Below are 1,153,433 nucleotides of genomic sequence, written 5' to 3' on the forward strand. Positions count from 1 at the left end.
CTCGCCAGGGAGTTCTGGTCTGTAGGTTTTTGATAATTTCCAATCCCTTCACACTTCGCATTAAAATCGCCATTTATGATTGTGCTGTGATACGGGTTTTTTCCATAAGCCTCTCCCATCACGTTCTCGAGGACTGAGGTGAATTCATCACTTGTTGTCGACTCAGGGTTCCAGTAAACGTTTATCAAGAGGATTGTGCCCACTTTTGAAGCAGCGGAAAGTGTCTTACGTTTTAAGATTGTTGCTTGGATCCAGTATGGTGACGGGAGAGTTTCCACAACATCAACTCCGGAGGCCGCTCCGACCATGGTTAAGAGTCCTGCGTACGGGCGTCCTGCTGCCCCTTTCTTTGCAGCTGTATAGATGATTTCATATCCATCCAGCTGTGGTTTGGAGGTCAGCCATGTTTCTTGGAGACACATAATGTCGAAATGCCCTAGGTTCACATCAGTTGCTTTAGTTAAATGCCAAAAGCCCCTCGTGTTCCAACAGCCGAGTTTTAGAAGCTTCTTTGGTGGTGCGTTTCCATCAGTTAGTTCTTCCTGGATTGACGGATAGTAGGTCGCGTCAACCACTGATCGTGGCTACTGGTTACCTCGCAGGGTCCTCTTAGAGTTGGGCCAGGACCAGGGCGTTGATTGATTTGACCCTGTTACATCATGCTTGGTTGGTGCTTGTCCATTCCTTGGGAAACTGGGATGTCTTTCGTTTAGTGTTTGGTGCTGTTCCGTCCGTCCTTCGCCTTCTGGGGCGTTGTTATATTTTTTTCTTACCCCCTGGTTGGATTTTTGAGTTCTGTGCGTGTCCGTTTTTTGCTCCTTATAAACCGGACAGATATGTTCCATCCTGCTTATATAATGAACACGCGTGTCTTTTTTCGGTGGTTTAGAAGTGTTGGGGTTGGGTATTGCCCTACCCACTTCTAGTGAAGAGTCCGTTTGTTTATTCAAACATTTTATTTCCACTAGTTCATAGCCCAACCGCAGGAGGGTTTCAGTTTCCTTCAATAATTGAGATTCGATGCTCTTGGATTTGAGATGTATATAGGAATAATCGAGTCTTCCAGACGTGCTTGGCTCCACCATCCAGAGGTCCTGGTTTCGAATATGTCTTAAGCTTGGAATTTGCCTTAGGATTTTTAGGATGTTAGTTCTGTTCATGGTCACTCTGCCCAGATTTGGGTTTGTGCTTTTCAATCTTAGAATACAGTCGCTTACTATTTTCTTAGATTCCATTTTTGGGGGTCTTTCAGGTTCCGTTCTTCTAGTGCCTTTAGAATTCGATTCCACCCGAGGGGAGTGTTGCACATGTGCGGTTACGTTTCTGCGACCCATTTCCACCTTCCAGTTTGAAGTTTTTGTGTCAGTCGTCAACTCGTTTCGTTTACGATGTGCTGGCTCAGGTGAGGGTTGGGCGTTTCTCCAAATGTTCGGACTTGTTCTATGCACTGGTTCCGTTCTTTTTGTGCACGCTGAGTTCAACCTTGGTTTCGATACCTCTCCAAATCGCAGTTTTTGGCTTTTTTGAATTTTCTCTGAGTACTTCGGCGATGATGCCGGGTGGTCATGTATTTGGACTTTGATCAGAGGTTCCTTGTTAGGGGTATCTGCTTCCACTTCCCCCACTTTTCTCTTCGGGATTTTCCTGGTATTGTTTTCGTACCCAATCTCATCGATGGTTATCGTACTCCAGTCTGACTGGTCATCCACCGTGAGAACTGGGTGTGTTTTCTTTGCCTGACTGCCATCTACTTCAGTGGCCCGGATCCCGCATGCAGGGATACCCTCCTTTGGTTGAAACATAGGGGTTACTCTTCTTGCAGCTGTCTTTGTTCGCCGCCGCGGAGCTTGTGGGCCAGACACCACAGCTGGCGTGTTCTTGTCTTTCTTGGAAGTAAGATGGACAATCGACTTTTGCTGAGAGAATATACCATAGGAAAAAACCATAGGGTTATCCCGGAGGCCTTTGACAGGCCTGCTCATCCCTTCACCTGACTTTGTATAGGAGAAGTGATTTGGTGCGTGTTTGGTGAGTCCTTCTGTTACCTCGTTTGAGCAATCAGCCGGAGAGACTTCATCCTCTTCCTCTATTATTGCAATTATCTCATCTAGAGGATCCTTCTGTTGTACCATTGCTGATGCACTTTTTCTTGTTTTTTGTTGAGCAGCTGTTAAGTCTGTCTCAGAATTGGCAGTCGACATTAGTGTCGGATTTCTTTCATTGCAGTCTGGCCCTCCCTTGGCGTTTTCTCTGACCGGTGTGAACAGCTCCAGAGGGGGCTGCATTATTTTGGGATCATTCCTGATGGGCGGTCCAACTGCCCTGGGTATCGGGATGCCTCCTGTCCCGACAATGTACCCTTCCAGATAGTTTAATTTTGACTGCATAGAAGCCAGCATTGACATCTGATCGCGGAGGATATCATTTAGGCTCTCATATAGCTTACTGAAAGGTGCCATCGCAATTGTTACAGTAGACATAATGGTCATTATGTCAGCCTTTTGTTGAAAAGGGTCTTGTAACGATGGTTGTTGTGTTTCACTCAGTCTACGCATGCGTATAGGAGTGTATACCAGCGTTGGAGTTTTTGCTGACTTTGTAGCACTTGCCCGCACACACTCATCATGCTTAGGCTCAACTGATGGCATTATGTTTCCTGACCTCAAAGATGAACATAGTGCAGTTTGGGAGTCCGATCTCTGTAGGCTTGTGCTTGTCTCATTTCCTCGCTCAGAGGATGTCAGATGCTGGATTGGTGAAGTATTCGCAGGACTTTGGAGTAGCTGGAGAATTGTTTGTCTTTCGACTGAGCTTGTACTTTTGGCGCCAAGTTTCGCAGGGGATGGGCAGTCCCTCGCCTCCCCATTCAAACATTGTTCTTTTCTCACTGTTACAGTTTTGTTGGTATAGTGCCATCTCAGTGCCGGCAAGCTTTTTGTCAGCGTCTTTGTAGAAGCAGAGTCCAGAAATTTTAAAGGTGTAATCGCTTCTTCTGCGCAGCTTTTTAATGATGTCATTTCTGTTTCTGTTTGCGAGCAACTTTCCAAGATTTCACTGTCCGACAACTCCTGCTGCATATTCAGTCGAGTTTCTAATTTCTTTTTAAAGAAATCATTCATTGCTGCGACAGTAAAAGGCATGCCAGGTCCGTTCTTTGTGCCCATTTTTTTTCTTAAAAGTATTTTTGGTTTTAGGGTCGCTCTTCTTCTCATCCTGTTAGGATTATGTCGATATATTTTGGTTAGTGCGGGGGTAAGTTGTTTAGACACACCATCCGTTTGAGGTCCTTCTTTATCTTTTTTTTTCTTTACTTGAATTGCCGCCCCATCATGCTTTTTTAGCATCGTTTGGTCGGCCACTGCATGTGAACCAGATACACTGGAAGTGCCTGGCCCACAGCCGTGGTCAACTCCATCCCGAGGATTGCAAGAGACAGGAGCGTGCAAAGGATTGACATTCTTGAGGTTTTTCGACACTGGGATGATTCCAGTGAGTCTGTTGGTGATGTCTATTAGTTGGACGTCCTCTGCAGTGATCTGGGCTTCGGTTGGACTCTCCAGGACCTCGCTCGCTTGCACGTTGTGGACTATAGCAGTGCATAAAGTTTCAGTTGAAAAATGCGTAGCATTTGTCAGTCTGACTTTTTCACCTTTTTTGGGAATTGTTGGAGTCGTAGTTTGCTGCGTGCGGTACTCCAGGTTGCTGACCCCGCTCAGACTCATAGCAGTATAGATTTCAGTTACTTTGTTACTGGAGATGTTGTTTTCCAGACTAGATGTTTCGTTTGGGGTTTGTCTCTCCGGAGCTAATGAATTACTCGAAAGGCTCGACTCCTCCTCCACACGGGAGGTAGACAGGGCTTGCGAGTTTTGCTCAGCCTGGACTAAAGAAGCTGGTTTCGAGGACACGAGATCCGGCTGAATTTGATAAGTCACTCGAGGTGGCTGTGAGCCGGGTGGCGCCTCAGACGGGTTGGCCAGAAGAGACTCATCACATCTCGACAGATTCATCCTCGGTGTCTTCGCGGTCTTCACCGAAAAGTCTGGCGAGGAGTCAGGCGGGTCTGACGAGATTGTCCGCTTCGGTACCCGCTTCGGCACCGAAGACTTCTCGCCCCTCCTCTTCGAGTTCGGTTTCAGAGCACTGGCTTCCTTCGGTGCTTCCTTCGGTGGCCGCAAGACGCGGCGGGTGACCTCCATTTCAGGAGCGGGTGGCCCGGTAAGACTAGGAGCCACAGGGGCTGGCGGGGAGGCTAGCACAGGAAACGGGGGACCAGACAAGGGGGAGGCAGAGAAAGATTCCACCTCCAGGGGAGGGGAGGGTGCGGGGGGGGGCGTCATGCCTGCCCAATTCCTAATGCTGTATTTAGCGTAGTTTGCTAAGTCCTGGGCCCCTCGTCCCTAGTCCTTATAATAGAGGTTTGTTCAGAAATGATCACCGTCCGTCACGGCGGCCGAGGAAGGTCACAAATCTCACAGAAAAAGGACTCACCGCACAGACTGACAGGCAGGTTCCTCCACTCCTCCACTCCCTGCCAAAGTCTGCCAAAGTCTGCAGTCACTCAGCAGCTTGCTCCGCAGCCGCTCCACGGCAGAATGCTGTTTTTGAAGTCTTGGGTGAGCTGGGAAAATGAAGGCCACTGTAGAAAGACTCTGGGTCTGCCAAAGTCTGCAGTCACTCAGCAGCTCACTCCGCGGCCTCTCTGCGGCAGAATGCTATTTTTGAAGTCTTGGGTGAGCTGGGAAAACGAAGGCCACTGTAGAAAGACTCTGGGTCTGACAAAGTCTGCAGTCACTCAGCAGCTCACTCCACCGAAATTTTCAGCAATGCCACTTTCCAGGGCATACCTGTGCAGATCTTGCACAAAGGCATCACCCATGATAAACACTGTGCGTCTCTCCATCTCTGCCAGCCTCACTACACAAAACAATGAAAACAAGTATTACTACCCCCCTCCTGTGAAGCACACCCACAACACCTGATTGGATACTCCACACAGTCCCATTTCCATGCCCAGCATGCTCACAAGTACAGGCTGTGGCATGTGTACTTCCCCAACTACTGTGAGGACCGTACCCTATTAAAGCAGGGGCAGTGCTTCTTCCCTTTGCACTACTCTTTTTCCAGCACTCCCTCATTGGATACTGTTAAATTATCACACACACATCCACCAATGAGATCCAAGACCTCTGCAGCTAACAATATCATTTCTGTGCAACACTCCATATGTACAGTTAACCACTCATTGTACAACTCTTGTGTGATTGTAAAGCACCTCCAGTAGAAAGTTCTGTGAAACTATGCAAGATTTCTGCACCCAAATTCATCTACATCGGCATCCATCACCACAATGTACAGGTATCAATATATTTTAGCCAGTACTTTTGCAACTCTGTTATAAGTGCCTCTGAGCAGGGTACCTGCCACTAAACCTCCATAATGTACCAAAGAATCATTAAGTTCATTTCTCCCATCACCTACCATCAAATGCCACTTGCAATGGCATGGGGGTTTAAAAGTTTTCATTTAGCAATATCAGCCATTGCAATATCCAATAGTTACTCTCTTCTTTGCTTCTGACAATTGTAGAGCCTTTTCCCTGTACGCATCTCTTATAAAAGTTGTAAAAGTGTCACTATGAAGGAGCCCTGAATGCATCCTACCAACCTAAACCAAGTACATACATAGCATGCATGGGAACAGAGTGTCTGCCACTTACCTTGCACACTTCACAGAATGTAACATTACTTAGAAAAGCAAAACAATGTATCTGTGCATTGACAGCAGTACCAATCGCAAATGTGGATAAATAAAACCAACAAGTGAAATAAATGGTCTACTCGTGTAGGAAGTATATATATGCGCAGAAAAGGTAAGGAATTTCACACACAACATTTTCCTTTCCAAGCTGTACATCGTTCTGAACCTTTTTCTCACCCTTTTACAACTAGAACTAATCAATTTGCAAAGTGAATACTCCTACACCAATGCACACAATTGCTAAACTGCACATCGTACGGCACACTTACAAGTGAGCCACTTACACCCTTACCAAAAATGCTGATGCTCCCAAGTCCGCATTCATATACAAAGCCATACAATTACACACACTAAGTCTTCCTGCCAAGACATCCCCCTGCCCTTTTAAGTGATGTATACTCCAAATGCACTCAGTATGACATTAACACACATATTTTCTTATTATCTACTTTCACAGTTGCTGTAAGCACCTCTGTCCTGAAAGCCAGTGGTGTGTCAATTTCAAAATGTAACCCAGAGTAATCCAACTCTCGACACCCAACAAAGTAAGCGCTATGCTATTGTGGAGTTTCACCTCCTACTAAGACAGTGCACTGTTCTTGTATTTTCAGGTACACAATTGCATCAACCCACTGGTGTTTGCGTGATTGTTACTCATTGCACCTCAACAGTTCCTCACTTTGTTTTAGCATGCCGCTGCCATTATATTAACTCCTGCATAGCAATTTAGCATTCCCTCTTTACACTAACACACCATTACCCAATCACATACCTCTATCTATATTCCTAACCTCACTTTCATCCATGCATGCAAAGCTGCACATATATACATCACAAAATGTGCACATCCACACTTTCCTTTTTTCTGCAACAGCTGCTACAGAATGCCTAGCAAAAAGGAACTCTGTAGAAAACAACGCAGAAATAGACCAGCTGTACCTAAAGCATAGAAGTTGCCATCCACCTCTAACATATTTTGTACTGAAAGTTGAAAGGGAACAGCTAATGCAGTTACTAACGGAAAATAAAGTACCTACCAGTAAGGAGAATGTAATTCCTCTCTGAAAATGTAGACATAAAAGAAAGGTAGTAAAAAGAGTGCAACCGGCACTATTGGTAATAGAGCATGTACAAATACTAATGTCACCAGAATGAAGCATTTCAAAAAAGTAATTTTACAAGAAATGTTCCTCCACAAAGTCCTTTACCCTTATAAGTACAGGGGACAAATGACGCTTAGCCCTTAAACCTTACTCCCGGACAGTAAACCTGGAAGCTCTTGTAGACAGTGCAATGCTCTAGAAAAAACATGTTTCTATTAATAGTAAACAAAATGATACCATTGACAACATTATTTTCTTTTTAAACTACAAGCACTACTTCAAAACAGAAGCAATATCAGCATAGATAGCTTTGGCAACAACAGTACTGGTAGGTAGAGTCACACCACCAGCACATAGCCATACTTCAATGAAGAATCATAGAAAGAAGAGCAAAGGAACCAAATTGCCATACACAGCACTGTATGAGGGAATGAAAAGGGAGACAATAGCATAATGGGACAAAAAACATTGCTTTCACAAATATCCCCATCACACCTACATGCCACTGCTGATGGTACCGAACCAATATGGCCCATCTATAAATGGCCTTGCACATCAATGCGTAACGGTCGCCACACCTCTATCAAGTTGTTCCAGCAGTTCCTCGACCACCATGTGAAAGGCACCAAGAAAGGAAAAAGGAAAATAATACAAACTTTGACCTCCTGTCTAGTGCACAAATACACATGGGTACCAGGACATTTGTTAACCTGCATTTCTGGACCTGCTTGCAAAAGTACCTTCCACCATATGAAAATGTTAGCACCACACCATTGTAGTGTAAAAAATCTTGTTTACAAAGTGTACTAAGCAAAACATACTCAGACACAAAACTGCCTGTTCCTTTCAAATTGTCCAATACAAGTGGTGTAAATTACTGTTCAAATGTAGCAACCAATAATGTATTACAAATGCCACCAGTTGTTGAAAACATTTATGTAAATGCCTCACACCAGTTGTGTTTACAAATGATAGTCCTGCACACAAATGCTATGTGATCAATGATATTTGTTATGTCATCTTTGATGTCCTGGGTGTTAGTCTTAGCAATGCACGTAGATGCTGCGAGTTATGGTTGCTGAGTTTACCATAATGGGGGAATGTGCAGTGTTTTTTGGTTTCACTGTGAAGTATGACATCCCGTTAACAATGTTTTTTTTACTAAATGTACATATATATAGAGCATGGAACGAAAGCAAAGGGGCTAAACATATGATGTGGTCAGTGATGTCATCAGTTACATTTGAGATACATCTTTCATGTTCTGGGTGTGACTGTTAGCAGTGCACAGCGGTGATGGCAAGTATGGGGGCTCAGTCTGCCATAACTGGCGAATTTCAGGGGGTTTTCGGTTTTAATTTGAACCATAATGGGGAGGGTGAACATTTTTTTTTTTAAGTGAAGTGCACAGGTTTTTCATAGGGCAACTTAACCATAACGTCCCCTCAACAAAGTATTTTTTGTAGTGGATTGTACAGGTTTTTGGGAGGGCAACGTAACCATAATGTCCCTTTAACAAAGTTTTTTTAACTGAATGCCATAGGTTTGTAGTAGTGTAAATACATCATAACAGTATGTTAACAAAAATGTTGTACTACATTTATCAGGTTTCTAATAGTAACACATAAGCATACCACTGTAAAGGAGCATTTGAAGTAACTGCCCACCTTCCGAAGAATTCCACATTATCATATGCTGGCGCACAGTATGGGGGCGTGTTCGAAAAGTCATACGCACTTCACAATGACATTTGTAACTGGGTGATAGTGGGAAGTACATTGGATATTCTTGTACGAACTTGAAAATGGAAAATTTCCGTCACAGGACAACATAAGCAAGAGTGCATACCGACGTATCTGGATCATTAACCCCCATTCCTCCCCAAATAGTGGGGGATGAATGCCATAAGCAATCGAGATTTTACAGCAGTAACCCGTGCTACCAAGAAAGAGGATTTTTTGTCTTCAACGGGAACGCCTCCGCATTCCCGGCTGAAGAAAACAAATCCTTTTTCAAGATGGCCACCATAGAAAGGGAAGACGGGTGTTGGATAGAAACCCTTCTTCGCTTTCCATTGCAGGCTACAGAAAGCAAAAATGAAACTGTGTGACCGTAAAGGCAGCACCACATTTGTGTTCCTTGAGAAATGCATGGTTATTAGGAACACCTTTACCAGAAAGGCAGTTCCTGGTGGACATGGGGACCTCAATGCAATGTTTTGTCCCTTCCAGTAATGGCCAGTAGCCACATCCCCAACATTGTAGCCACTAACCATACATAGAGGCAACCCCTGACAGACGGAAGCTGTACCGTTGATTTGTTATGTACATCAGTACACTTGTTAAATATCAAAATACTATCACCTGCACAACATAAAACTTTTTGGGTGTTGTCAATGACCTTTACATCCATGTGTTGTACATGTAGTAATTCTTTTCTGTCAAAATGTGCTTAATAAACGCAAAGGAGTAGTCTATTTACATTTACATAAAATCTGAAACAAACTATGTGATGGGAAGTTAGAAATACTGGAAGGAACACCATTACCACTCACAGTTCAACACATAATTTCGTAAGTGGCACAGGTCGAAAGGTGTGCAGATATGTGTTTTAGGAGGGTGTAACCATGTTTTATTGTACAAACATTTCTGTGCACCAAACACTTTCAGTGCACCTGACCTAATTTTCCCGCTTTTAAGAAGATAGTAATCATTCTGAACTAATGTTGGTTAATATGGCATCTAGGTGACAGAAATTGGTCTGACGGCGACAGAAATTGGCCTGACGGCACTAAAGCATTTGAGATGGGCCTGACCCTCCCGTAGCCAAAGCAAGTGGTATGCAGTACCTTTCTCCATAACGTTCTTTGGCAGCTTAAACAAATGTGTCCATATTGACGTACGTGCCGTGATGTAGCACCTACAAAAGAACATATTACAACATGCAACGTAGCATGCCACATTGTGAAAGCAGAGAGTAAATTTGTAAAAAAAACACTGACATTTAAAAATTAGTACAGTAGTTTTATTTTACAATAAACTGAGCGAAATCCTTGCCCTAAGCAATTAGTAAAGTAGTGGTGTTTCACAATGAACTGTGCAAAGTGATTGCCCTATGCACATTTCCATACAAGTAGTACGTTTCTGTCTTTCGTCCCCAATGAAAATGGTAATGGGCACGATGGTTTCTTTCACACACAGAAAGTAACCGTAGCCGCCACAGTAGTCGTTTTACTCCCACTTTGATGTGCAAGACAACGTCAACGGCTGTCAGCTACACCACCAGAAAGGATGGAATGTTACTTCTTATTGCGACTGCTGCGTACGGACATAGAGGTCCAGCACGATCATCCCACTGAATTATGACGCACAGACATCCGGTAATGAACATTTGCATTTGACGGTTAAAAAAGTCGTCACTCGGCAGCTGTAATCCGTGACAATCACAATAGGGAAAGAAGTATCTGAGGAGAAAAATGTAAATAAAACGTATGTCAATATCTGACCTCTGCACAAAACAAAGTTGTAACATACTTTTACTACTAAACAATAAATTAATTTGGGGTAATGTACTGGCACCCTACAAACGGTGACAATGTGCAATGTCCATAATGGGGAAAAAAATCAACGGCACGTAAACCTTGTAATGCATTACGAAAAAGTAACTTCTTTTGCCCAAAGTACAAATTTAATGTCGATTCGGTATGTAGGCGGGAAAAATACACTTACTTTGTCAGTCTAGAAAAATGGATACCTCTCATATGTGACCGCAAACGTATTTTGATGGTCGTGAGCCAACCGTCTCATGCACGATATGACCGAATATAGGTTTCCGAGTTTGCCAATTAACTGCCATTTTGATGTAACAAGAATCGCCATTTTGTTTCCTAACCATTGCTCATTGCTTTCTGTTCTTATTGCTTCGCAGTACATTTTCTGCTTACACTGCTCGACTGTAAAACATTGTTGTCTGCACGTGAAAGGACAAGGCCGCAGGGCCGCGAGGATAACAAAAGTTTGTTGAAACACAACGTAGGCAGCGCCAGGAAGAATTCCCGGCTCCCTCCCGAATGTAGTCTTAAAGCAGTGCTGAAGGGCATTTAATCATTTCGCAGCTGCCAGCCAGTCTCGTTATATGGTAGAATATGTTAGAATAAAGCAGCTAAAGGCTTGAATTCTGCTCTTCTTACGGCCCCCCTTTGCTGAGCCCTGTTAGAGCATGTCGGCTCCCAGGACATGAATAGCACATCATAGATAGCAAGGTCTGGAATGCAACTCTTCCCCCGTATGTAGCTCGCTTCCAAGAACAGAAGCGCTGTGAAAGATGCCTCTGCACTCACAAATTGCAAATTGTTACTAGAATAGATATTTGAAGGTGTCATAGTTGTCCAAAGTGTCCATCATCACACCAAGTTCAAAGAAACTCAATAAAGGGGGGGTGTTAAACATGTCGTAGCTGATTGTTTAATATGCATTTTGTATATATGTAACTGATGTATGTAATTCACTCTCTTGCGTCCCTCGAGGTCTAGAGATACACGTCGCGGGGCGTGAGACCGAGTTGGCCAACTGAGACGTTTGCTTTGCAATAAACCCTAGCTTTGGGAATACAACCTTGTGTCTGGCGTATCATTCGTGTGTGGTGACTCGCCTTGTTTCCATAGACGTAAGGGACCCCTAGGGGCCCCTTTCAACATGATGTGGACTAGCTCCATTGCGTTAGCTGCCGTCAGACAGTAGTGTAACTAATATTTCATGGTTGGTGCAAACGTTTTTTAAACATAACCTTGTCAAATGATATGTTTTTCTAATTGATACTCCCTACATTCTTTCTGCTCTTTCCCTGCACCTCAAGGTTCAAAAACAACTGATCCTTACGCTGTCGACAAATATGCGGCCGTACTGAGCTCGTATTTCAAACAGAAAATGAAGTGGCCTTCACTGCGAATGCAAATACATTCTCAAATTGCAACGACATTTCAGCGGCTATTCATGAGAACCGCTACTCCAGTACACGCGCGGAAGTGCTGTGTCTACGAAATAGAGCAGGTGGCTGCCTCAGATTCCCGCCAGTCTGACCGCAGTAAAGTTGTTTATGTATTGTACAATGGACGCAGTAAGTTCATTTTGTACAATGAGTAGCAGGTTTCACTGTACCGTACGACAAAGCTAACAAGAATACTTCAATGTTTCACTTTCTATTACCAAGTCTCATTAATTCTCACCCTTTGAAACAGTGTTCCAGAAGTGTAACAAGTGCATTGGTGTCTTCTTCGTTTAGGAATATTAGCGGCAATGTCCGCGTTGAACAGAAAACGAAGTAAACATGGCGGATGTATCGAAATATTAAGATGCACTTCACGCTGTGCCACAAAAAACTGGTGAAAGCGCAACATGATTTCGGCCAGCACGCCACGGAATAGCCAATTGCAATCTTCGCCACGGAGCGAACAGGGAAGTGTGACCGTGGAGCGGACATAGATATCACTTGTTGAGATATACTTTTTGATCGTTTTTAAGAGAACTACTTGATGAATTGTCACAAAATTCACAAAAGCACGCTTTCGCGACCAAGCCCCTGCCACTGCCGCAAATTTGGTTGAAATCCGTCCAGCGGTTTGGCCTGTAGCCGTGCGCAAAGTTTTCCCCCATTCAGTCTATGGGAAGAACAGAAGTTTTGGGACCGCCCCCTATAACTTTGTCCCTCTGTACCGAACCTCAACAAACTTTACTAAAACAATCGGAGTGGCCCATATACTTTTTTTGCAAAGTTTGGTGAGGATTCGTCCAGGGGGAGCGAAGTTATAAGCCGCCCAAAAAGTGCTCTTCCTATGGAAACAGCAACTTAACCATAACTACACGGCCACTACTGTGGCCGTGTAATAAAAGTGAAAATGTGTGGGTTTGTGGCTTTGCGTATGTTCCCTATACAATTCCACACCGTTTAACCATTCGACAAACATTTTTGCACAGTCACCTCTTAGGACCTTCCGGACATTACTGGTACATGACATTTGGAAATCGCACCCCTTTCCCTGGATTACAGCAAAAGTGGAAATATGAATGTGGATTTGTGGCGTGCATATGTTCCCTAAACAATTCCACACTGTTTCAACAATCTGCACCAGATCTTTCACAGTCCCCTGTTAGGACCCTCTGAACATTATGGGCTACATGACATTTGGACACCCCATCCCTTTTCCTGGTTTTCAGTCTCTTTACTGAGGCGACTAGTGAAAGGCAGAGCCTCTATCCTGTGATTCTCTAATACACCTTAAAAACAGCAGACCTGTGTAGAGCATGGCACAGAGTGGGAAGATGAGTGGTCTACTGGTGTGGTGTCCCAGTCTCTTTACTGTGGTGACTGGTGAAAGATGTAACCTCTATCCTGTGATTCTCTGATACACCATAAAAACAGCAGTCCTGGGTGGAGCGTGGCGCGGATTGGGAAGATGAGGGTCTTCTGTGGTCATCGGTGGAGTCAGTTGGACCGGCACTCTGAAAAGAGCCCAACAGTAGCCCATCAGGAGGACCAGCCCAAGCCCAAAAGAGCCCATCAGGAGGACCAGTGACCCGCCAAAAATCTTGTCGGAAGATGTGAGTATCAACAACACCATGCTGAGTGGTGTTGATGAGGTGAGTGCAGCACCCCCTTCCAACTAAACCGAAAGCAATTGTCAAATCCCCCCCCCAGCACTGCAATCCTCTGGCATAGACAGTGACTGTTATATCAACAAATGTTTAGGCACCCCAAAGCTCGCCCCTACCATATCACACAAAACGTCCGTACTTTGCGCCCAGCTCCATGTCCCATGCCCGATATTAGTAGAGACACCAAACGGTGCAAACAATCTAGCTGAAAACACAGCACAAATGTGAGAGCAAGTAACAACAGACGATCATGACTGTCAGGCAATCGATCTGCCATGCGAGAATTCTAAAGACCCGCCTACAGCACTCCTCGACTCAGCACACAACGAATCAGTATGGATCAGGGTAAACAACAAACATATGGCAAATGCAGAAGGCAGTACAACACTCACTCAAACGTTGAACTCTGCAAATCATGCACAGTCAGATTACAACGCAACCCTGACTCATGTGATGCATGAACATGAATGTGAGAATGTAGAGAGTACGTCATTGGAACGTCTTTTCGCTGCCTCCAATTCACCAGAGTCACCAAACTCTAATTCAACCCATAGTGAAAATAGAAGCCCATGAGTGTTCCACCCCTTATCTCTAGACAATCTCAAACTTAAACATGCAGAAATAGCCAATAGGATGGCCCGTGACATTGACGTAATCAAAACTCCCCTAGCCTCACATAAAGAAAATGCAAACCAAACAAAGAACAGAACAGCTAATAGGACGAATGGCAGATCCACAGGACACCCTGACTACATTCAATGATCATCGCTCTCAGACAAGAGTTAATGGCTGCACCGACAAATAATCTTCTAATAGAAAAATGCCACAGCAAGGCAATCAAGTAAGAGGTGGCAAGCACAAAGACAAAAGCCTTTTAACACCAGTTACACTTTGTGGGCACACCCCTAACAAGAGCGAATAAAACTCAACAAATCCGCGACAAGTACTCCAATGACCAAGAGGAATCAAATACATTTTTTGGGAGAAGCCTAAATGAAGAAACGGAAGGTGAATACGAACAGGACTCAGTTTTCTTGCCTGATTGACCAAATCACCACCTAGAACTATCAGTTAAAGCCTCCACTCAACTACAAAACAACATCATGGCAGCCCTTGCAATCTCACAAGCCCTTTACCATATTATATGAAGCACTGAATGATACCACAAAGGATCAGGCAACCTGACTGGCCATGACACACACCAAATTGATTGGTTTAGACAATTTTCCGGCCAAATTGCACGACAGACTCGACTAAGATGCCGAAACATCACAAAGGTGACAAAACAAACTGTGTGATCTGGCGAGATGTGAGGAATGCGACAAAACCACGTTAATGTCCGCCCTAATAGAACACTGCAAATGAATGAGGGTGCAAACAAATGCTCCTAAAACAGAAAAATGTATAAGGAAAGAGTTTAAATCCACCTCGACACAAACAAGATGTTGACTGGAAAAAGTGGGTAGAAACAAGCATGACAGCAGAAATCACAACCCAATGGTAGAAATTATAGAAATGGCCATTCAGACTCCAATAAACTTCCAAAAAAGCAGAAGACAATGCCAATTTACAACTCGAGATTAATCTAATAAATAAATCTCCCCCATAGGCTCCAGGTGAAGTGTTCAAAACAGCACTTATGACTGCAAACCTGAGGAAGGAACCAATGATAATTTTGAGCTACCCCAATGAAGATAAGGCACAAACACAGAAACACCAATGTCCCAAAATAATTCTCAATCTTTAAAAACAGAATACTCAGGGCCATCATTCGAATGTCAAGCAGCTGCCACTCCTCATCCACAACCCAATAAAATAAAAAAATGAAGTGGAAGTCACTAAATCCAAATAAAAAGGCTCAAGATCTTCACAAGAAGGCTAAGAACTCCACCACAAGAACATCTCGAAGAAAAGATTTCAATGCAAATGTCAAACCCCATAATGCCCACAGCAGATAATAAAAAACCCACAAATCCTTCTCCCAAACACGACAAATTGCAAAAGATTGTTATCCTCTGCTTGTGCCTCCCTCTGGAACAGCATCCCTGCCTCTCTCTGTCTTGAGCCGTAGCACCTTAAGTTCCAGAAACTCCTCAAGACCTTCCTCTTCACCTCTTCCTTCTCTCTCGCTCTCCCCTGCTAACTTCTGTTCTCTTTCTCTCTACCCTCCTTCCTCCTTCTCCTCCGTAACTCTGTTCAGTTTTTGCTGATTGGTAACCTGGTTCACGTCCAGAACCTTAAATGTCCAAGGCTTCCCCGCCAGTCTTTTGCACTTGCCTCCGGGCACCTGCACTATGTTCAGCATTATTGCACTTTCCGTTTATGCTCAATAAGTGGGGCACTTAACACAGGGCCCTGCTGGACTGGATGCGTTTGTTCCCCCATCACCCTTCCACACACCTCCAGCTGTCCGCATGCATGACCTAAATACAATAGTACTAGTAAGTTAATCTGTCCTGCCCCTCCTTTTTTTGTTTATCCCCCCTCCATAGCTTGGTCGCAACTGTAACACTTCCTCCACTTGCACTAGGAGAAATGCTGTCAGTCCTATTATTCTAGTTTTTCTATTAGATCATTCAGAAACTGCAAGGCCTAAGAATGATTACTGTATTCCCTTGTTCCCTTCCTGCTTTGAAGCACTTTGAAGCACTCCACCTGTGTATAAGCTCTGTATAAATAAACAATTACAATTACAATTACAAAACAGAGCTCTGCACAAAGATGTATCCAATACAAGTGTTGATTCTGAATCATTACTAAATGAAACTATAGAGGATGCAGACATCAGAGCTCTGCTTGAAGAAGTGTCTTACTATGAGTAAGATGTCTCTTATTATGATGAAGATATATAACCAGACATCATGGCAAACATAAATGAGCCATCTGATCCATTAACCACAAGAATGCTAGCAAGTCCAGCGCCTACAATCATGAGAGAAAATACAAGACACAACCCAAAGCAAAGAGCTGATGAGAAAACACCTTATAGACTTCCAGCTTTCTCCTGCTAGGGTTTCAATTCACGGACCACAGCAATTCAGCACTAGAAGCCTCACCCACAGTTAGACTAGACATATGTCCATCAAGAAGAACAGATAGACACAAAACAACAAACAAAATGCAGCAATCAAAAAATGCTAAACAAAAAACGAAATCCCTCAAATTCCCATCACTGAGAATCTGAGTGCGCAATGAGAAGTTGACTACAGTTATGCCAGATAGACAAGTAGAGCTATCCCAAACAGAAACGAACAATGAAGACTGTTTGTGGAAGTCAAGAGTGCCATATAACATCCATCACCACTAGAGCCACATAAAGGCCACTCAATGGGCTCTAAGAATTGGTTCCTGGAACTCTTGTTGCTTCATACACTTATTTAACAACAAAGACTTAGGATTAGAAGAACATGACATCATGTGTCTCCAAGAAACATAGATTAGAAAGGGACCCTCTGCAAGGGTTATGATTGCTACCTCAACAGTGCGCACAAGGGATCAACTGGCCGACCATACTCCGGTCTCTTGTAAAGAGTGGTGGGGGACTATCTGTCATAGAAACCATCAACCTGAACCTCTTCATCCAAAAAGTGATCATTGAATATTACCCCAATGGTGGGCAGGAGAAAACAACAGAGATCATATTCAACTTATATTTCAACCCAGACAAGTGTACTCTTAAGAGATTCATGACAAGCATAACAGACAAACTTGATAAGAGTCTATTAACGTATAAAGATCCACACCTAAACATGAGATTCATAATCAAACAAGGAAACCCCCTCCCCAAGATTAACCTACAAACAGGACCTGCCAAATGGTTAAAAGAAATGTCAGAACATAATCTTCATATGTTAAATGCCCAAACTAGGGGAGACATCCCTGCTACCTGGACCTGGGCGAGAGGTAATACTACAGCAATCCTGGATTACATTTTTGTTTCCATCAATTGCCTACAAATAGTAGACTGATTCAAAGTGGTACAAATGCCAACAAGTGGTCACAAACTGTTGGAAGTAACATGCAATAAAACAATGACAAAACCTAGAAACCACTTGAACATACAGCTACAAGTCTCCCAGGGACGGCATAGATGGAGAATACATCCCTCTGATATCATCACAATGACTAAAACACTCAAACAAACATTTTAAAAAAAACAAGAACACTGTAGAGTATGCTTGGAGATTGCTGCAGTTCCAACAATCTAAGCAGATTGGGGGGAAATGGAAACAAAACAAAGACATACATATGACATGTAAATTGTAGAAGCAAAAAAAAAAAAAGCTAATAAAACACCTCAAGCATCCTGAAAGTTACATCCTCATGAATAAAAGGAAACACAAATTCAAAAATTGGCTAATTTCCACCAAAGCCTGCAGATTAACACGCCACACAAATGTTAAAAGCATACAGTACCCAGAACACGAGAAATATGTGGGAACTCATCAACAACGATGGAGTGAACCAACTAGCCTCACAAGCCTCCCAAGTTTCAGAACAGGCACTTCACCTCTTTATTTGCATGGGGACCAGGAACAACCAAACTGGACTTGCCACAGTCAACAAAAGAATGGGACATTCAGTGTGATAGAGAAGATATCAACATGCGCATTGGCAAAGTCAGCTCATCGAGAGCCCCTGGCCCTGATGGTCTAACCAACAGCATGCTAAAAGAAGCTCAGAGTACATGGGCTGAGTTCATCCACATTGCATTCAAACTAATTCTAATAAACAAATCGATACCAGACATGTGGAAATGGGCCACAATAATACCAATATTTAAAAAGAGTGACATAGAAGACCCGCATAACTACCGATCTATGGCTCTCCAGGACATGATGAGCAAACTTTTTGGCTCCATATTGCTCAGAGGCCTAAACAGATAGGCTGCCGGCAAGCAGACACATGGACCCTAGACGAAAGCTGTGGGAACCTCTTTGAATCTATTCCTCCTAAATCTGCTAAAACTTAGACCAATGAAATCTAAGGTAACTGATGTAAAGATGGAGGCAGGGTATGGTAAAGGTAAGTTCGGTATTAATAAGACAGACCCTGTGGCCGCACCGCCACTCAGCACTCTTCAAACTGTCAAGATGGGACCTGGAATGCTGACCGTGTAACAACGTGAGCCAGCATTCCAACGTTATGTTACGACACTTCTCCCCCCTTAGCAACATACCAAAAATGACCAATAATAAAGAAGAAGAAAATGTAACAACAGTTACAGATTAAAATAAAACACATCTGTGAGATACTGAATTGACTAGAAAAGATGCTCCCTGGTGACAGGAAGTGCCACTGAATTATGAACACTCTAAGGAATGTAACATATTGTGAGAACACCCACACAATGAGAACAACAAAGTGCATAGACAATATAGCATGCAATACCATAAGGACACACAGAAATGGTGTGCCCATGGGAACAACTGCAACAAATGAACTGCAACAATGAACTCACACACATGCACTACTCACATGCTCGCACTACTCACAACTACCTTCTCAGACATCATCTTTTGTTCTAGCAGGAGGTACCCAACCGCTCAATGGACGCACCCCTCACTACCACCTGATGCATGAATAACACACTCCTCAGATACCACACTTACACCATCCCCACGGCTGTCACCAGCAGGCACTTTTCCGCATCACAGTTCCAACTTCCCAGTGGACACACCCACATGCTGTTCCATGGAAAAACCACTTAAATGAGGTTCCAAAACGGAACAACCCCCAACTGATGGTGCTACAGTAGCACCCTTAAACACAACTACCATTCTCTTGATCCACCTTGTCCCATCATCCAGAACCACATATACTGTCCCCACCCTCACCACAACACGCGTGGATATGAATGCACTCTTCCCCTTTGGGAGAAACCTGGGGTTTTTCATGCAAACGAGATCCCCAATCTCGACTTCAATTGTTTTTTTTCATGCTCTGTTGTGCCCTCAGGCGATCCTGGTGTAGACACACCCTTTCCAACACCTCCAACATGTTCAACCTCTGTGATAACTCCCCCACCAAGGGAAGCTGTCCTCAATCTTGACCCAGCGTTCCTACCCCTCATGAGCTCAAATAGCGATTTGCCCATAAACATCGAGGGTGTCCGCCTATATGAAGTCAAAGCCTCTGAAACCACCTCCTGTCAAAACAAACCGTTGCCGATGGCCAACTGAATGGCCCCTTCACAAAACCATTCATACTTTCCACCAACCCAATTGCACACGGATTATATAAAGCTGTCCTATGATGCCTGATACCATTGTTTCTCAGGAACTCCTGCATCCGATGGGACACAAATTGCACCCCATTGTTGGTGACCATACTTGCGGGCACACCTTCCCAGTCAAATATCCTTTTGGGGAAACCAATCACCTTTTCCAAGGTTACTGTTTCAAAAGAAGCAGCCTTGACCCACCGTGAAGTATAATCGACCAACACCACCACAAATTTCAAACCACCCTCTAGACACTCCATGGGACCCATAATGTCTAACGCCATTCCTCATTAGGAACATCAACTGGGTATACTGGTTGCGGGCGCACCACTCTGCTCTTATCACTCATGGCATATGCCACACACTCCTACACCACCACCTCTACCTCATCATCCATACCCAGCCACCAATATGCCTCCCAAAACCTGCTTTTGGTTAGGGACCTACCCAAATGCCCCCATGCGCCAGCTCGACAAGCCTTGCTCTCAAACTCACTGGAGGCACCAGCCTATCTCCTCTTGTGACACCACATGGCCCCTCCACCAGTTCACTCAAAACATGCATATACACCCTTCCTTCCTCCCTACCATTGACCACCTGCCAGCCACTCCGCAGACCATCTCTGATCCACGTGGACTCTGCATCCTTGGATGATTCTTTCTCCCACTCGTTCTTATCCTCAGTGGAAAGCTACACACCACCTTGGTGCCCACATCAAACTCCCCCTGCACCTTTGGTACCTCCACCGGCAATCGCGATGAACAATCTGCCACCACATTCTTTATGCCTGGTAAGTACTCCATCTTGAAGTTGAATTCCTGCAAATCCACCATCCACCTCACAATCCTAGGGGACCCTTGGTGGTGAGTACGCATACAATTGGTTTGTGGTCTGTCCTGATGACATATGGAATTCCCCACAGAAATGTCCTAAAATGCCTTGAAGCCCAAGAAACGGCAAACACCTCCCTCTCAATAACTGCATACCGCTTCGCGGCTCTCTAAGTGCTCTGTACCCAAATGCAATCGGCTTGCACACTCCATCCTGCCATTGCTCCACAACTGCCCCTAAGCCAACCTCACTGGCATCCCCAATGAACACTGTTTTATTCCTTGGGTTAAAAGAACTTGAAGATGGCGCCCATCCACATCCTCTTTGAATTGTACAAATTGCGCCTGACACTCCTGAGACCATTCAAACCTAGCATTATTGTCAATAAGGCACGCAAGCACACAGTCCTTTTTGCATTCACAAAAATGACCTGAGTTGGTCCTTATTCAATGGGGTATGGGCCTCCCTCATTATGCTAACCAACTCTTTCCTAGGTTTTATGCCACTAGCATCAAGTGTGTGCCCTGGATACATCACACTGGGCACCTCACCTGACACTTCAATGATTTCTGCTGTAAAATTTGCATGACCCCATGTACCCTCTCGTCATGTTCTCTTATGTTCTTACTCCACAGTAAAATGTCATCCTGAAAGTAACTCACACCTAGCTCACCCACAAACAATTCCTGCATCAAACGCTGAAAGACTGCAGATGAAGATGCCAAACCGAGTGGCATACAACAAAACCTGTATGCACCAAAAGGTGTAACAAATGAAGTCAAAGGCAGTGACTCCTCATGCAAATTAATCTGGTGATACACCGATGAAAGATCAAAAGTGCAAAACTACTCTGCATGTCCCATTATCAACAATAATTCATTGATGTTGTGGAGAGGATGACGATCAACCCATATATTGGAGTTGAGCTCCCTAAGGTCCACACACATCCTTAATCCTCCATCCTGTTTCCGCGCTAACACCACAGGAGACAACCACTCAGTACTCTTAATTTCCTCTATGATCCCCAATCTATGATTCCAACTTCAATCCTTTACTGGACAACACAGGAACATCCCTGACCTTGTTTACCTTGGTTACCACCAAACTTTTTAAATAAATCTTGTGTGAGAAACCCTGCACCCTACCTGGTCACTCCGCAAACACTGTGAGATACTTGTTACATAAATATTGTGCAGACATGATGTCACCAGACACTTCCTCCACACTCATCACGGGCACACTCTTCACAGGACGTATCTCTATATCAAGAGCTGCTTGTTCATCCCACCTCAAAACGCTTGCACCTTTATGTGCCACTGTTAGGGGGCATTCTCATAAATGTGCTAATTCCCTTCACCTTAGAGACCCCCAACAACTTTACTGGATTTTGAGGATTTTTTTACCTGGAGAGAGTGTGACCCTTTTTCCCGTTCTCTCATGTGTTTTGAAATGTGTTTTACTCTTGTGTTTTCTTTGGTTTGGTTATGGAGTCTAACCAACTGCATTGGCATCATCTTTTCATTTGTGTCACACAGCACCCTCAGTGCAGTGGCACTGGGAAACCTTTTCAGGCTTTCCCAAGGTTTAAATATCTTCTCTGGGAAAAACTACTGTTTCCCGGAGTAAGTAAAGTGAAATTGACTTTACTACTCTTTTTAAATTCCTATACCAATAACTTACAATAGAGCGCTGGAGGGGTTACTTAGTATCCCCTGTGTCTATATACTAATGTAGCAGTCAAATGCTACCCTTTCCTCTCAGAATGGCTGGTGGCAGTGGTTTTACAATGAACTACCATGATTTTTCCCGACCGTGAGCGCTGGTAGCGTTAAATCTCGGGAGCCACGTTTTTCAAGATGTTGTCTGAACCTCCTTTGTTTAAACAGGTCCCAATCTTCTTTTTTGCCATTTTTTTGTCAACAGGTCCTTCTAGAGTGTTCTCTGCACACCAAACCAGGTTTGGTCTCTTTGTACATTCACCTTTGGCGGGCTCCAGGAGTGAAGACTGCCTCTGGCGCTTGAGGTCTGGGGTGGGCAGGAAGTGAGGGAGGTGCCCGAAACTCCCTGTGCTTAGTCTCTTATGAAACCCAAATGCACTCTGTGGTGATTGGCTGGCTGACTGTCCAGCAAGGACAGCCACCCTGCTGGGTGAGTGACAGCTAGCCTGGAATGAATGGGAGAGAACTGAATAAAAGGTGAGTCTTTGGCTTGGAAGGCAGAGTCGACCACCGGACCAAGGAACCGAAGAAGAGCTCGAAGAGGATGCCTGCTGCAACTCCTGGACTCTTGGTTTGCCTGATGAAGCCCTGCTGCAGTGCCTACTTGAAGTTCTCATAGACAGAGAAGCCCCTTCAAGGACGACTTCTCCCTTTGAGTTGGTGGGACCAATCAACTCATCAGTAAGCCACCTGGATACTCATCTCCGAGCTGGTTGAAATTTCCTCAGGTGCTGCAGGAAACCGAAGAACCAGGGAGAGAGACACCAGTTTGTGTGCTTGACATACAGCTACTGGAATTGAAGTTTGCCATGCTTTCTGACTGTCCCAGTGCAGTGCAGGAGACCCCCGATGTCCTCCCTCTTGTTCCCATGATTGAGGCTCAGGAATAGCGAGATCTGCCGGAACTGCCAGGAACAGAAGTCATCAGCTGTCTTTTTATCTTCATTTGTAAGGTACTATAAAACAAGGCTGAGAGTACTTACCTCTTGCGGTGTAAGTGCGTGAAACATTTGCAACTCACAGGCCTAATCAGCTTGTGATCCAACATATGATTCTTCTTTTTACAAACTACTTCTAAAAACTTTGGCAGAGACTTTTCCGTTTACTTACCAGCACTCCTTTATCCTATTCAGGACTTTAGTCCATTGACTTTGGCCAAGCCTATTGAATTGAAATGACTCTTCTGGTGGACTCAAACTATCTGCACTGTCTAAGAGTAATTGTAGTCTCTTTTTGCTCCTCCTTCAAAGTATTCTGAATGCCAAACAGTGATTGAATGCCTCAGAAACTTAGATTGTACAGTACTGAAGTATATTTGTGTATAATATTTGATTGCCTCCTTCTAAAGAATGTTTTATAACTGACTGTTGAATAAATTAATAAGTGTTTAACCAAGAAACCTTGAGTGTAAGAGTGTAAGAGTTCATTTGAACACCTGTGATTGTAGACCTCTGTGTAACATCACTACTGCACACATTGCCCTCTTAAGATAAGCCTAGCTGCTCAGCTCTGCTACCAAAAACTGTGTAATACAGACTTATACCAAAGGTTGGTTTGCTTACACCTGTAGTCTTAGTTGTTGTAGTGTTCCCAAAGGGTAACACATACAAACTCGACCTAAAAGCCACATACAATTTTCCTTCCGTGCTGCATCCTTTGAATTCAGTTGGCACCCATTCATACCCCAATACTTTTATGGGCACTTTCGCATTTGCACTGGGATTAATGTATGGAGCTTTAAGGGCAGACACTTCCTTCCCAAAGTTCTCTCTCTACACTTCTGGAGAGATCATAGTATAAGGGGAACCTGAGTCCACCAACATTTTAAGATGCACACCATTCACCGTCAACATGTCCCACTGCCTCTTCTTGACCACACCCCTCGACGTGCAGAATTTCCCCTTCCTTGATCACACTGCGGTCAAAGGTTCCAGCGCTCCCCGAAACACTGTCAGCTTCAATCATCCTGACATTCTGGCTATCTTGGACACTGCCATCCTTCCCATTCATCCTACACATCCTGGCGTAATTCCCTTTAGTCTTACAACACCTACAGTCCACCGCCCATGCCCGGCACTCCTTTGCCCCGGTGGGAGGACTCGACCAACTGCACTTCTTGCATGCCTTCCTCACACCACCCCCATAGTTCACTCTACACAGTCTGTTAGGCTGCCCCTCAAACTTATCTAACTTTTTCCTGTCATCACTGCTGCCCTTCTTGAATGTGGGAAACACCACCTGGATTGACTCCGTTTGGCCATTCCTGTCCATCTTTTCAGTGACAACCTGAACACTGGCATGTGACTCCTCTATGGCTCTCGCAATCTCTATTACTTTGTCCAAAGGTGGGTCTCTCTCTATCCATAACCTTTCCCTGACCTTGGAATTGCTCTTCTTCATCATGACCTGGTCTCTGATGTACTCTTCCTGCACCCCTGTAAATTTGCATGTGGCCATAAGAGGCCTCAGTGCCATAACCTAGGCATCAATACCTTCCCCGACTCCTTGTGCCCTGGAGAAAAAATGGTATTGCTCAAGTACCAGAATGAGTCAATTCCCAAATTGTCCGTCTAATTTCCTCAGAACTGTTTCATATGCACTCACTATTCTCTCCCCTTTTCTGCCACTTGGGCGTACCCCTCTTTACCCGGGAGATGCCTGAAGACGCTGAGTCCATCAGTTCCAAGACAATTCAATAATGGTGCCTCCTTTTCCTAATCGTGGTTCTTCACTCCTCCAGCCGCTCTCATGTATACTTTGAATGCGTCCACCCATAAATCCCATGGAACTGGGGGTTCACCCGGGACATTAAAAATGCTTGGGGAGGCCTGACATTGCTGTGTTGCATGATTGGTTGGGGTAGCTCCAGTTACTATGCGCATGCAACGTCTTGCTGCTCACTGGCTTTTATGCCCCTTCACTTCTTGAGCTCCCTTGCAGTAAAGCTTATAGGTTATTAAAATTATATTTTTCACTTATCACAGTACCTTCACTTACCAGTTCTGGCAAACTCTAACACTGGTCACTCAAGGATTTCAGTAACCATATCCTTTGCTTTCTCCTGCTGTGCTCATCAGCTGCATCACAGCTGCTTACTACTGCTGTGCAACTGTAGTAGAAATGCCACACAGAGCATTGCTAGTCAACCAAAGATGGCCGTTGGGTGTGCCGATGTTGCTAGGTTTTTCCTCTAGCTTTGTGGCATCGGTTTCCCAGCTCTGATAGTCGATCTTGATGTGGGCCAAATTTTGGGCGGCTGCCACCCATGGTTTCTCTCTTGGGGGCCGCAGTACCCACTCCCACTTCCCCCACCGCCCCCAAGGAAGCAGAGGGGCAGCAGCAATAATCCAGCTGTCTGGTGTGTTAATGCTTCACACACGTGGGTAACAGAGGGTCTGATACCTCGCCATCATAACCCTCATCACCAGTGATGTAAAGATGGAGGCAGGGTATGGTATAGTTAAGTCCTTTATTAATAAGACAGACCCTGTGGCCTTAGTGGCACTCAACCCCCTTCCAACTGTCAAGATGTGGCCTGGAATGCTGACCGCATAACAACGCGAGCCAGCATTCCATTGTTACATTACAACAGTAACCTACTATGTTGCATTCATCGATCCGAGCAGGCGTTTCACAGCCTCAACAGTGAGCAACTATGGTGAAAGTTACACACATGGAGATGTGCTACACACCTTCTAGAGGTGATCAAGGCTCTTAACTCAGGAACATCTCTAGAAGTCAGGCTGAACAGACAGTGAGAAGTTACTAAACAAACCAACACGCTCTGGGGTCTAAAACAAGGGTGCCCCTAGCATCATCACTGTTCAACCTATATATATCAGACTTACAAGAAGCTCAGAGCCAAACAGAAGGTTCCCCCCCACCAAGATCCAGAATTAACAAGTTGCATGGATCATCTACACAGATTGACCAAACCCAGGTTGGTCCACAGCGTAGTTTGAGCAACTTCATGTCACACACACACACACGATCTAAAGATAAACATCAAAAAGACATGTATCCTGGAATGTGCATTCTTGAGCTAAAGAAAACATAAAAGTCAAAGAACATTCTTATGAAAATTGGGTGACGATGCACTCCTACAAGTAGAGCCTATTGTATACTTAGGAGTCCTAGGTAACAGCACTGTAGATGAAAGCAAGTAGTACAAAGTGTTAAGAGAAAAAACAAGCACTTGGTGAGTCAAGCAATCCTAAACAAATAGGAAAAAATCACGATTTTACCACTGCTTTTATACAAACAGAAAGCACAACCAATCCTAACATACAGATCAAACACATTTATCAACCTACAACGGCAAACATGGGCGACATTAGCATGCCTATTTTGGAGACATGCTCTAATATTACAACAGGGACTTCCCATCTCATCCATCAGATATGAGCTGGGCCGACAATCCCTGGAATCCATAACTCTCTGGAAAATGCTCTAATTTTACAGGAAATATTTAATGACCGACCAGTTCCTGCTGTTTGACATCATTAGATCTTCACATGGTGAAAGCAGAGACCCCCTGATAAAAAACTGGAACAACACATGCGCAAGCTGGCTAGAGCAATTAGGAACCACAACTGAAACTCTGTTACAAAACACAGACATGGTAAAAAAATGGAAGGAACAAGACTGGATCAAAACACAACAAACCAGAGCAAAATTTGTCTTAACCATAATACTCATTCATGAAAGACGAGCCATAAACGGTATACCAAAGCATATGATTAAATTCCACTCCAAACACTACTGCAATTTATTCATATGATTTAGACTGAACGTTTGACCAAGTGGTGAAGTCCTCTACAAGCAAAGACAGTGAGGAAATCATGACCCTTGGTGCAACCTGTGTTGCAGAAAGGAAGTGGCACAATCACTATATCATATAATGGTGGAGTGTACTCACCTTAGGGATCTTAGAACTAGACACTTGAAAGATCTCACCACCCAGACTAAAACGTTAGCAGGACATGAATGGTGGAACTTGCTTGTAATAGGAGAAATCACACACATGACGATTGCAGCAATGGCATTTCTTGAAATAGTGCTACCCAATTTGTGGCCCAGAGTGAACAAAATGCAGAATTAGCAATCAGCACATGGGAACGAGATGGAATATGAACATAATAGAAATAAAGTAATTTAGGAGGACCAGTGAATGATACATTCAAAATTCTATTCTGTGTCATAAACCTTTGTATTTTATAAGGTTTTTAATAAACCATAACAAATAAGTGTTCTATTTAGAATATCAATACAGTTTTCTTAGATGTTTTTTTTTAAATAATATCTGTTTTTTTAATATTTCAATTATGACTGCAGGACACACTGATGTATTCTCCCCAAAACTAGGCATCGTACAATTATGACTGCAGGGATACACTGATGTATTCTCCCCAAAACTAGGCATCGTACAGGGAATGGTTAATCAGATACAGTGTATATACATAAACAATATCTTTCATTAGGTACACTGTGCATTAGTGTTTACACTGAGCTGGCCCACCTACTACCTGGTTTTAGACAGTGGTAGATTCCCTTGTTTGAGTAGGTGACCTGCTTCAGAGAGAGGAAATCAAGAGGTGGGGGGGGGGGGGGCTAATGATTGTAGATTATCTAAAAGGTATGAGAGACAGTGACAGGACAGTGAAGTAAAAGAGAAGAGATGGGTTGAATGGGAGAAGGTGAGTAGTAGAAAGGCAGAGAGAAGGAGGAGAGAACACAAGAGGGCAACACCAAATCAAGCAGGGTGTCTTCTATGCACAAATCCCACACCACTCTAGAAAACTGACAACTGTTTAGAGTAGAGAAAGTTAGGAAGTCCCTGTCAGTGGTTAGTGAGACTGAGGGTACAGCAATTGCGTTATACTAACGTGTGTATAAGGATGTGTGTGCTAGGGAGGAGTTGCAACGTCCATTGGGCCCATTCATATTCCCATTAAAATCCTTGAACCACCTCTGAGTTTTGGAGCCATTCTTGTGCCATTTGTGATATGGAGTGTCATTGTGGGATCCTCTAGACCCTGATACAGAGGTCCCCCATTGCCATCCAAGATTCTAAGAATTATGAAATCGCAAAGTATGGCCCGGCTTCCCATCTGAGTCACAGTCAGAGCAGCAGGGTGCAACCTATAAGTAGAATTCCCTCCCCAAGACAAAACTGTGTTTCGGATGGATTGAAAATGGAGATACCAGGAGGAACCTTTGGTAGAGCGTCCTCCAGAGGTTGATGCAGGGTCATCAAACAATATTATCGAGAAAGACTCCCTTACCAAACGAAGTATAGGGATTAACCACAACCACAGGACACCAAGAGTTAGCCAAATGGATCAAGGGATACACTGATGTATTCTCCCCAAAACTAGGCATCGTACAGGGAATGGTTAATCAGATACACACCTCACCTGGAAGGGCAATTCATCTAAAACCCTACAGATTACAGAAAGCCAGGAACAAATGTATGCACAAACTGACAAAGAACTGATTAAAATGCTCATTATAGGGGTAATTGAGAGATGTTACTGTGATGTACCTCCACGCTTCTGTCCTTTCCAACACCCGACACCTCAGGGTGTTTCTGTATTGATTTTTGATGACTCAATGAGATCTCCATATTTGACACCTTTCCAATGCTGATGATAGATGAGCTACTGAAGAGGATGTGCTCAGCAAGATTAATTTCCACCTTGGAACGGACAAAATATTAATGACGGGTGCCTGTGTATGAAGAGGTCAAATCCAAGCCTGCCTTTTCTACCTGGGGATCCTTTTCAGTTCACAGTCCTATCATTTTGGATACACAGAGCTCCTGCAACTTCCAAAAGTTGATGTACCACATCCTGGCTTCCTGCCACGTCATTGCTGGGGTCTACCTGGATGATATTATCTATGTTTTAACCTAGAAGGAACATTTATAACATATTACGAGCCTCTACATTCAACTGAGGAAGGCCCACATAAATACAACCGATCCAAATGATGTTTAGCCCAGTCCACTCTCAAATACCTGGGGGTTCAAGTGCAAACCATAAAAGTATTAACTCAGAAAGCCAAGAGACACACGCTCCAGCAAATTCCCCAACCCCTTAGAAAGAAGGAAATACAAACTTTTCTGGGCTTAGTCAGCTGTTAGCATTGATGCAATCAAAACGTTTCAGAAAATTTGGGACCAATTACTTACAAACTGAAGAAGAGTCATTCCAATATCATCCAGTGGGAAAACAAGGCCAAAACTGCCTTTGATCAACTCAAAAATAGCCTTGTGTAAGAGTCCCTTGAGAGACTTCTTTAAGGAGATCATCCTTCAGAAAGACACATCTACTGTTGGTCTTTGGGCAGTAGTGCCACAGAAAGAAGATAGGGAAGAGAAGGTGGTAATGTACATTAGCCATAAACTATACCCCAGAGAGAACCATTACCCCACTATTGAATTGGAAGCCTTAGCCATTAAGTGTGTTATGTATAGCTAGTGGTATTAAAGAATGTTGCCTTGACATTTTCTAGCATTTCCATATGCAGTCAATCAACTGCACATGTGTTCTTGTATTCCCACTGTTCAAATACAATACACAAATCTGTACGATTTACTGCTATACCCTGTTGAGGTAATGGTACTCCTGGGTTCGCATTTGAACCAAGGCACTCCAAATTAGGGACTAGCCGGTTAATTTCAAAGGATTCCCACAATCAGCTTGAGCAGACCACATCTGCTCTGGTGGATTAATATATTTTTTAGATGGAGTGAGAAAATAGCACAGACATTCGGAGACCTCCTGGGTTCCATTGCCTTTTACCAAGAAATCTGCCCTAATGTCATCCACCAAATGCATTCATGGCAGTCAGCAATACAGTGACTTGATATGGATTCTGCTTGCTTTTTATATTTGTAAAAAGCATGCAGAGATCAGTGGTCGAAGTTGGCGGGAGCGGTTGGGAGCGGTGCTCCTCTACTTTTATTTTTTACGTTTTACTGTTCCTATACTTTTATTTTAAAAAGAAACCGTTGCAGAATGGTTTACTTTTAAAGTAAAAGTAAAGGGAGAAGTTGAAACTTGAATACTCCCTTAAACAGCATGGCGATGGGATTTATGGGGACAGGTCAGCAGGGAACATAGCTCCACTACTTCTTTTCGTACACTTCGACCACTCGTGATGATCCATGTGGATTCAAGCCTCTTTGCTTGCCTCACAATTGAATATCACAGTAGAACGATTAGATTCCCTCACCTAGCGTGGGAATGCACATGGCACATTTCCCGCTCTGCACCTCTCTCTGTGAGGGAAATACAGAGTAAAAGGTGGCGTATGACAACAAAAAAATGGGGGGGTGGGGCTTTTTTATAACACCCCTCCCATTTAAAGTCTCCCTGAAAATGCAGCTTTGTTTATGGATGTTTAACTCTATTCTCTTTCCAAACATCTGCCCTACTACTTCACCAAATAGGGGATAGATGTGGATAATAAAAATAAATCGGTTTATAAAATGGCGTGTAACCCGCAATATAATTACATGCACGTTGCAGGTCATTGGCTTTGCATAGAACATCAATTTTGCCCTCACTGAATGATGTCCGCACATTCTGTTTTTGGGTGCATTAATGTGGTGTATCGCAGGCACCGTTCTTTTTTCTTGCTTTCCTTCCCATAATAATGAATGCATCACATGACAGTGCCTATGCCGCATTTCGGTGGAAATGCAGCTATTGTTTTCATGGAGAGCGCTCCCTCTTGTATTACAGCATTACCCAGGAGAGCAGAGAAAGTTGCACGGCGAGGACAAAGGCAGAGGAATCTAGGGCACTGCTCCCAGACTGCACCTCTTCTTCCTTGGCCCTGTAACAACGCGAAACATTACACATGTACTCATCTGCTTGCTATCAAAATTGCTTATCTTGTACTTTCCAAAATAACTCCTGCAGTTATAATGTAGCCTGCAATCTTTGCTAAGCAGAACAAAAACCCAAGAAAAAATGTCCCAACCTCAGCTTATGTTATCCACAGAGAAGATATCTCTAAACGATGCAAATGAATTAAAACAATGTTTGGAGCTAACTTTTAATTTAAGAGCAGGGGTCGGGTGCAATTTCATGGCACTGCTACATCCCCAAGAGTCATTTTCGCGGGGTATATGTATTTATTTTAAAATGGTTGTATTGTTGGTGTATGCTGCATGTCTGCTTGAACAGTATTATCAGTTTATAACAAAGCACTGTTTCCTTTTCTACTGCTAACACATGGAGTACCCAGAAGACACTCGCGAGCTGGCTGTACGAACAGTGTTAGAGGAAGAATAATGCGCGGACTGGGCAGAATTAGCAAAACGACAGACATGACACCTTAAGTGAAGACGATAATAATCTTCCATAGTTTGGATATGTTGCTCATGTCATCTATCAACAAAATACTTTCGACTGTGCTGCTTAGTTTGGGAAAGCGGATCCCTTGGAGGTGATGGTACAGCACACGGACCACCTATCCCTGGAAGCGCAGGAGTGCGCATGTGCCAGCTCGCTTCCCCTGACATTCGTCTTTGGTGACGAACCGAATTTAGCATGACGTGTTAGACCTGAGAGATATATGGGCGTCAAAAACTAGTAAGTGGGATGAACTTGCGTGACCTGGTACACGAAGACGCGACCCATCACCTCTCTCAGCATAACACGACTATTCATAGTTACTCATTCAGAGGATGGGTCTATAAGCTTCAGCAGTAGCGTGTCTCATTGACAACAAACTCTGATGAAAAAACGCAAGGCAATCGACATAAATAGCACATTACATCGGAGAATCCTTTTACAGGCGTAACATTACAAGACGAGAATGTAGGACGTGGAATCAAAAAGGTTCAACCTTCACAACGCGACAAAACGTAGTATTAATGGCAGAGGCGCACTATCCAAATGCCCAGCAACGTATCATAACATGTCCATTCATTTATAGTGTTCCAATGGCAACCTTCAATTGCTAAGGTATATGTTTTGTGACATATGCTTGATTATTGCTCCCTTAGTGACTTCCTGAAGAGAAAATATATACCAATTCACTTGTGGCTGTGCATATTAATGTTATTTCTCTCAAAACCTGTGGGTATATGCAATGCTTCGAATGGGATGCGAAATCGAGGGGGTCTCCGACAAGGGATAAGGCCTAATGGGGCTGCATGCTCCGTATACGAGTCCAGCTGTACCATATTTAACCGTTTATTTTGGTATGTGGAGCCAGGCGACCCACACATCTGAGTAACTGCCTGAGGAAAGAGAGGGTGGTCTGAAAGAGACTCACATCAGTGGTAGCTGGCCGCTATGGGTGGGGTGGTTCTGCCCCCTCGCCTGAGTGCCAGGCAGTACAGGCCACCCATGTGCTTCATTTGCACGGGGGCACTGTACTTGCAGCCTCTGAGACTCTGAGAAGGTGCACATCCCCAGTTGCACATATTTTTACAAGTAATATTGAGTGTGGACGGGGTATCGGAAGTCTGGCCCCACCGCCTCTCATTATTCCGCTAACAGAGTAGACATGCTCACTGACAAGAGAATAGATGCCAGTGTTCACATTGTCGGGGGGAAATTCTGCCGGGGTCGGCCGGGCCGTCCGTAGACCTCCGGGCAGGGAGGCCCCAACTCCTCCCGTATATCCCAAAAGAGATAGAGTATGAGACACACGCAAGAAGCAAGGTGACTCTGCTGTTTATTAGACAAAACGGCAGGGATGGGTCAAGGATCGTACGCGTCCGTCCTGACACACACACAATCGTGGGGCTCGCAGGCCCTTTTTACCTTAGTATGACGCGCTACTTGCGTCATCTTACAAAGTTTAGCAAAAAACCTATTTCCACTCTGGATTGGTTACTCGAGTGGTAGGGTTAGTATAGCATACATATAGAGAATGGTATTGGTGGTTGAGGGTTAGTCAGGTGATATACTTGGGCTGTTCCTTCAATTTGATACATGAAAATTGTTACATGAAGACCTCTGAGGATTGGTCAATGTTAATGGCGTCAATGATAAGAAACCCCATGTCCTGATTGGTCCACTCGCGAGCCTCCCAGTCTGGGACTATCGCTGTTCCCAGCTCGCAGTGCACCTGTCATTTGCAACAATGTTTTTACTATGGGTAGGTGTAAACAATGTGAGGATTTATTCATATGTTGGGAGGTCGACTACTCCCACTGCTGCAGATGTCCAATGAGTCTTTTAATTGTATCTGCCTGTGTCTTGAAATGTGGGATTCAGGCGTCTCCTTCCTCCTGGGCTTGGCATCCTGTCAGGTTTGGCTTTGTCACGTGAGGTGGGACCGTGTTTGAGGCAGAATTCAGCACAATTAATATTGTTTTTCCCACTGTGTGCCTGGTTTATCTTGCAGGTGCGACCTTGGCGTCGGCTTGCAGCGTGCGAGATTGCAACATCATGCCCTTGGCGGTGTGCTTTCGCCGGGCTCATTCTGCAGGGTCAGCAACCGAGCTCTCGCTCATTCAATGTTCATGGAAACTTTTGCTTGCGGCCTACTTGGGCCTGGTGCATAGGTGGAACCGTTTGATGCAGAGCTCTTTAGGTTACAGTATCATATTGCTCTATCCTCAGTATCGTGTCTCCGTTATATTCTTCATTATCGTACATAGTTCTTAGAAGAAGCGTGAGCAAGCCTTTTTAGATAAGTTCAGTATGCGTTTTGCATTTCTGCATTTTGAGAACCTACGTGAAAAATAATAAAGATGCACGTCCGTGGGTATGTCTGTCGCCTATGTCATAGCACTGAGTATGTTCTTCGTGTGGATTGGTGTGGGAGTGTCCGGTGTGTATGTGTGCACAGGTGTGCTGACCGTTGGCTAGGTCGTCATGGCATCTCTAACGACATGTAGGTTTAGTCGAGTTGATCCATGCCGCAGGTGTCAGCATGGGCAGGGCGGGCTGCTGGGCAGGTAGGTGGGCACATCCGTATGTTCCTGTACCAGGGTATTTGGTCGTCTGGTAGATAGGCAAACTCCTCTCGTGGTGGGTGCCTAGGCCGTGATCCTCTAGGCCAAGCGCGAGAGGGGAAGGGCGGGAGCCTGTTCTTCCATTCTCCCACTTCAGTCCCCCCTCTGGTCGACTTGTCGACCACAAACATATCCTTTTCCTTATCTCCGCTTACTCACCATATTTTAGTTATTCCTCCCAAATGTCCATAGTGGTTAACATGGTCTTCAAATGACCAATACATATATGCACAGGTTCCTCCAGGAGTGCAGTATACCCATTTCCCTATGTAGCTCCTTGGGTTTCTTGGGTTTTCGAGCTTCACAGATGGTGGGTCCAGGTGGTTGGTGATGATCTGGTTGCGCAACTTCTCTCTCTCTTTTATGATTGTGCCTGTGTGTTGGTCGTCATCTGTTGGCATCAAGAGGTGCATACCAACCATTTCGATCATCTCGTCTGTGGTGCCTGCCTTCCGGGCCTTCCAAAATCTTATTATGATCAGTGTAGCTCCAGCCAAAATAGTACATCCAACTATAATTTTCAGTCCATCTGACAGCCAAGATGGCATCCATGACCATAATATTGAAAACCAGCTCTCATCCTTTTTCACACCTTTACTTTCATCCATCATTTTTGAGTGCATCTGGGCCAATTGTAAAACTGCTTCTGTCAGTGTACCATTGTCAGCATCGTTGGCAGGGATGAATGTGCAGCATGATTGTCCTATCTTAGCGCAAACTCCTCCTTCCATTGCTGTGAGGAGGTCCAGTACATATCTGTTCTGAAGTGCTACCATCCTCACAGCTCGCAGTTCCTCTTTTATTGCGTTGAATCCATTTACCGTAGAATTAATAGTCATCATTAGTTCCCATCGAGTTATCTGGAGCCATTAAGCCTGTAGTCCTGGATGTATTATTGAGGAGAAGAACATTGCTGCTCTGCTGAATAGTCTGTGCTCTGGTGGAATTGAAGTGAGTGCTGTTTCCGACCTTCCCCATAGGTAATTTCCTGTCAGAGGTTCTCCTTGTCTTTTCTTTCTATTCAGGACAGTATTATTGCCGTCGGTTTTGCTCTCTGGCTCCTTCTGAGGTTGTACAGATCTCTTCTTCCTTTTGTTCCCTTCATCCATTTTGGGGAAGTTCGCCATATTGACATGTTTCTGGGGTACCACTAGTGATGGTACATTAACGTGCACTATTGTGCATATACCATTCCACAGAGGGGGCAGTGTGTGGTATGCTTTTTCTCCACAGGCCCAGTAATGGTCCATTACTACTGCTGTTCCTGCTCCCCCCTCAGGTAGCTCCATCATGCTTTCACAGTTGGTGTTGTATCCTACGTCCACCTCCCCTTTATGTTGGTAGCATACCTTAGGCGCAGTTAGCAGCAGTATTGTTATTGGGTCTTCATCCTTCTCCATCCACGTGAGCATGGGTACGTACTTGACCCAAGTCATCCAACATCTATGGTTGTGTCCATCAATAGTTGAAATATTTTCTCTTGTTACCATGTTGCTACCAACCACTCCTATGTCCCATTTGTTGTTCATGTACACCTTCCCTGTTATTATCACCAGTGGTCTTTCCCAACATCCGTTCTTACCAGGGACTTCAGTGGCGTACCAATCACATGGTAGGTACTGTAGTGTTACTTTCTTTGTTTCTCCTTTTTCAGGACCACTTGTTATGTATCTGAATCCTTCAGCATGTAAACTGCTCTTGTGGTAACTCAAATAAGTCTTGAGGAAGTTGTTTTCATATGGATATGTATCTCATGTTTTCCACACCAGTTGCACCACTGTCCCTTGAAATCTTCCTTTCGTCTGGAACAGTGCCAGGTATATTATACATTGTGCTATTTTTTCATCTATCTCCGTGGCAACAAATGTTCGAGAAGCGCTCATGGCATATGGGATTAATGAGCAAACGTAGCAGCTGTCTTCTGTTGTCTGCTTACCTATGTGGGTCATGTGTTGGTAGCATATGTTGTTAGAGATGTGTGCTGAATCTTGTATGTAATCATCAATACCTTTATTATCTGAGTATGTGCTGCGTTTAACTCTATTTTCCTTGTGTGGGATTTTACTAGTACCACCTGACGTAACACCTGTTGCAGGTGGGGGTGGGGGTGTATTAGGTTTGGGTACAGCAATAATATTGATAGCATAGCTGTACTGCCATAAAGAGGCAGCCAAGAATCCGGTGGTCATTAAAATCCCCATCAATTTTATTACAAATGCTAATTTCACCGGCATTTTGCTCTTACCTTGCTGCAGTCCGGCAGCTTATTCTTGCGACGTTACAGTTGCCCGTCTGAAAATTCTTAATATGCTCGTTATTAATGTTAGTTGTTGTTTTTAAGCTCTCCCTATCAAGTAGTCATTTAGTGCCCAGGCGAAGAGCTGTTCCCACGCCAATCTAAGCGATCTATCTTTTAGGGCAAGCAAGTATGGTTGGAGGTGGGGCATTGAATGTTCTATGGCCGAGAGGAATGCTGTGTAGTAGACACGTACCCTCCTTCTTTTCAGGTACGTTGGCCTTTTTATTTCATATACAAATTGGTGTGACAATTCTTCCAGGTAATTATCGTCTGAGGGTACCATCTACTCCTAGGCAGTGAATTGGTTAGTTATCTACTTTCTTAATAGTACAATAATACGCTGTACCTGCATGTGCGAGAAAAAAGAAAGAGAACATTCAGGTGTTTACATGTGTATATGTGCAAGACAATGTCCTTCAGTTCAGTTATTACTACAATGGGTAGGGGGTCAATGGGTAGACGGTTTGAGGCTCAACTGGCGGAAGTCTCTTTACTCTTTAATCGTGTAACCATGGGGTGGGCGATATGGGGATCACCCCTTTCTTTTCTAGTAGTTGTCTCTGGGGAATCTGAGGGGTGGCAGGGTATGGGGACACTTAGGCTGTTAGTTGTAGTAGAAGTCTCTTCCTCCGTTGGTGACGCTGTTGTTGTTCTTCCAGTGGCCCTGTCGGTGGCGCTGGGGCGGGTCTGGAGTTTGTAGATCTTTACGTCGTGTAGGTGGTTCCAGGCACGTTTGTCCTGTAGCTTTACTGCTCTCGTTGATACCTCCTCTACCAGATGGGGGCCAGTGAAGCGTGGGCTGTTCCACTTTCTGTTGAAATTGCGAAGTAGTACGTGGTCACCTTTAGCAACTTTGCACAGTCTTTCCTTTTCCAATTCTTTATCCGCATCTTTTTGTTGATCGCTGTTAGACCCGCCCCGTGTGCGCTCGAGCTGTTGAGACACAAACACTACACTAGTAATCAAAGAAGACACATATTGGTACATTTCATCACCAAGGACATTTGCAGTACTCTCGTGATCGGTAAATGCTCTTGATGTTGGCGTTAGGGGAAGGCGCATTTGACGTCCGGTAACCACCTCGTGAGGGGTGAGGTGGTGGTCGGAACCTGGTCTATTCCTTAGCTCAAATACGGCTAGTGGAAGGCAATACAACCAACTCTTCTTTGTTGTTTGCTGTATTTTTGCAATTGCCTCCTTTAACAGGCCATTCAGGCGTTCACATATACCGTTGGCCTGTGGGTGGTATGCACATGCAAATTTATGCTTGATGTTCAGTAAGGATGTGATGTGCTGGAACATTTCGTTTGTGAAATGTGGGCCATTATCTGACCGCAGTACCTCGCACACTCCCCACCTGGGGAAGACCTCCCTCACTAGGAATATAGCTGCTCTGAATGCATCTGGGTGTGATCAGGGCCCTGCTTCAATCCACCTCGAGAATGGGCATACTACTACAATCATATACCTATTTCCTTGACATACGTTGATCATATCAACATAGTCAATATGGAGATGTCGGAAGGGTCCCTCTGGCCGGGGTATAGTACCTCTTATCACCTTCAGAGTGTGACCGGCCGTAAACTGTTGACATGTGAGACAATTGCTGATAAAATTTGACACATGAGAATTTAACTCAGGGCAGAACCAGTCTTCCCTAATTCGTGCTGCAATTACTTCCTTGCCTGTGTGGGCTGGGTGGTGTAATTGGCTCAGGGCGGTGTTCAATAGTGCCAGTGGTATTACAATCTTTCCAGTGTCACCCTGGCGCCATAGTGCGTCAGTTGGTGAAATTGTGCATCCTCTTTTTACCCATAATTCTTTTTCTGCCATTGATGCAGCCGCTTGTAGCTCCTTTATCTGTGTGGCTGGGAGATGGGTGTACCCTTCTCTTATCCTCTCCTTAGCCATTCCCCTCCCTTTCCCTCTCTCTGACTCTGGGGGGTTCCATATCTCACCAAAATATGCAGCATACTTCGCATGTGCGTCTGCTGCTGCATTCCCTTTTGAAATGTAGTCTTCACCATTGGTGTGTGCGGTGCATTTGACCAAAGCTAATTCTTGGGAATAATTTATTGCTACAATTAGTTCAGCCAATAGGAGGGCATGTTGCACTGGAGTGCCATCAGCTCTCCTAAATCCTCTTCTTTTCCATTTCGACAGCCCTGAGTGGACAGTGGACGTAACATATGCGCTGTCGGAATATATGGTCACTCGTTTGTCAAAGCTTTCCTTCAACGCCAAGATTAGTGCAATTAGTTCCGCTGCTTGAGCGGAATAATGCTGTGGTAGTTGTACACATTTCATTGCCACACACACCAGTACCTCCATCATTTTTACCACTGCTGCCCCAGTCCTCCTTATACAATCCCTTTGATCGATAGTTGATGACCCATCAATGAACAGGAGCTCACCTCCCTCTAGTGCGTTCTCTTCAATCTTTCTAGTACATGAGTACATTTCAGTGATTTGCGTACAATCGTGTGCATAATCTCCTTCCTCAAGTACTTCTGCTAGGAACCTTGCAGGGTTGACCGTGCTACATCTAACAATTGATAGTTCAGCTCTGGATAAGATGATCTCATAACCTGATGCCCTTTGCGTGGTTAGGGTGGACTTAGGTTTATTCAATATTGCAAATAGTGCATGTTCAACAAACAGTGTAGTCGGGCACCCCATGGTGATTGCTGATGCTTTCTCTACCACAAAAGCAGCTGCGACGAGACCTTGTTCGCAAGGGAAATGACCTAACATCACAGGGTCTAAGTGGCCGCTGTAAAATGCTACTGGTTTGTAGCCCATGCTTGTTTTTTGAGCTAACACTGCTTTCATTACTGCTGAGTCGCAATGTGAAAATATAAAGAATTGTCGCTCATAGTCTGGGTTGCCAGTACCGGAGCAGTTGATATCACATCTTTCAGTTCATCAAAAGTCTCTTTCATTTCCATTGTCCACCCCAACTTTTTCTCCCCTTTATTAGCTTCCTTTAACGCCTCAAGCAGGGGTCCTATGTATGAGCTATAATCAAATACCCATGCTCTACAGTAGTTGCACAGACCCAGGAACTGCTGCAGTTCCCTCACTGTTTGTGGTACTGGCGTTTTTGAAATGGCCTGTGCCCTTTGTGGTGCAATCTTTCTTCCATGTTGGGATATGAGCTGACCAATGTAAAGTACCTGTTCTTGACAGTACTGTAACTTTTCCATGTCTACCTTGTAACCTTTTTCAGCCAGTATTGCCAGCATCTTTAATGAGTCCTCTCTGCATGTTCTTTCGTTTGTACTGCAAATTATTATGTCGTCTACATACTGCAACACTGTGCTTTCCACTTCAATGTTACCCAACTCCATCTGTATTACTCTGTTGAATATTGAGGGTGATTCGCAGTACCCTTGTGGCAATCTGGTGCGTTTCCACTTTGTGTTTCTGTAAGTAAAGCTTGTCAAATCTTGTGAGTCTGGGTGGAATGGTATTGAGAAAAAAGCATTTTTAAGGTCGATCACTATAAATCGTGATGCTCCTGCTGGAATGCCACACAATATTGTGGCCGGGTTTGCGGCTATAGGGTATTCTGCTTCTACTATGTTGTTCAAGGGCCTGAGATCCTGTATGAAGCGCCAAGACCCCCACTCTAGCCTTACGCACTGTGTATACAGCCGTGTTACATGGTGATTCTGAGGGGACCAATATGCCATTATTTATAAGGGCCATTATGGTTTCATATATGCCCTCATCTGCCTCTTTTGATAGTGGGTACTGTTTCACTCTGGGGAGTATTGCACCTTTCTTCAATTTTATCCTTACTCCCCCTATACTTTTTATGCACCCCACGTCATAGGGGCCGGTAGTCCATAATGATGTGGGTACTTTTGTCATATCCTCCTCAAAGAAGGGAACTGGGGTGGATGTGGGTGCCTCAAGTGCCATTGCAATTTTCTGTGCCACTTGTTTGTATGCCATTTTTAGCCATATTTCCACACTCATCATAAACACCATTTCACCTTCCTCCTTTTCTTCTGAGAACAGCTCCTCATCTGACACCTGGGTGAGTCTACATCCTTCTGCTAGTGCTATCACTGCCCTCCATGCTCTTCCTTCTCTGTCTTGGGCATGTACCGCTATGTAATCAGCTGTTGCTATAATGCTCTCAATGTCCACTGGAACCACCTTTCCTTCTGGTTAATTCACTGGTGTTTCTGGTCTGAACAAATAGGCGGCTGGCCTCCTCCAGATCTTTCCCTCTATCCCTGGCATCCATGCAAATGCCAGGTCTGTCCCGTACTGGAATAGTTCACCATCTACTGGCTCAGCCCTAATTGCTGTCTGTCCGCAGTATGCTTGCATAATCTGTCGTGCTGTGAGCATGTTAATTCCTGGAGTAGAGCAAATTATGCCGTCCTCCGTAAAGGAGATTGTCATATTCAACCTGTTCATGATGTCTCTCCCCAGTATATTTACTGGTGAGGCACTATAATATAAAAGTGGGACTGACATGTCATAATCTCGTATAGATAAAGGAATGTTATCAGTAAAGGGAACCAACCCTCTAGCCCCAGTGGGTGTTCATGGCTTCACCCGACATCTTAAATTTACCTTCCCTTATGCAAGACCGGGTCGCCCCAGTGTCAACAAGGAATGATAATTTTTTTGTCACCTATCGTTACCTCTATGCGTGGTTCCTCCGCACTATTAGGTGTTACTGACAGGATGGGACACACCAAGGCCGTCTGTGGGCTGTCCTATTGAGGGTACAACGATTGACCATTTCCTGTGTAAGGGTTGTGTCCCAGGACCGTCACCCTACCCAGTTGTGTTTGTTGTGCTTGGGGTTGTTGTGTTATCGCTACCTGTTGTTGTGGAAGTGCATATGTCTGTGGCTGTTGTTGTGTTATTAGTTGTTGCTGTTCATTTCCCCGTTGCAACGTCTGCTGTTGCTGTATGCCCTGCTGTTCCTGTGTGGGCCTTGGTTGTCCCTGTTCGCTCCATGATGGTGTTCCTGGTCTTACTCTACACGTGCGTGACATGTGCCCTACTAAACCACAACTCCAACACACCGGTGGTTCCCTACTCTGCCATGGAAAGCTTCCTGTGTTGTCCTGGTATACTGGTTGTCCGGTGGGGTAGGAATTTCTAAGTCCTCCCACCTGCTGTTGTGTGTTATATCCATATCCTCTCCCTCTCATAATTCCTCCTCTTCCCCTGTTGTAATTATAATACCCAGCTCCTGGCATTGAGTATCCTCCTCCCATGTTGGTTGTGTATGGTTGGAGTGGCGGCACCTGTTGTGGTATAGTCTGTGAAGGTGGTATTTGGGAGGGATCTTGTGCAGCCACTACTTGTGTGGGGCTTTGGGTTATTGTTGTAGGTGTAGTTATTAGTGCCCCTTCCATTGTGTATTTAGTAAGTTTTTTTCTGTACTAGTTTAGCCTCTTCCGTTTTCCTGTCCTCTTCCTTTTGTTTCATTTTTCCTTGCCATGTCCTGCAATGATGCACTATTGTCAGTTGTATTTCTGGCCATGCTTTTGCTTCCATTCCCACTACTTTCTTCAGTTGTTTCTGAACTCCTTCTGGGAGCCCGTGTACTAGTATATGATAAAATATTGCTGGTGTTTTGTCCCATTGTTCTCTAGTTTCCATGCGCCACTTCTCTTGGATTTCCTGGATATAATCAACAGGATCTTCGTTCTCACGCATCTTGCGTGAGGTAATTGCTCCTATGTCTGATGTGTCTGGGTACTGTACCCTCAATGCCTGCCATAGTGCATGTCTGCAGTTTGCGAATGGTGCCCCATCGTGCGATGTGTTTGCTATTGTTACCCCAGGGAATCCCGCGCTCTTCCAAATGTCATCCGCTGCATCCCCTAATATCGATATTAGAAGGCCCTTTGCATCTCCCACTGCCAGTTTCTGTCCTGCGGTGTGTTTTTCCATTTCATATATCCATTTACCCGCACCTCCACTTAATGATGGGAGCCCGCATTTTATATTTTCTTTGTCTGTATGCTTCCAAGGGAGGTACTGTGGTCTAACCCCTCCCCTCTCCAGAAGTGGCATTAAGTTGTGTCTCGTTTTATCCCTTGGGTTCCATAAAATCGAGTCCTCACACCCCTCCTCTTCTTCCCTCTCTCCTACATCGTCAATTTCGTCCGTATTTCCCCTACTCATAACTCTTTCTTCTCCATCTTTTCCCCTTCTTCCATCATTTCCTGTATTTAATGTGGGCGTGTGTATTCGTCCTTCCTGCCTGCGTCTAGGAAGGTCTCTAAGCCGACCTGCATAGGGTGTCAATTCGTTTGTGAAGGGCGCAAGTTTGATTGTACGTAATGAGCGTCAGGTGGTTGAGCATGTGGGGTGGGATGGGAGAGGGTGTGATGGTGACGGTGTGGCTTCATGTGTCTGTCTTTCCGCTATCCCTTGCTCTTCCTCCTCACTTCTCTCCAATTCATCCTTTCTCCTACAGATCCATGGTGAGTCTGTATTGGTCCGGGTGGTGTATAGTTTATCTAGACTTTCCCTTTCACTGTTTCTTCTTTCCTTCTCCATTCCTTCTTCTTCCTCACTACAAAAGTCATTCACAAACGGCAGCCCCCACTCTGTCTTTTTCCCCTTGATTGTTACTGTTTTTAAGTCTATTAGGTCCGGTTCTCCCTTTTCTCCTTTACCAACCGTTCCCCTTTGCGCTGATGTTGTTGCTACTTCTGCGTATCTATACACATACCCCCTTACTTCACTCTCCCTCCTCCTATCTTCTCTTTCCCCTTCATTTCTCTCCTCCATCTCTCTACCAATTTCCTCCCTTTTCCTTTTTAATTCCTCCATTACTTCGCTACTCACCTTTTCCAATATCCTTTCATCCTCTTTCTTCCTTTCCCATCTCACCCTCTCCCTTTCTAATATACTCTCTATCACCCTCCCTTCTTCGTATTTCTTAGTCGTTTCTGATAGTAATCTCTTCTTCCACATTGCCATTTCTTTTTCTTTCTCTTCTTCTTCTCTTTTCCTCTCTCGTAGCACTGCTCTTGATACCCTTTCTGCTGCTGCTTTTACCCTTTCAGCTTCTCTCCTTTGCTCCTCAGTTCGTTCCCTTATTTTTTCCAATTCGTTCTTACCTTCTTTCCTTCCCCTCGCTCTCTCTCTTTCCTCCCTCTCAAGCTGTTTGATCAGTTCATTCTGTTCATCCCTTAACTCTGCTAGTCGTTCCTCCAAAATCTCTTCCTTTTGTCGTAACAGCTCTTCCCCTCTCATTCCACTCTCCCTGGTATTATCCTCGTCTATTTTCCTTACTACCTCCTCCTCTTTTCCTGTTAATGAACCTCGTAATTTTAATAGTATCTGCGCAGCTACCCACTCATCATGTCCTATTTCCACAGTTTGCTCTTCTCCAGTCCTCCCCTCCCCTGCTGGCATTTTCCTATGAGCCACATATGGTGGCGGGCTGTAATGCCGGGTTCGAGTACCCCTCAGCCGCCCTTAACTGTCCTCTTTCTATTTCTCCTAATTCTCTTAAAGGGTACAACCCCCCTCCCTCTGTTTTCACTACCTTTGCTAGGGGTATATCGTTGCTCTGTTCCTTTTTTATTTCATTTTCTTTTGAGTTATTATTCTTTTCTCCTCCCTCTTGTCCGTTCCCCGTGTTCTTTGGGTCTTCACTCCCCTTTTTCCCATTCTCTCCTTCCTCCTTAATCTCTTTTTCTTCCGGTATTCCCCCCACAGTGAACATTCCATTTGGTCCTGGTCGGGTCCCTTGGAACATCCTCCATAAGTTAAACACCTCCACGTGGTTTGTCAACTTCTTCCCTTTGTATGTATTATGCAGATGGTTTAATAGTGAATGTTGGGTATATGGATCGAAGCTACCATTAGGCGGCCATGGTGTTATCATTTTGTTGTCCGTCCCCTGTGTCCATTCTATGCTATACTTGATCAGTTTCTCCCCATGGGGTGACAGTGTGGTACATATGTGTTGTAGTGGGGTAGTGAGGGTGTTCCCCCACCCTCCCGATCCTGTCCCGTGTGACATAGTAGCGCTCCACTTGTTATCCTTCCCCTATTTGGTAGCTATTATCTTGCTAACACTTACAATACACAGCCTTATACCTTTACCTGGCCCCGTAAATTTGGGGACTTGCGATAGTCCGCTAAGGAAAATTATTAAAATATAGTATTTACATTTGTATATTTTCTTCTTTCTTTCTTCCTTTACACAACACCCTTACGGCCCCCTGCGGCCGAGGCGCACGTAGCCCCCTGCGGCTGCGTACCCCTTGTGACGTTCTTATACAGTCGCCCTATTTTCATTTGCTCCTCCTCCTTCTTCTACACTCGCCGTGGCCGGCGTTCTCCGTGTGCAGCCACGTCCCCCGTTTCGCCTTTCCCGATCAACTCATTACCTTTTATCTCCGTTTCCACTCCCTTACCACAGTTCTCTTCCCCACCACTCTCAGAAAGAAAGATGCCTTGTGCTCGGGATATCCTATGAAAGCCCTACTGGTGACGTCACCCATCTCTTCGAGCTACTAATAAGTACTTAATACACTTGCACTCTACCCCCGTTAACCCCACAGCTGTCTTCCTGTCACGCCTGGAACAAGGTAATCAACAATATATAATCGGACTGCGCACGCTGCGTCGCCTCGCGTGTGATACGCCCCTCGACAGGAGGGCTTAACCAGCCAATTATCTTCCGTATTGGGCAACTAACTAGCTACCGCCTACAGGGAAACGTCATCTACCTATCGAGTTTCTTGCTCGAACAATAGGTATCCTCATCTACTCATTGATCAATAAATGCCAAATCGTAGGAAACCACACACACACCCTTACACGAAGTCGCGACCTAGGCCAATCAGTGTCTACGAGCAGCCGCACGTGATGTTTTCGTGCTCCACCCCCCTCTCTCGCGCAACGTAGCCGACTGCTCTCGCACTCGTTCGGCTACCATTCATTTCATTGCCAACACTAAATTGTCAAACCTTCGCCGCGCACCTTTGCAACACCTCCCACCTCCCGTTTTTAATTCCTCCCCCCTCCCTCATAATTTCACGTTGCTTGTTGTGCGTGGCATGCTCACCAAGTTCTCTTGATGCGGGGCCGCTCGACTGCGTGCACCCCTCCAAGCGGCTCGCCACCTCCCCTCGTCTGGACCACGTCCGGACACTCGCCAACCGCGGGCGGGATACTTCTCAACTGGCTCCCGAAGGCCAATATCCGGATTGCGCTGTCCGGTCTTCTCGCAGTTCCGCGATGGTCCTCTAGTCCTCAGAAGTGGGCAACGACAAAGGGGGTCGCAACGGGAGTACCTGGAAAAAAAAAATAAAAATAAAAAACAGATCTTAAACAGATCTCAGCAGTGCCTCCAACTTGTCGGGGGGAAATTCTGCCGGGGTCGGCCGGGCCGTCCGTAGACCTCCGGGCAGGGAGGCCCCAACTCCTCCCGTATATCCCAAAAGAGATAGAGTATGAGACACACGCAAGAAGCAAGGTGACTCTGCTGTTTATTAGACAAAACGGCAGGGATGGGTCAAGGATCGTACGCGTACGTCCTGACACACACACAATCGTGGGGCTCGCAGGCCCTTTTTACCTTAGTATGACGCGCTACTTGCGTCATCTTACAAAGTTTAGCAAAAAACCTATTTCCACTCTGGATTGGTTACTCGAGTGGTAGGGTTAGTATAGCATACATATAGAGAATGGTATTAGTGGTTGAGGGTTAGTCAGGTGATATACTTGGGCTGTCTCTTCAATTTGATACATGAAAATTGTTACATGAAGACCTCTGAGGATTGGTCAATGTTAATGGCGTCAATGATAATAGCCCCATGTCCTGATTGGTCCACTCGCGAGCCTCCCAGTCTGGGACTATCGCTGTTCCCAGCTCGCGGTGCACCTGTCATTTGCAAAAATGTTTTTACTATGGGTAGGTGTAATCAATGTGAGGATTTATTCATATGTTGGGAGGTCGACTACTCCCACTGCTGCAGATGTCCAATGAGTCTTTTAATTGTATCTGCCTGTGTCTTGAAACGTGGGAGTCAGGCGTCTCCTTCCTCCTGGGCTTGGCATCCTGTCAGGTTTGGCTTTGTCACGTGAGGTGGGACCATGTTTGAGGCAGAATTCAGCACAATTAATATTGTTTTTCCCACTGTGTGCCTGGTTTATCTTGCAGGTGCGACCTTGGCGTCGGCTTGCAGCGTGCCCTTGGCGGTGTGCTTTCGCCGGGCTCATTCTGCAGGGTCAGCAACCAAGCTCTCACTCATTGACTTTGCTAGTCCTTTTAAATTTTCAGTCCCAGCACACACTATCTTCCTATAGAGTGCGGGAGGGGTTGCCTAGCATCCCCTGAGTCAAAACACTCAGGCAACAGTCAAATGTTATTCTTCCCTACTTTAAATGGCTGGTGGCAGTTGTTTAGATCAAACTACCATGATTGTTCCCAACCGCTAACAACGGTAGCTAAAAATCGGGTCAGCCATGTTTTTCAATATGGCACCCAAGACCTATCTGTAAAACAGACTCCGGTGGACTTTTTTTGCCATTTCTTTTAGGAAAGGTCCTTCTTGTGTTTAACTCTGCACACCAAACCAGGTTTCATCCATTTGTTCATTGGCCTCTGGCAGGCTTCGGTGCTGAAGCCCTCCTCTGGCACCTGAGTGTTTGGGGTGGACAGGATGTGACAGGATGTGAGATAGGTGCCCGAAACACCCTGTGCTTAGTCTCCTAGGAGACCCAAATGCACTCTGGCATGATTGGCTGGCTGTTTAAGTAACAGCCAGGCTGGAATGAAAGGGGGAAAATTGTTTAAAAGCAGGTCTCTGGGACTTGGAAAGCAGAGTCGACCACTGGCACGAAAGAACCGAAGACGAGCTGAAGGAAGAAGACTGATGCAACTCCTGGTCCACCGGTGAAGCCCTGCTGCAGGTCCGAGTTGCCTGAAACTCCTTCAACAGAGAAGCCCTTCAAGGTTAACTTCTTCCCTTGAGTTTTGTGAGAACAACCAACTCGCAAGTCACCTGGACACCATCCCCATACTAGACGAATTTTCTTCAGAGTGCTGTTGAAAAACAGAAAGCCAGTGGGAAGGATACCAGTTTGTGGTCTTTAAGGCACTCGCGCCTTAAACCAAGTTTTTTGCTAAGATTGTGGCCTCTTCCCTGGGCAGTGTAGGAAACTCCCAACGTCCTCCTCCTTGTCCCCACGACTGAAGCTCAGGAACAGTGAGATCTGCAGGAACTGCCAGGAACAACTGCCTCAGCTACAGCTTTTCTTCACTTTAAAGGTACTGTGCAAGTGAGGTGTGGAACTTAGTTCGGCCGCTGTGAAAGTTTGCCAAACTTTCCCATCTCTGAAGGCTTGTCCTTTCCTAAACCAACATCTAACTTTTCATCTGACAAAATCCTTCTATGATCCGTGGCAAAGACTTAACCGTTTACTACCAGAACTGTGCTATCCTCTACAAGACTCTGATCCATTGACTTTGGCCCAGGCCTATTGAATTGAATTGCTGGTTGTAGTGAACTGAAACTATTTGCCCTACCACTACAAAGTATTTGTTCTATAATTCTTTTAACCTTGTCTTTTTACCCCTTTTAAAAGTAACTGAAGTGCCTCTTTGCTCCTACTTCAGTGGAGCTGAACTTGTTCAGAAACTTATTGGTTGTGTATTGTAGTATATTAGATTGCGATATTGAGCTGCTCTTACTAGTGGAATGTTTTCCACTGACTGTGTAAATAAATGTATATTCTTTTACCAAGAAACCCTGAGTAAGTGTTTGTTTGAATCACTGTGATTGCTAGTCCTTTGTGTAACCTGTTGCACTGCTCACTTTACTCTTGAGATAAGTCTGGCTGCTCAGCCACTGCTACCACAATACTGTGTAGTACAGGCTTGTACCACAGGTGACATTACACTTGTAGTCTTAATTTTGTGTAGTGTTCCCAAAGGGTACTGCATAGGATTCTGCCTAACACCCATAAAGGTCATGAAGTGAGCAATTCTTCTATTAATGTTCATGCTTCTTGTAACATTTTTCAAAACGTGTCTAATTAGGTAGCAGGCAGAGGTCCATTAATCTTAAGTGTCACAGAGAGACTGCAAAGCCTTCAGCTGGAGTGGCGGATGCATTTGCTACGTTCACGTTACTACGCCAGCATCTCCTGTATCCCCTTAATTGTGTCAATTACCATGCAAACATCCCTTTAAGCACAGCTCATCTCTCTCTTGCACTATCCCCCACTCCCCTCCACTACACAACAGTTGATACTGCTACAAGCCATGGCCTTTGTTTCTAAAGTCTGATGCTCTTGCGGATAAAGGAGAAATTTAATCGGGCAGTTATGATTTCTCCCATATTCATTAACGGCTTCGCGCAGTAGAAAACAATGGGCTAGGTTGTGGCAGCCTGATCGGCTCAGGCTACTACAGGACTTTTGGGGGCACCGACAGCACCCCATCCCAGAAGTACTTTTCAGAGAATGTGGAGACTCATCTTCCGTTAGTCCAGCCGACGTAAAGTCCTGGGTAAATGTCCAGTGTGTGGCAATATCTGTATTGTGTCAGTGTGTATGTGCATTGTGTGTGTCTATGAGGGTGCATATGCTGTGTGAGCATGACAAAGCAGTGTCTGGGCACATTTACTGTGTACTCTAATGTAATGTAAAGTGATCTTTTGGAGTGTGTGGCTTTACAAGAAAAGAGGATGGGTTAAGGGCGTAGATGACTAGTGTGGTTCGGGGCTGATGCAAATCCTCATGTGTTTAGTGCAGGCCAGAAGTCACCAAGTCCTAGGTGCCAGTTTTATTCCATGGGGGCTTCAGCAGTGACACTTGATCATAGGACTAATTTTCGAGTCCCCCAGGGTGTTACAAATGGTGCTAAACATAGTTGTAAATGTGTATTGCTTGTGTTAACAGCTTTCCTAACGCTCCCTAGGGCTTCATTTTAAGAAACCTGTCAATTGCATGGAGAGGTCCACTAATGTTTGTACTACTGTGCAGATGTGTCCTCTCTATGACATTTTCATTATTTCCAACATGAAGTGGAAATAAATGTGTTAAAACAGGACATATCTATATAGCACCTTTTATTATAACTAGGTTTTGTAAAAAGTGTAATTTCTTCCCTCATTTAATGATTGAGGCAGGGATTTACAATGGATTCTTATGGAATCCTCCTCTTTTGGCAGGTGCTCAGAACATGCATATTCATGCATTTGCCATAAGAATCCATTTGTTGTATGCCAGCTCGAATATGGCATTGTGGCATAAAACGTTTTTTCAGACCAAGGGGGAATAAAACACACACGCACACACACACTAAGGGCCTGATTCATAGAATTCAGCACAGAACAGCGCAAGCGCCACGCGCAGAGAAGGAGCGTGTGCCATGCATGTGCCAGCCACGACGCAAAGCAGCAATTGTGCACAACGTGTATTCATGGATTTACTGGGCCATAACTAGCCGTGGTGCAGTAAATATCCAACTGTGCCTGTAACGCCCCAACACCCCCCCTTGCGCAGGAAAAAGCCAGTGAAATGTCCAATACAGAGCAAACGGTGCAAGACCCCGTGCTATGCTTGGTCCTGCACACAGCCCCCATAATCGCGTGAAAAATCAGCACGTACCCTGCTTGTGCTAGTTAAATCGCGTGAAAGGGCCTTGCATACCCCCGTGAATTTGCGTACCCCACTCGCGCCAGTCAAATCGCATGAAAAGGTGCTTGTGTAGCCCCATGAAATTGTGTACCCTGCTCACGCCCCCTTGTGGTGCAGGCTGCATGCAGGGCATGGTCACGGGTGTTGGGCATGTCCCTTGTGGTGTGGGCTGCCTGCAGGGTATGGTCCCATGTGGGCTGCATGCATGGTATGGTCACGGGTGATGGGGGCTCCCTTGTGGTGTGGGCTGTCTGCAGGGTTTGGTCACAGGTGGTGGGGGGCTCCCTTGTGGTGTGGGCTGGCTGTGGGGTATGGTCTCATGTGGGCAGCCTGCGGGGTATGGGCATGCGTGATGGGGGCTCCCTTGTGGTGTGGGCTGCCTGCGGGGCATGGCCACTGATGTTGGGGGCTCCCTTCTGGTGTGGGGTACCTGCGGGGTATGGTCCCATGTGGGCTGCCTGCTGGACATGGTCACGGGTGTTGGGGGGTCCCTTGTGCTGTGAGCTGCCTGCAGGGGGTGTTCGCTACTGATGGCAGCACAAAAGGCCTTTTCACGTGAATTAGCTGGTGCAAGCTGGTGCAAGCAGAGTACGCAATTTCACGGGGGTACACAAGGGCCTTTTCAGGTGATTTGGCTTGCGCAAGCAGGGTACGCGATTTCATAGGGGTACGCGAGGGCCTTTTCACACGAGTTGGCTGGCGGGAGACGCAAGGGCCTTTTCACACGATTTGGCTTGCGCGAGTAGGGTATGCCATTTTGGAGGGCATGCAAGGGCATTTTCACGCAAGTTGGCTGGCGCGAGCGGGTTACACAATTTCCCAGGGGTACGCAAGGCCCTTTTCATGCAAGTTGGCTGACAAGAGAATGCAACAGCCTTTTCATGTGATTGGGCTTGTGAAAATGGGGTATGCAATTTCGCGAGGGTATGCAAGGGCTTTTTCACACGAGTTGGCTGGCACGAGCAGGGTACATGTTTTCGTGTGGGTATGCAAGGGCCCTTTCAAGCGAGTTGGCTGGCGGGAGCACACAAGGGCCTTTTCACGCAATTTGGCTTGTGCAAGTGGGGTACCGATTTCACGGGGGTACGCAAGGGCCTTTTCAGTTGAGTTGGCTGGCGCAAGCGGGTTACGTGATTTTGCGGGGTTACGTGAGGGCCATTTCACCCGAGTTGGCTGACACGAGCGGGTTACGCAATTCTGCGGGAGTATGCAACTGGGGGCTCTGCGCACAGCCATGGCTGCATAGGCACAGGACCACAGGGATGCCCATAGGGAAGATAACACCTCCCTCAGAGCTACTCTGGGTGCCCCTGAGATGGCCCAGGGTAGACGGGCAGAACAGCAGATGGAGCAGCTGACACACAACATCTCGGCTGCGCTTCAGGCAAGCCGTGAGGAGACCCATGTGTCACGTGAGGCCTTGCAGGTGGAAGTCTGTGCAAAACGTGAGGCCCTGCAGGTAGAACTCTGTGCTACACATGAGGTGCTGCATGGGGACCTCTGGACCATCATCCTGCAGAACCAAACCTTTCAGACCTACATGCTTGCTGCCATGAAGGAGCATGCCAGGGCTATGCATGGGCAGACTCCCGTACCACGCAAACCTTCTCATATTGCACCAGAGGGTGATGACAGCAATGACAGTACTCCCACTATAGGCTAGCCATGCGGGCCATGAGCCCATGGAGTTATTTTTTTAATTCTCAACATCCACACATGTGGGTGTTGAGGTGCACCCTGCACCTCCTCCCTCCTGGGTGGTCCCCCCCACTGGTCAACCATGGGCATTTTATATTTCTTTCTTTTCTCTTTTGTGCATTCATGTTACAGTATATTGCTTTGTGTGGCATCCAAAGGCATCCACTGTGTGTTCTGGCTGGGCCCATACAGGCTTGTCTCATGTTTGTGTTTGAGGCTTGGGGTCCAGACACATCTGCCACTCCTGCTTCCCCTTTCCATGGGTTTGCAAGGAGGGCACCGTGTGTCAGTAATTTACACACAGGCATTGGGCTTCCATCAGTTGTGTGGCCAGTCTGAAGTCCAAACTGTGTATACACCCCTAGTGGGTCTCCAGTGCCTGGTTGACATGCATTTACATTTGTATATTGATAATTTTGCATACTTACATGTTACATCTTCATGTCTTACTATGCCTGTCTCCATTGTTGATGCATTTCATGCTGTATGCGGTACCCTGCCACATTTAGTTAGCAGCAACTTACTCAGGATGGAGGGGTCCATGTGATGGCTTTGCCACACTGAGATACTTGTGCTACTATGATTGGTCATTGCGTGGCGTTGTCACTGTTGGGTCCTAGGTTCACAATATGTTATGGTGGTACATATATGTTCATGTGTACGGTTTGATTTTGATGTGTCAAAATGAATTGTCTCTGGCCTGTTTCCTTTTGTCAAGGTGCACTTTATGACAGTTGTGTCATGTGTTGTGCATTTATTTTGTTGTTTTCACATTGCATGCCATGGCATGGTGTGTCGGGCGGGTGACATGGGGTTTGGGAGGGTTTAGGTGACATACCAGTATTTGGATGTGCTATCGGAAGGGTGTAGTGGATTATGCACCTTGAATGTGTGCCTTTTGGTCACACGGGATTGGGGTTGTTTAAGTAGCTAGGGATGCACACAATGTGGCACTTTCAAGGACACATTTTCAGGGTAGTAAGGTTGTGCCAGTTGACTGTCTCTTTGTCATCATCGATTGTCACTTGGAATGTGCTAGGCCTGTGTGCACTCCGCAGGTGTGGGATTTTAGGTGAAAAATTGAGCCACAAGCTGGGTACGGGTTGCCTCCCCATGTGCCATTTCCCCTCCCCTGCGCAGTTGCTGTGAATGTGGTTGGGGATGTGTGGGTACCACCATGTACACCGGTATGTCCTGCCGTGTTGAAATGTTGTGCAGGACACATGCTGCCACAATGATACTGCACACTACTGGGAGTACATATCGGAGCTGTCCACCAGAGCGGTCAAGGGAGTGGAAAAGTGACTTGAGCACTCCGAATGTGTGCTCCACTATGGCCCTGGTTGCAATATGGGGTGTGTTGTAGCTTACCTGGGGTGGTGTAGTGGGGTTCCGTATTCGTGTCAACATGTAGATGCTCAGAGGGTAGGCACTGTCCCCCTGGGGAGGTGATAATGGTTGTCATTAGTTGGGTTTGTCTATTTGTCTGTGTGTGTCATGCATGCATGTGCACAGGCATTTGTACTCACCAATGAGCCATGTGTTGCCATGCCTCCCAGCTTCCAGGTCCCAGTTTAGGGATGAAACTGTCATGGGTGGACCCTGGATAGTTTGCATAGACAAAGGTGATGATTCCCTTGGCATCACATACAACCTGCACGTTGATGGAATGCCAGTGCTTGCGGTTGCGATAGATGTGCTAAGTGGCCCTAGTTGGACATAGGGCAGCATGGGTGCAATCAATGGCACCAGGCACTTTGTGGAAGTGTGCCACCCCGTAAAAGTCCTGGACCACAGCCTGCCTTTCTGCGGGTGTTCTGGGCATGTATATGTGCCTTCAGACTGAGGGGCATGCAGTCATGATTGCCAACACCTGGTGTAGGCAGTGTGACTGCGTGGGCTGTGAGATGCCCCCAACTATGGCAGCTGTCTGCTGAAATGACCCAGTGGACAAAAAATGCAGGACACTGAGCACCTTTTTCAAGGGGCTCAGTGCTTGGGAGCACAGGGTGGGTGATGTGAGGTCATCCTCCCACTAAGTGACCAGGTCTAGGATGATATGAGGTGGAAACCTATACCTGCCATAGACCTGGTCATCAGGCATCCCAAAAAGGCTGGTTCTGGGTAAAAAAATGTGGGGCCTGACTATCCTCTTCCTCCTCCTGCGTCGTTCGACGATCACTGCTGTGAGGCACGGTACATTCATTCTAACTGTATACGGACGTTTGTTGTTTGTGCACGCTTTTATGCATTGGCTTTGCTGCGCAGGGGTGCTTCCGCCTGTTTTTGGCTGGCGTACGTGTTTCTGGGTTTGCACGTCGTATCCCGCTCGCTGGTGAGCCTCATTCGATTCCATGAATGTGTTTTGTTAGCGCGTGTTGTGAATATTTTACTGCAGTGCTTCCCCTGTAACGCCCACATTGTCACATGTTGTTCCCCATTTCACATGTTCTGCCCCCTTTTAAGGTGTGTGCGCTGGACGGTGTGCGCCTTCGCTGGCTCTATCGCACAAGGCATTTGTGATGTCACAGTGACGTCTTGGACCAATGGGGATTCAGCACAGGTGTCAGGTTAGCCACGCGCAATTTGTTCCATGAATACGCATGCACGTGAAAAGGGTCTGATTTGTGAGAATTTTTTTTCTAACTGGAAAATCCCATTGAAACATCCTTTCTAAATCAGATCCACAGTCTTTCAATGCATTTATGCATCAAGGAAAGGGACTAGGAGTAGGGCAGTTTCATTTGAACCATAACCTTTACGAAACGAGTTAAAGCCTTGTGTAAGACTTGTACTGCTTCGATTAACGTCACAGCTAATTTTCAAACATTTGTATGTTGGAGAGGAGGGGTAGAATGCAACTTGCATTTCCTCGACCTTTCTTCCTCTCCTCCATAAAAAGTCTCAAGCATTTCCGCTGGCATGGATTTTAATGCATCATAAATGATGGCGATCCCTACGCACCAGCATAAAGCAGGCGGACCATGGAGGCAGCCATGTGCATGGCAGGCAGCGTGTACAATTAAAATTAAGCACTGCTCTGAATGCTCGCATGTCGGGCAGGGCTTAACTGTAATTGTGAACACTGCTTACCATGTGTATATGGTAAGCACTGTTCAGAATTGATATTAAACTCTGCCCAACATGTAAGCATGTTGGGCAGAGTTCAATTGCATTTGGGAGGGCTTCTTTCCATGTGAGCGTGGCAAACAGTGTTTACTCACTTTGCACAGCGGAGTGCAAAAGTGCAGGTCAAAAGGCAGAGTACATGTGCACTATGCTGTGAAAAGGATTAACCTTTTGAGAACAATGTGATTTTCATTTTGGATAAGTAGTTGTAACTTGATGCTAATGCCGAATATATGCTGTTTTGCTGTTTTGTTGTGAAACCAATAAAATAAAATTAAAAAAATATATATATTTGGCGGCGGGGACCTGGTTATACCTGAGTGTGAAACGTACAAGATCCCGGCCATTAAATTATTCACAGTTGCAACATGAGCTCCCATGTGTTTTGGCTTACTGCAATATTTGCCTCAATGCAAATAAGTCTTGCCCCAGACAATTTTCAGTAATATCACCCAAATGTGCAGCCCTGCCAAAACATCCTATTTTTCAAGAATCAACCGATCTTTGGTTTTAAACAGCATGAGTGGCCTGACGAATGAACTTCACAGATCTGGCACAGAAACGAGATAACTTGAGAAGGCAATTATTCTCAGGTGGAGATGGCAGGCAGTATTTTTCTTTTTTCTTCTCCAACACAGCGTGATATTTATAGACCAACAATTTTAGAGAATGGTATGAAAAATGCCAGCAGAACAAAAAATAGCTCCTATTTTTAGCAAAAAGAGTGCCTGTTCTACCGTTTCTTCAAAGTGAACGTGTGCAAGGGATCTGACCTTTCTATGCTTTCATAGTGGGAACATCTCTGCAAGAGGATCCCTTCGAGCATGCGCCGAGCACAGTTCAGATTACACAGCGCAGTTCACACAGACCCGCTCCTAATGATCAGCACCTGAACAGCAATGCAGAAGGACGCATCCCTGCCCACCGGAGCTAACACACTATGGGAAAAATATACACCCGGTCAATTTTCCAGCATACTGTGGAGCATGTGCTCAAGATGGAGTGAGTGCACCACTGGATGAGAAGATATTTGTCAGTCAAGTAACACCACACAATGTGACTGCTGCGGTCCTTGCTACTCCTGACAGGTCATGGATGGATTTTGCCATCTCCTAGTCATTACTGCTACTCTCAGAAAGAATTCTTTGTGTGACAGGCTGTCAGGGGACACATGGTACATCCATCTTTCGCATTGCATCATTATATCTACAGTATCTTATTTCTACAATTTTGCTGCCCCACTTTTGCTTCATGGGAAAATGTACATGTATTGTCACGGATATGAAAATACATTCAATACCATTCACGGAGAATGGTATTATAAATTAACTTTGTCCAATGTATGGAAGGATTACCGTTTTTCTTTACAGCTTTGAACAGCATCGACTCGTGTCAGATAATAATTATTTTTTTATAAATGTTATAGTTCAAAAGAAATGTTCACATATCTTTTCATACACAATTAAAAAACTATCTAATAACACAATAACATTATAAAATACAGCATAAAATGACAACTCATCCAATTAAAAATGAATACAATAAAACAGCGTACAATCATAACAATACAACTGTCCTTATCTTGATAGACAGTTCTCTCCTTTGGTCCCAAGCTCATAAAAAGTAAGAGTGGAAGTGAATTTAGTCAATCCACCTCCTTACTTCTGCAGGGGCAAACACATTCATCCACCTCTGCGTTCCAAAGGTCCCACGAGGGCACACGTACATTCAAAACCTATGATATAAATATAACTGGAGCCCCTTCTATTTGATTTCGAATAAGGCCTAGTGGACACTGAATCTCAATTGGCCCAAAGAGAAGTGGAAGACCTCCATGAAGGTTGGTTATTTATTGATTGTATAGCCAGTTAATTCCCATTAGCCCTTATGTAAAGTTTTTTCTTAAGGTGACGTGAACTCACATAATAAAATGTATCATGATATGCATGTACAAATGGGTGACACAATGGTCACTGCTCTGTGGCAGAATAAGAATTCGTAGTGACTAACCTGCTCATTATGTCCTCAAACTACTACAAAACACGAGTGATCCCAATCATAAAGGTGAAACAGGCACAATTAGGAGATATACCTCCTTTGCTTTTTGTAGTAATGTGGGCTGAGGGTAGGCTAAGCTCATATGAGGGGTGTGCATGTGATAAGAGTAGCAACCCAAACAGCAATGTACACAGACTCCAAAATAAAAACAAATATCCAATCCAGGCCCCATACAAATATATATAATTTAATCAACAAACACAATGGTCCTCATTACAACTCTGGCGGTAGCCGTGCCCTTATTAAGGGCACGGCTGTCGCCGGAGTTGCATTTTTTCCGGCACCCGCGAATGGGCAAGAACCGGGTCATGCCGAGCTCAGCGGACCCGGTAATTTCCCATTTGCGGGTGCCGGAATCAAGGCCCTCCCGATCCCCATTCTGCCCTATAGAGCTGAATGGGGATGGGGAGGTCGGATGCACCGGCACATACAGAGTTGTGCCGGTGCATCTGACGTGCTCTGCTCACGGGTGCCGTTTCACCCGCCAGGTTTTTCCTGTCCGGGAACTACGGTATCAGCATTCTTCCATAGTTCCTGGACCGCGATGCTTGTAATGAGGCCCAATATGTTCTTAACTATGCAACAAAGCACCAACATAAACCCACCCCTTAGATAGAATGTAGAACATGCAGACATATGTGTGATAGCACTCTAGGTACTGGAGCTGGGTTGAAGAGAGAGGGCATTTCCACAACGTCACTTAAAATGGGATGTGCCTTTGAAACAGGTGCAAAAGGTTGGCTTATCAGACATTACGGTACCAAAAATGGCCCAGGTGGTCTGGTCCTCTCAACTTTACCTTTTTCATTTCCTGGGTAGTTGGGCAGTGTCAAATTGTTCTTTTCAGCACAGCTGCTGTGGGTCGAACTGGGTTTGAGTGCAGTGAGTCATTTTGATCCAGTCAATGAAAACATTCTATCTTGCCAGAAGGAAACACATTATTCCTCGCTGTACAAATGCTTCCGACCACCATGTAAGAACACTCTTCTTTTTTACTTTCCCTTAACACCAGTAAAACATGCATTGCCACAACATGGAAACATATTTTCCTTGCTGAATGCACACATGCCTCTCCCCTATGAGAGAACATTCATGTTGATTTTGCCCTTAACGCCAGTAAAAAAGACCTTTCGCAGAAAGCATCAAATCTCAGCCTGCAGGACACATACCACCCTCCCACCCCCGACCCATGTAAGAACACTCACCATGTTGACTTTGCTCTTAATGCAAGTTAAAAATGTAATATATTAAGAAACATTTCTGGCTGGCTACACAAGTGTCCCTCTAATGAAAGAACACATATATTGTCATCATGTTGAACAGGTGTTCCCCTCAAAATAAGTAAATGCCATGCCATGATAACAAAATGAGCATGCTGCCTGCCCCACTGAAAGCACCCCACCAGTAAAACAGTACATGTCACTGCAATAAAATGTCATTGTATCAGTGCCCCCAGCGCCACAGCCTCACACATACGCATTCATACCCATTCAACCAACAATCACTCACCTATACAGCGCCTCTCAATCAGTTAGCATGTGAACCCAAAGTAATCAAACTGCATGTTCCAGATGTACACCTAGAACATTCACAGTGCATTCTCATTTACACACACACACACACACTCACACCCATATATACACACCATTCACTCTGAACTCTTACACATACATGCACTTAAACATACACACCATGGCTACATGCACACACTGGCCCTCATTAGGACCCTGGCGGAGTGGGTTCACGCCAGCGGTATTCGCGGCGGACCCGTCCGCCCTACTACGAGTTCCCGTAGCGCCATGGAGCCGTTTTCCGCCTGGTTTTTCCGGGCGGAGAAATCCATGGCGCTACGGGACCTTGTTGTTAATTACGCCACAGTATTTTACGGTGGCATAATTAACGCCTTCCCCACTCCCATTATACCCTATGGGGCAAAAATGGGAATGGGGAAGGGTAAAATGGGGAATGGGGATTTACCGCCCCGGCAAGGTCGGCATGGGGCGGTAAATCCGCCAACCCCCATGGCGGTATCGGCAGCTTTCCGCCGTGCTCCATGGTGCATATTGCACCACGATCTCCGCCAGGGTCGTAATGAGGGCCACTGTGGTGAAATTACTTCTGCCCTACAGGGGTACAATGGTGAGTAGTGGCTAACACTTCTATTCAGCCCTCAAACGTCTACAAAACAAGAGGTATCCCAATCATAAAGGTAAATCAGGTACAGTTAAAAGAAATGCCTCCTTCGCCTTTTGTGATCACATGGACCATGGGAGGGCTATACTCTAAAGAGGGGTGTGTATTTGATCCAGTAGCCACCCAAACAACACGAGTAAAGCAGTTAAAAATAGAGGGCATGTTCAACCAAGGTTCTAGAAAAGTATAAATATTTAATTTAAACACACCATTTGCAGAAATAACTAAATAGAAAAAACACTGCACAAAATGCACCCTAACACAGAATCAGAAAGATGCAGCACTCTGAGTAATGAATCAGTGGTGCATGGTAAGTAGGAAACCCCCATAGCTCTTTAAAAGTATATGTTCTTGTGTGCAAAAGAGAATAAATGTTACCCAAACATCTCTAGGGCACAAGGTGGACCAAGGGGGCATTTAGCAATCTGTGGTTCTTGGCAGTTCGACAGGTGATGAAGATTGGCAGCGAGTATGCTGGCAGTTCAAAAGGGTGTCTTGAAGTCATGTTTAGCAAAGTGTGGATCAGGAGGTCCACCAGGGTAAGGTCAATGGACAATTCAGTGGTGAAAATGCAGGTGATTGGAAGCGCAGTTTGAGACAGGTGGCTCCGGTGCAGCTCCGGTGCAGGTTTTCAAAGTTGCAAGCCAAAGGATCCTCCAGGGTCTGGTCGACTGTGAATGAAGATTGGCAAATAAGATGCTGACAGGTCCAAGAGACAATTTAAAGTTGGCATTTGCAGCAATGAGCTTCAAGTTTGAACCAAGGCAACAAGCTCAGTTTCAACGAGGGTCCTGTTGGGTCAACTGGGTCGTACAGGCTAAAATCATGATTCTAATTAGCTAGATGGCAAAATATATAGAAATCCTGGTAGCCTTGACTCTCAGGCTGCTGTGAATAGCAATCCAGAGAATTAAGGAAGAGATTAGTCCTTCTCCCAGGTTCCCAGACACAGGGGAGTTTGGCATACAACTGCAGGCATCCTTCAATATGTTGAGGTACCCAGCACCGTTGTGGCTGGCAGAGAGGCAGGTCTTGTCCCAGTTGCAGTTCATGCCCAATGTGCCCTGCTGATGGGTAGGAGACAGAGATTCCTTCTGCCTTGAACACTCAGCCTTCACTTCACTGGCAGAGGAATTTGGAAAGATTAAACTCTCCCAACAGAGGTCCAATGAAATCTCCCTAAAGTATTTGTACAAACATGAATCAATGAAGGAGTAGGAGACCCCGTCTTCTACTTCCCATGGAGTGGCTGTCTCTCTGGGGAGGGTATTACCTGTCCTCACAAAGGAACACAGATGGGCAACCCCCAGGGTTACAGACTTGCTGGTATCAGCAAGGACAGCATAGCTTGGGGAATATAGCTAATACTTTCAGAGCTGAGCTGGGCTCACTGGGATGACACATGTGAGATATTAAATTGATGTGGCTTGGAATATTATGCAAAATGCTAGCCACCATACTTTAAATTCAGGTATGGCTAATATTTAAAGTTTAACGTGCCACCAGATTAGCATTATCATATTTATGGAGTTTTTGTAACAGAGGGGGATTTCTTAAATTCAGCCCCTGTGCTGCAGTGACTGTACTGTCCGAGCAGATGTCTGTGCCACTGCAGAACAGGCACTGCTGATCATGATAGGTGTACACTGTGCTTTTGGCCTGGAACTTGTGAAAGGGGAATCTGATTAGCAAATTACCCTTCTTCAGATGGAATTATCAGCACCATTTTATAAATTTTAATCAAAATAAAAAAGGCAGGGTTTCTATAACATTGCCAGATGGCAAATCCTCACACATGCATCTGCCTCCCCCACACAAGGAGCGTACTGGTTCCTGACATGCACAATGGAGCTAGAGTGTCTCCATCTTGCACCACCAGTTGCCACAAGCCTGCCACTCTGCCCTAGCCCTAAGCCTGACTTTAGAAATATATTATTTATTTTTAAAGTCTTGAATGCTGAGGGCCCACACCACCTGGTACATTGGACAGTGGCTTCCTCCCACACTATAGGGCTGCAGGGACGCCTGCCATTACACTGCAAGAAGCAGTGGGAGACCCCTTCATTATTAAGGTAAAAAAGCATAGGGGATTGGACAGCAGCAAGTTTCTGCAAAATGTGCAATCCTTGTTGCTGTGACAAGTGACATTTGCCTTCTTTCATCATACTCAGAGTGCTTTTGTTCCACAAGAAGTGGAGAGGACACCCAAAGAAGAATGAAACATCCACACTTTCCCTCGGCCTGTTATGGCTGCGCTAATCCCACCCCTTTCCCAAGCCTGCAGCTTCAAAGGCCCTTTGATACACAACTCCCTGTTGTGAGGCTGACCTTTGTGATGGTATGCCTCTTTGAAGTATGGTACCCAGCAGATCTCCTGGTGAGAGCTCTTGGGCTTGAGGGAGATATTACCCTTTCTCCCAGAAATCTTTGTAGAACACAACCAATTACAAACTAGGACTTTTAGAAAACCAACTGCAGTCAATGCCATTCTGCACGCCAGGATCTGCCATCAAAAAGCAACTATTCTGATCATCCTGGGGGTGAATTTTATAGGGCACGACGAAATTGTTCCAAAACTGAGGACTATGAAGCGGAATGTATCAAACTGAGCAATCGCTTTAAACAAAGAGGCTATTAGCACATTACAGTACATAAAGCACTACATAAATACTCCAAAATTAACCGTACAGAACTTTTATCTCCCAAATCTGCCCAAAATACCTCAGTATCCACTGACAAGAGACCAATCTCAATCATTACGCAGTTTTCAAGAGATTTGTCCAGTTTATACAAATGTGCTTCAAAACATTGGTATTTACTTCATTTGGATAAAGATCTTGCCCCCATATCACAGAAAAGCCTAACTTTACATTTAACAAAGCTAGCACTCTTCGGAACCAACTCAGCCCTTCCTTTTTTGACCCTATTGACACTAAAATGTCCTCTCTATGGTTGAAACAGCCCGTTGGCTTCTACAAATGTGGTAATTGTATCCAATGCCAATATGCACATCACAATTGTCAAGAATTTGCTGATAGTAGTGGGGCACAAATTCAAATCAAAGACTTCCTCAACTGCAAATCAAAATCAGTTGTGTATGCGATCATATGTGTTTGTCACAAACTGTATATAGGCAGCACTATAAGACAATTGAGAATACGTATTAGAGAACATCTATCAAGTCTCAAGAAAATGGACACCAACTTGCCCCTGGCAACGCAATGGCAAACCGAACACCAAATGGACAACAAAGCAGACATTCGCTTTATAGGTTTGAGCAGAGTCAAAGTTGCTAAAGGAGGTGGCAAAACATGCCTTAAACTTAGACAATTGGAATCAAAGCTCATTTGTTATTTTCGCTGTACTGACATTGACCTCAATGCAGACCATGAAATGCATGTATTTTTATAGTTAATTCTGCATTTATTTCTTGTTATTAATAATGTCAGTTCTGTTCTTCTTCTATCTAGCATTATCTGATATAGTTCCAGATTTTTGTAATGAACTCAGTCAACTTGCAATCATGACAGCCTCTGCCTGCTATCCCTATACATGGGTATTTATACCAATAATTTTCTAAATTTGATTATTTGCACTATTGCAGCTGTTATTACTATTCCATTATCCTTTGTGAACTTATATTTACAATATGGGATCATCTCATTTGGCCACTACCACAAGACTTTTCTATCCACATTTCAATTATAGAATGTTAATTGCACATCATATCAAACTAATTGCTAATATCAAAGTAGCCAATTTTCGGAAACATGTCAATTACAACTTTGTGGACAACGATGTGCTTCATGTATATTTTTTTCCCAAAACCAACTCACAATACTTTTTCTTTGTTCCTTCTGATTCAGCTGCGACTGCGGTGGCGTGCATTACGTCACTGTCACTAACGTGAGTGTGACGTCATGTGCATCATTGACACGTGACGTCACACGCACTATCGGCGCCTGACGTCACAGCTATGCCCGGAGCTATGACTGAATGTCTGCCGTACATCAGCGGCTGCACGGAGATTACTCCGTGATTGGGATTTGGCCTCAGGACTTGTAGCACAGCATTTAACACTATATACAGGTATGACATTCAGACCTTTGTAGCATTTCTATGGACTGAACATGCTCGCGCATTTAATCACTTTTCCACCTATGACCACCCATTTCATTCTACTTTCAGACCCACACACTGAATGACCAGACCGCACTTTCTGCCATTACTATCCTGATTAATCACTATCAGGGTAAGTTACTATCCTTACCCGAACTGCACGCTTGGGATCTTTCACTGTTGTTAAATATTTAGTTTACTTGCCGCTTATTCTTTATAGGTTGTTAGCATTTTGCTCTGACCCTGCTAACATGCCACAAGTGGCTAATCCGCCCACAAGGATTTACGGTATGTGACATCTGTCTATAACAAGGTTTCTACTATATTCTCATGATTCAGCCACATTTTAGGTGGCATTTACACGTCCCATCCCTAACTTTATCATTATAATTTGATTTGTCCTAAGGTCTCAGTGGTGCTCTAAAGACACATGTGGTGTGGGAAAATACTTATTGGCTCTTTTCATGGTTTCTCATCTTTCTAACAGTACTTGTTACTTAATTTATGCCTGGTGCTTCCCTCAACTATACATTTTTTTGCACCTACTCCACTCCTGCAGTTCCATTATTTATTGGCCTCGCTACCTTGTCTATACATAGACACATCTTCACCCTGCCTTATGCCCATGCGATGTTCCCACATGTATGCTATTTTAAATGTTCTAAAATTAGGTACAATTTGTTCATTACATAATTTTTTCACCTCCCCTCCCATTCTTTCTATTTTAATGCTCCTTTGCGATGGTCACTACAATTGCTTGATATCATCCATCGCCCATCTGAACCATGGTATGGCTTTCAATACGTTTGTATGACAATCTTGTCTCTCTAATTTTCCATAATCACCTATCAATGGTTTGATGAATATATTTCTTAATCTATTTGTTTTATTTTCCATGTCATGAATAACTAATTTCTCAATATCTTATGCCACCATGATATGTCTAAACCTACTCTTGATCTTTTATTACTTACAATCTTTATGTTGCATTGCACCATGTTTTCTGTTTACTTACTCACCTATATATGTACAGCCTTGATAACGACACAGAGGGTAGAAACACGTGTCAGCTGGTGCACTACTAAAATCAGAATAAATATTTGACACAGCATAAAGACCCAATCTGAATGAACTTATTTCTATCAAGAACTTTTTTGAAACAATATTGATCTTAACACATGGGACTCGGGCGTTGAATTTACCTTCAATTTTTCTCTAGTCTTCACAATATGACAGTCGTGATGAACAGTATACCCTTTTTGATGATTGCCAGTTATATAATCTTCCTCTTGGGCTTTCCTTCTCCATAATTTCCTATTATCTGTCTCCTCCACATAAGTGTATGTCTTCTTGTTCAACTTTGTGTGACAGTGCTATCATTGATGTATGACTTTATAAAATGATCCTATGGGGTAAAGTGGGGGTAAAGTGCAATCTGTTACTCAGATTTCTTATCTATATGTCCCCATTTTTCACTCTAGACAGGATATATTAATTAAATCTTTCTTCTGCATAGTTCTGAACTATTACCTATATATAAAATCAAAGCTCTGTTTGTTTGTGGGTTTGTATATGGCGTTGATTTTTGGGACGAAGCTGTGAGGTCTGGCGTCATGAATCTTGCATGGAATACTCTTTATTTCATTGCCAAATTAATGTAGCTCGATAGGTCATCCTGTTTCCGAGATAATTAACTTGTTTTGGTTTTTCGGCACTACATTTTGTGGTGTTCCGCGTGCCATCTACAGGTCATTTGTAGAAAGTGCTCATCATCGTGCTGTCTGTGCTAAACTGGTCTTGCATTTTTTCTTTTTTTATTTATTTTAGGAGAGATTCTTTTCATTGATTTGTTTTGCAATAAACTTGATGTGTGTTAATTTAACTAATTAATTGAACACTGCATTTTTATTTACTTCTAATTTAAATTCTCACATGAATATCTTAGTTGTATGCTTAGTTTGATTATTTGCAGTGTGTGTTTAGCATCGAAAATGGCCACCACTGCTAACTACACTGCAAATATTCAGAGTAAGCACACAACTATGATATTCATTTGAGAATTTAAATCAGAGATAAATTAACATTTGGTGTTCAATGAATTAGTAAAGTTAACATGTATCATGTTTTTCCTTTGTGGCAAACAACAATATTTGATCATCTTTTTCTGTGAATTATGAAAACAAATCTGAGAATGGACAACCCGGGCGATGCCGGGTACTTAAGTTAGTCTTTTATATTCTTGACCAATTGCCATTGGAAAATATTTAGTTCTATTGTGCTACACTTTTATTGTGAATTTGATTAGAAATGTAAGAATTATTTTGAAGTAAAAACAAAACATATTTTATTGTGTTCTGTTAATTGACATTAATATAATTCACATTGGCCACTATTTTGGCCTAGTAAGTATCAATGAGCTACAGAAAAAGTTAAAACTTGGACTTACATTAATCAGCTAGTTATTCCCCCAAACAATCTACCTGTTTGAACTTCACTCCCCTACTAGTTGTTGTTATGATGCAATTATTACTAATTTCTTAAATTCTATTGTGGCCATATGTGCTCTTTTTTTCTGGTTGAACACCCTCTCAAAATATTTTGGTAAGAACCTGTCATTGTGAACTTTGCACTTGTGCTCAGTTCATTATCTGAGAGAGAATGTGTTGTTTTTAAGAATTAGCACACCATGGGTGGGACAGGCAGGAATCTGGAAGCTCTGAATGGGGGTTTTAGCTCATTGTAAAGCCTGCATTGTTTTTTTAAATTTATATATTTACAGGTCAATATAAACAGAATAACAATCAAATACAAATCATCAAATACAAAATATCATTTAATGAAGACAAAACAAATCTTCTTTAAAAAGAACATTAAATCTCCGCCAAATTTTATCATAAGGAGACAATTGGCATTTCAATTTATAAATACATTTTTCACTCCTCGAAAGCTTGTGCATTTCTTATATTCAATCATCGAAAGAGGGGGAAATCCTGCTTTTCCAGCACTGAAGTATCAAGCATTTGGCCACAATGGCACCCCTGAAAAGACATTTTTTGTGGGCCGAGTTGAGATCAGAGTCATCACCTAATATCATCGTCTTAAAGTCCAAATTGGGATCCCCACCTGAAATTTGAATACAAGCATCACAAACCTCAGACCAGAAGCCAGAAACTCGGACACAGTTCCACAACATATGTTCCAATGAACCAATTGCATGTATACACCCTAACACTCATCACTATCAATCATCCCCCTCATTTTTAGCTGTTCTGGACACCAATAATCACGATTTAGAGTTTTGAGTTGTCGTGTCCTTTCGCCCAGGTTCAAAGAACATAAGGAAACATTTCTATAAATATTTTGCCAACAATCAGGTGTGATCTCTGAGCCAATTCTCGTACTCCAAACATTCCGCAGTGCATCATTACCACGATAATTTACCCAAAAGCGCTAACAACTCACTCCAAGCAGTACGCAAAGATGTCATAACTAATGATCTGCTCCGTTGATCTTTAGTATTAGTAGTCAATAAAGTCTCCAGTCCCAGTGGAGCAAAGGCATTAGATTCCACCAGAGCTCATTTATCTGGTACTGCACTCAAAAAGGGAATGAATGTATGTGAAGAAAAGGCCAAGTGATAAGCTTTAAAATGTGGTACTCCTAGTCCACCCTCACGAACCGGAAGTTGCAGTTTACAAATGCTAAGTCTTGGGGGTTTCTTATCCCACAAAAATCCCTGAATGAGGCCGTCTAAATCTTTCCAGTATTGATTACTGACTTTCAATGGGAGCATACTCATTTCAAAATTAACTTTGGGGGCCAAATTCATTTAAGGGCGTTAACCTTACCCCATAAAGACAGATTAAGAAGTGACCACCTATCAAGATTCATTCTGCATTCCCGACTGATCGCACACATATTCTCATAAACAACATCCAGAATCGAGGGCGTTAACCAAATGCCTAAATACCGCATCCGCACATCACACCATTTATATCCCAGTCCAGTCACCAAAGATTTATCATAACGAAAAGAAAGAGGCAGAAACTCTGACTTTAACCAGTTCATCTTGTAACCAGAGCACGTGTAAAACTCCTTCAAAATGTGTATCAAACATGGGAGAGATTAATCCAAATTTCTAAGAACCAACAAAAGATCATCTGCATAAAACCATATTTTCTGTGTAGCACCACAACATCCCACTCTACCCAAACCAGGGTCATCCTTCAGAGAAATGGCCAATGGTTCGATTGCTAGAACAAACAAAAGAGGTGAAAACGGGCATCCCTGACGAGTGCCTCTTTTCAAAAGAAAACTTTCCGATTTGATTCTGTCTGCATTAACATCAGCCGACGGTTTGGAGTATAAAAGTTCAATCCATGAAATGAACTCCATCCCAAGATTAATTTCGTTCAAAACTGAAAACAAATAATCCCAATTAAGCCTGTCAAATGCTTTTTCAGCTCTGAGGGAGAAGGCAGCAGCATCACAATCTATCTCATTGGCTCTCTCCATAGTTTGGAACAATTGTCGAATATTACTGGATGTGCGTCTATTCCACATAAAACCAGATTGTTCCACACCAATTAATTTGGGGAGAAATGTTTCTAATCGCAAAGCCAAAATCTTAGCCAAAATGTTATTATCAGTATTGATGAGACTGATAGGGTGGTAGTTTGCCTGATAGTCGCTGTCTTTTCCCTTATTTAAAAACACAGAGATAGAGGCATGTCTGGTGCTGTCAGGTAACGCCCTAGCCGATTTACCAGCAATGAACATATCCCTCAAATGTTCGATAGCAGAATCAGGAAGAATATTACAGAATTCACAAGGAAGTCCGTCAGGACCAGGTGATTTACCAATATTCAATTTAGAAATTGCATTTTTCACTTCATTGACCGTGAGGTCCACAGCAAGAAGTTGACATTCATCATCCGTAATTTTGGGAAGCTCAAGGTTACCAAAAAAATCCTTCCCAACACCCGAAATCTCTACCTCATTGCGGTATATATCCAAATAGAAGTCACGAAAAACCAGATTTATTTTTTGTGGATCAAATGTAATCTTACCATCTGTATCCATGATGGAAGCAATAGCGGCCTCCGACATTCTCTTTTTCGGTCTGTATGCGAGCCACCCATCGCATTTCTCGCCCTTTTCAAAGTAAGTACATTGAGAATAAAATAAACTATGTTCCGCTCTCAACGATAAAATATCATTCATTTACTTTTTAAGTTTCTTCAAGAGTGTCAATTTATCTGAATCTGACGGGTCAAGCATCAAATCTCTGGATATTTCACTAATTTTCAGTTCAAGTGCCAATCTAGACCTCTCCTCTTTTTTCTTCTCACCATTTGATAACCCTAAGCAGATCCCACGCATACAACACTTGAAAGCCTCCCATGTGCTAGGTATGTAATCTTCTCCAAAATATCATCGTCTATCAGAATGGAAATATTCAGTTTCCAAGAAAATGATCTGCGAAAATTGTATTTGAATGTCAAGTGCATCATCACAGGGCCGTGATCACTCACTGAAATGTTCCCTATATCACAGGAAACAAAACTTTCCGTCACCGTCCCACTGGTCAATAGCATACCTAAACAAGAATGCACATTATGAGAACTTGAGAAATAACTGTATTCACGTCTATCTGGATGTACCAGGCACCAATTTTCTTTAAAATTGTGCTCATCCAACAATGACAACAGAGCTTGATGATGGAAATCACTCCGATTCACATTTCTGACATGACTCCTATCTATCAATGGGTCAATAATACTATTACAATCTCCTACAAGAAGGATGTTAGGAGAGTTTAAATCCAAGAATGTCTGGGCTACCATTCTAAAAAAAGAGCCATTGTCAACCGTGGGAGCGTATATATTTCATAGAGTCATCAGCTCCCCTAAATCTCAACCAATAAAGCGATCATTCTCCCCTCCTTGTCAGCACATTCTCTCAAGATTTTAATAGGGAACTTTTTGCGAATTAGAATGACTACTCCCCTAGATCTCGATGAGAAAGAAGAGCCAAAGGCTGAACCAACCCATTCCTTCTCAAGTTTTGAGAGTTCATCAGGTAAAGCCCGCATTCTGAGCCTTCTCAGATGTGGGATGCCACCATCTTCCTTACTGGGATGCAGGTAAGTGTTCCCCTGCAAAGCTTGACTCCACTCAACCCCCAATTTCCACCTCCCTTGACCCCTCCACCCACCACCTTCCCACCCTACTTACAGGCTATGATCGGAGGGAAAGTGCCTTCTGGTTGTTCGCAAGTTTATCAGGGCTGGGTAGCTCTTTTGAGGTCCTGGCTCCACAACAGTGGAACAACCTGCCAGAGGCCATAAGAACTGAAAACAACCACCTAGCATTTAGGAAAGGTCTTAAGACATTTCTTTTTAAATGAGTAAGGTAGTCCTATCCTCCAATGTTAGCACTGCAATAGAATCTAGTGAGGTCCTTCCCACTATATGTGTTTTGTCTCTGTCCAAGCGCCCTGATGCCTGCGGGCTACCGGCGCTATACAAGTATAAATACATACATACATACCTGCAGTTTCCTCGTAGCTCACCAGTGCCAGTTGGAACACCATCTGTTTGCGGTGCTTCCACAGTTGAGGCAATGGCCGCCTTGGAAAGGGAGAAAGGACTATGTGTAGTTCCCTTCTCCTGTGTCCACGGCAGCCATCTTATTTTGCAGTTTTTTAAAGTTGAGAAACGGCAACCACGCTGTTTCTCAACTTAAAAAAACCCAACTATTATCAACCTGGAAAATTATTCTGTGATTCTGATAGCAATAATAGCCTCCGGGAAGGGGTATTTCTGGATCTTGTATGCCCCAGGACTAACAATAAGGCCTTGGGGGCATTGGCTGAACATGTATTGCCACCATCGGGGTTTACTGTTTATTTAATGTTTTAATTTTTATTTTATTTTCATGTAGAATAGCCAAAAATATGACTTTTTACATATAATGCAAATAAAATAAATTACAAAATACAACAATTACAGTATTTTACAAGCCAATACTTGGTTCACGTGTCATTCTAAAGTTATCCAATGAAATCAACCCAAACTCATTCATGAACTTCAATAGTTCCATATTAAAAAGTCTTGTGAGCTGAGGATAGTTTGTGCCATAATATTTTGGTATTCAGCCATTACTTCTTATTTACAAAATGAACCAAGTGCCAGACCCTTAGTTCTTGGACCACTGGGCACTTAATCAGAATGTGACATAATGGCTGAGTCAACTTTTCATTACACATGGAGCACATAGAGCACTCCTCCTTTACTTTCTCGTATTTTGTTCTCATCACCAATGTTAGGCAGAATTAAATGCAGTACCACACACAATTAAGACTACAAGTGACAGTGCAAATTCACCTTTGGTACAAGCCTGTACTACACAGTAAAAGTGGTAGCGATGGCTGAGCAGCCAGACTTATCTCAAGAGCAAGTGAGCACTATCAAATAGCTGCACAAAGGACAGCAATTACTATGATTCAAACAAACACCAACTCAAGGTTTCTAAGTAAAATAATATACATTTATTTACACATCAGTTGTATAATATTTTACTAAAGTAAAGCAGTTGAAAAATCACATTACCAATACACCACACCACTACCAATAGATTCTGGACAAATTTAAACTCAAAACGAAGTGTGAGCAAAATGGCACTGCAGCAATTTAAAAAGGGAGGGAAAAACAAAATTAGGCTAAAATTGAGCAGCACCAACAGGTAAGTACGCAGGGCAATCTAGAAAGAGGAACTACACTGATGGAATCAAATCAAACAGGCATAGGGCCAAAGTCAATAGGACAAAAGTCTTTTGCTCAAGATCACACAGTTCAGGGTAGTTCACGGTTAAGGTCTTTGCCAAGAGTTCCGGACCAAGTTGGTTGGCATAAAAGTTAGTTTAAAGAGAAGAGAAGGACAAGCCCTCGAATTGGCAAAGGGTTTAACACACCTTCACCACGGCTGAACAAAATGCCCAACCGGATTTGCACAGTACCTTTAAATGGAGAAGAAGCTGTAGCTCAGGCGGACGTTCCTGGTAGTTCCTGCAGGCTCACGGTTCCTAAAGCAACTGTCGGACTGACACGAAGTAGGAATACTGGAGGTCCTGCACTACCCAGGGAAGAAACCAGCAGGAGAGCAAAGCAACAAATAAAAGGTGTGCTCCTTAAAACCCAAGTAGGGTCCGAACTTCCTGGCTATCCGGCCCACTGTAGCTCTGTACAGCGAATTCAACCAGAGGAGGGAGTCCTGGCTTGCATTTGGGCAAACTGGTTGGTCCCACCAGCTCAAGGGAAGAAGATTCCTAGAGGATCTTCTCGTTCGTTGGAGTTCGAGGATTCAGACTTGCAGCAGGGTTTCACTGGGCAGTTCAGTCATGGTAGGGGTCCTCTTCTGTCAGCTCCTCATCGGTACTTTCGTTCCAGTGGCGACTCTGCCTTTCCAGACCCAGAGACCTGCTTATTATGCAGTTTTCCCCCATTCGCACAGCCTGGCTGTCAATCACACAGCAGGGTGGCTTTCCCGCCGGGACAATCAGCACAACCATCATTTCAGAATGCGACATGGGTCTCCAAGGAGAACCTGTGCAGGGAGTCCTAAACCCCTCCCTCACATCCTGTCCCCCTCAGACATAGAGGTGCCTAAGAAGGGCTTCTGCATAGAAGCCTGCGAAAAGATGGTGAACAAGGGAATCCAACCTGGTTTGGCACGCTGAGTAAAACACGAGAAAGACTTTTACAAAAAGAAATGGTGAATAAACTCAGCGGGAACCGTAATAAAACATATATAGTCTAGCGGGTTTAAGTTTGAGGATACCAAGATAGCCTAAAGCAATGTGGGATGTATTAACCCACTTATACTCTGCCCTGCGGCATCACTGTGTCCTGGTGGTGCCAGAATCACCAAAATGGCCGCAAAACCCCTATGCACGCCAAAACCTATGAAAATTGCGCTCTACAAAGCACAAAAAGATGGTTGCCAAATCTACCATGCATGTTGTCAGTGGTGGAATGGTCATTGGGCTGCACAACCAGTAAAAAGGACCCTGTATGAAAATCAGTGCTTACTGAAAGAAATCCGGAATCTTGTTTTTAAATCTTTTCTTGGTTGCTGAAAATACAGAATGCCGGTCCAAAACACCATCAAACATCCAATATTCTTGCTGGGTGTTACAAGTCACTTCATTCAAGAAATCATTATGAACAGAAAATGTCCAGAAAAGCAGAATCTGTCATCAAAACAAGTACCTGTCTGTGAAATCTGACAAAATCTGGGCGCAGTAACAACGGCCACCTGTATAACAGCTGTCTTTAGCTTGCATCAGAAGAATTAAACTTGTGCAACTGAAATCTAATGTATGAAAACTAAGTGACCTGGTATTGAGAGTAACCTAGGTTGTAACTATTAAAATCTCATGGTTTAGAAGCTGGAATAAGTTTTCTACCTGCTGGTTTTGAAATTGCAAGTTTATTTTAAATCAAGAAAATATTTGCAACAGAAATAACATATACATTTAAGCCTGGCTGAGCTGCAAGAACTTGAAAGGCAGGTTTCTGCCCAGAAGGATGACACTTCCCCCAGCTGAAACTCACAGGGAGGTGCTAATTGCTGGGGAGCCAGAAGGAGACAATGGACTTCCTCCAGCTCAAAGGCCTGCCAAGTGTGAAGGGTCGTAAATGGCCTGGGCCTCTGGAGGAAGGGGGCGGAGATTGCTTCTAACTGCAGAGAGTCAGGAGGGGGAGGAGACAAACAGACCTTTGGGGCTGGACATTCATAAAGAAACATTTTTGTTAAAGACATATAACTTACCACTGAAAATTGTTTAAATTACAAAAATCACATATTTGTGTATCTCATTTTTGGCTGCACATTTTAAGAGGAGCCAGAACTCTCTGCTATGTTCTGGGAAGTAACTGTAGAAATTGTGGTTTTATACCAAATGTAATTATGTCAAAAGCATGAAACTTCACACGCTTATGCCCAGATACAAAGTGCACAGTTGTACACATTTTTGGATAAACTAGATATTGTGTTCCAGCACAGAAAGGCAGAATTCTGTCAAAAGCTGACACAAGATCCTACAATGACGGGGCTTGGAAGAGCATTTGCTCCACAAAATATGTGATCTAGATATGTTATTGTTTTAAAGTTTGCAAAATTGTAAATATGTATTATACTAAAAATAGATTTCATGTTCAAAAGCCAAGGGGAGGATTCTCTGACTCATACACCCACATCATCATGGTGACATCCTGTTTTATCCTCAAATCAAGGGAGAGGGGAGATTCTAACCTATAGCCACCCAAGGGGGCGCGCTTAGGATAATCCAGCATACACACCCCTTTTACAAATGCATAAAAAGAGACATCTGAGGACTTAGAAAGACACACAGATTCACCCACCAACCGATTCCTGGCGAAGCAACCTGAAGGAGATCCATCCATATCCCTTGCTCCAGACTCCAGAAACTTGGCAAAGCAGAAAGGCCCACTCTATAGCTGAACCATTCTCAGCTAGGCCTTAAACTCCTAGAACCAGAATCCCACAAACTTAAAGGGTAAACCAAAGAAGCAGCCGGGCTGTGCTGTAACTGCTTTCCTGCTAAATAATGACCTTCAGAACCGAGACGGGCAGATTAAACCCAATCCTGTGCCGTGCTGTGCCAATCCTGTCCAGTCTTGTTGTGCGGTGACCAGAGCACCACGTTGATTGCAGACCCAGTCCTGTTGTGCGGTGTGCCCAGCAGCCTGTCCCAGTCCGGTGTGCCCAGCAGAATCCCTAACCAGAATCCCTGACGGTTCCATTCAAACCTATCTAGTGAGTATCCATAGTATAGGACTGTCACTAGCCTATGTACAATCCATAGTCAATCCCTATCTCAAATCCATCCTCTCTTATATCCAGAACTGCATTGTTAGAATTATTTTAGAATTGCCTGAACTCTTTATCTTATCCCTATTACCTTCCTTCTGTAATAGTATTGTTAATCATATCTTTGCGCTGATATATTTCATCTGAAGAAGGCAAGCTCCTCGGCAGGCAAAAACTTGATCCAGAGGCATCCTGGTCTAGTGGCTGTGCTCCCGTGTAGTATTTGCTTCTTCATAGTCTGACCCTAGTGTAAAGAAATCCTTTTGTCTTTTAACAGCGCATCCCCGTTTCTCATTGTTGCACCTATTGAAAAACAACGACCTCCACGAAAACATCCATAACTTCTTCAAATTGTATGCTAGAAACAAAATTCAAACGTCTGCTTGTAGCTAACATCCACAGCTTTCCATAACACCATAACGCATCTCAAATCCTTATAGTTTTCCCGCAATCGCGATTACCGCGCACAGAAATGTTTGCCGCAAATTTTCATTTTGGCAAACTCTATAACGTGTAAAACAGCTTTTCATTGCACCCGACCTCAAATTTCAGTTTGCACATTCTTCTTAGTGTCAAATCATTGCTAGTGTTTGTCAACAACCATATAAAGCGGCTCCCATTAGAATTTAAAAAATTTCAGTGATTTAAGCCATATTTAGTGTTTTACCTATTCCATTCAAAGCCACCTTTAAAACCATTGGACAGTTTGCCAATCAGTTCTGTTTCTCTCTTGTGTTTGCTGGGGGGAATTGGGATTGATATTTGTTTGCATTCTGCATTCCTGAAACCTGTTCTCTCTCCTCCTATCTCTCTACATTGCATATTGGGGGGTTGAGGGCCATGCAAGGAGAAAGAGTAACCACATTGCTAGTTGATTTGAACACACCCCCACAAAAGTATTATTGCTGTGCTGCATTGTTTTTGCGTATTATTACTCCTTGTGATTAAAGAGATTGCTTAGTGTGGCATCACCCCATTGGTGATCATTGTATTCCAATTAAAAATATTGTGATTATATTGTGAACTACATAAATAAATATTTTAACTTTGCAAACCAGCCTCATTCCTAGTTCAGTGTGACCGGGGGGGAGGGGTTCCAAGAGAGGGGCGTGATATGTTGTACATCGTTCAGAATAAAAGAACTTTTAGACACAAATAACTAAATAAGGGTTTCAGTTGTGCATTACACGCTAGGTGTTGACTTTGGTGAAGTGGCGGATTGAAATCCCTTACAACAATACCAAGGTTATTTAAGATAACCGCGGTAGGAAAAATAGGGTAGTTACCACTGCCACCAGCCATGTCTTGATGAAAAGGGAGCGAAACAATGCTCCAAGAGAAACAGACAAAAAGGGATAAGTATTAGCCCTTTCCAGTACTCCATGTAAGATGGTTTGTACTGGATCTGTGGTTTTACAGAGGCTAATAAAGTTAATGGCAACTGTATGTGTTCTGGGAGACAGTAGTCAGTCCCAGAAAATGGAGTCTGAGTTGGGAAGTCTAAAAGACAACCCTGTGTCACTGCACTGAAGGTGCTGTGTAACACACAGCAAAACGATGATGCCTGTGGAGTAGGTGAGGCTCCACAGTCTATGAACACAAAAATGTTAAACACACACAGCAAAACATAACACATGTAAGAGTGGGAAAAAATGCTCACACTCTTTCCAGTTGAAATAAAGAAATCCTAGAAATCCAGCAAAGCTGCTGAAGAACTCAGTAGGTAAGGGAAATTAGCCATTCTTGAGAATTCTCCCTAACAGCCAAGATTCCCAAGTTGCTAGTAGACTTGGGCAAAACCTTAGTAATTTGTCTCTCCACCTCGCATCAGGGAAATTTGTAAGGTAAGCTTGAAATGCAGCTCCTCGGTTTGTCCAGTTAAGAGAATGTGTTAAGACTCTATAACTTTGCGCACATTCGATTGTGTGGGCCCAATCGTGTGTTAATATTGCACTTTCTCACTTCCTGGATTTCAAACTAGGTCCTCCATAGTTTTGTCACAGTTATCTAAACTGTGTCAACTAAACCCCTGTTCCCAGCTTGACATGGAAAACATTTCTAGCTTCTTGGTTCATGCATTTTACATCCTCAAACACTCGTGTGTGGCATGGATCTGTTGGAAAAGTTGGACCAATTTACAATCCAAACACATACCCAACAAACTCAGCCCTAGTTCGCACCTTAATGTCACCATTGGAAGTGACTGCAGAGATTTAGAACTTTCCTTCACAGTCTACATTCCAATAATGACCAATTCAAGTTCCAGCACTGTGATTTCACATCCATGCCATATAAAAGGGATTGGATAACTTTATCCTTGTAGAAATGTATCAAGGGGTGTGAAGACCTCATGAAGAGGAACACAGACAACAGAGTCCAGATTCAATACGAACAATTGTATTAACGTAAATGTCAGTATGGGAAGATACCATTCTTGCCCTATGCTAAGGTGGGATTTTCCTAACTAAAAAAAGGCTGAGTCAAAGAATTCAATTTAGGAATCTGTCTGAGCCCAAAACCTATGCTTGCCCTCAACACAAATCTATACAGTGTGTAGGGATGTCACCAGCCAAAAGAAAACAGTGTTTAACATAAAGTTCTGAGAGTCTTCCAGCTCACAGCTTCCTTTCAGCTCCTTTCCCCAAATATGAAACAGTTATACTAAATGAAGTCTCCAAGTTCCCTTTCTTAGATGTAGGATGCAATAGTCTTATTCAGGTCTCAGGGTTTCCTTCCCCCAAGTCAGGACATAGGATTTCCTTCCCCAAGTTCCAAGTCACACAGTTCAAACAACCTTGAAATGAAATGCTCCTTGTTAGCACTCAGGGGTAACTTCCCCAAGTTTAAAGTGACACAGTAAAAAAAGAAAAGAAAAAAAAAATCAAAATATCCTCTCTCCACAGTTCAATTGATGTTGTTTTAAATATTTGTTAAGATAATGTGCAGCTTGAATACAGGTTCAAAGTTCCACGGTTAATCAGGATCTCAGCATATTGTTGTTTGTTTTGAGTTATGGGCCTCATTACAAGTGAGGCAGTAAGGGGTTAACGGCGCCGGTAAAGGTGCCGGTGCCGCTAACCCCGTACCGCCTCATTATGAGATTCTCTCATGGGACCCGCTCTGGACGTCAATAACGGGCCCGTTGTTAGCATGCTCCCCATTCCCATTGAGCCCAATGGGGGCTCAAATGGGAATGGGGATGGTCCGGGTTCACTGAATGGGGAAATACCAGGCCCTCCAAAGTCGGAATGGCCTGGTATTTGCCCATTCAGGGACCACATACCCGAGTTTGGAGGCAGCCATGCCCTTTCTAAGGGCATGGCTGCCTCCAAACTCGTAATGAGGCCCATAGTCGTTTTTACACTTCAACATAAAACGCTTTGCTTGTAATAGTCCTTTAACACTTCAATAAATGATGGTTTGCTTTTAATAGTTCTTTTTACAGTTCAACATATAATAATTTGCTTGGCTTTATAGTTTTCTTCCACTTTACGGGTTCCAAAATGTTTAATTCTGTTTAGTAGCCAGGTTTTAAATTCAGTTTGTCAGTCAATAATTAGCCTCTAGCTTATAGTTCATTTTTACTTAATCTGTAGTTCAGTATTTGCTTGTTTCGCTTTAATTGCATGGTTCATTGTTTGGAGAACTTCAAAAACATGTTTCTTTTCACATGTGACCACTCCGCTACCATGGGCCTAATTTTAGGGGGGAGAGGGGTGTTTGCCCCCCCCCAACTTTCATGGCACACTATTTTGTCCCCATTCATTTGACTGGGGCACCTTTTCTTCAGATGTCATGTCCCCCCAACATTTTCAGCAAAGTTACTCCTCGGTACAAAGTATTGCCATCTGTTTGCTAATTGACAATGAAAGGGACTGGATAATTTCAAAAACGTGTTATTACAAAGCATGCAACCACACCGATACACAGTATTAAAGAAATAAAGAGTTCACACACCCGTGCACCAATATTGCCAATCCCCAGAAACTCACTGGTCACTTTTTGGAGTTTGTGCTGCAGCACGGATCACAAGGCCTTCTTCCAATAGCATTGTGGCTCTTGTTCATGCCCCTATGCACTCCTGGGGCAGTCCTCCACCACAGGCAAACAAGCATGTTGAGTAGAAAGGAAAGGAACAGCCTTCCTGCATGGCATCCTTCACATTTCCCAGTCTGCTCCAGGGAGTCACAACTCCCACACCACATTGTAGGTTCTTTTACTACATGCAGTGACCTCCTGGTTCTATTCCTGGCGTTCCCCTTTGCCATGGGTTCGGCTCCATTTACACCCCTGCAGCCCTTTGACAAGATGCAGGTGTGGATGACCAACCAGCCTTGCCTGACCACAATTAAAGGGACATGCCTGACCTTCACTGCTCTTAGCAGGCATCTTCCTCATCCCAGTACTATAGTGGTAAAAGAGCATAGTCTTCATTGCTCTTAGTTACCTCTTCTTTGTCTCAGTACTGTAAAGTATAAATTGTGGAGAAATTAGGGGAGCTGACTTACAATATTCCATAAAGGTGGAGAAGTGTTGGGTTGGTCGTTAGTAGGGAAAGGGGCATACCATGTATCCCCTGCGGGCACCCGACTCCCACTCCCCAAAGACCCTCCACCCAGGTGATCCTCCCGTGCTTCTCTGCCTCCAGGGTCGGGATCCACAAGCGATGGCCTTTCCCCATTCACCTGCAGAGACGATCCAATGGATCTAGGAGTGAGACTACCCTCAGGTTTCTCACATACTCTTCCCCAATGTGGGTTGGACCAGGGTGTTTCACAGGGAAGCCAAGATGGTACAGTTTACCAATCTTGCTCTCAATCCTTTTGGGGGTTCTACTGTGGAGAAACTAGATTGACAGTCCAATAAACCCTGCCTATTCCTTACATTAGATCCTCTTTATTGGGATATCAGGTCCATTTCCAACAAATTAACAATTTCCTCTTCACTAGCTCTTCATTTAAATTGGGGAGTTTTGTAAGTGATTTCAATCCGGCACTCCCACTAAGTCAACGCCTGGTATGGGATGCCTAATGGAAACCCTTATTTATATATTCTTATGTCAAAGTTATTTTAAATCTGGATGATGTACCCTTATATAGCGCCCCTCTCTTTGAATCCCCCCGGTCTCATTGAACCAAGAAATAGGTTTGTTTTGCAAATTAAAGGATTTATTTGAAGAATTGAACAATATATATATATCACACGTTTATGAATATGAATAATATCTGAATATCACACTTATGAATATGAACAATGATCAGCAATGGGTAATATTACAGTATCAACAATCTCTTTAATCAATTAGGGGTAGGAATAGGAAGAATAATCTGGCATAGAATACTTTGTATGGGTTCAAGGAAATGCAATGATAGGAAAGAATGCAAAACAGAAATAAACTTGATATGAATTCAACCAAAGACAATATAATCACTCTTTCCCCCTGTTGTTACTCACTCCCTCCACTATGCAATATGAAGAGATGGAATGGGGGAAAACAGGTATCAGGGATAACAATCAACAGTGATTTTAAAACAGGTCAATTGCTTTTAAATGTGGTTGAATGGAATGGGAAAAATGCTAAAAATTATTTTACTTCACTAAATGGGATTCAGAACTAGTGAGAGTTGCTTTGGATAAGTTCAGGGAAACACTAGCAATGATTGTTGAATGGTTAGCAGATGGAAAACGAAATTTGTTTCTAGGACGTACGGTTCAAAAGTTACAGAGGTTTTAATGAAGGTCAATTTTTCTCAAAAGGAGTCAAGATTTCAAATGAAATTGCACTTTGAATTGCAAACAGGTTGGCTTACACTAACAATTCTCACAGGATTAGATGGATGAGAAAGGATTCAGAATAGACAAAAGAGATTCTACAATGCAGTCTGGATATGTTGGAAGTGGTTGGATGGATTACTTTAAACTAAGAGATGACTATGGACAGCTCTATGCTAAATACTCACAACTCTGGTTTAAAATGGGCCCGTCAAAGATCTGGTCAAGGGTTTGGCCTTCACTCGCCACCGGACAGGCTTCAGGGCACCTGGACTCTGCTCTCAGCAAGACACTCTGGTCTGCACGGCCTCTGGACTGGGTCTGACGGGTTCTGGGTTACAGCTCTGCTGGACTGATATGGATCTTGGGTTCTAGCACGGTTCTTGGCCAGTAGCAGCAAACAGCTCAACCAGGCTGTTGGATCAGTTAGGTTAGGCCCTGTAGAAGTTTAGGGCTTAAATACGGTTTGCAAGATTTTTAAAGGCCTGCTGAAAAGGGTTCAGCTTTTTGGATTAGGCCTGGTTCTGGAGTCTGGATCTTGAGTCTGGATCTTCCTGCAGGGTGCTTCGTCAGTGGATCAGTTGATGAGTGAAACGTGTGTGTTTTGCCTGTCCCCAGCAGTCCCTATTCATCCATCTTCCAAAGGGGTGGGGAGGCTGATTCTACTATACCCAACCCTCTAAGGATCTGATAGGCCAGAGAATTCCCTGTCCCCTGATTTGAGAAAGGAACAGTGTGTCATGAGGTGTCATCATGTGTCAGAGTGATGCTGCCATTTACAATCTAGGGAAGAACCTCCCCTTTGCTTTTACCCAGAAAATCTATTTTTCAGAAAAAAAAATATTTTCAATATGCACAACTTGTTGATTGATTGATTGATTGTTTATTTGTATAGCGCCTATACACAATGTGTTTCAAAGCGCTTCCAGGAGGGAGGGAACATGAGAGAAACACATTACATTCTTACAAGTCCTTGAAACAATTCAGAATGTGAAAACAACTGTCGTACTAGGCCTGTCGACATTTCTGATAGTGCAAGTGCTAAAACATTTATGGAGGAGAGGGGGAGGGAAAGAACATGAGAACAAACAAGCAGTAACATTAATGCATGATGACAATTGATGTAGTGCAAGTGTTAAAGTGAAAAACAAGCGTAAGGGGAGGATGGACAGACAGGCTGCTATCAAAGGTCAAGGGACACATGATAGGAGTAAGTGCCAATGGAATGAGGGACAGAAAGAGGGGGGATGAGTGGAGAGGGGTGATAGAGGGGGGACAAGACATGTAGCCATCAAGCATGTCTAAGCAAGGATATGAGGTAGCAGAGTGCAGAGAGGGAGAGAGTCCACACCAAAGGAGAAACATGGGAGAGAGGGCAAGAGGGTTGTAAAGACAAATAACAGGGGAGGGGCATGGGATATGGGGGTGTAGGAGAAGAAAAGGGAGAATAGTACATATACACATCAGAAAATGTTAATAATACATATACACATCACAGATTGACTAAGGTACATTCTTTCAAAATCTTATCTTCCTACGAGTTCTGGTTCATAAATGACAATTTTTCATGCTTTTGGTTGGTTATACATTTTCAGATCTGTATGATTTCTTATACATACATGCATATACCCTCTGGGCATATTCCTGTCATTTTTCATGTTCCTAGCATAATCACAATAGATACAATATTATACATTTTGTGGTTCAGTCTCTGAATGTCCACAGATTCTAGATTAGTTTTAAACTGTGAGTGAATTTTTCATTTTAATAATCTCTAAGTTTCAGATTTTAGACACTTTGGTACAATATTTTATAAATATTTTCCTTAAACATATATTTAGTCCAATTTCAAATCCACAGTTTCAGTCTGTCCCGCCTCCAAAGCTTGGCTGAGTCAAAGAGTCACATGGCTTGTCTTCCTGCCAGGCCAGTTGATGTCAGTCACACCTGAATTAGCAATTCCATTCAGTTCAAGGACTCCATTGTCTCTTTCCCACAGCCACATGCCAGAGTGCCCCTCCCATTTCCTTTCACACCAGCCTGCCAGTTTCATACCAGAGAGCAGGGGGGAGATTCCTTTGTTGGGTAAAAGGGTGTGGAATGTCTTTGAAGCTCAGTGTGGGAAACTTTAACTTTTAAAAACAATGTCTGAAATTGTCTTGTCCTAAAATATAAATTACCTTTTTAACAAATACATCAACCAATTTCTTAATTCAAGCCCTTTTAAAATATAGTTTTGAATTGTCTCCACATCTTAGGCTTCTGATAGCAAGTCTTTATTTGGCATACTTTGAGTTCAAAGTCCAACTTTACATATGACAGGTTTTACAAATCGCCAGCTTCTGACAGAGACAAGTAATGGTATTGCACCCATTTTTGACAGATTACTTTCCAGCAACCATCTTCAAAAGTGGACTTTGTTCAGATAACATATACGTCTGCTGACATTATATTTAGGTGGATTCTTAAAGTAGAATGATGTTCAACTCCCAACAGGAGGTCGGATCTTTTGGGTGGTTTGTGAGCCATGATTTTTGCAAATTTGACAACCAAGAAAAAATTGATGTTCACACAGCTCTGTGTTTCTTTTGCAATCAGCCTTGCTCTGTGGGCAGCCAAGTGATGGGTTTTGGCAGTGGTCTCCTGTGTTACCACGGAGATAGGCAAAAGTGGATGGCAGCCTACTTTTCAGATTTTTACAGCGCACTTTTGGGTGATTTTTAGCGAGCAGCATGCTTTCCGGTATTCATTCTGATGTTCCTGAAGTAAGCAATGCACTGTAATGTTGCAGGGCCTGGACTAGTGGGTTGAAACATCCCACAAACCCCCGCTCTTGCGATCTGTCGTTGATCTTCCATCAATGGGAATTTGCAAGACTGGGATGTCAGTTTCATCTCTTCTGATTCCACAAATGACAAAGTGCATCGTCTTTTCCTCCGTCAAAGGTGGATCGATCGGTTCTTCTCGCCGGTTCTGATGTGAGTATTGAGCGATACTCCGGGCTCCTCGGATCTTTGCTCCCAGTCCCCGGGTAGTCCTCCTTGGTTTCCATCTCCATGGTTTATCAATCCTAGGATGACAAAGCAAAAACATATCCGTAGATATTTCCCCACCTTTATTAATGTCGTGGGGCGGACACATACATTTGATAAATCTGGACACATTTTTATTATTGTATTTTATAGACTATATATGGAATATTTTAAAGTTGGAATTTTATAGATCTAGAGTGGCCCCCTCTGGGGTTCCAGAAGACTCCTCCAGTTGCTGCACAGTGTGCCTCGGATGGCAACACTTTAGTTGATTAATATGGACCCACTTGTCTTCCCCTTCCGCCAAACTGCCTTTGGGTATTCGGATTTTGTATGTGACTGGTGAGATTTTGTCTACAATTTCAAAAGGACCCCTCCAGGTAGGCAAACATGTTTGCTGTTTGGCCTGGTTCCTTTGGAAATTGTATAAGTAGACCTGGTTTCATACATTGTATTCTTTTCTGGTAGTCTTTAAGTCATAGTGGGTCTTGTTGTCGGCTGATCTTTCTAGATTTCTCTGAGCATAGGCAAAAGCATGTTGAAGGTGTTTTCTTAGATTTTCAACATACTCATGAGTTGTGGAGGCATTGATCAATGTCTGCTCTTGGGTCCTCTAGAGCAGATGCTGTGGAAGCACCATCCTGCGTCCAGTCATCAGCTCAAATGGTGACATTTTAGTTGCAGATGAAGGGGTAGATCTGATGGCCATTAGGACAAGAGGTAATCGAATATCCAAACTTGGCCCAGAATCTGCCACAAACTTTTTTAATATGCTCACAATTGTTCGATTATATCTCTCTACTGCAGCACTAGAGACTGGCTGGTAAGGAATATGTAGCTTCCTTTTAACCCCAAGTATCTCCCACATCTTTGTCATTACTTCGCTGGTAAAATGGCCACCTCTGTCTGACTCGATCCTTTGGGGTAGACCAAAATGCGAAAATGGTTGATCATCAGGGCAGCTGCTGTTTCTGCCTTGCAGTTTGGGGTCGGGAGACATTCCACCCCTTTAGTAAACAAGCATGTCACGGTCAACATGTACTTGTTCCCCCTAAAGGAGCGAATAACAGGCCTGATAAAATATACTTGCACATCGGACCAGGGTAGTGTCATCCCCCTCTTTTGGAGAGACGCACGGTGTGTGAGGGATGTTGGCTGAAATTGTGCACACACAAGACACCCCTTCAAGTATTGGTTGAGGTCTTGCCCCATGTGTGACCAGTATGCAACCTCTCTTAAGATTTCAAGTGTTGTATGAAACCCCCTATGACCAGCTGGGTCCATATCATGGGCGTGACTTAACATCAGGCTTCGGAATGAGGTAGGAACCACCCACTGATCATGGCCAGCTAGGGATTTCCTTACCAACAAACCATCTTGGATTCCGAACATTTTTGGACATTTCATCAACACTCAGGTCCTCTTTCCCAATGTAATCGGTATCCGTCAGGGGAAAGTTCTCAGAGTCCTCAATGTGTTGATAAAACTTACCAATTATTGGATCCCCTTTCTGAGCCATAATCAAATCAGCATCTGGTGTCTCCTTACTCCATTGTGCAGTTCAGAGATCATTGTGAGCATTTGTCTAGGACCTAGTGATAGCAGTGACCTGGATTCCCCCCAACAGGGACTCGATCTGTATTAGATCCCCTTGGATGGCCCTGGTTTTGGCCAGCTGATCAGCTAAGTCATTTCCAGTTTTGTCTGGTCCCTCTACTTTGGAATGACCCTTGATCTTTTTCCAGTAGATGGTCATCCCATTCGAGGTGACCAGATCATCAATATTTTGAATTCATTTTCCATGTTTCAAGGGTTTGTTATTAGCATATAGCATGCCTCTTGTTTTCCAGTTAACCAGGTGCTCCATTAACCTGTTCCGTACATAATCTGAATCTGTGATTATGACCACTTCGGGGAGTTGATGTTGGACAGCAGTGAGGATGGCTTGATGCACAGCCATCAACTCTGCAACTTGACTACTTCGGGGACCAATCTTGTACCCAGCGAGGGTTCTGGGATCTCATTCACCCATGGATTCCCTATGCCGGCCACAAGTTCTTTTTCCCCATTGTTGTCAACATGGTAAGAGCATCCATCCACATAGACAGTGGGCATTCCCTCACACTTGTCTTCTTCAAAGACTTTGTCTGGGGAATTGAGGTATGCCTCCATGTTGTCCTTGATTTTTAGACTTTCGTCCTCAAGACAATTTTCTCTGGCACAATCATACAAGTCAGCCAGACCTTGAGCGAGGGGACTCTTCTTGTTTTGGCCATATCTGACCTCTACAGGAAAGCCTTGCATTGACAGAATCCAGGAAGTAATTCGGGAATTACTCACATTTCCGGCATGGATTCTGTCACTTTGGAGATATTTCAGAGGCTGGTGTGGAGTCTCCACTATGATGTATTCCCCCTGGAAGAATGGGCGGTAATTCTTCACTGCCCACACCGTTGCCAGGAGTGCCTTCTCACAATCATTGAATTTTACCTCCACAGACCATAAAGTTTTACTTGCATAGGACCCTGTCTCCAAGAAGAACTCCTTGTTTCTGACAGGGTAAGCTAGGCAAGGTGCTTGTGAGAGGCTTCTTTTGAGTTGTCTTACTGCCTTGGCTTGTTCTGGAGCCCATTACCACTTGACCCCCCTTCAAAAGATGAATCAGGGGTCTTGTGATCTCTGCGTAGCCCTCAATGAACCTTCTACTGTAATTAGTCAGTCCAAGGAGGCTCCTTAGTTCCCGCAGAGTTGTGGGGGCTTTCAACTTCTGGAGTGCTTCCACTTTCTTTTCCTGGGGACAGAGACCCTGAGGAGTAATCTCATGCCCCAAGAAATGAACACAGGTTCTACACCACTGTGCCTTTTGAAAGGAAAGTTTTGCTCCGGCAGCCCTCAACTGTGTCAGAACATAACGGATCTCCGCTATGTGTTCCTCCACAGTTCAGCTTTTGATGAGTCCATCATCTACATAGGCCAGGTTACCCCTTTCACCCGGGTCGGGCATGGCCTATGTAGACAAATGTTGAATTCATTTCTGGAGTTGAGGTATCCAAAAGGGAGTCTGGGTCCATGTGTACTGCTGCCCCCTAAAGGTAAAGGCCAGCTTGTATTGGTCCTCCCTACTGACAAGTACAGTCCAGTATCCATTGGTCAGGTCTATTGCAGTGAATACCTGTGACCCCTGGATCTGGCCAGCCCTTGGTCAATGTAGGGAAGAGGCCATCGGGAAGTATGGACCCATTTGTTGAGCTCCCTAAGGTCGGCGCAGAGTCTCCACTGGTCGGTTAGCTTCAATATCACCAGCACCGGATTATTGAAGATGCGGTGGACTGGACAGATTATCCCATGGGACTCAAGTTTCTTAATTATTTCAGTAAGGGACTCCATTGACGCGAGAGGCAAGCAATATTGCTTCATAAACACTGGAGTCATGCCAGGGTCCGTTGGAATTGTTGTTCTGTGGATGTCAGTGTGACCACAGTCATATGAGTCCACCGCAAAGAGATCTTGAAAATCCAAGAACATTTGTTTCAACTTTTGCTTCTGCTCCAGAGTCTCACAGGCATCAGCTAGGTTGACTCTCTCTTCAACCATCTGCCTGAAGCCTGTAAAGACTTCTGATTTCGCTATCTCAGTGGCCTCCTCCAGCTGGGTGGAGATGTCCCTGGTCAGAGTGCTGATTTGGACTGGTGGCTTCAGGTGGAAAAGGCAGCTCTCATGGACCTGGAAAATCACCTCATCCCTTCTGAAGTCACAGGTCACATCTTCCTTACAATAGGGGTAGGAAGTGTACACCAGGAAGTTCCCCCCATGCCAGGTAAAGATCCTGTCTGGTGTTGTATTGTCATCACTGTCACTGTCAAAACAGTCCTTGGGGATTGGTCCTAACAGTTCATTGCCTAAATCAATGGAAAAATGTTGGTCATCAACCACCATTCCAATAATGGTGCCTGCGGCTAGAGTGATACTCTTTAAGTCGCTGTTATCCACCGCTATTGAAATGGTGTCATGTTCTACATTGACTAGTGGTGTTGGGTTAACCCCCAACCCTTGCTGTTGGAGAGAAGCATTTAGATGAATATAAGCATCAGGGTTTTTCAATTTATGTCTTCTTTTAACTTTCACTTCCAGGGAGAATTGTCGAGTCCTTTCTGGGGTGGTGACTTCCTCTCCAATCTGAATTTCAACTGCATAAGGCAGCAGTTGAGCTGACCTAAATGCTTTCTCTGGATCATCAAAGCCAATGGGATTATCTGCTAATCGGGACCAAGCTTTGAAGTTTATTAGGTCCAAACTAATGGCAAAGCGATTGAGAATGTCACTGCATAAGTAAAAGGCGGCAGTGACGTCTCGCACTACCCAACAATTATGGACTATCTTCTTGTTGCCAATGGAGATTTTGAGCATACACCTGCTTGGGAGGAGATGTTTGGAGTTGGGTTTTTCCAGATCCATTTCCCATTTGTCTATCAGTCTAAATGTGGGAATGGCTGGATCTTTTGGGAGTTTGCGGAAGATGGCTTCGCAGATGAAGCTCTTACTGTTGTTCACACACACTCGGGCGAGAACAGAGTCCTTCCCTTCATTTAACTGAACAGGGATGAAGAACTGCTCTCCGATTTGCTAACATCAGCCAAGCTCTGAGCTGATTTCTCATCTTTCTGAACTATATGAGTGGGAATGTCTGATTGTGGATTGGTAAAGAATTTCAGAGTGTTTCCTTCCAGTGTGGAATACCACCTTAGACTGGAAGGAAGGTTGATTTTTAGAAATAGAGAGGACCCCTCATCACCAGTTTGTTGTCCTACTGCTATTACTGTCACGTCTGGAATTTGGTTGTTCTGCAAGTAAAATTCTACTTGGTCTGATTTTTGTTCAACCATGTGGCATGTGCCGTTTAAACTAACATGGTTGACACTCTGTTTTAATTTTATTGGTCGGCTAGTCTGGGTCCAGAGGACCTTGTTTACACAATCTATTAGGGGTGACAACCTTCTCAGGAGGTCATTCCCTAGTAAACAAGGGGTGCCCTCCTGAGTCACAACTATGACCGGGTGTTTCACCTTGTGTCGCCCAATTTTAATGTCCAAATCTGTAGTCCCCTCGACGGGAATTTCCTTCCCGTCAAAGTTCTGAAGTTGTCCAGGAAGAGAGGTTAGAGGAATTTGGTAATTCTCCCCCCTTCCTGAATTCAGTTCACCAAAGGCCTTTTTGGACAGATCCAGTGTCCACCAGTGCCAAAATTGTACCCTTCCCCTGTACTTGAACCGAGGAATAGTATCTTCCCTCCTTCTCCGCAAGGGGGCACAGATAATGTACATTTTTGGTCAACTGGTGGGTTAATTTTTTAGTTTTGGACACTGAAAGAGAAGAGATTTGGACAGAATTCTGTGGGGAGTCTTGGGAATCTGAAAGAAAAAGGTGGCAACTAGAGATGGGAGAAGTTTTGAGTTCCCCTGGTTCCGGTTCTGGGCCGCCCCCCCTTTTGGAAGCAGTCAACAGGATGGGTTTGAACCAGGGGATTTTCATGTTGTTGGTTCTGGGATTGGATGAGGGGCGGTGCTAGCTCAGTCCCCACATCTAGCCAGTCTGGATTTGAATCCTTTTGGACCCATTTTTCTTTGGGAGGAGTTCCTCCATCTCTGAAGGAGAAGATCATTTTCCCAGGATCCTCTGAGGACCCCTCTCCTTTAAATTGGAAGATCTGTACCTCCTCCGCAAAATGGGTCTGTTTGGATCCTTTGTTTCTCCTACCCCCCTCTGCTCCTTGGGTGGCAGGCTTTCACGGGCAGGAGATTTTTTTTCCGTTTCCTGGGTTTCCAGGCGCTTTCCACAATTGGAGAAGGAAGCTTCCTTCAAGGCTTTACACCCCCTTCCACTTGTGCCATTTCCCTGGGAACCGGTGGGTTGTTGGAGTGCTGCCCCCGTCATTGTTCTGGAGCACCAGGTCCAGAGTTGGAGGCATTCATTGACAGCATGCCTATCGAAGGGTTCTGTTGAGCTCTCAGCATGCGACCCAGATCCTGTGCCATGTTTTGGACCTGGCGCTCTAGCTGTGAAACCCGCTCAGGCAGATACAGGGTTCTGTTTTCTCACCCGGGCTGATCCCGGGAAGGGTAGCTATCCCTTCTCTGGTAATACACCGGGTTGGGAAGATTTGGGTATCCCTCCACCCTTGGCCTCCCCTCTCCTGGATTAGGTTGTCTGAGCTCAGGAAATTGGGGAAAGAAGGATGGATGATTTTGGGGTTGAAAGTTGTGTGGGTACCGGGGGAAGAAGTTCTGTCCAGGATTTGGGGAGTTTCTGCCCTCCTGGGGGAAGTTAAGAGGGAAGTTCCCTGGGTTAGGTACCTCGTTGGAACCCCCCCTTGGGCTGCAGGAGTCCACCAATAACCCAGGATGGGTCTGTTCCCCTTTGACGCAGGGACTTACATAGTCAGGGGAGTGAGGGATCCCATTTGTGGGACTACCTCCTTGGCTCCCTATCTGTGACTGGCTCGAGGGCCTTCTGGGCTTGGTATTATTCTGTTGTGCAGGCAAGTTTTTAGGCCCCCATCTCCGAATTTAAAATGGCGGCAACCTTTACCTCTGCCACCTTAGCAGTAGCAGGTGGGTTGGTTGTTTTGGGACTTTTTTGAGTATTCTCATTGTCTATGGGATTTTGCACCTCATAGATCCAGGTGGCATGTTCAATGACCCAGTCTAGTGATCCTTTCTCATGAAAATCTCTCACTAGCTGGGTCATGATGTACTTTGGTAGTGCGTGGAAAAAAGTATTAACAAATTCTCTGCTGTCCGTGCGCACCCTTCTGGTAGTCTGCTCAAATTCTTGTGGGGCCTGATCCTCCCCACATTGCAAGTTGTAGGCTGCCTTGCAAGCCTCTTGGGGATTTCTGTGTACAGAAAAATGCTTCAAGATGGCCACCCTATAGGTGGACCATCTAGAATGATTTTGGTCCGCCAGCCCCGCAAAGAAACTGGAGTATTCTGGTGAGAATGTCCATTTCACATACTGAATGCAGCCACTACTGTCTTTCAAATGGAAAGTTTCCATCATCTGCTCAAAGAGCTCTAAGTGCTCCCAAACAGAATACTTAGCGTTCTTAAGATAAGGTGTGATGGCGCTCCTTATTGCCTTGATTTGTTTTAAGGGGTCCTTAAGCAAGGCCCTTTTTTGCCTTATTGGCCTTCTTGGTTCGGGTAACCCTGGTCCATTCATCCTCTGACTCAGAGGCACTGCTCCCAGAGGTGCCCGTCTGATCTTCTAGGTTCTCCCGGATTCTGCGAGCCTAGGAATGGCTGGCAGAATGTGGGGACCTAGCCTCCTGTGTCCTGGGGCACTCAGAGGAGTCTTCTGATTCCTCCTTGCTCCCAGGATTTGATGGGTACCCCCCCACTGTCCTAGCTGGGCAGAGGTTTTCAAGATGCCCTTAGTGGGCCTAGTCTCATGGGGTTCCCCACTAAACGTCACAGTGCTTGGGTACCCATACCCAGATCCCCGACCATCCATTCATGGGAGGTGCTATGAGCCCCAAACTTCTGACTGAATAGTAATCTGCCATCCCCATGGCTCTGGGCTCATGTGCGCCAGTGGAAATGGGGGTGGCAGAGTCCAGGGACTGGGAGAGATGGAGGCCTCTGGTACTAGGGTTCCTGAGGTTATGCTCAGGTGTTTCCCTTTCCCAGCGAACCTCATCTCTATCAGCCCAAGCTCCCTCTTGCCATGCAAGAACCTGAGCTTTCTGTTTCTCAATCAAGGCCTTACTAGTCTCTATCAGTCTCTCTTGCATGGCTACCTGCCTGTGGAGCTTGTCATTATTCTCAGAGAGAGCCTCATTTTCTCTCTTTGCTTCCTGGGTTACCTCCTGAGTCCTGTCCATACTGGCCTGTTCCTTTCTCGCCAGAGCATCTTCCACCATCCTGGTGTGCTCTAACAATCTATCATGCTCTTTTTGGAGGTCACACAGTCCCTGGAGGGCCAAGAGATTGTCTTCCAGTTTCCCTTTTAATTGACAGACTTCCTGGCCTAAGGTGTCCCTTTCCTGCGCAAGAGCCTGCCTTTGTGCCGCCAGGTCATCCCCACCAGCTTTCTGGCGCTCTTCCTCAAACTTTGCCTGGGTATCCAAGCCTTTCAAATTCAATGTGTTGCTCTCTGCCTTCTCTCTATCTAGGTGTCTTTGCAGGGTGGCTTCCTGCTCTGTGCATACCTTGTTGAAGTCCAGTTATTGCTCCAGCTTTTTATGGCTCTGCAGTAGAGAGTCCAATCCTTCTTGGTACTCCTTCTGCAAGGCCAGAATTCTGGTATCCTGGTCTGCCGTTTCCTGTTGCAGGATACCCATATCCTCTTTGACTTTAATTATATGCTGCCTGCTTTCATTTTCTGACCCATGGCTCCTCTGCAGCCTCTGCTCAGAAGAGTCCAGATCAGATTGGGCCTTTTCTAATGCCATCAGTTGCCTACTTGCCAGATCTTGGCCTTCAGCATATTTGTTGTGTATGGCTCTCACAGATAAATATAATATGCTGCTATCTTGGCAATCTTATTTTGCTCATCCTTGGCCTTAGGGGCCATATATAGTTCACTCAGGGCCACATGCACGGGTCCCTGATCCCTCCAGATATCTCCCCCAGTTGCAGTGATCTGTTGTGTGATCACCTGCAACCACACATTCTGGTCCTGCTCAGTCCACTCACCTCTCACAAATAACTTATGTAAAAGGTGTCCTCTAGCAATCTTGATGTCTACCAATGTCGCCATTTTGGAAATATTGATTTCCTTCCTGTCTTATAGAAATGTTTTATTTTATTTTGCAAAACAGACCGTTTCCTTAGAGTGTCTGTTAGCCCCCTTACAGCGTGTTAGCCCAACAGGATTTATGTATCCTGTCAGTTAGCACACTGTATTAAGCTGCACAAGTGGAAGAACTAATCCAGAAATCCTGGCCACGAGCCCCCGATCTGTAAGTGATTTCAATCCGGCAATCCCACTAAATCAACGCCTTGTATGGGATGCCAATGGAATCCCTTATTTATATATTTTTATGTCAAAGTTCTTTTCATTCTGGATGATGTACCCTTATATAACACCCCTCTCTTTGAATCCCCCCGGTCTCACTGAACCAAGAAATAGGTTTGTTTTGCATATTAAAAGATTTATTTGAAGAATTGAACAATATATATATATATATATATATATATATATATATATATATATATATTCAGTGAAAAAACTTTGTTAAAGGGACGTTATGGTTAAGTTGCGCTACTAAAAACCTATGAAATTCAGTGAAAAAACTTTATTAAAGGGACGTTATGGTTCAAAGCAAAACCAAAAAACCCCTGAAATTCGGCAGTTATGGTAACATAAGCAACCATAACTCCCGCCACCGTGCACTGCTAACACTAACATCCAGGACATCAAAGATGACATCACAAATGTCATTGATGACATCATTGATGGTGAATGTAAATTTAAATAGTGTGCCCCATTTCCCCTTTGAAGTTAGCTCTGAAAATGGTTGACAGACACCTGTTATTTTGTATTTTTTTTCTTGTTTTTCTTTCTTACTTTACTCCTAAAATCTTCACATAACCTTCTCCAAAGCAACCCTTACATTCCAAAATAGAAAGGCATTTCCCGTAAAAGATAAAGAAATGCCATCTTCTTTAAAATTAACAGCATTACTGGCATCAATATTCTCATTGTTACAGAAGAACATACCAGCTCTAAGCATGAAGGCACACATGCCTCGGTTGATGACACACCTAGCAATGTTTTGCTGAGGACAAAAACTGAACTATTGTCCCATATTGCCTTATGTAGTAATCCAGAAAAAATTACTTTCGCATTTGGAAGGATCTTCATTACGGCTTGAACCAAGCGTTCCAAATCAACCAACAAAGTAGGGGCACTGACGTTGCCCAAATGGAAAGCACCATAGTGCAAAACTACCACATGTGGACTGTTTATCGTGGTCATATCTTCACAAACTTGTACAATTCCCTGTACATTGCAATCACAGTGCTCCACACCACCTCCACTCCTTTCACATCAAAGTTCTTTGCAACATGCCTGCATTCAGCGTACTGCTGTAAACCATGCACAAACATATCTCCGAGCACCAACACCCTGACTTTCTCCACTTCTGCCATCTTCACCACACACAGTCTCTTTCAACACAAATCCACAACCTCGACATCTGATTGGCTGATCCGTACAATCTTCTTTCCATGTTGGATTTCCTGGAAAAACCCGGATGTAGCACGCCCTGTCCACGAACAGCCGCGGTGTCCGCGGACGGCGTCCACTTTACTCTCTGTGCCATTCCCTCATTGCATACAGCTAAGCAATCACACAATATGAATAACGTCCTCAGAACACCCCCATTTTGTGAATTTTCTAACATTTCCGGACAATTATCATTTCATTATTCAACATATTAACATTACAAATATTATACTTTCATCTTGTACTCTGCACACAATGCTATGTTTCTCCATTAGTAGCTCAGTATACTAGATAGAATCACATAATACAATGCTATTTATATCAATGCATCGTTCAAAGCACTAATAACGGTATGATATTTATTGCAATATCCTTGACACTTTTTTCGCAACATTATAATAAAAATCCCTAGTACACAAATTCCATGAAAAGTACATACACATGTGATGTCATCAGTGATTTCATCAATGACATTTGCGATGTCATCTTTGATGTCCTTGGTGTTAGTTTTAGCAGTGCACGGTGGTGGCGCGAGTTATTTTTCATAGCTTACCATAACTTGCGATTTTCAGGGGTCTTTTGGCTGTACTTAGAACCATAACGTCCTTTAAACAAACTTTTTTTAATATCACGCAAACAATATACAAACATGGTGTGGAAAAACCAACTTCTACAGGTGGCTTTACACAGAATGTTGCAAAGTAAGAATTTATGCTCGTTCACAGTGAAGGTCAGCTGCTTCCATTTTTTTCTTGGGCCCCGGAGAGGCTCACAAAGTGGACTATAAGGTTGTATTGTGTTTTGACCTTGACAGACAGAGATTGTGATGAAAGACTTCTCTTGAAGGAGTGTTGCTAAAACGTAAGAGAAGATAATGATGACATTTCTGAAACAAAACCACTTTTATATATTATATCACTATGCGAAAGATCGTTGGCACACGCAGAGTCGTATTTTGGGACTGCACCACTCGTAGACAATGGAAATTGCAATTGTACTATAAGTAACCCTTTAGATTATTTTATACCAAATATAATTACAATAGCGTAGCATTAAAGACCGCTCAAGTTGAACTTGTTCGTTGAAAGTGGCATAATGTTTTCTACCGCGCACTATCACCGCCGTATTGATCCCCTGTCGTTTAGAGGGCTCTGAAAAAGGCAGACGACACAGGGTGGGTTAATAGAAATAATTTAACCGGTCTATAGGCGGTCAAGCGCTCTACTCGCTGTGCCACTTTACTGTAGCCTGTCAAGTGGCACAGCGAGTACAGCGCTCGCTTTGACATCCGTGCACAGCTTGCTAACGCAAGTTCGAATCCTGGCCAGGCTAAACTCAGCCTTTCATCCTTCCGTGGTCGATAAATGAGCACCACACACCGTGGTTAATAATAAGCACCGCTTAGATACCTCATGGTTCTTAGCACTATATGAATGGGAAAATATTATTATTTTATTATTAACATACTCCGTTGCACTATCTTCGATAGCAAATAGTTTCACGCCCTAATAAATAAAATGATGATTTTTAATGAAGATCGGCTGGTGAGACTAATTTATGTTTTTTAAAACAGGTATGTGGCCCCATTTTGCCTATGTCACGATTTACAGACTCCAGCGGATGGGGTCTTCAACTGCCAGGTGCAGGTCCAAATATGCAACTTCATGACCCTCACCATTTTATGGGACAATCGCCAAGGACCAATATACCCTTACGCAGTACTAGCGGCTACAAACGACATACCAACCAATAGGGTGGTCTAATGGCTCGTTGTTGGAGCATCCTTCCGATTATCAGAGCGACCATTTACTGCTTTTATCATAAACCAACAGCCTATCTACCGCAAAGGAACAACACGTGGCTCCAAATAAACTTTTGCTGATCGACAGCAGAGACAATAGCACATCGCTGAATATTCACTAAACATTTCATGTGAAATAAATGTACTTTACCAAATGTACAATCCTGCTGTTTACTTTTAAACCACAGTTTCATATTCCGAATTGTGGCGCACTGAGTTGTAAGCTGATCTAACACCCTCTGTACCGCAAAGGAACATCGCGTGCCTCAACATGAACTTTTGCGGATCGACAACAAAGACAAATGCAAATTGCTGAATATTCTCTAAACATTTGATGTCAAATAAATGTACTTTACAAAATGTAGAATCTTGCTGTTTGCTTTTAAATCACTGTTTCATATTCCGAATTGTGGCGCGCTGTGTTGTGACATAATATGTGTTGTCTTCCTGGTTCTGTGTAAAGTCACTTAGGACTGCAGTGAACTGGGCGTGTTTGATGACGCACCCTGTAACGTCACGGAGAGAGGCAGGGAATATGAATGCTTTGATAATATCAGGCTTAGGGGCGGGAGATATGATTTAGTGTCGCAAAAGCAAGTCAGCCAGGTCAATAGCGCCAGTCATAGGATTATCACATAATGTCGGCGCACACCAGCCGGATTTATCGTTTCTTTAGTGGACAAAAATTCAGTTGACGCCCATAGGAAATTGTACTATTAGCGGACAAAAGGAGTGGTCTTAAAACACTTTCATCCTGACAACGAACAATACAAACAACGTTCTCAGAACACCCCTATTTTGTGTAATTGCAACCATTTCGGGACACCGCGAGTGTTCTTAGAACGCATTCAACTAGACAGATTACAATACGGACAGCGTCCTCAGGACACCCCCAGTTTGTGTATTTACGAACAATTAAGTACACCGCGAGTGTTCATAGCTCATTTTTACCTTCATTGCGAACAAAAATGACACATACTCCGTCCTCTAAACACCCCACCATTTACTTTATTTACAAAATGTCAGAACAGCCGTGTTCTCCGCGGACAAATCGAACGCAACAAAAACATCTAGCACATAAAAAAACAAAACATTGAACCTATCTCATACTCCCCCACCCTCCCCAAACACTCTTACACACCAACACACGGCACTAAATACAATTTTTTATCCACATTTCACCGCACTGTACGCGGTCGACGGCGAATACAAGATGGCGGGTGCCACAGAAAATCTGACGCGCTCCACGCCCCTCGCCGTCCAATCAGCGAACATGTCGCATGTCCGTGGATATGACGCAAGGCCATGGGCCAATCGGGGTGCTGTCCGCGGAGCGAACAGGAAAGTCCGTCCGCGAAGCGAACACAGATATCACTAATTACTACCGTGGCCATGTAATATATATATATATATATATAGATATATTTATTACATGGCCACAGTAGTGGCCATGTAGTTATGGTTAAGTTGCTGTTTCCATAGGAAGAGCACTTTCTGGGTGGCTTATAACTTCGCTCTCCCTGGACGGATCCTCACCAAACTTTGCAAAAAAAGTATTTGGGTCACTCTGACTCTTTTTTGCAAAGTTTGGTGAGGATTCGTCCAGGGGGGGCAAAGTTATAGGGGGGTCCCAAAACTTTTTTTTTCCCATAGACTGAATGGGAAAAAATTTTTGCTCGCGCCTACAGCCCAAACCGCTGGACGGATTTCCACCAAATTTGGACCAGGAGCAGTGGCTTGGTCCCGAAAGCGTGCTTTTGCAAATTTGGTGACAATCAGTCCAGTAGTTTATTTTTTAAATGACCAAAAAGTAGGTAAAAAAAATTAGTGATATCTGTGTTCGGTTCGCGGACACACTTCCCTGTTCGCTCCGCGGAAAGTGTCCTGATTGGCCAATCGTCTTGCGTGATGTTCGCGGACATGCAACGTGTTCGCTGATTGGACGGCGTGGAGCGTGAAGTGCGTCAGATTTTTCAGCCATCTTGGATTCGCGGACGTCCGCGGACAGCGCGGTGAAACTTTTTTCAAAATGTGTATTTTGTAGAGTGTGTTGATGTGTAGGAGTGTTTGGGGAGGGTGGGAGTGTATGAGATAGGATGAAAGTTTTTTATGTGTTAGACGTTCTTTTTGTGTTTGATTTGTTTGCGGACATCACGGGTGTTCTGAAATGTTCTAAATAAACTGACTAGGGGGTGTTCTAAGGACTCAATATGTGTCCGTTTTGTTCGCAAGCCAAGTGAAACTGTTCTAAGAACACTCGCGGTGTCCGGGGAGTGTTCGTAGGGGGTGTCCTGAGGACGCTGTCCGTATTGTTCTCTGTCAAGTTGAATGTGTTCTAAGAACACCCGCAGTGTCCTGAAATGTTCGCAAATAAACAAGATGGTGGTGTTCTGAAGAAGCTTCTAAGACCACTCCCGGTGTCCTGGAATGTTCGTAGGGGGTGTCCTGAGGACGCTGTCCGTATTGTTCTTTGCCAAGTTGAATGTGTCCTAAGAACACTCGCGGTGTCCTGAAATGTTCGCAAATAAACAAGATGGTGGTGTTCTGAAGACGCTTCTAAGAACACTCGCGGTGTCCGGGGAGTGTTCGTAGGGGGTGTCCTGAGGACGCTGTCCGTATTGTTCTGTGTCAAGTTGAATGTGTTCTAAGAACACCCACGGTGTCCTGAAATGTTCGCAAATAAACAAAATGGGGGTGTTCTGAAGACGTTTTTGAGAACACTCCCGGTGTCCTGGAATGTTCGTAGGGGGTTTCCTTAGGACGCTGTCCGTATTGTTCGTTGTTAAGTTCAAAGTGTTCTAAGAACACTCACATTGTTCGCGGACATTAAAAGTTTCCCATAGATCATAGTTGAAATGTTTGACTCTATGGATGTGATATGCTGCGGTGGTTGTTGCCAGGGCATAGAGTCTTGGGTGCATGGCCATTTGGTCATGCACCCAAGATTGTATGCCCTGGCAACAACCACCGCAGCATATCACATTCATATTTGCTTATAACTTTGGGTGAAAAACAAATGTATAAGGAACAAAGCTATTAGATACTATGGATGTGATATGCTGCTATGGTTGTCCTTATTATTGTATACTTACTGTTTGGTCTAGTAATGGGAGTCCATGTTATTCTTCTTCATTTCTGTGATAAAAGAAAATAGCATGTTAGTATTAGAATTTTGTAATGACTTATTACATTGTATAAGCAATATACTTTTATTTTTTTTCGATCCCCATATTTAGTAGAGTACAAATCAGAGTACTGTGCAATTTGCTCAGTTTCTGTATTTGTTGCTAAAATCATTGGGTCTGTGGGAGAAAAAAAAATCCATGTTGGATTAAAAAAAAAACCTTTTTCTGTTATGCTACAGTTTATTTTTTTTTGTTTTCAGTGTTCACTTTTTGTTTCTGGCTAATGCTTTATACTTTGCTTTGTTATATTTTTTTTGGAGCAGTAACAGATTCTTCATTTGTTTTGATATTATAAAATTTTGGAGCAGTTAGATACCAATTGGCGTGTTCTAACTGTCTATTTATTTAATATATTTTAGTGGTTTTGATTTATCTATTTGGATATTGTTAAATTTTGGGACAGTTAGATACCAATTGGTGTATTCTAACTGTATTTTTTGGCCTAATTTAGTGGTATTCATTTATCTGATTAGTTGTTGTAGAATCTTTGAGCTGTTAGATAGATTTTGGAGTATTCTAACAGTTTATATTATTTTAACACACATTTATAATTTTGGGACAGTTAGATACCAATTGGCGTATTCTAACTGTGTATTTTTTGGTATAATTTAGTGGTATTCATTTATCTGATTAGTTGTTGTAGAATCTTTGAGCAGTTAGATAGCTTTTGGAGTATTCTAACAGTTTATATTTTTTTAACACAAATTTACTTAAAGGTTTAAATACAGTTTATTTATCAAATTTTGGTTTGTAAGATTTGCTGGTAATCTCTGCTTTAGAGTAATGGTACTATCATTACATTCAAACCATCCACATTTCTTTTTTATATATGCAGTGTAGTGCCCTGAATTGGTTGTGGCTCCTGCGTGGTAGATTATACCTATTGTTGGGAAGGTTTTCTTACCAAGTGATATTTGACCATGTGTGAATCCAGTCAGCTTGCAGTTGTTTTTGGTACCATCTGCATTGTAACGTAGAAGCATTAGTATTACGTATTTACTATGTGTTTGTATTACTAACGTGGAGCGATTATCTGACTTGCAGGTAGAGCATAATCTACCATGGTTTGCATTTTGTACAAGTTGCTGAAATGGAATGGATTCACAATTTGGTATTGATATATATATGAAGCGTTCATTGGGGATTTCTTCTTGTGTCACATTGTTGCAGAGAGTGCATGTATGTTTCCACATGTATGAAATCTGGAAGATTTCATTTATAGGTATGTTTTTGTTTTCCAGTAATTGTAGTAAGTACATTAGAAATTCTTGTGGATCTTCCTGTGAGTTTATAGTGAATTTCACCATTCCAGCACAGTAGTCCAATTGTCGTCTTATTCCAAAAACACTATATGTGTTGTCAGGATTGTTTGCTGCATTTCTGTGAAGTACTAACATTTTCAAACACAAAGGGTCTGTACTGTGTAAGTAAATGTTGTCAACAATTGGTGGTAATTGAAATAGAATATTCATTGCTACATTTGCATAGCAATTTACACCAACTATATTTGAGAATTTAAATGGTCCAGGTAGTTCTGTATCTAACTGATTTTTTTGGAGTTTGTCTTCCTTCTTTAAAGAAGTACCTGGTTTACTTTCTCTAATTGATTCTTTTTTGTTTGTGGTACTTGATGAAGTATTAGTTTCTTTTACTCTCTTTGGAGGATTTGCAGTGACGTCCTGTTGCATTTCTGTTTGATTTAGTTTTCTTTTACAACATTTTAGTTTTTGTGGAACAGAATATGTGTTTAGATGGGGAGTGTATAGTGAGCGACGTCTATTATATTCCAAAATGCAAGGAATATCAGTGTTTACTTTACTTACATCAAAGTAGATTAGAAATAGACCGTCAAGTGTACGTAAGCGTGATAGTGCTACGTAGCTCATGCCTTCTTTAAAGACTGTGTTACCAATATCTATCATTGCTTTGTCTAGGGTAAGACCTTGTGATTTATGAATCGTGATTGCGTATGCAAGAGTTAGAGAAAATTGTTCTCTGCGTACATACATATCTTTGAAGAGAAGGAATCTAGCTGTTGAGCGTCCCATCCGTTTTACTTCTGAAAGTTTGTCAAAGAGTATATTGAAAATCTGAATTTTGTTGTCACGTGGGTATGTTTGAAAGCCAACAACTGTACCCAGTGCTCCATTAACTAGTCCTTGGTCCATGTCAAGGTTACGTTTAAGCATTACTCTGCAATTTAAGGATAATTTTAACATCTTTTCTAAGCCTGCTGTGTTTGAGATTGATTTTTCTAAATTATTTAGTCTTGTTGTGGCTTTGTCACACATGGGTAGTGTCATACCACGTACATCTAGTTTGTCTGTGGCGCTAATTTCCATTATTGGTTGCATTTCTTTACTTAACATTATTTCATTGAATTTGAGACAGCTTGCAAGAGTTGGCATTAAGGCCATACAATTGACATTTTTTGGGCTAATTGTTCCATAACATCTGTAGCACATGCATTATCGCCATAAAGTGCATTAATGTGCCGGGTTTTCAATGTTGCTTCTGCTTCTTTAGAAAGTATACCAACTCTCAAACTTTTTAAAATGTTGGCATAAGCTAGATCTGCAGATTGGCGCATGTTTTCTGTTAATTCTCTGTATTGGAAATGTTGCCAAAGGTTGACATTTCCAATGCTGCCAACAGTTTTACGGCAGAGTTTGTGCCCTAATGTTTTTAAAATAGATTCACCTTTTACTGGTGTTAATTGAAGCAGATCTCCAAAAACAATAATGTGTTTTCCTGCAAAGAGCTCTTCATAGTCTGTTTTGAGTACTTCTTGTAATCTGAGGTGAATCAAAGCTAACATCAGGTTGGAGACCATGCTCACTTCATCTATTAGTAGCATTTTCATTTGTTTCAATACTCTGCATAATTCCATTGCAGCTTCTGCAGAAAGTTTGTAATAGTCTAATTTGTTCTGGTGTTCTACTGGTAATAGTAGTAATCGGTGTAATGTAACACCACCTATGTTGTAGGAAGCTAAACCTGTGGGGGCAGTGACAACAGCTGACAGTTTGTTGTTTGTCAATTGTTGAAGGAACTTACTAATGATTTTGATTAGGAATGTTTTGCCAGAACCAGCTTCACTACTGACGTACAGTAGCATAGGTTTATAATTATGGCAGGAACATTCTTTATTTTCATGTTTTACACCATGTGCAATTTGTTTTGTTACTTCTTGAAAAATGCTACTTTGCTCATTGTTTAGTTTTGATTGTAGTATAGTTAAGTCTTCCTTATCTTCATACTGACACATGGTGTTTTCTACTTCTATCATAGCTAATTCTGCTTCATTTGTTATTAGTGGTTTTCCCAGTGGTTCTTGGCTTCCTGTTATAGAAGGTTGACTACTGTCAGGAGTATCCTTATCTAGTTGGGCTTGGAGTTCTTCTTCATGTTGCTGTTCATTGTGCAACATTGTTTTGTACTGTGTAAAGTTTACATCAGTTATAGTGCTTTCATTTGCTTTGAAAGCATCCTCATATGAGTCATAGTTATCTAGTAATTGTTCTTCTTTTCTCCATGGTTTGAAGAGTTGTAGCAGGGACATGTAATATACTTCTTTATGTTGAGGAGTCTTCAATGACAATTTGATATGATTAATTACATTTGGTTTAGTGAGTTTAACTAAGCTGCCTTCACAGTCTGTCACTCTATATTTAACTTTTTTTTCATCATGTTTCATATTATTTTTGTATGTGTAGTTTTGGGCTTTTTGGTATAGACACATGTTTTCCAAAGTATTACTTCTGTTTGGGTAGTATGTGTCCAATAAATTGTTTTTTAAAATGTATTGGCTGTTGGGATCATGTTTGGCTATTGTTTCTATATCTTCATATGATTTTAGAACTCTTTTTCTAGATTTAGCTGGACAAAGACTTAGCCATACTATATTTTCAGATTTACCATACAATGAAGTACCAGTTAAACGATCAGCTGCTTCATAAGATCCACATTCTCTATGGGTGAGCATTTTTATGCCCAAGCTGTATAATTTCTCAGATACTGTTTTATCTGATGACAGGTCATTCCAGAGGTCTTGGAGCTCTGTCTTTTCTGCTTTAGTTAAGTATGCTGTGACATATCGTGCAACTGCAGTAGAATTGTCTGCAATGTACTGCACATCTATGTTTGCATTCCATAAGTGGGCAATGATTGCATTATAATCATTGATATATTTTTCTTCTTCTTTTCTTTTTATGTAATATGTATTTTTAGGTGACTTACCTTTAACACTATGTCTAACTGAAGACATGAGGTTGTTTACTTGACCTGTATTTGTAACTGGTCTAGGGAAACCAAATCGGCATTTGGTGTAGTATTTGCCTTTGTTTTTGTATTTGCGACGACAATATTTTCCACATTTGTGTCTTTGAAATTGTAAAATTTGTGCACGAAGATCACTATTTGTGGCTTCTGATGGAATTTCACAAGTGACATATTTTTCAATAAACTGTAAAACAGTGGCATCACTGTCTTGACCAAATTTAGGAGCATCTTTAATCCATAAAAGCATGTGGATATGTGGTGCTCCTCTGGCTTGGTATTCTTTTCTCCAAAAGAAGTGTTGCACTTCTCCAACGAGATGAACAGTTTTATTACAAATAAAATGTAGCATAGCAATGAAGCGATGGTGAAAATATCTTGAAACATTAACAGGATCCAAAGAACAAAGTTCTCCAGGTGTTAGAATATCTATGTTTGTTTTGTTTTTATTTGATATGCGTAGGAAATCATGTAAATCTTCCCATGCATATTCTGCACAACTTAATGTAGCAAACCAAGTGGGTGGGCCAAGGTTTCTGATCATACAACGTACATCTCCATGACGTCAAAACCAGTACTCTTTAGTACCACGCATATTTGCTAATAGATTTGTAATATTTGATTGTAAAACGTCATCCTTTTGTTGCACTTTCTCTAATAATTGTGTAGCTGTCATATTTTGAAAGTGTGATCCTGATTTTAATATGTGTGCAACTCCGTAACATAAAGTTTCTAGTTCACTTTCAAAGAGTAGGTGGAATATGTATTCCACATTTTGTCTAAATCTGGGATCTTCAGAATACATCCGTAATGAGCGGTATTCTGAAGCTGATATTTGAATAGGTCTATCATCATACCTTCCTCCTTTGCCAGTAGGAAAGAGTAGAGGAAAAGCACGTGCTTCTATACTTTTTTCCCATATACTGATTGGCGATCCTTTTGTTTGACGCATTTGGTAAGTTTCCAGTACATCTTGTACGGTGTCATTACAGTGCAAAGGATGAATTGTATAATGGTCTAATGTATTTGATATTGTAGCAGGATCTAGTAGCTCAAATTGACCAGCTTCTTGTGTTTCTTGAATTATTTCAGTTGTATCTTTCAGGTTTTCTTCAATATTAATTTCTTTGTAATATTCATTATTCTCTTTAAGATATTGGAAGGCTTGGCTAACTTCATATAAATCTACCGGCTTTTGCCATATTTTTTTGTCTTTTGTAGGTACTCCATTTACTAATATAATTAAAGATTGCTGCATTGGACGTTGCAATCCTAGAGTATGCACATTTTATTTTAGATTTAATGGTAAATAAATTACTTTTCCACGAATGCCTTTTACCAATTCAGAGGGAGGTAATTTTGCTGTTTTTGGTTGAAGGCGTATTATTGCTTGAAATGGGTGTACTGTTCGAATTATGAAGCTCTCATATAAATTAAGTTGTTATAGAGGTTTTGGTACTGGGTATAATTCCAAATTATTTGTGATAGAACGTGAAGGAGTTTGGTTGTTGTCAAGTTTTGTGGTGCAATAACTGCAAAGTATTAAGGGCTCAGTTATTTCATATTTGTTTTCTGCTACAAGGTAGAGAGCTAATTCAAACCATTTAGAATCTTCATTGTCTTCTTTTTTGTATGATAGGTCTACAGTTTTTGTGTTACTTTTATAAAAAATTCTACGGCAACATACACATACATCGTTTGGTACTTCAGCTGATGTACTTTTAAATTTTAGTATTTCTTTTTTGTGTGTGTTTAGCAAAAGGTTGCCATGTGTAGAATTGTTGCTTTATTGGTTTAAAGCTATTTCATTCTGTAAATGGCTTTCACTTCCAAAATATTTTTTCTGGATATAGTGAATTTCTTCAAGTAGGTCTTTTGCTGTACCATGTAGAAGGATGTTATTTAACTTTGCTAGTGCTAAAGCAGGACTTTATAGTACAGTTTATAGACTAGATTTCTTATAGTTGAATGATGTGTTGATATCCTTTTGATATCATGGAAAGTGGTTTTACAAGTAGGTCCTGTAATGCAGGCCAATGAATGTCCTTGTAGTCCTGTGTACTTGCGCACTGGACATGTATCTATATTTTGCAGTAATTTAATTTTGATTTTGTCTTTGCTTTTTACATATTTATTGAGGAATTGGCGTAAACATTTGAAACATTGTTTGGCAATGTTACACATTGAGGTGCATGGCCATTTGTACACTAGACGTTCTGATTCAGTTGAATGGAGGGGTAATTCTAAGTTTTCAGGGCATATTTTTGTAAGAAGTACTTCTTGTTCCATTATGCTATTATTCACTTTTTCATAACCTCAACCACTGCTATGTATGACAATTGTATTTGTTTGCTTTTGTTTGTACGCTTCTTCATTAAAATATGGTTCTGTGCTTGTAGTGTGATTCCATTCACCTCCGCTGATACTTAAGAAGTTCTTTCTGTTGATATTTCGCTTATTGAGAAGTCTTTTTTGTAATTTAGTTATTATTTTTGTTAGTGGTTTCATTTTGTTTAACAGTAAAATAAATACATTTCTTTTGAGAAAAATTGCACTGTCCATCAATGCTTCTAAGATTAATTTCCTACGATAGGTTTTAAGCTTTGAACCTGATTTCTCTCCTGTTTTTATAAGATTTTGAAGGACTTTGTGACGGTATATTTTGGCTAAAATACTTTTCTTGGTATGCTTACTTTGCACTATATTAAAATTTAAAGAAGTAGTTTTATCTGTACTGATAGCTGATTTTCTGTTAATTGTTTTTTGGTTTGTTTTACATTTTGATAGAGGAAGCGAAGTTGTTGTACTTGAAACTTCTTGTGTTTCACTAAATGATTGTATTAGCTGTTTTGTTTCAACTTTTTTTACAAATTCTGCTAGAGATGGATGCTTATGTTGGACACCTTTATTTTCATTTGCTCTACTTTTGTGTTGCTTTCTACGGACTTGACTTTTGGTAGGCATTCTTTAGGGTCTGTTGAAAAAAATAAAGAAGATATGGGTTGGGGTGTTCTGGAATGTATGTGTGCTGTGTGCATGAGTGTTTGAGTAAGATGATAAAGATGTATGTAATGGTGTGTGATTGTGCATTGGGAACTAAAACTAGTAGGGATAGGTATTCTTGAATTTATGTGTTACTAAACTGGGGTTCAGATGACAAAAAAAAGTAAGCTAGTGGTGTGGAAAAGTACAAACAGTAAATCTAATGTATACAATTAAAACAGTTGTTTGTGCTATAATATGAAAATTGTAGTGGTTCAGTTGGGTAATTTGTGTGTCCAAAAATAGAAATTTGTGGGCCATTCTGGCTGTAAATTGCTGTTTAAGACACGGACATTTTTGGACAAAATGGTACAAAATCTCTATTTTTAGAAACCGAAATAGCTCGTATTAATGTTATAGTATATTTGATTAATAATACAAATATTATGGTGATATTTTACTTACTTTTTTTTTTAAATTAACAGGTAATTTCTTAGTTTTTCTTTCTTCTTCGAATTCGGCTGCTTCTTTTCAGGAAACTGGTCTTCACTGCAATTGTAAAAGCTTCAAATTAGTAACTTTGTTTGTATATAGCACTGTTTTTAATTTAGATATTGATTTTTTTAATTGAAATCCTCAGTGCCTTCTGTAAAACCATTAAACTAATTTATTTACATAAGATACATTGCATCAGTTCAGTACATATGATATGTTCTTAATGAACAAATTGTATTGAATGACTAACTGTAGCAAAAAAAAATATCTTTACTATGTCTTGTGAAATTTATAATAGATTAGTGAATACCACTATTTCTGTAAGTAAACTGTTTTAGGTAATAGCGCCTCAATGTCATGTCTAATTTAAAGTAATTAAGTAAATAAATACATAAAAACAAAAAATATGAAATTGTATAAGTATTTTTATAAAGGTTTAAACATAGATTGTGTTTGCATGCAATTTTGTTTGAATATATGTAGTCTATATATTTAATTTAAAAAATGTTAGTTTAACATGATTTGAGTGTGTGTGTATAAAGAAAGTAAATAGTATAAAGGTTTATAAGTGATAGTTGATTTTAGGAAATTGAAAAAAGTACAGTAAATTCATTTTACAGATTTTACAAGGTAAAAGTCTGTTTGAAAATGTATTCATCTACTATACAGAAAATATGCATACCTTAAGTTTGTGTTCATGCATATGGATATGCATGGAGCTGCAAGTAGAAATCTTGAAGACTTGTACAGTATTTCTGGTAGATGCTGCTTGCCAATGATATGACACTTGTACTCAGAGAGATTCAGAATACATTTGCAGTGCTGATCTATGATGATAAAGTTAGATGTAGTGGTCTTGAATGTGATTGGTGCATGGTCATGTGATTTTTGTGGTACATCGAATGAGGGAATGGCAGAGAGAGTGTAGTGGAAATGATAGAAGGGCTGTTCATGTTACGATATGTCCGCGGACATGGCGGTAGTTCGCGGACATCGGGAGTTACATCCGGGGATTTTTGGGTTCTGAAGTTATGCAAATGAGAATAAGCACTGAAAGGGATTGGTCAGGAAATTTTGGTGGGTGTGTTGTGCCAGGAGAGATTTTCTCAGATACTCTTTTTGCTGAGAGAACAAAAGATAGCTATGTCTGTGTGTTTCAGAAAACAGATTGGATTTTAGGAGATTCGTGGATACATTGGTTGAAGGTGCATGCAGAAAGCTGTGGAGTAGCTGTAGATCTTGGATTCCCACATGTGGAAGTACACTGGCATGGAGTACGTGGAATGAAGTGGTTGGACTTGCTACCTCTCTGTGCTACTTTGGAGACAGAGCAACATGCAGACATAATTGTAATTCATTGTGGAGGGAACAGTTTAGGACATGTGACTGGAATTATTTTGCAATTTGCTATGAAAGTAGGACTTAGGAAGGTTATGGACATGTTTCCTAATTCTCAAGTGATATTTTCACGGATTGCGCAGAGACAAATGTGGCTTCGTTCTTCTTCATTTGGTCCACAAATGGAAAAAGCAAGGCGCAATGTTAATAAGGCTGTTTGTGGCTTTCTAAGAGATTTTGGCATGTCTTCTTTTCACAATGAAAATATTATGTTTTGTAGTACATACATTTTTCGCAGAGATGGAGTCCATCTTACTTATGCTGGCAATCAGATTTTTCTGAGAAATGTACAAAATGCATTGCGACCGTTTTTGGAATCACAACAACGATTTTGAAGTAGATGTTAAGCATTTCCAATTTTTAACTTACAAACACCACCCAAAGGCTATTTTCAGAGCCACCACTTCTTTCCAGAGAAAATTACAATGTTTGTGATGGAGTAGCAACCCAATTTTTTTAATGTTCTCAAACTGTCCATGGACTTCTAAAAAATACAAAGAGCCCTGCTTCATTTATTTTCACTTCTATTTTTTAACTGGGAAAGGTGGCTCTGAAAAGAGCCTTATTTCTTTTTGATTTTTGTAATTTTGTATTTTTTTTGGTTTTTCAGACATGACACACTAGGAGAGGAGGGTAAAGGAGGGTAAAGGGGGGGGGCACCAACCACAGGGATAAGAAAGGGCGAGCTAAGAGAGGAAGATGTAGAGTGGGTTTTATTTGGGTAGTGAGCAGGTCTTCTCGTGCTCTGAGACGATAGTCTCAAAAGCACTCCGAAGTCGCTCCCCCCTGCAGAGTACTGTGTCACAGTACATACATACAACTGTGACCCTCGAAAGGTAAGGGTCATCAGCATTCTGTATGGCCTGTGAGGCAGCTTGAGAAAGACGCTGTCCCACAGTGGTGGTCCTTGTGGTGACAGGATCAGAAACAGAGGATGAAGTAGAAGAAATCAACCTGCTACGTTCTTCGCAAGGTACAACCCTGCGAATAGCCCCAGAGTGAAATGACTTCAGGTGTCGCTTCATAGTAGTGGTCCCAAAGCGGTACGTACCGTGCTTCCCGCGACTGAGTATCATTTTGCACTCATTGCAGGTAACACGGTTCGCACGAGCCTTAGGACCATTCCCATGAATGGTAAATAACCGCCACACCCAAGTAGGGATTTCCTCTACCTCATTCTCATCATCCTCTTCTTCCTCCTATGCATCCTCACTCCTGTTCCCCTCTTCAGGCCCTTGGGGAGGTGGTGGTGGTGGAGGGGGTGGGGGTGGTGCTGAAGCAGGTGCAGCACCAAGTGGCAGTTCAGCAGCCAAGGATGCCATCTCGATGATGGTGTAGTCTGCAAGTGGCAGCAAAAATCACTGTGTTCTGAAGAATAGCCAGAAACACAATGGGAATAAGCTCTTGGGCGTGGTCTTTTATAGGGGTGCTTGTGCGCGGTCCGCGGACATGCGCACTGTCCGTGGACAGATCGAACACAAAAAAAGGATCGGAAAGTTTCAAAAGGTATATAGAAACTCAAGATTGCTATGTGGGACTTGTGCCATGGTGAGATTTTATTGAAAAATATTATGGATTAACTGAAAATGTACTTTTAAATTGTTCGGGGACACGAACAGTGTCCGCATTTCAGGACACACGATGAGCGTGGGCGCGGTCATATGATCTGTTTGGGAACTAGTCCGCGAAGGAAGCGCCTGTCCGCAGGACACCAAGTGCACGGAGATTGGTTAGCGCAAGCGCATTGATGTCCTACGGACACTGTTCGGGTTCTGAAGTAATTAAAAGTGCGTCACACGTGAAACGAACATTTCAGGACACCGCGTGTGTTCTTAGAACAGTTTAAACTTGGAAGCGAACAGTAAGGACAGATATAGTGTTCTTCAGGACACGTGTGATTTAGTTTACGTACGAACATTTCAGGACACCAATTGTGTTCTTAGAACAGTTTCAATTGGGTAGCAAACACTACGAACAGGTATAGTGTTCTTCAGGACACCTCCATTTTTGTTTACGTACGAACATTTCAGGACACCAATAGCGTTCTTAGAACAGTTTGAACTTGCTAGTGAACAGTACCGGACAGGTATAGTGTTCTTTAGAACACTTTAATTTTTGTTTGTTTACGAACAATTCAGGACACTGCGTGTGTTCTTAGTACAGTTTCATGTTGCTAGCGAACACTACGAACAGTTGTACTGTTGTTGTGGACACATCATTTTCGTTTATTTACGAACATTTCAGGACACCAATTGTGTTCTTAGGGCAGTTTTAAGTTGATAGAGAACATTACGGACAGATATAGTGTTCTTTAGAACACTTTAATTTTTGTTTCTTTACGAACATTTCAGGACACCACGTGTGTTCTTAGAACAGTTTCAACTTGCTAGCGAACAGTACAAACAGGTGTGGTGTTCTTCAGGACACCTCCATTTTCGTTTATGTACGAACATTTCAGAACACTTGCACTGTCCGCGGACACTTTTATTGTTTTAAAAAAAAAAAACGGAAACTATTCACAATACAATATAAAAATTAAACTTTATTTAACATATATTAATAATTTATGACAGAGAAGGTGAGGCAGAAACAGAAACAAAAACAGGAGAATTTGGGGTTTCAACATGATTGGTATTAGGTGAAGAAGGGATGGAAATCTCATCAAAACGTTTTGGATTATGGAGAGGGTTTGGGGATAATTGACTGGGATATGGTGAGGAGGGACAAGTACATGTGGGGCAATGGTACGAGGTTTTTGGTTTGAAATGATTTTCTGCAAAAGTTTTTAAATTATTAAAATTAGCCAACAATACATCCATTTTTTCTTCTATATTGTGAAGACTGTTATCCATAACAGGGTTTTCTGAAGTTTTTTCTATTCTGGTATGCTCTGTACAAAAAAATAATATATATGTTAAATGTATACAAAAAAATAATAAATAAATGGTTTATATTATAAAGTGTTTACCATTAGTTTCATTATCTTGTGACATTTCTTCATGCGGGAAATTGTCCTCTATCCATTCCAGAGTACTAGACATTTCTGCGAGAAAAAAAAAAAAAGATAATATATTTTTTAATCTAATACAGAAATTTTATAAATATATGAGTAAAATGAAGTACACTTACTATTTCTGGTAAGATAAGTCCTATGTATTCAGTGGGTCTGGTCTTGTTCTCAGTTCTGTTGTGTCTGTGAGGTAATTATGTTGGAAGCCAATTTATCTTCTTGTGGTATATTCCATTTCAGAACATATTGTATTTAAATGAATGGTTAGTGTGTTACATATATGGGTTACATTTCTTATGTATTACTATATATAATGTGTTTGTGTGCTGCTTTTTGAATTTGTTAAATGTTCCTATATTATGATATAACAATCAAACATACCCCCCCACCACCCCACAGTTTTTAGGTAGTGGTACTGTTCTCCTAACATGTCCGCGAACATTAAATAAGTTCGCGGACATCAAGTTCATAAGAAGAGATCTAGTCAGTTCCATATGACATGTATATAAAGTCAAAGTCATTATTGTTAAGTTGTGCTACTAAAAAACTATGAAATTCAGTGAAAAAACTTTGTTAAAGGGACGTTATGGTGAAGTTGCGCTACTAAAAACCTATGAAATTCAGTGAAAAAAACTTTGTTAAAGGGACATTATGGTTAAGTTGCGCTACTAAAAACCTATGAAATTCAGTGAAAAAACTTTGTTAAAGGGACGTTATGGTTCCAAGTAAAACCGAAAAACCCTTGAAATTCGCCAGTTATGGTAAGCTTAGCAACCGTAACTCGCGCCACCACCGTGCACTGCTAAGACTAACACCCAGGACATCAAAGATGACATCACAAATGTCATTGATGACTTCACTGATGACATCACATGTCTGGCTCACTATTTTTTCTTTTGCTGACATATCTAGGCCACATGGTTTTCTTCAGTAACAGTCAGAAACTAAGAATTTTATTTTATTTGTAGACATATCCTTCTAGTAGGTTCTTACAGTAATTCCCTTAGAGTACAGTCACATCATATGAAACATATACATATGGGAAAACACAAGCTTGAAAGACAACAATCCTTTTTGTGCATAAAGATAATCACTAGACTTATGAGCACTTTCTGATAGTTCTGTTGTTTTTTTTCATGGTTGTACTTTCCCTGTATATGGTCATATTTGCATACATTGTACTCACACTACTTTCCTCAGGGTCCAATCACATCAAGTGATACATATACATAGGGTAAATAGCAGCTTTGAAACAGAGCAATCATTTATTTGCATGAAACTAATCAGTTAAGTTATGAATTGTTTCTGCTACTACTTGTGCTTTTTTGCTAACTTCACTTTCCCTGTATATACCCATATTGGTATGTGTTCTTGTGTCTTTGTGTTTTGTCTATAGTAATGCAATTATGTAATACATGGGTGTTATTAGCTACTTATTACAGTAGCTAATAACACCCATATAACACCCAATAACACCAAAAGATTTTTTCACTGAATATATATATATATATATATATATATATATATATATATCGCACTTGTATGAACAATGATCAGCAATGGGTAATATTACAATATCAACAATCTCTTTAATCAATTAGGAGTAGGAATAGGAAGAATAATCTAGCATAGAATACTTTGTATGGGTTCAAGGAAATGCAATGATAGGAAAGAATGCAACATAGAAATAAACTTGATATGAATTCAAGCAAAGACAATATAATCACTCTTTCCCCCTGTTGTTACCCACTCCCCCCACTATGTAATATGAAGAGATGGAATGAGGGCACACAGGTATCAGGAATAGCAATCAACAATTGCAGTTTCAATCCCACTCCCCCTCATCAAGTTTAGAGAAAACAGTAATGATTTTAAAACAGGTCAATTGCTTTTAAATGTGGTTGAATTGAATGGGAAAAATACTGAAAATGATTTTAATTCGCTAAATGGGACTTGCTGATAGGAAGAATGGCCTTTGTGTTCAAAGCCCAAATAATGATGCCTACCTGATCATCCACCTGATTGGGAAAGTTGGGATTTTTCCAAGGACTCATACTATGTGGGGTTGACCCATAAACACATTTCTGTCCACCTCTGAGATTTGAGTCTGTTGCTGGAACAGGCAGATAGTATGGGAGTGTTACCTTTCTGGCAAGTCATACACGTCTGGATTATAGCATTAATGTTGATGTCCATTCCAAATGAGAAAAACCTTTCAGCAAATGTGATCGAGCTCTCTCCAAGACCATCTTTTTATGACTCTCTGGAATCACCAATTGTACTTTCACCTTACCCTCTGGAGAGATATTCCCCTATAGAGAAACCCTTGTTTCAGAAGGAAGAAAGATCCCCCTCTTTCACGTCCCTCCCCTTCTGAAACCCGTTGTGAAAAGGCCTTAGTTAGAAAGGGGTTATTTCTTTTGCCTATGGCTGAATCTTGAAGGGTAGTTGGTTCCTCCTGACCATCTTTTCCCGATTCAGAGTTGGAAAAGCCACCCAACGTCTCATCTACTTCCCCAAAACCCTGTATTCCTCCATCAGGGATTTCTTTCTCTGCTCCTCCATTGAATCTTGGAAGCATTACTCTCTCTCGATTACACCTTGAGCCATCTTTTGGCCTTGATAAACTTGAAAGGGTTCTTTTCCATGGTTTTGTAGCATGATATGATATGATATGTTATTTATAACGTGCTTAATACCCAGAGGTTTCTAAGCGCGAACACAGGGATCGAACCTGCGTTGCTCCGTGCTGTCTTGACCTGAGACCGTAAAACTTTGTCTGCTTTGAATATGGCATTCAATAATCCGTTAGGTCATGCCGCACACAATTTACATAAGTTTGTTATAAGCTCACTAATTGGGTCTCTGGAAACATTTCGTGACCATGGCACACTGTTGTAACCCTCTCCTTCCGCACTTTCTTGGTTACTATACAGATCTTTAAAGTGAGTCGACCAAGCCAATTCTGTAACACAAATACTTCGAGACCCTCTCTTCGTTTATAAGCTCCCACAAATTCAGAACATTTTTTGATGCCAGGGTCTCCAGCATTCATCCCCTCTCTATTCCAGTTCCTATAGTTTGGCATTAGCATCTTCTTACCTCAAATGAACTTGTGATTAGATATTGTTAGTTCTTTGAGAAATCTAATGTTTTTCCTGTGCCCCCTTTTTCGATTATAAGTTTCAAGGTCAGGATTTGAAGGCTTATCTTAATCACAGATTAATTCTAAGAAATTACACTTTCTCCTGTCATAACAGTCATTGTCTCACTCAAGTTTTATATTCAGCTTTCTACCCCCACCTTTGAACGTTACCAATCTATTTTCTCCCTGGTTCAGTGACAGACCATAACACGTGCTAGAGGCCGACATTGCTAACGCCAGGGAAAACTTGGAAGTTACCATGTTGTGATCACTCTGTTGTGATCACTCTTGTCTGTTGCCCTAATGACCGTAGAGGTACAGAAGGTGCACATATTACTCAATAAAATTAGGTAATGCATAATTGATGTAGACTGCCCGTCTTTCCATGTAGGGACTGGGGGCTGATCTCCTGATATCCTGCCATTACCCAATACCAAGTCCCAAACCTCCAAAAAGCCAACCATTTATCCAATGATGAAATGCATTTTTTGGAAATGAAACAACCAACTTTACCAACAGTATATTTTCTACCAAAAATACACAAGGAATATGAAAGGATTCCAGAAGGAAGACTGATCCTAAGCGGGATAGGTTGGGCCACCATGAACATGACACACTACATTGATAATATCTTAAGACCCTTGGCTATTCAAACCAAATCTTACTTAAGAGACACAACAACAGCAATAAACAAATTAGCCACCATTATATGGCAGGAAGATTATCTTTTGGCTACTTGGGATGTACGTGCCCTATACACATCGATTAGACATGACACTGCCATAGAAACTATGGACTATACTTTTTGGAAGGAAACAGCATCAAACTACCAATCAGTAAGTATGCCTAAGGAAATGTTATTACTGACACTACAAAACAACATATTTTTATTCAATGGTCAATTTTTCAAGCAAACTATGGGGATAAAATATACCCCAGCCCTTGCAAATCTGACAATGGCAATGTACGAAGACAAACATATCTACACAGATGAAGTTTATGAAACAAATGTGGTACTTTGGACGTGGCACATAGACGATGTTCTGCTTATTTGGAAAGGAGATGAATAAGGACTAGAGGAGTTCAAGCACAGAGCGAACCAAAATACAATGGGGATTGAGTTTATTGGAAATGCAAGTACAAAGGAGTTCAACTTTTTGGATTTAAAGATCTATGTGGAAGACAATCGTCTCAAAACCAAAACCTTCAGGAAAATTACTGAGGCAAACATTATTTTCCACAAGTTGTCATTTTAACTCTGTGATTAGGAATATACCAAAGGTGAATTCATCAGGGCCCGCATGAATTGCACCGAACAGAGGAGTTTTGAAGATGAATGTAAACTATTAACCAGTAGATTCAAAACCAGAGGCTATGGAAAGAAAATAATAGCGCAAGCACAGGAGAAATCATCAAAAATAAACAGGGAAAGTACCCTTATGACAACTAAACCCAAACCAGCGGAAAGAAAAGAAATCAGTCTCATTACCAACTATTGTGCTGATAACAAAGTGTTGAGAACATTTTTGAGGAAGAACAGGCATTTATTACAACTAGACCCAAAGGTGAAGAAATATAGGAGACTATCCAACACTAATCTATAGACGAGCTAAAACTATCAAAAACATTTTGAGCCCTTCTTTCCTTATGGATGTGAAAAAACAAATCCCCACAACATGGCTTCCACCACTGCCAACTGGCTTTCGGAAATGTGGCACATGCACGATGTGCAAACATGATTTAACCAACACAGTGACTTTCAGAGACAAATATGGTATAACCCAAAGAATTGTTGATCACATTAACTGCAAGACAAAGTTTGTGGTATATGCAATAATTTGCTACTGTGAGGAAATCTATATAGGCAGTACCATAAACGAACTTAGGACCAGAATAAGGGAACATCTATCAACCATTGGAAGTGAAGACATTAATTTACTCTTAGCCCAACACTGGCAAAAAAAAACATCAATGCATAGAGAAGAAAGAACTGAGATTCATTGGTCTTAAAAAAGTTACCTTAGGACCAAGAGGAGGAAATAATGAAGTGAAATTCTGGCATGAAGAAGCCAAATTAATGTGCAAATTTCGAGCCGTCGAAAGGGGCCTGAATTCGGACCACGAGATGGCCTCATTTCTTTAATGTTATATGAACAAGGAATCTGTCAGTGTTTAATAACATGCTGCAATATGATTCACCAAAAGGGAGACATAGGGCCTCATTACGACTCAGGCGGTAAGGGGTTTACGGCGGCGTAAACAGCGCCGACCCTTACCGCCTGATTCCGAGGTCCCTTAGCGCCATGGAGGTTTTAACACCTGCTTTTAGCAGGTGTTAAAATCCATGGCGCTAAGGGACCTTGATGTTAATTACGCCACCGTAATTTACGGTGGCGTAATTAACGCCTTCCCCACTCCCATTATGCCCTATGGGGCAAAAATGGGAATGGGGAAGGGTAAATGGGGATTGGGGACTTACCGCCCCGCCAACCTCGGAATGGGGCGGTAAGTCCGCCAACCACCATGGCGTAAACGTAGTTTACTCCATGGTGGTAAAGGTACGACTCAGGCGGTAACTTACGCCTGGGTCGTAATGAGGCCCATATTCTTTGTATTTTTTAGATGTTCCATTTAGAGTGATTTTAAGTAATTATAATGTAATGATTACACCAATGTGCTTTTCTTTTCACTAAAGTTCAGCTCTAACACAAACTCATATTAAAAAATAGTTCGAAACAAAATTGAACTCATCTTCAGTATTCAACGTTGGGAAGACAACGTAACCATCATGCTGAATAACCCCTTTTTTGCCCAAAATATGGCCACGAGAATGAAAATAGTAAAAGTACTATAAGGGACGCGTAAATAGTGATAGTGTTTCTCATAAAACCAACCCCCAAATTTTCATACTGTGTAGTTATATAGGACATAAAAGTAATTTAAGTTACAATTGAGACAAATACTGATTTTTGGAGTAACTGCATAAAAAGAACGTAATGCTCCGAGTTTCCATTAATTATTTCTAATAATGTCACCTGACTCCAAATATGTTTAATAAGTTAATGATACCATGTTATGCATAAGAAACGCTCTAAAACACAAAGTACGTGCTTATTCTGAATAGCAAACATGATCAATAAAGTAGAAAGAGTAGTAGGACAAAGCGATCGTGTAAACAATAATAACAGACACACGGCGCACTAGGACTTTTCAGCACAAGACGCGTTACACAAGGTAAGTGTACAAGTGGGGCTCCCTAGGGGGCTTTCTCAGCATGAATGGTTTCCACGTGGGTCCTCGTGATGACACAAGACCCAAAGACGATGCCGGCATATATATAAATATAGCGAAAGTAGTGCAGTGTGAAACCACACGTATATTTAAATAAGACTAAGATTAATAACAACAAAAACGCGGTTTATTCCCTTGGCACATTCTCATACAAATTGGAATCCACACCGGGATGTGATTAAACCAAGACATGAACATAATGTTAGCTAATTAAAAAGTCGCACACACCTGGGCGGCCATCATCCATTTTGTGTTTTTTTCTCTATTTCAGGGATTTAACCCATGACTTGTGATAAACTAAAAACTTAAAATGAACTTTGAATCAACAACATTAGGTAAGGAGCGTAATTAAACAATGTACTATACTTACAAACCTATTAGGAATTCTTGAATGAAGTAGAACGGTTTAGCAATCATTAATGTGATTTGTTTTTCTTTTCTTTTTTTATTTTCACTTTTTCATATTCATTTGTTTCTCTTCAATTTCTCTTCATTGTATTGTTTCTCAACCATCCCTAATACTCCTACCTTTTGACCCTCCTAAAATAGCCATCTGAATGAATACTTTTATGGAATGAACATGTGAATTTCATATGGTACTCTGACACTACTAAATCTGCTTGTTGTTTATTTATTTTGAAAATGGATTGAATATTATGCAAATGTATCATGATCAGCCCTGATTTGAGAAAGACTTTGAGAACGTCGAAACACGTGTTATCACAAAGGGCACCATAAGACACACTCAATATGTTTAAATAAAAGTTGAATTTTCACAGAATACGGAGAAGGGTCAATTGTCTGCTTTTTCTCACAGCACAAGGGCGCATGACTACAATTTGAAGTAACAAAAAGTTTTTTGTGCAACCATTTATCCCAGTTTGAACCGGCCGTTGGATTCTTACAAAGGAATGGCCTGGTTAATAGGCAATATAAGTTTAAGTGCCCAGCCATTACAATCTTTGTCGCTGGACCGAGGGAACAGTTCTCCAGTAGGAGGGCTGACAGATTTTCCAGGAATGTTGTCAGATTCTAACAGACACCGTTCCAGTATAAATGTATTATTGCAATATTACACTGGGTTTGTCTGGTCAAATATAGTAATTTTACTGCAAGAAATCCATGAAAGTTATTACAAAAGATTTTCAGAATTGAAGAATACCAAATTTCTTGTGGCTATCAGGAGTTCCCCCGAAAGGCGAACCCCGTTAAAGTGGGTAACCTTTTGTTCTTCTATTGAAAACTCATCTAAACCCAACTTTCATCTGGGTTTCTTGCAGCAAATTAAGGTTGCAGTCTCTAAATATTATTCCACTTCTTGATACATTAGCAAAACTTTTGTACCCCCTAGTATTCCAACTCAATAGATTCATCTCTTCATTCGCTACAGAGTCTCCTCCTTCTCCCCCAATTTCTGGAATACATCGGACAGAATTTCGAGCAGCCAAGACCACATTTTATATTTTGCATCAAACAGGCATAAGGTTCCATCTTCTTCACTTCTTTCCCCTCGACATCTTGATTTACTATTCATGCTGGTATTAGAAGCCTGGTCCTGAAATTCCAAACTCCTCCCGCTCTTGGAGCTGACCTCTTTTACCACCTTACTTTTTTCCTCTGGCCTACAATTCTAAATTATAAAGTCTATCATTTGGAAATCAGTATGTGCTGCCAGCAATGCATTCGCTCCCAATCTAGTTTTTAACCCAATTTCCACGATATTCATGCATTTATCGTATGGAACGTGTATGTGTTCAATTTTGTGTGTGACAGGAGACATAAATCAGGAATATCCTTTGTGATGTATTAAATCGTCTGTCTGCTCAGCACCATCTGTTGTTTAAGTTTTCAGTACCTGATAAAATAGCAACTTTTTGATTATTAATATAGCAGATAAAACCCACAGTGAAGTGGTGGATCGGCCGGTGCCATTACCAGCCGATAAAGCCCTCCCCTGCATGCAATATTGCTACTAGCACCTTGGGGCTGAGCCCTCAGGTGCTAATAGAATGTAATGTTTTGAAACCCACAGTGTTTGTGACAATTGCCATGGAGCAGGTCAAATAAATGAAAGAAAGAAAGATGCTGCACGGAGCTGAGGCTGGCAGAGGAGGTAAGTGCTGGTGAGGTGTAGGGTGATGACTTAGTAGGAAGTGGAGAAAGAAGGGCCAGGGGCAGTATTAAGGATTGAGTGGGTAGCAGCAGATTTACCCAGGGCACTGCAAAATTGGGACAGCAGTTGGCGGTCAGGGTAGAAGGTGCCAGACACAGTATATGGAACATGGGCTTGGATCATTAGCCTGTGTCCCTCAGCACTTGATTGGCTGGCACCTTCTTCCTGAGTGGTAATAATTCATATGTTGGGTTATGAACGCATGATCAGATTGATCAATTCATGTCCTTAGTTCTAACTTTGTTCCAGTGGCATTTAAGACAGTGCTCCCCAGCAACTTGTACACATAACTTCTGATGTCTCAGAGGCATTACAGCAAGAGATCATGTACTTATTCATCTTGTTTCAGGGATCTAATCAGCTGTTGTGTAAAATTATGTCCCAATGTAGCAATGTCATCAGATCAAGGTATTCAACATAGCAAACAAAGGGACTCTGCATGAGAGGAGGGAAGAGTAGCTAATGAGAGACCAGACATGATTGAATGCACTTCTCTGTTCAAACCTCTTATGTTAATGAGATGTCTTCACCCAATTAAATGTTTTTATAAAGTGAAGTGTATTACAGTATGTATTATATATACACTTACTAACCCCATGCACTTTAATGAATGGTTGAATAATTTCAACATCTAAAACTAATATAGGCTGTGAGGATTATCTTGACTACATCCACCCCCAATTTGCCATATCCATTTTCGTCAGGATTAGGCTTGGCACTTTACCTCTTGCTCATTTTCAGTAAAGCTGGAATTTAGCAGAATCCGTAGAGTATTTTAAGCTTCTTTGTCCAGCATAAAGTGATTTGAGATCCACTTACTTAAAGCCTCTGTTCATTAACCATGGTGCTTGAACAACAGCAGATGCATTGTCTCTTTTCAAGTCTACTTCTACCACTGTGATAACTTGGGGGCGAGGGTTGCCACATATTTGCATAGAGCTTGGCTTTGTAGGAATGTATTGGCCAGCAGCAATTGATGCTCATCGATATATGTCCCTCTTTTTTGTACTGTTTCTGTGCATGTATTAACTTGTTCACCTTCAAATTGTAACCTTGTAGGAATGCTTATATTCCTCTTTATTTAAAGCATACTGTTTGTATGTATTTTGTATTTTCTTCGTTGGGTTTTGTGACTCAAGTTGTATAAAGCACATTTTATAGAACTGAACATTTTCTGAAAGTAAAGAGGAATTTTCACTTTTGTAATGAATAAAGCTGTGTAGCTCTTTGACATCGTTGTGTTAAAATATATAGATATGATACACTGGAAAATATCCCCATATAAACAAACAGTGCTTTCTTGTAAAGGGTTAAGAAGGATCCAATAGATTAATGTAGATGATTGATGTATAACCATGTTGTGTTTGTGATATTGTTAGCAATACCAAAGAGACATTCCTGAACTGAAATCTCCTATTATGCTCAAGTAGTGAACTTCTTTGCTAAAGGGGTACACATTTCTAACCCTTTAAGTAAGGTTCTGATAAATTATATTCTCCGTTTTAGGACAAATACAACAAATCATTTGTAGTACAGTTGTAATTGATAACATACCTGACAATGTGAACTTTTAAGGTAAAGTCACCATTGATTTTCTTCTTAGATAAAAAAAATAAAGTTTTGGGACAGGCTTGCATTAAACAACTTTGTAAAGGAATATCTTAAGGCCACTACTATTCCCCCAGTATTACAGATTCAAACTGCTCCATTGTTATTTCTTGTATAAAACAGGGTTCAGTCAGAAATACACCAGGGATTTATTGTTACACATGGTAAACACTGCTGTTTTCCTATTAGTGAAGTTAAAAGAACAGTTAGGAAATTCACTGTTTTGGGGAAAATCATTTTATCACATACACTACAACAACATTAGAACTAATCAATGAAAAGTTAGATGAAGAGTTAAGATGAATGTAGAAAATATAATTTACAGAAGAAATTCAAAAAAATGAAAGAAGGATTTCAGCCTCTTTTGATTTGACAGGGTTTGCCCATATTTGTCTGTGGACCGCATGTCGAATATCAATGCTACAGGTCAATCACAGATCAGATGGGCAAACACGTTCCCTATAAAAAAGAAGTTGGTTACATTTTCAGATACAAGTAGCTCCTCAAATGATGAGGAACAAATTCACAATCAAGCCAACACCAAAAGCAGACCTTTTTTAGGCAGAAGCCAAACCAGATGTCAGGGACAATTTTGACAGATAAATCACCCTAACAGGGGAACTCACAGTAGCTGCTAAAAGGTGGGCCAAAACTAACAACACCAATCATCAATTTGTCATCTGTCAATTTGACTACACCTCAAACTCAAATGTTCACCATTTGTTCCAACACAGTTTTTTACACCATTAAATATAGAATTTTAGTTCAGAAAATGTTTCTGCAGGTTGAGACTTAAAGCATTTTACAGTGGCAAAGAAAATTGAAACATTGAAACCACCATCTACCTTGCCCCCTCAGATCAAGACACCCCAGTAGAAATTCACATATTTGGAAAAAACATTCTCAAAGACAATCCAAAAATCTTTAATGAACCTTTCATTAATAAGAGAAATATGTAGAGAGAAGAACAAAAGCATTACAACAAATACAAAAGAAATACATTACTGTCAAGCTGGCTGAAAGAGGGGTAGGAATAGAGGTAATGGACACAGACAAATATGTCAACATGGTATCTGCTCATCTTAACTAAATGAACAAAATGAAGCTATACACTTAAAACCCGGGCATACTAGAATTCCCTTTTTATGCCTTGCTTAAAATCCAGCAGATTGTGATTGACCCGCCAGTAAGACCCAGAGTCTCCCTATGTGGTTCAGTTGTACATCCTAGTGGTATTTAAATTGATCTGTCCCTATAGCAGAGAAAATATTGGCAACTTGTGACATAGCTTTCATTTCAACCAAGATGCCACAAATACCAAGATGCCACAAAAAGAAACATTTTATCTTGTCACGCACAAACTAAATGAAAGACTACTGATATGTGAAGTACCCACATAGTTAATCACAGAACTATTGGAGATTGACCTTTGTGAAAACCGTTTTACTCTTGGAAATGATTTACGTGGACAAATTAAAGGAACAGCTATGGGGCATCATTTGCTCCCATTTGGGCCAGTATATACATGTCAGATTTCGAAGACATAAACATTTTTAACACCAATCCATTCCCATACAGCATCAATCATTTAATGATATTCATTGATGATATTGTGATTCTCTGGAAAGGGAATACATCTATATTAGAGGAACCTACTTGCGCGTGTCATTGGGGCTCATTACAAGTATGGCGGTGTGGGAAATCTTGGCAGTACAAGAATTACTCCTAATTATCTTGCACCAACCATAATACGAGTGTGGCTCTGGAGGGGGGGATGTAGCTCCAGCATCACGCTGAAGGTATATCCTCCCACTTTCTGCTGAAAATAGGCAAAATCAGCAGAATTACCACAGCGGTAATTCTTCAAGCAGTAATTCCACCAAAAATGTCCCATAGAGTCCAAAGGACTTTCAAAAAATGGAGATTAACTGTGCCACCGCCACTTGTAATCTGGCAGTAATTCTGCTGGACCAAGTGCCAGTATCAGTAATTACATTGGACAGTATTCCGGTGGATTTACCACCACAATACTACCCTCTAATCTGGAATTTACTGTGAAATATGTGTCCGGATAGCTTTTTTCAATGTCATCATTATACAAAAGGGAAACAAACTGTACACTACTTTTTACTGAATAGGTACTAATCTCACTCAATGTTGCTTTACTCTAATAACCATCAAAAAGTACTCAGAGATTACGTATTATATAGTGGATTTCTGAAGATTAGTCATACATGTACTTTTAAAGAAGATTACACCATTCATGCCAATGCACTTATGAATAAGAGGTTCAAAGATTGAGGCAATGCACACATTTTTTTTAAAAGTTTGTTAGATAGAGTGATTCACACCTAGAATCACTATTGAGGCTGTATGCCCTCAGCTGGTGGGCCCACCATGTGGGTAACAGCCTGCCTCCCAAGTTAAGGGCCTGAGTGAAGCAAGTGGGAGCATCTCAAATACACCTGTCTTTGCTTTGCAAAGCAGCATCAACATCAAGGACATGCTAGTACTTGCCAAATTTAAAAAGAATTTGCAAAGTTAGAAAATAGGGACTTGTTGTAGTCTTGATACAAATCCAGTCCCCAGAAAATGTGCTTGCCCTTAGCCTAAAAAACAGAAATCATTTTCACACAATTAATTTAATTTAAAATAAAATATTTTATTATTTGATCAGCACAGTATGTACAGGTCCTAAAATATACATTGGCATAGCAACACTTTGCAAAGCTCAGGGACATCATTTGGGGGGCCCCTGAGGTTTCCCTTGCTACCTTGATACCCATGTGGTCTCCCCTGCTTCCCCCAAACATATATATGGCTGGCATTTTTGTTGAGGATCTTAAAAAAAAACAAAAAAAACAGGGGGTCCCACACGTGTAACACTTTGAACAGTGACCCTAAATAAGAAAGAATAGGAATAACTAATAATTTATCTGTCTGGAATTCTATACAATAATTGACACATTAAAGGGGTGAAAGGTTGTGTTCAATCGCTTCCCATGATACCACTTTGGGGTGGGGTCAAACTATATCACTTCCTGGGATGTCATCATAGGTCAAAGGTCCTGTGATGTCACTCCTGCTACCCCAGGCATTTTGGTGAAATGACATCCCTGCCAAGGCAACTAGAATCACAGAGTATTAATCATAAATTAGACATAAAACTATGTAAGCACCGTTGATCAAACATTTTCCCAAGCTTTACCTCATAGATAGTGTTATTGACTGGTTGGTGATAGCCATATGCAAACTGATAAGACCAACTTTTCTATATTTAATTATCTGTGCAAAGTTGATCAGATCCACAGACTATCCACACATTTTACCGGTTTTGAATGCATATGTTGACATTTTATAGCTTTACTACTTCTCAAACTGCCCTTAAATGCATCAGAACATTAACAACACTGAGGGTAATAGGGTTACAAAGATGACGGCTATTCAAACCACAGTAGAACACTGCAGACACATTCTAGTTGTCAGACTCGTGTTTATTTGTCATGCCATTTGAAACTACGAGCTCAACATCAGCCGAGATATGGAATTGCCAGTAAAGGATACAGCTTTAGCAGTTCCTTACGCCAATATAGAAATTATTGGTATGCTGCAAGAAGCCATGCTTATATGCACTTTTACTAGTGTACCTGCTTCAAACAGTCATGGTACAACTAATGTGCAACCACTTGATTGTATTCATAGGTTATGCTTCTAGGAAACATGAGTGAAGCTGATAAACCATTGACCTTTCCTGCTTCAGAGAAACATTAAATAGGTACAAATATAACACAGCATGATATTTGCAAATGCACATTGCACTTTAATTATGATTAATATTACAGTACACTGTACTTGTGCTGCAGCAGCTAACATGCTGGAAAGGAACTGCTGAGGGCCCTGAGTGTAGTTACCCGGTTTTGAGAAAACGAATACACCCACACAGGTGGGTTTCCTGAAATATATAAAAAAAATATATATTACATGGACGCGGTAGCGTCCATGTAGTTATGGTTAAGTTGGTGTTTCCATAGGAAGAGCATTTTTTGGGTGGCTTATAACTTCGCTCCCTCTGGACGAATCCTCACCAAACTTTGCAAAAAAAAGTATATGGCCCACTTTGAATGTTTTTGCAAGGTTTGGAGAGGTTTGGTCCAGGGGGGCAAAGTTATAGGGGGGATCCCAAAACTTTTGTTTTTTCCCATAGACATAATGGGAAAAAACATTGCGCATGCCTACAGCCTAAACCGCTGGACGGATTTACACCAAATTTACGGCAGGAGCGGGGGCTTGGTCCCAAAAGCGTGCTTTTGCAAATTTGGTGTAAATCCGTCCAGTAGTTTTTTTTAAAAATGACCAAAATGTAAGCCAAAAAAATTAGTGATATCTCCGTTCGCTTCGCGGACGGACTTCCCTGTTCGCTCTGCGGACAGTGCCCTGATTGGCCGAGCGGCTTGCGCGATGTCCGCGGACATCCGACGTGTTCGCTGATTGGACGGCGTTGGGCGTGGAGCGCGTCAGATTTTTGGTGGCGCGCGCCATCTTGCATTCGCGGACGACCGCGGACAGCGGGGTGAAACTTGGTTTCTAAATTGTATTTAGTGGAGTGTGTTGGTGTGTAAGACTGTTTTTATGTGCTAGACGCTTTTGTTGTGTTTGATTTGTCTGCGGACAACATGGCTTTTCTGAAATGTTCGTAAATAAACAGAATGGATTCGGTGTCAAGTTGAAAGTGTTCTAAGAAGACGCGTGGGGTCCTGGAATGTTCGCAGGGGGTGTCCTGAAGACGTTGTCTTTATTGTTCGTTGTCAAGCTGAAAGTGTTCTAAGAACACTCGCGGTGTCCTGAAATGTTCGTACATAAAGAAAATGGGGGTGTCCTGATGACGCTGTCCATATCGTCCTCTGGCAAGTTGAATGTGTTCTAGGAACTTCCTTGTGTCCGTGGACATTAAAATGGTTAAAATGCTTGAATCTATGGGTGTGATATGCTGCCGTGGATGTGGCCAGGGTATAGAATGTTGGGTGCATGGCCATTTGGCCATGCACCGAAGACTCTATGCCCTGGCCACAACCACCACAGCATATCACACTCATATGCCATGCACCCAAGAATCTATGCCCTGGCCACAAACACCGCAGCATATCACACTCATAGTGGCTTATAACTTTGGGTCAAAAACAAATTTATAAGGAACAATGTTATAAGCCAGTATGGGTGTGATATGCTGCAATGGTTTACTTTTTGGTTTAGTAACGGGAGTCCACGTTTTTCTTGTTCATTTCTGTGATAAAAGAAAATAGCATGTTAGTATTAGTATTTTATAAAGACTTATTACATTGTACAATCAACATTTTCTGCTTTTTTTTACCCTCATATTTAGTAGATGACAAACCAGAGTACTGTGCAATTTGCTCAGTTTCTGTGTTTGTTGATAAAATCATTGGGTCTGTAGGAGAAAAAAAATCCATGTTGGATTAAAAAAAATACTTTTTCTGTTATGCTACAGTTTATTTGTTTGTTTGTTTTCACTGTTTGCTTGTTTCTGGCTAATGCTTTATACATTGGATTGTTCCAGTTTTTGGGAGCAGTAAGATATTAGGTATTTGTTTGGATATTGTAAAATCTTGGAGCAGTTAGATACCAGTAGGCGTATTCTAACTGTTTTTTTTAAATATAATTTCGTGGTATTGCTTTATCTATTTGGATATTTCTAAATTTTGGGACAGTTAGATACCAATTGGCGTATTCTAACTGTCTATTTTTTGCTCTTATTTGGATATTTCTAAAGTTTGGGACAGTTACATACCAATTGGTGTATTCTAACTGTCTATGGTTTGCTCTATTTGAGTGGTATTAATTTATCTGATTAGTTGTTGTAGCATCTCTGGGCAGTTAGATAGCTTTTGGAATATTGTGACAGTTTATATTTTTTACTACAAGTGTACTTAAGTTTTAAGTACAGTTTAGTTATCAAATTTTGGTTTTAAGAACATTAAATAAGCATTTGTAAGATTTGCTGGTAATCTCTGCTTTACAGTAACGGTACTATCATTACATTCAAACCATCCACATTTCTTTTTCATACATGCAGTGTAGTGCCCTGAGTTGGTTGTGGCTCCTGCGTGGTTGATTATACCTATTGTTTTGAAGGTTTTCCTACCAAGTGATATTTGACCATGTGTGAATCCAGTCAGCTTGCAGTTCTTTTTGGTACCATCTGCATTTTAACGTAGAAGCATTAGTATTACGTATTTACTATGTGTTTGTATTACTAACTTGGAGCGATTATCTGAATTGCAGGTCGAACATAATCTACCGTGGTTTCCATTTTGTACAAGTTGCTGAAATGGAACGGATTCACAATTAGGTATTGATATATACACAAAGCGCTCATTGGGGATTTGTTCTTGTGTCACATTGTTGCAGAGAGTGCATGTATGTTTCCACATGTATGAAATCTGGAAGATTTCATTTATAGGTATGTTTTTGTTTGCCAGTACTAATAGTAAGTACATTAGAAATTCTTGTGGATCTTCCTGTGAGTTTATAGTGAATTTCACCATTCCAGCACAGTAGTCCAATTGTTGTCTTATTCCATAAACACTATACGTGTTGTCAGGATTGTTTGCTGCATTTCTGTGAAGTACTAACATTTGCAATCACAATGGGTCTGTACTGTGTAAGTAAATGTTCTCAACAATTGCTGGTAATTGAAATAGAATATTCATTGCTACATTTGCGTAGCAACTTACACCAACTATATTTGAGAATTTAAATGGTCCAGGTAGTTCTGTATCTAAATGCTTTTTTTGAAGTTTGTCTTCCTTCTTTAAAGAAGTACCTGGTTTACTTTCCCTAATTGATTCTTTTTTGCTTGTGGCACTTGATGAAGTATTGCTTTCTTTTACTCTCTTTGGAGGATTTGCAGTGACATCCTGTTGCTTTTCTGTTTGATTTATTTTTCTTTTATAATGTTTTACTTTTTGTGGAACAGAAAATGTGTTTAGATGGGGAGTGTATAGTGAACGAAGTCTATTGTATTCTAAAATGCAAGGAATATCAGCGTTTATTTTACTTGCATCAAAGTTGATTAGAAATAGACCGTCAAGTGTACGTAAGCGTGATAGTGCTAAGTAGCTCATGCGTTCTTTAAATACTGTGTTACCAATGTCTATCATTGCTTTGTCTGGGGTAAGACCTTGTGATTTATGAATGGTGACTGCGTATGCAAGAGTTAGAGAAAATTGTTCTCTGCGTACATACATGTCTTTGAAGAGAAGGAATCAAGCTGTTGAGCATCCTATTCTTTTTACTTCTGAAAGTTTGTCAAAGAGAATATTGACAAACTGAATTTTGTTGTCACATGGGTATGTTTGAAAGCCAACAACTGTACCCAGTGCTCCATTAACTAGTCCTTGGTCCACGTCAAGGTTACGTTTCAGCATTACTCTGCAATTTAAGGATAATTTTAATATCTTTTCCAAGCCTGCTTTGTTTGAGATTGATTTTTCTAAACTATTTAGTCTTGTTGTGGCTTGGTCATACATGGGTAGTGTCATTGCATGTACATCTAGTTTGTCTGTGGCGCTAATTTCCATTATTGGTTGCATTTCTTTACTTAACATTATTTCATTGAATTTAAAACAGCTTGCAAGAGTTTGCATTAAGGCCATACAATTGATATTTTTGTGGGCTAATTGTTCCATAACATCTGTAGCACATGCATTATCACCATAAAGTGCATGAATGTGCCGGGTTTTCAATATTGCTTCTGCTTCTTTAGAAAGTATACCAACTCTGATACTTTTTAAGATGTTGGCATAAGTGAGATCTTCAGATTGGCGCATGTTTTCTGTTAATTCTCTGTATTGGAAATGTTGCCAAAGGTTGACATTTCCAATGCTGCCAACAGTTTTATGGCAGAATTTGTGTCCTAATGTTTTAAAAATAAGCTCACCTTTTACTGGTGTCAATTGAAGAAGATCTCCGAAAACAATAATGTGTTTTCCTGCAAAGAGCTCTTCATAGTTTGTTTTGAGTACTTCTTGTAATCTGAGGTTAATCAAAGCCAACATTAGGTTGGACACCATGCTTACTTCATCTATTAGTAACATTTTCATTTGTTTCAATACTCTGTGTAGTTCCATTGCAGCTTCTGCAGAAAGTTTGTAATTATCTAATTTGTTTTGGTGTTCTACTGGCAGGAGTAGTAATCGGTGTAAAGTGACACCACCTATGTTGTAGGCAGCTAATCCTGTGGGGGCAGTGACAACAGCTGACAGTTTTTTGTTTGTCAATTGTTGAAGGAATTTACTGATGATTTTGATTAGGAATGTTTTGCCAGAACCAGCTTCACCACCGACATACAACAGTATAGGTTTGTAATTTTGACAGGTGCATTCTTTGTTTTCATGTTGTACACCATGTGCAATTTCTTTTGTTACTTCTTGAAAAATGCTACGTTGCTCATTGTTTAGCTTTGATTGTAGTATAGTTAAGTCTTCTTTTTCTTCATACTGACACATGGTGTTCTCAACTTCTATCATAGCTAATCCTGCCTCATTTGTTATTAGTGGGTCTCCCAGTGGTTCTTGGCTTCCTGTGACAGAAGGTAGACTACTGTCAGGAGTGTCCTTATCTAGTTGGGCCTGGAGTTCTTCTTCGTGTTGCTGTTCATTGTGCAACATTGTTTTGTACTGTGCAAAGTTTACATAAGTTATGCTGCTTTCATTTGCTTTGAACGCGTCTTCATATGAGTCATAGTTATCTAGTATGTCTTCTTCTTTTCTCCATGGTTTAAAGAGTTGCAGCAGGGACATGTAATATACTTCTTTATGTTGAGGAGTCTTTAATGACAATTTGATATGATTAATTAAATTTGGTTTGGTGAGTTTTACTAAGCTGCCTTCACAATTTGTCACTTTGTATTTACGGTTTTGTTCATCAGGTTTTATATTATTTTTGTATGTGTAGTTTTGGGCCATGTGGTATAGACTCATGGTTTCCAAAGTGGTACTCCTGTTTGGGTAGTATGTGTTCAATAAATTGTTTTTTAAAATGTCTTGGCTGTTGGGATCATGTTTGGCTATTGTTTCTATATCTTCGTATGATTTTAGAACTCTTTTTCTAGATTTAGCAGGACCAAGACTTAGCCATACTATATTTGCAGATTTACCATATAATGCAGTACCATTTAATCGATCAGCTGCTTCATAGGATCCACATTCTCTATGGGACAGCATTTTCATGCCCAAGCTGTATAATTTCTGAGACACTGTTTTATCTGATGACAATTCATTCCAGTGGTCTTGGAGCTCTGTCTTTTCTGATTTGGTTAAGTATGCTGTGACATATCGTGCAACTGCAGTAGAATTGTCTGCAATTTACTGCACGTCTATGTTTGCATTCCATAAGTGGGCAATGATTGCATTGTAATCATTGATATATTTTTCTTCTTCTTTTCTTTTTATGCAATATGTATTTTTAGGTGACTTATCTTTAACACCATGTCTAACTGAAGACATGAGGTTGTGCACTTGACCTGTATTTGTAACTGGTCTAGGGAAACCAAATCGGCATTTGGTGTAGTATTTCCCTTTGTTTTTGTATTTGCGACGACAATATTTGCCACATTTGTGTCTTTGGAATTGTAAAATGTTTGCATGAAGATCACTATTTGCGGATTCTGATGGAATTTCACAAGTAACATATTTTTCAATAAACTGTAAAACAGTGGCATCACTGTCTTGACCAAATGTAGGAGCATCTTTAATCCATAAAAGCACGTGGACATGTGGTGCTTCTCTGGCTTGGTATTCTTTTCTCCAAAAGAAGTGTTGCACTTCTCTAAGGGGAGGAACAGTTTTGGTACAAATAAAATGTAGCATAGCAATGAAGCGATGGTGAAAATATCTTGAAACATTAACAGGATCCTGTGAACAAAGTTCTCCAGGTGTTAGTATATCTATGTTTGTTTTGTTTTCGTTTGATATGCGTAGGAAAGCATGAAAATCTTCCCATGCATATTCTGCAAAACTTAATGTAACAAACCAAGTGGGTGGGCCAAGGTTTCTGATCATACAACATACATCTCCATGACGTCGAAACCAGTACTCTTTAGTACCACGCATTTTGCTAATAGATTTGTAAGATTTGCTTGTAAAACCTCATCTTTTTGTTGAACTTTTTGTAATAATTGTGTAGCTGTCATATTTTGAAAGTGCGATCCTGATTTTAATAAGTGTGCAACTCCGTAACATAAAGTTGCTAGTTCACTTTCAAAGTGTAGGTGGAATATGTATTCCACATTTTGTCGAAATCTGGGATCTTCAGAATACATTCGTAATGAGCGATATTCTGATGCTGATACTTGAATAGGTCTATCATCGTATCTTCCTCCTTTGCCAGTAGGAAAGAGTACAGCAAAAGCACGTGCTTCTATACTTTTTTCCCATATGCTGATTGGTGATCCTTTTGTTTGACGCATTTGGTACATTTCCAGTGCATCTTCTATGGTGTCATTAGAGTGCAATGGATGAATTGTATAATGGTCTAAAGTCTTTGATATTGTTGCAGGATCTAGGAGCTCAAATTGACCAGCTTCTTGTGTCTCTTGAATTAGTCCAGTTGTATCTTTCAAGTTTTCTTCAATATTAATTTCTTTGTAATATTAATTATTCTCTTTAAGATATTACAGGGCTTTTCTAACTTTATGTAAATCTAACAGTTGTTGCCAAATTTTTTTGTCTTTTGTAGGTACTCCATTTACCAAGATAATTAAAGATTGCTGCATTGGACGTTGCACTCCTAGAGTTTGCACATTTTCTTTTAGATCTAATGGTAAATACACTACTTTTCCACGAATACCTTTTACTAATTCAGAGGTAATTTTGCAGTTTTTGGTTGAAGGTGTATTATTGCTTGAAATGGGTGCACTGTTTGAATTATGATGCTCTCATATAAATTAAGTTGTTGAAGGGGTTTTGGTAGTGGATATAATTCCAAGTTATTTGTGATAGCACGTGAAGGAGTTTGGTTGTTGTCAAGGTTTGTAGTGCAGTAACTGCAAAGTATTATGGGGTCAGTTATTTTGTATTTGTTTTCTGCTTTAAGGTAGAGAGCTAATTCAAACCATTTAGAATCTTCATTGTCTTCTATTTTGTATGATACGTCTAGAGTTTTTGTGTTACTTTTATAAAAAGTTCTGCGGCAACATACACACACGTGGTTTGGTACTTCAGCTGAAGTGCTTTCAAATTCTAGTATTTCTTTTTTGTATGTGTGTAGTGAAAGGTTGCCACGTGCAGATTTGTTTCGAAGTTGGTTTACAGCTAATTCATCTTGTACGTGGGTTTCACTTCCAAAATATTTTATCTGGATATAGTCGATATCTTCTAGTAGGACTTTTGCTGTACCATGTAGAAGAATGTTACTTAAATTGGCTAGTGCTAAAGCAGGACTTTTAGCATAGTACAGTTTATGAACTAGATTTCTTATACTTGCATGATGTGTTGATATCCTTTTGATATCATAGAAGGGTGTTTTGCAAGTAGGTCCTGTAATGCAGGCCAATGAATGTCCTTGTATTCCTGTGTACTTGCGTACTGGACAAGCATCCATATTTTGCAGTAGTTTAATTTTGATTTTGTCTTTGCTTTTCACACATTGATTGAGGAATTGGCGTAAAGACTTGAACATTTTTTTTGGGAATGTTACACATTGACGTGCATGGCCATTTGTACACTAGATGTTCTGATTCAGTTGAATGGAGGGGTAAATCTACGTTTTTTCAGGGCATACTTTTTGTAAGGAGCACTTCTTGTTCCATTATGGTATTATTAACTTTTTCATAACCTCGACCACTGCTATGTATGGCAATTGCATTTGTTTGCTTTTGTTTGTAGGCTTCTTCATTAAAGTATGGTTCTGTGCTTGTAGTGTGACTCCATTCACCTCCACAGATATTTAAGAAGTTATTTCTGTTGACATTTTGTTTATTGAGAAGTCTTTTTTGTAATGTATTTATTAGTTTTGTTAGTGGTTTCATTCTGTTTAACACTAAAAGAAATAACTTTCTTTTGAGAAGAAGTGCACTGTCTATCAACGCTTCTAAGATTACTTTCCTACGATAGGTTTGAAGTGTTGAACCTGGTTTGTCTCCTATTTTTATAAGATTTTGAAGGACTTTGTGACGGAACATTTTGGCTAAAATACTTTTCTTGGTATGCTTACTTTCTACTATATCAAGATTTATAGAAGACGTTTTATTTGTAGTGATAGTTGATTTTCTGTTAATTGTTTTTTGGGTTGTTTTACTTTTTGATAGAGGAGGTAAAGTTTTTGTACTAGAAACCTCTTCTGTTTCACTACATGACTGTATTAGCTATTGTGTTTCAACTTTTTTTTACAAATTCTGCTATAGATGGATGTTTATGTTGGAGACTTTTCTTTTCATTTGCTCTACTTCTGCGTTCCTTTCTACGGAGTTGCTTTTTGGTAGGCATGTTTTGGGGTCTGTTGAAAAAAATACAGAAGGTATGGGTTGGGGTGTTCTGCAATGCATGTGCGTTGTGTGCATGAGTGTTTGAGTGAGATGACGAAGATGTATGTAATGGTGTGTGATTATGCATTGGGAAGTACAACTACTAGGGATGGGTATTCTTGAATTAATGTGTTAATAAACTGGGGTTCAGATGACAGAAAAAAGTAAGCCAGTGGTGTGGAGAAGTATAAATAGCATATCTAAAGCTATACAATTAAAACAGTTGTTTGTTCTACAACATCTAAATTCTAGTGGCTGAGTTGGGTAATTTGTGTGGCGAGAAATAGGAATTTGTGGGCCATTCTGCCAGTAAATCACTGTTTAAGACAGGAGGATTTTTGGTCAGAATGGTGCAGAATATCTATTTTTAGGCACAGAAGTAGCATGAATTAACATTAGAGTGTGTTTGAGTAATAATTCAAATATTATGGTAACAATCTACTTACTTTTTTTCTAAAATGAGCAGTTTGTTTCTTAGTTGTTCTTTGTAATTCAAATTCGGCTGCTTATTTTCAGGAGAATGGTCTTCACTGCACTTGTAAAAGAAAGAAATTAGTAATTTGGTTTGTATATAGCACTGTTTTTAATTTAGACATAGATTTTTTTTAAATTGAAATGCTCAGCACCTTCCTCAAAACCATTAAATCATCTTATGACTAACTGTAGGAAAGGAAATATCTTTACTATGGCTTGTCAAAATCATAATATACCACTGTATACCACTATTCCTGTAACTAAGCTTTTCCACGTAATAGTGAGTCCATGTGATAGCCTGCTTTTACACGTAAGAGGGAGTCAATGTCATAGCCTGCTTGTCCTATATAAATGTAAGTAATTATATAAACTAAAAAAATTAAAACCAAGTATGTGTTTATACAAATATTATTCTTTGAGATTTGATGATAGAGTGTGCATGTAATTTTGTTTGATCATATGTAGTCTATATATTTTATTTCAAAAATGTTAGTTAAACATTATTTTCGTGTGTGTGTGTACGAAGAAATTAAACGGTATAAAGGTTTGTAAGTCACAGTTCATTTTAGGAGAATGAAAAAATGATCGTAGATTCATTTTACAGATTATACAAGGTAACAGTCGGTTAGAAAATGTGTTCATGTACTGTATAGAAAATATACATAACTGTAATTTGTGTTCATGCATATGGATATGGACGAAGCTGCAAGTAGAAATCTTGGAGACTTGTCTAGTATTTCTTGTAGATCGTGCTTGCCAATGGTATGAGACTTGTAGTCCGAGAGATTCACCGTACATTTGCAGTGCTGATCTATGATGATGCAGTTACATGTAGAGGTCTTGGATTTGATTGGTGGATGGTCATGTGATTTCTTAGCTACATCCAATGAGGGAATGGCACAGAGAGTGAAGTGGAAATGGAAGAAGGGCTGTCCATGTTACGATATGTTCGCGGAAATGGCGGTAGTTCTAGGACACAGCGTATTACATCCGGGGAATTTGTGGTGGGGAAGCATGCAAATGAGATTGAATGTAGCAAGGGATTGGTCAGTAAAGTTTAGTGAGTGTGTTGTGCTGGGAGAGGTTTTCTCAGATATTATTTTTGCTGAGAGAAGAACAGATAGCTATGGCTGGGTGTTTTAAAAAACAGATTGTGTGGATTTTGGGAGACTTGTGGATACATTGGTTGAAGGTGCATGCAGAAAGCTGTGGAGTATCTATAGATCTTGGATTCCCACATGTGGAAGTGCAGTGGCATGGAGTGCGTGGAATGAAGTGGCTGGACTAGCTACCTCTCTGTGCAACTTTGAAGATAGAGGAACATCCAGACATAATTGTAATTCATTGTGGAGGGAACAGTTTAGGACATGTGTCTGGAATTTCTTTGCAATTTGCAATGAAAGAAGGACTTCAGAAGATCATGGACATGTTTCCAAACTCCAAAGTAATTTTTTCACGGATTGCGCAGAGACAAATGTGGCTTCGTTCTTTCTCATGTGGTCCACAAATGGAGAAAGCAAGGTGTACTGTCAATAAGGCTGTTTGTGCCTTCCTAAGAGATTTTGGCATGTCCTCTTTTCACAATGAACATATTATGTTTCATAGTACATACATTTTTCGCAGAGATGGAGTCCATTTTACCTATGCTGGCAATCAGATTTTTCTGAGGAATGTACAAAATGCATTGCAACCTTTTTTAGAAATGCAGCATGCATTTCGAAGTATGTGTTAAGTATTTATAATTTTTGACATGCAAACACCTCCCAAAGGCTCTTTTCAGAGCCACCACTTCCTCCCAGAGAAAAATGCAATGGTTACAATAGGGTAGCATCCCAATTTTTTTTATGTTCGGGAACTGTCTGCAGACTTTCAATAAATAGAAAGGGTCCTGCGTTATTTATCTTTACTTCTGTTTTTTAACTGTGAAAGGCAGCTCTGAAAAGAGCCTTATTTTTTTGGGGATTTTCGTTATTTTGTATTTTTTTTGGTTTTTTACACACAACACCCTAGGAGAGGAGGGGAAAGGATGGGAAAGGGGGGGACACCAACCACAGGGATAAGAAAGGGCGAGCTGAGAGAGGAAGACGTAGAGTTGGTTTTATTTGGGTAGTGAGCAGGTCTTCTCGTGCTCTGAGACGAGCTCTGAGACGATAGTCTCAAAAGCACTGCAAAGTCGCTCCCCCCTGCAGAGTACTGTGTCACAGTACATACAACTGTGACCCTCGAAAGGTAAGGGTCATCAGAATTCTGCATGGCCTGTGAGGCAGCTTGAGGAAGACGCTGTCCCAGAGAGGTGTTCCTTGTGGTGACAGGATCAGAAACGGAGGATGAAGTAGAGGCAATCAACCTGCTACGCTCTTCACAAGGTACAACCTTGCGAATGGCCCCAGTGTGGAATGAGTTCAGGTGTTGCTTCATGGTCGTAGTCCCAAAGCTACACGAACTATGCCTCCCGTGACTGAGTACTCATTGCAGGTGACACGGTTCGCAAGAGCCTTAGGACCATTCCCTTGAACGGTAAACAACCACCACACCCAAGAATCAAGCCGAGAGCGGGTAGTAGGGTTTTCCTCTAACTCATTCTCGTCATCCTCTTCTTCCTCCTCTGTATCGTCACTCCTGTTCCCCTCTTCAGGCCCTTGAGAAGGTGGTGGTGGTGAAGGGGGTGTGGGTGGTGCTGAGGCAGATACAGCACCAGGTGGCAGCAGTGGAGCCACAGAAGCCATCAGGTTGAAGATGGAAATCTGCAGTTTGCAGCAAAAATCTCTGTGCTCTGTAGAATAGCCAGAAACACAATGAGAATGAGCTCTAGGGCGTGGTCTTTTAAAGGGGTGCTTGTGCGCAGTTCGCGGACATGCGCGCCGTCCGCAAGACAGATCAAACACCAAAAAAGTTTCAAAAAGTCACAAAAACTATGTGGAAACTTAGTATTAGTATGTGGGATTTGTGGTATTTTGAGTTTTTAATGAGAAATATTGTGGATTACTTGTGGAAATGTACTTTTAAAGTGTTCGGGGACACGCAATCAGCGTGGGCGCTGTCACATGATTGTTTCATGAGCATGTTCGCTAAGGTAGCAGCCGTCCGCAGGAAACCCAATGTACGGACATTGTTTTGTGCATGCGTGTTGATGTTCTACGGACAGTGTTCGGGTCCTGAACTAATTAAAAGTGCGTAACACGTAAAACAAACAGTTACAGACAGCCGTTTGTTCTTAGCACAGTTTAATTTACTTGTGCACAATATGGACAGACATAGCACACCTCCATTTTCATTTATTTACGAAGAATTCATGTCACCACGAGTGTTCTTAGAACTCCATCAACTTGCTAGCGAACACTACGAACAGGCATAATGTTCTTAAGGACACCTCCATTTTCGTTTATTTACGAACATTTCAGGACACTACGAGTGTTCTTAGAACATTTTCAACTCGCATGAGAACAAATATGGACAGATATAGTGTCCTCAGGACACTTACATTTTCGTTTATTTACAAACATTTCCGAACAACCGCGCTGTCCGTGGACACCTAAATTGGTTTTACCACAAAGAACTGAAAGTAATTACAACACAATATAAAAAAGTAACTTTATTTAACATATATAAACAATTTATGACTGAGAAGGTGGGGCAGAAACGGAAACAAAAACAGGAGAATTAGGGTTTTAAATATAAGTGGGATCAGGTGAAGAAGGGATGGAAATCTCATGAAAACGTTTTGGTCCATGGAGAGAGTTTGGGGTTATATGAATGGGATATGGTGAGGGGGGACAAGTACAGGTGGGACAATGGTATGTTGTTGGTGGTTTTAGGTGATCTTCCGCAAAGTTCTTTAAATCCATAAAATTTGCCATAAATTGGTCCATTTTGTGGGTAATGTGTTCAAGAGTGTTTTCCACCGCTTCTTTTTCTTTTGAAGTTGCAATTTTTGTAGGCTCTGTAAAAATAAAATGTATATGTTGAATGTATACAAAATAATATTTATTAATTGGTTTCTATAGTAAAGTGTGTACCATTAGGTGGACTATCTTCTAACAATTCGTCTTGTGGCAAATGCTCCTCTAGCCAGTCCAGAGTACCACACATTTCTGTGAGAAAACAAAAAAGTAATATGTTTTTTTTTATAATATAGAAAGTTTAGAAATAGATGAGTAAAAGGAAGTGCACTTACTATTTCTGGTAAGATATGTAATCAGTAGTCTATACGTCTGGTCTTGCTGTTAGTTGTGGAGTGTCTGTGAGGTAATTATGTTGGAAGCCACTTTATCTTCTTTTGGTATATTCCATTTTAGAACATATTGTATTTAAATGAATGGTTAGTGTGTTACATATATGGGTTACATTTCTTACGTATTACTACATATACTTTGTATATGTGCTGCTTTGTGAATTTGTTAAATGTTCCTATGTTATGATATAAAAATTACACATACCCCCCGCCCAGAGTTTTTAGGTGCTGGTACTGTTGTCCGAACATGTCCGCGGACCGTCAAATTCAGTAGAAAGGGTTCAGTATGTTCCATATTACATGTACATAAAGTCAAAGTTATGGTTAAGTTGCGCTACTAAAAACCTATGAAATTCAGTAAAAAAACTTTGTTAAAGGGACATTATGGTTAAGTTGCGCTACTAAAAACCTATGAAATTCAGTGAAAAAACTTTGTTATAGGGACGTTATGGTTCCAAGTAAAACCAAAAAAAACCTGAAATTCATCAGTTATGGTAAGCTAAGCAACCATAACTCGCGCCAGCACCGTGCACTGCTAAGCCTAACACCCAGGACATCAAAGATGACATCACAAATGTCATTGATGACATCACTGATGACATCACATGTGCATTTACCTTTCATGAAAAGTCTGTACAAGGGATTCTTAGTGTAATGTTAATAAAAAAAGTGTCAAGGATTGTTTGAATAAATATCAAGTGCTAATCAGTGCATTAAGCTATGCATTGATATAAATAGCATTCTATTATTTACTTCAATCCAGTATACTAAAGTACTCATGTAGAAACATAGGCATTGTGTGCAGCATACATGATGGAGGTGCAATATTCATAAGCTTGCCATGTTGAATAGTGAAATGATAACTGTTTTCATAGTACAGTTTTGCGTACAGTGAAACTTGTGATAAGTAGGTAATAAAACCCACTTACTACATAATTGCATTATTATAGACAAATCACAAAGAGACAATACCAGATACAAATATGAATATATACAAGGGAATTGAAGTAAGAAAAAGAAACAGCAATAGTAGCAGAAAGTGTTCATAACCTAACTGATTACCTTTATGCAGAGAAATGATGGTTCTGTTTCAAAGCTGTTACTTACCCTATCTATATATATCACATGATGTGTCTGGTTCTTAAGGAAAATAGTGTGAGTACAACATATAAAAATATGAGCATATACAGGGAAAGTACAGTAATAAAAAAAACATCAAAACTATTAGAAAGTGCTGATAACTCTACTGATAATTTTAATGCACAAAAAAGGATTGCTGTCTTTCAAGATTGTGTCTTCCCCTATGTATATGTTTCATATGATATGAGTGGACCATAAGGAAATTATAGTAAGAACATACTTGAAGGATAAGTCTACAAACATAGTACATTTACAATTTTTAGTTCCTGACTGTTACTGAAGAAAATCATGTGGCCTAGATATGTCAGGAAAGGAAAAAAGGGGGCGTCAGACATGTGATGTCATCTTTGATGTCATCAATGACATTTGTGATGTCATCGTTGATGTCCTGGGTGTTAGGCTTAGCAGTGCACGGTGGTGGCGCGAGTTATGGTTGCTTAGCTTACCATAACTGGGGAATTTCAGGGGTTTTTCGGTCTTTCGGTTTAACTTGGAACCATAACGTCCCTTTAACAAAGTTTTTTCACTGAATTTCATAGGTTTTTAGTTGCGCAACTTAACCATAATGTTCCGTTAACAACGTTTATGACTGAATATATATATATATATATATATATATATATATATATACATATACACATTACATGGCCACGGTAGTGGCCATGTAGTTATGGTTAAGTTGCTGTTTCCATAGGAAGAACACTTTTTGGGTGGCTTATAACTTCGCTCTCCCTGGACGGATCCTCACCAAACTTTGCAAATAAAGTATTTGGGTCACTCTGAATTTTTTTGCAAAGTTTGGTGAGGATTCGTCCAGGGGGGGCAAAGTTATAGGGGGTCCCAAAACCTTTTTTTTCCCATAGACTGAATGGGAAAAAAATTTTGCTCGCACCTACAGCCCAAACCGCTGGACGGATTTCCACCAAATTTGGACCAGGAGCAGCGGCTTGGTCCCGAAAGCGTGCTTTTGCAAATTTGGTGAAAATCCGTCCAGTATTTTTTTTTTAAATGACCAAAAAGTAGGCAAAAAAAAATTAGTGATATCTGTGTTCGGTTCGCGGACACACTTCCCTGTTCGCTCCGCGGACAGTGTCCTGATTGGCCAATTGTCTTGCGTGATGTTCGCGGACATGCAACGTGTTCGCTGATTGGACGGCGTGGAGCGTGAAGCGCGTCAGATTTTTCGGTAGCGCCCGCCATCTTGGATTCGCGGACATCCGCGGACAGCGCTGTGAAACTTTGTTCAAAATGTGTATTTTGTAGAGTGTGTTGGTGTGTAGGAGTGTTTGGGGAGGGTGGGAGTGTATGAGATAGGATGAAAGTTGTGTTTTTTATGTGTTAGACGTTCTTTTTGTGTTCGATTTGTTTGCGGACATCACGGGTGTTCTGAAATGTTCTAAATAAACTGACTGGGGGTGTTCTAAGGACTCAATATGTGTCCATTTTGTTCGCAAGCAAAGTGAAACTGTTCTAAGAACACTCGCGGTGTTCGGGGAGTGTTCGTAGGGGGTGTCCTGAGGACGCTGTCCGTATTGTTCTCTGTCAAGTTGAATGTGTTCTAAGAACACCCGCGGTGTCCTGAAATGTTCGCAAATAAACAAAATGGGGGTGTTCTGAAGACGTTTTTGAGAACACTTCCTGTGTCCTGAAATGTTTGTAGGGGGTGTCCTGAGGACGCTGTCCGTATTGTTCTCTGTCAAGTTGAATGTGTTCTAAGAACACCCTCGGTGTCCTGAAATGTTCGCAAATAAACAAAATGGGGGTGTTCTGAAGACGTTTTTGAGAACACTCCCGGTGTCCTGAAATGTTCGTAGGGGGTGTCCTGTGGACGCTGTCCGTATTGTTCTCTGTCAAGTTGAATGTGTTCTAAGAACACCCGCGGTGTCCTGAAATGTTCGCAAATAAACAAAATGGGGGTGTTCTGAAGACGTTTTTGAGAACACTCCCGGTGTCCTGAAATGTTCGTAGGGGGTGTCCTGAGGACGCTGTCCGTATTGTTCTCTGTCAAGTTGAATGTGTTCTAAGAACACCCGCGGTGTCCTGAAATGTTCGTAGGGAGTGTCCTGAGGACGCTGTCCGTATTGTTCTCTGTCAAGTTGAATGTGTTCTAAGAACACCCGCGGTGTCCTGAAATGTTCGCAAATAAACAAAATGGGGGTGTTCTGAAGACGCTTCTAAGAACACTTGCGGTGTCCGGGGAGTGTTCGTAAGGGGTGTCCTGAGGACGCTGTCCGTATTGTTCTCTGTCAAGTTGAATGTGTCCTAAGAACACTCGCGGTGTCCTGAAATGTTCGCAAATAAACAAGATGGTGGTGTTCTGAAGACGCTTCTAAGAACACTCCCGGTGTCCTGGAATGTTCGTAGGGGGTGTCCTGAGGACGCTGTCCGTATTGTTCTCTGTCAAGTTGAATGTGTTCTAAGAACACCCGCGGTGTCCTGAAATGTTCGCAAATAAACAAAATGGGGGTGTTCTGAAGACGCTTCTAAGAACACTCGCGGTGTCCGGGGAGTGTTCGTAGGGGGTGTCCTGAGGACGCTGTCCGTATTGTTCTCTGTCAAGTTGAATGTGTCCTACGAACACTTGCGGTGTCCTGAAATGTTCGCAAATAAACAAGATGGTGGTGTTCTGAAGAAGCTTCTAAGAACACTCCCGGTGTCCTGGAATGTTCGTAGGGGGTGTCCTGAGGACGCTGTCCGTATTGTTCTCTGTCAAGTTGAATGTGTTCTAAGAACACCCGCGGTGTCCTGAAATGTTCGCAAATAAACAAAATGGGGGTGTTCTGAAGACGCTTCTAAGAACACTTGCGGTGTCTGGGGAGTGTTTGTAGGGGGTGTCCTGAGGACGCTGTTCGTATTGTTCTCTGTCAAGTTGAATGTGTCCTAAGAACACTCGCGGTGTCCTGAAATGTTCGCAAATAAACAAAATGGGGGTGTTCTGAAGACGCTTCTAAGAACACTCGCGGTGTCCGGGGAGTGTTCGTAGGGGGTTTCCTGAGGACACTGTCCGTATTGTTCTCTGTCAAGTTGAATGTGTCCTAAGAACACTTGCGGTGTCCTGAAATGTTCGCAAATAAACAAGATGGTGGTGTTCTGAAGAAGCTTCTAAGAACACTCCCGGTGTCCTGGAATGTTCGTAGGGGGTGTCCTGAGGACACTGTCCGTATTGTTCTCTGTCAAGTTGAATGTCTCCTAAGAACACTCGCGGTGTCCTGAAATGTTCGCAAATAAACAAGATGGTGGTGTTCTGAAGACGCTTCTAAGAACACTGGCGGTGTCCGGGGAGTGTTCGTAGGGGGTGTCCTGAGGACACTGTCCGTATTGTTCTCTGTCAAGTTGAATGTGTTCTAAGAACACCTGCGGTGTCCTGAAATGTTCGCAAATAAACAAAATGGGGGTGTTCTGAAGACGTTTTTGAGAACACTCCCAGTGTCCTGGAATGTTCGTAGGGGGTGTCCTTAGGACGCTGTCCGTATTGTTCGTTGTTAAGTTGAAAGTGTTCTAAGAACTATCGCGTTGTTCTGAAATGTTCGTAGGGGGTGTCCTGAAAACGGTGTCCGTATTGTTCGCTGGCAAGTCCAAAGTGTTCTAAGAACACTCACATTGTTCGCGGACATTAAAAGTTTCCCATAGATCATAGTTGATATGTTTGACTCTATGGATGTGATATGCTGCGGTGGTTGTTGCCAGGGCATAGAGTCTTGGGTGCATGGCCATTTGGCCATGCACCCAAGACTCTATGCCCTGGCAACAACCACCGCAGCATATCACATTCATATTTGCTTATAACTTTGGATGAAAAACAAATGTATAAGGAACAAAGGTATTAGATACTATGGATGTGGTATGCTGCTATGGTTGTCCTTATTATTGTATACTTACTGTTTGGTCTAGTAATGGGAGTCCATGTTTTTCTTCTTCTTCATTTCTGTGATAAAGAAAATAGCATGTTAGTATTAGTATTTTGTAATGACTTATTACATTGTATAGTCAATATACTTTTATTTTTTTTCGACCCTCATATTTAATAGAGTACAAATCAGAGTACTGTGCAATTTGCTCAGTTTCTGTATTTGTTGCTAAAATCATTGGGTCTGTGGGAGAAAAAAAAATCCATGTTGGATTAAAAAATAAACCTTTTTCTGTTATGCTACAGTTTATTTGTTTGTTTGTTTTCAATGTTCACTTTTTGTTTCTGGCTAATGCTTTATACTTTGCTTTGTTGTATTTTTTTGGAGCAGTAACAGATTCTTCATTTGTTTTGATATTATAAAATTTTGGGACAGTTAGATACCAATTGGCGTAGTCTAACTGTGTATTTTTTGGCCTAATTTAGTGGTATTCATTTATCTGATTAGTTGTTGTAGAATCTTTGAGCTGTTAGATAGCTTTTGGAGTATTCTAACAGTTTATATTATTTTAACACAAATTTATAATTACGGACAGTTAGATACCAATTGGCGTATTCTAACTGTGTATTTTTGGTCTAATTTAGTGGTATTCATTTATCTGATTAGTTGTTGTAGAATCTTTGAGCAGTTAGATAGCTTTTGGAGTATTCTAACAGTTTATATTTTTTTAACACAAATTTACTTAAAGGTTTAAATACAGTTTATTTATCAAATTTTGGTTTTAAGAACATCAAATAAGCGTTTGTAAGATTTGCTGGTAATCTCTGCTTTAGAGTAATGGTACTATCATTACATTCAAACCATCCACATTTCTTTTTTATATATGCCGTGTAGTGCCCTGAATTGGTTGTGGCTCCTGCGTGGTAGATTATACCTATTGTTGTGAAGGTTTTCTTACCAAGTGATATTTGACTATGTGTGAATCCAGTAAGCTTGCAGTTGTTTTTGGTACCATCTGCATTGTAACGTAGAAGCATTAGTATTACATATTTACTATGTGTTTGTATTACTAATGTGGAGCGATTATCTGAATTGCAGGTAGAGCATAATTTACTATGGTTTGCATTTTGTACAAGTTGTTGAAATGGAATGGATTCACAATTTGGTATTGATATATATATGAAGCGTTCATTGGGAATTTCTTCTTGTGTCACATTGTTGCACAGAGTGCATGTATGTTTCCACATGTATGAAATCTGGAAGATTTCATTTATAGGTATGTTTTTGTTTTCCAGTACTAATAGTAAGTACATTAGAAATTCTTGTGGATCTTCCTGTGAGTTTATAGTGAATTTCACCATTCCAGCACAGTAGTCCAATTGTCGTCTTATTCCAAAAACACTATATGTGTTGTCAGGATTGTTTGCTGCATTTCTGTGAAGTACTAACATTTTCAAACACAAAGGGTCTGTACTGTGTAAGTAAATGTAGTCAACAATTGGTGGTAATTGAAATAGAATATTCATTGCTACATTTGCATAGCAACTTACACCAACTATATTTGAGAATTTAAGTGGTCTAGGTAGTTCTGTATCTAACTGCTTTTTTTGGAGTTTGTCTTCCTTCTGTAAAGAAGTACCTGGTTTACTTTCTCTAATTGATTCTTTTTTGTTTGTGGTACTTGATGAAGTATTAGTTTCTTTTACTCTCTTTGGAGGATTTGCAGTGATGTCCTGTTGCATTTCTGTTTGATTTAGTTTTCTTTTACAACGTTTTAGTTTTTGTGGAACAGAATATGTGTTTAGATGGTGAGTGTATAGTGAGCGAAGACTATTATATTCTAAAATGCAAGGAATATCAGCGTTTACTTTACTTGCATCAAAGTTGATTAGAAATAGACCGTCAAGTGTACGTAAGCGTGATAGTGCTACGTAGCTCATGCCTTCTTTAAAGACTGTGTTACCAATATCTATCATTGCTTTGTCTAGGGTAAGACCTTGTGATTTATGAATCGTGACTGCGTATGCAAGAGTTAGAGAAAATTGTTCTCTGCGTAAATACATATCTTTGAAGAGAAGGAATCTAGCTGTTGAGCGTCCTATCCGTTTTACTTCTGAAAGTTTGTCAAAGAGTATATTGACAAACTGAATTTTGTTGTCACGTGGGTATGTTTGAAAGCCAACAACTGTACCCAGTGCTCCATTAACTAGTCCTTGGTCCACGTCAAGGTTACGTTTAAGCATTACTCTGCAATTTAAGGATCATTTTAACATCTTTTCTAAGCCTGCTGTGTTTGAGATTGATTTTTCTAAATTATTTAGTCTTCTTGTGGCTTGGTCACACATGGGTAGTGTCATACCATGTACATCTAGTTTGTCTGTGGCGCTAATTTCCATTATTGGTTGCATTTATTTACTTAACATTATTTCATTTGATTTGAGATAGCTTGCAAGAGTTGGCATTAAGGCCATACAATTGACATTTTGGTGGGCTAATTGTTCCATAACATCTGTAGCACATGCATTATCGCCATAAAGTGCATTAATGTGCCGGGTTTTCAATGTTGCTTCTGCTTCTTTAGAAAGTATACCAACTCTCAAACTTTTTAAAATGTTGGCATAAGCTAGATCTGCAGATTGGCGCATGTTTTCTGTTAATTCTCTGTATTGGAAATGTTGCCAAAGGTTGACATTTCCAATGATGCCAACAGTTTTACGGCAGAGTTTGTGCCCTAATGTTTTAAAAATAGGTTCACCTTTTACTGGTGTTAATTGAAGCAGATCTCCAAAAACAATAATGTGTTTTCCTGCAAAGAGCTCTTCATAGTCTGTTTTGAGTACTTCTTGTAATCTGAGGTGAATCAAAGCCAACATTAGGTTGGAGACCATGCTCACTTCATCTATTAGTAGCATTTTCATTTGTTTCAATACTCTGCATAATTCCATTGCAGCTTCTGCAGAAAGTTTGTAATAGTCTAATTTGTTCTGGTGTTCTACTGGTAATAGTAGTAATCGGTGTAATGTAACACCACCTATGTTGTAGGCAGCTAAACCTGTGGGGGCAGTGACAACAGCTGACAGTTTGTTGTTTGTCAATTGTTGAAGGAACTTACTAATGATTTTGATTAGGAATGTTTTGCCAGAACCAGCTTCACTACTGACGTACAGTAGCATAGGTTTATAATTATGGCAGGAACATTCTTTATTTTCATGTTTTACACCATGTGCAATTTGTTTTGTTACTTCTTGAAAAATGCTACTTTGCTCATTGTTTAGTTTTGATTGTAGTATAGTTAAGTCTTCCTTATCTTCGTACTGACACATGGTGTTTTCTACTTCTATCATAGCTAATTCTGCCTCATTTGTTATATGTGGTTCTCCCAGTGGTTCTTGGCTTCCTGTTACAGAAGGTTGACTACTGTCAGGAGTATCCTTATCTAGTTGGGCTTGGAGTTCTTCTTCATGTTGCTGTTCATTGTGCAACATTGTTTTGTACTGTGTAAAATTTACATCAGTTATAGTGCTTTCATTTGCTTTGAAAGCATCCTCATATGAGTCATAGTTATCTAGTAATTGTTCTTCTTTTCTCCATGGTTTGAAGAGTTGTAGCAGGGACATGTAATATACTTCTTTATGTTGAGGAGTCTTCAATGACAATTTGATATGATTAATTACATTTGGTTTAGTGAGTTTAACTAAGCTGCCTTCACAGTCTGTCACTCTATATTTACCTTTTTTTTCATCAAGTTTCATATTATTTTTGTATGTGTAGTTTTGGGCTATTTGGTATAGACACATGTTTTCCAAAGTATTAATTCTGTTTGGGTAGTATGTGTCCAATAAATTGTTTTTTTAAAATGTCTTGGCTGTTGGGATCATGTTTGGCTATTGTTTCTATATCTTCATATGATTTTAGAACTCTTTTTCTAGATTTAGCTGGACCAAGACTTAGCCATACTATATTTTCAGATTTACCATACAATGAAGTACCAGTTAAACGATCAGCTGCTTCATATGATCCACATTCTCTATGGGTGAGCATTTTTATGGCCAAGCTGTATAATTTCTGAGATACTGTTTTATCTGATGACAGGTCATTCCAGAGGTCTTGGAGCTCTGTCTTTTCTGCTTTAGTTAAGTATGCTGTGACATATCGTGCAACTGCAGTAGAATTGTCTGCAATGTACTGCACATCTATGTTTGCATTCCATAAGTGGGCAATGATTGCATTATAATCATTGATATATTTTTCTTCTTCTTTTAATAATAATAATAATAATAATTTGGCATTTATATAGCGCTACGAACCCTTAGGTATCTGAGCGCTGCTTATTACCCACGGTGTGTGGTGTTCATTTATCGACCTCGGAAGGATGAAGCGCTGAGTTTGGCGCTGCCGGGATTCGAACCTGCGTTTGCAGGCTCTGCACTGATGTGAAAGCGAGCGCTCTACTCGCTGTGCCACTTCACTGGCTATGTTGAAGGAACTTTTATGTAATATGTATTTTTAGGTGACTTACCTTTAACACTATGTCTAACTGAAGACATGAAGTTGTTTACTTGACCTGTTTTTGTAACCGGTCTAGCGAATCCAAAGCGGCATTTGGTGTAGTATTTCCCTTTGTTTTTGTATTTGTGACAACAATATTTACCACATTTGTGTCTTTGAAATTGTAAAATTTGTGCATCAAGATCACTATTTGTGGCTTCTGATGGAATTTCACAAGTGACATATTTTTCAATAAACTGTAAAACAGTGGCATCACTGTCTTGACCAAATTTCGGAACATCTTTAATCCATAAAAGCATGTGGATATGTGGTGCTCCTCTGGCTTGGTATTCTTTTTTCCAAAAGAAGTGTTGCACTTCTCCAAGGGGAGGAACAGTTTTATTACAAATAAAATGTAGCATAGCAATGAAGCGATGGTGAAAATATCTTGAAACATTAACAGGATCCAAAGAACAAAGTTCTCCAGGTGTTAGAATATCTATGTTTGTTTTGTTTTTATTTGATATGCGTAGGAAATCATGTAAATCTTCCCATGCATATTCTGCACAACTTAATGTAACAAACCAAGTGGGTGGGCCAAGGTTTCTGATCATACAACGTACATCTCCATGACGTCGAAAACAGTACTCTTTAGTACCATGCATATTTGCTAATAGATTTGTAATATTTGATTGTAAAACGTCATCCTTTTGTTGCACTTTCTCTAATAATTGTGTAGCTGTCATATTTTGAAAGTGTGATCCTGATTTTAATATGTGTGCAACTCCGTAACATAAAGTTGCTAGTTCACTTTCAAAGAGTAGGTGGAATATGCATTCCACATTTTGTCTAAATCTGGGATCTTCAGAATACATCCCTAACGAGCGGTATTCTGATGCTGTTATTTGAATAGGTCTATCATCGTATCTTCCTCCTTTGCCAGTAGGAAAGAGTAGAGGAAAAGCATGTGCTTCTATACTTTTTTCCCATATGCTGATTGGTGATCCTTTTGTTTGTCGCATTTGGTACGTTTCTAGTGCATCTTCTATGGTGTCATTAGAGTGCAATGGATAAATTGTATAATGGTCTAAAGTATCCGATACTGTTGCAGGATCTAGAAGCTCAAATTGACCAGATTCTGGTGACTCTTGAATTATTTCAGTGGTTTCTTTCAAGTATTCTTCAATATTAATTTCTTTGTAGTATTCATTATTGTCTTTTAGATATTACAAGGCTTGTCTAACTTTATGTAAATCTACCAGTTGTTGCCAATTTGTTTGTCTTTTGTAGGTACACCATTTACTAAGATAATTAAAGATTGCTCCATTGGACGTTGCACTCCCAGAGTGTGCACATTTTGTTTTAGATCTAATGGTAAATACACTACTTTTCCACTAATCCCTTTCACTTATTCAGAGGTAGTTAATTTTGCTGTTTTTGGTTGAAGGCGTATTATTGCTTGAAAGGGGTGCACTGTTTGAATTATGATGCTCTTATATAAATTGAGTTGTTGTAGGGGTTTTGGTAGTGGAAATAATTCCAAATTATTTGTGATAGCACGTGATGGAGTTTGGTTTTTGTCAAGTTTTGTAGTGCAGTAACTGCAAAGTATTAAGTGGTCAGTTATTTCGTATTTGTTTTCTGCTATAAGGTAGAGAGCTATTTCAAACCATTTAGAATCTTCATTGTCTTCTATTTTGCATGTTAGGTCTTCATTTTTTGTGTTACTTTTATAAAAAGTTCTGCAGCAACATACACACACATGGTTTGGTACTTCAGCAGATGTACTTTTAAATTTCAGTATTTCTTTTTTGTATGTGTGTAGTAGAAGGTTGCCATGCATAGAATTGTTGCTAATTTGTTTGAAAGCTATTTCATTCTGTAAGTGGCTTTCACTTCCAAAATATTTTTTCTGGATATAGTCGATTTCTTCAAGTAGGTCTTTTGCTGTACCATGTAGAAGAATGTTATTTAAATTGGCTAGTGCTAAAGCAGGACTTTTAGCATAGAACAGTTTATAGACTAGATTTCTTATAGTTGAATGATGTGTTGATATTATTTTGATATAATGGAAGGTGGTTTTGCAAGTAGTTCCTGAAATGCAGGCCAATGAATGTCCTTGTAGTCCTGTGTACTTGCGCACTGGACAGGTATCCATATTTTGCAGTAGTTTAATTTTGATTTTGTCTTTGCCTTTCACATATTGATTGAGGAATTGGCGTAAAGACTTGAAAGACTTTTTGGGAATGTTACACATTGACGTGCATGGCCATTTGTATACTAGACGTTCTGATTCAGTTGAATGGAGAGGTAATTCTAAGTTTTCTGGGGATATTTTTGTAAGCAGTATTTCCTGTTCCATTATGGTATTATTAACTTTTTCATAACCTCGTCCACTGCTATGTATGGCAATTGTATTTGTTTGCTTTTGTTTGTATAGTTCTTCATTAAAATATGGTTCTGTCCTTGTAGTGTGACTCCACTCACCTCCACAGATATTTAAGAAGTTATTTCTGTTGACATTTTGTTTATTGAGAAGTCTTTTTTGTAATTTAGTCATTAGTTTTGTTAGCGGTTTCATTTTGTTTAACACTAAAATAAATAACTTTCTTTTGAGAAGGATTGCACTGTCTATCAAAGCTTCTAAGATGAATTTCCTACGATAGGTTTTAAGGGTTGTGCCTGATTTCCCTCCAATTTTTATAAGATTTTGAAGGACTCTGTGACGGAACATTTTTGCTAAAATACTTTTTTTGGTATGCTTACTTGGCACTATATCAAGATTTATAGGCGCAGTTTTATCAGTAGTGGTAGCTGAATTTTTATTGATTTTTTTTGTTTCGTTTTACATTTTGATAGAGGAGACAAAGTTTCTGTACTTGAAGCTTGTTTTGTTTCGCTGCATGATTGTATTAGCTGTTTTGTTTGAACTTTTTTTTACAAATTCTGCCAGAGATGGATGCTTATTTTGGACACTTCTGTTTTCATTTGCTCTACTTCTGTGTTGCTTTCTACAGACTTGATTGTTGGTAGGCATTCTTTAGGGTCTGTTGAAAAAAATAAAGAAGGAATGGGTTGGGGTGTTCTGCGATGTATGTGTGCTGTGTGCATGAGTGTCTGAGTATGATGATAAAGATGTATGCGATGATGTGTGATTGTGCATTGGGCAACTACAACTAGTTCGGATAGGTATTCTTTAATTTATGTGCTACTAAACTTGGGTATGAGATGACAGTCGAAAGTAAGCTAGCGGTGTTGAGAAGTATGAATATTAAATCTAATGGTATACAATAAAAACAGTTGTTTGTTCTATAATATCAAAATTCTAGGGGCTGAGTTGGGTCATTTGTGCGCCAAAAAATGGGAATTTGTGTGCCATTCTGCCTGTAAATCTCTGTTTAAGAAATGGGGATTTGTGGACAGATTGGTGCACAATCTCTATTTGTAGGTGCAGAAATAGCATGAATCAAACTTACAGTGTGTTTGAGTAATGGTACACATATTATGGTGGTATTTAACTTACCTTTTTCTGGAATGAGCAGGTTTCTTCTTAGTTCTTCTTTGTATTTCAAATTCAGCTGCTTCTTTTCAGGAGAGTGGTCTTCACTGAAATTGTAAAGGAAACAAATTAGTAATTTTGTGTGTATATAGCACTGATTTTAATTTAAAAATTGATGTTTATGTTTTTGTACAAGTATTGTTGTTTGATATTTGAACATAGTGTGTGCATGCAATTTTGTTTGAGTATGTTAACTCTTTATATTGTACTTTAAATATGTTAGTTCAACATGCTTTGCAAATGTGTGTGTAAAAAGAAATTAAATAGCAGATAGGTTTGGAAGTGTCAGTTGATTATAGGAGATGGGAAAATGACAGTAAGTTCATTTTATAGGTTATACAAGCTGAAAGTCAGTTGTACATGTACTATACAGAAAATATGTATACCTGTAGTTTGTGTTCATGCATTTGGATATGCATGCAGCTGCAAGTAGAAATCTTGGAGACCTGTACAGTATTTCTTGTAGAAGGTGCTTTCCAATGATATGACACTTGTACTCAGAGAGATTAACAGTACATTTGAAGTGCAGATATATGATGATGCAGTTAGATGTAGAGGTCTTGGATGTGATTGGTGGATGGTCGTGTGATTGCTTAGCTATATCCAATGAGGGAATGGCACAGAAAGTGAAATGGAAATGGTAGAAGGATTGTCCACGTTACGATATGTCCGTAGACATGGCAGTAGTCTGCGGACATCGCGTGTTACATCCAGGGTTTTTGAGGTGGGGAGGCATGGAAATGAGAATGAGCAGAGCAAGCGATTGGTCAGTAAAGTTTAGTGGGTGTGTTGTGCCAGGAGAGAGTTTCTAAGATACTGTTTTTGCTGAGAGAAGAACAGATAGCTATGGCTGTGTGTTTCAGAAAACAGATTGTTTGGATTTTGGGAGACTCGTGGATACATTGGTTGAAGGTGCATGCAGAAAGCTGTGGAGTAGTTGTAGATCTTGGATTCCCACACGTGGAAGTGCACTGGCATGGAGTACGTGGAATGAAGTGGTCGGACTTGCTACCTCTCTGTGCTACTTTGGAGACAGAGCAACATCCAGACATAATTGTAATTCATTGTTGAGGGAACAGTTTAGGACATGTGTCTGGAATTTCTTTGCAATTTGCAATGAAAGAAGGACTTGGGAAGGTCATTGACATGTTTCCAAATTCTCAAGTCATTTTTTCACGGATTGCGCAGAGACAAATGTGGCTTCGTTCTTCTTCATTTGGTCCACAAATGGAGAAAGCAAGGCACAATGTCAATAAGGCTGTTTTTGCCTTTCTGAGATATTTTGGCATGTCCTCTTTTCACAATGAAAATATTATGTTTCGTAGCACATACATTTTTCGCAGAGATGGAGTCCATCTTACTTATGCTGGCAATCAGATTTTTCTGAGAAATGTACAAAATGCATTGCGACCTTTTTTGGAATTACAGCATCCATTTTGTAGCAGGTGTTGAGCATTTCAAATTTTTCAAACACAAATAAACACCACCAAAAGGCTCTTTTCAGAGCCACACTTCCTCCCAGACAAAACTGCAATGGTTATGATAGGTCAGCACCCCAACATTTTTAATGTTCGTGGACTGTCCGCGGACTTCTAAAAAATACACAGGGCCCTGCTTCATTTATTTTCACTTCTATTTTTAAACTGTGAAAGGCGGCTCTGAAAAGAGCCTTTTTTTATTTTTGTTTTATATTTTTTAGTTTTTTTATACACAACACACTAGGAGAGGAGGGAAAAGGAGGGTAAGGGCAGACACCAACCACGGGGATAAGAAAAGGCGGGTGGAGAGAGGAAGATGCAGAGTGGGTCTTACTTGGGTAGTGAGCAGATCTTCTCGTGCTCTGAGACCAGAGTGTCAAAAGCACTTCGAAGTCACTGCCCCCTGCAGAGTACTGCGTCGCAGTACATACACACAACTGTGACCCTCGAAAGGTAAGGGTCATCAGCATTGCGTATGTCATGTGAGGCAGCTTGAGGAATATGCTGTCTTACAGGAGTGTTCCTTGTGGTGACAGGATCGGAAACGGAGGATGTAGTAGAGGAAGTCAGCCTACTACGCTCCTCGCAAGGTACAACCTTGCGAATGGCCCCATTGTAGAATGACCTTAGGTGTCACTTCATAGTAGTTGTCCCAAAGCTGTATGAACCAAGCTTCCCATGACTGAGTACCATTTTGCACTCATTGCAGGTGACTTGGTTCACACGCGCCTTAGGTACATTACCACGAACGGTAATTAACCACCACACCCAAGTCTCACGCCGAGTGCTGGTAGTAGGGACTTCCACTACCTCATTCTTTTCATCCTCTTCATCCTCCTCCTGTTCCCCTCTTCAGGCCCTTGGGGAGGTGGTGGTGGTGGAGGGGGTGGGGGTGGTGCTGAAGCAGATGTAGCACCAGGTGGCAGCACTGCATCCATGGATGCCATCAGGTTTCAGATGAAAATCTGGAAAGTTGGCAGCAAAATCCACTGTTTCTGTAAGATAGCCAGAAACACAATGAGAATGAGCTCTAGGGTGTGGCCTTTTATAGGGGTGCTTGTGCACGGTTCGCGGATACACGCACTGTTCCGTGTTTTGTTTATTTACAAACATTTCAGGACACAGCGTGTGTTCTTAGGACAGTTTCAGTTTGCCTCCGAACAATATGGACAGGCATAGGGTCCTCAGGACACACCCATTTTGGTTATTTACGAACATTTCAGGACACTGCGTGTGTTCCTAGAACAGTTTCAACTCGCCTGCGAACAATACGGACAGGTATAGCGTCATCAGGACACCGCCATTTAGTTTATTTACGAATATTTCAGGACACCGTGTGTGTTCTTAGGACAGTTTCAGCTTGCCTCCGAACAATACGGACAGGTATAGCGTCCTCGGGACACCCCCATTTTGTTTATTTACAAACATTTCAGGACACAGCGTGTGTTCTTAGGACAGTTTCAACTTGCCTGTGAATAATACGGACAGGTCTAGCGTCCTCAGGACACCCCTTTTTGTTTATTTACGAACATTTTAGGACACCGCATGTGGTAGTTTGATTGCGGACATCCCGAACACAAGGTGTGTTCTTAGAACAGTTTCAACTTGCATGCGAACAGTACGGACAGATATAGTGTCCTTAGGACGCCCCCATTTTCGTTTCTTTACGGACATTCCGCGGACACCTGAACTGCTTTTTAAAAAAAGACAAGAAATGAATTAGGACACAATATAATAATTTTACTTTATTTTATATGGATGTTAAATTTATGACAGAGAAGGTGAGGCAGAAACTGAAACAAAAACAGGAGAATTGGGGGTTTCAAGAGGATTCAGATGAGGTGAAGAAGGGATGGAAGTTTCATCAAAATGTTTTTGTTCATGGAGAGAATTTGGGGATAATTGAGTGGGATATGGTGAGGGGGGGCAGGTACATGTGGGACAATGGTATCCAGTTTTTTCTTTCAAGTGATCTTCCACAAAGTTTTTTAAATTGTTGAAATTTTCCATGAGTATGTCCATTTTTTCTTCCATGTGCTGGAGAGTCTTATCTAATAATTCTTTTCGTTTACTAATTTCAATGTTTGTATGGTCTGTACAAAAATATGTATATGTTAAATATATATAAAATAATATTTATTAATTGGTTTGTACAGAAAAGTGTCTACCATTAGGTTCACTATCTTCAGACATTTCCTCACGAGGAAAATGCTCCTCTAGCCACTCCAGAGTACTAGACATTTCTGTAAGGTGTGTTCTTACTGGTCTGTACATCTGCTGTTGCTCTTAGTTGTGGAGTTTCTGTGAAGTAATCATGTTGGAAGGCTATTTTTCTTCTTTTGGTGTATTCCATTTTAGAACATGTTGTATTTAAATGAATGGTTGATGTGTTAGATATATAGGTTCCACTTCTTATTTATTAGTACATATAATGTGTTTGTGTGCTGTTTTTATGAATTGTTCATATGGCCTGATATAACAATTTAAGATACCCCCTGAGTTTTTGGGTTGTATTGCTGTTGTCCGCATCTGTCCACGGACACTCACACAGTCCGCGGACATCAAAATCACTAGCTGGGGTTCAGTATGTTCTATGTTACATGTGTATAAAGTCAGGGATATTATGGTTAAGTTGCGCTACTAAAAACCTATGAAATTCAGTAAAAAAAAACTTTGCTAGAGGGATGTTATGGTTCCAAGTAAAACCAAAAAAACCCTGAAATTTGCCAGTTATGGTAAGCTAAGCAACCATAACACGCGCCACCATTGTGCACTGCTAAGACTAACACCCAGGACATCAAAGATGACATCACAAATGTCATTGATGGCTGCCTCCAAAACCGGGTCCGGGTTCCCTGAATGGTGAATTACCGGGCCATTCCGAGTTTGGAGGGCCCGGTAATTTCTCCCTTACTGAACCCGGGCCCGGACATTCCCCATTCCCATTTGAGCCCCCATAGGGCTCAATGGGAATGGGTGCAGGGAGCTAACAACGGGCCGATTATGACCGGCCCGTTGTTAGCTCCCTGGTCCCCTCGCGGGACCCGGTAAGGACGCCTGGTTTTACCAGGCGTCCTTACCGGGTCCTGCGAGGGGACCTCGTAATCAGGTGGAATGTGTTTAACGGGTCCGCATCCATTAGCGGCACCCGTTAACCCATTCCGCCTGACTTGTAATGAGGCCCTAGGTTTCCCCTTTCTGAATTTCAATGGAAGAACACTGAGTTACCCCACAAACCCTAGACTGTCTACTGGGGAGCAGTGGGGAAGCAGCAGTGGAACTGGAACTGACAAGGGACTGCATATGAACTGGGAAACCAAGGAAAACACCCCAAACCCTGTTTGAACATTAACTCACCAAGGACAGGAGAGAACCAGAGAACACACAACCCCATTGACCACATGGACTGTGAGGAAATGCCATCTGGCAAGGTTCTAGAATCCATTTTTTTATTTTTGTATTCATTAATAACATGATACCGGTAATTCAATTGTAAAAAAAGTGGTTTGCTAACCAGATCCCCATTCATTAAGCTCAATACCAAAAGTATAGTGACACATATGCCCTGCTGAATCACACTCTTGATCTGCAGCCCCAGATCTCCATTTGCACAGAGCAGGTTCAAAGATTACAGATGCCTTTTGACGCAAAGTTTAGTGCAGTGTAAATGCTACAGTTAGAAACTCCACATCTGTTCCAAAGCTACATAATTATGAACAATTATCATCCTTGTGGAAGTTTAATCTTTAAACATAAACAGTATCTGAGTTTGGACTATGGTATCTTTTAGTTTGCATAAATATAAAAATCATCTATGAGACATATCAACACTGCAAGTCAATTTCAGCTGTGGAAGCGTTGTGTTTATTCTACTGGCAAAGTATATTTCCACCAGCAATCAGGAAAAGAGAATGAAAGAATATGAATCTCTTTGAGTCCTTTATTTGTCTGGGTAACATCTCCTGTTCAGTAGGACAGCCCCTCAGCAGCAGTTCTCATTGAAAAAAAAAATTCTAAGGGTACACGCTAAACAAAAGGAATAGCATTGCACCAAGGTGTAAAGGACTTCATTGTTATTGGTCTGAGATGGGAGCAAGGTTAGTGTAGCCAGAGGGAGCTCAGAAAAGTTGTGGAAGGATTCCAGCATCTTGTTTCTCTCTGTACCGATCCTCCCTTCTTGTCTCCTCCACTTCCTTTAGAACAAAGCACTTTTGGCACAATGCAGTAAGGAAAGGACCACTTAGGACCATATCGCATAAATGTACCTGTTTTATCTTCATAATTGGTATCACTATTGGGTTGTACAAGTGTGGGGAATGGGAAGTTGGTTTAGCCACTAGTCATCCTTATACTCCTTGAGAGCAGAAGTAATTTTGCCACAGGCTCTGCATGGTAAAAATGGCAGCTGAAAACCTGGCAAGGACCTTATAAACACTTCCAGGGTAAATATCCAGCCACAAGGTGATAGCTCAGACAATGATTGTCCCAGGGAAACAGCTGACTTGAGCAACCAATGGGAGCTGAGGGAAGCTTCTAGGCTGGTGTGGAGGGTTATAAAAGTTCAGCACGGTCAGCTGACATTGAGAGGGATTTGGGTGAGATTGTTGGAGCTGGAAGGGAACATAGAGACCAAAGAGGGAGGTGTGCATGTGTCAGGAAATTGGAGGAGACTTTAGGAGTATTTGGAGAGAGTGAAGATCAGGTTTTGGGACTGAGGGAGCGCTGTACACTTTAAGGTTTGTGTGTGAGTGAGGAAGTGCTTGAAGGTAGTTTTTGAGGGAGAGCAGGGGCTTTAGAATTGGAGTGTGAATGTGTTTGTGTGTGATAGAGAGATACAGAGAGAGAGAGAGAGAGAGAGAGAGACAAGACCCAGAGACAGAGTGTAGAGAAAGGAGAGATGAGGACGGAGCTGGAGGGAGGTGACAGGATGTGGGAGAAAGAGAGCGAGAGAGAGAAATAAGACCAGGGGTTGGAGTGTGCAGAGAGAAACACAGAGAGACAGAGAGGAGGGTGGTGAAGAGAAGAGGCAGGCAAGTGAGGAAACGTTTGAGAGACATTGACCTGCTGAAAAAGGATGCCAGGACAATCAGGCTACAAATCTAGGTCACCTAGGAAGTCCCTGAGGGAGTCAGACAGATAAGGCCACTGCCCTTAGGCCCTCCCTAGGACAGGGGTAGACCAGAGAGTAGTCTAACTCTAGTGATTTGGCACTGTAGTATGAGCTGTTGGAATAAGGAGACTGGGCTAGGAATGTGATCCTGCTCAAAGTTTGCGGTACATTTATCCCACCCACAGCAAGCTGGCAGAGAGAGTGAACAAATGCTGGTTTACCCAATTTTACCGAAATAAATGTTTGAGTGGGAGATTTGATCAAGGATTTGATCGGATACGAACAATATGATGAAATCTCCCATTTGAACAGCAATATAGTTAACAAGGGGAGCGAGAGCTGCAGGGGTGTCCCCCCTCCTCCTTGTTCACTATAATGTCAGCAGGTGTTGCGGGGAGTCCCACGCACCCGACCGCTTAAAGATTATTATTTTTTAAACAGAAAAGAACCTGCAGAGCCAGTTCCCGATCACGGAAGTGAAAGGTAACATGCATTGTAGGGACTCAGCGAGTCAGCAGCACACAGTGCAATGTGCCGCTGCAAGGTCAGTATGGAGGTGGGAGGGGATGCGGGTTATCTGAAATGGCTGTGACAGGGAAAACCAAAAGTTGTTTGCAAACAAATAACTTTCGGCTCTTCTGTCATTTAGGAATCAAACAAAAAAACTGTAATCCAGCAACTGCAACTTCTTGATAAAAAGAGCCCGGTCTACCAAAGAAAAAAAAAAACACAACATGGTTTCCTCCATCAAAAGCGATCTGGTTCATTCCATCCCCCCAATATCCTCGGCTGCATACTACTTCATCACACAGTTTATCTATTCCCTGTGTATCTAGTCCATTTTCCAAATAAAGTTCATTAGTGAGCAAGTAGGAGACTAAGGGGTCATTACAAGGTTACCGGTAAGCGGTTAACGGTGCCGGTAATGGTGCTGGAGCCGTCAACCTCTTACCGTCGCATTACGAGGTCTTTTGGCGGGTTTTTAGTGGGACCCGCTAAAGGACCAGTATGCTAACAACGGGCCCGTTATTAACAGGCTCGTTGTTAGCATGGTCACCATTCCCATTGAGCCCTATGGGTGCTCGAATGGGAATGGGGATGTGTTCCCTGAATGCTGAAATACCGGGTCCTCCAAGATTGGAATGGCCCGGTATTTCCCCATTCAGGGAACCCGGACCTGGTATGCGGTATGGTGGTAGCCATACCGCAAATAGCGGCATGGCTACCTCCAACCTTGTAATGACCCCCTCTGACTGCTCATACCCCTGCAGGAGAGCATATGTGAACATGAAGGAAGACTTGGTGTAATCATCTGATGGGGAGTACTCTCTCAGTCAGTGATTGTGAATGTTTGCAATGTCACACTTCCGCACTTGGTTAGAATTGATGAACACTGGCCTGCCCAGACCCATACTGGATAGTGAATGTTAGCAATCCCACACTTAGTTAGAATTGTGAGCGTTAGCCTGCGCCAGACCCGGACAGGATTGTGAATTTGGCAATGCCGCACTCAGTCAGAACTGTGAACTATGGCCTACCTCAGACCCTGGCGGGATTGTGAACTTGGCCTGAGTCGCTTCTAGATAGAACTGCAAATGTCGGCATGTCCCACACTTGGATGGAGCTGTGAACATTGGCTTGAGTCACATCTGAATAGAAATACAAATGTAAATGTTAACGTGCCCCACACATGTATCACTGTGTACCCTGCTTTTCTGTTCCCAATGCTGTTGCTATATATCTGTATCCCTCCCTCATGTTGCTGTAAGCCCAGCCCCATGTCTCTGTGTCCGTGTGTCGCCCTGTTCCCTGCCATCCTGTTCTCGTGCCTGGTCTCGGGCTCTTTAAAGATAACCATCATATCACATCAATACACCTACTCTCTACTATACACCATCATTCAGCTAGAACACAGCTATACCCCTGATTAATACGGCCTAGCTGTTCACATACAAATATGACCCCCATGAACACCTCATCACCCTAATAAAACGCAGCTAGCCGAGCGCCTTCGGTCCTTGTTGCTCACATATGCGTCCTTCAGGCCTAACGCAGCCAGAGCCAAGTGTGGGTGTCCACCCACCAGACTGCACACATCCAACTGATATCTTCAGCACCACACCTAATGCTAGGATGTAGCTACCATCGGGCAATTACATCAGCTGCACACATATCTGGTGCACCCACGCACCCTGCGACACTATCTCTTTCTACTGACCAGATCTACGGTTCCCGAGGGCATTCAACCTACCAGCGCTTTGAGGTCATACCAATGTTATATAGAACACTATATACATACCAAGTAACATAACATAACATAACAGTAATACTTTATTTCAGTCATCAACCAAAAAAAAGGTACAATAACATGAGCAATAAAGCTCCTGTGTTCCTGCAGTCTATATGTGCACTTCACTGACATTTGCAATATGTTAGCTGAGCCCTAAGTGAACATGACTAATCAATGCATGACTTCCCAGTGCTTATTTAAAATACCAATAGATAATTACAAATATCATTTTCAAACTAAAAGCAGATGGATTAACTAAGCTATTGTCTAAATAGTCTCTAGTCAATATTACATGGAACATTTTTATTGACATAGAAAACACTGTGGGTACTTCCCACTTTTTTGATAAGGGGGGCATATTTCATACGGGGAAGGAACAATATATCCGTAAAGCAATCAGGGCTACCAGCAGCTGACTTCTCTTAGTTTCCTTTCCTTTTCAATGTCCAACATAATATCTCCACCCACACTTTTGATTATATATGTCAGGTCTTGATCGATTAGGTAACTCGTACTTCATCTCGTGTTCTTTTTCCTGTACATAATCAATATTTTGGAATTATTGATGCATCTTATGGGTTCGTGAAGACCCTGGATTTAACATCAAATAAAAGGAAACCATCTCTTTATTAATGAAAAATGTATTGGAGATACAGGAAAGACATCACCGGTAGTGGAGTGCTCAGGTGGTAGGGCGCACTAGCTTTTACAGGTTTTCGCATTGTGGTAGCTGTTGTCACAATCACCTACTAACTCCACATTATGACTAAGTGTTTTTAAACATGTGGTAGGGATGTCATCGTTTTTGAGAATAGCAATGGTGTCCCTGGTCTTAACTGTAAGAATATTACATTGTTTTGTAACCTCTCTCTGTTTAATGTGTGCTGAATTATTTCAACCTTAGCACGAATCTAGTATGAGGCCACTGACACACGTGGATAAAGGTGGGGTAGCACATTTTCATAGGCTACATTTATCAGACCAAAAGCCGAATACACCATCAGATTCCAAGCAGGTAAGTGGTCTAAGCAGTTAACAATGTAGCTTGTATGAAGTATTCAAGTGCCCACCTACAGTGTTGTTGGGGGCGGGTCAGAGCCCCCACGCGATGCCGCAAGCCCCCGACACATGAAGGAACCACCAGACACCAGTCCTTCGTGTTCGGGCTTCCCGGTCGCTCTAATGCGGCCGGGAACGCCCCCTTTATTTATACTTAGCGCGGCGGCGTGAAACGTCACGCCGCCGCGTAGGCCCGTCATCGGGCAGCGCCACACTCCTCCTTTTCCGGGAGGAACACGAACATGGATTAACAGTAACTTTATTAACCAGGAAAACCACACATCTAACATAAACACTACTGCACACCCAAAACAAAAACCCCTTTAATGTCATCCACCCAGATCTTATTACCCCAGTTCGCGAATCAATCGTCCCACAACATATTCGCTGAGGTATGCAGGTTTCCCTCGCCCAGCCCTCTGGGGGTAACACCGGCCTACCTCCGGCACGTGATGTCCTTCCGCCGCGTCTCCCCGGACTGGGGATTCGGGTCCTTTGCCCCATAGACCTCAATCAGCAGTCATGTCTGGTGGATCAGGTTCGGGCGGGGTCTCAGTTCGTGAATCACCCAGTTTCTTGAAGAAACTCACGTTTCGGGTGACAGCCGACCGTCCATCCGAGGCCGTCACCATGGATCCTTTCACTGCCACTACATCCAAAGGCTCCGGTTCATAGGGGAGCGATAGCTTCCCGTGAGGGTGTCGATTCCGGATCAGGACCTCATCTCCCGGTTCAAGTCTTTGAGGTCGGAGACCCCTGCGCAGGTTCTCCTGTTCCATTCGGACTCGTCTTTCCGCCTCCACCCGCGGACTATCGATGACCCCTGGTTCTTTCTTCCCCACTTCCGGCAGCAGTCCCCTGGGGCACCTCTTGAATAATGCCTCGGCAGGTGCCACTCCCGTGGTGGCATGTGGGGTGGTGCGGTACACCCGCAGAAACTGATAGAGGGCGCGTTGTAAGGATTGCCCCTGCCCCTGAGCAATTCGGAACGTTTTATTCAGGGTCCTCATCAGTCTCTCGGCGTCCCCGTTTGCACGGGGCCACAGGGGGGAGATCTTCCTGTGTTGTATTCCGCAGCTCTCCATCAACTCGGAGAACCGCTCACTTTGGAAGGGCGATCCATTATCAGAGCATAGAGTGTGGGGGAAACCATGGGCCGCAAATATCTTCTCCATGGCCACCACCACATGCTCAAAAGCCACCGACTCGACGAACTCAACCTCCGGGTATCTTGAGTGTTCATCTACTATCACCAGGAAGTGAGTGTCCACTGATGTTGAACCAAAGTCAGCGTGGACGATCTCCCAGGGCCTCGTGCCACGGGGCATTGCCTCAATTGCAGGTTCTCGTTGCAGCGGAGAGGCCGCCTGACACCATACACAGGCCGCCACGAAATCGTCCACCCTTTTTTCCAACTCCGGAAACCAGACTTTCGAGCGGAGCCGCGCCTTGGTCTTAGCGGCGCCCTGATGTCCATGATGGGCGAGACGGATCACGTCGCTCACCTTCGACCGTGGGATGACGATCCGGTCACCCCGGAGTAACAGCCCTGAGTCGGAGAACGACAACTCCTCCTTCACCTTCCACAACTGCTCCAGCGCTGTTCTGGCTTCCTGGGTGCGCCCGGACACGGCTCCGAGGACGGACTTCCAGGACCCACTGTGCAATGTGTCCTTCAAGATCCGAAAACACTCGTCCTCAGCCGCAGCAGCCTCCAACTCCTCTAGGGACATCGCATTTGGCGTTGCCGCCTCCACCACCATTCGTACATAACTGTCCGCCTCTTCTCCGCAAGTGTCATGTCCATCTCCCCCACCTACTCCCGGATGACGAGACAGGTAGTCCGCGGCATTGTTGGCCCCCGGCCGATATACCAGGGTGACTGAATACTCGAGGAGGGCGAGCATCCACCTCTCAATTCTAGCTGGTGGCTTTGACGATGATCCCACTAGAATCGGAAGCAGCGGTTTGTGATCAGTCACCACCGTCACTGGACGTCCCAAGACATAGAGCCGGAAATGCTTGCAGCCCCACAGCACTGCCAGGGCCTCCCGCTCGATCTGGGAGTACCTCTGTTCCGTTTCGGTGAGCGCTTTGCTTGCATATGCCACAGGTCGAATAGCCCCGCTGCGGTCCACTTGAGTCAACACTGCCCCCAGCCCGAAAGGACTCGCATCCACCACAATCTCCGATTCCAAGGCGGGGTCGAAAAACGCCATAGTATCTCCCGCTGTGAGGGCACCCTTAATGTCCTCAAAGGCAGCCTGTTCGAGAGGGCCCCAATGCCATGGTGACTCCTTCTTGGTCAGCGCCTGGAGTGGTTCGGATCTTGAGGCTAAGTTCGGGATGAACCGCCCGCAATACGTTACCATCCCCAGGAAGCTCCTCACGTCCGTCACAGACTCGGGGGCCTTCGCCGCTTTGATGTCCTGCACCTTCTTCGGGTCTGGCGACACCCCCCCCTCCTTGAATATGAAGCCAAAAAATTCAATCGAGGGGCGCATGAACTCACACTTCTCCCTGTGCAGGGTGAGGCCCAACGATTGAAGTCGTCTTAGAGTGTCCTCGAGCCTCTTCATGTGATCCACTTCGGTTTTGGCAAACACCAGAATATCATCGCTGATGTTGAGGACGCCCTCTAGATCTGCTAGGGCGCCCCTGATGATGTTTTGGAACACTTCAGTGGCAGACGACACTCCAAAACTCAGCCGCTTGTACCGATATAGTCCCCGGTGGGTGGTAAACGTTGTTATGTACCGGGACTCTGGATGAAGGACGACCTGGTGATATCCGGCTCGGAGGTCCAGCTTCGAGAACACTCAAGCCCCTTGAACATCAGCAATGATATCATCGATCGTTGGAGTAAGATGGCGTTCCCTTTTGATCGCTTTGTTGGGGAGCCTCATGTCCACGCAAATGCGTACCGAGTCGGGTTGCTTGGGCTTTCTGGCCACCACGATCGGGGACACCCAGGGGGTCGGGCCCTCAACCTTTTCGATGATGTCCAAGCTCACCAAATTGTCCAGCTCCTTATCGACCTGCTCCTTTAAATGAAAAGGTACTCGTCGGTGTTTCAATGCGATGGGCTGTACTGACTCATCGATGTGTAATCGAACTGGTTCCCCGATCATCTTTCCGATCCCACTGAAGAGTGCAGCATATTTGTCGAGGAGATTGTTAATGTCCTCCAGGTGGACGGAGTATGCAAAGCTGACGATACCTAAGGCCTCCGCAGCTGCGCAACTGAGCAGGGTATTGTTGCTCACCGGGGTCACATAAAATCAGGCCCTGATTTGCGAGCCATCATGTTCCACGTCTGCCACGAAGGCACCGTCGAGCGGTAGCGGTTCCTGACCCCCAAACGCAAATATGCGGGCCTTCGGTGCGACCAGACCCGGGAGGGGTTTGAGGGAGTCATAGTGCCCTCTGGCCATCACATTGACAGAGGCGCCGGTGTCAACGAGCACTGGGACTGGGGAGTGATTGATCTCGACCATACATCTCGGCTGTCTCCGGCTTCTTCCTTTAAGCACTCCCACTCTTGAGACGAAAAAGATGTTTTCCTCGTCTTCCTCCTCGGCTCCTTCCGGATGGGACTCAAATTCCCCTTGTTCCACCTGGGCAATACTGGGCTGTTGGCTCTGGCGCGGAGCCCATGTCCGTGCCTGACCTCTCGGCACCATCACCGGCGTGGCTGCCCGACACACTCTCGAGAAATGATCGGCCAGTCCACACCTCCCACAGGTTTTTCCAGCCGCCGGGCATTCTGCCACATGAGGGAGGTCGTATCCGCATTTCTGGCACGACTCCCCGGCTCTCCCAGCCCTGTCTCGGGGTCCTCCACCCGGGCGTCTCACTCCTCGGCCACCCCGCCACACGACACACACCTCCTCCGACCTCACCGACCGAGACCCAGCTTCCATCTTGTTGGCTCACGCCTCTGCTACCTCGTGGCACCTGCCCAGCTCCAAAATACGGGGCAGCGTGAGGCCCGGCTCTCTCAGGACTTGCCTCCTGAGCTTGCCGGAGGAGCATGCCTGGATTAGCATGGTGCGAATCATGTCGTCTGCATCCCCCCATGCACAACCGAGGGAGAGGTGGCGTAAGCGACCATAAAAAGTGTCCAGCGTCTCCTCCTCCTTCTGCTTCGCCGAGAGCATGACGAACCTCTCATAGTCCACGTTCGCCAGGGGAAGGAAGTGTGCTAGGAGGGCCGCCTTGGCCGCATCATAAGAGTTGTTGACAGGAGCAAGCGATTCAAATATCTCCTGGACTGTCGGCCCTGCCGAATACAGCATGGTAGCAATTCTGCTGTCATCATCTGTCACCTGAGCAGCCCTGAAATACATGTCGAGGCGACTCACCCATCTTCTCCATCGGGGCCCCATGCTCGAGGGTGGGCCTGACGCATCGAATTCCGGAATCGGCTGCAAGGCGGCATGGGCCGCGGGTGCTCTTGCTTGGGCCATAATGGGAAAACCCGGTTGTCCAGGTGGCGGTCCTGCAAGGCCTTGGATCCCGGGAGGTAGGGCGGCCTGTTGTTGAGCCGCTACCTGGCCACGATCGCGGGGGAGGGACGCTGCTGCACCACCACTGTCCGAATCCTCAGAGTCGCCCATGGGCTTGAGCGCACAGGCACCCCCACCTACTGTCCTGAGGGCCGCAACTCAGACACCCACCGACACAGTGCACCTCACCCCTCCTTCCCGGGTACACAGCAGTCCCAACACGGGGAGGAATCCGGATAAAGCACCAGTGGATGTCCAAAAACACAGTTATCCAGAGCAGCCAGGCTTGATGATGAAGAGGACAAAGAAGCAAAACCCACGGCACTCTGATGATGAAGGGGACAAAGAATACCGTGGATCCACGTTGCCACTTTCCAAATGGACTTAGAAGTTCCAAAAATTGAGCCAAAGATGGTGGATTGGCCCTGTCACATCAGTCCTCTCCTGGCTTTCACACGACGTAAAAGACCCAAAAACAGGTTAAAATCCACAAATTAGACATGGGCGTGCAGGGTAGGCCTCCTGCTACTAAAGTGTCCAAAAATTAGGCCAGTTGTAACCCCACGCTCCAAACCGGAGCCTCGTGAAGTTTCACGGCCTCTGAACAAAATGGCCGCCGGCCGCGTGTGCGTCCCGCGACCCGGCATGAGATGAAACGAAAATCCGATCCGCTTCGTTTAGAAAAATTTATCTGCCAGATATTTCACCACCGGGCCCGGGTCTCCCTCACCGCTTCGTCGCCACTGTTGGGGGCGGGTCAGAGCCCCCACGCGATGCCGCAAGCCCCCGACACATGAAGGAACCACCAGACACCAGTCCTTCGTGTTCGGGCTTCCCGGTCGCTCTAATGCGGCCGGGAACGCCCCCTTTATGTATACTTAGCGCGGCGGCGTGAAACGTCACGCCGCCGCGTAGGCCCGTCATCGGGCAGCGCCACAAGTGTGCGGAAGAGGCCTATCTCTCTGTTGACCGAGTCTGTAAATAAAAAATAAAAAAACATTAATTTCCATTCTTTCCATCAAACAATTTAGAGCTGATTATTATTTTGGTTATTACACCAAATTTCCTGTGAGAAAAATACATTTTCGATTTCATATCAACAGCCTATGAGGAATGTGTATGCATAATTCTGAATTATCGTAACTGGTCCACCTTTTGAGAAATAAAAATATCCTGGCAGTACACTGCATACCATATACCCATCCAGTCCTCTTACTCAACTATCCTGTCTCACGTTCTCTTTCTCTGCTGCCTTTCCTTCTCTCTCACTATGTCTCCCTCTTTGCCCCTGTCTCTTTTTATGTGGGTGAGAGTTACATTGTCAGATGCCGGTTTACTAGAGCCACCTCAGACATAGCTGAGAGCTGCATGAGCAGAGGGGGAAAAACAGAATCTCGGGGGTGATGGATTCTGAGTTTTCTGCAAATGCAGCTATTAAAACACCGAAAAATAGAAATATATGTCATTGTACTAATGTAAAGTGACTTTTTTAAAAAGGTTAATTTCTAATGATCACTTCCAGTATATACTGTAGTCACAGTAAGAACATTAAACCTGCCTTACTGAGCAAAGCATATGATCAAAACCTATACATTATTTGCTGATAGAAGGCTAGCATTCCAAGGTGGACAGGTTGATACACTCCTAATTCACACTTTCGAAATACCCCTATGAGAAAGGAGAAGGTGACACATAGCACCACCAGTAAGAGTTTCAGAAGCATGTTCCTGAAATCCAAGAACATTTTGGGAACATGAGGATGACAGCAGATGTTTATATTTGATAATTATGTCTGTGGTAAAAGGGTAGCATGCTTCAATAAGTAAGTACATAATACCTGTTGCTCATTTACTTTGCCACAAACTCACCCTAACTTTAAAATGTTTAAAACATTGAACCTTGAACCATGGATACTGATTCAAACAGCCATTGGATTAGCATGTGAGGATAGAACAACTCTGAAACCATCCTTTCCCTTGAATCTTAGCGCCTTCCAAAGCAAATATGTTCTTTCCTCACGTTGAACTTAAAACAATTATGCATATAGAATTGTTGCAGAACTTTATGAAGCAATAATGTATCTCTTTAGCCATGTTTTATTCTTTCTTTTAGCCCAAATACCTTTTCACTAGCAAGTGCTTTTTGATAAAATCGATAACTGGTGGTGCATTCAAAGAAATCGGGTCCTGCATTGTGTTAGTTCAAAGTACATTAATTGTAGGTAATTAATCATTGCCCCTACCGTAAAATATTCTGTATTCGTGTGTGCAACTCTATTTCCAAGTAACAGCTATATTATGCGTAGGGCATTGGGCTAATATTCATTTGTCAAGTGGCTTAAAGGATAGTTCCGGGACTTTTTTTTTATTGTCCCTACGGGTCGGCCATGTGTTTGTAAGCATAAATCGGTAGATCGTAGGAAACTTTCCTATGGACCTTACCCGACTTTTCGCCCATTATCGCACTCGAAATCAGCCTCCATTTTGTGATAATCCTATCATTCCGCCGCATCGACCTGGCTCACCTGCCTTTGCGGCACTAAATCAAATCCCCCGCCCCTGAAACAGACTTTATCAAAACATTCATATTCCCCGCCTCTATCCGTGACGTGACTGAGCTGCGTAGGCAAACGCGCCCAGGCGTCTTCTACGCGACTCCACACAGACCCCGGAAATCAACACAGATCAGCTCACAATACAGCGCACCACAATTCGGAATATGAAACTGTACTTTGAAATCAAACCGCAAGATTGTAAATGTGGTAAAGTACATTTATTTGACATCAAATGTTTAGAGAATATTCAGCGATTTGCATTTTTATTTGCTCATGTTCCAAAAAGTTCGTATTGAGGAACGCGATGGTCCTTTGCTGTACACAGGGTCTTAGAGCATCTCACAATACAGCACCACAATTCGGAATGTGAAACCGTGGTTTAAAAGCAAACGGCAAGATTGTACATTTGGCAAAGTACGTTTATTGGACATCAAATGTTTAGAGAATATTCAGCGATTTGCATTTTTCTTTGCTCTCGATCCAAATTAGTTCGTCTTGAGGGAAGCGATGTTCGTGTGCAGTACACAGGGTGTTGGTTTACGATAAAAATAAGCTCTTCTGTCGCACTGATAATCGCATGGCTGTTCCAACAACGAGGCACTAGGCCACCACAACGGTAGGTATGTTGCATCTAACCGTTAGTACCGCGTAAGGGCATACTTGTACTTGGCGATCGTCCCATAAAATGGTCAGGGTGGTAACGTTGTTCACGCGGAGAAGCAACTGGCGGCTGTAGAAGCCGTCCGCCGGTGTCTGGTACTCGTGACACAGACAGTAGTGAATGATGTACCTAAAAACATAAAAAATGAAATTAGTCTCACCATCAGATCCTTATTAAAATTATTCATTTCATAGCGAGGACAGCGCTACTGGGTGTACACAAGTGTTTAAAGGCGTGGCGAGGCATGGAGGGGGGGGGGGAGTGGAGTACAAGGTAAGTAGCATAAAATAATAAATAAATAGGGCCAGCTGGTGGCAAGTGCAAGGTAAGTGCAGAACAAGTGCTGGGAAGGGGGGGCTGTAGGATACTGAGACAGTCCCCCAGTGCAGGGGTTGACAGGGAGGCAGTGCAGGTGGAGAGTGGAAGGGCCCAGGACCGAGGTCGCAGACAGTGGACCAGTTGTAGCAGGGGAGAGGGAGAGAGAAAGCAGAAGCAAAGAGGAAGGTTTTGAGGTGCTTCAGTAAAAGCAGATGTTTCTCCTCCAGATAGTGCGCGGTAGAAAACACTATGCCACATAGAACGAACAAGTACAACTGAACCCGTCTTTAAAGCCACTGTATAGTAATGAAATTGCGGTATAAACTCATCAAAAGTTACTTACATTATATTTGCATTTTCCATTGTGTCTCTGTGTAGGGCAGACCCGAAACACCACTCCTTCTTTGCCGACGTTACTTCTTCTAATGAACGTGGCTCATCGTTTCGTTTCTGAAATTTTATTCATTATCTTTTCTTAGTCTTTCAGGATGGTCCCGGCCTGTCAAGGTCAAATCACAATAGAACCTTATATTGGGTCGTGGGCCGTTCCGCCACCCGAGCAAAACATCAAAGCAGCTGACCTTCACTTTGAGCGAGCACACATTTCTAGTTAGCTCCAGTTAGTGTAAGGGCATCTTGTCTGCGTGCCTTTTTTTTTATTGTCCCTATGGGTCGGCCATGTGTTTGTAATACGGAAACATTCTATAATTTTTGTAAAAATGATTTATATTACTGTTTGGTTTAATTGCAATGGGCCTGCAACATGAGGAGACTCGAGAGAACAGACAATCGAATTACAATCATTTAAACCGTGATGTGTATTTCTCAATGAGCTCTGCTTTAGGTGGACATGGAACAGAGGCAATGTTGGGTGGCAATGCAGTTGTCCCCTGCATAGGTTCGTTCACCACTCCATGTATGTGCCTATCGAGGACATCTACGATAAGTCTCTCAATAAACTCATATTGCATATCCTCAAACACTGGTTTGATCACCCATTGTTTACTTCTTTTAGTGAAGGCCTTATTGTAGCGAAGCGTCCCTAAAGTTCCGGTCGTCCTACTTTGTTGACGGCCAACATTATGGTTATGTGCCAAGACCGCTAGAAGAGTCCGATTTATCATGCCTTCCATGCCAAAATGCAATCTTTTGGGCCTGTACTTTAGGCACATATTGTGGAACACCTCCAAATCTCCTGTGTGGCAGAATTCCGTGAGTCCCCTCAAATCTCTTGTTATAGTTTTATCAAATACAATCTTTTCAATGGCCTTGTGAGTGGGTGATGAAGGAATCAACCACTTCTTCTTCCGTGCCTCCTCTGTGGACAAATGGCCATGTTCACATTTGTGGAAATGCTCATTTGTCGACCATCGATGTACGTTGCTACAGTGCAACATTACTGACCGCCATTTTTCCAGTAGAATTTCCAACGACCCTTCACATGTTTTTGAGCTCCACCAAAGATGGTTGCTGATTGACTTGGACCACTGTGAAATACCTTGCATATCTTTTTTTTTTCCTGCAGCCGACAATTTTTTATTGATTGATTTTGCAAGATGCCAAACGTCAAATTGGTGATTTATATTTTTGTACTGTTCTCTCATTGTCTTGGCAATTGAAACGTGTCTGTCCGTGGCTATCAGGTCGATCACCATTCCCCGCGATTGTAGTTCTTGCAATGATGCTACAAAGCCAACTTTCTCCATGGCCACTGAGGATGTACTTTGTGACACCTGCACGACCACCGAACTCACAATTTTCTTACTTTCCATGTCCTGAAAGTGGTAGGTGCAGTACTTGGCTGAAAATCCTGGACTGTCGCATTGTCCATCACCGGCTAGCCTGAAGCGTTTGCCCGCGAATGTACTTTCCATTGACATTTTTTCCATTCTCCAAGCTTCGCTGATGGCTGGAAATAGATAATCGGTTTGGTATTTGTAGAACTGACTTTTCGCAATGAAATGGATTCCCACAAACTGAAAGAAATACTGTAACTTTTTAAAACTTGAACCACTAAAAAGTGCGGCCGCTGCACAAAGTAGATTGCCTGCTGGCAGTTGCCCCAGCATGGGTTGTGCAGACCATGCGAACGGATGATATTGTGTACAGGTGGCATGTATTTTAAGGTTAGTGCCTCGAATTGCACGAGTCACATTAATCAATGGCTCCCCACATACTTCCCCACCAACCCAATGCCCACATTTCATCATCATAATAATATCCATCAAACAGCTATCGAATACAATGAATTTGGCCTCTTTCCTTATACTGTCACTCTGCATCCCAGCTGGTTTGGCCTGTAACGTTGAGGACATGTCACTCGCATGAAAGGTACAATCTCTGATATCGTCTTCCGCTATGCTGAGTGATATTGATGGTGTTTCATTGTCGTCCACTTCATTCTCTTCCATTGCAACATCTGTTCCTTGTCCGGAGATGGGAGAAAAAAACAATGTCTTCAACTTTCGCGTGCTCTTATTTTTTGCGGGTGTGGATTCTGTGAATTGATCTACGACTGCATCCAAACTACCAGGAGGACATTCACTATCAATGGCTGGTGGTGGTATAGCTCCGTTGTCAATCACTTCATATTCTTCCCATTGGCACGATGCATCTCCAGTCTCAAGTCCCTGCCAAAAGGTTTGACAAGCAACATCTCTCGTTCGCTTCACTGTCTGTGTAGATCTAGTTCTTACACCCACTCGCAACTAGAGGACAGATTAGAAAAGGGATGTTCAGTTTAAACACAACTTACAGTATTGAACTATTGACAGTGAAAGACAACATAATATAGTGAACAGGACACTAACCTTCTTTTGCTTTCTTTTCTTTGAAACTTTCTTTCCTCGAACTTCAACATCTGGACGCTGTTGCTCCGACTCGTGTGTGCATGTCTCCACTTCCTCTCGCGCTGCAACGACTATACTTTCATGATAAGCACATCCATCACTCACTGAGGCTCCATCGACTCGCTGAAACATAGAACTTTCATTAGTATGTATAATAATATTGAAAACACAAAATGTACTTGGGGACCAATACCCATACGTACATCTCAATAGCAAAACACGAATGAACGCATTGTGTAGAACATTCAAACGACAATAGTTCACGCATTGTTGATCTAGTTAGATTGAACTGTCAAGATCCATACCTCGGGCTCCGCATAGACTTCCATTGATGATATTATTGAAGATGACGCTTCAGCAACTCCCTGAAACACAGTAATTGCATTAGTATGGTTTTCTATTTTGTTTAAAAGAACATAAACTTTCTGCAGGCGTCAACGGCTCATCTAAATAGACCTGCACAAATGATCAGTTGTCTAAAATAAATAATGGATATCCAAATATGATTCGATTTGCTCCATCGTTGGAAGTGTCACCACCCAGAGATCTGCATCAACTACTAGGGGTGATGTTCTTGTTGAAGAAGCTCCGTCAGCTCCCTGAAACATAGTACTTGCGTTAATAAAGAAGGAAGTATAGCGGATGTAATCACGTCATTTGATCTCGCATGATTGATCTGTCAGTATCCATACCTCGAAATGCATAAGAACATCAAGGGACGCTGTAACTGCGGTGCACACTTCTGCAAGCTGTTGCGCCGACCCGTAACTGCATGCTCCCCCTTCCTCTTGGACTAATGCTCCATCGACTCCCTGAAACATAGGACTTTCATTAGTAATGAACACAATATTGAAAAAAGAAGACACATAGGAGGGCGACGACAGAAGGACATACCAATGGCTAAAAACGAAAGAAACATTGTGTGTAACAATCACGCTACAAGAATGCAAGATCTGATGATCTCCATCGATGGAACTGTCCGGAAACGTACCTCGAGCAACTGAGTGACATCTACGGTTGTCGTCAATGCGTTGGACTCCTCAGCATCTCCCTGAAAGACAGTACTTGCATTATTTTGGATAACAATAATTATAACTGAAAACAAAGACTAGAGGACGAGTACTGTGGTGTACCATTAGGTAAAATAATTACACGATCAATTAAAACTATTGATTTACATGCCTAAAACAAGTCAGTGTCAGAATAGCTAAGTAAGATTACCCGATAGGCGCTTGAAGTGGCTGATGACTGCAATAACGACACGGATGGAGAATCTTCAGCCTTCATATTGAGTGGATACATAAATGGGGAAATTATTGTTAGCTAATGCTACACACTACCGCAATGCCGAGAGATAAATACGTAAACTTGACTCACCAGTGGAGGGATGTGGACGAATAGAGTGGGAATAGCGGTTGAGAGCAATTTTCGCCTCGCTCGCGGTGTTTTCGTCCTTATTAGCAATGATGTGGAGTACATGTCTGGGCTAAAGTGCCTGCTGCAGATGCGGTATCGATCACCCCTCTTGTCCGCAAAGACTTCTAGGACTCTACTTTCTATCTCAGAGGCTGGATATCCGCAATATCGGACCCATTCTCTTATCTGATCTATTGTCTTAGGGAAAACATGCATTATAGTACCTTCAGATTTGTTATGGGTCTTCGAAGGGCAACCGCCAATGGAACAGGCAGGCATTATGGAAAGTTCTGAAAAGTAAAGATCAACAAATCTCTATGAATACCAATGTGTTAAAACATTAAATGACACATAAAAGGTTCAATGCAAGGTCCGTTTTGGTTCTTGGAACTATACACGTTATTCACATGCGGATAAGTATTTCAATAACTTTCAAAAAATAGAAAAAGTAATTTGACTAAACTCAGAACATGTGACTAGTTCCTTGCATGTACTGTCGTGAACGAAAAGAAAACATGGATGCAATTTGATGACTACTAGCAAATAGATATAAATTAAAAAATTGGACGCAAAATGATTATGGTACATGGACTTACCTTGACGAACAAACAGTTAGATGCAGGGATCAGAGTAGTTTCTTGTCGTAGAACAGGGAGCAGTTCACAGGTTGCAAACTGACGAGTTTGCTCAAAGTGGTCACGGAAGTTCACAGAGACGAAGAGCAGATAACCAGCACCTTCACGGGTTGACTAGCAAAGCGCAAAGAAGTTCTCATTAGAAATATGAAGTGGGTTATAAAGAATTCGAAACAGGGGTGTGTTTGTGAATGAATGACGTGTATATGTCGTGGCATTATGCGGTCTGCAGGGGGCCGTCCAGCGTGAGGGGGGATGCTTGGCAGGAGACACGGGGTCTGTAGGTAGACATGGGAACAACAACCCATGCTCTATAGACCACTTTGAAGTGTACATGGTCTTTGGCACCTCTTGGCCTTTATCGCTCCCTGACAGCTCCACTTGCCAGCACAAGTACCCCGGTGCGAACTGCCTTTGATAGGGCGGGGGGTGGATCGGGGCGGTGGTCGTGCAGACAAGACACAGGAAGACTCGTGAATGGAGACACACTTATGTGGATTGCAGGGGGCCGTCCAGCGTGAGGGGGGATGCTTGGCAGGAGACACGGGGTCTGTAGGTAGACATGGGAACAACAACCCATGCTCTATAGACCACTTTGAAGTGTACATGGTCTTTGGCACCTCTTGGCCTTTATCGCTCCCTGACAGCTCCACTTGCCAGCACAAGTACCCCGGTGCGAACTGCCTTTGATAGGGCGGGGGGTGGATCGGGGCGGTGGTCGTGCAGACAAGACACAGGAAGACTCGTGAATGGAGACACACTTATGTGGATTGCAGGGGGGCCGTCCAGCGTGAGGGGGGATGCTTGGCAGGAGACACGGGGTCTGTAGGTAGACATGGGAACAACAACCCATGCTCTATAGACCACTTTGAAGTGTACATGGTCTTTGGCACCTCTTGGCCTTTATCGCTCCCTGACAGCTCCACTTGCCAGCACAAGTACCCCGGTGCGAACTGCCTTTGATAGGGCGGGGGGTGGATCGGGGCGGTGGTCGTGCAGACAAGACCAGTTTGCCGCAGGGCCTCACCAAGGAGAGGCCATCTAACTGAATGTAAGAGGATGGCTGCAGGATCTACTACATGGAATGCAGGGGGGTGAGTTTATAAATACCTCACCCTCCCAGGAGAATATACACTAGATTCATTTAAAAAATCAAAACAACCATTGTTAAAATATATGTTGGGCTTTATTTTAGATTTTAATTAAACATAAATAATAAACATTACACATTGTAAAGTTGAGGTTGCAGCACATCGAGGGAAAATCCGCGGTATTGTCCACTGTCACTGGGGAAATGTTGTCTAATGGCAAGTACCGCACAGGCAGGTATTACTCTCCGAACGCGGTGTCCGAGCCTCCCGTGAAGCCACCAAGTGAAGCAACGATAGGCCACCAGCCTGTACCACCTGTGAAAAAAAAAGATGCAAACTGTATTAAACTGACCAAACTTTCTTATCAATGTCGATTCAGGTAACACATGTCATTTTTCTTAGAAAAAAATTATATCTAGAAAATGCACTATATGGAACAAATTTACATGCGTTCGAATGATATGTAAATGTAATTTTATATGTGGGAGACGACCATGAAATAGTGGTGGCATCACTGACATCACAAACAGAGTATACTTACTCGTTACTCGGATTACGCGGACGAACAGTGCCGCGAAGTTCGTGCATAAGCACCATCATCATCCTCAACACGGTCCGTGAGAGGCAGGCTTCCCTGAACTCTGGCAGCTCGGTGATGCATTGCGGACTTTGCTCGCCTTCCTGCAGACTTTGCTCGCTTTCCGAAATGTAGGCCAAGCACCCGGAATTTTCACGGCAGCAGCAGTTCTCCTCCTCAGTTGGCATTAGCTCGCACCGATTGCACGTGCACCAGGTGGAGACGCCGTCCATGCGACATGGTCCAGGCTCTTCATCCGTTGACTGGTCCTCCCAACTGCCGTCCGAATCCCCATCGTTTTCGCGTGCTTGACTTTCCAGTAGTTCTTCCTCGGTGTACTCGGGCTCGTACATATACGGCATTATTGTGGCCATTGTGCGGTAAAGATAGTAAAATAATTTACAGAGATGGTACAGGTGTTCACACGGGCTACAAGCGGCGAAGGTAGCTGACCAGAGCACTGAAACGAGTCACAGAATACTCAAAGTAACACAGAGAGAGGAATGGAATCGAAAATCTGCTGCTGTGTGTTGTGAAACGGTCTGTTTATACTTATTGGGGAAAGAGGCGTCCTGCCATTTCCATGGCAACACGTCAATAGCTGAGGCGCAGCGATTGTTGACACGAGACGTGCTTGAAATGGGCAGTACGCGTCTGCTGATGTCAGGCTCAGGGGCGGGGGATTTGATTTAGTGCCGCAAAGGCAGGTGAGCCAGGTCGATGCGGCGGAATGATAGGATTATCACAAAATGGAGGCTGATTTCGAGTGCGATAATGGGCGAAAAGTCGGGTAAGGTCCATAGGAAAGTTTCCTACGATCTACCGATTTATGCTTACAAACACATGGCCGACCCGTAGGGACAATAAAAAAAAAGTCCCGGAACTATCCTTTAAATCCGTAGGCTAGCAAATAGTACCTAAATGAGAACGTACTTCGAAATCCTATTTTTCAAATGACCATCTTCACACCACGTTTAATTAATACATTTTCTCCAAGTGATTAGGCCATTACACACCCTGCTTTCTAGATAAGAGACCCCTTCCACAGACCACCTGGCTTTGCCAGTCTCATTATTGAGCAGTTGATAGATGTTGCTTGAGAACTGCCGCATATCCAATATGTACAGAAATCAGATCACGCTCACTCCCTTCCTTAAATATGTGTTGCTGGAGGTTGCTATGGGGTTCTTGGAATTTTAACATCCTTGAGAAATGTTTTGAAAACAGAGTTTTATCTAGAGATACTAAATTTAGCCGAGAGATACCTCACCAGTCTGAAAACATTAATCAAATTTGAAAGAATATTACTACCCGGGGAGAAGGCGCCCACCAATAAGGTTCTGAGGAATAATGGGGTGGATCTCATGATCCAAGCCTGCATTCCATCGTGTGGTCCCCTTCCTCCCAAGTGTCTGTTGCTGTACCATGTCTTGCTGTCCTGATGGCCGCCACCACCACTCGCTCACTCCTAAATTCTCACCCCACTCCCTTCTAAATCCTAATCCTGGCCTGTCCACTAGCACATTCCTTTGCTTCTCTCCTGAGCACTGATGCTTTGTTGGGCTCAACCTCTCGCTATCATAGAAATAGAAAGTGGCCTCAGCACAGAGTCAATCTTTATTTTCTAGACCGATCTCAACAGAGATCTCAGAGATCGCTACACGCACTATGGGTGACATTTGTTTAAAACGAAAATCACGTACTATTAGCACATCAGGGCTCAGAAATGGCTATAGTCAGCAGATTTGTCTGTGGGGAGGGCGGTAAAGGGAGCTTTGAGTAGGTTTATAGTTGAGTGCCTTATAGTGTATTTGTTTGTTATTCTGGTGTTATATGTCTGCATGCCGAGTTAGTTTGGGCCCAAGCAAAATGATGGACATTAACAAGAGTTAAGCATAGCAGGTGGTTGATATCTCGGCAAAGAAGGAGGTGACAATATCCATGAAGATATTTGTATAGTTGAAAAAACATTCAAAAATGGCCACCAGATAAACAGGTATTGAGAAAGCCAATAGGTTTTAGTTGTGTTATGTCAAGGGCATCCAGGGATGCCTCAAACATGGCATATGCCTTGCAAAGTCACTATATGCTAAAGAACAACCCATTTCTGCAGGTGTTCTCTTCATATGCCAAGTGAAATATAAAATGCCAAAATTACCTTTCAAATACCAAATGCCATTATATGCCTTGACTATTTATGTATTTATTTTATTTTTATGTATGTATTTATGTTTACTTCTATAAAGCATACTTAGCCCAAAGGCATTGATGAATGTACTATTACAGTTCAAGTTACACAGGCACGGTTACGGCATTGACAGAAAAATTGTTAGGGGTGTACAGCTCATGTGCTGCCCTCCGTGAAGAGCCAGGTTTTCAAAAGTGTATGGAAAGCACAGTTTAATTGTTGAGCTTCCAGGGCACAAGGGAGGGCGTTCCAAAGTTTCTCTGCCATAACTGGGAAACTGGCACTGCCATCCCTGGACAGCCTGAATTTGGTCAAGAGGAGATGGTGAGCATATGCTCTTCTGGTTGGTCTCTTGGTTTGGGCTTTGGTGATCTTCTGTGAGAAGTATGGCGGTGCAGATTTAGAGAGGCACCAATGGGTGTTCATTAGTGTTTTAAAGGTGATCCAATCTCTTATAGGGATCCAGTGGACGTTTCCTTTTGTGGCAGAGATATGAGCTTGCATGGGAATTCTAGGGCTGCCCAAAGTGCATTGTTCTGTTTGACTTGCATGTTTTGGATATTGTGTGTTGAGGTACCTGCAAAGAGTGCACTGTAGTTATCTAGTCTGCAGCCAATGATGGTGAAGGCAGTGGTGAGATAGCTGTCGGAGGAGAGGAATGGTCTGCATGCATTTATAAGTATAGTTGTGTGAGCTGCAGAGTAGGTAATGGTGTTGACTTGACGGGTGAGGCAATAAGGTACGCTCCAAGTGTTTTTACTGGTGGTGACACAGGGAGTGAGATGCCATTTATGGTAAAGGTGGCATAAAGCCGGTCCAGATTTTTAAGCACCACTGGCGATCCCACTAGGAGGATTTCAGTTTTTTACATCATTCAGACACAGACAATGTGTGGCCATGCAGGCCTGGATGAATTGGAAGACTGCCTTTAGGGTGGCAGAGTCAACAACGTGATTACCTGTGAGGGGAAGGAGGATTTGGGTGTCGTCATCATAGGTGGTATAGGGTATGCGGATTGAGTCTCGGAGAATGAAGAGAGGTTTGGTAAAAATGTTGTAAAGGGTGGGGAGACACAGGCAACTTGGGGAATGCCACAAGAAATTGCAGGGGGTGTGCTTGCATTATCAGCAAAGACTCTAATTTTCCTGCCCTCTAGGAAAGAAGCAATCCACCTTGATGCTTCCGATGAGAAGTAGGCTACCGATGTAAGGTGTTGGCAAAGTATCTTTTGGTCTAGAAAGGTCGAACGCAGTCGAGAGATCAAGGAATGATAGTAAGGCTGGCTTTCCATTATCCTTGATCTCGTCTAGCTGGTTGTTTATATCCAGCAAGGTGGAATCCGTGCCATTGTCGGGGCAGAATCCAGAATGCTGCACCCCCAGAATATGGTAGATTACAGGCATTGCTGGATTTGGAGATATGCATCTCTGTCTAGGATCTTGAGGAAGGGGACTGTAGTGATTGGGCGATAATAGGTGGGAGTAGAGGGATCCATGGTTGTTTTATTAGTAATGGTAGCACCCAGGCTTCCCTAAGAGTAGTGGGGACCAGACATGAGGAAAAGGAAGTGTAAATGCAAGTGGTGATGAAAGGGGACACAGCGTCTGAGCAGTCCTTACTGATTGTATCCGGACGTTTGAGAACTTTCAAGATGGAAGAGACTTCTGCTTGTGTGACAGGGTTGAAGTGAAAAGAGGGATAGTCTAGCATGAGGGAGGGGTATTGTGTGAGCGGGTAGGGTTGTGGATTGATGCTAAAGGTTGCTTGTTTGGCATCATTTTTTTTGTGAAGGGTGTCAAAAGAGGGCATTCTGTATTCTGTATCTTAGTGCACCAGGCCTCATCTTTGGTGAGTTTGAGAGGGTGGGAGGTGGTGGATTCCAATTCTCTGAGAATATTGAAGATCTTCCGTGTATTGGATTTGGCATTACGTATTCCCATGTTGTAAATAGTAGATTTTTCAAGAAGGATGGCTTGTTTGTACAATTTAGCAGATGTTGCAAACAGCTGTTTGTGGACGTCAGAAGGTGTTCTTCACCATTTGGATTCAGCTTTGTTTTTTGGAGTGGTGTGCTAAAAGGTCAGGAGTGAACCAAGAGTTAAGGTGTGTAAAAGGTTTGGTTTTGCAAGGTGCTAGGGGGCGGTGGAGACAACTGCTTGTAGCATTGTTTTTTGGAGTATAATTTTGCCAGAGGTCAGGATCTGGGTAAGGTATTGGCTCAGAGTTTAGCGTCGAGAAGAGGCAGAATTTGGGCTTTGGTGAGATTGAGCAAACTGCATGCAATCATAGCTGGCATGGCTGGGGCGATGTGCGTTGGTGGTTGGACAGATGCAATAGTAAAGAAGATGATGTTGTGGTCTGTCCAGGCACAAGGCTGGTTGGAGAGAACAGAGATATTTGGCAGTTAAGGTCAGCTATCTAATCGAAGGTGCAACCTTTGGAATAAGTAGGGGTCAGAATGCAGTGACTGAGTCTTAGGGTGCAGAGCGAGTTGGTTGCTGAGGCCATATTTGTGTCTTCAGGGTTGTTGAGGCCTAGGTTAAGATCTCCAAGGAGGAGGATTTTATATGTGGGCTTGATGTTAGAGCTGAGCGTGTGAAGGAGGTCCTCTTTGAATGATAGTAGGGGCACTGGTGGTCGGTAGACTACATGTAGTGTGATTGTGGTAGTGTAGGACAAGGGTAGTTTAGCAGTGCGTACACCACAATTAGGTGTCAGGGTGGTGTTGGACTGCCTGACGGGCACAGTGTCTCTCACCATCAGTGCCACTCCAACGCAACTGTGTTGAGTCTGTCGCTCCTGAGGATGATAAAGTCACAATAGGTGGGATGTAGACTAACAGGCAATACCAGTTCCTTTCAATGCACTATGAAATATATTCTCAAATAATGTTTTCATATGTCTAGTAAATCACCACATATAAGCTATAACTTTGTGAATGCTGTCAACATATACCACATGCAGTATCAAATGCGCAGCTCCTAAAGGAGAAACATGATGCCCGGAAAAGAAAAGCCTACAACACCAGGGCTTTAACCATCCCAGCATCATTGTAATTTTAGAATTGTTTATTTATGATATTGTGAATTCATGCCCATAGAAATAAAACATGTATTTCAAATGCAGGGCTTTTTGTGTGAAAGGACCTCTCTAGTGCTGTTTCACATAGTATGGCCTCATTACGAGTTTGGTGGTAATTCAGTTGTAAATCTGCCAAATTTCTGCCAAACTACTTCACAGCTACCACCACTCAGTCCTTTGGGTTTACCATCAGATTAAGTGTGGTGGAAGGGTGGTGCTAAACCCCATTTTTGAAATACAATTGGCGCATAAGGAGTTTGGAGTAATTACAGCTAGCTGTAATTATGCTATGGTAATTCTGCTGATTCTTTACCTTAAAGTGGAGGTAGTACCTCCAGCATGGTGTTGGACGTAAATCCTGCACTTCATGGGCAAACTCAGAATTTGCCATGGTTTTAACAATTGTACTAATTCTGGCACTTATTTACCACACCAACAAACTTGTATGTATGACAGAGGGTCAACAGAACAAAGACAGTCATAAATGTCAAGGTCAAAACATTTACTTACTTTGCCACAATGGGTGGGTTTAAACTCAACAAAGGTAAAGGTGCTCCTCAACAGACATAGGGCCTTATTACACGGTAGGTGGTAAGATACCGCCCTTACCGGCATGTCGCTATCAATGTGTCCGCCTAGGCAAGAGGCCGCTAATTGCAAGCCATTACGAGTACGCAAACACGAGCATAGCACCATGGCGGTAAAGACCCTACCGCCATGCCGTTAAAGACCCCGTGAAGACCCTTAGCACCGATGAAATCACTGATAGCACTTCCGACCACCTGCTACATGGCATCAGCGGTGATCGCTTTCAGCGGTGATCGCTATTAGCGGTCACCGTAAATAAGCGGAACCGGAAGTAGCGTCATCGCACAGGAATGGGAAAGAGCACGGCGGCCATCTTTAAAAACACAATCCATTGCCATCGTCTGCCCCCAGGACCTGCATCCGCACCAGTGCCATACAAAACCATCCAAGAACCCCTGACAATGCCCAAGGCAATCAAAAAAGGAGCGGATCGCCAGCGTAAGGAAAAATTCACAAATGAGGAGCTCATCATTCTCACGGAGACGCTTGCCGCCAATGCGGATGTGGTTTTCGCAACTGACATGCGGCGTGAGACCCTAACCAAAAAAAAGGCCATCTGGGCAGAGGTGGCCCAGAAAGTCAGTGCGGTGGGCACCACAACCCGCACTGTGAAACATTGCAGGAAGCGGTGGGACGATCTCCGCCTCCGTGTCCGCAGCATACCGTCCACCAATCGGAACCTGGCCATGGCCACAGGAGGTGGTGGAGATTCACCTATCAAACTGAGGGAGTGGGAGGAGACCTGCGCAAGCACCACAGGTGTGGAATCCATAGAGGGAGTCGGCGAGATGGAGCGTGGTGCGCCCACAACATCAGATGGAGGTGAGTGTCCACATTAAACACTGCACTGTGAAAGTTGAGGTACCCCTGCAAATGTGAGCCCTAAATCAGCTCATGGATGTGGCCACAAGCATACATGCACACAACCCTGCCCATGTGAGGGTCACATCCCAACACACACACATGCACGCATCACCACAGACAAGTGCCACCAAGACCCATGCATGAATGACCCACCCAACAGTCCTACGACCTGAATGCCCACACATGAAGTCCCAATGCATAGAACAGCATGATGAACAACATCTGCATGAAGCATGTTGACCCTTCACCAATGCCATCCTCCTCTTTGTCCCCCACAGGCTCACAGACTGACAGTGATGAGCAGGACACTGAAAAACAGGCTCCCCCTGCCAAGAAACAAGCCAGGGGAAAGGAGTCATGGAACATCGCCAGCACATCGAGGGGCACAGGGATAAGTACAAACCTGCAGAGGGCCAAACATAGCAAGCCACCCACGTCACCAAGACGTGAACCCACAGCAGAAACAATTGCTGAACCCACTCCAGTGATCCCCCCAACGCACAAACCACCCATGGAAGGGCCACTGTCTGCTGCCAACGGTTCCGTTGGCGAGGCAGCAGACACTGCACCAATGTCCAATGGGGAGGACACCTGTGACTTGGCCATGCAGGAGCACACCCCCAGCCCACACCAATCAAGAGAACTAAGCCCACGGCCAACATCACAATCCAGCAGCCATCACAATCCAGCAGCCATGCCCAGTCCAAAAGAAGATTACACCTCTCTGATTAAATCAGGGGAGGGGTACCTGGGACTGCAGGAAAACAGAACAATGAACTTCTCTTTGCTCCAAGCAATAGCTAAATCAGGGGGTCGTAAATGGCTTTCTCTTGGAAGGAAATGGGAGGGGCACTGCCTCTGTGAGACAGCTGAGCTTGGAGGAAGTGGACAAACCAAAAATTCCCCATGTGCTTTGGGAAACCACACCCCTCTGGGCCAGAGCATAATTTTAAAAAAGATGGATAATTCATAGTACATAATTGTAAAAATTATATCAATAATATCATTATTCCTGTGATTTTTCTGTGCACATTTTAAGAGGTGTTAGGACTCTGTGGTATGTTCTGGGGGATAGTAGCGGAAAATAGGGTATTACTCCAAATGTATGTATGTTAAAAATCTGACACTTCATCATCTGATGCCCATATTCCTTGCGCACATTTGTGTAAATTCTGGAAAAGTTTAGAGGTTGTGTTCTGTATGAAAAGGGCAGAATTCTGACAGAAGTGAACACAACATCTTACAAAAACAGGGATCGGATGGTTTGGCGCTACAGAAAATATGTTAACTGGACATGTAATATTAGAACAATTGTACATAGATAAATATGCATTGGAATCAAAAATAGACTTGTGTACAAAGTGACAAGGGGAGTGTTCTTTCTGTATGCCATAAAAATGTTGTCTCAAGAAACGGAATGACTCACAACTCAGTTCCCCAGTCAGGCGACAGAGAATCCTATAGCCTATCAGGATCCTCAGATGGTTGGGCATAGAAAGTTAGCCTTCCCACCCACTTTCAAAAGACATAAAAAGAGCCACTGAGGCCCAGGTAGGGACATTCACTTTCCACTTCAAACTGATTTCTTGCGAAGCGCTTTGCCAGAAGACTCCAGATTTCAGAACTTAAAGCAGAGAGGCCTGAACCACAAGCTGAATCCATTTTCAGCAGGCCTCAAAATCTTTTGCAACCTGACTCTCAACAGCCGGGCTGTGCTGTTCGCTTCTGGCTAGAACTGTATCCAGAACCAGACCCAGAAAGCAGAGCGGTATCCAGAACCAAACCCAGAAAGCAGTGCAGTGCCAAGAACTTTTGCCAGAACCAGAGATCCATACCAGCAGTGCAGAGCTGACCCAGATCTCTGTGACTTCAGAACCACCCGCCAGAAGTCCCGTCTAAACCTGTTGACCAGATCTTGACGGCCTATTTCAAATTTATAGTGTGAGTATCCTGCCAGAACTGTGTAGAGCCAATCTGTTAGTCTAAAATAATCTCATCTCATCCATTTCAACCTATTTAGTACTGCATAGAAATCGTGTGTCCATTCTGTGATTTCAAACCTGTGAAAGTGTCATTTGTCATTTTGAGCTTTACTTTAATTTGAGCAACTACCTCCACTAAATCGTCCGTATCTTTTGAACCATACATGCTAGGAACGAGATTTCATTTTAAAGCTAGGATCCTCAACTTTCCAACAAGACGTTCTATTCCTTATAGGTTTTCCGTAATAACGATCGGCGCACTCGGAAAAAGTGCCACAAATTGCAAACTAGCTCAATCTCACCACACGTTAAAAAATAGCTGTCTCTTGCTTGCATTGCTGAAATTCATTTTTAACCTGATAATCCCTCATGAATCATTGCTAGTGTTGACCTGAACTAATTCTAAGTAGCTGTCCCCTGCCCTGAATCTCCTATAGGGAATTAAAATAATTTTTATCATATTTTCACTTCTTTGCAAATCACATTTAAAAGTATTTTTGCCTGTGTTTTAAAATCATCCCTGTTGCTCTAAGCTTTCTAGGGGGGAACTGAATTGGTATTGCATTTGATTGTATTCCTGAAAATTGTGTGCTCCTCTGCCATCTCCTTATATTGCATAGGGAGGGAGTGAATTGTCAAAAGAAAATGTGATCATATTATCTCTTGTGGAAACCATCCCAGTTATTTCTGTGCTGCATTCTTTTCCATCATTGCATTTCCTTGAAACCATAGAAGCTTTCTCAGCTACCGTATCCTCTCTATACCAACTCCTAAGGAATTAGAAAACTGTGCTAGTGTAATATTATCCATTGTTGATCACTATCTTATTCATAAGTGTGCTATCAAATATTAATTTATTTATAAAAGTGTGATATATCTTGTTTAATTTTTCAATAAATCTTTTAATTTGCAAAACAAATCTACTTCTTGGCTCAGTGAGGTCAGGGGGATTCAAAGAGAGGGGAGTTATATAAGGGTTTATCATCCAGATTATTACTTGTCATAAAAAGATATAAATAAGGGCTTCCCTTGGACATCCCAGACCAGGCATGGACTTAGTTGGAGTGCTGAATTGAAGTCACTTTACAGAGTGGGGGCTCGAGCCGGGATGTCTGGATTAGATCTACCACTTGTGCAGCTTAATACAGTGTGCTAACTCACAGGATACATAAATCCTGTTGGATCACCACGCTGTGTTACACTGTAAAAGCACTCCTCAAAAGAAGGATGCTCTAAGGAGACGGTCTGTTTTGCAAAATAAAATACTAACTTCTGTAAGTCAGGAAGGAAATCAATTTCCAGAATGACGACCTTGGTAGTTATCAAAATAGCCAGAGAACACCTCTTACATAAGCTGTTTGTGAGAGGCGAATGGACGGAACAGGACCAGACGGTGTGGTTGCAGGCAATCGCACCCCAGATCACTGCGACAGGGTCAGACATATGGAGAGATCAGGGTCCATTAAATGTGGCCCTGAGTGAACTATATATGGCCCCTAAAGCCAAAGATGAGCACGAAAAGATTGTCAGGATAGCGGCATATTTATATTTATATATGGGAGCCATACAGGACAAATGTGCTGAAGGCCAAGATCTGGCGAATAGGCAACAGATGGCATTAGAGAAGGCCCAATCTGACCTGGTCTCTTCCGAGCAGAGGCTGCAGAGGAGCCAGGAGTCAGAAAATGATAGTAGGCAGTATATCATTAAAATAAAAGAGGATATGGGTATCCTGCAACAGGAAAAGTCTGACCAGGATACCAGATTTCTGGCCTTGCAGAAGGAGTACCAAGAAGGTCTGGACTCCCTACTGCAGAGCCAGAAAAAGCTGGAGCAACAACTAGACTTCAACAGGGCATGCACAGAGCAGGTAGCCACCCTGCAAATTCATCTAGATAGAGTGAAGGCAGAGAGCAAAAAACTGATTCTGAAAGACCTGGATACCCAGACAGAATTTGTTGAAGAGCGCCAGAAAGCTGGTGCCTTTCAAAGGCAGAGGGACGACCTGGCAGCACAGAAGCAGGCTCTTAGTCAGGAAAGGGACACCTAAGCCAGGAAGTCTGCCGATTAAAAGAAAAAATTGAAGAAAATCACTTGGCCCTCCAGGGACTGGGTGACCTCTAAAAAGAGCATCAGAACTTGTTAGAGCACACCAGGAGGGTGGAAGATGCTCTGGCAAGAAAGGAGCAGGCCAGTAGGGATGGGACTCAGGAGGTAACCCTCCTGCAGCAAAGACTGGCCCAGTACTCCAAGAATAACCACGAAGCACAGAGAGTGAATGAGGCTCTCTGCCAGCACAATGATAGGCTTCGCAACAGGTAGCCATGCAGGAGAGACTGATAGAGTCTAGTAAGGCCTTGACTGAGGAACTGAAAGCACAGGCTCTTGCATGGCAACAGGGAGCAGTGGCTGATAGAGATGAGGTTTGCTGGGGAAGGGAAACACCTGAGCATAACTTCAGGAGCCCTAGTACCAGAGGCCTTCATCTCTCCCAGTCCCTGGACTCTGCCACCCCCATGTCCCCTGGCACACATGAGCAAAGGGCCACAGGGATGGCAGATTACTATCCAGCCAAAAGTATGGGGCTCATAGGCCAGTAACACCCAGGAATGGATGGGCAGGCATCCGGGTATGGGCACCCAAGTACAGTGCAATTTAGTGGGGAATCCCAGGAGAGTAGGCCCACTAAGGGCATCCTGAAAACCTCTGCCCAATTAGGTCAGTGGGGAGGTACCCATCAAATCCTGGCAGCAAGGAGGGATCTGAAGACTCCCCTGAGCATCACACGACACAGGAGACCAGGTCCCCACATTTTGCCAGCCATTCCCAGGCTCGCAGAATCTGGGAAAACCTGGAAGATCAGACGGGCACCTCTGGGAGCAGTATTTCTGAGTCAGAGGATGAATGGACCAGGGTTACCCGAACCAAAAAGGCCAATAAGGCAAAAAAGGGCCTTGCTTAAGGACCCCCCAAAACAGATTAAGGCAATAAGGAGTGTCATCACCGTTTATCACAAGAACGCCAAGTATTCTGTTTGGGAACACATGGAGCTTTATGAGCAAATGATGGAGACTTTCCATTTGAAGGACAGCAGTAGCTGCATCCAGTATGTAAAATGGACATTCTCCCCAGAATACTCCAGTTTCTTTGCGGGGCTGGAGGACCAAAACCATTCAAGATGGTCCACATACAGGGCGGCCATCTTGAAACATTTTTTTTGTTCACTGGAATCCCCAAGAGGCTCGCAAGGCAGCCTACAATTTGCAATGTGGGGAGGATCAGGCCCCACAAGAATTTGTGCAGGAATTGAAGCGTACCTTTGCGCAGACTACCAGAAGGGTGCCCACGGACAGCAAAAGAATTTGTTAACACTTTTTTCCATGCCTTGCCCAAATACATCATGACCCATCTAGTGAGAGATTTTCATGAGAAAAGTTCACCAGACTGGGTCATTCAACAGGCTACCCGGATCTATGAGGTGCAGAAGCCGATAGAAAATAAAAATAATGTGCAGAAAAGCCCCAAATCAACCAGCACCCCTGCTGCTGCTAAGGTGGCAGAGGTAAAGGTTGCCCCCATTTTAGATTTGGAGATGGGGGGGGCCTAACAACTTGCCTGCGCAGAATAAATCTAAGCCCAGAAGGCCCTCGGGCCAGTCACAAACAGGGAGTCAAGGAGGTAGTCCCACAAATGGGATCCCTCATTCCCCTGATTATGTAAGTTCCCATTACAAGGGTAACCGACCCATCCTGGGTTATGTGTGGACTCCTCCGGCCCAAGGGGGGGGATCCAGCCAAGCACCTAACCCTGGGAACTCCCCTCCTAACTTCCCACAGGAGGGCAGAAATTCCCCAAATACTGGGCAGAACTTTTTTCCCAGGTATCCACCCAATTTCCAACCCCAAAATCATCCATCCTTCTTTCCCCAAATCCCTAAGCCAAGACCACTTAATCCAGGAGAGGGGAGGCCAAGGGTGGAGGGGTACCCAAATCTTCCCAACCCAGGGTACTACCAGAGAAGGGATAGCTACCCTTCCCGGGATCAGCCCAGGGGAGAAAACCGAACCCCGTATCAGCCTGAGCGGGTTTTCACAGTTAGAGCGCCAGGTCCAAAATATGGCACGGATCTGGGTCACATGCTGAGGGCTCAACGGAACCCTCAGATGAGCATGCCGGCGCAGAATGCCCCAAACTCTTTGCCTGGTGCTCCAGAACAATGATGGGGGCAGCACCCCGATAACCCACCGGTTCCCAGGGGAGAGGCACAAGGGGAAGGGGGGTGCAAAGCCTGGGAGGAAACACCCAGTCATAGTAGTGACTCCAGAGGACACCCCTTGTTTACTAGGGAATTGCCTCCTGAGAAGGTTGTCACCCCTAATAGATTGCGTAAACAAGGTCCTCTGGACCCAGACTAGCGGACCAATAAAATTAAAACAGAGTGTCAACCATGTTAGTTTAAACGGCACATGCCACATGGTTGAACTGAAATCTGACCAAGTAGAATTTCACTTCCAGAACAACCAAATTCCAGACGTGACAGTAACAGCAGTAGGACAACAGACTGGTGAAGGGGGGTCCTCTCTATTTCTGAAAATCAACCTTCCTTCCAGTTTAAGGTGGTATTCCACACTGGAAGGAAACACTCTGATGAAATTCTTTACTAATCCACAATCAGACATACCCACTTCAATAGTCCAGAAAGATGTGAAATCAGCTCAGAGCCTGGCTGATATTCAGCAAATTAGAGAGCAGTTGTTCATCTCTGTTCAGTTAAATGATGGGAAGGACTCTGTTCTCGCCCGAGTGTGTGTGAACAACGGTAAGAGCTTCATCAGCGAAGCCATGTTCCGCCAACTCCCAAAAGATCCAGCCATTCCCACATTCAAACTGATAGACAAATGGGAAATGGACCTGGAAGCACACAAGTCCAAACATGTCCTGCCAAGCAGGTGTCTGCTCAAAATCTCCGTTGGCAACAAGAGCATAGTCCATAATTGTTGGATCGTGCGAGACGTCACTGCCGCCTTTTACTTAGGAAGTGACATTCTCAATCGCTTTGCAATTAGTTTGGACCTAATAAACTTCAAAGCTTGGTCCCGATTAGCGAATAATCCCATGGGTTTTGATGATCCAGAAAAATCATTTAGGTCAGCTCAATTGCTACCTTATGCAGTTGAAATTCATATTAAAGAGGAAGTCACCATCCCAGAAAGGACCGACAATTCTCCCTGGAAGTGAAAGTTAAAAGAGGACAAAAATTTAAAAACCCTGATGCTTATATTCATCTAAATGCTTCTCTCCAACAGCAAGGGTTGGGGGTAAACCCAACACCATTAATCAACATAGAACATGACACCATTCCAATAGAGGTGGATAACAGCGACTTAAAGAGTATTACTCTAGCCGCAGGCACCATTATTGGAATGGCGGTTGATGACCGACATTTCTCCATTGATTTAGGAAATGAACTGTTAGGACCAATCCCCAAGGACTGTTTTGACAGTGACAGTGATGACAATACAACGCCGGACAGGATCTTTACCCGGCATGGGGGAAACTTCCTGCCATTATGGCAAGGAAGATGTGACTTGTGACTTCAGGAGGGATGAGGTGATTTTCCAGGTCCATGAGGGCTGCCTTTCCCACCTGAAGCCTCCAGTCCAAATCAGCACTCTGACCAGGCACTTCTCCACCCAGCTGGAGGAGGCCGCTGAGATAGCGAAACCAGAAGTCTTTCCAGGCTCCAGGCAGATGGTGGAAGAGAGAGTCAACCTAGCTGATGCCTGTGTGACTCTGGAGCAGAAGCAAAAGTTGAAACAAGTTTTCTTGGATTTCCAAGATCTCTTTGCGGTGGACTCATATGACTGTGGACACACCGACATCCACACAACAACAATTCCCACGGACCCTGGAATGACTCCAGTGTTTGTGAAGCAATATCGCTTGACTCTCTTATCCATGGAGTCCCTTACTGAAATAATTAAGAACCTTGAGTCCCGCGGGATAATCCGTCCAGTCCACAGCACCTTCAATAATCCGGTGCTGGGAATATTGAAGCCAAACGGCCAGTGGAGGCTCTGCGCCGACCTTAGGGAGCTCAACAAACGGGTCCATATTTCCCGATGGCCTCTTCCCTACATTGACCAAGGGCTGGCCCAGATCCAGGGGTCACAGGTATTCACTGCAATAGACCTGACCAATGGATACTGGACTATGCCTGTCAGTAGGGAGGACCAATACAAACTGGCTTTTACCTTTCGGGGCCAGCAGTACACATGGACCCGGACTCCCTTTGGATTCCTCAACTCCGGCAATGAATTCAACATTTTCCTACATGAGGCCATGCCTGACTTGGGTGCGAGGGGTAACATGGCTTATGTAGATGATGTCCTCATCAACAGTTCATCTATGGAGGAACATATTGCGGAGTTCCGTTATGTTCTGACACAGTTGAGGGCCGCCAGAGCAAAGCACAGTGGTGTAGAACCTGTGTTCATTTCTTGGGGCATGAGATTACTCCTCAGGGTCTCTGTCCCCAGGAAAAGAAAGTGGAAGCACTCCAGAAACTGAAAGACCCCACAACTCTGCGTGAACTAGGGAGCCTCCTTGGACTGACTAATTACAGCAGAAAGTTCATTGAGGGCTACACAGAGATCACCTGACCCCTGATTCATCTCTTGAAGGTGGGGGGGTCAAGTGGGAATGGGGTCCAGAACAATCTGAGGCAGTAAACAGCTCAAAAAAAGCCTCTCACAAGCACCTTGCCTAGCTTGCCCTGTCAGAAACAAGGAGTTTTTCTTGGAGACAGGGTTCTCTAATACATGCTTCACTGAAGTATTATATCAAAAGCATGACAAGGTCAATAAAGTAATCTCCTATGCGAGCAAAACTTTATCCTCTGTGGAGGAAAAATTCAACGATTGTGAGAAGGCACTCCTGGCAATGGTGTGGGCATTGAAGAATTACCGCCCGTTTATCCAGGGGGAACACATCATAGTGGAGACTCCACACCAGCCTCTGCAATATCTCAAAAGTGACAGAATCCGGGCCGGAAATGTGAGTAATTCCTGAATTACTTCCTGGATTATGTCAATGCAAAGCTTTCCTGTGGAGGTCAGATATGGCCAAAACAAGAAGAGTCCACACGCGCAAGGCCTGGCTGACTTGCATGATTGTGCCAGAGAAAACTATCTCGAGGACGAAAGTCTAAAAATCAAGGACAACATGGAGGCATACCTTAATTCCCCACACAAAGTATTTGAAGACGACAAGTGTGAGGGAATGCCCACCGTATATGTGGATGGATGCTCTTACCATGTTGACAACAACGGGGAAAAAGAACTGGTGGCCGGTGTAGGGAATGCATGGGTGAATGAGTCCCCAGAACCCTCCGCTGGGTCAAAAATTGGTCCCCAAAGTAGTCAGGTGGCAGAGTTGATGGCTGTGCATCAGGCCATCCTCACTGCTGTCCAACATCAACTCCACGAACTGGTCATAATCACAGATTCAGACTATGTACGGAACGGGGTTGTGGAGCACCTGGTTAATTGGAAAACCAGAGGCATGTTATGTGCTAATAACAAACCCCTGAAACATGGGAAGTTAATTCAAAACATTGACGATCTGGTCACTGTGAATGGGATGACAGTCTACTGGAAAAAGATCAAGGGTCATTCCAAAGTAGAGGGACCAGACAAAACTGGAAATGACTTAGCGCATCAGCTGGCCGAAACCGGGGCCATCCAAGGGAATCCAATAGAGATTGAGTCCCTGTTGGGGGAAATCCAGGTCACTGCTATCACTAGGTCCCAGACAAATGCTCACAATGATCTTTCAACTGCACAATGGAGTAAGGAGACCCCAGATGGTGATTTGATTATGGCTCAGAAGGGGGATCCAATAATTGGTAAGTTTTACCAACACATTGAGGACCCTGAGAACTTTCCCCTGACGGATACCGACTACATTGGGAAAGAGGACCTTAGAGTGTTGATGAAATGTCCAAAATTGTTCTGAATCCAAGACGGTTTGTTGGTAAGGAAATCCCAAGCTTGCCATGATCAGTGGGTGGTTCCTACCGCATTCCGAAGCCTGATGTTTAGTCACGCACATGATGCGGCCACCGCCGGTCATAGGGGGTTTCATACAACACTGGAGATCTTAAGAGAGGTTGCATACTGGCCACACATGGGGCAGGACCTCAACCAATACTTGAAGGGGTGTCTTGTGTGTGCACAATTTCAGCCAAAATCCCTCACACACTGTGCGCCTCTCCAAAAGAGGGGGATGACACTGCCATGGTCAGATTTGCAAGTTGACTAGATAGAGCGTGATTCACTCATCTATGGGGAATAAGTACATGTTGACGGTGACATGCTTATATACTAAATGGGTGGAATGTCTCCCGGCCCCAAACTGCAAGGCAGAAACAGCAGCTGCCCTGATGATCAACCACATCTTTTCCCATTTTGTTCTACCCCAAAGGATTGAGTCAGACAGAGGTAGCCATTTTACCAGCAAAGTAATGACTAAGATGTGGGAGATACTGGGGGTGAAAAGGAAGCTACACATTGCTTACCGGCCAGCCTCTTCTGGTGCAGTAGAACGTTACAACCAAACCATTGTGAGCATCTTAAAAATGTTTGTGGCAGATTCTGGACCAAGTTGGGATTTCCGATTACCTCTGGTCCTAATAGCCATCAGATCTACCCCTTCATCTGCAACTAAAATGTCACCGTTTAAGCTGATGACTGGACACAGGATGGTGCTTCCCCAGCATTTGCTTTACAGGACACAAGAGCAGACGTTGATCAATGCCTCCACAACTCATGAGTATGTTGAAAATTTAAGGAAACACCTCCAACATGCTTTTTGCCTATGCTCAGCGAAACCTAGAAAGATCAGCCAATAGCATGAAAACGCATTATGATTTGAAGACTACTAGGAAAGAATACAATGTGGGTGACCGAGTCTATCTATACAATTTCCAAAGTAACCAGGCCAAACAGCGGAAATTTCTGCCTACTTGGAAGGGACCTTTTGAAATTGTAGACAAGATCTCCCCAGTCACCTGCAAGATCTGCATCCCAAAAGGCAGTTTGGCGGAAGGGGAAGACAAGTGGGTCCATATAAATCAGCTAAAGTGTTGCACCAAGGCACATTCTGCAGCAACTGGAGGAGTCCTCTGCAATCTCAGAGGGGGCCGCTCCAGAGTAATACAAGTGAAACCCTAAAATATTCTACATATAGCCTATAAAATTCTATGATTCTTGAATGCAAATGTCTCCTGATGTATAAAATGTATATGTTCGCCCCACCATTGATAGTGGTGGGGAAATGTCTACGAATATGTTTCTGCTGCTTTGCGTTGTCATCCTAGGAGAGATAAACCATGGAGATTGACCAAGGAGGACGACCCTGGGACTGGGAGCAAAGATCCTAGGGGCCCGAGGTACCACCCAATACTCCCATCAGGACCGGCGAGGAGAACCGATCGATCCACCCTGATGGAGGAATAGATACTGACTGTGCCATTTGCGGAATCGGAAGAAGATGATGCGGACATCCCAGCGTGTGGATCAAAACATCCTTTGCACCCGACTCCCCCTCGACTTGAAATCAAAGCGCAGTCGGGCGGGGAGGCTTGTTAGGTGTATCGACCCACGTTCAAGTTATTATGCTGCAACATTTGGTGCTGTGGGCTTAGAAAATCCAAGATGGCCGAAAAGCCCACATTTGCGCCAGAATCCAGGAAAACTGTGCAGTTTATGCACACACCAAAATGGTCACCTGACCTGCCAACCACCAGTGCGAGCGTGATGGGCCAGAAGCGCCATGAGTGAAACGTGGTGCCTAAGGAAAAACAGCAGTGCCTGTTAGCACAAAACGCGCTTTGAAATCACCTTTGTTTCTCTGAATGCAAGCTCAAAATGCCTATTTCAAACATTGAAAGATATTCCAAAATCTTACTGAACACCAGCAGACATCTGGTAGAATGAAGTCTTGTGTGCATACCAAATCTGGAAAGATGAAGAGCCTAAAATAAGGATCATAACAAAAATGGCTGAGCTGTGGATGTCAGCAGCTTAAGTGAAATGGGATTAAAGCCACTAAAATCGAAATGTTTAAAATAAATGAGTGACCTACGTTTGAGTGTCACATAGGTTGCAACGGTTTAAATGTCATAGTTTTGAACTTAGAATCAGCGTTCTAGCTGCATATGTCAAAATTGTAAGTTTGATTTGAATGAAGAAAAGTGGGAACAAAAGTGACCTTTGGCTAAAGCCTGGCTTAAAGGGACTGAATTCTGCCCGGCAACTACCCCCGACAGGAGTTGAAACTTGCCCAGCAACTGCATTCACAAGCCTGGCCTGCCTTCTGCTGCCCCACCAAAAGGAGATTACACCTCTCTGATTGAATCAGGGGAGGGGTACCTGGGACTGCAGGAAAACAGAACAATGAACTTCCCTTTGCTCCAAGCAATTGCTAAATCAGGGGGTCGTAAATGGCTTCCTCTTGGAAGGAAATGGGAGGGGCACTGCCTCTGTGAGCCAGCTGAGCTTGGAGGAAGTGGACAAACCAGAAATTCCCCATGTGCTTTGGGAAACCACACCCCTCTGGGCCAGAGCATAATTTTAAAAAAGATGGATAATTCATAGTACATAATTGTCAAAATTATATCAATAATATCATTATTCCTGTCATTTTTCTGTGCACATTTTAAGAGGTGCTAGGACTCTGTGGTATGTTCTGGGGGCTAGTAGCGGAAAATAGGGTATTACTCCAAATGTATGTATGTTAAAAATCTGACACTTCATCATCTGATGCCCATATTACTTGCACACATTTGTGTAAATTCTGGAAAAGTTTAGAGGTTGTGTTCTGGATGAAAAGGGCAGAATACTGTCAGAAGTGAACACAACATCTTACAAAGACAGGGATCAGATGGTTTGGCGCTACAGAAAATATGTTAACTGGACATATAATATTGGAAAAATTGTACATAGACAAATATGCATTGGAATCAACAATAGATTTGTATGCAAAGTGACAAGGGGAGTGTTCTTTCTGTATGCCATAAAAATGATGTCTCATGACACGGGATGACTCACAACTCAGTTCCCCAGTCAGGTGACAGAGAATCCTATAGCCTATCAGGATTCTCAGATGGTTGGGCATAGAAATTCAGCCTTCCCACCCACTTTCAAAAGACATAAAAAGAGCCACTGAGACCCAGGTAGGGACATTCACTTTCCACTTCAAACTGATTTCTTGCGAAGCGCTTTGCCAGAAGACTCCAGATTTCAGAACTTAAAGCAGAGGGGCCTGAACCACAAGCTGAATCCATTTTCAGCAGGCCTCAAAATCTTTTGCAACCTGACTCTCAACAGCCGGGCTGTGCTGTTCGCTTCTGGCTAGAACTGTATCCAGAACCAGACCCAGAAAGTATAGTGGTATCCAGAACCAGACCCAGAAAGCAATGCAGTGCCAAGAACTTTTGCCAGAACCAGAGATCCAGACCAGCAGTGCAGAGCTGACCCAGATAGCTGTGACTTCAGAACCACCTGCCAGACGTCCCGTCTAAACCTGTTGACCAGATCTTGACGGCCTATTTCAAATTTATAGTGTGAGTATCCAGCCAGAACTGTGCAGAACCAATCTCTTAGTCTAAAATAATTGCATCCCATCCATTTCAACCTATTTAGAACTGCATAGAAATCGTGTGTCCATTCTGTGATTTCAAACCTGTGAAAGTGTCATTTGTCATTCTGAGCTTTACTTTAATTTGAGAAACTACCTCCACTAAATCGTCTGTATCTTTTGAACCATACGTATAGGTTTTCTGTAATCGCGATCGGCGCACTCGGAAAAAGTGCCACGAATTGCAAACTAGATCAATCTCACCACACGTTAAAAAATAGCTGTCTCTTGCTTGCATTGCTGAAATTTGTTTTCAACCTGATAATCCCTCATGAATCATTGCTAGTGTTGACCTGATCCAATTCAAGGTAGATGTCACCTACCCTGAATCTCCTATAGGGAATTAAAATATTTTTTAGCATATTTTCACTTCTTTGCAAATCACATTTAAAAGTATTTTTGCCTGTGTTTTAAAATCATCCCTGTTGCTGTAAGCTTGCTAGGGGGGAACTGAATTGGTATTGCATTTGATTGTATACCTGAAAATTGTGTGCTCCCCTTCCATCTCCTTATATTGCATAGGGGGGGAGTGAATAGTCAAAAGAAAAACTGATCATATTACCTCTTGTGGAAACCATCTCAGTTATTTCTGTGCTGCATTCTTTTCCATCATTGCATTTCCTTGAAACCATAAAAGCATTCTCAGCTACCTTATCCTCTCTATACCAACTCCTAAGTAATTAAAAAAGTGTGCTAGTGTAATATTATCCATTGTTGATCACTGTCATAGTCATAAGTGTGCTATCAAATATTAATTTATTTATAAAAGTGTGATATATCTTGTTTAATTTTTCAATAAATCTTTTAATTTGCAAAACAAACCTACTTCTTGGCTCAGTGAGGTCAGGGGGATTCAAAGAGAGGGGCGTTATATAAGGGTTTATCATCCAGATTATAACTTGTCATAAAGATATATAAATAAGGGCTTCCCTTGGACATCCCAGACCAGGCATTGACTTAGTTGGAGTGCTGAATTGAAGACACTTTACAGGATTCACCATATATAGAATGCAGATGGACAATCTCCAGGTCCTCAGTATCAGCAAATATTTGCAGTCTGAAGGAATTTAATAACAAATCAATTTTACGGGACTAAATCTCGTCATTCTGACACATTTCCTTGTTTAATACAAAAAGAGTTGTATGGGTCACTGGATTCTGTCTCCTCCCCTGTAACTATTAACACATCACGAGCAGAATCTATTTTTTTTACATATTATAGACCGTAGTAACAAAAGCATACTATGATGACTACAGGTTCCTTTAAGAGGCATAGAATACAGGATGCCGGTTAGAAATATAACTAATGGAGTCAATAAGCACTGAAAAGGGACTAAACACGCCATATGAGGAGCTGATAACTATAAAGAATAGGCCCTCCCAAGATGGCGGACGACACTGGAATACAGAGGAGTAAGGAAACGGATCAGCGTGGCGTGCTTGCAACGTTGTAGGTAAGAGAAATATGACAGGCGATGGGACTGCTGAGATCGAGACAAGGTGAATTCAGTGTATATATGTAAACCAGACTAATCAGTCTAAACTAAATAGAATGACGAGACGGCGGATGCCGAGTCGGTAGAACCTGCGGTAACAAGTATAGAACATCATTCGCGCAGTGTTTAAAGAACACAGCGCACTCATTAGATTATGCAAACATAAATGCCCTGCGGAAAGCACTAGGAGCACTGTTTAGTTATATGCACGTTTTAACAAACTCACGACACAGTGCAAACTATGAAAACAACATGGGCAATAACTCACGTAGAGCTTGAAGAGCACCGTATAGCCATACACATGTTTTTTGTCATAAATGCGATCATGAGATCCCCAGGATGGGTCAAAAGAATTAAAGAAAAACTGCCACTGACATATTTTTGGTAATGAAATGGCAGGTTACGGATATTGGTAGGCACTGTTGACATACTTACCTTTTACATTCTCTAGGCTCGACAGCCTCCACGGAGCATTACTTATGAACAGGAAATAAGACGAGAAAAGAGGATACATGAATACCCAGCATTTATAAAATCAAGTGGACAGAAAGGGTAAGTGCTGTAATACACCAGGCACTAAAAATAGAATAATATGAGAACAAGAGATGCAGGAAAAACCTGACCATAGATCACTTGTCTAACAGAGACCCGAGACTCCCGGAAGAAAGAGTACAGAGACTGAAAGGATGATCTATGACAGTAGGCTACGGATTTCGGTAAGAGGAACTAAGAGATATGTAAAATACATATAACAGTAGTCAGATGGTTTCTAGGTCCCTGATTTATGCATTTTCCCTTGCAGGGAGCAGATGCACTGATGAGATGTCCCATCTAGATGGAGGACACCCGCTCCAGAAAAAGCAATTGAAAGACAGCGAAATGATGCAACTGTCCTTTTTATGTATATATAGAGTGCCCCAGTAGGCAACATCTATAGTCCTGAAGGAAGCTGCAAACTCTTTTTTTCCCGCTGAAACCGGTTGACAGAGATTGGTTCAGGGTGATGACCTGATCCACCTGACTCATACTAATGAATATATGAGCTTGGCTATAAGACATCCTTTGTTGTTTTTATAATACACAGCGGAAATAAGACCAATGAATATTGGACCGCATGGTGTTGTGATTTTATGATGAGTCACACCAAGCGGCAGCAACACAAATAAAGATGATTGTTGACTCCCACACAGTGTGCACCATTTTAGAGTATTAGGAAAGTAGTGAGCCAGGATAGGGTGAGTTTTTGGCTGTCCCCTCCACCTATATAGGTGATACACCAGCGCTCAACTAGGGACAGCTATTTTCCGGTATAGCGAGACCACCTTGTATAGGGACATGTAAGTATCACTAAGGACTAAAGTTGTATACATGTCCTTGTTTGCTGGGGTGCCTCTTTCTCTGACAGTGTATGTGACATGCTCCTATCAGACACTCAACCATGAAGACAGATAGGTGTAAGCTAGTCGATAGGAGCCACACCACTATTGTCACATTGTAGGCAGGAAAGGACCGTTAGACAGAATGGGAGTGGTGGGGAATCAGGCTAACAGCCTTGGTGGACATTGGTGTGTGGACAATTCCAATCAAAATTACACCTCTATAATGGGAAATCTAGGGAGTTCACCAAGGAAGCTAATTGACTGAAGAGCAACCGGGATCCCACTATGGTTGCTGATCATAGTTAATTCCCAATGCATTGCATTGTCTGCTATAGACAATGTTCCAATTAAATATAACAGGATTATGGTTTGCCTTCCTGTACTCATAATGGTTATCCGTAGAAACGATCTTTTAGAGCACACATTTCATTAGATGCTTTTTGGGTGCACACCTTTTACGCTTACCTTTGATCATCAATCTATGTTTTCCAAACAAATGAACTGCTGCCCTCTTTTGCCCCCAAGATCTAATACAAAGAAGCAGCAATGAAATGCACTCTGTTTCAAGAAAAGGCAATGCACACACTGAACATCTCCATCATATGCGAGGCATTCTTCCAGACCCTGGACTTGGAAATATTTGTAAATGTCTTTTGTTGTAAAGGTTTATTATGTCTTGAGTATCTGCTTGAATCCCCTGCATTACTTTTTGTCCATCATTTATCTAAAATGTCATCTACCCCAGTAGGAGATCACACAAGCTGATTCTAAATGACAAATTACCAGAGCTGCTGCCACTCCTGGGACTGCTGCACAATCATGGAGGAAGCAACAGCGAACAGCCCGCGACCCATCAATGTCACCTATAACATTTCTATCGCATCCTTGGGAGGAAGTTCAATTGTTTTTTTCTTTCTTTTTTAATCAAATCAGATCAAGTTACTCAGGACTTTAAGCATTTCTTTGAGTCGGTACAATCGCAGACGTTCAATGTTGGCATGTCCTTACCTTATCTCAACATAAATAATCAAAAAGGATAAGGTAAACAAAATGTGTTCATGTGCTTTGAAATTTCAATATTGTTTCATCTGTACGCAGTTAATCGGGAACCAGTAAATCAGTCATGACAAAAAGAGAGTAAAAGGGAAACATTGAAAACAATTATTTCAGTGCGAATATGCACTTTTACGTACAATTCAAACCAATAATAATGATTTCTGAAATAGTAAGACTCATTACGAGTCATGAGGTAAATATAGCAGTACATTCCTCCATAGAGGTTTACTGTTACTGCCACAGTACTCAGCAGAATTACCACTATATTATGAGTCCTTGGCCATGTAACAATCATAACGGTGGTAATAGGAATTCCTCCTGGAAAACGTACCGAACAGTGATTCCTGCATAAATGGGCTGAATTAGTGCCAGGCGGAAATTGCATCATGAAGACAACGGGACGCCGGCTGCACAGTGTCCATCTTTAAAAACACAAGCCATTAGAACTCACCCATCCCAGGGTGAAAGTGGGTGCAAACATGTATAGGGAAACAAATAAAGTAAAGTGCTTGAAATGCGAATGTGGAAGCCAACGTTTATGGAGGCTGAGTTGACTGTATTGTCAGAGGAGGCTGTGGGCCATTCTAAGGAGCTCTTTGGGGCCCAGAGGGAAAAGAAATCACACACCAGAGGAAGGTGTCCATCTGGAATGAAGTGCCCACTTGGTGCTGGCAGTAGGAAAGGTGGCCTCTGACCCAATGAGGTAAACAAATTTAAAAAAAAGAGGTGGAATGGCCTCAAATCCAGGGTCCGTTCAGTGCTGGCACAGCACTACATAGAAACAGCAGTCACCGGAGGAGGCGCAGCAGAGCAGTCCCTGCTGATCGGATGGGAGGACACAGTCGGCTCCAACCTCAATATGGCTGGCATGGAGGGTGTAGGTGCAACCGAGGTTCGGGCAGGAATGCAAGCAGACTCTAGTGAGTGCTGAAGGAAGGCCAGACTCATACTTAGTAGAAAGGGTTCACTACATGCATAAAAGTAATGGTTCATATGATATTTCTTTTGACCCGAAGTGTCCCTGAGATCCCCAGTGCCTCCCCAGTAACCAAAGCTCAGCTCCCTCAACCACAAACTGATTATCCTGTCTAGCACATCTGGGTAGACAGCTCTATGCTGTGCATCTTACGTCATATCAAACTGCCAGCACATGTCTGTCAAACCGAATGATGTTACAAATGAGCAGCTGCTACAAGGGTAATGATGGATGAAACACAAAACAATTAGGCAATAGAACATGACAAATCCCAACAAACCCACATGTGGACTCCAGAGTGTCCACATACATTGTATAGCTAAAGACCATGACCCAGGCAAAACATTCCCTGGCCTACTTCCAACCCAGCGCCATTCCTTAGGAGCAGAGTAAACATCATTGCGGCCATACATCCCAGGATGTCAGTCACAGATAACCCATGCATATCTTGAATGCCTGTTACAAACATGATTGACACCCACCTACTAACAGTGAGCCTGGATAGACAGAATAGCAATTGCTAGAAGGTACATGTGAAGTGAGAGCATGCCACATCTCTTCCAATGGAGACTCAAGGCAGCCAAGCAGATGATAAGGTGCCAGACATGTCAACTGTAGGGTCTACTACCTTCACCCCATTGTGGATCTGCTAATCACTCAAACTTTATAAGCTAGTCTTGTACCGCCATTATCTTGCCAGCGCACACCACAGTTGTTTCTAAATAGCTTTTGGACACACTTAGGTACAGTACCATCCCCACCTCAGATATCGGGACACTTTTGCACGGCCCACCACAGTCAACACTGTGGCCCTGAAAGTGACAGTTGCAAAGACAGTTGCAAAGACCACGGCTACGCCTAAAGCCACTACAGTCTCAGGGCTTCCTGCACCTGTTTTCGCCAGAATGTCATGTACACCAATCATGATAAGCAGGGACATTAATCTGCCAGACTTCTCTCCCCTTCCTATACTTTCCCTTTTCCCTAACACTCCCGCACACTTATCCAGTGGTCATGCACTCCAATAACACCATCAGCAGGACTCTGGCTCTGCCACTGATGATGATGACATGGCACACAGGCATCAGGAAGGGAGCAGACCCACAACCACATCCCGGTATCCCAGAATACTCTTGACACAATATGGGATAGAATGAATATGATGGAGCAATGCTAGCAGTTCATGGAGAGGACAGTTGAGGCACAATTGGGCCATTAGCAGGCTATGAGGGATACTGTGCAGGGGGCATCAAGGTGGGTGGCCAGTGTCATAAAGAGGTAGAGCAGAAGGATTGCAGATTGCTGAAGTGGGACCACCTTGCTTGGGCAGATGGCGTAAGAGCTGACAGAGGCCATGTCAGCCTTCAAAGAAACAGTCCTGAAAGCTATTATGCTCACACTCCAGAATATCAGGGAGACCCCACAGTCAGATCTATCGCTGACATTCCCATGGTGGGATGCACCAGGTACTGTGTTGCCACCCACTGCCTCTGCCAGAACATGGCAAGCGCAGGCAAAAGTAGGGAGTGCCATGCCACAGGTACTGGTTCTGGGCACAGGGATAGTGGACAGGGTCTGGGTGTTGGGGTTGAGGGTGCTGGGTAGGCATAAGTAGGTCCCTGTTGAATATAATTGTTTGCATTCCATCAGATTAATCCATCATCTGTCATTTAGGACTATTTTTAAAAAAAAACAGATGATTTCACATTTCACTGTCTATGGAAACCATTTCAGCATTGCACTGACTATTGAAATCTTCCCCTCCTTCAGAGAGTTGTACACGAGTGCCCCACTGGTCAGATAGAGACACCGAAATCTTCCCTTAAGCAGTCCAAAATCACTCCACGCATGCCCTGGCCCCTATGTGTGCCTTGTTGTATGCCAACTCATTTGGCTTTACAGGGTTTCTGATGGGTGCCATCAACCGTGGCAGCAGGAAATAGCAAGAGTCACCTACAGTAATTAAGATGACTATTTCATAACAGGAGTGTTTGGTGTGTTAGAGGCCTGTCCATTTGATCAGGTACATCCTCGGTATACACAGAAGTTCTCACTACATAACATGGTGTGTCTTTGTCTTAAAATGGGTAATGTCTGTGGAGTACTGTTAATCCTGCTACCTGGTGGATTAGATGGCCACAATCCCAAATGCAAAATCACCTTTACTCAATTTCAAATTCCTGTCCTATATCTGCTAATCAATGGAACCCTTGCTCTGCATTGTTGGGTGGTATTGTCATTTGTATGTCTTTCTCTTGTTACAGTGAAGTAGTAGTTAGTGTCAGGGATAGTGCTACATCCTTCAGTGCATCCTGTGTACCTTACTATTATGCACACTAAAGTCACTCTGTGTCTGGAGGAGGGGCTGACATTGACAATGGCCTACTTACCCTGGAGGTTAGGCAGTTCTGCCCCATGTATGCATGCATTCTTTGACTTACATGCATTATCTACTGGCCACGTATGACCTTGTTGTGACAGTACTCCCGTGTCCACCGCCAGCATATCCCTTATCATTCTTTGCTCTACATATGCATTGCATTTTCAGTCTTTCTACTTATCCAATATCCATGCATAATATCCCCTGTTGGGGTCCATGTATCCTGGCAGGATGCTGTTCCACAGAACCATGGCATCCAGGCTGGAACCCGGGAAATGGGCACAGGAGTGGTTCACCCTTAGATAGGCATCATATTACAATTGTATATTCACTGAATAGTACTGCTTTCTGTAGCAGTAGATTTGCTCTTGTATCTGGAGTGGGACCAAAGCCCCAAGTACAGTTCAGTGCAGTTATTACATTAGGGAAGTGAGCTGTTGCATGGACATGTGCCTTTGTGGAGTATCCCTGGTTAGGGGTGCTGGGCATTGTAATGTGATTTAATGCATGTCACACTTGTATCAGAACTTTCAAGACTGTTGGCAGTTTTTTTAATGTAAAGCTCCTACATTGTTGCAACGGCCACCAGGCATGTGCAAAAATTATGTTCATATGTTGTAATCAGTCTGTCTATATTCATTTATTGTTCTATGTTGTACCTCTAATGCATAGCACTTGCCCATTCTGAATGGTCCAATGCCTATTATCAATGTACATTACCCCCCTCCATGTGTTGCAGTGCTTATTTGTGCCTGGCATACATGTTCCTAAGGAAGACATGATTGAAGCCCCCTTTACATGTGCTATACAGAAGGCTTTTTTGAAGGTCTGTGTTAACCGCCCCATTGTCTACATTAGCTATGGCAAATGTGGAGCGATGCACCAGTGATTGATGTTGTAGAACCTTACATAGTCCTCAAACTCTGGACTCTGAATCAGGGCCATTGTCTGACCACATTGATGTGATTATGTCTTGGGCTGCAAATAGTTCTCTGAGAAGTGGAATGATCACCTTGGCCATAGTGGATTGCACAAAACATACTATACAGTATCGGGAATACTCATCCAGGACATCTAGAAAAGGTTTGTTTTGATGTACAGTTCCAAGCACAATGTTAATGGCCTACCAAGGATCTGTGGCCAAGACAGAGTCTCAGTTGCAGACAATTTTGCCTGGTCCATTGCTGACTGAAACCATAGACAGCTACCTAAGATGTCCAGTGTCTTTCCTAGCTCCAAGAACCACACCTTCTGTCTGCGCCTGGCATTTTTTTCATGCCCTCTGTGTGTGCATGTTGCGCATGTTTTTGTATGAGCAACCTGAACATGTTTTTGTATCAGCAACCCTGTGATAACCATCTGGGTACCTCCCAGTATAATACCTTCATTTCATACTGGCAACTCCCTTCTTCATCTCCAGAGTCCAAAATACCTGTGTTTCAGAGGTATGATGGCTGTGGTATGCCCCAAATGATCACTACTTACTGTCCCCTAGTGGTTTGACAATTATTTACATACCACTGAGCTGAGTGGAAGCTTCTGCAAGGTCTCTCGGTGACATTGGGCCTCATTACGACCCTGGCGGAGTGGGTTTATGCCAGCGTTATTCGCGGCAGACCCGTCCGCCCTACTACGAGTTCCCGTAGCGCCATGGAGCGTTTTCCGCCTGGTTTTTCCGGGCGGAGAAATCCATGGCGCTACGGGACCTTGTTGTTAATTACGCCACCGTATTTTACGGTGGCGTAATTAACGCCTTCCCCACTCCCATTATACCCTATGGGGCAAAAATGGGAATGGGGAAGGGTAAAATGGGGGATGGGGATTTACCGCCCCGCCAAGGTCGGAATGGGGCGGAAAATCCGCCAACCCCCATGGCGCTATCGGCAGCTTTCCGCCGTGCTCCATGGTGCATTTTGCACCGCGATTTCCGCCAGGGTCGTAATGAGGGCCATTGACTTGGGAATGGCCATTATTATTTTCATGTTGACAAGTTCCTTTGTTGCCTCATAAGCACCATGTGTCCCCATAGTTTGATGCACTTTATGTCAGTGTAAATGATCTGAAGGTTTACCTGCTCTGACCCTAAAATGGAGAGTGACACTATAGTGTGGTGGCTGTCTTACTAGAGGTTCCAGAACATAACTCTGCATTCTGGGCAATAGAGCCTTGTGGCCAGTGTTGACTGATAAAATGGTTTGGAAATATTGAGATGGAAGTTATTTCATTCCAATGGGGTTTACATCCACAATGATATCAAATTGCTTGCCTGGATCAAATAATTGCCTAGTGGTGTCTTCTGCCAGTGACAATTTGATATCTTGTTGATAATGGTGTGAAAGGCTGCACAAACCCTCTGATGTTTTTGTACTGTTATCAGTGCCATGTCAGCAGGTCCACCCTTCTCATCCGTAAGGAAGAGAGAGAGAAGGATGGTTTGAGGGCTCTCTCTTACAAGCGTGGTGGCTAGATGGGCAAGGGCATGCATTGGAATGAAGATGCAGAATGTGCACCGAGGACATCCACTCCATTCCACATAAACTGAAAGTGTCCAGGGCACCTAAAAGCTCTCAGCCAACACCACGCTTAGTATTCATTTGTTGGGGTCCCTGGTGATCACGTAATTCTGCAAAGTCAGGTCACTGCAGCGGGATGGTGCTGAAAAAGAGTCACACTATGTGAAAGTGGTAAGTACCCGCTCCATGAGGGTGTGGTTACTTCTATAGATTTCTCACATCATTTCCAGTGATTGCCATTCGTGCAACCGCATGACCTCATAATATGTTATGTATTATTGAGAAATATATTGCAGCTAGGAAAATAAAACAGGTTTATCATTTAGCCAAATATTGAACAGCAATACAGTGGGGCTCAAGTTCTATGGGGCACAACAATAATGGAAGGAGTAACAGTCTTGTGTAGGGCTTTGACGCCTTCAGTTTACGTTCGCCCCCATTTTCATTCATTTGTATGGCAGAGAGAAGGGGCAGAAAGCAAATTGGGTTCCAGAGACTCCCTTCTTCTCTGCCATACAAATGCTCTGTCATTTGCACCAGCATGGATTTTAATGCCGGAGCAAATGCTGCCGAACCCTATGAGGACTACTGGCTTATTCACTAGGACACCATAGGGATCCATTGCAAATACTGTGTGCCATGCACTCATGGTAAGCAATGTAAATAATTGAAATGAATCAATGCAAGCATGTCGGGCAGGGTTTAATTGTAGTTGTGAGCACCCCATGCCATGCCACAATTAAAAGTAAAAGCTGCAAGTATGTCAGGCAGCATTTAATCATTTTGTACGGTGGAGTGCAAAAGTGCAGGGCAAAAGGCGGTGTACACATGTGTACGTTGCCTTTTGCCCTTCACTTTTGCACTGCGCCCTGCAAATGGCGAAGATTTGAAGGTCGGGAGCCGCCTACATGTATCTCAACACCTAATGGCTCTCTGCAGCCAAATAGCTAATTTCATTAAAATGAGCTCCAGTATGTTATGTATGTAGCTCTGGGGCTTAAAAGGATAGCCTCCAGAAACTCCATAATGCCCTTGCTAAATGTCTCTTTTTTCTTAACTTAGTTGCTCCGTTTAATAAAACGTTACCTCAGCTCTGCCAGCTATTTCCATCCAATACTGTGCTCAACTTTCATTCAGATACCTACTATCTAAATCTTCAAAATGTTCTTCCATCCAAAAAAGTATATCCACACATGGGTAGACTTAATTACTACTTTCTAAAGGAGGCTTTTAGTCTTTCATTTCACTAGTGGCAAGAAAAATGGAGTACTGTGTATTTGGTAAGGCAGTTGGCCACTGGTTGACTTTCCTAACTGGGCAGTTCTGTATGTCAGTGCACCCACTCACACATCAGCCAACTGTGTGTATTCTAGATCAAACAACATTTAAGTCTTAGCAACCGGAGGGGCGCGTTTCATGGCTATTAGGAGCTTAGTAGCCCTGTGCACCATTATGGAGGAGTGAGCAACTACCAGATGGGAACTCTTGGTTGCTAAGTGTGTGTGGGTGGGCATAGGTCCCCAAACACCAATGAAGGTTCTTTGAAAGCCGGTATGGTATTACTGGTGTTCTTTGTTTCTAAGGCAGCATTGCAGCATAGAGAGATGACATGGCGAAGGAAAGCTGCATGAAACAGCATTATCTGTAGTAATAAGTAACTCTCACTTGCTCAAGAGACACCAAATTGACAAGGAAAGGGACCTGTGCCACAACAGCATGGGCGGTGCCCCTCATGGACTAAGGGGTGTTGTGGGTGCAAACAGAATCCAGGCCAGTGATGGTGAGAAAAATGGCACCCCAAAGGCACACAGGTTACCACAGAGCAATACACATCACAGTCAACTAGCTGCAGAGCACTGGGCTTGGCTCAGCCAGGGAGAATTGAGGAATTCCAAATTCCTACAGCCATTAGTGCTTGGAATCCTTGATCCTGATCGGCTAAGCCAAACCCAATGTTCTAACCAGGTTGCCTAATTTGCTTTCCAGATGATGTGGATTATGACTCCCATGATCCCTCACCATTAACTATACTAAAATGACTTAGAGTTTTAAACATATGAGAGTCAAAGGTTTCAGTCTCTTGATTATCGTTAAGCTTGGAACTTGGGTAAATAATTCATCGATAACCTAGCGCATTTTGAAATATATTTGAAACCGAACCATACAATTTCACAGAATAATTCTCAGATGGGATTCCTGTAGAGGACATTGCAGTTCTGAGTATTTGGATCTCTTTCAAAGTATGCATGGCTAACAAATTCATGACCCTGATCTGTTTCCATGAGCTATACTGAAATTTGAAATAGAGGAACGGCACACCTACGGTCTGGTCCAAGAAAACAAAGTCAGTCTCATAGAAAATATGTGAAGATGGTGAAATAGTAAAAGTACTGGTTGCATCTAAAGCTAATAGTTGTGTGCATATGGAATTATTACATAGGGCCTCACTAAGAGTGCGGCGGTAAGGGGTTAACGGCACCAGTAAGGATGCCGGTGCCGTTAACCCCTTACCGCCGCATTACGAGGTCCTTTAGCGAGTCCCACTAAGGCCGGCTGGTTTTACCAGCTGCCCTTAGCGGGAGCCGCTAAGGGACCATGGAGCTAATAACGTGCCCGCTATTTGCGGGCCAGTTATTAGCTCCTTCCACATTCCCATTGAGCCCTATGGGGGCTCGAATGGAAATGGGGAATGGTTTTCAGAATGGGGACTTACCGGGTCCTCCAAGGATGGACTGAGCCGGTAAGTCCCCATATCGAGAACCCGGACCCGGTATGTGGTATGGGGGTAGCCATGGCGCTAATAGCACCATGGCTACCTGCATACTCGTAATGAGGCCCATAGAAAGCTGAAATAGGTCATGACAAGCAAAATAGCACATTTAACCGAATTTGACTGAGGCTATGGTCCAGACTCTGAAATAACAAGAAAAACAGGTCAAACTAAATGTAAGCTACTCAAGGTAGCAGAGTGGCGGTGCCACTTAAGCAACATGCAGCTATAAAGCATTATCTTAATTTAGCTCAATGTATTTGTACATTTTTGTATAACATACTTTGTCATATAAAAAGCATGACCCACTTTTCTAAAATATTAACCACTTGAAGTGACTGTACGAATCCTAATAAAATGAATTCCGCCTAAAGTTCACATCTTCAAGACAGAGTGCATCTTCTGACTTTGAAGGTGCAATACGGATTTGTGGTAATTCCATTATGGCCACTTTCTTTGGCAGTGATGGATTTACTGCCAATTTCAGCACACTGTCAAATTCTGAGGAGAACATTAAAGTTGAGGATTTACCTCCAGCCAGATCCTAGAGGAATGTCCTTCTTTTAATACTGACAATTGGAGAATTACCATGGTCAGAATTACAGCCCACAGTAAATCCTCTAAATCTTAGTTTGGATTAACACCACCATGCCGCCACGCATACTCTGCCACTGAATCTGACGGACTGGGTTGTAGTAATGGTAACCAACTTTGGCAGTATTTTCATGGACATCCAGTGGGAATATTGCCAAACTCTGAATGAAGACTACGGGCCTCATTACGACCCAGGCGCTAATGGGTTAACGGCTCCGTAAAAGGCTGCGGCGCCGTTAACCTATTAGCGCCTAATTACGAGGTCCCTTTGCGGGACCCGACCTTAACGGCTGGTGTAGACCAGCTATTAAAGTAGGGACCCTCAAAGGGACCTTGGTGCTAATTACGGATGCCGCAATTTGCGGCACCGTACTTAGCGCCTTCCCCATTCCCATTGAGCCCTTTTGGGCAAAAAAGGGAATGGGGAAGGGCCATGGAGGAAGGGGGAATTACTGCCCCGCCAACCTTGTAATGGGGTGGTAATTCCCCCTTTCTCCATGGAGGAGTCGGTAATTTACCGGCATGGACCATGGTGCTAATAGCACCATGGTCTTCCGCCAGGGTTGTAATGAGGCCCATTATAATGCCATATCTACATTGCTGATTGTATGGTTTCTTACAGCCTTTTGTTCAGGTGGTGTCACTAACAAAGAACTAGGTTACAGAGGTGCTTGAATGTATTTCCTGGCTCCCCTAGAAGTTTCAAAAGTTGAGTAGTCTGGGTACGGAGAGCAGGGAGGTTTCAAAATAAAGCATAATTCATTGAAACACTTAAAAATAGAAAAATAAAGGGCCTCATTACACAGTAGGCGGAGGACCAAGGTGCTATTAGCATCTTGGTCCATGCCGGTAAAATACCGGCACCGCCTTGGAGGAAAGGGGAATTACTGCCCTATTCCAAGGTTGGCGGGGCGGTAATTCCCCCTTCCCCCATTGCCCTTCCCCATTCCCACTTTTGCCCCATAGGGCTCTATGGGAATGGGGAAGGCGGTAATTACGGTGCCGCAAATTGCGGTACTGTAATTAGCACCCTGGTCCCTTTGCGGGTTGGGTTTTAATGCCTGCTAAACAGCAGGCGTTAAAGTACCAACCCACAAAGGGACCTCGTAGTAAGGTGGTAAGGGTTTACCGGTACCGGTGCCCTTACCGGTACCAGTAAACCCTTACCGCCGTCCGTGTAATGAGGCCCAAAGAGTCATTTTAATATATTAAAACCTTATCTTCTGTGAATGTACCTAACGGATATACAGTTTATAGGTAATTATGCTTTGTATAGAAAGGATTTTTTTCACATTTCACAGTGATATCTCTACCTATTAGAGTCACATATGTTGGCCAAAATCAAAAGGGCCCTTTGGGTCGCAAAATCAGCTGGAAGAAAGAATGACTATACCATCCATATGTGCGCAATGTGGATGTATTCTCTCATTGCAATTGATGGGAGAGATGGACTAGCTTCAGATTGGTGAGTTGGATTTTGGCCTGAATGTTTTGTTAGATGACCAACTGAGGCTAGAATAGTTATGTTAAGGGCAGACTCATCAGAGAATGCTGCATGAATTCATTCAACAAACTGAGAAACTAAAATGAGAAATTACTGAAATTATCTAAATAATGTCCCCTTTATAAATGTTTATTTATCTTCAACCATGATACATCTTAAGTGTTTATTTGCATACATATTTGTTCAGTAAACCAGAGAGTTGAACTTCCAAATCTATGGCAAAGAGGCTCCATAGAATGCATTTCAAATCTGTTCTTTATTACATATTACACAACAAATTGAGAGAAAAGCACACCCTGTATAAAATTAATGGTAGTCTTCTATCAAGTTGAGCTCCTAAGGCTCATCGGAGCTTAATAAATGTAAAGATTGCAGGGGAGAAAACAAATGACTCTGGTATCAAGAAAGACCTTTGAACTATATAAAGACTTTTGAAATAATTTTGCTCCTGAAGAAGAGAGATAACCTCTCGACACGCTTAGAGCTCTGTACTTATTTGTTTGATTTTTTCATCGAGTGTTATTATATTTTTTCTATATTTTTTCTGACTTTCTGTTGAACTTCATAAGATTGATTGACTTTGAAATTCTTTGAGATATGAATGCACATAATAAATGATGTAAATGAATCACAAAAATTGAGTTATTATGAGAGATGGCAATATCATGTCTGTATAAATCTTCTTTCCATGAAATTCTAGATCAGTAAATCACAAAACTGCTTAGGCGACCTTACAAAATTTGATTGGAAAAATTGCTTTTCCATTACTTTATAGGTGTGCAGGGGACGGGAGTTCCCATTACCGATGGGAATTCCACTGTGTTCTTTATTACATATTATTAAGAAAATACACAAACAACACTACCAATTCCATACTTTCCTCTGCCCAAACCACAAGGTTAATCTGCTAATCCTCTTCTTTAAGAGTCATATGAACAGATTGGTTCCAATAAATATTCCTCTTTACTTACTGCTACCACAGGATAAGTAATCTCCCTTCCTCCTTTATGTGTTTTACCTTCAGGTAGGTGGTATCATTCTAAGTGACATAATGTTGTGGTGGAAGCAGTCCCTGGGACTGTGTGAGGGTCAGTGCAACTTTGCTCATTGAAGTTGAGTATGTTTTATTTTTTAGCGTTCCGGTGTGTATTGCACAAGATAGGGTGTAGCTTCACTGTGCTTCGACAAGGCTAAAATCAAAGGATCTGTGCAAAGCAGCAATGTCCCTCAACAATGAGGAAGCCAGCTTGGAGACTACAGGGCCAGCTCTGTGAGTAATTGTTTTTCTATGAAATGTATTCATGGTTAAGGAATTTGTTTTTTTTCTACCATGCAAAGGCTTAGATGAGTTTGAGGCTATGTAGACCTTGCTCAGAACGGTCTTTGGGTAGCCTTCCCAAATCTCAAGTCTATGCTGAGGAGAAAGGCATTTGGACAGGAGGGTTTCTGGACATTTGAGGCAATCTCCACATTCGATGGGAAAGGCTATGGGCAGGGGCTCTTTGTTGCCTATCTAGAACTAGGAATGCAGCTGTTGAAATTATCTTAGATGTGGCTTGTTTGAACAATGTAGGGTTTGCACCTCTCCATAGTTTTCTAGAAAATAAGTGCAGAGGAGCGTGCTATGCTTTTCCTCATCCTGACACAAAGGTGCCTAAAGTGAAGATGAGTTCTGTACAGTGTCTACGTGATGTGCTACTGGTACTTTCAGGAATGTATGGCCAGGCAAAAGGCCAAAGCATAGCTCAAAAGCCAGGAGACAGAGACGCTTTTATTTTGCTTGTCAATGATTGAGAGAATCACCCCCAGCACTTGTCCCATGGGAGGATCCTGAGGATGAGAAAGTGATACTCACTGAAGAGCCTGAGGTTGAGGAATAGTCAGAGGTGGCATATTTAGATTTACCTGATTGATCTGGGTTGCAAGATAGTATGTCTCATCTAAAGGGGGTCACACCCTCTAAGAACTTTCATAGAGGGTTGCATTGTATGCAGACACTTTCCTCTGACATGACATATGTGGTCCTCTGCTACTAAAAGCAAATTTAAGGCAGTGTATCCTTGTCCCTTTAGTGTGAATAAGTCCACATGCTTCCCGGTGATAGAACCTAAAGTTAACATCTTTTTTATCTAAATATGGGTGGCATCTGTCCAAAGGGGCTGATAGGGCATAGACGACATGTCAAGATTGGATGTTGAAGAAGTTGTCTCACCTGGCCAAAATTCTAGATTTAGCAGCAGAGACCACATTTATAGAGAATACTGTGAATCCCTTGGTGATGATTTTTCTGGGAGATGCCATTGCTTTGATTTACACTGAATACAGAAAGGGTGTTCCCTATTATATTAGCCCCAAACCTAATGTGTTGTCAGAATCCAGTGATAATGACTTGGCATGTACTTCTTTGTTAGGATATTCTTTCATTAAAGATATGGACAAATATATTAATAACTTCATGTCTATAATCTTGGCCGAGTTGGTGCTCTGAAATAGCTTATGCTCATGGGTTTCTTCAAAGGCAAGCCATGGTAGATGCCACACAGCTTTCCGTTCATCACGCAATGGAGGCCTCTCTCGCAGGAATATCGCCATGTCATGATGCCTACCCCCGGGGACCCAGACCAAGTCCAGCAACCCCGGAAGCAGGCATCAAGTTATCCCAAGCAAGCCCAACAACCCCTGCTAGGGGCTATTTGGGTGCAGTCCTGGCATCTATGGCTCCAGGCTCATATGGGGAGTCAGTCCTTACCTCATAGGCGCCAGGCTCATAGATTAAAACTTACCTGATGCAGACCATGCTGCACACTTACCTGATGCAGACCATGCTGCAAGAGCTCCAAGCCAAAAGAGGCTTGGAAGGGACTACTTTACCTAGGGACTATTTTTTACTCGGGTGGGGCTGGGGAGGAATACTTACCTGGGACTACTTTGGAGGCTATTTAAACCACGCCTGAAGAGCAGCACCTGCTTTGCGTTATTCTGCATCCAGCAGCGTAACGCTCACCGTGCCTGCAAGTCTGCATCCAGTCTTCTGCCACGCCCGCCTCGAGTTTGCAGCTCCTAGAAAAAGGGAGAAAGAAGGAGAAAAGGTTAGAACAAGAGCAATACCTTTGATCCTTACCTGAATTCCCGATCCATCACGCCTTCAAGCTGGAAGAAAGAAGTTATTTTATGTGCATCGCCTCGCCTGCTGCAGCGCCGCGCTGAACTCACCGGCCTTCGCAGCATTTTCACTTTCCACCGCATCCTCCTGCATGTTCCCGCCGCACTGCTGCACCTAAGGGGAGGATAAGAACAGCAAGGTGAGCCAAGGGAATACACAGAGGCAATATTAGTTACCCCCCATAGACTTACCTGATTTACCACCGGGGGTACTATTCCTCTTCAGGGTCAGCGCAGCTTCCACTGCATCTTCGCCGAACCCCGGCCCCTAAGGGGAAACAAAAGGACAGCAAGGTGAAACAAAGGGACAAACAAGGGGAAACCTTCTCACCACAATAAACTTACCTGATTTTACCGCGGGAGGCATTATTCCCCGAGACTTCAGACTTTCTCTCAGCGCCTGAATAAGGGAGAAAGCAACAGGTTACATATTGACATTATTTTATCGAACTGTGTTGGATAATACAAATCCTTAACCTGAATATTACCGGTTGCCACAAGGAACTCTTCGCTAGGGTCAAGCTGCAACCCGCAAGGAATCAGACAAGATTGAAAGTCAGACATTTGAACTCTTACGAACTACATACTTACGGCATCTTGCCGGGAATCTCTGAGTCAATATTGTTCTGGAACTCACCAATTCCTTCGAGCCAGTGAAGCAACTGGTTATCTAGGCGCCCCTGCACTGTATGTAGGATGGAGAGCTCATCTTTCCAAACCATCAGGTGAGACTATAAGAGGGGACATCAAAGGTGATCAGTGGGGAGAACAGCGGTAGTGGGGGAGGGTTAACGCTCAACTCCACAGGTGGTTAATTCCCTTTCTCCATTTGCAGAAGAATATTCCTACGGGCCAAGCAAACGAAGCTAGGTTGTCCAGTCCGTCATCTCGGCATTACGCGTCACATTGGTGGAGGCCGCAGCTGTCAAGTTCAGATCGACGCCCCTGTGGGAGCCAGGTGAGCGTAACAGAACGCAAAGCCTACCCACAAATTCCCACTCAGGCGTTATGGATACCTCAGAAACTGACCAATTAGCCCAATTACTAGGGGAACTGAGGGCTGAAGTGCATTCCGCCCGTCAAGAAACCAATGCTCTTAGGAGAGAACTGATTTTGTCAACGGTGCGAACTGATGACCTTGCTAGGCAACTACTGCAAAGCCAGGCTGGACAAGCACCTCTACCAGGTTCTGGGGGAAATCCAGCTCCTGTGTTATCAAGTAACCCTGTGCAAATAAACCTACCAGGAAATATTCCATTAGCTCCGCCCGAACGCTTTGCCGGAGATCCCAAAAGGTTCGCCGTGTTTATGAACCAATGCCGCTTGCACTTTTTATGCAGACCTGGAGCCTTCCCAAACGATCAAGCCAAGGTAGCCTTTGAATTGTCATATCTCAGTGGCAGTGCAGCCGATTGGTCAATTCCACTAGTTACTCAGGATGACCCAATTCTTCGGGATTTTCAGGGCTTTCAAGTGAGCATGGAAAGAATATTTGCCTGGCACTCCCAAGGACAGGCCCTGGATAACAAACTTTTGTCCCTACGACAGGATAACCAGGACCTTCTATCCTACATCGCGACCTTTAATAGGTTTATAGTGGAAACTGGATAGCCTGAGGTAAAACAAATCACGTTATTTCATCGAGGGCTTCGAGGAGAACTCAAGGATGTCTTGGCTCAAGTCGTGAACCCACCTCAAGACTGCGCTGAATATATAGACTTAGTGGTCCAGTTAGATCACAGACTTCAGAACAGAAAGCCTGATCGAGCCAAGTTTGAGAATCGGGTGTTGGTCAAAACCCACGCTAACCCCAAAGGAGCAGATGCTTCAGAACCCATGCAAATCGGAGGGGTTAAAGGACCCTTAACCCAGAAGGAAAGAGAAAGGATACGGCAAATGCAATTGTGTCTATATTGTGGAACTTCTGGGCATTTTCTACGGGATTGCCCTGTAAAACCACCCAAGAAGGTGGTAGGAGCTGCTGAGAAAAGCCATATGGAGTCAGACTCCGGAAACAACCACGCCTGACAAGCGTAGAGGTCCGCTTGCCGAGCTTGAAGAAGGATACTCAGACCTCGCATTTCATCATACCAATGGTCCTCGTAGATCCAAGGCAGCATCGCGTATGGACGCAGTAAGGGCATACATTGATAGCGGGGCCATTGCCTCTGGGCCTGTAACTCATTCCACCGCAGAGATGACACTATTGGGTCAGGATGGGCATCGAGAGACTATTGTGTTTGATCTAATCAAAGCCCCACAGTTCCAAATAATACTGGGGATACCTTGGTTGGAAACACATAATCCTTGTATTGATTGGCGAGAGAAGAGAATAACCTTTCCGGATTGTGCACAAACCTGTTACCCAAAGAAAAATCGGAACGCAGGCCTGGCCACCGTAACCACAGCAGTCATGCATCTACCTCCAGAATACCAAGAATTCCAGGATGTCTTCCAAAAAAGAACAGGCAAACACCTTACCATCTCACAGATCATACGATTGCCAAATCAATCTCATACCCGTGCACAACCCCCTTGTAGCACAATCTATGCCCTTACGGAACCTGAGACCCTTCACCTATGACAATACTTAGAACAGTACCTTGCCAGTGGCTTCATTCGCCCATCCAAGTCCCCTGCATCATCAGCTTTGTTCTTCGCCCCAAAAAGGAAGGTGACCTCAGAACGTGCATAGAGTACCACACATTGAACCAGATAACTGTTAAGAACCGATACCCATTGCCTCTGATCCCTGAACTACTAGACCAAGTAAAGGACGCTTGCATATACACTAAGTTAGATCTCCGGGGGGCATACCATCTGGTACGTGTAAAAGAGGGCGACAAATGGAAGACTGCTTTTCGCACTAGTTATGGGTTATTGGAATACCAGGTGATGCCTTACGGGTTGTGCAATGCGCCAGCAGCCTTCCAATACTTCATGAACGATGTCCTTCGTGAACTCATTGACGTTTGTGTTGTCGTATATATCGATGATATTCTAGTGTACTCCTCTTCAGAATTTAACCATGTGAAGCACGTCCGAGCAGTCCTTGAGAAATTGCGCCAGCACAAACTATATGCAAAACTGGAAAAATTTGTTTTTCATTCCACAGAAGTTGAATTCCCTGGGATTGGTAACCCTAGGTCTCCTGGGGGCAACCAGACGTGGTCTCCCTCTCACTGTGCTTAGAGAGGCATCAGCTTCACCTCACTGATGATCCCCAACAAGGGTGAAACACGTGTATGGGGTTGCTGGTGGTACTCTCGTTCAGATTGGAATTGCCATTGTATTTCGGTGCTGGACTGCCCCTGGGCAGGACAAAGACTGATATGCAAATGGATATTTCCCATCTGTGAAAGGCACAGTGAGTAAAAGCAGTGGCTGCGAACTCTCAAGTGGTTAATAACCACTGAACAGGTTATCATGTCTGTTCTTGCGAGAGAGGGGCGCCCGCTACCTTTGTTAAACTATTTGTTAAGGAACCTGGGATTGGTAACCCTAGGTCTCCTGGGGGCAACCAGACGTGGTCTCCCTCTCACTGTGCTTAGAGAGGCATCAGCTTCACCTCACTGATGATCCCCAACAAGGGTGAAACACGTGTATGGGGTTGCTGGTGGTACTCTCGTTCAGATTGGAATTGCCATTGTATTTCGGTGCTGGACTGCCCCTGGGCAGGACAAAGACTGATATGCAAATGGATATTTCCCATCTGTGAAAGGCACAGTGAGTAAAAGCAGTGGCTGCGAACTCTCAAGTGGTTAATAACCACTGAACAGGTTATCATGTCTGTTCTTGCGAGAGAGGGGCGCCCGCTACCTTTGTTAAACTATTTGTTAAGGAACCTGGGATTGGTAACCCTAGGTCTCCTGGGGGCAACCAGACGTGGTCTCCCTCTCACTGTGCTTAGAGAGGCATCAGCTTCACCTCACTGATGATCCCCAACAAGGGTGAAACACGTGTATGGGGTTGCTGGTGGTACTCTCGTTCAGATTGGAATTGCCATTGTATTTCGGTGCTGGACTGCCCCTGGGCAGGACAAAGACTGATATGCAAATGGATATTTCCCATCTGTGAAAGGCACAGTGAGTAAAAGCAGTGGCTGCGAACTCTCAAGTGGTTAATAACCACTGAACAGGTTATCATGTCTGTTCTTGCGAGAGAGGGGCGCCCGCTACCTTTGTTAAACTATTTGTTAAGGAACCTGGGATTGGTAACCCTAGGTCTCCTGGGGGCAACCAGACGTGGTCTCCCTCTCACTGTGCTTAGAGAGGCATCAGCTTCACCTCACTGATGATCCCCAACAAGGGTGAAACACGTGTATGGGGTTGCTGGTGGTACTCTCGTTCAGATTGGAATTGCCATTGTATTTCGGTGCTGGACTGCCCCTGGGCAGGACAAAGACTGATATGCAAATGGATATTTCCCATCTGTGAAAGGCACAGTGAGTAAAAGCAGTGGCTGCGAACTCTCAAGTGGTTAATAACCACTGAACAGGTTATCATGTCTGTTCTTGCGAGAGAGGGGCGCCCGCTACCTTTGTTAAACTATTTGTTAAGGAACCTGGGATTGGTAACCCTAGGTCTCCTGGGGGCAACCAGACGTGGTCTCCCTCTCACTGTGCTTAGAGAGGCATCAGCTTCACCTCACTGATGATCCCCAACAAGGGTGAAACACGTGTATGGGGTTGCTGGTGGTACTCTCGTTCAGATTGGAATTGCCATTGTATTTCGGTGCTGGACTGCCCCTGGGCAGGACAAAGACTGATATGCAAATGGATATTTCCCATCTGTGAAAGGCACAGTGAGTAAAAGCAGTGGCTGCGAACTCTCAAGTGGTTAATAACCACTGAACAGGTTATCATGTCTGTTCTTGCGAGAGAGGGGCGCCCGCTACCTTTGTTAAACTATTTGTTAAGGAACCTGGGATTGGTAACCCTAGGTCTCCTGGGGGCAACCAGACGTGGTCTCCCTCTCACTGTGCTTAGAGAGGCATCAGCTTCACCTCACTGATGATCCCCAACAAGGGTGAAACACGTGTATGGGGTTGCTGGTGGTACTCTCGTTCAGATTGGAATTGCCATTGTATTTCGGTGCTGGACTGCCCCTGGGCAGGACAAAGACTGATATGCAAATGGATATTTCCCATCTGTGAAAGGCACAGTGAGTAAAAGCAGTGGCTGCGAACTCTCAAGTGGTTAATAACCACTGAACAGGTTATCATGTCTGTTCTTGCGAGAGAGGGGCGCCCGCTACCTTTGTTAAACTATTTGTTAAGGAACCTGGGATTGGTAACCCTAGGTCTCCTGGGGGCAACCAGACGTGGTCTCCCTCTCACTGTGCTTAGAGAGGCATCAGCTTCACCTCACTGATGATCCCCAACAAGGGTGAAACACGTGTATGGGGTTGCTGGTGGTACTCTCGTTCAGATTGGAATTGCCATTGTATTTCGGTGCTGGACTGCCCCTGGGCAGGACAAAGACTGATATGCAAATGGATATTTCCCATCTGTGAAAGGCACAGTGAGTAAAAGCAGTGGCTGCGAACTCTCAAGTGGTTAATAACCACTGAACAGGTTATCATGTCTGTTCTTGCGAGAGAGGGGCGCCCGCTACCTTTGTTAAACTATTTGTTAAGGAACCTGGGATTGGTAACCCTAGGTCTCCTGGGGGCAACCAGACGTGGTCTCCCTCTCACTGTGCTTAGAGAGGCATCAGCTTCACCTCACTGATGATCCCCAACAAGGGTGAAACACGTGTATGGGGTTGCTGGTGGTACTCTCGTTCAGATTGGAATTGCCATTGTATTTCGGTGCTGGACTGCCCCTGGGCAGGACAAAGACTGATATGCAAATGGATATTTCCCATCTGTGAAAGGCACAGTGAGTAAAAGCAGTGGCTGCGAACTCTCAAGTGGTTAATAACCACTGAACAGGTTATCATGTCTGTTCTTGCGAGAGAGGGGCGCCCGCTACCTTTGTTAAACTATTCCCTGGGTTTATCCTGACCGCAAGAGGAGTCCGAATGGACTCACAAAAGGTGGACGCAATCCTTAAGTGGCCATCACCAAGTTCAGTTAAAGGAGTACAAAGCATGCCCGGCTTTGCCAATTTCTACCGCAGATTCATCCCGGATTTTTCACATATTGTACATCCCATCACGGAACTCTTGCGAAAAAATAAACGCTTTATGTGGACTGAAGAAGCTGAAAATGACTTCTAAGAGCTGAAAGCGAAATTCCCGTCTGCACCTGTATTAAAGCAACTGCGCCCTGAACTTCCAAACATAGTGGAAACTGATGCATCCAGTCTAGCCATGGGAGCTGTCCTGTCTCAAAAGGACCCTGAAACTGGCCAGCTTCACCCAGTAGCCTTTTGGTCCAGAAAGTTCTCAGCACCCAAGTTAAACTATGCGGTTACCGCCAATGAGTTATTAGCCATTAAATCCGCCTTCAAGGCTTGGAGGCACTATCTTCTCGGTGCCAGGCATACCATTACTGTGATCACCGATCACCAGAACTTACAGTATTTAAAGACAGCCAAGGCCCAATCGTCACGCCAACTCCGATGGGCATTGTTCTTTGCCGAGTTTGATTTCGTGATAACCTATCGACCAGGTTGTAAGAATGGTAAAGCAGACACCTTATCCCGAATAGGGATGGGAGAGGCAGAAGTCAACCCAGAACCATTACCTATAATTTCAAAACAAAGGATTCTTGGCATGGCTACTCTACAGACACTAGAGGACATTCAGGTAAAGATCCAGCAACTCTTTGATCCTACAGCCCTGCAGGACAGGGAAAAAAAGGCCTGGACTACTCTGTCACCAATGATCTACCTTATTATCAAGGACGGCTATTTCTGCCACACAAGGAACTACAAGAGCTAGTCATTTCCCGTTATCATGATGCCCTAATGGAAGGGCACCCAGGTATCGCAAAAACTGAAGCTAAAATTAAAAGACAATTCTGGTGGCCCACCTGGCGAAAGGATATTAAATCATTTGTGATGTCTTGTGGCATTTGCGTCCTAAACAAACGTCAAAAGAAAAAAACAGCTGGACTCTTACAACCTTTAGACATTCCGCCTACACCATGGCATACCTTATCGTTAGACTTTATAATTGATCTACCCCCATGCAATGGATTTAACACCATTCTAGTTATTGTGGATCTTTTTTCCAAGATGGCCCACTTTATTCCTTTAAAGGGATTACCTTCAGCTTCAATCCTGGCCAAGGAGTTCCTCGAAAACATTGTTCGCATACACGGATTTCCGTCCCTATTGGTCTCTGACCGGGGCAGTCAATTCATTTCACATTTTTGGAAAAAATGCTGTCAATTGGCGCAAATCGATGTGAGACTATTGACCAGTCACCACCCCCAAACCGATGGTCAAACGGAGAGGACCAACCAGACTCTCAAACAATACCTGCGCTGTATGTTACATCAGACTGAGAGTAATTGGAAAGACATTCTTTGGATCGCCGAATATGCATACAATAATTCAGTACACTCTGGAACTGGACAAAGCCCCTTTCATACCTTATATGGGCACCATCCTCGAACTTCAGACCTCGACTCTCCCCAACACTTAGAAATGCCCGCAGTAGACCATCTGCACGCTACGATTAGACAAGCCTTTAAGGAAGCAACTGCACATTTAAAAAAGGCGAAAGAAAAATACAAGAAAGATGCTGATCGGCATAGAAGTGATACTCCACAATACCAGATAGGGGAGCAAGTATAGTTAGCCAGAAAACATATACCTCTAAAGGGAACACTGACCTTTAACCCCAGATATTTGGGACCTTACTCTAAAAAGGCCATTATCAACCCAGTGGCCGTCAAGTTGAACTTACCTGCTAATATGCGAATTCACCCCGTCTTTCATGTGTCACTTTTGAAGCCAGTGCAACCAGGGACAAGACTAACCAAGCCACCAGACCCCATCCTTGTAGACGGGGAACCCAAATTTGAAGTTAAGAACATCCTGGACTCCAAGCTGTTAAAGTCAAAACTTTTTTATTTAATCGACTGGAAAGGTTACGGACCACAGGAAAGGTCAGGGGAACCTAGTGACCATGTTCATGCACCCCGATTGGTGAACAAATTCCACCGAAATTTCCCAGATAAACCGAAACCACAGGAAAGAACAACTTTAGGAGGGGCCTTGGGGGGGAGTGCTGTCATGATGCCTACCCCCGGGGACCTAGACCAAGTCCAGCAACCCCAGAAGCAGGCATCAAGTTATCCCAAGCAAGCCCAACAATTTGGCTATTTGGGTGCAGTCCCGGTGTATATGGCGCCAGGCTCATATGGAGAGTCAGTCCTGGCGCCATAGGCGCCAGACGCATAGATTAAAACTTACCTGATGCAGACCATGCTGCAAACTTACCTGATGCAGACCATGCTGCAAGAGCTCCAATCCAAAAGAGCCTTGGAAGGGACTACTTTACCTAGGGACTATTTTTTACTCGGGTGGGGCTGGGGAGGAATACTTACCTGGGACTACTTTGGAGGCTATTTAAACCACACCCGAAGAGCAGCACACGCTTCGCGTTATTCTGCATCCAGCAGCGTAACGCTCACCGTGCCTGCAAGTCTGCATCCAGTCTTCTGCCACGCCCGCCTCGAGTCTGGAGCTCCTAGAAAAAGGGAGAAAGAAGGAGAAAAGGTTAGAACAAGAGCAATACCTTTGATCCTTACCTGAATTCCTGATCCATCGCGCCTTCGAGCTGGAAGAAAGAAGTTATTTTATGCGCGTCGCCTCTCCTGCTGCAGCGCCGCGCTGAACTCACCGGCCTTCGCAGCATGTTCACATTCCACCGTATCCTCCTGCATGTTCCCGCCGCACTCCGGCACCTAAGGGGAAGACAAGAACAGCAAGGTGAGCCAAGGGAATACACAGAGGCAATATTTGTTACCCCCCATAGACTTACCTGATTTACCACCGGGGGTACGATTCCTCTTCACGGGTCGGTGCAGCTTCCACTGCATCTTCGCCGAATCCCGGCCCTTAAGGTGAAACAAAAGGACAGCAAGGTGAAACAAAGGGACAAACAAGGGGAAACCTTCTCACCACAATAGACTTACCTGATTTTACCACCGGAGGCATTATTCCCTGAGACTTCATACTTTCTCTCAGCGCCTGAATAAGGGAGAAAGCAACAGGTTACATATTGATATTATTTTACCGAACTGTGTTGGATAATACAAATCCTTACCTGAATATTACCGGTTGCCACGAGGAACTCTTCGCTAGGTTCAAGCTGCAACCTGCAAGGAATCGGACAAGAGTGAAAGTCAGACATTTGAACTCTTACGAACTACATACTTACGGCGTCTTGCCGGGAATCTCGGAGTCAATATTGTTCTGGAACTCACCAATTCCTTCGAGCCAGTGAAGCAATTGATCATCTATGCGCCCCTGCGCTCTATGCAGGATGGAGAGCTCATCTTTCCAAACCATCACGTGAGACTATAAGACGGGACATCAAAGGTGATCAGTGGGGAGAACTGCGGGAGTGGGGGAGGGTTAACGCTCAACTCCACGGGTGGTTAATTCCCTTTCTCCATTTGCAGAAGAATATTTCTACGGGCCAAGCAAACGAAGCTAGGTGGGCCAGTCCAGTCCGTCATCTCGGCATTACGGGTCACATTGGCGGAGGCCACAGCTGTGCAGTTCAGATCGACGCCCCTGTGGGAGTCAGGTGAGCATAACACCCCATGAGTTTACCCAACAAAAACCCTATTTGTTTTTCCCTGAAAAGTTGTTCCTCCCAGTTAGTGGTTTCAGAGAACCCAGAGGCAGGAGAACCTCTAACTAAGTTAGATGTGAGTTCAATGCAGGAGCATCTCATTCCTTTGCAGGACAAAATTCATGCACAACTGGTTTCTTGTTTTTCAAGATCCTTGGGTTTTCCCAGCATTTTGGCGGTTTCACTTGGATTAAGTACAGCCTCCAGTATCAACAGTTTCAAGAAAGCCTCTCAATGTTTCCAGTCACAATAATGTTCTGATAGATAGGACGTTGGGGATTTCATCAGAAGGGGTCATGAAGAGGGTTCTGAGCTGCCATGAGAGTTTTATGAGAAATATATTGTGGCTTCGGAAGAACGGCAAGATGTTAAGATCAGTAATCAACCTCAGGGATCTCAACAGGTTAATTGTTTACAGATATGTCAAGATGGAAAAAAAATCTCTGATGAGAGATGTGTTAAAACCAGTAGATGGGCTTGTCAGTTTGGACCTAAAGCATGATAGCCTTACAGTTCCAAGCTATCTTCCTCATAGGGAATTCATTCATTTTTTTTAAAGGAAATGTGGTGTCAGTAACTTCTCATTCTGTTAGGGCTGGCCTCATCCCCTTGGTGTACTGCAGAACTCTTACATCCAGCTGTAGCATTCTTGAAAGCAAAGGAGTGCGATTGATTATTTAACTGGATGATATTCTCCACAAGGTGTCGGATTGTCAACTTCTTCTGAAACATTTGGACCTGACAATGATCTTGGAATCCCAGATATTTGACCAATAAATGTGCAATATGACCTTTAGTTGGGTTGGTGGCCAGGTGTCTGCCAACCCAACTTAATGCCATCCTGATCTTCCGGGGAAGTACCTGACCAGTCACTTAGAAGGATTTACAAGCCTTTCTGCTCTTAGTGAGATATTCTTACAATGTCATTCTGATTTTTCTCCTGAAACAGCAAGTACCCTGACTGCTAAAATGAAGAAGGGGTTTTCCAATATTGTCTAGTGGGGAGACAAGGCCCAGACCACCTTCAAGCAACTCATGCAATCTTTGTTTAGAAGCCTCATCTTGATTATGCCTGATTTCTTCAAATAATACATTCTGTAGATGGATTCCTCTTTTGTCAGGCTAACAGAGAATTGGGACTACGAGGAATAGCATGGAGGTCTCATTCTGTGTATTTGCAAATAAATTGCAACAATAGCAACATGCCTGACAGTTATACAATACAATGAGTGAAAGTTCTCTTCATTAGACCAAGTTGGTGATACAGGTGAGAAAGTATTGTAAGGAGTGGAAGTGAAGTGTATGCTATGAGGTGGAAGAAGAGTTATTGAGCATTAGGTGTAGGGAGGGGTCGTAGTATGGATAAGGGAGTAGTATCTGGATGAAGGATGAGTGGTTTTGTAGTAGTTGGACTGAGTATGAGTGTGGAAGAGGGAGTAGTAGAGTGTGAAGGGGGAAGTAGTGGTGTAGTTAGCGGTCATATGGTTGTGGAGGGGTAGTAGTTGGAGGGAGGTGGACATAGTAGTATTGTGAAGGTGGCTCTACTAATTGGAGGATAGAGGGATATTGAACATCAAAGCGTGGAGGCAAGCCTAGAAGGAGTGGGAGACAGCAGTGGGACAGACAATTGGATGGAGGAGGTAGAAGTGGATAGAGATGAGGATGAGGATGAGCAAGGGAGGAAGAGGAGAGATTGTGCATGATATAAAGGGGATGGAGTCCAATCATGTGTCTGTAAGGTACAATTCCCTAGTACAAGTTCATCACTAACAATTGAGTAGAATTTGAAAAATTAAGAAGTCTCTGGACAAGTTTAGCTAGAGAAGGCACACCTGCCTGTAGGTCACAATCTTTAGAAAAATACAGCAATTAGACATTACGAGCAATACATACCAAGCTGCATCAGGCATGACTAGATTAAGGAAGAGGTGCTAAATAAGATGAGAGATAAATGTATTGTTTAAAACCTTTGAACCACCTCTGCTAGTGGGAGCCATTCTTGTGCAATCTGTGACAATATATACATGGTTGTTCATTAAGGATATCAATTTAAGCCATAACTAAGAGTGTCTCTATATAATGCACATTTTCAATTAAAATGAATGTACAACCACATTTTGTGCCGTTATTAGATTATAATTGACATGTGCTGACATGTCTTTTAGTACCCCTACATTATTGCTCAAAATGTCTCTGAATTCCTTATCTGAACCATGACTGTCAAGCTAGTGAAATGTTTTTTTGGTGCCATCTTATCTCACTACTTACTGCCCACGTGAGCACTGACGTCTCTTTTGTGAAAATGTCATTTGGACAGGGACCTAATAGCAGCAATTGATCTGTATGTAAAGATATGACATTGTCAGCTTTGTTAGAAGAAGATTGCTATGAATTAATATAAGACTGTGCAGAGTGCATCTTGAAGAATCTGTGGAACTAATCGTTTCTCCTTACAATGAAATGCTAGTTCCTTTATGGGGTAACACCATTCTTTGTGTATGCAAATATAAATGTATAACAGAGGTCATATCATCATATCATATTTCCTGTACATATGCTGTATGCAATGCATTAATGGAAGTAATAAAACAAACCTCAGATAACATAGCACTCCACTTGTGTTTCTGGAAAGCAATCTAATTGCACTCCATTTCGCTGATAAATCCGAGCTAGAATCTGAGGGGATTGAGCTTCTTCTATGATTAGGCTGACTGTGTCACACTACCAGCTACATAGAGAGTAAACTAGATATTGATTCAAGATGGAACAATGACATTGGGGTGTATCCAGATGTACCTCTGGATGGTGGTCTCCATTTGCTTCAGTATTTAGTTATAACTAACGTGTATGCATCGTTATTTCGAAAATATACCCAGTGCTCTTTTGACCGTATCATTTTTGAAAAGTTACTCCTTTGTTGAATGAGGATGCATCTGTTACTCTAGTGAATGTTTTATATGATTATAATGGGCCAGGTACGAGTGCTAAGAGATATAAATCCTTATTCTGGCTTTTTTATACATGGATATTGTATAATGATCATGTTCCTTGTGTTCTACAGATTTTCTGTCGACATTATGTTTCGATTCTTTGACTAAGGTTGGTTCTATCCAGGGTAAAATCAGCTGATTCTCATACTTAGATGCCCCTTTCGGTGTCAAGGACAATGCGTATATGATTGTTAACGATTTGGTGTTCCCATCTGTATCTCCAGGAATTAAATAGGCATTTTGTTCTGCTTTTGGTACGGCCTAGGACAATGTTAGTTGATGTTTTGCTTATAACTTAACTATGTCAGTATGTGTATTTTTCATTTTAAAGGTGTCATTGGTCAGGTAATGGGTGGGCTCTGAGGCAGATGCTTGGGTCAGACACCCCACCTAGTTCATATAAATATATCTGTGCACACTGACAGGCCATTTAAAAAATGCTTAACAACTTTCATTTGATGGGATATTCAATTTGAGCGGTGACCTGCCGTTTTCCTGCTCTATTCACAGAGGTGTTTGCCAGATTACCAGTGATGCATTTACTTTTGCAGTAATTAATTAAATCTAATACCCCCTTCCATGACAATCCCACCCCACAATCTGAGACTAGAAGCAGGCTGTTTTTAATCTGAAAAATCATTTTTTTTGTATACTAAATTAAGAAATGAAAGGTGGTTCCCTGACTTTCGGTGCTGGGAGACTCACCCACAATATTCAACATGAAAATAGGCAGTTTGTCTGCAGGAATGAAAACACAACCTGCCTGATATTGTCTGGCTAATGTGTTCATTTCAATTCACGTAAACCTCTTTATGTAGAAAAACAAGTATGGATGATTATTCTAGGCAATGCAGTATAATACTCCACAATGTAGGAGATATTGACAATTCTTTTGTCGTGTTGACTTGGTTACTCATGTTTTAAAGGCTTGGACTGAGGAATTTGGTTTGTAAAGGAGGAGTCAAACACCCCTACCAGAAGCTCTGCCCCCATGTTGCCTATATATTGGGAACCGGAAATTGCAACACATGAAGTACCAACAAGGATGCCTGTACCACAAAGAATCCTTTAAACAAGGTATCCATTGAGAAAGCCTTATATGCCTGCTCAAAGAAAGGACATTCTCCTCGAAGAAGTCCCGGAAGCAGTATGAAAATGAGTAAGAAAGACTGTTGATGTCACACGAAGCAGAACTGACACAGTGAGAAGATACGTAAGACAAAAGAACATAAAATCTGAGGAGCAGGTGTCAACAGTAAGCAACATTTTGGCTCGAGATGATGATGCTCATGCATGAAACGCTGAAGAAAATGTAAAGTAATTTTACTCTTGTACAGATGTAGTAATGCAAGCAGACAAAGTTTTCTTAAGGCTGGCTATGTAGTGAATAGTTTTCAGTGATGCACCAATGTATATACAAAGGAATATATAGAACCTGGATGTTCCATGATGCATTTACCAAGGCTTGAAACCCTGTGATTGGAAAGGGTTTTTAGTGTGGCACAGTTAGAAAACAGCTAATGGCAAAAGAGAAATTCAAGAAAGGCTTGGCTGGTCCAGCACCAAGAATTGAGGCCACCATGAGCGTGTTTGTCCATCAAGTAGTTACAATGAACGTGAGAAAGAAACAGACTTCTGTTTGAGGTGAAATGGAAAAACACTGACGGTGTCAAAAGGTCATCATTTAATAGTATTATATGGAGCAAAGAGCTCTGAAATGTGGTCTCCAGTCACATGGTCTGATGAAAATTGACATTGGGCCGAGCAACACCGAAACTAGTAGATAGGACCATGCCATACTCCGTTTAATTCTCAGGCAAAGAGAACCTCTGCAAGGCCAAGTTCAAAGCCTTTTATGAATGGCAAACGGCAAGAGTGATGACAGATGTTGGGCTAATTGGGAGGGGAGGCATGACCACGCTGACCCTCCCTGCACCTGGTGTGGTAGCCTGCGTGCTGCTAGCGTGTGGAATATTCCAGAAGGGTACAAGCATGCCAACCAATTGTAGAAGGCCACATATCAAGAGAGCCCTATAGTTTGTGTGACCAATGAATTGTCATGTATTTTATGAGGATGAAGATGACTTGTACTAAAGGAGGGCTTAGTAGTCCACCTGATGTTAGAGACCCATTCAATACCCCCGTTAGTATGGAACGTACACTTAGATGTTCCCTGAAAACCTATCACATGTCCAAGTAGGTTTTTGTAGTTTGCCACGTAGTATGACATCAATGATGACACATTTTGTATATAAAAGTTATGCTTTTTATGAAATATATTGAGAGCCCGGGTGAATGTTGGATGATATCCATTGTAACCTCCTTGTTTTAGACAATTGCAAATAAAACAGAACACAGTTTTGACAACTTTCTGAGTCGGTTTTGATTATTGATGTTTGTGGAAATTCTGCATCCCTATCCATCTCTAAGTATTGCTATTTCATCTTAAAGGGACCAAGTCTATGGGTTCACGTCGTAGGAGAGGATGGTTCAAGATCCGTTGACCCAGTAAGCTTTGAAGGGTCTTGGAAATAGCAGATGTCCTCTTCCATTTAGCTAGAGGCCTGTGAGGCTTCCTGTGGATAGCGATCGAAACAAGTTCTTGCAAGACGCAACAAGACAGGTGGGACAGGTCCCTTTTTCGTGAAATTCCCCTCCTGGTTTCTACAGGAACCTCCCTGGGCTGAAGGCTAAGGTGGCTTGCTGAGGAGGAGACAATCCCGAGGGTCAGGAGCTGAAAAGCGAATGGTGAGTAGATTGAGAAAGGTGGTAAAATTAAATGTGTACTAAATGGGGAAAGTAATAATAGGAAGAATGGAACAGAGGGCTGGTTGGGTATTTGAGTTAATGACGAAGAGTGTCGGGTAAAGATATATGGATGAGGAGCGATCCATAAAATAAGCCCAGCATCCTACATCAAGGAGGTCTAGAATTAGTTGTTTCAAAATCCAAGTGGATATATAGGCTACAAACAGATAGATCTGTTTAAGGAAACAATTTACACTCCCTATTAGGAGGAGTCATTTTAGGGGCGAGAGCAGTCACGAGGAACATTGGCAGAGATATATGTGGGGCTGGCCAGTCTGTCTGTTTGTGTATTGTATATGTTATATGTATTGAGGAAATGATGAGATGTCAAAGAGTGAGAAATAATAGATTATGGTAAAAAGTATTTATTTAGTCATTGAGAGTATTGATTGAATAGGTAGATTGAAGTAAAGTAAGACATAGGTTTTACCAGTCACCCTTAGTGGGAGCCGCTAAAGGACCAGCATGCTAACAATGGGCCTGTTATTAACGGGCCCGTTGTTAGCATGGTCCCCATTCCCATTGAGCCCTATGGGGGCTCAAATGGGGATGGGTTCCCTGATGGGGAAATACCGGGTCCTCCAAGGTTGGAATGGCCCGGTAATTCCCCATTCAGGGAACCCGGACCCGGTATGCGGTAATGGGGTAGCCATGGCGCTAATAGCGGCATCGCTACCTCGAACCTTGTAATGACCCCATAGACTTTTGGAGTGGCGACAATTGGTGCACGCACATATTGTATTGTTTTTCTGAAAAGTATGTTTTGTGTAAAATAACAGTAAGTATTGACAGCCGATTTAGACTTATCAGGATGGAAGATGTGTCTCGGTTTATCCACCTGTGCAAGCAGCTTCCAAAAAACACACCCAAGCTTAAGCAATATAGTGCAGAATGGGTTAAGGGTACAGCAGATAAGATGTTCATGCCATGGCCACGAGGGGGATTGCTGTCAAAAGTAATTTTGCAACACATGACTAGGTATTTGCACGTTGCATACACTGAAAAGAAATTGGAAAAAAGGTTTGCTAGTTTAGAGCTTTGGAAGATGAACCAGGAGGAATGGGAAGACACGCCTCCTGAAGACTGGATGCTTAACCAGTGTAAAGCTGCGGCAGGATACTGTAATCCGACGCATGAGCCGCCTGCATATAGCAGTGACGAGAGTCCAGGGAAAAGTCCAGAAAGGGATCTGATCTCTAAAGTCTTATTGGACAAAGAGAGAAACTAACGGCCGAGTATGACTCTTAATATAGAACGAGAAATTAAGAGATGGAAGAGAGAAAAAGACAAACCTGACGAGATAGCGCTCATACAGAATGAATGGATGGGAGGTCAGATATTGCTCAAACTTGATGGGAAGAGCCTTGAGGAAGTACAGCAAGGGGAGGATCAAGACGAGCAAGATAAAAAAGACAGGGAACAAGACAATCGATTGAAAGAAGACAAGTATAATAGAAAGAGTAAACAAAGACGAGAGCAAATGTATCAGGAAGGACAGTTAAGAAAGGAAAAAAGAGCAGAAGATCAAAGAAAATATGACAATAGGCAGAGAGCTATCGAAGAACAAGACAGGCTAGAAAAGAAAATAGTAGAAGAGGAAGAACAAACATTAAGAGATAAAAGAATACAAAGGCTCAGAGAGGACAAGGTGTATAGGGCAAATGAAAGAAGAGAAGAGAAAAGACAGGAAAAGGAAAGGATTTGAGATGCGGACAAAAAGTGAAATGGGAAATAAAGGGAAAGATGATTGATTTGAAATTGCCCAGTCACGAGGCAAGGAGGGAAGCCTGCTTAGTCTCAAGCACAGAACGTTGTCTTTGGACAGGCTGACTTTAAACAGGGATGAGAAAGAGGATAGCAATACAAGTTGGGAACAGGAAATGTCAGACGAAGACAGGGAAACCTTCCGTGGGGATGAGGAAGCTAGTGCATACGGTCCCGAGGGATGCTTTCCGACATATAAGGAAGTGAGATGGTCAGATTTGGACCTGCCTAAAGAAAGGACACCAGAGTCTATGGCGCAGCCAGAGCGACCCAAAAGGCAACCTCTTAGTGAGAGGGGGTAATCGCCACCATATGTAAACAGACTGAGGTCATTACCAGAAAGAAGGTGACCAGGAACCAGTGTCCCTGCAATAGATAGGCAGACGATGAACGCTGATTGCGATTTTTGGATTTTGCAGATTCCCTTGTTAGAAAAAGGAGGGGCCAGACCACAGTATATCTCGTGGACCCAGATGGATAAGGATAATTTAAGGTGTAAGATCGTGAGTTTAACTTTAGGTGCTGGGAAATGGATTTATGAATTGGAATAAGTGACCGGAGGAAACACGTTAGCTATAGGGGACATTAAGGGTCTTCTAGCAGCTATCCTTGGGGAAAGGGCTGATGATATTTGGATGAGAGCAGGATACGCAAGTGTCACAGCACAGAACACAGACCATGATGGAGCGCTTTTCAATGATTGTAGAGCGGCAGTCTGTGAAGCGCTTTGAGTACAATATCCTGATACATCAGATATGGGCGCAAGTATGTCACGAAAGATGCAAGAAGGCGAAGATCTGCTTGCTTACTTTCAGAATGTTCAAGAATGTTCAAGAACAGTGGTCTTTGGAAACTCGAGAGCCTTGGGGGAAATCAATACCTGTATTTTATCATATTTTATGTCATATTTTATGTCAGGGGTTGCCAGAAAAGGTACAGAGACAGCTCAAGAAGCTGGTGGCTATGGAGGCAAAGCCATGGCCAGAAATACAGCTGACCATTTTGCACCATTGCAGATTGTTGCAAGAGAAAAATCGAAAGAGGGAAGATGCTAAGATGCTCGAGGAAGCTAAACTAGTGCAGATGAAGCTGTTGAAATATGCTATAGAAGGGGTGATGTTGACCAGTGGAGAAGGGCTAGAGCTCAGCAGACAGCAGGTATGCCACAGGTTAATAACCAACGGCAGTCGGATCAAGGAGGGAACAGATATATGCCAAGAGGCAGGGGAGGCTTACGTGGAAGAGGAGGCTTTCAGAATAATCAGGGAAACTTTCACAATCACCAAGGTGGCATTTAGAATATGCAAGATGGTAATCCAGGCATGCAGGCAGGGCAGGTGGAATGACAGGACATATTGCGCGAGCATGTGGGAGCCAAGGGTATGTGCAGAATGAGCATTTCTCAAAAGGGTGGGTCAGCTTATTCTCCAGCATATAGCCCACACAGTAGGCATGGGTTTGCCCAAGATCAGACAGTGTATCAACCACAAGCACCACAAACACAACAGGCTTTGTAACCACAGCAAGCACCATTGAATCCACCACAAGGCCAGTCACAACATGCACTCATGCAGATATAGCAGAGTGCAATCACAGGACAGTTATTGACTCCTAAATTTTGGGGTGTCACCATTGAGGGTGGGAATCCTTTTACAGGTACAGGAATAAGTATGTACCCACAATAGGACAGCTCACAGGGTGACTTGATGTGTTTAGTACTATCAGTGATGCCAAATCCTCAAGGAGAACAGAGGGCTTACATTATCATAGGAGGCAAATCCTTTTCTATTTTAGTAGACTGAGGCAACTCGCTCATGTATACGAGAGGGAACATTTAAATTATCGGGAAATGCCATGAATTCTCAAGAGTTCTCTGGAGCTACAAGTAGAGTTCCTTTTATTGAGAAATTGACAGTCTCTATAAGAGAATGCGATATGTCTGTCCCATTGTTGTATCCAAGGCAAACACCAGTTAATATACTAGGTCGAGATTTAATGACAAAGTTAAATATGACAATTTCCTTCACTGATGAAGGCATAGTGTATTCAACACCAGGAATACATTTTTTAAACATGGGCAAATTTGTTATGGCAATTACAGGGCAAATAGCCATGAAAGGAGTGCTGTTAGAGCCGGATGTTTTTCACTATGGGGTATGCATTTTGTTAACATGGCTATCCGGTTTAGTGGGCAAGATTATGAGAATACCTGATGAATTTATGTTCAGGCCACAGATACCTATGGACATAGAGGAGGGACAAAGCATTCCTCTAGAACTAGTTGCAGCTGTGGTGCGAGGAGATTTAGCCATGCTCCAAAGTGGGGATAAGGGCAGGTCATGGAGTACAGTGATTGCTATTGGGGAAGGATGTAGATTGACTGATGCCATTGACGAGGATATTTATAGAGATGACCTGTCTGATGACGAAGTAGTGTTCAAAATGGGCATTACATACTGGATCAGGACAGAAAGAAGAGAGGTTGCACAGAAAATGATGATAGTGCGGCAGTATCTCGTATTTTTTGATGAAGACATGGAGAATGTGCCAATTTCTTTATGCACTATGTGCCCCTATGACATAGGCCTGTTAAAAGGAGTGGGAGAAGTTAAGATTAAGCTGAGACCAGGAACAATTTTACCTCGAGCAAGACAGTATCCCATGTATCGAGAGGCAGACAAAAGTATTTTTAAGACCATATTGGCTATGATGCAACAAGGTATCTTAGTGACATCAGAGTCATCATGTAATACCGCAGTGTATCCTATCAAAAAATCAAAGCGTGGGTTGTGGCATTTAATTCCGGACATGAGGCCAATTAACCAGATTGTAGAAGCAGAGTGTCCTCTAGTTCAGAATCCTGAGATGATATTATGTAGTATCCCTTTTGAGGTGCAATATTTCACGGTGATTGACTTGAAAAATGTGTTTTTCTCAATCCTATTGCATACAGATTCCCAAGATCTTAACGTCATTTACATTTTGTCAGACTCAGCTGAAAAGTACACTCTGCCCCAGGGTTACTGTGAATCGCCATTGATTTTCAACAGGGTCCTGCAGATGGACATAAGCAATATTGATTTGCGAAGTGTTGTGCTGCAATACGTAGATGATGTTTTGGTCTACAGCACATCAGAAGAAGAGTGCAGACGAGACTCGGTTCAGCTAATGATTATTTTAGCAGACAAAGGATATAAAGTGGATAAAGAGAAATTGCAGTATTGTCAGGAAGAGGTGGTGTACATAGGACAATTAATCTTGCATGAAGGAAAGAAGGTTACACCGGAAAGAGCTGAGGCGATCTTGAAAACATCAAAACCGCACACGATAAAGAAAAGGCTACAGTTTTTAGGACTGTGTAATTATGTCAGAGAAAGGGTATTTGATTATAGTTCACACACAAGACCCTTGTTGCAGGCCCTGATGAAGGCACAGGTGAATCAGGAAAATATTCAATGGACTGAGGAAATGGAGGAGGGGTTTGATGACCTAAAAACGGCAATTTGCACAGCTCCAGGTCTAGGAATTCCCAATTATTCTGAGGAGTTCTTTTTATTTTCGCACACGAATGGAACAGTCATGACAGCAGTCCTGTTAAAAGGAGTGGGATAAGTTAAGATTAAGCTGAGACCAGGAACAATTTTACCTCGAGCAAGACAGTATCCCATGTATCGAAAGGCAGACAAAAGTATTTTTAAGACCATGTTGGCTATGATGGAACAAGGTATCTTAGTGACATCAGAGTCATCATGTAATACCGCAGTGTATCCTATCAAAAAAAATCAAAGGGTGGATTGTGGCATTTAATTAAGGACATGAGGCCAATGAACCAGATTGTAGAAGCAGAGTGTCCTCTAGTTCAGAATCCTGCAATGATATTATGTAGTATCCCTTTGAGGCACAATATTTCACAGTGATTGACTTGAAAAATGTGTTTTTCTCAATCCCATTGCATAAAGATTCCCAAGATCTTAACGTCATTTACATTTTGTCAGACTAAGCTGAAAAGTATACTCTGACTCTGCCCCAGGGTTACTGTGAATCGCCATTGATTTTCAACAGGGTCCTGCAGATGGACATAAGCAAGCAATATTGATTTGCCAAGTGTTGTGCTGCAATACGTAGATGATGTTTTGGTCTACAGCACATCAGAAGAAGAGTGCAGACGAGATTCGGTTCAGCTAATGATTATTTTAGCAGACAAAGAATATAAAGTGGATAAAGAGAAATTGCAGTATTGTCAGGAAGAGGTGTTGTACATTGGACAATTATTCTTGCATGAAGGAAAGAAGGTTACACCGGAAAGAGCTGAGGCAATCTTGAAAACATCAAAACCGCACACGATGAAACAAATGCAACAGTTTTTAGGACTGTGTAATTATGTCAGAGAATGGGTATTTGATTATAGTTCACACACAAGACCCTTGTTGCAGGCCCTGACAAAGGCACAGGTGAATCAGGAAAATATTTCATGGACTGAGGAAATGGAGGAGGGGTTTGATGACCTAAAAACGGCAATTTGCACAGCTCCAGGTCTAGGAATTCCCAATTATTCTGAGGAGCTCTTTTTATTTTCGCACACGAATGGAACAGTCATGACAGCAGTCCTGTTAAAAGGAGTGGGAGAAGTTAAGATTAAGCTGAGACCAGGAACAATTATACCTCGAGCAAGACAGTATCCCATGTATCGAGAGGCAGACAAAAGTATTTTTAAGACCATATTGGCTATGTTGGAACAAGGTATCTTAGTGACATCAGAGTCATCATGTAATACCGCAGTGTATCCTATCAAAAAAATCAAAGGGTGGATTGTGGCATTTAATTAAGGACATGAGGCCAATTAACCAGATTGTAGAAGGAGAGTGTCCTCTAGTTCATAATCCTGCGATGATATTATGTAGTATCCCTTTGAGGCGCAATATTTTACAGTGATTGACTTGACAAATGTGTTTTTCTCCATCCCATTGCATAAAGATTCCCAAGATCTTAACGTCATTTACATTGTGTCAGACTAAGCTGAAAAGTATACTCTGACTCTGCCCCAGGGTTACTGTGAATTGCCATTGATTTTCAACAGGGTCCTGCAGATGCACATAAGCAATATTGATTTGCCAAGTGTTGTGCTGCAATACGTAGATGATGTTTTGGTCTACAGCACAACAGAAGAAGAGTGCAGATGAGACTCGATTCAGCTAATGATTATTTTAGCAGACAAAGGATATAAAGTGGATAAAGAGAAATTGCAGTATTGTCAGGAAGAGGTGTTGTACATAGGACAATTAATCTTGCATGAAGGAAAGAAGGTTACACCGGAAAGAGCTGAGGCGATCTTGAAAACATCAAAACCACACACGATAAAGCAAATGCAACAGTTTTTAGGACTGTGTAATAATGCCAGAGCATGGGTATTTGATTATAGTTCACACAATACCCTTGTTGCAGGCCCTGACGAAGGCACAGATGAATCAGGAAAACATTTAATGGACTGAGGAAATGGAGGAGGGGTTTGATGACCTAAAAATGGCAATTTGCACAGCTCCAGGTCTAGGAATTCCCAATTATTCTGAGGAGTTCCTTTTATTTTCGCACACGAATGGAACAGTCATGACAGCAGTGCTCACACAGAGAACTACATTGGAGTACAAGCCCATAGCATATTACAGAGGGATTTTGGAACCAATAGTGAGGGTTCACTTCCCTTGCAAACAATCGCTGGAAACAGGCACGTTCGCTATTGAGAAATCTGCAAGCATAGTGATAGGGTGTTTCATGATTTTATTTGTTGAGCATGCTTTGTTTGCTGTTTTGGAGAGCCCTAAGGGTACACTGACGCCTCAAAGAGCTTCCGCTTATGAGGTGGTCATATCGAACACAGCGATCAAGGGAGTCAGGTGTAAAATGGTGGATCCTGCCACGTTTGTAGCCGAACCACTGGCAGAGGATGAGCAATTCCATGATTGCTCAAACTATGAGGAATTCTATGACGAGATCCTGAGAGTGAAGGAAAATGCTCTAGCATCTGGGGAGGTTCTCTTTAATGATGGTTCATCGAAGATCAATCACATTCATGGAGAAAGGCATTCAGGCTCAGCTGTGCTAAAACACAGAGCCAATGGGAAATTTAAAGTGGTAGCAAGTGTGAGACTGCTGTCTCATTTCTCAGCATAGGCTGCCGAATTGGTGGCGCTTATAGTCACTCTTTGGAATCCCGCAGACCAGGAAGTAACAGTGTACAGTGACTCTGCCTACGTGACGTCAACCGTGCATGCAGGATTAGCACTTTGGAAAAGGAAGGGCTACCTCAGTGCAGACGGCACTCCAGTGCAACACGCTTTGTTATTGGATAGGCTTATTAAAGCACTACAATTCCCAGTAGCCATCGCCATAGTTAAATGCACAGCACATACTAAGAGAACTGATTTTATTTCACGTGGAAACCAAGCCACAGACAAAGAGGCAAAAAGGGTTGCATATTCACATGATATAATGAATTTTGATACTCCTGATGTGAAAGAGAAAATGGTTGTGATAATACTTGTGAATGAAAGCTTTAATCACTTATCACGAACACAGTTAGTGGAAGTTCAAGGTGGAGCTCCACAGGAAGATAAAGAACTGTGGATGTGGAGAGGGTGTTCTTCATCCCCTTTCGATGCACTATGGCGACAAGACAGCACTGGTAAACTGGTGATGCCTGTAGCCTTATTAAATGTAGCGTTAGAACAGCTACACTACCCTGCACATGTCACTAGGGAGCGACTAGCAACAACCATTGCAGAGGACTGGTTCGTAAAGAACCTGTTAGAACACATTGCTTTTTATGTAGTAAATTGCATTGTATGTCAAACGTTTACTGCTGGGCACACTCTGCGAACAGTCAGAGGAGTAATTCCTCGACCAAATGGTGCTTTTCAGCATTTGCATATCGATTATGTTAATATGCTGCAGGTCTGTAATGGATATAGGGGTGTATGATAGTTGTAGAGTGCCCCTTCCAAGGTGGATTGAAGCTGGTCAGTGCACACACCTTGATACCACTTGTGCTGCAAAGTTTTTAGTCTGAGAAGTATTTCCTAGATGGGAGTATGTGAGGTTTTAAGATCAGATAATGGCACCCATTTTGAAAAATGAGGTATTTGAGCAGATTGGCATATTGTTTAGCATTAAACACAAGTTTTCTTCTGCTTATCACCTGCAAGCGAACAGAATATGAATGAAGAGAACTCCTCTGACACCTTCATCGAGCACTATAAGTGATGCTCAGACAACCGCAGAATTGTTAGGGGATGAGCTACGTGCGTACTTAACATGTCGGTCTCAGAACACAGATGAAGACCATACAGCAACCAGAGTTAAATAACTATGTTTACAAAAACGATTTGCTGGAGATAAGGTTTTAATTAGGAAGTTCACAAGAAAGTCACACAAGCTCCATTTCAGCGGCCCTTTCATTGTGGAGGATATTACCCTGTCAGAGGTCAAGGTCCATGGGAGACAAGCTTGGCTACACCAAGGAGATGTGAAAGTCTACACTGGAGATGCAGACATACCCCCAACCCATTCGGAAGCAAGCCAAAGAGAAGAAGTTCACCATATGCAGACTAGATCAATGATGAGGAAGAATGACGCGAAGACTGTCCAGTAGACAGATAAAAGTGTGCATTTGGACTATGGTGCCCCTGAAAGACCCTTTATAGCCTGTTATAGAAAAGAGTGAGAAAGTTACTGTTCTTGAGCCACAGGTGTTTTCTGACATTGGACTGTGAAGTGCGGAAGTAAACGAAACATGCCAGATTCAGACTTTTAAGTTTGATGACTGGAAGAGGTAGCAGTTCCCCGACTCGTTTCTCACTGAATTTCTCTTTGGAGGTGCCTATGGTGTTAACCGATGTTGACGTACACAGACTACTTCTGGCTGTCTTCATATGTATACTCTGAGCTTACCCTGCTCATGCTGGGAGGAACACTGATATATGTGCTTTTATCCATGATCCTAAGAATGGGCCGGAAATTAGATGACAATTAGATTGGCAGCAATTTTAGAGCAGATAAGACAATTACCTGAACATCTTTTCCAGTGCAACAATGGTCCTATCTAACGATGATGCCCACAAACAATTTGCTATGATCTTTTATTATTTGCTCCAAGTTCATCCTTATTTGATATGATATATGATATGATAGGATATGATAATGTATTTATATTGTGCTCATACATAAGTGTTTCAGAGCACAACCAGGCAAAGGAAGGGGAACACGCGAGAACAACAACAGCGATCTTACTAGGCCCAGTGACATTGAGAGACGTGAGTTCATGGGAAAGGGAAAAGGGGGAAAGTGCATGGAAGGGGGAGAAGTGGAAAGTGTGGAACAGAGGAGAGAGAGAGAGAACAGAATAAATATTGATAAGTAAAATAAATAAATAAATAAAGGTGATAAACAGTGGTAGTGCAGCCAGAAAGTGGCAAGTGCTAGGTTACTCATATGGGTTATATCTGATAAGTGCAGAAGACAGGTGGGTGGGGGCCTGTTTGGGTACAGATACAGATCCCCAGTGCAAGTGGTGGCCAAGAGGCAGTGCAGGAGGGTGGCAGGGTGAGCAGGTACCTGGGCCTGAGGGACAAAGCGTGGCCAGGTGCATGGTGCCGATAGAGAAAACAGATCACCAGGGGAGAAGAGGAGAAAAGACAGAGGCAAAGAGGAGGTCTTGAGGTGCTTCCGGAACCGCAGATGGTATTCCTCAAGTTTCAAGGTGGCAGGAAAGCTGTTCCACAGAGAGTCCCCAGCCGAAGGCTGAGATCTTCTCCCAGCACATTTTGTGAAAAACAACTGACCCTGAGGAAGTTAGAAGAAGAGGAATGAAGGGCTTGAGAGGGGAGGTTTTTACGGAGAGGGAGTTGAAGGTATATTGGACCCAGGCCCCAGAAAGCCTTGTTGACAATGCAGAGGGTTTTAAATGTAATCCTTGCATCCACTGGGAGCCAATGAAGGGATTTCAGAGCGGGAGAGATACAATCCCAGGTCTTGAGGCCAAGAACAAGTCTTGCAGTCCTGTGTTGAATTAGTTGTAAATGGCAGAGAGTGGAGGCAGGTAGATTTAGAACAGGGCTGTTACAGTTGTCCAAAATGGAGAGAACCAAAGCTTGGGAGACAGTGAGCTTCTGAGGGAAGGAGAGGAAAGGCAGAATACCTCTGAAGAGGTGCAGTAAGAAGTTTGACTTTTTATAGACATCAGAGATTTGTGAGGAGAAGGAAAGTGTAGAGTCAACGATGACCCTGAGGTTCTTAGCCTCACAGGTAGGGGTAGGAGGAGGGCCAAGGGAGGCTGGCCAGAGAGTAAGAGGAAAGGATGGTGAAGGTGTACCAATGAGGAGCATCTCTGGACTGTTGGCATTTAGACAAGGATCATTGGCGGTACACCGATTTTGAATGGTGATTAGGCAACCAGAAATGAGGGAAGGAGAGGAGGTGGCTGAAGGCAGCCTGAAAATGAGTTGGGTGACATCAGCATAGCACTGGAAATTTGAGCAGAACATGGAAATGCAGTAGGCGAGAGTTTCCAGGTATTGGTTGAAAAGCCAGGGTGAGAGGTTAGACGCCTGGGGAACACCACAGGTAGAGAGGGAAATAGAAGATAGGAAGGACACAAGTTGTACCTGGGAGGGTCGATCAGAGAGGAAAGAGGTCAGCCAGGCCAGAGCCTGATCAGTGATACATAGGTTGTCACAGAGACGGTTGACCAGAGTGGTATGGTTGAGCATGTCGAAAGCAGAGGAGAGATCCTTATCTTGTTTGGCGAGACACCAATACTTTTGCGTTTATGCAAGATCCTTTAAACTGTCCAGCAAATAGCCGATTACTTGTGGAGATTGTAGAAGAGATTTAACAGCAATTGGAGCATTTAATGATATAGCCTGAATAAAATGAGTTTTTCCTTCCTTAAAAGTCATTACAGGCAATCATGTGGTCCAATGAGCACACAGCAGTTCCAGAAAGTGAGCAAGGTCAACAACGTATGGAGAGACATCGATGGTGGAGCAAAATGTATTGGTGCATAATCTATGTCCGTTCCACATTTATCATTGTCTTTTTGATTCTGCTAATCCACACTGTGTATTTTATTGGCCCCGGAAAGGAAGGTGTTCCATTAATCCTTCCCACTTCAGTCACCGTGACAGAACCAGACATTGTCAGAAGGCAGAGGCCTTATGTGATTGTCCCTACTCCCGTAGCTCATGTGAAGTCAACTGTTTCGCTGATGCATGTCCCGATGATTCCTCCTGCAGGAAGGATGATGTCTGATATACTTCATGAGAATTTTGCATGTATTCTTTTGGAAAGAAATAGACCTAAGAGAAGTGCAAGGGAGGATGATTATAAATATTAAATGATTCTTTAGACAATGCAGCACATTTGGGGAACAACATGTGGTATCAGCACATTAAAGAGGTGGGAAAAAGTAACTCTGAGGAGGATTGCTATGTGTGTGCACTCCTGCATTTTTAACTTCAATGGTGGCAAGTCAACTCATTATGAGATTTTAAGGGCAAGACAATACTGTCAAAACAAATTTGGCAAAAAGTATGGGACATCAAAAAGGATAGATCTCTCATCTGCATTATGCACACACAAGCACAGAGAAAGGATTATGTGCACAATGCAGGCAATGTGCATGCTGACCAGTCTGCAAGACAGCGGACTGTACAAAAATTAGAAGTGCCATTAACACTCTCAGCCACATACATAGCTGAGGACATAGAAACATTGCTGGATGCAAACAATTCTACTGCACCAGGTTTCCCTACTATTATAACTATGAGGCAAAAGAGAATACATTGATTGTCACTATACCTAGGTCAAAAAGAGACCCTGGTGACAGGGTACTACTGCAAAAGCAGGATAGATTAAAATGAATCTCTGCTCCACATGCACGTGTAGCCACAACTTTGGGGTTTCAGCTACTACACAGCTCTTGCAGGATAGATTTTGGTAGTCAGAGCTTAGTAAAGAGGTACCTTATTACATAGCAAATTGCTTCATATTTTTACAGACAGCAGTGGACAATGTCCATAAACCACAAGTAAGCACACTGATTAGTGCAACAGAGCCATTTGAATGCATGTATATGGACCACATATGTCCATTGACACCCATCAACGAGTTTAAATATTTGTTGGTAGTGGAAGACTTTTGTGCAAGATTCACTTGGCTAATACTTCAGAAGAAAGCTGACTGTAAAGAGGTCTTAAAGGGTTTGCTGTCCTTAGTAGCTATGACAGCATCAAACTTACTCCAAGCTGGTAATGGGCCAACCTTTTCAGACAAAGACTTAAGAGAGGTCCAGTGAATCTGGGTTGTACTCTGTAGTTCTCTAATCCATTTTGCCCACACGCTAATGGCATTGTAGAGAGAGTCAATTGGATAGTAAAGCGAGCCTTGACTAAATGCATGCTGTCGTCTGGGGGTAATTGGGTGAATCATGTAGCTTAAGTGCAAAATAGCATAAATAACCTACCTCGTCTTTCTCAATGTGAGGGTAAAACACCATATGAGTTGCTGTTTGGCGCTTCTATGTATATGCCTGACTTATGCAATACTTGTAGTTCTCTCATCAGGCCAGACCAGCTGACTCTCATAAATCTCCTGACAGACTCCATCCATGGTGAATAAGCATTTCAACTGCAGCAAGACAAAGACAAGTCACAGAAAATCTTGAAGTTTGGGGCCTAGGTCCTAGAGAAGATCATGATAAAGAAGCACTTGGAATGTGCTTCAGACCACCTGTGAAGGTATTGAAAGGTACTGGCTTAAGAGTAGCAGTCTGTCAACCACCTTAAACCAGCTCCAAAATGGTTACGGCCGCATTCCCGAGGGAGGAGACTCTCTATCATGAACAAACTGACAAGCAGGCAAGAATAGAAGAACATGAGATGTTGACAATTTCTCCAGAAACCTTCAAATCCTATGAAGATATACCTACTTTTCTGGGACCAGATGAGCCAGAAATAAAGTCAAGCGCAAGGTCCATCATAAAGATGAGGATTTGTAACCTTCCATAGTGCACAAAAGCCTGCAAATTATCTGTTAGAGCAGACAACCTGTTCTACACTTTGCTGTGGATAGGTTGTCTCACCTTTTTTGGCTTATTGCCTTCAGGACATTTTTTTATCCCAATGGAAACCACAATGATCAGCAGACAGTTGAACATTTCACATTCAGACATAGCACACACACTACACCCATTACATAAGATGGAGGTGCAGGCTGCCGTTGTTGTAGGAGTCACAATACAGATAAGCATATACCCACTATAGTTAGGGCAATTCTGGACACGCCCATATAAAACCTATAGTGGACCTAGCATGCAACTCCAGGCATATACACTATCGATGATAGATGAATCTTGGCTGGTGAACCCTGGGATGTAAATAACAGACACCTATAGGGAAGTATTGAATACCAAGATTTAAGCTTTTGCTTACGGAGCACTGTTAGATCCTGAAGATGATCTAGATGTATGTTATGTGAAATATTTGGACACCTTTCTATAAGCGAATGCTAGTGCAGTGGTTAGACCTAAACGACTGGGAGCATTGTTCTGTTCCTTTCCTGAACTCGCCTACATAGTTTAAGTCACAATTACCTTAAGTACCAAAGCCCCAGGTGAAAGGAGAGTATATAGCACAAAATGGATATATATTCCCCCCACCTCCTACAGATGGCCAGTTTATGTGGTCTACACATTCTGTGTTGTATGATAAAACATTCTATGCCACAATTACAGAGAACACATAGCAAGATAAGTCCCTCTCAACACGTCATGGGGTGAATCTTGTCAAGCACATGGAATAGACACTCTAGATGTGGCATGTAGAAATCCACATTTGTTGCTGTTCCTCAATCACATTAATTGTGCGGTCATGTGTAGTTCAGACCCGGCGGCCATGGAGGGTGGCTTTTGGTGGACAACTAAACAGCTTAACAAAGCAATAAAGGAAGGTACATATGTAGATATTACAAATGCCTAAGGTATTCTAGTAGATTGGAATCGTAGCTGCAAATAATGTCATCAAAGGAACAGAGGTTTAAACATGGGAGCATACATAGCATGGGCTTCACAAAACATTTCACAAACATATGCCATTTTAATAGGCAAAGCATGCCATCTAATGGCAAAGTAAGCACTTTTAAATTAGGTGGTTAGCTAAATAGACACATGGGCAATGTCAGGTCATCATTCCTAGAGAGGAAAGGTCACCTAAAAAAGGGTAGGAACAAAAGGGAGGTGAAGGAAGCTGAACTAACCTGAAAGAAATATGTCTTGAAAATCCAAGAACTGGATAAACTGCCCATCGAGATTAATTATTTTGCAGTTGATGACAATTTCATTGCATTGCATCAGGGAACTACAAGCTGAGAAATGTGTTAGTGAATTTGGTGCACGTTAACCAAGAAGATGTGGAATTTTTACAGGATGAAAAACAAGAAGATGTCGAACATTTGAAGATCACAGACTTTCTGGACATGTCTACAGGTGTTCCAGACTGGTCTACCATCACATGGCCAAAGCAAATGCCAGAACTGAACCTATCGAGACAAGCTCAGAAACAGGCCATTTTAGAGTCCACCTACAGTTTGCTGAGTGTAATAAAGAAGATTTTCTATGGAATATTGGTGTGGGGATAAAGACTTTGTCATGGACACTGCATGGGATCCTGAACATTCCAGTGCGAGCAGAAACCTCTCTGTTGTGTGAAGAACTGCAGTCCTGGGGCACCATGTACCAAGTAGATACAAGCAATGTAAACAGCCCATCTCTGAGGTGTCCTATACTCATGTCTGTGTGACTCATGAGGACTCTACAGTACAACTGTATTCCATGAAGGACTGTGTGGGAATACCCCATGCAAGATGCCAGGACATTTCTAAGATCAGCCCATGTGAACAGAATGCAAACTCAACCAAATGTACGCTGATTGCAATTTGAATGGAAACCTTCATCAGCAAAGATCTACTATTACCTTATGTATCCTACATCGTGCCATTTAACACTTCATGCTGTGGAGTGCCTGCAGGGATTGCTAGCTAGATCACTGTCTCAAAGGTGGTAAAGTTTTGCAACATCATCCTTCACCCACCATTGCAGAATGATGTAGTGCTGTTGAATTGACCTGAGGTGAAGCTATCACCTCTTAAGTTCCAACTGTTGTCACTGACACTGGCATACCTCCTGGATATGAAGATACATATCAATAGTACCACAGAGACTTTCATGGAAACATCAAATACAGCACTGCAATTGGCCAAAGACCTATTGTAGGGAACACAAGAATGGCCAAAGGAAATTCAAGCCCTACTGGACAGCGTCCCTATAAACAAATGGGAGCTCCATCCTGTGATCCATGATGAACTGACTGACAAATACAGTTTTTTTTTATTCAATCCATTGAAAGGTATTCTGAACTTCTTTGGAAACATAGGCTCTCGGAGCACACCTATGTTCTACATCCTCGCAGTTGGGCTTATGCTGATCCTGATTATATTTTTATTTTGTTGTGACAAGTAACAAAGAACATGTTCAAGGCACCAAAGCTGTATCCTGACTAACAAATGAGAACTGTTTGAAACCTTTCCTATGAATAAAATGCACCCATCTCTGATTCATCAGCGACCATCAGCGGCTGAAAATTGTCTGCTGACCAGTACTTGCTGCAGCCAGATCCGCTCAAGCAGAGAAATGTTTATGTTTTGGTAACCAATGAAGATCCTGAGTGAAAACCTTTTAGTGAGTTTTACATGCTCTTTTGTCTCTTCACTCTTATTTCCATGATTTCTATGATGCCCCCATGGCCTATCCTATTACTAAGGGAGGGGTGACATGTAATTTCATGTCTAACCATGCATAAAGCAGTATATTTGAGCCATAGGCCCAAGCCTCAAAGCATATTCAGTTTCATATTTAGTAAACGCGAGAAATGCACATTACTTTCAGGTGAGGCTAAGCAAAAATGTGTTCATAATTGTGCATTGAACAGAAAATAGTGTTTTTATTTCAGAATCTGGGATGGGCACCAAGTGACCTTGGTATTAGAACACTGTCACTCGTAGTGTAAATAATCCGTATGACTGTTCTTCAGGTTCACTGGGAGGAGCGCCAAGTGTAAATGGTAAACAAAAATGAGAAAGATGATCCCTGATAATCAGCTTGTTTAGCCAACTTCAACCTGCTGCTCTACTTCAAGCTGCTGATAGATAGATATTTTAATAGGATTCATTGGTTTATAGTCATTCTATCGACAGCCAAAGCATCTAATGCCATACCATCTAAAAAAAGCATCTAAAAAAAGCATCTCATGCTTTTTTATTTTTTATTTTAATGGGGGGTCTCCCCCAACCCCTCTTTTTTTAACCTTTAAACCCCATTTTTATTAAACTGAACCCTTTACCATTTAAAAAAATGCATTAGATGCTTTTTTTAGATGTTTTTATTTTAGATGGTTTGGCTGTCGATGCTTTGGTTGTCGATGTGATGACTGGATACCGATTAACTCGCAGTGAAAGCCCATAGGATATAAAAAGGGCTGCATTTGAGTCCCACAGACAGATTTTGCTGTGCGCCGACTGGGAGCTGGTAAGAAGACAAGAGGAAGAAAGAAGGCATGAATATGAGAGAACAGCACTGGAGCAGAGTGGAAGGGTCAAGTCCCTCTTTTTCCCTGTATGGATTTTAAAGCCACTAAATAGTAGTTTGGGGTTTTCTGAGACCTTTCCAGACCCCAGAGTACTCTGTCTACTGACGTTTTGAGCAGAACCGTTTAATCTGATTGAGCTGTATGGGGAATATTTATTTTACTTTTTCACCCAAGGCAAGACAGATCACAACCTCAATCCGAATTGGCTGCATGCTGACACCATGGTCAATCCCAATTGACATTAGCTCTTTTTGGAGCTTTTTTCCTCAATTTGTATGCATTTTCATGAAAAGACCATGTGATTTTTATTGATGGTTTTTGATATTTTTTGGCATTTTTGGGCATTTTTCTTGGGCTGCGTAAATCACTTCAGGCTCCCCCAACTATAATCTACCTCCCTATTACAGATAGTGAGCCCTTCATTGATATCACATTGAGAATGATATAAAGCTATTGAGGTATTGAAAGGGGAGGTGCTTTTAGGTGTTCTCATATCTTGGAGAAGGTTAATCAGTTTTTAGTCTTGCATAGATGTAGAGGCAATGCAAATTATTGCTGCTTATTCATTAATGTAATTTTGCATTTTAAGTGTGTTGTGCATAGTCACCATTATGGTAGTGGTGTTTCTTTATTACTTATTTCTCATTATTAAAAGATGTATGTTATACACAAGCAAGTAAGACATATGCATTGAGTGTCCATTACTGAGTGTCTTATCAGAAACATTTGCAATTAACTTTAAGAGTGGCCATCTAAGTAAATGTATTGTGTATTGATGTCTTATATATGGTACATATCTTATAATACACTTATGGAGGCTTACTGGAATGTCTGAGCATTGGACTATCAATAAAATATAATGTGACATCAGTAAACCTTTCCTGTGCAGATGAATGAGTAGCAGCCACCCGCAGCAAGCGGGGGTTGATTGCTTGCTCTCTTTACTGATGTGCAATGACATGTATATGTTCTTCCCTAGCTCTATTCCTAGGAGGAAGGGCTCTGGAGATATGCGTGATAAGACTGACATAACTACCCAGAGTTCAAATTTAGTTATCAATCACAAAGCACATATGCCTTGCACATATCTTCCCATTCCTCTTGACACAGCTTGTAAACAGGGTCCCGCCAAAATACTTTTACTTGCTATCTTGGATTTAATTTATTCTTGGAATGTTTGTCAAAATTGTCTGGGATTATTACACTCGCTTTCTGTTTGTCTTACCAAAATCCAGGAGACATTGCGATATCAACAAGCCTGAGGAATCTGAGCCATATAGACTTTTCCATTAAGTTTATCCACCACTTCCAAAATCCCTCTCAGCTAATGTGGTTTTGTCTTGGGAAATATTTCTGTATTGAGCCCCATCTGGTAAAGGCCCTCCAGTAGAGAATCTCAATCAGCTACTTCCAGTTGAAGCCCCAAGCCATGTTTTTCCTGTCAAATTGGCCATCTTCCTTTGCTACTTTCCTGAGACTCTTCTGCCTTCCTATGTTTTTGAGTTCAAATACTCAGTCTATCCCACTCAATTAGCATCATTTAACACAGCAGTTTTAGATTGGACATGGCTGTGATTAGTTCCTTTCACTTAATCAAACCCACTAGTGTCCCTACCCTTGCTTCCATTGCCTCAACGTTTTCTCTGTATCATAAGGGGAAATACCAGCTATGAGGTAGCACTCCCCTCAGGAATGTGGAATTAAATTTGAACTGGAAGATTAATTTGTTTTACAATTCTTGCCATGGAATTGTGCAATTAATAAGAATTATACATTCAGATTAGCAAGAATATTCTGAATTCTGAGACATCCTTAATGTTTTGGTGACTGAACACATAACAGAGTTATTAAATGATGTGAATATGTGAACAAATAGTACTACATGTTAATATGTCCTTTTTAATCTGTGCACTTGATTCTCCTCGTTCTGCAGATTAGAGATATTTTTTACATTTTTCAAATAGGACAACAGTTTCAGACACAGCTGAAAACGTATTTCCCATGGTTACATTTCCCTTTTTAATCCGCCATTGTGTCATTGTATCTAAATTGATTTGCATTTCGGGGTGGGCCGGCCCCTTTTATCAACTGAATGATCTGTTGTCTTTAAACAAAGGGACATTTTAAGTGGCTGTTTTAAAGGAACAGGCATATCCTTAATAAAGCCTTCTGGCTCTGCCAAGGTCAGAGGTTAGGGTTTAAACAGACATCTGTTTATCTGAAGTTGCCATTAGTAACTGACACATTTACTGTGCACAGATATGTACATTAACTCAGATAAAAGTGACAGATATTGGATAAGTGCATTGCCGGTTTCTAGAAAGTTTCTAGAAAGTCGATAATTGCACAAACATACGATTTAGAGTTCAAACTAAATTGACAAAATCAATGCCTCAAGTAAATGAAACATGTTCTTTGTGCCATTTTGCTGGTAATAGCAATTTAATGAAGTGCATACCCATCAACACATTAATTGGATCTATAAGATGACTTTTAATATGTTTTATGTCCATCATTTCCTTGTGGAACACTCAAAGGAGTATAGCACAGGGGCAACACGCTGCTCTCCGAAGCAAGACCATGCAGAGCAACAGAAGTTTGGATTCCAGATCTCTGCTTAGAAACCGAACTCAGGTATTGTATTAGACACGTTAAATGTTATAAAAACAATTAAATAAATATAAATTGCACAGTTCAATATATTTTCCTTTCACATAGCAGCATAATTATAGAAGTTTTTATACATTAACTATTTTTTGGTTTCTGAAAAAGCTCTTGGTTTTTTCATGTTTACCTTATTGTACATTATATATCAGTGTAAAGCCATTCTGAGTTTATATTATTTAATGAACAGCATTACATTCAATAAGATAATACCCAACAAGATGATGCCTTGTACTCACGCCACTTCTATGTGACCTATTGGTGCTGAAGTTCATGCCTGTCCTGGGAGGACGATGTGAACTGGTACCAAACATTGCATGGTTGTTGAATGTGGGTGAGTGCCCATTTCAAATTGTGCCAGAAGAGTGTGTATCACCTGGGGAAATGCCGAAGTGGAGATGTGTGGGACCAGTGAGTGGACTGAACATGATGCAGCCTAAGAGGTGTACCACCTTATCTTTGGTGTGAATGGCAGGTTACTGATCCCCCTGGGCCTGATGCTGTGTAGTGACTCAGATGAGAATGAAGATTGCCCATGTTTACAGCACAGGGTAGTCGTGATTCTATTAAAGACACTCAGGTGAGCATTATGCTTAACTTCCTTTAATACTGCAACTCACAGCACTTCACATCTTTCAACTTTGAACTGAACATTTTCATTTTGATTTGCGTTACTCAATCAAATCAAATGAAAAAGTTTTAGTTCTGATAAAACTATCTTTCCCCACAAGCCTCAAGTTCAGTGTTGTTCTGAAGCTCTCTCTGTCCACCTATCAGTGTTTGGGTGGGATAGAATGCTCATCTCTGTGTCTTTAATAGAATCAACACTACCCTGCACTATAAGCATAGGCAATCTTCATTCTATGTCAAGACAGGAGGCAAACATTTTGCTTGTTCAAAGCTCTCTACCTCAACATTAGCCTTCTGAGAGACAGGTTTAAAGTAAAATGTTTTGAAGGTAGATTCTGTAGACCAATCGGCTGACTTAATAATGTCCTGTAGTGACACTGCTGCTGCAAACTCTCTAGATACCATTACCCCTCTCGCAAAATGTGTGCCAAATTTGTTTAGATCTATATCTACCCAATGCATAACTCTTGTTACCCATCTGGCTATTGTGGCCGTGGCTACCGCTTGTTATGGCTTTTCACGCCCTCTGAGAAGGTGGGACACTCCCCGTGGTCTAATATTGGCTGTAGCCGTTTCGTAATCCTTGATACATTGCGCTACACATAACTTTGTGTTCTCTGGAAAATAGGGGTAAGAAATTACTCTTGAATCACACTTTGTTCTCTTAGCAATACCTAAAGCTATGCCCTCTGTGTAGAAAATGTTCCTATCTACTTCTACAGCTTTAACGTCTCATACTCTCCTAGAGGCTACTAGGCAGAGCAGCATCACTAACTTCCCTGACAGTCGGGATAGTAATAGGCTCATGTTGTTGGGCCAGTTGAGAAACAGTAGAAAAACGTCTTTTACGTCCCACAGAACTGAGTATTTCGATTCGGGAGGTTTACGTAATCTAACTCCTTTAAGTATTTAAGCAGGCGTACTACTGCTTGATGTTCTAAAATGGGCTTTCCCTCCACTCTGTCACATCATGCTGATATTGCTGATCTGTAAACTCTGAGAGTTCTGTAAGCACACCTGTCATGAAATCAATCGGCCAGGTGTTATATAATTATGTGCAGGTGTAAAATCTGTTGGGCTAACTACAATGTGCACAATTGGGTAGCTTGCAAAGGAAGGGCAGAGGACTGGGTTTAGCAGCTAATAGGGGCATGCACTGAGTGTTTGCAGACCTGCAGCATAAAACCCTTATAGCACCTAGATGGCCAGTCTTGTATTACTATGACACTAACTAGCAGAGTGCAGGGCCTGTATTGCTTGCTCGCTAGGGGTTAATTGAAATGCATATGTTTCAGCTTCTCTTGAAAAAATGTTCTTTTGCAACAGTGGCTCTGGCATCCTTCGTTAACAGACACTCATTCGCATGAGAGAGAAAAACTGCTTGACCCGAGCACTTCTGATAAGACACATACCAAACATTTTGAAGCTGGGATCTGAGTTGGGAGGGGTAGGAGTGCCTTGTAATGATACTGAGTGGGTTTTTTCCACCGCACAAACATGTTTCGTACTGAAGGAAGGTTCTGGACGATTGACTCTGATTGACAGCTCTACTTTATAAGAATGCATACCCACATTAATCAGTATGACTCTCCTGTGGGCTTGCACCGAGCGTGTGCAGGTGCCCGAGCTTTCATCTGCCACTATGCAGCATTCCTTGTTTGCCACGTTCTCGCTTAAGGGTTGACCGGAGCAGGAGGGTGCAGGGAGTGAAGTGTCTGACCAGAGGGGTGTCATCCTGAGATGACAAGCCGGTCGTTAAGCTGAGCGGGGTCCTAAACGTTGGCTAAAAGGAACGTGAGATGAGACTGGGTTCTAAATATCTGTGATTTATAACTTGCATTGTATTCTTCCTATTTTACTAAAATTACTGTCTGTTTGTTTAGTCTACTTATTGTCAAATACATTTTAAGTTTTTATGCTTGACTTGTTATCTCTCTGGTATGAGTTCATGGCTTTAGCGCAAAGTGCGAACCTGGGAGAAGGAGAGTGGGGTGTTTTATGGTAAGTGGGTGGGCCCCAGAAGTGTTCTTACACCCTTACCAAGAAATTTGGCATAGTCGTTGTGATTTTTTGCAAAGCCATGCCATTCTGTAGAAATAATGAGTGTAAAGGAGAGCACAGTGCAGATGGGGGGTATTCTGTTGTCTTCACTGCAGCTCTGGGGCAACAATGGCAAGACTTTGGTATCATTTTTGTCGTGTGGATAGCTTGGGCAGTAAAGATTTCCCCTGAGGTAATCAGTAAATGTTTGACTGGCTTACTGCTTGGGAAGGAGGCCAGGCAGCAGAAGGCTGTGAGGAGCAGGGAATGGCTCAGGTTCATGAGAACTCCGAGGAATATGCGAAGAAGTATTTGTTGCACAGATTAAGAAAGTAGTTAATGTGGTTTCCCATCTAAAAGGTTAATATGTGGATGACAAAGTGAAACAAGTTTTAGCGCAATTTGGCATAGGGGCAGAAACAGTTGAAAAACATTTGAAATTAAATTTCTGAATGCTAATCCAAACACGTTATCTGGCCCAGGTTACCAGTGAATGAGTATGGGGGGGGGGCTGAAATGTTGACTGGCGATGGTTAGCCTGTTAATACTGCTGATGTTATAATTATTGATGTTCCCGAATACATCTTGGGAATGGTCGGGTTGCTAGGAAAAAGAGTAACATCTGCATGGGGAGAATGTGTTTTTGGCAACTGCAAAATCCATGTTAGAGTGGCGAATTCTGTTTTGGTTGGGCATGCTAAATGGTCTTCATCACATTTAGCTGTGGCTGTGCCAGATATGGTTACATTGGTTGAGAAACTCACTAAAGAAGTGAGTGAATGGCGTATGGTTATTGATTTATACATTGTCTTGGAAGCACAGGATCAGTTTGCAGTGATTTGGGGGGACAGACAATTTATATTTACTAAATTGCCCCCGGGGTATTTTAACAGTCACAACTTTATGTCATGGATATATGACATATATATATATATGATGCTGTGCCCCGGAGCACACCATCCCACAGTGTGCAGATAGGACCCGAATCTCAGACTGAACTAAACTACACCCCCAGTACAGCCGATTAAATCACCTCTGCCTGTCTGTCAAACTTAGATCAGCCTCTTCTAATGTGGTTCTGCCACCCCTTTATTTTTACCAATCACATTACAAGAATTTCCATTCATTTAACAGCTCCTTCCCTGCCAGAACAATGGAGACTTCATTTAAACAGGAAAACTGTTTCCATCTAGTTTGCTGCTGTGCATATTTATTTTTCTCCTCCATAGAAGAACACTAAGCCGAATGAATCTCAAACTGTGCTTACCAAACTGCATTATAATGTTAGAGGGACAATTATTAGATTACGGGACATATAAGTAAGGTTAGTTGATTATATATTTCCAATGCAGATCCACACAGATAAAAAAAAAGTGTAAATATGCACGTTTTATTTGCATTTTTAAATGACTGCACACTTTTCCTACATGTCTTTGAAACTAAACTCCATTTTGCTGGCTTGCTGCTAAACACGTTTTGCTAAATGCTTTTAAAAATAATACTCATTTTACTGGATTGTTGCTGAGAAAAGCTGTCCCCTTGCACCCATTCTGAAATGGCTGCTTTTAAACACTGCCAATGAACACCCATTTTGCTTACCTTGGAATCTCTACACATGTGCTGTTATTTACATGCATGAATATATCCCTACATACCACTCCTTTTTTCTGACAATTATGATCAAAAAATCCATAAGTGGAAGAAACACATCCATTTCTAAAATATATGTATGTATGTATCACAGGATATCTCCCATTTCCCATTATCGCTAGATGAATAACGGTTGAACCAATAACATCTTAATAAAATGAACATATAAGCATTTCACAATAAACAATTGTTTATCTGTAACATAAAAATGAAATAGAATGCAAATTGGGCATATCAGTCCTCACATGCATGTGCATGTGTGATCTAATTACAAGTGCATACCTCCGAGTGAAGCGCACACCTCCATGTGTATTTTTGAATCATAATGCCTCATTACGACTTTGGAGGTAGCCGTGCCCTTAATAAGGGCACGGCTGCCTCCAAAATCGTGTCCGGGTCCGTGTTCCCTGAATGGGGAAATACCGGACCATTCCGACTTTGGAGGGCCCGGTATTTCCTCCTTCAGGGAACCCGGACCCGGTCCTTCCCCATTTCAATTCGAGCCCTCATAGGGCTCAATGGGAATGGGGAGGGAGCTACCAACGGGCCTGTTAATAATGGGTCCATTGTTAGCTCCCTGGTCCCCTCGCGGGACCCGCTCTGGACGTCTAGTAAAACCAGACGTACAGAGCGGGTCCCGCTCTGGAACCTCATAATAGGGTGGAATGGGATTAACGGCGCCGGCACCATTACCGGTGCCATTAATCTCATTCCGCCAGCCTCGTAATGAGGCCCATGGTCTTTGTCTATGTGCTTTATGGAGTAAACAGTTCTCATCAATGTGTATGCACCACAATAAAAAATAAATAAATAACATAATTAACCCCTTAAGTGCCAAGGGTGAGGTATCTCGTCCTTGACATTACCTCCAGGTTGCCAAGGACGAGCTAGCTTGTCCTTTTTGGCACTTTGTTTTGAGTGATCCCTGCAAAACAGGGAATCGCTCAAAACAGTAATCCAACCCCCAGGCTCTGTGAGGGGGTGGTCCTGCCTCACTGCACGGGCACTGGATTACCTTCAGTTTCACGTTGCCTATTCTCCCCTTTCCAACGATACCTTGTGTGACAGCATTGCTGGTCACGAAATGGGCACAGAGCGCTCGATCCGTGGCCAGCAATGCCCACTAGACCACCAGGGATCTGTTTTAGAACCGGGGGAGGTGGGGGATGCTTACAGTAAGCAGCCCTCCCTCCCCCAGCCCCCAAAGCATGGAGACACATATGGATAAACCTGGGGGCAGATGGCTGATCATCTGCCCCCAGGGAAAGGGGCAAATTGAAAGGAACAAAAATAAAATATGAAATGCAACGGGGATGGGGGTAGGGGGCCACTAGACACCAGGGATCTTTTTGGCACACAAAAGGGTGGTGGCCCTCCCCCTCCCACACCAAGTGGAAAGGGGGCCCACCCCTTGTAGCCCTCCCTGGGGACAGATTTCTGCCCCCAGGCAGGAGTACATGAGGAGGCCCCCCATCCAATTGGAGGGTGGGCGGGCCACCAGAAATAAGTGTGCAGGCACCCCAAAGGATGGGGCCTGCCAGTTAGGGCCCCCCTGGGGGATATTTTGGAGAAATAAAATGAAGTAAACAAATAGAAAAGGGGTTTGGGGGTGGGTCTGGGACCCACTAGGCACCAGGGATTTTTTTTGTACATGAAAGGATGGTGGCCCTCTCCCTCCAGCCCCAAGTGGGGGGTGGGACACCCCTTGTAGCCCTTCCTGGGGGCAGATTTCTGCCCCCAGGCAGGATTACATAAGGTGGATCCCCATCGAATTGGAGGGGGGTGAGGGCCAACATGAAAGTGTGGAAAGGCCCCCCAAAGGATGGGGCCTGCAGTTTAGGGCCCCCCTGTGACAGATGGGTGCCCATCTGCCCCCATCTGCCCCTAGGGAATGGACCTTAGGAAAAGAAAATAAGGGAAAAAATTGATGGTGTTGGGGGGTGTGCCCCCCATTAGACCACAAGGGAATTGTTTTTATGGAAAGGGGGTGTCCCTTTCCCCCCACCCAAAATGTATTGGGGACCCTGGTATGCACGCCTCCCTGGGGGCAGTTATCTGCTCCTAGGAAGGGGCATCTGACCCCAGGGAGGGCTGCATGAGATGCCCCCCCTCATCCGCCCCTAGGGAGGGCTGATTGAGATGGCTCCCCTTTCATTTGGTGTGAGGGGGAGAGGGTCACGCCCCCCTTTACATTGGAAAATTCCCCAGAGGTTTTGGGTGCCCTTCAGCCCCCCCTTAAAGTGAAGTGTATCCTTTTCAATATTTGTATTTCTTTACCAAACTTCCCATGGTGTACATGGGCACATTAGTGTGCCAATCTGCCCCCAAGGTGCCCAAACTGTACTGCCCCACCCACTGGAGGTCTTGTGCCACATTTTTTGGTGGCCTTCTCTCCCCCAAATGGAGCGGCGTGTACCTCACACAACCGTTTGTTGGAGGTCTGCTTGAGGTGCCCCACCACCCATTTGGGGTGGAGGGGAGAGGGCCACCACAAAATGTTGGACAGGCCCTCCAGTGGGTGGAACAGTAGGTTTTGTGCACCCTGGGGGCGGAATGGCACACTATTTTGCCCATCTGCGCCAAGGGGAGTTGGGTAAACAAAGGAAAAAAGTGAAAATGGTAGAAAGCATTTTAGGGGGGGCTGTGGGGCACCATAAACCGATGGGGAATCTTCTAATGGGAAGGGGTGGTGGCCCCCATCCCCCCACCCACAATGGAGTGGGGGCCATGTCATGCAGCCCTCCCTGGGGGCACATATCTGCTCCTAGGAAGGAACACCTGACCCCAGGGAGGATTGCATGACAGCCCCCCTTATCTGCGCACAGGAAGGGCTACATGGGATGCGCCGCCCCTCCATTTGGGGGGGTGGAGAGGTGCACCCCCTTTCACATTACATAATTCCCCGGTGGTTTAGGGTGCCCCTCAGCCCCCCTAAAGGGCAGCCTACCATTTTCATTTTTTTTTGTGTGTACCAAACTTGCCTTGGCACCGATGGGCACATTGGTGTGCCAATCTGCCCCCAGGGTGCCCAAACCTTACTGCCCCACCCACTGAGGGGCCTGTCCCACATTTTTTTGGTGGCCCTCTCCCCCTCCCCAAATGGAGGGGGCTGTACCTCACGCAGCAGTTCGTAGGAGGCCCAGGGAGACCTGCATGTGGTGACCCCCCACCCATTTGGGGTGAGTGGGGAGAGGGCCACCACAAAATGTCAGACAAGTGCCCCAATTGGTGGGACAGTAGGTTTAGGGCACCCTGGGTCCAGAATGGGATGCAATTATGCCCATCTGCACCAAGGGGAGTTGGGTAAACAAAGCAAAAATGTGAAAATGGTAGACAAAATTTTAGGGGGGCTGTGGTGCACCCCAAAGCGCCAGGTATTTTTGTTATGGGAATGGGTGATGGCCCTCTGCCCCCCCACCCAAAATGAAGTTTACCAAACTTCCCTTGGTGCAGATGGGCACATTGGTGTGCCAATCTGCCCCCAGGGTGCCCATACTCTACTGCCCCATCCATTAGGAGGCCTGTCTGACATTTTGGGGTGAGATTCTCCCCCCACCCCAAATGGAGTGTGAGGGGACACCTCATGCATCCCTCCCTGGGGGCAGATTTCTGCCTGTAGGAAGGGGCAAATGTGTTTTCACTGGGGGGGGGGTGAGGTTCAGTAGACCGCCAGGGATGGCTTGCAAGGGGGCGCATGAGTGTAGATTTGTTTTTGATGGGGTGACCATAGGTAACACATGTTTTTTGTTTAGTTTATAGCTTTTTCTACGTCAGCAGCTGCAACGTTATGTCAGTACTGTTTTTTATTATTCTATGGTTATGGCCCACTGTCAGTTGGGTGGGTGAGACTGGGGCTGGATTGTTGGTGGTGTGGGTGGGAATGGGCCGTCTCGGTAGATATTTTGGTCGGCTGGGACACAATTGCAGGGGCAGGCCACAAATTGCCCCCCATGCCAGCAGAACATTGGTGTTACCCTGGGAGCGGATGTCTCCCATGTGGTTGTGCATCTGCAAACCCAGGCTGCACCTCTGGCTGTGCTACATTACAGATGACACCTCCGGGGAGGAATGGGGAACCTGCTGGGGCTCACTGGACCTGCTGCTGTGCTTAGGGATTGGTACACCCACATGGTACATGGATTTCCAATGCTGGGGACATCACCTCCAACCGTCCTGGAGTAACGGATGGGCTGCATTACAGCTTTTGCCTTTGGGGAGGTATTGGCACACTGCCGGGACTCCCTGGTGGGGAGAAGCTGTAACGCAGGCCAGCCAGAGCTCCAGCAAAGTCGGTGGTAATGTCCCTGGCCTTGGGTACCCTTCTCCCATGTGGGTCTTTGGTCGGGCTTGTGGGTAATAAAATCTGGGGAGATTTGCACAAGTCAGACATCTTTGGATTCCCACGGGTGTCTTCTTTTCAGAAATGCATGGGGTTCCCTGTTTTCCTGGGTGGCTTGAACACCCTAGGCCCATATCTGTATGGTGTGTGCTTCTCACAGAATGCTGAAATTCAGCTGTCAGAAAAGATTTGGCGTTAGCCGTGTTTTAGGCTTTCCCCTTAAAGCCCAGGTAAGTGCACCCACACATGTGAGGTATCGTTTTCATTGGGACACGTGTGGGGATGCAGTAAGGTAGGCCATGTGTTGTTGGCAGCATTTTTCGATGGGTTCTGGGTAATACATTCACTGCCATTTCGCACAAGTCAGACCTCTGTGCATTCCCACGGGTGTCCTCTTCTCAGAAATGCATGGGGTACTCAGTTTTCCTTGGTGGCTTGGACACCCTAGGCCCAAATCTGTATGGTGTGCACATGAGTCAATATCCTGCAATCCTGCTGTGTGAAAAGAGTTGGGGTTACACCTGTTTTCGGCTTTGCTATTTGCGCCCCGGTTGGTGCACCCATACATGTGAAGTACCTTTTTCATCGGGATACCTCTGGAAACGCGGGAAGGTAGGCCATGTGGCGTTGGCGGCATGTTTCGGTGGGTGAGCAGAGTGAAATGTCTGAAAATTGGGTTTTTTCAACAAAGTTTGGAATTTGCCATGGATTGTGGGTAATATATTCTGGTGCGATGCACACAAGGCAGACCTCTGTGGATTCCCAGGGGTATTCTCTTTTGTGAAATTCATGGGGTTCCCTGTTTTCCTTTCATGGCTTCGACACCCTTGGCCCAAATCTGTAATTTGCCCACATGAACAAAATGTGCTGTGCCGAAAGGCTTGGGGTTACTAGTGGGTTAGCCTTTCCCTTTTGTGCCCAGGTAGGTGCACCCACACATGTGAGGTACTGTTTTCATCGAGACACCGGTGGGAACGCGGGAAGGTATGACATCTGTTGTTGGCGACATGTTTCGGTGGGTGGACAGAAGTAAATATCTCTGAAATTGGCTGGAAATAAACACAATTCTCAGACATTTTGCATAATGTCACGACGAAATGACGCTCGCGGAATGTATTATTTACATCCAACATCATGCACAAGCATACGCATGATGTCACAACGTGCTAAGGCTTCACTATTCGTGGGCAACCACGGCAGAAAATATTAATTCCGACCGACAGGCAATCTTCACCGGCATTGGCCGCAGATGCTATTCAGAGGGATTGATCCCCTTTACAAGTTTTGTTAGAAGGTACTTATGTCTTTATTTACATCATGCACTTTATCTTTTAAGCTTTACCATGTGTTAAGGGGGGACTGTTCATCAATTGGACTGTACAATACTGTGATGTAAATCAAGTCTGTAGATACTAAATGATTCATCGGAGTGTTACGTACAACTAACACAACAATAGTGATTAGGATCTGGAATTGTTCCGGTATTGACACGGAAATCCAATGGAATTAGACAGTAGCTGGTCATGGAATTAGGCAATAACTAGTGGGATTCTCAAATTCTGTGCACTGGTGGGATCCCCAAACAATGTGTACTACTATTGATTATATTTCTATCCTTATTCCTTTTAGGTGAGCCATATTGTAGAAGCCTGAATCGAACTAACCAACAGGGCTATTTCTTTCTAATCAGTTTCCAAAACATATCACCACAAAACAACAGTGACGACCACTACAGGTGGTTTTTTTACTTTTGGCTGAGAACTTATAGCTCCTAGGGACTGCTATCATCTCAATGGCTAATAAGGGCATTAATGGTCTTTTTAGAGAATGGTATTTCTTACCATTCCCAACTAAACTAGTTTGTGACCAACTATACATTGTTTTGAATAATTATGCAGAATTTAATTTCCATTTGACCCAAAAAAACAGAATTAGTGGAAAACTCATGAGTACGCTTTTACATGTTATCCTGTTTTGTAATAGTGTGGCATGCCGAACAGCTACACTAAAAGGAGGTTTAGTTTCATTATTTGGGATGCTCCCAGTTAATATTACATTTGCTCATTTTGCATCACTGGAATCACTACTTATTAATAATAGAATGACGCACTCTGGGAGAACTAGTGATCCTTTAGGGATCTATCTGTTGACATTGTATTGGATTAGTCAAGACGGCTTCACTTTTTCTTGTCACATTATATTGCAAGAAGGAATTTTCTTCTGCACTGGTTTGGTGCACATAGAACATTGTGGGATGTTTTTATCCACGCATCCAAGCCCTACCTCAAAACTGTGCAGTACTGACATGGAAAACATCATGATGGCCAGAGCTTCCCAGAAAATGCACAGGGAAATGCATGAAGAATAGGCTGCCACTCATTTTTGCCGATGTTATGGGCACAGAAGGACACTGCCTAAAACCACCATTGGACTACCCACACAGTAGTCTGAAACCATTGGGAATGGCAATGCTGATTGCCAAAAGCAAACCCATAACTGTTGGGAATTCATTTTCTTAAATCCCAAAAAGGGGTGCAGTACCAGTACTCACCACTATCAAAAAGCCGGCGTTTTAAAACAACACCAGATTTTACTTTTTTGTAGAAAACTGAATAAATGAACCCAAGGCAAGCCAAAGAAAGACTTACTGAGAGGTGGATCCAATGTAAAGTTATATTCTGAAGTGACTTGAAGGTTTATAACAAGACTGGCTGAGCTGTGGATTTCAGCAGTAAATTTGGACTGAAAGACACTAAAAATCTAAATGTTTAAAAGAAATGAGTGACCTACTTTTGAGTGTCACATAGGTTGCAATTGTTTAAATGTCATAGTTTTAAACTTGGAATCAGCATCCTAGCTGCATATGTAAAACATTGTTAGTTATTTGAATGCAGAAAACTGGGGAACAGAAACGACATGTGGCTAAAAACTGGCTTAAAGAGATTCCAATTTTGCCTGGCAACTACCCCCATCAGGAGTGAAACTTGATTCACAAGTAACTTCCCAGGCCTGGCTGTTTCCTGCTGGCCACACTAAGGATATGCCATCTCTCTGATAATTGAATTAAGGGGAGCCCCCACAGAATACAGGAGCTCTGAACAATGCAACCCCCTTCACCCAGGCAGATGGTTTATTGCAGATGTCGTAAAACAGCTTCCTCTTGGCAGAAGCTGGGAGGGGCAGGGTCCCTGAGCTTGGCAGAAACTGGAAAGACTGGTTTCTGTACCATGTGACCTGAAAAGACACACCCCGTAGCCAGAATATGGTTTTAGAAAAAGATGGATCATTCATAGAGCGGACTTGTGAAAATTATTTAAATGATGCCATAATTCTTTTTTTTGGTGCACATTTGAAGACGTGTTAGGACCCGGTGGTATGTTCAGGGGGGTTTTAGCGGAAAAGAGGATATTACTCAAAATGTATGCATGTGAAAAATCTGACACTTCATCAACTAATGTCCATACTCCTTGCGCACATGTGTGTAAATTTGGGTTAATGTCCGATATTGCGAAACCAGTTAAAAAGTGCAAATGTCGCCATTTCTGAATGCAAGCTCCCAGGAAGAGCAGATTTGGACAGGGTATACCTCCTGTAATGTATGATGGGTGCATATGATTTTAAAACAATATGTACCTCTGCAAATATGTATTTGGTTCAAATCTAGATGTGTGTGCAAGTTGACAGGAGGAGTGGACTTTGTGCAGGCTGTAAAATGACATCACTCTGACACAACTTAGCTCCCCCAATCAGGGGAGAAATGAAAGCTTGGCCAATGACAAGGGGAGAGGGGTAGGGCCTAGGAAGCTAGCCTCTCCACCCATTTTCAAAACACATAAAAGCAGACAGACAGGACAGATAGGGACCTTCAAATCCATTTGCTGCGGGACGCTCTGCCGGGAAAATCCATACTTTACCTCCATCAATCTCTAGAGAAAGCTGTGCAGAGAGATCCAGACTTCAAATCCATCAATCTCCAGAATCCAGAAAGGCTAGAGAGAGAGCTGACCCAGATCACTGTGAAGTGCAGAGACCAGACCAGAGTCCAGTCTAAAACCTGACCAGATCCGTGGCGAGGCCCATTCTAATTCAAGAATATAGTGTGAGTACCTAGTAGAACTGTGCAGAACCAATCTCTTAGTTAAAATAATAGAATTCAATCCTATTTTAATCTAAGTAGAACTGTCTCCTAACTGTCACCTGTCATTTGTAAAGCTGTCACCTGTCATTTTCTAGTTGCAAGCTGCACTTGTCTTTTTTGAACTTTAAAATTTCAAATCTGAAAAACGACCTTTATTTAATCGCTCATATCTCCGTGACCGTTTGTCCTAGAGACTTGCAGTAACTTTCATCTGGAAGCTGAGATCCCAAAACGATAGTGCTAGTCCTTGTAGTTCATCTGTAATCGCGAAAAACGCACTCGCGAATTTGCCGCGATTTGCACATTTCTCAACGTGTGAAAACAGCAGTTTTCTTGCTTTCAGTTGCCAAAAATTCGTTTCACCTGCTAGTTACACCCTAGATCCTTGCTAAAGTAAGCCTGGACTAATATTAACTTGATTTCACTCACCCTGAACCTCCTAGAGGGAATTAAAAGCATTTTAGCATATTTTTCACTTCATTGCCAGCACATATAAAAAGCGTTTTGGGCCTGTGTTTCCAACCTCTGTAGTGTAAGCTTGCTGGGGTGAACTGAATTACAGTTGATTGCATTTCTGAGAACTGTGTGCTTTCCTTCCATTTCCTTGCATTGCATAAAGGGGGGGAGGGGATTGCCAGAGAAAAGTGATTACATTGTTTTGTTGAAATCATATTGAGTATTTTCTGTATTGCATTTTTCATTCAACATTACATCCATCTGAACTTATATAAAGTATTCTCTACCACCTTATTCTTCCGTTCCTATTCACAAGTGTGCTAGTGCCAGACTATCCATTATTGATTACTGATCAGATTAAGTGTGATATCCAATTATTAATTTATTATAAAGTGTGATATATATATATATATATTGTTTAAATTATCAAATAAACCTTTTAACTTGCAAAACAGAACTACTTCTTGGCTCAGTGGGGTCAGGGGGATTCCAAGGGAGGGGTGTTATATAGGGGTAGTCATCCAGAATGCATGAACTGGACATAAAGATATATCAATAAGGGTTTCCATTCAGTATCCCAGACTAGGCATTGACTTAGCTGTAGTGTTGAATTGAATCCTCTTACAACATTTAAGTTGAAAAACTTTAAACTACAATGACCGATTGACTGGCCAATAATCTAATTTGTGGCCACTTTATATATATTTCTTTTCCAACCTTCTCTCAACCAACTGATCTCCATCTGAAACCATCCCTCCATCTCTGACCCGACATGTGACATTTTTGGTATGTTTTTTTGAATATTACATAATTTGGTATAATTTTGTCATTTTTTATCCTGTGTGTATGTTTAATGGATCATGACTAATGTACAATATGTAATTTTGTTATATCCATGGATTATATAGTATCACTTTTGCTGTGTGAACGTATAACAGCCTTGAAAACGACCAGTGGTCGAAACACGTGTCAGCTGTCCAAAATCTGAGGAATAAAAACACCATTTGTTTTATCATCTGAGGCTTTTCAGTGACATAATAACTTATATCAGTAGACTCCTTTAACCTTTATATGTTTGAGTGCGAGACACCTTCCTGAACCCAAATCTTACTATATTTCTGACCTGTTGAAGGCCTTCCTGAACACAAGAACTACTGAATCATGCAATGCAGGTACAGCATTGCATGAAAAGGATGTCCAGTAGGGAATTTTCTATTGTAAATCAGCAAATGCCATCGCTCTCAGCACCCTTTGATTTCACTGTGCTGCTTGGCTTCTGGGGGTACACTGTGTAATATGTTTGCCTGACTCTGGTTCATGATGTCACTTCATATGTTCCAGCAATGATGTCCAGATTTTGCAGTTCCTTTCCAAAGGATGCAACTTAATAAAACGTTGTGCAGGCGGCAAGATGCTTCTCTTGACCCTCTATAAAGAAATCCCACACCATAGACATGTGCTGTGGACTCGCAGTTGGTGTCATTGGGTGTTGAGCAGAGATAGAAGAAGAGGGAACATGTCACTCTGCAAGGATCATAGGTGCAAGAGGGGATAGTAGTAGCTATGATATTCTGGTAGCTGCAGCCACTGGTTGATGTTCACCGCCACTGCCACCTTGGGATCTCTGAAGTGTTGCAAAGAGAGTGAAGACAATATGAGTGATATGTGGTGATATTCTACACTCTTGGTCCATGCTGCGGTTGTGGTGATAGTAGGTGCCTTTTCAGGCAGTATTTATACCTCCAAGCCTCCCTCAGAGCTACTGCTGGGTTTGCAATCGGTATCAATGCTTTTAGCTGTAATAACCTCTTTCAGACTTCTCATAAAAAGAAGAGGGGGTAAAGCACATCCTGATCATCATCATCAACATCATCACTTTCATCATCATCACCACCACCAACACCATCATGTAAATGATATGTCAAATGAATGATATGTCAAATGAGTGGAAGTGGTGGGAGATGCAGTGGGTGTGTTAGGCTGAGAAATATCCAGCTCCTCTAACCAGGGCAATTAAGCATGGCTCTGCTGCTCCTTAGTTACTACTGAGAGCTGCAAATCCAAACCCAGCTCAACAGCACCTGTTCCTTCTGCCACAGATGCAGTGTCAGTCACTTCAGCTAGCAACTCAACAGACCCCGGCTGAACATTAATGTATATGCTAATTCGTTGCAACAAGGGAGCATGGGATACATTTCCACTTCTGCCAGATTCTGATCTTATGTAAGTTGTGGTTCAGGTTGGCTGAACTGGCAGAAAGTGTTAAGCCAGAGATGGCATTGGAAGGACTAGTTGCCACCCCCTCAACCTGAGTATGAATGTTTGTAGAAGTAGTTGCAGAAGTGGGGGATGTCCATATTGTGGTTATTAACTGACATTCTATTACTGTACTTCCTAAAATTGGTGCTTCCCCAGCAATTGCAGCACCTATTTTTCAGCTGTAAACCATCGATCAGTTCTATCTCATCTTCATATCTGACTCCCACATTTGGCCTTATGGGCTTAAGATATCTTAACTGCTGTGTTTTGTTTTCCTCGAGCAACGCAGACAATGACAGCCCCTTTTTCAAAAGGATGAAGTGCTTCATGACCGCTGCCAGTGATCACCACTTCAACCCCCACTGCCTCCAAAAATGTCTGCAGCACACCCAAAGTGTCCTCTTCCCCAAAACAATTAAGTGCTTCAAAGGCAGTATAGACTCTACATCGGCTCCAAGAAAAGAGTTTTTATTCAAGCTCGCATCTCCGCGGCATCCAATAACACGGCTGAACTTTTCAAAGTCTGCAAGGAGCTAGCCAACCCTACCACAGTCTTCTCCACCATTGCACCCACCCAGGCACTTTGCTCGGCCATGGCTGAACATTTCACCTCGAAGACACAGGATATCATATCGTGTCTCTCTGCCTCACCACATCATGCACCATCATCTCTTGTTCCACCCTTGGCCACCTCCATCCCTCTCCTTCTCTCTTCTCTCTCCCCTGTCATACCTGAGGAGATCACTAGACAAGTCCGGTCTATGAAAGCCTCCTATTAACAGGTTGTCCCCTGTCCCTCCAAAATCATCAAGGACAACATTGACTCTCTCACCCCAGCCTTGGCCAACCTCTGCAACCTCTCCTTCGCCACTGGAGTTTTCCCCACTACTTGTAAGCACTCCCTTGTACACCCTCTCCTCAAAAAATGTTCTGCTGACCCTTCCATTCCTGCAAACTATCGCCTGTTCTCTATCACTCCTTTCCTGGGCAATCTCCTGGAGAAGTTGTATATTTCCCAGCTTACCCTCCCCACTGAATCTTTTGGCTGCTTTCATGACCACCAGTCTGGATTTAAAGCATCCAGAGGCATGGAAACTGCTCGTCGGAATGCCTGTGAAGATCTGCTCTCAAATCTTGATTCTAACTCTTCCTCTATCCTCATTAAACTCAACCTCTCCTCTGCTTACAATATGGTGAACCACAACACCCTGATTGCACGTCTCTGTGATACCCAGGGCATCACAGATCAGGCCATGGCATGTCTAACCTCCTTTCTCTCCGAGTGCCCATTCCATGAGGAACTGGCGTCTTTGCTCTCCCCTATCACTCTCTCTACTTGCGGTGTCCTCCGGGAATCTAACCTATCCCCATGGTTTTTCAATGGTAACATGACCCCCCTGGCCAGTATGATATCCACCTTCACCTCCAACTTTCAGTGTTTCACGGATAACACGCAGCTCTCCTTCAGGCTACCCTCAGCCTCTTCCTCACTCATACCTGACTGTCTGTCCACAATTCAGTCATGATGTACTACAAACAACCTCTGCCTCAATGCCAGCAAGACAGAGATTGTCCTCTTTGGGACAGCTGCTCCCGCGTTCACGCTTTCTCTCTGGCCGGCCTGCCTTGCCCCTGTGCCTCCACCTTTCAATGATGCAAAAAACTTGGGGGTAATCTTTGACTTCACTCTCTCCTTCTCGTCTCACATCACGGACATCTCTAAAAAGTCCCACTACCAACTGCATCTTCTCAGAGGTATTCTACCTTTTCTCACCTTCCCCCAGAGGCTCACCATCTCCAGAGCCCTGGTCCTCCCTAGGCTGGACTACTGCAACAGCTTCTTTCTCAATCTGCCTTCTTCTACCCTCTGTCCTTTTCAACTCATCCAGAATAGAACCACAAGTCTTATGCTTGGCCTCAAGCCCAGGGACCACATCTCTCTGGTGCTGAGATCACTTCACTGGCTCCCCATGGATGCAATGATTAAGTACAAGACCCTTTACACTGTCCACAAGCTTTCTGGGGCTTGGGCCCACTCTATCTGCAATGCTCTTTTCCTAAATACTTGCCTTCCCCAGTCCTCTGCTCGTCTTCCTCCAACTCTCTGCGAGTAAGCCGTTTCTCCAAGCAGAGTCTTGGAGGGAGCTCTTTATCCTCTGCAGGTGCCTCCCTCTGGAACAGCCTGCCTGCCTCTCTCTGTCTTGAGCCGGATCACCTTCAAATCTGAAAAAACTCCTCAAGACTTTCCTCTTCGTCTCCTCTTTCTCTCTCCCCCTCACCTGCTAACCACCTCTTTCTGCTTGCTTGCACTCTCTCCTCTTCTTCTGCTCAGTTTTGCTGACTGGCTGCCTGCTCTACCTACCTTCAGAGCCTCACAGGTCCCAAGCTTTCTTTGCCAGTCTCCTGTACTTGCCCCCAGGCCTTACACTTGTCACAGCACTACTGCACTTCGGTTATGACTCAAGAGAGTGGCATCTCTCTGTATTTAACCCATGTTCTGACAGGACTGGGCAAACTGTTCCCTATTGCCCCCCCCACACACACACTCCCTTTTGTGTTCACCTGCATAATCTGAATGTTCTGAATGTACCATGCCTATTAAGATCATTTGTCCTGTCTTCCCTATGTCTTCCCCGCCCATGCATGGTTTCACTTTGAAACCCTTGTGTATAATAAATAATCAATCAATCAATCAAACTGTTTTATTATGTGAGAGTGATATCGTTCAAACAAGTAGGCTCAGGACAAATAACTCTTCCAGCATACTATTCAGTGTGCTCAAGCAGATGGTGTTGTGTGTCATACTGCCATTAATTGCCTAACACCATCTTCAATTTTTTTTTAGCACCACCACATTCTTTTCTTTCTCCGAAACAATTCAACTGCTTTTATTTGTTTTTGGTTTTGTTTTTTTTACTGTTCTTGTTATTGCTTATTTACTTCCCTGCTTCCTCCCTACTTACCTTGTGGTGCTTGGAAACACTATTTGTTGTATAGGCGCCTTACAATACTCAATAAAGTATTCGGTACATGCTCAGTGCAGGTCCAGCAATAACAGCCAAAAAAACCCATCCGAAAAGGATGCCTGGGCGTGCTAAGAAAGAAACGCCCCCAAGGCGTCCTTTTCGGCACCCAGCCCCCTGTCCCTCAAGCAGACAATGGTGGTGTCCAACTTTGCAGATCCTACCCCAGTCTGTGCAAGAGATAGGCAGGGGGCGGGGAGCTGATCCACCCTCTGAGCATTGACCCTCCTTTATAGTCAGGACATGATACAGTGATGTCACTGTGTGCCCTCACCCACATGCAGGAACCTGAGAGAAACGAACCAAACAGAGCCTTGGGTGCTTCGTTTCGGTTTGTCTCAAGTTCCTGTATATGGGTGTGGCTCCAAAGTCACACACTTTGACCTTGAGAGAGTCTGCCTGGATAAGAGGAAGGAGGAGCAGGGCATGCCGGCGGCCGTCGCGATGAAGGCACTTTTTGTTCTTCTTCTGTATTGTCTCTCCTGAGTTCCGAGTCTGCAGAATCTGCACTGCAGAACTCAGGACTCAGTGTTGGCCACTCCTGCTTGCCTATGAGGGACCGAGCTAGCTTATATACAATTCTTTGTGCAAGTGTGATTGTCTGCTTTTGCATTTTCAATAGCAGAGACCTGCTATTCAAAATGCAAAAGCAGACAATCACACAGAAAACAGATGGTGCTGGCGCTCAGGGGCTGGAAATAAGGTCTGTGTGTGTATGAACCACAGGCCTTACTTCCAGCGCCACCAGCATCGTTTTTTTTAAGCTTGTTTACACACGTGCACATTCAATCAGTCACTCCTTTTCTCACTCTGTCATGGCACGTTCGCTCAATCACACACTTGGTAACTCACACACTCCCCACTGTCTCATTTACCTTGACAAATTAAATATTAGTAGCTTTGTTGCAGTTTGGGGGTAGATCTGTTTCCCGCTCCCAGGCTGCTTTTCTTTGCTTCACTTTGCTGCAAAACAGAGGTGCCTCGAGTGTATTTTTAGAGAGTAGCATATGTAATTAGGGGACACTGCTAAAGGGGTCACTTTTCTTCCACTTTTCTTGTGGTATTTCCCAGCAAATACCTTTAGTGCCTGTTTGTTTCTGAACTGTTCTTGGATTTTCCTTTGAACTCGTGGCAGCATAACTGATGATGTGCCCAGTAAATAATAGTCTCTTGTGTCCTGGCCCATTCTTCAGCAAGTGTACTCTGCAGTTGCTGAACTGTTGCAAACACCGAATGCTGGCTCTGTCTAATCAGACCGTTGTCATTTGTGGATGAGCAGGAGGCGGTGCAAAAGAGAACCTCTGCAAAATGGGTCAACTCTCATCTGGCTAAGGTAAGAGCGGTGGCAAGACAGGTTTCCATTTGTCCAGTCCTTGTTTTAAGTGCTGCAAAATGGGTCAACTCTCATCTGCCTAAGGTAAGAGCGGTGGCAAGACAGGTTTCCATTTGTCCAGTCCTTGTTTTAAGTGCTGCAAAATGGGTCAACTCTCATCTGCCCAAGGTAAGAGCGATGGCAAGACCGGTTTCCATTTGTCCAGTCCTTGTTTTTAGTGCTGCAAAATGGGTCAACTCTCATCTGCCCAAGGTAAGAGCGAAGGCAAGACCGGTTTCCATTTGTCCAGTCCTTGTTTTTAGTGCTGCAAAATGGGTCAACTCTCATCTGGCTAAGGTAAGAGCGGTGGCAAGACAGGTTTCCATTTGTCCAGTCCTTGTTTTTAGTGGGTGTCATCTGGCAGGTTCCCAAAAAAGGGGGCTTTTATATGTTTTAAAACAATTGCTTCACCAATTCCTAGCAAATCTTTCTCCATGGCTTCTCTACCCCACAAGCATTGTTCCTCACCCTTCCTCAAGTCCTGATGGGCAAGCTCGCCCATGAGGGTGCTGTAAGCAATCATTAAACAATTATGATGAAACTGAGCGTTATAAATCAGACATGAAATATCACTCATATAAATATGTGCTCATCACACTTTAGGAGCTAAATTAATAAACTATAGCATGATTAAAATATATTTCCAAATTTTAACATTCTTTATTAAAAAAATGGCAGTGAGTGTTAAAAGTACGTGTACGCAACAAAACAAACAAAAAAGAAATGCAAGACAATATCTAATCCAAAGAGGGGATTCAAATGCACACCATGTAATGTCCCCCCCACGTCCCTTTTCTGAGTTGGGCTCACTCGCTGTGCTCGCTCACGGTTCACTGGATAATATTTTTACGCCCCAACAATTAAAAAGTTCTCCAGCTGCCACTGGTTGCCACCATCTCTTTCAAGACTCCAGTCCTTTCTCCCATGAATGTTAGCACATCATGAAGTGCCTGCTGTTAGGTCTTCTGACTTTTCAAACTGTACCAACTTGTTTAAGGAACACCATTTCAAAAGATGTCTTGTATAACAATATGAACACGCTTATGTGTATGAGTGCTTGGTTGTGTGTGTGTGCCACCACTTGTGCAAATGAGGGTTTACACTGGCTCTTAACCTGACCGAAAGTATTATGTAACAGAGTAGATGTTGAAACTTCCTGTGGTTTACTGGGGTAAAATATATTGATTGATTAACAAGACGAAAAAACATAGATTTAAAATGTGAATTTCTTCAAAGTTTATATTGCAGGGCAAATATGCAGCGGTTTACTTCGCCAAAAAAGAACACTCATGTGACTGATAATCTATTTTTACTGAATCATTGTGGCATTTGAGGCTGTACGTGGCATAAGATGTCATCGGATGCGCCTGCTGGTTATACTAGTATAAGGTCGTTATTTCTCACGTGCTCATGTTATTGGGACATTCGAGGTTGTTCTAATGACAGTGAAAACCTATTGAATTTTCCAATGCGTTTTAAAAATTTGCTTTGGGGGACTGGCTAGGCCTCCGTATTACGTTGTATACATTACTAGCAACATCCACCTTTGTTATTTAATTGCAATATATTTAGGAAGGAACAAACAATATGCGTACACATATACATGGTCTTGCAATATGTCCTATTATCAGTGTATTGGTTTAGCGAAAGATATTGTTTGTGTTTACAAAATGATAGTTCGTTCATCACCCAACATAGTGCAACTGATAGTCTTATTTTTATGTGTTTCAATCTGCAATAGCTTCTTCGTCTCTATTGATAGATATTATAGCCTTTGGGCCTGCCTTTCTCTGGCAAACGTGACTTTTCCAGCTGGCTAAGCTCCTCATTCATTTCACATGCCAAGAAATACCCACAGGTAATTAATGCTAAATTTGTTTTGGGTGGGAAGGTGCTCACTTTTGCAGTTGAGCAAAAAGTGTTCAGTAATTATAGACAGGAGACTCTGGGCATTTTCGCCTGTTTTTTTTTCCTCGATAATTATAATCGTCACATTCCCATCTTACAATTGAAAATGATCCTTGGGAATTCATATCAGCTTCAACTGTGAAAATCAGAATATGCTTTGGGAAGACGTGCTTATCTCTAAAGCGCGTAATGACGAATTCCAAACGGTGTCAGGCCCGGGTTCTAATTCTGCCTTTACTTTTAAGAGTAAGGCATTCTGAAAGTCACAGCACCTTTGCGTCAGCACTTTTAAAAATCTTCTTATTATTTAATTTAAGTTATAGGTTTTAAAATGCATTCTGGTGGGCATAGCATGAAAAATACTGCATCGTGTGGCGCTCCTGTGAGATCCTGCATTACATGCTTCAAGGAAGCACTAGTATTGTTTTCCAAGGACAACAGTCAGTCAGTCAGTCCGTCTGTCTACCTCAATGAAGCTCTCCCTCCTCTTCTCTTCAGTCCATCTCTCTCTCTGACTGTGAGAAAATATGGTAAACAGTTCTGTTTTAGTGCCATGAGTTATTGCAAATCATATACATTATCACACAGCCAGCAGCTCGGAGCAATGAGAGAGCAAGGAGAGGCCTTCAGATAGCCCCCCCCCTCCCCCACGAGATTGCCACCCACGAGATCGCTGCAGAGCTGGGAAGCTCAGCATTGCTAAGGTAAGCCTCGCTGGGGCTGGGCAACCCGATCACCACTTCAGCAACAGCTACGGATATATACATATATAATACTTATGAAAAGTGATTAATTCTTCTGAGCTACTTAGCTCACAGCAAGTGCCCATTTCACCTCAATGACACTACTCACTCTCCTCTATAGTCTGCGCTCTCAGCCATTCCAAGAAGGCCCCCTGCAACACGAGCACTGGAGTGCTTCGTGCCATCTAAGGTGCTGACTCACGATTGGCCAAGCCACGTTCTTATTCCCCAATAACCATCGCCGGCAGGCAAAGCTGTCCCACTTCCCAGGGCCCGACTCCTAAGACTCCTGTCTGAGCCTGTCCAAGGCTGCCAGAGCTGCAAGCTTCAAGGGGACAATCTGCCTAATATCCTCCTGAAAGCAGGCTTAAAACAAAAACCTACACCTACAGTGGTACGGCCGCCTTGCTTAATCCAGCAACCATCCATTAACACATTCCGAAACACAAACATTTGCAGCAGCTTCTGTATACTCCCCCTTGACATGTCCCAATGAAAATGAGCGCTCCCTGGAAAACAGCCCCTATCTGTACAAACAAGCCTGTCACAGACCTTTTAGAACGATCAATGTCATTCACTTGACTTTGTCTACTTCCCACTATTGTCCTATTCTAAAAGCTGACTTGAGAGGCAGGACATGCTCACCATGACTAGAGACCAGAGAACACTGTACCTCATGTCACCATTTCTCAATGCACTTAGATGTGCCCATGTGATTACCTGCAATAGGTGTCCCCCCATGATTAATTGCATCTAGAAGTGCCCATGTGAGCTGTGTCCCATTGATCAACTGTATTAGCTGGTCCTCCATGATCAATTGCATCTAGAAGTGCCCATGTGATTACCTGCATTAGCTGTGTCCCCATGATTAATTGCTTCCAGAAGGGCCCATGTGATTATCTGCATTAGCTGTGTCTCCATGATTAATTGCTTCCAGAAGTGCCCATGTGATTACTGGCATTAGCTGTGTCGCTTTCTTTGTCTGCACTCAGAAGTGCCCATGTGAGCTGTGTCCCCTTGATCAACTGTGTTTTCCTGTGTCCTCATGAGTAAATTCATCTAGAAGTGCCCATGTGATTTCCTGCATTAGCTGTGCTCCCATGATTAATAGCATATAGAAGTGCCCAAGTAATTACTCGCATTAGCTGTTTCCCCATGATTAATTGCTTCCAGAAGTGTCCATGTGATTACTGGCATTAGCTGTGTCCACTTGTTCATCTGCACTCAGAAGTGCCCATGTGAGCTGCGTCCCCTTGATGAATTGCATTTTCCTGTGTCCCTGTGATTAATTGCATTTAGAAGTGTCCTTGTAATTACCTGCATTAGCTCTGCCCACATGATTAAATTGCATCTAGACGTGTCCATGTGATTACCTGCATTAGCTCTGCCCCCATGATTAATTGCATCTAGAAGTGCCCATGTGAGCTATATCCCCTGATCAAATGCATTTTGCTGTGTCCCCATGATTAATTGCATTTAGCAGTGCCCTTGTAATTACCTGCATTAGCTGTATCCCCCTAATCAACTGCCAATTTGACCAACTGCATTTAGTGGTGTCGCCATGATTAAGTGCCTCTAGAAGTGTCCCTATAATTCACTGCAGTTAGATGGGTTCCATTGATGAACTTACAGCAGTTGTGTGCCCTTGGCGAACAGTAGCTAAACTTACTTCCCAGACTTCTTGCTACACACAACAATCCACCAACATTGCCCAAAAGCCACAACCAGCGGGCCTTAGAGCTGTTATCTTAAAGCAACATCACATCACAAGGCCCGGGCACACTCATGCCTTGCCCCAAAAAGACATGGGCAACCAGAAGCTAACAACCTGCTTCACCTTCCTTCCTTAATATGACACTCCCAATCACAAACACACACTGGCCCTAACAATGTCAATCAACCTCCCAGACTCTCACACTATCCCGCCAACATGCTTCCTTCCCTATGCATGCCAACCCAACCCCTCAGCCTTTCCATTGGACATGGAATTTAACCTCATTCCTTGGCCCAGCCAACTCTGGCCCCTGGTCCCTCAGATCACAACATTTAAGTTCACGCCTTCCCCTAGTCAACCCTGTCCACTTGTCACTCGAAACATTAGGCTTTGTCTCGTCTTGCTACAGGCCTCCAGCTTCTGCAAACAACAATCCCGTCCATCACTTGGAGGAATGCAAATCTCAACTCGAGAGCCACCTCCCTCACTACCATGAGATCTCATCAACCTCCCTCGTCAATAATCCATCACAATTCAAAGGTCTCCACTCTTGACTTAACTGTTACTAGATGCAATGTGAACAACACCACACATGACTTGAATTATGCCACCAATAAACTGTACACCTCCGCCATGGGTCTCCCGAAATCCAATGCCCACATCACCTCTCTACCAAAACCAATTACCTCAGCTTCAACCTCAATGTCAAGAACATCAATCCCAACAGCTCTGGTACACCCACCTAGCACAGGGGTCAATCCAGCCCCCCTAGACAATGCCAACTTGGAAGAATCTACACTCAAGAGTGCAGTCATTAATGCAAGGTTACTCTTGGCACATGCTCTAGATATTGCAGACCTTATCTCTACAAACAATCTAAATTTCTAGCCATCACTGAAACATGGCTCTATGCAGTTGCCACCCCGGCACTCTCCCTTGCCATCCCTGAGCGCTACACTATTTACAGGACAGATAGACAGGTCTCCAAAGGAGGAGGAGTAGCATTAATTGCTAAGAACCAACTCCTCATAATGGAAATCCCTAACGAATCATTCCATTCTGGTGAACTACTATCCATCAAAATGTCATTAACCTTTTCAGTCACCATGACCCTCCACCTTGTATATACACCCCAAGTCCAGTGATTTCCTTCGATGCACAACTCCTCTCAATTAACCCATCGCAACTCAAAGGTCTCCACTCTTGACTTAACTGTTACTAGATGCAATCTGAACAACACCACATATATCTCGAATGATGCCACCAATAAACTGTACACCTCCGCCGTGGGTCTCCCGAAATCCAATGCCCACATCACCTCTCTACCGAAACCAATTACCTCAGCTTCAACCTCAATGTCAAGCACATCGATCCCAACAGCTCTGGTACACCCACCTAGCACAGGGGTCAATCCAGCCCCCCTAGACAATGCCAACTTGGAAGAATCTACGCTCAAGAGTGCAGTCATTAATGCAAGGTTACTCTTGGCACATACTCTACATATTGCAGACCTTATCTCTAGAAACAATCTAAATTTCTAGCCATCACTGAAACATGGCTCTATGTAGTAGCCACCCCGGAACTCTCCCTGCCCATCCCTGAGCACTACACTATTTACAGGACAGATAGACATGTCTCCAGAGGAGGAGGAGTAGCATTCATTGCTAAGAACCAACTCCTCATAATGGAAATCCCTAACGAACCATTCCATTCTGGTGAACTACTATCCATCAAAATGTCATTACCCTTTTCAGTCACCATGACCCTCCACCTTGTATATACACCCCAAGTCCAGTGATTTCCTTCGATGCACAACTCCTCTCAATGAACCCATCGCAACTCAAAGGTCTCCACTCTTGACTTAACTGTTACTAGATGCAATCTGAACAACAACACATATGACTCGAATGATGCCACCAATAAACTGTACACCTCTGCCGTGGGCCTCCCGAAATCCAATGCCCACCTCTCTACCGAAACCAATTACCTCAGCTCCAACCTCAATGTCAAGCACATCAATCCCACTAGCTCTGGCACACTCACCTAGCAAAAACAAAGAGGTGATGGCTGGAAGGTTTATAATGAATCTTAACCACTGGCATTGCTCTGGGCAACCCTCCAGACCATTGGTCATCGCCTGCCAAGCCATTACAGAAGGGGAAAGACCATATGCAAATCAGACTTGGTCCCACCCCAAAAGGGCAGTCGAGCCCGAACTGCTAGGTCACATCCCTTCTGCACGAGACCACAAGCATCCCCAAACATGTCATTAACCTCTTCAGTCACCATGACCCTCCACCTTATATATACACCCTAAGTCCAGTGATTTCCTTCGATGAAGATGTTGCACAACTCCTCTCAATGAACACCAATCCATCTTCACAAATCATACTGCTGGGAGTTTTAAATCTGTGATTCAGCGACCCTACCAATGACAATGTCCTTGGCCTCACCAATACCATTGGAGCATTAGGCTTCTCACACCGTATTATTAACCCCACACATATCAAAGATCGAAACCTTGTCCTTGGTAGAACCCTTGACTGGCTGGCAGACCTTAACTGCAACACTAACATCCTCTTCAACATCCCATGTCCTAGGTCTGACCATCACATCATCTTCTTAACCAACCCGAAGCACTTCTCTGCAGATACCCCATCCCCAAGAACCAGCCGCCTTATCTAAAAACACGCGCAACTTCACAGCAAAGAAGCTACTACCCCTGATGCACCCTATTACTGTATACCTTGATAACGCTGCCAAAGGCCCCTCCACTATGGTAGAGGAATCTAATCAAACTCTCTTAGCTGCCATTGACAAAGTTTCACCACTGAGCATGCGCAAAGCTAAACCTCTAGCCAACTTAAATTCATGGTAAACCCCTAACTTCAAAACTATGCGTAGAACTGCTGAGACCAACTGGAACAAATGCCCTACTGAATCCAAAAAAGAAGTCATCACAGTTGCCTTTAAAAGCTACAAACAGGCTATCCTCCAAACCAAAAGTGCCACATATAACAAGAGAATTGCCAAACCCAACACCGGCACTAAGGAGCTCTTCACCGTTCTACGAGAACTTGAATAGTCAGTCCCACCACAAGAATCGTTTGTTAAGGACCACCTGGTGCACAGATATACAAAAAGCTCACCTTGACAAAATCGCTCTACTACGATTGAAAATTGAATTGAAAAAGGTTCTTATATATACAGCCCAGAACACAGTACACAATTTGAATTCACCCCTGTCTCAACAACAGAAGTCTTGAAAATCATCATAAGCCTCAAGCCTTCCAGGTGTAAAGGTGACATCTGCCCAGCATTGCTTATCAAAGACTGCACAGCTGAATTTACCCCTTTCATCACAACCCTAAACAATGCCTCTTTTTAAATGAACACTGTCCCAACTAACCTCAAAGATGCGTGGGTCCTCCCTTTACTGAAGAAACCTACCATAGACCACAAAATCCCTACAAACTACCTCCCTATGCCAACAGTACATGTCCTCCTCAAAATACTGGACAGAACAGCTTATCTGCAAATCCCAAACCATCTGGAATCAGACAACCTCCTAGGCCTTGCCCAATCTGGCTTCCGTTCATGGCATGGCACTGAATCATACCTCCTGGATCTAAAAATACAAATGGACAAGATCAAAGATGAAGGCAATTTAGCATTCCTCCTCCGACTAGACCTATCAGCAGCCTTTGACTTAGTCAAGCACAACATACTCTGCAAACACCTGTCCTCTGTGGCCCACTTTTCAACCAAAGCCATACATTGTATACAGTCCTTCCTATCCAAGAACTATGAGGGACTTCTCACCTACTGCAGCAGTATTGCCAGCCCCATTCACCTGTGGAGTTCCTCAAGGCTCATGCGTCTTCCTACACTCCATAATATTTTCACCAATACTTTATTCGACCTTCTCAATGACTTGGGTGTCACCTACACTTGCTATGCATACGACACCCACATCCTCATACCCATCACAAGCACATATGACTCAAAATCACTAAATGAAATGTACCAAACCATCCAGGACTGGATGGCCCTACATGGCCCTTGCTTAAACGATGAAAAAACAGAATTATTCCTCATAGGCTCACAAAACCCTTCAAACAAAATATGTGACTCCTTAAAAACATTTGCTATTAATGGCATCACCATCAATATCTCCAAGGAAGTAAAAACATTGGGCATTTACCTTGATTCAGCTCTCACCTTAACCAGACTAGTCAACGCCATGGCATCAGCAGCAGCTTCCATTTCAAAGTTCATCAGTGCCCGATTCAGTCAATCGGGCTGCCATACTAATGTGGAGTAGCCCTGGTGTGTCTTGTAGTGATTCTATGAGGCTTTTATGTGAGGCTGGGAGGAATTAATGGTCCACATACTCGAATTACAGGATGCAGCTCTGTGCCTTAATTGTTGGTTATAATAACCTTTGACTACATCTGGAGTGAGAATGTGGTTAGAAAGCTCTGTGTGGGGATTGTTTGCTCCCCATGTTTGAACATCCAGGAGGAGAACAAATTCCACTTGATGGCTTGGGGACATTGTGCTGGTGGATCATGGGACAAAGAACCAACACTTATACTTGCCTTAAAAATTTGGTTAAGTAAATGGATACAGCTGTCCTGAAGAAAACCACAGTTGTTGAAATGTGGGCGAAGGCATATCCGTCTATCCTAGTTTTTTGAAGACCGTGTTCAAGTTATCTTGCCTAGTAGACTTTTTGGCCGTGTTCCATTTGTGATGATGGTTGTTTCCACATCAATGGAAACATTGTTTTTTGCCTTTACAATTTGGGTCTAAGGTTTTCTATAAAATGTGTTTTTGAATAATTGTATGTATTAGCATTGCACTGAGTACATTTGGTCACACATACGCAGGGTCGGATTGTTTTGGAAAACATCATTAGAACTATTGCACATTTTAACATTGAACTTTATGATTGTTTATATGTATAAATACTATGATGAATTTTAAACTGATGAAATTGTCTTGATTGTGTATTTCTCTGTTATATGTATGTCCAACATTTCAGATAGGATAGCCAGCTGTGGTGGTTCTTAAAGAGATAATGAATAATTGAATAAAGAATTATTTAGCAAAATTATTAGATTCATCCTCATTCCGCTTTCACAGTTTAGCATAAATTCCTGTAGACCTTTCCTGTCATCAGACAGCTGTATTACGCTTGCTAGAGCTCTTATCTTATCCATATTAGACTACTGCAACACCCTCTATGCAGGTCCTAACAGACGTAATATCAAAAAACTTTCGGTGATTCAAAATAATGCCCTAACAGCAGCCCTTAACATCCCAAAAAACAAACCCATCACCATGACGAGACGGAATGCCTACTGGTTGCCGGTCCACAATCGAATCCTATTCAAAACCCTCTCCTTGACAAACAAATGTCTGTCCTACTCATCCCCCAAGTAATTAACCTGCAAATTCTCTAAAAAGCTATCCAACAGACCCACGTGATTGACCCATGCACATTTACTCTCCTACCCAGATTCAAACTACAGAAATCAGGGGCAGTATCTTCCCAGTGGTAGCTGCCAAACACTGGAACACTCTACCATCTTCATTAAGATCTGAATCTTCCTTTTGTTCTTTCTGTAAAATCCTGAAAACCTGGCTTTTCACACAAGAGCGGCTAAAATAATTGTGTACTATAATTCTGCCTAAACATCTACTCTGACCAGCACTGCTTATCCGCCTGTATGACTCTGAGCAGAATTGTTAACCTATACCTTACTATGCTTGTATTTATGTACTTTTTTGCTTTACTTCAAAAAAACAGTGCCTAGATGTCTGAACAGAATTGTTAACCTATACCTTACCACACATGTACGAATGTATTTGTTTGCCTTATTTTCAAAAAACAGCACCTAGATGTCTTAGGGTTTGGTGCACTTTACAAGTGTCAAAATAAATTAAATAAATAAATAAATAAATAAATAAATAAATATTTGTATCCTTCTACCAGTGGAGTAGACTCTTAAAATATATTTAGCACCTTAGTACTAAGAATGTATATGGTCACGTCATGAATCTACCTCATTGCAATGCAGGACATTTTACCAAGTCTGCCTATGGGACTTAAGTCTCTGAAGCCTTACTCAACCTTCCTATCAGCCCTTGAGATTCCTTGGTGTGTGCTGGTGGAATTGGTAAGAATTAACCTTCACTGATTGATGACAATTTACATTATTCTTAGTTGATGCTTGTGGATTGTTGTACCAGCCAGTGATCCACAATTGACTGTTCCTACCTATACCATTGTTCTTCTAACACTGGGATGAATGTCAGCCTGCTAAGTGGCCCCAGGCTCCAACTTGTGCAAGGCAGTAGTGTGTGACAGCAAGTAAAGGAGCTTGAACCAAAATGCCATTGGACTACATGGTGCACTATAGCTACTATGGAAATACTAAGTAAGGATACTTTCCAATGTTTCTCTAATTGGGTCTTGAAGGATGTCAGCCACACTTGCTCAAACCTCTACCTTTGCACCAAGGGTGTGTACCTATTTCAGTTTTCTTCAGATTTCAGTAGGACTGTTTGCAAGGTACCCCAAATGCTATGGTGTCCATATAATTTCATAGGACAGAGTAAGTATTCAAGGAGACCCACAGTCACACCTGATAATCATGATGCTTCCACTGGCCATATGATTAAACCACTGGCCCAGTATGAATTTTCTTACCCAGTCATACATTTTGCTATCCTGGGATGAGTCCCAGCCTTCTATGGAGGATGAGCTCTAATTCCTCCAAGTTCGACTTCCGGCAGAGGCAGTTGTTGTGCTTTCACTGGCCTTGAACTCAAGTCACAGACCCAGGGTGACTGTCCTTAGCAGTCACAAACTCTGCAAGCTCTAAGAGCAGTATGCATCCTCCTCTGGTGGGATATGTTGTGATTAGTAAAAGTCATTTGGGGGTTCTGTTCCTAGTCTTGAGTTCCAACCCCCATCACTCAGGGTGGGTTTCCCTACATAGGAAAATGTTATGGAAGCCTCAGGAGGATTAAGAACACTATTGAGATTGGATAATATACTGTATGTCCCAGCTAGAGCACCAGCAAACAAACATGGGCTTCTTAAACGTACATTGGTTTCCAGGAAACAAACATCTCTGTCCTTAACCAGTTGCAAGTTCCCTAAAGCCTGGAAGAATCACAGTCACATGTGGAGGGGTAAGCGCTAATGTGTTCCATTCCACGGTCCAATGGCCCTTCATGCAAACTTGGGTGGTTGCAACTGATCTTGGGCTACAACCACTAGCACAAGATGACTGATCTATCAGTCAAGAATTGTAAAAGCATAGGAGCAGCTTTAGCCTTCTCTGGAGGGGCAATCATGATTGTGTCCCAGTTGATGCTAGATCAGTACCAGAACTGCACTTCAGGTGCTCTGTCTGGCTTTGGATCCCATCCACCAGCCATGGTATTTGTCTCTATCCAAGTATTAGTTACATGTGTGTAGCAAGAGTACTAGCCTTCTTTATAGGGGCAAGCTCAAATGCTTTCCAGTCAGAATTAGAGGAGTACCATATACACACTCAGGGTGCTCCTTTGAGCTTGGGCTGCAGTCATCATCATCAAAATATTCTGTTAAGTCATAAGTGTCACAAAATACAGCATAATATGAACAATAATACTTTTCAAGACACACAATCAGAACCAAGCCAATACCAGAATTCTTGTTACACATCATGGTCCTATAATAATAAAATACATTGATCCAAGTAGAATACAATCTATATATATAAAACGTGTAGGCATGTTTCCGTATTCAGCTGATGCAATTCATCAGTGTAAGGTTGCCCTCTGCTGTCCAATTGGCAAAGTGCACCTCTGTGTCCCCTTCTACTTCAATAACAGCTATCATTTTAACAAACAGAATGAGCATGGTTTTATGCGGGGACCTTCACCTTTCACTATTGCAACCATTTGGAATAATATCTTTCCACACCCACTTCTCTTCAAACAGGCACGGAGGTTCCAGTGTCAATGAACATTTAATTACAAGCTCAATGTTGCAATAACTAAAGAGCAAAAGTTGGTGCTGTAATTATGCTACTACGCAATCATATTCTATAACGGGGAGTCTGCAATGGAACACATTTAACAATTACGTGTCTACAAAGACACATCATAGAAGCCTGTGTAATCGATGGAACTTAGATACTGTTCTTATACCACGCATACCACTCATTCCATCAGATAAAAATGTGCCTTTCAAATTCAAAAGAAGACAGTTATCTATATGTTTAGCCTTTTCAATGACCATTAATAAGTCACAGGTAACTACGCCCGCTTCATGGAAGCGATCAGTGGTCATTCTGATATTTAAGAAGGTTGACAGAAGTGACCCTCTGAATTACTGACCGACATTGCCCTTTAATATATGTTAGAATGGCGTATGTTACGCCGTGAACAGCTAGTTAGATATATAACAAGTGATGTAATGTTACTGTAGAAATAAATTGCACACAAGCTATTTCATTAAAGCAAACTGAAGCTGAAAAACGGTACTTCTGTTTTTAAGTGCTGTGCAGCTCATGGCCAGGAACACATGAGAGACAAGTACATACTGCACAAGCTGAGGGTTTACACACTCACCAGGAACATTTATGAAAGCAAGCCTGACAATAATAGGTTTTTAGTTGACTTTAAATGCAACACCAGAAGCTTGAGAATGACTTGTGTCATTAGTGTGAAAGGTCAATTTTCACAATTTGGCTAAGCAAGGAAACAAATAACCTGAACATTAAATATTAGCATAAGACAAAATGCAAAGAATCAAGGAATATATTTTGTAAGAAGAAAAGAACAGTCAAATGTTTTCAAAAGGTTCACATTTCTTACATATTGGAAAAGTGCCAATGGCTTCATTGTATCAAAGACAATTCAATGGGCCTCATTATGAGTAAGGCTGTAGGGGGTTGACTGCACCGGTAAGGATGCCGGTGCCGTTCACCCCCTACCGCCGCATACCTGGAGCCGCTAAGGGTGCAGGGAGCTAATAACGGGCACACCATTTGCGGGCCCGTTGTTAGGTCCTTCCCATTCCCATTGAGTCCTATGGGGGCTCGAATGGGAATGGGGAATGGTTTTCAGAATGGGGATTTACCGTGTCCTCCAAGGTTGGAATGACCCGGTAAGTCCCCATTCCCACTACCCGGACATAGGTTTGGAGACAGCCATGACGCTAATAGCACCATGGCTACCTCCAAACTCATAATGAGGCCCAATGTATATTGTGTATGTATTCAACTACTGTCAGGTTATTGTATAAAGCCATGACACATTGAAATTATTCAAAGTGATATATTGTCTATGCACACTACTTGAAAGGCCATATGTTGTGTGGTTTGAAATAGCTGTGTATTCATTCATGTATGTCCTCAATTGTATTGTTAACAAGTGACAAGAACTTCACCTCTGAACAAGTTATACCCGGCCCTCGGGTGTTGCTAAGAGAATGTTTTGATGACATAGATTTAAGATAGAGAGGTTCAGACATCTATGGTATATTTTTCTCATACAAATACAGGCCTATTTTTATTGTGAGCTTCAATGTCAAACCCACCCATAGAAAATGACATTGTGAATATTACATGGTAAGAAACCTAGACATCTGCCCATCTAATGCAAGAGAACACAGATATTTGTCACATCCATCAAGACCTGAACCCTCATAAGGGTCTGCTAACTTGAATCTTGGGCTGGAGCATGAGATGTTATTCACATGGCACACAAATGGAAATACAGAGGGGACAGAGCACAAATGGCTCCATAAACAACGAGGTGATCGTGATCCAGTCTGGCAGGAACGACCAAATCAGAATCGACCCCACAGAAAAGGCTGCTCACTCCTCAAACAAAGACTTCTTTAATCCAGTTCTGCGCAAACCGAACAACCTGAAAGTCTGCTCACAACCTTTGCCTCAAGCAACGGTACCTTTAAGCAGTGAGGGGGGACCCTCTATATGGCTCCTGACTCAAGCTCCAGCAGGAACTGCCCCAAGTGAGGGGTCATCAAAGATCAAGCCTACAAACGCAGATACTACCTCCTGCGCTTCTTCACCTAAAGAATTGGCGGCTCTTGGTACTGACGAGGACTTAATGAACCTAAGTGTCAATTCGGTTTCCGAAACGCCAGAAGTCGCCCTCGCACCAAAACCCATTGAAGAAACCGACTCCCAATTCTTAAATCTTGAAAATCGCTGCAAGAAACTGATTGCAAACTCAACCTGGGGCCTAGACACAAGAAGTGCTCCATGTGTTCAAAAATGTTACATCAATAAATCCAACACTGAACGCAAGCCGTTATTAGACACGAACCAAAACAAACGGGATGAAGCTAAAAGACGTTCTCTGTCCCCAGCATGGCAATCTGCAAAGAAGAGCAGGAGACAAATAAATAGAGTTCGTTTAGACACTAAAGCGAATGCCCAGTTTGAAGATTTTGAAGACCCCTACCTAGAAAAAGACAGCCTGCATCACCAAAAATGTAATTCAAAACCAAGAAACCAGAAGTTGCCAACAAGCTCCAAGAAGACACGTACCTTCAAACTAGAACAACTTCTTGACAGTAAGAAATATATTATTCTCAACCGTGGATACGTGCTAAATCTTTTCAAATGCATCCCGTCTTTGAGGCGTCTGAGAAGTGAAGATATTGCGTTGGTCGAACCGATCCATGAAGGAAAACAAGCGACCGCATACTTGTATATTTCCTCGACTACAGTAAAAAACATGATTTCGGATGCTACTGAAAACTTTCTAAAATTGATATTTGATCTCCTTGAATTGACCGTAAAGGGTTTATCTCCGACCAAAAACCAGCGTGAACGCGTCCAGACCACAAGGTCCAAAGGCTCAGTGGACCATGTTTTTGACACCCCAGAGCTCTCTTCACGGACAACAAAGACAACCAACGTAAAGAACCCAAGGCAAATGCCCCGGAAGTACAAAGTCAAAGTGGACACCAGAGTTCTGGTATTTCCAAACAAATTCATTTTGAGACATCAAGAATGACCTTGGACAACTCAGCTTACAAAGACCCCCTGGCCACAGGTCGGTTCCCCAAAGGGCCATTAGACCTCATTCAGTGAACGATTTTGCAAGTTCCGAATCAAAGTGCAATGTCTCCTTCCTCTAAAACAAAGCAGACACCTCTTGCCCAACTCTGGTCTTGGATTCCGAAGGCCCTAACATCGAACAGGAAACAATAGCAATGCGCCAGTCTTCTTATGGACACTGCAACTGAAAGATCTAAGTCGTCAAATAAAGAGCTGGCCCTGGGGTCCTGGAACACAAGGGGCTTTCTACATTTGACCAAAGAAGGTGACATAAACCTGGGTCAAATCGACGTCCTTTGCATCCAGGAATCCTGGATGATGGATAAACCAACCATGGATGGATATACCATAGCTTTTGCCCCTGCAAGTAAAGGGGTACTTGGACGCCCCTTATCTGGCCTCTTAACAGCTCAGCGATCCGTTCAGGCAGTGGGCTACATCTTTTGCAAACAGTACTATCATCTACGCATTTGCTTGTCACACTTCTTCAATGGGAGCATTTTACAGACTCGAAAACAAGGCCCCTGATATCATTGCTAGATGTCATCAATGCTTATTGGAACCCTCTGAACATCAATGACAAAAACTTTCTTCTGATGGTGGAAAAAGCCATTGACACAATGCTGGTAGACCATCCAGCAGTCAACATAATTATATGTGGGGATCTGAATGTGACCTGCCTCCCACGAGAAACGACAAGTGTCCAGCAAACGTTTGCGCGACACAGAGAAGCCAGAGGTAAAAAGTGGAACAACCTAATGTCATCAAGAGCTTTCGTGAACGCAGGGGACCTATTCCCACGATTAAACCAGCTTCCCTCTTGGTCGAGAGGAGGTTCTTCAGCAGACATCGACCACATTTTTGTGACCAGGCCTCTAGCGATGCAAGCCGCTTCCTTCGAGGTAATTGCCTCAAACGCGAGCGACCACAACCTGCTGTCGCTAAAGTGGAAATCCCTTAACATCGAAAAATCTGCAATGCTGTGCCAAGTTGAGTGCAATCAACAAAGAAATCGTCTGAAACTCTCTGCCAGATCTTTGGCGACTATTACATCACAATATCAAAGCATAACGAAACAACAATCAGCAAACGACACTCCGACAGCTCCGGACTACCAGCCTCTGTTGGTCCCATTCACATCCCAAACTGCAAAACCTAAAACTATACCTGGTTCTTGTAGCCATGCATATTGCAAGATCCTGGTAGATAAGCGTCGCGACTTAAGGAAATTGAAGAGGCTAGCTAACACCCAGCCCACACAAGAAAACCTTGACCAATTGCGCAAAGGACAAATTGCCTATAAATCCTGGGTTATGCACCATCGTCAAACACTCTATCAACAGGACTCAGAACTGATGTTGCAGAAAATGACCCTTCAGAATTCCCGGGACTTTTGGTCATTGTTGCGATCCACCGTTACACCAGGGGAAGAAAGGTCGGCCAATAATATTGGAGAAGAAATTTGGATGAATTCTTTCAAAGAACTCTTCAAATCCCCTTCTGCTATGATCGAAACAGAAGACAATGTCGTAAAGACACTGTGGACTGACCTAAGTAATAAAGATAACATAATAGAGATCATACGTGGGCTCAAATCCTCAAGAGCTCCAGGTCCCGACGGGATCACAAATATTGACCTCAAAGATCAACCAGAGGAGTGGTCAGAGCTGATCAGTGCGATCTTCAAGCGATGTGGGGACTCAAAGTCTATCCCACATTCCTGGACTTCTTCCATAGTGGTAGCCATATGTAAGAAGGGCAACAAAGAGGATCCTTCCAACTACCGCCCCATAGCACTTCTCGACGTAATTGGAAAAGTGTTTGGGGCTCTGCTCCTAAAACAATTCCAACGATGGGCAAAAAACGCAGAGTGTGCAGATCCTTTTCAAACTGGATTCACCAAAAACATTGGGACCTCGGCAAACATCTTGTTTCTGAGCGCATTAAAAGGCAAAATCAGTGAAGGAGCCCCTCGCGTCTTTTTGGCCTTCACTGACCGGGCTCAAGCATTTGACCAGGTCAATAGAACAACTCTATGGAGAAAACTTCGTGAGTGGAACTAACCCCAGGAAATTTTGCAACCAATTCGTGAACTTCATATGAACACCAGGATGAGAGTCAGGTTAAATCGAGCAGGGTTGTTATCGAGGGAAATTTCATCAGGCAGAGGAGTGAAGCAGGGCTGTCCCTTAGCCCCCGCCATATTTATAGCATATATGGGCGACTTCCAGAAAACCGAAGCCTCGATACGATCTTTTCCACCAACTATGGGCTCCAGGAAAACAACCCACTTGCTATATGCGGATGACATGATCCTGATGGATCTTACTCCTATTGCTCTCCAACGCGAACTGGACAACTTGGCAGCATTTATACAGGTCAATGATCTTCAAATTAACGTAGCTAAAACCAAGATCCTTGTCTTGGAAAAATCGAAAAGGAGAAAAGAACGACTGAATTGGTTCCTGAATGGTACAGCACTTGAAAAGGTTCACTGCTTAAAATATCTTGGCGTGATGCTCGATTGTTCAAAAACCAATGCAGCAGCTCAAGAAGCACTCCTGAATAAGATGCGGAAACTATCTGCTCAAGCTCGAGTGGTGGATAAAAAATACGGCCGATTCTCACTGGTCCCAACCCTAAGATTCTAGCGAGCAAAGGTGGTAACCTCCCTGTCATATGCGGCAGTAGCTATGCCGCAAATTTCAGCAAAGCTTTGGATCCGGCTAGAAGGGCTCTTTTGGCGCTCTGTCTTGGGCCTTCCGAAATGCACATCTATGCTGCTGATCCAAAGAGAACTGCGTCTCCTCTCTCTGGCAGCAACCATTGAAATAAACAGCCTGATGCTCTACAGAAAAACCGGCTCCCAAATCGTCCTACCATCTTGGACATAATCGGGGAGGAAATCCAAGGTGCGAAATGCACACTGCTGAAAAACTGGGAAACAGCGTGTAAAAACAAGCTAAACGAAATCTCGCAACTAGAAGAGGAGCTCCTACAAAACCCAATGAAAACAAAAAGGAAAGTTGAGGAGCTCGACTGGATAAAGACTCTTGATGGGGCGGCTCAGCTTAAGTCAACTAACCATCTCCCTTTACAACAAAGTAAGTTGAGCACTATCCCGAACTACCTCGCCAAATTTCCTAACAAATCATCAAGAAACATCTTTTTGAGGGCACGCCTAAACCTTTTGGGGACCAACGAGATCCTGGCAATTAGAGGTCTATCCAGTTCAAACAGATGTCGCTTTTGCAAAAACGATGAGGAGCTCAAAACTCTTCGGCACCGTCTTTTGAACTGCCCGAGAACCCAGGCAATTAGTGAAAAATACGTCCGCCCACTTTTGTTGGCATCGCACACTCAAGAAGAAGAACTCTGGTGGGAGAGACTAATTAGCGGAGAAAGGACAGCCTGGACAATTGCCACAACACAGACTCTGAAACAGATTCTTGGGCTGAAACATCCTTTTGCAAATAATGGCAGTGAAGAACTGGATAAACAGTGACTTTCAATACAGTGACTTTTATTTTTTTTCAATATTTTCTTCTACAACTGTTGATTTTCTCTTCTTTCTTGTAAAAATAATTTATTTTGATTGAATCAAGTAAATAAAAAATAAAAAATAAAAAAATAAATACAGAGCAAGTGAAATGTGCATTTGCGTGTCAAAGTTCATAAGCACCTATTTTGTAAAATTGATTGTACATTAAAAAACTAAAAATAACACAAATCAGTGACCCTGCCACGTAAACACATGTCTAAGTATGCTGTGATCATGATAATATCCTCTTTGATCTGACACCACATTTGCATTTCTCATAATTATGAAAATGTATAAAGATTATAAAAATTGACATCTCCATGAATACATTTACCAATAGGTTTTGTCACATGGTCAAACGTGCATCTACAAGCACAGATTTCAATGGTCTTGATTTCATTAAATGAGTGTATTGCCATCAGAAAAAATGAAAGAGCATTTACCAGTGCAAGAGTGAAATCACCCCTCACTGCTTTTCATATAAAAAATATGCAAATTGTTATAAGCCAGTGAAGGATAGCGGTGTGTATATCTCTGGGAATGTCTGATAATTCAACTAGCCAATGAAAGGACTTGACTAATGTAAATATGGAGCATCACAATTATATAGGGCTTACAATATTTTGATTATAAAATGGACTGCAGACAGAAATTATTATTTTGGATGGATGGATGAGAGACGCCAACTGGGGAGCCGAGATTCCATAGAGTATGCAGAAACAACCATTCCTATTCTAGGGAGATGAGCCCCATCCATACACAAACCTGTGCAGATCAGCTTGGGAGACCTGTTGATTGAGGAATTCCAATCTGAGATGATCTATGATCATTTGCAAACATTGGAAGCCCCATTTAAAGTAAGTGTGTAATTCCCTAATGTAAATGCAAAGTGCCCATCAGTCCTTTCCATGCTGAGTCCACAGAATGTGTTGTCAAGGAAAAAGGGGGTGCTAATTTCCAATAGGCACAGGAGCATTGTAAAGTATAATACACAGTGCGTTTCATTGTAAACTATATCCAATTAAATATAACCCTTTTGTTTCCACAGACAAAGCTGAAAAAATCAGACTATTAGTCAATCATGAAGTTTCATAGCCTGACAAAGAGTGTTTGATATTTTGCAGCTTGTGGAGGCCATTGATATTAAACGGAATGGGATCTCCCTCAATATTGCTAAAACTAAGGCCATGATTTTCAATGATAATCGCAGAAAGAAACAAAAGCGTATATCTCTTTCCAAGAGGATGGTGTAATTGAGCAGGTTGAGTCATACGATTATTTAGGATTGAGTATCACAGCGTCATGTAGTTAGAAAATGCAGATTGAAAAGGCCACTCTCACCGTGGTCAGCTACAGATTTACCAATGAGCATGGGAATGGCGCGGTGCGGGTCTCGCTGGAGGCCTACAAAGCGCAGGTATGCCAGGCAGCTTTGTACGGGGTGGAACTCTGCAGGCATGTGGATATTCAACCCCATGCAACAGCAGAGACCAATTTAAAAAAAATATTCTTGGGTTGCCCACTGCTGCCCCGAACATCCCAATGCATTTGGAAACAGGATTAGAGGGATTTGAGACGGTTTGTAAACTGCGCCCAGTCCTCTATTGAGCCTGTCTGTGATGAACCATCATCTATGTAAATAGAAAGAGGCAGTTATTGATGTTTTGTACCAGCAAGGGAGCAGCTTCTTAAATTGGCTGCTGATGAGAAGCGTTATTTGGGCCTGCTGGGTTTGGGGGAGTATTGGTCAAATCCCAGTGATTACATATGTTTCCAAGGAAGTGCTTAAGAGCGCAGCAGGGGGAAAGGCCTGGCAGGATATCTTGGCAAAATCCAGGGCCTCAGAGCAGCTGGCTCGATATCTTATAATCAAGAAAATGGTGGGTTGCGAAAAGTACCTAAAATACGTTTCCCTTAGGTGGGAAAGGGCTCTATGCCTAAAGTTCTGTATTGGAATTCTGCCAATTGCCGCATTTTGGCACAGATGGAGCAATGCCATTTTGGCATCATGTTTTCTTTGTGCCGAGTCCGAAGAGACTGTTTCAAATTATTTATTACTCTGTCCAGCCACTAAGCCTTGGAGGAAGCACTTTTTGGAGCCTTTGTTTTTAAGTCACACCTGCAGATAATTAGGTGATGCCATGGCAATGTGCCTGGATACTGCAGACGCAGAGGCTGTCCTTACAACCACTATTTACTTCAGTTGGGCAGGAAAAATACATATGAGAAAGGCTAATGTAGGAAAATAATGCCTTGGGGTAGAGATATTCTCTTGCTTTAGCTGTTATTTGTGGTAAAATTTTTAAACTGCTCGATTTGCCTTCTCTGGTAAACTGATGAATTTGTTTTCTGATTGGAAGTGATGTATGAGTTAAGTGTTTATGATGTTGTTTATTTGTGGTTTTATTACTTGTGCATTGCTTTTGACTTTTTTGTTGAATTAAAGCTAATAAAGTAAAGTAAATGTTATTAAAATAAGATATTAATGGACAGGAGGCAGTGCAAAGGAGTAATATCTATTCCTACAAGACTAAAACTGAATATAAATCCCAGGCAACCCCTTATTCTGAAACTGTACAGAAGGACCCATTTGTGTGGTGGGACTCATTTGTGAAGTGAACGAGGAGAGGTACTTACTCATATTCAATACAATCTGAGAACTATTCTCCTGATATTTGATCTGAATACATTTCTTTAATTTATTAACATAAGTTTATTATGTTATTTTAACATTTTTACTTCTGTTGTTGGTAGGCTTTACGTTGTTGGTGGTTCAACCTTAACTCTTTTGTAAAATGCCTTGTTTTCAAATAATGAAAACTTTTTTCATGGTTAAGTGATTATTGATTCTGAGCATTTGTTGTAATAGTAGGATGTGTTGTAAGAGCATGTAGTATATGTGTGTGTGTGTGGCATAAGAGAATGTTGTATAACATTAAGTGGCATAAGAGTATGTTTTGTTTGTGTGTGTTGTGTCTTTGTTGTAAGATGGTGTGTCATTAGATCGTGTGGCATGTGTGCTGTAGGAGCATGTATTTTAGAAGCGTGTGTTGTCGGAGTATGGGATCATATGGCGTGTTATGGGAGCATGTGCCATAGGAGCATGTTTTGTACTTACACATGTTGCATGTCCACATGTCATAGGCGCATGCGTTATAGATTCATGTGTTGTAGGTGCAGGTATGATATGTGCACATGATACAGGTGCACATGTTGTAGGTGCACCCGTTATGGGCGGATGTGCCAGGAGCATGAGACAGAAGCATGTGTGATTGCAGTGTGTATAGTAAGAGTGTGAGTGATATCAGTGCATGCTTTAGATGCACATGTCATAGGTGTTTGTTTTAGACAAGTGTGATTTATGATCATGTGTTGTAGGAGCATGTGTCATAGGAGCACATGTGGTAGGACCATGTCATAGGCATGCTTGTTATATAAGCACATGCTATAGGAGTGTGTGTTATAAGATGGTGCATAGTAAGTGTTTGTGTTATTAGTGTTCACATACACAATGGCAATCTCACACATGTAACTGTGGGTTTTACTATAATATGTATCCTATTTTCTTCATGCATTGCATGTTTCCTATAAGCATGGAATCTCATATTAAAGTTAACTTTACCTTTAATGCATTTTTAATACCTACGAGAGGTGTATATGACTTCTCCAATTCGTACTTGTATGTAATGTATAGCTCATGAAAATGTATACAGATCGTATAAAGATGTACATGTATGCCATCTCGGTAATGCTGACATCAACTTTAGATATGGCTGGAGCATGTGCCGTAGGAGCATGTGACGTACATCCACATGTCATGTGTAGTAGGTTCATGTGCAGCAGGTGTGCATGTCATAGGAACATTTGTTGTAGAAGTTTGTTATTAGAGTGTGTGTCATAAGAGTGTGTGGGAAATCTGTGTCATATTCTTCTCATGCATTGCCCCCCTTGTACGTATGAAAGCTAACATTAAAGTTTACTTTACCCTTAATGTCTGTTTTAAAAAAGAAATGAGATGTATTTAACTTTTCCATTTTGTACTTGCATGCAATTTACTGCTCCTAAAAAACCTACATCAAAGTAAGCCCTTGCTTTCCGTTGACTTTTCAAAAGATGTAAATTGCATAATCTGAAAATTGTGAAAATAATAAGCCTCTTGCTACAGTTCATATGAAAAATGTACATGTACTGACATCCCCTGAGAACTGACATTAGAAACAGCCCCCACTAATGTTAGTTTTCAGTTGTTTACTGTGCAATGCACAGCCAGTGAAACTCATACTCCTTTTGGTACATTTCCTGTGAAAAGTGTACATTTATCCCATCGCCTTAAACTGACAGCAAAGTCAGCTGGTGGATATGTTAATTTTGTAGTGTGCCAACTGTAAATCTCTTACGCTCTGTGAAATTGATTACATCACATTTCTTAGGCAATTGGTAAGAGTATGTGTCGTAGGACCACCTGTTGTAGGAGCGCATGTCGTAAGAGTGTATGTTGTAGGAGTATGTCTCTTAGGAGCATGCATATACTTGTAGTGGGAGCATGAGTAGTGGATATACATGGTATAAGAGCCAATGTTTGAAGAGAACTTATCGTACGCATGTGTGTCCTAAAAATATGTGGTAAGTGTGCATCATAAGAGTGTGTGTCAGAGTGTGGTGTGGTTGGGACATGTGTTGTAAGAACACATGTCATATATCCACCTTTTGTGTGTAATAGGTGTGTTTGTAGTAGATGAGCATTTCATAGGAGCATGTATTATAGGAGGGTGTGTTGTAGAAGCTAATGTGAAAGCAGTGTGTGTCGTAGGAGCATGTATCATAGGAGTGTGTGTCATCAGAGTGTATGATGTAAGAGTGTGCCGTTTGTCTGTTTTGTAAGAGTGTGTGTAGTAGGTGCATGTGTCTTAGTGTCAAGTGTCGTAGGAGCGTGTGTCATTGGAGCATGTGTCATATGTACATATGTCCTAAGTGCATGTGTCATAGGTGCATGTGTCTTAAGTGCATGTGAGAGCACATGCCGTATGTCCACATCTTATGTACAGATGGTGCGCATTACATAGGAATATGCATCGTAAGAGTGTGTGTTGTAGGAGCGCTTTTCACAGCAGCGCTTGTCATTGGAGCATGTGTCCTTGAGCACATATTGTAGGAGTGTGTGTTATAAGAGTATGTGGTAAGTGTGAGTGGTAGTAGCATGTGTCATAGAAGCATATGTCATAGGAGCATTGTCTGTTGGAGCATGTGTCATAGGTGCATGTGTTCTAGAAGTACACATTACAATTGCCATTAAAATTGAAACAGTACACATTATAATTGTTGTTTGTGCATGTCTATGGGGATTAAGTATCTGCCATATTAGTTTGTTGCGCTAGAACTCCAATTCCCAAATTCTTTGTAGTTCTCGTGCTCTCTTATTTCGGTGTCAAGCGCGTCAGTCAGAGTGGGTTTGTACTCGATAGTGACTGATATGCACAGGATTTGATGTTTTTGTGCACATCCTAAACCTCACTTATACTCTACGTGTTATTACACTTGCAATACATACATTTCAATTTCACTCAGGATGCTGTCTTGCTGCAAACTTATTGCCCTGATTGAAAGGAATTGGTGGGCAAGGTTAGCTGCAGCATTGCCTGATCTCTCCCTGGTAGGTGAAATAGATCAAAACTTTGTAAACCTGCCAGATTGTTTGTCTATTGGATCAAGTCGGATTGCCTGATCTTCTGTAGCACGTATGACTACTAATGTTCATAAAATAAGTAATATCCAAATATCTGGGTAAAAGGAGGATTCTACAAGGAGTCGGTCCTCTACATGGGCTACTTCATCAATACTAAAAACAGTAGTTTTGAACACACACTCATTAGTTTGTCATGCTGTTGAATTATCTGACTTTGTAATTGAATCAAAGGTAGATCTTATTGTAATGACTGAAATCGGGCTGCAGGACATTAATTTGCATGCTGCTCAGATAGCTACTCCAGATGGATATAATATCCTGCACTCTGATCGGGTGGGTTAGAGAGGAGGGAAATGGCATTAATTTTTAGAGAACATTTAAACATTTGAATATTAAATATTCCAGTATTGGACCATTGTAAATCCATGATAGTTAAAATGGTTTTAGATTATATGACAACACTCAATGTTCTTGTACTGTATCGCCCTCCCATATCAACTCTGTTATTTGAGGAACAACTTTTAGCCATTCTTGGGGCTGCTTCTAAACCTCTGTCATCATTTCTGATTCTTGGAGATTTTATTTTATGGGCTAATGACTTATCAGATCCAACTGCTTCCTCTCTGTTGAACCTCCTTGAGGGCATTGGATTTCAACAACATGCAAGAACAGCCACACATAGCAGGGGGGAACACCATGGTTTGGATTTTGACAAGAAAACAGGATATCTTACAATTGACATACAAAGCTGTATTTGGTCAGGCCGTTCTCGCTTACAGTTTGATATTCAACTCTAAAATCCCTATACTAAAGATAGTTATACGGGTACAAAACCATTCCTATCTAGGAACATTCAAAAAGTTACACATGAGGCATTTGAATATCTGGTTGTCCCTCAGTTATCATTTCTTGAAGATAATATACCTCTTTAAGATCTTATTGGTCATTTTCGCACTGTTACCAATGATAGCTTAAATACTCTCGCTCCTTTGCGTATTATTCCTAAAAAGAAAATAAACCACAATCAGTGGTTTTCATCTGAAGTCCTGGAAGCCAGGACAGTAAACACATGGCCAAATGCAGTTGGAGAAAACACCTGTCCGATCTTAATCTCAATCGCACTCTTGGGATCTATAAGATTGCAGTAAATGAGTGGATTAGTGCAGCTAAATCGAATTTTAGAGTATTATTTTCTATTTTACATTAGTTAAAAGGCACATCTAATGATTTGCATGTGGTCATTGACAATAACTGGTGCCAAAAAATGCATGATGGGTTTACACAGAAGATTAACCAGCATCAAATCTTTTTTTCAGAATACATGAACAGGTTAACAAACAGTGAAATTGTGACTTCAGATCATTGTGCAATAGTAATAACAGGTTCTATTACATCATTTGTTTTTAAGCAAGTCCTAGAAACTGATGTTTTGAATATGGTGCATGCGAAGAAGCCTACTTCTTGCAAGGGAGATGTGTTTCCAGCCTTCTTTTATAAAGTGTTCCTGCCCTCCTTTGTTTCCTGGGTCACTGGTTTCACAAATTGTTCTTTTTTGGAAGGTTTTGTTCCATAATGCCTGAAGGAGGCTAGGATATCACCTTTGCTAAAGAAAGGGAACCTTGATCCCAGTGACCCTGCAAGTTATAGGCCTATAACAAATGTTCCCTACATGCTGCAAATTCTTGAGAAAGTGGCTTTCAACCAATATTAGGAGTTTGTCGAACAACATGAAATTCTAGCCATGAGAAATCAGGCTTCTGAATGAAACAAGGTACGGAGACCATGCTCCTAAATCTTAAGTCTAATATAGCTAGAATTAAAGATAAAAGTGGTCTGGCACAACTTCTACTCCTTGATCAGTTTGCCGTTTTTGATTTGGTCAATCATGAGATGCTGGCATACAGTTGGTCGGGATCAGAAAATGATAAAGCCAATTGTTAATCAGAGCAGGTCTCTCTTAATTGTGGTGTTTCACACGGCTCATGTCTGACACCATTATTGTTTATTGTTTACTCAAGGCCCTTATGTGATCTCCTGATGGTATGGGTGTTCAGTTTGCCAATTACGCAGATGACACCCAGATCATCCTGGAGCTACCAGGGTCATATATTGAACACCTCGCAAGGGCAAATTAGGTTTTTTGTGCCATTCAATTATGGATGGCCATGAACTCACTTGCCTTAAATGATCAAAGAAAATGAGATCCTTGTTCTTGGAACAGGTGCCAAACTGACAAAATTGGACCCCAATATAGTTGTTTTATGATTGCAGGTAATAATATTCAGGTTTCCGAGTATGTAAAAACTATTGGGGTGTTCTTTGACTCCGAATTAACCTTTAAGAAACAAGTTTCTCATTAGAGCTCTTCATGTGCTTATATGACACATTTGCTATGGCAAATTCACCCTTAACTTTCTGAAAAGAATAGGGCCTTGATTGCAGCTGCAACTATAAATACAAAATTCGATTATTGTAATAGTCTTTTGATCTGCACCACTCAGACAAAATATCAAAAGGTTACAAGTCATTCAAAATGGAGCAGTTCATGGAGTTTGCAGTGTGGATCATTGGGCTCACATTACCACAGCTCGACCTGAATTGCATTGGCTCCCTGTTTCTCAGAGAATTCAATATAAGGCATCCAGCATAGTATATAAATGTTTGGCTGGTGATGCCCATCTATATCTTAGTTCCCAGATCAAAGAGCGCCTATTAGGCATATGTTGTGTTCAAACAAAGATGTTTTTCTGGCCCAACCTCACATCTTGTTGAAGGGGATAGGAGGGTCCAGCTTTGATTCATGGGCCCCTATCACATAGAATGCCTTGACATATCTGATTAGATCTGTTCCCTCAATAGCATAATTTAAAAATAGCCTAATAACATTTATTGTTGACAAGGGTGCTGACTGATGACTTGTGATTCTTATCTGATGCCTATGTCCTCTTGTGTTTCTTGTTGTAAGTCCTTGTGAGTGCCATGAGTCCTTCGGGCTTGTTGGCACAATATAAACACTCTATAGAATAGAATATGATGTGATGTGATATTATATGATATGATATGAAGCATATGAGGGCACAATGTTGTACGTATTCATGTTATGTTTAGTAGGCGCATGTGTTAAATCGGCCGTGGCTTTGATTTGAGTTTTCAGATATAAGCAGCATAATGTACAAGCTGTGAAACTCATACTCCTCTGGCTACAGTTCATGTGAAAAGTGTACTTTTATTGCATCACCTTAAAAACAACATCTAAGTCAGCTGTTACTTGCCTTTGATGTGAGTTTTGAAGTTTTTATTTGTGCAATGTATGAACTGTAAAACACATTGGGCCTCATTAGGACCCTGGCGGAGAGGGTGTTACGCCAGCGTAGTGCATGGCGTACCTCTCCGCCATACTACGAGTTCCCGTAGCGCCATGGAGGTTTTCTCCGCCTGGTTTTACCAGCCGGAGAAAACCATGGCGCTACGGGACCTCGTTGTTAATTACGCCACCGTATTTTACGGTGGCGTAATTAACTCCTTCCCCACTCCCATTATACCCTATGGGGCGAAAATGGGAATGGGGAAGGGCAGAATGGGGATTGGGGATTTACCGCTCCGCCGAGGTCGGAATGGGGCGGTAAATCCGCCAACCCCCATGGCGCTATCGGCGGCTTTCCGCCATGCTTCGCGGTGCATTTAGCACCGCGAAGTCCGCCTGGGTCGTAATGAGGCCCATTCTCTTTGTACAGTTAATATGAAAAGTGTACACGTATTCCACCACCTTAAATTGGGCATCAAAGTCAGCTGGTGACCTGCCTTTCATGTAAGTGTTTAGGAAATGTTAATTGTATAATGTGCTAACAGTAAAAATCATACACTCTGTGTGCAGTTTATATGATTAGCTTTTGACGTGAGTTTTCAGGAGATTTGAATTTTGTAATGTGCCAACCGTAAAACTCTTAGACTCTACATATTTGCAGTGCATTTTGTAGGTGCTTGTGTGCTTGGAGTATGCATTGTAATAGTGTGTGTCATTGGATTACCCATTGTAGGAGTGCATGTCATATGAGTGCATGTTGTAGGAGTATGTATCATAAGGTTGTGTGGTAAGTATGCATTGTAAGAGTGTGTGTCATAAGAGTGTGTGTGGTTGGAACATGTGTTGTAAGAGCATTTTTCACATGCCCACATGTTACATATAGTAGGTGTGTTTGTAGTAGATGAGAATGTCATAGGATAATTTATTATAGGTGTGTGTGTTGTAGGAGCTCATGTTAAAGCAGTGTGTGTCTTAGGGCATGCATTGTAGGAGTGTGCATCATTAGATTATGTGATGAAAGAGAGTGCAGTTAGTCTGTGTTGTACTAGTGTGTGTAGCAGGTGCATGTGTCATAGGGTTATGTGTCACAGGAATGTGTGTCGTAGGAGCATGTGTCATAAGTAGATGTGCCTAAGTGGATGTGTTGTAGGTGCATGTGTCGTGGTTGCATGTGTCTTGAGTGCATGGGAGAGCACATGCCGTACAGTAGGTGCGCATGACACCGGAACATGTATTATAGGACTGTGTGTTGCAGGAGCAGTTGTCACAACAGTGCGTGTCATTGGAGCATGTGTTTTAGGAGCACACATTGCAAGAGTGTGTGCCATTATAGTGTGTTGTAAGACTATGCAGTAAGTGTGTGGCAGTAGAGTGTGTCATAGAAGCGTATGTCATAGGCAATGTGTCATAGGTGCATGTGTCATAGGTGCATGTGTTGTAGATGCATGTGAGAGAACTTGTTGTACATATACATCTTATGTGTAGTAGGTGCATGTGTAAAATCATCCCTGACTTTGATGCGAGTTTATATATGGAAACAGCATGCTGTACAAGCTGTGAAACTCATACTCCTCTGGCTACAGTTTGTGTGAAAAGTGTACATGTATTCAATTAACTTAAAAATGACATTAAAGTCAACTGTTACATGCCTTTGATGCGCGTTTTAGGAGATGTATTTGTTATATGTCTACAAGTTATGTCTAGTAAGCACATGTGTATTATGTGTGCATGTCATAACAGCATGCTTTTTTGGAGATTGTGTTGTAGGCATGCTTGTCATATCAGCACTTGTCGTAGGGGCACTTGTCATAGTAACACATGTCATAGTTGCTTGTGTAGTTGGATTCTTTTTGTAAGAGTATGTGGTAAGTGTGTGTTATAAGTGTGTGTGTGTTGAAGTATTGTGTATTGAAGAAGCATGTGCAATACGTGCATGTATCATAGGTGTATGTGGGAACATGTGTTGTAGGTCCACATGTTATGTGAAGCAGGTGTATGTGAGTTTTCAGATGTAGAATGCATAATGTAAAACTGTGAAACTCATACTACTCTTGGTACAGTTCATCTGAAAAGAGTACATTAATCCATCACTCTAAAGCTGCCATCAACATCTGCCGTAACTTGCCTTTGATGTTAGGTTTTAGGACATTTTAATTGTGTAATGCTTGACCTGTAAACACATATGCCCTTTGGACAGTTTGTATGAAAAGTCAGAGAGGTAGATTTGCAGCATTATTGAGAGATTTATGGGTAAGCGAGGCAGTTATTAGTAAGATGTTGTCATTTGTCCGGAGTCAGTTGTTCTGTCATCTGCCCTCAGAAATATGCTCTCTTCTGGAGATGCCTAAGGCCGCTCTAAGGGCATTGTTTTGTAGGGTCTGGATTCTTGTGATGATAGATTTGTTAGCGCCTATGTATAGGGCATTACAATAATCCAGATGGGACAGAATGAGGGCTCTGGCTAGGATGGTACAACTATTGTTCGAGAGAAATGGCTTACCCGTTCTAATAAGTTTACACGTGTACACCGTGGACAATGCTAGTTTGTTGACATATTTAGAGAAGGACAAAGTAGAGTTGAGGTAAAAGCCTAGTGTTTTTACCTCCTGGGCTACCTTGATGGGGTTGCCGTCAATTATGAAGGAGGAGTAGTCAGCTCCTAGTTTTTTTAGGTTAGTAGGGGTACCCAGGATGATGAGTTCTGTTTTATCATTATTCAGGCATAGACCATGCATCGCCATCCATGTCTGGATGATGATGTACACTCTATTCACCAAGGCCAAATCCTTGTCATAATCCCCTGTACGTGGGAAGAGGATCTGAGTATCATCTGCATAGTTAGTGTAGGTGATATCAATATGAACCAGATCATCGAAAAGGTGCTTGGTGAAGATATTGTACAGTGTGGGTGAGATGCAGGACCCCTGTGGCACACTTCAGGTGATATGTATGGGGTCTTCCGCTGCTGAGGGTGAGAAGACCCTCATTGTTCTGCCGCTTAGGAAAGATCTGATCCAGGTTATGGCATCTTTGGAGAAGTGTGCTGCTGTTTCGAGATGGTTGCATAGGATAGTTTGATCCACCAAATCGAAGGCAGCTGAGAGGTCCTGGAGAAGAAGCAAAGCTGAATTGCCACTGTCTCTAAGCTCGTCGACTTGGGTCTTGAGGTCAATGAGGGAAGTCTCTGTTCCATGTTGTGGACAGAAGCCTGATTGTTTAGCTCCTAACAGGAGGTATAATTCCAATTGTTTTAGAATTTGCATGTAGGCCACTTTGTCTAGTATTTTAAAAAGGAAGGGGACTGCTGTAATTGGCCTATTGTAACGCTCACCTGGTTCCCTCAGAGGCGCGGGTCTTGACTGGGAGGTGAAACCGTCTTCAACGTTAGGCGTAGGATTCGTTTGGCTCCCGGATTTGGCCCCTTTCTCACCGAAAGTTTGACCTGAAGGGTGAGGTGTCTGCAAGTGGAAAATCAAGGTATTAGTGGCTGGAAGGTTGGGAGAAGTTCCAAGCTCCTCTCTCCCTCTCTCCCCGTGGTACTTGGTCGATTGTTGTGCTCACCTTAAATAGGTGAATGCTGGGCTCTCCATCCTGCGTCTTGTGCAGGGGCGCTTGGTCCAGTTACTTCACTGGATATGAGCTCAGCCTCTTGATTGCAGAGGGTAAGTTGAAAGCGATGCCGCCGTGTGCTGCACGAGCGTGACTTGTAAGTATTAAAGTTCCCTTTAGATTGCTCTCTTCAAATGTCTTATCTCCTTAATGTCTATGTCTTTTCCTTTTCAGATGCTGTCGGGGCCGAAGAAGATGCTCCCCCAGGTTCGTGGCAGAGAGCGTAACAAGAAGATGGTGAATACGAAGGCACGTAAGTAGAAAGGCTGCTCTAGGGCTGTAGAATGCACCTTAATGTCTCTTTTGTCTTTACAGGTGCCGGAATGCAGCGCGAGCAGAGTTGGAGCGAGCGTAACACAGGTAAGCAGTTTTATAACTAAGCGTTACTAACCAATGTTCTTTGTCTTTGCAGGCTCGATGCCGGACGAGAAATGCAGAAAAAACACCATGAATGCTGCCGATGGATCGGGTAAGTTGAAGCGCTAACTTTGCCTTTGCCTAACCTGTGCCTTTTGTTTTGCAGGGGCTGCTAAAGACTAAAGATTGGTTCCCAGCAGGTAATTTTCGTATTCACAGGATCCGGAACTGAAGATTCGCTGGAGCTGACACGGTGAGCGTCCTGCTGCAGATGCAGAATAAAGCGAAGCACGTTGCACCAATCGGGTGTGGTTTAAATAGTCCATAGGAGTGCTTAGGTGTCTTCTTCCACAGTCTCGCCCAGGCAAAAGAGTTCCTGCTTCCAGAAGGGGTCCAGCATCAATGATCCAGGGAGTGGTGCCTGCCCCACCCAGAAGGAAAAGTAGTCCCTGCCAGAAGAGAGTGAAACATCATCTTGCTGGTAAGTAAGCAGCATGGTCTGCTGCAGGTAGGTCCACCCAAGCACTTTCACACTTGTTATGAGCCCGGCGCTTCCTGTGCTGGGACGGGTCCACGCTATGAGCCTGGCACCACCGGTGCCAGGACAAGGTCCAAAAGGTCCCTATTGGGACTTGCTGGTGCCGATAGTATATGTTATGAGCCTGCTTCCAAGGATGTTGGGTAGGTCCTGAGTCTTTGGAAGCAGTGGTCATGACAGCACCCCCCCTCAAGGCCCCGCCCAAATTCATCTTCTCCGGGGGTTTTGGTTTATCAGGAAAAGTTCGATGAAACTTCTTAACCAGACGGGGTGCATGAACATGTTCCGACGGTTCCCAAGATCGTTCCTGGGGGCCATGACCTTTCCAGTCAATCAGATAGTATAATTTTGATTTGGAAATCTTGGAGTCTAAGATGTCTTGTATTTCGAATTCCAGTTCTCCGTCCACAAGAATAGGGTCTGGAGATTTCGTCAAACGGGTTCCAGGTTGCATGGGTTTCAGTAGAGAAACGTGGAAAACTGGATGTATTTTCATATGGGCAGGTAGGCCCAATTTAACTGCCACTGGATTAATTATGGCAGTGATTGGGTAAGGTCCCAGGATTCGTGGATTGAAAGTACGCGGTCCTTTTAGAGGTAAATGTTTGGTGGATAGCCAGACTTGATCTCCCACAAGATATTGAGGAGCCTCCTTTCGATGTATGTCCGCACACTTCTTGTATTGTTCCTTGGCCCGCTTAAGGTGAGACGTGGCCTCTTTAAAGGCTTGAGTGATTGTAGAATGCAGATGATCTACAGCGGGTGTCCCAAGAGTCTGAGGTGGATCAAGATTTGAGGTGCGAGGGTGGATTCCATATAAAAGAAAAAAAGGAGTTTTTCCGGTTCCGGCATGGACTGAATTATTATAAGCGTACTCCGCAATCCAGAGAATGTCTTTCCAAGTGCTCTCCGACTGTTGTAACATGCAGCGCAGATACTGTTCCAGGGTTTGGTTGGTCCTCTCGGTCTGCCCGTCGGTCTGGGGATGATGGCTGGTTGAAAGCCTTACGTCAATTTGGGCTAGGCGACAACAACTCCGCCAGAAGTGGGAAATAAATTGACTTCCTCTATCTGAGATTAAAACTGAAGGAAAGCCGTGCAACCGAACGATGTTTTCGAGGAACTCTCGGGCCAGAATTGAAGCTGTAGGTAACCCTTTCAATGGGATAAAATGAGCCATCTTCGAGAATAGGTCCACAATCACTAAGATTGTATTAAATCCGGAGCATGGTGGTAAATCTGTGATGAAGTCCATGGAGAGAGTATGCCACGGGTGTGGAGGAATGTCTATTGGATGTAAGAGGCCTGCTGGTTTCTCCTTCTGGCTTTTGCTTTGAGCGCACACACCACAGGAATTTATGAAATCCTTAATGTCCTTTCTCCAAGACGGCCACCAGAAATGTCTTTTTATCTTTTCCGACGTTTTGGCAATGCCGGGATGTCCTTCCATTAAGGAGTCATGGTAACAAGAGATCACCTGTCTTTGTAAATCGGTACATGGTAGATATAATCTTCCTCGAAAGTATAGTAAGTTCTTATCCATTGTGAAATCTTTTCCCTTGAGTTGCCAGTCTTGCACTTCTGCTGGAGTCAGAAGTTCTTTAACTTTAGCTTCAATGTCTTCAATGGATTGTGCATTTATCAAACCCAGGATTCTCTGTTCCGGAATTATGGGTACGGGTTCAGGATTGGTCGTGAGTTCATCTACTCCAATTCGGGAGAGAGCATCTGCTTTACCATTCTTGTTGCCTGGTCGGTAAGTTATCACAAAGTCGAATTCGGCAAAAAATAATGCCCAGCGAAGTTGTCTAGAGGATTGAGCTTTGGCTGATTTAAGGTACTGTAAATTGCGATGATCCGTGATGACGGTGACTGTGTGTCGGGCTCCCAGGAGATAATGCCGCCAGGCTTTAAAGGCGGACTTAATAGCCAAAAGTTCCTTATCTGTAATGGTATAGTTGATTTCGGGAGCCGAAAATTTGCGGGACCAAAATGCCACTGGGTGTAACTGGTTTGTTTCTGGGTCTCTTTGCGAAAGCACTGCTCCCATTGCGAGACTGGAAGCATCAGTCTCCATGATATAGGGAAGTTCTGGGCGAGGATGTTTTAAAACTGGAGCCGAGGTGAATTTTGTTTTTAGTTCCTGAAAAGCTTGTTCAGCCTCCGTAGACCACTCGAAACGTTTATTCTTTCTGAGGAGGGCTGTAATGGGTTGGACTACTCGAGAAAAATCAGGAATACATCTACGATAAAAGTTGGCGAAGACCAACATGCTTTGAACTCCTTTCACAGACGTTGGTGAGGGCCACTTAATGATAGCGTCCACTTTTCTTGAGTCCATGTGGACTCCATTAGGTGACAAAATAAATCCCAAAAATTCGACCTCAGTGACATGAAAAACGCATTTCTCCAGCTTTGCAAAAAGTCTGTGTTTTCGGAGCCTCTCCAGTACTGCTGTGACGTGTTTTCGATGATCTGCCTCAGAGGACGAGTAGACCAGAATGTCATCAATATAGACAACTACACATACGTCAATGAGCTCTCTGAGGACGTCATTCATAAAATACTGAAAGGCAGCCAGTGCGTTGCATAATCCAAAGGGCATCACTTGATACTCGAACAGTCCATATTTAGTACGAAAGGCTGTCTTCCATTCGTCGCCCTCTTTTATTCGTACTAAATGGTAAGCTCCTCTGAGGTCCAGCTTTGTGTAGATACAGGCACTTTTAACTTGGTCAAGAAGTTCAGGGATCAATGGTAACGGATATCTGTTCTTAATCGTAATCTGGTTCAGGGCACGGTAATCTATACATGTTCTTAGGTCTCCTTCTTTTTTTGGAACGAAGAACAAAGCTGAAGAGGCTGGGGACTTTGAAGGACGGATAAATCCATTAGCAGGTACTGGTCCAAATACTGCCTCAGGTGAAGATTTTCAGGTTCTGTGAGGGCATAAATTCGACTGCACGGAGGAGTGGATCCCGGAATCAAGTCTATCTGTCAGTCGTATGATCTGTGAGGAGGCAGCGAATTAGCTTGATCTTTCCGAAAGACATCTTGAAATTCCCGGTATTCAGGAGGCAGGTGAGGACTCTCAGAAGTAGTTGCTGCTAGCTTAGTGGGAGGCTGAGGATAACAGGTAGGAGCGCATTCTGGAAACCGGATTGTCTTTGCTCGCCAATCGATTTTAGGATTGTGTTTCTCCAACCAAGGGATTCCCAGGATAACTTGAAACTGCGGAGCCTTGATCACATCAAACACGATCTTCTCTTGATGTCCATCTTGGCTTACCAACGTCACTTCCATGGTGGTGTGAGTTACTGGTCCGGAAGCTATTTCCGTACCATCCACGGTGGTGATGACGTCTTTCACCGTCTTAGGATAAAGATATAGATTCATCCTGGCGGCCAATTCACAGTCCACGTAATTGCCGATTGCGCCACTATCAATGTATGCTTTAATGGCATGCATACGATTGGGTTGTTCTGGACTCACGAGGACCATGGGCATGATGAAATGTGAGGTCAAAGAACTGGTTTTAACGCTCGGCAAGCGGACCTCTACACTTGTCGGGCAAGGTCGTTTTCCGACTCTGAACCTTTGGCACCTTTATCGGAAGTTCCTACTGTCTTCTTCCTTGGTTTCACTGGGCAATCTTGAAGGAAGTGCCCTGAATTTCCGCAATAGAGGCACAATTGCAGTTGTCTTCTCCTTTCCCTTTCCTTTTGGGTTAGAGGTCCTTTCACAACCCCAATCTGCATGAGTTCCACGGTATCATTTCCTTTAGCGGAACTCTGTGGTCTTGAAAAAGCTCGAGTCTCAATTCTGGAATGATCGGCTTTTCGATTTTGTATTCTATGATCCAATTGAACCACCAGATCGATGTATTCGGAACAGTGTTGTGGAGGATTCACCACCTGAGCCAGAACGTCTTTAAGTTCTCCACGCAGGCCTCTGTAGAAAAGGGTGATCCTCTTATCCTCAGGCCATCCGGTTTCAACCACTAGTCTGTTAAATGATGCAATGTAGGCCAGAAGATCTTGATTGCCCTGTCGTAGTGAAAGAAGTTCATTGTCCAGGGCCTGTCCCTGAGAATGTCTTGCGAACAATCTTTCCATACTAGCTTGGAAGTCCTGGAAATTATGAAGAATAGGGTTATCTTGAGTCACTAAAGGAATAGACCAATCTGCGGCACTGCCACTAAGATATGAGAGCATGAAGGCCACCTTAGCCTGGTCCGTTGGAAAAACGGCAGGTCTACACAAAAAGTGCAAACGACACTGATTGATGAACACAGCATATCTTTTCGGATCACCTGAAAAGCGTTCCGGCGGGGCCAAAGGTACATTTCCTGGTAGATTAATTTGCACCGGATTAGAGGAAGTCGTTGGAGCATGGCTCCCCCCAGGGGTAGGCAGAGGAGTTTGTCCCGCTTGGGCTTGCAACAATTGCCTAGCCAAATCGTCTGTTCGCTCCTTAGAAACCACTAACTCCCTCCTTAGGGCATTTGTTTCCTGGCGTGCTGCGTGTACTTCTGCTCTCAACTCCCCGAGCAACTGGGCCAATTGGTCTGTGTCTGAAGTTTCCATTGCGCCTGGGCGGGAAATATGTGGTAAGGCTTCACGTTCTGTAACGCTCACCTGGTTCCCTCGGAGGCGCGAGTCTTGACTGGGCGGTGAAACCGTCTTCAACGTTAGGCGTAGGATTCGTTTGGCTCCCGGATTTGGCCCCTTTCTCACCGAAAGTTTGACCTGAATGGTGAGGTGTCTGCAAGTGGAAAATCAAGGTATTAGTGGCTGGAAGTTTGGGAGAAGTTCCAAGCCCCTCTCTCCCTCTCTCCCCGTGGTACTTGGTAGATTGTTGTGCTCACCTTAAATAGGTGAATGCTGGGCTCTCCATCCTGCGTCTTGTGCAGGGGCGCTGGGTCCAGTTACTTCACTGGATATGAGTTCAGCCTATTGATTGCAGAGGGTAAGTTGAAAGCGATGCCGCCGTGTGCTGCACGAGCGTGACTTGTAAGTATTAAAGTTCCCTTTAGATTGCTCTCTTCAAATGTCTTATCTCCTTAATGTCTATGGGCCTCATTACGACCCAGGCGGTAAGTTACCGCCTGGGCCGTGACTTTACCACCATGGCGTAAACTACGTTTACGCCATGGTGGTTGGCGGACTTACCGCCCCATTCCGAGGTCGGCGGGGCGGTAAGTCCCCAATCCCCATTTACCCTTCCCCATTCCCATTTTTGCCCCATAGGGCATAATGGGAGTGGGGAAGGCGTTAATTACGCCACCGTAAATTACGGTGGCGTAATTAACTCCATGGTCCCTTAGCGCCATGGATTTTAACACCTGCTAAAAGCAGGTGTTAAAAGCGCCATGGCGCTAAGGGACCTCGTAGTTGGCGGTAAGGGGTCGGCGCAGCTAACGCTGGCGTTAACCCCTTACCGCCAGGGTCGTAATGAGGCCCTATGTCTTTTCCTTTTCAGATGCTGTTGGGGCCGAAGAAGATGCTCCCCCAGGTTCGTGGCAGAGAGCGTAACAAGAAGATGGTGAATACGAAGGCACGTAAGTAGAAAGGCTGCTCTAGGGCTGTAGAATGCACCTTAATGTCTCTTTTGTCTTTACAGGTGCCGGAATGCAGCGCGAGCAGAGTTGGAGCGAGCGTAACACAGGTAAGCAGTTTTATAACTAAGCGTTACTAACCAATGTTTTTTGTCTTTGCAGGCCCGATGCCGGACGAGAAATGCAGAAAAAACGCCTTGAATGCTGCCGATGGATCGGGTAAGTTGAAGCGCTAACTTTTCCTTTGCCTAACCTGTGCCTTTTGTTTTGCAGGGGCTGCTGAAGACTGAAGATTGGTTCCCAGCAGGTAATTTTCGTATTCACAGGATCCGGAACTGAAAATTCGCTGGAGCTGACACGGTGAGCGTCCTGCTGCAGATGCAGAATAAAGCGAAGCACGTTGCACCAATCGGGTGTGGTTTAAATAGTCCATAGGAGTGCTTAGGTGTCTTCTTCCACAGCCTCGCCCAGGCAAAAGAGTTCCTGCTTCCAGAAGGGGTCCAGCATCAATGATCCAGGGAGTGGTGCCTGCCCCACCCAGAAGGAAAAGTAGTCCCTGCCAGAAGAGAGTGAAACATCATCTTGCTGGTAAGTAAGCAGCATGGTCTGCTGCAGGTAGGTCCACCCAAGCACTTTCACACTTGTTATGAGCCCGGCGCTTCCTGTGCCGGGACGGGTCCATGCTATGAGCCTGGCACCACCGGTGCCAGGACAAGGTCCAAAAGGTCCCTATTGGGACTTGCTGGTGCCGATAGTATATGTTATGAGCCTGCTTCCAAGGATGTTGGGTAGGTCCTGACTCTTTGGAAGCAGTGGTCATGACACCTATAGTTGGTGGGTGTTGATGGATCAAGAGTGTTTTTTTTTAGAGGTGGGAGTACCCTTGATTCTTTAAGGTTGGTAGGGATGGTGCCAGTAGCAAAGGAAGTGTTGATGAGCTTGGATATGAAAGGTGATAGGTCTCGAGTCGCTTCCTTAATGAGTTGTGTCGGGCAGAGATCGCCCCGGCAATTGGATAGTTTGAGAGACAGAATAATTCTTTCCACCTCGATGATAGATACTTTAGAGAAGCTACATTGGGTGGGATGGGTTTCAGCAGTGTTAACAGGTGATTTAGGAGTGGGTTGAAATTTTAGAGAAGTTTTATTTTGGGATATTTTATTTTGTAGGGTAGATACTTTGTTGGCTAATGCGTCTTGGATATCTGAGCACCATTTTTTATCTTTGGTACAGGTGTCAGGTATTGCGATGGGTTTCTCAAGTTCTTTAAGAATCGTGAATAATTCTTTCATATTGGAGTTGGCTTGGTAGATACGGGTGTCATATGATTCCCGTTTAGCAAGGCAGATTTATTTTTTATAGCGGGATGAGAGTTTGATGAGCTTTAGTTTGTCAGCTTCCAAAGGCATTATTTTCCATGCAGCCTCACAGTTTCTATTTTCTTGTCTTAGATTTTGTAGTACTGGTGTGAACCATTTGGTTAAATGTTTTTTTGGCTTACTTGGTCTCAGTTTAAGTGGGACAATCTGGTCTAAAGAGGAAGCCATGATTTTGTTATATTCATTGACAAGGCTTTCTGGGTTGGTAGTGTCAGGAAGTGAGTTGAGGGTGGGGAGAATAGCAGGGATAAGCCTATCCACTGTAATACTTTTTTATTTCTAGTTAAGGTAGGTGGAGCCCTGGGGACAGGTATCTAAGGAGGTCTGTTGGTAGAGAGCGTGAATGTGAGCAGATAGTGGTCGGTCCAAGCTACCAGTGAAGTGGAGAGGATATTGGCTTGGCAGTTGTAATCTTCTACCCAATCTAGTGTTCTCCCTTTGTTGTGGGTAGGGGATTTACTTCTTTGGGTCAGGCCATGATCTGATAAGATATTTGCTATAGCCAAGGCAGACTGATCAGAAGGGTCATTGAATCCCAAGTTGAGGTCCCCAAGTAGTAGTACTTGCGTAGAGCTTTTGAGGTTGCTAGAGAGAAGGGTATGGATATCTTCCTCAAATGTCCCAATTGGGCCCGGAGGGCGGTAGATCAGGTGGATATTAAGGGTCTGGGAATTGATCAATGGTAGTTTGACTGAAAGAGCTTCACATGATTGAAGGTCATGGAGGGGGACTAGTCTCAAGGAGAGGCTACATTTGCAGATAATGGCAATGCATCTAGTCCCTTGTCTGTCATGTCTTAAGATTATATAGCCATCAGGAACTGCTAGCATCAGCATAGGACCTGCTGCAGCGTGCAGCCAGGTCTCAGTGATGGCAAGGAAGTCTAAGTTATCACTCAGAATCACGTCAGCAATCTCTGTAGCATGTGCTACTAGAGACCTAGAGTTTATTAGCGCTCCTTTAATAAGTGGGCTCGTAGGAGTTGTGGTTGTTAGGCTGGAAGTTTGACAGTCTTCGCATTTAGGGTGCTGGGCAATGCACTTTTTAGTCGCGGGAAGGCAATTGTCTGCTAACTTGGTACTCCTGGGGGTTGGGCCAGGCAAAATTTTGGTAGTCCTCCTTCCTATAGAGGTAGGTAGCAAGCTGATGGGGACTTGAATATTATAGCTAGTCTAGCTCTGTGGCGAGAGTTCCTGGACTCTGTTGTGCAAGGATTGCTCGGGATTGGGCATTGATGGTTGTACATAGCTAAAGGTCGTTTTACAGGGTATGTCATGCTTGGTGGGTCCCCCAAAAGTGTACATTTACTCAGTCACCTTAAAACTAACATCAGAGACAAAAGAAACTTGCCTTTGATTTGAGTTTTTTATGTTAATTGTTTAATGTAAGCACTTTAAAAACTAATTTATTCAGTTTGTATGAAAGATGTGCATCCATTCTGCACGTGCCATATAAAGATACATTTAAAATGTTAATACCTAAATATTGGGCATGGCGATTTTCAAAATTAGTTTTCAGTCCACCAATTCCAGGTGAAATGTAGGTGCCTGCAAATAAATGTGAAAATCAAAGAGGCCAATTGAGAGATATTTTCACCCACAATGTTTTTTTTTTCCTACAGAAAATCCCATCTTAAAAGCTGTTCAAAACCCAATGAAAGTGTAAACATTCTTTAAACTATGAAGCTGTTAATGTACAATTCTGAAATGTTGCATGCAAAGGGGGCTGCCTTGAAATATTACTGTGGAAAATGTTCATATGTTTTCATGCATGTGTATTAAAGTTATTGCAAAAAGTCATTTTCTGAAATGCCATAGAGACTTTGAGGACTAGGTGGGAGCAATGGAAATATGGGACTCTGCACTTGATTGAGTGGTTGTAGTATACCCTGCTCCATGTGGTGGGGTTTAGTTAGAACAATGCTCTCCTGTCCTTGGATAAGATGTGACAAATGGGGGTTGACTGAGCCATAGAGACTTTGTTTTGACATTAACTGTGCCTTGCACTAGCACAAAGACATAATATAAAATCGACTTTATAGTTGGGTGCATGTTTATAATATGGTTGACATTTAAGCAGACACAGCCCTTTTGTTTTGTAGATGAGCTGCCTGTGATTGTTTGATATTGTTGAGATTCATGCAGGCAGGGCATTTTCGTGTTTGTGTGCACAAGTTGCCTGTGAGTGAGTAACATTGTGATGAATTACCCAGCATAAAGCTGGGGACTACATCTGCATTGATTTTTACTTTAAATAATAAAACAAACATTAGAATTGACAAATGCTTCCTGTTTCTTGTAACCAGAATATCGGGTGGGATTTATGTCAAAGAAAATGAAATGAAGCCTTGACGAGTTGGCAAGGATGAATTAATGATAGACAATAGTCAAAATCTCCTAAAGACATGGCTTTCACTAGCATGCGATATTGCTTATGTCAATGCGCCTACACAGTAACACAACATGTGCTCAAGACAACAGATGTGTGTGAAGCTGCATTAGTGCTTCAAATTAAATGTTGCCTGTTCTATACTCCCATTTAAGGAGACTGGGGGGGGGGTAATTCATAGAATTTGGGCAACAAGTGGCGCATGCGGCTGGAGCACAGACTGCACGTGCGGCTGTCTGCGCTAGCCGCGTGCCCCAAAACCCATTTAGGCACACAGCATAATCATGGATTCATACATCCATAAGCAGCCGTGACGCAGAGTTGCGCAGCGACCCTGCAGCAGCGCCAGTTATGCCCCTAACCCCGCCCCGTGCGTCAAAAACATCGCACAAATCCAGTACATGGTGCAAATGTCAGTGGACCAGTATACAGACCCCCAACCACGAAACATGTGTAAAAGTCCCAGCACACCCCCCAGAATACACGTACCCCGCTCGCGCTGGCCTATTGCGTGTGAAACTCCCCGCGCACCGCTCTGAATACACGTACCCCACTTGCGCCAGTGAAAATGCGTGTAAAACTCCTGCGCACCCCTCGAAATACATGTACTCTGCTCACGCCAGCTAAATTGCGTGTACAACTCCCCGTGCACCCCTCAGAATACACATACCCTGCTGGCGCTAGCGAAATCGTGTGTAAAACTCCCCGCTTACCCCCCAAATACACGAACACCGTTCGCGGCAGGTAAATTGCATGAAAAAAGTCCCCCCTGTAGTGTGGGCTCCCTGTGGGGTATGCCCAGGGTGGATGGGCTGCCTGCGGGGCATGGGGAGGTTGGATGGGCTGCCTGCGCGTATTCCAGGGGTGCGCAGGGAGTTTGACACATGATAGGTCTGGCGCAAGTAGGGTACGTGTATTTCGGGGGTGCGCGTGGAGTTTAACACGCAATAGGCCTGGCGCGAGCGGGGTAAGTGTATTTCCGGGGTGCGCAAGGAGTTTAACACATCATAGGCCTGGTGCGAGCAGGGTACGTGTATTTCAGAGGTGCGTGGGGAGTTTTACACGCGATTTCGCTAGCGCCAGCGGGGTACATGTATTTCGGGGGTGCGAGCGGAGTTTAACACACAATAGGCCTGCATGAGCGGGGTATGTGTATTTTGGGTGTGCGCGGGGAGTTTTACACGAGATTTCACTAGCGCCAGCATGGTACGTGCATTTTGGGGGTGCGCGTTGAGTTTAACATGCGATAGGCCTGGTTCGAGCGGGCTATGTGTATTTCGGGTGTGTGTGGGGATTTTTACACACGATTTTGCTAGCGCCAGTGGGGTACATGTATTTCAGGGGTGCGCATGCAGATTAACATGCGATAGGCCTGGCGTGAGCGGGGTACGTGTATTTAGGGTGTGCGTGGGGAGTTTTACATGAGATTTCGCTAGCGCCAGCGGGGTACGTGTATTTTGGGGGTGCACGTGGAGTTTAACACGCAATAGACCTGCCTTCGAGCAGGGTACGTGTATTTCGGGGGTGCGCGTGGTGTTTAACATGCGATAGGCCTGGCACGAGCAGGGTATGTGTATTTCGGGGGTTCGCAGGGAGTTTTACATGCACTTTGGCATTGTGGGCTCTCCTGGGTGTGCCCTTGCCCCCCATGACCTGCAGGCAGCCCACACCACAGGGGACTACCCTACACCCCTGACCATGCCCTGTAGGTAGCCCACATGGCACCATGCACTTGCGAGCCCCGACTCATGTCTCCCACCCACCCACCATTGACAGGCACCTGCCAGAAGGCCCTGACTCATGTCCCCCATCCACCCACCCACCATTGACGGGCATCTGCCAGCAGGCCCCGACTCATGTCCCCCAAGCACCCACCGACAATTGACGGGCACCTGCCAGCAGGCCCTGACTCATGTCCCCCTCCCACCCACCATTGACGGGCACCTACCAGCAGGCCCTGACTCATGTCCCCCACCCACCCCAAATTGACGGTCACCTGCCAGCAGGCCCCGACTGATGTTCCCCGAGCAAACCAACCCACCATTGATTGGCACCTGCCAGCAGGCCCTGATACGTGGCCCACCATACACCATGTTATAACAAAAGAGACCCATGGGCCTAATGCCTACACAAATCCCCCTGACCCCCAGTACAAGTATGCAAGCATCCACTGCCCCCACTCCCAAATTACCCATGTCATAAGAGCCTCAAAATAACCACCATGGCCATGCATAAATGTACAACAGAGCCACACAGTAGCAACACATGACTGAGGCAATGCTCATTGAGACATGCACAAAACCAATGAGAGTACACAACACCAATAATGAAGAAATATGATGTGTATTAAAATATGTAATGAAATAAATATCAAACTTGTAAATTAATAAATGATTGAATCCCCCCCCCAAAAAAATCTAATGTAAGCCCAAAATCCACAAGAGGAAAAAAGGGAAGTGGTCCATTTCAAATGTCCAAAAAAAGTACATGAAAAATTAAAAAATACCATTGATCTATGGGACTACAAAATAACTAAAGTATGTACAAGTCTGTGAAAGTCCGAAGGGTCCATGATGCCCAAACAAAATGAAACCTACCAAAAATCCTATTATACGAACTATGTACATAAAGTGGAGCAAAGTTCATGGACTCCAAAAGAAAGAAAAAACAAAGGAAACCTAACCCTAAATAACTATGTACAAAGGCGGCGGGCAAGTCCAACAGCTCACTTGTCGATGTTTCAGGCCAGGGCATCATAGAACTCCTCTTCAACGTCCTGGAGGCGGGCCTCTTCCCTGGTCTCAAGGTCTCGCAGGGATGCAGCCATGTCCTCCTCCAACTCCCTGCGAGTTGCCTCGAGGCACTCAGCCCGCCTCACCGCCCTACACATGGAGTTCTCCATCCTGACCAGAGTCAGCTGTGCCTCTTCTGCCCACCGCCACTCTGCAACTATTTGCCGGCCCAACCGCTGCCACACGAAGACACTCCTGCCCTCTGGCCGATGCTTGCCCCTGTGATGTCGGTGGCCCTGAGCCATCATTGCTCCCACCTTGAGCCTGCTGCTGCCGTGCATGTGCCCTGCCTGTCGATGCCTGCACGTCCTCCTCCTGCTGGGGTCCAGTTGTTGGGGTGGCCACTCCTGCTGGACCTCCGACTCGCAACTGTGGCAGGTATGTGTCCTCCACCAGACTGGCCGCTAGGTCAGGGGCAGCTCCACAGGGTGCCCAGGTGATATGTAGGCAGGAAGATTGCACAGAAGACGACTGGTGCATAGGAGGTTCAGTTGAGGAGGGGGTCGGTAGAGGTTCCAGCACATGGAGGAACCCAGCATTGGTGACCCGTCCTAGTAAGTCGACACGGTCAACGAGGCATCCGAAATAACGTGCATTGTCCTCATGAGAACCCTGTACGTCATCCCGAATGCCACGTTGATGCAACGCCAACCCAGCCAGGACAGGCTCAACATGGCCTCGGATTGCCACGTCCGCAGGGAGAGGAGGGCCAGTTGCTGTGTGCGCATCCCCTCCCTAAAAAACAGTTTGGAGGAAGGCATCCCTGCGGGTGCCGGATGATGCAGTCACAGGATCGGGGACAGGATTACACACAGAATCTCTGCGGCCGACTGTGCTGCCTCCTGTCCCTGCCCCTGGACTGCACCACCAGCACCAAGGAATCCCCCCTCCAGGCCCCGTGCGTGGCCCTTCCATGGCCTCCTCCTCAACCAAACCCCCCACCAACCTGGATGACTCCGTGCCATCTTCCTCCATAGGCCCCTATGGGGTTTCAGCTGCCCCGTCTGCTGCCGAGGAATCCACCTCTGACCTCTGCCTCTTGGGCCTACCCTTGGCAGCTGTGGTCGTGGACGGGCACCAGAATCCTCACTCCCGGAAGAAATGACAACATGGGAGGGGAGCTGGGCCTTGTGTCTCCAGCTGGCGGTGGGATCTCTGCCGCTGTGCTCCACAGCACCATCTCCGCCCTCTTCATCAGTTGACGCTGCAGATAGGGAGAGAGAGAACACAGGCATCAGGGCACTGTACAATGGTCTGATACACACATGACAGTTGCACATGAGTGGCAGTGTCAAACTTCACAGATGGCATCACACTCCCCAACACACATATCATTTGAACCCACACACATGCGCAAATTAACAGGAATGATGCAGCAGGCAGCACCATCCATACACTTACAACAGCATGAGCATCCGAAGGTCAGCCTGACATCACATGCAACACAGGGAGTGCCAAACACATGGACACACGCCACCAGACATGCATGCATCTGCACATCTCCACCACCTGTCACAGTGAAATCATCGGCAACTATGTCACATCTGCCAAGCAGCCTCCTACATGTCGGTGTCACATGCATCCATGGTGTATCACAGTGGCACACATGTGAAATACACACACACACACACACATGTACACCGTGCATGTACATGAAGGTGGAACCAGCATACATGTGTCACACCTCAACCATGCCATAGTACATAGACAGAAATGTAAACATGTGTGCACCCCCACATGCATTTGGGCATAATGCATTTGAACACATAGGACCTCATTACAAGTCAGGCGTTAAGGGTTTAACGGCGCCGTCGCGCCGTTAACCCTTAATGACTGATTCACACTTTAACGCCTGCTGTTTGCAGGCGTTAAAGTCCAAGGCACTAACGGTACCGTAATTAGTGCCTTCCCTAATCCCATTATGCCCTATGGGGCAAACATGGGAATGGGGAAGGGCAAATGGTGAATGGGGAATTACTGCCCCACTCACCTTGGAATGGGGCGGTAATTCCGCCATCCACCATGGCGGAATCCGGCATGGACCATGGTGCTAATAGCACCATGGTCCACCGCCTGACTTGTAATGAGGGCCATACACCATTAATCGGCCTCACACATGACTGGACTCACATGCGGCAGGCTCATGTCCATGTACATACACATCCATACATAGGCCTTTCAAGAAATATGTCCAACCTGCACACTCCTGGCACACCTCAACATGCACTGTGTACAATCAGTACGCATGAACACTTACCGCTCGACTCCAGACGTGTCTGCCTCTCAAGGACCTGAAGGTGGAGCGCTGGGCGTGTACATTCCAGGACCCTCATCTGGATGTAGGTAAGGCAGACCCGGCACCCCTCTGCATGCGCTGTCTCCATGAGGCGCCGGGCCTTGCTGAGGGTCCTGGACTTGAAGTCCTCCCAGCGCTTCCGGACGTGTTGCATGTCGTGGGCTGCCACCCCCTCCACGTTGATGGCAGCCACAATGTCCTTCCAGATCCTTTTCTGTTCCTTATTGTTGGTGCATCGTCTTCCGAAGAGGGCATCATAATGCACCAGAACTTGCTCCACCAGGATACCAACTTCTGTGGCACTGAAGCTGGTAGCCCTCTGCCTCTCTGGCTGGCAGTTGTGGGTGGGCAACTGGGTCCTGGTGCTGGGCTGTGGAGCGATGGAACGTCAGTCGGGAGTCTTCTGTTCCATCAGGGGTGGTCGCAGCAACTGGACCCCTGCAGATGGCTGACGTGCAGGCACCAAATAGCAGGGCATGTGGCCAGCAGGCAGGCACGCAGCAGCAGATGGCAGGTGAGAGCGGGCTTGGGGCTCTGAGGGGCAGTAATAATGCCTTCTGGGCAGGAGCGTGGTCTTCCGTGTGTTGTCGCGTGACCAGCTTGATACGGAGTGATTTGTTATGTGAAAATACATCACGTCAGCGTGTAATTCGAAGAAAGGCTATTAGTGCGTAAGCGCGTCTGTGATGTAACGGGGGCATAGTGATTCAGCAAGTGAAAAAACAGCACGTCCGCGTGTTAATGCATGTAATCTGAGGAAAGGGCCTAAGCACGTAAGAGAAGTGACGCGCGCGGGCGTTTCCCTCAGCACGGGTTAAAGGTGAGCGGGGCCAGCAGTTCGCTGTACGTGCCTTTCGTGGAGACCGACATGTGTGTTGCTACTTCGTGTTGTTACGCACGCCATCACAACTTCACAGCAGATCAAGGACATATCTCTTCTTTTGGTGGGGGCATTGGCTACGCGTGTTTTTCATTATCACGCTAGTCTGACGGTGAGTCGCACATGCTATTCTTCCCACTGCGGGTGCCCCTGTGTATTGCGTACCCATTTTCAAGGTCATACTAGCCTGCATGTCCCACGTGTACGTGTTTTTCTTGTCCCTGTGTGCCACCGCGTACTGCGGGAGGTTAATTCCACACACGTAAGCTGCCGGGGGTCACATACAGCCTTGCAGGTGCACAGGGGTGATGTTAACATCTTGTATCCCACCCCTTTCACCTCAATTGCCCAGGACAATTATTGTGTACACCTCCCTTTGGCACTACTCCATCTGTGCCGGCACTATTCCATCTGTGCCATGGTTGGGATGCCACAAAAGTTGAGTGGCGCCTCAGCTGGGTGTACTCCACATGGCGGGCTTGGTCAGTGAAGTGGCTGGGACGACCAGGGAGTAGGGGGACTCCAGGTTGTCCAGGATGGCAGCAGAGGGGGAAGAGGCAGGGGTTTGCCAGTTTGGCATGATGTTGTGTTACATGTTGGTGCAGTCATGCCACCACCCCCTGTGGTTACGGGAGATGCAGCTCTTGCATCTGGCACTGGCACCCATGTGACACGGCAGTCCGTTTCATCGACTGCCATGGGCCCAAGGGTAGTAGTAGCTGCAGGTGCAGCTGTGGACACCACCACCCAGGCTCAGGGTGGGCCAGCGCATGCTGCGTTGGCACCAGAAGAGTCCCTGGATGATTTCCAGGATTTTAGGAGACACAGAGTAAGTGCATGCAGGGCTGCCCTGACCGAGGCACATGTCCCTGGGGCAGTATTGTCATCTGTTGCCCCAAGCAGCGGGGTGTTTGCAAGTGCATGGGCAGATGCAGCCGACACCACCCCGGCTGTGAGTGTACCATTCAGGACAGTCCCGGTCAGTGACCTTAGCACAGCAGATGTTGCTGTGCAGGGTCAAGTCAGAGGCACCCAGCAGCCACCGAAGCAAGTCAGGACGTCCATCCTTGTTCCACCTGCCACTCCCTTGGTTCAATCCACCAGCGCCACTGCCCATACTGATCAGGGCGGCATTTGCCAGTCAGGGTCCGGACCACTGTCCAAGAGGAGGAAGGTTGCACCTGCAGTAGAGGCTGGGATCCCAGACACAGCTCCGGCCTCCGGCACGTCAAGAAAGAAGCCTTTCTTCATGCAGAAACTGGACTTCCTTGTGGACTACGTGCAGGACCACAACCGTGATATGCTAGTGGGGCCGAATTGTCACACTACGGCTGCCCATCGTATGTCCCACTGGAAGCAAGTTGCGGATTGCGTAAGTGCATTTGGACATAGGGTGCGCACATCTCAAGAGTGCAAAAAGCGTTGGGATGACCTCCGACACAGTGCTAAGGCGAAGCGTGCCACCAATTATGCTGTGACTGGGTTGACTGGCGGTGGGTCACCAACTCAGGAGGAAGACCTCACTTCGCATGAGTCGGTCGTTGCGGGGTTCATACCGGCAGGATTGGTTGAAGGAGTGGGAGAGATGCAGGACTTAGATGCCCCGTCCAGTGAGTGTTGTCGCGTGTTTGTCCAGAGCATGTGTGTTTTGCTTGTGGGATGTGTTGTGCTTGACTGCCACTACATGTCATGTGTACATGGTTCTCATGTGCGAGTCATGCAATGCTTCACTGATGCGTGCCTGCTGTGCAGCATGCCGCATATGTAGAGCAGACAGGGACTGTCCTCATCACCACATTTGCACCCTGATCACATGCTAGTCACCGGGCTGCCCCTTTGGTCCATGTTCCTACTCACTGGCCAATCTGCATGTAGCCTGGGGTGTCTTTCCTCTCAGCACTGGGACTATGTCATCGCATGACTGACGTGCAAGTGTGTTCTGCCTGCATGCGGGTACTCCATGTAGGCATGCTCCCTTGCCCCTCCACCCCCTTGCACCCAATTTTCACCATGGCACTGGTGTGTATCATGTTGGAGAACTGCAATGGCCTGTTCAAGGCTCCTGTGTACATGCACACTTCCCGCAGCCAAACTGCCAGACACATAAAGTAGGGTAAATCCTTTGTCCTTGATGCAAGGTGTCTCTATTGGACTGTGCAGATGGCAGATGCTCCGCAGGGACATGAGTGCCCATTCATGCTCCATGTGCATTCCATGCATGGCCCTATGTGTCCTTGACTGATGATCATTATAGTTTGTGTCCAGGATGACCTACATTTCATGGCATTTGATCATCCATTCCATGCCCACTCTGGCTCAGTCCTGCATCACGCACATGTTTAGGGTGTCACAGTCTGTGTGAGACAGAGGCCTACCCCTGTTTCAGCCCCCCTGACTCTGTTCAACTGGTGTAGTGGCTTCTGCACACATGGGTGTACTACTGAGGGTTCATCATGTGTCCTGCTTACTGTCCCATTATCATCTGCCGTGTTGTCAGTTGACTCAGATGATGCAATTGACGCTAGTCAACACTGTCTGCCAATACACAGGTCTCTGGTGACCCTTTTGCTGCCATGCAATGCCTCCCTGCATTTTCACTTGGGGGGGGGTTTGCTTTTAGCCATGCAACCCATTGCATGCACATTGCACGTGATGCCTGAACTTGCCCTTACACTGCCTTCACGTTTATTGATAGACATCATAATGTACTAGTTTATGTAGATAGTGGGTAACATACACATGTTCTGCACTGCATCAACCCACTTCTGAGCCGTGTTACACCATTCTACATGCCTACTCACTGATGCAATGTCAAAGTGATCTGGCATGTATGGTCAGATTTTCATCCCTTCTCTGTCATGAATGCCACGGGCACAGTTGCATCCTGTGACACATGTACTCAGTAATGGAAATCTCTAGTGGTTGTTTAGCAAAGTTGATTGCTCAATCTGCGGCCTATACCAACTGGCATTGGGCGCAGATTGAATGTAGCCTGCCAATCGGGTTGTAATGACTGTGGAGCTGCCTTCACGTGTGTATGTGTACACTTCCAGATACATGAATGCAAGCAGCGTTGTAGTTGCTTGCTTTGCTGTATTGGATGCTGTTCATGTTCACAATACAGGTGTATGGGGAATGTTTTTTTTAAAAAAAATGCTTTCACATGTACATATGCAAGCAGCTTCAACGTTGTGGTGCTGCAACATTGCGACTACTCACTTATGTATGTGTGAAAGTGTTCATTTACATATGTGTCATCCGCAGCTTTTTTGTTGACTGACTAATATGTAGTTGATTGACGTTCATGCTGGTGAGATTTCTGCATTGTGCACGTTATGTTCAACTGGCATAATCCTGAATGTGAACTGTTGTGCAGTATGTGTACGCCCAGGCCCACTTAGCTAATATGGTGGTGCCTGGCTGTGGAGATTTTACACAAGGAATGATGGTTTAGGGCACATTCATAGCACAATGTGCTCAATAAGGCCCTGAGGGGTGTTGTGGAGGCTTCATGTCCTGCAGCTCGGACCGTACTGGGCGCGATGGTCCCTCACGCCTGGTTGCAGGCACTTGCTTAGCTTGGGACATTCACTATATCTACATGGCCCATGCCACCCGGTACGGGGCGAGCTGCAGATGGATGGAGCTATTTTGGTGATGATGGTATAGTGATGCATGTGTACATGCATATTATGTGTGTCATTGTGTGTTTGGATTCACTAGCAGCAGTGGTCAATGTGCAGTTCAGGCATGCTTATGGTATGGGCCTTCTCTTTGTTGCCATCTGTCTTTTCTGCCTGTGACATGTGCCTGACCGAGGTGGTGTCTGATGGAGTTCATATACTTCTTTGTGTACTTGTGTAGGCTTGGCTATTCCACACATCCATTTCTACTTTTGGGATGTCTTTGCATATCAAGGCCAATGGATGCATGCCAGGTTCTCATTTGTGTGTGACATGTCTGCTTCATGTGTTGGCTGTCAATGTGATGTCTATGTGTGTGTGGATTATGTGCTTCTGACATGTGTACTCATGTTTGTTTTTTTCCCCTTTTCAGATGACGACGAAATGGAGCCAGAGGATGGTGTTGTCATGCCAGGCACAGGGTTGCTATCACACCAGCAACCCGGCACAAATGGGGGTCATGGGGTGGTAGACCACAGGAAAACTCTTGTGTTACAGACCATCGTGTCTAGGGCTGGCAATGAGTCTAGCCCGGATAATCACTCTGACGACAATGTCGAGTTGGATGTTTGTCAGGTCCATTCGTAAGCAGTGAGTGATTCTGATGTGGACACTCCTCTGTCCGCGCCACCTGCACTGAGGGGCCAGAAGGTGGTGGGACCTGCTCCTGTGGTGGATCAGGACACAAGGTCACACTCCACACCAGTTGCTGATGTGCCTGGGGTGTCACGTCAATGGAGGAATGTAGTCCTGCAGCCGTGGGCAGTGCCAACCCAACTAGGACGGCGGCTCCTTGGGCCCGGCAGGTGTCAAGCCCAGCAATGCGGTGGCCACGCGCCACCGGGGTATACTGAGGGGAGCAAGCCATGGTTGACAATTCCAAACAACAGGGGGTAGCAATTGATAATCAGAGCATGGAGTGTGTGGCCCAATCTGTGCTCCCCCCTGCTAGGCAGGTGGATCTCCAGCAGGGGGCGGCACAGTCCATGGCCCGCTTGCTCAGGCTAGGCATGGCGGCCTCAGACAGGGCACGCCGGGCTGAAATGGTGTCTTTGCGTCAAGCAATTGCTGCTCACGCAGAGGCACATATGGAGGCCATGAGGATTGACTATGAATCCCTTAGATCTACTCTGGGTGTGCTCTTGATGTCCCAGAGGCAGCGGTCAGAGGAGAGGTTGGAGCAGCTTGAGAATACCATCTCGGCTAAGCTACGTGCTAGCCGTGAGGTGTACCAGTTGTCCAGCCAGGCCATGCAGGAAGAACTCTGTGTTACATGTGTTACCTTGCAAGAGGAAGCACGCGTATCACGCGAGGTTCTGCATGCTGACCTACGTGTCATCGCCGCACAGAACCAGGCTCACCCGTCCCACAGACTCGCTGATGACGAGGGTCAAGCTGCGCATAGGCATGGTCAGGGTACTGTGCCATGTCAACTTTTTGAGCTAGAGGGTGAGGAGGACGACAATTTATCTCCCAGGTCGGGCTGTGCAGGCATTGAGCCCATGGAGTTTTTTTTTTATCTCAACATCATCGCATGTGGGTGTTGAGGTGTACCCTGTACCTCCCCCTCCTGTGTGCCCCCCCCTGGGTCGTATGTGGACATTTTTGATTTTTATAGTTAGTTTAATTCGTTAATATCGCTTTTTTATAGTTAGTTTAAATAGTTAATATTGTTTAAAATTGCTTGTCTATTGTGCATTCATGTGATGATGTGGTGCTTTGTGACTTTTGAAAGCATCCACTGTCTGTTCCAGCTGGGCCCTTCAAGCTTGTCTCGTGTATGTGTTTCCAGCTTGGGGTCCTGACTCACATATGCCACTCCTGCTTCCCCTTTCCATGGGCTCGCAAGGATGGTTTGGTGTTACAACCATTTACACAAGGGCAACTGTACTACTTGTGTTAACACCCCTAGTGGGGATTGAGTGGGTTATATCCATGGCATGACTGCAATCAATTTTGGTGAGTACATAATTGATATGTCCATTAATTGATGTTGATTGTGATGTATGTTCTTTTCTTGCCTGTATATGTGATTGATGCACTTCATGCTATAGACAGTAGCTACTCCTCACTGATGAGCCCCAACAAGGGCGAAACATGTTTGGGGATGCTTGTGGTCTCGTGCAGAAGGGATGTGGCCTAGCAGTTCGGGCTGGACTGCCTCTTTTGGGGTGGGGCCAAGCCTGATTTGCATACGGTCTTTCCCTTTTGTAATGGCTTGGCAGGCGAAGAACGGTGGTCTGGAGGGTTGCCCAGAGCATTGCCAGTGGTTAAGATTAATTCTAAACCTTCCAGCCATCACCTCTTTGTTTTTGCTATGTCACCCCGAGTGGGACGGGTATGCCCAGACGTGGGTCCCGTGCCTGCTGGGCCTAGAGACCCAAGCTACTCCTCACTGATGAGCCCCAACAAGGGCGAAACATGTTTGGGGATGCTTGTGGTCTCGTGCAGAAGGGATGTGGCCTAGCAGTTCGGGCTGGACTGCCTCTTTTGGGGTGGGGCCAAGCCTGATTTGCATACGGTCTTTCCCTTTTGTAATGGCTTGGCAGGCGAAGAACGGTGGTCTGGAGGGTTGCCCAGAGCATTGCCAGTGGTTAAGATTAATTCTAAACCTTCCAGCCATCACCTCTTTGTTTTTGCTATGTCACCCCGAGTGGGACGGGTATGCCCAGACGTGGGTCCCGTGCCTGCTGGGCCTAGAGACCCAAGCTACTCCTCACTGATGAGCCCCAACAAGGGCGAAACATGTTTGGGGATGCTTGTGGTCTCGTGCAGAAGGGATGTGGCCTAGCAGTTCGGGCTGGACTGCCTCTTTTGGGGTGGGGCCAAGCCTGATTTGCAAACGGTCTTTCCCTTTTGTAATGGCTTGGCAGGCGAAGAACGGTGGTCTGGAGGGTTGCCCAGAGCATTGCCAGTGGTTAAGATTAATTCTAAACCTTCCAGCCATCACCTCTTTGTTTTTGCTATGTCACCCCGAGTGGGACGGGTATGCCCAGACGTGGGTCCCGTGCCTGCTGGGCCTAGAGACCCAAGCTACTCCTCACTGATGAGCCCCAACAAGGGCGAAACATGTTTGGGGATGCTTGTGGTCTCGTGCAGAAGGGATGTGGCCTAGCAGTTCGGGCTGGACTGCCTCTTTTGGGGTGGGGCCAAGCCTGATTTGCATACGGTCTTTCCCTTTTGTAATGGCTTGGCAGGCGAAGAACGGTGGTCTGGAGGGTTGCCCAGAGCATTGCCAGTGGTTAAGATTAATTCTAAACCTTCCAGCCATCACCTCTTTGTTTTTGCTATGTCACCCCGAGTGGGACGGGTATGCCCAGACGTGGGTCCCATGCCTGCTGGGCCTAGAGACCCAAGCTACTCCTCACTGATGAGCCCCAACAAGGGCGAAACATGTTTGGGGATGCTTGTGGTCTCGTGCAGAAGGGATGTGGCCTAGCAGTTCGGGCTGGACTGCCTCTTTTGGGGTGGGGCCAAGCCTGATTTGCATACGGTCTTTCCCTTTTGTAATGGCTTGGCAGGCGAAGAACGGTGGTCTAGAGGGTTGCCCAGAGCATTGCCAGTGGTTAAGATTAATTCTAAACCTTCCAGCCATCACCTCTTTGTTTTTGCTATGTCACCCCGAGTGGGACGGGTATGCCCAGACGTGGGTCCCGTGCCTGCTGGGCCTAGAGACCCAAGCTACTCCTCACTGATGAGCCCCAACAAGGGCGAAACATGTTTGGGGATGCTTGTGGTCTCGTGCAGAAGGGATGTGGCCTAGCAGTTCGGGCTGGACTGCCTCTTTTGGGGTGGGGCCAAGCCTGATTTGCATACGGTCTTTCCCTTTTGTAATGGCTTGGCAGGCGAAGAACGGTGGTCTGGAGGGTTGCCCAGAGCATTGCCAGTGGTTAAGATTAATTCTAAACCTTCCAGCCATCACCTCTTTGTTTTTGCTATGTCACCCCGAGTGGGACGGGTATGCCCAGACGTGGGTCCCGTGCCTGCTGGGCCTAGAGACCCAAGCTACTCCTCACTGATGAGCCCCAACAAGGGCGAAACATGTTTGGGGATGCTTGTGGTCTCGTGCAGAAGGGATGTGGCCTAGCAGTTCGGGCTGGACTGCCTCTTTTGGGGTGGGGCCAAGCCTGATTTGCATACGGTCTTTCCCTTTTGTAATGGCTTGGCAGGCGAAGAACGGTGGTCTGGAGGATTGCCCAGAGCATTGCCAGTGGTTAAGATTAATTCTAAACCTTCCAGCCATCACCTCTTTGTTTTTGCTATGTCACCCCGAGTGGGACGGGTATGCCCAGACGTGGGTCCCGTGCCTGCTGGGCCTAGAGACCCAAGCTACTCCTCACTGATGAGCCCCAACAAGGGCGAAACATGTTTGGTGATGCTTGTGGTCTCGTGCAGAAGGGATGTGGCCTAGCAGTTCGGGCTGGACTGCCTCTTTTGGGGTGGGGCCAAGCCTGATTTGCATACGGTCTTTCCCTTTTGTAATGGCTTGGCAGGCGAAGAACGGTGGTCTGGAGGGTTGCCCAGAGCATTGCCAGTGGTTAAGATTAATTCTAAACCTTCCAGCCATCACCTCTTTGTTTTTGCTATGTCACCCCGAGTGGGACGGGTATGCCCAGACGTGGGTCCCGTGCCTGCTGGGCCTAGAGACCCAAGCTACTCCTCACTGATGAGCCCCAACAAGGGCGAAACATGTTTGGGGATGCTTGTGGTCTCGTGCAGAAGGGATGTGGCCTAGCAGTTCGGGCTGGACTGCCTCTTTCGGGGTGGGGCCAAGCCTGATTTGCATACGGTCTTTCCCTTTTGTAATGGCTTGGCAGGCGAAGAACGGTGGTCTGGAGGGTTGCCCAGAGCATTGCCAGTGGTTAAGATTAATTCTAAACCTTCCAGCCATCACCTCTTTGTTTTTGCTATGTCACCCCGAGTGGGACGGGTATGCCCAGACGTGGGTCCCGTGCCTGCTGGGCCTAGAGACCCAAGCTACTCCTCACTGATGAGCCCCAACAAGGGCGAAACATGTTTGGGGATGCTTGTGGTCTCGTGCAGAAGGGATGTGGCCTAGCAGTTCGGGCTGGACTGCCTCTTTTGGGGTGGGGCCAAGCCTGATTTGCATACGGTCTTTCCCTTTTGTAATGGCTTGGCAGGCGAAGAACGGTGGTCTGGAGGGTTGCCCAGAGCATTGCCAGTGGTTAAGATTAATTCTAAACCTTCCAGCCATCACCTCTTTGTTTTTGCTATGTCACCCCGAGTGGGACGGGTATGCCCAGACGTGGGTCCCGTGCCTGATGGGCCTAGAGACCCAAGCTACTCCTCACTGATGAGCCCCAACAAGGGCGAAACATGTTTGGGGATGCTTGTGGTCTCGTGCAGAAGGGATGTGGCCTAGCAGTTCGGGCTGGACTGCCTCTTTTGGGGTGGGGCCAAGCCTGATTTGCATACGGTCTTTCCCTTTTGTAATGGCTTGGCAGGCGAAGAACGGTGGTCTGGAGGGTTGCCCAGAGCATTGCCAGTGGTTAAGATTAATTCTAAACCTTCCAGCCATCACCTCTTTGTTTTTGCTATGTCACCCCGAGTGGGACGGGTATGCCCAGACGTGGGTCCCGTGCCTGCTGGGCCTAGAGACCCAAGCTACTCCTCACTGATGAGCCCCAACAAGGGCGAAACATGTTTGGGGATGCTTGTGGTCTCGTGCAGAAGGGATGTGGCCTAGCAGTTCGGGCTGGACTGCCTCTTTTGGGGTGGGGCCAAGCCTGATTTGCATACGGTCTTTCCCTTTTCTAATGGCTTGGCAGGCGAAGAACGGTGGTCTGGAGGGTTGCCCAGAGCATTGCCAGTGGTTAAGATTAATTCTAAACCTTCCAGCCATCACCTCTTTGTTTTTGCTATGTCACCCCGAGTGGGACGGGTATGCCCAGACGTGGGTCCCGTGCCTGCTGGGCCTAGAGACCCAAGCTACTCCTCACTGATGAGCCCCAACAAGGGCGAAACATGTTTGGGGATGCTTGTGGTCTCGTGCAGAAGGGATGTGGCCTAGCAGTTCGGGCTGGACTGCCTCTTTTGGGGTGGGGCCAAGCCTGATTTGCATACGGTCTTTCCCTTTTGTAATGGCTTGGCAGGCGAAGAACGGTGGTCTGGAGGGTTGCCCAGAGCATTGCCAGTGGTTAAGATTAATTCTAAACCTTCCAGCCATCACCTCTTTGTTTTTGCTATGTCACCCCGAGTGGGACGGGTATGCCCAGACGTGGGTCCCGTGCCTGCTGGGCCTAGAGACCCAAGCTACTCCTCACTGATGAGCCCCAACAAGGGCGAAACATGTTTGGGGATGCTTGTGGTCTCGTGCAGAAGGGATGTGGCCTAGCAGTTCGGGCTGGACTGCCTCTTTTGGGGTGGGGCCAAGCCTGATTTGCATACGGTCTTTCCCTTTTGTAATGGCTTGGCAGGCGAAGAACGGTGGTCTGGAGGGTTGCCCAGAGCATTGCCAGTGGTTAAGATTAATTCTAAACCTTCCAGCCATCACCTCTTTGTTTTTGCTATGTCACCCCGAGTGGGACGGGTATGCCCAGACGTGGGTCCCGTGCCTGCTGGGCCTAGAGACCCAAGCTACTCCTCACTGATGAGCCCCAACAAGGGCGAAACATGTTTGGGGATGCTTGTGGTCTCGTGCAGAAGGGATGTGGCCTAGCAGTTCGGGCTGGACTGCCTCTTTTGGGGTGGGGCCAAGCCTGATTTGCATACGGTCTTTCCCTTTTGTAATGGCTTGGCAGGCGAAGAACGGTGGTCTGGAGGGTTGCCCAGAGCATTGCCAGTGGTTAAGATTAATTCTAAACCTTCCAGCCATCACCTCTTTGTTTTTGCTATGTCACCCCGAGTGGGACGGGTATGCCCAGACGTGGGTCCCGTGCCTGCTGGGCCTAGAGACCCAAGCTACTCCTCACTGATGAGCCCCAACAAGGGCGAAACATGTTTGGGGATGCTTGTGGTCTCGTGCAGAAGGGATGTGGCCTAGCAGTTCGGGCTGGACTGCCTCTTTTGGGGTGGGGCCAAGCCTGATTTGCATACGGTCTTTCCCTTTTGTAATGGCTTGGCAGGCGAAGAACGGTGGTCTGGAGGGTTGCCCAGAGCATTGCCAGTGGTTAAGATTAATTCTAAACCTTCCAGCCATCACCTCTTTGTTTTTGCACCCTTTGGCTGTCAGAGTTACACTGAGGGTGGGAGGAGTTCGGATGTAGGTCTCAAACATGGCCATGTGACAACCAGCATGAAGACACACAGACAGGGAACTTTCCAGACTTATTAATATCTTTTATGCACTTTCTGCAGGAAAATTAACCTCCAGACTACCTTTCCGAGCACACACGGGCCAAGAACTACTGAAACCTGGCCACGTTGGGTGGTGCACACGTGCGCATACGTGCACAAGCAGAAGCACAGGGTTTGCGCTCAGACATCCGACAGAAGCAGACGTATTTCCAGGAGCTCCAAGCAAGGTGAGAAGCACAAGGGGCCACACCGCAGCCAACCTTCTACCAAGCACCTTGCACATGCATGCTAAGTAGCGCCAGTGCTGGGGAGCTTGGCAAGGCATAGGGGCAGAAGCGCACAGTACAGCTAAGATGCATTGAGGAACAAATGCCAAGTAGCTTTACAAGTTCTCAGGGGCACATGCAGGGGCCGTCGCCTATATCCTCGAGTCCCCTCTGCTCCATAGAAGATGAGTTATTAGCGCAGTAGTGTTCCTAGCCAGAAACTAATACAGCACACAGGGGCACCCAGCGAGGCACAGACTTGAGTGCAGTGCATATTATTTGCATGTGCAAATTGCCACGTGCACTACCTATTGAAATCCGCAGCTGGCAGAACATGACTTGTACTGAAGTCGCACCTCGCCATACGCGTCTTGCAGCTCACCCAGGGACCATTCTATCATGTGTGATTCTTGACACATTGGTCTTCCATTTACCACACGGCCACGTATGAACCATCACGGGGGCAAGCTAAAGTATACGAACAAAGCAGCAGACAAGAGTGTTTGTTTGTGGAGAAGTCACTTAGTTTGAGGCATGAATGGTGTTGCAAACACACACAGATTAGTAACTCATGCTCTCTTTGCAGCATTGAACTGCTCCTGTTACCGGACCTGAGAGTGCGCAGGCAGGAGGCCAGCACTCACCCCAGAGATAAGTCTCTCTTTGGCTTGCATTTGACTCATTTTGTACAATGTGCATGAAGAACATGGTTTCTCTGATTGAGTATGTGTTACTGTCAATAGTTGTATTTTGTATTTTGCCTACTTTCCCTTGCTCATCCAACTCCCCTCTACTGCCCCTCTTTCCGGTTATCCTGAATACCAATGCATATCCAAACAAGGGATCCCTGCCCTCTTTCCCCGCTGGGGTCTAGGAGGACTGTGTAAGTTTTACCTTGCAGGCGCCCAGACCACAGAGGGGGTGGTTGGTTCATGCCACTCCTGTGCGTGGAGACCAGAGCTGTGACACTACCCATCAGTTGTTGCATCCTCATTGTATATTGTATACTGAAAATGGTACCCATGCTGTTGAACCATTGCTGAACTGTTCTACCTTGGTTGTTCTATCATTATGCTTGAACATGTGCTTGGACATTTTCTGCAACTTCAAGTCATCTACTGGAGACTCTTCCAGGGTTTTTTGGTGGCTTCAGGCTTTTTCCCTGGTTTGGGGGTTTGGCTCCTTGGAGTTCTCTGTGATTTGTTATTTTTACCAGTCAAGGTGGCCTCTGAGGGGGCTGGACCCTATTTACACACAAGGTGGATCATGGAGACCAAGGGCTGGGGGAATCCTGTAGCCAGGTAGACTAGAAGGCAGAAGGCTACATACCCCAGACACAGTTGTTCAGAAGGTCATGGTGATGTGTAAATGAGGGAGGGCCTTTTGTTGTTTGACAGTATGTTTGGGCTATAGTGTTTGGGAACTCTCTGACATTGTCATTATGGGGTACTATGTACATGATGTGTTCTGCTGGCCAATGGCTGGTCCTGTGTTGTGTTTACTTTTCAGGTGTCAGGGGATTGTTGTGGTTTGACATGCTGGGGTGTACACATCAGCAATGTTCGCATGTGATGTGTACAGGACACTGAGGGTTACTTGATTTCACATGCATATATTGAGTGCATGTCCCTACTGACACACACAGTTACACAATGCTCCATCACACGTACAACCACCCTTCCATGCCCACAGGTGCACACAGATTTCCTTCTCTGGCACACTCTGTCCCTGCAGCGCATGATCAATTACCATTTGGGGATCGTGTACGTGCGTCAATAGGTTATTTTTGTTGTTTGTCCTTTTTATGTGATGCTCAAGGTGTATCCCCAACACAATGGCTGCTCACTGTGCTGTGTGCTGAGCAGTGTGTTGCAGGAGACACACACAGCACACGGGTTAGGGAGTAGCAAATTTGGCTTGGCCAATGTGCATGTGAACAGGCATTCAGTCTTTTGTTGATGCTACCACTGGTGGCAAGCATTTGTGTATGACTTGGTATGTGTGGGAGGATGTTGGTCAGTCATTTCATCTGATTCAATGTCAGGCGTGATTGTCTCAGCCCTCTTTCCATTTATCACATGTCACTTTGTATGTAATTGGTCATGTGTTGGGCTTTTGTTGTTGCATGCCATGTCATGGTGTGGCAGACAAGGGTGATGTGGGTTGGGAGGGTTTGGGTGACATAGCAGTGATTGCCATGTCCTGTTTTGCAGGGGGTGGTGTGATACACACCTTGCATGTGTTCCTTTTGGTCAAACAGGATTGGTTATGTTTAAGTAGCTAGAGATGCACACAATGTTGCACTTCCGTGGCAACATTCTCAGGGTAGTAAGGTTGTGACATTTGTCTGTCTCTTTGACATCATCGATTGTCACCTGGTATGTGCCAGGCCTGTGTGCACTCTGCAGGGGTGGGAGTTTAGGTGTAAAATGTGGCCACAAGCTGGGACCGGGCTGCCTCGCCAAGTGCCCTTTCCCCTCCCATGGGCAGCGCCTGTGCATGTGGTTGGGGATGTGGGGGCACCACCATCTCCACCAGTACGTCCCGCCGTGTTGCAACATTGTGCAGGACACATGCTGCCACAATGATCCTGCACACTACTGGGGGTGCATATAGTAGCTGACCGCCAGAGCGGTCAAGTGAGCAGAAGCGTGACTAGAGCACTCTGAATGTGCGCTCCACTATGGCCCTGGTTGCAATATGGGCGGGGTTGTATCTTACTTGGGGTGGTGTGGTGGGGTTCCGGATTGGCGTCATCATGTGGTTGCTCAGAGGGTAGGCACTGACCCCTGGGGAGGTGATAATGGTTGTGATTAGTTGGGTTTGTGTATTTGTCTGTGTGTGACATGCATGCATGTGCACAGGCATTTGTACTCACCTAGGAGCAGTGTGTCGCCATGCTTCCTAGCTTCCAGGGCCAGCTCAGGGCAGACATTCTGTATAAGAAACTGTCATGGCTAGACCCAGGGTAGTTTGCATAGACATAGGTGATGATTCCTTTGGCATTGCATACAACCTGCACGTTGATGGAATGCCAGTGCTTGCGGGTTCGATAGATGTGCTCAGTGGCCCTAGGTGGACGTAGGGCCATATGGGTGCAATCTATGGCACCCAGCACTTTGGGGAAGTGTGCCACCCTGTAAAAGTCTTGGACCATGGCCTGCCTTTCTGCGGGTTTTCTGGGCATGTATATGTGCCTGAGGACTGAGGGGCGCGCAGTCATGATTGCCAACACCTGGTGTAGGCAGCGTGACTACGTGGCCTGTGAGACGCCCCCCTATGGCAGTTGTCTGCTGAAATGACCCAGTGGCCAAAAAATGCAGGACATTGAGCACCTTCTCCAAGGGGCTCAATGCTTGGGAGCACAGGGTGGGTGATGTAAGGTCATCTTCCCACTCCCTGACCAGGTCTAGGATGATATGAGGTGGAAACTTATACCTGCCATAGACCTAGTCGTCAGGCATCCCAAAAAGACTGGTCTGGGGCAAAAAAATCCAGGACCTGACTATTCTCCTCCTCCTGCGGTGTTCCACGATCAGTGCTGTGACAAATTGGGCATTCATCATAGCTGTATATACGTGTTTGTTGTTTGTGCGCACTTTTATACTGCGTGCAGGGACTCTTCCGCCTGCCTTCGTGTGGCAGACGTGTTGATGCCTGTGCGCGTCTTTTTGCATCCACGGGTTTCCCGTATTCGATTCCATGAATGCGTGTTGTTCGCGTGCGTGTGGGCATTCCGTGTATTTCCCTGCAGTACTTCGCCAGTTACGCGTTCTTTTTCATGTTCCCCATTCTGCGTGTTCCGCCCTGTGTTCCGCCCCCTTTTTAGTGTGTGTGCCGACGTTGTGCGCTTTCGTTATGTGCATCGCACACAGCGTTCGGGATGTTGCTGTGACATGTGCGCCAGTGCGCACCACGCTCGGATTTGGCGGCCATCCCGGAGTAAACACACGCAGGCCGTTCCATGAATCTTTGCTTTTTCACGCTTGCGCCAAGATTTTCGGTGCACATTTGTTCCATGAATCGGCCCCTGGGTGTCTTTTTGGTACACAGTAGGCATAGTGTGGAGATAGTGTGGAGATAGAATTATTCATAGATTGTGATTGCGTTTTGTAAGTCACATTTGATTGTGAAGTGAGAAATAATTTAGGGAGATTGTTTATTTGTCTACTGCGTTGTGAATTGTCATATAGATTGAGCCATAATTGTAATTAGTTATACAATTTAGCCATGATGTCATGGTAGACAAGAGCGCTGACCTGGAAAGGGCTCTTGAGTATGCACTAATCTGATATTTCATACATGAACAATGGCCGATGCAGGACAATAAACTGTGGAAAGAGTAATAGATATTTAGGCACATGGTGGCCCACTAGCTGAAACATTTCTACAATGATACCTTACCTCAACTTCGGCTGAGGACAAGCAATTGATTGTTAATCTTTCTGCCCATTCCTACTTCCACCTTAAATTAGTAGAACATAGATTGTCTGATAACGTACATTATTTACACCAATTTACCAAAAATGCCCAAACGACCTCAGCAGAATGAATACTTCTTCAATATACTAAAGACCAGAGTGAACACAAAATAAAACAATTGATTGAGATTCTGGGTACCAAGCAAGTATTACTACAGAAGTAACGCTGTTTAGTGGGGGCAATACAACTTGAATTTTCAGTGTGCAGATATGTCAAATAATGTCTGGAGAGATGGCTTTTAAACACTAATGACATTCAAAGTCAGTGATACAGCCTCATAATAAGTTAAAGGCCAACATATATGATCAAGCCACTCGCATCAATGGCTTACTAGATGACTATGAAAATACAACCGAAAGACAGTAAACATATGAATGCAAAATGATTATTGTGTTCCACTATATAATGATATAAATATCATTGAGAGCCAAGGGGCTCAGTTAGTACAAGAAAACAATGCTAAAATTCAAGAAAAGCATCTCACCTTAAAATTGAGACAGGCACATTCACAGGTTGATCAAGGTAAGTTGAATTCACAAGCTTTAATGCAAAGGAAAGAAAATAATGTAACATTGAGGGACCAGTCAGAAACATTCATGACAAATCTTGATAATGCAGTGTCAGAGCTTGAAACCGTAAGACACAAATAGCAACCTAGCAACATATAAACTAAGAGTCAGTTGAGGAAATACATATCAATCAATAAGAAAAAAGATCTATACAACACAAAAGAAAAGTTGACTTCCCAAACTAAAGCACGTGACACTAGCCAAACTTGTTTAATTGAAGTTAGGGAACAATTGGTGCAAAGTAAGCAGCAAATGGTAATACAAATGGCAATTATATGAGATTAATGTAATGAAATTAAAGATATTAAAACAAGTTTGTATTCTACTGTTAACATGCATATACACATACATTGCATGGGAGAAGGAAGAATGGAGGTTATACACAATTCCTGAGACTGCCTCTCCTAAACCCAAAACTTTCCTAGGGCATACTGATGGTTTTGGCACACCTAGCTATAGTCAAGATCTAAACGGCACCATACACACCGTTTTCCCTTCCCAAACATACGCAGAACATTGCAAGACTTGTGTTCCATATCAGAGATGAGAGGAATATCATGTGTTTTTGGTGTGGGGGTTGAGGTGGTGGCAACATAGCATGTATGGAATGGGCACTAGAGATATTATTCTCATACAGATATTATTCTCATACAGAGAATCGGTGAAGCAGGTACTAAGATGAGTTAAGGGAACAAGAATTACAGCATGTGATCTGACAGGGACCATTTGGACCATTTGGCTGACAAGAAGAGACAGAGAATGTAACCCAAAAGGGGTATCCTAAAAGCCTGTACCTATCACAGGGAACTATGTGGATCCAACACAAACCCTGGGCAGGTGGGACAACACTGATTATAAGCAACACTATGAAGAAAGGCCTTACTATTCAGCCACGCAGTAATGATTTGATATCCGTAACCCAGAAGAACAAAAGGGAAGAGAAGGAGAAGAGAAGGTCCATTGTATCGTACCTTTGGGGAGCCTCCCTACCATCATAATGCCAGGGAGGACAAATATCCAAGCAGGGACAAAGGTACAAGTAGTGGCTCTGACTATTATGAGGGAAGTTGGGTGTGAGCCAAAATACAAATAAAAAGAAAACCACCATCACATTGTGTTAAAGATCCAATCAATCAAATTTAGGCCATAAAAAGCATTATTACGCCTTAACACAGAAATGCAGAATATTCTGTTTGGGAACATTTAGAGTTGCACAAACAAATGATGGCATCATTTGAATTTAAGAATGACCAAAATTACATGGAGAACATAAAATGAAGGTTTACTCCTGCTTTGGGCTGGAGGATTAAAATCATTAGAAACAATACTCTTACAAGGCAGACATTTTTACATGTTTCTTTACCTATAAAAACCCACAATAAACCTGTAAAGTGGCGCACAACTTAATGTGTAATGAGGATCATTCTCCTAATGAGTTTGCTCAATAATTCAAGCATGAATTTGTCAATTTTTAGTGACTCCGTTTGCATTTTTGACCACCAGCCAAACTATGAGCATCTATGATGTACAGAACCTAACTACTCCTAAAAACAAAAAAAGTATTCCAAACAAATGCCTGCCCAACCACCATTAAATTAGCTGAGGTCAAGTGAGGTCAAGTGTACTCCTCAGTTGGACTTAAAGGCAGACCAACACATTTTCTGATAAGGACACTAACAGGCAGAGGAGACCCTCTGTTCAAAACCAGCAGACTTTCCCTCCACCTAGCATGCAAAATACAATACCACAAAATCCTATTCTTACATTACTCCTCTGTATAAAAGTTCTAGCTCTATACTGGGCTATGTATATGTACCTGTGACAGAGTGAAATAGAACACAGAGGTAGGCTCCCAGGAGAATCCCATTCAGAATTCTCCCCCAGAGAGAAGCCAATCACTACCTCCTAGAAACAATTAGCACGAAAGTTATCCTCCTCCTCCTTGGTTCCAGTATAACAGATCCCACTGCCAAGGCTAGTGGAGACCAAGCAATACATATAATAGTTATCAAAGATACCAAACCTACTCTCTTTCGAGAGATAGTTGTGCTTTGATGGAATAACAGAGATATGACCAAAGCCCACCCCACAGCTCAGAGAGTGGAGCCAAATTCTCACAACTTGAGCGACAGGTTAAGCATTTGAAAGAGAGCATTTGTCATGTCATGAGATTCCAACAAGGAAACCCTATTTCTATTGCTCCCAGAAACCTTAGCTAAAGCGAGTTGACAGTCCAAGGTGAAGAATGCCCAGAGTACATTGCACCTGTTAAAATTGCACGAGAAGAAGCGGACATGAGGAGGTGACAGAAAGGGTATGCTGAGCCTTAGAGGAAGTTTCTTTGACCTCCCCTGAAAATACCCCTAACTACGCTGACAAATTGGCAAAGGTCAAAGGTGAGCCATCTTTATTTCTTGAAACAAAACTAGATAAAAACAAGAAAGTCAAACTTAGTGAGGAAACAAATCCTCTTTGTAATGCCGTCAATAAAAGAGAAGATCATTCCAAACAGGAAATATAAAATAAAGAACCTGAAAGAAGTGCAGTAAAGAACGAAGAAACTGCTAGACATGAGACCGGAGGAGAACAAAAATAAACAGAATTCGACAGAAATCACAAAATAAAAAAGTACTCCTTCCACTCCTGAATTTTCTAGGTATGGAGATTCATGCAGATTCAGCAACCTGGATTCTGAGGAAAAGGGTGCAGTCCTCATTCCATTTGTAATTTCCATAAGTGTTTTCATTCCTACAGACTACTTCACCAACTCACGTGTACATGATCTCGGGGTGACACCAATGCAGTGTTCACCAAATATCAAGCTCCTGAAATCCTAAATATTTCAAATGCAATCTGAATTATCCTTTAACTCACACTTACTCTGTAAGCTAGAGATGTAAGAAGAAAGATTTTCTGTGCCTCTCCTGGTTTAGCGAGGTGTGAACAATTGTCTTTCATCTCAGGTGATCTTGTTAACTCCAGAAGTATTCAAAACCCTGAACCAAGGAAGGAGAGGGGAGGATATCACTGCATTAACTTCAATCCCCTCATTGGGGATCTCTATAACTTTGATTTAACGAAAATCCCTGTAATGGACTCATGAAAAAAAAAGAAAATAGCTCAACATCGACTGATTCTAATGGTTTTAGTCATGGCTCCTCACTGTACACATTGATCATTGGGAAATGATGAATTATTCCCACAATTTGATAATTCCCCAATAAGTCAGGTGATTCTCAAAGCATCAATTTTTCTCCAGATAGCGAAATTGGAAGAGCTGTTGATCATCAATACTTTTCCATCGATTTAACCCACCCCTATTATAGGTCTACTACCTGAATATTGTTCTACAAATACTGATGGTAGCTGGCCAGAAACCACTTATGCTTAACAAAAAAAGGGGAACTTTAGGGTCTACTCCCTCTGCCCTTATGGTGTGGAGGATGTTATCTATGAGACACTAGAAGATTCAATAGTAATGAGAGCCATTAGTAACTACCTAGACACCAGGAAACCACCCATTCATATAGACACCATAATCAAAGACCTCTCAACCCAACTAGAAGATGCTTCAGAAATTGGTACTCAGAAATATTTCCAGTCTTCCATCAGAGGGTTGAGGTTCAGATGAGTATTCCTGAAGCCTGTGACAAAGATGAACAGAAACCACAAATCAGACAATAAATCCCGGATTTACAGAAAATCTTGTCTACTGAATCCTATGATTGTGGACATGTGTCCCTTAATTATGCATTAATACCTACTGGTGCGTATAGGACACCAGTATTTGTAAAACAATATCCTGGTTACCACTAGCATCCAATGAATCACTCACAGATATTATAAACAAATGTTGACTCCTGTGGGATTATACAACCAATTCAAAGCATTCTTAATAATCCACTACAAGATATATTGAAACTCTGTGCACACCTTAAGGAATTAAACAGAAGGGTACACATGTCAAGTTGGCATCTCCCTAATATATCGACCAGGTCTTGCCCAGCTCGAATATACATACGGCCTTATATTTGAGTAATAGATAGTGGACTGCCTTGGTACTTGTCACCCGCAGGCGTTCCGACTGGCGGCTTCTTCCGAGCCGGGTTTTGGGACATAGGTACGGGAGGTACTAGTCCCTCCTTTGTGTCCGTTACTTTTTCCTCCTTGTAGCGCGGGGCCGCTGGGGGTATATCTTCTCTCCCGACCCAGCGGTCCCTGCGTTGCAACTATCCTTTGGAAGCTCTTGCTCTTCCGGGTATCTTTGCTCCTGCCTCGCTCTGTCCAGGCTTCTGTCACTCGTGCCCTCCAGCGAGTGTTCCTCTTACCTTCTCTCCCCTCCAGTTTTTCTCTGCTGCCGCCGTGCCTCGGCGGTAACCGTTTCTCTTCTTTTGCGGCCACGTCCCAGCAAACAAGCGCCCCCCCTTTCCCTACGCTTTTTCTTTTCTCTCTCCGCTACTTGTCTGGCGCTTTTCTCCTTTGCCTCCCTCTCCTCCGGTCCTCGCCCCGCTTGTTGCAGTGGCTGGTGGGCATTTCCGTAGAGCCCTGTCCTCCGGCTCCCCACTGCAGGACTCCCCTGTTCCGCTGCAGTGTTGTCTTCAGTTACTCATACGGATCCAGTCTATTACCTACCTCCTACTCATCTGAAAGTCTACTTTCCGCTGAACTACGCCTTCCGTGCTACAGACCAGAGGAGTCCAAGTGTTTTTCCCCATTCAGGGTTTTTCCCCTATTTCGGCTTGGTTCCGGAAGGGAGGTCCTCGGACAGCTGTTCTCCTCAGCGGTCACGGTGGCCTCCCTCCGTGACAAGCAAGCTCATCGGAAAAAGGAGAAGGATTATCTACTTCGACGGCGTCTGCAGGACCCTGACAGCAATTCCGGCAGTTCAGGTAAGGAGAGCTCGACAGAAGGGGGAGAAAAGGGAAACCAGGCACTTAAACTGTCACAATACTCCACAAACACCAATATTAACTTGCATTTACATTTGGAGCAAGGGGAGTCAGCATGGACCAGAACTTCATTTCGGTATATTAACAGTGGAAATTAGTTCAATACATTTCTACATAAAGTCATGCCTGACCTTGTAGAAAGAGGGAATTTGTTAATGATCTGCTAGTTAAAAGTAAAACTGTTGAGGAGCACTTGGTGGCAACCCGGCACTTGCTGACCCAACTGAGAAATGCAATTTCAAAATGATCTCTTCAAAAGCACAGTGTTGCTGAACTAAAGTGAATTTTCTAGGCTGCAAGATTACAGCTGAGGGTCTTAATCCTCTGAAAAAAGGTTGAGGCTCTACTGAAAATGTAGAACTCCACAAACCTATCTGAATTATGCAGTCTTTTAGGATTGCCTAACTATAGCCGTACATTCATTGAGAATTGCACAGAGATCACTCGTACCTTGGTCCACCTATTAAAAGCAGAGGTGATGTGGGATTGAGGGAAACTCCCAAACTGAGGTTGTGAAACAATTGCAAAGAAAAAGTTTGTCCCAAACTCCTTACTTAACTTATCTTATCAAAAATAAGGAAGTTGTCCTGGAGACAAGATTTTCTGATACTTGTTTGACTGCAGTCATTTATCAGATGAATTGGCAAGTACATAAATTGATCACTTATGTGATCAAATCATTCTCACCTATGGAGTCTATATTCAATGAGTGTGAAAAATCACTCCTGGCAATCATATGGGCATTGAAAAATGATCATGATTTGATCCAGGGGTTACACATCATAGTAGAGACCTCCGAATAACTTCTACAATATTTGCAGAGTGACTGAATGCAGACTGGGAAGGGCTCTAATTCATGGATTACTTAACACATTTTATCCATGAAGGGCTACCCTATAGAAATCAGATATGGCTAAAGCAAAACAAGTATGAAGGCCCAAGCATTAGCCAATTTACATGTTTTTGCCCAAGGTAATTGTTTAGATGACAAATTCAGAATGACCAGCAATATGGGAGGCATATATACCTTCTCCTCACAAGGTGTATGACGAAAGCATGTGTAAAACAAATGTCCATAATTCATGTCGACGGATGTTCCCACCATATATAAAACAGTAGGTGGTAGTGTAATCCCACCCTGTAATGGTGAGCCGGAAGTTCGGACCACAGTAAATTAATCCAGAAAAATATAATTTTATTAGTTCCAAAGTAATATTAAAATGTCCATAAGTTAAAATGTTAAAATATGGATAATTACAGTAAAACAATTGTGATCATGAATTGAAATCTCAAAAAGTGACTATAACCTAGCAATAGTCTAACACACTTCTGAGTAGTAGTATGGGTGGTTTTTAAGACATATACAATGTATGTTCCTTAATGACGTTGTCTTGTGTCAGTGCTGTTAGTGTTAGTGCATATATATAGTCTAAGCTGTTAGCCTGGGCATGTTTCTCAACATGTTTCTTTTCTATTCCATTTGATGGTGTACATTCGTCAGGAGACAACACAATTATAGGTCAATCTTTCGAAAAACACACAATGTTGTTGCTGTCAAAAACAGGTATCTTGTTTGCCCTTGCTCGTACAATCGTTATTAGCGGCTTTCACATTACACACTGTGATAGAAATGAAAAAACTAAAAAAGCTTTTAGAGCTTGGTCTAATGTCTGAAATTAACATTATCTCAGAACCAATTGCTACGAGGGATATTACCTCGATTGGTGGGTGAGGGAAAAGGTCTGTTGGTTGTGGTCTTACCATATGACATGATGTGAAATAAATAGCTTGTGTCAAAAATGCGTGGGTGAATTAAACCCCTGAACCCACAGCCAGCTGAACCCTCAGCCAGCTGCAGGTTCAGGGAGTGGGGTAGACATGTGGGAGAATTATTACTGACTCAAATTATGTTTGCAATGGATTTGTTGAACACTTAGTGAATTGAGAAGCCAGTGGCATGCTATGTGCTAGCAACAAAACAGCTGAAACATTGGTTAATCTAAATAATAGATGATTAGTAACATCAAACAATTGGACTATTTCCTGGAAGAAAACAAAGGGCCTCTCTAAGCTGGAGGGCACGGACAATAAAGGCCATGATTTGTCTGATCAATTAGCAAAAATTGGAGCTCTCCAGGGGGAATACATTCATATTGAACATCTCTATGGATAAATAGAAATAACAGTTGTAAATCACTCCTAAGCTCAAGAAGAAAGCACGTGTTCTACTCTGCAATGCAGATCAGATGCCCCAGATCAAGATCTAATTACAGCACAGAAAGAGTCACCATAATTGGTAGGATTTACCAATATTTGTGGCTGGTTGCTAGTGGATGGTTCCTACATGCTTTCATCCTCAAATGCACCCGTTTGGCACGGACTGAAAACATATTCATGTTACAAAAAATCAATTGTTTAAACAAATCCAGGGTACAAGTATGGAGTTGCAAATTTGTATGTAGGTGATTTTAAAGATACCTTCATAGAGTGGCATCAATCCATTCAAACAGAATGGCATGCAATGGTATAGGTTTATTGACAATACAGTAATGATCTGGAAAAGATCCACACAGGATTTTGATTACTCTTACACTTGATTGCACGGACAGGACATACACCTTAGGATCACCATTACTGTTGATGCACAGTCTGTATCTTTTCTAGATCTGAGACTAATAAAGCATGACAATGGGAGTATTGAGACTTTGTTATATCGAAATCCTACAGATAAGAATATTATATTGCACTTTCCAAGTTTTCATCAAAAGGGATTAAAAGTGAACCTTCCATATGGGCAATTTCTATGGATAAAGAGAAATTGTTCACAAAGTCAAGATTTCATGAAACATTCAGAAGATCTTCATTTGAGACCAAAAACCAAGGGGTATCCCCTGGTGATAAAGGGTGTATGGAGAAGGGGCAAAAACACTGATAGGAAGACCTGCCTGACAAAGAGGGAACGGGCCATGGAGGACAAGCTCACATGTGTGACCACATATATTCTGATCAGCGACTCCCTTTGGAAAGTGATCCTGTAAAACTGGCATATTTTGAAAACACCAAAATTCAAACAAAAAAAAAGTGTTGCTTTTAAACGGTCAAGGAATTTAAAACAAACCTTGATACACACATATGAACAATTTAGTGATACAGAAACCACTCTCACAAATTTATGGGGAATTTCACACGTCAAGAGACACTTCAAATGTGGCAATTTATCAGTGTGTCCACTAACAGGAACATTTAAAACATTGGATCTGTATGGCATGAAATGGGAATGCAGGGAATTCACCAGCTGCTGGAGCAAATGGGTCATTTATGGAATAGAATGCCCTTGCAACCTGATTTACAGTAGGAAAACAGTTTGAGAGGTAAGACAGCATATCTGTGAACATTGCTCCTGTATAAGACACAAAGCATCAGATGAACCCTAGAGGAACATTATGTATGGAAAATCACCAACTAATTTGCATTCTTTATTTTGTCATTCAACGTGTACCGTGGAGGGAACAACGATAATGCATACCGTAAAATTGAACAAAAGTGGTTCAGCATTTAGATACATTTAAAAACAGTATGAACACAAGTATCCAGTGGTCTTTATTCATAATATAAAATCAAGATTTGGAAGAGATAGAAATAATACATTATAGAAGAGTTACAAATATGAGTAAAATTAGTAACCCACAAAGTTATAAACATTTACTTCATGTGAGGGTTAGCCCTCACTTTATGTAGCACCTCTCAAAGAGCATTCTGTAAAAATTATTTTCTATATCTTTATTAGACACATTAAAGTGTATAGTGACCAATGAGATAGTATACATTCATATTGTTCAGCATGGCCAAGTGGGTGTGCTAATTTATGTTAAAGAACATGGAACAGACTGGGATGCGTGGTGAAAAAAAATGCAGTTGAGATGATTTTCAGTGTTGCTTTTTAAAATACTCGGTCCATCGTAAAGCTTTATGGCCTAATATGTTAAGGAAGGGTGTACTTTTGAAGAAGAGGCAACAGTGAACATTATTAATCCAACTTGGCATTAACCCTAGTCCCTGGGATTGAGTTTGTTAAAACAGTGGTCCATGAAGACCTGTTGCATCAGCAGACGTGACATAAATATATAGTAACATATGATGAGACATCATGTCATGGTGATTCAATGAAGGAAAAAGCCACGGTACAGAGACGGTCGGTCTGACTGATACACCGATTGCAGAGGGCGGTTGCGGTAAGTAAGAGTGCCATGGTCTGGGGGATCAGTACTATAAAGGTGGGAAGTCAACCTGCTAGAACTGAAGCAGGACTCGCAGGTGACTATAAGTCACTGGCACATTCCATTTTGGAGCTCCAAGGCGCATATTTATTAGATACAAGGATTGTGTGGCCCTCAAGCCAATGTAGTAATACAGGAGTGAAAACCGCTATTTTAGGTTTAAATAGTGAGAATGATATTGAGTGCACTTGTGTATTTATTTGAGGACCCGTATACTTGCCATATGATATTAGTTTGAAAGGCATGAATTAATGTTTTTCAGTTTTTAATATTACACACAAAAACCATGTTGCATGCATGCAAATGCAGTAAAGATAGGAATACAATCGGTTTATGTTTGCAAAGTTGTGCCACATTAATGGGTGTAACTTTGTATCTGTTATAGGAACAGTATATTTTTCCTATGCAGTGGTCCTCAGTCTGAGAGCTATCACTGAAGGATTGTCAACTGCAGAAAATAAATTAACATTCTGCATAAAAGACACAAATAGATTGAGGCCAGTGCTCTGTGACAATATGGGTATTTTAAGATTTGATCTTACTAAGTGATACATTTTCACACAGTCTTGTCATTTATGTATCCAGGTTAGAAGAAGGTGACCATTGAAAGGACAGGTGTTTTAGAAGGGAATGAATTTCACCTTGCAAATGTATTGACTGGCCTGATGTAGGCCACTTTTGACATCATTGACGGAGGACGCATGGGATGGGCACACCTCTGTAGAGTTTCCGAAACACGATGTGTCAAAATTGTTTTAGCATACATCCTTAATCTAGGGAGAGTGGAATCCAGGAGAAAACTGAGGGCACAGAATAGGAGACACATTCCTGTATGATATACGCCACAAGCAAACTATGTGTTGCAATTTGTTAGTTAATGTTCACATTTCTGGCCTGTGAAATTGAGAAAAAATAATGTTAATAGTGGCATAAAGGTCAATTGCTTCTTTAAAAAAAATGCAAAACGTTTTTCTTTGCAAATTGCAAAGTTGAGATCAAGTGAGTTCATATAGTAAATTAGGGAATTTGGACGAGGCATTTTAGACAGTTGAACGAGGTTTGGAGTAAATTAGGGGGTGGATGTCCTCTAAATGGCTTCTGCTCGATGGCAGCAAAACACAAGTAGCATTGTTGGACCAAAACACCACCTCGATCGCAGTAGGTACCCAGTTCCACCATATTTCCTGGGCTCAGTCTTATTGTTTGCCCCTAAAATAATATATCTAGGGTGCATTTGGCAGGAAAATGTGAGGAATGAAGCTCAGGTGAGCGCCAAAGTGCAGTAAGTGTTTGGCACCTTGCGCCTTTTGCAACAGGCTTTTCCGTTTATTCCGGTGGAAGATCATCCAATGGTGGTTGGCCCTTGACTATTGAAATGGTCAGCTTGCAGGCATCCCGTCTGGCACCTGCAAAAAGCACACAATGCTGCAGTGATAATGATTTTTAGAGTAAGGAAGTCTTCGCTGATTTCAAGCCTATAGCGGTACCTACATCAACTCACAATAAAGGAACAAATCGACTTCAAATTCTGTGCTTAATTTGTACATGCATACATAATTTGGCCCCTCTATACCTATCTAAACAAATCTGCAGTTACCAACCATCCCATTAGATGAGGTCAAGTGACAAATTGTTGCTACACATCCCCTTCTGAAACTGTGTGTCCACGGGGGGGGATGGGGGGCAGAGAAGCGGAGCGTATGGGCCAAAATGGGAAAATTCGGGCCCGTAAATCTCTCCCATTTCCGCAAGGTTTTAAAAACCTACCTGGTCAAGTTATCGGACGGATGGGAATTACTACCCGAGTTTGGCAGTCCTGTTTGGATCAGCTTCCTGATAACACATGTTCTGGCCTTTTTTTCCTGTTTTGTTCTTTTCAATCTGTGTCTAGATATGACCGCTACACAAATGCCTCAAAATCAAATCAAAAATTTAAATGTGCACGTTTGTACTAGCCCCTATGCACTTTATTTAAAATGATGTGAATATGTGTTGGCAAATGTTGTTTGTAGATTTTTACATGGCAACACATAAAATGAAATAATCTTTTGAGAGAGTGATAGGTGTGTTGATATTCACATATATGTGTGGGTCGAGAGCACTATGCGCCTAATCCAGTGCTTGGACCAAAGCACATGTATGTGTTGGCGGGTTGACTACTTCTGCTGTGAATAGATATTGGAAAAGGTGCCAATGGCTTCACTGCTTTATAAGACTTTAATGTTAAATTGTATATACATTGAACTATTGCCAGATTATTGTACAAAGCAATAATGACACATTGGACTGATTCAAACCTATGTATTACTTATGCACACAATTTGAAAGGCCATATGGTGTGCAGTTCAAACAAGCTGTGTATTAATTTCTGTCCTCTATTGTGTTGGTTTCAAGTGACCAGAACTTCAGCTCAGATCAAGCTAACCCCCACCATAGGGAGTGGCTGAGAGAATACTCTGACAAAATATATTTACAATTCCAAAGCTCAGAATTTTACAGTATATATTTCTCATAAAAAGCATACCTATTTTAATTGTAATCTTCAAAGGAAAATTCACCCTTGAAATATGACATTGTGAACTCTGCATGGTAAAATATGCCCAGCTAATGTGAGATAACAAAGTGATCTGTCACATCAAGGCTAAAGGTCTGTTTACTTGAATCATGGGGCTGGAGCACAACATTACATTCACAGAGAAAAATGCTGGCATGGTTGGACTTGTAGAAAGCACTGATTAAGGCTGTTTTAAATGTTCTGGAGCACTGAGGTTCTCAAGTGGCAATACAGAGCAAGTCAGATGTGCATGTCTCATGCCAAATTAGCTAAGCACCGATGTTGAACCATTGATTGCACATTTAAAAAGGACAATAAACATAAATCCACATCCTACCACATAAACACGATTATGAAAATGATGAACATTTATTAGTACATGAATAAATATCTCATCAGATTGTATCACAGTTCTAAGCATGTGACTACAAGCACACATTTCAAAGACTTCATTGAATTAGTGTGTGGCCACCAGGATTCATAGAGAAAACGTGAAATAGCATTTAGAATTTATTTTTGTGAATGATATGCAGACAAAAATTATTTTAAAGAAGTTCTTATGTCAGGCAGCTTTTACTATCCTGGACTTAACAATATTACAAAGAAAACATGGGTTTTGATGAAACTGAGTATAGCAGGCATTGTTCATTTAGTATTTGCGATGACAGCATACAATTGTGCTCTTTAGATTTAAGTATGTTTTTTCTAAAATCCTAAACATGCTTAAGTACGTAGAGCGATGCCCTCACCGCTACCCATGGCAAGAACTCCGATGCTTCCATGGGGGGTCGCGACAACCAGCCACCCAGAAGTTGCACCACGCCTGGTAAGCCCCAAGATGTTCTGCATAACACAGACGCCAATGATGCTGGTTCAGCTGCCGCAGGATCTGCCACTTCAGTACTCACCTTCATGGCTCCCCAAGCAAGCCCATGCTGCTCCCCAACTCTGCCTCTTACACAGAGTGCTTGTATTGGTGTAATATTTGTGGGAAAGGAAGCTATAAAAAAGGAAAGTGTCTCATTGTACTAAGATTGAAAGCTGTCTCTTTGAAAATGGTACAATACTCATTTCTAATAATCACTTCAAGTATATATTGCTGCCAAAATGATAATATTACACTTGTTATAGTGAGCAAACAAAATAATCAAAACCTACGATGACAATTTAAAATATCTACTGATAGAAGTATCATTCCAAGATGGAAAATATAGTACTCTCCAATTGTACACTTTCGAACTACCCCTATGAGAAAGGGACTGGGGCAAGAATCACTGGTGTGGATTACTTTTGCTTAGCCTGAAACCTAACAGCATATTTGGAACATAAGAATGACCATGGATCTTAACATTTGACAAATATGCTTTCAATAAAAAGGTTATATGCTTGAATCACAAAGTACATAATTAATTTTTGGCTGGGTTCTCCTTTTATTCTTTACATCCATCACCATGATAAAGATTTTGTTTGGCAAAACAATATATACTTATTTGAACAGCCCTGGAAATTGTGCATCTGTCACTCCATTGATGACTGATGTCCCAATTGAGCCAGAATTTGAGAAGAGGAGGATGCTGAAATGAGAAGTTGGTCCACAAACATCTCTAGAGGATTCAGGAATTGAGTGGCAAGATCTGTAAACATTTATTTATTTTAGCATTTTTAAAGCACTCCCACAGCCCGCAGGCATCAAGGTGCTGTTACAGGAATGGTTTGTTTTTTAATTGCGTAATTGTTTTTACTTTTCTTAGTTGCGTATTTATAAGGCGCTTAAATTCCCAGAGATTTCTAAGCCGGACGCGGGGATCGGGTCATCTTGCTTCCAAGGCGAACACGTTGTGCTGAGCTATCCTCCCGGGACAAACAGTTATCTCTTAAACAGTTACAAAGCCCATTACTTAACATGTCCAGATCACTCACTATACCAATTTTGGGGACATCTGGTGCACTTTAATTTCTGTGAATGGAATTGTTTTTGCCAATTCAAAATGTTCTCCAGAACTCAATCATTTAAGCAAAATTACATGTGGCACTTTCATTTCCTTATTTAGCATATATGTTCTTAAGGAATTTGCATTAGCTTTTTCATTTCATAAAATTCTACTACCATCTTGGCTCTGTGGCGGGTTAAGTGCGCAGTGTTTGACACCGCTGTTGTTCGGTATTACTGGTGGAGGCTGGAGTACTGGAGGATCAGTGAGACATGCATTCATCCATCTCTCATTACAACTTGTTGCAGAGATGGGGCTGCTGAGTAACTGTCTATTACCATGCTCCGGCTCCTTTTGGAAAAGTATTTGCCCAGTGCTGTCTGAGCCTCTAGTGCACTTTGTAGACATTATCAGGCTGCCTGAGAGCATCCCCCTGAATAGACAACTAGGCTGGCTTCAGGGTGTTTCTGCAATGATTAAGAGGAAAGCCACTGCAACTATCTCAACTATCTCACTGAGTGAGTGGCCAAATTAAGTGTTCACATTATTTAAGCCTATTAAAGACGTCAACATCCTAATACGCAAAATCAAGATTTGCTTTATGAATTTGATGGCAACAACGAGAGGCACTGTAATAGCCCAGGTCCCCCAAAGCCTTCCTAACTGTGCAGTTAGTCTGTTAGATGTTGATCAAATCGAGATAGAACCTACAATCAAAGGGAATGGAGCTACCCCCACTAGGCCCACTAGTGCCAGAAATATGGTGAAGTTCCAGGCAAAGGCAAAATACCTATTAGAGGTCTTTGAAGTAGAAAAGCGTCTAGGGCAGGAAGGTGGTATAAATTATGCTATCCCCGCAAGGGGTCCTGATCTGTCCAGTGACCTCGGTAGTGGAATGATTGAAATACACACTCCTTTAGCCAGTGTCAAGGAACAGCCAGATATCGTGAGCAGCCAAGTGAGCAGTCAATGGACATTAATTGCTCCAATCACCCCAGCATGCCCACAGGAGCCCACAGGAGTCATTTGCACCACACAGGCAAGAACTACCAGCATAATGAATTTACCAGAGGTCTCTAATGAGCTAGCAATCATGATTGCACCAGAAATAGTTCTATCCAATAGATATGAAGCCATTTTTGGCTCTGGTTCAAGAAAAGATATTGAGTGTGAGAAAGTATGGGGCCATGTACAAGTAAGGGGATCACTAGCACCTATGTCAGCCAATGTACTCAATGTAGTACAAGCTCAAAATAAATGGGTGGGAGATGCTGACAGTCACATTTTGCAAGTAAATAAGAGTACCTTAGGGGTGGGAGCCAAACATGTGACCAGCTTTCCTGTGCCAGTCTTCGGGTTGCATGTGGGGCAGCCGATCTCTAAAAATGTAGCCTTGTTTTACCAATCCGTATACCTAAGGTTAATGTATTCTTTCACAACCTTATATTGTTGGGCTTCATAAGCAAACATTGGAGGGAGACCAAGTTATCCACTTAATTTGGATACATAGTTGACCCATGGGAGTGCTCTAGCCCATTCTTGCACAAGCACATCAGGAAGAGTTTATTTATAGTATCCAAGAGTGCAACTTAGCACCACAAATGAGTACATCCACCCCAAACTTTAATTTTAGAGGTAAAGATGGTGCACTCCTTGATAGAGAGAGGAGTTCTTTCAACATAGCCATTTCCTTCTGCTCCATCCTACCAAGATCAGATTGGCCCCAAATCTCTGCACCATAACGAACAGATGAATCAGCAGAAACCCTCAAAACATCGAGTGCTTGAAGCACTGTATTCCCACCATAGTAATGCATAAAACCTTGCATAGCCACCCCTTTCCTTGTCTAGTTAAGTAGAGACTTTAGAGAAAATTCACCTCTCAGAAAGAGAGAGAGAGAGAGAGAGAGAGAGAGAGAGAGAATGAGTGAGAGAGAGAGAGAGAGAGAGAGAGAGAGAGAGAGAGAGACAAACACCCCCTAAGCGAATTGGGGGGGAACAGCTTCCCTTTGACCAGACCATACATTAATTTCAAGGCCCAACCTTACTGGTATGAGGTCAAACAAGTTTAATGCCTTATGAATACCCTCTTGTTTTACTGATCAGAACCGTATCAGCATACAAGTGGATTCCCATTTTCTTCCCTCCTAACATGGGTGTGTCCATTTTGCATCGTTCACTCTCATCAGCAATTTGATTTATAAATAAGCTGAACAGTGTAGAGGCAATGATGCAACCCTGCTTGACACCCAGTAGAAATCGGAAAAGGTTTAGACTGACCTCAGTTTACCAGAGTATGAATGCGTGCATAAGTGCCTACATGCAGACTATGTAGAGCCGCTAAAAGGTTATCGGAGACTGCCATGCAAAACAAATACAGCCATTGCCTTATTCTAGAGATTGACTCAAAGGCTTTTCGAAGATCAATGAAAACCAAAAACAGCTTTTGATTTCTAAGTCTCACGTATTTATCACAGAGAAGAGGTAGCCTAAGAAATTGGTCAACCAGACCAATGACCGTTCTAAAACCTCCCTGCAGATCGGAAAGTACGTTATTTTGAAACATCCAAGCCTCCAACCTTTTTAGTAGGATTTTCCCATAGATCTTAAACACTAAATCAATTAAGGATTTGGGTCTGTAATTGTGGCAGTCACCAAAATCCACTATAATTGCACCTTGCCAGGACACAGGGACAAGGTGTAGGGTCATAATATTTAGAAAAGCATGCTGTAGAACAGGACCCGATATTCCTCCTTCTGTACTAAAAAGCTCTCCATGTATTGTATCAGGGCCTGGCACATTACCCCTATTCTGCAAAAGGATTGTTCCTTCTACATCCTCTAGAGAGATATCCAACACATAATGTGATAACAGAGCCTCCCATCCGGTGGCGGGTTCACTATTAGTCGATAATTTTACGCCAGAGTCCTGATAGTGTGCTGAAATGGGGAAACCAAATTTCCTCTGGGATGTTTGGCACAACGGGGCTGTACAACCGTTTAGTAGGCACAGAGACCAGCTTCCAGAAGGCAGATGCATTTCTCCTTCTAGTTCCTCCCATTTCTTATTGCATAACACTCCCTCTTTTCTACCAGTGGGATTTTGTGTTCTTGTCAGGCTGATCTTAATTCCTCAACGCTCCTGCATGCTTTCAATTTTATAATTGACAATATTTCCGACTCCGAATCAAACTACCTTGTATGAGCCAAAGTACTTGCCACTCCTATAGCACCTGGTTTGGTCAAAATAGGATTTAACGCACATACAAGCTACTGCCAAAAGTCACTAGATGATCATTCAATCCCCACTTAAGGAGATTCAAGGAGTGGTACTAACAATGAGTACAATCTACTGATACAATTATTTTCAAACAATATTTGTCAAAGGGTCTTCCGTCTGCCCCCATCATTCAAAGCTTGTAGGGTTATCACAGACAGGCTAAGAGATTAAAATACATTATAAGAAAATATATAATTCAGTGTGTCCATGGACCAATGCCAACAAACCTTGAGGACTCTATTCAACTGCCTTTAGTTAATAAGACACTATTAGAGGCTCTCTTGACAAGTGAACTCCACTCTTTTCCTCACAAAGGGTCAAGAAAAACATTCAGACCACGAAGTCCACACACAGTAGGCTTTGGCAAAGAAAGCAAGGTGAGACCCTCTCCCATCCATCAGTTGAGTACTGGACAGGGCCTGGAGGGGGTAGACTGACAAACAACTAATCTAGTAGCCCCAGATCAGCCTTGTGTCATGGCAGAGCCATCATCATCGCTATATTAAACTTATAATATCCTGTCATGGAGTATTGCAGGTTTGGGCAAACACTTGGAAGACCCTGACTGGGCCAACTTTGTCCATGTATTTGACCTAATATATCTACAGAAGACCTGGGCAATAGAGCAGAAAGAGTTACATGGTTTCTCCACCCATTTTATTCCGACAAGTAAAAGTCCAAAAGGGCTACTTTGGGGTGGGTTACTGTGTTGTGTTGGGTCCCAACTAAATTGGCCCATTGATAGTAGACTTACCAGTACCATGGACATGAAACATCTAGTTGCCAATAGAGGTCCTACGGGGAGTACATCGGGGGTGCATACTTGTCCCCCTCCTCTTTTGCGTCTACATAAATTAAGTCATCGAGGAGCTAGTAAGGGATTGCCTGGACCCACCTAGAACAGGTGCTGAAAGGTTTCCAGCACTTTTTATCTCAGATGACGTGGTTCTTCTTGCAACCAGCCAATGGACCTTAAATATACTCTGTCAGTGTTTAACAGAACGTGTGAAGAGCTACTCCTAGTGCTTAAAAAACAAAATACCAATTTACTAGTTTTCAGACACAAGACAGCAAAGACGGTGAAGGTGAATATTAACAGAAATAGCACTCAACTGGAGCAGGTAAGCACTATGAGTACCTGGGAACCAAGTTCATCACAAACTCTCTATGGATGAAACAGGTGATTAAAGCAGTGGCGGATCTGGGATCATTTTGTCGGGTAGTCAGGGAATTCTTCACCACCCGTGGTGGGGGAGCAATTACACCTGCTCTCCAAATTTACAGACTACAAGCCCTCCCCTCAAGTCTGTATTGAGCGGAAATCTGGGGTTATGTGAGAGCCCAGTCTTTGATCACTGAAAACAAATCCATATTGATGCAGCAGATCAAAGTGCCAGGTGCGAGCCTTTCTATGGAATGTGACCTATGTCCCATTGAGGCTTTAATGAGTACTACACCCTTGCTCTGCTTTATAAGGATATAGACCACCTGCCTCTGATTAGCTATAGAGAAGCCCTCACTCATATAATGTCAGTGGAATGGTCCAGCTTGCTAACCTGCCTTAATCATGTTTGGCTAGACTAGTTACTGCAAATTCTGGGTAAACTGTGGAGTCTTACACAAAATATGGCCACCTGTACTCAATATCTGGTAAGAAATGCATGTCTAGTGGAAATCAGGCGGAGCATGGAAGAAGCTTGCCACTTGCTGTGCACTGCTCGGTCAAACTGGAGACTAAAGAAGAACTTCGGGCGGGTACAAAGTGCACCTGGACATCATTAGACCATGATTTGCATGTGCCCTTTAAATTCAACTTCGTACCAATATACTAAAATTGGCGGGCTTTACCAGAAATTGGCACAAACATGAAGGAAGAGTGTGCCAGGTCTGTGGTGTGCAGAAAGAGCCTCTTGCCCATTCCCTGCTGTTTTGCGCAACATATAAGGGTCCAAGGTCCCGCTCATTTGTTTCCTGTATTCAAAATTATGAATATATGGCACGTACATGTGGCTGTATCTTATTGTAGAAACACAGATAATTTAAACACCCTATTTCTTGTCACTAAATACCTCCATCGGGCTTGGTTAAGGAGGGCAACATTTTGAGTGATCAGATTTTAAATAGTAATTCGATACCTCAAAGCCTTAGGTCAAAGTATGACGAATTTCAAACAAGGCCTGTGCTTCTGATAACTATTACTGTTTTTATTAATTTTATGTTGGATTCAAATGTTGACGGTATCTATGTGTTATGTGCTTTTGTGACTTCATAGCCAAATAAAGGTTAAGAAACAAGAAACGGTATTCACAGCTTTTTTAACTTGATTGAACTGTCAACAGATTACCTGCTATTAATGTTCTCATATTGCTCCTGTTTCCTTTCTTGGAATACATTATTTCTCATCCTTGACATACACACTTCTGAATTGCATCTGAATTTTGATTTTTTTCCTTTGCATTATATTATCTTTCTTTGTTACCATGGCTATATGACGTATCGGTTTTAGATCCTCAATCTTTAAGATTAGGGCTTTTAACTTCTTTTTTGCCTTACTAAGTACTCACCCATAGTGCCTTGTCTTCCCATATTTCGTGAACCTGCATTACATCGCAGGTAACTACAATGTTTGCTAAATTGCTGGACTTTTTAATTAAATATGAACTTCATGATGTTTACCTCTGCTAGTTCTTTAAACATATCACCATTAAATAAATATGTGTCCAAGGTCCATCACAGTACAGTATAATGGTGAGATTAAATTAGACATATACCGGTCCTGTAGTTCCTAATGTCTTATGAAAATACACTTTGAATACTTTTCATGGGGATAACTAGAGAAGCTATCTAATACTTTTGATGTTTTTTTGTTTTATATATATTGCAACGTAGTCTTGTTCTTGTCTTAATTTTGGTTAGTTAGCCACTATACACAATTGATATTTGTGCATGATATATTTAAAGGGGAATGATATTAAAAAAAAAGAAAACATGACTACTGAATTATGCTATTATGTCAGTAAACTGCAAATACAGCACATTATCACCTTGTTGTGGCTATACAATCATTCAACTGTCATTAAATGACCACCAACTACAGCCATCTCTTTTTCTGTGATTGCCCAATGGGGCAGCACAGGTGAACTTTGTACAGTAATTCTCACGAAATGTAAGATCCATTTGAGACAAATCATCAACTCCATAACAATATTCTTGATTATTTTACAAGTATATTCATTTAGCATTTCACTTTATGATGTTGTATTATTTTCTATATATACACATGCATTTGGAATCTTAAGTACTTAAGAAAATCTTTAGATTGTTTAGGTTTCCAGATATTTCATGTTCATCCCTAATCAACTACATTACCATGTTCTTGATTATTTCACACATGTATCCATTTAATGTGTCCCTTTATGATGTTGAATTGTTTTCCATATCTACACATGCATTTATGATCTTAAGTACTATAACAATTCTTCGGTCTTGAATAACCATTGGTATTAGTTTTAACAATATTCGTATTACTTTTAATATGCCTTTTTTAGCTACTGCTTTCTTAAGGCATGCTGGGATTGCAACATGATGTTCTGCAACAAGGGGCATTAATTCTTCAGAACTGGCACCATGTTGCCTTTCCTCTGCAGATGTATGTTCTTACGCCATGCTCTTCTCCCCTCACATTCCCTTTTCACTCTCAACTCACTCTTCACTTCCTCTATTCCATGTACTCTCCAATCTCTAATCATTGTCATTCATCATGTTTGGTCTGGCAGTTTTCACATTTTATGCAGCTCTTCTGCCAAACCCTACCACCCAGCTCTAGGAACAACCCTCCTTTTGGAATGCGTGACTTTATTGAGTGCAGCTTGATATTGAAAGTACAACTGAATTGTTAGTCTTCTGAACTTGTAATTGTTTCATTGTGATTCTGAACCTCTCTGTTCCTTTACTTGACTCCTACTTACCTTCATAATAAGCATCTATCCCTTCTTCTGTATCCAATAGATTCTTAGACTCTTCTCTTTGACAATTTAATATACTTGGATTAAACTAATGTTTGTTGTTGTATCCTTTCAGGACAAAAAGCACACTGATGTTTAATGGGTCCTGTGAATTTGTTTCTTGTATGTTAATCCAGTCTTTATATCACTCAGGCATGCTTTACAATAAAGTAGCAACAGTTCATTTTATAGATATGTCTGATTCTTTTGTTTCAGGGACGCCAATGTTGTTGTGTATACTATTTTAATGTGTCTATATTCCTACTAAATCATAAGTATCCTCCAGCTACTCTGTTTTTGTGCATCTACAACATATTTGCATGTTTGCCTGAGATTTGCTCAGTAGGAAATAATATGTTTTTAAATTGTTGTTTGCTTTCCTTGATTGTATCTACTATTATACCTTTTATTCTGAGAGACATAGTGAGAGTGCTTATTTTTTTCTTAATTTCTCGTTCTTGTCCGAGGATAACTATACAGTGAGTTTTTAGCTGTATGAATGTGGCCGATTATCTTTGTACCTTCACCATTGTCCTATCTTTTGCTTGACCTGCCATTCCATAGTGTTTCTATCTTGCTGCTTAATTTACTCTACCAGATAGCATACAGCTTTATTATTTACCATGTTGCTATCCTTCCAGTTTTCACTACTCACATTTCTATCTCACCCCCCCTCTTCTTATTTTTCATTATTGTACAATGATGGAAATAATGAAAGTTTATTTTTAATTATTATACATAGCCTTGAACTTTCATGTGTCAGCTACTTCACTAGGCCATTTGTTTTAGTATTCTTTTAAATCAGGGCTGCTGTTACCACACTTACCTCTTCAGCTATTAATTTAATTGTGAGTTATTTCTTTTTTATTTTAAACTACATCGTCTATTTGCGTTTTAGTGCACTGGAGAATTTGTATACACCTTGTGCTTATATATATTTAAGTAGATTGTCGATAAGTGTTTAAAGGTTTTATGACAAGTGTCAAAATAAACTATTTAAAGAAGAAGATCTTTTCTTGTTACTATTGTTCCACTACCAGCCCTTTCAGGGACAATTTCGCAATCGTATTCCTACATCAAATAGCCATTCCTCACTCTTTTTCTCCTTACCTGTAAGAGGTGCAGAGTTGTTATTTCTTCACATGTCTCATATTCTGGTTCAGTTTAATGTTCATGTTAAGGATGTCTTTCTCCCCAATTGTACTTTTTCCCTCAGGCTCAATGTTTTATACGGACACTGCCATTTCAACTGTGCATGGTAAGATGGCACTAAATAATTGTGCTCCTTTGACTCATGGTTCTCCATTAATAACATTGGTGTACAGCCACCAAGACTGCATGTCTTCCTGAGTTTCCAGTATCTTTTCATCTGCTTATACTTCAAAATGTCCTGCCCCTGTCGTTAATGTATTAATGAATGTGGGGAGAAAGATCCTCAAATTTCATTTCATTGATGCATCTGTCAAGTTCTTTGGTCCATGCAAAGTTATATGGGCTATCCAGCACAGTTGCATACCTAGTGTTTATAGATGCCTGTTTAAAATTCAGAACGAATACCTTCACTCTGCATTCAAAAGTATAAAATGGTCCACAAACCCATGATACACACAAAGACTGTAATTTAGTTCATGATGTTGAGTGTTATTTAGCCTTATAGCTTGGGGTGTAATGTTCTGCAATAAATCGTGTTACCCTCCATCAAGTTAGTCCTTTTTGCTTTTCCTCAGGTTTAGTGTTAGTGAATGTTGATTTTTTTTTCATAGCCTGAGATTTGAGCTATCCCTCTTTGAATTATAACTATGTCTCTTCATATGCTTTGGGCTATGTCATGTAGGCCTGGAATTGCATTAAGCCCACACGCATCTATGTCTTGCCCACAGGGGCTCCAGTTGTGACACAAACGTGGTGCGAATAATGTGATGACTGACCCACGTAGCAAGGTGCAGAAGCTGCAACTAGTTGTCTCTCATAGATATGGTATGGTGCAGCGCTGAAGTTGTGAGCTGTATGCTATATTTACAATGCTGATGTGTCCTGGTGGTCAGAGTTCAAGTCAACAGTCTACACATTGGTGTCCCAATAAAACTGGTAAGGTTTTGCTAGTTCTTTTTTTCTGTGAAAATAGGCCTTGGGCTTCATGTGTTTCCAGCATTCTAGTCTTTGCGAGACTCCTGCCTCTTCACTGACCAATCTAGACATGGATGAGCAACAATAATTCCCAGTGACCAGACGTTCTTACATCTGTCAACCCAGCTGTGCCCACTCAGTTTTAGAAATGCAGCACTAAGGCACTGGTTCCATCTGATCACTTTGCAAAGTCTGGTAAATTCAGACAGCAGCTTATCCTCACCCTCAGATGTAACTTGGTAAATTGGTATAGAAAATGATCCTGAAGACCTTGTTCGAGTAGGAATTCATTTAGAATGTTGGGAATGGTACCAATGTTAGAAACATCAATAAGTCAAACTCTACAGATGAATATGAATAGTAGAAGCTTGCATGCAAACCTCTATTCGCTTCCGGAATGTAGATCCAATTAATATTTCACCTGCCACTCGCTCACTGGTGGTTGCAACTTTGAATCCTTCCAAGTCTATTCCTGAGCAAACACTCAGTTTTTGAGTCTTCTGTATCCTGTCAGATCTGATCTGGGCTGCATCTGCCTTCACCTTCAAAGTCAGGCTGAAGCCATGACCAAATACAATACCATGTTCTTCTTTTCAAAGAAAGAGGACAAAGTTTAAATTTGAAAATTACTCAGGGCTTATATTAGAGGTGTGCGTGCCTGCTGATGTGAAATCATGAGGCAGGATGTGACTATTTTCAATAGATGTCAGCTGCCACCAGCCTAATACGCACACAGCTACCTCTGTGCAGAGGCATGAACATGAGCAGCATATCTTTGGGAAACTCAAATCTTGAGAGACCAGTGGGCCTTTTGGGCACATCAAAGAGACGTCCCCGTGATAAGGCCTCAGTCACGACTAATCAGAGAAAAAGTGGTGGTGAATACGGCAGGAAAGGCAGAAACGTACATAGCCCTTGCCATTCTACTTACAACTGTTTGACGCTTTGTTCTCAAACAAGGATGAAAAGGATGAGAGGAAGGTATGTGGGAGTACGTGCATCACATATCATACAGTGCACAGAGCGTGTGGAGGTAGGGGGATATATATTAATCTTCAGTACCATCAAACATATACACTTGCAAAACTATGGTGAACCTATGGACTGGCACAATGTTCATAGCATCTCGAGTTTCAGCAGAATTTCTGTTATCACTGACAGCTCCAAGCATCATTTGTTTCAAGACAAACGGTTTCCCCATCTCCTATGGATGCCACCCAATCTCTTTCTACTGTCATCTTGGTTCAAATGCAATTGTCACAATGTTCTTCTTGTCTCCTTTGGAATAATCTCTTGCTAACATCTCACTGCTTGCTAAATCATGCAGTTTGTTCATGTATTGGTCAAAATGAGGTAAATACAGCAAGCACTACATAAAGTTCCAAGTCATATATGCAATAGTAATTATTCATACAAGATATTAAAAGCACTCTAGTAGCAAACCCCTGTGTAATTTTACAATGATTGTTACTTAAACAGTAAACGCACCAAATATGGTCGTAGTAAGATTAAGAATAATGAAAAATAAAAGGAATCATACACATATCATAGCATGTTGCGTTGTTTTGCAGTTATCATTTGTGTGACTGTACATATTCTTCAAGAAAGTAAAATGGGTCACTTGCTGAAAGAAAGTCATGAAAAACAGAGACAGTGGGCTTCTGTGTCAGACAGTCTGATTATTTATTTAGTTCATTGTTTATTTATAGGTATACTCAGACCTCTGTGGCAGCACAGACTTGCTCAAAAAAAGAAGGTAAGAAGACTATTTGGCTCATAGGGAGAACATGTTATACATACAGTCATCTACTGGAATCTAATTTACAGTGCATACCTCCCCTAATTGATTAAGCCAAATCAGCTATTTTGAAGTCAATTGGCCATATTTGCCAAATGCAAATAGACTCTCTGCTGTTTCTCTTTACAAATCGTTATACAACACAATATTTTCCTGATTCTTGGAGGAAAGCTTTGATGGACACGGGTGAAAACAAAAAGAGATAAAAGGATCCAGACAAATGAAAGGCCTGCACTATTCCTTGTATACTTCTGTAAAATAGCGATGGATATTGGGGCTATTTATCACAGAGTCGCCACACCTTAATAAAGCAGTCTAGCCACATTGTAACAGTTATCATATATCATGCCACAGTAAGGAATAGCTAGGCTGGATGCACCCAATTTCCAGCCTAGCCATGTAATAACGCATCATTCTTGGTTTATCACAGATGCCCAGCAAAAAATTCCATGCTACAGAAAGAAAAGACTAGATTGACTGCATCAAAATGGCAATCTACCAACAGAATAACACTCATCATGACTGCTTTATCAGAGATGCTAAGTAAGAAATATCATGCCATGTTTTGAAATGGCTAGATTGGCTGCCCCAAAATGCCTGGCTTGCCATGAAATAACACTTAACATGCATAATTTAACATTGATGACAAGTAAAATGAAATGGCATTCTAGATTATGAAATGGCTAGACTGGTTGCCCACAGATTGCCAGTCTAGCTACGAAATAATCTACACACACCAACACTTTTTTATCAACTGTTTCGGAACCCTCCCGATGTGTCTGTATGTGCAGGTAGGCACAGGAGAGTCCCCTCATACTAAGACATTTGCAGTTCCCATCCTGCATCACCAATGGCCCATGCATGGCTGGGGAAGCAAAATGCCTGAAGCCTTGCATGGCACATTGGTGATGAACACTGGGGAGCTAAATTGTCAAAATGGACAGCACGTTTCTCTTTGAGAAGTTTAAGCCAGCCGAGGTGTGCTCCCTCAGCTGCAAAAAGCTGGTACCCCCTCGCACATTATGGATCAGCAGTGACTGTGTACATGACCAGGAGCAACCTTATGCACAGCTGAAACATTCAACACACAGTTATTGCTTGCATGCAGATACAAGGCCTGGTTTACCAAAGTCTTTTTCAGAGGAAAATCCCATTGACAATCACCTTGTAAATCAGGCCCGCAGATTCATATGCTAGGAGAAGTCTTGTATTACCAAGTACTCCAATCACATAGCAAGCTTACATTCAAACACACAGGTACTTTCTTAACTCTGAACAAAACACAATCTATATTTGACGTGGGTTCCCCATTTAAGAAGTGAGCTTTGATTACGACAATAGGCTCATAGCTGCCAAGAATAGAGAAAGAAACATTCAAGGTTACAGATACTTGTGTGATAGCCAGCCAGCACCAAATGTGTAGTGGAAGCTTATTTCTAGAAAAGCTATTTACTGTGTGTGAGCTCTCTAATAAAATGCATTTTATCTATGTTCAAGTATAAATCACTATCAAAAATAGCACAGTATAGTGCATCTGTTAGTCAGTGTTTCAGAATTTTAAGCTTTCATAAAGCCACAAAAGGAAAGAATAAGTTAGCTTCAGAGTTCTTATTATGTGTCTATATTATTGTGTTAGCACATAGACTGAGGTCCAACAGGTGGTAAACTCATCTTACTGCAAGCGATAGTTCACTTTACTACATGTGGTAAAATATAAGGTGAATTGATTATTGTGAATTGCGTTTTTCAGAAGTGCTATGCATGTGTGTGTGAATATAAATATTTTCTGATGTGAAATGATACATGTATTTTGAAACACAGCTAAAGGGCATATTGTGGTATTGTACATAAAATACCATGAGCAGATAAGTGTGTACTAATTCTAGTACTTTTCTTACCGTTAGTGACCCTTGTGAAATAATGATTAGGCAGTACTCTGAAGTTAGGCTCGCCACTATATCAAAAATACCACTATACCAAAAATACCACAATACTACAAAATACAAAAAATACCACTATATCACAAAAATACCACAAGCTATAAAAAAAATATAGCCAAAATGTCTCTAACATAACCAGGTAACAGTTCATGCCCCATGGACATATGGGCATTTAAGGAATTTGAGTGAAATATTTACTAACATAAGATAAGAACCTGAGAGGTTCACTGAAGAATTGCACAATGTAATCCAGTTCTGCAATCCATCATGGGCAGATAAGAATCTGTTCATGCCATAAGTCATTGTCAGAGACTAAACATAGCTGACCACTGCACACTATGTTTCAGTTACCCAACAAGCTACCTTAGTGACTGTGACTTAACCTTATCCCATGAGGATGGCACTCTTTGCCCCACTAGCCGATACTAAAGCCTTCCATACTAAAACCCTCTATACTAAAACCCTGTAAACATACCACACACAAACCAACTATGCCACACACACAACACATCTAACACCCCCCACACTCTGACACCAAACAGAAGAACTGCAAACCTCCTCTCCAACAACTCACACAATCTCACCACGGCCATTGCATCCTTAGGTCATGGGCACAGAAGGCTTCCTATATGAACACAAATCCTTGAACGACCCATCATCCTGCACCACATAGAAGCAAACCTACATACAGTATCCAGTTTTGCCATACTGACACTACCAACAACATAGCAAAAGAATGTGTGTGCCTCCCTCTCCTCCAACTAAGTAAACAGCCTGTCCCTGACTTACAGATCTGCCAGAGCTTGGAAACCATGCAAATGGCAGTGGTGCATGGTATAAATCCCAATAACATAATATAAGAGACATGAGGTATCCATTGGCATACCATTTATGTTCGCAGCACGAACTTACCAGGTGAAATTTTTGGCATCCAAAAGGTATACAAACCACCGAGAGGAGGCAACTGGGAACAAAAACTTAGACAGTGTGAAGCCAAATGGATCTGTTTAATGGATTGCTGCCACTCAGGATTAAATACAGATACAGAAATGATCAATTTCTCATAATAATACCAATGTTACAATTACAACCATCTGTCCCCATCCCAACAAGTATGTTGCAATAATCAATAATTGTTTAGCATAAACATCTAACACGAATTTACATCTTCTTTGAACTTAGTGACAACATTTTCACACTCCACAATGTATCCCGTAGACAAAATTAACCTTGGCCAATTGCATAGTCAGGGTTATTAAATCACAATAATACACAATAAGAATGATGCATTGGAAACTAGGACACTATCCATTCTGACCGCAAAATCAAGTGTCAGCGATAGCCAAAGTAAATGAGGTTCTGTTCGAAATATTCTTTGTGGTCCATAGAGATCAGGTACCGAATAGGGCAATATTCATTAAAAGTAGATTTTAAAACTTGAATAGCATTTCAAATAACGCTTGATGTCAAGTAATAAGGCAGATCCCAATAGAAAATGTTGCAGAATGTGATGATGTGATAACGCAGTACACACACGCTATGCGTCATCACGTCAATATAAATAAACCGCCATCTTAGGTGTTGTCCCTACCAAGGAACAACACGGATATCATGCCAAATCCCGTTTCATGTAAAACATAAGCAACTACCTTTCAAGACACAGCTACAACTTCAGGTAAGATTAGAAGCTATTGGTACCTCCATTATTAGTGCTCTTAGACTTGCACACAATAATTTACCTTGGAATTCATGTAATGCCACGACTTTATAAACAGGTCACACTAAACACCTATGCAATTAAAAAATTGTGACCACGCAGAAAGCAGCACAACAGGCGGCTCACAGCATCTTAAGCAACCCTCCTGAAAAATTAGGAGATATTGCAATCCATAAACAGCACTTAGAACAAAGGCAAGAATATATAAGTAAGTATGAGTTGTATCCCTAATTAGGTATATTAAAAGGTCACAGAACAACAATTGAAATGTTCGGGTGTTTAGAAAGGTAAAACTGAAAAGTTTAGCACAATATATCGCTATTCATTGCAACAAGCCATATCTCTATGCTCAGCCTCCAGAAGCTTTTAATGAACATACTTACAAAACTAAATTACTGCAAATCTGTTTGTAGCAAATATCAAAAAGCGGTAATGCAGAAAAATTGACTATGGGCCTCATTACAAGATTCGCAGTAATGGAAAAACGATGCCAGTAAGAGAATACCAGCACTGCATACCGCTCCAGCCTATTACGAGTTGACAACCCGGTATCAGCGCCACCGCTGAGACCGTGCACCCCTGTACTGGCATGTGCATGGGCACGCGGCCCTTCAGGCCAGCAATACTGAGATGCCGCTAACAGGAGGGCATCACAAGTCATGCGGACATGCAACTACCGGCATCAAAAAAGGCAGTAATAAGGGATACCTGGATGCCGGCATCACCGGCATTGCAAATCACCCGCTAACAGCAATGTGCAGTGTTCCCAACTGCCACAGGTGCACACAATCAGCACAGGTGGAGGCAATGGAGTCTGGCCCAGCACAAAAAGAGCACACCCACACACCACACCCCTTTCCACACCAAAATGATCCCACTTGCAGTTGCAATATTGGGGCTGGAGGACATGCTTGCATTGCTACACCAGCATCAACAACAAGAGGCACCACAGAGGAGACGCAGGAGGAGAATGAGGGTAAGACAGGCACAGCAAGTCCCACCAGTGCATCAAGTGGTACCACGCTGGCAGCCTCCAATCCCTCACATCAGAGCCAGTTCATTCAACATAACCCATGAGCAGATCCGCACCATGTACCGCGTGGACCAGGACACCATCACCACCATTGTGGACATGATACACAACAACATTGTCAGCCTGATTGAAATACACACCGCTATCCACCATCTACTGAAGGTAGTGTCTGTGCTCCACTTCCTGGCCACAGGCACCTACCAGCACACAGTGGGGCACATGCATGGCATATCACAACCTTTTTTTCCCCGAATGCTGAACCAAGTGCTGAATGCCCTCCTGAAGCACTCAAGCAACTACATATCCCTACCACGGACTGCCCAGGAGATCTTTGACACAAAGGTTGGCGTCCATGCAGTGGCAGGCATGTCAAACTGTATAGGTGTGCTTGACTGCACCCATGTGGAATTGGTGGTCCCACATGCAATGGAGGTGGTGTACTGCAATCGTAAGCTATACCACTCCATCAATGTGCAGATGGTATGTGACTCCAGCAAGTTCATCACACATTGTTGTGGCCAATATCCCAGATCAACTCCAAGCTACCACGCTACATGGAGCGACATGCAGGACGACGTGCCTGGCTGCTTGGTAAGTTGCATGACATACACATGGCAGTGTAATGGGGGGGGGATGCACACTCCACCCCGGTACAATTGGGGTGGTGACTGGACAATGTGCATACTGCAAAACACTGTGCCCCAAAGCATCCCAAACTGAGCATGACACCCAAAACTCATAGTAATGATGGAAGCAGAACACCAATGACAATATTCCAGACTTGCAACCAGCACACATCCCACAGCACATCCACTGCACATCATCAGACCTTACCCTCTGTAACACAATGCAGCAACATGCTGTGAGTATGCACAATGTAAATGACCGCAGCAAAACACAACACAGGACATGCATCCACCAAGGGAATACACTGTTTGTCACTGGCCCACCACCACAGTAGCTCTGCATGTCACCAATGGTAATCATAAGCACTGAATGAGAAATCATTATGAGACTTGTGCCAATTCTGCTAGTAAATAAATCAAACAAATCACTACACATCATATAAATGATAGCAGATACAGCGGTAGGCATCCACAGTGCATGAACACCAGCAAGGGAGTGGACACCCTGCACCATGTGGACGACACAACCCACACCTGTAGACCATGGGACAGCACACATTGTGGCAAGTTTAAATATGTGCATAAATCCAGGGACAGTTGCATGTGAACAACAAATATCTGCTAGGCATGTGGGTGATAAGTACATGTGTCATATTAGAAACTGACTGACAGATACCTAATTTTTCACCCATGCAGGTGATGCTGGCTATCCCTTGAAGCCATGGCTCCTCACCCCTGCTCGGAACCTGCAGAACAGGCACAAAGAAGACTACAGTCATGCCCATACCCATACCCATGTGGTGATCGAGCAGACCTTTGGCCTGTTGAAGGCATGTATTCACTGTCTCCGCAGGTCGGTTGGGGAACTCCTGTATGGGCATGAGAAGGTGGCCAAGATCATCATGGCATGTGCCATGCTGCACAATATGTGCATCCGATGGAACGTGCCTCTGCCCCCTGACATTGAACAGCAAACACCAGGTGAGGATGAAGATGATGAAGAAGATGGGGTTGTACATCATCCAGGTGTCGATGCACAGGAGGGACGTGCTGTTCGCCAGTCTGTGATAGGGCAATATTTATAAGACACATGGCTGCAGAGGGTGCCATGGATGTGTGAATCAGGGCACTGGGTGTGGGGGTACATGGACACTCTGCACTGTAAACCAATAAAGCACACATACACAATAAGCAATGTCCAGTCATGTGATTGTTTGGTACACAACGGGTGTATTAAAAAGGAAAAATTAACAAAGTTCTCTGACCCTCCACCTCACACACACCCTCTCGCCCCACCCCCTCCCCCCACAACTCCCCCACACACCCTCTCCCCCCACAACATCCCCCACTCACCCCTCCCCCTCCCCCCAACTCCCCCACACAACCCCTAACCCCTCCCCCTCCCCCCACAACTCCACCACATACTCCCTCCCCCTCCCCGCCCCCCACAACTCCCCCACACATGGTGTGCAATAGTATGCTACATGTGTCTGAATAAGTCTGCACATGCAGGCTGACCCTGCTACTTCTGTTCTCTGTCAGACTCCGGGGGCGGCATGTCGGGGCGTCGCATGGTGCGCGCAGACCTGCGCAGGGGGCTCGTCTGGCTGGAGCTGGATGATGACCCTGTGGCCGCATGCTCCACTCATGGGGCAGGACGCTACGCCTCCAAGGCATCGGCTATCCTGGCAAGGACCTGCCTCACTGCAGACAGCTCCTCACAGATGCATAAGGTGCTAGACTCAATGGCCCCTTTCATGACCACAGTGTTCTCACGGGCCTCCTTCCTTGTCATGACACCATCTGAGATGTACTGTTTTACCAGGCCTGTCAGCTCCTGCTGCCGCCCCTCCATTTGTGTCATTCTGAACTCCCCGCCCCGGACCCCTGTGGAGGTGGATGGGACATCTTATAAGGGGCCCAATTCAGGTGGGTCCTCTGTGGGGCTCCAGGCCTCTGGTACTCCATCTCTTCCAGTCTGCTAGAGCGTGGTGCCATTGGGGGTGCTCATTGGGGTGTGCTGGGTTGTTTGGCCGGGGCTGGGTGTGCCTCCAACTTCTGTAGAGAGGTTGTCATCCTCAGGGACGCATACCTCACCTTGGGACTGTTCTTCATCGCCACTCTGGGGCGCTGTGGCAGCTACCTCCCCTACCGAGCTGTTGGCAGCAGACAGGGTCCCATCTGCCACTGGCTCAACTGCAGTGAATTCCACCGGTGTCAGCACTGTTGGTATTGCAGATTTCCTTTGCCACCCCTGTGCCTTGCCATCCTTTGTCGCCTTTGCCTTCGGTGGCTAATGTACCTTGCCTGTGCCCTTAGACATGGAAGGCCTGTTGCTCTCTTTCCTGCCCCTGGCCCTCTTTGAAGGAGTTTCGGCCTGGTCTGCAGTGTCCTGTGCATCGCTGTTGGAATCTGAGCCTGTGGGGGACCGAGAGAGGGACAGTATCAGTGATGGTTGTACATTCATCATACATACATTATATTAGTGCAGTTGTACAAATTTGATGATTTGGTGTCTTACAGTTGTGGCATACAGGTTGCTTGCTATATGGTGGGGTTATTCAGCCATACGTCTGGTTCAGACATGTGTTAGGTGGTGTATGCTGTGTGAGATGCCTTTGTGTTGTGGACTGCATGCAGTGTGACACATGCCGTTTCCCTGTTTGTGGGGTGTGGCTCAGGTATGGCATTGGCATGCTGCATGCATGTGAATGTGACGGTGCTGGGGACAGCATCTAGGCAGGGATGTGTCCATGTGTGTGTGATGGCCAATGCACTGGCTCATGTCACTGTCACATTGGTGGCCCATCATCATACTTTGCATTCCAATGGTTTGTTTGGACACTCACCTCCATCTGCCGATGACGGTGCTCCACGTTCCATATCTCCCACTCCCTCTAGAGACTCCATTGCAATGGTACTGGCACAGGTTTCTTCCCATCGGGTGAGTTTGATGGGGGAGTTTGATCCGCCGCCAGTAGCCAGTCCCTGGCTCCGATTAGCTGATAAGATATTGCGCACATGGAGGCGCAGGTAATGCCACCTTTTTTTTACATCCTTTATGGTGCGGAAGGTGGTGCCAACGGCACTGACCTTCTGGGCCACTAGCTCCCATACTTCTTTCTTTTTCAGCTGTGCAGCTCTCTTGAGGTCTGATGCAAAGACATCTGCATTCCCTGCCAGTCTGTCAGCAAGCATGTTTAATTCATCCTCAGAGAATCTCTCCTTTCTCTGGAGGGATGCTCCTTTTTTAATGGTCTTTGGCATTGTGCTGGAGGGGTAGGTGCAGTTGTAGCTGGTGGTTTGAGGCTCTCGAGGATTGCAATTGATTGTGTTTTTTAAGATGGCCGTCGTGCCATTTCCCGCTCCGGTGCAATGTTACTTCTGGTTCTGGTATTGCCGGGCCCTGGATATTGCTGGACCTGTTATTGCTGGACCCGCTATTGCCGGTGCCCCTTTATTTAGGTGTGTACGAAGGAGGAGGAGGTGTCAGCGATTTCCATGATGCCACTAACGGGGGTTTTGGGGTCATTTACGGCATGCCGGTACAGACGATACCGGCATGCTGCTACGCGCATGCACACATTCTCGTAATCGGCCGCTGTTAGCTGTGTCAGTGCTACCCGGACACGGTATTGCCTCCATGCCGGTAAGGTTTGGTTTTTACGGCGAAACTCGTAATGAGGCCCATGTCTCTGTATTTACCCTTAAGGGCTCAACGCCAAAAATCTTTACTCGTTTGACATGCCGTCCTGAAGAACCAATTATACAATTGGGGAAACAATTGTCGAGGGACTAGTAAGAGGCACTTTTTGGAACCCACAGAACAAAGAATGGCAAACAATGCTATTGATGTGAAGTAACACCTAAACAAATAACAAGGAACCTAATAAACTGGCAATCAATGTTACTGATGTGAAATAAGATCCTAAGATTTTCAAGAAATTTGACATTAAAGGGAAAAAACTATTACAAAGATACCCTCAAAAACAACAAGGAACTTAAAACTTGTAATCAATGGTAATGAAGTGAAGTATCATCTTAACCACCACCAAGTGAGACTTTCAAGACAATTGATGTCAATGTGAAGTCATTAATCAAGAGAGACTATTAAAGGTCAAGTTATAAATTCGAAATATTATAAATCAACACAGAATCAAATTCGTATATGGAAAACAATAAACTGATTGAAACAAGGATCAACTATAATTTTGAAAGATTAATAACCAACTCAGAATCAAATCAATGTATGGTAAATAATATATTGACTGAAACACAACACCAGCGTGATTGATTTCATTTGGCGCAATATTAGGTGATATATATTTGTTACTATTATTCATTACATTGGGCAGCCTCAATGTGTTAATCACCATACTGTTGCAGCCACACAAACCAATATAACACAAGACAGCTTACACCAAGAGCTTGCTACGTGATTGTTTAAATGCTGTACACCTTTTTTCCTTATCATCCCATGTCAAAATGTGTTGGCCTCATCACAGACAGGAATTATTTACTGTTAACCCCCACCCCTATTGCATTTATTGGGGTGTGAACAGTTGTTCAAAATAAAGGTGCACAATTTATTGTACTCCAGATGGAATGTGCCTAGATATGTGTAGTACGCGTGACAATGAAGTAACAGCATTGTTATGGAGACTGTTGAGGAACAGAAGATGGGGATAGATGAGGAATTCTGACGAAAGGATTTAAAACAGTTGCAAGCAAAATAGCCTAGAAACGTTATGGTACAGTTGGCAGGCAATCACATTCTGCCTTTCCCAGGCGTGATTGTGCATTCAACCCTGTGCCAGACATAAATAAAAGATGTAAAAAAAGGCCACTGCCAATAAAATAGAAAAGGGACATGTTTTCCATGGCAGCCGCCATCTGAAAGTGGACCTAGTCCTTTTTCCATTTTAATGACAGCACCCTTTTTTTGTCCTTTTATTTGTCTCCAACAGTAGATTGGCTTGCCCTCAGCTCATCTCATGTCAGAAATATATCCACACCCTAGGAAATCCCAGGTGTGAATAGCTTTCACGCCTCATCAGGGGGGCGCACATGACATTTAACGGCCCTCAGCCCAAGCGGATGCAGTTTCTTCACTCGGCCTAACAAAGCTCAGACTGGCAGGCCGTGAAACATCATGTCTGCCCCCCTGCTGGGGCTTGAAAGTTGACACAATAAAGTAATTACCAAGAAAACCATAATAACCAAAAATGCCTTAGACAGAACACATCATTTCCATTGTAATTTATTATTTATTAGATCAGAATACAGGCATGCATTTATAGCCCATGTAATAATCCAATCCTGCCCATAAAGAAAGCCTAACTAGAAGATCATAGATTTATGTAGGATTTAACGGGAGGGAATGCTTTGGTATTACCATAATTTTCCTTGATCCTTAACCCAAGTATTATTCTCTCATGCATTCCACCCTCAATATCACCCTTTATCTCAGTTTTTGAGTCATTCTGTGCTTTTGTCTTTGTCACTATACATCCAGAAAGTCAGTAGCTTTTCTCCTTTACACATGCTGGAAGACAACTCACTTGGTCTCATCTACTTCAAGGTTACACTAAAAGCCAACCCTATTTAATGAAGGCCTGATAAAAGGACTATGAATTATTGCAATATAAAGATGATATATTAATTGTGCCTGCCCCTATTATGAAGCCTGCAAACAATGCACACTCTTACTGCTGACTTCTTGGGCAGAACAAAAGACAAAATGCATCAAATAAAACACTGTGCTCTAAAGAAGGGAAAGTATGATTGTCTGGGACATGATGTTTCGGCAGAAATATTACGGAATTAAGAGTACACACAATCCTAGAATTGCCCAAACCAACTTTGATAAGTCACATTAGATAGGTTTCTGTTACCACTGGTTACTGCCATCAGTGGGTACTATACCGCACTGCTATAGTGAAGCCATTTCAATAATTATTCATGTAAATATACCATTTGTTTGGAGATGTGAAGAATAAAAGGCTTTCACAGAAATCAAGCACACATTGGCAAACTGTCCTGCTCTCTGGACACACAAATACAAGACCTATTGTATCCTATACTGCTATGAGAATAAAGCTTAAGTGCAAGTTGTATTAACACAAAAGCATGGTGTTAAACACTGACCAATACCTTATTATATTATGGCATTGGAACCCGTAGCAACATGGTTACTGCCCTATGTCTGCGCGTGCAGTACAAAGGCCTGAAAATATAGCGCTAGGGTCATCACTTGTAACTGTGCCATATACAGTCCCCACTCTCTTACTTAAGACAAAACACATCATATTGCCACATCCTGACTTGCAAAGTATGAGCTAATACTTTTAATTAAGGAAACATGAGCCTTGCATGATGCTCAGCATTAAATATGGCCTCTCTATTACCATGCACCGCAGATGGGAAGCAGCATAATTGTGTCCTAATTACATACATGCTCACTAAGCCCAGTATCAATGTGTAGGAAACTCCATTACACAGTCCAATGAAGAAAATGTTTACAGGTGGGTCTTGTGAAAGAAATGATGAAGGGAGTTTTACGGATGTGTTTGCAGTGCATAATGCTCTCACTGTACTTTTAAGCAAGCAGTTGCCACAGGAACATTCTCATAGAAGGATTAGTGGCTTTAACATGTGTAATATAGCTAAGGATTACTGGATGCACAGCTGTAAGGATTCCCACTACACCTTTGGGATAGTGCATGATTACATTTGCTTTGAAAAGTGAGAGGCTATTTAATAGCAAAAGAGACTCCTATTAAAATGTCAATATGTGAATGGACTCTTTGGCCCTCATTATGAGCATGCTGGGCTGGAAAAAAGTGTCTGTTTCAATGGTTAATGGCACCTTTTCCAAATCGGCCTACTCTTAGTCTGCCGGTAGGGGCAGTGAACTACCACCAGGCCGGACCTGCCAGTAGTTCATGCCCCTATCAGCAGATACATCACTGAAGCACAGAAACTATTAACAATGGTGCTGGTCAAGAATCCTTGCCAATAGATTGCTTGGAGTGATTGAGACACTCATCCATCCAGACCAATGTGGATTCATGCCCAACAAATCCACCCATATGAACGTACGCAGACTTCAACTAGCCATAGAATGAGCCCCGGAGATATTTGACCCACTGGCCTTACTGCGGTGGATTTCGCAAAGGCATTCGACTCGGTGGTTTGGGAAGCCCTCTGGGAAAGCATGAGCCGTATGAATCTCGGGCAGGGTTTTATTTCCTGGACCAAGCTCCTTTATGACTCCCCAGAGGCGATGGTAAGTCTGAATGGCAGGTCATCAAGGTTGTTCCCTCTGGGATGTGGGACCAGACAGGGCTGCCCCATCTCCCCCCTGCTATTTCTCCTCGCCATTGAACCACTGGCGATCAAACTCAGACCCGATAAAAATTGGTCTAGATTCGCCTGGCCGAAAGGGGGGGAAGACAGACTGTTACTGTATGCAGACGACCTCCTGATCTATCTTAGCAACCCTGTGATCAACTTCCCAATCCAGGGTGGGGACGCTGCAATTCCCGAATCCTGCCCATGCCCCGTTTCCGTCCATGGCTTTGCATACCTAGGTATTCGTATAAGCCCGGCCTTGGACGACTATCTCCGGCTAAACCTGCAACCAGTGCTGTACAGATTCGATAGAGATGTCTCTCACTGGCGGACCCTCCCGCTCTCGCTGATCGGCCGGGCCGAAGTTGTTCAAAATGATGACACTTCCAAGACTTCTTTATGTGCTACAAAATGCTCTGCTTCCTGTCCCCCTTGGAACTTTCGCAAAGATTGACACCAACCTCTGGGAATTGCTTTGGGGAGAGAACCAACCCAGAATTGCTCTGACAACATTGCAGCGTTCAGTATGGGAGGGCGGTATAGGATTACTGTCTATTTGCACATACTACCTTGCCCTACAAATCGGGGAGGTAAATGATTGGTTATACAGCAACCCTGCACTTCCACATGTCTGCATAGAATGATCTGCTATGTGTCCTATCCCGCCCCTCCAGGCTCTATACATAGATGGGAAAGACGATTTGGGAATGACCAAAATATCACTCCATACTCGCTGGACTTGGAGGGAGGCACACAGACATATTGGCTGGGCACTGAAACCAACATTAGCCCAACCCCTATGGCACAATGCACACCTCACCGAAATACAAACAATGGGATGCTTTGAGACTTTGGAGAAGCGGGGATATTTACACTAGTACATATTGTTCACAAAGGGTGCCTACTGGAATTTGACATCCTGAAAGAAAGATTTCCTTTGACAGTTTTAGACATGTACAACTGGCTCACGTCATGAAGGCCCAGTTCCCGAATCTAGCAGATGTGACCCCTAGCTCCCCCGTGGGAACCAACATCCTCCCAGACCGTATCCCCTCCAAGGTCACTTCCACACTATACCAAGCCCTTAATTCCTTTGGCACCAACAAACTCACTAGGTTGAAAGAAAACTGGGAAAGGGACCTGGGCAGGATGGAACTGGAGGAATGGGTGGAAGCATTGATGTTCCTCTGTGAAATTGGCATTGATGCGAAATTGAGGCTGATACAACTCTGAATACTGCACTGCTCCTAATACGCCCAAACAACGCTAGCCAAATGGGGAGAAATAGAGGATGAGCTTTGTCTCTGATGCAAACGAGAGAGGTGCACCTTCTTCCATACTATCTGGGCGTGTGATGTAGTGCAGATCTTATGGGCGGAATGCACTGACAGAGTCTCAGAAATGATGGGGTCATCTATAACACTGGACCCGAAGCTAATGCTGCTTAGGATACGGGGGAGTTGCACTTCACCAAATATGAGAAATGTTTTCTGGCCATTGTATTTGGGGTTGAGAAACGACTGATCACTGCAACCTGGGGCTCGACAGGAGCACTGTTCCTAAATCACTGGTCCAACAAAATGATTAGGTGCGCATCCCTGGAACAACGTATCTACAAAGCGAGAGGCTGCCCCAGGAAGTTTCAGAAAATATGGGGGAAATGGACAGATGACTGAAATACTGCCCCTCCTCTTTTCCCTCCCCCCCTCTTGGATGGCTGCGCAACCCTGAACCATCAAGAACACATTCAAGACTGTTGATACCCTTAACGCATCATTTGACCCTGCTGCATGAATCATACGGAATCATATTGTATCATATTCCACTGTATGCTTATGTTGTTTGTTTGTTAAAACTCAACAAAGTGTTTAAAAAAAAAGAACAATGGTGCTAGTACTTCAGTGTTCCCATTCCCATGGAGTCCTATATGACTCCATGGGAATGGGAACTTACTGTTCCGCCGCAGCTCGTAATGTCCCGGTATTACCAAGATATCGGGTGTCAGAAATGGTAAGACATGGTTGCTGGTAGGCCACTGGTACTACTGGCAGCCTACTAGCAACCTCGTAATGAAGGCCTTTGACTCTATTATTTGCCAAAAGGAAATAGCATTCATGAAGTTATGGCCCAGCATGACACTGTTACCGGTGTGATCATCACAAATTGTGGTTGTGTAAATAACCTGGGAACATAGAAAGGAAAGCACATGGCAGGGATGTCATGACAAAAGATGTGCTAGTTCATTGGAATGGCTGAAATCGATAGGCAAGTATACTTGTACAGGCCTTGAAGAGTGCTGTAAAGTCATGTGCTACAGGGCTTCTGTATGCACCGTTAGGAAATCAATTGTTAATGTAGCAACTAACTGTATTATAACAGGCTTTTCTGTGTGAGGCACACTGTGTAAAACCATAAAAAACCTTGAGTTTTCTGTGCTGGTGGGCAACAGTTTTGGGATGGGAATTTTATGCCAGTACCCTTACCCATTTCTGCCCCTATGAAAATACACCTATCTCGAGCTTTTCTGCTTCGCGTCCTAGGAATCAATGTGTGAAAGGCTGGGGTTTCAGTCAGTATATAGTCAAAGAACTGTAACAATTCTGGATCACTGACTGTGTTAATTGAGTCCAAACTCTTCTACAAGGATAGGAAAAGTTAATTCAGTTTAGATATATGTGCCTTTGTGACTCTAATCATGTGCTCATTGTTTAGATGTTTGGTTTGTTCTAATGAGGATGTGATACTGACATCCACATATTTAATTCCTTAAAGATTCCATGTTAAGAGAAGATGGTTACATTTTGGGGAGAGAGACATTTGTAGTTTGAGATGTCACCATATTTTTTCATCATGGGCATAATTGCAGAAACATATTCTCTGCAGTCAAGTACGAAAATAAAAACATTGTCAGCATAGAAAAAATTATTAAATGAGTGATTGTTTTTATGCCTTTGATTTTAGATTTCCTTTGAATCTTCAAAAGAAGATGCTGCAATGCCAAAAAATGCATTATGTGCAATAGTGGACCGCCTTTCCTAATACCATTTTTCAAACAAAAGTCATCTGATAAAATGACATTGAGGGAACTTTAAAACAGGGCCTATAACAAAGAGACTTGGTCATACTTACCAGCCAGGACAAAACCCCATCCATCTCAAACCTCCATCCGATAGCACCATTAAACCATTTTTGTGCAATCAAAGATCTTATCTGCATTGTAACGAATCTGGAATATTCGTCCCTTCTCCACAGGGGTGGAGGGGGCTTTGATGCTAGGGAGGTGAGCCCGCTAAGCAGGACCATCCCTAGATGACAGGGTAAGTTGGACATCACTGGTAGTGACTCCCCACTAGCGGACAAGGACTCCCATTCCTATGAGGAAATCCCTATCAAGCATACATTGTCTGCAAAGATGGGAATCAAAAGCACTGATGTTACTTCTGTTTTGTATTCAAATACCCATGACATTTTTTCAATCTCTTTGTCTTCAGGTGATGCTGGATTCTCCCTGAACCTAACAGTCAAAGAGGAATGACACACCCCTTTTGTTATTGGTAGAGAAAGTAAAAAGACGAGGAACCTTGAAAGAAGGAAAGAGAGTCCTACGCAGAAGCAAGCCTCCAATGGGAAGACATCCTGGAGGAGCAGACTCACACTAGACTGCAGATCTGGCAGTAGCATGGTGAGCGTGCAGACCGCTAACAAGACACCAGTAGGCCGGCATCCTGAGTGACAACGAAGCAGAAGACATGAAGGAGACAGAGGTGGAAGAGAGACCATCTTGCCTGGTGGCGTGACTCCATAGGAGCTCTGGTGGGCCTGGGGCCCATTAACCGAAGCAACCGACGCAGAGGCCAGACCATACGGAGATATCTGATCATGGACCTTCACATGAGAAATGTGCACATCTGAGGCTGGGGAAGCCAAAAGGTTACAGGAACTGGTGAAACCTTAATACTGGAGACGGGCCGGCACCCAAGAATAAGCCTGCTGAAGTAAGCAGATTAGAACATCAGATGTCTTTAGTAGAGCCCTATAAAAGGAAGCCATATTCCTATAAGAAACGGGGACGCCAAAGGGGTTAAGGGAGCCTGAAAGAACCCAAATGCTGGACACTGGCAGACACCCAATCAAGACCCTGCTGAAGTAAACACAAAGGGCAAGAGGGCTCTGTGAGCCTTAGAGCTGCACACCATAGGGGAAAAGACTGGGAGCAGAGAGAACCTGGAAGGTTCCATTCCCCAGACCTTAAACAGGACATTATCAAATAGAAGATAAAAAATGTTGCATCGTAGTAATAAAATCCATGTTTCCTTTAAAGAACATAAAGTATTGAATGTGTGTGAAGACTTACCTTTTGCCATGAAAAACCTGCAAAGAGGCTAGAGTACTGTATTGTAAACTTTGACCCTTAAAAACAACCTTCTTTGGGGAGGACACCCAAGTGGTTTGGCCAAGCAAAGCCTGAGTAGAGAGGCTCTCGTCAATCTTTGCTTTTTTTTTGGTAGAGCAGGAGCATTTCAGTACTCTCCAAGAATAATCAATCCTTTACAAATTCAATCTGATCAATGAATATTAGCTGAGAGTGAGCTTTGTCAGTCAATGTCATTCCGGATGCCCTGCCTTTGGCTATCACCTGGCCTTTGTAATGTATGAGAGGTATAGGTCCAGAATGTATAACCAAAGATTGACTTTTTTTGACTTTGGAAATGCTACTCCATATGCTGCTAGGAAGGACACACCTGAGATCCCTGAGTATGGCCTGTAATTAAAAGAAAACTGTAGCTGTGAATCAATTAACCTATGGGAAAAGATGTTCCAAGAGATCTATATGAAATGCACCTGGCCTTGACTTTGACTAAGGTTTTAATAGTGGTAGCGTGTCATCATTCGAGAGAAGCCTGGCAGAGATGCAGATCTTGCTCCAGCTGCAGGTCTCCCCAGTGTGCCCTGGGTATGGGTAGGTAGCAGAGTTTGCTTCTGTTTATTTCAGTCAGTCTTCGACCTCACTGGTGGAGGGCTTTGGAAAGTCAAATCTCCCAACAGAATATGCATTATGTGCAATAGTGGACCGCCTTGCCTAATACCATTTTTCAAACAAAAGTCATCTGATAAAATGACATTGAGGGAACTTTAAAACAGGGCCTCTAACAAAGAGACCTGATCATACTTACCAGCCAAGACAAAACCCCATCCATCTCAACACCTCCATCCGATAGCACCATTAAACCATTTTTTGTGCAATCAAAGATTGCACAAAAATGTGCAATCTTTGATTGCAGGGATGCAGGTCTTGCTCCAGCAGCAGGTCACCCCAGTGTGACCTGGGTGTGGGTAGGTAGCAGAGCTTTCTTCTGCTTTTTCAGTCAGTCTTCGACCTCACTGGTGGAGGGCTTTGGAAAGTCAACTCTCCCAACAGAGGACTAATGAATTCTTACTCAAATGTCTGTCTACATTAGCTCTGCCGCCTTCCATTGTCTGCAGCATCAAAATCACGTTTGGTATGCAGCACCTTGTTGTGAGGCTAATCCATTTGGGAGGGCTTTGTCATTTGATTCCTTTTTCCCAGGGCAACTCCTGCTGGGCCAGTGTCCCCCACCAGAATACACATTAAACTTCCATAGCTGGGATGGGCTCACTGTGCTAACCTATGTATGACATCAATTTGATGTGGTTTAAATAATTATGAGAGATACTAGCCACCATACCCTCAACTGAGGTCTGGCTTAAATTTAAGGTTTACACCTGCCAACAGGAAAGTGACTCTCATAGTTATGTGGTTTGGGAACAGAGGTGCTTGTCTTAGATTCAGCCCCTGCACTGACTTGGCTCTCACTGTAACTGCCAAGAGGGTACCTGTGCCCAATGAAACCATCTCTCTCTCTCTCTCTCTCTCTCTCTCTCTCTCTCTCTCTCTCTCTCTCTCTCTCTCTCTCTCTCTCTCTCTCTCTCTCTCTCTCTCTCTCTCTCTCTCTCTCTCTCTCTCTCTCTCTCTCTCTCTCTCTCTCTCTCTCTCTCTCTCTCTCTCTCTCTCTCTCTCTCTCTCTCTCTCTCTCTCTCTCTCTCTCTCTCTCTCTCTCTCTCTCTCTCTCTCTCTCTACTTGAGAATACATTGAAATGTGTGGACTTGTTTCTTTTCCCATTTGTAGAAACTCTTCCATCCTATACGAAAGATACTACAGCTTTCCTCAATCAGATCACTCATATCCCCTGGCACCGGGATTTCCTCATGCTCTCCTAGTGACATTCGATGTGGTCTCCCTCTATACATGTACCTCACATTCACAAGGCCCTGCAGCAGTGAAAAGATATCTCTCAACCAGGTCTCTGTTATCGTGACCATTCACAGATGTTATTAGAAATGTTAATATTTATTTTGACAACAATACATTAATTTCCAATCAAGACTTTTATAATCAAATCTGTGGAACTGCCATAGGTACAGCAGTGGCCCCAACATTTGCCAACTTATATATGGGTGCCTGGGAAGAAAGCTTATTCTCCATCGAAGAAATAAAGATGCACACTGATAACGTCATCCTTTGGCAAAGATACATCGACAACCTCTTTATCATTTGGAATGGTACTGAGGTGGAATGGATGGCCTTTTTTCAGATATTAAATCAGGAACAAACTGACTTAAAGTTCACCGAACATCATGATAAGTGGTTTACTTGGATATCAAAGTGAAAATTGTCACTACGGAATTGTACCGGAAAGACACAAGCACAAATGCTTTCCTATATGACACAAGTGCACATCCCACTTGCCTCAAAAACAGTATACCATATGGCGATTTCCACCGGATCAAAAGGAATTGCAGCGGAAAACTAACTTGGGAAGGCAATGCAAAAAAGGCTGCAGCAACATTCCTGGCGAGAGGATATCGAAAAAATATTATCAATAAAGTCTATGATTGAAGCTGCAGCAAAACCAGGGAGGATATACTTGCTAAGGATCAGACTCATCTCAGGAACTCCCAAGACCAAGGTGACAATATCATCAGATTTATTACAATGTACAATCTAGGAGCCAAAGGAATAAGGCAAATCTTGGGTAAACACCGGCATCTATTAAAGAGAGACAAAGACATTAGTTATCTCCTTCAAGCAAATGCAACTATTACATACAGAAAATCTGCTTCCATCCAAACAAAGGTGTCGCCAAGTATGTTGCAACCTGTGATTACCCAAACACAGGTGATAGTGGAGCGCACATTCGCAGTGCTGAAGTCACGCTTCCGCTCCCTTGACCGCTCTGGTGCACAGCTACTATATGCACCCCCAGTAGTGTGCAGGATCATTGTGGCCGCATGTGTCCTGCACAATGTTGCAACACGGCATGGCGTACCAGTGGACATGGTGCCCCCACATCCCCAACTACACGCACGGCCTCTGCGCATGGGAGGGGAAAGGGCATGTGGCGAGGCAGCCCGTACCCAGCTTGTGGCCACGTTTTTCACCTAAACTCCAACCCCTGCAGAGTGCACACAGGCCTGGCACGTACCAGGTCAAAATTGATGATGAGAAAGGGACAATTAACCGTCACTACTTTACCACCCTGAGAATGTGTCCGCGGAAGTGCCACATTGTGTGCATCCCTAGCTAATTAAACACAACCAACCCCATGTGACCAAAGGGAACACATGCAAGGCATTCCCCCCTTGCTAAACAGGGCATGAAAGGACTGATATGCTGCCCAAACCCTCCCAACACTCCTGAACCCCGACTGCCACACCATACCATGGTCTGCAACGGCAAAACATCCAACCATATGCACAACACATGACACAATAGTCATGAAGTGCCACGTGAGAAATTTAAATAGGCACCAGACAATCATACATGACATGGAATCAGAAGAAAGGAGTGACCAAAACTTCACACCCTGAAAACGGTGGCACAAATGCATGCCACCAGTGGTGCAACCAACAAAAGTCAAAATACCTGTTGCCATGCATATTGGACAGTTGCAAATTGCCATATCAAGCACTGCACACTGCACAGCACAGTGTGTGTGCATTGCATTGGTGAAAACCCTTCTGCATAATTTCAAAAATTGCCATTCAACCAAATAGTACCCTGTCATGCATGTACACGATCAATGACTTGGAAGTGACCATGGATTGTCGTGACACAGCATGCTTGAAAAGGCAATCTGGGTGCACGCATTTGCATGGTGTCAATGTAGTTGTGGGGGTGTTGCCTAAGTGTATTTGTCTGTATGGACATGCCTAGAATACATGCATGTGAAATGAAGTGAGTGCCAGTGTCCAGTACACAGCACATGTGAACATAGCACCAAGGAACCCCCTGTGTGTCAAACCACACCCATCCCCTGACGCCTCAAAAGAAAGCACTACATTGCATCAGCCATTGACCAGCAGAACATATCATGTACAGAGTAACCCACATCGGAAATGGCAGACAGTGACCCATTACTGAATCATAGAAATCCATAATAAGACCTACACACAAAGTTCATCAAAGCGCATCAATGAGGGAGGGAACAAGGGAGAAGAACAGTACATTCCCACATGTCCTTCAAACAGATCATAGTGTGATAATGAACTGTAAAATCAAAGTACATATTACAAGTGCCTGGAACAATAAGGGAGAGTCTAGGGAGGGAATGTTGGATGACTTAACTAGCATCAACATCCCTATGTCTGACGGCAATAGTTGCAGTGCAGGAGTCACATAAGGAGGTGAATGAAGGTAGAGGAGGGAAGAGGTGAGGAGAGTAACAAAACAAGTGACAAGCTGTGGTAGGTCTACAAAGAATCAAGATAGTGCTCGGGAGGGGGAGAAGAAAGACAGCAGGGAAAGGGGGAAGAGATGACCTGTAATCAGTGGTGGAGGGACTAATGATAAAAGTAACTGGCAAAACTATAATTAAAATGTCAAAGGTGGGGTGTGGAAGGACAGAGGCAGAAGGGCAAATGTCTGCAAAGAACAAGAGCCTACGTATCACCATGGCCGATGGCAATTGGGGTAGTTGTTGAAAATGATAGCCAGAGTACAAGGAGGAGGCTAGAGGGTGGTGGAGAGGGAGAGGGAGGAGAGAAGGGAGGAGGGGGCCAAGCTCAAAGTGACTAATGGGGAAGATGGTGAAAGAAAGCACACATAGGAGGCAGATGGGAAACCTGACGGTGCAGGAGAGTAGTGGATGTGATGATGAAGGGGTGAGACAGAGGGACACTGACAGGGGCAGGGGAAACAGGGGGCATTCAAGTGACTGAGAAGGCATGTGGACAGGTCTCGACAGGGCCACCTGTGTGGGCTTTTGGTAGTGGTGGCAGGCTCAAGCATCCTGGTTGGCCGGATTGTCACAAGGGCCAAGTTCAAACAATGGGAGGGGGGAGCAGGTCCAGGACACAAACAGGAAATTCAAATCATGAACAATGCAGTCATAACTCAGATGGCACATCCAAACACCAGCCAGGGCTGGAAAATGGCCAAAGTGGTGCTAGCAAAGGAATGGGTTGTCGTTGAAATGCGTGGTGACGGGTAACTCAGCGTGACGCCTTCATGTGGCATATCAAAATCACTGGTGGAAAACTGTCCCAATTCAAAATTCTCAGCACATGGACCCCTCCCACCATCAGTGTGTTGTACGCAGCCAAAGGGTGCATGGTACCAGCCACAGCAGGATGTGCATTAATATAGACAGTCAATACATGACAAACATCTCAAGCAACATGATGAAATGCAGTCAGCATAATACTCACCAAAGTGAAGGGCAGACATGCATTGGAGAAACCATCTGGAATACCCACTAGGGGTGTACACACAAGTAGAACTGCAGGCTGGCCACAGATATGACGGAAGCCCAATGCCCATGTGTGATATGCTGTTACACCGAGCCATCCTTGCGAGCCCATGGAAAAGGGAAGCAGGAGTAGCATATGTGTCAGGACCCCTAGCAAAACACATACACAAGACAAGCCTGAATGAGCCCAGCTGAAACACACAGTGGATGCCTTCCGATGCCACAAAGCACCACACTGTCACATGTATGCACAATAGACAAAATAAAATTGAAAAAAAAGAATTCTAAAGAAAATACAAATTAAATCAAATAATCAATTGAAATGAAAAAAGATGAAAAGAGTAATAAAAGAAAGAAAAACAAAATCAATAAAATTTTAGAAAACCAGAAAAAAAACATAACAAATAAAAACCAAAATGAAATCATTGAAAAAGAACAACAAAATAAAGGAAAATAATGAAATGAAAAATGAAAATAAAACAATAACATACTTATCAAAAACCATACAATTTGGATGAAAAATCAAAAATATTTGCAGAAAAAAAACTGCAGAAAAAAAAAATGTGCAAAAAAAAAACAAAAAGAAAAATGCCTCTGCTTGAGCATTAAGTGTTTCACGCAGAGCCACCATTTCAGCCCGGCGCGCCCTGTCAGACGCCGCATGCCCAGCCTGAGTGAGCGGCACGTGGACTGCATAGCCCACTGCTGGAGCACCATTTGCCTTACAGAGGGGAGGATGGAATGGGCCACACTTTCCATACCTTGAGCAATCATCTCAACTGCTCCCCCCTGTTGCTGTGCTATGGCAATCATGGAACGCTCCCACTCAGTTGACGCTGGTGGCACACGGCCACCGTGTTGCCAGACACTACACCTGCTGGGCCCAAGGAGCCGTGGTCCTTGCTGGGTTGGTGCCGCCCACGGCTACAGGACTGCATCCCTCCGCGACCTGATGCCCAAGGATCATGGTCAACTGGTGCCGAGTGTGACCGTGTACCAGTAACCACCACAGGCAGACATTCCAACCCTGCCTGGCCCCCTACTGCAGGTGTCGCAGACAGAAGATCATCCAACACAGGATCACTTACCAGCGACGGCACGTCATGATGCAGATTTGGCTCAACATAGTGGTCAGAGGATACATCAGAGCCTGACTCAGTGTCAGCTCTGGACACAATGGCCTGGAGCACCTCTGGGTTCTCGTGGGCTGCCACCCCACTGCCACTCCTGGTGCTTGGTTGGTCATGTGAACTGACCACCGTGTCTGGGATGACATCTTCATCCTCTGCCGCCAGTGCGCCATCACCTGCAACATAAAGAAAAGAAACAAGGATATGCATGTCAGTAGCACATGCCACGCATATACAGTTCAAAACATTGACAGCCAAATAATGAAACAGCCATGTCACAGGCAACTGAAGCCCCAACATGCATCCAGTGGCATTGCAATGCAAGGCCATCCAAAAAGCAGAAAATTATGTGTGCAAAATGTGAAGGCAACACATAGTCGGCACCTAACATAAGCATGTTTGAACACACAAATAGACACAGCTAGAAATCTAACATAACACACCATGATGCGTGTAACATGCATGTTCATGTGCAGCACTGAACTACAATCAACTATGCACAGTACATGTGTCATAGGAGGCACCTACACTAGTGCCTTTCCATTCTGTGAAAGGAGGGACATGGGTACATACATGCCAGGTCAACATCACACAGCATCATCATGATTGCATGTTGAAGGGCTTAACTTGGCACATGAGTGGTTGTGTGCGGTGCAGTGCATGTGTAGCCCCTCAACTTACAAAATCACCACGTAGGTAGTGATGACAATATTCAAACATTATGGCAGTGTAACGGCAATTGCAGCCATCATGTGCAAATGGCATGCACCAGGTAGCATGGTTTCTGTGAAACACCTACCCTCTGTCCAATAGCAGGGAGGCACTGCATGGAAACGACATGTTCCATGCAGAACTGTGCATTGCCAGACAGTGTAGACGTGCGCTAATTGCATTTCGTCATTCAAATGTCACTACAGCTGATGAGAAGTGGACATGATGGAGGAGAGGTAAGGAACCATCCATAGTAGATCCATGTATGTAGAAGACAACACCAGTTGAAAAGAGGCCGTGGGCCTGTAACAGGGGGAACCATGTGCATGATACAGATGTGAACAGCCTAAAGTCATGTGTGATGACACACAGACCTACAGTGCGCATGACATGGCTGTCCAAATGAGATGACACTTGGATCATCCTGGACAAATACAACAATGAGCAGGTGGTCAAGGACACCTAGGGGCATACATGGAATGCACATGTAACATGATCATGCACATATGTGCATGGGGAGCCACTGCCATCAGCACACTCAGAGTGAGCCACACTGCACCAAGGACAAAGGATGTGTATGACATGATGTGACATCTCATCAAGCTTTCACTCGTACACAAGTGGCTGAGAGCGCAAACAAGCAAAGGGAGGGGAACAAGGGAGAAAAGGAATTCAATACAACTATCATACTGGGCACAGTAACATTGAGAGCACGCAAGTGCATGGAGAAGGGATAAAGGGTTGAAGACCCAACAAGGCAGAGAAGGGGAACGTGCCATACAAAGGAGACCAAAGAAGGAAAATGAAGTCCAATGATAGAATGTCCATTCAAAAAGTGGTAGTACAGCCAGCAAGTGGCAAGTGCAAGATGATTTGGACAGGGCAAATCTGAGGAGTGCAGACAAAGAGTGCTGGACTGTATGGGTACACCCACTGGACCCATTGATTTGGGAGGACTGTAGGCAGTGCAGCAGGGTGGCAGGGTGAACAGGTACCTGATCCGATGGACAAAGTGTGTGCAGGGGCACAGTGCCAACAGAGGAAACTGTTCAGCTGGGTAGAAGAGGGGACAATGCAGGAGCAAGTAGGAAGGTGTTGAGGTGCTTCCAGAAGCAGATATATTTCTCCTCAAGTTTCAACGTGGTCAGTTGGCTGTTCAAAAGTGAGCTCCCAGCTGTACACGCAGATCTGCTCCTACCTTATTTATTGAATTAACGACTGAATTTGAGGGAGTGTGGGGTAGAGGAGCAAAGGACTCAAGAGGAGAGAAATTGGTAGAGGGATTGTTGAAGGTATTTTGTACCCAGTCCCATAAAATCCTTGTGCACAATGCAGAGGGTCTGAAGTATCATCATTGCATCCACTGGCAAGCCAATGAAGGGGTTACAGAGCTGGAAAGATAGGATCCCAGGGCTTGAGGCCAAGGACAAGTCTTGCAGTCCTGTACTGGATTAGTGGTGGAGGGTGGAGTGTGGAGACAGGTCGAATATTGAAAGAGACTGTCACAGTAACCCAACATTGAGTAAACCAGAGCTTGGCAGACTGTGAGCATGTAGGAGAATGTTATGAAAGGCACAGTATTCTTGAGGCTGAGAGGTCAGACCCCTGGTGAACAACAAAGGTGAGAGGGAGATTGAAGATAGGAAAGAGCCAACTTGTAGCTGGGTGGGTCACACATGCCAAACACACATGTCATTGCGTTTCATGCATCAATACTCACCAGACGATGCATCATAATCCATCCTTTCTCCCACTCCACGGATTTGTTCTTCTGGGATGAACTTTGAAGCAATATTCTCATGCTGAATGAGTTCATCCTCCTCTGGTGGTGGCCCACCACCAGCCACCAGAGACATGGTGTAATTGGAGGCACGCTTTTGCTTAGCTCTGCATCTGAGGTCATTCCAGCGGTTGTAGAAGTCCTGACCTGTGCGCACCTGGAATCCCATGGATGACACACCATCCACAACATGCTGCCAGTGGACCCAACGCTGGTGATGCATTGTATGGCACTGTGGGGCCACAATTTGTTCCGACACGTAGTCCACAAGGAAGACCAGTTCCTGATTGCAGAAAGGCTTCTTCCTTGACATGCCGGAAGGCCGGAGCCATGTCTGGGGTCCCAGCCTCTTGTGCAGCAGCACGCTTCCTCCTTTTGGACGGTGGTACTGACCTTGAATGGGCAATGTGGCCCTGAATGGGCAATGTGGCCCTGATCAGTGGGGGCAGTGGTGCTGGTGGACTGTACCAAGGCAGTGGGGGTTGGTATGAGGACAGAAGGTCTGGCTTGGGTCTGAGTCACTGCCGGGGTGGTGTTGGCTGCATCTGCACATGCAGTTACCACCACCCGGCTGCTTGGGGCAGCAGATGTCATGAATGCCCCAGGTACGTGTGCCACAGCCACGGTGGACACACCTCAGCCCAACCTCCGGACAAGATGGAAATTGTCCTGGGAGTCCTCGTCACACTACGCAACATGCACTGCATGACCCAGAGCCCGGGTGGAGGTGCCCACAGCTGCACCTGCAGCTACCACCACCGGTGGGCCTGTGACAGCAGATAAAAAATGCTGTTGGTTGATATGGACTCCAGGTTGTGATGCAACAGCTGCATCACCAGGAGCCATAGAGGGTGGAGGCATGTCTGCACCAGCACGTGACTGGGCATCCTATCCCATAGTGGCACCTCTGCCTTTTGCCCCCCTGTAGCCACCCTGGCCACCCTGGACTCCCTGTCCACCCTGGTCTCCACGCCCACATGCCAGACCACGCCCAGCCCTGGGCGGATGCCCAACTTTGCCACCCTTAGCCTTTGGTGGCCTACCAACCATGGCACCGATGGAACATAGGCTATGGGAGGTACACTCACCAATTGTCCTGGGCAAATGGCTAGAAGGGGGCAGGGTACTTGATGGAATAGGTACCCCAGTGCCCCTGCAAGCCTGTCTGTGACCCCTGGGGAAAAATGACGGGTCACACAACGCTCAGGCACCCCCAAAAAAAATCAAAAATAAAAAAACCAAAAAACATAAGAACAGGAAATTGGAAAAAAAATAAAATAAAATGTTGTCCACGCGACCCCGGTAGCCCAAGTGCATGAATTTTACCTCCAGCAGTATGGTGTAGCACCCAGGAACACAAAAAAACATACGTGTGGAACACGCGGGCTACTATGACCTCAAAACGGTACACATGTACAGGGGGAACCACAGTGGGAAAAAAGCGTACACGACTCACGGCCTGCCTTGCGTGGAAAAAAAACCAAAAACGCACATGCTTGTGCGTGTAGGCAACACCCCATCAAAGAAGAGGTACAGACTTCAGACGCTTTGAAGTAATCGCCTGTGATTCCAGCAGAGTAAACACACGCGTCGGTCTCCACGAACAGCACGTACAGTGTTTTGCTGGCCCATGCTCACCTTTAACCCGTGCTGAAGGCAACACCCGCGCGTGTAACATCACTTACGAACTAAGGGCCTTTCCTCGAATTACACGCATCCACACATGAATGTGATTTTTTTGCACATGCGGATGCACCCGTGCTGAGGGAAACGCCCACCTGTGTTACGTCACATACGCGCTCATGTGCTATGGGCCTTTCCTCAAATTACACGCTGACATGCTCTTTTTTCACGTGCCAAATCACTCCGTATCAAGCTGGCCACACGAAAACACATGGAAGACCATGCTCCTGCCCAGAAGGCCATTATCCTGCCCCCCAGATCCCCGAGCAGACTCCCACCAGACTCCACCCCTGCTGGAACAGAAGACTCCCAACTGCTGTACCATCGCTCCACAGCCCAGCCCCAGGACCCAGTTGCCCACCCACACCTGCCTCGGGGGTTGTCATGTCGGGGGGAAACACCATCAGACACCACTGGCAACCCCCAGTCAGAGAGGCAGAGGGCTACCAGCTTCTCAGTAGGAGAGTTTGGCATTCTGGTGGAGCAAGTCCTGGGGAATTATGATGCCCTCTACGGAAGAAGACGTGCTGGCAAGGATGGATGGGAGATGATCTGGCTGGGCATCGTCTGTAAGCACTGGGAGGACTTCAGATCCAGGACCCTCCGGAAGGCCTGGAGCCTCTTGGGAGCAGCGCATGCAGGGAGGCGCCAGTTCCAACTTACCACCAACGACAAAAGGGTCCTGGAACGTATTAACCCAGCACTTCACCACCAGGTCCTCGAGAGGGAGAGCAGTCCAGAGTCAAGCGGTAAGTGTCCATGCGTACTTATTGGACGCAGTGCATGTTGAGGTGTGCAAGGAGTGTGCAGCTTGGACAAATATCTGAAAAGGCCCATGTATGGATGTGTATGTGCAGGGATATGACCGTGCTGCATGTGAGTCCTGTCATATTTGATGCACATCAATGGTGTATGTGTTCCAAAGCATGATGCACAACTGCATGTGGAGATGCACACATATTGGTATTCATGTGTATGTACTATGGCATGGTTGGGGTGTGACACATGGATGCTGGTTGCACCTTCATGTATGTGCACGGTATACATGTGCATGTGTGGGTTGCACGTGCGTGACAGGGATTCGACATGGATGCATGTGACACAGACATGTATGAACCCGATTGGCAGATGTGACATAGTTGCCAATGATTGCACCGTGATAGGGTGGAGATGTACAGATGCATGTCTGTCTGTTGCCACGTGTGCATGTGTTCGGTACTCCACATGTTGCTTGTGACATCATGCCAACCTTTGGATGTTAATGCTGGTGTGTGCGTATGGATGCTGCAGCCTGCTGCATGATTCCTGTCAAATTCTGCATGTGTGTGGGTTCAAATGATATGAGTTTTGGGGAGTGTGATGGCATCTGTGAAGTTTGACACTGCCACTCATGTGCAACTTTCACATGTGTATCCGACCATTGTACAGTGCCCTGATGCCTGTGTTCTGTGTCTCCCTGTCTGCAGCATCGACTGATGAAGAGGGCGGAGACTGTGCTGTGGAGCACAGAGGCAGGGATCCCACCGCCAGCCGGAGACGCAAGGCCCAGCTCTCCTCCCACGTTGTCATCTCTTCCGGAAGTGAGGAGTCTGGTGCCACGTCCATGGCCACAGAAGGTCCAAGAGGTGGAGGTTGGAGGTGGACTCCTCGGCAGCCGTAGGGGCAGCTCAGCCCCCACATGCAACTATGCAGGAAGATGGCACGGAGTCATCCATGTTGGTGGGGAGTTTGGTTGAGGAGGAGGCTGTGGAAGGCCCACGCATGGGGCCTGGAGGGGGGCATTCCACTGGTGCTAGTGGTGCAGTCCATAGGAAGGGACAGGAGGCAGCACAGGCCGCCACAGAGGTGCCTGTGTGTAATCCTGTCCCCGATCCTGTGACTGCATCATCCCACACCAGATGGTATGCCTTCGTCGAGACCCGTTTGCAGGGAGGGGATGCGCAAACAACAACTGGCCGTCCTCTGCCTGCGGATGTGGCAATCTGGGACCATTTTGAGCCTGTCCTAGCTGGGGTGGCGTTGGGTCAACGTGGTATTCAGGATGACGTGCAGAGTTCTCGTGAGGACAATGCACGTCATTTTGAATACCTCATTGACTGCGTCGGCCTACTAGGACAGCTCACCCAGGCTGGGTTACTCCATGTGCTGGATCTTTTAGCGACCCCCTCCTCAACTGAACCCCCTATGCACCAGTCTTCCTCTGTGCTATCACCTGGGCACCCTGTGGAGAGGCCCCTGACCCAGAGGCCAGGCTGGTGAAGGCCACCCCAACAACTGGACCCCAGCAAGAGGAGGACATGCAGGCATCAACCAGCAGGGCACATGCACGGTAGCAGCAGGCTCAGGGTGGGAGCCATGATGGATCGGGGCTTTCAACATCACAGGGGCAGGCATCGGCCAGAGGGCAGGAGGACCCTGGATTGAGAGTGTCTTCCCTGTGGCAGCGGTTGGGCCAGCGGATAGATGCGGAGCAGCGGCGGGCAGAGGAGGCACGGCTCACTATGGTCAAGGCGGAGAACTCCATGCGCAGGGCATTGAGATGGGCTGAAAGCCTCGAGGCAAATCACAGGGAGTTGGAACAGGCCATGACTGCATCCCTGCGAGACCTCGAGGCCAGGGAAGAGGCCTGCCTCCAGGACATCGACATGAAGTTCGATGATGCCCTGTCCCGGAACATCAGCAAGTGAGCCGTTGGACTTGCCCGTCACCATTGTATATAGTTCATTAGTGTTAGGTTTCCTTTGTTTTTTTCTATCATTTCGGAGTTCATGGAAATTTCTCCAATTTATTGTCATGGGTACCAGGCATATAGTCAGGCCAAGCTGGGCGGAGGCTTGGCAGGACTGGCATAGGCACACAAAAATCCCATAGCAGATACCTCCTTTTAATTCCTTCCTGGTATTTCTAGTAACTTCTTGGTTACCACTTCCTGTTTCCAAACAGGAAGTGCATGAAGGTGCATGAGCTCTATAGTGTTCGGGTGTGGCTGGCTATTTAAGCCACACCCTAGATTCTTCCAGTGCTTCGTGTTGCTTCTGTAAACTGCATCAGCAACACACTCACCATGCTCCTGCTTACCTGCTCCGGATTAACCTGCTTCTGCTTACCTGCTCCGGATCATCCTGATTCTGCTTACCTGCTTTGGATCAACCTCTATGCTTTCTCCAAGCCGCAGCTTTCCCCGGACACGAGGAGAAACCTACACCGGCACCTGTAAGCACAAAGGAGAACTTTCATTAGTGCGCTCGCTCCAGTAACGCTGCACATACTTACCGATGCCTCTGTGCATACTTACCGGACCTATGAGGCTCTCCAGTAGCGCTGAACCCAGGCTCATGGCGCAAGCACTCCATAATCCACTCCTGCAAACAAAAGGAGAGACATTATTTGGTGCGCTCGTACCTATATCGCCGTGCATACCTACCGGCGGTTCTGAGTTCTACACGCAGCGCTACCCACCAAAGATACATTTGGCAAAATAAAGACAATTCAGAGAATTCTGGACTCTCAAAATCCACCATGCAACATTCGCTGTGTAGAAAGGACTTTCTTGCTAGTGAAGAAACGAGCACATGGAACACTCTGCCTCGTTTTGAAGACATATAACAGCGTGAGGCATCGGAACCCGGAAAACAGACATTGGCATCATACCTACAAGTGTAGGCCTGTGAATCGCCCATAGAATCGCACCCCTGCGTATGCAGGATGGAGTGCACACCCCACTAAAAACCAAGGTAAGCCCTTAGGGGACATCACAGCACATAGTAGTCAGAAGGGAAGGGGCCCAGGGGAATCAGGTGAACCCAGGTCTGAGTGTGCATCTTATATTTGACAGGTTTTCCTCCGGGTGAAACAGGGGAAGTGAGAACTCGGGGTCAAGGAGGCTCATCCATCGCTCCTGCAGAGACACAGGTGAGTGTGACAGAACACAAAGCCATCCACAACAACTCCGCCCGAGCGATGGAAACCTCTGAGGTAGACCAGCTTTCCCTATTGTTAGGCATACTACGGGCCAAGGTGCATGCAGCCCGCTCAGAGACTAATGCCTTAAGGTGTGAACTGGCAGTCAATAGGGATGAAACAGACAACTTGGCTAGACAGCTCTTACAGACCCAGCTGGTCTAGCACCCCTAATAGGTGGAGCCCCTCAGGGGCAGCCTGCCGTGGCACCAGTAGTCACACCCATTCAGGTATCGCTTCCAGGCAATATCCCTTTAGCACCCCCAGAACGTTTCTCTGGAGAATCCCAAGAAATTTGGAGCGTTCATGAATTAATGCCGCCTACACTTCACATGCAAACCAGACTCTTTTCTGAACGACCAGGCTAAAGTAGCCTTCGTCCTCTCCTTTTTAGGAGGACACGCGGCAGATTGGTCTGTCCCGTTAGTGCTTAGGGATGACCCCTTGTTGAGAAATTACCCAGGTTTTCAACGTGAACTGGAAAAACTATTTGCCCATCGGACTGGTGGTCAGGCCTTGGATGATGAGCTGCTCTCTCTGCGACAGGGTGGTCAGGATCTTATTTCATATGTCGCCACGTTCAATCGTCTAAGAGCCGAATAAGGTTGGCCAGAGGAGAAACGAATAACATTATTTTATCGAGGACTGAGAGGAGAATTAAAAGATGTTTTGGCAGAAGTAGTTAATCGACCTGAAGACTGTAGCGAATACATCGATCTGACTATGCAACTAGACCACCGGTTACAGGATCGCAAGGCCGACCGAACCAGATTAGAACATAGACCAGTGTATGTCTGACCGAAAGAAGCGTCCAATCAATGGGCCTCCGAAACATACTCAGAGCCCATGCAATTGGTTGTCCTCAGAGGACCACTCACCAAAGCAGAGAGAATGGAGGCGCCAGGAAAAAACTTTGTTTATATTGCGGCCAATCTTGTCATTTCCACCGGAACTGCATGATTAAACCCCCACGGAAGACAATGGGGGTCCTGGATAACACAAGGGAAAACACAGAAGCGGAAAACTCCAACGCCCGGCAGATGTATAGGTCGGTCTGTCGAGCCAAGAACGGAGCACTCAGATTTCACATTTTAGTATTCCTGTGGCTCTGGTAGATCCATCACAATCCACCCAAATGCATGCCCTTAAGGCTTTCATAGACAGTGGTGCTATTGGGAACTACTTGGACGTAAACAGTGCAAAGACATTGGGATTGGCATTCCACCGTAAGGACACCGATGAAAGTGTGACAGCTGTGGGTGGCACACAACTCCTTTTGGGACCAGTAACACAGTGTACTTCCACTCTCACCTTAATCTGCCAAGATGGTCATAGGGAAGGTATTAGATTCGATCTTATCGCAGCTCCCCAATTCCAGCTGATTCTTGGGATACTGTGGCTGCAGACGCAAAACCCAAGGATAGATTGGTGAGCGAGAACCTCACTCTTTCCCACGGAATGCGTCTCTTGCTATGACAACAAAGGGACCCAGAAAAGCCCATTGTTAGCTTCACAAGAAAAGATAACAGGTTTAGGTTTAGTGGGAACCTTACCAGCGGAATACCAGGAGTTCCAGGACATGTTTGTGAAGGAGCAAGCTAATACGTTACCGCCACATCGAGTCTATGACTGCCAGATCGATCTGCTACCAGGGGCACAAGTACCGCGCAGCCACATTTATGCGTTAACTGAGGAAGAAAACACTCATCTACGGACTTATTTAGATCAGTACCTGGCCAACGGTTTCATTAGAACATCTAAGTCACCAGCCGCCTCCCCACTTTTCTTTGTACCTAAGAAAGAGGGGGATTTAAGAATGTATATCGATTACCGGGCCCTAAATCAAGTCACCATAAAGAACAAGTACCCATTACCTCTGATACCAGTACTCATAGGCCAGGTGAGACAAGCAAACATTTTCACAAAACTAGACTTACGTGGCGCATATCACTGGTATGCATGAAGAAATGGGACGAGTGGAAGACTGCGTTCAGTACCCACTATGGTCTGTACGAATACCAGGTCATGCCTTTTGGGCTTTGCAATGCCCCGTCTGCGTTCCAGCAAATTTATGAACAATGTGTTGCGGGAACTTTTCGATGTCTGCGTAGTCGTCTACATCGATGACATTCTGATTTACTCCACCACTCCCCAAGAACATGTAACCCATGTGTGAGCAGTACTCCGCAAACTGCGTGAAAACCAACTGTATGCAAAACTTGAAAAATGTTTTTTCCACGTCACTAAGGTGGAGTTTCTGGGATATGTACTGACACCACAGGGAATCAAGATGGACAATAGAAAAGTGGAGGCAATCCTCACTTGGTCCTCATCCACGTCTGTAAAGGTAGTACAGAGTTTCTTAGGTTTTGCGAATTGCTCTCGACGCTTCATACCAGGATTCTCACATTTAGTACACCCAATTACATCATTACTGTATAAACACCAAACATTCAAATGGTACCCGCAGTGGAAGAAGCCTTTCGAGCCCTCAAGTAAAAATTCACCTCAGCCCCAATACTACAACACCCACAGCCCGATTTACCATACATCGTGGAAACAGACGCTTCAAGCATTGCCATGGGGGTATTGTCCAAACAGAATCCCAAAACCGGATGCCTTCATCCCATTGCCTTTTGCTCTCGAAAATTTTCCCCAGTGGAATTGAACTATGCGATTTCTGAGAAAGAACTTCTAGCAATCAAGAGTGCACTGTGCGAATGGCGACATTACTTGCTTGGAGCAAAACACACCATCACAATAATAACAGATCATCAGAACTTGCAATACATACGCTCAGTCTTCAAGACAGCTCCGTTGGGCCCTATCCTTAATGGAATATGACTTTGTGATCACCTACCACCCCGGAGTTAAGAAAGGGAAAGCGGATGCGTTATCCCGCATTGGCATAGGAGAGAAAGTCTATAATGCCCCTAACCCGGTGGAGATCATACCTAGCCACAAAATTCTTGGCTTCTGCACTGGCCCATCTCCATTAAACACAACACAGGAAGCAATAAAAAAAGCATATCTGAAAGAGACCTACTGGCTTGGGACAAGAAGCGAGAACAGTTCAGCATTCAAGACAAACTGCCATATTACCAAAGACGTCTCTATGTTCCAACTAAGGATCTGCAACAAGCAATCGTGTCTGACTACCATGACTCGCCGTTGTAAGCCCATCCGGGTATAGCTAAAACCATGAAGAAAGTAAGCATATCTTATTGGTGGCCGATTTCACGAGAGGATATTGCCACCTACATAGGCACCTGTGAGGTGTGTGCACAATAAAAGACCTCCAGGCAAAAACCAGCCAGCCTCCTTCAGCCAATCACCATTCCACCAGTGCCCTGGCACACAGTATCAATGGACTTTGTCACTGACTTACCTCCCAGCTCGGGTTATAATACCATCCTTGTAGTAGGGGACCTCTTCTCCAAAATGGCCCATTTCATAGCTCGAAAAGGTATTCCTTCAGCTCTGACTCAGGCGCAGGTTTTTCTAGACCGAATTGTCAAGTTACATGGATTCTCCGCCCTAATCGTCTCTGACAGAGGAGCCAATTTGTATCTCATTTTTGAAAGAAATGTTGTGCCCTGGCAAGAGTAGAAATCCGTCTGTCCTCTAGTCACTATCCTCAAACGGACGGTCGAACCGAGTGAACAAACCAGACCATGGAACAGTATTTGCGCTGTCTGTTACACCAAACAAGTCAAAGCTGGACAGAAATACTATGGATGGCAGAGTATGCCTACAACAATTCAACTCACTCATCAACCCAAGCAACACCTTTTTTTACTATATATGGTCGAAACCCCAGAACATCTGTCTACGACCAGCCAGAAAAAATTGAGATGCACGCGGTAAAGGATCTGCACGCCAGCATCATTAAAGCAGCCAGGGAAGCCAGCAAGAACCTACAGCAAGCCAAAGAAACACAAAAAAGAAACGCTGATCGCCATCGATGAAAAGCCCCAGATTATCAAGTGGGAGACTCGGTCTGGCTGGCATCTAGACACATTTCTTTAAAAGGTCCCAAAAAATGTCAGCCTAGATACATCGGCCCATATACGATAGAGACAGTGATTAATCCATCAGTCATGAGACTGGCGTATACATATATATATACATATATGTATACATATGCGTATACACCCGTATTTCATGTGTCACTATTAAAACCAGTACACCCAGGAACCCTTACCTCCACACCTCCTGCACCCATAGAAGTGGGTGAAGAAACACCAGAATATGAGGTAAAGAAGATATTAGATTCCAGACTAATACGAAAGACCCTGTATTACTTCATTGACTGGAAGGGGTACGGACCCCAAGAAAGATCATGGGAACCCAGCACACACGTGCATGCCCCGATTGGTGCAAAAATTCCATCAGGACAATCCTGATAAGCCAAAACCCACACTCACACCATTGGGAGGGGTCTTGAGGGGGAAGACTGTCATGGGTACCAGGCATGTAGTCAGGGCAAGATGGGTGGAGGCTTGGCAGGCCTGGCATAAGCACACAAAAAACCCATAGCAGATACCTTATTTTAATTCCTTCCTGGTGTTTGTAGTAACTTCCTGGTTTCCACTTCCTGTTGCCAAACAGGACGTGCATGAAGGTCCATGAGCTCTCTAGTGTTGACTTCTGGTGTGGCTGGCTATATAAGCCACACTCTAGATTCTTCCAGTGCTTTTTGTTGCTTCTGTAAACTGCATCAGCAACACACTCACCATGCTCCTGCTTACCTGCTCTGGATCAACCCGCTTCTGCTTACCTGCTCCGGATCATCTGCTTCTGCTTACCTGCTCTGGATCATCCTGCTTCTGTTTACCTGCTCCGGATCATACTGCTTCTGCTTACCTGCTCCGGATCAACCTGCTTCTGCTTACCTGCTCCGGATCAACCTCTGTGCTTTCTCCAAGCCGCAGCTTTCCCCGGACACGAGGAGAAACCTACACCGGCACCTGTAAGCACAAAGAAGAGCTTTCATTAGTGCGCTCGCTCCAGTAATGCTGCGCATACTCATCGAATCTTCTCTCTATGCCGGAATCCAGGTTCGTAGCCCGAGCGCCCGAACTCCTGCAAAAGAAAGGAGAGACGTTACTTACTGCGCTTGCTCCAATAACGATGTGCATACTTACCGAAGCCTCTGTGCATACTTACCGGACCTACGAGGCTCTCCAGTAGCGCTGAACCCAGGCTCGTAGCTCAAGCACTCCATAATCCACTCCTGCAAACAAAAGGAGAGACATTATTCGGTGCACTCAAACCTATATCGCCACGCATACCTACCGGCGGTTCTGAGTTCTACACGCAGCGCTACTCACCCAAGATACCTTTGGCAAAATAAAGACAATTCGGAGAATTACGGACTCTCAAAATCCACCACGCAACGTTTGCCGTGTAGAAAGGACTTTCTTGCTAGTGGAGAATCTAGCACATAGAACACTCTGCCTCGCTGTGAAGACATATAACAGCGTGTGGCATCGGAACCTGGAAAACAGACATTGGCATCATCCCTACGAGTGTAGGTCTGTGTATCTCCCATAGAATTGCGCCCCTGCGTATGCAGGATGGAGTGCACACCCCACTAAAAACCAACGTAAGCCCTTAGTGGACATCACAGCACATAGTAGTGAGGAGGCAAGGGGCCCAGGGGAATCAGGTGAACCCAGGTCTGAGTGTTCATCTTATATTTGACAGGTGTTCCTCCGTGTAAAACAGGGGAAGTGAGAACTCGGGGTCAAGGAGGCTCATCCATCGCTCCTGCAGAGACACAGGTGAGTGTGACATTTATATATATAGTTTTTTATTCATAGGACTTTTTTTGTAGGTTTCCTTTTGTTTGTGGATCATGCACAATTTGGACTTCCATTGTATATACTTGCATACTTGTACATACTTTCTTTTTCTATTTTCCCATCGATCAATGGTTTTCTTTCATTTGGATTATTCATTTCTTATTGACATTGGCAATGGACCACTATTTTATTCAACATGTTGTAATTTTCTTTTTCCTTGGATTACCATTTTTTTTTGCTTATATCTGTCATTGTATATTGATTTTCAAGTTTGATTTCCTCTATGTTACTTCATTATTTTTTTAATACATTTATTATAACTCATTCATTGGTGCTGTGTTGTATCATTGGTTTTGTGAATGTCTCAATGAACATTGCCTCAGTCATGTGTTGCCACTGTGTGGCTCTGTTGTGCATTCATGCATGGGCACAGTGGTTCTTTTAAGACTGTCATGGCATGGGTAATTTGGGAGTGGGTGCTGTGGATGGTTGCATGCTTGTACTGGAGTACAAGGGGGATTTGGGTTGGCATTAGGGACATGGGTCTGTTTTGTTAGGACATGCTGTTTGGTGGACATGAGTTGGAGCCTGCTGGCAGGTGCCCGTCAATGGGGATGGGTGAGGGTGCAGGGGGACATGAGTCGGGGCCTGCTGGCAGGTGCCCGTCAATGGGGGTGGGTGGGGGTGCAGGGGGACATGAGTCGGGGTCTGCTGGCAGGTGCCCGTCAATGGGGGTGGGTGGGGGTGCAGGGGGACATGAGTCAGGGCCTGCTGGCAGGTGCCCATCAATGGGGGTGGGTGGGGGGCATGTGTCGGTGCTCCCGAGTGCATGGTGTCATGTGGGCTGCCCACGGGGCATGCCCAGGGGTGTAGAGTAGTCCCCTGTGGTGTGAGCTGCCTCTGGGGCATGCCCAGTGGTGTAGGCCAGTCCCCTGTGGTGTGGGCTGACCACTGGGCATGACCAGGGTGTAGGCTATTACCCTGTGGTGTGGGCTGCCTGTGGGGCATGCCGAGGGGTGTAGGCTAGTCCCCTGTGGTGTGGGCTGCCTGCAGGGCATGGGGAGGGGGGAAAGGGCACACCAGGGAGGGCCCACATTGCCAAATTGTGTGTAAAAGTCCACACACACCCCCAAAATACATGTACCCCGCCCGCGCTAGCGAAAACACGTGTAAAGGTCCACGGGCACCCCCGGAATATGTGTAGGCAGCCCATCTACCCTCCCTATGCCCCACAGGCAGCCAAACCACAGGAGGGACTTTTTCCATGCATTTTACCTAATGTGAGCGGGGTAAGTGTATTCCGGAGGTGCACATGGACTTTTACATGCATTTTCGCTAGCGCGGGCGGGGTACGTGTATTCCAGGGTTGTGCGTGTACTTTTACATGTGATTTGGCAGTGAGGGCCCTCCCGGATTTGCCCTTTCCCCCATCGGCATGCACTGCAGGGAGCCCACACCACAGGGGACTAGCCTACACCCTCGGCATGCCCTGCAGGCAGCCCACACCACAGGGGACTAGCATACACCCCTGGGCATGCCCTGTAGTCAGCCCACACCACAGGGGACTAGCCTACACCCCTGGGCATGCCCTGCATTGATCCATGGGAAAATAGAAAAAGAAAGTATGTACAAGTCTGCAACTATATACAATGGAAGTCCAAATGGTCCATGATCCACAAACAAAAGGAAACCTACAAAAAAAGTCCTATGAATAAAAAAGTATATACATAAATTGGAGAAATGTCTATGAATTCCAAAATGATAGAAAAAAACAAAGGAAACCTAACACTAATGAACTATGTACAATGCCGATGGTCAAGTCCAACAGCTCACTTGTTGGTGTTCGGGCCCAGGGCATCATCGAACTCCATGTCAATGTCCCGGAGGCGGGTCTCTTCCCTGCCCTCGAGGTCTCGCATGGATGCAGTCGTGGCCTGTTCCAACTCCCTGCGTGTTGCCTCAAGGCACTCAGCCTGCCTCAATGCCCTGCGCGTGGAGTTCTCCGCCCTGACCATAGTGAGCCGTGCCTCCTCCACCCACTGCCGCTCCGCATCTATCCGCTGGCCCAACCGCTGCCGTCTGGCCGATGCCTGCCCTTGTGATGTTGAAGGCCCCGAGCCATGATGCCTCCCACGCTGAGCCTGCTGCTGCCTCCGACGCAACTGCCTCTGCCACCACAACGGCATCCAGGATGATGGAATCCACTGTCGCCATTGTGCATGTGCCCGACCCGATGATACTGGCATATCCTCTATCTGCTGGGGGCCAGTTGGTGGGGTGGCCACCCCTGCTGGACCTCCGACTCCCGACTGTGGCACAGATGGGATCTCCACCATGCTGGCTGCGTTGGTTGGGGCAGATCCACAGGGGGCCCTTGTGGCCTTTGTGCCGGAAGACAGTGTTAGGCGGAAACCTGTGCAGTTCCCTCTGGGACCACTGCAAAAGATTTAGGACTACAGGTGTTTGGCAGTAAACCCACTTGGTAGCAGTCTGTACCACACAGATTCACTTGGTAGCTGTGGCTGAGCAGTCAGACTTCCCTCAAGAAGAGTTAAGCAGTATGTGGAGTATACAATATAGGGCAATTCTTCACAGTAAGACAAGCAAACACGCAACAAGGCTTCAGTGTAAAGATATTAAGGTATTTATTTATAACGAAACATCTATCGAAAACAATATGGCACTATCACGGCAAACAAGTCAAATACTCTACGAAGAAGAAACGATCAATCCCCCTAACAATATTTCGACAAGTCTAGGTTCTACCGGCACCACTTATTTGCAGACAGAGGTGTATGCCTCAACCTAGATGGCACTCCAATATTAGTTAGGACGGGAGAGAAAAAATAAGCAGGTTACGAAATCAACACAGTTCAATACTTCACGGGAAAAATGCAAGGTAAGAAGGCAAGAACCACAATAGATCATAAAGTTCAGAGGCCAGGCCCACTCGGAGAGAGGCAAGGCGATATGTCCCAAAAAGTCTCTAGTGGAAATGCGTTCGAGTCTTTGTAACAAATTGTTATCGGCAGATTGAACCAGTTCAGAACAATATGTGAGAAAGCTTGGAGGCGACCCAACGGAAAGGAGAGGATTAAGACACCTCACTCGATCCGATCGAAAGGGAAGCCAGGCGGACACAGTACCTTGTTGTGGAGGGCAGCTCCGGCGGGGGCAGTTGTTCCTGGTGGTGGATGCACGTCGGGTCTTTGCCAAGAGTAGAGATGATCTCGTCGTTGAAGAAAAAGTGAAGTCCGGTGCACCACCAGGGAAGAGACCAGCCGCGGAGTGCTCCGTCACATGGCACCACCTTTTGGTCACGGTACAGGTGTAGTGGCTATCGGGTTGCCAAGGTGCTCTGCATGGGCAATTCGACCACTGCGTCCTGAGGCGAATAAAAAGCAAAGGGGACTGGTTGTTCCCACCAGTCAGGGGAAGAGACTCTCTGGCAGGGAGATCTCCTCTGTCGTCGGGAAGTGGTGAGTCGGTTCAGCAGGGCTCCACCGGAGGTGTCGTCGTTGCAGTTCGGCTCAGCTTTACCCTCGTCGGATTCTTAGGTCCTGTGGCGACTTCTCAAGATCCAGTCCCAAAAGCCCTTCTTTTATGCAGAAAACCCCCATTCATTCAGCCTAGCTGTCAATCAACACATGCTAAGTGGTGAGCGGGGAGGCTCACCACTTTGGCCAATCACACCAGAGTGCGACCGGAGTTGGCAAGGCAACCCGGTTCGGGGTGCCTAAACCCCCTCCCGCACCCCTGTGGGAACCCAGACAGAATGGCACCACTTTGGAGGGTCTCTGTACAGAGCCCGCCAAAAGTGGAACAAAGGGCTCGACCTTTGGTTTAGGAGTCACAGAGATGAACACAGACGCCATTTTAAAAACCGAGTTCTGTCAGAAAATACCATCCGATAAACTTATTAAGATAATCTCTAACAATGGGACGAATCCCATAGGGTTATGTTCGGGGTCGAACATAACAAGTAGTTTCCACTGCCACCAGCCAAAACTCGACGAGGGGGGACGGGGCAGTGCCCCCTCGAATAACAGACCTAGGAGTAATCGAATTACCCCTACTAGTACGTCCACAATAGGATGGTTTGTACTAGTTCTGTTAGTAAATTTAGGTCTAGTAAAGCCAATGGTGATTTTACATGCCCGGGGAGACAGTAGTCAGTCCCCGGGTATGGGGTCTATGATGGAGGTCCGCTAGGACGCCCCAGTGTTACGGCACGTAGGGTGCGGTGTAACACACATAGAAAAACATATGAGACCCTATGGAGTAAAAGACCCCATAGCCCATAGAACACATTGACATTCAAAGGAATTACACACATTAATGTCCAAGAGTGGGAGAAAAAGAGTCTCACTCTTGGCAGGATGGAAAAAACAAACTCCAGAAATCCAGCAAAGCTGCTGGGGGACTCACTAGGTTAGGAAGTTCAGCCTAAACAGAGAATTCTCCCTAACACTCGCCCCCCCAGACTAAGGGACAGGAGGATTTAATCCACTCCTGGATGAATTTCATACCTCTAGTCGATGACAAACATCCTAGAGAGACCATCAGCATTTTGGTGGTGACACCCTGTCCTGTGCTCAATGGTGAAATCAAACCCTTGCAGGCAGATCGACCATCGCAATAATTTTTTGGGTTTTCTCCTTTCATTTGCATTAACCATCTCAAGGGTTGGTGGTCAGTCTGAATGACAAAAGTAGAACCATACAAGTACGGCCTAAACTTCTTCAGAGCTCACACGATAGCAAAGCACTCTCTTTCGATTGTTCGCTCCTTGTTTCAGGATCCTTCAGCTTGCGGCTGATGAAGCAAAAGGGGTGCTCCCTACCTTTCCCATCCAGTTGACTGAGTACGGCACCTATTCCTACATTTCAAGCATCTGTCTGCACAATGAAGTGTTGGCGGTAATCAGGAGCACTGAGTACTGGGGCTTGGCAAAGAGCCTTTTTCAGGTTTTCAAAAGCCTGATTGCACTCCTCGTTCCATCTAACCTTTTTAGGAAATTTGGGCGAGGAGATGACATTCAGTGGAGAAGCTATGGTCCCATAGTTCTCTATGAAATTCCTGTAGTACCCAGTGAGGTCTAGGAAGGCTTTCACTTGGGTTTGAGTAGTAGGTGTTGTCCAATTTTGCACAGCTTCAATCTTACTGAGCAAAGGCCTTATTTCTCGACCTCCTACCTTATGTCCAAGATAGACTACCTTACTCTGTCCAATTTGGCATTTACTCGCCTTTATGGTCAGATTGGCTCGTCCAAGAGCCTGCAAAACATCTCTCAGGTGGGTTACATGTTCTTCCCAGGAATTGCTGAACATTGCGATGTCATCCAAGTATGCCATGCAGAAGTCCTCCATCCCATTCAGAACCTGGTTTACCATCCGTTGAAACGTAGCAGGTGCATTCTTCAATCCGAAAGGCATTACCTTAAACTGGTATAAGCCAACGGGGGTAGAAAAGGCAGTTTTCTCCTTGGCATGGTCGTCAGGGCTATTTGCCAATAGCTTGACGTCAAGTCAAATGTGCTGAGGAACTTGGCGGCGCCAAGTTTATCCACCAACTCATCTGTTCTTGGCAAAGGGTGGGCATCAGTCTTGGTGCTCTATAATCCACGCAGAATCTAAGCTCTTTAGATCCGGTCTTTGGTACTAACACAACTGGGCTAGACCATGGACTAGTAAAGGGCTCTATTACCCCGAGATCGAGCATCTTGCTGACCTCACCTTTGATGTGGGTTCATACGTTCTCTGACATTCTGTATCCTCTACTTTTGACCGGCAGACAGTCACCAGTGAGTATGTCGTGCTGGCCCCAAGCGGTCAAGCCTGGTGCAAGCGAGAACAGAGAGGCAAACTGGTTCAACATAGATTTGCACTCTTCTTGTTGCTCGGGTGTCAGATTGGAGGAGAGATTTACTCCTTCAAGTTTTTCATCTAAAGGTAAGCCTCTGAGGAGATCCGGAAGAACTTCACTCTCTTCTTCTTCCTCGGATGATGCTAAAAGCAAAGCTCCTACATCGGGTCTTGAGACTTACGCTTTGAGTCGGTTGGTGTGGAAGACTGTCGGAGCCTCCTTGGGATTGCCCAAGTCCACCAGATAGTTGACCTCTCCGAGTTTACCCACGACTCTGAAGTGTCCCATCCACTTATCTTGCAAGGCCCTCTGCTTGTTGGGATCATAATGAGAACGAGCTGGTCTTGAGCGAATTCAACCATGTTAGTCTTTTGATCGTGCCAGTGCTTGACCAATGCTTGTCCAGCTTTCAAGTTATCGTTTGCTTCTGTCATCAGGTGCGACATTCTCCTCCGGAGACCTATCACGTAGTCAGTCACTCTGACTGGCTTGGGGGAAGGAGCACTCTCCAACCCCTCCTTAATCAGGGCCAATGGACCTCTGACGGGATGACCATAGAGAAGCTCAAAGGGAGAGTAACCTACTCCCTCCTGAGGGATTTCTCTATAAGCAAGAGAAGGCATGGCAGTAGAAGGTCCCACGTACGCTTAAGGGGTTCTTCTAAAGCACCTATCATGCTCTTCATGGTTCGGTTGAACCGTTCTACCAACCCATTGGTTTGTTGGTGGTAAGCTGTTGAGAACTTGTAAGTAACGCCACAGGTTTTCCACATGGCTTTCATGTAGTGGGACATAAAGTTTGACCCCCTGTCAGAGATTACTTCCTTAGGAAACCCGACCCTAGTAAAAATACCAAGGAGGGCCTTAGCCACAGCCAGAGCTGTAACAGTCCTCATAGGAATTGCCTCAGGATACCTAGTAGCATGGTCTCCTACAACAAGTATAAACCTGTTGCCTGAGGAGGTTGGTGGATCAAGGGGACCAACAATGTCAATCCCTACTCTCTCAAATGGGACTCCCACAACTGGGAGAGGCACTAAAGGGGCCACATTCTTGGAGCCAATCTTATCAGAGGTCAGGCAGGTGTGGCAGCTCCTGCAGTGTTTTTCCACTTCGGCCCCCATCTTCGGCCAATAGAAGTAGAGAGAGAGCCTTTCCTTAGTCTTCTTGAAACTCAAGTGACCAGCCAAAGGAATCTTGTGGGCTAACTGCAAGAACTGTGGTCTGTTCTCTTGGGGTACTACAAGTTGTTTGTAGTCTCCAGGTGCAGACTCGGTCGGTTCACTGTAGAAGAGGCCATCTTCCCAGTGCAACCTGTATTTCCCAGGCTCTTGCCCTTCAGCCTGAGCTTCTGCCTGGTGGCGAAGACCTTCCAGAGTTGGACATTCCCTCTGTCCCTTACTGAAGTCTGCCCTGCTGGGTCCACCTTCTGCCAGTAAAGACTGCAGCTCAGGATGGTCAACAGGATCCAGATCTCCAATGAGTTCCTGGCCTTCCATTAGCTCTTCCTCAGAGTCTAATTCTACCACACAGGGTTGTACCTCCCTCTCAGCCTCGGCTGGAGGTGGAGTTACGGGTGTAACTTTGGACAACCGCGGGGAAGTCCATGTTGGCTGCACTGTAATGTTGGCTGCTGGTTTCGGGATAGAAATCTTAGGTTGCCCTTTCGCTTCTGATTTCTTGGAAACAGCGGCCGACAATTCCAGTGGAGCAGGAGTGATTTCTTTCTTCATCATCTCCGGGAGAGTACCGCGCATGGTCCTCTCTCTTGCGGGTCTGGTTAGCTCCTGTAACAGTTTACTAGGAGGTCTGGGAGTATGCGATACAACTCCGAGAGTTTTCAAATCATTACCCAACAGTACGCGTCCTGGTACCTCACTCTGTATGCTGACAGGTATCTTCACAGTCATGTCGTTACACTGAATGAGAACTGGTAATTGGGGAAGCATCTGCACAGGCCCTCCAGCTAAATTGGTGAGGCATTTGGGTGCCTTAGCAACATCCTCAGCCTGAAAAAACGATTTATCCACCACAGTTATGCTGGCCCCAGTGTCTCTAATGGCAGGAGTCTCCTGACCATTCACCTGGACACTGTCCTTATAATACTCTTTAGTATTATCGGGGATAGAATTATAGACATCTAAATTCTGTTGTTCCCACAACCCCAGAGATACTAAAGAAACGCTGGCTGAGACTCCAATGGGTTCGTCAGCTAGCAGTAGAATGTTTCCACTTACCATTTGGACTTCCTCCTCTGGAGCGAAGGCTAAGGAGACAAGCTGGACCCCTGAAGGTTTACCCTTACATCTGGGATCTCCTTTCACGTGGTCAGTCGAGCCACAAACAAAGCATTTACCGAATGCTTTTTGGAATGGTGGCTTGTTCTGACCTCCTTCCGGTTTGGCACCAGAAGACACATTATTCTGCTGTGGTTTTCCTTGTGGCTTACCCTTCTGGTTTTGTTTGGGGCCCTCTTTGGAATTTGAGTTATTAGAATTCTCTTTTGAGTCTTTTTTAGGCTGTTTTCCCTCATCCTTTTTCCGGGTTGTCCCAGAATCCTTATGAGTGGCCCTGTTGGCAACCCACAAGTCAGCAGCCTTAGCTAGCCTCCGGGAATCCAATTCCTTCGAATCAGCCAAGTGCTGTCTGAGCTCAGGAGAACAGGCATCATAAATAGACTCCACCATAAAAAGATTCCTCATACTCTCATAAGTGTTCACTTTGTAACCCTTAATCCATCCCTCTAAGTTTTTCAACCCTTCACTCACCCAGGTAGCCCAAGGGGTACCATCATGCTTTTTGAGGGTTCTAAACCTCTTAAGATACTGGGAAGGGGTGTTCCCGGATCTAGCTATCAAAGCTAGTTTCACACTTTCGTAATCCATCTTATCCGCCTCCCCCAACTCCATTACCACATCAGTCGCAACAGGAGGGAGCCTAGAGAACAACCAGGGAAGTAAATCATTCCCGGTGATGTCCTGGAGCCCATGATTATACTCAAACAGTTTTAACCAATCCAACACATCCAATCTCGGTTCATACATACCCACTAATTCCTTCGGCATCCGGGGTCTTTTGGGACTGGAGCTCCTAGAGGAACCAGAGGAGAGAGAAGCATTTTCCATAGACAGCTTTTTCATCTCTAACTCGTGATTAAGTTCTATTTCCCTGAGTCTTAACTCAGCTTGCTTCTGCTCAGCCTGGGCATTCATCCGTCTAAACTCGAGCTCTTGGTTTCGTTCAGATTGAGCCAAGAACCGTTTGTATTCTAATTTGAGCTTCATTTTTTCGAGTTCAAAATAAGCAGGGTTACTTGTGGGACCTGGTATGGGCCCCGTAGGTACAGCTGGTTAGGCAGGTAGAGGAGCAGGGGAGACAGTATCGTTAGCCTCTCCGTCCTCGTCAGCCTCTTCATCGCTATCATCAGAATTACGATTTAGATCAACACCATCACTGTTATCTACATTTGCTGGAGAAATTTGTTCCTCTGAACTAGTACCCAGACTTTGGTTCGCCAGCAATCTCTCTATTAGTTCTAACTTCTTGCCTCTTACAGGAAGATTCTCTTGCCTACAGAGAGCTCGCAAACTCTCAGTATTTTCACCTGACAAGGACTCTTGACTGTTAGTTTCCATCTCAGACATGTTTCTGAAAGTTGCTTTTTAGTGCTAAGCTATGTGGTTGGTTATCCTAAAGTGTCGAAAAGCACTCTAAACTGTATACTCGATACAAATCCCACCGCTGTACACCAGTGTTAGGCGGAAACCTGTGCAGTTCCCTCTGGGACCACTGCAAAAGATTTAGGACTACAGGTGTTTGGCAATAAACCCACTTGGTAGCAGTCTGTACCACACAGATTCACTAGGTAGCTGTGGCTGAGCAGTCAGACTTCCCTCAAGAAGAGTTAAGCAGTATGTGGAGTATACAATATAGGGCAATTCTTCACAGTAAGACAAGCAAACACGCGAAAAGGCTTCAGTGTAAAGATATTAAGGTATTTATTTATAACTAAACATCTATCGAAAAAACTATGGCACTATCACGGCAAACAAGTCAAATACAATTACTCTACGAAGAAGAAACGATCAATCCCCCTAACAATATTTCGACAAGTCTAGGTTCTACCGGCACCACTTATTTGCAGACAGAGGTGTATGCCTCAACCTAGATGGCACTCTAATATTAGTTAGGACGGGAGAGAAAAAATAAGCAGGTTACGAAATCAACACAGTTCAATACTTCAGGGGAAAAATGCAAGGCAAGAAGGCAAGAACCACAATAGAACATAAAGTTCAGAGGCCAGGCCCACTCGGAGAGAGGCAAGGCGATATGTCCCAAAAAGTCTCTAGTGGAAATGCGTTCGAGTCTTTGTAGCAAATTGTTATCGGCAGATTGAACCAGTTCAGAACAATACGTGAGAAAGCTTGGAGGCGACCCAACGGAAAGGAGAGGATTAAGACACCTCGCTCGATCCGATCGAAAGGGAAGCCAGGCGGACACAGTACATTGTTGTGGAGGGCAGCTCTGGCAGGGGCAGTTGTTCCTGGTGGTGGATGCACGTCGGGTCTTTGCCAAGAGTAGAGATGATCTCGTCATCGAAGAAAAAGTGAAGTCCGGTGCACCACCAGGGAAGAGACCAGCCGCGGAGTGCTCCGTCACAAGGCACCACCTTTTGGTCGCGGTACAGGGGTAGTGGCTATCCGGTTGCCGAGGTGCTCTGCACGGGCAATTCGACCACTGCGTCCTGAGGTGAATAAAAAGCAAAGGGGACTGGTTGTTCCCACCAGTCAGGGGAAGAGACTCTCCGGTAGGGAGATCTCCTCTGTCGTCGGGAAGTGGTGAGTCAGTCCGCAGGGCTCCACCGGAGGTGTCGTCGTGCAGGTCGGCTCAGCGCTACCCTCGTCGGATTCTTAGGTCCTGTGGTGACTTCTGAAGATCCAGTCCCAAAAGCCCTGCTTTTATGCAGAAAACCCCCATTCATTCAGCCTAGCTGTCAATCAACACATGCTAAGTGGTGAGCGGGGAGGCTCACCACTTGGGTCAGTCACTCCAGAGTGCGACCGGAGTTGGCAAGGCAACTCGGTCCAGGGTGCCTAAACCCCCTCCCACACCCCTGTGGTAACCCAGACAGAATGGCACCACTTTGGAGGGTCTCTGTACAGAGGCCCGCCAAAAGTGGAACAAAGGGCTCAACCTTTGGTTTAGGAGTCACAGAGACGAACACAGACGCCATTTTAAAAACCGAGTTCTGGCAGAAAATACCATCCGATACACTTATTTAAGATAAGTAGACCGGTGGTATGTTAGAGATTAACAAGAAACAGTATCAATCTCCAACAATGGAAAGAATCCCATAGGGTTATGTTCGGGGTCGAACATAACAAGTAGTTTCCACTGCCACCAGCCAAAACTCGACGAGGGGGGATGGGACAGTGCCCCCTCGAATAACAGATCCAGGAGTAATCGAATTACCCCTACTAGTACGCCCACAATAAGATGGTTTGTACTAGTTCTGTTAGTAAATTTAGGTCTAGTAAAGCCAATGGTGACTTTACATGCCCGGGGAGACAGTAGTCAGTCCCTGGGTATGTAGTCTATGATGGAGGTCCGCTAGGGCGCCCCAGTGTTACGGCACGTAGGGTACGATGTAACACACATAGCAAAACATATGAGACCCTATGGAGTAAAATACCCCATAGCCCATAGAACACATTGACAATCAAAGGAATTACACACATTCATGTCCAAGAGTGGGAGAAAAAGAGTCTCACTCTTGGCAGGATGGAAAAAACAAACTCCAGAAATCCAGCAAAGCTGCTGGGGGACTCACTAGGTTAGGAAATTCAGCCTAAACAGAGAATTCTCCCTAACACTCGCCCCCCCCCCCCAGACTAAGGGACAGGAGGATTTAATCCACTCCTGGGTGAATCTCATACCTCTAATTGATGACATATATCCTAGAGAGACCAGCAGCATTTTGGTGGTGACACCCTGACCTGTGCTCAATGGTGAAATCAAACCCTCGCAGGCAGATCGACCGTCTCAATAGTTTTGGGTTTTCCCCTTTCATTTGCATTAACCATATCAAGGGTTGGTGGTCAGTCTGAATGACAAAAGTAGAACCATACAAGTACGGCCTAAACTTCTTCAGAGCCCACACGATAGCAAAGCACTCTCTTTCGATTGTTGCCCACCTTGTTTCAGGATCCTTCAGCTTACGGCTGATGAAGCAAAGGGGGTGCTCCCTACCTTTCCCATCCAGTTGACTGAGTACCGCACCTATTCCTACATTTGAAGCATCTGTCTGCACAATGAAGTGTTGGCGGTAATCAGGAGCTCTGAGTACTGGGGCTTGGCAAAGAGCCTTTTTCAGGTTTTCAAAAGTCTAATTGCACTCCTCGTTCCATCTAACCTTTTTTGGAAATTTGGGCGAGGAGATGACATTCAGTGGAGAAGCTATGGTCCCATAGTTCTCTATGAAATTCCTGTAATACCCAGTGAGGCCTAGGAAGGCTCTCACTTGGGTTTGAGTAGTAGGTGTTGTCCAATTTTGCACAGCTTCAATCTTACTGAGCAAAGGCCTTATTTCTCCACCTCCTACCTCATGTCCAAGATAGACTACCTTACTCTGTGCAATTTGGCATTTACTCGCCTTTATGGTCAGATTGGCTCGTCCAAGAGCCTGCAAAACATCTCTCAGGTAGGTTACATGTTCTTCCCAGGAATTGCTGAACACTGCGATGTCATCCAAGTATGCCATGCAGAAGTCCTCCATCCCATTCAGAACCTGGTTTACCATCCGTTGAAACGTAGCAGGTGCATTCTTCAATCCGAAAGGCATTACCTTAAACTGGTATAAGCCAACGGGGGTAGAAAATGCAGATTTCTCCTTGGCATGGTCTGTCAGGGCTATTTGCCAATAGCCTGATGTCAAGTCAAATGTGCTGAGGAACTTGGCGGCGCCAAGTTTATCCACCAACTCATCTGTTCTTGGCAAAGGGTGGGCAATAGTCTTGGTGACTGCATTAAGAGCTCTATAATCCACGCAGAATCTAAGTTCTTTAGATCCGGCCTTTGGTACTAACACATCTGGGCTAGACCATGGACTAGTACAGGGCTCTATTACCCCGAGATCAAGCATCTTGCTGACCTCACCTTTGATGTGGGTTCGTACGTTCTCTGACATTCGGTATCCTCTGCTTTTGACGGGCAGACAGTCACCAGTGAGTATGTCGTGCTGGCCCCAAGGGGTCAAGCCTGGTGAAAGCGAGAACAGAGAGACAAACTGATTCAACATAGATTTGCACTCTTCTTGTTGCTCGGGTGTCAGATTGGAGGAGAGATTTACTCCTTCAATTTTTTCATCTAAAGGTAAGCCTCTGAGGAGATCCGGAAGAGCTTCACTCTCTTCTTCTTCCTCGGATGATGCTAGAAGCAACGCTCCTACATCGGGTCTTGAGACATAGGCTTTGAGTCGGTTGGTGTGGAAGACTGTCGGAGCCTCCTTGGGATTGCCCAAGTCCACCAGATAGTTGACCTCTCCGAGTTTACCCACAACTCTGAAGGGTCCCATCCACTTATCTTGCAAGGCCCTCTGCCTTGTTGGGATCATAACGAGAATTAGCTGGTCTTGAGCAAACTCAACCATGTTAGCCTTTTGATCATGCCAGTGCTTGATCAATGCTTGTCCAGCTTTCAAGTTATCGCTTGCTTCCGTCATCATGTGAGACATTCTCCTCTGGAGACCTATCACATAGTCAGTCACTCTGACTGGCTTGGGGGAAGGAGCACTCTCCAACCCCTCCTTAATCAGGGCCAATGGACCTCTGACGGGATGGCCATAGAGAAGCTCAGAGGGAGAGTAACCTACTCCCTCCTGAGGGACTTCTCTATAAGCAAAGAGAAGGCATGGGAGTAGAAGGTCCCACTTACGTTTAAGGGGTTCTTCTAAAGCACCTATCATGCTCTTCATGGTTCGCTTGAACCGTTCTACCAATCCATTGGTTTGTGGGTGGTAAGCTGTTGAGAACTTGTAAGTAACGCCACAGGTTTTCCACATGGCTTTCATGTAGTGGGACATAAAGTTTGACCCCCTGTCAGAGATTACTTCCTTAGGAAACCCGACCCTAGTAAAAATACCAAGGAGGGCCTTAGCCACAGCCAGAGCTGTAACAGTCCTCATTGGAATTGCCTCAGGATACCTAGTAGCATGGTCTACTACAACAAGAATAAACCTGTTGAATGAGGAGGTTGGAGGATCAAGGGGACCAACAATGTCGATCCCTACTCTCTCAAATGGGACTCCCACGACTGGGAGAGGCACTAAAGGTGCCACATTCTTGGAGCCAACCTTACCAGAGGTCTGGCAGGTGTGGCAGCTCATACAGTGTTTTTCCACTTCGTCCCCCATCTTCGGCCAATAGAAGTAGAGAGAGAGCCTTTCCTTAGTCTTCTTGAAACTCAAGTGACCGCCAAAGGAATCTCGTGGGCTAACTGCAAGAACTGTGGTCTGTTCTCTTGGGGTACTACAAGTCGTTTGTAGTCTCCAGGTGCAGACTCGGTCGGTTCACTGTAGAAGAGGCCATCTTCCCTGTGCAACCTATATTTCCCTTGCTCTTGCCCTTCAGCCTGAGCTTCTGCCTGGTGGCGAAGACCTTCCAGAGTTGGACATTCCCTCTGTCCCTTACTGAAGTCTGCCCTGCTGGGTCCACCTTCTGCCAGTAAAGACTGCAGCTCAGGATGGCCAACAGGATACAGATCTCCAATGAGTTCCTGGCCTTCCATTAGCTCTTCCTCAGATTCTAATTCTACTACACAGGGTTGGACCTCCCTCTGAGCCTCGGCTGGAGGTGGAGTTACGGGTGTAACTTTGGACAACCGCGGGGAAGTCTGTGTTGGCGGCACTGGAATGCTGGCTGCTGGTTTCGGGATAGAAGTCTTAGGTTGCCCTTTCGCTTCTGATTTCTTGAAGACAGCGGCCGACAATTCCAGTGGAGCAGGAGTGATTTCTTTCTTCATCATCTCCTGGAGAGTACCGTGCATGGTCCTCTCTCTTGCGGGTCTGGTTAGCTCCTGTAACCATTTACTAGGAGGTCTGGGAGTATGCGATACAACTCCGAGAGTTTTCAAATCGTTACCCAACAGTACGCGTCCTGGTACCTCACTCTGTATGCTGACAGGTATCTTCACAGTCATGTCGTTACACTGGATTAGAACTGGTAATTGGGGAAGCATCTGCACAGGCCCTCCCGCTAACTTGGTGAGGCGTTTGGGTGCCTTAGCAACATCCTCAGCCTGAAAAAACGATTTATCCACCACAGTTATGCTGGCCCCAGTGTCTCTAATGGCAGAAGTCTCCTGACCATTCACCTGGACACTGTCCTTATAATACTCTTTTGTATCATCGGGGATAGAATTATAGACATCTAAATCCTGTTGTTCCCACAACCCCAGAGATACTAAAGAAACGCTGGCTGAGACTCCAATGGGTTCATCAGCTAGCAGTAGAAAGTTTCCACTTGCCATTTGGACTTCCTCCTCTGGAGCGAAGGCTAAGGAGACAAGCTGGACCCCTGAAGGTTTACCCTTACATCTGGGATCTCCTTTCACGTGGTCAGTCGAGCAACAAACAAAGCATTTACCGAATGCATTCTGGAATGGTGGCTTGTTCTGACCTCCTTCCGGTTTGGCACCAGAAGACACACTATTCTGCTGTGGTTTTCCTTGTGGCTTACCCTTCTGGTTTTGTTTGGGGCCCTCTTTGGAATTTGAGTTATTAGGATTCTCTTTTGAGTCTTTTTTAGGCTGTTTTCCCTCATCCTTTTTCTGAGTTGCCCCAGAATCCTTCCGAGTAGCCCTGTTGGCCACCCATAAATCAGCAGCCTTAGCTAGCTTCCGGGAATCCAATTCCTTCGAATCAGCCAAGTGCTGTCTGAGCTCAGGAGAACAGGCATCATAAAAAGACTCCAACATAAAAAAGATTCCTCATACTCTCATAAGTGTTCACTTTGTAACCCTTAATCCATCCCTCTAAGTATTTCAACCCTTCACTCACCCAGGTATCCCAAGGGGTACCATCATGTTTTTTGAGGGTTCTAAACCTCTTAAGGTACTGGGAAGGGGTCTTCCCGAATCTAGCTATCAAAGCTAGTTTCACACTTTCGTAATCCGTCTTATTAGCCTCCCCCAACTCCATTACCACATCAGTCGCAACAGGAGGGAGCCTAGAGAACAACCAGGGAAGTAAATCATTCCCGGTGATGTCCTGGAGCCCATGATTGTACTCAAACAGTTTCAACCAATCCAACACATTCAATCTCGGTTTATACATACCCACTAATTCCTTCGGCATCCGGGGTCTTTTGGGACTGGAGCTCCTAGAGGAACCAGAGGAGAGAGAAGCATTTTCCATAGACAACTTTTTCATCTCTAACTCGTGATTAAGTTCTATTTCCCTGAGTCTTAACTCAGCTTGCTTCTGCTCAGCCTGGGCATTCATCCGTCTGAACTCGAGCTCTTGGTTTCGTTCAGATTGAGCCAAGAACTGTTTGTATTCTAATTCGAGCTTCATTTTTTCAAGTTCAAAATAAGCAGGGTTATTTGTGGGACCTGGTATGGGCCCCGTAGGCACAGCTGGTAAGGCAGGTAGAGGAGCAGGGGAGACAGTTTTGTTTGCCTCTCCATCCTCGTCAGCCTCTTCATCGCTATCATCAGAATTACGATTTAGATCAACACCATCACTGTTATCTACATTTGCTGGAGAAATTGGTTCCTCTGAACCAGTACCCAGACTTTGGTTCCCCATCAATCTCTCTATTAATTCTAACTTCTTGCCTCTTACAGAAAGATTCTCTTGCCTACAGAGAGCTTGCAAACTCTCAGTATTTTCACCTGACAAGGACTCTTGACTGTAAGTTTCCATCGTAGACGTGTTTTTGAAAGTTGCTTTTTAGTGCTAAGCTTTGTGGTGAGTTATCCTAAAGTGTCGAAAAGCACTCTAAACTGTATACTCGATACAAATCCCACCGCTGTACACCAGTGTTAGGCGGAAACCTGTTCAGTTCCCTCTGGGACCACTGCAAAAGATTTAGGACTACAGGTGTTTGGCAGTAAACCCACTTGGTAGCAGTCTGTACCACACAGATTCACTTGGTAGCTGTGGCTGAGCAGTCAGACTTCCCTCAAGAAGAGTTAAGCAGTATGTGGAGTATACAATATAGGGCAATTCTTCACAGTAAGACAAGCAAATACGCAACGAGGCTCAGTGTAAAGATATTAAGGTATTTATTTATAACGAAACATCTATCAAAAACACTATGAGGGTAATTCATAGAATCCAGCGCACAAGTAGCGCACGCGGCTGGCGCACAGCGTGCGCCTGCGATAGTCTGCGCCAGGCACGTGCGCTAAAACTGATTTCCGCGCACAGCGTATTCATGGATTTCATGCTCCCAAACCAGCCGTGGCGCAGAGAATCGCAGCGAGCCTGCAGCAGCGCCAGTAACGCCCCCAAGAACGCCCTCGCGCAAGGAAAAGCCATCAAAATCGCCAAATCATCGCTAAGGGCTGCGCTAACCCTGGACCACTTCACAGGGCAGGCAAACAAGGAAAGCAAAGCGGGCAATCTTCAAATCAGGAGTACGCGGGAAGTTCTACACGCGACTAGGCAGGGACGTGAATTACAGGGGTACGCGGGAATTATCACACGCGAACAGCCAGGGTGCGTGTATTACAGGGGTAGCGGGAAGTTCAACACGCGATTGGCCAGGGTACGTGTATTACAGGGGTACGCGTGAAGTAGAACACGCGATAGGCCAGGGAACGTGTATTACAGGGGTACGCGGGAATTATCACACGCGAACAGCCAGGGTGCGTGTATTACAGGGGTAGCGGGAAGTTCAACACGCGACTGGCCAGGGAACGTGTATTACAGGGGTACGCGTGAAGTAGAACACGCGATAGGCCAGGGAACGTGTATCACAGGGGTACGCGGGAATTATCACACGCGAACAGCCAGGGTGCGTGTATTACAGGGGTAGCGGGAAGTTCAACACGCGATTGGCCAGGGTACGTGTATTACAGGGGTGCGTGGGAATTATCACACGCGAATAGGCTGGGTGGGCCCTCACAGGTGTACCCTGTACACCCTCCACGGCCCCTGCAGGCAGCCCACAAAACAGGGGACTACCCTGCACACCTGATCATGTCCCCCTGCACCCCCATCCACCAGGGGCACCCTCCACCAGGCCCCCACCCATGTCTCCCACCACCCCCACCCCCCAGCAGTGCAGGGGCACCTGCCATCAGGCCCCCACCCATGTCTCCCACCACCCCCACCCCCCATCCACCAGGGGCACCCTCCACCAGGCCCCCACCCATGTCTCCCACCACCCCCACCCACCAGCACTGTGGGGCACGTGGCCAGCAGGCAGTCAGGCAGCAGCAGATGGCAGGTGGGAGCGTGCTCAGGGCTCTGGGGGACTGTAATTTGGCCTCCTGGCCAGGAGCGTGGTCTTTCGTGTTTGAACGCGTGGACAGCCTGATAGGGAGTGATTTTGCACGTGAAAACCCCACACTCAGCGAATCGCGGGAAAACCCGTCACCAGCATATGTGCGTCTATAGTTACCTGCACGTGCAGTGTCAAAGCGTGTGATTGGTGAAAATGGATCTACACGCAGGAGTGACAAAGCGTGTGATTGGTGAAAATGGATCTACACGCAGGAGTGACAAAGCGTGTGATTGGTGAAAAGTGAGCTACACGCAGGAGTGTCAAAGCGTGTGATTGGTGAAAAAGGATCCACACGCAGAAGTGACAAAGCGTGTGATTGGTGAACATGGGCCAAGCACGTACACGCCGTAAGTGACGCTGTACGTGTGGGCCTGTATATAAGGTAGTGTAGAACACCATTTCCTTGTACGTGCTTTTCGTGGAGAGCGAGTGGGTGAATTCTGTACTTCTTGTCGTTTCACACGCGATTTACTTCACGGCGTTTCCAGTTCGTACTCCCTGTTACCTCTGACAGCTATTTTCTCTTTTTCCTCTTGTACTGGTTTACCTGGGCCTGTTCCCTCAAACAGTGTCCCCTTCTACTGTTGTCCTGTCTCCTCAGACAGCGTACACATCTTCTTTTGGCGGGGGTGTTGCCAACCAAACGCGCTCATTTTTCACGCTCTTTTACCTGGCAGACGGTGAGTCACGCACGTATCTAACTTCTGTGCTTGCCCCGTGTGTAGCCTACCCCTTCAGAGGTCATTCTAGGCTGCGTGTGACACGCATACGTTCATTGTGTTACTGGATGCCACAGCGTAGTGCAGGGTTTTCCATCAGCACACGTGGTCTAGGAGGGGTATTGTGCACGTTCCTTAACTTTTCTGGGGTGCCTGTGCGTTGCGTGACCCGTCATCTTTCCCCAGGGGTGTCATATAGCCTTGCCACTGCACTAGGGTACGAATACCATCTGGTACCCAACCCCTTTGACACCCAATTGCCCAGGACAATTGTGCACACCGACTCCCATACGCACAATAACATCAGTGCCATGGTTGGGAGGCGTGCAAGCCGTAAGGGTGGCAAAGGTGGCCGAGCCACACGTGGTGGCCGTGGAGGATCCACTAGGGGACGTGGTTGTGACTTGCAGGGTGCCCCTGTCCCCCCCAGTCTGGAGGACCAGTCAGGGACACCCATGCCCCCCCCCCCCAGTTGAGGGTCATGTGGCTGATACCAACCCTGATCAGCCCTTGTCGGACCAGCCCATTGTGGCAGCAGACCTGTCCGAGGGTGATCCCATCGCTGACATCCAGGTCAGCAGGTCCACTGCACGTGCACCGGTGCACATTGGTGTCATCAGGGCACGCGCATCTATGCCAGATAGGTCATCTGCTGGCCCCCGTAGCCAGGGTGTGGCTCCATCCACCCCACCTCTCATACACCCTGCCAAGACTGTGTCGGTCCTAGTTCATGCACCTCAGATCAGGCCTGACCCCATCCCACTACCCCCAATGCCTGCACCTACTCCCATGCTGAGTGTGCAATCCCACACACCCAGTACTGAGTCCACCACGGCTCCTGCCCCTAGTGTCCACAGCGGCGTAGGACACTCTGGATCCCCACCCCCTTCCAAGCGCAAGAGGAAGAGTGCACGTCCGGCACAGGCTGATTCCCCAGGCACGGCTGCACAGTCCGGCCCATCAAGGAAGCCAAGCTTCACAGACGCCGAACTGAATGCACTTGTTCAGTATGTGTCAGATCATGATAGGGAAATGGTCATCGTTGCAGGGTCCAAGACCACACTTGCCAGACGCCAGGCACACTGGCAGACCATTGCTGACAGAATAAGTGCCCTTGGAGTAGTGAGGCGCACAGCTAGTGATTGCCAGAAGCGCTGGAATGACCTTAAGCGCAGGGCAAAGGATAAGCTGGCCTCAAGTCATGCCGCAACCTTGGTGACTGGAGGTGGGTCCCCAGCACAGGAAATAGAACTCACACCACACGAGTCCGTAGCTGGATCCTACGTCACCGAGGGACAACTCCAAGGTGTGGGAGATCTCCCTGATTACGAGGCATCATCCGGTGAGTGCACATGCATGTGTGTATTATCCATGTGCATGGTGTGTGTGTGAAGCATTCATGTTGGGTGCCTGTCAAGGGGGTGTGTGGCAGAGTTGATAGTGGCACCCATGTGCCTCATCCAGTATGTTCAGTGCAACACCATCTGCCCACAGCACTATCCCAACTGGCAACAGTGCACATATGGCCCTACACCATGGAAGTTGCCCTTGATTTGTCATTTTGTCACTACATTGTTGCTCATACTCCCCTGTCTATTCATCTGATGTCTTACATACCATTCCTATACTTTCCCCCAGCCAATCAAGTTTCATCTTCACATGCCTGACATGCAATGATACCACATGCTAATGCGTCCTCTGTATATAAATGCCAACCAACATGCTGTCATACTGTGGATGTTGCCTTGACATCCACCTCCTACCTGTGTGCTTTGGTACCGTCTGTTTTCGAGCCCCATTCCCTCACACTCCATGCTGCTCTTCATGGTCTATCTTCCCTGACTTCTACAGTTCAGACCATCGTGCCCTACTCACGACACCTGCTTGCTAACAGTCAAATGAGGGCACCCTGCCCTCCAATGCGACCCACCCTATTGCTGACAAGTGCATCTGAGCCTACTCAAAGCCAACTCTCACTGACATCTGCTCATACATGCCTTTGCCTGTCCCATAGACCCTTCACATGGTCCCTGTCCTCTCTCCTTGCTCCTCTTCCACCATCAATGGTGGGACCCGTTGGGGTGTACTCCTGGCCTCCTTCCAATCCTCAGAGGCCACAATTGATGTGCATGGTAATGGGAGCATCTCAGTCCAAGGCCCTTAGGCCAACCTCATTCTCCTTGAGAAATGCTAGCCACATCTCATCAACTTCCTTTCCTCTCCTGCTGTCCCCCCTCCTCTCTCCTCATCAATCCTGCACTGCCTCCCTGCACCCTCCCATGATCCTTCTCCGCCTCCCACTCCAACTCCTACACATGCTGCACCTCTGATCTCTAGCACTCCCCGTAAGTCCTCCAAGGCTGTCAACCTCCTCCACAATTACACTCCTTTCACTGCGGCTGCATCAGGCATTCCTCCGATATCTGTCACTTACATGAGGTTATGCACCTTGACATCCTTGGTCTCATGGAAACATGTCTGACGGCCAGCTCTGTCTGCATCCTTCACACACTCCTACCTGATGTTCAGGAGACCCTCTCCTTGGCCCGCCACTACTGTGCAGGGGGGGTGTGCCCTTGGCTTCCCTGAGGGTATTCCTGCCACTGTCACTCCTACTTAGACCTACTCCACTCTGGAATGGCTTGTGTGACGTCTCTCTCTACCACACCTTGACATTCACAAACTGTGCGTACTGTGTCTGGGAAAACTGGTCAAATGTACTACTTCCTTTCTGAGTGTCCTCACCTCTCCTCCTCACTCATGTCCCCAGACACAGAAATCCTCTTCCTTGTTGCTGTACGCATCCACCTGCATGCTTGTTGACCCCCCCACGTGAGCTTTCTGTGACCTCAGCAACTCCCTCTCACCCTCTAGACTCCCGTCTGTCCCTACTCATTCTGCAGGGCACACTCTTGATGCTCTGATCTCATCTGACTTTCCCCTCTCCGTCCATCTCTGCACTCCTCTCTCCTGGAGTGATCACATTCTCCTCTCCTCCCAGCTCACCCTCACCACCCCACAGGCAAAGCCACCCTCACCACTGTCACACACCTTCTTGGTATTCCAACCCATGAAGTGTGTGTCAGTCGAGGCTCATGCTGCCAAAATCTCCCCCCCATCCAGCTCCCCCTTAGGCTCACTCCCATCCTGACAGGGCCCACTCCATGCTCCACTCTATGTCAGGTACACTGGATGTCTTTGCCACGGTCATGACCACCTGTCTGAAGCCCCATGCCAATGCAGAGTCCTGGCATGACTCGGATCTTGTGAACCCAGACCACAGGTGCCGGGTGGCAGAGAGGGAATGTCCTGCATCATGCTCATCCTCTGGCAAACTGGCCTGCCACATGCTCCAAAGGCAATAGCGCCTCACCCTTTTCACCAAGATGAGATCCCCAATCCAAGGGCACATATCTGCGGCATGTGACAACTCTGCAGGACACATAGAAATCTGCAAGGACCTTGCCGAGCCAGATGCAGTGTGTACCTCCCCTGTCCCCTCCGAGCCCACAGCACTGCATGATTGTCTCTGTACCCCTATAGGCCACCCCCCCCAGCACTTGTCTGCGCCTAACACCATCTGCCCTTGACGTTAAGTCCTACTTACCTTGTACAGCACTTCCAGCCGCCACTTCCCCTTGCACTTCATTGTGCCACCCACCCCTGCACTTGCGTGACATGAATGACACCAGCACCAGTAGGATTGTTGACTGGCATCCCCTACTGCCCCACCACCCCTCAGTGCTCCGCTGTACCTTCATACATTTCTGGACCGGTGCTTCACGAATGCTATATGATTCCTTTACAGGTGATGGGGAGGTGGAATCTCATTGTTTACTGCATTTTGTTGATGTAGACAAGGCACTGTGCATCGTGGCCAATTTGGACTAGCAGATCCATGTACAACATGTTAACTTATTGATGTGATGATGCAATGTCAGGACCAGAGTGGTAGAAATCCAAAAAAGTTGCCCTCCTCTCCCTCTTCACTTGGTGGCTATGTCACATGCCATGTGTGTGATGGCATGTGCCTTTGACATGGCAATCACCGGCCAATGTGTGATGGCAGTGCTAGGCAGCATGGTGAGCAGGCGTTGCTCTCCAATCTGTACATTGTATGCCCTGAGCCTCCCCTGCAGACCCAGTGATGGTGAATGCATAGGAGGTCTCCCAGTCATGTGGGACATGTGTCGTAGAACTACTGCCTCTGTTGTTCATCAGCCCTTGTTGCATGCCATGGTGCTAATGCCTGTTTCCATTTTTCTCTTTCATGTCTTTGCAGGGGACGAAGCACTTGTTGATGCTGGGGATGTGGTGGTTGAGCCGTCCCAGGAGGGCAACCCGGGCCGACCTTCCACAAGTGAGGGACGTGGTGTGTTTGTGGGTGAAAACCCACAAGTGCTGCAGGTCGTGCTGTCGAGGGGTGTCTCTGGGGGTTCCTCCCCCGAGCAGTATTCAGGTGTAGACTCGGAGGATGACACCTATGTGCAGTCGCAGGTGAGTGTTCTTGGGAGAGAATCTCCTCTGTCCGACCCACCTGCAGCCGGGCCATTGCCCTCAATGGGGATGTCAGTGTCGGCAGCTCAGCCTCCGGTGGTTACGGATGCAGGGCCACACCACACAATCTCTGATCCTGTTCCTGGGGCTGCAGATCAGAGAGGGAATGCAGTCCTGCAGCCTGAGGCCTTGCCGGCACAGCAAGGCGCAGTCCGCCTTGCCCCAGGCAGGTGTGGTGCCCGTCAACGTGGTGGCCGTATGCCACCTGGCAATACCGCTTGGGAGCAATCCATCTACGGTATGGCCAACCAACAGGCAGCATCATCCGAGATGATTGCACAGGCCATGGATAGGGTGGCCACTTCCATTGTCCCCCCAGAAAGGCTGATGGAGCGACTGGAGCAGGCTACAGAGTCCATCTGCCAGGCACACAGGGAGGATATGTTGGCGTCCAACAAGGACAGGCGGGCGGCACTGGCGACTCTGCGGGAATCACTTTCTATGGAGTCCCAGCGCCACAGGGAAGGCCTGAGGGAAGAATTCCATCACCTCAGGTCGACCCTGTTAGAGCTTGAGGCTTCATCCCATAGAAGGACAGAGGAGCAGCTGGAGCGTCTGACACGGACGCTCTCGGCCGAGATGCAGGCAACTCGTGCGGAGGTCAGGTCATCCCGGAAGTTACTGCATGGGGACCTCCGCATGATTATAACCCAGAACCAGAACTACCAGACCCGCCTGCTTGCAGCCATGGAGGAGCAAACTCGTGCTTTGCGTGGGCTGCCTCCCATTGTCACACCATCTTCTGAGGCAGCTCCCCCACCTCCTGAGTCAGCTGCAGGGTCTGGCCAGAGCGATAGCGACTCATCTCCCACAACAGAGTAGCCGTGTGGGCCACGAGCCTATGGGGTGTTTTAGTTTCCCATGATCCACACAGGTGGATTGTGGCGTGCATCCTGTCCTCGGACCTCATAGGTGGCCCCCCCCCCCCGCCGGCCCTTTCATGGCCATTTTTTCTCAATTTTCTTTTTTCTTTTCCAAGAGTGTTGCCTTGTGTGGGTACCTGGGCATACACTGTATTGTGGCTGGGCACATGCAGGCTTGTCCTGAGTTTGGTTTCGATGCTTGGGTAGCAGACATCCACACCCCTCCTGCTTCCGTTTCCATGGGCTTGCAAAGGGTGTGCCCAAGTGACAGCAAATTACACGGTGACATTGGACTCCCATGAGCTGTTGGCCAGTCCATAGTCAATACTGTGTAGACATTCATAGTGTACATTGTTGTTGCACCTAACTATGCATGATGGTTTGATATGTGCCTCTACTTACATATGTTGCTCATGTTTTGCAGGTATTTCACACAGTTCTTCACACGGGCATACTCTCTGGAGTCAGACTACATGTCGGTAGATGTGCACTGACACTTTTGCGTGGCGCCATCACTGTACATCTGGACGGTGAGGACATACCAGCAGAATCAGGTAATGAGACTACCATTGATTACATGCATTGTGTCTTGTTTGGGTGGGCTTCAGGGTGGGTTGGTGTGTAATTTGATTGAAATTACTCTTACACAGGTGTGTAGTAGTGGCTCCAGCGCGGTTAGCTGTTCAAGTGCGGCTATGTTCCATTTGGGGCACTGCTATTTGTGACACCGGTGTCATGTTGTGATGGCCAGTTTGTTTGCTCTCACATACCATGACATGGTGTCCTCAGTGGCGGGACTGTGAAGGGAATGGGTGACATGGCAATGTTGTCATGTAGTGAATCGCCTGTGGCAATGCATATTTGATTGATGGAGTTGTGTCTTTTCGTTGTGATGCATTGCTGGTGTATGTGTAGGTAGGGGTGCACACATAGTGACACTTCCATGTTAACAATCTCAGGCTGATGTGTATCTGACAGTTTATTGTCAAGTAATTTTGTGACATTGTCAGGTAGTGTCATCATTGATTGTCAGATGGTATGTGCCAGAGCAGTGTGCACTAGCCAGCACTGTGATTCCTAGGTGAAGAAGTTGGCCACCAGTTGCGTACGGGCTGCCACCCCCCGTGCCCTTTCCCCTCCCATGCGCAGCGGGCGTGCATGTGGTTGTGGATGTGGGGGCACCACCATGTCCACGGGCAGGCCCCGGCGTGTTGCAACGTTGTGCAGGACACATGCTGCCACTATGATCCTGCACACTATTCGGGGAGCATATAACAGCTGCCCGCCAGAACGGTCAAGGGAGCGAAAGCGTGACTTCAGCACTCCGAATGTGCGCTCCACTATGCCCCGTGTTGCAATGTGGGCTGTGTTGTACCTTACCTCGGGTGGCGTGGTGGGGTTCCGGATTGGGGTCATCATGTGGGGGCTGATAGGGTAGGCACTGTCCCCTGCGGAGGTGGTGATGGGTATCATTAGTGGTGTTGTGTCATGACCCAGTATCTGACATGCATGCATGTGCAGTGGCATTCATGCTCACCAAGCAGCCATGTATCTCCATGCTGGCCAGCCTCTAGGTCCCGGCATAGTGTAGACATTCTGTAGATGAAGCTGTCGTGGGTGGACCCGGGATAGTTGGCATATACTGATGTGATGATTCCCTTGGCATTGCATACAACTTGCACGTTGATGGAATGCCAGTGCTTGCGGTTTCTATAGATGTGCTCTGTTGCCCTGGGTGGACGTAGAGCCACATGTGTGCAGTCAATTGCACCAAGCACTTTGGGGAATTGAGCCACACCATAGAATTCCTAGATGCACGTCCGCCTTTCTGCATGAGTCCTGGGGAGATATATGTGCCTGCGGACTGATGGCCGTGCAGTGATGATGTTCAAGACCTGGTGTAGGCAGCGTGACTGCGTGGCCTGTGACACACCACCCACTATGGCACTTGTCCGCTGAAAGGATCCAGTGGCCAAGAAGTGCAGTACATTCAGGACCTTCTGGAGGGGGCTGAGTGCTTGGGAGCACAGGGTGGGTGATGTGAGGTCATCCTCCCACTCACTGACCAGGTCCAGTATGATGTGTGCTGGAAACCTGTACCTCCCATACACCTGGTCATCAGGCATCCCGAATAGGCTGGTTCTGGGTGTGAATATTCTGGCCCTGACTCTCCTCCTCCTCCTCCTTTGGTAGCCCACTGCCACTGCTGCTAGGAACGGTATGTTCATCCTGGCATCTGGCTTGTTTATTGATAAGTGCGCAAATTAATGCCTTGCGCGTGTTCTAGGCGAGCGTGTGACCCTCGCACCCCTGGAATCTAGTTCCCACTCCAATAGCGTGTGGAAATTCCCACGCAGCAGGCATACAGGTGCGCTGACGTACTTGCGTGTGTAAGTGCCCGCGCACCCCTGAAATACACGTACATAGGCCAATGGCGTGTACGCGCACTTTTGGCCAATTACACGCGATGTAATACACGTACATTGGCCAATGGCGTGTACGCGCACTTTTGGCCAATTACACGCGATGTAATACACGTACATTGGCCAATCGCGTGTACGCGCACTTTTGGCCAATTACACGCGATGACACTCTGACGTGCAGTATTTCCACGTGTGCTCCGTCATCACGTGCTGAGTGGGGAACGCCCGTGCGGATCACGTCAGACGCGCTTAGGCGGTGAGGGACTCTGGTCCAATAGAATCGCGTATGCGTGCTGACGCACTTACGCGCTAAGGCCCTTTCCTCGGATTTCACGCTGACGTGCAGGAATTTCACGTGCCAAATCACTCCGTATCAAGCTGGCCACCCGAAAACACACGGAACACCACGCTCCTGCCCAGAAGGCCGAGTTACTGCCCCCCCAGTGCCCTGAGCAGCCTCCCACGTGCTATCTGCTGCTGCCTGCCTGCCTGCCTGCCTGCTGCCACCGTGCCCTGCCATTTGGTGCCTGCACATCAGCCATCTGCAGGGGTCCAGTTGCTGTGTCCACCCCTGCTGGAACTGAAGACTCCCAACTGGGATTACATCGCTCCACAGCCCAGCCCCAGGACCCAGTTGCCCACCCACACCTGCCTCTGGGGTTGCCATGTCGGGCACTTCGACATCTGGCACCAGTGGCAACCCCAGGCCAGAGGGGCAGAGGGGCACCAGCTTCACTGCCACCGAAGTTGGTGTCCTGGTGGAGCATGTCCTGGGGCAGTATGATGCCCTCTTTGGATCGTCCCGCGCCAGCAAGGAAGGACGGGAGAGGATCTGGGCCGACTGTGTGGTTGCCATCAACGCGGAGGGGGTGGCAACCCGCAACGTCCAGAAGATCAAGAAGCGCTGGGAGGACTTGAGGTCCAGGACCCTTGTGAAGGCCCGGCGCCTCGTGGAGGGGGGCCGGGGCCGCATGAGTTCCATCCAGAAGAGGGTCCTGGAACGCGTACGCCCAGCGCTCCACGCCCAGGTCCTTGAGAGGGAGGCCCGTCTGGAGTTGAGCGGTAAGTGTGCAAGCATTACTGTGTGAGACAGGGCATGTTGCGGTGTGCTGGTTCTATGATACTTGCCTGTATGTGTGCCATGGGCCATGTATGCATGTATGTGTGCAGGGACATCATGGTAATGCATGTGCGACCAGTGATGTGTGACCCACATGGTTGTTGCATGTGTTGAAATGTGGCATGGGGAGCCCTATGCAGATTTAGGACATGAGAGCATGCCAGTCTCTGTACCTGGACATGGATGGGGGTGAAGGATGGGTGCTGATGCCAGGTACATATATGGTAGCCATGTCTGTGTGCCTGACCTGCGTGTCTGTGACTTGTGCATGCCATGGATGCATGACACATGTGTGTGACAATGCACAGATTCTGTGACGCACCCAACTAACCCTTGTTTCGCCTGTGTTTGTTGTGTTTGGGGCCAGATGGATGTGACTGAGGTGAAGTGTGTGCATGTGATATGCATGAGCCATGATGCATGTGAGTTACATATCATTGAATGTTTCAAGAGTCAATTGGACATGCATGGAAATGTGCATGGCATGCACCATGCCTGTTACTGTGTGTGTTTTGCCTGGACTGACCCATGTGTTGTGGAGGGACATGATGGAAGTGTACTTTGACAGGGGTGCTCATCTGCTATTGCTTCCTGTCTAGGGGACCATTTTACAGTAGCCTGATGCTTGTGTCCTTTGTCTCCCTCTACGCAGCGGCTAGTGAAGAAGAGGGCGGAGACGGCGCTGTGGAGCAAGGCGGCGGGGATGCCCCCACGGCTGCAGCGGAAGGGGTGGGTGAGCCCCCACAGGGGCCTGCTACGGCGGGAGACGGTGAGGAGCCATCCAGGTTGGTGGTTTGCACAGAGGAGGAGGAGGCCGACACTGGTGCACACATGGGGCCTGGTGGGAGCATCCCTGCTGGTGCAAGTGGTGCAGTCCAGGGCCAGGGGCAGGAGGCAGCACAGGTCACCGTGGAGGTGCCTGTGCATGTCGCTGTCCCTGACCCTGTGAGTGCACCACCATGCACCAGCAGGGATGCCCCGTCCCAGGCCCGTCCGCAGGTAGTGGGGATGTCCATGTCAACTGACTCCCCTCCACCTGCGGCCGTGGGAACCCCTGGCCGCGTGGAGCAGGTCCTGATTGGGGTCGCGATGCGCACGGCTGTGATTCGTGATGACGTGCGTGCTTCCCGGGAGGAGCACGCACGTCATCACGAAGTGCACCGTGCCGACGTGGCCCAATTGGGATCGGCCATGTTCGGGGGGTTCCTGCATGTGTTGGCCAATCTGACGGCCCTCTCCTCCTCTGTGCAGGCTATCCACCGGTCGTTCTCCTTGCCGTCTTCCGGCCCAGATGCCACCATGGCCCCCTGTGGACCTGCCCCGACCAATGCAGCCAGCTCGGTGGGGATCCCATCCCTGCCACAGTTGGGAGTCGGAGGTCCAGCAGGGGTGGACGACACAGCAAGTGGACCCCAGCAGATGGAAGATGTGCCGGCATCATCGGGCAGGGCACGTGCACGACGGCGTCGGTGGTTACCATCAGCCTGGATGCCGTCGTGCTGGCAGAGGCAGTGGCGTCGGAGGCAGCAGCGGGCTCGACGTGGGAGGCATCATGGCTCAGGGCCATCAAGATCAGAGGGGCAGGCATCGGCCGGAGGGCAGGGCAACCCTGGCATGGCGGTGTGTTCCGTGTGGGAGGAGTTTGGCCAGCGGATAGGTGCGGAGCGGCAGCGGGCGGAAGAGAAGCGGCTCGCCATGGCCAGGGCGGAGATCTCCATGCGTCGGGCATTGAGGCGGGCTGAGTGCCTCGAGGAGGCTCGCAGGGATTTTGGGGAGCACATGGGGTTGTCCCTGCGAGACCTCGGGGCCAGGACAGAGTCCCGCCTCCAGGACATTGACATGGAGTTCGAGGATGCCCTGGCCAGCATCACCAAGTGAGCCGCAGGACTAGCCCGCTGCCTTTGTATATAGTTTTTTAGTTAGTTAGTGCTAGGTTTCCTTTATTTATTTTTATTATTTTGGACCGCTCGGACAATGGCCACTTTTTTGTACATATTTATTTTATTAGTTAGTATTAGGTTTCATTTGTGCTGTTGGGCTCATGGACCCTGGAACATTCCTGTATATATTGTTATATTTTGGGAGATACATTTTTTAAATTTTTTATTGTTTACACCATGACGTAATGGTTTTTCTTTGATTTCCTACTACATGGTTTTGCTTTGGACAAATTATATTGATTTTTTAATCCTTTGTTTTTTGGTTTATCATTTTTGTTCTCGGACATGGACCTTTTATTTACTTTGCCACATAGTTGTATGTTTTATTGGTTTACTTGATTTGTCTTTTTAATACATTTTTATATTATCTTACACTTGTGTTATTTTCTCTTTGGTTTCTTACATGTCATGATATGGGTTTTGACATTCACTTGCACCCATTGTGTATGTGTGTGTGACGGACATGTGTTCTTTTGCATACTTGCCTTTGGGGTTGTGTCATGTGATTGCATTCACTATGTGGGTGCATGCAATCCTTGCCTGGGTGTTTGTGCTGGGTATGCTGGCCATTACTGCCATGATTGTGTATCGTCAGGACCTGGGGCCAGGGGGACATGGGTGGGGGCCTGCTGGCAGGTTCCCCACAGTGCTGGGGGTGGGGGTGGTGGGAGACATGGGTTGGACATGGGTGGGGGCCTGCTGGCAGGTTCCCCACAGTGCTGGGGGTGGGGGTGGTGGGAGACATGGGTGGGGGCCTGGTGGAGGGTGCCCCTGGGGGGTGGGGGGTGGGGGTGGTGGGAGACATGGGTGGGGGCCTGGTGGAGGGTGTCCCTGGTGGATGGGGGGTGGGGGTGGTGGGAGACATGGGTTGGACATGGGTGGGGGCCTGCTGGCAGGTTCCCCACAGTGCTGGGGGTGGTGGGAGACATGGGTGGGGGCCTGGTGGAGGGTGTCCCTGGTGGATGGGGGGTGGGGGTGGTGGGAGACATGGGTGGGGGCCTGGTGGAGGGTGCCCCTGGGGGGTGGGGGGTGGGGGTGGTGGGAGACATGGGTGGGGGCCTGGTGGAGGGTGTCCCTGGTGGATGGGGGGTGGGGGTGGTGGGAGACATGGGTGGGGGCCTGGTGGAGGGTGTCCCTGGTGGATGGGGGGTGGGGGTGGTGGGAGACATGGGTTGGACATGGGTGGGGGCCTGCTGGCAGGTTCCCCACAGTGCTGGGGGTGGTGGGAGACATGGGTGGGGGCCTGGTGGAGGGTGTCCCTGGTGGATGGGGGGTGGTGGGAGACATGGGTGGGGGCCTGGTGGAGGGTGCCCCTGGGGGGTGGGGGGTGGGGGTGGTGGGAGACATGGGTGCGGGCCTGGTGGAGGGTGTCCCTGGTGGATGGGGGGTGGGGGTGGTGGGAGACATGGGTGGGGGCCTGGTGGAGGGTGTCCCTGGTGGATGGGGGGTGGGGGTGGTGGGAGACATGGGTTGGACATGGGTGGGGGCCTGCTGGCAGGTTCCCCACAGTGCTGGGGGTGGTGGGAGACATGGGTGGGGGCCTGGTGGAGGGTGTCCCTGGTGGATGGGGGGTGGGGGTGGTGGGAGACATGGGTGGGGGCCTGGTGGAGGGTGCCCCTGGGGGGTGGGGGGTGGGGGTGGTGGGAGACATGGGTGGGGGCCTGGTGGAGGGTGTCCCTGGTGGATGGGGGGTGGGGGTGGTGGGAGACATGAGCAGGTGTGCAGGGTAGTTCCCTGTGGTGTGTGCTGCCTGCAGGGGCCGTGGAGGGTGTACAGGTAATGCCTGGGAGCACACAGCCAATTCGCGTGTGGAACTTCCCGCGCACCCCTGCAATCCACGTACCCGGCCATATCGCGTGTGGAACTTCCCGCGCACCCCTGCAATCCACGTACCCGGCCATATCGCGTGTGGAACTTCCCGCGCACCCCTGAAATCCACGTACCCGGCCATATCGCGTGTGGAACTTCCCGCGCACCCCTAAAATCCACGTACCCGGCCATATCGCGTGTGGAACTTCCCGCGCACCCCTGAAATCCACGTACCCTGCCATATCGCGTGTGGAACTTCCCGCGCACCCCTGCAATCCACGTACCCGGCCATATCGCGTGTGGAACTTCCCGCGCACCCCTGAAATCCACGTACCCGGCCATATCGCGTGTGGAACTTCCCGCGCACCCCTGAAATCCACGTACCCGGCCATATCGCGTGTGGGACTTCCCGCGCACCCCTGCAATCCACGTACCCTGCCATATCGCGTGTGGAACTTCCCGCGCACCCCTGAAATCCACGTACCCGGCCATATCGCGTGTGGAACTTCCCGCGCACCCCTGAAATCCACGTACCCGGCCATATCGCGTGTGGAACTTCCCGCGCACCCCTGAAATCCACGTACCCGGCCATATCGCGTGTGGAACTTCCCGCGCACCCCTGAAATCCACGTACCCTGCCATATCGCGTGTGGAACTTCCCGCGCACCCCTGCAATCCACGTACCCGGCCATATCGCGTGTGGAACTTCCCGCGCACCCCTGAAATCCACGTACCCGGCCATATCGCGTGTGGAACTTCCCGCGCACCCCTGAAATCCACGTACCCGGCCATATCGCGTGTGGGACTTCCCGCGCACCCCTGCAATCCACGTACCCTGCCATATCGCGTGTGGAACTTCCCGCGCACCCCTGAAATCCACGTACCCGGCCATATCGCGTGTGGAACTTCCCGCGCACCCCTGAAATCCACGTACCCGGCCATATCGCGTGTGCAACTTCCCGCGCACCCCTGCAATCCACGTACCCTGACTAATCGCGTGTGGAACTTCCCGCGCACCCCTGAAATCCACGTACCCGGCCATATCGCGTGTGGAACTTCCCGCGCACCCCTGAAATCCACGTACCCGGCCATATCGCGTGTGGAACTTCCCGCGCACCCCTGCAATCCACGTACCCTGACTAATCGCGTGTGGAACTTCCCGCGCACCCCTGCAATCCACGTACCCGGCCATATCGCGTGTGCAACTTCCCGCGCACCCCTGCAATCCACGTACCCTGACTAATCGCGTGTGGAACTTCCCGCGCACCCCTGAAATCCACGTACCCGGCCATATCGCGTGTGCAACTTCCCGCGCACCCCTGCAATCCACGTACCCTGACTAATCGCGTGTGGAACTTCCCGCGCACCCCTGAAATCCACGTACCCGGCCATATCGCGTGTGCAACTTCCCGCGCACCCCTGCAATCCACGTACCCTGACTAATCGCGTGTGGAACTTCCCGCGCACCCCTGAAATCCACGTACCCGGCCATATCGCGTGTGGAACTTCCCGCGCACCCCTGAAATCCACGTACCCGGCCATATCGCGTGTGGAACTTCCCGCGCACCCCTGCAATCCACGTACCCTGACTAATCGCGTGTGGAACTTCCCACGCACCCCTGCAATCCACGTACCCGGCCATATCGCGTGTGCAACTTCCCGCGCACCCCTGCAATCCAGGAACCCTGACTAATCGCGTGTGGAACTTCCCGCGCACCCCTGAAATCCACGTACCCGGCCATATTGCGTGTGCAACTTCCCGCGCACCTCTGCAATCCACGTACCCTGACTAATCGCGTGTGGAACTTCACGCGCACCCCTGTAATCCACGTACCCGGCCATATCGCGTGTGCAACTTCCCGCGCACCCCGGTATGCACGCACACGTTTATTTTTTCTCTCAGCGCGTGTCTGTGTTTGTGGGTACCCCTTTGTACGTCATTTGTCCTGGAGGGCCACAGTATTGGACATTGATCATGTCTGTATATAGGTGCTATTTGTTGGCGCACCTTTTAGCGCACATTTCTTGCAGGCGCAGAGACGCTACCGCCTGCTTTCTTGTGGCGGTCGTGTTTGTGCCTGTTTGTGCCTGTGCGCTGCTTTGAGCGTGCGCTTTTTTGCCCTATTCTATTCCATGAATACGTGTTGTATGCGAGCGTGTGGGCGTTCCGCGCACTTGCCTCCTATACTTTCCCCATGCCGCCCACATTCTTCCCCATTCCGAGTGTTGTGCCCCATTTTATTCCCCATTCCGAGTGTCCCGCCCTGTGTTCCGCCTACTTTAGAGCTGTGCGCTGCGCTCGGAGTGATAGCGCAGTGGCCGTGGCGCACGACGTTGGTTGACCTGTGCGCCGGCCTGCGCCGCGCGCTTTTTCAGCGCACGTCCTCTGCTTTTCTTGCGCACGGACTTCCATGAATCGACGTGCGCTGGTTTCCCTGCGCTTTTCGCTAGTTTTCGGCGCAGCGCACGTATTGGCCCCTCTGCGCCGGGATTTTCGGCGCACATTTATTCCATGAATCGGCCTGTAAGGCACTATCACGGCAAACAAATCAAATTCAATTACTCTACGAAGAAGAAACGATCAATCCCCCTAGCAATATTTCGACAAGTCTAGGTTCTACCGGCACCACTTATTTGCAGACAGAGGTGTATGCCTCAACCTAGATGGCACTCTAATATTAGTTAGGACGGGAGAGAAAAATAAGCAGGTTACGAAATCAACACAGTTCAATACTTCACGGGAAAAATGCAAGGCAAGAAGGCAAGAACCACAATAGATCATAAAGTTCAGAGGCCAGGCCCACTCGGAGAGAGGCAAGGCGATATGTCCCAAAAGTCTCTTGTGGAGAAGCGTTCGAGTCTTTGTAGCAAATTGTTATCGGCAGATTGAACTAGTTCAGAACAATACGTGAGAAAGCTTGGAGGCGACCCAACGGAAAGGAGAGGATTAAGACACCTCACTCGAACTGATCGAAAGGGAAGCCAGGCGGACACGGTACCTTGTTTGTGGAGAGACAGCTCCAGCGGGGGCAGTTGTTCCTGGTGGTGGATGCACGTCGGGTCTTTGCCAAGAGTAGAGATGATCTCGTTGTCGAAGAAAAGTGAAGTCCGGTGCACCACCAGGGAAGAGACCAGCTGCGGAGTGCTCCGTCACAAGACACCACCTTTTGGTCGCGGTACAGGGGTACTGGCTATCCGGTTGCCGAGGTGCTCTGCACGGGCAATTCGACCACTGCGTCCTGAGGTGAATAAAAAGCAGAGGGGACTGGTTGTTCCCACCAGTCAGGGGAAGAGACTCTCCGGCAGGGAGATCTCCTCTGTCGTCGGGAAGTGGTGAGTCGGTTCCGCAGGGCTCCACCGGAGGTGTCGTCATGCAGGTCAGCTCAGCGTTAACTCGTCAGATTCTTAGGTCCTGTGGAGACTTCTGAAGATCCAGTCCCAAAAGCCCTGCTTTTATGCAGAAAACCCCCATTCATTCAGCCTAGCTGTCAGTCAACACATGCTAAGTGGTGAGCGGGGAGGCTCACCACTTGGGCCAATATCTCCAGAGTGCGACTGGAGTTGGCAAGGCAACTCGGTCCAGGGTGCCTAAACCCCCTCCCACACCCTGTGGTAACCCAGACAGAATGGCACCACTTTGGAGGGTCTCTGTACAGAGGCCCGCCAAAAGTGGAACAAAGGGCTCAAACTTTGGTTTAGGAGTCACAGAGACGAACACAAATGCCATTTTAAAAACAGAGTTCTGGCAGAAAATACCATCCGATACACTTATTTAAGATAAGTCGACCGGTGGTATGTTAGAGATTAACGAGAAACAGTATCAATCTCCAACAATGGGAAGAATCCCATAGGCTTATGTTCGGGGTCGAACATAACAAGTAGTTTCCACTGCCACCAGCCAAAACTCGACGAGGGGGGATGGGACAGTGCCCCCTCGAATAACAGATCCAGGAGTAATCGAATTACCCCTACTAGTACGACCACAATAAGATGGTTTGTACTAGTTCTGTTAGTAAATTTAGGTCTAGTAAAGCCAATGGTGACTTTACATGCCCGGGGAGACAGTAGTCAGTCCCCGGGTATGGAGTCTATGATGGAGGTCCACTAGGACTCCCCAGTGTTACGGCACGTAGGGTACGATGTAACACACATAGCAAAACATATGAGACCCTATGGAGTAAAAGACCCCAGAGCCCATAGAACACATTGACAATCAAAGGAATTACACACATTCATGTCCAAGAGTGGGAGAAAAAGAGTCTCACTCTTGGCAGGATGGAAAAAACAAACTCCAGAAATCCAGCAAAGCTGCTGGGGGACTCACTAGGTTAGGAAATTCAGCCTAAACAGAGAATTCTCCCTAACAGTCGGGAAGTGGTGAGTCGGTTCAGCAGGGCTCCACCGGAGGTGTTGTCGTTGCAGTTCAGCTCAGCTTTACCCTCGTCGGATTCTTAGGTCCTGTGGCGACTTCTCAAGATCCAGTCCCAAAAGCCCTGCTTTTATGCAGAAAACCCCCATTCATTCAGCCTAGCTGTCAATAAACACATGCTAAGTGGTGAGCGGGGAGGCTCACCACTTGGGCCAATCACACCAGAGTGCGACCGGAGTTGGCAAGGCAACTCGGTCCAGGGTGCCTAAACCCCCTCCCACACCCCTGTGGTAACCCAGACAGAATGGCACCACTTAGGAGGGTCTCTGTACAGAGCCCGCCAAAAGTGGAACAAAGGGCTCAACCTTTGGTTTAGGAGTCACAGAGACGAACACAGACGCCATTTTAAAAACCGAGTTCTGGCAGAAAATACCATCCGATAAACTTATTTAAGATAAGTAGACCGGTGGTACGTTAGAGATTAACGAGAAAAAGTTTCAATCTCTAACAATGGGACGAATCCCATACGGTTATGTTCGGGGTCGAACATAACAAGTAGTTCCCACTGCCACCAGCCAAAACTCGACGAGGGGGGACGGGACAGTGCCCCCTCGAATAACAGACCTAGGAGTAATCGAATTACCCCTACTAGTTTGTCCACAATAGGATGGTTTGTACTAGTTCTGTTAGTAAATTTAGGTCTAGTAAAGCCAATGGTGACTTTACATGCCCGGGGAGACAGTAGTCAGTCCCCGGGTATGGAGTCTATAATGGAGGTCCTCTAGGACGCCCCAGTGTTACGGCACGTAGGGTGCGCTGTAACACACATAGAAAAACATATGAGACCCTATGGAGTAAAAGACCCCATAGCCCATAGAACACATTGACATTCAAAGGAATTACACACATTCATGTCCAAGAGTGGGAGAAAAAGAGTCTCACTCTTGGCAGGATGGAAAAAACAAACTCCAGAAATCCAGCAAAGCTGCTGGGGGACTCACTAGGTTAGGAAATTCAGCCTAAAAAGAGAATTCTCCCTAACAGATGGCATGGAGAACGACTGGTGTATAGTGTGCACAGAGGAGGAGAGGGCTGTGATACTGGCCGACACATGGATGAAACCCCCGACCATGGTCCCTCCCAACTGGGCCACGTTGGCACGCAGCTCTTCCTGATGACGTGCTTGGTCCCCCCAGGAAGCATGCACGTCATCACAAATGTGATGTGTGCGCAATGCAACACCAATCAGGATAGACTCAATCCGGACACGGGCCCCCTCGTCCGCAGGTAGAGGAGTGCCAGATGACGTGGACCTCCCCCCTACCTGTGGAGGGGCCTGGGATGGGGCGTCCCTGCGGGTGCATGGGGATTCAGTCACAGTGTCAGTGACAGAGACATGCACAGGCACCTCCGCAGCGACCAATGCTGTCTCCTGCTCCTGCCCCTGGACTGCCCCACTTGCACCAGTGGTACACCCCCACGAGGCCCCATGTGCGGCTCTGTAGTGGCCTCCTCCTCCTCTATACACACCAGCAACCTGGATGGCTCTGCACCGTCTTCCGCCATTGCAAGCCCCTGTGGGGTCTCATCCGCCCCTTCCACTGCAGCTGTAGTGGCAGACATGGCACCAGTCCCCTCGCTCCTGGATGATGGTATTTCCTGGGAGGGTGACTAGACATTGTGTCACCGGCCAGTGGAGGAATCCCTGCCGCTTTCCTCCACAGCGCCGTCTCCGCCCTCTTCTTCACTCGCTGCTGTGTAAAGGTAGACATTGAACACAAGCATCAAGGTACTGAACTATAGTCCCCTAGACACAAAGCAATAGCACATGAGTGGCACTGTCAAACGTCACTTCCATCATGTCCCTCCACAACACATCGGTCAGTGCAGGCAACAGACATGCAGGAACAGGCATGGCACATGCAACATACATTGGCATCCATGTCCAAGGCACTGTAGCTGCATCCAATGGTGGGCTGATTCTCACATGTACCATGGGACATGCTGGTCACATGCATACACATCACCAGAGGGTCATGCATCTGGCCCGGTATACCCCCAGACACAGTGGATACAAGGATGACTAGGCTGTATCAGTGAATGAACACATCATCACGGACATGTGTCATGCATCCATGGTGCACACACTACTCAGAGACACGGACATGTACATCATGCATGTCCATGACAGCAGCACACATCTCTCACAACCCAAACATGTCAAAGTACAGACACTGGCATGCATACATGTGTGTGTTCCGCATACTGCTCCGCATGATGCATTGTAACACATACACCATCCATTTGGGTCATGCCTGACTGGACTCACATGCAGCACCATCATGTCCCTGCACACACGCATCCAAACATGACCATGTCACACATGCAGCCAAGTAGCTAACTACCAACACACTGCAACATGCCCTTTTTTGAACATGAATTCATGACCACTTACTGCTCGACTCCAGACGGGCCTATATCCTGAGGATCTGGTGGTGAAGCACTAGGCGAATGCGCTCCCGGACCCTCATCTGCTGGGTGGTAAGCTGGCCCGGCACCCCACTGCATCCGCTGCTTCCAAGAGACGCTGGGCCTTCTTGAGGGTCCTGGACTTTTAGTCCTCCCAGCGCTTCTGGATGTGTTTGATGTCGCGGTGTGCCACCCCTTCCGCATTGTTGGCACTTACTATGTCCTTCCAGATCCTCTTCCATCCTTCCTTGTTGGCGCGCGATGGTGTGAAGAGGGCAGTAATTCGGCCTTCTGGGCAGGAGCGTGGTCTTCCGTGTGTTGTTGCGTGGCCAGCTTGATATGCAGTGATTTGGCACGTGAAAAAACAGCACATCAGTTTGTAATTCGAGGAAAGGCCCTTAGCGCGCAAGCACATCTGTGACTTAACACACGCGTGCGTTTCCCTCACCACGGGTTGAAGGTCCCACAAGGGTTTCCATCGCTCTGTACGTGCTCTTCATGGGATGCGGTATGTGTATTCTGGGGGTGCGCGTGAACTTTTACATGCATTTTCGCTAGTGCGAGTGGGGTACGTGTATTCCGAGTGGTGCGTGTGGACTTTTACACGCATTTTCGCTAGTGTGAGCGGGGAACGCGTATTCTGAGGGTTGCGCGTGGACTTTTACACGTGTTTTCGTTAGCGCGAGCCTTGTACCTGTATTCCGAGGGGTGTGCGTGGAGTTTTACATGTGTTTTCGATAGTGCGATTGGGGTACGCGTATGTCAAAGGGTGCGCGGGGAGTTTTCCACGCATTTTCATGGTTGGGGGGCTGCATGCTGGTCCACTGGCCTTTGCACCAAGTAGGGGATTTGTGCGATGTTTTTGGCGCACATGGCGGGGTTGGGGGTGTTACTGGCACTGCTTCAGGGTCGCTGCGCCGCTCTGCACCACAGCTGGTTATGGATGTTGCAATCCATGAATACGATGTGCACTAAAATAGGTTTTGGCGCACGCAGCTGGTGCAGCCTGCGGCACGCGCTCTCTGTGCGCCAGACGTGTGCGCCACTTGTGCACCAAATTCTATGAATTACCCCCTAAATTTCCAGTAGGCCACCACTGAGACAAAGAGATATATACTTTTGTGGGCAACTAAAAAGCCCAAGGCAAATTCAATGTTCCAGAACATCATGGTGGCTCTGAACAAACAAATAGACTACTGCAAAACACTAAGGTTTTTTGCCTTGAGCAAGTAACAATATGGTGGCTTTGTGGCAGTGAATAAGGGTGACGTTTCAATGATGTTTTTAACCTATTTCTAACCTATTCTCAATTTATGTGGTTTTACATGATTGTTTGTGTTTTCTTACTATGCAAGAGGTTCTGGTGCAATATATGTTGGCATGTGATGCAAAGCCAATATAGATTATAGGTCCAACAGCAGTGGCACATTAATAATGTTATATAGTGTACAGTTTAACAATAGCATCAGTTTTTATCTCAAATACAGCAACCCATACTTACAGGAAAAGTATGCACAAAGGCGATTTTTTAATTGCATTTAGCACATTGCACTTTACATGCAATAATTGCAGGCATTCTATTTGGCACAGAGCACATTGCACTTTAAAGACAACAAGCTGAATTAATTGCAATCAGCACATGGCACTTTATAATCAAGCATATTAATGGGAGGCCAGTATTCTAAATACACATGATATATGTACAGTTGATGCAACACAGGCCAGCATCATATGTTGCACTCAGTGCATTATATTTTAAAGACAGAAACCAATTACCCAATTTCACTGAACATACTGCATTTTATAACCAAGTATACTAATGGTAGACTAGCACTTCATGTATATGCAATATGGGCCAGGATTTCATTATGCACTTAGCGCATTGCATTTTCAAGATAATAAACTGGGATTTAATTACACCTAGCACATCAGACTTTACAATTAAGTCTACCAATGACAGGCCAATATTCTAAATACAACATGGGTCGACATTGCATCTTGCACACAGCACATTGCACTTTAAAAGTTGAACGATACACACCAATCAGAGAATAAAGTATAGATATGATATGTACACATCAGAAAATACAGCAAACAAAGACACACCCACGTGGGTCGACTGTTTGTGTGGACTGATCACACTCTTACCCACTTTCATTCCATTATTTTGCAAAGTTCTACATCATATACCACATTTTTACACTATGTGCCCATGTATCAAGGCAAACTTGGTGCAAACGTTCAATAATACAGAAGGCTATGTACCAGGTTGAATGAATGAATGACTGAATGATTGTTTATTTGTATAGCACATATACACAATGTGTTTCAAAGCGATTCTAGGAGGGAGGAGAACAAGGGCGAAAAACAGTTACATTCTTACAGGTCCTTGAAACAAATTAGAATGTGAAGAAAACTATCATATCATAGCAGATAGTACACGTGCATGGAGCAATAAGGGAGATGCGAGGAAGGAAAAAAGGAGACAAAACTAGCAGTAGCATTACTATGCCTGAAAACAATTGTTGCAGTGCAAAAGTGACAAGAGGAGGGGCAGGGAGGTTGGAGGAGAAGGGAAGGGAAGGTAGAGGTAACAAAACAATGACTATCTTAAGGGTCAGCGACTGACCAAGGTAGTGCTGGGGAGGGCGAGGGAGGAGAAGACAAAGGGAAAAAAGGGGGGACAGACAAGCTATTATCAGAGGTGAGGGACAATGATAAGAGTAAGTGCTAAGATAGGAGAGAGGGGGGCATTCACAGGCACGCGGGGGAGGGGGCAGTCACAGGCACGTGGGGTGGGGGTAGAGAGAGAGGGCATTCACAAGCACAAGGGGGCAGGGGTGGTGAGAGGGGGCATTCACAGGCATGCGGGGTGGTGGTGAGAGGGGGCATTCATAGGCATAAGGGTAGTGAGAGGGGGCATTTACAGGTACGGGGGGTGGTGAGAGGGGGCATTCACAGGCACACGGGTGGTGAGAGGGGGCATTCACAGGCACACGGGTGTTGAGAGGGGTCATTCACAAGCACACAGGGGGGAGGGTGAGAGAGGTCATTCACAGGCATGCAGGGTATGGGGTGGTTAGAGGGGTATTCAAAGGCACACGGGTGGTGAGAGGGGGCATTCACAGGCACACAGGGTCAGGGTGATGAGAGGGGGCATTAGCAGGCATGCAGGGAGGGTGAGAGGGGGCATTCACAGGCACACGGGTGATGAGAGGGGGCATTCACAGGCACTCGGGCGGCAGGGGTGTTGAGAAGGAGCATTCACAGGCACACAGGTGGTGAGAGGAGGCATTCACAGGCACACAGGGGTGAGGGTGGTGAGAGGGGGCATTCTCAGCACACTGGGTGGTTGTGGTGAGAGGGGGCATTCACAGGCACGCGGGTGGTGAGAGGTGGCATTCACAGGTACGCGGGTGGTGAGAGGGGGCATTCACAGGCACATGAGGGGTGGGGGTGGGGGTCGGGGGCAATCACAGGCAGGCGGGTGGTGAGAAGGGGGCATTCACAGACACATGGGGCAGGGGTGGTGAGAGGGTGCATTAACAGGCACGCGGGGGTGGGGTGGTGAAAGGGGGCATTCACAGGCACACGGGTGGTGAGAGCAGACATTCACAGGCTCACGGGTGGTGAGAGGGGGCATTCACAGGCACACGGGGGGTGGGGGTGGTGAGAAGGGGCATTCACAGGCACATGGGTGGTGAGAGGGGGCATTCACAGGCATGTGGGGGGTGGGGGTGGTGAGAGGGGGCATTCACAGGCACACGGGTGGTGAGAGGGGGCATTCACAGGAACACAGTGGCAGGGGTGGTGAGAGGGGGCATTCACAGGCAAACGGGGGCAGGTGTGGTGAGAGGGGGCATTCACAGGCACATGGGTGGTGAGAGGGGGCATTCACAGGTACGTGAAGGGCGGGGTGATGAGAGGGGCAGTCACAGGGCCATGGGTAGTGAGAGGGGGCATTCACAGGTACACGGGGCAGGGGTGGTGAGAGGGGGCATTCACAGGCATACAAGTGGTGAGAGGGGGCATTCACAGGCACACGGGTGGTGAGAGCAGGCATTCACAGGCACACGGGTGGTGAGAGGGGACATTTACAGGCATGTGGGGGGTGGGGGGGTGAGAGGGGGCATTCACAGGCACGCGGGGGGTGGTGGTGGTGAGAGGGGGCATTCACAGGCACACAGGTGGTGAGAGGGGGCATTCACTGGCACACAGGGGGAAGGGGTGGTGAGAAGGGGCATTCACAGGCACATGGGGCAGGGGTGGGGAGAGGGGGCATTCACAGGCACGTGGGGGGCAACGGTGGTGAAAGGGGGCATTCACAGGCACACGGGGGGTGGGGGTGGTGAAAGGGGGCATTCCAGGCACACGGGTGGTGAGAGGGGGAATTCAAAGGCATGCGAGGGGCAGGGATGGTGAGTGTGAGTGGGGGCATTCACAGGCACATGGGTAGTGAGGGGGGTATTCACATGTACACGGGGCAGGGGTGGTGAGAGGGGGCATTCACAGGCATACGGGTGGTGAGAGGGGGCATTCACAGGCACACGGGTGTGAGAGGGGGCATTCACAGGCACACGGTGGTGGGGGTGGTGAGAGGAGGCATTCACAGGCACACGGGTGGTGAGAGGGGAACCAGCAAAGGGAAACGGGCTCCATCCGGGTCAGGAGATAGGAATAATTGAAAGTGTATGGTGGAAGGGCCTTGTTCTGAGTCTTCATTAGTGTGGCCGGCTCCCGCCTCCCGGTTGCTGCCATTGGCTAAAGGGGGCCAAGGCAACCAATGGTAGAGGGAGGCAGGAGCTGGCCCAGAAATGAAGGCACAATAACAACTTCGAAATAAACGTGCGTTTTAGAAAGGCCTTCTGGCAACAGACATGAATATGGCAAAGCATATATAAATCCCAAGTTGGATGTGTGCTGAGTGCAACATGCTGATTGAACAAGCCAGTATTATGTGACAATTATGTGACTATTTCAGTCACATACAGCGCAGTATATGTCACAACCAATCTTACTCATGACAATATGGAATACGAGCCACTTGTAGTAATGGAACTTTATGTACGACGTACCCACTAGGGCAATCTGCTCAAGTGTATTATGATGTCATCTTTGATGCCCTAGGTGTTAGTCTTAGCAGTGCACGGTGGTGGCGCGAGTTATGGTTGCTTCGCTTACCATAACTGGCGAATTTCTGGGGTTTTGCGGTTTTACTTGGAACCATAACGTCCCTTTAACAACGTTTTTTTACTGAATTTCATAGGTTTTTAGAAGTGAACTTAACCATAATGTCCCTTTAACAATGTTTTTTACTGAATTTCATAGGTTTTTAGTAGTGTAACTTAACCATAACGTCCCTTTAACAAAGTTTTTATACTGAATATAGATTTTCATAGTGTGAATTTGGTAGATGTTTACTATGATTCCCTTACTTTATATACATGTAACATAGAACATACTGAACCCCCCGCTAATGATTTTGATGCCTGCGGACAGCGCGTATGTCCGCGGGCGGTCGTGGACGACATCAACACTACCCAAACACTCAGGGGGTATCTTAAATTGTTCTATCATACCATATAAACACTGCACAAGTTCACAAATCAGCACACAAACACATTATATGTAATAATAAATAAATAGTGAAACCTATATATATATCTAACACATCAACCATCCATTTAAATACCATATGTAGTAAAATGGAATGCACTAACACAAAAAAGATATGCCTCCAACATAATTAGAGCTAGAGGCAACAGTAGACCTACACAACAGTATGAATGCAACTTAACAGAAACGAGTAAGTAAACTTCATTATTCTTATATATTTCTAAACATTTTGTATTAGGTACACTACAATTAATATATTTTTGTTTTGCACACAGAAATGTGCAGTACTTTGGAATGGCTTGAGGAGAATTTTCCATGTGGCGAAATGTCTGAAGACAATGATAATAAATGATAATAATACTAGACACCTCTCTATATAAGCAAATTAATAATCATTACTTTATGTGTACTTAACATATATATATATATTTATTTTTAACAGACCATACAAACATTGAAAATAATACACCAAAAAATGACAAATTGGAAAAGACTCTGCAATGGATGGAACAGAAAATTGACATGCTCAAGGAAAATTTCAATATTTTGAAACAGTTAGTGGAGGACCACATAAAAGAAAAAAATAAATACCATTGTCCCACATGTACCTGTTCCCCCTCTCCATGTCCCAGTCAACTATCCCCAAACCCTCAACACAAAGAAAAACGTTTTGATGAGACTTCCATCCCTTCATCTCCTCCCATCAATCCTCTCCAAACCCCTTTTCTCTGGTAAGAAGTGGTGTCTCTGAAAATAGCCTTTTGGTGGTGTTTGAAAAACTTTAAATCGTCAACATCTACTGCAAACTAGTTGACTATAATTCCAAAAAAGATCGCAATGCATTTTGCACATTTCTCAGAAAAATCTGACTGCCAGCATAAGTAAGATGGACTCCATCTTTGCAAAAAATGTATGTGCTACGAAACATAATATTTTCATTGTGAAAAGAGGACATGCCAACATTTCTTCGAAAGGCGCAAACATCCTTATTGACATTGTGCCTCGCTTTCTCCATTTGTGGACAAAATAAAGAAAAACGCAGCCACATTTGTCTTTGTGCAATACGAGAAAAAATTACTTGGGAATTTGGAAACATGTCCATGACCTTCTCAAGTCCTTCTTTCATTGCAAATTGCAAAGAAATTCCAGACACATGTCTTAAACTTTTCCCTCCACAATGAATTATAATTATGTCTGGATGATGCTCTGTCTCTAAAGTAGCACAGAGAGGTACCAAGTCCAGCCACTTCATTCAACGCACTCCATGCCAGTGCACTTCCACATGAGGAAATCCAAGATCTTCACCTACTCCACAGCGTTCTTTATGCACCTCCAACCAATGTATCCCTGAGTCTCCCAAAATCCAGATAATGGGCCTCATTCCGAGTATGGCGGTAAGGGATAGCGGCCACCGGTAACGAGACCGGTGGCGGTGATCCCTTACCGCCATACTCCGAGTTCCCTTTGCGCCCTCGCCCTTAACGCCTGCTTTGAGCAGGTGTTAAAGTCGAGGGCGCAAAGGGGCCTCCAAGCCAATAACGGTGACCGTAATGAATGGTCACCGTTATTTGCATCTTCCCCATTCCCATTGAGCCCTATGGGGGCTCATTTGGGAATGGGGAAGAGCCTTGGTGAATGGGGAATTACCGCCCCGCCAACCTTGGAATGGGGCGGTAATTCCGCCATCCACCAAGGCGCTGCCGGTCCGGGTACGGCGTCAACCAAGGCGTTAATAGCGCCATTGGTTAGCGCCGTACTCGGAATGAGGCCCAATCTGTTTTTGGAAACACACTTCCATAACTATCTCTTCTTCTCTCAGGAAAAAGACGTTCTGACAAAATCTCTCCTTACACAATACACCCAGTAAACTGTACTGACCAATCTGTACCTCTGCTCATTCTCATTTGCATGCCTCTCTACCCCAGAATCCCTTTATGTAATATGCGCTGTCCACAGACTACCGTCATGTCCGCGGACATGTCGAAAATCTGAGCAGGGTGAATGTAAATTTAAATAGTGAGCCCCAGTTCCCCTTTGAAGTGGGCTCTGAAAAGAGCAGTGTTTTTGTTTTTTGCAGATCCCTGACAGACACCTGTTATTTTGTATTTTTTTTGTTTTTTTTTCTTCTTACTTTACAACTAAATTCTTCACATAACCTTCTCCAAAGCAGCCCTTACATTCCAAAACAGCATGGTATTTCCCAAGAAAGATAAAGAAATGCCATCTTCTTCAAAATAAACAGCATTACTTGAATCAATATTCTCATTATTACAGAAAAACATAAAAGCTCTAAGCATGAAAGCACACATGCCTCGATTGATTGCACATTTAGCAATGTTTTGCTGAGGACAAAATACAGAACTATTGTCCCATATTCCCATATTGCCCCATATAGCAATCCAGAAAAAATTACTTACGCATTTGGAAGGATGTTCATTACTGCTTGAACCAACTGTTCCAAATCTGCCAACAAAGTAGGTACACTTACGTAGCCCAAATGGAAAGCACCATAGTGCAGAATTAGCAGATGGGGACTGTTCATCCTGCACATATCTTCACAAACTTGCAGAATTCCCTCTACATTGCAATCAGGCACAGCGCTCCACACCACCTCCACTCCTTTAACATCAAAATTGTTTGCCACATGTCTGCATTGAGCATACTGCTGTAAACCATGGACAAACATATCTCTGAGCACCCTGACTTTTGCCACCTCTACCATCTTCACGACACACACTCTCTTTCTACACAAATCCAAAACGTCAACATCTGATTGGTTGATCCCTACATCCCCTCTCCATACTGGATTTGCTGTAAAACCCCAGATGTGGCACACCCTATTCATGGACAGCCGCGGTGTCCATGTGGCACGTAACTCTTAGCCAGCCCCTCTACCCTTTCCACATCACTCTTGGTGCCATTTTCTCATTGGATACAGTTAAGCAGTCACACAACCATCCACCAACCACATCCAAGACCTCTACATCTAACTCCATCATCAGAGTTCCGCACTTCAAATGTACTGTTGATCACTCTGAGTACAAGTCTCATATCATTGGAAAGCACCTTCTACAAAAACTACTCTACAACTCTCCAAGATTTCTACTTACAGCTGCATTCATATCCACATGCATGAATACAAACTACAGATATGCATATTTTATTCACAGTACATGTACAACTGTTATGAATCCATATAAACAGAGTAATGCCACTAAACCTGCATAGCCTATACATACATGCCAACCCTCCCGATTTAAGCTTTGAGACTCCCTATTTTTCATTGAAAAATCACAATATTTTTTACTGTCTCCCACATAACCTATACATACATGCCAACCCTCCCAATTTAGGCGTGAGACTCCCGATTTTCATTGAAAAATCATACTATTTTTTACTGTGTCCCGCCTAAATTAATGCTAATCCAATGCAATCCTATGGGAAAAATAAATGTTCTCGATTGCTGTGGTGAAATCTCCCTCTCAGGTGCTCCCGATTGTTGGCATGTCTACCTATAAAATGAACCTATTGAAATGTTTCCCATCTACTATAATCAACTCTCACTTCCAAACCTGTCTGCTATCTACAACACACCTTTAAAAAACCAAGTGAATTTCATGCACTTAAAATTCTTCTCATTTGCAAAGCATACTGCACTAACATATTGTAAATAAAATATGAAGGCTGCACATAGTCAAATGAAATGCATGCATACACTATGTTCAGATATGAAACAAGAATACTACCACAAAAACATAAACATCAATGTCTACATTAACATCACTGCTATAAACACACAAAATTACTAAATTCTTTCTTTTACAATTGCAGTGAAGACCAATCTCTTGAAAATCAGCAGCATCTGAACTACAAGCAACATAGCCAAAGAAACCTGCTCATTCCACAAAAAAAGTGTAAGTACAATACTACCTTAATATTCTTACTGTTCCTCAAACACACTGTATGGTTCATTCATGTAATTTGTGCACCAAGAAAACAGCGATTTCTGAACCATTCTGCCCACAAATCCCCATTTATTAAACAGAGATTAACAGGCAGAATGGCACACAAATCCCTGTTTTTTTGGAACACAAATAACATACTCAACCCTCAGAATGTTAGTACTACAAAACAAAGAACTGTTTCAATTTTATACCATTAGATTTACTGTTAATGCTTCTCCTCACCACTAGCTCACTTTCTACTCTCATCTGAACCGCAGTTCAGTAACACACAAATAGAAGAATAGCCTTCCCAACTAATTGTAACTGCCCAATGCACATCACACACCACCACATACATCTTTCCCATCATGCTCAGACACTCATGCACACAGCACACATACATTGCAGAACAGCCCAAACCATACCTTCTTTTTTTTTCAACAGACCCCAAAGAATGCCTACCAAAAAGCAAGTCTGTAGAAAGCAACACAGAAACAGAGCAAATGAAAATAAAAGTGTCCAAAATAAGCATCCATCTCTACCAGAGTTTGTACAAAACGTTCAAACAAAACAGCTAATACAGTCAGTAAAGAAACTTTGCCTCCTCTATCAAAATGTAAAATGAAACAAAAAATGCTTAACAAGAATTCAGCTACCACTACTGCTAAAACTGCTCGAATAAATCTTGATATACTAGCAAGTAACCATACCAAAAAAGTATTTTAGCAAAATTGATCTGCCACAGAGTCCTTCAGAATCTTATAAAAACAGGAGACAAATCATGCACAACCCTTCAAACCTACTGTAGAAAATTAATCTTAGAAGCTTTAATAGACAGTGCAATCCTTCTCAAAAAAAGTTATTCATATGAGTGTTAAACAGAATGAAAGCACTAACAAAACGAACTACTAAATTACAAAAATAAATTCTCACTAAATGGAATGTCAACAAAAATAACTTCTTAAATATCTGTGGAGGTGAATGGAGTCACACCACAAGCACCAAACCATATCTTAATGAAGAAGCATACACACAAAACCAAACAAACACAATTGCCATACATAGCAGTGGACAAGGTTATGAAAAAAATAATAATACCATAATCGAACAAGAAATACTGCTTACAGAAATATCCCCAGAAAACTCAGAATTACCTCTCCATTCGACGGAACCAGAACGCTCACTATACAAATGGACATGCCCGTCAATGTGTAACATTGCCAAACAAACTTGCAAATCTTTACGCCAGTTCCTCAATCAGTATTAGAAAGGCAAAGACAAAATCAAAATGAAAGTTCCGCAAATTCGGATACCTGTCCAGTGCACAAATACACAGGATTACAAGGACATTCATCAGCCTGCATTTCAGGACCTATTTGGAAAAACACCTTCCAGCATATCAAAATGATATCAACACATCATTCAACTATAAGAAATCTAGTCCATAAACTGTACTATGCTAAAAGTCCTGCTTTAGCACTAGCCAATTTAAATAACTCTTCTACATGGTACACCCAAAGTCTTACTCGAATAAATCGACCATATCCAGAAAAAAAATATTTTGGAAGTGAAAGCCACTTACAAAATGCAATAGCTTTACAACAGACTAGCAACAATTCTGCACATGGAAACCTTCTACTACACACATACAAAAAAGAAATACTAAAATTTAAAAGTTCATCCGCTGAAGTGCCAAACCATGCGTGTGTGTGTTGCCGCAGAACTTTTTATAAAAGTAACACAAAAACTATAGACGTAACATACAAAATAGAAGACAATGAAGATTCCAAATGGTTTGAATTAGCTCTCTACCTTATAGCAGAAAACAAATATGAAATAACGGACCCCTAAATACTATGCAGTTACTGCACTACAAAACTTGACAACAACCAAACTCCTTCACCTGCTATCACAAATAACTTGGAATTATTCCCACTACCAAAACCCCTGCAACAACTCAATTTATATGAGAGCATCATGATTCAAACAGTGCACCCATTTCAAGCAATAATACGCCTTCAACCAAAAGCAGCGAAATTACCTCCCTCTGAATTGGTGAAAGGCATTCGTGGAAAAGTAGTTTATTTACCATTAGATCTGAAAGATATTGTGCACACTCTTGGAGTGCAACGTTCAATCGAGAAATGTTTAATTGTCTTAGTAAATGGTGTACCAACAAAAGACAAAACAAATTGGCAACAACTCGTAGACTTACATAAATTGCAATATCTAAAAGACAGTAATGAATACTACAAAGAAATAATATTGAAGAAAATTTAAGGGAAACAACTGAAATAATCAAAGAGTCACCTAAAACTGGTCAATTTGAACTTCTAGATCCTGCTACATTATTCAATATTCAATATTTTAGACCATTATACTATTCATCCATTACACTCTAATGAAACCATAGATGATGCACTAGAAACGTACCAAATGTGACAAACCAAAGGATCGCCAATCAACATATGGGAAAAAAGTATAGAAGCACATGCTTTTCCTCTACTCTTTCCTACTGGCAAAGGAGGAAGGTACGATGGTAGACCCACTCAGATAACAGCATCAGAATGCCGCTCGTTTCGAATGTATTCTGAAGATCCCAGATTTAGACAAAATGTGGACTACATATTCCACCTACTCTTTGAAAGTGAACTAGCAACTCTATGTTACGGAGTTGCACACATATTGAAATCAGGAACCCACTTTCAAAATATGTCAGCTATGCAATTAATACAAAAAGCGCAAGAAAAAGATGAGGTTTTACAATCAAGCATTACAAATCTGTTAGCAAACATGCATGGTATGAAAGAGCAATGGTTTCGACGTCACGGAGATGTATGTTGTATGATAAGAAACCTTGGCCCACCTACTTGGTTTGTTACAGTAAGTTGTGCAGAATTTGCATGGAAAGATTTACATGATTTCTTATACATATCAAACAAAAACAAAACAAACATAGATATACTAACACCTGGAGAACATTTCTCTCTAGATCCTGTTAATGTTTCAAGATATTTCCATCATAGTTTCATTGCTATTCTACACTTTATTTGTAATAAAACTGTTCCTCCCCTCGGAGAAGTGCAATACTTCTTTTGGAGGAAAGAATACCAAGCCAGAGGAACAACACATATCCAAATGCTTTTATGGATTAAAATGCACCTAAATTTGGTCAAGACAGTGATTCCACTGTTTTACAGTTTATCAAAAAATATGTCACTTGTGAAATTCCATCAAAAGCAACAAATAGTGATCTTCATGCACAACTTTTACAATTTCAAAGATGCAAATGTGGCAAATATTGTCACTGCAAATACAAAAACAAAGGGAAATACTACACCAAATGACGCTTTGGTTTCCCTAGACCAGTTACAGAAACAGGTGAAGTGAACAACTTCATGTCTTCAGTTAGACATAGTGTTAAAGGTAAATCTCCTAAGAACACATATTACATAAAAAGAACAGAAGAATCAAAATATATCAATGATTACAATGCAATCATTGCCCTCTTATGGAATGCAAACTTAGATGTGTAGAACATTTCAGACAATTCCACTGCAGTTGCACTATATGTTACAGCCTACCTAACAAAAGCAGAAGAAAACAGAGCTTCAAGACCTCTGGAATGACCTATCATCACACAAAACACTATCTCAGAAATTGTACAGCTTAGGCATAAAAATGCTCTCCCATAGAGAATGTGGCTCCTATGAAGCTGCAGATCATTTAACCGGTACTGCTTTGTATGGAACATCTGAAAATATAGTATGGCTAAGTCTTGGTCCTGCTAAATATAGAAAAAGAGTTCTCAAATCATATGAGGACATTGAATACAATAGCCAAAAAAGATCCCAACAACCATGACTTTTTTAAAAACAATTTACTAGACACGTACTACCCGAACAGGAGTACCAATTTGGAAACCATGTGTCTATACCACATAGCCCAAAACTTCACATACAAAAATAATATAAAACCCGATGAAAAAAAAGGTAGATATAGAGTGACAGATTGTGAAGGCAGCTTAATGAAACTTACCAAATGAAGCTTAATTAATCATATCAAATTGTCATTAAAGATCTCCTCAACAGAAGAACCATAGTACATGTCCCTGCTACAACTTTTTAAACCATTGAGAAAAGAAGAAGAGATACTAGAAAACTATGACTCCTAGGAAAACGCTTTCAAAGCAAATGAAAGCACTATCACTGATATAAACATTACGCAGTACAAAACAATGTTGCACAATGAACAGCAACACGAAGAAGAACTCCAGGCCCAACTAGATAAGGACACTCCTGACAGTAGTCAACCTTCTGTAACAAGAAGTCAAGAACCACTGGGACAGCCACTAATAGCAAATGAGGCAGAAATAGTTATGACAGAAGTAGAGAACCCCATGTGTCACTATGAAGAAAAGACTTAACGGTACTACAATCAAAACTGAACAAAGAGCAGCGCACCATTTTTCAAGAAGTAACAAAAGAAATGACACATGGTGTACAACATGAAAATAAAGAATGCACCTGCCAAAATTACAAACTTATACTACTATACGTCAGTGGTGAAGCTGGTTCAGGCAAAACATTCTTAATCAAAATCATCAGCAAGTTCCTTCAACAACTGACAAACAGCAAACTGTCAGCTGTTGTAACTGCCCCTGCAGGTTTAGCTGCGTACAACATAGGTGGTGTCACTTTACACTGATTACTACTCCTTCCAGTAGAACATCAAAACAAATTAGAATAATACAAACTTTCTACAGAAGCTGCAATGAAACTATGCAGAGTGTTAAAACAAATGAAAATGCTACAAATAGATGAATTGAGCATGGTCTCCAACTTAATGTTGGCTTTGATTCACCTCAGATTGCAAGAAGTACTTAAAACAAACTACGAAGAGCTCTTTGGAGGAAAACACATTATTGTTTTCGGAGATCTTCTTCAATTGACACCAGTGAAAGGTGAACCTATTTTTAAAACCATAGGACACAAACTCTGCCGTAAAACTGTTGGCAGCATAGGAAATGTCAACTTTTGGCAACATTTCCAATGCAGAGAATTAACAGAAAACATGCGCCAATCTTCAGACCCCACTTACGCCAACATTTTAAAAAGTATTAGAGTTGGTGTACTATCTCAAGAAGCACAATCAATATTAAAAACCTGGCACATCCATGCACTTTATGGCCATAACTCATGTGCTACAGATGTTATGGAACAATTAGCATACAAAAATGTCAATTGTATGTCCTTATTGCCAACTCTTGCAAGCTGTTCCAAATTCAATGAAACAATGTTGAAAAAAGAAATACAACCAATAATTGAAATTTGCTCCACAGACAAACTAGACGTACATCGTATGACACTACCCATGTGTCAACATGCCACAACAAGACTAAATACCTTCAAAAATTCTATCTCCAACACAGCTGGTTTGGAGAACATTTTAAAATTATGCTTAAACTGTAGAGTAATCCTTAAAAGTAACCTTGACGTGAATCAAGGACTAGTTAATGGAGCACTGGGTACAGTTGTTGGCTTTGAACCATACCCACGTGACAACAACATTCACTTTGTCAATATTCTCTTTGACAAACTTTCAGAAGTAAAAAGGATAGGGCACTCAACAGCTCGATTCCTTCTCTTCAACGACATGTATGTACACAGAGAACAATTTTCTCTAACTCTAGCATACACAGTCACCATTCATAAATCACAAGCTCTTACCCTAGACAAAGCATTGATAGATATTGGTAACACAGTCTTTAAAGAAGGCATGAGCTACGTAGCACTATCACGCTTACGTACACTTGACGGTCTATTTCTAATCAACTTTGATGCAAGTAAAGTAAACGCTGATATTCCTTGTATTTTAGAATACATTAGACTATGTTCAATATACACCCCCCATCTAAAAACATATCCTGTTCCACAAAAAGGAAAACATTGTAAAAGAAAACTTTTTCAAACAGAAATGCAACAGGATCTGACATGCAAATCCTCCAAAGAGAGTAAAAGAAGCTAATATTTCATCAATTACCACAACCAAAGAAGAACCTATTACTCAAAGTAACTCAGATACTTCTTCAAAGAAGAAACAGACATTACGAAAAAATGACTTGGACACAGAACTATCTGGTCCATTCAAATTTTCAAATATAACTGGTGTAAGTTGCTACGCAAATGTAGCAATGAATATTCTATTTCAATTGCCACCAATTGTTGACAACATATACTTGCACAGTACAAACCAATTGTGTTTGTAAATGTTAGTACTTCATAGAAATGCAACAAACAATCCTGACAACATGTATAGTGTTCATAGAATAAGACAAGAATTGGACTACTGTGCTGGAACAGTGAAATTCACTATAAACTTACAAGAAGATACACAAGAATTTCTAATGTACTTATTACAAGTACTGGAAAACAAAACATACCTATAAATGAAATCTTCCAGATTTCACACATGTGGAAACATACATGCACTCTCTGCAACTATGTGACACAGGAAGAAATCCCTAATGATCGCTTTGTGTATGTATCCATACCTAATTGTGAATCTGTTCCATTTCAGCAACTTGTACAACATGCAAACCATGGTAGATTATGTACTAACTGCAATTCAGATAATCGCTCCATCTTATTAATACAAACACATAGTAAATACGTAGTATTACTGCTTCTACGTTACAATGCAGATGGTACCAAAAACAACTGCAAGTTGACTGGATTCAAATATGGTCAAGTATCACTTGGTAAGAAAACCATCACAACAATAGGTATAATCTACCATGCAGGAGCCACAACCAATGCATGTCTCTACACTGCATATATAAAAAAGAAATGTGGATGCTTCGATTGTAATGATAGTACCATTACTCTAAAGCAGAGATTACCAGCAAATCTTACAAATGTTTATTTAATCTTCTTAAAACCAAAATGTAATAACTAATCTGTACTTAAACATTAACAAAACTTCAACTAAAAAACTATAATCTGTTAGAATACGCCAACAGGTATCTAACTGCCCCAAGATTCTATAACAACCAAACAGGTAAATGAATACCACTAAATTATAACAAGAAATAAACAGTTAGACTACGCCAACAGGTATCTAACTGCCCCAAGATTTTGCAACAACCAAACAGATAAATCAATACCACTAAATTATAACAGAAAATAGACGGTTAGAATACGCCAATGGGTATCTAACTGCTCCAAAAATCTGCAACAAGCCAACCGATTGAACATTAGCCAGAAACAACAAGTGAACACGGAAAACAAACAAATAGACTGTAGCATAACAAAAAAAGTTTTATTTTAATCCAACATGGATTTTTTTCCCACAGACCCACTGATTTGAAAAACGAACACAGAAACTGAGCAATTTGCAGAGTACACTGGTTTGTAAACTACTAAATATGAGGGTCGAAAAAAAGCTGAAATGTCTATTATGCAATGTAATAAGTCTTTTTAAAATACATAAACTAACATGTTCTTTTCTTTTATCACAGAAATTGAAAAACAATATGTGCTCCAGTTACCCAACTCATGAAAAAAATATATCCAATATCAAAAAATCAAACAGTAAGTATATTCTAATAGAATGCATAAATACTGCTGCATAACAGAACCATTGAAACAAACATCTAACCATACACCACAATACAAAATGTTCACTTCCATTGATATGTTATACTACAGTGCTTGTTCCCAAACTCTACAATCTTAATGACATGACGTAGCCAAAACTTCACAAACAAACTATAAAAATCAAACAGTACACAAACTGTAGATTTGCAAACATTTGATAGATATTGGATTCTATGGGTGTTATCTATGGGTGTGATATGCTGCGGTGGTTGTGGCCAGGGCCTAGAGTCTTGGGTGTATGGACTAAGGCCTATGGCCTGCGGCCATGCACCCAAGACTTTAGGCCCTGGCCACAACCACCGCAGCATATCACACCCGTAGATTACACCCATAGAATCAAACATTTTAAGTGTCTATACGTGCCCACCCATATCACATTTTCTACAAAGTTTGGTGAGAATTCATCCATGGAAAGCGAAGTTCTATGCCTCCCATGTTGGCTTATAACTTCAGCTCATATAAATTCAGTCTTGGGTGCATGGCCTTCAGCCATGCACCCAAGACTCTAGACCCTGGCCACAACCACTGCACCATATCACACCCACAACCACCGCAGCATATCACACCCATGGTGGCTTATAACTTCAGTACTTATAACTTCCAATCTCAAAAAATAAAACAGTAAGTATATTATAATAAAACGCATAAATACTGCTGCATAACAGAACCATTGAAACAAACATCTAACCATACACCACAATACAAAATGTTCACTTCCATTGATATGTTATACTACAGTGCTTGTTACCAAACTCTACAATCTTAATGACATGACGTAGCCAAAACTTCACATACAAACTATACAAATCAAACAGTACACAAACTGTAGATTTGCAAACATTTGATAGATATTCGATTCTATGGGTGTGATGCTGCGGTGGTTGTGGCCAGGGCCTAGAGACTTGGGTGTATGGCCTATGGCCTACGGCCTGCGGCCATGCTCCCAAGACTCTAGGCCGTGGCCACAACCACCGCACCATATCACACCCACAACCACTGCAGCATATCACACCCATGGTGGCTTATAACTTCAGTGCTTATAACTTCGGTCTCGGGGCATGGCCTTCGCCCATGCACCCAAGACTCTAGGCCCTGGCCACAACCACCGCAGCATATCACACCCATAGAATCAAACATTTTAAGTGTCTATATGGGCCCACCCATATGACACTTTCTGCAAAGTTTCGTGAGAATTCATCCAGGGAGAGCGAAGTTATAAGCTGCCCATTTTGGCTTATAACTTTAGTGCATATAACTTCATTCTTGGGTGCATGGCGGCCCTGGCCACAACCACCACAGCATATCACACCCACAACCACTGCAGCATATCACACCCATGGTGGCTTAAACTTCAGCACTCATAACTTCGGTCTTGGGTGCATGGCCTTTGGCCATGCACCCAGGACTCTAGGCCCTGCCCACAACCACCGCAGCATATCACACCCATGGTGAGACTCTAGACCCTGGCCACAACCACCTCAGCATATCACACCCATAGAATCAAACATTTTAACTGCGGCATATGGTCCATTTTTATGTCCGCTGACACTGCGCGTGTCCTTAGAACAGTTTCAAATTGCCTGCGGACAGCACGGACGGGAATACGATCCTTAGGACACCCCTCATTTTCACTAATTATGAACATCACAGACAGCATGGGCATGGTGAATACATCAGTAGCACCTGCCACCTAAACAAATACAGTATTTCACCCATCTCTTACTCCCCAAACCTCCCCAAGCACTCTTGCACACCAAAACACTCCCCAAAACTCATTTCACCTCTGTTCGCCGCCGCGCTGTCGGCGGATCCAAGATTGCAGGTGCATCGGAACAATCTGACGCACATCACGCTTCACTCCAGCCAATTGGCGGACACGTTGCATGTCCGCTGACATGACGCGAGCCGATTAGCCAATCGGTGTCCTGCCCGGCGAGCGAACAGGGAAGTGTGTCCACGGAGCAGACATAGATATCACAATTTCTTTTACACTTACTTTTTGATCGTTTTGAAAAAAACTACTGGACGGATTTTCACCAACTTTACAAAAGCACGCTTTTGGGACCAAGCCGCTGCTCCTGCCGCAAATTTGGTGAAAATCCGTCCAGCGGTTTCAGATGTAGGCGTGCGCAAAGGTTTTTCCCCATTAACTCTATGGCAAAAAGAGACATTTTTGGACCCCCCTATAACTTTCCCCCCCCCCGGACCAAACCTCACCAAAGTTTGCAAAAATTCAGAGTGGGCCATATACTTTTTTTGCATAGTTTGGTGAGGATTCATCCAGAGGGAGCGAAATTATAAGCCGCCCAATATGTGCTCTTCCTATGGGTTTAGCAACGTAACCATAACTACACGACCACTACTGTGGCTGTGTAATAAGTGTTTGAGTGTTTATGGAAAGGAGTGCTGAAATGCAAGTGTACTTTGTTCTTACTTAGCAACAAGACAAAAATGTTATGTGTTTAAAGTCACATACTTCACACGTGTAAGTCACGAGTTCTATCTAGGAATTGTGCTTACAGGTCGTGTAGCATTTCAGCAATAATACTGCAGAGGTGATATTGTGAATCATTATTAACACATACGCTGTACTTCTTCAATGCCCAGTGCAATATTGTGTGCAATATTCATAACATGGATCCTATGTGGCAGCCAAGCTTTATTTCTAAAGAAGATAAGCTTTTAGTAATATGCAATTGCCTCCGATGTGGATACGATTTATGCAGCATATTAATTATTTAGTGTCATAAATGTTATAGCATGTGTGTGGCTTCTTCAGTTTTACACCTAGCACTGATCAATGAACTTAATGAAACCAGAGATATTGTATGCCTCTGCTTTTGAATTCAACACCAAACCATCTTTTGGAAAAAATGAATTATTCTTTAGATTCAAAAATAGAAAATAAACTTGCTAATGACCTGCGTCCCAAACATGTTGTATTGCACATGCACAGAATAAGTGCAAATGGCCAATTCAAAAACAGCAAAATGTGCCAAGCCAAAACATGCTCAAATTGCATAGTACCTATGTAAATGGCTCTGTGTGTGTAACTTGACGAGCACGTGAGTCTGGGTGGAAATATGTGAGTGGGAAACGGGAAATCTATTCAGATTTATCCCTCACATTTTGTTTATTTAGCACAAGGTACGTATGTGAATCATTACACATAACTTAATTTGCTACCTGTGGTCAATTCTTATTTTATTTATTTATTTGTCAGTTGATGATTTGCATGGATTTTTCTTTGCATTGTTTTTTCTGCATCTGGTCTATGTTGTCTTGTAAACTGTTATTTTAGATGGACATCATAACCATTAATTTCTGAAATGTGTGAACATAAATTAAGCTGACACACATTACGCCACTTGGTGTATTTAGTGACATTCACTGTTTGTTAACCGGAAACAATATTTTATCAAAAGCTTGATACACTATGTGCATTGGCTTCAGTTTCAGTGTTGCACTACAAATATTTAATTTGATATTTGAGTCGGCTTTTGAATTCAGGAAAAACAAGTCAGTGTTACCATCCGCACAGCTATATTGGTTGAGAATGGTTTATTGTAGAATCAGCAACACTTCTCCATTATTTATAATGTACTGCGTGAACTCTAACAGTTTTCCCGCTCTCCTCCAACTAATACATTCAGTCCCACTCCAAATGAAACATTATTGATTTTACTTTGCTCTTCAAAGCCGACTTTGTTTGACCATAGTCAAGTGCCACAAGATTTACAGAATGCCTAGCTTGCACACATTTCTAGAGCTCTTACCACAGTCAAAATGGAGTGAAACCCGCTTGAGAATAATTTGTGGTACGCCTGGTATTATACTCTCTGTGAAAGCATCATCTGCTCTGAATGGGTATGGAGCCCTGCAGCAGAACGTAAGCGGGAATTATTTTGTACTTACCGCAGAAATCTCCCAAATAAATTACAGCGCTTTTGCATATTTTTCAAATTTCTGAAATACAACCACTCTCAAATGTTGTTGGGAGCCCTAGGGAGGGAGAAAGAAGGCCTTACCACCTGGGTCTTCCTGGTAGGACTACAACCCACACGTTGCTTCCCCTGGCCAGCAGAGTTAACACGTCTAAATGAATGGAGGAATTGTGCCTCTCAATGAAAGGAAACAGGTTTTATGGACTGATTAACCATGTATTCGGATGTGTATACACTTTTTATCTATCTATGGTTTTATGGCTTTGCAGTCAAATAAAACAAAATAAGCAGAAAGGAAAAATCAATTTGCCCCATGGAAGAGTGAAAGAAGGATTTGAGGGGTGGAATCCCTTGCCTTTGAAGACCCAGGGCTGTGGGCTACAAAAGAGCAATATTTACATCTTCAAATCGGTTACTCCACAAGAGCAGCAGAAGACTCCAAACCCAGAAATGGTGAGTTTGGAGCAGAGGGTGCGTGCGTGTCTGTCTTTATGTGTGAGTTCGCATTTCTTTGTGTGTGTTTGTGCGTTTCTGTGTGTGAAATGCTACCTTTGTGGTGCTGTTTCTGCTGGGTTGCATCATACATTTGTTTTGGATGCCCAGCAAAAGCATGTTTTGATAAATTTCAAAGCATCCTTAGAAAGATTAGCCACCGAGGTCAATCTTAATATTGAGGTTGACAGTGTCGAAGGCCGCCGGTAAGGTCAGCATGGCCAGCCTGCTGATGTCACCTTCATTGGCAGCCCTCAAAATGCCTTCCCAGGCAGAGACAAGTGCTGTTTTGCTGCCATGACCAGACCTAAATCCTGATTGATACATATCCAAGATATGTGATCTTCCTCCACAGGGGGTAGGGTTAATGGGCTAAGTTTTTATTAACATCTGCTTTGTTCCCAGCACTAGCACCTATTAACATATTTCGCTAACAAATATAATGTATAATACAATATAATGAGGAATTATAGAATATGATACAGTATACACATCTATGATAGGGTACCAGGGGCACATTAACAAGATAAACACATTCAAAAACAATCTGTAATTTTACCAAACAAAGTCTTGCAGTGAGGTAACAATGTTGCTTTTAGAAGTGATCATATCATCTGCTTTCCCAACGGCACCTCAACCATTCCTGGGCTTCCAAAATTCAAAATTACAAGGGAATAATTCCGCTGTAAATACAGGTGAAAACATATATTTACTGCTTGATTGACAAAGCAATCTTTGGTGCTTCTACATAACACAATTCTCTTTTTGTAATTCTAAATATAAATACTTCGTGATTAAGTAAATGCATGCTGAAATATAAAAGCATGTCGTTCTTACTTAGCAACAAGAGAGCATTTGTTTTGCATTTCAGACATCATTTAGGCACTCAAATTCACACTTTAATGTGCATTAATGACTTCTATCTGGGAAGTGTGCTAACTTGTCATGTAGAATATGAACAATAATACTGTAGAGGTGATATTGTGAACCATTATTAACAAATACGTTGTGTTTCTTCAATACCCACTGCAATATTATGTGCAATATTCATAACCTGGATCCTATGTGATAGTTTAGCTTTATTTCTAAAGAAGATAAGCCTTTTGTAATATGTAATTGCCCCCATTGTGGCTAGGATTTGTGCACCATATTAATTATTTAGTGTCTGGAAAGTTATAGCATGTGTGCAGCTGCTTCATTTTTACACCTAGAATTGAAAAATGCACTGATATAAACTAAATGTGTTATACCACTGCTTTTGAATTTAACAGATGTATTTATTTTTTCATTTCTAAATCGCACACAAACCCGGAGTCATCTAAGTGCTGTTGATTAGGTAAGTTACCTCCAGTTACATGTTCATAGCATAATGGGGGTTACAATCCGAATATGCCAGTCTTCAGGTCCCCCATGGGTTAAACATTCATCCAAGGCGGTGATTCAGGTGTTGTTCAAGCAAACAACCATGTGTTCAGGGCTTTCCGGAATGCCCAATAGGATTTCTCAGTCCTAAGCAATTCCACTGTTTTGCAGCGATGACTGGAAAGCTGGTCTCTCCTGCTTTAGTTTGCTTCAACTTGGGTTTCGTGAGTCTGTGAGTCTAAAGTGTTCGGGTGGGTCTGGATGATTGAAACTTGACAATTGTGTTGATCAGTTCGGGAAGTGCTGCTTTCAAGATGCATCTGTGTGTGATTGTGAGAGTTTTAAAGGTGATTCTTTTTTTTCGAATGGGGTGCCAGTGCACCACTTTTCTCGCATCTGTGATGTGTTCCGTTCTTAGAATATTAAGGGTTGCCCACAAAGCGTTATTTTGGATGGTCTAAAGTTTTTGAATATTGAGTGCAGAAGTTCCAGCCAAGAGCACACTGCAGTATTCCAGCCTGGCACTGATTACTGCACGCTCAGTGGTTAAAAAGCTCCCTGTGGTAAGCAAAGGTCTAGCAGAATTTGTCAGTGTTGTAGTGTTAGCGCTGACGTGGAGATAGCATTGACTTGATGGGACAAGAATGGGGTGGCATAAAGATAGTCCCCCAGAGTTTTGATCGAAGGAGAGACGGGAATCCTTGTGCCATCATTGTCAAAGGCTAGGTAGTTTGGGTCGAGTTTTTTTAGTACAGTTGAATAACTGATCAGAAAGAGCTCAGTCTTTTCATTGTTGAGGCACAGGCCATGGTTTGCCATCCATACTTGGACATTTGCATAGACTGAGCTCAAGGTCTCAGTGTCCCTTGCATAATTGCCAGTGAGGGGTAGTAGTATTTGTCTGTCATTGGCATAGTTAGTGTCTAGGAGGTCAAAAAGAGGTTTTGTAAATATATTGTAGAATGATGGTGAGACGATTGATCCTTGTGGGACTCAGCAGCTGATTGGGGCTGGTGCAGCATTGATGTTCTCAGCAAATACATTCATTACTCTACCTTCAAGGAAGGAGGCAATCCAAGATGTTTCTTCTGGTGAAAAGAAAGCTGCGGAGGTCAGGTGGTTGTAGAGGATTTTATGGTCAATCAAATCAAAAGCTGCAGAAAGGTCAAGAACAAGAAGTAGGGTCAGTTTTCCTTTGTGATAAAAAGGAGTGGTACCTCAACAAACATTGAGATACAAATAGGGGCACAACCATTACAGCCCAAAGGTTGCAAATATAATTCTTGAAACCATACATTTGAGAAAAGTTACTTCTTTTCAAAGTATATTTCCAAAATTAAAATACAGTGTTGCTTCACAAGAACATACATACAATGAGCAATTCAAAATTTCAAAAACAGCACACATATAAAGAACCAAATGGTAATGTTTTCGTTCGATTTAAGCATCAATTACATCAACAAAATAATACACTCTAAGTAAGAATAACTAAACAGTGGTCAATGACTCTTAGTTTGACTTAATAAGGTTATCTCGATATCTGGACAGGGAGTTGCTCTAAGTATGGGTTTTAAGTGTACTCCGCTAGTCTAGTACTACGCGTTTCTGGCATTAAGACCTTCTTCAGGTATTGATATCATAGATATTCTTCCTGAAATGTTTACAAAAATAAATAGATTTTAATATATTGATTGAAATTATTTTTCATGAGTTAAATCAAAGAAATAATTATTATTTGTCATTTCTGACTAACTAAAGAAAGGTTCTATTCATTAACCTGTGACACTATTCAAACAATATAAAGGTGTTGATTGTTCAGCTGCCAAGAATATAATTCAACTCCTAAAAGCAAAAGTAAAAAAAAGATTTGAAGGTAAGGGGATGTGACCATCCTGTATGCAATGTTTAAGATAGCTTTAACCTGATTCGCCATAAGTACTCCACAGTAGATCTGAGGCGGGACAATTTGCTAAAGTTTTCCTTTGTCCCTGATCTCATCTATCTGATTTTTGAGGTTGAGGAGTGCTGACTCCGTGCCTTGTCCAGGTCGGAAGCCAGACTGGAAAACTCCTACGATACTGTTGACTTCCAGGTGATGTTGGATTTCGACATAGACTGCTCTGTCCAGTATTTTTAACAGGAAGGGAACTGTGGTGAGGGGCCGGTAATTATTGAATAGATTAGGGTCAAGCAAGGATTTTTTTCAAGTGAGAGTACCCAAACTTCTATTAGGTTAGATGGTACAGGGCATGTTGAGAAGAAGTAGTTGATGAAGGCCCTGATGAACCGTGCATATCTTTTGGCGCATTCTTTGATGAGTGAAGCTGGGCAGGTGTCTACTTTGCATCACAAAGGTTTCAGACTCTGTATGATTTGTAGCATTTCTGGCTCAGAGATATTTCTCAAGTAGAATAGAGGCATTGCAGGGTATTTGACAATGCCAGGAGAGGGTAGCATGTCTCACATTGGCCTGCTTCAAAGAATCCCATTTTGCTACAATTCTTTCTTGAAGATTATTGATTACTTGCAGCATGGCATTCTGAATGCTAGAGCACCATGTTGTATCTTTGGTGAGGGAAGAAGGAAGGGAGGCAGAGGATTCCAGTTCCTTTAGGATGTAGAATAGTTCCCTAGGGCCTCATTACAAGAAGGGCAGAATGGGTTTAACGGCGCCGGTAACCAAACGTCCAGAGCGGGTCCTGCGAGGGGCCATGGAGCTAACAACGGGCCTGTTGTTAGTTCCCTCCCCATTCCCATTGAGACCTATGGGGGGCTCGAATGGGAATGGGGAAGGTCCGGGTCCAGGTTCCCGGAAGGAGGTAATAGTGGGTCCTCCAAAGCGGAATGGCCCGGTATTTCCCCATTCGGGGAACCTAGACCCAGACACGATTTTGGAGGCAGCCATGGCACTAATAGCACCATGGGTATCTCCAATGTCGTAATGAGGCCCTTAGTGTTGGATTTGGCGTTGGCTATTCTTGAGCTAAAGGTCGAGGCTTTCACATGAATGATGGCCTTTTGTACTGCTTATAGATATTGGGAACACCTGCTTAACTGCATCTGGTGGAGTGCAGGGGGGTTCCAGCTCATTTCAATTAGCCATTTCCGAGTTCAGAGTTCCATAAGGTCAGAGGTGAACCAAGAGTTAATGTGCGCTACAGGTTTGGTTTTTGTAGGAACAAGGGGGGCAATAGTGTTCACGGCAGAAGTTAGTTTACTGGCATAGAGGTCAGAAATGGTCTCAGGATTCTGCTTATCAATGTGGTGATTTTTTAATTCTTCCAGGGCGGGAAAGATTTGATCTTTAGTTAATTTATGGGAGCTGCACACCAGAGAGGTATCTAGGAACACTGTCAGGGGCGTTGTACACGGTTTGAATGGGAATGTGAAGGCAATTACATGGTGGTCCAACCAAGGACATGGGGAGTTCGATCTAATCATGATGTCACAGTTGAGGTCAGCTATCCAATGAAGCCTCTGATCTTTGGTGTGAGTGGAAAAGCTGACTCGATTATTGAAGCCAAGTGAATTCAAGAAATGGGTCAAGGAAGTTGCTTTCAGGTTGGATGGGCCATTAAATCCTAGGTTGAGGTCGCTTAGGAGGATCACTTTTGAAGACGGCTTGATACTGTCTCTTAGTGTAAGGAGATATACCTCAAAGGTTAGGATGGGGCCGTTGACAGCCATTTATAGAAAAAGAAATAATAACAAAACTTGGGATTCTGAAACACAAAATAAGCATGCAAATGATCTGCCCCCAAACAATGTTTAATTCCATGTGTGATGAGTAAGTGCAATTCCCAAATAAGAAAGTGACATGTCAAAACAAGTGTAAATTGTAAATTGCACAGAGCCTAAGTACATTTTTCTTTGTGCATAACTTCCTTAGGTGAGAATATGAGTGTGGGTAGATATGTGGGTAGGGATGAGGTGGAACTCCAATATAACCCTGTTTGCATTAGCATTAACAACATGGAATTTGTGAAAATAATGGCATAGGACAGACAATTACATTGGAATCAAAATGGCCTAGCCGATAAGACCTTAGACTCTAGTGGTCTACAAACTGTGGAGGGAGTGGGGGAGGGTGTCCAGTGGGGCATACGGCTCTGTAAAACTGGAGTATAGCAACTCCTTTTGCAGATATGGCATTTAGGGGACCATTACTGGAAGATGGTTTGGGAACTCCTTGAAGATGATACCAATTACAGGAAACTCAAAAAGGACCCGACACTGGCCATCAAGAGACAGATTGAAGACATAACCACTTTTGCCCTAGAATGCAATTGGATTACAAAGAAGGAAGAAGCCTACTTGAACGCTTCTGAAGGAAGAATCCTGACGTTCTATGCGCTACCAAAAATTAACAAGAATGCACTTAACCCCCCTGGCAGACCAATTGTCTCCGGATGTGGGTCCATCTTGGAGCCCATTTGTAAATTCCTAGACCACTTACAGAAGCACCTGAGCCAACAGACTCCATCATACCTCCGCGACACAATTGCCACCCTACAAATTTACAAAGATACTGCATACAATTTATCCGAAGACACCTTGACCACAATGGACATAAAAGTGCTTTATAAAAGCATCCCACAAGGGGCAGCATTGAAATGTGTGAGAACTCATCCTACACACCACGTGATCCAAAAAAGAGTACCGGTAAACTTCATAGCGCAACTCTTAGAATTATCTTTGACTAAAACTTACTTCAAATTAGATGATATATTTTACCTGCAAATCTGCAGTACAGCCATGGGGGTAGATTTTGCACCCAGTCTGGCAGTCATCTACATGGCAGAATATTAAAAATCGTATGTCCTGAACACAATTTACCCAATTGTCAACAACATCAGTAAATGGAGAAGATAAATAGATGACATTATTTTCATTTGGAAAGGCAACCCCACAATGCTGAAAACATTCCACACTTGGTTTAACTCATGTACACCAGAAAAACAATATGTTCTTGACCGTAGCCCCACTTCCATCCACTTCTTGGTCCTTACCAGCAATGAACAAGAAGACAGACTAGCTTGTACACTGTTCAAGAAAGGCACAGACTGAAACACCTGGCTCCATTACCAGAGTAGCCCCCGAAAAAAGGATAATTTACTGTACGGTCAATTACTATGGATAAGGAGGAACTGTACTGAGATGTCCCAACATAGACACCCCTCCCGAATAGCTGCAATCCAGGCTACATATGTGAGGATACCCCAAAAATCATGCGAGCTTTACACATGCCCAGAGAAACACTTTTGCAACCCAATGTCAAGACTGATGGTCACGACAACAGAACTTGTTTCACTACTTTTTGTCCTGACACAACCAAAATTAAACACATCATTAACAAATTCTAGCTCCTGATCCAATTCAACATTCCTGATGAGCCTTATACACAGATGGTTCTCAAACGCTCAAAGAATTTTCAAGAATACTTGACCCTTGCTAGGCTTACCAAGAAAACAACTAGGAATACATTCTGGCATCTCAGAGATATATCAGGACACCAGCCATGTGGCACATGCTCAATCTGCAAAGTCACCAAGAAGACAAAGAGCTTTGAAATATCTGGCAAAACATGGACACTACAGCATTTTTCAAACTGTAAAAGCACAAATGTTCTTTATATTATAGAATGCCTTTGCAACCTTAGGTATGTAGGCCAAAATACTAGGTAAGTTAATAAGAGGATCGGTGAACAGCGCTCAAGGATATGTTGCAAGTCACCAACTGCTCCCTTGGTCTGACATTTTATGAAGTACCACCACAGCCCAGACGCGATCACCTGGTGGGTGATGGACCAAGTTGAAAACCTGACCAATGTCAGCAATGCACTTAACCATATAGAGGCTTGGTGGATGTACAAGTTACAATCTATCAGCACAGGTCTGAACAAGGCCACGACCACAAGCCCATACAGCAGATAATGCTCTGTGACTGCCTTTTGTTCTCATGTCAACAGCACCATTCATGGGGACTACCAACGTGTCATTTGTTGAATTGTAGAATATATTTACTGCCTTAAGTCCCATGCCGCATACCACTCACCCTGCGGACTGTATTGCGACTCATTTAAACTTTGTGTTCTCCTCGAACACTGACGGGGCTTTATATGATTAGAGATCACTTTGCCAGCATCTAGACAACATCCAGCACTTTCACAAAGCATGCCTCTGTTTTCATGTCACCAAGCAATCTGGCGCTATCCAAATGCCCCCCTTGGAAATCCAGACTCTCCCATTTATAATCCCCTTGTGGATATCAGACACCACCGGATTCCCATGGTGGCAAGTGCAGACACTGTCCCATGACACTTGCTCATGCATGAGCAGTGTGAATGAGCTCGCTCCACTGCTCTCCTCACGCATGTGCAAGGTGCCTAGGTTTTGACCATTGCCCCAACAACAAATGGTAAAAGTGTGTAAAAGTTTTAAAAAACCATAGAGACAATGAAAACAAAAAATATGTTAACATTATACTCCTGTATTGAGTGGAGACCACTTACATAGGGCGGGGGGGGACCCATACATAGGGCGGGGGGGCACCCACCCCCCCACCTCCAAAGATAGAGAAGAAGTGAAGAGACAACTCTTCTTGCTGTGTCGGCAAAATGGCAAATGCAAATTGAATGTGTGCAGAGCGACAGATTCATTATTTATTTATTAATCTGCCGCTCTGTAATGCTGGGCTGCTGGCCTGGGCCAGGCTTGCTGCTGCGGCGGGGTGCGTCCCGATTTAAGTTCATTTTCTGCCATGTAGAGTGCGTGGAGCTTGTGGCTCCATGCACTCTATTTAACCATCCTCCCATTTAGGAGGCTGGCAGGCACTGGAGGGGAGGGATGGCCATGCACTCTTGGTATTGTGAGCAAAGAGCACACCAGGGTCTGAGTCCTGCTGTCTACTCCTCCTACCTCCTGTGCTAGCAGGCCATGCAGCATAGCAATAGGTAGGTTGTGGTTTGCCATTGGCTGTTTGCAATCCATGTGTTGGTGAAGGCAGGTCATGGGCACATGGTGCCTCATCCTCTTCTCATTCTTTCTTTTTAGCCCGTGCCCCCTTGCTGGTATGGTGGTGGACTTCTCGTGCCCAGCTGCCCAACCAGGCCCATCCACGTGTGCTGCCTGCTGCTGCAGACTGGCCTAACTGATGCATACGGCATACGGTAACTCCAGTCTCCAAGGTAAGTGTTACGGTTGGGCTTTCATGCTGTGCTGGTAATTTGTTATTAAGTTAAATTAAAAATTAAGTAAACTCTTAGTCTTCACCATGCGGCATGAATCATGCTGCATGGTGGACTAAGAGTTTACTTTACTTTTAATCGCGGCCATGGGCTGCGGCACTCAGCCTATATGTCACTGCGAGATGCACTGCCAGTGTCACGGCTCGCGCCCACCAACCATTGTGCCTGTGGTCTGCCACCAGCCTTAATCGGGATTCCTGGTGATCGCTGGGTGGTGGGTTGTGGGCAGGACGCTGGCTGCTGTGCACAGTGCTCTGAGACACGGAGCACTGTGCACAGCAGCCCAAGCCCACTCTCCTTCTCCCCGAGTGACTCTGGACTCCAGAGGAGGACTAGGCCAGCCCCACCCAGGAGTCTGGCTTGGCTAGCCTGGTCCTCCTCTGGAGTCCAAGGTACTGCAAGATGCCCCACAGCAACAAGAACGTGGTTGTAATGCACTCATGTGACTTTACTTTCACTCTTCCCCAACACCATTACACCATAGGCACTGCTGAGTCTGAAAAAGGGAAGGGAGGGCAGAGGAGGACAGATTAAAGAAGGGGCAAGGGGCATGCATAGCAGTGGGACTGAACTACTAAAATACATGTTTCCATGATGAATAAGGAAGAAATAAGTGGGTGCATTGGAGTTGTGGTGTCCTCTAACACATGTCGCTTTTCATTCAGGGATTTTAGTCCAGTCCTGACTTTTACTCTGCACTCTGGGACTTGCTTTCCTGGATTTCCTTATTATACATGGCAGGCTACAATACCCATAATGCTAAGAAGAAAACAGGGCTAGACTAACATCACCCAGATCTAAAGTGGTATGTTGTCATTTAGAATTCTATATACATGTAACTTGAATAGTACATCTTACAATGGCTGAACAAAATGGGGCATTTTTAGTTGGCATTTTACTCTGGAGCTGGTACTAAGATCCTCACATTTTGGAAAGCCAGATGGGGTTGGCTGTTTCAAAGCCTTTGAACACTGGCCCTCATAACATTAGGTGCACCTTCTGCTTGCATCCTGGCAATCCATGGCACTCATTCATCTATTGTTTACTCTAATGGCTTGCCGCCTGAACCCCATAACAGCCCTCCGTTACTAGGCAAGTGCCCATGTTGCTGCAACTGGTCATCTGCTTGCTGCCACTCGAATCATATGACCCCCTGTCCCCCAACTGTAGGCCCTATCACCATCACTCAGGGCCTCTCACAGAGCCCACAGACATCCTAGTTCTCAGGGCATGAAACAAGGCAGGAGAAGGGACATCCCATCAGCAGGATGAGTCTGCAAATCAAGCAGGGAATGAAGAGTTGCAAGTCCATAAGGATTCTGAGCCCTTTTGTGAATTATCTATGTTGATGCTGCCAACATTTCAGATACCCATGTATAGGGGGAAGGCAGATAGAATTGTAGATATAATTGAACCTAGTTTGTAATGAACGTGAGATTTTGTTGCCTCTCCACTACCATATGGTTGGATATCAGAGACCTTATCTGAAAGACACCAGCTAATCAGATTGAGCTTGATAAATGTCAGAGGTTGATAATTAGAGAGGATGATCAAACTATCCTGGATTTTAATTGCTGTCCAAGATTTTCGCAATGTGCCTATAGTGCAAGCAATCAGCCAGAACACCAAGTCAGATGGCTGTGGCGAAATGAAAACTGCTCTGCAGAGATATAGGGAAGAGCAATGGACAAAACTCCTACCCAGCTCCACACTGGATTGAGGGCAGTTTATACTCTTCACCCAGTGCAGCTCATGACCACAGACCATTGTGTGGCATCATCTGCTAATTTTAATACAATTCGATATATTCTAGATCTGTAATATTTCAAGGACGATTAGTTTATGTCGACTGCTAAAGACAAGTCTAAGCATATCAGCTGACACAATTCTACACGGGCCGTGGGCCGCAGGCAGGACTCGGGCTGCTGTGCACAGTGCTCCAAGACACGGAGCTCTGACTGTGCACAGCAGCCCAGGACCGCTCTCCGTCTTCCAGAGTGACTTTGGACTCCCGAGGAGGACTAGGCCAGCCCAGTCTGGCCTTGGCTGGCCTGGTCCTCCTTTGGAGTCCAGCCACAGGAGGACCTTGCTGATGTACAAAAACTCCATCATACAATCCATAAATTCATCTTTAACCATTAAGGAAATAAAACATCATTAGAATTTGACCTCACTCGGCTTGAATTCAAACAGCTATAGAGGTGGCTCTGTTTTATAGCAGTCAGTTGCTTAAGTAAAATGTACAGTGTGCAGATGTTATTTTAATTAAACAGCATAGATTAATCAAAATTATCAAATGATCATACATGTGTGCATATTCAGGTCAAGGGGGTTTTACGGTGGTCCACGTTGGCGGGTGAGTGCTCCAGTTTTCAAAAAAACACTATCCAATCACATGTCTAATTAGGGTACTCTGATGTGTGAGCTCATTTGCTATAATCCAGGATCTAAATGCCTAGGACTCGATTTACAGAAGGGGTGTCCACTGTCATGAGCTACATGAGCACGTATGTTGGTAAACATGCAATTTTAATTGCTGTGTTGTGCTTCAATGTGTCATCCTTCGGCAGTTACCATCCATGCAGGTTACTATCATGTGGTGCAGGAGAAAGCACGCTGCATAGTTCATCAAGAAAACAAATACCAGCAAGCCAAGTACACCCTTGTTAAATAAAAAGGAATTGGCATTGCCTTGTTATGACTCCATGTGTTTGGAGTCTAGGACTTAACAAAGATGGTTTAATAATACTCCATATCATTACTATTAGGGTCATCACTTACAGTCCTACGTGCAATGTATTCTGTTGAGCTTAATGAGGACTTCTGCTCCCAGACTGCATTAATATTTTTTTCTAGAGAGCAATGCCACCACTGAGGAGCCAAGAACTCTCCACAACTCTGTTCTCAAGATAAATAGAAGTAGATCAAAGGGTTGAAAATGGGTGAAATGTGTGTAAACATACTGGTTCCTTATTATGGATTACCCACTGAGACAGGCAGCGTATTTAACTTCATCCGCACAACTGGTAACCTGTGTACACTTGGGCAAAAGCTGCAGATTTTGGAATTTAAACAACAAGCGTATCACATGTAGATGAGTACCACCATAAAAAAAATAACTTTGGTTAGTCAGTGGGTGGGTAAATAAGCAAGCAACACGTGCAAGCTGTCTGTGACTGCTCATATGCCATTTCTCCCTAGCTGTGCAGGGAGAGGTAAATTCAAAGAATTTGGGGGAAGGGCAAACTTACTTGTGTGGGGGCGTCTAAGCAGTAAACTCTCTCCTTGACGCCTGAATCCGTTTTCATACTGCTCTCAGCCTACGTTGCCCTTTCTCAGATCAGTCTCTTGATTCCTCTTTACAGAGCATCCAAACACCTTTCATGAACAAATCCAACCATTCCAGATTAAATGTGAAACCAAAAACATCGGACTTAAACCTGCATAGTGCACATTCCAAATAGTTAATTGGAGTGACCATTCTCCAGAACGACAAGCCAGGTGAACAACCATGAGTCTTATGTAGGGTTGGGTGCTCAGCTCTAAGAAAAATAGAAAAGAAGCCCATGTTTGTATGTGGTGGGGAAAATCAGATGACCAGTACAGACTAAAGGATGGTATCTATGTCTAGCTGAGAGGGTGGCATCCAAAAATGGAAAGTCATAAGACATATAATTTGAAAAAACCTGCATAGGTGAAACAGAAGCAAAAGTATTGTCCATTTGGAAACTGATTTTGCAAGGATAGGATTGGGGTGTCTCTTGCCACATACCTAATGATGTCCTGGTATATTTGAGGTGAAAGGAATGCAGTGATTTCAGTTTTATTTTAAAGGTGAGAAATCTCATGCCCTTTGAAACCTCAGAATGCCTTCATTCTTTCCCATTACTCCCAGTGCTTGGAGGGGTAGGGCGATGCATTTGGAAAAATCAAAGTGCATTTTTCCCAAATTGTAAACAAATATTTTTTAGAACAGTATTAACAGAACAAACTTGCCTCATTTCTTCCATAAGCACACATGTTCCAATACTGGCTGGTGTCACAGTTGCTAATGGGCATGTATGTTAACTCATGCAGATAACATCTGCAATTAGACCCAGCTCAGCTGTACTGATCAATGATAAGTACAGCTGAGTTGAGTATTGATTGCAGATGTTATCTGTGCCTAGTATTGACAAGTGTTACCTCTGTGTTATGAAACAGCATACCTTTGAACAATTACTACATTACCCACTATAAATATGTACATCATATTTTGCTTATTAACAGGTGTCACTCTTGCTGAAAATGAATTTGGTGGATCAATTGCTCGCAAAAGCATTTTCCGGACTCCCACACAGTGATAAACTGGAGGTGAAACAACTAGGGCCTGATAGGCCAGATTAAAAAATGTAATAGTCCCCTAAAGATAGGGGAACGGCCTACACATGCACATTTCCCATGGTTTGGTATAAAAAGAAGACATGGCTCACTGGTAGTGTTGCTAAGTGTTCCTTGTTCTGCTTCAACTGCCTGCTGTTTGGAGGTGAGACTGCATGGACAAAAACAGGAGTCACTGACTTAAAGCATTTGTCCAAAAAAAACAAGAGACATGAATGGTGCAAATCCCATAATGAGAATATATTACATCTGCACATGTTGGGATGTGGAAACATTTGAACACATTTGGATGATACCAAGTGTGATGAAGCATAATGAGGATGTGGATAAAAACCAATATGTCTTGTGAAAGTTAATCGACTGTGTGCGTTTTTGCGGTGCATTTGAATATTGGCTTTATGTGGCCCTGATGAAACTGAAGATTCTTTAAATCCTGGTGTATTTAGAGGCCTGGTGGAGTTTGTATCCAGCATAGACTATGCAATGGAACTGCATTTAAAGAATGCAACAATATTTAAGGGCATTGCAAAAACAATTCAGAATGAGTTGCTGTACTACATGCTCACAGTCACTAGAGAGATCAATGTAGAGCAGTTAAAATGCACATATTATATGGCTATTCAGGCAGATGATACAACCGATGTTTCCACTAAGAGTCTGTGTTAGTCTATCGCTACATTGATGAACTATCAGAATTGTTAAAAGGTTTTATGGATTTACTCATCTGAAAGATTCTAGTGTGCAGGCCATTGCTGCTGCCACAACAGAAAAATTGGACAAAGTATTCCCTAAGAATGCCACAAAAAATGTAATTGTGCTAACATATGACCGTGCAAGTGCAATGAGGGGGGTGTCTGGTGGAGACCAAAAGAAAGTAGCTGAAGTGTATCCAAGTGCCTATTATGTACATTGGTATGCACACCAGCTTAACCTCATCATGGAACAAGCTGTTTCCAAAGTATCAGAAACTAGAATTTTCTTTACTGGTCTCTATGGCTTCTGTAAACAAAATGTCTTATTCTCCAAAAAGAACTGAAGTTCTAGATGAGGTATCAGATAAAAGACTTCCAAGACCATCTTGCACTCACTGGAGCTACCATATTCGGGTAGTAATAGCCATATATCAGCATAGGGACGCACTACATAGATGCTTTGACATCATTGAAAAACAGAATGATTTTGAGGGAGTTACTGTGCATGAGGCCCAGGAATTCATTAAGAACTCTGATAGAGAAGGAGTTCCTTTTCTTCCTTTTTTTGTTCAATGACATAATGCCCCATGTTGACATTCTGTATAATCAGCTTTAGAAGCAAGATATTGATTATGTGTATGTGCATAAAGCTACTGCAATGTTTATCAAGTGCATTGGCAGAGTACGTGAAAGCACTGACAATTTGGAAGCTAAACTTCCACCAGAGGCAACTTTTGCAAGTCGCAATATAAATATGACCACTTTAAATCATTTGGCAAAAGAAGTATGTGATATCATAGTTACACAAGCCAAAGGATGCATTGTATTTACTAAACACTTGGAGGGTGCCAAATTGTTGCAGAGTGTCCTATTTCAAAAACATGGACAGTCTTTTCCCAATGATGCATTGACTGCAACTGTCCAAGCATACCCCATGTTAAACAAGGAAAGACTGTGCACTGAGCTTTCAATTGTTTATGAGAGACTGGAATTCTGTAGTGCAAGAGGCACATTTTCTTTATTAAAACTGTTCATCGAAAACAATCTCAAAGAAGCATTTTGTGAGACAATGCAGTTATTAAAAATTCTGATTACTACACCCATGACAACAGAGTCGGAGCACTGTTTCTCCACCCTGAAGTGAGTTAAAACATTCTTGAGAAACACAATGACTGAGGATTGCCTGAATGCTTTGGCCATGCTGAACATCGAAAAAGATCCCTGACTTCAACACACAGACTATTGATAAATGTTCCTCTCTGAAAAATAGTCATGCACAATTTGTGTGCACACTTTCAAAGTGATTGACAGGTGAATGTTGTTCTGTTACAAGCAATTTGCAGTTATTTTGTGGTGTAGGGATAAGTGTTTAGGGGTAACTGTTTGGCAGTGAAGTGCAGGAGTTCATAAATATGTAGTGGTAGGGGGTTCATATAGAAAATGCAAACATTATAAATGGACAGCGCGTGCACCAGATGGAAATGCACACATCATTGCAGTAGACATGGGTTCAAATTAGTTCATTTCAGGTAAATGTTCCATTTGACTGAATTTGCACCAAATGTAATAACTAATATACATTAACATACTAACTTAACCTGCCATTTAATAAACTGAATTCCAATCCTTAACATGGAGAGCAAATTGGTTCAGATGAAATAAATTGGACATTATTTTGGAATGCCATAATGCAACGAGTTATAAGGTGGCTGGTTCATTAAATGTGCAGCATAGCAAAGGCTGCAAATTTGAAGAATGTGCTGCTAAAAAGGCCATTGTGTTTTCGCAGGAAGCAAAATGAAGAGAGTTGATACATTTATAGTTTAGCAGGTGTTGGAAAAATACTGAGCGGGTCGGGTGATGTGGGCATGTTCAGGAAGAGGGGCAGGTACTTTTGAATGACAGCAGTAGCTTGTAAAAATAGCTGAGAGAGGGTGTGAGTGAAGATGGCCAGGCTGACTTGCAAGGAAATGTGCAGGGAGTCTGTCCTGGGAGCTGGGCTGTGACAGGCAGTCTGAGACGCTTTGCCGGCTGAGGCAGTGCTGACGAGTTGCTGAGGTTGTGACATTCCTTATCAGTGGTGAGTAGAAAGAGGGATTTTCCACAGCCAGCAGCACATGACTCTTTCCAATTTCTAGGTGAACATGTGTCAGAAGTGAAGTTTGACTGCATGGATTTGTGATTAGTAGCTAGTCGGGGTTAGCAGATTGCTTTCATGTCTAAACACAGTTTTGAAAGTTAATTAAAAGAAAATTGCTTTGCTGTTGTATTTATTTGTTCTCTGTCAAGCTGCATCTCCTGCCAATTGTGTTTGTGTACAAGGACATTGGTAAGATAAGACTGCGGGAGCCTTTTGTTGAGGGCAAACTGTGTAACGTAATATATAATCTCCAATTTTTCTCTTTTGTACACATGGCTTAGACTTGTGATGTATTTTATATCAACAATTCTGAACATCATTAGCATATAAAATCATAAAGCTAAAACATATTGAGCAAGAGTTTCATTATATGACTGCGATCACTGGCACAGAGGTTGAGAGTTCACAGGGACTAGCCCCATTTTACTGTAGGTGGTAATTCACTTTACCACAGGTGGTAAAATCTGAAGTGAGCTTTTGGTTTTCCTAGTAAGCAAGTTTAGACATGTGTGATGTATGTGTATCCAATTACTTGTTTATAATGTAAGATGTTGTGTGCTTTGGCTGCTAGAGCATAACTCAGCATCGTAGATAAGTTGATGAGAAAAAAGTGATACTGTCACATATAAGTACAAACAGTCCAGTAGCTATTATTTTGAAGCATCCTGGGATAAAGGACAGGTGTTAGGGTATATTCTGAGGGGAGCTTTAGCACTATGAATAAAGAAGCCATCAATGCATTTCCACAATAAAATATACCATCATTTACCACAATAGCAAGATGTCACATGATTAGGTGTATCTCCTCCAGAAACTATATCTAGCACTGGGCTATACCTTCATTGAATTATTTGTTTCAATGTCCTTACATGTTAGGATTGTGTGTATGGATGCAGTGATCTATTTGACAGAACAGTGAGATATGTGAGGTTTGCTTAATTGTTGATCAGATTATTATGTCATTGTTGGTTGTGATGCTAAACCACTGAAAATAATACATTTAGTAAACTATTTATGTTGCATTTTTCTCCATGCAAAATGTATTTGCTATTTCTGTGACCTGTGCATTCCACTTGTTTCAACTTTGAGCAACTGAAGATAAAGCGGCCCAGGAGGCAGACAGCCATTAGAGGTAGGATTCATGTTGCATTATTTAAGTGGTTAAAAAGTAATATTTTAGCTTAGTTTCTCCCTTTTCAGAAAATGCCTAAAATACCACCTGTGTAAAATGATGAATGCCAGTAACAACATTACAAAATGATATATTTCCATTATTACTGACTATATAATGAATTTCTTTATGCATACACCATAGTACCAGCGATTCACAATTCAAGCTGCTGTAAAATACACCATCACACTTGCACAAGTAAGAATAATGTACCACCATTAGTATTAACAACCTAATGTTTTTCATATTTCGGTGGGTTTGGACAGTAAATTGCACATTTTGGAGGCCAATTTTCAAAAACATGTTGTAGGGGAGAAACCCCCTGCATCGCACTTGGGGGGCTTGGGCACGCATGCTGCGAGCACTCGCTCCCAAATTCCCCCAGAGAAATGTACACCCTACCAGCTTACAAACTCACCAGCCACCACTGCATGTAATTATCAAAAGTCCTGCGCTAAATGTTATGTTCTGTCATTGGGCATTTGTGTAGTACGTTTTACCTTTGCTATGATTCCAGAGCCCTTCTCCCAGCAATACTTTTATTTATTTTTTCCATTTATTTATTAAGCATAAAACTAGCTTTTGAAAGGGCTTTACAGTGTAATTGATGCCATTTTGATTTTGTTAATTTGAATTTCTTTTTATATAGCGCCAGAACACTGGCCACACTTTTGAAATATGTTTGGACTGATATACTTGCACAAATACCCATTGTGCTGAAATCATAGTGCTATGGCTCAACTTCACGCCAATTTGAATTGGTCATGTGCACTGCGATTTAAGCGCATTGGATATTTGTGCAAGTTTATCTGTCAAAGATTTTTTCACGGAACAGTAAAGTAATGCAAAAGCCAAGTTTTCTTTGCTTTTACAATTTTGCACATGCCACAGGTCTATCTAAATGACCGTTTATGGTGTCATTGGCAACTCTCCCCATGCATTGCACTGCTGTGAAGTAGAAGTATGCCTGCATTTTCTTGCTTGAGGGTGCCATAAAGGCAGTGCTATACTTAGCAGTGGCTAGTGAATTTATTTATTGGAGGGGTGTAAATACTTCCTCTACAAACATGCAGAAGTGACTATGCTTTGGGAGGGACCCTAAACCAATCAAAGGGAGCGGCATGCAGGCTGTTGCCCCAAGAAATCTGTTTCGATAATTGGTGAAAATGGTGCATTTTACAGCACACTTTAAGTGGGAAATTGGTTTAAAGAGCAGACAATTTGCAACTGGTTTTGTTGGCTAACTCATGAAAAAAACAAATAGATGCGAGTCACCAGCAGTGCAAGCTTTGGGGGGCACCATGAATGTATCAAGGGGGGGGATTTGAAGGTTCTTCCCGGGTTGTTCCCATAAATGTATATATGCCAGCATTTACATAGATGAACATATTCATGTTTGTTTTGCGCATAACATCTGTAACTATACTATAAGAAAAAATGTCCACGCTGATTCTGTCAATATCGGGCAGTATTCCAATGTAAGAACATACTCCGGTTGGCTTTTCCACAAAAAATGCAATGTCACAATATGAAAACATGTCAAAACTGGCTGCACCAACTTGCCAGTCTACACATGTGATAATACATCATGCTTGCTTGATCATAATGTCCAGTAAAACAGGTGTTGGCAAACACAATAGTTTTGACATTTGTAGTTGTTTAGAACATTTAACATTTAGCATGGAGGAAAGGAATGAGAAATGAAAGCCCAGAGAGGTTGGCAGTATGGAAGGGAATGTAGGGCAATGCTGTGGGGTGGGGGGAGAAGCACTGTGTGGGGAGGAACAAGAAATAAAGGGCATCACAAGGAACAATACAAAAATCCATAAACTGAAAGTTAGGCCAGCAACAGTTCACAGGAGCATTGTACAACATGTGAATGAAAGCGTGACAGCGCAAATGGAGGGACGAAGTGACAGGGTAAAAGGGGCAGAGCAACAGCACAGGGAGGGCTGATCAAAAACGCAATGGTGGGTGGAATGCCAGCACGAAGGTGGATGGAGAGGCAGCTCTAGAGTAGGAAGGAGGGGCAGTGCAAGTGGGAGAAGAGGGAAAATGCAAAAGGGAAGGAGGGACGGGGCAAGGAGAGCGCAGGGAGGAGAGGAGGGACAGTGGAAGTGGTAAGGAGTGACAGTGCAGGGGGACAGAGCAACAGAGCAAGGGTTGGGGAGGAGGGACAGTGGAAGTGTGGACGAGGGAGAGCACAAGGGAGAGGAGGAACAGTGCAAGGAGGAAGGAGCAACAGTGCAAGGGGTGGGGAGGAGGGACAGAGCAATGGGGAGGAGGGACATCACAAGAGAGTGAGGTGGGACAGCACAGTGGGGAGGGACAGCATAGGGGTAAAGTAGAAACAGTGACTGTGGGGAGTGACATCTGTTGGCTGTTTGTATAATTACAGCCTTTGGTCATAGTTGTCCTATGTTCTAATTTTGATCTTATGTGTTTGGAACTGCGGGCGTGCCCCATTCACATTCACATGCAGTTCCACATCCTGAATTCCCAATGGTCCAAGCAAAGCTGGGGAAGCAAAATGCCCACAGACTTCAATAGTACATTGGATATCCAGGCTGAGGAACAAAAACAGTCAAAAAACCACATTTCCCTTCAACAGTTTAAGTCAGCTCAGGAGCACACATTTGGATTCATAAATCAGCACACAGGGGAGTGCTTGGTGTTTACACTGGACTGGCTTGTTGGTTCGGCCATAATGAGTGAGGGTTCTGGCTGGTTGGCACTCCCGCACCCATTATGGATGAGCCGCCACTTGCGATACTGCAGGTCAAGGAGGGGAACTAATAAGCCCCTTACTGGTTAGGCATTCAGGGGAGAGGCATCACATGCAAAAGTCGGAAAAGAAGGCTAGTGAAAACTCAAAGTGACATTTGAGGGGAAAAGGATAGCCAAAACCATACAACTTTGATGAGGATGAAATGTGCACTGATGGGAATTTGATTTTCCTCCAGGCTACTGTGGCGAATTGAGAATATTCACTCCTTCTTCCCAGGGGGAATAACCCCCTTTGAGGCTAGGGACATGTGCTTGCTCTGCAACACCCTCCATAGGGATGCAAGTGGGACCTCACTGGGAGTGACTCCCCTCGAGGGGACAAGGACTTGCATTCCCACAAGGAATAACCTATGGAAGCAACATTGTCTGCTCTCAATTGCAAGTAATGTGCCTGCCTTTTGTTTGGCTGCAGGTAATGCTGGATAAAATACGACACCTGAAGAAAAACGGTACGCCCCTTTGAATGCGAACTTCTATGTAACAGGAACAAACCGATCAAGAAGAGAGACAGAGAGACATACGCAAGGGAAGCCCTCTGATGCAGCGAATCTTGGTGGAGCATAGCAGTGTGGCGCCACAGTGTCCACTGCAGCCTGTGAAAGTGAGAACGCCAGAGGAGGATGCCAGAGGGCTGGCATAGAGAACAGCGGGGAAACTGCTGTCAGGTCAGAGTCCTGGAGACAATCCTATGTGTTCACATGACAACAGAAAGGTTGTGGTCTGCCTGGGGTCCGATCAGAAAAGCGGAAACCAGAGGAACTAGGAAGAACTAAAGCTGCCTTTGGCAAATTTACACAGAACAGACAGACCCACTGAGATGCACAGAATGATTCCACAGGGAAGTCGAGAGAGAGGAGACAGAGAGTCGATTATGCTGACTCGTCCTAACACCAACCCCAAAAATCCACCCACCACAAGTGAAGGTACTAGGGTGGAACAGAGAAAGGGAAGACAATAGTCGAAATAGCAACAGTGATTACGGGGCATGGAGAAAGCCCGAGCAGATATATTGGGAGATGCTTAGGACAGTTTTTGGCAATATTAAATGTGAAGCCTTCAGAATGTCTGAGCACATATTTTGGAGAATACCAAGGAGAGTTATAACCAATATTGATTCTGAAGCTTTGAGAAAGCCTGAGCATATCTATTGCAAGACACCCAGGAGAGTTGTAACCAATATTGATTAGGGAACAGTGAGAAAGCACAAACCTAAGGGCTTAAAGATACCAGAGAGGGTCATCCCCTATATTGACTGTGAATCATTAAGGAAGCACAAATATATTGATTGGGAAACAGCCAGAAAGCTACCAAGTATAATTAGGGATGAACATTGGAAGCCATTACATCAGCAAATTCATTGAAAATATGAAAATTATAAAGGCTTTTTGGGTTGAATGCATTACATACAACGCTTGACAATCTATTTGATATCGGGGTCTCCCTGACATCATATTTCCAAACTGGAAGAGGTGCTATTCAACCTCTAAGATAAAAGTAAAGTTATGGGATGTGACTCAAATTCTTGCTGCGGAAAACCAACATGGGACTTAATCAACGGTGATGTTAGTTTGTCAAATATTTAATAACAGCACTTTAGGTCAACACATACAAGAAGAATATCCAGGTTCCCATGGAATCCTAGAACATATTCCAACATCCCCTAAATCAACATCTCATTACATATTTGTCATTCCATTACTTTCAATGCACTAAGCAGAATATTACCTTGACCTCATCAAGGAGGGTTCAGTCATTTCCAATTAGCACATTAACAGGCTCTCTGATGCCTGTCTATTTCAGACAATATCCATGGTCAAAACCAACCCTTCATGACATAAGCTTTGCAGTTGCATACAACAAGTACAATTGAACATTGCAATTTAGCTGTGTTAGTCTGGAAGCAACCCTATTCTTCCAAATAATTGTGCTTGTTCAGCAGTTTAAAAAAGCAAGAATAAATACATTGTTAAATTGAAAATTTATTTGTTTTCTTTTTGCCAGCGTTCACAATATTCAAAATGGATTCTCTTTCTTGGCTAAATGAATGCATAATTTTTGTCAAAATGAACAATACACATCCCATTATTACCTTACATAAACTTGCAGTTCCATTTCTCATTGCTCTCTAAATCTATATGCATACACATGGAATAGGTAAGAGACAGTAACACATATTTCTAGTTTGGCGAAGTGGGCTTCTTATGGGTCATAGAGGCTGTATGATGATCAGGGTCTCATCACTCCCAATCCGAAGACTACAAGCTGTCCTAGTTCCCATAAGCATGGCTCGTACTGCCACCAGATATAGCTTAGACTTTTAAGTTGTGAAGCAGTTGGTTGTTGAACAGACAGAAGAGATCAGGAGTTGGAACTACTAAGGAAATGCCAATTTCCTCTGCTAGTTCATGCCTCTGGGGTATATAACACATTCTCCTATCACGCTCTGTTTACCAGGAAGCTGGTGACTCACAGGGACCGGTTGCATAATGGAGATGACCAAATGACTACCCTGCCTTAATCCTTGTCATGGCCGGGGATACTATCATTGCCTCATTACAATCTAGTCTTGGATTATGCTCGCTGCACCAGTCAATTAAGGCAGGCAAGCTTTAAAAGCCGTAACCCTCACAAATGCCTTGTAAGACCATTCAGGGCAATAATAACAAACCCTATCCACAATTGAGAGAGCAGACCCATAGCTCCAGCATACAAAAATATGCCTTTCCCTTTAAGGGAAATCACTTCCATTCACTTGATATTAATAGTTTGTCTTACAATGCAGTTACAATCTCACTCGTAACATCAGAGAAGCCAGTTTTCAGAGTTTGGGTAACTCATTGTCAACTGAGACATTCTATGGATACAATGTTACAAGTTCATGTCTTCCCAAATGTGGAGAGTTCAATGAAAAAACAAAGTTTCAACAGCATTATTCTACAGCACCACCTCCACCCCATCCACAACCAAACCCTCTTTGACTCCCTCTCAGACCACTTCCACAACATAACCCAAGACAGAAACATCTCCATTGTCACTAAAATAGCAGCACTACCCCCTCAACCCCTGCGGCCTCTACTGAGACATGACAACAGCCTACCATCCTCCCGCTCTTCTCATCCTTCTCTCTTCTCTCCCATTCTGAATCTTTTAAACTATTAACTAACAGCCGCACCTCAGGATCCCCTGTACACCTCTGACCCCCAAATCTTCTCAAATAATTCCTAACCTCCACCTGTGCTGGGGAAGTCACAATGTCATTTGGTAACTCATCTCTCACATCTGGCATCTTCCCAGCAGAATTCAAAGCCTCCTACATGACACCACTGCTCAAAAAGCCCTCACTGAACTCCTTTTTTCTGACTAACTACAGACTCATCTCTAACAATCAATTTATAGCTAAACTAATTGGTGGAACAGCTTAGTCACAACTATGCCATTTCTCAGAATCCAACTAGATCCTCGCCCCCCCCCCCCGATTTAGCTACAGACCCTTATGAGAAACTGAATCATGCCTATCCTACATCTTGGATGATCTTTAAAGACAAAGAGACTCAGAAGGTTGCACCCCCTACTTCTTTTCAACCTCTCATCAGCCTTCAACGCCATTGACCACCTGTCCCTTATGGATAGACTCAACTCTCTCAGCATTAGGGATGCAGCTCTGAAGTGGATATTCTCCTTCCTCTCCAACAGATCCTAATTAAAACACATGCCTCCTTTCTCCTTGACTCCCTGCTGAGTTGCCCACTGAGTGCCACAGTGTGCCTCTCTATCCCCTCTGCTCTTTAACCTCTAACTGAGCCCCCTCCCAGCAGTCATTCAATCCCATGGTCTTAATTGCTATAATTACGCAAACACCCAAATCATCTTCAAATTTCCAAAGGGCCGCTTCACTACCTCCCTCGATATGACATCATTTTGCACAGATTTAGAACACTGGAAGACTATCAACCACCTCCTACTCAACCCAGGAAAAACCACGATCATTCTCTGCGGGAACAATGCCCTCTTACCCCAACCCACCTCGTGGCCACTTTCCCTATGCCCACCCCCCTCCACCACAATACACAAAACTCAGATGCATGATGCATTGTGGACATGGACTCAACCATCCCAACAAAGAGCTACTCTCCAAAAGCGCTCATTCTCCGCCACATCTTTGCCTGTCTGACCTTCACACACAAAGTCTCTGTTATCATTGCTATCATCCATTCACACTCAGACTATGCTAACGCTCCACTTCTGGGGCCCACCGCATCACAACTAAGGAAACTCCAATAGATTCAAAACACTTCTATAAGGCTCCTGCTATCCGTATGCTATAGAGAACACACCTCACTCGCCCTCTGTGAACTTCATTGGCTTCTGATTCAGTGACAATTCGCCTTCAATGCAATGTGCATCATGGTAGGGGCAGCCCGGAGTGGTAAAATACATTGAAGGATGTGTATGGGTAGGAGGTTGTTCCTTTAAATATGTTTGGCAGGCACTGTTGCACTCAGTATCAAATGGATGGCAAGTTAAATGTAATGTAATTTGTCGTTTGATAAGTGCCTTTTCCCATTTGTATGGCTCAAGGTGCTGTAAGGTGAACACCCTTAGGGGACTGTAGTCTAAGGTATGAGTGCATTTTAGCCAATACAAAATTGGGTAGGGGTGTCCGAGTCCCTACTAGCTGCCCATATCGAGGTGGCATGTGGTTTGGTGCTGTGAGATTGTCTGGAGAGTATGCAATTGCAGAAGACTTGTTATGTGTCCAGCTTGACAACTTGTTTGTCATGGGGGATAGCTGCATTCCTATGGCAGAGGTGTTGTGCGATGTGTCTTAAAAGTGGTGTGTGATAGCATTTGCGTGCCGGTGGGTAATCTTGCCTTCGGCTATCATCCATTAGCATGTAGTTTAATACATATCTCTGTGTCCTGGCTGGCTTCTTGGTTTTGTAGATGTGGCGTGGATTCTGTCCTGTGGTCTACTTGAGTTATTCTCTCCGTCGCTCAGTACATTTCATGGCGGGATCATTGCTGCCTGGCCTACCTGGGAGGTGGTTAAATAACCGGAAGTATGGCATGTGTTAGTCAGGATGCAGGGGATAAAAGCAAGCTCTTGAGGGCCTTCCCTAAGACAAGGTGATCCTCCATGCATCAGAAGCTAAGGGGAATTGAGTTACCTCATTGAGGGGGCTTGGATGGATATTCCTGTCGATTTGAAGGGAGGCATCACAAGGAGCAGGGTGGTGATAGATCACAGGTTTCTGTTGGGTTGGTACTGTATGAGTTTCTGTTGATGGTATTCTGGGCCTGTCTTGTGGAGGGCATGGTGGGTGATGCAAATGACTTTCCAAGTGTCCTGTCGCCCAACAGGGAACCAGTGAAGAACACAGCGGATGGGTGTGGTGTGCTCTCTGGGATCAAGAGCCAAGAGAAGCCTAGCCGCAGTGTTATAGACCCACTGGAGCTTTCTGGGTTGATATGTGGGAGCGCCTAGGTAGAGGGAATTGGTGTAGTCTAGACAGGAGAGGAAGATGGCCATGATTGCAGTGGCTCTGTGAGGGCAGCAGAGGTGAGGGAAAATGCACCTGAGAATGTGCGGGTGTAGATAGCAAGATTGAGCAACAGAGTTAATATGGTGTGAGAGTGTCAAATCAGCATCCATGTTGCATCCCAGGTTCTTTACTGTGTTGGATATGGTGGGGGGGCGAGTCTAGGCTGGACGGCCAAGGGTTGGGTTGGGGTAAGAGAGCCATTTATCCACAGATCATGATTATGTTTTTTCCGGGGTTGATGAGGAGGTGGTTAGCCATCACTCAGTGGTCGAGGTCTGTGAGGCAGGGTGCAAGATCGTAGTGGGAGATGGAAGAGGCTTAGGGTTCTTGCAGATGATTTGGGTGTGATCTGCTAGGTTGTATGAGCAAATAAGGGCAGGAACAAGTTTGAAGAGTAGGGGGAAAGGGAAGTGTGCAAAGCTTGGGTTCTCTAATGAAGACTCTGACATCTTGTGATGTACTAGTCACTTCTTTAATTCAATTCTTGTACATTTTATTAAGTACATCAAGTTAGGTACATTCAAGCATAGGGCAACATGCACCGGCATCCTCTCTCAGGGGGTCTACATCTCCAGCTGATTCTCACAGAACACATTCATACATCAACATGCTCTTAGGCTGCTTTCTCTGTCACTCACTCCAACATTCCATGCATTCTACTCCGAGGCCAGTGGAAGCTTAGTCACTACAAAGTGCTGTGTGGGAACCCTATTGGTGACAGCGACAGGGTGCTGGGGTTAAGGGAGGAAGGATGGTGATCTGTTAGCAAGGAATGAGGAAATCCACCTTAGCACTGCATCCCTTATGCCGAGCGAGTGGAGTCTGTCAGTGAGGATGCTGTGGTCTATGGTGTCAAAGGCTGCCGAGTGGTCGAGGAGGATAAGTGCAGCACAGCCTTCTATGTCTACAGTGCTTTTGAGGTCATGCCAGATTGAGATTACGAACAATTCAGTTCTACAGAGGGGTCAGAAGCAAGAATGGGTAGGGACAAGGAGGAGGTTGGATTTGGTGAAGAGGCAAAGTTGGGAGTGAGCCATTTGATCAGTAAGTTTGACTAAGAAGCATTTGATTGCAACTGGTCTGTAGTTGGCTGGAAGGACAGGGTCAATGGAGGCTTTTTTTAAGGAGGAGAATGATATGTGATGTCGTGAACACTGTTGGGAATTGGCCTGATGTAAGGGAGGAGTTGATGATGGATCTTGTGATGCCACCTGCACAGATTGAAGAAAAATTCCTTTGAGGAGGGTGGAGGACATAGATCTCTCTGGGATCTGGACGGGCGACTGCTAGCAAGTAGCTTCAGAAATTTGGATCGAGAGATCGGAGAGAAAGAGGAGAAGATAGCGCGGGCGGTGGGAGGGTTAGAGAGGTTGTCCGGGGTGCAGGAGATCGGGGCTGGATTGCTCCTAGCTTAACATCCATCGTTTCTGTCTACCGAAATGTAGCATAAATGACTCAACAGAGCATCACAGAGTGTTTGGGAGTTGAGAGAGTGGTACACAGGCGGCCTTAAATTCTGAGATGATCTTGTGGAGTTTAGCCTTCTGGATTTCTGCCTTGTAGACATAGATCTGGCAGGCATAGGCAACTCTGTTATGGGGAGATGGGTTGGCCAGCCATCTGCGTTCAAGGATGCAGTTAAGTGTTTTGATGGTTTTGAGAGAAGGGGTGAACCATCTAAGGTAAGGGCCTTGTTATTGTGCCGGCTGATCTGGAGGGGGTGAGAGGTTTGAAATTATTGGAGAGCCATTGGTCCAAGAGGCTGGTATAAGGCAGACCTCCGTGGACTTTTAGATTAGGAAGGGTGAAAAGTCGGGAGTCTGCCAAGTTCGGAGTTATTATAACCTTATGCAACTGTGGGAAGTGGCTGGAAGGTCCCGTGCTAGTCAAGCGACCAGGAGAGATGGGATTCAAAAGCAAGGAGAAGATGGCTGCATGGTCCATCCATATGAGAAGTTAGCCCTATCAATAAAAAAGCCATAAATCCATTACCACAATAAAATATACCACCATTTACCATAATAAAGAGATGTCACACGATAAGGTGTAACTCCTCCAGAAACTATATCTAACTGTGGGCTATACCTTCATTGAATTATTTAATTCTTTCAATGTCCTTACATGTTAAGATTGTGTGTATGGATGCAGTGATCTATTTCTCAGAACAGTGAGATATGTGAGGTTTGCTTAATTCTTGATCAGATTATGATGTCATTGTTGGTTGTGATGTCAAAACACTGAAAATAATAAACTTAGTAAACTATTTATGTTGCATTATTCTCCATGCAATATGTATTTGCTATTTCTGTGACCTGTGCATTCCACTTGTTTCAACTTTGAGCAACTGAAGATATAGCGGCTCAGCGAGGCAGACAGCCATTAGAGGTAGGGTTAATGTTGTATTATTTAGGTAGTTAAAAAGAATATTTTAGCTTAGTTTCTCCCTTTTCAGAAAACGCCTAAAATACCACCTGCGTAAAATGATGAATGCCAGAAACAGCATTACAAAATTATATTTTTCCATCATTACTGACTATATAATGAATATCTTTATGCATACACCATAGTAACAGCTATTCACAATTCAAGCTGCTGTAAAATACACCATCACACTTCACACTTGCACACGTAAGAATAATGTACCACCATTAGTATTAACAACCTAATACTTTGCATATTTCGGTGGGTTTGGACAGAAAATTACACATTTTGGAGGCCAAGTTTCCAAAACATTTCGGGGGGAGAACCCCCCTGAATCCCTTTGGGGGGCTTGGGCATGCATGCTGCGACCACTCACTCCCAAATTCCCCCAGGGAAATGTACACCCCACCAGCTTACAAATTCACCAGCCACCACTGCATGTAATTAACAAAAGTCCTGTGCTAAATGTTATGTTATGTTATGTTATTGGGCATTTGTGTAGCACATTTTACCATTGCCATGATTCCAAAGCCCTTCTCCCAGCAATACTTTTATTTATTTTTTGCATTTATTTTTTAGCATAAATCTAGCTTTGGAAAGGGCTTTACAGAGTAATTGATGCCATTTTGATTTTGTTAATTTGAATTTCTTTTTATATAGCGCCAGAACACTGGCCACACTTTTGAAATATGTTTGGACTGATATACTTGCACAACTACCCATTGTGCTGAAATCATAGTGCTATGGCTCAACTTCACGCCAATCTGAATTGGCCATGTGCACTGCGATTTCAGCGCATTGGATATTTGTGCAAGTTTATCTGTCAAAGATTTTTTCACGGAACAGTAAAGTAATGCAAAGGCCAAGTTTTCTTTGCTTTTACAATTTTGCACATGTCACAGGCCTATCTAAATGACCGTTTATGGTGTCACTGGCAACTCTCCCCACGCATTGTACTGCTGTGAAGTAAAAGTATGCCTGCATTTTCTTGCTTCAGAGTGCCATAAAGGCAGTGCTATACTTATATACAATATTTATTTATTGGAGGGCTGTAAATAGGGCTGTAAATACTTCCTAAAAAAATACTTCCTAAAAACATGCAGAAGTGACTATGCTTTGGGAGGGACCCTGAACCAATCAAAGGGAGCGGCGTGCAGGTTTTTCCCCCAAGAAATCTTTTTCAATAATTGGTGAAAATGGTGCATTTTACGGCGCACTTTAAGTGGGAAATTGGTTTAAAAGGCAGACAGTTTGCAACTGGTTTTGTTGGCTAACTCATGAAAAAAACAAATAGATGCGAGTCACCAGCAGTGCAAGCTTTGGGGCGACCATGAATGTATCAAGGGGGTGGGAGGGTTTCCAGGTTCTTCCCGGGTTGTTCCCATAAATGTATATATGCCAGCATTCACATAGATCAACATATTAATGTTTGTTTTGTGCATAACATCTGTAACTATACTATAAGAAAACATGTCCACGCTGATTCTGTCAAAATCGTGCAGTATTCCAACGTAAGAACATACTCCTGTTGGCTTTTCCACAAAAAATGCCATGTCACAATATGAAAACATGTCAAAACTGGCTGCAACAACTTGCCATTCTACACATGTGATAACACATCATGCTTGCTTGATCATAATATCCAGTAAAACAAGTGTTGGCAAACACAATAGTTTTGACATTTGTAGTTGTTTAGAACATTAACATTTAGCATGGAGGAAAGGAATGAGAAATGAAAGCCCAGAGAGGTTGGCAGTATGGAATGGAATGAAGGGCAATGCTGTGGGGTGGGGGGAGAAGCACTGTGTGGGGAGGAACAAGAAATAAAGGGCATCACATGGAAGAATACAAAAATCCATAAGCTGAAAGTTAGGCCAGCAACAGTGCACAGGAGCATTGTACAACATGTGAACGAAAGAGTGACAGCGCAAATGGAGGGGCGAAGTGACAGGGTAAAAGGGGCAGAGCAACAGCACAGGGAGGGCTGATCAAAAACGGGTGGGTTGAATGCCAGCACGAAGGTGGATGGAGAGACAGCTCTAGAGGAGGAAGGAGGGACAGTGCAAGGGGGAGAGAAGGGACAATGCAAAAGGGAAGGAGGAACAGTGCAAGGGGGAAGGACAGCGCAAGGAGGAGAGGAGGGACAGTGGAAGTGGGAAGGAGTGACAGTACAGGGGGACAGAACAACAGAGCAAGGGTTGGGGAGGAGGGACAGTGGAAGTGTGGATGAGGGAGAGCACAATGGGGAGGAGGAACAGTGCAAGGAGGAAGGAGCAACAGTGCAAGGGGTGGGGAGGAGTGACAGAGCAATGGGGAGGAGGGACATCACAAAAGAGGGAGGTGGGACAGCACAGGGGGGAGGGACAGCATAGGGGTAAAGTAGAAAAAGTGACTGTGGGGAGTGACATCTGTTGACTGTTTGTATAATTACAGCCTTAGGTCATAGTTGTCCTATATTCTGGTTTTGAGCTTATGTGTTTGGAACTGCGGGCGTGCCCCATTCACATTCATATGCAGTTCCACATCCTGAATTCCCAATGGTCCAGGCAAAGCTGGGGAAGCAAAATGCCCATAGACTTGAATAGTACATTGGATATCCAGGCTGAGGAACAAACACTGTCAAAGGGAAACCACATTTCCCTTTGACAGTTTAAGTCAGCTCAGGAGAACTCACTTGGATTCATAAAGCAGCACATACGGGAGTGCTTGGTGTTTACACTGGCTTTTTGGTTCAGCCATAATGAGTGAGGATTCTGGCTGGTTGGCACTCCCTCTCTCATTATGGATGAGCCGCCACTTGCGATACTGAAGGGCAAGGAGGGGAACTAATAAGCCCCTTACTGGTTACACATTCAGGGGAGAGGCATCCACATGCAGAAGTCAGAAAAGAAGGCTAGTGAAAACTCAAAGTGGCATGTGAGGGGAAAAGGATAGCCAAAACCATACACCGTTGATGAGGATGAACTGTGCACTGACGGGAATTTGATTTTCCTCCAGGCTACTGTGGCAAATTGAGATTATTCACTCCTTCTTCCGAGGGCGGATAACCCCCTTTGAGGCTAGGGACATGAGTTCACTCTGCAACACCCTCCCTAGGGACGTAAGTGGGACCTCACTGGGAGTGACTCCCCTCAAGGGGACAAGGACTCGCATTCCCACAAGGAATACCCTATGGAAGCAACACTGTCTGCCTATATGGGATTGCCCTCAATTACAAGTAATGTGCCTGCCTTTTGTTTGGCTGCAGGTAATACTGGATCAAATCCGACACCTGAAGAAAAACGGTACGCCCCTTTGAATGTGAACTTCTATGTAACAGGAACGAACCGATCGAGAAGAGAGAGACAGAGAGGCATACGCAGGGGAAGCGCTCTGATGCAGCAAATCTTGGTGGAGCATAGCAGTGTGGAGCCACGGAGTCCATGGCAGCCTGTGAAAGTGAGAATGCCAGAGGAGGATGCCAGAGGACTGACATAGCGAACAGTGTGGAAACTGCTGTCAGGTCAGAGTCCTGGAGACAATCCTATGTGTTCACATGACCACAGAAAGGTTGTGGTCTGCCTGGGGCCCGATCAGAAAAGCGGAAACCAGAGGAAATAGGAAGAACTAAATCTCCCTTTGGCAAACTTACACAGAACAGACAGACCCACTGAGATGCACAGAATGATTCCACAGGGAAGTCGAGAGAGAGGAGACAGAGAGTCGAGGATACTGACTCATCCTAACACCAACCCCAAAAATCCACCCACCACAAGTGAAGGTACTGGGGTGGAACAGAGAAAGGGGAGGCAATAGTCGAAATAGCAACAGTGATTACGGGTCATGGAGAAATCCCGAGCAGATATATTGGGAGATGCTTAGGACAGTTTTTGGCTATATTAAAAGTGAAGCCTTCAGAATGTCTCAGCACATATTTTGGAGAATACCAAGGAGAGTTATAACCAATATTGATTCTGAAGCTTTGAGAAAGCCTGAGCATATCTATAAGAAGACACCAAGGAGAGTTGTAACCAATATTGATTAGGGTACAGTGAGAAAGCACAAACCTAATTGCTAAAAGATGCCAGAGAGGGTCATCCCCTATATTGACTGTGAATCATTACGGATGCACAAATATATTAATTGGGAAACAGCTAGAAAGCTACCAAGTATAATTAGGGATGAACATTGTAAGTCATTACAAAGAGACTTTGAAAACCGCACTGATTTAAGCTCAAGTAGCAATCTCAAAAATCAAAGACAGGAACAAGATAAAGAAGAGAGGCCACAGGATGGGTAGTGCCACACAATTGTTAAGGGTATACCAAACCCCAATCGAAAGTGTGTCAAGTATGAACAGAGAAAAGGATTAATATAAAGAGGAAGGAATGTAAAATATTACATCCAGAAAGACAGTAACAAAAACATTGAAAGGTCTTGCACACTCTGGGATAGCCTACCTATATAAATACAGCACAAACCACAGAAGCTCATGAAAGAGACACTGGGACCCCAGATAAATAGTTTCTTCTAACTTGTTTCCCATTAGTGCCAAAATCAGAATTGTTGCAGTTGGAAAACTCCTGAAATAAAGCTCCACGACATACAGCTAAAGGAAAGGTACCAGAAGATATATGTTTTGGCAATCTTTAGTAATTAGTTTTAGTGATAGGGTCAGAGAGAAGAAGGTTTTGAACTGAGGACATTTTTCATTGGACTTTGATGACAGACGAGCACCCTTAGTTAGTTTAGTTAGGTATTGTTCTTATTATTTAAAATAAAACAGTTGAAAATGACCAACGTGAGTTCAACTCCTTCTTCTGACTCGCCACACTACTCATTCAAATGGGAAATAAGTACCACAATGTGGGTAATAATAATTGATAATTTTAACATCTGTTGCCAAGAGATGTGGAACAGTTTACCCTGTAAATTGGCAATATATGAAAACATACCCTTTTCCAATGTTCCTCTTCACTTGTATGCAGTGTCTATAGACTGAAAAAGCCCCATTTTGACATGCACAAACAGTGTATATGAGGCAGGACCAACCATGTAAAATGAACATATTTTTGAAAGCCACACTTCTGTTAATTCTGGTATGCACCTTACTCAACTCATTGGCTGAAGGACAATTAACTCTAAATGTAAAGGTGTCTGCCTGAATAGTGACGAAATATGCAGCAGTTTAAGGGTGCCTCATTGACAAGTTATTCTGAAATATGTTGAAATGTCCACAAACACGCACACTTTAGTAATGGGCTTCATGCCCCACATCAGCAAATTCATTGAAAATATGAAAATTATAAAGGCTTTTTGGGTTGAATGCATTACATAAAACGCTTGACAATCTATTTGATATCAGGGTCTCCCTGACATCATATTTCCAAACTGGAAGAGGTGCTATTCAACCTCAAAGATAAAAGTAAAGTTATGGGATGTGACTCAAATTCTTGCTGCGGAAAACCAACATGGGACTTGATCAAGGGTGATGTTAGTTTGTCAAATATTTAATAGCAGCACTTTAGGTCAACACATACAAGAAGAATATCCAGGTTCCCATGGAATCCTAGAACATATTCCAACATCCCCTAAATCAACATCTCATTACGTATTTGTCATTCCATTACTTTCAATGCACTAAACAGAATATTACCTTGACCTCATCAAGGAGGGTTCAGTCATTTACAATTAGCACATTAACAGGCTCTCTGATGCCTGTCTATTTCAGACAATATCCATGGTCAAAACCAACCCTTCATGACATAAGCTTTGCAGTTGCATACAACAAGTACAATTGAACATTGCAATTCAGCTGTGTTAGTCTGGAAGCAACCCTATTCTTCCAAATAATTGTGCTTGTTCAGCAGTTTAAAAAAGCAAGAATAAATACATTGTTAAATTGTAAATATATTTGTCTTCTTTTTGCCAGCGTTCACAATATTCAAAATGGATTCTCTTTCTTGGCTAAATGAATGCATAATTTTTGTCAAAATGAACAATACACATCGCATTATTACCTTACATAAACTTGCAGTTCCATTTCTCATCAACTCTCTAAATCTATAAGCATACACATGAAATAGGTAAGAGACAGTAACACATATTTCTAGTTTGGCGAAGTGGGCTTCTTATGGGTCATAGAGGCTGTATGATGATCAAGGTCTCATCACTCCAAATCCGAAGACTACAAGCTGTCCTAGTTCCCATAAGCATGGCTTGTACTGCCACCAGATATAGTTTAGATTTTTAAGTTGGGAAGCAGTTGGTTGTTGCACAGACAGAAGAGATCAGGAGTTGGAACTACTAAGGAAATGCCAATTTCCTATGCTAGTTCAGGCCTCTGGGGCATATAACACATTCTCCTATCACGCTCTGTTTACCACCAAGCTGGTGACTCACAGGGACCGGTTGCATAATGGAGATGACCAAATGACTACCCTGCCTTAATCCTTGTCATGGCTGGGGATACTATCATTGCCTCATTACAATCTAGTCTTGGATTATGCTCGCTACACCAGTCAATTAAGGCAGGCAAGCTCTAAGAGCCGTAACCCTCACAAATGCCTTGTAAGACCATTCAGGGCAATAATAACAAACCCTATCCACAATAGAGAGAGCAGACCCATAGCTCCAGCATACAAAAATATGCCTTTCCCTTTAAGGGAAATCACTTCCATTCACTTGATATTAATAGTTTGTCTTTCAATGCAGTTACAATCTCACTCGTAACATCAGAGAAGCCAGTTTTCAGAGTATGGGTAACTCATTGTCAACTGAGACAGTCTATGGATACAATGTTACAAGTGCGTGTCTTCCCAAATGTGGAGAGTTCAATGAAAAAAGAAAGTTTCAACAACATTATTCTACAGCACCACCTCCACCCCATCCACAACCAAACCCTCTTTGACTCCCTCTCAGACCACTTCCACAACATAACCCAAGACAGAAACATCTCCATTGTCACTAAAATAGCAGCACTACCCCCTCAACCCCTGCGGCCTCTACTGAGACATGACAACAGCCTACCATCCTCCCGCTCTTCTCATCCTTCTCTCTTCTCTCCCATTCTGAATCTTTTAAACTATTAACTAACAGCCGCACCTCATGATCCCCTGTACACCTCTGACCCCCAAATCTTCTCAAATAATTCCTAACCTCCACCTGTGCTGGGGAAGTCACAATGTCATTTGTTAACTCATCTCTCACATCTGGCATCTTCCCAGCAGAATTCAAAGCCTCCTACATGACAACTGCTCAAAAAGCCCTCACTGAACTCCTTTTTTCTGACCAACTACAGACTCATCTCTAACAATCAATTTATAGCTAAACTAATTGGTGGAACAGCTTAGTCACAACTATGCCATTTCTCAGAATCCAACTAGATCCTCGCCCCCCCGATTTAGCTACAGACCCTTATGAGAAACGGAATCATGCCTAGCCTACATATTGGATGATCTTTAAAGACAAAGAGACTCAGAAGGTTGCACCCCCTACTTCTTTTCAACCTCTCATCAGCCTTCAACGCCATTGACCACCTGACCCTTATGGATAGACTCAACTCTCTCAGCATTAGGGATGCAGCTCTGAAGTGGATATTCTCCTTCCACTCCAACAGATCCTAATTAAAACACATGCTTCCTTTCTCCTTGACTCCCTGCTGAGTTGCCCACTGAGTGCCACAGTGTGCCTCTCTATCCCCTCTGCTCGTTAACCTCTAACTGAGCCCCCTCCCAGCACTCATTCAATGCCATGGTCATACTTGCTATAACTACGCAAACACCCAAATCATCTTCAAATTTCCAAAGGACCGCTTCACTACCTCCCTCGATTTGGCATCATTTTGCACAGATTTAGAACACTGGAAGACTACCAACCACCGCCTACTCAACCCAGGAAAAACCAAGATCATTCTCTGTGGGAACACTGCCGTTTTACCCAACCCACCTCGTGGCCACTTTCCCTATGCCCACCCCCCTCCACCACAATACACAAAACTCAGATGCATGATGCATTATGGACAGGGACTCGACCATCCCAACAAAGAGCTACTCTCCAAACGTGCTCATTCTCCGCCACATCTTTGCCTGTCTGACCTTCCCACACAAAGTCTCTGTTATCATTGCTGTCATCCATTCACACTCAGACTATGCTAACGCTCCACTTCTGGGGCCCACCGCATCACAACTAAGGAAACTCCAATAGATTCAAAACACTTCTATAAGGCTCCTCCTATCTGTATGCTATAGAGAACACACCTCACTCGCCCTCTGTGTGCTTCATTGGCTTCTGATTCAGTGACAATTCACCTTCAAGGCAATGTGCATCATGGTAGGGGCAGCCCGGAGTGGTAAAATACATTGAAGGATGTGTATGGGTAGGAGGTTGTTCCTTTAAATATGTTTAGCAGGCACTGTTGCACTCAGTATCAAATGGATGGCAAGTTAAATGTAATGTAATTTGTCATTTGTATAGTGCCTTTTCTCATTTGTATGGCTCAAGTTGCTGTAAGGTGAACGCCCTTAGGGGACTGTAGTCTAAGGTATGAGTGCATTTTAGCCAATACAAAATTGGGTAGGGGTGTCCGAGTCCCTACTAGCTGCCCATAGCGAGGTGGCATGTGGATTGGTGCTGTGAGATTGTCTGGAGAGTATGAAATTGCAGGAGACTTGTTATGTGTCCAGCTTGACAACTTGTTTGTCATGGGGGAAAGCTGCATTCCTATGGCAGAGGTGTTGTGCAATGTGTCTTAAAAGTGGTGTGTGATAGCATTTGCGTGCCGGTGGATAATCTTGCCTTCGGCTATCATTCATAAGCATGTAGTTTAATACATATCTCTGTGTCCTGGCTGGCTTCTTGGTTTTGTAGTTGTGGCGTGGATTCTGTCCTGTGGTCTACTTGAGTTATTCTCTCCGTCGCTCAGTACATTTCATGGCGGGTTCATTGCTGCCTGGCCTACCTGAGAGGTGGTTAAATAACCGGAAGTATGGCATGTGTTAGTCAGGATGCAGGGGGTAAAAGCCAGGTCTTGAGGGCCTTCCCTAAGACAAGTTGATCCTCCATGCATCAGACGCTAAGGAGAATTGAGTTACCTCATTGAGGGGGCTTGGATGGATATTCCTGTCGATTTGAAGGGAGGCATCACAAGGAGCAGGGTGGTGCCTAATCGCAGGATTCTGTTGGGTTGGTACCGTATGAGTTTCTGTTGATGGTATTCTGGGCCTGTCTTGTGGAGGGCATGGTAGGTGATGCAAATGACTTTCCAAGTGTCCTGTCGCCCAACAGGGAACCAGTGAAGAACACAGAGGATGGGTGTGGTGTGCTCTCTTGGATCAAGAGCCAAGAGAAGCCTAGCCGCAGTGTTATAGACCCACTGTAGCTTTCTGGGTTGATATGTGGGAGCGCCTAGGTAGAGGGAATTGGTGTAGTCTAGACAGGAGAGGAAGATGGCCATGATTGCAGTGGCTCTGTGAAGGCAGCAGAGGTGAGGGAAAATGCACCTGAGAATGTGCGTGTGTAGATAGCAAGATTGAGCAACAGAGTTAATATGGTGTGAGAGTGTCAAATCAGCATCCATGTTGCATCCCAGGTTCTTTACTATGTTGGATATGGTGGGGGGGCGAGTCTAGGCTGGACGGCCAAGGTTTGGGTTGGGGTAAGAGAGCCATTTTTCCACAGATCATGATTATGTTTTTTCCGGGGTTGATGAGGAGGTGGTTAGCCATCACTCAGTGGTCGAGGTCTGTGAGGCAGGATGCAAAGTCGTGGTGGGAGATGGAAGAGGCTTAGGGTTCTTGCAGATGATTTGGGTGTGGTCTGCTAGGTTATGTGAGCAAATAAGGGCAGGAACAAGGTTGAAGAGTAGGGGGAAAGGGAAGTGTGTAAAGCTTGGGTTCTCTAATGATGACTCTGACATCTTGTGATGTACTAGTCACTTCTTTAATTAAATTCTTGTACATTTTATTAAGTACATCAAGTCAGGTATATTCAAGCATAGGGCAACATGCACTGGCATCCTCTCTCAGGGGGTCTACATCTCCAGCTGATTCTTACAGAAGACATTCATACATCAACATTCTCTCAGGCTGCTTTCTCTGTCCCTCACTCCAACATTCCATGCATTCTACTCCGAGCCCAGGGGAAGCTTAGTCACTACAAAGTGCTGTGTGGGAACCCTATTGGTGACAGCGACAGGGTGCTGGGGTAAAGGGAGGAAGGATGGTGATCTGTTAGCAAGGAATGAGGAAATCCACCTTAGCACTGCATCCCTTATGCCGAGCGAGTGGAGTCTGTCAGTGAGGATGGTGTGGTCTATGGTGTCAAAGGCTGCCGAGTGGTCGAGGAGGATAAGTGCAGCACAGCCTTCTATGTCTACAGTGCTTTTGAGGTCATGCCAGATTGAGATTACGAACGATTCAGTTCTACAGAGGGGTCAGAAGCAAGAATGGGTAGGGACAAAGAGGAGGTTGGATTTGGTGAAGAGGCAAAGTTGGGAGTAAGAAGCATTTGATTGCAACTGGTCTGTAGTTGGCTGGAAGGACAGGGTCAATGGAGGCTTTTTTTAAGGAGGAGATTGATATGTGATGTCGTGAACACTGTTGGGAATAGGCCTGATGTAAGGGAGGAGTTGATGATGGATCTTGTGATGTCCCCTGCACAGATTGAAGAAGAATTCCTTTGAGGAGGGTGGAGGACATAGATCTCTCTGGGATCTGGACGGGCGACTGCTAGCAAGTAGCTTCAGAAATTTGGATCGAGAGATGGGAGAGAAAGAGGAGAAGATAGCGCGGGTGGTGGGAGTGTTAGAGAGGTTGTCCGGGGTGCAGGAGATCGGGGCTGGATTGCTCCTAGTTTAACATCCATCGTTTCTTTCTACCGAAATGTTGCATAAATGACCCAATAGGGCATCACAGAGTGTTTGGGAGTTGAGAGAGCGGTACACAGGGGGCCTTGAATTCTGAGATGATCTTGTGGAGTTTAGCCTTCTGGATTTCTGCCTTGTAGACATAGATCTGGCAGGCATAGGCAACTCTGTTATGGGCAGATGGGTTGGCCAGCCATCTGCGTTCAAGGATGCAGTTAAGTGTTTTGATGGTTTTGAGAGAAGGGGTGAACCATCTAAGGTAAGGGCCTTGTTATTGGGCAGGCTGATCTGGACGGGGTGAGAGGTTTGAAGGTATTGGAGAGCCATTGGTCCAAGAGGCTGTAAAATACACCATCACACTTCACACTTGCACACGTAAGAATAATGTACCACCATTAGTATTAACAACCTAATACTTTGCATATTTCGGTGGGTTTGGACAGAAAATTACACATTTTGGAGGCCAATTTTCCAAAACATTTCGGGGGGGAGAACCCCCCTGAATCCCCTTGGGGTGCTTGGGCACGCATGCTGCGAGTACTCACTCCCAAAGTCCCCCAGGGAAATGTACACCCCACCAGTTTACAAACTCACCAGCAACCACTGCATGTAATTAACAAAAGTCCTGCGCTAAATGTTATGTTATGTTAGTTATTGGGCATTTGTGTAGCACGTTTTACCATTGCTATGATTCCAACGCCCTTCTCCCAGCAATACTTTTATTTATTTTTTGCATTTATTTTTGAGCATACATCTAGCTTTGGAAAGGCCTTTACAGAGTAATTGATGCCATTTTGATTTTGTTAATTTGAATTTCTTTTTATATAGCGCCAGAACACTGGCCACACCTTTGAAATATGTTTGGACTGATATACTTGCAAAAATACCCATTGTGCTGAAATCATAGTGCTATGGCTCAACTTCACGCCAATCTGAATTGGTTATGTGCACTGCGATTTCAGCGCATTGGATATTTGTGCAAGTTTATCTGTCAAAGATTTTTTCACGGAACAGTAAAGTAATGCAAAGGCCAAGTTTTCGTTGCTTTTACAATTTTGCACATGTCACAGGCCTATCTAAATGACCGTTTATGGTGTCACTGGCAACTCTCCCCACGCATTGTACTGCTGTGAAGTAAAAGTATGCCTGCATTTTCTTGCTTCAGAGTGCCATAAAGGCAGTGCTATACTTATATACAATATTTATTTATTTGAGGGCTGTAAATAGGGCTGTAAATACTTCCTAAAAAATACTTCCTAAAAACATGCAGAAGTGATTATGCTTTGGGAGGGACCCTGAACCAATCAAAGGGAGCGGCGTGCAGGTTTTTCCCCCAAGAAATCTTTTTCAATAATTGGTGAAAATGGTGCATTTTACGGCGCACTTTAAGTGGGAAATTGGTTTAAAAGGCAGACAGTTTGCAACTGGTTTTGTTGGCTAACTCATGAAAAAAACAAATAGATGCGAGTCACCAGCAGTGCAAGCTTTGGGGCGACCATGAATGTATCAAGGGGGTGGGAGGGTTTCAAGGTTCTTCCCGGGTTGTTCCTATAAATGTATACATGCCAGCATTCACATAGATCAACATATGAATGTTTGTTTTGTGCATAACAACTGCAACTATACTATAAGAAAACATGTCCACGCTGATTCTGTCAAAATCGTGCAGTATTCCAACGTAAGAACATACTCCTGTTGGCTTTTCCACAAAAAATGCCATGTCACAATATGAAAACATGTCAAAACTGGCTGCAACAACTTGCCATTCTACACATGTGATAACACATCATGCTTGCTTGATCATAATATCCAGTAAAACAAGTGTTGGCAAACACAATAGTTTTGGCATTTGTAGTTGTTTAGAACATTAACATTTAGCATGGAGGAAAGGAATGAGAAATGAAAGCCCAGAGAGGTTGGCAGGATGGAATGGAATGGAGGGCAATGCTGTGGGGTGGGGGGAGAAGCACTGTGTGGGGAGGAACAAGAAATAAAAGGCATCACATGGAAGAATACAAAAATCCATAAGCTGAAAGTTAGGCCAGCAACAGTGCACAGGAGCATTGTACAACATGTGAACGAAAGAGTGACAGCGCAAATGGAGGGGCGAAGTGACAGAGTAAAAGGGGCAGAGCAACAGCACAGGGAGGGCTGATCAAAAACGGGTGGGTGGAATGCCAGCACGAAGGTGGATGGAGAGACAGCTCTAGAGGATGAAGGAGGGACAGTGCAAGGGGGAGAGAAGGGACAATGCAAAAGGGAAGGAGGGACGTGCAAGGGGGAAGGACAGCGCAAGGAGGAGAGGAGGGACAGTGGAAGTGGGAAGGAGTGACAGTACAGGGGGAGAGAACAACAGAGCAAGGGTTGGGGAGGAGGGACAGTGGAAGTGTGGATGAGGGAGAGCACAATGGGGAGGAGGAACAGTGCAAGGAGGAAAGAGCAACAGTGCAAGGGGTGGGGAGGAGGGACAGAGCAATGGGGAGGAGGGACATCACAAGAGAGGGAGGTGGGACAGCACAGGGGGGAGGGACAGCATAGGGGTAAAGTAGAAAAAGTGACTGTGGGGAGTGACATCTGTTGACTGTTTGTATAATTACAGCGTTTGGTCATAGTTGTCCTATATTCTGGTTTTGAGCTTATGTGTTTGGAACTGCGGGCGTGCCCCATTCACATTCATATGCAGTTCCACATCCTGAATTCCCAATGGTCCAGGCAAAGCTGGGGAAGCAAAATGCCCATAGACTTGAATAGTACATTGGATATCCAGGCTGAGGAACAAACACTGTCAAAGGGAAACCACATTTCCCTTTGACAGTTTAAGTCAGCTCAGGAGAACTCACTTGGATTCATAAAGCAGCACATACGGGAGTGCTTGGTGTTTACACTGGCTTTTTGGTTCAGCCATAATGAGCGAGGATTCTGGCTGGTTGGCACTCCCTCTCCCATTATGGATGAGCCACCACTTACGATACTGAGGGGCAAGGAGGGGAACTAATAAGCCCCTTACTGGTTACACATTCAGGGGAGAGGCATCCACATGCAGAAGTCAGAAAAGAATGCTAGTGAAAACTCTAAGTGGCATGTGAGGGGAAAAGGATAGCCAAAACCATACACCGTTGATGAGGATGAGCTGTGCACTTACGGGAATTTGATTTTCCTCCAGGCTACTGTGGCGAATTAAGAACATTCACTCCTTCTTCCCAGGGGGAATAACCCCCTTTGAGGCTAGGGACATGAGTTCGCTCTGCAACACCCTCCCTAGGGACGTAAGTGGGACCTCACTGGGAGTGACTCCCCTCAAGGGGACAAGGACTCGCATTCCCATAAGGAATACCCTATGGAAGCAACACTGTCTGCCTATATGGGATTGCCCTCAATTAAAAGTAAAGTGCCTGCCTTTTGTTTGGCTGCAGGTAATACTGGATCAAATACGACACCTGAAGAAAAACGGTACGCCCCTTTGAATGTGAACTAATATGTAACAGGAACGAACCGATCGAGAAGAGAGACAGGGAGGCATACGCAGGGGAAGCGCTCTGATGCAGCAAATCTTGGTGGAGCATAGCAGTGTGGAGCCAGGGAGTCCACGGCAGCCTGTGAAAGTGAGAACGCCAGAGGAGGATGCCAGAGGACTGGCATAGCGAACAGTAGGGAAACTGCTGTTTGGTCAGAGTCCTGGAGACAATCCTATGTGTTCACATGACCACAGAAAGGTTGTGGTCTGCCTGGGGCCCGATCAGAAAAGGGGAAACCAGAGGGAATAGGAAGAACTAATCTCCCTTTGGCAAACTTACACAGAACAGACAGACCCACTGAGATGCACAGAATGATTCCACAGGGAAGTCAAGAGAGAGGAGACAGAGAGTCGAGGATACTGACTCATCCTAACACCAACCCCAAAAATCCACCCACCACAAGTGAAGGTACTGGGGTGGAACAGAGAAAGGGGAGGCAATAGTCGAAATAGCAACAGTGATTACGGGTCATGGAGAAAGCCCGAGCAGATATATTGGGAGATGCTTAGGACAGTTTTTGGCTATATTAAAAGTGAAGCCTTCAGAATGTCTCAGCACATATTTTGGAGAATACCAAGGAGAGTTATAACCAATATTGATTCTGAAGCTTTGAGAAAGCCTGAGCATATCTATCGGAAGACACCAAGGACAGTTGTAACCAATATTGATTAGGGAACAGTGAGAAAGCACAAACCTAATGGCTAAAAGATGCCAGAGAGGGTCATCCCCTATATTGACTGTGAATCATTAAGGATGCACAAATATATTGATTGGGAAACAGCTAGAAAGCTACCAAGTATAATTAGGGATCAACATTGGAAGTCATTACAAAGAGACTTTGAAAACCGCTCTGATTTAAGCTCAAGTAGCAATCTCAAAAATCAAAGACAGGAATAAAATAAAGAAGTAGAGAGGCCACAGGATGGGTAGTGCCACACAATTGTTAAGGGTATACCAAACCCCAATCGAAAGTGTTTCAAGTATGAACAGACAAAAGGATTAATATAAAGAGGAAGGAATGTAAAATACTACATCCAGAAAGACAATAACAAAAACATTGAAAGGTCTTGCACACTCTGGGATAGCATACCTATATAAATACAGCACAAACCACAGAAGCTCATGAAAGAGACACTGGCACCCCAGATAAATAGTTTCTACTAACTTGTTTCCCATTAGTGCCAAAATCAGAATTGTTGCAGTTGGAAAACTCCTGAAATAAAGCTCCACGACATACAGCTAAAGGGAAGGTACCAGAAGATATATGTTTTGGCAATCTTTAGTAATTAGTTTTAGTGATAGGGTCAGAGAAAAGAAGGTTTTGAACTGAGGACATTTTTCATTGGACTTTGATGACAGACGAGCACCCTTAGTTAGTTTAGTTAGGTATTTTTCTTATTATTTAAAATAAAGCAGTTGAAAATGACCAACGTGAGTTCAACTCCTTCTTCTGACTCGCCACACTACTCATTCAAATGGGAAATAAGTACTGCAATGTGGGTAATAATAATTGATAATTTTAACATCTGTTGCCAAGAGCTGTGGAACAGTTTACTCTGTAAATTGGCAATATATGAAAACATACCCTTTCCCAATGTTCCTCTTCACTTGTATGCAGTGTCTATAGACTGAAAAAGCCCCATTTTGACATGCACAAACAATGTATCTGAGGCAGGACCAACCATGTAAAATGAACATATTTTTGAAAGCCACACTTCTGTTTATTCTGGTATGCACCTTACTCAACTCATTGGCTGAATGGCAATTAACTCTAAATATAAAGGTGTCTGCCTGAATTGTGAGGAAATATGCAGCAGTTTAAGGGTGCCTCATTGACAAGTTATTCTGAAATATGTTGAAATGTCCACACACACACACTTTAGTAATGGGCGTCATGCCCCACATCAGCAAATGCATTTAAAATATGAAAATTATACAGGCTTTTTGGGTTGAAAGCAGTATATACAATGTGTGACAATCTATTTGATATCGGGGTCTCCCTGAAATCATATTTCCAAACTGGAAGAGGTGCTATTCAACCTCTAAGATAAAAGTAAAGTTATGGGAATTGACTCAAATTCTTGCTGCGGAAAACAAATATGGGACTTGATCAAGGGTGATGTTAGTCTGTCAAATCTTTAATAGCAGCACTTTAGGTCAACACATACAAGAAGAATATCCAGGTTCCCGTGGAATCCTAGACCGTAGTCCAACATCCCCTAAATCAACATCTTGTTATATATTTGTCATTCCATTACTTTCAAAGCACTAAGCAGAATATTACCTTGACCTCATCAAGGAGGGTTCAGTCATTTCCAATTAGCACATTAACAGGCTCTCTGATGCCTGTCTATTTCAGACAATATCCATGGTCAAAACCAAGCCTTCATGACACAAGCTTTGCAGTTGCGTACAACAAGTACAATTGAACATTGCAATTTAGCTGTGTTAGTCTGGAAGCAACCCTATTCTTCCAAATAATTGTGCTTGTTCAGCAGTTTAAAAAAGCAAGAATAAATACATTGTTTAAATTTTACATATATTTGTTTTCTTTTTGCCAGCATTCACAATATTCAAAATGGATTCTCTTTCTTGGCTAAATGAAGGCATCATTTTGTCAAAATGAACAATACACATCCCATTATTACCTTACATAAACTTGCAGTTCTATTTCTCATCAACTTTCTAAATGTATATGCATACAAATGGAATAGTTTAGAGTAAGTAACACATATTTCTAGTCTGGCGAAGTGGGCTACTTATGGGTCATAGAGGCTGAATGATGATCAGGGTCTCATCACTCCCAATCCGAAGACTACAAGCTGTCCTAGTTCCCATAAGCTTGGCTCCAACTGCCACCAGATATAGTTTAGATGTTTAAATTGTGGAGCAGTTGGTTGTTGCACAGACAGAAGAGATCAGGAGCTGGAGCTACTAAGGAAATGCCCATTTCCTCTGCTAGTTCCGGCCTCTGGGGCATATAACACATTCTCCTATCTGGCTCTGTTTACCACCAAGCTGGTGACTTACAGGGATTGGTTGCAGGATGGGGATGACTGAATGACTACCCTGCATTAATCCTTGTCATGGCAGGGGATACTATCATTGCCTTAATTACAAACTAGTCTTGGATTTTGCTCCCTGCATCAGTCAATTAAGGCAGGCAAGCTTTAAGAGCCGTAACCCTCACAAATGCCTTGTAAGACCATTCAGGGCAATAATGACAAACCCTATCCACAATTGAGAGAAAATTAAGCTGTCTTTCTGAGAAGACCCATAGCTCCACCGTACAAAAAGATGACTTTCCCTTTAAGGGAAATCACTTCCATTCACTTGACATTAATAGTTTGTCTTTCAATGCAGTTACAATCTCACTCGTAACATCAGAGAAGCCAGTTTTCAGAGTTTGGGTAACTCATTGTCAACTGAGACATCTTATGGATACAATGTTACAAGTGCATGGCTTCCCAAATGTGGAGAGTTCAATGAAAGAAACAAAGTTTCAACAGCATTATTCTACAGCACCACCTCCACCCTGTCCACAACCAAACCTTCTTTGACTCCCGCTCAGACCACTTCCACAACATAACCCAAGACAGAAACATCTCCATTGTCAATAAAATAGCAGCACTACCCCCTCAACCCCTGCAGCCTCTACTGAGACATGACAAGAGCCTACCATCCTCCCGCTCTTCTCATCCTTCTCTCTTCTCTCCCATTCTGAATCTTTTAAACTATTAACTAACAACCGCACCTCAGGATCCCCTGTACACCTCTGACCCCCAAATCTTCTCAAATAATTCCTAACCTCCACCTGTGCTGGGGAAGTCACAAGGTCATTTGTTAACTCATCTCTCACATCTGGCATCTTCCCAGCAGAATTCAAAGCCTCCTACATGACAACACTGCTCAAAAAGCCCTCACTGAACTCCTTTTTTCTGAGCAACTACAGACTCTTTTCTAACAATCAATTTATAGCTAAACTAATTGGTGGAACTGCTTAGTCACAACTATGCCATTTCTCAGAATCCAACTAGATCCTCGACCCCCTCGATTTAACTACAGACCCTTACGAGAAACTGAATCATGCCTAGCCTACATCGTGGATGATCTTAAATGACAAAAAGACTCAGAAGGTTGCACCCCCTACTTCTTTTCAACCTCTCATCAGCCTTCAATGCCATTGACCACCTGACCCTTATGGATAGACTCAACTCTCTCAGCATTAGGGATGCAGCTCTGGAGTGGATATCCTCCTTCCTCTCCAACAGATCCTAATTAAAACACATGCCTTCTTTCTCCTCGACTTCCCACTGAGTTGCCCACGGAGTGCCACAGTTTGCCTCTCTATCCCCTCTGCTCTTTAACCTCTAACTGAGCCCCCTCCCAGCAGTCATTCAATCCCATGGTCTTACTTGCTATAACTACGCAAACACCCAAATCATCTTCAAATTTCCAAAGGGCCGCTTCACTACCTCCCTCGATATGACATAATTTTGATCAGATTTAGAACACTGGAAGACTATCAACCACCTCCTACTCAACCCAGGAAAAACCAAGATCATTCTCTGCGGGAACAATGCCCTCTTACCCCAACCCACCTCGTGGCCACTTTCCCTATGCCCACCCCCCTCCACCACAATACACAAAACTCAGATGCATGATGCATTATGGACATGGACTCAACCATATCGCACCAACTCTGCAACAAAGAGCTGCTCTCTAAACGTGCTCATTCTCCATCACATCTTTGCCTGTCTGACCTTCCCACACAGAGTCTCTGTTATCATTGCTATCATCCCTTCACACTCAGACTATGCGAACGTTCTACTCTTGGGGACCACCGCATCACAACTAAGGAAACTCCAATAGATTCAAAACACTGCTATAAGGCTCCTCCCAACTCTATGCTCTAGAGAACACACCTCACCGGCACTGTGTGTCCTTCATTGGCTTCTGATTCAGTGACAATTCACCTTCAAGGCAATGTGCATCACCCACCGAGCTCTGCCGAACTAAGATCCGGAATATCTGCAGCATAAATTTACACAGTATAGGCCTAGCAGAATGCTCAGCTGCAGCACCTCTCCTTGTCATCCCAGTGGCAAAATCAACCAGGATAGGGGGCTCCTCCTTCTCATGCCAAGCCTCATCTGGAACTCGATCACATTTTCCATGCACCACATAGTTCTCCTAGCCTCCAGGAAGGCACTTAAAACCTGGCTCTTTCCTTCAGCATCATCACAGACTTAGTTATTATCTCCTGGGTGAACAAATAACCAACCCCGACAGTTATGCAGGGGCACCTGAGGAGTCAATTAAACAAAACAGTATACAAGTCTCTCATGTGCCACATTCTAAAAAACATGGTGATATCAACAATTCCTAGAACATATGAGGATTGATTGTCTCAAGTACAAAATGTGTGAATCCCCATTTTAACATGTGCTCAATTTCAAAAATATATGGAATACGTTCCTTATGGTGAACTAACTAAATAAATTACAAATGTATGAGACATCACTCATGGTGAACTAACTGAGCCGGCACGTGTATCGCAAAATCGTTTTCTTTAGCAGGACTCCTAACGTCATACAATTAAATCGTATCATAAAGAAATGGTGACAGAACACCTAATTTATAATCTGCTGTGTGATGTTAGTATGGTGACTCATTTGTTGTCCATTTAATACAATTTGCCTGAAAAACCTATGCACAGCACTGGACGCCATGGATGTCATTTACACCAATATCGCAGATGACACCCAGGTCCTTATACCAATCACAGGAAACTATGACCAAGACACGCTGCTCATCAACAAAATCTATGCAATAATATAAAATTGGATGGCTCTCAACAGCCTATGCCTCAATGATGAGAAAACGGAGATTCTCATTGTGGGCTCCACAAACAAAATCAACGCCCTCCACTCTGACTACACATCAATCAACATTGATGGGACTACTATACCAATACTCAAACAGGTAAAAACTCTAGATGTATACTTACATGCCAACCTAACCATGACAAAACAAGTAAATACTTTATCCCCAAACACCTCTTACACATCCAAACTAATTGCCTTAAGCTGCCCATTCCTTATGTCCAAAAACTGTAACACACTAGCTAGGGCGCTAATATTATCTAAGCTGGATTACTGCAATGTTATCCTACTAGGCACGTCCAAAGCTAACCTGGCTAAACTACAACTCCTGCAAAATAAAGCATTACGAGCAGCCCTAGGTCAGACCACATCTCCAACATCAGGGGGGAGACTCACTGGTTACTCATCAAGGCCAGAATAATCTTCAAATCACTGTGTGTCACCCATGTATGCCTTGCAAAGAAAGAACCTATTTATATCAACAATTCAATAGTCAAAAAAGAACCCAACATAACGCTCAGATCTAATAAAGACACCCTCCTTGTGGTACTGCGGTTCAAAAGTACCAGAGCAGACGGAAGCAGTTCCCCAGAAATGGCTCCCAAATATTGGAACACCCTCCAGTTAAACATCAAAAGTCTTTCTTTATATGATTATGGTAATGGTAATGGAGCCTCTGTGTGAGAGCGATCATACAGACGATACTGTGTGCGGCCTCCGGTCCGTGCCACAACGAATATGAAAAAAAGGCTCCCTCGTCTGATAATGTGGAAGTGGAAAAATTGGAAAAACATAATGTCAGGTACTTTTTAAGTATCCGGGTGGTGTGTTAATTAACTGTAACTCATCGACAGTGGTTTGTCCTGGCTAATGCAAAGCTCACAATCCACAAGGACTGTGTGCAAATCTGAAAACATTGCTCCAGCACTTACCCATTAAATAGGAAAGCTGAAGGCTATCTGGTCTGCCGTCGGTCAGCTGTCGCATTAGCAACTCCACCAAGTTAGTGACCCTGTTTATCAAATTGTAATGGAGACAGGTGGGTACAAAAGCAAAGTGGGACTTCAATACGATACCTTCTGCACGGATGGAGTAAGGAGTCTGCCATCTTGCAATCTCAAATGCTTGTCATTAAGTGGGGGCTGTGAGCTGAAAAATGACCATGGGCGGTGGTTGAGTGTGTATGGTTGGTGCCATTATAGGTTGTAATACAGATGGAGGATAATGATGGTGCCTGCTGAAGGCTTCCTTAGACAAAATTAATATGGACAGCATGTCATGGTGGCCCATGGGAAGTATGCAGGGATTACAACAAGGGGAGTCCATAACTAAATGCACACTGAAAATTTATTAGCCAACACACATTGGTCAGTGTGATATCTTATCAAACCACACACTCTTTAGGAAAATCGTTAAACATCTGATCTTTTGTCAGAACTAAACAAAAAATGTTTTGAAACTTCTAGTTTAAAAAAATACTTAATTCTATTTCTTTATTCAGGCCTTTTCTATAGCTCTGCATTTAAAAATGAATATTGCCTCTTGTCTTCTCATCTTTAATTCTCTTTGGTCACATCTCAAGTTCCTTTCAATTTGTTTGATGCCAGCAAAACGTATCTTGTCCAAATCTTCTCGTTTGTGTTCTGTGTTCCAATGTTGAACCAAAGGGTATTGTGGATAAATAGTTCTGATGGGATATACATGCTCCCGGATACACCATTGAAGTTCCCATTTAGTGCAATCAATATTGAATTTGTTGCAAATACAAAAAATCATGTATATGACACATTTAGTTTTACAGCTAATGATACCTTGAATATATTGTTTCTCTTCTGTATATGTCTTGATCATAGTCATTGTATCAAGAGCAAATTTGCACATATTTCATGTGCTGCGTTTGAAGAAACCCACAGTTTGTTTCAACCATGAAACCTCGACCCTGGGGGTTTCTTGCTCCAAATAACAAGGACTGATGTGATTGTCAGTACTTGGCGCTCTCATGAATACCGTATCTGGTTTGAAACTGATATATTGCTGTACATCTTTGTCAAGTTGTAGGACATTCAATGTCTCTTCAGAATCTTGTAGACTTGCTTATTATGTGCTGAAAAGGTTGTGATGAATCACAATCGATCCTTTTGTCGCATATTGCTTTTTACTCTAGGAGTGATTAAAAAGTTTCTGTCTGTCGTTCTGGCCCTAACAATGGCTTTGTCTATGTGAATGTAATTATAACCTCTAAGTCTTTCTTCTATGAGCCTCGTCTCTTGATCAAAAACATTCTCTTTGCTGAAATTTACTAATGCTCTCAACATTTTTCCTATTGGGATGTTATTGATAACCTGCTGCTTATACCCACTGGTAGCATTAAAGGTAGAGTTCACTTCTGTCGATTTCCTGAAAGTTTTACTCTCTGTTTTGTTATTGATGATCATAATTTCCAAATCTAAAAATGTGATTGTGTTGCTGCTATAATTACATGTTAATTCTATCTGAAATGGATTATTGTTGAGTTTCTTGGTAAAGGTATCAAGCTCTGTAGGAGTCCCTTGCCAAATAACCAGAATGTTATCAATTAATCTTTTACAAAGAATGACCTCTTTTGCACTTGGTATGAGATCAGATGATAAACCATAAGTCCTGTCTTATTGCCCCATAAAGAGATTAGCTATAGTTGGAGAAATTTTAGCACCCATAGCTACTTCCTTGGTTTAAATGAAGAGGTTTCCATCAAAAAGAAAACAATTGGTTTTCAAAGCAAATTCCAACATTTCAATTATCAGTTTGCCAAATTTCAAGTAAGGCACTGGCCCTCATTAGGACCCTGGCGGAGTGGGTTTCCGCCAGCGCTAATCGCGGCGGACCCGTCCGCCGTACTACGAGTTCCCTTAGCGCCATGGAGGTTTTCTCCGCCTGGTTTTACCGGGCGGAGAAAACCATGGCGCTAAGGGACCTTGTTGTTAATTACGCCGCCGTACTTTACGGCGGCGTAATTAACTCCTTCCCCACTCCCATTATACCCTATGGGGCAAGAATGGGAATGGGGAAGGGTAAAATGGGGATTGGGGATTTACCGCTCCGCCAAGGTCGGCATGGGGTGGTAAATCCGCCAACCCCCATGGCGCTATCGGCGGCTTTCCGCCATGCTCCGCGGTGCATTTAGCACCGCGGATTCCGCCAGGGTCGTAATGAGGGCCACTGATTTTTGCTGAAGCCAAAATCTTACTGTGTTAAGTGATTCACCACCAAAATGTTCCCGCCCTTGTCTGATTTCTTAATGACAAGGATTTTGTTCTTAATGATCTCTGTGAGTGCCTTTCTTTATCTCCAATAGTTACATTATCTGAGAGTCAACAAGGTTGCCACCTCACAGAATGCATCTCATTCAGGTCTTACGATACGCTATACGTTTTTATCTACCCAGGTGTCAGCCTTCTTCTCTTGAATGGCAAGCATTTGATTAGAATGGAACATAGCGTTATCCCACGCAGGGCATGGCCCACACACCTCCATACACGTGCAAAAGACACTGCTCGAATTCACCCACTCTAACACACAGCCACCTTCAATACAATACATCTGAGTCCAAGTTAAAATGTGGTCCAGCCATTCACATAGTCAAATGTCTCACCTACTCCCCTAGCAAGCTGTCGCAGCACCCATCCCCTCATCTGATATATAGGAGCTGTTTTTATGGACCTAGCCACTCCATACCTAATGCTGGCTAAAAATGCACACAAGTGTTTTGGAAATCCTTCCTTCACATCTCATATCTCTGACTAATGTCTTCCAAAGGGTGTTCATTCCCACAGTGCTTTGAGGACATACCAACAGAAGTAGGCACTTCACAAATGCCATATAACATAACCTGTAGTACATTGTCATCAACCAACACTTGTTTTGCATACATGGTGCTGCCTCATAAATTGAAGAATTTAACAATCGTCATATCAGGTTTTGATTTTGAGTAAGAACCAGCATGTTAGCTGGAGATTGTAGCTGGATAGCGTGCTATCTCAATCATTTGTAAAGCAGCATTGCACAAGTGTAGCACTACAAACACATCCCTGTAGCATAGGGAACGTAACCCATGGAAATCGGGCCCTAAGGGAATGTTACTTAACTTTGCCACAGAGATGGTCTCATGCATGGTAGGGGCAGCCCAGAGTGGTAAAATACATTGAAGAATGTGTATGGGTAGGAGGTTGTTCCTTTAAATATGTTTAGCAGGCACTGTTGCACTCAGTATCAAATTGATGGCAAGTTAAATGTAATGTAATTTGTCATTTGTATAGTGCCTTTTCCCATTTGTATGGCTCAAGGTGCTGTAAGGTGAACACCCTTAGGGGACTGCAGTCTAAGGTATGAGTGCATTTTAGCCAATATGAAATTGGGTAGGGGTGTCCAAGTCCCTACAAGCTGCCCATATGGAGATGGCATGTGGATCGGTGCTGTGGGATTTTCTGGAGAGTATGCAAATGCAGGAGACTTGTTATGTGTCAAGCTTGACAACTTGTTTTTCATGGGGGATAGCTGCATTCTTATGGCAGAGATGTTGTGTGATGTGTCTTTTGCGTGCCGGTGGGTGATCTTGCCTTCGGCTATCATCCATAAGCATGTAGTTTAATACATATCTCTGTGTCCTGGCTGTCTTCTTGGTTTTGTAGATAAGGCATGGATTCTGTCCTGTGGTCTGCTTGAGTTATTCCCCCCGTCGCTCAGTACATTTCATGGCGGGTTCATTGCTGCCCGGCCTACCTGAGAGGTGGTTGAATAACCGGAAGTATGGCATGTGTTAGTCAGGATGCAGGGGGTAAAAGCCAGGCCTTGAGGGCCTTCCCTAAGGCAAGGGGATCCTCTATGCATCAGACGTTAAGGGGAATTGAGTTACCTCATTTGGATGGAGAAGGAGGATCCCCCTATTCCTGTCGATTTGAACGGAGGCATCACAAGGAGCAGGGTGGTGCCTGATTGCAGGTTTATGTTGGGTTTGTACCGTGTGAGTGTCTGTTGATGGTATTCTGGGCCTGTCTTGTGGAGGGCATGGTGGGTGATGCACATGACTTTCCAAGTGTCCTGTCGGCCAACAGGGAACCAGTGAAGAGCACAGTGGATGGGAGTGATGTGCTCTCTGGGATCAAGAACCAAGAGAATCCTAGATGCAGTGTTTAGACCCATTGGAGCTTTCTGGGTTGATATGCGGGAGCGCCTATGTAGAGGGAATTGGTGTAGTCTAGGCAGGAGAGGAAGATGGGCATGATTGCAGTGGCTCTGTGAGGGCAGCAGAGGTGAGGGAAAATATATCTGAGAATGTGGGGTCGTAGATAGCAAGATTGAGCAACAGAGTTAATATGGTGTGAGAGTGTCAAATCAGCATCCATGGTGCATCCCAGGTTCTTTACTGTGTTGGATGTGGTGGGGGACGAGCCTAGGCTGGACAGCCAAGGGTTGGGTTGGGGAAGAGAGACATTTTTCCAACGATCATGATTATGTTTATTCCGGGGTTGATGAGGAGGTGGTTTGCCGTCATCCAGTGGTCGAAGTCTGTGAGGCAGGCTGCAAGGGCGGAGTGGGAGATGGAAGAGGCTTAGGGTTCTTGCAGATGATCTGGGTGTGGTCTGCTAGGCTATGTGAGCAAATAAGGGCAGGAAAGAGGTTGAAGAGTAGGGGGAAAGGGAGGTGTGTAAATCTTGGGTTCTCTAATGATGACTCTGACATCTTGTGATGTACTAGTGACTTCTTTAATTAAGTTCTTGTACATTTTATTAAGTACATCATGTCCGGTACATTCAAGCCTAGGGCAACATGCACTGGAATCCTCTCTCAGGGGGGTCTACATCTCCAGCTGATTCTCACAGAACACATTCATACATCAACATTCTCTCAGTCTGCATTCTCTGTCACTTACTCCAACATTCCAAACATTCTGCTCAGAGCCCAGGGGAAGCTTAGTCACTACAATGTGCTGTGTGGGAACCCTTTGGTGACAGGGAAAGGGTGCTGGAGTAAAGGGAGGAAGGATGGTGATCTGTTAGCAAGGAACGAGGAAATCCACCTTAGCACTGCATCCCTTATGCCGAGCGAGTGGAGCCTGTCAGTGAGGATGCTGTGGTCGATGGTGTCAAAGGCTGCCGAGTGGTCGAGGAGGATAAGTGCAGCACAGCCTTCTATGTCTACAGTGCTTTTGAGGTCATGCCAGATTGTGATTATGAACAATTCAGTTCAACAGATGGGTCTGAAGCAAGAATGGGTGGAGACAAGGAGGAGGTTGGATTTTGCGAAGAGGCAAAGTTGGGAGTAAGCCATTCGATCAGTAAGTTTGACTAAGAAGCATTTGATTGCAATTGGTCTGTAGTTGGCTAGAAGGACAGGGTCAATGGAGGCTTTTTTCAAGGAGGAGTTTGATGTGTGATGTTGTGAACACTGTTGGGAATCGGCATGATGTGAGGGAGGAGTTGATGATGGATCTCGTGATGCCGCCTGCACAGATTGAAGAAAATATTTCTTTGAGGAGGGTGGAGGACATAGATCTCTCTGGGATCTGGACGGGCGACTGCTAGCAAGTAGCTTCAAGAATTTGGGTCGAGAGATGGGAGAGAAAGAGGAGAAGATAGGGCGGGTGGTGGGAGGGTTAGAGAGGTCGGCCGGGGGTGCAGGAGATCGGGGCTGGATTGCTGCTAGTTTAACATCCATGGTATAATTTATTTCTGCCAAAATGTTGCATAAATGACCCAACAGGGCATCACAGAGTGATTGGGAGTTGGGAGAGGGGAACATAGGGGGGCCTTGAATTGTGAGATGATCTTGTGGAGTTCCTTGCTTTTGTTATGGGGGTTGGAGATTCTGTTCTAGTAGAAGGATTGTTTAGCATTCTGGATTTCTGCCTTGTAGACATAGATCTGGTAGGCATAGGCAACTCTATTATGGGGAGATGGGTTGGCCAGCCATCTGTGTTCAAGGATGTGGTTAAGTGTTGTGATGGTTTGAGAGAAGGGGTGAACCATCTAAGGTAAGGGCCTTGTCATTGGGAAGCAGATCTGGAGGGGGTGAGAGGTTTGAAGGTATTGGAGAGCCATTGGTCTAAGAGGCTGGTATAAGGCAGACCTCCGTGGACTGTTAGATTTGAGAGGGTGAAAAGTAGGGAGTCTGCCAAATTCTGAGTTACTATGACCTTATGCAACTGTGGGAAGTGCCTGGAAGGTCCCGTGCTAGTCAAGCAACTAGGAGAGATGGGATTCAAAAGCAAGGAGAAGATGGCTGCATGGTCCATCCATATGAGTGGTTGGGGGGAACATTGATATAATGTAATATTGCATCTGGGGTATGTCCTGCAGTGTGTGCAGTGCCTGATGCCATTTGAGTCATGTTGAGGGTTTTCAGGTTGTCCATGTGTGGTTGTGTCATGGGTTTGTGCGGGTCATCGAACCATATGTTGAGCTCTCCCAGCATGGTGAGGGAGCAGAGAGCAACCAGAAAGGCCACTAGTGAGTCACTTAGAGCATTAGTGAAGTATCAGTTATAGCCAGGAGGTCTGTAGAAGAGTAAGAAGCTGTGGGTAAGAGAAGGATTGATGAGTAATTTCACTAGGAGGGATTTGCAGTTAAGGGGCGAAAGGTTGTGTTCCATCGCTTCCAGTGAAGTCACTTCGAGGTGGAGTCAAATGACATCACTTCCTGTGAAGTAACCAGAGGGCAAGGGTCGCGCGATCTCACTTTCTCAACCCCTGGTATTTTGGTGAAATTACATCCCTGGTGCACAAGGTTGTGTTTACAAATCAAAACATTTTGTACATCAGCATAACTACTATATTTACTACACTCCTATTCTTCATTCATTTGGAAACTACTGTGAAAAGACTCACCTACAGAATTGCTAATGGTATCAGCAGCATTCAGGCATCTCAGAAAAACATTGTATCTGCCGCATTGCATTTTTTAAAGTTGGCTTCTCACAATTCTCCCAGGGGTTACTTTCAGCATTTGTATAGACTGATTGTGTTTTTAAACCATTTGGCTCTTTGGAAATGTTCGTTAACAGTAAACAATGACAGAACATCTAAATGTCTTATTGAAAGCTGTGCATTGTGTCTTCTTTTCATATTGATGCCTTCCAAAATGTTACAACTTCCAATCAGGTGTGGCTGTACATACTCTAATTGGTAATCATTGCTAGGAAACCACACTCCCAAAATCCCTTATCAAGGTCTTTCTTTCACACATTGTCTCTGAGTGTGAAAGAACTAGCACAATAACACCAACCTCGCGAGGGAGTAGTACATCTAACACATGAATTCACTGAAAATCATGTATTTCAGATTCTTTTAGAAACTGCAATCCAATTTAGTAAACCTGAACTAATAGCAAAGATGAGCTCGAAAGGCACACAAAATACATTAGTAATTAAATATGAGATATCCATTTTGCTTTTTTTGTGCCCTTGATTTGAACATGTTCTGAATTCTATTTAGGTGATAGTGCATCAGTGGGTAGGCTGTGCCATGTGTCAATTTCCTGTGTCCTGACGTAATGGCACATCCTGTCGTATATTCCACCCCAAGTGAAAGCTGCAGGGAAGGACGAAGGGGGCAGGCAGAATGAAATGAAGCACATGGGCCAGGTCGAAGGGGGATGCAGTGAAGGAGTGTCAGTGGGACAGGCAAGGGAGCGACAGGTAGGCCCCCAATGGCTGAAAGATGTGTAGTGAGCCAAAGATGGCTTGGAGCATGGGTGGCACACCCACGGATAATTCACACATTCTGAGACACCTGATTGTACATCCTTGTTTGGACTTGCCTATGAAAACACACAATTGATGTGAGCCCATCATTTCACTATGGGGAATTGAATCCAAGTTCCCATGAGGTAATAATTTGAAATGACCAAAAAAATGTGTGCCACTTATCACAACAAAGTAATGGTATCTTGTCTGGGCCTGTGTTTAAATGTGTATGTTCAGTTTTCTTTTTCTTTTCTTTTCTCAGCTCTGCCCCTTAGACTGATTTCAGTCCTCAACACACAAAGAGGAATTTAAAAACACTTCAGCAATCTCAAGCCAACATTTCCAAGTGAAAAAATGCCAAAACTATCAGAATTAATTTACAAACACACAGACACACAAACACGTACATACACACACACATACATACACACACATAGATGTATGCAATTCCCCTCTTTTATTGCACAGCTCTGACATGTCACACTTTTAGTGGTTATATTCTGTGTGTTTATGATATGTCTTGTAGGCAAGCTCATATGCTGTCTCTGACATGGGACCAGCCTGAACGTTTTATGTTTTGAATTATATTAGCAAAACAAAAGAGGTGATAGCCCAATCAGGTCAAAACATGTTGAGAAGAAGGGATGTGAACTAGCAGTTTAGGCTAGACTGCCCCTTTGGGAGTGGGACCAAGCCTGATCTGTGTATGGTCTTTCCCCTTTCTGTAATGGCTTGGCAGGTGAAGAACAATGGTCTGGAGGGTTACCCAGTGCAATTTCCAGAGGTTTAAGATTAATTCTAGACTTTCTAGCCATCATCTCTTTTTTTTGCTTTGTCACACACAGTGGGTCTGGTGTGCCCAGACGTGGGTTGCGTGCCTGCTGGGCCGAGAGACAAAAGCTACTTCTCACTGTTGATGCCCAATAAGGACAACAAAAGTGTGGGGATGCGTGTGGTCTCGTGCAAAAGCGATGTGACCTAGCAGTTCGGGCTGGATTGCCCCTTTCGTGGGTGGGGGGCACTTTGTTTTTGCTTTGAATACTGGTAGGGCAACTCAGATGATCTTTCTTCCAAGGTGCAAATATTGATAACCAATTAATTAGGTAGCAATAACAGTTATTATTATTGAGCTTTGAATCCAGCATGAAGAATTACATTAAATTGTTACATTATTGCACGTAAAGAAATGGCATATTAGGACTAAGTATGTATTGGGACAGCCCATCATTGCTCTCTTTAGATGCTAAATTAACTGTTAAAATGGCCTTCCTAAGGCACAGAGAAACAGAACCAGTGCAATGTTTGGCATGGCCAGTGGGCAAGAATATTTTAGATGCAAAACAATGCTGGGGTACAAGGAATACCTTGGTGTGATAGTACCTTCTTACTCTCAAGCATTTTACAACAGGTTTTGATTGGGCACCCTGTCGTTAAGGTCCCTTACTGCTCACCGGTACAAGATGCAAAGCAAAAGCTGTTTGATTTGCGGTGCTGCGAAAGAGAATGCTCTCAATTTCTTGCTTATATAAGAGAGATTTTAGGAGGAAATATCTCAAACCACTCTTCAAACTGCTCAGAATCTCATCAAGCAGGGAAGCTATGCAACTCTGTAAATCGACAGACACCCTGAATGTAGCATTCTTTGTCTCACTGTACATTCGCTGGGCATGGTACAAGAGTAGGACATTGTTAACAGACAAATACTGAATCCTGACTTGCTCTGTAACGTATGCCCTTGCACTTAACTTTTTGGCTTTGTACTGTAACCATTGACCCATGTTTTATTGTTTTAGATTGATTACAGGTAGAATAGTTGGATTACTGTCTTTTAAGGATGTTTTTCTTGTTACCTCTTGGCTTTATTTGTACATTTTTGAGGTTTGTGATTTGTACCTGATGGCTCACGCTGAATAAATGTTTAAGTAAAGTATATTATTATTATTAGTAGTGGATGCTTAGCTGAGAGAAATGCTTCCTTTAAAATAATGAAAGATCTAAGGGATTTCAGTGAGATTTTAAATGGAAATTGATATTGATATTGATATTTTATTTCTATCCCACTCGTACACAAGTGTTTCAGAGCGCGACAAGGCAAGGGAGGGGAACATGGGAGAACAAAACAACGATCCTACTTGGTCCAGTGACGTTGAGAATGTGCAAGTGCATGGGAGAGGGGGAGGGGAAAAGTGCATGGAAAGGGGGAGAAGTGGAAAGTGCATATCAAAGTAGAAACAGATAAATAATAATAAATAAATAATAAAGGCAACAAACAGTGGTACTGCAGCCAGCAAGTGGCAAGTGCTGGGTTTAAGGCAGCAGACAGAGTAGGTCTGATAAGTGCAGGAAGAAAAAGGGGGGGACTGTATGGTTACAGATACAGACCCCAGTGCAAGGGGTGGCCGGAGGCAGTGCAGGAGGGTGGCAGGGTGAGCAGGTACCTGGGCCCGGAGGACAGAGGGTGGCCAGGTGCATGGTGCCAAGAGAGATAAGATCAGCAGGGGAGAGAGGAAGCGAAGGCAGAAGCAAAGAGGAAGGTGTTGAGGTGCTTCCGGAACCGGAGAGGGTTCTCCTCAAGTTTTAGAGTGGCAGGGAGGCTGTTCCAGAGGGAGGCCCCAGCCGAAGGCAGAGATATACCGCAGCTCGTTTCTTTGAAAAACAACTGACTCTGAGGGCGTTAGAGGTAGAGGAGCGAAGATCTTGATAGGGGAGGTATTTGCAGAGAGCTAGTTTGAAGGTATTTTGGACCCAGGCCCCAGAAAGCTTTGGGGAAATACAGAGGGTTTTGAATTGAATTCTTGCATCCAGCGGGAGCCAATGGGGAGATTTCAGAGCTGGAGAGATACGATCCCAGGGTGTGAAGCCAAGGACAAGTCTCGCAGTCCTGTTCTGGATTAGTTGCAGAGGGTGGAGACTAGAGGCAGGTAGATTTAGAAAGAGGCTGTTACAATAGTCCGACCTAGAGAAAACCAGAGCTTGGGAGACCATGAGCTTCTGGGGGAAGGAGAGGAAAGGCAAAGTACCTCTGAGTAGGTGGAGTAGGAAGTTCGACTTTTTAGAGACATCAGAGATGTGGGCGGAAAAAGGAAAGTGTAGAGTCAAAGATGACCCCTAGGTTCTTAGCCTCGCAGGTGGGGGTAGGAGGAGAGCCAAGGGAGGCTGGCCAGAGAGTGAGGGGAAAGGATGCTGAAGGTGTGCCGATGAGGAGGATCTCTGTCTTGCTGGCATTCAGACAAAGATAATTGGTGGCACACCAATCTTGAATGGCAGTTAAGCAATCAGAGATGAGAAAGCGAGAGGAGGTGGCCGAGGGCAGCCTGAAAATGAGTTGAGTGTCGTCAGCGTAGCACTGGAAATTTGAGCAGAAAATGGCAATGCAGTGGGTGAGAGTTGCCAGGTATTGGTTGAAAAGCCAGGGCAAGAGGTGAGACCCCTTGGGAACACCACAGGTAGAGAGGAAGATAGATGATAGGAAGTACCAAAGTTGGACCTGGGCGGGTTGATCAGAGAGGAAAGAGGTCAGCCAGGCGAGAGCCTGATCAGTGATACCCAGGTTTTCACAGAGAAGGTTGAGCAGGATGGTATGGCTAACCGTGTCGAAGGCAGAAGTGGGTTTCCTGAGAAGAGGATGCACAAGGGACTGCTTCAGAGGGGAGGGGAAGGATCCTGAGGCAAAGGAGTGGTTGCAAAAATCAGCAAGGGCTGGAGTGAGGGTGTCAATGTGGTCCTTGATGGTTTTAGAGCAAAACAAAAACAACTGTTTTGACAAGGCTTTGATAGATTGGACTTGTCTAGTGACCTCATCAGGGGAGAAAAAAGGAAAGGAAAAGAAGGAGGGTGGGGGGTGGCTGAAGGAGGGTCAGCAAGCACAGAAGGAGAGGGAAGAGGAGGGGCGGGGTGGAGAGGGAGGAGAGGATGTCCTGGGATCTTTAGATAAAGTGAGCGGCAAGGGCATTGCAAAGAGCCTGGGAGGCAACAGGAGGGGTAAAGACTGCAGCAGGGTAGGGCAGCTCCTTGCAGATTTAAAGAGTTTGGCTTAGTTATTAGATGCCACAGAGACATGAGCTTGAATGTGACTCTCTTCTTGGTGAGGACAGAGAGTCTGTATTGCCTTTGAGCAGGTGACAGGCCAGTTTGTCAGAGGATCGAACAAGAAGCCCTCCATTTCCTCTCAGCCGCCCTACACTTACGTTTAAGTGTAGCTAGGTCAGAGTCATACCAGGAATTTCACTTGGTTTTGGACTTAAAACTGATCCTCATGACAGGGGCAAGAGCATCAAGAGTATCAGAAATTGAAGTGTAGAGTAGAGACAGGGCTGTGTCAGGATGTGAGACAGCCAGAGGTGGAGGGGGGGGAGAAGGTGGTGGCAAAATCCACAACTGACACACGCTTCATGGCCCGGATGTCCGAGAAGGTAGGTGGCAGTGTTGGGGTAGGCTTGGCTTGGTGGAAAGAGAGGGAGAGATGAGAGGAGAGGAGGGAGTGATCACTCCAGGAGAGAGGAGTGGTCAGAGGGATGGAGAGGGGGAGGTCAGAGGATATCAAGACAGTGCCCTGCAGAGTGAGTCGGGCCAGGGGGAGGATGGACAGGGAGAGAGAGTTGAAGAGGTCTCGGAATAGTACAGAGGATGAACACGGAGATTCTAAATTGATATTGAGGTCTCTCAGGAGTAGGAGTTGAGTGGTAGAGGCCAGGAGGGAGGAGGAGAGGTCCACCCACTGAGAGAGAAATGAGGTGACTTCACCAGGAGGCCAGTAGATGGTAGCCACAGTAAGAGAATGGGTAGGAGAGAGAGAGATCCTACAGACAAGTCATTCAAAAGAGGAGAAGGTTTGAGTGCGAATGATAGCCGCAGGAATCCACACAGGAAAGATCAAGGCTACCCCCCCAACAGACTGGGAGGATCTGGGTGCAGAGAGGATCTTGTAGTCATCAGGAAGGAGAGTGTCAAAGCTTGCGACAGAGCTGGCCGTGAACCATGTCTCAGTAAGACCAAGGACATCAAGGTCTAGTTCTTCAAGTAGGTGGCAGATGTCAGAGGAGTATTTGACAGCAGAGCGAGTGTTGAGAGGAATTAACTAGTATTGCATTTTGTGTGTTGATTAAAATGTTTAATAGAATGACAAACGTCAAAAACAACATATATTATTTATCATATCATCAAAATCATGCAGGAAATTTCCTCAGAATGCCAAATAACCATTATCTCAACATACCTCTGAAGTGGACAATTACAATTACATTTAAAATAAAATATCAAAACTGAGACAATACAGTTTTTAACATCGCACCATCTCTTTGGAGACTAAAATAACATTATCCGGCCTGAGACACTATCTGACCTGAGGCACCATCAAACCATCTCAATGGAGTTTAAATTATCAGTATCAGTCATTTTAAACAATGTTCACAATAATATCAATACATCGTATAGTGTACCCATAAATATGATGTGTTCTTCATCGTGAATTTTGAACAGTAGATCAGTGTTTGAACCCCAATATCTGAGTTCTTCTTTGCAGCCTGAAAATTACCCTGAACCATCAGGCAAAATACCTCAAGCTCACCACATTGCTCTACACCAAGGGCCTTTCCCATACCCAATCCTTGCTCACTTACATCAGATCCCCTCAACATCATGTTACTGAATGATAAAAGCCTTTTAACAGGGGTCTATTTTAGAGTTTACTGTTTCAATCACTGTGATGAAATGACTTCTGCTCCTGCAGGAGTGCAAGGATGAGTAGTAAATAAATCGCCTACTCAGCTCATACACTTTTACAAAACAATAGTGTTCCCAAACAAAGAGGTGAAACAGGCACTGATAAGATCTACACCTTCTCACCTTTCGCAGTAATATGGGCTGAGGGCAGGTTATACTCTTAAAGTGGGTGTTACAGTAGCAACCCAAACAGGAACAGTAAAACAGTCCCAGTAAAGGAATCTTGAATCAAGGTTCTATAAAAATTTCAGGGCCTGCGGTGGTGCCCTGTAGTTATGGTTAAGTTGTTCAACTCATAAAAATAACACTTTTTAGGTGGATTATAACTTTTCCCCACCGGTGAATCATTGAATCCTCACAAAACTGTGAAAGAAAGGTATATGGCCCCCTTGAAATGATTCTGCAAAGCTTGGTGCGGTTTCGCCCACAGGGTGCAAAGTTATAGGGGGGTCCCAAAATGTGTGGCAATCCTCATAGACGCAATGGAAAAAAAAGTTTGCTTTGGCCTACAGCCCAAATTGCTGCACGGATTTTCATTAAATTTGCACCAGGAGCTGCGGCTTGGTACCAAAAGCGTGCTTTTATAAATTTGGTGTAAATCGATCCAATAGTTTTTTTTAAAACAGCCAAAAGTAGCTCACCAAAAATGAGTGAAATCTGGGTCCGGTCTGCAGACTTGCTTCCCGATTCGTACGCACCCGCTGATTGTATTTTCAATAGCGTGAGGTGCATCACAATTTTTTAAACGCCATGTTGAGAACGTGGCCGCCGCCATCCGCCAGTATCCACAGATAGCGCTGTGGGGAAAAGGTCTGGAACACATTTAGAGTTATTTGGTGGCCCAAAGACGGTTTGGAAAGGGTGGGGAGTGCAATAAAGTTGACATGGAGCTGTTTTTACAGATGAAAAAAAGGTGTGCAGGTGCCACTGAGTCCGCAGTCATTTTTGGTATCCGCTGACATCATTTGGATTGCAGCGGGTTCTGGCTGAGTGTTTTAATTTGAAGGTGTATTGTATGTATTTGTTATATAGTTTAATTATGGTTTAATTATATTGTGGCGGTTGTGGCCAATGGCCACACACATTATAGTAATAGGGGTATAGTAATTATGGGTAATGTAGGGGGAGTATACAGTATTTGTAATATGGTGGAAAGATATCATTGAAGTGCATATCATATTTATGATTGTAGTACAATTAAGGATAGTGCTTATGGAACATGTATTTGTTTATATTTGGTATGGCTACTTAGTTGCAAACAGTAATAAAGCTGGAATCTCTGGTTCTTTTTCTGTGAAATAAAACCAGTATCAGTTGTTAAGCAGGATAGTTAAAATGTTTTAGTTGCTTGAAATGTTAAACATGCATTGGCCCTCATTACGACCCTGGCGGAAATCGACCGACTGGACCGCCATAGCGTAAATAGCGTTTCCGCCATTGCACGACGGAGCAAAGTGCGGGTCATTCCGACCCATCGGGCACGAGCACCACGCCATGGCGGAAGTGCAAAGTCTGCGATGGCGGAAATGACCACAAAACGGCCCACACCGCCGGCGTACGGCGCCCTAGGTGCAATTCCGCCACCCATCTTAGCGGTCACCGCAATGAGCGGCAACCGGAAAGTACGGTGACCGGAAATATACGGAAACGGAAGTAAAAACATGGTCCCGGAACGGGAAACATCACGCCGTACACCTATAAAAACACTATTTCCACACAACCATTAAAAACACTACCCTGAGACACATCCCAACCCGTCAGCCACCCTAGTGAAACCAAGAACAATGGGAAAAGTAGCGAAGAAAGCGTGCGACCGCAAGCGGCAGGTCCACTTCTCCCGTGAGGAACTCACCGTGCTCACAGAGACCCTCCAGGAGAATGCTGCCGCCGTCTTCTCCACGCAAATGACCAGGACGGCACTTGCGAACAAGAAGGCCATATGGGCCCTGGTGGCACAGCGGGTAATTGCGGTGGGGACCGCACCCCGCAACCCACAGCAATGCAGAAAGCGATGGGACGACCTGCGGATCCGCGTCCGTAGCATACCTTCTGCCAACCGCAACATTGCCACAGCTACCGGTGGGGGATTGGAATCACCCATCAAGTTGACCCCCTGGGAAGAAATCTGTGCCTCCACCATTGGAATGGAGAGAATAGAGGGAGTCGGAGGGATGGAGAAAGGAGTGCAGACAACCGAAGAATCAGGTAGGTGCCCCAAATAAAACAATGCCAAAACCACAATGTCCAATCATGTGAAGTACCACGTGTCCACATAGTGCAACAGTAACACATGTCCAGGAGAACGGCCACATGCATAGGCCTGATAGCACACTTTAAAAGTCACATTTAATACATAAATAATTAAAAATCCTAACAACACCCTCTACACGTGCAGCAGGCACACCCTAACTGCAGGCTGCAAAACAACTGCACCCTCACTCCACACACAAATGAAACCACCTCCAAGGCCCCAACCCAAATCACCCTCATGTACCACCCCAATGCATGTGATACATTGCCATTCCAATTTCCACAGACCCATTAATAACGCTCGCCCTCCTTTACTCCACCACAGGGTCCGATTCAAACGACGAGCTCCAGGACACCCCTACCAGCACACCTGCAAAGAGGGCCAAGACCAACGGCCAAAGACCCTCCACCTCAGCTGCACGCATCAAGACACGGCATCAGCACAAATCGAGTGGCAGCACACAGGAGGGGACTTCAACAGGCACCCCAGCAGCCAGCATGGCCACAACACCACCACCACCACAGGCCCCCCCAATGGATGCCACAGAAGGCACTGCTTCTGGTGGCAGCAACACCATAGGTGACACTGCATTAATGGCAGCATGCTCCGACACAGAAAACGGGGATGTCGAAGTTAGATCCATCCATGACCTGTTTCATCCCGTACACCATGAGGATACCACGCAGGGGCACCCACAAGACGACGACTGGCCATCCCCCACAAGCCCTGTGGCAAGGCAACATGAGGTGACCAGCCCCTCTGTGACACCACCGCAAATGGCCATGGCACAGCAGAGGCAACAGTCCCTCGACCAGGTGATCGTGCAACAGCAGCAACTGGCCACGCTCCTCAAGGACCATGCTGATGAATGTGGGGGTACTAAGGCAGCCATAGAAACATCAACTGAGACACTTAGGGCAGTAATGGAGAGAAGTACAGAGACACTAAGGGCACAAATGGAGAGAAGCACCGAGAGCCTGAGAGTACAAATGGAGAGAAGCACCGAGAGCCTGAGGGGGGAACTGCATGCGACGTCCAAAGACGTATGTGTTGAACTTGCCGCTGTGCGCCGTGTGCTCACTGAGCTCACACAAACCCTTAGGGACATGCATGGACGTGAGCAGGCAGAGACATCATCCGTTGCAAGTACCGTCCAGGGCAGCCCCCAACGTAGATCTGGGAGGAACCTGCGCTCCACAGGCAGGGGTGCCCCTGATACCCGGAGAGGGGGCTTGCAATAGCGACTGCCCACTGACAAGGAGCATCTTTGGACACTGGTGTTCGGGGGGGAGGTAGGAGGGTGGAGGGGGTGTGTTGGGCTTACTTGGGTGGTGGGTCGATATATCATATCATATCATATCATATCATATGATATCACATATGCCATGAACAATGCACGATCATACAATGAGATGCGTGGACATTGATCTTTGTGTACGTGGCCATTATAGGCGTACAGTCCATATTGTGCATGTTCCAGACACACACAGTGCCACAAGTCCCGTGTCCATGTATCAGCCACCAGGCGTGAGTGCTAGAAGCATGCATCTATGATATGCTGACGAATGTCACGGCCCTCCTGTGCCTCGCAGACTCCTTGAGGTGCTGCCACATCCCCAACCTCATCATGACCATCTTCAGGTGCTTGCGGTTCTGCGTCAGGGGGCATGGGCACATTTCTACGTACGCACATGTTGTGTAGCATGACACATGCCATGACCATCTTTGCAACCTTCTCATGTCGGTACAGGAGTGCCCCGCCAGACCTGCTGAGGCAGCGGAAACGAGTCTTCAGTAGGCCGAATGCCTGTTCAATGACTACACGGGTACGTGAGTGGGCATGGTTGTAGTCCTCCTCATGCTGGTCCCGTGGGTTGCGGACTGGTGTAAGGAGCCATCTCTTCAGTGGATACCCGGCATCACCTGTATGTGGACAATGAAGGTATTTAGAGGAATGCCATTGCTACGTACGCACCCCCCCCCTTCCTGCCAGGTCATTGCCGCATCACATACCCCACACTATCATGCTTGAAATGAGACTCACCGAGTAGCCAGGATCTGTTCCCTGCGTGTCGGTCCATGTAGCGTGGTATAGTAGAGTTCCTCAAGACCATAGAATCATGGGTGGATCCTGGGAATCGGGCACAACAATGTGTAATGATCCTGTTGGAGTCACACACCATTTGTACATTCAGGGAATGAAATTGTTTTCGGTTGCAGTACTGGGCCTCAATGGCATGTGGGACTACCAATTCCACATGGGTGCAGTCGATGGCACCAATGCAACCCGGTATGCCGCCAAGTGCATGGAATCCCACTTTTGTGTTCGTAATTTCCTGCTCCGAGCGTGGTAGAGAGATGTAGTCGTCTGCGTGCAGCAGGAGGGCATCGAGCACTTGCAATAGTGTCCGTGAGAACAGTGGCTGTGAAATGCCATGCAACTGTCCGACTGTGTGCTGGTAGGTGCCTGTGGCCAGGAAGTGGAGTACAGACACCACCTTCAGTAGGGGTGGGATGGCGGTTGGGCTATCTATCATGCTGACAAGGTCAGCCTGTGTCATGTCCACAATGGCGGTTATGGTGTCCCGGTCCAAACGGTAGAGGGTGTGGATCTGCTCATCAGTGAGGTTGAACGGATGTGCTCGGAGGCGTGGGATAGCGGGCTGCCTGCGTGGTGGTAGTGGCTGTGCTGGCGGCCCTTGCTGGCCCTGCCTTGCCCTTCTCCTCCTCCTCCTGTGTCTCCTCCGTGCGGCCGGTTGTAGTCGGTGTTCGTCTTCTTCTTGAAGTTCCGCGGATCCGCGTCCGTAGCATACCTTCTGCCAACCGCAACATTGCCACAGCTACCGGTGGGGGATTGGAATCACCCATCAAGTTGACCCCCTGGGAAGAAATCTGTGCCTCCACCATTGGAATGGAGAGAATAGAGGGAGTCGGAGGGATGGAGAAAGGAGTGCAGACAACCGAAGAATCAGGTAGGTGCCCCAAATAAAACAATGCCAAAACCACAATGTCCAATCATGTGAAGTACCACGTGTCCACATAGTGCAACAGTAACACATGTCCAGGAGAACGGCCACATGCATAGGCCTGATAGCACACTTTAAAAGTCACATTAAATACATAAATAATTAAAAATCCTAACAACACCCTCTACACGTGCAGCAGGCACACCCTAACTGCAGGCTGCAAAACAACTGCACCCTCACTCCACACACAAATGAAACCACCTCCAAGGCCCCAACCCAAATCACCCTCATGTACCACCCCAATGCATGTGATACATTGCCATTCCAATTTCCACAGACCCATTAATAACGCTCGCCCTCCTTTACTCCACCACAGGGTCCGATTCAAACGACGAGCTCCAGGACACCCCTACCAGCACACCTGCAAAGAGGGCCAAGACCAACGGCCAAAGACCCTCCACCTCAGCTGCACGCATCAAGACACGGCATCAGCACAAATCGAGTGGCAGCACACAGAAGGGGACTTCAACAGGCACCCCAGCAGCCAGCATGGCCACAACACCACCACCACCACAGGCCCCCCCAATGGATGCCACAGAAGGCACTGCTTCTGGTGGCAGCAACACCATAGGTAACACTGCATTAATGGCAGCATGCTCCGACACAGAAAACGGGGATGTCGAAGTTAGATCCATCCATGACCTGTCTCAATCCCCCTGTCTGTTTCATCCCGTACACCATGAGGATACCACGCTGGGGCACCCACAAGACGACGACTGGCCATCCCCCACAAGCCCTGTGGCAAGGCAACATGAGGTGACCAGCCCCTCTGTGACACCACCGCAAATGGCCATGGCACAGCAGAGGCAACAGTCCCTCGACCAGGTGATCGTGCAACAGCAGCAACTGGCCACGCTCCTCAAGGACCATGCTGATGAATGTGGGGGTACTAAGGCAGCCATAGAAACATCAACTGAGACACTTAGGGCAGTAATGGAGAGAAGTACAGAGACACTAAGGGCACAAATGGAGAGAAGCACCGAGAGCCTGAGAGTACAAATGGAGAGAAGCACCGAGAGCCTGAGGGGGGAACTGCATGCAACGTCCAAAGACGTATGTGTTGAACTTGCCGCTGTGCGCCGTGTGCTCACTGAGCTCACACAAACCCTTAGGGACATGCATGGACGTGAGCAGGCAGAGACATCATCCGTTGCAAGTTCCGTCCAGGGCAGCCCCCAACGTAGATCTGGGAGGAACCTGCGCTCCACAGGCAGGGGTGCCCCTGATACCCGGAGAGGGGGCTTGCAATAGCGACTGCCCACTGACAAGGAGCATCTTTGGACACTGGTGTTCGGGGGGGAGGTAGGAGGGTGGAGGGGGTGTGTTGGGCTTACTTGGGTGGCGGGTCGATATATCATATCATATCATATCATATCATATGATATCACATATGCCATGAACAATGCACGATCATACAATGAGATGCGTGGACATTGATCTTTGTGTACGTGGCCATTATAGGCGTACAGTCCATATTGTGCATGTTCCAGACACACACAGTGCCACAAGTCCCGTGTCCATGTATCAGCCACCAGGCGTGAGTGCTAGAAGCATGCATCTATGATATGCTGACGAATGTCACGGCCCTCCTGTGCCTCGCAGACTCCTTGAGGTGCTGCCACATCCCCAACCTCATCATGACCATCTTCAGGTGCTTGCGGTTCTGCGTCAGGGGGCATGGGCACATTTCTACGTACGCACATGTTGTGTAGCATGACACATGCCATGACCATCTTTGCAACCTTCTCATGTCGGTACAGGAGTGCCCCGCCAGACCTGCTGAGGCAGCGGAAACGAGTCTTCAGTAGGCCGAATGCCTGTTCAATGACTACACGGGTACGTGAGTGGGCATGGTTGTAGTCCTCCTCATGCTGGTCCCGTGGGTTGCGGACTGGTGTAAGGAGCCATCTCTTCAGTGGATACCCGGCATCACCTGTATGTGGACAATGAAGGTATTTAGAGGAATGCCATTGCTACGTACGCACCCCCCCCCCTTCCTGCCAGGTCATTGCCGCATCACATACCCCACACTATCATGCTTGAAATGAGACTCACCGAGTAGCCAGGATCTGTTCCCTGCGTGTCGGTCCATGTAGCGTGGTATAGTAGAGTTCCTCAAGACCATAGAATCATGGGTGGATCCTGGGAATCGGGCACAACAATGTGTAATGATCCTGTTGGAGTCACACACCATTTGTACATTCAGGGAATGAAATTGTTTTCGGTTGCAGTACTGGGCCTCAATGGCATGTGGGACTACCAATTCCACATGGGTGCAGTCGATGGCACCAATGCAACCCGGTATGCCGCCAAGTGCATGGAATCCCACTTTTGCGTTCGTAATTTCCTGCTCCGAGCGTGGTAGAGAGATGTAGTCGTCTGCGTGCAGCAGGAGGGCATCGAGCACTTGCAATAGTGTCCGTGAGAACAGTGGCTGTGAAATGCCATGCAACTGTCCGACTGTGTGCTGGTAGGTGCCTGTGGCCAGGAAGTGGAGTACAGACACCACCTTCAGTAGGGGTGGGATGGCGGTTGGGCTATCTATCATGCTGACAAGGTCAGCCTGTGTCATGTCCACAATGGCGGTTATGGTGTCCCGGTCCAAACGGTAGAGGGTGTGGATCTGCTCATCAGTGAGGTTGAACGGATGTGCTCGGAGGCGTGGGATAGCGGGCTGCCTGCGTGGTGGTAGTGGCTGTGCTGGCGGCCCTTGCTGGCCCTGCCTTGCCCTTCTCCTCCTCCTCCTCCTGCGTCTCCTCCGTGCGGCCGGTTGTAGTCGGTGTTCGTCTTCTTCTTGAAGTTGGAGTACTTGCAGTGCTATCAAGTCCCCCAGGGCCAACATGGCTAGTCCTGCCGGTAGCATTTCGGAGTGGGTGTGGTTGTGGGAGGGGGTTGGGTGTGCAATTAATGTGTTTCCAGGCTGTATGGCCTCCACCTGTGGTAATTCATTCCACCTGTGCAAGCTGCTCTCCCCTTTGGGCGAGCACGTCCCGCACACAACGCTGCAATTCGACGAATGGCATCTTGCCATTACAATCATGTATTTGTACCCGATGGCAGTGTAACATTGGTTGATATGTTCATTCTGCTTTGGTCCCATTGTTTCACATACTATCTTTGCAGTCGCGAACAGACTTGTGAAGGGTCAGTGGAACGTAGTACTCGAGTAACGGTGGACCCTCATGCAACACTGCACCGAGATTCGCCGACGGGCGGGGCGTCCCATTTGTGAGTGAAGGCAGTTGCCATTTTCACACACAGCCGCACTAGATGGATTAATTAGTGATTTCAAGCGGCCACAGATGCCTTTTCGACGTGATGTTGCAAATGAGGAATTCGAAGGACGGCGCTTTCGGTTTTCAGCTAGCGGCGAGGAGATGCCCACAGGTCTGACTGCGAATATAACGTTCTATTGTTCAATGTCCTTGGGACAGGGGCCATGGCGAGGATGCAATGATTGATATGAATAGTATGGGATGCGCAATAGCGAAGTGGGCGATAAGGCCGGACGTTCCCAATTACATGTTGCTTCACAACACTGGAATTACGGGCTGGGGGAACAGTGGATTTTGCAGGCTGCATTACGCACAGACTCAATGGAAGTTTCACATGTCATGTGAGTATGGAAGCAGGCGTTTGTGATAGTGTTTTCACCTCGATATAGATAGTTATGATTCGCTAGTGGTTTTTGGTTGGTGATGATCCTTTGGAGTGGGCTAGCATGCATATGGCTGTGGATTTGGTGTGATCATTGAAGTGAGTAATTCAAATGTAGTTCTGATGGCCATTCTATTCTTTTTCATTTCGTTTGGGTGACAGGTATCTCCTCCCCTTTTGCCACTGCCATCTGTATGCCACTCCTGCAGATGGATTTTACTCCCGACACCTGCTGCTTCGTGTTAATCAGTGGAGCAGCATTACGATCTTATGGGACGATCGCCAATGGGCCACATGCCCTTACGCAGTACTAGTGGCTAGGAGCAACATTTCGGCCTTTCAGCTGGACTAGTGCCTCCCTATTGGGACGGCCCTGCGGGTCGAGGCGCTTCCATGTTGCCTTTTCGTACGAGAATGTAGCCCCTGTGTGCCATGAGGGTACAGGGCGTCACACAAGAAGTAGCTGGTCATTTATTGCGGATGCAGCCCACAATGGTGAAATGTATTTTGGAGTTCATGGCCTGATGGCTGTATGGGCTTGGGGAATTTGTTGTGCATTTATTCCTATTCTGATATGAACCGTGTAGCGTTCTTCTTTGCAGGTGATGTGTCATATTCCTATTTGGGGAGCGATGTATTGTGAGGAGATCTGCATTGGGTTCCAGCTTCGGAGTATAGTTGCGTGGTACTGTGCTGGGCGCGTTTGCCTACGAAGCCCAGTGAGGTCAGGGATGAGGGCTGCCAATGTGACTGTTTTGATGATGTGATGCTCAGGGGCGGGGGAATGGCTTTTGTGTAACAGATGCCGGTCAGCCAGTTGGATTGGTGGTATGATGTGATTATCAGAATATGGCTGGTCACAGGTGCCTGTGTTTGCGTGCGTTTCTTGGAGGGAGACTGAGGTCATGTCCATTTGTGTGGCTTCTGTATTCGTGCCATCTGTGCCCTGCAGCTTCCATTGGCCCCTCTTGAGATTCATTTGTTCGTTGGCAGGCATGGATGACTTGTACATTTCACTGGTTGCATTGTGTGGCTTCATTGAACCTACGGGGAGTTGTACAATGTGGCCAGGGAGCGGTGTACAGGCACTCAGTAGGGCCGTTTACGGTTGGTTTGCGATGCCGTACTTCTCACCATGGCGGAATGGTACTTTCCGCCGTGCTTGATGGCGTTAGGTGCATGTCCGCTGGGGTCAGAATTCGCGTACCGTTGCGCCATGGTGGTAATTGCGGTTTGGCATAGCGCGCGCGCGCGTACTTGGTGCAGTTAGCGTTGGCGTTCACTGCGGTGTCGCTAATGGCATCGTACTTTGCGGTGACGGGTCATAATCGCACCGAGCTCTATTCGATGGCGGTATTGCATTTCCGCCATCGTTTTTCCATTTCCGCCAGGGTCGTAATGAGGGCCATTGACTTTTTGTTGACCCTCATAAACAGTACATAATATGTACTATGTTGTTGTATTGACATGATATTTTCATTGAAAAAAAATCCATAGAGGATTAAAACATTCTATTATAATTATATGAGTGTAAGTGTGATAGTATATTTGTTTGAAGTATGTTGTAATTAAGGGAATGTTTAAAGTAGTTAGATAACTGTTTGTGTATTCTAACTATATTAGACTATACAAGAAGTTTTGAAGTATCAAGAACTATGATGATGATGGTGTATTTGAAGTGCATTGCAATGAAGGGTATTTTTGAAGTAGTTGGATACCTGTTGCCATATTCTAACTATCTTGGCTTTTAAAAGTACTATTGTAGTATTATGGATGAAGTTAGATAACTGTTGGTGTAGTCTTACTGTTAATTGTTATGTTATGCTATGTTATTTGGCATTTATATAGCGCTCTATATATCATTGGTATGACCTCAAAGCGCTGGTAGGTTGAACGCCCTCGGGGACTGTAGTCGTGGTCAGTTGAGAGAGTAGGGTGTCGTAGGGTGCTTGGCTGCACCGGTTATGTGTGCAGCTGTTGTATGTTCCTGATGGTAGCTGCATCCTCGCCTTAGGTGTGGTGGTATTGATGTCGGTTGAATGTGTGCAGTCTGGCGGGTGGACACCAAGACAGGGTTCTGGCTGTGTTAGGCCTGTAGGATGCTTATGTGTGCAGCTAGGCCGGTTTGTCATAGGGTATAGCTGCATTTTATTAGAATGATGAGGTGTTGATGGTGTAATATTTGTATGTGAGCAGCTTGGCCGAATTGATCGAGGGGTATAGCTGCATTCTAATTGTGTGATGGTTTAGAGTATAGAGTAAGCATAGTGATTTGGGATGAGAGTGTTTGCGTGGATTTATGAACTAAGGACATCGATATTCTGCATTTCAGGCATGCCATTGCTTTATAGCAAATTAATAAGCATATTCAGTGATGACATTGTTTGAGATATCATTGAGCATTAGTCATCAGGTTGGGTTCAATCGCTCGTCATGGTTGGTATTACGGAAAGAGCCATGATTTTAGAGCTTTGTGGAACGTCATATAGTCTTGGGTGTGACAAATATGAGGGGGGAAAGAGTTCTGCACAGTTGGGGCAAAGGTTGAGAAGGAGGATCCTGCGACCTGGACAGAGTTAGAGGTTGGATTCACTAGAAGGAGGGCAGTGTTTGATCTTAGGGTGCGGGATGGGAGGTATGGTTTTATCTTTTCTTGTAGGTATTTTGGGCTGGTCTTGTGCACTGCTCGGTGAGTGATGCATAGGGTTTTGAAGGTGACCCTTCATCCAACTGGGAGCCGGTGGAGGGTTTGGAGAGCTAGTGAGATGTGGTCCCTTTGACCCAGGGCAAGGAGCAGTTTTGCAGCAGCATTTTGGGCTCTTTGAAGTTTGTTGAGTTGGTATGCCGGGGCTCCTAGGTATAGGGAGTTGGCATAGTCCAGTCTCAATATCATAAAAGACATAACTGCGGAAAGGCTGTTCGGGTAGGAGAGGTAGGAAAAAATGCATCTGAGAAGTTTCAGGTGGTAGTGACAGCATTTTGACACGTTCTTGATCTGACGGGAGAGAGTCAGTCCTGAGTCCATAGTGCAGCCTAGTTTTTTTTACTGTATGATAGGGGGGAGGGCGGCTGAGGGACGGGCGCCATGGGAGCAGATGTTGTAGAAAGGCAGTGTAACCGCACACCATGATTTCAGTTTTAGCAGGGGTCAAAAGGAGGTGGCTTATTGTTATCCATTGATCGATATCGCAGAGACAGGCTTCAAGGTCGGGAAGAGGATTGGTGCCTGACTTGGGAATTTTTAGGATGATTTGGATATTGTCTGCATAGCTGTAACAGGAGATGTTGTGCATGCAGATGATTCCTGGTAGAGTGGTCATGTAGAGGTTGAACAGGAGAGCAGACAGGCATGTGCCTTGGGGTACTCCATTGTTCACTGAGCGAGCAGTTGAGAAATAAGGGCAGAGGAGGATTATATGCCTCCTGTTGCTGAGGAAGGAGGTGATACATTTGGGAGCAGTGCCACGGATTCCTAGGGAGTGAAGGCAGTCAAGGAGGATCGAGTGGTCACAGGCTGCAGAGAGATCAAGGAGAATCAATGCTGTGCAGCCTTCAGAATCTGCAGTGACTTTGAGATCATCCCAGATCAATATGTGAGTGGTTTCAGTCCCATGTTGTGGTCTGAAGCCTGATTGTGTGGGGTCGAGGAGGCACTTGGATTTTACAAAGGAGTTGAGCTGGGAGTATGCTGTCTGGTCGATGAGTTTTGCAAGAAATATGGTGTTGTAGATAGGTCTGTAATTCTTGGGGTCAAGCGGGTCAAGGGTTGACTTTTTTAGAAGTGGTTTGACATGCACTATTTTGAAGGCATCAGGGAAGATGCCAGAGTTGAGGGATTCATTTAGAATGGCTCTTGCATGTTCTCCTGCACAGGAATATGAGAATATTTCTTTCAGGTCAGAGGCTTGGCAGTGGTCGAATGGCGACCCGGAGGGTTTGCTGGCTGATAGAAGGTCAAGGAACTTGTCCCTGGAGATGGTTTGATGGAGTCGAAGGTAGGGAAATTGGGTGTCGGCAATGGGTGATGAGGAAGGACAGTTTGGTGATAAGGGATGTTGTTCTGTCGAGAGTGGTGTTGTAGAAGTGTAGGGAGAGGGAGTCACAGAGTGATTGTGTGGGGGTGGATTGGGAAGAGGAGCAAGTGGGTTTGACAAATTATTTTATGATCATGTGGAGTTCTTTGCTGCAGTTGCCACAGTTGAGAATTTGTTTATTGTAATAGGCTTTTTGGCCTTTCGGATTTCGACTTTATATTTGTGGTGGTGCAGGGCGAACAGGGATCTGCTGAGATAGGTTTTTGATGCTCACCATTTGCATTCAAGAGAGTTATTTTGTTTTCTGGCAATCCTCAGGAGTGGCGTGAACCATTTGGGGGATGATCATTGCGTGAGAAAGTGGGGCATGAAGGGGTGAGAGGAATTAATGAGTCATTGAGCCAGGAGTCGAAGGAGTCAATGGTTAAGGCTCTATCGGGGGGAGCGTTGCAGGGGGGCGAAGGAGCAAGTCTTCGGCTAGGTCGAGAAGGATTGTGACTTTGTTCCAGCATTTGAGATCCCGGGGGAGCTGTGGGAGCTTTCAGAGGCGGGACAATGGTAAGAATAGAGAAAGGGATGGCATAGTGGTCAGTCCAGATGAGTGGTTTGGGACGGGATAAGTAAACCAGGTCATGTGAGCTGAAAATTGCATTAAGGCTGTGCCCACCTGAGTGGGTTGGACGAGTGCTATGATGGGAGAGGTTAATTGCATCAAAACTGTCAACCAGCGGTTGAGTCATGGGGTTAGTGGGGATATCAAACAAGTATATTAAAATCTCCTAGGAGTGTAAGAGATGGGTGATTTACTTGAATGGTGGCTATTGAATCACAGAGGTTGTTGGTGAAATGTCTGTTATATCCAGGGGATCTGTAGATGAGGATGAAGCTGTGGGTGAAGGTCGGTGGTAGAGCTAGTTTTACTAGAAGGGATTCACAGGAGGCAGTGCATGTCTGGGTTTCGACGAGTGAGATGGAAAAATCTTGATTGAAGAGGACTGCCACTCCGCCACCTCTGGAGGGTCGATTGTGGGTGATGAGCAAGTAGATAGGGGGAAGTCTTTGTGAGCTACAGGGGCAAAGTCATCAGATGAGGTACGGCTTGTCAGAGGATAGGAGGTCAAAAATGCAGTGTCAGTTTCGTGCTACCGAGCGCGTGTTAAAGAGGATGCAAGTGACTTCATGAGGGGATGTGGTTTTTGTTGGTGCTCATCAGAGTGGGGGTTTGAGGGACATGGATGCCTGGTTGGGTGGTGGGTGTGGTAGGAACATTCAGGGGTACAGTTTAGTGAGTACATTTGAGTTGAAGAAAATTAAGTAGAATTTGATTTGCATTTGCAGTATACTAGCCTGAAGTGATTGCAGCACCACTATTGTGAATGTTTTCCTGGAAAGAAATACTTGGCCTTGTGTGGAGCCTGTAAGCTTACAGTTGTTTTGGTACCATCTGCATTGTACCTTAGAAGCATTAGCATTGCATATTGGCCATGTGAGTTCATGTGTATGCTGGAACGATTATCCGAATTACAAAAAGGGCATAATATGTTATGATTTGCATTCTGCAGAACCTGGTGAAATGGAATGGATTCAGGATGTGGTATGGATACATACACAAATTGTTAATTAGGGATATGCTCTTGTGAAACATGGTTGCAGAGAGAGCATACATGTTTCCGCGTGTATGAAAATGTATAGGGATGTTTTTGGTTTCTCTGACTTGTAGTAAGTACATTAGACGTTCTTGTGGATCTTCCTGTGTGTTTATGGTACATTTTATAATTCCTCTACAGTAATTCAATTCTTTCCTTATACCTGAGAGACTGAAAGTGCTGTCAGGATTATTTGTGGCATTCACCGAAGGATGAGCATTTGCAAACACAACTGGTATGAGCCATTTAAGTAAATATTATGAACAATTGGTGGCAATTGGAAGAGAAGATTGTTTGTTAAATTTGCATAGCAATTTACTCCAGTTATGTTGCTGATTTGAAATGGACCAGAGAGTTGTGCCTCTGCATCCTTTGATGGGCCTGCCGTTGTTTTTTTTAGAAGAAATATGTGTCTCATTGTCTTCTGTTCGACGTGCCATTAAGTTTGTACTAGACATTTTTGTGGTTCTATTATTTGATGGAGAAGAAATTAGTTTTTGTTTCTTTAGCAGGATTGTTGGGAGATCTGTTATAGGTTCTGTTTGTATTCATTTTCTTTTTAAAGGTTTTCTTTTTTGAGGTACTTGGTACAAATCTAGAAGGGGTGTTCAGTGCACATAGCATGTTTATTATAGGATGCATGGAATGTCAGTGTTGACTTTTTTGCATCAAATGTATCTAGGAATAGACCATTGATTGTACGCAGATGTGAAATTGCTACGTAACTCATACCTTCTTCAGAGATAGTGCTGCCAATGTCAATCAATAGGTGATCTAGGGTTACACCTTGTGATTTGTGGATAGTGACAGCATATGCAAGAGATAGAGAGAATTGTTCTCTGCAAACGTACATGTCTTTGAAAAGAAGGAAACATGCTATTGTGCAGCCTGTTTTTATAATTCCTGCTAGTTTGTCAAAGTGGATGTTGACAAACCGAATAGTCACAATCATTTGTGACTATTGTTTCTGTCTCTTGGTAGGATTTGAGTACTCTTTTTCGGGATAAAGCTGGACCAAGGTTTAGCCAGACAATGGGCCTCATTACGACCCAGGCGGATTTCGCGGTGCTAAATGCACCGCGAAGCATGGCGGAAAGCCGCCGATAGCGCCATGGGGGTTGGCGGATTTACCGCCCCATTCCGACCTTGGCGGGGCGGTAAATCCCCAATCCCCATTCTGCCCTTCCCCATTCCCATTTTTGCCCCATAGGGTATAATGGGAGTGGGGAAGGAGTTAATTACGCCACCGTAAAATACGGTGGCGTAATTAACAACGAGGTCCCGTAGCGCCATGGTTTTCTCCGCCTGGTAAAACCAGGCGGAAAAGGCCGCCATGGCGCTACGGGAACTCGTAGTATGGCGGAGAGGTACGCCATGCACTACGCTGGCGTAAAACCCTCTCCGCCAGGGTCCTAATGAGGCCCAATGTGTTCAGATTTGCCATATAAGGTTGTACCTGTTAAACGCTTTGCAGATTCGTAGCACACACATTCTCTGTGGGAGAGCATGTTTATACCAAAGCTCTACAATTTTTGTGACAGTATTTTGTCCAATGAATTGTCATCTCTGAGGTCTTTTAGCTCTGTTTTCTCAGCTTTTGTGGTATAGAATGTGCCATATCTTGCAACTGCAGTGGAATTGTCTGCAATGGATTGTATGTCTATATTTGCATTTCACAACAGGACAATGATTGCATTATAATAATTGATCTACTTTTAATATTCTACGCGTTTTTAGGGGATTTGCTTTTTACACTGTGTTTAACAGAAGGCATTAAGCTATTTACTTGTCGTTTTTGGCTAACTGGTCTAGGGAAGCCAAAGCAACATTTGGTATAGTAGTTACCTTTGTTTTGATATCTACATTGGCAGTATTAGCAACACTTATGTTTTTGGAAGCGTAGGATTTGTGTACGTAGGTCACTATATGTGGTTTCTGAAAGGATGTTGCAGGTAATATTTTTTTCAATAAACTGTAAAACAGTGGCATCACTGTCATGGCTAAATTTGGGAGCATCTTTTATCCACAAAAGCATGTGGATGCGTGGTGCTCCTCTGGATTGATATTCTTTTCTCCAAAATAAGTGTTGCGCTTCTCTGACTGTAATGGCAGTTTTATTGCAGATGAGGTGCAGCATGGCAATGAAACTATGATGAAAATACCTTGCTACATTGACAGGGTCAAAAGAACAGAGTTTTCCTGGTGTATTAATATCTATTCCATCTTTATTTTGGATTGCAGTGCGTAAGAAGTTGTGCTAGTCATTCCATGCGTACTCTACACAACTTAAGATAACAAACCATGTGGGTGGGCCTAGGTTCCTAAGCATACAATGTACATTAGCGTGACATTGCAAACAGTATTATTTTGTACCACACATGTTTGCCAAGAGATTTGAGATACTTGACTGCAAAACTTAATCTTTGTCTTTTATCTTTTTGAAACAGTTGGGAAGCAGGCATATTTACAAAATTAGAGCCGGTTTTTAATGTGTGTGCAACTCCATAACATACAGTTGCTAGTGCACTTTCGAACAGGAGGTGGAAAATGTATTCTACATGTTGTCTGAATCTGCAGTTTTCAGAATACATATGTAAAGAACGATTTTATGATGCACTCATTTGTGTGGATCTTTAATCATATCTTCATCCTTCTCCTGTAGGAAACAGTAGAGGAAAAGAACTACATTCTACACTTTTTCCCACATGCTCATTGGTGATTCTTTGGCTTGACGCATTTGATATGTTTCTAATGCATCTTCAATGGTGTCTATGAAGTGCAGTGGGTGAATTGTATACTGGTCTAAAATGTTGGCTGTAGTAACATGATCTGCACGTTCAAATTGGCCAGATGTTGGTGAATCATTAATTATTTTGGGTGGTTTCTTTTGGGCTTGTCTAAATTTTTTAAGTCGACTAGTTGTTGCCAAATTATGTTGTCTTTTGTTGGTACACCACTAACTAGAACAATCAAATATTGATCTATTGGCTGTTGGACTCCTAGAGTTTCTACATTTTCTTTAAGATCTAATGGCAGATATACCATTTTGCCACAGATGCCTTTTAGTAACTCGGGAGAAGGCACTTTTGCTGTTATTGGTTGAATGGTATTATAGCTTGAAATGTGGCTATTGTTTGGATTATAATGCTCTCATACAAGATAAGTTATTTAAGAGCCTTTGGAAGTGGGAATGTTTCTAAGTTATTAGTGATAGCACGTGATGGCATTTGGATGCACAGACGAACACACGTGATGCGCTAATGAACATCAGGAGCACCTGCAGAACCTGCCACAACCAGGGCATCACCAATGAGAACTGGAAATGCACCGTCTACATCAGCAGTGGTATCCACAACACTGACTCCTATTTTACTGACACCCAATATAAGCATGATGAAAAAGATGCTGTGAATGGGTAGTTCAGGGATATGACACAATTGAGCAATGTCTGCAGATAAGCCCAACATCATGCTACCTGTCATGCTAAGTTGTTTTTTTAAGTGTAATTTCCCCACCATTTTTTTCTTTAAAAATTATAAACAGAACAAATACAAAATATATATATTACACATCACATGGTCGTGGCTGTTTAGTTATGGTTAAGTTACTAATCCCATAGGAAGAGCACTTTTTGGGGGGCTTATAACTTCGCTCCCCCCTGAAAGAATCCTCAACAAACTATATGCCCCACTCTGAATTTCTTTGCAAATTTTTGTGAGGTTTGGTCCATGGGGGGGGGCAAAGTTATAGGGCGGTCCCAAAAATCTCTTTGTATCCCATATACATAATGGGAAAAAAACTTTGCACACGCCTACTCAGTGCAGTAGTTTTTTTTTTTTTTTTAATGGCCAAAACGTAAGGCAAAGAAATTAGTGATATCTATGTCTGCTCCGCGGACACACTTCCCTGTTCGCTCAGTGGGCAGGACACCGATTGGCTAAACGGGTTGCATCATGTCCACAGACACACAACGTGTTCTCCGATTGGCTGGGATGAGGCGAACGGTGCATCACATTGTTTTGATGCACCCGCCGTATTGGATCCGCCATCAGTGCAGTGGCAAACAGAGGCAAAATGCAATTTTGTGGAGTGCGTTGGTGTGCAGAATTGCTTGGGGAGGGTTGGGGAGTAAGAGATGGGTCAAATACTGTATTTGTTTAGGTGGCAGGTGCCCTTGATGTGTTCACTTTGTCCGAGATTGTTGTGGTTGTCCGCGGACATAATAAGTGCACTATTGCCTATTTTACTTTATTATGATGTTGGTTTTGGGTTGTTAGTAGAGGATTGATTGTAATTAATATCCCCTATAAGCAGGTTACATACCACAGTCAAAATGTTTGGTATTATAGGTGTGTTATGCTGCAGTGGTTGTGGCCAGGGCCTAGAGTCTTGGGTGCATGGCCGAAGTCTGTAGGCCATAGGCACCCAAGACTCTAGGCTCTGGCCACAACCACGGCAGCAGAACAAGCCCATAGAGTGAAACCAAATCCAGAATCCAAAAGTTTGTGTACATTTTTCATTTGTAGAGTTTGTTAACTTTTGGCTAGGCTATGCAGTTAAGATTGTGGAGTTTGTAACAAGGAGTGCAGTGTTTGTGAGTTTATTTATTGTATACTTACTGGTTCCGTTTTTTGTGGTTGTATGCAGTTTTTTCATGACATGGGTAACTGGACCAGACATACTGTTTCGATATCTGTGATAAAAGAAAAGATCATATGTTAGAGCAGGTAGTTCATAATAAGTTATTGCATTGCATACTAGACATTTCTGTATTTTTTACCCTCATATTTAATACTTTACAAGTACTATAGTTCAAACCAGTGTACTGTGCAATTTGTTCAGTTTCTGTGTTTGTTTTCTAAAAAATTGGGTCTGTGGGAAAAATAAATACATGCTGAATAAAAGAAAAAAAACCTTCAATGTTATGGTACAATATATGTCTTTCATTGTTTTACTGTTTATTTCTTGTTTCATGCTAATCTTCTATCTTTGGCTTGTTGCAGATTTTTGGGGCAATTAGATACCTGTTGGCATATTCTAATTGTTTATTTCTACTTTTATGCTATTCATCTATCTGTTGGGTTTTTGCAGATTTTTTGGGGCAGTTAGGTACCTGTTGGTGTATTCTAACTGTATATTCCTTGTTTGATTTTAGTGTTATTTATGTATGTGTTTGCTTGTTGCATAATTTTGGGGCAGTTAGATACCTGTTGGCGTACTCTAACTGTGAACAGTTTTCAAGTTGAAGGTTTGGTTATGTTCATACACAGATGACGTATTAAATTTTGGTTTTAAGAATATTAAGTAAGTGTTTACAAGATTTGCTGGCAATCTCTGCTTTCGAGTAATGGTAATATCATTACATTCAAACCATCCACAATTATTTTTTATATATGCAGAGTAGTGACCTGCATTGGTTGTGGCTCCTGCGTGGTAGATTATACCTATTGTTGTGAAGGCTTTCTTACCCAGTGATACTTGACGTTGTGTGAATGCCGTCAGCTTACAGTTGTTTTTGGTACCTTCTGCGTTGTAACATAAAAGCATTACTATTACGTATTTACTATGTGTCTGTATTTGTAAAGTGGAGCATTATCTGAATTGCAGGTAGTACATAATCTGCCATCGTTTGCATTTTGTACAAGTTGCTGAAATGGAATGGATTCACAGTTAGATATGGATACATACACGAAGCGTTCATTAGGGACTTCTTCCTGTGCCACATGGTTACAGAGAGTGCATGTATGTTTCCACATGTAGGGAATCTGAAAGATTTCATTTATAGGTATGTTTTTGTTTTCCAGTACTTGTTGGAAGTCCATTAGAAATTCTTGTGGATCTTCTTGTGAGTTTATAGTGAATTTGCCAATTCTGGCACAGTAGTCCAATTTGTGTTTTATTCCATGAACACTGTCAGTGTTGTCAGGATTGTTGGTTGCATTTCTATGAAGGATTAACATTGGCAAAAACAATTGGTCTGTACTGTGTAAGTAAATGTTCTCAATAATTGGTTGCAATAGGAATATAACATTTATTGATACATTTGCCTAGCAATTTACAGCAGTTATATTTGAAAATTTCAATGTCCCTGACAGTTCTGTGTTGAATTCATTTGTTCGGAGTGTGTGTTGCTTCTTTGAAGAAGTAGTTGAGTTACTTTGACCAGAAGATTCTTCTTTCATTGTGGTACTTGATGAAGTATTAGATTCTTTTTTTTTCTTTGAAGGAATTGTCGTGGTATCCTGTATCGTTTCAGTTTGAATTAGTTTTCTTTTACAAGGTTGTGCTTTTTGTGGAACAGAATAGGTTTTTACATGGGGTGGAGCGAACGCAGCCTATTGTATCCTAGAATGCAAGGAATTTACTTTACTTGCATTAAAGTTGATTAGAAATAGCCCGTCAAGTGTTCGTAAGTGTGATAGTGCTACATAGCTCATGCCTTCTTTAAAGACTGTGTTACCAATATCTATTAATGCTTTATCTAGGGTAAGACCTTGTGGTATGTGAATGGTAACTGCATATGCTAGAGTGAGTGAAAATTGTTCTCTGCGTACATACATGTCTTTGAAAAGAAGAAAGCGGGCTGTTGAGCTTTCTATCGTTTTAACTTCTGATAGTTTGTCAAAGAGAATATTGACAAATTGAATGTTGTTGTCACGTGGGTATGTTTGAAAGCCAACAACTGTACCAAGTGCTCCATTAACTAGTCCTTGCTCCACGTCAAGGTTACGTTTAAGCATTACTCTATAGTTTAAAGATAATTTTAATATTTTCTCCAAATCAGCTGTGTTTTCTAAGGTATCTAGGGGCCGAATTCATGGAACAAACGTGCGCCGAAAATCCATGCGCAAGCAGGCGCAAGGGAGCGCAAGCGTGAGAAACGCAGCGCACGCGTGCGATTCAAGGAACACGCAGCGCGTGTTTCCCGCTGTCCGTGCGCCCAATCCAGCAATGGAGCACGCAGGCATACACGGCGTGTGCTACGCGCACAGCAAAAGCGCACATAGCGCGGCACACACAACCAAAGTGGGCGGAACAGTGGGCGTAACACGCGGAATGGGCAACAACTCGTGAAAAAGAAGGCGTAACTGGGGAAGTATTGCAGGGAACTACACGTAACGCCCACACGCACGCGAACAACCCGCATTCATGGATCCGAATACGGGAAACCCGCGCACGGCAAAAGACGCGCACAGGCGTCAACGCGTCCGCCACACGAAGGCAGGCGGAAGCGTCCCCGCGCACAGTATAAAAGTGCGCGCAAACAACAAACACGTATATACAGCTACGATGAATGCCCCATTTGTCGCAGCACTGATCGTGGGACACCGCAGGAGGAGGAGAATAGCCAGGGCACGCATTCTCGCACCACGGACAAGCCTTTTTGGGATGCCTGACGACCAGGTCTATGGCAGGTATAGGTTTACACCCCATATCATCCTAGACCTGGTCAGGGAGTGGGAAGATGACCTTACATCCCCCACCCTTTGCTCCCAAGCATTGAGCCTCTTGGAGAAGCTGCTCAATGTCCTGCATTTTTTGGCCACTGGGTCATTTCAGCGGACCACTGCCATAGTGGGGGGGGGGGTCTCACAGGCCACGCAGTCACGCTGCCTACACCAGGTACTGGCAATCATGACAGCGCGCCCCTCAGTCCGCAGGCACATATACATGCCCAGAACACCCGCAGAAAGGCAGGCCGTTGTCCTGGATTTTTTCAGGGTGGCACACTTCCCCAAAGTGCTCGGTGCCATAGATTGCACCCATGTAGCCCTACGTCCACCTAGGGCCACTGAGCACATCTACCGAAACCGCAAGCACTGGCATTCCATCAATTTACAGGTGGTATGCGATGCAAAGGGAATCATCACCTCTGTCTATGCAAACTACCCTGGCTCCACCCATGACAGTTTCATATACAGAATGTCCGCCCTGAGCGGGGCCCTGGAAGCTGGTCAGCATGGCGACACATGGCTCCTAGGTCAGTACAAATGCCCTTGCACATGCATGCAAGTCACACACAGACAAATATCCAAACCCTAATGATCTCAACTATTATCACCTCCCCAGGGGAGAGTGCCTACCCTCTGAGCAACCACATGATGACGCCAATCCGGAACCCCACCACACCACCCCAGGTAAGATACAACGCTGCCCATATTGCAACTAGGGTCATTGTGGAGCGCACATTCGGAGTGCTCCCTTGACCGCTCTGGCGGACAACTACTCTATGCACCACCAGAAGTGTGCAGGATCATTGTGGCAGCATGTGTCCTGCACAATGTTGCAACACGGCAGGGCGTCCCGGTGGACATGGTGGTGCCCCCACATCCCCAATCACAGGCACAGGCGCTGCCCATGGGAGGGGACAGGGCACGTGGCGAGGAAGCCCGGACCCAGCTTGTGGCCACATTTTTCACTTAAACTCCCACCCCTGCGGAGTGCACACAGGCCTGGCACATACCAGGTGACAATCGATGATGACAAAGAGACAGTCAACTGTCACAACCCTACCACCCTGAGATAGTTGCCATGGAAGTGCCACATCGTCTGCATCCCTAGCTACTTAAACACAAGCTATCCCGTGTGACCAAAAGGCACACATATGACATATGACATGATATGGCCTATACACAAGTATTTCAAGGTGCGATGAGGCAGGGAGGGGGGAACAAGGGAAGACAGACAACGGTACTACTAGGCCAGGTGTCATTTAGATTGTGCAAGTGCAGGGGTAGGGGGAAGGGAAAAGTGCAAGGGGAAGGGAAAGGGGGGGAGTGCAGTACAGGGTAAGTAGACCCAAAAACAAATACATAGGCCAGCTGGTGGCAACTGCAACGGTAAGTGCAGACAAGTGCTGGGAAGGGGGAGCTGTAGGGATAGAGAGACAGTACCGCAGTGCAGGGGTTGCCAGGGAGGCAGTGCAAGTGGAGAGTGGCTGGGCCAGGGACTGAGGTCGGTGAGAGTGGCCCAGTTGCAGATCCAGTGCAGTTCCAGTGAAGAATTGTGCAAGGGAGAGGCAGAGAGAAAGCAGAAGCAAAGAGGAAGGTCTTGAGGTGCTTCCGGAACCGGAGATGGTTCTCCTCAAGTTCCAGTGAGGCAGGAAGGCTGTTCCAGAGGGAGGGCCCTGCCGCGGAGAGAGATCTACCCCCAGCTAGTTGCTTTGAGAAGCGGATGACCCTGACATGCAAGGTGTGAATCACACACATCTGCAAAACAGGCCATGGCCATCACTGTTATGTCCCTCGTACCCTCCCAAACCACAACAAAATGTACAGTGGCATCAGACAATGATGCCTGACCTGGAATCAGATGAAATGATTGACCAACAACCTCCCACCCAAAATAAGTCATTTCCAAATGCATTACAAGAGTTGTAGACATAACATAACAATGAATGCCTGTCTACATGCACATTGTGCATTGAAAAATCAACACTGCAGCTTCTGTGTGCTGTGTCCTACTCCTGCAACACACTGCTCAGCGCACATGCACACCCTGAGCATCACATCTAAGCGACAGACCACATCAAAAAGCAAATTAGGCATGTACAGGATCCATAATTGGTCACAGAACATGTGCTGCAGGGACACAGTGGGCACTAGAAGGCAAACAGTGTACACGTGGATATGCAAGGGTGGTAGTACATGCAGTGCATCAGAGTGCAAGTGTGTGGGTCAGCAAGGACATGCACTCAACATATGCATGTGCAATCAAGTGACCATCAGTGTTCTCTACACATCACATGTGAACATTCACCATGTGTACACCCCAGCATGTCAAACCACAACTATCCCCTCGCACCTGAAAGGTAAACACAACACATGAACAGGCATTGATCAGCAGAACACAACATGTTCATAGGATACCACCATTACAATGTCAGGGTTCCCATCACACTGCAGGGCAAGGCAACTATCAACAAACCCCCCCCTCCCTCACAAATGACCATGACCCAAGGAACAACTGCACCTGGGTCATGGAGCCTTCAACCCTCAATTCCACCTGGCCACAGGATCACCTTTACCCTTCGTCACCATCTCCCACCTTGTGTGTAAAAAGGTGCCTGCACCCTCAGAATCCACACTCATTTCCAAAATCACAAAATCCAAGCCAGAAAAACGAACCAGAACACCCTCCAGTAGATGACTTGACGTAGCAGTACCTCACAAAGGCCAAGTACTACCACAATGATGCAACAACCAAGGTAGCACAGTAAAACAATGTCACAACAGGATGTGAACCATGTGTGGTACATAACATAGAATGATGCACCATGAACGGATGTGTACTGTCACAGGTCCCGTGTACAGGCGCGGGAGTGTCACGAAACAACCACCCCCACCGTGTCCCGGATGCCTGCAAGGTCAAACTCACACAGGCCCCTGAGACCCTGGTGGGGAAGGAGGTTCACGGATATGCAGTCGGGACAGGTGTTGGCACACTGGATAACTGGAATGAGTGGCAGGAGAGGGGAGGAGGAATGACACATGAAAGTAGGGAATGCACAAAAATGTACTACCTGCATGAACACGTACACAATCCAAACAAACTGGGACATCATTGTCATGGCCTTCTGTAGTCCAGGCTCACTAGTGGTACGAACCAACCACCCCCTCTAGGGTTTTGGCGCCTGCAAGTTCGGGGCTTACACAGGCATCCGCAACCCCAGTGGGGAAAGAGGGTCAGGGAACGTTGCTTGGATAGGTACGGGAAGCAGGAACACCGGGTAGAGGGTACAGGGTTCAAAATTGCATAGGATTACGGGTGATTAGGGAGAAAAAACATACCAAATTGAACCACACATACATCCATGCATTAGTACACTCCCCAGCAAGCCTATGCAGAGCAGTTTGAAAGAAAAACCACAAGACACTTAGCTCTGGTTTTGAGTGCTGGCCTCCTGCCTGCGCACTCTCAGGTCCGGTTACAGGAGCACTGCAATGCTGCAAAGAGAGCCACAGTCAACAAACTGTACGTGCCAATTACACAAAAACACAACACCAAACATGCCCCATAGCAACAAACTACTCTACAAACAGACAATCTGGTGTAGATGCTTCGTACCCATATATAACATCACCCCTGTGACGGGTCATACACAGTCAATGCAGTAAGTCATTCGCCGGTGGGTGCGTGGCAAATGGAACACCAATGTGTCACAATTCACACAACATGCAATGTTCCCTGGGTACGCAGACAGACCCATATAGCAAGCCATGACTTCTGAGCAAGTTGCGTACCACCATGACCGAAACAAAGTTGGCAGTGCATTTATCACAAAGTACATGGAAAAGACATGCACTTCACCCGAGTATGTCCCTTGCTGTATGTCCCTGTGAGCTGCCTCTTTCCATGTCTTGGAAGGCTACATGGTTGATACAAGTGCCTCAATGGACCTTGGTGTACCGGAGGGTATGTGCCACTGCCCGTGCATGTGTCCCAGACAACCTTACAATCAACAGCCATCAGTCCACCAACACATCTGAGCTGCATTGTGTGCTTCAACACCAATATTTGTCTAAGCTCACCCTCAGTGCTGTGACTAAGCCTGCATGTGCAACTCGCCTGGTGCAAGCTTTGCTGTGTCGTGGCCCCCCTGTGCTGCTCACCTTGCCTGGAGTTCCTTGGAACATGTCAGCAGTTCTAGGATGTGGGTCTGCAATCCCTGTGCCTCTGCTTGTGCACACATGTGCATGTGGGCACCAACAAACGTGTCCAGAATTCCGTCGTCCAATGGGCCATGTCTGCTGGCAAAGGTGCTCTGGAGGCTCACCCCCCTGCAGAAAGGGCATGAAACACATTATTAATGCTTCAAAGTCATCTGTGTGTGTCTCATCAGGCATCTCATTACTTGACCATGTCAGAGAGTCACATCACAAATCACACCATCAGTCCGTCTTTCACATCCAAAGTGTGGAACACTATCTACAGCATGAATTGCAACAAACACGTGTACAGTAAAGATATGAAACATACTACACAATGCATAGCAATTAATTTACACATTAATCATGACACACCCCATCTAGCAAAAGCTGAACAGTGGACAATTACACCAAAATCATCCCCACTAGGGGTGTCAACACAAGTCACACAGCACCAGACATGCCACAGATATGACAGTCCAAAGCCCTTGTGTAAAATTCTGTAACACCGAACCATCCTTGCGAGCCCATGGATAAGGGAGGCAGGAGTGGCATATGTGAGTCACGGACCCCAAGCAGCAAACACATACACAAGACAAGCCTGAAGGGCCCAGCTGGACCAGACAGTGGATGCCTTCAAAAGCCACAAAGCACTGCACCGTCACATGAAAGCACAATAGACTAGCAATTTTAAACTAAATCAACTATTAACTAATTACACTAACAATGGAAAACCTACATTACCTAATTAAACTAACTATCAAACAGAAACTTAACTAATTAAACTAAAAGAAAAATCAAAAATGCCCACATACGACCTGGGGGGAGGGGAGGCACCCAGGAGGGGGGAGGTACAGGGTGCTGCTCAACATCCACATGTGTAGATGCTGAGCCAAAAAAAAAACCTCCATGGGCTCAACGCCTGCACAGCCCGACCTATGTGGGAGATAGATGGTCGTCCGAGTCTGGCTCATCCAGTAAAGGAGGACGTGGCACAGTAGCATGGCCACGCCTAGCCGCAGCTTGCCCCTCGTCGGCAGCAAGTCTGCCGGACGGGTGAGCCTAGTTCTGTGTGGTGATGTGACGTAGGCCTGCATGCAGAACCTCACGTGATACACGTGCTTCCTCTTGCAAGGTAGCACATGTAACACGGAGTTCCTTCTGCAAGGCCTGGCTGGACAACCGCTGCACTTCCTGGCAAGCCTGTAGCTCAGCCGAGATGGTACGCTCAAGCTGTGCAAACCTCTCCTCTGCCTGCTGCCTCTGGGACATCATAAGGACACCCAGAGTGGATCTGAGGGAAGCATACTCCTCCCTCAGGGCATCCATGTGCGCCTCTGCGTGATCAGCAATTGCTTGACGCAGAGACGACATTTCAGCCTGGCGTGCCCTGTCTGAGGCTGCCATGCCCAGCCTGAGCGAGCGGGCCGTGGACCGTGCCGCCTGCTGCTGGAGAAGCACCTGCCTAGCAGGGGGGAGCACAGATCGGGCCACACGCTCCATGCTCTCAGCGATGTTCTCCATTGCTGCCCCCTGCCGTTCGGAATTGGCAGTCATGTCTTGCTCCCACTCAGTATACTGCGGTTGCGCGCGGCGACCGGGTTGCCGGGCTTGACCCCTGCGGGACCCAAGGACCGGGGGTCCTCGCTGTGTTGGCACCGCCCGCGGCTGCACGACTACATGCCCCCGTCGACGTGATGTCCCAGGCACATCAGTGACTGGTGTGGAGGGTGACCCTGTGTCCCGATCCACCACGGGCGGAGGAACCAAGACTATCTGATCCTTCAGTGCAGGGGTCGCAGACAGAGGAGTGTCCACATCAGAATCCCTCACCCCTGACACATGGACTTGATGCTCATCCAACTCAACATGGACGTCAGAGTCGTCATCAAGGCTGGACTCATAGGCAGCCAGAGACAAGATGGACTGCAGCACTTGGGGGTTTTCATGGCCTACCACCCCACGACCCCCACTAGTGCCGGGTTGATGTAGTGGTAACAACCCTCTGTCTGGCATGACAACACCATCCTCCGCCTCCATTGCGTCATCACCTGAAAAATAGAGAGAAAAAAGGTCACTACACATGTCAGAAGCACACAACACACACACACACCGACAGCAAACGCATCCGGCAGACATGTGACACACAACATATAACCTGGCATGCATGCTGGGTCAACTTTGAATAGCTTCTGTGATCAGACCTGTTGAAAGGTGGCAGTTTCCATGGAAGTGGGTCTATGCAGTGCAGAAAATGTGTACGCCACTCACTACCTACATGTACAAGGACTCCATGGTGTGTGCCAGGAAATGTGAAGGCAGTGCAATGTCAAATTCAGACATCACGTGCATTGTGCATTCAATGTGTACCATATCTAGAAGCCAAGCACCCCTCCACCCCAGTACCAAAGCAGGGATGCCTAGCATGATATCAAAAGGCTGACCATACACCTGTGTATTGACAGGCAGTGTTGGCTGGCATCAACAGCTTAATGTGATTCAAGTGACAACATTGCAAATGATGCTGGGACAGTAGGCAGGACACATGATGAAAACTCTGGAGGCCGCCCACGTGTGAAGAAGACACAACAAGAGTTGGACAGAGTCATTGGCCATTGAACAGGCTGAGGCCTGTGAGCCACACAGATTGTCAGACCCTAAACATGTGTGCAACGCAGGACTGAGCCACAGTTGGCATGGGAAGGCTGATGAGATGGCAGGCAATGTATGTAACCAAGGACTTGTATTACAGTGTTCATCCAGTCAAGGACACATAGGGGCATGCGTGCAATGCACATGGAGCATGAATGGGCACTCATGTCCCTGTGGGAAATCTGACCCATGCACAGTACAAGTGAGATACCCTGTATCGAGTACTAAGGCTGTACCACACGGCATATGTCTGGTAGATTCTACGCTGGAAGTTAGCATCTACACAGGACACATGAACAAGAAAGTACACATTGGCAAGATTGAAGCAGACCAGTGCAAAGGTGGAACTGGGGTGCAGAGTGGCGGAGGAGGGGCAAGGGAGCATGCCTACATGGAGTCCCGCATGCAGGCAGAGGAGACATGCATGACGGAAGCATTGCATTACTTACACATCAGAACCATGTACACGTCACATGTAGCAGCAATCAAGCACAACACATCCCACAAGTGAAACACACACGTCCTCAACAAACACGCATCAACACTCACTGGACTGCGCATCAAAGTCCAGCATCTCTCCCACTCCTTCAACCAATTCAGGTGGTATGAACTCCGCAACGAGAGCCTCATGCGGAGTGAGCTTTTCCTCCTCTGGTGCAGGCCCACCGCCAGTCACCAGAGTCAAGTTGTAATTAGAGGCACGCTTAGCCTTAGTGCTGCGCTTGATGTCATTCCAACGCTTTTTGCACTCTTGCGCCGTGCGCACCTCATGGCCGAATGAACTGACATGTTCCGCAACATGCTTCCAGTGGGTGTCACGTTGGGCAGCCATAGTCTGACTATTGGCACCCACTAGCATGTCAAGGCTGTGGTCCCGCACGTAGTCCACGAGGAAGTCCAGGCTTCTTCCTCGACGTGCAGGAGGTCGTGGCTGTGTGTGGGGTCCCAGCCTGTGCTGCAGGTGCAACCTTCCTCCTCTTGGACTGTGGTGCAGACCCTGGCTGGCTAATGCCGCCCTGACCAGTATGGCCAGTGGGTTTGGTGGATTGAGCCAAGGGGGTGGCAGGTGGAGGGATGACCAAAGGCCTGACTTGTGTCAGTGGCAGCTGGGTGCCCACTAATGGACCCTGCGCAGCAACATCAGCTGTGGCAGGGTCATTGACCGTAACAGTCCTGGTTGGCAGACTCACAACCGAGGTGCTGTTGGGTGCATCTGCCCCTGCACTTGCCAACACCCGGCTGTTCGGGACAGCAGATGACAACACCTGCCCCAGGGACACTATGGTTTCCCCCCTGGCCTGTTGGAGATCTACCAAGGGCTCTTCAAGTGCCAAAGCAGCCTGCGCTGGCAGACCCTGAGCCTGGGTGGCGGTGTCCACAGCTGCACCTGCAGCTACCACTACCCTTTGGCCCGTGGCAGTCGATGGAACGGACTTCCGGGTCAAACGGGTGCCAGTGCCAGATGCAGGAGCTGCATCCCCCGTAACCACAGGGGGTGGTGGCATGACTGCACCGACACATGGCACAACATCGTGCTCAAGTGGCGCACCCCTGCCTCTTCCCCCTCTGTAACCGCCCTGGACACCCTGGAGTCCCCCTACTCCCTGGTCACCATGGCCATGTCCCCGACCACGCCCACCACGAGGAGGATGCCCAGCTGAGGCGCCCCTCACCTTTGGTGGCCTCCCAACCATGGCAAAGATGTAGTAGTGCTGGCACAGATGGAGTGGTGCCAATGGGAGGTGTACACCACAATTGACCTGGGCAATTGGGGTGAAGGGGGTGGGAAGCAAGATGTTAACAGCCCCCCTGCACCTGCAAGGCTGTATGTGACCCCGGTGATGTGGTGACGGGTCACGCAACACTCAGGCAACCCAAAACTGCAGTAAAACCGTGCACGCAACCCTGCAGCCTACGTGCGTGGAGTCAACCTCCCGCAGTACGCGGTGGCACCCAGTAACACAAATAACGTGTACGCGTGGGACACGCAGGCTACTATGACATCGAAAATGGGTGCGATACACAGGGGCACCCGCAGTGGGAAAAAGAGCGTGTGCGACTCACCGTCTGACTAGCACGATGCAGAAAAACACGCGTAGCTAATACCCCCGCCAAAAGAAGAGATACGTCCTTGATAGCTGTGAAGTTGTGATGGCACGAAAAACAACAGGAAGCAGCAACACACGTCGGCCTCCATGAAAGGCACGTACAGCGAACTGCTGGGCCCGCTCACCTTTAACCCGTGCTGAGGGAAATGCACGCGCGCGTCACGTCACTTACGCGCAATGGCCCTTTCCTCATATTACACGTGGACGTGCAGTTTTTCACGCGCGCTGAAATGCCCATGCACGCCTGTACGCGTCACGTCACAGGGGCGCTTGCGCTTCAGGGGCCTTCTGTCCAATTAATTTGCGTATGCGTGCAGATGCGCTTACGCGCTAAGGGCCTTTCCTCAAATTACACGCTGACGTGCCGAATTTTCACGTGCCAAATCACTCCGTATCAAGCTGGCCACGCGTAAGCACACGGAAGACCACGCTCCTGCCCAGAAGGCCGAACTACTGCCCCCCAGAGCCCTGAGCACGCTCACACCTGCCATCTGCTGCTGCCTGACTGCCTGCTGCCCACGTGCCCTGCAATTTGCTGCCTGTACATCAGCCAGGGGTGCTGTTGCTGTGACCACCCCTGCTGGAACCGAAGACTCCCGACTGGGATTCCATCGCTCCACAGCCCAGCCCCAGGACCCAGTTGCCCACCCACTCATGCCTCTGGGGTTGTCATGTCGGGGCAAACACCATCTGAGACCACTGACAACCCCCGGCCAGAGAGGCAGAGGGGCACCAGCTTCAGTGCCACCAAAGTTGGTGTCCTGGTGGAGCAAGTCCTGGGGCAGTATGATGCCCTCTTCGGAAGTTCCCGCGCCGACAAGGAAGGACGGACTCGGATCTGGACTGACATCGTGACTGCCATCTACGCGGAGGGGGTGGCAGTCCGCGACTTCTAACATGTCAAGAAGCGCTGGGAGGACTTCAGGTCCAGGACCCTGAACAAGGCCCGGCGCCTCTTGAAGGCAGCGGATGCCAAGGGGCGCCGGGGCCACTTGTCGGAAGAACAGATGAGGGTCCTGGAACGCATATCCCCAGCGCTCCACGTCCAGGTCCTTGAGAGGCAGACCCGTCTGGAGTCGAGCGGTAAGTGTACATGCATCCTGATTGTGAGCTGTGCGTGTGGTGATTTTACAGTAGTGTGCAGGTTGCACATCTGTTTGTATGGGGTCGAGTATGGGTGGGGGTGTACAGGGCCGTGGGGCTAACACATGCAAGGGCTGGAATGTGTGAGACATGGATGGTGCTTGTGTGTGTAGGCTTGCATGCCAAATGCAGTTGTGTGGGCACACATGTTTGGATGAATGTGTATGTAAGTAGACATGTTTGTGATGTCACGCATGTATGTTGTTTCAGCTGCATGTATCAGCACTGTGTACATGTACATCTGTGTGTATTTTGTGATGCAACATGGATGCATGTGACAGCGGTATGCGGAAGCCTGATTGGCAGATGTGACATGGATGCCCATCTGAACACTGCGACACTTGGCAGAGGTGTACACATGCATGCAAGTGTGGTGGTGTGTGTACATGTGTGGTGCACTTCCTGTGTTGCATGTGATGTCTGGCTCACCTTTGCCTGCTCATGCTGTTGTATATGTATGGATGGTGCTGGCAGTTGCGATATGGCTGTGGTATGGCTCATGTGTGCGAGTTGAAATTACATGTGTGTTGGGGATTGTGATGGCATGTCTGAGGTTTGCCAATGCCACTCATGTACAACTGTCATGTGTGTATGTGTCCATTGTACAGTGCCCTGATGCCTGTGTTTTATTTCTCCCTGTCTGCAGCGTCAACTGATGAAGAGGGCGGAGAAGGTGCTGTGGAGCACAGCGGCGGGGATCCCACCGCCAGCCGGAGACGCAAGGCCCGGCTCCCCTCCCATGTTGTCATCTCGTCGGGGAGTGAAGAGTCCGGTGCCGCATCCCAGGCCGCAGCTGCCGGGGGAGGTCCAAGAGGCGAAGGTTGTAGTTGGACTCCTCGGCAGCAGAAGGGGCAGCTGGGACCCCACAGGGCCCAACGGGGGAAGATGGCACAGAGTCATCCAGGTTGGTGGGGGGTTTGGTGGAGGAGGAGGCCGTGCAAGCAACAGAGACGGGGTCTGGAGGTGGGGATCCCACTGGTGCTAGTGGTGCAGTGCAGGACCAGGAACAGGAGGCAGCACAGGCCGCCGCGGAGGTGCCTGTGTGCAATCCTGTCCCTGATCCTGTCCCTGCATCACCTTGCACCAGCAGGGATGCCTACGTCCAGACCCGTTTTCAGGCAGGGGATGAGCTCACAACAACTGGCCTTCCTCTGCCTGCGGACCTGGCTATCCGGGTCCGGGTTGAGCCTGTTCTGACTGGTGTGGCGTTGCGTCAACGGGCCATGCGAGGTGACCTGCAGTCTTTTCATGAGGAGACTGCACGTCATCTCGAATGGCTCGTTGACCACATCAGCCTGCTGGGACAGGTCACCCAGGCTGGATTCCTCCGTATGGGGCTTGCTACGACCCCCTCCTCAACTGAACCCCTTACGTGCCAGTCGTCCTCCATGCCATCTTCCCACCCATCAGTCACCTGCGTGCCCTGTGGAGCTGCCTCTGACGGTGCGGCCAGGCTGGTGGAGGAGGCATCCCTGCCACAGTCGGGAGTCGGACGTCCAGCAGGGGTGGCCACATCAACGACTGCACCCCAGCCGGCGGAGAATGTGCAGGCAGCAGGAGGCAGTGCACGGGCAGAGGCACAGCAGCAGCAGCAACGTGGTGGGAGCCATGAAGGCTCGGGGCCTTCAACATCGGAGGGGCAGGCATCGGCCGGAGGGCAGGAGGACCCAGGACAGAGAGTGTCTTCCGTGTGGCAACGGTTGGGCCACGCCATAGACGCAGAGCGACAGCGGGCGGAAGAGGCATGGCTCACAATGGTCAGGGCGGAGAACTCCATGCGGAGGGCCCTGAGGCGGGCCGAGTGCCTCGAGGCAATCCGCAGGGGTTTGGAGGTGGACACGTCGACGGCCCTGCGGACCCTCGGGGCCATGGAGGAGGACCGCCTCCGGGACATTGAGCAGGAGTTCGATGATGCCCTGGCCCGGGACATCCAAAAGTGAGCCGTCAAACTAGCCCGCTGCCCTTGTACATATTTATGTAGGTAGAGTTAGGTTTCCTTTTTTTTTGGATTTATTTTGGACCTTTTGGACATTGGCCACATTTTTGTATATAGTTTATTTTATTAGTTAGTGTAGTTAGATAGGTTTCATTTCTTTTGTTGGGATAATGGACCCTAGCTTGTTCATATGTACATAGTTCACTGTTGGATTGTATTTTTCTTTCACATTTTAACCATGGAGCAATGGCTTTCAATTTTATTTCCCATTGGATTTTGTTTTGTGGGCAGTGACTTTGGACACCATTACTTTGGATTATGATTTTTGGTTTTGCTTTTTTTCACAGACATGCTTCTTTCCATTTTTGTACATTCCCATTTCTGTTTCTTTATTTTTGATTCTATTCATGTTTCCTTTAATACATATTTTTTTATCGAACTTCAATGTGTAGTATCTCATTGGTTTCATGCATATCATGATAGGGGTTTTGAGTTTCCCTGCACCCATTGGGTGTATGTGAGGGAAATGTGTTTGTTTCGGAACTTGCAATTGGTGTTCTGTCATGTAATTGCTAATTATGAGTGGGTGGATGCAATACTCGGGTGGGTGTTTTGCATTTGGAGGCTGACCATAGGGACCAGGGATCTAGATTGTGGTGACATGTTGGCTGGGGAACATGAGTTGGACATGGGTGGGGGCCTGGTGGAGGCTGCCCCTGCACTGCTGGGGGTGGGGGTGGTGGGAGACATGAGTGGGGGCCTGGTGGAGGCTGCCCCTGCACTGCTGGGGGGTGGGGGTGCAGGGAGACATGGGTGGGGGCCTGGTGGAGGGTGACCCTGGTGGCTGGGGGATGGGGGTGGTGGTAGACATGGGTGGGGGCCTGGTGGAGGCTGCCCCTGGTGGCTGGGGGGCGGGGGTGCAGGGAGACATGGGTGGGGGCCTGGTGGAGGCTGCCCCTGCACTGCTGGGGGGTGGGGGTGATGGGAGACATGGGTGTGGGCCTGGTGGAGGCTGCCCCTGGTGGGTGGGGGATGGGGGTGATGGGAGACATGGGTGGGGGCCTGGTGGAGGCTGCCCCTGGTGGCTGGGGGGTGGGGGTGCAGGTAGACATGAGTGGGGGCCTGGTGGAGGCTGCCCCCAGTGGCTGGGGGGTGGGGGTGCAGAGAGACATGAGTGGGGGCCTGGTGGAGGCTGCCCCTGCACTGCTGGGGGGTGGGGGTGGTGGGAGACATGAGTGGGGGCCTGGTGGAGGCTGCCCCTGGTGGGTGGGGGGTGGTGGGAGACATGAGTGGGGGCCTGGTGGAGGCTGCCCCTGCACTGCTGGGTAGTGGGGGTGGTGGTAGACATGAGTGGCGGCCTGGTGGAGGCTGCCCCTGGTGGGTGGGGGGTGGTGGGAGACATGAGTGGGGGCCTGGTGGAGGCTGCCCCTGCACTGCTGGGAAGTGGGGGTGGTGGTACACATGAGTGGGGGCCTGGTGGAGGCTGCCCCTGGTGGGTGGGGGGTCGGGGTGGTGGGAGACATGGGTGGGGGCCTGGTGGAGGCTGCCCCTGCACTGCTAGGGGGTGGGGGTGATAGGGGACATGAGTGTGGGCCTGGTGGAGGCTGCCCCTGGTGGCTGGGGGGTGTGGTGCAGGGAGACATGGGTGGGGGCCTGGTGGAGGCTGCCCCTGCACTGCTGGGGGTGATGGGAGACATGGGTGGGGGCCTGGTGGAGGCTGCCCCTGGTGGGTGGGGGGTGGGGGTGGTGGGAGACATGAGTGGGGGCCGGGTGGAGGCTGCCCCTGGTGGCTGGGGGGTGGGGGTGGTGGTAGACATGGGTGGGGGCCTGGTGGAGGCTGCCCCTGGTGGCTGGGGGGTGGGGGTGGTGGTAGACATGGGTGGGGGCCTGGTGGAGGCTGCCCCTGGTGGCTGGGGGGTGGGGGTGCAGGGAGACATGAGTGGGGGCCTGGTGGAGGCTGCCCCTGCACTGCTGGGGGGTGGGGGTGGTGGGAGACATGAGTGGGGGCCTGGTGGAGGCTGCCCCTGCACTGCTGGGGGGTGGGGGTGATAGGGGACATGAGTGTGGGCCTGGTGGAGGCTGCCCCTGGTGGGTGGGGGTGGTGGGAGACATGAGTGGGGGCCTGGTGGAGGCTGCCCCTGCACTGCTGGGGGGTGGGGTTGGTGGGAGACATGAGTGGGGGCTTGGTGGAGGCTGCCCCTGCACTGCTGAGGGGTGGGGGTGATAGGGGACATGAGTGTGGGCCTGGTGGAGGCTGCCCCTGGTGGGTGGGGGGTGGGGGTGGTGGGAGACATGGGTGGGGGCCTGGTGGATGGTGACCCTGCACTGCTGGGGGGTGGGGGTGGTGGGAGACATGGGTGGGGGCCTGGTGGAGGGTGACCCTGCACTGCTGGGGGGTGGGGGTGGTGGGAGACATGGGTGGGGGCCTGCTGGCAGGTGCCCCACAGTGCTGGGGGGTGGGGGTGGTGGGAGACATGGGTGGGGGCCTGGTGGAGGGTGCCCCTGGTGGCTGGGGGTGCAGGGGGACATGCGTTGGTGGGCAGTAGTGCAAGTTGACATGTGGGTTGGCTGGGGGGCATGGCCATGGTGGATGGGGTGCCTGCAGGACATGTGCAGGGTAGGCCCCTGTGGTGTGAGCCACCTGCAGGGGCCGTGGAGGGTGTAGAGGGAACACCTGGGAGGACCCACACGTGCAATTCACGTGTGGTGCTCCCCGCGCACCCCTGTAATACACGTACCCTGATGGAATCGCGTGAGGAACTTCCCGCGCACCCCTGGAATACACGTACCCTGCTGATGTTGCGTGTGAAACTTCCCCCGCACCCCGAAATACATGTACCCTGATGAAATTGCGTGCAGAACTTCCCGCGCACCCCTGTAAGACACATACCCTGATGGAATCGTGTGTGGAACTTCCCGCGCACCCCTGAAATACACGTACCCTGCTGAAATTGCGTGTGGAACTTCCCGCGCACCCCTGAAATACACGTACCCTGCGGAAATCGCGTGTGGAACTTTCCGCGCACCCCTGAAATACACGTACCCTGCTGATGTCACGTGTGAAACTTCCCCCGCACCCTGAAATACACGTACCCTGATGAAATCGCATGTGGAACTTCCCGCGTACCCCTGAAATACACGTACCCTGCTGAAATCGTGTGTGGAACTTTCCGCACACCCCTGAAATACACGTACCCTGCGGAAATCGCGTGTGGAACTTCCCGCGCACCCCTGGAATACACGGACCCTGCTGATGTCGCGTGTGAAACTTCCCCCGCACCCTGAAATACACGTACCCTGCTGTAATCGCGTGTGGAACTTCCCGCGCACCCTTGAAATACACGTACCTACGGAAATCGCGTGTGGAACTTCCCGCGCACCCGTGAAATACACGTACCTACGGAAATCGCGTGTGGAACTTCCCTCGCACCCCTGTAAGACACATACCCTGATGGAATCGCGTGTGGAACTTCCCGCACACCCCTGGAATACACGTACCCTGCTGATGTTGCGTGTGAAACTTCCCCCGCACCGCGAAATACACGTACCCTGATGAAATTGCGTGCGGAACTTCCCGCGCACCCCTGTAAGACACATACCCTGATGGAATCGTGTGTGGAACTTCCCGCGCACCCCTGAAAAACACGTACCCTGCTGAAATTGCGTGTGGAACTTCCCGCGCACCCCTGAAATACACCTACCCTGTGGAAATCGCGTGTGGAACTTTCCGCGCACCCCTGAAATACACGTACCCTGCTGATGTCGCGTGTGAAACTTCCCTCGCACCCCGAAATACACGTACCCTGATGAAATTGCATGTGGAACTTCCCGCGTACCCCTGAAATACACGTACCCTGCTGAAATCGCGTGTGGAACTTTCCGCACACCCATGAAATACACGTACCCTGCGGAAATCGCGTGTGGAACTTCCCGGGCACCCCTGGAATACACGTACCCTGCTGATGTCGCGTGTGAAACTTCCCCCGCACCCTGAAATACACGTACCCTGCTGTAATCGCGTGTGGAACTTCCCGCGCACCCGTGAAATACACGTACCTACGGAAATCGCGTATGGAACTTCCCGCGCACCCCTGAAATACGCGTACCCTGCTCGCACGGGGCCAATCGCGTGTGGAACTTCCCGCGCACCCCTGAAATACACGTACCCTGCTGAAATTGTGTGTGGAACTTCCCGCGCACCCCTGAAATACACGTACCCTGCGGAAATCGCATGTGGAACTTCCGGCGCACCCCTGAAATACACGTACCCTGCTCGCACGGGGCCAATCGCGTGAGGTACTTCCCGCGCACCCCAGTGATACACGTAGCCCGCTTGCCGTGCTGGTACAGGGTTAGCGCAGCCCTTTGTGCTGGATTGGGGATTTTGATGGCTTTTCCCTGCGCGAGAGGCGTTCTTGGGGGCGTAACTGGCGCTGCTGCAGGGTCGCTGCGCCACTGTGCGCCACGGCTGGTTTTGGTGGCTGGAATCCATGAATACGCTGTGCGCGGAAATGGATTTTAGCGCACGCGGCTGGCCCAGGGATTCGCACGCGCACACTGTGCGCCAGCCGCGTGCGCCACTTGTGCGCTGAATTCTATGAATTACCCCCTTAGTCTTGTTGTGGCTTGTTGACAGATGGGTAGTTTTATTCCATGTAAATCCAGTTTATCTGTGGAGCAAATTTCTATTATCGGTTGCATTTCTTTTTTCAAAATTGTTTCATTGAATTTTGAACAGCTTGCAAGAGTTGGCATCAAGGACATACAATTGACATTTGTGTGTGCTAATGGTTCTATTACATCAGTAGCACATGAGGTAGAGTGCATGGATGCGCCTGGATTTTAACATCGCTTGTGCTTCTTGAGATAGTACACCAACTCTAATACTTTTTAAAATGTTGGCGTATGTGAGGTCTGCAGACTGGCACATGTTTTCTGTTAATTCTCTGTATTGGAAATGTTGCCAAAGGTTGACATTTCCTATGCTGCCAAGAGTTTTACGGCACAGTTTGTGCCCTAAAGTTTTAAAAACAGGTTCAGTGTTTACTGGTGTCAATTGAAGAACATCTCCTAAAACAATAATGTGTTTTCCTCCAAAGAGCTGTTCGAAGTCTGTATTGAGGACCTGTTGTAATCTCAGGTGAATCAAAGCCAACATAATGTTGGAGACCATGCTCACCTCATTTATTAGCAGCATTTTCATTTGTTTGAAAATTCTGTGTAGTTCCATTGCAGCTTCTGTGGAAAGTTTGTAATAGTCTAATTTGTTCTGGTGTTATACTGGAAGGAGTAATAATTGGTGTAAAGTGACACCGTCTATGTTGTAGGCAGCTAAACCTGTAGGGGTTTACAGCTATCAGTTTGTCGTATGTCAATTGTTGAAGGAACTTGCTGATGATTTTGATTAAGAATGTTTTGCCTGAACCAGCTTCACCACTCACGTATAGCAGCATAGGTTTGTAGTTTTGGCAGGTACAGTTTTTATTTTCATGTTCCACACCATGTTCAATTTGTTTTGTTATTTCTTTGAAAATGCTACACTGCTCATTGTTCAGTTGTGATTTTAGAACAGCAAAGTCTTCTGTAGCTTTATCATACCGACACATGGGGCTTCATTACGAGAATGAAGGTAGCCATGGAGCTATTAGCTCCATGGCTGCCTCTGTCCCAGGATCCATTACCGGGTTCCTGCAATGGGGATTTACCGGGTTACTCCGAGATAGGAGGACTCGGTAATTCCTTCATGCATTAACCCATCCCCATTCCCATTTGAGCCCCCATAGGGCTCAATGGGAATGGGGAGGTAGGTATTAACGGCCAGATTACATCTTGCCTTTATTGCCTCCGTCTTCCCCTCGCGAGACCCGGAAAGCACATCTGGTTTTACCAGGCATGCGATCCGTGTCCCGTGATGGGAAGCTTGTAATCAGCGCTTCCAGAATGAAGGGGGCTGGTGCTGTACTGGCCCCCTTCACTCTGGGAGCGCCAGGGTAGTAATGAGGCCCATGGTGTTTTCTACTTCTATCATGGCTAATTCTGCCTCATTTGCTATTAGTGGCTGTCCAAGTGGTTCTTGGCTTCCTCTTACAGAAGGTTGACTACTGTTGGGTGTGTCCACTTGTAGGTGGGCCTGCAGTTCTTCTTCATGTTGCTGTTCATTTTGCAATATTGTTTTGTACTGTGTAACGTTTACGTCTGTTATAGTGCTTTCATTTGCTTTGAAAGCATCTTCATAGGAGTCATATGTATCCAGTAACTCGACTTCTTTTCTCCATGGTTGAAAAGGTTGTAGCACGGACATGTAATACAGTTCTTTATGTTGAGGAGTTTTTAATGACAATTTGATATGATTAATTAAGCTGCGTTTGGTAAATTTCACTAAGATGCCTTAACAATTTACCACTCTGTATCTACCTTTCTTTTCATCTGGTTTAACATTATTTTTGCATGTGAAGTTTTGGTCTACGGTAGAGACACATGGTTTCCAAAGTGGTACTCCTGTTTGGGTAGCATGTGTCTAGTAAATTGTTTTTCAAAATATCTTGGCTGTTGGGATCATTTTTGGCTATTATTTCTATGTCCTCATATGATTTGAGAACTCTTTTTATAGATTTAGCAGGACCAAGACTTAGCCATACAATATTGTCAGATTTTCCAAACAAGGCAGTACACGTTAAACGGTCTGCAGCTTCATAGCAGCCACATTCTCTATGAGAGAGCATTTTTATGTCTAAGCTGTACAATTTCTGTGATGGTTTTTTGTCAGATGATATGTTATCACAGCGGTCATGAAGCTCTGTTTTCTCTGCTTTGGTTACGTAGGCTGTGACATATAGTGCAACTGCAGTGGAATTGTCTGTAATTTACTGCACATCTATGTTTACATTCCATAGGAGGGAAATGATTGCATTGTAATCATTGATGTATTCTGTTTCTTCTGTTCGTTTTATGTAATATGTGTACTTTGGTGATTTACCTTTGACACTATGTCTGACTGAAGGCAAGAAGTTGTTTACTTGACCTGTTGCTGAAACTTGTCTAGGCAAACCATGGCGGAATTTGGTGTAGTATTTCCCTTTTTTTTAATATATTTGTGACAGCAATTGTTCCCACATTTGTGCCTTTGAAATTGTAAAATTTGTGCATGAAGGTCACTATGTGTTGTTTGTGAAGGGACTTCACAAGTGACATATTTTTGGATGAACTGCAAAACAGAGGCATAACTGTCCTGACCAAATTTAGAAGCATCTTTAATCCATAATAGTATGTGGACGTGTGGTGCTCCTATGGCTTGGTATTCTTTTCTCCAAAAGAAGTGTTGAACTTCTCTGAGCGGAGAAACAGGGTTATTACAAATAAAGTGTAGCAATGAAGCGATGATGGAAATAGCTTGATACATTTACAGGATCTTGAGAGCAGAGTTCTCCTGGTGTTTCTATATCTATGTTTGTTTTATTTTTGTTTGCTATGCGTAGGAAATTGTGTAAATCTTCCCATGCATATTCTGCACAAATTAATGTAACAAACCAAGTGGGTGGGCCAAGGTTTCTTATCATGCAGCGTACATCTCCATGACGTCGGAATCAGTATTCTTTTGAACCACGAATGTTTGCTAAAAGATTTGTAATATTTGACTGTAAAACCTCATCTTTTTCTTGAACTTGTTGTAATAATTGCGTAGCTTACATATTTTGAAATGGGTACCTGATTTTAATGTGTGTGCAACTCCGTAGCATAGAGTTGCTAGTTCACTTTCAAAGAGAAGGTGGAATATGTATTCCACGTTTTGTCTGAATCTGGGGTAGTCAGAATACATTTGTAGAGAGCGATATTCTGATGCTGTTATCTGAGTTGGTCTATCATCGTACCTTCCTCCTTTTTTCAGTAGGAAAAATTAGAGTAAAGGCCTGTGCTTCTATTCGTTTTTCCCATATGCTGATTGGAGATCTGTTGGTTTGTCGCATTTGATACGTTTCCAGTGCATCATCTATAGCGTCTTTAGAGTGTAAAGGATGAATTGTATAATGGTATAACATATTGGATTCTGTATCAGGATTTAGAAGTTCAAATTGACCAGTTTCTGCTGACTCTTGAATTATTTCAATGGTTTCTCTCAGGTTTTCTTCAATTTTAACTTCTCTGTAGTATTATTGTTTTTTAGATATTGCAGGGCTTGTCTAACTTTATGTAAGTTCACAAGTTGTTGCAAAATGTTGTTGTCTTTTGTAGGTACGCCATTTACTAAGACAATTAAAGATTGATCTATTGGCTGTTGCACTGTAGAGTGTGTACATTTTCTTTGAAATGGTAAATAAACTACTTTGCCACAAATGCCTTTGACTAATTCAGAGGGAGGTAATTTTGCTGTTTTTGTTTGGAGGTGTATTATTGCTTGAAATGGGTGCACTGTTTGAATTATGATGCTCTCATATACATTTTGTTGTTGCAGAGGTTTTGGTAGTGGGAATAATCCCAAGTTATTTGTGATAGCACGTGAAGGTGTTTGGTTGTTGTCAAGTTTTGCAGTGCAGTAAGTGAAGTATTAAGGGGTCAGTAATGTCGTATTTGTTTTCTGCTATAAGGTAGAGAGCGAATTGGAACCATTTCGAATCTTCATTCTCTTCTATTTTTTACGTTATGTCTATAGTTTTTGTGGTACTTTTATAAGAAGTCCTCCGGCAACTCACACGCACATGGTTTGGTACTTCTGCGGATGTACTTTTAAACTTTAGTATTTCTTTTTGGTATGTGTTTAATAGAAGGTTGCTATTTGTACAGTAGTTGCTAGTTTGTTGTACATCTATTTCATTTTTTAAGTGTCTTTCAATTCCAAAATATTTTCTTTCGATATGCTCTATTTCTTTGAGTAGTTGCTTGGCTGTACCATGTAGAAGACTGTTATTTAAATTGGCTAGTGCTAAAGCAGGACTTTTAGCATAGTAGAGTTTTTGGACTAGATTTCTTATAGTTGAATGATGTGCTGATATCATTTTGATATGTTGGACGGTGCTTTTGCAAATAGGTCCTGAAATGCAGGCTAATGAATGTCCTTGCAGTCTGGTATATTTGCGCACTGGACAGGCATCCATGTTTTGTAGTAGTTTCATTTTGATTTTGTCTTTGCGTTTTACATACTGATTGAGGAGCTGACGTAAAGATTTGAAAGATTTTTTGGCAATGTTAAACATTGATGTGCATGGCCATTTGTAGACTGGATGTTTTGGTTGAGTAGAATGGGTTGGTGATTCTGAGTTTTCTGGGGATATTTTTGTTTGCAGAGTTTCTTGTTCCATAATGGTGTTATTAAGTTTTCCATACCCTCGTCCAATGCTATGTATGGCAATTGGGTTTGTTTGCTTTTGTTTATATGCTTCTTCATTAAAATATGGTATTGTGGTCGTGGTGTGACTCCATTCACCTCCAAAGATGTTTAAGAAGCTATTTTTGTTGATATTCTGTTTATTGAGAAGTTGTTTTTGTAGTTTAGTAGTTAGTTTTGTTATTGGTTTCATCCTGTTCAAAATTAAAATAAATAACTTCCTTTTGAGAAGGATTGCACTGTCTACGAGAGCTTCTAGGATTAATTTTCTATGGTAGGTTTTAAGGGTTGTGCACAAATTCTCTCAAGTTTTTAAAAGGTTCTGAAGGACTCTGTGGCGGAAAAATGTTTGTAAACTTTTTTTTTGTTGGTATGCTTACTTGCCACTACATCAAGATTTATAGGTGTAGCTTTAGCAGTAGTGGTAGCTGAAGTCTTGTTAATCACTTTCTGTTTGGTTTTAATTGTTGATAGAGGAGGGAAAGTTTCTTTACTGGAAGCTTGTTTTGTTTCGCTTAATGACTGTATTAGCTGTTTTGTTTGAACTTTTTGTACAAAATCTTCATGAGATGAATGCTTATTTTGGACACTTTTATTTCGATTTGCTCTACTTCTGCATTCCTTTCTACGGAGTTGCTTTTTGGTAGGCATTCTTTGGGGTCTGTTGGAGAAAAAAGAAAGTGCGGGTTGGGCTGTTGTGCCGTGTATGCGTGCTTTGTGCATGAGTGTCTGAGTATGATGGTAAGTATGATTGTGGAGGTGTGTGATTGTGCAATGGGCAGCAACATCAAGTTGGGAAGGATATTCTTGTATTTCTGTGTTACTATACTGGGCTTCAGTTGACAATATAAAGTATGCAACTGGTAAGGGGAAGTACTAATACCACATCTAATGGTAAAGGGTTAATATATTTGTTTCTTCTACAATACTAAAATGCTAGTGTGTTTGAGTAACAGTTAGAACATTATGTTAGTTTTGTACTTACTTTTTTTAATGGAAAGAGTAGGTTTCTTCTAAGTCCTTGTTCGTACTTCGGACGCTGCTGCTTTTCAGGAGAGTGGTCTTCACTGAAATTGTAAAAGAAAGAAGTTAGTGAATTTGTGTATTTATAGCACTTTAGTTAATGTACACTTTGTTTTGCACTTTGCTTTGCCTATGTGCATTCTGTATATTTTATTTAGAATCTTTTAGTTGAATATGTTTTTCAAATGAGTTTTTTCAAAGGAGTATAATAGTAAATGTATAGAGCACACTTGTCTTTTCTAATGTTATGTTAATGGGGGTTTAAGAAATTATCATATGCATTTTTTGCTATTTTTACAGGGTAAATGGTAGAAATTGTACATAAAAGCATTCAATGTATGGCTTTGTGAAGGTGTGGGAAAGAAAGCAGAAAGAATTCATATAGAGGCAGTGGTGTTGTTTGATCTGGGAGCCTTTCTAATGATATTGTCTGCGTGTGTGCTTGAATGAAGATGTATGTACTCATCCTGGCTTCGTGTCATTTTATAATACACTCCACAGTCTTTTTTATAATGATACTGTTATTTTTACCATCTTATAAAATGAAACAATATTTTTTTATATAGCTGTGTGTAAACAAAAATTTGGAGAGCTGAAAGGTTTGCAATTGGCACTTCATCATAGTCGATGGTAGAAATGAGAGTAAGTTTGTTTTACAGTTTATACAGGGTAAGTGTCAGTTACTCTGTTCATATTTTTATTTATTTTATTTTACATTTTTAAAGCGCTTACACAGTCCTCGGGCATGGAGGCGCTGATTCAGGAATTGTTTGTTATTTATTTGCATAATTATTTTGTCTTAGTTGTGTATTTATAACGCGCTTAAACATCCAGAGGTTTCTAAGCGAGGACCCGGGGATCAAATTTGTGTTGCTTCGTGTCGTTTTGTTTTCAAGGCGAGCACGTTGCCACTGAGCTATGATCTTGGGATGTATTATATTACTAAAAGAGGTGTACATGTACTGTAGGAAATATTCATACCTGTAGTCTTTGTTCATGCATGTGGATGTGCATGAATCTGCAAGTAGAAATGTTGGGGAGTTTTATAGTAGTTGTTGCTGTAGGTCCTTTGCAGTCACAGCCAAATTGTACTTGGAGTGATCAATAGTATATCTAAAGTGCTGATCTTTGATGACAGAGTTAGATATAGAGTTCTTGGATGTGATTTGTGGTTGATTGTATGACTGCTTAACAGTAGCCAATGAGGAAGTGGTGCAGAGAGTGTAGTGGAAAGGGTAGAAGGGCTGCCCCAGTGTTACTTATGTGCTCCGCAGACAGCACGGTTGTTCACAGACAGGACATGCCACATCCAGAGTTTCCGTTCATGAAGTGGGAGTGTATTTTGAGGATTAGCCAATCAGGTGTTGAGGTTCTGCTTCGTATGGTGTCCTGCTAGGAAGAGGCATGCGGGGCACCTCAGTGATGATAGTTATGGACCACAAAGAGATGATGAAGAACTGTGGCCAAGCAAGGGCGTCATGTTGTCGGCGTCTCTGTGGTCTTCGGGTAGCGGGAAACCCACCGGTGGATGCTCCTTGGTGGGTCGACAGCCTGGCCTTCTCCAGTGAGATAAAGCGGGAGGCGATGCAGACGAGAGGGTCCTTGGATCAAGAGTTCTTAGGCAAACAGGAGCACGGCGGCTCAAGTCGGCGACGGCGGTCATCGGCAGTGGTAGACCGGGTAGACCGGGTAGTCCGGGTGCTTCTCCTTGGGATTCCACAGCAGTCCCCGTCTCCGGTCGGCAGCCTGTTGTAGGTCTGTCTGCCAGGGAGCTTTGGCAAAGATCAGTTGGTGCCCGATGGTCCCTCGTAGTTCGGGAAGAGGGCGTCTTACCAGATCCTCTCTGGGTCAGTCCTGGAAGGCACAGCAGCTTTCAGATCGACGAAGTAGAGCAGCAGCAAGACTTCTCTTCCAGCAGGGCTTCAAGGTTAAGCTTCAGTTACTCCAGTTACTCTTTGTATTGGACTTCAGCTTCTGAACATGAATTCTAGCAGTGAGAGGTCCCCAGATGTACTAGTTGATCTCCCATTCATTCTGCTGGGTCACACTCAGGCAACCAATTGGCCAGAAGGGCATTCATGCAGGCAGGCAGCCAATCAGGGGCATAGTGCATTCAGGCCATTCACTTCTCTCCAGAAACTCACAACAAGTTATGTGTATTGGGACAAGTACCCAGCCATTCAATACTCCACACTGCATTCATACCGGTTTCGGACAGGGCTGTCTCAGTCATGGGGCCTCATTACGAGGTTGGAGGTAGCCATGGCGCTATTAGCGCCATGGCTGCCTCCAAAGTCGTTCCGACTCCACCCTGGTGAATGGAGCATTTACGGATCCATTCCAAGGTTGGGGGGACCGGTAATTCCCCATTCACCAGGACCCTTCCCCATTCCCCTTTGAGCCCCCATAGGGCTCAATGGGAATGGGGAAGGTGCTAATAACGGTACCACAAATTGCGGTACCGTTATTAGCTCCAGAGTCCCTTTGCGGGTCCCGTCCTTAACGCCTGGAAAAACCAGGTGTTAAGGGAGGACCCGCAAAGGGAACTCGTAGTAGGGCGGTAAGGGATTACCAGCACCGGTACCCTTACCGGTGCTTGTAAACCCTTACCGCCCACCTCGTAATGAGGCTCATTGTGTCAAACACCAGATACTAGACACCCACAACACAGAATGCGTATTTGTCACACACTCCATTCACCCAGGTCCCACACACCGGTGTACCCACAACATACAGTCATTGGGAAGGCTCCAGCCAGTCTGGCCTGGACTTCACACAACAACATATATGGAACTTCCACTCAACAGCCGGTCAGGGGGAAAGGACAGAGTCAGGGCTTCCCAGGACTTTGGGAAAACACGGTAATAGGCAATAGAAAGCAAAAGGCCACATGGGCCATCTTGTTTCCTATCAGGAATCAACTGATTCCAATGCCAGGGTCTGCATATACCAAAATGGAGGAAAATCAGAGCACCTGTTAAGTTCAGCATGGACCTGTCACCAGCCCATACCCTGCTGTGTGGGCCACCAACAGGTGCCCAAAAACATACACTAGGGGCACAGGGTTGTACCCCCACCCATGGGTGCCATAGGGGTATCGCATCGGTCTGTTCACCAAACCAAAAGACAGTGCTGCACCGCCAGGAGTCCCACATGAACTCCTGCTGCAGAGAAAACTACAGAACACATGATAAAAAGCAGTAAAGGACAAGGATACGGAGGCCCTATCCCTCCGATGCATTTCCAGCATCACAGTGACCCCCCCAGACTGAGGTTAGGGTGCCTAATCTCCCAATAGATAGACACCCTCAACCAGATGGTCAACAAACCTTCTGGAAAAGCCATCTTCATTATCGTGACTCTTCCCTGGTCTGTGTTCTATGGTGAAGTCTAGCCATTGCAGGCTAATGGACCACCTGAGCAGTTTTGGGTTTTCACCCTACATCTGCATAAGCCACTTCAGGGGCTTATGATCTGTTGGGACCTTGAAGTTAGACCCTGTAAGGTAGGGCCTAAAACCCCTAAGGCTCCAAACTATGCTAACACATGCCTTTTCAACAGTAGCCCACCTAAGTTCTCTACCCTTGAGTTGTCTACTGATGAATAGGATAGGATGTTCCCTCGTTTTAAAATTTAACTGGGACAAGACAGCTCCAATTCCGGTGTCCCAGGCATCCGTCTGGACGATAAAGGGTTGGCTGTAGTCAGGCGCACACAAAACAGGTGCCCTACACAGACTTTCTTTCCAGCCATCAAAGGCCTTCTGACAGTCTGCAGTCCAACCTTCCTAGGTTGTTTGGGTGAAGTCAGAGCTGTCAGGGGTGCAGCCATGGTTCCATAGTCTGCCATGAAATTGCGATAGTACCCAGTGAGGCCCAAAAAGGCTCTCACCTGGGTTTGAGTAGTGGGAGTCTCCCAGTCATGTACATCCTGTACCTTACTGGGGAGAGGTTGGATTTGACCCCCTCCTACCTCATAACCAAGGTATATGACTTTCCCCTGAGCTATCTGGCTCTTGGTGGCCTTGATAGTGAGGTTAGCCCTTTTCAAGGCCTGCAACACTTTATCCAGATGTGTCAAATGCTCTTCCCAGGTGGAACTGTAGACGGCAATGTCATATAGGTAGGCCACACAAAAGGCCTCCAGCCAACTGAGCACATGATTGACCAAGCTCTGGAAGGTGGCAGGGGAATTCTTCAACCCAAAATGCATGACCCTAATCTGGTAGAGTCCCTCTGATGTTGAGAATGCCGCCTTTTCCCTGGCATGGTCCGTCATAGCTATTTGCCAATAGCCTGAGGTAAGGTCAAAGGTACTCACAAATTTGGCAGCACCTATGGAGTCCACGTGTCATCAGCCCGGGGCAATGGGAACGCGTCAGTTTTGGTGACGGAATTGACTCCTCGGTAGTCCACATAGAACCTCAAGTCCTTGGTACCTGCCTGGGAACTTGTCTTGGGGACAAGGACCACTGGACTGGACCAGGGACTGGTTGAGGGTTCAGTAACACCCACATCCAACATCTTGCCGACCTCAGCCTGGATGTGGTTCTTAACAGTGTATGACATATGGTAGCACCTGCTTTTGACAGGTACACTGTCATCAGTGTCAATTTCGTGCCTACACCACGGTGTAAGGCCTGGTGTCAGTAAAAGCAGAGAGGCATACTGCCGGAGCAAAGCCCTGCAGGCCCTCTGCTGCTCTGTCGTCAGATCTGGAGAGAGATGCACTCCCTCCACTGAGCCATCCTGCGTGTTGCTATGTAGCAAATCGGGAAGGGGCGCACTCTCATCCTCTTCTTTCTCTGAAGCTAGCAAGAGACATGAGACTTCTGCTCGCCTGTGGAAAGGCTTTTGTTAACATGGATTACCTGAGGGGCTATGCCAGGGGCTCCCATGTCAACCAGATAATTGACCTCGCCCATCTTGGAGATTATCCTGAAGGTTTCAGTCCATTTATCTGCCAAACCCCGAGGCTTAGTAGGCTCAATCATGAGGACCTCCTGTCTTGGAGTCCAATCCACCTGCGATGCTTTAAGGTCGTGCCAGTACTTATTCAATTCCTGGCTGGCCTTGAGATTTGCTATTGCTTGACCCATCAGCTGTGTCATCCTCCATCTGAGGCATAACACACAGTCCCCCACTTGCTTGGCGGGACCTGGAGGGGTGGCCTCGAAACCTTCTCTGATTAAGGCAAGGTGCCCCCTCACGGGATGTCCAAAGAGTAACTCAAAGGGGTTGAAACCAACACCCTCTTGAGGTACCTCCCTGTAAGCAAACAGCAGGCATGGCAGAAGGAGATCCCATTTCCTCCTTAGGGGCTCTTCCGAAGCACCTAGCATGCCATTGAGAGTTTTATTAAATCTCTCAACCAGACCATTGGTCTGGGGATGGTAAGAGGTGGAGAACGTGTAGGTTACCCCACACTCTTTCCACATGGTTTTCATGTAACTAGACATGAAGTTGGATCCTCTGTCAGAGACAACCTCCTTAGGGAATCCAACACGGGTGGAACTGCCCAGGAGAGCCCTGGCAACCACCTTAGCAGTAACAGTCCGAAGGGGTATATCCTCAGGGTACCTGGTGGCATGATCAGCCAAGACCGGGATGAACCGATGTCCACCTGAAGTGGGAGGGTCCAGGCGACCGAAAATGTTGATGCCCACCCTCTCAAATGGTGTGCCAACCACTGGCAATGGTTGCAGTGGGGCAATAACACTGCCTCCAGTCTTGCCAGACAACTGACAAGTTGGGCAGGTCCTGCAGTGGGACTCCACTTCTATTCCGATCCAAGGCCAGTAGAAATGGGCAGAGAGCCTCTGCTTAGTCTTCTTGGTACCAAGATGACCAGCCAAGGGCACCTCATGTGCCAACTGCAGCAGGAAGGGCCTGTAAACCGGGGGTACCACCAAGCTCTTGAGGGCACCAGGTTCAGGCTTAGTAGGCTCACTAACAAGGAGCTCACCCGCCCAATAAATCCAGAATGTCCTAGGCACTTCTCCTTGTGCCTGGGACAGGGCCTGTTTCCTCAGGCCCTCGAGAGAGTGGCACTCTCTCTGTCCTTTACAGAAGTCCGCCCAGGAGTTTCCCCCTTCAGCTAACAAGCATTGAAGGTCGGGGTGGTCCTCCAGGTTGGGTACCTCTCCCACAGGAAAGTCTTCTGGCTCTACTCCCACAGGAGTTGAGACAGGGTTCACCATTGGACCCAGCCTGTCCGGAGCATGGATCCCAATGGGTGCTGTCAGAACAGCAAGAAGAGCAGGGGCTCCCTCCACAGAGGTGGCCTTCTAACTCTTCCGTTTCCTTCACACCTTGGGTTTCCCTGTCGGTGAGGGTACCGGGCTCGCAGCCGGACCCTGTGTGACCTGCGATCGGGTGACCACCACAGCAGCCAAGGGTAGACCATCCATGATCAACCCAACTCAACCAAATAGTTTTCTAACAAAATGTTTGCAGGCACGTTGTCCTGAACCAGGACCGGAAGCTTTGCTGTCTTGTCTCCAATCGTAATGTTGACTAAGGCTACAGGCAATAATTTGGGAGGCACACCAGCTAACCTGGTGGTTCTCAGAGGAGCACTTACATAGTCCTCTGGCTTGAGCAGGGTCCTGTCCACCACTGTCATGCTTGCCCCAGTGTCTCTCAAACCAGTAGAAGGCTGGCCATTCAAGAGGACACTTCTCAAAAACATACGAGTTTTCTGTGGGATAGTTGCCAGTACTTCTGCGTACTGGTCCCAGGCCCCAAGGGACACTACGGATATCCCTACGGGAGCACCGAAGGTGATCCCAGTAGATTTGGGGAGGACAGTGGCCCACAATCCCAACAAGTGCCGGGAGTGCGGGGTACAGTACTGCAACCACTGGGACCCTGCTTTGCAGCAGGCGGAGCACTACTCTTACTTCCACCCACAACAGACTTATCCCCACTCGGTTTTTGGGTCTTCAGAGAGGAACATTTTGGTTTACCCGACTGTGATTGCTTCTGGGACTCCTCAGCTTTCTGAGAGGTCCCCTTTTCTTTGTCCCTGTCCTTCCCACTGGAGTCCTTAGGGGACACCTGATAGGAGACCCACTTGTCAGCCAACCTAGCCAGCTTGAAGGGGTCCAAAATGTTCTGGTCAGCAACATACTGACGGAGCTCTGGTGAACAGGCTTCCGAAAAATGCTCAAAAAACGAAAGGTGGGACAATTCAACAAACGTTTTCACTTTGTAACCACAAATCCACCCCATCATGTTCATGTGTGCAGCACTCACCCAGTCAATCCAAGACACATTCTCTTGTTTCTTAAAATCCCTGAACCTCTTAAGGTACTGGGTAGGTGTTTTAAAGTAGACTTCATGGACTCATGCTGACCCCTTTCTTCCACACTCAGCTTCAGAATACAGTCATATACAGTCTGAGGTACTCTGCTTAACAAACACTTAGCCCAATCTCTCTTATCAACATCATGAATTGCACAAGCCATTTCAAACGCTTCAATCCACTGGAGGATCTGAGAACCCTCTGCATACACACCAACCAATTCTTTCATAAACTTGGTTGCTGGGATCCTGACACTCTCAACTGGTTTAGCTGAAGTCTCCACTCTAGCTTTCTCTAGCTGGATTCTCTGACATTCAGTGTCCTTGTCTTTGAGTTCAAGATCCCTATTCTTGAGATCCACTTGCTGTGCCAGCTCCAATTCCTAAGCTCAGCTTCTATTTCCAACTTGCGGTATTCAAAGGCCAATTTCATCCTTAATAACTCAAACTCCAAGGAATTGCTGGGGTTTGGAACAGAGGCAGCAGGAATGATGGCATTCCGAGAAACAGATTCAGCGACAACCCTCGGGGCAGAGTCCTCATTGGCTGCATCCCCCCCTTCCAGAGTTTCACCATCAGTCTGGTAGTCCACCAGGGCAGCTATCAGCTCAGCCCTAGACCTATCCACAAAGTCTAACTCCCTGGCTTCACAAGCATCCTGGAGAGCCTCTAAGCTCATCCTAGGCAATTTACCATTTGCAATAGACTCCACTAATGCAGTTATCTTGTACACAACTAAACGTCAATTTAATAAAGTGCAGATATTTTGTAAGTGGCATGGTTTTACACTGATTCTTAAAACCATAGGCATCCCACCACTGCCACCAGTGTAAAGACTGGAGGGGGGGGTCTGTACTTCTGCTCTCTATGTGGTAGAGGAGAGGCACAGAGGACCTCAGCCAAGATTCTCTATTACGGTAGCAATGGATGAGCAATCAAGGCCTAGCTTCTCAGGCGGTGATGCAGGCTGGTTCTTAAGTACAGTGTAGTCCCCAAGCCCCCACAAAGGAATGTCCACACACTGTATTAGTTAAAACACAGTTGTTATATAATTAATATTCAAGGTTATGTACACTATCACAATAACTCACTTTGTGCTCCAAAAATCAACAATGGTAAATATATACAGTTCTAAAGTGGTACCACAAATATTATCAGATCTCATTAAAGTGCATCAACTATACTGTCAAAATGTCACACAGATCAATAAAGAGGAAACCAGCAGTAGAGAGAGGAAGGAAAGCAAGATGGTTGAACAATGGGCAGAATACTGGCCTCTACCAACTAGGCACAATTCTGAGTGGAGATCCCCCCACTTGGGCAGCCTGTAAAGCAACGATGTATCACAAGTCTTATATCCCTCTACAATAGTTCTACAGCCCCCATGTACCTGGAATTGTAGCATTCGTTGATGGGAAATTGACAGCCCTTCTTGAATGCCCTCCCTTTAAGGCAGGAGTCACGGGTCGTCGAACGTCCAACGGAGAACAGGGTGAACTATGGTGGTGAAGTGGCAGCTTCGTTCCTAGCGGTGCTCCTTGACTACGGAGCATTGGCGTCCTGCTAGGAAGAGGCGCGCTGGGCACCTCAGTGACAATAGTTCTGGACCGCAAAGAGATGATAAAGAACTGTGGCCCAGCAAGGTCGTTGAGTCGTCGGCGTCTCTGTGGTCTTTGGGTGGCGGAAAACCCACCAGTGGATGCTCCTCGGTGCGTCGACGGTCTGGCCTTCTCCAGCGAGATAAAGCGGGTGGCGATGCAGACGAGAGCGTCCTTGGATCAAGAGTTCTTAGGAAAGTGGGAGCAGGGCAGCTCCAGTCTGCGACAGCGGTCGTCGACAGTGGTGGACAACAGTCTGGGCGCTTCTCCTTGGGATTCCGTGGCAGTCCCTGTCTCCGGTCGGCAGCCTGTCGTAGGTCTGTCTACCAGGGAGCTTTAGCAAAGTTCAGCTGGGGCACAATTGTCCCTCGTAGCTCGCAAAGAGGGCGCCTTACCAGGTCCTCTCTGGGTCAGTCCTTGGAGGCACAGCAGCTTTCAGATCGACGAAGTAGAGCAGCAGCAAGACTTCCCTTCCAGCAGGGCTTCAAGGTTAAGCTTCTGTTACTCCAGTTACTCTTCGTAGTGGACTTCAGCTTCTGAACATGAATTCTAGCAGTGAGAGGTCTCCAGATATACTAGTTGAACTCCCATTCATTCTGCTGGGTCACACTCAGCCAACCAATCGGTCAGAAGGGCATTCATGCAGGCAGGCAGCCAATCAGGTGCATAGTGGATTCAGGCCATTCACTTCTCTCCAGACACTCACAACAAGTTATGTGTATTGGGACAAGTATCCAGCCATTCAACACTACACACTGCATTCATACCGGTTTTGGACGGGGTTGTCTCAGTCATTGTGGCAAACACCAGATACTAGACACCCACAACACAGAATGCATATTTATCACACACTCCATTCACCCAGGTCCCACCCATAGGCGTACCCACAACATACAATCATTGGGAAGGCTCCAGCTAGTCTGGCCTGGACTTCACACAACACCATATATGGAACTTCAACCCAACAGCCGGTCAGGGGTAAAGGACAGAGTCAGGGCTTCCCAGGACTTTGGGAAAACAAGGTAACAGGCAATAGAAAGCAAGAGGGCACAGGGGACATCTTGTTTCCTATCAGGAATTAACTGATTCCAATGCCAGAGCCTGGGTATACCAAAATGGAGGATACTCAGAGTACCTGTCAAATTCAGCATGGTGCTGCCACCAGCCCATACCCTGCTCTGTGGGCCACCCACAGGTGCCAAAAAACATATACTAGGGGCACAGGGTTGTTGTACCCCCACCAATTGGTGCCATAAGGGTATCCCATGGGTCTGTTCACCAAACCAAAAGAGAGAGCTGCACCACCAGGAGTCCCACATGAACTCCTGCTCAGAAAAAACGACAGAACACACAATAAAAAGCAGTAAAGGATACGGAGGCCCTGTCCCTTCAATGCATTTCCAGCATCACAACTGGCATGGAGTGCGTGGAATGAAGTGGGTGGATTTGGTACCTCTCTGTGCTTCTTTATTGAAAGAGCGTCACCCAGACATTATTGTTATTCATTGTGGAGGGAACAGTTTGGGACATGTGTCTAGAATCTCTTTTCAATTTGCAATTAAAGAAGGACTTGGGAAAGTCATGGACATGTATCCAAACTCCAGAGTAATTTTTTCCCGTATTGCGCAAAGACAAATGTAGCTGTGTTCTATTTCATTTGGTCCACAAATGGAGAAATCAAGGCGCAATGTTAACAAGGCTGTTTGTGCCTTTTTGAGAGATGTTGGAATATCCTCTTTTCAGAAAGAAAATATTATGTTTTGTAGCACACACATTTTTCGCAGAGATGGAATACACCTTACTTATGCTGGCAATCAGATTTTTCTGCAAAATATACAAAATGCAGTGTGACCTTTTTGGGAATTACAGCAATCCATTTTGCAGTAGGTGTTAACCAGTTGAAGTTTTTGAAACACAAAAAAATACCACAGAGATCTGGAGAAGAATAACACTTTGGGCACATATGATTCCACTTGTAACTCATTTCTACAGACCTACATACATTTACAGTTTCCTTCACTAATAACACAATTACAGTCATTACAAATTGGTGACTATCTTCCTGTGTATTTTGAGAAAATTATTGATTTCCACATGCAATAGCTACTACATTTCGGATTGACATTGCCAAATGTAAAATGTGCGGATTTTCATCTACAGATGTTTTAAGAGTTGAACGTTCAAAACATAGCTCCTTCTCTGCTGTGGAAGTTATTTTTTGCATCAATGGAGTCATTCGAAACAACATACACACAGCTGCATTATAATAGCATTGAACTCCTGTTTCATTACTAAACCTGCAATGAGAGTATGTTAGAGTCGAATAACCCTCCAATGCCGCTAAATTCGGTTGTTTTACAGTCTTAGAACTGATTCCATTTGAATGTGCTTTCACTGACTCCTTACATTTCCTGGATGAGTGCTTCGGAGGTACAGGTATAAGGTTCAGGTGAGGAGCCTACATTGCACGCAACCTATTATATTCTTCATTGCAAGAAATGACAGCTGTCACTTTCCTTTCATCAAAGTTTATTAAAAACAAATCAATATGATTTCACATGTAGAAAACCTACATATGACATGCCTTCTTTAAGCACTGTCTGACCAATGTCAATAAGGGCTTCTTCTAAAGTCAAACCTTGTGATTTATGAATTGTTATTGCATAAGCAGAACACAATGGAAACTGTGCTCTTTTCACAAAGGTATCCTTAAAAAGCATGAAACGTGCAGAGCTCTGACAAATCAAGTGAGTTCCTTCTACACGATCAAACTTAACTTCAGCATGTTCAATATTTGTGCTGTGAGGAACACCGTGAAATGCAATCAGTCTTCCCATTGCTCCATTCACTAGACCAATTTCTACATGGAAGTTCCTCTTTAACATAACTCGTGCATTGATGCATAGTTTTAAATCTCCTTCGAGACCTGCTGTTTCAGAAATTGAACCTCTAATTGAACTAATTAGGTATTTGCACTCTTATCCAAATCTAAAGGAATGGCATGACCATCTAAAACATCACATGATTTTATGTCCACAATATTTTGATTCTCTGACAATAGCATTGTAGAGTTAAACTTGTTAAACTCTGCAAGTGTGCACATTAAAGCAACACAAGACATTTTTTTTCCTTAAGAGTCAACATGACCTCAGACAGACTGCAGTCTGAATGAAACATTTATTTATTTTATATATTTGTAATATACTTACAGCCAAGTGACTTTGTGTATATACAACTCATACAATACAAAACATAATTACATTACACAGCCACGGCTGTGTAGTTATGGTTAAGTTGCTGTTTCCATAGAAAGAGCACTTTTTGGGCGGCTTATAACTTCACTCCCCCTGGACGAATCCACATCAAACTTTGCAATAAAAGTATATGGCCATTTTTTTGCAAAGTTTGGTGAGGATTTGTCCAGGGGAGGCAAAGTTATAGGGGTGGTCCCTAAATTTTTTTTTTCCCCATAGACTGAATGGGGAAAAAAAAATTGCTTGCGCCTAGAGCCCAAACCGCTGGACAGATTTTCACCAAATTTAGACCAGGAGTAGCGGCTTTGTCCCGAAAGCGAGCTTTTGCAGAATTGGTGAAAATCCATCCAGCAGTTCTTTTTAAAATGACTAAAAAGTAGGTCATACAAAATTAGTGATATCTGTGTTCGGTCCGCGGATACACTTCCCTGTTCACTCCACGGACAGTGTCCTGATTGGCCAATCGGCTTGCGTGATGTCCGCGGACATGCGACGTGTTCGCTGATTGGACGGCGTGGAGCGTGAAGTGCGTCAGATTTTCGGTAGCACCCGCCATCTTGGATTCGCGGACATCCGCGGACAGCGCGGTGAAACTTGGTTTAAAATTTGTATTCAGTAGAGTGTGTTGGTGTGTAAGAGTGTTTGGGGAGGGTGGGAGAGTATGAGATAGGTTAAATGTTGTGTTTTTTTATGTGGTAGATGCTCTTGTTGTGTTTGATTTGTCTGCGGACAACACAGCTGTTCTCGAATGTTCTAAATAAACTAAATGGGGTTGTTCTGAGGACGCAATATATGTCTGTTTTGTTCACAAGCAAGCTGAAACTGTTCTAAGAACACTCGTGGTGTCCTGAAATGTTTGTAAATAAACAAAATGGGGGTGTCCTGCGGACGCTGTCGGTATTGTTCGATGGGAAGTTGAATGTGTTTTAAGAACACTTGCGGTGTCCTGAAATGTTCGTAGAGGGTGTCCTGAAGACACTGTCCGTATTGTTCTCTGGCAAGTTGAATGTGTTCTAAGAACACTCGTGGTGTCCTGACATGTTCATAAATAAACAAAATGGGGGTGTCCTGAGGACGCTGTCCGTATTGTTTGATGGGAAGTTGAATGTGTTCTAAGAACACTTGCGGTTTTCTGAAATGTTCGTAAATAAACAAAATGGGGGTGTCCTGAGGACGCTATCCGTATTGTTCTCTGGCAAGTTGAATGTGTTCTAAGAACAGTCGTCGTGTCCTGAAATGTTCGTAAATAAACAAAATGGGGGTGTCCTGAGGACGCTGTCCGTATTGTTCGATGGCAAGTTGAATGTTTTCTAAGAACACTTGCGGTGTCCTGAAATGTATGCAAATAAACAAAATGGGGGTGTTCTGAGGACGCTGTCCGTATTGTTCGTTGTCAAGTTGAAAGTATTCTACGAACACTCAAGGTGTCCTGAAATGTTCGTAGGGGGTGTCCTGAAGACGCTGTCCGTATTGTTCGCTGGCAAGTTGAATGTGTTCTAAGAACACTCGCGGTGTCCTGAAATGTTCGCAAATGAACAAAATGGGGGTTTTCTCAGGACGCTGTCCATATTCTTTGTTGTCAAGTTGAAAGTGTTCTAAGAACACTTGCGGTGTCCTGAAATGTTCGTAGAGGGTGTCCTGAAGACACTGTCCGTATTGTTCTCTGGCAAGTTGAATGTGTTCTAAGAACACTCGTGGTGTCCTGACATGTTCATAAATAAACAAAATGGGGGTGTCCTGAGGACGCTGTCCGTATTGTTTGATGGGAAGTTGAATGTGTTCTAAGAACACTTGCGGTTTTCTGAAATGTTCGTAAATAAACAAAATGGGGGTGTCCTGAGGACGCTATCCGTATTGTTCTCTGGCAAGTTGAATGTGTTCTAAGAACAGTCGTCGTGTCCTGAAATGTTCGTAAATAAACAAAATGGGGGTGTCCTGAGGACGCTGTCCGTATTGTTCGATGGCAAGTTGAATGTTTTCTAAGAACACTTGCGGTGTCCTGAAATGTACGCAAATAAACAAAATGGGGGTGTTCTGAGGACGCTGTCCGTATTGTTTGTTGTCAAGTTGAAAGTATTCTACGAACACTCAAGGTGTCCTGAAATGTTCGTAGGGGGTGTCCTGAAGACGCTGTCCGTATTGTTCGCTGGCAAGTTGAATGTGTTCTAAGAACACTCGCGGTGTCCTGAAATGTTCGCAAATGAACAAAATGGGGGTTTTCTCAGGACGCTGTCCATATTCTTTGTTGTCAAGTTGAAAGTGTTCTAAGAACACTCGCGGTGTCCTGAAATGTTCATAGGGGGTGTCCTGAAGACGCTGTCCGTATTGTTCTCTGGCAAGTTGAATGTGTTCTAAGAACACTCGTGGTGTCCTGAAATGTTTGTGAATAAACAAAATGGGGGTGTCCTGAGGACGCTGTCTGTATTGTTTGATGGGAAGTTGAATGTGTTCTAAGAACACTCGCGGTGTTCTGAAATGTTCGTAAATAAACAAAATGGGGGTGTCCTGAGGACGCTGTCCGTATTGTTCTCTGGCAAGTTGAATGTGTTCTAAGAACAGTTGTGGTGTCCTGAAATGTTTGTATATAAACAAAATGGGGGTGTCCTGGCATATTCTAACTGTCTATGTTTTGCTCTAATTTAGTGGTATTCATTTATCTGATTAGTTGTTGTAGAATCTTTGGGCAGTTAGATAGCTTTTGGAATATTCTAACAATTTGTATTTTTTTACTACAAGTTTACTTAAGGTTTAAGTACAGTTTAGTTATCACATTTTGGTTTTAAGAACATTAAATAAGCATTTGTAAGATTTGCTGGTAATGTTTGCTTTAGAGTAATGGTACTATCAATACATTCAAACCATCCACAATTCTTTTTTATGTATGCAGTGTAGTGCCCTGAATTGGTTGTGGCTCCTGCGTGGTAGATTATACCTATTGTTATGAAGGTTTTCTTACCAAGTGATATTTGACCATGTGTGAATCCAGTCAGTTTGCAGTTGTTTTTGGTACTATCTGCATTGTAACATAGAAGCATTAGTATTACATATTTACTATGTGTTTGTATTACTAACGTGGAGGGACTATCCGAATTGCAGGTAGTACATAATCTACCATGGTTTGCATTTTGTACAAGTTGCTGAAATGGAATGGATTCACAATTAGGTATTGATATATATATGAAGCGTTCATTGGGGATTTCTTCTTGTGTCACATTGTTTCAGAGAGTGCATGTATGTTTCCACATGTATGAAATCTGGAAGATTTCATTTATAGGTATGTTTCTGTTTTCCAGTACTTGTAGTAAGTACATTAGAAATTCTTGTGGATCTTCCTGTGAGTTTATAGTGAATTTAACCATTCCAGCACAGTAGTCCAATTTTTGTCGTATTCCATAAACACTATACGTGTTGTCAGGATTGTTTGTTGCATTTCTGTAAAGTACTAACATTTGCAAACACAATTGGTCTGTACTGTGTAAGTAAATGTTGTCAACAATTGGTGGCAATTGAAATAGAATATTCATTGCTACATTTGCGTAGCAACTTACTCCAACTATATTTGAGAGTTTAAATGGACCAGGTAGTTCTGTATCTGATTGATTTTTTTTTAGTTTGTCTTCCTTCTTTGATGAAGTACCTGGTTTACTCTCCCTAATGGGTTCTTTTATGTTTGTGGTACTTGATGAAGTTTTAGTTTCATTTACTCTCTTTGGAGGATTTGCAGTGACATCTGTTGCATTTCTGTTTGATTTAGTTTTCTTTTATAACGTTTTACTTTTTGTGGTACAGAATATGTGTTTAGATGGGGGGTGAATAGTGAGCGAAGTCTATTGTATTCTAAAATGCAAGGAATATCAGTGTTTACTTTACTTGCATCAAAGTTGAATAGAAATAGACCATCAAGTGTATGTAAGCGTGATAGTGCTACGTACCTCATGCCTTCTTTAAAGACTGTGTTACCAATGTCTATCATTGCTTTGTCTAGGGTAAAACCTTGTGATTTCTGAATGGTGACTGCGTATGCAAGAGTTAGAGAAAATTGTTCTCGGCCTACATACATGTCTTTGAAGAGAAGGAATCGAGCTGTTGAGCATCCTATCCTTTTTACTTCTGAAAGTTTGCCAAAGAGAATATTGACAAACTGAATTTTGTTGTCACGTGGGTATGTTTGAAAGCCAACAACTGTACCCAGTGCTCCATTAACTAGTCTTTGGTCCACATCAAGGTTACGTTTATGCATTACTCTGCAATTTAAGGATCATTTTAATATCTTTTCAAAGCCTGCTGTGTTTGAGATTGATTTTTCTAAACTATTTAGTCTTGTTGTGGCTTGGTCACACATGGGTAGTGTCATACCATGTACATCTAGTTTATCTGTGGCACTAATTTCCATTATTGGTTGCATTTCTTTACTTAACATTATTTCATTGAATTTGAAACAGCTTGCAAGAGTTGGCATTAAGGCTATACAATTGACATTTTTGTGGGCTAATTGTTCCATAACATCTGTAGCACATGCATTATCACCATAAAGTCCATGAATGTGCCGGGTTTCCAATATTGCTTCTGTTCTTTAGAAGGTATACCAACTTTGATACTTTTTAAGATGTTGGCCTAAGTGAGATCTGCAGATTGCTGCATGTTTTTCTGTTAATTCTCTGTATTGGAAATGTTGCCAAAGGTTGAAATTTCCAATACTGTCAACAGTTTTACGGCAGAGTTTGTGTCCTAATGTTTTAAAAATAGGCTCACCTTTTACTGGTGTCAATTGTTTTTCCCTGCAAGGAGCTCTTCATAGTTTGTTTTGAGTACTTCTTGTAATCTGAGGTGAATCAAAGCCAACATTAGGTTGGACACCATGCTCACTTCATCCATTAGTAGCATTTTCATTTGTTTCAATACTCTGCATAGTTCCATTGCAGCTTCTGTAGAAAGTTTGTAATAGTCTAATTTGTTTTGGTGTTCTACTGGCAGGAGTAGTAATCAGTGTAAAGTGACACCACCTATGTTGTAGGCAGCTAAACCTGTGGGGAGAGTGACAACAGCTGACAGTTTGTTGTTTGTCAATTGTTGAAGGAATTTACTGATGAGTTTGATTAGGAATGTTTTGCCAGAACCAGCTTCACCACTGACATACAATAGTATAGGTTTGTAATTTTGGCAGGTGCATTCTTTGTTTTCATGTTGTACACCATGTGCAATTTCTTTTGTTACTTCTTGAAAAATGCTACGTTGCTCATTGTTTAGTTTTGATTGTAGTATAGTTAAGTCTTCTTTATCTTCATACTCACACATGGTGTTTTCTACTTCTATCGTAGCTAATTCTGACTCATTTGTTATTCGTGGTTCTTCCAGTGGTTCTTGGCTTAAGCTTGACTACTGTCAGGAGTGCCCTTATCTAGTTGGGCCTAAAGTTATTCTTCGTGTTGCTGTTCATTGTGCAACATTGTTTTGTACTGTGTGAAGTTTACATCAGTTATAGTGCTTTCATTTGCTTTGAAAGCGTCTTCATATGAGTCATAGTTATCTAGTATTTCTTCTTCTTTTCTCCATGGTTTAAAGAGTTGTAGCAGGGACATGTAATATACTTATTATGTTGAGGAGTCTTTAATGACAATTTGATATGATTAATTAAATTTGGTTTGGAGAGTTTTTCTAAGCTGCCTTCACAGTTTGTCACTCTGTATTTACTGTTTTTTTCATCAGGTTTTATATTATATTTGTATGTGTAGTTTTGGGCTATGTGGCATAGACTGGTTTCCAAAGTGGTACTCTTGTTTGGGTAGTATGTGTCCAATAAATTGTATTTTAAAATGTCTTGGCTGTTGGCATCATGTTTGGCTATTGTTTCTATATCTTTGTATGATTTTAGAACTCTTTTTCTAGATTTAGCTGGACCAAGACTTAGCCATACTGTATTTTCAGATTTACCATACAATGCAGTACCAGTTAAACAATCAGCTGCTTCATAGGATTCACATTCTCTATGGGACACCATTTCTATGCCCAAGCTGTATAATTTCTGAGACACTGCTTTATCTGATGACAGGTAATTCCAGAGGTCTTGCAGCACTGTCTTTTCTGCTTTGGTTAAGTATGCTGTGACATATCGTACAACTGCAGTAGAATTGTCTGCGATGTACTGCACATCTATGTTTGCATTCAATAAGTGGGCAATGATTGCATTGTAATCATTGATATATTTTTCTTCTTTTCTTTTTATGTAATATGTATTTTTAGGTGACTTACCTTTAGCACTATGTCTAACTGAAGACATGAGGTTGTTCACTTGACCTGTATTTGTAACTGGTCTAGGGAAACCAAATCGGCATTTGGTTGTAGTGTTTCCCTTTGTTTTTGTATTTGCGACGACAATATTTGCCACAATTGTGTCTGTGAAATTGTAAAATTTGTGCATGAAGATCACTATTTGTGGGTTCTGATGGAATTTCACAAGTGACATATTTTTCAATAAACTGTAAAACAGTGGCATCACTGTCTTGACCAAATTTAGGAGCATCTTTAATCCATAAAAGCATGTGGATATGTGGTGCTCCTCTGGCTTGGTATTCTTTTCTCCAAAAGAAGTTTTGCACTTCTCCAAGAGGAGGAACAGTTATATTACAAATAAAATGTAGCATAGCGATGAAGCGATGGTGAAAATATCTTGAAACATTAACAGGATCCAGAAAACAAAGTTCTCCAGGTTTTAGTATATCTATGTTTGTTTTGTTTTTGTTTGATATGCGTAGGAAATCATGTAAATCTTCCCATGCATATTCTGCACCACTTAATTTAACAAACCAAGTGGGGGGGCCATGACGTTGAAACTAGTACTCTTTAGTACCACGCATATTTGCTAATAGATTTGTAATATTTGATTGTAAAACCTCATCTTTTTGTTGAACTTTTTGTAATAATTGTGTAGGTGTCATATTTTGAAAGTGTGATCCTGATTTTAATATGTGTGCAACTCCGTAACATAAAGTTGCTAGTTCACTTTCAAAGAGTAGGTGGATTATGTATTCCACATTTTGTCTAAATCTGGGATCTTCAGAATACATCCGTAATGAGCGGTATTCTGATGCTGATATTTGAATAGGTCTATCATCATACCTTCCTCCTTTGCCAGTAGGAAAGAGTAGAGGGAAAGCAACTGCTTCTGTACTTTTTTTGCTGATTGGTGATCCTTTTGTTTGATGCATTTGGTAAGTTTCCAGTGCATCTTCTATGGTGTCATTAGAGTTCAATGGATGAATTGTATAATGGTCAAAAGGCTTTGATTTTGTAGCAGGATCTAGGAGCTCAAATTGACCAGCTTCTTGTGTCTCTTGAATTATTTCAGTTGTATCCTTCTAGTTTTGTTCAATATTAATTTCTTTGTAACATTCATTATTCTCTTCAAGATATTGCAAGACTTCTCTAACTTTATGTAAATCTACCAGCTGTTGCCAATTTTATTTTGTCTTTTGTAGGTACTCCATTTACCAAGATAATTAAAAATTGTTGCATTGGACGTTGCACTCCTAGAGTGTGCACATTTTCTTTTAGATCTAATGGTAAATACACTACTTTTCCACTAATACCTTTCACTAATTCAGAGGGAGGTAATTTTGCAGTTTTTGGTTGAAGGCGTATTATCGCTTGAAATGGGTGCACTGTTTGAATTATGATGCTATCATATAAATTAAGTTGTTGAAGGGGTTTTGGTAGTGGATATAATTCCAAATGATTTGTGATAGCACGTGAAGGAGTTTGGTAGTTGTCAGGTTTTGTAGTGCAGTAACTTCAAAGTATTACGGGGTCAGTTATTTCGTATTTGTTTTCTGCTATAAGATAGATAGCTAATTCAAACCATTTAGAATCTTCATTGTCTTCTATTTTATATGATAGGTCTACAGTTTTTGTGTTACTTTTATAAAATGTTCTGCGGCAACATACACACACATGGTTTGGTACTTCAGCTTATGTACTTTTAAATTTTAGTATTTCTTTTTTGTATGTGTGTAGTAAAAGGTTGCCATGTGTAGAATTGTTACTAATTTGATTTACAGCTATTTCATTCTGTAAGTGGGTTTCACTGCCAAAATATTTTTTCTGGATATAGTCGATTTCTTCTAGTAGGTCTTTTGCTGTACCATGTAGAAGAATGTTATTTAAATTGGCTAGTGCTAAAGCAGGACTTTTAGCATAGTACAGTTTATAAACTAGATTTCTTATAGTTGAATGATGTGTTGATATCCTTTTGATATCATGGAATGTGGTTTTGCAAGTAGGTCCTGTAATGCAGGCCAATGAATGTCCTTGTAGTCCTGGGTACTGCGTACGGGACAGCTATTCATATTTTGCAGTAGTTTAATTTTGATTTTGTCTTTGCTTTTCACATATTGATTGAGGAATTGGCGTAACGACTTGAAAAATTGTTTGGGAATGTTACACATTGACGTGCATGGCCATTTGTACACTAGACGTGCTGATTCAGTTGAATGGAAGCGTAATTCTAAGTTTTCAGGGCATATTTTTGTAAGGAGTACTTGTTCCATTTTGGTATTATTAACTTTTTCATAATCTTGACCACTGCTATGTACGGCAATTGTATTTGTTTGCTTTTGTTTGTACACTTCTTCATTAAAGTATGGTTCTGTGCTCGTACTGTGACTCCATTCACCTCGCAGATACTTAAGAAGTTCTTTCTGTTGACATTTCGTTTATTTAGAAGTCTTTTTTGTAATTTAGTTATTAGTTTTGTTAGTGGTTTCATTTTGTTTAACACTAAAATAAATAACTTTCTTTTGAGAAGAATTGCACTGTCTATCAACGCTTCTAAGATTAATTTCCTACGATAGGTTTTAAGCGTTGAACGTGGTTTCTCTCCTGTTTTTATATGATTTTGAAGGACTTTGTGATGGAGCATGGTTTGACATTGGTTTGCGCATGCGCGTTGATGTTACGGACACTGTTCGGGTCTTGAACTAATTAAAAGTGCATACAGCCGTTTCTTATTAGAACAGTTTAACTTCCTTGCGAACAATACGGACAGACGTAGCGTCCTCAGGACACCTCCATTTTCATTTATTTACGAACATTTCCGAACACCGTGTGTGTTCTTAGAACAGTTTCAACTTGCTAGCCAACAGTACGGACAGGTATACTGTTCTTCAGGACACCTCCATTTTCGTTTTTTTACAAACATTTCAGGACACTGCTTGTGTTCTTAGAACAGTTTCAACTTAGTAGCGAACATTATGGACAGGTATAGTGTTCTTCAGGACACCTCCATTTTCGTTTAATTACGAACATTTCAGGACACCACTTGTGTTCTTAGAACAGTTTCAACGTGCTAGCGAACACTACGGACAGGTATAGTGTTCTTCAGGACACCCCCATTTTGTTTATTTATGAACATTTCAGGACATTGCGTGTGTTCTAGAACAGTTTCAACTTGCTAGCGAACAGTACGGACAGGTATAGTGTTCTTCAGGACACCTCCATTTTTGTTTATTTGTGATCATTTCAGAACAACCGTGCTGTCCGCGGACCCCTAAATTGTTTTTTTTTTTAAACTGAAACTAATTACAACAAAATATAAAAATGGAACTTTATTTAACATATATTAACAATTTATGACAGAGAAGGTGAGGCAGAAACGGAAACAAAAACAGGAGAATTAGGGGTTTCAACATGATTGGTATCAGGTGAAGAAGGGATGGAAGTCTCATCAAAACGTTTTGGGTTATCGAGAGGGTTTGGGGATAATTGACTGGGATATGGTGAGGGGGAACAAGTACATGTGGGACAATGGTATGATGTTTTTGTTTTAAAATGATCCTCAACACAAGTTTTCAAATTATTAAAATTGGTCAACAATAAATCCATTTTTTCTTTTATGCTGTGAAGAGTGTTATCTGTAACAGTTTCTTCAGAGGTATTTTCTATTTTGGTATGCTCTGTACAAAAAATATATATATGTTAAATGTATATAAAATAATCATTATTAAATGGTTTATATTGTAAAGTGTCTACCATTAGTTTCACTATCTTCTGACATTTCCTCATGTGGGAAATGCTCCTCTAGCCATTCCAGAGTACTAGACATATCTGTGAGAAAAAAAAGATAATATATTTTTTTTTAATCTAATACAGAAAGTTTATAAATATATCAGTAAAATTAAGTACACTTACTATTTCAGGTAAGATATTTTCTGAGTACTCTGTAGGTCTGGTCTTGCTTTTAGTTGTGGAGTGTTTGTGAGGTAATTATGTTGGAAGCCAATTTATCTTCTTTTGGTATATTCCGTTTTAGAACATATTGTATTTGAATAAATGGTTAGTGTGTTGTATATATGGGTTACACTTCTTATGTATTACTACATATAATGTGTATGTGTGCTGCTTTGTGAATTTGTTAAATGTTCCTATGTTATGATATAACAATTAAACATACCCCCCCTGAGTTTTTAGGTAGTGGTACCTTTGTCCGAACATGTCTGCGGACATCAAAAAAGTTTGCGGACATCAATTTAGTAGAAGGGGTTCAGTATGTTCCATATTACATGCACATAACGTCATAGTTATTATTGTTAAGTTGTGCTACTAAAAACCTATGAAATTCAGTGAAAACACTTTGTTAAAGAGACATTATGGTTAAGTTGCGCTACTAAAAACCTATGAAATCCAATGAAAAAAACTTTGTTAAAGGGATGTTATGGTTACGTTGCGCTACTAAAAACCTATGAAATTCAGTGAGAAAACTTTGTTAAAGGGACGTTATGGTTCCAAGTAAAACCGAAAAACCCCTGAAATTCGCCAGTTATGGTAAGCTAAGCAACCATAACTCGCACCACCACCGTGCACTGTTAAGACTAACACCCAGGACATCAAAGATGACATCACAAAAGTCATGCATACTTCACGGAAGACACAAGAATTAAAATGTTATGAATAGCGGACGCTTTCTTAATGAAACCCATTTGATTGGGTGACAGAATGCAATTTTCTGCAATCCATTTGTTTAGCTCAGCTAATAACACTGTAGCAAATATCTTAGCATAGCTAGCATTCTGTAATTAGTAGGGGAATTCCATGGGCCTTTTTTATATACAGGAAGTATTTGGCTAGCATGCCATGTCTCCGATATAATGCCATATATACCTACATTGAATGCTGCTAAACCCATTGGAGCAGTTACAATTCATGACAAAGAGCAATCCATTTCATTTTGTATCATTGTTCTTATTGCATTCATTAAAAATGATTTACCCGTTCCTGCTTGTCTACTAACATACAACAATACAGGTTTGTATTGCACAAAAGAGCATTCATGCTTGTCATGCAGCAACCATGTAAGAACCTATCTTTAATTTTATTATAAACCCATCACACCCACTCTTGCAGGCACTGCCACTTCAGTACTCCACCTCAAGCATGCTCTAATTCATGAACACCTCAGTCCTTCCCTTGACACTCTGTATGTTTAAGTTGCAGTTTGATGCTGCATCATAGAATAGTGAAATGTATCAGTAAACCTGTTGTATATGTCATACATTTAAAAGTCTGCACAGCAGCTAACACACAATGTAAGCCAGGATTGCGGGTACCAATCATATGATGGGTTATAGCCATGGCTATAAGCAAGCCAACGGGTCGTTGTGCATTTTTGGCGGGTGAGCCTTGTCTATGACTATCGGTGTAGCTGTGGGTATAGCAATCCTAATAACTGTGCATTGATCATGTTGTTGCATTGATATTACAGCACACAGTTTCACATGTGTTTATGATTCTATGTCCTTATGTCTATCTTTTTGTTGTTTCAATTAATACACTTTGGGAATATGTCTTTTTGAACTTGTCATAATGTTACACATAATGGAGGGGGTGTACCTCACACAGCCATTTGCAGGGGGCCCAGGGAGACCTGCATGAGGTGTCCCTGCCACCCATTTGGGGTGAGGGGGAAGAGGCCCACCAAAAATTGTGGGACAGGCCCCCAGTGGGTGGGGCAGCAAGGTTTGGGCACCCTGGGGCCAGATTGGCACACCAATGTGCCCCTCTTTTCAGAAATGCATGGGGTTCCCTGATTTCCTTGGTGGCTTGGACACCTGAGGCCCATATCTGTATGGTGTGCCCGTCAACAAAAATCGTGAAATTTAGCTGTCAGAAAAGACTTGGGGTTAGGGGTGTTTTAGGCTTTCCCCTTGGTGCCCAGGTAGGTGCACCCACACACGTGAGGTACCATTTTCATCGGGGCACCTGTGGGAACGTAGGACGGTAGGCCATGTGTTGTTGGTGGTGTGTTTTGGTGGGTGAACGAGTGAAATGTGCAGAAATTGGGGGGTTTTCACGCATTTCAGACTTTGCAGGGGTTTCTAGGTAATACATTCTGGGCTGATTTGCACAAGTCAGACCTCTGCGGATTCCCACCAGTGTCCTCTTTTCGGAAATGCATATCTGTATGGTGTGCCCGTCTGCAAAAATCGTGAAATTCAGCTGTCTGAAAAGACTTGGTGTTAGGGGTATTTTAGGCTTTCCCCTTGGCGCCCAGGTAGGTGCACCCACGGGTGTCCTCTTTTCGGAAATGCATGGGGTTCCCTGTTTTTCTTGTTGGCTTGGACACCCGAAGCCCATATCTGTATGGTGTGACCGTCTGCAAAAATCGTGAAATTCAGCTGTCGGAAAAGACTTGGGGTTAGGGGTGTTTTAGGCTTTCCCCTTGGCACCCAGGTAGGTGCACCCACACATGTGAGGTACCGTTTTCATTGAGACACCTATGAGAACGCAGGACAGCAGGCCAAGTGTTGTGGCGGTGTTTCTCAGTGAGTGAGCCGAGTGAAATGTGCGGAAATTGGGGTTTTTTTGCCACATTTCGGACTTTGCCGGTGTTTCTAGGTAATACATTCTGGGCTGATTTGCACAAGTCAGACCTCTGTGGATTCCCACGGGTGTCCTCTTTTCGGAAATGCATGGGGTTCCCTGTTTTTCTTAGTGACTTGGACACCTGAAGCCCATATCTGTATGGTGTGACCGTCTGCAAAAATCGTGAAATTCAGCTGTCGGAAAAGACTTGGGGTTAGGGGTGTTTTAGGCTTTCCCCTTGGCGCCCAGGTAGGTGCACCCACACATGTGAGGTACCGTTTTCATTGAGACACCTACGGGAACGCAGGACAGTAGGCCAAGTATTGTGGCGGCGTGTTTCGTTGAGTGAGCCAAGTGAAATGTGCGGAAATTGTTTTTTTTGCCACATTTCGGACTTTGCCGGGGTTTCTGGGTAATACATTCTGGACTGATTTGCGCAAGTAAGACCTCTGCAGATTCCCACAGATGTCCTCTTTTTGGAAATGCATTGGGTTCCCTGTTTTTCTTGGTGGCTTGGACACCCGAGGCCCATATCTCTATGGTGTGTCCGTCTGCAAAAATCGTGAAATTCAGCTGTCGGAAAAGACTTGGGGTTAGGGGTGTTTTAGGCTTTCCCCTTGGCGCCCAGGTAGGTGCACCCACACATGTGAGGTACCGTTTTCATCAGGACACCGGTGGGAACGCAGGACGGTAGACCATGTCTGATTGACAGTGTGTTTCGGTGGTTGAGCTCAGTGAAATGTGTGGAATCTTTTTTTTCGCCACATTTCAGACTTTGTCAGGGTTTCTGGGTAATACATTCTGGGCCGATTTGCACAAGTCAGACCTCTGCGGATTCCCATGGATGTCCTATTTTCAGAAATGCATGGGGTTCCCTGTTTTTCTTGGTGGCTTGGACACCCGAAGCCCATATCTGTATGTTGTGACCGTCTGCAAAAATCGTGAAATTCAGCTGTCGGAAAAGATTTGGCATTAGGGGTGTTTTAGGCTTTCCCCTTGGTGCCCAGGTAGGTGCACCCACACATGTGAGGTACCGTTTTTATCGGGAGACCTGTGGGAACGCAGGACAGCAGGCCTTGTGTTGTGTCGGCATGTTTTGGTGAGTGAGCCGAGTGAAATGTGCGGAAATTGGGGGTTTTTTGCCACATTTCGGAATTTGCCGGTGTTTCTGGGTAATACATTTTGGGCAGATTTGTGCAAGTCAGACCTCTGCGGATTCCCACGGATGTCCTCTTTTCGGAAATGCATGGGGTTCCCTGTTTTCCTTGGTGCATTGGACACCGTAGACCCATATCTAAATGGTGTGCCCGTCTGGAAAAATCGTGAAATTCAGCTGTCGGAAAAGCCTTTGTGTTAGGGGTATGTTAGGCTTTCCCCTTGGCGCCCAGGTAGGTGCACCCACACATGTGAGGTACTGTTTTCATCAGGACACGTCTGGGAGCGTGGGAATGTAGGCCATGTGTTGGTGGCAGCATGTTTCAGTGGGTGAGCCGAGTGAAATGTGCAGACATATTTTTTTTTTGCCACATTTCAGAATTTGCCAGGCTTTCTGGGTAATACATTTTGGGCCGGTTTGCACAAGTCAGACCTCTGCAGATTCCCACGGATGTCCACTTTTCGGAAATGCATGGGGTTTACTGTTTTCCTTGGTGGCTTGGACACCCTAGGCCCATATCTGCATGGTTTGCCTGTCTGAAAAAATCATGAAATTCAGCTGTCAGAAAAACTTGGTGTTAGGGGTGTTTTAGGCTTTCTCCTTGGTGCCCAGGACGGTGCACCCACACATGTGAGGCACCGTTTCCATCGTGACAGGTGTGGGAATGCGCAAATGGATGACATTTGTTTTTTGTGTGGTTTTCATAACGTTTCAACCCATTTGCCTGCACAAGTCACCTACCCTTGAAAGGGTCTGCCTGTGCTCTTTCAAAAAATGTATGCTTGCTGTTCCTCAATACATTGGTTTTCCTGAATTACACATGCTAAGTATGTCTGTTCAGGCCGTAAGCATAAAACTCCTGTGTACCATGGCTCAGTATTTGGCTTGTGGTATTGCTTGTTTTGTGAAACACTACAAAAAATGTGTGCTTTCCTAACTGCAACAGTCGGGGGAATGTAGTGGTGCATTATTTTTCTGAAAATTCATAGAAGCCATTGCCATACCAAGCCAACCATGTCCACCACATACCTTTTTTCGGTCATTTTCCCGGTTTTTCCCCAAACTATGGCATTTTGCAATACCTAGTTGTTGCCCGACCTGCGCAAATCACCCCTTCCTAAACTTGGAATTTTGTCTACTTTTCAGAAATGTATGCCTTTCTTTCCTCCAATTCGGCTTTCCTACCCTTTTCCTCCATTCCGTCCACGCAAGTCCAATTGGCAAAAATTGCCAAAATCGCCTACCTCTCACAAAACGGTTGACAACCACATCAAAATAATTTTTATTTCGTTTCCACTCAACCTGTTCTTGAAAGCCAGGAAATTGGGGAATTCAGCACAGCACACCATTTGTTCCTAGCTCTTACAAGGAAAAAAACACAGGTTTCTTTGTACATCATTTTATTGGCATTTTTTGAAAAAATACAACATTTTTGCCCTTTTTGGTTGTTTTCTCTCACCCCCCTACAGCAACCTCGGATATCTGGGTGGCGTTACGATCGGCTAAATGTGGGAAAAGAAGGGGCCAACATTTCTGAGATATCTCATGTAACAAAAAAGTTACCAGGCATTGAATGGCAACATACCGAAATCCCCAAAAAAGGCCTTGGCACTGGGGGGAAAAACCCATGGAACTTAAAGGTTTAAAAGAGCCTTTGGGTTCTTTTACTGACATATTGTGAAGAGATATATTTTCAATCACAAAAATACTCTTCACCTCTATGATGATGCAAATAATTTTGAATAGAGTATCTCTGCTCTTTTTTCAGATAATTAATTTCCTTTTACCAAAGAGAAAAAAACCTGTACTCCCTATCAAAAATATTTCTCCACAGTAACAGCACATACCTCTCATTTCAAACACTTCATCTAAAACAATATTGTAATACCAAAAACATGTTTAGCAACTCATCATCTATGTCCTCAACATCACTATGAACCACATTCTTAAAAACATGTCCACAGTCTTCTGAAGAAACAGATTCCTCTCTTTCTGAAATTGGCTAAATTTTCAAATGTCAAATAAAACAATAAATATACCCCAAAAACAGCACTACCTCCTGAAGGTATACCTCACCCTTAAACAATGAAAATAATCTATGTAGAAAAACTCTTAATATAATAATACAATATAATCTACAGTTTTATTAGCATATATAAACGTTGCTCAAAGAAATACATACTCTGATAGGTTCAACATTCAACAGCATCTGAGGTACTTGACATCCTATTGGCAAGCACCCACCACACAGACAAACAACCAATCAGAGAGTAAAAACATGAAATTCCACATTCTCTCCTCATGAAATCTTCCTCCATTGCTAATTCTAATATATGAGGGGACAAACAGTATTTTTCTGTATCACAGTACAATGTAAAATTACATGGAATGGCTTGAGGAAACCTATCCAACAGGGGAAGAAATAAGAAAAGCAGATACTCAAGAAGACGAAGAAGAAGAAATTACATCACATTCAGAATACTAATACGTTTAATAATATTCATAATTTAATAATAATATGAGTACATTCTTTATTTGTATGTACAATTAGAGAAGCAATGCTATGTTTTTGAACAGACATCAGTCACCAAACAGATATAGTTTATCTAACTACTTTTAAATGTCTATGTAACTGACACAATTATTTTTAAAGAATGTTTTATCTTCAATTGTTTAAAAACATTGCAAATATTTTCAAACAGATGAAGAAGTTATTCAACTATCAAGAAGAATTAAGCAAGAAACAACACAAACAATACCCACAAAAGTAATCATGGATTCTTTGACAGAAGTAAAATAACTCTTACTTAATATTCAACAACAAATAGAATCAATGAAAAAGGACATTCAAAATTTAAAGCAAATCATGAACAGTAAAAATACAGATAATTGAGCTAAAGAAGAAGATGAATCATCTGTTTCAAGTCAAAGAAAAAGAAAGCCCACAAACACATCCCCCCTAATAAGCCTGTTTTGTTTTCAACACAGTGTTTCAATATTCATTTACCCTTTAAAACTATATACATTTATATGCAATATTAATGATGAAAAATAATTGTAAGTCTTACAAAAACTGTTTACAAATATTACACTGAATACATGTTAAAAAATATTCCAGCACATTTTTTTTTCAAAAATGAAGTATAGCTGCGGCTATCCAAAAAACACTTATGCCCCAATTCTTATAGCCACGACTTTACTATTGCCTTTGTTTCTTCTCATTAATGTATTGCAAAATATTAATACCAAAAAGAAACTGCAAAAAATAAGTAAGTAAAGAATGCACTTTCCACACATTACACGCATCGCCGGGGATATATGTCATAGAATTCGCACCTTGGACACCCCCCGTCATTGCTGCAGTTACCCGTGTCTCCAGATGCCGATGGGCAATTTGGCTAAACCGTAGCCACAACTAAACATCTATGTGTAAAAAAAAATGTATGCTCCTATCTGAAAAATAAAGAAAACAGAATCATTTAAATGACACACATGCTTTTATAAACACAAGTTTATGCACACGTTTATATGACCCTCATATGCTATATGCAGCTCATCAAATGCACTATATGAAAGATGCAACTATAGGACACTGTTGTTCTCTTTGAATATACTAATCATTGGTAATTGAGAGAAAAAAATCAAACTTGGATGAAAAACAACATACATCAATATAAAAGCCTATAAAACATAACCACTACAACAAACAGACTGTTATATATAAACTGAGTGAAAACAAACAAAGAACATTACAATAGTAGCATGTAGAACAAATTATGAGAAGGTTAAGAAAACGTGGAAAACAAGCAAAAATAGGCTAGAATAAATAAACTTGGCGAACCAGTCATCAAACAGTCTATCAAACAACTTTTTTTTATTTTTTCATTTTTGGCAGCATTGTATTTTCATGATGTCATGTTCATTTCTTTGATAATTTGCTCCCTACTAAAACATTCCAACATATCGGCACATAGGAGCACAAGTATTAACAACAGCATCATTTAATTGGACCAGCATTCTACGTGAATGAAAAAAACAGCAAACAGTTGGTCACTTCTTCAAAATCAAGAAACACTGTGTAAAAAAGAGGCAGAGGAGGTACTCCTCACCTTCTACAAAAATAATGTGCAGTGGTCCTTCTAAGAATCCATTGCAAAGTCTAAGATCATCAATAAGGAGTAATCCATCATTAAAGAAAATGCTTGGGTCCCATTTTTTACATAGACAGATATCATCACTGCCTGCAGCACCTCCATCCACTAATTCAACAACGTCAACACTGTTAGCAATTGCACAAACTCCTCTTTTACCGGCTTCTCTCATCACTGGAGCTGCGAGCAGTGTTTGTACAAAATCAGCCACTACACATTGAAGGTACTGCCACCAACAGCCAGAGTCTTACAATACCTGAATCACTGCATTTAAAGAATTATCCAAAATGCTAGAAAGGTCACAAAGGAGATTTTCATGAAAAGTCTACGGGTGTGCTGCTCCCTTCTCCGACAGTACCACTATGATTTGAACATAGCTTGACCTTTCACAGGAGTTAACTGTACAACATCTAGTGCAAATCCACTTGATGATAACAATGCATCTTCCAGAACATACAAAAATAAGCATATTACAAAAATTAACTTGCACAACACCACCAATTGAATTACCTAACTAAACACTTAAAACACCTACAAATAATGCATAGTTCAAAATACAGCACAAGTACAAGAGGTACAATCAAAGAAACCATCAGCCTAAATAACAAATACAAAAGCTACATTTCCAATTTTTCAAACGCAGCAAATTAATAAAAAAATAATAACACTATCTGATATCAATGGTCACTACAACTAACACACACAAGACTGCAAATAAACCTTCAAATCTTTAAATACAGAGTAACACATTCACATCAACCACACTCCTGCCATGTGCACAGTCAAAATTCAGGAATCAAAAGGACAAAACTGCAGAAAATGGTGGCTGTTATACTTTCCAAAGGAAAAAAACTAAAAAGAGGACTATATACCAATAAAACTACTAATATGGCTGCCACATGTTCAGCACAAACTCACTAAGCCCTACACAAATGTAAAAGTAACAACAACCAATAGTAAACAATGAAACAGACAGAAATCTATTTTTCCCCACATACTCTCTTTCATATCCACGGCTATTCGACCCAGCTAAAGATCTTGGTTTGTACGTGCAGCTACAAGAACATTTTTCTACAAACCCAAAATCAAAACAAATTAGCCTTCAAGCCTAAGTGAACAACTAAGTACATACAATTACCTAGATAAAGACAAATCTGTACTGTGTCATCCACAGGAACATATAATTATTGCACGCAACATTTCTGTTCATAGACGTGTCCACAAATATGGCCGCGGCTACAACATACAACGTGTCAATTGTCCTAGTATAGCTGTGGCTAAAGAGGAATGCTGTGGATGTCTACCAGTGAATAGCAATGCAGTGAATAATAACCAGAGCATAATCAACCAATTAGAAACTACAACACAAACACACATCATACATACTCCACTCATAGAAACCACTTGAAATTCAAAGTAGGAATCATTTTCCTGGAAACAGAGAAGCACTGCAGATATCATCAGGACTTCAATGAAAACTCTGTGGCTGATTGGAAACAGTTGGCTGTTTTGGTTGCTGGCTCTTTGCGAGAAACTAAATATTACTATGGACCTAAATTTGACAAATTTCACAATGAAATGGTTTGGAATGCGAGGAATGCAGTGATTTCAAATTCTTCCAAAATTGTTAAATCTGAGAAGTACAGGGCACGCAGACGTCACACTCATTCATTGTGGACGCAATGATTTGGGGAATGTACGAGTGGTGTCCCTTACTTTAGTGCTGAAACAAGACATAGAACAACGAATGGGACTGTTTCCTCACACCATCTTCATCTTTTCTAATATAACTCAGAGGCAACAAATGGAGATGAACCAACAGATTTAATGGTAACATTGAGAAATCCTAGAGAAATGTTAATAAAGCTGTTTCAGCATTCATGACAGACCATTACCAATTATGGATTTCAAACAACAACATACAGTTCTACATGGCCAATTTCTATGAGCATGATGGAGTACACCTAACCAATGAAGGAAATGCAGTGTTCCTTGATAACATCAAAACAGTACTCCTGATGTGCTAACGTTCTACAATCAGTGTTCCACTAAACAGTCCTTTTAAGGACTACTTATCATATATAAATACACAAATACAAAATAAATATTAAAAAAATGTTTTTTATACTTGCGGCTAAAGTTCATTAACTTTTATTATAGCTGCGGTTACAAAAAGTTAGTTGAGAAGGGGACTGACTTCAACTTTGATACTACTATACAAATTAAATAATCAGTACAGAACAACATTGCTGTACATATGTGAAATACATGAAAAATAATACAAGCATGTGACAATAAGGGGTCGATTCATGGTATTAATGTGCGCCGAAAATTCCCGCGCAGAGGTGCCAAAACGTGCGATTCGCAGTAAAAGTGTGAAAATCGCAGTGCAAGTGCGAAAATCGCAGGGAAACCAGCGCACATCACAAAAGTAGGCGGAACACGGGGCGTAACACTCGGAATGGGGAACAACGCATGAAAACATGGGCATCACGGGGGAAGTACAGGAGGCAAGTGCGCGGAACGCCCACACGCTCGCCTACAACCCGTATTCATGGAATCGAATAGGGCAAACAAGCGCACGGTGAAAGACGCGCACATGGCCAAACAAGAACGCCACAAGAAACCAGGCGGTCGAGTCCCTGCGCCTGAAAAAAATGTGCAGCAAAATGTGTGCTAACAAAAAGCACCCATATACAGCCATGATGAATGGTCCATACAGTGGCCCTCTAGGACAAATGAGGTGCAAAGGGGTACCGACAAACACGGACACCCGCTGTGTGAAAAATAGCGTGTGCTCCTGGGTGCGCAGGAAGTTCCACACGCGATTGGCCTGGGTACGTGTCCTTCGGGGTGCGCGGGAAGTTCCACACGCGATTGGCCTGGGTACGTGTACTTCGGATTGCGCGGGAAGTTCCACACGCGATTAGCCTGGGTACATGTACTACAGGGTGCGCGGGAAGTTCCACACGCGATTAGCCTGGGTACCAGTGTTTCGGGGTGCACGGGAAGTTCCACACGCGATTAGCCTGGGTACGTGTACTTCTAGATGCGCGGGAAGTTCCACACGCGATTGGCCTGGGTACGTGTACTTCGGGTGCGCGGGAAGTTCCACACGCGATTGGCCTGGGTATGTGTATTCCGAGGTGCGCGGGAAGATTCACATGCGATTTCAGCAGGGTACGTGTATTTCGGTGGTGCCGGGGAATGCTACACGTGATTTGGCCGTGTGGGTCCTCCCAGGTGTTCCCTCTACACCCTCCACGGCCCCTGCAGGCAGCCCACACCACAGTGGACTACCCTGCACCCCTGCTCATGTCCCACAGGCAACCCATCCACCATGCCTACAGAGAGCTCGTAAACGCTCAGTATTTTCACCTGACAAGGACTCTTGACTGTAAGCTTCCATAGTAGACATGTTTTTGAAAGTAGCTTTTTAGTGCTAAGCTTTGTGGTTAGTTATCCTAAAGTGTCGAAAAGCACTCTAAACTGTATACTCAAAAAAAATCCCACCGCTGTACACCAGTGTTAGGCGGAAACCTGTGCAGTTCCATCTGGGACCACTGCAAAAGATTGAGAGGCAAGAAGTTAGAACTGATAGCGAGATTGCTGGAAAACCAAAGTCTGGGTACTGGTTCAGAGGAACCAACTTCTCCAGCAGATGTAGGTAACAGTGACGGTGTTGATCTAAATCGTAATTCTGATGATAGTGATGAAGAGGCTGAAGAGGAAGGAGAGGCTAACGAAACTGTCTCCCCTGCTCCTCTACCTGCCTTACCAGCTGTACATACGGGGCCCATACCAGGTCCCACATGTAACCCTGCTTATTTTGAACTTGAAAAAATGAAGCTCGAATTAGAATACAAACGGTTCTTGGCTCAATCTGAAATAAACCAAGAGCTCGAGTTCAGACGGATGAATGCCCAGGCTGAGCAGAAGCAAGCTGAGTTGCGGCTCAGGGAAATAGAACTTAATCACGAGTTAGAGATGAAAAAGTTGTCTATGGAAAATGCTTCTCTCTCCTCTGGTTCCTCTAGGAGCTCCAGTACCAAAAGACCCCTGATGCTGAAGGAATTAGTGGGTATGTATGAACCGAGATTGGATGTGTTAGATTGGTTAAAACTGTTTGAGTACAATCATGGGCTCCAGGACATCACTGGGAATGATTTACTTCCCTGGTTGTTCTCTAGGCTCCCCCCTGTTGCGACTGATGTGGTAATGGAGTTGGGGGAGGCGGATAAGATGATTTACGAAAGTGTGAAACTAGCTTTGATAGCTAGATTCGGGAAGACCTCTTCCCAGTATCTTAGGAGGTTTAGAACCCTCAAAAAGCATGATGGTACCCCTTGGGCTACCTGGGTGAGTGAAGGGTTGAAAAACTTAGAGGGATGGATTAAGGGTTACAAAGTGAACACTTATGATGGTATGAAGAATCTTTTTATGTTGGAGTCGATTTATGATGCCTGTTCTCCTGAGCTCAGACAGCACTTGGCTGATTCGAAGGAATTGGATTCGCCGAGGTTGCCAACAGGGCTACTCACAAGGATTCTGGGGCAACTCAGAAAAAGGATGAGGGAAAACAGCCAAAAAAAGACTCAAAAGAGAATTCGAATAACTCAAATTCCAAAGAGGGCCCCAAACAAAACCAGAAGGGTAAGCCACCAGGAAAACCGCAGCAGAATAGTGTGTCTTCTGGTGCCAAACCGGAAGGAGGCCAGAACAAGCCACCATTCCAGAAAGCATTTGGTAAATGCTTTGTTTGTGGCTCGACTGACCACGTGAAGGGAGATCCCAGATGTAAGGGTAAACCTTCAGGGGTCCAGCTTGTCTCCTTAGCCTTCGCTCCAGAGGAGGAAGTCCAAATGGCAAGTTGAAACTTTCTACTGCTAGCTGACGAACCCATTGGAGTCTCAGCCAGCGTTTCTTTAGTATCTCTGGGGTTGTGGGAACAACAGAATTTAGATGTCTATAATTCTATCCCCGATAATACTAAAGAGTATTATAAGGACAGTGTCCAGGTGAATGGTCAGGAGACTCCTGCCATTATGGACACTGGGGCCAGCATAACTGTGGTGGATAAATCGTTTTTTCAGGCTGAGGATGTTGCTAAGGCACCCAAACGCCTCACCAAGTTAGTTGGAGGGCCTGTGCAGATGCTTTCGCAATTACCAGTTCTCATCCAGTGTAACGACATGACTGTGAAGATAACTGTCAGCATACAGAGTGAGGTACCAGGACGCATACTGTTGGGTAACGATTTGAAAACTCTCGGAGTTGTATCGCATACTCCCAGACCTCCTAGTAAACGGTTACAGGAGCTAACAAGACCCGCAAGAGAGAGGACCATGCGCGGCACTCTCCAGGAGATGATGAAGAAAGAGATCACTCCTGCTCCACTGGAATTGTCGGCAGCTGTCTTGAAGAAATCAGAAGCGAAAGGGAAACCTAAGACTTCTACCCCGAAACCAGCAGCCAGCATTTCGGTGCAGCCAACAAGGACTTCCCCGCGGTTGTCCAAAATTACACCCGTAACTCCACCCCCAGCTGAGGGGGAGGTACAACCCTGTGTGGTAGAATTAGACTCTGAAGAAGAGCTAATGGAAGGCCAGGAACTCATGGAGATCTGGATGCTGTTGACCATCCTGAGCTGCAGTTGTTACTGGCAGAAGGTGGACCCAGCAGGGCAGACTTCAGTAAGGGATAGAGAGAATGTCCAACTCTGGAAGGTCTTCGCCACCAGGCAGAAGCTCAGGCTGAAGGGCAAGAGCCTGGGAAATACAGGTTGCACTGGGAAGATGGACTCTTCTACAGTGAACTGAGCGAGTCTGCACCTGGAGACTACAGGCGGCTTGTAGTACCCCAAGAGAACAGACCACAGTTCTTGCAGTTAGCCCACGAGATTCCTTTGGCTGGTCACTTGAGTTTCAAGAAGACTAAGGAAAGGCTCTCTCTCTACTTCTATTGGCCAAAGATGGGGGCCGAAGTAGAAAAACACTGCAGGAACTGCCACACCTGGCAGACCTCTGGTAAGGTTGGCTCCAAGAATGTGGCACCGTTAATGCCTCTACCAGTTGTGGGAGTCCTGTTTGAGAGAGTAGGGATAGACATTGTTGGTCCCCGTGATCCTCCAACCTCCTCAGGCAACAGGTTTATACTTGTTGTAGTAGACCATGCTACTAGGTATCCTGAGGCAATTCCTATGAGGACTGTTACAGCTCCGGCTGTGGCTAAGGCCCTCCTTGGTATTTTTACTAGGGTCGGGTTTCCTAAGGAAGTAATCTCTGACAGGGGGTCAAACTTTATGTCCCACTACATGAAAGCCATGTGGAAAACCTGTGGAGTTACTTACAAGTTCTCAACAGCTTACCACCCACAAACCAATGGGTTGGTAGAACGGTTCAACCGAACCATGAAGAGCATGATAGGTGCTTTAGAGGAACCCCTTAAGCGTAAGTGGGACCTTCTACTGCCATGCCTTCTATTTGCTTATAGAGAAGTCCCTCAGGAGGGAGTAGGTTATTCTCCCTTCGAACTTCTCTATGGTCATCCCGTCAGAGGTCCATTGATTAAGGAGGGGCTGGAGAGTGCTCCTTCCCCCAAGCCAGTCAGAGTGACTGACTACGTGATAGGTCTCCGGAGGAGAATGTCACACATGATGACGGAAGCAAGCGATAACTTGAAAGCTGGACAAGCATTGGTCAAGCACTGGCACGATCAAATGGCTAACATGGTTGAGTTCGCTCAAGACCAGCTTGTTCTCGTTATGATCCCAACAAGGCAGAGGGCCTTGCAAGACAAATGGATGGGACCCTTCAGAGTTGTGGGTAAACTCAGAGAGGTCAACTATCTGGTGGACTTGGGCAATCCCAAGGAGGCTCTGACAGTCTTCCACACCAACCGCCTCAAAGCATATGTCTCCCGACCTGATGTAGGAGCGTTGCTTCTAGCATCATCTGAGGAAGAAGAAGAGAGTGAAGCTCTTCCGGATCTCCTCAGAGGCTAACCTTTAGACGAAAAAATTGAAGGAGTAAATCTCTCCTCCAATCTGACACCCGAGCAGCAAGAAGAGTGCAAATCTATGTTGAATCAGTTTGCCTCTCAGTTCTCGCTTTCACCAGGCTTGACCCCTTGGGGCCAGCATGACATACTCACTGGTGACTGTCTGCCAGTCAAAAGCAGAGGATACCGAATGTCAGAGAACGTACAAACCCACATCAAAGGTGAGGTCAGCAAGATGCTTGATCTCGGGGTAATAGAGCCCTCTACTAGTCCATGGTCTAGCCCAGTTGTGTTAGTACCAAAGGCTGGATCTAAAGAGCTTAGATTCTGCGTGGATTATAGAGCTCTTAATGCAGTCACCAAGACTGATGCCCACCCTTTGCCAAGAACAGATGAGTTGGTGGATAAACTTGGCGCAGCCAAGTTCATCAGCACATTTGACTTGACGTCAGGCTATTGGCAAATAGCCCTGACAGACCATGCCAAGGAGAAAACTGCATTTTCTACCCCCGTTGGCTTATACCAGTTTAAGGTAATGCCTTTCGGATTGAAGAATGCACCTGCTACGTTTCAACGGATGGTAAACCAGGTTCTGAATGATGGGATGGAGGACTTCTGCATGGCATACTTGGATGACATAGCAGTGTTCAGCAATTCCTGGGAAGAACATGTAACCCACCTGAGAGATGTTTTGCAGGCTCTTGGACGAGCCAATCTGACCATAAAGGCGAGTAAGTGCCAAATTGGACAGAGTAAGGTAGTCTATCTTGGACATGAGGTAGGAGGTGGAGAAATAAGGCCTTTGCTCAGTAAGATTGAAGCTGTGCAAAATTGGACAACACCTACTACTCAAACCCAAGTGAGAGCCTTCCTAGGCCTCACTGGGTATTACAGGAATTTCATAGAGAACTATGGGACAATAGCTTCTCCACTGAATGTCAACTCCTCGCCCAAATTCTTTTAAAATTCCTAAATAGGTTAGATGGAACGAGGAGTGCAATCAGGCTTTTGAAAACCTGAAAAAGGCTCTTTGCCAAGCCCCAGTACTCAGAGCTCCTGATTACCGCCAACACTTCTTTGTGCAAACAGATGCTTCAAATGTAGGAATAGGTGCCGTACTCAGTCAACTGGATGGCAAAGGTAGGGAGCACCCCGTTTGCTTCATCAGCCGCAAGCTGAAGGATCCTGAAACAAGGTGGGCAACAATCGAAAGAGAGTGCTTTGCTATCGTGTGGGCTCTGAAGAAGTTTAGGCCATACTTGTATGGTTCTACTTTTGTCATTCAGACTGACCACCAACCCTTGAGATGGTTAATGCAAATGAAAGGGGAAAACCCAAAACTATTGAGATGGTCGATCTGCCTGCAAGGGTTTGATTTCACCATTGAGCACAGGTCAGGGTGTCACCACCAAAATGCTGATGGTCTCTCTAGGATGTATGTCATCGACTAGAGGTATGAGATTCATCCAGAAGTGGATTAAATCCTCCTGTCCCTTAGTCTGGGGGGAGTGAGTGTTAGGGAGAATTCTCTGTTTAGGCTGAATTTCCTAACCTAGTGAGTCCCCCAGCAGCTTTGCTGGATTTCTGGAGTTTGTTTTTTTCCATCCTGCCAAGAGTGAGACTCTTTTTCTCCCACTCTTGGACATGAATGTGTGTAATTCCTGTAAATGTCATTGGGCCTCATTACGACCCTGGCGGAGTGGGTTTACGCCAGCGGTATTCGCGGCGGACCCGTCCGCCCTACTACGAGTTCCCGTAGCGCCATGGAGCGTTTTCCGCCTGGTTTTTCCGGGCGGAGAAATCCATGGCGCTACGGGACCTTGTTGTTAATTATGCCACCGTATTTTACGGTGGCGTAATTAACGCCTTCCCCACTCCCATTATACCCTATGGGGCAAAAATGGGAATGGGGAAGGGTAAAATGGGGAATGGGGATTTACCGCCCCGCCAAGGTCGGAATGGGGCGGTAAATCCGCCAACCCCCATGGCGCTATCGGCAGCTTTCCGCCCTGCTCCATGGTGCATTTTGCGCCACGATTTCCGCCTGGGTCGTAATGAGGCCCATTGTGTTCTATGGGCTATGGGGTCTTTTACTCCATAGGGTTTCATATGTTTTTCTATGTGTGTTACGCCGCACCCTATGTGCCGTAGCACTGGGGTGTCCTAGCGGACCTCCATCATAGACTCCATACCCGGGGACTGACTACTGTCTCCCCGGGCATGTAAAGTCACCATTGGCTTTACTAGACCTAAATTTACTAACAGAACTAGTACAAACCATCCTATTGTGGATGTACTAGTAGGGGTAATTCGATTACTCCTGGGTCTGTTATTCGAGGGGGCACTGTCCCGTCCCCCCTCGTCGAGTTTTGGCTGGTGGCAGTCAAAACTACTTGTTATATTCGACCCCGAATATAACCCTATGGGATTCTTCCCATTGTTGGAGATTGATACTTTCTCTCGTTAATCTCTAACATACCACCGGTCTACTTATCTTAAATAAGTCTATCGGATGGTATTTTCTGCCAGAACTCGTTTTTTAAAATGGCGTCTGTGTTCGTCTCTGTGACTCCTAAACCAAAGGTTGAGCCCTTTGTTCCACTTTTGGCGGGCTTCTGTACAGAGACCCTCCAAAGTGGTGCCATTCTGTCTGGGTTACCACAGGGGTGTGGGAGGGGGTTTAGGCACCCTGGACCGAGTTGCCTTGCCAACTCCGGTCGCACTCTGGTGTGATTGGCCCAAGTGGTGAGCCTCCTCGCTCACCACTTAGCGTGTTTTGATTGACAGCTAGGCTGAATGAATGGGGGTTTTCTGCATAAAAGCAGGGCTTTTGGGACTGGATCTTCAGAAGTCGCCACAGGACCTAAGAATCAAACGATGGTAAAGCTGAACCGACCTGCAACGACGACACCTCCGGTGGAGCCCTGCTGAACCGACTCACCACCTCCCGACGACAGAGGAGATCTCCCTGCCGGAGAGTCTCTTCCCCTGACTGGTGGGAACAACCAGTCCCCTTTGCTTTTTCTTCGCCCCAGGACGCAGTGGTCGAATTGCCCATGCAGAGCACCTCGGCAACCGGATAACCACTACCCATGTACCGCGACCAAAAGGTGGTGCCTTGTGACGGAGCACTCTGCGGCTGGTCTCTTCCCTGGTGGTGCACCGGACTTCACTTTTCTTCGACGACGAGATCCTCTCTCCTCTTGGCAAAGACCCGACGTGCATCCACCACCAGGCACAACTGCCCCCACCGGAGCTGTCTCTCCACAAACAAGGTACCGTACCCACCTGGCTTCCCTTTCTGCCGGATAGAGTGAGGTGTCTGAATCCTCGCCTTTCCATTGGGTCGCCTCCAAGCGTTCTTTTCTGTTCTGAACTGGTCCAATCTTTCCATAACAATTTGCGATAAAGACTCGAAGCGCATTTCCACTGAGACACTTTTGGGACATATCGCCTTGCCTCTCTCCGAGTGGGCTTGGCCTCTGAACTTTGTGATCTGCAGTAGACCCTCCCTTACTTGCCTTACATTTGTCCGTAAAGTATTGGTACTGAGTTGATTTCATAACCTGCCTTATTCTTCTCTCCCGTCCTAACGAATACTAGAGTGCCATCTAGGTTAAAGCATACACCTCTGTCTGCAAATAAGTGATGCCGGTGAACCTAGACTTGTCGAACTATTGTTAGGGGGATTGATCTTTATCTTCGTATAGTAATTGTGATTGAAGTTGTTTGCCGTATTAGTGCCAGAGTGTTTTCTATAGATGTGTTGTTATAAATAAATACCCTTATATCTTTACACTGAAGCCTTGTTCCGTGTTTGCTTGTTCTACTGTGTAGATTGCCCTATATTGTATACTCCACATACTGCCTAACTCTTCTTGAGGGAAGTCTGACTGCTCAGCCACAGCTACCAAGTGAATCTGTGTGGTACAGACTGCTACCAAGTGGGTTTACTGCCAAACACCTGTAGTCCTACATCTTTTGCAGTGGTCCCAGAGGGAACTGCACAGGTTTCTGCCTAACAGACCATAAGGGCCAGGGATCTACATTGTGGTGACATGTTGGCTGGGGGACATGAGTGGGGGCCTGGTGGAGGTTGCCCCTGGATGCTGGGGGGCGGGGGTGCAGGGATACATGAGTTGGACATGAGTGGTGGCCTGGTGGAGGGTGCCCTGCACTGCTGGGGGGTGGGGGTGGTGGGAGACATGATTTGGACATGAGTGGGGGCCTGGTGGAGGGTGCCCCTGAATGCTGGGGGTGGGGGTGCTGTGAGACATGAGTGGGGGCCTGGTGGAGGCTGCCTTGCACTGCTGGGGGGTGGGGGTGATGGAAGACATGAGTGGGGGCCTGGTGGAGGCTGCCCCTGCACTGCTGGGGGGTCGGGGTGGTTGGAGACATGAGTGGGGGCCTGGTGGAGGCTGCCCCTGCACTGCTGGGGGTGGGGTGATGGGAGACATGAGTGGGGCCTGGTGGAGGGTGGCCCTGGATGCTGTGGGGTGGGGGTGCAGGGGGACATGAGTGGGGGCCTGGTGGAGGCTGCCCCTGGATGCTGGGGGTGGGGGTGCTGTGAGACATGAGTGGGGGCCTGGTGGAGGCTGCCTTGCACTGCTGGGGGGTGGGGGTGATGGAAGACATGAGTGGGGGCCTGGTGGAGGCTGCCCCTGCACTGCTGGGGGGTGGGAGTGGTGGGAGACATGAGTGGGGGCCTGGTGGAGGGTGCCCCTGCACTGCTGGGGGGTCGGGGTGGTGGGAGACATGAGTGGGGGCCTGGTGGAGGCTGCCCCTGCACTGCTGGGGGGTGGGGGTGGTGGGAGACATGAGTGGGGGCCTGGTGGAGGGTGCCTCTGGATGCTGGGGGGTGGGGGTGCAGGGAGACATGAGTTGGACATGTGTGGGGGCCTGGTGGAGGGTGCCCTGCACTGCTGGGGTGTGGGGGTGGTGGGAGACATGAGTGGGGGCCTGGTGGAGGCTGCCCCTGCACTGCTGGGGCATGGGGGTGCAGGGAGACATGAGTGGGGGCCTGGTGGAGGCTGCCCCTGGATGCTGGGGGGTGGGGGTGCAGGGAGACATGAGTTGGACATGAGTGGGGGCCTGCTGGAGGGTGCCCTGCACTGCTGGGGGTTGGGGGTGGTGGTAGACATGAGTAGGGGCCTGGTGGAGGCTGCCCCTGCACTGCTGGGGGGTCGGGGTGATGGGAGACATGAGTGGGGGCCTGGTGGAGGGTGCCCCTGGATGCTGGGGGGTGGAGGTGGTGGGAGACATGAGTGGGGGCATGGTGGAGGGTGCTCTGCACTGCTGGGGGTAGGAGTGATGGGAGACATGTGTGGGGGCCTGGTGGAGGGTACCCTGCACTGCTGGGGGGTGGGGGTGATGGGAGACATGAGTGGGGGCCTGGTGGAGGGTGCCCCTGGATGCTGGGGGGTGGGGGTGGTGGGAGAAATGTGTGGGGGCCTGGTGGAGGGTGCCCTGCACTGCTGGGGGGTGGGGTGGTGGGAGACATGAGTGGGGGCCTGGTGGAGGGTGCCCCTGGATGCTGGGGGTTGGGGGTGTTGGGAGACATGAGTGGGGGCCTGGTGGAGGCTGCCCCTCATGCTGGGGGTGGGGGTGCAGGGAGACATGAGTTGGACATAAGTGGGGGCCTGGTGGAGGGTACCCTGCACTGCTGGGGGGTGGGGTGATGGGAGACATGAGTGGGGGCCTGGTGGAGGGTGCTCTGCACTGCTGGGGGTGGGGGTGATGGGAGACATGTGTGGGGGCCTAGTGGAGGGTACCCTGCACTGCTGGGGGTGGGGTGATGGGAGACATGAGTGGGGGCCTGGTGGAGGGTGCCCCTGGATGCTGGGGGTGGGGGTGGTGGGAGACATGTGTGGGGGCCTGGTGGAGGGTGCCCTGCACTGCTGGGGGTGGGGTGGTGGGAGACATGAGTTGGACATGAGTGGGGGCCTGGTGGAGGTTGCCCCTGCACTGCTGGGGGGTGGGGGTGATGGGAGACATGAGTGGGGGCCTGGTGGAGGGTGCCCCTGGATGCTGGGGGTTGGGGCTGCTGGGAGACATGAGTGGGGACCTGGTGGAGGCTGCCCCTGATGCTAGGGGGTGGGGGTGCAGGGAGACGTGAGTTGGACATGAGTGGGGGCCTGGTGGAGGGTGCCCCTTGATGCTGGGGGGTGGGGGTGCTGTGAGACATGAGTGGGGGCCTGGTGGAGGGTGCCCTGCACTGCTGGGGGGTGGGGGTGATGGGAGACATGAATGAGGGCCTGGTGGAGGCTGCCCCTGCACTGCTGGGGGGTGGGGGTGGTGGGAGACATGAGTGGGGGCCAGGTGGAGGGTGCCTCTGCACTGCTGGGGTGTGGGGGTGGTGGGATACATGAGTGGGGGCCTGGTGGAGGCTGCCCCTGCACTGCTGGGGGGTGGGGGTGATGGGAGACATGAGTGGGGGCCTGGTGGAGGGTGCCATGCACTGCTGGGGGTGGGGGTGATGGGAGACATGTCTGGGGGCCTGGTGGAGGGTGCCCTGCACTGCTGGGGGGTGGGGGTGGTGGGAGACATAAGTGGGAGCCTGGTGGAGGGTGCCCCTGGATGCTGGGGGGTGGGGGTGCTGTGAGACATGAGTGGGGGCCTGGTGGAGGGTGCCCTGCACTGCTGGGGGTGGGGGTGATGGGAGACATGAATGGGGGCCTGGTGGAGGCTGCCCCTGCACTGCTGGGGGTTGGGGGTGGTGGAAGACATGAGTGGGGGCCTGGTGGAGGCTGCCCCTGCACTGCTGGGGGGTGGGAGTGGTGGGAGACATGAGTGGGGGCCTGGTGGAGGCTGCCCCTGCACTGCTGGGGGGTGGGGGTGATGGGAGACATGAGTGGGGGCCTGGTGGAGGGTGCCCCTGGATGCTGGGGGGTGGAGGTGGTGGGAGACATGATTGGGGGCCTGGTGGAGGGTGCCCCTGGATGCTGGGGGGTGGGGCGGTGGGAGACATGAGTTGGACATGAGTGGGTGCCTGGTGGAGGGTGCCCCTGCACTGCTGGGGGGTGGGGGTGATGGGAGACATGAGTGGGGGCCTGGTGGAGGGTGCCCCTGGATGCTGGGGGTTGGGGGTGCTGGGAGACATGAGTGGGGGCCTGGTGGAGGCTGCCCCTGATGCTGGGGGATGGGGGTGCAGGGAGACATGAGTTGGACATGAGTGGGGGCCTGGTGGAGGGTGCCCTGCACTGCTGGGGGTGGGGGTGATGGGAGACATGAATGGGGGCCTGGTGGAGGCTGCCCCTGCACTGCTGGGGGGTGGGGGTGGTGGAAGACATGAGTGGGGGCCTGGTGGAGGCTGCCCCTGCACTGCTGGGGGTGGGGGTGATGGGAGACATGTGTGGGGGCCTGGTGGAGGGTACCCTGCACTGCTGGGGGGTGAGGGTGATGGGAGACATGAGTGGGGGCCTGGTGGAGGGTGCCCCTGGATGCTGGGGGGTGGGGGTGGTGGGAGACATGTGTGGGGGCCTGGTGGAGGGTGCCCTGCACTGCTGGGGGGTGGGGCGGTGGGAGACATGAGTTGGACATGAGTGGGTGCCTGGTGGAGGGTGCCCCTGCACTGCTGGGGGGTGGGGGTGATGGGAGACATGAGTGGGGGCCTGGTGGAGGGTGCCCCTGGATGCGGGGGGTTGGGGGTGCTGGGAGACATGAGTGGGGGCCTGGTGGAGGCTGCCCCTGATGCTGGGGGGTGGGGGTGCAGGGAGACATGAGTTGGACATGAGTGGGGGCCTGGTGGAGGGTGCCCCAGGATGCTGGGGGGTGGGGGTGCTGTGAGACATGAGTGGGGGCCTGCTGGAGGGTGCCCTGCACTGCTGGGGGGTGGGGGTGATGGGAGACATGAATGGGGGCCTGGTGGAGGCTGCCCCTGCACTGCTGGGGGGTGGGGGTGGTGGGAGACATGAGTGGGGGCCTGGTGGAGGGTGCCCCTGCACTGCTGGGGCGTGGGGGTGGTGGGAGACATGAGTGGGGGCCTGGTGGAGGCTGCCCCTGCACTGCTGGGGGGTGGGGGTGATGGGAGACATGAGTGGGGGCCTGGTGGAGGGTGCCATGCACTGCTGGGGGTGGGGGTGATGGGAGACATGTGTGGGGGCCTGGTGGAGGGTGCCCTGCACTGCTGGGGGGTGGGGGTGGTGGGAGACATGAGTGGGGGCCTGGTGGAGGGTGCCCCTGGATGCTGGCGGGTGGGGGTGGTGGGAGACATGAGTGGGGGCCTGGTGGAGGCTGCCCCTGCACTGCTGGGGGTGGGGGTGCAGGGAGACATGAGTGGGGGCCTGGTGGAGGCTGCTCCTGGATGCTGGGGGGTGGGGGTGCAGGGAGACATGAGTTGGACATGAGTGGGGGCCTGGTGGAGATTGCCCTGCACTTCTGGGGGGTGGGGGTGGTGGTAGACATGAGTGGGGGCCTGGTGGAGGCTGCCCCTGCACTGCTGGGGGGTGGGGGTGGTGGGAGACATGAGTGGGGGCCTGGTGGAGGGTGCCCCTGGATGCTGGGGGGTGGGGGTGTAGGGAGACATGAGTTGGACATGAGTGGGGGCCTGGTGGAGGGTGCCCTGCACTGCTGGGGGGTGGGGGTGGTGGTACACATGAGTGGGGGCCTGGTGGAGGCTGCCCCTGAATGCTGGGGGGTGGGGGTGCAGGGAGACATGAGTTGGACATGAGTGGGGGCCTGGTGGAGGGTGCCCTGCACTGCTGGGGGGTGGGGGTGGTGGTAGACATGAGTTGGGGCCTGGTGGAGGCTGCCCCTGCACTGCTGGGGGGTGGGGGTGGTGGTAGACATGAGTGGGGGCCTGGTGGAGGCTGCCCCTGCACTGCTGGGGGGGTGGGGGTGCAGGGAGACATGAGTGGGGGCCTGGTGGAGGCTGCCCCTGGATGCTGGGGGGTGGGAGTGCAGGGAGACATGAGTTGGACATGAGTGGTGGCCTGGTGGAGGGTGCCCTGCAGTGCTGGGGGGTGGGGGTGGTGGTAGACATGAGTGGGGGCCTGGTGGAGGCTACCCCTGCACTGCTGGGGGGTGGGGGTGATGGGAGACATGGGTGGGGGCCTGGTGGAGGGTGCCCTGCACTGCTGGGGGGTGGGGGTGGTGGTAGACATGAGTGGGGGCCTGGTGGAGGCTGCCCCTGGATGATGGGGGGTGGGGGTGCAGGGAGACATGAGTTGGACATGAGTGGGGGCCTGGTGGAGGGTGCCCTGCACTGCTGGGGGGTGGGGGTGGTGGGAAACATGAGTGGGGGCCTGGTGGAGGCTGCCCCTGCACTGCTGGGGGGTGGGGGTGGTGGTAGACATGAGTGGGGGCCTGGTGGAGGCTTCCCCTGCACTGCTGGGGGGTGGGGGTGCAGGGAGACATGAGTGGGGGCCTGGTGGAGGCTGCCCCTGGATGCTGGGGGGTGGGAGTGCAGGGAGACATGAGTTGGACATGAGTGGTGGCCTGGTGGAGGGTGCCCTGCAGTGCTGGGGGGTGGGGGTGGTGGTAGACATGAGTGGGGGCCTGGTGGAGGCAGCCCCTGCACTGCTGGGGGGTGGGGGTGGTGGGAGACATGAGTGGGTGCCTGGTGGAGGCTGCCCTTGGATGCTGGGGGGGTGGGGGTGGTGGGAGACATGAGTGGGGGCCTGGTGGAGGGTGCCCTGCACTGCTGGGGGGTGGGGGTGATGGGAGACATGAGTCGGGGCCTGGTGGAGGCTGCCCCTGGATGCTGGGGGGTGGGGGTGCAGGGAGACATGAGTTGGACATGAGTGGGGGCCTGGTGGAGGGTGCCCCTGGGGGCTAGGGGTGCAGGGGGACATGCGTTGGTGGGCAGTAGTGCAAGGTGACATGTGAGTTGGCTGGGGGTCATGAGCATGGTGGATGGGCTGCCTGCGGGACATGGGCAGGGTAGGCCCCTGTGGTGTGGGCCGCCTGCAGGGGCCGTGGAGGGTGTAGAGGGAACACCTGGGAGGACCCACACGTGCAATTCACGTGTGGTGCTCCCCGTGCACCTCTGGAACACACGTACCCTGATGGAAGCGCGTGTGATACTTCCCGCGCACCCCTGGAATACACGTACCCTGCTGCCATGTACCCTGATGGAATAGCGTGTGATACTTCCCGCGCACTCCTGAAATGCACGTACCCTGCTGCTTTTGCGTGTGATACTTCCCGCGCACCCCTGGAATACACGTACCCTGCTGCCACGTACCCTGATGGAATCGCGTGTGAAACTTCCCGCGCACCCCTGGAATGCACGTACCCTGCTGCCACGTACCCTGATGAAATCGCGTGTGATACTTCCCGCGCACCCCTCAAATGCACGTACCCTGCTGTTTTTGCGTGTGATACTTCCCGCGCACCCCTGGCATACACGTGCCCTGATGGAATCGCGTGTGTTACTTCCCATGCACCCCTGATGTACACGTACCCAGGACAATCGCGTGTGAAACTTCCCACGAACCACTGAAATACACGTTCCCCGCTTGGCGTTTGCTGTTTGGCAGCCCTGTGAACTGGTCCCGGGTTAGCGCAGCCCTTTGCGATGATTTGTGAATTTTGAAGGCTTTTCCTTGCGCTAGGGCGTTCTTGGGGGCATAACTGGCACTGCTGCAGGGTCGCTGCACCACTCTGCGCCACGGCTGGTTTTGGAGGCTAAAATCCATGAATACGCTGTGCGATGAAAAGGATTTTTTCGCAGGTGGCTGGCGCAGTGTATCGCACGGGGACACTGTGCGCCAGCCGCGTGCGCCACTTTTGTGCAAATTTCTATGAATTACCCTCTAAATGAGGCAGGCTACCATTCCACAGCCACACAATATAAAACTGTAGTTGAAAATACAGACCCTAAAATACATTCTGTTGTATATTTAAAACTACACTACAATTCCTCCTTTTCATATTCATTATGTTAAACTATGTTCTTCTATTTTTCTCCAAAGTCTCACATGCTTAAAAGCCTGAAAACACACATCCAAAATAAAAGAGACTCTCTAGTACCTACCAAGTCACTGACCATGGACTTTTGCCATGGCCAGAGATTTTTCACCCTGATGAGAGTATACCTAAACAAAGAACTTTCAAAAAAATATAAAACACTGACACACTATATAGCTGCGCATACCGAACTACACATAACCGCGTCTATCTGTAATCATTCGTAGCCTTGAATACAGCTGTGAATATTGTTAAAATGGCAGAAAAAAACACTTCCCTGCCCTTCAAGGCCCTCACCAATTGCCCCCTTCATCTTTGCCTGCTCCACCACTCTCCAGACGGCCTCCTCACCTCCTCTACCCTCTCTCTTTCACCCCAGAGCACACGCTGCTTCTGTGACACAGTTTGCATTGAGATGTCAGCTATTCACAGCTATACTCTGTCCCTATGCCCCCTCTAACTCCTGAATTTCACTCGTTACCCTCTGGCCATCCCCCCAGCTCTACCCTGATGACATTTGTTTGTTTTGTAACCTATGAATAGCTTTTTACTGCATTTAATTTTCCCATAACCTTGACTATTGCCAAAAAATCTCTTGCATCAAGAGAAAAACAAGATGGCGGTCGTTTCATTTTTGAAAACCATGATACTGCAATGCACCATGGGAGACATAACTATAATTATTGTGGGGATGGGGGCACCCCCTTCTCCATCAAATTTTAAAATAACCACTGTACGTAATAACCCCAAACCGCAAAAGGATCGCTAGTCAACACTTTGTGCCCACGTTTTTTTGGACCTGGTCCAAATCCATCCAGCAGTTTAGGCTGTGTGCTTTTGCATGAATTGACCTTTTTTGTCCTTTGCGAAAATGAATGGGAAGTAGGCTGCACTTTTGGGAAAAAAAAGAAAATTTACACTTAATAACCTTTTCATTTTTTAACTAATCTTTATGAAATTTTGCAGTCCGGGGGGGCCCGCAGACTTTTAATCACTTTCGAAATTCCAGCCAAATCTGTTACTTGACTCGAAAGGTATTAACAATAGAATTTTGGGGTGTTCCAATGTGTCTCTGACTCATCTTAACAATAGGGCGGAGATAATACTTAAATCAAAAACACCAGTATGCAACAAAAACATACTAGGTAAGATTAATAAATCCCATATCTGATATGTAAGACACAGAAATAGAAAATGTAAAGATGCAAGTCCTCTGGAACATTAGCAGAGAGGAAAAGGTAATAAATGACTTCAATGTTTTTGAAAAAGTATGTGTCTCTCCGAGAAAGTTATTTCAAACCAAAACATTGTCCCCTATCCATAAAGTGCTTTGGTGGTGCCTCTCCTCTATTTAAGTGAGGCACAAACTTGTTCCTTCCTTGTCCTTGTTTTTAATGTCAGACAATTGGGGGCAACGGAACTATTGATGGGCTTGTCACACTTCTATATACCCATTTTACCTGAGTCTACAAATTCAAACAACTTCAGACAAACATATAATTTGATGTGTTTTATATATAAATAGAAAAACAAGGCAGAAAAAATCAAACAAGCAAAGTGTGTAGTGCACCAACAATTATTCACAATGGCACATACATGGAGTGTAAACAAAATATCACTATGAACTTCTGATGCTCAATTGTTAGTCAGAAAGAACATATGTTGCAACCCTAATTATTTACAGTAACATATTAACAGTTACATATACAAAAACAGAAAAGTAAAGTAAAGTAAAAAAATCTACATTTGTCTTGTGGAGAAATCTCCTAGATCATCTCAGATGTGACATTTTTGTGACTTAATTATTTCTGGAAGTGAAAACCAAAATAATGTTTTATTATTTTCACATATGCTTGTAAGTTATATATATTCCCACAGTCACTGTCCTCCTAATTTATATGATCTTTGAGATCCGGGTTAGGACTTTCAAGACATCATTATGTTTGCCTGAATGTCAAAAAACAAAGTATCATACTATTTAGAAGAAAAAATGTCAATTCAACCATATTTATCTTCAGTGTTACTTATAGTGTGTTCATGTTTCGGTGGGCTATATATACATGTTGTACAACCACCTTCTTCAGGGCTTCCAGTTGATAGACCCTGTTTAAAGTGTAAGAGAAAAAAGAAGTGTGAGTGGTCCTCAATTCAGAATGCTATTAATTCAGCATATTACTTAATCATTTTTGCACAAGTTACCGGCTGTATTTCAAAAAAGTCGGTGACCAAATCCCAAGTTCCTTGGACAGGTCCGGAGAGGAGGGAACACAGTTGAAAGGCAGTGTTCTATTGTGTTGTTTTTTCAAAATGAGGGCGGGGATCTTGCATCCTCATAAACTGCACCCATCTGTCAATTGGGGCGGTGCTAGAGTAGTGAAAAAATAGAGAAAAGAAGCTATACAGGACTTGATAGAGTGTTCAGTCGGTTCCCGACATGTCTATACACGTATGGAAAGTCATAGGGGATTGATATATATATGTGTGTGTATATATTAACCTCTATTTCAGGCCCCACGATGTCAGATGGTATTCTCCTGTGGCGAGTAGTTTGCCCCAGGCTTTTGTTTGACGGTTGGAGAAAACCTCTTCTCTGTATGGATCATCTTCGGTCGTGCACCATATCTGTGTGTGCAAAGACAAGGTCTCAGTGGTTGGAAAAACACTCAGATAGTCTCATACATGGGGGTTGTCCAAGGCATGTGAGTGAAATTCGACAGGGATTGGAAAAATGGTGAGATTATATTTGCAAGGCACCATTTGTCCCGTATCTGGGACTGTTTAGTTGAAATAAGGACCGCAGGCGGCATATGTCTTGGCACCCCCTAATCGTGTCCCACGTGCTATGAACTGACGCGTGCTGGGCAGAGCCTGCTGGGCCTCGGTGACCCCCGTGCATAGCACCGTAAGTGTCCCATAGCTATCTAGCCCTAACTCGATGCATTGTTTTAAGGTGCACTAGTGTGCATCTGGAGGTGGGCATCCGGCATTTTAGCTCACCTTTGTGTGAGGCCGTACACTTGCTTGTGTGTACGGAGCTCCCGATCTCGTCATCCACGTCCTCTGTCTGCAGTGTGCCTTTGTTGGGTGTGTTGCTTCCAGGGACGTGGACGAGTAGTTATGGATACCACGTCACCCGGTAGAACGCCCATTGGTGCAGAGAGGTTATGCGGAATGTGTGGATGGGGTGTGTATCATGATTGGCTGCTTCTACGTTGTCCAGGAAACTGACAATGCTTGTCATCCCATACCTCCGTGTATGGCTCTACGGTTTTGGAAACAACAAAATGATGTGCATGCTCAACCCGAGAAGAGGCTCAAGGGTTTAACAAGGCTGTGACCCAAGTATTGAGAAAGGTATACAAGGGGGCTTAACCATTTTTTAATGACCCAACAAATGGAACAGAGGGGATGGGGCCTTCCAGCTCAACAATTCTAGGCAGTTTTACTGCATCGACCCAAGCTTCTGTATGATATGAAAGTGGGTCAAACGAGGTTCAGATGCAGTGAGTCATGATGATCCAGACATGGACCAGGAGTTGAGTTGGAATCAAGGTGAAGCTTGCTGTGGTTCAATGCAGCCTCCAAAGGATGCGAGTTAATGAGGCCACCAGGGTTGGTTCAGCATTTGATCAACCATCAGCAACAAAGATGCTTGTGATTGTGGAATGGCTCAAGACATGGGGCCTCATTACACGGTGGGCGGTAACCATGGTGCTATTAGCGCCATGGTTGCCGCCGGTATTTTACTGTGTCCGCCTTGGTGGATGGCGGAATTACCACCCTACTCCAAGGTGAGCGGGGGCGGTAATTCCCCATTCACCAAGGCCCTTCCCCATTCCCATTTTTGCCCCCACAGGGCATAATGGGAATACGGAAGGTGCTAATTATGGTATTGCAAATTGCGGTACCGTAATTAGCACCAAGGTCCCTTTGCGGGTTCGTTTTTTAATGTCTGCTAGAAGCAGGTGTTAAAGTACGAACCTGCAAAGGGACCTCGTAATAAGGCGATAAGGGTTAACGGTCACCGGTACCCTTACCGGTGACCGTTAACCCTTAGCGCCTACCGTGTAATGAGGCCCATGTTGGTTCTAAGACTTCTACAGTAGTGAGCTTCTTCTTCAAGCTGGGCAAATTGACTCAGTACAGTGGTAAACTGGTTGGAGAAGCAACAGCAATTCAAAGAAGTGCTAAGGCGGCACCGCAGAAACTGTTGGTTTGAATGCCTCTGAACGTAGTAAATGATGGTTTATTGTGGTTTTCCACAGTTGACATGCTGGAGACAACCTGCTTTGCTTTTTCAGTTACTGTGAGTCCCAATCCATGAGTGCAGTGACAAGATAAGTTCTTGCTCTCATTCTCCCAACATGATGGAGGCTGGATAATGCCTGCAATTTCCCTGACCTATAGTGAGGTCCTGGGCACCATTGCAGCTGACAGAGTGGCAGGTCTTGCTCAAGCAGCAGTTTACCTGTAGTGTGCCCTGTGGGCTGGTAGGGAGACATTATTTACTCTGTCTTATAACTCCTTTTCTTCATTGGCTAGGTATTTTGGAAAGATTAACTCTCCCAAAAGAAGTCCAAATTATTTCTTCTTGAAGTTCCAAAATGAATCAAAAGAAAGAGGGCACACTCCTTCAATATAAAGGCCCCACTGGGGATTGGTTCAAAAGGAAACCTGCTGTAAGATGTCCAATCCTTGTTAAGATAACAAGTGCCTTGTTACCAAATGCATCATACCCAAAGTGCTTTGCTGTGCAGGATGTGTGTGAGACAAGAAGCAAAGAAAGATCCACAGAAAACTAAGATGGTGGAATCCTCCCTCTCTTTGTTTCTGCTCTGCGTACCTGTTAAAACCTTTATCTTGCCCTGCATTTCAAAGTTTTTGTGGTATTCAGCACCCTGGTGTAAGCGTGACCCTTTTGTTTATGGTGTGCCCTTTGAAACTTGTTTCCCAGGACAGCTCTTGCTGAGGTTTATCATGCAGGAGAGAGGTGTTATCTGAATGCATCAAGGTCAGAGAGAGGCTCAGACTTCCCTGCCCTTTTAATTTTTGTGAGAAAAGATTGCAGTATGATGAGAATTCACACCATGTTTCCATGACTGATAAGGCTCACAGGTTTGACATGAGCATAACACAAATCAAGTGTGCTCTAATTTGTTATGTGACCAACCAACAACCATACCACAACATAGGTAAGGCGTATATTTACAGATTGCCCTGCTACCAGGTTAGCAGGTGATCATAATGTCATGATTTTGAGACATAGGTGCAGCTCTAAATCTAAGTTCAGCTCCTGCACTGAAGCAACTTTTCTGTAACAGTTGTAGTCAATCAGGGCACCTGCGACCTCCAAACCTGCTCTGTGCTGCTGAAGAGCAGTAGTTGCAGATCAGGGGTCTGATGCATCAGGACACAGGTTTACAACATGTGTTTGGCATGGAGATTATGAAATGGGTGTCTGATCAGCAGACCAACCTTTCTCAGATGGAATTACAAAATCATGCTGATAACAATGAACACAGGCTTCCCTACCCTTGCCAGATGGAAATCCTTCACAATCACTCATGTATCTTCATCACTGTTATTACTTCCTTTTCTCTTGCAATAAAGCTGTGTCCACTCTCTTGCCACTGGTTCCTTCCTGGCAACATCCATCACTACTTTCATTGAATCAACCAATCAATCTACTATTCTCTTTTCAGCAATGTATGTTGTATTTCAACTGTGGCTTGATACTGCATTTTAGCACTGAATATGTATTTCATACCAGCAGTGGATGGATAGTTTTTTTCTTCAGGTGGTGTTTACTGTATCTCAGTGGTATTCACATATTAGTCTGGTGCCACCCACAAGGGCAGTCAAGCACTGAAATGCTAATACACTCTCCAACATGTTCTGCATTTTAGAATTGGGCATGTGCCATTTTACAGCAGCAGGACTGCTTTGTGTGTTGGTAACTGATGTGTACTCCATTACAGGAGTTGAATGCATAGTTTTATAGAAGTGGGTTTGCACTCGGACCCCACTGCATTGTAACAAGCCAACAAACGGTAATTTAGTCTGTGCATTCTGTATTTGAACTTTAGCTTTACACTGCAGTTAAAAAAACACTAAACCAAATTTCTGTAGTGATCACTCTTCAGCAGTTGTTAAAAAGTATGTAAAGCAGTGCTTTGCACATGTGTTCTTAAAATCTGGATTTCATCAGTGGTTCTGCATGTGTTTTATCAGTTCTTTTGTACCTTTTGGTAAAAAAAGATATCACAACTAATGCACACTATCTCTAGGCAGCCATACACTTTTATGTCAATATGATCACAGGCCATCTCTGAGAGCACCAGCACCCCCATCACAACACACCATTTACTCAGGGCATTACATATCTCCCTTACCATGCATTCTTTGTGTGTGGACTTAACTTTACCTTTCCCAGATACCATATATGTGGCGTCCTTACTATCGCTGCCATCTTGTAGTGTAGTCCTGGCAATGTCTAGTGGGATCCTGACTGGGTCTCCAACATGTGCTGGAGATTTTGTACATCGATCAAAACTGACCCTATGTCTCTTCAAGAGAACTTATTTCCTCCCTCTTGGTGACAAGTGCTTCCCAGCCCACATGCAGTGTGTGAAACCTGTTGCAATGCTTTTGACATTACTATCATCACACACTATTCATGTGCGGACCTGATCACCATTAGCATCATCACCCATCATCTGTGTGTGGACTTCAACATCATCAACATCACACACAATGGGCCTCATTCCGTGATTGGAGTTGTCATGGCGCTATTTGCGCCATGACTGCCGCCAATAACGGGTCCGGCACCGGTATGGTTCAATGGGGACTTACCAGTGTAGTCCGAACTTTGCGGGACCGGTAAGTCCCCATTGAAAAAGCCATTCCCCATGCCCATTTGTGCCCCCATAGGGCTCAATGGGAATGGGGAAGGCGCTAATAACGGTACCGCAAATTGCCGTACCGTTATTAGCTCTGAAGTCCAGCTCTGAAGTCAGACCAGACGTTAAAGGAGGCACCCGCTAAGGGAACTTGTAGTAGGGCGGTAAGGGATTACCGGCACCGGTCTCCTTACCGGTGCCCGGTATCCCTTACCGCCCTACTCGGAATGATGGCCAATGTTTTAGGGGATTTTAACATCATTATTATCACTCATAATTTCTCTTAGGTATTTCAACATAGCATTATTGAAAACTGTCAGTGTCACACACCAGCTGTGTGAGCACTTTCATTTCATTGTTATCCCACACCATCTACATGGAGACTTCAACACGGTTATTATCACTCATCATCTATGTGGGAACATTAACATTATTGAAATCCCAGAGGACTCCATGGGAATGGGAAGTTACTATTCAGCCGCCGCCCATAATATCCCAGAAGGTATGACTGGGATATTGGGTGGCAGAAATGGTAAGCCGAGGTTGCCGGGAGGCTGCTGGTACTATCGGGTGCCTACCAGAAACCTCATAATGAGAGCTTATGTATTTCACCTTCCTGGAAAAGTGGCCATGCAGAGGCTACTCAGAGTCAGAGACACAGGCCCTCATTACGACCCTGGCGGAAATCGAAAAACGATGGCGGAAATGCAATAGCGCCATCGAATAGCGCTCGGTGCGATTATGACCCGTCACCGTAAAGTACGATGCCATTAGCAACACCGTAGTGAACGCCAACGCTAACTGCAACAAGTACGCGCACGCGCGCCATGCGAAACCGTAATTACCACCATGGCGCAACGGTACGCGAATGCTGACCCTAGCGGACATATACCTAACGCCATCAAGCATGGCGGAAAGTACCATTCCGCCATGGTGAGAAGTACGGCATCGCGAACCAACCGTAAAAGGCCCTACTGAGTGCCTGTACACCACTCCCTGCCCACATTGCACAACTCCTCGTAGGTGCAATGAAGTCACACAATGCAACCAGTGAAATGTACAAGTCACCCATGCATGCCAACAAACAAATGAATCTAGGGGCTCCAAGTGCCTTGTGAGTGGCCATCCATATTTGCCATGGCACCATTGCCGTACTGATGCAGCACAGGCATGTGAAGGTACAAGTACAGCAATATGAACTGAAACATGAGACAAAACAACAACAGGCCCCCATCGCTTGACACCAGTGTAAGGCAACATTCAAAGCAGCATCCTGAGGGAGACTGCACCAGCCCTGTACTCCTGCCAATAAACAAACCAACCATCAGCATAAGCATGTACCACACAAGTTGGCAGAGTGACTGAGCAGCCAGGCTCATCTCAAGAGGGGCCAATGGGAGCTGCAGGGCACAGATGGCACGAATACAGAAGCCATTCCAATGGACATGACCTCAGTCTCCCTCCAAGAAACGCACGCAAACACAGGCACCTGTGACCAGCCATATTCTGATAATCACATCATTCCACCAATCCACCTGGCTGACCGGCATCTGTTACACAAAAGCTAATCCCCCGCCCCTGAGCATGACATCATTAAAACAGTCATAATGGCAGCCCCTATCCCTGACCTCACTGGGCTTCGTAGGCAAACGCGCCCAGCACAGTACCACGCAACTATACTCAGAAGCCGGAACCCAATGCAGATCTTCTCACAATACATCGCCCCACAAATAGGAATATGCTACATTACTTGCAAAGAATAACGCTACACGGTCAATATAATAATCAAAATTTAATGCACAACAAAATCACCAAGCCCATACAGCCATTAGGTCATAAACTCCAAAATATATTTCTTCATTGTGGGCCGCATCCGCAATAAATGACCAGCTTCTTCTTGTGTGACGCCCTGTTCCTTCATGGTACACAGGGGCTACATTCACGTTCAAAAAGGCAACATGGAAGCGCCTAGAACCGCAGGGCCGTCCCATTAGGTAGGCACTAGTCCAGCTGAAAGGTCGATATGTTGCTCCTAGCCACTAGTACTGCGTAAGGGCATGTGGCCCATTGACGATCGTCCCATAAGATCGTAATGGTGCTCCACTGATTAACACGAAGCAGCAGGTGTCGGGAGTAAAAGCCATCTGCAGGAGTGGCATACAGATGGCAGCGGCAAAAGGGGAGGAGATACCTGTCACCCAAATGAAAAGAAAAAGAATAGTATTGGCATCAGAACTTCATTTGAATCACTCACTTCAATGATCACACTAAATCCACAGCCATATGCATGCTAGCCCACTCAAAAGGATTATTCCCACCCAAAAATCACTTGCGAATCATAACTATATAAATCGAGGTGAAAACACCATTACAAACGAGTGTTTGTGTGCATGCGTCTGTTAAAACAGAATCCATTAGATGGGATTAGTAACGTGCATAGACACAAGTGTTTGAAGGCGCGTCGAGACAGGGAGGGTTCAACAAGGGCAGATAGACGATGGTCCCACTATGGCAGCCCTGCATCACATAGCGCAGGGGAAGTGGATAGATTCCAAAAAGCCCTGTACATGGCAAACTCACTATTAAATCATCTGTCCATGCATCCATACATCATTCCCTCATCCCGGTATGAAAACGCCTGATTATTTACTCACATAACATGTGAAATTTCCATTGAGTCTGTGCGTAATGCAGTCTGCAAAATCCACTGTGCTCCAGCCCGGAATTCCAGTGTTGTGCCTTATCGTCCACCACGCTATTGCGCATCCCATACTATTCATATCAATCATTGCATTCTCGCCATGGCCCCTGTCCGAAGGACATTAAACAATAGAACTTTATATCTGCAGTCAGACCTGTAGGCGTCTCCTCGCCGCTAGCTGAAAACCGAATGCGCTGTCCTTCGAATTCCTCATTTGCAACATCACGTCGAAAAGGCATCTGTGACCGCTTGAAATCACAAATCCATCCATGTAGTGCGGCAGTGTGTGAAAATGGCAACTGGCTTCACTCACAAATGGGACGCCCCGCCCGTCGGTGAACCTCGGTACAGTGCTGCATGAGGGTCCACCGTCAATCGAGTACTACATTCCACTGACCCTTCACAAGTTTGTTCGCGACTGCAAAGATAGTATGTGAAACAATGGGACCATAGCAGAATGAACATATGAACCAATATTTCACTGCTATCGGGATTAAATACATGATTGTAATAGCAAGATGCCATGCGTCGAATTGCAGCGTTGTGTGCGGGACGTGCACGCCCAAAGGGGATTGCAGCTTGCACAGGTGGAATGAATCACCACAGGTGGAGGCTATACAGCCTGAAAACACATAAATTGCACACCCAACCCCCTCCCACAACCACACCCACTCCAAAATGCTACCGACAGGACTAGCGATGTTGGCCCTGGGGGACCTGATAGCACTGCAAGTACTACAACTTCAAGAAGAAGACGAACACCAACTACTACAACAACCGGCCGCACAGAGGAGACGCAGGAGGAGGAGGAGGGCAAGGCAGGGCCAGCAAGGCCCACCAGCACAGCCACTGCCACCACGCAGGCAGCCCGCAATCCCACGCCTCCGAGCACATCCGTTCAACCTCACTGCTGAGCAGATCCACACCCTCTACCGTTTGGACCGGGAAACCATAACCGCCATTGTGGACATGACACACGCTGACCTTGTCAGCATGATAGATAGCCCAACCGCCATCCCACCCCTACTGAAGGTGGTGTCTGTACTCCACTTCCTGGCCACAGGCACCTACCAGCACACAGTCGGACAGTTGCATGGCATTTCACAGCCACTGTTGTCACGGACACTATCGCAAGTGCTCGATGCCCTCCTGAAGTATCAGACGACTACATCTCTCTACCACGCTCGGAGCAGGAGATTACGAACACAAAAGTGGGATTCCATGCACTTGCCGGCATACCGGGTTGCATTGGTGCCATTGACTGCACCCATGTGGAATTGGTTGTGCCACATGCCATGGAGGCCCAGTACCGCAACCGAAAACAATATAATTCTCGTAATGTACAAATGGTGTGTGACTCCAACAGGATCATTACACATTGTTGTGCCCCATTTCCTGGATCAACCCATGATTCTATGGTCTTGAGGAACTCTACAATACCACGCTACATGGAGCGACACGCAGGGAACAGATCCTGGCTACTCGGTGAGTCTCATTTCATGCATGATAATGTGGGGTATGTGATGCAGCAATGACCTGGCAGGAAGCGGGGGGGGATGCGTACGTAGCAATGTCATTCCACAAACAACCTTTATTGTCCACATACAGGTGATGCCGGGTATCCACTGAAGAGATGGCTCCTTACACCACTCCGGAACCCACAGAACCAGCATGAGGAGGACTACAACCATGCCCACTCACGTACCCGTGTAGTCATAGAACAGGCATTCGGCCCACTGAAGACTCGTTTCCGCTGCCTCAGCAGGTCTGGCGGGGCACTCCTGTACCGCCATGAGAAGGTTGCAAAGATGGTCATGGCATGTGTCATGCTACACAACATGTGCGTACGTAGAAATGTGCCCATGCCCCCTGACGCAGAACTGCAAGCACCTGAAGATGGTCATGATGAGGGTGGGGATGTGGCAGCACCTCAAGGAGTCCGCGAGGCACAGGAGGGCCGTGAAATTCGTCAGATTCTCATAGATTCATGCTTCTAGCACTCACACCTGGTGGCTGATACATGGACACGGGACTTGTGGCACTGTGTGTGTCGGGAACATGCACAATATGGACTGTACGCCTATGAAGGCCTCGTACACAAAGATCAATGTCCACACATCTCATTGGTTGATTGTGCAATGTTTATAGCATATGTGAAATTATGTTACACACCCCATCGACCCGCCACCCAAGTAAGCCCAACACACCCCCTCCACCCTCCTTCCTCCCCCCCGAACACCAGTGTCCAAAGATGCTCATTGTCAGTGGGCAGACGCTATTGCAAGCCCCCTCTCCTGGTATCAGGGGCAACCCTGCCTGTGGAGCGCAGGTTCCTCCCAGATCTACGTTGGGGGCTGCCCTGGACGGAACTTGCAACGGATGATGTCTCTGCCTGCTCACGTCCATGCATGTCCCTAAGGGTTTGTGAGAGCTCAGTGAGCACACGGCGCACAGCGGCAAGTTCAGCACATACGTCTTTGGACGTCGCATGCAGTTCCCCCCTCAGGCTCTCGGTGCTTCTCTCCATTTGTACTCTCAGGCTCTCGGTGCTTCTCTCCATTTGTACCCTCAGGCTCTCGGTGCTTCTCTCCATTTGTGCCCTTAGTGTCTCTGTACTTCTCTCCATTTCTGCCCTAAGTGTCTCAGTAGATGTTTCTATGGCTGCCTTAGTACCCCCACATTCATCAGCATGGTCCTTGAGGAGCGTGGCCAGTTGCTGCTGTTGCACGATCACCTGGTCGAGGGACTGTTGCCTCTGCTGTGCCATGGCCATTTGCGGTGGTGTCACAGAGGGACTGATGACCTCATGTTGCCTTGCCACAGGGCTTGTGGGGGATGGCCAGTCGTCGTCTTGTGGGTGCCCCTGCGTGGTATCCTCATGGTGTACGGGATGAAACAAACAGGGGGATTGGGACAGGTCATGGATGGATCCTACATCGACATCACCGTTTTCTGTATCGGAGCATGCTGCCATTAATGCAGTGTCACCTATGGTGCTGCTGCCACCAGAAGCAGTGCCTTCTGTGGCATCCATTGGGGGGCCTGTGGTGGTGCTGTTGTGGGCATGCTGGCTGCTGGGGTGCCTGTTGGAGTCCCCTCCTGTGTGCTGCCACTTGATTTGTGCTGCTGCCGTGTCTTGATCCGTGCAGCTGAGGTGGAGGGTCTTTGGCCGTTGGTCTTGGCCCTCTTTGCAGGTGTGCTGGTAGGGGTATCCTGGAGCTCGTCGTTTGAATCGGACCCTGTGGTGGAGTAAAGGAGGGCGAGCGTTATTAATGGGTCTGTGGAAATTGGAATGGCAATGTATCACATGCATTGGGGTGGTACCTGAGGGTGATTTGGGTCAGGGCCTTGGAGGTGGTTTCATTTTTGTGTGGATTGAGGATGCAGTTGTTTTGCAGCCTGCAGTTAGGGTGTGCCTGCTGCACGTGTAGAGGGTGTTTTTAGGATTTTTAATTATTTATGTATTTAATGTGACTTTTAAAGTGCGCTATCAGGCCAATGTATGTGGACGTTCTCCTGGCCATGTGTTTCTGTTGCACTATGTGGACACATGGTACTTCACATGATTGGACATTGTGGATTTAGCATTGTTTTATTTGGGCCACCTACCTGATTCTTCGGATGTCTGCACTCCTTTCTCCATCCCTCCGACTCCCTCTATACTCTCCATTCCAATGGTGGAGGCACAGATTTCTTCCCAGGGGGTCAACTTGATGGGTGATTCCGATCCTCCCCCGGTAGCTGTGGCAATGTTACGGTTGGCGGATAGTATGCTCCGTACGCGTATCCGCAAGTCGTCCCATCGCTTTCTGCATTGCTGTGGGTTGCGGGGTGCGGTCCCCACCGCACTTACCCGCTGTGCCACCAGGGCCCATATGGCCTTCTTGTTCGCAAGTGCCGTCCTGGTCATTTGCGTCGAGAAGACGACGGCAGCATTCTCCTGGAGGGTCTCTGTGAGCACGGTGAGTTCCTCACGGGAGAAGTGGACCTGCCGCTTGCGGTCGCACGCTTTCTTCGCTACTTTTCCCATTTTTCTTGTTTTCACTAGGGTGGATGACGGGTTGGGTTGTGTCTCAGGGTAGTATTTTTAATGGTTGTGTGGGAATTCTGATTTTATAGGTGTACGGCGTGCTGTTTCCCGTTCCGGGACCATGTTTTTACTTCCGTTTCCGTATATTTACGGTCACTGTATTTTCCGATTGCCGCTCATTACGGTGACCGCTATGATGGGTGGCGGAATTGCACCTAGGGCGCCGTACGACGGCGGTGAGGGGCGTTTTGGGGACATTTCCGGCATCGCGGACTTTGCACTTCCGCCATGGCGTAGTGCTCGTGCCCGATGGGTCGGAATTAGCCGCACTTTACTCCGTCGTGCAATGGCGGAAACGCTATTTACGCTATGGCGGTCAGGTCAGTTACTTTCCGCCAGGGTCGTAATGAGGGCCACAGAGTCCTTGGTTTCTCTGGGTGGAGTGTGTGGGGAGTAGGCCATGTATCTAAGAGTCCTGGAGAGCTGGGGGAGAGTCAGCATGATATTAATCTGCTTGTACATACATTACACAGACACAACCCCCAGAAAAATATCAATGATGCTCCTCATGTACGACACCCTTAATGTACTGTACAAGCATATGCTCAAGTTTTGCAGTGCTGTTGCATTGCTGCTGTTGATGAACATTCCAGCACAAAACAAAAGTCCTGCTGAGCAGATGTGCCATGGTGGTCAAGTGATGCATGTGGCCAGTTGCTGGGGGATAAGGTGGTGCAACACAATGCTCTTCATTTTGCATTGTGCTGCCTGAAGACTGCCACTTCACGTCCCTTTTGCTATCGACTAGAATTTGAGTCAAATTCAAAAGCGACAGAAAAGGAACATCCATCATAATGCAGCACCAGGGACAAAGGAAGATTAGGGCGCCAGTGGCTATAAATGGGCATGGCATCTTTTTCTGAAGAGACAAAATAATATCATAGACTAGCAAAGAGACAATGATAGGGTTGTTTGAAGGTGGAAAGGATACACATCAGTGGCTGTAACAGAGTTTTTTGTGAGGTTACAGGCATATGCAGATCACCCTGCTGCCATTTGCAATGTCCCAAGGAACTCTGTTGGATCTGGAAGAGAGAGGGGAGGTAACACATTAGTGGGGAGAGAGGGAACGTGCATGACATATTTGCTGTTGTGTGGATGCGTGCAGACCTGAAACACTTTGAGCTTATTGTGCAGGTCTGCTTCACAGTGTTCACTATCCATGGGGTTTTCACTTGTGGTAACTGTACCAGAGTGGAGCCTAGTTGCTAATAGGGGGAGGTTTCGCTTATCAGGCTATTGGTACATGATTTGGTTGCGGGGTGTATGTCTCTAATATTTGATGCCTATTAGGGGCCACTTGTTTGTCTTGAAAGTAAGACAACACAGAGCAACATGCGTTTGAATCCTGGTCCCGCACTTAGAGGCTAGTCTACGGTAATTAGCGCATTACAAAAGATGAATTAATTAGGAGGGTTGTTCAATTCCCATATGTATGTGTGTGTGGTTTAGTCAGAAAGTGTATTGTCTACTGGAATGTGACATTTTAGCATGCTGGTATGGGAACGTTCAGTTGAGATCTTGATGTACATTTGGGCATACATCAGGTGTGGTCATGCCAGCATCATCTCATAGGTGCACCTATGGCATGGTCATTTTGAGGAGAAATCCTCAGGCACAGTGGAATGGGCCAATCCTCTGAATTTGGGCTTCTGCACTTTGCACAGTTTGGTTCTCATTTGAGGACCTCCAGATACTGTAGGGGGTACAGGGACCTACGTTGATATTACTAGGTAGTGTGGAAAGTGAGACTCACGTCTAATAACAGTCCACACGAATACCTGCTCACAGACAAGATCATCCTTCATCCAGGAAATACTGCTACTTGGCATTGGTTAGGAACAGTGGGTGTACTTGTCCTTCAAGATCAGCAGAAAGTTTGGAATATACTTGCAGACATCTTCCTCAACTCTAGATAGCTTGTACAGCTGCCATTCCTTCAGGTGGAACATGAGCTGTGCTTCTGGCACTAAATCTTAATGTGGAAGAGGACCTGCATTTTAAGCATACTGCCTCGGAGCAGCTGTAGAAGAGGGAGGGAGGTGTGATCCTCACAATTTATAAAGACCAATCGCTTACACCCTTTCTTTTCTTAAGCAGTTCTGGACAGAGTTGCTGATCCTAGTCTCAAGAGTCCAGTTTCAGTCCAAGGAAAACATGCATGCTGCTATAATCCACGGGAAACTGTCCAGGTCAAAGCTGAATTCTAGATGCAGAAGCCTCTCCTACTGACAGATGCACAGGGCCCATCTAAACCTACATTGATGCTAGTTCAGAAGCTAAACACTACCTTCTTGCCAAACCCCTCATTCTCAAGTTGGGTTTAAAGATGTGCAAAGTTGTATGTGAGCTTCATGGTGACACCCCTTCGTTCAAAGGGCTCTATGCAATAATTGATTGCGTTGTTTCCATGGGTTAGCAGTGGAAAATACTTTTTTCATTTTTGTTATTTTAAAATTATAAAAATTTACCCAAAGACAGAGATTATCAGCGTTTTCCTTTTGTCTTTTGAAAAGTTTGCTGTGTACTCAGCATCTTTATTATCCTTGCTGCTCTCAACCTAAGAACATTGCCCTATTCACTTGAGCGTTTTTACCTCAGTCGACACAAGAGCGCTCGGCATCCTTTGGGCTGCGGTCGGTCATGAGAAGGAAAGGCTTTCGTTGAAGGTGAACGGCGCCACCGAGGCCCGGGAAGAGAGAGCGGCGCAGCACGAGTGAAGGCGAGCAAGCAAGATTTCCGAAGAAGGAGAACGTCAAAGGAACTCAGCACAGGAGGCAGAGCTGGTTACATTGTATCCAAGTAAGTCCACTTTGCATTCCGGGTTACCCAGCGATGGGTCCCCGTACGAGCCCAGTATGTATCCTACAATGAAGAACAAACCTTTGGCAGTGTAAACTGAAACCAGTAATTCCAAAATAATTAATACCTTGAGCAGAAACAGAAAACTACACAACATAAAGAAAGTGAATATTATGGTAAAGTGAGAGATATGTTTTATAAGGCCTTGTGAAACTTTAACAAGAAGGAAGAGGGAAGATGTGAGGGGTCAGAGACTTTCCAACGAGATGTCTTGCTAGAATGGGCAATGCTGCATGGCAGCCCAAAGCGAGGCCAAGTAACTGCTGCCCCATGGCAGTAGGCCCAGGAGAGGGGCAGCAGCCCTCCCCCAAGTCCCATCTCCGCTCTCCCCCCAGCACACAGGGAGACACACAGTCTCAGCGCTACAAAGTGCAGGAAGGGTGAGGTGTGAAGGAACACCTCACCCTTCCACTATAACTAACGGGTACTAAGCACCCACTGGAAGCAAGGGTAGCCAGGTAGGGGAACAACAAAAGGATGCACCCCCTGCCCCCAGGGGCACAGACAGTTGGCTCCATGCTGGCCTGGGGCTGGCTTCACAGCCCCACAGATGCATAACAAGGACCCAGGGGCTATCCCTTGGTCCTATATAATGAGCCGTTTTTGGCAGAGAAAAACACAAACTGTTTGTGGACCATGCACAGGGACCCAAACACTAAGGAGTTGGCTGTGTACTCAGCGTTTCCCTTTTTTATTTTGAAAAGTTTGCTGTGTACTCAGCATCTTTATTTTCCTTGCTGCTCTCAACCTAAGAACATTGCCCTATTCACTTGAGCGTTTTTACCTCAGTCGACACAAGAGCGCTCGGCATACTTTGGGCTGCAGTCGGTCATGAGAAGGAAAGGCTTTCGTTGAAGGTGAACGGCGCCACCGAGGCCCGGGAAGAGAGAGCGGCACAGCACGAGTGTAGGCGAGCAAGCAAGATTTCCGAAGAAGGAGAACTTCAAAGGAACTCAGCGCAGGTGGCAGAGCTGGTTACATTGTATCCAAGTAAGTCCACTTTGCATTCCGGGTTACCCAGCAACGGGTCTCTGTACGTGCCCAGTATGTATCCTACAAAAGCGAAACCAAAGCAGCGGGGTTAAAGCAAATACCGCACAATAAGGAAACAGACTAATAACAAAGGGGGGCATTTCCTACCTGTATACATTTGGAAGCAAGCCAACACAGAAAAAAGTTGGGAGGGGATACCACACATCGAAACTGTATGCATTTTAAAGACACAGCACATGGCTTTTGTCATTTACAAATGCTAGGATGGAACACATTTAAATGCGCACATCATTGCAGGAGCACGATTTATTTCACAGATAAAACCAGACGGTTCCCAAGCAAGGGGTCTCCGTACAAGCCCCATAATAGTGGAAGCGGTTGTACGATTGCATCATTTTTGGAAGCAAGCCGACACAGGACAACAGCACAAAGCCATCCCACGCTAGGTAATATAACGATACAGCTACATTTTTTGAACATATCCTCTGGAAGGGAACTCAAGGGTGGGATCTGTGGTCTGGTGGGATCTGTGGTCTAGTGGTTAAGGATCTGGGCCCGATATAACGAGGTTGTATGATCAAATCCACTGCTGACCTGCACATTTTCATGTCCAAAATAATATTGGTTTATGACAAATACAGGTTAACCGCGTTTTTTCAGTACGCAGAAACAGTGGGAAGAAGCCCCAAAAATAAACTCAGTCAGGACCATTCAAAGTCACAGGGCACACCACAGCAGCTACATGCTACGGAGAACAACAGCAGGTTTATTACAAACAAATCTGCAAAGAACCTCCATTTAGGGCAGTACCCTGTGGCAGGGCACACCTCGGCAGTTACCTACTGAAGGGGTCAGCAGCAAGAATCAGACTGCAGATAAAACTCCATCAACCTAGTACCCTGTCACGAGGCGCACCACATCAGTTACCTGCTGCGGGTAAAAGCTGTTTCCAGAAAAGTTATTTTTGTTTCAGTCAGCAAGAAGGTAAACAGAGTAATTTTGTGTTCTGTTTCTGGCTCAGAGGAACCATGGCACCCAAAAGGAAGCCACAAGAGTCAAAAAACTTGTCGCAAAAACCAAAATCAGAGCTCCTACAAACAGCAGAGGAGGTGGCAGAGCTTTATGGCTGGGACTGGGCCAGAGAGAATGTATACAGGCTACCAAGGAAGGAGGGGCCAGAGCCAGCAGGGGAGGAAGACAGCCCTCACCCCACATAAGAAAAGCAATGCCCCGGAAGGTGCAAACAAAGGTAATAAAAACAGAAAATTGTCAAATTTCTGTGATAAAATGAAGAAGATGGAACAGATGATTTTGGAAATGAGGGACAAGCAACAGGCTCCCAAAGACCCAGATGGGTACCAGGGCAGAACATACCCCTGGAACCCACAATAACTATAGATCCCAACACAACCATAGATCCACCAACACCATTAGCAACACCAACAGGGCCAGAAACAGTAGGGCCATTAAAAGCGTGGATGACACACACCTCAAACAACAGAGGTCCGATAGACATAAACACCAGCACCTCTACAGATATTATGATATTCAGTAGTGCCCAACTAAATTTAAAACTAAGATCTTTGGAAATCAAAATACTTAATAGGTACAAAAAATCCCTTGCATGGAATATCGATATAACTATGAAAGAGGCCATATGGTTAAAACAGGTCATTGAAATAGTCTCACTCATCGAGGATCAACGCAAGGGCAGGGATGCGTTTAGGGATCGCAAAAGATTGAGGAAAAGGCTATAGCAAGGAACGACCACGTACAACAGAACTGGGACAACTGGTTAAAATCATTCGCTATTTTAGCAACAATTTTCCAAGAAAAATTCCCAGATGATGGGATAAAGCTATGGGCATATGCGGATAAAATCAGAGAGGTAAAAGTCGCCCACAAGGGGAATGCTTGGCTAGCATACGACATAAGATTCAGAAGGAACATGTCAGAAAGACCAGACATAGAATGGGATAAAGTTCAGAACGATTTATATTTCATGAACGGCGAGTCTCCATCAGAGGAGGAGATTGCTCAGGCAACCGGTAAAACAAATAAAAACTCACAAGGGGGAAATAGAAATGCAGAAAATGAAAAACACAGGAAGGGAGAGCAGCCCATTCGTAAGAATCAGCCATAGGCGGCAAAGTCTAATGTCTGTGGGCAGAGCAAGGCTCACAACTCCACAAAATCCTCCATTACATGCAGGAATTATGGTAAAAAATCAGTGCACATGGGGGAAGGAGTGCTGGTACAAGCACAACTGATCCAACTGCAACAGGGAACACCCAGGAAGCAACTAAACCAGATTACTTGCTAAAATACCCAAAAAGAAGATCTCTAAAGAAATAGGTTTGCTGTTTTTGGAATCAGGCAGAACACCCATCAACCCAAAAAATGTTTGCGAAGCATTCATGATTTATCCCGATTAAGAAATCAGCTCAGCAATCAAGCAGGGTTTCAAAGAAGGTTTCATTATTCCGTTTAAGGGAGAAGGGTCACAGAAATCCCAAAAAATGTAGTCTCAGCAAGGGGCAACCCAGAGATAATAAGGAAAACATAGAAAGAGAATTACAGCTGGGCAGGATAGGAGACCCCTGGGAAACAATGCCTTTTTCACTGTCTAGTGTTATCGCTAGGTTTGGTACTTAAAAAACAACCCGGTAAGATGAGGCTAATACACCACCTATCATACCCCAGGGGACAGTCGATTAACGACGGCATCCCAAACTCTGAATCGCAGTTACCTACACACATTTTCAGGAGGCATTAAGATTAATAAACGTCTGCAGCAGTAGGGCACTTATGGCAAAACTGGACATAGACTCTGCTTTCGGGCTACTACCAGTCCATCCAAGTTCACAACAATGGCTAGGTTTCAATTTCGATAAATAATTGTATGTGGACAGATGCCTCCCCATGGGTTGCGCAGTATCCTGCACCCTATTTGAACAATTCAGCTCATTTTTTTTCAATTTGGCTTTCAGAAACGAGTACCAGGGGTCAGAGTAGTGCACTATTTGGATGATTTTATGGTAATGGGCCCAACAGGCTCCAAAGAATGCGGGAGCACACTCGCAGAATAAAAACAAATGGCTGCACAATGGGGAATCCCACTGGCAGATGAGAGGATGACCAAGCCATCCACAAACATATTTTAAGGGATAGAAATAGACACAACAGACGGTCTATGCAGAATTCCAAAGACAAACGTAAGTGAACTTTTAGGAAAAATCCAAGAGCTAAGCACAATAAACAAAGGCACTGTCAAGGAATTACAATCACTGGCAGGCAGTCTCAATTTTGCCGGCAGGATCATTCCACAAGGAAAAGTATTTTCCAGGAGTCTGGAGTTAAAAACCAAAGCAAGCACCAAACCCCATCTGCACTTCAGGCTGGGCAAAGAAATAAAAGAAGATCTGAAAATATGGGTGAATTTCCCACAAAATTTCAACGGAACCACACTTTGGCGTACGCCAGTGAACACAGGGGCAAAAAGGGTGCTATTTACAGATGCAGTGGGGAGCAAGGGTTTCGGGGCCCTGCTAGACACAGAATGGGTGGCTGGACAATGGCCTGAGGCATGGCACACAGCAGCATGGGTTAAAAACATCACTCTCTTAGAAATTGTTCCCATCTGGCTAACCATACCCATATGGGGCAGGCAGCTGGCTAACACGGAACTCGTGGTTTGGTGTGACAACATGGCAGTAGTAAGAAAAATAAACAAAAGAATGACCAAATGCCAATTGGTGCCCAGAGTCCTACGAGCCATCACGACGGTCACACTGCATAAAAATATTGTTGTCAAAGCAAAACACATCATGGAGTGGATAATAACATTGCAGACGCTTTATCTCGCTTTCAGTGGACAAGATTCCGGGAGTTCGCACCACATGCCCAAGAAGAGATGACATCAATCCCAGCATATTGCTGGGCGATACTGGAAAACTAGAGAAAATTGCATCAACACTGTTAGGCAGAATCCAGTGCAGTTCCCTTAGGGAGCACTACACCAGATTAGGACTACAGGTGAGAGCAATAAAACCCCTTTGGTATCAGTCTGTACCACAAAGATTTAGTTGGTAGCTGTGGCTGAGCAGTCAGACTTATCTGAAGAGGGAGATAAGCAGTATTCCGGGTTTACACAATACGTCCACTCTACTATGGTACAAGGAAACACTGACCAAAGCTTGGTATTAAAAAAGTAGTTATATATTTATTTTATACACTTCTAATAAAACAGATGTATCATAGTCATTAAGCAAGTTAAATTAAGTCAAAGGAAAAGTATACACACTCCCAAATTGAATTATAGACCAAGTGAACCAGAGTGAAAACTGAGCAAAACGGCACAGTGAAAACTACACACAAGGAATCCTCTAACAATTCCTCACAAGGGGGGGAAAACACAAGTTATCTAGAAATAGTTTATCATACACCCTAGCAACACTTCCCATCATTTTATGAACCAGTTCAGCAAGACAGTGCATCAGTATAGGAAATACTTAAAATGAAAACTGAGCAAAATGGCATTTCACAATGTTTGAGAATGGGAAGGAAAGGGTAATTAGAAGAAATAGGTGCACCAACACAGTCCTCAGTGAGAATCAATCTAAAGAAAGCAGATCTAACAAATGTGACCAGAGTCAGTGGTACAGGGCAAGGGCCCAGGAGCAAAATGTTCTTGTTGCTGCAGTCAAATCTCTGGTTAACGAATTTGAAAAGGTGGTTGCAGGAGTTGAAAAGACAATGGGCCTCATTACACGGACGGCGGTAAGGGTTAACGGTCACCGTTAATGGCAACGGTGACCGTTAACCCTTACCGCCGTACTACGAGGTCCCTTTGCGGGTTGGAGGAATTAACGCCTGCTTCTTGCAGGCGTTAAAAACCAACCCGCTAAGGGACCTCGGAGCTAATTACGGCACCGCAAAATTGCGGTGCCGTAATTAGCGCCTTCCCCATTCCCATAGAAACCTATGGGGCAGAAATGGGAATGGGGAAGGGCAATGGCGGAAGGGGGATTTACCACCCCTCCAACCTTGGAATGGGGCGGTAAATCCCCTTTCCGCCAAGGCGGTGCCGGTAATTTACCGGCATGGTCCAGGGTGCTAATAGCACCCTGGATTACCGCCTTCCGTGTAATGAGGCCCAATGTTAAGAGAGGGGGGCGGCCAACCCAACAGGTAGGTAAAGGATTTAAAACACCTTTAGCACTATGGCGAAGAAAGGGCGGCTGGCGGAACAATGTACCTTATAATGAAGAAGTGCTCCTGCGGTGGCGGTTGTTCCTGGTAGTTCCTGCAGTTCAGGTGATACAGCAGAGGAAGAGAGGCTCTCGTCGTGGAGGAAGGTTTGAGTGATTGCACTACCCAGGGATGAAACCAGCCGCGGTGCTGCCCGATGAATAAAAGGTACGCTCCTTTAAATCGCAGTCCGGGTGGACTGGTGCCTGGCTATCTGGCCTCCGAGTACAGGGTATGGGAGATTCGACCAAGGCAGGTCCGGGAAGGCGATTGTCAAACTGGTTGGCCCCACCAGCTCAAGGAAAGAAGGCTCTTGCAGGTGAAGATCTTCTCTTGTCGTGTGGAGAAAAGTGGTGCGACGCTGCAGCAGGGCTTCACCGGTGGTTCAGTCATTGCAGATGTCTTTGGCTTCTCTCCTCTTCGGCTTCTTAGTTCCAGTGGCAGCGTCTTGCTCTTCCAGTCCTCAGGATCCTGCTTTTATGCAAAAAGATCCCCATTCATACAGCCTAGCTGTCACTCACACAGTGGAGTTGTCATCTTGGCGGGGGACCCTCCAGCCTATCAGGATAGAGTGTGACATGGGTTGCTGAGGCAACCCTGTCCAGGGGTCCTACTCCACCTCCCACACAATGGGCCCACCCCAGACTCAGTGGCGCCGAAAGGAGGGCTTCTCGGTAGAAGCCCGCCAAAAGGACGAACAAAGGATCCCCGACCAGGGTTAGGAGTTTAGAGAAAGACATGAGAAAGAAGTTATATTAAAGTTCTGGCAAATAAAACCTACCGGAGCAAAGTTAATATTAAAATGCACCGGCAATATGTCAGAGGCTGTCAGAAAATGTGGTAGCCTTGAACAATGGGAAAATCCCATAGGGAAATATTTGTGGTAAAATATTTATGGTAGTAACCACTGCCACCAGCCAGAAACTTTTGAGAGAGGGACTGTAGGGTACACTCTCGAAAATGAACATAGGGGAAAAACTAGTAACCCCTTCCAGTACCTCCATAGTAAGATGGGTTGTACTGGTTTAGTTCATAGGATTTGACTAGTAAAGTCAATGGGGACTTTACATGCCCTGGGAGACAGTAGTCAGTCCCAAGGTATGGAGTCTATGTTTGGGGGTCACTACGACACCCCTGTGTCACTGCACTGAGGGTGCTGTGTAACACATATGAATAAAGATGGTTCCTATTGGGGTGAGAAAGATCCCATAGGCATTAAACACAAGAATAGCCTAGAACACGCATAGCACAAATGCCTCAGAGTGGGAAAAAGAGTCTCACTCTTAGCAGGTAAAAAGAAACAAACCCTTCAAATCCAGCAAAGCTGCTGGGGTACTCTATAGGTAAGGGAAATTAGCCATATAAGGGAATTCTCCCTAACAAATACCTGCGCTGGAGGGCCAAGGCCGGGATACACTTCAACAATCAGGCACCTCAAAAACAGGTGCCAACAGCAAGCTGCCTACAGAAAACAAGAACCCTGCCACGGGGTTCCTAGTAGAGATGGCGGCAAAAGCATTGTCAAGCAGCACTACAGCTCAGTAAAGTAAGTGCTTGCAAACGGTTTTTGGAACAACAGGTTTAAACCATGTGGAGTTAATAACAATAAAAGACATAGAAATCTTTTTAAAGTGGGCTCAGGACCAGGGTTTTAAAAATGATTGGGCAAAAAGGCATCTAGTAGCAATATCTTATTTTTCAAAGTTGCGGGGTGACTCAGACCCTACACAAAGCGTGTTAATTTCACATGCAATAAAGGGCTGGTGTAAGATAGAGGGACCCCAGGTAGATACACGTCGCCCACTAGATTTCGATAAACTGGTTAAAATAAGCCTATTAGACAGCATATGCTCACACCCATATGAAGCAGTATTATTTAAAACAGCGTTTTCCCTCCCATATTTTGGGGCTTTCGAGTAGGAGAGCACATAGTTTCCAGCACTAAAGCCAACAATGGTTTAGGCATAATGGAAACCCAGATAAGGAGGTGCAGCATCAACATCGAAATTCAGCGATCAACAATGGAGGCGAAAAGGGTCATTAACATTTGCTGCATTGACGACGCACCAAACTGCCCCAGGTGCATCACTAACAGCTATTGCACGCAATGGCCCAAAGTGGGGTGGGAGTTTCCTAATCCACAGGGATACCTCAGCTTTAAGTCAGTACCAATTCAAAGGGGTGCTGATGAAGGCAATCAACAAAGCAGAGTGGAATCCAAAAGAGTTTGGCAACCACTCTTTTGGGATCAGGGCTGCAACCTCAGCATGGCAAGGAGGTCTAGGCACTCATCAAGTAAAGAAAATAGGGGGGTGGAAATCGGATTTTTATAAGAGATACATTAGGCCAGAACTAATATAGCTTCCCCCCCATTTTTTCTGAAAAAACAGCAGAGCGGGATGCACCCCTAAAATCAGCCTGGATATTCAGGCACTCTTTTGTATTCAGGATGGGGCATTGGGCAGAGGAAACCAACGACGGCCAAGCTTTCAGGAACACAATCGCATCATGGTGGGGCTACAGAGGTCTCCACTGGGCAGACATCCATGATAAACTAGCCGACCTAGTCGCCTACAGAGACCCACCGGAATTTTTGATAATACATTTAGGGGGAAATGACCTGGTAAGCATGGGGAGAAAAAATGTATATGAAGAGATATGCCACTCGCTAGCAGGTATTGCACACAATTGGAGGGACACAGAGAAAATGGCAGGGGGCCACTTGCTACAACTCAGCAGACAACTCCAGGAGAAAGTTAAACAGGGGAATTGAAAAATTCTGCATAGCCAGGGGGCTGGGTTTTATAATACACCTGGCCATAACACTTGCCGACCCCAATCTTTTTCACAAAGATGAGACACATCTATCAGGTCGTGGCATGGAACCATTTTATAGAGAAATCACCAGTATTTTAGCTACAAGAGGCTTTCTATAACCTAACTTTTGGGGGGAACACGGTGAGGCTACTCGGGTAGAACTGCTTTAACCCCTTAACTGCCAGGTTATTATGCAAGTCTATGCAAAAAGGACGAGCATACTCGTCCTTGGCACTTTTAAATCCACGAGAATTCGTCAGGTGGAGTATAGTTCCACAACTTGAACCATTCTAATTCAAGAAAGGGGTGCCTTGATATTAATGAAGATGTTTATTGCTCATGTACATTTCTTTTTCATGCAATGTGCAGGGACGTAGGGAATATACAATTTCACCATACATTGCCGAATTTGCATTTCTTTCTTTTGGAGCTAGTAGGGAGTTGTTAGCGAACCCTCTTTGTCATTTTACTTGTATTTGTTTTGCTTAACTGCATTCTTTTAATCTATGCGCCCTTTACAAATTACACTTAGGAAACATGTATTGAATTTATTAGCATAACAATAATCCTACATTGTTTATGTCTTTCATTAAATGTCCCTTGTATCTAAAAAGAACCATCTCCGACTAGAACATATTTTCCATTTAGTTCAATTGTAAATAGCAAACAACCCTCAACCTCAAACTCTACCAGAGATGGCTTAATAGGAATTCTCTGCTGTGGGTTATTAATTGAGCCTTATAAGAAAGACATTTTCAAGTGCAGAGAAATAGGGAGATTGACTAAAATATTCAGCAAACCTAAGTGGGCTGCATGAAAGCAAACTGCATTCTTGTGTAATGGGGCAGATGGGGAAAGGGCTCCAGCAGTCATTACAGTGTCATTCCTGTTACCACTACACATGTTTTATGCATGCGTTTTTTTGGTTCATCAACTTCTTTGTACGTTTCCCCCATGCATTGTCAGTGAGCTTCCAGAAAGTAGAAGATCACAATGAGAACGTTTCTGTTCAGTGACTTGTGATCTCTCTGCACTTTGGAGGGTACAACCAAATAATCAGGACATCCACCCCGAACGTGGCTCACATTGGAAAACAATAATATATTTGTTTCTATATATTGTGCTTTCCGAGTTTATATAGTTTTTGATATCCCCACATTTTATTTTTACTCTAATCTTGCGTGTTTGTTCATGCACTCAGTCATCTAAAATTAAAAAGGAATGCACAGGTATGTGTTGTTCAGGTTTCTAATTTGCGAATGTGTACATTCATATTATGAATTGCATTGTCTTTATTGCCAAATGGGAAGTGTGCTGAGTCAGCGAACAGCTGCTTAGCGAACTTTGTGTCACGCCGCATGCATTGCATTTTAATGGTCTCTACTCTTGACCCAGTGGTTGCCAGAATCCTGGCAGGAAGACTATTGTCTTCAAAGGCAAGTGGATGAAGGCTTTCACAACCACGATATGCTATGAACATTGGGCCTAGTCAAATATCGCGATGAGTCATTTGCTGGGATCTGCACATTTCTACGATGTGGGCAACTTGCAGACTGTGGCAAGTAAATGAGAGTGTCTGTCTGTCTCTCTTTGGGATTGCCGGCACTCTACATCACGAATTTACTGAATAAATTAGAAACTGTGGACCTGTGATAGATTTTTAGGATCCTTGAAAAGGTTCTCCAGACAGGTTTAGATTTATGGCTTCCCAAGAAATGTCCGGGAGGAAAAGATGGTTGGAGGGCCAATGGGAGAGACGCATGATTGAGGTGAAGTGGGAAAAGACTCTAGGATCCGAGGAGGCTGAGCATCAAACAGTGAAGGGCACAAGGGGGTACATCGGGAAAATGGGCGATTTATGAAAGGCAAGGAGTGCCATGAAACATCAGGCACTAATGGGAAGCTTACAGCCGCGTGCCTACAATTGATTTGTTTATTTAAATTCAATATTCCTATTGGTTTTATAATATTATATGCAAAGCGTGTATGGTGTATATGCATCGCTCATCCCGACCTCTCAACAAAGCACATTATAATTTGATAGTCGTGTGTAGTCTCATTTATTTAGTTTGAAACTTAAAGCCTATGTATGATAACCTCATCAGAGCTCCTAGTATTTACTGAGCATGTGAAAATGAAAACAACAGAAATATGTGGCTAATTTATTTTGGTCCTTGGTTGTGGTGATCATGAGTGTTATGGAGAATTCTCATAAATGTGCTCATTTCCTTCACCTTAGAGACCCCCAGCAACTTTGCTGGATTTTGAGGACTTGATTTTTTATTTTTTTTGCCTGGAAAGAGTGTGAGCCTTTTTTCCACTCTTTCATGTATTGTGATGTGTGTTTTACCCTTGTGTTCCTTGATTATGGAGTTTTAGAGAACTCCATAGGCATCATCTTTTCATGTGTGTTCCACAGCACCTTCAGTGCAGTGACACTGGGATGTCTTTTAGACTTCCAAAAGGTTTAAATACCTCCTCTGAGATTAACTACTGTTCCCCAGAAAATGTAAAGTGAAATTGACTTTACTAGTCTTTCCAAATTCCTAGACCCAGCACACACTATCTTACAATAAAGTGCTGGCAGTGTTACATAGTATCCCCTGTGTCTAAATACTCATGTAGCAGTCAAATGTTAACCTTTCCTATTGAAATGCCTGGTGGCAGTGGTTTTACAACAAACTACCATGATTTTTCCCGACCGCGAACACCAGTAGCTAAAAATCGCGGGAGCCATGTTTTTCAAAATAGCGCTTTAAGTCCCTTTGTTTAAACAGGTCCCGGTCTTCTTTTTCTTTGCTGTTTCTTTTTGGAAAAATCCTTCTAGTGTTTGTCTCTGTGTGCCAAACCAGGTCTGGTCCCTTTGTTCGTACTCCTTTGGCGGGCTTCACGACTGAAGACAGCCTCTGGTGCCTGAGTGTCTGGGGTGCGCAGGAAGTGAGGCAGGTGCCCTAAACTCCCTGTGCTTAGTCTCCTGGGAGACCCAAATGTAATCTGGCATGATTGGCAGGCTGACTGTCCGGCAAGGACAGCCAGCCTGCCGGGTGAGTGTCAGCTAGGTTGGAATCAAAGGGAGAAAACTGTTTAAAAGCAGAGTCTCTTGGACTGGAAAGCAGAGGCGACAACTGGAAGGAAAGAACCAAAGACGAGCTGGAAGAGGACGGCTGCTGCAACTCCTGGACTGTTAGTTTGACCGGTGAGGCCCTGCTGCAGGTCCGAATTGTCAAGTTCATCTCGACAGAGAAGCCCCTTCAAGGATGCCTTTTTCCTTTGAGTTGGTGGGACCAATCAACTCGTAAGCCACCTGGATACCATTCTCGGAGCTGGTTAGGTTTAACCAGAGGGTGGGACACTAGTTTGTGAGCTTGAAGAGAGTTACTCGAACTGAAAATCTTCCATTTGTCAGCCTGTTTGACCAGTCTCCCCACAATGCAGGAGTCCCCTGATGTCCAACCTCTTGTCCCCACGACTGAGGCTCAGGAACAGTGAGATCTGCAGGAACTTCTAGGAACCAATGCCTTCAGCTGCATTTGTTTCTTCATATTAAGGTACTGTGCCAACCCAATTGAGAGAATTTACCTCTTGCGGTGAAAGTTTGTGGAACTTTCCCGACTTGCAGGCCTAATCAGCTTGTGACTCAATATATGATTCTTTTTCGTACAAACTACTTCTGAGAACGTTTACTACCGGAACTGCTCTTTCCTATCCAAAACACTAGCCCATTGACTTTGACCCAAGCCTATTGAACAGAATCGAGTCCTCTAGTGAACTGAAACTATTTGCACTGCCTAAGTAAGTATTTGTGATCTATTCTATTAACTTGTGCCTTTTTACTCCCATTCAAAGTAACTGAAATGCCATTTTGCTCCTATTTCAGGGGAGCCTAATTTACTCAGAAACGTATCGGTTTGGTATTGAAGTGTTTTGTGTATAATATTAAGTTGCCTCCTTCTAATGAATGTTTTCTAAATGACTATGTAACAAATTAATAAGAGTTTTACCAAGAAACCTTGAGTAAAAGTGTCTACTTGAACCACTGTGAGAAGACCTCTGTGTAACATACTTGTACTGCTCACATTCCCTCTTGAGATAAGCCTGGCTGCTCAGCTCGCTACCAAAAATTGTGTAGTACATACTTATACCAAAGATTATTTCTGCTTACACCTGTAGTCTTAATTGTATGTGGTGGTCCCAGAGGGTACTGCATGCAATTCTGCCTAACACTAGTGGCAAGCGGTGAAGATAAAGTATAGTTGTTAGATTGAGAGTGCTGCTCTTACTTTTGTTCAAATAACCATCACAAGGCTAAGCACCTCTAGAAAAGTAATTGTTTTATAATGCAAAATATGGATAACTTCAAACTTGAAGCCCTGATCATTCTAACAGTAGATCAACTGAAAAATATGTGTACGTTCAGGTCTTTCTCTGGCAAGAAAAATTAATTGATTGAGAAATTGTTGAATCATTAAAGACTGGGAGATAGAGCAAGCCATAACCCCTACCCCTCAGCAAATGTGGATAGTGTTGATGAGGATGATAATGATTCAGGGTCTAAATCTCATGTTATTGATGAGCTAGAAGAGTCAGAGGAGTCTCAGGATGTGAGCCCCACTGCACCTCTACCTGCTTTAGGCCCTCAACTTGTAGCCACAGGGACCATACCAGGTCCAGTACTGAGTCCAGAATGTGTCTCTCTTGTAAAAATGAGATTTGGTTTAGAGTTCAAAAGGCTCCAAATGCAAACTGAGAAATGGAAAGGCATCATGCTCTTGAAATGAAGAAATTGTTTCTTGAAAATGGTTCTATACCAGATTCTTCTAGGTCTTCCAATCATAAGAGACCATGCATGCCTAAAGAAGCTGTGAGTATGTATGAAGTGAGACTTGATATTTTGGATTGGTTGGCTGCTTTTGAATATAACTATGGAATTCAGGGTTTCACAGTGAATCAGTTGATTCCTTGGCTTTTGTCTAGGCTCCCCCAGGTTGCAACTGATGCTGTAATTGAGGTAGGGGAACTTGAAAGATTGGAGTATGAACAGGTGAAGCTAGCTTTGATAGCTAGATTTGGGAAAACTTCCCAGTCAGTACCATAAGAGGTTTAGGACCCTCAAAAAGCATGATGGTACCCCTTGGGCTACCTGGGTGTGTGAATGTTTGAAGAACTTAGATGGTTGGATAAAGGGTTACAGAGTTGACACTTTTGAAGGAATGAGAAATCCATTTTTGCTAGAATCTATTTTTGATGCCTGCTCTCCTGAGCTGAGACAGCACCTGGCTGACTCTAAGGAAATTGATCCAAAGAAGTTAGCAAAGGCTGCGGACTTGTGGGTTGCTAACAGGGTTACCCACAAGGATTCTGGGGCAACTAAGAAGAAGGATGTTGGGAAGCAGCAAAATAAAGATGACAAAGAGAATTCTAATACCTCCAATCCAAAAGAGGGCCCCAAACAGAATAAGGGTAAGCCACAAGGGAAACCAAATCAGGCTAGTAAAACCTCTGGTGCCAAATGAGAGTGAGCTCAGCAGAAACCCCCATTTGTCAAAACATTTGGAAAATGTCATGCTTGTGGGTCTACTGACTATGTGAAAGGGGATCCCAGATGCAAGGGTAAATCTTCAGGGGTCCACACTGTCTTCCTAGCCTTTTCCCCAGAGGGAGAAGTACAAATGGCAAGTGTAAAATTTCAACTGCTGGCTGAAGACCCCATTGGTGTCTCTGCCAGTGTTTATTTAGTGTCTCTAGGTCTGTGGGAACAGCAGAATTTAGATGTCTATAATTCAATTCCAGATAACACAAACGAATATTACAAGGACAGTGCACTTGTAAATGGTCAACAGAACCCTGCCATTAGAGACACTGGGGCCAGCATTACATTGGTGGATGAAACTTTTTTCATACCTGAGGATGTTGCTAAGGCACCCAAAGGCCTCACTAAGCTTGCTGGAGGCCCTGTCCAAATGCTTCCTAGACTACAAGCTCTCATCCAGTGCAACAACACGACTGTCAAGATACCTGTTAGTGTACAAAGTGAGGTGCCTGGGAGAGTTCTGTTGGGGAAAGACTTAAACACTCTTGGAGTGGTATCAAGCACCCCCAGGCCTCCCAGCAAAACAAAACAGGAGCAGAGAAGGAAGGCCAGATAGCGTACCTTAACTGACTCTCTAGTGGATGTTACAGAGGATTCTATAACACCCAGTCTACAGGAATTACTAACTGCTATTTCAAAGAAGAATGAGACAAAGGGGAAACCCAAGGTCTCAAAGAAAAATCCAGAAAGCACTCCTGTGCTACCAACAAGGACATCCCCGAGAGGACTGTCCAAAGTCACACCTGTGACTGCTCCACCAGCTGAGCCTGAGTGTGAGGAACAACCTGGAAAGGTTGTATCACCTGCTGAAGATACAAAGCTGGAAGAAGACCTTACCTCTGTTGGAGATCTGGATCATAAAGACCATCCTGAGCTGCAGTCTTTACTGGCAGAAGGTGGCCCCTGTAGGGCAGACTTCATCAGAGGTCAAAGAGAGTGCCCTACTCTTGAAGGACTTCACCAACAGACAGCTTCCCAGCTGGACGGGCAAGAGCCAGGGAAGCATAGATTTTACTGGGAAGATGGCCTCTTCTACAGTGAACCAAATTAGTCTATCCCAGGGGACTACAGAAGGCTTGCAGTGCCTCCAGAGACAAGACATCAGTTCTTACAGTTAGCCCACAAGATTCCTTTGGCTGGTCACTTGAGCTTCAGGAAGACCAAAAGAAGGCTTTCTATATATTTCTACTGGCCTAAATTGGGGTCTGATGTAGATACATTATGTAGGAGCTGTCACACTTGTCAGACATCTGGCAAGAGTGGAGCCAAGAATGTGAAACCTTTGGTGCCTCACCCAGTGGTGGGAGTCCCTTTTGAGAGGGTAGGAAACAAATATCGTTGGTCCCTTGGATCCTCAACCTATTTAGGCAATCAATTAATATTGGTTGTAGTAGACCATGCTACTAGGTATCCTGAAACCATACCTATGAGGACTGTGGCAGCCCAGGCTGTTGCTAAGGCCCTGCTTGGTATTTTCACCAGGGTAGGTTTTCCTAAGGAAGTCATCTCTGACAGGGGATCAAATTTGATGTCCCACTACATGCAGGCCATGTGGAAAAACTGTGGAGTGACTTACAAGTTCTCAACTGCCTACTATCCCCAGACCAATGGGTTGGTAGAGAGGTGTAACCGTACTATGAAGAACATGATAGGTGCTTTAGAGGAACCCCTTAGAAGAAAGTGGGACCTTCTACTGCCATGCTTTCTATTTGCTTATAGAGAAGTCCCTTGGGAGGGAGTTGGAGGGAGTTGGATTTAGTCTCTTTGAACTTCTCTATGGTCATCCAATTAGAGGACCATTGGCCCTAATTTAGGAGGGGTTGGAGAGTGCTCCTTCTACCAAGCCAGTGGGAGTCACTGACTATGTGTTAGGTCTCCGGAGGAGAATGACACACATGATGACAGAAGCATCTGATAACTTATAAGTAGGTCAGGCACTGGTGAAGCATTGGCATGTCCAGAAAGAAGGCCAACATGGTTGAGTTTGCTCAAGACCAGCAAGTTTTAGTTATGGTACCTACAAGGCAGAGGGCCTTACAGGACAAATGGATTGGACCCTTCAAGGTAGTGGGAACACTTGGAGAGGTCAAATATCTGGTGGACCTAGGCAATCCTAAGGAGGCCCCCAGGGTCTTTCACACCAACTGTCTAAAAGCCTTTGTCTCAAGACCAGAAGTGGGAGCTTTGCTTCTAGCTTCAAATCAAGAGGATGAAGAGAGTGAGCCTCCACCTGATCTTCTCAGGGGACAACCTTTAGAAGAGAAATTAGAAGGAGTTAATGTCTCTTCTAATCTGACACTGGAACAACAGGAGGAGTGCAAGTTTCTGTCAAATCAGTTTGCCTCCCTGTTTTCACTATCACCAGGCTTGACCCCTTGGGGCCAGCATGATTTCCTCACTGGTGACTGTTTCCCTATTAAAAGCAGAGGTTACAGGATGTCAGATCATGTAAGAACCCACATAAAGGAAAAGGTAAACAAGATGCTTGATCTCAGGGTAATGCAACCCTCTACGAGTCCATGGTCTAGTCCAGTTGTACTAGTGCAAAAGGCAGGATCCAAAGAGTTGAGATTCTATGTGGACTATAGAGCACTAAATGCAGTCACTAAGACTGATGCCCATCATTTACCTAGGACAGATGAACTGGTGGACAAACTTAGATCAGCCAAGTACCTCAGTACATTTGACCTAACGTCAGGCTATTGGCAAATAGCTCTGACAGACCATGCCAAGGAGAAAACTGCATTTTCAACGCCAGCAGGCCTCTACCAGTTTAAGGTAATGCATTTTGGATTAAAGAATGCTCCTGCAACATTCCAAGGATGCTTAATCAAGTTCTGAATGGGATGGAGGACTTCTGCATGGCATTCTTGGATGACATTGTAGTGTTCAGCACTACTTTGAAACAACATGTTGACCACTAAGGACATGTTTTCCAGGCTTTTGAGCATGCCCATCTGACCATAAAGGCAAGTAAATGTCAATTTGGTCAGAGCAAAGTGGTCTACCTTGGACATGAGGTAGGAGGAGGTGAAATAAGGCCATTGCTGTAGGATATCTTGTCTTATTGTGGTATATTTGGGGTTTGGCAGTATTTTCTTACTGTAAAAATATTGGTGGTAATTTGGTGGTCAATTAGTCTTGCGTTTACATTGGGTATCTAGTGATGAGCATCGCTTTCTTCCTTATATTATAGTATCTCCCAGTGGTCTATAGCGAGCCTTGCACCTATGCACAGTTATACCACACTCATTTTATTTAGGGCGCCATCTACAGTTTGTGGCCGGTATCACTGGCTTATCTACATCCAGCGATCTATGCGCCCTTAGGAATCACTGGCTCATGGACGTCCAGCAATCCATATATTATATCAGATTCCTTCCAAACAACATACAAGGAAAGCGTGCACACACACAAACCTGCTGTATCTCTGAATATTATCAGCTTATTCTGGGTTGTTATTTTACCTGCAGGGACAAATTGACAAATGCACTACTAAAGAGAATGAATCTCCCCCGTATATTTACATAAAAATTCACAGATGCAAAAATGACACTAAACTATTTGTTTTTATATATTCTCATTATATTATATACAAATACAATTTACAATCATTAGTTCTTACCATAAATACATTGCACCAGCACTGGAATTCAAAAGAAAGATAAACAGAACAAACAAGCCTTTTAAAACATGGGTTCACTTTCCCACATTCTGAATATGACGAAATAAAGATGCAGGGATTTCCTATCCTGTCTACACTGTACTACAGCTCAGGCATCCATGCCACCTTACACAGTGACCTCACTTGTACATATCTTCTTACCAAAAGTGTTTCTTTGAAGTCCCCCACGCGACCTTGTTTCACTCGCCTCACAAAGACAGGCCGAGTCAGCTCCTGTAATCTTTTTTGGGGAGCACAGCGAGATAATTTCTCAAGCCAGCTTTCAATGAACCCCAGAACTCTGTCTTCACAGCTCAGTCTCAACTAACTTCCCTCCTCTGTTTTTGCCATTAGCAAAACTCAGATAATTTCCATTTTGACGTGGCCTATCTTCAGGTACTTTCCTCCAATCAAGTTAAAAGCATGTTTTCAGTACCACCCTTCAGTTTTATTAAAATTAGCTCATTGCTCTCTGAGCAACTGTTTCAATTGATTTCCTACTGCGCATACTTTCTGCTCCCCACAAGCTAACACAGAAAGGAAGAAAAAACAAAATGCCATTGTGCATTTAAAATGCATTTCAGCAGTGCCACCAAAATATATATTTTCACCTCATTTTGCACATGAGACTGTATTATAATGTTAAGGAGTTAGAATTAGTGTTTAGTAAATGTTAATTAAATTAGTCAGTTATATGATTAATGTAGTCTCATAAATAAGGCATCACAGAAAAAACAAATGGTGCACTTTATTCTCTGCAGTTTCAAGCTGGGCTTGCTGGGTTATAAATTCTGTACCTTCCATGCCACCAGCAACATATTCACATGTTATGCTGACAACACAAAAATAACTGTATGTGCGTGCCATATTACTGCTGGCAACACCAAAAAAAATGCCACTGCATTTGCAATAAAAGTATGTAAAGGCTATATATTTTCTTACATTTCCCTCCTTTTCCGACAATTATGGCTACCTAAATCCACAAGTGGAGGAAACCAAATTGTGCTTCTCTTTTTTTTTTTAGAATGTATGTGCATTCGGATATCTTTCATGCTCTAATATTGGCAATATCATAAGCAACATTTTCATCTTTACGGACAAAATGACCAACCATCCTCCCATCACTAATACTACTACATCTAAACCCACCATAGTGTGTTCCATCCAGGTTCCCCAATTAAACACTTCCACCTCCATTACACCCAGGCTACTAACCGTAATGTTGTTCTTTCTCAGATTCATCTTAATAGTATGCTTTTCCTTTTGATTCAATAAAAATTCTACATCTGGGTCTATCGGGAATGTATCCCTTTGAAAAAATTAAATATTTTCCACTTGGCTTTCCCAAATATCATTTGTGATATGGAATAATGTTAGATCACTAATCGAAACCACTGTATCCTTTGAAACCTGCAAGTAAAATACATTATATTTCAATTGCTTGACAACAAATGTTCCATGATTTAAACGCGTAATTGTCATATTTTTCATAAAGGTGCTAACCAACCATCTATTTTTTAGCTTTTTGGCTTGTGCTAACTCCTCACCAACCAAACTGCTAATGACCACTTCACATCCTCCTGATACACCTGGATCAGGTTTTAAACCACAAATAGCATCTGTAGCATCAGGAACAAATGGTTTACCTGGACACATGTAATTTTGTTCTTTAAACTTTATACATGTTTCCAGGTACGGGATCAAGTAAACCCCAGGCTCCCATGACTGAAATGCCACCACCTCTGTAAAACCATTTACACACTACTTTTACATTAGTATCATCCGTCTCCTTTTCAAAATCAGTGAAGGTCATGTTCCAGCTGTCAAAAAACCATCCCCAGGACTAAATGTTTGTATCCCTTAAATCCCTCCTGGATTTCCCATTTGGTAAGAAGAACTCAAAGCAGGCTTCGTAAAATTCACCCATAACCATGCATAGTTCTCCATCATCATGACTTACCCAGTGTGTGAGTAACAAATGTACATATGTTTGAATCTCCTTTGTCATTTGACCTCCAGGTGGGTCCGACACGTTTATTAACATACATTTTGATCTTATAGCCTTCATTAAGTATGTCATTTCAGTTGATAATGCATTCTTAATTTGCCATTGGGGTAAATATTCAACTGGATTTAAATAAGTTCTTACACCTGTGATCAAGCCACCCAACAGTCGATGCTTTCTTTTTTGCTGCCATTTATTGTAACAGCACAAAAGCATCCGTGTAACAAGATTTAGTAATCCACGACTCCTGCAGGCAAAATATATCAGAGTCTAATAGATGTCATAAACCCTCATTAAATAGAAAATAATAATACCCACACAAGTACCATTACATTCCCATTCTCCTTAATTCAACTGGAAAACACTGATTTTTTGCTTTTTGTACCACCCAGAGCTAACTTAAAGGCTTTAAGTATGGATGCCCATTGAGAAATGTCTTTTCCCATATCCCTTTTAACTATCACCAATTTGCTCAGATTTTTAAATTTCTTTTTGGAGTCAGCTTCAAATCAGCCAATACTGTTTTAAGGGAGTAACTTCAAAGTCATTAGGTTTAAGCAGTGCAGCATGTAAGAACATGTGCATCACAAGCAGAGGGGATGGAAAAGTGTATAATGGGCCAATTCAAACCAGAGGCTGAATCCGGTAGCTGTACTAGGAGCACATCGCTAAATGAAATCACTGCCAACTGCAGAATGCTTTGCGTCACTTTGAGCTTCCTCGATCTATTTAAAAAAGGACTGAGGTCATATTTATATTCCAATATTTTAAGTTTTGAAACATTACATTTATTAAGCTTCACAGTTCATCCATCCGGACCATTTGCTGCCACTCTGGATCTTTCTATAGTTTCGCCCAACTCACACTCCTTTGTTACAATTTCCATACCCTCCATAGGTGTGTTTCTTACACTGTTCACTGGGTTCATATCTTTATTATTCAACAATAAACCAGTTTTAGCTTTTGTGTCTTTAGTTATCCATTAATACATGGTCCTAGTCAACTTTGTTTCCCCAACCATCGGTCCCACTGTCGTCATATCCTTTGTTTGACTAAGGGAAATGGATTCAGTGTGTTTATTTTCATAGACCCCATTCTTACTCTACTCCCTTTCTCCATATCCTTATTCACATTAGGACGTGTTTTAGCAGTTTTCAATTGTAGTTGTTTCCTCTGTCTTTTTGTAATCTCTTTCTTTCTCGTTTCTTCTGTGAATGATGGATATATAATCAAAACTTCAATTTCTATAGGATTAGTATTATAAGTAGTCCTGGCATCAACCTGGTCCCTATCCTTATTACCAATCTCAATAGTGCCTCCTCTAGATCTACCACTGTATCCCTCACATTTCTCAGAGCATGAAGAATACTAATTAACTCACCCTCTGGATTCAATCCACTAATAAAGATGTTGATATCCAGAATTTTACTGGTAATGAACAATAGTTATTTTTGATCGATTGCCATTTGGGAGCAAAGTAAGTGCCCTTAGAGGTTGCTGACAAATTAATCAAGCGGGCCAGGATTCTGCATCAAATGAGCCCATTTCTCTTTGCTCATCACTCACAATGTCTTCCAAAATTGGTAACTTGGACAATCGGTCATCTCCTTCGTGAAATGTCGTGCTCTGCACCAGAGGAACAATGTTAACTCCCTCCAGGCGGAGATGCCCACCCATGGATTCCCTCTGCACAGTATAACACAATTTAAGCAATGACTGGTTGTTATCAATGGAGTGAAATATTCCAAAGCTATTATTAGTTCTAGGTATCGAATCAAAGTGGAAGATGTATTCACTATTAGTAACTGGCGAGGGCGCAATCAGAATGAAAGAGCATTCTGATTGGCCCTCACCGAGTCATTACCAGGCCAGGCATCCCTCTGTCGGGATTCTACGGCCTTTGTCCCCGGCAGGGGCGTGACAGCCCCTCAGCCAATGAGGATGCTCGAAGCGTGGCCATCCCCGCTAAGAGCCTCCCCACGGTTGAGAGGATACCTTCGCCTCCCGATGGGGACTGAGGTAAGACTTTTTTTCCCCCTCCCCTTCCCTTTCCTCCCTGCCCTCCCCACCCACTTACCTTCTATGCATGGGTCCCCGGCGGGGGATAATGGCAGCCTCCTGCCGTGTGGCACCCGCTCCGAGCCTCCACACGGCAGCAGGCTTCCATCGTCCCCCGTCGGGGACCCAGGTATGTTTTATTTCAGTTTTTTTCCCTTCCCCTCCCCTACCTCCTCCCAACTGCACTTACCTTCGTTTTCGGGAGTGGACGCGCTGGAAACGCTTCTGTTTCTAGCGCGTCCCCTCCCGATAGCCGCCATGGAAAGGGAAAACGGACTCCGTTTTCCCTTTCCGGGCGGCCATTTTCTTTGTCGTCTTTTAGTGCCCCGGTCGCGCAGTTTTTGTAGGCTGGGGTACTAATAGCTATATGCCCCTCATAGCGGGGGCATTACTGACTCTGGTAATGCCCCGGGGCCTTCCCGGGGCATTACCTGAGTCAGTAATGCCCCACCGCTCGGGGCATACTGCTTTATTATATGCTTCGAAGACAAATTAGATTCTACTACAGGTTGGTAATAATCCGTTATTTTATCTGGTAAATCTTCTGCCATATTATTGCCCACCTGAGAGCCATTCTTATTTGGAGATACCACCACCAATGCGCCATGGCTGGTTGTCGGCTGTAGCACACGTGTTGGCTCACGCTGATCCTGGGTGACTGGTATTTGATTTTATAGTACAACGGTAAATGTTATATTGTTACTCTGACAATGCCAGTCAAAACAAGGAAGGGTAACCACACAAGTGCTCAAAGAACTGGCCAAGCCTTACTACCTAAATAAAGAGACTTGTAGTCACCAACAACAAAACAGCACTCCTGAAGCACTCGCTGAATGCACGCGTGCACCAGATTCGTTTAACTGTTTCCGTGTCAAAGGGGCGGGTGAAGCGAGCACAGCTAATCCAATTGGTAGATCTAGGATCAGTCACTGAATAAAGCACTTGTATATTGTTTGCTCAATCTTCACATGGATTCTCATAGCAAACTCGCACTCCTGAAGCACTTGCGCTGCTCTACGCAACCTATTGCCTTCTGCTCCCACGCTCAGTCCCAGCACTGGCAGCACCTGGAAGAGAAGAAGGATGATCAAGTTCCAGATCCATTTTAGTTATATGGAAGGACAAAAGGGAGGGAGGGAAGGATGTTTACAAGTATTATCTACATTGTCTGTGCCCTATACACGCCTGGGCAGAGCTTAGTTCATGCTTAAATTAGAATTTTGCAAACACATTCAATGTTGAAGAGAGTAAGTGTTTACTTGGGATACTACACACTATGAGATCATCACTAAGAAACAAGCAGCCTGATTTCATAAGACATGTAAATAACATGCAGGGGATCAGCAACGGTAAAACGTACTTGCACCAGTAGCACCTATATGATATGCTTGCAGACAGGGGCGTTGCTGGGGGGGGCACTAAGGGGGCTATACCCCCTGATCTTTTGGTTGTAGCAGTTCCAACATCAGCTTAGCCCCGGGTCTTTTCCAGACTTAGCAACTCCCCTGCTTGCAGACGTTTATTAATGGCTTCTTATGAAATCTGCATGTACTTTATAAGGTGCAAAACCCAGGCAGGAATCCATTGTAGGCCTTCATAAAAATCTCATGCAGGTATAAAACAAAAAAAGCACTAACAAGAAGATGGAGTAATATATGGTGGGGATCTTACCTCAACTCCTTAACACTACTGCATCTTGTCACTGCTCCAAAATGGGGCTGAACATAAAGTGGAGGCTTACAAACATTGGGGTCATTTTTGTATTGAATGCAAAATGTATGCAGGTTAGGGCCAGTGTTAGCAACATTGCCTTTACTATTCACTTTTACTGTCTTCTGTGTGAAAAAGTAAACATTACAGCAACATTTCCTAAGGAATCCATATGGAATCTGCTGTTAATTGGCAGGTGTAATTGCAAAGCTGACGCCATTAGTTTTATGTCTGCATTATAATCCGGTACAGGGATAATCCTGGTGCTCTTCAAAGACAGGGGATAAATGCAAAGCAGAGATGCAAACTTCACTTTCTGCCTTTCCTACACATTGGAGAGGTGGAAAAAGAAGCTGGAGTGCTAAATGGAACTGTAAACGCAATATGCCATGTTTATACACGTTCATTTTGCACTCCGTGTGTTGCAAAATCACCCCATTCCGCCTTGCTTTGATGTATCTTTCTGCGTTACACTTTGCCCTGACTTCTCCATTTAACATCCTACCATACTGCAAATGGGCCCAACAGATTCGGAGAATGCACAGTTGCACGAGTCCAACATCACAGTTGCAGTATGCAAAACGTCGGCCATGGATTTGGGCCATCTCATCGTGGCCCATCACCTCACAGCAGGTCTTTGAGCTGTTTCTCATTATGCCATGCCACATCTGTATTTGTCCTGTCATGCTGTAGATTTTGAAATGTAAGCGATATGCCCCTGCGGTCCTGCCTGCTCCCAACACCTTGCAGCATTATTGTCTTCTCTGTATGCTTCCTTTTTTACATTTTCTTTGCCCAGTGTTGGTCTGCATATTGCAGGTCCTGACCGTAAGGACGTCTATTTTCACAAATGTCATGGCAGGGAAACATGTCTTTGCAGATCATTTTTTAACTTGTCTTCTGTATTAATGTGTTCCTTGTCAGTACACACCATACACACCTGTGAATCCTATTTTGATATCATTTTATTTTACTAAACTACTGTTTTTTGTTGTATTTGTCCACAACAGTGTTGGAGACATAACCTATGGGCCTAGAGAGACCCTCAAATGCATGACCCGGTTCCGTCCAGATCCATCAGAAACAGTAACATCAATCCCCTTTACACTAAATGCGACAATAACATGATTTTTTATTTATTTATCTTCTAACCTTGGATTTTGAAAACCATGTGGACAAGTATACAAATACTACATATGATATATATGGAACACATACAGGGCAGTTAAATCAATTAACTTCAAAAATTTGAGAGTCATAGTCAAAGATCTGTGACTCCACAGTTTTTCAAATGTTTATTACAGAGACAACTTAATAATACATAGCATACATAATCTAAAGCATTTGTGTCATATATGTACCATAACCAAATTAAATCTTTGAACATACACATGCCAAACTTGGACCCACCAGTAAAAAAGTAGTATGATTTCTATTTGACTACACAATAGGTCTGGGAGTCGCTCTACCGAGAACGAACACAGCCAGATCACCTGTTGTCTGGGAAGGTGACCACTCGGGAGGGTCTACAACCACGTTTTAGTTCACTGTACCTTTCACAGAGGAGAAATATCCATTTGCATATCAGTCTGGACCCACCCACTTAGGCAGTCCAGCACCGAAATGCTAGGCAATTCTCCTCTGAACAAGAGTACCAACAGCAACACCAGGCACGTGTTTCAGCCTTGTTGGGCCTAATCAGTGAGGTGGAGCTCTGCCTCTCTGAGCAGAGTGAGCAAGGGGTCCATATCTGGATTACCCTGGGTAATTTAGTGTGGAAGCCCAAGTTTTACATATTTACAAGGTTACAAAGGAGTGTGGGAGCCCCTATAGTGCCAGGTTCCCTGCTAGCCATTGGGTTGGCTTGGATGGCTAATGTACTGGCCTGTATTGGCTTAAGGTATGTTAAATGATTAAGACAATAACTGCATGTGGATTAGATTGAAGATGGTAAACTCTATAGGTATCTGTTCATAAAAACAACAGATTGGTATACACTTCTTAATTATATGAACCCTCCCCCAAATTCACAGAGGGTTATTTTACAGCATGGACAATGTCATCCTTCGGGCATTCTCATGTTGTTCCCTTTCTTCAGAATATTTTGAAGTGGTTCACTCCATGCAGAATTGCATCATATGTGGATATTTGCAAATATTGCTAAAGTATTCCATTAAACGTGCTTGCTACTGTAATAGGGACCATTTGATACACATGATTGAATGTCTGAGGGGCCACAACAATTATCATGTGTCAATAGTGAAAATGACACCGAAATAATGGGAACAAAAAACGCGTAGGGCCTCATTAGGACCCTGGCGGAATGGGTTCAATGGCGCCGGTAAAGGTGCCGCAGCCGTTAAACCTATTCCGCCCTATTACGAGGTCCCCTTGTGGGACCCGCTCTGGACGTCTGGTCAGACCAGATGTCCTTTGCGGGTCCCGCGGGGGCACCAGGGAGCTAACAACGGGCCCGTTATTAACAGGCCCATTGTTAGCTCCCTCCCCATTCCCATTGAGTCCTGTGGGGGCTCGAATGGGAATGGGGATGGGTAAATTGAATGAGGAATTACCGGGTCCTCCAAGGTTGGAATGGCCCAGTAATTCCTCATTCAAGGAACCCGGACCCGAGTTTGGAGGCAGCCATGCCCCAAACTCATAATGAGACCCATAGTCTATTATTCAGATTGTAACTTCTCCCTTTCAGTTTCAAGAAGGCAAACATATAGCAATCGATTGCGGATTTAATAATAAGAAATTATTGAGAAAATTCTTTGATCGCAGTCAGGAATTCATAAACACAACAGATTGGTATACACTTCTTAATTACATGAACCCTCTCCCAAATTCACAGAGGGTTATTTTACAGCATGGACAATGTCATCCTTCGGGCGTTCTCATGTTGTTCCCTTTCTTCAGAATATTTTGAAGTGGTTCACGCCATGCAGAATTGCATCATATGTGGATATTTGCAAATATTGCTAAAGTATTCCATTAAACTTGCTTGCTACTGTAATAGGGACCATTTGATACACATGATTGAATGTCAGAGGGGCCACAACAATTATCATGTGTCAATAGTGAAAATGACACCGAAATAATGGGAACAAAAAATGCATAGGGCCTCATTAGGACCCTGGCGGAATGGGTTTAATGGCGCCGGTAAAGGTGCCAGAGCCGTTAAACCTATTCCGCCCTATTACGAGGTCCCCTTGTGGGACCCGCTCTGGACGTCTGGTCAGACCAGATGTCCTTTGCGGGTCCCGCGGGGGCACCAGGGAGCTAACAACGGGCCCGTTATTAACAGGCCCATTGTTAGCTCCCTCCCCATTCCCATTGAGTCCTGTGGGGGCTCGAATGGGAATGGGGATGGGTAAATTGAATGAGGAATTGCCGGGTCCTCCAAGGTTGGAATGGCCCAGTAATTCCTCATTCGAGGAACCCGGACCCGAGTTTGGAGGCAGCCATGCCCCAAACTCGTAATGAGACCCATAGTCTATTATTCAGATTGTAACTTCTCCCTTTCAGTTTCAAGAAGGCAAACATATAGCAATCGATTGCGGATTTAATAATAAGAAATTATTGAGGAAATTCTTTGATCGCAGTCAGGAATTATCTACAATGGGGATCATTTTACAACCTATCTCTCTCCCCTCTCTTCCTGCTATCTTTTTTATCAGTTGTCAATAAATAATTTCCACACCCACCTTTTCAGTGGAAAGAATTCCATAGAACAGATTATTAGAACGATGTTCATCCTCAGGAGAGGGGCTCCCACACTCTTGTTTGATTTGTAACACTGGGGATTCACCCTAACTAACCAAGGGTAATCTAGATGTGGACCCCATGCTCACTATATCTTAGAGAGGCTCAGCTTCACCTCACTGAGGAGGCCCAACAAGGTACAACCATGAGGTTGGTTATTTGAAACCATGTTCTTCCTCAGCAGAGGAGCCACCACACTCTTGTTTAATTAACCACATCATCACATTCTCTTGAAAAGGGTTATTGTGGTACCTGCATAGCTCCTAAAAATAGGACATGATTGAATTGGATCATTGGGATGCAAAGGTCTCCCTCAGCTCCGTTGCAAGTAAAGGGTACACTTGGAGATGAAGAAAGTTTGCCATAAGGCAATACTCATTTGGTCAATTATGAATTAAGCAGCCATCGCATGGAGTTAATCTGGATTCAAGTGCCAACTGAAACGCCTCAATGCCTGTCTGCTGGTGAATGTTCTTATGCAATGGAGGTAAATAGAAAGTTACGAGAACATCATCTAATGGAACAAAACCAAATCCAACAATTCTTCTTATCTTGTTTTTGGTACCTTGCAGAATAAATGCTATAGACCATGCTAAGGATTTAAGAATATATACGCATGTATACACATTTTGTTTAAATGATCATCATCCTGACATATCAGATGACCTCTTAACAAGTGACATATGATCCTCACCCTCATCGGGAATATAGATTCAGATCAAAAGGAACTGGTCTAATCCATTACAAAAAGTGGTTATCAGTGATGGTACGCCAGTGAATGGAGTGATATTAACTGTTCAGCCCTACCACCCAAGAGCAGAACTCATTCTGTACAATGGCTCTGTGGTGTATTACTTCCCTGGCTTCCAATGTATACCATAACCTGTAGAATTGCCCCAGCTGGCAATCTATTGCTATTACCCAAATGTTCTACATCTCTTTGCTCTGGTAATGTGCTAAAAACATTCAGTCTGCGAATGAGGAGGAATTAGTTGTGAATATTTTGTAATGCGGCAGACTTAGCAGGTAAAGGGTGGCAGGCATTTATATTGGGTTATTGGGCAATGTTACTAGCAAGAGACCTCTTGCTAGAGGCTTCCCATTATGGTGTGTGAACTGGGGTTATTCACAAGGATTTCCATATCTTTTTCCTCCATTGCCCATCAATGTCTGCTTGTTTCTAGCAACATGTTCTGCCTTAAGGTGGCACTGTTACAGGGTTTAGACATGTGTTAAAGTTTTAGACATGGATGTGATAAATGTTTGCAACACTAAGATAACTATAGATATGTGTTCTGTGGTAATGTCTCCTTGCTCACTTTCCTGAAACATTACTAAGTTTATGAGGAGCACAATAGTTCCATTAGTTGAATTCCTATGAAAATGACATACAAGGGAGATTCCGAGAATATTGGTGCTCTCCATAGTCAATGGATTATTCAACCAAAGGCAAAAGTGGCTATGGTGCCACTACATCTCGGAATGCTGTCCTGGATATTTCTAGAAAATAGCCTTATTGGCCGTGGGCATCCCATTCATTGTGCTTTCATGAAAGGCTTGGTGCCCAAGAAAATAAAAAGTGTTATGGCCAGCATGGACTTAAAAAAAGGCCACATGTATATGAAACTTAACATAAATATGTCAACACATGTCAGATAAAGCATAGATTTCTGATGCTGAAACCCACACATCTGGTGGACAGTGAGCAGCAACATCCACTCCTGGCAGTACTGCAGAGGGTGGGCACACCCAGCAGGATATCTGACATGTACAGGAAAAGCACGAAAATCACAGTCTATTGGAAAGGAAGGACAAGTTGAAAGTAATATCACGCCGTTTTGTATACTGCCATATAAAAGCTGTGGAATGTGTCAAATAAACAAACGTTTGGGTTGCCAGACAGGCAGAGTTACAAACAGCCTTGTATGAATGAACACTTAACAACAGGAAGCATGACACATTGGAAGCTGTATTGGAGATTAAAGACCCTGGGGGTGGAGTGAGCAGGAAACATGGGTGCATTGACCATATTCGTGGGAGTAAGGGACATGAGTGGATGCAATTGACAGGATGAAGGAAACGGCACTAGAACTGAGCATGTTCAATTATGATGTATTTATCTCCACATGAGTATAACATGCTGTTTGGATCCTCTAAATAATTATGAATACTACTAAGAAAATGGGTACACCTGTCCCACGCCACGTATCATATTGGAAAATGTGTATGCACTGCACACTCACAATATAAATCACGGCAGACAGTCAACGAGTTGGCAAAGTGACATTTGGACTGATAGATGGTGCATGAGGGAGTTAGATAGTTGGAGGTTGGGGAGGCCATGATGAATATTGACAGGATGCCAGAGGGAGGAGAGGCTGCGCCAGTCACCAGGGGTTTCAAACTGCAAATCCATACTATGACAAATGTCCCACATTCCCAGCTTCCTGACTGGCTGGGAGGATGCCCAACATCATCTCACGAGTACTAATATTGAATAGAGGCCTGAATAGTCTTCTGCCATATTTAAACTGTGGCATCAGATACCAAATTGAGCAAATGTAAGGAACATTGCGTTGTCACACACTTTAGGGCAATGAAATCTTACTTTATGTTTGAGGATCCATAGACCCATTGACCAGATACATCGCTGTGGCAGAGCTTTTTGAAGTCTCACTTTGGTCACCATCCAAAAATATATTAGATGGGTGCCTTGGACACCTATCCTAGAGAGCAATGATTCTATAAATTCACACTTCAGAAGCTTTCTGCCATGCTAAATATGTTCTACCTGTCTGCCACAAGGTTGGGTTGTGTACCTAGAAGTGCCTATCCACTCAAGACAACTTGACAGTTTAATTGGAGTTGCTTTGATGATATAGGAATTTATTTTACAAAATCTAAGCCTTCACTCTAAAACTAGGGTGACTGTGGAGATGTTTCTTGTGATGAAGTGGGTGACGGTGTGCTGGGAACTCGCTATCTGTGGTTATGGAATGACTGAAGTAGCAAGCAGGTTAGGCATTGGATGATACATTGTGTTTCTAATATCGATGATGTGCGTTCTCTGAAGGATATTTTCTTATAGTTAACATCATCTTTTAACATTTGTTATATGTTGGACACACATATCTAAACGGCTGCATTTAATTTGCTGATAGAAGAGTCCACAATAAAGATTATTTGAGCTGGGTAAAGATGTTTACTCAGTGTTTAGCTTAAGTTGATAATTCAACATGTACAATGTGAAGTACCACTTCCTGTGCTGTTTGGGGCAGATTGTGTTTTTCTCTTGGACTCCCTCATTGGTACTATGGATAATGTTGCTGCTGTCATGTCTGCCTTGTATCTTTATTCCAGGATAGCGCTTACTGGGACACCATTAAACTATCATGGCGTATGTGTCAAAAAACCCTCCATGCTATTTTAGGACCACTGACTTTGAAACTGTAGGGTATTTTGTGGAGATTTGGGGCCTGACGGTATTTTCTTACCGCCGAAAAATAACTTAGCAACAATCACTCCTTGTATTCAGATTGGGCCATGTACAACAATAATACAGTGGACATGCATTATTTCAGCACCCAGACATGCATATTTGGTATGCGTGGTTGGTATGCGTGGTTGGTGGTATTTTGGTGAGCATAATTCCCTTGTTTTATTTGTGGCCCCAATATCCAGAATCCCTTATTTTTGCTTAGATTTTTCGTGTAATCACTAGAGAGACCTCAGGCTTGCATTTCTGGAACACCACATTTTCATTTTTAGTGTGCCACCATGGGCAATTTCTCTCTGTCTTATCTACGGCAGTGAGCTATCATGTGGTATTTTCACTATCTTATATACGGTAGTGAACTATGTCCCGGGCCTCCCTTTTTGTCCACTCATAGACCTCCGACAAACTACAACACACACAGTTAGTTATAACTGCTCATACTAAATTACATTGTGCACACGGCTGCAACCAAATTTGATGTTTAGCTACCTTGAAAATGACAATTGCACTGTCTAAACATCTCCCCACATCATCAGCACTGCTTTGGTAAATATAAAACACACCACCCGTCTGCTTTCAAATATTTTTGTGTATTATAAAAGTTACATTTAAACACGATCTCACTCTTTACAGAAATAAATAAAATAGCACAGTAACAGCATTGTCTGTGATACACTGAAAAGAGAGTGGCGGAGACGAGAACTCAATTTGCAACATTAACATGTGATTAAAGCACAGGAATCTCCTTTCCTACACTGACTGAATATTCTCGTACACACTCAGCCCCCACACTTCTGTAATTACCTTATCTGTTCAGCCTGAGTTTTCTTCAGCTGTTCTCTTTCTGAATGTGGCTCCCTTGAAGATTAACCCCGGTGAAAACAAGCGTCTTTCGTTCTCAAACCGGGGTTATTGCCTGGAACTCTCAGCTTTTTCAGCAGAAATGCTCCAACCAGGAAAACAGGTCCTTCTCCCAGCTCTCCAAATCCCGACTGTATTCCCCATCTCTTCAAACTCCCCCCAGCAAAAACTCTCATCACTGCCTCTAGCATGATACTTGCTATGACGCTGCTCCAATCAGAAATTAATCATGCCACATCCTCCCTCTCTACACAATGGCTCCTTTTTACAGTAACCATTTGTAACCAACTGATTTCCTGTACCTTCGAGTCCTTGGCTTCCTGAGTTATGTGGACAGAGCAGCAGAGAAAAAGAAAAAAATGAATGTGCGTTTAAAAGTTCACTTTCAGAGTAGGCCTATTTCTGCAGTGGAGACACATTTTTATTAGTGGGTTATGTTAAATGCAGTTTTATTAGTCAGGTTAGTTATTAATAATGTTAGTTATTAATTTTCAAATGTGTCTCTTGCACCATAGGCATTTCAGGTGAAAAATAGTGTGCATTTTTGAATGTGCACGTGTGCTTTTAACTGTAAAAATAGATTTGCATCTTATATGTTAAAATCGTTTTTGACTGAATAGCCTGGCTTTACTTATATGTCATGTTAATCTGGTAACACATATAGCAATGCACCGCACCCATGTGGTGGTGCTGCATAAAAAAATTGCTACCTGTGCAGTAGTGTTGTACTCTGTGCTGTAACACGCCAAATATCCTTACATACCCTCCTTTTGTTTTTAGAACTTGGTTACAATCCAAGCCAATTCCTAAAAACAACGAGTTCTTTTTTTTAAAAATGCATGTGTATTGGGATATCTTTCTCTTCCTGACGTAGCTAGTAAAATCAGTAACATTTTCATTTTTACTGATAGCACAATCAACCATCCACCCATGATTAACACCAGGACAGCCAAACCCACTATTGAGTGTTCCCGCCAGGTTCCCCAATTAAATCTTTCCACTTCTATTATCCCCAGATTACTAAATGTAATATTGTTTTTTCTCAAATTCATTTTTATAACATGTCTTTCTTTGTGATTCAATAAATATTCCACATCCGGATCTATTGGAAAAGTATCCCTTTGAAAAAAATCGATATTTACCACTTGGCTTTCCCAAACATCATTTGTTACATGAAACAATGTTAACCCCCCAATTGACACAATTGTATCCTTTGGAACCTGTAAATAAAAAAACATTATATTTCACCTGTTTAACCACGTATGTTCCATGGTTTAAATGTACTACCATCATGTTCTTTAAACAGGTGCTGATCAACCATTTACCTCTGACCATCTTAGCCTGTGCCATTTCTTCACTTCCCATATTGCTAATAATCACTTCACATCCCTCTGATATACTTGGGTCAGATTTCAAACCACAAATAGCATCTGTGGCATCAGGAACAAACGGTTTACCTGGACACATATAATTTTGTTCTTTAAATTTTACACATGTTTCCAGGTTTGGTATTAAATAAACTTCAGGTTCCCATGACTGAAATGCCACCACTTCTGGAGTCTTAATCTTAATAAATTTGTCCTCTTGCCAAAATCCCACGTTGTGTACCCACTTCGTTTGATAAATAAGTTCAGGGGCTACATATGGGATGCATAGCAAAAATCCGATCTCTAGTCTTTCCAAGTCCACATATAACGGCATTGCATTACCCATTTCAAATGCAATTTTTACCTGTATTATATCAATTTCCCTCCTGGTCAATCTTTCTATCATTTGACGAATAATATCCTGCGAAACAAAATACAAGGGGATATGTCCTTGAAACAATTGTGAAACTGCAGTTTGAACTTCTCTCATATAATTCGTTAATAGTCTATCAACAGGACTCATTATGTTCAATATTTCATTTAAAGTTGTCATGCTTAAGTATTATTTTAGTCGCCCGTTGCATTACATCCGCTTGATCATTTAGAATGATTGCAGTTTCATTTATGAATCTTACTTGTTCATCCAGTCCCCCTCTAATTCCATCTAATGTTTTTTGTATTATTTCTAGGTCAATACTCAGTTGTTGCGCTTTAGTACTCAGTGTTCCTACCGAAATAGAATTGGCTGTTGATATTGTGGTACCTATTATGTCTCCAACTATAGACATTATCAATGATATCGCGAGCATCACCGCACCTCTCTTTCCTCTCTTCTTCTTAATGTCTGCTGAATTCACGAATGTTTTTTCCAATTGCATTAATATATCTCTTATTGACTGCTTAGTGTCCTCTTTTCTTATTTCCAGCCACTCTTTAGTCTGTTCAATCTTAATTCCGGTATTGTTCAAGTGTTTTTCAATCAAAATCTCAGGATTCAATGGTATGTATATATTTTGGAAAATCATCCTTCTATCACTCATGATGAATCCTGGTGCCTCTTCCACCGCGATACCAGATGCTGGTCCAGGTACAATGACAACCTGTGCTTCTGAATTCTTGAAGATCCCTCCAAATATTATCATCATTAACCATATGATCGGTATCATCTTCAATGCTGATCGCTTTGCAGCCTTGGTCTTCACCCCTCTTTGGGGCTTTCCCGGAATCCGTCCACGTGGGCTCCAGGACTCCATCGTCTCCCGTGGGCTCTGATCCCGGAACCTCCGACCAAATAATGTTAATTTTCTAAATCAAATAGAAAATAAACAAATTAAGTACATAGCACAATACTAACTTCACCCTTTTGCCAAAAATAAAACATGCTTGGTAAAAATATTTCGTTTTTTTTTTTTTCTGAAATTAAACACAAGTTAAAAGAAAACAAGCACATATAAAACAGCATTCAATATTTAATACATTTTCTCTCTGCACACCAACCATGAGCTTCCATTATATATTTTTATTTATTTATTTATTTTATATTATATATTTTTACATATATTACAGTGTTTATGTGCCATTATAACAATCAACTTTTTAACTTCTTTGTCACTGCCTCCTGATTGTACCCATTTATTTTCTCTTTTTGTGTTCAAGGGACTTTATCTGTTTCTACATGTTCAAGCTGCCTAATCTCATGTCTGGGATGGCATGGTTTGATTTGATTTACATGGACAAACTGCTCTATTGCCGTTTCACCTTCATTTTTCAAAATTTTATAAACTACAGGAGAGACCTTATCTATAATTCGAAATGGCCCCTGCCAGGCTGCTAGAAATTTAGAATGTTTCTGTTTACTTTTTCCAAAATGAAACTTGTACACCTGATCCTCTACACTGTATTCCTTTACTGATGTCTTTTTGTCATAATAAGACTTTGCACTGTCAGCAGCTATTTCCAGATTTCTCTGCACAAAAGCAAATGCATGTTGCAAATGCCTCCTCAGTTCATCAATATATTCATGAACTGTGGATGCACTTACAAGTGTCTGCTCATGCTCATGTGTTCTGTATAGTAGGTGTTGTGGTAACACCATGTTCCTACCTGTCAAGACCTCATGGGGGCTAACACCTGTTGCCTTGGCAGGAGTTGATCTGATTGCCATCAAAACCAACGGTAAACGTAAATCCCAGCTGGAACCTGCTTCTGCCACAAATTTCTTTAAAATATCCACAACAGACCTATTGCTTCTTTCAACTGTACCTGAAGACGCCGCCCGATATGCGATATGTAGTTTCCTTTTCACACCTAGTATTTACCATACCTTACTCATTAGAGTACTTGTGAAATGACTTCCTCTGTCTGACTCAATTCTTTGTGGCAACCCAAACCTTGAGAACACATGGTTCACCAGCAATGTGGCTGCTGTTTGCGCACTACAATCTGGTGCAGGAATGCATTCAATCCACTTCGACATCAAACATACCACACTCAAAATATAACGGTGTCCCCTGCTCGACCTTTTTAAAGGACCTACATAGTCTATTTGCAAATCTGACCATGGGAGAGTTAGGCCTCTTTTCATCAATGGTGCTCTATGCATTTGTGAAGCAGGTTTAAATTGGGCGCATACTAGACATCCTCTAGTATATAATTCCACATCTTGGGACATATGTGGCCAGTAAGCATAATCTTTTAGTATTTCTAATGTTTTTTGTGAACCTCTATGGCCTGCAGTTATGGCATCATGTGCATGGTGTAGCATTAGTCCTCTGAATGAAAGGGGTACTACCCACTGTATTTGTCCTGTTATGGACTCTCTAATCATGAGTCCATCCTGTAATCTAATTCGTGTTTTGTTCTTTAATAACACCCTCAACTCTTCTTTTCCCATACAATCATTTTCTGTCAAAGAATTGTGTTCGGGATCTATCAAATGATTATAATAGATTCCCAAAATTTGATCATTCTTTTGTGCCTCAATCAAATCTTGGTCTGGCGTGTCATGACTCCACTGCACCACCGGTTGATCTAACTCCTTTGGTGCTTTAGAACGTGTGACTGCATCAATTTGTATTTCACCCATTAAATAATCAATAGGTAGCAATTCTCCGATCGCAGCCCCAATCTTAGCCAGGTGGTCTGCCTTATCATTTCCCTCCTTATCCTCTCCTGGTGTTTTTAAATGCCCACGAATTTTTCTCCAGTATATTGTTAACTTATTCTCTGACACCAATTTGTCTATGGCTTGTATCATTTTTCCATGCTTAAGTGGCTTTTTGTTGTATGTAACCATGCCTCTTGCTTTCCAACCAGGCAAATACTCCACAAAGCTATTCCGTGCATAGTCAGAATCAGTCACCAGGACAATTTCACTGAACTTTTTATCAACTGCAGTAGCAATTGCTTTATAAATGGCTGCCAATTCCGCCACCTGACTGCTCCTATCTCCAATCCTCATCCCTATACTGGGGACACCTTCACATTTCAACCAGACATTTCCTATTCCTGCCACTAACTGTTTATTACTGTCATTTTCAATGTGAAAAGCACAACCATCCACATATACAGTTGGCAAATCCTTGCATGTTTTTTCATCAAAAGCTTTGTGTGGTGATTGTTCAAATTCCTGCAAACTAGTTTCTACTTCCATTTCATTTGGTATTTGTTCAGCTGCACAGTCATGTAAGTCAGCTAACCCTTGAGCAATTGGGTTCTTTTTATTTTGTCCATATCTCACTTCTACGGGAAAACCTTGTAATGCCAGCGTCCATGAAGTGATTCTGGATTGCGCTAGATTACCTGATCTAATTCTTTTACTCTCTAAAAATTGCAAAGGTTGGTGATTTGTTTCAATAATCACCTTTTCTCCCTGAACAATGGGGCGGAAATGTTGTAGCACCCACACAGTGGTTAATAGGCCCTTTTCACATTCATTAAATTTCATTTCAACTTGGGAAAATGCCTTACTTGCATATGCAATGGTTTTGTGATTCAAATCGTGTTTTTGTGATAACACTGCTGACATACAATGTTCAGAAAAACCTATTTCTATAAAGAAATCCCTGTCCTTTATGGGGTATGCTAAACATGGTGCCTTTACAAGACATTCCTTTAATTTAGCCACTGCATCAGACTGCTCTTTTTCCCATTTCCAGGGAGTATTCAGTTTAAGCAGTTTAGTCAATGGTTGAGTGATTTCTGCATAATTTTCAATGAACTTTCTGTTATAGCCTGTCATCCCTAATAAACTTTTTACTCATTTCACATTTTTAGGATCTTTTAATCTTTGTATGCCCTCTATTTTCTTCTTTTGTGGATTTAGCCCATGTTCAGTCACTTCATGCCCTAGAAAGTTCACTTTTTTCTTGCACCATTGTGCTTTTTGCAAAGATACTTTGGCGCCTGCTTTCTGCAATTGGCCAAGTACATGTCTTATTTCATCAAAATGGCTTTTCAGGCTTTTATTTTTTATCAGGACATCGTCCACATAAACTATTGTTCCTCTTTCCGCTGCATCCGGCATGGCCTTTCTCAAAAATATGCCAAATTCACTCCCACTATTGATGTACCCGAACGGAGCTCTAAGCCAGGCATATTGAGTCCTGTCAAATGTAAAGGAAAATAAATGTTGTATCTCCTCTGCCAATGGCACGCACCAATATCCAGAGGTGAGATCTAATGTGGTAAATACATTTGAACCATGTATCTGAGCTAGGCCCTGATCAATGAATGGCAGTGGCCATCTAGATACTGGTACTCTTTTATTTAACTCTCTCAAGTCTGCACACAGCCGCCATTGACCATTTGGCTTTAACACACCTAAAATAGGTGTATTGGATGTGCTATGAATGGGCCTGATGATTCCCCGCGATTCCACATTTTTAATAATCTCTGCCAATGATTCTAAACATGCCAGCGGTAGTCTATACTGGCGTACAAACACTGGATTTCTGCTACACCCTTCTGGTAGTGTGGCCACATGTAAATCAGTTAAACCACAATCATAAGCATCTTTTGAAAATACATCCTTAAACTCCATAAATATCTCCCTCAGATTGTCCCTCTCTTCATTGCTTTCACACGCATTCGCTAAGGAGATCTGTTCTTCTACCATTTTGGAAAATTCTGGAAAATCTTCTGGTAAGGGAATCTCAGCGCTTTCCTCTAACTGTGTGGCTGTGTCTTTTTGTAAAGCTGCCACTTTTAAATATTTTGGCATATCAGCTTCCACTTCAATGGGCTGATTTTCTGTTTCATTTTCATTTAAATTAAATATTATGCAATCCTCTTGATGGCAGCACACTGTCTCATTTGAATCATAAGGATACACAGAATGAATGTTAAATATTCCTTTGGGCTGAGAGTCCAGGTGTTCTGGCAACTCACCCTTGGCATCTACATACTTTTCAGGAATATTTCCAATCACCATGTTATTTAAATCTGCCGTATAATGTGATTTTTGTATGGCCATTCCTAATGGGGAGATTTCCTCTATATGAATATCCTGACAACCTTTATTATTTACCATAATTTTTACAGATCCTTCACTAATATCTACCAATGGAATGTATTCATAATCCAGGCCTTGCTGTTTTATGGATTCATTCAGGCATACAAATGCATCAGAGCCTTTCATCTGCTGTCCATTTTTGCATTTCAGTGTTATTGCAAACTGTTTTGTAAATGCAGGAATAATAGTATCTTTCCTCATTTGTAATTCTATTGCATAAGGAACCAGTTGTGCACAATGATAAGCCCTTCTTTTGTCTTCAAATTCAGGTGCCGGACCACCTAGGCGTGACCATATTTTTTGATTAAGGAAATCTAACACCACACACATTCTGTGCATGATGTCATTTCCCATGTAAAATTCATTTTGTGCTCCACTCACTATCCATACATTATGGTAATTTGTTTTCTGCCCAATGCTAATTTTAAGCATGCATCTGCCTGCAATTCGGTTTTCAAAGTCTGGACTGTCCAAGCCAGAAACATATTGGTTTTTAATCCTAAATCTCGGGACTTCTTCCCTCTCCATTATTTTTTACAACAATTTCTCATTACTGAAACTTCTTTCATGTTCAAGCGCTAAAGTGGTTTTTATTGTTTTAAAATAGTCATTTATACCAACATGAACCCATGGTTGCTCATCTTCCATGTGTATTTCTGCCAGAGTGGTAATGTGTTTTTCTGAATCTGTTTTAGGAGTAATATTCTGTTTGCATGTTTTCTCTTTTAAATAAAAACGTAATGTGTGCTCATCTATGGCAGTCTGCCAATTTTTCCTTGGGTCCAAGTATATTTGTACAGGTAGTTTTTCATTGTTGCTCTGCATTTTGTCTTGACACATTAATATAACAGTGACACTAGGTATGCAGCTATTCTGGAGATATACCTCCACAGCATCATTTGTTTTGGCAACGGTGTGACATTCATTTATATTGCTGTTTTGTGATTTTAGTTTCTTAGGCCTCAATGGTTTTTTGGTTACGGACCACAGCACTCCATTCACCCCATCTATGAGAGGAGACAATCTTTTCAGGCAATCTGTCCCCATCAGAAATGGAATTTCACAAATAGATGTGATCAATACCTCTTGTTTCATTCTGTGCTTTCCTATTTTTATGTCAACCTCAGTTACACCTATGATGGGCACCTCCTCCCCATTAAAGTTATGCACTGGGCCTTGATTTTCCTTCACTGTGATCTGACTCCGTGGGGGTCTCCCTTCATTGATACTCTTTACCAGCTCCTTGGACATAATTGTGGCCTGTGCGCCAGTGTCAATCATAGCAAAGGTCTGGCATTTTTCTTCTACAGTGATGGGTGCATAATATCTGTCCTCAACTTCCTCTAATACACATAAGAAATGTGAATTCTTACTGATTTCAGGGCTCACCTTTCTCAGGTCTTTTTCACTTTTGGCTAAACACATTGGTAAATGGAAAGACATTTTTCCCTCCTTTTTACCCATTTCTGCGTGAGAGACTTTATTCATTTCTTCATGATCAGAGGTTTTTTGGAGTGTGGCCACTGTTCACCCATCCATCTGGGTAACATCAGAGACCACATTACAACCTTCCAACTGAACATGTGTAACAACATCATTCATCAATTTGTCATTTTTTAATTCTGTGCATTTGTGATCATTTAGTGTGATACCAGCCCTTTCAGCCTCTTCAAAAATATGTGGCTCAAAGAATTCTTCAGGTGATTGACTTGTACCCTCCTTGTGAGTATTTCCTTTTTCTGTGTTTGGTCATTGCTTTGCTTGCCCAGGGAAGGAGCTATAGCATCCCCACTTACTCCCTGTCCACTGGTATTCCCCATGCATGAGTAATTTTTCTTAAGTCTGTCCCTTTTTTCTTTTGGAATGCCTAATGTTTCTTTTTCATTTGTACAAATCTTTACTGTTTTATTTAGCTCTAGGTTAAACCGTACCTCTTTTTTAGAAGTATTTGCACTTTCTGTCACAAGTTCATTTACTGGCACTTTCACATTTAATCCATTAGGCATCTCAGAGTCGTTATGCAAAATTATATCAGAGCAATCTGTCATTTTGGCACTGCAGTTATCATGAGTACTTAGTCACTTTTCGGAAGCCCCCCGGTCATTGCTATGGCCATCAGCCCCCTTTTTGGAAGGTTGTTTTTGCGCTGTACAGAGCTTTCCTATTTGCTCAGCTAACATTTTCACTTGGGCCTCAAGGCACTGGAACCTTTCCATCTCTCTATGATCCTCTTTCTGTCTAGGTCGATATTTGTTGTTTTCCCCCTGATTGGATCTATTCTGATACCTCTCAGGTGAATGATGTCGGTTGGGATGGTTTCTGAACTCTTGATTCATTTGTGGAGGGGAGCGGGTTGCACCCATCCTTTGATTATAATCCCCTGGTGGGGAATCATTGTACTGGCGTGGATTGTAGTTCACGTTTTGCCTTATGTCCTGTCTCTCAGATTGTGGGTACTGGCCCCTAGGTTGATTTCCATTATCAGTAAATCGATCCACATATCGGGGCCTATCCTGATTACCATATATCATGGTGTTGGGATCAAATCTGCTCTGTGTCCCCAATGACTGGTAGGGACCATCATTTCTTTGATCTTGATTTTGTCTCTGGTTATTGTTCATACCTGCCATATCAGGCCGATATCCTACCCGGGGTCTGTCCCCTAAATACCTAGGGCTGATCTCTATTACTAGGATCATGTGATTGGAACATTGGTACAGGAAATGGCGATCTTTGTTGATTACCCCTTTGTTCAGGTGTCACATTATTTTTACCTTGGCTTTGAGCAGACTCAAGGGACATTTTGGCTGACCTGATTTCCATTACTGTGGCTGAGGGTTCTTTAGATTTAGGTCTAGTATCTTTCATTTTATCACTTTCTCTACCCTGACAATAAAGTACCTCATATAGTTTTGTGCTTTGATGTACAATCCATTCAAGGGACTTGTCACGGTCGAATTCACGGACCAATTGGGATATGATGTCTTTCTGTAGCCCATAGAAGTATGCAGTTTTAAACTCATTGGAATTTGAGTCAAAAGATACATCAAAGCGAGAAAATGCTCTTTTTAAGTATTGTAAAAATTGGCGAGGGGATGTATTAGGTCCAGCAGTAATTGTGTAAGCGACTTTCTTTGCCTCCTGCAATGACTGAAAAGGAGAAAAATGACGCCTAATTTCTTTTTCAAACTCCAACCATGTCATATTCTGTTGTTCATTTAATCCCCTTATGATGCTGGCCGTCGGGGCATCTAAAGTTAAATGAAAATATTGTCTGTACTGTTCCTTAGGTATCTGGAGTGCTTTAAAAATGTCCTGCACCGCTTCTAAATGATCCTCAATGCAGCATTCACCTCCCTTTTTAAATGGTTTGATCAGGGCTTTAATGGATTTCATTATTTTTATGGGGCTATTTGTTGCAATGCATGGAATTGCACTATTTTGTGATTCAATCTTGTTTTCAGGTGTATGATATTGGTGGCTGCCCCCAATGGGAGTATCAAATCCCCCAAGGGCGCTGCAACCAAGTTCAGTCACCGGCCCAGTCACTGGAGCACTAGCTCTTTGGGCAGAGCTAGAATTCACCTCCACTCCATTGAATGTGGTACCCTGCCGCCTCTCCTGGGACCTGGGAATGCACATTTGCTGTTCTAAATCCTTACACTTTTTAAGCAGTCTGTTGGCTTCATCTTGCAAATAGTTGTTTTCATCACTCATTTTATTAATCACCTCCTGCATGTCGCACATTTGCATTTGGTATTCATTGAACTCTTTATTTCTCTTGTCTCTTTCTTGAATCATTTTAATCATTTCTTGTTCTGCGCTCTGGAGATCACATTCTTTTTCACAATGTTCTTTTTGTAAAATCTGCATTTCTGAAACAACCTCATCTTTATCCTGTCTAATGTGATCCACTAAGGCTTTTAAGTGTACCAATTCTTGCTCACTATCCTCAAATTGTTTCTTGCTTTTGGATAACTGAGTATCAAAGTCTCTGCATTTTAATTGCATGTCTTTTTGGCATACATCCAATTCTGCTCTCAACATTTCCTGATTTTTACTTGCCCCATCTAATTCAGTCTTTAACCTGTTAATTAGCTGAGTATCATTCTCTTGCATTCGCAGGGACTTGTTTAAAATAAACCATATTTTGCCGCATAGCCGTATTAAACAGTCTTTCTCTGCACTTTTATCGGCTGCATTCAATAATCCTGTAAGGCAGACCTGAATTATGCTGCCTTCTGCAAAAATATTGTCTAGTTTTTCTTTCTGCACCTCACCCTGAATGCGTTCACGCCATTCTAACGTGCTATTCGATAACCAATTTCCATGTGCAAACAACTTTGCCTCTAAATATTGCACTAGATCTGAGAATGTGGTTTCCCTTTGTGACATTCTGAAATTCGTTTTTAGTGGCACACTGCTATTATAAAATGGGTTCCCTTTAATGTGCAAATGGCAGTGTGAAACACGCTTGCCACGCCCAGTAGGTACTCTATGATCACTTTCCCGGCCTGCAACGCACCATAAATATGTAGGGTATTTTGTGGAGATTTGGGGCCTGACGGTATTTTCTTACCGCCGAAAAATAACTTAGCAACAATCACTCCTTGTATTCAGATTGGGCCATGTACAACAATAATGCAGTGGACATGCATTATTTCAGCACCCAGACATGCATATTTGGTATGCGTGGTTGGTATGCGTGGTTGGTGGTATTTTGGTGAGCATAATTCCCTTGTTTTATTTGTGGCCCCAATATCCAGAATCCCTTATTTTTGCTTAGATTTTTCGTGTAATCACTAGAGAGACCTCAGGCTTGCATTTCTGGAACACCACATTTTCATTTTTAGTGTGCCACCATGGGCAATTTCTCTCTGTCTTATCTACGGCAGCGATCTATCATGTGGTATTTTCACTATCTTATATACGGTAGTGAACTATGTCCCGGGCCTCCCTTTTTGTCGACTCATAGACCTCCGACAAACTACAACACACACAGTTAGTTATAACTGCTCATACTAAATTACATTGTGCACACGGCTGCAACCACATTTGATGTTTAGCTACCTTGAAAATGACAATTGCACTGTCTAAACATCTCCCCACATCATCAGCACTGCTTTGGTAAATATAAAACACACCACCCGTCTGCTTTCAAATATTTTTGTGTATTATAAAAGTTGCATTTAAACACGATCTCACTCTTTACAGAAATAAATAAAATAGCACAGTAACAGCATTGTCTGTGATACACTGAAAAGAGAGTGGCGGAGACTAGAACTCAATTTGCAACATTAACATGTGATTAAAGCACAGGAATCTCCTTTCCTACACTGACTGAATATTCTCGTACACACTCGCTCCCTTGAAGATTAACCCCGGTGAAAACAAGCGTCTTTCGTTCTCAAACCGGGGTTATTGCCTGGAACTCTCAGCTTTTTCAGCAGAAATGCTCCAACCAGGAAAACAGGTCCTTCTCCCAGCTCTCCAAATCCCGACTGTCTTCCCCCTCTCTTCAAACTCCCCCCAGCAAAAACTCTCATCACTGCCTCTAGCATGATACTTGCTATGACGCTGCTCCAATCAGAAATTAATCATGCCACATCCTCCCTCTCTACACAATGGCTCCTTTTTACAGTAACCATTTGTAACTAACTGATTTCCTGTACCTTCGAGCCCTTGGCTTCCTGAGTTATGTGGACAGAGCAGCAGAGAAAAAGAAAAAAATGAATGTGCGTTTAAAAGTTCACTTTCAGAGTAGGCCTATTTCTGCAGTGGAGACACATTTTTATTAGTGGGTTATGTTAAATGCAGTTTCATTAGTCAGGTTAGTTATTAATAATGTTAGTTATTAATTTTCAAATGTGTCTCTTGCACCATAGGCATTTCAGGTGAAAAATAGTGTGCATGTTTGAATGTGCACGTGTGCTTTTAACTGTAAAAATAGATTTGATATGATATATGATATGATATGGTATTTGTAATGCGCCTATACACAAGTGTTTCAAGGCGCGACGAGGCAGGGAGGGAGGTACAAGGGGAGACAGAAAACGATCCTACTAGGCCAGGTGTCATTCAGATCGCGCAAGTGCAGGGGTAGGGGAGGGGAAAAGTGCAAGGGGAGGGGGGGAAGTGCAGTACAAGGTAAGAGGCGTACGTAATAAATAAATAAATAGGGCCAGCTGGTGGCAAGTGTGAGGTAAGTGCAGAACAAGTGCTGGGGGAGGGGGCGCTGTAGGGTTACAGAGACAGACCCGCAGTGCAAAGGGGTTCCAGGGCATCAGTGCAAGAGGAGAGTGGCAGGGCCCAGGACCGAGGCCGTTTAGAGTGGTCCAATTGCAGGATCAGTGCAGCTTCAGTGAAAATTAATTAGCCGCTCAGCAGGGGAGAGGGAGAGGGAAAGCAGAAGCAAAGAGGAAGGTTTTGAGGTGCTTCCGGAACCATAGATGGTTTTCCTCAAGTTTCAGGGAGGCAGGAAGGCTGTTCCAGAGGGAGGCCCCTGCCGCGGAGAGAGATCTACCCCCAGCTCGTTGCTTCGAGAAGCGGCTAACCCTGAGGGAGTTGGAGGCGGATGAGCGAAGGGCTCGGGAAGGAAGATATTTGGGAAGAGAGAGTTGAAGGTATTTAGGACCCAGGCCCCAGAAGGCCTTGTGGACAATGCAGAGGGTTTTGAACTTTATCCTCGCAGCCACTGGGAGCCAGTGTAGAGATGTCAGTCCTGGAGAGATACGGTCCCTGGGCTTGAGGCCAAGGACAAGTCTCGCAGTTCTGTTCTGGATGAGTTGCAGAGGGCGGAGAGTGGAGGCATGCAGATTAAGATAGAGGCTGTTACAGTAGTCCAGCTTCGAGAGAACCAGGGCTCGGGAGACAGTGAGCTTCTGGGGGAAGGAGAGGAAGGGAAGAATACCTCTGAGGAGGTGCAGCTGGTAGTGTTACCTATTTGCGACGTCAGAAATATGAGGAGAGAAGGAGAGTGTGGAGTCGAAGATGACCCCAAGGTTTTTTGCCTTGCAGGTAGGAGCAGGGAGGGGGCCAAGGGAGGCAGGCCAGAGAGCTACAGGGAAGGAGGGAGTGGGAGTACCGATGAGTAGAATCTCAGTCTTACTGGCATTAAGGCAGAGGTCATTGGCGGCACACCATTCTTGGATAGCAGACACACAGTCAGAGATGAGGGAAGGAGAGGGGGAGGCTGAGGGTAGCCTGAAAATGAGCTGGGTATCGTCCGCATAGCACTGGAAATTAGGGTAGAGAGCGGCGATGCGGTGGGCAAGGAGTGCCAGATACTGGTTGAACAGCCAGGGAGAGAGATTAGATCCCTGGGGGACACCACAGGTGGAGAAAAAGATGTCGGAGAGGAAGGACCCCAGTTGGACCTGGGAGGGTCGATTTGAAAGGAAAGAGGTCAACCAATCCAGAGCCTGACCAGTGATACCCAGGTTTTCCCGGAGACGGTTGAGCAGGATGGCATGGTTGACAGTGTCAAAGGCAGAGGAGAGATCGAGCAGAATGAGAACACACGGAGTGTTGGAATCAAGGTTCAAGAGCAGGTCTTCACGGATGTTCAGGAGAGCAGTTTCCGTGCTTCTGGCAGCTCTGAAGCCAGATTGATGGTCATGAAGACTACCAACAGATTCAGCATGGAGGTTAAGCTGGGAGATGGCCAGTTTCTCCAGGAGCTTGCCCAGGAAGGGAGTGATGGAGATAGGGCGATAGTTAGCCGGGCAGGAGGGGTCGGAAGAGGGTTTCTTGAGAAGAGGGTGCACAAGGGAGTGCTTGAGGGGGGAAGGGAAGACTCCAGAGGCGAAGGAGTGGTTGCAAAAGTCAGCCAGGGCAGGAGCCAGGGAGTCGATGTGGTCCTTGATAGTTTTGGAGGAACAGGGGTGAACCTGTTTAGACGAGACTTTCATAGATCGGACTTGTCTGGAAACCTCGGCAGCAGAGAAAGGTGGAAAGGCAGAGAAAGAGGGAGGAGGGGTGACCGCAGAAGGGCCAGAGGAAGGGCCGGGTAGGGAGGGAGGGAGGTGAAAGGAGGAGAGCGAGGACAGGATGTCCTGAGTTTTAGAGATGAAGTGAGAGGCCAGTGCAGTGCAGAGGGCCTGGGAGGGGACAGGAGAGGTAGAGACTGCAACAGGGTTGGCCAGCTCCTTGCAGTTTTTAAAGAGTTCGGCGGAGTTGTTTGATGCCGCAGAGATGCGGGCTTGGATAAGGGCTCTCTTCTTGGTGAGAACAGAGAGCCGGAACTGCCTTTGGAGCAGGCGGCAGGCCAGTTTGTCAGAGGATGAACATGAAGCACGCCATTTCCTCTCTGCAACCCTGCACTTGCGTTTTAGGGTGGCGAGATCCGAGTCGTACCAGGAGTTACATTTTGCTTTGGGCTTCAGGCGGATTCTCATGACGGGGGCAAGGAAATCAAGAGTAACAGATATAGCAGAGTGGAGCATGGAGAGGGCTGTGTCAGGGTGGGAGTCAGCCGAAGGGGCGGGGGGGGCGAGAAGGTAGCAGCGAAAGCCTCAACTGACACACGCTTCATGGGTCGGATGACCGAGAAGGTGGGTGGCAGTGATGAGGGTGGTTTTACCTGTGGGGTAGGCAGGGTGAGGTGGGAGGATAGGAGAAAGTGATCACTCCAGGAGAGAGGAGTGGAGAGAGGGACGTAGAGGGGAAGGTCAGAAGAGATCAGAGCATCAAGAGTGTGCCCAGCAGAGTGAGTAGGCCCAGACGGGAGAATAGAGAGTGAGAGAGAGTCGCAGAGGTCACGAAAGAGACCAGTGGGGGGGCAGGAGGGATCAAGGTGGATGTTAAAGTCGCCAAGAAAGAGGAGTTGAGTGGTTGAGGACATGAGTGCAGAGGAGAGGTCAGCCCACTCAGAGAGGAAGGAGGAAATTTGACCAGGTGGCTGATAGATAATAGCAACGGTAAGGGAATGGCTAGGAGAGAGAGAGAGTCGGCAGACAAGGCATTCAAAAGAGGAGTAGGTCTGCGTAGGAGTGACAGTGGCAGGAATCCACTCAGGGAAGATAAGGGCAACACCACCCCCTGCACGGTTGGGCCTGGGCACGGAGAGGATCTTGTATCCGTCAGGTAGGAGTGTGTCAAAGCTGGTGGCAGAGCTGGATGTGAACCATGTCTCAGTGAGACAAAGGACGTCGAGGTCTAGTTCCTCAAGAAGGTGACAGATATTGGAGGAGTGCTTGATGGCAGAGCGAGTGTTTAGTGTGGCAATGTGGAGAAGGCTACCATCCTTGAAGAACTTCCGGGGAGGGGTACAGATCAGAGGTACTCCCTGCGGAGGTATTGAAGAAGGAGGTGAAGAAGAAGGAGCACGAGGTGAAGAAGGAGCACGAGAGGGGGCAGGGAGGGAGGGTAGAGGCAAGGTAGCCAAGGATAGAGGAGGGGGGACAGCAGGAGAGGAGAGGAAGTTGATGAGGAGTGGGAAGCGTCTATCGAAGAGGTGAAGGTTGGCCTGAGGGCCTTGGACCAAGACGGTCCCGTTAGCGTAGACATTAATGATGGCCTTAGAGGAGCGGAAGGGGGCCAAGAGGACATCCCAACTGGTGCCACCATTAATGGGAGAGGAGGAGAAAGGAGAGAGCACAGAGACCATATGAAGGGTCCATAGGTCAGGCGAAGGCACAAAAAAGAGGATGTCAGTGAGAGTTTCCTTAGAGCAGGCATTAGTGTAGGTGTCAGCAATAGGGAGGCCTGGGTTGGAGACCAGGATGTCCTTTTTAAACTTTTTCCTACCAGATTTAGTGAGGAGAGCAGGATAGTCAATGGAGAAGCAGTTAGAGAAGATAGGCGAGACGGAGAGCACCATGGAGTAAGGAGGGAGGGAGGTGGGGGGGAGACAGACGAAACGAGAGCACGCAGACCGGAAAACCCCCTCCTGCATCTTATATGTTAAAATCGTTTTTGACTGAATAGCCTGGCTTTACTTATATGTCATGTTAATCTGGTAACACATATAGCAATGCACCCCACCCATGTGGTGGTGCTGCATAAAAAAATTGCTACCTGTGCAGTAGTGCTGTACTCTGTGCTGTAACATGCCAAAGATCCTTACAAAACATAGTAAGAAATTTGGCATTCTTCGACACTAAGGCTGTCCGAAATTGGGGTGTTTGGACATCTCTTGAACTTTACAAACCTTATCAGTAATTAGTCGCAAAACATTTGCGGATGCCATCTCCCAAAGGTCAGTACAACATTCGGGGGGGAGGAGGGCCAAGAAGAGCAATGTTGTAATGACGGGATATATGGGGCGTGCCGGGGGCTGTTTCACATCCCCAAACATTCCCTGCAAATAGTTGCACATTACAGAACTTTTGGGTCTGTGATCCATGAAAATTCACGTGTCAGTTTTTAGTATGTTCATCCTGTTCTTTTCCAAAAACTGAAATTCAGTACCATAAGAAGAGGGTTTTCTTTAACTTGCGGACTATGGGCACGTAAGGATGACAGACAATTTTAGGTCCATTCATTTCACACATTTGCCTATCAGGTACAGTGTTACACTTTATCTATCAAAAGAAACGTAATTAACTTTCATGGCCAAATGCATCCCAACTCTCAGCAGTTTTACATTTAATCATGAAACACATCAAATGGTATCCTTCTCGGGTGTAAACATGTTTTGGGTCTACCAGTGGGATATTTTTAATTCATGCTTCTGCATCTACAAAGTGATCAGAAAGGTTATATTGTTGTAAACATTCCATTGTATGGGGAGTAGACACCAATTCATTACATTTCTCATCAATATGCGGAATAGTGCAAATTGCATGATAAATACCAATTTTTTGTTTGGACGTTGGTTCATAAGGTGTTGTAAAAACTACTTTCTATTGTTCTAAAGTTGTTTTTGCATGCAGTAATTCACTTGTTCTTCCACTAGCAGCTTTAACACATTTACTTTTCACTAAATCCTTAGGAAAAACTCTTTCCAGGTCCACTGGGTTTATCGTGGGTATCATCATCTTAATCATCAGTGTAACAGTTCCTTATTGAGTCAGGTATAGATGCTGGGGCTTGATGATTTTGTGCACTAGAAGCTGGGGAATAGGACACAGTTCACTGTGACTTGACCTACAATAAAGCTGCTTGCTAGTGGCCCTCAGTTTCATTCTGTACAACTTCTTCCTGAAACTCCACCTTGGTCTTCTTTGAGTATCTTGAACAAAATGCATCCACGTCTTTGAAACCATGTTCTTTCTTCATGTGTTTAGTAATTCAAAGGGATGGAATTACCACCATGTTTACTGCACTACATGAGCTTGGAGATAAGAAATGGTCACAAGTGGAATCATGATCGTATTCAGTACCCCAAACACCAATGGTGGCCAATAGTACTCTTTCATGGTGAATAACATTACCTTGGAACATGAAGGCTTTACCTACAGTGCCTAGGTGGTCTTATGTTCGTAATGGTATTTGAATATGTTGGAATTATCATGGTTATTCCACTATGCTCGTAATGAGCCTCTATACTCTCAATGTTTGCAAAAACACAACTAATGGTGGTGACTATTTATGTGAGGGTTTTTAACATGAGTGGTTGTCTGATATATGGATTGAAGACTTGCTGGTATTTGGATTAAAGACTTGGCTGGTTTTGACCATTCTGACTGGGTAACAGCTCTTCTGGCAGGTGTGTTTGAACAACAGTCAACAATAATAAAAATGCATTTAGACAGAATCAGCATCATTGGCTATCCTGGCACGGCTTCCCAAACTGGCATGTATTAATGTGTTTGGAAAATGGCCCCCCATATTATGGTTTCCACGGATCAACTTAATATTCAAAGAACAGCCTTTGGGGCCTCATGTGGCAATTTTCCTCACCAGTTTACATTTTGATTGATTACAAAGAGCCGGTGCCATTTGGGCCATCTAAAACCCACATGACAACATGAGCTTTCTGCCAATTTCACAGAAGTGCCTAGACACAACCCTGCCCTATAAAGCATGCTATGTAAAAGTACCAGAGGGCATTAAAGAAAGAAAGAAACACCGAGATAAAGGGCCTGCTTCACAAACCATGTTCAAGAAAGAAAGAAAGAAAGAAAGAAAGAAAGAAAGAAAGAAAGAAAGAAAGAAAGAAAGAAAGAAAGAAAGAAAGAAAGAACGACAGATAGCACTAATCCAATGAACTTCAACATTGACAACTAAGAAACACAATTCAATATTGCTTCATTGTATAACACTACGCTGAAAAGATCCGTATGTGTACAGTTCCATGTCGATGTCCGGAAGGTGCCTTTTTAAACGAACCCATACAAGTTCGAAACGAACACATTTGATCATACAGCAAGACTGCCCCAAACCTGATTTAATTGTCTGCATTAGTAATCACATTTGATATTTTAATCATATTGATGAGCAGAAAGCCACCTGCCCCATATCTCGGAAAAATATAGGATTTACCATTCTGATATCAATCAGAAAATGACATTCTTGGCCAGTGACCTTTATTTTTATATCTCCCTGCAGTGCCCAACGACAAAAAAAAGTCGCCTAATATTAGGCACAACGTGGGCACAACGACCATTGGCACTAAGCTGAGCGGTATCCGGCAGCTATATTTTGTGATCTGGAGATAGGCCGTCCACGCATACATTCCGATTCTGCAAAATTGCTTCCAAGGCATCTGACAAAATTGTTTTCCTCGGAGTAACTCTGCTTTATTGGTGTATTAAAATGTTTTGGTGCGGGCTAATGCAGAGAATTTAGACTGCCACTTTAAATCAATAGTGATCTATAGCCCCGAATGAGGTAAGGTCAAGCACCACTCAGTCTGCTCCTTTCCAACAAATCACAGTGCCACGCTAAGTACTGATAGGTTATTATTAACCAAAGAAAGCCACTTGGGAAATGGGAAGATTTGTGGCAGACAGCAAAAGGAACACTGTGTAAGCAGATAGTCAAATATATTACATCAGTGGGACAGAGTGTTGCAGTAGACGGAAAGCTAGGAAGATCTATATTGCGAGGCATGGCCAGACTGCCTTCATAATGTGTTTTTTTTCTTCTTTTTATATACTTTATTGTTATTTTTTAATACAAGTAAGGAAATCGTCAGTTTCCTTCTCCAGGGAAGACTTAAAACTTTGCAAGAAGTTTGTACAACTCCTTGCCGCTGTGCATGGGGATAGATTTGGCTTGAAACTAAATCTGCCCTGCACTCACTGTGGGTATAGATTAAGAGAACTGAGATGTACAGTAAATTGCAAATCCCGAAGCCACAATAAGAATGTGCAGGGTAAAACTGACTGCTGTCCGGTTTTTCTCTTCTCTCCGCCACTTCTCCAGTTCTCTTCAACTTCTGCCCTGGCTCCATCTGTCTCTGCTTTATGAGTTTCAATCTTAATTCTGCCAATATTTAATTGAAGATTCCCCAAATCTATGACACATACATATTCTTAGCGTGGTGACTGATTTTTGTGTTATTGTGCTGTGTTAATTCATTTACAACTAATTGTGATAATGCATGCATGCATGTGAAATGTGTTCTGAAACCTAATTATCGGTGTCATTTTAGAAAAATGTGGCTGTTGTGACTTTATGGAATAGACTTGTGTGATGAATAATTAGCTAAGGGAACGAGACAGCATGGTATGTTCACTGTGTCCTAGGGATGAGCAAACTACCCCAAATGAAGCTGGAAAAATGATGTCTATCACTAATCCAAGGGTTTGAGAGCCAGCACAATTGTGCAGGTCTCTTTTGGGGGTGCAAGCCATTCCATCAACCCATACACTTCTCGCCAGGGCTTCCTATCCCAACCACCAGTACACCATGGATGTTTCTCTTCTGTTATTTGTAGACCCAGTGCAAGAGTTCAGTAAATCGAACAAAACCTAAAGATGCCAAAGCCAAGCAGATGGGAGCGTGGGGCTGCCGGGCCACATAAGGATGGCGTGGCATGCAATAGGGTTGTTGCTGATGTTGGCAGTAGCCAGCCCACTCTTTAAACGACCTAAGTTATTATCCCTGGGTAAGCAAATCACACAGAATTCTACTGGTTCAAGTTGTTCACAAAACAGTTCACCCACCTCTACTGTGTCCAAAAAAACACTAATGTGCACATACAATAATAAAATAACAGGGGATACATCTAGCACTGTTACTGCAGGAATAGTGTTATATGGGCCATATTGATAGCAACATCAAGCTGCAACCCCAAGTTTATTGTTGCTTATATGTCAGCAAGCAGTTTAAGTCCAAGCATGTCTTGGGAGGATACCTCAGCAGCAACGTGCTCACCTTGGAAGCAAAACGACACGGAGCAACATAGGTCCGATCCCCGGGTCCGCGCTTTGAAACCTCGGGGTATTAAGCGCATTATAAATAACCTATCATATCATATCAATAGTGTAGTAGTCGAATTTTGTGTTACTGTAAACGTGTTTTTTTTGTATGTACCTGAATAATTCATTGCAAATGCACAAAGGATTAATAGGATTCTTTTGAGTACTTGTGTGGATGAGTAAGTGGGCTGCTAAGTACCTATGAGGGTACCTGTTAGATGGTATGTGCTGTTTGAACGGTTGAGAGTAGTTAACACTGTTTTTGAGCGGACTAGGATTTGAAAGTGAACATAAGAATAGTGAGTACTAAATACTCTGAACATTCAGGACTGCAGTTTCATTATTCTTTCATTTTGTGCATTTCCATTCTTACAAAGATTGAAAGCAGGCACAGATAAAAATCAACAGTAAGCAGCCAAAAACAGCATCGGTTACATCTCACCAGTAAAGACAACAGGCCGACAACAGGGGGAGGAGTAAACAAGACCAAGGACATCTAGCAATCAAAAAGTGTGAACATTAAATAAAAAAGCAAGAAGCATCAATAAAGAAAATTGCACAATCAAAACAAAGGTGTCCAGGATGAGGAGTAGGTTACAATCTAGACATATGCCTCCACACCCCATAAAAGAAGACCAGCAATACATAGAAGTGTGGCACAAAGGACAGGCTTATGTTGTCTGCACTCAGGTTCCACAACCCCCTGATACAGCAATTTACAGTAGCAGAGGATAACCTGGACTCCTTGAAGTACCTTACGAAGGTTTGAAAGAAATCCACAACTCTGAAGAGAGGATGTATAGGAGGTTTCTAAGGGGCAACCACACTACCTTCTTCCTTTCAAATCTAGGAACAACTATAGGTTGTGCTAATGATGATCATGGACTGTTTGGAGTTGACAATGATTGCTGCTTTATGTGTGCCTGTTGAAAAAAACACAGGGGTTCCCCGGTACACAGCCCTAACTACCTTGGGCAGTAGATTAGGACTGGTTACGTTTCTAGCTCCTGTATATTCATCAGAAAACACATACATTATTCAATGCGAGCATTTCTACAGAATACACCAAGCATGTTCAATAGCTCATTGTAATATCAAAATCAGAAATAATCCCTCTTTATACAAAGAAAGCTGTTTTATTATACTAAAATATATCTTGTGCAATTATTAAAATGTTTTCAACTTCAAGTACTGGCCATAATCAGAAAACACGATCCCAAATGAAAGGAGTGCAGAGAATGTGTGGTTGCTGGGAACGCATTTCACCGAGATGGGCCGTTAAAGGGCCCTTCTCGGAAAAATGACTGAGAAAATGAAAAAACTTTTCTATCCCTGTTGAGGGGATGGAAACGCTGGTGAGGAAGCCGCGGTTTAAGCCGCCACACTTCAAAAACATTTCATGACAGGGCCGGTTAGAATGCACTTTAAAATGTCCAGAAATGCCCATTATTTGCACAAATGTGCAAAGGGGAATGAGGGACGTCTGAATGAGCGCATCTAAGATATGCGCATTCATGAGACCCTTTGTGAACTGGGATGCCTCTTTTTTGGGCGAAACTGAGGAGATGTGCTACTTTTGAGAATATGGGCCATAGTTGTTAGCACAAGGGGATTAAGTAATATTGCAGCACTTTTGGGGATTACTCAAAATCAAATATGAATACAATTCTTTATATCTCCTCATCACGCCTCATACAGGGGTTAGAATATTACACAATGAATAAAAAAACCTGTTGACACATGTTTGGCCCATCAAGTTGATACAAGTATCAGCTGTGTTACAGCACCTATTTAACAAAGGCTTTCATTCGGACATACACATCTATTTAAGCAATTAATCCCACTGGTTTGGGGGCATTACCAGGCCAGGTAATGATCGGACCAGATAGAAGCCTGAGTGAAGTGAGGGCTTTAACGTTAACCTGGGCCTTACCTCCCCTTGTAAAGTTCCCAGCCCAGAAGGGTTTACTGCTATGCATCCTGGCACATTTACCGGGATGCTAATAGTTCTTTTTCTTAAGTTGAGAAATTGCACAGTGCCATTTCTCAATTTTAAATATATTACAAACAAAGATGGCCACCATGGATTAGGGAGAGGTGAACTAGACATAATCCTTTCTCGCTTTCCATTGCAGCCATTGCCACAACAGAGATGTGTCAGGAACACTAAGTGTTCCTGCAACTCTGAGGAACAAAAGAGGACCAGGTAAGTGGGACACAGGTGGAGGGGATTAAGAAATTGGGGTCGGGTGGAGGGGAAGAGGAATGCAATGCTAGGGGCGCAATTACCTGAATCCCAGCTCGGATATGTCAACCGCCCACTTCCGAGGAGGCTTGGGGCGGGGGCTTTACCATGAGCTAAAGTCCCCATTCTAAGCCTCCTGATTGGCTGGGAGGCCCCAGACACCCCACCACTTCTGGGTGCTAATTTAATATATTGAATATTTGTATTCCCCATGCTCATTCATTAGATGATTTTCAGGGATGTCATTTCACCAAAATGCCAGGTGTTGAAATCACACGAACCTTGACCCCTGATGACATCACAGGAAGTGATGTCATTTGACCCCACCTGAAAGTAATATCGCGGGAAGCAATGGAGCACGACCTTTCACCCGTTGACAAACTAGGAAGTGGCATCACATAGCATTGTAAACTACGAAAAATATGGTTCCGATATCACTATAATGTGATGTACATTTCAAACAAGAATGGATCGCCATATGTATCGTTAAGATCAGCGTGTGTATGCCCATATTACCAAATTACTGTGAATGCAAGCAGATGTCCATGACCAAATGATAATGATGTGTTATTATAAAGAACTTACGCTTAAGCGCTTTATGTAGAAAAAAATACACCCAATATCACCATGCCTGTGTTGGTACTCATTTATCGATCTCAGAAGGATGAAAGGCTGAGTTGAGGCATTTAAGAATAGACTAAGAGGCCGATTCATGGAATTAATGTGCGCTGAAAATTCCAGCGCAAGCGTGCGAAAGCGTGCGAATCGCAGCGCAAGTGCGAAAATCGCAGCGAAACCCACGCACAGCGATTCATGGGGAAGTCCGTGCACGTCTAAATCCATGGATGTGCGCTAAAATCCTGCGTGGCGCACGATGGCGCACACGTCTTCAAACAGAGTGTGCTACGCGCACAGCGAAAGCACACATAGTGAAGCGCACACAACAAAAGTAGGCGTAACACGGGGCATAACACGCGGAATGGGGAACAACGCGTGAAAATGTGGGCGTCACAGGGGAAGTACAGGAGGCAAATGCGCGGAACGCCCACACGCGCGCCTACAACACATATTCATGCAATTGAACAGGGCTAACGCGTGCGCCAAAAAAGACGCGCTAATCCGGAAACACGTACGCCAGCAGGAAGCAGGCGTACGTGGACCCGCGCAGCATAAAAGTGCGCGCAAACAACAAACAAGCTCAGACGCCAAGATGAATATACCGTTCCTCACAGAAGTGGTCGTGGGATACCGCAGGAGGAGGAGGAGGATAGTCAGGCCCAGAACTTTTACACCCAGAACCAGCCTTTTTGGGATGCCTGACGACCAGGTGTATGGGAGGTACAGGTTTCCACCTCACATAATACTCGACCTGGTGAGTGAGTGGGAGGATGACCTCACATCACCCACCCTGTGCTCCCAAGCACTGAGCCCCTTGGAAAAGGAGCTCAATGTACTGCACTTCTTGGCCACTGGTTCATTACAGCGGACAACTGCCATACTGGGGGGGTCTCACAGGCCACGCAGTCACGCTGCCTGCACCAGGTGTTGGCCATCATGACACACTTCCCCAAAGTGCTAGGTGCCATTGACTGCACCCATGTGGCTCTACGTCCTTCCAGGGCAACTGAGCACATCTACAGAAACCGCAAGCACTGGCATTCCATCAATGTGCAGGTAGTATGTGATGCCAAGGGAATCATCACCTCAGTATATGCCAACTATCCAGGGTCCACCCATGATAGTTTCATTTACAGAATGTCAACCCTAAACTGGGACCTAGAAGCTGGGCGGCATGGCGATACATGGCTGCTTGGTGAGTATAAATGCCCCTGCACATGCATGCAAGTCAGATACTGAGTAATGTCACAACCTCACTAATGATACCATTCATCACCTCCCCAGGACACAGTGCCTACCCACTGAGCACCCACATGATGACGCCAATTCGGAACCCCACCACACCACCCGAGGTAAGATACAACACAGCCCATATTGCAACCCGGGGCATAGTGGAGCGCACATTCGGAGTGCTCAAGTCACGTTTCGCTCCCTTGACCGCTCTGGTGGGCAGCTGCTATACGCACCCCCAGTAGTGTGCAGGATCATAGTGGCAGCACGTGTCCTGCACAACATCGCAACACGCCGGGGCCTGCCAGTGGACAGGGTGGTGCCCCCACATCCCCAACAACAAGCACGGCCGCTGCACATGGGAGGGGAAAGGGCACGTGGTGAGGCAGCTCGTACGCAGCTGGTGGCTAATTACTTCACCTAAAATCATACCACTGTGGAGTGCACACAGCCCTGGCACATACCAGCTGACAATCAATGATGATGACATAAGGGACAGTCAACTGTCACAACCATACCAGCCTGAGATTGGTCACCTGGAATTGTTACATTGTGTGCATCCATACCTGCCGAAAGACAACCAATGCTGTGTCACAAAAAAACACACATTTATGCTGCATGAATGACTACCCCCTTGCAAAATACAACATGAAAATAGCGCCATGTCACCCAACCCCTCCCCAGCTCCGCCACCCAACACACCATGGCATGTCATGCAATGTGAAAGCAAACAAAGCAATGCACAAGACCTGACACAAGTGTCACAAAGTACACTGTCCCAAATGGAAACTGCCCAAAGACAATAATCTCCCAGTAATCAATAACAAACAGCACACATGAACACATACTTACCACCAACACAATACAGCAACACACCATGAAACATTGCAAAAACATGACAGTGCTAAGTGAAAGTAGTGGTAGTCGTACAACCTGAATAAGCCAGCACATCGACCCCTTCCAACTGTAGAGTGTTGCTGCCACACAAATGTGTCAGTGTACTGCATACAACATGAATTTCATCTGCAAAAGAGACGGCCTTGTGAAGACAAGGGGAAGGAACCTGCAAATTAGGAGGAAGACATGGATGCACAAGCACATATCAATACCCCATGCATTGTACAATACAACAACAATACCCACTAGGGATGTTAAAACAGTATTGACTACAGACTGCCCACACAGCTCATGGGAGCCCAATGTCACTGTGTAAGTCACTGTCACTTGGTCACATCCTTTGCAAGCCCATGGAAACGGGAAGCAGGAGGGGTGTGTGTGTCACGAACCCAAGCATCTAACCCAAACTCAGGACAAGCCGGCATGTGCCCAGCCGGAATACAGTGGATGCCACGGGAGCCACACAAGGCAACACACAGTAAAAAAATAATAATAATAATAATCAAAAATGGCCAATGTGGGGGCAGGAGGGGGGGGCACCCAGGAGGTTCGAGGACAGGGTCACACCAACACCCACCTGCGTGGATGTTGCGGAAAAAAAATACCTCCATGGGCTCATGGCCTGCACGGCTATGCCATTGTGGGAGAACTGCTGTCGCTCTCTTCACCCTCAGCTGCTGCATTAGGAGGTGGTGGCACTATGGGAGGCAGCCCACGCAAAGCCCTGGTATGGTTCTCCATGGCAGCAAGCATGCGGGTCTGGAAGATATGATTCTGGAGGATTAAACTGCGGAGATCCCCATGCAGCACTTCACGGCCCTTGTGACTCTATTGATATGGATTTGCGCAGAGTCTCCAGTGCCGCCTGTCGGTCCCTGTTGGACGCCAAGATGTCTTCCCTGAATGATTGGCAAATGGAGTCTGTTGCCTGCTGTTGTTGCTCCATCTGCCTTTCAGGGCGGGTAATGGAAGTGGCCACCCTCTCCATTGCTAGAGCCATCATTTCTACTGATGCTGCCTGTTGGGTTGCCATACCGTACATGGAGTTTTCCCATACAGTATTGCCTGGTGGCACACGGCCACCGTGGCGGCAGGCATCACACCTGTTCGGGGCAAGGTGATCTGCACCTTGCTGTGCTGGCACTGCCTGAGGCTGCAGGACTGCATTCCCCCTCTGATCTGCTGGCCCAGGAACAGGATCAGATGCTGTGGAGTGTGACCCTGCATCCGTAACCGCCAAAGGCGGACCTACCAACACTGACATCCCCATAGAGGGTTCTAACCCTGGTGCAGGTGGGTTGGACAGAACAGAATCCCTGTCAGAAGCACTGACCTGCAACAGCACATAAATCTCATCGTCCGACTCAGCACCTGAATAGAAGTCTGGGGAGCTGCACCCAGAGGCAACCCTCGACAGTATGGTCTGCAGTACCAAAGTGTTTTCACCCACCACCACACCACGTCCCCCACTGGTGCCTGGTCGTGGCTGAGAATCCTCCTGGGTCTGCACCATCTCCTGAACCTCATCAGCATCAAGTGCGTTGTCACCTGCAAAAACATGAAACACAAGAAATGGAAACAGGCATGAGCACCATAGCACACACAAAGGCCTGACAAGACAGAGATGCTGCACATGGTTTACACATGTCCCACATGACTATAACCCTGGCATGCATGCACTGTCAATGATTTTGAAGGGGAATCAAAAAGGTAGACAATGAGGATACCAAGATGGAAAAGCAACACATTCGCAGCATGTCGTGTAGCACTGGCATCACACATCAGCCTGTGAGTGGCATGTCCAATACACATACATGACACATGCCAGCATACAGATGTCATGTTGCATAGCCATGGTAAATTAGACAAATACAACGATATGTCAGTGAATGAGTACTGTCACACATCCATGTCACATGGACATGATGAGAAGATTAATGCAGAATAGTGTTGCAAAATATGAATGTGCCGCACACTGCAACACATCCAGTGTACAATTAGACAGTGATTTTAGGCAGATGTACACATCAGTGGTTGGTCACTTCAACATGACAGGAAACAACTATCATGTTCCACATGCAAACAGGCCCTAAAAATACATTTCAGCAGGCCAATACTCCCTCGCCCTGAATGGTTTAATCATTCACATAACCAGGTAACTAAAGTGGCACAATGTGGGGTGTAAACAATGACAGAAGCATGTCACATATGTGGCATTAGGGATGAAAAAAAGCATATGAAAAATTGGATGATCTAAACAATCAGCCTGAATGAACACAGAAAAAAACCGAACAATGTTGTTGCAAGATGATAGTTCAAGTGCAACAGCAGTAATGTGGGGCTAATCGGCTACTGTGGGCAGAAGGGTTACTGTCATAACCAAATCAAAGGCAATTGAATGTATTGGAGGAAGCACATGGGTGACCCATAACACTCAGGAGTACACACCCTCACCTGGCACTCAATCAGAACCCATCACCCAAACAAAATACACATGGATTATACACACATGCATGGGCACTCACCGGACAATGCCTCGTAATCAGGTAGCTCTCCCATGCCTTGGATCTGTTCGTCTGTGACGAAGGTTCCAGCAACAGACTCATGTTCAGTGAGTTTGTTGTCCTCTGGTGGAGACCCACCGCCAATCAACAGAGTAGCGGCATGATTTGAGGCCAGCTTGTTCTTTGCTCTGCGTTTCAGGTCATTCCACCGTTGTAGCAATCATCAGCTGTGCACCTCACAAATCCAAGGGCACTTATGCGGTCCGCAATTGTCTGCCAGTGCGCCCTACATTGACCAGGTGTGGTCTTGCACCCTGCAGTCACCACCATTTCACGGCTATGTGCTGACACATAGGTCACAAGTGCATCAAGTTCGGGGTCATTAAAGCTAGGCTTCCTTGACATGCCGGACTGTGTAGCCGTGTCTGGGCTCTCAGCCTGTAGTGCCAGAGCACCCTTCTTCCTCTTCTTCAAAGGTGTAGCAGAGCCTGAGTGGCTTGCGCCGCTCTGGTCAGTAGGGGCAGAAGCGCAGGTGGACTGGGTACTGGGAGTGTGCGTAGGCACAATGACCATAGGTCTTGGTGCAGGCATTGTCTGAAGTGTGATTTTGGCAGGGGCAATGTCAGTTTGATGGACCAGGACCAACACTGTCCCGGCTGGGAGACTCAGAGCTGGGGTGGATAGAGCTGCAGCTGCCCCTGCAGCCTCCCCACCCTGCCTACTTGGGGCAGCAGATGACATCGCTGCCCCAGATCCATGTGACCTGGTGACACCAACTTGCACCGGCACATGTGGCTTAGACTTGCTGACCTGGAAGTCAGCCTGGGAGTCATCCTGTGCCTGGTCAGGTGCCACAATGGGCTGGTCCAACAAGGGCTGAGCTGGGATGGTGTCAGCCACGTCTCCCTCAACCATGGGGGGGGAGCATGGGTGTCCCTGATTGGTCCTCCACACATGGGGGTCTAGGGGCACCCTCAAATCCTGGCCACGTCCCCTACCACGTCCACCACAACCACCTTTTGGAGGTCGGCCACCTTTGCCTCCCTTACCGCTTGGTCGCCTCCCAACCATGGCACTGATGTGTTTGCGCGTATGGGAGTTGCAGTAAACAATTGTCCTGGGCAATTGGGGGTGAAAGGGGTAGGGTACTAGATGGAATTTGTACCCTAGTGCTCTAGCAAGGCTGTCTGTGTCCCCTGGGGGAAGATGACGGGTCACGCAATGCACATGCTCCGCGAAAACAAAAAGTAACGTGCACGCAAACCCTCGTAGACCATGTGCGTGGAAAAATGAACCCGCACTACGCTGTGGCACCCAGAAACACAAAAATAAGCGTACCCGTGTTAGACGCAGCCTACAATGACCTCTGAAGGGGTACGCGACACACGGGGCAAGCACAGTTGGTAAATGTGTGCACGACTCGCAGTATGCCTGGATAAATAACGTTAAAAAAATGCGCATGTGCGCGTAGGCAACACCCCCGCCAAAATAAGAATGGTACGCTGTCTGAGGAGACAGGACAAAAGAAGAAGTGAATGCTGTTTGAGGAAACAGGCCCAAAAAAAATAAAGAACGCTGTCAGAGGTAACAGGGAGTACAAACGTGAAACGCTGTGAAGTAATCGCGTGTGAACTGATAAGAAGTACAGAATTCACCCACTCGCTCTCCACGAAAAGCACGTACAAGGGAATGGGGTCATACGCGTACCTTTTAAAGCGGCCCACACGTACAGCGTCACTTACGCGTGTACGCGCTAAGGCCCTTTCCTCCAATTACATGAGTTGACACTCGGACGTGCAGTTTTTGGACGTGTACGATGAACATGCACCTGTGTTGATGGAAACACCCGCACACGTCATGTCACTTACGCGCGTAGTCCCCTTCCTCGGATTACACGCATTCACACACGGGCGTGCAGTTTTTTCACGCACGCTGAACCACTATGCCCACGTCACGAGGGAAACGCCCGCATGAGTCACGTCACAGAAGCGCTTACGCGCTAAGGGCCTTTGGTCCAATGAAACCGCGTACATGTGCTAATGCTCTTACACGTGAAGGGCCTTTCCTCGAATTACACGCTGACGTGCAAGATTTTCACGTGCCAAATCACTCTGTATTAAACTGGCCACGCAGCAACACACGGAAGATGACGCTCCTGCCCAGAAGGCCGAATTACTGCCCCCCAGAGCCCCGAGCACGCTCCCACCTGCCATCTGCTGCTGCCTGCCTGCCTGCTGCCCACGTGCCCTGGTATTTGGTGCCTGCACATCAGCCAGGGTTCCAGTTGCTGTGTCCACCCCTGCTGGAACAGAAGACTCCCGACTGGGATACCATCGCTCCACAGCCCAGCCCCAGGACCCAGTTGCCCACCCACGCCTGCCTCGGGGGTCGCCATGTCGGGTCAAACACCATCTGAGACCACTGGCGACTCCCCAGCCAGAGAGGCAGAGGGCCACCTGCTTCAGTGTGAAGGAAGTTGGTGTCCTGGTGAAGCATGTCCTGGGGCAGTATGATGCCCTCTTCGGAACATGACGCGCCAACAAGGAAGGACGGGAGAGGATCTGGGACGATGTAGTGGTTGCCATCAACGCGGAGGGGGTGGCAACCCGCGACATCAAGCACGTCAAGAAGCGCTGGGAGGACTTCAGGTCCAGGACCCTCCACAAGGCCCGGCGCTTCGCGGAGGGGGGCCGGGTCAGCATGAGTGAAATCCAGATGAGGGTCCTGGAACACGTATGCCCAGCGCTCCATGCCCAGATCCTTCGGAGGAGAAGACTTGTCTGGAGTTGAGCAGTAAGTGGACAAGCATTGTTGTGTGAGACAGGGCATGTTGCAGTGTGCTGGTAGTCTGATACTTGCCTGTATGTGTGACATGGGCCATGTATGGATGTGTGTGTGCAGTGACAGCATGTGAGACCAGTAATGTGCAAACCACGTGGTTGGTGCATGAGTTCCAATGCAACATGGGGAGCTGTATGGCAAATGCACACATGAAAGCATGCCAGTGTCTGTTCTTGCACATGGTGGTGGTGTGAGGGATGGGTGCTGCTGTCATGTACATGTATGGTGCACATGTGTGTGTGTCTGAGAAGTGTGTCTGTGACTTTGATACGCCATGGATTCATGACACATGTCCGTGATGATGTGTACATTCACTCATGCAGTGCGGTCACCGTTGTATGCACTGTGTCTATCCAATGTGTCTGTGATGTACAAGGCATGATACATGACCCTCCGGTGATGTGTGTGACCCTCCGGTGATGTGTGTGCATGGGATCAGTGTGAGCCATGATGCATGTGAGTTTGAAGGCAACATTTGGATTAATAGAGGCCCTTGCACATGGATGCTGATGTTGATTGCAGGCGCCGTGCCTGTTTATGCATGTGTGTTGCGTGCATTGACCCATGTGTTGTGGAGTGACAGGATGGAAGTGACGTTAGACACTGCCACTCATGTGTTATTGCTTCCTGTCTAGGCGAATATTGTACTGTACCCTGATGCTTGTGTTCTATGTCTCCCTCTACGCAACATCAAGTGAAGAAGAGGGCAGAGATGGCGCTGTGGAGCCAAGCGGCGGAGATCTCTCCACTGGACGGCGACGCAAGGCACAACCACCCTCCCAGGACTTAGCATCATCCGGGAGCGAGGGGGCTGGTGCCGCGTCTGCCACTACAGCTGTGGCGGAAGGGCCGGGTGAACCCCTACAGGGACATGCAATGGCAGAAGATGGTACGGAGACATCCAGGTTGGTGGTCTCCACAGAGAAGGAGGAGCCTGCTGCTGAGCCGCACATGGGGCTTGGTGGGGGTAGTACCACTGGTGCAAGTGGTGCAGTCCAGGGTCAGGGTCAAGAGGGAGCAGAGGTCACCGCGGAGGGGCCTTTGCATGTCTCTCTCCTTGACCCTGTGACTGCACCACCATGCACCAGCAGGGATGCCCCGTCCCAGGCCCGTCCGCAGGAGTGCCATGTCATCTGCCTCTCCACTACCTGCGGACGAGGGGTCCAATGAACGTATGGGCTCCGTCCTGATTGGTGTCGCGTTGCACATGCATGACATTCGTGATGACATGCATTCTTCCTGGGCGGAGAACGCACGCCATCACGAACAGCAGCGTTGCGACGTGCCACTGTTGGGAGGGGCCCTGGCTGGTGGGTTCCTACATGTGACACACACTCTGGCGGACCTCTCCTCCTCTGTGGAGACTGTGCGCCAGTCATTCTCCCTGCCGTCTTTCGGCCCAGATTCCACCAGGGCCCCCTGTGGATCTGGCCTGACCAACACAGCCAGCTTGGTGGAGATCCCATCCCTGCCACAGTCGGGAGTCGGCGGTCCAGCAGGGGTGGACACCACAACTGGAGACCAGCTGATGGAGAGGATGTGCAGGCATCATCGGACAGGGCACATGGACAGCAGCAGCAGCAGTAGCAGCAGCAGGAGCAGGCTCTAGGTCAGAATAATGATGGCTCAGGGCCATCGACATCAGGGGGGCAGGCATCGGCCAGAGGGCAGGAGAATGCTGGAATGGATGCGTCTTCCGTGTGGCTGCGGTTGGGCCAGCGTATAGGTCCGGAGCGGCGGCCGGTGGAAGAGGCGCAGCTCACCATGGTCAGGGCGGAGTTCTCCATGCATCGGGCGTTGAGGCGGGCAGAGTGCCTCGAGGCGACTTGCAGGGAGTTGGAACAGGCCAGGAGTGCCTCCCTGCGAGACCTTGGGGCCAGGACTGAGGCCCGCCTCCAGCAAATAGACATGGAGTTCGATGAAGCACTGGCCGAGAACATCACTGAGTGAGCCGCAGGACTTGCCTGTCACCATTGTAAATAGTTTATAGTGTTAGGTTTCCTTTTTTTTCTTTATTTTGGGGCTTTTGGACTATGCCCCACACTTTTGTAAATAGTTTTTTTGTTAGGTAGGTTATTAGATAGGTTTAATTTGTTTTGTTTGGCTCATGGACCCTTGGAAAGTTGATTGTACATAGTTGGACATTGGATTGATTTTGATTTTGGACATGGATTAATGGATTTTTCTTTTGGACAATGGATTGTACATAGTTGGACAATGGATTTTTTTGAACATTTTCTTTTGATTTCACCATGGATCAATGGATTTCTTTTGTACGTTTCCTTTGGATTTGCGTTGGTGGAGGGAGAGTTTGGACTATTTTCTTTTGGATTTCTTTGTATTGGTTATACTTTTCATTTACTCTTCTTTTGCACATGCTTTTCATTTCATGTTTGCTATTTTGTTATGCTTTCATTTTAATGATTTATTTTTGTACATAATACATTTTCATATTTTAGTTCCATGTGTGGGATTTGCTCATTGGGTGAATGCATGTGAAAATGTGGTTTACACAATCAATGCCAACGAGTGTGTGTGTGTGTGTGACGGACATGTGTTGATGTACATAGTTGACTTTTGGTTTGTGTCTTGAGATGGGCATGTCAGTGTGGGTTTGATTGGGAAATCATTTCATCTCAGTTATGGGGTGGCGTACTGTGGTATTTTGGTGTAGAAGTGGGCCATGATTGTGCATCTTTATTTCATGTTGGGAGGGCATGTGTGGGGGCAAGCTGGCAGGTCCCCCTCAATGCTGGGGGTGGGGGTGCAGGGGGACATGTGTGGCGGCCTGCTGGCAGCTGCCCCTCACTGATGGGGTGTGGGGGTGCAGGAAATGTGTGGGACATGTGTGGGGGCCTGCTGGCCGGTGCCCTCACTGATGGGGGTGGGGGTGCAGGGGGACATGAGTGGGACATGTGTGAGGGCCTGCTGGCAGGTGCCCCTCACTGATGGGGGTGGGGGTGCAGGGGGACATGTGTGGGGGCCTGCTGACACGTGCCCCTCACTGATGGGGGGTGCGGGTGCAGGGGGACATGTGTGGGGGCCTGCTGGCAGGTGCCCCTCACGGATGGGGGTGGGGGTGCAGGGGGACATGTGTGGGGGCCTGCTGGCAGGTACCCCTCACTGATGGGGGGTGAGGGTGCAGGGGGACATGTGTGGGGGCCTGCTGGCAGGTGCCCCTCACTGATGGGGGTGGTGCAGGGGGACATGTGTGGGACATGTGTGGGGGCAGGGGGACATGAGTTGGTGATCACTAGTGCAACATGACACGTGGCCTGGCTGGGGGGCATGGCCATGGTGGACGGGCTGCCTGCGGGACATGTCTGGGGGTGCAGGGTAGTCCCCTGTGGTGTGGGCTGCCGGCAGGGGCTGTGGAAGGGGTAGAGGGGACACCTGGGAGGACCCACACTGCCAATTCACGTGTAAGACTCCCCACGCACCACACTGGATACACGTACCCCGCTCTGACAGCAAATTTGCATGGGAAAGTTCCCGCGCACCCCAGTGACACACGTACCCCGCTCACACAGGGCCAATCGCGTGGGAAAGTTGCCGCGCACCCCAGTGACACACGTACCCCGCTCGCACAGGGCCAATCGCGTGGGAAGGTTGAATACGCTGTGCGCGGAAATGGATTTTAGCGCACGCGGCTGGCGCAGAAAGTCACACACGCACACTGTGCCCCAGCCGTGTGCGCCACTTGTGCGCTGAATTCTATGAATGACCCTGTCAATCAGGGACTCAGCCCCTGAAGTGTGCCTAAAATAATCCTTTAATGAGTCTAGCAATTATTGTATAGAATTCCAGAAAGACAAATTATTTGGTATTCCTATTCTTTCTTATTTAGGGTCACTGCTGATAGTGTTACACTAGTGGCACTCCTGTTCTTATTTTTCTTCTTTTTTAAAGGGCCTGAACAAGAAAGCCAGCCATGAACCACATGGTGCTGGTCACAGCCCAAGACGCTGAATTTTTTTTAGAGGTCGCCCAGGAGACCACAGAGGTCGAGAGGTTGCAAGGGCGACCTCAGAGGTCGCAGTTACCACCTCTGGTGACCCCTAAATGATGTCCCTGATGATTTTGTGAAAGCATAAAAGAGAAAACAATCATGAATACTCAAATAATTTGACTATTTTAGCATCTATCATCTCTAAATGGATAGTTAATTACCTGAGATGTATCTTATTCAGTAATCTTCCATGTACTTGCAAATATAGTGCACATTTACATCATTTCACAAGGTAATGGATATTCATTTGAAACCACAGAGCAATTTGATGTGTTATATTTGACATTGACATTGTCAAAGTATTTCTCCTTCTTTAGTCCTTCCTAAAGTAATTCTCCTTATTCACATTTCTTCATCACAGTCCTTACTTCTCATTAACTAAAGTCCTTCTTTGGGATAGATAGTCCCTTTGCCTTTTCACAGTGCTTCATCACAGTCCTTCTCCTTCATCCCAGGGCTTCGTCTTTGTTACAGTTTTTCTTTATCATTACAGTCATTGTCCTTCAACACACCACTTCTCATTCACAGACTTTTGTCAAAGACTTACTACATTGTCAGTCCTTCCTTCTTGTTTGTCACAGTCCTCCTTCATAACAGTCTTCCTCCTGCATAACAGCCTTTCCGTGTCACAGTCGTTCCCCTTTGATGCAGTCCTTCATAACAATCCTTCCTTCCCCATCGTCATAGTCCATCATCACAGTCCTTCTTCTTCATTACAGTCCTTTGTCAGAGTTATTTGTTCTGTTTTGCATATGTCTCGTCATATTATTTCTCTTTCTCCTTCATTACACTCCTGTTATTTCATCATAGCCAATTTTCTTTGTAATATTCCTTAGTCATAGTCTTAACATTTGGTCACCATCCTGTTCCTAAATCATGTCTGTGTTCTTCCTCATATTTCATCTTTATCATAGGCCTTCTTATTCAAGACAATACTTCTCCTGCACAAACCTTCTCTTTTGTCAAAGATCTTGCCTTTCATCAGTCCTTCTCAAACAATACAGCCTACTTTTTTCATAGTCCCTTTCCTTTGTGAGGCATTCAAACTGTTATTCTCATTAATCTGTCCTCTTATTACAATCTTGCTCCTCGTTTAGAGTTTTGCTAATTCATCACATCCCTTTTTATTTGCTGTCATTTTCTTTCATCATAGTTCTCCTTTGTTACAATGCTATTCCTTAATCATTGTCCTTCTTCATACTTGTTCTCCATCAAAATCCTTCTCCTTTATCACAGTCCTTCTATTTCATCATAGTCCTTCTTCTTCATATTCTACACTATCTCTACGCCATAGTCCATCCCCTTCATCACAGTCCTCGGTCACAATTCAACATAACAGTCCTCCTACACCACAGTCTTCCTTTACTAGTGTTCTCCTTCACCAATTATCCTTAACAGTTCTTCTACTTTTTCACAGACCTTCTCATTATTCACAGTCCTTCTACTTCAATGCATTCCATCTCACAGTTCTTACCTTTGATTACAGTCTGTCTCAAATGCCTCAGTCCATCTCCTTGGCCAATATCCTTTATCATAGTACTTTACCTTTGTCTAAGTCACTGTTATCTATCACAACTATCTCCATCATCACATTTCTTCTTCATTGTCAGTCCGCAAACGTTATCACAACCCTTCTTCTTCACATTCTATTATAACAGTCTCCTATCCTTCATCACAGTCCTTCATTACAGCCTTTGTCCCTTTTCAGTGTCCTTGACCTTCATCTGTGATTCTATTTCATCACAGTCCTTCTTTGTCACAATCCTTCTCTTTCATTAGTCCTTTTAATATTATACTATTTATTGAATGCAGACCTGGCTTTGAGAAGCAATGGAGCACTTTACAGAGGTATACAACAATACAGATGCATAACGGAGCACATTTCAGATATACAGGGGGGTGGGAAACAAGGGGCACAGAGGAGGGGTACAGCTCTTCCAGGTGGCAATGATGAGAGGGGCGGGTGGCATCTAGCAAGTCAGGTGGCACAAGGGTAAATGGGATGACTGAGGTGCTGAGTCCTTCACCACAGTACTTCTCTCCTTAATCACAATCCTTCTCATTCTTTACAGTCCACCTTTATCACAACTCTACTCTTTTGTCATATCTTTTCAGAACAGGAATATTGTCCTTCTCATTTGTCATATCCTTTTTCTTTCATCATGGTCCTTCTCGTTTGTCACAGCAATTCTGTGTCATCACCGGCCATCTCCTTTGTCAAAGTCTTTCTTTGTTACAGTCGTCATTTATAAAAATCTATTCTCCCTCATTCATCATGTTCCTTGGTCATAGTTCTCCCCCTTTCCAAAGTCATTTTCCATCATGGTGCTCCTCCTTTATCCCAGACATTTGTCATACTCATTGTGCTTTGTCATAGTCCATCATTAGAGTACTTCTCTTATGTCACAGTGCTATATCAAATACCTTCTCCATTGTCACAGTCATTCTCCTTTATTAGAGTACTTCACCTATATAATAGTCCTGCTTTGCCATAGTTCTTCTCCTTTGTTAAAGTCAATTTCTTACCTGAAAATGCATCTTTATGGCCCTTCTAATTAGTCAAATTATTTTTCATTCTCCTTCATCACAGTTCTTCTTCATCATCATCCTTCATCACTGGCCTACTTCACAAAAATCCTTCAGCACCATCCTTCTGCTTTATATAAGTCTTTAATCAAAGTCTTTCTCCTTCATCACCATTTTCAATGATAGACATTTATTCTCCTTCATCACATCCCTTTTTAGGTATATCATTCTCATCACATTATTTCTCCATTTGCTCAGTCCTTCATCAGATTCCTCCTCCTTCATCACAGTCCAGATTAATCAAATTCCTTCCTTACAGTCTGTTTTGTGTTGAAGATCAATTATATGTAGGAGTTTGCTGCTATGAGAGATCATGCGAAGGGGGCAGAAAGGGTGGTCATTGGAGATGCTTAGAGGGCCGGTGGTGGAGACAGTGATCTGTGCAGTGATGAATTGTAATGAAAAAGAATGTCAGGGTCTCATCCCTTGATTTACAGGAATGCACTCACCAGTTGTTTGGGTTGAAGACATAATTGGTGACGAGCGGAGCACCAATTCTGTGCTGAATCCACATTGCATAAGTAGAACAATGAGTATGATTTAGAGAAGAATGTCTGCTTGTGCAATTGGTACCACCTACAGGCAAATGTGTATATTGCTTTTATGTAGATCAAGCAAAGGCAAAAATCTACGTACAGGGCCTCATTACGAGTACAGTGGTATGCAGTAAAAGTGGTGGTAATGGAATTAAAACCACTTTTACCGCTCTGCCAAAATAGGGCTACCTGGAAATGAGAGCTAATTCCACCAGCAAAATGAGAGCAGATGGAGTTACCACCAGTGAAATTACAGCCAATACGAGGCAGAATTAGCCACCATCGGAAATACCAACACAAGGCAAAATTATATTTCCTCTGTATTACAAGTCAAAATACTACAGAAATACATGAGAATGATATACCTAAAAAGGGATGTGATGAAGGAGAATAAATGTCGGTCATTCAAAACGGTGATGAAGGATAAAGACTTTGATTAAAGACTTATATAAAGCAGAAGGATGGTGCTAAATGTGGGTGGTAATTCCAACAACAACACAGTACAGTTACCTCCACCTAAGAGGTGGAGGTAAATGCTTACAGGTGATGAATAGTAAGCACATGTGCACCCATTCCACTAAGAATGGGTAAATAAGGCCCACAACTTCCCCAAACACACTTTCCAACACCATGCTGCCACTAGCAGTTGCAAACTTAGATATGCAGCACCTCCTGCCCTACAATGATGTGCAGAGGTAGGAACAGCACCACAGACCACATTGAGCAGAGAGTAGAAGATGACTCCATGAAAGACGTGTGCCCTTTCCCGGGTCAGGCCTTCAACCTGGGCATTAACAGATGCCCACATGACAACTCTGTAACAGCTGAACCGAGAGACTATTGTGGAGCTGCTCTCCCTGATCCATGATGAGATACAGAGCAGGATCAACATTAAAAGCACCTTACTCCCACTGCTGAAGCTTGTGTCAGTGCTGTACTTACTAGCAAGTGGCACCAACCAGTACACTGTGGGCATGCAGCATGGTATTCCTAACCCCACATTTTCAGTTGTGCTTGGCCAGGTGCTGAATTGTTGTTGCATCAGGCCCCCCACACATCTCCATGCCCACCACCTGGGCACAGATAAATGCCAAAAAGGCAAATAGTTAGTGGGTAGCCCATCTGGCCAATGTTATTGCCACTCTGGACTGCACCCATGTGGAGTTGGTTGTTCCCTAGGAATCAGAGCTGGTATACTGCACCAATAAACAGTATAATTGTATGAATGTACAGGTGACCTGCAATGCTGACCTCACCATAACACACTGTTTCACCCGCTTTCCTGGTTCCACCAATAACGTCATAGTCCTGCGAAACACAACACTGCCTGCATAGATGTAGCACCACAGAGGGCAACAGACATGGATACTGGGTAAGTACAAGTGCCATCACCCATAATCATCTTGCATCACAAGTGAGATACTACATGAATGGATTGTTGGGGCCAATACAACTACTAATAAATGCATGTCCTGTCAAGGCCCTGTACATGCAGGACCTGCCCTCTAACCACAGACATAGCAGTCACTGACCCACAGGCCAAGGCTCTGCAGGACAATGCAGTAGCATGTCGGTTAGCCATATTGCTTAAACAAGCGAATAAGCCACAAACAGAGGAGTACAGGTCCCCGAATGCTTAGGGATCACATATCTACACAGCCAAATAGCACAGTTCACCACTGGACAATGATAATGCAACATAAGCAGACAGTGATGGTATGTTAACTGCAAACCATGTATGTGAATCCATAACAGCAGGGACACAGAAATCTCAAACATGCAGAACAACAACCAAATGCCAATGAGGGCACTTGCATGACAGTACTGCAAATGGCCAACACTGACAACATGGGCATTGCAAATATTAGCAAAGGCCATGAATGCAACAACTGATGGTTGTGAGCTGTCTGCAAAGGATATCTCAAAGTATGCACTGCTGTAGTAAATCACACTTCTTTTGTTTTTGGGATGTAAAACCATGTTGTAAATTGTTTTTGCCATAACCGCCTCAGGAAAGTTTTGATCAACATTCCAGGAAAAAAGCCACAGATCCTCAATGCACCATCACTGATACCTGTGATCTTTGAACTTGCAGGTGACTCTCGATACCCCCAGCTCCTTTGGCTGTTGTCACAAGTGTGCAACAGGAGGTGGTCTACCATAAGCAAACGTCAGGACCAGACTTTGCATCAAATGGACCTTTGGCCTACTGAAGGGACATTTTGTGTGTCTCCACTGGACCGGAACGGCCCTGATGTACAGGTCAGAGAATGTTGGGCAAATATTTTCATCTGAGCAATGCTGCATAATATGTGCCTCATGTCCTCTGCCCCTTGATGATGACATGCCTTTCCAGCCACAGTGCACATGAGGAAGGCATGGATGAATGTCTGGTGCGGCAAAAACCTATAGACAATTTTTCTAGACACATTTGTTTGCACCTGCTGCACACATTTGTACATACCCACTTATTAAATAGTTCATTTTCACACAAAAATAATTGTTGCGGCGTGTGTTCAAGTGTACATTTATTTTAGTGGGAACCGTGTAGCAAATCCATTCCAACCCACCTCCCTCAATCCCTGACTCCAATTCCCACTGACCTCCCTCAATCCCTAACACCCATTCCACCCACCTCCCTCAATCCCAAACACCCACTCCCACCAACCCCAACAGCCATTCCCACCTACCCACCCTTGTTCCCAGTGAAATAGTTTCAACACAAACATTGTTGTTTCCTTGGCTTCTTGCCTTTGTCCAGAGAATGTGCCACATTCCTCAGGAGGTGGCGATGTAGGCACCCGGAAAATTACACCTCTGTGGGGGTGACTGAGTGTCAGGAGTGTCAGGAGCATGCTACTGTGCATTGATTCAGCATATACTGAAAAGCCCTCAGTGTGCGCCACGGGACCAGGAAACTAGCAACACTGCATGATGAGCCCTGCATTGAGTCATGATTGGCCTGCAGATGCTGCACCTGCGTTTTAGCAATATTCCCAATACCTCCTCTAGAACGCTTCAGGGGACTGCTGTGGCATGCACAGAGGGCTTCGGACAGGGCTAGGGCTGAAGCAGGGGAGCCTGAGCCCTCTGTCACCAGCGCCAAGCAGTCCAATCATATCTGTATTACTCCTTGTGTCTGTGTCATGCTGCTGATGGCATTGGGTGGATGCCTCTGGTGATGAGGGGGAGTCAAGGGGCAGAAGGGTGGGTTCCAGTGTTGTGCCATGGGTGGCAATGGCTGTACGTGGCTGTTCACAAATCTCTACAGGCGCAGCTTCTGGGGGTGCTGTGCCTGCAACTATGTGTGATGTGCTGCATTCAGGTGGTGTGCAAACAGTACCATGTGCAATACTGGTGGATGGGCCACTTGCCATACTTGTCAGATCAGTGGCAGCATGTATACTTGCTACCATGCCATGGCTGTGCCCTGTGTTGCTCTTGCTTATCCTCCTGTTCTTGCCATGACTGAGCAGTGCAGGGGTGGAAGCTGAGTTGCTTGCTTAAGAGGATATCTCCATGGATGTTTATGGTGCCACCTCTTCTCCCTAAGTCGACTGTGAACCTGTTGGGTAGAAAATTGCATGCTGTCAGCCATCATGCATACTTGTATGTGGGCTAGCAAGTCACTGCTAAAACATGATGTATGCTCATCCAGCACACATGTGGTCTCATGGGCACAGTCGGTTTCAGGCAAATGTGAATGGCTCATGCAGGTTGGGAGTAGGGCCTGCTGAGGGTTTAAACAGCATATGCATGGGGTCATGTGGCTTGTGCATGTACTGCTGCAGGGGTTTACTTTGCCATGTTGCCTTTTCCAGCACACATGGGTGTTTCACATGATTGCATGGGGAACCATGCACATTTCCCCAACAGTGCATGTGTATTTGCACAGTCTATCACCGCCCCTTGCACAAGCATGTTGCAACGGTGCCATTTATACATATTGCCATTTGGTAGGCCATTCCCCTGTCCATTGAGGCCATCTATGCTGGGAGACACATACATGGGATGTGAATTTAGCCAGTGCATTCTCATGGGAATTTCAACTGTCATACTCATCAGCATCATTTTGGCTGTTGGCTCAAACTTCAGCACTCCCGACACCATCAATCCCCTCCATCTGGAGGATGCAACTGGCATTCACCTACCAGGGTGTCTGGGAAAGGGGCTCCACTGTGCAGCCTCCAGTGTCAAATGTCTCCTGCCAGGCCAGTGTTTTACCAGAGGCTGTGGAGTCTGGCCCTCAGGTAATTCCAGTGGCTGCAGCCAACCTCACTATCACATGGAACTGTACCCACTGCCACTACCTTGTCCCTTATGAAGGCCTATATGACAGACGTCCTCTGAGCAGATGTCTTTCTTTGTCTTTCACCAAATAGTTCATTGGCATGAGTCACAACATCAGCTACGAGGACATGCAACTCTTCCATGCTAAATTTCTGCTTACACAGTCTCATTTCAGGCACCTTTGCTTTGCTTTTGTCCTGAGATTCGTTATCTAGAAACTCCTGTGGTTGGATGGCAAATTAAATGGGAAATGCAGGGATGATTGTATTTATAAAGATGGCAGCCATCTGACTTCCCTTTTTTTTGCATTACAATATTTCTGCCCGGTAACAATTTCTGCCCAGCAGTAAAGGTCATTTTCCCGATACATGACAGAATTAACGACTGAAGTTGCTTTTCCGCTGGTCAGAATTACTGTTACCTCTAATGGCCGGTATGCGGTCCCCTCCTCTTGCAATACTGCAGTAATTTCACCAGATTCAGTGTCGGTAACATTAATTCCATCCAGTGGACTTACCACTGTATTCACAGCCCAACTCGTTATGAGGCCCTATGTCTCACAATAAATATGCGCTTCGAAATTCTCACTACGAGCTATCCAAAGAAAATGTAACCTCATCAGGAGAGATGAAGCAAACTCAACCAATGATCTAAATAAGTATCAAATACCTACAAATGAAGAAATCCTCCCGAACACACCATTTATTAGAGGGACTGGTGAGACAACAGAACCCCAACCCACAAATCACAAACACTCACAAAAACAACAAAGGCACTACATGGAACCTGCTCATCAAGCTCCTTAATGAAGAACCAAAAGCAATGAAGGTCCACAACCCAACTCCAACAGCGGAGTCAAGCACTGGATATAAAGGCAGGAAGACTCGAAGTCCAATCGACCTACCTACCCAACCACCAAAAAATAAAACTCTGGAAAACAAAATGATTCACTACAATCTGGTCAAAATCAGATCAATTCAAAATGCATAGCATGTAGACATACAAGCTCTTCAGCGAATGGGGAACTGATATTTTTTTTCTTACAGAAAACCTACTTGGTAAAAAATGAATGTAGGGTAGTTGCTCACAAATCCCTACTGAAACATTAAAAACACAAGCAGGCCAACTGCATAGAAAAAAGTGAAGGGGCCTAGCCATAGCTTAAAAATTTTAAGCCAACTAATCAATCCTTCATACAAATATACAGAACTCCCACATCATACTAGGAGGCTTTAACATTTGGTTTGAAAAGTATCAATCCTACCAAATCAATGGCCTACGACATAGCCAGCATGCATCTACAACATATTTTAAAGGGGGCACACCATGCAGCAGGACACAAATTAATTGCAATTGTCCACTCACAGAAATCTAAATACAATGGGCCAAAAATGGAAATCCCTCAACTCCATTGAACTGAACATCATACTGGTATCTACAAAATCACCCAACTCTCCCCTGGACATAATACCACCAGAGAAAAAGTATTGTGGCTCTTCAAACATGGATCACAGCAACACTAGACTCCCTAGCACCTAAGGCACTGTTTGGCTCCTCCTAGAAGAAAATAGCTGCATGATAGATTACCCCTCACCTCTGAGCCCTACAAAAACAAAAATTGAAACCCAAGCAAACACAGAGGATATGGTATAACCAAAGAATTGCATACCAAAGTCAAATATGGTTGTATAAAGCAGAAGTCCTGAAAACAAGCAGACTGCCGTACACCCAATGAATGAAGAAAGCTGACAATCCAATGAAAGAGATGTTTAACATTTTTAATGAGATAAGAAACCCAACATCTTTCAATGACATCCACACTCCCTCACTGGAAGTCTCTATTAACCTTGCAAACCACTTTTTTTTTTTTTTTAAAAGGGCCTGATTCATGGAATGTCATTGTACTGTTCAATGTGACTTTTCACTGGTGCAAGGTGACTTTTACTGCTAACAAACACCCTGATTCATGTAGCAATACAAAGTGTATTTTTTCAGTGCAAAATCACTTTGCACTGCAAAAATACACTTTGCAGTGCACCTTTCCAGGGACATGGTTATAATTTCTGCATATATGTTACGGCTGTCCATTGGGGTCTCGCTACTTCGCTTTCCTGTGTGCCAATGCCTGCGGTTTTGCCCAGAATCGGGACTCGCAACATGGAGGAGCCCGAAACTGTAAGCCGCACACTAGTGTTTCTTGCTCCTCAGACCGAGCGAGTAGCCCCGCCCTCGACTTCCGGAATTGTATATCCGGCTACTGGAACTTCGGTACTACGCGTTGCTTCTCTATTCAGAGTCGCGCTGCGCACCGTAAGTTTGTTACTTTTTCTTTTCAACAATTGCTATCTTCAGTTGCTCTCTCCACATCCGTCACTCATTCTCTTCCCATTACTCGTCCTGAACATTAGAATTCTCGATCCTTTTCTATGCTCTGTGGATCATCAGGAAGTCATCTCCTAGTTTCAACAACCGCTCCTGCTGCCATTGGTTTGTAGCTGACGTCTGTTTAGCTAGATAGAGTTGTGATTCTCACAGGTGTTTTCCTCACGCCTAATCTTGTTGTTATTTACAATCTACATTAGGAACCAGCCTTAGACATCCTTTTCAGCCTTCTATTCTTTCGAGTTCAAGACCCGTAATCTGTTCTATGCTATTCATCCCTGGGTCTACTGTTTATGGGTAAGATCCAAATCTCTTATTGCATTTCTCTTTTCGCACATTGGACATATTCTTACTCCTTACATGTTCTATTAGGCGCTTTGCCAACATTAACCATCAGACTTTCTATACCCTTTACTATTTCACTAGACTTTGGAAACCATATTTTTACTTACCTTCATTTCTACTCTTTTGAATTAGAATCCTTCCTGACAAGAATCTGGACAACATTAAAAAGAACGTGAGTCTTCACCAGCTGCTTGCAGGAACCCACGTACCCCAGCAGCGCATCACAGGGTTTTTTCCCCTATTGGGGTTTTCCCTGGAGATTCCACTTCTACCTAGCCTTTTGGCTGGGTTTAAGAGGGGTTTTTAGGTAATTCTCTCTTTAATCTATTATGAGACTGTTGATCATCACATAGGTAAGTGTTATTTACAACTGCCAAGAGACATATTTGGTTTCAAGAGCTTTATTATTATAAAGTTATTACAATATATGCACCATGTGTGCAGGACAAACAATAAGGTAAATGACAAATGCACTTTCTAGAATTGTAAAACCTTTTATGCAGCACCTCCTGATTATCTTGGACAAGTGTTCAATGCAGTATCATCATGTCAAGGCTTTCGCTTACTGTCACTAAACAAACATTTTGTAGGATATGTGATGTCATCAGTGATGTCATTAATTATGCCATTTGTGAAGTCATCTGTGTTGTTACATGTGTGTAAGAATGGAGAATGCATGGTATAGGCATGGGTTATGGTTGTGTAGATTAGAATAACTGTCACATTTTATTTGGTTTTAAGATTTTGCACTGCAACCATACAATCACGTTACAAAGCATTTCCTTGAATTCCACAGGTTTTATTATAGCAACATAACCATAAAATCTCTTTAAAGCTGATGTTCACATATTTTCAGAGTTTTTTTATGATTTCAACTTAACCATAACGCCCCTTTAACAATGTTAATTTACTGTATTTCACAGGTTTGTAATTATAAAATGTTAATCATAGTATACTTTTAACAATCTTGATACAATCGCAATATGCTTAGTAAATACTATGTATTTGGGAATCCCATCCTTTCCTTTACATCATTATGTGGGTCTTCAAACTCTCCCAACTGTCCCTCACGTTCATGGATATCCATCAGGGCAGGTGACATTTTTTGTACTAAAATGTACAGAGGAGTTCACTGTCTCTTTTCAAAACAGACTAATCGTCCAAACTAGGTGGCAGCACTTCTACTTCAGGCCAAAGACCTGTTTAGTAAGCAACAAGATGCACCCTCAGTTATTTTTTATCAGCGGTGCCAAATAAAGTGATGTCAACATAAGCAAGGAGTTGACTTTCCTTAAAGAGATTGAAAGACTTCATGAAAAAAAAAATTCAAAATGGTGGGAAGAACATTCATTGCAAAATTATTTGGATATTGGTTGTGTGCCTCAAAGCTTGCGCATAATGACTGCACCCTCATTTGAGGACCAAGGCACGCAGATGCCTGAGGAGTGGGGTGAAGCAAGTAAAGACTGTTCAGCCCGTTTTTGACTATTTTGGTTAAATATGCCGAGCAAGATCGGACTGTTGCACTTCAACAATTGGAAAAAGCTGAATTTAAATTGAACAATATACCAAGTACAGAAGAGGGCCAAAAACTACATATTTAAATTGCAGAAGATCTAATTACTTATTGGGATGACATCAAACAATGTAAGCATAGAAAATGTATCAGGGATAAACTTGACTATGAATCAGGTAGGGTGTTTACCTTTGCCAAACGGTTTGACTGTTTGCGCAAGACTCCTGGATTACAACCACTGTCAACTCAATCTGTGGAAGCAGGGATAATCTCTTCAGAATCAGACATTTCTAATTCAAAAAATGATGAGCCCACAGTTAAACTAAATTTTTTAGAAGAGATGCAACTTCTGTGTCAGGACGGCAAGAATCAAAAATGAGGCAGGGGTCGTGGCAAAGGCACAGGAAAATGAAGAGGACAGAAGTGATGGTGGGAAGAAACCCGCCAAGGCCGACGTGGGAAACGGCTCAAAGGTGGACCCACAGAGCAGACAAATGGGCTCTGGGGCCAAATATTAGAAACCAACACTATGGAGTCTTTCCAGATTATCAATCTCTCCTCCCATGTCCTCATGATTCCACAGAGATCGCCCCTCTCTTTAGGCTTGAATGTTTGCCTTCCCATGACTTTTTACTATGTACAGTCACGCCTTGACATTGATAAATATTTCTGGAAGGTCAAACTAAAAATGTTTTTTTGCGATCAATCCTGCTACCACTAAGCCACCTCTAGTATGGACTGGCCGCACTGATCTATGTATTTCAGATGTTTCATCGTTAGTTGACTTGGCCTGTCTGGATGATGACTCCTTTGATCCTGCTGAATTTTTTCTTTTTGACTTTGATATTGACTCCAATTGGGATGTTCTACTAAACTGAAAAACAAATCTAGATTTAACCCTCAGTTTCCTGTGGGTGACTGTATTGAGGCCTTCCATGACATGTGTGTTACCGATTGAAGAAAACTGCGCAAAAACTTTACCAATTCCAAACAGAATTTGACTGTTTTACAGCATCAAGCGATTGTTGAATTACAAAACGTATCCAGCATTGTTATCAAACTGGCCGATACAGGCTCCAACATTGTTATCCAAGATCGGGCTAACTATGTTGCTGAAGCAAATCGGCAACTTCAATACCGTCTATGTTACCTTGCGCTGTCGACTAATCCTTTTCCAGAAATACAATCTGAACTTACATTTTTATGTACCAAGTGGTTGGAGAGAGGCTTACTTGAGGATGATCTTGTTACATTTCTTGTCCCCCACCGAAGACACATGCATCACTGGCACATCCACCAGGTAGACACATTGTTGCTTTATGTGGTTCCCTTTTAGAGTACTTGGCACAACTTATAGATTAAACTTTATTTTTATTTGTCTCGGTTTTGCCATCTTATTTGTGGGACACCAAGGACTTTTCACAACACATCAATGACACACCTTAGGAAGAAGGACGTATTTTGGTCACACTTGATGTGGTCTCATTATACATTTCCATTGATCACAATGTTGGAATGACAGCCTGCAAGTATTTCTTGCATACTCAATCACTGAACTTAGTGGGACATAGTACTATGATTTTGGAAATTATGTTGTTTTGTTTGACTAATAATGTTTTCTTATTTGAAGGTTCTTTTTTCCGGCAAGTTAGGGGTACTGCTATGGGCAGTACCTTTGCTCCAATTTAGGCCAATTTCAGCATGGGGTAGTGGGAAGCAACCTTTCTATCTGTTTTACTTCTTTTGAGTTTTCCAACACAGATTGTTTCCTGGTGGTGGTATATCAATGATGTTTTTATAATTTGGAAGGGCACTGAGAATGATTGGTTATTATTTGTTAAGAGTATCAATGTCAATTTGGCCAATCTAAGGTTCACGGAATGCCAAAGCTATACGGAAATTGTATATCTTGATGTTACTATTACACTTGATCCATCAGGTATCCATACTTCCCTGTATTAAAAATCTTCCAATACTGGCCTTCCTCTACATGCTAGCAGCTGTCACCCACCTTCTTGCAAAAAGTGCATCCTATATGGCGAGTTCATTAGTTTCCACCGTTATAGCACTGATATTTTACAGTATGATCAATGCTGTGCTCTGGCTACTGCTGATTTTTTAACACAAGGATATGAGCTCTGAGAAGTGGCTCCCGAAGTGGCTGTTCGGCTGGAGACAATCCAGAATTCTGTGGAATACATCTGTGGAATATTCAACTTGGTATGAAGACTCCGCCTTCTGGTGCTCGAATGGACTAATATAGAGACTTTGAAATACTAAAGCGGTTAATTTTAGTGAATATACATAAAATATAGTATTTAAAACCACCTTTTATTTGATTTGAGAGACCTGACTCCGCCCCCCTAAACAGCATCCTTAAAAAGAGGCTCCCGTGCGCACCTGCGCACGCGCTCTGAGAATTGGCTCAGGAAGTGGCTGTTCGGCAGTTCGCTGCTTGCAGCACAGCACGCCAGTCCAGCCCCGTCATCTTCGGTTGAAACCTTGCAGCCTTGCATAAAATCTGAAAGCTCCTTCCGTGTTCCCCCTGTGTTCAGAGTCATGATTTAGCTAAGAGGGCATGACTCCTATCTCTGCTCTTAAAGTGAGTAATACAAATGCAATTACTTTTTCTAGTAAAATGTAGCAGTTACGTGCTGTCTGCCTTGTAGTGTCTTGCCCATATCCTGCTTGTATCTTGCTGTTAAGCATTAAACAAGTGTGCAACTACCTAGCCACTTAGCGACTCTAAGTGCTAAAAAGATTGGATGGCTGAGGGTAGATGATATCGTGAAGAGAAGAACGTATGGTGTTAATCATATGCGCATATGTGACGTATCGGGATTGTGTAATCAGGTACATAGTGGAACATTAGTTCAGAAATTGTAGTTGTGCTAGCCACATATTTTCTTGTAATTGCTTGTATCTGCTTGTAATTACTTGAAATCACTTGCTTACATGGTCTTGATGTGTGTGAAGAAGAGCAAAACATACACCCTGGTTGAATTGGCAGATCGTGTAATGTGACCAGTGATACTTCTTGTTAATTGTTCAGTTTACAAAGTTGTGTGATATTAGGAAAAAGCAATTAAAAGTGATCAGTGGAGTCTATTTGGTGGGCATTGAGAAGAGTGTAACATCCACCCCGGTAGACTTTGTTGATTATGGTACATTATTAGGATTATTCTTCTTGTATTGTACACTTGACTAGTATTTCTGTTTGCTAAGATGTGTGGCATACGGACATATGGGCATAAGTACAGCAAACATAAATACATATACGAGCAACAAGTGTGACGTCAGTAAACATAGGGTAGCGCTGAGATATCTGAGGCGCACTTCTGTCTTACTGTTGATATTAAGATTTTGATTTAGTAACACTGAAATCTGCTATGTTTTCGCCTAATAGTTGTAGTACAGCTATACCGTGCAGGGAGCTCGTAGCGACGTGAAGTGAAAGTGAAATAACACCCACAACAAACTACTAATAGTAGTTAGTTAAAATTGAGACCTAAGACAATAGTGTAACTCATTACGTAAATCTGAGTTAACACTCTCGGATTATATCAGCACTAAGTGTGAGTGCTAGTAGAGTGACAGTAGAGTTCAGTTTAGTTTCACAAAAAATAACGCTAAGCGTGTGGTGTGAAAAAGCCAATGGATAATCTTGTGAAAGAATTGGCGCTCCACAAAACACTTAGGAACAGACAAATTTGTATACTTAAGGTAATAAGCAATCCAGTAAAGAGGAATAACGCTAGTAAGCACATGACCGAATACTTCGCAAAAATTCCTTCTATATCATCTGTGACTTCATGTCAGCGCTGGCACATGAAATAGGCGAAAATGCAGCGAATATTGCTATGGAGGCTATTGTGCTTGATATTACTAACAATTTGGGATCTGTTAGTGCCAAACTACTGAATGATATACTGAGCGGCCCCCAGAAAGCACAGATAGTAGCGTGATGGGTTAAAGATGGCTGTGATTAATCTATAGTACTGTTGACTGATGATACAGCAAAATCTATGTTTGATCCTACTGCAAGTACATACATACCCATGTTGAGAAAAAGTGTGAGTGTACCATGAAATACACTAAGTAAAGAATTAGTAGTCAATGTAATGGTTCACAATGATTGTGGGCATCAACTGTGTACTAATATGATCGACCTTTCTCCCTCAAAATTAGAAGAAATGCACAATGAATATCTGGTGTTCAATGAAGCTTTGCCTTTTCTTCTTGTGGATCCCACACTTGTTGTACCACACTCATTGGATATAGGAGACCATTGTGGAAAGTTGCTGCATCCCATCTTTGAGTTTACAAAAACTACTCAGAAAGTGCCTTTAGAAGGCCAATATTTTTGGAAAGGAGCAGAGCAAACAGCGATGGGTATAGATGCATGCAATGTGTCGACTAGATTCAATGAGTAAAGTGATAGACAACAAGATGGTGAGTGTGATCGTGGCATGTCATCAGATGACATGTTCAATGCTTTAGAAAATTTACTTATGACATTAATTGCCAAATGTGACCACTTAGAAACTAAAATAGATGTACAATCCCTGCTAATACATCAGAGCCTGAGAACACAATTTAGCAGTGTTGACCCCAAAAGACCAGGCATACCTCCAACAAACAGGTGGACAAAGATGTTGCGGGCCCTCAAGGAAGTGACAAAGCTAACGTAATGGTACATAACAAGTCTAAAAACATACATAAAGCAAAAAAGGTATGTGTTCCATCTTGTCAAGCATTTATGTATAGTGATAATATGAAACTAAGGAGATATAAATGCTTGAGCGAACGTAAAAACACAGCTCCATGTAACACCAATAAATACGTCACAACGCACCAATCGCCAAGTGCTGTAGTTAATATAGAGCTAGATTTAGTAATCCAACCGTCTTCTGATGACGATACAGCAATTTCGAAAGCATCAAGACCTATTGCAATAGACCCTGTGAAGGCAATACAACAACTAACAATGGCAAATAGACCTACTAACGTGTGCAACAAACAGAAGCAGGTGGCTTCTGATCTTGCAATACAATCCACTATCCCTGAAATATGGGTAAAACACTGAGGTGTGGAAAACATGAAGACAAATTCTTCAAACAAAGAGATACACAAATGGAGTAGTGATGTAATGAAAGCCCTACAAATGCAACAAATTGGTAATGAAAAAAACCAAGTACCCTTAAATAGGAAAGCTATGTTATGTATTTTACATACGATTGTTCCTCTTAGTACGATCACTACTAATGATATACGACTCGTAGATCAGGAAGTAGTGCTTAACAAATTCATATCTAATATATGCTTTGAATTAGAATCTACCCTTAATTACATATTGGGGTATGAGGCAGATCTTTTGCACCTTGGATATAGTATTATAGTTGTGGAGATATCAGTGATAAAAAAATAGTGCTACACTACTGGTGCGGAATAATTCTAGATCTGGACATAACTCACCCGCTCTTGGAATGAGCATTAAGTCAGTGCACAAGAAGACAGCAGGGCCCTGCAGTAGACTGCAGAGTCCAGTGAACCAGCAAAACAGCAAACATAATAGTTTGGAAGAGGTAACTTGTGTAGTAGAGGAAGGTCCAGGCCAAATACCAGAAGGGTACTGCCAATGATTCCCACTGCATACAAAGCACATTTCGCTGCAGTACGACAGTGACATGGAACATTCGCTATGATATATTTTTGGAAAACAAGAGGACATTCTCATTTATTTGCAGGTGAAGGATTGGTTGGTAATAGTGAGCTACTGACAATAGTGCTACAAGAAACGTGGCTTGCCACAGAAGTTAAACTTGATGGTCGCTGTACAGTACACCACGTAGCAACGCAGGGGCCAAGGGGCAGACTTAATGGTGGACTTTAGATCACTGTCAAACCTCCCTGGACTATTAAGAAACTAAATCAGTCAACGCAAAATGTCCTAGCCACAGAGATTAGCAACAGTGAACTGGCGATTATCTTAATAAATGTTTATGATCCCCCAAATATGGTAGAGACCAAAGCTAACTCCAAAGTAGTACGCTCAATTTTACAGAGGTACTGTCATAGTAATCCGTTATGGTTAGTTGGTGATTTTAACACCACCATCAGTCCACAAGAGACGGGCGAGCATGGATACACTCGAACACAATCTGTTGTGGTAAAGACTATAAAAGTAAACAAACAAGGGTATATGTGGGAAATGACATTAGCACCCTATGAACTATTGATATTAAATGGATTTACACCAAGCGACGCAGGCACTGCATACACACGGATTGAGGGTCGGTCAGCAGCAACCCTTGATTATGTGTTTACGAACATCAATGGGTTGCAATATATTAACAATATGAGTGTAGTGGGCCATGAAGAGAGTGACCATCTCCCACTCTGTACTTTATTGGTTCTGCCTAATCACACTCCAGCAATTTGGGAGCATGATGAATTGATGAATATGGCCAACTATACCTAAATGAGGGCCAGAATAGGATAATGTGGCATCCATGAAATGCTGAGAATGCAATAAAGTTGTATTAGTTCCTCGTTCTTTACCTGAGGTAATCTCTGATGTGAACTCTAATGTAAATCTGCTAGAAAACTATTTGCAGTTGATGGAAAATATTCAACATCTCATTGAAAGACGAAGATATAAGTCATGTGGTGAAAGAACCAATAAAACAATACAGGTGCAACAAGGCCATGATAAGCAGATTAACAATGCAGAAAAGTCCATGCGCCTGGAAATACAAATGATTATATCTCAAAACAAGAATGGCGACAGTCAGACATCAATATCTGTGCAAATTAATGATAGCAAGAAGAAATTCAGAAGCTGGTTAAGAAAGCACCAACCAGAGTGTGAGACTGTCCGATGGCAAAAGATTACTAGCCTTGCATTATCAAATATTGTTGCAGTGATATGGCAAATACTATGTAGTGGGAAACAATGAGAACTCCCCATTAATTGTATCTCTGAAGAAAAATGGAGAGAACATATCAAAGCTACATTGGGGCGTGATGAAAATGTAGTTGATTTCTTCCACATCCATTATGAAATATGGGATTGCAAGCCTACTATTTTGGACATAGTCATAATTATAGAAACGTTGAATAACTCGTGCATAGCTGACTCAGATTGCACCTGTAATGTGTTTTTAAAACAAGCACCCTCTCTCTGGGTGGCAGCATTACATCTGTTGTTTACCCACAGAGGGAAAGTAGTGGTAATCTGGCAGTCTTGGCATACTAGCCATATTTAATCAGTAATCAATAACATTTGTGTTGTCATCTTTGATGTCCTGGGTTTTAGTCTTAGCAGTGCACGGTGGTGGCGCGAGTTGTGGTAGCTTAGCTTACCATAACTGGTGAATTTCAAGGGGTTTTCGGTTTTACATGGAACCATAACGTCCTTTAACAAAGTTTTTTTCTCTGAATTTCATAGGTTTTTAGTAGCACAACTTAACCATAACATCCCTTTAACAATGTTTGTTTTACTGAATTTCATAGGTTTTTAGTAGCACAACTTAACCATAACGTTCATGTAAGAAAGTTTTTCTTTGAATATAGATATAGATAATATAAATTTGATAAATGTTTACTAGGATTCCCTTAGTTTATATACATATAACATAGAAAATACCAAACCCCCTACCTGTGCTAGTGGTTCTGATGTCCGCGGACCATGAGCATGTCGCAGATGAACTCGGACAACATCAATACTATCTAAAAACTCAGGGGGTATCTTACATTGTTCTATCATGCAATAGAAACATTGAACAAATGTCCAGTACTTTGGAGTGGCTGGAAGAAAATTTCCCACGGGATGAAATGAGTGAAGACAGTGATACTAATGGTAGACCCTACACTTCTCTATATAAGCAAATTAATAACCATTACTGTATGTGTACTTAACAATTTTATTTTTTAACAGGCCATACAGTCACTAAAAATAATATACTAAGAGAGACGTTAGAAAATCCTCTGCAGCGAATGGAGCTAAAATGGATATGTTAATGAAAAATGCCATTCTTTTAAAAAACTTTGTGGAGGAACACATAAAAGAAAACATTAATTACCCCACAAATATCACTGTTCCACATGTACCTGTTCCCAGTCTCCATGTCCCAGCCAACTATCCCCAAACCGTCCCCAGCAAGAAAAACATTACAATGGCCCTCATTACGACCCTGGCGGAAATCGAAAAACGATGGCGGAAATGCAATACCGCCATCGAATAGCGCTCGGTGCGACTATGACCCGTCACCGCAAAGTACGATGCCATTAGCGACACCGTAGTGAACGCCAACGCTAACTGCACCAAGTACGCGCGCGCGCGCCATGCCAAACCGTAAATACCACCATGGCGCAACGGTACGCGAATTCCGACCCTAGCGGACATGTACCTAACGCCATCAAGCACGGCGGAAAGTACCATTCCGCCATGGCGAGAAGTACGGCATCGCGAATCAACCGTAAACGGCCCCACTGAGTGCCTGCACACCGCTCCCTGCCCACAAAGTACAACTCCCCGTAGGTGCAATGAAGTCACAATGCAACCAGTGAAATGTACAAGTCACCCATGCATGCCAACGAACAAAAGAATCACAAGAGGGGCCAATGGGAGCTGCAGGGCACAGATGGCACGAATACAGAAGCCATCCCAATGGACATGACCACAGTTCCCCACCAAGAAACGCACGCAAACACAGGCACCTGTGACCAGCAATATTCCGAAAATCACATCATTCCACCAGTCCACCTGGCTGACCGGCATCTGTTACACAAAACCCAATCCCCCGCCCCTGAGCATGACAACATTCAAACAGTCATATTGGCAGCCCCCATCCCTGACCTCACTGGGCTTCGTAGGCAAACGCGCCCAGCACAGTACCACGCAACTAAACTCCGAAGCTGGAACCCAATGCAGATCTCCTCACAATACATCGCTCCCCAAATAGGAATATGCCACATCACTTGCAAAGAAGAACGCTACACGGCCCATATCAGAATAGAAATTTAATGCACAACAAAATCACCAAGCCCATACAGCCATTAGGCCATGAACTCCAAAACACATTTCACCATTGTGGGCTGCATCCGCAAGAAATGACCAGCTACTACTTGTGTGACGCCCTGTTCCATCATGGTACACAGAGCCACATTCACGTACGAAAAAGCAACATGGAAGCGCACAGAACCGCAGGGCCGTCCCAATGGGGAGGCACTAGTCCAGCTGAAAGGCCGAAATGTTGCTCCGAGCCACTACTACTGCGTAAGGGCATGTGGCCCATTGGCGATCGTCCCATAAGATCGTAATGCTGCTCCACTGATTAACACGAAGCAGCAGGTGTCGGGAGTAAAAGCCATCTGCAGGAGTGGCATACAGATGGCAGTGGCAAAAGGGGAGGAGATACCTGTCAACCAAAAGAAAAGAAAAAGAACAGAATGGCCATCAGAACTACATTCGAACAACTCACTTCAATGATCACACTAAATCCACAGCCATATGCATGCTAGCCCACTCCAAAGGATCATCACCACCCCAAAACCACTTGCGACTCATAACCATCTATATCGAGGTGCAAACACCATCACAAACGAGTGTACCTGTGCATGCGTCTGTGAAAACAGAATCCATCAGATGGGAATGTTAACGTGCATGGACACAAGTGTCTGAAGGCGCGTCGAGACAGGGAGGGCTCAACAAGGCCAGATAGACGATGGTCCCACTATGGCAGCCCTGCATCACATAGCGCAGGGGAGGCGGACAGATTCCAAGAAGCCCTGTACATGGCAAACTCTGTATCAAATCATCTGCCCATGCATCCATTCATCATTCCCTCATCCCGGTATAAAAACGCCTGAATATTTACTCACATAACATTAGAAATATCCATTGAGTCTGTGTGTTATGCAGCCTGCAAAATCCACAGTGCCCCAGCCCGGAATTCCAGTGTTGTGAAGTAACATGTATTTGGGAACGTCCGGCCTCATCGCCCACGTCGCTATTGCGCATCCCAAACTATTCATATCAATCATTGCATCCTCGCCATGGCCCCTGTCTCAAGGACATTGAACAATAGAACGTTATATTTGCAGTCAGACCTGTGGGCATCTCCTCGCCGCTAGCTGAAAACCGAAAGCGCCGCCCTTCGAATTCCTCATTTGCAACATCACGTCGAAAAGGCATCTGTGGCCGTTTGAAATCACAAATTAATCCATCTAGTGCGGCTGTGTGTGAAAATGGCAACTGCCTTCACCCACAAATGGGACGCCCCGCCCGTCGGTGCAACTCGGTACAGTGATGCATGAGGGCCCACCGTTACTCGAGTACTACGTTCCACTGACCCTTCACAAGTCTGTTCGCGACTGCAAAGATTGTATGTGAAACAATGGGACCATAGCCGAATGTACATATCAACCAATGTTACACGGCCATCGGGTACAAATACATGATTGCAATAGCAAGATGCCATTACTCGAATTGCAGCGTTGTGTGCGGGACGTGCTCGGCCAAAGGGGAGAGCAGCTTGCACAGGTGGAATGAATCACCACAGGTGGAGGCCATACAGCCTGAAAACACATAAATTGCACACCCAGTCTCCTCCCACAACCACACCCACTCCGAAATGCTACCGGCAGGACTCGCGATGTTGGCCCTGGGGGACCTGATAGCACTGCAAGTACTCCAACTCCAAGAAGAAGACGAACACCAACTACAACCGGCCGCACGGAGGAGACGCAGGAGGAGGAGGAGGCCAAGGCAGGGCCAGCAAGGGCCGCCAGCACAGCCACTACCACCACGCAGGCAGCCCGCAATCCCACGCCTCCGAGCACATCCGTTCAACCTCACTGATGAGCAGATCCACACCCTCTACCGTTTGGACCGGGACACCATAGCCGCCATTGTGGACATGACACAGGCTGACCTTGTCAGCATGATAGATAGCCCAACCGCCATCCCACCCCTACTGAAGGTGGTGTCTGTACTCCACTTCCTGGCCACAGGCACCTACCAGCACACAGTCGGACAGTTGCATGGCATTTCTCAGCCACTGTTCTCACGGACACTATTGCAAGTGCTCGATGCCCTCCTGCAGCACGCAGACGACTACATCTCTCTACCACGCTCGGAGCAGGAAATTACCAACACAAAAGTGGGATTCCATGCACTTGCCGGCATACCGGGTTGCATTGGTGCCATCGACTGCACCCATGTGGAATTGGTCGTCCCACATGCCATGGAGGCCCAGTACCGCAACCGAAAACAATTCCATTCCCTGAATGTACAAATGGTGTGTGACTCCAACAGGATCATTACACATTGTTGTGCCCGATTCCCTGGATCAACCCATGATTCTATGGTCTTGAGGAACTCTACAATACCACGCTACATGGAGCGACACGCAGGGAACAGATCCTGGCTACTCGGTGAGTCTCATTTCATGCATGATGATGTGGGGTATGTGATTCGGCAATGACCTGGCAGGAAGGGGGGGGGTGTGTGCGTACGTAGCAATGGCATTCCACATCATACGTTTATCGTCCACATACAGGTGATGCTGGATATCCACTGAAGAGATGGCTCCTCAGACCAGTCCGGAACCCACGGGACCAGCATGAGGAGGACTACAACCATACCCACTCACGTACCCGTGTAGTCATTGAACAGGCATTCGGCCTACTGAAGACTCGTTTCCGCTGCCTCAGCAGGTCTGGCGGGGCACTCCTGTACCGCCATGAGAAGGTTGCAAAGATGGTCATGGCATGTGTCATGCTCCACAACATGTGCGTACGTAGAAATGTGCCCATGCCCCCTGACGCAGAACTGCAAGCACCTGAAGATGGTCATGATGAGGGTGGGGATGTGGCAGCACCTCAAGGAGTCTGCGAGGCACCGGAGGGCCGTGACATTCGTCAGCATCTCATTGATGCATGCTTCTAGCACTCACGCCTGGTGGCTGATACATGGACACGGTACTCGTGGCACTGTGTGTGTCTGGTACATGCACAATATGGACTGTACGCCTATTATGGCCTAGTACACAAAGATCATTGTCCACACATCTCATTGGTTGATCGTGCATTGTTTATGGCATATGTGATATCATGTTGAACACCCTATCGACCCGCCACCCAAGTGAGCCCAAAACACCCCCTCCACCCTCCTACCTCCCCCCCGAACACCAGTGTCCAAAGATGCTCATCGTCAGTGGGCAGTCGCTATTGCAAGCCCCCTCTGCGGGTATCAGGGGCACCCCTGCCTGTGGAGCGCAGGTTCCTCCCAGATCTACGTTGGGGGCTGCCCTGGACGGAACTTGCAACGGATGATGTCTCTGCCTGCTCACGTCCATGCATGTCCCTAAGGGTTTGTGAGAGCTCAGTGAGCACACGGCGCACTGCGGCAAGTTCGGCACATACGTCTTTGGACGTCGCATGCAGTTCCCCCCTCAGGCTCTCGGTGCTTCTCTCCATTTGGACTCTCAGGCTCTCGGTGCTACTCTCCATTTGTACTCTCAGGCTCTCGGTGCTACTCTCCATTTGCACTCTCAGGCTCTCGGTGCTACTCTCCATTTGTGCCCTTAGTGTCTCTGTACTTCTCTCCATTTCTGCCCTAAGTGTCTCAGTTGATGTTTCTATGTCTGCCTTAGTGCCCCCACATTCATCGGCATGGTCCTTGAGGAGCGTGGCCAGTTGCTGCTGTTGCACGATTAACTGGTCGAGGGACTGTTGCCTCTGCTGGGCCATGGCCATTTGCGGTGGTGTCACAGAGGGGCTGGTGACCTCATGTTGCCTTGCCACAGGGCTAGTGGGGGATGGCCAGTCGTCGTCTTGTGGGTGCCCCTGCGTGGTATCCTCATGGTGTACGGGATGGGACAGACAGGGGGATTGGGACAGGTCATGGATGGATCTGACTTCGACATCCCCGTTTTCTGTGTCGGAGCATGCTGCCATCAATGGGGTGTCACCTATGGTGCTGCTGCCACCAGAGGCAGTGCCTTCTGTGGCATCCATTGGGGGGACCTGTGGTGGTGGTGTTGTGGGCATGCTGGCTGCTGGGGTGCCTGTTGATGTTCCCTCCTCTGTGCTGCCACCTGATTTGTGCTGCTGCCGTGTCTTGATCCGTGCAGCTGAGGTGGAGGGTCTTTGGCCGTTGGTCTTGGCCCTCTTTGCAGGTGTGCTGATAGGGGTGTCCTGATGCTCGTCGTTTGGATCGGACCCTGTGGTGGAGTAAAGGAGGGCGAGGGTTATTAATGGGTCTGTGGGAATTGGAATGGCATTGTATCACATGCATTGGGGTGGTACCTGAGGGTGATTTGGGTCGGGGCCTTGGAGGTGCTTTCATTTGTGTGTGGAGTGAGGGTGCAGTTGTTTGGCAGCCTGCAGTTAGGGTGTGCCTGCTGCATGTGTAGTGGGTGTTTTAGGGGTTTTTAATTATTTATGTATTTATTGTGAGTTTTAAAGTGCGCTATCAGGCCAATGTGTGTGGACGTTCTCCTGGACATGTGTTTCTGTTGCACTATGGGGACACATGGTACTTCACATGATTGGAAATTGTGGATTTAGCATTGTTTTATTTGGGCCACCTACCTGATTCTTCGGATGTCTGCACTCCTTTCTCCATCCCTCCGACTCCCTCTATGCTCTCCATTCCAATGGTGGAGGCACAGATTTCTTCCCAGGGGGTCAACTTGATGGGTGATTCAGGACCTCCCCCGGTGGCTGTGGCAATGTTGCGGTTGGCAGAAAGTATGCTACGGACGCGTATCCGCAGGTCGTCCGATCGCTTTCTGCATTGCTGTGAGTTGCGGGGTGCGGTCCCCACCGCACTTACACGCTGTGCCACCAGGGCCCATATGGCCTTCTTGTTCGCAAGTGCCGTCCTGGTCATTTGCGTGGAGAAGACGACGGCAGCATTCTCCTGGAGGGTCGCTGTTAGCACAGTGAGTTCCTCACGGGAGAAGTGGACCTGCCGCTTGCGGTCGCACGCTTTCTTCGCTACTTTTCCCATTTTTCTTGGTTTCGCTAGGGTGGATGACGGGTTGGGGTGTGTCTCAGGGTAGTGTTTTTAGTGGTTGTGTGGATTTTGTGGTTTTATAGGTGTACGGCGGGATGTTTCCCGTTCCGGGCCCATGTTTTTACTTCCGTTTCCGTATATTTACGGTCACCGTACTTTCCGGTTGGCGCTCACTGCGGTGTCCGCTGAGATGGGTGGCGGTATTGCACCTAGGGCGCCGTACGGCGGCGGTGTGGGCCGTTTTGGGCTCATTTCCGCCATCGCGGACTTTGCACTTCCGCCATGCCGTGGTGCTCGTGCCCGATGGGTCGGAATGGGCCGCACTTTGCTCCTTCGTGCAATGGCGGAAACGCTATTTACGCTGTGGCGGTCCGGTCAGTCACTTTCCGCCAGGGTCGTAATGAGGGCCAATGAGACTTCCATCCCTTCCTCCCCTTCCATCCATCATGTCCAAACCCCTAATTCCCCTGTATTTCTTTCAGTTTCTGCTTCCCCCTCTCCTTCATAATTCTTATACTGGTATACAACAATAAAATATTAAGTGTGTTGTTAGTATATTCCTGTGTCTTTTTTTTAAATAAAAGGCAGTTAGGGTGTCTCCGGACAGCGCGGGTGTCCAGGATGTCCGCAATTAACCAAAATGGGGGTGTCCTAAGGACACCATACCTGTTCGTACTGTTCACAATGAAAATGGAGGTATCCTTAGGAGACACAAGATGTCCGCCTGTCCTTAATTAACCAAAATGGGAGTGTCCTAAGGACACTATACCTGTACGTACTGTTCGTAATTAAAATGGAGGTGTCATTAGGACACACAAGATGTCCGCGTGTCCGCAATTAAACAAAAGGGGGTGTCCTAAGGACACTATACCTGTTTGCACTGTCAGTAGTCAAAATGGGGTGTCCGCAGAACACTAAATCCGTCCGCATGTCTGAAATTATTCAAATTAAGGTGTCCTAAGAACATTCCCCCTGTTCACAATGTCCGCAACCAGAATGAATATGTCCATAGAACACATATCCCGTCCACCTGTCTGCAAAGTTGTGACGCACATTTATTTTATTCGGGGACTTGAACACTGTCCGTAGAACACCCACATGCATGAATATCACACTCTTGGGTCCTACGAACAGCACGGCTGTCCGTAACTTTCCACCGCACGTGTGTCGCACTTATAATTAGTTTGGGCACTGGAACACTGTCCGTAGAACATCCGCGCGCATGCGCTCAACCAACCCTGTGCATTTGGTGTTCTACGGACAGCCGTCCCATTCGCAAACGTGTCCGCAATGTCATCATGTGATCGCACCTGCGCTAAGCGTAACAAACACAGTCTGGGCCCGGACACCTAAAAAGTGATTTTTTGAGCAATCCAAGGTATTTTTCTGGGAAAGTTCACCCTTGTACATGTCACAGACCATGTCCCTGGCGATCTGCATACTTTTTGGAACTTTTTGAACCCTTTTTGGGTGTTCGAAGTGTCCGCGGACAGGGCTGGTGTCCGCGAAGCACACCCCAGGGCCCCTATAAAAGGCCACACCTCAGAACTGCTCCTCATTCTGTTTTTGGAGTTCCAGGACAGACACTGGTGAATTGTATATTCTGCTAATTGCTACCTTTGCTGTGCCTCCTGAAACCATTGAAGATGGCAACCATGGCTGCTGCTGCTACTACTGGTGCTACTTCTGCCTCAGCACCATCCCCACCCCCTCCACCACCACCACCTCCCCAAGGGTCTGCAGAGGGGAACAGACATGAGGATGCAGAAGAGAGTGATGAAGAGGATGAAGAGAATGAGGTAGTGGAAGTCCCTACTACTAGCACTCATCGTGAATCTTGGGTGTGGCGGTTATTTACCACTCTTGATGGAGTACCAAAAGCATGTCAGTGCAAGATGGTGTTGAGTCGTGGCAAGCCTGGTTTGTATGGCTATGTTACTACATCAATGAAGAGACACCTAAGGTCATTCCACGGTGGGGCTATTCATAAGGTTGTCCCTCGCGATAAAGGTTGTAGGTTAAGTTCCCATGCAGCATCCTCCATTTCCTCTTCTGCCACCACAAGATACACTCCTGTGGGACAGCGCATCCCTCCAGCTGCCTCAACGTGATGCTGTTGACCCTTACCTTTCAAGCGTCACAGTATTGTGAATGTACTGCGATGCACTACTCTGCAGGGGGGAGAACCTTAAAAGTGCTTTCGAGGCGGCGGTCAAGGAGCATGAGAAGGAGTGATACCTACCTGAATAAGGCCCACCCTCCATCTTCTTCTCTCCACCTGCCCTTTCTTATCCCTGTGGTTGGTGTCCCTTCCTTACCCTCCTTTTCCCTCCTTTCCTTGTGTGTCGTGTTAAAAAAAACTAAAAAATAGCCACCTTTCACAGTTTAAAAATAGAAGTGTCAATGAAATTCTGCAGGCCCTGTGCATTTTTTGGAAGTCTGCGGACCTCTAAACTCTTTGCGGTGCTGCCCTGTCAGAACTATTGCACTTTACTCTGGGAGGAAGTGGTGGCTCTGAAAAGAGCCTTTTTGTGGTGTTTTATTTTTGTGTTTCACAAACTTTAAATGGTCAACACCTACTGCAAAATGGATTGCTATAATTCCAAAAAGGGTTGCAATGCTTTTTGTATATTTCGCAGAGAAATCTGATTGCCAGCATAAGTAAGATGTACTCCATCTCTGCGAAAAATTTGTGTGGTACGAAACATAATATTTTCATTGAGAAAAGATGACATGCCAACATCTCTCAAAAAGGCACAAACAGCCTTGTTGACATTGCGCCTCGCTTTCTCCATTTGTGGACCAAATGAAGAAGAACGCAGCCACATTTGTCTCTGCGCAATACGAGAAAGAATTACTCTGGAGTTTGGAAACATGTCCATGACTTTCCCAAGTCCTTCTTTTATTGCAAATTGCAGAGATTCCAGAGACGTGTCCTAAACTCTTCCCTCCACAATGAATAATAATATAATGTCTGGATGACGCTGTGTCACCAAAGTAGCACAAAGAGGTACCAAATCCAGCCACTTCATTCCACCCACTCCATGCCAGTGCACTTCCACATGACGGAATCCAAGATGTACCGCCACTCCGCAACTACAACCAATTTATCCATGAGTTTCCCCAATCTGCTTTCTGAAACACACAGCCATAGCTATCTGCTGTCCTTTCAGGAAAAAGACTTTCTGACAAAGTCTCTCCTTAAACATCACACCCAGTAAACCTTATTGACCAATCCCTTGCTCTGCTAAGTCTCATTTGCATGCCTCTCAACCTCAAAATTTCCGTATGTAATATGCGCTGCCCACGGACAACTGCGGTGTCCGCGGACAAATCGAAAAATCTGAGAGTGGGAAATGAAAATGTAAACAGTGTGCTCCATTTCCCCATTGAGGGTAACTCTGAAAAGAGCCTTTTTTTTGTTTTTTTGCAGATGCTTCAGAAACATCTTTTATTTTTTTTTTATTTTTTTTTTTCTCCTTATTTCCTCCAGAAATCTTCACATTAGCTTCTCCAAAGTAATCCTTAGGTTTCAAAACAGCATGGTATCTTCTTTAAAGTAATCAGCAGTAATATTGTCATTATTGCAAAAGAACATGCCAGCTATAGTCATAAAAGCAAACATACTTTGATTAACCACCTGCCAACATTTTGCTGAGGAAAAAAAAAACAGAACTATTGTCCCATATTGCCCTAGGTATCAAACCAGAAGAACAAATTATCTTGGCATTGGAAGTAGTTTCATTACTGCCTGAACCAAGTTTTGCAGATCTTCCAACAAAGTAGGGGAACTGACATAGCCCAATTGCAAAGCACCGCAGTGCAGAACAACCACGTGTGGACTGTTCACCCTGCCCATATCCTCACAAACTTGCACAATAGCCTGCTAATTAAAACCAGGCACAGTGCTCCACACCACTTCCACTCCTTTGACATCAACATGTTTTGCCACATTGCTACATTGTGCATACTGCGCCAAACCATGCACAAACAAATCTCCAAGCATCTCCACCCTGACTTTCTCCACCTCTGCCATCTTCAATACACACAACCTCTCTAAATACAAAGCAGAACCTCAACACCTCATTGGCTAATCCCTACAGTCCCCTTTCCATGTTGGATTTGCTGAGAAATCCCGGATGTGGCACGCCCTGTCCACAGACAGCTGCGGTGTCCACGGTGCGCGTAACAATGGGGCAGCCCTTCTATCCTTCCCACTTCACTCTCTGCACCATTTCCTCATCGGCTACTGTTAAGCAGTCACACAACCATCCACCAATCACATGCAAGAACTCTACATCTAACTCCATCATGACAGATCAGCACTTTAGATGTACTATTGATCACTCTCAGTACATTTGGGCTGTGGCTGCAAAGGACCTACAGCAACAACTACTAAAAAACTCTCCAGAATTTCTACTTGCAAATACATGCACATCCACATGCATGATCACAGGCTACAGGTATGAATATTTTCTGCACAGTACATGTACAACTCTTGTATGAATTGATATAAACAGAGTAACTGCCACTTACCCTGCATAACCTGTAAATCAAACTTACTGTAATTTCTCCCATCTGATATGATCAAGTGTCACTTGCAAACGTGTCTGCTCTCCAAATTTTTATTTACACACACAGCTATCTAAGAAAGTGTCATTGCATGTTAAAAAATAAGAGAAATAACAGTATAATTGTGGAAAAAGACTTTGTAGTGTTTTAAAAGATTGACACACAGCCAGGATCAGTACATGCATCTTTATTCATGCAAACAGATAAGCAATATCATTTAAAAGGCTCCCAGCTGAAACAACACCACTGCCTCTATATCAAATCATTCTGATTTATTTCCCACACCATCACAAAAGCATATATTGCATGCTTTTCTGTACAATTCCTGCTTTTTACCCATGTAAAAATAGCAAAAAAGCATATGATTATTTCTTCTATCTCCTAACATCCAATAACACCACCTTAAAAAGCCAAGTGTGCTGTGTGTGCTTACTATTGTACTCATTAGTAAAGCACGTTCAACTAACAGATTCTAAATATACAGGATGCACATAGGCAAATGAAAGTGCATGTACATACTATGCTCAGTTATCAGAAAGCACTACTACTGCAAACACAAAGAAATCAATGTCTACATTAACAACAGTGCTATTAACACACATATTTACTAACTTCAATTTCAGTGAAGACTACTCTCCTGAAAAGCAGCAGTGTCTGAAGTACAAACAATCATTCAGAAGAAACCTACTCTTTCCATACAAAAAAGTAAGTGCAATACTGCCATAATGTTCTAACTGTTACTCAAACACAGTAGAACAAACAATTGTATTAACCCTGCAACATTAGATTTAGTATTACTGCTTCCCCTCACGAGCTGCATACTTTGTATTGTCATCTGAACCCCAGTATAGTAACACACAAATATAAGAATAGCCTTCCCAACCTGATGTAGCTGCCCATTGCGCAATCACACACCTCCAAATACATCCTTACCATCATACTCAGACACTCATGCACACATACACTGCACAACAGCCCAAACCACATTTTCCTTTTTTCTCCAACAGACCCCAAAAAATGCCTACCAAAAAGCAACTCCATACAAAGCAATGCAAAAGTAAACAAAATCAAAATAAAACTCTCCAAAATAAGCATCCACCTCTAGTAGAATTTGTACAAACAGTTCAAACAAAACAGGTAATACAGTCATTAAGCAAAACAAAACAAGCTTCCAGTACAGAAATATTGCCTCCTTTTTCAAAATGTAAAACAAAACAAAAAGTGATTAACATGACTTCAGCTACCACTACTACTAACACTGCACCTATAAATCCTGATGTAGTGGCAAGTACGCACACCCAAAAAATTATTTTACAAAAAATGGTCCGCCACAGAGTCCTTCGGAACCTTAAAAAAAAAAGAAGAGAAATCACGCACAACCCTTAAAACCTACCGTAGAAAATGTATTATAGAACCTCTCATAGACAGTGCAATCCTTCTCAAATGGAAATTATTTATTTTAGTTTTAAACAGAATGCAACCACTAACAAAACTAAGTACTAAACTACAAAAAAGACTTCACAATAAACTGAATACCAACAAACATAGCTTCTCAAACATCTCTGGAGGTGAATCTAGTCACATTACAAGCACAGAAACATATTTCAATGAAGAAGCATACAAACAAAAGCAAACAAACCCAATTGCCATACATAGCAGTGGACGAGGGTATGAAAAACGTACTACCATTATTGAACAAGAAACGCTGCTCACAAAAATATCCACAGAAAAGTCAGTATCACCTCTCCATTTCACTGAACCAATATGTCCACTCTACAAATGGCCGTGCACATCAATGTGTAAAATTGCCAAAAAATCTTTCAAATCTTTATGCCAGTTTCTCAATCAGTATGTGAAAGCCAAAGACAAATTCAAAATGAAGCTAATACAAAATATGGACGCCTGTCCAGTGTGCAAATACACAGGACTACAAGGACATTCGCTAGCCTGCATATCAGGACCTATTTGCAAAAGCACCTTTCATCATATCAAAATGATATCAACACATCATTCAACTATAAGAAATCTGGTCCATAAACTGTACTATGTCAAAAGTCCTGCTTTAGCACTAGCCAATTTAAATAACAATCGTCTACATGGTACAGCCAAACAACTACTCAAAGAAATAGAGCATATCCAAAGTAAATATTTTGGAAGTGAAAGCCAATTACAAAATGCAATAGCTTTACAACAAACTAGGAACAACTGTACCAATGGCAACCTTCTACTACACACATACAAAAAAGAAATAATAAAGTTTAAAAGTACATCCGCTGAAGCACCAAACCATGTGTGTGTGTGTGTGTGTGTTGCCGTAGGACTTTTTATCAAAATAGCACAAAAAATGTAGACATAGCATACAAAATAGAAGACAACAAAAATTCCAAATGGTTTCAATTAGCTCTCTATCTCACAGCAGAAAACAAATACGAAATTACTGACCCCTTAATACTTTGCAGTTACTGCACTGCAAAGCTTGATAACAACCAAACACCTTTGTGTGCTTTCACAAATAACTTGGAATTATTCCCACTACCAAAACCCCTACAACATATCAACTTATATGAGAGCATCATAATTCAAACAGTGCATCCATTTGAAGCAATAATACGCCTTCAACCAAAAACAGCAAAATTACCTCCCTCTGAACCAGTGAAAGGCATTTGTGGCAAAGTAGTTTGTTTGCCATCAGATCTCAAAGAAAATGTACACACTCTGGGAGTGCAACTTCCAATAGATCAATATTTAATTATATTAGTTAATGGCGTCCCTTCAAAAGACAAAAAAAATTGGCAACAACACCTTACATAAAGTTAGACAAGCCCGGCAAAATCTAAAAGACAACAATGAATACTACAGAGAAATTAATATTGAGGAAAACCTGAGGGAACCCACTGAAATAATTCAAGAGTCATCAGAAGCTGGTCAATTATTTCAACTTCTAGATCCTGCTACAGAATCCAATATTACACTCTAAAGACATCATAGATGATGCACTAGAAACGTACCATTTGCAACAAGTTTAAGGATCTCCAATCAGCATATGGGAAAAAGTATAGAAGCACGTGCCTTTCCTCTACTCTTTCCTACTGGAAAAGGTTGAATGTACGATGATAGACCCACACAAATAACAGAATCAGAATACCGCTCTTTATTAATGCATTCTGAAAAACCCGAGATTCAGACAAAACGTGGAATACATTTTCCAACTTCTCTTTGAAAATGAACTTGCAACTCTATGCTACAGAGTTATACACACATTAAAATCAGGTACCCATTTTCAAAATGTGTCAGCTACGCAATTACTACAAAAAGTGCATGAAAAAGATGAGGTTTTACAGTCAAGTATTACACATCTTTTAGCAAACATGCGTGGTACAAAAGAATAATGGTTCCGACGTCACAGAGATGCACGCTGTATGTTAAGGAACCTTGGCCCACCTTCTTGGTTTGTGATATTAAGTTGTGCAGAATATGCATGGGAAGATTTACACGATTTCCTAGGCATAGGAAACAAAAACAAAACAAACATAGATATAAAAACACCAGGAGAACTCTGCTCTCTAGATCCTCTCTAGATCCTGTAAATGTATCAAGATATTTCCATCATCGCTTCATTGCTATGCTACACTTCATTTGTAATAAAACTATTCCTCCCCTAGGAGAAGTGCAACACTTCTTTTGGAGAAAAGAATACCAAGCCAGAGGAGTACCACTCATCCACATGCTTTTGTGGATTAAAATGCTCCTAAGTTTGGTCAGGACAGTTCATCCAAAAATATGTCACTTGTGAAATCCCTTCACAAAAAACACAGAGTGACCTTCATGCACATATTTTACAATTTCAAAGACACAGATGTGGGAAATATTGTTGTCACAAATATAGAAAACAAAGGGAAATACTACACCACCTGCTGCTTTGGTTTCCCTAGATCATTTTCAACAACAGGTCTTCAAGTCTTCAGTTAGACATAATGTCCAAGGTTAATCAGCTAAGAACACAGATTACATAAAAAGAACAGAGGAATCAAAATACATCAATGATTACAATGCAATCATTGCCCTCCTATGGAATGCAAATATAGATGTGCAGTACATTGCAGACAATGCCACTGCAGTTGCACAATATGTCACATCCTACTTAACCAAAGCAGATAAAACAGAGCTCCAAGACCTCTGGGATGACATATCATCTGACAAAACACTATCACAGAAATTGTATAGCTTAGCCATGAACATTCTGTCCCATAGAGAATGGTCCTGCTAAATCTAGAAAAGGTGTTCTCAAATCATATGAGGACACAGAAACAATAGCCAAAAATTATTGCAACAGCCAAGAAATATTGAAAAACAATTTACTAGATACATACTACCAAAACAGGAGCACCACTTTGGAAACCATGTGTCTACACCACGTAGCCCAAAACTTCACATACAAAAATAATATTAAACCAGATGAAAATAAAGGTAGATAGAGAGAAGCAAATTGTGCAGGCAGCTAAGTGAAACTTACCAAACACAGCTTAATTAATCATATCAAATTGCCATTAAAAACTCCTCAACATAAAGAACTGTATTACATGTCCCTGCTACAACCTTTTAAACCATGGCAAAAAGAAGAAGAATTACTATATACTTATGACTCATATGAAGACGCTTTCAAAGCAAATGAAAGCACTATAACAGATGTAAACTTTACACAGTACCAAACAATGTTGCACAATGAACAACAACATGAAGAACTCCAGGCCCAACTAGATGTGGTCACTCCTGACAGTAGTCAACCTTCTGTAACAGGAAGCCAAGAATCACTTGGACAGCCACTTATAGAAAATAAGGCAGAATTAGCCATGACAGACGTAGAAAACACCATGGCCCTCATTAGGAGTTTGGTGGTAGCTATGGAGCTAACTGCCACAAAACCGGGCTCCTTTACCGGGTTCCTGCAATGGGTACTTACCAAGTCATTCCGACATAGGAGGACCCGGTAAGTTCTCCTTGCAGGAACCATTCCCCATTCCCATTTGAGCCCCCATAGGGCTCAATGGGAATGGGGATGGAGGTAACAACGGTCACATTATGAGTGTCCCGTTGTTACCTCCCTCTTCCCCTTGCGGGACCTGGAAAAGATGCCTGGTTTTACCAGGCGTCTAATCCGGGTACCGTAAAGGGAACCTCGTAATCGGCCCTGATGGAATGAAGGGGGTCGGTCCCGTACCGGCCCCCTTCTTTCCAAGAGTGCCTGTCCCGTAATGAGGCCCCATGTGTCAGTATGAGCAATCTACAGAAGACTTTGCTGTCCTGAAATCACAACGAAACAATGAACAGCATAGCATTTTCCAAGAAGTAACAAAACAAATTGAACATGGTGTGCAACATGAAAGTAAAAACTGTACCTGCCAAGACTACAAACCTATACTACTATACATGAGTGGTCAAGCTCGTTCAGGCAAACATTCTTAATCAAAATCATCAGCAAGTTCCTTCAGCAATTGACAAACAACAAACTGTCAGCTTTTGTAACTGCCCCCAAAGGTTTAGCTACCTACAACATAGGCCGTGTCACTTTACACCTATTACTACTCCTTCCAGTAGAACACCAAAACAAATTAGACTACTACAAACTTTCTCCAGAAGCTGCAATGGAACTACAGAGAGTTTTCAAACAAATGAAAATGCTGCCAATAGATGTAGTGAGCATGGTCTCAAACCTAATGTTGGCTTTGATTCACTCCAGATTACAAGAGGTCCTCAAAACAGACTACGAAGAGCTCTTTGGAGGAAAACACATTATTGTTTTGGGAGATCTTCAATTAACACCAGTGAAAGGTGAACCTATTTTTAAAACCTTAGGGCACAAACTGTGCTGTAAAACTCTTGGCAGCATAGGTAATGTCAACCTTTGGCAACATTTCCAATACAGAGAATTAACTGAAAACATGCATCAGTCTGTAAATCTCACAAACCCCAACATTTTAAAAAGTATTCAAGTTGGTGTACTATCTTAGGAAGCACAATCTATATTAAAAACCAGGCACATCCATGCACTATATGGACATAACTCATGTGCTACTGATGTCATGGAACAATTAGTAAAAACAAAGAGGTGATGGCTGGAAGGTTTAGAATTAATCTTAACCACTGGCAATGCTCTGGGCAACCCTCCAGACCACCGTTCTTCGCCTGCCAAGCCATTACAGAAGGGGAAAGACCATATGCAAATCAGGCTTGGCACCACCCCAAAAGGGGCAGTCCAGCCCGAACTGCTAGGCCACATCCCTTCTGCACGAGACCACAAGCATCCCCAAACATGTTTTGCCCTTGTTGGGGCTCATCGGTGAGGAGTAGCTTGGGTCTCTAGGCCCAGCAGGTACGGGACCCAAGTCTGGGCATACCCGTCCCACTCGGGGTGACAAAGCAAAAACAAAGAGGTGATGGCTGGAAGGTTTAGAATTAATCTTAACCACTGGCAATGCTCTGGAACAATTAGTAGACAAAACTGTCAATTGTATGTGCTTGATGCCAACTCTTGCAAACTGTTCACAATTTAATGAAACAATGTTAAAAAAAGAAATAGAACCAATAGTTCAAATTGGCTCCACAGACAAACTGGACGTATATGGTATGACACTACCCATATGTCAACAAGTCACAACAAGCCTAAACACCTTGGAAAACTTTATCTCTAACACAACTGGTTTGGAAAAAATATTAAAATGATCTTTAAACTGTAGAGTAATGCTTAAACGTTCACTGGCAACTTCTTTGATAGTTGATGCTGGGCAGAAATCGCCCTGGCATTTGAAGGGTTTGAGAGATGCTATGATCTTTTCAACTTCTGGGGTGGACACATGGGAGAATTTAAATTGATGTGGAGGTTTAGGGGGTTTGGGACAGGATTTCAAGGTGCTGGCTTGAGTCGGAAGGACACGTTATTTAGTAGATATTTTGTTTTGGAGAAGAGAGATATTTTTAACTAGTGCCTCTTGGATCTTGGTGCACCAGGTTTTGTGCTTATTGCAGTTGTCAGGGTGTGGGAGATTCCAGTTCTCTTAAGATGACAAAGAGTTCTCTGGTGCTAGAGCTGGCTTTATAAATCCTGTCCTTACAGGAGTTTCATTTAGCTAGCAGGATTTCTGCTTTGTAGTTGGATATGATTTTGAGCAGGTTGTCTTTGTTGGCTGGAGTAGGGTTGTTTTTCCAAGTGGTTTCCCATTTTCTTTTTTCATTTTGTAAAGCTTTGAGTTTGGGTGTGAACCAGGTGTTCAGGTGTGCTTTTGGTTTTCCTTTGCGCAGTTTTAGCGGTGCAATTTCTTCTCTGGCCTGGGTGATGGTATTATTGTAAGTTCCATTTGTGCTGGATCAGAGGATGTAGGCAGATGGTTTAGTATAGGTTGGAGATGGGGCCTGAGGTTGTCCACTGTCATATTCCTAGTCAGAATGGATGGATGGAGCTATGAGGTTATTTTTATTGGGGAGTGCACAGTCTTGTATATTGAAGGTGAGTAAAAGATGGTCGGTCCACGGGTATGGTTCGATAGAGGTTATAGTGGTTTCGCAATTGAGGTCGGCTACCCAGGAAAGGGTTCTTCATTTTTCATGAGTAGGGTGAAAAATTCTTTGTGTTAGGCCTAGTTCTGCTAAGTAATTTGCTAGAGTCAAGGCAGGTAGATCATCAGGGTCGTTAAATCCAAAATGAAAGTCTCCTAGTATTGGGATTTATGAAGATGGCTTAGCATTATTAGAGAGTATGGTGATGATATCTTCCTCAAAGGAACCAATAGGTCCAGGAGGTCTGTAGATGAAGAGCACCGTTATGGTACGGGAGTTAGTGATGGGCAGGTTAACTGTCAGCAGTTTACATGATGTGACAAGGGGCTGTGTAGAGATTCTAAGACCCATAGTAAATTTGGCGATAAAGGCAATCCCACTGCCTCTAGAGGATTCTCTGTCAGATCTCAGGATAGTATAATTGTCTGAGGTAGCAATTAAGAGGGATGGGCCTGCAGCTGCATGTAGCCAGGTTACTGTTATAGCTAGGAAATCCAATTTTTTATCAATGATCAAATCAGCAATGTCTGCTGCATGAGCAACCAGAGATCTGGCATTGATCAGTCTCCCGTTGATGGCTGTATGGATGTTGCTATGGGATTTAGAGTCAGGTATCATAGATGTCTTATTTGTTTTATTAATATCTTTGTGGATTTTAGGAGGGGCTTTCTTAGGACTCTGTGCTAGTCTCTTTGTTGTAGGTAGGCCGGAAGGTAGTATGTACCTTTTGCCCAGTCTTGAGCCAAGTCCCGGAAGGATAGCTCAGCGGCAACATGCTCGCGTTGGAAGCAAGACGACACAAAGCAACACAGGTTCGATCCCCGGGTCCGAGCTTAGAAACCTCTGGGTATTTAAGCGCATTATAAATATGCAACTAAGACAAAAAAAAACATTTAGCAACAAAAAAAATAACAATTCCTGTAACAGTGCCTTGATGTTCGCGGGCTGTGTGAGCGCTTTAAAAATGCTAAATAAAATAAAAAATAAATAAAGTCTAGCATTTCTGATTGGTGTAAGGCAGGGGAGGTTAGGCCCCAGTATGGGAGACATGGGGGTGACGGATGATATGCTGGGTGTTGCCCCTGGACGGGTGTCAACATGGTTGTAGTGGATGTTAGAAGTGTCAGTGTTTTGCAGAGTAATAGTAGCTCTGATAGGCATAGGTATGGTCAATGGGGGCAGGAATAGGGTAGGCTTGATCCTGTATGGGATATTCAGATGTGGCATGAAATAATAAGTGGGCTTGATCCAGCTCGCGCTGTTGGCTTGCGTTGTCATGGTGACAAATCTTCTATTTTTTTGGGAAGGATTTATGGTGAGTGAGTGCTGGGAAAAAAGTATTCTTTAAATTCTTCTCCTAGTATATTTGCTGTTCTGTGTGCATCAGATACTCTTCTCACTGGTGATAATGGCATTTGCATGTGTTGACCAGTTACTGTTTTGTGGGGTGACAGGTGGTGGTCTTTGCTGGGCTGGGTGCGGAGCTGGAAGAGGGCTAAGGGCAGGCAGTATACCCATCTCTTTTTTAGTGAGTGACACAGTTTAGATTACCTACTTTTAAGGAAGCCATTGATTTTCTTGACAATTGCATTTGCTTGTGGGTGGTAAATTGGGCATATTTTGTGTTTTATGCCTAGCAATGAAGCCACCTCTTTGAAAAGGTCATTGACAAATACTGTTCCATTGTCAGATCATATCTGACACTCACCTAGCGTTCTGTAAAGCCATCAAAACAAGACTATTTGCCTGAACTATTAACTGTTAATTCCTAGCTCTTAATTTGTACACTACTGTAACCAAACATGACCACCCTCACCTGTACTTTGTAACTTAGCACATATGATGTAAACAAGTAACCGCATGTCTTAATTGTAATCCTGCTTACGTACACTGTCATGTAAAAAGCACCTCAATGCCTTTGGGCTGTAGGGCGCTCTACAAATGTAAAAATAAAATATCATATCACATATGCCTCAATGGGGGAACACCTCTCTGTCTAGGAACATACCAGCACACTTTGCAACTGGGTGGGCGCAAGGTCCTGCTTCCACCCATCTCGAAAAGGGACACGCCACCACAATCAAGTATCTGGCTCTGTTACATCTCTCTATCATGTCTGAAATCAATGTGCAGCTCAAGGAAAGGACCTATGTGTGGCACAATGTCCGCCTTAGTGTTCTGAGAGTCATCCCTGAATTAAATACTTGGCATGTTGTGCACTCGATCACCATTTTGTTAAGGTACTCTTTTAGGTTTCGGATAGACCAATCTTCCTGGAGATCGGCTGCTATGTGCTGCTTTGAAGTATGTGCTGGCAAGTGCAATAGTTTGAAAGCCACATACAATAGTTCTACGGGCATAACAACTCTCCCTGTTGTGTCCTGTCTCCACGGTATGTTAGTGGGCGACTGTGTGCATCCTCTTTTGGCCCATAATTCTTGCCTCTCTGGTGGGGCTCTCTTCTGCAATTCTATTATCTGAACAGGGGGTAGTGTGTTGTAAGTGTCTGCTTTTTGCTCTTCTATGTTTGCTCACTAATATGCATTCAGTACTCATGTGTACAGGGAGATATGCTGCTTCTTTTGCTGCTGCGTCTGCAGCCGCATTTCCCAAAGATATTTTGTCATCATCATGTGTATGGGCCTGGCATTTGACTAGGGCCACTGCAGAGGGTTCTGCGGGTGTTTCAATTAATGTATTCAGTAACTCTGCATGTTGTACCGGGGACCCATCAGCTCTCCTGAACCCCCTCCTTCTCCATCTGGATAGTCCAGCATGTACCATAGTGGTCACGTATGCTGAATCTGAATATATTGTCACTGCACATCCTTTTGCTGCATGGAGTGCATCAATGTTACTAGCTGTGCAGTTTGAGCGGAATAATGAATGGGCAAGCGTTTCTTAACTAGTACCTCATATTCCCCATCTTCCAGTCTCATTACTGCTACTCACACATGTTTGTCACCCATTTCTTGGCAAATGGATTCTGACCCATCTACGAAGAACAATTCTTCTTGTAGTGCATTTTATCTCACTTTAGGAATGTCATCTCCTTCTCCCTCATAAGTAGCACAATCATGCTCTTCTATGTTTTGCATGGTACATTGCTCTGTGAGGAACGTGGTTGGGTTTACTGATTTACAACGTACCACATGAATATTTGGGCTTGAAAGGATGATCTCATAGGCCGACACCCTTTGTGTGGTGAGTGTGGATTTTGATCTTTCAATTATAGGGAACAGAGAGTGTTCAACGTACAGGGTGACAGAGCACCCCATAACAATTGGTGATCTCTTTTCGATAGCAAAGGCAGCAGCTGCGAGAGCTTGTTTGAAAGCGAAGCGACACAGCATTACTAAATCGAGTGTGCCACTTTAATATGCCAGAGGCTTGTGTCCCAGGGATGCTTTTTGTGTCAACACAGCTGTCATTAGGGTCCCATTTGAGTGTGAGAACAAATAAAATTCCCACTCGTAATCAGGTGTGGCTAGAACTGGGGCCATACTGATCAATTCTTTTAAGCTGTTGAATGTTGTCTGCATTCCAACTGTCCACAATATATGTGTCTTGTCTTTCTGTGCTTCTTTTAAACCTTGCAAGAGGGGCCTTGTGTAGGCGGCATAATCTAATATCCATGCCCTACAGTAATTACAAATTCCAAGAAACTTCTACATGTCCTTTACAGTGTGTAGTCTGGCTGAGGTGCGTACGGTTGCCGTCCTGCCGGGTTTTATTCTCTTGTCATCTTTTGAAATCAATTGGCCCAAATGCAGGACCTCAGTCAGACAGTATTGCAATTTTGTTTGTCTACCTTATATCCCTTTTGGGCAAGTAACTGGAGAAGGGCAATAGAATCTGTTCGACAACTTTTTGTTTTCACTGCATACTTAAAGGTCATCTACGTGCTGAATGATGGTGCTTGGGACTTGAATATTGCCAAGATCATTGTGCAATATCCTGTTGAACATACTGGGGCTTTTGAAGTACCCCTGGGGTAGTTGACGGTGTTCATACCTCCTCCCATCCAGTGTAAATGCTGTGAGAAACTGTGCGCCTGGATCGAGGGGCACTGAGAAAAAGGCATTTTTTAAATCAACCACATTGAAATGAGTGGCCTGTTTTGGAATGCTACACAAAATTGAAGCGGGATTTGGGAGAAGAGGGAATTCCTTTTGGACAACATCATTGATTGGCTGAAGGTCCTGGATCATACGCCACTACCCCCCTGTTGCTTTCTGAATGGTGTACACGGCCGTATTGCATGTGGAGTTTGAGGGGACAATGATTCCTTGCTCTAGTAGTGCACATAATGTTTCTTGAATCCCTTCTTCGGCCTCTCTGGACAGAGGGTATTGCTTGACCCTGGGTAAAATCACTCCTGATTTTAGGGTTATTTTTACAGGGGTCACTTCCCTCAATAATCCTACTTCATGGGGGTTTGTGGTCCACAGGCGAGGGGGCACTTGTTGCATATCTGTGTCGTAGAAAGAAGGTGGTGTTCTGACGACAGCCATGAGGGGGCTTGGCACCTTTCTGTACTGTACCATTACTTCACACGGGATGTTTATTTCTAAAATTATTTTTCCACCATTGTTGTCGTCAGTGAACAGCTCTTAATCCGTTAGCTCACGCAATGGTATGGTTGGGTCAATGCACAACACTGTGCACCATTCACATCCATATATGTCCATCCTTATTGCCACTATTCTCTTTGCAGACACTTGCACTTCTTCTAGATCTAAGGACAATATTGTGCCAGCGACAATTCTAGGGGCAGCTACAGGGTGGAACACAAAATCAGAGGGCACGCTCCATTCTTTCCTAGTGAGGTCAGGTACTGCTCTAGCCAAGACTCGGATCCCATAAACGAACATGTTGGGATTTACTGATACCCTCCTCACCTTCAGTTCATTGGCCATCGTATGTATCACCAGCATTGCTTTGAGGGGGCACATGCCTGGGGTAGAACAAACAATCCCTTGGTCGGTGAATGATATGGTCATGTTTAACTTGCTGAGGAAATCTCGTCCCAGTAAATTGACAGGGGAAATTTCATAGTAGAGAAGGAGTGCCCACCCTGTTTATCCCCCTATCTTGACGTTCAAATCTTCTGTATAAGGAACCATGACCACAGCCCCAGAGAACCCTTGCTTTTCGAGAGTTTGACCAGATAACGGCAAATCACCTTCAAATATGCATGATTTCTCTGCACTGAAATCATGTGCAGAGAACTGAACTGTTTGTTCGCTATCCCTGCCCCCACCAGTGGTTCCTCTTCTGGATGCAATGTAGTGGATAGGACTGGACACGCAAGTGCTCTCTGTGAGCTGTCCTAGTCGGGGTGAGTATCTGTCCCTGGACAAGAGCAAATATTTTCACTAAGCACATGCCCCTTGGTAGGGTGACAGTGTGCCATTTGGGGTGGTGGCGAAAGGGTTATTGTGCCGTTAAGCCATCTGGTTGGGGCGGTATTTCTGTGATTGCATAGTATGTGGGGGATGGCAAAGTGCATTGTAACCAGGTAGTGGAGAAGATTGCTGTGCATACTGCAGGCATTGCTTGTGAGCCCTTTGTGGTAGCCTGTGTGTGCTCTGTAGATGGGGGTGTCCGCACTGAGGTTGATTGTAGTAAGGTTGGTTGTTCTGGTAGTTCCCTCCTGGCCTGCTGCGGCTCTCCCGCGAAAAGTGGCCCCTCCTCCCACACAACCAGCATTGCCCTGGATTCCCTCCTCTGGGCCCTTGTCCCCGATAACCCCCTTCCCCGCAGAATGAACTGTGCAACATCTTCCTCATCCCCAATAGTGCACTGCATTATGGAATGTAAATCAGGGGTATTGTGGGAAGGTTCTCCGCAGGGCATCCCACACTTGTGCTCGGACATTGTTTAATGATGCCCCATCATGAGTATCGTTATTTATAGTTACACGTGGCAATCCTACTTTCACCCACACTGAGTCTGCTTGATCTCCTTCTGCAGACACCAAGAGACTTTTAATATTTCCTATAGCAAAGGGCACACCTGCAGTGTTCTTTTCAAAATCATAGATCCATTCACCCGCGCCTGCCGAAAGTGCGGGGTGGGACTTGAGGAGATTGTTCTTTATCCATCTGTGCCCAGGGTACATAGTGGGGTTGTCATGCTCCCTTATGGATGAGGGGCATTTGCAATTTTGATTTCACCTCCCCACCCCTATGCCCCTGTCCCTTTCTTTCTCACCAGCGCCATCCTACCCATTCTGTTTCGGAGGCTCCCCTCCCATGTCTCTCCCAATCTAGGGGTGGCCAACTGCACCTGCTGTATCCCTCACAATGCACCTTGTTCCGATTCATCGAAATCACTCCAATACTCTCCGTCACTCAACTAGGCCAGTGTTGTATACCAAACTATCAATTTTTTTCATGTCCCCATTCTACTCATACTGTCCGTATGGGTGCACTGTCAATCCTAAAAAGGAAGTCGCCTGATTTCCATTCATCTTCTGGTATGGGAGGGGTTCCCTTTGGAGGTGAGGTCCCTTCCCCTGACCCTTGCCTTGCTTCACACACAGCTTGGCGTGCTTCCCTGGATATGTATGTTGGATTTGTATACCCCTCTGCTGGCCTTCTGAGTAATGGATACATTTTCTTGCGTTCCTCCTCCCCCTTCTCTTTTTCTCCTTCGTCTCCCTTCATTATTGCTGGTGCCTCTGACCCTTACTCCCTTTTATTTGTGGCAGGAGTTTCTTTGAACATTTTCCACAAATCTAATACTTCCCTTCTGTTTTGAAGTTGCTTGTCTTTATATGTTGCTGTTAAGTGCGTGGACAGGTGTTCTAATGTTCCCTTATCAAAAGACCCATCCTCTGGCCAAGCATACGATAGCCCCTCCACCTTCATTTCAGTCACTCATTGATTATGCTATTTCTTAATTCGCTCACTATACAGGTAGAGATGCTTACAAATATGGAATAGTGGGATATTCATCCCCATGCCACAAGCCTTTTGTCTTTTGTGTATGGTTTCCCCAAAGCTTGTAGGGCCCTTCCTTCATCTGCTCTTATAACTGGGCCCCCTTCTCAAATCAATCAATGACACTTTATATCATCTTTCTCTTCTGTCAGTGTGACATGCTTAATTACATACAAAGATCCTAAAACAGTTTAAACACCAACAAAAACAGACGAGAGATACAGAACAAAAAACATATACCCCAGACCCCTTTTTTAGAGCAATATCCACTTTCTCACTCAATCCTCATTCACATCATGTCTGCACCTCCTGGGCCTTCCTTCACATATATAAAAAACACTAAAAACAACAAGCTAAAATACCAAGTTAAAACAACAACCACTACTTATTCCCAAGCCCTCTAATTATAAGGGGCTTGTCATTTTATCTCCATATGTATTCTCCACACTGGTCGGGGCAGTGCACTGCAGCAATGCCTTTGCCCCCTTTTGCAGCTAGGTTCCCATATCTCCTCTGTATATTCTCCTTATTTCTCTACTAAAAAATGAATAGCCATAAAAATGGAAAAAGTGCTTTGCTTTAAATCATAACACAGTTCATTTACAATCAACCCTTGCGTGTTCCCTTCAATAATACTGCTCTATATTCCCCAAATCCTATAATTGCGTTGTGCTTGCAATTTATACTCACGTGCCGTGTTCTTCCAAGATCCTCCGTTTATGGTCTATCCACAACGTCTGGGCCTCTCCCTGGCGCCGCACCGAACTCAGGCTAGCAGCGGGGTATTGCCAAAGCCAGAACCCACAAGAACCTCTTTCTTCTGCGTATGCATTTTTGGGGACCGGTCAGCCACAGGTGGGTGCTGCCTTGCCGGAGAAGCCATGGATCTCCCAACTGGTACGGGGACTCGAGGAAATCACACTAAGGGGTCACCAAATGAAGGTGGGCACCCAAACACAGGTCCTCACAAAAATACAAAAGTAAAGATAACATGCCCCATGAGGGAATGAGACCACGGGATGAGTTGCAAGGATAAACAAACTTTAAATATAATAAAGTAAGCAAGCAAAGAACTCTGCTGCCCGAGAGCGCTCTGCCAAAAAGTACACAGGCAGCACATTATAAGAAACATTTTCATTAGACATGATGTCACTACATATAGTACAAAATCGCAGTGCGGATTGGGGGGCGCGTATTGCACCGCCTGCTCTATAGGGGATGCCAGGCTGCAATTGCCCGCTGCTTCTCTGTCAATCTGGTGGAACGTGGGTCAGCTGGGCTCATTTACGCAGTGAAGGTCAAATGTGACACATATCTATCTAAGCTAAACAACAGGAACTGATAATATGAGAATAATGGCGAACATAAAATCCTTGCATGAAGGGGGTATTTATAGAGGGCTAAAATATTGGCATTCTAACCTCTACATTCAGGGTTTCAGTGATACCAGGGTCCCGCTCCCAGGTGTCTCTCCCTGAGGGTTAATCTAATATTTATATTCCTTGATGCCTCATGATACAAACAGACATGTGCTGGGTTTGGGGAAAATATACTGCTGCACAGGATTAAGTCTATGGTGGGTGTTCTGGAATGGTCAATGTGAGGGGTATCACCATGAAAGTGAGTGAAGGGTCAGGACTGGTGGGCCCTGCCCTTGCAAGGTGTGGGTTAAGAGGGCATGGGCTTTTTAGTGGAGATGGATGAGCACTTGTGCTGGGGCCTACTCTCGTCTCATACGCTCTGCAGAGAGCGCATTCTGTGGAAATTATACAATTTCAGCAATAAATGGCTGCACTTCCATGAGAGCAAGGCTCACGCAGAGCTGGAAGGGGGTGGCTATGTCTTGGTCTCTCTGTGTAAGGCGCTGGGGAAGGGAGAGCTGAGTTTACAGAGGGATGATTTTTGGGCCTAGTTAAAAGATGGCATCTGCTCTAATACAAAATGGTGTCCGTTGTTAGAGCTGTGAGCTGCTTTATTTGTATAAGTCTCTATGTTATATCCTAAGGGGACATGCCGTGGGGGTGGGTGTATCTTCCCCCCATTGGCCTACACATGATCTATTTACTGCGGGAAAGGCGAGGGGGTGGAATAGGACCATCTCCTTCCCAACACTATACTTAAAAACTACTGTTCTTGAGGATAGAGGGACACTTAGCATCCTTCCTAAAACTTTGACCTATGAGAGATTAACACACACACCCCTATGTGGAGTGCTAAGGGGACACCTAGTATCCCCCTTTCCACTGCTCCTGTGACTTTATGGTCACAGTGATAACCCCATAGTTATGGCTGGTGGTAGTGGACATGTTCTACCAACATTTGTGCTATTTTCTACCGCAGACTGTATTCACAGACTTGGTTGTGCAAAAAAGGGTCTCCTATGTTCTAAAATTGTGTCTCCTTTCAATTTTTGCCATTTCTTGTTTGGTTGTCCTTTGTCAACCCTTCTTTTACCATTCTGGGAGGGGGAGGTCTGAATGTGAGTGTTGCCTTTGCTGGGAACCCTTTTACTGGCTTCACAATGTAGATATTACATTTTTGTTGATAGCTCAGGTCAAGGGCTAACAAAATAATGTGTGGGTGTGTCTCTGGATGAAAGGGCAGGGATTGGTCGCCTGAGATTCCTCTAGAATTGTTTTGTCTCTGCTGCTAGTCTAGTGCCCCCATCCATTCTCTCAGCCCACTTTCCATCTGCCAGCGTAATAAAACCCCACTTCTCTCTACCCCTCACCCACTACACCTCCTTACCTGTGCAGATTTATCCTGTGCCTTCCTCCAACTGCTCTCTAGCCACCCCAGAAACCTGCTCTCCTTTTTAGGCAACTTTGTTTTTAGTTTTATTTTGTTTAGGCTATTGGTACGCATGTGATGCACAAAGCCAATTTTCCATAAAAATAAATAATAAAGTATTAGTATTTACCACTACAGAAAACTGTTGTCAAAAAATCACATGGAGTTGGGACTAGGTTGCATCTTGGACCCTTGTATAAGCCCACAGGTTCTTAAAGGATCTTTTTGTTAATACTCAAAGATGTCCAAAGGGCAAGAACAAAGAGGGCAGAGGAAAAGGAGTTGGCAAGTCGGGCCCACCTAGGTATTTTCATCCATACCTGTCTAATCTTCCCAACCCTCAAATCAGGTGCCTCTTTGCTCTTTCAAGAGCTGAGACCTTACCATTAGCAGCAAGTAATATGAAGAAATGGGACAGCTCATTGAGTACAAACTTTAAAATCTGTGAAGCAGGAGATGAAAAACTGCCTGATTGCATACTCATGTGCCCCACCTATGATCCAAAAAAGTCACATTGTATTACCAGACTTCTCAGGAATTAAGGTCTCTTGGATAATACAAATGCTGCACTGTCGTTTCTGCTGGGTGACTTCAACAGAACCATCATCAAATCAACTGCTGAATTTATCTATGGGGCCTGGAAACAGAGCATAATTAAGATCGAGTGTATTTGTGCTGTGATTGCATTGACAACCTGGGCCTATGGGGCTTGGAACAAGGAAAGCTATCATTGTCTCCATTGTGTAGGTTATTTTTGTGATCAAAACGGTGGTCATGGGTGTCATCCTTTTATTTAGTTTTGATACATATTATTTTTATATGTATTTCGTATTTTAAGCTGTGCTATTTTAGCTTAAGAAAATTGTACATATTGGACTTCCAGAGTATCTTTTGTGCATGTGTTTCAATATGTTATCTTATGGTCATGAAAGGCTTAACCAGGCGAAAGTGTAATAACATCTAATCTAATGTTAGCATCCCAAATCTTGTCCTGGGGTGCTAAAAGCATTGACCACTGAGGTCTGTGGAAGACATCAATGGTAACGCACTTAACCTTCGCTGAGGTCCTCACTTTGGTCATTCCTACAAAGGCTGTGGCTGGTGGGCCATTACTACGTGGACCATTCCAGTGGCGGTTAAGGCTATATTAGCGCATGCCTTCTATTAGATACCTCCTCTTAGCCAATTGGAATCCTCAATGCAAACATTCGGACTAGAGAAGCAGATTGACAATCAACATAACAGCAACTGTCTTCATTTGGGTAATGGAATAGAGATGGATGCTCAGTTAAATTCCCCAAGACTAACAAACAACAATGAAACATAACATTTGTGATTTATTTTTTTCCTACTTCAATGTCCATTAAATTAACATTTTAAAGGAACGTATAAAAAAGTATACATATGTATTGTTTGATCAGAATAGAAATACGTGTTATTTTAGTTGTACACCTTAATGTACTAGTAGCCTTATAGACCTTTGGATGGTTCAATTTAAATAGTAACATTCGTTTGGGGGTGGGTCATTATCCTACAATAATGACTCCTCCCTCAGTCTCTTAGGCTTCAGTATTCACTGCACCTTTAAAAAATCTCATATTTTCTGAAGGGCTGTTTTGACTGTTCCTGCAATTCTCACACTTGCAATCAGAACGCAAAGACATCAACCTAGTGATCAAGAAGGTGGATATATCTGTTCCCAGGAAATAGGGCTTCAAAAACCGTCCTATCAGGTTTCCACCTAATGTCTGCTTCCTTCCAACTGTGGCGAGGTAGAGGGTGACTAGGCATCCTTGTATTTCAGTGCAGGGGTTGTCATGTTTGGTGTTTTTCTATGTATTTGAGTGCATCTAGCTTGAGTGCAAACTGCTCAGGTTTGCTGCTGAAAACCTGCAATTTGAGTGTTTTATATCATTGCATATGTGTATCCAAAATGTCAAATAAATGTCATAAATGAACATCACAAACATTCTAAAACTTCGAATTGAACTGACCTATGAAGTCTGTTTTTCTGAGTATATTGTGTCTACTTTGTTTGCAATTTGTATGACCACTTGCAAATATCTTTATTCCATTTGAAAACCTTTAATTTTATATTATATTGTTTTCATTCATTATGCCAGCTCATGAAATCCAGAAACTTTTCAATTAAAAGCGTATGCTATGAAGAAAAATGTTCACTTAAGAATGTACATAGTTCATGATCGCTGTTGAGGCCATTGGACACGGTTCGGTACTGACAGATTAGTCTTGCTTCCAATTGTCTCAGCTTGAGGGTAAGGTTACCTCTGTGTTGCGGTAAGGACACTTTTGGGGGTGTACGCATGTGACCATCTCTCACTTTTGATTGCCAATTACTTTGACTAATTAGATTGTTCTTCTCCTCTCTCCCCCTCCACCCGGCGCCACGTACCTGTATTCAATTTCACCCCATCTCATCGCATTTGGCCTGCCTGCCAGCTACAGTTTTAATATGCACAGGCGCCTATATAGGTATGTTTTTTTTAGATACATACATACTTCTTGCTTAGGCTTAATTCTCAGTTTATATAATGCGGCTAACTTAGTATTCTCCCGCCTGCAGCGGAGCCGCAATTGAAATTTCTGTTGGATATCTATCTACCATATATAAAGGTAAGAATAGATACAGGAAAGCAGCTGCAGGCAGAAACACTGTATGGTTGTTTTCAGAAATGCTGCAGTGGGGAGCCTGAGAGCCCCAAATGGGAAAGCAGCTGCAGGCAGAAACACAACGCAGTTGTGTTTCCATGCTGCAGTGTTTCTGCTTAAAGCAGCTTTCCATTTGGGGCTCTCAGGCTCTCCGTGGGGTGCCCAAGAGCCCCAAATTGGAAAGCAGCTGCAGACAGAAATCTTTCTAAGTTTCTCAGGCTCCTCTGGTTCGGAGGAGCCTGAGAAACTTAGAAAGATAAACTAATGAAGGAAAAGCCACCCAGTGGTAGATTTTGTTTACTACAGCTGGCTGGCTTTTCCTTCATTAGTGCCGCAAAAGCCAAAGGGGGCACAGATGGGCATCCATTTAATAAAATGGATGCCCCCAGGAGCTTGCTTTTGTAAATTTTGAGCTTCAATTGCTCAAAATTTTGCATAGGAACTTTAAAAAAAAAAAAGTGCCAGTATATTTTTTTTATTATTGCCCATCTTTTTGGCCAATAAAAATGTTTGGCCAAACCATTCCTTTAATGCCTTTGATAGTATTATGCAAGAAGAGGTCAAGACACAGATTGTGGTAGCCCTGTTGACAAATCCCCATAAGCGCAAAAATAGACATGCTACTAAAGTATTACGTGGTATCCTTAATATGGAACTGTGTGCTAGCAACAGTATAGTCCCTGATGACACCCTGGCAGAAGCAACATTTGTTTCTGGAAGCATGAGCAAACACCTAGTTAATATACTGATTGCTCCTGCTAACTCCTCTCTGCTGTCCTGTTGAATTTGTTGTCTGTGTGTTTTTGTTTCAGCGCCCTGATGCCTGCGGCACATTTCAAGTAAATACATGAAATAAAATTAAAATATATTGATCTGAGCGACTGGAAATCTCTGAATACATTTCATGGTATTCCAAGGATAGAAAGTGAACATCGTCCTCTATCTATTGAGTTATTACCTATGGCAGAGAACAGTGTAGAAACTACCAGATCCTAAAAAAACTACTTTGTGGGTATACAAGGGAAATCTAGGAAATCCATAAAACGGGAGCAGGTGGACAAAGTGAATTCTATCCCTGTTATTTATAGTACTATTCTACCAATACTGGAGCAAGCTCTTTTTGGAGCACTTGTTCGCAATGAAGAAAGGCTAAAGATACACAATGAGATGATGCTGTGTATATACCACTTACCTACTAAGACTTGTACGTCCGTGGGAAAAAACTGTGTAAAACATAACCCCTGTTTTGATAAAGAATGCAGAGAGGCCAAATACGATTTAATTTTCTGTCTAAAAAACACAGACCTGTGTTTGAGGTATATTGTAGAATTCCTGAGGCATTCCTACAGAAGCCTAATAACAAACAAAAGGAAACTATTCACAGAAGGCAAATGGAGAGGGCTATTTGAGGCTATCAATAATGGGGACAGTATCATATTTTGGAAACTAATTGAGACTTGATCCTCACAAGCAGCAGTGAGGATAAATGGCTTCCCCGCTGGATCCCAGTGCGATTGGACACACCCAGCATTTGTATTGAACAACACTAATGTTTGTGTGAAGATAATGCACCTACTAACCCCTTATATTTTAACCAAAAAGAAATAAGTCTGGCTATTAAAGTCCAGAAGTGGGGCCCCCGGAGTGAATACAATTCCGGTGGACATATTCAAGAAAGAAATTGACATTTGGGTCCACTACTCTACCAGTAATTTAATGCCATAACAGCTCTGTCTGTTGTTCCAAAACCCTGAACACAGGCAGAGATTATTGCTGTTTTCAAAAAAGAAGGTAAAGACGACCCGGCTAACTACAGGCCCATTAAAAGGGCAATAGATCATTGTCAAGAAGGATTCCTGCTGGGTTTGTGCAGGATCGATCAGTGCTTTAGACTCAACCTATTAATAAACAATTATGCCATACTAAGAAAGGTTACATTATATGTATTATGTGTAGATCTAAAGCATGCTGTTAGGGAGAATTCTCATAAATGGCTGATTTCCCTTACCTAATGAGTCCCTCAGCAGCTTTGCTGGATTTCAAGGATTTATTTTTTTCACCTGGTTTTGCTGTGTGTGTTTTCACTTTTTGTGTGATCTTGATCACTGGAGCCTCACCTACTCCATGCACTCATAATTTTGATGTGTGTTACACAGCACCTTCAGTGCAGTGACACAGAGTTGTCTTTGAGACATCCCACTGACTCCATTTTCTGGGGCTGACTACTGTTCCCCAGAAAAGATAAAGTTGAGGGTGAGAGTTCCCCCCTAACCAACATCAGTAACTGGGATGAGTTATTCCAAATGAAAAAATGTTTGATACGTACAGAACGCCACGGTACTATTATGTTAGAGTACCTTAGGAATGGAGTTTTACTACAAGGTCTTATTGTGAATAACGAGCCCAGACTGTTTCTTGACAACAAGGAGTTCATTGTGAGATGGAGTTATATTGCCAACAAATGTGGGCGTGATTGGTTGATTTTAATAATAGATACAGCGAAAGAAATGACTGGAAAACAAACTCAAGAATTAGCTAAACTGGAAGATGAAATTAAAAAACGAGTTCCGCTAGAAGCCTTTACTAAAAGATTGGACCAAATCATCAAAGAGATGAATGACTTTAAAGAATCCACAGTGAGAGATAGTATTAGAAGGTTAAAAAAGGATATAGCTGAGTATAAACATGAAAAAGCTTTCCGTTATACACAATAGGGCTATGTTCCAAATCAACAATATGATGGAGCCCAAGGAACAGCTAAGAAAAATGTCTGTTTTGCTAATACGTCCTATAGCTCGCACAGCTCAGATGATGATGGCTTCCAACAGGATTCTAATTATAGATTCCAGAGACGAGGCTCAGGCAGGGGCAGGGGCAATGTCAACAATAGACGGAGGGCCCAGAACTTTCGCCCTACACAACGAGGACGTGGTCCCTCAACTGGTTTTTAAGCCAGGACATGTCCACATGGGACTACGAACCCAGGGTGACCAGGAGCAACACAGCCTATTAATAAACCTCTCCACATATATACCCACTGATGTGGAGACATCAGTGCTCGAAAAGGGGTTTTGGTTTGTACCCACAGCTAGTTATGACCGGTTCAATACACGCCTGGAAGTACAGAATCTTTTCAGAAAAATACATCTGAAACAATACTTCAAGCACAATCCATTTGATATGGAGCAGGCCAATAGTGGGATCCACAATCCTTCTACTTTTTGTCCACCGAGCTCCAATCATAGTCCTGAGACTGTGGTCTTTGAACAGAGAGTTCTTTAAGAACTAGACAATTTAGACGCTACAGCTATCACACATACTTTCCAGAATTGTTCCAATTTACAACGCCAAGCCATCAATGGACTTAAAAACAATAAATCAGTTGTAATTTGTGGTGCCGATAAGGGGGGGTGCTATTTTCCTACTCAATTGTGTTGATTACATCTCTGAATGTGACAGACATCTGGCAGATACCAGTTTTTACGAGCCTTTGAGTAATGATCAAACGGCTCGTTTAAAAGCCATAATTACAATGAAGGTAGAGAAAGCAAGAGACAGGAAATTGATCACTAATAAAGAAGCATCATACCTGGTCAAAAGTGACCCGAGAGTTCCCGAATTCTATATTCTACCTAAGGTCCACAAGACTTTGGTCAATCCTCCAGGAAGACCAATAGTTTCAGGCACTAACTCTCTACTAGAACCATTAGCCAAATTCGCAGATTCCTTTTTAAAAGGTTATGTGCCAAAGATTCAATCATTCATACAAGACTCCACCAGTGTTATTAATCTCATTGAACACTTTCCTTTTAACAGCAGTGAATATATATTGGTTACATTGGATATTGTTTCATTGTACACCGAGATTCCACAATCAGCCACTTTAGATATGATTGAAGAACTGCTGTTGGCTAATCGTACACCTGGTATCACTCCCAATTTGTTTATTCTTTGGTGTACTTCATTAGCCCTGACGGAGAATTACTTTAAATTTAACAACGACTTTTTCCAACAGATCAATGGAACAGCCATAGGTTCAGCTGTTGCTCCCACCTTGGCCAATCTTTATGTGAATTCAGTCGAATTACAAAGCATTTACAGTAAAATTAACATCTTTCGCCAGCACCAGACTTTATGGAAAAGGTATATTGATGACGTGCTTATGATCTGGCACGGAGATGAACACCAACTACTGCCATTTTTCGAGTGGCTTAATGGCATTAACCCACTCGAAAAATGGCATAAACAACACGTTACAAGTAAAACCGTTTCATAAACCCATGGACTGTAATTCCCTTTTGAGGTATGATAGTTTTCACCCCAAAACACTCAGTGACAATCTTCCCTTTGGCCAATATTTGAGGTTGAAGAGAAACAGCACCAACCCCGATACATTTTGGGAAGAAGCCAGTATCCTGAATGATAATCTTATTCAAAGAGGCTACCCTCGTAAAATTGTAAAATGGTCCCTCAAAAGGGCCTCTAATAACCATCGACAAGCCCTGGTAGAATATAAAATCATTCACATCTGACCCGGACAGTTTGGTGTTTATTAGCACTTACAATCCTCTGTCACATAAGATTGTCAGTATAATTAGGAAGAACTGGCATCTTTTATCTAAGCGTTTTCGGTAGGTACGAGACTCTACACCTCTTGGGCAGAAGTATATGGGCTATTTACAAGCTAGATTGCTCTTTGAGTCACGGTGGAGTGTGTTGTGGATTTCCCCTACCCTTTCGTATTACGGCAACTTGGAAACACGTGTGCCATCGGTACTTTAGACATACGTTGCATGGTTCACAGCGGTACGCAGAGTGTGGTTTACCATTTATGACCCATCCACTGGTTTACACATTGAGATTCGACCCATGGCAGAGTAAGTGTCACTTTGATCGAATTTTCGCCATTATCTGTTTACATTTCAGTAATTGAGATATTATTCTGGACTGCCACTGTCAGTTTATCTCTAACCTCTAACATCTTTGTGCAACCCTCAGTCCAATTACCTATTGCCATATATGGGAGGTCTGGTTTTATTACTAGAGTGTTACCAGCTATCTATGTTTAGTTTGTTTTGTTCTAGATTGCAATGTTTTAAATGCAATTGGAGTATTTTTCTCACCCCATATATTGAGTCACTTTTATATCCAGAGTGATTTTTTGTGAATGCAAATTTGTTTCTACTCCATTTTGTACCTCAAAACCATTTATGGGATATTTCTCTTTCACTCTCTCGCACTGTACATTGGGCTAGGCCTTTATTGATTTACCCCAATCCACCCATTTTTGGTTTGTTACCACTTTTAGGTGAATCTCTCTCTTTTTAGCAGGTCATGTGACCTTGTATTTACGCCCATTGATAGAGCGTCACACAGATATATACTGAACTCATTGAATTGAATTGGTATGAGATTAGTCATTTCTGTCCTTCTGTTGTTTAGGTGTCAGGTCAAGACTGGCCTATAGAGTTGTGCAACAATCCAGCACCATTGATCACTGATGACTTCAGGCCATAAGTTACCCTGATGAATTTCCACACAATTAACTCAATTACGAAGATGGAAAGAAACATGCTGGTTCTTCGATTGGTCTACGTTTGCTTTGGTCTAACTGTCAATTAATATGACTTATTAAGGTCTCCAATTTCGGGACATTCTATTTACCTTCTAGAATTACAGTGTTTGTCACTGACTAGAATTTGAGTCTGGTGCTATAACATTTTGTACAAGTAGTTTATTTATGTTTATGTATTTTTCTTGTATTTCACCATTGTATTTGAGGTTTGCATTTTAGATATGTATGAGTCTAGTATGGATGGAGTGACTGGTGAATTGAGTGCGTCTGGTTGTGTTGCACATTATTTTGAGTGATTGCCCTTTGACAATCATGTACTAATATTTTCATGAATTGTATTTTATCATTTCAATTTTTGTGATACATTATGAGATTTTATAATTCTTATGGTATATTCTATTAAATTAATAAATCAATTTTCTATTATGTTTAGGATGTGAATAGAATTTTTTCACCTCCTGGTTTGTGACATGTTTTGCATTTATCCGGTTATATCATTAATCGGCTGTGTTATTAAGGGTTCAATCTTGTCCTTTAACCTATAACAGATTCCATACCCCGGTCTCTCAGTTGCCCTATATATACTTGCCTCTTCCAAGCACGGAGTCCCTCATTGTCTTTTGACTGACTACTGTCCCCAGAAAAGATAAAGTTGCAATTAACTTTATGTTAGTCACTTTAAACCACAGACCCAGTACTCCCCATCTTACATGGAGTATTGGAAAGGGTCCCTTTACATTAAGACTTTGGTGGTGGCAGTGGTATCTACCCTAACTTTTCTACCGCGATTATCTTATATAAACGTGGTATTGTTTTAGGCTATTATATCATCTCAAACATAAACCCGCTTGACCAAATACATTTTATTTTGCCTCCGGCTGGGTTTATTCGCCATTTCTTTTTGGCAAAGTCTTTCTCGTGATTTTCTCTGCGCGCCAAAACGGGGATGATTCCTTTGTTCGCTGTATTTTCGCGGGCTTCTGCACAGAAACCCTACTTAAGGCACCTGAAAGTCTAGGTAGGCAGGATGTGAGGGAGGGGTCTTCGGACCACTGCCATGGGTTCCCTTGGTAACCCAAGTCGCACTCCTGTTTGATTGGCTGAGGGGAATGTCCTTGCCAGGACAGCCACCCTGCTGTGTGATTGACAGCCAGGCTGTATCAATGGTGGAAAACTGCATAAAAAGCAGGTCTCTGGGACTGGAAAGGCAGAGTCACCACTGGAATGAACGAACCAATGAGAAACTGGAAGAAGAGGCCCACTACCACGACTGAACTGCCCGGTGAAACCCTGCTGCATTTCCGAATCTTCAGAATCCGACGACAGAGAAGATCCTCCCGGTCACTTTTTCCCTTGAGCTGTTGGGACCAACCAGTTCACCCAAACTGCAAGCCCGGACCCATCATCTAGTCCAATTTGCTGTACAGAACTTCAGTGGGCCGGGTAACCAGGAAGGTTGGACCCTGCTTGGGTTTTAAGGAGCGCACCTTTAATTCTTTGTTTTGCTCTGCTGCTTGCTTCTTCCCTGGGTGGCGCAGGACCCTCCGTCTTCCTACTACGGGTCAGTCCGACAGTCGCTACAGGAACCGTGAGCCTGCAGGAACCACCAGGAACGTCTGCCGCAGCTACAGCTCCCTCTCCGTTCTAAGGTACTGTGCAAATCCGGTTGTCCTTTTCGTTCAACTGTGGTGAAAGTGTTTGAAAACTTTCTCCAATCCGAGGGCTTGTCCTTCTCTTCTCTTTGAACTAACTTTTCTCTCAACCAACCTCGTCCGGAATCTGTGCCACGAACCTTACCGCGAACTACCCTTAACTGTGTGATCTTGAGTACAAGACTTTTGACCCATTGACTTTGGCCTTAAGCCTTTTCTAGCTGATCTCATCACTGTAGTTCCTCTTGTTCAACTGCCCTGAGTACTTACCTGTTGGTCTGATTTAATTTCTAATAACGTTTGTCTTTCCCTTCCTTTTAAATTGCTATTGCTAGCGCCATTTTGCTCCCACTTCATTTTGTGAGCTTAACTTGTCTGGAATTTAAGGGAAGTGGTGTGGTGTATTTATGACTGTGTTTTTTAACATACTTAGAATGGTGAAATGTTATACAACTGTTGAGTAAATAAATATATATTAGAAACCATGAGTCAGCGTTTGCCTGAATCATAGTAATTGCTGTCCTTTGTGTAACTATCCTGTACTGCTCACTTACTCTTGAGATAAGTCTGGCTGCTCTGCTACTGCTACCACTTTAACTGTGTAGTACAGGCTTGTACCAAAGGTGAAATTGTACTGTCACTTGTAGTCTTAATTGTGTGTGGTGTTTCCAAAGGGTACTGCATATAATTCTGCCTAACAAATGCTTTCGATGACTAAATTATGGCAAAGGCTGTTGGAAAGTGGAGTACCTTTGGCACTGCTTGGGGCAATAATCACATTATAAAGTTCAAATGAAGCATGTGTCCCGTAGAGCCCAACAGGTGACCAGGCCAGCTTCCTTCCAATTCAAAAGGGAGTGTTCTAGAGGTGCGTTTTGGCACCACTCCGCTTTGCATGTTTCTCAACTCACTATTCAGGTATACACATTTATTTTGAGGCAGATGACTAGAATTCTGAAGCATTGTTGTTCTACTAATGTAGTGATCTATATCAGCACATATGTCACCTACAGACTTCACCTGCACAATCACATAATACCTAAATTAAAGAAAAAAGAGGGAACAGCATTTGTCTTTGAGATAAAAAAATTATATTTGTTCTAGTTCTATTGGAGGAGTTTCCTTCACTCTGAAAAATTAGTTTACAATATATCCTTCATATATATTGATAAAACAGCTACTGGCACACCTACCCAAGGAAATAACTAAATCCCTTGACTTCTACTCGTGGGTGACATAATATCGATCTCCTTGACTCCAATGCGACTGAGGAAGCACTGTGATTTGTTCCAGCAATTTTGTTCTGATGATCGGTTGGACATAAACTAACAAAATATCATTTTTATGTATCAGTAACTGTTGAAGGCAAGCCTTTATCAATCAATCAACAATGTTTTATTCGTAAGCCATAAAAACATAATTTATATGCAAGCAATTTACAATTATATGTTTACAATTCATCTTCATTCAACATAATAAAAACATCAATAACGTGGGACAGTCTAGAAATTAGAATAAAATTAATTTGCAGGGTGGGTACACTCAATACAATCACTGATTGAACGAAGAACGTGCTTTTTCTAGTGCAGTTATTTACATAGTATTCACTATGCAAACAGTAGCCCCAACTTAATCTGTAAATGTCCAACCCATCATGTAATAGATATTCTTCAAGAAGCAAATACTCTGTGATAAAAGTGCAGAAGGTGCAGTATTCAGTGCAGTCGCTGCCATTATTCCATTTCAATACACAGTTACCACAGCACACACAACTGGTGTGCCTCAGGCCTGGACCAAGCTGCCTCTAGGAATTATACGAACGGACCACATCCAAAAGTTTGCATGGACAAAAAGTCGTAAAAATGCTACCACCAAAGGTTCGAACACTAAAAGTTCGAACCTTTGCTGGTAGCATTATTGGTAAGTATAAAAATAAATGTAAACCCGCAACACCCCGCTCAATATACTGTGCAGTATAGTTAGCAGGGGTTGCAAGGGAAACCCCTGCAGCCCTCATTAAAAAAAAAAAAACGAAAGACAAGGACCTTGCGGTGCTGGTTCCCGATAACAGAAGTGAAAGGGAACTGGCGCCGCAGGGACTCAGCGTGAAGAAAAAGTTAAGTAGGGATGTTTATGTTGGGGGTGTGGGTGGGGGTGTGTTGAGGGTGTGGGTTGGGGGTGTATGGTGGGTATCTTGTGGGTGGGGGTATGGGTATGTAGGGGTTGTGTATGTGTATTTGCATGGGAAATGTGCAAACCTTTGGTGGTTTGCACATTTCTCATGCGAACATTCCGGCCGCGGGAAAATCAGCTGCGGTTTGATCATGTAGATCCCTGAATATATGCAGCCAGGCACAGAGTATATACTTAGCCACCAGATTTACCACCAGTATTTCAGTTGTATTTTTACAACAGTCCATTGCATCAGCAACACTAGAGATGCCTCTTGCCCTGAGAATAGGTTTCAAATACTGGGCCCTAAGAGGTTGCAATTAGACACAGAAAAATAAAAAATGTGGAAGAGTATCTTTACCCATTTCACACAGCAAGCATGTTTTCGTATTGCCTGCCCTCCATGTGCTCGTAATACCTGCCAACTTGAGTGTGCCCATTCTGAACTCTAAAATAGGGATCTTGCAAAGACCAGTGTGAAGACAACCAAATACTCCTCGTACCCAAAGCCTCCTTTGGTTTCGAGGTAGCATGGCCACAGTCTTCGCCCCTGGCACGAATACCCCAGGGCCCTCTTGGATTCTTGTAGAATGGCCTCTGAGCATTGTCATTGCTACTTTGGACAATACGTTTGGTTCGGTCAACATTCCCAGGAGATGGAGTCTCCCAAGGGCTTCCTTCACATGTACAGCAGACGGGAGGCTACCCCCCACCACCTCCTCAGCAAGCATTTGGCTCAGTGCATCACTTTAGCATTCCAAGCCCTCTGTTGACCACTCATTGACCATATATGTGCCACTCTGGTCATGACCTGGTCTGCTAATCTGCACATATCTAATTCTAAATGGATGATAGTATTGGGTGAGCCCTTGGGTGGCCTCAGTAACTTTTTTAGAAACCTATTTTTTGCTACCACAAGTTCAGGTACTTTTTTTTACGTGACCCCATAAATCGGCCCTATATGATGCAGAGGCCTGTTTCTTGTAAAGCTCAAAGGCTGGCGAAACTGCTCCACCACCACAATCGTCATGAAACACCTTGACCGGAACCACTACATTTTTCCAGGTTAACACATGCCTTCACTAGTTTTGCAGAACATGAGCAGTTTTCTTGGAATCATAACCTGTTCGAGCATACAGCCATTTACAATCACATTCAGGGTGCATCTATTTGTCGTTCTCGGTTTAAACACCATCGTTTTAGTTTTATTCTGGTTCAATGATGGTCCCATTTCATTGCATTTGTTCACAAATGATGCCATTGCTTTCTGAATGCCCATTGACAATGTTGCCAAAAGGATGGCATTGTCGGCAAAGAATATCGCTGGTACCTTGTCCTTGCCTTTCCTTGGCGCATCCAATCCTTTGACAACCAGGTTCTAATGACCTCAGCAATGAACAGACAGAACAGCAATGGGGCAAGGATACACCCCTGCCTACCTCTTGATACTCCCACACACCGTCCATTGCTTTAATTGGTTGTAGCTGGAGATTAAAGTCTACTACTATTCCTTTGTTGACTGTCTCGGGATCAAGCACCTTCCTGTTACTAATAAATTCATGCATCTTTATCAAAATAGTGGGGGGATCCCTAACTCCAGGTCTATTGTAAGAATTAAACAGGAGGTAGATATGACCATCTGGTGTATGTGCCTCTAAGTGCTGTAGATCTACATGTCCTGTCAGGTGTGCCACCACGGAAGCCTTTATAGCAAGTCTACATGTATGACTACTTAGGAGTGCGGTTTGAAAATAAATGTGGGTGGTCTAAACAGAGGGATAAAGCAGAGAAAATGTCCAGTAAGTATATTATAGCGTTTGCAAAATCTCACAGAAATGGAGTGATTAGACCTTGACTCAAAGTAAACAAAAGTAAAGCCAAAGCACACTTGTTGTATTGTTCTGAGTTACAGGGGCACATAAGAGCAGACAAACTATCAACAATAGAGAATATTTTTTTGAGGTAATTGTTTTGTCTGCCGTCAGCGTTCCAATCATGATGGAAATATATTGATCACGGCATAGAATATGTTACATCTACTAAACCAATATTGCATTGGGTAAGGTTATGGTTATCACCAGCCCTAAATAAGTATAGAGAAGCACTCACTGATTTTTTATCCCATGATGGGGGTAAAACGATTCTGTGGTTCAGACTTGTTAGACCCATTCTTGACTCTTTGGAACTGAAAGGGCTCCAGGAGGATCCATTGAATATAAACAGGTTGTTTAGAAATTTGGTGGAAAATGCTCACAAAACACATCTGCATAACTAATTAATCGTTCAGTATCAAGGTTCTGCCCAGGCATATGCATGTATGACAATGAAGACTGAGTTTGAATATGAAACGTATCTAGAGTACATCTCGTCAGAATGAGCTACATCTTTGCATATCAGGTTCTATCTGGGTACCCTACATCTAGGATGTGTGAAAAGGAGCTGGAACCCTGAATACTCCGATTTATGTGTGCAATGTCTTACAACTATTGAATCGATTCAAAAACAATTATTTAATTGCCCAAACTATCAAGATTTAAGATCTGCATACTTGAAGCCTTTTCTTAGGGAACAGTGTTAGGTATCTTAAAAAAGCCACAATTGTATGTAAAACAGCATCAAATACTAAGATCTTTATGGCTGTTGAAACATATATTCATAGTTCATAGATCTGTGCTCATGAGCTCTAATAGAATGTGCTTGATGGTAATAGGATTCTACTGATTGACGTAGTCTGTTGTCGCTTTGATTGTTGTACTGATATTAAATCAAACGTTGTAAAGCTATGTACTATGATTTATTAAGATATTAATAGGATTTTAACTACCTTGTGATGCAATATTTATGTGCACATGTTTTATGAGGAATGTTTTATTGTTGTGCTTTTATGACCTTTCCGAGTAAAGTAAATTAAATGAATGATAGTGACAAAGCTTTCTGCTGATCTATTGGGCAGAGAGAAGGCCGAAAAATCGCACTATGCAAATTACAGAGGTTAATGCCCTCAGAAGGAAATGTTCAAAGTCATTAACACATTCAATAAACCATCCTGTAAACACCACAATGACTCAATCACAACAACTCTGTGATTCGATATCTGCCCAAGTAGATGACAAAATCTTAAAAGTTCAAGAGCACCTGCGTACGAAAATCACTACTATGGCACACAACTATGAAACAGAACATCACCTTACAAAGCACAGACACTGACAGCTTTCTTCTTCAAACAGGAATGTAGAAACACAGTCAGCACTAGCAACCAAACAGGCTCACCTAACGCCCTTTCACTGCCAAATATCTACAAAACCATTAGTCAAAATGTGGGACTGCTTAACTCTTACAATCAATTCTTAGTTCATCAATCACAAAACGTACCATTGCATAACAATATAAAAGCTGTATTTGCTAAATCTTCATTTAGAAAGAAGCACTGCTTACCCTTATGATAACATAAACTTTGCACCCAACCTTCAGCATTCCTTTTGCTGCAAAAATACTAGAACCGTTAATCTACCATTAACCTACAGATCATGTGGTGATCAATAAAATCATTCACAAGCCAAAAGGAAGAGAATTAGCTGCCTCATTTATCTGGGGCACCTAATATTCTATGCTGATCATGACACACCAAGTTCACTTATACTTCTGTAAATCTGTGCAGTCTTCAACACACAACCACAAAATAATTCTTGAAAAGACGTGTAGACATTGCATTGTAGGGAACCAAGCAAGGCTGAATGATGAAATGTCTCCCTTACAGGGCAGAGACCATTGGAATGTTAACATTCAAATCATTGCTGCAATGTCAACTGTATGGTACTCCTAGTGTTCAGCCTCTCATGTTTACCCTTCAATAGCTACATCAGTCCACTTTTGGAAATCTACAGCAACTCAAGTCTCAACATTTACAAACATGTGGACAATGCTCAACTTGACCTTTCTAACTGCCTTTTACGGATTGACGGATGATGACAAAACTAATTTAATCAATACAAAGAAAAACAAACTTATAATTTTCAAGAAATGGAAACATGTTCAAACAAATAGTGAAAGTCAAAGGAACTCATAACAAGTTTGGCGTTGTGGGAAAAAAATAGGTGGTCATTCCGTTACTGTCATTTTTTCGGCAGTAACAGAATTACAGCCATTTTTCCCACACCGCCAAACTACAAGTTTGACATTGAAATGGAAGATTTCCCTCCAGCTTCATGGTGAAGGTCAATCCACAACTTTAAGATAAACAATTGGTGGAATTACTGTGGTGGAATTACAGCCGGTGGTAATTCTGTTGAAATTCCCATGGAGTCCTATGGGCTCAGAAATGGGCACCTACACTGCCCTACCTCCACTTGTAACCCTGTGGTCAACCCACGTTACCAATTGGAGGTAGCAGTAACCAGGTTTGCCAGTAATTTGACAGATTTATAGCTCAATTACCACCAAACTAGAACGACAACCACAATCTTTAGATATCTAGCATAAAACTTCTCACCATCGAACTACAAATTAAAGTTATGCTAAAAATCTCCTTCTTCCAACTTACATCCATTCTCTGCATCATGCCGTACATGACATTACCAAATAAAAACACTGAAGTCATTGCCCCAAGACTTTTGTGGAGCATGTGAAGCAAGCAGAAGCCGAATTGTCAAAGGCAGTGAAGGCAAGCGCCTGGAAAATGCAAGTTTAATACAGGACTCCCAAACAGAAAATGAAACATCTCAGAAGGAAGTGGTTGATTGGTGGCTCAGAGGAGGGTGCCCGGCACCAGTCAGGCCTTGGTGTCAGAATAATTAAAAAGCCAGGTCTCTGAATACCAACAGGAAATGGTCCCCAGTCTTGGGAGGATAGCTCATGGGCAATTTGCTCGCCTTGGAAGCAAGACGAGGCGGAGCAACAGATGTTCAATCTCTGGGACCATGTTAGAAACCTCTTGGTATTAAGCGCATTATAAATAACCAATTAAAATAATAATTATAATTATTATTATTAATGAGGACAGAGAGAAGTAGGTGTGAGAATTGTATAAATGAAATTGAAAAATATAAACAGGCCTTGCAGCACTCTGACCAATCAGGGTATGGGATAGGGCCCTCTGATCAAGGAGAGACTCCCTTCCCATCAGGAACCTCAGGCCAGATATTCACAATTTCCCATACACAAATAGGATTGACCTCACCCAGACCCCCAATAGAGAACAGGATAACAGGAGGCATTTGGATTTACCTAGGCTTAGCCCAACTGATCCAGAAGGCCAGTACTTGTCTGATATTGATGAGTATTCATCTCTACCACACAGAAGGGAAGGGTCCCGGACTAGAGTGTCCTGTGAAACTAAAAAGAATTTTGTGAGTACCTCAGACCATGAAATCTCCTATGATGAGAACATCATGGAGTTCTATTGGCTGAAGATAGATTACAAAGAAACCACAATGCCTGCTTTGCTGGCAGAGAAATGCCGGAGCCTCAGCCTAGGAAGGGCATACTAAAACCCTCCACACATTCAGGGGAAGGGGAGGTGGATTGCCACATACTCCCTGGATGGAAGGATAAAGAAACAGTGTTTTATCCTGGGCCTAAAGGTGACAACAGGAAAAGTGACCCTGAGAGTTCACTGCGGTCCAGGCGAGAAGATTCCAGATCCTATGAGTCTGGGAGGTATTCCCAATATTACAGAGATACACCAAATGGAGTCCAGGAAGCTGCTCTGGGTCCAGAAATGAATGGAGTGAAGCTCATACAAAAAGAACGACAGCAAAACAGAAGAAGGCCTTTGTGAAACACCAAATCAGACAGATCAAGGTCATAAAGAGATTCCTGACCCCACACCATAAGAATGCCAAGCATTCAGTGTGGGAGCACCTGAAATTTTATGAGCAGATGATGGCATCATTCCAGATCATAAATGATGTGAATTGGATTGCATTTGCTAAATGGACATTCTCACCTGAATACTTCAGTTTATTTGCAGGACTGGAGGATGAGGATTATTATAAATGGTCCACCAATAAGGTGCCCATTTTAAAACATTTCTTCACACATAGGAATCCACAGGAGAACCGTAAGGCTACATATAATTTGCAATGTTGTGAGGGTCAGATGCCCAGGGAGTTTGTGCAGGAGTTAAAGTGTGCATTTGCTCAGACTTCCCAGCGGGTGTACCCAAAGAGTAGGGAGTTTGTGACCACATATTTCCATGCGCTTCCCAACACGCCACCTGGATCTATGAGGTCCAGAAGCCAACTGAGATTTGTTTTTGTTTTTTTTTAAACATCTAACATGCCTGCTGCAGTGAAGGTGACAGAGGTGAGAACTACCCCTCCTTTGGATCTTTGGAGATGGCGGGCCTAAAAATACTCCTCCTGCCAACAAGAAAAATGGAAGGCTGAAGGAACCCCCTGTCCCGGCCCAATTGAATGCTAGTCAGGCAGGAGTTCAGAACAATGATCCCTCTGCCACCTATGTATGCTCTCAGTATAAGGGTACCAAACCAATCCTGTGGTACGTACCCACTCCTCAGACCTGGGGTGGGGACCCAACCAGGTAAAAACTGACCCAGGAAACTTCCCTCAGGAGAGAAGTATCACTCCACCTGCCAACCTGAACTTTTTCCCCAGATACCATCCGAATCAGAATAATCCTCCTCTCTCCCTCCAGTTCCAGCACAATAGTTCCCTGAACCAGGGAGAAGGGCGACTCAGGACGAAAATTATGCATGTAATTCCCAGTACCTGAGCTACTCCAGCGGAAGGGAAAGTGACCGTTTTTTTTAGGAGCAGCAGAGGTACGACTAAAGACCTCCCTACAACCCGGAAGTCTTACAGCTGCAATGACAGGTCCAGCAATTGACGGGCGATCTGGGGCACATGCTGAGGTCTCAGTCCAACCTACAACCTAACCCTGCTTCCCAGAATTCCCCAACACCCAGCTCTGATGCTGCAGGGGGGGAAATGACAGGAGGAAATGTCCAACAACACAGGTCCCATAGGAGGGTGCCCGGGTGGAGGGGCGATACCAAGCACTAGAGAAAGCTTCCTTTCTCAACCAGACAGAACCCCTGGAAACCTCTCAGCCTGAAAGTCACTGTACTAGCCCAGGAAGTTAGAACCCAAAGAGCAAAGGGTAAGTAAGAAAGGCTAATGAAGAACCCGCTTTGTGGAGAAGCTAAAAATAATCCCCTTTGAAAGAGGAGAGTCCCTGGAGGATTCAGGTAAGTAAACCTTCTTTATTCAGGAATGGGGGATCCCTCCCAAAGAAGAATGGGTCCCAAAAGATCTTGGTTTGGACAAGGTAAGAATGGAGACTAACCCAGATCAAAAAACTCTTAACCCCAGAAATGTGAGCCAGACAAGGTAGAAATGGAGGAGGAGTCATTCCCACAAACGGGTTCTGAGAACTGTCTCCAGATAAAGGGGGACAGCAATGATTCAGGGTAGAAAGATGATCCCCCAAATCCACCCATGGTTAATTGTAAAATGTTCCTTCAGATTCCCAGTCTCTGACACAAAATATCACCCAAGATCACACAGTGTCGGAGTTCAATATCAAGAAAATGACCACAAGGCTGACAAATAACTCACACTTTCTTTGCACCCTTGAGGAGAAAGAAGTAAGATGTTATGAACCGGTCAGGGTACAGGGTAAGTGTGAAGTATCAGCTCTGGTGGCTGCTTGATCCCAAGCCACACTCCTGTCCAAAATAGCCTTTGACCAACTCAAATCAGGAAGTGGGAGGCTCACCAAATTCCCCTCACACCACTGATGGACAACTCCAAAATTACAATGGGAATGAAATTTCCGCTGATTGAACTGCGGATTTGGAAATACAAATTGTGCAACATCGTTTGAAATTCCCAGTGATAGTTGTGACTCCACAGGGCACACCTTGTTTACTCAGGAACAATCTCCTGAGGAGACTATTACACCTGATCTAACCTGACCTGCCTATAACACTAAAAATGTGTATCAATTATGTCAGCATGAATGGTATCTGCCATTTAATTGACTGACCCTCAGAGAATGTAGAATTCCATTTCAAGATTAACCAGGACCCACACACCACTGTCATCTCTGTAGGAGAACAAGCTGGCGATGGAAACCCTTTTCCATTCTTGGATTCAACCTTCCTCCCAGTTTTAAGTGGCATTCCACAGTGGAAGGGAACACTCTGAAATGTTACAACAGTCCAAAGTCAGAAGAAACATTGGATCCTGTGAAAAAAGATAATGAAGAACCCAGCTCAAAGTCTGACAGACATTCAGAAAAAGGGCAAACAGTTGATTTCCCCCATTCAGATAAAAGATGCTCACCAGAGTATGCCTGAACAATGGAAAATGTTTCATCAGCATAGGATTATTTAGGAAACTCCCAAAATATCAGGCCATGGCCACATTTAAATTGACTGATAAATGGCAAGTAGGTCGGGAAAAATCAAAATCCAAACTGTCCTGCCTAGCAAGTGTATGCTAAAAATGTCCATTGGCTTGAACATAATTGTTGGGTTGTGAGAGAAGTCCCTTCTGCCTTTCACTTAGGTAGTGACATTCTCAACCAATTCACAATCAATTTGGATTTAATTAATAATAAACCCTAGTCACGCCTGGGGTATAATCCCATGGGCTTTTACAACACAGAAAAAGCATTGCAGTCAGCTCAGTTTCTTATGCGATTGAAGTTCGGGTCCGAGAACAGGTTACCATCCCAGGACGGGTGAGGCAATTCACTATTCCCCTCCAAATTAAACGAGGACAGAACCTCAAACATCAAGACGCCCATATAAATTTGAATTCCACTCTCCAACAAAAAGTTTTGTATTTAAATCAGACACCTATAGTGCACCTAGAACACAACACCTTTCAAATATTGGGGGATAACAGCACCCCTCAAAATATCACTTTGTGTGCAGAAACCTTTATTGGAATGACGATTGATGCCCAACATTATTCTATTGATTTAGGTAATGACATGATTACAGTATTCCCCCAGAACAATTTTTACCAGGCATGGGGGCATTTCTTGGTGCACTCTTCCTGCCCTGTGGGGTGGAAGAGGTGACCTGTGACATCAGAAGGGATGAGGTCATATTCAGAGTCAAGGACCACTACCTCAAATCCCTGGAACTTCCTGTCCATGTTAACACCATATAAAAAAGATGTCTCCACCCAACTGGAGGATACTGCTGAAATTGCCAAGCTTGAGGTCTTTCCAGGGTTCAAGCAGTTGGTTGAAGAATAGGTCAATCTTGCTGATGCCTGTGAGACAGAGGAGCAAAGACAAAGAGTGAAAAGGTGTTCCTGGACTTGCAGGATATCTTTTCTGTGGACTCCTATGACTGTGGACGTACATCTATTCATTCAACCACCATATCTACGGACCCCGAGATGGCTCCAGCATTTGCGAAACAATACTGGTTGCCTCTCACATCCATAAAGACATTCACAGAGATTATTAAGAACCTAGAATCCCATGGGATAATTTGTCTGATTTGCAGTACCTTTAGCAACCCAGTACTGGGGATACTAAAACCAAATGGCCAATGGAGACTATGCGCACACCTGCAGTAGTTGAAGAAACGGGTGCACATGTCAAGATGGCCACTTCCCTACCTCGATCAAAGGCTTGCACAGATCCAAGGGTCAATGGTGTACACTGCCATTGATTTGAACAAAGGCTACTGGACAGTACCCATGAGTAGGGAAGACCAATACAAGCTGACCTTTACCTTCGGGGGGCACCAATGTAAGTGGACGTGGATCCCCTTTTGATTCATAAACTCCAGCAATGAGTTCAACCTCTTTCTGCATAAGGCCATGCCCGATTTCAGCAAAAGGGGAAACCTGGCCTATGTAGATGATATTCTGATCAAGAGCTCTACTTTGTAGGAACATTAATGAGAAATCTGCTAAGTTCTAACCCAGTTACAGAAAGCTGGAGAAAAATGGTCCTTTCAGAAGGCACAGTGGTGTAAGACCCGAGTGAACTTCTTGGGGCACAAGATCACCCCTGAAGATCTTAATCCCCAGGTGAAGAAGGTGGAAGCCTTATTGAAATTAAAAGACCCTGTTACTCTGCTAGAATTGAGAAGTTTTCTTGGACACACTAATTATAGTTGAAAGTCCATTTAAGACTACGCAGACATCACTTGACGTTTGGTCCATTTATTAAAGGATGAAGTCAAGTGGGAGTGGCGTCCGGGACAATCTAAGGCAGTCAAACAAATGAAAAGAAGCCTTTCCAAAGTTCTTTGGCTTACCTAATCAAGAATAGCGAGTTCTTCTTTGATACAGGGTTCGAAGATACCTGCCTAACAGCGCTGTTGTACCAAAAGCACGACAACTTCAACAAGGTAATCTTGTACATGAGTAAAACTTTGTCCTCTTAGGAGGAACAATGTAATGACTGTGAAAAGGCACTCTTGACGACGGTATGGGTGTTGAAAATTTACCACACATTCATCCAGGAGCAGCACATCATTTTAGAGACTCCTCATTTTAGAGACTCCTCATCAACCCTTGAATTATTTACAAAGTGACAGAATCTTGGCAGGAAATGTCAGTTATTCCAGAATTACTTAGTGGATTCTGTCCCTGCAAAGCATCATTGTGGAGTTCAGATATGGCCAAAACAAGAAGAGTCCATTAGCACAAGGATTGGTGGACCTGCATGAGTGCTCAAGAAAACTGTCTTGAGGAGGAAAGTCTAATGACCAACAACAAGATGGTGGTGTACCTAACTTGCCTGAACAAGGTCTACGAAGAAGACACCTGTCAAGGGATACCCACAGTTTATGTGAATGGGAGCTCCTACCATGTTAAGAATTAAGGGGAAAAGGGACTAGTGGCTCTCTGCTGGCTGCAAGATAGGACCCCAAAGTAGTCAGGTAGCAGAGCTGATGGCTGTTTATCAAGCAATCCTCACTGCAGCGCACCACCAATTCAAAGAACTGGTCAGAATCACTGACTCTGATTATGTCATGAATGGGTTTGTGGAGCAACTGATTAACTGGAAGAATCGAGGCATGCTTCTGGCCAACCACAAACCATTAAAGCATGGCAAACTGATCCAGTTAAATTTGAACTTGGTGACCTCTAATGAGATGACCATCTATTGTAAGAAGAGAAGAAGTCATTCCAAAATTGAGAGGCCAGATAAGAATGTGAATGATCTGGCTGACCAGCTGGTAAATACCAAAGCTCTGTAGGGGGATAACATAGAAACATAATTCTTGCTAGGTGAAATCCAAGTTGTTGCTGTCACCAGGTCAGAAACTCTTGCCAATAGTGACTTTTTTGACTACCCATTGGAATAAATATACTCCAGATGCAGATTTGATCACTGCACAGAAAAAGGAGTTAATTATTGGAACGTGTTATTGACACATTGAAGACCCTGTGAGACTTCTGCTAACAGAATCGGATTATGTAAGTAATAAGGATCTCTGGGTTTTGATGACGTTTTCAAAGATGTTCCATCCCGTTTGTTAGCATGGAGAGTCCAATCTGGATGTGATGAGTGGGTGGTACCTACCTCATTCCAAATCCTGATGTTGAGCCACACCCATGACGTGGCCACTCTTTAACAATAACAGAAAGATGCAATATTTTTAAATAAGTAAAATGCTGCACTAGGGGTAAAAAAAGCAATAACTGAAAAGGCTACTTTGGTTTCAGATGCAAAATGAAAATCTCAAGCCTTCGCAGGACAAGGCTGTGGTGTTGTGCGATGCAGGTGCGCAGGAAACGCTGCCCGTTGACCCGTCATATGCTACACCTATGTCCAAGCATTAAAATGTTTAAAAACAGAGAATCAGACTCTCTGCAGCAAGGCCCTTGCAGGACAAGGCTGCAGTGTGCACGATGCAGGTGTGCAGGAGATGATGCCTGTCATCACGTAATATGTTGCACCTACGTCCATGCATTGAAACCTTTAAAAACGGAGGATCTGTCTGTCTGCAGCAAAGCCCTTGGAGGACAAGGCCACAGTGTAGTGCAACGCAGGTGTGCAGGAGATGCTGCCCGTCAATACGTAATACATTGCACCTATGTCCACACATCAAAACCTTTAAAAAATGAGGATCCGACCCTCCATGGCAAAGCCCTTGCAGGATAAGGCTACAGTGTTGTGCAAAACAGGTGCACAGGAAACTCTGCCCATCGGCACATAATACATTGCACCTACGTCCATGCATAAAAACCTTTAAAAACTGGGATTGACCCTCTGTGGCAAAGCCCTTGCAGGACAAGGCCGCTGTGTTGTGCGAAGCAGGTGTTTGATGGCAAAGGGGTAGCGGCACAGAGTGCGAATATGCAATGAAATTGCCTTCCATCGTGTCTCAAAGGTAAGAAGGTGCAGAGAGAGAGAGAGTAGACACTACTGTGCTCCACGCAACTCCCATGCCTTGCGCATCCTCCCCTTTTCGCCCGACTCCACAGGTGTTAGTCCCCTCGCACCTCAGAATCCACTTCTCTCTTCTCCTCCTGCCTCTCCAGGTCCCCCCAGTTGTTACTATTGTGTTGAATACTTTTGTGTTGTATTCTGTGCATTTCTCTTCTTACTCTTACTGCCTTTCTTTGTTTACTGCCTTTCTGCCTTACTTTTTACTGCCTTTCCTCTCTTCTCCCCTGACAAGCTTTCAAGACAAGTCCAATCTATAAAAACTTCATCAAAACAGGTTCTTCCATGTTCTTCCAAAACCTTCAAGCACCACATTGACACCCTTGCTCCACCAGCCTTGGCCAACTTGTGCTTCCACTCTTTTGCCACTGGAACCTTCCCCTCCCCTGAAACATTCTCTTGTGCACCCTCTTCTCAATAAACCCTCAGCCGACTCCTGCCTTTCAAACTGGTCAAACCATGGATGAGTTTACGAAAGTCCTGCATGACTTACAGGCCAAGCTCGCTGCCACCAGGCAAGACTACACTGTTCTGGTAACCCATGTGTGTAGTCTGACCGCCGTGCAGACAAAGCCTCTTACAAAGGGGGCCTCCGCAACCATCCCTGTCCAGGTCCAAGTAACACTGAAGCCTGTAGTGCCTTTATCCCCACCCGAGAAGTATTCTGGAGATCCCAAGGAATACCAAACCTTTTTAACCCGATGTAGGATTCATTTTCTCACCATGTTAAACAGTAACTATATAGTACCTCCTTAGTATTTATATTGGCCTAAGCCTATTCGCGCAACACGGGAAACCGCATTGCAAAGTTCCGATTTTTGGATTAACTTTGCTGCCATTTTAAGATTCATCCGCCATTTTGATTTTCACTTGTGTGTTCTACGTTCTAAAATGGTGGACTATGTTTGCAAATTGAAGCCAAGCCGTCTGACCTTTGAGTTCTGTTAATTTTATGTTGTCCGAGAGCTGACTGTTTAAACTGAGCAAAGAGACCTTGTGATTCATATGAACTGTCATTTGAGTGTTGGCTGCGCTCGCAAGCCTCATCCTTGTATAAACATTTCGACAATGAAGAACAAACCTTGAGTGTTTGCTATAGCTGAACTACATTGTGAAGAAACTTGAAACAAGGCTTACCGCGGGATCCAAGAACATACATCACTATTGTGTCTTCATGAAAATACAAACTTATGATATGATATGATATGATATGGTATTTGTAACGCGCCTATACACAAGTGTTTCAAGGCGCGACGAGGCAGGGAGGGAGGGAAACAAGGGGAAGACGGACAAGCGATCCTACTAGGCCAGGTGTCATTCAGATCGCGCAAGTGCAGAGGTAAGGGGAAAAAGGAGAAAGTGCAGGGGGAGGAGGTGGGGGGAGAAGTGCAGTACAAGGTAAGTGGCGTAATGAAATAATAAATGATAAATAAAAAGGGCCAGCTGGTGGCAAGTGCGAGGTAAGTGCAGAGCAAGTGCTGGGCAGGGGGCTGTAGGGATACAGTGACAGTCCCTTATGTAATCCTTTGCATAATATTGTAAAAGCTGTATGTGAACTAGGCACAAACTCTAGACCACGAATTATTAACATGAAGAGAGGCTGGACAATATTGTATGAAATGTATAAATATGCTAGTGTTTAGATGTTCAGCACTCTCTCTCCTCTCTTTGTCGGCTGGTACACACTACAAGGTGTTGGGAGCCAGATAGCTATCTGTTTTGCTTTGTAAACTGTACAGTAATAAAAGATCTGTGAATCTTTTTAGCCTGTGATTGGTGTATTTCCTTTGTGGTACTCAGCCTCAATATTTCTTTGTTCTTTCAACCAAATCAGCGGTGTTCAGGGCTATCCAAGCTAGGACAGTCTTTGTCATATCATACCTAACTGGGGATGCGGTGCCCTGGGCAAACCCCTTGGTACAGAGGGATGATGGAGTGTTATACGATTGGGATGAGTTCTTGTTGGAATTTGGAAAAATATTCAATCGAAGAGCTGCAGCCATGTGTAAATTATTATTATTTGGAATTTCTTAAGCGCAACGGTCGCCCAAAGGCATCTTGGCGCTAGAGGAGAGACAGATGTCGAGGTGAAGAGAGAGGCCAGCCGAAAAAAAAAGCCAACCTAAAAGAGAAAGGTTTTCATAGCTTTCCTAAAAGCCAGATGACTGGACAGTTTCTTTATAGAGGACGGCAGCCCATTCCATGCAATGGCAGCAGCTACAGAGAAGGAGTGGCCTCCTATCCTAGCGCGATTAAAAGATGGCACAACAGGCAGATCTGCAACGCTTTATGAAGCTGGCGACTGGGGAGATATCGAACAAACTTAGACGTCAGAAACTCTGGACCAACATTGTGAATGGAACGATGGACAATGCACAGAGCTTTAAATTGAATGCGCTGACGTACTGGAAGCCAGTGTAGCGAGCACAGAACAGGGGATATATGTGCCCCATAAGGGGAGCCGGTGGCTGTCCTAGCTGTCAGATTTTGTAGGTGCTGTAATCTCTGAATGAGACCTCTCGGTTGGGCAAGATGTAAAGGGTTACAGTAATACAGCCGAGATAGTATAAGGGCAGCTACAACCATGGGGCGAAGATATTCTGGGATAAGGGGGCAGTACTTTTTTTAGAACTTTCAACTGAAGGTGGCCAGTTTGGCATACCATGGCAACCTTACTCTCCATAGAAAGACAGGCAGTCAGTGTGACTCCTAAATTCTTAATCTTTCAGGTGGGAATGGGGAGGTTGCCCAAAAATATAGGCCAGAAAGAAGACATCCAAAGTGATGGATTGGGGGGGCACCCCACCACAAGAACCTCTGTCTTACCGCTGTTTAATTTGAGCCAGTTATGGTTCATCCAGTTCCCCACGGCAGTCAGGCACTCATGCAGACATGCCGCCATCTCAGCCTGATCTAGATCTAAACGGATCAGGATCTGAGTGTCATCAGCATACGAGTAGCACCTGATGCCGAAGGACTGGAGACAGGGAGCTGTTGAACTTGCATCAGGGCAGCAAGGAACTGGTAATTTATGGCACCCAGTTTAACCGGCTGGTAGCTGAGGCTGATTGGCCTTGTGATAAAAGGATGTCTCTCTTTTATCAGGGCCTACGTGATGACCTTAAAGACCTCATAGCACGGGTGGATCCCCAGCCCCGGGATTAATCTAGCTCTATGCCTAGACCATTGACAGGCGAACAGCATGGAGACCGAAAGCGTGGGGACTCACACTAGATTGGACCAATCACGAACGTCCCACCCCGCTGACAAGGCAGTGGGGGACAAACCAATGCAGATCGGGTCAACCTGGGGCCCACTTATCAAAGAAGAAAAGCAGCTCTGACGCAAGGAGGACACAAGGAGATTTTCTACTTGTATGGTGGTACTATAGGACATTTTCTTAAGGAACCAAGCCTAAGTTGCAGGAAACACCTCAGTTTGGTGGTTGTAGGGGTAGTACAGTCAAGCCAGATAGTTGAAGTTACCCCGGCGGTTGGTTTTGTTATTTATTCTCCACATGTCATGTTGTCTGGGACTCTGGGTTTTCTTGATCAGGAAGTTTGGGTTACCCTACTGCTGGATTCTGGAGCTCCGGGTAACTTCATAGACATTGCTTATGCTGCTAAATGTAAGAACAAAAAAACAGAGTCTGTGAAGGCTGTAGATGGCACGCTGTTATGTTCTGGGCCCATAACACAGTGTATGCAGGTCTTGATGCTGCTTTTTCAGAAAAATCACCTGGAGGAAATCCAATTTGACCTCAAAACGGCACCGCAGTTTGCCATTATCCTGGGACTCCCGTGGTTCTATCGACATAACCCTTCTGTGGTTTGGTCAGAAGGCATGATATCCTTGTCTTCAACGTACTGTCTTACCCACTGTGTTTCAATGGAACACAACTTGTCCCTAGCACAAGAGCCTATGCCTGACCCTTCTGTCAAGACAGTTGAAACCTTGGATCTAAGTGCCCTACTATCGGAGTACATGGAGAATAAAGATGTGTTTAGTAAAAGGGCCACAGAAACATTGCCAACCCATTGACCATTTCATTGTCGTATTGACCTGGAGCCAGGCGCAGTCAGTGTTCCCTGCAGCCGAGTGTATGCTCTTATAGAGGCCAAAACTGCTCATTTAAAGGACTATATTGACACCACCCTGCGGAGTGGGTTCATCAGGCATTCCAAATCACCAGTCTCATCACCGTACTTCTTTGTACCAAAGAAGACCAGTGATTTCAGAACTTGCATCGACTACCACAGTATTAACTGTATCATGATTAAGAATGAGTATCCTTTACCTCTGGTCCCGGTATTGTTGGATCAGGTGCGCAGTGAGGCTGTTTACACCAAATTGGACCTAGAGGGGCCTACCATCTGGTACAGGTTCGGGCCAGAGATGAATGGAAGACGGCGTTCTGAACCAAATTCGGCCTCTACGAGTACCAAGTAATGCCGTTTGGCCTGTGCAATGCACAAGCAGCTTTTCAGCATTTTCTTGATGGAGTACTGCGCAAGTACCTACATGTATTCGCAGTAGTGTATATTGATGATATACTGATATATTCCAGAACATGTCAAACATGTCAAAGCAGTGCTTCAACGACTCCAGCTGTTTGCCAAATTAGAGATGTGTGAGTTCCATCGCACCATGGTGGAATTTCTGGGTTATTTTTTGACACCATCTGGGGTACAGATGGACCAAAGAAAAGTGCAAGCGGGTTGGAATGGACGGCCCCCACATCCGTTAAAGAGGCACAATCCTTTTTAGGCTTTGCAAATTTCTATTGGCGCTTCATCAAAAACTTCTCTGAATTGGTGACACCAATTACTGCACTACTTAACTAAGGGAAGGCATTCCTATGGGATGAGTCTGAAGAATAGGGCTTCCAACAACTGAAACAGGCATTTACATCTGTGCCAGTGCTTAAGCCTCCTCACCTGACTCAACACTTCTTGGTTGAAATTGACGCATCAAGTTATGCCTTAGGAGCTGTTCTCACACAACGGGACCCTAACACCGGTTTACTGCACCTGGTAGCTTATTATTCCCGAAATATGCTCCCAGCAGAAGCTAACTACACTATACCTGAGCAAGAGCTGCTGGCTGTTAAGTCAGTGTTCGAAGTGTGGAGACATTACCTCCTGGGAGATCGTCACACAGTAACGGTAATGACCGATCACCGAAGCCTACCGTTTATCAAGATGGCAAAAACACTCAGCCCCCGTCAACTTAGTTGTGCGCTGTTTTTTGCAGACTTCGGCTTCCTCATCATGTACCACCCAGGAACCGACAACAGAAAAGCAGACATCTTGTCCCGGTATCCTTGGCCAGAGACTAAGGAGACGGCGGAAGCTCGTCCCATTGTTCCAACAACATTTATCATTGGAGTAGTAGGAAGGCCTAACATCTTTGAAGATGTGCTGAACGTTAAGTATGCGCATGACCTACAAGATTGGTGCTCCAAGGGGTCTCAGCATACACTAGTGGACTGTCTTCCATATGATGCCAAAGCCCTCTACCTACCCACGCTAGCGCTCCAAAAGGAAGTCATGCAATGGTGTCACGATGCCTCATTAGCTGGACACTCTGGGATTACTAAAACTCAGCAGAACGTAGCTCGGCACTTTTGGTGGCCCACATTGCTCCGTGACGTGAGGGTGTATGTATCAGAATGTAGCACCTGTGGTAGACAAAAAACTAGTCATCAGAAGCCAGCAGGGCTATTGCAACACAGTGCCTATTTCACCTGCCCCTTGGCATACCATCACCATGGTCCTGGTTGTGGACTTACCACCAGACCAAAAGCATACCTCGATCCTGGTCATTGTTGACTCACTCATTAAAATGGGTCATATTTTTCCATGTGTTGGTGTTCCTGCTGCTGGTGAGATGGCAGAATTGTTCCTACACAACGGAGTGCGCTTCATGGGTTACCGACGCGTGTCATCACTGACCGAGGTCCACAATTTACCTCACGTTTTTGGCAAGCATTTTGCGGGTTAGTCAGTATAGAAGTCAGTTTCTCCTCTGGGTATCATCCGAAGATAGACGGCCAGACCGAGAAAGTGAATCTGGGCCTAGAGCAATACTTACGTTGCTATGCTGCCAAAACAGAGATGTCATTGGTCCAATATGTCTGGTTGGCTGAAATAGCCTATAACAACACTGTACATAGCTCCACAAAACATACCTCGTTTTTTGGGGTGTATGGATTCCATCCGCAGGTTTTGCCCATGACACCTAGTACCCCTCCAACAAACCTGCCACCTTATTAGGGCACCAAACCTATGCACAACAAGTCTTGACCGATATCCCAAAAAATTGGAATGCCGCAAAACTAAGCGACAAGTTTTATGCAGACAAGAAAAGATGCAAAACCCCCCAATATAAACAGGGTGACCGAGTTTGGATGTCCTCCCACAATATCAAAATGTCTGGGCCTGTAAATTACAGCCACAGTATTTAGGTCCATTTACAGTGTCAGAGGTGGTCCATCCAGTGGCAGTGAGGCTGGCCTTACCCATCCAAATGAAAATCCATCCCCCCTTCCACGTATCGTTGTTAAAATCAACCCAGCCCACCATTCGAACTGAGAAACCACCGCCCATATTGGAACAAGGTCATCCAGAGTACGAAGTACAGGCTATCTTAAACTCTCAACAACGTAAGGATGGGCTTTACCATTTGATAGACTGGGTGGGGTATGGCCCAGAGGACCGGTCTTGGGAACCGGCACAAAATGTTCATGCCCCAAGATTAATGCAAGCATTCCACCACAACTACCCAAACAAGCCCAAATCCAAGTCCTTCTGTGCAGCGAGAGTACTGTCAGGGTGTAGGGCTTGGGACTCTGTATGCAGGATGTTGGCTGGAGTGGACAAGACTCTTTAGCAAGCTGTAGGCAAAAAACACCAAATAACAAAGCAAAAGAGAACAAGAAGAAAAGGATCCAATCCGATAGAAGGCTTCTTTGTCCTCTTTGCAGGAAGAAAGGCCTACAAACTACATTCCCCAGCAGTCTCCTGACCAGGGACTACTTGAACACATCCACGTTGAGTGGGGCACGTGCGCGCATATGCGCAAGAGCAAAAGCACAGGGATTGTGCTCAGGGAAATGACCGGAGCAGAAGTATCTTCAGGTTCTCCTGTCACGGGGACCAGCACGAGGGGCCACGCCCCAGAGAACCACCGTTCCAGCCCCTCATCAGCAAAAGCTAAGTAATGCTACTACTAAAGGGGCCAAGCAAGCGACGGGCAGTGAATTGCAGCAGCAGCAATGCAGCATACCAGCTGCAGGGGGAAAGTGAGCATTCAGAATCATGAGCTGCAGCAAGGGACACATGCAGGGGGCGCAGCCCAGATCAGCCATGTCCCTCCTGCTCCAGGGAAGCTAAGTTACCGCACCAGTAGCGCCTCGTAGCTGCGATCTCACCCCCGCACGACATGCCCGCGTGTACCCATAGAACACTTGCTAGTTTAGTGAGCACCATTTGCATGTTAAGTAGCCACGTGAGGCTGATATGAGAGCCACATACTATTCCTCCTAGCCACGTGCAGCAGATAAACACTACTGCACATTTAGTCACATGCAGCAGACATCCTTGGGCATGCCTAGTAGCAGCCATGTGTGGTGAAATGCACCTGCTGCACAACCGAGCCACGTGCGGCTGGAACGCCCCACATGTGCATTCATACATTTTAAGCCACCTGCGGCCACATGTGCATGAACATGGAGTCTGTAAATAACGCTTAGGCTTATGTTGCATGAGCCCATAGTAACCCTGTCCTGGGAGGTGTCATTAGCCTAGCTGCTGCATGTACATTGTTTGCCTTTGAACCCACATGTCTATGTAGCACGCTGATCAGTAATCCAAGCTCTAATTTCAGCATTTGAACTGCTCCTGGCACCGGACCACTCACAACCAGAGATAAGTGTTGTTCTGGATACCTTGTTGCGTTGTGTGTATGTGAACTGTATTCTGTGGGTCAGTGCGTGCAATACAGTTATTGCTAAGTTAGCCTGTTTCCCCCTACCTATCCACCTCCCCTCTCCTAGCCCTCTTTCTGGTTACCCTCTGCACCAGTACCCATCCAACCATCGTGTTCCTAGCCCTCTTTCCCTGCTGTGGTCTTGGAGGCTTGTGTAGGCATTGTCTTGCAAGCACCAAGACCGTGGAAGGGGTGGTTGTTTCGTGCCACTCCTGTGCCTGGAAGCTGAAGCGGTGACATTCACAATTGGCCTGTATATTATTTTAGTTATTTTATATATGTATTGGGTCGGTTTTGGATTATGAATAATATAAGGGGATTGGGTGGGCTTTGCAGGTTTTTTTTTGATTGGGTGGGTGTTTGCCGGGGTTCCCCTTTGCATATATGTCCTAATTGACCTTTTAAATTAGGACAATTCACCCACAGTCAATTCTCCCGAGGTCAATTGTGGAAAGGTCAATTTGTATACATCCAAACGGGAGGTCACTTGATAAGTGCTAGGACGGAGGAATCCCAAGGGTGGGATCCACCGCTGCAAGGCAGGGGGCTCACAATGGCAGTGCTAAGGGGCGTCAGGGAGTGCTGATGTGGACTGGTTAGGTGGCCTGATAACCTGTGAGATTCATGAGGACCAGGCCTCCAGTCTCAGAGGCAGTGGGGTGATTAGCAGGGAAGGGAAAGAGGTAGAGAAAAGCAGAGTTTTGAGAAGTTTCCGGAACTTAAGGTGGTCCGGTTCAAGTTTTAGAGGGGCAGGGATCCCACTCCAGAGAGAGCACCAGCCAAATAGAGAGATCTGCCCCCCACACTCTGCTTAGAGAAGCGTTTGACAAGCAGAGAGTTGGAGTTAGAGGAGCAAAAGGGCTCTAGCAAGGAAGTACTTATGGAGAGAATGTTGGAGATAGCGTGATCCCAGGCCCCAGAAACCCTTGAGGATGATGCAGAGGGACTTCAATTTGATCCTCGCGGCCAATGGGGGCAGGTGGAGAGATTTTAGGGCTGGAGAGATATGGTCCCAGGACTTGAGGCCAATGAAAAGTCTTGCAGCTCTATTCTGGATTAGCTGAAGGGTGCGTAGGGAGGAAAGGGGGAGATTCAGGAAGAGGCTGTTGCACTAGTCCAGCCTAGTGAGGGCCAGGGCTCTGGAGACATTGAGCTTCTGGGGAAAGATGAGGAAAGGGAGAGTGGCTCTAAGAGGGGCAGCTGGAAGTGGGCCTTCTTGGCAAGGTCCGAGATGTGAAGGGTGAAGGAGATAGTGGAGTCAAAGATGACCCCAAGGTTGTTGGCTTCACAGGACAGTGAGGGTAGAGGGCACTTGTAGGGTGGTAAGAGGGTAGGAGTGAAACAGGGTGCAGGTGTCCCAATAAGAAGGAACTCTTTCTTACTGGCATTAAGACAGCGATTGTTAGCTGCACACCATGCCTGGGTGGTGGTCGGTCAATCAGGGATGAGAGAGGAGGTAGAGGAGGTAGTAGAGGCAAGTTTGAAGGAAAGCTGTGTGTCATCAGCATAACACTGGAAATGAGGAGAGAAGTAGGAGATCAGATGAGCCAGAGGAGCGAGATAGATATTGAAGAGCCACAGGGATAGGATAGAATCCTGGGAATGCCAAAGGCAGAGAGTAAGGTGGTGGAGTAGAAAGGGTGCAGTTGCAACTGGGAAGGGCGGTTAGTGAAGAAAGAAGTCAGCCAGTCCAGGGCCCAGTCCATGATGCTGAGGGTATCACAGAGCTGTTTTATGAGGATAGATGGTTGACTATATCAAAGGCAGTGGAGATATCAAAGAGGATGAGAACAGCAGGAGAGTATGCTAGAGTATCTTAGTTTGGTGGGCGGGACTCCCTATGTTAAGCCTGATCTCCCAATATATCATTACAGATAAGATTAGAGGTGGTAAATAGGTAATATATCAGGGTAGCTGCATTTGTGGTCCTGGCGCCTGCTGAGTAGTAGCGTCCCTTTATGGATTTATGGCACAGGGATACAGCCAAAAGGAAAGAAAAGCCCACGGGCCAACCTTAAGAGTATACATACAAGTATAAAGATACAGGAATGTTGGGCTTTCTATGGAGGGACATTCTTTGGGGCCTATAGAAGTGTCTGAAACCCAAGACCCGAGTGTAAACATTTACACAATTAGTAAAATTAACTCTCTCTCCAAAGATGAGGAAGATGATTCACTAGTGTGTGGCCAGGTGAAACGGAAGTGTGACAGAGGGGCTGGAAAAGTCTGCTGTATGAGACAGTGCTTACATTACATTAAGATAAGAAGGTGGGGATTTGAGGGTGGTTATTATGAGGACTCACATAAGCTTAATTGACTGTCGGCCAAGAACTTCTAGGTTCTTGGTGCTGGATTTTCTTGACGTGTACGTGTATTGCCTTTTTTATGTGTATAATAATAGTTTACATACTTTGACACACTCATTCCGTCTACTTGGTGTGGCACCAATCGGATCCAGTAGCTTGGCTACCTGGAGAGAATACAGCAAACAGAGAGGCCAGCAGGGAGCAATAGCCAGGCCACGATTACGACATATTAACTACCTGTTCTTTGAGAGGGAGGCTTGCACTGGTGCCACCTAAGTTTCAGGTGTAGTGCTGGTGCGACGCCTGTACTGATGTTGACTGTGCCATGGCTGATCTCTGGGAGGCAAGCCTGCATTGCTTCTGCTACACCTCTTGTGCATCGGAGACATGAATAACTCATAGCCGTGCTGTATGTTGTTGTGCAGGGAGGACTGCACTGATGCTTTCTGTACTGTAAATTGCACCTATCTACTGCAAGTAAGTAGGTATTTGTGCTGCCTTCTTGGAACATGTTTTGAGGAATTACCAAACTGTTCCTATATGTACTGCAACTGTTTTGCAGAGAAAGGTCCTGCACTAATGATGCCTGTGTGAACAATTTATTGGGTGAAAGCATGCACTTCTGCTGCATGTCCTGTGCATATTTTGTGGGAGTGGTGGTGCACGGTTGCCTGTAATTACCTGGTCTGTGGGAGTGAAGTGTGTACTTCTGCTGCCTTTGCTGTACCAGTTTAGCTAGTGGAAGTACCCTTTTCAGTAAAGGTGAATGCAGCTCACACTTCTTCCTCCCGTGCTGAACCTACCGGGGTAAATTCGGGGGCAATCTAGAAACGGACATATCCATGGATGCATAATTGGGAGGTGAAATGTCTGTGTATGTGCAAAGGTGCACATGGATTTTTGAAGTTGTTGCTATGTTACGTATATGCAAATTGACATATGAGGCTCCACAGAAGCATTTGACATGGTAAATGTCCATGTGAAAGTGAACATGGCCATTGAACGTTGTTCCCAATATACTAGGCAGTGTGGAGACATTTCAGTTTGACCTGCACATGTGAAGCAGAACCTTAGCAATGAAGCTGCTTTGGGACACGATTGCAGTAAATGAGCATGTGAGGAAAGGGCTGGGCACATATTGATTAAACCTGGGTGTATGGTGTTAAGTATATGCAAGTTTGTGACATATAATTAAATAGTAGTAGATGGACCCGAACAACTGAACATTGGCATATGGAAGTGTCTGACATGTGATGGCAGGCTCTATATTGGAATCCAAGTCTGAAACTTGAAATATGAAGACATTCTTCGCATGTGTTGAATTCCCATATAAGCCTGGCCTGGCCTGGTCTTATGAAGGTTATGTGCTCATATTTTTTTTTTTTTATTTGCATTTAGCGGTCACACAGCCCAGAGGCATTGAGGCGCTGTTACAGAATTTTTAGTTGTTGTTGTCTTAGTTGCAGATTTATAACACGCTTAAATACCCAGAGGTTTCCAAGCGCGGACCCGGGGATCGAACCTGTGTTGTTTCTTGTCGTCTTACTTCCAAGACGAGCACGTTGCCACTGAGCTATCCTCCCGGGACAATATAATGTGATACTCTACATGAGAATGTAGGTAATTGTTAAAGGATAGCACTAAATGAAAGAGGCAAGCTGATGTTGCAAGATACTCGGAATGAAAATTGGAAATCACTCAGAAACACCTTTTAAGCTGTTCCATATTAGTATTTTGTATTTATTTGTATTTTATGTAGCACCTTAAGCCAAGGCTCTGTACAGATACTCAAAACGGTAGAATAAAAATGTAAAGGAAAATTAATAAAAAGCAATCTATCATGTAAACCAGGGTGAAGAAAATGGGACTTCAGCAATTTCCGAAATAAAGGCTAGGCAGAGATAGTGTGAAGAGAATAAGGGAGAGCACCCCAATGTAGGGGAGCCAAGAAGGCAAAGAACCAAAAGCCAGACTGAGCACAGGGAGAACGTGGAACTACGAGAAGAAATTGGGAAGAAGAACAAAGAGATCGGGAAGGAGTATAAAATGAAACCAGGGAGGAAAGGTATTCAGAACTAAGACCATAGAGAGACTTGAAAACAAGATACAAACAGTTAAATTTAAGTTGAGATTGGAACGATAGCCAGCCAAGAAAAGAAAGGGAAGAAGAAACAGAGTCATGAAAGGAAAGATGACAAAGAAGATGAATGGAAGCAATAAAAACAGATTTCCGGGGAGCAAGACAAGAAAGTGGAAGACCAAAGAGAGCAGTAGAGCAATAGAACAGTTGGGAGAAGATTAGAGAGGATATCAACAAATGTGTAGCCTGAAAAGTCAGAAAGGGACGAACTTTACAGATATTGTATAAATGGAAGCGACAGGTGCGCGAGGACAGCGAGATGTAGTGGGTAAAGGATAAAGCAGAATCAAGGTAGAGCCCAAAAGTGCAAGCAGTGGAAGTAATCACAAGCTGGGAAGGGGGATATAAAACAAAACAAGGAGAAAGAGTGTTGGCAAGAAAGAAAAGAACCTCATTTACACTCTGGTGCTCATGCCAAAACGTATTTGCATTTCTTGCTTTTATTGTATTTATATAGTGCTTAACGCCTAAGCACTGTACAGAGAACAAGGGATGGTACAATGAATTGAGGCAAAAAAAAAATGTCAACCAAACAGAATTAGACACACAGAAGATAACCATTTAGCCAATATTTTTAAAAAAAAAGCAGATAAGTGGACGGCGAGCACAGAGGCAAAGGGAGAGTATTGCAATGTTTAGGCGTAAGTAATACATTGGGGATCGGGGAAACAGTAAGATAAAGAGAGACTGAGAATGGGTGTGTAGAGGAGTACAGAAAGAACGGAGAGAGGAAACATAAGGAGGAGCTAGACCATGGAGACATTTGGGCAGAATACATAGAACATTGAAAAGAAGACCATCATCAAAGAAGAGCCATCAAGGCAATGAAATGACGTTGCCAGTGCAGAGAACATATGGAACACTGATAGAGGCATGACTGATAGAACAAGGAGGGGCAGCTGGCAGCAAGTAGGCCAAGAAGAAGACTAGAACAAAAGAGCAGGTGTGAAAAAACTAGGGAAAAATCAGGACCTTAGTGACATCAAAGGTGAGAAAGTGACGGCCCTTAGGGGTATTATAAAGCTGGAAAGGCCAAGAGGAAAAAAGGAGATGATGTGAGATGAGAAAGAAAGATAGATGTCAAAAATGACACGCAGAATATGTTCAGACGTCGAAATAGGAGAGCAGATCAAAGGAAAGGGAATAGTGCACGAGTGGGGGCGGGGGGGATTTGTAGAAGCAGGAAAAACAAAGTAACCCCTTTTAGAACGGTTGAGGTGTAGGTAGTGGGAAGGCATCCAAGACTGGATGGCAAGCAGAAAGTTTTAGGACAGAAGAATTTGAGACTCATCCTCATAAAGATGAAGAGATAAAAGAGGCAAGGGTCAGCAAAATGGGCTGCTGTGTCCCTGAATGCATACAGCAAGGAATATGATTTTAAAACTATAGATATGAACTGCGAAGGGAAGAGAGGCACGTTATTGTTTAGAATACGTTAAAATGAACTCCCTCTTAAAAAGATGGCCCACCTTCCAGCTCCCAAACAAAGTCAACAATCAAAGCAAAGCTCATTCGAAGACAATTAACAGAAGCTGTGAGCGTTAGTAACAAGCACACTGACAGGTTTTCGGATTCCTTGCCACGCCTTGAATTATTCACAAGTCGTTACCTAATTACACGTTTTCTCGTATTTCGTCCCTGATTGCTCACTCCAGTTAATCCCAGCAATGCTTGAAGCTGCGACCCTTCTGGCTGAGTGGATGTGGCAGGCGGAGAAATAGGCACCGGATCCATCAAAATCTTTTGGCTGAGTGGTTTACTATTCGACCGCCCCTATCTGCTACTTGCCGAAGCGTGAACTTCGAAACGGAGCGCCGTGTATCATCAACCATTTCTAATTATTGTGGTATGCTTTGGCACTCCCCTTGAATCAATAACGCACTTTTCCTTTGACTACATTTTCCGTTCTGCCTGGAGGAACCGAGTGTGACAGCTGAAGGCATCAATATTCCAGTTTGCTTTGCTTATGTGATTAATATGATTAGCAGCCTCATTCATGATAACGAAGCGTAACATTGAGTAGTGACAGTTATACTATTAAGCATCAATTAAAGCTCAATGCGAAAACACGCAGCAATTCAAGAAAACTATTTATCATAAAACACTGTGACACAGCTCAGAATTTGACAAAATATGTGGCAATAATTATCTGAACTTTTCTCTAATAAATATTCATGCTGTGAATGGGCTAAGTTATCTTGCATTCTCTACACTTTGAGGCAGCTACCTCGCAATGCAGCACAGTACAAAACCTCACCATTTATATATATATATATATATATATATATATATATATATATATGTACACTGAAACAACTTTGTTAAAAGGAGATTATGGTTAAGTTACTAACACAAAAAGGGGGTTTTCGGGTTTACTTGAAACCACAAAGTCCCTTTAACAACGTTTTTTCACTGAATTTCATTGTTTTTTATTAGTGCAACTTAATCATAACCTCCCTTTAACAAAGTTTTTCAGTGAAGTTCAGAGGTTTTTGCTAGTGCACCTTTGATCAGCTACAAGCCCCTTATATTATACCCCCACCCCAAAATAGCAGATATGGAGTTCGTGGACAGGGCGGTGTTAGGCAGCATTAAATGCAGTACCCTCTGGGAACATCATACACAATTAAGACTACAAGTGACAGTGCAAATTCACCTTTGGCACACGCCTGTACTACACAGTAGAGTGGTAGCGATGGATGAGCAGCCAGACTAATCTGAAGAGCAAGTGAGCAGTATCAATAGTTACACAAAGGACAGCAATTACTATGATTCAAACAAACACTGACTGAAGGTTTCTGAGTAAAAGAATATACATTTATTTACACATCAGTCGTATAACATTTCACTAAAGTAAAGCAGTTTAAAAATCAGACTCTTAATAGTCCACACCACTCAAAATTGGTTCCAGACAAGTTAAGCTCACAAATGCAGTGAGAGCAAAATGGCACTCCAGAAATTTAAATGGGAGGGAAAGACAAAGTTAGGCAGACATTGAACAGCACCAACAGGTAAGTAAGCAGGGCAATCTAGAAAGAGGAACTACAGTGATGGAATCAAATCAAAAAGGCTTAGGGCCAAAGTCAATAGGACAAAAGTCTTTTTCTCAAGATCACACAGTTCAGGGTAGTTCGCTGTTAAGTCTTTGTCAAGAGTTCTGGATGAAGTTGGTCAGTAGAAAAGTTTGTTCAAAGAGAATAGAAGGACAAGTCCTCGGATTGGAGAAAGATTTCACATACTTTCACCGTGGCTGAACAAAACTCACAACTGGATCTGCGCAGTACCTGCAAATGGAGAAGAAGCTGTAGCTGTGGCGGACGTTCCTGGTAGTTCCTGCAGGCTCATGGATCCTGAAGCGACTGTTGGACGGACACGAAGTAGGAAGAATGGAGGTTTCTGCACTACCCAGGGAAGAAACCAGCAGCAGAGCAAAGCAACGAATAAAAGGTGCACATCTTAAAACCCAATCACGGTCTGACCTTCCTGGCTATCTGGCCCACTGTAGCTTGGTACAGCAAATTCGACCAGAGGAGGGAGTCCTGGCTTGCTGTTTGGGCAAACTTGTTGGTCCCACCTGCTCAGGGGAAGAAGAATCCTGGAGGATCTTCTCTGTCTTTGGAGTTCGAGGATTCGGACCTGCAGCAGGGCTTCACCGGGCGGTTTAGTCATGATAGGGGTCCTCTTCCGTCAGCTCCTCATCGGTTACTTCATTCCAATGGCGACTCTGCCTTTCCAGACCCAGAGACATGCTTTTTATGCAGTTTTCCCCCATTCACACAGCCTGGCCGTCAATCACACAGCAGGGTGGCTGTCCTGGCCGTACAGTCACCTAGCCAATCAAACATGAGTGTGACTTGGGTTACCAAGGGAACCCATGGCAGGGATTCTAAGACCTCTCCCTCACATCATGCCTACCCAGACTTTCAGGTGCCTAAGGAGGGCTTCTGTGTAGAAGCCCGCGAAGATACGGTGAACAAAGGAACCAAACCTGGTTTGGTGTTCAGAGAAAAACACAAGAAAGACATTTTCAAAAAGAAATGGCGAATAAACCCAGCCGGAACCATATACAAATGTATATGGTCTAGCGAGTTTAAGTTCGAGCTACCAAGATAGCCTAAAAAAATACCAAGTTTATTTATGATAACCGCGGTAGGAAACATAGGGTAGTTACCACTGCCCCCAGCCAAGTCTTGATGAAAAGGGAACAAAACAATGCTCCAGTGAAACAGACACAAAGGGATAAGTATTAACCCTTTCCAGTACTCCATGTAAGATGGTTTGTACTGGGTCTGTGGATTTAAAAAGACTAATAAAGTCAATGGCAACTTTACATGTTCTGGGAGACAGTAGTCAGTCCCAGAAAATGGAGTCTGAGTTGGGAAGTCTAAAAGTCAACCCTGTGTCACTGCACTGAAGGTGCTGTGTAACACACAGTAAAAAGATGATGCCTGTGGAGTAGGTGAGGCTCCACAGTCTATTAACACAAAAATGTTGAACACACACAGCAAAACACATGTAAGAGTGGGGAAAAGGCTCACACTCTTACCAGGTGAAAGAAATAAATCCTAGAAATCCAGCAAAGCTGCTGAGGAGCTCAGTAGGTAAGGGAAATTAGCCATTCTGGAGAATTCTCCCTAACAGGCGGTAGTCCGTGGACGGCATTTACAAGGCTCAGAATCATAGGGGAGACCCAAAAAAGATCTACCCAATAACCATCAAACAGATGTACTTAAAATCACAACTAATGTTTACAACATGCAAATATACCTTTTTTTAAAAACATGTTAAAACATACTAATCATTGTTTTTATGTAACACACATTACAATGGAATGCAATAATCACAAACCATAAATGTACACGTCACATAATATCCTCACTACAACTATGCATACAGATTAAGAAACACCAGGTGCTTATTAGACAACACATTCTCACTAAACAGTAAGTGCATTGTATTTATTTCTATTTTATAAAGCTTTCATTACCTAAACATGTGTTATAAGTCAAAAGCCCTTTTTTTCTCACAGAAATGGCACACACACTTGAATTGTTAGAGGAGAATTTACCAAAAGAAGAAATGAGTGATGATAACATCTCCAATGGTATGCAATAGATATTTCAATGTAAACGAATAATGTATTTTGTACACAGCCTACTAAAATAATAATTTCTATTTCTCTTACAGTCCATAGTTTTCATGTAGAAACGATGGCCCAGGTGAATTATTCCCAAACCCCAGTATCACCAACCGAAGCCCTACCCCCATCTGTAAATAACCAATCATGAATGTGTCCAACAATTTAGATGAACTTAGTAATGATTTGAAAGAAATTGTACAGTATGTAAAAAATAATCTAATAAAAAATATTCGCTATCACTGTCCATCTTGCACCTGTCCCCCTCGTTTCCAGCAATCATCTGCAGCAAATTCTGAACTTTTTAATGAGAGATGCTTTGATGAAAACTCACTCCCTTCCTCCCCTCATGATTCTTGTACAAAAGTTCCTTATTCTCTCATTTATGTTTCCCATTCCGATACCTGATCCCTTTCTTGAGTAAACAAATATATATTTTGTTCTGTAAATGTTTTGTTTATTGTTGTGTGATATTTCCTATTTAAAAAAAAAGACAATTATGAGTCTGAGGACTATGTGACTGCCCAGGTTGTTCACACACAAAATGGAGGTCAAGCGCGATGTCCGGACAAGTCTGGTTTTGGACGATGCACTTTTAATTAGTCCACAGACACTCTGCCAGTTCTACGGACACCCGGTACATGTGCGCGCTGTGATTCATGCCTGGAGTGTGTCTGGGGCCGCCTTTCAGGATGGCAGACATCCCTGGACGTCATCATGTGACCGCACGCATGGGGCATGACAGCGATGTTTGAAAATGATGTTCGTGGCCACAGAAAGTTTAAAAGTACTTTTCCAGCCAATCTAATGTGTTTCAAGCACCCATACCCATTCTTGATTGATGTGGTAACTTTTGATAACTTTTCAAGGTCTATTTGTGACTCAGTAGTCCGCAGTCAGTACAACTGTCTATGGGCGGTTCCTCAGAAGGGACTCACCCATTACTTTCCCTCATTTTCAGTCTGGCTATTCAGGAGAGAGCACCTCCTGGCAGTTCAAAGTTTCGGTTTTTGCTGATTTGCAGATCTGTTTTGTGAACAGCACCTGCTTCTTCACTGCCGTGCATATTGGAGATCATGGCGTCTCTTATGGCCATTGCTTCTTCTCTTCCCAGCCACTTCCACCACCACCACCATCATCATCTGAATGTAATGTGAAGCACCGATCTGTAGGGGGAGCAGTTTAAGATAACTTTTTAAGACTGTGACAAGGAGTATGAGAAACACTGCCACTTACCTGATTAAGAACCGCCCAACATCTTCTCTCCACCTGCCCCTTCGTCCCTGTGGTTGATGCTCCTTCCCTCCCTTCCCTCACCTGCCTTGCCTTGGCAAAAGAAATTCAAAATTGCATAAAACAAACAAAAAAAGGTTCCTTTGAGAGTCACCTTTCACAGTTAAAAAACAGAAGTGAGAAACAAGTTACAGGCCCCTGTGCAGCCTGCATAGTCCGTGGACTGCACAGTAGTCTGCAGACATCTAAAAAATTCAAGGCATGGGACGATTGAAATCATTTAATTGTTTTGTGTTGAAAAAGGGTGGCTCTTAAAAGAAACTTTTTTTGTGTTTTTGGCTTTTATATATGTATATTTTTTTGATTTTACAAACTGAACTAAGAAAACATTTAACTGAATTTCATTATTTCTTCTCACTTTCACAAAAACTGCTTCAAATGATTTTGAATGTTTTCCACAAAAATCTGACTACTCACATCTGTTAGATGGACTCCATCTCTAGAAACAGGTTGGCCCTATCAATCAAATTTAATGATCTTATTATGGAACAATATCATGGCAACATTGCAAACAAAAGCACACTCAGTTTTATTGATGTTGCACCTCGCTTTTTCCATCCACATCTGTCTCTGGCAGTGAGTGAAAAAATAAATTTTTGAATTATGGAACATTTCCCTCAACTTTGCTAATGTGTCCTTCATTGCAAACTTCAATGAAATTCCAGTCACGTTCCCCAAACGGTTCCCACACAAAGAATGATAATAATGTCCAGGTGTTTCAATTCAACCATATTTGCACAAAATGGGAGCAGTTCCACCCACTTCATGCTTCACACTCCATACCAGAATACTTCCAATTCAGGGAATCCTGGAATCCAACATTTTTGGCTATTCCACAATGCCCAGCATACACCTTCACCCAGTGGACCCAAGAGTCCCCCAAAATCCAAACACTCTGCCTGTTGACATTGCCATGGCCATTTTGAATCCTCTCACTACTCCTTCTAACATAAATCCTGCTATACTCTCTAACTGTACACCACACCCAAGAAACCTGATTGGCTGATCCTCTGATGTCCGCAGACACCCGCGATTGTCTGCGGCATCCGCAGTCCCCATTCCATGCCAGGCAACCTCAAAACATCTGGATTTAGCATGTGCTGTCCGCGGGCTACCATGGTGTCCCCTGACAGATCATCCAATTGCAGGGGGTGGGGTGGTTCACATTTTATTTAAACAATTCAGTATACACTTGTGGCTCTTCAAAGCAACTTTTTATGCTTTTTTCAGTTTTGATTTTTTTTTAGGTTTCAGGTTTTTCGTTCCTAAAATGAGTTACAAATGTGTTCATATGCACTTGCCTCCTGGAGAACCTAGCCATCTTCCAGCTTAATCTCCATGCTGAATCTGTTGGTAGTCTTCATGACCATCAGTCTGGCTTCAGAGCTGCCAGAAGCATGGAAACTGCTCTCCTGAACATCCGTGAGGATCTGCTCTCGAACCTTGCCTCTAACACTCCATGTGTTCTCATTTTGTTTGATCTCTCTTCTGCCTTTGATACTGTCAACCATACCATCCTGCTCAACCGTCTCTGTGATAACCTGGGTATCACTGATCAGGCTCTGGCGTGGCTGACCTCTTTCCTCTCCAATCACCCCTCCCAGGTCCAACTGGGGTCTTACCTCTCAGACATCTTTTTCTCTACCTGTGGTGTCCCCCAAGGATCTAACCTCTCCCCTTGGCTTTTCAACCAGTATCTGGCACTTCTCGCCCACCACATCGCCGCTCTCTGCCCCAACTTTCAGTGCTATGCGGATGATACCCAGCTCATTTTCAGGCTACCATCTGCCTCCTCTTCTCCTTACCTCATCTCTGACCGTCTTTCTGCTATCCAGGACTGGTGTGCCGCCAATGGCCTCTGCCTTAATGCCAGTAAGACTGAGATTCTACTCATTGGCACACCTACTCCCTCCTTCCCTGCAGCTCTCTGGACGGCCTCTCTAGGCCCTCTTCCTGCTCCTACCTGCAAGGCAAAAAAGCTTGGGGTCATCTCCGACTCCACACTCTCCTTCTCTCCTCACATATCCGACGTCTCTAGGAAGTCACACTACCAGCTACACCTCCTCAGAGGTATCCTTCCTTTCCTCTCCTTCCCCCAGAAGCTCACTGTCTCTAGAGCCCTGGTTCTCTCGAAGCTGCACTATTGTAACAGCCTCTATCTACATCTGCCTGCCTCTACTCTCCGCCCTTTGCAACTCATCCATAACAGGACTGCAAGACTTGTCCTTGGCCTCAAGCCCAGGGACCGTATCTCTCCAGGACTAAAATCACTACACTGGCTCTCAGTGACTGCGAGGATGAAGTTCAAAACCCTCTGCATTGTCCACAAGGCCTTCTGGGGCCTTGGGCCAAAATACCTTCAACTCTCTCTTCCTAAATATCTTCCTTCTCGAGCTCTTCGCTCATCCGCCTCCAACTCCCTCAGGGTCCGCCGCTTCTCCAAACAACGGGTTGGTGGCAGATCTCTCTCCGCTGCAGGGGCCTCCCTCTGGAACAGCCTTCCTTCCTCCCTGAAACTTGAGGAGAACCATCTCCGGTTCCGGAAGCACCTCAAAACCTTCCTCTTTGCCTCTGCTTTATCTCCCCCCCCTAAAGTTACTGAAACTGCACTGAATGTGCAACTTTGCCACTCACCTTTCTCTGTCCTTGTCCCAGCCACTCTCCCCTGCACTGCCTCCCTGGCACCCCCTGCACTATGGGACTGTGTCTGTATCCCTACAGCCCCCCTTCCCAGCACTTGTCTGCACTTACCTCGCACTTGCCACTAGCTGGCCCTTGTTATTTTCCTGTATGATATTAACCCTGTACTGCACTTTCCCCTCTCCCTTTCCCCCTTGCACTTTTCCCTTTCCCCTCTACCCTTGCGCGATCTGAATGACACCTGGCCTAGTAGGATCGTTGCCTGTCTCCCCTTGTTGCCCCCCGCCTCGTCGCCCCTTGAAACACTTGTGTATAGGCGCGTTACAAATGCCATATCATATCATATCATATCACTTTACATCTTTTAAACATAAACTTTCTCAGTGCATTTTTTTGAACATTTACAAGGAACATCTGATTCCCATAATCAGTAACATTCACTCCATCACTTCAGAAAACTGTTTGAACCATCCTCCTTGATCTTTTCATTTTCAAAAGATGCCGTACCCACACCAATCAAAAAAGCACACACACCTTTATTTACAAGGGGCCTACCTTGTTCGAGTTGCACACAAAACCCATTTGGGCATCTCCACACTTGCCTTGGATGTTTTTCTGAAATAACCTTTGCACATGGAAATAGTTCCATTAAGCCTTGGAACATACCTTTTAATGCAACCTGCAAAAATAGTGGAGTAAAAGTAGCCCAAATTATTTCTCCACTATGAAGAACAATAATATGTGGGCATTGAAAATGAGCCATAGTCCTGCACAATTATAGTAAACTCGCCTAGTTTAGCCCAGACACTGTATACCAGCAAACCTCTACTCCCTGCAAACCAATAGTACCAGAGATGCCACAAAACTCAGTGTACATTTTCAAATTATTCACCCAACAGTCTCCCACCATCCACACTGTGAGCTTTTGTTGAGCACTAGCCACATCCATCTTCCCTGCACACAACAATCCAAACACCTACTTCCCTCACTTTCTGTAAACCACAACCAAAATACCTCATTGGCTAATCCCTGCAGTCCCATTTCCATGCCATGCAACACAAAAGACCCAGATGTGTCACGTGCCTTCTACGGACAACAGCGATGTCCGCAGATTTCACGGGCAGCCAAAGGGGGAAATCAAACACAATTTAACTTATTTAATCTTTAGTGGTGGCTCTGAAAATAACCTTTTTTTGTGGGGTATGTTAACAAACACCTTTTATTTTCCTTTTATGTACAGTAGTACTGTACAACCTACATCTTCCTTTTCATTTTCCGTACAAGAACATCTTGAATGCATTCCTAAGATTGTAAAGTAAAATTGCATTTCAAACATCTGTGAAATGCACTCCATTTTGACAAAAAAATGAACACCATCAGAACTTATATTATCATTCTCAAAAGATGACATTCCTTCAGCATATACAAAATCAGATGCACCTTTATTGACAATCAGAAACAGCTGCATTAGGATTTTAAAGAAATCCTTCTGCAAAACTTGCAAAGACACTAGAGTCACAAACCCCAAACTTTCCCCTCCACAATGCACAATCAGAATGTCTGGACATTTAAAGTGAGCCATACTCTCATAGAATGATTGCAGGCTTGCCTAGTTTAAGTTATATACTGAATGCCAGAAAACGTCCACTTATGCCCATCCAATATTTCCAAGGATGCCATGATTATCAGCATACACCTTCATTGACTGAATTGAAGAGTTCCCCCAAATACACACAGTCTGCCTTCTCAAACACATAGCCATAGCCATTGTAAATTCTCTCAGAACTCCTGCAAACAAACTCCTACTACCCCCTCTTCCTGTACACCATACCCAGCAAAGCTGATTGGCTAATCCCCACAGTGCCCATTCCATGACAGGCATCCTCAAAAGACCCAGATGTGGCACATGCTGTCTGTGGACCACCGTGTTGTCAGCGGACCCTTTCCATTATTATGTTCTTCACACTCCCTCATTGGCTGCTTTCAAAAAGTCACACATCAATCCACCAATCGCATTCAAAACCTCTGTCATCTCACTTCAACTCTTCATATTTACCCTTGAATTCTCAGAATACATGCTTCCTGTGAATTAAAGACATCTGCATTAAAAAGGTACTCTTCAGCTGTCCAAGATTTCTATTTCCAGATTCATCAAGATCTGCATCTAACAGAACATAGTAGAAGTATGCTTATATTTTTAAAAAAATCTATTTCTTCAACTCTTTCACAAATATACATTACATGGCCACGGTAGTGTCCAAGTAGTTATGGTTAAGTTGCTGTTTCCAAAGGAAGAACACTTTTTGGGTGGCTTATAACTCCGCTCCCCCTGGACGAATCCTCACCAAACTTTGCAAAAAAAGTATATGGGCCACTCTCAATTCTTTTTTTAAAGTTTGGGAGAATTCGTCCAGGGGGAGCAGAGTTATAAGGGGTGTCCAAAAACATCTTTTGTCCCATAGACTGAATGGGGGGAAAATTTTGCGCACGGCTACAGGTGAAACCGCTGGACGGATTTTGACGAATTGTGCGGCAGGTACAGGGGCTTGGTCCAGAAAGCGTGCTTTTGTAAATGTTGTCACCATACGTGCAGTACATTTCTTTATAATTATGAAAAAGTAGGTCTGAAATAATTAGTGATATCTATGTTCGCTCCGCGGTCACACTTCTCTGTTTGGTCGACGAACAAGAAACCGATTGGCTAAGGGGCTGCCGTCATGACCGCGTACATGTGACGTCTCTGCCCATTGGCTGCTGCGAGACGTGTTCTGCGTCAGATGGTTTGGATGCGCCCGACATCTTGGATCTGCGGAAAGTGGAGCAACAACCACCATATACCTGCTTTTTTCACTAACCTATTTTGCTGAGTCACATAGCATTGGAAAAGGTTCAGACAGTAAGAAATGGGTGATCTACGCATTTGTTCTTCGGCCGTCATGATGTAATTTCTATGGACACCCTGTACGTACAGTAAATGTGGGGGGTAATAACGATAGCACTTCAGTCCATGTAGTGGGCAGGACATTTGTAACACTTCAGCCCATGTAGTGGACAGGAAATTTGTAACTGTTGAAAGCACACGGGTATAGGTAGGCAACATTGAAATTGACAACATGCCGTGAACGCATTATTTTTCCCAATGGCTATCATTATATTCATTAGTATGCTGCCATGGGTGGCACATGCTACAGTGGTTGTGGCCAGGGGCTACAGTCTTACCTGTGGGTGCGATTTCTCGCCGTCACCATAACCAGTACAAAAGGGACCCTATAAAAACTCAAACAGAAAAGAGTTGAGTAAACATTGCTTTATTAACACACAAGCATTCGCGAATGGGCCACAAGTTCAACCGTCTCGCAAAGCAAGTCGTCAAAGTGCCGCCCTTTCCCCTGCACATCGTGGTCCTTTTATACCCATCTGTTTTACATTGTCATACATTGCTGCACATATATTATGTCCACCACAAGGCGGTTCCTCCCAGTCATGACTTTGCATCAACGGTCAACAGTTCAACATCTGCTATTGTGGTTTCCTGTTATCTGTTATTCGCTCTCTCTCGTGCCCCTCTGTGTCCTTATCTCTGTGCACGAGGCTGTGCTTACTCATTCCTTCCCCACCCGTAATCTGCAGATAGTTTTAGGAGGCTCAGCATGCTTCGACATACAGTGACCAAACACAATTCTTCTGTTAAAAACAAGTTCTTGCCAGGTCAGCAGGTCTTAAATGCCGCTGTATAAAGAGAAGGCCTCTTCTTTTAACAAAGGGTACATTCTTTTAACACATATGGTGATTAGTACAAACTCCAAGTGTGAGCACAACATTACATATGTATGCGTACCTTCAATCCACCCTTTGCTCACACTTGAGCATCAATCTAAACAGTCCTAGCATAAGCAGATGGCAGGAAAGCAACATCATCACATACTGTATGTACCATAATCTTCTCCAGGCCTCCCATGTCAAAAAATTCCTGTTGTACATGGCTTTTGTTTGTTGCATTTAGGCGTGTTACGGTGGAGGAACACATGGAAACACAGCACGACACACATACCGGGAAGCATTGGATGCAGAGACAAATTCCTACAACTATTGCCGCTAGAACCAGTATAGGCGTAAGAAGTTGCCATCCAATTTCTTTCAGGAGCTTCATCCACCAGCTATCTCCTGACCCTTCCTCCTGGTGGATGCTATCCGCCACTTTATGCAGTTTGTTTACTCCATACAGGATTCCTGTACTCCCTTCTGGTATGTAAACACAGCATTGGGATCCCACCATAAAAACAGACTCCGCCCCTTTCTGCAGTGAGTATGTCTAAGACATACCTATTTTGGAGAGCCACTAGCCGAATTGCTTTCATTTCATAAGTGATGTTTTCCATTAGGTCTGCAGATTCTTCGATTACGAACTCAAGGGCCCTGTTTAGCTTTTGGATTTCTTGACTGCTCATAAAGATGCCCGCTGGAGGAACCAGGACCCCCATCAGATCTATAAACGTTTCCCATCCAGTAGGTTGATACGTAGGAATTTTTGGGTTTACTGCTCGTTTATTTCTGCTGTGTATTTCTTTATGCAGAGTAGACGGGGCATATACCATCACAGCCGGCATTATTCTGGCTATGTAACATACCCCAACAAAATCTTTGGCTAACCACAAATAAGCCCTCTTGTTACAGACGTAGGCATGTCCTTCAATCTGTAACAATCTCTTCGTGTAGTTATTTAGATTCACCATTTGACTGCACCCCGAGATCATTCTTTGATTACCTCTTGCGCTCCTCTTAAAACATATATTCTTTGGCCTAAACTCTTGTGTGATGGTGATAGGGGGAGGAGGTTCTCTTACTATCTGTACCATAGCAGGTGCAAGCCCGATTCCCTCAGTTTTGATTTTATAGTGTATCTTTTCCTTTAGAAGGGTTTTGTTCTCTCCTCTAACATAACAAGCGGTATTCGGTATCATGTATTGCTGTGCTGACACTATTCTCATGTAAATTAATGTACACCCGGCATCCTCAGTAACTGGCGATGCGTACACTGGGATGCCTTCATTGCTATGTCGGGGCATGTGGGTGCAGATCCAGCAATCAGTTTTATTCACTACCCCATATGTTGTGTTTATTATCTTCACGTATTCATTTTTAGCATAGCCTTCCGGGTCGTGTTGGTCATAGGCATCTCGATTCCTGCTCTTGACCCAATCTGTTCTCCCAGTTTCATTTGACTCGGGCAACAGGTTCTTTAATTCATATCTAGATGGATGTTCCAGATACCAGAATATTATGGCAAATGCTATTAGTACTACTATCGTGCATACAGAAAACAAAATTTTGCCTCTTGTGGTACAAACTGGTATTTTCCTCTTACCTTCTGTGTTTGAGGAGCATACACTTATCCGTTCAGGGACTAAACCAGCATACACGGGTGTAGACATAGTTCAGTATATGGCTCAGTATACAGCGTATATCAGTTGCAACCTAGCGATATAGCAATATCCCCTATTTAAAGCACCAGTGTCCTTATTACTCTAATAGTGGTAGGTCTCACTGAAAACCTTCATCCGATCTGTCCCACGTCTTGTAGTGCCTGTCCCAGGAGGGGAACGCCGAAGGCCCTTCAGGCTACAAGCCCGTCGTCTTCAGTAAGGCACAATTCTGCTAAAACCAACAAGAGAGTCCAAATGTTCATCTCCCTAATGATCAAAGTTCAAAACAGTGTCCTTACACGTTGCTTGGCACATACACGTCACGGGATCGGAGACGATGGGCACACCTACTAATGGCGTCTGGCAGTACTGTTGCAACCTGGGGTTGGTTGGTTCCCTTTTCTGGAGGAATCAGTAATGGAAGCATCTTCTTGACATGATTCACGTGGTACCAGTGCGATTTGCCATCAACTTTTACCGCAGTTTGTGTTGCGAGGAGCACCTGAAACGGGCCCCTCCATCTGGGTTGCAGTCCGCTGGTGCGATCGAAGGCTTTTATAACAACCCAGTCACCGGGCTGCACGTCGTGACCTTCTCCTATCAGAGGAGATGGAGCTACTGCGTTCACATGTGCATTAATAGAAATCAGTCTATTAGTTAACCCAATACAGTACTGTTGTAATGCAGGCCATGCTTGCTCAGACAATCTCTTAGGTGATATGGGGGTCCCAATACTTGGTGGACGCCCCATAACAATTTCGAAAGGAGATAAACCATGTGTACGCTTAGGCATAGTACGCATACTCAATAATGCAATAGGCAATGCATCCGGCCATTTCAGTGACATTGTTTTGCCCATTGACGACAATACATTCCCAATCTTTTGTTGTACCACACAGTACTTAAAACTTCTTCCATAGTTCTTGCGTTAACGTGGGTTGGACCATGAGCCACGCTCACTATCACAGGTAAGTATGCGTCAGGTAGTACCCAGGTATTCGTATTGGTATGTGCCCATAGCCCATCTACCGTCTCCTCGTATTGATCATCCTTGTGCCAAGATAGTCTTTCTTCAATGGTTGCATCTGCTTGGATTTCCTTTACGCGCTCCTTCGTCCCTTCCATAGTCACATCCCTCCCCACTATGAGCTGTCGGGCTTCCCACCGAGTGTCCCTTGTGGCAGCTAGTTTAGCCATCTGGTCAGCCAAAGAATTTCCCTGCGTGACATAATCCAGTGTTTTTTTATGCGCTGAGCACTTCACTACGGCCATCATTTTGGGCAGCGTAAGGGCTTGCAATAATTCAGCAATCAATCGGGCATGTTTAATAGTATCACCTTGGGAGGTTAAAAACCCACGCTCTCCCCAGAGTTTACCAAAACTGGAAACCACCCCGTGCGCGTAGGCTGAATCAGTATAAATTGTCACTTTCATACCGCTGCTTAACACTAATGCTCTCGTTAGCGCAATCAATTCTGCTACCTGGGCCGATTTTTCACACACTTTCCCACTCTCAATCAACCGTTCCCCTGTAGTTACTGCATACCCTGCTGTTGTCTCCCCATTTGGCAGTTTGAAACAGGAACCATCACAGAATAATATACCCTCATTATCAACCAGCGGGGTGTCTTGCAGGTCTGCTCTACCCTTAGTGTGTTCTTCCATTTGGATCACACAATCATGCCTAATGTCATCAGGTGAGGTGGGCAAAGGAAGCAGTGTCGCTGGATTCAAAGTGTTACACCGTTCAATTTTTACATTACTGGCAAACAGGATCATCTCATACTGTGTGAGTCTAGCTGTAGTCAAATGCTGTGTATGCACTCTATTCAGAAGAACATCTACCGTATGTGGAACCTTTACTGTTACTTCACTCCCTAGGATGATACCTGCACTTTGTTTTAGGGCTGTCGCTGCTGCAGCTACTGCTCTCATGCATGGGGGTAGGCCTCGAGCTACTGAGTCCAGAGTGCTAGAAAAATATGCACATGGTCTCTGTTTACCCCCTTGTTCCTGTGTCAAGACTGACACAGCGCAACCTTCCTGTTCATCAACAAAAAGGCAAAATCTCTTAGTATAATCAGGTGTGCCTAAGGCCGGTGCATGGCACAGAACATCTTTCATAGCTGTCAGGGCTTTTTCCATCCCAGGTGTCCATTCTAATGGGCCGTTTTCTTGTACTTCTTTTAAGGCTTTTAGCATGGGCTGGATCAATACAGAGAATTCAGGAATCCAGTGCCTACAGTAGGATAAAACACCAATTATCCTTCGGAGACCCTTTGCCGTGTCTGGACCTTTTATGGACTGTATCAAAGCAATGCGATCAGTAGACAGGGTTCGCCCCTCTTCGGACAGCTCAAAGCCTAAATAATGGACCTTTTGTTTTACATACTGCATTTTGGCTAGGGCTACCTTGTGCTTATTCTCTGCTAAGTGCATTAGCACCAATCTGGTCACATAATGGCATTCCTCTTCGGTGGCTGCACATAATAGCAAATCATCAACATATTGTATCAGAGCAGTGTTAGCGGGTAGGGCTAGGTTATCCATCTGTGTTTTTAGTGCTTGGCTGAATATGGCGGGACTTTCTGTATATCCCTGCGGGGCGCTAGTAAATCGATACTGTCTATCTCGAAGAGTGAAACTAAACAGGTACCTGCTTTCTTCGGCAATAGGAATGCTGAAGAAGGCATTTTTCAAATCAATTACCGTAAACCATTTCGCTGTTTTGGGAATTAAAGTGAGTACACTTGAAATATTAGGGACAACTGGATATCTGGGTTCTACTATTTTGTTTATTTCTCTCAAATCAATAATAAAACGATAGGGTAAGGCTTCATCACCTTTCTTGTGTACTGGAAGGATCGGAGAGTTACAAGGGCTATCATTTGTTGGCTCTACCACCCCTAACCGTATCATGTCCTGTACTATTTGATATAGTGCCTGCTCTCCCTCGTGTGATATGCGATATTGTTTTATCCTGGGCAACCTGGCACCGGGCTTTAGTTTGATTACTACTGGGGAAACATCCAACACTCCTACATCATTCCCATGAGTGGCCCATAGTGCATTCGGGATGTCTTGGAGTTCCGGGGGCAGGGTTTGCGTTACTCCTATCATACCCACAGGTTTGCTTATAGTCATTCTCACCCCCTGAGGGGAGCAATATATTGTGGCCCCTAGTGTCTTTAATGCATCAATACCTAACAAGTTTTCTGGGCAGTGATTGGTCAATAGCCACCCATTCTCCCATTTTACCCCATGAAGTTCCGCCTCTACTATTTCACTTACAGGACTCTTTATTGGATTTCCCCCAAATCCAACTGATACCTTGCTTTTATCCGATAATGGGACAGCGGGGACGGCTCTGATATTCACGGAACTGTTTCCAGCTCCCGTGTCTACCAGACATCTCAAGTTTCGGTGGGGGCCGATCCTAATAGAGGCATAAGGCCCCCTTTGGTCTATAGGAACCTGCACCACTCCCGCTATCTCATTCCGGCATCCTCAGGACATATCGCTTGTGTTATCCTGAAAATCATCGTTATAGTATACCCCTTCTCCACATTCTTCACCCTGGCATACACCTTGTACTTGTGTCGTTGTCGTGGCTGATACAGTAGATTGGGGGGAGGCGGGGCCGGCCAGGGAACATCCCCTCTTGCTTGTCCGTCAAAGGCATTGGGTTGAGGGGGTTTAAACATTCTATTGTCTTGGTTGCCGTACCCACCAGTCCTATTTCCTGGGGCAAATGTTGTCTGTGAAGGGGGCCGTACGCCCCTTCCTCTTCCACCACTCTGGGGACACTGGGATTTCCAGTGTCCGGGTCTCTTGCAGAAGGCACATACATCTTGGGGTAGCCCATCCCTCCTCCCATATAGCGCACCTCCTTGCACTGTACCTCTTCCTGTCCCTTGGCCCCCTATCATGTTGCTACTATAGCTCTGTGACGGGCCGTTATAATTGTAGTTATACCTGCCTTGGGGCCCTTGATGCAACTGTTGCATCAACACTTTGGTTTTTAAATCCTTCTCTTGTCGTGCCTTTTGTTGTCCCTTCACTCTTTCCCCTCTTTCGTAATACCTAGCCATTTCGAGGAGATCCCGGGGGTTTCTAGTCATCCATGTACTTTCTGCCCTCCTAATGTTCTCCTGAATTGGCCCGTGGAGCCCTTCTACAAAGTTTGTGGCAAAGTACCGTTGGCCCGTTTCAGACCCTATCTCTAGCCCACTGTGCGCTTTGAATGCTGCTTCATAACGCAGAAAGTACTGTGCTACTTCCTCACTTGCACCCTGTATCACAGCGGACAGTTTCTCCACATTCACATCAAATGGGGGTAACACCTTTTCTAGAGCCCTCAGGACTGCCATGCCATGCCCCCTTAGGGGTTCAGGATATTCCTCATGCAGTTTTCTATTTTTGCTCGCATCCATTACATCTTTCCATTTTATTGTTTCATTGTCTTTGGCGCGAAAGGGGGTCCATATTTCTTCTGGGACAATGGCTAACAATATGTTATCTACATCCTCTACGGTAAATAACCCTGGTCTGAATAACTTTCCTAATTCTTTGTAGAATCCTGCCGGGTCTATACGGGGGTCGGGGATGGACTTGGTGATATGCATTAATTCAATTCGGGATAAAGGGACATACACATAGGTGCGCATCATGTTACCAGTGGCTGCCTCTATGGTGGGTTGGCACTCTCTCATTGGCATTAATAGTAACTTTTCCGTATTTGTTTGTTCACTCACAGGGGCCTGCGCTGGTGGCGAAACAGAGGATTGATGACTAAGAGCTTTCTCTTTTATTTTTTTATAATCTTTTAATAGTTTCTCCACCTTAGCCATCCTCCATTCTTCCGCCCCTGAATCATCCACTCTCATATTAGATAGCAGTTTCTTATCCAATTCCGTCCTAATCCTATTCCACTGGGACACATATCCAGGCTCCTTTTCCTCTTCTATATCATCCACCCTAATAAGAAGATATTTAATTACGTTTACTTGTATAGGCCAGCCAAGGCCCTCCATCAGACTCACCAGGGTGGACATGGACTGCGAGTGTATGGATGCTATCATACGATTAGCTACGTTTTGGCCCGCCTGGTCTGCATCTTTGAGTTTAGCCTCTCTTTCCTTCACCTCTCTTTCCCATGCCCTCTTTTCCTTCTCCCATTCAACACCGCCCCTTATGACTTCCGCTATTATGTCGGACATACATCCCCATAACTGAACACTGGACGCAGTCACTGGTAGTAATGCGACAGCGTCCTGATATGCTGAGGGCAGATCTGCAGTACTCTGTCCTCTCAATTTACAGTTACCCTCATAAAAGGTATATAGTTTAGTGGCCACTGTCCTAAATTTCAAAGGTGTCAAACGCCCCAATTGGTCCCGTAGGCTGTCATTGAGGGGTGTGCCATACAGCCCGGTCATAAGGATTTGCAAGTCTCCATCTCTATCCTTTTCTACAGTAGTCGTTCTCCTATGGTCTATCAACCTATCTGGGTCTCCATACTTCATTGGGAATTCCACCCTTTCACCCTCACTGTCTGCCGGTGGAGCTGTAGCTCCTGGAAACAATAATTCAGTCGTTGTTTGTTCTGCGTCTAGCCCTATCACATCTTCATATCGAGGCACCGGCACGGCAGGATACATACCCCCACTGTTCTTAATCATCATATGTCTATCCAACTGATCTAGCCTCTCACCCTTCTCTTTTATCTCTAGATCATGTAATTTTTGATTTACCGTTCTCTTCTGCTCCTTTGCTTTTTGTTTATTCTGAGCATTGCGCCTGCGCATTGCTTCTATCCTCCATAGTCGTATAGCCTCAAACTGTGCGGGTCTAACCCGTCTTTTTACTAACTCTATTTCTATTTTGGATATGCGGTCTATGTCAAAGGACCCGGTATCTGGCCAATTATGTTCAATCGAATCTTTTGTATATTCAGACCACTCCCTTAAAAACAATGTCGAGTTCAATCCATGTTTAATCAACATATCAAATGCAGGGGTTCCTTCAAGGGGGGCATAGTGTCTCTTGCCTATACCTCCCTTGTGGGAAGCCGTTTGACCCATCTTGGCGGTATACCGCAATTGCCTAAAACACTCACCTTTCCCAAATATGCACCTATTGGCTAACAATAATAATACATCCTCCTGGCGTATCTAACATATCATATCATCATTTCAACATTACTTCTTCATAGACGGACTTACCACCGTCCTCTTCACAAACCCTGAATCATTATTTCCTTATTCCATCATGCATCCGTCCATACCACTTATCTTAAGGGTCCCGCCAGAGTGTTCCGGACCCGAAGGGCGACAGCCTGCTGTTCCACCGCCGACGGAGTCGGAAAAACAAGAATGACGCGTTGGTTGCAATCAAAGGTGCGGATTCAGTTGTTGGGGCCCCGTGATCAATTCCTTCTCCGGTTCCGCCGCGGTGTTCCTCACCCAGTGACGGACTGTCGCTCCTTTGCGTCCCACTTCTGACACCAAAATTGTGGGTGCGATTTCTCGCCGTCACCATAACCAGTACAAAAGGGACCCTATAAAAACTCAAACAGAAAAGAGTTGAGTAAACATTGCTTTATTAACACACAAGCATTCGCGAATGGGCCACAAGTTCAACCGTCTCGCAAAGCAAGTCGTCAAAGTGCCGCCCTTTCCCCTGCACATCGTGGTCCTTTTATACCCATCTGTTTTACATTGTCATACATTGCTGCACATAGATTATGTCCACCACAAGGCGGTTCCTCCCAGTCATGACTTTGCATCAACGGTCAACAGTTCAACATCTGCTATTGTGGTTTCCTGTTATCTGTTATTCGCTCTCTTTCGTGCCCCTCTGTGTCCTTATCTCTGTGCACGAGGCTGTGCTTACTCATTCCTTCCCCACCCGTAATCTGCAGATAGTTTTAGCAGGCTCAGCATGCTTCGACATACAGTGACCAAACACAATTCTTCTGTTAAAAACAAGTTCTTGCCAGGTCAGCAGGTCTTAAATGTCGCTGTATAAAGAGAAGGCCTCTTCTTTTAACAAAGGGTACATTCTTTTAACACATATGGTGATTAGTACAAACTCCAAGTGTGAGCACAACATTACATATGTATGCGTACCTTCATACCATATGGGTGATTAATGCACTTGTTCTGGGGGTCGCTCGTCATGATGTAATGTGTATGGACATTTTGTACGCACAGTACACTTATACCTACTTAATGATGTATGTTCTATGGCCTCCTTGTACGCACAAAAAAGGAAGGGTCGAATAAGGGCAGTATTTGAGCCCATGCATGCATGGGGGAGTTGTTACATTTGTAAGGACACGTGTGGTGTTAGGGAACATTGAGATTGCCAACATGCTGCAAATACATTACTGTTTCCAATGGCTATTATTATATTCATTAGTACTCTGCCATGGTTGGCACATGCTACGATGGTTGTGGCCAGGACCTAGAGTCTTGGATGCATGGCTGTCGGCCGAAGGCTGAAGGCCTTACTTCCAAGACTGTAGGCCATGGCCACAACCACCGCCGCATGTGGCACCCATGCATACACCCCTTGTGTTGTATTTTCATTGGCGAGTTGTGGGGAGTGCGTGCAGTGTTGGGTGCGTGGCCAAAGGCCATGCAACCAAGAACAAAGAGGTGGTTGTGGGGAGATCCTGCTCTCTAGGTTGCAGGGCCAAAGGTCCTGCACCCATTAATACACTTATACATACTTAATGACGTATGTCTTGTGAGAACCATCTTCGGTTCCGGAAGGACCTCAAAACCTTCCTCTTTGCTTCTGATTTCTCTCTCCCTCTCCCCAGCTAAATTCTTCACTGAATCTGCACTGAACCTGCACCTGGGCCACTCTCACCGACCCGGTCCTTGGCCCAGCCACTCTCCACTTGCACTGCCTCCCTGGCAACCCCTGCACTGCCGGACTGTCTCTGCATCCTTACAGCCCCCCCTCCCAGCACTTGTCTGCACTTCCTTGCACTTGCCACCAGCTGGCCCTATTTATTATTTTTTTTTTTTATTCTACTTACCCTGTTCAGCACTTCCCCCTCTCCCCTTCCCCTTGCACTTTTTCCTTTCCCCCTACCCCTGCTCTTGCGCGATCTGAATGACACCTGGCCTAGTAGGATCGTTGTCTGTCTTCCCCCCTGTTCCCCGCTCCCTGCCTCGTCGCGCCTTGAAACACTTGTGTATAGGCGCGTTACAAATGCCATATCATATCATATCATATCATATCTCCTCTTACACACAGAAAATGAGGGGTCCAATAAGGCCAGTATTTCAGCCCGTGCAGTGCATGGGGGGAGTTTAGATTTGTAAGGACACATGTGGTGTTAGGGAACATTGAAATTGACAACATGCCATGAATGCATTAGTTTTCTAATGGCTATCATTATAGTCATTAGTACGCCACCATGGGTGGCACATGCTACGGTGGTTGTGGCCAGGGACTAGAGTCTTGGATGCATGGCCGTCGGCCGAAGGCCAAAGGCCTTACTTACAAGACTGTAGGCCCTGGCCACAACCACAGCCACATGTGCCACCCATGCACACACCCGTAGTGTTGCGTTTTGATTGGCAAGTTGTGGGGAGTGCGTCCCGTCTTGGGTGTGATGCCGAAGGCCATGCAACCAAGAACTAAGTGGTAAGTACTAGACTTGGAAGACACTACACACCCATCCATGTAAGATCTACAGACATAAACCTGGGATGGAAGCCTCTGGGCAGAGGTACTGAAGGATAACACACCTGTAGAATAACCCCCACTACCACACATCACTGAGGTGGTTGTGGGGAGACCCTGCACTCTTGGGTGCATGGCTAAAACCCATGCACGCAAGACTGAAGTCATAAGCAGTGGAGGTACAAGTTAATATGGGTGTGGTGGATTGTGGTTGTTGTGTTGATGCCCTAGTGTCTTCACTTCATGGCTGTAGACGATGGTCCAAAAAGTAAATTTATGAGCAGCTAATTTACAAGGACCATGTTTTACATATGCAGCGATGGTTGTGGATAGGAACTGTCGTCCTTGAAACTTGCTTGTAAGGCATAGGTGGTAGGTTACTCACCACAGATGAAAGGGCAGTCTACAGGCACTGCAGCATATTAGTACCATAGATTAGACGAGTAGAATCCCATGTGTAGAAAATGCCTGCTAATATACTTACTTTGTTCAAAATCCATAAACTTTTTTAAAATTGGTTATCGTACTTGGCGGAACTATCACTTTTTCCACTTCTGTGATGAAAGAAAAAGATCTGTTAGTGTTTGCAGTTTTTCCAAATTTAGCACATTGCATAATAGACAGTTAACTTTTTTTTTAGACCCTCATATTTAGTTTACAAAACAGTGTTCTGTGCATTGTGCTCTGTTTCTGTGTTTGCTTTTCTAATCCTTGGGTTTGGGGAAAAAAATCCTTGTCGGATTAAAAAAAAAAACTTAATTTCTTATGGAATTAAGTACTTCATTTTTTCCTTACAGTGTTTTCTTCATTTTTCTGATCAATGTTATGTTTGTTGCCTTCCTGCCCATTTTTAAGAACAGTTGTATACCTGTAGGCATATTCGAACTGTGCATTCGTTCCTACAGATTTTTAATACTCATTCATTTGTGTCATTGTTACAGCCTGTTTCCTTCATCTTTCCCATTAATGTTTTCTTTGTTGCCTTCCTGACGATTTTTAACAACACTTAGATGCCTATAGGCGTATTCTAGCTGTGCATTTGTTTCCAACGATCTGTGATTATCATTTATTTGTGTCATTCTTCCATCCTGTTGGGTAGTTAGATACCTTTAGGCGTATTCTAACTGTGCATTTGTTCCTACAGATTTGTGATACTCATTCATTTGTGTTGTTGACATATCCAGTTTCCTTTCTTTCCCATTAATGTTTTCTTTGTTGCCTTGCTGCCGATTTTTAAAAACAGTTAGATACGTATAGGCGTATTCTGCCTGTGCATTTGTTTCCAACGATCTGTGATAATCATTTATTTGTGTCATTCTTCCATCCTGTTGGGGAGTTAGATACCTGTGGGCGTATTCTAATTGTTTGTTGTCTTTCACTTACTTTGTTGACAATTTAGAAGTACACATTATTTTGTAAATTTTGGCTTCAAGAACATTAAATACAAATTTGTTAGGTTAGCTGGCAACCTCTGCTTTAGAGTAATGGTGCTACCATTACATTCAAACCATCCAGAATTCTTTTTAATGTATGCAGTGTAGCCAGCTGCATTGGTTGTAGCTCCTGCATGGTCGATTATTCCTAATGTTGTAAAGGTTTTCTTTCCAAGTGACACTTGACCGTGTGTGAATCCAGTCAGTTTGCAGTTGTTTTTGGTGCCATCTGCATTATAACGTAGAAGCATAAGTATTAAGTAGGCACTATGTGATTGTATCAGTAAGGTAGAGCAATTGTTAGAATTGTAAATACTACATAATCTGCCATGGTTTGCATTTTGTACAAGTTGCTGAAATGGAATGCTCTCACAATTTGGTATGGAAACATACACAAATCGCTCATTTGGGATTTCTTTCTGTATCACTTTGTTACAGAGAGTGCATGTATGTTTCCACATGTATGAAATTTGGAACATTTCATTTAAAGGTATGTTTTTATTTTCCAATACTAATAGTATGTACATTAGAAATTCTGGTGGATCTTCTTGTGAGTTCATAGTGAATCTCACTATTCCAGCACAGTCGTCCAATTGTTGCCTTACTCCATGAACACTGTATGTGTTGTCAGGATTGCTTGTTGCATTTCTATGCAGCACTAACATTTGCAAACACAATTGGTCTGTGCTGTGCAGGTAAATATTGGTAACAATTGGTGGCAATTGAAATAGAATATTCATTGCTACATTTGCATAGCAACTTACCCCATTCTCATTTGTAAATTTGAATGGGCCAGCAAGTTCTCTATCTGAGTGCATTTTTTGGTTTTTCTGTTGCCTCTTTGCCAACGTGCCTGGTTTACATTCCCTAATAGGTTCTTCTATGTTTGCGGCAATGGATGAAACTTTAGCTTCTTTTCTTTTTTTGCCGAATTTCCTGTTGCATTTCTGTTTCATTTACTTTTCTTTTACCATGTTTCACTTTATCTGGAACAGGGTATTGTTTCAGATGAGGGGTGTACACTGAACGCAATCTATTGTATTCTAGAATGCAAGGAATATCAGCTTTGACGTTACTTGAATCAAAGTTTATTAGCAATAGACTGTCAAGTGTACGTAAGCGTGCTAATATCTATCAATGCTTTCTCTAGGGTAAGACCTTTGGATTTATGAATGGCAACTGCGTATGTAAGAGTTAGAGAAAATTGCTCTATATGTACATACATGTCTTTGAAGAGAAGAAATCGATCCATTGAGCGGCCTATCCTTTTCACTTCTGAAACTTTATCAAAGCAAATATTTACAAACTGAATGTTGCTATCACGTGGGTATGATTGAAAGCCAACAACTGTGCCCAGTGCCCCATTAACTAGCCCTTGCACTACGTCAAGGTTACGTTTAAGCATTACTATACAATTTAATGATAATTTCAATATTTTTTCCAACCCAGCTGTATTGGAGATTGAATTTTCTAAACTATTTTCTGTCTTTTTGTGGCTTGCTCACACATGGGTACTGTCAAACCAGGTATACCTAGTTTGTCTGTGGCGCTAATTTCTATTATTGCTTACATTTCTTTCTTTAACATTGTTTCATTGAATTTGAAACAGCTTGCAAGAGTTGGCATTAAGGCCATACAATTGACATTTTTGTGCGCTATTTGTTCCATAACATCAGTTGCACATGCAATATCGCCATAAAGTGCATATTTATGCTGCTTTTTCAATACAGCTTGTGCTTCTTGCGATAATACACCAACTCTAATACTTTTTAAGATGTTGGCATAAGTGAGATCTGCAGATTGCCACATGTTCTCAGTTAATTCTCTGTATTGGAAATGTTGCCAAAGGTTAACATTACCTATGCTACCAACAGTTTTCCGGCAGAGTTTGTGGCCTGAGGTTTTAATAATCGGTTCACCTTTCACTGGTGTGAATTGTAGAAGATCTCTGAAAACGATAATGTGTTTCCCTGCAAAGAGTTCTTCGTTATTACTTTTAAGTACTTCTTGCAATCTGAGATGAATCAAAGCCAACATTAGATTGGAGACCATGCTCACTTTATCTATTAGTAGCATTTTCATTTGTTTCAATACTCTACGTAATTCCATTGCAGCTTCTGCAGAAAGTTTGTAGTAGTCTAATTTATTTTGATGCTCTACTGGAAGCAGTAGTATTCGGTGTAAAGTCACACCACCTATGTTGTAGGCAGCTAAACCTGTGGGGGCTGTTACAACAGCTGACAGTTTGTTGTTTGTCAATTGTTGAAGGAACTTGCTGATAATTTTGATTAAGAATATTTTCCCTGAACCGGCTTCACCGCGGACGTACAACAGTATAGGTTTGTAATTTTGGCAGGTACATTCTTTATTTTCGTGTTGTACGCCATGCACAATTTGTTTTGTTACTTTTTCAAAAATGGTGCACTGATCGTTGTTAAGTTTTGCTTGTTGTACAGTTAAGTCTTCTGTATCTTCTTGATACTGATACATGGTGTTTTCTATTTCTGCCATAGCAACTTCAGCCTCATTTGCTATTAGTGGTTGTCCTAATGGTTCTTGATTTCCTGTTACAGAAGGTTGACTACTGTCGGAAGAGTCTTTATCTAGTTGCGCCTGAATTTCTTCTTCCTGTTGCTGCTCATTGTGTAACATTGTTTTGTACTGCGTAAAGTTGACATTGGTGATAGTGCTTTCATTTGCTTTGAAAGCATCTTCATAGCACTCCTAATTATCTAGTATGTCTTCCTCTTTTCTCCATGGTTTGAAAAGTTATAACAGAGACATGTAATATAGTTCTTTCTGTTGAGGAATTTTTAAAGACAATTTCACATGATTAATTAAGCTTTGTTTGTTAAGTTTCACTAACCTCCCTTCACAATTGGTCACTCTATATCTACGTTTGCTTTCATCAGGTTTTACATTATTTTTGTATGCAAAGTTTTGTGGTATAGACACATGCTTTCCAGAATGGTACTCCTGTTCAGATAGTATGTGTCCAGTAAATTGTTTTTTAGAATGTCTTGGCTGGTGGGATCATTTCTGGCAATTGTTTCTATGTCCCCAAATGATTTTAGAACTCTTTTTCTAGATTTTGTAGGACCAAGACTGAGCCATACTATATTGTCTGATTTTCCATACAAAGCAGTGCCCGTTAAATGATCTGCTGCTTCATAGGCCCCACATTCTCCATGAGAGAGCATTTTTATGCTTAGGCTGCACAATTTCTGTAATAATGTTTTGTCTGATGCTAGGTCGTCCCAAAGGTCTTGAAGCTCTGTTTTTTCTGCTTTTGTTAAGTAGGCTGTAACATATTGTGCAACAGCAGTTGAATTGTCTGCAATGTACTGCAAATCTATGTTTGCATTCCATAATAGGGCAATGATTGCATTGTAATCATTGATATATTTTGATTCTTCCCTTCATATTATATAATACCTGTTTTTAGGTGATTTACCTTTAACACTATGTCGAACTGAAGACATTAATTTGTTTACTTCACCTGTTTCTGTAACTGGTCTAGGGAAACAAAAGCGGCATTTGGTGTAGTATTTATCTTTGTTTTTGTATTTTGGACAATATTTGCCACATTTGTGTCTTTGAAATTGTAAAATCTGCCCATGCAGCTCACTATGTGTCTGTGTTGAAGGGATTTCACATGTGACATATATTTGGATAAACTGCAAAACAGTGATATCACTGTTGTGTCCAAATTTCGGTGCACCTTTGATCCATAACAGCATGTGAATATGTGGTGCTCCTCTCGGTTGATATTCATTTCTCCAAACGAAGTGTTGCACTTCTCCAATGGGAGGAACAGTTTTATTGCAAATAAAGTGTAGCATTGCAATGAAACGATGATGGAAATATCTTGAGACATTTACTGGATCTAGAGAGCAAAGTTCTCCAGGTGTTAATATATCTATGTTGTTTTTGTTGCTGTTTGCTATGCGTAGGAACTCATGTAAATCTTCCCATGCACATTCTGCACAAATTAGCGTAACAAACCAAGTTGATGGTCCAAGGTTTCTGATCATGCAAAGCACATCTTCGTGCCGTCTAAATCAGTATTCCTTTGTACCATGCATGTTTGCAAACAAATTTGTTATACTTCATGTAAAACCTCATCTTTTTCTTGTACTTTTTGTATTAACTGTGTAGGTGACATATTTTGAAAATGCGTTCCAGATTTAAGAATGTGTGCAACTCCATAACATAGTGTTGCTAATTCACTTTCATAGAGTAGGTGGAATATGTATTCCACATTTTGTCTAAATCGGGGATCTTGCGAATACATTCATAATGAGCGGTATTCTGATGCCCCAATCTGAGTGGCTCTATCATCTTATCTCCCACCATTGCCAGTAGGAAATAGCAGTGGAAAAGCATGTGCTTCTATACTTTTTTTCCCAAATACTCATTGGTGACCCTTTGGTTTGTCGCATTTGGTAAGTTTCTTGTGCATCATTTATGCTTTCATTGGAATGCAATGTATGAATTGTGTAATGGTCCAAAAGAGTGGATACTGTAGCTGGATCCGAATGTCCAGTTTCTGATGGCTCTTGAATTATTTCAGTTGTTTGCCTTAAGCTTTCATCAATATTTATTTCCTTGTAGTACTCATTATTATCTTTTAGATATTGCAATGCTTGTCTAACTTTGTGTAAGTCCACTAATTGTTGCAATTTTTTTTTGTCCTTTGTTGGTACTCCATTTACCAAGACTATTAAAGAATGCTCTATTGAACGTTCCACTCCTAGACTGTGCACATTTTCTGTTAGATCTAATGGCAAGTATACTACTTTGCCACAAATGCCTTTCACCAATTCAGAGGAAGGTAAATTTGCTGTTTTTGGATGAAGGGGTATAATTGCTTGAAATGGGTGAACTGTTTGAATTATTATGCTCTCATACACTTTAAGCTGTTGCAGTATTTTTGGTAATGGAAACAGTTCCAAATGATTTGTAATTGCAAGTGAAGGAGTGTGGTTGTTGTCTAATTTTGCAGTACAGTAACTGCAACATATTAGGCGTTCAGTTATTTCATATTTGCTTTCAGCTAAAAGGTACAAAGCTAATTCAAACCATTTAGAGTCTTCATTGTTTTCTATTTTGTATGCTATGTCCACATTTTTTGTGTTCCTTTTGTAAAACGTTCTGCAGCAACATACACACACATGGTTTGGTACTTCAGCCGATGACCTTTTAAATGTTAGTATTTCTTTTCTCAGTATGTGTGTAATAGAAGGTTGCTATGTGCAGAATTGTCGCTACTATGCTCTAAAACTGTTGCATTGTCTACGTGGCTCTCACTTCCAAAATACTTTTTCTGAATATGGTCCATTTCTTCTTGTAAGTATTTGGGTGTACCATGCAGAAGAGTGGTATTTAAATTGCCTAATTCTGAAGCTGGACTTTTTGCATAGTATATTTTATACACTAAATTTCTTACTTTGGAATGATGTACTGATATTCTCTTGATATCATGGAAGGTACTTTTGCAATAGGCCCAGAAATGCAGGCTAATGAATGTCCTTTTAGTCCTGTGTCTTTCCACACTACACAAATATCCATATTTTGCAGCACTTTCATTTTACTTTTGTCTTTACCTTTTACATATTGATTGAGGAACTGACGTAAAGATTTGAAAGCTTTGTTTGGAATGGCACACATTGATGTGCACGGCCATTTGTATACTGGACGGTGTGGTTCTGCTGAATCGAGAGGTAATTCTGAGTTTTCAGAAGATCATTTTGTAAGCAGTGTTTCTTGTTCCATGATGTTAGTATTGATTTTCCCATATCCTCGTCCACTGCTATGGATGGCAATTGTGTTTGTTTGATTTTGTTTGTATGCTTCTTCATTAAAATATGGCTCTGTGATTGTTGTGTGACTCCAGTCACCACCACAAACATGCAAAAAATTATTTTTGTTCACATTCCATTTATTGCTGTGTTTCATTTGTATTTTGGTACTTAGTTTTGTTAGTGCTTTCATCCTATTTAACAATAATATGAACAACTTCCTTTTGGAAGGATTGCACTGTCCATCAGTGCTTGTAGAATTAACTTTCTACGGTACGTTTTAAGGGGTGAGGATAATTTTGGTCCTCTACTTAGTAGATTCTGAAGGACTCTGTGGCGAAACATTTTTGCTAAAATATTTTTTTACTATGGGTTCTTCTTACACTATCAGGATTATTAGGAACATTGTTAGTTGTACTGGCAGCCGTTTTTTTGACAACATTTCTGTGTTTAGAGACACTTTTTGATGGATGAGTTACAGTTTCGATAGTTGAGACTTCTTTTATTATGTTACCCAACCGCATTAGCTGGTTTGTACCAAGATTCTCCACTAACTCTACAACAGGTGGATGCTTACATTGGGCACCTTTATTTTTATTTGCTATAATTCTGCGTTCCTTTCTACGGAGTTGCTTTTTGGTAGGCATTCTTTGGTGTCTGTTGAGAAAAAAAGTATACTTGGTATGTTGTCCAATGTATGTGTGCTGCGTGCATGTGTGCATTAGTGTGATGGGGAAGCTCTTTGGCATGGTGTGTCAACGTACAGTGACATCTAACTATCATTTGGTAAGGCTACTTTACTGTTTGTATACTACTACAATGTGCTTTAGATGAGAGGACAAAGTGCCATACTTGTGACGAGAACCATTATTAATAACCGAAAGGCCAAAAACGTACTACTGCAACTTATTTTCACAATCTAACCTTCTAAGGATTTCCTATGTTATTTCAGTACCAAACACACAGGGATTTTTCAGCCATTCCACCTGTTATTCTTTGTTCAATAAATGGATATTTGTAGGTAGAATGGTTTACAAATGAATGCTTGCTTTGTGGCCCAAAATAAACAAATAGCCCATAGCCTCTTTGAGGAGTAGCTACAATATGAAGGTTGTACTGTACTTACTTTTTTGTGCAAGATGATCAGGTTTCTTCGGATATGTCGTCTGCAGTGTAGATGCTGTTGATTCTCAGGAGAGTAGTCTTCACTGTGAATTAAAAAAAACAATATGAATTACTTTGTGTGTTTGCAGCGGTCAAGATACTGCAGACTTTACTTGTGTTCTTTCGTCAGAGGATTGAACTTTCATATTTCAACCCAGTCCACGTTCACATTTCACTTCTCTCTGTGCAGTCTTTGCATACTACTTTCAATATGGTACTTGAAAGTCCTTCAAAATAACTACATTTTTTAAGGGTTTGCAAATGTCTTGTTCTTTACAAAGTGTAGTATGCGTAGGAGAGAGGTTTGTAAGCGATAGGGCAAAGTACTAGATGAGCAAACATTTTGTACTTGTTAATGAAAAGCACGATGTCGAAAAATCAGGAGACCCTCCGAAGGACATGTAAGCACTACAATCGGGAGCCCCTACTATTCTCATACGATCACATTACAAGTAGCATTACTGTAGGCAGTACAGAGTACAGGATTCCGACATTTTCACATACAAAATTGAGGTCTGCCCTAAATTATACTTCTCAACTCACACGCTTTTGGTGTCTGTCACCCGCCTTGTAAAGGGGAGACTCACCCGCCAAGCCTCCTGCACGCCCATTCATCCACCAAAAACAAAATTGGCTGATTTCACCCACCTTTAAGACAAAAATGGTTGAGAGCTATGCCTATATAGGCATGCTTGCAACGTATGTACAGGTTATGCAGAAGACAATAAGCAGCTGTGTGATTTGTTAATGACAAATTTGCAATCTTGCACTTTAAAAGGGGGTGCGTTGTTATGTGTTTCCTTGGACATTTACCGGTATTAGTTTGTCTATTTTAAATCATAAGGCTTCCACATGTACTCTGATTAAAATAAAACATACCTGTACTCTATACTGTTGCATGTGGACATGCATGGAGCTGTACATAGAAATTCGCAATCCTTGCACAGTAGCTTGTGAAGTAGGTGGTTTGCAATGGTATGCGATTTCCATGCGCAATGTTGATGACGGAATTAAAATTAGCGATGTTCTATGTGATTGGTGGATGATTGTGCACCCGCTTAGTTGTGTCCCATGAGGGACTCGCTTTGGTACTGCTGTAGAAAGAGTGGAAGGACTGGGTAAGAGTTACGTGCCGCACGTAGGCAACACTTGTCTGCTGGTAGGGCGTGTCACATACAGGTTTCTACAGCAAATCCTTCATGGAAAGTCGACTGTAGGCATCAGCCAATCAGATGATCACATTACCCTTTTGTGTCGAAAGACGGTGCGCACACTGAAAATGGCAGAGGTGGAGAGGGTCAGAGTTTTGCTACTTGGAGTCATTTTTGTGCAAGGCTGTCAGCACTATGCCGAGAGTAGGCATGTGGTACACCATTTCGATGTGCGAGGAGTGGAGGTGGTGTGGAGCACTGACACTGATGCAAATGCTGCAGCAATGCTACAAGTTTGCAGAGACATGCGTAGAATGACCACTCCTCATGTGGTAATTTTGCACTACGGTGCTTGCCACTTGGGATACCTGACTTCACGTACTTTGTTGGCAGATTTGGCACAGTTGGTGGAAGCACTCATGACCATCTTCCCAACTTCAAAAGTAATTTTTTCTGCTTTACTCCCGAGAGTACAATGGGACAACACTTCTGTTTTCTGTCCAGATCAAAGCATCGGGAGGTGCATCATCAATCACGGCATGCATGCATTCATGCTACGAGTTGGTATTTTATTTGTAGCCATGATAACATTGCTCCAGGCAATGCGCATTACTTTGAAGGAGATGGTGTTGCGCTATCTTCTTTGGGAAATGCGATGTTCTTTTGGAACATAAGGCTTGCTTTAGAGAAGGTTCTGTAATGTTTGCAAGAGTAAAGCAAGGACAAAAAATAAAAAAAACATGTCTGTAGGATATGTGGCCAAAAATTTCTAAAAAACAGCTCTTTTCAGAGCCTACCTTAAAGGGGAAAAAGGGGAATAGTACTTTAATGTACTGTCGTCACGCTATGATCCTGTACATGTCCGCGAACATGGCAGTAGTTAGCAGCCAGCACATATCACCACCGGGGATTGAAGGGTGGAGCCGCATGTAAATGAGAATGAGCGGAGTTAGGGATTGGTCCATAAAGTTCAGTAGGTGTGTTTTGACCGACATACTTTAGTAAAACCGTCTTCTCCCTCACAGGACACCACACAGCCATAGCTTTCCATTCTCGAAAACAGATTATCTGGATTGTGGGAGACTCATGGATACATTGGTTGAAGGTGTATGCAGAAAGCTGCAGTTTATCTACAAATCTCAGATTTCGACATGCGGAAGTGCACTGGCATGGCGTGCGTGGCATGAGATTGCTGGACTTGGTACCTCTTTGTGTTACTTTACAGACAGAGCGTCCTCCGGATATACTGATCATTCATTGTGGAGGAAATAGTTTAGGCCATGTATCTGGAATTTCTTTTCAATTTGCCATGAAGGAAAGACTCACGAAGCTCATGGACATGTTTCCAAATTGTCAAATTCTTTTTTCCCGTATTGCCCAAAGACAAATATGGTTGCGTTCTTCTGCATTTGGTCCACAAATGAAGAAAGCGAGACACAATGTGAATAAGGCTGTGTGTGCCTTTTTAAGAGATGTTGGCATGTCCTCTTTCCACAATGCAAACATTTTGTTTCGTAACAGTTTAATTTTCCGCAGAGATGGAGTCCACCTCACATATGCTGCTGGCAATCATATGTTTCTTCACAATTTACAAAATGCATTGCGCTCTCTTTTTCAATCACACTAACCTATCTGACAATCCGTTTTCCCCAATACACTGTTTTTGACCCACACAACATACCACCAAAAGGCTCTTTTCAGAGCCACCACTTACTCCAACGTACAATTTATTATTTGCTCCGCTTGCACCCGCCCTTTTTCCCCTCTATGACTGTCCGCAAACTTTTGCTGAACTCCGCAGGGGTCTACGGCCTTCACTTCATAGTTCTATTGTTATACTGAGAAAGGCGGCTCTGAAAAGAGCCTTTTCTGTAATTTTTGTTGTTTTTACGTTCATTGATTAACAGCACTCGACACACTAGGAGAAGAGGCAAAAGGAGGGTAAGGAAGGGACACCAGCCACGGGGATAAGAAAGGGCAACTGAACAGACACATATTAAGGGTGATCTTTATTTAGGTAAGGAGCAGATCTTCTGGTGCTCGGTGACTGCAGCCTCAAAAGCACTTTGAAAACTCTCTCCCCTGCAGAGTACTGCATCACAATATGTGCACACTACTGTCACCATTGAAAGATAAGGGTCTACAGCATTGCAAATGGCTTGTGAAGCAGCTGGAGGGAGGCACTCCCGCACAGGAGTGTCTCTTGTGGTGGGAGGATCAGATTCCGAGGATGCTGTGGAGGAACTCAAACGACTACGCTCTTCACATGGCACCACCTTGCGAATGTCCGCAGAGTGGAATGAAGTGAAGTGTCGCTTCATGGTTGTCGTACCAAAACTGTACGCTTCAAATCTCCCGCGACTCAGCACCACATCGCACTGGTTACACTTCACCAGGTTCGCATGTGCTTTTGGTACATTCCCATAAACGTAAAACAACCGCCACGCCCACGACTCCCGTCGGGTGCTCCTAGTGCGGAGTTCCTCCACTTCATTCTCTTCCTCCTCTTCTTCCTCGTTCTCTACATCCTCACCCATATATCTCTCTGCAGGCCTTTGGTGAGGTGGTGATGGTGGCGGGTTTGGGGGTGGTGCAGAGACTAATAACCCAACAGCAGCCATGGAAGCCATACCAATTACTTTCCTTTTGGTCACTACAGCAGTAAAGGCAACACACCTCAATCTGCTATAGTTAGAAGGACAATGAAGATGCGCTCGGGGGTGTGGCCTTTTGTAGTGCAGAGGTGTGCCTCATGACCGTCTTCATCCCTACAAAGCGGTACACACATTTTACACAGCAACTCCTGAGGTGGGCTATTGTTTGGGATGTGTGAAATTACATATTTACACTCTACAATACTTTGCCTTGTGTCTACAAGTTCATTTTTAATGTTGCGGAAGCACACAAACCACGGCAACTAGTCCCCAAACTCTGCATACCTGCGGTCACAAGATGACGTCCTCAACACATCTTCCCCCGTAATGAAAGTCCCCTGGACAGCAAATGCAAACAATCAAACATGCGCATGCACACAAATGTCCTACGGACAGTGTTCGGGTTCTCAAACTACTTCAAAGTGCGACACAAGTGAGACGGACAGTTAGGAACAGGCGCGATGTTCGCAATACTTACGTTTCTACTGCGCATGTGCACGCATGCTACGTTCACTGTACGGAGAGTTCCTGTGTCCTTAGGACAACTCCATTTTGTTTGCCTACGAACTTGCCGGCAAGCGTGCCTGTTCTACGGACAGCACCATTTTGGCTGCTCCCGATACGGACCGCTATACTGTCCTTCACTCCCATTTTCTCATTTCCACCCATTCCGGGCAACTGGTGTGTTCTACGACATTTATTATCTCGTTTCCAAGCCAAGGTAGTATATCCTTTGGACACTCCTTTCTGTTTATGTACGCACAATTTCAACATATGGTGCAGTCACACATCACATCCATCTTACTTGACATTACACAGCACCCACTTTCCATTCCTTGTGGATAGCTCAAACAGGCGCGCTGTTCGCAAACATTTTACGTCTTTTTAAAAATAAATTCTACACACAAACTTTTTCTCTACAACTACGGTACAAAAACATTTCAAACATACACACACACATCAATCGAAAGAAGTAGCAGGGGAAGCGGACACTGAAACAAATATGGGGGAATTAGGATTCAACACGGCTGGTTATGAGGAGAAGATTTGTGAGGGGAAGAAGGGATGGATATTTTGTCAACACTTCTATTTTCCTGTTCAAGTTTTGGGGATGGTTCATTAGGGAATGGAGAAGCAGGGCAGGTGCAGGTGGGGCAATAACAACAAACTTTTCCTCTCACACAGTCCTCAACAAACTCCCGTAAACTTTGAAAACTGGCGTTCAATATGTCAATTTTCTCCTCTATCCTCTTTATCCTGTCTTCTTCTGTCTCGTTTGTTACCCTTTCATCTTTTTTTTCCTGGTCTGTTAAAAAAAAAAAACATAAATTCAATGCCTCTAAAATATTGGTCACTATTTTGCATATGCAGAACAATGAGTACCATTATTGTCGCTGTCTTCAGACATTTCCCAATGAGGAAAATACTCCTCCAGCCACTCCAAAGTACTAGCCTTTTCTGAGTCAAAACAACAGAAAGAAATTACTATTTATGCACCACATATAAAAAAAACTCACACATATTAAAAAATGATCTGCACTCACTCTTTTGTAGAAATCTCCCTTCGTCCTACTGCATCCGTCCACTGTCATTCCAGGCTGCCGAGTTTCTGTGAAGTGAAATATGCTGGAGGCATCCTTTTTATTTGGTACCATCCACTTCCTTCTACATGCTTATTACATTTGTTGTTTTCTTTTCCCAGCTTCAGGTTTCCATATTTACTTATTACTACTTATAATAACTTTATGTCCTTCTTCTACATTGCACACTTTTTGTGTAAGACAATAGTACATTTTCTACCACCCCCCGCCTCTTTCGGTAATGTTGATCCTCTCCAACCCCGTCCGCAAACAGGCGCTCAGTTCATACCTTTCCAATATCAATAGGGAGGGGGTTCTGTATGTTTCATGTTAAATGTATGTCAAATATGTAGATTATACCACATATCTCTCAAAATCACATGATTTCAGTGTATATTCTGCCTTTTAAAAAAAATCACCCCTGACACTTTTTTGCCAACATTACATTCACAACCCCCGCACGCATGTGTATTACACCCTTGGGTCCTATGAACATCACGCCTGTCCGTAACTGTCCGCCGCACGTGTGCCACACTTTTAATTAGTTCTGGGACAGGAACACTGTCCGTAGAACACCCACACGCATGTCCCATTCGCGAACGTGTCAGCGACATCATCATGTGACCGCACCCACGCTAAGCATGGGTCCTTGTTCGCTAACACAGTCTGGGATCCCCGACAACTAAAAAGTGCTTTTTTGAGCACTCCAATGTATTTTCCTGTGAAAGTTCACCCTTGCACATATCCCAGACCATGTCCCTAGAGATCTGCATACTTTCTGAAACTTTTTGAGCCCTTTTTTGGAGTTCGAAGTGTTTGCGGACAGCGCGCCTGAACGCAAAGTGCTCCCCAGCACCCCTATAAAAGGCCACACCCCAGAGCTTATCCTCATTCTGATTTTGGATTTCCAGACCAGAGCATTGGTCCAGATAGCTGGTTATCACAAATTGCTTTTGCTGTGCTGTGCTCTTTTACATTTGGAGAAGATGGCAACCATGGCAAGTCCTACTCCTGCTGCCTCAAAATCAGCACCGCCCCCATCCCCCCCACCAACACCACCTCCCCAGGGGCCTGCAGAGTGGAACAGGCATGAGGATGCAGAGGAGGATGAAGAGGATGTTGAGGATGAGGTAGTGGAAGTTCCTACTGCTAGCACTCACTGTGAATTTTGAGTGTGGCGGTTATTTGCCACTCTAGATGGAGTGCCGAAAGCTTGTGCAAACAAGGTGCGCTGCACTCAGATAGCCAGAGAAAATATTTTGGAAGTGACAGCCACTAACAAAATGCAATAGTTTTTCAACAGACTAGCAACAACTTTACAGATGGCAACCTTCTACTACACACATACTAAACATGTGTGTTGCCACAGGACATTTTATAAGAATAGCACAAAAACTGTAGATATAATGTACACAATAGAAGACAATGAAGATTCCAAGTGGTTCCAATTAGCTCTCTATCTTATAGCAGAAAACAAATACAAAATGACAGACCCCTAAATACTTTTCAGTTACTGCACTGCACAACTTGACAACAACCAAACACCTTCATGTGCTATCACAAATAACTTGGAATTATTCCCACTACCAAAACCCCTGCAACAACTCAACTTGTAGGAGAGCATCATAATTCAAACAGTTCACCCATTTCAAGCAATAATACACTAACAAACAAAAACAGCAAAAGTACCTCCCTCTGGATTACTGGAAGGCAGACTCCAGATTCAGACAAAACGTGGACTACATATTCCACCTTCTCTTTGAAAGTGAACTAGCAACTCTATGCTATGGAGTTGCACACACATTAAAATCAGGTACCAATTTTCAAAATATGTCAGCTACGCAATTACTACAAAAAGTGCAAGAAAAAGATGAGGTTTTACAGTCAAGCATTACAAATCTTTTAGCAATCATGCGTGGTACAAAAGAATACTGTTTCCGACGTCACAGATGTACGCTGTATGATAAGAAACATTGCCCCATGCCCTTTGTTTGTGACATTAAGGGGCCAATTCATAGAATTCGGCGCACAAGTGGCGCACGCGGCTGGCGCACAGTGTGCGCGTGCGGTAGGCTGCGCCAGCCGCGTGCGCCGAAACACATTCAGGCGCACAGCGTATTCATGGATTCCAACATCCACAACCAGCCGTGGCGCAGAGTGGCGCAGCGACCCTGCAGCAGCGTCAGTTACGCCCCCAAGAACGCCCCTTGCGCAGGGAAAAGCCATCAAAATCCCCAATCCAGCGCAAAGGGCAGCAGCAAACGCAGTGCGGGGAGCGTGTATTTCAGGGGTGTGCGGGTGTCCCCACACGCGATAGGCCTGGGTACGTGTATTACAGGGGTGCGCGAGAAAATCTACACGCGATTGGCCTGGGTACGTGGATTTCAGGGGTGCGCGAGAAATTCTACACGCGATTAGCCTTGGTACGTGTATTACAGGGGTGCGCGAGAAATTCTACACGCGATTGTGCTGGGTACGTGGATTTCAGGGGTGCGCGAGAAATTCTACACGCGATTGGCCTGGGTACGTGGATTTCAGGGGTGCGCGAGAAATTCTACACGCGATTGGCCTGGGTACGTGGATTTCAGGGGTGCGCGAGAAATTCTACACGCGATTGGCCTGGGTACGTGGATTTCAGGGGTGCGCGAGAAATTCTACACGCGATTGGCCTGGGTACGTGGATTTCAGGGGTGCGCGAGAAATTCTACACGCGATTGGCCTGGGTACGTGGATTTCAGGGGTGCGCGAGAAAATCTACACGCGATTGGCCTGGGTACGTGGATTTCAGGGGTGCGCGAGAAATTCTACACGCGATTGGCCTGGGTACGTGGATTTCAGGGGTGCGCGAGAAAATCTACACGCGATTGGCCTGGGTACGTGGATTTCAGGGGTGCGCGAGAAATTCTACACGCGATTGGCCTGGGTACGTGGATTTCAGGGGTGCGCGAGAAATTCTACACGCGATTGGCCTGGGTACGTGGATTTCAGGGGTGCGCGAGAAATTCTACACGCGATTGGCCTGGGTACGTGGATTTCAGGGGTGCGCGAGAAAATCTACACGCGATTGGGCTGGGTACGTGGATTTCAGGGGTGCGCGAGAAATTCTACACGCGATTGGGCCTGTGCGAGTGGGGCAGTGTATTACGTAGGTGTGCGGGAAGTTGAAGAGGTGAATTGCCAGTGTGGGTCCTCCCAGGTCTCCCCTCTACCCCCTCCACGACCTCTGCAGGCAGCCCACACCACAGGGGACTACCCTGCACCCCTGGTCATGTCCCGCAGGCAGCCCATCCACCATGGGCATGCCCCCCAGCCAAGCCACATGTCCCCTTGCACCCCCACCCCCCAGCAGGCCCCCACTCATGTCCCCCTGCACCCCCACCCCCCAGCAGTGCAGGGGCAGCCTCCACCAGGCCCCCACCCATGTCTCCCACCACCCCCAGTCACCAGCCACCAGGGGCAGCCTCCACCAGGCCCCCACCCATGTCCGACTCATGTCTCCCAGCACCCCCACCCCCCAGCCACCAGGGCCAGCCTCCACCAGGCCCCCACACATCTCACAGCACCACCACCCCCCAGCCACCAGGGGCAGCCTCCACCAGGCCCCCACCCATGTCTGACTCATGTCTCCCACCACCCCCACCCCCCCAGCCACCAGGGGCACCCTCCACCAGGCCCCCACCCATGTCTCCCAGCACACCCACCCCCCAGCCACCAGGGGCAGCCTCCACCAGGCCCCCACCCATGTCCGACTCATGTCTCCCAGCACCCCCACCCCCCCAGCCACCAGGGGCAGCCTCCACCAGGCCCCCACCCATGTCTCCCAGCACCCCCACCCCCCAGCCACCAGGGGCAGCCTCCACCAGGCACCCACCCATGTCTCCCAGCACCACCACCCCCCAGCCACCAGGGGCAGCCTCCACCAGGCCCCCACCCATGTCTCCAAGCACCCCCACCCCCCCAGCCACCAGGGGCACCCTCCACCAGGCCCCCACACATATGTCCCCCTGCACCCCCACCCCCTAGCATCCAGGGGCACCCTCCACCTGGCACCCACACATGTCTCCCACCACCCCCACCCCCCAGCCACCAGGGGCAGCCTCCACCAGGCCCCCACCCATGTCTCCAAGCACCCCCACCCCCCCAGCCACCAGGGGCACCCTCCACCAGGCCCCCACACATATGTCCCCCTGCACCCCCACCCCCTAGCATCCAGGGGCACCCTCCACCTGGCACCCACACATGTCTCCCACCACCCCCACCCCCCAGCCACCAGGGGCAGCCTCCACCAGGCCCCCACCCATGTCCAGGAACAGAGACTTCCATGCTGTCATGTGTGCAATCTGCACAGGGCTCCCCATGTCACATTCAAACACATGCAACAACCATGCGGTTCACACATTACAGGTCGCACATGCATTACCATGATGTCCCTGCACACATACATGCGTACATGGCCTATGTCACACATACAGGCAGGTATCAGACAACCAGCACACTGCAACATGCCCTGTCTCACACAGCAATGCTTGGCCACTTACCGCTCAACTCCAGACGGGTCTCCCTCTCAAGGACCTGGGCGTGGAGCGCTGGGTGTATGCGTTCCAGGACCCTCAACTGGATGGAACTCATGCGGCCCCGGCCCCCCTCCACAAGGCGCCGGGCCTTCATGAGGGTCCTTGACCTCAAGTCCTCCCAGCGCTTCTTGACCTTCTGGATGTTGCGGGTTGCCACCCCCTCCGCCTCCTCTCCCGTCCTTCCCTCTTGGCGCGGGACGATCCGAAGAGGGCATCATACTGCCCCAGGACTTGCTCCACCAGGACACCAACTTCGGTGGCAGTGAAGCTGGTGCCCCTCTGCCCCTCTGCCCCTCTGGCCGGGGGTTGCAACTGGTGTCAGATGTGGATGTGCTCCACATGGCAACCCCAGGGGCAGGAGTGGCTGACCAACTGGGTCCTGGGGCTGGGCTGTGGAGCGATGTCATTTGAGTCGGGACTCTTCTGTACCAGCAGGGGTGGACACAGCAACTGGACCCCTGCAGATGGCTGATGTGCAGGCACCAAATGGCAGGGCACGGTGGCGGCAGGCAGGCAGCAGCAGATGGCATGTGGGAGGCTGCTTGGGGCACTGGGGGCCAGTGAAGTGTCCTTCTGGGCAGGAGCGCGGTCTTCCGTGCGTTTTCGCGTGGCCAGCTTCATACGGAGTGATTAGGCACGTGAAAAATCTGCACGCTGCGTGTAATGCGCGTAAGCGCGCGTGAAAAACTGCACGTCCGCGTGTAATAGGAGGAAAGGGCCCATGCATAAGCGTGCGCGCGTGAAAAACTGCACGTCCGCGTGTAATGCGCGTAATCAAACGTGAAAAAGTGCATGTCCGCATGTGACTTGACGCGCGCGTGCGTTTTCCCTCAGCACGGGTTAAAGGTGAGCGGGCCCAGCAGTTCGCTGTACGTGCCTTTCGTGGAGACCGACGTGTGTTGCTGCTTCCAGTTGTTTCGCGCGCCATCTACTTCACAGCTCTCAAGGACGTATCTCTTCTTTTGGCGGGGGTATTGGCTACGCGTGTTTTTCTGCATCGCGCTAGTCAGACGGTGAGTCGCAAACGCTCCTTTTCCCACTGCGGGTGCCCCTGTGTATCGCACCCATTTTCGATGTCATCGTAGCCTGCGTGTCCCACGCGTACGCGTTATACGTGTTACTGGGTGCCACCGCGTACTGCGGGAGGTTTAATCCACGCACGTAGGCTGCAGGGTTGCGTGCACGGTTTTACTGCAGTTTTGGGGTGCCTGAGCGTTGCGTGACCCGTCAACACATCACCGGGGTCACATACAGCCTTGCAGGTGCAGGGGGGCTGTTAACATCTTGCTTCCCACCCCCTTCACCCCAATTGCCCAGGTCAATTGTGCTGTACACCTCCCATTGGCACCACTCCATCTGTGCCAGCACTATAACATCTGTGCCATGGTAGGGAGGCTACCAAAGGTGAGGGGCGCCTCAGCTGGGCGTCCTCCTCGTGGCGGGCGTGGTCGGGGACGTGGCCGTGGTGACCAGGGAGTAGGGGGACTCCAGGGTGTCCAGGGCAGCCACAGAGGGGGAAGAGGCAGGGGTGCGCCACTTGAGCACAATGTTGTGCCATGTGTCGGTGCAGCCATGCCACCACCCCCTGTGGTTCAGGGGGATGCAGCTCCTGCATCTGGCACTGGCACCCATATGACCCGGCAGTCCGTTCCATCGACTGCCACGGGCCCAAGGGTAGCGGTAGCTGCAGGTGCAGTTGTGGACACCGCCACCCAGGCTCAGGGTCTGCCAGCGCAGGCTGCGTTGGCACTTGAAGAGCCCTTGGTAGATCTCCAACAGGCCAGGGGGGAAACCATTGGGGCAGGCCGGGCTGCTCAGACCAAGACACGTGTCCCTGGGGCAGTCATGTCATCTGCTGCCCCGAACAGCCGGGTGTTGGCAAGTGCAGGGGCAGATGCACCCAACAGCACCCCGGTTGTGAGTCTGCCAACCAGGACCGTTGCGGTCAATGACCCTGCCACAGCTGATGTTGCTGCGCAGGGTCCATTAGTGGGCACCCAGCTGCCACTGACACAAGTCAGGCCTTTGGTCATCCCTCCACCTGCCACTCCCTCGGCTCAATCCACCCAACCCACTGGCCATACTGGTCAGGGCGGCATTAGCCAGCCAGGGTCTGCGCCACAGTCCAAGAGGAGGAAGGTTGCATCTGCAGCACAGGCTGGGACCCCACACACAGCCACGACCTCCTGCACGTCGAGGAAGAAGCATTTCTGTAAGCAGGAACTGGACTTCCTCGTGGACTACGTGCGGGGACACAGCCGTGACATGCTAGTGGGTGCCAATAGTCAGACTACGGCTGCCCAACGTGACACCCACTGGAAGCATGTGGCGGAACATGTCAGTTCATTCGGCCATGAGGTGCGCACGGCGCAGGAGTGCAAAAAGCGCTGGAATGACATCAAGCGCAGCACTAAGGCCAAGCGTGCCTCAAATTACAACTTGACTCTGGTGACTGGCGGTGGGCCTGCACCAGAGGAGGAAGAACTCACTCCGCATGAGGCTCTCGTTGCGGAGTTCATACCACCAGAATTGGTCGAAGGTGTGGGAGAGATGCTGGACTTTGATGCCCAGTCCAGTGAGTGTTGATGCGTAGTTGTTGAGGACGTGTGTGTTTCACATGTGGGATGTGTTGTGCATGATTGCTGCTACATGTGACCTGTACATGGTTCTGATGTGTAAGTAATGCAATGCCACCGTCATGCATGTCTCCTCTGCCTGCATGCGGGACTCCATGTGGCCATGCTCCCTTGCCCCTCCTCCGCCACTCTGCACCCCAGTTCCACCTTTGCACTGGTCTGCTACATTCTTGCCAATGTGTAGTTTCATGTTCATGTGTCCTGTGCAGATGCTAACTTCCAGCTTAGAAACTGCCAGACATATGCCGTGTGGTACAGCCTTAGTACTCGATGCAGGGCATCCCACTTGTACTGTGCATGGGTCAGATGTCCCGCAGGGACATGAGTGCCCATTCATGCTCCATGTGCATTGCACACATGCCCCTATGTGTCCTTGACTGGATGATCACTGTAATATGAGTCCTTGGTTACATACATTGCCTGCCATATTATCGGCCTCCCCATGTCAACTGTGGCTCAGTCCTGCGTTGCACACATGTTTAGGCTCTGACAATCTGTGTGGCTCACAGGCCTCAGCCTGTTCAATGGCCAATGACTCTGTCCAACTCCTGTCGTGTCTTCTACACACGTGGCCGGCCTCCGGATCTTCCATCATGTGTCCTGCCCACTGTCCCAGCATCATTTGCAGTGTTGTAATTGAAATCACATTAAGCTGTTGATGCCAGTCAACACTGCTTGTCAATACACAGGTGTATGGTCAGCCTTTTGATACCATGCTAGGCATCCCTGCTTTGGTACTGGGGTGGAGGGGTGCTTGCCTTCTAGACATGGTACACATTGAATACACAATGCACGTGATGTCTGATTTTGACATTGCACTGCCTTCACATTTCCTGGCACACACCATGGAGTGCTTGTACATGTAGGTAGTGAGTGGCGTACACATTTTCTGCACTGCATAGACCCACTTCCATGCAAACTGCCACCTTTCAACAGGTCTGATCACAGAAGCTATTCTAAGTAGACCCAGCATGCATGCAAGGTCATATGTTGTGTGTCACATGTCTGCCAGATGCCTTTGCTGTCGGTGTGTGTGTGTGTGTTGTGTGCTTCTGACATGTGTACTGACCCTTTCCTCTCTATTTTTCAGGTGATGACGCAATGGATGCAGAGGATGGTGTTGTCATGCCAGACACAGGGTTGGTAAGACCACATCAACCCGGCACTAGTGGGGGTCGTGGGGTGGTAGGCCACGAAAACCCCCAAGTGCTGCAGTCCATCCTGTCTCTGGCTGTCTATGAGTCCAGCCTTGATGACGACTCTGACGTCCATGTTGAGTTGGATGACCATCAAGTCCATGTGTCAGGGGTGAGTGATTCTGATGTGGACACTCCTCTGTCTGCGACCCCTGCACTGAGGGATCAGACAGTCTTGGTTCCTCCGCCCGTGGTGGATCGGGACGCAGGGTCACCCTCCACACCAGTCACTGATGTGCCTGGGACATCACGTCGACGGGGGCATGTAGTCGTGCAGCCGCAGGCGGTGCCAACACAGCGAGGACCCCCGGTCCTTGGGTCCCGCAGGGGTCAAGCCCGGCAACGCGGTCGCCGCGCGCAACCGCTGTATACTGAGTGGGAGCAAGACATGACTGCCAATTCAGAACGGCAGGGGGCAGCAATGGAGAACATCGCTGACAGCATGGAGCGTTTGGCCCGATCTGTGCTCCCCCCTGCTAGGCAGGTGCTACTCCAGCAGCAGGCGGCACGGTCCACGGCCCGCTCACTCAGGCTGGGCATGGCGGCCTCAGACAGGGCACGCCAGGCTGAAATGTCGTCTCTGCATCAAGCAATTGCTGCTCACGCAGAGGCGCACATGGATGCCCTGAGGGAGGAGTATGCCTCCCTCAGATCCACTCTGGGTGTCCTTATGATGTCCCAGAGGCAGCAGGCAGAGGAGAGGTTTGCACAGCTTGAGCGCACCATCTCGGCTGAGCTACAGGCTTGCCGGGAGGTGCAGCGGTTGTCCAGCCAGGCCTTGCAGGAGGAACTCCGTGTTACACGTGCTACCTTGCAAGAGGAAGCACGTGTATCACGTGAGGTCCTGCATGCAGACCTATGTAACATCGCCACACAGAACCAGGCTCACCTGTCCGGCAGACTTGCTGCCGACGAGGGGCAAGCTGCGGCTAGGCGTGGCCAGGCTACTGTGCCACGTCCTCCTTTCCAGGATGAGCCAGACTCGGACGACCATCTATCTCCCACATAGGTCGTGCTGTGAAGGCGTTGAGCCCATGGAGGTATTTTTTTTTGGCTCAGCATCATCGCATGTGGATGTTGAGCAGCACCCTGTACCTCCCCCCTCCTGGGTGCCTCCCCTCCCCCCCGGGTCGTATGTGGCCATTTTTGATTTTTCTTTTAGTTTAGTTAGTTAAGTTTCTGTTTGATAGTTAGTTTAAATAGGTAATGTAGGTTTTCCTTAGTTAGTGTAATTAGTTAATAGTTGAGTTAGTTTAAAATTTGTAGTCTATTGTGCTTACATGTGACAGTGCGGTGCCTTGTGGTTTTTGAAGGCATCCACTGTCTGTTCCAGCTGGGCCCTTCATGGTTGTCTTGTGTATGTGTTTGCTGCTTGGGTTCCTTGACTCACATATGCCACTCCTGCCTCCCTTATCCATGGGCTCGCAAGGATGGTTCGGTGTAACAGATTTTTACACAAGGGCTTTGGACTGTCATATCTGTGGCATGTCTGGTGCTTTTTGACTTGTGTTGACACCCCTAGTGGGGATGATTTAGGTGTAGTTGTCCACTGTTCAGCTTTTGCTAGATGGGGCGTGTCATGATTAATGTGGACATTGATTGCTATGCATTGTGTATTATGTTTCATATCTTTCCTGTACACGTGCTTGTTGCAAATCATGCTGTAGATAGTGTTCCACACTTTGGAGGTGAAAGACGGACTGATGGTGTGATTTGTGATGTGACTCTCTGACATGGTCAAGTAATGAGATGCCTGATGAGACACACACAGATCACTTTGATGCATTAATCATGTGTTTCATGCACTTTCTGCAGGGGGATGAGGCATCAGAGCACCTTTGCCAGCAGACATGGCCCATTGGACGACCTAATTCCTGACCCGTTTGTTGGTGCCCACATGCACATGTGTGCACAAGCAGAGCCACAGTGATTGCAGACCCACATCCTAGAACTGCTGACATGTTCCAAGCAACTCCAGGCAAGGTGAGCATCACAGGGGGGCCACGAGACAGCAAAGCTTGCACCAGGCGAGTGTGTGTTTGTGGACTGATGGCTGTTGATAGTAGGGTTGTCTGGGACACATGCGGGGGCAGTGGCACATACCCTGCGGTACACCAAGGTTCATTGAGGCACTTGTATCAACCATGTAGCCTTCCAAGACATGGAAAGGGGCAGCTCACAGGGACATACAGCAAGGGACATACTCGGGTGCAGTGCATGTCTATTCCACGTACTTCATGATAAATGCACTGGCAACTTTGTTTTGGTCATGGTGGTACGCAACTTGATCTGTAGTCATGGCTTGCCATATGGGTCTGTCTGCTTACCCAGGGAACATTGCATGTTGTGTGAATTGTGACACATTGGTGTTCCATTTGCCACGCACCCACCAGCGGCTGACTTACTGCATTGACTGTGAATGACCCGTCACAGGGTTGATGTTATATATGGGTACGAAGCATGGAGCACAGATTTTCTGTTTGTAGAGGTGTATGTTGTTATGGGGCATGTTTTGTGTTGTGTTTTTGGGCAATTGGCATGTACTGGTTGCTGACTGTGTCTCTCTTTGCAGCATTGCAGTGCTCCTGTAACCGGACCTGAGAGTGCGCAGGCAGGAGGCCAGCACTCAAAACCAGAGCTAAGTGTCTTGTTGTATTTTCTTACAAACTGCCCTGCATAGGCTTGCTGGGGAGTGTACTGATGCATGGATGTATGTGTGGTCCTATTTGGTATGTTTTTTACCCTAATCACCCTTGATCCTATGCAATTTCGAAACCTGTACCCTCTACCCGGTGTTCCTGCTTCCCATGCCTATCCAAGCAATGTTCCCTGACCCTCTTTCCCCACTGGGGTTGCGGATGCCTGTGTAAGCCCCGAACTTGCAGGCGCCAAAACCCTAGAGGGGGTGGTTGGTTCGTACCACTCCTGAGCCTGGACTACAGAAGGCCATGACAATGATGTCCAAGTTTGTTTGGATTGTGCATGTGTTCATGCAGGTTGTACATTTTCGTGCATTCCCTGGTTTCATGTGTCATTCCTGCTCCCCTCACCTGCCACGCATTCCAGTCATCCAGTGTGTCTACACCTGTCCAGACTGCATATCCCTGAACCTCTTTCCCCACCAGGATCTCAGGGGCCTGTGTGAGTTTGACCTTGCAGGCACCCGGGACATGGTGTGGGTGGTTGTTTCATGAGACTCCAGCGCCTGTACAGGGGATCTGTGACAGTACACATCCATTCATGGTGCATCATCCTATGTCATGTACCACACATGTCTCACATCCAGTCGTGACATTGTTTTGCTGTGCTACCTTGGTTGTTGCATCATTGTGGTAGTACTTGGCCTTTGAGACGTACTGCTATGTCAAGTCATCTACTGGAGGGTGTTTGGGTTCCTTTTCATGGCTTGGATTATGTGAATTTGGAAATGAGTGTGGATTCTGAGGGTTCAGGCATCTCTTTACACACAAGGTGGGAGATGGACACGAAGGGTAAAGGTGATCCTGTGGCCAGGTGGGAATGAGGGTTGGAGGCTCCATGACCCAGGTGCAGTTGTTCAGTGGGTCATGGTCATTTGCGAGGGGGGGGGGGGTTGTTGTTGATAGTTGCGTTGCCCTGCAGTGTGATGGGAACTCTGACATTGTAATGTTGTTGTCCTATGTACATGTTGTGTTCTGCTGATCAATGCCTGTTCATGTGTTGTGTTTTCCTTTCAGGTGCGAGGGGATAGTAGTGGTTTGACATGCTGGGGTGTACACATGGTGGATGTTCACATGTGATGTGTAGGGAACACTGATGGTCACTTGAGTGCACATGCATATGTGGAGTGCATGTCCTTGCAGAACCACACACTTGCACTCGGATGCACTCCATGTACTCCCACCCTTGCATATCCACGTGTACACTGTTTGCCTTCTGGTGGCCACTGTGTCCCGCCAGCACATGTTCTGTGACCGATTATGGTTCGAGTACATGCCTAATTTGATGTTTGATGTAGTCTGTCACTTAGATGTGATGCTCAGGGTGTGCATCACACGCAATGGCTGTTCACTGTGCTGTGCGCTGAGCAGTGTGATGCAGGAGTAGGACATTGCACACATGAGCTGCAGTGTTCATTTTGCAATGCATCATGTGCATATAGCCAGGCATTCATTGTGATGTTACGTCTACGACAGTTGTAATGCATTAGGAATCGACTTATTTTTGGTGGGACATTTTGTTGGTCTGTCATTTCATCGGATTCCGGGTCAGGCATCATTGTCCGATGCCACTGTACATTTAGGACATGGAAATGTGTACCTTATCGTTACTGGGTCGGTGTATGGGTATTGCTTGCCATGTCATGTTGATGTTTGGGAGGGTTTGACTGTCATGACAGTGATGGCCATGGCCTGTTTTGCAGGTGTGTGTGATGCACACCTTGCATGTCCAGGTCATCCGCTTCTCAGAGCAACTAGCTGGGGGTAGGTTTCTCTCCGCAGCAGGGCCCTCCCCCTCAAACCGACTTCCTGACTTGACCTTGAGGGGAACCATCTCCAGTTCAGGAAGCACCTCAAGACCTTCCTCTTTGCTTCTGCTTACTCTCTGCCTCTCCCTTGCAGAATTCTTCACTGGAACTGCACAGGAGCTGCAACTGGGCCACTCTCACCAACCTCGGTCCCTGGCCCAGCCACTGTCCACTTGCACTGCCACCCTGGCAACCCCTGCACTGCAGTACTGTCTCTCTATCCCTACAGCCCTCCCTTCCCAGCACTCGTCTGCACTTACCTTAGCAGTTGCCACCAGGCGACCTATGTATTATTGTTTGGCCTACTTCCCCTGTACTGGACTCCCCCCCCCCCCTTGCACTTTTCCCTTCCCCCTACCCCTGCACTTGCACAATCACAATGACACCTGGCCTAGTAGTACCATTCTCTGTGTTCCCTTGTTCCCCCCCCCTGCCTCATTGTGCCTTGTAATACTTGTGTATGGCTCATGTCATGTCACATGTCATATGTGTGCATTTTGGTTGCACAGGATAGCTTGTGTTTAAGTAGCTAGGGATGCAGACAATGTGGCACTTCCATGGCAACTATCTCAGGGTGGTAGGGTTGTGACAGTTGACTGTCACTTTGTCATCATCGATTGTCACCTGGTATGTGCCAGGCCTGTGTGCACTCCGCAGGGGTGGGAGTTTAGGTGAAAAATGTGGCCACAAGCTGGGTCCGGGCTACCTCGCCACGTGCCCTGTCCCCTCCCATGGGCAGCGCCTGTGCCTGTGGTTGGGGATGTGGGGGCACCACCATGTCCACCGGGACGCCCTGCCGTGTTGCAACATTGTGCAGGACACATGCTGCCACAATGATCCTGCACACAACTGCTGGTGCATAGAGTAGTTGCCCACCAGAGCGGTCAAGGGAGCGGAAACGTGACTTGAGCACTCCGAATGTGCGCTCCACTATGCCCCTGGTTGCAATATGGGCAGCGTTGTATCTTACCTGGGGTGGTGTGGTGGGGTTCCGGATTGGCGTCATCATGTGGTTGCTCAGAGGGTAGGCACTGTCCCCTGGGGAGGTGATAATTGTTCAGATTAATGGGGTTGGTATATTTGTCTGTGTGTGACTTGCATGCATGTGCAAGGGCATTTGTACTCACCTAGGAGCCATGTGTCACCATGCTGCCCAGCTTCCAGGGCCCGGCTCAGGGCGGACATTCTGTATATGAAACTGTCATGGGTGGAGCCAGGGTAGTTTGCATACACAGAGGTGATGATTCCCTTTGCATCGCATACCACCTGTACATTGATGGAATGCCAGTGCTTGCGGTTTCGGTAGATGTGCTCAGTGGCCCTAGGTGGACGTAGGGCCACATGGGTGCAATCTATGGCACCGAGCACTTTGGGGAAGTGTGCCACCCTGAAAAAATCCAGGACAACGGCCTGCCTTTCTGCGGGTGTTCTGGGCATGTATATGTGCCTGCGGACTGAGGGGCGCGCTGTCATGATTGCCAGTACCTGGTGTAGGCAGCGTGACTGCGTGGCCTGTGAGACCCCCCCCACTATGGCAGTGGTCCGCTGAAACGACCCAGTGGCCAAGAAATGCAAGACATTGAGCAGCTTCTCCAAGGGGGTCAATGCTTGGGAGCAAAGGGTGGGGGATGTGAGGTCATCTTCCCACTCCCTGACCAGGTCTAGGATGATATGGGGTGGAAACCTATACCTGCCGTAGACCTGGTCGTCAGGCATCCCAAAAAGGCCTGTCCGTGGTGCAAAAATGCGTGCCCTGGCTATTCTCCTCCTCCTGCGGTGTCCCACAATCACTGCAGCAACAAATGGGGCATTCATCGTCGCTGTATATACGCGTTTGTTGTTTGCGCGCACTTTTATGCTGGGCGCGGGCGCGGGACGCCTCCGTGTGGGCGGACTCGTTGGTTTCCCGTATTCTGGTGTCATCGCGTGTGATCGGAGGGCAGCGAGCGTACATGCGATTGGCCTGGGTACGTGTGTTTCGGGGTGCGCGGGAAGTTCCACACGCGATTGGCCTGGGTACGTGTGTTTCGGGGTGCGCGGGAAGTTCCACACGCGATTGGCCGGGGTACGTGTGTTTCGGGGTGCGCGGGTAGTTCCACACGCGATTGGCCTGGGTACGTGTGTTTCGGGGTGCGCGGGAAGTTCCACACGCGATTGGCCGGGGTACGTGTGTTTCGGGGTCCCGTGAACTTTCACACGCGATTGGTTGGGATCCACGTGTGTACTGTCATCACGTGCAATGAGGGATACTCCCTCGCACGTCACGTCACAGACGCGCTCACGCGCTGAGGGCCTTTGGTCCAATGAAAATGCGTATGCGTGCAGACGCGCTTACGCGCTAAGGGCCTTTCCTCGAATTACACGCTGACGTGCAGAATTTTCACGTGCCTAATCACTCCGTATCAAGCTGGCCACGCGTAAGCACACGGAAGACCACGCTCCTGCCCAGAAGGCCGAACTACTGCCCCCCAGAGCCCCGAGCACGCTCCCACCTGCCATCTGCTGCTGCCTGACTGCCTGCTGCCCACGTGCCCTGCCATTTGCTGCCTGCACATCAGCCAGGGGTGCTGTTGGTGTGACCACCCCTGCTGGAACCAAAGACTCCCGACTGGGATTCCATCGCTCCACAGCCCAGCCCCAGGACCCAGTTGCCCACCCACTCCTGCCTCTGGGGTTGTCATGTCGGGGCCAACTCCATCTGTGACCACTGACAACCTCCGGCCAGAGAGGCAGAGGGGCACCAGCTTCAGTGCCACCGAAGTTGGTGTCCTGGTTGGGCAAGTCCTGGGCCAGTATGATGCCCTCTTCGGAAGTTGCCGCGCCGACAAGGAAGGACGGACTCGGATCTGGACTGACATCGTGACTGCCATCAACGCGGAGGGGGTGGCAGTCCGCGACTTCCAACATGTCAAGAAGCGCTGGGAGGACTTCAGGTCCAGGACCCTGACCAAGGCCCGGCGCCTCTTGAAGGCAGCGGATGCCAAGGGGCGCCGGGGCCACTTGTCGGAAGAACAGATGAGGGTCTTGGAACACATATCCCCAGCGCTCCACGTCCAGGTCCTTGAGAGGCAGACCCGTCTGGAGTCGAGCGGTGAGTGTACATGCATCCTGATTGTGAGCAGTGCGTGTGGTGATTGTTCAGTAGTGTGCAGGTTGCACATCTGTTTGTATGGGGTCGAGTATGGGTGCGGGTGTACAGGGCCGTGGGGCTGACACATGCGAGGGCTGTAATGTGTGAGACATGGATGGTGCCTGTGTGTGTGGGCTTGCATGCCAAATGCAGTTGTGTGGGCACACAAGTCTGTATGAATGTGTATGTGAGTAGACATGTCCGTGATGTCACGCATGTATGTTGTTTTCAGCTGATTGTATCAGCGCTGTGTACATGTGCATGTGTGTGTATTTGACAAGGGTGCAACAGTGATGCAACATGGATGCATGTGACAGCGGTATGTGGAAGCCTGATTGGCAGATGTGACATGGATGCCCGTCTGAACACTGCGACACTTAGCAGAGGTGTACACATGCATGCAAGTGTGGTGGTGTGTGTACATGTGTGGTGCACTTCCTGTGTTGCATGTGATGTCTGGCTCACCTTTGCCTGCTGATGCTGTTGTATGTGTATGGATGGTGTTGGCAGTTGCAACATGGCTGTGGTATGGCTCGTGTGTGCAAGTTGTAATGACATGTGTGTTGGGGATTGTGATGACATGTCAGAGGTTTGCCAATGCCACTCATGTACAACTGTCATGTGTGTATGTGTACATTGTACAGTGCCCTGATGCCTGTGTTTTGTTTCTCCCTGTCTGCAGCGTCAACTGATGAAGAGGGCGGAGAAGGTGCTGTGGAGCACAGCGGCGGGGATCCCACCGCCAGCCGGAGACGCAAGGCCCGGCTCCCCTCCCAGGTTGTCATCTCGTCGGGGAGTGAGGAGTCCGGTGCCGCGTCCCAGGCCGCAGCTGCCGGGGGGAGGTCCAAGAGGCGGAGGTTGCAGTTGGACTCCTCGGCAGCAGAAGGGGCAGCTGGGACCCCACAGGGCCCAACGGGGGAAGATGGCACAGAGTCATCCAGGTTGGTGGGGGGTTTGGTGGAGGAGGAGGCCGTGCAAGCACCGGAGACTGGGTCTGGGGGTGGGGATCCCACTGGTGCTAGTGGTGCAGTGCAGGACCAGGGACAGGAGGCAGCACAGGCCGCCGCGGAGGTGCCTGTGTGCAATCCTGTCCCTGATCCTGTCCCTGCATCATCTTGCACCAGCAGGGATGCCCATGTCTAGACCAGTTTTCAGGCAGGGGATGAGCTGACGTCAACTGGCCTTCCCCTGCCTGCGGACGTGGCTATCCAGGCCCGGGTTGAGCCTGTCCTGGCTGGAGTGGCGTTGCGTCAACGGGCCATGCGAGGCGACCTGCAGTCTTTTCATGAAGAGACTGCAGGTCATCTCGAATGGCTCGTTGACCACGTCAGCCTGCTGGGACAGGTCACCCAGGCCGGATTCCTCCGTCTGATGGGGCTTGCCACGACCCCCTCCTCAGCTGGACCCCCTACGCGCCAGTCGTCCTCTGTGCCATCTTCCCACCCATCAGTCACCTGGGTGCCCTGTGGAGCTGCCTCTGACGGTGCGGCCAGGCTGGTGGAGGAGGCATCCCTGCCACAGTCGGGAGTCGGACGTCCAGCAGGGGTGGCCACGTCAACGACTGCACCCCAGCCGGCGGAGGATGTGCAGGCAGCAGGAGGCAGTGCAGGGGCAGAGGCACAGCAGCAGCAGCTCCATGGTGGGAGCCATGAAGGCTCGGGGCCTTCGACATCGGAGGGGCAGGCATCGGCCGGAGGGCAGGAGGACCCAGGACAAAAAGTGTCTTCCGTGTGGCAGCGGTTGGGCCACGCCATAGATGCGGAGCGGCAGCGGGCGGAAGAGGCACGGCTCTCAATGGTCAGGGCGGAGAACTCCATGCAGAGGGCCCTGAGGCGGGTCGAGTGCCTCGAGGCAATCCGCAGGGCTTTGGAGGTGGACACGTCGACGGCCCTGCGGACCCTCGGGGCCATGGAGGAGGACCGCCTCCGGGACATAGAGGAGGAGTTCGATGATGCCCTGGCCCGGCACATCCAGAAGTGAGCCGTGGAACTAGCCCGCTGCCCTTGTACATAGTTATGTAGGTAGTGTTAAGTTTCATTTTTGTTTTTATTTCATTTGGACCTTTTGGACATTGGCCACATTTTTGTATATAGTTTTTTTTATTGGTTAGTGTAGTTAGTTAGGTTTCCTTTATTTTGTTGGGATGATGGACCCTGGCTTCTTGCTTTGTACATAGTTGTGGACTTGTACATACTTTATTTTTTAACATTATCCATGGATCAATGGCTTATGTTTTTTTTTCACATTGGATTTTGTTTGGTGGACATTGACTTTGTAGTACATTACTTTGGATTTCTATATTCTTTGATTTTTTCTTTTTTTTGGACGGACATGCTTCTTTTCATTTTTTCCATTCACATTTCAGTTTCTTCATTTTTGTTTCTATTCATCTTTCCTTTAATACATTATTTATTTGTTGCACTTCAATGTGTGGTGTCTCATTGTTTTCATGCATTTCATGTTATGTGTTTTGAGATTCACTGACACCCATTGGGTGTATGTGAGGGACATGTGTTTGTTTTGGAACTTGCAATTGGTGTTCTGTGATGTAATTGCAGAATATGAGTGGGTGGATGCAATACTCGGGTGGGTGTTTTGCATTTGGGGGCTGACCATAGAGACCAGGGATCTGGACTGTGATGACATGTTGGGTGGGGAACATGAGTTGGACATGGGTGGGGGCCTGCTGGCAGGTGCCCCACAGTGCTGGGGGGTGGGAGACATGAGTGGGGGCCTGGTGGAGGGTGCCCCTGGATGCTGGGGGGTGGGGGTGGTGGGAGACATGTGTGGGGGCCTGCTGGCAGGTGCCCCACAGTGCTGGGGGATGGGAGACATGGGTGGGGGCCTGGTGGAGGGTGCCCCTGGATGCTGGGGGGTGGGGGTGGTGGGAGACATGTGTGGGGGCCTGGTGGAGGGTGCCCCTGGATGCTGGGGGGGTGGGGGTGGTGGGAGACATGGGTGGGGGCCTGCTGGCAGGTGCCCCACAGTGCTGGGGGGTGGGAGACATGAGTGGGGGCCTGGTGGAGGGTGCCCCTGGATGCTAGGGGGTGGGGGTGCAGGGGGACATGAGTGGGGGCCTGGTGGAGGGTGCCCCTGGATGCTAGGGGGGGTGGGGGTGGTGGGAGACATGGGTGGGGGCCTGCTGGCAGGTGCCCCACAGTGCTGGGGGGGTGGGGGTGGTGGGAGACATGGGTGGGGGCCTGCTGGCAGGTGCCCCACAGTGCTGGGGGGTGGGAGACATGGGTGGGGGCCTGCTGGCAGGTGCCCCACAGTGCTGGGGGATGGGAGACATGGGTGGGGGCCTGGTGGAGGGTGCCCCTGGATGCTGGGGGGTGGGGGTGGTGGGAGACATGTGTGGGGGCCTGGTGGAGGGTGCCCCTGGATGCTGGGGGGGTGGGGGTGGTGGGAGACATGGGTGGGGGCCTGCTGGCAGGTGCCCCACAGTGCTGGGGGGTGGGAGACATGAGTGGGGGCCTGGTGGAGGGTGCCCCTGGATGCTAGGGGGTGGGGGTGCAGGGGGACATGAGTGGGGGCCTGGTGGAGGGTGCCCCTGGATGCTAGGGGGTGGGGGTGCTGGGAGACATGTGTGGGGGCCTGGTGGAGGGTGCCCCTGGATGCTGGGGGGGTGGGGGTGGTGGGAGACATGAGTGGGGGCCTGGTGGAGGGTGCCCCTGGTGGCTGGGGGGTGGGGGTGGTGGGAGACATGAGTGGGGGCCTGGTGGAGGGTGCCCCTGGATGCTAGGGGGTGGGGGTGCTGGGAGACATGTGTGGGGGCCTGGTGGAGGGTGCCCCTGGATGCTGGGGGGGTGGGGGTGGTGGGAGACATGGGTGGGGGCCTGCTGGCAGGTGCCCCACAGTGCTGGGGGGTGGGAGACATGAGTGGGGGCCTGGTGGAGGGTGCCCCTGGATGCTAGGGGGTGGGGGTGCAGGGGGACATGAGTGGGGGCCTGTTTGAGGCTGCCCCTGCACTGCTGGGGGGTGGGGGTGCAGGGGGACATGCGTTGGTGGGCATTAGTGCTAGTTGATATGTGGGTTGGCTGGTGGGCATGGCCATGGTGGATGGGGTGCCTGCAGGACATGTGCTGGGTAGGCCCCTGTGGTGTGAGCCACCTGCAGGGGCCGTGGAGGGTGTAGAGGGTACACCTGGGAGGACCCACACGTGCAATTCACGTGTGCTGCTCCCCGCGCACCCCCGAAATACACGTACCCCGCTCAATCGCGTGTGGAACTTCCCGCGCACCCCTGATATCCACGTACCAGGCCGAATCGCGTGTGGAACTTCCCGCGCACCCCCGAAATACACGTACCCCGCTCAATCGCGTGTGGAACTTCCCGCGCACCCCTGATATCCACGTACCAGGCCGAATCGCGTGTGGAACTTCCCGCGCACCCCCGGAATACACGTACCCCGCTCAATCGCGTGTGGAACTTCCCGCGCACACCTGATATCCACGTACCCGGCCAAATCGCGTGTGGAACTTCCCGCGCACCCCCGGAATACACGTACCCCGCTCAATCGCGTGTGGAACTTCCCGCGCACCCCTGAAATCCACGTACCCGGCCAAATCGCGTGTGGAACTTCCCGCGCACCCCTGATATCCACGTACCAGGCCGAATCGCGTGTGGAACTTCCCGTGCACCCCCGAAATACACGTACCCCGCTCAATCGCGTGTGGAACTTCCCGCGCACCCCTGATATCCACGTACCCGGCCAAATCGCGTGTGGAACTTCCCGCGCACCCCCGGAATACACGTACCCCGCTCAATCGCGTGTGGAACTTCCCGCGCACCCCTGAAATCCACGTACCCGGCCAAATCGCGTGTGGAACTTCCCGCGCACCCCTGATATCCACGTACCAGGCCGAATCGCGTGTGGAACTTCCCGCGCACCCCCGAAATACACGTACCCCGCTCAATCGCGTGTGGAACTTCCCGCGCACCCCTGATATCCACGTACCAGGCCGAATCGCGTGTGGTACTTCCCGCGCACCCCCGAAATACACGTACCCCGCTCAATCGCGTGTGGAACTTCCCGCGCACCCCTGATATCCACGTACCAGGCCGAATCGCGTGTGGTACTTCCCGCGCACCCCTGATATCCACGTACCAGGCCGAATCGCGTGTGGAACTTCCCGCGCACCCCCGAAATACACGTACCCCGCTCAATCGCGTGTGGAACTTCCCGCGCACCCCTGATATCCACGTTCCCGGCCAAATCGCGTGTGGAACTTCCCGCGCACCCCCGGAATACACGTACCCCGCTCAATCGCGTGTGGAACTTCCCGCGCACCCCTGAAATCCACGTACCCGGCCAAATCGCGTGTGGAACTTCCCGCGCACCCCTGATATCCACGTACCAGGCTGAATCGCGTGTGGAACTTCCCGCGCACCCCCGAAATACACGTACCCCGCTCAATCGCGTGTGGAACTTCCCGCGCACCCCTGATATCCACGTACCAGGCCGAATCGCGTGTGGAACTTCCCGCGCACCCCCGAAATACACGTACCCCGCTCAATCGCGTGTGGAACTTCCCGCGCACCCCTGATATCCACGTACCCGGCCAAATCGCGTGTGGAACTTCCCGCGCACCCCCGGAATACACGTACCCTGCTCAATCGCGTGTGGAACTTCCCGCGCACCCCTGAAATCCACGTACCCGGCCAAATCGCGTGTGGAACTTCCCGCGCACCCCTGATATCCACGTACCAGGCCGAATCGCGTGTGGAACTTCCCGCGCACCCCCAAAATACACGTACCCCGCTCAATCGCGTGTGGAACTTCCCGCGCACCCCTGATATCCACGTACCAGGCCGAATCGCGTGTGGTACTTCCCGCGCACCCCCGAAATACACGTACCCCGCTCAATCGCGTGTGGAACTTCCCGCGCACCCCTGATATCCACGTACCAGGCCGAATCGCGTGTGGTACTTCCCGCGCACCCCTGATATCCACGTACCAGGCCGAATCGCGTGTGGAACTTCCCACGCACCCCCAAAATACACGTACCCCGCTCAATCGCGTGTGGAACTTCCCGCGCACCCCTGATATCCACGTACCAGGCCGAATCGCGTGTGGTACTTCCCGCGCACCCCCGAAATACACGTACCCCGCTCAATCGCGTGTGGAACTTCCCGCGCACCCCTGAAATCCACGTACCCGGCCAAATCGCGTGTGGAACTTCCCGCGCACCCCTGATATCCACGTACCAGGCCGAATCGCGTGTGGAACTTCCCGCGCACCCCTGATATCCACGTACCAGGCCGAATCGCGTGTGGTACTTCCCGCGCACCCCCGAAATACACGTACCCCGCTCAATCGCGTGTGGAACTTCCCGCGCACCCCTGATATCCACGTACCCGGCCAAATCGCGTGTGGAAATTCCCGCGCACCCCCGGAATACACGTACCCCGCTCATTCGCGTGTGGAACTTCCCGCGCACCCCTGATATCCACGTACCAGGCCGAATCGCATGTGGAACTTCCCGCGCACCCCCGAAATACACGTACCCCGCTCAATCGCGTGTGGAACTTCCCGCGCACCCCTGATATCCACGTACCCGGCCAAATCGCGTGTGGAACTTCCCGCGCACCCCCGGAATACACGTACCCCGCTCATTCGCGTGTGTAACTTCCCGCGCACCCCCGGAATGCACGTACCCCGCTCAATCGCGTGTGTCACTTCCCGCGCACCCCCGGAATACACGTAGCCCGCTCATTCGCGTGTGTGACTTCCCGCGCACCCCCGGAATACAAGTACCCCGCTCAATCGCGTATTTTACTTCCCGCGGCGCCACTTTTTTGATGAGCTGGGACTCTACCGCCTGCCTTCGTGTAGCGGACGTGTTTCAACTTGTGCGCGGCTTTGGCTGTGCGTGGGTTTGCCCTATTCCATTCCATGGATACGTGTGGTTCGTGTGCGTGTGGGCGTTACCTCTGCTTCCGTGCAGTGCATCCCCAGTTACGCCCTTATTTTCGCGTGTTGTTCCCCATTCCGCGCGTTACGCCCCATGTCCCGCCCACTTTCTGCTGTGTGCGCTGAGGTTGTGCGCTTTCACTGTGCGCGTCGCGCACCGTCGCGCACGCCTTTCGCGATGTTGCAGTGACTTGTGCGCCATGCACGGGTTTGGCGCACATCGCGCGGTGAACACGCGCAGGGACTTCCATGAATCGCACGCGTGCGCGTGCGCCTGTTTTTTTCCGCTTGCGCCTGCTTGCGCCTACTTGCGCGTAGATTTTCGGCGCACGTTTGTTCCATGAATCGGCCCCTAAGTTGTGCAGAATATTCATCGGAAGATGTACACGATTTCCTATGCAGAGCAAACAAAAACAAAACAAATATAGATATAAAAACACCAAGAAAACTCTGCTCTCTAGATCTTGTAAATGTATCAAGATATTTCCATCATCACTTCATTGCTGTGCTTCACTTCATTTGTTATAAAACTGTTCCAACACTTCTTTTGGAGAAAAGTATACCAAGCCAGAGGAGCACCACACATCCACATGCATTTGTGGATTAAAGATGCTCCTAACTTTGGTCAGGAAGTGATGCCACTGTTTTGCAGTTCATCCAAAAATATGTCACTTGTGAAATCCCTTCACAAACGACACATAATGACCTTCATAGTATTGTTGTCGCAAATATAAAAACAAAGGGAAATACTAGACCAAATGCTGTTTTGGTTTCCCTAGACCAGTTTCAACAACAGGTCAAGTAAACAACTTCATGTCTTCAGTTAGACATAGGGGGTCATTACGAGTATAGAGGTAGCAATGGTGCTGTTAGCGTCATGACTACCCCCATACCGCATACTGGGTCCGCGTTCCCTGAATAGGGAACTACCGGGCCATTTCCAACCTTGGAGGACCCGGTATTTCCACATTCAGGGAACTCATCCCCATTCCCATTCCAGCCCCCATATGGCTAAATGTGAATGGGGAGGGAGCTAATGACAGGCCCGTTAATAATGGGCCCGTTATTAGCTTTCTGGTACTTTAGTGGCTCCCACTACGGGCACCTGGTAAAACCAGCCATCCTTAGCGGGACCCGCTAAAGGACCTCGTAATGCGGCGGTAAGGTGTTAACGGCACCGGCACCCTTACCAGCACCGTTAACACCTTACCACCAACCTCAGAATGAGGCCTATAGTGTCAAAGGTAAATCACCTAAGAACACATATTACATAAAAAAACAGATGAATCAAAATACATCAATGATTACAATGCAATCATTGCCCTCCTATGGACTGAAAATATAGATGTGCAGTACTTGCAGACAATTCCACTGCAGTTGCACAATATGTCACAGCCTAATTAACCAAATCAGAAAGAAACAGAGCTCCAAGACCTCTAGGATGACATATCATCTGACAAAACACTATCACAGAAATTGTACAGCTTAGGCATAAAAAATGCTCTCCCATAGAGAATGTGGCTGTTATGAATCTGCAGACCATTTAACCGGTACTGCCTTGTATGAAAATCTGAAAATATAATATGGCTAAGCCTTGGTCCTGCTAAATCTAGAAAAAAAGTTCATAAATCATATGAAGACATAGAAACAATAGCCAAAAATTATCCCAACAGCCAAGACATTTGGAAAAACAATTCACTAGATACATACTACCCAAACAGTGGTACCAGTTTGGAAACCATGTGTCTATTCCACATAGCCCAAAACTTCACATAAAAATATTATATTAAAATAGATGAGAAAGACGGTAGATACAGAGTGGAAAATTGTGAAGGCAGCTTAGTGAAACTTACCAATCAAAGCTTAATTAATCATACCAAATGGTCATTAAAAACTCCTCAACATAAATAACTGTATTACATGTCCCTGCTACAACATTTTAAACCATGGAGATAAGAAGAAGATTTACTAGATACCTATGACTCCTATGAAGACACTTTCAAATCAAATGAAAGCACTATAACAGATGTAAACTTTACACAGTACAAAACAATGTTGCACAATGAACAGCAACAAGAAGAGGAACTCCAGGCGCAACTAGATGTGGACACTCCTGACAGTAGTCAACCATCTGTAACAGGAAGCCAAAAACCACTTGGACAGTCACTAATAGCAAATGTGGCAGAATTGGCCATGTTTGCTTGTTTGTTTTTATTATTTATATTGCACACCAGACCCAGGGGTATTCGGGCGCAAAGGCATAAAGAGGGTTGTTCAACTTAGGTTACAGGTTACATATTAAACATGGGGGTACAGCTATGGTTACAATGCTGTGGATATATATTGTAAAAGAATCACAGATGTTTATACAGTAAGTTTACAAGAATGCAGGTAAGGCATATAAAATAAGGCAGAACATATATACAAAATATACATGAGATCCTAGATGTCAGAAGGGTGAGGTTAGGCATCATGTTCTTTTAGCCATTGAATCAGATTGGATCTGAATTGCCGGTAGGGGAGATCTTCCCTTAGAGCAGGGGGAAGGGTGTTCCAATATTGTGCTTCTTTAACAGCAAAGCTACTCCAACTAGATTTAGTGAGTTTGAATCTGGGTACTAGCAAAAGGTTGGTGTTAGCTTTTCTTAGGGGCGAGAGGCTGTTTGTCTGGTGAATCTTTCTATAAGGTATTGCGGGGCTGCGTGGTTAAGACATTTGTATGTAAGGGATGCTGTTTTAAGGAGGATTTTGTCATTTGTGGTGAGCCAGTTAGTAGATCTCCTGAGGTCTGATATATGGGCGTTTTTAGGGAAGTTTAGGGCAGCTCTCAGGGCATTATTTTGAAGTGTCTGTATTTTGGCTGTGATGTATTTATTACTGCCTATGTAAAGGGTGTTGCAGTAATCTAGTTTAGTGCCCTTAGAATTAGCCATTACTGAAGTAGAAAACACCATGTGTCATGAGCAATCTACAGGAGACTTTGCTCTACTAAAATCACAACTAAACAGTGAGCAGCGTAGCATTTTCCAATAAATAACAAAACGATTGAACATGGTGCACAGCATGAAAGTAAAAATTGTACCTGCCAAGACTACAAACCTTTACTGCTATATGTGAGTGGTCAAGCTGGTTCAGGCAAAATTTTCTTGATCAAAATCATCAGCAAGTTCCTCCCTCCAACAATTGGCAAACAACAAACTGTCAGCTGTTGTAACTGCCCCCACAGGTTTAGCTGCCTACAACATAGATGTGTCACTTTACACTGATTACTACAACTTCCAGTAGAATACCAAAACAAATTAGACTATTAAAAACGTTCTCCAGAAGCTGCAATGGAACTACGCAGAGTTTTAAAACAAATGAAAATGCTGCTAATAGTTGAGGTAAGCATGGTTTCCAATCTAATGTTAGCCTTCATTGACCTCAGAATACAAGAGGTCATGAAAACAGACTATGAAGAACTCTTTGGAGGAAAACACATTATAGTTTTCAGAGATCTTTTTCAATTAACACCAGTTAAAGGTGAACCTATTTTTAAAACCTTAGGGCACAAACTATGCCGTAAAACTCTTGGCAGCATAGGAAATGTCAACCTTTGGCAACATTTCCAACACAAAGTATTAACTGAAAACAAGCGTCAGTTTGCAGACCTCACATACGCGAACATTTTAAAAAATATTAGAGTTGGTGTACTATCTCAAGAATCACACTCTATATTAAAAAACAGGCACATCTATGCACTCTATGGCCATAACTCATGTGCTACTGATGTCATGAAACAATTATCACAAACAAATGTTAACTGTAGGACTTCATGCCAACTCTTGCAAGCTGTTCAAAATGTAATGAAACAATATTAAAAAAGAAATGCAACCAATACTTCAAATTTGCTCCACAGACAAAATGGACCTATGTGGTATAACACTACCCATGTGTCAACAAGCCACAACACGGCTAAATACCTTAGGAAACTCTATCTCTAACACAGCTGGATTGGTAAAAATATTAAATTTATCTTTAAACTGTGGAGTAATGCTTAAACGTAACATTGACGTGGAACAAGGACTTGTTAATGGAGCACCTGGTACAGTTGTTGGCTTTCAAACATACCCACGTGACAACAACATGCAGTTTGTCAATATTCTCTTTGACAAACTATCAGAAGTTAAAAGGATAGGACACTCAACAGCCTGCTTCCTCCTTTTCAAAGACATGAATGTACGCAGAGAACAATTTTTGCTTACTCTAGCATACGCAGTCACCATTCACAAATCACAAGGTCTTACACTAGATAAAGCATTGATAGATATTGGTAGTAAAGTGCTTAAAGAAGGCATGAGCTATGTAGCACTATCACACTTACATACACTTGATGGACTATTTCTAATCAACTTTGATGCAAGTAAAGTAAATGCTGATATTCATTGCATTCTAGAATACAATAGACTGCGTTCACTCTACACCCCCCCATCTAAAAACCTATCTTGTTCCGCAAAAAGCAAAACTTTGTAAAAGAAAACTACTTCTTGGTCTCGGGACGATAGCTCAGGGGCAAGGTACTTGCCTCGGAAGCAAGATGGCATGGCGCAACACTGTTTCGAACCTCGGGTCCATGCATAGAAACCTCTGGGTATTAAGCGTGTTATAATAAACCTATCATATCATATCATACGTCAGACTCAAATTATGCAGGATCTCGCAGCGATTCCTTCAAAGAAATTAAAAGAAGCTAATTTCATCAAGGACCACAACCAAAGAAGAATCTACTTCACAAACTCAGTCAACTACCTCTTCAAAGAAACAACACGCACTCTGAGCAAATGACTTGGAAACAGAACAGTCAGGTCCATTCAAGTTTTCAAATACAACTGGTGTAAATTGCTATGCAAATGTAGCAATCAATATTCTATTCCAATTGCCACCAATAATTGACAACATTTACTTACATGGGACAGACCAATTAGGTTTTCAAATGTTAGTCCTTCATAGAAATGCACCAACAATCCTGACAGCACTTACTGTGTTTCTGGAATAAGGCAGGAATTGGACTACTGTGCTGAAATGGTCAAATTCACTATAAACACACAAGAATATCCACAAGAATTTCTAATGTACTTAGTACACGTACTAGAAAACAAACCATACCTTCCAGATTTCATAAATGTGGAAACATACATGCACTCTTTGCAGCCATGTCGCACAAGAAGTTCCTAATGAACTCTTTGTATATGTATCCATACATCCATACCTAACTGTGAATCTATCCCATTTCAGCAACTTGTACAAAATGCAAACCATGGCAGATTATGTACTACCTGCAATTCAGATAATCGCTCCACCTTACAAATACAGACACATAGGGTCTCATTACGAGGTGGGTGCAAAGGGATACCGGGCACCGTTAAGGACATTGGTGCCGGTAATCCCTTGCGCCCTATTCCAAGGTCCCTTAGCGGGTCCCTTCCTTAACGCCTGGTTTTACCAGGCGTTATGGACGGGGCCCATTATGGGACTTCAGAGCTAATAACGGTACTGCAATTTGTGGTAGCGTTATTAGCGCATTCCCATTGAGCCCTATGCGGGCTGAAATGGGAATGGGGAATGGCTTTTTCAATGGGGACTTACCGGTCCCGCAATGGTCGGAATAGACTGGTAAGTCCCCATTGAACGAGGGCGGACTCGGTACCGGTATTAGAGGTAGTCATGGCACTAATAGCGCCATGACTACCTCGAACCTCGGAATGATGCCCATAGTAAATACGTAATAGTAATGCTTTTACGTTACAATGCAGATGGTACCAACAACAACTGCAAGCTGTCTGGATTCACACATGGACAAGTATCACTTGGTAAGAAAACCTTCACAACAATTGGTATAATCTACCACGCAGGAGCCACAACCAATGCAGGCCACTACACTGCATATATAAAAAGAATTGTGGATGGTTTGAATGTAATGATACTACCATTAATATAAAACAGAGATTACCAGCAAATCTTGTAAACGCTTACTTAATATTCTTAAAACCAAAATGTAATAACTAATCTGTGTATGAACATAAACAAAACTTCAAATTCAAAACTATGCACAGTTGGAATACGCCAACAGGTATCTAACTGCCCAAGATTATTCAACATGCAAAAAGATAAATGAATACCACTAAAATGAAACAAATAATAAACAGTTAGAATACGCCAACAGGTATCAAATTGCCCCAGATATCTGCAACAAGCAAACTGATAGATGAATACCACTAAAATGGAAAAAGAATTAAACAAATAGTATTCACCAACTGCTTTCTAATTGCAACAATATTACCACATCTACCAAATCAAAAAACCACACACCTTTTCAATTCCTCCTATTGAAATGAATGAAAGAAGTATATTGTACCACAACGTAGAAAGGATTTTTTTAATCCACCATGGAATTTTTTCCCACAGACCCAATGATTTAATGAACAAACACAGGAACTGATCAAATTGCACAGTACACTGGTTTTAACTATAGTACTGCTAAAGTACTAACTATGAGGGTCGACAAAATACAGGAATGTCTACTATGCAATTCAATACTCATTATAAACTACTATGTGATTTTTTCTTTTATCATAGTGATTAAAATAAAATGTCTGCTCCAACTATCCATGTCATGAAAAAACTGCATGCAAGCACAGAAAGTCAAACAGTAAATATAGAATGATTGGACTCACAAACACCACTGTATAACATACCCATTCAAGCAAACACCTGACCATAGACCACAATCCAAAATATTTGCTTCCATGGGTATTTTATGCTTCAGTGCTTGTTTCCAAACACTACAATCTTGACTGCATGGCCTGGCCAAAACTCTACATACTGCCTCAACAAAAGAAACAGAAAGTATATAATAATTAGACTCACACATACTGCAACATAACAGAACCATTCAAACGAACACCTCACCAATAAATACAACCCAAAATGCCTACAGTCTTCAATATCAACATTCTGAACACAATCCAACAAACAAACTAACACACATCATCTCGCTATTCTATAAACACTATTACACTACTGCCAATCAGTACTCACATTTTTGAAAACATATCCCCTAAGCAGCCCACATACTATGGTCAAAATGTTTGGTAGCATTGGTGTATTATGATGTGGTGGTTGGGGCCAGGGCCTAGAGTCTTGGGTGCTTGGTCGAAGGAAGGCCGTAGGCCTTTGACCATGCACCCAAGACTCTAGGCCCTGGCCACAAACACCCCAGCATAACACACCCATAGAAGCAAACACCTACCAAATGACCACAACCCAAAAACATAACACATCCACCTTCAAAACCTATCCACTTCAATTAACATTCTAAAATAATAATTACAACCAACACACAAACTCTTCAATACATACCCTCTTCATCCAATGCTCTACTAATGACCCAAAACCAACATCATAGTAAAGTAAAATAGCCAGTAGTGCGCCTAGTGTTTAGTATGTCCTCGGACAACTGTGGTGACCGCGGGCATCGCAAACACATCACAGCCTTCTCCCACCTAAACAAATACAGCATTGACCCATCTCTTACTCCCCCAACCTCTCCAAACACTCCTACACATCAAGGCTGGTAATATACAATGACAAATAATGATTTACACATTGAAATCATAAATGAAATTCCATATATATGATAATTATATCACAAAATTAATTCGTAAAGTCAATATTAACATCGTATCATTGAAAAAATTATTTTGTTTTGACATACCCATTACATGGTCATCGATATAGAATGTTGCAGGTAGGTTCATAGAGGGGAAAACATGAGCGCATAAAGTTAATAAAGCTAATTGTAAGTGTAGTGATTCGAACATGCACAGCATAGTTATGGACAGCACTTGAAATTCTCCCAAAGCGGACTACCCGTAGAGTGAGTTTCCCCACTGAAACACCATAAGTGTTATCTATGATAAGTAAGATTCATTGTTGTAATCTCATGCCCCTAGAATTGTGACTTGTGAAAGAAGAGCGAAAGAACCAAGTTGCCCACCTATTGTATTTGTCCTCTCAAATTTTGTTGATTCGGCAAAAAGGCGAAATTCGTTGCATCAATGCACATTTCTGTGGTGTCCCTGCCATTCAATTGTATAGTATAAGTTTAGATCGTGCGTGTTAGCATAAATGAATTTAGCAAGTAACTTGGTGGTAGAAAACAAACGCTCACCTAGTGAAGGGCTAAATCCCTGAAGTGTTCGGTGCGCGGGCAGCAAAACGTGTGCCTCTGTCTATTGCGTTCATATATACTTGGTGAAATGAGAATCACCCTGCGCGTAAAAGGCTCTAATGGGCATGCGCGCATAGCGCGGCCACTACTCAATTCGCGCATGCTTAGTTCACATAACAGCGCCACGCTATTGCGCATGCGTAGATAACCAGATTCAAACTAATTATTCGTTTGGTCCTTATATTGAGTGATGCTTAGCAACAAATCGTATTGTAGTTGTTAATAGAGTATTGTATATGATTGCAGGACTATTCGAGGTCTGTTAGTATTATGTTTGCCATTAATTCGAAATGAAGCAGAATTACCCCAAGTATGCTGTCCAGAACTGAGCATCGCATTTCATGTTAAATGAACACTGATCATTTCTAAATTCATCTAATCATATGCAAAAACTCCACTCTACTGAGTAAATGTCATCGTATGATCATATTAATCCATCTCAAATTGATACATTAATAAAATCTGTTACGCAGAAGGGAGCATTCACAAAAAGACATGCATCTCATGGTCGGTATTGAGACCGATATATGTACACCGATAGAGGCATATACATTTGGCCTCCAATTGTCTAAGTCTTAAAGTGATATCTCCTCCTCTTTTGCCCGGTTTCACCTTCATGAGTCCAACGAAACGTATGTCACTCTTATTAGCTGTTTGGTGTTCAGTCTGCCAATGAAGATCTAAAGGCAATCTGGGGTCCTGGCTGGCCAAACTAGCCAAATGTTTCTGTATGCAGAAACGCAGCTGTCTGATTGTGGAACCTATATAAGCCTTATCACAAACACATTTTAAAGCATAAACTACATGGGTGCTTTTGCAGTTAATGAAATCTTTGATCTGTATATAATTACCATTAAGTACTGTATTGTAAATAGCATTGCAATCTACATATTTGCATATAGAGCAGGTTCCACATTTGTGGAAACCTGTGGGGGCAGGTAACCAAGTGGAGGTCACATTAGTGTTGGTGTTTTTAAACTGTAGAAATGAAGGGCTTAGTTTATCCCGTAGTATTGTGGATTTAGTAAAGACAAATTTAGGTTTGTCAGCCAGGAAAGGTCTTATGTCTTTATCCAGGAGTAATAGATTCCAATGTCTGTATAACAGCTTATACAAAATTCTGGAGTCCCTTGAGTATTTGGTGATAACATCAACTGTTCTATGTGGGTTGGCTTCATGTTTAGCAAGCTGTAATGTGGTGGATCTGGCAAGTGAACAGTATTTGTTGAGACTTCTCTTAACATTATCTTGAGTGTAACCTCTTTGATGGAATCGAGTTGAAAGAAGTTCACATTCCTGTTTGAAGTCTTCATCTCTATTACAGTTCCTACGTGCCCTATAAAATTCCCCATTTGGAATGTTCTGAATTGTTGATAACCGATGACAACTCGTAGAGTGAAGAGTGGAGTTGACCTCAGATGGTTTGCGAAAAGTCTTAGTGTTGATTATCCCATCTTCTATAAAGATTGTTAAGTCCAGGAAGTCAATAGTGTGATTACTGTGTTGTGCCGTGAATTTGATACCATACGTGTTGGTATTAATGTATGAATAGAATTTGGGCAGTTCTTTAACAGGTCCAGACCAGATCATAAATATGTCATCTATAAATCTCCTCCAAAGCACAATATATGATTTGAACATAAATAACAGTACATAATCTGCCATGGTTTTCATTTTGTACAAGTTGCTGAAATGGAATGGATTCACAGTTTGGTATGGATAGATACACAAAGTGTTCATTAGGGACTTTTTCTTGTGCAACATGGCTGCAAAGAGTGCATGTATGTTTCCACATGTATGAAATCTGGAGGATTTCATTTATAGGTATGTTTTTGTTTTCCAGTACTTGTTGTAGGTATATTATACATTCTTGTGGATCTTCTTGTGTGTTTATAGTGAATTTGACCATTCCAGCACATTAGTACAATTCCTGCCTTATTCCAGAAACACTGTAAGTGTTGTCAGGATTGTTGATTGCATTTCTGTGAAGGACTAACATTTGCAAACACAATTGACCTGTCCCATGTAAATAAATGTTGTCAATAATTGGTGGCAATTGGAATAGAATATTGATTGCTACATTTGCATAACAATTTACACCAGTTGTATTTGAAAATGTAAATGGACCTGACATTTCTGTGTCCAAGTCATTTGTTCTAAGTGTGCGTTGTTTCTTTGAAGAGGTAGTTGGCTTTGTTTGTGCACTAGATCCTTCTTTGGTTGTGGTCATTGATGAAGTATTAGCTTCTTTTAATTTCTTTGGAGGAATTGCTGCGAGATCCTGTATGATTTGAGTTTGAAGTAGTTTTCTTTTACAAACTTTTCCTTTTTGAGGAACAGGATAGGTTTTTAGATGGGGGCTGTAGAGTGAACGCAGTCTATTGTATTCTAGAATGCAAGGAATATCAGTGTTGACTTTACTTGCATCAAAGTTGATTAGAAATAGTCCATCAAGTGTATGTAAGCATGGTAGAGCTACATAGCTGAAGCCTTCTTTAAACACTGTGCTACCAATATCTATCAATGCATTATCTAGGGTAAGACCTTGTGATTTGAGAATGGTGACTGTGTATGATAGAGTTAGAGAAAATTGTTCTCTGCTTACATACTTGTCTTTGAAAAGAAGGAAGCAGGCTGTTGAGAGTCCTTGCCTTTTCACTTCCGATAGTTTGAAAAAGAGAATATTGACAAACTGAATGTTGTCACGTGGGTATGTTTGAAAGGCAACAACTGTACCAAGTGCTCCATTAACTAGTCTTTGGTCCATGTCAAGGTTACGCTTAAGCAATACTCTACAGTTTAAAGATAATTTTAATATTTTCTCCAAACCAGCTGTGTTAGAGATAGAGTTTTCTAAGGTATTTAGCCTTGTTGTGGCTTGTTGACACATGGGTAGTGTCATACCATGTACGTCCAGTTTGTCTGCGGAGTAAATTTGAAGTAGTGGTTGCATTTCTTTTTTTAACATTGTTTCATTGAATTCTGAACAACTTGCAAGAGTTGGCATCAAGGACAGACAGTTTATATTTTTTTCTGCTAATTGTTCCATGACATCAGTTGCACATAACATATGGCCATAGAGTGCATGTATGTGCCTGGTTTTTAATATAGATTGTGCTTCTTGAGATAGTACACCCACTCTAATGCTTTTTAAAATGTTGGCGTATGTGAGGGCGGAAGACTGACACATGTTTTCAGTAAATTTTTTGTACTGGAAATGTTGCCAAAGGTTGGCATTTCCTATGCTGCCAAGAGTTTTACAGCATAGTTTGTCCCCTAAGGTTTTAAAAATAGGTTTACCTTTAACTGGTGTTAATTGTTTTCAGGACATCTTGTAATCTCAGGTGATTGAAGGCTAACATTAGATTGGAAACCATGCTTACCTCAACTGTTAGCAGCATTTTCATTTGTTTGAAAACTGCATATTTCCATTGGAGCTTCTGGAGAACGTTTGTAATAGTCTAATTTGATTTGGTGTTCTACTGGAAGGAGTAGTCATCGGTGTAAAGTGACACTACCTATGTTGTAGGCAGCTAAATCTGTGGGGGAAGTTACAACAGCTGACAGTTTGTTGTTTGTTAGTTGTTGGAGGAACTTGCTGATGATTTTGATTAAGAACGTTTTGCCTGAACCAGCTTGACCACTCACATATTGAAGTATAGGTTTGTAGTCTTGGCAGGTACATTTTTTTGTTTCATGATGCACACCATGTTCAATTTGTTTTGTTATTTCTTGGAAAATGCTCACTGTTCATGGTTTAGTTGTGATTTTAGTAGAGCAAAGTCTTGTGTAGATTGCTCAAACTGAAACATGGTGTTTTCTACTTCTGTCATGGCTAATCCTGCCTCTTTTGCTATTAGTGGCTGTCCAAGTGGTTCTTGGCTTCCTGCTACAGAAGGTTGACTACTGTCAGGAGTGTCCACATCTAGTTGCGCCTGGAGTTCTTCTTCTTGTTGCTTTTTATTGTGCAACATTGTTTTGTGCTGTGTAAAGTTTACGTCTCTTATAGTGCTTTCGTTTGATTTGAAAGCATCTTCATAGGAGTCATAGGTATCTAGTAAATCTTCTTTTCTCCACGTTTAAAAGGTTGTAGCAGGGACATGTAATACAGCTCTTTATGTTGAGGAGTTTTTAATTACAGTTTGATATGATTAGTTAAGCTTTCTTTGGTAAGTTTCACTAAGCTGCCTTCACAATTTTTCACTCTGTATCTACATTTCTTCTCATCTGGTTTAGTATTATTTTTGTATGTGAAGTTTTGGACTATGTGGTATAGACACATGGTTTCCAAAGGGGTACTTCTGTTTGGGTAGTGTGTATCTAGTAAGTTGTTTTTCAACATATCTTGGCTGTTGGGATAATTTTTGACTATTGTTTCTATGGCTTAATATGATTTGAGAACTCTTTTTCTATATTTAGCTGGACCAAGGTTTAGCCATACTATATTAACAGATTTCCAATACAAGGCAAAATGATCTGCAGCTTCATAGCAGCCACATTCTCTATGGGAGAGCATTTATATGCCTAAGCTGTACAATTTCTGTGATAGTGTTTTGGGGCGAAGATATGTCATTCGAGAGGTTTTTGAGCTCTGTTTTTTCTGTTTTGGTTAAGTAGGCTGTTACATATCATTCAACTGCAGTGGAATTGTCTGCAATTTACTGCACATCTATATTTACATTCGATAGGAGGGCAATGATTGCATTGTAATCATTGATGTATTTTGATCCTTCTGTTCTTTTTATGTAATATGTAGGGGCATTGCTAGGGGGGGCTAAGGGGGCTATAGCCCCTGGTCTTTTGGTTGTAGCCCCAGATAGAATCTCAGGAGCTACAGCCAAAAGACTAGCTAGCCCCCAGTCCCAACAGTTCCGACATCAGCTTAGCCCCAGGTCTTTTCCAGACCTAGCAACTCCCCTGGTAATATGTGTTCTTAGGTGATTTACCTTTGACACTATGTCTAACTAAAGACACACAGTTGTTTACTTGACCTGTTGTTGAAACTGTTCTAGGGAAACCAAAGTGGCATTTGGTGTAGTATTTCCCTTTGTTTTTATATTTGCGACAACAATACTTCCCACATTTGTGTCTTTGAAATAGTAAAATTTGTGCATGAAGGTCACTATGTGTCGTTTGTGAAGGGATTTCACAAGTGACATATTTTTGGATGAACTGCAAAACAGTGGAATCACTGTCCTGACCAAATATAGGACCCTGTTTAATCCACAAATGCATGTGGATGTGTGGTGCTCCTCTTGCTTGGTATTCTTTTCTCCAAAAGAAATGTTGCACTTCTCAGAGGGGAGGAACAGTTTTATTATAAATGAAGTATAGCCTAGCAATGAGGCGATGATGGAAATATATTGATACATTTACAGGATCTAGAGTGCAGAGTTATCCTGGTGTTTTTATATCCATATTTGTTTTGTTTTTGTTTGATATGCGTAGGAAATCATGTAAATCTCCCCATGCATATTCTGCACAACTTAATGTCACAAATCAAGTAGGTGGGTGGGTGATCCAAGGTTTCTTTTCATACAGCATACATCTGTGTGACGTCAGATCCAGTATTCTTTTGTACCATGCATGCTTGCTAAAAGATTTGTAATGATTGACTGTAAAGCCGCATCTTTTTCTTGCACTTTTTGTAGTATTTTTGAAAATTGGTACCTGATTTTAATGTGTGTGCAACTCTGTAGCATAGAGTTACTAGTTAACTTTCAAAGAGAATGTGGAATAGGTATTCCACATTTTATCTGAATCTGGGGTCTTCAGAATACATTTGTAAAGAGTGGTGTTCTGATGCTGTTATTTGTGAGGGTTTTTCATCGTACCTCCCTCCTTTTCCAGTAGAAAAGAGTAGAGAAAAGGCATGTGCTTCTATACTTTTTCCCAATATGCTGATTGGAGATCCTTTGGCTTGTTGCATTTGGTATGTTTCCAGTGCATCCTCTATGGTGTCTTTAAAGTGTAATGGGTGAACTGTATATTGGTCTCAAATATTGGATTCTGTAGCAGGATCTAGAAGTTGAAATTGACCAGTTTCTGACAAGTCTTGAATTATTTTGGTGGTGTCCCTCAGGTTTTCGTCAATATTTATTTCTTTGTAGTATTCATTGTTGTTTTTTAGATATTGCAGGGCTTGTATAACTTTATGTAAATCCACAAGGCATTGCCAATTTTTTTGTCTTTTGTAGGTACGCCATTTACTAAGATAATTAAAGATTGATCTATTGGACGGTGCACTCCCAGAGTGTGTACATTTTCTTTCGGAACTAATGGCAAATAAACTACTTTCCCACAAATGCCTTTCAGTAATTCAGAGGGAGATAGTGTTGCTGTTATTGGTTGAAGGCGTATTATTGTTTGACATGGGTGCACTGTTTGAATTATGATGCTCTCATACAAGTTAAGCTGTTGCAGGGGTTTGGTAGTGGGAATAATTCCAAGTTATTAGAGATAGCACTTGAAGGTATTTGGCTGTTGTCAAGTTTTGCAGTGCAGTAACTGCAAAGTATTAAGGGGTCAGTAATTTCGTATTTGTTTTCTGCTATAAGATCGAGAGCTAATTGAAACCACTTGGAATCTTCATTGTCTTCTATTTTGTACATTATGTCTACAGTTTTTGTGCTATTCTTATAAAAAGTCCTGCAGCAACACACACACACATGGTTTGGTACTTCAGCAGATGTGCTTTTAAACTTTAATATTTCTTTTTTGTATGTGTGTATTAGAAGGTTGCCATCTGTAAAGTTGTTGCTAGTCTGTTGTAGAGCTATTGCATTTTGTAAGTGGCTTTCACTTCACTTCACTTCATTTTCTCTGGATATGCTCTATTTCTTCGAGTAGTTCTTTGGCTGTACCATGTAGAAGACTGTTATTTAAATTGACTAGTGCTAAAGCAGCACTTCTGGCATAGTACAGTTTATGAACCAGATTTCTTATAGTTGAATGCTGTGTTGATATAATTTTGATATGGTGTAAGGTGCTTTTGCAAATAGGTCCAGAAATGCATGCTAATGAATGTCCTTGTAGTCCTGTATATTTTCACACTGGACATTAGTCCATACCTTGTAATAGTTTTATTTTCAATTTCTCTTTGCCTTTCACATACTGATTGAGGAACTGGCGTAAAGATGTGAAAGATTTTTTGCCTATGTTACACATTGGTGCACATCAATCCATTTGTAGACTGGACGCATTGGTTCAGTGGAATGTAAAGTTAATACCATGTTTTCTGGGGATATTTTTGTGAGCAACTTTTCTTGTTCCATAATGGTATTGTTAAGTTTTTCATACCCTTGTCCACTGTTATGAATGGCAATTGGGTTACTTTGCTTTTGTTTAATATGCTTCTTCATTGAAATAATTGTTCTGTGCTGGTGGTGTGACTCCATTCACCTCCACAGATGTTTGCGAAGCTCTCTTTGTTGATATTCCATGTATTGAGAAGTCTTTTTTGTAGTTTAGTAGTTAGTTTTGTTAGTGGTTTCATTCTCTTTAAAACTAAAATAAATAATTTCCTTCTGAGAAGGATTGCACTGTCTATGAGAGCTTCTAGGGTTAATTTTCTACGGTAGGTTTTAAGGGTTGTGCTTGATTTCTTTCCTGTTTTTATAAGGTTTCGAAGGACTGTGTGGCGAAACATTTTTTGTAAAATAATTTTTGGGATATGCTTATTTATTTATTTATTTATTTATTTATTTATTTATTTTTGGATTTGTATAGCACACTACAGCCCACAGGCATTGAGGCGCTATAAGGATATTTATGAGTGCTTGCTTGAGGGTTACAGGAAGCGGCCCATGGACAGATGCTTAATACAATTTGCTTGGTTACAGATGGTTTGGTTACATGCTCAGAGATTACATTGCATAGTACAGTGGATGGGCAAATTAATGGTACAATATACATTTCATCGCGTAGTGGGACTGGCCCATTAATAATACAGTAGCAGGGAGAAGGGATGGTTACATATATAATACTTAGCACGGTGGGACTGGTCTTTTCAGACAAACACCTTAGTTTTTATACTTGTGGCTACATCGAGATTTATAGGTGCAGTGTTAGCACGAGTGGTAGCTGCAGTCTTTTTTAATAACTTTCTGTTTAGTTTTACATTTTGAAAGAGGATGCAAAGTTTTTTACTGGAAGCTGCTTTTTTCACTTAGTGACTGTATTACCTGTTTTGTTTGAACTTTTTGTATAAATTCTGCTAGAGGTGAATGCTTATTTTGGACACTTTTATTTTGTGTACACTGCATTGCTTTCTACGGAGTTGCTTTTTGGTAGGTGTTCTTTGGGGTCTGTTGGAGATAAAAATAAAGTGTGGATTGGGAAGTGGTGCAATGTATCTGTGCTTTGTGCATGAGTGTCTGAGTATGATGGTAGGCATGTATGTAGAGGTGTGTGATTGTGCAATGGGCTGTTACATCAGGTTGGGAATGCTATTCTCATATTTGTGTGTTTCTATACTGGTGTTCAGATGATAATACAAAGTATACAACTGCTGAGGGGCAATCAGTGATACTGAATCTAATGCTGCAGTGTTAATACACTCGTTTGTTCTACAATACTAGAATTCTACAGTGTTTGAGTAACAGTTAGACCATTATGGCAGTATTGCACTTACTTTTTTGGATGGAAAGAGTATGTTTCTTCTGAGTTCTGGTTCGTACTTCAGACACTGCTGGTTTTTCGGAGAGTGGTCTTCACTACAATTGTGAAAGAAAGAAGTTAGAAGTGAAGAAAGAAGTTAAATGTGTGTGTTAATAGCAGTGTTGTTACTGCAGACGTGAATGTGTTTATTTTTGCAGTAGTAGTGCTTTCTGATAACTGTGCATAGCATGTAGATTCAGTTTCCTTTGTCTATGTGCATTCTGTATATTTTACTTAGAATATGTCAGTTGAACTTGTCTTAGAAATGATTACAATACTAAGCACACAGAGCACACTTGGCCTTTTTAAGGCAGTGTTATTGGATGTTAGGAGATAGGAGAAATAACTGTATGCTTTTCTTGCTATTTATACAGGGTAAATGGCAGGAACAGTGGGGAAAAGCATGCAATGTATGCATTTTTGAAGGTGTGGGAAATAAAGTAGAAGGATTTCATGGGTTCAGCAGCTGATTACTCTTCAAGATAGTTGTAGGAGAGAAGGTTCAAATAAGAAAACCTGGAAAATTGGAAAGGGACAACACATGTTTACCAGACTGCAGGTGATTAGCAAACTACTGGGTGATCCTGTGGTGCTTGCAGAGGAGAGTCTGAAATAAAGTAAGGTTTGCAATGAAGGCTCTGGTGCTTGCTTTGCAGACTGAAGGGAAGGGGGGAGATGTTATATGTGTTGGTTTACTACATTGTTTGTACATAGTTGAACATGATGTAATGGACATGACTGCACCTGTATATAGTTAAATGCTGTTGTAAATTCTAGAACGGAATGGGCAACCAGCTGGGATGGGAGAGTTGTCTAGATTGGAAGAACAGTTGTAGAGGTAGTGGTGTTGTTTCAGCTGGGAGCCTTTCAAATGATATTGGCTATCTGTGTCCACAAATAAAGATGCATGTACTCACCCTGACTATGTGTTACTTTATAACACCCTACAAAGCCTTCTGCCACAATTATACAGTTATTTCTCCCATCTTTTAACATGAAATGACACTTTGTTAGACAGCTGTGTGTGTTCTGTCTGATTACTATTATAATCATTGCAATCAGAATGCAGCCCAATGTACTCTAGTTGTGAGAAAGATAGCATTGGCAACCTTATGAGCAATTGCAACCACAGCACATGTGTGCCAGCTCCCCCCTCCCTTTGTCCTGGTTGCTTCCTTGTTGTTGGCCCTCCCCCCTCTCACTGCACTCCCATTGGTTTGCAGGCACTTTAAATTGGCCACCCCAGGCACCCACTGCTGTGGCAGCCCCCTCGACGAAGGACAAGAGGCTAAGGAACTCTCCAGTGGTCTCTGCCGGTGTGCGCCATGGTAGCACGTAGTCTGCCGCTGTCCACCTGCTGCGACTGATCAGGTAAGTCAAATCTGGGTGTGTTGCATTGTGCTGTTCTCAAACACATAGGGCCTCATTATGAGTATCGAGGTAGCCATGGGCATGGCTGCCTCCATACCAGGTTCCAGTACCAGGTTCCTCCAATGAGGTTTTACCGGACCATTCCAACCTTGCAGGACCCGGTAAGTCCTCATTGGAAAAACCCATCCCATTCCCATTCCAGCCCTCATAGGGCTCAATGGGAATGGGGAGGGAGCTAATAACGGGCCCGTTAATAACTGGCTCGTTATTAGCTCCCTGGTCCCCGCTTTGCCAGGCGTCCTTACCGGATCCTGCAAGGGAACGTCGTAATAGGGTGTCCCGAAATGAAGGGTGCCAGTCCCTTACCGGTACCCTTCATTTCGGGAGCGGCAACCTCGTAATGAGGCCCATAATCTTTTTCCCCTTCTGGGAATGTCGAATCTAGGCATTTTTGCATTCCGGTAACTTTGGCATCGTTGCTGATTCTCTCCAGGCTCCCACCTAGATCGCTCATGCAAGACGTGCCATTCATTGTGTGAGTAGTATTTTCCCCTCCTGTGTCTTCCCTTGTTGTGATCCAGTCCCCCCTCTTCCTCCTCCTCCCCTGCACATTCGGAGTTGTATGCCATAGGGCTGTGTGTCTCTCTCTTCTTTCACCCCTTTTTCCTCCACCTACCTCATTCGTACCTCCTATGGTACTCTCTGTCTCTCCCATCTACTGTAACTGCTACACAATCTCTTACCCTATCTTACTATGTCTGTAAGGAATCATTTCAAGAGGTACATCCTAGTCTCCAACCCAGGCCTCCCAATCACTGATACCTACACCAGTGGTTCCTACAGACAGACTTTCATTGACATCCTCTTTGTCGTCGTCTCTCCAGACCTAAGGACCGTTCATATGGTCTCCTTTCTCTCTCCTTTCTCCTATTCTCCCATTAATGTTGGCACTAGGTGGAAGGTCTTCTTAGCCCTTTTTCACTCCTCCACGACCATCATTCATGTCTATCTGAACGGCACAGTCTTGGTTCACGGCCCTCAGCCCAATCTACTCCTTTTTTATAGGTGTTTCCTGCATCTTTTTACCTTCTTCCCGTCGCCTTCTGTAATCTCTCTGGCACCTACATCTTCCTTCTCTGTCCACCCCAGGCCCCTTGACCACCTCTGCAGTGTGTACCTCAAGACTGTACTCCTCCACAGAAGTCTTTCAAATGTAGCAACCTGCTCCACGTCACTACTCTCAATTCTCATTCTGCTGTTAAACATTCCTCTGACATCTGTCACTTCCTCGAAGAACTCAACCTAGATGTCCTTGCTTTCACCGAGACATGCTTTACGGCCAGTTCTGTCATGAGTTTTGACACTCTCCTCCATGTGGGCTACAAGATCCTCTCAAAACTCTGAACCAACCATCCTGGAAGTGGAGCAGCCCTAATCCTTCCGCAGTGAGTCCTGGCCTCTGCCATCCCTATGCAGGCCTACCCCTCCATTGAATGCCTGTTCTGCAGGCTCTCTAACTCTCCTGACCTGTCTCTAACTGTGGCCACCATCTACAGGCCACCTGGCCAGGTCACCGTCTTCCTCTCTGAATGGGCCAACCTCTCCTGTTCTCTCTTTGCCTCTACCTCTGAACTTCTCCTCCTCAGAGATCTCAACATCCACCTGGATACATCTAATGTCTCCTCTGGGCTTTTCCACATCCTCTGGGACACTTTCTCTCTTTCCATTCTGCTGTCTGGCCCGACACGCCCTCCCAAACATACTTTGTATGTTCTCATCACCTCAGACATCCTCCTCTCTAACCCTCTCACCACTCTTCTCTCTTGGACTGACCACTTTCTATTCTACTCTCATCTGAAACTCTTTATCCCTCAGGCAAAGCCCTCCCCAGCACTGCCACCTATCTTCTCTGTCATTGGGCTCGTGAAGTGTGTGTCAGTGGATGCCCTTGCTTCTACTTTCTCTGCTTCTCCTACACCTGTGGCTAACACACACCCTGATACAGCCCTTTCTAATCTGCATATTTCTATTTCCAACTTCCTGAACATCTTTGCCCCTGTCATGAGAATACGGCTGAAGCCTACCTCCAAGTGCAACTATTCGTATGATTCCGACCTCGCCATCCTGAAACGCAAGTGCATGGTGGCTGAGAGGAAGTCAAGGGCTTTGGGTGCATCCTCTAACACACTGGCTTGCCTCCTGCTCCAAAGGCAATACAGACGCTCAGACCTATCCAAGAAGAAAGCACACATTCAAGCCTTCATCTCTGCGGCCTCTGACAACACAGATGAACTATTTCAAATCTGCAAGGAACTAGTCATCCTGCTGCAGTCTCTACCTCTCCTGTTCCCTCCCAAGCTCTCTGTATGGCTCTGACCTCTCACTTCCACACTAAAATTCAGGACATCCTGTCCTCTACCTCCTCCTCCTCTCACTCTTCCTCTCTAGGCCCCCCCTTGGTCATCTCTCCCTCTCCTCCTCCTTTCTCCTCTTCTCTCTGACAACATCTGCCAAGGTTTATAGACAAGTCTGACTTATGAAAGTGTCATCCAAACAGGTGCTCCCCTGCTCCTCCAGAACCATTGAGGACTATGTTGACACCCTCGCTCCAGCTTTGGCCAATTTCAGTAATCACTCTTTCGCCACTGGAACTTTCTCTCTCCGCATACGCACTCCTTTCTGCAACCCCTTGTCAAGAAACCGTCTGCTGATCCTACCTGCCTGGTAAACTATCGCCCAATCTCCATAACCCATTTTCCTGGGCAAACTCTTGGAAAAGCTGCCCATCTCCTAGCTTATTCTCCACACTGAATATGTCATTTGTCCCAATGACCATCAGTCTGGCTTCAGAGCTGCCAGAGGCACAGAAACTGCTCTCCTGGACACCCGTGAAGATCTGCTCTCTAACCTTGATTCCAGCATTCCTTCTATCCTCATCCTACCTGACCTTTCCTCTGCTTTAGACATGGTCAACCACGCCATCCTGATAAATTGAGTCCTTGAGAAACTGTGCATCAGGTATCAGACACTGGAGTGGCTGACCTCCTTCCTCTTGGACTGTCCCGCCCAGGTCCAACTTGATCCCTTTCTATCTGCCACCTCTCACTCTACCTGTGTCATTCCCCAGGGCTCTGTTCTCTCATCCTGGTTGTTCAACTTCTACTCGGCCCCTTTTACCCACCTGATCCCTACATTTTCATTTAACTTTCAGTATTATGCGAATGACACTCGCTTCCTTCAGGATCCCCTCAGCCTTCTCTCCTCACTTGCTCATCCCTGACTGTCTATCCAGAATTCAGGATTGGTGCACATCCAACTATCTCTTCCTTAATTCCAGTAAGACAGAGATCCTTCTCAATGGGACCCCTGCTTTCCCTCTCTCACTCTGGCCACCTGCCTTGGGCCCTCTTCCATGGCTTTCCTGCGAGTCAAAAACTTTAATGTCATCTTCGACTCCACTCTCTCTTTCTCTCCTCACATCTCGGACATTGCCAAGAAGTCCCTCTACCAGCTGAACCTCCTCGAAGGGACACTTTTTCACTTTCCCCCAGAAGATCACTCTCTCCAGAGCCCTGATTCTCTCTAGGCTGGACTATTGCAACAGCTTCTTTCTTAAAAAAAAAAAAACTTTATTTAACAAGTTGTCAATGGCTTACAAGCAGTTCATTGAAACTCATATTACAATCATGACATAATTCTGTTAATATGTTTCTGTTGTTTACAACATATATATTTGCATTTTTATTTTCACTTATGCAATCAGACTTCCGATACATCTTACTATGTTTTCAGGTTCAAGCTGTGCTTTCCATGTATGAGCGTTAAGCGGCCCATTTATCTTCAGGCCTTGATGTTGTTATAACAGTCGGCACATGCCCTTCCTCATTATCGTTCACATTTCACATTTCTTTAAACCATTGTTGTATTGTTGGCGCCTCTTTCGCTTTCCATTTGAGTAGTATGCATTTTTTGGCGATTATACATCCCATATTGAAAAGTCTACGGGTCATGGTGTTCGCCTTGCCGATATCGCCCAGGAGGTATTCTAAAGGTTTAAGCGTCGGAGGCACTCCCGTCATGTCAAGCAATGTTTTTGTGCAATTTGTCGCCAAAAGTCTGCAATTGGGGGGGCAGTTCCAGAATATGCAGATTGTGTCAGCTTCTGCACTACTGCATTTTGGTCATAGCTGCACATTTTGTGGATTAAATCTAGTGATGTGTCTGGTGGCGTAGTGGAGTCTATTCAACACTTTGAACTGTATCAACAGTAATCATGCATTAAGTGATACCTTTTTAGTAAGGCTACACATTTTCTGGCATTTGACTTCATCAATCACATTCCCTCTATCGCTTTCCCATTTATTTCTCAGTGTATCTGTTTGGGGAGCCCAATCTTGTATCTTTGTATACAGTCTAGACAGCAGTCTTTTCCTATTGTCGCACTGTACCATCATTTTGATATAGTCATTTGGGTCTGTCTCTAGGGGGAACGATGGCCATTTCTGTTTAATAGCCACTCACATGCGGTGGTATTGAAGCAGTTTTACAGGGTTATTTCCCAGTTTGTCTTTGAATTCATCTATTGTGACAAATCTACCTCTGGGAAAGAGGTCCCCTAGTTTCATAATCTTGTCAGGATCATGTTCTCTGGACATCTACAGCCAATGTGGGGCGAAGGTCTGGGGTATTCCACAAGGGCATGGTTTTACTGTATGGGATTGTGATACCCAGTCTTATCATTATATGCCTACGGGCGATCAGTGTGGTGCGCAATTGGTCAAATGGGTAAGGGTCAGCCGTGTAACTGCACATCAGGGTAGTCCTGATATCATTTAGTGCTGCAGAGCATTTCTCGAGGTCTATGTGTGCATATTTATTGTCCGGGCTATACCAGAATCCAGCATAGTCCACCCGGGCTGCCAGATAATACAGCTCTAAATCAGGAGCTGCCAAGCCCCCCATTATACGGTTCAGTGAGGGATTCCATTCTCATACGGACGGTGTTCCCACCCCATACAAACCCCACCGCCAGCTTCCGCAGTGTATTAAAGAACTGTCGCCCAGGCCAAAGCAGGATGGTATTAAAAAGGTGTAGAAATTTGTAGACCAATATGATTTTCAGAACAGCGACCCTCCCATGTAGTGATATCGTGAATTTAGCCCAAAGATTTAGTTTGTTTTCAAGTGTGTTGAGGTATTCCACATGATTGTTTTCGTATAGGAGTCTGCACGAGCATGCCACCCTCAGGCACAGATATTTAACCATTTCCTCCACCCGTTTCATCCCATGTAATTGTGTTGGTCTGGTGGTGTTGTCGTTCAAGGGGGAACAGTTCTGATGTTGTTGTGTTCATTTTGTATCCCAAGTGAAGTGTGAATGTATTAACTTCAGCGAGGACCAGTGCTATGTTTTCTGCAGGGTGTCTGAGATATTAGAGGGTATCGTCTGCGTACAGCGATATTATTTGTGTGGGACCCCATATGTGCACTCCTCTATGAGTGTGAAACTCTCGGATCCTGCTCGCAAATGGTTCTATAGTCAGTGCGAAGAGCATGGGAGAGAATGGGCATCCATGTCTGGTTCCCCTGGCCAGCTTGATTGTGATGGAGTCATTTCTGTTAGTCTGTATCTTGACTTTTTTCAGCATATTATACCATTGTTGCTGGAGGCACCGTTGGGTTTTATCTGTGCTATAGAACCAATCAGTCTTTGCAGGCTTAGGGCATTTGATCTGCCCAGTGTTAATCCTGACTGGTCAGGGTGTACCAGTACAGGTATGTACAATAATAGTCTGTTATCCAATGTGTTGACAAAAATGTTTGCGTCCGCATTAATTAGGGAGAGTTGGCAGTATGAAGACATTTCGTTTGGAGGCCTCCCTGGTTTTGCTAGGACCGTAAAAACCGCTTCTGTGAGGGAAGGTGGAAGTGCGCCAGAGCTGCATTCTTCCTCCCACACTCTTAGCAGGATAGGGGCTAGTATGTCCTTGTATATTTTATATAGCTCGATGCCTATGCCATCTGGGCCGGAGCCTTACTTGATGCCAGAAAAGTTATAGCGTCAGCTATTTCCTCCATTGTTACTGGGCTACACAGTTTATCCCTATCTTCACAGTCTAGTGTGGGTAGTTTAGTGCCTTCCAGGTACCCCACAACCCCTTCCTTCATCACTGTGTTGTTGTTGGCATAACGTTTTTAATAGGACTCCCTGAACATGTTATTTATTTCATCCGGCTTGATGGTGGTATCCCCATCGGGCATCGTGATCCATTTAATGTACTTTGCCTCGCATTCCCCTTTAATTATTCCTGCCATGAAGGTGGCCGGGTCATTCCCCCTCTCTATACCATCTGGCCTGCACCTTCCTTGCCATAAATCGAGTTTCTCGTTCCGGTAGATCGTAGAACTTTAGCCTGTTGCCCTTAATGAGACCTAGTAATGCCCTGTCATGCATTTTACCATACTCGTTTCTAGACCTCTCAGGTTTTCTTCTGTCTTCCCCATATCCCTTCTTGTGGCTTTTAAGATTCTGGATGCTGATGCTATCATCACCCCTCAAAACCACACCTTAAATGTTTCCCATACTGTGGAAAATCTTGTTACTGAACTTTCAATATCAGTCCTGAGTGTCTCTGCCAGTGAGGGGTCCATTAATGCTGATGGAGCCATTCTCCACAATGTTTTGGGCGTAGGTGAGGGTGCCTGCCTTACTTTTAGTACCACTGGTGAGTGGTCTGACCATGTCCTTGGTAGTATTGTGGTCTTGCATTTATTTTCTACCCATGACCCAAACAGAAATGCTGCAAAGATCGATTCTGGAATGGGCATTGTGTACTGTGGAGTAGTATTTATATTCCGCCGTCGTTGGGTGTTCTATTCTCCATATGTCTAATAGTCCATGCTGAGTTATGATTTGTTTTATAGTGTGGGCGGCTTTGGTCAAGTGTCTCTGTCTAGTGCTTGATCTATCACTGGAGAGGTTGGGTATCGTATTAAAGTCCCCACCCCATAATATTGGGATATCGGGGCACTGACCCACCAGCATTGCCACTTTAGCATACAATGCAGGGTCATCTGTATTAGGACCATATGTGTTAACTAGGGTTATTGCCATATTGTTAATGGTATCTGACACTATGACATACCTGCCCTCGAGATCTATATGTATTGATTTGGCTCTGAAGTCAATGGGGGTCATTACAACCCTGGCGTTAAGGGATTAAAGGCGCCGTAAAAGGTGTCGGTGCTGTTAAACCCTTAACGCCTGATTATGAGGTCCCTTTGCGGGACCCGACCTTAACGGCTGGTTTTACCAGCCGTTAAGGTCGGGTCCCGCAAAGGGACCTCGGTGCTAATTACGGTACCCCAATTTGCGGTACCGTACTTAGCGCCTTCCCCAGTCCCATGGTGAAATGGGGAAATACCGCCCCGCCAACCTTGGAATGGGGCGGTATTTCCCCATTCCACCATGGCAGACTCGTTACAACACCGGCACCAACCATGGTGCTAATAGTGCCATGGTTTAGCGCCGGGGTTGTAATGAGGGCCAATGTTTTTATGTATGAGAATAATTACTCGATTAATAGTTTGTGTAGAATCTATTCTTCACCCATCTCTGTGCCATCTACCCCTGTGTTGCCTCTAGTGCATGAGTCTCGTGTAGCATTATTATGTCTGGTGTGTGTCATTCCAAGTATGCCCAAATCTTTCTCACATTTATCAGGTTATTTAGCCCTCTTACATTACAGGAGATTAATATTAGGTGGTCAACCCTAACGAATCATAACAACTCTTATCTTTGCTGGATTTGTTGCTATTTTACTACATTCCCAGTTTCATTTCACTTGTCTCGCAAACCAATTGACACTTCCTTTTCCAACGTTTCCCCCCACAACTTCTGGGCCGCTGGAGCCCCGGATTGCTTGAACATTTAACAACTGTGTAACCCCATCCCTTCCACTCCCCTCCCTCACCATCTGCCCCAACTTGATGATGTAACAACCATAAACATTTGTATATACCGTGGGGTGTTATGTGGATAGCCTTTACCGTAAGTCCAGCTCAACGTACCCCAGTTGAGGCTTTTGCTACCACCTTCTTGCCCCAACTCCCCCTTCAGCTGACTCCCACCCTGACACAGCCCTCTCCACTCTCCACTCTGCTATATCTGATACCCTTGATATCCTTGCCCCTGTCATGAGTATCCGCCTGAAGCCCAAAGCCAAATGTAACTCCTGGTATGACTCAGATCTCGTCACCCTTAAACGCAAGTGCAGGGTGGCAGAGAGGAAATGGCATGCTTCATGTTCATCCTCGGACAAACTGGCCTGCCGCCTGCTCCAAAGGCAATACCGGCTCTCCGTTCTCACTAAGAAGAGAGCCCTTATCCAAGCCCGCATCTCGGCAGCATCCAACAATTCGGCCGAACTCTTTAAAATCTGCAAGGAGCTGGCCAACCCTGCTGCAGTCTCCACCTCTCCTGTCCCCTCCCAGGCCCTCTGCACGGCGCTGGCCACTCACTTCATTTCAAAAACTCAGGACATCCTGTCCTCACTCTCCTCCTATCACCTCCCCCCTCTATTCCCTGCTTTCCCTCTGGCCCTTCTGCATCCACCCCTCCTCCCTCCTTCTCTGCCTTTCCCCTTTTTTCTGCTGACAAGGTTTTGAGACAAGTCCGATCTATGAAGGTATCATCAAAACAGGTCCACCCATGTTCCTCCAAAACTATCAAGGACCACATTGACGCCCTGGCTCCTTCCCTGGCTGACTTCTGCAATCACTCCTTCGCCTCTGGAGTCTTCCCATCCCCCCTCAAGCACTCCCTTGTGCACCCCCTTCTTAAGAATCCCTCTTCCGACCCCTCCTGCCCAGCTAACTATCGCCCAATCTCTATCACTCCCTTCCTGGGCAAGCTCCTGGAGAAACTGGCCATCTCCCAGCTTAATCTCCATGCTGAATTTGTTGGTAGTCTTCATGACCATCAGTCTGGCTTCAGAGCTGCAAGAAGCACGGAAACCGCTCTCCTGAACATCCGTGAGGACCTGCTCTCAAACCTTGACTCTAACACCCCTTGTGTTCTCATTTTGCTCGACCTCTCTTCTGCCTTTGACACTGTCAACCACACCATCCTGCTCAACTGTCTCTGTGATAACCTGGGTATCACCGGTCAGGCTCTGGTGTGGCTGACCTCCTTCCTCTCCAATCGACCCTCCCAGGTCCAATTGGGTTCCTTCCTCGCTGACATCTTTTTCTCTACCTGTGGTGTCCCCCAGGGATCTAACCTCTCCCCCTGGCTGTTCAACCAGTATCTGGCACTTCTTGCTCACCGCATCGCCGCTCTCTGTCCCAACTTTCAGTGCTACGCGGATGATACCCAGTTCATTTTCAGGCTACCCTCGGCCTCCTCTTCCCCTTCCCTCATCTCTGACTGTCTTTCTGCTATCCAGGAATGGTGCGCCACCAACGACCTCTGCCTTAATGCCAGTAAGGCTGAGATTCTACTTATCGGCACACCTACTCCCTCTTTCCCTGCAGCTCTCCTGCCTGCCTCCCTTGGCCCTCTTCCTGGTCCTACCTGCAAGGCAAAAAACCTCGGGGTCATCTTCGACTCCACACTCTCTTTCTCTCCTCACATATCTGATGTCTCTAAGAAGTCACACTACCAGCTACACCTCCTCAGAGGTATCCTTCCTTTCCTCTCCTTCCCCCAGAAGCTCACTGTCTCCAGAGCCCTGGTTCTCTCGAAGCTGGACTACTGTAACAGCCTCTATCTAAATCTTCCTGCCTCTACTCTCCGCCCTTTGCAACTCATCCAGAACAGGACTGCGAGACTTGTCCTTGGCGTCAAGCCCAGGGACCGTATCTCTCCAGGACTGAAATCACTACACTGGCTCCCAATGGCTGAGAGGATCAAGTTCAAAACCCTCTGCATTGTCCACAAGACCTTCTGGGGCCTTGGGCCAAAATACCTTCAGCTCTCTCTTCCTAAATATCTTCCTTCTCGAGCTCTTCGCTCATCCACCTCCAACTACCTCAGGGTCAGCCGCTTCTCCAAGCAACAAGCTGTGGGTAGATCTCTCTCCGCAGCAGGGGCCTCCGTCTGGAACAGCCTTCCTGCCTCCCTGAAACTTGAAGAGAACCATCTCTGGTTCCGGAAGCACCTCAAAACCTTCCTCTTTGCCTCTGTTTTCTCTCCCTCTCTCCCCTGCTAAAATCACTGAACCTACACTGAATCTGCAACTGGGCCACTCACCGATCTCGGTCCTTGGCCCAGCCACACTTCCCTGCACTGCCTACCTGCACTACGGGACTTTCTCTGTATCCTACAGCCCCTTCTCCTGGCACTTACCTTGCACTTGCCACCAGCTGGCCCTATTATTTATCTTGTATTTACTAACCATGTACTGCACTTCCTTGCACTTGCCACCAGCTGGCCCTATTATTTATCTGTTTTTCTACTAACCATGTACTGCACTTTCCCCTCTCCCCTTCCCCTTGCACTTTTCCCAGTCCCCCTGCCCTTGCACTCGCGCGATCTGAATGACACTTGGCCTAGTATGATCGTTGTCTGTCTCCCCTTGTTCCCCCTCTGCCTCGTCGCGCCTTGAAACACTTTTGTATAGGCGCGTATCAAATGCCATATCATATCAGTACATCATTTCTGCTCATCGCCAGCATTGTGGGATGTTGAGAATTTTAACTGGTCTCATGTGGGCATTGCCTCAGTCGTTATCGTCCCTGTGATCTACTTTATTGTTCTGTGGTCTATTTGGCTCTAGATTTGTCTGTTGCAGGGGCACACGTATTGATGCTTCAACGTGGGATAATGCTTGTGCAGGTTTTCAAAATAGTGGGCTGTGCCCCCATGTCGGATCCTCAGTTTGGCGGGGAACATTAAGGAATACAGCACTTTCCGGGACCGAAGGAGGTGCTTTTCTGTATCATACGATCTTCTTTGCGCTTGCACACTGGCTGCAATGTCTGGGGGAACATGTATGTTGTTGGATTCGAAATGTAGTGTGTCCATTTCCCTGGACAGACGGAGGATTGTGTCCCTGTAGTTCAGTAATCTAGCGATTATTTTTCCTGGAGGTGAACCCGGGCGCTGGGGGGGGAGTGTTCGGTGTGCCCTCTCAACTAGAAATTGTGAGGATAGTTTGGACGGGTCGAATATTGTTTTTAAAAGGTTCTCCACAAATGGCTCCATAGGGCCCCTGCATGCTGCCTCCGGGATCTTTCCACGCGGATGTTGTTGCGCCTTGATCTCGACTCCAGATCCTTGCAATTGTTCATCATTTTCTTTAATTCAGTTTGGAAGGTTGCTAATTCACAACCATGGCTAGTCAACGTGTCTTCATTTGTACTAATTCTCGTTTCAGCTTCTGTGATGTGTCCACTTTCTTTCTCTATCTTTGCCTTTAGGGATCAAATTATAGCAACATTATCATACAATTTGATGTTGATGTCCATGAAACCATTTTGCATCATTTGAAGCAATTGATCATCTTGTGAGTTGTCTCCTCCGTCATCTGTCTGTGGAGTATTGGAAGATGGGGATGGGGTTTCAGATGTAGAAGGCCTGGGGCCTGTGAACAAGTCCATGGGGCCCTTTTTCTCATTAGCCCTTTCGTCATGTTGCTGGCTTTACCACATTCAGTTATAGTAGCGCAGCGATGCTTGATTTTCTCAGAACCTATTAGTTATCCTTATTGTTGCGTTGATATTGTTCATGGCTTTATGCAGCATCATCTGTGCTGTGTGTGCAATGGGATCTTTGTCAGACCTCGTACAGGGTCTGCGGGATGCACGTCAGGCTGTGGTTGGCGTAGGGGAAAACGCATTTATCCTTGGTGTGGGTTCAAGCCTGCCTGTATATATCGTTAAGCTTCCTCTCTAGTGTCCCAGCATTGCAGTGGCAGTACCCGCCCATCTGCCTCGGCAGACTCTGTCGGTCGACTCAGGGTCTGAGTAAGGGATTGTGTGCTGTGGGGTGATTTCATAGGTTTAACCTGTTGTGTTTTGCTGTGACTTTCCTTAGTAGGAATATTCCATGTGCTCCCTCTGAGCTCAGGTCCCCGTTTGAGGTAGCCTATCTTCCCGGTATTTCTTGCAGATCATGTCACTGCGGCGGGCTCTGTGCTCTGGCCAGGGGTGTCAGCAGGTTCCATTCCCTGTGTCGCACTTGGGCTCAGGGGCGTGTGCTGCAAGGTTGTGGGCCCTGGGTTTGCTTAGCCGGCGGCACCTAGAACGCTCGCTCACCTCTGGTCAGGCCTGGCTACTGGGACCGTTTGCATGGCACTGCAGGGCCCTAGAGCCGTTATTTGTTAGGCCACTTTCAGATTGGGACTTTGAATTTATGCCGCAGGTGATGGCAGGCTGCTCCGACCTACCGCGTTTGCTTGATATGATTTTGCTGAAACTCTCATTCGGCACACTCCCTCGGCTCCGGAAATAAGGGTTGTGAAGATTGCAGCCCCTCGCCACCGTTGCTTATTGCTGCTGTCTCATATTTTTAACCTGGGCTGTCCGCCCAGGCAGTGTCCTTTCGTTTATGTTATTTCTTCCCACAGCTGCCGTGTTTGAAGTTACAGCCTTCGGTTTGGGGTCCCAGCTATTCCAGGCAGGGCGACCGTAGGAATCCTTCTACCATCATGCTCATGGCTTTGTTGGGACAGCTTCAGCTGATGGCGTGTTTCTCTCCTCTCAGTTTTGCTGGGCCGAGTCAGTGAGTCGGTCGGCCGGGTCTCGCAGGGCCTGCAGTCTGGTAGGAGTCGGTACTATTCGAGTTACGGTTCGGGTGCAGTGCCCACGCTTTCAGGTGTGGCGAGGTTCAACACGACTCCCCCTCTCTCACCAGCTATCCAGGTGTATTCCAGTTACTGGTCTCGTCTTGGGGCTTTGCTTATTTCTTCTCTGGCAGCCCAATATTCTTGGAGGCTGCAGGCTCCTCCCACACCCAGGCCGCGCGCATGGTCCTCCAGTGCCTGCTCCTGCGCCTCTTGCAACAGCTGTATTTACAGCTACAGCTCACTGTTTCCTACAATCTTTGGGGGGTAAGTGCCCAGCAGCTTGCTAGACCTTGCCAGCTCATCAAACTTGCATGTCTGTGTTAAGCAATGGATATTGTAGTTCAGGATTAATAATGGGGATGGAGTCTCACGTTTAGGCAGCCATCTCATTTGGCTGCTCAACAGCGCCCCTGCAACAGCCTATTTCTCAGTCTGCCTTCCTCTGCTCTCCACCCTCTGTAACTAATCCAGAACAGGACTGCAAGACTGTTCCTTGGCCACAAGCCCAGAGATTTTATCTGTCAAGCCCTGAAATCTCTCCACTGGCTCCCGGTGGCTGCAAGGATCAAGTTCAAGACCCATTGCTTTGTCCACAAGGCTTTCTGCAGCTGAGGCCCGCACTAAATTCAACGCTCTCTTCCAAAATACCTTCCTTTTCAAGCCTTCAGTCAGCTACCTCCAACTCTCTATGGGTTAGATGCTTTTCCAGGCAGAGAGTGGGGGTAGATCTCTCTTCTCTGCAGGTATCACCTCTGGGATTGCCTCCCTGCCCCTCTCAAACCTGGCCGGACCACCTGAAATTCCAGAAGCAGCTCAAAACATTCCTCTTCTCCTCTGCTTTCTCTCTCCCCTTCCCCTGCTGACCTACCTGACCTGCCTGTCTACTATATTGACTGGCTGCTTGGCTACGCTCAGAGTCTCACTGGGTACCAGGCTCTTTTTTGATCAGTCACCTTTGCACTGCCTCCAGGCCTACCATGCACTCAGGGGCTGCAACTGTAACCCTGCAGTCCCTTGTTCCCCTTGCACTGCCCAGAGCCGTGCTGCCCTGGCTGCACTTACTCAGAGAATTGCTGCACTGTATTCCCCTCCCCTCTCCCTTTCTCTCCTCCCCTCCTTTTCCCTGTTTGTCTTGTCCTCCCTCTGTCTTACCTCCCTTGTCTTGTCACACCTAGAGACACTTGTGTAGAGTCATGTTATAAATGACATGTCATATCATGTCATATCATAACCTAATTGTGTTAAGTGAAAGTCCATTTTATATACATTGACTGGTAATGTTGTCTATCTGATGAATGGAGACTTTTTTTGGCTACCCAAATGTGTTTTATAATATTTTATATGATGTAGTTTGAGCACAATTAGAATTCATACAGCTGAATTTGAAACACACAGTGCTAATATTAGCGTAAAATCCAAGCACACATATTTTTAGTGCAGTATAGATTACCTATACAGAAACATTTCACTTGTTAAAAAATGTAATATTCTTTAGGCACTGCATGAATTATTAAGACCAGACAAGTCACTCTAAAAAGGTGAATTAAGCATCAATACCATACAATATTTATCTTGTCTACAGAAAACCCCTGCACATGTTTCAATGCGGATCAGATAGAGGCGGACATGTAACAAACAGTCCACACATCAAGCCCGTCTGCCATCTCCTTCAGGGAAAGTTCTGTGTTCTTATGTCTAGCGCTGATCTGTAAAATATACAAAGTGACCAGAATATCTTTGGCTATTCTATCTATGCCTGCATAAAATAATTTAGTACCAGGCGAGAGTCAAGCAGAACGCAAAACACATTCTGATTGGCTCTCGCTGGGTCATTGCCCAGCCAAGAATTCCTAGATTCTCGGCTGGGATTCAAGCTGCCTTGTCCACGGCGGGGGGCGTGGCAGGCCCTCAGCCAATGAGGATGCTCGAAGTGGGGCCATCCCCGTTCCGAGCCTCCCCACGCCCGAGAAGCTGCCTTCACCAACCACCGGGGACTCAGGAAAGGATATTTTTTTCCCCTTTCCTACCACCTCCCTGCCCTCCCCACCCCACTTACCTTCTGCCTCCTTTGTCCACGGCAGGTGGCGTGGCAGCCTCCAGCCGTGTGTAGGCTCGTAGTGGGTCATTGAAAAAATACAAGTAACAAAACGTGGTGGCAATTACCACAACATCCTCTTAAGGAGAGAACAGAACTAGATATTCAGATTGAAGACACATAAGGAGGGTTTGAATGAACAAATCGAATGGAATGAGTTAGCTGTGCTTCCACACTAACCCGAGTATAAGTCTGTACCTGTTTTTCATCTGGTATGGGTGCATCCCTTCAGGATGCCTTAGAAGCAATAATATAAGTGGTCATAGACATTTTTGAGTCACATGTAAGCTCCCACCATAGTATATTGCTCTTGAATTCATTATTAGGCATCATGTTTGAACTAGAATGTAAAGTTCTCTAGAGTGTTTGCATGAAACACATAGACAGAGAACCTAACCATACCAACCACCAGACAATGGCCCACTTCAGTATGGTTCACAGAAGATAAATATTAATGTTGAGAGCAAGACTAATAACCAATTTTACAAACAATAAATGACATTACACATTGTAGGTATTAGCACTTAGGGTTTGGATTCATATGTTGTATATGGGCCATATACATGACATAGATTGTAGCAGCCTGACCAAACATGGCCACCGTTGCGAGCAATGAAAATATTGCGCTCGGACCAGAGAGTTGCAATTAGATGCGGACGCTCTAGAGTGATTTATGCACACAGCTATCAGCAAGTGGAGCTGCAGCTGTCTCCCAAGCAGGATACCAGATGGGCACCTACAGCTACTAGGACCCATTGTAAGCACACGCGTTATTCAGGGTCATAGCATATACTCCCCTTTTTCCTTCTTTCCCGTGGTTCATCAACACGATAACGGCACCTGTTCACGTAGGAGGGAAACTAATCAGAGTGCAGCCGCCGTACCAGACATGATTCGGCGTTCTCCAATCTCTTGTGCCGAATTCTACTGCCACTAGCAAGCGTGATTCTGATATACATGAGCTGCTAAGCCTCACCGGCCATTGCATATACTTTTAGATTAACATTTTTATAGCACTGTTTCACATCAAGGTGCTTCCGGCCATCACTCCACATGAATCCAATATGTTGTCTCATTTGCTTTGTCCTCTCTATCAGGAGTACGTGACTGTACATGCCCAGATAAAAGCGTGGGTAAATTGTGACTGCGCCTATTACACTGTAAGGCGGTAAGTCACACAGAGCAACTTTCATCCACAAATGGGTCATAAGATGCTTTTTGCCTGCACATACACTATGTCTAGAAAAGGACACACTGAGCACATCTGAGCACTCCCTTTCCCTTTGTTTTGTGTCATAACAGGCATCTGCTTTGATAACACATACGATTTCATTCAGTCTATTAGTCCTGTTAGACTCTTTAATATTATTTTGAAGACATGCATATATACATACTCTAGCGCTAGATGCATAGCAATGAATACTAAGCATCATAAAGTAAGGAGTCCAATCGTGATACCCTTCCTCTGTTTTTCTGTCACCCCCTACAGGAGTAACAAATAAAACACACCAAAGGGACCAAGTAGCGCCCCTCAAGGGAGTCAAGACCCCTCTGACAAAATCATGTCCTGATGAAGATGACCTGAACAACTATGGTTATGAAACCAGTCGACCTCTAGATGGCATGAGCTGGTCTCATGCTTTTTTATGATCTATGCATATAGCAACCTGGCATAGACCTAACTGAGTTAGCTAGACCTAAACAATGCATTAGGTATCTCTCAGAGATTCTCCTGTGTTTTATAAAGACCTTATAGCTAGGGCACCTTATACAAATCTGTTGTGTTACATCAGTACAAGTTATTAGATCCTTCTAGCAGCTGGCACAGCTTTGGTCAATAAGTATATATACACTGCTGTGCACATAGAGCTCTAGTAAAATCTAGTATTGGGCATTATCTAATGAAAAATGCCAATTTTTCCAAGTTGTTGCTAAAACTTGGGACTGATTTTTATATTCAGATTTATATAATTATTTTTATACTATGGTTGAATAGAAACGTCTATCTCTATTCTTTGTCAATAAGTGGGGATATACCAGATGCTAGGGTTGACACGCTGACATAGAAAAGTGTTTCTGTTATGGGTATATGATGTACCGAGAATACATATATGATATGCTCAGCAGAATAATGTCGCCTTTGACCGTGATAGTGTAATAACCACGCCATGGATGGAGGCTACCAACGCCCCTGCTGGTGATTCTGGTGCATCTTTTTTTTTTTGTCCTTTTCCCTCCCTCTCCCCCACCCACTTACCTTCTTCTCTGTCGTCTTTTGGGAGTGGACGCACTGGGAACATATCTGTTTCCAGCGCGTCTGCTCCTGATGGCTGCCATGGAAAGGGAAAACAGACTCCGTTTTTTTGGTGTTTTTTTCTTTTCTGTACCTTAACACGGCCGCATTTCTCGGACACACAAAGGTGCTTTTAGTGCCCCGGTTAGGCAGATCTTGCGGGCGGGGGTGCTAATAGCACTATGCCACTCGCAGCAGGGGCATTACTGAGTCAGGTAATGCCCGGGGGCCCATAGTGATAGGGCCGCCACTCGGGGTATATTGCTTAAATAATCAACCATCTACAAATAAACGTGAGACATAGCACTCTAATGACCATTCTCCTTCATGAATGATTAGTGCAACATGAACATTTCCATTAGCAACCATCCAGACAGGGTAATATCTATGAGAATTATAATACGTGATAATATATGAATCTGTAAAATGTGCGTGGCGGACACCATACATGGCAGAAGGGGCTGCCGGGTCTAACAAATAATGTGTGGAATAGTACATTTCTTCTATCTGAAACCCATTTAAATAGGGATAAGAATGGTGTGTAGTCAAGATCCATATTGATATGGTAATTAAGCTTAACTCACTTTGTTAGAGTGACTTGCCTACCCTAACTAATTCAAGTGGTACCTCAAGAATCGTTTTGTGATGAAATGCCTATCGCTCAGAAATAGTACAGGGCAGAGTAATGGTTTATAAACAGCACACCCCTCCCATCACTATTACCCATGCATCGGTGATCCAGTCTTAAAGACGAAGAAATTGCACAAATGAATTGTATACTTCCTTCAGGTCTCAAGGTGTCATGGCCGAGGACTGGTTGTACATTTCGGAAATCTATGAACCAGTTCAGAAGCATCCAAACAGTAGGTCTGTGTCCACACAGGGTTCTTACAAAATATATGTAATTTACTAAAAACACAGATTTTTGGTCATAAACATCAAACAATCTCACCCCTGTCAAGCGAATTGAAAGATCATATGCTGGTCACTCTGGCTATAAAGTATAGGGGGAGGAAAAATAAACACAATACTGAAAAACAAGTGCAATCCAAAATGATTAGTTTGAGAAAATATTAGGCAAGGCAAACGAAGGTCTTAAGTACTAACAGAGGAACAGTTGTAACAATTTTAATTGGGCATTTGGAATACAGTTTTAGAAAATTGCAGCTACACATATCTACAGCTTCTTTTTACCTGATTTTATCTGTTTTTGTATTGACATTGTGCATGTTTTAACCCTATTATTTTTTTTCTATGATTAGTATTATTTTTCATAGGCCCGAAAGTTTGAAATTTATGATGATGTTATTATGACTAAGTGCTTAATGGAACAAAATGTTTTAAATATGCTATTGTTGACTACTTTCAGAATGTCTTTTAGGTTAGGGAATGGTGCCCTAACTGTCTCTCAGGCCAAGGTCTAAAGGCAGGAGGCGAAACTTAGAAATACTTTTTTTATCTCTGCCCAGCCATTAATTGTTTGTCCCAGTTCGAATACGTCCAGTCATTCTTCTCGACATTTTTTCAATGACGTTAGTAATGGGTTTAAGCAGAAAGCAGCTCAATTGTATTCAAGCACTGGTGCATGTATCACTGTTCATAGACAGCTCAAAGAGATCAACGGTGTCACGTTGGAGGAAGTAGTGGTTCCAGTTGTCGTGTTGGCGGATTGCTAAAAGGTGAAAGAACAGGCAATTCAGTCTTGATGACTGAATGAGCCGAGTCCGTTTTATGGGATCAGTGGCTTCTTCTTCACAGCTTGACTGGATCTTCAGGTGTCTCAACACAGTGAAGCACATCTCAAAGCAGAGGCAACAGGCAAGTTGAATTTCACCAGCAGTTTGATGGTGGTTCAATGGCAGGTCCATGTTGCTTTTGGAGGAAATCAGAAACTGGACTCAATCTCAGGTGTTGGCTGTTTGTAAAACCTTTATTCATAGCCAGGCAATGAGAGAGTATGTTCCGGGCACGCTGACTTCAGATAGTGTTAAACCATTTTAAATACATTAGACAGGGTTTCAGTCATCTCCAATTAACACGAAGAATTACTCTGTGAAGCTGGTTCGGATTAGTCACTTAAGATCAGTGTTGGATCTCCATGAGATATCTCACTCATCTGTTTACATTAAATACTATTAATATTTATTATTCTTCTAAAACAAATCTTCTGAACAAACTTCATCAGTGCACCTAATATATTTATGGCAGTGAAAGCAAGTCTCTCAATAAAAGAAGCTGATTAAATTTAGTAATTAAATACATTTTTAATGGCTAGGCTACATTCCAAAATTGATTCTGTCTTCAGCTGCATTGAGCCTAATAATGTATTTGTATGTATGTTTTTATTTATTTATTTATATAGCACACCTAACCCAAAGGTATCTGGGTGCAGTTACAAGTTGCATTCATTTGTCATAAAGGTAGTTTCAGTTACATTAAGAGTACATACAATAGTAAAGGTGGCACATTGTCATGCAACAAAAAATAGACCAATTACAGTGAAGGTAAATACCTACATAGGTAAAGAGCATGGCACAGTTACATTCTACATACAGTTCCCTGCATATTTGACTAATCTTAAGCATGAGTCATTATTATTCCTGTGAGAAAAACTGTTTTTTAAATGTTTTATTCGGCAAAAGCCCCGTAGGCTGGCTCAGTTCTGAGGTCTGATGGCAAGGCATTCCATAGCTTAGAGGCTAGGAACGGGAAACTCTCACCCCTGTTTTTTCTAGTTTGTATCTCGGTATCATCAGTTGGTTGACCTGAGAGGCTCTAGTAGGTCTGTTAGATTGCTTCTTGGTGAACTTACAGTTTAAGTATTTAGGGGCTTTATTTGTAAGGCACTTATGGGTTGCTGATAGAGTTCTGAAAGCGATCCTGTTCTTCATTGGGAGCCAATTGACCTTTTGTCCAGTGGTGGTAATGTGGTTAGCTTTAGGACTGTTTAGTACTTAAGGCATTGCTCTGTAGCACTTGCAGTTTGTTTAGGTTAATGCAGCTGGTGCCAATATATAAGGCATTGCAGTAGTCCAATCTTGATAATATGAGGGCTCTAGCCAAGGTGATACAGCTGTCAGATGAGAGGAAAGGCCCGCAAGTGGTGATACGATTGGCTGTATAGGCCACTGATGATGCTGTGACATTGATTTGTTTTTTTAGTGAGAGTGTCGAGTCAAGGTAGATCCCTAGACATTTGACTTCTTTGGCTACTTTGATGGTGATATTATCAGTAACAAAGGGTTTGAATTGTTCAGGTAGTTTGTTTAAAAAGTTTTGGGAGCCAATCAATAGGATCTCCATTTTTTCATCATTCAGACAGAGGCCATGAATAGCCATCCATGCCATCCATGCCTGTATAACATGGTATATTTCGTTCTAAACAGTTTAGAATCCGTATTAAGGAGCCTGAGAGGGCTATGAGTATTTGGGTGTCATCTGCATAGTTAGTGTAGGTGACACCCAAACTGTTGAGGTGGTCAAAAAGTGGCTTTGTAAACATGTTGTACAAAGTGGTAGGGAAGCACAAGCCCTGGGGAACACCACACAGCACTGGGGTCGGGTCGGTCATGGCTATCGGTGCGAAAACTCTCATTGTACTGTTCGAGTGGAAAGATTTAATCCATGATGTGGGTTTAGAAGCGAAGTGTGCACCTGAGGTCAGGTGTTTGCACAGGACGTTATGGTTGACCAAGTCAAAGGCAGCAGATAGGTCTAGTAGGAGAAGGAGAAGGAGAGTTATGTTGCCTCTGTCCTTTAACTCATCCATTTGTATAGAGCTGATTCTGTGCCATGACCTGCTTTAAAACCTGACTGTAGGAGTCCTAGGAGATCATTTGATTCAGGGTAATATTGGATTGAAGGTATGCTGCCCTATCCACAATTGTAAGAAGGAAGGGTACTGGGGTTATAGGCCAGTAATTAGTTGGTGTATTTGGGTCTAGTGTGTTTTTTTTAATTATCAGTCGGAGGACCCATGCATCCTTAAGGTTAGTGGTGACTGTGCTTGTTTTGAAGGATGTGTTTATTAGGGTGGTGATGAAAGGAGAGAGCCGCACTTCTGTATCTTTGATAAGAGTTGAAGGGAATATATCACCCTGACATCTTGTGGGTCTGAGGCTTTGGATTATTTTGATCACTTCAGGTACTGACACTGGGGCAAACTGAAATGGTGTGGGCAGATTCCAAGAGGAGTCAGTGTACTCAAAATGCTGTGAATTTAACGGCAGCCTATGTTTTTTAGTATCTATTTTCTTTTTTAGGAGAGACATTTTGTCCAGGAATGCTTTTTGGATATTTGAACACCAAGTGGTGTATTTTATGCAGTGTTCATGTGGGGTCATTGGGGTTTCTAATTATCTAAGGATGATAAATAATGCTTTAGTACCTGATTTCGAATTGCTGATTCTTTCGTCATAGGTGTCACTGTTCATTTGGTGGATAGCATAACAACGTGGATCCTAGTCTTCCTCAAATAAACACACTCTTTAAATGTGCATCAAATTCCCTTGCAATTACATTTCTCATCAACATTCCTAAAGCAGATATTTTCATTTTTCCTTTAAAAATCCCCCGGAGGGGCTGTACATCGAATTCCCTCATACAGTTTTCTAAATAATTATCTCCAAGTAGTTATCATGATTTTTAAAAACCTCTTCAGATGCTTTCATGAGCATTAACCTCTACTGTACCTTCAAAACATTTGCAGTGCTTTTACCCAGGCTAGAAATACACACCTGATGAGTAGTTACAATAATACATTTCCAAAAATATTGTAAACACCAATAAGATTCCATAGATTGTAGAGGTTCCAAAGGATCCAATGGCATCAATATTCCATGACTAAAGAGGCCAACCAGTGTAAGTATTCTTTTTATGAAGTATAGCTGAAGATTATTTTAAAAAATGTGTTTTAAATCTGTAAGGTTAGATGAATAATCTGGAACACATACTCACCATTCTGATAGGACTAGAGCACTCAATGCTCCATTTGAGGCCAAGATGGTGTCTAATGTCATGTCAATACCATAGTGTGCAAATCCACTTGTTCATGGGATATTAATGAAAAGGTGCCTGATGCCATGTGTTACCTTTTCTAACAGAAGTGATAATATCAGAGTATTGTTATGAGTAAACTTAGGGCCCGATTCACAGAAGTGTTTTATACTGGCGCAATCCCATAGTAAAATGTTCTGTGAATCAGGCCCTTAATGTCCGCTCCAAGAATAAGATAGTTCATAACTTCTGCAAATATCTCCCATACTGATTCTCTTGTATCTCTAGGTTTAGATGACAATTTAGTAAAGTGCATGTAGCACATCAACCAATATAACCGCTCCCACCCCAATTCCTTCTAAACCAGCTATACGCTGAGGTTTCGCGCATGAAATAAGTGTTGTGGTAAGTTCCATAACTGCATTCAGCGAAGTAAATCCTGTTGCCAAAAGAAAAAGACACTGCTTAAATAGTATTGATATGTGAAGGAGATCATTACACCATAAAACATTTTACTGATCTAGTGCATATGTGTTGGTGTGTACCCCACAATACTGGTACCTTCAGTCCTGAAAAAATAGACCCGGTACTTGTTGTTTCTGTTGTAAAAAAGTTTTTTAGTTTTTAATCATTTTTTAATCATTAATTCACAAGTATAAAAACACTTATAAAATAAAAGTGTTCGGTATGAGTCAAATCCAACCTCACACAGCATGGTAACAAAAAACAATACAAATTACAAATTACACATCCATATAGCCACATACAACGATAAAAAAATTAAACAAACAAACAATAAATGGATTTAACAATTTTCCAAAATCTGAGTGTAATGACTCAGGTACAAGTTGAATTGTATTTGAATTAATGATTAAAAAATGATTAAAAACTAAAAAACTTTTTTACAACAGAAACAAGTACCGGGTCTATTTTTTCAGGACTGAAGGTACCAGTATTGTGGGGTACACACCAACACATATGCACTAGATCAGTAAAATGTTATATGGTGTAATGATCTCCTTTACATATCAATATATTTAGGTCATCCCCTGACCGTGTGGGAACGTGGGGTTTGTTTTCGCCTTATATGAAGTACTGCTTAAATAGTAACATTATTTGTGTTTGACAAACAGTATTTGAAAGATCTGGTTCCCATAAATAATGAGCCTTGATAAGTGTAACAAAGAAGGCCTCTTTCAAGAGAAGGTAATTGCAGAGCAGCAAGTTTATTGTGGGGCTGATCAGGAAGGAGCAAATCGGGCAGACCTGAAAAACCCATTTGCCAATAAGGGCAAGGAATTGTGCAACAGGATATAGAATCTAATTTCTAGTCAGTACACATATAATCCCAATTAAAGGGAATTACTGCAAAAGGGAAGACTGAATTTGAATCAGAAGTAGATATGCTCAAAATCAGTTATTGCTGATGATCTAGGTACAGGCATACTGCCAAGTCAAGTGCAGACAAGTGTTCTTACTTTAATCCAGGGATGTGTATTGAGGTCCTGTGGTGGATGATACAATATTTTAAAAGCATCCACAATGAATGCAGACAAGAAAACGAGGTAGTATGGAAGAGACATGTGTAAATGTTTTAACTGGTTCCAGTCTGCAATCTTTTCAATACAAGATGACTGAAGTAGCTGACATATTCATGTTTTTTTGTAGGTTTTTAAACGTTGATATGTTGCATTGCAGTGTAGAAGAGCAGGAAGAACAATAATGCTGACCATAAACAGATATTATCATCTGGGTTTGCCAATAGTGAAATAGGAAACTCGGGAATGTAGTTATTTGAAGATGACCATACATGCCGACCAAAATCAGCATGCTAATAGTAGAAAGGAATACACCAATGATGAAACTATATAAAGGGAGATGAAACTAGCTTTGCTGTCTATTCCTCACACTCTCAATAACATCCAAGGGCATCTGTATATGAATCAATAGGATTATTCATTTATATGGTGTGGTAACTGATGTGCTTTCAAAGTAATAGCCAAATAAATGACACCATCCAGGACGAACATATAATGAAATGATGATTCAGAACCTTGGAGAGCAGAGGTCTGGTGCTGATTTACAGATGCCCCTGTGTATGCACTCAATGGTGGTGAGACTGCATTGTCAACTGAAGCAGATGATGTAGCCTGCATTGAAGATGCATCACCGATGTATACAGTTCATGACGCTTTGTCACTCGAAAATGCAACATTGTATACAGGTGAAGATTCACCTAAGGATGATACTGAAAATGCAATCTTTCCAGATGTGAGGGAAGCAGAGGTAACCTAAGATGCTAGTGTCACTTCTGATGCTTCAGATGGTGACTCTACTTCTGGTATTCAGTGGCATGGACCGACTCTAGGTGACATTCATATTTGATTGCTGTCTGGGTCATGAGCAAGACCAGGATGGGATCTTGCCAGAGCAGCTGCAAAGCTGATTTTCTCTGGTACACAAACATAAACGTATACAGCCAGTATCCAGGATTAAGCATGTTGTGATACCCGTCAGCAGTTTTAGATGTACCTGACTTGACCGGCAAACAGAGAAATCTGATCGCATTTACAAGGGACTTTTAATAGTTCATAACAGCGTTGTCCTCTAAATGAAGAAGCGAACTGGCTGCAGATGGAGGAATGGTCATAACCAGATGTATAGTTAATCTTAAATAGCATGATAATTCATGTTTTCTGAAGCCTGACTAATGGCAGGGTTTCAAGCCACATCAGGCCACAATCTTGGCAAACCTTGGATAAGGTATTATTTATGCCACCTTTTCTGCATTTAAATACTATACTGGATTGGAGATGATTGGCACAATTGAAATCGTATGAACTAGTCAGAGCCTTGCAACTATCTTTGACCATTTGGCCTGTACAGTTTGTTCCTCTGTTTGTATCTATAATAGCAGGTAAGGCAACAAAGGAGAATACATTTTGTAAGAACTTACATTGCGACAGTGACAGAGTTAGACTTGCTGCTAAGTATTCTATAAGAAAACATGCTCATGCTTACCAAATAAAACTCATAAGTCAAGAATTTCAGCAGTTAAATGAAGTCCACTTGAATATTTAAAAATGGGCCTTCTTGAGCAGGATGTGCAGAAGGCAGATTTTATATAGCTTATCTGACATTATGTGCAAGACACCACAGACTTGTGGTGCAAGACTTCTGATCAATAGAAAAATAAGGTGCAATCCAGTCCCAGAGTGAGCCCTGTAGAGGTCCATCGAAGAATACAAGGCACATGCTATCTGGGTGCTAACAGATGGCCATTTGTGCTGCACTACAATGTATCACTTTAAAACATAACATTTTTCTGGGACCAGTACTCCATTTCTTGTTCAGGTGCTAAGTCTTGCAGGACTACCTGGCTAGACATGGTAACCACCAGAGACTGACTTGTTGCAATTCACAGAAGGATATCATTGGGAAAAAGGGGGCATTTCAATGTTGCATGTTTGTGCTGATTGTTCATCAAAAGAATGAACTAATATAACCACTAATCCAGAAAGTTAATGTGCCTTGCATTTAACTATTGCAAGGGCAAAAAACAGTAACGGAGCTTCCAACAAAGCAAGAATATAAGTACTTTAAATATGGTTGTACCAGCTGACATAAGGTAGCCACATTGCTTCTACAGTGTGCCAAAGACATAAATAACGTCATAGGCATAGCATGAATCAGTGGAAGTCAGTTTTACCTTTTTCATGAATACATAAACAAGTAAGAGCAATAAGTTAACCAACCTAATCAGAATGAACATTATACAAATTCAAAATGAGTACAGGTTGCATAACTCAAGTCAATTCTTCCTTAAGAAATACTCAAACACCAGCATACAAAATAACCTGAGGGTTCTGTAGTGGTGCATCTTTCAAATCAAATATGGGGTTTAAAACATTTTAGGTAACTAACAAGCAACCGTGGGCCACTCTTTCAGAAGGTGTTGAGTGATAAAGAAGCAGGATTTAATATAGAGCATTGTATCACATCAGCAGTAGACAATAGTAACTGTTTATTGTTAGTCACCCAAGAATAACCAAGGGGTAAGTTGTGCACATTTTCTCCCAATAGATTAGTGGCAGCCACTGATTGTACACAATGCAGTAGGGCAGCCAGAGCAGGGTAACATGCAGCCCTATAATAAGAAATAAGGCAATGTTTATCACCTTGCATTTGTGTCAGGACTCCCACAGTAAAATAACCATGTTCTTCCCAATAAAAGGTACATTATTTCTGCTAATTTAAGAGACATAGGCCTGGGGCTCTTGCCAGCTCATTCTTGATTTTAATAAATGCCTTGTTTACCTCAGTAGACCATAGGACGGTTTCTGGAGTCAAATCAAGGGAACTGTTTGGTAAGGATTTCTTGTGGCAGTAACCAATTAGTCAAAGAAATCCTCTCTTTTTTTTCAGGTCTCCCGTTCGGTACTGTAGGGTCAGAGGATCCGCCTTCTCAACCTTGGCCTCAACTCTGTGGAACTTGCTACCCCCACATATTCGACACACCCAAGACTTGGGAGGTAAATGTGGTGGATTATCCGCCGGACCTAAATAGCGCTAACGCCAAGGCACCCGGCGGATAATCCGCCAGATCACGACTAATCATGCACGCGCCCCGGTCCAAGGCGTAAGTGCGATTAGCGCAAACCCTTAAATCCGGCGCACCGTGCGCTACTGCCAGGTCGCGCTTATAGCGCGCGGGAAACGCGTCACCGCCGGAACGGGAAATAAAGCAGCGGCCATTTTGGAAATCACAATCCGTCGGATATCTCAGGCACTGGAAGCCATCCACTCCATCCGAAGGCAGTAATGAGTCAGGAGCGCACCAGGGGCAAGTCTGCCATGGATAGGGTCAGAAAACCTAAGTTCAGCGACCAAGAACTTGAGGTCCTTGTGGATGAGGCACTGACTCACCACCACGAGCTGCAGCAGTGCAAAACAAGCGCAATGCGCAGAGGGCAAATATGGAAAAGTGTGGCACAAAGGGTCAGTGCAGTTGGCCGCGTGCCCGGGATGGTGAAGACTGCCGAAGCGGCTCAATGACCTGCGGGTTCGGGTGAGAGGCACCCTGTCCCAGCACAGGAGTGCAAGCAGGGCCACAGGAGGAGGCCCACCACCACCCCCCGACCTCACACCATGGGAGGAGAAACTGACGGGCCTCATTGATGTTGGGACCATTGAGGGCATTGGTGGAGCAGAGGCAGGGACTGGCATTGATCCAACAGCAGGTGAGTCCCATCCCCGTATACATGCATCTGAATGAGAGTGAAGACATGTGTCTGAGGCACTGCATACACCCACATCCCTAGAACGTCAGTGCTGCCTAGACGACCCTGTACGTGCAGTGCATGAATGACAGGGGCAGGGGATATACTCCCATAGCCATAGGACAGCTACGTAGAGTGGTACTGTGCATCAACACAACCACAAAAAGCCTGAGCGCAGTCCACACCAACCACGCTTACCCATGCTGTGTCCCTCCATGCACATCCACGACAAGCCCCACATGTTGACTGAACAGAATACAAGTTGAATGCGTCATTGTCACTGTCTTCATTCACACTTGTTGGCATGACCTGCATCACACAAATGTATGTAGCATTGTACTCAAACCACCCCCTATGTACCCCACAGGCACACGTCGATCCCAAGAGGCCATTGATGATGATGATGATGAGGCCACACCAGCAATGCGCCCACGACACCGTGCCTCCACCAGCACCCCCCCTCCCGAGGCGGCACCCACGTGAGAGAACACCCTGGAACACCCTCCTCACCCCAACTCAGCCCAGCCAGACAGCAGCCACATGGCCGCAGGGAGGCTACCGGCAGCTCACCGGAACCCTACATCCATAGCCCCGACGCCGAGGGAGAGAGGCCGGATTCGCAGCCGGATGTGGGAGTGACACCTTCACGTGGGCATCATGCCACCGCAGCACACACCCACAGCAGCAGTGATGGGGAAGGGGCATCCACAGCCCATGGAAGGCCAAGCACTGGCAGGCAGGGAGTCGGCATGTGGCTGTGCCCCGCTGCAGCACACCCCAGCCCGATGTCGACACCGATGTCGACACCCGTCATATGGGAGCCCCGAGGGCCATCGTTGCGAGCCAAGCAGCCCAGTCCGGTCTGGTGACATGTCACCATGCAGCCCCCCCCCCAACAGCGCACAATTCGCGGTCCACCCCCTGACGTGCCAGGAGAGGGCCTTGTCACTGGGGCAGCAGTAATGGGCTGCCTGGACATAATTGAAGCCAAACAGGCCCGTGTTGAAGCAATGGCCAAAGTCCAGAGCCGCCATATCAAGGCTGTGAGCAACTCAATCCGGCATGGTTGCAAGCACATTGCCTGGGACAATGCACGCACGCGCCATGTCGTGCAACAATGCACTGCTACCCTCACAGGTTTTGGCCAGAGGGTCCGTGAATTAACGGAGGCTGTGTCTGCCTTAGCAGAGCAACAACGTGAGGCCAATGCCCTCATTCGCCAACACATGATGGGCAGTGCTTCCGTGCCCTCAACCTCAACAACACCAACAGAGGGTTCACTGGACCCATCGCCAAGGCGCCAGTCCTTGCGCCACCTGAGGGCACACACACCGGAGGGTCCTGGGAGAGGGAAGCGCCCGCGCCCATCATAGGGGTGCATGGCATCATTGGTGTTGGCCTGATTAGGCAACAGCACATTTTTGGGTGTTCACTGGGGGGAGGGGGGATTGTTGTGTGTTCACTGGGGGGAGGGGGGATTGTTGTGTGTTCATTGGGGGGAGGGCGGATTGTTGGGTGTTCACTGGGGGAAGGGGGGATTGTTTGAGGGAAAAATAAATCACGTTAAAAAAATCACAATGCATGGACAGTGGTGATTGTTACAAATGCAATTCAATGTAGAAGTGACATTCTGTATTTACCTATTACCCATTTTGAAAAGAATCCATCAATCAATCCCTGTCTGGCCAACCTCCCTTCCCTCAGTACCACCTTTTGTGCATGTGCTACACCTTCTGAACCTTCATCGTCCTCACTGCCATCCTCAGGTGGCTGCACATGAGCATCAGGGGGCAGTGGCACATATCTGCAACAGCAGATGTTGTGCAGCATGGCACATGTCAGTGAAATTTCATGACTTCTTCTGGAGCATACATCATAGCACCTCCTGTGCGGTCGAAGCACCGGGAGCGTGTCTTCAAAAGTCCAAATGCCCTCTCCACGCAGATCCATGTACGGGCATGGCCAAGGTTGTATGCCCGCTACGCAGTCGTGTGTGGGTGACGCACAGGGGTAATGAGCCACGAGTACTGGGGATATCCAGACTCATCTGTAGGGGAGAGAAAGCCGGTATGGGGACAAGGTAAGTCCAGTGGGTGTACAGAGCCCTGTCATCAGTGTGATTTTGCCATATTTCTCATTTGGCCTATGACATTGTGGAGTGCGCTGTCCTATGGGCACGATTGAACCAATGGGGTAGTCTCCACTTGGTACGGCTATGTTTCGATATGTAACAGTACTCATTCACATGTCGCAGGATGAGGGGGCCCTTCCATCTACTTCTGCTTGACAGAAGTGGCTGCCTCATGTGTCATTGCTAATCCATTGGCCTACAGTTGCATCTGCTGCTCTTCACTATTCTGTACTGTTCTCAATGCATTCCCATGGCCATTTTGGGGACAGTTTTTGTGGGATGTGCATTGTCATCACTCGGCCTACTTATGTGTGGAGCATTCGTGGATGTGCCAGGTGATGGTTTGGTATTTCTTTGCTGTCGGGTGGCCAGGGTGGGATGTCTGGAGTGTGTCAGTGTTGGGAAACATGGTGCTACTGACACTGGGGGCTTTGTTGTGGTGGGTATTCCATATGTCACGGTGCCGCTACATGACTTACATCCTGCATAGGTGTGTTCTGCTGTGTTGGACATGTTCAAGGTTCATCGTGCTTTCTGCTTGTATGTGTATGCTGCTGTGATGCTACTGACTTTTGGGAATGATGGATTCGGTGTCAGGCAACATCAGTTGTGGATTGACATGCTTTGTGGTATACATTTGTACTCACCCAATAGACATGTGTTTTGCCCTTGGTGCCTTTCCATGTACGCTGGCAGGGTACTGTTGCGTAGGAGCATGGAGTCGTGGGTGGATCCTGGGTAGCGGGCACAGCAGTGGCTGAAGGTGAGGTCAGGGCCACATGTCACCTGCACATTGAGGGAATGGTACTGTTTCCGGTTTCTGTAGGCAGCCTCATGTGCCTGGGGTGGTACAAGTGCCACATGTGTGCAGTCCAGGGCTTCTATTACATTCGGTACTTGGGCAATGGCATGGGATTGACCCTTCAGCTGGTGAACCTGTGCCTGTGTGGCTGGCAATGCAATGTGTTCAGTCACATGATTCAACAGTACCAGCATGGCACTGAATGTGGACTGGACCATTCCATGTGCATCATGGCAACGGTATGGTGGTTGCTGCCAGTCCCAAGTGATAGTAGCACAGACACGATATTCACTAGGGGAGGTACTGCCGTGCTGCTGGATATGCGGCTGCATATGTCCCCCGATTGTGTCCAGCAAACGGGGTGATGGTTGCCCTGTCCAGCGGATATTCTGTCACCAACTGACCATCAGTTAGGGCCCAGGGTGTTGGCCTGACCCTGGGGATGGCTGGGCGCCTTGCTGCTGCTGCTCTCATCCTCCTTCTCCTCATCCCCACTGCCCCCTGCACTCCCAGGCCCCTGGCCTGGTTGACTGTCCTCTGTAGCTCCAGGCACAGCAGGTAGTAGTCGACATGAAGGCTCCCGGTTCCAAATGGCAGCATGGTGTTGGGGAGGGGAAGTTGTGCATGGGTGGGTCCTTTGGGGGGCGTGGCTAACTGCCATGTGAAGAGGACGTGCTCTGGGTGCGCCCCGCTCGATGTGACCAATATAAGCTGTTTTCTTACTTAAAGTGTGAACCTCTGAAGCCTGCACTCCTCCTCATCGAACGCTGCTACCTTCCTGCACCCGCTGGCTGTTTCTCCGAGCTCGTAGGCGCCCTACGGAGACCGAACGGCCGCACGGAAAATCGCTGCTGACCCGAGCCAAAATGGCGGCTCCCTCGCGCTGAGATACGCGGCGCCTGGGCTGTGGCGCCGCGCCTGCTGAGCCGATCGGATACGGTGCCCATGATCCTGCCAGACCCGCGCTGGGAGCCAACGGGAAACATACGCGACTGGATGCCCAGCCGAGAGGTGATGCCCTTCGGCCATGAACATTGCCTCCAGAGCCGCTGACGGTGTCTCGAGTGGCCCCCTCGCCCAGCTCCTCCTCACCAACCTGCGCGGGGGACCGAAGATCTGGGACCGCACCTGGGTCCCTCCGACCTGACCGATCGGTGGGGGAAGCCGACGGAGGACACACGCGACTCAGCACGCGGGCTGAGGGCGGTGCGGCCTGGGCACTACACGCGGCCTGCCGAGAGCGGAGCCCCTGGAGTGGCGGCCGGAGAGAAGAGGGCCCGGGCGTCGCTGAGCCCACGAGGTGATCGGGAGGGGGAAGCCCATCATTAGCAGGATCACCAGAGAGTGCCGTGCCTGCATTCCCCCACCCCCTTTGCCCACCATACCCACCGGGCGTAACACCCCGATCAGCTCCGACCGCCCCAGGCCCACGCTAGAGAAGATCCGACAAGCCTTCCACCATGTCCACCAAAGGGCCCAGGTCTAAACAGCGCCAAACCACCATTGATACCTTCACGGCTGGGGGACCCATGGCTTCCGAAGCCTCTAACGGCACAATCATAGATGCACAGCCTGACCCTCCGGGTACGGCCACTGAACCTAGCAATGCCCAAATCCTTGAAGCTATTAAATTGTTCCAGACCACTATGGAGCACAAAATCGACGCGGTGGCCATTGACCTGGGCCTCCTACGCCAAGACGTCCGCTCCTTAGCCGACAGGACTGATACACTTGAGGCTCAGGTGCGCGAAAACACTGAAACCAAAGTGGTGCTCCTCAAAGATGTCGACGAACTGCAGCAAAGAGTGAAGAACTTGGAGGAAAGGGCCGAGGAGGCAGAAGGGCGGGCACGCCGGAACAACATCCGCCTCCTGGGCCTGCCAGAGGGCACTGAGGGGACCGACCCCACGAACTTCGTGGAGAACCTAATATTACAGGAGATTGGCGCTGAGAAACTGTCCCAGGGCTTCACTATTGAGAGGGCCCATCGATCCCTCACTAAAAGACCCCCCCAGGGCACCTCACCCAGACCAATAATAGCGAAGGTTCTTAATTACAGAGACCGTGAGACCATCCTGGCCTACTCACGGTCAGGCGGCCAGATCCTCAGAGACTCGGCCAAAATATCCATCTACCCCGACTACACCTTCCAGGTCCAATTGAAGAGGGCTCAATTCATTCACACCAAAGCCAGATTGAAGGCCGCCGGACTGCGCTACATGCTCCTTTATCCCTCCAGATTGAAAGTAATACGTAACAACAAAGCCCACCTATTCGACACTCCATCTGAGGCCCGCGACTGGATGGATAGGGAACAGATCCCTGACATAGAGGTAAAGGGAAGACGACCGCGCTGAGCCACACCACGATGGCGGCGTCCGGGCCTGAAGACCCCCATGGGCCCCTCCACGCAAGTGCCAGCTTGACACAGCTGAATAGATTCTTTGCAGCGAAGCACCGGAGTCGAACACTCTTCCACCCCCGGAATCTTCCTTTTTTTGGGTCTACTCATACCCGCCCGTAGGGCACCAGGCGACCAATGCACGGTCTAACGGAGCGGAAACGGGACAGTCACGAGGGAGACCTCGTTCGACCTGTTATTAGTTTGGGTTGTTTAAGGTTACGGGGGGAGGGAAAACGGGTGTTGGCACGAATGTTAGGTGCCGGAAAAGGGAAACACCTAGACCACTGATGTCCACCATACACAGCCCACAGACCACACAGCCCCTAGGCCTGGCGACCCCCAAGCTACCGAGTAGGGGGATAGGAGGTAGTGGCTCCATAGTTAAGCACCTCCATGTAAAAGCACCAATACTACTGATATCCTCTACACGCCTCTTGCCACTAACATGGCCCCCACCTGTACCCCCAAATAGACGCTATACCCCCAATTACCCATGGCTGATACAATAAAAATCATTACGTGGAACGTCAGAGGCATGAATAGCTATGTGAAACAACGTCGCATCCACGCATACTTGAAAAGATGCAAAGCCGGGATTTCCATGCTTCAAGAAACACGCCTATCTGCCGAGAAACTAAAGGCATTGGCCAAGACTTGGCGTGGGACCTTGATAGGATCCTCCTACTCCTCTTATGCGAGAGGAGTCCTGATATGGGTTGACCCGACCATCCCCTTCAGACTAATAAGCACAAAAACGGATGATGAGTGTAGGATGGCACTGGCGTGCGGCACCATCGAAGGCAGAGAGATATGCCTAATTAGCACCTACGCACCCAACCATGACGCTACGGCTTTCTTCCATTCCCTATACCCAAGGCTCAGCCCCTACAGGGACAGCGTCATGATCTGGGGAGGTGATCACAATTGCACTCTAGACCCTCTGAAAGATAGATCGGATGATAGACATACCCGCCCGTCCCCCCCGGCCAAGATTCTGTCCAAACTGACTAACCAGCTGTTACTCCGAGACCTGTGGAGAGAACTGCACCCTGATCAGCGAGTTTTTTCCTTTTACTCCCCTCCCCATGCTGTCCATACGAGGCTGGATTACTTGTTTGTAAGCCAAGAACAACAAGCTATGTTTGGCGACGCCCTTTACCTGCCCAGGGTCCTGTCTGACCATTCCCCGCTGCTGGCCACCTGGGAAGTATTCCCGCCTAGACCCCCGGTCCCTACCTGGAGGCTTAGAGCCGAAGCCCTCCACGATGCGTCTTTCCGGGAACACATAAGTGACTGCACCGAGGGTTACTGGGAACGAAATTTGAATAGCGTCAGATACATAGGCACTGCATGGGAGGCATACAAGGTGGTCATGAGAGGTGAAATGATTGCGTCCATAGGTGGAGCCCGCAGATCTATCACATCCTCTCTAGAACGCTCGGAGGGGGAGCTGGGCGAATTGGAAAACAGGGCTGACTTAACCCCAGAACTCATACAAAAAATAACCGACTTAAAGCAAACCTGTTTAACACACTGGGAATCCCTAGGCAAATTGAGTTACGCTAAACACATTGAAAGAACCCACGCCCTGGGAGACAAACCCGGGAAACTCCTTGCCTGGCTGTATAAAAGAGAAACCCACCGAACTCCCATTTGCCAAATTCTGAAGCCAGATGGCACCACGGCACATACCCAAAAAGAAATCAACTCAGTCTTTTCAGATTTCTATCATAACCTGTACTCCGAGACCCCACCCGTGGTCGATGCCAGTATTGAGGATATCTTGGACATCATTGAGCTGCCTAAATTGGACTCACAGATGGCAGAAACACTAGACGAGCCCATCACTCCCGACGAAGTAAAGGTAATCATTAGATCCCTCCCTTCTGGGAAAGCCCCTGGTACCGATGGCCTCCCTGGTGAGTTTTACAAAACTTACGAGGAGGCTCTGGCCCCCCTGCTGACCCAGGTGTATAATGAAGCTTATGAGCGCGGCACCCTCCCTGACACCATGAGGGAAGCCGTTATCATCCCCCTCCTCAAGCCTGGCAAGGAGGGTACGGACTGCGGCTCCTACAGACCCCTTTCCTTGTTAAACGTTGACAGCAAAATCCTTACCTCCCTCCTAGCGAACAGATTGCATAGGGTAATACCACACTTAATCCACCAGGACCAAACGGGCTACGTGCCCGGGCGCTCCATAACTGAGAACCTGCGGAGATTGCACCACGTTATATACAGTACGGAACTGAGGCCCCAGAAGTACGCGGTTGCGTCATTAGACGCCACCAAAGCCTTCGATTCAGTGCGATGGAAGTGGCTATATGCCACCATGATAAAAATGGGAATAGGACCAGTTTTCTTGAAATGGACCAAATTGATTTACACCAACCCATCTGCCAGGGTGCGGACCAACACGACATACTCTGATTCGTGGTCCCTCCACAGGGGCACCCGCCAGGGATGTCCACTATCCCCGATGCTATATATCATCGCCAGCGAACCTGTGGCCGCATACCTCAGACAGGAATACGGTGATGGGGGCATTGAGATTGACGGGATAACCCACCTGGTCTCCATGTACGCTGACGATACCTTGTTATACTTACACAATCCCGAACACCTCTTGCCCTACATTCTCGAAACCCTAGAATGCTTCCAAAATCACACGGGAATTCGGATTAACAAAGACAAGTCCTGCCTCTACCCGCTAGCTGCACTATTCAGGGAAGACCTCAGATCCCTGCCCCCCTTAGATCTTCAATGGCAGCTGACCTCTTTTAAATACCTGGGAATCACCATACACCGTAACCCTCACACGGAACACATCCTCAACACGATCAGAGCTAAAGATGCCTTAGCAAAATCCATGGACTTCTGGGGGAAGCTTCCGCTTTCCATGGCCGGGAGAGCGGGTCTCCTCAAGATGGTAGCACTTCCACGCCTATTACACAATTTCACCAATGTTCCCTTCGACATCCCCCCCTCCTTCTTTAGAGACATTAATAAATTATGTAGGCAGTTCCTTTGGCAGGGGGGCAGACACAGGATAGCGTTGGAGACACTGCAAAGACCCTATGAAAGGGGAGGTCTGAAAGTCCCCAACTTCGAACTGTACTACCTTGCAAGCCAGCTAAGACATGTGATGCAATGGATGGCCGATGAGATCACTACAGATACCAGACTTCTCCAACCAGCTCTGACAGGCCTCCTACTCAGAGACTTACTCTGGGTCAAGGAGGACACCCTAAAGCAGCTCCCATACCTTGCGAGGCTCGGAACCCGGCTCTGGAGAAGGGCTTGCAGAACATTGGGATTCCCGGATCCATACTCCCCACAGATCCCCATAGCAGCACTCATGACCCATCGCCCATGGGGCCAACTGGAAACGCGAGCACAATGGGAACCCTGCGGGGTGGCCACCCTTGGGGACCTGGTACAGGATCATGAAATCCTAACATTCTCAGACCTCAGCGAGACCACGGAGCTACCTGCAGGACAATTCCTGCTCCACAGGGCAGTGATCCAAGCTATGAAAGACAGATGGCCGGTGGCGGCCATTCTTGCAACGGATGACGGGATTATAGAGACAATGTTGAACACCGCCGAGGGAGGCCACGAGACCTCGCGGCTCTATGAAGCCTTAATGTTAGGCACGACCGGGAATGAGCTCAGGAGCAGAGGAAAGTGGGAACACGAAATGGGCCTGGAATTTGACGACAAAGAATGGGAAGGAGTAACCCTCTACCACAAGAACATTTCCAGAAACGCCCGATTACAACTTATACAACTATACATCACCAACAGGGCTTACCTAACTCCGGAAACTATATCGAGTTTTAGGGGCGCCGCAATCCAGCTATGCCCTAAATGCAATGAGCCGAGGGCGGGAATGACTCACATGTTCTGGGGTTGCCCAGCGATACGCTCTTTTTGGACACAGGTGCGGGAAAGGGTGGCAAAAGCAGATATTGAACTGGAAGTGCACGACCCTGTGGCCTGCATCCTGGGCAGATACAGCCGTGACCACAAAAACAAGCCCCTAAACAGACTCAGAGACTTAATTTATATCACGGCGAAAAGACGCATAGCCATGGGTTGGAAGAGCCCCAGAGGCCCATTCGAAGCGCAATGGTGGAACGACCACACAAAGTGGATAGCTGCCGAGACCGGAGCATGGGAAACAGCTATCCATGAACAGAGGCTTGACTCCAGTGAGGAATTACACCGCTGGGTGTCGCTGACCGTGCCATTACTCCACCCCAGAGCGGTGGACGACCCCTCAGATGGATCGGCCAGCTCTGACCTCTAAACTGGCTTTTTTTGAACGGTGGAGTTGACCAGGGTCCTGAGGGTGGAGGAGGGGTGGAGGGTGGTAGTGGGGAAGTTATGGACGTGTAATACATATGCAATATATGATAAGTTTATGGTCTGTTAATTTGTTGAAAATCAATAAAGAAAGTTTAAAAAAAAAATGGGTGGGTCCTTTGTAGGCCTCTGGATTGCATTGCTTACACCTGGGCCCTCATTGCTGTGGCCTGTGTACTGTTACCTCCAGCTTTTTGCTGGAGGTATTTCCGCCGCTTTCATGGTGCCAATAGCGCTTACGCCAGACTCCTGATCGATGATGTTTTAGCGCTAAGGGTTCCTGGCGCTATTATGGTCGGCGCTTGTACAGCCGGCTGTACTTGCGCCGGTTGTTAATCCGCCGGCGGTATTAGGAGTCGTGATCCGACGGACCCTTAAAATCGGCGCTATGAGCGCTACCGCCGATTTTAAGGGTTACCGCCCAAGTCGTGATGAGGCCCTATATGATGTTCCTCAAAGATCTAAAAATGTGTCTCTTCCCGTAATACCAATCACAACCATCTGAAGCGATTGCACCTTGCTGCCCGATTACTAATGCTCAATCAGATCTCGAGCAATGATTCCACTGAATACCCTTATTAGTCACTATTATCTGAACACACACTTGAAATCCTGAACATCGATCTCCTTAGATCATAACTCCACCCAAACACTCACCCCAGAAATCACTGTACTTACTCTCTACTCTACACCATCACATAATTAGAGTGCAGCTACACCCCTCAATCAATTTTGGACTAGCTGCTCACATACGAACATTACCCAATGAACACTTCAGCATTCTAATAAAACACAGCTACATCCCTGCCAAAACGTCCTAGCTGCACACATAAGTGTCCTACACAGGCCTAATGCAGCCAGAACCCAGTCTTGGTGTACACCTTCCAGACTGCTCACTTTCAACTAATAGCAATACCACCACACCTAAGGCTAGGATACAGCTACCATCAGGCAATTACATTAGCTGCACACATAACTGGTGTACCCAAGCACCCTACGACACCTTAATCTCTCAACTGACCAGGACCACGGTCCACAAGGGCGTTCAACCTACCAGCACTTTTAGCTCATAAAAATGATATATAGAACGCTATATAACACCTCCCCCACGCTGAGATATCATATCCAAGAAAACAGTCAGGTTGGAACAATTGAATATTTCCATTTGAGGCTTCATGTCATTTCAATATCACAAAAAGTACAATTGTTGAAGGACATGTACAGACTTTCTGTGTATTACTTGCTGCTTCTCAACTGTTCACACACCAATCCCTTTTAGAGAGATTGAATTTCAAAACTCATGAAACATTTATTGTGACATCAATTTTTTCTTATTTTATTCATATTTTCTTTTTGATATCATATTCATAAATATAGAGACAGTATACACAAAACTGACATTCGTTGATACACAATCTTTAAAATTCTTACTACAATTTGTAATAAAAAACCAGCAAATCCAAAAATACAATTTCATTATATATCATCAAAAAAACACACACACCATATTGTAACCACCCATACCTATTCATACATCGCAATCATACCCATCCTCATTCAAAAACAACCAACAATGCTGTGAAAAATATTCTGTTGTAAACCTTTCTCTCTATTTAGACATTTTAAAACAAATACATATTTATCATCTAACCATAGCTCAATGAATTAATATCATATTGGCACATATTCTCAAGTTGGTCTTGAACATGTACAATTCACCAGATACATTTATGTAGACCAAAAATCAGTCAAAATCCTAAAAGGAGAAACTAGAATGATATTCGTGTCGACTCGAGTTTCGGGCTGGTTGCTCATGGAATATTTCAACCAACACCCTCATCAGGACATATAAGTAGTCTTCAATTTTGATCACAAAGGTGTGTGTTCAATTTTGCTTGAGTCAACAGATTGTCTGCAGAAATGACATACAATAAGAGAACAAACACATGTCTAGATCAGTATTCTCAACTACTGAAATTACTTAAGCATTGTTTACTCTTTGCATCTGTCCAATTGATTTCAGGAGTTGAAACACCATCCTCCTAAGTTTACCTTAAATTAGAAAATACCTACTGGAGAATCCGTCTATCTCTATTCTGGCTCAATTCATATTATCACTCAAAAAGATAAGTAAAAAACAATTTTATCTGTCTAAAGGTTTGTGGAACCATCCACCTTCACTGGAAAACCCAACACCCACCTGGGACAACACTCAGTCAGAGGAGAGAAGTGCACTCCAAAGGTTGCAACGCGTTGTAGCCAAAGACCGTGAGACACCACATTGAACTATATCTATCCAACCCTAAACCCAATTCAAGAGGAGCTCAGGCCTGTCTAACCAACATATGTTATTATTCCTGTATAAGTTTGGCATTGAGTCACAGAAAGGAGGAGAGGAACTACCTTACCTATACTATAGGCACATCCATATTCGATTAGAGGATGTTCCTTGCCAGGGTGGGCCACAGACTATTACAGTTCCTCTGCAGACAAGGGAAGAACTGGCACTCTGCTACAATGTTTGTGCCTCTACTGTGCATACCAAACATGCACACACATATGTCTATGTAGTATATAAAACAAATGAAGAATACTAAGCAAAGGAACTATGAGTTTGGCCATTCAATACTTCCAATGAATAACTCACATTCAGTTACCTTTGCAATGGGTGATCTGGGTCGCACTCCGCAGGGAGATAATGTAATTAACCCATGCCATGGCAACTTGCCGGAAAATTCTTATCTTCTGTACTGTAGGCGAAAAGGTTGGCCAAAAAAGGAGCTCGCCCCAATGGAATCTATAAGAAGATTGACCAAAATAATTTTTAAGAATGCTTCCAGAAAAGTTTACCTTTACAGTCATGACTGAAAAAAATGTACATATCTCCACATTATTATGGCGTGCTTTCTTTGCTCCATCGTACAGGTGTGCCTGTGCCCTTTGACATTTATTGAAACTATGGTGGTCATTATGAGTTGGGCGGTAAGGGATTACCAGCACCGATAAGGAGACCGGTGCCGGTAATCCCTTACCGGCCAATTCCGAGGTCCCTTAGCGAGAGCCTCAATGAACGTGTGGTCTGACCACATGTCCTTTATGGGTCCCGCTAAGGGACCAGGGCGCTAATAACAGGCCTGCTATTTGCAGGCCCGTTATTACCGCCTTCCCCATTCCCATTGAGCCCTATAGGGGCTCAAATGGGAATGGGGAATGGTTGGTTCAATGGGGACTTACCGGGACCTCCAGGGTCGGAATGACCTGGTAAGTCCCCATTGAACCAGACCGGACTCGGACACGGTATGGGAGGCGCCATGGTGCTAATTGCACCATGACTACCGCCCATCTTGTAATGAGGTCCTATATCTCAGGAGACCTGTTTGTGCCCATGTTTCGTGACAATCCGTCACCCAAAGTCTAACCAAATCCATTTCCAGGAGCAGAAAACCAATTTCTGCTTCCAGAAAATGGGAAATCAAATGGAAAAAAGTGGAGGGGGGGGGGGATAATGGCCCCTGGTATAAGATCAAATGGGAGCAGTCCTGCTGATCTGAAACCGGCTGCACCCGAGATTGCACAGTCAAAACTGCAACCAAGGGCTGATTTAGAGGCAGGTGTCTGAGGGCAGCAAACTGGTTGCTGCTCTCAGAGCTCTGCCGGCAGGCAACTCGGCCAGAATCAAGCTCCATCTGTCCCTCTTCCTTATGTGTTTGTGCCGTAAACAGAGTAAACAGCCAAACGGTTGATGCTTCCCACAATTGTTAGGTTCATCAAATTGACTAAACATGAAAAAGTGAACTATAGGTCCCACCCACCTCCTGGGGAGCAAGGGGGGATGGCAGAAGAGGGAGGGAAAGGGGAAAGAAGGGGACATGGAAAACCATTGGGTGCCTAGGTGTCTGAACCCCTTATGAGTGAAAGACAACCCGCCGTCCCAATGGTACTGGCTTACCTTTAAGTGTGGATGAATGTCATTGTACGATGCTGCTTCGTCGAAACGCAGCATACCGACTCTGCATCTCTAACCATGCAGATTTCAACCTTCTGGAGGAACTGCACAAAACTTGCCCTTTGCGTACCGTGGAACCCTTTATCTGTCATTTCAAAGCAAGAGCTGTTAACAAATCAAGAGCATCATGTTGACAAGCTTCTAATGAGGGGAGTGCTAGAATGAGATGTCCACATACTGGATTAGAAAAGACCCACCATTTTTAATGGATATGGATCAAGATCTTGTTTCACAATTTGAGGAAAAAAGTGTCTGGATTGTAACATACTCTTGTGAATGTTTTGTGCATTTTAATTAAAGATTTGCATACTCAAAAGTGACCAAATGTTGGGTAGCATCATTCACAGGTATGTAGAATAATAACAAACTCAAATCTACCACTGTAAAATGAGTTTCCAATGCAGGAGTACATGATCAAATATTTTCAGCATTAGGAATGACAGGAGAAGTATTCCAAATGCCTGCATTAACCACAAAGCAATCTTGCACACATCAAAATGTTCCCTTTCCCAGGCTTTCTCACAGGTAAAATAGGTGTATTGCAAGGACTGTTAGTAGACACAATAATTACTTGCTGAAGTAAAAATGCAATAGTATGATTGTTTCCTTCTTCTCTTCCGCTTCTTTTGAAATGGGATACTGTGGGATACATGGAAGTGTATTGTTTGGGTACACAGTAATACACATGGTTTCCACATTCAATATGCAGGTAGCTTCATTTGCATGCATGGACCATAATTGTGGAGGAACTTGATCTAATAGTCCCTGCTGAAAGATGTGCGTGTCATCTCATGGTGTGTTGCCTGATCTATTGCAACACAGCCAACTTCCAATTCTCTAAATAAGTACCATCAGGAGAACAGTAAACAGTGCAACCGATTTTACAACTGCAGATCCAATCTTAGCAAATGTAATGTTGTAGAGAGACTAAGCAAAATGGCATGATGTTCAGAAATAGGACCCAAAGTAACATCATGGTTTATGTTATCATCTGAGGTATTGGTTGACCAACAATACCAACCACATTTACTACTTCATATGAGCATGGAACATGTGGATATTCAGAAGCTTTCAGAGTTAAGCAAGACGTTCCATTATCTACCAAACATGAAACGTCTTTTTCCAAAAACAGAATAATTTATTAAAGGAAAAGAAGGATTAATTGGAATCAGTTGTGCAACTATATCACAGGCCCCACTGGCTTTCCAATTGTGGGCTGAAGGAAAAAAGTGGCAGAGGTGGTGGAAATGATTGTGAAACATAAGAAGAACCACCTACTGAGCAGGTTGATTCAGGTATTCAGACGTCAGATGCCTACACTTCTTACAATAATAACAGTGGGATTCATATACGTTTCACATCTCTCAGTTCGGAACTTCTCCCATGTTGACAGGAATTCCTCTTCATGTATTCATTCTTCTTCCCAATGGTTAGGTCCTGCTCTGTGTTGGCTCCCCTTGCAGAGGTTGGAGCTGTTAAATCTGTAATGTGATCAGTCTAGTCTCATAGTTGTTTTTGACTTTCGGCTTTCTCATGAAAATTGAGTGCAGAAAACACCTCAGTTAAAGCCTTATGATATGATATGATATGATATGGCATTTATAACGCCACTATACACAAGTGTTTTGAGGCACGAGAACTGTTGCCTTCCCAAATGTTAAGCATCTTTTTTAAAAATCCCTTTGCAATGTTGTGCTGTAGTCATATAATGGACCAGCTGGGGTACCCAGTGTTGCCCATGTCCTCATCGAATGGTGTCTCATGTGCCCTGTAGGATGTTGCTCTTTCCTCTTGTCGTCAAGTCTTTCTTCAGTTTTCACTGGCATCTTATGTGCCCTAGAGGATGTTGCTCTTGTACTCATGTCAGCAAGTCTTGCTTCACATTGCTCTGGCATCTAATTTGCCCTGGAGAAAGTTGCTTTTGTCCTCTGGTCTGCAAGTCGTGCTGCTGTTTGTTGTTGTGTTTCAGAAGCTCTTTATATTGTTTCTGCTTTGCATTAGATGAAGCTTTCTGAAATGATTTTGTTTTTTTGTACGGCATGTTTCAGTCACTTAATGGCTTAAGCACATTTGAGAAAATGTCCAAGAAAGATTGATTGATTGTGCTCTCTTCTCGTGAATGAACTTAAGTAAACTGTAACCGTGCCATTTCCCATATTTGGAGTGGCGCGATACATTTTTTTAAAAAATTCTTTTCTTTTTTTTATTGCCTTTAAAACTGCTGTAATAAACAGTTTCAAACTGTATACAGTAGATGTACATGTTAAAGGAATAACCAACATATAGAACATTTTGCTTTAGACACTTTTCAAAATGTTGCCTCCTTCTAATGCCTACTGTAGTGTAGGGATGTAACGGTATAACGGTATACCGTTAAAAATACCGTGAACCACTTAATTCAACAATAATAACCGTCACATTGTTTATAACGTTATACCATTCATACCGTAAAGTGTGCTTTTCAATCGGATTTGGAAAGGCTGCAGTAAGCAAGTGCTGCGCAGTCTTGGTCTTGCATTGTTGGATGTGCCGTCTGCCAAGTAGTTTCAGTTGGAGCAGTTTTTAATGCCATTCCATAAACCACACGTGCCTGACACAAAATCAATATGTTAGCAATAGGAAGAATAGATATAGTGCCAAGAAGGAAAAGGGTTTACTTTGGGTTGGCGGCTTTGGGGTTTATATATTTATAATGGATAATGTTCTCTAAACATATGGCAATGGGGGATTTCCCTGGTTCTATCATTGAATTTACATATAATAAGTCACACTGCGAAATTCACTCATCTCTGTGGGTATTCCCTGCTGCCATACCAAAGGGTAACATGTCCGTGAGTACTGAACACCTTTTGGCCCGCAAGTAAATTAAAGGCTGTAACATAAAGAGAGTGCGTGTGTGTGTGTGTGTGTGAGTGTGTCTGTGTGTGTATATGCGCACAAGCGTATACTACCATCAGCCTCCATTGATCGGTGGCATGCAGGTTATCAAGATGGCAACATGTTCATCTTCACCAGTAGCCAGTGGGGGAGCATAAAGCCTAAATTACCACTTGAGAAAAGCTATTCAGTTTGCTTTGCCAGTTGCAACAGGGCTCTCCCCCCACCCCTCCTCCTCTCCACACGTGTGTTTGTGTTTGGTGGAAGCAAGGCATTTCAGTGGAAAGTATGTTGAAAAGCCCAATTCTGGCCCTGGGTGCCTGGTTTTGTTTGTGATGATAAATCTGTCAATTTATGACCTTTTAGAAAATATTTGTTAAGATTACTTAACCCCACCTGCTATACCGCGATAACCATGATATACCGTCATTTGGCAAGAAGGTTATCGTACCGTCATAAAACTAATACCGTGACACCCCTACTGTAGTGTATCAGGGTGAGCATCAGTAAATGAGGTTGTCTACTTAGTAAATGTTTTGCATCCAAACATAGACTACAATCTTGTCCCAGACAAATGAGGAATCTATGCAAAATGTGCAGCAGTGGGTTCAATGGTGTGGATTTGTATAGCAGGACAAACACACACACACACACATACATACATTCAGCTTTATATATAAAGATAAAGCAAACATAGCTTGCTGCATGGTTTCTGCCACAGTGACTATCCTCAAGTACTTATCAAAACACCGTATTAGACCCACATGGTAATCTGCTGGTTTATCACTTTTATTCTGCTTGCATTAATAAATCTTCACCGAGATTGTTTTTTTGGGGGAGCAGAATGGTACAATACTCTAGAAAAGTCTATTAGTGATCTCTGTAAAATTAACATTTGTTTTTTTTTTGTTGCAATGGTCAAAGTATCTGGAGGAATAGCCGCTTGTTCCAGTTGGTTAAGATCAGCGCAGATAGGGCTCTAGCAAAGGGGACCTCCTAGCCTACATTGCCAACTGCCCAGAGGAAGGATGCGCATCCCTGGTCGACAAGGTCCTAAAAGGGAACTAAAGAACGTCTTGGCACCTGAACCAACCAACCAATTGTCCCGAGTTCATTGAACTTGTTGTCCAGCTAGACCATAGCCTTTCGGAAAGGAAGTCTGAAAGCACCCATTATGACCCATGCCCGCTCTATAGCTGACCGAAGGAACCATCCGTACCCCGCAGAACTGAGTCCTCAGCAGAAGCAATACAGATAGTTGGTGTCCGGGGGCCCCTTAAAAGGGAGGATAGTGAGCACCTCTGGCAGAACCAAATCTATCTCTATTGTCAGAAACCCTGCATTAGTAGTGGACTAGTGGACTACCTAGCAAAACCACCCCAGAAGGCAGTAGGTGCACGTTATGGCACACAAACAAATGTCCCATTGGGAAACGAAGGAGCCTGAAACACATAGGGGTCAGTTTATCGAGTCAAAGAAAGTCACAGGCCTCAAACTTTGTTATCCCAGCTACAGTGGTACCCCAAAACCAAGCACAGACGATGTTTGGGGTAGAAGTCTATAGTGATTGCGGGACAGTTGGAAGTTACATGAACATAGAGCTATCAAAACAGTTATGATATGATATGGTAGGTTATTTATGACGCGCTTCATACCCAGAGGTTTCTAAGTGCGGACCCGGGGATCAAACCTGTGTTGTTCCATATCGTCTTGCTTCCAAGGCGAGCATGTTGCCGGTGAGCTATCCTCTCGGCTGTAGGTGCCTACCCATCCCAAGTTCACCCTGGATAATGTACGAGCGTTTGACAGCACTCTCCTGATCCCAGGACCTGTTAGCACCTGCACAGAAGGCCTAACCTTGCTATACCAAAGGGCTCACTGTGAAGACATCACATTTGCCCTCATCAGTGCTCTGCAGTTCCTTATAATCCTAGGTCTACCCTGGTTGGAGCCACATAACCCCTGGATCGACTGGAAGGGAAATATTTTACCCTTCTCTCCTGCCTTTAAAGATACATGTTACCCAGCCATACACCAGACCGCAATGCAGCAACTCATCTCACCCATGCCTCCTCAAGGAGTACCACACCTTCGGAAGGCTTGAGGAGCGGCCACATGAGTACCAAGATGTGTTCTGAAAAGACTAAGCAAACAGGCGGCTGCCGCACTGTCCATACGACTGTCAGATTGACCTGGTACCAGGAGCACAGATTCTGTGCAGTCGTATCAGTGCCCTCACGGCCCCACAGAATCAGCACCTGAGGTTGTATCTGGACCAATACCTAGCCAATGTTTTCATCAGTCGATCTAAGTCCCTGGCAGTCTCACACCATTTGTGTTGTTGTCCTGAGATGGAGGGGCACCTAAGAATATGCATGGACTACCCGGTCCTGAACTGAGTCACAGTGAAGAACCATTACCCTCCTACTCTTATCCCAGCGCTCCGAGACCAGATGAAGAATGCAACAGTCTATACAAAACTCAACCTCTGCAAGGTTTACCATCTTGCATGAGTAAAGTGGGAGACAAATGGAAACCGTGTTTCACACTGCGTACACTCTCTTCAAGTACCAGGTCATGCCCTTCCAGCTGTGCAATCCATCAGCTGCCTACCAGTATTTTATGAATGACTTGCTCTGGGAACAACTAGATGTATGTGCCATCGTTCATATCGATGACATCTTCATCTACTGAAACTCCATCCAAGAACACAAAAGGTACATGCGACCCATACTAGAACCACTGTGACATAATTGACTCTTTCTGAGGCTAGAGAAGTGTTCCTTTCACATACAAAGGGTAGAGTTCCTAGGCTACAGCCTGATCACCTGATCCCCCAGGGAATAATCATTTACAAAAGGAAGGTCAAAGCTATCCTTCAGTGGCTTTCTCCAACGTGGGTAAAAGCCATCTAGCTCTGTTTACGCTTTGCAAATTCATCCCATGGTTTACGGAAGTGGTTCACCCTATCATCTCACTCTTATGGAAAATCAAGACCTTCATCTGTGGTCAGGATGCAGAGCAAGCATTTATTACCTTAAAGACATGCTTCATCACTGCCCCTGTGCTGCTACATCCCCATTCAAATCAACCCTTCATGGTGGAAAATGATGCCTCCTCCTTAGCAAGGTTCAGTCGCAATGGACCCAGAAACACACTGCCTTCTCCCGGTAACTTTCTAGTCCAAGAAATTCAACCAGCCACACCTAAATAATTCAATAACATATATGGAGTTATTGGCCATCAACACAGCATTCAAAGAATGGACACACCACCTACTTGGAGCCAAGCACACCGGTGTAGTGTTTACTGACCATCATAACATGGAGTCCTTGAAATCTGCAAGCACCCTATCCCCACGCTAACTTCACGAAGAGTTTGACTTTGACATCAAGTGCAATGCTGGCATTTGGTTTGATAAAGCTGATCCCCTTTCCAGGATGAGTTTGAGTAAAGAGGAGGATGGACCAAGTGCATGCAATTCTAGAACAACCTTCTATCAGACCTGCAGAGAAAATAATAGGGGGAACGGAAAAGGGGGGCCTGCATGTGACCCTGCTACATGACAGCATATGTCACCAGTTTTACCTCGGTTGCTGGAGGAATCCAAAGACAATTCACCAAATTGGGGGTTTCACTGGTGTCTTCAGAACACCTGTGAAACCATGTTCGCAAATCTCGCTTCCAACTCTTCCACTGTTCTCATTCTCCTTGATCTCGCCTCTTCTTTTGATACGGGAAAACATTCCATCCTCACAAAACGACTCTGTGAGACCCTCGACATCACTGACCAGGCACTGGATTAGCTGACCTCTTTTCTCACTAATCGCCCCTCGCATTTGCAACAGGGCCCTTTCTCCTCTACCACATCACTCTCTACCTGTGGTGTCTCCCAGGGCTCTATCCTATCGCCCTGGCTCTTCAACATCTATCTTGCCCATCTCGCTCACCTGATTTCCTCCTTCTCTCCCCATTTCCAGTGTTATACCGATGACACACAGCTTTACTTCAAACTTCCCTCTACTACCTCCTCCTCTGCCTCTCTGGCTGCCTGTCCACCATTCAGGCATGGTGTGCAGTTAACGACCCCTGCCTTAATGCCAATAAGACGGAGATCCTTCTGATTGGGACACCTGCACCCTCTTTCCCACCTATCCTCTGGCCACCCTCTTTGGGCCCTCCCACCCCTCCATCTTGTGGGGACAAAAACCTTGGTTCCTCTCTCTCTTTAATCCCTCACATCATGGACCTTACTAAGAAGTCTCACTTCCAGCTCCACCTCCTCAGAGGCTCTCTACTTTTCCTCAACTTCCCCCAGAAGCTCAGTGTCTCCAGAGATCTGGTCCTCTCCAGGCTGGACTACTGCAACATCCTCTGTCTCAATTGATCACACACAAATGCTGTGTAGAACCTCTGCCAGCTTACTTGAAGGAATTGCTCTAATGCTAGTGTCATGATTCCTGCCCCTCATGTCCCCAGCCCTCCAAGATGTCAGGCTGGAGCCAGGCCACAATCACCTACATGGCCCTCAAGGGCCTCTCCATCCCTCCAAAGACTCACTTGGAGTCAGACTTGGCGCTTGTGGCACCAGACTCACTCACTCCCATAGGATAACATTGGGGATTGGACTTGTAGTGCATTGTTGGGGACAAGATGGATGCCCCCACATATTTCGGTTCCCGAACTGCATGTGCAGTCTAGTCTTTTGGGTGTGGTTCAGCCCAGAGACACCTGGGATACCCAGAGACTATTTAAGCCACGTCCAGGCTGAGAAACATGCTTTAAGTTTTCTGCACCTGCAGCGTGACACTCACCGTGTTCGGATCGGTCTCCAGTAGGCCTGCATCTTTCTTCTGCGCACAGCTCCTGCAAGAACAAGAACACCGCTAGGAACAGCCTTACCTTGCAGCGCTTCTGCCCATCATTCATCGCACCTTCTGTTCTGCAGGCATCTTCGGCGGTGTCATTCCCATCCCGGCACGCCGCTTCCTAAGGAAAAGGGTAAAGAACAGAAAAAAGGCATTAGTAAGCATTCTGCAAATCTTCGCTTATTTTTAAATACTGTTCGAGCTTCAAACACTTACCTGAATCCCAGCCACTCTGGGGGAACTCTGTCTCCGGAACTTCTCATCCATCTGTAAGAGGGAAAAGACACTCCAGGTTAGCGTGGAAACATCTAGAGGCGCCGCCTACTGTGCTTACTCACCGCATTTTTTCTTCATTACCGGCATCCACGCTGAAAACATCGCGGCACCTAAAAGACACAGAAAAAGAACTCAGTTCAATACAAATACGAAAGGGGTGCATGGCGCATCGTGCTCTCACTCACCTTCAGCGCTACTCATCTCAGCAGCACGCCGGCCGTCATCTAAGGAAGGAAAGGAACAAAGTTAGAGAACTGTTCAAAAGACTCATTATACTTACCTGTCGGACTCTTGCCAGTGAAGTAACTAGGCAGCAACGAGCCTGCATCAATCAACGCGCCCCTGCAATGAAAGCAGGACAGAGAGCACACTATCCAAGAAATCAAGGTGAGCTGTGGATCAAAGGGAAGGGTTGGACCCCGGGGAAGAAGTGGTTCAAGCAGACAGAGACAATAGTGAGTTAAACTCTACCAATCCTGTGTTTCAGGCCCAGTCTCCAGTCGAATAGCCTCCAGGGAAGGGTTTGAGGTCGTAAGAGGTCAGAACAGGCTGAGTGACGTCCCCGTGGATACCAGGTGAGCGTTACAGAACGCAAAGCCTCACATCAAAATCCACCTAGGCGTCATGGAAACGTCAGAAACCGACCGGCTAGCCCAGATTTTGGGGCAGCTACGTTCCGAAGTACATGCAGCCAGACAGGAGACCAACACCCTGAGGAGAAAGCTGATAGTATCCAAAGAACGCACTGATGATTTAAGCCGGCAACTTCTGCAGTCACAAGCAGGGAATGCACCATTGCCGGGAAGCATGCCCTCGATGCCAGCGCCATCAGCCAATCCCGTTCAGATAACCCTTCCTGGGACAGTTCCCTTGGCCCCGCCTGAACGATTTACCGGGGATCCCAAGAGGTTTGCAACGTTCATGAACCAGTGCCGCCTGCACTTCCTTTGTAGACCAGGGGCCTTTCTGAATGACCAATCACTGGTTGCTTTTGTGCTATCCTTCCTGAGTGGTAGCGCCACGGACTGGTATGTACCCTTTGTGGCCTCAGACGATCCTTTGCTGCATGACTTCAGGGGCTTTCAGCAGGAGATGGAAAAGCTGTTCGCCCGTTGTACTCATGGACAGGCATTAGACAACGAACTTCTGTCCCTACGCCAAGGGAATCAAGACCTATTAACATACATAGCCACGTTCAATAGACTTGTAGTTGAAGAAGAATGGCCAGTGGAGAAGAGAACCACGTTATTTCATCAGGAGTTGTGGGGGGAGCTCAAGGATGTTCTCGCACAAGTAGTGAACCCCCCGAAAGACAGCTCAGAATTCATTGACCTTGTTGTTTAACTGGATCATAAGTTGCAGGACCGAAGAGCAGATCGAACCAGACCGGACCCTTGCCCTATGTATGTGCGTTTAAAGGACAATACTGCCCGAACAACGGAAGGTTCAGGAGAACCAATGCACACCGGGGGTGTCAGATCCCCCTTGACTAAAGCGGAAAGGTATAAAAGGAGACAGCAGCAGTTATGTCTGTACTGTGGAAGGTCAGGTCATTTCCTTAAAGCATGCCCTGTGAAGCCACCGAGGAGGACGGTAGGGGCCATGGACAAGGAAGATACCATCAAGGAATTGGAAAACTCCCCAGCCCGGCAAGTGTAGGGGTCCACTGGTCGAGCAAAGAACGTGAACTACAGACCTCCCATTTTGCACTATTTGTGGTCTTGATCAATCACCAACAACCATCTCGGATGCACACAGTAAGAGCGTACATAGACAGTGGAGCCGTTGGGAATTACATCGACCAGGATCTTGCAGCAAAGATGGGGCTTCCGTTACGCCCTAAATCAACCACCGACACTGTTACCACTGTCGACGGCACAGAAATAGCTTCTGGTCCAGTATCCCAATGCACTGCAGCTTTAACCCTTCTGTGCCAGGATGGACACAAAGAATCTATCTTTTTCGACCTCATTAAGGCACCACAGTTCCGGTTGATTTTGGGAATGCCATGGTTTGTAGCTCACAATCCTCGAATCGATTGGCGAGCAAAAGAATTGGCCTTTCCCGAGACTTGCGCCCACACATGTTACCGTCAAGAGAAACAACCAATAGACACCAGAACCTCCACACTTGCGACTGTGGCAATCGGAACCCTACCAAGTGAATACCAGGACTTTCAAGATGTCTTTCAGAAAGGACAGGCTAATACCCTGCCACCGCATAGACCATACGATTGCCAAATCGACCTGATACCCGGTGCACGAATCCCTTGTGGGTGGATTTACGCACTCACGGAACCAGAAAACCAGTACCTGAAGGCCTATCTTGACCAATACCTGGCCAACGGGTTCATCCATCCCTCGAAGTCTCCAGCAGCCAGTACTCTATTCTTCGTACCGAAAAAGGAGGGGGACTTGAAAATGTGCATCGACTATCGCACACTGAACCAGATTCCCGTAAAAAAACGCTACACCCTGCCACTGATCCCTGAATTGCTTGATCAAGTCAAAGATGCCCAAATCCACACAAAACTAGACCTGAAGGGTGCATATCACCTTGTTCGCGTAAAACAGGAGGACAAATAGAAAACCGCTTTTTGCACCAAATACGGCTTGTACGAATATCAAATAATGCCCTTTGGCCTTTGCAACGCTTCTGCTGCATTTCAACACTTCATGAACAATGTCCTACAGGAATGGATTGATGTCTGTGCTCAAGTGTACATCGCCGATATCCTAGTATATTCTGCATCAAAGCAGGACCACGTTAAACACGTCCGATCCGTATTAGAGAAACTCCGTCAACACCAGCTCTACGCAAAGCTCGAAAAGTGCTCATTCCACGTCTGTGAGGTGGAATTCCTGGGCTTTATTCTCAGCCCGAATGGAATCCGAATGGATATACACAAGGTAGATGCTATCCTGAACTAGCCATCCCGAAATTCATTCTAGGGGGTTCAAAGTATGCTGGGTTTTGCAAACTTCTATCGCCGGTACATCCCAGGATTTTCGCAAATCATGCATCCCATCACATCATTAGTAAGGAAAAGCAACAAAAAGTTCCAGTGGACAACAGAAGCCGAGGAGGCTTTCCAGGAACTCAAAGCAAGATTCATATCTGCCCCAATCTTACGCCACCCTCGCCCTGATCTCCCATACCTGGGGAAACTGACGCCTCAAGCATGGCTAAGGGAGCCGTCCTCTCACAAAAGGACCCCGCAACGGGCCAGTTACACTGTGTTGCTTTCTGTTCATGTAAATTCACACCCCCTGAACTCAAATACGCTATCACAGACAAAGAACTCTTGGCCATTAAGTCAGCCTTTAAAGCATGGCGGCACCACCTCTTGGGCGCCAGACACACAATCACCGTAATAACTGACCACAGGAACCTCCAGTACCTAAAAATGGCAAAGGCCCAATCCTCACGACAACTACGTTGGGCTCTTATTTTTGCTGAATATGACTACGTGATTACATTTCAACCAGGGGTGAAAAACGGGAAGGCCGATGCCCTTTCCCGTATGGGGTTGGAAGAGCAATGGTATCAGACCCCTGACCCAATAGCAATCATCACGAGTGACAAGCTCCTAGGAATCACAGAAAACATAACTCAGAAAGAATTACATGAAGAAATCCAAAACCTGATGAGTCCGGAGCAATTACAAGCGTGGAGTGCGCAAGGAGAACATTACATGATAAAAGATCAGTTGCCCTACTTCAGGAATCGTTTATTCTTACCAAACCAAGAACTACGAGAACAAATCATGTCCGGTTATCATGATTCCTTGATCGAGGACCACCCCGGAATCGCTAAAACCCTAGCCAAGGTAGAACGAAATTATTGGTGGCCCACGTGGCATAAAGGCATTATCCAATTCATCCTATCTTGTTGAGTGTGTGCTCAAAACAAGTCATCCAAGCAGAAACCGGCTGGGCTATTACAACCATTGGAAATCCCACCAGCACCCTGGCATACGTTACACCTCGATTTTATTACTGACTTACCACCCAGTCAAGGGTTTAACACTATTCTTGTGGTTATGGACCTATTTTCAAAAATGGCACATTTCATTCCTCCTAAGGGGCTCCCAAATGCTTCCACTCTGGCATCGGTATTTCTTGAAGGCATCGTACGGCTCCATGGGTTTCTTTCAGTGTTGGTCTCAGACAGAGGTACTCAGTTTGTATCTAACTTCTGGAGAAAATGCTGCTCTATGGCCCAGATCGACATCCGGCTAACCACCAGTCACCATCCCCAAACGGATGGTCAAACTGAGAGGACAAATCAGACGCTCGAGCAGTATCTGCGTTGCATGTTACACCAAGCTGAAGGAAGCTGGTTCGACCTATTATGGATAGCTGAATATGCTTATAATAATTCCCTAAACACCAGCACTGGGCAGGCACCCTTTTATACCATGTATGTCAGGCACCCACGAACTTCTGAGTTGGACGTTCCTACAACCCTGGTAATGTCAGCAGTCAAAACCTTGCACACAACCATTTCTCAAACCTTTAAAAGGGCAGCTGAACACCTACTTCAAGCTAAGAATCGCCAAAAGAAGTTTGCTGATCAACACCGAGCAAAGTCCCCCAACTACCATGTCGGAGACAAAGTCTGGCTGGCATCTAAACACGTGTCCATTAAAGGAACCTGAATTTTCCGTCCAAGATACCTGGGTCCATTCACCGTCACCTCCGTGATAAATCCTGTGGCGGTCAGACTAGCTTTGCCGTCAAACATGCAGATTCATCCTGTGTTCCACATGTCTCTCCTTAAACCTGTTCAACCTGGGACCCGGGTAGCAACGCCACCGCAGACATTAGTAGTCGCCGGGGTGCAGAATTCGAAGTCAAGAACATCCTAGATTCAAAGTACGTCAGATCTGAATTATACTACTTAGTAGACTGGAAGGGGTATGGTCCACAAGGCAGGACATGGGAGCCTTGTGAGTACATCCATGCATCTTGCTTGCTTAGACGATTTCATCAAAACCATCCAACCAAACCAGGACCAGACAGAAGAACCACCTTGAGAGGGGCCTTGAGGGGGAGTGCTGTCATGATTCCTGCCCCTCATGTCCCCAGCCCTCCAAGATGTCAGACTGGAGCCAGGCCACAATCACCTACATGGCCCTCAAGGGCCTCTCCATCCCTCCAAAGACCCACGTGGAGTCAGACTTGGCGCTTGTGGAACCATACTCACTCACTCCCATAGGATAACATTGGGGATTGGACTTGTAGTGCATTGATGGGGACAAAATGGATGCCCTCACATATTTCGGTTCCCAGAACTGCATGTGCAGTCTAGTCTTTTGGGTGTGGTTCAGCCCAGAGACACCTGGACTATTTAAGCCATGCCCAGGCTGAGAAACATGGTTTGCGTTTTCTGCACCTGCATCGTGATACTCACCGTGTTTGGATCGGCCTCCAGTAGGCCTGCACTTTCTTATGCACTCAACTCCTGCAAGAACAAGAACACTGTTAGGAACAGCCTTACCTTGCAGCGCTTCTGCCCATCATTCATCACTCCTTCTGTTCTGCGGGCATCTTCGGCGGTGTCATTCCCATACCGGCACGCCGCTTCGTAAGGAAAAGGGAAATGAACAGAAAAAAGGCATTAGTAAGCATTCTGCAAATATTCGCTTATTTTTAAATACTGTTCGAGCTTCAAACGTTTACCTGAATCCCAGCCGCTCAGGGGTAACTCTGTCTCCTGAACTTCTCATCCATCTGCAAGAGGGAAAAGACACTCCAGGTTAGCGAGGAAACATCTAGAGGGGCTGCATACTGCGCTTACTCACCGCATTTGTTCTTCATAATCAGCATCCACGCTGAAAAGGTTACGGCACCGCGCTCTCACTCACCTTCAGCAATACTCATCTCAGCAGCATGCCGCCATCCCCGGACGCCGGCCATCAGCTAAGGAAGGAAAGGAACGAAGTTAGAGAACTGTTCAAAAGACTCATTATATTATACTTACCTGTCTGATTCTTGCCAGTGAAGTAACTAGGCAGCAACGAGCCCGCATCAATCAACGTGCCCCTGCGCTGAAAGCAGGACGGAGAGCACACTATCCAAGAAAACAAGGTGAGCTATGGTTCAAAGGGAAGGGTTGGACCCCGGGGAAGAAGGGGTTCAAGCACACAGAGACAATAGGGAGTTAAACTCTACCAATCCTGTGTTTCAGGCCCAGTCTCCAGTCTCCAGTCGAATAGCCTCCAGGGAAGGGTTCGAGGTCGTAAGAGGTCAGAACAGGCTGAGTGACGTCCCCGTGGATACCAGGTGAGCATTACAGCTAGATCTCTCAGATCTACCAATACGTATCAACCAAAGATATCCACATGTAACAACAGTAAAGCAATGAATGGAGCCTTTATGAAAGCTGCTCCAAGGACTTTGCCCTTCCACATGACCTAAGAGATACAACATCAATAGATGTCTTTAGGAAGAAACTGAAAACGCTCCTATTTTCTTAGCTCTCCCTCCACAATTCAGCTATTCTCTCAGGCCTTGGTTGGTGAAACTAATGTCAAACTGTCTTTCTTTTCTCTATGTTTCTCAGATGACCAGCTGGGCCTTTGTTGGGCTAGGCTGATCTCACAACTGTTTGCCCTAAATGTATGTCTGTCCCATAGTTGTGCGCTCTTAAGCCTACAGGCCCCAGGTTGCGCTTTACAAATGTTATAAAGTAAAGGAGGCCACTTTCCTGTAGTATCCAGTAATGTATTTTCCAATTTCTAGACTGATAGCACATTTGTGACAGGTTGGCAAACCAAAAACAGGTTTTCACTTTGTAACTTAACATGGGCTGGGTCACTTTTTAAAAGAGTTGTCCCACTGCTGCTAACATGAATTTAGTGTCAGCATGCTGTTTGCATCTCCACATCATATTCGTCCTTACTATATAATACTTGATTAATAAGGTGAGATGTGTCAGTAGACACATATTGTGAAGTTGATCCCATAGAGTGTGAAAACAAATCTACATGACTGTTACCAAGTTTCTGTATGTGCATATTTCCTGCTGTGCATACCATTATGTTAGGTACTAAGGGGCCTAAAATCTGTTGACTTGTCAATTAATGATGCCCAGCAGAATGTATAGATGGGAAATTTTATGAATGCATGTTGGTAAGTCCAATTATATATCCAATGGCTGATAGACTGCGCCTGAAATTCAGAGTGTTTAGCAAATCTTTCATGGAAAATCCATTTACGTTTGCTTCTTCAATTTCAAACATCCTGGCAATTCTACCTAGCAGATGGAAATACATCACACGTTTATGAAAGAAAAGTGACATACGATCTACATTGCACAAAAACATCCTTGCTTTATTTTTACACTGGTATTCACAGAATGAGCCTCAAATTCAACTTTATGAAGGCTCTTGTGAGTGAACTACATAATTTAACATACTATACAGCAGCTTTCAGTAAGCACAAAAGTTTTTTAAATGTTGTTATTTTATTGTGTTTTGATCAATACAATGTTCTTTCACAAAGAAAAACAAAATTCAAATCTACATTATTACACAATAACATTACTACATAATCTCATTCATATTTACAGTAAAAAGGTATTATTTTCAGCACCACAAAAGAATAAAAGCATAAATCATATACATTTTTTAAAACACTCACAAAAATTTCTTAAAAATGACAAATTCATCTATTCTTAATAAAACCTAATTCATGCAGCATTCCTTTTACTTCAACAGTAAAAAAAAAAAAAAAAAATAAAATAAAAAAAACAGTTAAAAACAAATGATTACCCATATTCAATTGATTCCAAACGTCATCAGTTGAGCTCTCTGATCATAGTGAGACGAAGCGGCTCAAATATTGTGTGCCGATTTCCTTGAGCATTGGACATTCAGTCATTACATATCTGAGTGTTTCACTTTCTGATCTTTACAATAACTACAAATAGTCATGAGTGGACTGTAAACATTGTAATCTGATCTTTGGACAAGGTCCTTTTTCCAGATATTTAGGCAACATTCCAACAGTTTTACCTATAACAGAGACTGTTAAGTGAACCTTAGCACTCCTAACCCTCAATATCGTATTGATCCATTCTAATACCTTCATCCTTTTTTAAATGCCTAAACGATTGGTGATCACATCCTCTTGTCCTTTAACACATTTATTGAAAATGTCAACCACAAATGTCTCTAAAGTCCCTAAGATGTTCTGGAGGTAGGTAATCAAATCCTTATAAAAATCACTGTACAAACAAATTTTATGTTAATGTTAATTTTAATGTTAAAGGATATTTGTACCACTCACTATCACCACCGGAGTGGTCCACTGGCGCTCTGACGGATCTGAAAAGGAAAGGGGATCAGGTTTTCTTTTAGTGGGAATGAGCGGGATAAGTGCAAGAGAGCAGTGATGGGCTGTTGGCAGTTTCAGTTTGGTTAACACTGTTCGTGAGCTTGGGGGTGCATTCCAGTTGGTAGCCTTCATGTGCTGCTGTGTGAAGCTATGTGTGGTTTATTTTGTTGTTACGTTGTAATGAAGTTTGTGCGGTTTGTTGTGCTTTAGAGTTGTGGTTGTGTTTGATTTGAGTTTTGGAGGTGTATGCAGAGGGGTGAAATTGTTAGGGGGTTTGTTATTGGCCTCGCTATCTAGAATTGATATGTGCTAAATTTCCACATTATTTCTAGATGTGGCAAGTGAATATCTCTGAATTTCTATCTGGATCCGGCACTAGCTAATATTCACAATCCTGTCTATATATGACGCACGCCAATATTCACAACTATATCCAAATGTGGCATTGGCCCACCTTCGAAATCCTGTCTAGATGCGAAAGCAAAGCGATCATTCACAATTCTATCTAAATGTGGCATTGGTAATATTCCCAATGCAGTCTAGATGTGGCAATGGCTAAAATATACTATTCTATCTAGAAGTGGCACTGTCCGACATTCCCAATCCTGTCTAGATGGGACGCAGGCTAATGTTCACAATTCCATTTAAGTGTGTCACTTGCTAACATTCACAATCCTTTCTAGATTATATCTATCTTACCTGTTAACCACATTTTCCCCACTAAAATGACCACTCGCCATTGGAACCAGACTGTAAAGAAAGCATTCCTAGTTTCTAACAAAGAGAGGCAATGAATAAGGAGGACCTTTTTCCGAATGCGACCTTCAAACCTTTCCCATGGCAACTCTAGTGATACAATATCAATTTCCAAACCATACAAGATCTTAGGTATGCCTTTTCATTGTAAAATTGCAATAATGGTTTGATGGAGAGTTTGCAATATTTAAAGTGAATTTTCCTCATTTGATGCGTCAAATGATTGATCTTACCATTAATGCGCTTAATCATTTTCTCCTTATTTGTATACACTGAGGGAGGGAAACCCAAATACATTGTCTCCTGGACCACTTGAATTTCTCTACCATCAATAGTCCATTTGAAGTAACATTTTTCCATACTTGAATATATTACATTTCTTGTGACGTATTACCAAGACTTTCAATCTTGCATATTCACTAAAGCTATTTAATAGTCATTGGAGCCCAATCGAGGTTGGGTCGAGAAGAGTGTCATCAATGGCGTACACCAGCAAATTGACACAGAATCCACCAATTTTGACATTGCAATATTTCTTTCAGGTTAGCTAGAAACAGATTAAAGTGGCCAGGTGCTAAAATGCAACCCTGCATCAGGCCTCTTGTTATGTTCATCTGTTCTCATAAATTACCACAAGAGTCCAACCTTGTTTTTATGCAGGTATCGGATATATTCCAATATTGACAAGAGTGAGCAAGTAATCCCCCTGTTTGTCAGCTTTTACCAAAGGAGAGAGCGATTGACCATGTTGAAAGCTTTTGAAAAATCAGTCATGGCCGCATACAACAAAGAATGCAATCTGGTATGGCATTTAGACACTGTCCCTTTTAAAACAGACATTGCCAAACCATTTAATGACGTTGCCATTCCCTTCCTAAAGCCCATCTGTAATTTTAAAAGTGTACCTCTATCTGGAGCCCAAGTTTCCAGATGTTCCAAGACTACAGACGCAAAAATGTTACTGTCCGAGTCTTATAGCGCAATAGGCCTATAATTAGCTGGATTCCCGCAGTCACCTTTTTTATAGATAGGAACAATTCTATATTCCTTCCATGTAGCTGCCATTTTACCATGTTAAAGAATATCGTTAAATAGTAGACTTAGCAGAGCTGACCATGATTCTTTATTGAACTTTAATATAGCATTTGTTAGGCTATTTGGACCAATCCTGTGATGTATTATTGGCTACCATTGTTACTGGCGAATTGCCATTGACCTGCTTCCAATACCTGCAAGTATCTTCGCTAACACAATTACTCTGTATCTCTGATTGTGGTCTGCTCAAGTTATTTATCAGTGAACAAAAGTTAAATGTATCTTTTTGAAGTAACGTGTTTAACAAAGTTGACCATCCGTTTGGACCATCATAGATCTATGTGAACAAATCCAATGTTTTTATGTTTGGCGTAACACTTGTCTCTTTTTTTTATATGCAATATTACATATGTGATTTTAACTCAATAGTCACAATTGTTGCCATAATATTTTCTTTTTTACCCATACATCGTTATCAAATACATGACTATGTGCTGACTTTCTAAATTTGAGACATTTGGCATGTCCTTATCCTACATTAAGTCCTTGAACCTACAGAGAGAACAAGGTGTGTTTAAATCGTCCAGTGAGGCCATGGCAGCAAACTCCTCCATTTTCTCTACTACGGGAATTCCACCCTTAGCAAATTTCTGGATTTGATTGCCTGATGGATTTACCAATGAGTCTCTATGGTTTATCGATGCATGCTGCACCATAGTGAATTCAAACACACAGACCAATTTATAATGGTCACTCAGAGTTTAATCCTTAATCTGGAATTAATTACAAATGTCCAGCACTCTTTTAGACAGTACAACTTAATAAAAGCTTGAGGATTGAATACCTCTTGTCCAGGTAGTCAAGTTATTGAGATCCCTACTCAGACTGACATTAGTCATTAATAAATCTCATTCTTTAAACATCAATATCCCCTTTTCCCCATCATTGCAGGCTTGAGCATGAATATGTTTGCACAATTCAAACAACACAAATTCAGGTCAACTGCCAGAATAACATGTTGATCTCCCTCCACTAACCATGAACCTAATATCTCTGCAATATTCTTGAGAAATAGATCTAGTTCTATCATGATTCGATACCAATATAGGTTTGTTACAAGAATTCACCAATTATTTTATTATTGGAAACATCTAAGGCAGCAGCTAGAATGTCCAGGATATCCTTCAATAAAACCTCAGTATCCTTTATTTTAGAGTTTCTTATATCAATCAGCAAACCTCCTGATGTGCAACCACCATAGGATTGACTTGCTAATTGTTGAGTAAAGGTAAAGCCAACCAGCCATATTTCAAAGGTGAGCCAGGTTTCCTGAAACATTATTATATCATATTCTTCGAAAATGTGATTATCGCTTCATGTTTCATATAACTATTGCAACCTTGCATGTTCCAGTCCAGTAGTTTGATTTCACCTGTTGTTTGAGCCCTTTATCAAGCTCACCTTGACCCACCAATACCTTTTTCAGAAATTACTACAACCCACAGCAGATGTCCTGGTCATTACTCCTGTTAGAAGGCTGAGCTTACTCTTGTTGGGACCCCACTATTTTCCAGTCAGCTGAATTGTTTTCCTTCCTACTCCAGGAGTGTGACCATTGCTGCCTTTTTGTAGGATGGATTTGATGTTCTTCCTCTCAAAGTACACCAGACATCCCCATTTCATAATCTCATTCTTCTCATCAAAAATTGTTCTTGTGTCAAAAGAGGACATCCAATGGACTTCAACCAGATCAGTGCATGCTTCAAATGGGATGCTCATGCACTCAATATCTTGAGTGGAGATGTTCTCCAAAGTTGGAATTTGTCTTAATAATTTCAAGATATTGGATCGATTTAAGACAACATCAGGATATATATGAGGGCATATTTCAAAGTAGAGAATCCCATCCTCCTCTGTTTAGTTCAATTTGGAAGTCCTCCTCCTGACTTGTTTAAAGATTGGCATATGACTGCTTAAATTAGATCAGGTCCGGATCCCAACACCATCACCAAAGATACTGCCCCCTGCAAGCCAAACAGCTTGATGAGTCTATCCCACTCCCCTAATTATTCCTCGATGACTTGAGGTTGAGAGTGTCTGGCATTGTGATATGACTGATCATCCAGTTGGATTTGGGGATCCTGAGCCGGCAAAAGGAGATCTGCCTGATTTACCTTATTTGCCATTATTCATCGTGGTTAATGTGTGTTGTATTCGATTATGAGTACTAAAAATGGAAGCCCAGCGTTCTTGCGACAAAGCTAGTGATGATGTTTGTTTATTGTCTGATTGAAATGAAACCACCTTGACACACCTCTATTATTGATGGCCGAGTCCTTACTTAGATGGTCCTCGGCCCCCAAACATTCCACCAAGCGTACAGTTTGTGTAGCAATAGTAGCTGATGTGTGAGCTCTATTTTTTCCACCTACCCTATTTTCATTACAATCTGGGGTAAGCATTGTCTTGGCCTGAGTGAATGATGTGGGCTGTGAAACCAGAGCAACGGCTCTTACTGGCGTCACTGTGTCCATAACTGCTTTTAAGTGTTTATTGGACTTTGGTTTGATTTAGATCGCTGATCACAGCTTTACCATTGAAGGGGCCCCTGAGGGACCCTCGGATGTGGAAACAAGGCACAGTCACCACACAAGAATAGATACGCCAGACACAAGGTTCTGTTCCCAAAATCTAGGGTTTATTGCAATATAAAGTAGTCCCAGTTGGCCAAGTGGTCGCACGCTCCGCGACGTGTGTCTAACAGACCTCGGGGGACGCAAGAGAGCGTGAAACGTACATCAGTTACATATATACAAGCGAGTATCTTACAATCAGTAATGACACATTTGATGCCATGCCCAATTCATTTCCCTTTGAATTAGAGGTGATGATTTACCAGTGTGACAAATATGACACCTTAGACCACCATATTTAGTAACGGTTTGCAATCTTCAATTTTACAGACACCATTCTTTATTTGCGAGAACACAGCATTTCTGTTTTTCATGGGCAAGCTGCGCGTAGGAGACTGGCACATACCAGACCTCTTTATCTCTTTGTTTCGATTCTCGCTCTAGAGGTCAGCCCGCTCTCCGAGGCCTCACTGGGCTCAGAAAGGGGGCTGTAAAGAAGATCATAATTCAACTCTTTAAATGCTAGTTTCGTACATTGCTATTCTTTCAGGAGACTCGCTTGCATTTGTGTACTGATTAAATGCCTTGCTCCCTGTCTTCAAGGATATGTAAGGGAGGGAATCGGGCATTTCTGTCTGGCTCTCCAGTGTAATGTTTCAACATGTTTCTTAGCCTTGGACCATTGAAGCGAAACAATATCTACAGCAGAGCAGTTTTACATGAGGCAAAGTGGCAACGTTAGAGAGAGCAGAGAGAGAAAACAAAATGGCGATGCTGGTCATCTTAAAATGTCTTCACTCTAGTTGAACTAATAGCTACGTAATAACTAATGACTAATGAATATATATTCTTACACTGTAAATGAGGCGGTTGGTCTTCGGCCAACCAATTATCATTCATTTCCGGACCCTCAAGGGGTGTATGGTTTTTCTGGACTGACAAACCCTCCTCTTGGCCGTAAGCCAAACTTCTCATCCATACATTGCATCCTCCTCCGACCAAGTATTTGGATTATATTTGGAATCTGATTCAAATTCGGACTCATGTACACTTGTTGTCTCCTCGTTATTATTATCAATATCAATTGCCATGAATTCTTTAATGGTTTCAGATTCGTTACTATGGCGAGTGCTTGATTTAGTAATGCTTTTTCGTTTCATTATTTGTACACACTCTTTGCTAATTTCAGTACATATTATGGGGAGACAATGTATGCAACAACAACATGTCACGAATATTCCTAGGATTGCTACTAGGATTGCAAATAGTTTCCATCCCCAGGATCGCAACACTTGCCAGAACCAGGAGCTTATGTTCAATTCCCAACTGCCTTCAGGGAGGTGAAGATCAGAACTTAACACATGCAATTTTCTAATCGCCACAAAAATCGTGGGGGAGGAGTCACTTACAAATAAGCAACACGCTGATCCCACGATTTTGCAAACACCGCCACAATCAACTAAGATTATATCAAGGGCCGTTCTATTTTGTAGTGACATTCATCTAATTCCTTTTTCTTCAAGAGTCATATTATATAATATATCAGTGGTTCCATTTATTGTTTCTTCTAATATCCTAGACAGTCGTCTTATGTTATATGAGCTTATTGTCTGGCCCCAAAATGATATGAATGATTTTGCTATGTCCCCTACAATCAACCCGTCTTCAATATTACGTTGAGGTCGTGACCTGGTCAATTTGGTTATGTCTGATGTTTTTAAAAGAAACACCCCAGGAAACAGAAATCCCAAATAACACGTACCTCCCCAGATCCTAGGTTAATGTTAATGTTAATGTTAAAGGACATTTGTACCGCGCACTATCACCACCGGAGTGGTCCCTTGGCGCTCTGGCAGCTCTGAAAGAGGAGGGGAGGTTGAGTTAGTGGAAGGAAGCAGGATAAGTGCAAGAGAGCAGTGATGTGCTGTTGGCGGCCTCAGCCCGGTGGGTCCGTTGGCTGGGCCTGGGGTGTTTGCGGCCGGTAGTCGTTGTGTACTGTTGTGCAAGGCTATGTGTGTTTTTGTTTTGTTGTTGCAATGTAGTGAAGTTTGTGTGGTTTGTTGTGCTGTAGGTTTTGGTTGTGTTTGGTTTGGAGTTTGAGAGGTGTATGCAGAAAGGGAAATTGTTAGTAGGGTTGGTTAATTTGCATCTCTATCCTGAATTGAAGCACTCGGCTTGCATAGTCTCCCCTTTTGCAGCTCTGGCATGATCTGGGTCTGGCTGGCATACAGGTTCCTTACTCCTCTAGCCCCGCCTCTAACATGCTCTCTCACAGCTCCCCTTAACCTCCATTCATACTCCTGTGGCCAGTGCACCTGCCAATGACAACCTCTAAGGTAGTGGGGTGATTGCCAATATCTCGATAATTCCACACCAATGTGGTACCTGGTGTACTTAGATTGAGGGGCGGGCGAAGTTTTGGTGGGATTGTCTGGGTTAGTTGGTAACCAAGGATATGCTTTTTCTCCACATATGAAATACACAGGATCTCCAACATATATTGGTTCCACTTCTTTATCAAGGAATGCTATATTCCTGCATCTGGTAAATGTTCCTACCTGGAAAGAACCCTTTTTCTTTAAACAGAATGGGAGAGAATGAGGGTTATAATTAACTGTATATGAAGGGGGTTCCGCATCCTTCTTCCCCTGTGGGTTCATGTGGAAGGTGATCACAGAACTTTTATAAGGTACAGACAATCTATCCTGTAGCATTATTGCTGGTGTAATTAATCGTCTTTTGTGGAACATGGAGCAACCCACCGGTTTCATAATCACTTCCTCGAATTCATTCATATTTGTTTTATCTAGTTGACCACTTTCACTTTCGTTCCATTTCCCATAATATAGGGCACTCAGAGAAGCATAACATGCAGAAGTTAAGGGCAGGGGCTGTACATACCATCATATTCCCTGACCACCATGCTGCGGAAGGTGGGCACAAACCCACCTTAGGATAGAGTGTGTCATATTCATTATTAACAGCAATGTGTTGTTCTCATATCCTTCCCTATGTTTCTCTCCATTGGGGACAAGGTATAGGAAATCACATGGACTGGGCTTTCCGTTGTAGAAATGTTTATCATGGGCAAAAGTACTTCAAGAGGGTGCGTTTCTTCTAGGTACCATAATTCTGATATGGTCAATATTGGGGCTAATATACTCATTATACACATTATTATGGTTAGACCCAACATACAATTCTTTCGCCCATGTCCTTTTTTTTACCATACTATGTACTACATTTAACTCTCTAGCAGCATTGGTGCAGTAGGGGGCATTTGCTCGTTCCAACATTCTTCTCTCGTCCTTCTCCTTGTGTTGTGCTCGTCATGAACATCTTGTGTTCTTGTGCTTCTTAGGATGTTGAAAAAGTTCAATCAATGTCTACAATCTTTTTATGCCAGTTTTCTGTCTGCCTGGATTGCCTATTCATCTGGCAAGGCCTCTGTGCATTTTGCACATTGCTCTAGAATTTCAGAGCAGCTTCCTTTGTACCACGTGCGCCCCGCTTGTTCACTCGGGTTCCTGACACATGGATTTAGCACCGAGGAGTTGCGTTCCGTGAGCTGTCTAATTTGCATTACTCTTACACCACCCTCCTCTAGGCCTCCGGTTTCCATTTCATCCGAAAATAGGAAACAGGGGCAAGAAATTCACCAAGATATGAAAAATGTGATCACTCCTTCTTTCTGCTCCGCAGGTTGTACCGATTTGCTCCTGGTACCGTGTGATCAACAAATAGTGCGGGTGCACTTCCGGTCTCGAGCTTGGAGTCAGCCTGGGGCACAGTGGCAGATGATGATGGGTGCCCAGGCGACAATGCAGGCTGTGGCACAACAGAAGATGGTGGGCGCCACAGAGGTATGTGCTTGATGTCGGCCAGCAGAGATGCAGAATCTGCTGGACAAGGTTGAGGCACTCTTTGCTCTTCTGTTTTTATGGCAATCTCATCAGGCTTTGTTTCAGGATCAGGCAGTTTCTGTGGCAAGGGACTGGCAATGCCATTTTTCGTTTCTGGAACCGCTGCTATCTCTTTCTGGTCTTTGTCCCGATCAGTTGACGTGTCGAATGGCGATGGGACTTTCTTCGCGTACGTGTCATGAATCCATGCCTTGCGTCCATCCACGCGTAATGCTGTCTGCGTTGTCAATCTGGAAAAATGAATACCCTTCATTTGGATGATAGACGTATCTTGATGGCCGAAGGCCAACCGTTTTATGCACAGAATTATAGAAATACAGACTGCTATGCTTGACCAACAAGCGGCCATTTTAAACATAGCAAGAATCGCCATTTTGCTTGTTAACCATTGCTCATTGCTTTCTCTCTAAACTGCTTTGCAGCTTGCAATTCTTGCAAATTCTGCTTACTCTACTCAACTGTTAACATTGTTGTCTGAATATGAAGGGCAAGGCCGCGGGACTGAGGAGTTCGTTGAAACTCCTCATGAGCATCCCAGAAAGGATTGCCCATGCTCCCTCTCTGTAGCCTTGAGGGAGAGCTGCAGGGCATTTAATCATTTCACAGCTGCCAGCCAGTCTCGTACTGTGGTAGAATATGTTAGAATAAAGCAGCTAAAGGCTTGAATTATGCTCTTCTTACGGCCCCCCTTCACAAAACCCTTTAGAGCGTGTCGGCTCCCAGGACAGAATAGCACCTCATAGATAGCAAAGCTTGGAATGTGACTCTTCCCCCGTGTGCAGCTTGCTTCCAAGCACAGAAGCACCGTGTTCTGTTCAACAACTAGAAGATGCCCCCGCACTTTCTAAATTGCACATTGTTACTAGAATAGACATCAAAAGTGTCATAATTGTCATACTCGTTGGAAATGTCCATCATCATCCCGAGTTCAAAGAAACTCAATAAAATGGGGATGTTAAACATGACATAGCTGATTGTATGATATGCATTTTGTATATATGTAACCGATGTACGTAATTCGCTCTGTTGCATCCCTCGAGGCCTAGAGAATACACATTGCGGGGCGTGAGACCACAGTTGGCCAATTGGGACTATTTTGCTTGCAATAAACCCTAGCATTGGGAAGTTGAACCTCGTGTCTAGCACATTCTTTCGTGTATGGTTATTGCCTTGTTTCCATATCGCGACGGACCCTTAAGGGCCCCTTTCAGCGTGGTTAAAAGTACCTGGTAGGGCCCACGCCACATAGGTGCCAGCGATGTTTTCCGTTCATAGTTTCTGATGAGCACCCAAGTTCCGGGCTCTAATGCATGTCCTGGGCCAGTATACCGCACCGGTAATGCCTCCTGCACCTGCTGATGAATCAAACACAGTTTTTTTACTAACAGATTACAGTAAATGCTGAGTACAGGGAATTCTACCTCTCTCATTCTTTTAGGCTGAGGTGCACACCACACATTCGCCGGTCTCCCCATTATAATTTCATAGGGGGAGAGCCCAGTTCTGGACTGCACTGACGTTCGCATACACAATAACCCTTTTGGTAATGCATCTACCCAGCTTAATTTGCTACCTGCACAGGTCTTACTGATTTTGGACTTCAAAATTCCGTTATGCCGTTCAATAAGACGGGCCGAACTCGGGTGTCTCGAACAATGGAATTTTTTATCAATCTGCAATCCTGCACAAATCTGAATTATTACTCCACCTACAAAGTGCGGACCATTGTCCGACCATATGACATGGGGCAGACCAAAGCGAGAGAAATACTCTTTTAGCATTACCTTTGCCGTGATCATGGCTGTGCAATCTTTCAAGGGATATGCTTCTACCGATTTGCTGAATGCACATATGATCACCAGAATTTGGCATCTCTCCATCTCTATGAAGTCAAAGTGAATCACTTTGAATGGCATAGAGGGAGGTCCAAAACTTCCTGTTGGAGTCACTGTTCCTTTTCCCACATTGTGTTGTAGGCACGTGATGCAGTTTCGCACCAGCCTCTCTGCTTTTTTTTTTATGAGTGGATTTTCCCAGACCGTGGCTAAATGTTGGACTATTTTCTTCACACAGATGTGTGTGGGACTGTGAGCCACTGTGACCATTGCGTTTACATAAGCATTCAGCAACATCCAATTCCCATTTTTTTTGTTCACCCAGCAACCCTCCAAATCCAGTTGTGCAGAGCCCTTGGCCCATCCCTGTATTTTGTCGGCGGTAGCTTCCGCCTGCATTTCTTTAACAGTCACAATTCCATTTTTTATCATGCAGGGCACTTCCTCCGATTGTACTGTCAACATTTTTGTAATAAAATCAGTGGCAGTCTGTTTCACAATCTTGTATGCAAATGCGTTTCCTTCTCCCACTTTATGTTACTTTTTTATGCGCCTCGCATTTCACTATTGCCAGGTGTTTTTGGACACGTAAGTGCAGACAGTAATCGCACAATCAGAGGGCCATGTTGAATTCTAGCCTCATGGGATGTTAAGAAACCTCTCTCGGTCCATAATCGGCCAAAATTATGAACTATGCCAAAGGCGTACTGGCTATCAGTATAGATATTTACGCTCAAGTTCTCAGAAATTTCACAAGCTCTTGTTAAAGCAATTATCTCTGCTGCTTGGGCGGTGTTATAAGGAATTCTTTTACTCTCCACAACACTTTTTAATGTCGTAACAGCATATGCGGCAGTTGATGTGCCGTCAGGTTGTTTAAAACAGGAGCCGTCACAAAACAGTTCCCCATCTGGTTCTTTTAGTGGTGTGTCACTCAAATCAATTCTCCCTTTTGTTTCTTCCTCAGTAACCATTAGGAAATCATTGGGAGGCAATTCAGTCCCACCACTATTTTCCCCAGGCATTGGCATTAATTCTGCTGGATTCAAAGCGCTACACCTCATAATTTGGATGTTGGGCGCAAACAATACAATTTCATATCTAGTCAATCTAGCAGAGGTGAGGTGTTGCGGCTGTGTTCTATTGAGTAGAGCATCTATGGCATGTGGCACCGTCAAAATTAAGGTCTGCCCCAAAACCCTCCCTTCTGTTTGTTTCACTGACGCAGCAGCTGCTGCAACAGCTCGCAAACATCGTGGTAGTGCGCGCACTACAGGGTCCAGCACAGAACAAAAATAGCAGCACGGCCTATTTCTTCCACCTTGTTCCTGTGTTAAGACAGACAACGCGCATCCTTCGTTCTCATGCACAAATAGCCTAAAAAACTTTTCATAATTCGGTGTGCCCAAAACTGGAGCAGAACTCAAAATGGTTTTTAGCGAATCAAATGCTTTCTGACATTCTTCATTCCACTGCAAAGGCATCACAACATCCTTTTTTGTTAATTCCTCCATTGGTTTCACAATTAAAGCGAAGTTCATAACCCATTGACGGCAATAAGAAGCCATCCCTATTATCGCTCTCACACCTTTCTGTGTTATTGGACTAGGCATACCAGAAATACTCTTTATTTTCTCTGGTGTTAATCTTCTCCCTTCCTTTGAGAGTAGGTAACCCAAATAAGCTACTTCTTTATGACAATACTGGAATTTCTTTAGGCTTGCTTTATGGCCATGCGTGGCTAGATGAGTCAATAATAGAACAGTACCTTTTTTACATATCTCCTCCGTGTCAGCAGCGATTAGTAAATCGTCAATGTATTGTAACAATACACAGTCTGCTGGTAATTCTAACATGTCAAACTGCTCTTTCAATGCTCTAATGTATATGCACGGACTTTCAGTATAGCCTTGTGGAATGCGTGTGAATGTGAATGAACGTCCTCCAAAAGTGAAGGCAAATAAATACCTGCTTTCTTTGTGTACTGGAATGCTGAAGAAAGCGTTTTTCAAATCAATAACACTAAAGTATTCTGCCAAAGCAGAGATCATTGTCAAAATCGTAGTGACATCTGGCACTAATGGGAATTGGGGATCTACTACTTTGTTCTGTGCACGCAGATCAATTATGAAACGGTACGGTACCTCATTACCACCTTTCTTGTATACGGGAAAAATGGGGCTGTTATATACACTACCTGTAATCTCTTCAATCACTCCCAATTTCACCAAATCAGAAACAATACTTTTCAATCCTTTTTCTCCTTCTGCTGAAATGTTATACTGCGGAAGACGTGGTAATGTTATTCCTTCTCTTAATGTAATTTTTACTGGTTCTATTTTCAAACATCCCACATCATTGTCATTCACGGCCCAAATGCAAGTTGGTACCTTACTCGTTTCCCCTGTTAAAGGTTCTGTCACAAATTCAGAAGTCGGCATAGTCTGGGGAGAAATAGTCAAAAATACCCCATCTGGTGTACAATGAATAACTGCGCTTAGATTTTTCAATAGATTCAATCCTAAAAGATTCTCCCCACAAATCTGTTAAAAGAAATGGACAATGTTCAGTAAAAGGCCCTATTGTCACTGCCACTGATTTGGACTCAGGGTTTATTACTGGGGTACCTGCGAACCCTATTGAGATATTCTGTCGCCCTGACAGAGGTATGTCTGGAACCAAGTGATGATCTATCGAGCATCTTTGTGTCCCCGTATCTACGAGGAATCTATGCTCATCATTCCCGATTTTCATCTCTACGTAGAGTCCTTTTTGATTCACGGGAATTGACACTGGTTCCGACCCCTGTCCTGGGCTGTCCTATTGAGGTAACAACACATCATCCGATGTGTAGTCTCCACTGTTATTATAATATGCACCTGTCTGGTTATCAAAAATGTTCCCCCCTCTCCCTTTATTTCCTGTTTGTACAACCTGCTGATTTTGACTTTGCGTAATTTGATTCAAAGCCTGGCTTTGATTCTGTGCACCATTCCCATGATTATTTTGGTGCTGCTGCATATTATTTCTGTTGTGACCATTTGTTCCCATGTGCCCCCTGTGAGGCCTTCTCTGACTATATCCGCCTCTATTTTGCAAATGCGGACATTGTGCCCGCCAGTGTCCTTCCTCTCTGCAGTATGCACATTGATTTAATCCCAAAGGCCCTCCATGCATATTCGAATTACCCCTACTCTGTGCATTTCCCCTTCCCCTGTGGTGTCTTGCTATCTGCTGGAGTAACACCCATGTTTTCAAGTTTGTTCTATGCTTTGCTTCTCTTTCCTTCTCGGTATTTACCCGGTTCTCATAATATTGGGCCATTTGTAATACTTCTCCTAGCGTTTTTGCTTGCCATGTACTTTCTGAAGTCATTATCAAATTTTGAAACGGAAGTATTAATCCCCTCACATATTTATCCACAAATAGCCTTTTCCCTGCTTCCGTACTCACATCCTGTCCACTGAAATCTGTAAATATCTCTTCGAATCTGTTGAAATAATCTGTGGACAACTTGTCTTTACCTTGAACACACACCGTCATCTTGTCCCATTGAATTCTTTTCTCTGGGACCAATTCTTTTAACTTCTGTACTATTCGTGCTGGTAATGCTAACATATTCGCCCCTGGCTGTGCACCCACTGCTTTAGTATTATCTTCCAGTATTAAATTTGCCCACGTGGTACCATAAGCCATCTCATCATCTACCTTTCTTATTTGTTTCCATATGTCCGCTGGCAAAATTACGGGGAATATTAGATCTATATCACCCATCGTGAACACTGAAGATTGCAATAAAGACTCCACTTCTTGATAAAAACCCGATGGATTTTTTCGGATGTCAGGGATTGTCTGTTTTATATTATTCACTTCCTGTCTAGAGAAGTGAACGTGCACATATTGGGCTGTGTAATGTGCTGGGATTACCACAGGTGGCGCATTGCCTGCCCCGGGAGTCTCTAACTTCATACAAAGGTAGGGGGCACTTCTCTCATGGGGAAAGCCACACTCACTATTCCTCCCCCTCTCTCATATGCAACAATATTCCCAAGTCGAGGGATAAGACTGTCTCTCATGTTCCCCGTTCCATCGCTCTCTTATATACTGCCAAAAATTCAGGAGGGCTCACCTTCTCCTCGCTTATATCTTTCTTTATCAAATATTCAACCATCGTTTGTAACGCTCCCCTTTTCATTGCTATAGTGTATTCATGAAATATTCCATGTATTTCCATTATGGGAATACTGGGATATGAAATCCATTTTTGTGCCTCCCGTATACATACTTTTAGCTCTGCACTAATTTGCACTGCTGGTGACGTAAATCGCTGCTTTCTATCCCTCTCAATATTCTTTTACTTATTCCCCGGTGTGGCGAGTACTTCAGAATACTCTTCATCCAATTCATTCTTTATTTCAAACAGTTGCTTCACATGCTCTTCTATTTCTTTATCTCTCCCTCTACAACGGGCTAATGTATTAAAATCCAACAATCTTTGCCGTGGTAACTTCCCAATTAACTTTTTCCATTGTCCCGACAAATATTCCCCCATGCATTCCAACAATAGCTGTCTTTCGTTGTTTCTTCTGAAGTCATATAGGGACGCTAGCGTGGATACCCCATCATTATCGTCTATACATTTCCGCCTGTTCTTGCAGCTCACGCTTTCTCTCCTTGCTGAGCGCGCTGCTAGTCACTCTCATACATTCATTTTGCTCAATTCCACTCATGAAAGGGGCAGTCGGGACAGTGGCACCCTCTTGATCAGGAGGTGCAGAGGGAGCAGTGAGAGCGGGATACGTCTGCTGGGGTTGTGGTAATTGCAAAACACTCGGGGCTGGCTAGCTAGTGGGCAGTGCAGTGTCTGATGCAGTCTGTGGTTGTGCTGGTGTTGGGAGAGGCTGAGAAACGGGATGGGGTTGAGCGGCAGCTACTGACGTAGTCTTTTTAGTTTCACTCCTCGGGCCCTTTTTTGTTTCAGTTAAGATTCAGTTTATTAATTCGTCCGATGAGTGTAGCTCTCTTGGTGGATATATTTTTTCTATGTTTAATTCATCGCACCGTCTTGTCTTTCTTAAGCTATTACTCCACTCCTCCTCCTCCTTCTCCTCAGCTTTCTCCGTCTTTGACTCATGCCTGCACGCATGTTTTTCTCTACTTCTAAATTGGAGCATTGCTTCCCTCCTCCAGTCCATAAGGATATCAAGTTCCCCAGGGCGTGCTCTCTTACTTATCAACACCTTTTCCAGGTTATCTATACGTCCCATCTCAAAACTCCAATCCCTCGACCACTGAAGATTTTCCTGTTTTCTGGTTTGTTTATGCCAAGTATCACAAAACATTATCGCTCCCATACCATACTTTATATACATATCATAAGCCGTCATTCCTCCCGGAGGTGCTTCCTGGCCAGTTTCAAAAGATTTTTCACCGCAGCAGAAAAATCCCGCTAAGGTGGACAATGTTTTAACCTTCCCCTTGGCTAATCAAACTTACTCTGGGTGTTTGATTTTGCAAAATCAACTCTTAACCAATATCAGGATCACTTACAAATCGGGGCACGACAAACCTGATTAGTCAATTTGTCTTTTCAAGACACAATTCGGCCGTATACTGACGCAACCAATGACGTTGTGTCTGCGTATCTCGGCTCTGCCTCATTTCGGGATCCTCGCCTCCTTGTTCACTGGCCAGGGGCGTCGATAAGGGATCAGTTGTGTGCAGATCTGCAGCAAGGAATCTCATCACTTACGCAAAACGCCCCGAACACCTCTTGATCCCGGCTCGATCACTCCCGTCCTCGCTGTTCTTAGCGCCTTCCTTATTTTGCAACGTACACGATGGAACAAGTGGGGGAGGGTCCCTATTCGGGCGCCATCTTGAAGGGGCCCCTCAGGGACCCTCGAATGTGGAAACAAGGCACAGTCACCACACATGAATAGATACGCCAGACACACGAGATTCTGTTCCCAAAATCTAGGGTTTATTGCAATATAAAGTAGTCCCAGTTGGCCAAGTGGTCCCACGCCCCGCGACGTGTCTAACAGACCTCGGGGAACGCAAGAGAGCTTGAAACGTACATCAGTTACATATATACAAATGGAGCATCTTACAATCAGTAATGACATTTGATGCCGCCCCAATTCATTTCCCTTTGAATTAGAGGCGATGATTGACCAGATTGACAAATAGGACACCTTGGACCACCATATTTAGTAACGGTTTGCAATCTTCAATTTTACAGACATCATTCTTTATTTGCGAGAACACAGCGTTTCTATTTTTCACGGGCAAGCGGCGCGTAGGAGACTGGCACATACCAGACCTCTCTATCTCTTAGTTTCGAAGATTCTCGCTCTAGCGGTCAGCCCGCTCTCCGGGGCCTCACTGGGCTCAGAAAGGGGGGCCGTAAAGAAGATCATAATTCAACTCTTTAAATGCTAGTTTCGTACATTGCTATTCTTTCAGGAGACTCGCTAGCATTTTTGTACTGATTAAATGCCTTGCTCCCTGTCTTCAAGGATATGTGAGGGAGGGAATCGGGCATTTTTGTCTGGCTCTCCAGTGTAATGTTTCAACATGTTTCTTAGCCTTGGACCATTGAAGCAAAATAATATCTACAGCAAAGCAGTTTTACATGAGGCAAAGTGGCAACGTTAGAGAGAGCAGAGAGAGAAAACAAAATGGCGATTCTGGTCATCTTAAAATGGCTTCACTCTAGTTGAACTAATAGCTACGTAATAACTAATGACTAATGAATATATATTCTTACACTGTAAATGAGGCAGTTGGTCTTCTGACAACCAATTATCATTCATTTCCGGACCCTCAAGTGGTGTTTGGTTTTTCTGGACTGACACCATGGCCCACATTATTTCCAATAATCATATCAACATCTTCATCTGCGATGTGTAGATTGCTCATACATTTCCTTGAGTTGTTTCTTATTTGGTTTTTCCACCCATTCTTGGATTTTTTTAATGCTTTTCTTTATCATTTGTCTGCTAGAACCAACTCACTACCATCACATTTTTCTTTGGCTTGATCATTTTGTGTGGGGAAACATGATCGTATGGGACTTAACATCATCCCTGATGTTATCATACAGTTGTACAGATGCACTTCGAATGGAATTTAGTGCCGAATGGAATTTAGTGCCGAAATAGACAGCAGCGTCAGTTTAATAAAGTCATCGGCATTCTTGAGTGTATGATGAAGTTTCCTTTGCTCGCTGATGTCTGGTCCTTGCGCCATATTTCTTGCAGAGACTAACTTCAGCAATTGGGATAGAGAGCCTGCGGTGAGAGGTCCTGCCATCCAGTTGCTGTGCATTGTTAGGCCTATATAATAGACTGTTTTGATAACTGTCATTATTTGAATCCACATCAGAGATAATACATCCCATAGCACATGCACCCTCCAAGATGCTGATATTAGTTAGATTTCCCAGATCTTTCAATACACATGCAGTGTGTGGTTCCAAGCGTCTGATCTCTGTGCTAGAACCAGCATAGGGGTAGAAGTCTGTGATATTATGACATGCGACCGGAGTCATGACTTGCAACAATGTGGGTATTACGGTCATTTTGGAGATTTGTATGTCACCTTGTATGTTCGCTACTTTAGCCGCTGATGACCCCCTGATAGTTGTTGACAACTGACAGTCAGGATCAGTGACCGGCATACCCAAGTCAGTGCAAATGGTACGTACCAGATCGTCTTCCAACCGTGCATGATCTGTTCTCTGTTTTGACACTTAATTGCTACCCACTGTCTTCTATTTATCTGTGGCTTTGGATTTTTACCATCTTTCGGCTGCCGTGTTTATTACATCCAGTTGGGGCTGGGGAATTCACCTGCATAACCAACTGCTTATTTCTAGTTATGGCTGGTGACATGTTTAAACAAACCCAATCAGAACACAAATGAGGCCCTCAGTAACCAAATATACCTACACAGAGTAGGATAAAGAAAATTAAAAAAAACTGTTCTTAGCGAGTGATACAGTCACTATGTTTCACAAAGAACGCCAAAGTGACAGTCCCACAGTTGTTCAATGTATTACTGCTGTTATTATGTTTTTTCTACCAAGACGGTAAGATGTTTGGAGTCAATCGAAAGTCAAAAATCAAAGTGATCAAAGAACTCAAAGTCAGCAAGGCCCGCAGTTGTTCTTTGTAGTACAACTATAAAAAGGTTTTACTCCCACACAGGTACAGTGTTCAAAGTCAACAGTAGAATGAATAGTACTTTCTTTGCCAAGAGTGAATACTGGCTCCTGATAGAGAGCTCAAAGGCACCCCGGTCCACAGTCACTCTCTAATGACTAGATGTTGTTTATCAACTTGGCAATATAATAATCTTGGATGGAGTCTTTTGCTTTTGCCGGATTTAAAGACACCAGGGCTCGCTGTTAGTCCCTTGATGGCCAGATTTAAAAACGAATCCTTCTTGATAAACTGGCTGGCCAGCAGAATTAAGCAGGCTTGTTCTCGATATCCCAGAAATAAAATCTTCAGCTCACACCCCCGAATTCTCTCAGAAGCTGCACCGAAGACCTTGGCACAAAAGTGCACTCAATTATACCCAGAAGCTTGTGTTTTGATTTCAGTGCGATCGGTCAGCTACTTTGATTCCGCAGCGATTCCACGTGTTTACAGAGAGTGCAAGAGGACGGCAGGACAGTTGACAGCCGACCACCGAACACCAAACACTCTGATGCACTCTCTGCCACACTCGGCTGTCAGCTGGGGGTTTTGAAAGAAATTCTGATTTGGGTGGTAGAAAGCGAAAACAGATTCTTTCAGCTTCAATTAGCAGTAAGCAGTGAAATGACATTGTAGCGATGTGCACTGCTCAAACACACAAAACACTCTGACACACTCTCCACTGTTTTTTTCTGATAATATATAATTAACCCAAATTGGTTTGCTCAAGAAAGGGTTGTACCTTACATTCTTTTATAAGTATCGGACAAATGGAGGTTAATATATTGGATTGTTTCTATTGTAAGTGTACTTGTGTATTGAATAGTTTTCTATGATTATCATATTTGTAATTTAGTAGATGGAATTTTACGAATGAGTGTTTATTTAAGGCTTTGTTCAAAACATGAAACCATAAAAAGAAAATGCAGCTTGACTTTGGAAAGATGGTCAATGTCTTTGCTTGGGATGGATTACGCTTTTAACATCCAATTCGGATTATAAATAAAATCATCCCAGAAGGCTCCAAACAAATGTTCTTAAACTTCGAATTTAAAAAAATTGGGCAGCTTCATATAGTCCAAGGAAATGTATATCCATAGACTGTAATGCTAATGTCTTTAGCATTTTATGTCTAGAAACGACTATTTCAACTTGTGTTACAATTGTACTCTTTGTGTATCAGTTAAAAGGAAGCAAGTACAGAGTGTGTGAAATGTGCGTTTAGAGAAATAGTGCACCTATCACTAAAACTTCACATGTTCACTTAAATGAAAGTTGCATTTACATGTACATCTAAATATTGAGAAGAGAAACAGGGACGTAATTTCACCAAAATGCCAGGGGTAGAAGTGACATCACACGAGCCTTGACCCCTGATGACATCACAGGAAGTGATGTCAATTGACCCCACCCCAAAGTGATACTGCGGGAAGCGATGGAACACGACCTTTCACCCATTGACAAAACAGGAAGTGGCATCACATAGCATTGTACACTACGAAAAATATCGTTATGATATCACTATAATGTGATGTACATTTCATACAAGAATGGATTTCCATATGTATCGCTAAAGATCAGTGTGTATAGGCCCACATTACCAAATTACTGTGAATGCAAGCAAACGTCCATGACCAAATGGTAATGATGTGTTATTATATAGCACTTACACTTAAGCGCTTTATATAGAAAAAAATATACACCCAATATCACCCAACCTGTGTTAGTACTCATTTATCAACCTCAGAAGGATGAAAGGCTGAGTTGAGGCGTTTAAGAACAGACTAAATCAGTGACTCACCCCCTGAAGTGTACCTGAAATAAACCTTTAAAGAGTCCAGCAATTATTGTATAGAATTCCAGAAAGACACATTATTTGGGATCCATATTCTTTCTTATTTAGGGTCAGTGCTGAACGTGTTAGATTTGTGGCACTCCTGTTCTTATTTTTCTTCTTTTTTTTAAGGGGTCTGAACAAGAAAGCCAGCCACTCCAGAAGTAAAGAGCCACATGGTGATGGCCACAGCCCAGGAGCTTGCATTACAATTATTTTTTTTTTTTTTTTTTTTTTTAGAGGTCGCAAGGAAGACCTCAGAGGTCGCAGTTGCGACCTATGTCCCTGAAGAGAAAGCCAAAGAAAAAAGTCTTACTGCAAAGGGAGATATTTTGTACTTGATCCACCAAAAATTAAAGACCGAGTGAGTTTCTAAACAACACTGCAAATAAGATTTTCTCCTGAATTGTGCAGGCACAGCTCCTTGCTTTTGAGAAATTACTGAGACAGAGCTTCCTACAGAGTCATCCAGCCTTTCAGCCGCCGTGCTTGGAGGTGAGAAATTCCATCTCATTTAAAGATTCAGCCTCCAAAAGTGGCTCAGAGTCAAGAGCTTTTTCTAGGTGTTTGCCATACTTCACTGTGTATACAGCAAGTGTGTGTCTATGGGGGAAGCCCCTGAAGGAATATCCAGGATTCTCACTTGTCCACCCAACCCCATCCCATTAAGGTCTTCGCATCCTTAAGCATGGCTCAGGCCAGCCTCGCCAATACTCCACCCTCGGCTGCCCCACTGTCCTTTAAAACACAGAATCCACAACACACAGACCTTCTCATCTCTGCAAACTTCCCCCTACCTCTACGCCAAATCCCTACCTTCTTTTTTCACTTACTCAATTACAACATCCCCCACCTCACCCAAAGCAGTAAAATTACTCTTACTCTTCAACCCATCCTTCAACACCCCCAGCACAGACCCCTTTCAGCTCTCCCGACACAGAAATCAGCAACCTGATGTCACCTCTGATCTCACACCCTGCCTTCTTGCCCAACCCCATTCATTAACAAGCCCTCTCGGTGAACCCAGATGCTTCCCTGCACCCTCCCCAACCCCTTTTCCAACCTCTGACGCCACACCTGCAATTCCCTCTTGCACACACCGCCCTCTCCCCTCCACACCATCAGACCTCCCCTAAAGGATCTGCACACATTGAGCACTCTTCTCACACACTCAAACAATTCTCCTAGCTGCCCACACATAACAGAGACACCTCACCTTCTTCAAACAACCTCATCGATCCTATCACCCCCTCACATCTCCCTGCACTGCTCAGCTTAACCTCCCACTGATTCACCTTGATCTCTTGTGAGAGTACTCTTGAGCAGATCCCCAGCCTTTCCCTCACTCTATCCCCCTCCTGGCCATCCACTGCCCAACTCTCCAGGGGTCAACAACCCCACCAATCTTACTAAATGTTATGCATACTAAATAACACCACATCAGTCACAAAAAACCGACCCCACATATATGACATCATTTTATCTGAAAGCTGAGACATCCTCTTCATCACAGAAACCTGCTTCTCTGATGACTTCCAACCCATCTTACATGAGGCATTTCCCCTGGCTACACACTTATCATACACAACAGAGCAACCCGAGCAAGAGGGATTGCCTCCCTCCATAAATTACACATCACCATCTCACATTCTGAGGAACAAGCTTACAATGCATACTGCAAATCCATCCTAATGAAATTTCTCATCAACCTATATCTTACTCACAGCTTCTTACTCATATACAGACCTCCCAGATACAACAGAAACTTTGCTGATGCTCTAAGGGACTATCCAGCGGCCATGCTGGTTGCACACCCCTCCCTCACCTTGATAGTATATTTCAATGTATGGTCCCATGCCCTGCATAACCCCATGACATGACCATTCCTGAACAACTTGGAAGCCCTCAACATGGCTCAAATGATATCCAGTGCCACGCATGCTGCAGGACATACCCTAGATGCAATATTAAGCTCCTCCAGCCTGATCCTGAAACTCCCCCCTGACCACTCACCTGGACCGACCACGCAGACATTTTCTTCTCACTATCGACTACAATCCCTCCTCCCTGCTCGACTAACACCAGACTGTCCACCCACTTTCCCCTGCTGAAAAAAGGTCAGAGTTACTCCAGTCTTGGCTACTCGCTGCTTGCTTCCCTTCCCAATATCGGTCTCCATGGAAGTCTGCCCTCCATAGGCCATTTCAATCTATGACTTTGCAATGCCACTGACACCCACAAGAGCTCCCTCCCACAGCCATGGCCCTTCCCCTAGATGGTTCACCCCTTCTCTCATCATCATCAAAACACTCAACCCCACCTTAAAATGCAGATGGTGGGCCAGACCATCCCCCCAGAACAAAGCCGCTTATGCCAGTCAGATCATAACCTACAAGGCAGAAATCTGAAAGGCAAAAAAGTAATTCTACTGGAACAGAATCTCCAATGCCCCGTAACCTGAACAGGGGACTCCACAAGATCATCTCAGCATTCAAGTTCCCTCACTGCACCTCCTCTGCCTCTCCCAACTGCCAGGCACTCTGTGGTGCCCTATCAGACCACAACATTTTTGTGTAAATAAACCACATATATTCTCTCCGCATTCTCTCTGATCTCTTGACCCAAATTCCTGAAGCTACTTGCCAGCATCCACTCATCTGGAACCCCAGCAGATTCATGCCCTCCCGCACTGCTTATAGTTATCCACCACTTAACCTGTGCAGACTGCATTACAAGATCTATCATTAACTCTTACATCACTTCAGGCATATTCCCAGCAGCCGTAAAGAAATTGCACATCAAATCCCTGCTCAGAAAGCCTTCTCTTGACCCCCTTCTTCTGGTCTACTACAGGCCTATATCTAATAACTGCGTCATAGCCAAACTAATTGATCGAATGGCCTACTTCCAGCTCTGCCTCTTCACCAAATCCAACCTCATCCTTTACCCCGCCCAGTATGGCTTCAGATCCCTTTGAGTAATTGAATCATCCCTAGTCTCCATATGGGATGATCTCAGCAGAACGGCAGACTCAGAAGGCTGTGCCACACTTATCCTCCTCAACCTACCGGCCGCCTATGACACTGTCGACCACCTCATCCTGATGGACAGACTCCCTTTATTTGTCATTACGGACTCATCATTAAGGTGGACTTCTGCCTTCCTTGCTAACCAATCACAAATCACCCTTGTTCCTCCTTTCTCCTCGACCTCCTGACTGTCACCAATGGGGTACCTCAGGGAGCCTGCATGTCCCCCTTGCTCGTCAACCTATACCTGTGCCCTGTGACGAATCGTAGGATTCAGTCACTTCTCCCGAGGGGGAGCCTTTCCCATTGAGGAAAGGCAGGTAATCCAGCTATGAAATACCCTCCCTAGATTAGAGGCAAGTAGGACCTCACCGGGAGAGACTCCCACGCGGGGTCAAGGACTCCTGTTCGAATGCGGAACTCCTGAACCAACCCACATATAGCTTGTCATTATTAAAAATGTGATGTTCACGGTACCGGGTCACGTGGACATCTGAAAATAGAGACGAGCGCGGAGTCTGCCAATGGCAGTTCCGGCTCTAACTCCAGTCTGTCTGTTTGTGTCAATTACTGTCCGCATTTATATGTGCGTCACAGCCGTTGAGCCCAAAGCCTCCTCACGCTTCACAAGATATTGTGATGCTGGAAATGCATCAGAGGGACAGGGCCTCTGAATCCTTGTCCTTTTCTGCCTTTTATCGTGTGTTCTGTTATGTTTTCTGCCCAGGAGTCCATTTGGGACTCCTGGCAGTGCAGCTCTCTCTTTTGGTTTGGTGAACAGACCCATGGGATACCCTTATGGCACCCATGGGTAGGGGTACAACCATGTGCCCCTAGTGTATGTTTTTTGGCACCTGTGGGTGGCCCACAGAGCAGGGTATGGGCTGGTGGCAGCTCCATGCTGAATTAGACAGGTGCTCTGGGCGTCCTCCATTTTGGGATACCCAGGCCCTGCCATTGGGATCAGTTGATTCCTGATAGAAAACAAGATGGCCCCTGTGGCCTCTTGCTTTCTATTGCCTGTTGTCTTGTTTTTCCCAAAGTCCTGGGAAGCCCTGACTCTGTCCCTTCCCCCTGACTGGCTGTTGGGTGGAAGTTCCATATATGGTGTTGTTGTGAAGGCCCAGCTAGACTGACTGGAGCCTTCCCTTTGACTGTATGTTGTGGGTACCTCCTGTGGGTGGGACCTGGGTGAATGGAGTGTGTGACCAATATACACTTCTTGTTGTGGTTGTCTGGTTTCTGGCATGTGAGACAAAGACTGAGACAGCCCTGCCCGAAACTGGCCTGAATGCAGTGTGTAGTGTTGAATGGCTGGGTACTTGTCCCAATCCACATTCCTTGTTGTGAGTGTCTGAAAGGGAGGAGTATGGCCTGAATGCACTGTGTGCCTGATTGGCTGACTGACTGCATGAATGCCCTTCTGTGTGATTGGCTGCTGTGTGTGTGCCAGCAGTGTGGATGAGAGACAGGATAGTATATCTGGGGACCTCTCACCACTGGAAATTGTTCAGAAGCATTCAGAAGCTGAGTCTCCACTCAAGAGTAACTGGATTTGCTGATCCTCGACGTCCAGCTGGAAGAAGAAGACTTGCTGTGGCATTTGCTTCGACGGAACTGAAGGTTGTCGAAATCGTCGAGGACTGACCCGAGAGAGGACCTGGCTAGGCGCCCTCTTCCCATGCTCCGAGGGACCATCGAGCACCGCTGAATCTTCGCCGAAGCGCCCTGGAAGTCAGACCCTCGAAAGGCTGCCGACCCGAGACGGGACCGCCGAGGAGATCGAAGTGAAGCACCCGGACATCGACGCTGTCGAAGTCCATTGCCGTCGACCAGGGTTCGCAGGTCTGTGTAACCGCTGGAGGCCCGTCGAAGTTGTGTTGCCCCGCCGTGGGAACCACTTGACGCCGTGCCGCCGACGACCGGAGCCGTCCGCTCCTTGCCTAAGAACATTTGCCTTGAAGGACTCCCTCGTCCGCATCGTCGGCCGCTTTGTCCCGCCGGAGAAAGTCGAGGACGACCAACGCGCCGAGGAGAATCCGCCGGTGGGTTTCCCGCCACCTCACGACCCCAAAGACTCGAGCGACTCGACGCCCTTGCTGGGCCACCGTCACCCACAATCTTTGCGGTCCAGAACTAGTGTCGCCGAGGTGCCCCGCACGCCTCTTCCTCGCAGGACGCCGACGTCTCGACGCCGACGAGCACCGCTCGGATCGAAGCCTGCCGCCTCATCGACGCCGTTCTACCTTGTTTGTTGTCGGACGTTCGACGCCCCGTGTCTCCCGCTTGAAAGGGAAGGCATTCAAGAAGGGCCGTCGATTCCCCGACACCGAACACCGAGTTCCTCGACGCTTCTCGACGCCTCTCGACGATCCGTGACTCCTGCTTTAAAGGGGGTCATTCAAGAAGGATCTGTCGACGCCTCTTCGAAGAACTCGACTCCGCCAGGTACATTGGGGGGGTAAAAACATTATAGGAGAGAAATAGACTATTGAACAATATATGGACTGGGCTGGTGTTATATCTCTTTATTTTACAGGTTGCCCAGGTGGGGGGATCTCCACACAGAACTGTGTCCAGTGGTAGGGGCCAGTATTCTGCCTATTGTTTCAACCCTCTGTTATCTCTCCTCTCTCTATTGCTGGTTTCCTTCTTATTGATCTGTGTGCCATTTTAACAGTATTGTGAATGCACTTTAATGAGGTCTAATATTAGTGGTACCACTTTAGAATTGTAGATATTTACCATTGCTGATTTTCCTGAGCACAAAGTGCGTTATTGTGATAAGTGTACATAACCCTTGAATATTAATTATATAAAGACTGTGTTTTCAGTAATACAGTGTGTGGACATTCCTTTGTGGGGGCTTGGGGATACACTGTACTTAAGAACCAGCCTGCATCACCTCCTGAGAAGCTAGGCCTTGATTGCTCGTCCATCGTTACCATATTAGAGAATCTTGGCTGGGGTCCTCTGTGCCTCCCCTCTACCATATAGAGAGCGGAAGTACAGACCCCCCTACCAGTCTTTACAGCTGGTGGCAGCGGTGGGATGCTTATGGTTTTAAGACTCAGTGTATAACCGTGCCACTTACAAAATATCCGCACTTTTGTTAGATTAAGGTTCGGGTGTGTTCCAAATAACTGCATTACAAGCAATGGAGTCCATTGCAAATGGTAAATTGACTCGGATGAGCTTAGAGGCTCTCCAGAGTGCTTGTGAAGCCAGGGAGTTAGACTTTGTGGATAAGTCTAGGGCTGAGCTGATAGCTGCCCTGGTGGATTACCAGACTGATGGTGAAACTCTTGAGGAAGGGGGGGATGCAACCAGTGAGGACTCTGCCCCTGGGGTTGTCGCTGAATCTGTTTCTGGGAATGCCACCATTCCTGCTGCCTCTGTTCCAAACCCCAGCAATTCCATGGAACTTGAGTTATTAAGGATGAAGTTAGCCTTTGAATATCGCAAGTTGGAAATAGAAGCTGAGCTTAAGAAAGAGGAGCTGGCACAGCAAGTGGAACTCAAGAATAGGGATCTTGCGCTCAAAGAAAAGGACACTGAATGTCAGAGAATCCAGTTAGAGAAAGCTCGAGTGGAGACTTCAGCTAGACCAATTGAGAGTGGCAGGTCCCCAGCCACCAAGTTTATGAAAGATTTGGTTGGTGTGTTTGTGGAGGGTTCAGATATCCTCCAATGGATTGAAGCGTTTGAAATGGCTTGTGCAATTCATGATGTAGATAAAAGAGATTGGGCTAAGTGTTTGTTAAGCAGAGTGCCTCAAACTGGATATGACTGTATTCTGAAGCTGAGTGTGGAAGAAAGGGGTCAGTATGAGTGTATGAAGTCTGCTTTGATTGCCAAGTTTGGCAAGACACCTGCCCAATACCTTAAAAGGTTCAGGGAATTTAAGAAAAGAGAGAATGTGTCTTGGGTTGACTGGGTGAGTACTGCGCACATGAACATGATGGGGTGGATTGATGGATACAAGGTGAAAACTTTTGTTGAGTTGTCCCACCTCTTGTTTTTTGAGCATTTTTCTGAAGCCTGTTCACCAGAGCTGCGTCAGTATGTGGCTGACCAGAACATTTTGGACCCCTTTAAGCTGGCTAGGTTGGCTGACAAGTGGGTCTCCCATCGGGTGTCCCCTAAGGACCCCAGTGGGAAGGACAAGGACAAAGAAAAGGGGGCCTCTCAGAAAGCTGAGGAGTCCCAAAAGCAGTCACAGTCGGGTAAACCAAAACCTTCCTCTCCTAAGACCCAAAAATCTAGTGGGGATAAGTCCTCTGTGGGTGGGAATAAGAGTAGTGGTCCACCTGCTGCAAAGCAGGTTCCCAGTGGTTCCAGTACCGTACCCCGCACTCCTGGCACTTGTTGGGACTGTGGGGCTCTGGATCACAAAAGGGGTGACCCCAAGTGTAAAGGTAAGGCACTTGGAGTACAGGCTGTCAGCCTGACCTACCCTTACCCCGTGTCTGAGGTGGAGGCCACTGTCCTCCCCTCCTCTACCGGAATCACCTTTGGTGCTCCGGTAGAGATTTCCTTAGTGTCCCTTGGGGCCTGGGACCAGTACGCAGAAGTACTGGCGACTATCCCACAGAACACCCGTAGGTTTTTGAGAAGTGTCCTCTTGAATGGCCAGCCTTCTACTGGTTTGAGAGACACTGGGGCAAGCATGACAGTGGTGGACAGGACCCTGCTCAAGCCAGAGGACTATGAAGGTGCTCCTCTGCAAACCACCAGATTAGCTGGTGGGCCTCCCAAATTATCACCTGTAGCCTTAGTCACACTCATGATTGGAGACAAGACAGCAAAGCTTCCTGTCCTGGTTCAGGACAATGTCCCTGCTAACATTCTGTTAGGTAATGATCTAGTGGAGTTGGGGTTGATCTCGGATGGTCTTCCCCTGACTGCTGCTGCGGTCACTAGGTCACAGGTGACACCGGGTCTGGCTGTGAGTCAGGTACCCGAGCCAAAGGCGAGGCCTAAGGCAAGAAGAAGGAAGACCAAGAAGGCCACCTCTGTGGAGGGAACACCTTCTCTTCCTGCTGTTCCGACAGCACCCATTGGGATCCATACTCCGGACGGGCTGGGTCCAGTGGAAAACCCAAACTCAACTCCTGTGGGAGAAGAGACAGAAGACTCTCCTGTGGGAGAGGTTCTCAACCCAGAGGAGCACCCCGACCTTCAATGCTTGTTAGCTGAAGGGGGACCCTCCCGGGCAGACTTCTGTAAAGGACAGAGAGAGTGCCACTCTCTCGAGGGTCTGAGGAAACAGGCCCTGTCCCAGGCACAAGGTGAAGTGCCTAGGACATTCAAGGTTTATTGGGAGGGTGAGCTCCTTGTTAGTGAGCCCACTAAGCCTGAACCTGGTGCCCGCAAGAGGTTGGTGGTACCCCAGGTTTACAGGCCCTTCCTACTGCAGTTGGCGCATGAGGTGCCCTTGGCTGGTCATCTTGGGACTAAGAAGACTAAGCAGAGGCTCTCTGCCCATTTCTACTGGCCAAGGATGGGGGTAGAAGTGGAGTCCCACTGCAGGACCTGCCCCACTTGTCAGTTGTCTGGCAAGACTGGAGGCAGGATCATTGCCCCACTGCAGCCATTACCAGTGGTTGGCACACCATTTGAGAGGGTGGGCATCGACATCGTCGGTCCCCTTGACCCTCCCACTTCAGGTGGACATCGGTTCATCCTGGTCTTGGTAGATCATGCCACCAGGTACCCTGAGGCAATACCCCTTCGGACTGTTACTGCCAAGGTGGTTGCCAGGGCTCTCCTGGGCATTTTCACCCGTGTTGGATTCCCCAAGGAGGTTGTCTCTGACAGAGGATCCAACTTCATGTCTAGTTACATGAAAACCATGTGGAAAGAGTGCGGGGTAACCTACAAGTTCTCCACCTCTTACCACCCCCAGACCAATGGTCTGGTTGAGAGATTTAACAAAACTCTCAAGGGCATGCTAGGTGCTTTGGAAGAGCCCCTAAGGAGGAAATGGGATCTCCTCCTGCCATGCCTGCTGTTTGCTTACAGGGAGGTACCTCAAGAGGGTGTTGGTTTCAGCCCCTTTGAGTTACTCTTTGGACATCCCGTGAGGGGGCCCCTCGCCTTGATCCGAGAAGGCTTGGAAGCCACCCCTCCAGGTCCCGCCAAGCAAGTGGGGGACTATGTGTTAGGCCTCAGGCGGAGGATGACACAAATGATGGGTCAGGCAACAGCAAATCTCAAGGCCAGCCAGGAATTGAACAAGTACTGGCATGACCTTAAAGCTTCGCAAGTGGATTGGACTCCGGGACAGGAAATCCTTGTGATGGAGCCTACCAAGCCTAGAGCTTTGGCAGACAAGTGGACTGGACCCTTCAGGATCATCTCCAAGATGGGCGAAGTCAATTATCTGGTTGACATGGGAGCCTCTGGGGTAGCCCCCCAGGTATTCCATGTCAACAGGCTCAAGCCTTTCCACAGACGAGCGGAGGTCTCATGTCTCTTGCTAGCTTCAGGGCAAGAAGAGGATGAGAGTGAGCCCCTTCCTGATTTGCTGCATAGCAACCCTCAGGATGGCTCAGTGGAGGGAGTACAACTCTCTCCCGATTTGACAACGGAGCAGCAGAGGGCCTGCAGGGCTTTGCTCCAGCAGTATGCCTCTCTGTTTTCACTGACACCGGGCCTTACACCGTGGTGTAAGCACGAAATTGACACTGGTGACAGCATGCCTGTCAAGAGCAGGAGCTATCGTATGTCAGATACCGTCAAAAACCACATCCAGGCTGAGGTCGCCAAGATGTTGGATCTGGGTGTTATTGAACCCTCAACCAGTCCCTGGTCCAGTCCAGTGGTCCTTGTCCCCAAGGCAAGTTCCCAGGCGGGTACCAAGGATTGGAGGTTCTGTGTGGACTACCGAGGAGTCAATGCCGTCACCAAAACTGACGCGCACCCATTGCCCAGGGCTGATGAGCTCGTGGACACCATAGGTGCTGCCAAATTTGTGAGCACCTTTGACCTTACCTCAGGCTATTGGCAAATAGCTCTGACGGACCATGCCAAGGAAAAGACGGCCTTCTCAACACCTGAGGGACTCTACCAGTTTAGGGTCATGCCCTTTGGGTTGAAGAATGCCCCTGCCACCTTCCAGAGATTGGTCAACCATGCGCTCAGTGGGCTGGAAGCCTTTTGTGTGGCTTACTTAGACGACATTGCCGTCTACAGTTCCACCTGGGAAGAGCATTTGACACATCTGGATAGGGTGTTGCAGGCCTTGAAAAGGGCTAACCTCACTATCAAGGCCACCAAGTGCCAGATAGCTCAGGGGAAAGTTACCTATCTTGGTCATGAGGTAGGAGGGGGTCAAATCCAACCTCTCTCCAGTAAAGTACAGGACGTACAGAACTGGGAGACTCCCACTACTCAAACCCAGGTGAGAGCCTTTTTGGGCCTCACTGGGTACTATCGCAATTTCATGGCAGACTATGGAACCATAGCTGCACCCCTGACAGCTCTAACTTCGCCCAAACAACCTAGGAAGGTTAATTGGACTGAAGACTGTCAGAGGGCCTTTGATGGCTTGAAAGAAAGTCTGTGTAGGGCACCTGTGTTGTGTGTGCCTGACTACAGCCGACCCTTTATCGTCCAGACGGATGCCTGCGACACCGGAATTGGAGCTGTCTTGTCCCAGTTAGATGACAAAGGGAGAGAACACCCTATCATATTCATCAGTAGACAACTCAAGGGTAGAGAACTTAGGTGGGCTACTGTTGAAAAGGAGTGTTTTAGCATAGTTTGGAGCCTTAGGCGTTTTAGGCCCTACCTTACGGGGTCTACCTTCAAGGTCCAAACAGATCATAAGCCCCTGAAGTGGCTTATGCAGATGAAGGGTGAGAACCCGAAATTGCTCAGGTGGTCCATTAGCCTGCAAGGGCTAGACTTCACCATAGAGCACAGACCAGGGAAGAGTCACGATAATGCGGATGGCCTTTCCAGAAGGTATGTTGACCGTCTGGATGAGGGTGTCTATCCCGTGGGAGATTAGACACCCTCCACCTCAGTCTGGGGGGGGCGACTGTGATGCTGGAAATGCATCAGAGGGACAGGGCCTCTGAATCCTCGTCCTTTTCTGCCTTTTATCGTGTGTTCTGTTATGTTTTCTGCCCAGGAGTCCATTTGGGACTCCTGGCAGTGCAGCTCTCTCTTTTGGTTTGGTGAACAGACCCATGGGATACCCTTATGGCACCCATGGGTAGGGGTACAACCCTGTGCCCCTAGTGTATGTTTTTTGGCACCTGTGGGTGGCCCACAGAGCAGGGTATGGGCTGGTGGCAGCTCCATGCTGAATTAGACAGGTGCTCTGGGCGTCCTCCATTTTGGGATACCCAGGCCCTGCCATTGGGATCAGTTGATTCCTGATAGAAAACAAGATGGCCCCTGTGGCCTCTTGCTTTCTATTGCCTGTTGTCTTGTTTTTCCCAAAGTCCTGGGAAGCCCTGACTCTGTCCCTTCCCCCTGACTGGCTGTTGGGTGGAAGTTCCATATATGGTGTTGTTGTGAAGGCCCAGCTAGACTGACTGGAGCCTTCCCTTTGACTGTATGTTGTGGGTACCTCCTGTGGGTGGGACCTGGGTGAATGGAGTGTGTGACCAATATACACTTCTTGTTGTGGTTGTCTGGTTTCTGGCATGTGAGACAAAGACTGAGACAGCCCTGCCCGAAACTGGCCTGAATGCAGTGTGTAGTGTTGAATGGCTGGGTACTTGTCCCAATCCACATTCCTTGTTGTGAGTGTCTGAAAGGGAGGAGTATGGCCTGAATGCACTGTGTGCCTGATTGGCTGACTGACTGCATGAATGCCCTTCTGTGTGATTGGCTGCTGTGTGTGTGCCAGCAGTGTGGATGAGAGACAGGATAGTATATCTGGGGACCTCTCACCACTGGAAATTGTTCAGAAGCATTCAGAAGCTGAGTCTCCACTCAAGAGTAACTGGATTTGCTGATCCTCGACGTCCAGCTGGAAGAAGAAGACTTGCTGTGGCATTTGCTTCGACGGAACTGAAGGTTGTCGAAATCGTCGAGGACTGACCCGAGAGAGGACCTGGCTAGGCGCCCTCTTCCCGTGCTCCGAGGGACCATCGAGCACCGCTGAATCTTCGCCGAAGCGCCCTGGAAGTCAGACCCTCGAAAGGCTGCCGACCCGAGACGGGACCGCCGAGGAGATCGAAGTGAAGCACCCGGACATCGACGCTGTCGAAGTCCATTGCCGTCGACCAGGGTTCGCAGGTCTGTGTAACCGCTGGAGGCCCGTCGAAGTTGTGTTGCCCCGCCGTGGGAACCACTTGACGCCGTGCCGCCGACGACCGGAGCCGTCCGCTCCTTGCCTAAGAACATTTGCCTTGAAGGACTCCCTCGTCCGCATCGTCGGCCGCTTTGTCCCGCCGGAGAAAGTCGAGGACGACCAACGCGCCGAGGAGAATCCGCCGGTGGGTTTCCCGCCACCTCACGACCCCAAAGACTCGAGCGACTCGACGCCCTTGCTGGGCCACCGTCACCCACAATCTTTGCGGTCCAGAACTAGTGTCGCCGAGGTGCCCCGCACGCCTCTTCCTCGCAGGACGCCGACGTCTCGACGCCGACGAGCACCGCTCGGATCGAAGCCTGCCGCCTCATCGACGCCGTTCTACCTTGTTTGTTGTCGGACGTTCGACGCCCCGTGTCTCCCGCTTGAAAGGGAAGGCATTCAAGAAGGGCCGTCGATTCCCCGACACCGAACACCGAGTTCCTCGACGCTTCTCGACGCCTCTCGACGATCCGTGACTCCTGCTTTAAAGGGGGTCATTCAAGAAGGATCTGTCGACGCCTCTTCGAAGAACTCGACTTCGCCAGGTACATTGGGGGGGTAAAAACATTATAGGAGAGAAATAGACTATTGAACAATATATGGACTTGGCTGGTGTTATATCTCTTTATTTTACAGGTTGCCCAGGTGGGGGGATCTCCACACAGAACTGTGTCCAGTGGTAGGGGCCAGTATTCTGCCTATTGTTTCAACCCTCTGTTATCTCTCCTCTCTCTATTGCTGGTTTCCTTCTTATTGATCTGTGTGCCATTTTAACAGTATTGTGAATGCACTTTAATGAGGTCTAATATTAGTGGTACCACTTTAGAATTGTAGATATTTACCATTGCTGATTTTCCTGAGCACAAAGTGCGTTATTGTGATAAGTGTACATAACCCTTGAATATTAATTATATAAAGACTGTGTTTTCAGTAATACAGTGTGTGGACATTCCTTTGTGGGGGCTTGGGGATACACTGTACTTAAGAACCAGCCTGCATCACCTCCTGAGAAGCTAGGCCTTGATTGCTCGTCCATCGTTACCATATTAGAGAATCTTGGCTGGGGTCCTCTGTGCCTCCCCTCTACCATATAGAGAGCGGAAGTACAGACCCCCCTACCAGTCTTTACAGATATCACATTGGCAACGAGGATGGGATTCTCAGCAGAGCCATCGCAGAAAGATCACCAGGTACTTACCCTTCCCCGACAGCTCAGGCTCGCTGAGTTTCTCGTGCCGGGCAAAAGAAAGTCGGGGAGTGTGTAAAAAAAAAAAAAAAAGATGTCATAAGCCCGCCGTCGCGGACTTAAACAGTAAGTGATACGCTTCCTGTTTCATTGCACAAAAGCTAACAGCCAATCAGTCAGAACCAGTTGTGCCCCTGCATGCCCACGCAATGCGTGAGGGAGGAGCTGAAATTTAAAAAAAAAATGTTTTTTTTTTCTTCCTTTCACACAGAAATAATTTATCTGAAGAGAGAAAAGTCTATGTGTGAAGGGTAGTTTTTTTCATGAACATTATCTGGAAAAGAGAGCACAACAAGTTGGAACCCAACTATAAGCTCAGAGGAAAATATTGCTACAGTGAAATAACAGTATAACACATACTAGCACTGAGCACCTATAGAGACAGCAACCCAACCAAAAGACACAAACTTTCTGCCACAGGTGGGAGAAACAACACAGAACATGCAAGTACTGAGCACGTAGCGGCCTATAAGCTAATTTGGCAGTGTCATGAACCTTAAACTCAAACATAGTATTGCAACTATCTCATTTTAAAGGGAGAGCACGTTAGAAACCTCACATATGTGGTGCCATTATTAATTCATCCACAGCCAAGCTACGTTCTGTCAAAAGAAAAAAAAAGAAGTGACAAAGAATAAGAATAAGTGCAAACATAGCAGATGACATCACAACGCCACAGAGGTTGCCAAGCCAAAGCCAGAACCCAGATACTAGCACATGATTAGATACTGCACAGGGCACATTCATGCGACCTTTTCAAAATTTTGGGACACGCACTGGTCTTAGATGGGAATTGTGGCTACAACAGTTTGCACTTTCCCTCCACACAAGAAAGATTGAAGATGAAGAAATGAAGAGAGCTTTCCTTATGCTTAACCTGGGCACCATGGCTCTTCGCATTTTTGATGCCCTGCCAAACCGAGGTACAGATGATCACTACTAGAAGAAAACATGAAGAACATGCTGAGACGTGTTATTGTCTTGTAGAACCCTGGAGTAAAACCAAAAAGGGATACCTATTCAGTTCTGAGATTAAGAAAACCATTCGATTAATACCAAATGTTAGCAGGGCAGAGAGGGGGGACTTTGACGCTCCACCGGGGAAGTACCATGGCTACGTCATAAGTTGGAGAGAAGGAGACTTGGGAGTGAAAGAAGCCCCCAAAATCGAAATCTGTGGTGAGAGCAGAGTTGAATGAGGTGGCAATGCACGGCTTCAGGTGTAGAGATGAAGCTGGCATCTCTAGGAGGGAGAAAGCCCCTACAATGGCAGGAAGTGGGGACTTCAAAAGAAAACACAAGAGGGGTTCCAGAATATCAAATCCCCAAGTATTTACATTATTAGTCCAGATCTGTTGTGAAGAATTAAATCAAACCTTGTTTTTCAGGTTAAACAGTGCACAAGTTATTTGAGTACACCTTAAACATTGTGATTTAATCAAATGTATTATTCAGTATTTTTTATATGCATTATTTTATAGAAAACACAATCACATTCTTTTCTAACAGTAGTAAACAAATTGTGGTATTCAAATAAAGAACAACCATGTGTGATGAGACACAGAACAAAAGTGAGAAACAAATTAAACCTAATTCTAACAGGACAGACTAACTAAAGTGTTCGAAGGTCAACAAAACTTAATTGTGGAAATAGTCCAAGGTCGACGAATAGCACTGTGTTTTGGTGGAAATAAATGTACCACCTTCTTCAGGACCGAGAACCCACATTCCTTTAGCTTCCAAGTGACCCATTTCGGATGGTGCGAGTCATCTAATGGCACACCCACCTAGATTTTGAATGGTCTTCCGCTATATAATATTTCAGAATCAGTTGTAGAGTGCAGATGTCTTCTAGGCACATCAGCGCCTGTTGATGTATTCTTATATAAAGTGGCATGGGTGAAGAGGTGGGGATTTCTGCTCCGGTTTGGAAACACTCAAGCCTTCGCTGCATGTGAATTCATGCTGGAGCTCTTCCCAATCTAGTCATTTTAAAGGTGATATTGTAATGGAAATATTTAATTTGGCTTTTATTGACAGTAGACAATGCTGTAAAGTTCAATTCAGTTTAGGGAACCGAATCACTAAAATAACCCACTCCTTTGCGGCATGTTTTCAGGTAGGCTGGTGTGCAAGGCTGAGTATCTTACACTCAGGAGAACCTGACGTCGGCAAAGCCAAGGAAATAACAGAAGGTGAAAGGAGTGACTGAGTGGGAAGGCATGACCATAGCTCGGTGGACTCAGGAGGTTCTAAATAATGCTGAGACAACTTACCTGGAGGCACCCAGGGTGTGTTGAATGAAGAGAAAATGACAAGCCAACAAGCCAACCTGACATGCCCTGAAGATTGCTCCATGCAGACAGCAATCCCAGTGATACAATCCCAAAGGCAGAAAGGTAACAAGGAGAGTGGGAGACCTGGGTGAGGAACTGAAAATAATGAGTGGAATATTCATACTTGTCCCAGTAAGGGTTGAGTAGTGGAAATACCAAGTTAGAGTGACAATCATTACTGGAACACTCATACTCATCCCAGTAAGAAATAAGAATCGAAGAAGAGGGAGAACCATTACTGAAATATTCCTACTCATCCTAGTAACATGCAAGTGTTGGAGAAGATGGAGAATCATTACTGGAACCCTCATAGTCATCCCTGAAAAAGAAAGGGAGTGAACAAGAGTGAGAATCACTACTGGAACACTCATACCTATCCCAGTAAGAACCAATTGAAGGAGATGAGTGGTAACTATCACTGGAAGCCTCTTTCTCCTTCCAGTAACTACCAATTGAAGGAGAAGATGGAGAAGTATCACTGGAAACCTCCAACCCATCCCAGTAACTACCAAGTGTTGAACAGAGTGAGAATCATTACTAGAATACTTGTACTAATCCCAGTAACTACTAAGTGTTGGAAAGAGTGTGAATATTGACTGGGGCACTCATGATCATCCCAGTAATTACCAAGTCTTGGAAAAGAGTAATTATTGGAAGAGTCCTACTTGGCCAAGTCAGGGAAAATATTGGACATTGAGTAGAGAAAAAGTCTGAAGTTTAATGAACAAGGAAATAACGGAATTGTCCAAAGGAAGAGGGGAACAGAAACAACAAAGATCATAAGAGAGAAGAATAAAACAGAGAGAGGGCACCAACGTGCAAAAGACACTGCTGAAAAGTTGAAGAGCCCAATATCTGAACTATACTATTTGAGAAAAGTAGTTACCAAGAACTACCAACAAATACTTTACTAAATTGAAATTGCAGTGATGCAGCCCACAGGAGAAGGGGATCATTCTCTTGTACCTTAGTTGTTTTTGATAGTGCCAGGGGTAGATTATATTAGATTGGACAGAGGACAGACCTTCTCTTTTGGACTCACTGATAACTGATGAGCATTCTGTTTAGTTTTTGTTAGGCAGCGAAAACCCATAGTTTAGGAAAAGTCAGGGGTTTCCACTTTTCTTTTAATAAAGCATACCTAAACCTGGAAGATCTGAGTCCTTGTATTCTTCTGACCCACAACAAACCCCTGCCTGCTCTTGTCTGCTTACATGGCCCTACATGCTACAACTACGCAGACAAGCCAAGATGATCTTCAAGATCCCTAAAACCCTTTCCATCACCCATACCTACCTCACCTCTTGCATTCCAGAGAGCGCCCATTGGATGATGGCTAACCACCTACATCTCAACCCTGGAAAAAACTCATGACTATCTTCCCCCAATCTACCCACTGGCCATCATTTCTAGGCCCTCCTCCCCCTGCATCCAACTCAGTAAAAACCTAAGGCTTACCATGGATGCAGAACTGACACACCCTCACCACATTAACTCAGTGTCTAAATCTTGCTATCTACACATCTGCATTCTCAGATACATCTTACCCCACCTCTACTACCCTCACAGAGTCATTGCAATTATGACTATCATCCTCTCCCGCCTAGACTAATCTAACTCCCTTTACATGGAAACACCTGCATGTCAACTCAGAAAACTCCAAAGGGTCCAAAACACCACAGCTAGGCTCCGTCTAGACCTTGGCCCCAGACAGCTCATCACACCCACCCTCTGTGTCCTCCACTGGCTCCCTGTTGACAGCCCGATTTCAAAGACATCAGCATCACCCATCATGCCTGCACAAGACAGGGCAAGAATATTCTCAACACAAGCTCACGCCTTACCTATCTAATAGAAACCTGCAATCTGGCACTGCAATTCTCCTTGTTATCCACCCTTCAAATCATCAGGATTAGGGGATCCTCCTTCAATGTCCAGGCTCCCACTATCTGGAACACTATTCCCCTCAGCATCCACTGCTTAGAGGACCACCTTACCTTCTGGAATGCACCTAAGACCTGGCTGTTCCCCGTCGCATCCGGATGTTCCCATTCCGACCTAAGGCAAATTAACTCCCTGTCAGATAGGCAAAGGCAGCAATGAACCCCTTGTAGAATGCACTGAGTGATGGAGAGAATAAACCGAAGAACGCAGGACAGATTCCACGGCAAGCATACGAAACCAAGAAACCAGCCAGGACACACAGGTACGTATCACACTCGATGTCAATGGACGATAGCCACAGGCTTGCCACCAACTCGCACGCATCTAAAAACAAACACTACTTGAATGACACATTGCACAGTACTTCCTCCATCAGAATGCAGCTATGTCCGATGTCAAAATGTGGTCATCAGTCTTATGCATTTGAATACTCTCCCGACAACATCACAGCACTCATACGCAAATCTGCTCGACATGAGTCACGTGGAGGGACTTTGCCATCCCTACCTACCTTCAGATTGGTTAAAATGCACACACGCATTCTAAACTTCTCTGATAAATCTCCCATACCTTGGACCTTGGTCCTCTGAGGGCATTCAACTAAAGCGCTTTGAGGCCATACCAATTGGAAAAGGCGCTATACAAATGACAAATTGCATTACATTACATTACATGAGGAGCGGGTCAAAAGGAGGGCTTCAGAAAGCTGCATGGTGGTCTAGGCCACAGCAAAGATAGTGCCACACATCTGCTCACTTGGTAGCTCTCACTGCTGTGTGTAAATTTATGGATAGGTAGTGGCACTTCAGTGGGATGTCTTCAAGCTCAGATGTAATAGTTGTAATAACTCTCCAATTTAAAATGGAATCAGAAGATGATATGCGGTGGCAAGCAATTATGCCTGTCACACCTCTGTAACTAATAAAAGTACACGTTCCTGTAATGCTCCAGTGAACACCAACTATACATCGTCAATAAAATGCTCTTTAATGCAAGTCACAAATGAAATGTGACAACAATGTTGGTATGTTTGAGTGTTTACAGCAAGATTGCAGTACGATACCAGAGTGATAGTAAGCATTATCTGAATGGGATTGTGGACGACAATTTCCTACTGATCACTGATCTAAACTTAGATGTTATGAAAATGCCATACCATATTTCAATTTTCTTTTCTATTTTAGGACCCTATTGAGCCATTGTCATTTGAGAAACATACACCTTTATGGAAAGCACATTCTCTGAGCCCTGTATCTGGGACTGTTATCATGCCTTTTGCGCCATGCTCCATGCACTGGCCACCTCGGACTTCATCTGCCATGTGTGTTTCCACATTTGTTTGCTTCATTGTTAATGGCCTTTGCAAGATGGCCGTTCCACGTTAGTATTCAAATGTTGTTTTCCTAACTTTTGGGCCAGCCCCTGCACCCCTCTCCCATTAAGCCAATGGCAGCAACCGGGAGGTGGGAGCCGGCCCAGACATCTAAGGACCCCACAAGGCCCTGTCTACCCCTGTCCACCACAGTACACCACTAGCTGCCCCGTGAGTATGTCTGTGTCCCCCCTTGCGCCTGTGAGTATGTCTGTGCCCCCCTTGCCCGGTGAGTATGTCTGTGTCCCTCCTTGCCCCCATGAGTATGTCTGTGTCCCCCTTGCCCCTGTGAGTATGTCTGTGTCCCCTCTTGCCCCGTGAGTATGTCTGTGTCCTCCTTGCCCCTGTGAGTATGTCTGTGTCACCCCTTGCCTCGTGAGTATGTCTGTGTCCCCCCTGCCCCTGTGAGTATGTTCTTGTCCCCCCTGCCCCGTGAGTATGTCTGTGCCCCCCTTGCCCCTGTGAGTATGTCCGAGACCCCCCTTGCCCCAGTGAGTATGTCTGTGTCCCCCCTTGCCCCATGAGTATGTCTGTAAACCCCCTTGCCCCTGTGAGTATCTTCTGTGTCCCCCACCGTCCTCCCTTGCCCCTCTCCCTTCCACTCTTCCTGTTTAGACTTGCACTTCCCCAATTGCCGTTAGGCATAGTAATCGTTGCTGCCTGTCTCTCCCTCCACCTGCCCTCCCTTCCTCTTTTTCCCTTCCTGTCTTGTTATAGTCCTGCACTACCCCAATTGCTGGCAGGCATAGTAATTGTAGTTGCTTGCGTATCGCAGCAACCTTCCCTCTTCTCCCTATACCCCCCTTCCATTTCCTTTAGCACTTACTCCTATCATTTGTCCCGCGACCCTGATAGTAGCTTGTCTGTTCTCCCCTTTTTCCCCTCTGTGTCTCCCCTACACCCCCAGAACTATTCTGAATTGTCGGCTGACCTTTTATTATAGTCGCTTGTTTTGTCCCTCTCCTTCTTCCTCACTTCACCCCCCGCACCCTGTCCCCCTCCTCTTGTATTCTCATGCACTACATCAATTGTCGTCAGGCATAGAAATGTTACTGCTAGTTCCTCTAATTTTCTCCCCTCGCCCTTTCTCCCAATTTGTTCCTTGCACTTGCACTATCAGAAATGTCGTCTGGCTGAATATAATAGTTATTTGACCTACATTCTAATTTGTTTTAAGGACTTGTAAGAATGTAATTGTATTCTCCCATGTTCCCTCCCTCCTTGAAGCGCTTTGAAATATATTGTGTATAGGCGCTATACAAATAAACAATCAAATCAAATCAAATCAAAAGCCAAACAGGCATTGGCAATGCCAACAGTTTCGGCTTTTGTATAGGCATGGGAAAGGTTCTTGCTAGGCACAGCTGTAGTGGCATTGACTGGCCGTTGATGGTAGTAGATGGAAAATTGTGTGAGTACAGGGGCATCTATTAGCAGTTCCTGGCAAATGCCTAATACTTATACACAAGCCAAAATTGTTGTCTTTGCCAATGCTTGTTTTTAACAGGACTTCAGTGAAGACATGAATAGTGTTTATAAATCGAGTCACTCAAGGTAGACCTGGTTGAGACATTTATATTACACCTGTGATGGATGTACAACTCCAATTTTGTCATTAAACCTCACAAGGCTGCCTTGAAAATAAACTGGTACACTGTGATGTTGGAAATGCCTTTTGGAGGGACAAGGCCAAATAATCCTTGTCCTACCACTTCTGTTTGTGTGTTTTTCTTTATGTTTTCAACACCTGCACGCTGTGTCCAACCTAACATGCCATTTCTCCCTAACCGTACTCTAATGCAATAGTTTCAGTTTATAGATTTTGCAAGTGACACCTAATAGCCTTAACTAAAAAATTAATATGGTGATGGATCTTTTGTTTCTGAGTGCCTCCTTGGTGAGTGAGAAAGTAATGGAATAAAGAAGTGTCTGCTTCTTCCTCAAATACCGTGAACTTACATATGCATCCACATTCCCATCTCAGTCGCGTAGCAGAGGATTTGGGGGCCCCTATGCGAGCCATGCTGAGGGCCCCCCCACCCCCAGCTCGGCAACAAATCACAGGTCGCGCCACATTCTGGACCGGCCTAGATTACCACGCTTGAGTAATACACATGAACGTGCTGCTTCAGTGGCACGCCACACATTGTACTAGGAGAAGTATACATAAATGTGTTTTAATGCATTTCTGAGAAAAATTGGCCAAAAAGCGAGTGTTTGGAATTGTTTTGTAGAGTAACACCAGTCCAAATCCAATACATGCAAGTCACCAACAATGCACGGGAATATTGATAATTTTTTAATGTAATGCTCTTCTATTAAAACTGCCATGCCACAATGAAAACATGTTCAACTGGCTGCATATTATAGACCGAGTCTAGAAACATAATAACATATATCAGTAAAGCATGCCAGGCCACATTTAGACATACCAAGACTGCTTGCACCAAAATGCTAGTCGAAGCAATACACCTTATCATTGTTGTATTATCATAGATGCCAAGAAAAATATACAATGCCACAGAAAGAAACAGCTAGACTGGCAGCACCCAAATGCCAGTCTAGCCAGGTAATTACACTTAGCAGAACTGATTTATCAGAGATGTCCAGGTAAAGAAAACCAAGCCAAACTAAGAAATGACTATACTGGCTGCACAAAAATACCTCTCTAGCCACTAATACCACATATCATGCCTGCTTAGCCTGGAGATGGATTACCACAAGTACTGGGACGAGGGAGAATGGGGCTATGAGTAATGAAGATTACCAATAAGTAATCATGGCATTGAACACAAACAGTGCCTTAACAACATTGATCTGACTGGGGTTCAGTCCTCTCCCCCACCCCCTGAAATTTTGGGCTAGGTTGACTCGACCTGGCTGACCTACAAAGCTGGTGCCGGTCAGAAACCACAGCACCTTTGTTTCACTGTTAACAAAGGCCTGACAATTACTAACATAAAACATTTCACTGTTAGTTTTTAGGCAGTTGAAATTGTGTTGCCAGTTTAGTACTTGCATGCCAGGGGGGTGATTGGAAGGGGACAAAGGTGACCGGAGACCGCTCATTCTCACAGCAGTCCATAAGTGGGTGCTTTCAGACTTAAAGAAGAGAGTGATCTGCTTGTAAGATTGAAGCTGCACTAGAATAGTCTCATTAGAATGCGTAAAGAAGTAAGATGCCCCCACACAAATAAGTCTGCCCCTCCCGCTCGACCCATGAAGTTAGCACCTCTTCCAACATTTGAAGGGTTAGCCCCCATGAAAATAGGCTTTATTGAGCCCCTGAACACAAGCACAAACACCATTCACCATACACATACATGCACACACACGTAGACCCAGCCACCCATACATTTACGTGTGCAGCCTTTCACCATGCAGGCAGACCTAGGCAGCCACCCATACATTTAAATGTGCACCTTTTTACCATACACTCACACACTCACATCCAGTCACCCAGACATTTGAGTGTTCACCCTTTCACCATACACTCACACAGGCATACCCAGGCCGCATCATGCACTCACTCATTAATGCACATTACATTATATACATATATATACACACACATGCACATGCACACACACACACACACACACATTTAAAGAAAATATACTTTCTTACCTTTAATCCGTTGGTCCAGAGGACGATACCTTCAGCTCCCTGCAGCAGCTGGGAATGCTTGTTTTTGTCATCTGCAGAGGATCTGGAGGCCTCCATGTCATAGGGTGGAGGAGAGCCCCATTACTTAAAAAATAAATGGTTTCTTTTTTAAAGTTACTCTGACTTCATAAATAAATGATTTCCATGAAAGAACCGAACCGGAGCAGAAATCATTCCTTTATGAAGGCATAGTGACTTCAAACAGAAACTATTTCTTTCTGAAGTCATATGGTTCCCCCGACCCCATGACATGGAGGCCTCCAGCCTGTAGTATTCCATGTCATGGGTTGGGGAAGCCTTCAGACTTCATAAACAAATAATATATTTTTCTAGTCACTCTGCCTTCATAAAGAAATTAGGACCGGACCTTTATGAAGGCAGAGTGACTATTTATTTTTTCTGTTTTTTAATTTTTTCAAATGTTTCTATTTTTTGTTTGTTTTTTTAGTCTGAGGTGCCCCCTTCCAGTACCTCTGCGGGGCTCCCATTACGCCAGAGTCCTATCTGTGTACATTAGTCACGAGTGTAGATGTAACAAGGGTTCTAATGGTCTGGATGTCTGAGCCATAGTGACAATATACTTCTACCTAGCATCCTTGCCTAGACACAGCTGGGGCATGCATATACATGTTGGCCTGGTTATCTGTGGTTCAGAGTAGGATTTACTAATGATGGCAGCATTGTTAGGCAACTATAGCTTAGCAACACACTGAGATGTGTATAAAGAGAGCTGATGTCAATAAAGAAGCAAATCCATTACATTCTGATTGGATAGCTGAAGAATAAGGTTGGATGTCTCCTGCAGCTAAGGATATAAGACAATTCCACAAACACATGGCACTGAAACTGACACACAACATGAATACCCTCAACAAACACTGATCAAGTATGAGTTGCGCCCCTGTATCACACAAACAGAGCAAAAGAAGAAAGAAACCATCTCCTCTCTCTCGCCCTCTCTTATTCTCCTTCTCTCTCTCTCACACTCACTTATTCTCTTTCTCTCTCTATATCACGCTAACTCTCTTTGTTGTTCCCACATTTTCACTCACAAACATACACACAACAATTTTAATCATGGACAAGGAGAAAAAATGCACTGCATAATCAGAACTATTGAATACAGTTCTGCATATATGTATCCTAAACGGATAATGACTATAAACAGGATGACAACTGCTGAAGAAAGGACTGGGCCAAATACAGCTTGTTTCCAAGACCGTTCCACATAATTGGCGTGTTCAACTCCAAAGGGGCATATTGGCATAAATACCAGATGTTTATTGTTACCCAACTTAATGGTACTCATTGGATTGACTTTGGAATGATAAAGGGCTGAGTGGACCTTCCTGGGATTTGAACCTGTGAACATGAGTCTAAACACAGGTTCCTGGAGTGGATGCATTAGTCCACTGAGCCACAGACCCAGCATGCACACTCAATATGTTGTCAGGTGTTAACACTGTGACAGATGTGCACTTTGCTGTGTCACTTAAATATCACCTATGACAACAATACACAGGGTAAATGGACACATAGCTTCGAAGATTAAAGGGAGTCCTGTTTCTAATTTGAATGTAGTGTGGCAAACCAACGGCTGCGTTCAATCTACATGAGGGTGATTCACACAATTAATCACTTTTATGAATTTTCCTACATGCAGAAAGTGGATATTTGTTTTCATTTGTCGGTAAGGAGTAAACAGACGAGAGGAGAATAACTTCTCCCCTTCACCTTTAGCTGCTGGGTGATGTCTAGAGGGCTCCTAGTAATCTATTTGGGAAGCACAACAGGCTGAAAAGCATCATCAGATACACACCTGTTCTGCTGGATGTGTTTTAGTTTGTGTTATGTTATCAGACTTGGAACAACACGGAATGTCGTTCGGCATTCAGTGTGTTTCAATGGAAGGGCTGTTTTGAGGTTTGTGGGAGTTGATTTCTCTAAGCAGTTACACAATTTGAATGTGTGTGTAAGGTAATGCTTTCCTTGAAATGGCTAAAATGAAATTTCCTTTATACTTTACTTTTACTCTCCGGTTCTAAGAAATAAAACTAGGGACTAAAAATATGCTTTGCATGTAGTGTTTAAAAATGGATTCCAATGCAATCTGCCTGCCGTACAACAGGTGTAAAAGCAAGGCGTATTCTATTGGATTTTTTGGCTGCATCACTGCATGAAAACCAAATGTCCTCCTAAAACAGGTAGCAAAGCAACGTGGAGATGCTATCTCGCTTTGCTGACATCTTACACCCCAGGGTGGCTGTAAAACGAGCAGGACCTTAACAGGAAAACATAGAAGCATTTTACGCTTTTCAACTATGCTCCAGTACATTAGAAAAGAAAAAAAAAACTGTAAATGCTTACATGTAATGGGATTGCAAGTTACACCTTGTGCATGTGACCTTTTCTCATGTTAACTTACGCAAGTGTTCCTTTTATTGTTTACGAGCAGTACATATCTAGTGTTAGTTATTTTTTCAATATTTCTATATTATCTGTGCATTCTAATATCAACTACCCCAAGGCTCTCTCCATTTAGCTGTAGCATTTCTGCAGTTTTGTTTTAATTGTAATTGTAATGTTGGCCATTAGGTTCCACTTACCTTCCGTCTACCAGCTTAGACAATTGATTGAATTGCAGTATAAATAAGAGGCAGATGATATGTACAGAGACACAAATGCCTTGTAAGTGTTGTTTGGTTATGTAGACCCCGATTGACTGCTCATGGCCATGCCAATCCCTACAGTCATTTCTAACCACTACCCTCTCCACCCAAAACATGTCCTCCTGGGAGCAGTATCAACTACCTCTATCAAGCAGTAACATACCCATCTGACATGTATTTCCTGGGCATTAGACAAGGCAATATAAAGGTTCAATTGGAACGCATATGTGATTATTTGGCTCCAACGCCAACAACAGGGCTTCAATCTAAGTTGCAGAGAAATCGTGCAGGCGAGCGTGTATGAAAGCAAATTATCCAAAATGCTTGTGTAAGCATCAATATGTTTGCAATAAAGGAAAGACTTACCTCTCTCTTCCATTTTTCGGCACTCATTGTCTTGCTATCTCTGTGCTACTGAGAGCCTGCAAGATAAGAAGAACAGAGGTGATAGAGGAAAAGGAAATTTAACTCAGGGTAATGGAATTTAGTTTAGAAAAAAATAACGTTGTGTGTGTTTGGAATTGCAGCACGATATATAAAATGTTACAGTCTCAGATCTTGCCACCACATGTAACACTGAGCGTGTTAAATAGAAAAAGCAACCACATTCGAAATGTAGGCTTTTACAAATGGCAGCTGGGTGTACAAAGTACAGGTTTAAATCGTACAAGTTGCTACTTCAAGAGTTCCTGTTTCAACACCGTGATGGATCATAGCCATTGGCCTGTGCTTAGACAAATAGAGTAACATCGATCTCTGGCCTTTCAGTGTTATTTCTCAGCTGTCTGCCGATATTTAATGTCTTAATGTTGGCTGTAAATGTGATACTGGTGTGATAGAAATGTCTTAACCATGTGAGATTTCAGCCACTTGATTTGTATCAGTACCTTTCACTGAAGTCCTGTTAGAAAAAAGTTTTTATTGTTATCATATGACAAGTAAATCACACTGTTTTCCACCTGGTGCCATCTTAATGCCATGTAATACCGTTAGAGCAGTTCCTGGCAAATGCCTATCCATTGTTTACAGAAAAGCCAAAACTGTTGGGTTTGTGAATGCCTTTTTTTATTTTTATTGTGGTGTTCTGAACACCTTCATATAGGCAAAGACCCACAGAAAGTGCAACTTTAATGTATCAAACCTATTATTTCCCCATACAAATGAATGTGCTTCCCAACCTACAGGAATGTTTTGTGGAGGCCTAATTTCTTAAACACCATGTTTGCCAACATCACTTAACAGTTTTACATGATATGATTGCAGGGGGAATGGTGTGCTATCTGAAATGCAACGCAAAGCGCACCTGAACTCATGACTCACAGAGAAACATCATCTTTATGACTTATGTAATCAGGACATTTCGAAAACATGACAGATGATTGCTTTCTGAAATATTTGAGAACAGTAAAACAACGAGCCCTTTGCAAAACTACCACCAGCCATAAATGACTAAATGTTTCCTGCTTGCTCATTAAATCATATTAATGTACACTAACCTGACAGAGGGGAAATAAATATGTTATATTATGTGTTAACAAATCAAAATAATGTTCGTTTTGCTAACTTCGCATAGACACCAAAGGCGTTTTAAAATGTATACCATGTATTTACCAACACACGCATAATGCAGAGCACTTTAAGTATACTACTTTTGCATTAAATGATGGCAAAATGCCAAACGTATGATGGAGACCACTCTGGTTGCAAGAATACAACATTAACGTGTCACAATACGTAGCTATATCCGTACAGTTGCGGAACTCTTCATGAGGATCCGGCACATGCGCATCTGGTCGATGCTGAGACCAGGCTGTTCACTGCACTCAGTCTCTTTCGGTCCCTTGCAGTTGCCACGAGCTTGGGCTGCACCCATGGAACAGATAAGTGAGGTACAGGCTGCAGCCAAACGATACAGAATAGTGTTGTATATTTGCTAACTGCGGACAGGGTTGTCTTCTTTAATAAGTGCATTCTGGCACAACGAACGTTTTTAAGAAACAACCACATTATGTGTGTTTTCTCCTTGTGCTAAGTATTAAATAATTTATTATGGGTTGTTGCTTTATATGGCAGCAACTGTGAATGCAGTCACTTAGCAGCACCTCAAGGGAAAGGCGGTGGTGGGAGGGTACTGATATTCGACGGCTTCGAACATTCAGATCAGATAAGTGCAAGAGGGGGAAATGCATGGGCGTCAACATGGGTGCAAAAACATGGTGCATGATGTGAATTTTGTGGTGCATGTGCTACACAAGGCACAAGCACGATTAACAATAAATAAGTGCTGGATGCTATCCAAGAGAGCACTGGAGATGTAGTGCAAACATCTTGGAATACGCTCAGAGGGTCACAGTTTGGAGGACACCGTGGGCTGGAGGTTGGAGACTTTTTGGAATACGTATTTTTGTGATCCAGTGATGGATTCTTCAGCCTGGGCCATGGTGGTGCATTGGTTCCATGTGCTTTCCCCAGCAGGCCCCAATGTTCTGCCGCCAGACATTTCTTTATTGTCCCAGAAGATGAAATTGGGCGAGGAGGAAGACCTTAGAAGTATATTTTATTATCTTCTGTTGGTAATCTGATGTGCCAGTGCCACAATGTGTAAGATGGATAATGCAAAGTGTTTTGAATGCCATGCACGAATCCACTTATTTTGGACGTGCAGCATTTCTTGGGTATGAGTTCTGGGGAGGCCAAGTGGAAACAATTATGGTAACCTAACCTGAGTAGAACAATGGCTCTTGTCACCTCTACTTTGGGTGAAGTGTTGAAGAAGGGGAGTATGTGCTTGAGCAAATGTTGTTGGAAACATGACTTTATTGTTTTATATTTCTTGGATTTGTGGGGTAAAGAGATAGAACCATTGAATATAACCTCCATATTCTTGACCACATAGACCTGAGTTGGAGGGGTGACCATAGGCATAAGCCAGGAGAACGGAAGGAGGGTTGTGATAAAGGCACCCAAGTAGGTGATTCCAGATTTGGAAGCATTGGGCCATAGGGTGTTGGCAAATTGTAATCATGCGTGTGTATGTGTGTGTGAGAAGATGGTGTCTTGATGTTGGGATGATACCACCTCCAAGTTTGAAATCAATCTGGCTGTCACAGGAATGCATCTGGAATGTGAAGAGACAGGAATTATGAGATCATCCAGGGACTAAAGAAGAGCTTTGAAGAAAGGATGGTTCCATGAGAGAGTCTGTAGTTACATATTCTTGGGTCCAAGAGAAAGAGCACGGAGGGGAGCTGTTTGTCTGTATCAAGCAGAAATGTAGAGATCCACCCAACAACACTATTATTGATGCCAAAAGAATGTATTAAACAATCCAACAATCTGACATGATTAACTGTCAAAAACAGCTGAAATGTCAGGAGGAGGAAGATGGCCTGGGACTCAGTTCCCATAGATGAAGAAGCTCATCTGTAATGTATAGACGTGTTGACACTGTCCCTCTGGCCATGCGTAACCCAGATTGATGTTCATGGATTATTGGGCTGAACTTGGTCAAGGCGTTGTGCATTTGCCTACCTACGCCAGGATTGTGTCAATAAAAGGTGTGTTTGCAATCGGGCAGTAATTTGTAAGTATGTCAGGAACATCCAATTACATTTTTAAGTAGATGCAGTATTTGAGTCTTTGCGTGATTATTATTATTATTATTATTATTATTAGGGTATATATTGAGCTAGCTTCATGAAGTATTGGAGCATTTTACAATCATAAGGGGAAGAACATGGTGAGGAAAGCAGAGATACAGGGGAGAGGGGAGCTAACAACAGTGGTGCAGGAGGCCAGCCTATTTGGCAGCAAGGGATCAACAAGCAGCTAAAGGAGGAAACAGTGGGGAGCAGACCACCTAGACTATCTAGAACATCTTAGCACTAGATCATAATCAGAGGGCCATATCGTTTAAACCTAATTGTCCACCATCTTGAATTTTTCAAAGAAGAAGAGCTCTATCTGTAAACTTGGAGTTATTAAGGGCAAACAGTAAGAACCTGCAAGGATTTCCGTTGATTGGCTGGCCCAATGCCTGTGTGCACTCTTTCATCAGAGATTTCCCAGCCACAATCATATGCGTAATACTCCAGTGTTGAATAAGGCATTCCCAGGAAGTATAGAATTCTCTACCAGAGAAGAAGAGTGCATTTTTGGGAAAGAGGCCACAAATTGAGGCACTGCCCTTTTCATTATTTCAATCCGCCCTTATTTACGGACAAAACTACAGAACACCAAAAAAACATGTTCACGTGAGGGTCTGTTTCTTGAGAAGCTTTAATAGAAAATGCATGCAACCTGCTGTGTGCATGTTTCTAAAGCTATGATTCTAGGTCGTTTTGCTGGTGTACGCAAAGATATGACTCCTGTCGGTCTGCACTTCTTAAACATGCCATCTGTTACATAATCCATCTGCAGACACATGGTACCAAAAACAGCTTACTATGAAGGATATGCAAAAGAAGTTTGCTGAAAGCTCCAACAGTGCATTTGCAACTATTTCACCCCACTAATTAAACATCCCAACAGGCTGGCCAAAAACATGGGGCAGAGTGTTGAGATGCCCACCAAACACCTATATAATGGCTGATGGTATATCACATTTACACCGTTGACCTCACTTCCTAAGGGTAGTTAGTATTATTTACAAGATGGGGCTAGTAAATAATCAGAAAGGAATGGACTGGATGCATGCCACTTTAATTGTAAAGCAACAAAGAATGAATACTAATAATAAAACAATAACTGAAAACGTAAATACCTTCACCAATTAACACAATCAGACACATTTGGACATTATTTTCTGATGATATTCAATTCTTCCTATTGTGTTGGCCACCAAAGAAATGCAGCAACTTTGCAAAGACACTTTCATAATCAGCAGGACAGAATGAAACAAAATGCAGCCACTGGGCACAGCCAGAGCTAATAAGAGTCGGAGTCGAGGTGAAACCGAGTGAGGGAGGCATAGTCAGAGGTGTAGGAAGCAATTTTTATTCGAGGTGACTAACCCACAGGGAAGTGAAAGTATCACAATGTTTTTATTGGGTTTTGAAAGAGTGAAGGATCACATCACCCACCTTGCGTTCATGTGGGGTGCAGAGTAGGACCCCAAGACCCAACCAGGCAGTGGACAGGGAGCAGATAGGGCTTAGATGTGGGCCTTTGAGGAAGGGCCAGCTCCCACCTCGCAGTGCCACTCATTGGCTAATGAAGAAACAATTAGCCAATGGTAGGGGCACAGGTACAGGCACAAGGCTAGAAATACAGCATGAATAAAGATGGAGCCATCTTGGAGTTGGAGGTGAGCAGCAGGGCCAAAAACAATGAAAGGCGAAAGCCCTATTTTAAAGCATCCACTTCACATTGAGTGCTAAAGCAGTCAAATCACACAGTGAACACATCACATCATTCAAAATGTTACATTTAGAGGTGTGTATCATCACACGTTGAACTTTGCTAAAAATGCACTCAAATTCACTTTAAAAATCATTTTCATGATTTTGGGGCCTGTGGGCAACGCTGCGAGAGCCAGGATGGCTTACTTTCTGTGTTAGGCAGTCTGGGGATGGAGTTGAGTGTGCATGTGCACCAGAGTGTGAGGATCAGCTGTTGCTGGTTGAAATAAACAAGAGAAGAAGGCGTCCACAGACCTCTCTTGGCTCAAGCACTTTGTACTGACCAATGGATGCTGTCCCGCACTTCTCCTGTAGCACGGCTGCAATTCTTGGTCGAACTGCAGAGATATCTCGCTCGGACCATTGAAAAATGTATCGAGGGTCAAGACGTAAAATTCACCAAAAATGTATAAAAGTAGTCAAAAGAGGAGTGTATGCTGGTGCAAGAAGTAATGCAGGTTTATTCAGGGTCCAGACGCAGCTGGGACAGCAAATTCAAACAGATCATGGAACAGAAATGCATGAAAAGGCCCTGTCAAAGAAACACCCCTAAAATAAAGACTTGTATACAAAGCAAAATAATTAGCATTTGCAATCGAGCAACATGAAAAAGTCTCCCCACGCACAAATGATTGGACTCCACACTTTGGACCCTTATAGAAAAACATACATTGTGATCAACCATTGGGTACACAAACCTTCCCACACCACCCTCGATTATACCTTGTGCCACCCCCAATTCCCACAGCACAAAATTAAGTCATTGAAATATTTGATGGGACCAGTGGAACTTAAATAATCTGCCATGGTTGCCTCATCCTGATTCTCATGAGAACGCTGCCCACCATGACACCACCAGAGCCTTGAACCATGCGCATACTGCTGCACAAATGTTGCATATCGGGACACTCTAACCCTTTTCCCAGGGAAAACATTCTATGGGGCGATTTGAAACTGCTGTCGTTCTTGCTGGCTTCATTAGAAAATCGCATTTCATAAATGATTTTGAATGATAAAATGGTCATGTATTCATTATTCGCTGGCGGAACCTGTGAGCTCTAATCTGTTGACCTTGAAAAATAACGACCATTGTGTACTTCCCTTAAAGCTGGCCTGGGATCACAGACTTCACTAATTTACCAGCTGCAACTGCCTTTGCCACAAACAACATGCTTTCACACTTTTAAAGCAGAAACAAGCTTTTAGGGCCCATTTACCGCATTTCTTTCTACCAAAATGCATAGTTATACTTACCTGTATCCCAGCATTTATGGATTCGTTTTATCAAGCCTTTAATTTCACATATATGAGAAAGAGCACCCTCCCCTTTTACAGTGCTATTCTCGCAGCTGATAAGTGTTTTCCTTCATACTGTCATTAACTTGCATTTATATCACACTAACTTGGTTATGATGTTCGCCAATGTTATTTTGCTTATTTGTGGCTATTTGTGGATTCTGACAGCTCACTGAGAAAATAAATTTCAACTGGTAAGTTTGCAGGGAACTTTTCTCTTCAGAAGTGGTTTGGGAATTGTACTCTGAGGTTATGGCTAGAGTATGCCAGGTATTATTAAAGTCTTTTTGCCATTTCAGGCAAAACGCACTAGATAAATGGTTTCTGAGCAATTATGAAGCAAAGTGAAGCCAGTGAATTCTTAGTGGGTAAGTGGGCAAGGCCTCATAGTTTGCATTTCATCATTGCTGCAGTAATCCATAACATGTGTTTGTCTCTTTTTATATAAGGATGGCCTGGCAAATCACATGGTTCATGCATATCTTTCTCTTATTATGTGTACGCTTTATCATTAATAGTTGGGTTATGAAAGAAATTGTTACAGTGGCAGATAAGATTAGCTCACTTTTCATTTAGGCTTATCCAAAACATTTACTGTGCCAACCACAGATAAATAAAAACCCTACAACTTGAGTGCCCACTTACTGAAACTCTACTTTGATCATTTTATGTATGCTATATGAGCTGCTCAATACCATCCCACATTACTCTTAGAGTAGAGGTCTACATGGGGCATTTATATTTTTTTACTGCAGTATTCCACTCTCATCTAATTGTTGCATTATGTAGCTCAGCTATCTACAGTTTCTTCACTAACAATATATGTGAAATTGAGTCTAACATTTTGGTCATTTGAAAGTAGATTCCAACACAGTATTGGATGTAGAATAGTATGGGTACTATAATGTTCTGAACCAATGCTTGCACAAGTTTAACCTGTGTGATAGACAAATGTTGGTATTAATTCATAAATAATAATCAGCAACCATATTTGGCAGTTTCACAATCTGCTTGGAAATAGTGTGCTTTGGAAGGGCAGAACCTATTTGGGGTTCAGGGTAAGAAGTAGGGAACAGGGGTCCCAATGGGAAGGATCTCAGTTTTACAGGCATTGAGGTAGAGATCATTGGGCGTGCACCAGAACTGGATAGCAGATAGGCAGTCAGGGATGATGGAAGGTGCAAAAGAATCAGCAGGAAGTTTTAAAACTAGTTGTGTGTCATCAGAATAACACCAGAAGTTGGGGGAGAAAGAGGAGATGAGGCAAGCAAGCAGAGAAAGATAGATGTTAAACAAGCCAAGGGGAGAGGATACATCCCTGGGGGACACCACAGGTGGAGAAGGAAGTAGGAGAGGAGAAGTAGTCCAGATGACCCGGGACATGTTGTGAGTTAGGAAGGATGTCAGCAATTCCAGTGCCCATTCTGAGATATCAAGGGTATCATGAAGCCTTTATGTGAGGATTGAATGGTTGACCATTTCAAAGGCAGAGAGACCGAGTACGTTGAGTACAGCTGGGGAGTTGGAGTCAAGAGATGTAAGCGGTTCTTCAGAAGGTCAGTTTCTATGCCTCTGGAAGCTCAGAATCTAGATTGATGATCATGGAGACCACCAACACGTTTGGTGCATGAGTTGAGTTGGGGCAAGTCCAGCTTCTCCAGCAGTGTCCCTGGGAAGGGGGTGATGGAAATAGGGAATTAATTGGCTGGATATGTAGCGTTTACTGAATGTTCTTTCAGGAGGGGGCACAGAAGGCAGTGCTTGAGGGAAGAGGGGAGTATACAGTGGCAAAGGATTGATTACAAGAGAACCAATGTTGTCATTGATGATTGTGGATGAGCAAGGGGAAACCTGTTTAGAAGAGACCTTCATGGAGCGGACAACTCTGGTGACTTCTTCAGGTGTGACATTGGAGAGGGAGGAGAGGAAGGAGGGAGTAGGGTGAGGGGCCAAGGAGGCAAGGAGGAGTGGAAGGGGCTGGGAGGGTGAGTAGCATGGGTGTTCATGATGTCCTGAGTTTTTGTGGAGAAGTCAGTGGCCAGTGCATTGCAGAGAGCCTGGTGAGGGAAAGGGGAGGAGGAGACTGCAGAAGGGTTGGCTGGTTCCCTGCAGATCTTGAAAAGTTCAACAGTGATGTTGGATGCATCGTAAATCTGTGCTTGTATGTGGGCTCTTTTCTTGGCACGAATGAAGAGTCTCTATTGCCTTTGGAGCAGGCGACAAGCCAGTTTGTCAGAGGCTGCGCCAGAGGTTTGCCGCTTACATTCGGCCGCTCTGCACTTTTGTTTCATGGCCGCAAGTTCAGATGTGTACCAGGTGTTACGTTTAGAGGCAGGTTTTCAGGTGGGTCCTCATGACTGAGGCAAGAATGTCAAGAGTATTGGTAATGGACAAATGGAGGTTGCGAAGAGCAGAGTCAGTGGTAGAGTCAGTGGTAGGGGTCGAGGTGGGATAAAGGTGGAGGTGAAAGCAGACACTGATAACCATTTCATCGGGCGGATGTTAGTATGTGAAGTTGGCAGGGCATTTGGGCTTGCAGTCAGAGGGACTATAGGACCCTAATGAGAGGAGAGAATGGTCTGACCAAGAGAGAGGGGTGACAAGTGGGGAAGAGAGGAAGAGGTCAGAGTGAATGAGGGCATCAAGAGTGTGTCCAGCTGAGTGGGTTGGACTAGAAGGGAGAATGGAGCGGGATAAAGAGAAGCAGAGGTCAATGAAAAGAGTAGATGTTGTGACAGGGGAGTCCAACTGGATGTTGGAATCCCCAATAGGAGGAGATTGGAGGTGGAAATAAGCCCATTCAGAGAGCAACAGGGTGGTAATACCTGGAGGCCTGGAAATGGTGGCAGTGGTCAAGGTGGAGACGGGCGAGATGACCAATTTGCACACCAGACTCTCAAAGGGAGAGTAGAGCTGGGTGAGTAAGATAGAGGAAGGAACCCACTCAGGGAAGATCAAGGCAACCCCACTGCCAGCACGGTGAGGTTGAAGCTTGGAAATATTATTGTAATTATCAGGGAGGAAGGAGGCAAAAGCAGTGACTGGGCTGGCATTGAACCAAGTCCAGGTAAGAGTCAGAATGCCAAGGTCAATGTCTTCAAAAGGGAGGCAGAAGACAGTGGAGTGTTTGGTGACAGAGCGGGCGTTAAGAGTTTCCAGGTGAAGGTGGTGGGAGGAGTGGCAGGAGGAGATAGGAAGTCAATGACAGATGTTAGGATCCAGTTAAAGAGAAGGAGGTTTGGGTTGAGGACCCTGAACACACCATCCAGCACTCAGCATCTCAACTGGGCTGCAATCTGTGGAAACCGAGAGAAGAAGAAACATCACTCACCTGTGAGTACTAGCTTAAGAACTTCCGGCGAACCGCTACCACATCTGCTGTTCAAACATTGCAACCTGCAATAACGAGAAAGGGAAAAACAATATTATAACGCATGCTTCCAAAACATCGAATTCCATCAATCTTACCTGAATTCCATCGCGCTATGCCACGCTTCGATCCGGCGTACCACAGCAACATCTGCAAAGGAAAAGAGACATAGGGCCTCATTACACGTAGCACGCTAAAAATCTGAAATTACCGGCATGGCGCCCTTAACGTGTCCGCCCTCGCATGAGGGCGCTAATAGCGTACCATTATGAGTACATGGACACGAACATCGCGCCATGCCGGTAATGCCCCAACTGCCATGCCGCTAATCTCCCCCAATAGTCCCTTACCAGCTTTCGACGACAGTGCAGATAGCACCTCCGCCTTGACGCAGCATGCAAATAGCGGTCACCGCTAATAGCGGTCACTGTTAAATAGTGGAACCGGAAACAGCGTCATCGCACAGGAACGGGAAAGAGCACGGCGGCCATCTTTAAAAACACAATCCATTGCCATCCTCTGCTCCCTGGACCTGTTTGTTGGACTTTGCTGTTGGAAAATATCTGGAACACCCTTACCATGCCCAAGGCTCTCAAAAAAACAACTGACCGCCAGCGGAAAGAAAAGTTTTCGACTGAGGAGCTACTAATGCTGACACAGACCCTATCTGAAAATGCTGCAGTGGTCTTCGCAAACGACATGCGGTGGGAGACAATCCTCCAAAAAAAAGCAATCTGGGAGGAGGTGGCACTGAAAATAAGTGCTGTGGGCACCAGCACCCGCACTGTACGTGAGTGCCGGAAAAGATGGGATGACCTTAGACTCCGGGTCAGAATGATCTTGGCAGAAAATCACAACATTGCCACAGTTGGTGGATCGGGGTCGCCATCAAACTAAAAGAATGGGAGGAGACATGTGCCAACCTCATAGGAGTTGAATGCATCGAGGGAGTCGGGAGGATGGAGCATGGCATGGCAGGCACTTCGGATGGAGGTAAGTGTACCAATGAAAGCATGCAATGTGAATCTACTGGTCCCCACAAATGTCAGCCCAGAATCACCTCATGGATGGCCAAACAGCCACCCATGCATCCCACCCTGCCTATGTCAGTGCCAGCCCCAAACACACACACATGCACACATCAACAGAGCCAAGTGCCACAAACAACACTGCATGGATGAGCCACTGAACTGACACATCACCTGCATCCTTCACAATGAAGTCCAAATGCCCACAACTGCATTGATGATGTATCCTGCATTAAGTACATCGAACCGTAACCAATGCCATCCTCCTTCTTGTCCCCGACAGGGTCACATACAGACAGTGGCGATGGTGGGAATGCATCCCAGGCACCCCCTGCGCAGAAGAAAAAAAGGCCACAGCCCACAGAGGACACCCCCACAACATCCAGGGGAAAAGGCTCAAGGCTCCATTTGCAGAGTCTCAAACATCGGCCGAGCGCCACTGCCAAGGCCACACTAAAGCCAACTGCCCCACCTCCGGAGGTCCACTCACCACCACTGATCACAGCCACCGAGGGACCACCATCAGCTGCAGCCCGTTCGGCAGGAGAGGCGGCAGACACTGCTCCATTATCTGATGTGGAGGACCCAACAGAATTCGACCTGGGCATGCACACTCCAAGCCCCCCTGAAGCCCCCCAGCCATCACCACCACACACACCTGGCTCCAATGTCACTGGTGATGAGACCATGGGAGCTTTCAGTAGCCCCCGGTGCCTCCATCTGTTCACCTGACTGCATCACAATGCACACCAGCCACACCACCAGAGCCCGACACTGCCCTTGACCTGGCCAGCATCAGCCAGTGGCAACAGGGTCTCAGTGTGCTGGTTGGGCAGCACGTGGAGGAGGCTGCCCATCTCAGGGAGGAGATTGCAGAGACATCCAGGCAGTCCAGGGAGGGGATGGAGGCATGCACAGACAGGCTGTGTGGGGAGCTCATCCGAGTTCGTGAGGTCCTCACACGTATTGCGGATACTATGGACCGGCAATTCCCACCACCACCTGGACAGTCTGCCCCTTCTTCGTCCGCCAGTTCGCGGCAGTCAAGCCCACCCCGACGCTCCGCACGCACCACCAGGCGCAGCTCTAGGCAGCCTCCCAATGCTGGTTTTGGCAATGACCAATAGGGAGTTAATGTTCATGCTTCCGTGTGCATGCCTGGACGCATACATTGTGGAAGACACATAAGGGACTGTTGTGGGGGGTGGGAGGGAGGGTGTGATGGGACTTTTGTGGGGGGTGTGGGGGAAGGGTGTGATGGGACTGTTGTGGGGGGTGGGGGGAAGGGTGTGATGGGACTGTTGTGGGGGGTGTGGGGGAAGGGTGTGATGGGACTGTTGTGGGGGGTGGGGGGAAGCGTGGTGGGATGTTTGGGGACATTCACATTTTCCTGTTTAAGTTCATTAATACACTGGTGTTTGAGCAAAACACAGGCCTGGACTCCTTCATTGTGTATGTGTACTTTATTGACGCCAGGGTCCATTGTGAGCACATGAACAGACACCAATGCATTACTAGCCATATCCAGGTGACAGTACGAGAACATGTTACTCAGAATATTTGGTTGATCAGATGCTGTCTCACAGCACGACCCTCCTGGCCATCCCCTCTTGCATGACCTGCATCACCTTCACCTCCATCCTCATCACCATCTTCATCCTCATCAGGTGCCTCCATTTCTACGTCAGGGGGCAGTGGCACATTCCGTCTGATACACATATTGTGCAGCATGACACATGCCATGGTGATCTTGGCCACCTTGTCATGGCCATACAGGCGAGCGCCACCAGACCTGCTAATGCACCTAAACCGTGACTTCAAAAGTCCAAAAGTCTGCTCGATCACTATGCGGGTACGGGTGTGTGCACAATTGTATTCCTCTTCGTGCCTGTTCTGTGGGTTCCGTACAGGTGTGAGGAGCCACCTCTTCACGGGATAGCCGGCATCACCTACATGGGGGAAGGAATGGGGTCCTGTTACTGTTCACCTCAAGTGTGGCCTGTTCATTTCACAAACATTGACTTGGCATTGAGATTCAAGTACACAATCAACAGCATACGTGCAAATGGTCTGTGTAACTGCAATGTGCAAATCTGGGCTCAAACCTGCAAGTAGACATGCCCCATTAATGCCTCCAACAGTTATTGACATGTCCTGTGTGAAGCCAGGTCTTAGGTGCCCCTGTGCCCAGGCAGATTTGGTACCACACTGGTGTTGTACTGCCCTTCCAACATTGACGTTGCCATGCTGAGAGGCATCACTTCAGTGGTGCTATGGGTTTGTGGTGCATTGCTATGACTAGGGGGTATCCCTTAGCATGCATTGAAGGGCACATTGCATTATTGATGTCGTACTGGACGAATTCAGCATTACTATGTTGACGGCATGGATGACATTTGTGTATTTTGTGGCGTGGAATGTTGTGCAGTGTGGATGTGGTTTGATGTTTGATGTTTCTAAACTTGGATAGTCATCTGTGTTGTGTAGCATATACTTGCATGTCCATTCATCTCAAGTACGTTGCGGCCCTCCCAGATGGACATTGGCTTACATCTGTATGTGCATTTGGATGACAGACTACAGGCTACACCCAGTTGGAGTATCTATCTCTCCCCCCCAGGCACACCCAGTTGGAGTATCTATCTCCCCCCCCTAAGCACACTGCCATGTGCTTGGCCTGCTACTCACCAGGTTGTCCCGTTTGTCGCTCCATGTAGCGGGGGATAGTTGAGTTCCGCAGGACCATGGAATCATCCGGGAAATCTGGCACAGCAATGTGTGATTATCTTGTTGGCGTCACACACCATTTGGACATTGATGGAGTGGAATTGCTTCCTGTTTCGGTACACTACTTCATTGTGATGTGGGACGACCAATTCCACATGTGTACAGTCGAATGTCCCAATGCAACTTGGGATGCCTGCCAGTGAATAGAAACCGACTTTGGTGTTTGCAATCTCCTGGGCAGTCTGTGGCATGTATATGTGTTCGGGTGCATGCTTCAGGAGGGCATCGAGTACCTGGTTCAGTGTGCGTGAGAATACTGGTTGGGAGATGCCATGCATCTGCCCCACTGTATGCTGGTAGGTGCCTGTGGCCAGGAAGTGGAGCACAGTCACCACCTTCAGTAGAGGGGGGATGGCAGTTTTGATGTCTATGAGGCTCACAATGTCATGGTGTATCATGTCCACGATGCTGGTGATGGTATCACGGTCCAGACAGTACAGGGTGTGTATCTGCTCAGGTGTTAGGTTCAACTCTGATGCTGGGAATTGGTGGGTGCCTCTGTGGTATGATTAGGTGCCGTGGTGGTGCTTGCTGTGCCTGTCTTGCCCTCCTCCTCCTCCTGCGTCTCCTCTGTGCTGCCTGTTGTTGTTGCAGCTGCGCTGAAATCAGGTCCTCCAGGCCATGTAATGCTGCTAGTATTGGAACCATCTTGGTGTGGGAAGGGGTGTGGGAAGGGGTGTGGTGTGCTCCTTTTGAGCAGCCACAGTCTCCATTGCCTCCACGTGTGCTGATTGTGGCCACCTGTGGCAGGTGGTAACACTGCACAGTTCTTTTAACGGGTGGTTCGCGATGGCGGTATTAGCGCCATGCCGGTAAGGGGTTTTGGGTGCTTTTCCATGTCCGCCTGGCTTGTGATGATGTGCTAATAGCGGAATGGTGTAAATTACGGACGTGACGGTCGCGCGCCCGCGGACTGGCCGCTACTAGTGGCACCGTACTTAGCTGTGCCACAAATAGCGGTGAGCAAGGTCATAATTTGGATGGGGATTTAGCGTTACCGGTATTCCATTACCGGTAACGTTAAATCCCTACCGCCTACCGCGTAATGAGGCCCATATTCAGGTTTGCTTTCAATATTAAACAAATGCACAGCGCTGTACTTACCTTAACAGATTCCGGGGGCCTGTTTTTCATCGCGCTCTCATTCACTCGCAGCACGACAGCGGCCTGTGAGGAGAAGAAGAAGAAAACACAGGTTAGCTTTAAAAGACAATAAAGGCGCTGCACTTCGCTCTTTATCTTACCTAGAAACATGCCTCTCCATCCGGCACGCCAGCAGCAAGACCTTCGCACCTGAAAAGAAAGAGATAAAGACATTAACGAATTCCCACCATAAACAGAACAAAGACTTAGAATGAACAAACCTACCTGCCTACCAGCAGATTCGGGGTAACAGCAGGGCTGGGCCCAAGGAAGGCGTACTGCACCAGTGAAGCAACTCAGGCAGCTCGCCAACAAACGTCAAGCGCTCCTGCACCAGAAACACCGGATGGATAGCTCACCCTACAAATAACTAAGATTCATTATTCAGCACTTGGCAACTACGCATCCAGGGTTCCAGATCTCAGAGCCTTCCAGCCGCCCCTTGGGATATCAGGTGAGCGTAACAGACCCAAGATAGTGCCTGTGTGGTAGACATTAACGAAGCAACATGAAGATGAGAAGCCGGCCAAGAGGACTTCCTACTTTGAACCGCCTTTAATGCAAGATGATGAGGAAGGAGTGAGAGTAGAGATGAGATGAGGGGTCCATATGTCTGGAGAGGGGAAAGAGAAGAGGATATCAGTGAAAACCTTTATTGCAAGCACACATGGTGCACAGATGAAAGGGCAAAGTTAAATACTATTTTCAAGCATAGGACTTAAATGCAAGCAAAGATGGTGCCTAGATGAAAGGGCACAGCAAAATTCGATTTTCAAACATAGGCCTAAAATGCAAGCATAAAATGGTGCACAGATGAAATGGCACAGCTAAATTTGTTTTTCAAACATATGCCTTAAATGCAAGCATACAACAGTGCACAGATGAAAGAGCACAGCTAAATTTGATGCTCAACCATGGCACTTAAATGGAAGCAAAAAGTGGAGCAAGATGAACGAGCACAGCTAAATTCGATTTTCAATCATAGGCCTTAAATGCATGCAGCAAATGGTGCAAGATGAAAGGGCATAGCTAAATTCGATTTTCAAACATAGGCCTTAAATGCAAGCAAAGATGTTGCACAGTGAGATAAGTGGTAGGATTAGTTATGGGAAGGGAGGCAGGAAGGCAGAAAAGAAAGGCACATGACAAAGTTCCATTCATGGAGTAGGCAAAGAGATAGTTTGGAGGCTGGCTCATGTCTTACCAGCAGCCTGGTTGGCTATTTGATAAAAGGTCAGGCCAACCGAAACAGCAGTAGGGCAGGCAGTCAAGGAGCTGAAGAGCAAATGGTGGTTGGTGGTGGCCATGATGGAAGTGTGTGGCCTTGGGGTGATGAAATGGATCCCCAGGGCAAGCAAAACACTGAGCACGCTCACTGCAGTGTTTCGGGTGGGTAAAGCCTAAGAAAGATGTTGAAAAAGGCAAATTCAGTTTCCAATTCACTTGGTAAGCAATTACAGCGTCACTCATGCACAGAAATGAAAATAAAAATAAAAGTAATTTCAGGCAGCTGCTGCTCTTTAAATCATTATCTGATGTGCATGCTGCTCGGGGAAGTGATTCCCCCTCCTTGTGGTCTCGAAGGCTAATGGTGGATGCAGCCACAACCCAAGCATGAAGATTGGGATGAAAGATGCCGGGATAGTAAGGCCTTCACTCACTAGTAGGCATGCATGAAGCGTGATGATCTCTAGGTCCGATGTCACTTGAGAAGCAGTCATGAGGTAGAATCATACTATGAGAGGGGGCAAAGTGCAGAGAAGGACTTCCAGGACCTCCTCAGCCCAGACAGCAACAGACAGGGGAGCTTAGTCAGGGCCTTTGTTGGAGGCGGGCTCACGCCTTCCCAGCAGCCTGATTGACTATTTGCAAAAAGGTTAGGCCATTCGAAACAGCAGTAGGACAGGTGATACAACAGCTGTTGCTTGTTATGTTACAGCATTCAGGACAAATGCTGAAAAGAGCACTGCAGATGAGGTATGGGCAGATTTATCAAAAGATAAATGTCTTAGTCATAGACCTCTAAGCTTTGGTCTAAAGATGTTCTCACATAGAGTGTGGTAGCTACGAAGCTGCAGATCGGCTGACTAGTTTGCCTCTGTATGGAGGTAGCATTAATGTACTTTGGTTAAGTCTTGGGTAGCTATTACTAGAAGTCAGGTACTGTAGCCTTTGAGTGAAATTCAGCAGTCAGATGAAACAGTACCTGACAGGACAGAGATTCTGAAAACCAACTTGATTTATACATATTCAAATCTATTCGTAGAGTTGGAGGAGCTTTGTTTATATGAAATAACAGAACACTACTCACATCGAAATATTGAAGCCAACAGTGACAGAGGATGGTTAAAAGTACATGGATCTATTGGTTGTCTAGTGAGACATGAGAAGACACGTCTCATCGACCACATGAAACTGTCTTGCCAAACTGCAGAGAAAAGGGAATTATTTAATGTTTGTCTTTTGCAGTTGTTCTTCCCATGGTGTGCAAAGGGTGATTTGCTTGGAAGTTTTGAAAGTTTTGAAGAATCATATTTTGTTAAAAAAGCTTAATTACGTATTCAAAATGTGACCACTACTTGGAGTTACTGAATAAAGAACTACGTCAAGAAGAACATTTTGCAGCTGAATTGGCAAAACAGACTCCCTAGGTCAAAATGTGCTTGGTGAACCAATTATTCAAATTGATGTTGAGGTTGCCATGGAACAAATACAGAGTGCAATGCAACAAACTAAAGTTGCAGATGCAAATTATGATGAAATAGTCAGTAAACTTAATATAGAGCAAAAATAAGTTTATTATAAAACTAAAGATATGTTCTAGCATGGTGTACAGCATGAAAAGCATGAATGTTCTTGTGTCCAATACAAACCTGTATTGTTGTATGTTAGTGGACAAGCAGGAACACGTACATCTTGTTTTAATGCATGCAATAAGATCTATGATCCAAAATGTAACTGATTGTTCTTTGTCATGTATTGTAACTGTTCCAACAGGTTTAGCAGCATTCAATGCAGGAGATTTTACTTTACATCAACTGTTGATGCTATTAGTGGAGCATGACAACAAACTAGAGTATTGAAAACCTGTATCAAGTGCATCACAAGAAGTAGGAAATGCTCTTAGAAAATGAAATACCTTGATTGTAAATGAAGTAAACATGATGTCTAACTTGAAGCTAACCTAAATTCCCTTCCGAATGCAAGGGTTTGTGAAGACTGACTACAATGTTTTCTTTGGAGGTAAACATGTACTTATTTTTAGAGACTTGTTACAATTAACTCCTGTGAAAGGTCAACCAGATTTCAAAATGCTTCAATATAAAGGATAGTCAACAAAGTATAGGAAGTATTGGTCATTTTAACCTTTGCAATTGTCTAGAATTCCAGCACCTTACCATTAATATAAGGCATTAATATGAGGCAATCTGCAGACCAAGCACTTAGCCAGGAAACTTGGGCCTCATTATGAGTCCGGCAGAAACACTGCTGATGCTACCGTAGGTTTCTGCTGCACTCGTAAAATTGGACTGGCGCCTGACTTCCCATTGCCACTGGGAGATTCCAAGTTTGGCGTCCCGGGAAGTCAGGCACCAGTAAAATACACATCACCATTCCCATAGAGCCCTATCGGAAGCCCCGGTGTTGGTGCTTCCATGACCGGCTTTGCTTAATGTGGCCACTGCGCTCAGCAGGGTCAGACCTGTCGGTCACATCGGTCACAAGAGGCAGACTCATACTTTGCCGATCCAGAAACGAAGGTATCAGTGAACTTACCGGAACCCTTGTTTCCAGACCAGCAAAGTCATAATGAGGCCCAAAGAATCATTGAAACTACATTCAAATAAAATAATTCCTCTTTTAAAATTACTGAATCTACCAGAGTCGTAGAGTTGTTCAACTATGACATACTCTCATTGCAGATTTAGTAATGGAACAGGAGTTGAATGCTACTCTAATGTAGCTTTATGTATGTTGTTCCAAATGTCACCATTGACGCAAGACAGAAATAGCTTCCACAGAAGGCAAGCAGCTGTATGTGGAACTTTCATTCCTTAAAATATTTGTATATGAAAAACCACACAGTACACATTTAGCAATGTCAATCTGAAATGTAGTAGCTGTTGCAAGTGGAAATCAACAATTTTCTCATAATACACAGCAAGATAGTGAAGCATTTTTAATGACTGTCTTACTGCCGGAAATTGTTAGTGTAGATAGGTATGTAGGAATTAGTTACGAGTGGAATCATATGAGTCCACAATGTAAGAAAGATTACCCTTCTCACTGTTTTTTTTTTAAAGATGTGTAGATGCTTCTATCCCTCGTCAGAAAAGTGTAGATTTTTCTGATCTTCTATCTAAAGGATTCCACAGCATGCAATGCAATGACTGTGGTTGTAATTTACAGTCTACACTGCAAAATCTAGTTTTTAATAAGTATGCATTGATTTTGTTTCATAGATACAGTGTAGATGGTAAGAACATTAACACATCAGTAATACATTTTGTAAATAGTTAAGTTTCAATTAGTAAGAACATGTTTAAGACGTGTGCAATTATTTTCCATGATGGCAATCGATTCACTGGGAACTTTTCACAGCATTGGTGTGTACAGAAGTAGATTGGCTTGTTTGTAATGACTCTATAGTCACACACCAAACTAGAATACCAGAGGGTTTAAAGAATGTTTTTTTTTAATGTTGTTAGAAGCAAAGTTTTACAATATATATTTTATATTTTTTGTGAATATAAACATCTTAAATGTAAGTTTGAAAGGGACGAATAGGGTATAAGTGTTTCATGTAAAGTAGAAGATGGCTTGTTGCCAGCATGTATTTTAAAATTAGTACAAAATAAATGTAGAGATAATATTCTGAAGATTACAGTAATTAGAAGATAAAACATTCTGCAACCTTCCCCTCTCAAGGCCATGATGTATGTGGTGGAGGACATGCAGCCATGCACAGTGACGTCATCTGCCATGGATACAACGTGCTGGACAGGATGGCATCTGCAGGTAACATTGGGTTTATGGAATACAGACACGGGTGCATTGTGAATGGTACTATATTATGGCTGTGCTAATGCCTTGTCCCATGTTGTTACATTGCTTCGGAATGGGCAGTGACAGAACTCCTGCGGGAGACACCCTGCACCCTTTGACATCTCTACTCCTCATGCCCTCTGCCAAGCACTGGACCTCACCCATTTGGAGGCACATTTCCCGGTGCAGATGATGTAGGAATCACATTGAGCTGGGTCAGTCAGCAGTTAAGCATGTGTCTTGCCTTTTCTGCCTGTGTAATTGTTCCCAATGGTTAGTGCATGCAGTACACATCTTGAGCAGCTGGTGGTGTTCACCTTGTGCCACAGTGAATGCCCGTGCTGATGTGTGTCTGTACACATGCATGTGTGTGTTTGAGCATTAGCATGTCTATGCAAGTGCATTGTTTCTGTGGATACACTCATGCTGTTGTCAGCATGTTTGGAAGTGATTGTGCAGAACTACTGTCACATTCCTCACTTCCAGTGTTTCATTCTGTGTGGATGCACATACTGCTTGGCCACATGCATTATGGATGCATCTGCACTCTGGGTATTTCTGTTCTACAGCATTTGGCTCACTGACCATGGTGATGTATCATTACTGCCACCCTTCTACTCCCCCAGTCCCTGTGTTTCATACCGTGCCCTGCAGGAGTTTTCCCTCTGCACACTATTATCTGACGGGGCCCAATTCCAAATCCACTTCCTTCTCCGCTAACATGTCCCGCCCAGTCAGGGCCACTGGACAACATGTCCCATTCACATTGATAGGCATGTATGCACAACCTACACGGCAGCGCTTCATGACTTGGGGTTTGATGACTCTGTTGCGGACATGTGTGTGCATTGCCTTCACAGGACATGTTTGTCACACCTGATGCATGTTGGTTTGGACAGATATGCACATGTGTACCCTTGACTGACTGCCTCTGTGTTACCCAGTGTGTTGACTTTCTTGTACATACTTTTGTACAGTTGCTTATCATCACTGGGGTGTATTTCTTGTTTTCTGGTTTTAATTAATTTCTTCTTCATGTTGACCTGACATCCATGACTTGCCACCACTTGGCTTCATCTGTTGTCCCTTTGTGAGTTGCAATTGAGCCCTGGAATCCATGCACAATTACGGGGGCAGTCTCACTCAGGGTGTGTGGTGTTTTGGCGGGTGAATGTACAGCTGCATGTCCATTTGCTGTGTTGTCCAACAGAGGTATATGTTGATTGATGTAGGGTATGGGTATATGCTTTCAGTGCCTTAGTTGTGTGGAAGTTGGGTACATGGGTCCTGTTGTGATATGAATGCCATGATGGATGTTTGCCTTGGTTTCTGTGAGATTGGGCTAGTGATTGACCCTACAAATGTGCTTATTATTTGCCAGTCTGCCCTTCACCGCCACCATTTTTGTCCTTCATGGCCTATAGATTTTTATATTTTCCTTCTATGTGCCTTCCATAAGCTCATGCCCTGATGGTACTTCCAGAGGTATCCATATCACTATTGTCCTCCCTAGGTCAACTTTTCTCTGACCTCACCCAGAGTTATGTTGGGCATGTCAATTTGCATCTCCACTCCAGACAGTGTACTCCTTTCTATGCTTTTCACTTGTCAAACTATCTCTATGTTGTGCTACTCTCCATTCCGAGGCAATTCTCAATCTGTGTCCTGTCTCCCTCTTACATCCTGTGGTCCTTCTGCACTGGGTGGTCTATGCCTGTTTTCTTTTTCCCTAAATGGTTTTCATGCATGTCCACTGTCTTTAAATTGTTGCAATGCATATACTTACAATTTGAGGATGTGTTTTGCAGTGGGATGCAGGGTATGCAGACCAGATGGGTACCCTCTGCAGGTAAGTGAAGGGCACTCAGGGTGTTACATGTGGTGTGGTGTTTGGCAGGGAGTCTGGCACTCTGTGGAATCAATTTTGTTTAACTTGTTTTGTGGGGCACATGTCCAACTTCATGGGTGCATGTGTCACATGGTGTGCTTATGCTCATGTGTCTGTTCACGCTGTTTTCGCACTTGTATTAGGTTGCCACTGATTGCGATTTTGTAGTTGTGGGTGGGCGATCTCTGTAGGGCCTTTCTTAGCGTGTTTGTCAAGAGGGTGGCAGGGCCAGCTGTTTGTGGGCTGTGACACATATTGATGGTTGCGGTGGTGTGTGTTTCGTTGCACTTTTCACATGTGTATTCCCTGACACATGGCATCCCACACAATGATTCGCAAAGATTGATTCATGTACAGAGAGGACATTATTTACATTGAGCTGGGTTTGTTGTTTGCCATGCATGTTCCATGCATGTTGCACCATGGGGATTACAGCAGCATGTTGACAGCTGCTGGGTGCATGTCAATGCTACCTTCTATTCAATGCACATTTGACCCAATTCAATCCAGTCAGAGTGAACTCTGCATTATCTTGCACTTTCCAGTTGCCCACTCCCTTTTGTGTGCATGTCATTGGTCTCTTTTTCTCATTGCTTTGTCATGTCTGCTTGTGTGTTTCTTGCCAGTTACCTCGGTGCCCAGCCTTCCGGTCTGGAATCTGCCTCTGTGAAGTGTAGCCTTCTGCAAGATCCTGTCTTCAGAGTAATTGGTCTTTGGGTTCAAACGTTCTTGGGCTTTGCATCATTGTTGCATAAGAGGTGCAATCACTCATCTCTATGCTATGTACTTCTACCCTACCTAAGGCTAAATCGCCACATGTAACTGGTACCATGTACCACACCGAGATGCCTCCAGGTTTTGTGCGTGTCATATATGAAAATAAAATAATAATAATAAATCATCCGCTCCCCTGCCAGTTTTCACTGCACTGTCCCAGTGCTACGCTGATTATGGCATGCCATGTCATGGCATAGGAAATACTGGCAGGGTGATCCAGCTCTTTATTTGTCACAGTGACCTACTTTTTGTGCATCCTCTCATTGTCATACTAACTGTTGCCAGGTGTGTGTGTTGAGTATGTGCCATCAGCTTGATAATGGGGTAGGCGTAACATGGCCATTCCAGGCATGGCACTTGGGGGTTCAGGCAGTGTGTGTGTTGTGTGTGTGTGTTTGTCAGTGTGTGGGTTTTGTATGTTGAATGTGCATGCAGTGTGCAGATCTGGCTGCATGTGTGCCAGGATATAGAACAACAGATGTCCACAACCTTGTGGAGCTCTCCCATCCCCTGCACTCCCTATTTGTATTGTATAAACAATCAATTTTAATTGGTTAAATTACTGGTAAATTAAATTGAATTCAAATAATCCCATTCGTACTACTGTTTTTCATAAAATAGATCAAATATTTAATTTCATCAAGTATTGGTCGTCTATTGCATTTTGTTGATATTTGATTATTCATTTGTGGTCAATTCAAAAACAAAAGAATTTTTTTATCATATCAAAAGATAGATTTTGATCCTAATCAAGTAAACAATTTCAAGCATTGAATATGAAACGATCTTGTCTTCAGACAAGCTATTCAAATCAATATCCTGTAGTATATTCAATCCTTGTTTTCGTTCTCTACACGTTTGGGGGTATATTCATCCCATTCTTCAGGAGTTGTCTACTCACTTCGTTATTTCAGTATTCCAATCTACAGTAAATGATTAATCATAATTTCAGTTACTCTGGTGTTGATAACCATCATTTAATGTGGCAATAAGCCACGAGGTGGCGGGCCAATTCCCTCCCAGGTAATGCCCCTAGGGCGAGTTATAGGCCCGAGCGAAGCAAGGCCCTTAACGGTGCCCCGGGGGCATTACCTTGGGCGGTATTGGCCCGCTACCTCGTGGCTTATTGCCATTAGTACCCCGGCCCGTTAGACCGGGGTACTGATTGCTTTTTTTTTCTGTTACCGAAACACGTTTCGGAACAGAAAAAAAAAACGGCAAAAAAAATGGCCACCGCCATGGAAAGGGAAAACATAGTCTGTTTTCCCTTTCCATGGCGGCCATCGTGAGCGGATGCGCTGGGAAAAGAAGTGTTCCCAGCGCATTCGCTTCCAAGACCAGAAGAAAAAAGAAGGTAAGTGGGGTCGGGAGGGCGGAAGGGAGGGGATGGGGAGGAAGTAAAAAAAAAAATGCACCGCGGTCTCCGGCTGGGGACGATGGAAGCCTCCAGCCGTGTGGAGGCTTGGAGTGGGGATGGCCCCGCTCCGAGTCTCCACACGGCTGGAGGTTTCCATCGTCCCCCGCTGGATACCGTGGGATAGAAGGTAAGTGGGGTGGGGAGAGAGGAGGGAGGAAAGGCTGGGGAAAAAAATAATCTTACCTGCGTCCCCGGCGGGGGACGAAGGAAGCCTCCAGCCATGGGGAGGCTCGGGGCGGGGATTGCCCCGTTTCGAGCCTCCTCATTGGCTGAGGGGCTGCCACGCCCCTCGCCGGGAACAGAGTAGCCGGCACGCACAGCGTGGACGGGAATACCGTGTGGTATGGCTCGCAAATTAGCCAATCACCACACAGTATTCCTGTTCAGCCGCACGTGCCGGGTAATAATTTACAATACTTGTTACGTTCTGCCATGATTCAGAATCTAATAATCAACTGCATTCCATCCTCTCAAGGGATTCCTTTTCAAGAATACCTTTAACAAATTATGCATTCAGTGGACTTAAAAAATGGTTCCTACAAAATCAAAATGATGTAGATGTAAAAAGCACTCCTCCACCATATATACAAACACCTACTAATGTCCATGTTCATGTCTTGATAATTAAAACTGAATTTCTAAAATAAATGTGTTGGTCTAATAGTTACCTGTTTGGTATATGAGGAAAACCAACGGTTTCAGAAAAGAAATATTGTTTCTTGTTAAAGCCTCTATTTCTATAGCTGGCAGTACCCATCCAGGCTTAATCCTGTTGTCTATTTCAGAGACTTGAAAATGGTTATGTTTCTCTGGTGTATCCTATGATTTAAATAAAAGGACTATGTTTCAATTTTACGCTAACTTAAATATTGCCTAAATTAAGTCATTGCCCATAGGGTTCACTTAGTTCTTACCTTATTAGGTATTTAAATATGGAACATCTAGAAGAATGTTCTCTGGATTAGAAACTTGGTAATGGCAGTCCCTCACGGGTAAATCCTGCAAAGTAATGTAAAAAGCCAATGTCTAATTTACGTTTCCAGAATGTATCTTACTCAGGTTCTCTGATCAAACAACAATGATGGAGTACATCACCTTGTAAAACTCCTATCTGATTCTTACCTGATTCATTTGTTAGGCTCCTTGTGTGGTTCTGTGCCCAATAATGCCATGCAGCGAACAAAACACGGAGTGGCAAGATGGCTGCCATTTGTTTATTTACATCATGTGGTCATCACGTTATTATGTGATGACGTCATAGCCGTGTCCTTATCGCTGCGTCATGATGAGCTGTACATCATGCTGATAGTATGATTATTCAACTGAATAGTCTTCCTATTGATATCAATCATCTTCTGGATCTAATGGATGATGATTAGTATTTATATATGGTTGGTGCCGGTGCTTATGACCAAAAGATCATGTTCACAATCTAATGTCATGTTCTGATGTCGTATTCACAATGAGCGATACTTTATTTACACTCATCCATGAATTTCAAAACAGTAATATACTCTTCAAATAATAAAGACTTCTTTGAACAATCAAGACTTCTTGTGGTCACATTAACAAAAAGCAGTAGGTTGTTTACATTCATCCAGGAACTTAGATACCACAGTGGTTGCTCTAAATACAGAAGACCTTTAGTGTGAACCTCTTGGCGTATTTGTATGTGTTAAACATTCTACCAGGTTTATGGAATCAATCATTCACGCGGTGAACTGTATCCCTGTCAGGATTGTTTTCAAATACTATAGATGTTTATTGCATATCAATCCTGCTCACGTCTACTGTCATAATGATCATAGGTTGTGCATTTGTTACTGTGATCCAGACTTATCAAGATAACCTCATGTTACGAGACAATTTCTTATTGTTCTCTTCTGTTATATCGAGTCTTTTGACATGATGTGAAGGTGTGTAGTCAGGACACATTGATGGTTGGCATATGAGTTGTTTGCATGTTTTGCATGTCACTCGGGGATACATGTTGCTGTATGTTTGGGTGCATGGTTGTGTTGGCTGCGCTCATATTTATTTGTCTTTCTCTGTATATCCATGCATCATGGTATGATGGCTGATGGAATTGGGGGGATGATTGCAGTCATATGCATGCACAGGAAACAGGTAAAATGTGCATATTTCTTGCAGTGCACTGTTGTTGCTCTTTTGTTGTTCATATTCGACTACTTTGATGTGACTGAATATTGTGTGCATTGTTGCGGTTAGGGAAAGGGTTGGCCAGTGAACGTGTTGTTTTTTGTTGTGTAGCATGCATTGTGGGTCCAGGGCTTTCCTCACATGGTTTGATTGGCTTCAAGATAGTACTATGCCTTACTACTTATGGTCTCATGTGTGTGGTTTGGTGACTGCATGCAGTTCAGATGTTGTCCATGTGACAGTCGTCGGAGAGTTAGTTCATTGTGCTGTGTGTGTTTTTGGTATACTACATGTCCACAGTTTATTGCAGTTGCAGCGACTGTGTTGGTGAATGGTGCAGTGCCATGCTGCTTATGGCCATGACTCACTGTTGTTTCTCCTATGGAATGGCTACATTACTTGCTGCATCTGTGACTGTGGTCATTTGGGTGTGTCAACCACTTTGTCTCACTTGTCAATTGTGTCCTGTTCATTGTTTTTAATATGGGGAGCATTGTCTCCATATTGGCTGTATGTATATCACATGTGGATCCTTACACTGCTGCTTTCGCGCTCACATCAACAAGAATATGTTTGTACCTGTCATGTACATTCTCACACAGGTGTGCAATCCTATTTCATTGGGCTTGTTTGGATTGGTGGAAATGATACTTTTGGAGTCCATGTATACCTAGCAGCTCAAAACTGATAGTTGGCAAGTTGAAGAATTGCAACATATATTTTGGGTAATATTCTTGGGGACATTAGTAATTTTTTATGCCTCAGGAGTGGTTTCACTCCATGCTTACCATGGTGGGGGTGGTGGTATACTACCATTCACAAGTCTTTCATTTGGCCACACTTTGTGTGTAGTTTTATGTCTAATGGATGCACACAATTTTGTCCTCCCAGGAGTACATTCTCAGGGTGTTTTTGTGGGCAGGGAGGATTGGCCCATGGTCATCATTGAATGGCACCTGGGATGTGGCTTCATGATGGGCACTCCACACGGGGAGGATTTTACGTAAAGTAGGATTGCACCATCTTGGTAAGTGCAGCCTCTCCATGTGCACTTTGGCCAGCCATGCACAAGGGTAGTGCCTGTGGATGTGGGAGGTGGCCCACCTGCATGTCCCCTGGGACGCCATGCCATGTGGTGACACAGTGCAGGACACATGCTGCCACAATGATCCTGCACACAACTGGTGGTGCATATAGCAATCAGAGTGGTCAAGGGAGTGGAAACATGACATATACATTCTGAATGTGTACTCCACTATGCCCCTAGTAGCTATGTGGGCAGTATTGTACCTTACCTCAGCTGGTGTGATGGGATTCTGTATGGGTGTCATCATGAATGTGCTCAGTGGGTAGGCACTGTCCCCTGTAACTGTGTACATTGTTGTCATTAAAATGTGTTGGCAGCGTCTATTGGTCAGTGTCCAACGTGCATGCATGTGCATGTCCGTTCATACTCATTAATGAGCCATGTGTTCCCATGCTTTATGGCTACCAGCATCTGGTGTAGTTGTGACATCCGGAATATATGACGGTTGTGTGTGCGCTTTCTGGATAGTTTGCATCGACTTCAATTATGATGCCTTTGGCATCGCACACAACATGAACAGTGATTGAGAGACAATGTTTCTGATTGCGGTATATGTGCTCTTTCAATGTGGGTAGACATAGTGCAACATGCATGCAATCTATTGCAGCAAGCACTCATGGGAAGTGCGCCACAGCATAGAAGTCCTGCATGACTAGTTGCCTTTCTGCCGGTGTGCCTGGCAAATTGATGTGGTGGCATACAGAAGGTCACACAGTTATGCACGCCAGCACCTGGTGTAGGCAGCGTGACTGTGTGGCCGGGTGATACTGCCTACTATGGAAGTGGTCTGCTAGGAGGATCCAATTGCCATGAAGTCTAAGGCAGTGAACAGTTTTTGTATGGGACTAAGGACCTGGGAGAACATGGTGGGTGATGTTAGCCCATCTTTCCACTCCCTGACCACATCTAGGATGATATGGCGGGGGGGACCTGTACCTGCCACAGACCAGTTCACCCGGCATCCAGAAAAGTTGGTACTTGGATTGAAGATCTGGTCTCCTCCTGCTGTGTCTGTGCATGATTGCTCCGACAAATGCTGGATTCATCATGGCTGGATAGGTTTGTTTGGTGTACATTGCATGCTTTTTACACATTTGTTACAATGTGCAATGACATTTACGCCTATGGGGCATGTGTGTACCGGGAATTGCTTGTACATTTTTGCGACCTGACACTTAAAGTTCAAATCCATGAATACTTACATATTTGCACTTGTATGGGCATGTGATTGCTTGACTGTAGACCATCCCTCAACATGCCCACATTTACACATGTTATTCCTCATTCTGCATGTCCCTATTTTGGTCGTGCAAGACATTCCTCCACTTGCAGTGACGTGCCGGGTCCGTGTGGAAACCACGCAAGTCTCGAGTAAGCCCTGCACATTCATTTCCGTGAATTGCTGAACGTGGTAAGGCACTCAAGTTCCCAATTTTCCAAGCAAAAAAATCCATGAATCAGAGCATAGATCTCAAAAAAATAGAGAATGGTATTACTTGGCTGCACGGCAACTTTTCAAAACTTGGAGAAAAGAAGAGGAATGATTAGGTGGCCATGGCACATTTGAAGCAGCATTCAAGGCAAATGAAATCAGTCCGACACATTTTAAAAAATACAAACAAAATTTGGACAATGGACACCAAGAGTAAGAAATTGAAACTCTACCAGATAAGGGCACTCCTGAAGGCAGCCAACCTTCTCTTAGTGGAAGCTAAGAACCACTTGGAGAACCACTCATTGTAAATGAAGCAGAAACAGCCACAACTGAAGTAAAAAACACCATCAGCCTCATCGTGAGTTGGGCGCTATCCCGACTAGGATATCGCGTGACTGTATTTGCGTTACCGCCCATCCATCCGGCGGTATTACCTCTGGATCACGGGTTGGCCGGTAAATGTAATTTCGCATTCCCCTCTGGGTTCATTGGACCAAATGGGGAATTTTGACGCAATTAGCACACGCTAATGGCATGCCTCAAATTGCGCCCGAAAATGGGCATTTTTTCTGTGCGTTTACCCTCAGTTCTGAGCTGGGGGTAAACATGCCAGACCCATGTTTTAGCAGACCCTTAAATGTGGCAGTAATAGCGTTATTGCTGCATTTAAGTCCTGCCACCCAACTCGTGATGAGGCTGCATGTCTCAATCTTAACAATCTGTAGATTTGTCAGTGCTCAAATTACAGCTAAAGGATGAACAACTCACCATATACCTAGAAATCACTGAAGAAATTGAACATGGACTTAAATATCAAACTAAAACTTGCATCTGTGTACATTATAAACCTCAGATCTTCTATGCACGTGGGGACGCGGATTCTGGCAAAACCTTCTTAATTAAAATAATCAGGACATTTCTACAAGACTTAACAACAATCTTTCATCTGTTGTAAGAGCCCCCACAGGTCTAGCTGCCTACAACATAGGAGGTGCAACTTTACACCAACTACTTCTCCTGCCAGTAGAATACCAAAACAAACTTGAATTCTACAAATAATGAGCAGAAGCTGCTACTGAAGTATGCAGAATTCTGCAACAAATGAAAGTCCTCCTGGTTGATGAAGTAATCATGAATTGCAACCTCAAGCTGGCTTTAATTCATCTCAGAATGCAACAAGTCCTGACAACTGACTACGAAGAACTGTTCGGAGGAAAACGCATTATTGTTTTCAGAGACCTCCTACAGTTAACACCAGTAAAAGGTCAACCCATTTTCAAAAGATAAGGACACAAAACATTTAGTAATACACTTGGCAATATTGGGGATGTACATCTTTGGCAACATTTTCTCAACAGGGAACTAACTCAAAACATGTGTCAGTCTGAAGATCTAACCTATGCTAACATTTTTAAAAGCATTAGTACTGGTCTCCTTGATAAAGATGCAAAGTCCATCTTAAAAACAAGAGTAAATAATGAGCTGCATGGAAAACACACCTCAACAAAATGTAAAATGCTTGTGCCTAATGCGAACACTTGCAAGCTGTAACCAATTCAATGAAACAAAGTAGAAAAACAAAATGCAACTAATAGTGCATATCAGATGAGCAGCCAAAATAGAAGTGCACGGCATGCCACTCTCTATGTGTCAACAAGCAACAGCACAACTAGATAGCTTAGAAAAAAGTATCTCCAACAAAACTGGATTAGAAATATTATTAACTCTATGTCTAAACTGCAGGGTCATTCTAAAACGTAACCTTGATGTAGAACAAGGTTTAGTCAATTGAGCATTTGGTACAGTTGGCTTCTGTCATGGCCACTAGTTGAGGGTCATTACCTTCCTCGTCCAAAGGGTCCAAATAGACCCAGTTCTGGCGCGTTTGGTGCCAGGCTCATAAGAAAGTGTTCTCTGCACATTTTGAGTCCAGGGCACGTGCATCCAGGCCTGGCGTGGCCATTAAGGAACATTGGAGAGCACGTGCAGAATCCTGTGGGAGTGGCAAGGTGGAGTCACAAGGCAGGGCTTAAGGGGAGTGGCTGGGGCCAGACTATTTAAGCCAGCCCCATCCGCATGCAGGCGGTTCGCATTAGTCTGCTGTCTGCAGCGTAAAGCTTACCGCCGTTCTGAAGTGCTTTTACCTGTTTCCAGCTTATCATCTCAGCAAATTTCTCTTCAGGGTCCAGAACATATTTTTCAGCGCGCATCTTACCTGACTCCAGCCACACCATCGCTCGAAGCACAGCTTATCTGTCTCTGCAGTCCCATCCCCTGCAGGGCATCGCATCTTTTCCTGATTCCCATAGCAATCGGAGTCGGGGTGCATCCACATGTGTTCCGAGTTTCCAACTACGCGGGAGCCTTCTTCTCGCCCAGCATCCTTTCGGCTCCATCCATCCAGCACTGGCAGGTCTTCGGATAGCCACTCTCCATCAGACGCCGCTTGGCCACCCCTACAAGGTTAGAAACTGCATAAATATCTTACGCTTGGCTGCGCATGTTACGCTCACCTGGTATCCACGGGGACGCCACCCAGCCGTAGGCACTCTGGCATCCTTCTCTGCGGTTCCCAGGTGTGACCAGCGGGGAAGTTCTGCCTGGAATACAGGTGGGCAATATTCAAGACTGGGCAACTGGGGTAATCAGCCCCCCACCACCCCGTATGCCCGCAGCCCCTCTGGACCTCTCCTCACCTTGTTAATTCTGGTGTGCTCGCCATCCTGCCTTCTTGGCAGGGGCGCGTTGTCCCATGTGGGCAAATGCGATCTAGTTACTTCACTGATGCCGGCCTGCTTTGAGTCATTTGTAGGTCTTATTGCTGTTGTATATTGTTGTTATTTATGCATGTCTTTCTTGGTTTAATAATGTCTCTTTCTCTGCCTTAGGTGCGCGGAAGTCCAATGTGATGCATTGGCTGAATTGGGTCTCACCGGTAAATGATGGCGCATAAAGAGCTCTATGATGTGGTAAGTAGGCGCTATGCACAGTGCTATGATGCCTTGCCTTTGCTAACCTGTTGTCTTTTCTTTCCCATAGATCACGGTGCTCACCCCGTGTATGAAATCCCGAGGCGATGCTTGTTGAGGGGCGACTAGCAAGGTAAGCTTTTCGGCACAGTTTGTTATGTTATAAAAGTGTCTAATGTCTTGGTTCTTCATTTTTTGCAGATCCGTCGGTCCGGGAAACGCGCTGATCCTAGGATGCTGTTCACAGGAGCTGTGGGCAGCTAAAGGTGAAAATTACAGGTAAGCTGCTGCTGCTAACAATGTCCTTTTGTCTCTTTACAAATGTTGTTCTTTCGAGGATCGCAGGACCAGCTGAACACGATGAGCGTCACGTTGCAGGATTGCAAAGTAACGCGAAGCGTGTTATCCAAGTCGGGTGTGGTTTAAATAGCTTCAAGAAAGTAGTCCAGATAAAGTAGTTCCTAGGCTACCACACCCAAAACACTATACCGCATAGCTTGGTTCCAAGGAGCTATGTGGATGCCTCCATGTTGGCTGGCATTTGAAACAAAGTAGTTCCATAAACACATGTCTTTATTAAGTATGAGCTTGGCGCCAAAGGCGCCAGGACTGGCCCCAAGAGGGCCTAGGCAAAGGATTCCTAAGTTTGTTGGAGACCCAAGCCAAGACCCCTCCTGGCCCATGGGCTTGCCTGGGGGGTTTCTGGATGTGGGTCATAACAGCACTCCCCCCCAAGGCCCCTCTCAAGGTGTTCCTTCTGTCCGGCCCAGGTTTAGTTCGAAAGTTTCGATGATATTTTTTGATCAGACGTGGTGTATGAATGTTTTCACAGGGTTCCCAGGATCTATCTTGGGGTCCAAATCCTTTCCAATCAACTAGATAGTATAGCTTGCCCCTTTAATACTTGGAATCCAGGATGCCTCTGACTTCGAATTCTGGTTCTCCGTCAATATGTATGGGTTTTGGTGGTGTCCCAATCCGTGTACCGGGCTGCATTGGTTTTAAAAGGGAAACATGAAATACCGGGTGGATTTGTAGGTTAGGTGGTAAATCTAGTTTGACGGCCGCTGGATTAATAAATGCCTTGATGGTGTAAGGCCCTAAGTACCTGGGTTGAAAGGTCTGGGTTCCCTTGATGGGTACAAATCTGGCGGCCAGCCAAACCTTGCGTCCTACCTGATAGTCAGGGGCTTTTTTCCTGTGTTGGTCGGCAAATTGCTTTTGCTTTTCTTTGGCGAGAATAAGATGTTCTTTGGCCTTTTTGAAAGCCTGAGTGATTTTGGTGTGAAGGGTTTTTACTGCTGGCATTTCCAAACTGGTTGGGAGATCCAGTTCTGAGGTACGTGGGTGTCTACCATAAAGGGTATAAAAGGGTGTTTGTCCGGTACTGGAATGCAAGGAATTGTTATATGCGTACTCGGCTATTCATATTAAGTCTTTCCAGTCTCTTAGTTCATGGTGCAACATGCTCCGTAGGTATTGCTCGAGGGTCTGATTGGTCCTCTCAGTCTGACCATCCGTTTGAGGGTGATGGCTAGTGGATAGCCGGACGTCAATTTGTGCCATTGCAAAACACTTTCTCCAGATGTTTGAGACAAACTGGCTACCTCGATCGGAGATCAGGACTGATGGGAAGCCATGTAGTTTAACAATACCATCCAGGAACACTTTGGCTAAAGTGGATGCATCAGGGAGGCCTTTGAACGGAATAAAGTGTGCCATCTTTGAGAACAAGTCCACGACTACAAGAATGGTGTTAAACCCTTGACTGGGAGGTAGGTCAGTGATGAAGTCGAGGGAAAGAGTGTGCCATGGAGTGGGAGGAATGTCCAAAGGTTGCAGAAGACCGGATGGTTTTTGTTTTTGCGACTTATTTTGTGCGCAGACTCTGCAGGACTAAATTTATTGGATGACGTCTTTACGCCAGGCAGGCCACCAGAAGTTCTGTTTTACCTTAGCTAGAGTCTTGGTGATTCCAGGGTGCCCTTCGATCAGAGAATCGGGATAAACTGAAATGATTTGTTGTTGTAAGTCCTTGGTGGGTACGTACAGATGATCCTTAAAAAAGGGAAAGTGATCTTTGATGGAATATTGTTCCCCCTGTGCTTGCCATGCAAGGAAAGTATCTGGATTCATGGTTCGTTGAATCTCATTTCTCAGTTCTACTTGGGTTAAGGCCGTAGTGAGGCCCAAGAGTTTGTCTTCCGGTATGATGGGGACTTGGTCTGGGGTCGTATATACTATGTCAGCAGTGCCTGTATGAGAGAGTGTGTCAGCTTTTCCATTCTTGACCCTTGGTCGAAATGTGATGACATAATCATATTCGGCGAGGAAAAGGGCCCACCGCAATTGGCGTGAAGACTGGGCTTTAGCTGTTTTAAGATATTGCAGGTTTTGGTGGTCCGTGATAACTGTAATGGTGTGTCTGTCCCCCAGAAGGTAGTGCCGCCAGGCTTTAAAGGCTGATTTGATTGCCAAGAGTTCTTTGTCTGTGATGGCTTAATTAATATCCGGAGGTGAGAATTTTTTCAACCAGAAGGCCACTGGATGTGGCTGGCCGGTTTCTGGATCTCTTTGTGAGAGGACAGCTCCAATTGCTATACTGGAAGCGTCCGTTTCCACGATATAAGGAATATCTGGGAGAGGATGTTGCAGGATTGGCACGGAGGTGAACCTTTTCTTAAGTTCCTGAAAAGCTTTTTCTGCTTCTTCGGTCCAGGCAAATTTATTTTTGTTTTTTCGTAGCAGTACGGTGATCGGGTGTACGACCTGAGAGAAGTCTGGTATGAACCGGCGATAGAAGTTCGCAAAGCCCAACATGCTTTGTACCGCTTTTACTGACGTTGGTGATGGCCATTTCAAAACGGCTTCTACTTTATGCAGGTCCATTCTGATGCCTCCTGGAGTAAGAATAAAACCCAGAAACTCAATTTCGGTGATGTGAAAAAAACACTTTTCAAGCTTTGCATATAAACGATGTTCACGGAGCTTGGTGAGGACTGAATGGACGTGCTTGATATGATCCTGTTTTGAGGTTGAGTACACTAGGATATCATCTATGTACACTAGGGTGTAGACATCAATTAACTCTCTCAAGACGTCATTCATGAAATATTGAAATGCTGCGGGAGCGTTGCATAACCCAAAGGGCATGACTTGCTATTCGTACAAACCGTATTTGGTACGGAACGCAGTTTTCCATTCATCTCCGCTTCTGACCCGGACCAGGTGGTATGCTCCTCGAAGGTCCAATTTAGTGTAAATCTGGGCATCTTTGACCTGGTCCAGAATTTCAGGGATAAGTGGCAAGGGGTAACGGTTCTTCACGGTGATCTGGTTTAATGTGCAGCAGTCAATACAGGTTTATAAGTCCCCTTCTTTTTACGGTACGAAGAACAAAGGACTGGCTGCAGGGGACTTTGATGGATGGATGAATCCGTTTGCAAGGTACTGGTCTAAATAAGACTTCAGATGAAGGTTTTCAGGTTCCATAAGAGCATAGATTCTACCGCAAGGGACTTGAGCACCGGGAACAAGGTCGATCTGACAGTCATAGGGCCTGTGCGGTGGCATTGTGTTTGCTTGGTCCTTCTGGAATACATCCTGGAAATCGTGGTATTCCTCAGGCAAGGTATTAGTTACTCACAGAGTTGATGCGGTCGCTCCGGGAGTCATAGAGATACTGAAAGCAGGTTTCTGTTCTTGATAATAACAGGCTGGGGAGCAGTTGCTGGGGAAGGTTAATTTCCTTGCCCGCCTGTCAATCAAAGGGTTGTGAGCAACTAACCATGGCATCCCGAGAATGAGCCGGAATTGAGGTGCCTTGATAAGATCGAACGAAATAAGTTCCCAATGTCCGTCCTGGCACAGAAAGGTTATCTCGGTTGTGCATTGGGTTATGGGTCCGGAAGCGATTTTTGTCCCATCCACCGTAGTTACCTTGTCTGTAGTCGGCTTGGAACATAGGGGAAGCCCCAATCCCTGCAGCCAGGTCTTGATCTATATAATTACCAACTGCTCCACTGTCGATGTATGCTTCAACGGCATGCATTCTTGACGACCGTTGGTTATTAATTAAGATCACCGGTATTGCAAAGTGTGAGGTTGTGGCTCTTTTCTCTCACTCGACAAACTGACCTCTACATTTGCCGAGCTGTGTAGTTTTCCGACTTAGATTCCTTCTCTTCATCTTTTTCCGTGGCCCCGACGATCTTCCTTGGAGATTACACTGGTCAGTCCTTCAGGAAATGCTCTGGTTTTCCGCAATACAGATATAGGGCCTCATTACACGTTATGCGGTAAAAACCGGCCATTACAGGCATGGCACTATTAACGTGTCCGGCGTCGCATGATGCCGCTAATTGCGTGGCATTACGAGTACGCGGACACGAGCACAGCGCCATGCTGGTAATGACCCTACCGCCATGCCGCAAAAGAACCCAAAAAGTCCCTAACCGGCTTCGACGAAAGCACTGATAGCACTTCCGACCTCCCGCTACATGCAAATAGCAGTCACCGCTAATAGCGGCACTGATATTAGCGCTGACCGTAAAATTGCGGAACCGGAAATAGCGTCATCGCACAGGAACGGGAAAGAGCACGGCGGCCATCTTTAAAAACACAATCCATTGCCATCCTCAGCAGCCAGGACCTGTTTCCACACGACTCCAACACCAAATCATCCCGGATACCCTGAAGATGCCAAAGGCCATCAAGAAAGGTGCTGATCGACAGCGCAAAGAAAAATTCACCAGCGAGGAGCTGATCATCTTAACCGAGACCCTTGCCGCAAATGCCAATGTTGTATTCACCAATGTCATGCGGCGTGAGACCCTCATGAAGAAGAAGGCCATCTGGGCTGAGGATGCCCACAAAGTCAGTGCGGTGGGCACCACCACCCGCACTGTCAAGGACTGCAGAAAGCAGTGGGACGATCTACGGCTCCGGGTCCACAGCATTCTGGCTGCAAATCGCAACCTGGCTATGGCCACACAAGGTGGAGCTGATTCTCCAATAAAACTCCGGGAGTGGGAGGAGACCTGCGCCAGCACTATTGGCGTGGAATCGATCGAGGGAGTCAGAGATATGGAGCCTGGTGCGCCCACTTCATGAGATGGAGGTGAGTGTACACATTAAACAATGCACTGTGAAGGGTGAGGGGCCCCCCAAATCTGAGTCCGGAACCAGCCCATGGATCCAGCCACAAACATACATGCACACAACCCTGCCAAACTGAGTGTCACACCCCAACACACACTCATGCACGCATCACCACATACACGTGCAACACAGACCCATTCATGCATGACCCTCCCGACATCCCCATTACCGGATTTCCAACTAAAAAGGTCCCAATGCATAGAGCGGCATGACGTAATCATTCTGCATAAGGCACGTAGAACCATCACCAATGATATTCCCTATTTTTGTCCCCCACAGGATCACAGACAGACAGTGATGAACAGGGCACTGTGACACATGCTCCCCCAGCCAAGAAAAAGCCCAGGACACAGGAGACAGGGGACACCGCCACCACCTGAAGGGGCACCGGGAGGAGTGAGCAACAGCAGAGGGGTAAAGGCAGCAAGAGCGCCAGTTCAACAAGGCCTGAAACCACGGCTGCTACAATAGCTGCACCCACGGCAGTGTTCCCCCGTCATTGGGAACAAGCACGGAGGGCCCGCTCTCTGCTGCCACCAGTTCCACTGGTGAGGCAGCAGCCACTGTGCCGCTGTCGGACGTTGAGGAGACCATTGACCTTGAAACACAAAGGCAGACCCCCAGTCCCCTGCAATCCATTGAGCCAAGCCCACGGCCACCATCGCAATCAAGCAGCCATGGACAATCTGGCAACAACACCATGGAAGGGCGCTGGAGCCCTCAGGTGTCCTCACCTGATAGCCGAGGCATGGACCAGGGCGCAGCAGCCAGCTCAAGAGCTGGACGCAGTCGCCATGACCTGTCAGCCATCAGCCAGAGGCAGGTGGAAATAACAGCGCTGGTTGGCCAGCATGTGGAAGAGGCAGCCCGTCTGAGGGAGGAGGTTAGGTCGAATGCAAGCCAGACAAGAGAGGGCATGGAGGCCTGCACAAACAGGCTATGCGAGGAGATGGCCAAACTGAGGCAGGCCCTCACACCCATAGCGGACGCTATGGAGCGACAATATTCTCCCCCACCACAGGATCAACCGGGCACCTCCTCCTCTACGAGTTCTCGTCAGACAAGCCCCCGCCGCCGCTCCGTGCGCACCATGAGGCGCACGCCATCCCAACCTCCCAATGGCGGTGGAGGCCATGAGAAGTAGGACCAGCAAGAACTAGCTGGCACATGTGCAGCAGGACACCGACGCACTACAAGCCACACATGGGGGTGTTGTGGTGGGAAGGGGGAAGGGGTGTTTTTGGGAGTGTTGTGGGGGAGGGTGGAAAGGGTGTTTTTGGGAGTGTTGTGGGGGAGGGGGAAAGGGTGTTTTTGGGAGTGTTGTGGGGGGAGGGGGGAGAGGATGTTTGCACAGTTGGGGCCATGCACTTTTTGTTCACGAATGAATAATAATACACTGTTGACAAGTTGAGACACAGGTATGGTCTTCTTCATTGTGTATGTGTACTTTATTGGGGACAGGGTCCATTGTGCGCCTCACCACATACAGCAGGGCAACAATAGCCATCTCCATCCAAAATAGTTGACCCTTGTCTCTCAGAATATTTGATAAATCAGATGCTGATGCACATCGTGTGCCTCCTGGCCATCGCCACTTGCATGTCCTGGTGGCCCATTTCCCCCATCCTCTTCCCCATCAACATCATCTTCATCAGGTGGTTGCATGTCAATGTCAGGGGGCATAGACACATTCCGTCTGATACACATATTGTGCTGCATGACACATGTCATGGTTGTCTTCGGCACTTTGTCATGGCCGTACAGGAGAGCCTCACCCGGCCAGCTTAGGCACCGGAGCCGTGTCTTCAGAAGGCCAAATGCCTGCTCAATCATGACGCAGGTACGGTTCTGTGCAAGGTTCTATTCCTCTTCGTGCCTGTTCTGTGGGTTCCGTTTTGGGGTAAGGAGCCAACTCTTCAGGGGATAGCCAGAATGACCTGCATGACTGGAACAATGGGGCCTTGTTACTGGTCACCTCAATTGCAACCTGGACATTTCACATTAATTTGGTTAGCATTCTGATTAGCATCCATGATTCCCAGCATGCATGGAGACGATCAGTGTAACTGCAATGTGAGAAGGTAAGCTAGTCCCTGCAAGTGGACGTGCACCATGCATGCCTCTGGCAGTATTTCCAATGTCCTGGGTGTGGATAGGTCCTAGGTGTTACTGGGCCCAGGCAACCTTTGTACGACACTGCTAGTGTACTGGCATTATGATTCCAATGTCCCCATGCTGTGAAGCGGCACATCAGTAGTGGTGTACGGGTGTGGTTCTGTACAATGGCTACAGGTGATCCCTTTGCATGCACTCAATCTGTTGTGATGTTGTTCAACGCACATTTACATTATGCATATTGGCGGCATGTAGTAGCTTTGTGTCATGTACGGTATGGTATGATGTGCAATGTGCATGTGAATAGAAGTGTCATGTATTGCGTTATGGATTGATGTCTTTGTTGTGCATTTTACTACTTGCATGTGGTTTCGTGTCCTCTCCATTGTGTGCTGCGTTGGTGGACATTGGCGTACATCTGTATGTCCCTTTATTGTACGCACAACAGTCCACAACCAGTTGGAGTATGCATCTCTCCCCCCCAAACACACCCCACATCACACTGCCATGTGCCTGCCCTGCTACTCACCAAGTAGCCACAAACTTTGTCCAGCATGGTGCTCCATGTTGCGTGGTATCATTGAGTTCCGCAGGACCATTGATTCATGGGTTGATCAGGGGTATCGGTCACGACTGTTGTTCTCTTTTTTGAGTCACATACCATTTGGACATTGATGGAGCGGTAATGCTTTCTGTTTCGGTAGACAGCCTCATTGTGATGTGGGGGCACCATTTCCACATGGGTACACTGAATTGCCCTGATGCTCCTTTGGCTGCATGCAAGTCAATAGATGCCAACTTTGTCTTTGGAGATCTCCTGGGCTGTCCGTGGCAGGGATATGTGTTCACTGGTGTGCTTCAGGGGGGCATCGAGCACCTGGGTCGGCGTGCGCAAAAAGTGTTTCCATTTCCCTCTGAAATCCCCCAAAGTCATGTAATAAAGGATCATTATGGGTCACCAATGGTACCGAGCAATCTGCTGCGCTACCACTCAGGTATGATAAAACAAAGGCTACCCGAGCTTGGTCATTTGGGAATGCTCCAGGCCTGCAAAGAAAGTGAAGTCCAATGTGATGCATTGGCTGAATTGGGTTCGCCAGTAAATGATGGTGCATAAAGAGCGCTATGATACGGTAAGCAGGCGCTATGCACAGCGCTATGATGCCTTGCCTTTGCTAACCTGTTGTCTTTTCTTTCCCATAGATCGCGGTGCTCACCCGGTGTATGAAATCCTGAGGCGATGCTGGTCGAGGGGCGACTTGCAAGGTAAGCTTTTTGGCACAGTTTGTTATGTTATAAAAGTGTCTAATGTCTTGGTTCTTCCTTTTTTGCAGATCCGTCGGTCCGGGAGACGTGCTGATCCTAAGCTGCTGCTGCTAACGATGTCCTTTTGTCTCTTTACAGATGCTGTTCTTCCGAGGTTCGCGGGTACAGCTGAACACAATGAGCGTCACGTTGCAGGATTGCAAAGTAACGCGAACCGTGTTATCCAAGTCAGGTGTGGTTTAAATAGCTTCAATAAAGTAGTCCAGATAAAGTAGTTCCTAGGCTACCACACCCAAAGCACTATACCGCATAGCTTGGTTCCAAGGATCCAAGCTATGTGGATGCCTCCATGTTGGCTGGCACTTGAAATAAAGTAGTTCCCTAAACACAAGTCTTTATTAAGTATGAGCCTGGTGCCAAAGGCACCAGGACTGGCCGCCAGAGGGCCTAGGCAAAGGATGCCTAAGTTTGTTGGAGACCCGAGCCAAGACCCCTCCTAGCCCATGGGCTTGCCAGGGGGGTTTCTGGATGTGGGTCATGATAGCGCAACACATAAGCCTTGCGTTCAACCTTTAAACCCTACTTGCCTTATAAGTGGGGACTGCGCAATTCCCTCTGGCACCATTTGGACTTGCTTCCATCACTGCGACTCTGCGTTCCATCTTCACACCTATTGGGGAAAGAAAAGACATTACAAAGGTTACGGACAATAATCATTGGGAAAAGACATTGCAAAGGGATACGGACAATAATCATTGGGAAAAGACATTGCAAAAGGATACAGACAATAATCATTGCTACGAACACTTACATTCAAAGTGGTTTGGACACAGCCGGTCAGGGCCGCCACACACATGGACCAGTGGAGCAACTAGGTCCATCAACGGTGCCCCTGCTGATGAGAAGCAGGACGGAGAGCTCATCCTTACAAGAAAAGAGGTGAGACTATATGCGTAAACGCATGCTCATCTCATTCTGGAACAAAGGGATTGAGGGGGATCACAATGCATCTGCAGCATTCTCATTGCATCTCATCTTCTCCCAGGGGCAGTGCCAGCAACCAGAGCAGTCCACACTACAGCAGCTTGGGAAAGAGGCTGATCCAGGGGAGCCAAGTCCAGGGAGGGCTCCAACCGTGCCCCAACGTCCCCGCAGAGACCAGGTGAGCGTAACAGCTTCCAAATGTATCGACATGACAACAGCATTCCGTTTTTCAACATCCACTTTGACAAACTTGCACAAGTTAAATGAATAGACTGCACAATAGCACATGCCTTTCTTTTCTCGTCCATATGCTGTCACTATTCACAAATTGCAAGCTCTCACGTTAGACCATGCACTTATCAACATTGGCAGCACAGTCTTCAAAGAAGGTATGAGTTATGTAGCACTTTCACATCTTCATACACTCGGTGGTCTATTCCTATTTAGCTTTGAAGCAAGCAAACTTAACGCTGACATTCACTGTATCCTAGAAAAAAACACACTATGGGAACTGTACACCCCCATCAAGATATATACCCTGTACCTCAGAAACAAAACCTTGAAAAAAGAAAACAAATAAATACAGAAGCTATACCAAATCTCCCTGCAAAAAAACTAAAAAAACAAAGAACTGCTGTTCCATCAATTAATACAGACACAAAATTCTCTAGTCCAAAAACAATCTTGCAGTCCATTAAAAGACAAAGAGACAAATGTCACTTCTCGTAAATGAACTGCAGGCTCATCAAAAGATACAGATGTATAATTTCTGGTCCATTTCAATTCAGCAACACAACTGGAGTAAATTGTTATGCAAATGTAGCAACCAATCTTCTCTTCCAATTGCCACAAATTATTCACAACATTTACTTAAACATCACCAGGCAGATGTGTTTGCAAAAGCTTGTCCTTCATAAAAATGTCATCAATGGCATGTGTGATGTCATCTTTGATGTCCTGTGTGTTAGTTTTAGCAGTGCATGGTGGTGGTGCGAGTTATGATTTCTTAAGTTACCATAACTGGCGAATTTTTGGGGTTTTTCGGTTTTACTTGTAACCATAATGTCCCTTTAACAAAGGTTTTTCATTGAATTTCATAGGTTTTTATTAGTCTATTAGTCCAACTTAACCATAACGTCCCTTCAACAAAGTATTTTCAGTGGATTTCAAAGGTTTTTATAAGTGCAACTTAACCATAACGTCCCCTTAACAAAGTTTTTTTTATTGAATATATATATATATATATATATATATATATATATATATATATATATATATATTAAAGCCTTGTATGTTACATAAAACATAGTAGGCCTCAAACTTAAAAGCAATGCATGGGTCAATGGGTCATTTGAAGAGTAGGCCTCAACAGGCAGTCAGTTCAAGACAGACCTTGAGGAATGTGTTGGCAAGGTCAGCCACCTTGAGCATGGTGTAAATGTGTGCAGCAATTGGTCAGATGTCAGGAGTGAAACTCTTTCACGCAATGCAAGAAGCTGGATGAAGGACATCAAGCGACACAGTCGCTCACAAACTGTACTCCTCAGGGTTATTAAATATGATTCCAAAGAACTCGAACTGCCGTTCTGAAATTAGTGAAGACAGTAAACAATTCCATTCCCAATATTCAAAAGTAAAAGACCAAAGTCATATTGATGATCAAAACAAAATGTATCGGTTTTGTGCTAATTTCTTATCAAGTCAGAGGTCAACATTTCCATCCAATGTGTATGTAGATACACAAAGGGCTCAAGTGACAATGCATTTTGGAGTTTGTTACTCCTTCATCAGGGCGAACCCTAAAGGTCATCATAAATTGTACATCCAACATCACAATAGGCAAATGTCAACATTTAGGAAAATCAAAAACAATATATCAAAAGTACATATTTACATACCATAATTCTTCCATGTATCACAATATTTGTCGAGTAAGGAAACAAAAAACAAAAATATGTACTGAGCTATTGTAAATAAAAGAGTTTTCTTAAGGTTAATGCGCAGCATTCACTCACTCAACCTTTGTGTTGTGCTCCGACGGGAGAGCGGTGTAAAGACCATAATTTTAAGTGGGTAGACACTGCAAGAAAAAAAATGTCCTACTCTCAATGAATGTAAAAATACACCACGCTGTTGTGCCCGTAAATGTAAAGATAAACACTTACCTATGTGCTTACAAAGTTCTGTCAAATGTGGTGGGGCACAGGCGGGAAGGTGCTTGTGGTAGGAAAAAAGCTTCAACAAGCTTTCAGAGCGGTACAGGAAAATGTACTTAGAACTGTTACAGATAAGAACCAGAGTGGCGTGCTAGTGCCACAGCATGCACCAATAGCAAACAATCTGTCTGAGTCTCATGCCCTGGCCATTACCTATAAGAGCAGTTCCGTGCATGTACTGCTTGTGAACGCACGCCAAAGCTCGTAATGGAGATTTAACTGGTTGCCATGGCTACTGGTCGCCATTGCGAACACACTCCATATGGGCGTGGCCTCGTAAACGCTGTTCGGAAAATTAAAAGTGAGATAAACCTACAACTAGGGTGTACTATAAACCGGCAGATCGATGTGTATGCAAAACAACATGTATGCTGTCTGTAGAAACGTTGTTTCAGTAACCCGTTTTAATGCAAAAAATCATATTGAGTCCTAAAAGCGGATCACACACTGTGCCGCGTAATGAAGATTATGCTGGTTGTCATGGCTACTGGAGGCCAATGTGATGCACTCTCAGTATGGGAGTTGCATCACAAACACTGTCCTGAAGAAAGAGAGTAAAAAGATCTTGCACCTTGAGTATATTGTGAACAGGCGGTTTGTAGTGTGTGCATAACTGGTTGTATGCCAAATATGAAATCACTGTGTTAGTAACCAATCTCAAATGCATCAAAACACTTTCCCAGGTACAGCACAAGGCAACATGACCTAATCAGATGTTGCTACCAGTGTCTGCGAGGGGAAGGTGTAGAATGCTGCATAGGTATTGGCTGCGATGAGAATGCTCAATCCAGTCCCGCGCATTCAGCAAATGAAATGTATACCTAATAAAGGTTCTGCCATGTTGCTAAAACTAACAAACACAAGAACATAGCCCAGGTGAGAATAAGACTATGTGCAGAGACAAGCACAGGACAGAGTCATTCAAACAGAATAAACTCATCGCCCCCTGTAGGAAAGCATCCACCTTTGAGTGGCGACACATACAATGGATAACGTAAGCACTCAGCTCAGGAAGAACTCAGGATACAGGGATAAGGAATGTTCAAAGGCCATAGCTCAATACAGAAAATTCAATAAAGGTTGTATATCAAGTCTGACACATTAATGAATTACAGAAATGACTGTGTTACCAGATCTCATGTCCATACAAAGGTAAAACAACACAAAATCCCAGCAGGTGCATGGTCCCAGAGCAAAGGGGTTAGGGGCATTACATGCACATAAACCATTGTAAAGATAAGGGAGCAGTTACATGTTTCCAATCAGAAGTTAAAATAATTTGCTGCCGGTTGAGGCAACTCAAAGGGTAATGGTAAAATCGTGCCAACATTTAATTCTCATGAGAACAGGAGGCAAAAAATACAATTGTTGCCACAATGTTCACACCTCACAAGGTCATTGGCCAACAATGACTTAATTAGTGGACCCAAAGACTACATAAGAAGCTCCACCAATCAAATTTTAAGGACTGAATTAAACAAAATAATGTGTTAATTGTTCAATCATAAGTCTGGCAAACTAGATGGTAGCACCATGAACTTATTATTATGATGTAGCTAACAGAACGATCAAAAGTCATATGATAGGCCAATCTGGCTAGGCATTGTATATATTCCCCCAGAGAGCAATCTTGATTGACCAATCAGCAAACTCTATTTTCAAAGTGATCTGAAACAATGTTTTGTGATGTCGCTCTACTTTCCACCACCACCATTTTGTATTGATGGGTGAAGGATTTTTTGAATTATTCCGGTTGCCGTTGCATGTAATAAACTTTTGCTTTTCCTGCACCCATGCACTTTTCTGATTTGGATTACTTTTATTATTGAATGTTGGGTTTTACCCTACACCCCATACATGTCATCCTGCTACCCATCACCCAAAGCACAAGCACAAGCTCCAACACCAAGAATGAAAGCCCCATATCTGGCATCCTGTTCCACAACAGCTAGAGCAGACGTGCCATACCTGGCCCCTGCCCTCCACTCCCTACATCAGATGCCCCACACCATCTTGGCAATGGCAACACTGCCTCCCAAACAAGCCACTTCAAGCTGAGCCGGCTGAACAGCTGCATGATGTTGGTTGCAAGGGGTCAGCCCAGAAGTGGGTTCTTTTTCGGTTCTGTGCTTGTTTTCTCCATAGAGAGGCAGCCAGCACAGCAACCCAGGCCCACACCTGCCACTTGGAGGGAGGGTCAAAAAGAGGTGGCACAACATTGTTAAGGGAGCAGGCCCCTCCCACAGCCCTACCATAGAGAAGCCACTGCTGAAACCCAAGTTGAAACTATTCTACCTAATGGAGGTTGTGCTACTGAGTCCCATGCATTATCTATTTTGTATGATGAAAGCTTGCACTGCTGCTTTCTGATTCTTTGTTGACAGGAGGTTACATTGCACCAGTGTAGCCCGCAAGGCCCTTTTCTATCTGAGAGGAGGTTTCACTACCAAGACTGATGTTGATTTATTCTTTGCAAGAGAAGCTTGCACTTCTGAAGTTCATGGTTACTTGTCTGTGAGAGAAAGATTCACCTCTGCAGCTCATGCTGACATATGCTCTTTGAAATTGCATGTACCGCTGTGGCCCATTCTGTACCAAATCTGTTTGAGGAAATTCCCTTCTCCTGAGGCCTACTCTGATGTACTCTATGAGGTAAGTCCATGTTGACCAATTCTCTGGGGGTGTGAAAAACTGAAATGTTTTAGTTGTTCTGCTTACGCTACTGTTGCACAAGATGTGGCTAGTTGTTTTGTCTTTAAAACTTGCAGTGCTGCTGCACATAATGTGCATGTCCTGTGTGTGAGCGAGAAACGTGCCTAGATGCCATTGCAAACCAACTGAGGCCAATGCAACATACCACAAATGCTCAAAACTGATTTAGGTGTGAGATGGACAGCCTGGCCCAGCACCCCTTCAAAAGTCCATTGCTATAGACTCCACCACGCCCCTCACACACATGTCAGGCAGGATTTAGGCCAATCACATTAGCTATCAAGGAAGAACAACACAGGTAAAGCTGACTGTTTCTAGGTGAGAGAATCATTCAAAAGCTTGCATTGCTGCTGGACGAGTTCCTCATGTGTGAGAAGCCTGAGTTGCTGTGGCCCATGCCATGCCTGTTCTATAAAGATTGACTTGCTCCACCTGCAACGTTAGCTGTTATTTGTGTAGGAAGCTTACAATTCTCATGGGGGTGCTCTACATGTGTGAGAAGCCTGGGAAAGGGCCCCTTGCACATAGAACAGAAGGTTTAATGTATACTGCTCGTTCTGCATCTGTTTTATGTACTCTTTATAAGTGTCCATAAAACCTATACCCAATTAGCCCTTTGTTCAAACCACTATACTAAAAAATGCACCATAATGGACATATTTTCAGACTTTTTCAATGATCTGGAACACCTCAAAACCTCGTGGAAGAAGCAAGTCTTGCTCACTCGCGCGATTTACACCTCCATCTTTTTTAAGTTGTCCAGCTGTCACTGCCATTGCGATAAAAATGGTTATCCTTTTGTGAAATACCCACGAGTTTCCAAGCTAAAAAGTGTTCAACGCCTTCCTGACCTCTTGCGGCTAGCGCCGTATAATGCACTGGTGGCCGACAAAGGAAAATGCTGTTCCCTGGCACTTATTGTTTCACACATTAAGCACCTACTAGCATGGCTATATAACGCTAAATATAGCACGGCAGGTCGCTCCGAGCAGGGCCGATTGTGAGTTGGCATTCTGTGAGTAGACATGTCGCTAGATAATGCAATTGATTTGATATGGCTAAACATCACCCATCAGTAGTCTGATTTGAGTTTGAAGAGAACGAACGTAAAGTTGCATTCAGTTTCCGTTATAGTTACCGACAATTAAAGACAACTTGTTGCGGAGACTCAGTGAGATGTTGGGTATCACATCATGCCAAAGTGCAATTCGTGTGTGAACGTTCCAGACAACGCTAAATGCGTGGGTCTTTTTTGGGTGTGCAATGCATTAATCATCCCTTTATTGTGGCATATGGCTCCATTCAATTTTTCCAAACCATGTGTCTGTCACTGGGATTCCAAATGTCCATGACAATCCCGTATTTATTTTTTTATAAAGAATCAACGCATTTTACACTTATTTAAAAGACACAACTTGTGAGCCTTTCATCATACAATAATATAGCCGGGTTTTAAAAAGCACTGCCCATGGCATCTAACGTCAGAATGCACGTTTTTATTTTTTTGCAATACAAATGGTAGAGATGAATCGGGTGTGTTTCGTTAATCCTTCCCTCCTCTTAATTATGTGAGTGACTCAGAATGCTTGCAAAGCCCCACTGTCTTTAACATCACAGGAAACCTGACTATACTGCCCTTTTGAATCTCTTGTAATGTTCTTCAAAGAAGCCCTTGATATTTCCCTTAATCATGCACCGAATTAGTGCTTGACAAAGTCCCCTGCCAAGAGCTCTTCAATGTGAAGCTGATTGGTACGAAATGTGGAATTTGGAAGCCATTATGAAGCCATTCCGGGGCACGCCCTGCAATTAATAAAGCGCCAAGCAATACTACAAATACAATTAACAAGGCTGTGACGTGTAAGAAAGGAAATGTAAAGTGAGTAAAGAGTTTACCACCAGGAAGAAATGCAAAAAGCAATCATCCGCCTAGGACAGTAAGTACATCACTCCTTATCTTGTTCAGCCATTTTAATTAACACGGTAATACATACTCTCATAGATTTCATGGCAAGTGAAACAAAACCAAGCACAGCAAATGTGTAATCTGCAGGGAGAAGAACCGAAAAAAAAGTAAGACTTTTTAGGGTTGGGGGTGGGGGGTGGAGGACATTTGGAATTTCTCAGAGACATACAGCAGAATGAAAGTTCTATTTGCTTAGATGCCATGCGTTACCGCTAGTTTATCCATCCACTGGGTAAACGGTAGACATTACTTGGTCACTGTGATAGATGCGAGCGCACTCCGCGGCATCAATCAGCGTCGGCTACTGATTGGTTGTTTGTGTCTCCGACAGGCTCCTCCATCTCGCTGAATGAACGCTTGCTGATTGCTCTCACTTTACTAACCGTTCAGGACACTCCACTGCCACAATATCACAGCCTCCGGCTAATGCCTGGGCGCGAATCCTACGTGACAGTTCTCGTTGAATTTCGTCCACTTCCCTATATTTACACTCACAATCCCCGTGCAACCCCTCTCTGGCAAACACGAGCGCGTGAGCCTCTCAACAGAGTCCTCTGTAGGGACCAATGACACGTGTGTTAGAAGAACGAGCTGAGGTACTGGAGTCCTGCGGGAACATCCCTGTTAGAAAACAAAACAAGAGAGTGGACAAATAATGCGAACGTAATTTCTTTTCATTCATCGATAATGAACATACATACTACTGATGTATGACTTTATGTAAACAAACCCAAAATGATGGGCGTAATCACCATTAGAATCAACATAAACGGTACTTTGGTTCGAAACACACATTATTGGCAGCCTCTAATAGCTTACCATGACTTGGCCATATTTTCCAAGCAAAAGCGCAGAGCATGCCTCAGGTGAGAGGGATTACGCCAGTGAACCTTGTGCTGGTTTGTCTATGCAGGTGTGTGCGACCTTTGACATGCTGTACATGCTGCCTTTCTGCCAAGATCGATCCACCTATGTCGTTAGATAATATGGAGGTTTGCACTTAATGTAATATAATTGCACACTTGGATTGAAACACTATATGGATAAATGGCATGACAGTAAATTGGTTGATATATTCTGGGTGATGTCCAGTGGCAGCAGTGCTTTAAGTGGGGTGAAAAATTGACGGGGGGCTATGGCAGGGATATGTGACATGAAGCGTGCGTCGCTTCAAACGGACAGCGGGTAGCTCTGGCCAGGACCACCTGTCCCAACAATGCGTAAAATATATTTTTGGGGGTATTTTATGGGGTGTGGGGACGTGGGGAGCTATTCCTTAACGTTTTTCTTCCAGAGGCTAAACTAATAGTCTACAGTACTGTTGTAAAGTGCACATCACATGCAGCAACCTGACCATGTATAATTAGAAATACAAACATGAAAAGTGTTTTTATTTGTAACTTTTTTCACATTAGACTCTCAGCAAAAGAAAATGCATACTCTCGCCCGCTTATCTCACACAGCACGCACCTTTCCTTTTCAAATCACACGCCATTCACACTTTCTTTAAATGCTCTGTCTGCAGGAGTCAAGAACCAATCACCTGTTCTAAATGCTGTAAGCAGAGCTCTGTCTGTTGTAGGTGGCCTGCCATTGACATCCGACAGGCCCCTAAAGTGCTACAGCCACGAGCACACAACAGGCCCAGTGCCTGTGGGGGTTAGGGCCTGCCCTGGGCACCTTGCAGGCCCCATGGTGCTATAGGTCTCAAGTACCGGTGGGGCCGGGGGCACAACCAGCCATGACCCTGACCGTGCAGGCCTCTGCCACCGTGCTGGCACGAGGGTCCCACGGCATCAGGGCAGGCAGGCCTGTGCCTCCACTGGTAGGCCTGCAACCTACATGAAATGAGACACAGACTCAGTCGTTCCTCTTGGGAGTCTGCAGCCGCTCTGGTGGGCATGTCTGCAGATGCTCCTTTTATTAGCTTGGGCCATGACACAGTCATGGGCCATGTTAAAAGGGCAATACACAGGGGAGAGACACTTTCCCATAAAGGGGACAACCCACTGGGGAGGGCCCCACATCACACTCCTCCTTTTTCATAACGGAACAACACAAATGACTACTACCATAAACAATCCCCTCCCCCGTTACAGAACAACATTACTTGCACTACTTCAAAACTCTGAACTTGACAGAAAATAACATATGCCACTGCTACACACACAGACTCCCTTAATCATAAACAGACTACCCACATTAACACACTTTCCACATCACTCGCGGGTGACAGTCGCAGTTATTGACCCACCTGTGGAATGTTGGAAGTTCGATCATATTTTACAACACCCTTTATTAACATGGAGCCAGTGGAACTTTCACCACCGAACAACCCCATTGCCAACCTCTGGCGCCATTGAGAGCATGACTCTGAACTTCCAGGAATACAGCCCCACCTACATTTAACTGGGACCACTTTAAGCACACAATTTGCATGCAGGCCTCCAGCATCTAAACTCATGACACTGAGTCTCTTTCGCGCAACTGCCGTATCGCAAGAGACCGGTTCACTTGGCTCCAGCGTCCGTCCAGGATAGTCATTCCCCCAGGTCCAGGTCTGTGGATGTTCCAATTCAAAGGCCGATAAAGCCGCGCCTGGGGGCTCCAGGGGACAAATCAGCATTTTCTTTGATGTCGGGGCGGGACGCAGATAGTAGGGCATCCACGCTGCACCACCTCTTCACAGAGTTATCTTTAATCGAGGGCTGCGGGAAACAAGTTAGTGTCAATTCAGGATAGCAATTTCCAAGGGTTCAGGTCTGCTGACGTCACTGTTCAACAACCGGTAAAGCCACACCTGGGGTCACCAGGGGCCACATCGGCTTAGTCCCTTGACACTGGGCAGCCAGACGTTGGTGACATGATTGTCGACAGGGCCCAGGGTGACAGGATATTACTCACCCCTCCTTTCTTGCAACCAGTAGTGTCACCACGTGACTGGAGGCACAAGCAGGCGCACACGCTCTTGTGAGGAGCTGCAACCCTCTCCTGCAAATAGTTCTTCTTCTTGGTGACTGACTTGCCCGACATAGGTGCTCGGGTGCTCGGGTGTCTGGGCCACTCCATCTCCTCCCAGGCAGGGGACACCTCCATTGACACGGCACATGTTTTCCGAGTTCGGGGCTGGCGAATATCACACCGAAGGTCACATCGGGCTGGTCCATGCCCACAGCAGAGGGTGTACAAGCACTCACACTGAGCTGCAACCCTCCCGTGTCTGTACCTTTCACGTGCCAGTTTAGTCCTCCTACTCGCTTCCCAGCAGTCTATTGCACCATCATGGTTGACTGAAGACCAAGCACGTCACATGCTCTAGACAGTCACTGCTACAGTCGGTAGTCGTTGGTTTCTTTCCTCCTCTTCACTGCCACAGATCGATTGAATGGCCCGACTCATTGGTGAAGGCAGCAAAACCCTGGGTATAGGTCTGAGCAGGAGTATCAGTCGGCTGGGCCGCATTTCCTTCTTTGGACACTTCATAGACCTTGCACTTCTGTTGCTTCATGGCCGGGGCTGGGATCTGCAGGGGGGACTTCTCCTTGTTCTTTTCCATGATGTGGCCATCCTCTCACCTGCCTTTCCACCATCAGAGCATCAGGCCTTTTGGAGAGTGCTGCCTGCATCAGAGGGCTGCCTGCTGTCCCACCATGCACGGGAATCCAACTAGAGCTAAACCCTCATTTGCTGGCAGAGCCCTGAAGCCTTCAGCGGATCATTCACCTGTGTCTGCACTGGGCCAGCAGCCTTCTTCTCTAAGCAGCCTTGGCAGGCAGCTCCTGTGGATTCCGTGTTCCTATCCCTGTTACCAACATCTGCTGTGTGACCTTGCAGCACTATGTGATGTTGGCACGGGATCACAAAAGGTGGTGTAACTCTTTCCTCCACGTGTGTCTCTGCCCATGTTCATAATTCTGAGGACCGGAGCACTTGTCATTCGCTTCTCTGAGCTCTGTTGCAGTGCGCTTGCAGCAGGCACTAGACTTTCCTTCTCCCGGGTAGAGATCCTTATCTTTACTGGTCCCCCCGCCCAGTGGTGGCTACTGACCCACCAAGGCTCACCATGTCTGGATCTTAACCTTCCTGCTGCTGCACGGGCGGCCTCCCTTTCCTCGGGCCGGAGATTGCCCACATTCCAGTGGTGGCGGCCACTGAGCAGCAGTTTTCTCTGCACCCTTTCGTCATCACCGCCTGTGTCGCCCAGGTGCACACTGTGGGCCCGGGCAGCCAGTGCAACTACAATGCCGCCTCTTGTTGGTTGGGGTGGGCCAGCCACTCACTGTCCCTCATGGCCAGGGATTTTGTTTGGGCTTCTGTTCTCACTGCTCCACATGGAGCTACAGGTTTCACCGCCAGTCGGCACGGTATTCCAGATATGCTTGGCCTTCTGATGCTGCTGCCCGTGATGCTGGTGGTCGGCACACCTACATAGTCATCATTGACAATTCCTTGCTCCAATTAGGGGCACCCCCTCTTCTTTCCTTGAGCTCCGTCATGGAGCACAACTGTCAGTAACACTGCAGGTAGGCCTGGGGTCTGACATCATTGCTCAGATGACAAGAGCACCATGTTAACCTTACACAAATGTGTAGCATTTAATTTGGTTGCATTGCCCCGGCTTCGGGCACTCTGTAGTTTACCGATGTGGAGTATTTAATTTTGTTTGCAGATGCAGAGTATTTAATTTTGTTTTCATTGCCCCGGCTTGGGTCACTCTGCAGTTCACCGCCAGCAGCCCGGTCTTGTAGAGGGCCTGTACACAGCCGGACACTTTAGTGCCACTTAGCCCGCGGTCTTTGGTACAGCCTGCATTTTTAACACTGGCCAGAGGCCCGGGCAACAAACTAGGAGCCTCTGCTTTTTCACCAGCCCCGACACTGGGGCACTTTGGACATTCAACTCAGGGCCCGGGATAAACAAGGGACACCGCGATGGATGCTTTCCACCTTGACAGCTCCGATTCAGGAGCTTCAGTGCACCTCTGCCGGCCCAGGACCTCAGTGGAAGATCCCGAGACAGCACCACATGGGATGGTGCTGCCGCTTGTGGGGCATTCACTTCCCATTCTTGTGGCCGTCTCCCTCTTGCATGTAGGGCACAGTCTGCTGCCACTGTCACAGGGATGCCACTCACTCCTGTCACACAAGCCACCCTCTCTACAGGGGGCCGCAACCAGAAGGTCTGCCAGCTGGCCAGTGGGCACTCTCTGTCCCCTCTGGGGAAAAGTCACTCCCCCCAACAACTTCTTCTTTTGGCGGACACCCACTGCAGCCCTCTGGGTGAACTCCCACCCCGGCCGCATGAACACTCTCCTCAGAAGGCCGCGGTCAGGGATGACTCGCGGGCAGGGCTTCCTTCATTGTCCTCTGTTGGCACTTCTGCTCCCTCGTTCGTTTGCGGCAATGGATGCCGCATGCATCTCCCCGCAAAAGGAGACAGCTCCTCCTCCCTCATTCGTGACGATGAATGCTGCATGCTGCTTTGTCAGGGTTCCTCCTCCCTCATTTGAGGCGATGCATGCTGCATCTTGCTTACCCTGCCTCTAGCAGGGACAGCTCCTTCCCCCTTTTTTCCAAATGAAGGGACAATAGAAATAACCCCTCAAGCAGAGAAAACAACCTCACTGAGAAACAGGAATAATGAGCCCCTCCGGGTTACGGCCTCATAAAAAATGTTGTGGGTGGCCTGCCACTGACATCCCGCAGGCTCCCATAGTGCTACAGCCATGAGCACATGACAGGCCCAGTGCCTGTGGGGGTTAGAGCCTGCCCTGGGCATCCGGCAGGCCCCATGGTCCTATAGGTCTCCAGCACCGGTGGGGGTGGGTGCACAGCCAGACATGCTGAAAGATTAAAAGAATATCAAGGCTTAATACCACATAATAGAAATACGCCAGTTATGAGTACTAAGGTATAAGTACACTTTATTTTAGCAGAAAAGCTCTCTGGCAAGAAGACACTGTGAGATGAGGGAGTGCTGGACTTTTAAAAAACATGAGTATTTATACAGTTTTCTCACAATCCCAGACATATCGTCCAGCCCCTCTTCATGTAACACATTTACCTAGGGTACATAGCCTTTCCAGAAAACTAATACATGTTAAAACATCCTTGAATAGCTTGTTGTTTTCTGTTAAACACTTGATATGTTTTTCAAACATTGGACACAAAGGTAACAGTCCTTATTTCATTTACTTATATTTGTCTACCATTTGTTCTTAAGGTTAAAGCCAGTTTAGTTTCAAGGAGCGAAAACAAAGATTTCTGCAAAAGCACATGTTCAGCTATTCATCATTCTGTTCCGCTATTTGAATGGGGAAGACATTGTTGGTACAGATGGCAGTTATATTACTAATTAGCACGGCTCTTGTTTAACTCCAAGGTTTCCTTAATGTAGGACAAAAAATCCACCTTAGCAGCTTCAGCATGTTCATCTACGTTCACACAGTACAAAGTTCATTTTGCTCTGCTGGAGCCGAAAACACAAATTCTAACATGGGACAGAAAACAGGAGTTAATCAAAATGACGGATAACTTAAGATGATGGAGTAGTCAGCCTATTTTAGGTTCATCCCAATGCGATTTACAGTGCAATGCGAATGTGCTTAGGCCAATGTTTACTATCAGGCAGTATTCATGCAAAATATACTTTTACAATCCTTTTGGCCTAAGCCAAGAGCATTACTCAAACATTAGCATCATCCGAAAACCGTGCATCATCATCAGATTATCCTGAATCGCTATCCTCAAAATAATTGATCGCTATTAACTCCTTTATAGCGATATCCTGCATAACCAAGGCATTAGTAATCTTTCCGGGCATATTTGTCCTAGGTTCTAGTTTAGCAACCGCTTTTGCACAACGTCCTCCTATCATAGAACAAATGACAGAAGACACTGTATGCAACAGCAGCAAAACAGTACAATGCCACGGATCACCATTAGAACTGCAAAGCTTTTCCAGCCCCAAGATCGTAACAAGTCCTAGAACCATGTGCCAATATCCCATTCCCTCAGGAACATGTACTTCAGTACTTAAGGTGTGCAATTTCGTAATTGCCTTAAATATGGTGGGGGAGAAATTGGGTACAAAAACAAAACACGCATATCCCACCATTTTGCACACCCTACCATGTTCAGCTAGAATGATGTCTAGCACCATCCTATTTTGAAGAGCCAATAATCTAATAGCCTTTTGCTCTGGTGTCATGTTGTATAGGATGTTAGTGGTTTCATTGATGGTTTTCACTAAAACCCTCGCCAATTTTCTAATATCTTGGGTGTTTATTATCTGTCCCCAAAATGGCATAAAGGATTTAGCAACGTCACCCAGAATCTGTGAGGGAGTGTCACCATCCCTATCACGCCTGGGATGAGTTCTAGAAACTTTAGCAGTGGTGGTAAAATATACGCCTGGTAATGTTATACCTAAATAACAAGTACCCTCCCAATCTCTTAGGAACCAAGGATATGCCTCATTACCGCAAATAAAGTAAACAGGATCTCCTACATATAGAGGTCTATCTTCACTAGTTTGGTCAGCAACATTTGTACATCCCTCAAATGTACCTATTGGTTGGTAACCCTCTCTTCGTATGCAAAATGGAACAGAGTTTGGACTATGGCTAACTGTATAGGAATGAGGCATGGCATCCATATTACCTATGGGATCCATTTTAAAGGTAATCATTGATTGGAAAGGTCTGGAAAGTCTACCAGAAGCCTAATAGAAGCAACATTTAGCTTGCTCCCATTCGCAAACAGAGAACAGCCTAAAGGTGCTAAAAACGTTTTTCAAACTCATTGAGATTAGTCCCATCAAAATTCCCAGTGACACTATCATTCCATCGTCCAGAGAATAATGCCCTAAGTGAAGCAAAACAAGCAGTAGTTAGAGGGAGTGGATGTATATACCAACCAAATCCCTTTTTCCCATGTTGTGGCAGATGTGAACATATCCAACAATTCATTTTATTCAGAATGGCATGGGTTGTGTTCATGATCATCAAGAGGTTGTTATGATGACCCCCTCTATGTTGGACATCTCAAGGATGAAGGGTGTGCAAATGCACATATGGTGGAGACACAGTGGAGACACTTGCAGTTGGCAATAAAACATCAAGCGAATGTGTACTTTCCAGATACCACAACCCGAATGTCAATGCAATTATAATACAAGCTGTTATTGTGATCAGAATCCATTTGGTCCACGAGGACCATGACCCTCGATGGGCAGACTCATTATCAGTAAAATGATCACGATCCTTTTCAGTACGAGTGGCCCCTAAATTAGGCATAGTTTTGCAGCGTCCGTTAAGAATATGCACTGTTAGGCTGGCTCTTTTTGTTCATCCGTGGGTGGCACTTGACCACGTGGCCTATCTTGATTGAAGGTAACTTTGCCGGTCCCTGCCTCTTATTGTATGAGGCAGAGGAATGACGAGGGACTGGCTCAACAGCGGTTTCTTGTGGGCACAGAATCCTAGCTGCACTTTCCTATTCTATTACATTAATGTAATGTCAGCAAACTCTAAATCTAAATCCTGTTCCATGGTCGCAGATTGTACCTTACAAATCCAGGTACTGAATGATCAGTGAACAAAGTGTTGTCGTTTCCTGAAGAATATGAAACAAAATTGATCAACGGTGAAGAAGAAAATGAAGAAGCAGCAAATTCCCCATACCCCACGGGCTCAGGAAGGACTTTCGTGACACCCTCTGTGTCGGACAAAACAGGCTTGTTGTGAGCATTGGGATCATCAATTCCCTTCTCCTCCCCTTCGTCATAGGGCAGAGGAAAAGGAATCCTCTTCTTGTGGCCCATGGATCCGGTATATCTTTCCAGTCACTCGTACTGCAGTTTGCGTAGCTAAAAGGATCTGATGTGGTCCTTTCCAACGAGGTGCAAGACAGGTGCCCCTCTCAATATTCTTCACCAGGACCCACTGACCATGTCGGAGTCGATGACCTGGACCCTCATATTTTACAGGGAGATCTGCTCATACCTGTTAGTGAATCAAACACATGTTTTGAGTCAACTGATCACTATACTCAGAAAAAAGCGGGTATTCAATTTCTTTCAACTGCTCGGGCCTTGGTGCATTCCATACATTGGCTGGTCTCCCCATGACAATTTCATAGGGGGAGAGCCCTGTCTTTGATTGTGCGGTCGTCCGCATTGATAGTAAGGCTATTGGCAAAGCGTCAGGCCATTTCAAATTGCTGTGCGCACACACCTTGGCAATTTTGTTCTTAAGAATTCCGTTATGGCGTTCCACAGGGCCAGCACTCTGAGCATGTCTGGCCGAGTGGAACCATTTATCAATCTGTAATCCCACACATACTTGCAAGATGACAGCAGTGATAAAATGTGGACCATTATCGGACCAAATTACTCTCAGCAAGTCAAACCTAGGAAAATATTCCATAAGCATGGCCTTTGCCATTGACATTGCTGTGGCATCTTTCAGTGAGAAGGTTCAACCCATTTGCTAAATGCACAGATCACAACTAGGACATATTTATAGTGTTGACGATGTTCAATCTCAATGAAATAAAAATTGATCAGCTGAAAAGGCATGGAGAGGGGACCAAAACTGCTCTTCAGTGTTGGTGTTCCCTTCCCAATGCTATGTTGCAAACATATCATGCAACTCTGGACCAAATGTTCAGCAGTTTTCTGGATATTAGTGTTATACAAGACAGGATCTAACTGTTGGCAAATCTTTTTGGGCACATATTTGTGTTTGGCCATGTGCCATGGTGACCAAAGCAGTAACATAAGCATTGGGTAGCATCCATTTTTGCTTCTCATTATCCACCCAACAACCCTCACCATCTAGACCCGCTGGACCCTCAGCCCACTGTTTAATTTCTTCTGGGGTAGCTTCAGCCTGAATTTCTTTTATAAAGTTAATCCCTTCGTCTATCATGCAATTGTCAGTAACCCATCTTGTTGGATCGAGCATGTACATCTTTGAGTGCAAATCAATAGCAGTCTGTTTTGCTATTCTGTCAGCAAAAGCATTCACTTTTCCTACATTGTCCGTCACTTTCTGGTGTGTGGCACACTTCATTATTGCTAGTTGCGTAGGAACCGCAAATGCTGACAGCAACCAGACTATCTGAGTGCCATTTTGAATTTTTGTTTCATGTGAGGTCAAGAATCCTCTCTCAGCCCCTAGTCGACCAAAATTATGAACCACCCCAAATGTGTACTATCTGTATATATATTTACACTAAGCCCTTCAGAAATGTCATAAACTCTGGTTAGCGCAATAATCTCTACTGCCTGCGCAGAATTATGCGGAATTCGTTTAGTCTCCCCAATAGTGCTTAATGTGGTGATTGCATAAGCAGTGGTGGATGTACCATCCGGAAGTTTAAAACAGGAGCCATCACAGAATAGCTCACCTTGCAGATTCTTTAAGGGTGTATCAATTAAATCAATTCTGCCCTTTGTTTCTTGTTCTTTAATAAAGAGGCAATCATGTTACATTTCGTCACTGCAATCCTTCTCTTGTGGAGAAGGCAATAATTCAGCCAGATTCAATGAACAACATCTCTTAATTTGGGTATGTGGTGCAAATAGAATCAGCTCATACTTGTTAATCAGGCTGATGTGAGATGTTGCATCTGCGTTCTGTTTAATAGAAGTTCTACAGAGTGGGGTACCATCATGGTAAAAGAATAACTTAAAACCATACCATCACTTTGTTTCACGAATGCAGCAGCAGCAGCTACAGCTCTCAAACATCTTGGCAAAGTGCATGCAACAGGGTCTAACGTGGGTGGTGGAAAAAAAGCTGCATGGCCTATTCTTGCCCCCAAGTTCCTGTGTCAAAACAGCCAAAGCACATCCATCACATTCATTCACATACAAAACAAAGCCTTTTCCGTAATTTGGTGTGCCCAAAACTGGTGCTGAATACAGCGCAGCCTTAAGCAAATCAAAAGCATTCTGGCAATCATGTTCCACGGTAAATGCAAAGAAATGTCCTTCTTTATCAGTGCCAGCATCGTTTCTTTCAACAAAGAAAAATTTGGGATCCACTGTCTACAATATGAGGCCACGCCTATTAAAGCTCTGACCTCTTTCTGTGTATTTGAAACAGACATATCAGAGATGCTTTGTATCCATTCAGGTCTCAGTCTTCTGACCCTCCTTCGACAGGAGATAGCCCAAATAGGCAACCTCCTGTCGACAATACTGAAACTTCTTCAACAAAGCCTTATGCCCATCCTCTGCTAAATGAATAAGCAGCAACATAGTGCCTTCTTCGCAAGCAGCTTCAGAATCAGCTGCTAGAGGTAGATCATCAAAATATTGCAACGATGTGCAAGTGGAAGGTACCTCAAGCGTATCAAGCTGTTCTTTCAATGCTCTACTATAGATGCTTGGACTCTCAATGTACCCCTGCGGCACACAAGTGAATGTGAATGAGCATCCCCCTAGGGTGAACGTGAACAAATACCTGCTATGAACATGGGATACTAAAAAAAGCGTTTTTCAAATTTACAAAACTAAAATGTGTAGCCATGGCTGGAAACATAGTCAGAATTGTGGTAACATGAGGCACAATCGGAAAACTGTGGAGCAACAACCTTATTAATTGCGTGCAAATCTATATTAAAATGAAAAGGAATCGAATTACCCCCTTTCATGCAAACTGGTAAAATCGGACTATTAGACACATTCCCTGCAATTTCCTCAATTACACCTCATTGTATGAAATCAGAAATAATACTCTTCAAAGCCTGTCCACCGTCAACCAAAATCTTATACTGCGAAATACGCTGCAATTTAACACCTGGTTTCAACACAATTTTAACAGGTTCAATTTGTAAAATTCCAACGTCATTATCATTAACTGCCCATAAACATGTCAGAACCTTATTCAATTCAATTGGTAAAGGCATAGACAAAAATTGTGGAACAGAAGTTTGTTGGGGCGAAATCATTAAGAACACTCCACCTGGAGACCAGTAAATCACAGCATTCAATTCCTGTAATAAATTCAATCCCAACACATTTTTGCCACAATTTGTCTTCAATAGAAATGGACAAGAATCAATGAATGGTCCCAGTGAAATTGGTACCGGCAGAGAGACCGGATTTACCACTGGCGTACCAGAGAACCCTACAGAAATGTTGTTCTGCCCTGACAGTGGAATATCTGGAACCCGTGAGTGATCAATAGAACACTGCTCTGCTCCTGTATCTTTCAAAAAGAGAGGCTCCTATTCCCCACCTTCATTTCAATGTAGGGCCCTTTCTGATCGACGTGAATAGGTATTGTTTCCATACCCTGCTTCGGGCTGTCCTAATGGAACAGTAAATTGTCAGATCCAAAATCCTCAGAAAAATAGACATTCGAAGGATTATCATGTGATGGCGTCTGTTGATTCTGTGTGAACTGACTTCTACCAGGAACCTCTATCCCAGGACTGCCTCTAGATCGTTTACCCATGACACCACACGTGCTATTCGATCTCTGCTGAAGGATTGGGAATTTTGCTTGCCAATGACACTCCTCTCTACAATATGCACCCTGGTTCATATTTACAGGACCCAGTTTTGCGCCACCCTGTGATGTAAATTGACCTCTAAAGTGTGTATTCCCACCTCTGGCTCCTCTAGCTATTTGCTGCAATAATACTCTAGTTTTCAGGTCTCCCTTCTTCTTTTCCACCTTCTCCTTCTTTGTATTAACTCTATTTTCATAGTACTGAGCCATGTGTACTACTTCAGATTGTGATTTTGCTTGCCATGCACTCTCAGAAGTCATGATCTGTGAGTGGATTTCAGGCAATAATCCATGCACAAACATATCAACGAACAGCCCCTTTCCTGGCTCTGTACTTAAGTCTTGACCACTAAAATCTGAAAAAACTTGCTCAAATCTGTTAAAATACTCCCTGGCACCCTCTGACTTCAATTGCATGCAAGTCGTAAGCTTATCCCATGTGTTTCTTTTTTTCAGGAACCAGAGTTTTCAATTTAGTAATTATTCTATCTGGCAACATCAGTATCACCTGTCGCAGTTTCTCATTGGCATTCCTTTACCCATCTACTCGTGCTAAAGCATCCCATGTATCACCCATCCCTGCCTGATCATCTACAGTTCTAATCTGCTTATTCCAATTAGCAGGAAGGATCACAGGAACAACAAATCAATATCACCCAGCGTGAAAACTGACGAATGCAAAACAGATTCAATTTCTCTATAAAATCCTGTTGGATTCTTCCTAATATCTGGAATTGATTGCCTAATGGTATATTCACTTCCTGTCTAGAAAATGGAGCATGGACAAACTGTGAGACATAATGTGTTTCAATAGTAGTGGCAGGTGTTCCTGCTGCCGATTTAGCTGGAATCTCTACTTTTGGAACAAATGTCAGAGGAACCTCCCTCATTGGCAATTGTAAAGTAGGCAAATCCGAACATCTATTAAGAAACAAGGCTAAATCAAGTGACAAAGTAGGCAAAGCAGTATCGGGCGAAAAGGCTTTTTTATAAATAACCATCAAATCTGGGACAACATTCCTTTCTCTTCATAAATCCATCTTGTCAATACTCTACCATCACCTGTAACACTTTCCTTTGCATTGCCGGAGCATACTGACTAAACCTGTCATGCACTTCAATGGGAGAAATTAAAATATCCAAAATCCATCTAAGAGCATCTCTTGTGCAAATGCGCATTTATTCACTCATTGGTTTCAATGGAGGAAGACATTGCTTCTTCACATATGAAGTTTGCCGTTCAATACCTTCCATTTAATCTTCCTGTAGTCGATCTAGCTCCCTTTTAAACTCAAATACCTTCTCTACATGCTCATATACTTTCTCTGCAGTGTCCCTTGAGCGGGCAAGGACATTAAAATCCCTCAACCCCTGTGGGACATTCATGTCCATTAAATCACTCCATATATCAACTAAATACGTTCCCATCCGTTCTATCAAAATATTCTGTTCAGGAATACCCCCTTGGTTAGGAATTGCAACCAAAACGGATGATTCAACACCCTCTTCTACGTACTTTTTAGCCCACATATACAATTCTCTCTTTCTGCCTTTAGATACTGTGCAACAAGTCACTATTCTTGTATCAGCTCCCACCCCATTAACCACTACAGGTGGAGCAGAACCACCTGGCAAAGAGTCAATAGATAGTGGAGGCAATACCGCTGGTGGTGCAGATGAAGCCATGGGGATGGCAACTGTCAGCAAGGGTGGAGGTGCAAGAGGGGGAACAACAATGGGGGGAAGAGGAGGAACAACAACGGGAGGAGGTACACAAGGATGTGGTGCACTTGAAACAGTTCTACGGTCATTCAATAATGTATTAAGTAACTCATCGGATGTATGAAAATCCTGAGAGGGATATATCTTTTGCACATCTAGCTGAAAAGCCCTATCCATACTTCTAATGGATTCTGACTGTACCTGCTGATCATGCAACAATGCTTTCTTCATGTGTCTACGTGCATGCTTTTCTGTACTTTTGAGTTGCTGCATAGCTTCCTTGCACCAATCTCTATCTGCTTCAAATGCTGCAGGCCTACCCTTTTTTCTCAACAATACAAATTCTAAATGCTCTAGGCGGGCAATTTCAAAACTACTGTAGACTGGCCACTGAAGTTCGGAAACATGTCTGGTCTGTCTCTGCCAAATTTCTTTAAATACTATAGTTCCTAGGCCATACTTACAATACATAAAAAAAACGGTGACCCATCGGATGCCGCTGGTTGGCCTTGTTTCAAAGATTGTCTCTCTCTGTGGAATCATACCCTGAAACAGGATGACAATTTCCCAGGCATATCACATCACTGTCTTTACTTGGCATCGTTTGTATTTGCAAAAACAAAACTGCAATCAATATAAGGACTTTTAAGAATCGGGGCACAACTCACCTGATTTCAAAATTCAAAGGGGTCCGATCGGATTACAAATCATCATGGCTGGCATTTTTGCAAAACAGGCCTCGATATGGGGACCCTCGTCATGATGTTCGACTAAACGCTGCTCACCATCCAGGGATCGGGCGTGCAGTACTGCAGAGTAATCGCGTCTCACTTTACAGGGGCCCCCGTAACTCTCTAATCCCGGTCCGACAGCCTCGTCGTCGTCTAGCGATGTGACATCAATCCTAAGGGTCCCCATTCGGGGCCATCTGAAAGATTAAAAGAATATCGAGGCTTAATACCACATGATAGAAATACGCCAGTCAAGAGTACTAAGGTACAAGTACACTTTATTTTAGCAGAACAGCTTTCTGGCTCTCAACACCCCATAATGTGTGCAAGCAGACACCATGAGATGAGAGAGAGTGCTGGACATTTCAAAAACATGAGTATTCATACAGTTTCCTCACAATCCCGGACACATCGTCCAGCCCCTCTTCGTGTAACACATTTACCTATGGTACATAGCCTTTCCACAAAACTAATACATGTTAAAACATCCATGAATAGCTGGTTGTGTTCTGTTAAACACGTCATATGTTTTTCAAACATTGGACACAAATGTAAGAGTCCTTATTGCATTTACTTACATCTGTCAACCATTTGTTCTTAAGTTTAAAGTCAGCTTAGATCCAAGGAGCGAAAACAAAGATTTCTGCAAAGGACATGTTCAGCTATTCATCATTCTGTTTTGCTATTTGAATGGGGAAGACACTGTTGGTACAGATGGCATCTAAATTACTGATTAGTATGGCTTTTGTTTAACTCCAAGGTTTCCTTAATGCAGGACAAACAATCCACCTTAGCAGCTTCAGCATGTTTATCTACGTTGACACAGTACAAAGGTCATTTTGCTCTGCTTGAGCCGAAAACACAAATTCTAACATGGGACAGAAAAGCAGGAGTTAATCAAAATGGCTGATAACTTAAAATGATGGCGTGGTCAGCCTATTTCAGGTTCATTCCAGTGCGATTTGCAGTGCAATGCGAATGTGCTTAGGCTAATGCTTACTACCAGGCGGGATTACATGCAAAATATACATTTACAACCCCTGACCATGCTGTCCTCTGCCACTGTGCTGGCATGAGGGTCCCACAGCGTCAGGGAATGCAGGCCTGTGCCTCCACTGGTAGGCCTGCAGCCTACATGAAATGAGACACAGACTCAGTCGTTCCTCTTGGGAGTCTGCAGCCGCTCTGGTGGGCGTGTCTGCAGAAGCTCCTTTTATTAGCTTGTGGCATGAAACAGTCATGGACCATGTTAAAAGGGCAGCACACAGGTGAGGGACACATTCCCATAAAGGGGGCAACCCACTGGGGAGGGTCTCACACCACACTGTCTTCAGGGATGTCGATTTACCAAAAATGCCAGGGGTAGCGAAAGTGATGTCACAGACCTGATGATATCACACAAAGTTATGCCACATGACCTTTGACCCAGATAGCATTAGTTCCTCTTTAAACCTGGTGACATGATATGATATGATAGGTTATTTATAACGCGCTTAATACCGAGAGGTTTCTAAGCACGGACCCGGGGATCGAACCTGTGGTGCTCTGTCATCTTGCTTTCAAGGCGAGCACGTTACCCCTGAGCTGTCCTCCCGAGACATCATGGAGGTAGCTTGCAGCCATTAAAAAGTGCATAAACTTACAATTTTTAAAATTCCAAATAGGTACTTAAGCAGACAGGAATATTTTAGATGCCAACCACATTTTAACAAGAGTTGTATCTTCATATGACATGGATGGAGCCATGATAAGATACGGTCAGAACCAATAGAATCAACTTAGGCCATAGATATGCCACTTCAGCATTGTATGGCAAGTTACTTCCATATCAGGCATGAGGGATTGCACATAATAGAGGTGTTCTGCATCAGTCTTCCAATAAATACATGAGGAAACAGTTAATCACACCGCATACATGTCACAATGCAATTCTGTGTCGCATCACCAGGCAATCTGCATTTAATTTCAAACTAATCCAATAGCTAACGGAATCTCTTTGCAGAATCCATTAAGCCACGACCAGTGAACCAACCATTGCCGAGTTCTTGGTCCAGCTCAATATCCCAGCAGCCTGCTCCATGTGCTCTCAGTGGGTCTGTGGTGTGCAGGTTGGGCAGGCTTTCTGGTTCACACACCAACCGATGGACTAAGGACTGGGCTGGGACACCCAAGACCTGGTGTGGCAGGAGCCCCTGCACCACGAGGGCTGCAAGGGGCCCTGCTATGACATTGTAGGTAACTGAGGCTGATTAATTTGCCTACTGGGTCAAAAGAATGCACATTTCAACCATTGCTGACATTTGACTCACTCTGCACCAGCCCAACCAACCTTTCAGATGTGCAAACCCATCAACACATCTCTATATTTGCATACAGGCCAGTGCGCGTCTAGTTCACACTGTACAGTCCTTGCCAAACATTATTGACTGTTAAAAAGAAGTTCTCATATGTTTCTATTTGTTTATACAAATATAAGTTGATGTTCTTGGTATATCGACTGTGGGACTGTTGGGCCTTTGAAACCCAGATAAGACCCATACTGCTAATTATATACCTTTAATTTCAGAAAGGCCAGGACCAGATTGAGTGTTACAAGAGTTGGGGGTTGCAGCAACACCTGCACCTGCCAACTACGGCTTCACTGCCTTGTGTCAGCAATCGCTCTGCAGTCCTATTGTGGCTGAGCTAAGGACAGTGGAGAGATGGTGCCTGTACACCTATGGTCAGCCCATTGGGGGACAAAGCAAACAGAGAAAGAGTCAACTTTCCATGGGACACCAAGCTTGTAAATGGCGGGGAGCCGTCCTGGGTAATTGGACGTGTTTGAACCCCCTTAACTGGCACCTTAAGATTCCAATGGGTTAAGGTCTGTGCCACACCCCTTCCACCTCAGAAACCTTGTCTGCCTTATCAACAGAGAACAGTGCAAGAAGTGCACCAAAAATAAGTAGTGGAGCTGTGACCCCAGTGGGGGATAGAGCAGACAGGAAGAGAGCAAGGTGCAACACATGTTTCAAGGGGTGCACCCATGCTGGTTGACACTTAATTGAGTTGAAACCGATTTCAGTTTAGTTGTAAATGCTATCAGGTGGTACAGTTGAGAAGTGTACTTTAACTTCACAAAGAACAGTTCCAGAATAGTGGAATGGTTGCAAAAAGTAGTGCATTTGTTAACATTAAAAAATAAAAGTAGTGGAATGCCGTTCCAGACCTTTCCTGCTCACTTCCACCACTGACAGAGAACAGTACTGACAGCCAGAAAGAGCAAGAAGTGGCCTCTGAAGTGCTCCCTGTGCAGCCCGCTCCCATCACTGAAGCACTCAGTGTCACACCTGCAGGGTTTAAGGTAATGCAGGCACTCCCACCACACCTGCATGTAACAGCTCACCTATTCTTGAACACATTTTTGGAGAACAGTTCCCTGCCCAACAAGTTTAAGAGAATACTTGTTTCTTTAATTTGACTAGTTTGGATCATTGCTTATAAAGATCCGGAGCAAGGAATGTGGACGTTGTACCGGAATGGGATTTATACGCAGAAAAATATGCCAAAGTAAGACCTTGTGTGTGTTTTGAAAGTGCGGTGTAATGTTCGATTCTGTGATGTGTTCGTGAGTTGCCCTGTTGCTGCCTATCTGCGCACAGCTCAAGACTGAATGTTTCTGTTTCTTTCAGGGTAGCTCAGGCTCTCGTGTTCCACAGGCTTGTGTCATTCTATTGACCTGCAAAGAAACCTTTGGGGAGATTTGCTCATTGGTGTTCCAATTCGTCCTATGAAGTTATTGAAACTAAAAATGCTATGCAAATGTTTTGACATGAAGAGAAGGACAAACATAAAAAGATCATTACCACAACGGTATAAGAATTGGTGCAAATCACATAAAATACAAAAATATATTGAGACCAATCAAGAACTGCCGCATAAGATTGTGAAAAAAGACACACGAGCCATTTGGTGGGTATTAAATAGCAACAATCAGTCACAGGCAGTTGCCCAATCGAGTGGGGTAAGAGAAGGTCAGTGGGTGGAGCATTTCTTGAGCAAATAGGACGCCGATACCAATGGACACTTAGTAATGCATAGACCCTGTTCCCCATTGTTACCTCTCGCTTTTGACCACCTTGACATAGAAATAATAGTAAGCTAAAGAACTCGAGAGCATAGTGGCCCTGATGGAGTAACACATGGAATATTCAAGGACAATCCTGTTCTTTTGGCAGAGATTATGTTTCATTTGTGCAAACACGTAACATCAGATTACATTTGTCCTATATCATGGTCTTAATCTATACTCGTTCCAATCTTTAAAAAGGGGGATCAAGTAGAACCGTCATCTTATAGACCAATTTCCCTCCTGGCACCTCATCAAAAGTCTTTGCCAACCTGGTACTCAAGGATTTAACATCATGGGCGAATAAGATAAATTTACTTAGTCCACTGCAGACTGGCTACAGAAAGGGTGTAGGCACCATAATCAGCGGACTAGCCTTAAAGGCTTGTCTGTCAGATGTAGGGTCTGAAGCTGGGCGCACCCTTTGCATAGCAGCGATACATCTATCCTCAGTGTTTGATAATGTCGACATTTCTAGATTGTGGTCCAAACTGCTGAAATAGTAATTTGACCTCTCTCTGTTGGCACTGCTCCAACTGCTGTACTCAAATAATTCTACAAGAGTAAAACTGAATATCTTGGGGGAACTGTCGAGGAAAATCCTGCTGAAAAAAGGTGTCAAGCTGCGTCCTGGCCCCATGCTGTTTAATTTCTATCTGGCAGATCTGTGGGTGGCCAGCAAGGAGTAGGGAGGACTTGTGATAAAGTGGTTGGGACTGAAATTGAGGTGCATCACATTAGCCGATGATATTCTCTTCATGGACTATACCCCTGCTGGTCTACAGCAACAACTTGACGGGGTGGATGAGTATCTGAAAGAAAACTCCCTGCAAATAAATACTGCCAAATCCTACGTAATGGTCAGTACTACTAAGAAGAAATGCAGGAAATATACATGGAAACAATTCGGTACTTAGGCTATGAGATTACAGTAAAGAAACAAAGCAAAATAGAAATTGCCTGAATTGAAGAAAAAATGGCATCATGTCTGTCACTGCTAAATATGGTAATGAGCAAATGATGTGCTTATTCCATGTTCCACTAATAGAGTACTATAAAGTGAAAGTTACGCCTATCGTCCTCTATGGGTGTTAGGCGGAAACCTGTGCAGTTCCCTCTGGGACCACTGCAAAAGATTTAGGACTACAGGTGTTTGGCGGTGAACCCACTTGGTAGCAGTCCGTACCACACAGATTCACTTGGTAGCTGTGGCTGAGCAGTCGGACTTCCCTCAAGAAGAGTTGAGCAGTATGTGGAGTATACAAAATAGGGCAATTCTTCCCAGCAAGACAAGCAAACACGCAACGAGGCTTAGTGTAAAGATATTAAGGTATTTATTTATAACGAAACATCTATGAAAAACACTATGGCGAATTCACGGCAAACAAATCAAACACAATTACTCTACGAAGCAGAAAACGCTCAATCCCCCTAGCAATATTTCGACAACTCTAGGTTCTACCGGTACCACTTATTTTCACACAGAGGTGTATACCTCAACCTAGATGACACTCTAATATTAGGACGGGAGAGAAAAAGATAGGCAGGTTATGAAATCAACACAGTTCAATTCTTTGCGGATAAAATGCAAGGCGGGAAGGCAAGAATCACAATAGATCATAAAGTTCAGAGGCCAGGCCCACTCGGAGAGAGGCAAGGCGCTATGTCCCAACAAGTCTCTAGTGGAGATGCATTCAAGTCTTTGTAGCAAATTGTTATCGGCAGATTGAACCAGTTCAGAACAATAAATGAGAAAAGCTTGGAGGCGACCCACTGGAACGGAGAGGATTAAGACACCTCACTCGAACCGATCGAAAGGGAAGCCAGGCGGACACGGTACCTTGTTGTGGAGGGCAGGCGGGGGCAGTTGTTCCTGGTGGTGGATGCACGTCGGGTCTTTGCCAAGAGTAGAGATGTTCTCGTCGTCGAAGAAAAGTGAAGTCTGGTGCACCACCAGGGAAGAGACCAGCCGCGGAGTGCTCCGTCACAAGGCACCACCTTTTGGTCGCGGTACAGGGGTAGTGGCTATCCGGTTGCCGGGGTGCTCTGCACGGGCAATTTGACCACTGCGTCCTGGGCGAATAAAAAGCAAAGGGGACTGGTTGTTCCCACCAGCCAGGGGAAGAGACTCTCCGGCAGGGAGATCTCCTCTGTCGTCGGGAAGTGGTGAGTCGGTTCTGCAGGGCTCCACCGGAAGTGTCGTTGTGCAGGTCGGCTCAGCGTTACCCTCGTCGGATTCTTAGGTCCTGTGGCGACTTCTAAAGATCCAGTCCCAAAAGCCCTGCTTTTATGCAGAAAACCCCCATTCATTCAGCCTAGCTGTCAATCAACACATGCTAAGTGGTGAGCGGGAAGGCTCACCACTTGGGCCAATCACTCCAGAGTGCGACCGGAGTTGGCAAGGCAACTCGGGCCAGGGTGCCTAAACCCCCTCCCACACCACTCTGGTAACCCAGACAGAATGGCACCACTTTTGGAGGGGCTCTGTACAGAGCCCGCCAAAAGTGGAACAAAGGGCTCGACCTTTGGTTTAGGAGTCACAGAGACGAACACAGACGCCATTTTACAAACCGAGTTCTGGCAGAAAATACCACCCGATAAACTTATTTAAGATAAGTAGATCGGTGGTACGTTAGAGATTAACGAGAAAAAGTATCAATCTCCAACAATGGGACGAATCCCATAGGGTTATGTTCGGGGTCGGACATAACAAGTAGTTTCCACTGCCACCAGCCAAAACTCGACGAGGGGGGACGGGACAGTGCCCCCTCGAGTAACAGATCCAGGGGTAATCGAATTACCCCTACTAGTACGTCCACAATAATATGGTTTGTACTAGTTCTGTTAGTAAATTTAGGTCTAGTAAAGCCAATTGTGACTTTACATGCCCGGGGAGACAGTAGTCAGTCCCCGGGTATGGAGTCTATGGTGGGGGTCCGCTAGGACTCCCCAGTGTTACGGCACGTAGGGTGCGGTGTAACACACATAGAAAAACATATGCGACCCTATGGACTAAAAGACCCCATAGCCCATCGAACACATTGACCTTTCAAAGGAATTACACACATACATGTCCAAGAGTGGGAGAAAAAGAGTCTCACTCTTGGCAGGATGGAAAAAAACAAACTCCCGAAATCCAGCAAAGCTGCTGGGGGACTCACTAGGTTAGGGAATTCAGCCTGAACAGAGAATTCTCCCTAACAACGGGTGTGAACTGATGAACATCTCAAGGAGGACATTTTTTGATGTGCTCAAAGGTAAAATCTTAAAACAGGTGTTGGTGATTCCAGTTTCATTCCCTATACGAACTATCAGTCTTGAATTGGGCCTTACATCTTGGTGGGACCAGTATATTAGCTGAGGTCTATCTATCTATCAGCAATTAAAAGTCTGGAAAGAGCAGGTAGAGAGTCCCTTGGGTTCTACTTAAATATCTTATTACAGCAAAATACCAACCCATTTTTGAAAAAAACTGAAAAAAAAGATGCAATAACTTCACCATGATGATTGACCTGGGCGGCTCAGAGTCAGTGTTTAAAAATAAGATTAAAAGGTGGGATAAGTCGGTGGATCTCTCGGACCTGAGTCGTTTACATCTATATATTTGTAAGGAATTTGTGTATCTACCCCCAACTTATGTAAGATCTTATTTAGCCAAATTTCTCAGTTCCCATTACAGCGACTGGTATTTAAATGTTGTCTTAACTGTTTGTCGACACTAGGGATTGTGGGTCCTAAGTTGGGTCTAACCCCTGACCTGCGTAAATGCAGAATGTGTGAATCAAACTCTATTGAGTCCTTATTCCATCTAGTGATGTTGTGCCCAGCATTTTCCAACCATAGGGTATGTTATTTTGAATGGGTTATTCATTCAACACATGCAGTGTTGATTAATGATCTATGGCACCGATTATTACCTCACCACTCTCACTATTGATAGCCTTGGTAAAATGCTATTTGAGATATTTGCAGAAATTAACAAAGTGACAGAGCAAGGAATCCAGAATTTGGCTCAAGTATGTAAATCTATCGAATGAGAAGCACAACATTTGCTGATTATAATCGCAAGTAGTATTACGGGTTTCAGATTGCAGTGCTGGTCTATTTGTGTTTCATTCTTACCTGTTTTTGTGTTCGTGTTCTGCACGTCTGCTTTCTTTTTTTTCTCTTCTTTTTTTTCTCCTTTTTCTTGTGTAAATTATTTATAATGCGATAAAAAGTGCAATGATTTTATATTTGTATCAGATTTGTGAAATGTTAAAACTGATGTTTAAATTGTTTTATAAAGGTTTGTGCAAATGTGCAATGTGTACAAAAAACACAAAAAAAATTATAAATGCATGCATAATAACAATGCTCAGGTACTCAGGATGATTTGTGATGTGAAGTGGTGACAGTAAGATAAATAATAACCTAAAATGTACTTTATCCACAGGTGGTTCACTTATTTCTCTTTAAACCCGATATTTTAATTGAGCTGCTAAAGTCAATATGTGTTATCTGGCCCAGGAATTCTACAATTTCAAAATCCATTTGCTTCTTTAATGTAAAGATTGGATATTGTAGGGAGAAAATGAAACATATTCTCATTCATATATAATGTTGCCTGGGGTATTCCAGATCTTGATTAACATGTAACCAAAAAGGCAAAACAACAAGCTGTCAATTGGAAGCCCTAATATTTTCTGCAAGCTTCCACTATATTGATGATAAGACTACCTACCTTACTTTCTTATAATACGAGTAGAGCTTCCCCCTGACAAATCTCCTGGGCTTAACTTAATAATGTATTCAGGATTAGCTCTGTCGTGGGATTTAGTCCCAGCCCAAAATCACATACAACATCATGTTAGAGATTTGGTGAATGTTCATGATTCAGTGGGTGAATCCGAACGTATTACCCTCCCGGACAGATGCATCATACCAATCTGAGCCCTAGAATCTCCTGAGAGGTTTGATTTCCTAATAAAAGGACCATTATACACACGTTCTGCTTCTTATTAAACCATGTCATTTAATCTTCCCCCTTACACGAAAACAAAATAAGTTAGTGAGGGGCTGTAGTGAGGAAGAGTGACATGGTGGCAGTGGGGTACTGTGATGAGGAAGAGTGGCATAGTGGTTGTGGGGGACTGTGATGAGGGTGAGTGAGGTGGTAGTGGTGGGGCACTGCGATGAAGAATAGTGAGTTGGTGGTAGCGGGGTACTTTGACCAGGAAGAGTGAAATGTTGGTACTGGGCACTGTGCAGAGGAAAAGTGACATGGAGTAGTGGGAGGCTGTGAAGAGGAAGAGTGAGTTGGGGGAAGTGGGGTACTGTGATTAGGAATAGTGAGTTGGTGGAAGTGGGGTACTGTGATGAGGAAGAGTGGCATGGTGGTAATGGGGGACTGTGATGAGCAAGAGTTAGGTGTTGGTAGTGGGGGTCTGTGATGAGGAAGAGTGATGTGGTGGTAGTGGGGGTCTGTGAAAAGATAGAGTGTGGTCATTGGGTACTATGATGAGGAAGTGTGAGATGATGGTAGTGGGGTACTGTGGCAAGGAAGCGTGATATTGATGAGTTGGTAGTGGCGTACCTTAATGAAGAAGAGTGACTTGGTGGTTGTGGGATACTGTGATTAGGAAGAGTCATGTTGTGGTAATGGGGAGTCTGATGATAATGAGTAACATTGTGGTAGTGGGGTACTGTGACAAGACAGAGTAACATGCTGGTAGTGGAGGATAGTGATGAAGAAGAATAAGGTCGGGACTTGCAGGACTGTGATGAGGAAGAGGGATGTCGGGGTAACTAAGATTTCCATTGTGCACTGGGACAAGGAATAGGGATGTGGGGGTGTATAGGTAAGATTCATGTTCAGTATTGGGATGAGGAAGAAGGATGTGGGAGCATATAGGTAAGTTTACTGTTCAGAACTGGGACGAGGAAGAGGAATATAGGGGTTCAGGTAGGATTGCTAATTAGGTAATATGACGAAGAAGGAGGAGCAATAATGAAGATTATTTTCCTTTTGATATCAGGAGTGAATCTTCACAGGTAAGTCACATGAAAAGCTTGTTCAATCAAAAGAAATGATATAATAAACAAGCATCGGCTTAGCTTCCCTAGGTCTTTCGTTGCACACTTTCTGCAATGTAATTAATTAAATAAAAGCTTTTTAAGCACAATTAACACCCCACAAATACCAATAGCCCTATAATAATCCGCTCCCACACATCATTTTAAGTTGATTTAGGAACAATCCATGCATTTTTTTTTATCTTAAACAAACATTGCATCCTAAATTAACTTAAAATACTCATCTCCCCCTAACTAGCAACCACAGTGATTGCTACATCTCAATATATATTATTTTTTTGAAGTATACCTCTTTTTTGCCACTCGAAAATGAATCTAGATATCATAAAAAATATTTGAAAAAAATGTCTGCACACATTATCCCTGGCCTCCAAAACTGCCCTACGTACACCCCTTATAACATTTTAGGGCAGTTTCCAAAAATGATTCAATATTCAAATACGGATTTCCATAATTGCAGATTTTTACAACTGAGAAGCCTTGGCACCAGCAATGCATCATGGCAGATGTAACTACTTTTTTTGGTATAGGGGCACCCCACTCTACAACGAGGAAAAAGTAATAATGGATGGATTTACATCAAACCAACAAAGGATTTCCTTCAAGTGCTTTGTGGACAACTGGTTTCTTAATTAGTGCAAATCTGTCCAGCGGTTCAGGCTGTGCATTTGAGCAAACATTTTACATTTTCACTGTAGGAAAAAGTTATTAGCCCCATGTTTGCATTTTGTATGCGTGATAAGATTCACCTTAACTATAGGGTGATTAGCATTGTCCTATAATACTATAACTTTGTGCTAGCGCAAGGCATAATTAAGGTTAAGATGAAGTTCCTATGGAGTTTCCAGATAATTACTTTTCATTTTGAACTGCTTTTAACATAGTTTTTAAGATTGGAAAAAAATAGTATTTCTCAAATATCTCACAATTGGTCACATAGATGTTCACTATTTTTTGCAGGTGCCTAAATTTCACTTGGTGCACTTAAAAATTATTTAGAAAATCGACTTGGCCAATTTTGAGAGATTACCAATTTAAGATGTATTTGTATATGATGCATGCACAATGACATCAAAGTGTTTGACCTTAAACAACACAAAGTGTGAAATACACGGCAACAATACACACAGTTACCAGGCCAGCTATATGCACATCATCTATAATCACAAGCAACAAACACACTTACCCCCACTTTATACACAATACAACATACACTAAAACAAGGAAATACATAATTCCAACATTAACATGAGCACACGCAACATACATACAATCTCACCCCCACTGCCTAACATTTCAATGTATACTAAAGCAAGGAAATACACAATTCTGACATTTATAATGGCCACAGACAACATACACACCCATCCCACAGCGTACAAATTAAAATATACACTAAAACAAAGAAATACATAATTCAAGCAACAATGTGCACCCAACATTATCAGGACTGGACACACTGTATGCTCTCACCTCCACTGTCTACACATTACAACATATGTTAAAGCAAGGAACTACATAATTCAAACATTATCAAGGACACACACAACATACACACTCACCCTTACTGTCTACTCATTACAACATTCACTAAAGCAAGGACATACATAATTTAAGCAACAATAAACAGTCAACATTAGCATGGCAACACACAAAATACACACTTACCCCACTGCATACACATAACAAAATACACTAAAACAATTAAATAAAGACAAAAAACATACTCAGCCCACTGTGTGCACATTATAACATGCACTACAGCAAAGAAATACATAATTCAAGCAACAATATACAGCCACTGTTATCAGCATCATGCACAACATGCACACATTGCCCCACTGTGTACACATTACAACATATATTTGAGCAAGGAAATGCAAACACAATTAACAAAAAACAATAACCATGCTGTATACAATAACAACATTAAAGCAGCCCATTACTGTAATACATAGCGTAGACTTTCAACAATATTGTCTAAAAATAAACGATTCCCCTCATAACTTACATTAACTCCATCTACTCAAAAAATACTGTCATTTTAACTTGTGTTGTTGCAGTGAATAATGTAATGTAGTCCATGTTCAACTAAAATATTATATATACATCTATTTACATTTATTTGTGCATGAAAAGACCATTTTTGTTACTGGAAACAATCCTGGTAGATGCATCAAGTCAGTTTTAATGTCAACACATAATTCAGTTCCTCTTCAGTATTCTAAATCATTTCCTCCAGCATGATTCAACATTAAGAGGGTAATTCATGGAATAATTGCGCACCAAAATTTGTGGCGCAAGCGTGAAAATGTAGCGCACGCAGGCCCTGCACGTGTTTTTCCCATGCTGTGCGCCAAAGCTGTGCTTACCTTACACGTCACTGCGACTTTCCAAACGCGCGCGCGACAGGAACGGGGAAAGCGCACAACTTCTCGCGCACACACCTAAAAAGGGGGCAGAACATGGGGAATGGGGAACAATGCATGAAAATGTAGGCGTAATGTGGGAAGTACCGCTGGGAAACACACGCAATGCCCACACGCTGGTGAACAACACGTATTTATGAAATCGAATAGGGAACACCCGCGCATGTCAAAACACACGCACATGCACAAATACGACCACCACACAAAAGCAGGTGGAAGTACCCCCGCGCAGCATAAAAGTGTGCACAAACAATAGAGAAGCATATACAGCTACGATCGTGGGACACTGCAGGAGGAGGAGAATAGCCAGGCCTTGCATTTTTTTTGCCCAGGACCAGACTTTTTGGGATGCCTGATGACCAAGTCTATGACAGGTATAGGTTTCCACCTCATACCATCCTAGAGCTGGTCACTGAGTGGGAGCATGAACTCACATCATCCACCCTGTGCTCCCAAGTATAGAGCCCCTTGGAGAAGGAGCTCAATGTACTGCATTTTTTGGCCACTGGGTCATTTTAGCGGACAACTGCCATAGTAGGGGGCGTCTCACAGCCCACGCAGTCACATTGCCTACACCAGGTGTTGGCAATCATCACTGCGCGCCCCTCAGTCCTCAGGCACATATACATGCCCAGAACACCCGCAGAAAGGCAGGCTGTGGTCCAAGACTTCTACAGGGTGGCACACTTCCCCAAGTGCTTGTGCCATAGACTGCACCCATGTGGCCCTACGTCCACCTAGGGCCACTGAAAACATCTACCGCAACTGCAAGCACTGGCATTCCATCAACGTGCAGGTTGTATGCAATGCCAAGTGAATCATCACCTCTGTCTATGCAAACTATCCAGGGTCCACCCATGACAGTTTCATATACAGAATATCCACCCTGAGCCGGGCCCTGGAAGCTGGGAAGCATGGCGACATATGGCTCATAGGTGAGTACAAATGCCTGTGCACATGCATGCATGTCACACAGAGACAAATACACAAGCCCAACTAATGACAACCATTATCACCTTACCAGGGCACAGTGTCTACCCTATGAGCACCTACATGATGACACCAATAAGGAACCCCACCACACCACCCCAGGTAAGACACAACGCAGCCCATATTGCCCTTGACCGCTCTGGCGGACAGCTACTATATGCACCCACAGTAGTGTGCAGGATTATTGTGGCAGCATGTGTCCTACACAATGTTGCAACACCGCGGGGCGTACTGGTGGACATGGTGGTGCCCCCACATCCCCAAACACATGCACGGCTACTGAGCATGGGAAGGGAAAGGGCATGTGGCGAGGCAGCCCGCACCCAGCTTGTGGCCACATTTTTCACCTAAACTCCAACCCCTGCAGAGTGCACACAGGCGTGGCACATACCGGGTGACAATCGGTGATGAGAAAGGGACAGTAACTGTCACAACCTTACCAACCTGAGAATGAGTCCATGGAAGTGCCACATTGTGTGCATCCCTAGCTACTTAAACACAACCAATCCCATGTGACCAAAAGGAACCCATGCAAGGTGCACAACCCCCCCTGCTAAACAGGGCATGAAAGTATTGGTATGCCACCCAAACACTCCCAACCACCATGACCCCCGTCTGCCACATCATACCATAGTATGCAATGTTAAAACATCAAACCATATGCCCAACACATGACACAATAGTCATAAAGTGCCACGTGAGAAATGTAAATAGGCACCAGACAATTACACCTGACATGGAATCTGAAGAAATTACTGACCAAAACCTCACACCCTGAAAACCGTGGCACAAATGCATGCCACCAGTGGTGCAAGCAACAAAAGTCAGAATACCTGTTGCCATGCACATTGGACAATAGCAACTTGGCATTACAAACACCATGTGCTGTGTGTGTGTCCCCTGCAACACACCGCTCACCAGACAGCACAGTGAGTGTGCATTGCATTGGGGAAACCCCTTGAGCATCATGAAAAATAAGTACAATCAACCAAATAGTACCCTGTCATGCATGTACACGATCAATGAATCGGAAGTGAACATGGATTGTAGGGACACAACATGCCTGAGAAGGCAATCAGGGTGCACGTGTTTGCATGGTGTCACTGTATTTGGTGTGGGCGGGGCGTTGCCTAAGTGTTTGTGTCAGTAGCATCAAATACATGCATGTGAAATGAAGTGAGCCTCAGTGTCCTGTACACAGTACATGTGAACGTTGCACTCAAGGCCCCTCCTGTGTGCCATGGACCAGCAGAACTTATCATGTACAGGGTACCCCACATCGACAATGGCAGACAGTGAGCAATCACTGATTCATTGAAAATCCTTACAGGGCCTACACAGAAAGTGTATCAAAGTGCCTCAAGGAGGGAGGGAACATGGGAGAATAACAGTACATTCCTACAAGTCCTTCAAACAGCCCAGAATGTGAAAATGAACTATCAAATCAAAGTACATAGTGCAAGTGCTTGGAACAATAAGGGAGAGTCTAGGGAGGGAATGTGGGAAAACAAAATTAGCATCATCATTGCTATGCCTGACAGCAATAGTTGCAGTGCAGGAGTCACATAAGGAGGGGGTGAGGGAAGAGGAGGGACAAGGTGAGGAGAGTAACAAAACAAGTGACAAACTATAGGAGGTCGATGAAGAATCAAGATAGTGTTGGGGAGGGGGAGAAGAAACACAGAATGGAAAGGGGGAACAGACGACCTGTAATCAGTGGTGGAGGGATAAAAGTTAGTGCCAAAATAAAACTCAAAAAGGTGAAGGTGGGGGGTGGATGGACGGAGGCAGAGGGGGAAGTGTCTGCAAAGAACAAACGGCTATGTATCACCATGCCTAATGGCAATTGGGTTAGTGCTGGAAAAAGACAGACGGAGGACAAGGAGGAGGTGAAAGGGTGGTGGAGAAGGAAAGGGAGGAGAGAAGGGAGGAGGGGGCCAAGGTGTTAAGGTAGGAAGGGGGAGAGGGGGAAAGAAACACAGGGGGCAGAGGGAAAGAAGACAGTGCAGAAGGGGAGGAGGTGTGATGGTGAAGGGGGGAGATAGAGGGAGACTGATAGGGGGCAGGTGAAGACTGGTGGGGGCAAGGGAGACAGGGGGAGACTGGCAGGGTGCAGTTGGAGACATTCGGGGGCAGGGGAGACAGGGGACAATCAAGGGACACAGAAGGATGGTGGGCAGGGGTGGACAGGTGTAGACAGGGCCTCCATTGTGGGTCTTTGGTAGTGATGGCAGGCTGCAGCCACCTAGTTGGCCAGATTGTCACAAAGGCCAAGTGCAACCAATGGGAGGGGGGAAGCAGGTCCAGGCCACAAACATGACAGTCAAGTCAAAAGCAATGCAGCCATATTTCCAATGGCACAACAAAACACCAGGCAGGGCTGCAAGATGGCCAAAGAAGGGGATGCAAGGAAATAGGGGTAGTTGACAAGGATAACTCAGCGTGCAGCGTTCATGTGGCATATCACAATCACTGTAGGCCAAGTGTCCCAATGCAACATTGTTAGCACACGGACCCTTCCCGCCATCAGTGTGTGTTACACAGCCAAAGGGTGTATGGTACCGCCTACAGCAGGAAGTGCATGAACATAGATAGTCAATTCATAAAAAAATCATAAGCAACATGATGAAATGCACAGTCAACAGAATAATCACCAAAATGAAGTGTAGACATGCATTGGAGAAGCCATCCGGAATACCCACTGGGGGTGTACACACAAGTAGGACTGCAGGCTGGCCACAGATATAATGGAAGCCCAATGCCTCTGTGTGAGATGCTGGCACACCGAGCCATACTTGCGAGCCCATGGAAAGGGGAAGCAGGAGTAGCATATGTGTCAGGACCCCAAGCAAAACAGATACACGAGACAAGCCTGAATGGGCCCTGCTGGAACACACAGTGGATGCCTTCAAATGCCACAAAGCACCACACTGTCACATGAATGCAAATCGACAAAAAAAAAGAATTACTTGCAGGAAAAAAAAATCAAAAATAGCCACATATGACCCGGAGGTTGGGGGGCACCCAGGAGGGGGGAGGTACAGGGTGTACCTCAACACCCACATGTGTAGATGTTGAGATTACAAAAAAAAACTCACTGGGCTCAGCGCCTGCACGACCCGACCTATGTGGGAGATAGGTTGTCATTGTCACCCTCTGGATGGAATTCAGAAGGTGGACGTGGCACAGTTGCCTCACTACGCCTATACGCGGCTTGCCCCTCAGCGGCAGCAAGCATGCAGGTCTGGTAAGCCAGGTCCTGCGTTGCAATGACACGTAGGTCTGCATGCATTACCTCATGGAGTTCAGCTGAGATAGTTCTTTCAAGCTGCTCCATCGTGTCTTCTTCCCGCCTACTGTCGTCCATCATGAGAGCACCCAGAGTAGATCGGAAGGTTTGGTGTTCGACCCTCAGGGCCTCACGGTGTGCCTCTGCCTGAGCAGAAATAGCTGGATGCAGAGCCACCATTTCAGCCCGGCATGCCCTGTCAGAGGCCGCCGTGCCCAACCTGAGTGAGCGGCATGTAGACCGCATAGCTTGCTGCTGGAGCTGCACTTGCCTTTCAGGGGGGAGGATGGAATGGGCCACACTTTCCATACCTTGAGCCATCATCTCAACTGCTGCTCCCTGTTGCTGTGCTATGGCAATAACGGCATGCTCCCACTCAGTTGACCCCGGTAGCGCACAGCCACCGCGTTGCCGGACATGACAACTGCCGGGCCCAAGGAGCCATGGTCCTTGCTGGGTTGGTGCCACCCACGGCTGCAGGACTGCATCCCACCATCGACCTGATGCCCCAGGAACATGGCCAAATGGTGTTGAGAATGACCGTGCACCCGTAACCACCACAGGCGGACATTCCAACCCTGCTTGGCCCCCTACTGCAGGTGTCGTGGACAGAAGATCATCCAACACAGGATCACTTACCGGCGATGACAACTCATGATGCAGATCTGGCTCAACATAGTGGTCAGAGGATACATCAGAGCCTGACTCAGAGTCCGCCCTGGACACGATGGCCTGGAGTACCAGTGGGTTCTCGTGGGCTGCCACCCCATGACCACCACTGGTGCCTGGATGGTCATGTGAACTGACCACCGTGTCTGGGATGACATCTTCATCCTTTGCCTCCAGTGCTTCATCACCTGCAACATAAACAAAAGAAACAAGAACATGCATGTCAGTAGCACATACAACACACATACAGATCACAACATTGACAGCCAACACATGAAGCAGACATGGCACACACAACTTATAGCCCAACATGCATCCAGTGGCATTGCAATGCAAGGGTATCCCAAAAGCAGAACAGGATGTGTGAAAAATGTGAAATCAACACATGTTTTGCATGTTCCCCATCACCTGCATCACACACAACCTCTAGCAGGCACATATCCAAGGCAGAAATGAGAGATGGCAACAAAGAGATGGCACGTAGCATAAGCATGTGGGAACACACAAATAGCCACAGCTGGCAATCACACCCAACACACCATCATACATGTAACATGCATGTTCATGTACAGCACTCAACAACCATTGACTATGCAGAGTACATGTGTCACAGGAGGCACCTACGCTACTGCATTTCGATACAGTGAAAGGATGGATATGGGTACATACATGGCAGGTCACTATCACACAGCAGCATTGTTTTTGGCATGTTGAAGGGCTGAACTTGGCACAGGAGTGGGTGTGTGCGGTGCAGTGCATGTGTACCCCCTCCACTTCCAACATCAACACGTATGTAGTGATGTCAATCTCCAAACTTGACTGTAGTTTAAGGGCAAATGCAGCCATCATGTGCAAATGGCATGCACCATGTATCATGGATTCCGTGAAACACCCACCCTCTGCACAAGGAGCCGCTGCCATCAGCACAGTCAGAATGAGACACACTGTACCAAGGACAAAGGATGTATAGGACATGATATGACATCTCTTCTAGATTGCCCTCATACACATGTGGCTCAGAGAGCAACCAAGCAAAGGGAGGGGAACAAGGGAGAAAAGGAAATGTAAACAACGGTCATATTGGGCACAGTGACATTGAGAACACGCAAGTGCATGGAGAAGGGATAAAGGGATGAAGACCCTGGAAGGGGGAGGAGTGGAACATGCCAAACAGAGAGCAAAGAATGAAAATGAAGTCCAATGATAGAATAGGCATTCAAAAGGTGGTAGTGCAGCCAGCAAGTGGCAAGTGCAATTTTGGATAGGGCAAATCTAATGAGTGCAGAAGAAGAGTGGGGGACTGTATGGGTACACATACACGACCCATTACAATGGGAGGCCTAGAGGCAGTGCAGCAGGGAAGCAGGGTGAGCAGGTACCTGGGCCTGAAGGACAGAGGGTGTCCAGGTGCACAGTGCCAAGAGAGGAAACTGTTCAGATGGGGAGAATAGGGGCTAATGCAGAAGCAAATAGGAAGTTCTTGAGGCGCTTCCGGAAGCAGAGATGTTTCTCCTCAAGTTTCAACATGGCAGGTAGCCTGTTCAAAAGGGAGGTCCCAGCCGTAGACACAGATCTGCCCCCAGCTTGTTTCTTCGATAAACGACTGACCTGGAGGGAGTGTGAGGTAGAGGAGCAAAGGACTCGAGAAGGGAGGTATTGGCAGAGGGATAGTTGAAGGTATTTTGAACCCAGGTCCCAGAAATACTTGTGCACAATGCAGAGGGTCTGAAGTTTTATCCTTGCATCCACTGGTAGCCAATGAAGGGAATTCAGAGCTGGAAAGATAGGATCCCATGGCTTGAGGCCAAGGACAAGTCTTGCAGTCCTGTACTGGATTAGTGGTAGAGGGTGGAGTGTGGTGGCAGGTAGAATTTTAAAGAGCCTGTCACAGTAGTCCAACCGTGAGACAACCAGAGCTTGAGAGACTGTGAGCTTGTAGGTGAACAAGAGGAAAGGCACAGTACCTCTGAGGAGGTTAAGCAAGAAGTTAATATATCTCAAGAAATGTCAGAAATGTGTGTGGAAAAGGAATGTGGGGAGTCAAAGGTGACCCTGAGTTTGTTGGCCTTGCAGGTGGGGTTAGGAGGAGGGCCAAGGGGGGCCAGCCAGAGAGTGAGGAGAAAGGATGGTGAAGGTGTACCAATGAGGAGAATGTCAGTCTTGATGGCATTTAGACAGAGATCATTGGCAGTACACCGATTTCAAATGTCAATGAGGCAATCAGAAATGAGGGAGGGAGAAGAGGTGGCCAAGGGCAGCCTGGAAATGAGTTGAGTGTCATCAGCATAGCACTGGAAGTTGTGGCAGAAAATGAAAATGCACTAGGCGAGAGCTGCCAGGTGCTGTTTGGAAAGCCAGGCCGAGAGGTCAGACCCCTGGTGAACACCACAGGTAGAGAGGGAGATTGATCAAATGAAGTACCCAAGTTGTAGCTGGGAGCGTCACACATGCCAAACACACATGTCATTGAGTAACACGCATCAATACTCACCGGATGATGCATCATAATCCATCCTCTCTCCTACTCCACGGATGTGTTCTTCTAGGATGAACTCTGCAGCGATCTCCTCATGCTGAGTGAGTTCATCCTCCTCTGGTGGTGGCCCACCACCAGTCACCAAAGACATGGAATAATTGGAGGCACGCTTTTGTTTTGCACTGTGTCGGAGGTCATTCCAATGCTTGTAGCAGTCCTGAGCCATGCGCACCTGGAATCCCATGGATGTCACACCATCCGCAACATGCTGCCAGTGGACCCAACGCTGGTGATGCGTTGTATGGCACTGTGGGCCCACAAGCATATCGCGCTGGTGTGCCGACATTTAGTCCACAAGGAAGTCTAGTTCCTGCTTGCCGAAAGGCTTCTTCTTCAACTGCATGAGGCCGGAGCCGTGTCTGGGGTCTCAGCCTCTTGCACAGGAGCACGCTTTGTCCTTTTGGGCGGTGGTACTGACCCTGAGTGGCCAATGTGGCCCTGATCAATGGAGGCAGTGGCGCCGGTGGACTGGAACAAGGCAGTGGGTGTTGGAATGAGGACAGAAGGTCTGGCTTGGGTCTGACTCACTGCCGGGGTGGTGTTGGCTTCATCTGCCCATGCAGTTACCACCACCCGCCTGCTTGGGGCAGCAGATGTCATAACTGCTCAGATACGTGTGCCCCAGTCACAGCTACACTAGACACACGTGACCCGCACCTCCGGACAAGATGTAAATCGTTCTAGGGGTCATTATCACGCACACAACATGCGCTGCCCAACCCTGAGCCCTGGTGGTGGTCCCCACAGCCCCACCTGCAGCTACCACCACCGGTGGGCTTGTGGCAGCAGATGTAAGTTGCTGTTGGGTCATATGGGCGCCAGGTTGTGATGCAACAGCTGCATCTCCAGGAGCCATAGGGAGAGGTGGCATGTCTGCACCAGCACGTGCAGGGCATCCTGCCCCAGTGGGGCACCCCTGCCTCTTCTCCCTCTATAGCCACCCTGGCCATCCTGGACTCCCTGTCCCCCCTGGTCTCCGCACCCATGTGCCCAACCACGCCCAGCCCTGGGAGGACGCCCACCTTTGCTGCCCTTAGCCTTTGGTGGCCTCCCAACCATGGCACTGATGGTAAATAGCTGATGGGAGGTGCACTCAACAATTGTACTGGGCAATTGGGTAGAAGGGGGCAAGGTACTGGATGCAATAGGTGCCCCTGTGCTCCTGCAAGGCTGTCTGTGACCGCTGGGGAAAAAATGATGGGTCACGCAACGCTCAGGACCCCCCAAAAAAATAAAAAAATAGAATAAAACATTTTTTAAACAAAGATTATTAAAATATAGTACAATTTCAAAAGAAAAACATGCATGTGACCCCGGTAGCCCAAGTGCGTGGATTTTACCTCCAGCAGTACGGTGTGGCACCCACAACACGTGGGCTACTATGACCTCGAAAATGGTACACGATTCTCAGGGGGAACCACAGTGGGAAAAATAGCGTGCGTGACTCACCGCCTGCCTTGCATGGAAAAGAAAGCGCGCAGGCAACACCCCGCCAAAAGAAGAGGTACGAACTTCAAACTCTGTGAAGTAATCACATGTGAATCCACACACGTTGGTCTCCACGAACAGCATGTACAGTGGACTGCTGGCCAGCACTCACCTTTAACCTGTGCTGAAGGCAAAGCATGCGTGCGTAATGTCACTGGCGTGCGTACGCGCTAAGGCCCTTTCCTCGAATTACAAACTGACGTGCTGTTTTTTCACGTGCCAATTCACTGTGCATCAAGCTGGCCACGCAACAACAAATGGAAGACCACGCTCCTGCCCAGAAGGCCATTTTCCTGCCCCTCAGAGCCCCAGGGAGCCTCCTACAAGCCATCTGCTGCTGCCTGCCTGCCTGTTGCCAACAGTGCCCTTCCATTTGGTGCCTGCACATCAGCCATCTGCAGGGATCCAGTTGCTGTGACCCCCCCTGCTGGAACAGAAGACTCCCGAATGGTGTTCCATCTCTCCACAGCCCAGCCCCAGGACCCAGTTGCCCACCCACACCTGCCTCGAAGGTTGCCATGTCCGACGCAACACGATCCGGCACCAATGGTAACCCACCAGCAGAGAGGCAGAGGGCTGCCAGCTTCAGTGCAAATGAAGTTGGCATCCTGGTGGAGCAATTCCTGGGGCATTATGATGCCCTCTTCACACCACTGCGCGCCGACAAGGAAGTTAGCTACTTGGCTGTATGTGTGACATGGGTCATGTATGGATGTGTGTGTGCAGGGACATGATGGTGCTGCATGCGAGTCCAGTCAGGTGTGACCCACATGGATGGTGTATGTGTGACAATGCATCATGCGTAGCAGCATGCAGAATGCACACATGTATGCATGCCTGTGTCTGTACTTGGACATGTTTGGGGTGTGAAAGATGGGTACTGCTGTCATGGACATGCATGGTATACATGTCCGGGTGTCTGAGTAGTGTGTGAGTGACTGGTAAATGCCATGGATGCATGACGCATGTCCGTGACGATGTTTTGATTCACTGATACAGCCTAGTCATCCTTGTATCCACTGTGTCTGGGGGCATGCGGGGCTAGATGCATGACCCTCCGGTGATGTGTGTGCATGTGATCACCATGTCCCATGATGCATGTGAATTTCAGCCCACCATTAGATGTTTCTACGGTGCCTTGAAAATGGATGCAAATGTTTGTTGCTAGTGCCATGCCTGTTCCTGCCTGTGTGTTGTCTGCACTGACACATGTGTTGTGGAGGGACATGATGGAAGTGACATTTGACAGTGCCACTCATGTGCTATTGCTTTGTGTCTAGGGACTAGTGTACAGTACCCTAATGCTTGTGTTCAATGTCTCCCTTTACACAGCGGCAAGTGAAGAGGGCGGAGACGGCGCTGTGGAGGAAAGTGGCAGGGATGCCTTCACTGGCTGGCGACGCAAATCCCAGTAACCCTCCCAGGAAATTCCATCATCCGGGAGTGAGGGGACTGGTGCTGCGTCTGCCACTATGGCTGCAGTGGAAGGAGTGGGTGAGCCCCCTCAGGTTCTGGTGACGGCCAAATACGGTGCAGAGCCAACCAGGTTGGTGGTGTGTACGGAGTAGGAGGAGGCCTCTTCAGAGCCGCACATGGGGCCTGGTGGGGGTGGTACCACTGGTGCAAGTGGTGCGGTCCAGGGGAAGGGGCAGGAGGCAGCACAGTTCACCGCAGAGGGGCCTGTGCATGTCACTGTCCCTGAAACTGTGACTGAATGACCATGCACCAGGCCCGTCAGCAGGTAAGGGGCAGGTCCACGTCATCTGCCATTCCTCTAGCTGCAGACGTGGGGACCCGTGACAGGATTGAGTCCATCCTGATTGGTGTCGCGTTGTGCACACGTGTCATTCGTGATGACATGCATGCTTCCTGGGGAGACCACGCACATCATCACAAAGAGATGTGTGCCAATGTGGCCTAGTTCGGAGGGCTCATGGTCGGGGGTTTCCTCCATGTGTCGCTCTGTCTTGCGGCCCTCTCCTCCTCTGTGCACACTATACGCCAGTCATTCTCAGTGCTGGCTTCCAGCCCAGATGCCACCAGGGCCCCCTGTGGACCTGCCCCAACCAACAAATCCAGGCTGGTGGAGATTCCATCCCTGCCACAGTCAGGAGTCGGAGCTCCAGCACAGATGGTCACCCCAGCAACTGGACCCCTGGCAACGGACGATGTGCAGGCACATACAAGCAGGGCACCTGCAAGACGGCCCCTGGTGTTGCCATCTACCCAGAGGCAGTTGTGGTGGTGGCAGCAGCAGGCTCGGCGTAGGAGGCATGTGGCCTTGGGGACCTCTTCATCATCGGGGCAGGCATCGGCCGGCGGGCAGGAGGGCCCAGGATTGGGAGTGTCTTCTGTGTGGCAGTGGTTGAGCCAGCGAATAGGTGCGGAGCAGCGGCGGGTGGAGCAGACAATGATCAGGGTCGGAGAACTCCATGCACCAGGCTTTGAGGCAGGCTGAGTGCCTCGAGGCAACTTGCAGGGAGTTGGAGGAGGCCATGGCTGCATCCCTGTAAGACCCCGAGGCCAGGGAAGAGGCCCTCCTCCAGAACATCGACATGGAGTTCGATGATGCCCTGGCCCTGGACATCAAAAAGTGAGCCATCGGACTAGCCCGCCGCCTTTGTACATAGTTATTTAGGTTAAGGTTTCATTTGGTTTTTATTATGATTTGGAGTCCTTGGACTTTGCTCCACTTTGTGTATATAGTTGTATTTTTGATAGGTTTTTGTGTAGGTTTCCTTTTGTTTTGGGATAATTGACCCTTCTGACTTTCATTTACTATTTTTGCGGACATGTACATACTTCCTTTTTTATATCTTCACATGGAGTCATGTTTTTATTATACATTTCAACTTAGGATTTCTTTCCATGGACTTTGGAGATTGACCACTTTTCTTTTTTCATGTTTTGGATTTTTATTTTTCCTTGGATTTTACTTTATTTTTCAGATTGCAATCATTATTTCTTCATTTGCATGTGTGATTTTCATTTTGTCATTTGGTTTTCGTTTTTAATACATTTTATTGATCTTAATTATTGGTTTGGTCTACTATAATTTATTTTGTGCATGTCTCCATGAGCATTGGCTCAGTCATGTGTTGCCACTGTGTGGCTATGTAAGATATTTGTTCATGGGCATGCTGGTTCTTTTCAGACTATCATGGAACGGGTAATTTACTAGGGAGTGGGTGCAGTGCATGGTTTGGTGTTTGTACTGGGGGGTGTGGGGACATGAGTTGGGGCCTGCTGGTAGGTGCTCGTCAAATGGGAGGTCAGTGAGGGGACATGAGTCGGGGCCTACCAGCAGGTGCCCGTCAATGGGGGGTGGGTGGGGCTGACATGAGTCTGGGCCTGCTGGCAGGTGCCTGTCAATGGGGGGGACATGAGTTGGGGCTCCCAAGTGCATGGTGCCATGTGGCCTGCCTGCAGGGCATGGGAGGGTGGATGGGCTGCCTGCGGGGCATGGTCAGAGTGGATGGGCTGCCTGCAGGGCATGGTCAGGGTGGATGGGCTGCCTGCGGGGCATGTGGAGGGTGGATGGGCTGCCTGCGGGGCATGTTCAGGGTGGATGGGCTGCCTGCGGGGCATGGGGAGGGGTATAGGGTGGACCCCTGTGGTGTGGTCTGGCTGCAGGGGGTGCATGTGGCTTCACACCACACTGCTGCATGAATCTGGGGGTACGGGAGTGAGAATTACATGCGATTGGGCTGGCGCGAGCAGGGTACGCATAATCCGAGGGGTGCGCAGGGAGTTTTACACATGATTTCACTGGCATGAGTGGGATATGCCTATTCCGAGCGGTGCGTGGGGAGTTTTACATGCGATTTCACTGCCACAAGCAGGGTACACGTATTCCGAGGGGTGTGCAGGGAGTTTTAGCCATATTTCGCTGGCGCGAGCAGGATAAGTGTATTCCAAGGGGTGCGTGGGGAGTTTTACATGCGATTTTTCTGGCGCATGCGGGGTACGTGTATTCTGAGGGGTGCGCGGGGAGTTTTACATGCGATTTTGCTGGTGCGAGTGGGGTACGCCTACTCCGCGGGGTGCGTAGGGAGATTTACACATGATTTCGCTGGCGCATGATGGCTGAGTGGTGTTTTTAGCGCGTTTTCGTGGTTGGGGTCTGTATGCTGGTCCACTGGCCTTTGCGCCATCTAGAGGAATTGTTTGAAGTTTTTGGCGCACAGGGCGGCGTTGGGGCGTAACTGGTGCTGCTGCAGGGTTGCTGCGCCACTCTGCGCCACGGCGGGTTATGGATGTAAGTATCCATGAATACGCTGTGCATGAAAATGGGTTTTGGCGCACGCGGCTGGCGCACGCTCCCCATCTGCGCCAGCCGCGTGCGCTACTTCTGCGCTAAATTCTATGAATTACACCCATAATATCATCAGCATATATAAATAAAGTTAAACTTGTAAAATTTCTAATTTCATTTGGACTCATGTTAACATTCTAAAATTTCTAATTTCTTACTTTAAAACAATTAGGGGCCGATTCATTGAACAAACGTGCGCCGAAAAAAGTGGTGCAAGCTGGCGCAAGCAGGTGCAAGCGTGAAAAAGGAAGCACACAGGCACGCGTGCGATTCATGGAAGTCCCTGAGCGTGTTTTTCTCGGGATGTGCACCAAACCCGTGCGTGGCACACATGGGCGCACACGTCATTTTAACATCCCGAACGCCATGCGCGACACGCACATGGAAAGCGCACAATGTCCGCGCACACACCAAAAAGGGTGTAACAGGTGGAATGGGGAACGACGCGTGAAAAAGAAGGCGTAACTGGGGAAGTACTGCAGGGAAATACACGGAACGCCCACACGCACGCGAACAACCCGTATTCATGGATTCGAATACGGGAAACCCACGCACGGCAAAAGACGCGCATAGGCGTCAACGCGTCCGCCACACGAAGGCAGGTGGAAGCGTCCCTGCGCACAGTATAAAAGTGCGCGCAAACAACAAACACGTATATACAGCTCCGATGAATGCCCCATTTGTCGCTGCACTGATCATGGGACAACGCAGGAGGAGGAGAATAGCCAGGGCCCGCATTTTTTTCCCCAGACAAGCCTTTTTGGGATGCCTGACAACCACGTCTATGGCAGGTATAGGTTTCCACCTCGTATCTTCCTAGTCCTCGTCAGGGAGTGGGAAGATGACCTTACATCCCCCACCCTGTGCTCCCAAGCATTGAGCCCCTTGGAGAAGGAGCTCAATGTCCTGCATTTTTGGCCACTGGGTCATTTCAGCGGACTACTGCCATAGAGGGTGGGGTCTCACAGACCACGCAGTCACGCTGCTTACACCAGGTGTTGGCAATCACTGCACGCCCCTCAGTCCGCAGGCACATACAAATGCCCAGAACACCCGCAGAAAGGCAGGCCATGGTACAGGACTTTTACAGGGTGGCACAATTCCCCAAAGTCCTCAGTGCCATAGATTTCACCCATGTGGCCCTGCGTCCACCTAGGGCCACTGAGCACATCTATCAAAACCGCAAGCACTGGAATTCCATCAACGTGCAGGTTGTATGCGATGCTAAAGGAATCATCACCTCTGTCTATGCAAACTACCCTGGCTCCACCCATGACAGTTTCATATACAGAATGTCCGCCCTGAGCCGGGCCCTGGAAGCTGGGCAGCATGGCGACACATGGTTCCTAGGTGAGTACAAATGCCTGTGCACATGCATGCAAGTCACACACAGACAAATACCCAAACCCTAATAATCTCAACTATTATCACCTCCCCAGGGGACAGTGCCTACCCGGTGAGCAACCACATGATGACGCCAATCCGGAACCCCACCACATCACCCCAGGTAAGACACAACGATGCCCATATTGCAACCAGGGGCATAGTGGAGCGCACATTCGGAGTGCTCAAGTCACGCTTCCGCTCCCTTGACCGCTCTGGTGGGCAGCTACTATATGCACCCCCAGTAGTGTGCAGGATCATTGTGGCAGCATGTGTCCTGCACAATGTTGCAACACAGCAGGGGGTACCGGTGGACATGGTGGTGCCCCCACATCCACAACCACAGGCACAGGCGCTGCCCATGGGAGGGGACAGGGCACATGGCGAGGCAGCCCAGACCCAGCTTGTGGCCACATTCTTCACCTAAACTCTCACCCCTGTGGAGTGCACACAGTCCTGGCACATACCAGGTGACAATTGATGATGACAAAGAGGCAGTCAACTGTCACAACCTTACCACCCTGAGAATGTTGCCACAGAAGTGCTACATTGTGTGCATCCCTAGCTACTGAAACATAACCAATCCTGTGTGACCAAAAGGAACACATGCAAGGTGTGAATCACACACCCCTGTAAACAGTCCATCACAATCCCTGGTATGTCACCCAAACCCTCCCAAACCACATCACCCTTGTCTGCTACAGCATGACATTGCATGCAATAGCAAAAGGCCAAACCATGACCAATAACATACAAAGTGACATGTCATACATGAAAAATGGCATGAGACAATGATGTCGGACATGGAATCAGACGAAATGACTGACCATCAACCTCCCACACATACAAAGTCAGACACAAATACTTTCCAACAGTCATAGCATGAACACAACACTGAATGCCTGTTCACATGCACATTGGGCATGGCAAGTTCCTGACTCCCAAACCTGCGTGCTGTGTGTGTCTCCTGCAACACACTGCTCAGCACACATCAATTTGATCAGCCATAGTGTTGCAGATACACCTTGAGCATCACATGAAAAAGACCAATGAAATCTACCACCAAATGACGCATGCACAGGGTACCCAAGTGGAAATAGATCATGTGCTGCATGTACACCGCGGGCCTGAGAATGCAATCTGTGTGCACCTGTGGCCATTGAAGGTTGGATGTACCTGTGGTGGATCATCGTGCAACTGTGTGTGTCATTAGGGACACACACTCAATATATGCATGTGAAATCAATTGACCCTCAGTGCCCTGTACACATCACATGTGAACATTGCCCATGTGAACACCCCAGCATGTCAAACCACACCAATCCCCTGATACCTGAAAAGAAAAGACAACACAGGAACAGGCATTGAGCTGCACAACACATCATGTACATAGTACCCCACAATTACAATGTCAGATTGCCCAAAACACTGTAGACCAAGCCAACTGTCCAACAACAAAAGGTCCTCCGTTACACATCAGGTGACCATCTGAACAACTGTCTCTGGGGTATGTAGCCTTCTTTCTTCAAGTGTACCTGGCTACAGGATCACCCTACCCCTTGGTCTCCATGTTCCAGCTTGCGTGTAAATAGGGTCCAGCCCCCTCAGAGCCCACCTTGACTGCTAAAAATACCAAATCGCAGAGAACTCCAAGTAGGCAAACCCACAAAGCAGGGCAAAAGGCTGTAAGCACCAAAAAACCCAGTAAGAGTCGCCAATAGATGACTTGAAGTAGCAGGAAATGTCAAAGCACATGTACAAGCACAATGATAGAACAACCAAGGTAGCACAGTTGAACAATGGTCCAACAGGATGGGTACCATTTACGGAACATTAGATACAATGATGATGCAACAACTGATGGGTAGTGTCACAGCTCCGGTGTCCAGGCGCAGGAGTAGCACGAACCAACCACCCCCTCTGTGGTCTGGGTGCCTGCAAGGTCAAGGTCAAACTAACACAGGCCTCTGAGGCCCCGGAGGGGAAGGAGGGTCAGGGATATGTTGCATAGACAGGCATTGGTATTCAGGATAACCGGAAACAGGGGCAGGAGAGTGGATGTGGATTTGCAAGGGAAAGTAGGCAAAATACAGCCATTCAGTAAAACACATACTCAATTAAAGCAAACATGTTCATCATGCACATTGTACCAAATCAGTCAAATGCAAGCCAAAGAGACACTTATCTCTGGGGTGAGTGCTGGCCTCCTGCCTGCGCCTTCTCAGGTCCGGTAACAGGAGCACTTCAATGCTGCAAAGAGAGCATGAGTTACTAATCTGAATGTGTGTTTACAACACACACACACAACCCATTCCATGCCCCAAAGTAAGTGACTTCTCCACAAACACCCTTGTCTGCTGCCATGTACCCATACGTTAGCTTGGCCCACCGATGGCACATACACTCGGCGCATGTGGCCACACAGGAAATGGAAGACCAATGGGTAAATAATCAGACATGATACAATGGCCCCTGGGTGAGCTGCTAGACGCGTATAGCAAGGTGCAACTTCAGTACAAGTTGTGTTCTGGTCGCCGCTGATTCAAATAGGTAGTGCACATTCAAATGACATGCACTCACCACGAGTCTGAGCCTCGCTGGTCATCCCTGTGCACTGTATCAGTTCCTTGCTAGGAATGCTACTACCCTAATTACTCTGCTTCAATGGGGCAGGGGGTACTTGAGGATATGTTTGCTGGCCCCTGTGTGTGCCCTTGAAAACTTGCAAAGGCACTTGCCATGTGGCCCTCAATGCATGTCATCTGTACTGCGCGCTTCTCCAACAATGCCAGGCAAAGCTCCCCGGCACAGGTGCTACTTAGCATCCATGTGCAAGTGGCCTGGTGGAAGGTAGTCTGCGGCGTGGGCCATTGTGTTGCTCACCTTGCCAGGAGCTCCTGTAAACATGTCTGCTTCTATCGGACGTCTGAGCACAAGCCCTGTGCATCTACTTGCGCACACATCCACACATCTGAGCCAACAAACATGACCAGTTTCCTGGATTACTGGTCCATGTGTTTGCTGCCAAAGGTAGTCTGGAGGGTCATCTTCCTGCAGAACGGGCGTTAAACTAGGCAATAAGGCTGGAAACTTCCCTGTGTGTGTGTTTACATACTGGTTGTCACAGGGCCAGGTTACAGAGCTACATCCAAAATCCTCCCACCATCAGTGTCACTTTTACAGGCTAATGGTGCAGGCTACTGTCTACAGCATGAAGTGCATCAAGCACATATACAGGAAAGAAAATGACATACATCACAATCCACATCAATTAATGGATAAAACAATCACATACTCACCCAAATTCATTACAAACATCGGGTGGATGAAATGCAACCAATCCCCACTAGGGGTGTTAACACAAGTAGTACAGCAGCAGACAGGCCACAGTTATGAGGCAAGTCCAAAGCCCTTGTGTAATATTTTGTTACACTGAACCATCCTAGCGAGCCCATGGATAAGGGAAGCAGGAGTGGCCTATGTGAGTCAGGACCCCAAGCTGCAAACACATACACAAGACAAGCTTGAAGGGCCCAGCTGGAACAGACAGTGGATGCTTTCAAAAGCCACAAAGCACCACACCGTCACATGAAAGCACAATAGACAAACAATATTAATCTATATTAACTAATTAAACTAACAATGAACAACCTACATAACCTAATTAAAATTACTATCAAATAGTTGATATTAACTAACTAAACTAAAATAAAAAATCAAAAATGGCCACATACGACTCGGGGGGTGGGGGGCACCCAGGAGGGGGGAGGTACAGGGTGCACCTCAACACCCACATGTGATGATGTTGGGGCAACAAAAAAAAAACCTCCATGGGCTCAACGCCTGCACAGCGTGACCTGTGTGGGAGATATTTTTTCGCCCGAGTCTGCCTCATCCAGAATAGGAGGACGTGGGCCAGGAGCCCGACCACGCCTAGGTGTAGCTTGCCCCTTGTCAGCAGCAAGTCTGCCAGATGGGTGAGCCTGGTTCTGTGCAGCAATGACACACAGGTCTGCATGCAGAACCTCCCGTGATACACGTGCTCCCTCTTGCAAAGTAAAACGTGTAACAAGGAGTTCTTCCTGCATGGTCTGGCTGGACAACTGATGCACCTCCCGGAAAGCACGTAGCTCCAACAAGATGGTACGCTCAAGCTGCTCAAACCTCTCCTCCGACCGCACCCTCTGGGACGTCAAGAGGGCACCCAGAGTTGATCTGAGGGACTGATACTCAGCCCTCAGGGCCTTCATGTGTGCCTCTGTGTGAGCAGTAATTGCTTGACGCAGAGACAACATTTCTGCCTGGCGTGCCCTGTCAGAGGCCACCATGCCCAGCCTGAGCGAGCGGGCCCTGGACTGCGCCGCCTGCTGCTGGAGAAGCACCTGCCTTGCAGGGGGGAGCACGGATTGGGCCACACGTTCCATGATCACAGCGATGTTATCAAGTGCTGCCCCCTGATGGTCTGAATTGGCAGTCATGTCTTGCTCCCACTCAGTATACCTCGATGGCGCACGGCCACTGCGTTGCTGGGCTTGACACCTGCGGGACCCAAGGACCGGGTGTCCTCGCTGGGTTGGCACCGCCCGCAGCAGCACGACTACATGCCCCCGTATACGTGATGCCCCAGGCACATCAGCGACTAGTGTGGAGGGTGGCCCTGCATCCCCATCCACTACAGGCGGGGGTCCCACCACTTTCTGGCCCCTCAGTGCAGGTATTGCAGTAAGAGGAGTGCCCACATCAGAATCACTCACCCCTGACGTATGGACCTGATGCACATCCAACTCGACATGGTCGTCAGAGTGGTCATCTGGGCTGGACTCATTGCCAGCCAAAGACAAGATGGACTGTAGCACAGGTGGGTGCTCGTGGTCTACCACCCCACGACCCCACTTGTGCCGGGGTGCGGTTGTGATAACAACCCTGTGCCTGACATGACAACACCATCCTCTGCCTCCATTGCATCATCATCTGAAGAGTGGAGAGAAAAAAACATTAGTACACATGTTATAAGCACATAACACAGTCACACATGAATATCACACAGACAGCCAACACATGAAGCAGACATGTCACACACAAAAGAGAACCTGCCATGCATGCCTGGTCAATTTGACATTGCATCAGTGAGTACGCATGTAGAACGGAGTTACATGGCTCAGAAGTGGGTTCATGCAGTGCAGAACATGTGTACGTTACTCACTAGCTACATGAACAAGTACTTCATGATGTGTATCAAAACACGTGAAGGCAGTGCATGGGCAAGTTCAGGCATCACGTGCAATGTGCATGCAATAGGTTGCATGGCTACAAGCAAACCCACCCCCCCGAATGAAAATCCAGGGATGCCTTGCATGGTAGCAAAAGGGTGACCAGAGACCTGTGTATTGGCAGCCAGTGTTGACTAGCATCAATGGCATCATCTGAGTCAACTGACCACACAGCAGGTGATGATGGGACAGTAAGCAGGACACATGAGGAACCCTCAGTAGTACACCAATGTGTGCAAAACCCACTACACCAGTTGGACAGAGTCAGTGGGCCTGAAACTGGGGGAGGACTGTGCCTCACACAGACTGTGACAAGCTAAACATGTGTGTGATGCAGGACTGGGCCAAAGTGGCCATGGGATGGATGGATGGTGGAGTGCCATGAAAAGTAGGTCTCCATGGACACGTACTACAATGATCATCCAGTCAAGGACACATAGGGGGACGCATTGAATGCACATGGAGCATGAATGGGCAATCAGGTCCCTGCGGAGCATCTGCCATCTGCACAGTCCAAGTGAGACACCCTGCATGAAGGACAGAGGATGTACCCCACTGCATGTGTCTGGCAGGTTGGCTGGTGGAAGTTAGCATGTACACAGGAGGCTTGAACAGGCCGTTGCAGTACCGCAAAATGATGCACAACAGTGCAATAGTGAAATTGGGGCACAGGGGGGGTGGAGGGGCAAGGGAGCATGCCTACGTGGAGTATCTGCATGCAGGCAGCGGACACATGCACGTCACTCATGCAATGACATAGTCCCAGTGCTGAGAGGAAGGACAACACATGCTACATGCAGAAGGGCCAGTGAGCTGGAACATGGACCGGAGGTGCATCCGGGTGACTAGCATGTGAGTATGGTGCAAGTGTGGTGATGAGGACAGTCCCTGTCTGCTCAACATGTGCACCATCCTGCATCAGTGAAGCATTGCATGACTTGCACATGAAAACGGTTCTAAGGCAAATGTTCGAATGCAAAGGATTGAATGACCAAAGGGTCGATTTTTTTGCCCCAGTTACTGTAGCAAAAACCACTTCTATTTTTAACTATACGAAAAGCATCAACCATGTATATGATGTATGACGTATTTGACCCTTTTGTCTTAGGTCCAATTACCCCAATTACCCCAAACCTTGCATCATTCAATCCTTTTGGTGTTGAATCTTCCACAGGACACCCATGAGAACCATGTACACATGACATGTAGTGGCAGTCATGCCCAACACATAACACGAGTAAAACAACCATGGCCTCAACAAACACATAGCAACACTCAGTGGACTGGGCATCAAAGTACTGCATCTCTCCCACTCCTTCAACCAATTGTGGTGGTATGAACTCTGCTACAAGTGACTCGTGTGGAGTGAGGTCTACCTCCTCAGGTGCCGGCCCACTGCCAGTCACCAGAGTCATGTTGTAATTTGAGGCATGCTTCGCCTTAGCACTGTGTTTGAGGTTATTCCAAAGCTTTTTGTACTCTTGGGCTGTGCGCACCTCATGGCCGAATGCACTCACATCTTCCGCCACTTGCTTCCAGTGGGTATCATGATGGGCAGCTGTAGTCTGACAATTTGGCCCCACTAGCATGTTACGGTTATGGTTCCGCACGTAGTCCACGAGGCAGTCAAGTTCCTGATTGCAGAAAGGCTTCTTCCTCTACGTGCAGGAGGCCGTAGCTGTGTCTGGGGTCCCAGCCTGTACTGCAGGTGCAACCTTCCTCCTCTTGGATGCTGGTCCGGACACTGGCTGGCAAGTGCCACCCTGATCAGTATGGGCAGTGGCACTGGTGGAATGAGCCGAGGGAGTGGCATGTGGAACATGGAGTGAGGCCCTGACTTGCATCAGTGGCTGTTGGGTGCCCTGGAATGGACCTTGCACAGCAACATCCGCTGGGCCAGGGTCATTGACCAGGACTGTCCTGGTTGGTAGACTCACAACCGGGGTCGTGTCGGCTGCATCTGCCCCTGCAGTTGCTGACACCCGGCTGGTCGGGCCAGCAGATGGAATTACTGCCCCAGGGAGACGTGCCTCGGTCTGGTGAGCCCTGCGTGCAACTACGGTGTGCCTCCTGAACACCTGGAAATCTTCCATGGGCTCCTCAAGTGCCAATGCAGCCTGTGCTGGCAGACCCAGAGCCTGGGTGATGGTGACCACAGCTGCACGTGCAGCTACCACTACCCTTGGGCCCGTGGCAGTCGATGAAACGGACTGCCGGTTCACACGGGCGCCAGTGCCAGATGCGAGAACTGCATCTTGTGGAGCCGCAGGGGGTGGTGGCATGACTGCACCAACATGTGGCACAACATCGTCCGGAGCTGGCGCACCCCTGCCTCTTCCCTGTCTGCAGCCACCCTGGAGTCCCCCTACTCCCTGGTCACCCCAACCACGTCCCCGACCATGCCCGCCACGAGGGGTACGCCCAGCTGAGGCGCCCCTCACCTTTGGTGCCCTCCCAACCATGGCACAGATGGAGTAGTGCCGGCACAGATGGAGAAGTGCCAATGGGAGGTGTACACACAATTGTCCTGGGCAATTGGGGCAAAGGGGGTGGGACACAGGATGCTATAAGCACCCCTGCACCTGTGAGGCTGTATGTGATCCCGGTGATGAAGTGACGGGTCACACAACGCTCAGGCACACCAAAACTGCAGTAAAACCGTGCACGCACCACGGTAACCCACGTGTGAAGGAATTGACCTCCCGCAGTACGCGGTGGCACCCAGAGACACGAAAAACAAATACGCGTGGGACAAGCAGGCTACTACGACCTCGAAAACAGGTACGCGATACACTGGGGCACCCACAGTGGGAAAAATAGCATGCGCAACTCACCGTCAGACTAGCATGAAAAACACAAGTAGCCAATACCCCTGCCAAAAGAAGAGATACGTCCTTGATAGCTGTGAAGTAGTGATGGTGCGCGAAACAACAATAAGTAGCAACACACACACCGGTCTCCACGAATGGCACATACTGCGAACTGCTGGGACCCACTCACCTTTAACCTGTGCTGAGGGAAACGCCCACGCACGTCATGTCACTTACGCGCTTATGCCTTTTCCTCGGATTACACGCATTAACACGCGGACATGCTGTTTTTTCACGTGCTGATCCACTATGCACCCATCTTGAGGGAAACGCCCGTGCATGATACGTCACAGACACGCTTACGCGCTAAGGGCTTTTCCTCAAATTACGCGCTGACGTGCACTTTTTTCACGTGCCAAATCACTCTGTATCAAGCTGGCTGCACGAATACACACGGAAGACCACGCTCCTTCCCAAAAGGCCATTTTCCTGCCCCCAAGAGAGCCGAGCACACTCCCACCTGCCATCTGCTGCTGCCTGTCTGCTGCCCACGTGCCCTGCTATTTGGTGCCTGCACGTCAGCCATCTGCAGGGGTTCAGTTGCTGTGTCCACCCCTGCTGGAACAGAAGACTCCCGACTGGGATACCATCGCTCCACAGCCCAGCCCCAGAACCCAGTTGCACGCCCACACCTGCCTCGCGGGTCGCCATGTTGGGCAAACACCATCCGAGATCACTGGCGACCCCCAGCAAGAGAGGCAGAGGGCCACCAGCTTCAGTGAGAAGGAAGTTGGTGTCCTGGTGGGGCATGTCCTGGGGCATTATGATGCCCTCTTGACACCATCGCTTCTGACAAGGAAGACCAGGAGAGGATCTGGGAGGACGTTGTGGTTGCCATCAATGCGGAGGGGATGGCAACCCACGACATCAAGCACGTCCGGAAGCGCTGGGAGGACTTCAGGTCCAGGACCCTCAACATGGCCCAGCGCCTCATGAAGGCAGAGGATACAGAGGGGTGCCGGGTCAGCCTGAGCAACATCCAGATAAGGGCCCTGGAACGCATAGGCCCAGCGCTCCACACCCAGATCCTTCGGAGGAAGACCCATCTGGAGTTGAGCGGTAAGTGGCCATGCATTGCTGTGTGAAACAGGGCATGTTGCAGTGAGCTGATAGTCAGCTACTTGGCTGTACGTGTGACATAGGCCATGTATGGATGTGTGTGTGCAGGGACATCATGGTAATGCATGTGAGACCAGTTATACGTGAACCACATGGATGGTGCATGTGTTGCAATGCTACATGGGGAGCAGCATGCGGAATGCACACATGAATGCATGCCTGTCCCTGTTCTTGGACATGGATGGGGGTGAGAGATGGGTGCTGCTCTCATGTACATGTCTGGTGTACATGTCTGTGCATCTGAGAACCATGTGTGTGACTTTGAAATGCCATGGATGCATGACACATGTCCGTGACGATGTGAACATTCACTTATGCAGTCTGGTCACACTTGTATCCACTGTGTCTGTGGTGTTCGAGCCATGATGCATGACCCTCCAGTGATGTGTGTGCATGGGATCAGTATGAGCCATGATGCATGTGAGTTTAAAGGCAACATTTAAGTCCATGGAGGGCCTTGTACATGGATGCTGATGTTGATTGCATGAGCCATGCCTGTTTCTGCATGTGTGTTGCGTGCATTGACCCATGTGTTGTGGTGGGACAGGATGGAATTGACGTCTGACAGTGCCACTCATGTGTTATTACTTCCTGTCTAGGGGACTATTGTACAGTACCCTGATGCTTGTGTTGTACGTATCTCTCTATGCAGCGTCGAGTGAAGAAGAGGGCGGAGACGGTGCTGTGGAGCTAAGCGGCGGGGATGCCTACACCGGGCCGCGACGCAAGGCCCAGCCACCCTCCCAGGAATTGCCATCATCCGGGAGCGAGGGGACTGGTGCCGCGTCTGCCCCTACGGCTGTAGCGGAAGGGCCGGGTGAGCAATGGCGGAAGACGGTGCAGAGACATCCAGGTTGGTGGTCTCCACAGAGGAGAAGGAGTCTGCTATTGAGCTGCACATGGGGCCTGGTGGGGGTAGTACCACTGGTGCAAGTGGTGCAGTCCAGGGCCAGGAGGCAGCACAGGTCACCCTGGAGGGGCCTGTGCATGTTGCTGTCCCTGACCCTGTGGCTGCACCACCATGCACCAGCAGGGATGCCCCGTCCCATGCCCGTCCGCAGGTAGGGGGGAGGCCACATCATCTAGTTCTCCACTACCTGCGGACGAGGAGTCCCATGACCGTGTGGGCTCCATCCTGATTGGTGGCGCGTTGTGCATGGGTGACATTCGCGTTGACGTGCGTGCTTCCTCGGGGGAGCATGCACGCCATCACGAAGAGCTGCGTGGCAATGTGGCACAGTTGGGAGGGGCCATGGTCAGTGGGTTCCTACATGTGTTGCACACTCTGGCGGACCTCTCCTCCTCTGTCGCCTTCTGGCCCAGATTCCACCAGGGCCCCCTGTGGACCTGGCCTGACCAACACAGCCAGATTGGTGTAGATCCCATCCCTACCACATTCGGGAGTCGGCAGTCCAGCAGGGGTGGACACCCCAACAACTGGAGACCAGCAGAAGGAGGATGTGCAGGCATCATCGGACAGGGCACATGGACAGCAGCAGAAGCAGGCTCTAGGTGGGAGCGATGATGGCTCGGGGCCATCAACATCAGAGGGGCAGGTATCGGCCAGAGGGCAGGAGAACCCTGGAATGGAAGTGTCTTCTGTGTGGCTGTGGTTGGGCCAGCGGATAGATGCGGAGCGGCGGCAGGCAGAAGAGGCGCGGCTCACCATGGTCAGGGCAGAGTTCTCCATGCGTCGGGCGTTGAGGCGGGCTGAGTGCCTCGAGGCAACTCGCTGGGAGTTGGAACAGGCCATGAGTGCATCCCTGCGAGACCTCAGGGCCAGGGCAGAGGCCCACCTCCGGGACATCGACATGGATTTCGATGATGCCCTGGACCACAACATCACAGAGTGAGCCGCAGGACTTGCCCGCCGCCATTGTATATAGTTAGATAGTGTTAGGTTTCCTTTTTTTTTCTTTCTTTTGGGACACTTGGACAATGCCCCATGTTTTTGGATATAGTTGTAAATTAGGTAGGGTTTTGTATATAGGTTTCATTTCATATGTTAGGCTCATGGACCCTTGTTGCAATATTTGTATATAGTTGGACAGTGGATTTTTTTTTCTTACATCATTTACCCTCACTATGGATCAATGGATTTTTGGATTTTGGTTTCCTTTGAATTTACTTTGGTGGACAAGGATTTTTGACAAACTTTATTTTGGATTCATTTGGATTGTGTCATCATTATTATTTTTGTTGGTTTTGGACATGCCTTGTTTTCTTGTTTATGATTATTTACATGCTTTGAATCATTTTGATTATTTTTGTGCCCAATACATTTTGATTTCTTACTTCCATGTGTGGTATTTGCTCTTTGTTTTACTGCATGTCACAATGTGGGTTTACACAATCACTCGCACCCAGTGTGTGTGTGTGTGTGACTGACATGTGTTGAGGTGCATATTTGACTTTTGGTTAGTGACAAGTAATAGGCCTTTCAGTGTGGGGTGGATGGGAAACTTGATTGTGTCTAAAGACTGGGGTGGCGTGCAGTGGGATTTTGGTGGACATGAGGCCCATGAATGTGCATCTTTATGACATGTTGGGTGGGGACCTGAGTCGGGGGCTGCTGGCAGGTGCCCATGAATGCTGGGGGCTTGGGGGTGCTGGGGGACATGAGTCAGGCCCTGACCCTCATTGCTGCGGGGGTAGGGGTTCTGGGGGACATGAGTCGGGGCCTGCTGGCAGGTGCCTGTCAATGCTGGGGGGGTGAGGGTGCTGGGGGACATGGGTCAGGGCCTGCTGGCAGGTGTCCGTCAATGCTGGGGTGGTGGGGGTGCTGGGGGACATGAGTCAGGCCCTGACCCTCAATGCTGGGTGGGTGAGGGTGCTGGGGGACCTGAGTCAGGGCCTGCTGGCAGGTGCCCATCAATGCTGGGGGGTGGGGGTGCTGGGGGACATGAGTCAGGCCCTGACCCTCAATGCTGGGGGGTGTGGGTGCTGGGGGACATGAGTCGGGGACTGCTGGCAGGTGCCCATCAATTCTGGGGGGTGGGGGTGCTGGGGGACATGAGTTGGGGCCTGCTGGCAGGTGCCCGTCATTGCTGGGGGGGTGGGGGTGCTGGGGGACATGAGTCGGGGCCTGCTGGCAGGTGCCCGTCAATGCTGGGGGGTGGGGGTGCTGGGGGACATGAGTCAGGCCCTGACCCTCAATGCTGGGGGGTGTGGGTGCTGGGGGATATGAGTCGGGGCCTGCTGGCAGGTGCCCATCAATTCTGGGGGTGTAGGGGTTCTGGGGGACATGAGTCGGGCCTGCTGGCAGGTGCCCGTCAATGCTGGGGGGGTGGGGCTGCTGGGGGACATGAGTCGGGGCCTGCTGGCAGGTGCCCATCAATACAGGGTGGATGGGGGAGCTGGGGGACATGTGTCAGTGCTCACTTGTGCATGGTGACATGTGGGCTGGCTGGGGGGCTTCGCTAGGGTGGATGGGCTGCCTGTGGGGCATGGCCAGGGGTGCAGTGTGTTCCCCTGTGTTGTGGTCTGCCTGCAGGCCCTGGGGAGGGGGGAGAGGGCGCACCTGGGAGGACACACACTGCCAATTCGTTGGGCACCCCCGTAATACACGTACCCCGCTTGCACAGGGCCAATTGTGTGTAAAACTTCCCACACACCCCTGAAATACACGTACCCCACTCGCAAAGGGCCAATCGCGTGTAAGACTTCCAGCGCACCCCCGAAATACACGTACCCTGCTCGCACAAGGCCAATCTCGTGTAAGACTTCCCGTGCATCCCTGAAATACATGTACCCTGCTCGCACAAGGCCAATCGCGTGTAAGACTTCCCGTGCACCCCCAAAATACACGTACCCCACTCGCACAAGGCCAATCGCGTGTGAAACTTCCAGTGCACCCCCAAAATACACGTACCCTGCTCACACAAGGCCAATCGCGTGTAAGACTTCCCACGCACCCTCGAAATACACGTACCCCGCTCGCACAGGGCCAATCACGTGTGAAACTTCCCGCGCACCCCCGAAATACACGTACCCTGCTTGCACAAGGCCAATCACGTGTAAGACTTCCTGCGCACCCCGGAAATACACGTACCCCGCTTGCACAAGGCAAATCGCCTGTAAAACTTCCTGTGCACCCCTGAAATACACGTACCCTGCTTGCACAGGGCCTATCGCGTGTGATTCTCCCCGGACAGCGGGGTACGTGCATTCGGATGGGTGCGCAGGGAGTGTTACAGACGTGGCTGGGGGGCTGTATGCTGGTCCACTGGCCTGTGCGCCATGTACGGTGTTTGTGCTCTGTTCATGGGTCACATGGAGGGTTTGGGGGCATAACTGGCGCTGCTGCAGGGTCGCTGCGCCACTCTTGCGCCACGGATGGTTATGGATGTTAAAATCCATGAATACGCTGTGCACGGAAATGGATTTTGGCACACGCGGCTGTCGCGGCAGCCACACGCGCACACTGTACGCCAGCCGCGTGCGCCACTTGTGCGCTGAATTCTATGAATTACCCCCTAAATGTGTGCTTATTTTGTTTCAGCATATTTCAAAATATCAGCAACTCCTTCATACTGTTCTACGGAGCCAGGTTGTTAAAACAGTTATATGTCAACATAATGCTATATCACAATAAATATTAACTACAAATGAAACTGTGTGCAGTAGCATAATATGTAGTTGTTCAACTAGTTTATACGCTTCAGATGTATCACAGCTTCCAAAGGTGTGCGCTCTTAATAACCGTGTATTAGGCACAGATTTTTTTAATAAGTGTTCTACCAATTATAATGTACTGGTGTGTACGCTAAACAGTATGAATAACATAATTAACATAAAATAAACAAAACATGATCAGCGTTCAATTAATAAAACATACCCACATTAAACTAAATGTACAGTTTGTGAAACAGTACACCTAACCTAATAAGCATAATAAATGCAACATTATCTTGCCACATGTCACTTATTTTTTTAGCATATTACATATTTTACACTGGTAAATTAATGCAGTAATGTTACTATTATTATATTGTCATTAACTTACACATTTGTCAGTTTTATAACAGCATGTGTCATTTTTTATAGTTGAAACATCAACATTAAGACAGGATGAAAATAATGAATCCAATTATTATTGAGAATAAAACAGCATAATCGTCATCATAAATTGTGTAAGTATAGTTTATTCGAAAAACCAATGAACATATTAAAAAGATAACAAAAGTAAAACCAAGTTTTCTTTCATTACAATACATTTGAATAATACAATAAAAGTAATACATATTTCTCCTTTTTAAAACAAAATGTTGTCCTTTGCTATTTAAACATGCACAATTATAACAAAGGGGAAACACATTTGGGGTTTCCCCTTTGAAACAAAAACACAATTGGGGTTGATTTCCTAAGCTAAATAAGTAGCTTAAGTAACACTAAATTTGCTAAACTAAAAAAGATGTAAGTAGAAAACAATGACTTAGGCACTTAACTAAACTAATTATTTAGCTTAATAAATCAGCCCCAATTGTCTTTCAAAAATACAAATTTAAAAATGGAATAAAAGATATAACACATGGTCCGTTAATAAATAAACTTGTCCTATGAAAAAAAGCTGTAAAAGAAAAAAACATACTGGAAAATACCACAAACATTCCTCCAAAAAGTAACATAAAAACAAAAAGGAACACACAAGCACTAGTGAACTGGAAGTTAAAACAATATTCTTTCACATTACACAGATGGTATTAGAACTGCACCAAGTACTGATCATGTTGCAGGAGCAGTAGTAGAAGATACATTTTCTAAAGAACATGTTAATATGGACACAACAGAATTTATTACACTGGATGAAGTTTTTTCTTCAGTATCTGTAAGTCCTTTAAAGGATTTAAAACAAACAAATGAAAATACCAATATACCTTTTAATATTCCCAACGTTACTACTGAGGCTACCTGTGCCACATCTCATTCATTTAATTATTTGCGAAGCTAAACACATAAAATTAACAAATTCAAACTAATATAAAACATTCCGTAAAAATTAGAATTGTTCTCACCAGTACAAACGTCTATTGAAATTCAAAAACAAACTACATTGCCTATTACCAGTTCTAGCACTGTTTGAATAATGTGACGTTCTGCTACACCAAATAATAAAAAATAAATATCCCCTAATACTGAAGGTTCTATTCCAAAAGTTCAAAGTTCACAAATTGATAACACTAATACTTTCCCTACAACTAATACTATTACTATTTCACCAGGCTCCAAACATAGATTTCTTACCTACTTCTGCCAGTACAATTTCAACGGTGCAAAGTACATTTATTCAGCCCAAAAAAACTAAAATACATAGTAGCACTTCAACATTTTGTATTCCAAAATGTTCAAACTTCTCATACACATAAAAATAAAACAAGTTATTTACCAATCGCAACTCCTGTGACATCATCAAGAAAACAACTTAAAACTAATACTATCTCAAGTAGGAGTACTTCAATAAGTCAAACTGGCATGGACCACAAAATGAAACAGGATAACTTACCTATTACTGGTACTTCTTTCACTTATACATCAGAAAGTTGAACTACTGAAGAAACATTGCAACACAATGTCCTTACTACTGACAGTAATGCACACATTTAATGCAAGCAGTGTCAATAGCAACACCAAAAACAACATACAACAAATATAACTACCTCGGGAACAATTCCATTTGACAATTTAAGATTTTGGACTGGGCATTACTTTGAAACTCCTCCCTATATGATGTGTGAAATGTCACTCAAGTAATTTGCACCCTGTGCAAAGCAAAATTAAAATGGAGTGACCCTCAAAAGTATAATTTAGTACATTCTCCAGTGTTGGCACATATGTGAAATAGACATGAGCAGATATGTTTTAAAAATGCTTATAAAAATGAAAACAAATATCAATAAAAATACGGTTCTGCTGTATTTGGTACAAGTAAACAACACAAAACTAAAAGAAAACATAGAAAGTGTTATGCTAGAAAAACTATCATGTACCTTCGAAACATTACAAACTATTTATTCAGAATATGTCTAATCATTTTTAGGTTGCACACGATGCAGAACAATAATTGCAGTAGGAGAGACAAATGATACTACTTGTCTCCAAGTTTGGTATTCTATTCATAAATGTTGCCATTTGCTTTTTAATAATAAATGATGTGAAACTGAAATAATATCAATATGTTTTAAAATATAAATGTAAATGGGGCTAAAAACATCTTTTTCCAAACTGTTAATATGAATATTTCTGTGTGTTGCAGCATAACTTATAGTAATACATACTAAAAATAATGTTCAATTATAAAATTAAAATATATAAAATATCAATAACATGTGACTATATAAAATACACTCAAGTATTCTTTGTACATAATCACATTTATTTCATTTAAAACATTCAATTTTGGTAAACAAAATATATATCCCTAGCAAAATCATATATTTTAAAACTGTAAATCCAACATATGTACCTTTGTAATACAATGGGCCTCATTATGAGTATGACGGTGAGGCAACAACGGCGCCGGTATCGCTACTGGCACCATTGCTACCGTACCACCATACTAGGAGTTCTGCTAACGGTATCATTGCTACCACCCTCCCCATTCCTCCCCAGTCCCATTGAGCCCTATGGGACTCAATGGGAATGGTGAATATTTTTCGGGAATGGGGAATCATTTTCGTCACATTTGTGAGTTTGTTTTAATATGCACTGATTAAATTGAAATATCATTTTTTTTTAAAGTGGCTGAGTGGAGCGTTTCGAATCCAATGGCTTCATAAAGTTGGTAACGATTTCTAGATACACTAGTTTCAGATAAGGGTATTTAACCATCATTATTAGATACAAATAGCCTTTCCAATATGGAGGCTATTCTAACATCATTATCTTTCTCTTTGTTGCGATCACATGATCGTTTCACACGTGATGGTTGGAGGAGCGGACCGCTCTAGCTGTGCCTTTCTATACTCGTCGGTGTATTCGGCACGATTGGATTATACTAGCTTGAAGAAGCCTGAGCAATCAGGCGGAACGTGTGGCTTTTCCACCCAGATGGGTGAGTGTGTTGCTAACATTTGGTTGCCATTTAGGTGAACGTGTTTTCATGTTCACCAATGTTGTGATGTACTGTACTTTTATGAATTAAAGACATTGGGCCTTATTATGAGTATGGAGCTATCCATGGTGCTATTAGCGCCATGGCTGCCCCCATACCGCATACCGGGTCCAGGTTCTCGGTATGGGGACTTAGCGGGTCATTCCAACCTTAGAGGACCGGGTAAATCCCCATTTTGAAACCATTCCCCATTCCCATTCGAGCCCCCATTAGGGCTCAATGGGAATGGGGAAGGAGCTAATAGTGGGCCTGCAAATAGCGGGCCCGTTATTAGCTCCCTGGTCCTTTAGCGGCTCCCATTAACCCCTTACCGCTGCACTCGTAATGAGGCCCATTGTTTTAAAGTAGCAGGTCATCTGTGCTTGGGACTTTTGTATACATGCAGCGTGTAAGGTTTTTTGTAGTGTTAAAACTTTACTCAAGCACGTGATTTTTATATATATGTATATATAATTCTAAGTTTTCAATACAACAAACAAATACACTTGCCAATTTAAAAAATAAATCCATTAATATTAAAAATGCATACAACACATAGGGACTCATTACGCATTTGCCAGTTCACGGATACCGACAAATGGGAATAGCATTACCGGCACTTGTCTGCTGGTAATAACAGCAGATTACAAGTACCGATATACATGGTAAATCTCCATTACCATCCCCATTTTCCATGTACTGGCCAACTCTTAATGACGGTCATAGTATAATTCAAATGTTTGCTTTGTGCTTTTCAAAGCATATTAACACTGAAAATAGTTTTTGCTAATTCAAATAAATTCCAAAAAACATACATCACAAATGTCTATAATATACACTGTAATTGTAATATATTGTTTTTACTTAATAAATCATATTAGCATAGGCAGTTAGTACAACTTAGAATAATTAAAAAGAAGCAATATTTAAAATGAGTACATTAAAAAATGCACCATAAATCACAGGTTTTCCATACATTTAATTAATCTTGCTCCATCCAAGAAAAGAAATGTATGAAAAAAACAAAAGTGCAAAATATATATATTAATTTAATATTAATAACATTTAGTTTACATTTACATACTTCCTCAATTTCTGGCAATTTTTGTAATGATGCCCATAAATAATAAAACAAGTACATACATGTATTTATATTAGACCTTGCACATCCTTTAATCAAACCTTCCTTTCTTTCTTTTAAGAATAAAACTAAACTCTGGCTCCACGAGCTTGACGCCACTGCATCCACATCCTAACTAACTTGGCTATGTAGGATAAGCTGCCTCCTCTTTCTCTTCTGCCTCCTACCTCACCTATTAGACCTAGATCCTGTATTCCAGTCTACTTGGTGCTCTGCTATTCACACTTTGATTGACTGTTTATGCGATATGTGCTGACATAAGTTCCATGTAACTCCTGTTTTGACCTCATTCTACATGATTTATTGATTGTGCTCCTTATAACAACGTTATTTTCTTTGTAACTCATGTTGCCTTGTCAGAAAGGCTTTATTGGCTGGATGTCTCCCACCTGGGAAACATCTTGCCCATGTATGTAACCACTTGCTTATTTAAACTATGCGCCCAGATGCCCCAGGGCAGGGTGTGCAATATAAATAAACAAAATACAAATACAAACACAAATTGTTATTTTTCAAAAAGCTATTATACATACTTTAAATCTAATCGGAATTTATTAAATTGAATTTATTCTTATTTTTATTTTGACTCCTTTTCAAAGGTTCTGATTAACATTGGAGGTAAGGGATTGCTTTAAGGTGGGATGTGGAGTCTGTCACAAAATTACATTTACATTTTCACTAACATTGATAAATCAGATTGTACACAACTACATAAAAAGACAACTACAACAAAGATGAATATATTTCAATTAAATAAATTATAACACATAACATTTACAAAATGTAATAAGTACTAAAACAAACAGTGGGAACTTGGAACCTTCTTTTTTTTAACAAAAGAGTAAAGGTTAAACCAACAAAACCCCAAAATCTATAAACACTAAACATAATAATGTTAAGATAACAACATACACATATATTATCAATACAATTATGAAATGTTTATATCAAAATCAAATATCATGGTAACCTTAACTCACCCATAAAGCTAAAAACATTAATTATTATCGTACAAGAAACAAAATGATATGAATACAAAGAAATTCAGTATTCAAAGGTGAAATAAATGTACACGTTAATACATTAAAAAACAAACCACAACATATTATAATAATACACAAATACTAGATAATTAAAACAAATACAGGGTTGATTAAGCTAAATAAGTAGCCTGCGTAATACTACATTTGCAAAGCTAAAAAAATAACTTAAGCCATTTATGGTGTAAGTTGAATTTAGTAAATCAGCCCAGTGCATTTAAGTCCCAAAGTTACTAACTACGTGTATTTTTGGGGTAGGTTCTGAGAAAAGCCATTTAGACATACGTGAAGTGAAAGTTATGTCAAGATTGGGAAATCTACCAAGTCAGACACAGCAAACTTGTGGTTATGCCCACTTTTCCAAAAATTCAGATGTAAGTCACACCTTATTCACAAAGAAAAAGAACATATGGCATAAAATAACCGCTACAATCCTGTCAGTGAACACATGTCTTAGCAAGAGAACATGGAAAACAAAGATTCTGCCAAACAGGACAAACACTTACACGCAGCACCTGAAAACATGTTTTTCATACACTCATGCACTTTCCCCACGCATCCCTGCTGTCACTGTGCAATTAAACAAACTTTCATGCATCATATACAACACTTACACCACCAACTTAATGGTTTATGTTATGACAGTCCACCCACTTCTCCCAAGATTCACATTTGTTTAGTAAATATCCTCAAACTTACACTCTGGGGCGTCACACTTACCAAGACACACAGCACCCCTGACACTCCCATCAAAAACCGAACACACCCACGGACACACCCCAAAAATAATGGACACCCCACCAAGACCCTTAACAAATATAGTCACCCCTCAACATGCCCACCTATCACAGGACACATGCGCAGAAATGCCTAAGCCATTTCGCTCTGAGAGGCGAAAATGTTGTTCAAAGCACGCGGCACGCCATCAACACGTACACCTTGCAGATCGCATGTTCCAACTCAGACATTGTGCCATAGAATAGTGGAACATCTGGGAAATGTCATATCAATGCCAGTTGCAATCTAATCATGTCAACATTGCCAACACATGTCAAAACAGCCACATCACTGAAAGGGCATACACTTCACACAGCTATGCATTGCAACAAATACCATCACAAAAACACACAAAATGCACCCAACGACCTGTCCACACATGCAACCTCACAAATATCCTGAGGATTCCCAATCAGCAAACAAAATTCAGACTAGAAAAAGTGATTGCATGACGACATGATTATCCGGGCATCTGCACACCAACTCAACCAACGCAGTACACGTGGTTGCCACTACCAATTGAATGAGGCACCCATCACATTTAGCATCAAGCACCTCCACTGCCAGCTCTGAAAATCAATATAAACCACCAAACCAGAGGCCACATTTGCTGCAGAGGTGGTGGTGTCCTCCAAGATGGATGCTGAAAAGGTGGTCCGGCGCAAGATGGACTTCACCGAAGGAGAGATGGACCTGGTGGTGGAGTTAATCCACAGCGAACGTACCACCATGATCCAGGCACCTGGACACCACACCACTAGGAGCCAGCAGCATTATTGATTTCACGCAACACACACTGCTCCGCTCCTGGCTTTATCTTTGCATTCTGAAACTTGTAGTCCAGGGTTTAGAATAGGGGAAGCCAGGACTACAAGTCTTAGAATGTAAATTAAACACCAGGACTAGACTAGCAACTCCTGAATGGAATGGATACTGTTGGCACAACTCTCTCTTGGATAGGTGCAGTTTGAGACAGGTCCATCTCCCACCAATTGGGTTCAATTTCTTTTTAGAATCAGGAAAGGCTCTTTCGGATGTGTTACTTTGTGAGTGATTGCTTTTAGTCGCATAGTAAACATAATGCCATTCCTAGAAATGTGCCCGGAAAGTCTCCTTTTGCATTTGCCAATGAGGCAATGAAATGGGCCAACAGTGGTTAGTACAGTGGCGTATTGGAGCACCCCATAGTGTGGGGGCCACATCACACCATGTCCTGTGGTGGGCCCAGTCAAGCTTAAAAAATAATTCCTTTCTTTCTGTAGTATGAACTCTGACTTCATAAGGAACAATTTTTTTCTGAAGTAAAATAATTTCTTTACTTCAGAAAGGGATCATTTTATTTCTTTGTGAAGTTAGAGTGCATGCACTGTTGGGGTATGTGTATGTTCTTATATGGGAATACTGGCATATATTGGTGCAGCCATTATGGAAATGTATGTATTCAAAACATGAGGGTGCCCTATATTGTCAGGACTGAGGGCAGGAACATACTGTTAATGCAGAAGGTGCCCTGATTATAGGTTTCCGAGACAATTTGGGTTCTCAATCATTTCATCAGCCATATGTGGAGTTCAGAATTTGTATCGTTTCAGCTTTGTTTATAAAAATTATTAATTACAAATGCTTGAGTCAGGTGTTTCCTATTGCCCCAAAAATGTATTATGCATTCTTTATAGTGACATGGTATAGGGTATAGGAGCCCATTCCATGTCACTCCCCATTGTTCCAACAATTTCAAAACAACAATGTGATTCTTATACGTAAGTAATGCAAAAAGTAAACAACATGTGTGTTGACAATAAATACATAGAAAAAATTCTTCATAAACTTTCAAATGAACAGCTAGTAACAAGTACTAAAATGCTACACAGTTGGTTTAAGGCCTCTACATCTGTCCTATTCTTATAGGGCCTGAATCTACACTAACTGTATCTGTAGTAGACCAATCATTTAGTCTAAGCAAACTGTATATATAGTAGACCAATCCTTTGCTCTAGTCGAATCTGAAAAAGACATGTATGTGCACTGCCAGTGTGAAAATGTGTTTATACTGGCATATTTGCGGGAAATGTTGCTGTCCCTCCAATATAAGAATTTACCAGCCACCACTGTATGGGTGGCTGGAAGGTGAATGGGTATGAATGTGTGCATACATGACTGGGGCCCAGGCAAGGGACATTGGAGCATGGATTTTTTGTATATGTTTTCCTTCTATTTTAAGGCAAAGCCAACATGATGAATGCTATTGCTGGGAGGAGGGTTTGGAGTTGGGGTTTATAGCACAACTGGGCGAGCAGGCAGGACATGTGTCAGGAGGTGGACTTGATTGTACCACCCCACCCAATTAGCCCATCATCTCTCATTACTCATGCCTTCTGCCATGAAGATTGTGTTTGAACTTGGCCTTGAAAAGTATCCTTGCCTCTGAGAATATCAGGGAGTATGAGCACACTCTATCCTAGTTCTGGAACTGCATGCCTAAATCTATTTCCATCATTGGCTCACATGACACACATGACCACAATTCGGCCCATCTTGCTGCATTTAATTATCTTTCTTTGCACTTTAACAAGGGATGAGTTAGCATCTCACATTCGCTTCCTTCAATAATAGATAACCAGTCTTGGCCCCTTGATACCAGGCCAGACAGCCCTTTCAGCATCTTCCACAATCCCAAGTAATTCTTTGCTGTGGCACAGCTTTAAATCCTTCTCTTCAGGGGTTTGAACTTACCAAACTTGTGACACCGATGTCCACCTTCTATATAATGCTGGCTCTGCCTGCAGTCTATTCACTAAGTATAGCCAGCTTCTATGATCACTCAGTCTACTTGCGTTACTGCATCTGTACAGTTTTTGAACAACTTGCATTTTCTGCAGTGCTCTTCACATGTGCAATCTTCTTGAAAGTTTACTCAATTCTTTACTTCGTCATCAGTTTCTTTAAGATTCATACATTCCCTTCTTCAGTCAGTCTTCTATGTGCGTCACATTCGTTTCTTGGACATCACCAGCTCCTTTTCTTGTTGTTTTATATTTCTTCACGACTTCCTCCCTGAGATTGTCATCTCTTCGGGGAATACATCTGACAGGGTTTTCTTAGTGGGTAAATTTTTTCAAATATTCGTCGTGGAATGGTCATAATCGCTCGTGTCAAGCATGGAACAATTTCAGGCTTCCAGCACATAGGTGGGAGGGGGCGGGTCTTCCTGCAGAGGCATTTGGCTGCTCCTCTACACCCCCCCTCTGGTTGATTCATTGACCACAGCTTCACTAGATTCCACATTCTGGTATCTCCTCTTGAAGCTGTGCTTCTTCAGGGTCCAGATCTTTATCACTCCCTTCTGGGATCCGGCCGATTTGACATGTTCATCCACACTCCAGGTCATGTAACTGCACTATCCTTTCAGATTACAATACACTCATCGTCTCCCATACTTATTGTTATTCTTTTCATACAGGAACTTAGTTCCTTCAAGTGCTACTTTGCTGGCCTATATGTACTTTCTGACTTCTTCATCAGTCAACTCTTTTGGTCCAGACCCTGATTAGACATTTGTCATGATCTTCATTCCTACTGCCTTCTTTGCTGTCTTCTTGCACTGTGTAATTATTATTCTTATCACATAGAATCCAAACATCAACATCACTAGTACTGCTCCAAGAAACGTGAACATTTTTGCCATCCATTGTGGAATCCATGAGAAGATAGACGTAAACCAACTGCCATGCGCAATATCTTCTTTCTCATCTTCCATCTTGTTGTGCAGGTTTGTCAACAGTTATATTGCCTCTGTCAAGGTCCCATTCTTGTCATCGTGAGAAGGTATGAACGTGAAACATGATGGCCAAATTATGTCACAAAATCCTCCTTCCATCACTGTGATCATGTCAAGGACATATCTGTTCTGTATGGTCATTAGTCGTATGGCTCTCAACTCTACTTTGATAGCATTGAATCCCTTCATGGTGGTGTATATTGTCTGCAGAAGCTCCCATCTCGTGATCTGCAACCATTTGGCATTGGTCATCGTCTGGATCCCAGGGATGAAGATAGTCATGAAATTAGAGGCTGTCTTGCAGCACAGTCTATGCTCATAATGGCGTCATATGCTTCCATTGACTTGGCTGAGAAATAGTTCTCTCTCCTTGTTCGATTGCAAAATTCAAGTGATCTTCTCCTTCTCAAATGGGCATCTACCTTTGGAAATTCTCCAATGTTCAGGTCACTCTGAGGAATCACCAACGCTGTAACATGGATAAGCACCAAGGAACATGTTCCTCCCCAATCCTTGGGCAGCTTCAAGTAGGCCCTGGGCCCTCAAACCCAATATCGTCCATCAGGATGGCTATTCCTGCTACCATTCTAGTAACATCCACTGTAGTCTTGCAGCCTAAGTTATCTCCCACATGCTTCTTTCCATATGTCCGGAAGCACTTCACATTCGCCAATGGGATCACAACCATACGACCTGATTCATCTTCTACCCAAATCAACAGCTTGGCATGTTTGGTCCAAGACTTCAAACACCCATTGTTCACTCTTTGTACCTCTTGTACATACTCTTGCTTCAATAGATGAGCTGCACGGGACAGCAGTCCCTCATTCCGAACACTTCTTAGATTACACTCATCCATAGACTAAGACTTGTGTTTTTCCAAACATCCAGGTGATCCAGTTATTTCTACTTTATCAGTGCAGTCCATTCTCTTTATTTCCTTAACAACGACCTCGTCCTGTCCTGTCGACGGATACGTAAGCATCTTGCTTTTCCATGCAGGTTCCATGTCCATCTGTGTAGTCTTGATATAGTCATCCTGGAATGGAAATGACCATTTCAATCTCCATTGCAAAGTGGCCGAACTTCCCTGAATCTGTCCTCTGGTCATGCATGCTGCAAGGTGAATGAGACATTTAGCATTGTCTTCCAAGTCTTCTCTAGAAATGGAGGTTCGTACTGTAATAAAGGCATAGGGTATGTGAGCAAAGACATAGCAACTCTCCTTAGATGTTCTCTCCCCACTTCTCTCATGTGCTGATACGACATGTGATTACCCAAGTGTGCTGCATTATTTATCCCCTCACTATCTTCCTCTGCATTCCTCCTAATCCTCCCATATGCAAGGTTTGTGTACTCACCACAAAGATAATCAAAAGTAGTCTTTATAGTGGGGTGAACCAAAGGGACATCTGCTATATTAGGACTAATGTGATTGAGTGTGTGAAACAGGAGCAACAGAAAGACAAAAAGAGTAATCTTACAGGGATACACTATGCATAAGACCATGGACATCTATCTCTCTCACCATCCTGGTACTGGTTGCGCTTGTTCATTCCCTAAAATCATGTTAACCTCATCATTCCTTATTTCTAATATGATAATAAGAACATTATTTTACTCCTGAAACTGTAGTATGGGCTCAATTATTGCAATTATCAGCCTTCTAATCACAGAGCCATATTTAGGATCCTGAAAAAAAGTGTGACTATCAACGTCTCTTCTGACAAGAGAAGGATAAGCTTGAAGGATAAATACATAAACAGCAAACACAAGCCGATACATATCCCTCAGAGTTATTCTTCCCTTCCTCTCCTTTCCCCAGAAGCTCACTGTCTCCCGAGCCCTGGTTCTCTCGAAGCTGGACTACTGTAACACCCTGTATCTTAATCTGCCTGCCTCCACTCTCCGCCCTCTGCAACTCATCCAGAACAGGACTGCGAGACTTGTCCTTGGCCTCAAGCCCAGGGACCGTATCTCTCCAGGACTGAAATCTCTACACTGGCTCCTAGTGTCTGCGAGGATTAAGTTCAAAACCCTCTGCATTGTCCACATGGCCTTCTGGAGCCTGGGGCCTAAATGCCTTCAACTCTCTTTTCCTAAATATCTTCCTTCCCGAGCCCTTCGCTCATCCGTCTCCAACTCCCTCAGGGTCAGCCGCTTCTCGAAGCAACGAGCTGGGGGTAGATCTCTCTCCGTGCCATGGGCCTCCCTCTGGAACAGCCTTCCTGCCTCCCTGAAACTTGAGGAGAACCATCTCCGGTTCCAGAAGCACCTCAAAACCTTCCTCTTTGCTTCTGCTTTCTCTCTCCCTCTCCCCTGCTAATTCTTCACTGAAACTGCACTGAATCTGCAACTGGGCCACTCTCTGCGACCTCGGTCATTGGCCCAGCCACTCTCCACTTGCACTGCCTCCCTGGCAACCCCTGCACTGCGGGACTGTCTCTGTATCCCTACAGCCCCCCCTCCCCAGCACTTGTATGCACTTACCTTGCACTTACCACCAGCTGGCCCTATTATTTATTTTTTATTCTACTTACCCTGTACTGCACTTCCCACCTCCCCTTCCCCTTGCACTATTCCCTCCCCCCTAACCCTGCACTTGCGCGATCTAAATGACACCTGGCCTAGTAGGATCATTGTCTGTCTTCCCCTTGTTCCCCCTCCCTGCCTCGTCGCGCCTTGAAACACTTGTGTATAGGCGCGTTACAAATGCCATATCATATCATATTACAAATGCCATACAAATGCCATATCATATCGATGAGCACCATAGGGTTAACCAAACAGATACTCAGTGAGAAATTAATCTGAATATTGATCTTGTTTCCAGTTCCTTATTAAAAACTGTCATTTAGGCATAACTTTGGTTCATCAATATGATTTCTAAAGTTAATTTTTCAAGATTCCTGTGACTCTCAGCAAAGGGTTGCATCATCAATCGAGTCTGTACATGCTGAAATTCTTCTTCTTCTCTTGCATCTGGATCAGCAACAGTGGAAGGGGCGGTCTCCCCTTTGTATGGTTTTATATCTCTTAAATGAAGCCAAGCTCGACTGCCTTTGACTTTCCCTGCTTACAGGGTTATTTTCAATGACAAAGGGGCCATGGAAACGTGGCTTGTGCCAAATTCGGGTGAAGTTCTTTATTAGGACAGTATCACCAATAAACAGTTTAGGTGCTGATAAATGTTCACGTTATCTGGTTGATGGATTGTCTTCATCTGTGTTCTGAGACCGACCCCCCTGATGCTTGAATTGATCTGAAATGAGAGAGATGCTAGAGGTCATAAATGTCAAATAGTTATTTAACTCATCACCTAACAATTTAGCTGTACAATGGGCATCACTTCTACTCCTCGAATAGGTGCAAGAGGGGTTCTCATTTGCTGCCCTGTCACTAGTTTGTGTGGGGTGAGGTGATGGTTTGAACCAGGCGTATTCCGAAGGGCATACAAATCTAAGGGCAGGCCATATAGCCATCCCTTCTTTAGTGTTAGTGTGATTTTGGGAATCCTTTCTTTCCGGAGGCCATTGAGTTTCTCACATATATTCTGTTTGCTTGTGGTTGATAAGCAGAAGAAAACCTATCCATTCAAATGATTCATTAACAAAATGTGGCCAATTGTCGGATCGCAGCACTTAACACACCCCCCATCTTGGAAAGACTTTGCATACTTAAAACTTTGCTGTGCAAGTGGTGCCAGGGTGTGTACACAGACCTGTCTCGATCCACCTAGAAAAGGGACACACCACCACTATCAGATACCTGTATCCATTACATATTTGCAGCATGTCAACATAATCAATATGTAAATGCTGAAAAGGACCATTTGGTCGAGGGGTTACCCACTAATCATTCTCAGTGTATGCCCAGCAGTAAATATTTGACACACGATGCAGTTTACTATAAAAAATGCAACATGTTCTAACAAATTTGGAATTACCAGTCTTCCGCAATCATTGAGCAAGGCTCTCCCTAGTTAAATGTGTGGGGTAATGTAGCTGTTCAAGAGCTACGTTTAATAATGCTACTGGCATCACTGGCTTTTCAGTGCTATTAATTCTGATGCTTGTGGTGAAAAGTGAGACGGTAGCCTGCCACTTGCTACAACCTCAAATTCCCCATTTGTTAGGCAGAATCATATGCAGTACCCTTTGGGAACACCACACACAATTAAGACTACAAGTGACAGCACAAATTCACCTTTGGTACAAGCCTGTACTACACAGTAAAGTAGTAGCGATGGCTGAGCAGCCAGACCTATCGCAAGAGTAAAGAGAGCATTATCAATAGTTACACAAAGGACAACAATTACTATGGTTCAAACAAACACTGACTCAAGGTTTCTGAGTGAAAGAATATACATTTATTTACACATCAGTCGTAAAACAGTTCACTAAATAAAGCAGCAGAAAAAACACACTCTTAATATGCTACACAACACCCAATGAATTCTGGACAAGTTAAGCTCAAAATGAAGTGTGAGCAAAATGCCACTCCAGCAATTAAAAAGGGAGGGAAAGACAAGGTTATACAAAATTAAGCAGCACCAACAAGTAAGTAGACAGGGCAATCTAGAAAAAGGCTTGCTACAATGAGGATTCAATCAATAGGCCTGGGCCAATGTTAATGGTTCAGAGTCTTTGCAGAGGATCACACAGTTCAGAGTAGTTCACAGTTAAGTCTTTGCCAAGAGTTCAAAACAATGTTGGTCAAAGGAAAAGTTATTTAAAAGAGTAGAGAAGAACAAGCCCTTGGATTGGCCAAAGATTTCAAACACTTTCACTGTGGTCGGACGGAACGAACAACCGTGTTAGAACAGTAGCTTAAATGAAGAAGAAGGCTGTAACTGAGGCAGAAGTTCCTTGCAGATCCTGCAGGATCACGGTTCCTGAAGCGACTGTCGGACTGACATGAAGTAGGAAGACTGGAGGATCCTGCACTGCCCAGGGAAGAAACCAGTAGCAGAGCAAAGCAACTAATAAAAGGTGCACTCCTTAAAACCCAAACAGGGTCCGGTCCTCCTGGCTACAAGGTTTACTACAGCTGTGCACTGCAAATTCGACCTGGGGAGGGAGACCTTGCTTGGTGTTTGGCAAACTGGTTGGTCCCACCAGCTCATGGGAAGAAGATTCTTTGCAGATCTTCTCTGTTGTCGAAGTTTGGAGATTTGGACCCGCAGCGGGCTTCACCGGGAGGTTCAGTCATAGTAGTGGTCCTCTTCTTTCAGCTTCTCTACGGTTCTCTCGATCCAGTGGCGACACTGCCTTCCAAGCCCCAGAGACCTGCTTTTTATGCAGTTTTCCCCCATTCACACAGCCTGGCTGTCAATTACACAGCAGGGTGGCTGTCCTGGCGGGACAGTCACCACAGCCAATCATACAGAGTGCGACATGGGTCTCCAAGGAGACTCTGTGCAGGGAGTCTTAAACCCCTCCCTCACATCCTGTCCCCCGCAGACATTCAGGCGCCTAAGGAGGGCTGCTGTGCAGAATCCCGCCAAAGGACGGCGAACAAAGGAACCAAACCTGGTTTGGTGCGCAGAGTAAAACACAAGAAAGACCTTTACAAAAAGAAATGGTGAATAAACACAGCCAGAACCAAATACAAATAAATGGGGTCCAGCAGATTTAAGTTTGAGGCTACTAACTTAGCCTAAAACAGTATCATGGCTATTTACATAGACCGCGGTAGGAAAAATAGGGTAGACACCACTGGCACCAGCCAAATCTTAAAGAACGGGGAACGAAATAATGTTCCATGAGAGACAGACAAAAAGGGAACTAGTAACCCTTTCCAGTACTCTATGTCAAATAGGTTGTTCTGGGTCTGTGAATTTAAAAAGACTAATAAGGTCAACAGCAACTTTACATGTTCTGGGAGACAGTAGTCAGTCCCATAAAATGGATTTTAAAGTGGGAAGTCTGAAAAAGACAACCCTGTGCCACTGCACTAAAGGTGCTGTGTAACACACAGTAAAAAGATGATGCCTGTGGAGTAGGTGAAGCTCCACATTCTATGAACACAAAAATGTTAAACACTCAGCAAAACACATGTAAGAGTGGGACAAAAGGCTCACGCTCTTACCAGGTGAAAAAAAAAATCCTAAAAATCCAGCAAAGCGGCTGAGGGACTCTGTAGGTAAGTGAAATTAGCCATTTTGGAGAAATCTCCCTAACACCATTCAATCTATGCCTTACTACAGCTGCGCCAGAAAGCCTTTCTCCACTAGTTTGATCAATTTTCTTAGAACCACCAATAAAAAGAATTTCCCCTCCCGCCAAAGTATTTTGTTTCACATATGGTATATCATCATAAAATTCAACATAATTAGCACAGTCATGCACTTGATCGCCTTCTGCTATTGGCTCCGCTACAAATGTGGGAGGATTCACTATTTTACATCTGACAATTTTAATTGATGGGTTCAAAATAATTACTTCATAGGTTGAGGCTCTCTGAGATGTCAATGTACCTTTGGGTTTCTCTAGAATGGAAAACAGCATACTACACTGAGAGAGTGATAGAGCAGCCCATGACAATACTTGTAGACTTCTCAATTGCCAATGTGGCAGCTGCCATTGACTGTTTGCAAGGGAAGTGTCCTTTCATGACTGGGTCTAGGATCGCACTGTACTATGCTAAAGGTTTGTACCCCAATGTAGTTCTTTGTGGAAGTACTGCTGTCATTACTGTCCCATTCGTTTGCAAGAATAAATACAATTCCTCAGCATAATTGGGGATTTCCAAAAACAGGGGCTGTGCAAGTTGCTTTCTTAACTCTTCAAACCCTTCCTTCATTTCCTCAGTCAATTCTATCATTACTTGTTCACCTTTGATTTCTTTAAGACCTGCAAGAGAGATCTTGTACATGTACTGTAGTCAAACACCCAGGCCCTAAAATAATTACATACCCCCAAAAACTGCAGCATCGGTTTCACTGTTTTCGGATTTGCGGTTTTCATAGTCACCTCAGCTCTTTCAGGTGTCAATTTTTTTTTCCCTCATGTGAAATGAATTGTCCTATGTATAGCACTTATTCTTAACAATACTGCAGTTTCTCCTTATCTTCCTTATATGATATGCTATGATATGATATGATATGGCATTCATAACGTGCCTATACACAAGTGTTTCAAGACACGACAAGGCAAGGGAGGGGGAACAGAGGGAAGACAGAAACAGCGATCTTAGTAGGCGAGGTAACATTGAGATTGTGCAAGTTCAGGGGAGGGGGGAAGGGAAACATGCAGGGGGAAAGGGGCATTGCAGTACATAGGATAACAGTAAAATAAATAAAGAGAATAAATAAAAGTGCAGCCAGCTGGTGGCAAGTGCAAGGGTAATTACAGACATGAGGTATCAAGTGCTAGTAGGGCGCTGTAGGGATACAGAGACAGTCCCCAAGTGCAAGGGTTGCCAGCTAACCAGTGCAGTTTCTGTTTCAGCCAGGAGATCAGCAGGAGAGAGGAGGAGAGAAAGCAGAAGCAAAGTGGAAGGTCTTGAGGTGCTTCCGCAACTGGAGACAGTTTTCCTCAAATTTCAGAGAGGTAGGGTGGCTGTTCCAGAGGGAGGCCCCAGCAGAAGAAATAGATCTACCACCAACTCATTGCTTGGAGAAGCCATTGACCCTAAGGGAGTTGTAGGCGGATGAGCGAAGAGCTTGAGAAGGAAGATATTTAGGAATAGAGAGTCGAAGGTATTGAGGCCCCAGGTCCCAGAAGGCCTTGTGGACAATGCAGAGGGTTTTTAACCTAATCCTCGCCGCCACTGGGTGCCAGTGCAGAGAGTTCAGTCCTGGAGAGATAAGATCCTTGGGCTTGTGGAAAAGGACATGTCCTGCAGTCCTGTTTTGGATGAGTTGCAGAGGGGGCAGTGAGTTGAGGCAGGCAGATTTAGAAAGAGGCTGTTGCAATAGTCTAGCCTAGAGAGAACCAGAGCTCAGTAGGGGAAGCAGAGGAAAAGAAGAATACCTCTGAGGAGGTGAAGCTGGTAGTGTGACTTCTTAGGGACGTCAGAGATGTGAGGAGAGAAGGAAAGTGTGGAGTCGAAGATGACCCAGAGGTTTTTAACCTCACAGGTGTGAGCAGGAAGAGGGCCAAGAGAGGCTGGCCAGAGAATGACAGGAAAGGAGGGAGCAGGTGTGCCGATGAGGAGGATCTTGGTCTTACTGGCATTAAGGCAGAGATCATTGGCGGCAAACCACTCCTGGATAGAAGACAGACAGTTGTAGATGAGAGAAGGAAAAGAGGTGGCAGAAGGGAGCCTGAAAATGAGTGTCATCCGCAGAGCACTGAAATCTGGGGCACAGATCCGCAATGCGGTGGGCACGAAGTGCCAGGTATTGGTTGAACAGCGAGGGAGAGAGGTTAGACCCCTCAGGAACACCACAGGTAGAGATAGAGATAGAGGACAGGAAGGACCCAAGTGGGACCAGCGAGGGTTGATCAGAGAGGAAAGAAGTCAGCCAAGCCAGGGTCTGATCAGTGATACCCAGGTTATCACGGAGACAGTTGAGCAGGATGGCATGGTTGACCGTGTCAAAGGCAGAAGAGAGATCAAGTAAGATGAGTACACAAGGGGTGTTGAAATCAAGGTTGGAGATCAGGTCTTCACGGATGTTCAGGTGAGCAGTTTCCGTGCTTCTGGCAGCTCTGAAGCCAGACTGATGGTCATGGAGACAACCAAGAGATGGGCCTCATTACACGTAAGGCGGTATTGATTTAACGTTACTGGTAATGTTAAATCCCTATGTGGATCACGACCCCGCACACCGCTATTAGCGGCACCGCTAATTACGGTGCCACTAATAGCGGACACGCCGCGTGCGCGCGACCCTCCATTCCGTTAATTACGCCATGCCGCTATTAGCACAGCATCACAAGGCCAGTGCACATGCAAATAGCGGCATGGTAAATCCCCCCAAACCCCATACCGCCATGGTGCAAATACCGGCATCGCGGACCACCCGTTAAGGGAAATGAGCAGTGTTCCCACCTGCCAAAGGCGCACCAAATCAGCACAGGTGAAGGCAATGGAGACTGTGGCAGCTCAAAAGGAGCACACCACACCCCTTCCCACACCCCTCCCCACACCAAGATGGTTCCAATACTGGCAGCATTACATGGCCTGGAGGACCTCATTGCAGCGCAGCTGCTACAACAACAGGCAGCACAAAGGAGACGCAGGAGGAGGAGGAGGAGGAGGGCAAGACAGGCACAGCAGGCACCACAACGCCACCTAATCATACCACAGAGGCACCCACCAATACCCAGGATCAGAGCCAGTCCATTCAACCTGACCCCTGAGCAGATACACACCCTGTACCGTCTGGACAGGGCTACCATCACCAGCATCGTGGACATGATCCACGACGACATTGTGAGCCTCATAGACATCACAACTGCCATCCCCCCGCTACTGAAGGTGGTGAGTGTGCTCCACTTCCTGGCCACAGGCACCTATCAGCATACAGTGGGACAGATGCATGGCATCTCACAACCAGTATTCTCACGCACGCTGAACCAGGTACTCGATGCACTCCTGAAGCATGCACCTGAACACATATCCATGCCACAGACTGCCCAGGAGATTGCAAACACAAAAGTTGGCTTCTATTCACTGGCAGGCATTCCAAGTTGCATCGGGGCCATCGACTGTACCCATGTGGAATTGGTGGTCCCACATCACAATGAAGTAGTCTACCGAAACAGGAAGCAATTCCACTCTATCAATGTCCAAATGGTATGTGACGCCAACAAGATAATCACACATTGCTGTGCCAGATTCCCAGGATCAACACATGATTCCATGGTTCTGCGGAACTCAACTATCCCACGCTACATGGAGCGACAACCCGGACAACGTTCGTGGCTACTTGGTGAGTAGCAGGGCAAGCACATGGCTGCGTGATTTGGGGGGGGGGAGATACATACCCCAACTGGGTGTGAATGGGGGGGAGAGATGCATACTCCAACTGGGTGTGAATGGGGGGGGGATGCATACTCCAACTGGGTGTGAATGGGGGGGAGAGATGCATACTCCAACTGGGTGTGAATGGGGGGGGGAGATGCATACTCCAACTGGGTGTGAATGGGGGGGGGGAGATGCATACTCCAACTGGGTGTGAATGGGGGGGGAGAGATGCATACTCCAACTGGGTGTGAATGGGGGGGGAGATGCATACTCCAACTGGGTGTGAATGGGGGGGGGGAGAGATGCATACTCCAACTGGGTGTTGACTGGCGTCCGTAGGGAAAATGGACATACAGATGTACGCCAATGTCCTTCAGGGAAGGCCACGATGTAAATGAGAGGAACCCACATGCAATTCGAAGGTGCAGAACAATGAGAACAATGCAGGTTGCAAAAGATCACACATCCATCCACATTGCACATCATGCCACGCCACATATTACACAAACCTGCAACGGTGTCAAGACCGTAATACAGATTCAGTGCAGCACAACATCAATCCAGCAACGCGCCCTTGAAGGCATGCAAAGGGATCACCCCTAGACATAGCACTGAACCACACACCTATGGCACCACTGAAGTGATGCTTCACAGCATGGCAACATCGGTGTCAGGATGTCAGTACACTAGCAGTGTGTTACCTAATTTGGATGGGCCAGGGACACCTAAGACCTGGCCTCACCCAGGACATGTCAATTACTGTTGGAGGCATGAATGTGGCATTTCTACTTGCAGGGTCGACCTCCCCCTTGCACGTTGCTGTCACACAGACCATCTGCATGTATGCTGTCAATTTAGTATGTGAATCACAATGCAATGTCAATTTGTGTGATTTGAACAGGCCGATCTTGAGGTGAACAGTAACAGGACCCCGTTCATTCCCCCATACAGGTGATGCGGGCTATCCCCTGAAGCCCTGGCTCCTCACACCTGTACGGAACCCACAGAACAGGCACGAGGAGGAATACAATCGTGCACATACCCGTACCCGCATCGTGATCGAGCAGACTTTTGGACTATTGAAGTCACGTTTCAGGTGCATTAGCAGGTCTGGTGGTGCTCTCCTGTATGGACATGAGAAGGTGGCCAAGATCACCATGGCATGTGTCATGCTGCACAATATGTGTATCAGACGGAATGTGCCACTGCCCCCTGACGTTGAAATAGAAGCACCTGATGAGGATGATGATGGTGATGAGGACGGAGGTGAAGGGGATGCAGGTGTTGCAAGAGGGGATGGCCAGGAGGGACGTGCTGTGAGACAGCATCTGATGAACCAAATATTCTGAGGAACATGTTTCCGTACTGTCACATGGATATGGGGGGTAGTGCACTGGTGTATGTTTTGAAGCACGCAATGGACCCTATTGCCAATGAAGTACACACACACAATGAAGATGTCCAAGCCTGTGTTTTGTTCAGAAACCAGTGTATTGAGTGACATGAAGGTGTAGTAGTGCAAGCCCAAAAACATCCCACCACCCTCCCCCAACAGACCCATAACACCCTTCCCACCCCCCCACAACATCCCACCACCCTCCCCCCCAACAGACCCATAACACCCTTCCCCCCCAACAGACCCATAACACCCTTCCCCCCCCAACAGACCCATGACACCCTTCCCACCACCCCAAACAACAGTCCCTCATGTCTCTGCCATTTCTGCCATGGCCAATGCACACCGGAGTATCCCCATCAACCCCCTAATTGCAATTGTCCTTGGAAGGGTCTTGAGGGTTGCCAGACGTGCGCCTGGTGGTTCTCATCGAGCGCCTGAGGGGGCTTGTTTGAGTCAACCCGGAAGTCGAGGATGGGGCAGACTGGCCTTGTGGGTGAAAGTGGCGGTCCATTGTGTCTGCCATGCGGACAAGCACCTCCCTAAGACTTGCAATTTCATTGCATATCCTGTCCGTGTTGGCGTCCATGCGCTCAGTGGAGTGCCTCGCTGTCTGGACTATCTTCTCGGTGAGATTTGCTGCCTCAGCGACATGCTGCCCAACCAGCACGGTCAGCTCCTGTTGGCGCTGCAGGATGGCGGTGAATTGCTGATCAGTGCCGGGTGACCGTGCATTGGATGCCGTGCCCACAGATGGCTCCAATGCAACAGGTGATGGTAGCATGGGTGACATTATTGCAGGGTTGGTGTCCTCATAAATCCCATCAGAACCAGGGTTCTGGGATGCCATGGGCTCTGGGCTTCCTGGGTGGCTTGGGGTGTGCATCTCCATGTGCTGGAGTAGGGTGTCCTCTGGATCGGACTGGGGGCCAGTGGCGGCTGCCTCACCAGCAGAGCTTGCCGCAGCTGATGGTGGGCCCTGGGTGTCTGGCATTGTTGCCAGTGGGTTTGCCTCCGGTGGTGGGGCCACAGTTGGTGGTGCAGCTACTGCTGCCCTGGCAGTGTCACTATGACGTAGGCTGCCACTCTTCAGGTGTGGCCTTCCACCCTTGCCCCTGGTTGTTGCAGGGGTTTCCTCCGGCTCCTGTGCCCTTGGCCTCTTTGATGTAGGTGGTGCCTTTGATGCATCTGCAGCATCCTCCCCATCTGTATGTGAGCCTGTCAGGGACGAGAAGGGGGATGGCATTGGTTGCGTTTCAATATACTCAATGTAAATTACAGGGATTATGCAGTTGTGGACATTGGGACTTAGCAGTTGTGGATGCAGGTGATGTGCCAGTTCAGTGCCTCATCCATGCATGGTTGAGTTTGGGACTTGTCTCTGGTGATGTGTGCATGTGTGTGTGTTTGGGTCTGACACTGACATGGTGATGGATGGGTGCATGTGTGGATGTGTGTCCATGCATGAGTGGGGTCTGGGCTCACATATGGGGGTGACTGTGCATTCACACCGCATCCTGTCATGTGTACACTCACCTGCATCAGAAGTGGTAGCCACGCCGACCTCCATGCTGCCCACTCCCTCAATGCTCTCAGTGGCAATCATGTTGGCCCATGTCTCCTCCCATTCCTTCAGGTGTATTGGGGAGCCATCTCCGCCAGCAGTGGCAATGCGGTGGTTCTCCGCCAGGATGCCCCTCACCCGCAGCCTGAGGTCGTCCCACCTCTTCCTGCATTCGCGCACAGTGCGCGTGCTGGTGCCCACAGCACTGACTTTGACTGCCACCTCCTCCCAGATGGCTTTCTTCTTGAGCAAGGTGGCGCGGCGCATATCATTTGCAAAGACGACCTCTGCATGCTCTGCAAGGGTCTGCGTCAACATGACCAGTTCCTCGTTGGTGTACTTTTCCTTCCGCTGCCTGTCACATGTTTTCTTCAGGGCCTTGGCCATGATGCAGGTGTCACGGTTGATTTCACACAGCTCACTACTCCAATATGGTCCAGGGGGCAGAGGATGGCAATGGATTGTGTTTTTAAAGATGGCCGCCGTGCTCTTTCCCGTTCCGGTGCGATGACGCTATTTCCGCTTCCGCTATTTAACGGTCGATGCTAATAGCGGTCACCGCTAATAACGGTCATCGCTAATAGAGGTGACCGCAAATAGCATGTACAGTGAGGGCGGAGGTGCTATCAGCACTTTGGGCGGGCCCGGTAAGGTGCTTTAGCGCCATGGCGGTAGGGTCATTTACCGGCATGGCCCTATGCGCGTGTCCGCTTACTCGTAATGGTGCGCTATTGGCGGTCTACTGTGAGGGCGGACACGCTAATAGCGCCATGCCGGTAAATCCCGTTTTTTAGCACCTACCGTGTAATGAGGCCCTCAGTGTGAAGATTAAGCTGGGAAACGGGCAGCTTTTCCAAGAGTTTGCTCAGGAAAGAAGTGATGGAGATTGGGCGATAGTTAGCCAGGCAGCAAGGGTTGGCAGAGGATTTCTTAAGAAGAGGATGCACAAGGGTTATCATGCCATGTTCTTTCTGGAGAGGAGCGCCTGCTACCTTTTTTGAAAGATGCACAAGGGTGTGTTTGCAGAAGTCAGCCAGAGCAGTAGCCAGGATGTCAATGTGGCTCTTGATGGTTTTGGAGGAACAGGAGTGAGCCGGTTTTGACAAGACTTTCATAGATCCGACTTGTCTAGAAACCTCGCCTGGGGAGAACAGGGAAAAGGCAGAGAAGGAGGGAGGAGAGGTGGCCAAAGAAGAGCCAGGGGAAGAGCAGAGAAGACCAGGGAGTAGAGAGAGGAGGGGAAGAAGGTAGAGAGGACAGAATGTCCTGAGTTTTAGAGATGAAATGAGAAGCCAGGGTCATGCAGAGGGCCTGGGAGGAGACAGGAGATGTTGAGATTTCAGCAGGATTGGCCAGCTCCTTGCAGATTTTAAAGAGTTTGGCCAAGTTGCTAGATGCCGCAGAGATGCAGGCCTGGATGTGGGCACTCTTCTTGGTGCCTTCGGAGCAGTGGGAAGGCCAGTTTGTCAGAGGATGTACACGAAGCGTGGCATTTCCTCTCAGCCACCCTGCACTTGCATTTAATGGTGACATGGCCTGAGTCGTACCAAGAGTTGTACTTGGCTTTGGGCTTCAAGCGGATCCTCATGACAAGGGCAAGAACATCGAGAGTATCAGTTATAGCATAGTGGAGCATGGAAAGGGCTATGTCAGGGTGTGAGTCAGCCAGTGGCAGTGCTGGAGTTGACTTGGCCTGAGAGGTAGAGGGGGTGAGCTGAGAGGAAAGGAGAAAGTTATCACTCCAGGAGAGAGAAGCAGTGGGAGGGATCAAAAGGGGAGGTCTGAAGGGATCAGAACATCCAGAGTGTGCCCTGCAGAGTGAGTCAGCCGAGAGGGGATAACAATAGAGAGAGAGAGAGAGAGAGAGAGAGAGAGAGAGAGAGAGAGAGAGAGAGAGAGTCACAGAGATCACAAAAGAGTCCAGAGTAAAGACAGGAAGCATCCAGGTGTACATGCACAGGCTGAACACACCTCAAGGAGGGTGAATACATTGTGGTATCCTGCCATCTATTGAATATTCCCATGTGAACTGTCCAGCTGTGCGTTTTACTATAGGACAGGATCCCAGCTTAGTTTTAGTAGTTTTTCAATGCTCAGTGTAGTAGTAGGGATAGACTTTCTCTTCTCCTTTCCTATTAGACAGGATGTGCCCCATGTCCAGTCTTTGGATAGCACACTCTGTAGTGATAGGGTGTGCTTTTGGTCAGGGATAGTGTTAGGGAACACATTGATTGGACTGGAAATTGTTAGAAATAGTGATCTGCACCTGTCTATGTTTGTATTGTATAAATCTCCACCACCCTCGCTTTGATTTTATTTATAGGATACACCATGGTATTACACAATGATTCTGATGGCACAAGAATACTTTGTTTCATCAGTACTGAAATGGTCTTGAATATACCCTCATCAGCCTCTCGATACATGGGGTATTGTCTTGCTAGAGGTAAAACTGCTGCTGGCTTCAGCTTTATTTTGACTTCTCCTGTCCCCTTTAACAATTCTATGTCATAAGTGCCTGTAGTCCATAGAACAATGTGCACCTTTTCCAAGTCCTCCTCAAAAGATGCTGGACGCTGCCGCATTATTGCCATTTGCTGAGGGATTTCTCTGTTCTCTATTCTTATCCAATATGTGATGCTCATAAAGAACACTACTTCATCATCTCTTTGGTCTTCTATAAACATGTCATCATCAGTAATGTCAGTCAACCTGTACCCTTCTTCGAGAGCTATTACTGTCCTCCATGGTCTACCCTCATCATCTGCTCCTTTGAGCATTGCCATTTCCCTTCGTACTATGGATACTTCAAGCGCTATAGGGATTGTCTGCCCCGCCTTCATCCATAGGTATCTAAACTCATCAGGTACTCTCACTGTTTTACCCACTAAGCCAGGTAGCCATGTCAGTAGAATGCTCACCCCATAAAGGAAAACCTATGGCTCTACTGAAACACCTCACAGAGACACTTGCCATGTGAATTCTACTATAAACTCACTGATTATTCGCCTGCGATGCACCCACTGTTTCCTGCATTCCCAGTCCCTCTCTGCTTGCCAATACCACCCCTTCTACGGCAAATTTTGACAGTTTCTTCTGAACCAACTTGGCTTCTTTAATTTTCCTATTCTTCTCCTTCTCCTTGTTTTTCTCATGCAACAACTGACAGGGAAGCACTATTGTCAGTTGTATTTCAGCCCACGGTTTTGCTTCCATTCCCACTTGCTTCTTCATCTGCCTCTGTACTGGCTCAGGCAACCCTTGACATAAAAATGTGGTAAAATAATGTCACTGTTTTTTCCATGGCTAACGTGTTTCAAGTTGCCAACGCTCTTGAATATCCTGAATTTAAGCAATAGGGTCTTCATCTTCCTTCATCTTGCATGTCATGATTGCACCCTTTACCTGAAGTGTCAGGATACTGCACCCTGAGAGCCCTCCAAACACCTGCTCTGCAATTATTAAATGGCGCTCCATCATGCACTGTGTTTTGTGCTGTCACACTTGAATACCATGCTTTCCTCCATATGTCATCAGCTATTTCCCCAAGAAAAGCTGCCAAGAGACCCTTAATTTCCCTTATGGCCAGCATATTTCCTCCTGTCATTTTCTCATATATCAATTTCCCAGCAACTGAAGTCAGGCTCGGAAGCTTACATCTTAAATTATCCTGATTGATCTGCAGCGATGGGATATACTGTGGTCTTGCTCCCCCTTTTTCCAATAAGGGAAACTGGGTGAATCCCAACCCGCAGTTGGCTCCCATCGTCTGTCTATCCATGGCAGGGAAAACCACCCCTGTCTGTCTCCTTACTGGTAACAACCTTAACCTCCTTACATATGGCAGTGACTCTCCTTTCTCACTACACAATTGTCCTTGGGGATGCTCTGGATATGCTATGGGATCTGGCGTCCAATCCTTAGGTTGCTCTAGATCCCACCATCTTACTTCTTTGTCTGGAGACTTTCCTTGTGGCCACACATGCTCCCTCACTCAGGAAGGATTCTTTTTCCTCAGCTGACACCTCCAGTCCCCAACTAGTGTGACTGTGTCACACACCGCTGTCCCTGGCGATTGTGGAAACGCTGGCGATGGAGCGGCCATTAACCTTGCCGTTACGCATTACGTTCTTGTCCGCAGCGGTCTAGTCTTCAGACCGACGAGTTCCTTTTAGCCGGCTCCAACCCGGAAGCAGATGCGTTGCAACCTTCCGCGTCAGGCTTTCGGGTTGAGACGCTGTAGGTCTTTCCTCCGCGGCGCCCTGCCGCTCTTTTCTTTCTCCTTTCTACGAGATTGCACTCTCTTGGCGTACCTTGCTATCTATGGTAGCGCTTCCTGGTTTTCCCTTTACCTCGACTGTCTTTTCACACTCCTCCGAGCAGTCAGTCCTTTTCCGGTTATCCTGCTGGTCTGCATTTAGTTTCTTGTGTCAGCTAACCGGCTACCTGGTTCCGCTACGAGGGGTTTTTTATGCCCGCTGGCTTTTTCCCCTAAACCGGTCTGCCCCGGTACGGGGGCCCCCTTGGCCCCGAGTTAGAGGGGCAGGGTGGCTTCCTCTCGAGGCAGACCACATCGACTATCCAGGGAAGAAGCATTGAGAATCCGGAGATTCGGAGTTGCGTCAGACCAGGATACTACAGGTGAGGAGAAGGGCACGAGGGGTACTCAGGAAGGTGGAGTGGAATTGACGGAAATCAAGAGTGAGCTTGACAGTTTGCAACGCCCGGATAAAAGGATGGCCACTTCAGAACAAATACAGGAATTAGTGGCTGCTGTCCAGGCCCTGAATGTGGAACTCCAGAATGTGAAAGCGGATAATGCCGTATTGAGACAGATGGTCTCTACTAGGGATACAAGGGATTCTGACTTACCTCCCATGGCTTTATCCACTGGCAAGTACGATGGTACTCCGAAACGACTAAAGGAATTTTTGGATGCTTGTACCATTTACTTCACCTTTAGACCTCTGTTGTTCCAGAATGATCATACCAAGGTGGGATTTATGGTATCCAACTTAACGGGGAATGCATTAGCCTGGGCTGCCCCGTTGGTGACTAACAATAACCCCGTCATAAGAGATTATGAGGGGTTTCTGTCCTTATTGCGCCAGGCTTTCGAGCAACCAGAGATTACCCATGTTGCTGCGGAAGAACTCCTGGATGTTAACCAAGGTTCTAGAGATATACAGACTTATATATCCACATTTAAACGTTTGGCTACAGAAGCTGGATGGCCAGAACGGGCTCAATACACCATATTTCGTCGAGGTTTGAAGGACGAATTAAAGGACGAACTGGCAAGGATAGCTCGCCCCACCACCCTGTCTGATTTGTTCTCCATTGTTACTCAAATTGACTATCGCCTTAGTGAACGCAAGGCGGAGAGAAAGAAGCAAAGAGCCCCGGCCTCGTTTCTACCGAGTACCCACTCATTGCCCTCCCTACCTGACTCCGAGAACAAGGAAGAACCAATGCAAGTGGGGTCTGCTAGATCTTCCTTGACTCCTGAAGAAAGAAGACGTCGGAGGAATGCTGGCCTTTGTATGTATTGTGCATCAGGCACTCATTTACTACGAAACTGTCCAGAAGTTCCACCTAAGCGGTCGGGAAACGATCAACCTCGGAACTAAAGGGGACGAGTATCCGAGGACAGAGTGCTAGTCCCTATGTCACTGTAACGGTAGCCTCACAAGCCGTCTCGATGGACTCTCGTCTCATGGCAGTTCCCATCCAGTTGGAGACTCCTACAGAGGTTCTTACAACCATGGCTCTGGTAGATTGTGGTGCCGCAGGCATATTCATGGATACCATGTGGGCTCACCAACAAGGCCTCCCTCTGTTACAACGAAAGGAATGTCAGAAAGTAGAGGGAGTTGACGGTTCACCACTCTCGTCAGGACCGATTACCCATTCCACGGAAACCATGAAGGTCCAGGTGTTCCAGCATTCGGAAGAATTACAATTTGATTTGATACGAGCTGCACATTTCCCTGTGATCCTGGGGATTCCTTGGTTGAGGAGGCATAACCCGCACATCGATTGGGCACAAAACACCTTGGCTTTTTCCTCCCCATACTGCAAACAGTATTGTTTATCCCCTGCTTCAGAGGAAATGGTGCAAGTCCTTACTCCACAAAAGGAAGGAGTACATGAGATCAGTAGGGTGCCTCCGGAATTGGCAGAATTCAAGGAAGTCTTCAAGGATGATCCAATCCTGGATCTACCTCCACATAGGCCGGAGGATTGCGCTATTGAGTTGGTGCCCGATGCCCTGGTGCCGTTCAGCCGCATGTTTTCTCTGTCTCTACTAGAAAAAAGGGCGCTTCGCAGATATTTGGACTCTCATTTGACCAATGGCCTCATTCGTCCTTCCAAATCACCGGCTGGAGCTTCGCTGTTCTTCATACCTAAGAGGGATTCTACTGAGTTAAGGCCCTGCATTGACTATAGAGGGCTAAATAAGGTTACAGTTCGGGACCGATACCCCATGCCTCTTATAACAGATATAGTGGAAGCGGTCCAGGGTGCTACTATCTTCTCTAAGCTGGACCTCCGGAGTGCATATCACCTTCTACGTATAAAGGATGGAGACGAATGGAAGACCGCATTTCGTACTCCGTTTGGTCTCTTTGAGTACCGAGTGATGCCTTTTGGCTTGGTTAACGCTCCTGCCATATTCCAGCGCTTTATGGATCGTCTTTTCTCTGACCTGCTATACCTCAGTGTCATAGTATACTTGGATGACATTCTGGTTTTCTCAAAATCCCCATCTGAACATATGATACATCTCCAGACGGTTTTGCATCGCTTGCAATTACAACATCTATTAGTTAAACCAGAGAAGTGTGTCTTCAAGAAGTCATCCGTTCCGTATTTGGGATACATTCTTTCCCCTGATGGTATCATTATGGATCCAAGGAAGGTATCTGCCATCTTGGACTGGCCCATCCCCACCTCGGTGAAAGAGGTCCAACGGTTTCTGGGCCTGGCCAATTTCTACAGAAAATTCATCAGTCATTTTTCACTGATTGTGTTACCAATAACCTCATTACTTAAGAAGGACGCTAAACCGTTTTTCTGGTCAGAATCAGCGGATCAAGCTTTTGTTGACCTCAAGAAGAGATTCTGTTCTGCACCCATCCTGACTCAACCGGATCAAACCCAACCTTTTATGGTAGAGGCTGACGCCTCTGCAAGCGCTTTGGGTGCTGTACTACTCCAGCAGAAGGACGGGAAGGAACATCCTGTAGCATATCTTTCGAAGACTCTTTCCTCCAGCCAACTGAACTATTCAGTGATAGAAAAAGAACTTTTGGCTCTCAAGGTGGCCTGCGAGGAGTGGAGACACCTGTTGCAAGGCGGAAGGCATCCGTTTACGTTACGCACAGACCATAAGAACCTGAAGATTCTCCGTAACATGGAATGTGTCAATTCAAGGCAAGCCCGCTGGGCACATTTCTTTAGTCAGTATGACTTTATCATCACGTACATTCCTGGCACCCAAAACAGCTTGGCGGATGCTCTGTCTAGAAGCCGGTCTGCGGACAATCATTCCCCCTCAGTTAGCCAACCAATGTTTCCTCGAAACAAGATTGTGGGAATGGTTTCGGCATTTCTGCAGGAGATAAGATCGGTAACCAAACCCGATTTGGCAATCACGGTTCCCGGTGACTTGCAATCCAAGATCCATTGGTCTGAAGGACTTCTATTGGTAGGACAACGTTTGTACGTTCCCTCTAGGTCCTTACAATCTAAAGTCCTAGAATGGGGTCATAATCATGTTACTGCTGGACACAGGGGAGTTCGAGGCACCCTTGAGCTAATCTCTCGATCTTTCTTTTGGCCTCGACTCTCGCATGATGTTAAGCAACACTGTAAAACGTGTGTAGTCTGTGCCCAAAACAAGAACTCCACGCATAAGCCCTATGGGTTGCTTACGCAGCCAGACTTGCCAAACCAGCCATGGTCCCAGATTTCCACTGATTTCATTGTAGATTTGCCCAAATCTCAGGGGAAGACTTGCGTTATGGTAACCATTGATACATTCACCAAGTTAGCACATTTTTCCGCACTACAGGGTGTGCCGTCAGCCTCCGAGATGGCTGAGGTGTTTCTCAGGGATATTTTTAGGCTCCACGGCCTTCCCGATAAGATTATCTCAGACCGAGGAAGTCAATATACTTCAAGGTTCTGGAACGCCCTGTGTACACGGTTAGGAATCGAGAGGGCTTTATCATCAGGTTTTCACCCTCAGACCAACGGACAAACAGAGCGGCTTAATGCCACTCTGGAACAATACCTCAGGTGTTATGTAAACAAGAACCAGGACGATTGGGTTAACCTTCTGTCCACTGCTGAATTTGCATATAACAACACTGTACATTCGGCCACAGGACTGAGTCCTTTTTTTAGTTCCTATGGACATCACCCTCGCAGCATACTTCCTGTTTTTCCTTCTCATACTAACATACCCACCATCGAATCCACTCTTGATCAAATCACCAAAGCCCACGATACTGCATTACAGAGTTTAGCTTTGGCCAGGCGCAGATACAAAGACCATTCCGATCGGGCTCGATTGCCCTGTCCGGAATGGAAGGAGGGCGATTGGGTCTGGCTGTCAACTAGATACTTGCCTAGGTGGGTTCATCCGACCAAACTGACCCCCAGAAATATAGGTCCCTTCAAGATTATCCGGAAGATTAATCCAGTGGCATTTAGATTGCAACTACCTAAGTCCTTGGGCCGGGTACATCCGGTTTTTCACTCATCCCTTCTCAGCCCTGTTGATCCGAACACCCCGATGGGCAAGACTACTGGGCGTTTGAGCAATTTCGATTCAGGACCAGAAGAGTATGAGGTGTCTGCCATCCTTGATTCTAGATACCACAAGGGCAGGCTAGAATACCTGGTGTCATGGAAGAACTATCCTAGTACTGAGGACTCCTGGGAGCCCAGGTCGTACATACATGCATCTAGACTCATCGGGCGCTTTCACCGGACACATCCAGGGAAACCTGGAGGGTTCGGACTGGGAGGGGGATATACTGTCACACACCGCTGTCCCTGGCGATTGTGGAAACGCTGGCGATGGAGCGGCCATTAACCTTGCCGTTACGCATTACGTTCTTGTCCGCAGCGGTCTAGTCTTCAGACCGACGAGTTCCTTTTAGCCGGCTCCAACCCGGAAGCAGATGCGTTGCAACCTTCCGCGTCAGGCTTTCGGGTTGAGACGCTGTAGGTCTTTCCTCCGCGGCGCCCTGCCGCTCTTTTCTTTCTCCTTTCTACGAGATTGCACTCTCTTGGCGTACCTTGCTATCTATGGTAGCGCTTCCTGGTTTTCCCTTTACCTCGACTGTCTTTTCACACTCCTCCGAGCAGTCAGTCCTTTTCCGGTTATCCTGCTGGTCTGCATTTAGTTTCTTGTGTCAGCTAACCGGCTACCTGGTTCCGCTACGAGGGGTTTTTTATGCCCGCTGGCTTTTTCCCCTAAACCGGTCTGCCCCGGTACGGGGGCCCCCTTGGCCCCGAGTTAGAGGGGCAGGGTGGCTTCCTCTCGAGGCAGACCACATCGACTATCCAGGGAAGAAGCATTGAGAATCCGGAGATTCGGAGTTGCGTCAGACCAGGATACTACAGGTGAGGAGAAGGGCACGAGGGGTACTCAGGAAGGTGGAGTGGAATTGACGGAAATCAAGAGTGAGCTTGACAGACTGTCATACCCTTCATCCTTATCTAAATTCAGTCTGCTTAAGGACAAATCTTTATGCTGGAGACTAAATGGATGTTCTTCCTCGCTTCGTGATTGAAATGTTAGGGATGATCCCCCTTCCTCCTACTTCCATATTTGCTACCTTCCTTTAATTCTTGATAGGATTTATCGATTTTGTCTCCGACACTTCCCATATCAAAGTTTTCTTCTTCTAACACTATTCTACATGCCCCTGACATTTCTCCCTTTATTGGAAATAACTCTTCTGTTCTGTCCTATCGTATTGCTCGGCTTGGTGAACTAGTTCTTTGCGGATGAGGCTAATATCAAGGTCCCACTATCTCCTCTTTTGTTGTAATTCTTCATCTAATTCCCTTTGTTTACTTGCCTCTTTCTAATTCTCTCCTCCTCCTCTTGTCTTTGTTCCTCTCTCCTCACTCCTGCCCTCATTTCTTCCTCCTCTCTTCACCACCTCTGTATTCTTTTGTCCTTTCATTTCTGTGATTCTTCCTCCTCTCTCTTCCTTTCTCTTTTATCCCTATCTTCTAATGCTCTTTGCCTATTGTTGTACTTTCCCTGCTCTTCTGCCCGTTCCTCCGTTTTCTCTTGCTCTTCCTGATATATCTGTTCTCGTCGCTCCCTGCTCTTTCTTTTAGGCTCGTCTTCTTTCAATCTCTTCTCCCGCTCTCAATATTTTCTATCTTATTTGTCCTTATCTTCACTTTGCCTTACTTCCTCTGTGCTCTTTCCATCTAGCTTGAGTAATATCTGTTCTCCCATCTGTTCATTCTGCACAAGCTTTACTTAGTCAGGTTTATCCTTCTCCACCTTCCATCTCTTAATCTCTCTTTCTAGTTCTGTCGATGTATTTGATCGCTCACTCTTGTCTTCTCTATTTTGTATGATCTTAAAGATCTCCTCTTTTCTCTTATTCTCCTCTGGACAATTGTCACTGCTATAAGTAGGTAGTTCGTATATCAGGTTACTATACCCCGTCACCGCTTTCAGTTCCTTTAAAGGATACAACCCTACTTCTTCCACACTAGCACCTTTTAACTCAGGCGAGGTAAGGGGAGCAGAGGGCTCAACACCTACCTCTTCACACTGGCTAAGCATCCACTCCTCATGTGGCAGAAATTGGTAAATTTTCCAGATCTCTAGGATTGCCAATCTTTTCTCCAATTTCTTCCCTGTGTACGCAGTGTGAAAGTATATGGTCATGTGCCACAGTACTGCTTTTGACAATGATCTCCTTTGTGGCCACGGCATGAACATCTTATCTGCCGTGGCTTTCAATGTTTCCACACTTCACTGTTTTGAGCTTGGGCATATGCTTTGGCAGTGTCTTCCATAAGTGCATAATAGGAGTGTCTCCCAGTGTGCCAAGTCTCAATTGACTGTCAATACTTACCAGATTGTATCAAATACTTTCACCACTTTTCAATAATTTTAAAACAACAAATATGAGCGTGCCCCAACAATCGCCGCTCAGGCCTCTACTTTTTTCAATGATCTCTGTCTATCTCTGAAATGGTACCAACCACTTCACTAGATAGTTACTATAGCTCCTTAACCTCATCTCAAATCTTTCACAGCTTTTATCACTTTTTTGACACCTTTACTCAACACCAAATACACAGACGAGTCAACTTTACACATTTAATAAAACACCCTGTGATCACCTTTTTTCTCCTCACCTCTAATTAAATATCCTATCACAGGGTTTAAAAACTCTCCTTTTGTAAACCTGTTCGCACATAGCCTAGTTTACGCCTGCTGGAGTGTGATACGATTTCTTCTGGACTCTCTTGAGTCAGGCTTCTAGGCGCTATCGCTTTACACAATATTTCCTTTTACTTAAAATTACCACAGCACCATCCCCTTCATTTGGCATTCCCCTTCGTCTACTCACCATTTGTCCGTCAATCGACTCAAGGCCTTCCGTATCGCCTCCTCCTCCAATTGACCACTTCCGCCTTCCACCCGCACAGCGCCTGTCAAAAACAGGGCAGGGATTTCATCAAAAAGGGACCTTGCCTACCATCTCGGTTCTTCTTGCAAGATTTCTATTTGGCCCCTCTCCACAGGAAACCCTGCGATCTTCTGGCTAGATGGCGGAGGATGCCCGATCGTCCAGAAATCTGGAGCACAACTAGTTTGAATCTTTTGAAACAATCCCACACTGCTACCACGTGAATGTAAGGTCCTTTGGGCAGCATACCATGTAGTGGATGGGAAGCAGAGTAACTCTTACACCAAATAACAGAACCAACTCAGGAAGATGGCAAGTTTGTCTGTTTTATTATCAGTTTCCTAAAGCAGGGAGTTACAAAAGACATCGACGGACGTTGCACAAGCATTCTCGAAGTAGTTCATAAAAAATCACACTTATATAGTAAACATTCATCATACATGATGTCATACTACGTGGTAAATAGGAACAACTTACGGAGGTTATGATACACTCAAGGGGACATCTAAGTATACTTCCTATAACGGTTTGGGTTGTGGTTGAACGTCTACTATCAGGTGGACAACTTATGCCCACCCCTAGTGCAAGTCATCTTCAACAAATATTAGGTAGATGGCATAATATTGGCTCTCAAACTATAGGTCCCTAAGTTATATGGTTCTCTACAATTGGCTGGCACGCTCATGCCAGTCTGAAACATTTGGCTCACTAGCAACACGTAAGCTCATACCCCAGGTGTCAGGAGGGGGACTTGACTGTACCTACCCACCCAATTAGCCCATCATCTCTCATCACCCATGCCTTCTGACATGAAGATTGTCTTTGAACTTGGCCTTGCCAAGTATCCTTGCCTCTGAGGAATATTAGGGAGTGTGAGCACACGCTATCATAGTGCTGGAACTTCATTCCAAGCTGGTCAAGTGGTACAGCGAGTAGAGCGCTCGCTTTGACATCCGTGCAGAGCCTGCTAACGCAGGTTCGAATCCCGGCGGGCCAAACTCAGCCTTTCATCCTTCCAAGGTTGATATATGAGCACCACACACCGTGGGTAATAATAAGCAGTTCTCAGATACCCGAGGGTTTGTAGCGCTATATAAATGCCAAATTATTATTATTATTATTATTATTTATTCCCAAATCTATTTCCATGCTTGGCTCACGTCACAGGAGACCACTATTCGGCCCATCTCGCAGCATTTAATTGTCTTAAAAGAATAAAACTTGGCACTCATGGTGTTCTTTCTTTGCACTTTAACAAGCGATAATTCAGCGACTCACATTCACAGCCTTCAAGAATAGATAACCAGTCTTGGCCCCTTAACACCAGACAAGACAGCCCTTTCATCATATTCCACAATCCAATCAAATTCTTTGCCGTGACACAGCTTTCGATCCTTCTCTCCATGGGTATTAACTTACTAAAGTTTTGACACTGATGTCCAGCTTCTATATAATGGCGGCTGCGCCTGCCGTCTATTCACTACGTATAGTCAGCATCTATGATCACTTAGTCTACTTGCATTATTGCATCGGTACAGTTATTGAACGACTTGCATTTTCGGCAGTGCTCTTCACATGTGCAATTTTCTTTTCACACATGGAAGTTTATTAAGTTCTTTACTTCGACATCAGGTTCTATAAGATTCATACATTCTCTTCTTCAGTCAGTCTTCTCTGTGCTTCACATTCGATTTGTGTCACATCATCAGCTCTTTTTCTTGTTCTGTCATATTTCTACTGAGACTTCCTCCACAAGATTGTCATCTCTTCGGGAATACATCTGATCAGTGGTTGAAGTGAGGGGGAGCGGTAGGGAGCGGTGCTCCTCTATTTTTTTAAATTAAGTTTCACAGCTCCTATACTTTTATTTTAAAAAGAAACCATTCTGGACCAGTTTTGTTTTAAAATAACAGTGTAGGAAGAAGTTGAAACTTGCACTTTCAGTGCTCTGCACTGAACATTACCTTAAACAGCAGGCAAATGTGTTTGGAGGTTTGTATTGTGTGTGGGAGGGGGCATGGCAATGGGGTTTGTGAGGAGTGGGGCAGGCTAGCAGGGAACATAGTGCCACTACTTCTTTTCTTACACTTTCACCACTGCATCTGATAGAGTTTTCTTAGTGGCCTTCTTTCGAATATTCGCTGTAGATTAGCATATAGGTGGGGGACTTCCTGCAGAGTCATTTGTCTGCTCCTTTACACACGCACAGCCCCTTGTTTCTACACTATGTGAAAGATTTAAAGTACGATTAAAACACATACTTGCATCTTTCACCTAGTCTATTGCACGCTGTGCACCTACAGCAGCATGACCATCATGTGCATTGCAAATGCGTGGTAGTCCAGGCCGGCATGGAGTGTGGCATGGCCTGTGACTTTGTTGCTGAGCTTGGGGTGACCCCCTCAGCATGGCTCTCTTGTGGACCTTCACATTTTGTTATTATGCTGCTGTGTTAATCCCGCATTCATGGTCACATTTCCAACCTTGGACCTTCCAAACTTTGAATTTGTTGCATAATCAAAGTACGCTTATTTTTTTCAATGGAAATTCTATTTTTCCCCGTCTTGTGAATCAGGTGCAATGTGCCATTCACATATAGTGGTTTTTTTTATAGCATGCCAATGATTCGGGATGCAAAAAAAAAAAAAAAAAACTTTGGGAATTGGCCTCATTTGCCACACGCATTCACATAACTAAATCATGGGTATCTGTTGCATACACCATCATTTTGTGTGTCTATAATGTTTTGTTTACATGTTTTCTACTGTTTCCATTGGTAGAAACCGAATTCAAATATAGATTCGGGTTGGGTACACAGCAGTGTTGAGAGAAACATTTGCACAACTGGGACATTAAACCCTTTGGTTGTTAAAGCTCGAATTGAGGCCACATTGATTTGCAGGGCTGGAACACACAGCTGGATCAATATCTGGCACTGGCAATACCTTTTTAAAGCTAAATTAATAAAGTAAACACATCTTAATAGGTCAGCAGTGTTAAAGCCTAATATTGCACTGCTTGGACCAAACGTGGAAATAAATCAGCTGCTGCGCTGATTAAATGCGGGATATAAAGTGAACTCTGATCAACAAGCATTCATTATGACAGCTGTTGCTATTTGGCGGTTGTACACCACTTAGCTCTAAAGGTGCCAAATTAGCGACACCATCACTGTTTACAGAACTCGTTGAGATTCAGAGGCCTAGTCACAGCGAACCATGTCACTCCAAAAAGTGCAGAGGGTTCACAGGCCACCGTATGCGCAAAGTTCATCGCTCCTTTGTCGGAAGTTGTGCACCAACTCATACGACTGCCTGGGTAGGTCCCTATTCCCTTCCTGCTGAGCAAGAGTGGTACTTCAGGCTTCCAGAAAACACTTCGGTGCCAGGACTGCTTTCCTACATGACAGGATTTACAAAACATTTTGCAGTGAAATATTTAAATCGTGGGGAAAAAGCACTTAAATCTTTCATAATGTATATAAATGCAAGAAACACAGTGGTGGTTCATACCACTGTTGCACTAGCTCACTTTTATGAAGAACAGAAACGTCACTAATCACCCTGCTATCAGTGGCGTAACACAAGATCTGGGGGCCACACTGCGAGCCATGCTGAGGGCCCCCCGCCCCAAATCGGCAACAATTCACAGGTCGCGCCACACTCTGGGCCAGCCTAGATTATCACGCTTGCGCAATACGCATGAACGTGCTGCTGAAGGGGTATGCCACACACTGCACTAGGAGAAAGATATAAATATATGTTTTAATGCAATATACAGCACACTTTCAGAGAAAAATTGGCTAAAAAGCCACAGTGTTTGCTATTGTTTTGTAGGGTAACACCAAACCAAAAATTCAATACATGCAAGTCACCAACAGTACACATGAACATTAATGCTTTGCTATTAAAAATGCAATGCCACAATGAAAACATGTCCAACTGGCTGCACAATGTAGAGCAGTGTAGACACGTAATAACATTACAGTAAAGCATGCCAGGCCACATTTAGACCTACCTAGACTGTTTGCACCAAAATGCCAGTTGAAGCAATAAGACTCATCAAGAAGAGAGCACACATCCAAGCTTGCGTCTCTGCGGCCTCTAACATCACAGCCAAACTCTTTAAAATCTGCAAGGAACTGGCTAATCCTGTTGCGGTCTCTACCTCTCCTGTTCCCTCAACAGGCGCTCTGTATGGCTTTGGCCTCTTACTTCTCTGGTAAAACTCAGGACATCCTGTCCACTATCTCCTCTTCCTCTCCCTCTTCCTCTCTTAGCCCTCCTTTGGCCATCTTTCCCTCTCTTCCTCCTTTCTCCTCTTTCTCTCTAACACCTGAAAAGGTTTCTAGACAAGTCCCATCTATGGAAGTGTCATCAAAACAGGTGCTTGCCCACTCCTCCAAAACCATCAAGGACCATATTGACACCCTTGCTCCAGCCTTGGCCGATTTCTGTAATCATTCTTTTGCCACTGGAACTTTCCCCTCTCCCAAACTCTTGGAAAATCTGCCCATCTCCCAGCTTACTCTCCACACTGAATCTGTTGGTTATCTCCATGACCATCAGTCTGGTTTAAGAGCTGCCAGAGGCATGGAAACTCCTCTCCTGAACACCTGCCAAGATCTTATCTCTAACCTTGATTCCAGCATTCGTACTGTCCTCATCCTCCTTGAACTTTCCATGCTTTCGACACGGTCAACCATGCCATCCTTATCAATCGACTCAGTGAGAACCTGGGCATCATGGATCAGGCCCTGGAGTGGCTGACCTCCTTCCTCTAGGACTGTCCCTCCCAGGTCGAACTTGGTCACTTTCACATCACCATCTCTCTCTACCTGTGGCATTCCCCAGGGCTCTATCCTCTCACCCTCGTTATTCAACCTCTACTTGGCCCCTTTGGCCCACCTGATCTCTGCCACTTTCTCAATCTGCCTTCCTCTACTCTCCGCCCTCTGCAACTAATTCAGGACAGGACTGCAAGAGTTATCCTTGGCCTCAAGCCCATGGACCGTATCTCTCCAGCCATGAAATCTCTCCACTGGCTCCTCGTGGATGCAAAGATCAAGTTAAAGACGTTTTGTTTTGTCCACAAGGCTTTCTGGGGCTGGGATCCGCACTACATCCAACACTCTCTTCCAAAATACCTTGCTTCTTGAGCCCAAAGGGTTAGATGCTTCTCCAGGCAGAGAGTGGGGGGTAGATCCCTCTACCGTGCAGGTGCCTCCCTCTGGAATGGCCTCCCTGCCCCTCCCAAACTTGATCCGGACCACTTGAAGTTCTGGAAGCAGCTCAAAACGTTCATCTTCTCCTCTGCTTTCTCTCTCTCCCTCCCCTGCTGACCTACCTGTCTGCTGTACTAACTGGTTGCTCAGCCTCACTGAGTCTCAGCTCTTTCTTGATCAGTCACCTTTGCACTGCCTCTGGGCCTACGACACAGTTAGGGGCTGTAACTGTATCCCTACAGTCCCTTGTTCTCCTTGCACTACCAAGAGGTGCACTGCCCTCGCTCCATTTATTCAGAGTATTGCTGCCCTGTTTTCCCCTCTGCTCTCCCTTGCACTTCCTCCCTCACTTTCTCCTTGCACTTCTCCTTCTCGCAATTGCACAATCTGAATGACACAATGCATAGTAAGATCATTTGTCTGTCCTCCCTCTGTTTTCCTTCCCTTGTCTTGTCGTGCCTAAAACACTTGTGTACAGGCGCGTTATATATGATTTATCATATCACATCACATCATATCATATAATTTTATCACAGATGCCCAGAAAAATATACAGTTCCGGAGTAAGAAATGGCTAGACTGGCAGAACCCAAATGCCAGTCTAGCTGGTGATTACACTTAGCAGAACTACTTTATTAGAAATGCCCAGTTAAAAAAAAGTCATTCCAAACTGGGGAATGACTAGACTGTCTGCACCAAAATGCCTCTCTAGCCACTAATACCACATATAATGCCTGCTTAGCATGGAGATGGACAACCATTATGATTTATTGTACAATCCCACCCTCGCCACACATCCCCTCTCCCTCCCATCCCCTATCCCAACCTCCAAAATCAGCTCATTGGCCCAGAATTACCTCCATGGCCCTCTTCCTTGTCCCAGTGCTTATGTATGAGGGTCCTTGCCTCATAGGTAAGTACTGGGATGAGGAAGAGTTGACTAGGAGTAATGAAGATTACAGGTAGCTAAGTCAGGCATTACCTTCATTTACCTCTACCTCGTCCCAGTACTTGTGTATGAGCCATAGTGCCTCACACACAAGTACTGCCTCATACACAAGTACTGGGATGAGAAAGAATAGGGCTAGGAGTAATGAAGATTACCAATAAGTAATCAAGCCATTAAACACAAGTAGTGGTGCAACACTATTGAGCTGACTGGGATTCAGGACTCCACCACCCCCTGAAATTGTGGGCTATGTTGACTTGACTTGGCTAACCTACAGAGCATTTGCCGGACAGAAAAGGACACAGATGTTACACAGCACCTGGGTTTCGCTGTTAACAAGGACCCGACACAGCAATGACTAATGTAGAGCATTTCACTGTTAGTACCTGCATTTAATTGCCACATTTTTTAAGCAATTGAAATTGTGATGTGGTTTCAGTACTTGCATGCCAGGGGAGTGAGTGGAAGGGTAGAGAGGGAACATGAGACCAGTCATTCTCACAGCAGTCTATAAATGGGTGCTTTCAGACTTATAGGAGAGAGTTAACTGCTTGTAACATTGAAGCTGTACTAGAATAGTCTCATTAAAATGTGTAAAGAAGTTAGATGTCCCACACAAATAAGTTTTCTCCTCCGCACCACACGTGAAGTTAGCGTCTCTCCCAACTTTTGAAGGGATAGCCCCCCTGAAATGTAGGTTTTGTTGTGCCCCCAAGCACACACACCATTCACCAGATATACACACGCACACCCAGCCATCAATACATACATTTAAGTGTGCACTCTTTCACCATACAGGTACACCCGGGCAGCCACCCATACATTTATCTTTTCCAATACATTTTTATTAGCATTTTGTAATCAAACAACATCAACAAATGCCCCTCCCCCCTCCCTTCCTGGTCTGGTCTTGAGCAGGTCCTTGGAGTCTATAGTGTTGAACAGCTTCTTGTAGGAAGAACTCCTTCAAAAAGGGCACTGGGAATTTGAGATTGGTGAGCCTTATACTTCTTTGTCCTCTTGGTTGGGAATTATCCCCAGGAGTGTCATAGTCCTTGTGAACCATGCTCGGCGATCTCCGTTTTTGAGGTAGAGGATTAGGGGCGACCAGTCCGTGTTGAATTTTAGGTGGTCTCCCTGCAGTGAGTACGTTAACCTTTCCATCACGAAGAGAGACCATAGTTTTGCTATTCATTCATGGTCTAGTGGAGGATACGCTGATTTCCATTTGCGTGCTAGGACCAAGGCCGCTGCCATCATCATGATGATGTAAAGTTTCCGGCGGAGTTTCGACTTTATTTTCTCCAGGTCCCCGTTCAACCCTATCATGGCCAGACCCCAGTTTCCCAGGTCGCTAATTCCCAACACCTGTTTCATTGCTGAGTGGATTGTTTCCCAGTATTGGGTTATTTTTGGGCAGGACCACCATATATGGCTCCAGGTGTCTGCCTGGCCACATTTCCTCCAGCACTCCTGTGAGGTTTTGAGGTAGAGGATTAGGGGCGACCAGTCCGTGTTGAATTTTAGGTGGTCTCCCTGCAGTGAGTAGGTTAACCTTTCCATCGTGAGGAGAGACCATAGTTTTACTATTCATTCATGGTCTAGTGGAGGATACGCTGATTTCCATTTGCGTGCTAGGACCAAGGCCGCTGCCATCATCATGATGATGTAAAGTTTCCGGCGGAGTTTCGACTTTATTTTCTCCAGGTCCCCGTTCAACCCTATCATGGCCAGACCCCAGTTTCCCAGGTCGCTAATTCCCAACACCTGTTTGATTGCTGCGTGGATTGTTTCCCAGTATTGGGTTATTTTTGGGCAGGACCACCAGATATGGCTCCAGGTGTCTGCCTGGCTACATTTCCTCCAGCACTCCTGTGAGGTCCCCTGGTTGATCTTGTTGAGCCTGGTCGGGATGAGATGCCGCTTTGTCAAGAGCTTCATCCAGATTTCTCATATTTGGATCGATCTTGTAAGTTTTGGTATCTGGCTCCATAGTTTCACCCATTCCGAGACATCAGTTATAGATCCTGTGTCGGCATCCCATTTGCCAGTGTACAACCTGGCCAGTGGAGCATCCCCCTCCTTTATGAGTCTTTAGATGTTCGCTACTACTTTTTTCTCTCCTGTGTCTGTGTTTAGATATTTCTTGAATGGGGTTAGCTCGCATGTCGCTGCACCTTTCATTGCTGGATGGGACAGCCAGTGCCTCAGTTGGGCGTAGAGAAGATGTTGGTTTTCCCCAAGGCCAAAGTCTGCTTTAAATTGCTAAAAGGTTTTGATCTGTGCATCAGTGACCATGTCCCTTGCTCTGTGGCACCCTCCTCACTGCCATTCTTGGAATGTGGAAGCCCCGAGGCCAGGGGTAAATTGGGGGTTTCCGAACAGTGGTGTGTAGCGGGATGGAAAGGAGGTAGTGTGGGCTATCTTTACAGCAGAGTCCCATGCTCTGCCCACTGTTTCCGTGATCACGCTTGCGTACATTTGTACCATTCTGTCAGCCCTTGGCTTCCACAAAACATCTTCTAGCTCAGCTCCCACCACCGCCCTGTCCATGGGCCTTCATATCTTCCCCCTATTGTACCTTTGCCAGTCCCTGATGACCCTTATTTGGGCACCAATGTAGTATGCTCAGAAGTCTGGCACTTCCAGACCCCCTTTCATGACCGGAGTTCCCATCCCCCTGGCTGCCACTATCAGAGGTTTTTATGTTCCATATGAAGCTATCCACCACCCTGTGAAGATTTTTAAAGAAGCCTGTTGGTACGTGGATCGGGAGGGATGTGAAGTGGTAGAGGATTTGCGGTAGGACTACCATCTTCACAAAATTGATGCGTCCCAGCCAAGATATGGCAAGTGGCCCCCAGTCTATCACTTTTGATATACGTTTCTTCAGGGTAGGCGGAAGGTTAGCTTGACTGTATTGGTCAGCGTTACCCCTAGATACCTGATATCGGTGTTTACCTATCAAAAATCTAAATTGGTATGTGTGTTTAAGGTTCTGTACCTCCTATGCGGCTAAAGTGATGTTCAGAATTTCAGACTTGCTTATGTTGACCTTTAGCCCTGCTACCGTCTCAAATCGGTCTAGCTCGGACAAGATCATATCATCTGCGAAGGTGGCTTTTTTGTGGTGGGTCCCCCCAAACGCGATCCCGAATATTTTCCTATTTTCCCTTATTGAAGCCAGGAAGGGATTCAGACGCAGCGAGTATAAAATGGGGGACAGTGGGCCCCTTTCTACTAGGATCGGATAGGATATCTGCCCGTTAATGGCGAGCCTCAGTAGGGGGACGTTGGTAGTTGGCTTCAACTCTCCACAGGAGGCTTGGTCCGAAGCCCATCTTTCTCATAGTTTCGAAGAGAAATCCCCACTCCACCCTATTGAATGCTTTCTCAGTGTCGACGGTCAGGAGGAGAGCGGGGATGTTCTTCTTCTGCGATTTTTTGATCAGGTGAGTGATCCTTTGAATGTTGTCGCTCGTCTGCCTACCCCTCACAAAGCCCGATTGGTCAGCTTGAACTAGTCTGGGGAAGACTGCGTCTATCCGGATAGGCAGGATTTTAGTATGAATTTTGGCATCAACATTTATTAGCGCAATGGGTCGATACAACCCACACTCGGTCAGATCTTTCCCCTTTTTTGGGATCAGTATGACTTTGGTCTCCTATATTTCTCGGTAAGACCCCGGACTACTCTATGTGATTATACAGCTTGGTAAGGTGTGGAATTAGGTCTTCTTTATGGAGCTTGGAAAACTCTGCTACATACCCATCGGGACCCACTGATTTGTTGGACGGCAGGGATCTGATGGCTGCTCTGACTTCGTCGCTCATTATCTCCCCCTCCTAAATGTCTCTTTCCTCTCTGGTTAGATGTTTTAGAGGGGAGTCCCTAAGGTATGATTCCTGACTTTCCAGGGTGGGGGACTCTGAAGTGTGCAATATAGAGTCGAATTTCTCAAATTCCCTTACTATGGCCTCGGTTTTGGAGCTCGTCTGGTCCCCTATTGCTTGATTTTCAGGATTGTCCTATGCCTCTCTTCTTGCCTCAGCATTCTGTCCAGCAGACAGTCAGACTTTTTGGCTTTCACGTATAGCCTCTGTTTGAGGGCGAACAGGTTACGTTCCGCCGCACTAGTCTGGATGGGACTAGCTGTTCTCAGATCGCCCTATATTCCCTTTTAGTAGCCAAGGACTGTCTCGGGCCCATTCTGGACATTAGATCTTTCAATTTAGCTTCTAGGTTAGCTTCTTCTAGCCGCAGTTCAATAGTGCACATCGCTTTGATTGCTATAATCTTGCCCCTATGCGTCACCTTGAGCGCATCCCACCAGGTTTTCCAGGTGGTGTCTTCAGCTTTATTGGTCTCTGCAAATATTACAATCTCATTCGACACCTCCTGCAACAAAGTCATGTCTTTAAATAGGTGGACTGGATATCTCCATTTCCGGAGCCCCGGTGGCCCCCTCCTCCTACCCAACTTTAAGGTCATAGGCATATGGTCAGAAAGAGGTATTGCCCCCAAAGTTAGGTCGATTGTTTTGCCCATCGAAGAGCTGGACAACCAGATATGATCTATCCTGGAGTGTTACCTATTGGCATGAGAGTAAAAGGTATATCCCTCCTTGTCCCCATGTGTCATCCTCCACGAGTCTACCAGGCCCAATTTAATTTTATGTCTAAGGTCCCCAGAAGGCAACCCCGGCGGGCACTGTGTATGGGTGGTTCTATCCATGGTGGGGCCAAGTTAAAGTCTCCTGTGAGGATAATGGGTGATTTGGCAAACTTTTCCAAATGTGTGAGCAGCGCCTTCTGTATGTACGAGTCTTGGCCTTTATTTGGAGCCTATAGTGTCGCCAGAGTATAAGCCTTGCCTCTTCCTTCTAGTGCCACTGTGAGATATCTGCCTTGTTCATCTTTGTCTGTTTCTTTTACCGCTAAGTCCAACCCATCTCTCAATGCTATGAGTACCCCACCTTTTTTGTGCGGTTGTGTGGCCTGAAAGAGTCTCCCGAACCCCCAAACTTTAACCCTATATGTGTCCCGCATTTGTATGTGTGTCTCTTGCAGTGTAATTATGTGTGGGTCTTCTCTCCTGAGGTACCTTTCCACCTTCTTCCTCTTTAGCGGAGTGTTGAGGTCCTTAATGTTTAACAATAGGATCCTTAATCGGTTAGGTTGTGCCATTGTTGTTATCCTGTGAGGTTGTTTTCTGCGTGAGAGGCCTGTTGCCACCTGGAACCCCTTCCTTGTCCTCTACTTCTCTACTGATTCGACCCAGCTCCCCTTCCACTCCGTGTAGACCAAGCTGCCTCTCCCCCCTAATTCCCCCCATCACTGGGTATGTCTGGCTGGCACTCAGCCCCACTCATCTGGTCACGAGAGCCAGACCCTAGTATTCGCCCATCCTGATCCCACGCAGGAATTCCCATTCCTATTCCAAAGCGCCCTTCCCTCCCCCCGCTCCCCTGCACCTGCAGATTCATAAGCTGTCAGTGTGTCTCCAATTGGTGATCGAGATTGATACATACCCTCCCCAGGGATGTCGGAATTGTGGGGCCAACTCCTCTAAACCTGGATCATTCCTTCTGTGACTCGATTTGCCCTGAGTTGGGAGAGTGTGCCCTAGGGGAGGGGGTTCAGTGGCTTTGGGTGTCGCCCGCCTTTCTTGTTTCTCCTGGGTTCTATCGCAGTCCATTCCCAAGTTCTTCAAGCACCTGGTTGGATGGGCGGTGGAGGGCGCTGTGGTTGAGAGGCCTCCTCAATCCCCAGGATAGCTGCGCCCTCCTCGCATGTTGTTACTTTATGTTGTTTTTTCTGCCAGCTGAAGCTCAGCGCAAATGGGTGTAGCCACCTGTAACAGACTTGTTGGTTCTGCAGATGTGTCAAGACCAGGGCCATACGCCATCTCCCGATTAGTGTGGACTGCGATAGGTCCTGGTACAGATGAAGCTCAGCGCCATTGTAGCTGATTTGGTTGGATTTCCTAGCTTTCTCCAGGATTAGCTCTTTCAGGGTATAGTTGTGGAATGCAATCAGAACATCCCTTGGTCTTGCCCCTGGTTCCTGGTGCTTCCGGCCCACTCTATGAATTCTATCGAAGTGGATGTCCGCATTCTGGTCTGAGTCCAACAGGTCAGTGAAAATGTATCTCATGGCTTGGGCCAATTCCTGGTCTGGGATGCTCTCTGTTAGACATTTGACCCGTATGTTGGAACGCCGAGACCTGTTTTCAAGGTCTTCGGCCCTTATTTCGGGGTTGTGGGTTGCCACTGCCAGAGTTTCTAACAGAGTGTCTGCCTTACTTGCATCCTCCGTTAACTCCCGAATGGCCCTCTCGTTGGTGTCCAACCTTTCTTCGATCTTGTTGATGTCCCTTTTAATTTCTTGGATTCCCTCTGCCAGGTCTTCTCTTATGGTGTCCATCTGTTTTTGTCCTGAGTTAGTAATTTTTCCAACTATTTCCCCTAGTAAGCCTTTGAGGGCAGAGTAGGTCACCGGTCTCTCCTGTTCGTCTTCTCTAGTTTCCGCGCCAGCTTCTGCTCCCCAGTTGATGGCCCTTTGAGGTCCCCAATTGTCCGTGTCTCTGGCCCAGATCTGCACAAGAGTAGCCTCCTAGTTCTTCTTCGCCATTTTGGGGGATGGGATTGTCCCTATTTCTGTTCCTGCAAATCTTGGCAAATAGTGATTGCACCAGCCCAGCAACCTAGAGTAGACTAACTGCTGCTGCTCAGAACCCAGGGTGGACCACCAGCCGGATGTGGTTGCAAGGGGGAACCCCTGTTTTTGGTGGACCCATCTGGTGCCTGCTTTGGGGCCCCCGATTTGCTCACGCCCGAGGCCCTTGCGCTGGCCCTCCCCCAGTGCGACGTTCTCAGAATGAAGTGTGAGTCCAGGCCACTGGTCTGGGGCCCTGGGTGTACCCACGGTATCCTTGGGCCGATGAGAGGGGGGTTGAAGGTGTAGGAAGGGAACCCCCTTGCTTGCGTAGTGTAGCTGTGAGCCCCAAGGGTGGCTCCGGCGGCCGATGAGCTGCGTGAGGGTATCACTGGCAGCCTTGCAGGAAATTCTTGTGGGCTCCGGGGCTGGGACTTCGCCGAGAGTTCAGGGGGAGAGGGCAGGGGGATGCGAGGTGCCCCTGAGCCTACTTCATGGCCGGAAGAGGAGCACGGCTTTCCATTGTGGGCCAGGCGTTTCGGCTCATGAAAGTGTAAATCCACAGAATAAAAGGTGGTGCTTTGGCCCCTCTCCAGGCCTCTGTCTCCCTCCCCCACACTTAATTGGTAGGCCCCAGGGCCTCTGGGCGAGGACCTCCTGGTCTTGGTTGAGGGGGCGCCTGACGGCACCACTGGCGAGGTGATCGACTCAGGATTAGGTATGTGGTGGCCCTGTGATGCTATTGATTCTTGGAGGAGACCCCCTCTTCGTCCTGCTGCCTGAGATTTGCAGGGCTGAAGGACAGGGTTCCCTTAGTGCGGGCCTTCAAGGCTCGAGACCCGCACTGGTATGCTGGTGTTGCCGGGCCGGGATTGCTGGTAGTGGAGGTGGTGTTGGGGGCGCGGGTATATGGCGAGAGTCTTTCCCCGGGTTGTGGCACAGAGGGAGGGTGTTTAACAGGCCCAGCGAGGGACATTCAGGGGAGTTTCCAGCCCAGGCTGCCTCAGGGCGCTTTGGCCGGGTCCAGCGCCAACGCAGACTCCGAGGTCACTGGGATTAATGTTGGTGTGCTGGCTGGAGTGCCCAGGAGTTGCGGAGCATCGGGACCCGTGGCTTGATGGAGGATGGAACCAGAGGAGTTCAAGGGTTCCCCTCGCCTCGTAAGATACCTCCATGATGCTGCGTTGCCGGCCCTCTCCTGGGACAGGCCAGTGGGTGCGGATCGGGGTGAGCAGGAGCTACGCGGAGTGGCGGCGCCCCCGAGCCGCTCTAAAATATTGTGCTTTAGGTGTCGAGTCAGAGGGACAGGAGTTTCCTGGACCACTCCGGACAATCCCCCGCACCCTATGGTGGTAGGAACGTCCTCCTGCGGGAACGTCAGGGCCGGCGGGCCCAGCGCTGATAAAAGGCGCTGCCGGTCCCCCACTCAGATTTCTCGCCCCACGGCTCCCGCTTGCCCAGCGGACTCTCTGTAGAGTATCTGATTTCTTTTTTGGCAGGGATCAAGTCCGTCTGTCACCCTTGCTGCCCCAGCCTTGCAAGGCGGAGTAGTGGTGCCCATTGGCGTCTTCCCGCCAAGGAGATCTCCGGCTGGCTTCAGGCCGCAGCTTTCCTCGGTGGTCGCGAGCCAACTAGTCGAGGTTCTGGGGCCAGTGCTGCTCTCCCCCGCCCGCTCTGCTCCGCTATCGTGACACAACTTCTGGACAACGCTAACTGGGGAGGGCTATTCTGCTGTCAATGGAGCTGTTAGTCTGTGCTTCGGTGCGGGAGCACTGGGGAGCTGCAGCCTAATTCAGTGTGGCCATCTTGGAATCCCCACCCATACATTTAAGTGTGCACCCTTTCACCATACAGGCACACCCAGGCGGCCACCCATACATTAAAGTGTGCAACCGTTCACCATACAGGCACACCCAGGCAGCCACTACATTTAAGTGTGCATCCTTTCACCGTATACACACACCCAGCCACCCATACATTTACGTGCACCCTTTCACCATGCACTCACACAGACAGTCACCTATATATTTAAGTGTGCACCCTTTCACCATACACTCACACAGACAGTCACCTATATATTTAAGTGTGCACCCTTTCACCATAAAGACATACCCAGGCATCAGCCATACATTTAAGTGTGCATCGCACACATGCATACCCAGCCACCCATACATTTGTGTGCACTCTTTCACCATTCACTCACACACGCACACGTCATGGGGATGAGTATAAATTGTTTCTTTTGAAGTCACTCTAGAAAGAAATTGTTTCCGTTAAGGACTGAAGCTGAAGCATAGCGGAAATAATTTCATTATGAAGGCAGAGTGACTTCAAAAATAAACTATTTATTTTTGAAGTCTTAGGGTTTCTCCCACCCCATTACATGGAGGCCTCCAGCCTACGATCTTCATGTCATAGGGTGGGAGTAGCCCCCGGACTTCAAAAAGAAAGTTTCTTTTTGTATTTACTCAGCCATCATAAATACATTGTTTCTGTTACAGAAATAATTTCTTTATAAATGCAGAGTGAATTCAAAAACAAACATTGAAAAAAAAGAATGTTTAAACAATTCTTTTTTTAATGTTTTTTTTTTTAACTCCAAGTGGGGCCCCGTCCCAGGACATGTGGTTGCAGGGGCCCCCACACCACAGAGGCTGCAGAGACCCCTGTTACACCAGTAGATTCTGTGTGGAAGAAGCATCAGCGATTCCGACACTTAGGAGGAGTTTCAGGAGGATCCAGGAATCTATGAGGACAGCTTGTAGGTAAGGTTATTCATGTGCATACGATATATTGGAAAAGCAGTAGAATTTTGGGAAGATGGTGATGCCCATATCAATGTCCATCCTTGAAGTGAGTGGAGAAGACATATTCCATCAGGTGACATCTGGGAGGAGAAGCAGGCAGGAATCCCTGAGGGCAGCTTGTGGAAGAGTCACACTCATGTGATTTTGTTTGGAGGATGACACACATATTTAGAGAGGCAAGTGATACACCTCAGTTGGCTACTATGCAAATAACACATTTGGACATGAGACCGAGGCAATTTGGAGCAATACTGCCTATGGTCTATTCACATCCATGGCAGCACTATCTGTGTGCCCTTGAGATGCCTGAATTGCACACAGTCAATTGAAAGTATCATCCAACTCATGTTCCAAACCCAGGTACAAGATGCACTGAGTACATATACAGGTAGAAGTGCATGCATAGGTATTGTCATTGAAAATGCAGCTCAGATACTTTCCTAAAATAATGTGAACTGTGAAATGTCTTTCTGAAATCCTAGAGAGAGGTGCCAATAACAAAGTATGCCTCCTGTTGGATGTACATCTTGTTCGATTTCATGTTGAAAAGGGTGCATCTGGAAAAATCAAGGTGCAAATAAATGCACACACACACCCAAGAACATGTTTAACAACATCAAAGGCAATTTAAAATGACTGCAACCATATCGGAGGCCTTTAACAATGATCCTTCAAACTGATTGGTGCTAAGAACAGGCTGAGAACCAAACAGGAAATGTGTCACATGTAAAAGAGCAGGTTTTGACACAAAAATAACTCAGCAGGTTGCAGAAAAGTGATTGGAGAAGTGATTGCACAAGTCTCATATTTGAAAACAGTTATGTCCCTGGTCCCATGTAAATAGGATAATGCACTTGTGTGTTATAGAAAACTGTATTCATTTCCAATGACTGTACTTGTTATCAGTGTTGCTTAAACAAAACAATGTGAAATGTAGGCTAGAGTCTACGTCTCATTTAAAGGACCAGCACCATTTGCCATGTTTGCACTTCACTTTGAGTAATTTAGTGATGTTTTTAAAACTCTAAATTAATATGCCTGAACATATTTCTGGATGAAGCGTGGGGTAAATTGAAACTGTCCAAAAATGATATACCTTTATAAAACCTAACCCAGTTCAGGAATTTATATCACAAGATAGAGGACATTATATTGAGCTCTATCGAGTTCAAACTGGTGCTGAAAGCAAGGCCTTACAAAAGCACTTCCAAACTAAGGATAATGTATAGCTTCAAAGAGACCTGTCACATGTATCATTTTACATCACATCATAAAATCTATTAGCTGTAGTCATGCAATACTTTATCCCATCTCCATGATAAAAAAAGCAAACAAAACTTGCCTTGACATATTTTCATCTCAGGAAGGATAACGTGCAAGGGATCTAGCACCAGTGTAATCGCAGGTCGATGTCAGCATTTCTTCATTTCCAAGCTGAATAGGAAAACTAATGGATGCTATTGTTAATCAAAGATGTAATCCTTGGAAAAATCATATCTCTGTGATGGAAGCTGTTAAAATATTACACAAATTGCAGATTGCAGATAGAAAATATGCCTTTTCACCCCAGATAAAATCTGCATGGGGTGTCATGGAAACATTGGGAAACAAGGGAATAAGATTTATCTCTGAAAATATTCAATGCACAAGAACAGTTAACATCTTGAATTGTTCCCACTGACATACAGATTGATGTGATACTTTATGTATGTGTTTGTTTATTTATTTGTAATGCGCACCCGACCCAAGGGTATCAGGGCGGAGGAGACAGTAGGAAACAAGAATACTTTCAGCTTAAGTTTGCACAGGTAATACAGCAGATCCCAGGGTAGGTGAACTGCGTTTGGGGAACTGTAAGTCGGATATATACATAAAAGAGAGCCTAAAGTACGTAATGACATAATTTACAATGTTAATATACAACTTATTCAGGCATTTACAATGGTAATATACAGTCAGGTCCTTAGGGTGATGCTATGGTGCATGCAATGGATGGAATAGGCACTAAAGTTAGTTAGTGGTCGTAATCCATTTGGTCGTGTTATATCTGAATTTGAGAAAGCTTTGATCCGCCCATAGGTGGGGTGGGAGGGAATTCCATAGCTGTGCTGCTTTTACCGGGAAGCTACTCCCTCTAGCTTTTGTTAATTTGAATCTAGGTACAATTAGGCAATCTTAATTGGCAGACCTGGTACGTCGGCTACTCGCTTTTCTGTTGATTCTTTCCATAAGGTAGCAGGGGGCTGCATTGTTAAGGCATTTATGGTATGGGTCATCAACACAGTTTTCAGCCATTGTTCTGTCTCCTTACATCTGAGATATGGGGCCTCTGAGATATGTGTTTTATGGGTAAGATCAAATGTCTTTGGCGAGAGTGAGGTGCTTAGGTCATTGTTTTTATTCTTGGCATTGTGTTTGTAAGATGCGCAGTCTCTTAAAGGGTATACGTTGGTATGATTGGTAGTTCCAGGAGTCAGGACAATCTCTAGCGAAGTCTGACGTTTCTTGATAGCATAGGGCATGGTAGGTTAGTTTTAATTAAGTCATGGTTAGGACTATGGCATATGGGCAGTCGATGGTCAAGATTAACAGAGTGGTTGTGGTTAGGTTGGTATAAAGTGTCTACCGTCATCCCAATGGGGTGGTGGATGGGTGTACTATGCTGAAAGTTTAGCTTCAGCTGGGCTACTGGAGAGATAGGTGTGATATTCACAATAGGTACACTAGTACTTCCCAGCGTAGGATATGGTGAGGTTCTGTAATTAAATCCTACAATCCTAGTCATCTGTCCTAGTGCCAGTAGCGTCCACTATAGATATGGTTGAAGGGAGGTGGTGGAGTACATAATGCACTGAGGGTGTACCTATGGGAGGTATTATCAGGAAAGAGGTTTTGGATAGCTCTAACCAGAGTGTTTTGGGCACCCAGCACTAAGTGGGGCACGTAGTGCAGTTTAAATACACCATCAAGAGTAAAGGACTTAATACAATTTAAAGACACAGTTAAAAGGAGAGGCCTGTAGTCTGGCTAGAGCATACCATCAGGAGAGGGGCACGTAATGCAGTTTAAACTGAAATTGATCTTGCACATTCAATTAAAAAGGTAGGACACACAAAAAATGTGACACTTTATATTAAGGAGGAGTTCTGCCTCCCTTCAAGATCATGGGACTGACTGGGGAAGCCACACCTAGTCACAAGGCTAGGGAGAAGTCAATGATATTAAATATCATGCAGACAGAACAAATTTGATAAGATTGAGAGCGGAATATTGAAGAATATTTCCTAAAACGAGGTGCCAAGGGGGAGCAGAAATGAACCAATTTGGATGATTTATCCCCATGCATACTAGAGACAGAAGCCTTTGTGAGATGGATGACAAGCCCAGGTTAGACATTGGTTGCCGTGCAGCACGCTGAAAAGAGAGGTTGCTGATGGTGTAATTCCAGACTGACTCTCGAGAAATGAAAAGCTGCATTTAAAAAATTCATAAGAACCTGAGATAATCACAAGTTGTCACACATTATCCCAGGTAAAATTCTGGGACTCCAAGGAGCTGGGAAAGAAAGAGGTATGCTGATTTGATAAAGACATAGGTGTAGTATTAGATAAAATGCCCTGTTTCTTTCATTTTACACTGAATACACAGTGAGATGTCATGTGCTTAAAGCCCAATGAGGCCTCATTACAAGTTTGGCAGTAAGTGGTAAAGTTGGTGGTAACACTGTTACCGCCAATTTTACCATTACGCCAAATTATGACTGCCAGAATATTTGGCGGTAACACCTCCTGCAGAATTACCACAGGCGGAATCACCTCCAGCGGTAACGCCCACAATAATTTGTGGAATGCAACCCCGAGGTAATTCTGAGTGCAGAATTACCACATTAAAACTAAAACCCATTACCGTCATATTAGAAGTCAAAAAACGGTGGAATTACCTCCAAGAATCGGAGGTAATTCCGTGAAAAACACATCACAATTATCACCACCAAAAAGGTGGAGTTAAATGTAACCAGGTGTTGCAAATCAAGGCCCAAGTGCACCAGATCCACTCAGGTGGAGTATAAAAGGACCACACTTAGCCCCACCACATATCCAAGCAACATGCCGCCACAAGCAGATGTAGATTATGGGCTCCACAACCTGCTACTCTACATTGAGCTACAGCAGCCTGCCAGACCGCTGCAAGGAATGGGACAGGTAAAACCAACGCATAGGAGATGCATGCAGTAGAGGGCAACAATCCCATGTGTCCGACCATCCCCATGGACACTCACGGTCAAACAACTAGTCACCTCATACAGACTGGACCATCCAACCATCGGAGACCTGCTGACCCTGACACAGGCACAACTGCAGAGTGCCATTTTCATTTTAACAGCCATCCCCTTTACTGAATCTTGTGTCTGTCCCACATTGCCTTCCAGCACACAGTAGGGGCACTGCATGACATGTCTCAGCCCACATTTTCTAAGGTGCTGGACAAAGTCCTGAATGCCCTATGCATGCAAACCTGCACATCTCAATGCCCATCACCCAGGCACAGGTGGATGGAGAAAAGGCAAGGTTCTATAGCACTGCACATTGGCCCAAAACAATAGCAGCATTGTACTGCACCCATGTGGCGTTGGTACCACCACTGAAAAGGCATAATGCAACCATAAACAATATCACTCCATGAATGTGCATATGACCTGTGATGCCCATCTCACCATCAGTCACTGTTGTGTGCGATATCCTGGTGCAATACGAGATGCACTTATTCTGTGCAAAAGCACCATGCCTGCGTAAAAGGAGAGGCACAAAGGACAGCACACCTGGCTTGTGGGTAAGTAGCACACAGACAGAACTGGCAAAGTACTCACATGGGCCACATCAATAGTAGTGAAGTGAATGAGCCACAAGTACCATGATGCAACAATAATGACACCCAGAATCAGTCAGGCACCCTGACTGATCCACACCAGGACACAGACTTGACACATGTGATGAATCAGGGCATCCAGCCATGCTAGGCAGCAGCAAACAATCATGTCAACGTACAACCCATGTAGACATATCCATGTATCCCACATGGTATAGTTCCCCAACATAGCTGACCAGTGCATTGCCAATGTCACATCATTGACAGACTACACATGACTGGTGACTCCCACAATGCATCTGACGGCAAGGTACCCATGTTGACCATGCCCCAACAACCCTGATGTACACAAGGTACCCTGTGCCCATCCACCGAGACATGCACATAGGAGTATGCTTGTCATGACCATGCAGTTGTACCATGGTCAACACACCACCATGTCTCACACAGTGCATTCTTGTCTTGCAGGTGACACTTGATACCCACAGTTGCCATGGCTAATGACCCCCGTGCAAAACCCAGCCACACCACAGGAGATGGCCTATAATGATGCAAAGAGGAGAACATGTTTTTGCATTGAGAGGACACTGATGTACAGACCCAAAAAAGTAGGGAAAATCATAATGGTCTGCGCAATGCTGCACAACTGATGCGGTCAATGACCCCGCTAGCTCTGATGAGGAAGTGACTGGTGGAGTGGACCGGGCACCCAGGCCCTAAGTGGGGAAGTAAGGGAAGGGGGTATGGTTTGCTATGAGTTTATAGAAATTATTTTTAACACCAGATATATGAAACCAATACATGCAATTAATGCATATGTCTAAATTGCATTAAATTGATACTGCAAACATGAAGGAGATTCAAGGATGTTTGATACTGACAATAAGGCAACAACATCCCCTACTACAACCACCACCCCTAACCCAAACAACAAGCACCTCCTCCCACCCCATCCCCAACAAGAAGCACCACCCCACCCCAAAAACAACCAGCACCCTCCACCCACATCCCCAACAACAACTACCACTTGCATGAGTGCTTGCACTTATCCCCCTTGTCTGTTGGCCTGTCAGCATTTGTGGCACGCCAAAGTGAGTGCCTGGGTGGGGTGCTCTGTATTGACTCCTCAGTAGGGGTAGGGTACTGTGAGCTCCCCTGCATGCTGCCCCATAGATGTTCTAGGTTCAGATGTATGGCTCTGCCATGGTATCATCTGATGGGGACATTTGTTCAGCCAGCTCCCAGACCCTATGCTGATGAGACACAGGCTTGCATTGCATGTGACTGCTCTGGCATAGAAGGTTGATTGACCATGACAATCGTCTTGATGTTCCCTGGATGCAGTCACGCATGGATAGGCATGCCCCAAGTGTTCTTGTGCTATGTTGTGCATTTCTGCCTGCTTCTGTTCGATTTGGTCCAGACAGTCCCATATGGCCTGGAGTGTGTGGGCAGGCGCTGGCGATGGTGTTAGCATTTGCACATGATCTTTGTGCTGGCCATGACACTGAGCATCCCTGCCCTGATTATCTGATGAATCCTCTTCATAGCACAGGACACATCGGACATCACGCTGGGATGGTGGTGTGTAAAGTGGTGAGAGCCTGCGCAGGGGGGAAGACTCAGGGGAAACATTGCAGGGTGGGGAATGTAGGTGGCTGGATGCAGGGTAGGCACCCTCATACTGACCTACATCTTGCCTGCTGTGGCCTGCTCAGTTTGCTTGCTTTCAACCTCACCCTGACACACGTGTGCGTCCGCAATCGGGCCTTAAGTGGCAATGTCCAGGACTCTTCTTGATGGCACAGATTGCACACCTGGGGTTTGCGTTGGCCCGTGGGCTTGTCTGTCTATATGGCAGGAGTGTCTGTCGGTGGCCTGGTGGACTGGTGCCTCTTCTTGGGTGCCATACTCCCACTCCTTAACTGACTTGGACTGGTTGCTTGCTGCCAGTTGTTGCTGGTGTCCTGCATGGTCCAGCCTCTGGGGACATTTCCTGGGTGTCTTGGGTCCCTGTTGGGACAAATTGATCTGTGCGTTACCAAATTGTTGCTCATGTGCTTTGGAAAGCAACATTCACTCTCACTTGTACATTGTCATCACTGTGTGTTGTGCCTCCTGGGGGAGCTGGCACCATCTGCCACCACTGTGTACACGGCATACATTGCGTATGGATGGTCAGGTGTGGGTTGGTCTGCTAGATTTGGAGGTACCTCAAAGGGATTAGTTGGGCCATGGGCTATCCTGAGCAGTGATGCGTCTGGACTGTTTGTGGCCGCTATCTGGCAGTGCAGTCAGGTGGGTGCAGTGCATTTGGTTGTGTGTGGGTCAGGTGGGCATGTTGTCAGATGTGCACTCCTCAATATGTGTGTACATGGGCCATGGTAGCCGAGGTGCCTGTGGCTGCGTCGCAACTATCAAATGTTGCGCATCAATGAGCATGGACAAATTGCATGGTTCCATGGTGGCTATGCTGGCAGTGCATGGGTGTCATGTGAGGGCGTTTCAGTGGTCACTGGTGGCTGTCGATGGGGCCTGGTACCTTACATGGGTGGTGATTGCTTTTTGCCTTCAGGGTTGTGCAGTCATCATTGCATTTGTCACTCTGGTACTCACCAGATTCAGCTTGGCTGCTGGCTCCTAGCTCTGCTATGTCCACGGCCTCGATCCCGACCGTGTGCAGTATCCCACTGACCATCTATTCCCATGCTGTCAGTAGTAGGGCTTCTACTCTGCCACCTCCAGTGGCAGTGGTCACCTGGCAGTGATTGGCGATGAGGGTCCTGGCCCTGCATTTGAGGTCATTCCACCTCTTCTTCATGTCCTCTACATCACATTGGACGCGCCCTACAGCCACCACCTTGTCCCTGATTTCTGGGGTTTGCGCTGTTGGCTGGTCTTCCTGTGAGATGGGCCATATAGCTCATTTGAGTTGGCAACCACTTGCTCTGCCAACACTGTCTGGGTGGCACTGTCTCGAGATATTTGATGGATTGAGTTTTTCAAAATGGCCACTGTGGAACGTCCTTTTATAGCGATGAATAATTTCTGCATGCACAATTATTTCAGGTGGAATTTCCATGGTCCGCCATGGCGGTAACAGTAATTCTGTAAATTACTGATGGATTGACATCGTACCACATGGTTTTCAGCAGTAACTCCACAAGGCAGATTGACCGTTGTCACCATTGCTGTGTGCGCACGCCCGCCAGGTTGTAAATCGGCTGAATATCGGGCCGATGCATGGCAGTAATGGTAAATCCACTTTAGTGGATTTACCACCAATTTTCCGCCAACCTCATAATGAGGCCAAATGTATTTTTGCATGGAGAGGCACAATTTAAAACTGAATGCATTCTTTTGCAACTTAGATATAAACTGGTCTGTAGAATTAGGCACTATTAAATAGAATCCTTGGCTCATGCCAACACAGAATCACACAGGACATAGCGTAGTCATGATAGACTACTGACAAATGTGAAATCATGCGATAAGCAGCCAGTGTGTGTCTAGTCATAAATTGGATGCTGAAGTACCGTAGTTAGCTCAAGAATTCATTTGTATTCTTAGAAAATCATGCATCATTTTACACCTTCACAGATTCTTAGCTTGAAATGCACAGTCTGACTTATGTGTAACATGAAAGTATTATGTGTTTTTTTTTTGCAAAAAATTATTGTTCAAAAGCTTCCAACCAAATCCCTCCCTACATGTCATGGGAAGACCAACTGCAAAAGGCAAAAATAAAATGATTCCTTTTTTCTCTGCAGTTTTGCAAGACAGTTTGATGTGGCTGATGAGACTTGGCTTTTCATGTCTCACTAGACATCCATGTACTTTAAACCTCATTGTTTGCTTCAATATTTCAATGAATAGCATTCTTCTTCTTCATGCAAACAGAAATCCTCCAACTCTGCAGACCTATTTGCATAATAGATATCAATCAAGTAGGTTTTGAGAATCTCTGCAATATCAGGTACTCTAATTCTTCAGTACACAATTTCTTGTAGTAGCTGGGCCAAGATTTAACCAAATTACATTAATGTTATGTCCATACAGAGGCAAACAAGTTTGCCGATCTGCAGCGTTGTAGCTTCCACACTCTCTATTAGAGAGCATCTTGAGACCATAGCTTAGAAGTTTCTGACTAAGACTTTGTCTGCTGATAGGTCTGCCCGTACTTCAGCTGCATTGCACATTTCAGCTTTTGTCATTTATGTTGTAACATAACGAGCAACAGCTGTTGTATCATCTGCAATGTTCTATACATCAGAATTTGCATTCCAAACATGAGCAATGACAGGACTGTGATCATTAATGAATGGGCATTCCTTATCTCTTTTTAAATAGTATGTATTCCTGGGGAATTACCAGTAACATTGTGTCAAAACAGAAGACATTAGATTATATATACCTGACCAACTGGTGCAGCAGGCCTAGGAAAGACACATCTGCACTGAGTAAACTTGTTTGTTTGTTTGTTTTGTTTATTACTTGTATTGCGCTCCAGACCCGAGGGTATTCAGGCGCAAGGCATAAGGATACTCACAGCATGGTTACAAAATGTGAAAATACATTTAGGTACAGGTGCCAATTGGTTACATGCAGGCACGTTGAAATTAAGATATATACAGGCAGGCGCATTGAAAGCAGGAGGTGTGTGCATGCATAGTTTCAAAAGGTAGGTTGGTCCATGTGTTGTGGGGAGAGGTGCAGGGCATATTCGGCAAGATGCCTGGTGGGTGACTGTGTGCAGAGAGTCAGTTGGTTTCGTGATCGTTTGGGATCGTTAGGTCTTCAGAGGGACAGGCCTAGATGTCAGCATCTTTGAGCCAACTGGTAATGCTCTGGCAGAACTTTTGATAGGTTTGATCGATTCTTAGAGGGGATGGTAGAGAGGTGCAGAGGAGGGCTGCCTTCACCTGGAAGCTGCTGCCTCCGATTTTGGCAAGTTTGTATCTGGGGACCCAGAGGTAGTTGGTATTGGCAAGTCTAGTGATTCTTGTGACAGGCTTCCGAGTGAGTCTGTCAGATAGGTAGCGGGATGCTGCATTATTCAAGCATTTGTGGGTGAGGGAGGCAACTTTTAGTTTTATTTTATCGTGTGTGGAGAGCCAGTTGTTGGCTCTTCTAGTATTAGAGACATGTTTTCTCTTGTGGATTCCTAGGGCTGCTCCCAGTGCGTTATTTTGTTGGAGTTGGATTTTTTTGATGGTTTGTTTGTTGGCTCCTATGTATAGAGCGTTGCAGTAGTTAAGCCTGGATAAGATGAGAGCTCTGGCTAGGGTAATGCAACTGGTGTGTGACAGGAAGGCTTTGCCTGATCTAATCAACTTGCATGTATAGGCTGTGGATGAGGCCAAAGCACTGACCTGATTGTTGAAGGAGAGCATGGAATCCAAATAGAAACCCAGAGTTTTAACCTCTGTGGTGACAGTAATAATGTTATTGTCTATGTTGAAGGCTGAGTATTTGGGGCTGAGTTTTTTGAGGTTCGAGGGAGTGCCCAGGATGATGATCTCTGTTTTGTCATCATTCAGACATAGACCGTGGGTTGCCATCCATGTCTGGACGATGAGATATATCCTGTTCACCAAGGCCAAATCCTTGTCGTAATCACCGGTAAGCGGTAGGAGAATCTGTGTGTCATTTGCATAGTTAGTGTAGGTGACACCCAAAAGGTCCAGATCATCGAAAAGGGGCTTGGTAAAGATATTGTAGAGGGTGGGTGAGACGCAAAATCCCTGGGGCACTCCACATGTGATGGGGATGGGGCTGGCTGATACCATAGGTCAGAAAACTCTCATAGTCCTGTTATTTAAGAACGATTGTAGCCACGCTATGGCTTCTGTGGAGAAGTGAGCTGCCGAGTCCAGGTGGTTACATAGGACCCTGTGGTCGACCAGGTCAAAGGCAGCTGATAAATCCAGGAGTAAAAGGAGGGCTGATTTCCCCTTATCCCTGAGTTCATCTATCTGTGCCTTGAGGTCTATTAGGGCTGTCTCTGTCCCGTGTCGGGGCCGAAAACCTGATTGCCTAGTTCCTAGTAGAGAGTTAGTTTCCAGATATTTTTGAATCTGGGAATATGCCATTTTGTCTAATATCTTCAAGAGAAAGGCACTGTAGTAATCGGGCGGTAGTTGGTGGGTATTAGTGGGTCTAGGGAATGCTTCTTCAATAGAGAAAGTACCCATGATTCTTTGAGGTTGGATGGGATGGTATTGGTGGAGAAAGAAGAGTTGATAAGTTTCGTGATAAAGAGGGCCAGGTCTCTGGCTGCATCCTTTAGAAGTTGAGATGGCATAGGTCGCCTTGACAATTGGTGGGTTTAAGTGATAGTATAGTATTTTCTGTTTCTTTTAGGGTGACTTTGGAGAACTTAAATCTGGGGTGATTGGTAGAGTTGTCTTTACTTGTCTTTACTTGTCTTTACGTTTATATTTTCTCTGACCATACTTCCCACAGAAGTTCTTTTGATACCTTTCCATCTTGTTCCATGAATCAACATTAACATGGTGAATAGGATGGAGCAAGTAACATATTTTTGTATAAACTCCATCACACAGCCATCATTGTCTTTAAGAAACTGAGGAGCATCTTTAATCCACAACAACATATGTATATGTGGAGACCATGTGCCTGGTACTCATTACTCCAAAAGAAATGTTCCACAGAACCTAGTGAACCATTTTCTATATTTCATCATTACGGTCATCATCAATACCTTTATTTCGGCATTGAGTCATAAATGTACAGCATGACAAATACACACCACAAATATATTAATCATTGCATGTTGGGATTCAGTTTAAATTAAGTTAAGTGCAAAGGCACTGGAACCCAGTCCTATCCCAGAAAGGATTCAGACCAGGACATAGAACTTCTCAACGTCGATTAGGGCAGGCCACTTGGCCACCAAGTCACTGTTTGCTTCAATGCCCTTTTCCACAAGGGTACAGCATTTGCTCCTGAGAGCACAGGCCACTGTTTGTTTTTCCTGGTTGTTATCAGTCTTACCCAGGGAGGGGGTGGGGTGGTTGAGAACTCATTTTAATTGTGCTTTTTTGCTAGGGACGGCATCTCCTGTCAAAGCTCAATATGGCTTTGGCTCCCTAAGGGCGATTCTAATGTAATCAAGAGTGTTCCCCTTCTTTTGGCATATTCTGGCACAGCTTACAATTTGTTCCCGGGTAACAATTAAACAACCCCTCACTACCCGCAGCCAGTGTGTACATTTATGTAAAAGTGTGTCCCTAGGTTTGTGCTGGTTAGGGGCAAATTTGGGGACTTTGAGTAGATATATTGACCCCCCTGCATTGGCCCCGGGTGCCTTGCTGATTTTGACGCTGGATGCAGATTGATCATGGTCGGTCCAGCCTACCACCTTGCCATTGATCACCTTTACCCTGGATGCTCCTTCGGCCTTCAAAATGAGGACTGTGACTGCAATGATAGGGGAGAGGCTAGGCGTTGACTGCTCAAGATGAATTCTCAGCTGCTTAGATCTGTTTATGGCATTAATACTTTGCCTGCCACAGCTCGATTGATATTAGTGTTTCCTGTATTTTTGCCGGCATAGCCCATCCCTCCCTCCCTTTGTTGGTATTGGTATAATGGGTGCAGCTATCAGTGAGGCCCTTTTTCTACCCTCTCTGCTGGTTGATGCAGGGATAAGACCAGAGTTTGTAGTAACAAGAGTTTGGATAGGACAATGCTAAGTCTTCATTACTTGGTCACCGGGGCCTCCTCCCCAATCTGATTTGGTATTTACATTTGCCGCTTGCTCATGGGTAGTAACAGGCAGGGATGGTCACTGCCCGGCTGAGTTTTGCTAATTGCCCCAGCTAATACATCTTGCATCAGCAAAATCTCCTTTCCCCTAATTTCCATCTGGCAATTGTCCTTTCCGATCTGCGTTCCACCGTTAACCCTGTGGTGAGGGAGTTTGCTTGGTTGTCTGGGGAATGCCATCAATGCTGTTTGGGACAGTAACACCCCCCCTCCAATGCTCATTGGGACAGTAACAGCCCCCCTCCAATTGAAAGCACAGTCTCTGGGTTGTTGGGGGAATATAAGGGCCATCCCACGGGCAAAGAATAGGAGTTGGAGAGACTGGAGCTGCTGGAGTCACAGAGGTTGTCATTGATGTTTCATGTTCATAATTCTTGCGACTCCCTGTAACCACACATGGACATAGCCCTGCAATGATTGGGTGTGAGCTGTTGTGGGCCCCCCAGAAGATAATAGGTTAACAGTAGTCTTGATCCAGTCATCAAAAAAAACCAAGGAGGGTTGTCCTGACTGAAACAGTCAAAGCTAATTGCAATTTGTTTGGATGCAAATAAAAATCTGATGTGTATCTGATCCCCTGTTATAACTCTTATTTGTACATATCCAGGGGATAGGTGTGAAAGCACCAAGGAGTAAAAATATACCACATGCACTTAGTTAGTATAAAACTGGGAGTCTTTTTTATTTACTCTCCTCAGTCAAGTATTCACTTTTAGACAAACAGAAATTGCATAAACCCATGAATAGTACAGGAATTGCATTATACAATAGTTCAATTGCTCCGCATATTCAGAAAACCAATGATGTATGAAGAATTATGCGGTCAGCATTAAACAGAGCAAAAACAGATTGATGCATGAATATACCATCAGGTGACATTCTTAGAGGAAAACCTATGTACAAGCAGATTTCTTCTCATATTTAGTACATTTCATGTTCTTCTCATTAATCACCTTAGATAGACAACAGGTAAGTAACACGTTTACCTCAATTTAGTAAGACCAACAGAACATTTTGTTGCTCTGAACACAGAACCTTGGATAGGTCTGACAGAAGCCAGGCTAGAGGGTGACCAAAGTGGATCGACGTCACTGACATAAATCAAAACCAAGTTGTAAAGGGGGACCTAACAACCCAAAGGGGTGGAAGGGTCCCAGGACGTTTCGGCTAAACAGTGGATCACAGCCTTCTTCATGGAGCCAAGGTTTGGAGAACCCCTGTGAAAGAGGAAGGGGTGCTATGGTTAAAACACCTTATGTGATGGCAAGGCATGGTATATAGAAACTCCATATATAGAGCTAGTAAGATACATACACAAGGACACACTAATTAAAACGGGAGAACTCTGGTAGACTCATATTGTTGGTCAAGTACTGACCTTACACAGGACTAGGAACTGGGTGGTAGCCAAGTGGCTAAAACGGAATTCCGGTGGATATCTCTAGTGGAAAATGGTGGTTGCTTCTGACAAGGAGGAGCTGGAAGACAGGTGAAGGAGAAAGTGAGGCTCATGTGTGAGGAGGACCCCTGTGATGCAACTAGGGGCAGAGAACGTGAATGGAATGACAGGCAGTCTGGGACTGCTGCGGCAAAGTTACCTGGAGTAGAAAGTAGTATCCCCAGCGCCTGGGTAGTCCAAGTAAAGGAGAACCAGGGTTGGGGGCTTAGGTAAACTGGAGACCAGCGGTGGGCAGGGACAGCTCGAGTCTGTGGAGTGAAACACAGGGTCAGCTCGAGTCTGTGAAATAAACTAAAAAATAAAAAACAAAAAACATGGCCCCCCAAGGATGGTGAGGGAATAGCTACACACCAAGCAGGTGCCAGTGGCAGCAAGGGAGAAACTGCAAATACCTGAAAAGTGCAAGCTGTAACATTCGCGTTCGATCGTGAGCTTGGTGGGGCACAGAATAAAGCTGTGTACGCCGTACTGTGCCGCGCATGCTCAGAAGTTACAAACGCTGCATCCATGCGCATGCGCGTGGGGAGCAGTGTCCCAACAACAATACGCTCGCATTAGGACGAGCGGTACGGGGCCAATGTAACCTCTATGAAAGCAATCTATGCGGCCCGCAGAGAATGCAGGTCGGGGGATGGGCTTGCTGACGAAGGGCAGTGGGTGTGAACAGAAATGGGGATGCGTTGAGGCTAAGGGAGCGTCAATGTCTGCAAAGCTGGCGAAAACAGCGGGGGAAAGGTGCGGGCTGCGCACAGGGGGAAATCCCAGCTAAACCCTTCTGGCGGCAAGAGCAAGTATTATAAATAGTGATGGAGTTCTATTTCATTGAGTCCTGAAGAGATAGATTGAAGTTTGTACATCCACCAGCTTTCTTTGAAATTGAGAGAATTGGTAATGTTGCTGGTATTGTGTACTTTATCCGCAACCCACCAAGTAAAGCTGTCAGGGCCATGTTGCAGTTCAAGGAAGTGTGATACCAGTGGGGCCGCCACAGTTTTACAACGTATTCTCGAACGGTGTTCCCCAATTCTTTTATGCACTGGTCTCGATGTTTGCCCCACATAGGGTAGTTTGCAGGGGCATTCTATGATGTAAATTACGTTGCAGGTCTTACAGTTGGAGAAGTGCTTGGGTTTCCATTCCTTGTTGCCAATCATGAAGGAATTCATTTTCTTTGTCTGCTTACATACTGTGCAGTTCCCACATGGGTGGTGGCCATTAATCTCTCTCAAGTTCCATAGGGTGGATCTGGTACTTGTTTTGGTTATTCTGGCATGCGTGAGCATGTCTCTCAAGTTCTTAGATCTTTTGAGTGCCATTCTTGGCAGTGGTTCCTGGGGTAGGCTGAGTTGTATAAGTGGCCAGAATTTTCTAATGGCACCTCTGAGTTTAGTGGTGCTGGGGCCACTTATACAACTCAGCCTACCCCAGGAACCACTGCCAAGAATGGCACTCAAAAGATCTAAGAACTTGAGAGACATGCTCACGCATGCCAGAATAACCAAAACAAGTACCAGATCCACCCTATGGGACTTGAGAGAGATTAATGGCCACCACCCATGCGGGAACTGCACAGTATGTAAGCAGACAAAGAAAATGAATTCCTTCATGATTGGCAACAAGGAATGGAAACTCAAGCACTTCTCCAACTGTAAAACCTGCAACGTAATTTACATCATAGAATGCCCCTGCAAACTACGCTATGTGGGGCAAACATCGAGACCAGTGCATAAAAGAATTGGAGAACACCGTTCTAGAATACGTTGTAAAACTGTGGCGGCCCCACTGGTATCACACTTCCTTGAACTGCAACATGGCCCTGACAGCTTTACTTGGTGGGTTGCGGATAAAGTACACAATACCAGCAACATTACCAATTCTCTCAATTTCAAAGAAAGCTGGTGGATGTACAAACGTCAATCTATCTCTTCAGGACTCAATGAAATAGAACTCCATCACTATTTATAATACTTGCTCTTGCCGCCAGAAGGGTTTAGCTGGGATTTCCCCCTGTGCGCAGCCCGCACCTTTTCCCCGCTGTTTTCGCCAGCTTTGCAGACATTGACGCTCCCTTAGCCTCAACGCATCCCCATTTCTGTTCACACCCACTGCCCTTCGTCAGCAAGCCCATCTCCCGACCTGCATTCTCTGCGGGCCGCATAGATTGCTTTCATAGAGGTTACATTGGCCCTGTACCGCTCGTCCTAATGCGAGCGTATTGTTTTTGGGACACTGCTCCCCACGCGCATGCACAGGGATGCAGCGTTTGTAACTTCTGAGCATGCGCGGCACAGTAAGGCATACACAGCTTCATTCTGTGCCCCACCAAGCTCACGATCGAACGCGAATGTTACAGCTCGCACTTTTCAGGTATTTGCAGTTTCTCCCTTGCTGCCACTGGCACCTGCTTGGTGTGTAGCTATTCCCTCACCATCCTCGGGGGGCCATGTTTTTTGTTTTTTACTTTTTAGTTTATTTCACAGACTCGAGCTGACCCTGTGTTTCACTCCACAGACTCGAGTTGTCCCTGCCCACCGCTGGTCTCCAGTTTACCTAAGCCCGCAACCCTGGTTCTCCTTTACTTGGACTGCCCAGGCGCTGGGGATACTACTTTCTACTCCAGGTAACTTTGCTGCAGCAGTCCCAGACTGCCTGTCATTCCATTCACGTTCTCTGCCCCTAGTTGCATCACAGGGGTCCTCCTCACACATGAGCCTCACTTTCTCCTTCACCTGTCTTCCAGCTCCTCCTTGCCAGAAGCAACCACCATTTTCCACTAGAGATATCCACCGGAATTCCATTTTAGCCACTTGGCTACCACCCAGGACCTAGTCCTGTGTAAGGTCAGTACTTGACCAACAATATGAGTCTACCAGAGTTCTCCCGTTTTAATTAGTGTGTCCTTGTGTATGTATCTTACTAGCTCTATATATGGAGTTTTTATATACCATGCCTTGCCATCACATAAGGTGTTTTAACCATAGCACCCCTTCCTCTTTCACAGGGGTTCTCCAAACCTTGGCTCCATGAAGAAGGCTGTGATCCACTGTTTAGCCGAAACGTCCTGGGACCCTTCCACCCCTTTGGGTTGTTAGGTCCCCCTTTACAACTTGGTTTTGATTTATGTCAGTGACGTCGATCCACTTTGGTCACCCTCTAGCCTGGCTTCTGTCAGACCTATCCAAGGTTCTGTGTTTAGAGCAACAAAATGTTCTGTTGGTCTTACTAATTTGAGGTAAACGTGTTACTTACCTGTTGTCTATCTAAGGTGATTAATGAGAAGAACATGAAATGTACTAAATATGAGAAGAAATCTGCTTGTACATAGGTTTTCCTCTAAGAATGTCACCTGATGGTATATTCATGCATCAATCTGTTTTTGCTCTGTTTAATGCTGACCGCATAATTCTTCATACATCATTGGTTTTCTGAATATGCGGAGCAATTGAACTATTGTATAATGCAATTCCTGTACTATTCATGGGTTTATGCAATTTCTGTTTGTCTAAAAGTGAATACTTGACTGAGGAGAGTAAATAAAAAAGACTCCCAGTTTCATACTAACTAAGTGCATGTGGTATATTTTTACTCCTTGGTGCTTTCACACCCATCCCCTGAATATGTACAAATAAGAGTTATAACAGGGGATCAGATACACATCAGATTTTATTTGCATCCAAACAAATTGCAATTAGCTTTGACTGTTTCAGTCAGGACAACCCTCCTTGGTTTTTTTTGTCACTGATAGCCCTTTTTCCTGAGCTTATTTTGGGCTTTCCCTCCCGTGTACTCTCTTTGATCCAGTCATCAGCTGCCTGGTATGTCGGCTGCTCCTCACACCAATCTCAGAGCATTTATGAGGTGAGTGTGGGGTCTTTTTGCCCCCCCAGCAGTCCAAGCTCATGTGAACACTGAATAAACCAAAGGAATTGATGGATTTCAAGTATCAGATTGTACCATCCCCCAAGGGACTTCAAGGGTTGATGGAGTTGCAGGAGTTTTTCTTTGCGGCATGCAGTGAATGTGGTAGATGTGGTAGTGGTGCGGGTGGCATTTTCCTAACTAGTGTAGAGGAGGAGCCAGGTACCCCTACTCCAACTGCCCCGCCTCTATTACCTATAGAGTGGGAACCAAAATATGTGACGTATATGGAACAGTTTAAGCAACAAAGAGCAGATGGTGGACTCTGTGCAGTAACCATAAGACTACCAGTACCTAAGAGAATCTGGGAGGCAAGGTACCCATTGAGATAACCGTACCTGCATACAAGACAATATGATGGCCATTTGAATGAGATTCCTGAAGAAGCACAGCAGATAAATGGCAAATTTCAGTGTGTTGTAGTTAAAACGTTTCTTCTAACGTTCTTTAAAATTTAGGTATGGGCATATCCTCTTTATCGTGGCCTCTCACGCGATATTACTTATTATATTGCTCGTCCACACTCAAGTCAATATCTCATTCCCCAATTATATATATATTTTACACTCTTACTCTTACGTTATATTTATCCCACCTCCCTCGTTACTCTGCATCATTTCACTATGCATGCATCAATTTGCCACACTCAATTTAAGGTGTAAACTCACGAGTTTAACTTCTGGCACTGGGAAATGGATACATGAATTAGAGAAAATGACAGGAGGAAATACATTGGCTATATGGGGACATTAAGGGTCTTTTAATTGCCATACTTGGTGAGGGAACTGATGACGTGTGGACAAGGGCAGGGTACCCTGGTGTGACTACAGTCAAACATGCTCACGACGGAGCACCATTTAATAACTGTAGAGCGGCAGTCTGGAAAACGCTTTGAGTACTGTATTCGTACACATCCGATATGGGAGCTATAATGACGAAAAAGATGCAGGAAGGAGACGATTCGTCGGTTTACATTAAACATTTCCAGGATGCTTGGGCCCTGGAAACAAGGTGAATCTTGGGGAAAATCTATACCGGTATTCTATCATATATTATACCAAGGGCTGCCAGTACAGAAGCAGCTCAAGAAGTTAGTGGGTATTGAAGCAAAACTGTGGTCAGAAATTCAGCTGGCCATTATGCATTACTGCAGACTCTTGCAGGAAAAGAATCGGCAAAAGGAAAATGCTCGCAAAGGCGAGGAAGCAAAGCTAGTGCAGAAAAAATTATCCAAGATCGCCATTGAAGGGGCGATGTTGACCTGTGTAGACAGATTGAATTTACAGCAGACAGTGAACATGCCACAGGTAAATAATCAAAGGCAGTTTGATCAAAACAATAGTGGATATGCTCCTTGGCGAACAGGATTTCAAGGACGAGGTTGGCAAGGTTATCAAGGGAATTGGCAGAATAATTAGGGAAGCTTTCAGAATAGCCGAGGTGGGTTTCAAAATATGCAGAATGATAATCAGAGTATGCAAAATGGTCAGGTTGGGAGGCCACCGCCAACATGTTGGACGTTTGGAATGACAGGGCATTTTTCTTGCACATGTAGAAGTCAAGGGATGGTGCAAAATGGCCAGTTTTCAAAAGGAGGCTTGTCAAATCCACCTGCATACTCGCAGCAGAATGGAGATGGATTTGCACAGAATCAAACAGTGCAGCAGTATGCACCGGGGGAAGCTTTCAGAATAGCCAAGGTGGGTTTCAAAATATGCAGAATGATAATCAGAGTATGCAAAATGAGCAGGTTGGGAGGCCACCGCCTACATGTTGGACGTTTGGAATGACAGGGCATTTTTCTTGCACATGTAGAAGTCAAGGGATGGTGCAGAATGCGCAGTTTTCAAAAGGAGCCATGTCAAATCCACCTGCATATTCGCATCAGAATGGAGATGGATTTGCACAGAATCAAACAGTGCAGCAGCAAGCACCGAGAGTGCAGCAAGGTTTGCAACCACAGCAGGTAGCAGTTCATCTGCTGCAAGGACATTCGCAGAAATCACCTATGCAGCTTCATCAAAACACAAGCACAGGACCGTTAATGACTCCTGGAATAGGGGATGTCATTGCCAATGGGGGGAATCCTTTCACGAGTAATGGGATGAGGCTGTACCCGCAATAGGACAGCTCACTGGGAGACCTGATGTGTTCAATACTATCCGTGACGCCAAACCCTCATGAGGAACCATGGGTGGACGTCAGTATAGGGGGCAAACGTTTTTCACTTTTAGTAGACACGGGTGCAACGAGCTCATGCATACGAGAGGGAAAGTTTTCAATGTCTGGAAATGCCATGAATACTCAGGTATTCACTTGAGAATGGGAGAATGTGACATTAAGGTGTCACTGCAATATTCAAGGCAAATACCTCTTAATATATTTGGACGAGATTTAATGACTAAGTTGAATAGGACAATCTTGTTCACTGATGAAGGAATTCTGTGTTCAACACCAGGAATGCATTATTTAAACGTGTGTGAAATGATCATGGCATTTGCAGGACAACTAACTATGAGAGCGATTCCATTAGAACCAGAGGTTTTTCAGTATGGAGTACGCATTCTGTTGTCTTGGATACCAAGCCTAGAAGGCAGAACAGTGAGAACTCCAGAGGAATTTTTGTTTAGACCAAGAATACCTATGCTCGAAGAAAAGGGACAAGTTTTTCCCTTAGAGATACAAGCAGCCATAGTGCGATCGGAAAGGTTTTTGCTTGATGGACATGATGATGAAGGAAAACAATGGCGCTCAATAATCGCCATCGGGAAGAGTTACAGATTACCTGACGTCACTGATGAAGATCTGTTTGGAGATCATTCACTGATGACGAAGTAACATTCTAGATCTGAATTACTTATTGGGTAAGAGTAATTAAAAGAGAAGTTCCTCAGAAAATGATGATAGCACAAAATCTTCCTGAGTATTTTGATGATGATTTGGCGAAAGGGCCAGTTTCATTATGGACCAACAACAGCCCCTATGACATAGGCCAACTAAAGGGGGTTGCAGAAGTGAAGATTATATTGAAACCGGGAGCAATTTTACGTCAAGCACGACAATATCCTATGTCCCGAGAAGCAGATGAAGGTATTTTTAAGACGATTTCTGCCATGATGCATCAGGGCATCTTAGTAATGTCAGAGTCAGTGTACCCTGTGAAAAAAGTAAGGGGGGGTCGTGGAGACTGATACAAGATTTAAGGCTGATAAACCAGATTGTAGAGGCCGAGTTCCCTCTAGTTCCTAATCCTGCTAAAATCCTATGTAATATACCTGTTGACGCACAATATTTCACAGTGATTGACTTGAGAAATGTGTTTTACTCAATCCCATTGCACAAAGACTCACAGGATCTGACGTCATTCGCCTTTAGAAAAACACGTCTGAAGAGCACTCGGTTACCACAAGGGTATTATGAGTCTCCATTCATTTTCAATAGCGTTCTTCAAATGGACTTAAGCAATATTGCTTTAGAAAGCGTTGTGTTTCAATATGTAGACAACATTTTAATTTGCAGCACCTCAGAGGAAGAGTGCAGACACAATTCTGTTCAGATGATGACTATACTTGCTGACAAAGGATATAAAGTTGACAAAGAAAAGTTACAGTATTGTCAACAAGAAGTGTTATACATAGGCCAATTGATTTCACATCAAGAAAAAATGTTACCCCGTGAAAGAACTGAGGCTATTTTAAAAACAGCCAAGCCACACACAATAAAACACATGGAGAGGTTTTTAGGATTATGCAATCCTGTCAGAGCATGGGTCTTTGACTACAGCTCATACATAATGCCTTTATTACAGGCTCTAAAGAAAGCACAGGCAACACAGGAAAAAATTGTGTGGACTGAGGAAATGGAAGAAGGGTTTGACAAATTGAAAAAAGCAATTTGCACTGCCCTAGTTTTAGGGATTCCCGATTATGCTGAGGAATTCTTGTTTTCCCATACAAATGGCAATGTTATGACAGCAGTTCTTACACAGAGAACCACATTGGGGTACAAGCCCCTTTCATATTATAGTGGAATCTTAGACCCAGTAATGAGAGGTCATTTTCCATGCAAACAAAGTTTAGCCGCCGCCGCTTTCGCAATAGAGAAGGCTGCAAGCATAGTAATGGGATGTTCCATGACGTTATATGTTGAATACGCACTATTTGCCATTCTAGAAAAACCAAAAGGCATGTTGACTTCTCAAAGGGCTTCTGCCTATGAGGTAGTTATATCAAATCCAGTGATCAAAATAGTTCGATGTAAAATAGTGAATACTGCCATGTTTGTAGCTGAGCCAATGACAGAAGGAGAACCTGTACACGATTGCGCTAACTATGAAGGGTTCTGTGATAAGCTCCCTAGAATAAAAGAGAGCGCGTTAGCAGGGAGCGAGATTGTTTTCATTGACGATTCTTCAGAATCGATCAAAATGATGTACAGAGATATACAGGTGCCGCTGTGGTAAAGCACACGGCTAATGCGGAATTTTGGGTGCTTATTAAGACTCGATTGCAGGCTTATTATTCAGCACAGGCTGCAGAATTATTGGCGTTGATACTCACGATCGAGAATCACGCAGACCAGGAAGTAACAGTGTACAGCGGCTCTGCCTATGTGACGTCAACAGTGCATGCAGAGCTAGCATGCTGGAAAAGGAGGGGCTACCTCTGAGCGGATGGCACGCCAGTACAGCATGCCGCCTTACTGGATAGGCTTATTAAGGCACTACAACTCCCAGTAGGCATTTCAGCTGTTAAATGCGCAGACCATACTAAAAAGGCAGATTTTATCTCAAATGGAAATCAAGCAGCAGACGCTGAGGCCAAGCGCGTAGAAATTACAGATAAAGAAATTATGAATGTTGAGACTTGTGATGTGAATGAAAAAATGATTGTTATGATGACTGTATCTAAAGGGTACAACAATTTGTCTAAAACGCAGTTAATGGAGGTCTGGGGAAGCACCTCAAGAGGAAAATAATGTATGGATGCAAAGAGGGTGTTCTTTAAACCCCTCTGAAGCATTGTGGTGACAGGACAGCACTGATAAACCTTTGATGCCTATAGCCTTTTTAAGGGTGGCGCTGGAACAGCTACACCAACCCGCGCATACAACTAGGGAGAATCTCACTGCAACTATTGGTGAGGATTGGTTTGTGCCAAATATAATGGAGCATGTGTTACGCTCACCTGGTCTCTGCAGAGGCATTGGGGCATGGTTGCAGCCCTCCCAGGGGTGAGGTCACTCGGGTCCGACTTCACTCTCTGCGCTTATGTGGTGACTGGTGGTAATAGGTGATGCTGCTCGGGACTGCTCCTGCGTGGAGAATAGGGGGCGTGAGTATGCCAGCTTGTGCGCCTTATCCCCTTACATAACCCTTCTCCCAAACCATGCTACGTGTGGGATGCGCTGTCCCTGGAAAGCTCACCTGTTGATTAGTTTTGGTGAGCACTCTGTCCTGCTGCTTCTGGCACGGGCGCTTTTATGATCTGGACTGAATTCCTTCATTGGTCTCTTGCACATCGTAGTCCAGTCCTGCTGCGACTAAGCCACTATATTTCAGGTAAGTGTTCCTGTTTGCCTTTGTCTTTCCTCGTCTGTTTTTGTTCTATTGTAAAGTTTGTTGTCTTGTATTGCTGTGCATTCCACTTTTGATGTTTGCTCTTTTGCTTTCTTCCCTTGCAGGTGATGTTGCCGGCCCGGCAGAAGCTGCGGAGCTCAAGGAGTGAGGAATGAAGCTGCAGTAACACAGTAGCTGGTAAGTTGTTAACTAGGGGGCACGTGGAGTTCAAATGCGATGTGGCCCTAGGACGGATGTTTTAACCTTGTCTTTCTTTTTCTTCACAGAGTCCGAGTTCGTGGATGCGGAGTGCAGTGCTGCGGTGTCAGGATTAAGATCACTGGATGTCAGGAGATGAGTCTGCAGATGAAGCGATGAAGCACCAGTTTCCTGGAGGTTAGTATGCAGGAGAACACCTGGTTTCGAAAGTAAGTAAACTAGTCCAAGCGGCGGTGAGCGTCACTTTGCACACAAGTGCACAGTAACACGAAGCACCGGCATTAAGGATGGAGCAGCTTATATAGCTGAGCTTCTGAAGCCACACCCACCAGGTTCAGCCTACCTGCCACACCTTGCCACACCCGATGAGTCAGCACATGAAGACCAAGCCTAGGGAGCCACACCCAATGAGTCAGCATATGAGAATGTTCTCTGGAATAAAGGCTTTCAGCTCCTGGAAAGTTCTTGTAAAATAAAAGCACTCCTGCACTGAAATAAAGTAAAAGCACTCCTGCACTGAAATAAAGTGTTTCTGCTCACATCTCTATATGAGCCTGGTGCCAAAGGCGCCAGGACTGAGTCCAGCCAGGGCACCTGTGTTTATGTGTCCCAAAGGGACATAAGTGAGTCAAGTGACCCATTGCCCCATCACTGATGGTATGGTTTTTGTGTTCTGGGGCCTGTGGCCATGACAGCATGGTGCATTTTTTTTATAGTGAACTGTATTGTGTGTCAACAATTCATGGCTGGGCATACACTGTGCACAGTTAGGGGAGTCATTTGGCAACCTAATGGTCCTTTTCAGTACTTGCATATCAACTATGTCGACATGATACAAGTATGTAATGGATATAGATACTTGATCGTAGTGGTGAGTACCTTCTCAAGATGGATAAAAACAGGTCCATGTACACACCTAGATTCTACCTGTGCAGCAAAATTCTTAGTACGGGAAGTATTTCCTAGATGGGGAGTATATGAGGATATGAGGTCAGATAATGGTCTACATATTGTGAATCAATCATTTGAACAGATCAGCTTGTTGCTTGGTATAAAACACAAGTTTTCTTTGGCTTATCATCTGCATGTAAATGAAATTTGTGAGAGGCTCAACGGATTGCTTAAAGAACGAATAGCCAAGTTGAAGCTTACCTTGAAGAAAGGGTGGTTGAATTGCCTACCACTGGCAATATATGTTTTAACAAACCAACCGATTCTGACCACCATCTCACACCCCACGAAATAGTGACAGGGAGACGAATGTGGACACCCCTAATGCCTTCTTCCAGAGTTAGAAGTGATACTCAGCCAACTGTAGAACTTTTAGGATTGGAATTACTTGACTATTTGAATTGTATGACTTCCAGTATCTCTGTCATTTAAGGACAGCTGCAGCGACAAGGGTGTAAGTCAGTACAGATAGCAGGAGGAGATGCTTCGACAGACCAATCTCAAAAACTTTGTGTTTGCCAATTATTTCCCGGAGATGCAGTCCTAATACGCAACCACGTAAGGAAAAAGTAGGACGAACCCCGTTTTAACAGTCCGTTCATTGTGGAAGACATTACGCCATCTGATGTCAAAAAGAAGGGCAGGCGTGTTTGTATCTTCTTGGGAGACGTTAAAATCTTTGTTGGAGAAACTCCTCTGCTGGCACCCCTACGAGAAGCAAATACAAGAATCGGGGAAGAACCACAGCACGTGTAGACAAGATCTATGACGATGGAGATGGACACAGAAGATGACAAGTAGAAGGACAAAGGGTTCATTGGACTGTGGCTTGGTTCGGGACACTCCTTTTGAGCAATTTATAAGAACGTTAAGGAAAGACTAGTTTGAACACTCTGTGCTGTAATTTCAGGGTGAAAGAAGATCTTTTGTTTTTAAAGGCACAGTAGCTTACTGACTCTGGACTGAGGCATGCTTAAACCTTGATAAGAAGAGGATTATGCCAGATTCTCATCATTGATACAGCAATTGGAAAAGGGTGCAGTACCCAGACTCATTCCATACTGAGTTCCTGTTTATATTTACCTATAGTGTTACCCAGTGATGACCTTTCTAGGAATGTGCTAACTTATTTCGAGTTGGTGTTGCGCTCTTTCCCTTCGCTGGTGGGGAAAACTACTCGCATACCAGCTTTCTTAAAAAATCCTAAGAATGACGGAGTTATAAGAAGATTGCTGATAGTCATCATTGAGCAATTCTTGCTGCTACCTGAGTACAGCAAGGAGAATACAAATACCCCTATCAAATAAAACAGCTCATAGACTAGTCAGTGCGGTGTTCTTTCATCTGATTGAGGAGTACCTGCACCTTGTTGGAAGGCACACTGATGTGCTCACCTTTCTAAGGGATCCTAGAAACACTGCAAATCTGAATGTGATCTTGGAAGGTATTATAATCCAAGTGAGCATATATACTGAGAGAAATCACAGGTCGGTGAAGAAACTTTCCTTCGAGGGACAGATCGAAAGGTTGGTGATAAATAAAAAACATTTGGTTCCTGCTGCAAGAAATTCGACATGTCATCAGGGCGGAAGCAGATTCAAATCATAGATTGGGAGATAATCTAAGTCAAAAAGCTTGTTTAGACTTACTGAGTTTGTTTTTCTTTATACTAACGAGGCATCCACATTTCAACTGGTGAAAGACTGGTTCCAGAGATACAGAGAAAGATGTTTTTGGCGTCCAGTAAGCAGACAACTGATCGAGAACAAATTGCTGAGTCAAGACAAAAGCATCCAGAAGCAGTTCACAATGCTGATGTATTAAAGTTTGAGTTTTTCCTTCCTTAGGGAGTCAAGATGGGAAATATCAGCAGCAACATCATATTACCGCATGAAGAGAGATGCTTACATTGTCCCAGAAGTAAATGTTGTAGGTTAACATATCACTGTGTCATCTACACTTGCATTGTGTTCAAAATCGTACGGCTTTCATTGACTGTACGAACAGTGTTCTATATTGGTGCAAATGGAGCTAAGACTCCTATGCATGTTTCTGAGCAGAAGGAAAATGTACGCGTGGCAACTACTAGGCAGCATTGACCCTATGTAATCATTCCTGTCCCAAAGAAAGATGACAAATTACCTGAGCTTGAGATGGATGTCTTTAACAATCGTAAACATGCAAAAAGTGTCATAGAGACTCTTTTTGGACATCAGAGACAGGCTCAGCAAGACAGGCAAGACAAGAGGTGGTTAAAGGGTAAGCCTACACAAATAATGCTTGAAAATAAACCTGGTCCAGTGATAATTGACCCAAAAGCAGTTTCGAAAAGAAGTTCACACATGGAGATTATGCAAGACATTTTCATGCCTAAATGGGCTGTGAGCAGATTAGACGTTTTGAACTTTCTCCGACTCAAAGAGCACATGAAGATGTACCCAGTCCACGGATCGATGCGCCTATGTCTACTCCAGACAGAAGAAGCTATGTTGGTACACTTCATGACATGATTATGGAAGCTCACATGAAAAGAATGAGACCTAAAAGAAGTACACAGGAAGATAATTATGAATTAAATGATTACCTGGACAGCACAGCACACTTGGGAAATAACATATGGTACCAACACATGAAGGAAGTTGGGAGAAGTAATTCAAAGAAGGAATGCTTTGTGTGTGCACTCCTGCCATACAGTATGGGGAAGTTGAAGATCTTCATAGCTGTTGAAATAGATGTTCAAACAGCATATTGTCTTTCACATATAACACTTTGCAAACGAGAGTCCATTTAATGGGTCAAGATATCTCTCTCAAATGGGCAACTGAATGGACAGATCCAGATGACTAAATTCAAGATAAAAAGACAATACACAATGCCAAAACAAGGAATCATGTGATCAGATATGAAAAACGTGGAGTAAAAGAAGCTGAAATCAGAAGGGAAATGAACAAAAAACTAGAGATAGCAGGAAAATCTGCAGACGATATTCAAATTTGGAAGAACAGAGGTCCAATGCAGATCTGGGGATCAATGTTATCACCAGATGGATGTGAAAAAGGAGTGGTGATCTGCGGAGCCTGGATGGTAGCTAATTGTCCTGAATCGACTATTTTGAATGCACAAGAGGTGTGCAAACCGTTATGGCCAAGACTTTCTAAATTATTGACATGGGTCGAATACCGAGGAAGACCCCTGCAAATAGGGCCTTTGGAGAGCTCAAAGCTGTGTTTCAGAGGTAATGGTACAAGAACTGTTGGAGAAAATCAGAAATTCGATTGTATCTTTGATACATTAGGAATGATACATGGAACAGCAGTAGTCATGGATCATTAGTGGGCTTGTGGATCCAAGGCATACATAACGCTACCTAAAAACCGGGAAGAAATATGCACACTGGTGAATGTCCATGTTCTATCATTAGTGATTCCAAAGAGTGATCAGAATCTGGACAGTTTTCCAAAAGCAGATGCTCACCTGAGGAAGAAGAGATATGTGGAGCTGATAAAGAGGATGAAGAGAGAGAACTACTTTTCAGCCAAATCAATAGAAGCGTTTGATTCTCTCCCATATGAACACAGACTGTTCAGCCAGACTTCTTCAGTGTTCACGTTGATCTTCATGCCAAGAATCCAGGTTGGAGCAAATACCAGGTGGCTTCAGATAACCAGATCGGAATTGCTGCAGACAATTAACACTACCATAAAGGGATTCAATGCAATCAGAGAAGAGATGGGAGCCATAAAACTGATGACTCTCCAGAACAGATACGTCGTGGACATGTTCACAGCTATGGATGGAGGTGTTTGTGCAAAAATTGAAGAATCATGTTGCACGTTCAGACCTTCTCATGATGACGAGAATGGAACCTTGACAGAGGCCATAGATATGCTTATGAAACTCCCTGGCCAGATGATAGATGAAGTAGAAGACATTGCTGATGACAGCTGCCATAGATCACTCTTCTCTTGGGTTCCACAATGGATGGCAGACATGTTTAAGTTTCTTGGAGCCCTGATCGTATTAATATTGCTTTGATTTTGTGTTATCAAGATAATAATCTCGCATTGCAAGAAGACAGCAAAGAAACCCAAAGGGATGAAGATTATTATCAATGTGGAATCAGGATGGAAGCCCAAAGACCTGACAAATGAAGAAATCAGAGACTTTGTGAAAGCCAGTATTCATGCACCTGAGTGAATGAAGTTCCTGTACCCAAAAACCATAAGAAATATGTGGGAAGATGGATCTATTGCAGTCCAAGTGGGCAGTGTATGCTTCTGACATTGAACAAAGATGAGCATGTGAAATCAGCAGGAGGCCTGAAGGAAGTCATAAAGATATGGATCCCAAAGAAACATTTCTTCAGACATGGATGTTTGGATGTGAAGGATGATGGGAAAGTGGTTGATGAGTCGCCCGGGGGGGGAGTGTAGAGGAGGAGCCAGGTACCCCTACTCCAACTGCCCCGCTTCTATTACCTGTAGAGTGGGAACCAAAATATGTGACGTATATGGAACAGTTGAACCAACAAAGAGCAGAGCGTGGAATCTGTGCAGTACCCATAAAAGTACCAGTACCTAAGAGAATCTGGGATGCAAGGCATCCATTGAGAAAACCGTACCTGCATACAAGACAATATGATGGCCATTAGAATGAGATTCCTGAAGAAGCAGAGCAGATAAATGGCAAAGATGAATGGTGACGTCACAATTTAGCTGAACTGAAGTACAAAGAAGAGATGCAGAGACCAGAGAATGCAGACATTCTATAAGGCATCCGGAAAGTACCAAGGATAAGTGATATCTTGGGATCAAGGTGAAGAAGCTTATGCCACAAAAACAGATGAAGATATTAAGCTTGCTTAAATGTGTAAAGATGCAACAGAAACACAAGCAGACAAAATAATCATGAGGCTAGCTTTGTAGTAAATAGATTGTGGTAAGTGCCAATATACATAGATGCGTATGGACAGGTAAAGGATGGATGTTTCCACTACGCATTAATGGCAGTGCTGATTATTAACAAGAAGGCCTCATTTCAGTGTGGGTCAGTTAAAAAGCAAATTGAATTACAAATGAATCTCAGCAGAAGGAGTTGGATGAGCCAAGAAGCTAAGGTCTTATCAGAAAAGGAATTGGCTGAGATTGGATACAAATCGTGTGAAATAACAGACTCCTGTTCAGAAGGTTTGAGAAAAACAAAAAATGTCAATGGACTATTATAAAATAATATTAAATGCACAAAAAGACTCCATTTCATGGTGTCCAGTCACGTGGAAGAAGGAAGTTGGACGATTGAGGTGGTCGCACCTATGCATGAGGGCAGGCTGTGCCCACACTCCTTAAAATTCTCAGAGCACAGTACAAACTCTAGGCCAATCTTCAAAGCACTAGTTGACACTTGACCATTGAGTTGATGATGGATTGATACATTAATTGGTGGGAAGCTAGTGTTAAGATGAACTCACACACATCTGGATGTTCAGTCTGCATGCTCCCAGACATAGGTGCAAAAGTACTGTAGGTACCTAGGTGTGAAAAGTAGAAGCCAACCAATTATAGAGGACAACGTAATTAAGGGTCCTATAGTTTGTGTAACCAATGGAACATCGTGTATTTAGTGACATTCACAGTGGCCATTTTGAGGGGAGGGCTTAGTTGGCCCACCTGATGTTAAGTACTCCATCATTCTCCTTCACTGTTCTATACTGATATGGAACTTATACTTGGATATTCACTTAGAGCCTATCACTCCCTCCAATAGGTTTTTGTAGTTTGCCACGTAGGTAGTGACACAGGTCGACACGTGACTGATGACCAATTTGCCTGATAATTTGCGTCAGAGGATCGAGTGAATGCTGATGTTCCTTGTACTCCCTGTTTTAGATACTTGATATTAAAACAGACTCCCTTTTGCCAAACTACCTGAGTCGTCTTGATTATTGATGTATGAATAAAATCTGCATCCCCATCCATCTCCAGGGTAATGCTACTCATCTTAAAGGGCTGGTAGATCCAGTTCACTACGGTGACTATTTTCCATTTGGACGGGGGTTCAGGTGTTGGCATGGTGGATAGAGTAGCAGGGACCAGTTCAATTCAGTTCATTCAGTTTAGGGCTCACCTTCTAGAGTGTCTGTGAAATAAGGCAGTAAAGAGCAACAGTTCCCCCCTAGCTCTGCTCTCACCTGTTTAAAAAGTCAGCATGCATGTGCATAGTCACCACTACCCTCCCCTGCTTCTTTTCCTCCATGTTATCTCTCTGGGTCCTCAGGGCAGACTCCTTATATGATTCCTGAGCAATTGCTTCGTGCAATACTCAAGCACTGTGGGCCCCCCGCGTTAATGCAGTCTAAACAGTCAAAACAGACAATGTGCATCTATGGGGATTCGCTTCCCCCCACGGGCATGGAACACTCTGTGGTAGCGAAAGCCCCATGCCCTTGATCCCATGGGCTTCACCCACAAGTGATTCCAGTACAATGGCCCTCCTGGGCCAGAGGCAGCAGATCTTGCAGTGGGGCACCTGCACCCTTGATCCTGCAGGTTTCACCCTGTGGGTCAGGGCTCTGGGTCTTTAACTGCAGGGGGCGTATCCAGCAAGTGATTCCAATACGGAGGCCCTCCTGGGCCAGAGACAGCAGATCCAGCACCCTTGATCCTTATTTAAAGTGTAACATGGCTTAAAATCGGTAATGGAAGCATTGTAATACACTTACAAGGTCCATGGAACACAATGCACTGTGTGTCATTTGTTATATGTCTTCTTTCTGTGGATTACATTGTGCAATTTAAAGTCACAAGCCGAGTTGGAGGGCCCACATTTCTGATAATGCATCTAACCTCTGAATGCCTTCTATACCAATATTCCTCAGTTCCTCTAATTGGGGCAAGGATATTAGTAATTTTACAGTGCAAAATTATATTATTTCTCTTTTACCTGTCGCAGCATCTTACATGTGGAAATATTTTGAAATCTAGTTCCTGTCTGAAGTGTATGAGCAACAGCATAACGTAATATCAAAAATTCACTTTCAGACAGTAAGTGAAAAATATATTCAACAATAATATGGAATCAGGAATTTTCAGAACACATTTGTGTACAACGATACTCTGAAGAAGAAATTCAAACCTTACGATCGTGCATCCTGCCTCCTTCTTCAATAGGAAAATGCATAGGGAAATAACAAGCTTCTAAAGGTTTTTTTCCCAGAAACTGATTGGTGCACATTTTGTTCCTTTCATCTGGTATAATTCGTAACTGTCGCCAGTGACTGCATGTGAGCGTAGAGGATGGAAAGTTTAATTTTCATACAAATGATTCCATTCATTCATAGGCTTTATTCCAACACTAAAATTCATGAAAGCAACACAGCATAAATACATCATGAACACTTGGCACACCGATAACTTACAATAATACAAAAATTGATCATTTTGGGTGTCTAAAACAGTTAAAACGGCAATGAAAAGGGCAGGGGTGTTACACAGTATCGCAGCATAAAATTAAACAATAGTTGCAAAAAGTGGCTGAACTCTCTCTTTGGACGTCTTCAGGTGCAGTCTCCATGTCCAACTCCAATAGTTGATAGTAGCAAAAACAGGTAAAACATCGGTTTAGCCTAGGCACTTAGCCATGGCTTCAACAGTTGTCCTACAGCCATGATTTAAAAATAGCGTCTTTAGGAAGCGTTCCCTCAGGGGCTTGGTCCCAGGACTAAATAATAAATGATGTCGAAGATCTTCGACAGCATCTTCGCAAAAGGTACATGTTGAGGGAAGGGCATTATTCCATTTATGCAGGAGTGCAGCTGTGGGCAAAATCCCAAGATGAAACTTTAAATATGCAACCTTTTCCCTCCTAGAGCTAACATAGTCCATGTGCTCTTCACAGCCAACCTGTTTCTTAATAACAAGGTACTGGGTCAACACCTATGAGACCCTGGATTCGTCAGAACATAACTCTCTGCCCTAGCCCATGCAGCACTCTGTATCTCTTTCTTAGCTGCAGATGTCATGAAGAAGGGTAAGACCAATACTCCCCAAGGTCCAACTGGTCCAGAGTGTTTTTTACATGGATAACCCACTGCATGGACTTGCTGCGTTGCTGGGGCAGAACGTCCAGGATTGCTTCTTTATTTTACAGAGATTATCATTTGACCATAGACAGGCCTAATAGACCCCTGGTCACAATTTACAAGAAAATTATTAAAAAATGTGTTCTCCTCCACTGCACGGGACTCAATATCCATTTGCACCAAAGTACAGCCCCATACTGTGAGGCCTGGCGTGCCTGAGCTTTATATGGCTCCAACTAGACAACCACCACCCCATTTCCATGCTCATTTGTGAACCTGGCTAGGGCCGCAAAATATCTCACAAACGTGCTCTTAGCCTTCTCAATCTGTAATGTCCACCCAAAGGACACCATGACCCTCACCCCCAGATAATTGAAAGATACACCCTGCTCGATTACACCATCCTCCATGGTCAGTTTAATAGCCTTCTGTTTCTTCTTAATATTAGCATTAAAAATCATAGCCTTCATTTTGCTAATGTTCAAGAGGTGCCCATTCCTCTTGCTAAAACTGACAAAAATCTGCAGCTGCTTATGGACGCCTGTGGCTGTTAAAGACAGAAGTACTTCATCATCGGGGCATCGGTTTGCACGTCCAAAAGTTTCTTCAAAACTTCATTAATGAAGATGCAAAACAGTTTTCAAGCCAAAACTATCCCTGACGGACCCCCTTCTGAATATCAATACTGCTAGTGGTGCTTCCATCAGCTCTGCAACGGACCACCACAGTATTCCCTGTGTATAAGCTCTGGATAGCTGAGAGCAATGCACCTGAGATACCGAGCTCCAAGGTCCTCCATTACCTACATGATATAGCGCCACAAGTCTTATGGCGGTAGGTAGAGAGTATATTACCCTGATAGTCATCTAGATGACTTCAACACCCCAGATGACAAAGGCTTATCACACAGCAGGTGATAAATGTGTTGGCAAACACTGTTGGGATACAGATCTAAGGATGCATACTGCCTAACAAACTATTAAAAAATCTGGGAAACCTTTTACAAATTGGTCAAGTACCATCATTTTTTAAACATTTATGGATTGGATATGATATGATATGGCATTCATAACGTGCCTATATGCTGGTGTTTCAAGGTGCAACAAGGCAAGGGAGGGTGAACAGAGGGAAGACAGAGACAGAGATCCTACTAGGCCAGGTGTCATTCAGATCGTGCAAGTGCATGGGAAGAGGGAAGGGGAAAGTGCAAGGGAGAGGGGGAGGGGATAGTGGCGGTACATGAGATAATAGAATAAATAACAATACGTAAAAGTACGGCCAGCTGGTGGCAAGTGCAAGGGTAAGTGCAGACATCCGGTGTCAAGTTCTGGTAGTGGGATTGTAGGGATACAGAGACAAAACAACAAGATTATATATGAGCAGCTTGATTCAAGAGCATTACATGAGCATACTACGGACTATAAATCTCATCCTAGCTCTCTTTTTGCCATGCCAAGCTCCACTAACATCTCCCAGATCTGTGATCTTGGCACAGTGTTGAAAGCAGTTTGTAAGTCGACGAACACTGCGTACACATTTGTCTTTCTCAGCACAGCATGTTTATCACACACCAGGCAGAGGTATAGGCTTTGAACTATTGAACTCAGGCCTTCACAACCCACCCCCCCACTGCCGGTGATCAATTGTCCCATTACTCAGGGCCCATTCATCCAGGTGGAACAATTATGGCCGGGTGAACATTTTTCCCCAGCATCCAGTAAGGAAATTGGCCTAAAATGTGTGGGATCATTGCAGGCTCCCGTTTGTAAATAGGGACCATATCTGCAGTAGTCCAGGACTGAGGAACCTGTATCTTACACAATGCTGCATTAAATAGTTTGGTCAGATAGGGTGCCCAGACAACAGACTCATTTTTATAGAAGTCTACTTGTACCCTATCCGGACCTGGATCCATACATATTTTTTGATGCACCAGCTTCAACTCTACTTCTTTTGGGGTGAGTATCAACAGAGTCGTATACGGCTCCCCAGCTAAAGCAGCACATTCTCTGATAGGACTAGGCACCATAGATTCCACCCCTTCCACCCGTTACAAATTACCATAGTACTCTGCCTATACTTGTTTAGGAATCAAGCCCTGCAGTTGGTTGTGGCTCCCTCGTCAACCTGCCCCCATCTTAGTCCAGAAACCCTTGGAATCTCTTCTTCCTATTGCTTCCAGGAGTGCCCACCATGAATCTTCATGCCACCCCCTCTTATTATCCTTCAGCAGCCTGTGATATTCACCTCTTGCCCTCCTTCCCTCACCCCACCCGCCCCCGGGGCCCTTGGATCTTTGCTGCTGTAATAAGCCTCCCCTTGTCCACCCTACAGTCCTTGTCATACTTTCTCCATGAGGTTGCGCAACACCTTTGCAGACTTTGAAAAATGGTATTCCAACCATGCCATCATTTCCTCATGGAGGGAAATCAGCGCTGTAGCGTCACTTGGGAAGACCTCGTATTAGCCTCTAGCAGATGGCAGATATCATCATACTGCTGTGGGAGAACTCTAACCAAATCCGTGACATCCCACCTCAAATTTTTCCTAGCATGACGTACAGTTTCCAAAACAATGTTTCTTTCCCCAGATTCTACCTGTCTCCCACCTGAGGCCCCCCAAAGGTCCTCGGACACTTTCAGAAGTAAAGGGTGATGATCACTCTCCATCCTCTTTACGACTGAAAATGCTCGTATGGCTCCCCATGCCTCAAGGTTGACAAACATATAATCAATATTACTTGAAAACAGACTATTGTCAAACGTTGGGGCTGCTGGCCAATCCCCTGGGAAAAGGCCATTACATGCCCTGAGCTTGTCCAAAACTATCAGAATTACTATTTCCTCTGTGGACATGTGCTGTCTCACCGGAAGTGAGGAATTCGGGTGGCCGATCCCCAATGACTATCCTCTTCTTCCATAATATCAACAAGACCATGGAGAGGCTCATCCTGTAGGTTAAGGTCCAGTAAGACACAGCCTCCAATCCAGGATTTTACACATGAGTCTCTCTATAAATACCACACACTTGCCCACTGAGTCCCTATTGTAAAAATTAACAACCAACAGCGATGTACCATCCTGCAAATTAATGTGCAGTAATAAAACATCTGGTAAATGCATATCTATCACAGTGACTGATTGGAATAAAGTCGTCTTCACCCAAGTCGCCACACCCCCACAGGGGTGACCCTTCATTCCCTTAGTCGCAGGGATAAAAATGGTAACATACCCATGCAGATGTGGAGGTCCCACAGCCGAAGATTCCTTCAAAGAGATCACCTCAGACTCCCGGATAAAGGCAAGCCAGTCGTTATCGACTAATTCTTAGTCCCCAGCAATATTCCAGGGCACAACCTGCACCTCGGGCAAGGTTGGGGCCGTAATGTCACCCAAACAGGAGTTAGAAATTTCTTGCAGAACCCTGTCGCCCTGATCGAGGATGAGTTCTCTTTCTCTGCCCGGGGTGCCCTGATCTTCAAGTGCAATTACCCGGCACCTGGTTCTCACTAAGCTGAATTAACCTTAGACTTGAGCCCCCTGGCATACCTTCCACACGCTGCAATACCTCAACAAACACTCTCATCACTAACCTGCATACTAGGGCTCTGACAATCTTTTAAAGGAGATTCTGGAACAAGTGTGAAGATGAATGATAGAGAAGACTGGTGACATCACATGAAGTAGAAATTATGCACCTTGAAGAGATGCCAATGAAGAGAATATACAGACCTCATAGAATCTGATGACCAAGTAAAGAATTGAGCAAAATCTCATGTGCAGAATGAAAATTGCACTTGCGGAAAGCACTGAAGAAAATGCAAAGTCATTTTATAATTGTACAGATGCTGAAATGCAAGTAGACTAAGTAATCATAAGGACGGCTATATGGTACCACCAATATATATATGTGTATAGAATCTGGATGCTACATAACGCATTTTAGCAAACTAGGACACCATGAACAGAAGGGCTGAAAGTGTGGCACAGTTGAAGAAAACAGCTGACGACAAAGGAAGATTCGAGAAAGGTTATCTGGCCCCGTGTCAAGGGTTGGGGCAGACAAGAACTGGTTATCTATTTGAGAAGATACAGGGAACGTATGAAGCAAGGCAAGCTCCTGTTGAGGTGTAATGGAAAAACTCTAGAAGTGGGAGGTTTTATTCATTTAATAGAAGGAGCTCAAAACATGGTCTCCTGTCACATGGTCAAGATGAAAATAGACTTTGGGCAAGATACACCGAGACTTGAAGATAAGATCATGCTCATACCCCCTTCTATTCTCAGGCACAGTGATACTAGCAAGGCCGAGTTCAAAGACTAATTGA

The 1,153,433-nt window shown here is 45.0% G+C and overlaps 1 protein-coding gene across 1 annotated transcript; it reads left to right on the forward strand.

Annotated features, from left to right (window-relative positions):
* The first annotated feature begins 766,005 nt into the window (after positions 1-766,005).
* On the forward strand, positions 766,006-766,314 carry LOC138510822 (ribonuclease HI-like). The gene has a single exon (XM_069626511.1). It carries the CDS (start codon positions 766,006-766,008, stop codon positions 766,312-766,314), a length of 309 nt encoding a protein of 102 aa, XP_069482612.1.
* Positions 766,315-1,153,433: the final 387,119 nt, after the last annotated feature.

Source organism: Ambystoma mexicanum, chromosome 6p (assembly GCF_040938575.1).
Source record: "Ambystoma mexicanum isolate Mex_15411 chromosome 6p, UKY_AmexF1_1, whole genome shotgun sequence".
In the NCBI taxonomy this organism is placed as follows: domain Eukaryota; kingdom Metazoa; phylum Chordata; class Amphibia; order Caudata; family Ambystomatidae; genus Ambystoma; species Ambystoma mexicanum.

Excerpts from the sequence above, each read along its gene's own strand:
- LOC138510822 (XM_069626511.1), top strand. The coding sequence starts at position 766,006 with ATGGCTGTTTATCAAGCAATCCTCACTGCAGCGCACCACCAATTCAAA.